The 969,357-nt window shown below is 40.7% G+C and overlaps 7 protein-coding genes and 4 long non-coding RNA genes across 26 annotated transcripts; 6 read left to right on the plus strand and 5 right to left on the minus strand.

Annotated features, from left to right (window-relative positions):
- The first annotated feature begins 23,888 nt into the window (after positions 1-23,888).
- Positions 23,889-28,285, plus strand: LOC146442472 (uncharacterized). 2 transcript variants are annotated; one of them, XR_014850277.1, is made up of 3 exons: positions 23,889-23,955; positions 24,865-25,028; positions 25,146-28,285. It is a non-coding gene; the product is annotated as an uncharacterized LOC146442472 (long non-coding RNA). The 2 variants fall into 2 exon arrangements; XR_014850278.1 differs by lacking the exon at positions 23,889-23,955 and adding an exon at positions 24,253-24,374.
- Positions 28,286-111,360: 83,075 nt separating this feature from the next.
- On the minus strand, positions 111,361-193,498 carry KCNK9 (potassium two pore domain channel subfamily K member 9). Its single transcript, XM_085053639.1, has 2 exons — positions 192,533-193,498; positions 111,361-112,654 (listed from the first exon to the last, which is right to left on the minus strand). The coding sequence occupies exons 1-2, from the start codon at positions 193,116-193,118 to the stop codon at positions 111,813-111,815; spliced, it is 1,428 nt and encodes a 475-aa protein (XP_084909765.1). The 5' UTR covers positions 193,119-193,498; the 3' UTR covers positions 111,361-111,812.
- LOC146442474 (uncharacterized) lies at positions 175,149-178,246 on the plus strand. The gene is made up of 3 exons (XR_014850279.1): positions 175,149-176,381; positions 176,456-176,573; positions 176,884-178,246. It is a non-coding gene; the product is annotated as an uncharacterized LOC146442474 (long non-coding RNA).
- LOC146442475 (uncharacterized) lies at positions 192,676-201,584 on the plus strand. Of its 3 annotated transcripts, none has more exons than XR_014850282.1 (3): positions 192,676-192,761; positions 196,984-198,313; positions 200,753-201,584. It is a non-coding gene; the product is annotated as an uncharacterized LOC146442475 (long non-coding RNA). The 3 variants fall into 3 exon arrangements; XR_014850281.1 differs by lacking the exon at positions 192,676-192,761 and having other exon boundaries at positions 194,499-197,456; positions 198,199-198,313; XR_014850280.1 differs by lacking the exon at positions 192,676-192,761 and having other exon boundaries at positions 194,504-198,313; positions 200,753-200,925; positions 201,156-201,584.
- Positions 201,585-251,553: 49,969 nt separating this feature from the next.
- Positions 251,554-693,848, minus strand: TRAPPC9 (trafficking protein particle complex subunit 9). Of its 4 annotated transcripts, none has more exons than XM_085053644.1 (23): positions 693,631-693,848; positions 687,592-688,192; positions 678,444-678,589; positions 676,156-676,284; positions 672,615-672,641; positions 671,327-671,448; positions 669,460-669,585; positions 664,491-664,707; positions 662,225-662,368; positions 648,442-648,568; positions 644,766-644,911; positions 640,481-640,566; positions 633,088-633,214; positions 631,399-631,531; positions 629,957-630,120; positions 623,001-623,153; positions 612,553-612,677; positions 548,133-548,275; positions 537,784-537,894; positions 493,138-493,291; positions 485,076-485,166; positions 261,776-261,999; positions 251,554-254,653 (listed from the first exon to the last, which is right to left on the minus strand). In XM_085053644.1, the coding sequence occupies exons 2-23, from the start codon at positions 688,173-688,175 to the stop codon at positions 254,474-254,476; spliced, it is 3,459 nt and encodes a 1,152-aa protein (XP_084909770.1). In that variant the 5' UTR covers positions 688,176-688,192; positions 693,631-693,848; the 3' UTR covers positions 251,554-254,473. The 4 variants fall into 4 exon arrangements, with proteins under 4 accessions (XP_084909770.1, XP_084909769.1, XP_084909768.1 ...); XM_085053643.1 differs by lacking the exon at positions 693,631-693,848 and adding an exon at positions 689,901-690,031; XM_085053642.1 differs by lacking the exon at positions 693,631-693,848 and adding an exon at positions 689,830-689,996.
- Positions 574,288-576,471, plus strand: LOC146442477 (uncharacterized). The gene is made up of 2 exons (XM_085053641.1): positions 574,288-574,338; positions 574,635-576,471. Exon 2 carries the CDS (start codon positions 574,688-574,690, stop codon positions 575,546-575,548), a length of 861 nt encoding a protein of 286 aa, XP_084909767.1. The 5' UTR covers positions 574,288-574,338; positions 574,635-574,687; the 3' UTR covers positions 575,549-576,471.
- A 95-nt stretch (positions 693,849-693,943) lies between the features above and the next one.
- On the plus strand, positions 693,944-696,690 carry CHRAC1 (chromatin accessibility complex subunit 1). Its single transcript, XM_085053646.1, has 3 exons — positions 693,944-694,206; positions 694,818-694,944; positions 695,844-696,690. The coding sequence occupies exons 1-3, from the start codon at positions 694,069-694,071 to the stop codon at positions 695,987-695,989; spliced, it is 411 nt and encodes a 136-aa protein (XP_084909772.1). The 5' UTR covers positions 693,944-694,068; the 3' UTR covers positions 695,990-696,690.
- A 2,161-nt stretch (positions 696,691-698,851) lies between these two features.
- On the minus strand, positions 698,852-753,351 carry AGO2 (argonaute RISC catalytic component 2). Its single transcript, XM_085053648.1, has 19 exons — positions 753,080-753,351; positions 736,649-736,844; positions 733,129-733,249; positions 727,194-727,375; positions 725,708-725,844; positions 725,440-725,574; positions 724,216-724,303; positions 723,385-723,532; positions 723,068-723,187; positions 722,815-722,937; positions 721,013-721,146; positions 718,503-718,687; positions 716,477-716,636; positions 715,136-715,226; positions 713,936-714,130; positions 712,650-712,784; positions 711,791-711,892; positions 711,234-711,433; positions 698,852-710,911 (listed from the first exon to the last, which is right to left on the minus strand). The coding sequence occupies exons 1-19, from the start codon at positions 753,108-753,110 to the stop codon at positions 710,803-710,805; spliced, it is 2,592 nt and encodes an 863-aa protein (XP_084909774.1). The 5' UTR covers positions 753,111-753,351; the 3' UTR covers positions 698,852-710,802.
- A 7,719-nt stretch (positions 753,352-761,070) lies between these two features.
- On the plus strand, positions 761,071-762,359 carry RPLP1 (ribosomal protein lateral stalk subunit P1). Its single transcript, XM_085053660.1, has 4 exons — positions 761,071-761,264; positions 761,369-761,443; positions 761,549-761,666; positions 762,237-762,359. Exons 1-4 carry the CDS (start codon positions 761,193-761,195, stop codon positions 762,314-762,316), a joined length of 345 nt encoding a protein of 114 aa, XP_084909786.1. The 5' UTR covers positions 761,071-761,192; the 3' UTR covers positions 762,317-762,359.
- A 1,066-nt stretch (positions 762,360-763,425) lies between these two features.
- On the minus strand, positions 763,426-952,899 carry PTK2 (protein tyrosine kinase 2). Of its 10 annotated transcripts, XM_085053656.1 has the most exons (37): positions 952,739-952,899; positions 938,671-938,729; positions 912,512-912,538; positions 899,835-899,913; positions 870,776-871,002; positions 858,521-858,687; positions 852,574-852,661; positions 839,411-839,490; positions 837,873-837,935; positions 833,234-833,288; positions 829,469-829,609; positions 828,665-828,742; positions 827,563-827,670; positions 826,490-826,607; positions 820,574-820,604; positions 818,210-818,262; positions 809,652-809,735; positions 808,478-808,495; positions 804,707-804,763; positions 803,333-803,353; positions 802,180-802,277; positions 799,459-799,543; positions 796,574-796,674; positions 795,188-795,303; positions 794,266-794,366; positions 793,297-793,386; positions 791,820-792,024; positions 785,624-785,735; positions 783,106-783,192; positions 781,806-781,943; positions 780,380-780,511; positions 773,792-773,854; positions 770,557-770,596; positions 769,799-769,905; positions 766,119-766,274; positions 765,576-765,656; positions 763,426-764,671 (listed from the first exon to the last, which is right to left on the minus strand). In XM_085053656.1, exons 5-37 carry the CDS (start codon positions 870,968-870,970, stop codon positions 764,462-764,464), a joined length of 3,279 nt encoding a protein of 1,092 aa, XP_084909782.1. In that variant the 5' UTR covers positions 870,971-871,002; positions 899,835-899,913; positions 912,512-912,538; positions 938,671-938,729; positions 952,739-952,899; the 3' UTR covers positions 763,426-764,461. The 10 variants fall into 10 exon arrangements, with proteins under 10 accessions (XP_084909782.1, XP_084909781.1, XP_084909785.1 ...); XM_085053655.1 differs by lacking the exon at positions 899,835-899,913; XM_085053659.1 differs by lacking the exons at positions 899,835-899,913; positions 938,671-938,729.
- On the minus strand, positions 764,966-765,569 carry LOC146442482 (uncharacterized). Its single transcript, XR_014850284.1, has 2 exons — positions 765,443-765,569; positions 764,966-765,173 (listed from the first exon to the last, which is right to left on the minus strand). It is a non-coding gene; the product is annotated as an uncharacterized LOC146442482 (long non-coding RNA).
- Positions 952,900-969,357: the final 16,458 nt, after the last annotated feature.

The raw sequence follows: 969,357 nt of genomic DNA on the forward strand, positions 1-969,357 counted from the left end.
GCCCAAAGCAAGTTAGCATGAAATTCAATTTATGCTCATCTGCTTAAGCCTGGCAGAGTGTAAGACAGTGCCTGAAAATTCTAATAAAGTCTGCTGGTGCTGGTGCCTCCCATTGTTTGCATTGTTATTTTTTGTGTCCCAGCAGTATCTGAAGGATCCAGTGATACCCCATATTAATATGCATGTTGAGCACTTTCTGCAACATTAAAACACCTGAGTGTTGCTTTTCTTGTTATATCTGTGCTGAATTCTTGAAAACTTTTGCATCTGCTCTGGAGGTCCCTCCAGGACACACCTTTCTTCAGGTCCCACACAACTAGCAGATGTCCAGGAGTTTGTGTCCTTCATCTCAGAAAAGCTTTTTCTATCTTTGTCTGTGTCCTAGGTTGCAATATAGATGTATTTAAGTATTCTATTACCACCAGCTGTGGGCCGTTAGCTGCTATCACCTGCTAATGACCCACCCCAGATGACAGACAATGGGCCACCAGAGAGCCACCGTGTGACTCATGGACTTATCTCATCCCATTGTGGGATGCTCTGCCCAGGAAGGAGGGGCCAGGTGTTCCCACCTGGATATAACCTGGCCTTGGAACTGCCTGAGCTAGCCCTGTCTACTGGGTTCCCAGAGGACAAGAGCTACCACTGCATCTTCAGCTGGAGACTAGACCTTCACAGGATCACCGCTTCAACTGGACTACTTCAGCTGGACTGCTACTACCACCCTAACAGGGTGTTAGGTTGTATCTGACCTTGTCAGTGCTTTTTCCTTGTATTATTTCACTTATTTTTACTTTCAGTGTTAACTTGTGATCTCCCACTGGTTTGTTTTCAAACCAAGACAGTCTGCTAAAGCCTCAGCTCCACAGTTGTGTTCAAGATGCTATTGTTGAAGTTTTCCTTCTGCTTTGTAACTAAATATGTCACCTCTTTCCCTCCCTCCTCAGTAAGACAGGCCTTGAGAGGATCTCTTCACTCTCCAGATCCGCAAACCTCTTGCAGAACAATACACACATCATTTAATCTGTTCTGGGTTTTGAATTTTTGGGTTCTCTCTTTTGAAACAAGTTACTTCTCCTTTCCATACAACCCACATTCATCCCCAGTTTATTCAATTCCCTGAACATTTTGCAATGTATGTTTCTTGCATCATTAGAGAAGTTTGACACTGTATCAATGCAACCACTGCTGAAATCCAGAAGAAGGAAATAGACTGTTTCTTTTATCAAGAAGGCAACCAGCAGCGTTTGACATGCCTTAGGTGCTGGTAAAGCCATTTGGCACTCATATTTTCCCCTGACATCCTGATCTAATTATTCTTTTCTTTGAATTTTAGAGTGCAATTAATCGGGTAAAAAGTTATTCTTCCATTAGCACTTTCCTATTCCATTCATCAAAGCACCTAAGTACAAGCCCATGTAACATGTTTAAAATTTCCAGAAATGAAAGAAAGCAAAGATTTCAAGATCAAGAGACTGATATTTAGCTGATACTGAGAGCATAAATGGATGAATGAAAAGATGAATAAATGCATGAGTAAATGACTACAGTAAGATGTTTAGGTAAAGTGCTGAGAGAAATTACTTAACATTGAACTCATTAATTCTCTGCCTAACCAGCTCCTGCTATACAGGGTGACCAATTACAGTTATTTTCCAGTTCTTAATAGATGATTAATTACATTTTAGTCTGGCTATGAAGCTATTATACCATTATAGACTCCCTGGTATAACACAGTCATGCTATTTAACTGGCAAATGCAGCCTGAGGCTACAATTTCTAGTTGTGTTAGGTCTGGTAGACCTAAAATGTTATTGAAAAATAAGGTCATAGAGTAAATAAAACACTGAAGAGCAGAAGACAGCATAACACTTTTCATTCTGATAGTTCTATTCCAGAAATTCCATGGCATGACAAATGATTTGAATAGGTGTGTCATATAAAGACTTACACATCACCCTTTTAACTTTCATTATTCGAAATTACTCTTTTTATGAAACTTTCCAGACCTGGAGGAGCAAAGACCCCCATCAAGCATTACTGGGGCCAGATGGGAGGTGCTGCAGTTAGTCATTCTCAAAATGTATTAAGAACAAAAACACGACAGCTCTAATTATTATAGATGGATCATTAAATCCCCTTCAATTGCAATGTGAAATACAATCTCTGAATAGCAAGCATCTCCTGGAAAAAAAATCTTTTCTCTGAAGTTAAAAAGAAAAGATCCATTCTGATCTGAGTGTGAGAATGTGATAGGAGGTGAAGTGCATTTTCCTAGTGAATGCCAGCGTTATTAAGACATTAATAGCTGTTAATGGGGGGAGGTCTGGGATGAGAGAAGTAATATTTATAGAAAAAGTAATCTGCAAAAAGGAAGGACAGCCTTGGATTGTCGTATTTCAGAGGCAGATTTTACAGCATTAAAGCTCTTGTGAGCAAGGATGAACAAGGTGACCTTAGAGAAATATCCAGTGACTTTCTGAAAGTCACTGCTTGGAGAGAAGGACTTCTCTTACAGCTCTCAGGGGAGCTGGTGGAAGTTCCTTCCCCAAGCACACTTGAGAAGACACGACTGTTTGGGTAAACACCAACCCTTTCAAACAACAAAGGAAAAGCAGCACAAAAGGAAAAGAGCCCAGAGGGAGGAAATGGAGATGCAGAAAGCAGCGATGATTCCCGAAATGCTATAATAGACCTTTTATTTCAGCTATTCTCTTCCAAACTTCAAGCACTACACTGAGACACATTGCACAAGGGGAAGGCAGAGAATGTCTAGTGGAAGTGACAGCAAATGCCAGAGCTCCTGCTTTAGTGCAACTCACACAACACACCCACACTTAATGTGGACTGAGGAAGCAGTTATACAAGGGTTCACATGAACTAAGAAAACACAGCAGCATTAAATAGGTTTTTCTGTAATAGGGAATGAGTCCAAAATCTAGACTTCCTGATCTGTAACAGCAAGGTAAAAGAAATGATCAAATTAGAGCATAGACATCAGTGAGAGGTAAAACCAATGTTGTCACAAACAATTTTGAATGCAAGCAGTGGTGGCAAAAAGCCATTTTCATACATGATTTAAATTCATGTTAAACAACTTTCCTGTATTATTCTCACATAAATGAGAGGCTACTTCTTTTATGGATGTCTCTCTTCTGGGCTTTTTAACTCCCTCAACTGGGACAGAATAGGAAAAGAAGGGCTTTAGATAATTAATTCAGAGTGACAGACATGGTGAAATGTTCTCTAAACCTCTAAGTGCAGTTCTTTTGCAGGAATAACTACCAGTTCCTAGTTCTGTTTATATATACACCCTTATAGTGACTGAATGCCTGTGGTGAGTGGTGGCCAAAGCAAGGAGGAGCTTTGCAATGCTCATTTGACACTGGTATAAAATAACCTGTGACACACACAGCCCTCATGCCCAGTTCTGCCTCCCTGAGAAAAGATAAAGTCCTTTACCACTGGCCTTGGACTGATCAGAAAATGCACAAGTGGGACTTGTCACCAAAACCAGTGGTTGAATCATGCCTTGCTTGTCTTGTCTCCCATGTGAGAAAGTATCAAGCATGATTAGTCTCAGAATGTGTCTTCGAGGAACTCTGTTAATAACACCAACTGGTTCTGATAATCCATTGTCATTGCAACCAGTTAATTCTCTGTAAGCTCTGTGAATACTACAGCCGTGTCAATTTGTCCAGTTATAGTACCAATTTACATTTTAAAACTTTAGGAAATGCTCTGTACTGTTGATGCCCAGTTTTCACATAAGAAAATTACTGGGTAACTTGACTCAATCCTAACCTCAAATTCAGATTGCTTTTTCACCATTTCTCCCCTTTATTCACCCTCCATTCACCCATTCCTTTGAAAGCTATTTAGAACTTGAGATTAGACCATGCTCCTCTTATCTTTCCCTCTTTTATTGCTGCTCTTCAGACACTTAATTCAAGAAGAAGCGTGTTGCAAAAACACAGGACAAATGTGAGTGCGAGACGTGAAATCTGTATTTCTTATTGTAAGAGAGCTTATAAAGAAGGTAGGAAATTCAGTCACTCAAATGACTACCAGGTACAGTGCACAGAAGAGGAACAAAATCATGTGGACTGGAAGAAATAGTATGGAGGCTTTGACATTTTCTGTCTGATTTCTCAAGAAAGCAAGGCTAAAGCCATTGTGCTGTGGAAGTGAACGCAAGCACAAATCTGTGTCTCAATCTGTCTAGAAAGCCTTTGAATGAGACCCTACCAGATATTGCAATCTGGCCTCACTCTGTCTGAAAATTAAGGAATCCACTTCTGCTCACTAATCCAGATGAAAACAGTCTTTGTTGTTCAGCTGCTCATGAAACTAGTTATTCTGAGATGTAATGAAGTTGCAGTGCCATCACGTTGCTGGGAGTGAGGTCATGCTGGAAGAAGCACTGAAACACCCCATTTAAGTGGAGAATCCTGTTCTTCAGCTAAGTCTAAATTTATTCCTGATTGTCTTTGAGCTATGAGTTCATACCTCCATGCTGTGAAGGACATCAGAAAAAGTCAGGCTGCCAATTATTTCCAAGTGAATAATTTATTCAACAAATTTAGATACGTCCCTTTTGTGAATTGTTCCCTGTGAGTACAGAAGAACTCAATTTTAATTCGTTATGTTAAAGATTCTGCTGCATAACTTCTGCAAATAGTTTCTGACATGAGAAATGAGGACATTCTTTCAACAGTCCAGTAATCACAGTGACCAGGATTATCTCATGATCACCAGGTAACATTCCTCCTGTCTTTGTTGTATCCTTTGCTTGTTTTATTCCAAGACTGCAAAAAGCAGAAACCTTCTCTTGTTTTAACTTCATGCATGATTTAACACAATGGAGTTGAGCACTCTACTTCTCACTGTAATATGAATAATAATTCAGGGTATGATCTCTTTTGTCAACACACATCAATCTCAGCTATTATACAGCTCCTCTAAGACGGGAGGCAAAGCACCTCACAGTATCCTAATAACATCCATTAGACACAGGAATTCTAAAAAAACCCACTTATTGCTGTGGAAGAAAGGGCCATGTATAAAATTATTACTTCAGGCATCAACTGTAATGCTTAATAAAAGCAGAATGTTTTCAACCATCTCAGTTAGGTAATAATCAAGTCAGTGCAGGTCAACAGAGAGGATGAAACATCTCAGAAGGGGAGTTCAGAGTTAGCTACAGCAATCATGTCTCTTCAATGAGGCTTTTGAGACATTTCATGCAGTTGGTGTATCATTCCCCACCCAGATGAGTTTTCAGAACTGTTCATTCCTCATGAAAAATAGTCCTCTCCCTTCCTCTCTGCCCCAATCCACAGAGTTAAGAGGGGCGACGTGGGGGAAAAGAAATAAACCGAAAAACCATCACAGGAAACCTCATAGTGAACCTCATAGAATAAAGGCGGAAATGCAATAAGAAGCTTCATTGTCCTGTATGCATTCTTGTGTATTTCACTGCATTAGCAGGCATGCTGGGTAAGGGATAATATTTGTAGTTGGACTAGATCATTGTAAGTCCCTTAGTTACAAGTGAAATAGTCTATTCTATTCTGTTTTAATCTCTGAAGGCTCACAAATTATGGGAGGTGAGAAAATGTGGTTTTGAAAGCAAACTCTAAGTAGCTGGTAAGAATTATAGAGCAGGACTCCACAGGAACATCCTCTGAACCATTCCCAGTGTCAACCACACACATGGCTAGAAGCAAAGTCCCAATGTTAAGGTCAAAGAAGCTGTGAGGAAAAGGGTAGGGAGTTATTAGGATCTATAGGAAATTCTAGACAGAATGTAGCAAGCCCAACACCAAAACACCTGCAGGTACCATAGGGTGGTCCTCATCAAGAGATGGGACAAAGCAACAGATACAAAAAACATGCAACTGGAAATCATGAATCTTCACTTTGAAAAGCAATTGAAGACACAACATCTCCCTTTCCTCAACAAAAAATAGCATAGAAATCAAAAAAGTTTAGATAGTAAGCAACAAACAGATCCAGCGCCATTTAAAGACTAGGAGGAAAACCTGACATTCAGGCCCAAGTTAAATATGTTTGTGGTTCTTTGCAAATGCTAAAGTGCCTCTTCTAAGTGCTAATATTGCTTTAATAGAAACTTAAGAGAGAAATGTCACCATGTCACAACGTGGTGATGTGCTTATTCACTGGAAGGTCTGCCAAAGCAAACACAAAAAGGAATGATCACAGCAGAAGTGAATTCAGCAATATTTCCCCCATCATATGTGTTGAACTTGGGTCTCACAAGTAGTTAGTCTTATTAATCTTTCTGAAGCTCCTGTAGTGCCTCTGGAAAGATGTAAGAAACTGCTATTAAAGCACATTCCTTGGGCTTCCCATTGCATAAACATGGGGAATCATAATGTATGTCCAAGGCCTGGAAGTTTCCTCAAGATATTCCCAAATCAGGTCCTATCTCCAGCTCTCATAAAAAGTAGAGTGGTAAGATGAAATTATTTCTTGCCAGACAGAACACGTATAATTCTGTTTTCACCAGAACATACCAGATGAAGGCTCCAAAAAAGAGCAATTTGGGTTTTGTAACTTGCCTTTTTAACATGGAATAAACCTCCTCTTTCCTCATTTCCTGCAGAAAGAGTCATTTTGCTAGTTGGTCCTGGCAGCTCCAGTCAGAACCACCTACATGGCTCTGCTCTATCTCACATAATTTCATGAGCCATCACCAAAGTGCTGCTCCTGACTTTGTATTGGCAGCAAAGTTCTAATTACAGTCAGGCAACCCAAACCTTCTGCTGCCATGGTGGGGAGAAGAGCACATGGAGGTTTAGGACTGAAAAAGGGGGAAAAGGTACTTCTATCTTCCCTGGAGGAGGATTATTATTGCAATCAGCTCCAGCCCTTAAGGATATCTTCTTCACACTTCCTGCAAGCCTGTGGTCCTGCCAAAAGCTGCACATAGAGCTCATGGCTGCATGAGGCACATCAGAGAGCCTAAAGGCATGGCTGTCCCTGTAGCAGGAGCATTTTGTAGCTATCCTGTCCCTGCTTGATGGAAAGCAAGTTTGGGAACGATCTCAGCCAACCTCAGCCCTGCCTCTTCCAAGTTTCCCATCCATTCTCCTGACCTTGGCTCAGTGCTCAAACTCCCCTCAAGCTCTGCATACAGCTTGGAGGCCATCCAAGGACAGGCAGATTGCATGAGTGTAAAACCAAGCTCAAACTGATCTAAAGAGTTTGTTTCCCCAGGTGAACAAGAGCTCTACCACCAGCTAATGCTCTGTCAGAGGCATTCACTACATGAAATGTTGTTATCACTTTGCATATAATAAATATTCAAGCCACATGTCTCTAAGGTACTAGGTTAAGGTGCTTAACATTTGAGTACACATCACTGAAAAAGCAGGTTGGTACTTTGGTACTAACTCATCTCTATTTTTAGTCTTAACACAGCTATCACATCCCCAGAAGCCTGACCACCCTGCTGTGATTAAATATCATACTTGTACAGTGAACTGCTGCCTAGATTTCAGAGCAGGTACATTTATTCTAAACCTCTGATCAGCATAGTACACCCTTATTTTCATTCTAGGCTATTAAAACAGCAGTGCCATTCTGCTCCTTTTTCATATATAACCATGCAAAGAAATTGCTAACTGTGATTTACATTTTTATTAGAATTAGTGGAAGGACATACCTAAAATTAATTGGGAGTTTTCATGCCTCTCGCATCATTGATAGTTGCTGGGACAATGAGGAAAAGTAAGCTTAAGTGCTGAAATATGGTTAGAGGGCAAAGATGAGTCTTCTAAAGATTTAAGATCTGAAATAGCCAGAGACCATCAGGGTTCCATTTGAGGTTTTACATTTTGGAACATGTTGTACATCACATTAAACATCATAACATATTGAACATCTCCAGATTCACATCCTCCACCATGTTCTGGCTGTTCTCTAGCTACCACCAGGCAATCAAAAGTCTCCTATCAACCCTGGTGTCTTACATGCTGTGGGGTGCTTCAAGCAAGCCAAGGAATTTTGCTGTGACTCAGTTAATTTGAAAATAAAATTCACTTCCCCAAAAAAAACCTCCTGACTAACTTTGGGTGCTGTAGATCATCCTGCTGCTGCTCCAGAGCAGAGCAGCTCCTCTGCCAGTCAGATTTGGTACAACACAATTCCTGCCTGCAGCAACAGTCTGTTCATGCTCTTACCCCTCAGTGATCTAACCAAACCTGAATTCTACAAAGGACAAAATCCAATGGATTAACAGGATGCACACAGCCAGCTAGCACAGTTCCAAGGACTTGCAATAATCCATTATGCAGTGCAAAGTCTGACCACTTCCATCTCCCCGAAAACAATGAGGTGGTGCACTCCAAATGTCTCCATCTCCTCAGCCTCTGCACAGAGTCTGGCCTCAACCACTCTCCAAAGTGGCACAAATCCTACAAACAGGCAGGCTGTGAGAAAAAAACTGTGTGAGGCTGTGAAATTCATGGCTACCACATCAGAGATTTTCTATGCAGTAAACTGGAGCTGGTGTTGGTTTCTGCTACCAACGGACTGAAAACTGAGCACACAGCTGGGGTGTATTATTGCACCTTTTGAGAGCCAAAAGCTTTTCCTTTTCCCTTCCATCTAGTCCTCCTGCTTGTGTCAGCCAACTTTTATGCCTCATCCATTGAGAAAGAAGTCAGAACCAGTTACATGGCTCTGAGTAGGCACAACCATTTACTTTGTGTATGCACAACTGGCATGACTGCAGAGGAGATGTCTGAACACAGATGCTCTTTATGTATCAGTCATTACTGGTGGTTGCCCCAGGCAGTGTCCAACCACAAGTATCTCCAGCCAGCAGTGTTCCCAGGTGGCTGAGAAGAGAGATGGAATCCTGGTTTGTATCAGCAACAGTGGGAGCAGCAGGACCAGAAATCAGCCCCCTGGACTTGGAACTGGTGAGGCCACATCTTAAATCCTGAGTACACTTCTGGGCCCCTCAGTACAAGAAATATTTTGAGGTACTGGAGCAAATCCAAAGAAGGGAAAAAGAGCTGGGGAAGGGTCTAGAGAGAGGTTGAGAGAGCTGGGAGTGTTTAGCCTGGAGAAAAGGATGCTCAGGGGGAACATTATTGCTTCTGCAACTCCCTGAAATGAGGTTGTAACCAGGTGGGTGTTGACCTCTTCTCCCAAATAACAAGAGATAGAGCAAGAGGACTTGAGATCAAGTCATAACAGAGGAGATATAGATCAAATATTGGTGAAAAATTTCATCCCTGAAAATGTTGTCAAGAGGCTGCTCAGGGAGGTGGTTGAATGACCACTGGAGCTATTTAGAAAGCATGTAAATGTGGCACTTATGGACATAATTTAATGGTGGGTTTGGCAATGCTGGGTTAGCAGCTGGACTTGATGCTCTTAAAGGTCTTTTCCAACCTAAGATAATCTATGACTCTAACTACGTATTAATGAACACTGGACAAAGTCTCAGGACCAGAAAAAGCACTTTAAACACCAGCTGTATTGTTTTTTAATAGTAAATCTACCTAATCTGTCTTCTTAGCTCTAAACATATAAAATACAAGGCAGCTCCAGTGCTGCAGGGAGGGTGACTTGTGTGCAGGGAGTTCTCTCATTTTCTCATTCTGTTGCAGATGCTCAGGTCAAATATACAAGCCAGAATGCTAGGGGCAGTTGGGAGGCCAAAAACAATCAAAAAAAGTAATAAAACCCTCTGATTTTTCAGTTGCAAGGTATCAATCACAGTAAAATACTGGCCCAGTCATACTGGCTTGGCAGAAGCTCTTCCCCTAGTGTGTCTGCATTACAAGCAAATGGTTGGTAATGATTTGTGTGCATGCAACACTTCTAAGTAATTAAAACAAACCTCTGTCTGCTGCAGAATGCAAATGTGCCAACAAACTAACCCAACCAAGCCAACTTTGCCCAGGCTCAGTAAATTCAATGCAGTGAATATTCCCTTGTAATGGACAATTGCTAGGAAGCCAGTTGGACATCCACTTTTTAAGGGTAAGTAACTGTGGCTGAGATAGCCCTGTGTGCTCCCTGCTGTAGCTTGAGTGCTTAAAACATGGGCCATAAGGAGGAGTTTTTTATTGATTCTATCCATCAATTATTGCTTAATTGGGAAATGAAAATAGTGGCATGAGGAGATGCAGCAACAGTGCCTTGTACACCTCGATTCAATTCCTTCATCTCTAAAATGACAAAATCCCAAAATTTTCTTCACTGGAAGGGAGAATGAAATAGCTGAGACATCACTAGTGATGGTCAAAACATGAAGTTTGTGATTTTTAACCTTCTTAGTGAGCAGAGCTCACTCTACCATGAGGGATTGTATCACTTCAGCTGGGACTACACAGAGTTTGTGACAAGGTGAGGACAACTGCAGAAGTCAATGATAGAAGTTTTATATGTTGGCTTCTGCCACCTGACACAAGAGACAATCACTGATGTGAGCATCTGCCTTGGGAGAGAATAACAGCTGGTACAAGTGTTTCAGTCTGGAGATATCACTAGTTCTTCCATTTTAATGGTTTGAATGTCAGTGTGGGAGGTAGGAAGATGCAGGTGAAGTGTGTGACCTCTAGAAGAAACAAAAAGACAAAGGGTCTGCATGTGTGTGCCTGTGTGACAGGTATTTTCAAAGTAACTTTGAACTGGCTTTTGGTCACAGGGAAGAAAAGAATGCTCCCAGAAAAACAACTCCCTGCAGAAATTAAATAGAATTCTTTCATCTGCATGGCATGGCAGGAACAATAAAACATTTAATGATCTCTTTTGAGAATCGGTGTTCCTTTACATAAGAAAGAAACATTTTCCTTTTCTTTGGTATTTGCTATTGATCTTGCCCCTTGTCTTTTTGCCCAATTTGGCATTCATTTGAAATTGTTCATTCATGTGTCTCACAAGCTTTGATGTCTGTGTGGTTTGGAGGAAATTGCAAATCGCTGCTCTAAGTGCACTTTCTGTATTGTAGTAATTGCCTCTAATAGGGCAGGGGAAAAGGACCTCAATCCATCCCACCAGATGGATGGCATTGCCAACAGGAAATGCCCAGAGACTGGAGAGGTCAACAGAAGAGCAGCACAAAGGAATTTCAGCCACTCCAGCCAGTGAGTTGGCACAGGGAATAAACAAGAGGGGTTAGAGATGTGCACAAATCTGTAGGGCTGTGATTTTATTGGCACTACAGGGACATGGTGGGATGGATCCTATGGCACTGGAGTGTTAGGATGGAAGGATACAGGCTCTTTAGGAAGAAGAGGCAGTGTTGCCCTTGATGCCAAAGACCTTCTAGAGGGCATGGAGCTCACCTGGGGATGGATGAGGGGTAGGACAAGAGCCTACAGGTCAGGATTAAAGGCAGGGCAGGGACAGCTGACATTGCAGTGGGGTCTGCCACAGGCCACCTGACCAGAAAGATCAAGCAGATGTAGGAGTAGCCTCATGTTCACAAGCACTGGTCCTCACGGGGGACTTCAAGCACCCTGGTATCTGTGTTTGAATGATGGACAACACAAGCAAGGCAGGAGGTCCCTGGAATGCGTTGGAGGAGCTGGTGGAGAATGTGAAGTTCAAGGGCAGCCTTGGCTGCAGTTTTTGTGAAATGGTGGAGTTCAAGGTCTTTAGGGCATTGTGGAGAGTGCACAAGCTCACTGCTGTGGACCTCTGGGGAGCAGACTTTGGCCTCTCCTGGAATCTGCTTAGTAGAGTTCCATGGGATACAGACCTAGAGGCAAGAGGGGCCCAAGAAAGCCCATGAGCATTTAAGGACATTTTGTCCAGCCTTGGAAGAAATACATCCTGATGAAGAAGTTGGGCAAAAATGCCAGGACACCTGCAGGGATGAACAAGGTGCTCCTGGACAAACTTAAGTACAAACTGACAGCCTGCAGATAGTCTGGAAAAAATACAGAGAAATTCTCCAAGCAGACAGGGATTAAGTTAAAAACGGTAATGTCCTCTGAGAATTAATTCTGGCCAGAGATGTTAAGGGAAACAAGAATCATAGAATCATTGTAGAATGGTTTGGATTGGAAAGGATCTTAAAAACCATCCAGCTCCACTCCCCCTGCTGTGGGGAGGGACATCTTCCACTAGACCAGGTTGCTCAAAGCCCTGTCCAACCTGGCCTTGAGCACTTCCAGGGATGAGGAATCCTCATCTTCTCTGGGAAAAATTTTCATGTGTCTCACCAGGCTCACAGTAGGAATACTTTTCCTAATGTCCAATTTAAACCTATTCTCTTTCAATTTAAATCCATCACGTCTTTTTCTAGCCCTACATATCCATGTCAAAAGTCCCTTTCCATGCCTGTTTTAGAGCCCCTTCAAGTATCCCAGAGAAGTTGGAACTAGGTAATCATTAAGGTCCCTTCCAATACAACCCATAATTCCATGGATACACCAGAGGAGAAATTGCAGAATTTTGCAGAACTCAGTACCCAGATTAACATAAGAAACAAGTGTGGGTTTATAGTAAATGTGGTAGAGGACAGTTAGTTGGTCCAAAACTTAATTTCTTAAAATATATGTATAAGCTTCTATTTCTTCTCTGACCAAATGCATTGAAAATTAGGTAGCAACAGCTTTGTAACTTTAAGAAACGTTGACAGAAAACTAGAAAAGTGATTTTCATAAACTTAGATGGAGTGTTCACCTTTCAACTCTTCCAACACACATCTTTAACAGTACTTCTCTGAGGCACACACTGTCATTATCAATTCACTTCTATTGCCAAGGATATCACTTGCAAATGTAATTTATACGTTGAATAAATAGCAAGGTTATTATAAAACTTCAGAAATTAGGCTAAATCACTGCCCTCATTTTCCTCTCTGCAGAAGAATTTCTCACATCTCCCTCTATGTGTCCCAATTTATTCACACATTTTCCTTTAGATATGGCAAGATTCATTTCAACTAACTACAGCCATTGAAAAGCTAGGCTTGTAAGATTACCTTTCATGTTCTTGCTGTATTCAACAAAGAAGGACTTAGAAAAATATAATTCTCTTCACAAGATAACTCACAGCATCACAGAATGATTGGGGTTGAAAAAGACCTCAGAGATCATCTAGTCCAACCCCCTTGCTAAGCAGGTTCACCTAGAGCAGGTTGCACAGGATAAATACCCTGGTTTCATACTCTGCTGTTTTGGTGGGATGAATTGCCCTTTGAAAGTGCTGATTCCTCTGTGTTGTCCAAAGGGTGAACATAAAAGACTCTCTTAAACCATATATCTACATCCTAAATGGGTAAATGAATTCCAGTCTCTGTTTTTCTCTCTATCCATGTCCCAGTTCTGTGTGCTGCTTGGCTTATTCCCTCTTCTCTCCACCAATTATCTATCCACTTAGGAACTGATCTCCTGGTAATCAGTTCCAGCCCTCAATCATCACAGGAAGTCATGTCATATCACACTAGTCATGCATTTATCAAACTCCCTCTTAAAATTACTTATGTGATCTGTACCTACTACTCCAAAAGACCACTTGATCTGCATTAATCTCCTTCCTCCAAGGCTGCTTCTAATTCCCTGCCTAACCATATTTATGATCAATTTATACTCCATTTGTCCTTTGGCTTCTATCTCTTCCTGGAATTTACCTGCTTGAAGATATTTATAAGCAATAATTACATCCCCTGCTAGCTTTCATTTTGCTGGTTAGAAGAAAGGATGATTTTAGATAATATTTTTGAACATAGTGTCTCTCTTCTTCCATTCTAGTAACCATATTCTAACTTTAATAGCCCTCTTAAATAATGCTTTTGAGAAATATAAATTGTGTTCCAGGTCAGTTACAATGGCACTAAAATTTCCCTCTGGATATGGAGCAATCCCACCTAAAACACTCCAGTATATTTTCTCCTGACAGCCTGGCTCTGATGGGTCACACTCATTGTGAGCCAATTAAAGTTGTGCATCTTCCCTCTCTTTTGTTTTCTGCTGAGAAGACTTGGTTTTACAATAGACATTCAGAGCTTCTAAAAATTCCTCCAAATTTCATCCTATGGCAGTTTTTCTAGTCTTCATGAGCAGAAAATCCTTTTATGTTTTAATCCAATACTCCTCTACCTTGATAATGAACCTCATTTTTTTTGTCTACACTTACTTCTGCTATGATCTTATTTTTTTCATCTTTACTGAAAACAACAGATGTAACCAGCTGCAAGAATTAGCTTTGAATAACTACAGAAATAATCTTCCCAATCTGATGATTCTCTTTTAATTATAAAGTATAAATGATAACTTTTAATTATATATTATAAAGTTCTCAAATTCCATTGCATTAATTTCCTAAACCTATTAGTTCCTTTAAAAATCTTTACCTCCCCTTCATAGTTTTGTATCCAGATTTCTCAAATGTCTCCCTGAGGGCTGAAGAGGTTTGCATTTGGAAAGAATCTGGCCTTTGACACCACCAGACCAGGTTTACTTAATAGATAAATTCATAGAAAAGCTATTGCAAAATTCTAAATTAATTATGCACTGAATTTTTGGGAGACAAACTTTAATGTGGAGCATATAGCCACTTAGAAAAGGTACCTTGATTTTTCACATGCTATACTAGAGGGAAAAGTTCATACATACAACATGGGAACTCTGACATTTCCAGTGTGTGACACATCTCAATTAATTTAATTGAGCAGTTTTTTGTTGAAATGTTTTTCTGTTCTGGTGACTGGAATAAGAGAGAATGAATAAATTTGTCACTAGCCATCCAAAACAAGATTGGATATATAGCTTTTGCAGCCAGATAATAAGTCTGCTAACCTAGGTCCAAAATATTGCCCTCACACTTCATTTAGTTTCACCAAAAGACTTTCTGAGCAAAAAGAACTACTTCACTATTCATAATCTTGTTATTGCCTCCTTTTATCATCAATCAGTTGTCTCCAAAATCTACTAATTTTTAATATTTCTTGAACAATTTAAATCTCATTATTCTCTTATGAATTTTAAATTATAAGGATTGAGACAATCCATTCATGTCTTTTCTTCAGAAGAGTTGATTTGCCTTCCTTTGCATTTGGGGCAAAGGCTGCCAAGTTCTTCCCTTCCAAACTAAATCATGTAGGTAATCCAGTCTTGTTAACAATGTTTTGCTAGTATTGCCCCAGTTGTCCTGCAGAAAATAATGTATAACAGAATCACAGGATAATTTGGGTTGGAAAGGACCTCTGAAGGTCCCTAATCCAACCTCCTACTCAAAGATGGTTAATCTAGACCAGGTTGTTTGTATCAAGTCAACTTTTGAATGTCTTCAAGCATTCCTATGGTGGCCATGAGATCTATGAGATTCCCTATGCAGAGGATCTCAAATAAAAGCATAGTCATTAGCTAAATAAGCAAAGAAACAAAAGAAAACCCAAAATCCGATAAAAATACCCAAATCTGTAGAAATTTAGAGGATGCTAGAACAGAGAAGGCTCAGTCTAGCTGTCTACTTGAATATGACAAATACATATACACACATCGCACACATCGTGTATATACGTATCTAAAAATTGCAAAAGGGAGATAATTGAGTGGTAACATGAGGGAGAAAAAGAGTTGAAGCATTGCTACTCTGCACCTAAAACAGATTTTGCAAAGTCCATTGAATTAAAGCAGATATGCCACAGAAAACCCTTCCTAAATATGCATGCACAGAGCCATGAATCTCTCTCCCTTGTGCTGCATTAACTATGGGATTTTTTATGATCTATCATTTTTTAAGTCTTCATTTTACCTTTCATTACACATTACAAAATATGTCTCATCAGAAAACATTTCTTTTTATGGCAGCATTTCAAGCTCAGTAACTGAGGAGACTTTATTCTGCTTCTGAACATGATTTCCATTTTTCTTTTAATGAACTATTTTTATAGTGCAACTGCATAAACAAATAAGAAAGTGAGTGGGCAAGGATGCTTAAGGTGCTTTCATAGGAACAAACTTAATTAATATCCAGCTTTCAAGAGAAGCAATTTGAAACCTGTTTAAATTCTTTATTTGCAGACATTAGGAAGAAGCTATAGGGCAATTAGCAAGACCTTAGTTCTGGAAAGATAGTTTGGAGTCTATTGCATCAGTTTGAAATCGAGCTTTCCATCATATATTTCTTCCATGCAGCTGTTGAGGGGAAGTTCATCAAAGTTTTAGCAGAAAGTGAAACACATCTATTCAATTTAAATCAGAAGATGAGATTCAGTAAAGACTTTTGGCTGACTCTTGGTAGATATTAGACCACAGTGTCTCTGAGTGATGGACTTGGGACTCGAGGCTTACCCTTACATCAGTGAGTCATAAAATCACAAGTTTTGCAACAGTAACAGTGGAAATAAAACCCCAAACACTGAAACCCAGCTACAAAATCTGTCTTAATTTAAAGCTGATGATCCCACATACCCCTGCTCAGGATGTAGCAAAGGTCTTTTCAACAAGTGTCTTGTCTTCCTCATGTGAGCAGACAGAAAGGAGGAGGACATCTACCATTTCTGCCATCTTTATAATTTCTAATGAGGTTGACTTAAGTCCTTCTGTGGCTAATAAAGTCTGCTGTGGCTTTCTCTGCATATCCCAATACGAATTTTTGTTAACAGCCCTGCAGAGCACATTTATCTCCTTTAGCATCCAAAAGAGGACTAAAAATGTGGTGAAGGGCCACATGAGAAGCAGCTGAGGTCACTTGGTCTGTTCAGCCTGGAGGAGACTGAGAGGAGACCTCACAGCAGTGGAGAGCTCTCACAAGGGGAAGAGGAGGGGCAGCACCAATGTCTCCTCTCTAGCGATCATAGATAGGAGTCCAAGGAGTCCAGTCCTGGCAATGAAGGTTTAGGTTGGATATCAGGGAAAGATTCTTTACCCAGTGGGTGTTTGGGCACTGGAACAGCTCCCCAGGGCAGTGGTCACAGCACCAACCTGACAGAGCTCAGGAAGCTTTTGGGCAATACCCTCAGCCACATGGTGTGACTCTTGGAGTCTGTCCTGTGCAGGGCCAGGAGTTGGACTTGGATGATCATTGTGGGTCTCTTCCAGCTCAGAATATTCTATGATTCTCTGGTTCTATAATTTCTGTGATTTCCCAAGAAACTAGTTTGAAAAGGAGACATTTTTTTTCTTTGTTAGCATCTCATTCAAGTGTAATAAATTCCTCTCTCTTAATAGGAAGGGTGTCTTTGAGTAACCTCAAGTCCAGTTTCTTTCATTATCCTGTGGTGAAGGAGCCTCATTTGTACTCCAAAGAGCAGCTTTGATTGTTGTGGTCCTTAGCTTTTCTCTCCAAGCTCTGTTCGTCATCCAGAACAGTCATTCCACTAAATTATCAGTTTCTGTTATACATGAGCTGCTTCTACTTGGCATCAGAATAACTTTTTTTCTCAGTAACTAAAAATCTAACTGATCAAATGAAAACACTAAGACATTTCAATTATTTGAAAAGAATAACCAAAGATGCCAATAAAATCTGGGCTGTAGCAATCAAATCATGATTCAAGTTGACTCCCAAGATGTGACCGCATTAGCTTATATAGGAAGAAAATATTTTCAATATTAATTACCAGTGCTTTTTAACAAACTTGGCAGTAAATCCAATTTTAACAATAATTAACTGCACAGTCATTAATTCTGGAACTTAAGCCAAATGTAGTCTTCCATACTGAGGACATCTGTGATTGTCTCCTTTGGAATTTGTTCCCCATGCATCTTATATAAGTACATCAGAAATATTCCAGCTCAGATCCCTTTGTTTTATTTACAGGACGTGAGAAAGCAGGCTTGGAAACCTATCAACTGAAGTTTAGAGAGAACAGAGAAGGGGAAAAAATAAATTTTAAAAATAGTTCTGATTAACTTGTTTCACCAAAAAAAAAAGGAATAGAAAAAAGAATAATCTTTGTAGTCTTCATTTGTACGTGAATAAAACAGAAGATGCAAACATGCAGAATACATTCAGAGAAAAAGCTCCTAACAAGGATTTACTAATTTTTGTATATTAAGGTTTATTGGAGCAATGGGAGTCTCCAAATTCTCTGCTCTTTGCAGCTGAAAGATCCACTTCCCAAAATAACATTTCTTCCCCAAAGTTACACAAATCCTCTTCCACTTCCAAGAAACCACCCCCAGCTCACAGCTTCCTTGAGCACAACCCAGATCCTGGTTATGTGTGCCACTACATACTGATTTATTTGGATATTTTCATTCTGAAAGAGAAGAACAACCTCTGCTTTCATGCTAGCTTACCTTGCCCTCATCACGCCTGGCTTAATGGTGAAGCAAAGGAATATTTTTAGGTACTGAGGAAATGAACAGCGAAAGAATATGCAAGATCTCCACACTATTCCTTCCTGCCTTAATGCCTAAATGCTTCTCAGGAGCCTGCATAGATCAAGGTTTTCCACTTACACTTCTGCTTTTATATCTTCTATTTACTAGAGTACAAATAGTTATTGCCACCAAAAAAAGTGCAAGGCATCCAACTTCAAACAGGCCCTTAAATGGTGCTGACTGTGTACTTTACTTGCAGAAACCACAAAGCGGAACAAATAAAAAGAGCTGTTGTAAGACTTGCTAAAGAGGTTCAGGTACTTGCCATAATCATTTTGCAGATGGAGATAAGCCTGAAAGAACATTAAAGTTTCACAGCAGAGAGGTGATGTGGAGTTGATCGTGTCAAAAGGTTAAAAACGTTTTTGGGTATTTTTGCTTCTGTTTTTTCAAAGTAGGTTGTGAGATATGTATAAATCATTCATATTCTATTCAAACAGAGTTCTGATTCACTTCTTGAGGATTTCAACAGATTACCATACCAAAGCACACTTTCTGTCCAGCTTCCACTCTTCAGCTATGTGTCTTCTGTACTCTGTATCATCCTCTTCAATACAATCTCCACATCATTTTTGAAAGCTCAGCACTTCACAGCTCTCCTTTTCTGGCACTATAATCTCTTTCCTCTTTTCAAGCAAGTGTCAAAACATAATTCTTTCCTTCTGAAAGCCTTTTCCTTTTTTTTTCTTATAGAATTTCTACACAAACTGCTTTTGATAAAAAAAAATTGCAAAAGCACTGCATAAATGCAGTTCTTTCGATAATTGAGTAAATTCCAATTTCCTCAAACAAACATATGTTTGATGTTCCACATTATTACCATTACAAAATTGTTATGTCAAAAGCATTTTTGCAATTTATGAATTAAATTAAATGAATGAAAGATAATGAAAATTGCCAAAACTCAACTCTATCATTATAAGTCTTAAGAAAATTGTAATTTAAAATATTAAAACACCCCATAATTTAGATTAAGTTTGGTTGGAATTAATAACTTTGAGAAGGTACAATTTAAAACAAATTCAAAGCCTGATATTGGGAATTGAGGAATCTGGTTCCAGTTGAGGTATTCTGTGAAAGAGTAGCTGGGGAAAATTTGGATCTGGTCAGGCTAATCTTTATGTTAAACCTGACATAAGTGAGTAAAGACACCAACATGTTTTGTTGCTGTTGGATTTTGGATTTTCAAGCACATTCACTTGTAAAGATTATGCATCTCTGTGGTGTCAGGTATTGCAATAATGAAAAAAGCTGCTATTGTCCAAGGGCATAATATGAATGCAGAAAGAAATCCAAATGCATAAAGTCTCTGCCATTATTCATACTGAACATTGAAGTTATTTCTATCTTGGGTCAGGCCTATCTTTTTAAATATTTTACTGCGTACTTTTGGCTAAGTAAAATATTCATGAATGTATTTCAGAATAATCGAATCTAATTTAGATTCTAACTTAGAGGTCTTCTATTCAACAGGTCTCACTCTTCTCCTGCTTAGTTGTGAAATGTAGAACTGTTTCCCGGTCTGAAAACATTTCTGAATGTCAAACAGATTGCACTGAAGAAATACTGCTCATTATTTCCCTATGAATGTATCTCAGGCATCCAAGCAGGTTGCAAAGAACCAGACCACATGAGCTTACACATATGATGAATAGTGATGATTTAAAAGGAACAGTTTGCAAACAGTGCACAGATTGAAAAGTTTTCATCAACGGTATTTAGCAAAAGCCTATAAATAACACAGATATTCATGCAAGTCAGGAGACATTTCTGAATTAAAATGGGATTTAAATACATGAAGCTTTCAGCTGAAATCTCATCCTTAACTAGTTGTACCTTTAACATGGCTGGATCTCTGTGCTCATTGTGGTGACTATTGTAATTTCATGCCAAAACATTCATTTCTTTTAGTGTATAATATAGGGGAGGTGAGAATAATTGTACAATGAAGGATATGCCCACATTCTGGTATCTAGCACCTCCTTTTCTGATGGAAAGGAGTGGACTTTCTAAGTGTCAGCAGAAGGAAACAAGTCACAGCAATGACCTGTGTGCATTACAAGTTTGTGTAGCCTGGCTTTCCACAGAACCTTAGAATCACAGAACCCTTAAGGATGGAAAAGATCTCCAGGATCATCAAGACAAAACCATGGCACTAAGTGTCATGTCCAGTCATTTTTATGGTGACCACATCACTTCCCTGGGCAGTTCATTACAATGCTTGATAACCTTCTCAGAGAAGAAATTCTTCCTAATCTCCACCTTGAACCTCCCCTGGCACAGCCTGAGGACATTTCCTCTTGTCCTGTCGCTGATTGTCTGGGAGATGAGGCCAATCCCCACCTGGCTACAACCTCCTGTCAGGCAGCTGTAGAGAGTGACAAAGCTGCCTGAGTCTGAAAGCAGTGCCAGGAGCCAGCCGTGAAAACACTGCTGCAGGCAGCAATTCTGAGCGCATGCAAATCCCCTTGAATTTTAGGGGTTGCTCAATCAGCATCCAACAGACCACTGAGGTTGACAAACAGATGAATGAAGGCAAACAGCAGCCTGAAATATCACAGGACATCAGTGGTGGTATCTCTTTTGTGTTAAATTTTGCTGTGCTCTCCCCCAGAGCTGCTGCTGAGGAGGCAGGATGAGGCCAATGCACCAACTCTAGCATCACAGACATGCCGGGAAGCAACCAGGCACTGTGAAAAAGCTGCAACAAACAGCTGGTTTCAGCAGTTTTCCAGCTTGACTTTCATTTCAAGGGGAAAGCAACGAGCTGGGCTCTGTCAGAACTGACTTCAGCTAGGTCTCACAACAATGTGGGGACTGATGTGCCAATGGGAATGCCAGCAGTAAAACTGGTAGAGCATTCAAGGACTTCTAACACTGTCACAGTTTGTGTCTAGAGCCCAAAGTATTTCTGACTGAAAAGCTGATCAGAAAATCCTCTGGTTTTTGATTAGGCTTGGATGGTATCAAAACAGACTGTAAATGTGTCCTATCAGTTGTGCAGACCTCAGATGGATGCACTTGACCCCCTTAAACAAAAAAGGTAGTTTGGTGCAGGCTCCAGAGGTAAAGCCTGAGCCACAACCAGGCCAATAACTCCACAAAACCTATAAAGGAACAGGGTAACCCAGAGAGCACTGATGCATATGAGCTTGGAGCACTGATCATGAGATTAACACATGAACAGCAGGTGGTTTGCACCCCTCATTTATCAAGGAACAAAGACAGTTGTGGGTACAAGGAGTCTCATGGATATTTTTCCATTGTACACAGTTTGAGTACAATCCAACCACTTTATTCCATAAATATGACAGCCTTCACAAAGACAGCAAACCAACTCTAGAAAAGCTCAGAGTTTTAACCAATGGATGGAATTTGCCTAAGGCAGCAGAAGGAGTTGGTGTCGAAGCTGGGATAAAAGCATGGAAGCACATCTGGGGAAAAATGTTTAGAATTTCTCTCAACGCAAATTTGCCATAAAAAATGTCAGCGAACTCAACAGGAAACTTTGAATGGATTACTTTCTCTGCAGACTGGGACATAAATGGTACAACAAGGTTGCCATAAGGTTGCCTTAATGCTTTCCATTTACCTCGTTGTGGTCATTTCTCTCTGCATGTATGTTTATTTTCCTCATGTTTTTTTAAATCACTGTTGGCCTCATGTTCTTGAGGCTTCAAATCATTATTTATGAGACAATTTTCCATTTAAAATGAAAATTTGCAGAGCAAATTATACACTTGATGAATATCTCCTGCTTCCAGAAAGACTTTTAATAGAAACATACATATGTGTGCATTTCCAGGTGGTAGGAATTAACCTGGCCTCTGCTAAACTGGTTAATTTAAAATGCATAAAACATCCCAGAAGCTCAGGAGATAGCAACCTAATGAATGTGGTGTAATATGCTCAGTTTCATTCTTCATCAATATTTATTTTCTTTCTCTACCCCGCCTTCTCTGGCTAAAAGACTTTTAAAAGTCTTTTTTCATTTCAAAGATGACTCTGAACCTAACTCCCACCTCAAAGGAGAATCTCTTTCCTGCTTCTGCCTTCAAAGGTTTTCATGTCACTGCCCTTCATTGCTTAGAGGAAAGTCAGTGAAATATCTTTTGGAGACCTTCTAGTAAAATCAATTTAGCTCATGCAGAGTGGCTGCAGTAAATTAAATCTTCATTTGTGGTGTCAAAGGATCCATGAGGAATTGTGTCTTCAATTTTCTCACTGTGTGAATACCTGAACTTTTCCCTCTGAATTAACACACTTCACACCACAGTCGTTTCTTGTGTGAGTGAAATCTTCTGATCTTCAACACCTGAGACCTGCCTGGTCCTGTCCCCTCCTCTCCTCACCTGCTTGAGGCCCAATCACCTCCACCTCTATATTTAAATGCTTCTCATCCTTCAGGCTGAGAAGGTTGCATTGATACAACTTCAATCAGATCTTACAGTTGCTGCTGCTGTTTCATGCTGGGTCAATGCATTTATGATGATGAACATAACCCTGAATGGCAACTAGCAGTTCAGTGATTATGGTAATTTTTCACATCATTGCCACTGATTTGAGGGTCCACAGTGAAATTCCTTCTGGGATAGTTTTCCAACAAGTTAGAAGAGCAGTTCTTGTAAGCCTGTCCCATGTGGGTCGTGGTCTTTGGGAACTGAACCTCCAGTTGCTTTTTCTACCAACATTTGCACAAGGCCTTCTGTCTCACAGCCCCAGTTCATGTGCCCAACACCACCAGTGGGTTTGGGTTTAATGCTTCCCATGGGCTAAATCCAGGCTTCAGGCATATCAAACTGGTAGAAGGCACTAAGCAAAAAAGTTTAAGTGAGACCAAGACCACCTAAACCAGACCAGTGCCTTTGCAGACACATTTTGAGAGGATGATGTCTATTATTCCCTGACCCAGTACCTGCAGAGGATCTTAACATCCAGTTTTTCCCTCTTCTGGGAGAACACCAGGAACTTCCTAAACTGAGAAACCTGGAGCATAAGTCATGCTTCAAACAGGACACACACTCCAAGAGATATGGGGTTTTCCAAGCAGCAATTAAATGAACCCTTCATTCCATCAAAAGACATTTCCTTTGTACTCTGCTTACGTTACAGTCCTTTTTCTTTGTACTCATAGTTTCGGGATGGCAAAAAAATCTCTCTTGTCCTGGGAAAGGCTTCCCTGGTAGAGTGGAATCTTACAAAACAACCTTCAGATCTTTCCCCACTCAATATTCTGGAGCATGCAGAAAAAAAGAGGAATATTAACATTTGTCACCATTATCAGAGCATTTATTAATTGACTTTTCTGACAAGGTTACCTAATGGTAACCTTGTAATGAAGGTGTCAGTTCTTCCACTATGGAGAGCAGCAATAAACCCTTTTGAAAGCCTCTTTCTGGATGAAGAAGGACAGTTTGCCAGACCTTCACTCCAGGTAGGTTCAGGTTTGTAAAAGAGAGATCACTGAGCATCCTCCAAGGAATGAATTGAAATTAAAGCTCTGGGATGCTGTCACTCTGAATTAACCAAATTGTCTCAAGCAAAATCACACGATAATATGTATCATGGAGGAGAAAACAGAGACAATTCAATATAGAAATAAACTGCAAAATTTTTCCTTGTTTCACAGGTAAGCTTTTGGGTTCAGGTTTTCCATCTTCTGTCCGTTTTTACAGGCTTAACAGAAAAAAACTTCACAAAAAAAGGCATAGTTTTCCCTCTAAAAGATAAGGGTTTTTTATTCCACTGCTAAAATATTAAATAATTAACTGATGGCTTAAAAAAAAAGATTAATTTCTCCCAAAGCAGCTGTTGTACAGCAATCCCTGGAAACAGTCTGAAGTATGCCAAGAAAAGAATGAAAGAAAGGAAATTTAAAATACATTGAATGAAAAAATCAAATTAATATTTTCTAGGAAAGCTCTCCTTTACTCCTCTCACAGGCACAGCAATGCTTCAGAGAGAAGTCTATTGTTTAATGAGTCACTTGCCAGCACCAGCAATCTCTCTCAAAGCAGGAAAAAAAATCAAACCTCTCTCGGATTTCAGGTCAAGAGATTTCTTTTTAATGATTCCTAGGATTTCTTAGAAAAGAAAGGAGTGAAAGGGAAAAATAGAAAAAGAGAAGTCATGCAAACTCTTGTCTGATCCTCACTCATGCACTTGTGCCTCAGTTTAGCCTGATACCTCCCTGCATTAACTCCTCTGCCTGGTTTGTTTCTTGAGTACATCCAGAGCCCTTGGGTGATGTTTTACAATTTCAAGAAAGGGGAAATATCTCCTGGTCTCCCACATAGGGTTCACAAATCTTCAGGCAATATTTAAGAGCACAAGAATGTCAATTTTGACTGAGTTCCTCATATGTTTTCTGAAGGTCATAGTAGAACCTTGCTCTATCCATGGTGTCTCCAAGAATCCCACAGAAGAATAATCATCTCAGGTGCTCAGACTGGGAGGATTATATAGGAGTAAAAGTCTTCAGAGGGACTGAAACAGCTGCTGCTCCTTTCATTATGAAGGAAATGCTTTCTCTCTGCAGCTACAAGAGAAATTTGAAAACATCCTTCCTGATCAGCGCTGCTCTTGCCAGGTAGTATCATCCAAACTGGGCTTCCCAAACTGGAGTCCAAGTCCCTCACCCAGATCCAGTCTGTGTGCATTATCATCACTTTCCAAGCAGAGAGGAGAGACCAACAGGTCTGAGTGAGTGGCAACTCCCCATTTCCTCTCGTTGCTTCAGGTGCTCTAAACCTGCACTGCCCCACTACCCTCTGCTGAGGAATCAGTCTCTTCAACCTGCTCTGTAATTTTTTTCCCCAGGAAAACATCACTGGTCATATCAACAGGGAATTTCACTGCTGCTCAAACTCTTCCCAGGTGTTTCTTTTATGATAGAGAAGTAGTGGGATGAAGAACAAAAAAAAAAATCTGAGCCATTGATAAGAAAATTTTTTGTTTCCAGAGTTGAAGCCTAGTGAGCATACTGTAGTCACCAACAGGACAGTCTTTCCTCCAGTTTTCTGAAAAGAGGCGAGTATGACACGCTGGAGTCTGCAGCTCCCTTCAAAGCACTGTAAAACAAGCCATTTATTCTCTATGATCCTCAAACTTTAATTCCTTTAATAACCAAATTGCCAGAAAAACCAAATATGACAGGTCTGTTTCCAACCCCTTTAATGATCCTCTTGTTTTGCCATCCACAGTTGCCTGCCTTTATCACTTTCTCCCTTGTGCCTTGGCTCTGACACCTACAAGCCTCAAAGGCTTTATTTGTGTTAATTATCAAGGAAGTTTCCTTCTAAGTGAATAGCTGGATTATCTGACTCTTGATTTAATGGCAGAGTCAGCTTTTTATACTGTGATTTACTGTTAAAAGATATGATCCAAGAGAAAACTGGTCTTCTGAAGAGCATGATCTGACAGCAGTGACACTCTGAGCTGGGGCTTTTCAGTGCTGGTGTCACACACCTGAAGCAGGTGCTGCAGATTTCCAGTCACCCATTACCTTTTTCCATTCACTTCCAGATTTCTCCTGCAGTCCCAGCTCTCATTGTGGCATTGCTCATTTTTTATCTCCAGGTAGTAACTCATGGATGCAGCTTGACCCAGAAACAGGCTGCAAAATGCAGTTGATGTAGGTGTGTTTGGAACAAAGCAGAAAGAGAAGGGAGCTTGACAAAGTCATTTACTCTGAGTCTTGTTGAGGGACATATTACAGATTTAGCCAAGCTTGCCTCTCTCATGGCCCAGGGTATTTCCTGTGTGCTATTTGCAGTCACTTCAGAGGGCTAAAGGTGGAGGGAGAATCTGAACAGTCAAAGGGGAGGCTCAGAAGCAGGTTGAAAGCTGAAGGTACATATTTAAGGTCCCCACAAAGCCTCAACATGCACAAATCCAGGCACTGCAATTAAGTCAGTGTGCAGTTACTCATCCGTTAGTCACTCACTGGTTTCTCCAAATAGACCATGGCTGAAAGTCTCTCCATTCCCCTTGGAAACTGTGCTCTACTGATGTATGTTCAAGGTTTTTCTGCTGTCTTCTACATCTCAGCCATACCAAACAACTCAGCCCTGTTTCTTAGGCAGACCAATGAAGGTAGAGGTCCTTATTTGGTTGCACCCATTTTCACATGAGACCCTTCTTACTCTCTGGCACATATACAACCCTGGCATTTCCTCCTCATCCCTCCATGTCCCCCCCATAACCAGCTGGCCCTGAACAACAGCTCATTGGATCATCTGTAGAAACTGCATCAATTAACACCAGCAGTTGGAAGCAAAGGTCTAGCAAATTAGTTAAGAATGCTGTGAAGGTTGATGTACATGAAAACTTGTGTGCTCACCTCCCTCATCTTCCACCCCAGCATCAAAAGTGTCTTGATAAAATTTCAGCACAACATCAGGACTTGGTAGCCAGGTTCTCTGGTAATGAACACAGTCAAATGTCCAGTACATTCCCTCAACACTGCTTCTCATGGTGCTGTTACAGGCTGCCATTGCTCCTGTTTGCCTTGCTCCACTTGTATTTCTCCATAAATATCTGGGAATTTCTATGAGGGACATGTCATTGGTGTACAGGAACCATTACAATGGAGGCCATAGTAAGTGCTTCCTAGAAAAGGAAGGCTGTAAGACTGCAGGATGTCTCCAGCAAATTCCAGCACACATCTGCAATGCCTACTGGGAATGGGTGGAAAATATAAAATATCAAAGATATGGTCATGCTGAACATTTCTTGCTTAACTAACAGATAACATTACCTTCATCCATAACATCTGCCTAGCAACAGCAGAGAGTCCAGAAGAAAATCCAGTTTCTCCTAGTGGTAAATCTCAGCACAAGCTGTGCTTTTCTGAGCCTCTCACAGAGAGGTCATTGCCACTGGACAGAAAATGGGCATTAGTGATTCTGAACGTTTTACCAGCCTCTCACAGAAGTGCTGCATAAGTCAAACAATGACCTGTTTAGCTGTGCTGTGCCCCTGCATGAGAAGAGCACCAACAAACTGGAACATCAGTGCTTGGAATAACAGAATAGCTTTTTAATGATTTATGATTCGAGCTAGGAAACTTGCTAGCCAGATGGATCTGCAACTGAGCAAACCAAGGCTGACCTGAGGCTACAGAACCTGTGTCAGCACACTGCAGAGGTTTTACTGGAGATTGATTGTACTATTTCATTGCCACAAAATCATCTGGTTATATTTTTAAAGATTTTTAAAAATTATTGTCACTTGTTCCAGACATACTTTGTTCATGTTTTTATGAGGTGCTGATATATCAGCTTTTGGAGTTTAAGTTTTCTAACAAGTTACTGAAAGATGTTGAGCTTTATTACCTTTTTTTTTTTTTTTTGCTTTTGAGAAGAGCAGGAAACATTTGCAAAGTTATGGAAGACAGGTAGCAGAATGAAAATACCAATCATAGGATTACAGAATCCTAGAATGCTTTAAGTTGGAAAAAAATGTTCGGAACATTTAGTCCCACTCTTATCCCAGCTCTGCCAATCCCACCACTAAGTCATGTCCCCAAGGGCCACATCCACACTTCTTTTAAATACCTTTAGGAATGGTGACTGGGCAGCTGCTTCCAATGCTGGACAACCCTTTCAGGCAAGGAGTTTTTTGTAATATCTAAACCTTTCCTGACACAACTTGAGGCCATTTCCTCTTCTCCTTGAATGTATGGGCTAAAGGGCTTATTTCCTTCCTCACCAGTGTGTTCCCAGGTAAATATGATTCTTTTATTTCCTCATGGCATCCTTCAAATAAATTATTTTATTTCAGCATTACTCTGTTTACTCTTATTCTGATTACAAATTGTATCTTTTCATGTTTATGTAATGAAAATTTCAGATGAAAATGTGTCAAATTTTGAATCCAATACATTTGTCTGACTTTCTGGGCAAACACCTTGCTTTACTCACAAATCCTATTTTGCCTTTGTGAATATTGTCATCTAAATGAAGACCCTTTGAATTAGTCCAATTCATAGACGTTGTGTATTATAAGTCCACATTTTTAGGTAAACAGATTTTCTGGAAAACTTGCAATCACTTCTGCTGGAAGATTCAGGTACGGACTCCCAGATATTCCTGTCTGGTAAAAACTGAACCATGATGTGTGTTCCCATTTTCTTTGCTAGACACAAGCCAAGCAGTTTGGTTTCTGGTGGATTGTGACACATTACCAAATTTTCAGGAACTTCAACACTTTCTCTTATGCCAGATATGCAATTTTCATCACACAAACCTCTCCTACCCAGAAATCCTCACCAAGTGGGATTTCCTCCTACTTGGTTTCTATTCTCTAATGTCCATCTAGGCTGTCCTTATCAAGGTCAATTTTAATTAGTGAACTGAAGATTGAGTACTTTCATTAATCATCTAGAAAAGGGAGCAAACAAAACATTAATGCAGTGGATTGTTGACACTAGAATGGAAGAGGTCACACCCAAGGGAGAAGGAGAACTAAATGCTAAGGAGAACAAAGAAATTATTTCCCTTCACTAAAAATATCCCTTTTTAACTCTTCTCCAACCTTTTCTATCTTCTTTATTTCTTAACTTTATCTTCTAAATAAAAAATGCCTTGTTAGGCATAAGTCTACTTTACTTTTTATCCTGAAATGCAATATTTATAATCCTAAACTCTAATCTGGATCCATTATGAGTTTTTTGGAGAGCAGTGGAGCTGATAGCACAGTACTTCATGTAACCAAGTAACCTCTCCTGGAAGGAGGTTAAAATGCAAATTGGTGCAGTGTGGTCTCATTTTACCCCGCCTTTTATGCAAGTACAAGGACAGATAAGGTCTATATGAAAAAATGGATTTAAACCTGAATGGCAAGACAAGTTGAAAGCAAAGGTTTTGGAGCTCATCTTTGTTTCACTAATAGTGAACTCATTCATAATGTTTTAAACCAGATAGGATATTTTATCACACCTGTTTGTAGTTTTCAAATGGGCCTTACACAGAAGAAGATGCCACAAACTGGAGAAGAAGAATTGAGTCTAATATATTTCACATAACACCTGGAAATACAACCAACCTTCCCTTGGAATGAAAAGCTACCTGGAAAATACTGCTGCTACTACATTTATTCCTGCCTGCATTGCTATTTCAGCACACAGTTTCTATCATAACTATCATAAGTAACTCTTTTCTATCAGGCCAAAGAGAGACAAATAAATTACCTCCTCAGTCTTCAAAAGAAGGCATCTTTGGAGACATTCTAGACAACAAAGTACAGAGGAGAATGAAAGGAGTGTTTTACAGTTACAAATAAATGTGCAAGAACTGGTCAGGATCTTCTTAATGGTCTGCTTTGTACAGTTACTCTTCAATAATGTTTTCCAGGTCTCAGTTGTGAGCCAATGAGTAAACACAAAGGTATCATATCAGGGTACAAGTGAGACAAGAGGGAAACATTACCAGATAACTAATTGCTTGGTGGGTAGGAAATTCACTGTAAATGTGGATGAAGCTGCAATTTATTGCTGTAGCCAAGCTGACATTCCAAGATGTATCTCTTTCACATGTTCCTTTGAGAAAAATTTATAAAAGACTGGTTTGCAAAATACTAGCAAAAAGAAAGCCATGAGATCCTCGACACATTGTGAAGAATGATTTTTATTTTGCAGCCAGGCCTTCATTTTCCTCCTACCCTTCCAGATCACAGCACACGGGTTTCAAAGGAGTCTTGGGGACAAGAGAGGAACAGATATGATAACAACTACTAAATATTAGTTTTATCTTAATGAGATTGGAGATAAGCAGGTTTGCCATCAATGCATTCAAAAGACTCCTTTTTGTGTCAAAAGTAGATTATCTGTTTGCTCCAGTGCTAAGTATTCCACAGGTCCATCAAACAACCACAACAACCTTATGACTGATGCTGTCCCACTTTTCCTCCGTGTCCATCCCTGCTTGGTGTAATTAAAATTGCTTTCTGGTAGAAACATCCCTAAGAATTTCAGAGGAGATCCAGTATTTCCATGGCATCTCCAAGAGATCTTCCCTTTCTTGCTTAGCTTAGACTTCCTAGCAGCTCCTCCTGGGTATATATCCATGTGCCTTACTTCAGTAGAAGCTGTAGAGTAACTTGATAATTTGAAAGATCTTTTCATTGATCCCAGATACTCTTTGTTTATCCAATTTCCTGCTCAATACTATGACTGGTGTGTGCTCTATCAGGCTCACTCTAGAGAGATGCCTAAAGATTTTCTGACCCCTGCTCACTCCCAGCTGGAGGTAAGTTCAGTTTGGAATGAAAGGCAATTAGTGAGGAGAGTTCCACCCAGCTTTACCACAGGTGGTTGGATTAAGAAAATAAAAATGCCATTGCAAAGTGTTGCTTGCTTGTATTTTACCTAAACTCATGGAGGGAATGTAGATCCTCATCCTATTTGCACAAAAATTAATTGGTACAACACCACAGCCCCCTGAAGAGTGGCTCATGGGCTGGGCAGACAGAGTCTGTCCCACCAAAAACTGCTTAGATACCAACACAGCTGAAATCCTTGAGATGCAGCAGTCCTGTGTATGTCTCAGAGAAATGCCCCAAAAATCAATTAAGAGAACTTTTCTTCAATGCACAACTCCTAAACAATCACATTCCCTTCAACACCATCCTTCTCAACTGTGAGAAGTTTGGAATAAGCATTTCCTGGGGTTTTTTTCCTGTTTGTGTTGGTTTTATTTTGTTCCTATATGTCTTTGAAATTCTGGAACTTATGCTTATTCAATAAATACATTTGGCTGATGCCAGAAATGAGATATCAGAGCTTTCTGGAGAAAGCCCATGACCATGTGGCATCCTCATAGTGACACGAAAATGTAAAGGCCACAACTAATATGTGACTCCACAGGCAGAAAGAAACTTCTGTAATGCTCCTCCTGCCTTTATAATACCTATTAGAAGGTATAATATATATTTAGCATTTGTACAGGTAATAGCAAAAGGAGGTCTAGCCATGATGTTTCAGTAGTATTTTAACCCAGATCCACAAAACCATCCTGCACACAGTGGATCAGCTTTTGCTGGAGCAAAAACCAGTAAGGAATGTGTATTGCAGGCTCACAAGAGACAGAGATTAACATCTAACATCAATCATGAAAGATTCATCTCAGGCTTCACATGGTTCATGGGGAATTCAAATAGATACTTTCATGGCCTTTTAGAAACTTTGAAAACTCTGGTGCCTGAAGATGATAGTTTTCCAAGTTAGGTGCTTTTGAGCATTATGAGATACAATAAAGTCCTTAAAGCAAGAGCTAGTACTGTCTGAACTTTCAATTTTATACTATTGTTATTACAGCTTAAAATTATAAGCAAAATATAAATTAAAATAACATTCTCTGTTTGCTAACTGGCACAGGATAAAATCCAAACACTTTCCAGCATGAGTCTTTAGAGACTCTCTTTTTTTCCTGGATGCTAAAAATCTTTATTCCCCTTTAAATTTTTTATTTTCATTGGCAAGACTAAATACAAGTTTGGATCTGCAACTGGGTAATACAGAGACCCAACACTTTTTGATTTCCTGACATAAAATAAGTTTGTGGCTCATCTCATGTTTGCTGTGTTCAGAAAGAACAACCTGGCAATCAAGGCACAGCCCTGGATGCCTGGTGGCAACTTACCCTCATCCTAATGGAAATAAATGGGTGTCAGTGTTTCCTATTCTGTCATCCTCTCCATTTTCAAACCCTACTGAAGGCTGATTCCCACAAAAGTAGAAGGAGAAAGTTACACCCACTCACTGTTTTCTGGTCTTGGATTTCTTTATCTTTGGAAACTCTTGGGTGCTATACTGACAGCAGAAAACTGCTTCGAACCAAGATGCCAAAAAATCAAAGTGAAGCAGAGTCCAGATCAACACATGAGTATTATCTTTTTATTTTGCATTAGATCACAAATTTGTTGTAAATCTGAAACAGAATTTCTATGGGGAATCATAGAATCACAGAGTGGTTTGGGTTGAAAGTGACTTTAAAGCTCATTTCATTCCCCCACCATGTCATGGGCAGGAACACCTTCCACTGAATTTGTGCATTACTTTACCCATTTTCCAGCACCCCAATGGCTCTCTTCTACACTCTCTTCACTCAAGAGCGGATGTCTTCAACAGAAAAGCTATAGTATGTACAAATTACTTAATTGCAATTCCCTGTATTTAGGGAAATAGGCAAATTTCAAAAGCATAACTGTTCTTTCTAGGCTGAAAAATTGAGAATGAAGAAGTTTGTGGACACCTAGCAAAATTCGTAGTTGTGGGAGTCACAATACTTTCATTCCAATATTGGAATAAATATTATGCATAGTATTTCAAATATTCCTCTTCTCCAGCTGAGTACTAATCTTTCTCACCTCTAGCGATGGGTAAGAATTTAACATATTCATGGATAATAAGGTCTTTGATCATGCAGACAAATGTCATAGACTAAAGCTTGCAGTTGGACAACCAAGCTCAGATGACCCATAATTTTAGTACAGAAAGACTGGAATAGCAATTGCAGAGGAATCTACAGCACTTAAAGCAAAATCACAGTGACCTGGAAACTATATTATCTTCTTGTAACACAGATAAATTCAGGGAGATCCATAAGTGTGTACCACACCATGGGTCAGGTGACCTGAACACAATGGTTCCTTTGGATGTTTTCATCCTGGGATCTGTGAGTCTGCAGTGGATACTGTTCCTCATAATAAGGTATAAATGCATAAGTTTAGCTCCTTTTGCACTACAGTGCATGGTTAAATCAGAAAAGTCAGATATGCTGCATGCAGCTGTGCTGCTGGAAGGGAAGAAAACTCAGCCTGTGAGATTAGAAGCACGGTAAGAGAAAGAGGAGATGTTCTCAACTACCAGGAAAATCAATAATTGGAATTTACTCTGAATCCTTCATTGATTACCACATATCTTGAATCACTTTCTAAGAACACAAATGTGAATGGGGAAAAATTAAGTCAAAACTCCTCTGGAAGTGTCATATCATCCTGTTCCTCTTCCTTGGTAAGTGGATCTGACTCCATTTTGCACTTGTATATTTGAAATCCCTTTCTATCCTGAAGGATAAAGCCAATCTGAATTGTTGCTTAACAGAATTGCTACAACAGTATGAATATGTCTTCCACTGAGTATGACAGACTTAAAAAATGAGCTGCCATTTATAGGAAGGATGTTACTTTATTTAGAATATAAGGGACTACAACTGGTTAGACTATGATGTTATTACTTCGAAAACAACACTGAAGTGTTAAAATTCCTTTTTTCATCCAGTCTTGTTAATCTGTTGGAAGAGGAAATTCTGGGACATGGACTCAGACAATAATAACTCTGATGTACCATGTTTAGAGGAACTGTTCATTTGTGCTACTCTCCAAACATTTCTAGGCAGTACTAACCAACATGGTCCCATAAAGGACACAAAACTTCAAATTGAAGAAAGCTTCACCTTCACCCCAGGTACTCAGTCTCTCCAAAAAATAATAATTCTATTGCACCAATGCCAGGGTGGTCTCCACAATCAGACTGAAATCCATTCAGGAAGGAGAAATAAATGGTTCCTCTAACAATTGCTTTGAAATCACATGGATGGAGCATCCCTAAACAGTGTACACTGCTCTTTTCCAACAGTGAAAACAAGGGGAACACCAAACAACATCCGGACACATTGTGCACTGTGCCTGGCCATTTCTGAGGTCATGTAGAGACAGTGACTCATTAGAAGCTCACCTATTAGTCCTCTTTAACTCTGTTTTTCAGCAAGTGCAAAATCATTTTCAACGAGGAAAAAGTCTCATTAGTGACAACCAAAGCAGGACAAGTGACCTCTTCTTGGCCTTTTGTCCTTGTAGGCTTGGGTGACCCAAACAGCTTCCGACTGTTTTCAAAATATTTGTGAACAAGTAAATATTCCAGAGTCTGTTTTTTAAATCTTTGACTCCATGAAAAAAATTGTCTTCATCCTGATTTCAGTACCTTTGTATCTCTGGATAATGATGTGTTATGAAATGAAAGTTGTTGTCAATTTTGGGGAACATCCAGATGACAATCTCTCCAGTCAGTAAGAGTCATCAACAAGTTCCTTTCCAAATGGCACATTTTCTGCTCTTTGGTTTCTGAATAGTTATAAAAGGCAGGAAGGAATTTTTTAGAATGAAAAAGATATCTCTATAAAATATTACTGGGTAGCTGATGTAAAAATTATTAATATAAAAGATTACAGTAATAGGTATGTAAATCCTTTCAACCAGGATATGAATAATTGCCAGAGAGTAGGACAGAATTACAGAAAACTTTCCATCATCAAAAGAAGTTATTATAGGTAAAATGATACATAATATTGTTTGGAATTACATTAAATTACACTGAAATCTTTAAATCACTTTCCTTTTACAATAAATTTGTATCTTATGCAATCCAATATGTAATTTTTGAAAGTACAGCTTTATAGGAAAAAAGAGAATTCAAACTGAACAGGACTAAATTTTAAAAGGCGTGATATGTGCAGATATTTCATTTTAACTGGTGGCAGCTGTTTCAGAAAGTGAAAGGCTAATCAAGTCTGTAATGGAAATAGAGCAGCCATGGAATGCACCTCAGTGCTGTGGCAGAGTGAGGAACAAAGCAAAAGCCTCTGAGTCAGAGGAGCCTCGAGTGGCCCCTGCTGTAAACATAGATTTAACCAAGCTGAATGGAATGGGGAGCTATTCACTCCTCTCACCAAACCAAGAATTAAGTGGACCAAAGAGTGTTTAAGTCTACAGAATTTTTCAGGGTCCACATTGTGCTGGCCTGCATCTAATCATTCTGTTTTTTATTAGGACATTACCTGCTGTTTCTGCCTTATTCATACGTGACTTGTTTCAGGGATCAGGAGGGACCTGGTGTGAGTGAACCATGGGAAATCTGTTGCTTCCATCAAGAGGCAGTGCCTGAAGGGCACCACATAACTATCCTTCTTCCACTTCCTCTGACACCAATGTGCAAAACAAAGTTAGCAAACCTCCAGGTCAGAACCCAGTGTGAAGCTTTCCTACTCAACAGACAGTACAGATTAAACCTAAAAGTTAAGGTAAGGACCAGAACTGAAGACACTGGTTCTTTTGTGTGACCTGAATTCTGTTTCATTCAGGCCCTGATTGAAACTTTAAATATTTAATCACAGTTCATTAAATGTCTTTGAACTGATATTTGTCAAACATTCCAGTCTCCTGAATTTTCCACTTGTCATTGTTTAAAAATTTTCATTTCTTTTTCGCCTGGTTGCCACAGAGAAAGATAAATGACTAGCCCTGCAGAAGGATCCCGTGGTACACTGCATGCTGGGACTTTCACAGCAAGTTTCTGCTCCAGGGATCATGGCAGTCACAATGAGCTGTAGTTATTGATGGAGTGTCACTGCCTCCCCTTATGTGTTCCCTGCACAGAGTTATCGACAGATATTTGGCACCCTCCATCCCCCAACCTCCTTGTTCTGTACCAACAGAAAGGGCTTTCCACCCCCACAAAGATGATTGTCATGCTTGGCACCTGCTCCATACTGCCATGAACCAACCAGATTTACTCGGTTTGGAATCTAATTAAATCTCTTACTGCCTTATTGGATGAGTCATTTCATTTTTTTTAGTGACTTGTCCTAAGTTTCCTGCAGATCCTTCTAATCCAGAGAGAAAAATAAACCAGCAAACAAACAAGCATGGAAACCAAAGCACTGGAACTGAAGTTTTAGGCTCAATTTGAGCAAGTGTGTTGTAATCTGACCTTGGGAGCACAGTGAGAAATCTGCCACTGTCTCAGCCTTGTCCCATGAAACAACAATGAAGGTGATCCCAAATCCCTTTTAAATGACATTGAAGGTATGGTCTAAAAATCTGTTAAATTCATGCAAACGTTCAATTTCACTTTTCATTGTTTTGAATTGGTCCCAAAGGCATCATGGGACAACTAGATGAAGATCAACCACAAAAAAAATCCCCAAAATACTAACACAGTTCCAGTATAATTCCCACTGCAGTCTTGAATCTGTGGAGATTTCATTGTGTTGGTCTTTTGGGGGTGCTTTCAGTTTGTTTGTTTGGGGTTTTTTAATAGCCCGAGTTGTAAAGGACCCACAAAAATTTTCCAGCTCCTGCACAGGACACCCCAAGAATCCCATGCTGCGCCTGAGAACCTTAATCAAATGCTTCTTGAACTCTGCCAGGCTTCCCTGAGGAGCTGTTCCCTGAGGAGCTGTTCCCTCAGGGAGGTGTGACCACTTCCCTGAGGAGCTGTTCCAGTGCCCAACCACCCTCCAAGAGGGTGAAAAATCTCTTCCTAACAACCAACCTAAGCCTTCCTTGATGCTGCTCCATGCCATTCCTTCATTCCTGTCACTGATCACCAGAGAGAAGAGGTTAGTGCTGCCCCTCTGCCTCCCTAGGGAGGAAGTTCTATCTGCAGTGAGGTTTCCCCTCAGTCTTCTCTTTTCCAGGCTGAACAGACCAAGAGACCTCAGGTGCTCCTCGTTTAGTTTCTTTACTCTTCACCACAGCGTTTCTATGAGAAAAACATGGAGTCAGACACCTGGGAATAGTCCACCTTGGAACAGCCCACATTTCCTTGTAATTGTCACATAGATGCTTTTTTTGGCAATTGTCAACTATGTTGAATTGGTTTGAACCATGTGCAAAAAAGCCTGTAGACAGAATAACTCCATATCATCCAGAATTGCTACAGCATGTGCATTGTCTACTCATACTGTGTCATTTTTTAATCCTCAGGGTTTTTTCACATCTTTTAAGTCTAAAAATGTATAATCAGATTTGATGCATTTTCTTCAAAATTTACAACCATATTGAGCTTCTTTTTTTGTTTGTTTGCTTTTGTTTCTGTTTGGTTGGTTTGGGGGTTTTTTGGGTTTTTTTGGTTTGGTTTGGGTTTGGCTTTGTTTGGTTTGTTTTTGTTTGTTTGGCTTGTTAGTTGATTTTTGTTGTTGTTTTGGTTTTTATTTCATTGCACCTCTCCATATCATGTCATTAAGACCTTCCCTGCAAGTGGGAATTTCCATCTCAATCATTTCTTTTTAGAATTTCAAATCAATCATCCACTTGCCTCAGCAGCTCTTTCACTCAGAGCCCTTCCTCCTCACTGTCACCATTCCTTCTGGAATACAACAGCTCTTCCATGGCAGCAACCTGAACTCCCTGGGGTGGTGCATTCCCATTTCTCCTTTTCAGGCCTCACTGTGATCTCAGAAACGCTTGTTAAGCCTCAGCCTTGAAAACAAAGCACCTGGGCTCAGCTCTTCCTGAGCATATGAGAAACACCCAGAAACTGCTGCTGTCTAATGAGGATTGTTTTCCTTATGAGCAGCCTTGGGAAATATTTTTCTTGCTTGAATGGCAAGACATTCCTGTTCTCACACCTTCAAGGAAAGTGCTGACCCAAACTGTAGCCAGGATGAGACCTGGTTATGACTAAAGCTCATTCTCTTGTGACCCTATAGACACAAGGAAAAAAGATCAAAAGGAAACCCTTTTGAGGAACCAAAGCAGGCTGTGATCAGCATCTCTCTCTGAGAGGGATTCCTCTCTGAGCCAACAAACCCTCAGGTTTGCTGTCCTTGGAGAATCACAGAGCAACACTGAGTTCTGGGCTGATACCCTCCTTCCTCAAGGGCAAACCCTTCACCTGTCAGGAGATGCAAAATATCTGAGGTGAGCACTTCACTGACCTCCAAGGGGAATTTTTCATGGGTACCTAGCTTGCATTGATTCTTTATGTCTGTGTGCATACACGTGTACACATGCTATAGCAAATCTGGGAGGAATACTGCTTTCTTAGATGTTTAAGCACCTTGGGTATTGAAGTTAGGCCTGTAAGTAAGTTCGTGACTTAGGACTTTACTTAAGTGGTGCCAAGTGTTGCTCTTTTACTAAGTTGCTAAGTTCAACATAAGTTATAAGATTTGTTGCTAAGTGTTTTTTCTTATGTCAAGTTGCTACGTTTGACTTTGAAGTCGTAAATTAAGCGTAGGGATGTTAAATGTTACTTGTTTGTTAAATTGTTAAGTCAGGTGTAAGTGTTGTCTCTTAGATGAATTGTTAGGCTTAAGACATAAGTCCTGTAAAGATTTTATGCTGTATTCCTTTTTATCCTCGTTCTCACTGTCCTTTTGTCACATACACACAACACACACACACCCCAGGATAGTTCTCGGTTCATTTCTGTTTTGATTGCCTGGATTTTGTTTGGTTTTGTTGCTTGTTTTTCCTTAGTGTGCCTTACCTGTCCTGTAAGTAGTAGAATGAATCTTGCCAAGGAACTTTGTTGTGCTTTTGCTTAATCTTAAATCTGGTTTTTGCTCATACCCTTGCCAATGATTTTTTAAGTGATCTCAAACACTTGTTCATAGCACTCCCATTCCATATAGACCTCCACGTGTCCCCTGTGATCTCTCATCTCAAATCTTAGCTACAAATACTTCCCACCACTACTCAAAATTTCCCTGTTTTTTACTTTTGTCTTTTTCAATATCAGGTGTCTTCCCTTAAAACAGTAAAGTATTACGGAATATCATTTGTATAAAACATGAAAGTTTCTTTAAAGTTATGCCAAATTTTTGCTTGTTTAGGATGGAGGTGTTTTATGCCCAGGAGCTCATGATTTGAGGATGGATGTAGTTTAAAAGAGAGAAGGAGAGCCAGGCACACAGCCAATTTTAGCCTTCTTTTAAGAGCAGACACCACTACTTTTAAGCCAAGTTTTTGAACTAAATATGAACAGGATCAGACTTTTCAGCCTAGCAAATTTTAATGAGCTATATTTGCTACCAAATTATAAATACTTGCTGCACCTAATATCTCAGCTAAAAATCTACTTCAGCCTCTGCCTGAGCAGAGTATATTCAAATAATTTGACTATAAGCAATAGAGCACAAAGGAGTTTTTGAGATGTGGGTCGAAGTTAGACCATTGATACAGAGGGTCTATATTTGGTAGCACTCATGGGCAGCAGTGGGAGTTGTTGATCAACAGCCTGACAAAACCAGAAGCATTGGCAGAGGGAGAGTGGCCATGGGGGTGAGAAAGACTCTGAGTCCAGCAAAACTGGGGACTTGTAGGGAAGCAAGATGTTCTGCAGAGCTTTGAAGAGAGTGACAAGAAGGTTTAACATGCTGGACTGCTGATTCAGGAGCTGACAGCCATCCTCTGCTAAACAGGGTTGTATTGTACTTTCTCTTCATTTTCAGCAACGACTGTCACAGTTCATCCCTGCCACTGCAGTGCTATAGAAAGTTAAATATTGTTATCTAAACACAGAGGGAGGGAGGAAAGTCAGACAGGTTTAGAAACCCACAGTTATAAAACCTGCAGAAACAGTGCTGGAGACAGAGCCTAAAGGGGAGATTGTTCCCAGCTGTACAAAAGGCTCCACCTGTGTCATCCCACCCCACTTGAATTCTTTCTCCCCAGCTTACACAGAGCGATTATAGGGCTATATATAATCCCAGTGGCTGCATGAAAGGTTCATTTTGGAAGTGCTGCATTGTCATCCTCATAACTGTTTAGCAGCACAGTGTATCAATCAGATATATCACAGGAAAGGAGATGATTTGAGGATAATGCATGTAATAGGTAATACAATTGCAAAGCTGTTGGGGCTTAATTATGGGATGCAAGCAACCACTGCATCTGCACCACAGCCACCTGGGAACACAGTGAAATGAATTATTTCCCATGTGCACATCATATTGATGACTCTTTTCTATTGACACTCTTGATACTGGCAGCAAATTAGATTTTTCCCATTCAAGTACATGCTAACTGAAAGGTAATTTCAAGTCTGTGCATATTCACTGACTAAACTACAATCTGGCAGTTTCAAACAAAGGAAGGAGAGGGGAAGAACAAAGTTTATAGGCTTTTTTTAAATGCTACTGGCTTCCTTGTGCAACAGACTGTTAAATCCTATTAGTAAGGTTTCCCCAGGAGTAGCTACAACAATTGAGGAATGTGGCACTCTCGATTGCTGTGATGCTTAAATATCCAAACATTTTATTTGAGGACAATGCTTTAACTTTTTTTTTTATAAAATCAGTGGGAAGACAAACTGTACCACCCTTGGGGCTTTTGGCAGAGTTGGGATGCTCTTGTGGTCACAGAGCCTGATCCAAACATCAGAGATGTCAATGAAAAATGTCACCTGACAGGCTTTCAACAAGGCTTCTCCACATTTGAGTTCCCTCATTATTTAACCCACTGAGAAGTGGTAAGCCCCTGAAACAGGAACACCAGGCAAAGAGAGATTCTCTTCGCACAAATAATTATGTTTCTTATGTCGGTATGTGAGCAAAGAAAATCTCTTCTCATTTCTGATTGCTTTTGCAGAATTAGCATATGCCTGTGTTTTTTGTGGTTTGGAGGCCCTTTTAGTTGCAAACAAGGAATCACACAAGGAAATTTTTTATTCAGCTCTTAACTTTTTTCAACCATGACCTGAGCGGTTCTGTTTTAATACAGAAAAAATTCAACATTTTTAAAGGATTGGTTTGGCTTTAGCTCCATCTCTAGGAAAAAAAAAAAAAGAAAAAAGGGAAAAAAATTATCCATTTTTAAAAAATATGTCATTCTGACCAATTCAGTTCTTCAGTGCCAGAAAAGATATGGCTCTAAACCAGGTTTTCATTCATGTTCAAGCTGAAGACAACTCTCTGCCTGTGAATTCCATTTCTCTAAGAAGGGAGGTATTAATAAGGATTAAATAAGAGATGGTGCATAAAAATCACTCTAGACATAAAACTCCTCTTCAGTGACATTAACATCATAGTGACATTAACAGCTACTCATTGAACTGAGGATATTGAAGTAGCTCTTAATTTTCCTGAAGCTAAAATTCTTCCTTGTATAAAAATGAACATGGAAGAAAGGCAACAAGGAACTGAGCATGATTATTTTCCAATAGTTATTCACTCAAAAAAGCATAACATCTAATGGCATTGTGTTGGAAGAGCTTAACTAAATTGCTTGAAAAGATGAAGTGCTGCTGAGTGAGTCAGGCATTTTTTGGTGGTCTCTCATCTTATACTAGTTTAGCTCAATCTTGCTTAGTTTAGAGAGCTGCCAAAACTGTTTGGCAGTGATGTTAAGGTAAGTGTTTGATATATTGTTTTTCCTTAGGCCTTTTGATTTTCTGTAACGGACTGTTTCTAACAATGTGGCAAGCTTAAAGATTAAGTATTTTCCAGTAATGGATATGAAGGGAAAAAAAAAAAGATCAAATACTGATTACTTGCAAATATAAAATAAAGTGTAGTCAGGCAAGGGCACGAGGAAGAGAGAGCAACTGTTCTGTTGTATTAGGCAAAAACTATATAATTTACCTAAACTGTATTTCATGGAAATACAGAATGGTTTGGATTGGAAGGAACTCTGAAGACAGCCATGTGCAGGAAAGACTCATCAGAAGACAAGTGAATACATAATATCTCCATTACATATTATTTTTATGAATGATAAAAAGTACTCAAGGGGCAAGGTTTGAACTTGAGCAGAATCCCAAGCACAAAATGAGTTTCTAAGGAAATGTTTGTCTCCAAAGACAAAGAAGATCAAGACCTCAACCAATGAAAGCAATTTGGAATACTACAGCCTTGCTGAGGGTTTTCATCACAGCTGAGAGAGCTGAGCAAGTGTGCTGAAGCAGAGTGAATCCCTTCAAGGTGAATAAATATATGCACAGTCATAGAAGGACACCTACGTCGTTACTGTGTAAATTATGAATTCCATCAGTACTTATATCCTCTAATTTTTCTGTAATAGCTGTCTGGGTTTGAGGGCTTGCAAGAACCAGGCTAGCCAGAGAAAGTTTTCCAAAGAGATCTGCAAAAATAGAAATGGGGATGAATCATCCACCCCATAACAAATCAAGAGATGTCAGAGGTAACTCCTCAGCTGGAAGTGTAGGCTGGGTCCCAATGAGACATTATGAGCCAGGGCTTGGGGCAACTGAATCCCTCTGAATGTTGTGAGAGTCCTTTTGTTTGAACAGGAATCACTCAAATGTGTCTTTGTAAAGTCTTCAGCATAGCCTGGAGAGATTGCCTATTTTTCTTGTGTGCCTTGGTGAAGTTTTGATACTAGAAGACAGTGATAGTGAGAAAGAAAAATATCTGCATTTTAACCTGTCTGACAGCCCTCTGCCTTTTTGCAGCCCTCATGAGTTTCTGATCATTGTCACAGATCACATTCTGGGGATTTTTTTAATGCTGGTAAATAGTGATCAAGGACATGCTTCAGACAGTGAATGCTAGCAAGTTAAGGCAGATTTGAAACATGCTCTCTAGGGCTCATAGGTTAGTGCATATAATACTTTTTATTTTAAAAGTACTGTATGCTTCATTGCAGCCCTTCAATAACACACACACAAATAAGGCAAATCAATCCCTAATGTGCTGGAATTATGCCAGTAATTAATCTGTTTAACTACTGGGACTGAAAGAACAGATGGGAAAATGCATCCCTTTTCACCTGAAATAGCAGTGTTGTATCTTAAGCTCACAAGGCTCTAACGGCTTTGTAAATATTATTTTGTAATTTAGTCATGACAGCTGTAACTCTAGTCTCTGTACCTGACCTCTTCCATAACAAGAGATGATTCATTGTGCTTAAGTCCTTTAGATACTTGTGTCCAAAAAAAGAAGAGGAAGAGGAAGAGGAAGAGGAAGAGGAAGAGGAAGAGGAAGAGGAAGAGGAAGAGGAAGAGGAAGAGGAAGAGGAAGAGGGAGAGGGAGAGGGAGAGGGAGAGGGAGAGGGAGAGGGAGAGGGAGAGGGAGGGAGGGAGGAAGGAAGGAAGGAAGGAAGGAAGGAAGGAAGGAAGGAAGGAAGGAAGGAAGGAAGGAAGGAAGGAAGGAAGGAAGGAAGGAAGGAAGGAAGGAGAAGGGAAAAGAAAGCTTAGTTTGCAAAGACACAATCAAGGGCAAATGCTCAGCTGGTCTAGATCAGTCTGAGGAACTTGTCTAATAGTACCTATTTATTTTCTCTTCAGCAAACACATTCCCTGTCACATCATGTGGGAGCTCCCACACAGTCACACAACTCCACATTTCTCCTGTTCTGATCAAGGATGTATCTCTCTTTGCTTATACCAGGCACTGACTGTCTGCAAGATACTAAGCAACCAAAGAGAAAAAAAAAAAATATTAAATGGATCTGCTGAAGTAAAAAAAGAAATATTACATGGAGGAACATCTGACCCTCCATTTCCTAGCAGTTAGAACACACAAACTATTGAAAATTCGGGCTAATGCCTAGACCAGCTGGTCTCTGTTCCCTTTGTTCTCTCAGCAATTAAAGTGTATATCCTGCAAACTAGATGTTCATCACCTACCATTTAAAACCCTATTACTTTATTCTGATTTATACTTGATCAATAAAATAAAAACTACATTAACAACGAAAAAAATACATAAATGTCTATTAACTTCCTGTTAACCCACAGTTCCTTTTTACCATCACTGCTGTAGGAAGGTGCATCAAACTGCAGCCTGTTCCCAATGAACAAAGTACTAGGAATACAAAGGAAATATAGCAGAACACCTGATCATTAAACTGTGATCATCAAGAACTGTTAATGCCATAATGAACCATCTTCCTTGGCATCAAAGAGTGATATTTATGTTAATTCATCTAGCCAAAGTTATTGCACTTAAAAGCTATGTATGGTCAAGTTATCCTTATAAGTAGAAGCATTATTGGTTTGGGTGGATTTTTGGAATGTGAGCTATAAAATTAAAACATTTTCAGTCTGTTGGTTGATATTTATTGCCTTCAAGCTTCTTAAAAGAGATGTTTGGCCAGGCATTGTTCTTTTTATTTTCAAAAATATTTTAGAACAGAGGGAAAATTCCAGTGAACTGGGGTAAAACTCTCATGACCCATTATTTTAAAAGAAAAATGTGAGTAAAAGCAATTGCAGCACCAAATTTTTTTTCTGACATCTATCCTGGGGAAAAAGAAAAACAACCCCCCCCCCAAAAAAAAACCAAACCCCAACAATACAACACCCCCCCAAAAAAAAAGAAACCACAAAAAAAACCCACAAAAAACCCCTGAAAAATATGTGAATTGATAATAAGGAATTTAAATGGGAATATGTAAATCAGAGTTCAGTCATAGAATCATAGGACACCCCAAGAATCACACCATGTGCCTGAGAGTGTTGTCCAAACTCTCCTTGAACTCTGTCAGGCTTGGTGTTGTGATCACTTCCCTGGGGAGAGTGTTGCAGTGCCCAAACACCCTCTGAGAGAAGAACCTCTAAGTGTAAGAACAGATCTTTCTAAAAGAATAAAGAGTATTTTTTTCTAAAGACAGCAGGCTTGGATGAAAGACAATAATGTCAAAACAGTAGAAATTACTATGGTATTTGACTTTACACCAGAAACAACTCGTACAAGAACTAGGAGGATATGAAACCAATATGTAGATGTTGAACTTTTTACAACCCGTTGACTGATAGTTTTTGACATGAAATTGCAAACAAAGTGTATATTTAGTTGGGTTTCTAAGCAGAAAATGCTGAAAAGAGAGGTTACTGAGACACACAAAAAGTGTGCTTTTATCAACTGTCAAGTTATTTATGAAAGAATAAAGAATAATATATTAGCCCCTTTCCTTTTGGAAATTAGTGACTTTGGGAAAAATCATGTCTTCTGAGTGTAACATAGAGAGAAATGATAATATGACTCCTGGATACATAAATCTGAGGCTTTTTGAGTGCATGAAGAGAAAATACACAGCCTCTCAATTTGATAAAATATCACAGCAGTAGGATTGCTCCTTCTATTTCTGGTCTCTACTCATCCATTTCAAGATGGATATCAAAATATTAGAAAAGTCACATGGGTAACTTACACTGCCCACCAGTTATCATGTTCAGATCTGAAAAGTGAACTAAAGATTCCTCTGTCTTTCAAGTAATCACACAGAAAGATCTAACCTAGACTAAGAAGCTCAGACAAGAAATAAGTCATGAACTGTCAACAGGCAAGGTATTTAATGATCAGAACAACTTATCAACAGCTATGATGGATTTTCTATCCCTGGAAAATTTAAAATAAATATTGAATGTTTTTCTGGAAGCTTCACTGCAACTCAAGGAGAGTTAATGGTCTTGAAAAAGGAATCAGTTAAAACATGTCCTATGGCTTGGATTATGCATTTTACACTGGATAATTACTGTGGTTTCTCCTGGCTTTAAAAGCTGCTACAGTAGAAAAAGAACAAGACATTCAAGGGTTGTAACTAGGATTTGAGGACTAGAATACAATATTTTCATGTTCAAAACTTGAGTGGATGACTTGGGTGTCCATGTTGTAGTCAGACTACATGATGAGATGGTGACTTGTGAATTCTGTCATAGCTACTGTTTCCAGTATGTGTATATAGGGAGATCTATCACTGTTCAGGCTTATTTTACATTAGTAACCGGATGCTGAATTTTTTTGAAAGGCTGGAAACTAGAATCCTTAGTTTCACAGAGAATCTTGAGTATAATGTGAAGTCATGGTCCTTCAGGTTCTCGTTGAAAGTTCTGAAAATGGTCTGGGGGAAGCTTAACCATCTGTTCAAGCTTTCTCTGTTACAGATACTGACATTTGCTAAAGGCAGCTCTGCTTTTCCCAAACTGCTCCCTGCTGTCCAATCATTACAGCTCCGAGCCAACCAAACCTTGTGAAACCCAGTAGCTTACCTCATCTTTCCATAAAATTTGGATCTCTTTCCCAAGTAGCCACTTCTGGTTTCCACAAATATCCTCTGAGGCCTTGAAAAAAAAGAGGTAATTCTATATCTTCTGCTACAAATACCCAGCTCTTTATCTAAATTCATTTCACACAACTTCTACTTGCTTTTCTTTACTATTGCAATGGTAAGGTCTTGGTTCTAATGAGAAATTAATCAATCAACCAGCACAGGATATCTTACTGTGAGGACACAGATTTAATTCATGGAATCACATCATAGTTTGGGTTGGAAGGGACCTTAAAGATCATCTCATTCCAGCCCCTGCCATGTGCAGGGACATCTTCCACTAGACCAGGTTGCTTTAAGCCCAATCCAGCCTGGTCTTGAACTCTTCAAGGGATGGGACACCCACAGCTTCCCTGTGCCAGTGACTCACCCTGACAGGGAAGAATTTCTTCCTTATATCCAATCTAAATCTATCCTCTTCCAGTTTAAAGCCATTCGTTCTTGTCCTACCACTACATCCCCTTGTCAAAAGTCTCTCCAGAAATCTTGTAGGCCCCATTTAAGTACTGGCAGGCTGCAAAAAGGTCTCCCTGGAGCCTTCTTTTCCCCAGACTGAATAACCCCAGCTCTCTCAGCCTGTCTTTGCAGGAGAAATTCTCCAGCCCTCTGATCATCTTCATGGTCTCCTCTGGACTTGCTCCAACAGGTCAATGTCATTCCAGGTGGAGTCTCACCAGGGAGTACTGGAGAAGAATCACTTCCCATGACCTGCTGGTCACCCTTCTCTTGCTGTAGCCCAGGATTCAGTTGGCTTTCTGGGCTGCAAGTGCACATTGTTGTTGTATTGCCAAGCATCAGTAACTTAACAAAGATCTCGGGAAGTTCACGGAACTCACACTGTGAGAAATAACGCAGAGCACATTAACATATCTTTTTTCCCCTCATATACTCATTTAAATCAAATAAATCCACTCTAAAGCCTAATTCTGACTCTGTCAGAGGCCTTTTATTATGTTATTATGATCACATGTAGCAGCATGAACTCAGTGATGTAAATCTATACATAACACATGTTAGTTAATGATTTTGTAAGTGTATTAAATCTCAGTTTGTTTCCAGAGTTTTATAGTGCCTCAACATTTAAATCTATATCAAAGTATCCTTCCCACAAGCAGTTCCATGATGACCAGTTAGGCTTAGTTAAACTTTGCTGTACATCTGCTCTGCAGTGCTTAACATATTCTAAAAAGCCAAGAATATGACAAACAGGAAATATTAAATATCACCAGCCCAGGTGTAAAAAAAAAGCTTTTTAGAGATTAATAAAACTACAGGGGTAATAAAGCAAAACCTTTCAACTCATGGGAAAATAATAATCCCTTTTATAAAATTTCTGATATTTATGGTTATTGAGGCTGGAATTACTTTGTCTTAGTTATTGATTTCCAAGCTTTCATGATTACTGTTCTTTAAACATTCCAAAGTCATACTGTGCTTTGCTGCAGACACTAAACCAACAAGCAGCTGAAAGGCCACTGGAGTCCCAAAACCACAACATTCCATGTGAGGTCTTTTTTCCCTCTTCAGCTGACACATGAAACTCCTGTTTAGACCCCTGTTCTTTATCAAAGTTAGAACTACATCCCACCTACCTCCCTCCATCTTGCTATGCAGTGATTAACAGCAGCCTTTGTAGCCAATTATTTCTTGCTTTTTATTAATCAGTAGGAGTAGAGTGACTCACTCCACCAACAAACATGAAAGTCCTGCTAGGTCATCTGCCCTTCCCTCCACTGGAGCAGAAGGTATAAGCCTGTGCTCAATTGCCTCAATTCTTGATGCTCAGATATCTCTATCTGCTCTTTTCTCTGCTTAATAGGCAAGTTATCAGGAAATTTTCCCCTTAACTGGTGATTTAGAAGATCTCATTTGCACTTCTAGAAGTGGATAAATGAAAAAGGAGTCTGCCCAGTAGACTTTTCAGAGAACCATGATTTCAAGTAGATGAGAACTACACTGATGAGAGACCCTTCTATATTGCCAGAGTAGTCTAAAGACAACTTTGGTCTGTCTTTTTAGCATAGCAAGAGTCAGGCTCAGAAATCTAAAACTATCTTGATGTCCATTAGGACTTGGTGCTCAAAGCCAGAGGCCCCAGGCTGGCATGGACTGGGACTGTGGTGCCCATTGGGAATGGGGAATTGCACCAACATCCCACACAGAGACACAGAACATGGCATGGAGAATAAAAGCTGCAGAGTGGCATGCAACCCTTGTTTTTGTACAGAAAGCAAGAGTTTGCCATCTCCAAGACAAGAATGCATGAAATGCCATCAGTGATGTGTTCTGCACGTCAATTCTTCCCGTCGCCCTTCAGACTTGAGAAAAAAGAGATTTTTGCTTGTTCCCCTTCAAGAGCCATTCTTTGATTAAGCAGCTCTTGCACCTCCCCTGAATGAGGCTTCATTCAGTCAGCAGGCAAGGGGACACAGATTTTACATGATACCTGTGACAGCGAGACCCTTTGGCCATGAGGGGCATAAAAAGAGCGTCATAATTGTTATGGTCTTTTCAGTTGTCATTGCACATATAGAAGAGAATAGAGGAAACTGTGGGATATCTAATGTGGTAGAAAGAAAACTGAAACCATTACTGATATCTTAATATCTGCTCAGTATTTATCAGAAGAGTCTTACCACACTTCAGCCTCTCAGTCTGGAGAAATTACAATGCCACATGAATAATGGATGAAGTGCTATTTTGATGATGTAAATTAGTATTAATGTGGAAGATTATTTTAATAGTGTGCATAAATGGAATTTTCAGTGCTGAAAGGAACCCTAATTAAATCTGATTCTTTCAACCATTCGCTGCTATGCCACTCAGCATTTTGGCAGGGGGGAGGCTGTTTGTTTTCTCTAACACTTATTTCTGTCTCCTCTTTAAATCATTTATTGTTATATTTAGTCACTACAATCAAAAAGTAAAATAAAACCCTAATGATGAAGTCAAACAAGAAGCCTTTTAATAATGCAGAGCACGCCATACCAGCAGGAAAACATGCCAGTACCTAGGGAGAGTCATACTGGGGACAGACATGCTTTAATGCTAGGAAGCTGGGGAAACTACTTTCCATTCCTCCTGCTTTTTTGTAACAAAACTTTGGAATTTCATCAGCACAGAACAGCCAAGAGCTGTTCCTGCAGAAAACCCAAGGGATTTTGCTGCCTTGACCTTTGCTTTGCCCATTGCACAGACATATACAATGTGTACTGCTCAGTGATATACATTCACCATTACCACATAATTGGAACACTGCATTAGATCTGGCTTGGGAAAAGCAGGCAGTCACATCACATCTTTCAAAGGTATTTTTTGTCCCACAGGAATTTCCCATTCAGCAGGCATCTACCCTAAGCCCTGCAGAAATAAGAGTGACTTCCCTATTTGGACTGACCTTCTGCAAGCTCAAGTGCTTCTAAATAATATTTTCTAATCCGTGTGTAGGAGAAGAATTATATCAATGAGATTACTGTACAACCTGTACTGTCATGTGCTGTGCTAGTCTTTTGAGCAATATTTATGACCGTGTATTGTGCTATAAAGCATAATGAACAATGACAAAATATCAATGGCATATTCATCTGAAGAATCATTATTTTTATGTTTTATGACAGGGCTGTTCCATAATTTATTGTAAAGTTGCTTGGTGTTGTTAATACATGATGCAATAATTTCTAATGTATGTTCACAATCTGTTATTGCAGCACTGAGATTAAAATCAGGTGTTTATTACTGAGGCATTTTTAATCTGGTACAAATCATAAAGGAGAAGCCAGGAGTGACTCACCAGCTTGGTAGAAATTTGAGTTAATGAAATAGTTACATGAGAACAATAGTTGCTGTCAAACTGGAAGGCCATTGACAACAGGCTGCAAATCTTCTGCATTCAGGACAACAAATGAGGTTTATTTAAAGTTCCATTCATTTGCTTTTGCTCTGGTGATGTTCATACAGACATAAATGCCTGTTTACAGATAAAAAATAGTTGTTTGAATTGCTCCCCTGGATAAAGAAGGCCATGAGGAGTTTAAGTTTTTGCTCTCCTGTGATCTTCAACAAGGTCTCTCTCAGGCAGGGATAGAGGTTATCACCCCTGCACGTCCAGGGTTTCCACCTCCATAGATGCCACTGGCTCCTCAAACCTGTCAGGAGAACAAATTGTATCAGTGAACCTCAACCAAGTTCTGAAGAGATGAGAGAGCTACACACCCAAGCCATGGAAAAATGCAAAGAGGGCAAAAAATCCACTGTGATCAAGGCACAGCTATTTGTGCTGTACACATCTATCCTCCAATCAAGTCATACTGTTTCTCCTCAGAAATCACATTTTCCTACTAAAGAGATAATTTTAAAGTGTTCAATCATCACTTCTGACTCCTCCAAATCCATCCCACCTTTTCAAGGATGCTCACAGAATCTGCCCTCTGACCACTTGATGAACAGCTCAGCTTGCTCCAGGAAGGTAGCACTGCTCACTTGACTGACTCTCCACACCACAGGTTTTTGGGGCTTCCCCCCACCACCCCCTTAATTGCATCCAACCATAGAACCTGACTAGGAGAATAACCAAATTTATTGACCAAGAGGCACCTGGGTCAGACCTGGGTGCAAACACAGCATTCAGGGTATTGCAGAAAAAAGGTTCCCCAAGCAAACCAGTTAAGTTCACAAACCCCAGTGGGCTTGGGGAATTGAATTCAGGTCCATCATCAATAAATCTATTTCAACACTAATATCTGTGGTCACATTTAAGTTTCTTCTATGACTTGTGTTGTGTGATTGGGTTGTGCTTCCTCTGTGCTGTTCTTCAGGGCCAGCACCAGGGTGAGATTTTTCAGTAAGACCTGCACCTTGCACAGAAATGGGAGGTTAAAATAATATGTGGCTAATAATTAACTCATCTTCTCATAATTTTAAATTCCTCATGTCACTGTATTAAAAAATATAGTGCAGTCATAGACCTAAAGGTATATCATTGCCATCAGTGTCATAAAAATTGCTCTCAGAGAAGCAATAATGAGAACTCCAGCATTGAATATTCTCAGCCAACTTTCAGCGTTTGTAATGTGTCACTGCTGCTTGTCTGCAGTCATTAAGGAGGTCATCTGACAAGACAGACCTGAACTTGGACTTCAATATTTTCATCATGGAAATTTAAGCTTCACTCAGATGTGTTGACCTGAAAGAGGCACTTAATCAAAAGGGATCTCTGCTCAGAAAGAGAAAGCTGAGGTTTTTCCAGTAATGGCTAAAAATATGGTTGACGTGGCTGTGCATTTAATTGCACATCTGTTTGCAAGGTTATGATTTCCATTCCAGTTCACTGACATTTATTTTCAAGACACTTCCAATCTGATTAGAAATTCTGCATGTAAATCTAGCAACCACAAAACCAGCAAAGAGGTGTGTTGTAGCTGAAGATGGAAAGTGACATCTCAAAATTCTCCTTAACATTTTTCAAATACTCTGAGTACATCATCTTAGGAAAGTTTATTCCTTCTTTGATTTTTTTTAAATGTAGAGAAAATAAATTTCTTGAACTAGGCTATCTAAGTTCAAGGTTCATTCCTAAAGCAGTTACTGATGAAATAATTTATATCTGTTTTCCTTTCACCTTGAATTTCAAGATTAAGGTCTTTATGTTTGGATGTCAGCTCACAAATTAAAGTCAAAAGCCAGACACGTGTGGAGAACACCTGTGGAGAACCACTGTGTTGCGGTTTAGGAGGATGTTACAGCAGACTTTACCCTAGAGCTTCTCTACCCAGCTCAGTTCAGCGCCTCAGTGCTCCAAACCCTCTGTCCCAGGGCTGGACACTGCACTCTCACCGGCCGGGGAGCCATAAGGCTAGCTCTGGTTCGTCTGCTTCCACAACCGGCTGTGATAAAGGAGGCGAGGAGGGTCTATGCGTTGTGTCCATGGAAGATGTTTATTTGCATGGTGCAGCAGAGGCCAACGACCTCCCCGAGGCAGAGATGCCTCGAGGGCGAAGGCCTCACATGCTCAGCACATGTGGAGCATAAACACACGTGGAGCATAGACAGCAAGATGGCGGAGGGTAAGGGGTTTTATAGGGAAACAGAGGGGCAGGGACAGCACACAGGCCCAGTGACCTCTGGGTACAGGGGAGGTACAGGGGCGGAGTTAGGAGTACAGGAACCAATAGGGGAAACCCGAGGGAGTGGCCAGGGCCACGTGGGGTTAGGGTACAGGAACCAATAGGGAAAACTGGGGGCGTGGCTAGGACTATGTGGAGTAGGGAAGGCAGGACAATAGGTGATAAGTACAGTCGTTAAGAAAGGGGTGTGGGGAACTTGCAGCCATTATCCCAATATTTCCATATTTTTTACTAAATTAAAGAGGGAAAGGCTTTTCCTAAAAACATTCATAGCAAATTTTTAAACAACAGGAAAATGGTAAAACAACATAATGTAAAGCAATAACAAAATTAGTTTTGCTGTGAGTATGGGGAAAACGATGATGCAGCTGGCTGATTTTGATGTTGGAATTCAGTACAGGCTGAATTTTCAGACTGCAGTCATGTTTCTAGTCTGTTTTTCTTTTGCTGGGGCTGCTAAGATGAAGGCAGGGTTTGCAGCTGCAACGGGGTTGTCACCGAAGTCTTTCTCAGCTTAGGAGAGGGAGAAAATTTTGGACGCAGCGCAGCTCCACTGGGTGACACACAGCTCTTCCCTGCTGTGGCTCTGCCGGGTCTGGAACAGTTCCACTAGGCCCCAGCACGGCCGGACAGCAGCACAGCTTCAGGGACTGCTCTGGCGCAGCTCTACCGGGCTCCAGGGGACAGCGTCTGCTGCGGGGAGCTAGAGGTGCGGCCCCACCGGCTCCTCCGAGCCTGCCGCGGGCAACTGGAGGTGCAGCTCTGCTCCCAGCCAGGCCATAGCTGCTTCTGGCTGAGAGGGAACACCTGAGAGGATGGGAGGAGGGGCTCGCACCGAAGGGAAACACTCAGATGGGGAAGGATCTGTAACCGAAGGGAGCGCCCACCGACGCGGGGGGAGGGGCTACAACAGAACACGAGGGATGCAGGGGGCGGGGCTTCGGCAAGCCCGGGAAAATTTCAAGGGGAAGAAGACAACATGGCGTGCCTGACCATGCGGCCGACGCCATATTGCAAAACACATGGAGTCAGCTCGGCTGAGGTTTGGGGCACAGGAAAGGAGGTTAGCAGGGATCTCGAGTTAGAGTGATCAGTTCTAACCCGGGAAAGGGACAGGAGAGGCTGAAAAACGTACGATCAGCTCTCTCCTGAGGGACAGAGGGGGAACACGAGCTGGTGGAGGAGGGGGTGCCACCAACACATGGTCGGCACCATGTTGGGGGATACATGCAGGGGAAGGTGGTTATTAGGGAGAGAACAAGGGTTTTTCACTGCCAGATAACTAAATAAAACAAAACACAGTTTAGTTTACTTTATCTCTCGCGCGCAAAAACTTCCCACACAACAGCTGATTCCCCATTCCTTATAAAATATGTCTAATTTTATAAGAAAAACTTCTCCCAAAATGGGGGCACAAAACTTAGGTCTCTCCTTGTTAGAAGTGGGTTTTTTCTTGTCGAGATTTCACATGGAGCGCGACTCCCTTCACCTCGACAAGACACCACCTCTAACCCTCCACCCACACCAAGGCAAAAAGAACAAACTAAAAAGAAAAAAGGGACCCCCGTACCAAGCCGACCAGGCCTCCACCGGCTCCCCTCCCAAGGGGCTTTCCAGAGGGCTTACCAAGCACGGAGAATCAAAAAAAAGCACTCGGGATGGTCCACCGCCGTTCGGCCGACCTCCTTGAAAAGCGCGACTTTTTTCCAGAGGCTACCGGCCGCCCCTTCGGTCTTCTCGCTGAATGCAAGCTTCTCGTCGGGGAAATGGCTTCCCAAATGCGACTACTCCCCTGCCGCAGTTGCGGCTGCAGGGGGACGCTTTCCAGGGTGGCTTCTGCCCCACGTTGGGCGCCATTTGTTGCGGTTTGGAGGATGTTGCAGCAGACTTTACCCTAGAGCTTCTCTACCCAGCCCGGTTCAGCGCCTCAGTGCTCCAAACCCTCTGTCCCAGGGCTGGACACTGCGCTCTCACACGCCGGGGAGCCATAAGGCTAGCTCTGGTTCGTCTGCTTCCACAACCGGCTGTGATAAAGGAGGCGAGGAGGGTCTATGCGTTGTGTCCATGGAAGATGTTTATTTGCATGGTGCAGCAGAGGCCAACGACCTCCCCGAGGCAGAGATGCCTCGAGGGCGAAGGCCTCACATGTTCAGCACATGTGGAGCATAAACACACATGGAGTATAGACAGCAAGATGGCGGAGGGTAAGGGGTTTTATAGGGAAACAGAGAGGGGCAGGGACAACACACAGGCCCAGTGACCTCTGGGTACAGGGGAGGTACAGGGGCGGAGTTAGGAGTACAGGAACCAATAGGGGAAACCCGAGGGAGTGGCCAGGGCCACGTGGGGTTAGGGTACAGGAACCAATAGGGAAAACTGGGGGCGTGGCTAGGACTATGTGGAGTAGGGAAGGCAGGACAATAGGTGACAAGTACAGTCGTTAAGAAAGGGGTGTGGGGAACTTGCAGCCATTATCCCAATACACTGAGTCCTTTTGTACTGCTTGCCTGTTTCATGCAAGTAGTGGAATATTTCTGGAAGAAGATTTTAAAATCTCATCAATGTTTTCTGTTGCACTATTGTGTGGAGAAGGCAGGCAGCTGTAATGTGCATTACTAAAAGATAATTTAGAAAATGTAAGTAATGGCATCTGACAGGGATGAAATTCTCTGTCCTCAGGATGGTCTGTGGTACCAAAGGAGTGCTGTTAACCTTAGCAGGGAGTTAGGGTCCCTGGAAAGATAACTCTTTCCAGAGCAGTATCCTCATCACTGAGGCAAGGGAAAACCACCAGCTGCTGCTATTGAAACAAGCTGAAGAATGCATACTTTCATATCTTGTGTCTACCTTGTGAATAGCAAGAAAATGTTTCCTTCCAGTGGTTTTTTTTGTAGAGTTTTAACCCAAATTCCATGGACAACATTCAAGTGAGTTCTGGGCTCTGTTGATGGCAGCTGCTGATTCATCCAAGAGGAAGACAGTAAGTAAGATGCTTCCAACTTTTTTCAATTTCTCCTCAAATTTTCCTCTTACAGCTTAAATTTCTATTACTGCCACAGTCCTAGAAATTTAACACCATGAATAACAATCAGAATATATATTTATAGTTTTCAAATAATAAGTTTGCTGTCACAAGGTGACCCTCTTCTACCAGCTCAGCATCTTCATTGCATTTCTTTTTGGAGATTTCATGTTGGATTCACAAATGCCAGTAGGACCAACACCAACCTCAGATCTGGGGTACACCAGTTCTTCCACATTGAATGGTCCTCTGACTCATAAAGAACCTTCTTCTCAGCACATTTTGCTCTTCCAAACAGCTCAGAATTATGCCTCCTGCTTCCTTTTACTCATCATGTAAGGCAGCAGGGCAGGGAGCACAGACACCCAGATTTTCATCCCTTGACATCCAAATTGGGAACGCTTATGGTGTTTTTCCAGATCTTTTTCTTTGGCTTAATTAGTATACTTTCTCTCAAAAGAACACTGAACAAGCCTCTGGAAAACCAGAAGGCAGGTACTCTGATGTAGGCACATTGATGGATACTTCAGAGACTACTTGGCCTTTGCTATCTGTATTTCTAAAATTCAAATAATGATTGTTACTTACCTTGAGGGCATAGTGGGAAGATTAATTCATTAACTGTGTCCATAAAGCAGAACAGTATCTTTTGGCTCCTAATTTAAATTCAGTAGCCAATGTTAAGTTCCTAAATCAATATGTAGAGATGTGAACAAAAAAGATTTGTCTTTCAAAGGAGTTTGTGTCCATTCATCTCTCAGCAAGAACTCTCCCACTCTCTCTACTTTTAATTGACTCAGTTGAGAATTGGGAACCAAACATCTGACCATTATGATCTAAATTTGTGTTTGTCAGAGGAAAAATACAGCCCAAATAATGTGGCTATTATACTCTCCACAGCAGCAGCTATCTATGATTAAAGTGTTATTCTCATTAACTTCATTATAAGCCTCTGCAATCAGAAGATGCTTCACTAACGGGAACTTTCTGAGGCTGCCTCTGCTCTGATTAAATGTCTTTGGTGCACATTTGCAATTGCAAACATACATACATAAACACAAACATTTCAAATGTCCATGCCATACTCCTATCTCTGCAGAAACATGGAGTAATGTGATCTCCTCATAAAACAGAGAGTATGTTGTCTTTTCCTTTGTTTTATTTCCTCCCTATCTCATGGATCATCTGACCATTGTATTTTCATATTAAAGGAGGACTGGAGATGATCTGGACCTGCATGTCAGTGTAGCTTTCCCCACTCCTCTCATTTCTGTTTAGATGTCAACTTCATTCCTTTTAACTTCCTCTGAAATACCTGATGTTTTCAGGTGATGTCATTGGTTTGAGAATGAAGACTAAATCATTAAATATCATTATCATTCTTCAGGGTTTCTGCCAGCTGCCTAGAGGGGTGATGAAAGAACTGTTTCCTTCTCAGGTATAATTTGTCCCCTGGGATGTTTTAGAGGAAGATTTTACCTCTCTCTGAATCACTGCAGATTGCTGCAGACAGGCATAGGTGATTAAGTGATCTCAGAATCACAGAATCACAGATTCAATTAGGTTGGAAAAGGTCTCTGAGATCAACAAATCCAAACTGTGACTGGAACACCACCATGTTACTAGACCATGGCACTGAGTGCCACATCCAGCAATGGAAACTCCACCACCTCCTTGAGCAGCCCATTCCAATGTTTGACAATCCTTTCTGTGAAAAAAAATTCCTCCTGATGTCCAACCTGAACCTCCCCAGGCACATCTTGAGGCCATTTCTTCTCATCCTGTCTGTCACTGGTTGCCTGGGAGATCAACCCCACTGGCTCCGGTCAGGGGGTTGTAGAGAATGATGAGGTCTTCCCTGAGCCTCCTTTTCTCCAGGCTTACCCTACCCCAGCTCCCTCAGCTGCTCCTCACCAGATTTGTGCCCCAGACCCTTCATCAGCTCTGCTGCCCTTCTCTGCACATACTCCAGCACCCCAATGTCCTTCCTGAATTGAGGGGCTCAGAACTGGATACAGCATTTGAGGTGTGGCCTCCCCAGTGCCCAGCACACAGGGACAATCACTGCCCTGGTCCTGCTGGCCACACTATTGCTGACACAGAAGACAAGGAGGCCACCAGCCTCCTTGCCCACCTGGACACACACTGGCTCATATTCAGGATGTCCCACAGAGTGGTGGAGTGGGATTTTTGCTTTTGTCCATAGAATTTTGCATTGCCTGCCTCCCATGACTACTGGAGGATGTCATGGCAAAGCCTTTGGTCTTCTTTGCACACCACGCTATAGCATTGGCAATTGGGTTTTTTTTATAAGTCTAATCACAGACTGTTATAAATGCTTTATTGGCCTCTGAAGGCATATGGAATAAATTTTTACAGACTTTTCTGTGCTACCCATTTATTATACACTTGTTAATAATTGTAAGGAACTGAACTTGTTGGACCAACTAATGCAGTCCAGCCTTTGCTTGTTCACTTTGGTGTGACCAGTTCTTTAATCAGCCAAATGCTTTCAATGGATTTTTCAACTCTCCTTCTGCAACTGATTTGTGTGTAAGTACAGCAATCTGGACAAGTCCAAGTTGTAACCACTTGTTGATGTGGTGAACTTGCAGTACAGCCTGCACTTAGCTAAGCCACTTGAGCCCAGTTGTGGAAACACTCCCAGTTTAAACACACTGAATAATTGCTTGAGATGACTGGGATTATGATGGATTTGCAAGGATTTCCAAGGCAAACAGGACACTGGGATAATGCAATCAAAGCCTCCCTTGTTTACCATTAATGGAGCACCAAGGAACTGTGTGACCAACACTTCTCTCAGATACATCAGAATATAGGCAACTCGTTAAGCAACCAGGCATAGATTTACTGGGTAGAAAAGGAAAAGCACTGCTTTAGAAAGCTTCCCTACTCCTGGCTGATCATCTGAGTTGCTGAATTTACGGCACAGGTGGATGTGGCTCGCCTCACCCAGAGGTCACTTCCAGCTGTGTTGGGGTTTTTCAGACTCATTCTGAAAGATCTTTGAATTTCTATGAATCCCATAATGCTAAAGGTCCAGTGGTTTGGAGGATGGTCTTACTTTTCCCCACTCTGTGATACCATGGCAAGTCTCTGAATTTCTTTTCGTTCTATTTTGCTACACTGTGCAATAGCACAAAACTCTACCCACCACCAAGCTGTGGTAAAAACAAAGCAGTTTGTCAGAGTAAAAGTCACTTCTGTTTCTAAATACTCCCACACTTTATGTATTGTGGAAAGGAAATGGAAATTAATACACCAGATTTTTTTTTCTTGGTTCCTGCTAAGATTTTTACACTTGTTTTAACCCTTTAAGATACTGGGTTAATACCTGGGCAATGTCTGGAATCTCCAGTGAGAGGTTAGAATCCACAGCATTGTTAAAATGAGCTGTAGTTCATTTGACCAGAAAACAGAAATTATTAAGGAGCAGACACGGCACAAGCCAGACTAACCTTTTTATATTCCTTTAGTGCCACAACATCGTTCTTGGTAACATCTTTCTTATGCTCTTCTTAATTTCCTCTTGGGTGGTCAACAGCAGAAGCCCAGAGTGCAAGTCAGGTGATAAGAAGATTTCTCAGCAGGATCTGAAGTCAAAAAAGATCCAGAATCACTGGAGCCAAAGCTGCAAAGACCTGCCAAATCTGTGCTTAGCCCAGCTCTGCTACAGGAAATTATTACCTGCCCTTACACCCTGCTTTCCATCTGGTTTCCCTTTGGTTCCCTAGGCAAAAGAAAGATCCAAGTTCTTCATTTATAGTTGTATATGATAGATTCAATGGCACTTTGAGAATTATACTGTATTAAGTAGTCCATGCACTCCTCAACAAAGTAGTTGAGAGAAAATATCTTGAAAGGCTTTGTATTAAATAAGTGAAGACAAGAGGAACACACCACACTAGAGACATTGATAAACAAACAAAGGCCCTATCTGAACATATGTCTATAACCATTGTCAAATGATTCCAGAATCATAATTTTTTCACTTTGGAGGAATGGATAAATAAGTGATGTTTAAAGCTTTAAGCAGTAAGACCCGTGGTCTCACCTTTTATTGATTCAGCTGCTATTTATCTTCATGTATGTTTCCCTGCCATTAAACAATAATGGGTCCTATAACATTCTATTCCTTCCAGAATTAAAAAAAAAATAAATTCAAACATATCCTGCCTGGGAGGAAAGCCAAAATGTTGAAAAGATATGATGAATGAGTGTAGACATTAGCTGAAGCAGGAACACTGAACAAAAAATGCCAGGCATCGGCATGATACTGTTTTTATTGTCACTAGAGAATCTGAAGGCTGACACTTGTTAAAGGATAAGCACTTATTTTTTTTCAATTTAATACTTAACTCTGTATAGACTGAATGCTGGCTATTTTTAATTAAATGTCTATCTCTGTCACACCAGTCCCCAAACAAACAGGCTGGAAACCATGAGATGCAGGGGCTGCTGTTGGTTGGTTCCTGAGATGCACAAGGGAGACGCTCCATACTGGCTCCCAGAGCAGGAATCCAACATATTCTTCTTCCCCATGCAAGCTGAAATATGCAGTCAATAGATGGTTATGGAAACCTTTTCCTCACTGGAAAATTTTCCTGGGTCACAAATCCCTTAGTCATTTGAAACTGGGCTCAGAAGCACAGCAAAGTTTTTTGGTGATGTTTCCATGGAATTTCAGGTTTTGTTCAGTTCTGCAAACCTTGTGAGATTCCCTACCATTCCAGAGGTGACATGAGTCCTGAAGGAGACTCACAACCCAACAGGGACCAGGTAGGATGTGCCAAAAACTCTAAAGTGGCTCTAAGTACTGAAATTTACACAGTGGGCACTAAGTGAATTACGAGCAGAGTTTTGTCACGATCCCTTCACACTGCCCAGTCCAAATAAAACTCAGTGCTTTTCATCATGCAGCAGTAAACAAAATTTGCTCTGTCCTGCTCACAGCTATCTTGGGACTAGTCTGTTGTCAGGCAAAGATGCGCAGCTGCGCTGGTGCAATGCTACAGCAGGAAAATCACTCTCCCAGTAAACCCATTTGCATGCTTGTAGATCCTGGGTCTGACACTCTTGTGGCCATTTCAATGTCCAGCCAGTGTCACCTGGACTCTTCCTGTACATTAGTCCCTGCTGTTAACAGCAGACATTTCCTGTAACAGCTGCCTGCCTGGAGCAGGGAAAAAATTACTGCTCCCCTTTAATCTCAGACCTTCAAGTCTGAGCTTGGGTTATACCAAGGGTTCTGGAAGAATTTAGGTGTATCTGTAAGCACACAAATATCTCAAGTTTGCTGAGTGTTCTTTCAGCAGCCTCTGTACCTCTGGGTACATTTCCTTGCTCTTGCCTTCCACCCCAGCTCCTCCAAGGAGCCACTCATTGCTATAATTTCATCTACCCTCTTCCTTGAAGATGAGATGAGTGTTTTCCAGAAGGGTGAAACGTTCCCTCTTTTTTGAGGAGTGTCTTAACAGCACCATGCTTAGACAGGTTTCCATGGGAAGGATGCCCTCCACAAGACAGTCTGAGAAATGGAAAAGCTTATGAGACTAAACAATGGGGTTTTTTAAGCATGAATCTCTTCTTGGAATGAAAGATAAATATAGATTATAGATAGCTATAAACAGAGCTCTTCCTGAGCTTCTACAGAGATAGGGCAGATCTGACTCCTCCTCTGCAGTTCCTTCCAAAGAGATGGCAGCAGATCTATCTGCCCAAAGTTTCCTACTCAATTAGAAAGAGAGTAAATCCCAGCATCAAGGGGATAAATTAAGCTTCTACTGTTCTATATTTTGGTTTTATCAACACTTTATCTGAAAAAAACCCCCACCAGGTGCAGAACTTCTCTTAAGATCTAAACCAGCAACACATGCAGCTCAACACAAGCCAGAAAGAAAACAATGAAGAGGTTTTAAGATCCCTGGCTACACTGAAAGCTCAGGAGCTGCTCCTGCATACCTGTGCAAGGTTATTAATGAGGTAAACATTTCCAGAGCCATTTCAAGACAAACATTTCAAGAGCTAACGCCTGAGCTGCAGAATCACCACCTGTCAGCTCCACGACCAATGTGGCCCCTGATAGCAAACTCAGCTCAGGCACACTTAGCTCACTGTCTGGGATGCATTAAGCTCTTTGTTTTCTTTATGAGATGAGGATTTGCCAGCCCTAGTACTTCTGTACACTGACAGCTTAACTGCTGATGTCAAATTTTGCTGAGAAATGAGTTAATTTATGATTGCATGAAATGTTTGTCAAAAAGACAAAACACTTGGATCTGTTGGCAGTATATAAAACTATAAATACTAGAGAACATAGTGACAGGAGCCAACATTTATTAAAATTATGGCCTGTAATGTTTTCAGTAACCTCTTTCATTTGATTATTATTATTATTTCGCTCTGGGAGGTTTCTAAAATCATATGATCCAGGCAGGCAGAGCATGCCTAGAATACAGGTGGGCAGCAAGTTCCAGCATGGAGGACTCAGAAAAGGGAACAAGTAGAGATGGGAGAGCAGTCTGTGATCACATCTAGTCAGACTTCTTCACAGGTGAGTTCCACCCATCATTCTGGTAGAGCTGCTGCTCCTTATCCAATAACTTTCTGATGTCTTTACCACAGCTCCTTGGATAGTAATCATGTTGGAGTAACACTAGGAAAATGGAAAGGGAGTTGTCTTCCTCATGACCTTCTGAAGGCACTCTGCAGAACTGAACCCTTCTGGGTCATTGCCAAGGGTCACCGTTGCATTTTCCAGCCCCAGACAACTCCTGATCCATGAACTCATGAGGGATCTTAGTGCACTGAACAAGGCAGAGACTCTTCATAACAAGCTGTCCTTGTTCACTCCCACCCTCCTCCTGCTTGATTCAGACCCCAGATCACCCCAAGAGAGAGGCTTCCTTCAGCTACACCCTGTCCTTGCTATTAGTGTCACTGATCAGGACTCTGCTGTGCCAATCCTCAGACAGCTACACAAGAAAGGCCTTGCTGTAGTGAATCTCACACCTACAGGCACTTAAATAAAGAGCAGAAAAGGAATTAGATGTCCAGAGAAAGCAATTAATTTACCTGAAAATAAATTATGGCTGAACTGGTGGCAGATCTTAGGTGTCCTGACATAAAACTTAGCTCCATGCCCATTAATCTTGCCACTTAGTCTTTTTCTCCCTGACCTAACCTGTCTTCCATATTCACTCTTATTTTACCTATTATCTGGGCCTTTCTCTCACTTTAAGGGAGCTTCCTGGGTTTCATGTTCTTCTACCTTGTTCTCTGCTTCACTAAAGTGTTTTCCTGCTACTGGCCCCCAGTGACATAACACTGTGGATTTCATTTCCTCACATTTTCTTAAGGGTTTGCATGTCTCAGGTTGCTCTCATCATGTTTGTCCAGAGCACAGCCAAGAGCTACAGTATGAGACTGGCAAAATTCCAGACAGACAGCATAGCACAGTCACTCCACTGTTAGTGCATGAGCCTTTCCACAATATTTGCTCCCATCCTCTGTTTATCTTGGTTTTAAATAGATTGTCCAATCTTTGCTTTGGGGGACTATAGCATATTGCTCAGCTCTAGATCTTTGTCATCTGTTGATACAATCCTCTTTCCACGAAACATGCAACTCCAGTCAGGCTCCTCTCAAATCAGATTCATGGCAATGTCATGAAGCTATTTCAATTATTGAGATAGCTATGAATCTGTGTACTGAACAGTACTAAACTCCTATGCCTCAACTGGCAAAAGTTTAGACTGTTATTTCTTTTACACTAAAATTTGGAAGTGGAAGCATTAGTTCTGGGGAAAACCTGAGTGGAAAGTATATGCTTCTTTTTCACATTTTGTTTTTTGGGTTTAATTCAGTTGCCCAAAAACAAGTGGGCAGTGGTTTCAAGATGCTACTGACATCCAGGATTGGTGTACAGGTTTGCCCCAGGAGCTACAGGGCAGCAGGATGTATTAGGGACTCTGAAGTGGTGCTTGGTGCCTTTCATCAGGCATGGTGGCCCTTTCCTGCTGAGCCCAAAACAGGCGTGCATCAGGGCACAATTTCAAGCTTAGCTTATCACATTTCCCAGGCTGTTATCTCCTTCCTGCATAGCTGGCAAGGAACAAACTGACATCCCTGAGACCCCTCTGCCCCTTAGATCTTCAGTTGCCCTTACCTTCTCCTGCTGAAGAGGAGCAACAACTCAGCATCTTAAAACATCTTCTCTGATCTGTACATACAGCTGGGGTAGAGATCTGAGCAAGAAAAAGATGTATTCTGACAGAATGTTTTCTAGGCTTTTCAGGAGAAATTCTGGCCATCACAGGTCCTTTTCTGCCATGTAGGGAAAAATTGTCATGATAAATGGCCACTTTAACGATGTGGTCCCTTGATCTTGAAAGCATGAGCAGCCAGGCAAAAAAACTGCATTAGCAGAAAACAGATATAGCTGCAGCAGTTAACCTGCTCCAGTCCTAAGAGAGTCACAGTAATGCTAAATATGCTCTCCTATTGGGAATATTCCCATGAAAGGACACTCTGAAGACATCACACAGAGTTTGTAAGACTTCCCAGAGACAGTCAGACTAGTCAGTCCTCAGGGGTGTGTCAGTCACTCATGTTTTCAAAAGCATTTCTCAAGAGGTTTGAGTGTTCCTACATGAGCTGCTTTACCACCAAACTTTCGCTTTCCTGGTGCTTTTACATTAATACAACAATGATCTTCAGTCATTCCATCTTACAGCACCGAGGAGTTGGGGTTTTGCTGCCAACAGAAGAGCCAACACTGAGCAGTTCTGCTGGATTTTTGCACAGGCAATCATAAGGAAAGATATTGCCTAAGAAGAAAAGGAAATTAATGCTTTTAATTACATGATGGATTTGTCATGATGTGTCAAATTAGCCCTGGCTACAGGCTGAAATTCTGCCCTGTTGCTCCCTCCTGCTCTGCACTGCTGCCTTTGGCCATTTCTGGAACCTGTTTTCCCCCCAGCACCTCAGACTGGCTGAGGTAGGACCACTGGATCCCCCTGGAACCATCTGTATCCAACACAGGGCAGCCCTGAACTCTCCTCACAGAGAACCCTCAGCAGCCCCAATGCCAAAATCTGGTCATGTGCACCTGGTACACAGGAGAACAGTCTTACAATAGTGCTAAGGCATTTTGAGTTCAAGGAGCACTATATATCTGGTGAAGTTTAAAAATCAATTTTAAAAATAGGATAGTAGCAGAACAAATTGAAGGAAAATTATATAATTAGAGGAAATTTATGTTTTGTGGGTCTTAAAGGATATTCATAACTTGGCTGTTGAAAGACATGACTGTGGGGTAGGTTCAACTTTATCTCTTCAAGCTGTGGGCTCACAGAGATGAACTCCAGAGGTGCCTTATTGAGTAGATAGGGCAGTGGCAGAGCTCTGATCCTCTTCAGTGGGTGAAGGGCAGGAAAAATCCATATAAGCCTTGAGCAAACACAAATAAGTTTTCTTCTTAGCTGGGAAATGAGCTGCTGCCCTTCACTGCTGCCCTGAAGCCTAGCTCCAGGGTATGGCAATGGGGCAAGGTAGGCAACCACTGCACAGCAAGTCCTTCTCTTTATGTGGACAAAGACTGCTTGAGCCAAGCCACAAGGATCAGTCATAACCTCTCAGTTTGCTCCTCAGAGCAACTGTGAGTCAGACCTTTAAATTGGTCTGCCCAGTGTTTGGTTCCTGCTGTGTTGCTGGGGCTCAGCTGAGTTGGATGTATGGGAAGTGGCTGAAGTAGTTCTCAAGTGGAGAAAAAGCAAGTTTAAAACACAGCAGAAAGAAGAATACACTTTTGACGGTAGATCTGTGGTCCTCCTGGCAGTCCTGTTTGAGGAGAGGTAATAGATTGGCAGAACATTTTAATATCACAGTTAGACAAGCTGGATGTCACCGAGAAAGATTCCAGATGCTGAAAGCACAAGGAAGGAAAAGGTAGCAATGAAGTAAATAGCCCAGCAATGTCTCTTTCCTCTCTCACAGCTCTGACAACAAGGAAATTAGTTTTGAAGGTTTTCAATACCACAATACGACTGAAACTCAAAGAAAACAACTCTGCTCTGAAATTTATCACAGTGCTTGCAAATTCTCCATCCTGGATAGGGCAGGCTTCATCTGCCTGCTCTTTTATCTGTCTCCCGTGCAACTGTGGATATAAATTCTGCTTAAAAAAAAAAAAAAAAAAAAAAAAGTGTTTTAGAACTTGTACTTCAGCCAAGATTCAATGTACTTTTCAACGTCAGCAAATTGGAAAATCTCAGTGTAAGTTGAAAGTTGAAATAAATGAGCTCTGAGATCTCTACCTCGGTGGGAGGATTTGTTTTGCCTTTTCTTTTTCTTGGCTGCTTGTGAGCTTTTCTTCTTCCCTGAAATTTCTTCGTCTTTTCTTACCATGTCACAAGCAAAAAACAATAACACATTTGATGGTGCAGTCTGTTAAGGAAGATGGAGAAGAGGGCAAACTGACTGCCCAGGTGAAGGTATCACAGGTAGACACTTTCTAGTGAAAAAGGTGGGGAAAATCCAGCTGCCTCTGCAGGTGCCAAATCCAAAGAGCCATTTCCAGACAGGAGCCTGAACTGCTTGCAGAGACTGCATTGTGAAGAGAAGGCATTAAATTATATGAGGCAGCCCACAGGAAAAACAAATTACTCCCTCCACCCTCTGCACTGACCCTTTGTCTCCAGCCAAGACCTCCCAAACGTTCATCCAGCCACTGTGAGATTCAGGATGGCAAATCCTATTTTGGTAGGTGGTTTTATAGCAGAAATCTCACACTTGGGAGAGTGCTAAGGGTCTCTGCACAGGGAAATGATTTTTCTGAAAAGATCTATAAAAGCCACACATGAAAGCCAAGAGCACACCTGCTAGGAGATGGGAAATGCCAAAGGATTCTCTTTAGGATCTAAATGTGTAAATGCAATACTGACTTAATCACCCTCCTTAAGATAGGAGCTACCTTTCAAAGAGAATGCTGGAAGTGCAAGGGTCAGCCTGGAATGCAGATGTGAGACCTCCTGTGTGAGACCTCTGGGAATGCAAGCCAAGCCAGATCCTGATAATTTAATTTCCCTGTGAGCCACTTTTGCTCAGTAAGATCTTGTCCCATACTGTTCCCCTCTTATGAGAGTTGAGGAGCCCTGACTGGGGCAGCCAGGATTATGGAGTTAACACCAATGTGAGCAATGTCAAAATCTTATCAACTGTTCCAGAAATAAGAGAATGTTATTTTGAAACTGTGGGGGAAAACACACATGGAAAAACAAGCGATGGTACTGAATTTCAAGAAGTAATTTAGTACTACTTATAGTAGGGGAGCACAGTCACTCAGACTGATGAACAGTCAAATTAAGAGTAATTTGTGAATAATAATTCCATCTAAATAGGCTCTGTGTGTGTGTGTGTGTGTGTGTGTGTGTGTGTGTGTGTTTGTGCAAATAGTGAGTCTACCTTGGCTCTTGGTAATCCTGTGAGTGCTTTGGCAAGAGGGCTAATGAACCATGAAGTACAGAGATCCAGTTGTCTGACAATTCTTCATAATAAGAACAGGAAACAAAGTGTAAAAAAGGGATGGGATATGAATGCATTAAATGTTGCTTGTTTTTCTGCACTCCTATGAAAAGAGTGAGCCACCAACCAGTGGAATTGTACCAGGCAGCACCAGAGCTGTTTCAGATGCATTCTTTGATCACTCATGCTCCTGAAGCAGAGAAGATTTTGTCTTGCCTTAGTTTTAAGGATCACACACCAAATTCCTTGTTGCAAGATTATTAAAAATATTTTTATCTGTCATAGCAAAAGCTATGAATTCCCTGAGAGGAGAAATACAGAAAAAAAAAAAATCCCTCCTATGATCTGTTGTAAAGCAGTGGTTGCAGACCCAGCACCAAGTTTTTATATATTTCTGTCTCAGGCTCTTATCTCTTAAACAAGTGTTTCTAAGGAGTATTAGATTTATAGCACTGATAATGTGTAGAGCAATGCTTCTTGGCAAATTGCAGAAGGAAACAAAGGAAGAAAACATAGTGGTTTTCATTTCTTTGTTTCTTTGCAAGGAACACTCATTAAGAATTTTGCTGGGAGATTACAATGGTGTGGTCAGTGTCTTTTTTTCCCCCCACTCCAGCATAAGATGTATTTTTATGAGAACATAAATAGCATAAATAGCAGCAGAAGTGAAGAATTGCCTATTTATTGCTAACACTGGAGGAACCAATACTGCAGTGCTGTGTGCAGCTTTCTTATCTGCATTCCAGGATAATTACAAAAGGGGCTGACAGATATGACATGAAAAAACACCACAAGAGAATGTCTAGGGTGGGCTTGGATGTCAGGAAAGGCTTTTGTGAAGGTTACCTTAAGACTCATCCTTCCTTTTTTACCTCTGCTTCGTATCAACATCTCCCACCTTCTTTTTCCAGTAACTTGGGAACATCCAGTTCCACCTCCTTCCACACAAATAATTTGCACCCTCTGGTTGCTCCAGACCTTCTGTCCTTCAGTCATTTATCTTCTTGTGGCCATGTAATTTGTTTCTTTCCTCCCCAAAAAAGACTTTCAGCCTAGCTTCTTACAAAACAGCCTCTGGTAACACACTCACAGCCACCCTGAAGTTTCACTACAACATCCAGCAAGGGTTCCCATGGCCCTTCACTCCTCTTACAGCTGCCCAACCTTTCTTCACTTCCTACCTTTAGACCCATCAGAGCACTTTTTCCAAGCTGAGCTTGCTCAGCTGCACAGGGGTGAAAGCACACAAAAATGAGAAGAATGTCTTTGGCTAACCCCAGTAGGCATCTGAGCACCACACAGGCACTCAGCCACTCCCTTCCAGTGGGATGGGGGAGAGAATCGGAAGGGTGAAAGTGAGAAAAATCGTGGGTTGAGCTAGAGACAGCTTAACAGACAAACAGACAAAAACTGTGTGCACAGGCAAAGCAAAATAAGGAATTTGTTCACTAATTCCCATCAGGAGGCAGATTTTTGAATTACAGAATCATAGAAAATTCTGAGTCCAAAGGGACCTACAAGGATTATCAAGTCCAAATCTTAAGTGAGTGGCCCATGGAGGGATCAAACCCATGACCTTGGTGTTGGGAGCACCAGGCTCTGGCCAGCTGAGCTCATCTCAGCGCAGCTTCATTGCACATAACTCGTACTTTGGAGGACAAATGTCATAACTCCAAACATCCCTCCCTTCCTCCTTCTTCCCTCCAGCTTTATGCGCTGAACATGACACCATAGGGTGTGGAATATCCCTTTGGACAATTCATATAATCACGGAATCATTCAGGTTGCAAAAGATCTTCAAGATCATCAAGTATAACTTTTTGATCAAACACTACCTTGTCAACCAGCCCAGAGTACTGAGTGCCACATCCAGTCTTTCCTTAAACACCTCCAGGGATAGTGACTCCACCTCCTCCCTGGGCAGCTCATTCCAATGTCTGACCACCCTTTCAGAGAAAAAATTCTTCCTGGTGTCCAAGCTGAGCCTCTCCTGGTGCAGCTTGAGGCCATTTCCTCTCATTCTGTCCCTTGCTGCCTGGGAGAAGAGCCCATACCCCACCTTGCTGAAACCTCCTTTCAGGTGGTTGTGAAAAGTGATAATTGGGTTCATCTGTTTTGGAGTTAAAACATTGGTGTGTAACCAACACTTTTTATCACAAATCAAAAACATAACCCCAAACCAGCTACTGTGAAGAAAACTAATTCCAAACCAGCAAAGAGCAGAATAATGAGGTTTCATCCTATCTTCCCATTTAAGTGTCACAGCTGTTTCATGGGTGTGGAACAGAAAGAAGCTTTGAGGGAGGCAAATAGAAAAAAAAGTGCAGTAAAAATGCAAAACCCACATGGAATTTCATCACCAAAGGCCTCTACACATTTCAGAGAGCACAAGAGGAACCAGGTGCTTTGCTAATGTTTGAGAACCACTAGGCTACAGAAACATCTACTAGCATTTATTTTCTTCAAAGGAGTAATTAGGTTGCTTCTCAAGACCTTTTTTGGCATTGTTTTCAATTATTTTGTTTGGGTTTGTTTTGGTTTTTTTCAGTGTCTGAGACTCAGGCAGCTCTGTAAAGAGATACAGACAAATACAATGCTCTGATAAATCTGACTTCTCTCTACTTAGTCCTCTATCTAGGGAGTTACTTTCTTGTATAAAATGAATCAAAACTTTTTTGGAAAACTGATTGACTCCTCCAAGTAATCATAATGTGAGTAACTCAGATTTATTTCAAGCCACATTCTTCTTTACAGCTGCAGTAGAAGATGAGAAACAAAGGAAAGGCAATATACATCAACCTGTTCACATGCAGTGGCTCATGGTACTCAGCAGCAGCATCCAAAAATAGCCCACAGAATAGGGAAAGATATATAGATATATAGATGCATAGATATATCTGAAGTTTCAGACAAAAAAATATTCTGTCATTTCAAATAATGCATCTGGGAGGGAAAAAAAGAAGGATGCACCTACATGATTTCTGGATTCAGACCTAGGAAAAGCAGAGAAGAGCTGAGGTTAGAAGTGCTCATTTTTCAAGGGAAGTGAGAAATAGAAGTGGCATGATGAGATGTCAGAGAAAGGGGCTGCAGTGGCTGGTGAATGAGCACCAGCTTGGAGTTATGTTGGATGAAGTGAGAGACAGCTCATCCCACACTGACCCCAGAGCAGAACATGCACAGGAAATGCTCAGTATCAACAATGTCCTGGTGCTCTGCTTTCCCTAAAGGTCTGCTGGCATTGGTGGGATGATAAAGCAGTTTATAGAATGAAAATTCTTCTGGGGAAATATTGATCAAAAGCATCTGCTGTTCTCATTGGGTATTGCTGAAAATAACTGCTTTGTAACCAAGCAAAGGAGTTTGGTGAATACAATGCAGGAATACAGGATTGCATAAGGTTTACAAAGGCATATTAAATCTAAGATAGGTACTCAGTATGATCTACAAAAGAGCCTAAAAAGAGAATTGTAAAGGATGAGGCACCCATCCTTCTTCAGCCCTTTTGCAAGTGCTTTGTGGCACCCTTAGTCATCTCTGTATGCAGAAATCCCTCAAGAAACACCCCAAGCTTTAATCACAATCCTTTACATGACGTTTGAACCTTGGATTTCAAGTTTCAAGCACAGAAATGAATCATGAGTGGAATTTTCCCTTCACTTTTCAGCTCCTCTCCAAACCTTCCCTTCCCCCATCAGAGCATCTTCAGTGAGACACAGGCTGTACTTGCAGAGCAGAAAAAGGCACCTTTTTTTTTTTTTTTTTCTGGAGGAAACCAAGCAAAAGTGAGCCATCAAGGCAGGTCTGCACATATTCAATGGTCTGACACATTTTGACTGATCTCTTCTCTTTTTCCCTTGTGTTTCTGCCTCAGCCTTCTCTCTTTTTCCTCAGCTTCCACGGAGATCAACACAAAGTTTCTCATTATGCCCTGTTACTTGCAAGCAGCAAGCTTGGAAGGCTTAAACATTTTCCCTTAAATGTATGCTCTGATTGTAGAAAAGCAGGGTCCTCAGGAAATTTCAGCAAAATGGTTTCTGCTGTTTGAAGGAATAACACAAAGGGAAGAAGCAGATATGAAGTAACTTAAAGTAAACCTGGGGAAGTAAATCTTCCATAGATTCAAGTTATTTCACTGTTTTCATGGCAATCCTCTAGCACCCTCATGCTCACCTTCACACTTCACTTACCAGCAGTGTCCTGTCCACTCTCCTTGTGCCTTGTGAGCTGCAGTTTCAGCAGAACATGTTGCACAGAGCCTCTTGGTCCTTCTAAAACTTTCAGTCTAGCAGGCACACTCCATCCCAGGTTTTGAGCCAAATTCTTCCTGAGGTTGCTTTTTTTGGCTGGTAGGGACAATTATGGGACTGGAAATAGGTTGGCAGCCAGGCAGCCAAGAGGAGCAGAAAGGCCACAACCCACCTAGGAGTGAAAACGTGATGAGGAGCCAGAGGACCATAAGGAAGGAGAGGGGAAAAGCACTGGGATGAGCAGAGCACTGGGCTCAGGCAGTGCCACAGTTCCCAGAATGGCAAATACAGTTGCCTGAGCTTTAGGACTGCCCTAGGAGCCTGCAGCTTGCTGTCACAGTCCCACTGAAAATGGGGCACAAGGGAAAACATGCAGCCCACCCACGACATCATCACCAGCCCCTGCAAACCCTCACAGGGCAATGCAGGCTGGTCCTCTGCCATCCCACACAGCTAGGGGTGAATCTCTCTCTTCTGCTGAGAGACAGAGGGCCAGACTACTGCAAGAAATATGCCCTGAGGGCTCCTGGCAAATTACAAATGAAGTTTTCAGATTGACAAGTCTGTAAGAGACACAGACACAATCTTGTGCTGGGAGAGAATGGCAATAAAAAGCAATCGTGCTTTTATACTGCTGAGCAGAGACAGTAAGCATTAAAAAAAAATGCTCAGCCAGCAAACTGAAACAGCAACAGCAAAACACCATATTTTTTGTCAAGATTCAAACCAACTCAAGGAGTAAATTAACACTAACCAGTCTTGAGCTCCTCACCCCATCAGAAATGGCAGTGTTGCCATATTTATAGTTTCAGTAAGCTTCAAATGCTGGAAAAGGGAGCTCTTTTAAAAGAAACCAGAGAATTTCAAGATGTAGTGGTTGTAAGTGCATTAGTTGTGTAGATGGGTAGTTTTTTGCCTGAGCTATTTTTAAAGACCATCAGAATCACTCATCTATAGTTAGCACTGCTAGAAAAATTATCTGTCCAATATATTTCAGACATCAAGTCAAAAAAGGAAATAGCACCATGGAGAAAGTACTGAGTGCTATTTTGTACTCAACTCTGTATTTCAATCTAATATTTGATTCCACCAAGTTCAGTGACCAGTGAGAATACAGATTTTTAGTCACACTTTGAAAGCTCAAGAGATGAGACAGGTAAGTTATGACTGCATTCGTGATGGAGAAAGGTAAAAAGAAGCCCTGAGGAACCACATTGTCAATGCCAGAATTGAGGATAAAGATTGATGTCCAAGTGTCCTGCCTGTGGGTGAACCTCAATAACTCTGCCTTCAATACGCACTTCAATGAGCCAGAACAGCTGGTTTACTCTAATTATCCCAGGAAGCACCTGCTTGACCAAGTGCAGGTTTTGTGAAAGAGGGTCACTGCACTATGTTGAAAACTAATATCACCAAGCAGCCAGAGCTCCTGCAGGAAGAGCAAGTCTCTGCCAAAGTCCTGTTTCACCTTTTTCTGTGATCTGAATGGAGGTTCCTGCTTCCTTCCAAGAAACACATCAACTTGGCATTCCTGATTTTCTTACTTATTATGGATCATTACTATGACTACCAGCAAAGAAAGAGTTCTGAGGCATTTTTTAGTCAACACACAATATTCAAGTTCCTTAATGAGTATGCTGATTCAGGCTAGGGTAGAGTTAATTTTCTTCACAGTAGCTCATGTGGTGATATTTTCATTTTGTGATGAAAATAGTGTTGATAACACAGGGATATTTTAGCTATTGCTGAGTAGTGATTACACAATGTCAAGGCTTTTTCTGTTTCTCCTCTTGTCCTGTCAGTGCTGGGGTGCACAGGAAGGTGGGATGGGACACAGCCAAGATAGTGGACAACAGCTGACCAAAGGGATGTCCTACACCACATGGTATCATGCTCAGCAAGGAGCACCAGAGGGAAGAAGAATCTTTGAGCCACAGAATCACAGAATATCTGAGCTGGAAGGGACCCATCAGGACCATCAAGTCCAACTTCTGGCCCTATTCTGGCCTAAGTCCTATTCTGGTCCAACTGCAGGACAGCCCAAGAGTCAACCATGTGCCTGAGAGCATTGTCCAAACACTTCTCAAATTCTGTCAGGCTGGCTTTTCTCTGGGGAGCCTGTTCCAGTGCCCAACCCTCTGGGTGAAAATTTTCCTGCTATCCAACCTAAACTGCCCTGACTCAGCTTCATGCTGTTCCCTCCAGTCCTGTCACTGGTCAGGAGAGAGAAGAAATCAGTCCCTGTCCCTCCACTGCCCCTCATGAGGATCTTGAAGACCATAATGGGGTCTCATCTCAGTCTCCTCTTCTCCAGGCTGAACAGACCAAGTGACCCCAGACACTCCTCATCTGGCTTTTCCTCTAGAACCTTCATCATCCTCGTTGCTCTCCTTTGGACACTCTCTAAGAGCTTCATGTATTTTTTATTTTGTGGTGCCCAAAACTGCACACAGGACTCGAGGTGAGGCCACACCAGTGCATAAGAAGGAAGGGAATCTGCCCACCATGTTAAGGTTTACAGAGGTTAGGGAATACTGACTAACAGTCCATGTGCCCATGCAGCCACCTTTCCTACTCATTTCAGTATAAATTCAGACTAAAAATATTTTTTTAAAAAGGCGTCATGATTCCTACCCATTTTTCTCATTCTAATTTAGAGAAACTATTTTTGTCAGGACACAGTTAGGAGCTATCATCACTAATATCCAAGATCCCCAGGGTCTCTTTTACAGAAGAGTGACTGCAAACATCTGTGTTTGGCATCCCTGAAGGCTTTGACTCCTGCAAAAGTCAATACCCAGCTCTCAACCTATGTGATCATATTACTCAGTAGAAATTAACCAAAACTCCAAGCCATGGGTCTAATGTGCTGTGACTACTGTTCCAGATTGTATGGAAAGAACAGCCATGGGACCAACATTTCTGGTTTTGTTTACAAACATCTTCCAGCTTAGGTGCACTTTGCCTTATACAAAACAAAACCAACCAACAAACAACTAAAACAAAGAAAAAGAAAAAAAAAAGAAAAGAAAAGAAAAAAAGAAAGAAAGAAAAGAAAAAAAGAAAGAAAAGAAAAAAGAAAAGAGAAGAGAAGAGAAGAGAAGAGAAGAGAAGAGAAGAGAAGAGAAGAGAAGAGAAGAGGAAAGAGGAAAAAGAAAAAAAAAGAAAAAAAGAAAAAGTAAAGAAAGAAAAGAATGAAAGAAAGAAAGAAAAGAAAAGAAAAGAAAAGAAAAGAAAAGAAAAGAAAAAAGAAAAGAAAAGAAAAGAAAAGAAAAGAAAAGAAAAGAAAAGAAAAGAAAAGAAAAGAAAAGAAAAAAAGAAAATAAAGAAAAAGAAAAGAAAAGAAAAAAGAAAATAAAGAAAAGGAAAAGAAAGAAAAGGAAAGGAAAGAAAAGAAAAGGAAAAGAAAGGAAAGGAAAAGAAAAGAAAAGAAAAGAAAAGAAAAGAAAAGAAAAGAAAGGGAAAGGAAAGGGAAAGGAAGGGAAGGGAAGGAAAGGAAAGGAAAGGAAAGGAAAGGAAAGGAAAGGAAAGGAAAGGAAAGGAAAGGAAAGGAAAGGAAAGGAAAGGAAAGGAAAGGAAAGGAAAGGAAAGGAAAGGAAAGGAAAGGAAAGGAAAGGAAAGGAAAGGAAAGGAAAGGAAAGGAAAGGAAAGGAAAGAAAAGAAAAGAAAAGAAAAGAAAAGAAAAGAAAAGAAAAGAAAAGAAAGCAGCCAATTTAGTTTACTGTGTTTGCATAGGGCAGTGGAATGAGGAAAGCAGCACTAGGATTCAGAAGCATCTACCCTACTAACAGTGCTGCTCACAAAGAAATGAGTCTATTCTCACAAGATTATGAGCTTGGCTTTTAATAACAGCTTTTATGAAGTGCTGGCCTCTCTTCCCACAGGAGAGGACCTCCATTCATGTAAACTTTCCTCCACAACAGCATGTGCTACCAGTATTTGATTTCATCTTCTCTTTTGCTTTTTCAAACGAAGGCTGAGGATGCCAAGTCTTTGCTGTTGATTCTGTCAGCTGGGACTTGCTCTAAGTCAACTAATATGTGACTCAAAACTGTGTGACAAAACTTCACAGGAACACCAGTGCTATGTCGCTGTTGAGCAGCTAGCAGAGTAATGAAGGCACCAGTTCTCAGTGGCAAGAAGGAATGACCTTTATTGTTTTGATTTCATCACATATATAGAGTTCTCAAAAGTCACCCAGATTGGTCAGTCAGAAGCTTTCCCCCAGGCCTGATTGGCCAGGCCTGCACTGTCCAAGTTCTGGGACACTGTTCCAACAACATCCAAACTTTATCTTTATTTATAAAACACAAGAAAATTTCTCATGGGAAAAACCTGTGCTAGCCACAGTGCTACCCTTCCAGCCTTCTTTGTTCAAGTAGACATACCTTTTTTGAAGACATTTGGAAGAAATGTTCTCTTCCTGTGCCTCCATTTAGCCTAAATCAGAGCAGACAAGGAGTAGCTCATGCTATTCTGCATCTCTACAGTCCAGTCATATGGCTAGCCCTCGATTCAAGCACATTTTATTACCAAGGAAGACACAGCTCTTCAGCCCAAATACAGAAAGTATTCAAGAAGAGACTGAGAATTAGCTTTGCCAAAGCTTTTGATAAGGCAATTCATGATGTTCTTGGCAAAAAGACCCATCAGTGTGCTCTTGTCAAAGAGCTGCCAGTCCGAATCCCTGCTTTCATAGTCCTCTTGTATTATGCAGGTCTTGAAAGCTTTCTGTCATATCACAGCATTAGAATTCATAAGATCTTTCTAGATTTTAAAAATATATTAGTACTAATCTCTCTCTTTCCCTTTCTGTCTCTCTCTTTCCCCTCACCTGTGCAGTTAGCCAGATGGTAACTAAGGCAACCTGGATTTACTGTGGGATGTGCAGACCATAAAGTCTTTTATAACTCTCTAACTCATAATATTTCTGTAAGAATCTGTAGCATAAACAAACCAGGAGGATAAGAGCCATTCATGAGTAATACAGCTGTCCTGAGCTTCTCCATGAAACCTTTACTGGGTTAAATGAAACCTCCAAATCTCCCTCCAGATACAGACTTCACATCTCTCATCACTGGAGATAGACTTCAGTTTTGGTAATGGCATTTAATTCTGCCTTCAAACAATGAGTTAATCTCCAGCTAATTTATTTCCAAAATTCTATTTTATCATTGTGAAGCAAATATCTTTGGAGGAATCAAATCTGCTTGCCATAAAAATTAAAGCCCATAAAATTTGGGATGTCATCCCACTGTTACCTCATTATTGGACAAGACTTTCTGTGAGAGGTAGTTTGAAGTCTGATGTCTTGCACAGCACTAACACTAGAACATAGAGGTTGGATCTGCAGGAGGTAGGGAAGTCATCCTTGCAGGTATTCATACAGTTGTGGATTATATGAATAAATTGGGTCTCACAAGCAGAATATGTCATTCCCATGTCCTGAAGCAATGGAGTATAAACACACCGTTAATGCCACAAGGGCAGTGCCCAAAGAAAAGGAAGACAAATTCATGTCAAGAGCCCACTTGTGGCAAAAAAATCTTTATTCTGTTCCTCTCTTCTTCAATGAAGCTTTTTTGAGACCTGTTTTGTTATGTCTCATGTGCCACAACGAGAGGAGCAGAAACAAAGCACATTGTTTCCATTACACATCTGGACAGTGTCAGCCTAGAACTAGAAACACTTGTCTTCTTTTCAGACTGCAAAATGAAGACTCAAAGGCAGGCAGACAGCAGCCTGGGAAAGGTTATTCAAGGTTGTCCAGCTTTGGAGAAGGGGATTGTTTTATAACAAAATATTGCAATGTCCTCAGAAGGTATTCCAGAAAGCTGGGCACTCACTGAACTCAGCTGAGCAGTGTTTGAGGGTGACTGCACTCAGTAATGCAGGGGGCCCTAAACTCCTGCCAGGCAGGGCCTCATCCAGTCCAAGGATGCCTGGATGCAGCAAAACTCACATTCAACCCAGATCTCCAGAACTGCCTACATCTGTCTGCTCCTGCCTCCTATTGCTCTTCCCCTGCTTTATGTTCAGAGTCTTTATGGCCAAACACATTTGGTGCTGCCTTCCAGTGCTAAGCACTGCTTTCTGTTCACAATACAGATTTTGCATTTCCTTGCCCTGGAGATAATTCCCTTGAGACCTTCAAAATGTGTGCAGTGCCAGGGCATGGCTGTGTAGACAGAGTCAGCCACAATTTATCTGCTGCCCTTCCAGGTTCTTCCCAGGGTCACTGTTACCCCAGGAGCTTGTAGAGCAGTAAGGGTAACAGCAAGGGTCACAGACCCACAGAATCACAGAATGGTTTGGGTTGGAAGGGACAGTAAAGATCATCTTGTTCCAACCCCTCTGCCATGGACAGGGACAGGGACACCTTCCAGTTTCCTGGACCTTGATGCAGCCTGGTCTTGCTGCTCAGTTACCAGAAACACCCCACCCAGTTTCCCCTCCCAGTTATCATCCACCTGGTGACAGCAGAGAGAGTGCAGTTCGTCACCAGCACACCGAGGCTGTCATCCAGTTGTTTGACCATTGTATTAACAAAAGTGTGTGTACAGAGGTCTGAACAATTCCCATTAATGGATGAGAAAATCATTTTGAAGAAAATAGTGAAAAAAAACCCTGTGGTCAAGGAGCCTCCTGTTTTTATGACTGTGACAATATCCTTTCTATTTAACAAAACCTTGGCTGAATGTTGTTTGCAGAGACACCAGGGCTGGGTAAAGCTTTGAACTCTGAGAGACAGCAGTGGTTTGATGACGAAGACTGCAGCTGTGATGCTCTGTGAACCAGGAAAATCAACCTCCTAGGATCAGGCATAGAAATGAAGCTGAGAAGTTGCTTGAGAAGTGGAGCAGTCAGGAGTGCAATGACTTGAAAGCCTGGGGATCATGCAAGTGGTGATGTCTGTGCTACACACAAGGAATTCAATCCTTTCTACCAAATAAGGGCCCTTGACAGACTGCAACACTACACTCTGGACACAGAGATATTGTGCATCTGATGCCTTGTCTTTTATTGAAGTCCAGGATTATGAACTGTAAGTCATTTAGCCCACTTTAGATAAGCATCACTTTCAAATCGGATTATAATTTGCAGAGGCACAACATGTTCAGGGCAAAACCCTGTCAGACATCAAGATAAGTATTCCAGGAGGCTCTGCTAAATGGTAGCTTTGCAGACAAGGAACCAGGGCATTGGGAACACTGTAGTAACACATGAACTGACAAAAGAGGCCCTTTTTAATTCAGCATTAGACAAAGGCGAGCTATCAGATCTCCCAAGGCAATTGCCACAGAGAACTGGGGAAGGCTATGCAACATGCAGCTCTTCATGGTTGCTCATGGTACTTTCTCACACATATACATTAATAATTCTGGTATTTTTAAGTTTTATTTTCCCTTGTGTTGCGTGGAAAGCTATGGCATCCACCACTGTGCCACTGACCTTCCTTGGAACTTATTTGCATTTCCCATTTTCCCACATGAAGCATTTGCCTATGTCCAGCCGGACAAATAAAGAGAAGAGCTGGCAGCTCTGACTCAGAGGGGAGGTGGATGCCACAGGCAGCTTCCCAGAGGAAGTGAGGGTGAAAGTTTCTCTAGCACAGCATGCAGACTGTCTCAGGCATTCCTTGCCAGCTTCACCAAAATTCTGGAATATTTATGAAAGAAATGCAGGTCTCCCTCCTGCCCCTGCTTCTCTCAGAGACGTCGATGAATGAGTCAGTGATGAGCTGCAGCTGCTGCGTCATCCCTGTAATCACTCGGGAGAATCCCAAGTCACAGGGAGAAGCTTAAGCCATAGAGTTACTCCTCACCAGAGTGCTGAGGCAGGCAGGGCAGGATGACATTCAGCTGAGGGCTCAGAAGCAATTCCCTGGTAGGATTAAGCTGCTTTGAAGAAGAGGTCTCCCCTTTCCCTGTAGTCCCTTCCTCGCCAAGCTTTGCATCCACAGCCTGATAAGAGAGTTTTGCTATGGCATTCAAGCCTCTGATGCCATTGAGAAAGGAGGATGAAGGTGCACAGACTCACAACCCTGGCTCTATTTTCTGTGCAGACACAGGAAGATACTGCAATATTTGGATCCACTTATTGGCTCTGCCAAAACTCTGATTAACTTGATTAAACCAATGGTACTCATTTCTTCTTAGAATCAGAATCACAGAACCATTAAGGTTGGAAAAGACCCCTAAGACCATCAAGTCCAACCTTTGACTGATCACCACCTTGTCACTTACACCATGGCACTAAGTAACACATCCAGTCATTTCTTGAGTACCGTCAGGGATAGTGGCTCCACCACCTCCCTGGGCTTAACAACTTCCCATTCTAATATATGACATCTCTTTACATTAAGAAATTCTTCCTGATGTCCAACATGAAGCTCTCCTGGCACACCTTGAGGCCCTTTCCTCTTGTTCTGTCTCTAATTGGGAGAAGAGGCTGACCCCAACCTTTCAGGTGGTTGTAGAGAGTGATGAGGTCTCCCCTGAGTCTCCTTTTCTCCAGGCTATGGAATGTGTGTACAGAGGTCTGCATGACTCCCATCAATGGATGAGAAAACCATTTTGCAGAAAATACTGGGGGAAAAAATACCCAAAAATACTGTGGCCAAGAGAAGCCTCCTGTTTCATGACTGTGACAATATCCCTTCTATTTAAAACGCCCCTGGCTGAATTTTGTTTGCAGAGACACCAGAGCTGGGTAAAGCTTTGAACTCTGAGATGTCGATGTCAGCAATGATTTGATGCTGAAGACTGCAGCTGTGATGCTCTGTGAACCAGGGAAGTAAACCCCCTGGGATCAGGCATGGAAATGAAGCTGTAGAAGATAGGAGGTATTTCCCCCTATCCTTTCAGGCACTTTTAGTTATCTTTCAGACATCATAAACACACTGAAAACCACCAATCCAGCGTCACCTAACCTATGTGCCTTGGGAACATGTTTCCTCTAGAGACATGCTCCAAAAACCCAGTATTTGTCCATCAGCTTCAGCTGATGAGCCATCCACAGGGCTTGGCCAAAGCAAGGCTGGAGCAGGTGTCTGAGACCAGATTTGTCCTGTTCATCTCAGCAGTAGGTCTGAATTCTGGGTATGGTATTTTATTTTTGAAAGTCCTACCACAGAGGAACCCTGGTGAATGTTTAGGGCCTTTGATATGCAGGAAAGGGAAGAGAGTAGGATCACATTGTTGGCATCATCTACATCTTTCTAAACTCCATGGAGTTATTCTGTGGAGCAGGAGATCCTGCTTCTGGTATTCTGATATCTTGCATTCCTAAGAAGAAATGCTCCAAGGCTTATTATCTGACTATGCTTGCTTTTTATTATTTGAGCCAGGACTCTCTTCCTTGACCCAACTCTTATTTCCCTTTAGCACCTGCACTTAACTATTGAATTTTTCAAGGATCCACCATTTCTCTTGATTTGTTAGAGGAGAGACAGTGACAAGCCTGACTAATCACTGTGTATCTCAGTCTATGACATCAAACTTTCAAAAAGGTCGAGGAGGCCATGACAGCCATGGTCCCTTAAGAATGATTTTGATGTGGAAACTGAATTTATATTAGCCAGCCCCACTCACAACAGCATGAATTCCTGCCTGTTCTTGGACAGGAGGGGAATCCTGGTGCAAGCACAGGGTCCAGAAGCACAGATCCACTGGACTCAGTGTTTTTTCATATTGTTCCTGAATGGAAAACTCCTGTTTCAGTTCATTGCCTAAAGCCAGTTTCTTCTACAGGGGCATCACAACGCTGAAGTTTTCTGGGCCATCATAAGCAGAAAAGAGGACACAACAGGGTTTGCTGTGGCCCAATCTCCCCCTCTGTGTGAGGGAAACACTAATCCTCAGCCTTAGGGTAGTGTGAGGGTTCATTAACTCATGTTTACATAGCACTAAGCATTAATTATTAAGTCAAACTGCCATTGAATGGAACAAAAGGCCTTGGCTTTCTGAATAATAGGGCAAGCATTCCTTGGAAGACTCCCACTGCCTATTTGACAGATGCACAGTGTGACATGGCATGTGGGAAACTGCAACCGTGTTTTCCTTTAAGTCACATAACTGAGTAAACTCATGAGGTGGCTCAGGATTCAGTGAGCAGTGTGGTGGTTTGGAAGGAGCCCTGCAAAGCTCTGTGAATAGCTGACACTCTGAAGGTGAGGATTGCCTGAAGAAGAGAAGAAAGACAACATCACTAGTAGGCAAATGTTGAGTATTTGTCTTTCAGCAAGTTTTTTTGAGTGTTAAAAAGAGATGCAAAGAAGTAAACATTTCCCTTCTATGAAAAAAAAAACCAAAATAAAATTAGGACTCCACTGAAGAAGCTACTAAGCAATAATAAAAAAACCCAAACTAACAAACAATCAAAAAAACTAAAAACCCAAAACCAGCCCCTTTTCAGTCAGAAAGGTCAATGTCCTTTGGCAGCTGAGGAGAGCATGGCTGCAGGTTTTCATTTGTTTCACAGATATTTGGTAACTTCATTGGTGGATGAAACCCTATCATGACCAAGAATACCTTATTAGGCTGAAAGAGTTTATTTTCTAAAGACCTTCCTAAGTCACAGAAAAAAAGTGGGACTGTGTCATACCAGCAGCCACCCTTTCTGCCCAGCTCTGGGGTTATTCCCTTTACAGTGAAAACATTCAGTGTCAGAGCTCAGACCAGACCCTGACCTGGCTGTTCTATGTATTCACCATGCCTCAGCACAACAGGTCACTCTGAATACTTTAAAGGCCAATGTTTTACCAAACAGGAGTATATTTCAACTTGGAAACACAGGCAGCTACCAGGTAATTGCCCATATGGCCATCATCTCTGCTCTGAAAATTTTAAGTGATCTTCGGAGACATATTGCACACCTTTGTGAACATGGCCATGGTCACAATTTTATCATGAACTCTAATGCTTTGTATCCAATTGCTTCCAGGCCCAGGACAGCCTCTCTCACCAGGTGATCTATCTTCACACACAACCTCTCCACATTCTTCAACCTCATATTAAAGGGAACCCCACAGCAAATATGAAGGACACTAGCTCCAAAGTGAAACCCCAAGAAACCTCTCTGTGGATAAACCACAGCTGCCCAAGGCCAGATGGTGCTGAGCAGTCAGTGCCATTCTTTTTATTCTTGCAAGGGAATTTTTAGTGCTCAGGGAGAATGAAGGAAATGTCTTTACTATGATTATTCCTTGTTGGTTTTACCACTAGCACAACTGGTTATGCTACATCACCTGTAGCAGTGGTAGTATTGGTGGTAGTAGTAACAATGGTAAAAAGAACATTATTTTTAGGAAACATAGTCATGACTTCAACTTTTATCTGAAAAAATAAATCTCTTAAGGGATCTCAGTTTAGTTTAAAATCTTAAAGGGATCTTTGGCACTGGCAAAGCCAGTTCAGTCTGGGGAGGGAGGCCTGCTGGTGATGCATATCTGCTTGAAACCACTGTGGAAATCCTGGCATATTTCCCATAGGCACCAGGACATTATCAAACAGCAGCAGCACTTAATCAGAGCTAACCCAGCAACATCAGAGATGGAAAAACAAAATGCACTCCAACGAGTAAGGGAGGAGCATCAGGATGTCCTCGTTTGAGTCGTACAGGCTCTGATCAGATTTACTGTCACCAGTTAACTGGTTCTGTAAGGCAACCACTTATGTGTAACTGATAGGTAGTAAAAAGAATTATTTGATGATTATCCCATTGCCTTTCCATTACTGGCCTGACCTGATAAGAAGCAGCTCCCCTATCCATCACAGCTGTGACCGTTCTAACTGAACTCATTTTTCAGACCACTATCAGCCAGCCTCAGCTATTTTTACTCCTAGATTTATGGGGCAAAATCATCCCCTAAATTCAATTTTCTTTGATGAAAGCTCTTCAGAGATTTTTTTTTCATCCTTCCTCCATTGTCTGTGAGTTATGCTTTACCTTCTCTGTTCCAGGTGTAAGTCCCAGAAGGTTATCTGCACCTGCAGGGATATTGCATTGCCTTCCTATATTTCTTTTTAACTACTGAAGTTATTATTTCCAGAAATAATATTTTTCATTCAAATGTCACTGTAAGCTTCAGGAAGCCCTAAAACAAGGCAGAATCTATGTTTGTGTATGTAGGTGGGTTTTTCCTCCTCCCCAGTAGACCTTGGATCAGCTGGTGATCTGTGAATTTCTGTAGAATTGAGGACATCAGTCAATTACAAGCTGGATGATGCTCCCATTCACTTGCATTACTGTTTCAATTACCCATTAATACTTGCAGCAGACCTGGATACTGATATCTGTGTTGGGCACTTTGCATCAGTTTAAATAGCAGACTGAGGGCAAGTGAAAAAGTAACTTGCACAGAAAGAGAGTTCTCAGAGCAAAAAACTTAAATTCCTTAATAACTCAAACACCTACTCAGTCAGAAATGTCCTGTCCTCCCCACCTCTGTCAGCCCTATGCAGGGGTGTTGCTGCAAGCCCATTTCCCAGATCTGAGTGTGGCTCTTTGGGGAAAATTTATCCACCTACTAGTGCAAAAGCTGAATATTTATCTTGCAGAAGGGAGAAAAACAAGGTACAAAAGCACAAGTCTGAGTGAGGCACATGATACTGATGACTTCTTGGACATTCTGTTAATTGCATTTAAAGACCTAGACCAAATCTTGGCTGGGTAAAAAATAATTTTGAAGCAGAAAGTCCAGCCCTGCCCGAAAAATACTCACTGAGAGAGCAAAATCCAACATAGCAGAACTCTGCATGCCCTGACACCCAAAACCTAGCTTTAGCTTTGAGGTCTTGGTTTGAGCGCCCCTCTGCTTACAGTGCTGCTTGAATTATTAAGTTAAAGTGCTTTAATGATTTTGAATGTCGCATTTTACTCCTCTCAGGCAGTTAAACTTCAGCTGCTTCAGTAGTTTGACAGGGCAAGCACTGAAGGTAAAACACCACTCTAAACCCTCTTGGCACCACATAATAAAATGGGGAATCTGAGGAATGACAGCATCCAGTGCTGCCAACCCTGACATTCAAAAGTCTGGAGCTAAACCCAACTCCAGGGAACTCCTCTATTTATTTGCATGGGTGCAGGTGACTGGAAGCAAAGAGACAGACCAGGAGGTGTTAGTCCCTGTAGAGACCTACAGAAATTATGTCAGACCTTGAATGTGTGACCTGGAAGATTCCTGACATCAAGGAATGTCTCTTTCCATTGAATTTGCAGCTGGTGTTGGGGTGGATGGAGATTCTCTGCTCAGCACTACTGGGTGGTGTGTGAGGGAACACAAGCATTGCCTCTGCCCCAGGAGATCTGGCTCTGTCTTTTGTCTTCAGCAGAGCACAGATATTCAAAACCAAAAGACAAGGGTCCCATGTTGTGTCAGGAGAACCTTGTAAGGTAGAGATTTGTCCCCTCGGTTCTGAGTTTTAAACTAGTTTATTTTTTCTAGCCTTTTTTTCCAAAAAGCAGTAGTTTTGTCATGATTTTAAACACCACAGCTGCTTTTAAAGAACAAATCTCAAAAAAACCCCACGGAAGAATAGTTCCCTACAGTGGCCAGATATTTCCTACTTCCATAACAGATCTTAATTCTTTATAAAATTCATTCTCCAGCACTGAGTGGTGACAGAAGGCAGCAGCAGAGCGCTGTGGCTAGCACAGGTCTTTCTTGTGAGAACATTCCATTGTGTTTTATAAACAAAGATAAAGTTTGGATGTTTTTAAACAGTGTCTCGAGATTTGGACAGTTCAGGCCTGGCCAGTCAGGCCTAGGGGGAGGTTTCTGGCTGACCAATCTGGGCGACCTCTGAAAAGTCTATATATATTGAAATCAAAATAATAAATGCTCTCTTTCTTGCTACACTGAGAACTTGGGTCTTTTCTCTGCTAGCGGCTCAACAGCTACAGAGCACCACCCCAAGCAGTCACTCACTATAGTGTGTTATTATGACATACTGCTGTGCTGAAACACAGTAATGTTCCCAAATCCCCCCCATAACGAGATGTGGACAAAAGATAGACCTGATTTAAAACATCTACCAAGGTTACACGTGTTATGCTGATTCCTGTCCTCCACATGGAAGCAGTTTGGTGGGAAAAACAGTGACTTTGAAAGCAGCTGGTGGGTGTGGGGAGAAGAGTACAGGGAGAGGGCACAGGGAAGTGTTAATTGATTCCACACACTAAAAAAATGCTTGAGATAAAGGCTTTTAAGTGATGAATGGTGCCCTTGCACAAAGGGCTCTCCTCCCTTATTCCTTCTGCCATCCCAGCAAGGCTGAATTGTGCACCAAGGAGCTCCCTGACAGTGTCTCCCCACGGGAAGAGCCCACCCAGCTGCACTGGCACTGAGCTGTTCCCCATGCCCAGAGGGGATACTCTGGGTCTGGTACATCCCTTGTCTCACCATCACCTTCTGTGCTGAGTCACACCTGCTCCTCCCTGTGCAAGGACAGAAAAGGAGCCTCATCCAGTTCATAACTTCTCCAGTGTTCCATTTCCCTGGGGAATACTGCTCCAGGGAGCTATTCCCTGTGCCAGAACATTTGGTTCACTACAGGGATAGATATCTGCCCATCTGCTGAAGACCATGGGAGCTAGTTTTCCTGTTCTGCAGTGCTGTGGACCTTTGCTAGGACTAATCCTCTGCATTGCACTGATCTGTTTCTCACTGAATTGGCTTTGACTGAATAAGGATGTAACAGTTCCTCACACTATCCTCAACCTTCTTACCCTTGGCACCAAGAAATGTACAGAGACACTCAGAGCTAAAAGCCTCACAGCATACACAAGCATTGTTGCGGTTTTGAGGATGTTACAGCAGACTTTACCCTAGAGCTTCTCTACCCAGCCCGGTTCAGCGCCTCAGTGCTCCAAACCCTCTGTCCCAGGGCTGGACACTGCGCTCTCACCGGCCAGGGAGCCATAAGGCTAACTCTGGTTCGTCTGCTTCCACAACCAGTGATGATAAAGGAGGCGAGGAGGGTCTATGCGTTGTGTCCATGGAAGATGTTTATTCGCATGGTGCAGCAGAGGCCAACGACCTCCCCTAGGCAGAGATGCCTCGAGGGCGAAGGCCTCACATGCTCAGCACATGTGGAGCATAGACACACGTGGAGCATAGACAGCAAGATGGCGGAGGGTAAGGGGTTTTATAGGGAAACAGAGAGGGGCAGGGACAGCACACAGGCCCAGTGACCTCTGGGTACAGGGGAGGTACAGGGGCGGAGTTAGGAGTACAGGAACCAATAGGGGAAACCCGAGGGAGTGGCCAGGGCCACGTGGGGTTAGGGTACAGGAACCAATAGGGAAAACTGGGGGCGTGGCTAGGACTATGTGGAGTAGGGAAGGCAGGACAATAGGTGACAAGTACAGTCGTTAAGAAAGGGGTGTGGGGAACTTGCAGCCATTATCACAATAATGCATAATCAGGCTTGATATATCCAACTACTTTTATTTTAGAGGTAACAGAATCTGCTCCAAAACTGTACTATGGGAGAGCAGGACTGTCTCTGTGGCAGGTGCTGCACTCTGACATTTTTTTTCTCAGGCAAATTGAAATAAATGAACTGCAGCCTCCCTAAACCCAGACCATTCATGGGCTGCTCCTGCAACCCAAGCAGCTGGGCTCTGGGCCAACCTGTTCTTCCCAGGAGAGGACCATCTTCTCAGGACACAGTCTTAGTGGAATGGATCTCTTCCTGCTGTATCAGCCTGGTTTCTGTGTCTCTGCAGTGTGACCTCAGAGCCTTTGCAGCAGACTCAGTGGTCCCAACAAAAAGCTCCTGTGTTTGCTGCACATCAAAGACCTTCTGGCTTCTTGGTGGCCATGAGAATATTCTCCTTTCTCCCATGTGTGATGCTGCCAGGCAGCCTGTGGCAGGTGAGGGGGGTACATTCCCATTTTCTTGAGATTTTCTGTGAATTGAGTACTGTTAGAGCATCTCAGTATCTTCATTTTAAGGCCTGGCATGACAAAAGGATGAAAAGACTTGGTATTAGCCCATTATCTCTAAATCACTTCATTTCAAGCTGGGCTAAGGTAAGAACAAATAGTAGTAATGCCAGACACAGTGTGCAGTGCAGGAATAGATAATGCAGTTCACGGAGACGTTTCTATAAATATGCTACTTTCTAGTCTAGCAGGTTTCAAAGTTTCTTTCACACTCTGTGATTCAGCTAATAAGCTGAAAGATGCTTCTCAGGCTTCTTATTCAAGGACTTGCACAACCCATTCACCATCTGGCTGCCTCACAAAAGGCGACCCATGCATAGATCCCTTTGCTCGTTCATAATTTAAGTTTGCAGTTTCTTCAGAGCCAAAGATTTCCTACTCAAACAAGAAGAGTGTAGCAGCATCCTGTCCCCACACCATGGCCTGGCCCCACTAACATTTGATAGAGTCAAGTTTCTTTTGGATATAGCCTACTGTGACTTCTGCTTGCCCAGATGGACAATAAAGTTATTTAATGAATATTCCTGCGGTCAGGGGATAAATTATTAAGTCACTGTGAAAGAAAATGATCTCCCTGCCCATAACAGCTATAGTCAAATGCCAGAGTGAAGCCTCATCATTCATCTCCAGATCCCACAGGGCCATGTAAACTGACAACCACATTTTATCCAGTTAAATAAATGGTACTGATGCGTGTGGCCCACAGTTGGATTTGAATCAAGACTGCACTGAGCTATTAGGGAATTTGTGATTAAATGATCCATGAATTCTGGTTTTGAGGGAAATCAGCAGAACCATGCTGGTCCTGCTCTACCCCTAATCACATGGCAGCCCAGCTGGTGAGGTTCTTTATGGCAAATATGAGAATTCCATTAGAAAAAGATTGTGTCTGAAGAGAAACTCTGACCAAGAGTCTCACTGGACATTCAGTTCTTTGAACAATGAGTGCAGAGTAACCCAATCTGTCTCTGTGGGCATTACTCCTTCTTTGGAACATATTTTGCAAATGGACACCTTATATCTCACCTCTTTTAAAGTGTATTTATTCTCTAAAATCTTGGACTTTACTGTCCATTTGCATTTTCAAATGCTCACTTCTCTAAGTCCATAAGATTGTGCATCAGCTAGAGGAATTTGCTCAGGGCCATGACCCTTCAGATTTTGAATACCTCCAAGGATGGAGACTCCAAACACTCACTGGGTGACCTGTTCCAGAGTCTGTGCTCCTTCCTTCCAATAGAAATGTTTTCTCTTACATTAAAATGGAATTTCCTCTATTTTGGTTTCTGTCATTTCTCTTTGTCCTGTCACTAGACACCACTGAGGACATCTTGGACACTGCAAGATGGCTCCACCTTCTTTACTTTGGCCTTTTTTTTTCCTACAAAGGCACATTTCCAACTCATGTGCAACTTGTGCACCAACACCTCTGTGTTTCTTTCTGCAAAGCTGCTTTCCAGCCACTTGCTCTCCGTGCCTGTGATTATTCCTCCGCTTTGTTGAACTTCATGAAGCTCTGTCAGCCCATTTCTCCAGCCTGCTGAGGTCACTCTAAAAGGCAGCAGAACCCTCTGGTCTGTCAAATACAAATCACAACTTTGTGTACATAATGTAGGACACCTGCATATCTCAAGCAGGACATCTCAGTTCTACTCTAAGAGCCAGAAGAGTGAAAATTAGATATCCCACAAAGTAACTTCAGGGGTCTAAATTCCTTATTAGTTGTGGTTCTGAGAACTGCACTCCCTGTCCTCTCTCATTATCCTCCACTGCTCACTGAAAAGACCATATTTAAATATCAAAGCCCTGGTGCATACATTTTATTTCAGCCTCTGTGTGTGTTAATATTATTAGTATTGAAATTCTGAGATTTCAGCAGAGATGGCAAAGGTGTCTCTCTGCCTCACACTCTCTGCACAGCCATCCTTGTGCTCCACATGCCACAAAAATATACCAACAGTGAACCTTGAAAACAAGCTACCTTGCAGCTCATGCATTTTTTAAAAACTCTCTGTTTGGTTTTGTAATTGTCTGATTGGGTTGGCTCATTGAATGAGACTAATCTCTGCAAGGAGGAAGTGAGAGTCTGCTTCTCCCTTTACAGCTGGAGGACAGCATGAGGGCAGATGAGCACTTATTTGAATCTAGGGCACATTGCTCTCCCTCTCTGCCCTTTGCAGGAGCTCCTCTGGAAGGACCTCATTAGCAATTCTTACTCATGGCAGCTTCAAGCCATCTGTTGCTACAGAAAAAAGTGTTTGCCGCAAGCATTTCTTTTCCTAAATAGTTACAGAACAGTTGGTGCTGTCTGGTGTTTGGGGTGCTCCTGGAGGGTGGTCAGTGTTCAAACAGACCTATCTAGCCAGATACTTTCAGTATTTTGCTAAAACACACCCAGCCTCAGGATCTGGATGGATCACAGTGAATGTCAGCTGAATCTACAAATGCCTTTCCTGAAATCAGAACAAGAGTTGTGCCCTTTCCAAATTTCTTCTCAATAGCTAAAGTGGTCTCAACCAAATCGTTTGCAGAACTCAGATATCCCCAGGGACATGGATCACTGCCCACTTCAAAAGTTGGGATTTTCTTTGGCATCACAGATGAAGACACTGTTCCTGTGTTAGGAGATGGAGCTGTGCCAAGTGGGTTTCAGTCTCAATTTTCTGATGGGACATTCTGCAGGCCAAGAATATATTTTGTCCACCCTGAGCTTTAGACCCATGGGAATCCTTTAGTGCTTCCTATGACTGGTTAAAAGGCCCAGCAGGATCTCAGACCCCAGCTAGTGCCTCCTTCCCTGGCAAAGCAGGCTCAGATTATACTTTAGCTACTCACTATAATCACTGTCATCATTTGTCATAATCAATGTCATAATTTGTTTCCTCCTTCCAGGAGGAAACATTCCCAGCCTGTGTCAACATTTAGATAAAGCACTGGGAAGGTGAGACCATCCCAACCTTTCTTCTGGGAGTAACTAAAGAAGGAAATAAGCTCAGTGATCAGAGTCACTGCTCAAAGCTCAAAGCAGTGGCTGTTCCATGAGGGACTGATGGGAATACAATAATGAAAACATGAAAGCAATAAACAGAGTACAGGAAGAACAAGAACAAAGGGAATGCACCAGACGTCTTGAGACCCACAGCAGGACAAACTTTGACTTGTAGAACTCAGAAAATCAGCTGCTCTTCCATTTGGTAGGCAGTTCAGAGTTATTGCAGGAGATGGCCTGTCACTATAGGTGAATTTGTAAGGGCTAAGCAAGATCTGATTGAAGGACTTCGCTGTGAGGAGAGACCTACAGATGGCTTCACAATGTGCTGTGGAGATTTTCATCCATTAATTTGCCTCCGCATTGACAGAGTCAGAGATCTTGGCCACTTGAAATCTTGGCCCAGCTTGGAAGTCAGAAAAAAATACATATTTGTGGGTTTGACTCACTGAAAAGATAAGCTTCAGGTTTCCCACATGCAAAGTGGTGAAAAAGAGATCTCAGTTTCTTTCCCAAGTCACAGGCAAAATCCCCTTCTTATCACCTTCCCCTCTGAAGGATCCTAAGCTTTTGTGAATGCTGCTGGGGCAAACCTGTCCCTCAGGGAACAAAACCCATCATTAGAGAGAAGAGTTGTCTTAGCTGTAAGGAACGGGCCTGGGATTGAGGACAGTGTGAATGTTTTCCAGCTGTGTGATCAGGATCTTTCAGAATGTCATGTAATTTGTGAGTTTGTAAAACTATTATTCTAATATACTTCTTTTGATGACCATTTTTGGTTTTGCCCCATCTAGATTATAATAAGGAAATATTTTCTATCTAAAGGTTTAGGACTTCTATGCATACTACTGCTACTACTTCCACCACCAACAGATCACTATGTACATTTTCACTGTTATTAGAGAAAACAATCCAATGCCTGCTCTAATTCAGGTCCTCTGATTCACTGATTCTGCTCCACACCCTCACTGGATCAGTGAGTCTGTACAAATCAATGCCCATTGTGTCCTGTTTCAGGCATAAGGCTGGGCTAGATGATTTCCTGAGGTCTTTTCCAAAGTGAATTATCATATGATCCTATTGTATTGCTCAACTCTCTAATGATGCTTGGGTGACATATTTTGTCTGAAGAGGTGACACATTTCTGGTTGTTGTGGCATTAAAGGCCTCCAATTACTGAAGTAAATAGTAAATACAGAGCTCAGTCAGGTGCATTCTCATATGTCAGCCAAGGGCAATGTTGAATCTGAGGAGAATGGAGCAGTGGAGAAATTTGGCTTTCCTACTCATTATAATCAAAATCTATGCAATAGAATGACCTGCAAAAAGAAGCAACAAAAGTAGGATCATTTAATTTACTTTTCCTACAGACTGGGCTAAATATACAATATGAAAGGAAAAAGGAAGCTTCTAGAAGTGCCCAGGATAGGAAAACATAAAATAATGAAACAGTTTAGAGTGGAACTTGATCATCTAACCTCTGTATAAAGCAGGGCCAACTTCAAAATTAGATCAAGCTCCTAAAGAGCTTTTCCACTCAGACTTTGATTATTTCAAGGTTAGTGCTGGGGTAACCTGTTCCAGGATTTGACCATTCTCATTGTGATGCCTTTTCCCCTGGATTTCACTTTCTGCTGTTCATGTCTGCTGCTGCTCATCCTTTGGCTGCACAGCTCCAGCTGCAGTCTGGCTCCAGCCAACCACCCAGATCATGTGAGAATGGTCCCATGTTTTCAGAGCTTGTGCAGCTCTAATGAAATTAAATTAAATTGCCCTGGGCTAAAACAAAGGGACAAATCTACCTTTTCCTTCTGTGGATTCACAGGGTGAAATTTTCTTCTCCTCTCTGTAATAATTCTTCAGTGTCCCCATGTGATTTCCAAGTTGCTTTTCTTTATGCATGGATCTCAGCACTGCCTTTCATGATGCAGAGAGAAAGAACTATTTAATACCTCATATCCCAGCATCTACTCTTGGTACCTCACTGGGATATTGCCATGGAAACAGGGGAAGTTTGAAATAAAAGCGAATACACTCGCTTTTCTTATTTTTCTGTAGGGACTTCAAAATTTACTGCAGTATAAAACAAACCGTGTGCCATCTGCTTATTGAAAATTGAATGCAAGTGTTTCTTTTATTTCTTCTGGAGCAATAAATCACTGCCAAGGCATATCCCTTCTGAAGCATCCTTCGAGGATGAGTTTTCCTGCAGCTTCCTGTCCAGAAGTTAAGGTGATAAGAAACATCCTTGTCCTTTAGCCAGGGATGGCACAGATAAAGAACAGACTGAGACCAAATGGAAGGCAACATGTCCTGGAGACAAGCAGAGCCATGAAACCAGCCGCTGGAACAGAAGTCAGGCTGTATAAGACACACAGCCTCCCCGCTATTTTTGGGGAAAGGTAATTTTTTACATATGATAGGACTGTGAAGGAGAGTCTCCACAAACACACCAGTATCACTTTTTCCCTCTGTGGGCACTTTCCCTGTGAATCAATTGAGTCAAGCACCACTGAACAGGAGGGCTGAGTCCTCTGTTTGCAGTAGCATGAGGCTCTCAGCTGATGCAACTGTGATTTATTCACACTGCTTTCTAATAAACTGTGATTTATTCACACTGCTTTCTAATAGGGAGCACCACAGTATGGTTTTTGATAAAGTCAGTGGAGATAAGGAGCAGTAACATCTAACTCAGCTAGCAGGAGAAGGTAAAAGGTCTGTCTAAGGCACCATTTCTTCCTGCTGAGATCTGTACAGGATTTCAGATACCCTTCATGTTATATGCCACGGCAGAGACCTAAGTCCATCTTAGGAGATGGCTAGGAGGAAGATCATCTCTTTTCACATCCTTGATGTCTCACATTGTATTGAGGTTTCATCTGAAGAAAACTTTTGTCATAATTTTGAATATTGCTTTATGGCCCAGACACTTGCCTGTCAACAACTACCTGTCTGTCTGAGGTGGGATTTTGCTCTCTCCACTGCCATCAGTGTGGTGCTACACAAGGAAATTCCCCATGACTTGAGGAGATAGTCCAGACACACCACTGAACCTCTGACAGCTTTCCAGGGGAGTGAAAAGCTGTGGCAATAGTGATGAGCGCAGTTGTTTCTTTGCCCCTGATCTCAACAGCCCTTTCCCCAATCAGTGGCTAAAGAGCTTATATCTCCGTGAATTTCCACAGACTCAGGTCATCCAGGAGAGGCTGTCTTACAACTTTTCTTTAATTCCAGGGTCATCACTTCCTCTAGAAGCAGAAGGAGCAGCACAGCTTCCTAGGTCTTGCACTGTGCACACAACTGTGCTTCACAACCAGCTCACGGGGCTGCAGCCTTTGCAGGGCAATCCATCTCCTGTCTGCCTTCGCCTCCCCAGAGCTGGCGCGGGGAAAAGGTGCTCAGGTAGCAGCTGCAACCAGATTGTGTTTTCTGTTGCTGTTTCTCTGCTAATCAGACAGCTACACTAATAATCATGTCCTTACAACCCTGGCTCCTGCTTATCACAGGCTTGTCTGGGAAGGAGAGCCTGCTGTGCCCTGCTCACTCAGCCATCCGTCACTTCGCCATCCTGAGTGATTAATGTCTCCTACCTGAGCCTGCACAGCTCTCCGTGGGAGGCACTGAAGCTGCTGCCTGGGCAATGTTTTGGGCCCACTGGAAGATGGGTATGCATGTCTGATCATTACTAGGTAAGTCCAGGGTGCTGTGAAAATGTCCTGAGAGACAATGCTTTGCACAAGATTTATTTTAAATGTGCTTAGATTATGCTTCGTTTAAGCTTCCTCCTCATTCACAGACACCAGGTCAAATCTGCCACTGTGCCCATTTGGAGAGACAGATCTGTTGTGTCTGGAGAAGAGTTGTTGATATTGAGAGACTATATTTAATATATTTAGGTAACCATTGTGTCACTGCTATTTTATCTATGGGACAAGCCTTGACTGCAGGTGTCTCCATGTTACACTGATTCAAACACAGTCACAGTCTTGTACAGGCTGGGAGGCACCTCAGGATGTCTCTAACCCAACTTCCTGGTTAAATTTGGATCAACACTAATGTCAGACCAAGTTGTTTTCAGCTGTTCCCACGTGGGTGCTGTGATGGATTCACCTTGGCTAAGAGACAAAGTCCCACTCAGCTGCTCTTTCACTCCCACTTCTCAACAGGACACAATGGGGGGAAAAGAACCCAACAAAACCAAAGATAAGAAATCTTGTGGGTTGAGATAAAGACAGGAAGATCATTTATCAGTTACTGTCATGGGAAAACTAGACTCAAACCAAGGTAATTAATTTATTGCAAGTTAAAGTAAATTTGGTTCTTGAGAAAAAAACTGAAACAGCGCCTTCCCCCCATACCTTTCCCAGTCCTGCCTCCACCTCTTCATTCCCAGTTCCTGAGGAGAGGAATGGGAATAGGGCTGCAGTCAGCCCATCACAGCCCCTCTTAGCCACCCTTCACTTCTCAGGCCTCCCTGATAGGAGCCTGCAGGGTTGGTTTAGTGTCTTTGGGTTTTGAATCTGTATAAAAGTCTTTGAAGGGATGTGACTAGCACAGGTCTTTCCCACGAGAACTTCTTCTGTGTTTTATAAACAAAGATAAAGTTTGGATGTTGTTAGAACAGTGTCTCGAGATTTGGACAGTTCAGGCCTGGCCAATCAGGCCTAGGGGGAGGTTTCTGACTGACCAATCTGGGTGACCTCTGAAAAGCCTATATAGGTTGGATTCAAAATAATAAATCTCTCTTTTCTATGCTATGCTGAGAATCCGGGTTTGCCTTCTCTGCTAGTGGCTCAACAGCGACAAAGGGACATAATTTCCTATATACTAATTTCCTACAGAGGATTAAGTGGAGTAGAGCAGGCCAGATATTTCCCCAGTAAATCTGAGGTAGAATAATTTCCTCCATGTATTTGTGCAGAAACACAGACTCCATTACAACTGACTGGAAATTCCACACAGCATGGCCATGGGCTGAGGAGAGACTTGAGTCCAGGTTTTACAGCTCACCTGTTGTGCAAGAGCACAGTAAGACCCTTACCTCATGATGGATGTGAACCCTTGTGCTGTCTCTGGCTGTGGGAAGTCTGGAGAGAGCTCAGGAACACCTCCAGATCATCACTTCCTTCAGCTGTTCCACTAAAGGCCAAGATACACAGAATATGATGTTTGTTTTTAATGCAGCTCAAGATAACTGAATCCTTCTGTTTCTACAACTCGTTCAGCCCTGGACCACAACAGATTATCTAATGAAGCACAGGGAAGAAGTGGAAAATTTAAAATTCATCTGCTAAAAGGAACTACGTGGTTACTCAGTGGTGAGATCCTTACTCCCACTATCCTGGGATGCATTTAAACGATCAAAGGCAAGTCAAAATCATCTTGAAATTATTCAAGTGCACCACAGATTGTGTTTGGGATTCCACTTACCAAGGGGGCTCCCAGAACTCTCCCTTTCACTTAAAGAGCATCTGGTCACCTCTTGTTCTTCTTGTTAGCAGATATGCCAGACTTGATTGACTTGTTTGCATCAGGACTCCTGACAAGACCACGTCTTGCAAAGCCCTTTTGGCCCACAGGCTGTTGCAAGGAGGTGGAGAATGGCCAAAGGACAACAAACACAGTGTGTGAGTTCTAGATTCCTCCCTCTCTCTCCCCTTCCCTCTCCCTCGGGGGAGCAGACACTAAACATTGCCTGCAGCACTGGGTGATTAATTTAAATGATTTAGCACCTGGGGATTAACCTTCACACAGAGATCGATGTTTTGGCTGTTTCCTACATTATTACCCTTACAGCAATTACCTCCCACAGATACTTGCTCTTGTGCTAATGAGCCAGAAGCTATTAGCATCCACATCCTCTATCTACATGTTTTATAGTTGCAGGAGGGTTCTTCCTTGATGACCACAACTTCTGGGCAAGTAAATTTACAACGTGAGTAGAAAAGACTTTTCCGAAAATATTTCTGGAAGGCAAAAAAAAAAATAGGGAAAATTGTATTAGCATTATGAAGAGAAGTGTATCGTGAGCATGAATCAGAGCCAGGGAGAAGAGAATCAGACTCTATTAATTGCTGCTCCACCCTCCCCTTTCATTTTCACCACATCTGCATTCAGCTGAGTCTTATCTCGGTGATGCTGACTTTTACACTACCACCCAACAGTTTGTCCCATACCACTCTGAAGGCTCTTGCACCAAAATATGGATTAAATTTTCCAAATCAGTCCAAATATTCCTCTTGTTTACAGTAATATAAGTTCCACGAGTTCATATCAGATCTATTGTGAAATGCAGAGTTCGTACCATGTTAGGCAGAGCCCATGCACAGCATAGGGAGAGACAAGAATACAAACAGGAAATACAAACTGGGGTCACTCGTACTGTGCAGCATTTCACAGTGGCAATGTGAATCTAGAATGGAGGGAGGTTGTCTTCCTACTTCACCCCTGCTCCTTGTCTCCTTTCATCTCTTGATAAAATTTTTTCAGCTGTCCTAGCAGCTCCCTTTCCATACATGGAATTTCTTACATTTTATGAAGTAGGAAAAACAAAAGAAAAGCACAGCAATAGTTGCGCTCACTAAATGTGAGCCACCATCCAGAGGCATCACTCGTAGTTTGAGATCAAGGTTGTTCAGGTTACCAGCTGGCCTTTTCCCCTCTAATTCCTGTGTATAACACAGCAAAACCCTGTCCTAAAACTCCACAGATGTCAACATCTTGCAGTTTGCTTCTGCATCCTACTAGTCAAAATGCAGCTGGAAACACTCATCAGACACCACAACCGTGAAACACAAGATAAAAGCTGTTGCTCCTCATCCACTGGGCAGCACAGGACACCAGGGGATGGAGTAAACTCTTCTTCCTTGAAAACTCAGCTGCTGGCTTTTGTGGACAGAAGGACCCAGACATACCATGTGTTCTCCTTTTATTCAAACCTAAGATTGAATGTCACAGCAGTTGGTTGTTCCCTTTGGAAATTCCAAGTTCATTCATATGACCTGAACTTCCAGGGTGAAATTGGAATATATTGTGACACAAGACCATTAGTATAGGAGGTATGTAGGAGGAAAATGAATGTTAAAGTAGAGGTTTTTTTCCTTCCTCTCAACCTTGACAAAAAGGTAGAAGGGAAAGATTAACTCAGCATAGATTGGAGTGGTGTAGGTCAATAGTTTCTATCTCTAGCATTTCCATCTTCTTAGAAATGAAGTGACATGTTCCCACCTCAGCCATAGCTGGAAGAAATATCCCCAGAGCTAAGACAGGACAGGTCATCTGAATCCATGACAAGTGTTAAAGCCAAGAGTTTTTATCAGCAGCCACTATGAAAGTCACCCAGTGCATTGGCTTCGTCTACAAGAACGATTTTTTCCTTTTGTTCAAGAGTCAACATTTCCCAGCAGTGAAATGCTGGAGCCAAGGATAGTCTGAATATAATAATAAAATCATAAAATGGTTGAGTTTGAAGGGACCCTAAAGATCATCTAATTCCACCCCCTCTGGAGTGGCCAGGGATACCTTCCACTGTCCCAGGTTGCTCAAAGTTCCATACACCCTGGCCTTGAACCCTTCCAGGGATGGGGCAGCCACAGCTTCTCTGGGGAGCCTGTGCCTCACCACCCTCAGAATAAAAAATTTCTTCCTAATCTCAGTTTAAAGCTGCTTCCATTTAAAGCCATCCCCCCTTGTCCTATCACTCCATGTCCTTGTCAAATATTCTTCTCCAGCTCTCCTGTAACTGCAGCTCTCCTGGTAGCTCCTTTAGCTACTGGCAGAGGCTCTAAAGTCTCCTGAGAGCCTTTTCTTCTCCAGGCTGAACAACCCCAAATCCCTCTTAGCCTGAATTCACAGCAGAGGTGCTCCAGCCCTTTGATCACCCTTGTGGCCTCCTCTGGACCCACTCCAGCAGGTCCATGTCCTTCTCCTCTAGGGGCTCCAGAGCTGGACACAGTGCTCCAGGTGGGATCCATGAGAGCAGAGGGGCAGAATCACATCCAGCAGCAAACTAGCCTTTTACATCTCCTTCAGTGGCTGAATTTGCACTCATGCACTGATTCCAGGTCTTCCAGTGCTTTTGTTTCATGTCTTTTATTCAAATAACAGGTTTCTTCCTGGCTCTGAAGATCCTAGAAATATGCTTTTTTTATTCCTATTTTTTTTATAACAGAAATAAAAATACTTTCTTCTTTCAGTTCTAAATTTTTTAGTTTCTATTTAATTGGGTACTGCTTTGTCTTGGGAGAGTGAGAGAGCACAACAGGAAAGAGCTCATTTACCTCTTCTGTACTGCTCATTATTTTGTACACTTCCAGTGCAATTCCCTCATTTGTTCCCTCTCAGAAGTCACTGTTTTTACAACAGACAAGCTGAACTAAAGACATTGCCTTAGGTGAGAAAGATGCAGAGGTTGGTCACAGCATGATTACATACACAAACCTGTTCTCAGTGACTGAAATATTTGGTTTGCTGTCAACCAAGCAGTTGACAATCTCTTGCATTTTGCTGCTGGATGCTTAATTCCTTTCCTCCCCTGAGATGGGACCCAGGCACATGGCAGCAGCCAAACCCTGAAAAATCAGGTATCTGTGACTTTGATTCAAATGTATAAAGATTTTTATTGGCCTATAGATGAAAGATTGAAGTTTTTTTCCTTCATTTCTACTCCTGTCTCCTAAAGTCTGATATTCCCGTGGTTAAGAAAAGCTCAACATGCAAAGTCTTCTTCAAATTCTCCTGCACTGCCTGGAGCCCTTTAAAATGTTGTCTTCTAGTCTATATTATTGATTGCTTAATTAATTACTCTAAAAGGTTTTTGGAAAAGGAGCAAACACGGTTCAACAACGCTTTGGCTTTTCTGTGCTTGATAAAATATACTTTCAAATACCACTCCAAAAAGAAGAAATAGTTGATCTTCACTGCTAACAGAGATGTTCATAGAAATCATAGAATGGTTTGGGTTGGAAGGGACCTTAAAGGTCATCTAATTCCAAACCCATGCCATGGGCAGGGATGCCTCCCTCTAGACCAGAATACTCAGAGGCCCATCCAATCAGGCCTTGCACACTTCCAGGGATGGGGCATCCACAGCCTCTCTGGGTAACCTGTGCCACTCACTCCCCTCTCAGTAAAGAATGTTATCTGATGCTGCCCAGAAAACATGGGTGAGATTAGCTGGGTGTCTCTCTCTGTGGTTGCTGCTGTTTTCTCCTTTCTGTGCCGTAAATACTCCTGTCCTCATCAGAAAATGAAGATTTCACACACTTTTTTTGTTGTTGTTTCAATGTAAGCCAGGGACTAAATAAAGGTGTGTAGAACACTGACTGTGTACCAACACGCAGGACATCTTGGCTCTTCTCTCATTTGTAAGTGAGACTCATACACAGCAAGAGCAGATGAAGGCTGTGACAACAAACTCATCTCACTGACACTGAAATGTCTCCTTTTAATCGGTGGTGAGGCCCTGGCACAGGTTTCCCAAAGAAGCTGCAGAATTGTTCAAAGCCAGGCTGGCTAGGGCTTGGAGCAACCTGGGACAGTAGAAGGTGTCCCTGCCCACGGCAGGGGATTGGAACTGGATGATCTTTAAGATCCCATCCAAACAGTTCCATAATTATCTGGTAACACATAGTTGGTCTGTGTTTTATCACTGCATGTCGTGGTAAATTTGGTGCAACCAGCTTTTTATTCTAATGGTTAACTATTCTCACTGTTCATGTTGATGTTTCCTTCCATCAAGGCTGCTGGAAGGAAATGTAAAGCCTCTCACTCTCTGTCACTGTGCAGCTGGGATCAGCTTCTGGCCACAGCACAACCAAAAAAAAGATGGAAAAAATGGGATTCTTCCCATTAGTGAGATGTTTCTCAAATGTGAAATATTAACTCTGGAAACTTTCACAATCCTTCCATGAGTAGCAGGGTGTGGTGAAGCCTGTGGTGGAGCCTCATCCCCCAGACCACATTATAATCAGAGAAATCAGCTCATTAGGTTTCAGTGCTGATGAACAGCACTTGGGTTGAGCCCCTCTTGAGTTTATCAGAAACATTGTTTGCTCCCAAGAACTTATACTGTCTAATGAGCACTTGGGTTTTTTTTAAATTAACAGCCTTGGAAACACATTTTTTTTCTGAGTAACAACCCAAGTGGGATGATATTTTTGTTGTCAGACTTTCAAAGAAAGCCACTGACCTGAATTGCAGCCAGGATGAAACATTGCTATGACCAAAGCCCAAGACTCTTGTGGTTTGATAAAAACAGCCCAAAGGGAGACCCTTTGAGCTCTCCTGGACCACCAAGGGCTGTGACCAGCATCTCACTGAGGGGACACCTCTCTGACACAGAGAACTCTCAAGTTTACTGTACTTGGGGAATCACTGAACAATGACAGATCCTGATACTCCGCATTCCTCCACCCTTCACCCACTGAGAAGATGCAAAGGCATCTAAAGTGAGTATTGCACTACCTTTGAGGGGAATTTTTCACAGCTACCTTGTACAGGCTTCATTTCTATGTAGATACAAGTGTGCATATGCCATAGCAAATGTGGGAGAAATTCTGCTCTCCTGAATTCTTAAACCCTTTAGATTTGTATGTGAGGCCTGTAAGTAAGTTACTGTCATGGCACAGTAAATCCATGTGACTCCTTTACTGAACTGTTTAACTTAAATTATAAATTAAGTTAAATGTTGTTAAAGTGCTCTTAAGTTTAAGTTAAGTGCTGCTAAGCTTCAATGCTGTAAAGTGCTGCTGGGCTTTTAGGCATATCCCTTTTCATCCTTACCCTTTCTATCCTCTTGTGTTTCCCCCCACCCAACCCCCACATAGATAGTTTTGGGTTTACTTTGGTTTGGATTGATTAACTCTGGATTTTTTTGGTTTGCTTTTCCTCAGTGTGCCTTAATCATTTAATAAGTGGTAGAGCGAACCTTGCCAATGAACTTTGTCATGCTGTCATTCTTATGTTAAACCTTTACTGATAGCTTTGATGGTGATTCTTTAAGTGATCTTAAAACGCTTGCAACAAAACCACATCATAAGGACAAAGTGAGGTCCTGTCCCTGTCTTCCCTTGTGACTTACCTGGATGACAAGAGCAGTACAAGCTGCCCAATGCTCCATCCCAAACAAGGAATCATGTTTGTCCTTCAAGGCAATATCTGCCAGTTAAAATTAGCACTGAGACCCACTTCCCCTCTTTTATCTGGAAGCAATAGATTAATAGTTTTGTGAGCAAAACACTGAACTTCTCAAGTCAGAAGAAGCCATGCTATTTAATTTGGTATTTTAAGATCCTACCCTTTAGCTCCACAAAGTTAAGGTGGGGGAAGTCTCAACAGCTGACTCCAGCCCACTATGCACTGACTCTGCTCTTATGGCTCCCCTAAGGAGTTTATTTTTTATTATTCTGAACTGCAGTCATTTGGGAACAGCACCGGTGGGTATTTGATGAAGGTTCATACTTCACTCTGCACGTACTTTTGTCAAAAAAGCTTTTATTGCAATGCAAAATATCTTCTGTATATGACATCTTTCTGCCCCCCCAACCCCCTTAAATTTAATGAGTAATCCTTTCTGGGTTTGTACATTGTGATTCTTGTGTGTATGTATGAATATATATACATATCTATATATCTATCAATCTATAGATATTATATTAATACAATCATATATAAATCTGGACCTATATCATTTTATATATACACATATCACTGGATATATGTGTGTGTGTGCGTATGCATATACATACATCACATATACACTATATACACATATATGCACACACATACATATCGTATAATCATAAACATCTGTTGGTTGTCAAGGGACTTTTCTTTAACAAAATAAGTTCCATCAGTGGATTTTACTTCTGTAGTGCAATTTTACAGGAAGTTAACATTTCCACATTCAATATAAAAGAAACAATATACATTTGAAAACGTGCCATAGGATTTTTAATGAAAAAATTAGAAAAGTGCATTATTTTACAACACTACAGTAAATGATTCTTTTTTTTTCTCTGTAAAGACATTGTAAAATATATACAGGGTTGCGTAGTGCATTCATTACAAAAAAAAGATGCAATCCCTTGCATAAATTACATATTGTACAGGGGTTCGCTGTCTACTTGGACTTGTAAACATTTGTGTGATACAGTTTTCATTCTTTAAGTAAGCTGCAATACATCTTATTTTCATTTGACTGTTGTTGCATTCTGACTCCAGTACGGCATTCTAAGGCCATGTGTGAAGGCATCCTCTCCCATGACGGAGAAGGCCAGGAAAAGAAATGAAAACACAAAAGAGTCTTTAATTTGGTTCTTTGTAATCAAGTTATCACTGGTTTAATAAATCACATCTTGATGCTTATGACCTGATCGCTCTCCTTTGCTAGGACCGGCTCAACAACTATGTTGAAGTTTAGAGGTCTGAAATGAGCAGAGATAACAGCTTCCAGGAGGTAAATTCCCAGTGCAGTCTCCACAGCCAAGCAGCTCCTCTTTCTAGATGACCATGCCCTTAATGCTCTGTGTGCTGCACAGAAAATGTATCAACCAGGGTAGAAATTTAGAGAGTTTTGCTCTATCTCAGGCTGCTGAGGGCCTTTAGAATGCCGTCAATACACCGTCGGTAAGTCCACATATGCACATTCAAAGAAGTACAAAAATGCACCAAAAAGTGTCAAGAGATCCAAAAGAGACATAGCATCAACACACACTCACAAACACACACATACACGCACGCTTCTTGTCTGAGCAGGAAGGCTCAGTCTCCAAAGTAGGATTCACAATTTAATTTCAACATGTATGTGTGTTTGGAAGAAATCCAAGAATTTCCGTATAAACTCCTCAGGTCCCAAATTGAACACTTTTATCCCTGTTTCTCATAGATGAACAGTTTGTTGAAGTAAGAAATTGCACCTTGAAGAGACAGTATCCACATTCTTTTGGCCTACTGGAAACAACTGTTAAGCCCCCCTCCCTTTCCCCATTGACCTATCCAGCTCCAATTAATTTCCTTTGCCATCGTGTCACTAGGATCAAAAGTTTTACTTGATAGTCCTCAATGGCAACAAACAGCCACACAAATCTTAACAAGCCAAGGGAAGAGGAAAAATAAGGCTTTTTTTTTTTCTTTCTTCCACAGTTCACTCCTGACCTTGCAAAAAAAAAAATTTAAAAAAAGAACAGATGGATTATTGGTTGTATAGCATATTATAGGAAATTTACATTCTGTAAAAGAAAGATAGATTAGGTTTGCATTCTAAAGAACAAGCCATTGCCTCATAATTTCTGCTTATTTCTTAGTTGTCAAAAGTTTTTTAGCAGACAGGACTCTTTCTGAAGTATATATTAGCTTCTTTTTTTCAGACAAGGTCAACCCAACAGTACTCACATATGGTGTGGATTAACCATATCTGTCAAAGTCTAAAAAAGCAGTGTTCAGAGTGGTACCCAAGAAATTACTTAATAAAGCCAACTGCTAGGCTAACTGTCTTAAACCTCTTGTAACCTGGACACTGGGATCCCTCTTTTGTTATGGAGGTGTTACATTTATCCTCCAATATCTGAATAATTTTCCTGTACTAAAAATTAATACAGAAAGTATCTGCCACGACATAAATGCAGCTGAACAGTTGAGAAGAAGGGAAATTGCCATGAGATGATCATTACGTCATGCTGAGCAAACCAGTTGTGTTGGCCAATGGTGACAACACTGGACTCTGCTCTTCCCAAGAGAATAAAATGGGCACAGTATCAACAACCAAAAAGACTTTCTTAGTGCTGCCTCTAACTGCTGTGTCTCTCCAAGTTGGCAATTGAGAAGATATTCTATAAAGGATCTTTTCTAGAAAACATGCACGGCAGTAATGAATTCTTCAAAGAAAAGAGAAGTTGCATGGAAATATCAGTCACCATAGAGCAACTGAATCTTCAATGCTGAAGAAATTAAAAGGAATGTACAGTGAAAAATAAAAACCCCAACTAATTGCATTGCTAAAAGGATCTCATATACATGCCTTTTGCCCCCCTTGGCCAATCTTTTGGGAAGACAGCAGCTGCTAGAGCAATCAGAAGAATTTGGCAAAGTTTTGGTGGTCACAACCACAATGAATTTCTGTGACCTGGCCCCCAGATCCATTTAGATGACTGGAATAATGAAGACAATGAGATGTGCCCACTGCTGCATGCTGAGCAAGAAACTTCAAACCACCTACTTCACCATTCAGAAGGGGTTCTGAGAAGAAGAGCCTCAGATCAGAGAGGTGAGATAAATGTGGTAGATACTTCAAAGGAAGCATTAAAAGAAAGAGCTGTAGATCTATCTGAGGGCATTGCCACCTAAGTTCCATGTCTCGGTTTCTAAGGAGAATGCTGCCCTGAGCTCTTGCCCAGTGTGCAAGTCAGATATCAGCCCAGAATTCAGTGGGAATTGAGAGCCTCACTGCATTGGTGCTGAGCTAAAATCCCTTCCGCAGATACTTCCAACAGCAGCTCCAGTCAACACGTCAGGATGATGCTTGTCAATAGGGCAGCTGAGGCATGACCTCTGTGTCAGAAGTGATATTGTCAAATAGGCCTTTTGGAAACAGTTTTGTAGAGTTGCAGTTTCAGAGTCTGGGAGGCCAAAATCACTTACACAGTCTACTTCAGATAATCTAATTAAACACTGTTATCAGATTAATTATCCTCTGAACAATAATTATTATTAAGGAGCTGCATACCCACTCTGGAGGGAAAGCCAGCAATAATGAATTAGTGTTATTTCTGTAAAGGTCAGTTCTGATGATATTTTGACATGTAGAAGCTGTCCAAACACAGTCAATATGAAGAGGTTTCTTTGCTATATCGTGAACTCCTGAACCCAGCTGGACAAGCTTAGCATTGGCAGTAGAAGGGTTGGTGTAACTGATCTCTTCCATGGAATAGGAGAGGGAAGATGCTCTAGGAGACACAATTTTCCCTACTTTCCCCTCAACATCACTGTTGGTAAGGTGGTCCAACCAACAAAAATCCACTCGACTATGAGTCAGCCATGGTCCATCCCTCCCACACCTCCTGCCACTCCTGCATGGGAGGATGCTGGCAGATGACTTGGAAAATAGACTAAAGCCAAAAGCCATGACTCTTTCTTAATCTGAAACCATGCCATAGACCTTACCAAGAATCTACAGACAACGAGCCAAACCACTGTGGCTCTTTACCTGCTTATATAATTTGTGCTGACCATTTTCCTGGTGGCCTCCTCCCAGACAAACACACTCCAGAGTTCTACTTATAGGTTAATGCATTGCATCCCAGCCAGGGAAGAAACAGATCTCACCGGTCAGGGTTATGCATGTTGCATTTCCTATTTAATTCCCTACATATTGCTTTTAATCAATCTGTAGATTTCCTTTGTCAGTCGTAATTAGAGAGGAACATTTCCTTCCCCAGGGTGTAGTTGTGTAGCATAATGCTTTTCATTAATAGATGAGGGGGCAGAGTACAGAATGTGGTGATCTTGGGCCTGAACATACGTCCATGAAATGGCAAGTTAATGAGTTAATGTCTGGGTGGGAAAGGGGGGAGCAAGTCTGGAGAAAGCCAGAGGGTGGCTGTCTGTGAAATGGATCTCTCTTCTAGCCTCAAGTGTAGTGCTCTGGATACAGCAATTACTGCAAGCTGTTCCACAGGCCAGATAAACAATGAATCAAAGCCAGGATAGTGGTATCAGAACTCATGCATGAGGAAGATGCATTATGGAGCGTAGTTTCAATTATTATATTTGCCAGCTCCACTTGTGAATTCGCCAGCTATGATAAATGTTATCATCCTGTTGTTTGCTCTGCATTTCTCAAAGTGAACTAAAAGACAACGCAGCTTGGAACTGTGAATATTAATTACCAATAAAATTGCAGCATTAATCTTTCCCCCACCACCCTCCCTTTTTTTTTTTCCCAATCTGTTGTGAATGTTAATGCATGGCAGCACTCCTTGCACTGTGAGAGAGCAAGGTGAAGGAGGGCTTTGGGATATTTATTAATTACAATATTCACAGAAGGAGAGACAAATGAAAGCTGAAGGCTCCAGGGATAGTATTTTCAGCCTAAAATTAGCAGGCAGCTTTGAATGACTGAGTTCCATAAAGCAAAATACAGCTGCATAAGTTGTTCAGGTTGACTGTTGGTTTTAGGTCTTACTACTTTCCATTAGGTTTAGGAAAGACTGTTCATGGTAAGCAGTAGTTGGAGGCACTAAAAGAGCATCTAGCAGTAAAAAGAAAAAAGGTTCATATTCCACTCTCAAGAAAAGGGTATAAATCAGGATTAATTGCATGGTACTCAAATCAGTTGGCTTCAGAGGAAGGCCCTGCCCACCCAGGCCTTAGACAAGGACAGAATTTGCTCATGTCCTCTTGCATTTGGGAGCACCAGGAGGAGAAAATATCATCACTAACATATAATATATCCCAGAGACCAGCATAGCTTAGGATGGGCTGGCTGAATAAAATCTTGGTTTCAATGGAGACAGCAGCAAAAACCTGACTAGAGAGTCAGGAACTCCACCAATCTGCTCATCAGCAGAACTTGTACTTGTACAGTGGGGTGAGCCTTGGCTGAGCTGAGGACAGTTAGTCTCCCAGGCTGACTTTACATAGGTGAAAGCACAACAGTCCTGCAGCAACACCTCACAGAAGTTCCAACTGGAAATAACTGAACTACTCCTACTGCTGAGAACAATTTCTTTTTTCCCAACTTTCTTTTTGCCTTCCTACTATTTTTTTTGGGGTGACTGTTCCTTTGCCATATTCATTATATTAATCTTAACGAACTGAAAACTGCATTTTGGCAAAGAGTTTCATCAGTTTTTCATGGTTTTAATTCAGCCTCTGAGCTCAGACTAACTGGCATAAGAGTCCCAGGGCACATTCCATCTGCAATCAATTTCTCTGTGTGCAATGTCATTATTCCATTTGTTTCAATTTTGTTGAGTTGTTATGATAGCTAATCCTTTTTCTACAATTTATCTTGCTGAAGTTCCCAAAATAAAGTTTGATATAAAAGTGAGATGACAGAAGACTTGGCAGAAAGGCATTATTTTCTTTCTCAGTTCTGTGAGTGTTACACATCTCTGGTTGATGAAAGTAGCAATGGTGCGATTCTCATTGTAATTTGTGCAATATTCCAGTCAGTAATAGTGTCTTGTTGAAATATGCATGAAAAGACCATAACATTAGTGTAATGGACACACTCCAACACATCTCTCTCATCTGGCTTCCTCATAAAGATTTTAAATGACTATCTTAATTAGATCTTAATATTAACGGGAATATTACATAAAGCTAAATGAGGACATAAACTTCAGCTGAAAGCTACTTCTACCCAAACCCCTGCCCTCTGGTCTGTACACACCGAAGAGTTTTGGAACATTTTCATGCTCCATCTTGGTTCCACTGACTACTCCTTTTTAAGCTTTTAGCAACAAATCTAGCTTTTTTCCCCCTTAACAAAACCTTTCAAATGTGTCAGAGAAAAACAAGGAATTACCTTGCTTAGGTTCACAGTAATCTTGATTACTGCCCTGGCATTTCATTGATCAAAGCACTAGGGAACTAATGAGAAAATGTACAATACAGTAGATTAACTTGGTCACTTCCCTCTTTTCTTTTTATTTTTTCTGATTTTTTTTTAATAATATCTATTTCATCCTAATTAGCTGTTACAGAGAGTTCAAAGAGAAGTCTTTCGCTGAAGGTCATTGCACTTCTTCTCCATTCATTAACAACCAAGAAGCTATTGTGGACTCTCGAAAGAACATTGAAAAACCCCTTCTAGGGCTGTCCCACTACAGACATCCCTGTAAAGCAGGTGCATGTAAAAAGATCTGGTAAAACACTGCCAGTAAATCAGTCAGGATCTCCCTCACACAGTAATGAAGACCAAGTGGAGACTTGTGCCTGCATTGTTCTCTGAAGTTTCCTCTTGTTTCCATATCACAGCATGCTCAGTCAAAGCTATTTTGGTGCTTCACTGATCAAACTGATTTTTCCCTTTGATGATAATATGAAATATTATAGGATAATAGGGTTGTTATATAATCAAAGTCGACAGCAGGGAGCTAAATTTGTGTTGTTTTGATGAAGAGCACATTAGTGTGACATAAATAGACTAATCTGATTTATTATTATTATTTCTAATGCTTAATAATAGGGAAGGGTAGGGGAAATGAGACTCTGGGGAATGAGAGTGCATCACAAAGTGATAGCAGACGTTAGGATGTCTAGTCATAAGCAGCACCACTACTACCTGCTTGTAGCTGAATTTCAAAAAATCAAGAAGCAAGTGAGAGAAATTGTTCTGAAAGAAATAATGTCTGAAGACATTCTTATTATCCTGAAGAGGAATAAACCAAACAATGTACTGGTGACAATACTCTGAAAAGCAGTGTTGTGAGAAGAAAACACATAGGGCAATAAGAAGTCGGAGACAGAACTGACAAAAGTCATCTCATCTTTCACTGACTGACTTTTCATGTTTAACAGAAAAGCTGGGATTAACCTTGGACAAAAGCTTCCCTTTCATGATACTGTGTTTTCCAGTTCCAGACAGCCCAAGCCTTTATTCACACATCAGTCAAGAACCATGAAAACAACTTAAGAGAGAGGCAGATTTTGCCTGGAGTGCTGATGTGCATACATGAGAGTTCTCATGTCTGGCTGCTCACAAAACAAAGTCCTGCAAGAGTTTCCCTGCAAAGGAAACATCCTGCCACTTTAAAATCCCATGTGTGGCAAAAATACAGGTTGGACAGAATTGTGGGCTCTTCATCCATAAAATAAAATAAATAAACTTACTTGAAAATCCCAAGAAGATACATTCAAGTGAAACACTTTCCCACATACACACTCATTATAGCTTTTAAATTTAAAAGTATGGCTACGGACATCTACTCTGGCTCCTTCATATCCATATACACAGATTTCTTCAACTACATCTACAAACTTCAACTAAGCTAAAGCAGAGCTACTAAAAGCCATTGAGTTTTAATGTAAAGACTCTAAGTGGCAGATAACCCATGACATGCTGAGGTAAGTTCTCCCCTGGTTAAATACCCCACGTATTAAAACTTACTCTTCATTTATGGTTTCAAAGGGAAGATTTAACAAAAAATCAGCTAGAGTATGTAAAGTTTTCAACTTCTCCAGTTCAACATGTTTTATAGGACATTTAAAGATTGTTTTTATATGCAGCAGAAATTATAATTTCTTCTTTTCTTAAAGGAAAAGGGAGAAAAAAAATCTGAACAACATTTTATAAGATGCAACTGCTTTTTCCTTTTTAAAGTTTTGGCTAAAAGTCCTGTTACCAAAATTCTCCTTTGCCAGGCACAGAATTCCACTCGAATTCTGCAAAACCCCTAACTTTTCCTGCTTCTCTCCAGGGTCAAATACACCCAGCAGCTGTATATTATACAGATGTGCATTTCCAGGCATAATTTTTCTTATCTCCATAGCAGGAAAAGAGACCTACATTTATTTGCACTGCTTGGATAACACAAGCAAAGATGAAAAAAAGTGAATTTGGAGAGCACTGTGAACCCTATAGGCTACTGCCAGGGGAAGCAGTTTCTAGTTGTCAAACACTGAGGTGGTTTAAAACATCCTGAAACTGCTTTTTCAGGTATTCTTGCTTCGATCCTGCTGCCATCAGCGTTTGCCCTAGCTAGGACATGGTCCTGGCAGCACAGCATCAATGCACCCAGCACCCCACACATTACTCAGAAAAAGTCCATCCTCATCCATCCTCATTAAGAATCCTGTTAGTTCTTCACTGATCTTAATGAAGGATTTCATGCCACAGCAATTTCTAAACCCAAAGGAAGCTGTGTAAGGGAGTCAAAGTCATGGATAACTTGCTTTTCATTTGCTTACTGAAAGGCAGATGTGGAGAACATGAGCATATTTGATGGTTAATAATTTAAAGCCAAGGAGAAGACAACAGAGGAGGAATGACATTCCTTATTTCTCCCTATTAATGTTCTTTATAGATGCCTCTTTGAGAGGATATCAACATCCATCAGCACACAGAGCTCAGAGCTGGGCCCACCCCATCTAGTTTTAAGGGTAAAAAAAAAGGATTATTGCTTTTACACTGAGAGCACAAAATGGTAAAATCAGCGGGAGGTGATTAGTGCCAAAAAGAAATGGGTTTTGTATGGCAATTAACATGGAAAGTGATTTAAAATAATTAAATCAGAGACAAAGGTGCAGGTTCATAAAACTCCCAGTCCTACCCTTGTAAAATCAAAGATAAATCTCCAAAAGCACTAAATCCCATGTAAGCATTGAAAATTCCTATTCTCTTAAAAGGGAGCTGGATTAGGCCTCTAATTCAGTTCTGTAAAGTCTGTTTGGTCCAGATGAACAACTGAGAGATGGACAATGTCCAAGGAACAAATCTATGACATGGTCTCAACATCCTCCACTACAACTTGCCAACACAACTGCTCCCACTGTTACCCTCCAAACAATGGAGTAAAGCTATTTTTACCCAGTACTGCTAAAAGCATTTTGCCTTTGCCTAGCAGAAAAAGCAATATCACATCTAATCTCACAAGTTCCCAGTGAGCCAAACATAAGATACTGTCCCTTGAATTCTTCCTGAGACCAACAAAGGCTTTCCATTATTTACAAATCAAAAGCATTTAGAGACAATCATCTTTGTTTTCTTATTTAAAACAAGGAATGCCCTGTCACTATTATATAAGAAAAAATATACATCCTCCTATTTATACCCATCTTAACCAAGCATTCCAAAAAATATAATTCCTATTCATGCAGGTAATTACTGCACAAAATAATAATAATAATAATAATAATAATAATAATAATAATAATATTAATAATAATAATAATAATTTATAAAGAAAATAAAAATAACAAAATACCCTCTCTTGTTCCAACAATTCTCCCAATTTATCTTTGAAATCCGGTTTGCAAGTTGTTGGAACAGTTGAAAATAATAAAAATAAATATAGTTAAATTAATATGATTATTTGCTTTTGATTATTAATTCCATTGCTAGTTTTTCTTGTGTTTTTATTATGCATACCAGTTTTACAAAGTGCATGCTTTATTTTTTTTTTAAATTTTGAACTGGCAAGCTAAAATGATCCATCTTTTCCTGCCTTTTTTTTTTAATGTTAATACAATCTAAGATCTAGCATTAAAAAATTTACCATGATACACCTGGTATATTGACTGCCTATGGCGCATGCTTGTCTTGGCAAAAAAAAAAACCGAAAACCAAAACAAATTGGCTCCCCTCCCACCCTCCCTGCTCTTTTTGGAAGCAACCAAAAAAAAAAAGCAGGCTGGAACACAACTGCTTCAAGGGCAAAAGGAAAAATAATACCTGATGCTTTTAATTTTTGTCGCATGGCACTGGTTGTGGAATTGCACACTCACACACACACACGGACCCAGCACACACACAGGAACACACACACTGCAACCTGCTTGTGAGGAATAAAGTTTGTTAGGTCAGGAGTGCCAGTGGCACATGAAGGCTCCCAGCTGTGTGTGCAACTTTGGATTTGGTACCCACTTCACGTCACCTTGAATCCTCTGACATCCACCAAGGGGGTAATGTAAGGCATACTTTGCTGGAACAGTAATAATCCATGCTTCATGCTCAAGAGCTGAGTCTCAGAGGAGGACTGGCTTGCTCTGCTCTCATTGGCCTCGCTCCATCTCACTCATGGAACAAAAAACCCGAAACAACAAAGAAATGGGAAAAAACAAGGAAAGCAAAATAAGACAAATCCCTTTTAAATGGACTTTCGCCGTTTCATCAGCCTGTGGTTATCTGTAAAGCTGTGCAACCCAGGTGAGATGGAGCTGACAGGAGATGGGAAAAGGCTGTTTTTTAATGTGCTTGGCGAGATCTCCTCTATCTTGTAAGAGATGGAGTGAAAGTACTGGGGGTTCAGCTTCGAGCTGAACGAATTTTGGTGGGACACCACCCGGCTGGTGTACTCATGGGACCTGTAACACATGCAGGAACAAACTGACTGAAGGTCTGTTACTTCGGCCTTGTACCGCGGCCGACCATGCTGGGAGTCCTCTTGGATGTGGATAATCATGCTGTTGCGGTTCCCTGCCAGGGACGCCCTTTCCTCGGCATCCCTCCTCTCGTCCTCGCTGTTCATGGTCAAGAACCTGAGAACAACCAGATTTAGAAATGCCCCGATGACTGTCAACCCCACTAGAATGTACATAAAGCTAAAAGCCACGTAGAGAGGCTTCTTTTGGAGGGCCCCTTTGGTCTGCAGGGCCACATAGTCTCCAAACCCTATCGTAGTCAATGTTATAAAGCAGTAATAGTAAGCATGGAAAAAGCTCCATTCCTCGTACTGGGAAAAGGCTGCTGCTCCAATGCAGAGTGTCCCCATGCAGGAGAAGAAACCCACAGTGACCATGTTCTCCATGGAGACCTCGGTGCTCCTCATGCCACAGCATTTTTTGATGCGTTTCAAGAGGTACTTGACGAAGGTGTTCATGCGCTCGCCCAGGCTCTGGAACATGACGAGTGTCAGTGGGATCCCCAGGACTGCGTAGAACATGCAAAAGGCCTTCCCTGCGTCTGTCCCTGGGGCAGCATGTCCATAACCTGGCAGGGGAATGGAAACACAGCACAGTCAGCAAGGCAGGTAATGGCCACAGTTCCTCTGTCACGCAATCCACGTGGATCACTCAGATCCAAAGCTGCAGGAGCACTGCAGTCACACCATTTTCCCTTATCTCCTCACCCATGCAGTGTGTCTGAAGTAAATAAAGCACAGAACAACAAAGCTGTTCATACAGGAGTGGGAAAGGTGAAAGAATGGGCAATCCGTTCTACCTCAAATTATGTTCAGTCTCCAAAACAAGATTATATCACCTTAATGAACTGAAGAAATTTCATGTCTGTCCAGTGTCACATGCAATAGTGGAAGCTTTGGAAACAGATGGACTTTCCCAGAGTGTTTTTGGGGAGTAGTTGGTGTTGCCCTGTCCAAAACCAGAGTATAGTGATGGCCTCCAAATTCTATGTCTGCTGACAGCATGGAGTTAACATCCAGATCCACCAGCCAAAGAAATTCCTTTTCAAACTCTTCCATACCAAATAAGCCTTCCTGGACAACGTATGAAAGTCACTCATCACTGGAACACCAGCAGCGGAATTTAGGTGTTTGAAGCCTCTTTTATCTTTACTTACTGAAGAATAAACAATTTACCAGCTTGTGCCAGAGTTTTACAACTTTGACAGTTAGTATGGCAAAGGCAATTTCATCAGGATGTTAAACTAATCCAGGACAGAGGAAATGTACCACATTTCACAGCAGTTTTCAGATGATAAAATCATGGCTAAGCCTTTATTCTAAATCATACCATACGTGGAGGGCTGTTTTGAAATTATAATCTCACTTTTTCACATTACAGTGCTTTAAAAATCTACATTACTTAGAGCTGAGATTTTAAGATACTGTACCAAAGTCTCCAAAATGGGATGGCTGGGACCCACCTGGCCATAGTATGCTTTCACAATGCAGGTGCCACTATCTAGAGTCCCTTTAAAGTCAGTGAGCAGAAATATGCACTTCACAAGGGCAGTTCCTGTCATGTACACAGGTGTCTAAAACAAGTCAATGAGTTACTCTCAAGAGACACCTATTTCTCTGCAATCATTATAATAAAAGTCTTGGGACAGAACTCAGTTCAAAAAGAATATACTTACATTTATGTATCTGCATGTGTTCTATGTGTCCAAACTCACATGATAGTCAACAAAAACTCTATGAAAATGGGCAGTAGTGAGTTATTTAACTAACCATCCCAAGTCTGGCAAGATGAAACAACAGTTTTGACTGTTCATTGATCATATTCATTAGGTCCCCATTAGACTGACTAGACATCTGTTGGCTGCAGAAGAATTTAGACACCTACAGCACTGGCAGATAGCTTACCTGCAAGCAGCCAAATGAGGATATCCTAATCACCACAGTCACCTTCAGTGACTGTCCCCAGTGTAGATGCCTGCACTGTAGAATTGAGGGTTTAAATCAGTTGATCAGAAAGAGTCATCTGGCTTTATACCAGACCCCTGAGATATCAGGATACCCACAGATGGCTGGCAGATAAAGCACAGGGCATTCAGCAGACCTAGACTCTTACAGATCTGAAGCTGGAGGACAAACCTGACCTGAGATACCACTGAGGCAAGACCACTGAGGAGCCCTGCCCATCACCTTTAGACTCAGGTCATGGACCTGCTGCTCTTAATTTGTCAAATCCTTTTTGAAACTGTTGACACTGCACACCTCCTCAGTCTCCTGTGGCAACGAATTCCAGAAGCTCACTATTTGCTATGTAAAAAAAGTACATTTTAATTTCAAGGATATCTCCTGGTTTCAGCTAGAACGTCTTGGTTACAATATTGAAGTTCTAAATCTTCCTTATCTAACACCCTCATGTTTTCAGCTAAACTCAGCTTTATCTCTGCTCTCAGGTTTTTTTCTGTCTAAACTGAAGCCATAGCCTTTTTAACTCTAGCAGAAGTCACATTTTCTTGTTAATTTCCATGTCCTTCTGTGGACCTTCTGTAGCTCTGCCACACCACAATTGAGTGCAGAAACCAGAACTCTGCCTTCTCCTCAGGATGGGAATGCATCTCAGAGTCTGCACTTTTACTAGAACTAAAATATGAACAGCAGGCAACCTTCAAAATGTAAAGCAAGAGGGGACAAGGAAAATAAAACAAGAAAACCAGCAAAAAACAACAGGTTTATTCCTAGGGCAGTTGGTAGTTGATGGATGGGGTGAAAAAACTAGTTTACAAAAGAAGAACGAAACTCAAAATAAAAAGTTCCTTTCCAGGTTATTATGGAAATAGATTCACCTGTTGTATTGAGCCAGGTAGCCTGTTCATCATAAAAAGCAGTTTCCAAATTACCTGGAAAAGGAAGTGTCTTCACCAGATTGATGCTGGGTTAGTTCCACCTGACCGTCCCTCAATAAAGGCTGTAATTGCCTCTCATTACTAAGATCAGCTTTTGAACTACAGGGGTGTTAATTAAACCAGGGACGTCTTCCCATTTTATAGCTTTAGTTACAGATGATAAAGAGAAGGAAAGCTTCAGAAAATGTGATTTTTCCAGATGGTTGCAGAGATGGCAGTTGGTGGAAACAACTTTTACTTTGGGTTCTAAAAAAAAAATGTTTGGGGTGAAAAGAGGTTTCTTTTGATCTCACTGTATCCTTCTCAATAAAGATATCCCCAGAAACAGTTCAGAGAGATCATAAAACATTAATATTATATGCTTACACACTATCTCAGTTGAATTTCCAAGTTTTGTCACAGACTTTGTAATTATGTATCCCATAAGATAGGAATATATCCATATCCCTCTTTTACAGACAGGGTAGCACAGACACCAGCAGGCTTTAATTTTCCCCCAGTTCACACAGGTAGATAGAATATCCAGAAATTCTGACTTCCATTCCACCCCAAGTCATGTTCACATTCCACAATATCAGACAAATGTCTCTTGTTGTATTTTCACCATGAATCTGAGGTAAAGAAAGGACTTTATTCACTAAGCTGGAATAAGACTTTACAAATAGATTAGCACGTAGGGGATCAGAGTCACATATTTATCCTACACAACATGACTTTAGGGAATAGACCCCTTAGCCATTGCCTTTGACACTCTGAAATGTGTGGTGTCAAAATACACCCATACAGACTTAACTCTCCATTACTGACGCACTAGAGAATCTCTCCAGCAAAATACAGAGTAATGCATGGAAAGCAAACTGCAGCAGTGCTTGCTCTCTGAAATTCAGTGTTTTTCAAATCTGAAACAAACCACTGTCTTAACACAGAGACTGCCTTTGGAAAAAAGGGGAAGGTCAATAATTGCCAGAGGAGGAAGGGCACAAAGGATCATTAATGCTGGAAAAGGATGCAGGTTACTGAGCCACTTTCCAAGCAGTTGGGTTTTACTTGCATTAAGTAAAGCCAGAAGCAGAAACAACTGCCTTGGTAGCAGATTCCATCAACCAAAATTCTTCCTGGTTTCCTCTAGAGGAATATCACTGCCTTTCATCAGAGTATAAGGAGATGACTTTGTGTCGTCCATAAGAAACACAAGGCTTAAAGAGAAATAGAAAGGGTAAGGATGACATCAGGGTGTCTCTCTCTTCTGTACTGAAGAAGAAATATCAAACAGAAGACCTGACTACTGGGTACAGGAAATACATCCCTCAACAAGCCACAGAGCTGAGATAACAGTGAGGAAGGTATAGATGGACCTTTACATGGACCACACCTAAGTAAACACTGCCTATCCTACTCTAGTACAGTAAGTGGTTTGCTGAGGACCCACAATATTGCAGGCAGTTTTGGCTGATGTTTAATGAGATATCATTTGAATGATCAAGGAAAGTCTAAATTACTCTCACCCTGATTGGAAGCAATGTCATTATTGCTCTCCCTCATTTTCATAACCTTTCTTTAGGGTTTCTGCTTAGGCTTTCAAGACAGAGCTCATCTGGGTTGGCACCAAGAAGAATAGCTTGGCACCAAGAAATGTCATGTTTCAGTGTTATTGCAGTTCTGGACTGTGGAGCACCAATACACCACAAAAGCTGTGAGCTTCCTGTCATGGAACAGCTGGGATACCAATCAGAACTGCAGGAAGGCGTAGACAAGGGAAGAAAAGAATCACACTGTGAGGGCTGGCACCAACTGAGTACCCTGCTGGGGTCTTCCTGCCTTTTCTTTTTCCAGGCCTTCTCCATTCTCTGATGGAAAACTATCAAAGATCATGTGAACCTACATGTAATTCTAGGAGAAAAAATGAATGCTATTTTCTTGTTTGCCAGAGTGTAGCTACGAAGGTCTGAGGAAAACCCACTTAAAACCTTTGTCAAAGCTTATATTTCTATGGGGACTTTCAGGTGAGACACAGAGAGAAACTACTCATTACAGTCTCTGTGAGGTCTAGCTGTGGGGACAACATCAGTATGTTTCTCTGGGTTGTAAAGACACATTGTGCTGGGGTAGCAGCCTACAACCAAAATGTGCAGAAGAATAGGCAGCACAGCTACCCTGAATCCAACAGTGACCACAGGCAGATGGCTGAGGAAAAGCATAGGAATGCTATAACTACATGTGAGTTTTCCCCCAAGAATTCACGTACCCAGATTCATTATTTGGTGCTCAGGGATTTCCTAAGCCAGGTTTTGCTGGCATTAGTAACACACAAAGGATTTCTCTTCCATGAGCTTGGTCATTCTAACTTCAATACATTTGAACTTTCTGCACCTGCAACATCCTGAGGCAAGAAGGTTCATAGATAACCATGTGTTCTTTTAAAAAATTACCATTATTCCTTTACTCCCCTTTCACTATTATCATCTGATGGCAATGGTATCTCCTCCTCTTTGGAAGACACCAGGAACAATTGTTCCAAATTCCCCTTCTTTGTGCCACTCATGATTTTACAGACATTTTATCAACAAAAATGCCATGTTGTATTCAGGCCCTAAGCAAGTATCTCTGGCACTCTGCAGTATCATGTGGGCAGAGCAGCTTGCTTAGATCTACATCAGTGAATTTTGCACCACACTCAGCTGCAGGGTACAGACAGGTCCATAACCTCTGCCTTCTTTTCCAACAAAAATTCCCTGGAATAACACTTTGCTTCTGGGGCAAAAAGGGTCTTAAACAAATTCATGCTATTACAATGATATAGACGGCCCAGAATAAGTAAATCCATAACAAAAAGAAAATGTTATGGGAAAAATTCCTGAATACTTTCAGTGTGCTGCATCTACACAGTAACCATCTCCAACTCTGCAAGGAAATATCTACTCTAGCAAACTAAACTGGGTTCAAGTTCTTCCAGGGGAGCTTTAGGTTATATATTAGGAATATTTTTTCATGGAAACAGATGTGAAGTATTGGAAGAGATTGCCCAGGGAAGCAGTGGAGTGTTCAAAAAACATGGGAATTTGGCACTTGAGGACACAGTTTAATGGTGAGCACCATGCTGGTGCTGGGTTAACTGTTGGACTTGATGATCTTAAGCATCTTTTTCCGCCCTTAATGATTCTGTGATTCTAAGGATGAATTTCACCACCAGCCCATGGTTGCCCACTCTTAAACAGCACAGCTCCCATTATGGCTTCCCCAGAATAGCCAGCACTGTCCTAGGCAAAGTCCATGCCTGGTCCACACATGGAGGTTAGCACTGCAAATAAAAACCCTTCTGGGGCAGTAAGTGTGTTTATCTATTGCTGCCACTCGGTGTGTCATTCCTGTGGCCTCTGTGTTCTACAACACACAGGTCCTGCTTTACTCAGTAGCACAGACAGAGCCTGCATGGGTATTCTGTGTTTTTCTCTGTTGGGCCCTGTCAGACACTGAGAGAGGTTTGTCTCTAGATGTGCATTGATAGCAGGCCAAGCACATGGCCAGTGTTAAAAAATAAAAACCAACTGTGGCAGTGGTGAGTTAGTTCAGGTCGTGCTCAGGCCAGAGTGTATCTGCAGAGCAGCTAAGCCTCATTCACGTTCACATTCAGTGGACAACAAGTCTTAGATGTCTGGAATCTCAAAGCAATTCTCTACATTATTCATGAGGGATGTTTTATTTCTCTTAGGAGGAGGTTTCTCCCCTCATTCATCTACACATCATTCATCCCTGTGATGGGCATTTGGGCCAGGCTGTCTCTGACAACAGTCTCCGGAAAGGAATTAACCTCCCCGTCCTGTGACTCAAACCCTTCTTACTCATGCTGGCAGCAGCCCAGGCCAGGAGATAATGAAGAGAGCATAATGGCACCTGTTCTTCAGATGGGCAAGCGTAATTCAGACTAAAACATCTTCCTGATGTCACACACTTCACTTCAGAGGTTCATCTACGTCACAGAAACCGCCACAAGGATCAGGCTGTCTCTCCGCTGGATCTGCTGCTTGGGCTTTCAGCTTTCAGCAGGGAGGAGAAACAACGTGGCCTTTGTGGAGCAGATGAAGGAGGTTTTCAGGAGGGATCAGGGAGATTCTTTAACTAACTAACTGGTAGTCACTCATTTACCAGGACAAAGACTTTCTCCTGTAAGGAAATCAAGAGCTGCTGTCACCTGGATGAAAGCTGCTGTGTAACTACACCAACCTCCTGGCATGTGGGCACTGCTGACTGTTCCCTCTTCTCTCTCCCACGTCTGGCCTCTCCCTGAATCCTGCTGCCTTTCTCCTCAAAAATCTCCAGGACCTCTTTTTTCTTTTATTTGCTCATCAGTTGGTCTTCCTGCAGCACTTCAGCTGAAAAATCTCTCTTAGTTTTGCACATCCCCTTCCCTCCTCAGGACATCCTCCCCTTCCATTCTCAAAGGTCAGTCTCTAATGTCATGATAAAGCATGGCACATGTCTCCCTACAGAAATACATAGCAATACCTGATAATATTATCTCCTGTTGTGAAGACAGAGGTATCATAAAGGAAGAAAGAGAATCTGGCATACCCAGATGCAACCTCACATCCTAAATCTCTCAACCAGCTTGTCATGGCCTCTCATCCTGGCTCATCCCTACTCTGTCACTACTGCTTCATGTCCTGGCTGCAGAAGTAAGGTCATGCCACCTTGGAAATTGCACTCACTGCTTTGCTTTGTATCAAGACCTGCAGAAGATCTCCTGTTCTGGGTAGCAGGGATGTAGCAGGTTTCCATTGATTTCTTCTCCCCACCACAAGCACAGAATTCTTTTCTTCTTCATCTTGAAATCAAAGTTCCAAGATACTCAGGGAAAACAGCATCAAAAGCAGCTCTGATGGGAGAGGCAGGCATACACAGAGGCACAGGAGATGTGCAGCAAGGAAATGAGGAGAAGTGGCTTCTCTGTGATCTGCTGAGCAGCAGATGAAGACAGCCAAAGCCAGACTTGCAGGAGGAAGGCCACTCATGCACATCATGAGTCAGGACAGTGTTTGGCCTCAGGAATTTCAGGACTCATTCAAAACCACTGATATGATTGATAACTACTGCTGCCACTCATTCCTCTGTCTCATTTCCTCACTCCCTCTACTAGTCTAGTCTGCAGCCATCCTACATTATCTCCTTCCTTATGGAACCTGAACCTTCCACTCTGGAGCATTACTAAAAGCAACTTTTTCCCATAGCTTCTCTTCCAGCCACACCAAATTGCAGTAAATCCTGGCATGGTGAATGTTCTGCATCACCCAAAATGCCTGTTGGCATCAATTCCAAACCCTGACCATTATCAGATGTGGCTAAACCATGTCCCACTGGAAGATTTAACCACAGGAAAAATACCAAGAGTGCTTGGGCAACTGGTTAAGAACACAGCCCTGAATTCTTACAGCCTTGATGGACCAAGAGCTGAGGCCATCAGCTGTGACAGCATTCGCAGTAGTCCTCTTGTGGGTGTGCTTGGGAAGGCAGTTTGTTTCTCACACTACCTTAAATTACAGGGATCCAAAGGTAGCAATTTAGTTAAACACAGCCGTGCTCATTTCTGATTCAGGGTGAGACTTAGGGCTTCAGGTTTGGCTGGATTCAGCTGGGGATCACATGCAATAGAGGCAGAAGTTCCCTGCAAGAAGTTGACCCTCTGGAGGAGATTTTCTTAGGATTTTTAGAGGTTCAAACATGTCCCAGTCCCTGTAAGGCTCTCAGTAAGGTCATGTTCATGGGCCATGTTGGAAAATTGTTTTTCAGAGGTTCTCAGACTGCTTAGACTGGACCTTCCTCCTCCTTCCCTTCCTGGATTCCACTGCTAGCCTGTGGCCTTTCCTCTTCCCTGTTGGATGCCTCCCTGGGGAGGTGAGGACACAAATCTATTCAGTTCCTTGGGGTGGAGTGGCTGGAGGTGCTGCTTATTCAGTCACATTCCTGTCAGAGGCTTGTGCCCACAAAGTTTCCACATTCCCCCAGGTGGGGAGACCTGGGGGCTTCTTTGCTTCCCCTGGAACAGATATTGTATTCCTCCTGGACTTAAACCCCAGCAGGACACAGCTGCTCTGTTTTGAGACCTATTGCTTCTGCATAATGCAAAAATATAGATGAGGTCCCATTTGGCCCTTTCAAATACCCACTGGCTTATGGCTGTAAGAAATAGGTTTACAAGTTAGAACCAAAGCATAAAAAACCTTCTTTTTTCTAATTAGTTCAGGGCTTTTTCTCATTTCTTGGTAAGGATGAGCCATCTATATCCGTATCCCTGCCCATCTGTTTTCCTCCACAATAACTTTGAAGCTGCTCACCAATTTCCACCACTTAGAAGAAACTGTAATGTGAACTTGATAGTGATCTGTTCTGCTGGGCCTGCCATCTGGCCAATCTGTGAATACACATAAAAGGGCCTAAAAATCAACACACACATTGTGCAGGCTCAGCTGCAGTTGGGATCAGCTCCTTCTCTGGCCAGTCACTGGAAAGAAAAAGGAGCTGGAGGTCCTGCAAGGTGGGGTGAGATGTAGAGGCATGGGAGAGAACTGCAGGAATATCTCCATCACCTTATAAAACAGCCTGTGATGGAATATCTGCCTGCAAGGATGAAGATGCAAATCAGTGTTTGAGAACTGGGGATGTTTCTGAGTTCACAGGAAACTGTTCACAGGCTTGACTACTGCTGCTGCTCAAGGAACAACTTGTTTCTAGTAAAAGAGAAAATTTTAAAAACCTTTCTTAAAAAAAAAAACAAACAAAATATTTGAGACTTCTGTGTTTGAATGTGAATTTTTTTTCTGTGTAAAATTTACACTGTAAAGGGTTTTACTAAAAGAGTAAATGAGGGGAAGTGAAAAACTTCAAATGGCCACATGAAATCACTATTTTCCTGCTCATCTATCTGACACAGAAGACCTGATTATCTCAAACCTCCTCTTGTTGAACTTAGCCTCCACTTTTACTGTTTAGACAGTTACAACTGTTAGTTGCAGTCACTGGCAACTCTTTTGAATAAGATCACAGATCATCTGAGGTAAATTCCACCTGGTTTGCCACCTCCCAAGAAATCAACAATGCCATCACTCAACAGTCCATATTGTACAGGTAGAACAGTATCTCAGCTCATCCCTAAAAATTCTTCTGCTCCAGAAAAGAAGCTGGAAAGAGATGAGGTTTTTCTCCAGCTCTGTGAGGAGACAACCATTTAAATAGCAGTGATTCTGCTACACCAGATTTGTGTCTGGTGTGCCATTCCTGACTCCTCCAGAAACCAACAGCAGCTCTGAGCTGGATTTCCAGCTGGGCAGCAGTTGACAGTTGACTTCTGAGTCAATATTTTCCCATGAGCTCTATTTCTGACTGTCCCTGCACTGTTTTCCTCTCCTTCCTTCTCTCTACTTGGTTCCCTGAATCAATCAAAAGACTGACCTGGGGCTCACATCATATCTAGTCCCAAGACAAATCATGCCCAGAACAAGTTCTCAATCCGAAGAGAATCATAGCAACGACTAGGAAAAGACTTTATCAGGTCATGTTATCCATTCCCAGGGGATGGCATATGATTGTTCCTTACAATATATTCTCCAGGGCTTTGTCCAGTTTTGTTTAAATGATTGAAATAACAGGGTTTCTGCTCTCTCCCTTAGGAAATTGTTGTTCTGTCCAGTAGATCCAGCTATTTGGAAGTTCTTTTTTGATACACAGCCTGTATTTTTCTTGTTCTAGGCTGCCTTTTATCACAATGTTCTCTTGTGGCCCTAAATCCAACACTCCCCATTTCTCTCCATCATTATTACTTTATACTTCTTGGAGATAGTCACAGCTTCATCTCTTAGTCAATATTAGCTATAAACAGAGCTCTTGGGGGCACAGTCCTGCAGCAAAGAAGACCAAGAGGCATTTTACAACATATCCCTAGATTCAGATTTTGTCTCTTTAGAAGCAGCTCCTTATGTGATCACTTTTATTGTACTTGTCTGAGATCACTGTTGCTTTTCAGAAACTTTCAGAATCTTTGCTAGAGATCTGCACAGCCCTTCTAGCTGCAGAACTGTGGTATGAGGGTTATCAGTCCCCTGAACTGCAAAAAATTATCCTTTTTTGTGTATGAAGGTCTGACTGACCATCACTGTAACATTAAGTCCTCACTGCATAGCAAACTTTTCCTGGTGCTGTTATTTCTTTACATCAAAAAGGTTCTTTCTACTCCATTGATGTGATTGAAATAAGCATTTTTTTCTTATTCATCTCTATAAATTGACTTGTTGGGCAATTTTAATAGTTTTCTGTAACTAAATTTTTGTTTCTCACAGTTTCTTGGCAATGATCTGAGTCCTCTGCATGAGGGGGAAGATGAAGGACTCACCACCTGCAGAGCTGGCAGGATGATCCAAACAGCACTCTGAGGGATCGGGGAAAATACACCAGGAAGAAGCACAGGGGCTCACATCTTAACAAAAGACCAACAATTAATGGGTTTCTTCTATGCTGTGATGATAAAAGGGGGCATGAAAAACTTCTGATTCCACTTTATTCGAAGAGTTAGTTCTTTTCAAGCCAGCAGATCTGAGTCTTTGCAGTGTTAACAGGATCCTGCTCTCAGTTCTGTCTGACACTGCCAGGGCTGGAGAAGCTGTATCTCAATAAAAACCCTGTTAAAGGAATATCACCAAAGGCCAGCACAGAGCAGAGGGACTGAGATCATCAGTGACATAGCACCCACGTCCTCTGAAGCTGTGATGTCACTCTCCAGTGCAGTTCACAGGGCAAAGCTCATAAATCCTTGTGGCATCACATGCTGTCAGGGCTGGTCTGATAAAACACAGCACACCCAGCAAGAGACATGGAATGACACTTAGGGTGACACATAAGTGGTTCAGATGTGTTTACAGTGAGCAATCACATTTTTCCTTCTACAGCACTCCCCTCTATGCAAATAAGAGACACACAAGAGCCCAGATAACTTGCCATGAGTTTGTTAACATATCTGTTTCAATTTTGTGCTGTTTCTACTGCAGATTTTTCCCATGAGGAAGATAAAAAGGGTGTTTTTCAAACTTTAAAAAAATACTAATAGGCCCATGGTATTTTGAGCAGACTCTTCTTTCTGCTGTTGAGAAAGCAGGATTTTCCCCATTCAAAAGAGCAGCTAAAGGAAGGCTTAGTTATTCTCACTGTGATTAGGTTCAGTCCCTGCTAGGAAAACATGCCAGAAAACCAATTTAGAGAAACAACTTTGACTAAAACAGATAAAACTCTGATCTAGACAAAGTTATACAGAAACAAAATCGCTTCTTCCAGGGAAGTCCCTGTCTTGAACAATCAAGTGCGGTGAACAACCAAGTGTGGAAGAACCAGAAATTCCTCTTCACTCTCCTTTGCTTGTGATTCTCTGGCCCTTAATGACTACAAAAAAGAAATTAGCCAGAATGACACAAGTTTTCCTGCTTCTAGAGCTTTACAATCATAGACTTCTCGACATCAGTTACAGCATTTATCGCATTGTCCCCTTCTCTGAAGAAAAGCATCCCCACATTTGCCTTCTGAATCTGGCTGGCTGCAGTTTTAGCCAAGGTTTTTTTCCCTGCAGACACTCTAATCTTGCAGCAGTTTTATTAATTGAAACCTGGCTTCAGTGATTTAACAGCAAAAATAAGTGGAATCTGTCATAATCTCCCCTATTACATCACATATAGGCTGAGCAGTAATTCAATTGGATTTATAGATAGATTTATAGAAATTTATTTATTACAGAAATGGATTTATAGAAAGCAATGTACCCCATTAAAAATAAAGAAAAAAATCAAAAGCTCAAATGCTTTGGCTTGAGTTCATTTTACCAATATACACAGTTTTTTATTTCTCTTGCTCTTATTCCTCCCCAAAAAACCCTTATGCTTGAAAATACAAGCAAAGAGAGATGTCTCAATTATCCTTTACAAATTTTAAAGTGTGTTCTGTTGATTACCTTTGAAAAACTGAAATCATTCAGTCAAAACTTCTGTGAAGGAAGAAGTTCAATTCTGATTGAGAAAGCAGTTTTTGAAGCTGGAACCAAGAAAATTAATGAAAATATATTGCCCAATGGTGCTGTCCTGCCCAGCTTTCCACTGAGCCAGTACTAACTCCGAGGCACATCTGTCCTTGTACTTTGAAGACAGAAGAGCTGAGCTAAAACATGAAGGTCAAAGTTTTGCAGCGTTGTTCAGGCTTGGCTATGGGAAGATTTGCTGGAATTGCAGTATCAGGGTAATTACAACAGCCTAACTCACTGGGTTGGCACTTCCAGATGAAGCCACCTGACACTTTTTTGTGATGGCACCTTTGATCTCACAGAAGCAAGGACACACCAGGAGCACAGAGACCTTGGTACCTTTCCCCAACAAGACAAAGCCAGAGGCATTTCTCAAGGGATGCAGCTCCAGCCATCAGAAACTGTCCAAGGAAAGTCAGGAAATTGAGCCTAAGAGATATTAAACCCAGAACTGGAGCTCATGTGCAGTGAAAATCTCCTTTCTAAAAAGATGGAGGTACACCTCAGTTAGGACTTCCATCTCCACTAACCAAGATGTAAGGCTGACCCTAAACTCACTGCTCTTACAGCTAGACGTTTTCCTGTTTTCAATCCAAACTTGTTCAAGGTCTGATTCTTCACATGAAAGTTCTTAGCTCAAACAGCAACCCACCCAATTCACCCTCCCTACAGATTAACAAAGATCAGCCATATCTCACCAGCCTGCTTTGTTTGTTTTTTTGTTTCCTAGGAGGAATAAACCAGCCACGGCTATTCTGTTGCATTACACAGGGTCACTTTGATAGCATTTTGCACCTTTCCAGCTTGAATTCAATTTACTTGTACATCAACGACCCAAATTTAGATACAGAGCCACAGAAATTCAATGCTGCATTTGCACAGGCTTCAAATCGTATTTCATACAACTTTAGACAGCTCTTGTACACAGCACTGACACAAAACCTGAAATGAAGTAGTGCATCTCAAATCCACCTGTCCTTGGTCCATAGCTAAAAATCCATGGGATCTTATTTTGTCTCACACTGATGAAAATAGAGTAATTTTTCTTGGTGTCTTTGAGCTCACAGCACTGCAACTCAAGCACACATGAGTTCATGATTTAACCAGGGACAAGCATGTGAGCTAAGCTCCATGCTAGCATTAAACAGATGGATGCTAAAAAGAAACTTTCCATATACTGCAAGCATCTCTCCCATGAAATGACCCATGCAAAGCAGGATGGGGTTCATGTGAGCTACCGAGTCTTGAAGCTGACAGACATATCCCAATTAGGTATTCTAAAAGTGGATCTGTTCAAACTCCTCAACACATTTCCAGTGCTCAGCAAATCCTTTTGCTGAGACCTATCTGAGCTCTTTCACCTCCCCTTTTATTTCTGTATTGTTTACAGACATCTACCTTTTCCCCGCCAGCCTGATAAGCACAGCGAGCGGCGAGATTGCAGGAGGCAGTAGAGTGAGACACCATTTAATGCACCTGACTGGGCATAATCAGAGCCATCCATCACTTCAGTTTTCTATTCCCAGCCAACAGGAATAGTCAAACTGAGTGGGAAGAAATGGGAAGTCACTCAGAAAAACTTCTTCAAACCCCTCACCATTTATCTTCTGCAGGGTGGAAACAATGACCTACTATATTATTTTAATATCATAACCAGTGTTTTTCATTTATTTCATCACTGAACTCCTCCATACAAGGTAGCTCAATAAATCAGACTGACAAAATACTTCATGGAACATTTCTGAGCAGTCATAAACATCATTTGCACAGTTTTTATACCTGAGAACCTCCATTGTGATCCAAGACCCTGAAGTGGCAGGGGCTATATAAATGACACATGACATAGTCTCTGACTATCCACAATTCTGCTCTGACACAGGGAATTACCATCTGCACTTTCCAAGCATGGATACCAGAGAGGGAGAGGGCCTAGTCATGAAGAATACAGATTAGACTAAGAGTTTAATATCCCCGAGAAAAAAGGGCTTTGTAATGAGAAGTTACCATGTTGATTCAACACAACAGAAAAACCACTAGAAGGGTTATTTCATAAAATCCCAGACTGGTTTGGGTGGGAAGGGAACTTAAAGATCATTTCACTCCACTCCCCTGCCATGAGCAAGAGATCTTCCACTAGAACAGGTTGCTCAGGACCCCAGAAAACCCAGCCTTCAACACTTTCAGGGATGGGGCATCCACAACTTCTTTGGGCAACCTCTTTCAGTGCCTTACCACCCTCACAGTGAAAAATTTCTTCCTAATATCTAATCTAATTGACCTTCTTTCACTCTGAAGCCATTCTCTCTTGTCCTACCTAAAACTTCCTTGAACAAAACATGCTCCAGCACTATTCCTAATGTAATTTAAGTCTCTGTTTTAGCTTCATTTGCAGGCTTCGAAGCTTATATAAATAAGGAGCAGCACTGCTGAGGGACTACTGGAGACCCTGCCTGAAAGCCACAATGACCTTCTGCTTCACTACTTGTCCCATGCATTTACAAGGGGTCTGTGTTTACAGTGGGCATTATTTATCATCTCACACTCATCACTCTGGGATTGGAGTCACAAACACAGGCTCAGTTTATGACTATCAGTAAGTTTATTAGAATAGTTTTGTGGAAGTCAAGTTTCCTCAACTGCACATTTCTGGGAATTAATATATATCATCATGTGGTGGATTGACCTTGGCTGGCCACAAAGTTCCTTTCTCACTTCCCCTCCATCAAGAGAATGGGGGGAAAAGTAGGATTGAAAAATTCATGGCTTGTGATGAGGACAAGTTGACTGATCAACAGTTACCATCACAGGCAAAACATGCCAACTTAGGGAAGAGTAATTTTATTTATTGTATTTATTGCCAATTACTATCAGACTCGGACAGTGAGAAACAAAGGCAAAACTAAAAACCCTTAATCCCTATTCCTCCTTTCTTCCCATTTTCAACTTCAGTCCTTCATTCTCAACTCTTCTGTCTCCTCCTCCTCTTCTCCCAGTTTGTCACAAGGGATGGGGAATGGGGGCTGTGGTGAGTCCTTCTCTCTCACAGATGCTGTCTGGCATTTTTTACCTTTTCCTAAACGTGTTAGCATTGCTGATGGGCTCAGCTTTGACTGTGGTGTGCTCCATGCTGGATCTGGCTGGAGCTGACTCTGTCCAACATGGGGACAGTTTCCTCTGTTTTTTCACAGAAGCCACCCCTGCAGCCCATGGCTGCCAAAACCTTTCCATACAAACCAAATACAGATCAACAGCTATTTGATATTTGCTTGCTTGCTTGCTTACAGCTCTTGGAAGGAACAATTTCACTTCCAGACTTGCTCCTTCACTGGTTGATGGGTCTCATTTGCCTTGCAAAACCTCAAGTAGTTTGATGGAGCTGTTGCCAGCAGTTTCAAGTGTTCACACTGAGGCTGAAGCAGTTCATGAATTCTCAAGACCTCTGACTCTCCAGCTGTGTAGCAGCAGCAGCATTATAAACCTGGCAAGGTTTCATTTATCTCTGCAGAGGACCAACTCTCAGCTTCAAAGAGCCTGTCCAGGGAGAAGACTCCAGTAAGCACCAGCACATCTACTGGGAAACCAAGCTGCTCTTCTTACCAGGCAGACAGGTGGAACACAGCCTAAAGACAGAAGGTGAAAACTTCCTTCTAAACAACAAAAAACCCCATCTTTGACTGCAGTGAATCCCAGACAGACTTTTGTACTCACTGGCCTAATTCTCCCATCAGTTTCTTTTTATTTCATTTTCACACCTCTCCTGTTTTGTTGGCTATATCTATTCCTCTTCTTTGCCTGCTCCACATATGCATCACTCCCATGCCGTTCTCGTGCCTTCACACTATTTGTTTTCATTTGCTGCTATCACCCTTTTTTAGTTCTATTTTCCTCCTCTCTCACCCACTTTCTTTCATTCCCATCTGCCCCTTTTTCATTCTCCTCTGTCTAACCACAGCAAACACCTGCCTCCATAGGCAATGCATAATTTTTAAGAGAACTTCATAACTTGTAACCACCCTGTTCAACACTTCTCCTGCAGTGATAATTGCCAACTATAAACCATCAGCCTTATCTCAGCCGTCAAGATTAATTCTGGCATGGGGCATTATAAAATTAGCCCGTCTTGGCAAAAGCTGCTGGCCTTTAGTTTCCACAAGAATACAATTAAATGGTATTTGTGCAGTCAAGTTAGAGCAAAGCTAACAGGAGACAGACATCAGGAAGTTATTAGATTAGGAAGTAAAACAACTACTCCTTGGTTAGATCAAACATTCAAACAAATTATATAATATTTCAAAGGCAAAAGAGGCAAAACAAAATCTCTCAGGCTCTTTGCCTCCTTCCCTCCCTCCTTATCTAGTCTGTGGTCAAGCACATATCATAATAGCAAATGAGGAAAGTTGTGACCAGATCTCCAGGTTTTGGGTTTTTGTTCACAAGTTTACTTGTGCCACACCAGGTTAACTCAGTGGGGACTCCAGAGCACATACACAGCTTGAAGTCCTTCCTAATTAAATATACACACAGGTCATAATCAGAACTCTCTCCTCACCCCAGGGCTGGATCTTTGACTCGCATAAGTCAGCAGAATGCCCTGAGGAGCTACTTTGATTTATGTTGGCTAAAAATCCAGTCCCAGAGCCTCTGTGCATACAAGAGGATGTTTTAGCATAACTGGTGAGTGTCTGAGCTTAAAGAAGCCTTCTTACACACAGATTTACACCTTGCAGATAGGCACCTCTATGTGCATCAGTGGTAGCTCAAGTTTTACCTCTTCTTGAAATCAGCTTTTGATTAGAAATGCTCTGAAGCTGATGTCCACAAGCTCCATCCTGCCCGGGAAATCAGTCCCTCACTCAGTGATACAGTCCAAAGGAAACAAAACCAAGCAAATTTGCTGGGAATGCCCTACTTTGTCTTCACAGAGGTTCCCCAAATCACTGCATTTGGCATGATTTTGGAAGAAAGCTATAAAGCATAAAGCAGTTTCTACCCACACATTTCTCCTCCCACAACCTGTGACAGGGTTTGCTCACATACATTAGGAAAGTTAAACAATTGCTCAGCCCCCTGTAAACACCTGTAAACACATCAAAAGGTAATCATCAATGTCCCCATCAGGAAACTAGAGATCCTAATATTGTTCTTCTTTAGAGAAAAGGGGTGAGAGGCACCAGCTTTAGGGTAAGATCTGCAGTCCTTTGGAGTCTGTCAAGGCCAAGTGTCCCATGCACTCAAATCATTACAGAGTGAAAACACATCCTGTGGGAACCAGGTTCAACTTCTGACAACCCACACAAGGTTTACGTGTGAATCCTGCTCAGCACAGCTCTGTTTCTCCACCCACCCGCAGCCAAAGGAGCAGACAGACTTAATTTACTGCTCTTTAAAAACAGATGCTGGCCTTCAATTTATCTACATCAAGAGAAAAAAATACCCAAGCTCCTCAAATGAAAAGCCCTGCAGGATTTTGCCTGAGCAAATGTGAGATGGAGATTTGACAATAAAAAAGACATTTCATTTGTCTTATTAGTGGCTGACTACTGTGGAAGGTGTTCAATCAATTAGACTGATCTTGGCCTCCTGAATTATTGATAGAGAGAGCTGGATTACACTCTAAAATGCTTTTAGTTTAATTGCCCAACCCATCATTGCTTCATTTTCCTTTTCTTATGTATATAAATTTTTGTTGTTGTTTTGTTATTTAACCCAAGCAGTTTGCCAGCAGCTGACTCTGGCACTTTGCTGCTGTTGGAGGCAGCGAGTGCCAGAGTGGAACCTGGGGGAGAACAGTGGCTTCCCAAAATGAGAGAGACATGCAGAGGAATCAGAGGGGCTCCTCCTTCACCTCATGCCCGTTCTGTGCATTTTGTAACTCTCGGTCCTTTCCCATTCCTTTATCTTCATGCACTGGCTCCTCGTTGCTTTCTCCCCACTTTCCTTCCTTTCCTTGCATGCAGAACTGTAGAATCATTGATCTTGGAAAAGAGCAAGTCCTTCCTTCAACTAACTACCACCATGTCCAGCAAACCATATCACAAAATGACACATCTACTAATTTTTTAATGCTGCCAAGAATGATGACTCCACCACTTCCCTGGGCAACCTGTTCCAGTGCTTAACCATTCTTTCAGTGAAGAAATTTGTCAAAGTATCCAACTTGAACCTCTCCTGGTGCAACTTGAGGCTGCTTCCCCTTGTCCTATCACTGCTTCTCTGGGAGAAGAGGATGACTCCCACTAGAATGCAATACAGGACAGGACTGTCTTGGCCATGGCACTATCCCCAGCACCACTGGGTGCCCATATGGCTCTTCTTACCCCATCCTGACCATCATGGTTTCCCCCAAACTTTCTTAACTCTCTTTGATCCTTACCCCTTTCCACCCTCAATACCTTCCAGCCTCTTTTCATGCCCCATTCCTCATCACTTCTCAGCTCTCAGACATTGTCCTCCATTTCCCAGCCTTTGCACATCATCTCTTGCTGAGGTACCAGGACATGACCAGAGACAGAATCACTGTGTTCAAGAGTGCTCCATATTTATTAGATTAAGCACGTCTTAAATGTCTTTAAGGCATGATTCTCTGGTAGTCTTTAGCAACCTAACATAAAGTAGTGAGAGAAGCACAAATGGAGTTATAAAGACATGGAAGTTAACCCACAGTGAGAGAGGAAAAGGGAAAATGGGGTGGGGAAGGAGCAAAATAAGATGAGATGGGAAGAGAATTAAATGAAAAAGAGATTAAATGGGCAGAGCAAAGAGGTGAAAATGGAGGAAAGAGAAAAAATAAAGGGCAAGTAAGAAGGAAATAAAAAGGTGAGGAAAACTTGCTCACAGAAAATGGTAGATATGCAATGTGGATGCTTGGAAGTACAAGAATACCTGGTATCAGATGTGAAACAGAGTATTTTTGTGACAAAAGGACCATGCTATGGTCAGTACACAGGGCTGAGGGATAGGACTAGAGAGGGAAATAAAGGCAGTAACCACAAAGCTGCAGAGCAGGTGAATAACACAGTACCTCATACTGTTCTAAAAGATGAGACCATGTACATAACAGGATCCATTTGAATATAATTCATTCTCTAGGAAGTCATTGCAGATCTCTGCCAATGGATCCAGACATGACATGAGATCTCTTTGAAACTATCAGAAAGATAAATTCTGGGAAATATGTCATTTTGTGATTTTCTAGACAGCAAGTTGAGAATTACTATTATGAGCAATATTTTTCCTCAGCCCTTCCTGCATGTAATAGGCAATAGATTTTTTCCCCCCCTGAAACAGCACCACAACCAGCAAAAAGCAATTTTATTTTAGACTTGGTTTAGATCAACGGTGAGGACACTATGGAAAAGTGTTTGATCAGATATTCACTACTATTGTTGAAATTAAAAGAAGGATAAGCAAAAAAAGGTATCGAAGTCCTTAATTTCTGGGGCACAGGGGTGAAGAATTAAAGGGATCAGTGAGTCACTTGGTGTTTAGAACGCAGAGATGGTAAAAAAGCACCTTGAGATTTCTGCATGACAAATGCACAAAGAATACCAAGATTAGAGTACAATAAAGCTTATTGCAATACATCTTGCAACTTATTGCAAGATTACAATAATACTTATTGCAAGGGAAGAATTCTCAGGGACATTTAAGAGGAGTGGGAAAAGGATAAATCAACAAATCCATGTCTAAGTTTTTATATGTAGGAAAAACATGAGAATGGTCCAATAAACATTAAAACAACAGAAGAGGGTTCTTTAGATGTGTGAGGAAAGAAAGCAGCTGGGTAACAAGGGTAGGATGAGCTATACATTAGAATATGTTGCTTTTGTTTCCAGCTGAAAGAAATTTGTTATGCTTGTAACTGGTAACAAATTCTGAAAAAATCCCCATGTCCTCAAATGTATAAACTAAATGAGGAGAGGAGAGGAGAGGAGAGGAGAGGAGAGGAGAGGAGAGGAGAGGAGAGGAGAGGAGAGGAAGAGAGGAAGAGAGGAAGAGAGGAAGAGAGGAAGAGAGGAAGAGAGGAAGAGAGGAAGAGAGGAAGAGAGGAAGAGAGGAAGAGAGGAAGAGAGGAAGAGAGGAAGAGAGGAAGAGAGGAAGAGAGGAAGAGACGAAGAGACGAAGAGACGAAGAGAGAAAGAAAGAGAGAAAAAGAGAAAGAAAGAGAGAAAGAAAGAGAGAAAGAAAGAGAGAAAGAGAGAAAGAGAGAAAAAGAGAAAGAAAGAGAGAAAGAAAGAGAGAAAGAGAGAAAAAGAGAAAGAAAGAGAGAAAGAAAGAGAGAAAGAGAGAAAGAGAGAAAGAAAGAGAGAAAGAGAGAAAGAAAGAGAGAAAGAAAGAGAGAAAGAAAGAGAGAAAGAAAGAAAGAAAGAAAGAAAGAAAGAAAGAAAGAAAGAAAGAAAGAAAGAAAGAAAGAAATGATTGCAGGTGTGCTTCTTATTGTACTTCAGTGAGATTAATTAATATGCTCCACAGGGAATCCCTCATGAAAATGAGGAATCTCAGATCTCAGCAGGCTGCAGACAAGGAACAGTGGTTGGGCAACTGGCAGAAGTGCCAAAGCCTTGGAGGAGAGAGGTCCCATCCCTGCAAGCACATGTGGAGTTACTCACAGTGGGGCTGATTTTAATTAATATTTCCATTACTGGGACAGAAGCAGGATGTCAGGGACGAGATGAGCCAGATAGCAAGTCATGAACACATGCACAGTAAAGGAGGGGTTGGTGGCTGATATCACCAAAAAGTGAAATTGAAGCACTGGAAAAGTTTGCCTGGTCACCAAGCACCCCTGACCACACAGAAGGTGTCTCTGGGGCGCTGCCAGCTCTTTTCCAGGGGATTCTCTTCCTGCTGACACAAAGAAACAAATTGTGTGGAAACAAGGAGATGCTTTGCTTACATTAAAGCATCCCAGAGAAGGATTTCATTCATAATAAACCTCCTTTCTCAACTGTGGCAATTGCAAGGACTTGGGCTTTTCTTGCATTTAATTCCCCTGATTGCCATAAGTCCCATTTCTCCATGAAAAGCACAGAGTTCAAATTTCCTTTGAAACTACTGTACTGTCTCCTCCTGTTTAAACTTGTCTCTGCCTGAGTTTGACCAGTGCTAGGACACATCCTGAGAGATTCAGTCACACACTGCACTGACCTTAGCCACTGCCTTGGGTCAAGGAATATGAGGGCCTTGGCCACCAAGACACTTTCTTACCCTTCAGAAAGAGGTGCTACACAGTGTCAGTGAGCTGGAGATGCTGAAAACATCAGGATGGTGCCATTCTGAGGACAAAGTAGCAGGTCCACCCCTGGCAATGCCTCCAGACTTGGGTTAGTCTCAGTCTTTGTGGCCCTGTTACACCCCAAGGGCTGCTGCATGTCCAGGTCTCAGATCCTGGTGTGTTCCAAGTTCCATACCTTCCTTGTGGCAGAAGTGCAGAGATGCCAATTGCCTTGTGCTGCTGAAAGTCCCTGGGAGCAGAACAATCTATGCATTCTGAATTTAAGGGGGGAGTGCAGGTATCTGTGGGACTAAAGCCACCTGAATATTTTTTTTTTATATTACATTATAGCATAGAATATATATAATATACATACAATATATAGCAGATAACATAAATTATATATATGAGATAATATATATATTTGGGCATAGTATATCACAGCTTGAACAGGTGTGCTCTCCTCTGGGTGAAAAATTGACTGGATCACTGGGCCAAGAGAGTGATGGTAAGAATGGAGAATGGTAAGAATTCCAGAGAATGGAATCACATCCAGTAGGCGTCTGGTCACTAGTGGTGGTCCTGGAGGCTCAGAACTGGGGCCAGTCCTGTTTAATACCTTTATCAATGATCTGGACAAGGGGATGGAGTGTAGCCTCAGTAACTTTGCAGATGAAACCCCTCTGGGCAGGAGTGTTGATCTGCTGGATGGTAGGAAGGATGTGCAGAGAGATCTGGACAGGCTGGGTCGATGGGCCAAGGCCAATGTAATTAGGTTCTGTCCTTATTTCAGCTGTGATAGAGCTAAGTTTCTTTTTAGCAGCTGGGACAGAGCTGCATTTGGGATTTAGTATGAGAATAACGTTGATAACCCACTGATGTTTCAGTTGTTGCTAAACAGCATTTGCCTTAAGTCAAGGACTTTTCAGTGCCTCATGCTATGCCAGGTGCACGAGAAGCTGGGAAGGACATGGCCAGGACAGGTGACCTGAACTGGCCAAAGGGATATTCCACACCACAGAACATCATGCCCACTCTATTAACTGGGGGAAGTTGTCTGTGAGGCACTGGTTGCTGCTGAGGCAGTGGCTGGGCATCAGTCAGCAGGTGGTGAGCAATGTTGTTTTGCATCATTTATTTATATTGAGTGCAATTTCTCTCTTCCTCTCCATTTCATTACAATTACAATTGTAATAATTGCAACTTCATTACAATTTTTATTATTACTGTAGTTGTTCTTATGATTAGTGCTATTATTATGTTTTATTTTGTTTCAATTACTGAAGTGCTTTTATCTCAACCCATGAGTTTTGCCTTTTTTCCTCAATTCTCCTCCCTACCAGGGTGGCAGGGGGTACAGAGTGGCTGTGTGGTCACCACATGGGATTGAACCATGCGAGGTTCAACAAGGCCAAGGTCCTTCACTTCAATAACAATAAGGCCCTGCAGTGCTCTGGGTTGGGGGCAGAGGGGCTGGAAAACTGGCCAGCAGGAAAGGTCCTGAGGCTGCTGGCCAAGGAGGAGGTTGTAGCCAGGTGTGGATCAGTTTTTTCTTCCAGCTAACAAGTGACAGCACCAGAGAAAGTGCCCTCAAGATGCATCATGAGGGGTTTAGGTTGGGTATTAGGAAACATTTCTTCACTGAAGGGGTGGTAAGGCACTGGAAGAGACTGCCCAGGGAAGTGGTTGAGTCACTGTCCCTGGGGGTATTTAAAAGCCATGTAGATGTGGCATTTGGGGACATGGTTTACTCTTGGGACTCATCAGTGCTGGGTTAATGGTTGGACTCGATGTCTGTAGAGGTCTTCTCCAACTTAAATGATTCTATTATACTAGTGATAAAGAAGAACCTGAATGAATAAATGCACACTTGGTTAAAAATCGTATGTTTGGGATTTTTTTTTTTTTAATTGAACTTAAAGAAAATTTACCACTTTCCCCAGAGCATCTCTCAGAATCAAGCATGACTCCTTTCGTACTGGTTTGGGGTTGAATCGTTTTGTATCATGGGGGAATCCACACACAAATATACTTTTTTTTTAGCATTTAATTTGCAAACTGAAGTTCTGATCTTGGCACAGCGCTCCAGCAGAGCTCACTAAAGGATCCCTCTGCAAACCCAGTTATAACAAATGCAGCTTGGTGTCTCCACGTGGCAGTGCAGCTCTGTCACTGCTACACCTCCTGACAGAGCACCCCAAACACCCATATCCACCCTCTTACCCTGAGAGGGCACAAAAAAGCCTGACAAAAACCTAAACTCCTCGGCATTGTGCTCAAGATAACAGCACAGACATGCAGGAGAGGTTTTCTTACACAGAGCTACTGCCAAACATTTTCTAACACATATTTTCATATTACTTAAACTATTATGGCCATGACCCAAGGCATTTCCTGGGGATCAGAAAACAGACAAAAGTACTGAGCCCACAGACCATTAATCCCAGACTGATAATGGTCAGTTTGAGCATCACAGCATACAAGACTCCCTACATCCCTGGTCAGGGTCTCCAGCTGCTACCACAGTATATATAAATACTACAAAAGCTCCTTTTGCATGAGCAAACACAGAAGAAAAAAAAGTAGGGGAAAAAAAGAAGAAAAGAAAAAAAAATGAGCACCCTCTAGCACTTGTGGGGAAAATGAGGGATACACAATGGATTGGCATAAGGGAAATGGTACAAAGACATATGAGGACTCTGTGCAAGGCTCAGGGTTCTTTTCAACACCTATTCTCTGCCCTCTCACACCTTTGTGCATCACCTTCCCAGGATGCTGGGGGAAGCAGGTGTGTGAACAGGAGCCACCTGGGACCACGCTGGGCTGGGCTCCTTCAGTTTAATAGGCCCTATCACTGCAATGCCTGGATGGGAAAGCTGAGTTTGATAAAGTCCCTGGGGCTGAGATGAGGTCTTCTACTGCCAGCCTTGAATTTTTCACTCACCCTCAAAGTAGGAGAGTGGAAATATCAGAGAAGTGAATCTATTACCTGCACTGCTCAATGAGGCTTTTATGATATTCCCTGCTCCCCTTGGAGAGATGCTTAGTACACTCTGGGGTGTGGAGATACATTCATTTCCATTTCCAATTCCCTTTTATTTCCCATCCATCTCCTGGCTGCTATAAGCACACACTCTCTTCTTTCTGCAAACAAAAAGCCTTCCTCCCCAGCCATTTCTTCACAAAATGCCTTCCAGTGACCCCCAGCTGGCTGATCCAAGTTTCATCAGCATACCTGGGGTAGAAATGTAACTTTTCAGATTCCTCTCCCTCTCCTCCATCACCTCGAACAACCTTGCACCTACTTGTACTCAAGCACCTCATGTCTCCAAAAATCACTACTTTCAGCCCCCTTTTCAACAGAGGCATGGTTTATTGTCCCCTAAGTAGCCCTTCACAGTTCCTCTTCTCAATCAGCACTGGGTAATGGTTTCCTAGGGACCATAATACTTAGCAGCACAGTAATTGAATGATATTATTAACAGCAGTAGCATCTGTGTTGTCTGTTTAATTAACTGGAGAGCAAATGAGGCCCTAAGAGTCATTAGTCTGATCCTTTATTGTTTTTCTAATGATGTGCAGCTTCTTACTTGATTATTGGCTAAGGATCCCCTTTACCAAAAAATACACTTTTAATAAAAAATAACAGAACTCTCTATACTCCTGAATGACATACATTACTTCTATCAAGCTACAGATTAAATAACTGTAAACTTCTGCTCTAAATACTCCAAGTCCACCACCTCTGCTACTCCTCGAGTGGCAAAAAGGAAATAGGAGACACCAGCCCATGTTTCAAGGAATGAAAGAACAAAGCTCTAAAAAATATTGTATTGATGAGGAGCTGGTAATGAAAGTAAAGCTCACCCTGGCTGTCATGCCTGGGGACTCTGTAGGGGCTGAAGGAGGAAAGACCACCTTAAGAGAGTGCTGGCCACAAAAAAAAAAAGAAAAAAAATAAAGAGCCACAGTATCCCAGAAGTGATCACAGCATTTCATTCCACCTCTGCACTGAAAGGGATGAGGACCAACGGCAGAAGACATCCTCCCTATCCCTAATTGGGCTGAATTTATGGACAATCTAACAGCAGCAGCTCCCATTTCTCCACTTGGAAGCTTTTGCCTAGCTGGGACAGCCAGTCCACTGCAGCCCCAGCTCACTGTGCAAGCACTCATGTGACCCTGCAGCCCTGTCAGCACACAGGGCAGGAGTTGGATGTGGATGTGGAATCATCATTCCCTCCACAGCCACTGAGCAGCCGTCTTGGGTGGGTGTTTGGGCTGAGGTTCATTGCTTGACAGCTGGTTATTGGCTTCCCTGCAAGGGGCATATGGAAATTTCCATGAAGATGATCCCAACTGCAGTAATTCAGCTTATCAGGAAGCACGGGCAATTGGCATTAACCAAATTAGGAAAAAAATGCCATCTCAGACAGGAAGGAGATCTTGCTCCTTGCATGCCTAAGCTATTTGCTCCTGCGAAGTCTGTAGGTTGAGTTGAGCAGTGAAGGATGTCAGATACAGCCATACACAGCTCTGGGGACTCACAGCTGTGCATTACAGATCCTCTTCAATGGCCAGTTGTCAGAGTCTTAACACTATGTAGTTTTTCTTTAATTTTACTTTGTACAGCTGGCTAATCCCTGGTCTGGTAGCCATGACACCAACAACCCCTCTGCAGCAGGTGACACATGGAGGCTGCAACTGAATGTCTGCCAAAGCCTGTCTTCACACCAACATCACACCAGCACCTCTGTATCCTTATGGACTTGGGACATTGTCTCTCCAGGCACTAATTTGGAGACCATTGTGCTCAAAAAATGGGCCTTAGGGAAGAGAGATACAACCTCCTTTGATGTCATCAATCAGCTCCACCCAGACGGAGAGCAAGGGTTTGGCTGTGTGGTTTAGCTCAGGTTTGGGTGTGGTGCTTGGGTGGTACTTCTCAAACTAATATTTGTGGATCTGAGAATCAACATGGGATCTTTGAACATCAATTCCATGCTGCCTTCTTTGCTCCAAATCTCAAATGCATCTCTGGCAACACCTTCAGAACCAAGAATACAAAGCACACGAACATCACACACGAGTGTGCCCCACTGGAAGTATTCAGGAACCATCTGGACACATTCCTGTGTAAAGTGCTCAGAAAAGACCCCACTTGAGCAGGGAGGTTGGACCAGATGACACCCCTGGTGGTCCTTTTCAACCTCAATCACTCTGCAATTCTGTGTTTAGGACCAAGGATGGGGCTTTGAGTGCAGCTATAGAAGGAGAGCTGCCTGCAACTCCATGATCTCAATGCAAAATCCTCCAAGAGTCATTGCCTGCTTATCTGAAATGCCATTAAGGAGAAAAATAAACCCATTTTCTCCTCTGATGGCCTCATTCAGTTCAGTAGTATGTTTCATCAACCAACTTCTTCTTGCACATATTAAATAAATACAGAATGAAGAATGAGCAGAAATGGATCCTGGGGCGTTAAAGAGATTGGGAAAATGACTGTGGCTAAGAATAAACAGGCACATCAAATGAGCAAGGAAAGAAAAGAAAATTTAATGTCTCTTGTCACCACTGGACTTATCCATCTCAGGACAAATTCACAGCTACTCCAAGATTTGCAGATTTAAAATGGTTTTGTTTCTCAGAAAATTTCTCTGGAGATTCAGCCTGACTCTTCACTAAACCAACTTCTTAGTTAGGGACTATTTCCTTAACAATTACAGATATTTCTGTCTCTGACTTGTTCACCTGGAAATTTTGCTTCTTGTTCACAAGGGGCTTAGCTGTAATCCCTGATTTGCTGCTGTTCTCTCACTCCCTGAATACTGGTGCAACAGCTGTTGGCTGACTCCTGCTCAGTGCATGAATGAAAAATAAATGAATGAACACATGAACTTGTGGTTTCCTGTAAATTTAGAATACAGCAGCTCCTCCCTACTGAGTATAACAGGCATCATAAGAAGCCAAGAAAGTTGCTGTTTGGTTGAAGCTGCCAAAGTGATTGCTTAAGAGACCTCACACATTTCTCCTTTTGGGTCTGAAGAACTATTACAATGTCAAATATTTTTGAAAAAGTGTTTAAAAGAAACTCCAAAGTTGTGAAGTAAATTTGACAGGTACAAAGTTTCTTGTGATTCAAATGGAGATCCCTAACCAGGAGACAGCTTCCCAGCAACACTTTGGGTACAGGAGGTTCCAGTACTGAGTAGAAAAGGATAAAAAGAAAAAGGATAAAAAATGTATATGTATATATCAGATTCAGAGATGGTACACTTCAGAGAAAAGCCTAAATGATAAGAATAATTTATTTCAGGTCAGCCACTAACCAACAAAGTGAATACAGAGAGTCCTGGCCTTCCGAGTGTTCTCTTTATTGTCTCAATAAATTAAGAGTGGTGTCTGTCCATCAGGAAGTAAAAACAGTTATGGGATCTCTGAACAGCAAGCACAGGACATAAAAATGTTCAGATGCACCCTGCTGATTTTTTATTTTTTTCATAAGAGTCTTTCTTGTGATAGCTGCTTGGAAAGCCATCCCACTGGATTCTCCCAGCTCTTCTGTCCATATTATTTATGGACAAAATATCCAAAATACTGTGAGGGGTCCTCACAACACGGCTTCACATGCATTGACATCCCAACAGACTTGCTCACAGATTTCTTTCTCCAGATCTCCATTTGCCCTTATCCCTCTGTGCACTTACCTAGTCACAAGCTGCCAACCAAGTGCCTCACATCTCCATGGGAGCTTATTCTCTGAAATAACACATCTGACTGCAAATTTGTCCTGTACTCAGCCTGGTTTTCAACCTTCCATAATTGACCCCCTGTTACTGCTAAACCAAATCATTCCCCACTTTTTCACACCCATTAACTTTTTGTAGGTAGATAACACAGGCCCTTTTACTCATCCCTTGGACAAGTTCTCCAGATTTAACTCTCCACTAGTACTTTACAGTGCCTTCTCACTGGTTGTTTTTTTCGTGCATTTCCTGGTAATCCAGAGGTTTTTTATGGTAATGACAAAAGAAAGTATGAATATCTGCCCTTACTGGAGGTGTGAGGAACTCACTTTCTTAATAGGGTACAGCACCTTCAGTCTCATCCTTTTTCTTCCCTGTGCCTGTACTGGTGATTTCTTCTCCCCACTCTGCTTGTGCCTGCAGGGAGTGCTGCACATTTCATATCCTGGTGTGAAGCTACCTACTTTCCCAGCACCTACTGCATAGCTGGAGGTCATGCCTAGAGTCTAGGGGCATTCACACACTAACTGGAATCTCTAAATTCATCCATGTGTCATTTTTCCAGTTACATTCTGCAGAATTAAAGACTGAAGCATATAGTGAAATCAAAAAAGGAATAAACAGGAAATAATACAGCTCTGTGGGAGGGAACCAGGACAGTCCCCTAGGAAGATGCATTCAAAGGAAGCCTCAGTTTTCTACCAAATAATGAAACAGGTGGCCATGCCACACACTGTGGAAGAGCCCAGCCATTGCCAACAGGCAGTGCAGGGAACCAGAAATCCTGGCTCACAATCTCCGCTCTCCACATGAAGCCACTGAGCAAAACTACATAATCCACTTAAGCACAAGTCTCATTTTATGTTCTCTGGATGTAACAAGGTGGAGATCAGCAACCTCATTGCCCATATATGAAAGGTGCATGGGGAAGAGCTGACTGACTGGGTTTTAAGGGGTGTTCCTTGCTGCATTTGTTGAAAGTGGCCATAATTACAATGAGGAGAGAGCAATCCCCAACACGAGAAATACATTAGGCAGCATAAACACTATACTGGAATCTTCAGGACTTTACCCAGCTGGAGGCTGAATTTTAGGTAATTGATTTCCTGAAAACCTGTTCTTTGCCAAAATTACTCTTTCACTGGCTGTTATAGGCAAAAAGATAATTCAGTGTATTTAGCAGATCTCTTCAGGTACATCTGTGGGCAAAGGGACCAATAGGAAATAACCACCCTGCTGATGCAGACCAGGGCTGAGCCCCTAACAGTGGCTGTGCCACAAGGGTGTCACCTCCCATTCCTCACGTCACCAGAGCTCTTCCCAAAGGACAAATTAGGAACAGTGCTCTCTCATTTTCTCGTGTTTCGGCTGGAGAGCAGTGTCACATTCCTTGTTGCTCCTGGCCATGCAGGACAATGCTGTCACAGCCTGTCAAGCCCTTCACTCTCTGGCTCCTGGCAGTCTGATCTTCTCTGGTCTGTCTCAGAGAGGGACTCCAAACCAAGTGAGGACAAAGCCTGACTCAGGGTAGGGAAGGTCAGCCCATGTCATGCCATGCTGATGACGCTGAGCTGAAGGCTCCTGGGATGACATTAAATCAGTCAGCTTCCTATTTTCTTTGTCTTTCCAGGGAGAAATGTCTGGCAAGGGATACCAAAGATGTTTTGATGGCTGATCATGATCTCTGCTTCCTCCTGGCATGGTCTGGCTAGCAGGTTTGGCCACCACTGATTCCAAGTCTGGCCTGCATTTGCCCCATCTATTTTCTCCTGCCTGCCTCTTTCTTTCCCATCTGTCCCTCCCTTTCCCTTCCCCTTTTCACAGCAAGCTCTGTGCTCCTAGAGAGCTTTCCAGGTGCACAAGTGACTTTGAGCTTCCTGAGGTCATTTTCCAAAAGGTTTCAGCCCCTCCAAGGTGCTGGTGAGCAGCAGCAGGAAAACTGGCCACTTCCAAAGACCAGTGTTAGCCCCTGTGCCCTGAGCTTTATCGGCCACTGGGCTTGCACTGGGAAATCATGAATCTCCCCACATGCGGAGCCCTGACTAAGACACTTTGGCATAAAAGCTTATGGCAAATACTGCCTTTTTAGGAGGTGGTTGACCTATTTTCCCAATAGGGTTGTGTCACATAACAGAGGATTTCAAAAGGACCATCATTCTGCTAGATGACCACAAGGGGCTGAATCCCCTACCCAAAAGATCAGTAATCCCTTGTTTACAAAATTTCTTTTTTATAAAGCAGACAGTCTCAGCTTTTGATTTAGCCTGATGGAGACCCTTGTGCAGCTTCCCCCCCTGCTCTCTCCATGGCCAGCCAAAGACACCAGGAGAGATCAGGGTGAAGAAGCTGAGGCTGCAGCTACATTCCTATTCCTACCTCCTCTACCACCTCCAAAAAGCACTTCCAGGTCTGTGGTAAGCAGAGGCAAAGATGACAACCTTACAGCTACACATAGATACATAGCTATTTAAATATATATATATATACATATTTATACATATATATCCATATATATGCATAAATAGCTATAGATACTGCAGGAACCAGCCTTGCCACCAGCATCCCTCTTTCAACAGAGATGTGAAGTGGTTTTGCAATGAGCTCAAAGTCTGCAGTGAAATATTTTGCTGCCCATACAGACACCCCTGTACCTCAGCAGCTCTGAAGCAGGAGCAAGGCTGTCCAGGGGGGAGCTTAGATAGCGAAGGAAAGAGTCTGAGAGGCTGTGGCCGAGTCAGGAGCAGAACCCCAGTCTGACAATTCGGCTGGCATTTAAATCACACAACCATTTCCTTCCACTCAGTCACAGCCTAATTGTGTACTAAGCTGGTTTTCCTTGCATTTTGCCCATGTCTTGACTCCAGATGAATGTTTCTTGCATTAAGCAATAGCATCTGTCCAGCTTGCACTCAGCCTGCCTCATCTGTGGTGTTCTTCAGGCTGCTCTCAGTGACTGCTGATCTCACTCAGATTTACTGAATCATTTCATAATCCTGAGTGGCTTTTGCTTGGTAACCTCACAGCTATCTTGGTGGGAACAGATTCAGGTCCTTAATCTTTGCTGATATATAAGCAATATTTTTCTGAGCCCAATGCAGTGAACCCTGTTGTCAGGTACCAGCTACCAGATTCTTTATAATAAAAGAAACGTCTACAGTGAAAAGCAATCAATTCACACATAAAATCCCCCAAAAACTTAGCTGTATGTTACCATAAGGTAGATTTGGATTTCTACTCTGCCTCTACACAGGAAAAGCAGTAGTCACCTCTCTCCAGCTCTACCTGCTTAGGTACTTGTTAGCACTATCTGTGCCACTTATCACATCAAGGGTGACCACAAGGCAACCGTCAGTCCTCAGCACTATTGCCAAAATCTGCCAAATATTGCTAATAACAGCCATGGAGGGCAATGGCATAGATGCCAAAAATTTTGCACAAAACAGGAAAAAAAAGGCAGGTCTGCTTCATTATCATGCTTTTAATAGCACCATTATCTGATCGCTCAGAGAAGCTCTTTTTATGTAAAAACACTTCCATAATGGGTAATCAATATTCTATCTGGTAAGCTGTTTTTCTTTATCTATGGAGAAAGCATTTTATGTAAATTGAGTTGTAGATGCCCCATGCCTTGAAGTGTTCAAGGTCGGGTTGGATGAGGCTCTGAGCTACCTGCTCTAGTAGAAAGTGTCCCTGCCTGTGGCAGGGAGTTGCAACAAGATGATCTTTAATGTCCTTTCGAACCCAAATCATTCTATGATTTTATGATAGATTCATAACCAGAAATGCTATTGCTGGCCTCAAAATTAGTCAGCTACAACTCCAAAACCTGACCTCATCCACTGAGCAACAGGCTGTTCTGCATGCTCATCAGAAGGTGTAACAGGAGGTAACAGATCGATTTCAGCACCTACCATGACAAGAGGACAACATTTCATTTCCCTGACCTCTGATGAGCCAGATTTCTTTCCCTGTCATATAATCTGCAATAAATAACCCATCAATCCTTTCACCGGGTGGCCACTGCAGAGCTGTCCAGTTTAACATATGCACTTTACTCTCCCTGTTGTATCATTTCACATCAGTCCACATTAAAACCATATTTTCCACTGAAAATCTCACTGGGAAAAAATCCCTCACATCTCAAAATCTACATTAGCCATCGTCACCACTGACTCATCCCCCTGCGGCAAACCCAAACTTGTCCTGGATAATCCTGTCTCATCTCCCTTTCATCTCCAGCACTGCTCCCCTGCCCTTCTTGTTAACCACTTCACTGCTGCCCTCGGAGGTAATTTTTGAGTGTTAGATTGAATAGCCTCTCTAAACTGATTGAAGGGTGGCATGAGTCAAAACAAAAAGTCAAAATTTAGTATTTCAGCAGGTGAAAGAAGCATCACCATCAAGCATTCAACAGCCCAGTGCAGAACTATAGAATGGTTTGGAGTTGGGAGGGTCCTTAAGCATCCTGTAGCTCCAACACATCTACCAAAAGCAGGAACACCTCCCACTATCCCAGGCTGCTCAGAGCCCCATCAGCCTGGCCTTGAACACTTCCACGGATGTCACCAAAGTGAAAATCAGAAGAAGCTGATCTAAGCTTCTGGACAGTGCACAGAGTTGTGGTTGGTTTTGACCAGGAAAAAGAAACAGCCTTTTTCTTTGCCACCTCAGAGCAGCTTCCAGGACAAACATATCAGCATTTGGGAATCCAAAACTCACTGTTGCATTTCTATCACCTTTGATTTTATCAAATATGATTCTTTTATTGTCATAAAAGTATAGAATGAAATTGCTAAATGATCAGAAATAGAGATACTTAACTTCTTCTGAAACAGGGAAGGTACCATTTTATCACTTGCACTTAGCAACCTAAATTTATCAGTGCTGAGAGTAATCCAGATTCTCTGCCAGGCAACCCACTGAATTTGCCTCTAAACACAATCTAATTTTATATGAAAATTAAATATGACTTGACCACTTCCATGCCTGCAACAGATGAGGAGAAAGTGGTGGATAAGCAGCTCTACCTTCCACATATCCCTTCAGCAGATCCCTCATCTCACACTGCCTCAAAGCAGATGATGGCAAAGCACTCACATTTCCCTGCAGGCATCAGATGTCTCCTCCAGCCCCTGGAGCCCTCTCTGGGCAGAGCAAGGGGGTTGGGAGGAGTGGGGAGATGTGCTCTCCTTTTTGGAATGGGCATAAACTGAGAAAAGCCTCCTGGTAGATGAGTACCTTAGTGAAGCACAACTTACCAAGCAGGGGAAATGTTTCACTGAGACAAATGCAATGTCCCTGAATCCTCCCTGAGAGTGAAGGAGCCAGCAGCAGGGACAGCTGTTCACACCAATGTTTTCCACCTTCACCCTGGGTAACCTCTGGGTGATCACTGAATCTTGCCTTGGTGCTGAGAGAAGATATCAAGGCCAGGTCCAGTACACTGTGCTCTACATGACTGATCAGAGACTTCCACATTGCTTAAAGTAGTAATTTGATAATAAAAATCCAAATAATATCCTGCTCCTTTCAACCTCAATACACTATAATCTTATTTAACACATTGGGGGGAGGTAAAAAAAAGAGAAATCTCGTAGTGAGCAGGCACCAGCGGGAATGTGGGCTAGGAAAGGATATTACAGTATCACTTCAGCAAGCACCATAAATAAATCTTCACCCGAGATGGGTGGGCAGATCAGCACAACGCTCCACACAAAATTGCACTGCTCTACAAGACAGTGACTCATCAACTTCTCCACTTCTGATAATCATTCCAACCAGGCTTTCACTGCAGCAAGGAAGAGAAGCCAGAGAAGGGAACCATCTCTGAGCCTGGCTAGAAAGCTTGGTCTGGCTGTCAGAGTGCAGAGTTTGGACACACAGGTCCAGATTCTGCCTCCTTTGATCATTTTCTGATGGACAATGTGGATGGTGTCCAAAGGACAATGCCTGTGGCCAAGCTATCCAGGGCTGAGCTCCACAGTACAGGAGAGACATGGAAATACTGGAGTGAGTCCAACAAAGGACCATAAAGGATGGGAGTGTCTGTCATAGAAGAAGAAGCTGGGAGAGCTGGGACTGTTCAGCATTCAAGAAGAGAAGGGTCAGAGGAAATGTTATCCATGTGATTAAATATCTGACAGGAGAATTTAAAGAACACAGAGACAGACTCTTCTCAGTGGTGCTCACTCAGAGAGCAATGGGCACAAACTGGCATACAGGAAATGCCATTTATACATAAAGAACCTATTTACTATGAGAGTGGTCACCACTAGAGTAAGATGCTCAGAGACTCTCCTTCCCTGGAGATATTCTGCCTCCATCTGGATGTGGCCCTCAGCAACCTTTCTCCAGATAGCCTTGCTTGAGCTGAGGCTTAGGTGATCTCCTGAGGTCCCTCCAAACCTCAATGACTCTGATTTCATGAGTCTCACCCCAGTTCATTGGCTGTTCAAGATTATTTATATCACCTACATATGGAATTAGCTGCTTAAAAGCAGATACAAGTTTAAACACCTGATAGGCCTCACTAAATGCAAAATCCAGTGTATTTAATCAGGTGTCCATAAGCTTCTGAGTTAATTTCTGGCCACCAAAGCTACAGAGGCTGGGTTTTCAGAGCTCATTTTATTTCTCTTAAAATATATTAATTCAACACATGACTCAAAGGTTTCTAGTGAAGATCCATTAGTCCCTGTCGGGGTGTTAGGGGTGTTCTCTGGAAGCTCTCCATCTGGCAGAGACACCCTCTTAGACCATCACTCTCCCCACTGGATTACAAATTGTCAAGGATTCCATATGAACACTTTCTATAGTGCCTATCACCATAGTAACCAGGCATTGTTCAGGATTACATTTGCAAAGCAACACCCTCACTGTATATCATGGACTATTCTGATTTTCTACTGTAGTTATAGAATGCACCAGGTATCAGATATGTTCACAGAAAACCAGGGAGATTGAGGATTCCCAAGACAACATGTTTGTTTTCAATTTATTGCCAACTTGGGTTTGCTCCCTCCTGTACAGCTCCAACAGGTCTCAGTTCTTTGACTCCACATTAGGATGTTTTTAGTTGTTTTTTTTAATTTATTCTCCTTTACCTTTTGGCTAATGAATCTCACCATCTCATAGTAGAACTGGGACTGCCTCTCTTCTCCTTGTACTATTTTACATTGCTTCTAAACTCAGCTTTGGGTAGGACTGCAACAGGCAGAACAAAGCCTTTAATCCTCATCCTTTGCAGACACCTCCATCCAATTCCCCTGAATGCCTTATTGGGCTTGGTTTGTTTGTCTGTTTGTTTAAGTCATTTCCCTTAAGACAAACATCACTGTTTTGTCTCTCCACAAGCCCAGACAGGTAATTGAATCTGTGCAGAGCCCAGGATAAATGTGCATTCTGCAGCTTTGTTATCATTTTGTTTTCCTATTTCCACGATCTTCCCTTTGCTTAAAACAAAAAGACACTGAAGCCAGTTGGAGGCTTCCCACTGACTTCCAAGGCCACTGGGTTAGGCTTCCATTTCCCATTAAACTCCACAGTCCAACTATGCACCTCCTCAAGCTGAGAGCAAAATCCAATTAGCCTTTCCCCATTTGCCTTTTCCACCTTTTTCTGCCCCAAGATGACAACTTTGCAACTAGCCTGCCAACAGATAAACTAGAAAAGGACACCAGGCAACCAGCCTCTTAACTGGCAGCTTTTCTGCCTCAGAAGCAGCATTGACCCCAAGGCTCAGGAGGTTCCTGGGAGGAAATGTGCTCTGTGAATTGAGGGGAAAACTTCAACCAGGACCAGCCATGCTGCTTATAAGAATTTGCTGGCTTAATCCCAGTACCCTGGCAGGCTGAATGAGTTTTGTGTCATCCATGCTTCCCCTAAAATGCCCCTTGAATGCAGCACCCTGTATTCAACACCTAGAACCAACCTGTGGGGCGTTTCGTGGCAATTGAACAATAAATCAAGACTTCAGCTGCACTGAATCCTCTGAGCTCTGCTGAGGTTGTGCAGTTATGCCACCCCACAGCATCTGAAGACAGAGCTTAGATTTTGATGTGGCCTTAAAAATAATTGCTCTACTCCACACTGATTTCCCTGTGATGAGCTGGAGAGTTGTTAGGATAACATTGAGGATTACAACAACACAGATACATTGTGATATTCCCCCTCCACCACATTATCTGGTCACTTCCAATGACTGCCACTGACTATTGCTTTTTAAATCTTCCACACACTGTTTCCTTCCTTTTTTTTCCTCTCTCCCACACATTTCTTCTGTCTTGCCCAGTTGCACCTTCCGCAAACGGAGAAGGAGAATTTGACCAGACAGAAGTACAAAACACAAAAACTGCCACTCTTGCTGCCATGCTCTTCAGCAGAAGCCTGGGGTAATTAATGCCCAGAGAAAGAGAGAGCTATGCACAGCAATATGCATCACTTGCTCTGGAAATTAGGAGCAGAATTTATATATGCAGAGCAGCTATTTAAGGATGTTCACAGGAGCTTTATGGTTGTCTCCAAGCTCCAGAGAGCTCAAGCCATGATAAGTAAAGCACCTGGATTTCCAGGTGGGAGGATGCTAATTTAAGCCAAATTTTAATACTTTACAGCTCTCCATAATGTTTGCAGAACAGTTTCTCTGTTAGAGAGCACGTACAGAATGAAATTTAAAGGATGGGATAGGAAGAATTCATCAGTAGACATTTGCCTTCTGCAACTCTAAGCCCCAAGCATCTCTTAAAGCACAACTCCCACAAACAGTGTCACTCTCTTGCATTCTGTAGGACCACCTTGGATCTTGCATGACATCCAAAATCAGGTAAACAATAATTTTAGTCAAATTACCCCTCTAACCCTGCATAGTTAAAGATTCTCTTGAGAACAGGTAGAGAGCAGACCCAGGCAGAGAATCCACATGAGCCTCAGGGACAGCAAAACCAGGCAAGGGAAGCACAAGAGCCACAAGAGGACTGAGAGAAGAACATGGCACTGCTCAGGAATTATCTACACACTCTGTGCACATGGAAAGCCAAGGAGCAGCTGCTGTTTACAAACCACTGCAACATCAGTTGGGTTGTCCCAAGCGATATGGGGAAGGAGGATGACCATCCTGGTACACCCATGTTGAAGGTGGCAGTTTCATGTCACATCTCCAGAGATAAATTCAGTTTAAAAGATCACCATGCCTCCACCACATTATTTCTGCCTGCCTGCCTTCATCTATCCATTTTCCTGCTACAAGATACACCACAGCTCCTCTGTTCTAGCACCCACGCTTTTCGGAGAAGTAAACAAACATGTTTATAAAAACAAGTCAATCACACCACAAGACTTCACCATAACCTACTTACCTTTTCCTCACCTTTAAACACAGCCATATGCATTTTTTAAACTAGCTTTAGCTAAAAGCTAAAAGCTAAAGCTATAAATTAAAAACCAAAGCTATGTAAGCCTTCCTATAGCTTATTTATTACAAGCTACCAGTTCCAGGGATCTAAGCACTGAGACCACGTCCAAGTAAGACTGGACAGGCTAGAAGAGCAGTAAATTTCCAAATTCAGCTCTTGGTTTGGATGTTCACTTGCCTCACACCCCTTGTTCTTGAATGATGTCTATCTGGATCAGCTTTTCAGACAAGGAGCTTTCTCTTCTCATCACCATGAAATTTGCTTGCCCTTCAGTGGGGGCACAAAGGGAAGCTCTAACTCACAGTTATGGGTCTGCAGCAAAGCCATGTCCCCCCTATCAACACATTTATAAATGCAAGACCGAACTGTATACTATCATAAAGCAAGGGTTCAATCCTAATGCTGCATTGCCATGCAGGGATCCTGCTTCTGTCTGTGGGACAGCCTTGAAAACTGAAGGAAAAGCCAAAATCAGCTGCTCATGTCAGATATTTAGTGCAACCATGCTGCAGGAGCAGGAAGTTTTGCATCTTTGGCCCTGCATTTCAGGCACTACACAATGGGACAAGTTCTCGATTCCTGGTGAAACACATTCCTGAAAGGAATAAAGGTTTTCTGTTGGTAATTCCATACCTTCCTACTTCTGACTTACCAAAAATAAATTGGTAAAATAACCATTGCACAGGTGGTCAGGGTATCCTATGGGAGAACTATGAATCAAAGTGCCAGGAACTCCTGAGGGTAACTGTGTCTCCCTGAAATAGAACTGAGCATTCACAATGTCAGCACTCTAAGGAAACAGTCTAGGCTTTGTTTTCCTCTAGACTGGCAGAATGAAAGGATAGGAGGTAGTAAGGAAAGATCAATATTAGTTGAAAATATTCCATTCCTGACACTGAGGGCACACGCACACATGGCACATGTGTGACTGCCTGTGTCTCTCTGGTGGGGCTCAGTTATGTCCCTTCTCAGACGCCAAACATCTCCAGCCAGATGTTTCCTGGCATCCCTCCACTGACTCCACACAGTTCCTCTAGGACAGACTGTGACTCTCCATTTTATTCTAGGCTTATTCAGTTGGCCCACAGCAAGAAATACCACTGCAAGGCAAGGTTGTCCAATACTACCTCGCATGGTTTTATGATTTTCCGCAATTTACTGCTTCCTGTGGCTGCCCCAGAAACTCCCCAAAGGTGCAGCAGAGTGGATGGAGAGGTGCAGTTTCCAAATGTCTCATCTCCCAGTGACCCATCATCCACGGATCACTGACATGGCCATTATGGCTTATCAAGTCAGTGCACGCCTAAGGAAAGGGCTGAGCCACACATCCACACACACCCGTTAAATATGCAAAAAAAAAACCCATCTTGATGTGATTAAGGCTGAGAAGCAGTGACTGCTTTCGACCAGACCCTCCTTTTTTCCTCAGGTTTTCAAATTATACACAGTATTTCCAAAGGGGATTTATTAAAAGGAGAGAATTATGCTTTTTAAAAACATATTGTAGGGACATTAGAAAGTCCTTATCATTACTAAGAGAATCATTCATTGGAAAAGAATGTGCTTGATTCATTTTAGAAATTACCCATGATTAAGGGTTACTATTTTTGGATCGTTGCTGATATGAATTTGCATAAAAGCCCTGAAGGGAGGCTTATTCCCCACCGAGCACCCCAGAAACACCTGACCTGTGCACAGCACATGTAGCTGTAAATGCTAAGCATGATGCAGTGAGATACAGTGACAACAGGCAGGAGGGGAAAAAACAGCCTCTTTGAAGGGTCAGGTTTCTGCTTTAGAGCCAGGGCTGGGCTCCAGGAAAGCTGGAGTCTGTTGCTGCCATTGAATTTCTTCCTGGTGTGACCAGAAGATTTTCTGTGAATCAGCTCCCCAGTGGTAATTGAAGGCTGGAGCACTTCCCTGCCTTCTCAAGCAAAGGGGAGATGTGATCCCTGTGCCACTTCTGATCAGAGTCTTAAGTGGTTATTTAGCATCCAGATAGATCTTCCTTGTCCTGCTTGCTACCTCTGCCATTAAGAGTGCTGTGGGAAAAGAGGTGAGGCAACAGGACAGCAGGTGACCTCCCAGCACCAGCTGGAGGACTCCACTGAGTGTAAGGCTGGGCCAGCAAGCACCATTATGGGCAAAACAGGCAGACCAGGTGCCTCAGGTGGTCACATCTTAGCACTACCTCAAGGGACTTGAGGAAAAAAAGAGAAGAATAGAGAGCACATGTTCAGTTCTCCAAGCATTTTGGATTGGTCTGGGACGCAACTCTGGGAAATTTCAAGATAGCCTGACCTAGAGCCCCAAACTGCAACAAATCTGAGCCCGCTGGAAGGAGACAATCCATGTTACAACCACTGCAGTGTGAAAGGGATTTTGTGTAGAGCAGCACTTGGGAGCAGGGTGGCATTTCCATGGCATGATATCCCTTTCAGTTTGAGATCAGTATGCACCTTGCATGTTCACAGCCCAAGACGTTTCCTTTTCTTTAGAGTACAAAAATACTAGATCCTGAAAATACTAAATTTTTAAGGATATATATATATATATATGCATATATATAAGCATACATTACAAAGTTTACAGCTGCCTCCAAGAAATACTTCTGCCACTGAGGCCCACAAACTGAAAATGCAGCCTCTGTCATGCAGCCTCTGAACACTTCTCCTCTGAAACAAACTGCCTTTAGCTGTCTTTGTAGTTCTCTGTACTCATTACATCATAAAAAGGATTAAAATGCAAAAAGCAAAAATCAACAGTGGCAGACAAGTTCTTCCCTTTGAGTATAAACCCTGTGAAATACGTCAGTTCTCACTTATCTTCTTTCCCTATGGATTAAATTGCAACATTTTCCCTTTTCACTGAACAGAAAAACCACATGTTGCTGATCACTCTCATTTTTTTTCCTATTTGCACTACCAATCACTTTTAATCATTTACCAGCAATCCGGGCTAACTGGAGAGATCCCAGTTCTTTGCAGGTTAGCAAATGTGATGCCCATTTATGAGAAAGGGCACCAAGCTGCACCATGGGGGTTTAGGTTGGGTATTAGGAAACATTTCTTCACTGAAAGGGTGGTCAGGCATTGGAAGAGATAGCCCAGGGCAGTGCCTGAGTCAACAGCCCTGGAGGTATTTAAAAGATGTGTAGATGTGGCATTTGGGGACATGGTTTAGCATTGGGACTTAGCAGTGCTGGGTTAATGGCTGGACTCAGTGCTCTCAAAGGTCTTTTCCAACCTTAACAATTTCATGATTCTTTGATTCTACTATTCCTCTTCTCAACAAAAGGGTGATCACACTCCATACAGCAGGTGGCACCCATGAAGCATTAGTTCATTGGATTATTATTAGACACATCATTATTATTGGACACAGCTCCTTCCACCCATTCCTTAACTCAGCTGAGCAGGCTTTTCACTGCTGCAAGCCCTGCTGTGTGCTGCCTGAATCCCTTCTTTCAATCACTGGCAATTATGTCCCTATGTCTAGAGGGTTAAATTGAATGCAGAAATCATCAGAGTGTATGAAACGTTTAAGTCAGTCCTTTTGAGCAGCACCGCCTTGTGCTTGGTTATACTGAAATTCATGTTGGTAATTTTTATGGTTTATTAGGCCTTTATGGAGTTGCTTTTATTCCACACAAATCTTCACAAACCTGATTCTGGGTGGAACTTGTTATTAACCTCTTCCCATGCTGAGAATTGAACTCTTGGCCCTTGTCTTTCTGTCCCTCCTCTTCACCACTGCTGAAGCCTTGCCTCTGCCTTCCTTCTTCCTCTATACTCACAAATCCCATTAATAGCTTCTTATAATGCATCTTTTCAAAAACATCTTGAAAATCTAAATTAACTGTATTCGCCAGTCGTCCATTATCTGCTCTGCTCTTAATCTTCCCGAAGAAATTGAGGGGTTATTAACATCAGACACATAACATTATTTGTATTCAGGTGCTGAAGCCTTCTAAGACATCACCAAAGATTAGGTGGCAACGAGCTAAGCTCTGCTTACACCAAGTGAACGCCCAGATCTCTGTTCATGATCTTAGTAGATACAGAAGTGCCAGTGAAAGGAGTAATTCCTACCTTGACTAGAAAATATGAATGAGAGCACGCATGATTTTACCCCTAAAATCCATGGAGTTTTGCAACTTTCAGCTTATATTTTCTCTGATGTTTTACTGCCTGTTCTTTAATTCATTTCTCAGTTATTTTTTCAGCAACTGAAATAAGACTGAGAAGTCTGTAATTCTTTGGATCACCCATAGTTTGTATTAAATAGATGGATACATTGGCCTCTCTCCAGTTCTCCCTAGTCAAATTATTCATCATAAATAGTATTTATTATGAATAAAGCCCCATTTTGGTTAGCAGAATGTTTGGGAACCATCCTGATTTTCTTTAAATGTATTGATTTTTTTATAAGCACTTGGCAAATAGACCTAAAGATATTTGCAAATAATTTCCTTTGACTCTTCACTTTTAATGGCTGGTTCCTAGTCGGTTCCCAGTGTCCACAATATTTTGTAACTGTTTTATTAGAGAAGCCACAAATTTCAGCAGAAAATCATTGATCAATGATAAGTAGATTTATCATCACTGTAGTTTGGAGACTGGAAGATATCTTCCCAAATGAAGTGAACCAAGCAAAGCATAGTGAAGTCAAAAGCTCAATCACAAAAACCCAAGCCCAGTATTTTAACTGCAGCATTGTTCTGTTTTTCCAGCTGCTTTTGGTGCATGGTTGTGCATTTCCCATGTAATACTGAACTGTTCAGCTCTTTCAGAACACCCTGATTTTCCCCACTGCTCTGATCTGTGCCTCTCCTCTGGGACTTGGTCCTTAGGAATCAAAGTTGCACCCAGCCAATTTCATCAGGGTACAAGAGAGAAGTGCCCATGATGTGTTCCCCACCATGCAGCAGCCTTAGAACCCCTGTTAGTTCCAGTGCCATATTGATTTTGGCTCCCTTTCTCAGTCTCTCTGTTGCCCTTCCCCTCTAATTATCTCATTGGCAAAGCACAAGCAAAGAAGGAAAAATTCTCCAAAATGGGATCCTGGATTACCTGCAGCCCCAGCATCGGGAAAGTCTTAGTTGCTCTGGTGTGATGCACTCACAGGGGAGACACTGTGTCAGAAACACTCTGGCGCACAGAGCTTTGCTCGTGGGAATAGTTCAATGACACTCAGAAATTAAAACTCAGAAGAGGAAAGGGATTCCCTCCCACACATCTCTTCTCACCCTGTCGCCCAAGCCCTTTCCGATATGAGCACAGCTTTGGAGTGAAGATTGATGCAAACAAGTAATTGAACTCCTCTGCAGTCTGTGTATTGCCAATGACTGCCTCCCTTTCACCTTGACAGTCTAGTATTTAGAGTCACCCCAACCAGCCCGTAACTGGGAAGAAGGAGATGAATCAACTGTTTATTAACCCAAGCAGGAAATGGATTTGAAAATGATGCATCTCATGGATGCAAAGCTTTATGAGAAGCCTGATCACCTCTGCATGAATGAAGCCAGAAGGAGGGGTCCTCACTGCAATGGAAAAAGGATCTATAGTTTCTGCAACACTCCAAGTCAGCAGCAGGAAGGTTGTATTTCACATTCATTTTTATACATGAATTCGCCTATAAATTGGGGAGCATATTACCACCTTCGATTTATTGTTATCGTAAATTTTGTGGCTGCAGAATGGAACAAAACACAACAGTTAGGGACTTCATCTTAGGAAAAGTGATGTTGTGCAGCCTCCCTCAGTACTCCCTTATGGCAAAGCACAAAAGCTGAAGGGAGAGGGGAAGAGAAAGAAATATGGAAGAAGGGGAAATACTTGGTGCTGTTTCCATGCTGTTCACTGCACCATTAAATCTAAAAACCATTCAGGCTCTGATTTATTGCCATTTTATGTACCCAAGTTTTCCCCTGACTTCCAGCAGTAAAATCTTTGAGGTTTCTGGTCGCACAGTTCACTGGGAGCCATACAATCCACACTTTTATTAGCCACTACTCAATCAGCATGTGTTAGGAGACTTTCAGCTGGATATCTCACAACCAGCTGTCTGATTAACCCTGCAAGCAGATACTTCATCTTTCACAAGACAGTTTCTTGACCACTGCCAGGGCTGGAGACCTCTAATCAGACCCCAGCTGGCTTGGGTTGTATCCTTTACACCCATTTATCCTTTTGCCAGGCAGCATGGCCCAAATCTCCAGTGCTAGTGCCTTGCACACAGTTGAAAACCAGCACATTCTCAGTGCTGACAAATTCCAGTTACCAGCTTTGGCCCCAAAGCATCATCTGGGTTTGGGTTTTTGTGTCCCTGCTTGGTGGTGCACAGGTGAGACAGTGCATGGTAGAGAGGGCTGGAGAGGTGGAAACAACCTGTGTCTCCAAGAGCACAGGAAGGTTAGGCCCAGAGATGTGAGATGAGGAACTCCCATTACAGCTGCTTTCATTCTGTGGGGGAGAAAAGGGCTCCCCAGAGGTCAAGCTCTGAAGACCCTGCTAAAGTTTTACTCTTTATTTACTTACAGTCTTCAAATTGGAAATCTAAGTAGGTATGTGGGGGGTCAGCTCTCCTCATCTCTCTCTGCTTTTGTATAAGCAAATTTGACTCAGATTAGGTGTAAAATAAGACTGACATCAGGTTGTCATGGGGGTTACAGCTCACACAAGGTTGTTAAACGAGAGAAACAGCACTCAGCCTTCCACTGGAGAACTTCCAATTTCCGTAAACACCAGGCAACCAGACCTTCTGACACCAGGGAGACAGTGAGCTGCTTTGGAGGAGGAGAAAAGCATCTCCACACCCATCAGGGCATGTCAGGATCAGAACTGAAAGAAAGACACAGCTGAGCTAATTTTTAGCCTGGTGCTACAACCAGTCATTCCTCTTTGGGACTGAGATGTTGGGAGACTCCCAGTTTTCCATTGGGCACATCACCCAGGGCTTAGACAAGACACAAGGTATAAAACCTGTATCCCCACAAGAATTTTTGAACACTGTAGATTAGTACTCACCAAATCAAGAAGAGCTAGAATACTCCTTTCCTTCAGACAAAAAGAAGCAAATTCAGCAACTTTACAAAGAAGGAAAAGCATCAATGGAGAGAATGCTCCACCAGCAACACTTCACTGGCCTGGCCTGTATTAACCCCTTGATCGAGAAGGGACTTTTGTCTTTACTGTCACCCTCCCTCCCATCAAAACTCATTTCCCATTATTCCACTGCACAGCATGGTGTCAGTAGTTCAGATCTCTCCAGGAGATATCACTGGAATTGCAGATTATTAAACCACTCCTGGGTCAACTGCAATGCTGCACAGTGTTCCAATGGTGCATAAAATGAGTCAGATGTGTTGTGCTGCTATTTTGGGTAGGCTGCAAAGCTCCAAGCAAGTCCATATGGGATGGAGATTGAGAGTCTGCAGCTTCACCCCTCAGATGAGGACATTTCCACTACCCAACCTGAGGTGCTGCCAGGTTCCCTCACTGCAGGGATCTTTCTGTGTCAAAGCCCATTCACGGGAGCAGAGCACAGTGAAGCTTCAAGCACAGTGAAACTACAGGCACTTCACAGAGCTTGTAGATCAACTCCAGTCTGCACATCCTCATCTTGTAGTCTGAATTGGCTTCACATTTCCATGTGGAGATCCAGAACCTGAGATATCCTCTACTAGAAATTTCTGGAACAGAAAAATAGTAGTGTGGTCATACACCTGTGGTTAGATGGATGCAATTCCTTTTGGTAAACGGAACCCTTGGTTTTACAGAGTTACAGAATGGTTGAGGTGGGAAGGCACTTCTTCAGGTCATCCTGCCTTCCCCCCTCACAGGACCACCCAGTCAGCTGCCAAGGACCAAGTCCAGATGGTTTTTGAACATCTCCAAGGATGGAGATTCCACAACCACCCTGCCAGTACTTAGTCACTCTCACAGTGAGAAAAGTATTTCCTGATGTTCAGATAGACCCTCCAATGGTCCTGTCACTGGGCAGCACTGAAAGGAGCCTGGCTCTGTCCTCTCTGTATCCTCCCTTCAGGTATTTATACACATTGATGAGATTCTCCCCAAGCTCCCAGCTTTTCAACCTTTCCTCATAGGAGAGAAGCCCCAGTCCCTAATTCACCCTTGTGGTCCTTCTCTGGATTCTCTCCAATATGTCTGTGTCTCTCTTGTACTGGGAAGACCAAAAATAGACACAGGACCCCTGAAACTACCCAGGACTCAAGGTCAGCCCCATCAGATTACCCAGCAGGGCCAAATGAGCAACTGACCTCTAAGAAACCACCAACACCTCCCACTGTAAACTATTCCTAAATCTTCCCATCCCCTCATCTCTTAGAGACAATGATGCATCCTGTGGCTCACAGGCTTTGCAGAACAATTTGGTATGTGAGTCAGAGGATTAGAAATTTCTGTTGCCCCCATCCTGCAGCTTCAAGAGAAGTTGAAGTTTCTGAGGCAGATTCAGGCATCCTTGTGCTTTGCATTTACCAGTTTCTTAGTGTCACTTTAATTGTGCTGTCTGAGACCTCGGCTTTGTTGTGGGTGCCAATTCTTGCACAGATGCTTCTTTTAAACAAAAGGGCACCCAAGATGTTGGCAAGTCTATAATTCTGTCATCTGACATTTAAATCAAAATCAATCTTTCTCTTTGCTCATTAAACAAAAATAAACAGAAAAGTCCTAAGGTTCTCCAAGTGTCTAACCTAGGTGGGAGGAGGAAAAATCATGACTGTCCTTGCTGTCAGGAACATCAGTTAACATTTCCCCCTCCAGTCCTGGCAAACTTCCCTCTACCCGAGGAGGCAGAGATTTGACTTTAATACTGAACTCACCCATGGCACTTCCCAGAGCCACACGAAAGGATGAACATATGGACTGAAAGCTGCTCTCACGTTAGCACACATGAGGATTAACCTCTCCAAGGTCACAGAGAGCCTTAGCTCCAGCAATAATCTCCATGCAGAGTCATTTGACACGATACCTAAAGCACCAGGAGGAATTACAGCACAGCAGGACACTGGAGCTCCTACAAGAGAGGCAAACCCTTCCCAGACCTTATCAGCATGAGAAGGGGTGAGGAATCCACAAGCTTCAGTCAAAGGCATCAGTCTGTTCATTTTTCGTACTGAATTAGGCTCAAGTTTTGGTAGGGATGAAGCTATGTCTGGTTTAGACTCCTTTCATTTTGTGACATCAGAAAAATGCAAAAGAGTTAAGACCTAGAACTGTGCAATAAAATCCCAGTCACAGAGCAAAAACCAGTGTAGCTGCCATGATGGCTGCTTTCACTATTTTTGGTCCAGAACATTGGTAAAATGCTATTAAAACAAATCAGCTCTATGACTTATACCACCTTTTGTGCCTGTGAAAACCATGGTATGAGGTGAGAACCAGGTTACCATGCACTGACTCAGAAAGATTGCACAAGAGATTGGGAAGCTGTTCACAAACCTTGCACTAATCAACACCCATCAGATTTATTAGTGTCTCTGAAGGGTCTCCAATTTTGTCTCACCGTGCATTTCACATTTCCCTTTTTCCTGGAATCCTAAAGCCTCCAGGAATATTACCTATCACTCACCTCACATCAATTTCCCCATAATTCATGGCTTGTTCTGTGCTTTCCTGTAACCTCAGGCAGTTCAAGGTTAAATTCTGTAATAACTCTTCTCTAGTTTCAACACATCTGACACCTTAGTGTTGGTCCCAGGTTGGTTATGTCTGAATAAAAATGTGTTCAGGCACATTCCAAAAAGGGAGGATCTGTGAAAAAAACATGAAGCCCAGAACAATGAAGTTTGGGGGTATGTTAGTGAACTGATCTGATAGCAGGAGACCTCTCTGAATTATTCTGAAATACATGAAAATAATTGTGTTAGTGGAGAAGTATCTTCTCAGCAAGCACCTCTCTATTTTAAGTAGAAAAATGTGACACTTTACATATTCCCAGAAGTCTGAGGCACACAAATATCCTGTATTTCTACCCCTTACCCAGACATCTGACCCTCTTGGGGTTGTAAGAGATTTTCATTATTTCTTTTTGCATGTGAAAAAAATACAGATCCTAAACAAAAGCATACTATTTTGCAGAGCAACCCAAATTCTCCTGTCCACAAACCCAACTCAGCAGATGACAGTCAGGATAAATTTTTCCTTCCATGGAAGCACTTTTTGACATATTCCTAGAGATGCCATGGGCTCTCTGAGGCTCAGGACTAAATCTGTCTATCTCCAGAGGATCCCACAAACCCATGTTCCACAGGGGACTCTTGGCTGCTGAGGATGTCTCTGTCAAACACACCAGCAGAAACACAGGGCTGAAGGTGTTTTTTTAAAAGTCATTTTAAGAGGTGTTTACTGTGCAGAAATCCAGGGGAATTGATTCCAAGCAACCAGCACAAGATTTGTGCCTTAGGATCTCCGAGTGTAATCCTTACAGAGATGGACTAACCAGTTACCTCTGGCACTAAGGAGGCTGAAAAAATGGCCTGAGACCAAAACATGCTAGAGTTTGAGTATTTATTTATTCAAGAGTCAAATCCAGGAGTAAAACACGTAGGGTCCTACTACAGATCCCCACAGTCTGCTCCAAAATTAATACATGTGTCATATTTACATTACTTGAGGAAAACAGGTAAACTATTCTCTCCTGGTCTGTCTCTCCCACATAGGCTGTTTCTTCTTACATGATTACAAGGAACTGTCTTATTATGCCATTTAGACTGAGAGCCTGCAAATCTCACAATCTCTAGTTACAGAATATCAGCAATTAAAAAATGGCATTCAGTTGCTCTGAAAGTCTTCTACATATGCCGAATGGAGAATAAAATAATTGATTTGTTGTGGGAAGTAATTAACTCCATGAGGGTAAACAGCCCCTTTCTCAGCACCAACTGTGCTCTGGACTGTGCCAGAGCTGGTCCTGGGTCAGTGTGGCAGCACTCAGTGAAGACAAGGATCAGGAGAATTTCTTTATGGCAGACCTTGCTCTCCATCAGCAAAAGATTTAATTCAGCCTCGAGCCTTCCCTTGGTGCTCAATTAAATCTTCACAGCCTGAAGCAGATGAACTGCTCCATTTGCCCGCGAGTGTAGCTGCGACAACATCCTTAAAATCTTTGCAGCAACTGTTCTTGAAAGAACAGACCATGTCTGGCCTCAGATTACCAGGGGGGATCGGATGTGGGTCTAATCCCTCTTTTGTACCAGCAGACAGAGGGCTGAGGCTGAGGAAGTCCCATCACAGGGGTCATCTCACATTGGCTTGAAAAGGCTGGTACAGAGAAACCCGACTGTGCAGCTTCCTCTGGTCAGGAGCCAAGCTGGAGCTCTTCCAGCCAGCACTGTGCAGAAAGCTGGGGAATATGGGAGTAAAAAGGAAAATTCTGGGGGAGATGGCTACAGACCAACCTTGCTGCTCCTATGCCATGCAAATGACAGAGGTTGTTGGCACTGCTGAGTGCAGCCAAACCCCTGAATATCGTCAAAACCCCAAAACCCAACCCCCCTGCCATGTCTTCAAAGGACAATCAATCCCACCTTCAAGCTCTGCCCATGCCTGCCACTTCTTACAGCCACGCAGCCAGAGGAATGGGAGCTGGGAACATGATGGCAAAGCCACTTAAATAGAATAAACGTGGTTAATATGCAAAGGAAATGGTTGGCAGGCTCCGAACAAGAGAGGCGTTGTCGCGTGGTAATTGGGCTTGGCTGCAGCTCACAGCATCACACCCAGCCTGCCTTGCTGACAGAGCCTTTGCTGGTGCAGATATGATGCCTTCACTGTGCAACACATAATACACCAGGCTGGTAATTCAGTGGCTGAGAAACCCAGCTACGTAGGGCCTTGGGGTGAATTGTTCTGAACATCAGCTGATTTTGACACTGGCCAATCCATCCAAATGTAAAATTATTGCACACAGTTGTTGTGCACAAGAGCACTTCAGCACTTGAGTTAACAATTAGCACTTTTGGAGGTATTTCTTCACTGCCACCATTAACAATCCTCAGCAAGGATTCAGGGAGGCAGGCAGTGGCTACTGTCACAGCTAGAGAATGAAACTGAGGCAGCAGATTTACCAAAAAAAAAAAAAAGAGAGAAAGAGCAAAACTAAGAGGGCTTTCCAGCCCAGATCTACCCTCTGAACCAGATTGTCAGGTCAGAGGCTGATCTTTCAGGGAGGTTTGTCTGTCCCTCTAAATGTCTTTAGAGAGAAAGAGAGAAAGATAAAGGCCAGGACAGCACCAGTGTAGCTACTCTGGCAGTTCATGACTTCCCACGTGGCTTCCAGGAGAAACCTTCTCCTCCCAGATTTTGAGCACAAGTTTAATTTTGCTGCAGGTACAGAAGGCATTTTTTTTAGAGAGGGGCAGATTTGCTGGAACACAGAGCATCTCTGGCTGCCCCCAGTCTCCTTTCCTAGTCCTACAGTCCCGAGACAGACTCCATGGAATGCAGCTGTAAGGCCTGAGAGGCTTCCTGAGCTTGGCAGGCAGTGCAAAAAAAAAGATTATAAGGTAACAATGCATTGATCACACATTTGTGTAAGAAGCAATTATTATTGTACATATAAATTGGGGGATGAGAGACTGGGGAGCAGCTCTGCAGAAAGAGATTTGGGCTGATGGCAAACTGAATGTGAGTCAGCAGTGTGTCCTGGCAGCCTAAAGGCTCTTCATGGACAGGCTGGTCAGTCATGGAACAGGTTTCCCAGGGAAGTGGTCATGGCACCAAACTGTCAGAGTTCAAAGAGTGTCTGCACAATGATCTTTCTTATATGGTTCTGTTTTAGATAGTCTTGAGAGGAGCCAGGAGTTGGACTCAATGGCCTTTATGAATCTTTTAATAATTTAGATATTCTATGAGTTTATTCCAAAATTCTGTGTCAGTGAAGGTACTTCTAGGACTGCTAATCCCATGTGTGGGGCTGGTTCCTACTGAGAACTTGGGGTGGAAGTTAGAACATTACTTACTGATACTCCTAATTGCAAGAGCAAACTGCAAGATTGGTTTTAATTTCAGACATCTCGTAATTTTCACCTAACATTGTAGTAGCACCCTTGCTAGAAGATTTTAAAAAAAGAGGAAAAAAAAATCAAACCTCTTTGTTTGTCTTTGCTAGGATTCACTATTTAATTTCCTCTTCCCACCAAACATTGTTTTGCTGAAGATACTAAAAATGGTCTCTTATGATTATGATAAAGTAGTGGCACTTCTGAATAGTCAAAGCAAAGGAGAAAAGAAGAGAAATGAATCTGTTGATGAAAATTTGAGTGATTCAGACAAGGGAACTGATTATTTAAGTCAATTCCATCAGAATGTGAATGCCACTGTTGTTCTTCAATTTTGCTTTCTTTTATTGAAACCTTATGGTCTGTAAAGTAAAAAAAAATCATTATCTTAACAAAATATCAATAGAGACCTAATTCTGCATCATTCCTATGCAATTCTTTGGTCATCTTGAACATATTTTTTACTACATATTTAAAAGAGGTACTTCAATATATATTTTCTTATGACTCTTGTACTAAAATCTCGTTGGGTTAGAAGCAGTGTATCTAAAACATGTATTTTTCGCAGTGTTTTATGCTTTTTATAGTCTTCAAAATTATAAGTATAAAAGCATAATTTTCTTACCCTGTTTTATTAAACATCTTTTAACCGGAATAAAATATGATTTGTACTTACACATTCAATGAGGAGTTATTATTTTTTCATAGTCATTAAACAGGCCAAGTTTAACTAGATACTCCTGGCTAACAAACAGCACCTTTTGAAGTTAATATATTATCATGAAAGACATTCACACGCACTAAAAAGGTTTGACATGGTATCATTGTCTTTTTAATCTAACACAGTGTTGCTGGTTATGGTATTAGGATGTCTTCACCACAGCCTCTTTATTTCTCATTTACACATCACTGCCTGAAAGTCTGTTAATTTTTTATCATTTGCTAAAAATTTAGAAAATATACTTTAAAAAAGAAAAAGAGAGGCACTCCAATTCCATCCCCACTGAGCTCCATGGTTACAGAGAAGGAGGTGGGCTTGGTAAGAAATGCCAGACCAGCCAATTTCAGATCAGTTCTGCTCCAGTGGGTGTTTTACTGTAACAGATATCAAAACCTTTCTGATGTCCACCAGTATTGTTCTGCTGTCCAGTAGCTGCAGTGGCCCCAGGGCACAACCTTCAGGGGGGCTGAACTGGTATCAAATGTAGTGGCTGAAGAACATGCTCCAGCACTTAAAATTCCTGCATAACTCCCATTGATTAGAACAACATAATGTGCCTACTCTTTCCTCTTATGCTGATAGAGAAGCTCCTGAGAGCATCTTGGAGATTTGCCTCGGGTGACACACACAGCATGGAGCACTTCTCACCAGAAAACATCTGCTTGCCACATGGGACATGCAAGTGTCCTGAGAACATTTTCATTGACTGGGTTACTCATCAGAGCTTGAGCTCAGACTTACCCAAGGGTCTCACACTGGCTCCCACTCTGCCTCAAATCTAGAATAAGTTCACTATCAAGTGAAGAAACTCCTCACTGGACCAGAAGAAACTACCCTAAATGCTACTCCCTCCCCATTAAAAGCATTTAAGGGACTTGAATCACATTGGGTGAGAGATTTCAAGCCTGTGCTCAAGCAGGACAGGTACAGTCAGACTGCATAAAATGACGAGGGAAATACCAGAAAATAAACCTTGGTAAGTACACAGTCCATTGTAAAAAACCTAGCCCAGGTGCCAAAAAAAAAATCCAATAGAGAATCCATCAGTCTGTGCACATCCCAGCTGAATACATAATACATTAAAAAGGAGGAAAGACTGTGTCTACGGCAAAGCAAACAGAAGCTGAGAAAGGAAAATGCCACCATTCTGAAATGGGAGCTCTTCACAAACAAATTGGCACCCCCAGAGCTCCCCAGCTGCACTTTGCTTTCTGTTCATTGACATGCCAGGACTGGGCAAGGCCTTGCTGACAACATAAAGATTTCTGTCTCCTCCTCCTTCATCTCAGCAAGGCCAATGACACCTTCCAAATGTCACTGTGATGTTAACCAAACACAGGCTTGGGAGATGAGCTCTGACAGTGGAGTTCTGACACCTCCTCCTGTAATCCCTCACATGAAACCCATGTAATTTGAAGAGCTCCTGCAAAGCACTGGTTTAGTGGCTGTATCATCCCTCTCCTCCACAGCACCCACTGGGTTGCCCAAAAAACCCCATGGTTGACCCTACAGTCCCCACACTGCAGTGTAACTGATGTTGCTATTCTCTGCAGCTCACTTTTCTTTATCAAAATAACCCACCCTTTTGGGAAAGAAGGGAAGAGGAGTGGGATGGTAGGAGGAATTGATCCAAAATTCCCCCAGCAAAACCAGAAGAAAAACACAGGCTTAATCAATCACATCCCTCAAACCTGCAGAAATTCTAACAACTCAGCCAGAAATAAGCGTTACCTAGAAACATGAGAATGCACTCTCAAAAAGTGGGAGTTTGGTTTGGCCAGGAATCCAGAGTTAATAGGAACATCCAACATGAGGATGCACAGAAGGACTAAGCACAAGTGTCCCTCCTGCCTTCTCTGCCCTCCCTCCAGTGACAAACCAGGCAGCCTAAATGACAAGTGTCTGTACATTCTCAGCCACTGGCAAATCTCTTTTAACCTGAAGCTTCTCCTACAAAAGCCGACACCAAATATAAAGTGCATTAAATTGTTTAAGATATAGTTTGAAGGGGTTTATTCCCTTTCCTGTTTTGTGTTTGGGTTTTTGTTTGGTTGGGGTTTTTTTCTGTTATGACAGAGTCCACAATATGTTTAACAACTGGTTGACCAGAGAGTACCTGGGGCTGCAGGTTTTTTTGCACTGCAGATGGCAATGGACGCCTTATTCTGCTAATAAAACCCAAAATAATCTACAAAAAAAAGGAAATCTAAAAAGCACCCATAGAGAGGGGAAACAGAGGAGGGGACACATTTGTGCTGAAGAACAGAAAAGCTTCACTTACCTATGGCTTTACAGGGGAGAGAAATAAAGGGAAAAGAGGTGGAAAAAATAAGAAAGGAGGCTTTGAGAGGCTGCCGGTGCGGGCAGGGAGAGGGAAGGCAGCGTGCCTCTGGAGGGAGCTCGGGAACCGCAGTTCCCCCCCACGGGGACATCTCCATCTCCGTCTGTGCCGTGAAATTTGGAAAGGAGGGGAAAGCAGCCCTCTCTCCCCTTCGACTCTCGCTCGATTAAAAAAGCATCCTCTTCCCCTGAAAATTCAGTTTGGAAATGCAGGTGTGTGGCTCACAGCATTTTTTTTTTTTGCTAGCTTGAAATAAATGGAATAGAGGGGCTGAGCAAACCTGATTTGTCCCCAGTGTTGCTCCCAACAACAGGGTCTGTTTTGGGTCGTACCAGCTGTGCCTGTGACAGATCATGCACACGGGGACTAAAGCATCCCAAGGCACCCCAAGGCATCCCAAGAGCTGCCATGAGCATAAGCAGTGATACTGAAGTTGGTGGCACACTATCCACCTGCTCCTGTGTCATCTCTGAGAGCCTCAGGAATTCTGAACGGCTGCTGAATTAATCAATCTCAAAATCTTCTATCCTCATCACTCAGCACCCATCCCACCTAATTCCATCAATATTGTCACTCAGGATTAGAGGAGTGTGTTCATTTGGCTCAGTGAAACAAAGTTCCTTGAACACCTCTTGCTCAGAAAAGCCTACAGGAAATATGTATTAAGCATTCCCTCATTGCATTGGGAGGAAAATCTGTGACCCTCCTATCCCCAAACCCCTTGCCAGTCTGTGGGATTTAACTCTGATGGTCCTTGATGTTAGTTAAGCTGAGTTTGGGAAAAGCCATGCTTCCAAAAAGCAGAGGAAAACAGGAAGTAGTCAGCCAGCATGTTGCTCCTCCACTTCAGCCTCAGCTATAGGTGTGGCTTTTGGTTCCAGAAGTCCCTCGTTCATTGTAGCACTTTCTGATGCAGCTGCAACCACTCTTGCACTCACACTTTCATCAGGAAAGGCAAAATTAAAAACTTAAATCACTGATGAAATATAACCAGCATGAACGTCCTGGTGAAAAAATGAGGCGAAGTGCTCACTTGTGATTGCTTCTCCAGAGTACTCCCTGGCCCAGAAAGGGAGGATAACGAATTGTACAAGATAAGGAACTCCAAAGAAAGGCACAAGAAATTATTTCAGTGTTGGAAAGAACTGGCTAACAAGGGGAGATTAAATCAGCCAATTACACATATACTTGGACTAAATATAACCTATGCTGAGGACTTTCAGCAACCTCTAAATATTGGAAAGATGCAAACATTTTACTAGAGACAGTAAAACTACCAAGAACTGATGGAATTTATGAAATACAAAAGGCCAGCTAAAAATTAGGAGCTCCCTCCCAACTCTGGGTTTATGCATCAGTGGAACAGTCTGTCGAGGAAAGTGATCTTTGCCGGAAAAAGCAAAGATTTAATTTAATGAAAACGTAGTCTCTAAGAACAGCCTGACATCTGCGAGGATTCAGCCGGAGGAACCTTCAGACTCCAGCGTGCAGCTTCACACTAACTGCTTAACATAGCATGTTTGCAAATTGTAATGCTGCTGTTACAACTGATACTGTGCAATTTTTTACCAGCTCTACACTAAGGGAGGAAAAAAACATCGCTCCAGCTACAAAAGGAAGCATCAGTGACAGATCCCTCGCTGAAGGTTTTTCATTCTTTTTTCTATATTCATCCAGATGGATTCATGGTCCCTTTCTCTTGCCCCTATGATCCTCTGGAAGGGAAAGGGCTGGACACAGTCATTAGGGGTCCGAAAACTAACATGACTGCTTAGGAGGGCAGCTTTGAGGGAAAGGATCTGGGGTCCTGGTGGACAGCAACCTGAAGAGGAGCCAGCAGTGTGTCCTTGCAGCAGCCAGGGTCAAACCCACCAGGCTGCATCAGTGAGAGCATAAGGGGCAGGTCAAGAGAAGGGAGAGCTGTGTACCCAGAGGTGCACTGCAAAACGGGAGGCAATGGTGACAAATTGCAGACAGAGAAACTCAAGCTCAGTATAAGGATCAAAACCTTTTCAGCAAACACTTGGTGGGGCAGAGAAGCTGTGCCATCTCAGCTGGGTAAAAATGTGCCTTGGAGATGATCAAAACAAAAACTGGCTAAGGCTCCAGCCTAACTCAGGACTGGTCTGCTTGGAGGAGAGGCTTGGACTGATGCCCAGCAGAGGAGCCTAAGCCTTTCTGTGGTTCTACATAAGGAACTTACTTGAACCAAAACTGGGAGCAAAATCAGGAGCAAGTGCCCTCAGAAGCACAAAATGGATTTAGAGCTGCATCAGAAACAACCCTAAGAAATCATTCTCCTTCCCCTCCCTGTGAGACTCTTAAAGACCCAAAAATCTGCCCAAAATCTGAGACCAATGGAAATCTAATGCCACCTTTGCATGCTCACCTTTGAGAATCACTCTGAGCTGCTGCCTACAGGACACTTCAGCACTTCCCAAGCTACAGATTCTGTATTGTACAAGTGGGAATTCCGAACAACCCTTCAAAAACAACAACCCATCAAAAAGAATAACACTTATATATATACAGGGGCTTTCCTTCCTCTTCACCACAAAACAGGCACAGATGCATCAGCTTTCCACCACAGTGATCTTTAAATATGAGTGTGGGAACCAGGGGAAAAACAGGTAAGTCAACAGTTACCACTGTGTCAAAGCAAAAAACAATCCCTTCTTCCTCAAGGTGGCACGTGCCCAAATTAGTTCTTCTGATTTTGTTTCGAGAGAATGGTTTTTACTATTCTTAGCACAGTAAGGTCACTGTGGTGGGGAAGGAGCTGGTAACTAAGCTGGCTCACGTATCACCAATAAAAATGCTTCCCATGTGCTGATTGCAGAATATTACTGGAGGCAACAGTTGTGGGGGAGAAAGCACTGCTTGATTTCCAGAACCCAGCTAAGTTTATAGGGTTGGCAGCAGGGGAAAAAAAAACTAGCGCTGTTGACTTGAAAACCAAGCAAACCCAGTGTAGAAATCATTGAGGGGGAATAAACATGGAGTCCCAAGATGCCTTTTATAGAAGCACTTTATCATGGATAAACACACTTTGAAATGAGGCATTTTTCTCACTCCATCTTCTTTGTGTCGATGTTATGCTTCTACCAGGAATAAGAAGCTTCTCACAGCTTTTTTTGGGGTCAGTTAGAGAAGAACCAGCTTTTGCTAAGTGCCCTCATCCCTACCTCACCAGGGACATTTCTGGAGTCCTTATGGCTTGAAAGCCAACTAAGAGTAAATTACTCCACATCATAACCTGGTCCCAACCCATCAGAGAGACGAACTGTCAGGCTCGTTCAGGTTGGCTGAGTCACAACATCATTGCTTCCATCTTCGTGATGAGTATCAGGGATAAAAGAAAAAGCACTACAGTCACATTATTCCTGTTCACAGAATATTGGAAAATGTATTAAATGACTTCACACTGGCTGAAACACAGTACTTGGCTCCCTGAAGTTTTTTGTAATGAAGTTCCTACTTTAATAGCCATGGGTATGTTTTTTCCAGGACTGGCTCAGACCACTCTATTTCCTACTCTACAAACTACAGATTCTTTCCTTTGCCCTTTGTTAGGTAGGATGAATTTTATGCTGTTTTATTCCTGACCCACATGCCAGCATTAAGAATAACTGATTATAAGCCATCTTTTAGATTATTCTGTTGTATGAGCTGGAGACATTGTTAAATAAATGCCATTTATAGCCTGTTTGTGGCCACATGAGACACCAGACATTTCTCTGATGCAAAAGAGCTTCCACCACACTCTCATGCAGAAGACCACCATTACTACCTGGCACGTAATAGGGCATTTCTGACTCTACCTGATACCAATCAGCTGCACTATTCCAGACCAGCTGCTTCCTCACAGCTCAAGGCACTTTGTAGTGTAAGCACTAACACAGCAGAGCAATAACTTGAGATGATAATTTAGGTTGCTGCTCTTTCTTAAGTGTCTGGATTTTTACAGGCTGCCTACCTTAATTCTCTCTTGCCCATTAAAACCTCTTTGGGGAGAATAAGCATGAATTTGTAAAAGAAAAAAAATCAAGGAATTTGGAGAACAATAACAGGTGCATACAGAAATTGAAATAACACATTAGTTCACCAGATTTGAGTTGGGCTTTTAAATCCCCAGCCAAGCATCTATATATAATGCACTCCACAAATGCAGCAAAAGACAAGGGAAGGATTCATTCTCAGGGCAGACTGCACATGCAGGGGAAGAGGGAGGCACTAATAACTATTTCATTTGTAGAAAACTGGGCACAGTCAAATTAAGGGCAGAAGCAGAATAGTCCTGGGGCACCCGGAACACAGGTATAGCAGTGTGCACACTTTGCATGTCAAATTTACAGAGTAAAACTCAAAACCTTGTCTCAGGGGCTTGGAAGATGTGGTTGCCATGACTGTTACAGTATTTTATTCTAATTAAAAAATCCAAAACCAGTTCAGGGAACAAAAGAGAGTCAAAGGCTTCCTCCTCTACTGATCACCATTCTACAACATCACATGCTCTCTTCCTTCTCTCTTTTGCTGTATCCTTTTCTATAGAATGGCTCATTTTTAACAGTGCATACAGAAAGTGCTCATTCCCCACCTTCTCCTGCTCCAAGGAACCTCTATTTATGATCCTGGGGATCCCTAATGTGTGTTAGGTGTTGAGTAGATAAAAGAGTGGTGGTTCTGCATACATGCCAAACTGCAGCTGCTGTGACTGGAAGAGCTCAAAAAACCAAGGAACAAAAATAAAACAGCAGAGGCACCAGAAGATTGTGGGTAAGGTCACCTGAGCACCAAAGACAGCCAGCCCCAAGCATAAAGACACCACCTGCAACTCAAACCAGCAACTGCAAGGACATGTTGATTTGGCTTTATGGCAGATGGGAGCTCAGAAAGGGAACTTGTTTACTCTCACTTTCCTGGAGTAGTATGCCGTGGTTCTGGACCCAGGCTCCCAGAGAGTTGTGCCACCAGGTCTGTTCTCAACCCCCAGGGCTGAATGAATATTGAATTTGATAGTGCTGTTCCACCCACAGCATCTCCAAATCTAGGAGAAGAGTAATCATGCACCTTGTCCACATCCTTGATGACTCCTGGAACTAATGTGTGCCCTAAAGAGTCTCTTTTCCCTCTTCCCTTTGCATTTCCATTGCAGCTGGCCACTTGCCACCACAGGGAAAAGCAGCACAGGCAGCAGCACACCGAGGCAGCCCAGAGCCTGTGACAAATCACTGCAGAAGCAACGCAGCCCTGAGATGCCAGTCAGCTCTGCCATCTCCAGACAAAAGCAACAAGGCAGACAATCACTGAGATATTTCCATTCCACTTTTGAGTTTGCCCTGGGCACTGCAGACTTTTCACAGACTAACATAGACTGTTCTCTCCCTTATCAGCAGCAGGACTCAGCTTTCCCATCTAGTCAGCCTGGTGTGCCTTTTTCAACAACACCACTAAAGCAATTAACATTTCCTTTTTAAGTTTTTGAGTCAAAGTAAAAGCACGCAGCCTGAAGAGTGCCACTGCCATCAGAGAGGGCTGTTGTGCTTTTCAAGGGGCACAAGAGGATCCTTAAAGCAGCTGAATACACCCAGGCATAGCAACAGCTTTGCAAGTAACTCACACAGTTAGGTTTGGAAGGCAGAGAATAAACAGGACCAGATTGAGGATCCTGGCATTGGACATCCTAAAAACAGGTGAAGGAGGTCAGCAGCAAGCCATGGATTTTCCACCCAGGAGCTGAAAAGGAAAGTGTAAAGTCCAGGCAGCATAAATTGACCACCTATTTTTGAGCTGCTAAATTTGTTGCAAGCCCTGGAGTTTTTGCCTGTAACAAAACAGAGCCAGGTATAGAAAAGGAGAAGAAGCATTGTGCTAGAACATCCCAGACAAATTGCAGGGTCCTGATACATTTGGCAGAGGGGCCCCATGAGAGGTGAGTGTGTCAGCACATCAGTGACAGCAGCCATGCCATGGTCCTGGCACAAAACACCACTGTGCCTCCTCGCTGGCCTCTTTTCAGCACGATGAAAAGATGATGCCACATGCCAGGCAAAACCAGTCATGTGGATGGCTAAAAGTGTCTAACACATGGGGATCACGTGGAGTGAGATGCAAAGGAGCAGCCACACTGGGGAGAATCAAGAACACAGCCAGCTCTCCCCTCCACATGCATGCTGCCGGCCCAGAAGGCACACAATGGAACATGAGGAACACTCCATCCCTGCAGAAGATGCTAAAGCAGGTGGGATCATATGAGGAATAGCTAAAGAGCCCTTGGCACGAGCCCTGGAGGGGGGCTGGGCAAGAGGGTGAGTTTGAGCAATGTGAAAACCTGTCTGCCAGAAGTTGGACTGAGATCCACCAACTCATTCCACACAGCTCCCCAAACAGACACACTTCCTTTTCTTAGAAGCACAGATGCCTATATATATTTTAATCACTGCTTTAGTCAGGGGTTGTACTAGCTGTAAATTTTGAAACTGGGGGGAGGGGAAAGGCACTGAAGATTCCAGTATGTAATTTTCTTTTTTTTTATCTTATTAGATTATACCCTTGTTTAAGAACTAACTGTTCTTTTACTTGGTGTCCTTTTGGCAACCATCTCTACCTAGCAATACGTGGGTGTGTGCACTCCCCCAAGTTTGCCTGTACTTGCTTAGCAAGTTCAGATGAAATACAGCACAGAAATTGTACTCCTGCAGTCCAGGAGCAGGAGTATCTAGAGCAATTAATCACTAAAATGAAGAAAAAGCAATGACTGGCACTGTAGAGGAAGAGAAAAAAAAAATGTTAACTTAGAGCACTACTGCAACGTGCTCAAAATACACAATCCGGGGAGGAAGAGGCACGTCTGCCTCAGCATTGCAATGACAGCAGCTGAACATCACAGGCAGTTTGGAGCTGTGCTGCTCACCATCAAAATTCTTCTCTGGGGCAGTGTGGCAGCAAGAGTGGATTTGGCCGGTTCCTTCTTCCCCAAGGTAATTCAGCTCTCTCCAGTCACACAAGAAATAGTGACAATATTTAGTACTCCCCGACCATGGTTTAACCTAGAGAACAGCTCCAGAAAGGTTTGCATGGCCCTGCCCCAGGCTGAAAACAGAAGTATCAGCATGTCTGCCACATATTGCTGGAGCAGATTCCCTCCTTAGAGGTCTGTTTCGAAACACCCAGAGCTGGAAGGTGTCCACAAATTCAGCTGAAGTCATTAAGAAACCTCTGAGGTTGGAAAATTAGGATTGCAGATTATTGATCAATGGCTTTAATGACATAGGTCTAGCCTTTCTACATTATCTAATCCTGCTGAGGTATAACTGTTCCTACAGCCAAATACCTCCACAGGTCAGAACAGCACAAAACATTTTATGACTCTCTCATCAGAGTTTTAACCCCAAAGTTTGCTGAAGTGTTGGTAACCATTAAAAAGAGCTGTGCTACTAATGAGGCTGATGCTAAAACCAGTGCAGAGAGCACACAGAACCTGTAGGTTCAGGCAAAACAGTGCTGAGATGCTCCAATCCTGCCTGTATAGGAGCTTTGTGAGCTGTGTGAACCTCTTACGTTGTATTAGACCATATTACAGATAGCTGTGCAGTGCAAATAGCCTGGGGACATATGGTAGTGCTTATCTCTGGAGGCTTAAACAATACAATACGTAGCTTCAGACTCTTTCAGAAAGGACAGTGCATCCTGCATCCAGATCCCTACAATCACACACAGCATAAAGAAAACCCTCAGCCAAGTCCAATTGCCACCAGCACCCCAGGGAAAGTCAGTCAAGTTGTGACTGTTCTAAACTGCACTTGCTTAAGCTGGAATGTTCTATACCTGCAAGCTACCCTGTTCAGGTGGGATATCCTCACCTACCTTGGAAGAAACATTAAAGGAAAACAAGGTCAACACTTCTGAGCAGCACAATGCCTCAAGAACTTCACCCTTTTCTCTCTACTAATTACTCCTTTTCCCACATCTTCAAGCTTTTCATGACCACACAGCCCTATTCCATCTTTCCCAGTTCCCTTTTCTCATCACCCACTCCCCCATCTGCAACACCATTTGTGCCAGCTGTGACTACAATTTTTGGCTTCTTCAAAATACATCTCCAGGCATTGTTCGTCACAGCAACTTGGATGCAAAAGATGTCCCTGAACTAACCCACAAGCCCAGTATCTTTCTTGGGATAAATTCCTCATCTGATCAGTGATGGTGGCAATTAAGAGCAATTAGCAGAATATAACTGTTATTATTTTCCTCTCCTTCCATCCTACTACTTCTTGCACTCATTTGTGACCTGTCTCAATGCAATAGAAATTTCTCTAAGGCACAGACTTACTCCTGTGCTTTGCAGGTGTTCATCAAGTGAAAATCAACATGAGTTGGTACCTCATGAGTCGGCAGGCAGAATGAGCAGCTTTAATGTCTATGTACAAGCAGACTCTAGCTTTCATTAAAACTCCACATGGAGATTTACTCCTTAGGTGTAACAGGAGAGAAAAATCTTCCAATGGATTTTTGTGTGACAGCCGAAGAAGTGGATTACCAAAGGATTTGGAGTTACCAGGCACCTGTACTCCTTTTATTTAAATGTCCTAAAAGGCATATTTTTCTCGTGTTCTTCAATGACTTCACATTCCAACCAACTTGTTTTCTAAACCCATATTTGGCAGGTACAAGGTTCCTTGGCCTGGAAAGCAGCCTCCTAAGTGCAAAAGCTACTTTTGAAAATGGAGCTTTAGTTCTGTGGTCTTCTAGACACTTTTTTGAAATTACTCTGAATTTCATGCTGGTACAGAGCCCAGTGCAGCAGGGCTTGAATCCAAGGACTGGACCAATCATCATGACTGGCTCTCAGTCTCAATGAGTGGCAAATCAGAAGAAAACCAACATCAAATCCAATTGCACATATAGTTGTGTTATTGTCACTGCCAAGTGGTGAGGCACATGATTCAGCACACAGAAGTTCACCTTCTTCCCAGGTGGGTCTTACAGTCTGTGCTGAATGCGAAACACATCAGAAGCCACCCACTTCAAAGGGCTAAATCTAGCAGAGGAATTGCTGTGGCAGGTTGTAATTTTGGAGTGCAGATGCACTCTGGCACCTGGAAGGCTTCAGAAGAGAGCACACAGATACAAAGGACAAGGTTCCATGTCAGGTAGGCACCTCCACTGAGCTCCCCATCTCAATGCTCCCAGGCTTCCTGAAGGAGCCATCAGTGATGCCAGGATTGGTGTCACTGTCTCACATCTCCCATGCTAAACTGCAGTCCATTGCATCACTGCTTCCCCACCTTTTCGTGAAACAGCTGTGTTGAAGGGGTTTCACAGCTCAGCTGAAACAAGAGATGGGTGAGAAAGAGGTGGCACTGTATACGCAGCAGGGTAACAGCTTCTGCCCTGACACACCCTGCCATTATTGTTGTCACAGTCGTGGCCACCAGCCAAACTGCCACAGCTCGCCCCGGATTCCGATTCCTGTTACACTGCAACCAAAGGAGAACCAGCAGTCCAAACTGCACCACCTCCATGTCCTCAGTGCTGTCACTCCTCTGCCAGGCCCTTGTGCCCAGCACAGTCCCCAGACACCCAGTCTGCTCAGCTCCAGTCTTCCCAAATACATGCCAAGCCACTCTTACACTAACCATTGCCGCCTCCTCATCCCCAAACTCAGGAAATGTTCTCAACAAAGTTTCCCAAATGAATGGCTTGCAGTCTCAGTGAGGCAGCACTTTCTAACAAAAATACTCCATCCCCAGACCTCCAACCAGCTGTGAAAAGCTTTAGTGATTACAAAATGCATGTACTGTTTTCCAGCTGCATATATGGAGTAGATTGATGTTGGCACATGTGCTAGATCACTTTGCCCCTTGCTGGGACACATATATGAGATTGGTAAGTGGACTCAGTCATCAGTCCATTCTCCCTGGCCCCTGCTTTGTTTCTTGCAGTTATTTTAATCCTCTGCTTCAGTACAACAAAGAGAATGGAAATTTCCCACTACTCCAGTGTCTGGTCCTGAGCTTGAAGTTTTCACAGTGACATGAAGATCGGAGGATGCAGCTGAACAGAGATCTCTGTTCAAGCAAAGGTTGGTCCTTCATTAGATCAGCCCACGGGTGAAATGAAAGTGTGGTGACATTAGTGAACACCCTACTAGAAGCAAAGAAAAGACTGCAGACCCACAGATGAGTCACGAAATCTGTATGTTCCAGTGCTCTAATTACATTGCTCATCCAAGAAAAGCCTCTTTTGGAGCCATTAGGTCAGAATCTGTTCTCCCCTAGCTGTAAATCCCTCATAACTCGGTGAAGTCAATCGATTTGTATTGGTGTAAGCAAAATCAAGCACAGTGCACTCGCACAGCCTTTGATCTTTCTCTCTCTCTCTCTGAACACAAGCTCACAGAATGCCATTAAAGAGACAAGAAACCCAGGCCCCTGGGTCTCGTGCATGCTGCAGGCACTCTGAGCACTGAGATCAACATCAAGCACTGCAGGGAGGTGCAGTAGAAAGCAGAGGAGAGAGAAGAACCTTCTGTCTCCCCTTCAAGATGAAAGGCTGTGGATGTCCCAGAAGGACTATGGACACTTGTGAAAGGGTTGGAGCATGTCACATTAAAAGAAAATTAATTATCTATCAATCTATATTTCAGGCAATACTATCTTTCTAATGGAAAAGCAAACACAGTGGGGCACAGCTCCTGTGGCTCTCCAGCAGCCTCAGTGAGCATGCACAGTTTTGCTGATCCATGGAACTAAAATTCCAGAAGACCAAAGACCACCAAACCCAAACATTTCTGTTTCAGGAAATCACCTGAATGTAGGATTCCAAGCAATGGTCCATTTTGTCCTAATAGTTGTTTCCAGCTTCTTCCTCTTCTTCAAATCTCTACCAATGTGCTGTGCAGGAAATCTTGCCAGCCTCTCCTTGGCAAAGAGCTCTGCACTGTGAATGGAAGCAAAAGTCACTATCCAAAAGTCACAGATGCTCCCCCAATATTAAGTGTATTAGACAAGCAACCAAAGAATGACACTGGGTCACTTTAATAGCAGGAGCATTTCCTGCTATTAAACCTCCCACAACTTCCACTGAGATGTGCTCTTCTGGTTAGGAAGAGCATCAACCACCTGCTTCGTTTGCAGCCTAGACTCTTTCTTCCTGGATAAACACGGTTATCAAGATCTCAAAGGAACAGGACAAGAGGGATTGCTTACAGCAGCCAAGAGCAGCTTGGCTTGAAGGAATTCAATAGAGAAGCCCAGAAGAAAAGCTAGAGTATTACTGACTGTGTTGGAAGACATGATGAGCAAAGGAAGGCCATGAGGCAAAGGCTGGAAAGAATAAGGACATTTCTTCATCTCACATTCCTTTCAAGCAGAAGAGCAGCCTAAGGAAGACAAAGCTTTTAGAATGCAGACAGCTGAAAGGTTGTCCCCTCTTGGACACCCTGAACCTAACACTAGTTTTCAAAAAGTCTTTTCTTAAGTTACTGGAGATGACTTAGGAAAAAAGTTTTTGAAGAGTTGTTTCTATTAATGTTGTAACACCCACTAATATATATTCATTTCATATATATATTTACATTCCTTTGACTCAGTTAATGTTCTTTTGAGGGGTTCAAGGAGAAAACCTCTTCTGTTATTTAACAGAAATCTCTTCCAGGCCTTCTATCTCAGGCCCTGTATTCAATACACCATCTCCAAGTTATGAAATCAGGTCCCCTGGGATCTACATTTTCCACAGCACTGAAATGTGTGCAGTATGATGTAGACAAAGACAGAGCTATCTGTAATGGCTAATATGAAACTGTATTGATTTTGTTGGTTATATGATGTTTGTTTACTTTTTTAAGCCCTGTTTGAGAACATTTTCTATTCCTTTCAGGCTGCTGACATATTTTGCATTTGCTACAGGAGCTAATATCGATGCGACACCGTGTGTGTGTAAATTTGTTGGGCGAGTAGGAGGAGATGCTTCCTTCAAAATACAGGCTCTCCAGACCACATTCTGCACACATTTATCTCAGTTTAAAGTCAACAATTGCACCAAAACAACCAAGTTCCACAGGATTTACAGAGAACAACTGTGATCAGAATCTGTTCCAGTCTGTCAGGATCCACCATTTTTGTCTGTTGGGAAAGCTGTAGGTGTTCTCTCCCACTCCCTGTTGTTGGAAGGGGATGGGAACACAATACCACATGGGAATAAAGAAGTAGCTTTACGGTGAACTGATATATGAACAGGAATTAACAGGGTGGTGGGAAGGGGATGAATCAGCCAGTCCCAGGGAAGACAAAGAAATTTTTCAGACACTACCCTGGATCTCACCCACTCAGATATAGCATCTTTTCTTGGCCCCTGTGATACATCACTTCTTCCTCTCATAAAAACCTAGTATTGCAGGATCAAGAAAACCTATGCAAATGGCCCTGCTAGGAGCAAATCAACCAATCCTACACCCAACCTACATCCACACATGCACAGTCAGTCCATGGATGCCAAGTCAGCCCAAGGCATCCAGAACTGCTTTTGTGTAAATGAAGTTCAGACCAATGCTGAAGTCTAGAAAATATGGAACCCAACCAAAGTTTGGGCATCTGCACTTCCAGAGCTAGGGAAGCATTCATTGAAGCTGTGGGTCATAGAAGAAATACATGGTCACAATCTCTGAGGGTATTTCAACAGCAGGTATCTACATCACTATTATGGTAAAAAACCCAGACTTGAAGGCTGTGATGGGGGAATCAGGTTTTGAAATCAAAAAATGGAGGCTGTACAAAGGCTTAGAGGGTTCTTCTGGGAAAAAAAAAGTGCATTTGGGCTTAAATCTGTGTGGTAAATTATCTGTTCTCCCCCTGGTGCAGGCAAGTAATTCCTCTCACTTTAATGGACAATTTTATGGCTGCTAATAACATTTGTAGCTTAGATAATGACAAGGATAATCAAATCTCATGCTTGAGGGCATAAACTGATTGCTGCAGGGGTTAGCAACAAAATCACCATTGCCACATATTGCACAGGTGTATTATGGGATAGATTTCCTTCTTCCAAAGTACAAAGGCATTGGTGTCTGCCAAGATAACAGATTGGATGATTGTCTGTGCTATGGAAATTGCTGGTTTGTATGCATGGGATTTAGGGAAAGAGGAAGAACCTCTTTGTTTCAGCATGACAGAACGTGCAACCCAAAATGCCAAGTGAGCAGGGGTTGCAAGATGCATATTGATGCCTGTTTTAGCAGAAAGCTCTCCTAAAGGCAAGTTCAGCCTTGGCCATCACAAAGTCTACTGTCAGACAGCAAGTGTTGCTGTAGATTCAGCACAGCATTTAGAAACATTGAGTGAATAATCCCAGAAGCTGAAGGCTGGGAGAAGCCTCAATAAACCATTTGACCTGTTGCATGATGCTCAGATCCTCAGTCCATCACTTAGGGATTACTCAACTCACCAGGCAGGTCCTGTAGAGCAGGTCTCAGCCACCCATTCCTAGGAACACATGACTTGGAGGGACCTCAAGAGGAAATCAAACCCATTCAGACCTGAGGCAGGCTGAAGTACACCAAACCCATGTGTTTTGGACAACTAATCACTTCAGACAAATGTCCCACTACTGACACTCTGGAGGTTCCTTACAGATCATGTAACAGCTGATGATCAACCTACATCTGTGGTGCTGAAGAGCAAACCTTGGGTATGTCTGCAGAAAAAATCTCTCAGTGTGCTCTTTACAACAACATTGCACATGTTTGAAGCTGTTATTATTCCCCCTTCATATATTTCATATAGACTAAACAATCTCTGTCCACTTCACACTGAATACAGGTTTTCTTCCAGCATTTTGATTTTTCTCAAAACTGTGTGCCCATAACTGCATCCAGTTTCCAAGCCAAAGCTTTACCACTTTATCAGCATGATGTAGTAGTACTTGCATCTAGTCAGTTCATACCATTCTTCTATATGTGTCTTTGATATTTTCTTCTTCAGTGTAATTCTTTGCACTTGACTATATTGAATTTCATCATATTGATTCCAGACCATTTGTTCAATTTAACAAAATCATTTTGTATTCTGCTCCTCCCCTCGCAGTGCTAGCTACCCCTCTCACAATTAATATGTGTACTCTCTGTTCTATCAGACAAGCCATTAATGGGAAACTTGAACAGTACCAGCCACAGGACAGAGCCCTGTATGACTGTCTATGTTTTGTCCATCCAATTTGACAGAAAACCAGTGATGAATATTTCTGAATATATGTGAAATTATCTGGTGGCAGATTTAGCAGATCTATGGGTTTGTATTTTCTGCCCCATTTACCCCTGCACAGTGCATGTTTTTCACACATGTGGTAAGTGGAGCCACTGTCCAGCCTCTTGTCCAGAGCATGTGTCCATCCAGACTTTGCACCCATCTTGCAGTTCAATCCAGTCTAGGATTTTCTATTGTAATTATGAGAACTCAATGCTCTTATCATGCCACATATGCAATAAATGTCACAACCTACTGCTTCCCCCTTTATCAGCTATCTGCTGGAATAAAAACAACCCAGAGAAGTCCAGCATGAGTTACTCAAGAAAAATCTGGGCTTGTTCCAGCTTGTCCCTTGTTATCCCCTAGGTACTTTCACGCTGATTAACAGCTTGGTCAAATATCTTTCTGAAGATCAAATTTAGGTTGACTGAGCATTAACTACCCGTGTTCCCTCCTGTCCCTTTTTTAAAGATAGGCAGCATGTTTGTTTTTCCCTGCAACAGCCACTGGTAGAACTGTTCAAACAGCAGCCATAAAAAGCCAGTGACACTGCTAACACTGAACAGTTGCTGCTTAGAGAAGAGGTTTGATTCTTATCCAGATATTCAGCTGGAGACAGAATTGTAGGATGGACTGATAATCCCTCAGGGAGGCACGAACCTTCAGGAAAAAAAAGGCCAAGATAAACTTACATAGATCCCAAGCAAGATCCAAGACAAACTTCAAACAGCCTGTGTGTGTAGGGAACCATTAAAAATACTGGATGAGTAGCCAGTCCATACCTTGCCGCAAGGCAGGACAGAATGCATCGGTCATTCCTGGCAGATGCTTGTCCATCTTGTTCTGCAAGACCTAGCAGAGAAGAGCCCACGCCTCCCCCAGGCAATGTACTTCACAAGTGTCATTGCTTGAAAGGTCTTTTTCTCTGTGGTCACTCTAATGCTTCCTCGCTTTGTTTAACACCCTTCCTTATTCACTGTGCCATACTCAAGGTCTTCAGGAACAGACCTGTGGTTTTGATCAGCTTTGGAATGCTCCACAGGCTCGATTCTTCTCAGAGACCATGGAAATAGTTTTTAACTCCTCATCACCCAACCTGCAGTCAGGTTCCAGCTAGTCACCCAAATCAGGACCACACATGCTCAAGAGCCAGCAGCTTCCATTGTGACACTTACTGCTGGATACTCAGCCAAGCTTGCAGCCCATGCCTCTACCTCTTCAATGCCACCTTTTCTGTGATCCATCTTGGCAAAGGAAAAATCTCCTGAAACCTTTTGAAAGAAATCTATATCATACCAAAATGCCAGCAGCTGACCTACTACATCGTAAGGACACTGACTTCAAACATCAGATAGCAACAGCAACGAAGCAAGTCTGAGGCTTTGTGAAAAATCGTCTCTAGTGTCAGTCCAGAAAGTCAAACCAGACCTGAATGCAGCCCATACAGCATAAACTATCACAAGTATAGGAGTGGTACAAGGGCTTCTGAATGAAAATTCAGAATTAAAGGGAATGGATATTTGGGGAGAAAAAAAAAAAACCCAAGCCATACCTAGTGCTTTTCACTCATTAAAATAAACCTCTTGGATGTGCAGTACATTCAGTAACTGACTTGGAGCACTGCTAATTTGCCCATGTTAGTCTACATCTCTAGGTATCAGCTTATGCTGTTTCCTCTGACTGCCAGAGTGCACTCATTAAGGCAAACACATTGTTACTAAAGTACTAATTGTTTTGAAAAGTGCCCTTTAAATAACAGGTCTTTTACTACTAGGCAGGATGTGTTTTAAGAGCTTAAGCCTTTGTTGCCAAAAGACTGGATGATCCTTTTTTCGTTTGTCAGAGAAAAATACCAGAAGTGAACAAAAAAGCTGATAGGGTATCAGTACAGACTGAACAGCAACCACCTCCTTCCTCTTTTTGGGATCTTCATTCCCACATGGAAGAAGCAAAAGAGGGGAGAAAATCTAAAGTAGAGAGGTTGGGAAGATCACTGAATTCTCAATATATCAGTTGAAAGGTCAACTGAAGAGTTCAGGTCAAATCACTGGGATTTCCAGGTGCTTCCGATGGCACAGATCCAGTGCTGCAGTTTAACTATCAATTGCGTAGAACCAGCCTTATCTCATTTCTAACACACCTAAGTAATACTGAAAAAAAACCAAACACAAAAAAAAGTAGATTAAGAACTTTTATAGAAGACGTGTCAAAGTGATGGTGGGTAGACAACTTTAAATGTTGGTCTCCAGACTTCCACATCCCAAAATACAGGTTTTTTTTTCCTTCTTTGGCAGTCTGGGGCAATCCAGGGGGTTTTTTTTGACAGCCTAGTATATGTGATGATCCTGAATCATGCTGAAAGGGCATCCTTCTACTGTTTCTAGTCCTCAGCAGAAAATATACTTTATCCTGTAAGGAACTCTTCTAAAATTCATGGTCTGCCTCTGCAAGCCCAAGAAGTCCCCAAAGGCCAGAAAAAATATGGGCAAGCATTGAGACTTCAAGTCACCTCTGCAAGTATGAGGTGTTTTTCTGATGCAAGATTGTAACGGAGAGTTCAATCATCTTTATTTCATGAACCGTTTTAAAATATTCCTGATGCAGTATCTTACATGACACAGCCTGCATGCAGAGCCTTATGGTCAGAGCTCCATGTCCTTCCTGCTGCTGGAGTTCATTTTACTGCAGAACAATATTTTATATGCATCCAGAGCAAAGTTAAATTAAGCACCAAACTGCATATTTTTAAAAACTATTCCGGCTGCAAACATTATTTTCTCTGAGTGAAATCAGACTTGTTTCACTATAACAGTTCAAACTATTAACAGCTAACAGCAACTGTTCATTAGTTCAAGTAATGGAGACATAGACATTTGAAACAAGAATTTTTGACACCTTTCCCTACAGTAGTGTCTGGTCCTGAGAAGTTGCGTATGGGTGTGGAAGGAAGCAAAGTGACTAATCAAAATTCGAGTGGCTACAGGTTTGTTACAACATTTAATTTCTGACACAGCTCCCACAACCTGAGTTGCTTCAAACATAGGAGGAAGACATCCTCTCCAGAGGACATCAAGAGAAAGGAGGGTGGAAGAAATAAAATATTCTATCTGCACCCAAAACACCTCTGTAATGAGTTAATGGTAGCATGCCTCGGAAATTGCTGACATTGCCAATTGCCTTGGGAGTAGAACTCTCATTTCTATCTTCCCTTCAATATGCCAAGAATATCCCTAAATTGGGAGTCTATGAGCATTTCCTTGGAGCTAATCTCCTGCAGTACACAATTAGAGAGAGCTGCAGCAGGTTTCATTCATCAATCTGTGCCCTCAAGCTCTCTGTGAAATTTTTCTGCCTGAGAAGGTCTTCTTCTCTGTTGGGAGAGCAAGGAGACAATCAGCTTCCCATCAGGTACCTTTTAACCCCACTACTTGCCTGCTTTTCTCTGAAGCTCCTTTTTCCTGCTGGTGCAGGGAATTGAAAGGACAATGCAGTCTGCTCCCTCCTAATCATCCTAATAAGTAACAAATAAAGGTCCTTAATAGAGAGATTCCTTTCACTGGCACGCCCTAATCACCTCCATAATGAAAGCAGTTAAAGAGGATACTGAACCCTTTAACCAACTGATGGCTGTATAAGCCTCTTGCAGAAATTGGCCGGGTATTAAAAAAAAAAGTCATTTAACTCTTTAAAAAGAAAAAAACTGCCAAGAAACTTCAGGGGTTCTTCCCCTGAAACAGAAGAAAAGTAAGTGCACATTACACTTCAGAAAAAAGAAAAGGCATCTCCGTGGATCAGAAGATGATAGATCAGAAGAGGTTGTTAAATGTCTGGCAGTCATGAAAGTAAGGAAAACAAACAAACAACAAGAAAAGAACCACACACCACCAAAAAAATAGAATAAAAATATAAACATTCTTCCTCAAGATTTCTCTTTGTTCAAGTCTAAGGTATGCAGTAGGCATGTAGCTTAGCCTTTTATTTTCAATTAAAAAGATACAAATCAGTATAAATGTCAAAGTCAGCATACACTTTACCTTCAAAACTCTATTTGCTTCATTATTTAAAATAAATTAATCTGAAAACTGCTTTTAAAGATATTTTCCATTAGTTGGTTTGCTAGAGAATATAGGTCCTTGCACTGAAAAATTCTTGTCAAATAATGGCCTGATACAAAACTACTGTAACTCAAAATATTCTCTCTGTTAATTATAACAATTTTTGGATCAGGTCTTTATTTCTGTGTTTGGGGGGTTTTGTTTTGTTTTTTTGTTTGGTTGTTTTTTTGGTTTTCTGCCAAACTTTCCTTTATCCACAGACACTCTCACTTCAATCACAGGAAGTGCTGTAGCTGCAATAACAATATCAATGTTAGCTGTGACTAATCAAGCCACAGATACCTGGGGGGGTTACAGGTAACCTGGTAATCTACCTAAAATCAGTAGATTCCATGGACTAGAACCCTGAGAAAGTAACAAATTATAATTAATTTGCATCACAGTAATGTCCATGAGTGAAATTTCTGATGTAGTCCATGACTTCATTCAAAAATATCAAAAAGAGGGGAATCAGCCTTCTACACACAGCAAACATCTGTTGCAAGTCCACAGTAAGCTCTTAGTTCGACTTACAGGCAGCAAGGACTCATCAGTTCTGCATCGCCAGTAAGTGTCCTTGCTAGCATCTGTTAGAGGGGAAGGGGATATTTCATGTGGCCTTTAATGATATCCAGCCAAGGACCTTCAGTAAAATCCATAGCAAGTGGATACCTGATAGCCTAAAGGGCCTTTGACAGAAGAAACACAATAATCGCAGAGATAATTAGGCAGAATCATACATGAACCTTCATGAAATGAAGCTCCAGGTTCTGCTATTATTGAATGTCAGAAGACCTAACGTGCAAGAGTCTGCCAGTATCACCTTGAACTCCTTATGCACCTCAGTCTTTGGTTCATCTCCACTGTTTAATCTGGTTCTAAACTCATGTCATGTTGTCCAAGAGAAAAAGAAGTGAGCAGTCTGGCAATTAGAAACGGCTCCCAACCTGAATCTTCAGAAAGTCATTTTCTCTTCTTGTCTCTAAATTGAGGATAATTTTTAAACAGAGGTGTTGTGAAGATGAATCACCTAATGTCAGTACAACATTCTGAATATAAAGTGCTGTGCAACTCCAGCTCAAAGCCATGAGAATGGATTTCACCATTTATGGGGGAATATGCTCTGGCACTGAAGGAACCGAGGACCTCAGCTCTGATGGCATTCGAGGAAACACAACAGCATTCTTGGCTGTCCTTCATGCCAGACCAGCAGCATCTGTACCAAAACTCATGGTGTCCAACAGGGAAGCTCTCCATCAATCAGTTTTCCTTTGGTCAAGCCTCATAGTTGTGAAGCTGTCCCAAGAGAAAGCAAAAGGATTTTTATTCTTTTTAGTTGAAGCAGGCATAAGCCCATTGCTAACAGCTAAATTTCTTTCCTTATTCTTAGTCAAAAATACCTTCTTTTCCTCCCAGCTCTGCCCTGTGAACTTCTGCTTGCCATCCTTGTATTATCTCCTTCAGCTAACTTCTTTCCCAAAACACTCACCAACACCTCTAGCTTAAAACCTTGCTTGTGGGTAAACACAGATATTTCTATTCTGACACTTGCTAAGGTACATAAATGGGTTTATAGGCTAGAAAAATAATCAATAAGCAAAGACCATAAAGTGGAGAAAACAGAATTTCAAAGATCTTTGGGTTTTTTCTCAAGAAAAACAAGTTAACCCAAGAACTATTAGGGCTCAAGAAGCAGGGGAAAAAGGATGATTCAGAAAATCATAGAACATACAGCTGATAAAGACTTCAAGAGGTCAGCCAGTCCATCTTCCTCCCTAAAGGCAACAGAAGCTACAGCTTAAACATTCCTGGGAGATTTTTGTCTAATCTCTTTTTAAAGCAGACTCCTTAGGCAGTCTCTACCTGCACACAACCACCCTGATTGCAGGAAGAGTTTTCTTCGTTTAATCTAAATCTCTCTTGCTTCAGGTAAAGAAAGAAGTTATGGATAGTTGGGAGGAAGTGAAAGAGCATCAAATCCTAAAATCCTCCAAGACATTAATTTCTCAAGTGTGGTTAGAGTAAGGAAATCTGCCCACACCTCCACCAAGCTCAGTGGCCAGAGATTTCTCAATATTTCCCCAAAACAGTTTTCCAACTCTTACTATTACATTTGCACTGCCAATACACTCTACAGTGGGAAGTTGCAGGTCAGCATCATTCTGAGCTGTAATTTTTACTTGCTTATCAGTGATTTTTAAAAAGCTTTTGCTAAAGTGCCTCTGGCAAGAATCTGAGGTATCATTGCAAAACCAGTTTTCAAGAACTCAAGGACTGTTTCCATAAACATGTGAATAAAGTAGCCTCGAAGTCTTCTCTGTGTTAGAAGAACATTCTTTTGGAATTTTTTTCCTTCTATTCTCATCAGACAAAGAATATAGTGTGAAACAATCTTGCAGAGTATTTTAATTATGCAGGGGAGCAAAATCCTACACATAGTCCATCTTCACAGGGCTCACTGTAGCTCACCTCTTTCTTGCTTGGGAAATAGCACCAGCAGATATTCAGGTCCTGATCATCCAGTATTCTCCACTAACGTTTCAGATGGCATGAATGAAGACATTTGTTACTTCAGTGTATCTGCAAGCATTTGTCTCACCAGAAAATCCTGGTTTCTACTTTCACCTGAGTTTATTAACAATTGATTGGCTTAACCTACTCTCTCCTTGTTTGGGGTTTTGAATGAGATATGACCTTCATGGTCCTGGCAAGTCATGAATGCAGCAGTTAAGTGACCAAAATATTTGTGTCTTTATTCTCAGTCTCTTCCTTTACATATCTTGGTTTCTTCCATTCTTTTCTTTTTTCCATTGCAAGTTGTCCATCTGCCATGATTCCCTATTCAAACCTTTTCCATGGGCTGACTCTAAATATTACCATCCATCAAAAACCACGAGCAGACTCAGAACACCAGAGGTTGCTCTTCAAGGAGGAGCAACCCAAAAAAAAGAAAAATTCACATGTGAAAACACTTCGATATTTTTCTAACCCAAATCAGAGACATAAATGTACTACCAAGTTGGTGTTTTTATACCCATTTTACAGAAGGCTAAAATGATGCAGAGAAAGAACACGGAGACTCAATCGCTATCCCAAAATGGATTTAAGCATGTGTTTGCTTAGTTCATTAATGCAGGTTCAAACTCCCTGTCAGGACACCATCTGCCAGAAGTATGCAATGTCCTCATCTGGATGCAGACAGTTTCTGAGTGTTTGGCTACTCAGTAGCCAAACAGCTGTCAATAGGTGGATGTTCCATTCACCATTACAGGTATTGCACGACATTCTTAAAATAAGTATTTTGTCTGAACAGTTCAGTCACTGCTTATAGTAGGTTCAATACTGAAAGCAAAGACCTAAAAGCTAGAAAAAGACACTAGTAATTCACAGCACAAACTGCCTTAATTTTGCTCCCCTTACAGTCACTTCTCAGGAAAAAAAATAAATAAATAACAATCTTCAATCTGTTTGTTGTTTCAGTTCATTTTAGGGTGACACAAACAGCTTTCAGTTCTTTACATTCTGCACAAGCCTCCAGAAATATTCAGTGTTTACTAGAGCTCGGTGGTGTTAAATCAAGTATGACTATCACCCTTTAAGGCCTAAATGATAGAGCGATATCCATACCAATAACACATTTTGACAGTGTCAACACCTGCTTACACAGAAGCAGTTTAATGACTCTTATAGACCTGTAGAAAAGGGCATTAAAACTCACTAGGAATCCTAGAAATAATTCTTTATTTTTGGAAGACAGTGTTTTCATTCATAGTATCAAGGCCTTTAGATGAACTCTGTGGCATATTCTACAGTGTATCTCATAAAAGACAAATAGCTGGATGAAAAACTTTATTAAACCAGTCTTTTTCATCATTTTGACTGCGTAACTGCAAATGGATAGGAATTCATACTAGCTGACTCTGAAACAAGAACAATCCTGAAATAATCTCAGCACCTGGTGAGAGCCAAGAAAAGCTTATAAGTTCTTTTTGATCACCTAAAAACTTTCACAGAATTCAAACATAACCAAAATTTTGTAGAAGCTGGGGCTGAAGGAGAAGAGGGGGAGAGGATTTTCTGCTAATTGATTATAAAAGCAGACTCGCTGAATGTTGTAGCACCTGCTGCTACCAACCTTTCCATTGCTGTGTCAGTAAAAAAAAAAAAAAAAAAAAAAGAAAGAAAGAAAGAAAGAACATTGCACCTGGGGCGTAGAAAAATATGTTGTGCCTCAGGTTAAAAAAAAAACTGTTTCCATATACTTGATTAGCCCTCACTTTTGTTTAGTACTCAGCTTGACAATTGATCAACGACAACCAACCACCTGCCAATAAAAGCCAAACACCATAGATTAGAGGAAATGAGAGACTTGACCAAATCTCAGTGCTTCGCCTCACACAGAAGAGTTTCAGCTTATCAAGGTCCCGTCCAAACAGATCTTTAATTATGCATTTCCACGGGAAGCAACAAGCTGCAGAGCTTGCCTGAGGAGGGGAACCTGGACCTGTGGCGAAACCTTCAGCACCACAGCCCAAGGGCTCTGCCGGAGCTGTCGCCTCAATGCCATGGAGTGGGGACACTGCTGGAGCTGTCCCTTCAGCACCATAGCCCAAGGGCTCTGCCGGAGCTGTCTCCTCAGTGCCATGAATTGGGAAGCTGTCCCTTCAGTACCATGGACTGGGACACTGCCGGAGCTGTCCCTTCAGTACCACGGAGACGGACACGGCAGGAGCTGTCCCTCCAGCACTAGGAAATGGGGACACCTTCGGACTCATACCTTGAGTACCATGGACACTGCGGTAGCTGTCCCTTCAGCACCACAGACTGGGGACACTGCTGGCGTTGTCCCTTCAGCACCAGCACTGCCAGAGCCGTCCCTTCAGCCCCACGTCTCAGGGGCAATGGGCCACCTGTCCCACTGCTTGGGGACCCTGTTGGACCTGTCCCCTGGCACTGGCAGAGAAGCATCAGCCTCTTCCCAGTTACTGATGGGCAATGGCCAACCATAAACGCCTTTGATTAAATTAAAGCCACAGTAGTTGAAATCAGCACAGCGAAGAGGTAATCACTCCAGACATGTTGCTAGCACGGCAATATCACAGAGTACAATTAAGTTAGACATAAATTAGTCTGCAGCCATATGCATATTGCTCGACTTTGTGGTCCGCCGATTCCTATCACTGTTTTGTCTAAGGGAAGTTTTGTGGAGATAGAGGTACCCTTCCAGATTAGGCAAGGTCTTTGTTCATTCTGCGATGATTTTTAAGACACACTTTTGCAGGAGTATCTACTGAGTACAGCACGTTCACCATTGCATACCCCACTGCATGTGCTTCTGGAAGTCTGGCCAGCAGGTTTTATAGGGAGAAAAATGTATATGAGAGCATACACAGAGATTTGGAAAAACAGAATCAGCACAAAAGATTAATACAAACATTTTAGATCACTTCCCTGCACAAAAAGAACTTTTCCTAAGATCTTAAATAAAGAACGTAATTTTTTCCCCTCTGTGAGACTAATTAGATTAGGATAAATAAGAAATTAAAGAAAAATCCTCCATGCTGACTTTTGCAGACTAGCAGTAGATCAGAAAATATTATGAAGCCACTTTAGTACTGAAGAGATGGCACAAAAAATAGAAGTGCATTTGGCAAGATGCAGAGAGCAACTATTAATAAACTTTTGAAAGACGGATCAGATATCCTCCCAGAGCAGAGCTTCCCAGATGAACAATTGTTACAGAATGTCTGCCTTTCTGCACCATTCTTTATTACCACTCTTCCTCCCAGTGCCGTTGCTATACACATTTTTAAATTTAAACAATTCAGACATCCCAAAGCGCCTCTGCCTAGAGAAATGCCTTCTATCCTCTGCATGCTGAGGTACTCCGAGCTTCCTAAACAAATCCCAGCCCTATGCAGGAGAAAATGCTACAACTTCCCAAGCAACTCGTACTTGTTCCTGGGTAAAATACTATCAATACAGCAAACTACTGTACAAACAGCCCTCTCTACCTGTCACCAACTGAGCTTAAGAACGCAGCCAAGTATTGCAAGCAGCTCCTAGGCAGGAGTACAGAGCACCGTGAGTACACAGCGTGTGTGCAGAAGGCTTGTTGTAACACAGAGGAGCACGACAGAGCAGTGCTCACTTAGCACAAATAAGTGGCAAGAGACAGGTTGAGGAAGAGAGACTCAGTGGTCAAAGGAGGAAAGAGAGTCCTGATATCATAATGAACAGCGGGAAATACAAATCATCAGCCAGAGTTACATTCTACTTTATATTCAATAACCTGTTAATATATGCATTTGTATTAATATGTCTAATAACAGAGAGGAAGAGGAAATTAAGCCTTAAAAATCTTATCTTTGTAAGGGTAAATAGGTTTTATATTGTCAGATGGTCTTTCCAAGGAAATATTATACTGCCTCAGCTACACTATAGTCAAATACAAACACAAGCAGAGACTTTTCAAAGGGCAGTGGACAGCACGTTCTGCTGAAAACTCAGTATCTTCAGGTGGCGGCGTGAAAATTTCTTGTAACGATCTCTAAATGGCAAAAAGACCAAGTCCTTCTGTATTAATAAGAGAGCTGCTTTTTTGTCCTGTTCAGTATAATGCACTATCAAAAAGCCACGGAGCTAGAGGGGTCTTTTCCCATCTCCATAGATGTTAGGGGGGAACATCCAGAAGTTCTGGGAGAATGTTATCAACTGCCTTAATAAACCCACCTTAAAGAACACAAAACCAGCACAAGCAAACCTGCTCATCCAGCCAAAGCTGGAGTTGTAGCACAGTTCATCGTGCACTCCGCAGCCTCTAATCATCATGGTGTTTATTTTTACGGCAGAGAAGCCAACTTTGTGACAAATGCTTGGCTTTAGCTGCGGGAAGCAGGGAAGTACAAAATGACAGCCTGTGGCTGTGTCCACTGACTGTCCCTTGACTGTCCTGGGAAATGGCACATTTGGGAAGATGGGCAGCATGGATGTGACAGCAAGCATCATTTTGCCTGTCAGACCATGTGCCCACAAAGGGGAGACGCAAACTGTGACCTGTTGTCACATCAGACACTCCAGCTGCAATAAAAACTCCAGGAACATATTGGCAATGCCCAGGGTTTGACCACAGCTGTGGGAACCACCACCACAGCCCTTGCCAACACTAAAACAAAGTTTGCAAAAGCAGGTCTATCCATGCTTGGCCACATTAAGGGCTTTCCCAGCTGATCCAGTTCCCATGCCCTTATCATTTTCATTCTCCTCCAGCTGCCTTTTGCCTAAGCTTTTCCCGTGTCTCTTAAGGTGGAAGAAAGAGTGTGACAACAGGGCCTTCTTCCTCAGAGGAGCCCCAGGAGTGTCACCCTGCCTCTTCCCCTCTCTTTCTCGCCATCCAAGCCACAGCACCATAGTAGCCCCCTGGCCAGTGCCAATGCCCCGAGCTAGACCAGCCCCACGCTTCTCCAGTCTCACCCAGACACAGAGGATCCATCTCCAGGAGAAGAGGTGCGGGACACCGTCCAGTCCAACAAGCGCCCAAAAAGAGCATTAAATTACATTAAACACAGGAGGGAAGTAAAAACAAAACATCCAGCACAGACACCTTTGCACCCCACAGCCTCCCTGCCCCTCTCCCTTTCTTGCAGCCCGGGAAGCTTTTGCCCCAGCCCTGGCCCCATAGGGCCTCCCCGAGGGGAGTCACTCACCGATGGTCGTGATGACCGTGATGGCAAAGTAGAAGGAGCCGGCGAATTTCCACTGGACCCCGGCACGGTGCGGCTCGGACTGCATGATCACCAACTCCAGCTGCCGGTAGTCCTCGCTGGTGATGTTGTACTTTCCTTTGAGCCGGATCTCCTCGGCTTTGAGTTTCTCCTCCTCCCGCATCTCGTTGTCGGACTCCAGGGCATCAAAGACGGCAGCCCCGACCAGCAGGTAGGTGAACGTGCAGATGATGAGGGACAGGGTCCGCACGTTCTGCCTCTTCATGGCCGCCAGCAAGGGGCGAGTGAGGGGACCATGTCCCCCCCTGGCCGCCCGGGGTTCCGACAGGCCGCAGCAGCCACAGCAGGGGAGCAGCTGCCGGGGGGGCCGGCGGCGCCCGCCGCCGCCACTGCCGCCGCTCCGGGGCAGCTTGTGCTGCGGCGGCGGTCGCTCCCCGCCCGCCTGCTCGGGCTCCTGGGAAGAAGAGAGGCACAGGAGGCTGCTGGAGCGCCGGGACCAGGTGCCCTGAAGCCGGGAAACTCTGCGCAGGACCTGCCCAAACCAAGCCGTCCCAGTGCGCAGGGCCATCCAGGGCACCCCCCGCTCCTCCCCAGCACCGAGGCCAGGGGCAGGGGGTCCCCGCCGAGGGGCCGGCGGCCCCGGCACGGAGTCCCGCGGCGGGCGGGTCCCCCCGCGAAGTTGGCGCGGCGGCGCGGGGAAGGGTCGCCCGCAGCCCGGGCGGGGCGCGGCGGGAGGCGGAGGCCGCCGCCGTCCCAAGTTTCTTCAGGCGGAGCGGCGGAGCCGCGGGAAGCCGGGCGGCGGCAGCGCGCCCATCCGCGGAGGAGGAGCGGGGCGAGGGGCGGAGGGCGCCCGGGCTTCGGCCGTCGGGGGCCCGACCCGCCCCGGCCCCGTCTGCCTGCGGGAGCGCCGGCCGGGCGGGTCGGGACGAGCTGGGCGCTCTATTCCTTCCGCCGCGGTGCGCGGAGGGCGGCGGGGAGCCAGGCAGCTGCTGCCTCTGCTGCTGCTGCTGCAGGTGGCCGCGGCGTGGGCAGCGGAGCGGCGTCCGGCGCGGCGAGGGCGGCGGCGGCGGCGGCTGTGTGAGGCGGCGGACGCGGGGCCGGGGGCAGCATCCCCGGGCGCGCCGGGCCGCGCCGCCGCTCCGGCGGGAGGCGAGGGCGCCGGGCCGGCGGCGTGGCCCTGGCGGCGGGGAGCCGGCGCCCCGCGAGCGGGAGGAGCGGCGCGGAGCCGCCCCGGCCGGCGGGCGGGGAGGCGGCGGCGGCGGCGGAGCGAGCACCTGCCCGGGGCAGCGGCGGGGCGGGACGGCGGCGGGCGCTGGCTCCGGCCGCGGGCTGCCGGGAGGAGCGGAGAATCGCCGGCGGCTTCCCCGGGGAGCGCGTGAGGACAGCTCGGCCCCAGGCGGACACAAAGACGGAGGCGAGAAGAAAAATTGAAAAATAAGACCAAAAAAAAAAAAAAGGGAAAGAAAAAAACGAGAAAAAGAGGCGAAAAGGAGGGGAAAATGAAAGGGTACTTTCACGGCTGCTGCCCCGGCGGTCGGGGCGGGGGCTGCTTTATTTAGGATGGTTTTAGAACAAAGCCGTTAAGAAAAAGAGCAACCGTCCTCCTCCTCCTCCTTCTCCCGGGCTCTTGACATCATCTCGGGGAGAAGCGAGCCCGCGCCCCGCAGCCATCGCCTGCGCGCGTGTGTGTGAGAGCGTGTGTGTGCGGGCGTGTGTGTGTGTGTGCCCGTGCCCGTGCCCGTGCCCGTGCCCGTGCCCGCTCCGCCGCGGGAGGCGGGATACGGGAGGCGGGATGCGCGGGCCGCCGCGGGGAGCGCCTTAACCCCCTCGGCGCCGCCCCGGCAGGGAGCGGCCGCGGAGCTCCCCCGGCGCGGCTGCGGCTCCCGCCCGCCTCCCCGGGTTCGGCCACGCCCCGGCCGCCGAGCGGGGCCGAGCGGCGACAGGGCGGGATCGTGCCGTGCCCGCAGGGACAGCTCGGAGCCGCTCCCACCGTCCAGCCGAGCCGAGCCGCGCGGAGCGGCCGGGACAGGTCGGTGCCACCCCAGGGGACAGCGGCTCCGCGGCCACACGCTGAGCGGTACGGCACGGCAGCTCCGCGCACCGCCGCCCCTCCACACACCGCCGCGTACAGCCCGGCACGCCACCGACACACCAGACAGAGCACTGCACACCCCGAGCTTCGCACACCATCGCCCTACACACACCGCGTTACACACCACTGAGCGCACACACAGCCCTACACACCCTGAGCATCACACACACCATGGCCCCAATGCGCACACCCGTGCAGTCCTACACGCGTGTACAGCCCTACACACCCCGAGTGCTGCACACCACCGGCCACACACACAGCCCTACACACCCTGAGCATCACACACCACGGTCCCCACGCACACACCTGTGCAGCCCTACACACCCCGAGCATCACACCCCACAGTCACTCAGCACATTTCATCTTGTGCTGACACTCCACACACCCAGAGATCCACACCTGGCAGCTCTGCTCAGAAACCACACACACACACACACACTGACCTCCGCACACCCAGAGATCCACACATGGCAGTTCTGCTCAGTAACCACACACACACACACTGACCTCCACACATCCAGAGATCCACACCTGGCAGTTCTGCTCAGAAACCACACACACACACACACACACACACTGACCTCCGCACACCCAGAGATCCACACATGGCAGTTCTGCTCAGTAACCCCACACACACACACTGATCTCCACACACCCCAGCCACACACACCAGAGCCCCAAACATCAAAACTCCTGCAGGTCCCCAAACAGATGTGCCACAGCATCACACACTGCAAAACCTGTGCACGCCACGGCTCTCCTCACACCTCCACACAGCACAGCTCCTTCCCCAACCTCAGCATATTCCCCCAAGCACAGGCATGCACACAGACCCAGGACATGAAGGTGGAACTGCATGATCTTAAATGCTCCTTCCAACAGAAACCGTTCTGTGATTCTGTGCTCGTCACATACAACCTACATACACCAAAACGTTCCCAATGGTTCAGAGGAGCCAGCCTGGCTCCACAAGGTCCATACCCAGCCCCACAACTGCCCTAGGGAGGCTGCAATCCCTCAGACCCTCTAGCCATATCCTGCCTCTCACTTCACCACCAGGTTTCCAGCAGCAGGTGTTACCACAGGAGCCTGAGGATGGTTTTATGTACTCCCCAAGACAAGGCTGTCCCTCCTGGTGTTGACTTGCCCATAACTGTGGACATCCTTCTGCATCAGAGCTGGGATTTTCAGCCTTACTCGTTGAAGGCTGAGCTGGTCCTGACTTCTCTGAGCCTCAGGTTACATTCTCTTATTTTAGGTCTGTCTCAAATCCTAGGACTGCAGGGCGCATTACTGTAACTCTCCATGCCTAAAAGCAACCCTGTCTGTCTCACTCCTGGCTATACATCATCTAAAGCCTTTGGATACCCTTCCAGAGATGTGAGGGAGCAATGGAAACCCAGTGCCTTGCAGGTGGATCAGATCAGAGGTCAGTCTCCAAGAGTGAAGCCCTCTGAAAGGTGCACCCCAAGCTGAGTAGATGAAACTGGTCACAAGGCCCTTTGGGAAACTCCTGGATGCAGGGAGGAGGAAGAATTCATTTCATCAGCTCAGCAAACAAGAGTTCACCCTGGGCAAATTCTGAGTCACACCTGAGTGTTACCAGAATTGTTACAGCACCGCTTGGAGCAAGGAGGTCTCACCTGCCAAAGGAAATTGTACAAATCAGCAACAAGGGGAAGGAGCGGAAAGGTGGAGAAGAGAGGAAATATCTGGTTTCGATCAACTCCTTAAAAATAGAAGTCTGATTACTTTTGCCCATTTCTGATTCCTCAAGGGAGAGCAGGGGAAGAGGAATCTATAAATAGTTTGCAACACAGAGAATCCTATAGCAAAGTTGCTGGGAAAGATCAATAGCATGATTCAAGGAGGGCTCCAAATTACATCTCAGGGGAGGGAGGTGCTGAACAGAATTGATAAATGAGTTGCAAATGCTGTGTGTGTTGTGTGTATCTAATTAACAGAGGGTGACTGGGATCAATAGCAAGGAAGGAGATGGTCTAAAAATAGGACTCAGGCAGGGACTGCAACCTGCGGGCAACAGCTTGGATGGAAATGTCCCCTGGAGTAATTAACCTTTAGCTGAAAGTGATGGTTATTTTGGGGTCAAAGTGGTGATTGTGGGCAGCTGGGAAGGGATGAGGTCTCCATGGGACTTAGGGCACAGAGTAGGTGACACTGTGTGGGTACAGGCATGGCCATGAGCTCAGAGCCTTCCTCTGAGCAGGGAACAGTGACAAAATTCTGATTGGTGTGGTGCTTTCTGGAGAAATATCTGAATATTAACATTTTACTGGGGTTGTGGAACAGGAAATATCTGCCATTCTGTGCACTCATGCAGGTTTCAACACTGCTTAGAGAGAAGTAACAGTCATTTTTTTAAACATCTATTTACATTCATAAGAATCTGGGGGTTTCTTCTTTTTTGCTGACCCTGTTGCCAAGGAAGTATCCACTACTCCAGTCTTCACTCATCCAGACTCAACACCATATATATATTTGAGCCACAGAGCAAATGACTTGCAAAGAGAAGTGTCCTTCAGTCCTTCAATCTCCAACAGAGCTCTCAGGCAAACTCCAGGGAGAAGGATTGGCATTGGGCAGGGTGGTCTATGGCTCAGTTTGCAGGCTCTGCTGAAGCTAGGCTGAGCTGGCTTCACCCAAGTGAGAGGAAGAGACACACCCAGGCACAAAAAGTTCATTTTCAGACTGAGTGCAGGATTTGGACCTGGGCTGTACAGCATGACTGAAAGAAAAGGAAACTGTAAAGATGAAGAAGCTAGAAAATATCTCTGGCAGGAAAGGACTGGAGAGGTAAGTGGTGAGTGAAGAGCTCTTTTTTAGTATACACAGAGGTGACTAAAAATTCCTGGACTAAAATTTTCTCCACAGGATTAAAAAAAAAAAGTATTTTATTCTGTTATAGATGGAGCTATGTCAAACCATGACAAAGGAACCAAGGAACGAAACATGTTTAGTCACAAAAGGAAAGTTAACTCAAAGGGCCAACACAAAACTTACTTACTCTCAGGTTAAGTCTAACTTGAGGGAGAGAATGCAGGTAGGAAGACAGCTCTGAGCTGTGCACTGGGTGCCCTGGCTGCTGACAGCTCTGCTAACCCAAAGTTGTACCTACTCTCTCCACAAAGAGCCAAGGGGAATTTGAAATCTCCCACATTTAAGGTAAGAGCATGTGGGTGCTGCTGTGTCACAGCAGCTCTCCTGTTTTACCTTGAGTTTGCTCTGCAGCAAAGGCAAGAGGCAGCAACAAAGGCACCTGGATTCTGAGTTCTTCTCCAGTCCATCCTGTGGACCTGACAGAGGTTCTCCTTGAGAGAAATCTAACGTCTCTCTCTGTGCAAGAAGGGGCTGAGAGCTGCAAATTCATGAGCCATCTTCCAGAAAAAACATAAGAGTCACAACAGACCAGAAGAGGAAAAAAGCCCCCAAAACAAGAAAAATAACTGAAAAATATGATCAAAACTAGGAAGAAGACCTAACCTGTTTATTTTTCAGCACAGATTATAAAGAAATCATTTTCTTTTTCTGAAAACAGTGGCCAGAAGATGACCAGAACAGCAGTTCTGATTCAGACCAAAGTTCGTTGAGCCCAGAAAGTCCCTCACCTGCACAGGCTGTGAAGGCACAAGGGAGAAATGCAAGTGGAATAAGTATGTGTGGTTCTTTATTATCTCCTTAAATATTCTCCCAACCTCAAACTATTTTAAATCACTGGATTTTCTGAGTTCTCATTTATTTGCTCTATCTAGTGACTCATGGCAGATCTTTCTCCCAAGCAGTTGTCCTTCTCCTCCTGAACCCAGCTGAAATTTATTGCATCCTCAGCAAAAATTCAAGCCAAGGCCAGACTGGATGGGGCTCTGAGCAGCCTGGTCTGGTTGAAGATATCCCCACCCATGGCAAGAGAGTTGAAATGAGATGATCTTCATGGTCCCCTTCCAGCCCAAACCATTCTATGATTCTATGATTCTATGAAAAATTCTCATCCTCCCTGGAGAAGAATGGATCAATGGATCTGTTATTCAGAGCAGAAAGAGCACTCCCTTTTATCTGCTTAGTCCAAGCTTCCTGCAATGCTCCCCAGGCCCTGGGCTGGAGGAACACACTGTGCAGTGTCCCCATGTCATCAGGGTTTGGTGAAGACTTTGAAGTTGAAGAAAGTAACTGTGGTTGTAAGAAAGAGGTCGCAGGCGGGGAGGCGTGGTGACGCGGCAGCAGAAGGACACACAGCAAGCAGTCTGCGGTTCTCCAGAGGTTTATTGAGAGGTGCATCGGGGAAGGTCTGGGGAAGGAGAGCCGGGGCGGGGCGAAGCGGGGACAGGCGCGGGGTCTGGAGCTCCAGAGACTGCAAGCTGCCGGCGGCAGTTCTCATGGCAGTGGAATGGCGGCGGCAAGAAGCACCAAACAACCAGTGGCATCGGGTTTTAAGGGGGAGGAGAGAGGGAGTGGTTTGGCACGCAGGCCAACTGGGAAAGCCATAGGGAAGAGGGACAGGGGTATCAACCAATGATTACAAGCAAGGGGAGGATACACAATTCAAACCAACCAATGCTGTACAACTTAAGAGGGGAACAAAGGGGAACAGTCTGGAAGCAACCTATATATGGAGAAGGGGCGGGGGAGGTGTCTGGGCCAATGATCTTCCTTGCTGGCGCATTGCCGCAGGGGCTCATGGGCTGATCTTCTTGTCACCATGACTGAGACAGCATAGGCTGTCCCTGCCCCCACGGTCGGCCTTCTGGCTGGCAACTTAGAGGCATAAACCTCCACAAGTAGCTACATTTTTAGCCACTTCCCCCCATGCAGAGCCATAAAACAACATTTCTATATGGCTCTCCCATCTCTACTACACAAGGGTAAGAGGTTCTGTGTATGAGCAGCTGAGCAAGGCAGAGGTGTAGCCCTGGCTTATTTTGCCCTATAAAATGTCTCTGGCCCTTTGGGGGATTTATTAGAATTACCACTATAAAAGAGTCACTGTGTTGAATTTTGCTGTGGATGTTCTTTTAAGTGACAATTCATGGAAGGTGGTCACACGTAAGGAGTAGTCGTGCTGTTCATGTTAGAGGAGGGTTACAAATCTGTACAATTCCAGTACCTAGTGAGACTGGCAATACATAACAAAGACACTGCAATTTCAGTCATTAAGAATCACCCGAGGTCCCCCATAAAAATTCTTCCCTGCAAGTCTACAAAATTCATTCATTAAATCATCTGGCCATGAATGAAGTCTGTCCTTTACAACGCAGCTGCAGCAGCAAAGTAAATGCAATTTTAAGAACTGAGGAGTGGCTGAGTTAAAAATGCAATGCCTGACTCAAAGCCTGTCATAGCCATATCCATCAGCTCTGGCGGCCTTTGGATCAGGGTGTTATCAGGGACACAGAGATTATGATGACAAGTATTAGTGACTGGGTAGCAAGGAGTCAGACTTCCCTTTAATTCCACAGGCTCTCTTCATGTCCTTTGCTTCCGCCAGCTGTGTGCATTTGCACAGTCACTGAAGTGTTTGTGGACCATGGACTCAGTCGACTGAGTGCAAGAGGAAGCCGAGCTCAGGTTACTGGGTGAATGCATCTGTGTCCTCAGAGCAGTAGCTCGGGAAAATGATGGAGGAGGGAACCTTCCCTGTGCAGCTCTCATTTTATCCTTTGTGCCTTTATCCCATTGATGTTCAAAGGCGTGCAACCTCTGTTGGATACTCGGGCAGCACTCACATGATTCAACAGCGTTCCCTTCGTCAGGCAGTGTTTGTGCAGGAGCAGGTGCTGGTGCTTTAATTCTTGCCTCCATTCCCCTGTGCCTGCAACATGACAGTCCTCTTGAAGGTAATCAGCAGTGACAGAAAACATGCACCAAGAGTCTCATTGACTTAGGGAGAGGGTGCTTGTGTGAAGCAACTTCACACATGGGAGAAAATAAGGAGCAGGATCAGACCTACGCTTCGTATTTTTCCCCCACTTGTTTCTTTTTACAGGGAATTCACTAATATTAAATCCACCTAGGTGGCAGGAATGTGAGCATCTGGTCGAACCTAAATAGTCTCTTCTGTTCTATTTTTATCCTCGTGTATCATTTTTATTCTGCAGAGCCTGTGCATGGCAGAAAGGGTGAGTTCACTTCTCAGTGTACAAGCCAAAGGTCTCTTCCAGAACTGCTGTGAAGGATTTGGAAGATATTTCACTCAAGCACAGAATTTATATATAGGCACAAAGCTTTCATTAAACATGAGCAGTCACAGGGACAGCATCAGTCACTGACGGTAATGTATGCACGTCTTGTAGGCACACTATAGAGGAGAGAGCTGCTTGGAGGAATTAATGCAGCAAAGGTGTTGGATTGGGATGCATTTGTTACTGAATTTACTCTAAGTTTCCTGAGCCACTGTGGCTTACAGGTCTATTTGTAGATTACCAAATGCTCACAGTGTGACTGTCACTTTTGCATTTACTGCAGCTGATGCCTCAATGTGATATTTAATGCATGTTTTAGGTGAATACCTCACGTACCAAACCTGCCCCTGGTTAAGAATAAGCCTTTGAGGAAAACCCTGGCAGGGTAGAAAGGAAGATCCCTGAACAGGTACAGCTCTCACCATCATCACCAGAGCTAAATGAGCTGCAAAGATGCAGAGCTCTGGGAGAGACATCTTCCTGCAGCAATGGGTACTGTATTTTGGTGCAACAATTTCTGAATGAATTGGTGGAAATGTGCATTTCATTAAAATCACCACTGAAGAAGGAAAGCAATTGCTATGGGGGCTTGCTGGCTAGTGCAATAAGCTGCAACTGTTACTAATGGAATGCCACAGTAAAGGCAAAATAGGAGTTATCATGTATATTTGCTGTGGAATTGTCCTCTTCTGCCCAGAAAAAAATTGCTTAGAATATTTAGAATAACACTGAATAAAATGTGAACAAAATGTGAATGAAATGTGCTGGTTTATCTTACTTGTCTCTGTTGATTGCTTGAGCAGCAGGATCTAGTTTTTACCTCCTTGGAATAAATGGTTGATGGTTGATACTCATCCTTTTTATTTGGAAGAGATTCAGTGGGGTCTTCCACATCCCCCCCCCCTATTTTTTTTTCCTATTTGAGGAATCATGAATAAACTCACCCTTCAGAGACCTCCATAATTTTCACAGTGCATTTTGTTCTAACATATTTTTTCTGGCCTCTTTTCCCATCATTTATGACCTGACTGCCTCCCAGAAATGGAAGCACTTTTCCCAACCAACATTTTCCTCCTGCACATACCATTTTTCAGGTAGGCAGCAGAGAGTTTTACCACAGCTGCAGGGAAAGCCTGTGGAAGGTGGGGTACCCAGCTGCAGTGTTAGCCTAAATCTTCCCCAAAAAAAGATGGGCACCTTGAGGGTTGTCCCCACTGCCTCCACTTGCAGCTTTTGTCAAGCTGCCTTGATGGTCCATGGCCTAAATACTGAATATTCCAACATAATCCCTGAATACTGCAGTTGTGGGTGCTGCTTTGAACTCTACCTAGGACACCTTAGGACCAAGAAAGCCAATCTGTTGTAGAGCAAGTGGAAGAAAAGCTTGTTCCCTCATCTCCACAGACATTCTGGAAGTGTCACCTTTATCTCACCAAATTCAGACAGTGGTTGGACTGACTAGCAATTAAAAAGCTGGTGCTAAATGTGACTCTGCTGAAATGGAAGTAAGACCATAGCAGCAGCTTAAACCTCTGCTAATTCAATTACATTTAGCTGTGCCAGATATTTTACAGATATTTTCCAAAATAAATTCCAACCTGTATGTACAAAAAAAGCTAAACCGTTTCTTTGAAAGGAAGATTATAGTGTTACTGGTGGAGATCAGGCAGGATATTTACTGCAGTGAAAACCTTTCCTGAGAAACTCATAGTCAGGGCAAAGGCAGTACCAACTCATGGAGAGAATTTGCCACCACCTCATATTATCACTTAGTTTGAAACTGGAGGAGGGAAGGAAAATGAACCTTTAATAACTGCCCAGATCTAAAATCAATTTCAGTGCTCAAGACAGCTTGTAAACATACAATATGCTTTAAAAAGGATTGATGCTGAGCAAAGTGAGGTGCACATTTTCCTGCTGTTGAAGTCAAACAAAGCTCTTAAACAGCTCCCATTTTCGAGGGTGCATAAATGACTACGTTATTAAGAGCCTTCCTCTGTCTAAAGATGAGAGATTTGCTTCTCAGCTCTCTTACACACATTTAAATCAGGAACAACCCACTGAGAATTGACCTGGTGTACTTTTGTTATGAGAAAAGAATAGAAAAAAAAGTCTTGTATAAAAAATTTCTAACAAGGATATAAATTATGATGATTTACACTTTTGGGCCAGGAGTTGCGATTCCTTTTAAAACCACAATTGATTGATGAAGCCTCACAACATGCCTGTGATTCAGTAAGTACTACACTCAGTTTGCAGATGGTTGCTCTGAAGCACAGCATTGTTATAGGGTTACAAGCCCAACAAATGAATGAGTGGCAGAGTGTGAACCAAATGCAGATTGCTATATCCTGATTATTACAGAGCAGTGCTTTGGGACAGCAATTTTTTTCTTGTGGTTGTCCACAGCACAGCAAGAATCTCTGTGGTTTTGTCTCTCTTGGCTACCAAAGATGACAACTTAGCATGGTACTGCTGCCTTTATACCTGCACAGTGTCACATCTCATCATCCTGAGATCCATGGATTTGCTTGACAATCCACAATACCCTCAGGGTTCAATACTGGGCTCGATATTGTTTAACTTAGTCATAAATTACTTACATAAGGGCAGAAGCCTCATCAGCAAGTTTGCTGATGACACAAAGCTGGGAGAAGTGGCCAACACCCCAGAGACCTGCACAGACCTGCAGAAGGACCTCATCAGGTGGGAGAGTTGGGCAGGGAAGAGCTGTCTGAAATTCAGCAGAGGTAAATGGATCCTGCACCTGGAGGGGAATGACCCCAGGCACCAGCACAGGCTGACCTGCTGGAAAACAGCTCTGCAGAGAAGGACCTGGGGGTCCTGGTGGCAACAAGCTGTCCCTGAGCCAGCAGTGTCCTAGTGGCCAAGAATGCCAGTGAGATCCTGGGTGCATTGGGAAGAGCATTGCCAGCAGGTCGAGGGAGGTGATTCTGCCTCTCTGCTCAGTCCTGGTGAGGCGCATCTGGGCTGGTGTGTCCAGTTCTGGGCTCCTCAGGACAAGAGAGACATGGAGCTCCTGGATCTGGGCCGGTGGAAGACAACAAAATACGACTGAAGGACTGGAGCATCTCTCTTACAAAGAAAGGCTGAGAGAGCTGGGGCTGCTCAACCTCAAGAAGAGATGACTGAGAGGGGCCTTATCAATGTCTGTCAGTGTCTGCAGGGAGGGCTTAGAGATGGACCAGGCTCTGCTCCTGGTGCCCAGCAATGGCACAAGAGAAACAGGCAGAAACTGATGCACAGAAATTCCACCTGAACATGAGCAATAATTTCTTTACTGTGCAGCGACCAAGCAGAGAACAGATTGTCCAGAGAGGGTGTGGAGTCTCCCTCAGTGGAGATATTCCAGAACTGTCTGGACACAATCCTCTGCCATGTGCTCTGGGATGTCCCTGCCTGAGCAGGGAGGTTTGACCAGATGACCCCACTGTGGTCACTTCCAACCTGACCCATTCTATGATTCTGTGTAATGCATTTGAGTCACTGAGGTGGAAGTTGAAAAACCATGCTTACTAGGAGATTTAGAGATGCTCAACTGCCAGCCAGGCTCAGTAAGTCCATCTTGAGCGACCAGCCAAGAAAAGGGATGGCTGCCACTGATGGTTCGCAATATCCAACACAGAAAAGATATGTGCAACACAGAAAAGATCAGTGGTAAGGGCAGAATGCACAAAGAGAATTAAGTGTATGACAGCAAAGGTCGTCATGCAGGGGATCTAACCTAGATGAGGGAAAAAGCAGACTGGAAAGCAGGTGTAGAAGACTGAGGAGGGAAGTGGACAGAGAAATTTGATGCTGAGGCTGTGGGGTTTGGAGGGAGATGGTGCAATCAGTCATTTGACACTGGGCAGAAAAAAAATCACAGTCAGAACTCAGAAAATGTTTATCAATGTCCACTTCAGCTGTGTCTGCAGCTTTTCCAGCTGTCTGGAGACTCTGGATGAATCCACTTGGCATTTTTTCTTGAAGGCAACAAAGTAGAGGAGGGAACAGAGAGCACCCGCATTTTATTTTCCCCAGGGGGACAGATAGGCTGTCATGCAATGTTCCAAACCCAGGGGATTCTTGGGAGAGGCACATTATGTCCAGTGAAGTTATCACTGGCATGATAATGATGTAATGAAGTGGGTCCTGAGACCCAAACTCTGTTCTGTGTGCCTTTAAGGTTTCTGAGCATGCCTCTTGCTAAGGTTTTTTTCTTGCATGGACATACTGCAGAGACTTTTGCCTGTGCTTGCATGTCAAGAGAATATATGTGAGAAGAAAGAAAAAGATCCAGATCTCCACCAGCTCCTCAGTTTTGTGCTCTCAGTCTCCCTTAGTGCAGCTGGAGAGTCCTTGTGTGTGGCAATAGCTACGGGGCATTAACCCTAACATGCCTCCCAACCAACCATTCCCACCATTCTCCTGGAAAGACAGTATAGGAGGGAAACCTGCTGTTTAAATAGACATTCTGTGAGATTAATTTTATGTCTGCAGTGGATTCATTTCTCTACTGCTAAACTATAGTGGAAAAGCATCTTTGCAAGTGTCTGCAGACGCCTGCTTGCAGAACAGAGCTTTGCATAAGCTTAGTAGCTTTTCCCCAAAAGCAAAGCAAGCTGTCTGACTGCAGCACGCAGCTTCTGCTGGATAACCAGGCTGCTTTTAGGACCTGGTGCCAGCTTAGCTAGACAGTGACTGTTCACACCTCCTCACAGCCCTAGGCAATGTTGCTTGGCCAGCAAAGAGCTTGTGGTTAGTGGTGGCCAAGTAGCGTGACTGGTGCTGGCCCTGGTGCTCCAGTGTGTTCTCAGGGCACTGCTGGGCTCTTCCTCGCTGATCCTGCTTTAAAATTACATTAAGTAACCCACAAGAGTTGCAGGTCAGAAGTCTGTGAGAAAATGGCAAATGATATTTCTGGCCTGCTAAGTCAGGCAAAGGAGATGGGGAAGGAGGGGCTTGGAGATTTTTGGTTTTCTCTGAAGATTGTGCCTTGGCAAGGTTAATAATTTCTGGCAGATTGAAAAGGCCTATTGGGCAAATTGGCAAGTCTCGAAAAAGCCTTTTTCGAGCAGACTGAAAACGCAGAAATCTGAGCTCTGAATATGAAGCTGCTTGATAGCTTCATGAGACCACTTACTATCAATCTCATCCTCTTAGCAACTGTATGAACAGCAGGACACATGATTGAATGTTTTTCATATCTTGTGAAATAAACTGCACTCCACTTCCTACTGCAGCAAATGTCAGGTGTGAGAGATAGAACAGGGGCTGAGGTGCACTCCAGACCCTGGCACCTTCTGCATCTCAAACATATTCAGTTCCATCCCTCCACAAGCTACACAAGATTGAATTCATCACACTTTCCAGCACACTGCTAAGTAAAACAGAAGACAGATATACTACTAATAGTTGAGGCTTCTTATAGCAGCCTCATCTGTTATCACATCCTCCACCATCATTCAACTTCTACTCCCACCTCGCAGTTACTCTGGCCTCGTACTCTGTTTATCTTGCTCTTCCTCTCCTGACTCTGTGCCTCTTTCCATGCTTCTCAACTTTCCTGGATTCAGTTTGCTGACCCCTGATGCCACCAGCTCATGCAAATCCTCAGGAAAAACCACTTCTGTCATGGCACAAGACCAAAGCTCAGGATCAGCTCTGTGGGATGCCAGCAGAGGTCTGTGCTCCTGGCTCTGTATAAGGTGGTGGTGTTGCATGGGGCAGCTCTTTGCACCCCTCTGGGCCTCAGTATGGGAAGGAGAACCTTACAGCCTTGCTCAAGGCTTGATTCTTTGTGTGTCTTGAGGTATAGAAAATAGGAGTCTGGGTTTGGTGGAAATGACTGGTTTCACTTGCAGTTTGTATGAACAGAGACTGAGAATGAATGAAAAGACTTTTAGGATTTAGCCCAAAGCACCCACTATGAATATGTCATTAAATCCATCCTTGCACAACTTCTGTAATTAAGGAATGGGATAGGAGCTCCAGGCCTGACCTGCAGCTGCATTTGGGGGATCTGAGGAGAGAGGGAGAATTTAATTCTGTGTAAGATCACTATTAACTGACACACTGTCATGATGCTTTAGAGAAAAAAGAGAGGGGATGATTACAGAGGGAGAGCAGGAGCCACAAAATAGCACTTTTATTTTTCAAAACCTTCACATAACTTGGCAGAACAAATGACAACAGAAGTTAAAACAGCACTTTTCAATTTTCTATTCTTTATTTCCACATGATTCTTTTCTGGAACTGCAATTAGGATATTTATTTCCCTGTCTTGTGCTTTTTCAACACAGAGTGTCAAATGAAAAATAGATAGAAAAGCATGGCTCTTATCTCCATATAGACATAAGAGTGCATTTCTGCAGGACTAGATCCAGGTATTCGTGATGCTCATAGTCACCATTACCCTATTACCCAAATGCCTTGCATTAATGGATTTCTCCTTGCATCACTTGACTGAGAAGAAATTCAGTGCTGAATTACTACCCACATATTACAGACAGGAAAATGCATCTTAGAGAAATTACAGCATTGACTGAGTGCTCACAGGAAATCTGTGCAGATCAGAAACCTCAATCAAAAGCAACGCAGACACAAAGGCCAAATCTGCTTCCCCAAATATCTGTCCAGCATTTATGAGGAACAGATTTCCCTGAGGCTGCTCCCCAGCCAGGCCCACACAAACAAGATTTCAAACCACTACATGATAAACTCAAAGCCTAACCAAAATCTTGAGCTGACAGTAACTGGAGAAAACGAAGCATCAAAGCTGCCAACAATGTCATTTACACCTGCTGAGAATTTGACCCAATCCATTCACTGCTTCCAATTACACAGACAGTAAACCATTGAAATTGTCAGATATTATATACCTTTAGTGGCAGATCAAAGCAGTCCTCTAGACTGTAAGATCTCAGGGAATTTCTCTCTGTTGGATTGGGAAGAACAAAAATTTTTAATGTGAGGCAAGTATTCTCTTTCTGCAGTATTGCTATTAAATTTACTAGAAACAGGGAATTTCTTTTGTAAGGAAACACGTTCTCATGAGAAATTTCTGATGAAGAAACTTTCCTCCAGCTCTGAATTCCCATCAGATACCATTCAGGATCTCCTGATTTGTGTCACAAGTTCGCTTAGGGAATTTAGATGATTCGTATAAAGTCCACACACCTCATAAAGGGCTGGAGTAAAAGAAGAACTCAGCCTGTGGAGGAGGAGGTACTTTGGTGCCACAATGGTTTGCGATTGCAGTGCTTTGGTAATTCTGCTCTGCTTTTGGTATTGAAAGGATTGTGTAATCCTGCTTTTCCTTCTCTCTCAAAAACCTGTTTTCTGCTAACATTGTTGGAAGCCTGTTGTAGCTGTTAGCCTGTCACAATGAAACTGTGGCTTTATTTATTTAAACAGAAAAAAAAAAAAGACAGTCTGTGTGCCTGCGCCTCTTCCTGTAGGAATTTGATCAAATTTAGCTTTACAAATACAGAAATAATTCCATTCAGAAGAGAACCCAGAGATATTGTTGTCTGTATGATATCCAATGCTTTGTTTCAGAGCTGCAGGGAACAGTCTCCATTTTTCAGCACCAAGATTCTTCCTGACTAAAGAAGAACATGGAACCTTTTCACTAAACTTCCCAGCCTGAAGGTTTTTCCAGCCCTCTCTAGCTCCAGGACATGTCCTTCTAGTGTCTTGTCAGCTTTCAGATTGTCTCACCTTTTCATTCCTATTTTCCTTTGCACTTGCTCATTATCTCTCTCCTCCATTCTCAGCAATCTAGTCCTTAGTTAAGGTAAATGTCAACTTTTCTCTCTACTGGCATGAAATGGTATTTTAACATTTATGCTCTTGCTTTGCCTCAACTCATAATTAAAATGATCAAATTAGCTATTTCATTAAAGTCAATGGCCAGACTGCTAACAGAGCCCCTCTTTTAGTACAATTTAACATCAGCATACAGTGCAATGTAGGTGCCTAGCACTTAACATATGCCAGCTGGAATAGACACCAGTTAGCTCTGAAGCTAACTGAAATAATTTGTCACTATTGAGCCAGCGAAGAATGTTTTACACTGGTTGCTGCAGTTTAAGTATCTGGGGCCAAGTATTCCAGCTCCTCCATTCAACAATATCACACAATTTATCTTAACTCCTGTTCCAGATGTCTGAGATCATCACAACAGCTGTCTGGTATGAACCAAGATTGCTTTAACCAACCTTCAAGCTCTCCTGGTCCAAGTGGTTGCCCTTTGTCTGCTCACAGTGGTGGTAAAAGAGATCCAAGGTCACTAATGGAGATCCCAGGGTCCATGAATGGGCATCACCCAGCACTGCTCTGCCCACGACCTCCTTTTCCCTGTGAGACCATCACACATCCCTAATGCATGATCTGGATAGAGCAGCTCATTTAAAATCACTTATTGACTCAGCGCCTGGGAGAGATCCGTGAGGGTTACAGAAAGGCACTAAAACAGCTGTACTGTAATGAGAATGGGTCTGATTAGTGACACACATGTGCCAAAAATTTCCTTGAAGGGCTAGGTTAGCACACACAGGAGAATGAGGGCTCTGGTATTTAACAGGGTTTTTTAATCTTTGCTTATGCAAAAATGGATCACTTGATTCTGTGTTCTTGGGGTTTTTCAAAAATTGACATCTCAGTACTGATAATAACTGAACTGAGTGTGCCTTCTGAGGCATTCAGTGTCCTTTTCCAAGTGTGCCCCATAAAGGGTAAAACTAATTTTACACCAAGAAGTCTGAATATTAATGACCATTCTGAGGTCTTGCAGTTCCCAGTGTGGGAAAGGGGATCTGGGAAGAGCTGAGAAGTCCCTTGGACAGCTAAACTTGGTGTTCACACTACCTTCAGGAGGATGGAAAACTCCCACCCCATGCCCTACAGCAGATTAGCAAACCCTGTCCCCCAGGGCTCTGCACCACTGGTACCATGAAAACCCATAACTCTGTAACTGGACATCCCCAATGTCTATGCTAATCTCATCTGAAAAATCCTCCCTGGCAATTATAAGAATTACAGAGACTACTGTAAACCACTCTGAAATTATCCTGCTATCACATTGCCTATGCTGTGGCCTGTGGAGAAGATTTGCTTCCCACAGAACAAAGGCACTGCAGTGTCAGTGGGACAGGGTGAGTTTCTGCTTCTTCATCTGTTATGTTCTATATGGGAATCTCTTAATGTCACGGAAGTATTGGAAAACTGCAGAAAGTCAAGGACATTTGAGACAGGTTCCGTGAGCACTGCATGCACACTCAGTAGTGGCATTGGGGTGAGGGTATTTTGGAGAGAACTTTGCTGCAACAAGAAGCTTTACAGACATAGGAACAATACTATGCATTAAATATGTCTGTTTGCTCTCTTTACTTTTATGTTTTCTTGTGTCCTATCACAGTGACATCTGTGCTGATGAATTTTGCCATTAGAAGCTAGGATAATATCCCAATGATTAATTCTATAAGCAACTCACTTTCTGACATAATCTTACCTAGACAGGTATTGCTTCCAATATTTCATACTTGCCCTTATTAAAGCCAAAGACTTCATTAACTCCTGGTGTGTGCTTACAGAAATGATGGAGACAGATTATTTTCAGGGGTGCAGAGTAAAAAGATGAGACGCATCAGATACGGGTTGTAGGTAGGGGAAATTCTGCTATTTGCAAGGAAGCATTTTTCACAATGTCCCAGCTAAGCACTAGAACAGGCTTTCCAGACAGTCTGTGATTTCTCCATTCTTAGATATCTTAAACTCTGCTGGAGGGAACCCTCAAGCAAACTGACCCAGCTATGAAATGAGTCTTGCTTAGAACAGGAGGTTGAACTAGAGGCCTCCAGAGGTGCTTCCTAATCTACAGTAATCCCTGATTCTAAAATATATTTATAAGAATAATTTGTTTTCTAGAGTGTTCAAGCAAAGAGCAATGCTATTCATTTTAAATGGCATGGAAGATGGATCTGAAGGCTTTTACACCTGAGATAATGATTTTCTTCAGCTTTTGAGATGAAGAGCTACCAGGTTCCTTGTGAATGATGTCTTTTGGAAAGCAACACGTAATGCACTTCAAAAAGCTTAGACAGTGAAATAGAATTGAATTAATCAGCAGACAGGCTCAGGATTTGGTTTTAGAGTTGTTTTTCCACAAGACTTTACTCTTAGATTTTCTGCCAACCAATGATGAAAAAGAAACAATACACATAACATGTGTAGACAAAGCTGCTTGACCTTAGTCAATCATACATTCATGGAAAAGAGTTCATGATAGATGGAGACACAGTGGCAGAAATTGTTCAGCTTCAGCACATAATTTCAGCCATAACCTATTCATGGACAATTCGTGAAGAAAAGGGAAAAAAAGAGAGAAGTAACATTTATCAGAGAAATTATTGATGGCAAATTACTCTCCCAAAACTGCCTGTTCTCTATCCTCCATTAATGTTACCCTACCTCAGAGCTTGGAGGAAGGAATGCTGATATCCTAGCCAGGCTACTGCATCAGCTGTCACTCAACAAATGAGGAAATCATTGTATTTGCAAACACTGCAAGCAAATCACAGTAAGCAATCTTCAAGAACATGCACTTTGAGTTCACTCTCATGTAACTGTTGGCATGTCTGCAAATAGAACTGGCACTGTTTAAGTTGAAGATTGATTTATCATTGCTTTGATGATGGACACTCATATTCCCCCCTTTTTTTAATAAAATGCTTATTTTTTTGCTTTTAGCTTAAGTCTGCACAAATATTGATAATGGCATCATTAGGTCATTAAGGCCTAAATAACAACTAAGTTCAGACCAAAACTATAAACAAGTTTGGGTTTGCATTTTAAAAGCACCTGTTCTATCTAAGCCAAGGTTACATGAGGACTTTAAGTCTTACTCTGCCCTCCCCCAGATCTTGATTCTAAGATTCTAATGTTGCCAAAACCCATGAAGTTGTACTCTGGGATATACACGTTGCACTGTGATTTTATAAAGAGCTGAAAACAATTTTTTTTTAAAAAGAGACACAATAAAATTTCTTCATTGGATATATGGTTCAGGCAAACATCTGGATGTGAACTCCTTTCAACTGAATTTCCTCACAGGATCCTGGTTATTTCTAGGCTTCACAACATTATTGAACAGGGATGAGACTACTCACAATCTGAACATCAGGGTTTTGAATATGCCTTTAGTTGAGCTCCAAAAATTGCAGCAAAGCATTAATTTGCTGGGCTATGTATTCACACTGCTGCCAAGAATTCTGAAGGGCTCGCAGTGCAGTTTTTATGATTTCCAAATCAAGCAGAAATTAGCAGTGCTCTGAGAGCTGATTTGGTCTTCCTGAACTGCACTTCTCCTCAGTGGATCATCATTTTCCTGTGTTAGCTCCTTCTGCTCCACATTCCACATTCAGCCTGTCTTTCTCACAGCTAGATCCCTGCACAAGTCCACTTCTTTTCATGAAGCACCAGCTTTTTCAGGTGGGACTCAAGTTTTCTTCTGCCCATTATTTCATCCCAGACATTGGCCAGAAGAGGATTTCTAAGAAGGAGAAAGAACTGGGTCAGCCTGTGCTGACATTTTCCCATCTTCTGTAAATTGTCATCTAGGAATTCCTGAGACAGGCATTGTGTGTATGCATTTAATAGTCCTTAGCATGTATTTTCTTCTATGAATCTGCCTAATCACTTCTTGAACCCACACAAACTTACATGTACAGCATCCCATGGGAAGAAATTTCACAGCCTAATTGTACATTACACAAGGGACAGTATCCTCTTGTTTGCTCTGAACCTGCAATCTGCAGCCTGGTAGTTTCATTATTATCCCCCAGTTGCATTGAAAGAGGACACAAAGTAAACTATAATTTTCTCCAAAGCACTCAGGTTTTAAAAGGCCTCTTTAAAATTCCTCCTCTGCTATTCACTTTTGAGGGAGAAGGTTCTCAGTCTTTCAATCATCCTTCACAGAGTTATCCCTTGCTGTGTCACCCTTTCCATGAAATTCAGTCCTACTGTACATTTTTGAGACAGACAGGACACAAGTCCATACAGTTATCAGGGTATGAGCAATGTGGAGTCACACAGCTACAATGAAGTTCTCTTTTATTATGTCAATTCCTTTTCCCAACATCTGATTTGTATTTTTGACCCCTGTGCAGCAGCACAGTTATGTTTTCATGCAAAGTATTGATCTACTCTCAAAACTTTTCTTCTAAGTGACACAAACAACTGCTCTGTGTGTGCTCAAGCATTTCTGTATCTCCACAGATGAAGCATCTTCTGTCTAAGCAAACTTTCCTCCACTTAGCCTATTCCTGACCCAGTGGTTCTTCTTTCATGTTGATGCCACAGAATCATAGAATCATTGAATGGTTTGGGTTAGAAGGGACACTAAAGATCATCCAGTTCCAGCTCCCTGCCCTGGGTAGGGACACCTTCCACTGGACCAGATTGCCCCAAGCCCCATCCAGCCTGGCCTTGAACATTTCCAGGAATAGGACATCCACAGCTTCTCTGGACAACCTGTTCCAGGGCCTCACCACCTTCACAGTAAAGAATTTCTTCCCAATATAAACCTGCCCTCTTTCAAACTAAAGCTATTCTCCCTTACCCTATCACTGCAGGCCCTTGTCAAAAATCCATCTTCAGCTTTCCTGTAGGTGCTTAGCTACTGAGGGTGGTAAATTCTGTCTTCTGCTCATGATGGTGGAGGATTGTTGCCTTTTGTGCATCAACAGGACTCTGATATATCTGTAGTTAGTGGAACATTTTCTTTACATAGAAAAAAAATTGAGAGTTTCCAAAGGGGCTTAAAACTTACTGGCATGTTATAACAGAAAGGATGATGCACCACCTGCAAAACATGCATAGAAATCTTCCTCTCTGTGACCCAGAAACTTGCATTATATCTTTCTACTGAACATGTTATAAATCAAGTTCCTGCACACCTTCCACCACAAGGATTTCTGAGAAGTGCAATTGCAAGATGTGAAATTAAATGAAATTAGATAAATGAAATATGTATTATTGATTCCGTTGCCAGAATTTTGCATGGTACATAATAGAGAGGGCACAGACCAATACCATCCATGAATGAACCAGAAAAACAGCAGATGTGCAAGCACCCAACCAGAAGTGTGACTGGGTCAGCTTTGTTTCTCTGGTTGTCTCCCTGCCCAATTGCACAAGTGGGAATGAAAACATATGTAAAAATTCAAAAATGCAGAATTTTTGAGAGGAAAACATCAATGATAAGTCTACCCAGGCTGAGTGAGCACGATGGAGCTCTGAATGCTCTTGAACTGAGCCACATCTTCTGTCATTTTCTTCAGCTGCTCTGTTTAGTTCACTGCCCTATTTTTTGTGACATACTGTTAAAAAGAAGATGTGGTATCAGCAGCAATGGATCCACTGAACCGCAAAGCAGGTTGACCACCTGAGAGCCTCTTCAGTGGCATGACAACTATTAATGTGATATTATTCTGAGCCTTCTTTAAGTGCATGTCACTCCCCTCTTCATGGCATCTCTGTGCCCTTCAGTCTATGGAAAACTATTTTTTTTATCACACTATAAAAACAGAATCCTTGAAAGGCTACAGGTTAAGATTATTATCCAGGTAGACATTTCAATGTTTTGCAGAAGGGTATTATGTATAAAAATCACCTAATCTTAGTCCTGTCTATAAAACAGTGACCCAGAATTCATCTAAACTAACAGATCAAAAGGGGAGCTAGAATTCTTCCTGATCTCCTTGATTACCTTTGTGTACTGTTTTTCAAATCCATTTTATGCTGGACTATACAGAGGTTATGACATGGCAGCCATCCTGGATAAAAATCTGCCACTGACCATGGTAAGTGTGGCCATTCTGCTGATGGCTCCAGCCTAGACCTTGCTGGACCTCATAGTTCTGTGATCAGGAAAAGGGGAAAGTAAATTCTCTAAATGCACATTTTCTAAATTAAAAGATGATTTTTCTCTGAATACTTTTTCAATATTTCATTTAGATCATGATTATGGATAACGCTGGGGAGCCATGAACCCCAGTGTCACAGAGATTGCCTTCTAGACCAGCCTTCTAGATCTTTCAACAGAAAGGCTTATCTTCTTTCAAAACACCTCAGATCCATAAAATACTTTTAAATGTGGGCTTTTCATCTACATCTGATGAACAGAGAAATGAATTTGGTGAGCTCAGAGAATACTGGAGGAAAATCTGTGTCTGCCAAACCACTGAGCTGGCAAAGAATTTGCTGAGGACTTCAGCAACTTGCAGCTGGCCAAAGGCCTGTAATTTATCTAATTTATTGACAACAGTAATATTGTCCTTCTTCAGGCATCAAACTGAAAGATATCATAATGTACTTGGGCTGTAGCCCTGTGAAAGAGAACAAAGATTGGATTTGCTCATCCTATATCTTCCACAAAACTCTTGACAGGAGTTTTCCACTCACCCTAAAAGCAAATAATTCTAGTAGATATATATATTTGGTTATCTGGTTGAATGATTGCCTGTAAGTTCCTTCACAGGTGATATTGCACATAGTATCCTTGGAATTTCCACTGGGATCTGACAAATACAAGTATTTCAGAATTCTGAATTCTGTGAAATGAGCTTAGCTGGATATTAGCCAGTCAGTCAGAAGTAAATGAAGTCCTGGAAAACACAGGCAAGTAACTCATCCAACTATTCAGAGAGCTTACTGAAGGCTGGAAATCTGTGTTCACTTCTCTTTTCTGCCTGAGATGAGAAGCAGACTGGAGCTCATGTCTGCTATCCATAAACACACCTTCATCACTTTTACCCTTTGGGTAAGGTGAGGGAGCAGCTCCATCCATCACCTCTGTTGAAGTTTTTTGTACTACAATTAAAAAAAAAATACACTCAGTACAGAAACAAGAATGAAAATGAATCACCATTGAGTGGTGAGTGTATTCTACTGGGAGGGAAAGAGTTTGAAGCTCCAGTTCTTCTTCAGAAGGCTGTGTGTTTTATGTATTTGTGTGATGGACACTTCATCTCACATCCCAAGGCTTCCCCACTCCAGCACTGCACCAATTACCTGCCAATCAGACTATCAGATTAGTACACACACTTTTTTTGGATGCCACCTCTGGTTTCCATAGAAACTGTTTTAAGCCTCATCCTCTCTCTCAATTAGAACTTTTTATAATTTCTCCACCCTTATGAAATCATTTGTGGTTCCCATGGTAATCACTGAAAGTTTGTTATCTCCCAAGTACTGCTTCTTAATCAGAGGCTTCACCAATAGCAGTCCTGTTGGAACAGTAAAAGGCACAAGACAGTTCTAATCTTCTTTTGGAGTGAGTAGTGTGCCCTTTGCTCATCCTTAAGGCCATAAATCCCTCGTGAGCTCCTAACTGTGACATCAAGATTTTGGTTGCTGTAGAGTTCACTCCATTCACTGAGCATGCTGCTCTGTCCCCATTTTATTGATTGCAAAGATGATGGGCACAGACTTGCACTCACTTTGTCCAAGATGATTCCATAGGTCAGGTTATCTCAACAGAGCTTGTGGGAGAATTCAGGTCACCTTTGCTGAATTCAGCTGCTGTCTAGTTCCCTCTTTTACTGGATTACAGCACCATGCACTCCCATATAAGACAAGTGCCAAAAGTCCAAAATGCCCCGTGTACATACATTTTGTGTTCAGGTGTTTAAAACAGCATGTAGCCAATGCAAACCAAAATGTATATGTATATGTATATGTATATGTATATGTCTATACACACACACATATGCAGACCCCATTTATAGCACATTTTATACTCTCCTTCAAGCCTGCAGCAATTTCCATGACTGTAAATATGCCAGTGCATGATAATATGTCCTGCTACAGTCCCAGAGTGAGAAGGTTTGCTTAGACACTCAATGCAGAGGTGCAGCTGATCTCAGTCCATGTTTTTCAAAAATCAGCCTACATTGATCCTCCTTTAAAACATCCCTGCTTGGAGTCTTGCTCTGAGCCTGTTATCAAGGTTCAGAAGAAAGGTCTGTGGATGGTATCCTCTGGCCTTTCTGACTCAACGCCAGCATTTCTGCAACTTCTATCTTTATCCATCCGTGATGATACCAGACAACCTTCCCTAAAATACTAGTTGTACTTGCCTCTTGCAGCTGATTCTGGACTGCTCTCTGTACTGTCATAAAAACAAATTAACTGTGTTTCAAATTTTGGTTTAATATAAAATACAGATATGTGTATCAATCTTCTGGATGTACAACGCATCACTTGATGTGGAAAAATCCCATCTCCATGTGTTCTAGTGAAACCAAAACCTCACTCAGGAATTTCAAGTTGAGAGGGGACTACTGTAACTAATTATCATCATTTCCAGCCAGCAAACACTGCATTGGGTTTCTCCTTCCTCTTTGAAATTAGCAATATCTTTTGGAAAAATAGCCACCCATGACTGAAAAAAATTAAAGTGAAAGGGCACCATTTTTCCTCTACAGAATATTCCCAGTAGTTACTTGCTGGAGATTCATTTTTTGTTTGCAGTAAAATATGCCACATGACACACTCTGATCCTACAGAAATTGCTATCTTGTGTACCCCTGTGTATTCAATTCCCTTTTTGTTCTGCTCCCTCAGCACAGCATGTCTTCCCACAGAGACATATGAGACTATTTTCCCTTTCTTTAAGGAAGAATCTTATTGTGTAAATCCAATGCGGAATTTCTTTCTCAAGTGACATTGATCCAGGGTCTGAGCTGGTGGGATGTGATCTTGATGTGAGTATATGGATATCAACATGTCCTGGGAATTATGTTTGTGTTGGGACCTCACCTCAGAAAGGAAGAATGTTATCTGCAGCACTGTAGAAAGGATTCATTGATGGACAAGTTGATAAATCACAACAATCTCATGCAGAATTACTCCATTCTGCTGATCAGACCAGGTTAACTCCCACACCCACAGAAACCCAACATTCATAGTCTGTTGATGCTCCATATCAGGACAGAGAGAGTTGGAGAGAGTTCAGGGGAGGTTACCAGGATGATCAGAGGGATGGAGCACCTCTGCTATGAGGAAAGGCTGAGAGAACTGGGATTCTTCAGCCTGGAAAAGAGAAGGCTTTGGGGAGACCTAATTACAGCCTTCCAGTACCTGAAGGAAACCAACAAGAAAGATGGAGAGGGATTTTTTCCAAGGGCATGGAGTGACAGGAAAAGGGGGAATGGCTTCAAATTGAACAAGAGTAGGTTTAGATTAGATTTCAGGAAGAAGTTCTTTATCCAGAGGATGGTGATGCAATGGCACAGGTTGCCCAGAAAACTATGGGTGCCCTAGAAGTGTCCAAGGCCAGGTTGGATGGGGCTTGGAGCAACCTGGGATAGAGGAAGATGTCCTAGAGCAAGGGGGGTAGGAAAGAGATGATCATTAAGGTCCCAACCAACACAAACAATTCAATGATTGTGTGATTCTATGACTAGTATTAAGCAGGGCAGGATTTCATTTTAAAGCCATATTTAGTATTTAAAACAACAGAAACTCAGAGTTGTTGAGACACGTCAGAATTTAGAAGAAACTTCTGTAGCCTTTTGTATTCAAAAAGGTGTTGTGAAGCATTTGACATTTTGGTGTGTCAAAAAGGTTAAATGAATACCTGATAATCATGTAGCTGAACACTGGCATCCATTTGATAAAAATATAAAGGCATTTGGAAACTATAGCAGATCAAAGAGCAGCAGAAAACATTTCATTTATATGTTGAAAAGCCAATGTGATGTCACATTTTTCAAAGGCCCTGTGAACAAGGCCTCAGAAGGAAAAAAATTGTTGCAGAGGCTTATTAGCAACTTTAGTAGACACTGACAGTAATCCCAGCTTGGAAAGAAAATAAGAATAATAAATAAAATAGAGTTTTGTTGGCACTGCTCCAAAAAGTCAGTAACTCATCAGACAGAAAATTATTTTTCAAAAAACATCCAAGTTGCATGTGGTTTCAGCTGAGTCTAGTGTCTCCCCCTGAATAACAGAATTTACAGAAAAAGCACATTTTTGGGAAAAAAGGAATTAAGTCTCTCCCAAGTGCTTTGAAGTCTCCTGAGATAGACTGGAATGCTGATGGCTCAAACAGTCAGGGGGAAGCTGCTGATGTGCAGAGTAACCATCTGGGTGCAGAGGGTGAGAACACAGCAACCACCTCAGGCTAGAGCTGGTGATGAAAGGGAAGGGAAGGGAAGGGAAGGGAAGGGAAGGGAAGGGAAGGGAAGGGAAGGGAAGGGAAGGGAAGGGAAGGAAGGGAAGGGAAGGAAGGGAAGGGAAGGGAAGGGAAGGGAAGGGAAGGGAAGGGGAGGGAAGGAAGGGAAGGGAAGGGAAGGGAAGGGAAGGGAAGGGAAGGGAAGGGAAGGGAAGGGAAGGGAAGGGAAGGGAAGGGAAGGGAAGGGAAGGGAAGGGGGCAGATCCTTCCAGGTAGGATGATGCTTTTTGTCATGCCAAAGTCCTTACACAAACAGTTCAGCTGTGAAAATTTCCCTCTGGGGAAGCACCAGGACATTCCCTCGTAGCCTGATGGTTCTCATCCTTTCTCATAAGCCACCATTGACTCAAACTGTGCTGACTGGAGAGGCAGCTGTGGCACCTTGGGGGTGTCATGGACCATCAAAAACTCACAAATTGTTCCCTCATCCACAGCATTACATCATCCAGTTGCAACTCCCCACCCAAGGGGAGGTTCCTGGCATTCCCACCTGAACCTCACTGTTTATAACCCATGGAACTTTGGTGTTCCCTGGGTTTTCCCCACCTCCAACAGATCAAGAATGTGACCATCACTTTAACCAACAGGCATTGAAACTGCAACAACCAAGTCTCCTTGTGAGGTCCATGGGTTGTGAGCTCTTTCTTCTCTTATCCTTTCCTACTCTTTCTTTCCCTAACACATTTTTAAGTAATATTTTTGTGCTTTTATATTGCTACATTACTATAGGTAATAATAACCAAAATGGCTACATAACTGATTTTCTTTGCAACCAAATTGTTCTAAAATAAACCCTACATATATAGATATATTTACAATCACCAATCATTTAGTGTTGTTTCACTCTAATCCACCTCAAGGGATCTTTTAACAAGAACTTGGGTTACTCTCACCTTTAGGGGGGATCATAACAGCTCCCAAGGCCAAGCTATCAGAAATAGAGAGTTTTAATGCATTTATCATTATCCTGCCCCTGGGATATGAGGAAGTGTTCTGTATACATGCTGCTTGTGTGTGGCTATGTTTCATAAACAGTGATATGAAAACAGAAGTACCTTTGCAATGGAAAAAGCTTGCAGAGGATCAGATGTTTGTCTCCAGTTTCCACATCTCTTTTCCACTTTCCCTGTCCATCTCTTCAAAGGTCACTGCCAGAATGGACCTGTTTGTACAAAGGGAGGTGATTGGGACCATCACAGCCATCCTGCTTCCATCCCACTCTGCATTGTTTATTTCTACCTCATCCAGCTTCAGCTTTACCACCTCAGAGTTACAGTCCAAACTGCAAAAAGAAGACCAAAAAACCCCTGGAGATTACAAAAATCAAACTTTTAATTAACATCTCAAATTCCAATTGAGTGCTAGCATCTTAAATTGCTGGTGTTTAACAGCATAAGCAATTTCTGGTGCCTCAGCAAGGTTTGGAAATAAGAACTGGCAGAGGCAAATGGTGCAGATGAATATGCACCTCACTGACATGAAAAAAGGATATTACAGCTATTTCTTATCTAGAGGTAAGTTTCTCCAAGGCTGAATGAACAAAATGGTAGTGCTCTGATTAGATTGCCCTGTTAGTTCTGCACTAAGGTCACTTGTGGATCTTGGGATTTTTCATGGAAAGATTTAGGCAACAAAATATCTGCTTGGTTTGGAGGATCCCAGATCCAGCAGCCAGAACTGATTCTGTTTTCATTGGTCCTTCACCCAGCACAGGGCAGTGGAGGGTTCCTCTGTCCTCTCAGAACTGAAAGTCTTGATGCCCCCACCCTTCCTGAAAAAGTGACATAGTCCATCATCCAAAACCCCTAAACAGGGGCTCTTTCCCTTTTAGAGCAAAGCTGTAGCTCTCACAGATGTCATGTTCCTTAACCGAGGTTTTGGGATCAGTGTTTTCCTCAGAGCAAGAGGTATCATGCCCATGTCTGAAACTCCAAGTTCAGAAGGAGAGGGCTTCACCCCTGGTGCACAATTTCATTTAGTCATCGTGTAAAAGCACAAAAGGACAGCTTTGCCCTGAGTTCATGGTGAAAGAGGAGGTCTGGTCTCCTCTCACTGCTTCTGTGCCTGGTGAATGTAGAGTGTGAGATAAACTCCTGCAGGAAGATCACAACCAGGTCTGGATCCCAGATGGACATTGGTGCAGATTCCAGCAGCAGAGAGCAAGAACAAAGCAGAATCTATTCCTTTCTAAAGGAAGACATTGCTGTCAAATAATCACTGATAGATGTCTATGTTTCTAGTTTGAGTTGAACACAGGGTTTTAAGCTCACAGTTTTGGGCTTGGATTCTTGCCTTTCATGTTTATATACTACTGCAAGAGTCAAGTCCTGCTCTTTTCACTTTCCAACAGCACCCTCTGAAGTCAGTGAGCCTGCTGAGAGGGCAGATAACTTTTTATTCAGATCAACATCTGAACAGAATCACCAGGCAGCAGCCATGAAAGAGGTGAAGTGGGATTCCAATCAATGGCCTTAAGTCATCTTGGGCTTCACAGGCCTGATGAATTTCCCAGGAGGAAAACCCATCTCCACCAGATTCTGCATTGTCTCAGCTGTAGCTAAAATCCTTTAAAACCCTTCCCCATCTCCCAGTATTGCAAACCCTGCAGTAAAATTCCAGTTGCAAGAACAAGTGTGTATTTACTTCTATAGAGCATGAGAGATTCTGCTGAAAATTTTACAGGTGGTTTTATTTACATCTGTGTCAGTGAGGTCAGAATCTCATCCAAAACATTCTCTTTTTTGTGCTGGCTAGCAAAAATGTTCACACTAACTAAATCTATCTTATAAATCACCTTGACAGTCCTCATAATTCAACATAATAGGGTTCTTTGCAGAAAGAATTGTCTCTGAGCTGATGCAAGAGGATGGACAAGATAACCTGAGAGAGTACTATGCCTATGAAAAATTAAAATCTTGACCCTTTTCTTATTCCATTGGACTCCACCCATTCAGGAGCAGTTATATCCCAATCATTAAGGAGATTTTTCTCCATTAGCTCCCTAGATCTCTTTGCTAGTCAGTAAGCTGCTGCAGTCTCCTGCTTAATATTTTCTGTCTTTATTTTCTTTGCTCCGAGTCATTATTCTACATTTATCTGCACTGAACTGGATTTGTCACCTTTTTTCCCAATTACTTAAATGATCTAAGACCTTCTGTGTCTAACTGCATTGCTCTTCATTGTTTACCTCTCCTTGCCCACTCCTGTCACCCAGAAATCTTGCTTTCGATAATTTCCCAGTCATGTCTGCAAATAATAAAGCATTTAAAGAGCCACGGTGTAACACTCATAGTGAAATGCCTTCTCACTTGAGACACGGAAAATAAACACAATTTCTGTATGTTTTACACATCTTAGTCTGATGCCTTCCTGTCACTCTCTGCTACCCACAGCCTTCAGATGCAAAAGGCACATACTGAAGCTGCCAATGCAAACATTAATTTATGAGCTGACTACCTCGGGGTCATAAATCAAAGGAATATTTTCCACCTAACTGGACTGCCTAGGTTGGAAAATAACCCTATGAGTACATTGGTAGCTGTGAGGCTTAGTCGTTATGCAGATGTTTTCTGCCAACTTAAATGGCAGGGAAAATAAGTGATGTGGTGACTTTCTTCAGAGCTGCAATTTCCCACCTAGCTGGAGAGAAGAACCTCTTCTCTTCACTGGTATGGCACATTCAGGGATAAAGCCAAGCTGCTCAGGTCAAGCTCTTCCTCATTCTCAAGGAAGCATCTCTGCAAAGCTTCTGAGAGAGATGTTTTAGACTGTAGAAAAATAAGTTCAGAAATTTTTACAAAAATTTTCCAAAAATTCCCTTTCACAAATGGGTTGGGGTGGGTAGATGAGCCATCAGAAGACAACTTAACTTGCAGTTTACTTCTGAATCTTCTTGGTTGTTCACAAGGCAGGGCTCACCAAGATGAGAGACAGAGGATGATCTCTAAGTCATGTTCCCCCATCAGAGTAATGGGAAGAAGCTAAAGGGAAGCTGAGAGCTCAGCAAATGTCCTCACTAGCTCTGTTTCGCTGCTTTGGCCCTAAAAACAAAGCAGCTGGGATGAACAGACCATATCTGGAAGCTTATCTGGCTCCAGGTTTGAAAAGTTTGGAGCTTCTCTTTACCTGAGGGTATCAAGTCTCATAAAAATGTGAGCAGTCACAAGAAGCTTATCTAAGTGGGGAAACAACAGGCCACAAGGCACCTGAATTTGAAAACAGAAGAGATACCTTCCTGGCATATTCCCAAGAGAACTTGTTTTATCATTTTGAAAGACATACTCCAGTAATTGCAGCTCCCTGAAACCTTCAGGACTGACCTATAACACATTTTACAGTGCATTTTATAAAAAAAATAACTGAAGACTACAGCCTTTCTACTAGAGTAGTCAAGATGGACATACTGGATTTGTCCACATTAGAGTTGTAGTGTAGATCAGGATTTGCCTTGGAAGACAAAATCACACCTTGCTGCACTTGCTGCACTTCCCTACACAGAATGGAATTGCACCTGAAATTAATTTCATTTTAGATCAAACTGAACCGAAAGAACTGAACCACCTCAGACACTGGAGCCCCAAAGGGTAATCTATGAGATCAGTCTACAGACACAATTTTCTGTGTGGATGTCAGATATGCAGGTTGGGTTGCTTTTTATTTTATTGTTGTGCTGGCAGCTTGGATTTTAATTGCATTTCCCAGGAAAACACACCTGCTTACACCTGTAAGGTGGTTGCCACCTCCTGATGGTTTTCATACTGACACATAAAAAAGCCCTGTCAGAAAAGACCAGCAAGGACATGGTGTTGTGAGGACTGTGGAGACTTGTGAACTCTGTGAAAATCTTGTGAGAGGAGGCAGGGGGGATGTTGCTAGTTGGGGAAAAAAAAGATAAAGGTGGTATAGGGAAATCAGAGGGACGTTGAAGCAATGAAGGAAAGTTTGGAGTGTGGAAATGTAGTAAAGAATAGAAAAAGCCACAGGAAAAATCAAATGACAGGTAGGGGAGAGGAGAGGACACATTTTAAGGTAATTTCTCTTCCTTGTGAATGGAAAAAACCAGTTATTTTTACTCTCAAATGAAATACCTTGTTCTGAGCATGGACAACACTGTCTCCCCTTTTCAAAAGGCGGGAAGAATACAGCCTGAATTAGCCAAAGTCATCAGTTTTGGATGCCTCTTTCAGGGGTGGAAAAGAAGGAGTAAATCAGACACATACACACAAACACCAGACTAACTCACCACAAATTCTGAGCTCTTCAAATCTCCTCCTATTCTTCACTCATCGAGCATCATATTCAAATCAGGTTGCAAAGTCTTCCAGAGTAGAAACCATGTCAAAACTATTACTTTTGTTTTGCTGAAACTCCTCAGCACATTTTTTTCAGCTTTACAAATAAACAATCTTCACCTCTACCTGTGAATCTGAGAGCAGCCAAGAGTAGTAAAGAAGAGCAGAAGTCTGAGACACATCCTTCACTCATGGTGATCAATAAGTGAGATCTTTCACCATCAGCAGTTCATTTCAGTCTTGATTCTTCCTCAAGTTTCCAAGCTTACACTGTTGTGGATGAAAGGACCTCAAAATAAAATGCATGAGCAGATATTTTCCCTTCCTTCCTTGACTCCTTGCACAAACTCTCAAAGCCATGATGATTATTTTCATCGTTATGAGCAGCAATATTCAAATGACAAAGGTTTTACAGCTACTAATGAACCTGTTGAGGCTGCTGGAAATGCCTAGAACTGACCAGTGCTACTGAACCCTATGTCAAGCTTTTCCAAATTTTTTTTAGGGCAAACTGTGGAGCTATTGAAGGGATGGGCAAAGCCCAGCATCTGCACACAGCGTTCATTCACAACTGAACACTGTTTCCCTCCCAACCCTCCTAAAGGAGGAAGGAAGCAGGAGCAAAGCCCTTCCCCTCGGTTTCCCTCCTCCCTTTTGCAGTCAGGGCTGGTAGAACACGCAGCAGAGCCATGCTGCATCCCATTAAGGGTTGTAGCAGTAAACAGACTCTCCAGCAGCACCAGGGATTGTCATGTTCTCAAGTGCAGCAGCTAAGAAACAGCTGAGAAGTTGCTGGATGAGCAGCTCTGAGAGGCTGCAGCAGAGGTTCCCAGTTTGGTCACTGTCTGTCAGCAGAGATCTCCTCTCCCAGGCTCTCACTGCTCTGCAGATGCTGCTCATGGAGAGCTCAGCTCCCCCAGCACTGAAATGCAGACAGATGAAAATCAAGAGCACAGGGGAGCACGAGGCATGGATCAGGAGAGCACCGAATTTGCTGGTTGTATATCTGCATCTCTCACAAATTCACAGAACTGCCCATTTTTTATTGTCATCCTTGGCAGATTTTTAGGAAGTATCTCTGTGGTTTGATTGTCCTTTGCTCTTTTGTTGGATTTTGGAGTGGAATACCCAATAACAGCTATTTCTTGTGCTGAGGGGGTAGAAGTGTGTCCATCTCTAAAGATGCAGCATTTAGTTCTTGCTTTCCCTGACTGCTGGAGAAGAGAGGATCATCTTCATACTTAACTCTTCCTGGAACTCACACAGGGATCAGAAACTGGGGAAGGAACCAAATTTAGTTTATCAGGCTTGGGAGAAAGGAAAATGTAGAGTCTTGAGGCACTATTGGTGCTTCACCAATTACCTCTGGAGAGCCATTTCAGCTTTTTGAGCACTGGGCAATGTCCATTGTGAAAGCAGATGGGGTAGGGAAGCTCAGTGCATATGCAGAGAATAACTACCTGCAGGCTTTCCTGCTGTTAATAAGGCACATCCAAGCTAATTTAACAAGTTATTAGTTCAGAGCATCAGCAGAATTTGAATCTAACAAGTCCAGAGTCACAATATAAACAGATGCTTGAATTTGGTTGTCATATTCCTGTTAGACATGTATTTTAACAGTAAGCAATCCCACTTGAGTTTATGTGAGTCTAAGTCTTGTATTTCCCCCTAGAATCAATTTCCATGAGTATTCTCCAAATATTTAAAGTCTTAGCCCTTTTTTTAAAAATACATTCTCTTTTTTTGAGATTTTTTTTCTATCACTGAAATACGAGTCTTTATTTAAAAGTGTCAGTTTATACAGCATTGTATATTTTTCTCTTAATCCTTGCACAATAAAAATTTTCCACTGGCACTTCACTGCATCTGGCTGGCTTGATGCTTTCGTAGGTTTGCAGTTTCTGTCTTCTTTTGCTTATTCCATTAGAGAAGCTGGAATTGGCCTGAAGTCCCTAGTAGCTTGAGTTAATTTGAGAAGAAATAGTGTCAAAAATTCCACCCAGAAATGATGCTAAGCAAATGTTCAGGCAAGAAATTTCTCCCTCTAAATATTTCATCATGACAGATTCCCAGGACGCTTTCCTGCTCAATCCCTTCAGTACTGGACTAATCAGTTCCTTCAGACAAAATTTGTCTCCACTAACTTTTCCTTTCCACAGTGCAGACGTTTGCACCAAGTGTTTAACCTCCTGTGGAGAGCTCAGGGCTCAGGACAGCTCTGACCAAAGATGGTGAAATGTGTCACATCCTGAGCTCTGCTGACCCCATGGATTAGCTCTGCAGTACCTCCAGAGGCAGGAGCTTGCTCAGGTAGGGATGCAGATGGCTGAAATGCAGATTAACATATTTAGCCACATTTAGCATTTTAGGGAGTTGTTCAGCCAGTGTGGGAGCAGAGCACGCTCAGGGTGGGTGGCATCTTAGCAGGCAGACTCCAACAGATCCCTCCTGGGGATGTGCAAACAGATATTTCTGCAGCTAATAATTAAAATTAATGGGGATGAATTTCAATAGGAGTAGCAGAAGGCACATTTCTGGCACAAGGGGGACATCATGCCTGCTGTGGAACATCTGGATGCTCCACTTCCCACCAAATCCCAGGAAACTGGGCAGACCAAGCAGTTTTTCCATTTCCTTGTTACACCTTACAGCCAAATAATTTTTGCTGAAATCAAGGCAGAGGTTTTTGAGGAAATAAATAATATTAAAAAAGAAAACCAACCTCAAACCAACCAACAAAACAACAATTTAAAAAACCCAGAAAGAAATATCTCATAAATAGGCAGACAGAATATTTCAGTCAAGGCAGTTAAAATTATTCCATGGTTGTACGAAAATCTAGAAGAACTTTCAAAAAGAGGGGTCATGTAGAAGAGACAGTGTTGGGAAGCCTTACAGGCTGCACTGTGAGCTCTGACTGTTCTTGTTCCCAAATAAAAACCCAGCTAAGATTTAAAGCCCCACATTAAAATTGCTCTCATTTGCTCCTTCATTTTGAGAGGGGCTTTTCCACAGACAGGAGGTTAATAATAAGATACTGAAAGGGTACAGAAGGTGATTGCATGGCTTAGGTTAAACAAAGATTTACTGTACACAATCACTTGCTGCTGTAATTGCATCCAAGTGTATCTACATTTGATTGCCCAGGTTTTCTTTTGCAGCACATTTAAATTGTTGTTCCACTGCCTGAGAAATGAATGGAACTTGATACTTAAAAACACTGTATGCTGAGCAAACCACTAACAAGGGAGATATTTTTATTATGTATTTAATGGGATAAAGATCACCATAGGTTATCACAGTTAGGAACCTTCCTTAGCCTGAAAGAACATAGTCTTAAAAAATAAATAAATAAGGTTTACTGTGGAAAAGCCAGCTTCTTGAATGTTTGTGGGAGACTTTGCTTACAGTTGAACCTACCTAGGGAACTGCTGTCTTTAGTTTTATTTAGCCCTGAAAGAGCTTCTCATTTCAGGATGGGTAGGCAGGGGCTGCTATCAAAATATGTAGGACTGCAGGGATACTGAGTCCTCTGTGTCACTCTGTGTGGCATTTGGTTGTACAGATTCATCTCTGTTCATTGCACAGAAGTCACAAGAGCAGATGCATCTGATTTACTTGGTTTTCCTCCAGAAGGGCATGTCTTGGTGTGGAATATTTTCCTTCTTTTGGCATCAGTCAGGATGTTGCTGTAAGAAACAGTCAGGGACCTTGAGACAGTTACTGAGCCTGGCAAGGTGTTACCCATCTCATAATGTTGTACCTAATGATGTTTTCCATGGTAATTAGTGAATATAACAACTTCTTTTTTTCAAAAAGCTACTCTTTTCAGAACTGAGAGACCCAAACCTTGACATCTACTTATCTACATTAGTCTGCACGTGAGTGGAAGTGGACAGAGATGCTGGACATACAGAGCTGACAGATACCTTCATCACACTGACCACTGCCAGGCTGAGTTGAGCCACAAGTCCAGTACCCCACAGAGGAATGCCAAGAGGATCTGCAGCATGAAACCAAATGGTTTCTTTTCAATTTGGGAAAAAACCCCAATGTAATTATGGAGCTCCACAAGCTCGAGGTGAGGTCTTGCCTTTTTAAAGAGCTCTGTGATCTGTAAAGCTACAGGGGGAGCAACAGGTTAAATGAATGGGCAACAGCAGCCAAAATGCAGCCTGAATAGATAAAAAGCAACACTTGATGGAGGTGAAGCTCAGCTTTAAAAAGTTTAGCCCTAAATTTGTCCTTGACTATGTCAAAGAACTTCATGGAGCCAGAAGTTTTTCCCCTTTAACATTTTTCTTTTAGCTAAAATTACACTGGTACTGCATTATTATATTATCACAATGGCGTATTTTTTCTTTCCCTTTCTCTTCTCTCACATACACAAAATCAATAGAAAGAAATATTGAAAATGTCCTATTTTCTCTCTTTTATTCTAAAAAGACTTTTGCAGCAGCCAGAGGTTGTGGGGTTTATGATTAAGCAACACTGCTAACAGGGCCTAGACAGATAGGAACATGAAATACAACAAAAGGTTGAAAATTATAGCTGAATTTAGGGCTGTCTGAGCCTTGATTCTTCAATACTGAACCCTTTTTTGAGTCTCTCATGGCCAGTGAAACAAGTTAATGGTGCTAGAAAATGAGAAGTCCCTTTTCTGTTTTGTCTTTTAATAATTTAAGGGCACCTCCAGCAACCAAAACAAATATATTTATCATTGCACACAAAGCCTTTAGGCGTGAACTCTAAAGAGGCACATTAGTGTCAATGCATCTGGTACACTGTCACTTTCCAGTTTAGTTTAACTCTTGCTTCTCCTTTTTTCCTGACATTTGTGTCTGAAGAGATGCTACCTGATGCTGGGTTTTTTTTTTCCAGAAAAGAAAAACAAGTTAAATGCATATTATTTCTATAAAAACATGCAAGCATGCAAAAATCTCTCAGAAAAATTCAATAGTTTGACTATGCAGAAGATCATGTTCAACAGTAATAAAGGATGCACTTGATCTAAGACCTGTGAATTAACAGTATCTCTTCACTCCTCATCAGTCTGTTTGCATGTGGGCAGGGTGGTTTTCTTCACTATTAAGAAAAAAAATTGTACAGATGAACAACAAAATATCCCCTGGAAGGAATTTTCTCAGATTAAGTAATACATGAAGGATTAGAGCAGCAGCTGTGTTGTAGACAACAGGACTGCAAGCGTAAATCTGGAAGGAGTGAAAAGATATAACCAAGCATAAGAATCCTTGTGTTTGATATCTCTGCAGAAACCGCATTTCATGGTGGAATTATATTATGGGGATCAGCTTGGGGCGACGTTTCTTTTGCACCATTAAATCCAGCAGCCCACTCTAGGATCATGAAGCAAGTCAAGTCAGCAGTAAACAGGAAAAATTACTGCTCTGCATGTTAGTAAACAGTCCTACAAAGGTGGATCCCTGAGAGTTCACAAGCCCATTTTTCCAGAGGGAAGAATAAAGGCAGAGCATCTGGGACAAGGTCATGCGGTAAAGTCATTGCTCAAGGCAGACTGAGATGTCAGCGCTTTTGGCTCCCAGAGCCGTGCTTTGAGTAGTGAAGCAAACCCTCCCGTTCAGCAAGAAGTGAAATGTTAATGTCTGAGGAGCAGGGAGAGTTTACCTTGGCACTCAGCAGCTCAGCAGGTGAATCAGGGTAACAGCAGCACCAGAGGTGCTCCCAGGAGCCAAGAGAAGCTGCAGCTGTGACTGCAGCCTTGTGAGAGCCTGGGAGGGTCAGAGAGCCCAGCTGGCCTGAATGTCTGCGAGCCAGGCTGACCCAGGGTGGATGTCCCACAGGGGAGCAGCACATCAGCATCCACAAGGAGTTCCTCCCCAAAATCCAGGCTGATCTCTGGGGCAGAACAATCACCCCAAGCACATCCTAGAGATATTTGTGAGCAAACCCAACGCAGCCGATCCTGGAGCAGGACGTGCCTCGCAGGACTGATTTTGCTGTCCTTAGCCCTGGTTTCAGTAATCAGTTCCCTTGGCTTCAGTGGCATCAGCCATTATTTACCTTACTGTGAAAGGAGCAGCAACACAGAGGAGGTTTTCAGTTTCCCACTGGAGTTCTGTCTTGGACACTGTCTCGCAGCCAGGCAGAATTATCAATCTCTTCTCCTGAAAGCTCTCCTCTCAGGGCTGGAAATCTTGAGATGCTGAAGGTCAGGAGATTTAAGGTACATTGGCAGAGCTCTATATCTCCAGCTTGCATTATTCTGGGTGCTGGCCAATGCTATCAGTCTCTTGCCAAAAAGGAATAGCTATTATGGCATTGATTTTCTGCCACAAAAAAAACAGAGAGAGTGACTTCTAGTTAAATGCAACAGTAGAAAGTGCTCCAGCCTTTTACTGCAAAAAAAAGGCTGTGTCTTGGTCTGGGGTGGCTGAGTCTGGACTAAAATATTTTCAACACCAGTTCTGCACAGACAAATTAGAAAGAGCTAGTAGAAACAACTGGTATGCAAAAAGCAGAATTTAGAAGTTGTTACAGATTGATCCCAAATACCAGAGGCTCCCAGTGACAGCAAAAAAGTGGTTATAACGCTAATAATTGTGCTGGAATGGTAACATTCCACAGCAGGTTCAGATCTGTAGGTTGTATCCATCATAGATGGACAGGGCCACACCACAGCAGTGATTTTTTTTTCAGTGTTTCTCTGCTGAAAAATTTATCTGCTTATTAACAAACATAAGCCCAGTCCAGGCTGCACCAAACACTTCAGATTTAAACAAACAAACAAAATCCATAGTGACAATAAACATTAGTCACTAAGTAATTCCTAAGCTTTGTTGACTATCCAGATCACTTGGCCTCTGAGAATATCTTTTCCTGCTGGATTTATAGTCCTCTCACCCTCTTTTGGCTAAGAAACCACCTAATCCAAGTTTTTTGTTTTATTTTTGGCATGTCTTTTTTTTCCAGGGCTTGGCCAGAGTGCAGAGGAAGGAAAAGTACAAAAGAGATGGAGAGAGAGAGAGAGACTTGACAGTAAAACACAGGAGATATCTAACTTGCTCTGAACCTTAAATAATCATCTACTTCAATTCAGTTTGAGCCATTGAGGACATGAAGGGTCATGTGTTATTCTTATTTCTGACGATTCAAAGAAATCAGTGATAGCTTAAACTCACATTCTACAAGCTGAAAATGAACCTGAATTCATTGTGTACAAAGGCAGCCTAATCCATTTTAAAAAAAAGGAGATAATTCATTTGAAAATTTGCAGTGACTTCTGCTGCTTGTGGTTTGCTAATAATGTTGGACTTGTGCCACAGAAGAGAGAAAACATTAATCCAACCAGCATTTTAACTCACAGGAGCCCCAGTTTAGGAGGGTGCTTCTGGTTTTATTTAGGGTAGATGAAATAACCCTCTCTTAATTGTTTGAGATAATCCCAGACAATCATGGCAAACTCTCTTTCCCAGCTCCTTCACTCTTCCAAATGAAATTCAGTTTTGTGCACATGCTGTGATTTTTGGGGTTGTCCTCTGCTGGGCCAGGAGTTGGACTCGATGATCCTTGTGGTTCCCTTCTAACTCAGCATATCCTATAATTCTGTGCCTGTTTGACCCTGTATTTTCACACAGGTCTGGTTCTCACCATCTCCCTGGTGGTGCCACAGCAGCACTTGCACTGCAAGATGAATTCAGGTGGACACAAACCCTTGTGAATGTGCAAAAAAAAGATACACCTTCAAACCTTTCCATGCATCTAATCCCAAATGCATTGCCCTTTCCCAAAAGCCTGGCAGAGTGTGGGAGGAGTCAGAATTCCCAGCCCCAGCATCCCCACATGCTAGAGCTCTCAGTCCTGTGAATGTGGCAGTGTTGAGCCAATAACTCCTCCTTGCAGGATAAAGAAGGGGTGAGGCTGAGGTCACCCCCAGCCCTGTGCAGAGTCTTCACACCTCCTCCATCCACAGAGCTGTGTTCCTCAGCCACACAGGTTGGCTCTGAGCTCAGCCTGTTCGTGTGACTCATGCTGTCAGCTTTTAATTCAATCCCAGGTGTGCTCAGCACTGCCTGTCATCACCAATAGCTGTGAAATGGTTGTATTAATCCACTTACAACATACGAAGGTAGAACAGAGTCATTTTGCAGTAATGAATCACAGGCATGGAGATTTGAACATGGGGATTGGAAAGGAAATTAAAGTCAAGTTTCCTGTATGGCTCATTCTCCTGCCCAGCAGCAGCTCAGACAGGAGAGAGAGTTCTTTTTGTTCATTAATAGCAGGGGCAGATCCAGTGCCACTTCCTGTCACCTGTGCCCTGTCCTGGACAGACTGACCACACGATGCCACTTGGGATTGGTGTTGGAAGTTGCCCAGCTGCTGCTCTCTGTCTTTTGTCACACAGAGAAAGCATGAGCTTCTGACTTCAGATGTAATTGGGCACAAACTTAGGGACTTGGATGAACCATGGTTCATTATAAAATACACATCTCTGAGAAATAATCCTAAATTAAACCCCATAGGTCCTACCTGGCCATGACAGAGAGGGCTCTTCAGGGGTCCTGTTGCAGGAAGAATAAAAACATACCTGAGCAGCTACTTACCTTTGTAAGAACATAACAACTTTTGCTTTTTCTAGACCTCTGAATAATGAGCAACACAGTAATCATATTAAAAAGGACTTTAAAGGCATGACCAGCTGCATTCAGTGTCAAGCATAACAGCCCTTAGAAGTGCTTAGTCACACTTTAACTCCTGTTATTATTTTCCAAGCCTGTATTTAACTCAGACAGAACTGTGGCTTTTTCTCACCCAGTGCAACATTGCCAGCGTGTTTAACCATAACCATCCCACAACAGCAGAAGGGCAGGTGTTGCACCTTCTTTCACTAATGCAAAAAACACAGGCTGAGAAAAATGTCTCAAGGTTTCACATGATTGTTGCCTTCAAAACATCTATGCCCAGGGCCAGCTTTTGCACTGATGTTCCTCTGGTACCTCTGGTGAAGAACTACCTTGGAAAAATTTGGTTTTCTGACTACCAGAAGACTCAGGAGCTGTAGGGACCAATAAAGCAGAGAGAACTATGAAGAGTAAACACAGGATGAAGAAAGAAATACAACAGAAAGAGGAGAGAGATATTCTTGCACATGCCACTGAAGGGTGACAGCTCCTTTCCTAGACAATGTCACTCAGTCCTAGCCAAGGGCTATTCTTTTGATCTTACAAGGCTGGGGATGTAGAATGAAGCCAACAGATCTGGGAAATCACAGTCATAGAAAGTGGGAAGAAGATAGTAGATTGACACACCCAAAATGGATGTGTAGGCATCCAGAAGAGTTCATTTTAAATTCATAAATAACAGGCAAAACTTTAGTGTTACTGTATGTTTACACTCTTTGCTGTGTAAATCCCCTCTGCTCTGAAGGTTTTTGTTGCTCTAGCAACAAAAGGGAGGGAAAGGAGAAAAAAGAGAAGGGGGAATGAAAGGAAGGGGCAGAAAAAATAGTCTAATTGATACAAAAGTTCAGAAAATCAGAGAAAAGCAAATTGAAAGAACTAGTGGAATTTTTTGGAGAAAAATACAAGTATATATTAAAAAATAGAGCAGCAACTTCTCAAAAATATAAAATAGAATAGCTTTCAAATTAGTGTTTTCACAGCTGCAGGCTACAGAATTTATTGCTTGCAGTATGAAACCTAATGATGTGGTGAAAAAAAATTTGCAAACTCTTCCATCCAGCCCTAGACAGACTGACAGCCCTAGAGATCAATGTCCATTATTAACTTGCTGACTTCATGCACAGCAAGGCAGAGCATGAAGTTCTCTGGTTCTCTTCAAATTTGGCTTAATTGGATCACCTACAGGATGAGAGGATAATTCAGCAGGCATGGCCTGCCACATCCCCACTGCACCCCTGAGCCTAGAACAAAGGCTCTGGTGAGGAGGGTGTGGACATCTGAGCAGTAAGTTGCCCTGGGACTATCTGTCCATGTCTTGAATCCCTCTGATCATGCAGGAGAGGGCAACTGATGCAGTCACTGTTGTTCTGAGCTGTCTTCAGTGCTGTGGCTTAGGAGAGAAATGCCCATGTCAGACTCCTTGCAATGGAATCCTAATGAGACTTCAAAGGGAAAGGACCATGCTTCTACCTCCAAACCATTCTCCTTAGGGATTTAATCTAACCCAACTGAGCGTAATGGGAGTTCTCCATAATTTCTGTTGGTGCAGTACCAAATCTGTGTGGCCAGAGATGGGTTAGGGTCACAGATCACAGGTGTTGTGTTTTCTTCCCCTGATCATCACGCAGGAGCCTTGTCCTTACACAGGAACATCCTCCATCAAAATCTCCTAGTGGAATTCCCCTCTAGAAAATTAAAAAAAGCCTTCATTTTCTTAACAAATCATGCTTAAAAAAAAATTCATCGTGAAATTTCACAATTTGGTTCGCTAATATAACTAGAAATGCTACAAAGAGCTTAAACCCTCATTTAAAGGTGATAAGACAAGTCATGGTTTAGAAACGGGTTTCTTAAAGGAAGAAAGAAGCAATTTTATCACCTCATCAGTGAGAGACCCAGGGTCACTTTTATCCCTCAACTGCACCCTCACTACCACCCACCCCTGCCATTCCTTTGGTCTCTGTCTGCCCAAACAGCTCTGCTGGCAGAAGTCTCCAGCCAGGCTTTGCCTAGGTGGCCTTGTGCCTCAGCCAGACCCTGCAGACCCTCTGGTCCCACCTCCATCTGCTGCTTCCTTGACTCTATTGAGCATGGTGTCAGAGTAATGAGGCAGGAGTTGTCTGTACAGCCACTGACTCCATTATCTCACACAATATCAGGAGTGAATAAATGGCTGCTGGGTTTTTTAATGGTCTGCCAGAGGAGCCTTGTCGATAATAATTCTTTAGTTGGGTTTGCTGGAAATTACAGCTGTCTCCTCTGCTCCAGCATCTTGCAGTTCTGCGGGAAATAGTTTTGAAACAGCTTCTCCAACATTAGAAAAAAAGAGTAATGGGGGGGAAAAAAAGCAAATTTGTCCATGTTGAACATGTCTTCCTCCCTCTTAAGCAACTATAAACGAGACTCTCTGGTTTCTTATCTCTCACTCTCCTGCCTTATTATTTAGTTGTCAGTACTAGCAAGACCCTCTCTGGCTCTCAGTTACGGTTTTGGATTTATTTCAGTGATCCCAGCACACTCCTGGATTCCCGACTGCAGCTAACTAATGCACATCTCAGCAGCATCCTGCCCCACAGGGCAACCTCAAAGGGATAAGGAGCTGAAAATCCTGATTCTGTCATGTTCCCTCTGAGCCAAAGGCAGCACAGCAGTGACACATCCTGCTCCCCCCAGAACCTTCCCCAGGTCCCACACTGGGCCATGCAATCCTCCACAAGCCTCTTGATCTCACAGAAAATGCAATAATTGCCTAAAAATCCCTGCCCCTGCTGTAACTGAGCCTGTGCTGGGTTCCTTCCCTGTTACGAGTTCTCTGTGCCACTGCTAGCAGTTTTTATTCCCATGTTATTCCTTGAAACAAAGAAAAAAGAGACCCTAAGTATGAACTGCTGGCCTGTTTATTGCAAAACCAGTCTCATCTAAAACTGATATGAAATTTCTCGGGGAGCAGAGACTCAGCTGGTGTGATTCGGACCTCTTCCTTTGAGACCTAAGTGGACTCATGCCACATTACACCAAGTGCAGCTCTGATTTGGGGTATTTAATTCATTTCTGCTCTGGATGTTGTGCTGGCCATCCTGAGATGAGATATTTCTTGCAAGGTGTTCCCTTGCACTTCAGGGAGAACTAACCTCTGCCTTCTATTATTTCAGCGACATGCAAAAATCTCTTCTAGGTGTTTCCCACCACAAATTGAAAGAGCTGGACCCCTTCTTACCTTAAAAGCTTCAGACAGGCAGTAAATAAACCTGTCAGGTAAAGCTGTAACTGCAAGACATGGATCAGTGTGGTGGCCTGGTCATTTGGCAAGGGCAAGGGGTGGCCAAACTAAAACATGGCACCTGTGTTGTGAGTCTAAGTGGAGGGAAAAACAGGGCTGCTCTAGACCTGACAGAGAGCAGACAAAAAGTCCTGCATCATTCCTCTCAGCCAGCAGTGCAGCATGATATATTCCATTCAAGAAGCGGCTCTGAAGCAGGAGGAGCAGTCTGAGGGTGGAGCAGCTACAAAATGTCCAGCTAGGGATGTTACTGTCATCTGTAGGGTCCAGGGAAATCACTGATTGGACATGCTGTGAGAAGAGAATGGATTTCTGTATGGCTCGAGATTAAAAAATGGGAAACGGAGGACAAAACACATGCCTGTGGGGTGGCCAGGAATCCTAGAATGATAGAATAGTCTGAGTTGGAAGGGACTCTTCAGGATCATCAAGTCCAACTACTGGCTTCACCAAGGACAACCTCAATAATCATTCCATGCGCCTGAGAGTGTTGCTCAAACACTCCTTGAGCTCTGCCAGGCTTGGTGCTGTGACCACTGCCCTGGGGAACCTGTTTAGTGCCAACCATCCTCTAGGGGAAGAAACTGTTCCTAATATCTGACCTAAACCTCCCCTGACACAGCTCCAGCTGATCCCTCACATCCTGTCCCTGTCACCAGAGAGAAATCAGTGTCTGCCCCTCCTCTTCCCCTCAAAAAGAACTTGCAGACTGCAATGAGGTCTCCCCTTGATCTCCTCCAGGGTAAACAGACCAAGTGTTCTCAGCTGCTCAGCAGCTTCCCCTCAAGGCTCTTCACCATCTTCATTATCTTCCTTTGGACACTCTCTAATGGCTTTGAAACTTTCTCATGTTTTGGTGCCCAAAACTGCGCACAGAACTCAAGGTGAGGCAGGACAAGACTGGGACAGTGGTGTTTTGGGAAGGGCCTGGAGAAAAGGAGAGTGGGACACATAAAGAAAGCTACAGGAGGGAAGCACTGCCAAGTCCTTGGCTGATGTGTGTCTGCCAGAGCAGGGAAAAGCATCCAAGAGATGGCAAGTAGTGGAAGGTAGGAAGAACCACAGGAGAGGGCAAGGGAGTGCTGATGGCAAAGAGATTCAAGGTGGAAAAAGCAGATGGAGAAATTTGTTCAGAAAGAAAATCTCCACCAATGCTTAGGAAGTGAAGAGAAACCACTTCCAGAAGAACCACTTTGGAAAACAAGAAAATAACTTCCTCTGAATCAAATAGCTTTCAGAGAAACTATGAATGACAGGACTCAACAAAAGGTTGATTTTTGTGTGAGCCAGTTCACCTCCTTTTAAGCTCTCAGGCTAAAACACCAGCTACTTGCAAGGCCTGTTAAACCCTGTCTCCTGTCCTCCAGCCAGCAGGACAAACACAATGTTTGATGTCATCTCAGTGCACGCAAAGCTAAAAGGGGCTAAAGACTCTTTATGCTCTGTAGACCTCTAAACACTGACCTTCTTTTAAACTTGGCAGTCAGTCAGTTTTAAAACTGCCACACAGCAGAGAAAAGTTGGGCATTCTTCGCCTCATCTTTTATTCTATGTTTCTTCCTGAGTTTTTCCTCAGAGAGGGACAGACACCTCATGGATGAAGTCTCCCATCTACTTGCAGGAATTATGTCCTTTAACAGGGTTAAACTCAAACCATTAGAAGGCAAACTGAATTCAACAAACACGTGTTTCCAGACAAACTGAATTTGCTTTCACTCAGTTAATTAGGATAAGCTTCCATTCTCACATCAACTGTTTTGCATTTGTACACAGGCATGGCCTCCTCTTCTTCCCCCTGCAATTGCCAGCAGAAGGTCTGCAGATTTTCAGACATACACCTCATGGCTTTTCTGTAGCTCATTCAAAAGCACCTTCTGGTTCTCACAAGACTCTTCCTAGACTTTGATATCCAACACCTCCTGGAGAAGGCATCTCAGTTGTCATTGTCATTTCTCAGGCCTTCAAAAGAAAAACCTACCATAAAAAAGAAAAAAAAGAAAAGCAGACGAAAAGCACTCAAGAAAGAAGACAGAAAGTTGTTAAAAAAGAAAACATCTTTCTTTTCTTCACCTTGTCCCAAACAGACAGCTTCAACCCTCTTGTAGGCCAGCACAGATTAGTTTAGGAAATCAGAAATAAGAAGTGGCCTAGAAAACACCCATCCCAGGACTTGGTGGTACTGTTGTTGTTGCCCCATCTCAGTAGCAGGGTTGGTCACATGTACCTGTCTTTCAATGTCCTTCATTATATGCCAAAACAAAGAGCCATAAGACATTATTATTATTTTTTTTTATTATTATTATTATTGTTATTATTATTATCCAAAGATTCCTGTTTGCTGTATCCTAAGGCACTCCCAGAGTGGTTGTTCAAAAAGGGGAGCACAGTTCACAATGAACATCTTTTTCAAAATTTTAACATCATATCATATTTTCACCTTTTCTTCTTCTCCCCAATGTGTTTCAGAGGCCTGAAGTGCTTTTAGCTGCTCTTAGATCTGCAGAATAAGGCCAAATTCACTCATCGACTTAGCCCACTTCTTCTAAGATAGATGCAAGCCCACAGGAGCCTAAAGCACTGCAGAAGCTGAATCTTAATCAGAGATATTTGGTTATACCAAAGTCCCAAGAACATCCTTACCTGGCGGCAACCTTTGTCTTTCAACTCTTCTTCCATGTGTTTTCTTTTGAGTCTAAGTCCGTGAAGCTTCTTAATCAAATCACAAAATAATCAGCTTGTGATTACATTTTAAGGGATAAATAGCACATGGCCAGCATTAATCAGTCATTACACCCCAGGTGGGTGGCTAATTCCCAAGGACTTCCAATAAAATCTAGAAAGTGCTATGTTTTTCCTTGAACGCAGTAGCCTTCAACCGAATCAAGTGGAATTTTTTTCTCACGTCTAATTTGTTAACACTGCAGATCTCAGAATAGATATTGGCAACGCTGCTAATAAAAACATTTAAAAGTTATTACCCTCATTGAAGTTCTATAGGATTTTATTAGAGCTAATGCAATTCCCCCAGACTCTAATGGTAAAACCGCACTTTTCAAATCTTCTTACAGGAGTATCATTGCCATTACTATACTTATTGCTTTCCTTAAATACCAAAATATATCAAGGAGGAGAAAGAGATTGTGTAAGCAGGTACATTTCCCACAAAACATCGTATTAACCATGCTCTAGCATACCTCCTAAATCGATAGATTTATAACTGGGAGACAAAAGCAGGAAAGGTCAAGGGGTTGGGTCATTGTGAATTAGTTGGTGATCAATCCTGGCTGAAGACATGACTTTTCAGTTCCCATACTACAGAAAACCCCAGCCCCCACCACATTTTGTTGTGTTATGCTTTTCCCATTATGCAATGTAGTTTTAAGAAGTGCACCCTACAGATTGTGACTGCTTTACTAATATTCTCATCAAGCCAAAATGTTCAGTTGTTGCAGCGCAGTGGGTGGAGGGGGGGATAAAATCTTTAAAAATAGATCCTAAAGTCTTTACTTAGATTCCAAAAAAATTTCTTAAAAAAAAAATTTAAAAGAAATCCAAGCTACCACACACTCCCCCATTCGTCTGAAAGTGATTTGTTGGCAAGAATAGAAATTTGGTTTCCAAGGTACAGTGAAAGAGCATAGAGACAGCCTGAGGAATGGGATAAATATGCCATATTTCTCAGTTACACAAGGTGCTGTAGCTAAGGGGAGAGGCAAAGGGGGTACCAGTGTGAAGATGCTTGCCAAAAACGCCTCAGAACATTTGCATGTAATGCCTTGTGTTGGAAAGTGGAGTACAGGTGTGACTCACTGCTGAGGCAGCCCTGCCAGCCGCTCTGCACAGACCCTGCAGGGCTGAGAGATCCTTTACAGCTTGCTCAGACAAATTCCATGTGCCAGCTGCTCCTTGAATGGGGACAGACTCCCTCCAGCTTTCACAGAAGGACCCAGTGACACTCGCATTGCCTGTGATCCTTCAATGGGTCAGAATCCTGCAGGAGCTTCTGGCATTTCTGGTGCTTTTGCTGCAAAAATCAGGATTTAGAGAGATGCAGTCCTGCACGGCCCTTTCCCAGGCTGTCAGCTCTCCTTGCCTGCAGAAATGCAGCCAGAACTGCCAGAGCTACCAAGGGACAGGGTGGCTTTCCAGATAGACCTGAGGCTAAGGTGTAGGGGCATGAAATCCAGATCTTTGGGTGTTCTGTTCCCTACAGAGCCCCTTGCAAGAGAAGGTGGATTTAATTCCACCTTAATTTGCACACAGTTCTGAGGCTGCTGCTCAGCCTGGGGCAAAGCATCAGAGGTTGTGGGAGAAAGGTTTGGATGAGCAGTCCTGTCACAGGCTGAGATGCTTTGTGGGAGTCAGAGTCTGCAGTGGGATGAGTTTCACAAAGACTGGAGCATTCTCAGAGCTCTTCTCCACTGAGATGCCCCTTCTCAGGCTCAGCCTGCAGACCAGAGGCTCTCAGGTGGATGTCCAACCATTCTGCAGGTGCTGGGGCTGCCTTTGTTCTTTGGTCTTTGCCAGTTCTCCACACAGGGTCCCTTTTGCTCCTGTGCACCCTGAGGGTCCTGGAACCCAACTAAAAGGAACACTGGGCTAAACTGGACTGTGAATGAGTCAGAAATGAGAGATCAGAAATCAACACAAGTGCTGGAGAGGTGAGAGCAGTGTTCTTCAGGTTACCATGCCTGGAGCAGCCCTGGGAAGGCTGCAGTGCATGAAGTAAAGACCAGATTAACTGTGTTGGACACTTGTTCATGCCTCATTGTGAGGTTCACTTTGTGACCCAGCTTTCTTTGCAAAGTTCTTCTTCCAGGCACCATTTTTAGCATAAAAATATTGCTTTAGCTGTCTATCAATCAATCCATCAATCAGCCTCATTGATGTGAAACCATTACCAATACTGGGATATTACCTGCTAACTGATATACAACAATGGATAGTGGCCATTCCATTTCATTCCAACTTCTCCCCTTCAGGAATAAGAGATCTCAGCTCTTTCTTACGAAGAGCAGCCCCTCAAGTCACATTTCCCATTCCACAGCCCATGGGGGCTTCATCTCAAGCTTGTGGTGATGTGAAGGTCAACCAAGGACAAGGAGCTGCCCTGGGTGCACTACAGAGAAAACACCCAAACACACTCATGCATACATATTTTCTTCCCCTGTGATAACTACAAGTACCTTTGCATTCCTGGATTACCCCATAAAAAACTCTGAACCTTTGATTTTTTCCAGGTGGGCCCAGCTGGAAGCATCTACAAACTTCTGTGGTGGGGTGGGAAAATACACCAACTCTGTGTGTGTCTTTCCAGCCTGTGGGATCGGCAGGGGAAGAATTAATAGGTTGAAAGGTATCAAGACCCAGACACCCTTCTGTGAACAGTCTACAGTGTAGCCAAAGCTTCTTGCAGGTTATTTGCAGGAATTGCATCCTGAAAGTCAATAGAAGAGAAAAGAGACAGGCATAAGACACCAAACACACTTCTTGTGCCTCCACCTAAAACCAGAGAGCAGAAATCCCCCAGGTCAGGGATGCCCTAGCTGCTGCATGGCAGTGAGCTACACAGCACTGATCTACCCCATGAGCAGAGATGTTTCTCAGGGTTACCTCTCCAGGCTGAGAGACCCCTTACCCACCATCTGATATCTAGAAGGAGATAAGCAATATTTCACATTGGGCCTAAAAGTGCATTGCATGCTAGCACCATTTATATATATCCAGCTATAGCTTAGTTATTTGAAGTGCAGCAAGTAGTTGAGTATTTGACCACTTTTTAAATCACTTTCAAAATCATTGTCAAATCACTGTCTAAATTATCATTCAAATAATCATCTAAATCACCTTTAAATGTTTGTCAAATCATTGTCAACTCCTTGTTAAGTCACTGTTTAACTAACATTCCATCGTTGCTAATCACCAATTGATTTTCACTCAATCACTGATTAATTTCCATCTGATCATTTGATCATTAACAAAGACTTTAAGTTAACCCCATAGCTAGGGATGCTCATAATTCTCCTGTGACAGAAGTCTCAAGGGCAAGCTGAGGGGACATGGTTAAGCAAAGCAATTTTGGCACATTTAACCCTAAACCTGCCAGCTATACCCAAAAGTCACCACGCTGTTACACCACACTCCCTGTGGAGCCTGGAACTCCACTGAAGCTGAGCTGGAAATGCATATGATTCACAACACAGATAGCATCTAATGGTTGGGTTATTTTCCTTTAATAAACCTTTCCTGAACCCAACTCTTTTTCCTTTCTGTGTTCCCACCCCTCATCCTGCTTCCGCCAATAAAGGCATTTCCTACTGCAGCCACAGGAATACTCCATCACTGCACCAAAATTTCCTACAGCCTTCCCAGCATTTGTCCTCTGAAATACCTGAATCTGTATGAAGGCTTTCACATAGTTAAATTGCTCACAGTAAAACCAGGAGAAGAGACTTGTTGAAAAGTCAACCAACAGGTAGCTGGGTCAGCTCTGCTCCTCTTTCCCTGCCAGCATTTGGTGTAAACCTCTGCAGGGTGGAGGGTGGGCAGTGGAGGAGGGATGGAGCATGCCTATGCTGAAGCAATGCTCTGTCTCCCCTGAACTCAGCCATCACAGGTTTCAGCCACAGGCTTTTGATTTGAAATCCCTCATTTTCATGGTGTGTTTATCAATTTGAGCAGATAAAGCATTGGGTAAATTGAATAGCTTATTAACTTTCAAGACAGTTACGTAGCATCCTGATTATATAATTCAGATATTTTGTTGTAGAACTATATTAGGTTTGGGTATTAAACCACATTTTTAAATTTATTTTCCAGTGAGTATGCACATGGGTTATTCCTAGGTGGAGGAATATATTGTTGCAAGCCTGGACTGTGCCCAATCTCACCTGGAACATGGGGAAAAGGTGCAGCTCTGGTGACGTGGTGGGCACTGTCATTTGTGTTCTGCTCACTGGAAATGCCCCTGTTTGTATTCAGTGAGTGTGGGGCATCCCTGCTGAAGAGATCAGGGTGGAATGGGTGGCACTGGGATGGCACTGCAGGACTGGCAGAGCTCATCTGGACTGCAGGATGTGGCCAGAGGGATCAGTGCAGGTGATTTCAGGCTTTGCTGTGCAGCTCCTGGGGGAAACAGCAGCACTACTTTTCAGAAGGATTATTTTTCATCTGATTTCACTTCTTCTTGCCAGTAAAAGATTCCTGCAAACACTGAGCTTTTAAATTAAAGGGAGTTAATGAAAGTGTACCTGTGGTAACTATTACCAGATCCCTTGTACATTCAACAGTCGCATTAAGATGATTTCTTATCATCTCTAAATCCATTCCAGAGGTATGTTCTTGCTGTTACAGCCCTCCTGTGCACCATTGCAGGTACAGGTTTGCTGCCCAGCATGGCAGATAAAATACTGTCCAACTGTGTTGCTACAGCCCTGACTTGGTTTTTTATTTTTTAATTTTTTTTTTCTGAGACAGATGAGCTGGGGCTTACCAGGAGCCCTGCTCAACCTTGCCTGTGGATAAAGCATGTTCTTGTTCCCACATCCCCTGGGCATTCCTAATGCAAATGGATACTTCACCTAAAAGGAGAGATCTTCTGTTCTAAGAACAGCAATGCAGTTTTCAGCTGAGACTGTGCTGTGTTGTATGAAACAATATCAAACAAGACAGAAATGGAATATTGGTTTGGTGTAGACAGGGCTGCTGCAGCCGCTCCACCCTGAATGGATTAGGCAGGGTTTACTAGCAAGGCAGACTGTCCAAAATACATTTGGTGCATTGTCAGTCACAGGTAGCCTGTGAAATACAGATTTTCATACAGCAGTCGCTTCATTTTGATTGAACCAGGTTCTCGTCCCTGAGCTCTTCTCTCTGACACAGACAGAGTTTTGCCACTCTTTTAGTTTTGGTTCAATTCTGAATCATTGATTGTTCCTAATTCACAATGCCTGGGTTTTTGTGGGGGGATATTTCTTTACTGAGAGGTCAGGTCAAACACTGGAAGCAGTTTCCTAGAAAACTGGTCAGTGCCCCAAGCTTGTCAGTGTTTAAGAGTCATTTGCATAATGACCTTAATAACATGCTTTAATTTTTGGTCAGCACCAAAGTGGTCAGGCAGTTGGACTGGATGACCATTGTAGGTCCCTTCCAACTAAAATAGTCTTCTTTCTCTTCTCTTCTCTTTTCTCTTCTCTTCTCTTCTCTTCTCTTCTTCTCTTCTCTTCTCTTCTCTTCTCTTCTCTTCTCTCTTTTCTCTTCTCTTCTCTTCTCTTCTCTTCTCTTCTCTTCTCTTCTCTTCTCTTCTCTTCTCTTCTCTTCTCTTCTTTTTCTCTTTTCTCTTTTCTCTTTTCTCTTTTTTCTCTTTTCTCTTCTCTTCATCGCTTTAGTTGGACCCACAGGCACAAGGTGCACCACAAGCACCAGCTGAGGGTGGCTGGTCAAGGTGCTCCCTTGCTCATGTCATTGGGGTTGTTACACACTCTGCCTCTCACTGCCTGAAGCTTCAGAGCCTCCTCTCTTAATGTGAATTATAGCATCCACAAGACAGAGGCTTGAAAACAGGAGTTGCCTTTTTATCTCCAGGTGGAAGTGAGAAAAAGAGCTGCCGAAGTGTTTCCTCCTGGGAAAGACTGTGGAGTAAAAATAAACTTTGGGTCAAAATAACCAAAGCTGTATCTACACGTGTGTGAGGCAGTTGCCTCTCACTCCTGAGCTCTGTGGGTTGGTCTGAGGAACTCTGTCCTTCTAGGCAGCAAGAATTTGCCCCATATCCCACCCCCCTGGACAGAAGCAACATTTGGGATGTTCTGAATGGGGCAGAGAGACAGTACTGCTTTGATGCAATGGAGCTGGGGAGTGTCTGTGCCCTTCTGCAAGGTCAGGGCCTGATGTGCCCTTAAGTGTTTGGAAGTGGAGCTGGGAACTGCCCAGTGCTGAGTGAGATGCGGCATTTAGCAAAGCTTAACTTCCTGCTGCATGGCAGAGATTCACATCCAGCATTTCACACGTGGCACTGAGTTTGGGTATGGATGTTGTCACTAAGCAACAAAACACAGATTTTGCAGGTGATAGTAAGGTGATCCTAAACCTCCTCTCCTCCTGCCTCCTCTCCAGTTCACCAAGGCCACCAGAACCAGTCTGACCTCTGTGGTGGTGAGGAGCCAGCAGGAGGACTGGTAGATGAGGGAAGAGAAGAGTGTTGAGGACAGATTCAAACCAGCTGTGCCAGGTGTGAAGGGAGAGCCCAGACAGGCAGGAGTCTTACAGTCCTCTCAGAGCCTAACCTTGAAATCAGGCAGGCAGCAGAGCAGGGCAGGAGGTGGACAAGCCATGAGAGGCATTTGAACACAGAGAGGGGAACTTCATCCATGGCACAGAACTCAGGACTCTCTCTGAGCCCTCCAAACCCAGAAATCCAGGGTTAGACTGAACAGGAAAAATGGTACTGTCTACCTGCAGAAAAGTGGCACTGAGAACAATGAGGGACTATGAAATAAATAAATCTGATGTCAGAAAAAAGCTCCCTGAAACTGAAACTTTAAAGAAGCAAGGGGGAAAAGATGTTTGGAACCAAGCCTTACAACAGAGCAGTGAGCAAGGCTGATGCTGAGGCTTTTTGGGTATTGAAAGAAGATATCTGCCTGGTCTGTGATCTATGCCCAGCATTGCTGCTCTTTGCACCGCCACCAAAATAACCAGCCAATGTCCCCAGCACAACGAGCAGAGTGACCCCAGTGATGGGGATGGGTGGCACTTTTCCATCAGTGTCCTGCATGTGCAAACAGATAGAGCATCACCTCCCAGCTGCCAAAACACTGCTGCCTTATCTACAGTGCAGCCAGGGGTGCAGGGAACAGGGAGAGAGAAAATATGACTGTGCCCATTCGGGAACAGCCCGAAAAACCTCTCAGCTGAGGGTCTCATCAGAGCTGGTTTGCACAAAGATGAGATAAAGCTGCATCAGGTTTCCCTCTTCCCCTGGACATTTCACACTGCTGGTCCCCAGGAGAGCTGTATTTCCCCATCATGTGGCTCCTTGCTGACACGCTGCCTGGTGCCCTGCTGGCCCAGAAGGTCACTGTGCACCTGGCCCAGGGGTGTGGAGTGAAAAGGAAAAGTACTGGGAATGAGCTACAGTCCTCATGTTTGTACCACAGTGGCTGAAGAGGCTGTGTACAAACCTGAACCCCATGGAACTGCTCCCTGGATGGAGAGGGAAAGGGGCTGGCTCTGTGCGATCTCAAAAAAAAAAAAAAAAAAAGAGTCTCCTGTGCTCAGAGCTGGTGTTGTCTCCCTGGGGACATGGCTTTAAATGGAGAGAAAATAGGTTTGGATTGCTCATTAGGAAAAACTTCTTTAAGGGCAGTGAAGCCCTGGCACAGAATGCCCAGAGAAACTGTGGATGCCTCATCCCTGGAAATGTTCAAGGCCAGGCTGGATGGAGCTCTGAGCAACCTGGTCTGGTGAAAGGTGTCTCTGCCCGTGGCAACAGGCTTGGAACAAAATCTTTAAGGTTCCTTCCAACCCAGATCATTCTGTGGTTCGGATTTATCTCGTCTGTTAAGTGGATATCTCCATCTCAACTCATCACCTTGGCCTTTCTTTACAGCCACTGGCAAAAACCAGGCATTTCAGGTTGGAAACATTTCTGATACAGGGTGGGTGTTTCCTTACAGAGCCCCCTTCTCCCTGTGGATGTTTTGGGAAGCACAGATGTCTGCCTTGCAAATCACAGCAGCTCATCATGTGGCTCCTTTTCATATCTGGTGTTTTTAAATAAAGAGGTTTGTGTTAACAACATCACTGATCCCTCCTGTTGTTTTTCTCAACAGAGACTGTGTGACCCTGAGGTCTCAGTATGGACAAGGTTTAGAGGACATGAGTTTATCTTGAAACCAACAGCAGCAACATTTGAAGAGCTACACAAAAGAGAAATCTGGTAAATTTACCCAATAGTTGTGTTGAAAATAATATCCCAAAGCATTTGCACCTATTTTGTCTTATTTTTGTACTAAATTAAAATGCACATTATCCACCTATCACCACATGCAAGTGGCTTATGTTGATACACAATTCAAATACCACAGACCTGGGCCAGGTCCCTGCAGTGCCCTCCTCAAGAGAATTGCAAAACACAGCCCTGGCCAGGACTTCAGCCAAGAGTGGAAAGACAGGAGCATCTTTTTTCTCTTCTACTTTTAAACAGAGTCCTGTGGGACTCAGCTCTGCACAGGAGTGAGAGATGGATGGGAGGGGATGGATGGGATGGGATGGGATGGGATGGGATGGGATGGGATGGGATGGATGGGATGGGCAGGCTTTATACCTTCCTCCAGGTTTGTGGAGGATGCCATAGTAGGGAAGGACAATTCTTACCTGCTCTACCTTATGCTGGGGATCTGCAATGGTGCCATCTTCTCTGGTGACATCTTCCATGTAAGCAAATGCCCAGAGCTGGCTGTAGGGTTCATTTTAAATAAATTAAATTATCCTGTTCAAGTCTCATTTCATGGCTCTTCTCTTTACTTAATTTACATTCACATTACCTTTGCTCTTGTGGTCTCTCCAGGGACCTGCAGACACCCTGCCTGGCAAGGTGACATCCTGCTGGGGTGATGTCCTTTTGCATCCCTGGAGTCCACACCCCCAAAACACACCAAACACATTTGCAGCAGAGGGGAGCACATCCAAATACTGTATGTGTTCCATAAATCCTTTTTAATTCTCAGGAGCCTGTGACCTTTCTCAAGCCAGAGGCAAGGAAAAGCACAATCATTATTAAACTGGTGAATTGAGCAGGGGTGGGGGGCAGCTGTTGGTGGTTTTATGGTTTGGCTTAGGAACAAAACCAAAAGGGTTTTTTTAGGAAAAAAAAAAAAAAAAAAGGATGAAAGGGGCAAAAGTTCCCTGTTTCACAGTTCCTAAGGTCACACTTCATATTAAGGTTCCATTTAGAAAGGGCACATAATTTCTTGATACATGTTGAGGTGATTGATGAATCATTTATTGTGTATTGCTATTGAACTGCTGGTGTGCAAAGCTGTGATTTAACCATCTGTAATATCTGCAGCTGCTGTGGACACAGCCATCGATAATGCTGGGACACAAAGTATTTGTGTGCATAACGTGCTTACCACATCTAACATTTATGAATGCTTTATAAACAATTCATAAATGAAATCTTAATATACAGCGTAACCTATTTTTAATGTTGTGGCAGTTACATAACCCATTTCACCTTGATTCATCTCAGTTAACTTCAGGCACCTTGTGGAGGTGGGAGGTGTCTCTGTAGCCCTGCACCATTTCCTTCTGCATTTTTCCCCCTCATCTACCCCTGTTCTGCCCCAAAAGTTCTGTTAGATGTGTCTCAGGATGGTGCAGCTTCCCATCAGCAGCTCACTCACATGTGAACACACTAAAGGAAAACACTCCCCTGCCTTTCCTTTCCCCTTTTCAACCCAAACCCACTGCATGGGTTCAGCCTCCTGTGGCCACACAAAGAGGTGAATCAGGCAAAGGAATGGGGAGGGAATGGCATCTCTGCTCTGGATCTGGGCTGTTGGGAAAGGAGGTGGAAGGCAGAGTCCTGAATCAGACTATGTCCTGGACCAGTTTGTAAGAACATGGGCAGACTCTGGTGAGCAGAAGGGGCCCTGTTTCAGACACAGATTAGTGATGACATCCTCATAGTCATTAACAAGATGCTCATTGTTAAACTGTTTCAAAAGCTGGCCTGATTTCTCTCTGGCATTGTTTTGTTCAAGCTGAATCCAGGCTGAAGAGGGTTTGAAATCACCCTTCTCCAGCCAAGGCATTGGAGAACACTGGGCTTAACAAATTCTTCTCTTCAGAGGATCCAGGGCTCCTTCATCACAGAAACGGTGCTGTGCTGCCTCATTGTTAACATATGCCTTCCCTTATGCCAAGTGACTTCTGAGCAGCTCCTGAGGAGTTTTCCTGGCTGTGGAGATGGCGAGGCTGAGAGGAGTGCAGGTAGCAGCCCTTGGGAGAGAAACACTTGGAAGAGCAGTGGTCAGCAGGAGATGGCTGAGCACTGCTTTGCCTGGGGACAGTGACTGGGGACAATGTGGCTTTCCAGGCAAGGCTGTGGATCTGATTCACACCTCCAAGGTTCATCAGTGTGGTTGGTATAGACACACACTGAGCACATCTTGGCCTGGAAGGATCTTCTGCACCCTGAGACTCATCTACATCCAGTGCCAAATTTGGTGAGATGCCTTCTCCTCATGCCAAGGCTCCAGGGAGCCAGTGGTGATGGCCCATGCAACACCATGGCATGTGGGCCTCAAGGTCAAATTTACAGGTTCAGATGAATTGCAGGTTCAGATGAAGATTGCCCATCCAGGCACAGGGTTAGCAAATTTCCCAGGGAAATGTGTGACTGAATTAGCTGTCAAAAGAGGGCCTATTAATGTGTTTCTATTGATGTGTTTAACATTAGGCACATGCTTGGATATCTTGCTGAATCAGGAATACAGGGACAGTGGGTAAGCAGTGGATGTTAAATGTCACATCACCCACACACAAAGTCCCACTGGTGTTATGGAGTTGATGCACCATGAATGCAGTGGCCCAAGTGTCCTTCCAAAAAGCAACATCAGATGGTAGCAAAATGGACAAGATCCTGTTCTACTGGAATAGCTCAAGGTGTTTTCAAGAGAGAATATGAGAGCCAACCTCTGGTTTAGAAGTTGAAATTGGGTTTGAAGCAGTTTTTTCCACAACATGAACAAAGTGTTTGGGGGGCTCTAACAGAGATGCAGAGGAAGGAAAAGAAGAAAGGGACAAGTTGATCCTTTTCATTGGGACCAAACAAAGAAAAGCAGAAAAGTGCAGTGAGTAGAAGAGTCAGTGGGAAGAATGAGGTAAGAAAGAACAAGATGAGAAACTAAGAGCTAAAAAGATGCTGAACAACCCAAAAACCTTGACCTAACCCCAGAGGGAAACATCACAGAACACTTGACACTAACATTTTGTCCAGTTCTTTGTGTCTTCTGTAGTAAGAAAAGAGCACTAGTGCTTGCAAAGCTCTGTAAAGCAACTACCTGTATGAAAGCCTTCAAATCTCCCCTGTGCCCAAAGAGCTGAGCTGCAAGCCCAGAGCTGCAGAAGAACCAAAGAGCTGAGCTGCAAGCCCAGAGCTGCAGAAGAACCAAGCTTGGTTCCATCCCAGAGAGTCAGCAGCCAGCACTGCTCTGGGGTGTGCAGTGAGAGCAGGATGGATGCACAGCCCCATGCCAGGGACAAACAAAGTGCCATAGCCAGGAAGGGAGCCAGAGGATTCAAGGAAGGGAGAGTGCAGCTGGTTCTCTCTAAGGAAAGCTTAAGAGCTTCTAGATTGGAAATCCAAACACAGGAGCTCCAGGACTGTTTGATAGGAGGAGCTCAAACAAGGCTGGGCATCAGATGGTTTTTAAGTGCTTGCAGTCAGTCTTCCAAGATGGTCCTTCCAGCCTTTGAGCTGTTTCTTAGAGGATGGAAAGGATGACAGAATCATGGAATGGTTTGGATTGCAAGGAACATTTACAGGTCTGGTTCCAAACACCCAGCAATGAGCAGAGACATCCTCAACTGGATCAGGTTGCTCAGAATCCTCTCCAAGCCAACCTTGAGTGTTTTCAGGGATGGGGCAACCATCACCTCTCTGGGCAATCTGTGCCATGACCTCACCACCCTCAGCATCAGTATTAGGACACTGAGGCATTTCAGACTCACAGAACCTGCTGAGTTGGAAGGAAACCCCAAGGATCAGAGTCCAACTCCCAGCCCTGCACAGCACCATCCCAACAAGCCCACCATGCACCTGAGGTGTTGTCCAAGCACTTCTTGAGCTCTGTCAGGCTTGGCGCTGTGACCACTTCCCTGGGGAGCTCTTCCAGGGCCCAACCACCCTCTGAGTGAGAATCTTTCCTAATATCCGACTGAAACCTCCCCTGACACAACTTCAGGCCGTTTGCTGCCTTTCATGTGAATGCCTCTCCCTCCCTTCAGCTGACAGGGAACAGACACTGACACAGCAGCCACTCTGTGGAGCCACATGGTTCACCACCTCTGAGCTCTTCTAGGAAGAGAAAGTTTGAGTGAAGCTGAAATTTCATTTCCAGGGTCAAACACATTGTTTCAGAGACAGAATACAGCATCAAGAGATGTGCGTTATTGTCAGTAAAAATACACAAGAACACAATCAAGAACTACAGACAGAAGAGACTGGCAGAGGTGTAAATAACAAGTATTTATTCAGTTGAAGTTACACAACTTATGTTTCTCCAGGGCATTCATATTTGGGACCAACATCTGCTCTCAGCAATGGCCATTTAAATTAGGAATAATTTATTGCAACCACTGGTTCGTATCAGATTTACAATGAACTGTTCAGCTCATCATGTTCAAAATAATTGCTGGGTGTTTCAGAGAAATAAAAAGAAGTTTTCAGTACCAGGAAAGGAGAGCAGATAAGACAAGTATCATCCTTCTTTCAGGCACTACAAGGACCAATCCTGACAGCAGCCCCGGTGACTTTAAGCAACTTTCCTTCAACCGTTCTCCAAAGTTCACTAACACTTCAATATCTTCCTTCTGGAAAAGTTAAAAATGATTCTCAGAAAGAACTTCTTGTGTTTCATCTCCCTCACCAAGACAAGTAGAAGTGTGAGAAAATTGGGGAAGATATCATAAATGCCAAAAGCAACTAAGCATCCACATTGACAAGGGACAGAGTAGTCTACTCTATAATGAAGAGATAGAACTTTAAGGGTCAGCTCACACATAAGAACTTAAATTTATGTGCACATATGGCAGATTTATAATGGCATATTGGATACCTGGAAAATATGCAGCTCGCTTTTGTTCTAATAAAACCTGTTCCCATTCCAACAGCTTCAGCAGGCTGTGGATCAGGATCCTTTATAAATAAAAGGCACAGGAATGTTGTATCCCAGTACAGGCTTCACAGAACAAGACCCTATCTTCTCAGAGAACATCAAAAGTCAATTAGAGGATAATCCCTTAACTGAGTAAACTGAAGCATCCTGACTGCAACAGCATCTACTTCACAGTATTTTTATTTCAAATGCAATGTGGTCCTTACAAAGCCTTAGCTGTATTCCTAGAATCTGCAGATTATCTGCTGGGAACACTGAATAAAACCCAATTTGTATTTTGCTGCAAGAGTTTTGTGCAACATAGTACAGACACAGATGTCAAAGCCAAGCTTTTATGGAGATGAACTGGTTAAGTGCCTGCTCTCCTTGGATCTTATTTTTCTGTGTATTGCCTATCCAGTGACAGAGAAATCAGCCTCATGGCACAATCTGGTCAGCAGAGCTCCACCAACACAGAAAAACAGGCCCAACTCAGCTGCTGGACCCTCTTTCCATGGTGTCTCTGGCCCAGAGCCACTGTGCCAGGCTAAGGAACAGTTTTGTTACCAAAAGTGACTGGAACCTGACACAGCAGTAAATCATTGCAAGTAAATCTCCCGCTGGGCTCAGATTTTGATCAGGTCAAGACTGAAAACTTGCACTTTCAAGGCTGAGTACAGAGCCACAGCTCAAGCACAAACAATGGTAACATTGCCACAAAACAGGTTTTTAGAGATAATAGCCTGCATACACTGGAAATACAGCTACCAAGCTACAGCTACAGTTCCCTCAGGTTAGGAATACATTTAGGATGAACAGTCATTTGCAAGCATGCAATGAATGGAGTTTTGAGCACTGTCTTTCCTATGGAAAACACCAGTCACCTCTAAAAGTACACCTGGGTGTGGTGCAGAGAGCCAGAACTGAGCAGGAAGGGCCAGGACAGGCATTCAGCGGGGACCCACGTTTGGATAAATTGTAAAGAAACAAAGAAACTGCAAAGAGGTTGTGCATGTAGATTTAAATCATGTAGAGCTAACTGGAGTGTCCCTGCCACATCTTGGTGTTTCCACCCCCAAAAGCATACCACCACCAAATTTAACTATGTGTTTAAAAGACTGAGATAGGTTTTAAACATATGGTCCATGAAATAATGTATTAATCATACAGCTAAGACAGCTCCCTGCTTTACATGGGGTAAAAACATGTCTCACTATACAAAAACATTACTCTGAAAAACAGGCTAAATTATCAGTACATTCAACAGCTACTTTTACAGTTAGGAATTCCATGGCCTTAATTGCCTAATAATTAAACTTATAAAAAAATTAATGAAAACAAAAAAAGGAAAAAACCAGACACATTTAAGAAGCAGTATATTAGTATGAAAAATCTGATGACAAGAGTTTGCAGAAACTCATGAGAAGTTATATTAATGATCATCTGATTAATTCTGGTGAATCTTTAGGTGTCTGCAAATGTTTCAAGTGACTGTGACTGTATAAAACAGAACTGTGAAATCCGAAATTCACATGCAAGCCTTAGGCAGCCCAAAAGTTGGCTTATTTATTCTCTCAAGGACAAAACTCTTTTGCTCTTCCTCACCCTCTCTCCTTTCTAGTTCATAGATCTGCCAAACCAAAGGCAGTGACTTTACCAGGAGCAAGGGGCACTGGGCTCAGGGGAGGGAGACAATAACTGCAGGCACATTTGCTATTCTTACTTTCAGCATCACACTAAAAAGCACCACTACTGCCATTTACTACCAAAGACACCAAATACTCGGCAAACAAATGGAAAAGAACAAGCCAGTGAACAAATCTAAGAGAGATCTACACCCCAAGGGAAACAATCCATGGGTCCAGCACAAACCAGCAGGAATTTCATACAGATCCACAAATCTTACTGAAAAATGATGAAACAGGATTATTCAAATTGTATTTAAGACCTTCAAACACATGGCTAAATTCAGCCCTCAAGAGCCTTTCAAAGCACTGATATCAATGGAGTATATTGAAGTACAATGCATATATAAGCAGTTTGAAAGGCTGTCTGGAAACAGAGGAAAACTTCAGCACAGTTATAATCTCTCTCCCTCTGAAATTAGCTAAAGCAGCTGTCCAAATGACTATCAGCCAATTCAGAAAGTGTTCAGCTGTTCCTCCAAAGTAGAGCCTGTGGCCTGGGGTTGGACAGAAACAAGCTGGGGTCAAGCAGAGGATGTGCCAAGCACTGCTGTGTGCTCTGGTTAATCAAGTAGCTCACACGACATTTACAGCTGAGTTGGGGCCACAGGCTCCAGAGCACGGATGTGGACACTGGGAAGGCAGAGCCAGGACAGGGGCAGCTCCCTGATGCAGTTGTCTTCGTGGAATTTGATATTCAGGTAGAAATCACCCGTGTAGAGGAAGAGAAGTGCTCCAAAGTACACAGAGTCTTTGGTTGGCTTTACCTGGCAAAGAGAATGTGAAAATCAGTGTAAATAAACCATCAAAGAAGCAAATTAATTGAAGTTTGCAATTCATTAGCTCCTTCCAGTGGTCTCAGAGTACTCCAGATTCACATCTTAATAATACTTTCATAGAAAAAGGAGTAAAGGTCTTGTCCCTGTTCTAGTAAAACTGCTGCATTAAAAAATAAATCCTGTTATTCACTCATGCAGTAAATCTGTGGCACAACTCAAAATAGAATATGAACCTTCAGGAGTCAAAAATTCCAAAACAGAATTTGTTTAAGGTAGAGATCACCCTAAATCTCTTCTTAAACTGCATTTGCCAACATCTCAATTAAAGTTCCAAATCATGTCTCTGAATTAATGTTAAATACATGGTTAAACAACATTTAACAGATTAGCAATAACTAAGTTCATTCTCACTTATTACTGAGACACAATTTGACTGCAAATTCTAATCAGGAATCTTTAATATTCACTATCATTGTGATAATGAAGTTTAGCAAGAAACTTCCCAGAAACAGTAGCCATCCTGAATTAACTTGTCCAAATTAAATACAGAGTTCACACTGTTTCTACATTTATGTATCTTCCTTCATCACAAACCCATCTACAGTCCATATCTTCACAACAAATAATATATCTCAGTCCATCATTTCAGCAAGACACTTCAGTAATTTCTAACTTTAACACTCCCACAACTGTTCAGCATGTGATAACGTTTGAATTAGTATCTGCTTCCACAAGATGTTAAATCCAGTTTCAGGATGCCTAGAACTGAGTTAAAGTTGCAGCAAATGCAAATCAACACAAAGCCATTCCACGGGACGGAATTTTTCAAAAAGACTGTGAAAAGGCAATTTCATCCCAGTAGAAATGTCCCAATTAAGGATCCCTGATCTCCTCAGTATTGGTCTTCCCACAGCCAAGACCATCTGACAGTTCTTTTCTTCTCTCTGCACTGTGGAGCCATCAAGCCCTGTGCCCATGTATTTCCCTTTCCCTTGAACACTCACTGGCAATGAGCCTTTCTTTGGTCTTCTCCAAACACCTCAGTGTCCACCAGGTTACAGAGTCCAGCACTGATTCCAAACTGAGAGCCTGACACTCCACTGGTCAGCCAGGCTGAGATCCAACCCCAACCACAGCAGAAACTCTGGCTTTGCACCCAGAAGCTCTGACCTGTCCTGGTGTGGTTCAGGAGGGAGTGATGTCCCCTCTGCAAGGGGACACCTCCACCTGGAACAGCAAAGGGATGAGGCCAAGGCTCTGAGACAGGAGTGTTCCACACTTTAAAAAAAATTGTCTTATGGTAAACTGGGACATGAACAATGGGGTTGGAACTGGGAAAGTACCTATGGACACCCTTTGATGAAGGATAACTCGTCACTGCATGGGAAGACCAGAAAAAGGGTGATGGGAAGGCCATGGTGGGAACGGGGGAAGGCAAATGACTAAGAAGATTTCAGGGGTGTAGGGAACTCAAGAATATGCCAGAGAGCTGAAAACTGCCAGCCAGCACCTTCCATGCGGCAGGTTCTCTGTAGCTTTCAGAAGTGGAGGGAATGAGCTGTTTGTTTCCATTTTCTCTAGCTCTAGACTTTTTTTTTTTTATTTTCACTGCCAGATTCTTTAGCCAGTAGACATGTATCCTGTTTAGCTCCCTGGGCTATCAGGCTGCTTTGTTGAATCTCCCTAAACTGGAGCAAGTCCAGAGAGAGAGCATGAAGTTCCTAAAGGTTCTGGAGCATCTCCCCTCTGAAGACAGGCTGAGAAAGTTGGGGCTGTTCAGCCTGGAGAAGAGAAGGTTGAGTGGAGACCTCACAGCACATTTCAGTACCTGAAGGGGCTTCAGGGAAGCTGGAAAAGACTCTTCATCAGGATCTGTGGTGATAGGACAAAGAGCATGGGGGTCAAACTGAGAGAGCGGAAATTTAGATTAGATATATAGAAAAAATTCTTGACTGTGAGGGTGCTGAGGCCCTGGCACAAGTTGCCAAGAGAAGCTGTGGCTGCCCCATCCCTGGAAGTGTTCAAGGACAGGTTAGATGGGGCTCTGAGCAACCTGGTGTGGTGGAAGGTGTCCCTGACCGTGGCAGGGGGGTTGGAATGAGATGAGCTTTAAATTCCCTTCCAACCCAAACCATTCCATGCTCCTATGATTCCAAATCACAGCTCCTGCACAGGGCCCTGGCTGTTCACCAGCAGCCACATCCTCAGAGCTGGAGAGCCCAGGCTCCCTTTGGTTTGGGCACTGAGCACTTCTGCTGACCTACAGCAAACTCATCAGCATCGTGTCATCCACGTGAATGATCAGAGCAGCCACAGCTGTTCCCCTGACCCTGTCCTTGGTATCTCCCCTCCTCGCTGGTACAAGTTCTTGCCCTCTGGCACTGCGTCTGGACATGCAGAACAACATCAAACCATGTCCCCTCTTGCTTCCTTCCCCTTCTCCCAGGGCTGCCTGGCTGATTTCTGCCTCACTGGACTTGCATGCAGAGGAGGACAGCAGCAGGCATGAATGACAGCAGTAGGTGCAGACAAACAGCAAATGAAGCCTCCTCAGGACCCTTAGCTTTTTCAAGGGTCCATTTTCCATTTCCCAGTCCATTTTTCCTTATCTCACTACACCATGAAGGAGTATCTGTAACAGCCCACATCACAGCCCTTGATGAGCAGCAAAGTGGCTTCAGGCTCCTTCCTGACATCACATTCATGGTTTGGGCTCTGCTGTTGTGGGCAGAATCTCTGTTGTGGGCAGAATCTGGTCCAGTATCTCAACTTTTGTTTATAAAAAAGAGAAACTGCTTCTCTTTCATCTCACTCAGCCATTAACTTTGGTTTTTTAACCAGCATCTGTCTGACTTTTGGCCAAACTCAGAGCATAACTACCATCACTGTATCAACACTTGTGGTTTGGAGAAGAAACAGGGAAGTAAAAGGAGCTTGAAACCTTCTCCCTGCTGAGGTGCAGGTGGCTCTGCAGAAGTTACAAGTTGTTTCCTTCAAAACAGGAACCAGCTTTGGAAAGCAAGGCTGCCTCTCCAGTGGGGCTGCCTACAAACATTCCCAAAAGAGCAGACATTGAGCAGCAGCAGTCAGGTCAGTAGAGAGTCACATCCACATGACTAATTTGGAGGTTAAACCACCTACATTTAGGTGTCTCTCTGCACATGAGGTCTCCAAGCTCCTACTAAAGAAGGAAGATACCTAGTGAATGCAGACAGTGCAGCAAACACAGAATGGTCTCTCTGGGCAGCCCTACAGAGCCAGAACAGAGTTACCTAAACAAAGGCAATGGAATGGCCTAAGGCACTGAGATGTCTGCACAGGACAGGGAAGATGCCCAGGATTTGTGTTGTCCTTCAGTCCAGCAGCTCTGGTAGTGTCACTGCCCAGATCTGTATGTTGTGCCAGCCTGGGATGCTGTTGAATCATTCATCAGGATGCTGACATTCCTGAGTCAAGGCAGAGTTAAAACAGGTTTTACTAAAATCCCACAGAACCATGGAAACCAAAGATGGGAAAACTGTACCCCAGAAAACAATGGCTGAAAATCAAGGAAAAAATGTCCACATTACTCCTTTGTTCCACCAAGACAGAAGAAAAATTAAGTTTCTAGCTGCATCCTAATCCTTCCCTGATTTAGGCTACCATGTGGGACTGCGATTGCTTAGAACTAATTACTACTTATTTATACTGCTGTAGTACTTAGGGAGCTCAGTCGGAGATTAGGGCTGGTGCCAACTCCTGCTCACTGCCCCAAAGAGTTTACAGTATGAATAAAGCAGTGCCAAGAAAAATAATTTGTTCCAGATGGGCCACAGAGGACCTGCCAGAAGTAAGCAAATGTTCACCATGGCTTCTGAGCTGATTCAAAATGACCATCTACTAATGAATTTCTCCTCATCTCCCACTACCCATCGCTTGAGTTTGTGCATGGTAAAAAATCCTGCTGGAGAATAAGAAATGGCACAAGCAGGGACAACAAGGGAGGATGAATTGCTGCAAGTTACAGAAGTCTCCACAGAAGACAATATTTTTGGTTTTAATTTGGCAGAAAGCAACTCTGTGTGATCAACTAATTGGTCAACAAAAAACATTGGTAAGAACTAAAATCTTTTAATAATACAGTGAAAGATAAACTTTATGTTGGGAAGCAAGATAAAAAAATAAATCAATGCACTGTATTTTAATGGGTACGTTCCATCATGTTAACTCATATTTCAAAATCACCCACCGAACAAAAACTGTAAAATATTTAAATCATAATGGAGAAAGTCACTTTTTTCTGTCAAATACAGACAGAGAAAAGTAAGGCTAGCCAAATTAGAAGTTGTGCTTAAAAATAAAGATTTTACTTAATTTAAAATGCATGGAAATAGCTCAATACCCTTTAAAATTTTCCAGAAAAGACTTTGCTTTTTGAAGCAGCATATCTCAGCAGAGATTTTGTGACACAAACCCAGGCTGCTGCATTGAACTGAGGTAAAAGCACAAAGAGGTGAATAAGCATCATTACATTACTTCCAAGATAGATCTTTTAACCTGGACTTCAAGCCACAAAAAAGAGAAATACAAAATTGTGTGACTTTTACCCTTTCAATGATTTATATTCACACTGCGAAGAAGCATGTGCATCCTGAAAATTCCTGTATATATCCTGTCTTCCAGGCAGCAGCAGAAACTGCTTTGAAACTTTTTAGTCTGGAATCAAAAATAACTGAATTTTTGAGCATAAGACTTAATATGAAACAAACATTTAGGAAGACAGAGGGATCTGTTGGGTTTTTTGGTACCAATAATGAAGTTTCTGCATGACAACAGAGAATTTTCAGGGTGTGAGAAGTGTCTGCCCTTGCTGTAACACCTGATGCTCCCACTCGCTCTTGACCACGCACCAGTGATGCTCCAAACCATCCTTGGCTCTCCATCCTTCCTCCCACCCAGCCCAGCCCTGCAATAAATCATGTCAGCACCTCTGTGCCAGTGGCAGTGTCAAGTCAGCCCAATTAACTTCAACTGCTGACCAATGCAGTTTTTGCTAAACTGGACAACTTAAAAACAAGTGTTTGCAGCATCTCTGGGTCTGCTGGGGGAGAGGGGAGCACCTTTCACAAGCAGCTGAGAAAGGGCAGAACCTCAAGCCTCCTCCATTACAGAAGAAAAATAATCAAGTCCCCATGACCTCAGGTTAAAAAAATTATTTTTAAACACTTCCACACAGCAGCACAGAGTTGAAAACCAACAGGGAATCTGGTCCAGTATCTCAACTTCTGTTTAGAAAAAAGAGAAAATCTGGTTCTCTTTCATCTCACCCAACCATGAACATCTTTGTTTTTTTTAACCAGCATCTGTCTGACTTTTGGCCAAACTCAGAGCATAACCACAATTCTGAGCATGGTGGTTCTTCCCTGAAGCATCAAATATACAAACCAGGACTTCCCCCTTGCCCCCCAGACAGGTGGAACTTTCTGAAACCTATCTGCTATTACTAAATTAGTTATTATGAGGGAAGAAAGGGCCTTTGACAGCATTAGATGCACTGAAGGATTTTCTTCCATGCTCAGGGCTCTGTGCCCCAAAGAAACATGACCAAGCATTTTCCCTAGGATCCTGTGTAGCACCAACACCACACACTGAAATGCAACACTTCTTGTATGAGAGTCTACATTTTCTTCATTTCACCTTTTTAAATGGAAAGGAGGACGAGCAGCAGCAAACAATTCTATTTTTAACTTCCTGGGGATTGTGTTTACAGGAGAAATGTCAAAATACTGAGAAAGGGGCAAAAGCAGGGACCATAACATATGAGAAGGCTGCCTGGGCAGGCACCAGAGATGTGACCTCCTGACTCCCTGCCCCGTAGGAGACTCAATCAGAAGGTAAGAATACATCACACTGACATCTCCCTTTTCCCTCATTAGCCTGGAGGGTCAGGCCCTTTGGCAGCTGGGCATCCAAACACCACCACTCTGATTAAAAACTCCACATTGTCAGAAACAGAGTCAAGGAAAGCCATCTCTGGATGATTTCTGTTGACATATTTCAATTATTCAGCTATAAGAATGCAGTTAGCCCCCATTAAAATTCAAGTTGATGGTACATTTCATGCTCATTAGCTTTCAGAAATATTTTCTTCTGTGATGCGTAATTGTAAAATACACATGGTGATTATCCCTGTGGTTAACCTTTAATTTCTTTCTAACTAAAGTTCGCTTATATATTTAATTTTGACAGGTACATTTTATTGCCAATCCGAAGAACTGACCTAAGCAAAGTTCCTAAGCACTATCCTAAACATTCACCCCCTTCTTCATGTTTATTTCATGAGTTACCAGAAATGCTGTTCATTCCACTCTGCAGCATTGTCTGCAAGTTTTCATTCCAGGCATTTTGTTGTTGCATTTTTGGGAAGGAAGGATGTGGGAGAGAGTAGCATTATCTATATTTTCAGTGTCTTGCCTTAGAAGAAAAAGGCTTCTAGACCTGAATTTTCTAAAGAATTTGAGAGGAAAATCATAATCTCAATTGTTTTTAAAAAGGGGCTCTTTTTTTCTTTTGCCTCATTTTAAGCATATCTTTATGGTTTTATAACAGTATGCTAAGCATCCAGGAAATGAACCAGCTCATCAGACTGGCCATTAATGTTGAGCATTTTCTTTTTTCAGTCTGTTGCATTTCCTCAGGACCTGACTAAAACTGATTTGCTGAGTTCCTTGGCTCAGCCTGGGGAATATTTCTTATGGACTAAAGTAAAAAAGAAAAGTTATTTAAAATCTATTACTGCAGGCTGCAGTGGGTGACTCAAGGGACTGGCAATATGGTATTGAACATTCAATCTAGGGTTACCCACTCACATTCTGTCACATCTGGAGTGACCAGAAGTTGCTGCCTCTGATAATTCAGTAGTGGTTTACACGATAGGAAATTGCAGCCTTAAATCAATTCAGGGAGATGTTTCTAGATGAACCTAGCAGCACTGTTTGCAATAGCTGCCATAATTATGGGGCTTTCCAAAACCTGCTCTGCCTTAAAATGCACAATAGAGTAATGAAGCCCCTGAAATGAAAGCAAATGCACATCATTCAAAATCCTGATACATGAGCTAAAGCAACTCACAGAATCGATGTAGAAGGTGTTGGAGCCCACAAAGGTGATGGCATCCTGCAGGTCATAGTTGTGCACCCCGTTCTGGTAGTCCTGGTAGGGCATCATGGTGAGAGCAAAGGGCCCCACGCTGTGCTTGCTGCGGTTGGTCAGCTTCACCTGCAAGGGGACAGGGTCTCCAACCTGGCAGGTCACCACAATGTCACAGTCACACACCTTGCCATCAACCAGGATGTCTGCAAATCAAAGGAAACAAGTCCTCATTAGGTTGGGCAGCTGTTTCAGAAAGTTCATTAATCTTGACAGGAGACTCAACAAGAAAAAGGTAACCTCAACGAAACCAAGAGAGTGGGATGGTTAATTTTGGGAAAGAAAACCCAATGCTGTGCTGTTGTTTAGGACACCTACTTGAAAAAAACTAGTTCATGAGGGCCTGATATCTGTCCACAGCTGTTAAAAGAGCTATGAAAAAAAACCCAATTATGGTCTACACACAGGCACCAAAAGATATTTTTTCAACTTCCTCCCTTGAAGGCCAAAGCCACAGACAATTTCTCATGGTTCTGCAAATCAACAGCATCAGGTGAAGGGAAATGCAAACAGGAACCATCAGTACAAGAGCAGCTAGAGAGATGCAGGGCTGGAGGCTCATGTTCACGTGTTAGAGTCAGAATAAATCCTTCTGTATGGAGGAAAGCTTTTGGAGCACGACAGACACTGGCAGAATTTGCAATGTAACACATACATGAAAGTCCAGATTATGAGGAAAAAAGGGATTTTAAAATTATACTTGAGTACTACAAGCTTGTTCACTCTTTGCACTTTAAATCATTCTTGGATTTCTATTTTTAACTTTCTACTTTTCTTTCCCTTACTGGGACAGCAGAAAATATAAAGCCTCTAAATTGGCTACTGCTGGGACAATGACAGCCAGAGTAATGTGTCCATTAACCTTGCCCATTTGCTTATACAGAACCAAAATGTTTCATTACCAACACACTATGAAATTGCCAGTCCAATTCCCTGCTCTGAAAGGATTCCCAGTTGAGCAGTATTACTGTATTTTTCAGAGCAGGGTTATCTCCAATGCACTATTAATACAGGAACATTTCTATTTCACTATGGGTTCATGTTCAGAGATAAGAGAAAGCCCTGGGCACATGTAAGAAAGCATCCTTTGTGTGAATACCTATCCCCACAATCTCATATGCCCGTGAGGCATTTCCATCACTCCAGCTCCTCCTCGGTTGCTTGCCTTTTGACATACATCATATTATTCCTCTGCATTGGATTTACATTAGTAATATTCCCTCTTCAAGGAAAGACACTATTTTTATGCTTCAGGAGTTTTCACAGAAAAAAAAAATTACACCAAAGTGATTTTTTGTAACTTAGTTTTGTTTTGTTGCCTTAGACAAAAAGTACAAAATGATGCATGTTCTTGTGATGCCCTTTAGCCTGGCAAACTGAACAAGCCTCAAAGCAGCCACTGGAAAAAAATAAACAAAAGCTATTGCCAAAGAAGAAATAAGTTCAGAAAGGAACATTTATTCCAGAGGTCAGGTCAGCAAAGCTGAGATGCCCAGATGAAAACCCCTCCTTGACCAAAGCTGCCCAAATGCAGCAGCAAGTATATACAAGCAGACACAAGAGGTATGGCAAAAAGAGCACAAAAAATCCCTTCAGTGTTCAAGCTGAAGCTATTCAAAACCAGTGTCAGTGCCCCAGCTGGAACAGCCCCTATTCCAAAACTTTCCTTTTTTTTTTTTTTTTTTTTTTTTTACAATTAGAGCACTGATGAGGTGTGCTGTGTCCAGTTCTGTGCTCCTCAATACAAGAGACATGGACACACTGGAGAGACTCCAGTGCAGGGTCAGGAAGAGGATTAAGGGACTGGAGAAGCATCTCTCCCATGAGGACAGGATGTGAGAACTGTTCAGCCTGTTCAGCCTGGAGAAGACTCCAGGGGATCCCAACTATGTAGATGAACGCCTGGAGGGAAGCTGCAAAGAGGACAGAGCCATTTTCACTGGTGCCTGGTGACAGGATCAGAAGCAATGTGCCCACACTGAAACACAGGAGCTTCCCTCTGAACATCAGGAAATGCTTTTTTCACTGTGAAGATGACCCAGTGCTGGCACAGGTTGCCCAGGGATGTTGTGGAGTCTCCATCCTTGGAGAAACTCAAAAGCCATCTGGCCATGGTCCTTGCAAGTGGCTTGAGGTGGCCCTGCTTGGACAGGGGAAGGATCCCATAGTCTCCAGAGCTCCTTGCCAATCTCTGTGATTCTCTGAAAGGAAGTGATAATCACCACTGCATTTTAGGGTAGGGCTAGAAAACCTTTTTAGCATTGGATTTCTTTTGCAACAGAGCACTCTAATGCCATGGGCTCTCCTGCCCAACATGATCAAATTGCTTCTTGCAGTATTGCCCTAAGATCATGGAGGTGAAGCAGTGGTTATATTGGTATCCCATCATCAGGGATTAACTGACTTGAAACTTTCAAAACACAAAGAATGTGTATCTGTGGAGAACCTTTATGCTTCCCAGCCTCCTGACACAGAGCTGAAGTCCAGTTGCTCCCTTCAAAAGCAATGCATTTATATCAATTCATTACTTTATGTGAGTTTATGTTTTCCAGCTTCTTCTGCAAGGTGACTCCTTTCACTAACTAAAAAGAAAAAAAAAACCCCACATTTATTCCTGCTTCCTCCATGCAGTGGGTTTTCCAGCTGCACAGAGGGTTAGATCCCCAGGCCAGCACAAACCTTTGGAAATACTCCCTAAGCTTAGTGGATGAATCTATATTTTCAAGCTGCTCATCAGCTTGCCTTTTAGCTTCAATGGTCTGCTGTAGGAATTGTAAATGAACCCTTTGCCCTCCATCTCTACCTTGGTATCTAATAATAGCTCAGAGCATTTATTTCTAATATCTTCATGAGAAAATAGAAAATCCAAACAAAAGGGAAGCAATTAAGTCTGGCTCAACCAGATTAATTTTCTTTCGCATTCCCAAAAAAAAAAAAAATTCAATTCATTGAGATTGATTTAAAAGTGTGTGTGTGTGCACAGGTTTGTGTACATATTGAGAGATAATTTCCTTCCTTCCCAGAACACACTTCCCTCCTGCAGTACCAGAGCCAAGGATCTCAATGAGATGTCAGATGAGAAAGCACACATGGCTGGCGTGCAAAATACTATGGAAAGGAGTGTTTAAAAACAGCCCCCTTTCATCAGAGAGAACAGCTTGGTTTGACAGGCAGCTTTACTCCCTTCCTGACACAGAAAACATCTCACGGACCATACGGATTTGCTTTAATATTTTCATCCCTGAGCAGAGGAAAAGCCATGTGCACAGGGTCCCATTTCTGCAGATTCAGCTCACTCACACAGATGGCATATAAAAGCTGAGACTGCTCACACCACTGCTGTGAGAGTGAATCATTATTGGCTTCAGAATACAGGAGCTCTGAATCAGAAGATGCAGTCACTAGCACAGAAGACAGTCGTGGCTGTATCTCCATCCTACAAAGATTCAGATACGAGAGAAACAGCACTTCAGAAAATTAGAAGGACCAAGTTTAATTCAAACAACATATATAAATTGCATTTCAAAAGTGGGAGCATAAAATCTGGCTGACAGAAGGGAAAAAAAAAAGCATAAAGACCTAGCAATTTCCCAATCTCCTTCTAATTAAAAGTTAAATAATTTTTGAAGTAATGTAATAGCTAACAGAATGCTGTCCTCCCCACCCCCTTTCCTGTTCATTTACCTACAGTGCCCACTGTGTTGGCATCCTTGGGTGCCAAAATTACCCTGCAATGCCTGACAGCCATGAAAAAAGGACAGACGCTGTCTGTGACACACATTAATGAACAGCCACAGGGCCACTCTGTTTTCTCTCTAGGACCTTCCCTGAGTGATTATTGTATCAAGGGAGAAAATGTTATCCAACACATTTTGGAAGGCAGAGGATGAAGCTGATACAACCACTGAGAAGGGTGATTGGAAAGCCTTGCTTTTTCACTGAGAGCCTTTGCCAAGCCTTTTAGGATCTCTGTGAATTAATCTTTAAGATGGAAAAACTACTTTATGGCTCAGCTGATGGGTGATGCTTATTGACACCACAGGAAGTCTGTGAGAGACCATTATGTGAAAATAATACATCAGTATTCCTATAATGTCTTTATTTCAGAATCTCAGAACTCTCAAGAAAAGGGAATGAATGTTACTAACAGGAAGACAATGACTATTCCACAAGAAAAACATCATTTACCATCACCTGCCAGGTGCACTTCTGCCTACATCACCCAAAGGAGCCACTTGGAAATGAGTATCAACATTAATAACATTTTGTGTTATTTATTCTGCTCATATAACACCCAGTAAGCTGTTCTTGCTACTTTGTCAAGTTTCCATGCAAGAACTCACAACTCATTGGTCCCTCTGCATGTCAAGAGTCCTGAGTCATGGCTAATTGCATTTTCACACCCAAGTCCCTCTTTGCCACTGTCAAAGTTTAATTTTAGAAAGCTGCACACAAATACATTTAATCTCTGTGGAAATGCACATTCCAGCAATGTTTTCTCTCCTCACTCATTTCTGAGCTGATTTTAAAAAACTGCTGCAGAGAAAGGCAGGGTGGTTCTGCTTGTCTTTCAAGGGAGGGAATGGAGAGATTCCCATTGGATATTTCCTTTCTAACTGGATGCTGAATCCCCACCTGATGCACATGCAATGCCCTCTGCCATCCTCTGCAGCTGGGAATTTGGTCCAAGACTTTGAGCAAACACATCACAGAGAAATGGCTTTGCACAAGCAAGTTGGCCAAAAAACTCAAGGCATGAGATGCCTAGATGAGTAAATACCTCTCTCATACAAGGTAGAAGAGACTTTAAAACCAGAAAAGCAATTCTTGCCTGACTTCACAGTAAGAGTTAGGGTACTCTGACAATCAACCATGCTATGCTGTTAGAATTGTTACAAAATACTAATTTTATTCATCTTGGTCTGTGAACCAGGAGAGCCAAGGGCTGGGGACGGGAGAGGAGCAGCAGCATCACTGACATCTCTAGTTAATATCCATCAGGTACTTAGCTGGAGGAAAGCCAAAAACCCAGAGCCCAAGCCAGAGTTGCTGCAATGAAGGTCTCACATAATGATTCAGTTTTTCTGTGTTCAAAAAATCTAAAGTGCTGATTAAAATGTTTGCCCAGGCCAGGTTTGCTTCTAATTGCCCTAAAAGAGCATGGAAAGGGCCAGCCATGGTGTCTGGAACATCTTTTTTTTTCCTTGTCCTTTTTTGCAAGAGTGTTTGTTCAGGATTTTGCAAGGAAATTAACAATGAAAAGGGAATTATTTCTGAAATAATTTATCCAGAAATATATTGAACAATTATGTCCATTTTTGATCTTACATTTTATGCAGGTGGAAGAAAAGATCAGAAAGGAGGAAAAAACCCTGTACTACAGGCAAGCTCTCTGTACAGAGCAAGCTGATCCTGCCTGTCTCCAAACAAGCAAGTTTCCCATGCCCCCCTCTTGCTCCTTGTCAAGTCAGCAATAGTTTTATCAGCCTGGTTTTTGGGGCTGCTTAGAGGAGCAGGTGACATGTGGCATTCTGTTGAGACAACAGGATCCTTGGATTTTCCTGTGTGCCTCCTCTAAAATGTGAACCTAAACACTGTTTCTGTTTCGCCTCTCTGCATTTGTTCTCCCTAATGCAGACCAGTTTCCTTTCATTTTCCAAACTGTTCCTGCAAATTATTTGCACACAGAGATGCAGCATCTGTTTGTCCATGATGAGGTCCTGCAGTACTTTCAGAGTTGAATAAATCCATACAAAAGGTATTGCTATGAATATAAAAACTGAGTTCCCTTTCACTCTCATCAGGAAAACACTTAATTGTTATTTAATAACACAACACCCTCCTAGATACTTGTATTAAACCTTTTGTCTGTGATTTGGACCTGCTCCTCACACCAAACCTGAGCATCTGAATTTGGAATGACATCCTCACATTCATTCATTGCTACACTGACACAATACTGAGCCAAATCCAGCCCCTGCCTGATTTCCCTGCAGTGCCTAGAACCAGAGCACAGAGGTACACAGATGTTTGTGTTGTAACAGGTTCAGATTACACCGATATCTCACCTTGTCAACCACTGCTAGTCCTGTCCTAAAATCTGCCCTTACACTCAGAGCCTGCTGCTCCAAACCCCCTGTGGACCTGAAGAGTTCAGCTCCTCTTGGGGTCAAGGCCCCTGGACAGTGATGAATGAAAAATACAGGAAAAGATATGAACAAGTTATTGCAGCTTCCTGCAAGTACCAACAACCCAGAGACCTTCAGCCAACACAGGGCCATGAACCAGAAAACAGCAAAGTTGGCAGAGGATGGGATAACTGGACACAAATACAGGCTGGTGAAAGAGGCAATTGCTTCCACAAGACCTCTGAGCTGCCTGATTCCTGGCAGACTTCCCATTCCCAAACATTTTAGAATTGAATTAAGGACACTTGATTCGCTCCAAAAGCAATTAAAAAGAAAAACACATTTAAAATATAGTTCTAGCAACAATAAGCAATTAGTCTTCGATAATTGTCCGTGTCTTCCTATTTAATCACTCTTTTGCAGTGCCCAGTATGCTGATGACAGATCCCGACTGGTCCCATTATCGTTCTTGCCAAATTGCTCCCAGTTTGTGTCTGTTCTTAACTCTGTGATGGCAATGTGCTGAGGATGCTGCAGAATCCCCATGGCACTCCTTGCAAAAGGATTCCTCAGCCTTGTCATTTGCCCTGAGTAGGATTTCTTCTTCCAAATCTCTACAATGTTTATATCCAATTTTAATCTCCAAGACACGAGATCAGCATTCAGTTTTAGCACTGCTCCATCTCGGCTATGAACATCTAAATGTGGTACAACCTTCTTCCATTAACTCCAAACACCAGGGTCAGGCTGGCTGAGGAGGAGCATGAACATGACTTGTGCTCTGGGGTTTGACTGCCTCCAACTTCTGCTTGAGATCTTAAAACCTGAAAGCACATTAACCACAGATTTATCTCAGAAATGTGTCAGTTCAGTTTAACCTCCTTGGTTTTGGTGGGAGTTATTTTACTTCACACATGCCTTTCATGACAGACATTTCTCCTTCCCTAAGAAATTGCTGGCACATGGATGGCACCTGCCTGTCTCATCTCTCCTCTGGCAGCCAAGATAACCTGAGATTTGGTGCTTTGCCAAATTTGCTATCAAGTGAAAATCACTTCAGGGTTTATACTGCTTGTGTCCAATCCTAATCTAAATGCTCAAAGGCAGAACCCTAAAATTTTAAGATGTTCAAAGCTCTGTGTTTTCCAGTAAGCCTGAGCTCCTTTTGACTTATTTTAAAATATTCCATGACATGGCCCCAGCTTGCTTAAAGAGTCTCATTTATGAATGTGGGCCAACCCTTTTTTATCTGTTCATCACAAGCAGGTTTGACAAAGATTTCTTTTTATTATCTGCTACACCGCCAGGGGGTCAGGCTGGCACACTGTGTGTGTCTTGTGTTTGAAATTCCACAAGCCTAGGATTTGCATGTTATTTTAGGTTATTGAAAACTTTACTGCTATAGCTTGTCTGTGTCAGGACTACTTTTAGAGCATTCTTACCCTGCCCTGTGGGGGGAAAGAAAGGAGGGGCAAAAAAGCCCTATATTGCATTTAAACAAAATTAATATTAGGATGTATCATATAACACTGTTCTTGGTATATTGGCAGCTTTGTGCAAAACCACTGCAGGAATTGAACTGAATCATAGAATATCCTGAATTGGAAGGGAACCCACAAGGATCATTGAGCCCAAATTCTGTCTCTGCACAGGACAAACCTAAAAATCACACCATGGCATGACTTGACCTACAGTTTACCGAAAGCAAATCACCTCTTTCCTCGCTGGTTGCACAAGGAGACTTCAAATTTTCTTTTTTTTTACTGCCATTCTGCAGTGTTATATGTGGGATAAACCTCTCCCTCTGCAGAAGAGATTTGGAAAAGCCTCATGCCAACTTTGTCAGTGTTTCAGACTTGTGGATGCAAACATTAATGGCAACAAAAGGAGCCTAAAGCACTTTGTGCTGTTTTGGGAGTATGTCTCGAGCTCAGAGCAGGTTTAGTCTAGACACTGGATGGATTGCAGAGCTCCAAGGAGTGTTACCTGCTCTAGAAATCAGTGATAAGGGCTTTGATGGTGGCACATTTGCTATGGCAATGGCAGTGAACTATAACTGCTCACAAGAGAAGTAATTCCCACTTAACAGTAGAGACACAAAACTGGGCTCCTGTACTCAATTCTGTGCATGCGAAGTCAAATATGTGGGTTCAGTCACATAGTCTGCTTACCCAAACTCTCATGGAATATGGCAATATGGAAGTGGATTTTTTCTGGATTTTCTACCATTTCAAGTGGAAACAGTATTTTCTGCATTATCCATTCAACAGGTACACAGTGGTGCTCTGAAGTCATACAGAGATCATACCTAACAGGGAGTTTGTTGGTTTTTTTAAATTGCTAGTTAAATTAATCCTTTGTGTAATATAATTGCCTTATTTAAGGCCTGTATGAAGAGATCTCTGAGGTACTGTTGGAAGCAGAAGAGAAGATGCAGGTGAGAACAGAGATGAGACAGCAGGCTTTCCATGCCCAAATGTACAGAAACACCAGTGGAAGATGCTTTTAGTAAGCAAAAAAAAAAAATAAAAATATACTGATTATTTAAAGAAAAATGGTGGGCCTGTGACTCATTTTCCATGCTTGTTTTAAAAAAAGAACCATGAAACATTGCATGAGATGTCCAGGTCGTAAGAATTTTTGTGTCCTTGTAGATCAGCCAAAGCCTGGCATGAGATCTAGCCCCCCATTAGCAGGCAGGTAGATGATTTACCACATTTCAGTGGCTGTGTAAACATGAGCAGTGAGCCTCACAGGCCTCCCTTAGCCCAGCCACGGCTGAAATGCAGTGAGCTGAGCTAAAGGAGAGATATCAAACCAGCCTGGGTTCAAACGCTGCGATCACAGCTCTCTGTGCAGAGCTGACCTGTGCCTATCAGACCACCTCTGCCCAAAGTCCACACACACTGGGGGGGCTTAAAAGCTGAGGTTCTCATCAAAATGGACACATTCTTCATGAAGTTTCTTTGAATTTCACTCACAGCTTATTTCTGTCTAATGACTCTTAGTTGTTTCACTTGACAATGGATTGAGCTGATTTTTTCCATTTTCCCTACGTATGATTAGTCCATTCTATTACTTTTGCATTAAGGCATGAGGCAATAATACAGGCAGATGTGAGCTGGAAACTGTCAAACCCTACTATGCCTTCTTTATTCTGTTTGCATCCTGCTTCTGTATCATGACCTGTCTCAAAATCCAGTTTGAATCTATGAAAGAACTGCAGTAATAGATATATGCAGATGGAAGTTTCCAGTCATCCTCTGTGACACAAATCCATATTTTTCCTTGCTAGATTGGATATGAACACTCAAATAACAATCAAGCTTACTGAAAACAAGAAATCTTTAAGCCTAGAGTCATCAAACCAAACTAGTTTTGGCCTTTCTCTGAGATATTTCTGTTAATAATTTACTACTTCTAAAACTGAACATGCTCAAAATCTAGCTCCTGAATTTTTCATGAAGTCCTTTCCTCCCCATACCTGTCTTAATTTCAGAAATAAAATCAGACTCTTCCCTGCCAATCTTGACTTTCACTTTGACTTGATATCCTCTCCTGACTCACACCTCCAGCCTGTGATTAAACCCTGATGCCACTTTCCAGAAACCTTCTCCAAAACTGACCTTTTTGCTCTGCCTACACTGCCAAGCCCTCCTCTGAGATCTAATTGGATTATAAGCCTTAACAATTAAAGTCTCTTCTCCTCATCTTCTGACACCTCCAAGCTTTCCATTCCCCTGAAGCCCTTGCACCAAAGATCATCCTGTAGCTCCATGACCTTCTATCCCACATGGCACCTTGTGTGGATCTCATTCCCAGCTTTCCAGCTGTAGAAGGAGCTCAGCCAGGCTAAATTCCCACACACTGACCCATCTTTACCTGTGCCAGTGGAGTCCTTTTGCTGAGGTTATACAGCAATAACCACAGAAACCTGGTGATTGTTGCAGAGGTGGCAAATTGTGCTCACTGCTACCTATGGGCTGCAACCTTTGTGCAAAACTCCTTCTCTCCCATTACTCGGTTGTATTATTTTCCCTATTCCTCCTCCCTGAGAACCCTTTTTTACATATTTTATATATATAGCATACAAAACACACATATATATGTATGCTTATATTTATATTTATATTTATATTTATATTTATATTTATATTTATATATATGATATAGATGATATAGATATAGATTATATATATAGATATAGATTTAGATATAGATAAGATATACACAGATATAGATATATAGATATAGATATAGATATAGATATAGATATAGATATAGATAGATATAGATATAGATGATATAGATGATATAGATATAGATATAGATATAGATAGATATAGACATAGATATAGATAAGATATAGATAGATATAGACATAGATATAGATATAGATGTAGATATAGATATAGATATAGAAATACAGATATAGATAGATAAAACACTAGAATACAAGCACTCAGGGGACAAAAACTGTAAGTTCTTAGGGACCACAATACTCATGTTCCTAAGAGCTTAGCAGAACAATTTGTATGGCACCTAGAACTACACAGACCTATTTTCCTGGGATGTGAAGACAGCACTGCTAGAGAATCACAAACAAAAAATAAAAACAAAAACAAGCAAACAAACAAACAACCACCAAACCTTAATAAATTAAAAATATTTTTATTTATGTATCTCAAATAACAAATCTGGTGGGGCAAGGAAGTGAGCACTGCACCAGTTTTCCACCTGAGGACACTGAGGCATTTTAGGGCGGAGATAACCTGTCCTGGAAAGAGAAGTAAGGGGTTCTCACTAAGTAGAAATGAATTAACAAGCTACCACAAAGAACTGAGACAGGAAGGGGACTTCCAGAAGATAAACTTAATTGTAAGTTTTCAAAATCCCCATGCTGGCTCATGGAGGTACCAGCTCCTTACAAGAACTGGTCTTACACTAAACCAAAACTAAAGCCTGAGGATTTATAGGACACACAGGAAAGGGAGGATAAAAGGAAACCCAGCCATAAGGAAAAGTAAATTGAAATGAAAATAATGCTGTTTCAAGGAGAATTCTTTGAAAAAGACTTAAAGTAAGAGCCTAGAAATCCTTTCTTTCCCATCACTGCATTTGGAGGGAATGGCGACCTCAGATATCAGCACAACAGAGTGCACTGGGGATGAAAACTTTGTGCTTAAATGAAATTCCAAATATGACATTTTGGGGAAGAGAAGAAAAGAAACACTGAGTTCAGCTAGAGGGAATAAAAAATTAAATCTTCTCCATAGCCAAGACTGCGAGCCATGCCTTGGGCTTCATCTGTCAAGTGCTGCAAAGCATTCCTGCAAACCTCCCTCCTTTTCCCTGACAACCTGAGTGGCAAAACTTTTTCCACACTCAAACCCTGCAACTCAGCTCTGGAGAGCTGCTGGGAAGATGAGCGATGAGCAGGTGTCAAATTCTGTCCTTTTATCTCTGGCTTTTAAAAGACAGACACAATTATGTGCAAATCGGCGTAGTGGGGCAGCTGATTAAGTACCTTTTCTAAGAATTATTTTCACAAGGCTCTGTGCACAGGCCAGCCAGAGCTATCAGCTCATCTGCAGACACTGAATAGTGGCTGCTCCACCTTCTAGAGACCCATGGACATAGGAAGAGAGATGAGAAATTATTATTTCCTCACCCTCCATGGCAGGCAAAGAGCCCTGCATTGTCTGACAAGGTCTCTCTGGTACAATCTTTCAGTGGTTTATGTATTTGGAGATTATGTGGGTATGTGTGATACACATTAGTAGAATGCCTAGGAAATTAAATGAGGTTGTAAAGTATAGGAAGTTGACAAAGTTGAAAAGGCTGAAGCTGAAAATCTTCCAAATTCAGTGTATGGAAAGATTTTATGGCTGCCTTAGCTTATTTCTGAAGTCACATATCGTCCTGTGAATTTACATGTGAAGTGTAAAGAACTGCATTGTGTTTCCACCTACAAAACAGGAACAAAAAATCCTCCCAAGACCTATCACCTGCTGGGATCAGACTTTTACTTTTAAAAAAATCCATGGATTTACACTACCTAGGAGTCTGGCAAATGGTTTTTACTTGGCCATGTAGGAAAATAGAATTGGGGGGTTTTAAATTACAAAAGAAGAAGAAGAAGAAAGAAGAAGAAGAAAGAAGAGGAAGAAGAAGAAGAAGAAGAAGAAGAAGAAGAAGAAGAAGAAGAAGAAGAAAGAAGAAGAAGAAGAAGGAGAATGAGAAGGAGAAGAAGAAGAAGAAGGAAGAAGGAGAAGGAGAAGGAGAAGGAGAAGGAGAAGAAGAAGAAGGAGAAGAAGAAGAAGAAGAAGAAGAAGAAGAAGAAGAAGAAGAAGAAGAAGAAGAAGAAGAAGAAGAAGAAGAAAAGAAAGTTAGCTTTTGATGGTTTGAACTGATCCAAGAAAGGAAGTTACCCATTTCATATGAGAAAGGAATTTTCCTTGCAGTCTTAATGAAAAGCCTGAGGGTGTATTTTGAGGGATCCTGGTTGCCGCCCCAGTCCCAGAAGTTGTGCCAAAGCCACAGCCCTGGGAGGGCAGCACTAAATAAAACCTCCTGATGCCATCTGCATCAGTGGTGCTGCTGTTTGCATAAGCACAGCTCCAAACTGTGCATGTGGGATATGCCCTCAGTGCTAACTTACCATCCTTACATCCAAACCAAGAGAGGCTTTAAATGCATCCTCATTATGTAAAGAGGAGAGGCGAGAGGATCATTTTGTCCTGATCCTTTCAAACAAAAGAAGTAGAAGTTTTCAGTGCCAGGGATTTTTTTTCCCCCAGAATTTTTCAGGTCTCTAGCAACAGTTTAGGCTATGCTTTTCCAAAAATATCTTTGAAGTAAGAGAGTGGAGAGAAGCTCATGAGTTGCTTGGAAAGTATATAAAGCAAACAGTGGCATATAATGGAAACTGTTCCCAAGAGCATTAGCGATTTCAGCAAGTACACAGCACTGGGAGTTAACCACTCCATTATGTGGGTTGTCTTTTCCAGCATTAATTTGTGAAAAAGTCCATCTTTTACGCACTTGCAATCCAAACAAAAGAACAAATTAGGAGGACTAAGCACAGAAACCATGCTGGGCAATAGAGCACCACAGACAAATGCTGCCAGTAATCTATATTCACATTGTATTGCATGAACTGACCCAGAATTAACTATGGCTGCCCTCTCCTGGAAAACTCTCTGGAACAAATGAAGTTTTCTCATCCATTTCCATTAATGGCATTAGCATGCTTGGTGGCAAGACCACAGCAGAACAACTGGATAAACAGCCACAAGGAAGCAGTAACAAGTGACAATAGAACAGAACTGTTTTTCCACAGAGGTCCTGAATAGATATTCCAGTCCTCCTTGCAAACCAGGGATACAGCTGAGCTCGCCCAGAGAATGCAAACTGTGCTTCCTGGCTTTAGGTTTTAAGATGGATGTCAAGTGCCAGGATGGGAGTGGGAAGAAAACAACTTGAAGTCAATTCCTGGAAGTTCTTCATATTCAGATACCTGAGAGCTTTAGGAGACTTCACTGGAAACCTGAATCCCCTTGGGGTTCACTGATCAAACACTTGCAGCACGAGTTTAGGAGCTCCAAGGGACTAAGTGCTGGCACCAGGCTCAGCAGATCATCCTGCTGGTTTGTCTCTGTTCACATCTAGAGAGCTCTTACTCCACTCTTCAAATAAAAATCGAATTCCCAGAACAAATGAGGATGGGCAAAGGTGTTACTTTGAGTCAACACAATGTCCTGGCCCATAGTCTCAATGTCATTGCTAGAATGGAGGGACAGTGCAGGTGGTTTCAGCTTCCTGCCCACAGCTACCTAATCTCCCTGTTAGGGAACCATTCATAGATCTTTCTTCTGAAGGCACTTTTTGGTTGAGCCCACTCAACAGGAATCTCTTAAAATCCTTTCTTGAGAAACAACGGCTTAAAATCATAATTTTGGAAGCTCACTTGCCAAATCCAAGTTATTACTTATACCATAAAGATATCACTGTGTCATATCTAGTGATAAGAGCACATAGTTGTGTGTTACTGTTGTATAAACACGATGAGATTTCATTAGATTTAGTTACCAAACTGATCAGTAGAGTATCCCTGATCAAAACAAATAAAAGGAAAACCAGATGTAAAGAATTAAGCACATTCATGAGAGGCTGGACTTTGAAAGGGTTCTAAAAATTGCATCAATCTTGAACATCTATCAGAGTAAAATAATCTGTTAAATTAAGCTCCTTTTCAGAACTACAAAGTTCAGTTCAAGCATTTTAGAAGCTCAGTAGTAAATATCTACAAATGTAGGATTTTGCTAAATTTTCTTGTTTTCCTCTTTATCCACATTGTTCCTGATCATTTTTTAATGTCTCTTGCATTTGCCTCTGACAGCAGCTGCAGTGCACCAGGCACTACATGAAAACAGGCAAAATCTGTGCCTTAAATAATCACTTTGTCCCGTAATGACCAGAGAAATCTCCATGTATGCAATGAGCCCTTTCAGACACCACATTCACTCTGCCTCAATGGAAAGCAGCTGCAATGGGAAGCAGATGCTCCCCAACAAGTTTGCCAGCTGTTGAAGCGACATCCAGATGTTGTGCACACTGAACTCCAGACACACTAAAAAGGGAACTCATTCCCCGTCTTAAAAACGCTGAGCCAAGACCTTTATCACCATGAAATGCAATAAAGTAACACTATTCCTGGGTTTCCTTCACAGGTATAGAAGCAACAAACCCACAAAACAAAGCACTGAAAAATTACAGGAAAATAGAGGAGAACTTTCTTTGACAGGAAAGATCAATTCCAGTAGTCTTTAGTGACCTGAATGATGTAAAACTCAACTGTACCATCTACCCTCTTGTTTTTCCCAATTTTATTTGTAGCTGGGCTCCATTTTTACCTTCCAGAGCGTGGCAGCCTAAAGGAAAAAACATTTTGCATGAGCAAAGGTTTATTTCCTTTGACACTTTTCTTTGAGATCTAATACAAATACATATCACTATCTTCTCTCGCTAAAAGACTAATAAAATTGTTAATTGCTTGAAAATCAGGCAAGCTTGAGCTACTCTTAAACAAATCCAAGTATTTCTCTAAGAAAAGAAACCAGTCTCTGCCACAGTGTGCCAACACTTGCTATTAACAACAATCTGAAAATCAACTTTTCCTGAAGGTGGAGCACTAACTGGAACTGAATATTCTCTCACATCAAAGAATAGCTACCAGTAAAGACCAGCAGGAGGTCTGTTGGTATTTAAAAGTTTTATTTAATTTTTAACATCTCAAAGTCATTCAGCAGAATGGATTGCTGTCTTTATCATCCCAAAGCACCTCATTAAACAAGTGAGTTAATCAAGTATATTCTGCTAATGAGAAAACATGATTAAAAAAGTTCAGAGGAGTGGGAATGTGGAACAAAATTGAAGAGAAGAAAACCTCCTTTCAATCTAGAAACATGCCTGTGGTTCATAAAATGTAAGCTGTGGTTTGGTTAACAAAATATAAGCTGTAATTATATCTTCTGTGAGTAAACAGTAATTAACCTGGTCAAAAATACATGGGGATATTTCTGATAGGGGTCCATGGGAGTAACTCCTGTCCTGTCTATGGTTTGATAGTCTAGAAAGGAAGAGTCTTCCAGCTTTATGGTAAGATACTGTAATGGCTTTGGAATTTGGGTCATTTGGATTCACTGAAATTTGATATTAGCACCTTGATGAATTTGTGATAGCTAACATTACCCATGTATGCATCCACTAAGCTTATAGGGAAATACATGTAATCACTCATTCCAGGTATCAGGTTAATTTTTAAGATAGCTAACTCATTAACTATTAATTAATGGTTAATAATTGATTAATAGCTAGTACCTATCTATACATAACCACTACATCATGCACATTTTACCAGGGCAACTTCCTTTGCCCTTTGCCCACCCATGTGAGAGGCATGGTAGCATTTCAGATCTTGGGAGGTCTCACATACTCCTTGCCCATCCCTGTCCACAGCTCACTAAATACAGAATTTTCTTCTGAATTATGCCTGTCCAGAAGGACTCTATCCTATGCCAGTAAAACCTTTTCTATGTCTAAAAGTACGAGGCCTAGCTATATCTGGAATATTTCCACTTGATACCAAGATGAAAAAAGGGTTTAATTTGCTCAGTCAGCCTTTCCCCTGCAAATGCAGGAGTATTTCATGCACATATTTACTCATGCATTGTGAATTCATGGACTCACAATAACCCCAGCAATATTTCTAAATATTTGAAAGCAACTGTGGCAGAATCACTTTGGAAAATCCTTCTGAGAACAGCGTGATGTTCATTTTCTTGCAGTCTGCTGAAATATTTACACAAATCTTTGTTCTGTGATGCCATTTGCCTGTTAGTAATACTGAGCAGCAATCTACCTTGCCTAGACTTATCAAAATGGTCCTAAGTACTTGAATCCTGTAATGAGAATATGCATTGTCTGGAACTTTGGGCTGTAATGTTCTCTTGGATCATTTGCAAGCATGGCTCTTTATTGCTTGGCCATGGCATGAAATGCCATCAAAGCCAGCAAACACCATTTCCCTGACTGCCCACTCACCAAGTCCTGGGCAGAATAAAAATATAACAAAGGCTGTACTGTGAGCCCTGGAAAGCCACCTGCCATCTTTGGCTCTGGCAGCTGAGCAATTTGTCCTGAGCAGTCACAGGAATGGCTTTTCTGTTGAGATTTCCAGGAGAGAAAAATGCAGCTGTTAATTAATAAAACAGCCAAAGTTTATCTGCAGGTTGTTTGCACCAACAAGCAGAGCCAATATTATGACTGCAGCTTTTCCAGCTTCTCTACTTCCTTGAAGAAAGAGACCTGGAGCAATGAAGGTAACAGTGATGATATAAAGTCCTAATACTTCTGAAACAGCTATTATTCAGAAAGATCACTCAAGTTAGAGGGAGCTAAAAATTCCTTTCTTCTCCAAAGACTAAAAATTTGTTTACTTGTCTGGTTGCTTTCTCTTACATTTCTCTCCTTTATCTTCACTACATTGCTGTCTCAGGTCTGTTAAATTGGCAGCACCCAAAGGATGCCTCAGGAGTGAATGAATCCCTGCTGAAAGCTGCATCACATATCTAACACACCCAAAGCAGCGATTGCTACACAAGACTCTTCATGGGCTCAAAGAAAAAGACTCAGAAGTGGCAAAATCAGCTGGCTGTATGTCCTGGCCCATCATTCTGGCCATACAACACTTCCTTTGGATCCTGTCCCTGACTGCTTATGCTTCACTGCAAAAAAAAGTCACAGTTGCTACTTAGAATTATCTAATTGCTTTGGTTCATAATGCTGTGCCCTCATCTCCATCCATGACCATGGTCTTGTTTTTCCTCACTCTGTCCTGCCACCAAGGTTGGTTTCCAATGCTCTTTCCTCTCCAGCTTCTCCTAAGATATCCATCATCAAACTCAGCACTTCAGAAAGGCACATTTCTCAAGTGAAGAATCAAAACTCACTGTTAACATATAACTGATGCCATCACAGCCATGCAAGGAAGAGATTTCTTATTCTGCATTCTGCATATCTGGTCTCAAAAAAAATTGTTAACAATGAAAACCACCACTCTTGTTAGTTCCTTGGGAAGCAAGGCAGAGAACAGGCATAGCACTTCTCTCCCCTGCAGGTAGAAATGGAGAAAAATCAGAGTTCTGGTGCTTCTTGGAGCTACTGGAAAAAGCTACAGATGTGTTTTGCTGTACAGCTTTCTCAGGTAATCCTCTATGCAAACAGAGAAAACTACATTCTCTGTAAATTCCTTCCAGTCCCACTGAAGGAGCTCAATAAAGCAAAGCAGAAAAATAGCCAAATTTGAGACTGAAAAGACAGGTAATCTCCAGCTGTAAGCAGACTATGATTGCTCCATGTACAGTAATTCTTCTAAATTATCCAGTCTAGTTTCAACTTAAAAATGACAATTGTTTCACCATGTCCTGTAGGAAATACCTCCACAGTTCAATAGATCTTACTGTCACAGCTCCTTCAGTCTCAGTCTAAATGTTCCCATCTTAATTCTACCCCATTACTCTTGGTTATAGCCTACATTCTGGCCTCAAACAATTCCACTTTCACATGGTGTTGGTATCCTAATATTTCCATCCTCCACTACCCTCTGGCAAAGGAAGACGTTAGAAAAATATACTAGAATAAATTACAATTGTCAGGAAAGCCAATGAATGCCAGACAATTTAAAGATAAATACAATTAGAGCAGTTAAAAATGGAGGAGGGCTATTAGATTACTGAATGCATCCCTGAATACAGGATACCTTAAATTAACCTGATTTTAAATGTGATCTAAGCCAAAAGGCCAAGAAGAATCTTGCATATCTTCTTTAATGTAGAATTTCCTGGCCTTTATATGATATCTCAAAATGCTTTACAGCAGCACCCAAAGGTGTGTTAATTTATTTCTCAGAAATCCACTTAATTTCTTTTTTAAAAATGATGCACTTTGTCTTACAGCAAACTTATCTCCAATGGGAAGACCTTGGAGAGGTCCTAAGTTTTCTGTTGACGCTCTGCTTTCTCCAGGCTGAGAGCAAAGGGAAATATTGCTGTGCCTGTCTGCAGTCAGGTACAACTGCTGCATCCAACCTCATCTGAGCTGCAGTTTCAACAAACACACATGGGAATGCAGCACTGGAAGAATATTTGATTGTGTTTGTTTACCAACAGTGTTGATGCCAAGCAGCTCTGCCTGGCAAAAAAAAAAAAAAAAGGGATGAAATTTGATTTTTAATAATTCCACAACTCTGATAGGAACTGTGCTACAAGAAATACCATTTCGAGACATCAGAAGACAGATGGTCTAAATGAAACAGCAATATATCAAAATCTCAAACTTGTAAGGCTTGTGAAAGTTATTTTAAAGATAATAGAAACTCAAATACATATTCCCAAAGTCAGACCATGTAGCATGACTGTGATCACCAGCATTCCCATTTCAGTTTGGTGTGGTTTTTTTTAGTTTCCTTTGTGGCTGTACCTGAATTAGCTCAAGATACAAGGAATTTCACTTTTTTTTCAACAGAGACCCTCAGGGAAGAGCAGTAAAGTTGTTCCTAAACTTTTTAAACCAATAAATCACAGTCAATTTCCAAAATATCTAATAGGCTTGAGTGCCTTACTGCCTGTATTTACTTGGTAACATTTTTTCTCAGTGACGGAAAAATTGCTTTGAAAACATCAGACATCTCAGTCCAGAATCAACTCTGTTCCTTTGAATGACATTGGTTCACAAGTCTAGACTCAAGAAAGCATTTTCTTGTAACAAAACTCTTCATTTTGGGGTCAATTAAAAATAGATCCAAGAGCAAATAAGGTTCCTTAGCAACTTAAACAAAGCAGGAAAAACCAGAGTCATTGCTAACCACCAAGGGAAAACCAAAGTGTCTCATCTCTTTGCTAAATTACCTCCCTTTATTTCATTAGCAGCCTCTTCAGGCCTGTTGTCTGAGGGACATTTGCTGACATGTGGGATGATTTCAGTAAGGATATTTTCATTCTGCTGCCCAGGCACGAGGAAGAAAGCTGGGTTCAGATCTCTGGTTTTTTTATTGAGGTGACTTTGCCCTTTGCTCTCGTGAGATCCCACCTGGAATTTGGGGGTTCCCAGCACAGGAAGGACCTGGAGCTGTTGGAATGAAACACCACTGATGGAGGGATGGAGCAGCTCTGGAATGAGGGAAGGCTGAGAGAATGGGGATTGCTCAGCCTGGAAGAGAGAAGGCTTAGGGATGAGCTAATCATGTCCTTCCAGTAGCTGAAACGACCTTACATGAAAAATGGAGACTTTTTCCAAGGGCATGGAGTGACAGAACAAGGGGGGTGGCTTCAAACTGAAGGACAGCAGGTTTAGATTAGATATTGGAAGAAATTCTTTAGTGTGAGGGTGATGACACCCTGGCACAGGTTGTCCAGAGAAGCTGTGGATGCTCCATCCCTGGCAGTGTCCAAGGTCAGGTTGGATGGAGCTTGGAGCAACCTGGGATAGTGGGAGGTGTCCCTGCCCATGGCAGAAGCTCAAACAAGATGATCTTTAAGGTCTCTTCCAACCCCAATCATTCTGTGATTTTGTGATTTGCTTTGTGTTTCTCTGGCATCTGGTTTAAGAGGTCGTTGCTTTGCTGTTTTGGTTTTCAGGCTCTATGAACAGCAAGCACTTGAATAACAATACCCTGTTTTTTAAGGGAAATGTAGTGTATACAGCAACAGTTATGACACCTTCTACTTGAAAACTGCAGGGAAAGAGATCTGATAGAGTTTGAATAAATGAAAAAAAGCTTTTAGTCATGTTGATAAAAGCCTGCAGAGTCCAGAAATTCTTTTTTTAAAAAAAGTTCTTTTTTTCTCAAGATACGTCTGGTAGGCTGTAGCTGGAACCATATGCCCCAAACAGTATTTTGGATGCTCACCAATCTTTGGAAAGTCAAAGGGATCAATTTTTTCAGAATTTTAGTCCAGGGCCAATTATTTTTGCAACAAACTCTTAAACCAGGTGTGACTGGCACAATTTGGATATCAATTACAACTCTTTTGATTCTGGTTTTGCAAATAGCCTCCTGAATCATGGACTGTGTTTAAGAAGCTGCACTTGCTGGTGCCACACAGTGTATGAAAACATACTACTTTTTTTCGTTATTAATTACTAGTTAAGTGATTGCTGTTTCACATCAAAGTGAGAATTTTAAAGTCTCAAATATGTGTATGACCTTACAGACTTTGGGGAGAATCTAACTGGTCAAAGCAGACTAGAATGGCAAAAAAGACCACACAGCACTGGGAAGAATCCAGCCACAAGTCTGTTTTATGACAATATATCTTAGAATCTTGCAAGTATTTATCTTCTCTTCCACTGGAAATCCAGGTTGAATCAGGTTGAGGGTTTGTTTAATGATTTATGCTAATTCTATGTGGAGAAAGGACAAAAAAAAAAAAAAAAGCCCTGCTAATCCATCACAGCTCTGCCATCCTATATATCACAGTGGCTTCTGTCTGTGAGAAGGAGCATGTTCCTTGAATTTCTTCCTATTTTTTTTAAGAGAGAAAGATGACTGAACCCCACTGCCAGCAGACCAAAGCAGAGCTGTGCTGCTGATATGTAATGTGCACCACACACTCCATTATTGTGTTGTACACAGGCTGAGATTTTGGAGAGCAGAGTGAAGCCCCTCAGCCCTGGAAAAAACAGCAACATTTTCCATCACCTGCTGGAAAAATAAAAGGCTACTTTGCCTTGGTGTCCCTCTGCAGCATTTTGTACTGTTAAATGTTAGACCACTAGGACTGATAAGGGAGAAGCAGATGGCTCAGGTCTTTCTCCTCTCATTTTACCTGTTTTCCAGGGGTTGGTTCTCTTTCCATCCTCCTCCGTAGCAAAATAACTGTGCTCTGCCTGTGCCTCAGGATTCTGGTAATCTTTAGATGCTACATCAAGGCAATTACACTAAGTAGCTCATCAAATAAAGGGTTTAATAACTGGTATGAAAAAGGTACCTAAGTATCACTCCTGACTTAGAAGACCAGACTTTGGATTTTTTATCATTGTGGCAGGAAAGTATCATTTGCTATAATTATTATTATTAAGCACAGCTATTAACACTAAACTAAATTATATCGTTTTCCTGACTAACCTATGGCTTTCTGTTCTCCAGCATTTTACCTGCCATCACAAAAATACCACAATCCTTTTTTAATTGACACTTTCAAATTTTTACACTTTATTTTAAGGATCAATTAATTTTTAGCCATGTGAAGTTGAAAGCTCAGTAAGAGTCATAAGCCAAGCTGCACAGGGTGTGACCATCACACAGTGGGGAGAGCTCAGGGAAACACTGTGCTGCAAAAATGTGCCTTTTTTCCCCAAAAAGGCCAGAGCAGTTTTGCTGCAGGTTTTACATGGAAGACATGAAGCCAAGAAGCTTCAGTTGTTTTCACAGAATCATAGAATATCCTGAGTTGGAAGAGACCCACACGGATTATAGAGTCCAACTCCTGTCCCTGAACAGGACAGCTCCAAGAACCACCAGGAACCTACAATTAAAATTACAATTTTCAAGGGAAAAATGGAGTTGAGGGGTGGTAGAATCTCTTTGGTCTACCTCAACTTTGAGCTGAACAAAGCAAGCTTTCCCTCCCTCCCAATCTGTTTTATAATGATGCTTGCACAGTGCAGAGAATTATTTAATCCTGCCCCAGCAGCCACAGGGCTGGCCTGGCCCAAGAAATGCACATCCATGGCCAAAGGGAGGATCAGATCCCACCCCACAGGTGTCTGGGGGTTTATCCCTGGATAAGAACCCCAATTCCTGACTCCAGATAAATGTCCTGTTCCAATCCATTAAACAAAAAGGTGGAAGGGAGGTGCTCCTAACAGGAATAGCAGGGCTAAGGCAATATTCCTCCCCACCACAGTGATAGATAAAGGGCAATTTTCCCATTTCTCCCATTGCTTCCAACGTTTGCCACGAACTCTAATCCTGTTGGTGGAACATCCTAGCTGTTAAGGCTCTCAAATGCTGACTACCCTGCTCATTTTGACTAATAAAAATGAAAGCAAGCAGCACACTGAACGTACCCAGCCATTCTATATTGCTCACAAATTCCCCTGTATTAACATCTCATCTACAGTGCAATGATCTACAATTTTACAGCTTTCCAGCAGCAAAATAAGGCGCTATTTGGAACATTCTGTAGAGTTATTTCACATCAAAATAATGGTACATTTGCAAACGGTTTTTCAATCCCCGGATAAGTTTTATCCATCTGCCCCCAAAACCAATCTAAGTCCTCAATTCTTTTTAGCTGATCCTCACCTATACAGCAGTATAACAAGCTCCAGTTTTCTGCTTGCAAAATGAGACTCTGATGAGGCACAAAGTTACAAAGGTACAAAGGAGATTTTCACACCATGGCATACGTAAAGAACAGGGAGAAAAAAATCCCATTACTTCTCATATTAAGCATTTTTTTGCTCTTTCTCTTAAAACATCCCCTGATGTGCCTCAGGAGCTGCAGGGAGAAACTGGGGTTGCACAAGCATGGGCTGTACAACTCAATTACTGGGATTTGAAGGAAACTCGTGTCCTCGGACAGCATCTCTGAGGTTTCACCATGAACGCTGCCTGATCTAATTAGGAAACACTCTGCATCTTCGAGGCAATTACTAAAGAAAATAATTATGACATGATATGACCACTGTCTTCTTTCAGCTGGAAAAGCAGCAGAAAATGACAGGAAATGGAAGTCAGACAGGAGTTAATAAAACAGCCTTGGGCAAGAGAGCCCAGAAGAGATGATTCCATGAGAAGGTAAGATTTATTTTTACTGGAAAAGGAGGAAAAAGTAGCACTTTGCAAGCTAAGGACCACCAGAAAAAGAGTCCATTTAGTCATAAATGAGCCACAGACTCATCATAATAAAGACAGGTTATGCATGCAGACAGCTGCCCATCACAGCTTAATATAGGAAAAGGACCTTTAATGGTGCCATGGCTCAGTTCATGGCTGTCCTACTGTCACATTTGCCCTCAAGAGATACCAGGTGACAATGCATTGACAATCCTACACCCAATAATGGTATGAATTAGATCTCTTCCAGCTCAGAAACCATTTTGAATAATTGAAAACACTTTGAAGTCCCCACAGGAGTCAATGTGATGCTTACAACCCAGAACTGGAAAGCAAAGCTCTCCTAAGAGCAGCCCCAACCTTAATTACTGATCTGCTGCACTGCTTTATCTGCCCTGCCCCAGTTTAGTGATGAGTATAATATTTACAAGTGGCTCTGAAGTACTCAAAATATGGCAGAGACTTTCCAAAACAATGAAGGCGATCAGTGCAACACAGAGGTGAGAGTCTTAATTAATGTTTATAAAGAGCCTGGAGAACCTGAGAGAGCTGGAGCTGAGGGAATACAGAGTATCATTACACTTATTTTGCAAAGAGGCATGAATATGTGATGATACTTTTATTACCCACGCAGATTTATAAGGAGGGTTTGAGCACAAAAGAAATTAAACTTTCTGACACTTTCTCTGCAGCGCAGGTTCATTATCAGAGCTGTGTCTCAAATGTAAAATGCAAATGTAATAACTCACTCCTAAGATCAGCTGCGAAATCATACCCAAACCCTCTCTATCTTCAAGCAATGTGTAAGCAAAACACCGTGTGACAAGAGTGTTTTAAAAGTCAGGATTGTTATGTGGATGTTACAGCATGACACAATCTAAGTACTTCCAGAGTATTCATTTACTGTCGCAGCTGTATTTTCCCTGTATTTTGATTATCTTGACATTTTCTAATCATGAGAGTTATAAAATTTAAAATTATATGGCAGGCTTGATAGGCTGCAGATTCACCACCTCAAGTGAAGTTACTTTTTTATTAAATGTTAAATTGCTTTTCTCCAGAAGGAGACTTGTATTTTGGTTAACTTTCGCTTTTTGAATGCTACCACAAATTTCTTCTGATAATACACTGGTCTGAGTGACAGCAGAGAGATTTTTCTTTTCAATAATCCTTGATAAATATTGACCAAAGATGCCAGTTCTGTCTTTAAACATTGAGATTAATTCATTTTGGCACAATAACAGCAGGGTTGGGGTTTTTTTTAGTATGGCTCCTAGTATGACTCAAAAGTTTCTAATCTGATCTTAGAATTTGCACAGATTTCTTTTTCATTTTCAGGCACTACAGGCAGGGTCTGAAACTTGGCTGGGGAGGCACAGCTGCCTTCATGTTAAGCATGATGCTTTTCCTGCTTAACCTAAATTCCTGTAAGTAATACACTCTGTTAAATAATGTCCTCTGGATTTGTAATCAAGAATTTTTATCCAAATACCCTCTATGTTCCCTTTACTGAGCAGTACCAGGTTTCCCTCTCAAGCCCAATCTCTAACAGCTGTGAATCAATTTAGAGGCAACTCTACAACTTCTTTGCTTTCACACAGATTTATGGCACAACTGAAAGCAATTCATTGACATGACCAGGCTACCTATCTCCTAAGCTCTGCTCTGTTTCAGAAATGATTTGACTAATAATAATGGTCTATCACATGGTTTCAGTTAAGAATTTAAACTTCTAGTTTAACTTTTGAAGAGAGTTCTCCATCAAGCCTCACTCCTTTACAGGTGCCATTTGAAATATTCTCTTTATTTTTTCCTTATTATTTAACTGCATAAAAATAGACATACAGGATTAAAAAAAAATAATAAATAAAAACGACAAAGAAACATTTCCACGTGGGATTGCAGTCCTCTGTCCAGAATCTACAGCTCACACATTGGACGATTGTGTATAAGACTTCTCTGTTTTGACAGATACAATGTAAAGATGAAAACATATTCCAAAGCAGAAGGATTTGTAGCTTTTTAAACTATAAATGAGTTTTGGCTTTGACTCCCCTAACATCACAGGGAGGAATGTGACCACTTTTAGCCCTAGTAGCATGACATGAATTTGGATTTGAAGCTCAGCTCTCAAAAGGGAGTATCTGTGTGCAATGAAATCTTATTCTTTCTGCTAAACCAGAAAATAAAATAGGTGCAAATGTCAGGTGGACAACCAGGACTGAGATATTCAATCATTTTTCAGAAGACAACTCTTGGCCAATCTGCACTGAATACCACCAGAGAGTTTAAGCTAAGATTAGCACACTGATTTCAATGCTGAGAGTCATGCCGGCCCTTGCAGAAAACACATCTGAAATATTATTACTTAGTCATCTTTTTCAAGAGATCCCAGGTTTATTCAGGCTGACCTCCAGCCCCTCCAGAAAGTCAATGTACTGAGAAGTCTATTACTTTTACTCATCTATATCTCTCCCCAAGGATAGTCTCAAAAAAAGAGGTCGCATTGCAAAGTCTGCCTTGTTTGCAGAACTCACTCCTCCTGCATATATTTACAGTGGCCAAGCTCTTTGTTTAGACACACGGAGTTTCACTCAAAATGCAGCTATCTCAGAAAGCAAACAGCAAGGCAGAAAGGGAAAGCAGATTATCAGTGCTGTCTCTGCAGCAGAGCTGAATGAATTCCCTAAAATCCTTAACCCGTGGATAAAAGTTCTGATGGCAACATCATTACCCAAGACCTTCAGAGAGACCAACGTGTGATGACCAAATGGTTATAGACACAAGGAGCTCAAAGTTAGATTGCCTTTGAAGTAATCACATCACATCACTCTGTACTGTAATAAAAATACAATGCCTTGGAGAAATAAAGGAAGAAAAGGACTATTTTTCATTCTTTTTTGGTAGATCCTGTGGTGTCCTAGTAACAGAACCACATCCCTTAAACTGTAAAGCTTATGGTGCAGAAGTCTCTCAAAGCCACTGCAACTACACATGTTTTATAGCATAGCAGAAATAACCTCATTTTACATTCTGTAAGGAGAGGAAGGTGGTTTAGAAATACATCCATTTATGTACTCATTTCTATTCTTGGCAATTTAAAAAGATCTACACAGTCAAAAGAGGATGGTGGGTAATAGAAGAAATATCCTCTTCTACATATGAACAACCAGCCACATAAAGCATAAAAATGTAGATTGGACACCAACTCCTATTTATTTGGATTCTTAGGCCTTAATATTACAGCTGCAATGCTTCATGCTGACTTTGGATATACATAGATGTGTCCTCTCCTAAATTTTAAAAGAAGCCTTCAAAATATTTTGCTGTGTAATAGCAGCAGGATATGTACCTTTCATAGCTTGGATCTCCAACCAGAATGACAAAGTTTTATGAAGGAAGGAGGTATCATTAGCCCTAGTTAACCATGAGAAACAGGCAGAGAGGGGTGAAACAATCTGCTTACAGTGACGCCATCCCCAAATCCATGGGTGGGAATAGCACCCCAAACTCCTCAGCTCTGCCCCTGTCATGCTGCCTCAAAAAACAAATTCATTTTCAACACACATAAGAAATAATTGCTCCAAACTTCACAAAAGCAAAGAACTTGCAGCTAGGCAAAAACAATTTTATTCCGTTTTCTGTGGAAGAATGTCACCTTTCGAGGTTTGTTTTCATTTCATTTGTAGTTTACTCCCTTTCAGCATAGCAACCAACAGACTCATCACCCCTTTGAAGTTGCTTTCTTTTTCCCACCCTGGCATTAGCTACATAGACAATTCTTCTCTCCCCTTCGACAGGGAAGGCTGAGCTGTAGTAGAGCTGTCTGGCATAGACTTAGGATATTATTTGCTATGTCTCTGTAAATACTGAAGTGTAGCTACTTTCACAGCTGAATTTCAAAGCAACACAGTAATAAATAATAATGGATTTTCTAGGAATCATCAACGTGGAGACAAGGGAATACAGCCTTGCACAGAGCAGACATCATGAAACGAGGCTGACAAGAAGAAAAGGAGAGAGGTGAAATTTTGATGTCAAGGTGGAGAGAAGCAACAGAGGGTGCAAGAGTGGAGACTGAAATGATCTTCCAACTGAAGGCCAAAGAGGAAAGTTCCAGAGGGAAGAGAGAGTGGTCAGTCTCTGTCAGAGTAATGAGAGAGTAATGAGAGAATAAAAAATAAGCAAGGTAAGAAGGAAACCTTGATGGTCATCACATCAGAATTTGCCAGATCTTGCAATTGGAGATACAAGAGGTAGGAGAGGCAGTGGGGATGCTGAGCCACCATTCACTCTCCAGGCATTCTCTGAGCAGCAAGAGGGAGCAGAGCAGCCCTGGCGCTGGCCAGTGGCTGTGGTTTGCTGCAAACTGGCAGAACACAAATGGCACCTGGCAGAACCAAACACAATCTCACATCACTTCATCCCTGGTGATCCTGAGGAACATCCCAGACCTCCTCCCCTGCCACAGCAGAGAAGAACTGATCCCATTTGTCTGCAGGGCAGCTATGCAGCACTTGTCAAACATTTCTTTTATTACAGCTGCTCTGGTCAAGTCTCTGACCATCTCATCTACCACCCAACATGCTTCTGACTGACTGCTGGTAAATTGCATGACTTGCTCAATTTCTGAATTTCTAAAGAAACTTTGTTTCCAGGGCTGCCTTCAGTCCAAAACATGTTTTTCTTCATGTTAACCAAGTTTACCATGACACTGACTTTCCCTTCGCTACCCTTTCTGATTTAACCTAACAGCTTTTCTTTCTATGCTATTTGAATGTCTTTAAAACATTCCCCCAAGTGTTAAACCAACCTATCCTAAAATATGCTTTATTGAACACAATGCATGAATGATGGCAATTGAGCACTTAAAAAATGACCTACATTGAATATAATTCGCTACTGAAATACATGAATTTGTTATTCATTTTATGCTGCTCTTTTCAGAAGAGATGTTCAAGATCTTTTCAAAGTATTGCTTTAGGAATAACACCAGCTATTGTCTGACTATGAGCCTGTGAAGTCTTTCCCTTTGTCCAGTTTGAGCTGAAATCCAGATATTTACCATCCACCATCTGCCTGGTCATTTTCCTCCTGCTTTTCTTCCTCCACCTTGCAAGGACATCACATCACTTCATCTCCACCAACTGTACCAAAATGCTGTGGCCTATTATGTCTCTGGAAGATTTCCAGCACTTGCAGAAAGCAGACTGCAGTGTACCAGTAATTGCAGTTAAAAAGAGTACATAGCTCCAGTAGCTGTTATTTATTCATTTGACATTCTTAAACATACACTTGGAATACCTACAGAGTTTCAACAAAGCTTCAGTGAAGTCTACACCCGCACTTAGTTTTTCATCCCTGTAATTTGCAGGTCGGTCTTGTGGTTTCTTTTATTGCCAATAATTAAGTGATTCAAGGTGGATTATTTCACTCATGGAAATTTACATTTTGCTCTAAGAAAATATGCCCTGGGAAAGTTGTGCTGCAAACCATTCCCACTTGTTGTTTCTTCATGGAAACTCCAAGCACATCCCCAGAAATGATGTAGCCTTTTCCTCATGGCTGTGTGGTACAAAGGAAAAGAAGGAATGTGGTTTCTCACAGAGCTGTGAGTCACTGAGGCTGGCAGAGACCTCTGAGCATCATCCAGTTCAACCTGTGCTCAAAGCAGGGTCAGCTGGAGCAGTTTGCCCAGGGCCATGTGCAGGCAGGTTTGAAACACTGCAAGGATGGAGAGTCCACAACCTCTCTGGGCAGCCAGTGTCAGCTTTCACACACCCTGATTGGAAAAAATATTCTAATGTTTAAATGGCATTTCCTGAATTTCAACTTGTGCCAATCTCCTCTTGTCCTTCCACTGGATACCACTGAGAGTCTGACTCTGTCTCTACACCCTCCCATCAGATATTTATACACATTAACAAAATCCCCTTCTCAAAATCCCAAAGAAGGGCTCATTTCCTGCTTCCTTCCCTGTCAGTCTGTGGTAAATACTCACCCTGCACCAGCTGCATTGCTCTGCTCTCTGAGAGTGACCCAGCAGCTGATCCATCATCCATCTCAAGGCAGAGCTACATCACTTCTCCACTCTCATGTTAAGTGCAAAACCTGCTGTGGATCCTTGCTGCCCTCCCCTGTCATTCCTGTTCCTATTTTTTGCCCCACTGATTCCCAAAGAAGATCCCACAGTCATGAAAGCCAGATCCTGTCCACTCCTTCTCTGCTCCTCCCCACTGAAGGACAAAACCATCTGGGCCACATGTGCTCAGCCCCAACCTGTGAAACCATCTGCAAACACCTGATGTGCTCCAGGTTTCCTTGGCTGGATCACTGGTGCCCACTTGGGAGTGGACAATCGCCCAGTGGCTGGACAGGCCAAAGCAGCCAGACTACAACACCCCAAATTGAGCCACTGGTCAGCAGAAAACATCCCAAGGCTGGTCAGGATGAGAGAAGGAGGCTAAAAGCCCCACAGGAGGGAGTCACCTCTGCTATCAGCCACCCTTCTCAGGCTCAGCTGGCTCAGATGCTGGCTGGACAGAGCTGCCAGACCCTCATCCACACCCAGGAGCTGTTCTGGAGCTGCAGATCTGCAGGTGGAGCAGGAACCTTCCTCCAGAGGCCAGAATTCACAAGTTTCTGCATTTGCCATCACAGAAATCTTCATTATCCCATCTGATCAGCAAAGACTCCCAGCACATCCTTTGGTACAGCTGGGAGTTCAAGTTTTTTGTGTCTTCAGGGTCTTGGAGAAGAGCCAGTCACTCTTTCTGTGGACCATTGTGCAGCAGCTGCTGCCTCTGGGAGCTGTTCTTTAAGGCCAGCAGCTATACAGGATTCTCCATAGCACCTGCTGAAAGAGTGTTTGATTTTCCCCAGCCAGGAGTCAGCTGGAACAAAAGAAACTCAAAGCACATTCTAATCAGGAATGGCTGGAAGAAGCTGCTAGAGCCTGCTGGAAGAGAGGCCTCCTGTAGCTCTCCTTTCCCAACCCTGAAAATCCTTGAAGAGTTCCCAGGAGACCTCTGACAGCCCTAGAGGTTCCCTGGAGACCTCAAAGGAAGGCACAGGAGCTGCTCATCTGTTGGCTGCCTCTTCTAGCTGCACTCACACCCTGAATTTACTGCTGAAAGCATCCCTTTTTATTTGGAAATGGAGGGAAGAGTACAAGTTTACAGATAAACAATACAAAAGCCATCAAGTGGAACCTTCTTAGCTTGCAGTGGAATAGGGCTGTTAAATCCTATCCCATCCCTGGCCCAAACAGTGCAAATTGACGTTTAATCAGAAATACTGCAAATTTCTACATTGCTTTGACATTATCCATTTTTCTTGGTGCCTTTGTTTTCCTGTGTAACCAAACAGCTGTTACAAATCTCTGTGTAAAAAATAAAATGGAACAAATTAAAGATTTCTGTAAAGTGATGGGAGAAGTGGCAAAACAATTAAGTTTGCAATGTTGCAATTATTTAAAACCCATCTACTGAAACTCAAACTTGCAAACATTAAGGGGCCACTATGGAAGATCAACGAGGCATTAGATAAACTCTGCAAATGAGGTGCTGGTTTGAAACTGCACTGGAGAGAACAGCATCTGAACTTCCCATGGAATAGACAATGCTGGCAGACAGATAAGTAATTTCTGTTCTATAATGCTGACATCACTAGCTCAGAAAGAAAGCATTTGTAGTTGTCCTTGTAGCAGTGGTTGTTACTCCTCTAGGACTAGGAAAAAGTAGAGATCAATGCATTGCAGTGCTGCATTTATGCATTTTTATAGTAAGTGAAGAAATATCTGATTCTCATCCCTGTGTCTTCCCATTTAAAAAGGGAAAAATCCAAGGGTACTGGCTACCTACAACTACTTTTTCTTGTGATTGATTGACTCAATATCAGCTTTTTAGTGAAGAGGAGGCCAAGGGGGACTACAATCTCAGCCTCCCACTGCTCCAAGGGCAGTTGTGAAGATGATGGAGACAAGTGCTTCTCAATCATGGACAAGACCACGATTTGGAGGTTCAGACTGGGTATCAGGAAATGATTCTGCACTTGCAGAATAGTGAAGTGCTGGAAATGGTCATCCAGGGACCAAATCTCTGCTCCCTGGTCAAACCTCCAGCCTTAGAGGTATTTGAGACTCACTTCAGGCAAAGCTAACCTGATACACTTTGTGCTTTGAGCTGGAGGCAGGACTGGAGACTTCCAGCAGCTCCTTCCAAGGGACATTTTTACCTTCTATGACATGAGCTTGGTGGTGCCTGCAAAGGTTTTTGCCCCAACTGTAATCTGCTCATTGGTGCCTTTCCCTCATTCCCTCAAGTCTGTCTCCTCTCCTCCAGATTTCACAAATTTGCAGAAATTTCATTGTCACTGAGATCTCTACCTCTCTATAAAATTGCATAAAAAATTGGTGAACAAATTAAAGACACTCAGGGAGAGCGAAGGAGAAAAGTCAGAAATGCAAACACACTTTCTCTTCTTTCCAGACAGGAATGATCACACATTTATTTTGTTTTGCTCCAACAAAATGGTTCCACAGGCCACTGCCTGTGGTAATTCCTGTCCTTTTCAGTATGTCCTGAACACAGATATGTCAAGGCACAGAACCACCATTCATCTTCCCAACACATGCACATCCTCCTCTGCACACTCCTTTTTCTGAGCCCTACGGTGCCAACTGTGCCAGACAGGATCCCAGACAGCCCAGACAACTGCTCTGACCTGCTATTGTAATTCCTGTGTTCTGGCTCCCATGTAACATTTATGTCCAGGACCTGATTTGCAAACCCAGATGAGGATATAGGGCAGGAGAGAGCAGATGGAACAGCACGTTATGACCTCCTGGTGGTATTTCTCCTCATGCAATGACTGAGCTGAGAAAAAGTTACAACGCCAGGCTCTCCAAGATGCTAAACTGAGATCAAAATCAGCAAATAAAAATGTCAAGTGAAAGCTGTTCCTGTGCATCACAAATAGCAGCACTGTCAGGCAGTGAGTCCAAAGGGAAACACTGAGCTGCCCATGTTGGGAAGCTGTTGAGGAGTTGGAACACTTAATGCTTCATGTATTTAACAGGTCATTTCCACACTTAATGATTAACACACTGTGCACCCACACAGTGCATGAATGATGGCTGAAATACCAGCCATTAGCTCAACTGGGTTGAGAAAAGAGTGTTTTGGCTTGTTTGGATGGGATTAGCTGTCCATCATACACTCCCAGCAGAGCTGCTGGCCCAATTGCTATGGGAAAGAAGACATACAGAACTCCAGCGAGCCTTTTGAGCTCTGACTCCATCATGAAATGTCTTTTATTTACCACCACCTTTCACCAAAACCTCCTCAAACCTTCCATGTAAAATAAATACCAAAAGTCCTTTGGGCTCGTTGACAGCAACCTCTGTATTGGTAACAACCCTAAATGAGAGAGAACTGTTTGCTCTTTCTTTTGTTTCACTATTTGACAAGGTTGGCTTCTGCCTGGCAAGTGAGAGCAGCAGAACTGCAAATGCCATTCATTAGTTTCCTCTTTTGAAAGAAGTTCAGTCCTGTTTCACAGTGATGCTCAAGGCTTGTACAGACACCATCTGATAGAGGCAGATCTCTATTGCCCCGAATTCCTCACCTACTGCTGAACGTGTCCAGAGCTTTCTGACCCACCTTACTCCTTCCATTCCTTACTCCTTCCATTCACAGTGGGGAAGATCAGAAATCTCATTACATTGAACCATTAAAAACCAAGCAGATCTTTTCGTGCCTCTCTGAGCCCCTGTGGGATCCAGACTTACAGAATTCATCTGCTTGACCTCAGGGGTCCCACTACAGGAAAAAAACATCTGATGAGGTTTCCCCCTGGATTGAGGACTCTGTATTGTGCATCACTTGTGTTTCTGGGAATTTATTCCTCTGCCTGCTTTTCACTGTTTTTATTATTACTGGTTTTGGTGGTGGTATTGCTGTTGCTATTATTATGTTTTACTTTATTTCAATTACTAAACAGTTTTTATCTCAACCCATGGATTTTACCTTTTTCTACTCCTCTCCCCATCCCCCCAAAGTGCTACACAGTTAAACTGCAACACAGAGAACAACAGTACTTTGCTCACATTCTTTAAGACTCAGAGTATTAGTCAGCTAAAACCCACTGAGCCATTAGAAAAGCCACCCACGAACTTCCAATTTTTTTTTTTTTTAAATAGAGAGGCTAAAATCATCTTTGTCAGAGATATGCAAGAGAATTGTGTAATGCAAGTTTTATTCTAGTTTTCTTAGCTTTTCCTACGCTTCTGAGCTCAAGCATCCCCATTTTCTCTATTCTTTGTCTCCTATTTGCACAAGTTTTTTATTCACCCATGAAATTCATTAGACATTATTGCACACAACCCTAAGCACAACATACCAACTAAAGAAAGGGGGGAAAAAACCAAACAAGGATGAGTGAGCATAATGGACCCACATGGGACAACTACAATGTGTAATTATTATTACTGCTAAAATCTTACAGCGTGACGATGAGTTAAAACCAACATACAACCAAAAAAAGCAAAACAATGCAAAACCACCTTGATAACAAGCAACCTATTAAAAAGATAAAGAGCAACAGTGAATAAATGAGTTCTGCTAAATATGTTAATTGGCATCACCATTATCACCAAAACACAATCCTAGTTGCAACTCCAAGTTCTTTTTTTTGCAGTTCATTTCACTTCTGCTTTAAGGTTCCTGACAACACCTAGGATTTTCCCAATGTTCATGACTCAATTCTTGCCCAAAATATGTATGGGCACTGGAGAAAGCACCATTACTTCCTATTTTCTCCTTACATTTTTTTTCCCCTTAATTTTACCTTAAAGTTAACCAGATTTTAATGTTCCTCCATAGCTATTAAATTAGGAAATCTGAGCCAAGCAATCTGCACACTTCCATCCTTTTGGGTCTCCAGCTGTTTCAACAACCTTTTTTAGTTAAACCGTAAAAGAACTTCCTCCCACCCCTAAATTCAGGGGTCTATTCAGAATAATCTGCTCCCAGCAGCTAATTTAGGTACCATGACTGCTCTTCTGCACAGCCAGCCTGGTCTGGCAGCACTGGATTGTAGGTGGCCTGAATCACTGATCACTTTCCCAAATTCAGATGCTAAAGATAGGCTCCTGTAGAAAAACAGTCTGAATATGGCATATCTCTGCCAGGTTTTCTCCCATGATTTGTGTTTGCCCAGCTCTGAACCTCTCAACATCTCATCACAGATGCTGCAAGAAACATTTGTCACTTCAGAGTCTCTTTCCTGGAACTTGCACTGTAACCATGTCTCTGCTTCATGGTGTCTATCCCTCCTTCTTAATGCTTCCCTTTATTTAAATTATCTAATCCCTATTTGGAAATAGTTTGTAGATCCTGTTTATATTCTATTTAATGCAATTTATAGACTATTGCTTAGAATGGTCTGGTGCTGCACAAAGCATTGCTGACCATGAAATCCCAGTGTCCTCCAACAGGACAGAAATGCTCTCTCATTCAAGCCATCATCTCTACTTGCCTCAGACCTTTTTTTCCCTTTAGCATCTCTTCAAACTTCCCTGATTTAGCTGAGTTCACTATTAATTCATCTACTTTCTATTTACCAGGCTTTGTTGCAGTCAAACCAAACAGTCAGGTGACTGATGTCAAATTTGGTCTGAAATACAAATGGCTGTGAGAATTTTAGTGCTCGATTCTGCCAGCCTTCATTCTAAGAAGAAATCCTGATTTATAAAAAAGGTCACCTTTGAATGAGCAGCAGCAGTGCTGATAAAAATCTGCAGGACTGAACTTTATAAATGCAATTTTTTGCAGGTTATTTAGAGAGAACAAAACAAGCAGACGATCAGATTTAGACATCTGTTTTAAAGACAACTCTGCAAATTGTCTGGAGACCAAAATAGATTATTAGCAGGAAATGGAGTTTTCTTAATATTGAATTTGATCCTGCCCTACTGAAAATCAATGGAATTTTGTCCCAGACTTTTATGTGAAAGGGACTTAACAAGCAACATATACAAAAGCAGAGTTACAGCAACTGTCAAGGGGAAAGCTCAGTTAGGATAAACTTTAAATTTCAATATAAAAGCATTTCTGCTGAAGAAAGGAGAATGAAAGGGAAACATAGGAAGAGATAAATGTCTGATTTGAGTGGAATTGCTGAATGCAATAGTGGAACCATTCAGCCTTCTGCATAATCCATGAAGTATAAAAACCAAGGGAAAGCAAAGAAAATCCAGAATACTTAGGTCCACAGGAGTGTGATTCCATACAGAAGTGTTCACATGGAAAGCACTGGTGCTTCCCTTAGTGATGCTATTTTCACTTTGGTATCTTCAAACAAAAATATCAGAATATTTTACCCACGTCAATTAAGACTCAGAATCCTTCTGGGACACACATCCTTATTACACCCATTTTTGCAGACTACAATGACACAGAGATTGACTCATTAAAGGCCAGAAAATGAGTCAGCAAAGAACAAGAACCCCAAAGCCCCAATCATCCATTGTCTGTGATAACCACTAAATAACCTCTCTCTTCGTCATTAGTCAGCCTTGGGAATAAAGCCACTTATCTGAGAAATAAAACTATTCCTTACTTGATGTTTGCCTTTTTTCGTATGTTTGTTTTCCACTATGATTGCCTCCCAACATTTCCCAGCCTTGAACACAGACTGATGCACTTAATTTTGACAGACACAAAATCCCTCTTAAATCTGCTGCAGTGTTTATACTGGGATGCATAAAAATGACTTTGTGAAACAGAGTCTCGGAATAGAAAACGAGATTAAAAATATTTTGCACATGAAGACTTCTCTAGGCTATGAGAGAAAGAGCAGAATATTACAAACCTTATTCTCTTTCTCCAGATCGCCTAAAGGGACCCCTACAGCAGAACTATTATCTTTAATCTCATTTTCTCTTTTCAGCATGTATTTTATTTTCTTCTCTCTGCTAACAATACTCTGGCCTCTTAATAGCTCCTGAGTTCACCTCCTAGAAAGATATTCTAGGATAACCTTGTCAGTATTAGATTTGCAAAGGTTTAGAAACAGCTTGGGTTCTCTCTGTGCTAACAAACACTTAGTGCTAAATGCCTTCTCAACGAGTGTATTGCAGAAGTGATTTGGTCAGTGTATGAGGCAGTTTGCTTTACAAGCATGAACCTCCCTGGCCTGCCAGTATTACTGTAAAATAGAATCATTTTCCTAAATGGTTTCATTAAAGGGACATTGTGAGGCTGAATAGGAGCTATTGAATGAAAATGGACAGAGAGGATTTTCAGTCATGCCAAACCAGTCTGTGGCATCAGTGACAGAGGTTTCACTGAAAAAAACCCAAAAGTCTCCATCGCTTTGTTTGGAGTTGAACACATTTGCAATGATTCTGAGAGATTCACTGCCACTGTGGCTGCAGAGCCTCATCAGCCATCATCGAGCCAATCTGCCAGGAGAACCCAGGATGAGTTACTGTCTGACAATGCCAACACTTTAATTCGCTGTGGAAAATCATCATCTTCCCCTTCTTCAAATAATTCTTGTTGAATTGCCCCCCCCAATTTATTCATCCCATGGAAAGCCACGATGGGAATATCAAGAAGGAAAAGTGAGCCCCACAGAGCAACCCCAGCCTCTCCTCGAAGGGATGTCTCACCAAGCAGCTTGAAGGCAGCAACAAATTCTGGGTTTTAATGAGAACCAGGAAGATGAGGTCCAGGAGAGCATCGTGTGAGACAGCTGTTGCTATTTTCAATGTACAGCAATGCTGGAGCACAGACTGTGCCTTCCATCCTTTGGGATTTTTCATCTTTCTCTGGAAGATGGGAGGATGGGATATCCTGAAGGGACTCCACCTACACAATAATTTAACTTGGCCCATGGGCACGGGCACCAGGATTTTTCTTGTTCCTTTTTCTGGCCTGAAGCCCACATTTGAATTTCTGGAAGACTGAAACATATATCCCTAATGGCTTGAGGCTGGAAATGTTGTAGTTGAGTGACACTTAGTGGGCTGTGACAAAGAGAATTGATGATCTGTCCTTCATTTCTGCTGAATCTCTGAGTGCATTTCCACACAGGAAGGTTCTTTAATCAGGTACAATACAATTCTTCCTCAGACCTGCCCCACAAAACAAGTGCTATTGCAATATCTTCCACAAAAAAGTCATATGAACAAATATAATCATTCCCATCAATAGGATTCACCTCCTCAAACTGCAGCCATGCAAAAGTGAGATCTCTCGAAGTTCATGGAGATAAACATACTCTGAAATGTATTTCCACTCCCCCTGTCCTTGGCAGCTCTCATAGGATGGGAAGACTTGCCCTGGAACTATACATCTCACAGAGCCTGGACTTCCAGGCATTTCAAATTAAAGGAGATTAATATCTGTATCTATACCTATAGTCCACAAGTGAGCTAATTACCCACAAACTCCTACGGTCACAGACTCAACAGTAATTCAGGGGGCTGCCTTTTTATTGTTATCAGTATTTTGAAGCCACATTTCTAACACTAAATCCATTTTCAGATAGCATGGGCATAAAAACAGTTGAGAAATATGTAGGTGTCACGGGTGTAGGTGGAGTTTCTGCAATTCATCTTGTTTCACATCCACTGTAAAGATAAATATCAATGCATGGCAATACTCTTGGAACTTGTTTATCTTGTTGCTGATTCATGGCTTATTGGTCATTAAAGGGAAATCAGTGCCATGAAGTTATATTTCTGTGTGAGTAGTAAGCAAAATATAATGAGGACAAGCAGATATAAACTTTCAATGGCCCAGGAAAAACACAGAGGTTAGCAAATGAGTGATGTTATGCACAAACTCCTGTAAAAATAAAAGCAAGAAGAGAAAGAAACAAAGAAAGAGAAAGAAAGAAAGAAAGAAAGAAAGAAAGAAAGAAAGAAAGAAAGAAAGAAAGAAAGAAAGAAAGAAAGAAGGCTGTCATATTTCCCTGAACTCTCAGCCACCTTTCCTTGCAGCTTGCTCCACATTACAGACCCCACATGCATCTCTGTCAAGCCATTCTCACTGTAAGCTACTGTCATCCAAGCTGGGGCCTGAAACAGAACTGAGAGACCAATAAATCATGCTACAAAAGAGAAACTCAAACACCACACAGAGGGCTCTTTTTTCCTTCCTCTCTGATTTCCTAATGCCTTTCCTCCTTTTTTTTTTTTTTTGGTCTTATGTGATGCATCTTGCAAAGGCATTGGCAGATCAACAAAGCTCATGGACAAAGACAATAAATCCTCATCATCCTTAGTGTGACTTGTGCTAGCCAACTAAATCTAAGTTGATTTTCTTTGTGAGATGGGATTGGATCAAACCCTGATATCAGAAAGTGACTGAACTTTCCAGAAGTTCAGCAGAGTGAATTTGCTTGATATGAAGAGTTGCAGGATATGCCCTCAAATACCTATTGATGGAGTCTATTCATTTATATTGATTGCACCTTCCAAGTACTGTGTGATGGCATTTTTCTAGACTTAATTCTGGTGTTACCTGCAATAATAATATATTTATGCAACTGCTGTACATCTGTGTAGTTAATGAATTAACAGAGCTGAATCAGGCCAGTCATTCAGTGTCTGCTTGACTAGAGACTGAATTTGATAATAGACTGTGCTCTTAGCAACAGGATGAGTATTTCAGGATGGATATATTATGGGGGAAAAAAACCTAAATGAGATGAGTACTGACTACAGCACAGCCAGGAATGGAAGAAGGACTGATCCTTGGAGAGAGCTTTCACTGAGCTAAGCAGGAAGCTTTAGCTACACACAGGGTATATTCATAAGGTATAAAATAAAAACAAATTGGCATATCCTACCCAATGTTTCACTATTGCTCTTAACAGATAATGATCAATGCTAAAAATACATCAGAAAAAAGACAGTCTTGGTACCCAAAGGTTTCTCGCTTCCACGGAAAACCTTTCAGTGGATCCTCTTTGCTGTGATGACAATCATCTCTACAGATGATTTAAATCTCCAGCATTTTCAAGAGAACAATCTTAACCAAAACTAAATTTCTTCCTCCCACACAAATCATTGCTACTATGGCAAAACCCAAGTTCCTCTCTGGGTAAATATTCCAACTATTTTGCTGTGCTGCTTTTTTTGGGGGTTTGTTTGTGGGGTTTGGTTTGGTGGTTTTTGGGGTGGTGGTGGTTTGTTATTTTCTTTTCCTCTGCAACCCCAAATGAGTTGCCCGAGAGGCTATTCAGAGTAGAGCACCACACTCCTTAGTCCAAGCCCTGAGCTCTCACATTTTAGATGCAATTAACTCCACTCTGACCCCTGGAAGTGAGAGGAGTTGGACAGAAAAATCTCAATAAAAACCAACTCAAAGTGGGTGATATTTACAGACAAACAGCAATTTGCCAAACCTGCGGTTGGGAGGCAATTTCACACACTGCTTTCCAGGATCCAGGACCCTCTGTACTGTTTGATGCAACTGCAGCTGAAAGCCTTTTGTGCACTGTGAACTGCCCAATTTAGTTCCAATAAGTTAGTTTGTCTCCTATATCAATACCTGCCAATGTTTTAGCATAGAAAGAAATGAGGATATTAAGGCTATTTCTTTTTCAGACAGCATCTGGTTGGCTATTGTGAAAGTGCTAGGGCAGTTGCTCATACCCATTTTGTATTTAGCCTGAATTAGCCTTTTAAATTTAAAAATACCCTAAATTTCCCCAGTTTATCATTTACTTCTTTGATGCTATTTCTGAACTCTTGGAAACTTCAATCAGAATGCTCTGAACCTCCAACAAATTGAATATTGGGAGAGTATATTAAGCAGAACACAAAAACTAAATAGATTTTTGGAAAGGTTGTAAAAGGCAAGAAACAAACTAGAATAAAAGATCGTTGGAATTAAAAATAAGATTGATTTGTAAGACTGAAATCTGATTTAGAGCCACACTCCTTGAGAAAGAGTACCTTGTGTTGTAACAAAAAAAGAGGTAATGCTTAATGTTAAAATAATAGTTTCCATTTCAATTTGTGTGGGCACAGGTAAGTTTAAAAATGTTATGCCTTCACAGTGGTAAATTAGTGCAGTTTTCCCACACACATCTTAAAAAAAAAAAAAAAAGACAAAGTGATATAAAATACCATTTTGCTTTTTCAATGCCGAGTCACTGAGCCAGGAGCAAAGTTTTAAGGCTCAGTTTTTTCCTCAGCCTTGTGTTCAGACCACAGAATTAAATGACATCATCTCTTCTTTCATTTTCTTAAACCCAAATTCAAAAATACCTACTACCTCAGGGTGCCTGTTTCATACTGTCACAGATATTTTTACAGGTTGCCTGCCTTTAAATCTTCACTCTGAACTCAAAAGGCTGCCTGAGTCAGGGCTACAAAACTGAGCTGACCCAGACAATAATCACTGATAATCAGAGAGTTTCCTGCTTTCAAATAGGATGGAAGAACAGCAGTCACAGCCTTTGCCATGGCACTTCACTGTCTCTCTTTCCATTTGTGATCTGAATCTGTGTGTGATGCACGTGATTTAAAGATAATGGAAAATCTGGCTTTAGGGAGAGATCACTGAAAATGTGGTATGTATTTTTCCAAAAATATTTCAACGAGATGAAACCCAGGAGGGTGAGTCCTGAGATCAAGCCAATATTTCCATTGAGAATTTAAGTTCGAGGAGGAAGGGGAAAAAATCTGAAAAATAGAGGAAAACTAATTCAACTTAGAAGGTGCTACTGATGATTTGGAGCAGACAAAAGAAAATTCAATAGGATTTTGATAACAGCCCAAAAATCAGTGAAATGCAATTTGCTGGAGACGAGGACAAAATGCTAATACACAGATATTCATCAAGAGAATGCAAATGTAAATATCTATCTAAAAAAAGAATGCAAATGTAAATATCTATCTAAAAAAAGAAACCAACCAAAAAACCTGGCTTCGGGACCAGCAGCTCTGGTCCAGATTGGGCAACCAGGTACAAGTGGCTTGTAAAGCTAAACACCCACAGGTCCCTCTGTGCTGTGCTGATGCTCCAGAGGGTCTGAAGGGCATCACTCCATCCCAGGCAGCTCTGCTGGAGTTTCAGCACCAACACAGCTTTGGGTTTGGCCCACACTGTGACACTCAGCAGAGGTAAGCAGCAAAAGTGGCAACAAGAAAGGTAAGAGACTTTCATTTCTCTGAAAAGGAGAGTGTTTAGTCATGCAAGAGAACAGGGAAAAGCTGTGAGTGGGAAGGCAGCTCCTTCCAGAAAGGCTTTTAAACAGGATGGGAATGGAGACCTCAACAGGGCTCAGATGTCCAACCAGAATCTGGTGTTTATTACATCTTGAAAGTCTGTCTCAGGTAAGATTGAATTTAAATCTGGGTTCCCAGAGAGACAGAAATTCCCGCTTCTCATATAAATTTTTAATGCACTTCCATTATTAAAGCAAATTTTATTCCAAGGAGCTTTGCCTCTGAAATTAATCAAAAGATTTTTGTTGTACTCCAGATGAAGCAAACGCAGAATTCCAGGAGCCTAACACAGAGACCAGACAGGTCTAAAAATAGAGCTGTGTGGAGCCTGATTTGCTGCAGTTCGAGGGGGAAAGTCACACATCACATCTCTCCAGGCTGATCAGCATCGGTCAGGTATTGCTTGAAAGGCAGCCTGAGATGGAAAGCAAATAGATTGATTCAGCACAGAGCTCAGAAACACACACTGCTATGAAATGAGAGCTGAAACTCCATGAAACACACTGATTTCTCTGTACATTTGAAAACAGAGAGCGAGGTGGCTTTTTTTTCCCCCTGCCTGTTTATCATTCTGCATCCAAATGCTGAAAATAAAGCTTGTTGGTTATGAATAGGTGGAAGTTATATCTCCATCCAATACAAAAATATTCCCTAAAACATCTCGCTCAGTTCTTCCCAGTTTGGGTAAATTAATTCCTGCCAATAGCAGAGGTGTTTTGCATGACCAAAAATAACAGGAGCTCCAGCTGGGAGCACCAAACCTGATGGCCCAAGCCCAAGGGAGCCAACAGTGAGGCACCAATGAAGCATTTGCAGATACAGAGAAGTCATTTTCCTGTCCCTCCCAACTGTTTGGTTACACAGAGCCATGCTCACATTCAAGAATTTCATGCTATGGATTTTGTTGAAAACAGGCTTAAAACTGCCATCCCAATCCTCTTTCACAATGCCTTTTTTTGGTATGTGACAAATAGTGCAGAAATACCTAAACAGAGAGCCAGATACCTTTAGTGAAAATCTCTCTCCTTGAGAAAAGGAATTTGGTCCAAAAATCAATTTTCTCATTAATTATTTGTATCAACAGAAATGCTGACACATCAAACAATTTACTTGGCTTCTTATATATTACCCTCAGGTGACAGCCCTTTGCTCAGTGCCCAGAAAAATACTTCAAAGATTTCAAAGCTGCTGCTTTTGAGGACCTCTCCCCAAGACTGCAGAAGCAGTTCCAGGCACCTGGCATTCAACCACTGAGCTTCACTTGCTGCTTTTGCATCCTTTCCTTTCAACTACACACTCAAAAAGGGCAGAGTCATCTTCTAACCCACTGCTTCAGAAACAGAGAGGGGGAAAGAGAACATTTATGACCTTCTCTTGAAGGTTTGTTCCACAACATTTCTTTGGTGAGACCCAGAGTAAATGGGAGAGTAAAAACCTCCATGGATGCTACTTTAATCTTAAACCAGGAGCTCATAACACTCTGTCTGACTCCATTTTGGCTAGACAGGACTGCTTTCCTCAACGTAGGAGACAGTAGAGGAGTTAGGTCACGTGCCTGGTTCAATTCCAGCTCCAATCCAAAGTTGCTCTTGACACAAAACCAGAGAAAACTTGGCAGCATCATCTCCCAACCTTGGGTTGAGTCCCGAGCAGAATTCCAAATGAAACACAAGGTCCCAGATCTGCATGGAGCAAACCAAAGAGAATGCTGGCACTGGTGCTGGCAAGACAAGCAGCCAAGTTTCGCTGATAGCCACATGGTGCTTCTCTTTCTGCTGCCCACAAAGAACTAATACTGCTTTGTGTGGGCTATTTGCCCCGTAAATTGGGATCTAAAGCCAACGAGAGGGATGTCATGGGAAGGAAAACTGGTGTCAATCCTTGTGGCAGGGTCACGAGCTCCGGATCACAGAAGAGGTTGGAGCCAACCTGCACTGGGCAGCGTAGAAAAACCCAACGAGAACCAAAAAAAAATTTCAAGAATGACTAAGTGGTTGGTCAGCATAAAGGAAAAAGGTTGATCCCAAAGGGAAAAAGCTGCATTTTAGCTCACGAGGATGGATGGATCCCTATTCACATTGTCCCTCAGTATGGCACAGGATTGGGGGCTGACCTTTCCTGAACATTTCCGGCGTGATTAGGGCAAAATCACCCAAACTGTGACATCTTTGCTCACATCGAGTAGGGTATTTATGCAGGGGTAGAAACAGTGCTCAGAATGAGTAAGGATGCCAGATTGTCCCTCGATGCTTTCCATGATTCAGCCCTGGCTGCTCCCTGAGATGCAAGACAGAACTGGTAACCACCCAGAGACAAAACAGGCTAAGTGCCATGAAATCACAGCCCAGATTGCACTGCACAGACACTAAATAAGCCTGTGACCAGCTTCTTCCTCCAATGCACTCACTTTTCCATCAGCCTAAACTGAGTGGTGCCCACAGAATGGAGTCAGACCTCTGCAGACAAGCACTTGGGAGGACGATGTTCTCAGTGCTCTGGATTACAGATTGGGAGGAAATTTTTCATTCCCTGGAAGTGGGCAGAGAATCAATAGCTCATTTTTCATGTTATGGTTATTATGCCCAGTGCTTCATGGGCATTGTGTTATATACAGCCTCTACAGCAATGGCTCAGATTCCTCACTCCTGGTTGCTCTGTCAGTGGCAATAATTGCAAAAACTCCCCAGGGCTCAGGAGTGTTTAGCTCCAACTGGAAAATACAATAGTGGATCCAGTAAAAGTAAAATAATAAAGAGAGGCCAGGCAAACATGGAAACAACTGCAGCATGACACCTTTCCAGTTCCATTAGAGTGATTACCCCAGTGGCAACTCAGCTCCTCAAAAAAAGCATGGGTAAATGGTTGGGGTTTTATGAAAATTGCTTTTCACCATTCCACAAGAATTGCTCCTGAGCACTGTAGCAACACCACAACACTGCACACTCTGCTTGCAGCATCCCCTGTGCTCCTCCAGCAGGAGGGAAGGGAAGCTGATGATAACCTGAGCATGACTCTCCCCTCCCAGGCTCACCTTCAGGGCAGGACAGGGCAACCTCATCTCTGAATTCCAGTTTTAACAACCTACGAGTGCAAAATACCGTGAGTATGGAGCTGGGAGCTGAGGGGAGGGAACAAATACTGCCTGGTGAAATACATCAAGTGATGAGTCCCCCAGACCACAATACAGAACTGAACATACTTTTTTTTTTTGGCTTGCAAAAAGCCAGAGCCTGAGAGCTGACAGCTAAGAGAAACATTAAGACAGCAACAGCAGAGACAAAGGCAGGCTCATATATAGCCCTGCAATGGGCTTGTCTTTCAGGTAAGTGAAGCAGGGCAGTGAGGCTAAAATGGCTCTTTGGTGGCAAAGACTTCCAAGCCAATTTAAGACTCCTAGAATTGTTTGGGTTGGAAAGGACCATTAAAGGTCATCCAGTCCAACCCCCCTGCAATGATCAGGAACATCTTCTACTAGATCAGGTTGCTCAGAATTCCATCCAACCTGATAGTGAATGTTTCCAGGGCATCCACCAACTCCTGGGCAGCCTGTGAAAAAATCCAGAAGCTTGTGCCAAGGGCTGATTCTCAAGTGTGCAGACCATGGGCTGAGCAGGAGCATGCACTGAGACCATGCACTGAGCAGGACTGATATTGCAACAATGCATCATCAGTTGCTAAAACCACCCTATTTCATGGCAATCTAATTGCAGCTCAGATCCCCTAATGTGGGTGAAAAATCCAATGGTTGGTGAATTCTGTTTCACAACGACAGAAAGAGCCAAGATTGGAGATCGAAAAGTGATGTTGCTATGAACACTTGGCTGCCACAAGCCACTCATCCCTGGGGGAACTCTTCTGACACCTCCTGCTGAAAACATCAAAAGCCAGAAGAATCGTGGAGCCCCAATTTCATGGTCTGTATTTGTACTGAACGTGGACATGGAGTGAGCTTCTGTCCTTCTGCTCCGTGGGAGGTTTCTGTCCCTGCTGAGCTCCCTCAGGACACCAGTGCCAGCCTGTGACAGCTCTACCCTCCCTGTCACACCCCCAGCATGCTCTGTCCCTCAGCAGGTCCCTCCTGGCACTGCCAGGCTCTTGGTGCCAGGAAGGAGCAAGAGGCAGCAAGTTCTGTCACATCACTGGGGAAGCAAAGAAACAATCAGAATGAGTAAGGCAATGAAGAAAGACCTCCTCCTGGCTTTCTCCGTGTTCCACTGACTGCCAGCGTCTGTTCAAGGCTGCTTTTCATTCGGTGCAGACTTGGGGATATATGGAGGAGAATCCTTTGTTAAGAGCTGCCCTGCAGAGACAATGACAGGATACAACTGCTGCTGTATACTCCTTTACCTTCCATTCCTAACCTCTGTAAAAGTTCCTTTGGCAGCTTGTGTAGCAAACAGAAGTCATTTGCTACACCCTGAATTTACAACTAAAAAAATTCCAAAATTTCTTATCTCTGCAAAACATACATATTCATATATATATATTTTCTCATATATATCCTAAAGTGTAAAGAAAACAAGAATATTTTATTTTCACCCACATATACACTAGGAAGGTTGAAACAGACCTAACAAACCTTTTCAGAATAAATGCCTGGTTGTGTTTACAGGAATGTGGAAAACATTTTCATCAAATTCCTCATAGACAAGAAATACAAAACACTGATGACTGAACAGCAGAAAAAGAATGAGAAAGCTGGTTAGATTCTCATTTTCTCCTGACTACGCAAGCAAAAGATCTATCAATAAAACTAAAAGATAAAAATTGATAGGATGAAGCAGCACAAACAGACCCTAATTCAATTAACCTGTGGAAATCCCTGCCAAGAGTTTCAAACCAGGGCTGATTTTCATGTGTATTAATATAGTTTTCACCATATCCCTCACTAGATTTGAAATGTCAGAATAGTTTATAGCACCAGAGATCAAACTGATGGTTGTCTCTGATTGAAAACCTGCAACAATGTTCTACCACAATTTACAGTATTTACAATTGTTGGTACATGTTTTTCTTCTGCTACAAATATTTAGCTTTTACCACTGCTGTAGCAATACCAATTTGGTCCTGAAAAGATGTTTCTAGTATTTGGTTTATGCAGTGTCTTGCAAAGGCTGTGCATATAAATAAAGGGTAATTGATGAAGGTTTCACAGGCTCAGGAATGGCCAGTTTTACCATCAGCCTGTGCTGAAATGGTAACACACATGCTCTACCCAGGTTGTGTTGGGCTCTGTATTTCCAGGCAATGAAAGTGGCTGGAATACCAAATTTCATTAATTCACTTCATCCAGCAACTGCTTTAAAAGGATTTAGCATGAGAAGCAGAGCACAAAGCTATCAGAAGAACACTGCACGAGTGAATAGAAATTGAAGAAAAATTAGTTCCTTGTGAAATATTGCAATCACTTCTTTAAGCAATAAAGTGTTAAATAATAGACTAGAACAACTCCAATGAAATAAAAACTGTCAAAGCACCCTTTTCAAAGTTGCTACATAATCTTCCAATTTTGCTTTCATTAGTAAACAGTAACAGATGATCAGATTCTATCGGCATCCTGTCTGGACAATATCTTAGCAGCATTTGAATACATTACAAAATGAAAGAATACCAGAAGAAGAAAATTTAATATAATTACCACTTTCTGAAAATAGCTTGTGCCTAACATTCACTTAATATAGCTCAAATAAATTGAGAAAGAAATCAAGGATGGAGAAACAGTTTGCTATTTAAGACCAGATACAAGCAGCTTGTCCTAACCATCTCTTTGGCACCTACTTCCCTTCCCTGTGTGTTGGACCAAATGAGCAAAAATAATTGTGCCAAAAGTAGCAGCACATCACTGCCTGACCAGGAGCCTCAGCCTCAATCAGCCCAAGGATGCTCAGGCTGCAGACCTCGAGTCAGATGAATCCTCTCCCACAAATGGTTTTTCCTTCACAGAAAGGGAATGAAAGAACAGAAAGTGAGAAATCTACAGTAAATTGTGTCCCATTGCAGCAGCAGCTCTGCCCTTGTACAATGCCCTCCCATGTGCACACAGAGAATATGTTTTCCTTCAAGCAGGAGAATAAAAAATGTCCAATTTCCCTCAAAAGTTTAGGATTACTGTCCCATGTGCTGTCCCTGGCTCCCACCCAGTCTCTTGTGACCCCTCAAGGCTACAAGAAACCATCTCTGTCCCACTGAGATCTTCACCTGTGCCAACTTGTAGAACATAATTACTTTTCGAGATTTCTGTCCTGTTTCAAATACTGTTGAAATAAACCACTAACTTGAAAAATTATTTGGGATGGACATACAGACATCATTGCAGATACTAATTTCCTTAGCAAATAAAGCTAAAAATCAGCTTCCTGCCTGTATTGCAAGACAGAAATCCCCTTTCCTTAACCCCATGTGTCTCCAGCTCTGCCTACAGCAATCCTAATTCACACCCAAGCTAAAGAAACAAGGCACAGCCTTAGTTACATCAATCATTAACACAAGAGCAGCTGATAACAGAAGTGCACAATGTCCATGTATCTGTTTATCATTAGAACTGCAAATATCCTTTGGTCTTTTTTTTTTTTAATTCTTAACAAGCAGAGGAACAAGTCAGAGTTTTGAGGAAAGAAATATTACATTGGGGCCTTTCTCAAAGCCCTTTACCTCTGATTACAGAGAATGTTTTAGTCCTTTTCTCAACTAGTCCTCACCTGTTGGGCACAAACTGAAAGGCAAAATGGGAAAAAAATGAACCATCACCTGGGTCACCATATCTGCTCAGGGAACTGATATTAGAGTCTACTTTCATTTAACTGACATTGAAAAGGTGCTCCACTCCAGCAAAATCAGCATGACATCCACTGGAAGAGGTTAAACACAGAGAAATTAGAATGGGAAATGAAAGATGAATCATAGGGGTGGTTGGCCTCTAAAGGAAGTAGGAAATTCAAAGCAAAATCTGGTATCTATCTGAAAATCCTGTGGCACGTCAACCAGAATGTAGTGGGTATGGTAATGAGCAAAGAAATGAACAAGTTAAGTAGCAGCATCTGTGATATTTAGGAACAGAATGACCATAGTGACTTTCCTCCAGACCCAGTCACCAGATCTGTGAGAAGAAGGGAGAGAAGAGAATGCCTTAAGGATGCCTGAAAGGAGGAAGTTACACTGGTCAAGAACTCTGGTACCAGGTTTTGGCAAAGAGATTTCACACAGTTTGTAATTCTAATATTTCCTTGATGCTTCTTGAACAGGAGATGTGCAATCCCTGAGCTCCCTGTGCCTCAGTGCATGATGCCCATGGTACTGCTGAGCACCCAGACACACAGCAGAATTCTGAAACCCTGAATCTGGGGCAGAGAGATGCCACTGGTGTGCTGGGCAAACCGGTGGCTCACTTTAAGCTTTGTTTTTACCACCTGTCAGGTGTGAAGGATGTCCTTGGGGGTCTTTTGTTTAGTGCTTCAAGGTCTACTGCTGAACAATATTTCAATAAAGTGATGTTACTGTTAACTCAGGAAACTTTTTTAGTGGTTAACTGTAAATCTTCAATACAAAAGATAAGACTGTAATTTTTTTCTAAAATAATAGGCTCACACTATAGTAGGTATCTGCTTTGGAAATTAAACACCTTACTCAAAGTGAAGGCAAAACCCTTTGAAAAGAGAACAAAAAGCTTATGTTTTTTTTTGACCACCAAATTCTTTCACTGCTTTTCTTTTACTCCTCTGCTGAAATCCACAATTAAAACAAAATTCTAAATTATGTATCGCCAGTTTTATCAATGGGAACCTTGGATTTTTGTTCGAAAGGTTGCTTACTTGCCACCCCCCATCTGAAAAGAATATAAAAGACTTGTACTGCATTGATTATCTACATGTCAATTGTCAGGAATAAATTTCAGATATTATTCAGGGAAGGTTAGATGACACATAACTTACTGGGAACCACTCTGTAGGATTGCAGGCAAGGTTACAGTAATGTCCTTTCAACAGGATAAATAACACATCCATTCACTACGAGCCAACCCTGTCATGTTACCTCATTTTAATCAGCCCTTTTATGATACAATATTCATGTGGAAATTGGGCTAAAAATACCCACTGCCAAGGTGATTGAAGAAATAAAACTGAGAACTTTATTCTGCATATTTTAGGACCAGGTTTTGTCCTGAAATAATGTGGCATATTAATTGAGTTTCATGTGGGGAAGAGAGGGAATGAAAGCAAGGGGAGGGAAGGAGGAGATGAGCCAGGAGCTCTCGCCTGTCCATCAATGATTAACCAGCCAGGCTAAAGCTAACACGATCTTCCTGCACTCCTCAGGAGCAGTCATTCAGCACCTGTGATTGCATTCAGACAATGAAAATTCAAAAGCCTAATGCTGAGCTTGTATGCTACACTGTGAGCACTCAAACACAGTGGTCAGGGCAGCCCTGGAGCTGCTCCCAGGTGGGTCAGAGGACAGATGTGGCACACATGTGCTTTCCCAGGAGAGGAAAATGAGGAAAATATTGCTCATGGGGGTGGGCAAGGGGAGGAGGATTTCCTCTAGCTGGAATCCCCACCACACAGCAAAAGTCAGCTGCCTAGGGACTCATTAAGAAGGAGAAAAAAGTCCTTTTGGTCTACTTGAAGAGGTTTGTAAAGGACAGGGAGAAGCAGTGATTTTGTGCATGAAAGCCACGCACAGCCATGGCATTATGTGGTCCCAGAACTATTCCCCCAACGGGTCTCACTCTCTGCTTGCTTGGTTTACAAATCAAAACAAGATATTTCATGTTGTTCAGCCTGCAAGCCCAGTCTGGGGAACAGAAAGATCAGCCAGTGACCTTTTCCTCCCAGTATTCCATCCTCATCCCTGAGCTGAAGAGTCCAGAGACACAACCAGGCTCTGCTTGATCCTTCACTCTCATATTGGCTATGCCACGCTGACAGTAAAGAAATTTGTATCTGTCAGGTTATTAAATTGATCTAAGTGAAAAGAATCACAGGGGACTGAGGCTGTGATGAGGTAGTTCTCTCCACAGCCACACTCTGAAAACCTCCTCCTTCTTTCTCCCCAGATCCTTCAACGAAGCACACACAACCTTCTGCCAGTCAAACTCATCTGAGGCTCAGGGTGCTCATCTTCCACAGCCACAGAGACACAGCAATACAAGGAAGACCAGCACCAGCACAGGCAGTTCCATACCAGTGGTTCTGTGAAGCTTTAAGCTGGTTTTCGAAAGGGCATTTTGTCAAGAATAACTGCAGCAGTACTTTTGACTTTTTGCAGCTGAGCTGAAATAGATGAGAAGTAATAGCAAGCCTATTAGAACAAAATTGACTATCACACTGCATACAAAAAATTACAAGACGATCCTTTTCTGCTTTTTTATGTAATAATTCCCCTCTATTACATTGCCATAACACTCAGCAAAGAAAATCCTCATTCAAAAAAAAAAAAAAAACCATCTGACATTAGGAATTGGACTTTCTCATTTCAAGAAAAAAAAGCCCCTGCTTCCTACAGGTATTTTCCTTTTCATTGGGTGGAAAGGAACTGAGCATAGCAAGTGTGCTGCTACTGAGCATGAACTTTGCCAGGGCTCCAAGGCATCTTTCTCAGGGTTCAGTACCAGAGCTGACACTGAAGACAGGGGAAGATTTTCTCAGAGGTGAAGAGGAGAAGGAAAGGAGCAATGGTTACAAGTTGTAATGAAGGAAATCTTGATCAGACACATGGAAAAGAAATACACACACCAGCAGAAAATATGGAATCCTATCCATGGAGATCTGCTAAACTTGTTGGTGCTACCTCTGAGAAACATGACCTAACCTTGAGGTTAGAGTTCCTTTGAGCAGTGGCTTCCAGAAGACCCTTCCAACAAAAATTTTTGTATTTTGCTCAATATCTAGGTCTACATTCTTGCATTTTTGGTGATGTCTAGTACAGGAAGAGGCAGGCAAATGAGTCAGGATTCCATCACTGCTTTTCAAGAAGAGAGAGGTAAGGGTACAACTTAGACTTGGCACAACTCACCCACATCTTTTAAGCACTGCAGAAATGAAGGGATAGAAGGAAAGTCAAAATTTTCTGCTCATTAGATTGAGGTTCTCTAAACACCTCCCTGTTTCTTCTGGTTTTAAGAGAAGGAGAACCTTCAGCTTCCACACCACCAGGGGAGCTCAGCCTGACCAAAAGCAGCTGATCTGTTGTGACTCAGATCCCAGTTCTCCCTCTGGGGGAACGAATAAATAAAACACAGAGGGCAATAGAGAGAATTATTATGTTCTTCACAACAGCAGCTGTGTCTCTATTTCACTGTCACGCTTAGATCATTTTGCAAACCAGCACCCCTGCTATGCACACTGGGAGCTCCTCATGCACAACTCCAGCAGCCAAACTGTGTCAGAAAATCACTCCTGCTTTTCAAGTTAAAAAATTAGAGATCAAAGAACAGGGTGTTTTCTAGGTCATGGTGTCAGATTCCAGAATGCCCAGCTAACAACAGCACATGGACACAAACCTGCACAGTGGTTTTATCTGGCTGGGCCAGGGAATAATTTCACTACAGGCTGGGCTGGGGAACAACAGCTCTAACTGTGCTGAAAACTTCCTATCTTGTACTTTTAATTGTAAGTAATTAAGCACCTGCACGCTTTGCTAAGTCAACAACCTTTTGACAAAGAGACAGATTTACTCTAAGAGCAATAGAGCGTGAAAACAAAAAATGTTCTCGTGATATTATCCTACTTTTAGTATTTTGCCTCAGTAATACTTGTCTTCTTAATGGCATCAACACAGGTTAAGCAGAGAATTTACACCTAGCAAAATTACAAAGAATTTTCCTGAATTTAGATTATATGGAGTTAGATTAATTCCTTTAAAATATTCAAGAGGAATACAAAATCATTGTAGAAATAGTCACTGACAGAGCATGGGGAAGGACTGAGCTCTGGTGATCAGAACAGTAATAAAGGAAAAGCAGCTCTTTGACTATCTTTGTCCCTTCTCCACTGACTACAGATTGAAACAGCCATTGGGTGGCAAAATAAAATTACTTTTCCTTTTCTTCATCATAAAGTCACTTACTTACCAATATAACAACACTTATTTTGTTCTGGGCTTTCAAGAAGTTTCCAAGGCATTAAGGTGATGAATGAAATACAAATTCTTAAAGGGAATTTAATAAATAAATAAAATCAAAAGCCAACAAAGCAAAACAAAACACCTACAGTTTTAGTGCCTTGCAACATCCATCCCCAAAACATGAAATTAAGGAATCAGCAGCTGAACCGAGAGTTGGCCATTTCTTTGCAAAACTTTTCATGCTGGGCTCATGCATCATTTCATTTTTATGGAAGATACATCCTTAGCAAAGAGACAAACCTAAATGTCCACAGGTTTAGATCTAAATTTAGCAACTGGAATTGCTATATTCTATAAAGCACAACATATACAGACTTCCCTCATGGGATCTCTAGTAAAAAACTTCTGAAGAGACATTCTGAAAACAGTAGGAAGGAAACAAACACAGCTTCTTGGCAATAACAGAGCACCCCAAGGAAAGATACTTCTATATAGGTAGCAGAAAATTGAAAGGAAAAGGAAAGTATCAAAATGAAATGGAAAGTTTCTGGTTAATCCATCATGACTCCTTTACTAATTTTAACTGGTGAGTCAGAGAAGTGTCATTACTCTATTGACTAATCTGTTTGGAGCATCAAAACAGCTTTGGTTCTGTTATTGATTTACTTTGTAAAGTGATTAATTAGTTGGAGTATTACATTGCTTTCTTTCCCTCATGCTTTATTATTTTATTAAGGTATCCAGGGATGCAAAACTTCCACTGACAGAACCCCAGAACATTCTGAGTGTGAAGTGACCCACAAGGATCACTGAGTCCAACTCCTGGCCCTGCTCAGGGCACCCCAAAAACCCCACCATGTACCCCAAAGTATTGTCCAAAAACACCTGGAGCTCTGCCAGGTTTGGCGCTGTTACCACTGCCCTGCAGAGCTGCTCCAGTGCCCAGCCACCCTCTGGGTGAAAAACAAGAACCTTTTTCTAATATCTAACCTACAGTCAGACCAGAGAAACTCTTTGGTTTTTTCATCTGTGGAAAGACATTTCTGATAACTCATTGCCCTAACAGCAATATCAAAGTGAACTGGGAATTTAGGAAGAAAGATAACATGAACCTTTTCTTACTCTAAAACTTTGAGACTAGAATTAGACATGCAACTCCCAACAAATGATGCTGTAGCACCAATGATGTCTTTTAAATTGCTTGGGTGAACTGAAGCAATTAAAAAAGGGGGAAAGCATGGATGCAATTCCTTCTCTTGTGCATTTTTTCCTTTCCTGTACTCATAGACAAAGAAGTGCGATGACTTCCATTTAAACTGAAGGATTAACAACACCATGGAATAAGTTCTCATTACTCAGGGGAAAGGATCTTTGAAGACAAACCAACCACCATGAATCCTACAACTCTAGCTGACCCTATTTACACACACAGACCTTGTCAGCACCCCTTTATTTCAGAGTTAGAAAGACTCATCCTCTGGCTAATATGATCAGGCAGGAAAATTTATATCAAAGCTATAAAAAGTAACATTTTAAGAAAACAGAAGCCTATTAATTTTTCCACAAGCTAAAACAGGACTTTGAAGCACAACCAAAAATTAGATGCACTAGGTACAACTTTAATCCATAGCACTCTGGGCCCCCTACAACATATCCACAATATTAACAAAAACATCCTAAAAATTTAAAACAGGGAGACTTCTAGTCGTGCAAGGGGAAAACTGTCAATGCTGGGCTCAAAAAAAGGGGGAAAGTGGAGAAGAGAAGAAAACCTCTTATTCTTGAAATGAAACTTGAGAAAGCAATTTTTTCTCTTCCCTATTTCCTGCAGAAATAGCTCTTCAAAGGCCATCTTCATGCTCTTTGGGTGACCTTTCTGCCATTACATTTCACTGCCTGCCCTGAAGGATATCTTTTTAATATCTTGTTAAACGGGAAGGGAAACGTGCAACGAGCAAAACACTCTGAAATGGAGGCACTTCTGCCTCAGTAAATACTTTGAGGATATATAAAGTGCAAAAAAGGGTCTCTTATTTCCAAAGGCCAAAGATATTTATAGAGTGCTTTTTATCAGTGTGTCGGGAAAGTGGTGGCTGTACAGTAAAAGAAAGCTAAACAAGTGAGAGTTTTATTGAGCGCTGTACATACTGTCAATGAGAATATCATTATTAATGCAACTAAACCCACGATTTTGGAATAAAGCAACAGTGGCCAATCCCCTAAAGTCTTTGAACACAGCCTGACATTTAATTAGGGATTCCAGAATGCAGGAGGAGAGGCTCCTTGATCAAGTATTAAATGAGATGTTTTGTTGGAAACATCTTTTAGTATCACTGTGAAATAACAGACTGATCCCATCCAGCTATAATGAACAGAAAAACAACTTTTTCAAAAACTTATAGAAGATATTTGCTTTCCTAACCTCATTTTTCCTGCAGGGAGAATTTGGTTAAGCTTTTGTCACTTAACAATGGTTTCCCCAGTTCCTCCCCTTCCGTGGGACACAGAAAACTTGAAAGTCTCTTTTGTCTAAAAATTTTGTGCTACATTTTCTGCAAAAGACACCAAATTACCTGTATTCAGATAGACTGCATTTCATTTGTATCTTTCCTTTGGAAGAAAACCCTGGCTAAGATTAACAGGCAAGCAGAACACCAGGTACTATTTTAAGGGCATTTTAAGGGGACAGAAATCAGGCTTTGACATTAGAACACTGCTCTAGTCAGAGAGTTTATTTAAAAATCAAATCATCGGGAAGAACAACAATGCAAAACCCCAAGGTCCTTAACAGAAAAGATTTCTACCTCCACACTTTCATCTTTTCTGATCTGTTCTGTGTGGTCCCTTCCGCTCAAGTGTGCTTGACAGGAAGGCTGTCAAGTTAAAAATTGCCTTTTTTTTTTTTTTTTTTTTTAAATGTAACTTTAAAAATAATTCATTCCCACAAATCATTGGGACAGCCAGGGAAGAGAAGTAGAAAAGCCAAGAGGGAGAATTTACCACCCTCTGCACTCATAAACTGGATACTTAGAAACAGCAGGACAGTAAATTTCTCCAATTTCTCCACTTTGTGGTCTGGGGACACTAGGCTGATGAAGAAAACCAGAGTTATGAACCCCAAGACCTCTGGCACGTCTGGCAATGTGGTTCCTCTAATCCAAGGCACAGCTCAGCCTAAACCCAGAGCCCCAGGCAGCTCCCAGCCAATTTGTGATACAAACCTGTGTTTCTCTGGAAAGTGCCCAAGAGATGGCTGAGGTGAGGTAGAGCTGTTAAAAAAAGCACATTCTCCTTCTTCCTCATTGCATCACACATCGGTCATCATTCAGTGATCAGCCTTGACTGCCCAGAAATCTTACTGCCAAGCTTTTGGGCTTAAAATGATGTTTTATTCCCCTTTTTTAGATATGTCTATCAAGTAGAGCTTTATATTCCACCTAATGTCTTCATTCACTTGGAAGTTGTCAATTTAAGCTTTAGCTCTCAACCCTTTGACCAGACTGTAAAATAAACTTGTAAAAGATTATTTCACTCTCCTCTAAATCAGCACTGGAATAAGAAGTGGAAGAATGCAGCTTCTGACAGGAACTGCCCAGGACAGCTTGTCACCTAATGCAACAGAGATGCAGTGATAATCACTGAAAAAGTAATTTACTAACTAATTCAATAAATATTACTCTATTTATAAGTTACTGCTCAAGTATTTATAAATTATGAGGATAGTTCATCCAAAGACATTTAAATCCATGAGATGCATTATCCCCTTGAGCAAAATGCACATTCTATATATCTTAACACCTTTATGTTAGCATTGTCACTGAACCTATATATCCTTTTGAAAATTAAAATATCTTCAGCTTTCAAATTACAGCTCTCCCCACCTACGTTATTTTATACTTTCAATAGTATAAATTACAACTTTCAATAGTCTGAACTTAGGCTACAGATTTATTTTAGGGTTTTCAATGTATGCTCTGGCACACAATTAATTAAATCTTCATTTTTTGCTATTATCCTTGTACTGATGTACTGGCAAGTAAAAGAAAAACTTTTAGCACTCAGGAGAATATACTACTGATACAAAGAGACATTTGCTTGGACTAAGAAATTACCTAATGTAAATTAAATGGCTTTTGAAGAGTTAGAGAGTTAGGTTCCTAGGAAAACATAAGGCTCAGGTTTGCTCTGTGGGACGGAAGAGCTCCTTTACTAGATTTTACTGCTGCATTATATTTTGATGGGAATGACATCCTGCACCTAAAAAGTGAATTATCTCACCTACGTGTCTAGAGATTGGATGTACATCTTGAGTTATGTGCTGGCTGATGGACAGAGATGTTCTATTCCAGAGTCCTGGTCCCCCAAAACCTAAACCAGGGTCCTCTTGGAGTGCACCATAGTTCCCTTGCTTTTTGCATCCTGACTACTGAGAAATAGAGCATAGAACTTCATGATAATTGTGAGATTTTAATTTTTTTAGTCAGAAAGCATTTTAAAAGGTGACATTTGAAGACTCCATTTAAAACCTAGATGTGCACAGAGATTGCTGGAGCAGAGCTGAGCATCTGAAGGATTTGTAATGACAGTACAAGGACTTGGACCTTTAAATAACCAAATTAAAATCACTATCAAACAAGTCTAGGTCCCAGCATGAAAATATTGAGATGTTTCCACGCAGTTCAGTGTGAACCATCATAGAAACTCTTCTCACACACATTTCCAGCATCATCTCAGCAGATGTTCAAAGGCCAGGCTGGATGGGGCTTTGAACATCCTTGCCTGGTGGAAGAAGTCCCTGCCCATGGCAGGGAATCAGAATGAGATGAGCTTTAAGGTGCTTCCCAACCCCAACCATCCTGTGATTCTATTAAGAGAAGCATAAAAAAAGTGTAATTCCCTTACAATGCTGCAGGACTATCAGAAACCACATTGAACATCTCCACAGTCCATATCTTCCAAATCCCATCTGGACAGTCTATATAATTTTCATTTTTAGTGCAGCATAAAACCCTGTAAAAAGCAATCCCCAGAATGGGAACCCTGAGGAAGCAGCACAAACTGCCTGTGGATAGAACAACTCATTGTTTAGACTATGGAGGAAGGACAGAAATGGAAAGCCATAAAAGTGATCCATGAAACTGAGTCTCTAAAAAACAATGTGTTCCTACAGCAAATCAGGTTTTCATCACAGAAGATGTATTTCAGTATGTGCAATGCCACCCTGAAAAAAATTGCCTATGCTATTGAGCAACCTCAAGTGATTTTTTTCATCATTTCTGTTTACTCTACAGATTTTGGAAGCACAAGCAGACCCTACACGGTTGTTAAGTGTCAGCTTGACTCTGGCAATCCTCCCCATCAAACACTGACTGCCACACAAATACACAAATACACCTCACCAGGCCACGAGGCCAGAGAAGTGAAACCTGAGCTTTTAGAAAGCTCTCAGCAACATATTAATGACCTCTCCTCTCCCCAAAGGATCAATGCTCTATCAGAATCAGAAAAGTTAATATTAGGGCATACCTGAAGAAAGAAAAATTCTCTCTTGCTTTTGTAATTTCACACTGGAGGATCTAGCTGTACATGCAAGATAGGCTGTCATCATTTACAGTAAAAAATTTGCTTTCCTTACCCCAAAGTGGTACCCTAAATTTATTAAAAAAAAAAAAAAAAAGATAATTTTATGATTTCTACCTGGGAATACCCAAAAACACATTTAAATTATTGGAGTTATATTCAAAATGTCAGAATGCACAAAAGTTTGCAGAGCTCAGCTCAGAAGTGAATAAAGAAGATTGCTGCAGTCCTCATTAACATGCTGCATTTTAGTTTGTGTCTTTCCCTCCGGATAGTCACAGGCACAGCATTTTCTTCTGCCTTCATTAATTTTTGCTGCTATCAGTTTTTGATTACTTTCCTCTCAGACATGCTCTTAAAGCCAACCAATGCAGTCACACTCCAGCAAAAGCAGACCAACATCAAAGCAGCCTCTGTTTATTCCATATAATCCAAACAATCCAAACTTATCCCCTCAGTGACAGCACCAAACCATCACACAGGGAGACAGGAGTTTGTCAGGAGCACAAGATGTCACAGCAGGGTTTTTATTTGCCCACTGGAAAATCCATTCCCAAGTGTTTACAGAGAAGTGGAAAGATAATAGATGAGAGACACTGGAGACAGATTATATCATTTTTTCATGAAATTCATTCATATTCCAGCTCCTCCTTGCATTTAAACTAAACAATCTTGCAAACCTTTCCTGTGACAGCTGTCCCTGTTCACAGCAGCAGTTTCAGAGATGTCTCACCCAAGTGCCCGTGCCAGGCCATGTGTACTCTGAAGAAAAGCAGATTATGCTCATCTTTGTCATCTCCCTCTATTCTTTACTGTCAACAGCTGGAGTCTCTTTTTTGGTGTTTAGATGATAAATTTACTGTATCTCCTCTGTTACACATGCATGCCATGTCTGCTGCAATAAGCCTGGGAGTTCTACAATAACAGCAACACCAAAAAAACACCCAAAATATGTTCTATCAGACTTGCAGTATATTATTATTGCACTACAGCCCATAATTCTGCTAGCACAGGACTACACACAAGTAATGTTTATTAAGTAGATACTTTTCCACTATGTATTTTAACAAAGTTCAGACAGAGATAGGAGAGCATTCAAAGAGAGAAACAAGTACATAACTGATTTTTTTAGGAAGGGAACAAATTCCCAGAGCACTGGGCAGAAGTTAGTTCATCCCCTGGGTGAATGGAGAGATGACTTTAGCTTCCTGAACAATGTAATTGTCTTTATTTCCCACTATAGAAGACTTCCCACTATAGAAGTCTTATTAGCATTCAATTCAAACTTCTATTAAAATTCAACCAATCATGACATCAAACACCACTGTCTGAATTTATACAGATGCCTAAAGGAACAGATAAAGGCTAAAAAGCCTTATCTCCTTCAGTGTTAGACAACAACAATCTGTCAGTCAGTTCACAAGTTTCTCTCATAAGAAGTTCATCCCCTTGAAAAGGTCAGTTCAGTATGTGAAGGGAGCAGAGAATGAGAAACAACTCAATGCAAGAAGCACCAATAATTGACTGGAAGATCTAAAGAGGAAAAAAAAAAGCAGGATTCTTCTTGTTCCCTCCACTGACTAAGCAACAGAAATGCCATCACAAATCACTGGTGGAGCAGGGATTTACAGGAAGAGGAATCCTTCCAGGGCAGTCATTATCCCCCAAAAAGGGTAGATAAAGGGTAGAAAAAGCAGCAAAGTCTATCACAGTTTCCAACATCCCCCATTTCCATAGCTTCTCCTTCAAAACCTCTTACCTCTTCAGGACAATGAAAAAAACAAAACTGTAAGCTTCCTGGAAATGCATAAGTTATTTCATCCTTCAATAAGAATTAATATAATTTCTCTATTTTATATTATATACTCTATCACGTAGCTCCCCTCGCCCATCCACAAAACACCACACCAAAATCTAGCTGCTCTTTATAGAATTTGTTTTTGGCTACTGTTTCTTGAAGAAGGTTCTGATGAAGATAAGAAGTTTAACAGTCAGCATTGCAGAGGAACTGTAGAGGTATCAGGGAAAAAATCTGTATCTCAACCTTTTAGAATATAGTTATACTGGATTTAAAGACAGCAAGGTCAGAGGCTTTAGCTGTACAGAGAAATTACTACATATTTTGCAAAATGAAACAGAATTCTGATTAGTAAGGAGAGGAAGACAGGGCTAAAAATGCCTCTTTAATGTCAGCTACTGAGGGATGGTAATGAACAGGTCTCTGAGCCTGCTGAAACACAGATCTCCCGTGCATAAAAAAGTCCATAATTTGGAAATGTGCACCCATCAAACCTCCAGCACTGGGAGCAGAGAGCACCATTTCCCTCAAGGCAGCCTTTGAAAGGCATCTTCCTGCAAGCAGAAAAGAGTAGAAATATCATCAACTCTCAATAACTTACAGACCTTCAGTATAAAATGGATTGTTCTGGGACTTTTAACTAGATCTCAGTATTTTTCAGAAGCTTGAGGCCAATTGCCCAAGTAATGTCCACACAGAACAACCAGAAGCTCCCTAGAGATGGAGAGTTTGGAGAACTACCAAAGACAAAACTGTTCCATGAAATGGCGAATAATCCACAACCATGTGTGAAACTTGGACCCAAACATGCTGCTGAAAGGGCCCACCATGATGGACAACACATGTTACAAATTCATACCCAAATTTAAAGGAAGCAGCCTCTGAAGCTGATGTAACCCAGGGAAAATGGGAAGAACAGGAGGGCAGAAGCTCCCTGAGAAACATGTCAACTAAAATATATCAATAATGCCTTACTGTACTGGAAGTACAAAAGCCTGAGATGCAGTAAAGCTCTCAAAGTGCCTTACTGTACTGGAAGTACAAAAGCCTGAGATGCAGTAAAGCTCTCAAAGTGCCCTTTTTATCCTCCTTTTGCATCCTTCAGGGTACAGACTCCCTGCATGGTAATGGAAGGAGAGGCACAGCATAAGGAATTCCAAATGAGCTCCTGGGTGTGTAGATTTGCTATACAAACCCAAATCCTGCTGCTCCCTTGTTCTGACAGGAGACCAGAGTGAGGTGAGAAGGAATCTTTCAGCTTGGCCATCTTCCAGTCAGTCAGGAGATCTTGCAGAGCCAAATCTTTTCCCCTGCCCAGCCCAGAGCAGCCAAATCTGGGGTTTTTTTCCATCCACTTGACTGGGAAGGGAGAAGCCCCAGTTGCCTGCCTCGAGCTGAATGCAAACAACAGACAGGATAAAACAGAGAGCGCAGCTTGTCCATGGAAAGAGTTCAGCCTGGCAGGAAGAAAACCTGGAGAACCAAAGCCCTGAGCTGCTGCTTCCAAAGCAGCAGCACAGGAAAACCCTTTGGCCAAGACCACAAAAGTAAATTAGAACTGAAAGGGCATTGCCTACCTCTTGTTTCCTCAACTGGACACCTTTCCACCATGGGCAGGGAGGATTGGAAGGTTATTTTGTCTTGCCACTGGAAGCTTCTACCTCTTCAAGAGCTTGTGCACAGCCTGGCAAGCAGAGCATGCAGACCATGCAGACTCCTGACATTACAGATTATTGGGTTTCCCACTGTTTGTTTTCCATCTCAGCCCTTCATAATGCCATCAATTAAGGGCTAAATTTATAACTGGTGCATTTTTTGTAAAAGAAATTTACTCAACACTTCTCACTTGTAATGTGATTATTTTTTCTTATGGTCTCCTAAAGTGTTTCACAAAATTAAAAACTGCAGTTAGCTCCAAGACAGGAACGAAATACTGGAGCCTATTCTAAGCAGCATGGCATCAACCCCCAATTACTGTAAAAAACTATTTATTTAATATGTCAAGGCTAATTGTGGCAGCCCAGCCAACACTTCCAAATAAATAATTAACAGCTGAATTTAGGAGCATGAGGTAATCAAGTTATCCACGGCTTATGACATGTTAAAAAAAAATGTATTGGTTTTATTTGAAAAGAGAGGAACCTTTGCATAAAGAGTATGCTATTTCTGAGTGTGAATGTATATGTATGAGACAGGAGAGGGGAAAGCTGGAGAAAGATTCATTATTCACTTCTAGCCCTAATTCATAAAAATTTTGACAGAGAATTTATACAGCAAGTAATCGACTTTTCCTTTCTTCCTGGTAAAACAGAAGTTAGGAAACTAAGAGGAAAGTGGGAGAGCAAGTCTGAGTCTTTGTTCCTACTCTGATATGCATTTAGTTGCACCTAGGAAAGTTTAATATAAAGTTTATTCAGTTTTTTGTAAGTATTAGGTACAGTAACCTTTTACATTACAGAATTGTGTTTATTGGCCCATCCCTGGAAGTGTTCAAGGCCAGGTTAGATGGGGCTCTGAGCAACCTGGGATAGTGGAAGGTGTCCCTGCCCAGGGCAGAGGGGTGAAGTGAGATGATCTTTAGGATCCCATCCAATCCAAACCATTTTATCATTCTGTGAAATAGGTAACTCTTGTTTCTAATGCCACACTGCATTTAAAAAAATGTGCAATGCATAAACAGGCAACAAGCAAAAAGAAATAATTTACTTTTGTATTTGCCATTGGTAATATTAACCCTAAAACCAGAATGCTGTTCTGCTGTCACAACAGAATGTAGAATAGCAAGGAGGCAGAAAAGAGAGGGGGAAATAACTAAAGGTTGGAAAAAATATCTTCCAGTAACAGACTTTAAAAGCTTAATCTGTTTAGCTTATCTGAAAGATTGAAAAAATTACTTGATTAGTGTGTAAATATCTGTATGGAGAGAAAATAAACAGCAATTAAGGACTCTAGTGGGGAAACCTGTTACTAGAAGTAAGAGCTGGAAGCTGGAGCAGGAGAAGTTCAAACCAGGCAGGGAACAGGAGGATTACTCCTATCCTGACCTCTTCAAATGAAGACCAGTGCCTTTCTCCGGCCAAACCCAAGCTGCTGAGCACAAGGTATTAGCCAGGAGTGCCAGATAAGCTCCCAGAACAAGGAGGAAATCAGGTTGAATGGCACCTTCTCCCTGAAGATGTTATAAATGCCATGGAGCTGAAGATATCCGTCTGCAGTGGTTAGTGGGAAAGAAGGGAAAGGCAGCAATAAGCTGGGGCTTAGAATGGAATATGAGAGAGAAAGTCTTGTCAAAACTGGGGAGAGAGTCTGACAGAAAGTGCACTCAGCAGCTGTGAAGGGCAAAGCTGGGATGTCTGGGTGGGAGGATCAGGAGTGGAGGATGTGATGGGTGAATGCAAATAACTGCAGCTCAAGGGATGACTGAAGGGACCCAAGCAGGGAATGACAAGAGCAGGGCGGGTTGGTAAACCAGGGACTGTGAGGAACAAGCCCTTCCCCTGAGACAGAGATCCAATCCCTCATGTTTTCAATATGTTCCTGCTCCTCAGTCACCTTCTGGAGAGGAGCAACAGGGCAGGGCAGGAGTCTGGGGTAACTCATCCTCATAAAGATGTCCATGAAGACAGAGAAGACAGACACAAAGCAGTAAGACAGAGACAAAGCAGTAAGTCTAAACCACAAGTATAAATTATAGCTTTTTTAGATATAACAGATATAAAATAGATGATATCTGAGTTGTTTTTGGAAAAACAGGAAGTGTCAGGCAGGGATCTGATTTTATTGGGTCAAAATAGCCATTAGCAGAGATCTCTACAAAAAAGGGAATAATTTCCAAAGATCTTCTAGTATATAATGCTTTATAAAGAGACATCAAGTCCATATTAGCTTGTTTTGAATGTAAAAGGGAGGAGAGATCCAGTTATGAGGTCTGCAAGAACTAGGAGTTTTTCCATCTTCTTGGACTCAGAACTTTTCATAAAACTGATTGACTGCTCACCCTCTCCCGTATTTACTCATTTGGCAGCCTGGTTTCCCCAGAAAGCTATCCCAATTCAACAATGCCTGTGGAGCAGAGACAAAACCTGGAAACAGGGAATGATGGATGATTTGCTTATATGGCAGTGTAAGAATGGAATGGCAAGGGCCTCATCCAGACTTCCTCACAACAGAGGAGCATAAAAATATTCATTACCAACTGAGAAAGAAGGCAGCATGAGAAAACAGATGGGAGGTAAAGAAAGCCAGGCAGAGCAGTCTGAAGACAGAGGTGATGAGGAAGCAGGGATGGGAATGTCTGAACTGGTGCTACAACACAAAGATGTCATCCCTCAGACGTAAAAAGCAGTATATTAATCTCTGTATCATGCAGGAAGCAGAAGGCAAAATCAGTCTGGAGCTCCTGTGAGCAGAGCATGGACCTGAAAGCACTGCTGCTGCCCCTGCTCAGTGAAACTGAAGGTGCATCCTCTTATTCCATTTCTGTGTTGTGCTTCCTAAACTGGTTTATGTCATTTTAAATAACTACACCCAGTGGGTCTCAGTGCAGGCTGGTCTGTGGACCAAGAGATTTCACTAACAGCTGTCGCCTTCGTTTTCCTTTTCCAAATAAAATCATATTGTGTGAAGTTATAGTTCCCCATGCAACTCTGAAGGATTTCTGGGAGCAACTCAGCAGTGGGAAGGGCTGAACGAGTTAACATGGAAATCTTTCTCCAAATTTCTTCTTGGACAGTGAGCAGAACTCAAGAACACACGTGGGAAAGAAAGGACCATTAGGCTTTCTGAAGCTCTGCTGTTGAACTGGAGGTTGTCAGACCCTACATCCCAGTCCACCTCACTGCCCAGTTCTCTAGTCCAGTTTGTCTGTGTGAATATTACGGGAAACTGTCAAAAACTGCTCTTTGCAAATCCAGGGGAGCAAAACTACTATTTTTCTCATCTCCTCAGGATCCTGAACTCCACCATCCCACGGTCACTGCAGCCAAGGCTTCCCTAGACCTTCCCACCCCTGACCAGTTCTTGGTTATCTAAAGGGTCAGACCCAGGCAGATCATGCAGCTCCTCAACCACCTGTGTCTGCAGGCAATGTACTCCAGAAACCTCCTGAACTGCTTTTGTCCTGCTCTGATGTCCCTCCAGCAGTTTCTGGGGTGGTTAAGGTCCCCAGTGAGGACCAGTGCCTGTCCAGGTGAGGCTTCTTCCAACCTTCTGAGGATGGTCTCATCTACTCTGCACAGAGACACCCAGCACAGCATTTGCCTTCTGAACCCATCAGCTCATGGCTGTCTCATCACCAGGTTATGTTTACATCCTTATGACTAAAGATTTTGCACTACTTACAGCTTTGGTTTACGTTTGGTGTTAAAATCAGAGAGTGATAAAGTGCTCTGGTTTATCTTACCTATTATTGACACTCTGCTGCTTCCTAACCACATCAGCTTCACAGGGAAAATAAAACTAGAAAAGGCTGCATTAAGAAAGTATTTTAAAAATACCCAGCAAGGAATCACAGCTGGAAGTGTTTGGTTTTGTTAACCATTGGTATTTTGGAGTGTCCTTGACCACACTGAAGTTGCTTGCTTTCTTCCAGGACCATCCACTGTGAAATCAGCACATTTTAGATTTGCATCACTGTAGCCAAAAGCATGCTCTTGAATGTCTTTATTTTCCATTGCTCTGAGAAATTCTGCAAATAAAGTGTTGTTTTAACAGTTTGCATGAAAACAGAGCAGTGACTAAGATCCATTACACTACATTTTGAGCCCAGACACCTAGAGAATTAGCTAAATGTGAACAATCTACCTCCTACATAAATGGAGATTATAGTTAACTCTCTTGAAGTCAATGCAGTTAAGTCAGTGTAAGGTAAGATAAACAGAAGTAAAGTCTACAGAATTATTTTTAAAAGGAGGAAATACAAAAAATAGATGTAAACAGACCACAGTCTTTCTGCTAGAAAGCACAAACAACCACCTACATGAGGAAAAGTAAAGTAGGTGTGTGTTGGCCATTATTGATATAATTAGGATCTGGTTTTAAAAAATATGTTTTTACATATGAAAAGTTACATAGTAAAAATGTGTGTCAGCAAGTTATGTCCTTTTAATTATACAACTGAAAATTAAGCTTACATACATGACATTTTTCCTGCAGATAAATCTCACGGAACAGAGAACATGAATATTACAGAATTTAATGCTGCTCTTAAAGCTACAATTTCAACATCTGACATCCTAAAAGTTGCGAAAAGATCAGAGCTTTATTTGAAAGAAGACACTGCTGGACCTTGCTCACTTTTTTTAAGGTGTTTTCACCTAAATAAGGCAAACTGAATGAAATAAGCCATTTCTTTCTCAGGTATCTGTGCACATAAAGAAGAGTAGGATGAGCCCTGTGAGTTTTGTGCTGCCAGCAGAGAGCAGAGCTGCAGGATGGAATGGGAAGGGTGAAGGAGACAAAGGTGGGGATCAATGGAGGTTAACAGATGAGCTCTGGCAGCAGCAGCTGGTGCTGAAGTGGAGGAGCAAAATGTGACAAGAGTGGCCAATTAAAAGAGATGAAAAATTGCTGGAAAAAAGAACCAGGCATCAATTTAAGAAGCCAAACTGTGAAGTGAACATACTCCAAGCTGAATGAAGGAATGAAACTAAGTTTGTGGATAATAAAAAACACTGTAAATCTTATTAAGCAGGAAGTCTAAAGAGGCTTTTCTCTCATTTTGTACCTAAGAGTCTGAAAATCATTGCATTATTAGATTAGCTTACAGAAAGGTAGTCATTCAATATCCCAATCTTATCCATGGGGAAAAAAAATTTTGAAGAAGAAGATTTATAAAAACCACTGTGCCAAGGCCTATAATTGGAGAAGAAGGATGGTTTAGCCCAGAGTTGGGATAACAAATGCTAGCCCAGGGAACTCAGACATTGAGTTCAATGGGGATTATAAAGCTTAATAAAAGGCAATACTAGTCAGCCCTGGCTCATTTTTTTCCCAGCATTGAGACAAGAGGTAGTTGCAAGTGCTGGCTGCAATTGTTCATACTCACTGAACACTTTCTCTCTGGTCCTAATCAGAGTCAGAGGAAATGTTCATACCTCAAATGAGTTCTCACTCCTCGGTCCAAGGGGGAGTGAAAGGCTGCATGAAAAGAAACAAATCAAGGAGACAGTTCACAACTGCAAGATTTAGTCATATTGCTGTAGTCAAGGACTTGGGAGAGCCAGCCTTCTTTCCCTGCTCTGCCACAGTGCTCCCGCACACCTTGAGGCATGCCATGAATTCTCTCTTCTTGTTTCTCAGCTGCACAGCAGAGATAAAAGCTCCTCCCTAATTTAGGAGAGTGCTGTCAGCCAAAAAAAAAACCAAACAGGGGGTGCTCAGATAGAACCACACTCTAAAAAGTCAAATCTAAAAATTAAAAATTCAGGAAAGGACTTGTATTCAAAACAATGTTAAAGTACAAGCTAAATATACAGGTTTATTTAAACCACTATGGAATAATAAAAAATTTAAGGGCACTTCAGTTGCAGCACATTTTAATTCACTGTCCTAAACAACATCTCAAATACAGCCAAAGCATGTTCATTAATTCCTAAAGATGCACATAAAATCCTGAAACTGTCAAAAGAAAAATGAGCTGAAAAGAGTCCAGGAATTGAACTTCCAAACTAGTCTAGCATAGCTAGCACAGCAGAAACAAGACTCTACCAGGGGGTAGAAAGAACTTTTGATTTCATACTATTTTGTACCAAAATTCTCAAAACTATAAATCAATTTACCAGCTCAGTGTAATGCAAGCTACAAGCATTGCCAAGTATTAATTATTTCTAAGTATTTAATACTTAAAGCAAACCAAGCGTAGTCTCAACTACTGTGACTCACTCTGACAAAACAGAGAAAAATTCAGTTTTCCAAACCATCATCATATTTTAACCAACCTGCTTTTTTTCAGGTGTTGAAGGATAGACTCTGCATCCTGGTATCAACACGGAAAGACAGTTAAATATTTTTCTATCTGCTCTTTACTGTTGAAATTTAATCTCATATGGTACATGCCAGCCGTGAAGGTATTAGAGAGTTTCATGTCCATCACTTTCTAATCATCTGCCTCTTGGACTTTCATCCTCTTCTAGTAAAAAAAACCCACAAATATTGGATTTATCTCAGCAGTATTTTGGAGGTCTTTTTGGCTGTTTCCTAGATATCAGCAAACATTCCCTGCCAGGTTGTTTGTCTGGTAGCCTCAATAATCTCAACAGTTGTTTTATTCTTTTTAATGTTACACTTTGGTTTTGGTTAGCAGAGCTGTTTCCTAGAGCTCTATGTAGCATCAAACATGAACAAAACAGGGAAAAACACATGGACTTTAAGCTAGTAAAGAAGCCTTAACCAAATGGAAGGCTGGCTTCAATCTGAAGGATTTTTAACTGATTATCACAGCATAAGCTCTGCCTAACATCCCACAAGCACACAGCACTACTACCAGAGACATATAACATTTTACACTGCATTTACAGTACAGTATTTTTAATTGATCAGAAAAGATGCTGATTCAAACACAGGAGGTCTGCACCAGTCTCAGCGGGGTGTTCCCTTGAAAACATTGGTACCAAACACTGCTAAAGTCAGAGGGCACCTCTGTGTCCCCATTTATGATGCTGCACCTTTGGCACTGGCTGAACAAGCTCCTGTAGTGTCAGGACATGGAACAATTCTCTATTTCTAGTATTTAAATGGAAAACATATTTTTACCTACATAAAAAATAGGGGAAAAGAGGCTAATATGCCGTTTCCTTCTGGTAATAAGATCCTTTTTAAGCAAAACTAATATAATCCTAGTTGAGAATGAATCACAAGTTTTTGCCTTTTCCAATTTTACTTCAAATTCATCTTAATGCTCATTACCCAATCTTTGAAGATATTTCACTTATTGTCATTGATACCTCTTGAGAGGTTTTCTGTCAGTTTCTGGTGAATTACCAACACAATGAACAATTTCTCTGTGCCATCATTATTTCAGATGACAGAGCAGTTTGGGTTGGAGACCTCCCAGACCATCCTGTTCCAACCAACCTTCCATGGGCAGAGACAGTTTCCACCAGACCAGGTTACTCACAGACACTTTATTACACTTACTATTGTGTTTTTAAAGAAGCACAGAATCCACACACTGCATAACTTCACGTTGTAGAAAACATTGAAGGTTTTTTGAGGTTGCTTTCTACATGCTGCAAAAGGCTGATTTTCCTCTGCTGTGTCATTCTCATTAATTTGCCTTCCAGGTTCTCCCACTTATTAACAAAAGGTCTGAATCACCTGAATGTGAATAGTTAGCATCCCTACAAGAGATTTTGTAGAGATCCACCAAGTTTCTATTCCTAAACCACAGGATTTCAAACAAGTTTTTCCAGAGATAATGACAGTTACAAAATGAATTTTAATGTACTATCTAGGGATAAGTGGGAAACATTCTGGCACCCACTAAAAATATATATTTTTCAATCAAGAATGGTAATGTCCTGGTAACACCAGCTCTAAAACATTTTCCCACACGAATCTCCAAAATTACTAGTCTTCCTTCAGCTGTTGTTTATGTCTTTGTAGTGCCCATGTACCATTCTTTGTTATGTTTATCTTCCTTATAGATAGTGACCATAACTATTTAAGGTATAAAGTAAGAAGTTATTTTCCTCTAAGTTTTTTAAAACTGCAAAGGTTGTTGGGAGCCTTGGATCCCTTTCTGGCCCCAGTGGTTCTTGGGTTTGTACATTTTGCTTCAAATGTGCAGCCTAACACTCAACCCTAAGCTGATCAGAGATGTAAATCAAAATATTCTCCCAAAATGCACTTAAACCCACAGAATCCTTCATTCAAAACTGGAGAAAAGTATCCTAGCAGCGATTGCAAGCAACTTCATGGTGTGGTCAACTGGCCCATTAGTGCATCTCAAGGCATTGGACCAAATGAACATTTCTTCCATAATTTTATTTCTGTGACTACCAAGCCTGCTCCAAGCTGTTCTGAGTGATTATCTAGCACTCATTTTCACTTTCTTAATAATAAGTTGACAGCATGCTGCAGATAAATTGATTCACACAGCCACAGAATTGATAAATTCTGAACTGGAAAGAGATCGCTGTTGCCATGCAAGTCAGCAGGAATCCTGAGTTTGCTTGCTTTCCTCCTCTCTCTTCCACAAGCTCAGGCAGAAGGGAGTGAGTGAAGAAAACTTTGGGAGGGATCAGAACAATTAGCAGAGGCACAAAGTGCTTTCACAGAAGAGATAAATAGAACAATTGTTCATGTATACACAGGGAAGCAAAAAGCTGTAAAAAACTTTATCATCTGAGGCTCTCTGAAGGACCTTATCTGTTGTGTGTCCATTCCAGAAAGAAAAAGGACACAAGGTCCCAGCAAGGCAGGAGTGGGAATAAAGCAGGATGGCTGTCAGGCATGGCCAAACCTCCCTCAGGTGCTTCCCCAAAAACACAGTGAGTCTCAGGAATGGAAGCCAAGGAGCCCTGCCAGCTTCACATAAATGTGGTTTTCCCCATAAACTGCGCATCTAAGACAATGAAAGAAAGGTAAGGACTCCTCAACCAAAATGTGTTCACATGTAAAATACTGGGAATTAAAATGAAGCCAGGGTAGGTGCCAGGTCTGCATTTTCAGCCTCGGAAAAGCTCCTCTGTCCATCAAGATTCAAAGTCATAGAAGAAGCCTCAATTTCTCAATTTCCTGACTCCTTAGGGATTTGACTTTGCCATTCAGTCTTAGCTTTCCTCACCTAACACTCTTGCAGTGTCATTTTCAGAAATCCCAGAGCCACATATTGACTCCAGCAGCAAACTGGCTTTGGGTTTCTCATCACCAATATGTTTTGATGATGCATCAAAGAAAAGCAGACCAAGAACCTCATTGCTGAGATTTATAACCACACAAACCATGGCCTCACCTCGAAAGTGTCTTGAATAAAAGAAACTGAAATTTTCCTTCCATCTGCAGAAGCTGATGTGGTCACATCACAGCTGAGGATCCTGTGCCCCATTTTACAGAATAAAGGCTGTTTTTAAGCGAAATGCTGCTTTAGACTACTGTGGCATTTTTAATGACTAAGAAAAACTACCAAAGGGAATTCCCAAGGAGTAATGCAATTTAGTAGGCTAATACTCTCGTACTTTGAAAGAAAGCCATTAAACTATGTCAGCATAAAATATGCTGAAGAAATATTTGTAATGTACGTACACAAACAAGTGACACAAACATATTTAAGGAAGGCTGCCACCTGAGGAGACAGTGTTAGGGTTTAATTTCAAACAAAATCAATTGTAGGTACTTGATGTGTCCATACAAAGACAGAGGCTTTTGGCACTGAGAATAGAAGGCAAAGTGTTAGGAAGAAACTATTTACTGTGAGGGTGGTGAGGCTTTGGCACAGAGTGGATGCTCCATCCCTGGAAGTGTTCAAAGCCAGGTTGGATGGAGCTTGGAGCACCCTGGGATAGTGGAAGGTGTCCCTGCCCATGGCAGGGGGGTGGTATGGGATGATCTTTATGGTCCCTTCCAACCCAAATAATTCTGTGAATCTTTCTCCCTGTGAATCTCAGGGTGCTGATATTTTCCTGAGTCCATACTTCCTTCAACTCTCAGATTTGCAGTGATTCTTAACTGCTTTCTAATTAAATCAGGATGTTATTTTGTCCTACATTTGCTCTGATTTAAATATTTGGTTAAATACTTTCTAATTAAGCCAGGATATTATTTTTATGAGAAGTCTGATCCTTCATTAATGATGCAAAGCAGAGAGCTGCAGCTCTTTCCTATGGAACAGACTCAGATCACAAGATTTTCAAAATTATAACCTAAAATCTGAAAGCCTCAGATTTCTTCCCTCCCTGTTGACCTTAATAAATAAATAAATTCTAAGAATTTCAAAACTTGGTGTCTGGAGTGAAGAAGACTTTCTTCTTCAGAATACTCCCTCTAAAGATTACTTTTTCAAGGAAAAGCTGAAACAATTTCTGAAACTGCGGTGGGTTAATTTTCCAGAAATCAAGCTGCTCTGAAAACAGCAATGAAAATTGACATTTGACAACAGTATTACATTATTTAGTGCTGACATTAAACAAGTAATATCTTTTGCTGCCACTGCAAAGCTTTATATTGCATCTATCAAGCACTTTTCAGGCTTCCAATGCAGTCAAAATGCTAATCAAGTTAAATAGTTACTGGGCACATCCTGATTTAACGTTTAGCTTTGATTTCAGGACTGGCAAACTTCACATTTCTTTATTGGGCCTGAAATTTAAAATACTGTGTGGTGTCAGAGAGGAGGACAAGGGCCACAAGAACCCAGTTATCAGAAAAATAAAGTATCAGCAATCAGGGGTCTAGAAATCAGCCCATTTGGACCCAAGTTAAACAAAAAGCCAGAGGCAGGGAGATGAATGTAAAGCCACAGAGATTTCCCATCTGCAGGATTAAATAAAAATAATTCTAAAAAACTATTCTTTTTCCTCTGCACAAACTAAGTCAGCCTCTAATCTCTGAATAGCAGAATACTATCATCATTATGCTGCATTAATAAGCAGTATAATACTTTCTCACAATTTTGAACACTCTGCAGGAAGCTGGTGGTAAATATTCCATTATACAGAAGGCATCACTGTGAAAGGGATGGCAAGTAGCACACACTCTAGACCACACAATAAGACAGAAGCATCTATTAAGGTAATTGCTTCATCCTCAGGATATTACAGCATGCTAATAATTCCCAATGAAAATTCAAAGTCTCAACCCAAAAGCAGCATGAAAACACAGTGCACAGCCCTAGCTCCTGGACCAACATCACAAACAGCATTTTGCTCAGATACCTGCAGAAACCACAAAGAATCTGGAGTGGCCAGCAGTGCCTGCCTAGTGAATCATCACATTTCTGCAGCCTCTCCAGCTCCTACAGCAAGAGCCTGAACCACCTGTTTGCAGTATAATGAGCTATTAGCACCTTTGCTTCAGCAATCCACTGATAAGAGGTGTCCCAGCACAGCTCTTGGGGTTGTAAATGAAATTCCAGCAGCTGACAGATGCTACCACGCCAGGGCTGTCTGCTCCTGCAGGCAAATATTTTTCTGCCCTGATTGTTAAAGTCTGTAATCCCCACTGGGGAGAGTCATGGCCATCTAAGCAACTCCTATAAGGATCACCATCTATTTTACAGCTGATTTATGTTCCCTGCTGGGAAGTAACACTATGCTTTTAACTGCAGCTGCTTGCTTGATGATCTTATCACTCACACAATGTGTGGGGTAAGAGGAGTCCTGGGAGAGCCCAGAAGCCTTGGTGGGAGGAGGACATTGCACTTGGTCTGAGCACCCTTTCTTTTCTTTAATCAATAGATTCACAGAATCATTGGGATTGGAAAAGACCTCCAAGATCATTGAATCCAAACTTTGACCAAACAGCATCATGACAACTAAGCCTCAGCAGTGATGCCACTTCCAGCTGTTCCTTGAACACCTCCAGGGTTGGTGACTCCACCACCTCCCTGGGCAGAACTCTCCAGTCCCTGACAATCCTTTCAGTGAACAAATTCTTCCTACTGTCCAACCTGAATCTCCTCTGGTGCAGCTTGAGGCCATTCCCTCTTGTCCTGTTGCTGGTTGACAGGGAGAAGAGGTTGATCCCAACCTGGGGGTTGTGAAGAGCAATGAGATCTCCAATGCTCACATAAAGAAAAGTCAAATATTGAAGACAAGTGAGTCTAAATGTTTGAGATGATCTGACACAGGAAGCATTACCAGTAGTTTCTGCAGAAGTTTTTTCAAATAAGAAAAGGCAGCCTGAAGGCAGAGACACGTTAATTAAGGTATTTAATGAAAACTGAAGAAGGGAAAAGGCTACTACAGAGCACTTCTCACTGCCACACAGCAACCCACTGTCCAGCCACAAGAAAGAAGGAAATAAAATCTCAGTATTGCCCAGAGGATGAAGCCAAGGCTCTGTTTGAGGGTGGGATAAAAGGTAAGTCAAATTTTGGGGAAAGGTGGAGAAGGGAGACAAAATCCATCCTGAAGCAGGAAAAGGAGATGCCACCTAAAACCTATTAGAAATAATGAAAGAAACCCAGTGTGACTGAAATTTCTCTGACATTTGGCAGAGAAGGAGAGCTCCCCAAGATGTAACAGTCAAGAAACACAAACATGCCTACATTTGTTATGATAAAAAACTCGAGGCCAAGTGGTTAAACTGATCTGCCTCAGGCCATTTGGAAGTTTCATAACACCTGAGTGTCCATCCAGAGAAATCCACCAAAGACCAACCTCTGCACAGGGAACTTCTCTGGCTGTCAGACTTGGTCTGCAAGATCAACAAAAATTCTTCTGATCTTCATCCAGATCATCACATACCCAGCAGAATAACTCTCCTGATGAAAAGACTGGTACCTTGACTTGTATTTTTTGGAGTTGATCTGCACTCCACTGATCATCTCACTTTTTCCTCAGTAGGAAAAAGTCAGCAATGAAAGGAAAATGTAAAGAATTTGATGGTTTTATGTCACCAATTTTTTCTATTCTTTTCACTCAGATGATGATTTTGTCCAGGACCTAATTTCTAAACATTATACTCCAAATAACCTCAAAAGTCTTACTGCAATATGTGAGGTCTTCTTAATAACTATAGAATAACATGCATCAAATGCAAGACCAAATATAAAAAACCCCAAAACTTTTCTTTTACCAGATCCACTCTCATCTTTCATAGATATAAACAAAAAAGAGATGGACGTTTTCTCACATAAAAAAAAAGAGCAAAGAATAAGGTATTTTTATTATATATTTTGGAAAGAAGTGAAAAGTACAAATCAGTGGTTTATTTTTCAATTGTACATCCTTTCTTTTCCTGATATTTTCAGAATACATTAGCTCAGCAGTATCTGTAGTTTACAGTAGCAATTAGCATCCCGGGGAGTCAGCTGCAAATAACAAATTCATAAACAAAGCAGAATTAATCAAGGGAAAAATTAAAAAAAAGGAGGAGCTTGCATAATCTTAGAATGACAGAACAGCTCAGAGAAGCCCTTGCTCCAGGCAAGGATTAGTCTGCCAAAATTATGGTCAAATATTTAAACACGCTCCTTTTTCCTTAATGGTTTCTGAGTCAATGCAAGGTAATTATATAATTAAATAATAACTATATTATGGCTTGTCTAACAATTAAATTCAAACAATAATCACCTCACTAAACTTCAAGATGTCCTTGCAAGTTTTTTATTTCAGTAAGAGAAGCTACAGGGGAGATGCTCTTAACCATAACTGCAGAGGCATGGAATCTTGGACTGGGCAGCAATGCATTTCCACTGATTCTTCTATTTCAAATATTCATGTTATCAGGGCTGTAATTTCACTGTCTATATATATTTTTTTTTTTTTAATTGCTCCCAATCCATGACAATCTGGGGAAAGCTTTCCTTAAGAAGGATATTTTTAAGACACCTCAGCATGAAGCACAGCAGAGATGGGGCTGCAGCACTTCTGAGCAGCAGACAACTTCCCCAAGAACACCAAGCTCAGAGATGTTTTACTACCAGCAGACGACTTGTAGTTTGGGGTTTTTTTGTGAAGTTTACCCATACTTTATGTAACAGTACTTCAAAGATCATATTTATAAGGCCAAAACCACTTGGGAGAAGAGTCCATGCAGCCTCCTGGAAGGCTTGCTGTGCTAAGTCTGATTTACCTAGCAGTGCTGAAGTACTGACAAAGACAGAAACTTTAAAAAAGCAAAACAAAAACCAACAAAGACAGAACAGACAGAATCATCTAAGCTTGTCAGAATGACAGGAAACATTGTGTGTATTGGACACACTTAACTTGAGTAGACCTTGCAAACTTACAGGAAAACTCACAAGCGCGAAGTTACTCACATCCTTAAACAGAACGAGATGAGGCTGTCATTGAAGTGCTATAATTTGCTTTGCTTCTCTATTTAAAACTGTTTCCCTTTAGAACATCCTATTGAAAGGCAGAGAAGGGCTCTGAAGTGTTATTTTCCTTACATTTGTGAGCAAAAGCCTTTGTACTTAAGATTCATTGAGACGCACGTTATTTTAGGATTGCCAAGCCCACTTAGATCATCCATCTCACACATGAAAGCCCTGAGAACAATTCCACAATAGCAGAATTAATACAGCCTTAAAAGAGAAAAATCAATGCAGCATTTGTAAGTTGGTTTTTTTTTTTGGCCCCATGAGCACCAAACATTCACTAATTAGACTTCATAACACTCCTCCTGGCTAGGTAACAATTATCCCTTCCATTTTACAGGTTGCTAATGAAGGGGTTTTGCTCAGTTAGAAGTGAAGGGATCAATATCAGGCCGTCCCACATCTCCAAAGGACAGAGGCCACTGCAACCTGAAGTGCCTCAATCCACTGGGTGACAAGACAAGGTGCAATTAGTTATGCTTTTCCTCTGATCAAAGAGAGAAATCTCTAATGGACTGCCTTGCTCTGGCACGATGTGCCACTATCTCTCCTCTTTGTAACAGCAAAATTACAGCGAAAAGAAACAATTTTCTACAAAGCAAGTCCAAAACACAACAGTGCAGAAACAATTTTGGCAGCTAGTGCTCAGTGTTTCTTGCTGCCTCTTTATTCTTAAGGCAAAGGGTACAGATTTCTTCAGCTGCGAGCTGAGAAGTGGATCTGTACACAGAATTAAGAGATCCCATGCCTTAACACAAAGGAAAGCAGATGAGTCACTTTAAATTACAATCAATGGTAACAATAATCCTGCAGCTAAGTCTTGGTATTTCTCAAGTACTTTCCTAAATTTTCATAAGGGGCATTTCTACCACTTAAAGTAATACAAAGCGAGGGATCGATATTACAAGGGTTTCTGTATTGAACAAAAGAGATTTGAAAAAATTCAACTTGCTTCTGTGCTTCATCTCCTCCTATCTAAATTCTCTCTGTTCTCACTGTCCTTCAGCAAAACAGAGTAATTACGTGAAAAAGCTCAGTTTTTTCTAAATATGTGCAATATTTTATTATTTGCACAATTTTATGCAAGGTATGTATCTTTAAAATATTTCAAGGATATTTATGAGCTAAACTAGAACTGATGGAGAGCTCTAAATTCATGCTAGTCATGAGGAGCTATTTTAATTTCCCAGATCCTTGTACTGACCAGGGCTGGCTTGCCAGGAAAACTCAGTACTGGGCAGGTGTTTCAGTCCTTGGCTACAAAAATACTTTATCTTCCTTCTCCTCCCATTTTTTTCAGTCTCCAGCCTTCATCATAAATCTCTGCAAAGTCCTCAGAAAGCAAAGCTGGTCTGACAGTCAAACTGAAAGCCTGAAACACTGGAATATCCTGTCCCTGGAAGCAGATAAAACCTCCTGGATATTGTTACCTTCCCCACAAACTGCTCCACTCTGTGTTTCGCTCACCATTTGGGACATGACCCAAAAAGGCAGCTGGGCCATCTTGGCTGTGGCAGGGAGATTGTCAGTGCTGTCAGCTCCAGAGTCTGTGTTTCAATCCATCAGCTGCTGGCCGAGACTGTGATACTCTTATAAACAAGAAGATAGATTATAAACTGACTTGATGTATTGTAATGATGGAAATGACATACGTGGAAACACACTTTTTCTCTTTTGGCTGTGTCTCCTAATCTCTCTGCCTTCCCCCACGACATGATTTTTTTCTATTTATTCTCATCCATATGTTTCTGTGTAACAGAGAAAGCACAAATAAACTACAAAGTACAAAAAGGAGAAGAGACATCTCACTATAATTATAAATCTTGTTGTGCGATGCTTTGTTTCTGGTGAGCATTTGGGGAAACAGATTTTAGGAACAGGTTCCATTACCAATAATGGGACAAGTTTCAAAAGTAATACAAGCTGGTGCACTTCAGAGGAGCAAAGGCTTCCATTACAGGCTTCAGGCAGCTTTTCCCTTTGCTCTGCAATTACTAAAGCACTAATCTAAAGAGTGAAATCTGCAGCCTTTGCCTACTTACACAGTGACAAATGCTACAGAGTAAATCTCTGCCCAGGCACACCAATGACATAGCCTTTCAGGAAAAGAATAAACTGTACTGCTTCCAAAGCAGTGTCAAATTCTTAGTCTCTAACACTGCTGGTTCACTGCCTCTGTATGGGGTCCGCTAAAGTGCTCAAAGTAGGCACAACTACCTCAGAGAAGTCAATTGATGTCAGAAAGTATAGTTAATTTGGTACAAGCAGCACAACAGAGGAGCACATGAACTATCAGCACCCAGCTTAGTCATTTCCATGGTATGAAACAATGGATTTATAGTCATAGGTTTTAGCTTGCTCCTCATTAAGGAATTGTTTTGGACCCCATGAAGGAATAGGTATGCACTATGTTCATGGGGATTCCTCAGCCAAATGGAGAAGATAACCCTGAGGTGTTCACAGCCCTTGTATCCCTTGAGGATGCTGCATGGAGCTCCTCAGTGTCTCACTTACAAAAAATGAGGTGTGTGGAAGTTCTCTCCAAAACACCATTCAACAGGAGAAAGCAATTAACAGGTTTTAGCTAATATGATTAAAGAAGCCACTCTAATCCACACTGGTAATACAGGGAGATTCACATAATGTGTTTTGATCTGGAATTGAGCACCTAATTTCCACTGGAGCTGCCCCACTACAGAACTGAGTGAGAGGAGCTGAGTGCTGCACCCAGACCAGTGCCTAATGAATCCCTGGGGATTGAAAACAGCCTTACGTATGAACTTCTCATCAAACTGCCATCAGTCGTGGGAATTTCCCCATGATTTGGGGAGGAGGACAAGGTTGTTGTTATTTAACACCCATTCACGTGAAGAGCGAACAAAAAGCCAATCTCTGCTGGGTGAAAATAAGATAACTTACTGCAAATGAAGTACAGAGCTTAAAGCCTCTCTGTGTCAGACAGCTGTGACAACTCCAGCACACTGTTTTTGCCTTGGACTTGCTCAGAAATCTGACACTGTATTTGTCTTTCCATGCCTGCTCTAGACTGGACAATACAGAAAAGCAAACACTGATTAAAGGCACCTTTATTCCACTCAGCCACGTGCTTTAGAGGTTCCTCTCTGTCTGATTTACTCTTACCATGGATTTCTAAGAAAACTCCCCAAGCACGTCACACAGCAAAGCACAGAGGTGTGGAAGCAGCAGGGAGCTCTTTCCCCACCTCTACAGAATGGCAACATTTGCTGTCTGGGATCTCCTCAGTGCCAAAACCACTCCCCAGCCTCAAAACCCACTGCACCACCTCCCTCCTGCCTTCCCAGGTGTCCAAAATGGGAAATGTTTTATTTGGCCCAAGCCTCTTTATTCCACATCATCCCACCTCTTTTAAACAGTGTGAATTTGTGCAAAACATTCATTTACCTCCCTTTTCACTCCCCTTGTCCAGGATCTCCTGGAATTACCTTGCCTGAGCAGGGAGGTTGGACCAGGTGACCCCTGTGATTCCTTCCAGCCTCACCCATTCTGTCAGTCTGTGATTATGCTTTTTTCCCCCTCTATCCAACTAGCCTGGTGATCATTTTCACGTCAGAATTTGCAACCAGGCTCTGCTTTAAATATGCAGAGTGCTAGAAAACACTTTGCTAGACATATTTCTAGTTATGCATGCAAATCTACTGAATTTCACAGAAGCTGGTGTACCATACCTCTGCTTCACCAACATACATCTCCAACGCTCTTTTTTCCCCTGGTTCTTTAAATAATTTACCATATGAAATTGGAAGATGCTGATTTTTTTTGAGTAAGTTAGAACTGCTTCATGAAGCTCAAACAGGCTCTGATATTGAATGGGACAGGTGGAAGCAAGCAACAAGCATTGCTGCAGCTCTCTCTTAGCAGGCACAGGGAAGTTTTCAAATACATGCTGAGGATGAAGCTGATTCTGCTGTCAAAAAGCAAGTGCTTTGCTTAAGTTTGCTCGCTAAATTTCAGAAATGTTATCATTAAAAATTAAAATTAACTTTCAGTTGCTCGGGCTCTATATTCTGTTTCAAGTGGTTTTAGATGCAGAGGTCTGGTTTTCATAAAACGTTCTGAATTTTTGCTTAAGGATGTTTCTGTATGATTGCCAACTCCCCCTTTAAACTAATCTCCCCTCCACTGTTGCATTTATCATTACTGCACTTATTAATTTTTAAAGGCTGCCCTTCTTCACAAAAGCTAAATAGGAAAAAATGGAAAGGTGGAACCATGACAGATAATATAAATCTGGAAAACAATTTCCTTCTCCATTCATAGCTGCCAAAACTCAAAATACCCCCCTCTTTATGACTTCATGCGCTGCTGGTGACTTACAAGTGAAGTAAGAATCCCTTGCATTTCCAGGGATAAATAAAATAATGCATGAGGAGCAGCACATTGCCACAGAGGCTTCATTTCAGTAGCAGTCATCTTGTCTGGCCAAATATGCTTTTTTCTCCTTCTGTGGAGACAAAGAGATCTCCTGGCTGGCCCCTTTCCTACAGAGCAAAGCAATACAAATCCAGACGAATCCTGTAACTTCCAAGCGTTTTGTCAATTTTGAGCATCCTGCCAATGATCAAAACCAAAAGGTTTCCTGCTAAAAATACCACCTGCACTGAGCAAAGTACTGTTCTTTTCCAAGTTCTGCCCCAGTTCTTTTCCACAAGAAAACTGTTGCATTTATTGTTATGGCATTTAGCAAAAGAAATTCTTAGACCAAGCCCCTCTCAGTGGTCCCCTAAGGTGGTGCTTTAATAAAGATAAAAGAGGCTGAATAGTATCAACAGAAATAAAATAGGATATTGGGTTGCTTTTATAGAAACTACTGTCTTTGAGATCATGTTGTGGGCTACAGGACATGTGGTGCCATTTTCTGATACAAAGCAGTTGCTAAACTGCTGAATTTCTACCCAAAAGCTGGGTTTTTGTTGGTTTTTTTGTTTGGGTGGGGATTTTTTTGTTTATTTGTTTGTGGTTTTTGGTGGTTTTTGGTTTTTTTTGCAAATGCAGTCACATTTGAAATAATAGATAAAAACCCTGTATGTTTTCTCTTTAGCCATAATCAAACTTTCTTTAAAGGAACTGCAAAGTCTAAAGCAAGAAGAAACTCTTACAGAATCACAGGATCATGGAATGGGTAAGGTTGGAAGGGATCACAGTGGGGTCATCTGGTCCAGACTCAAATAACACAGACAAATTCTGTTCAACCCTTTAAGGGTTAAATTATCCCATAAAGTTCCCTTAAAAAGATTATGAATTATTAAAGACTCTAAAGGTATTCAAGCTGTGGCTGAGGGTGCTCTATATAACCAAAGATATAACCTGAGCTGCAAGATCTATTTGCTTGTGCTTATTTAATAAGAAGAAAAATACTATTTCTGTCTCCCATTCTGTCAAAAATAGATGAACAATCTTTACTCAAAGTTGAAAAGCCATGTATTACTCTTCAGGCAGGGATCAGGATGGGAAGAAATTCTCCTCAGAGGAAAAATTCAGAAAGGTGTAATGTCACAGTCAAGGAATTAGGATGGAAATATTCATGCAACTCTAAACGTGAAGGTTTTTGCAGCGCTTTTTGTAATCAGTGTGGATGTATTTAGGTAAAATCTAATTTTCCAGGGAAATCATAAATGCCTCATTTTCACGAGAAGCCTGAGGGAGACTGCATGTACCAGAGATAACACAGAGATTGTATCAGGCATAAAACTCAATATCTTTGGATATAAATAACACGAGGAAGCACAGATGCAATTTCATCAAATATCACCTCCCCAGAGCACAGACAAGACTAGACCTCCTTCTCAATCCACACTGAGCATCCTTGTGTGGCAGAATTCACAACTCTCCTGTTGCCATGTTTCAAAACTTGTTCCTCACCTGCCAGGTGGTGATGGGATTTCTCTGGCCAGGCTCAAACAGGACTAAAAACTGCTTTGAAAAACAGGAAATTGTGCTGGTTTCAAAGTGCTTTACAGCACAGGTTTGTAGCCACATTTTACAGCCCAGTTCATCCCTGGAGCTCCCAGGCTGAATGCTTTAGGTCTTGGCTTGGAAGAACCAGCAATACCCGCAGCTTTTCCTAATGTGGTTTTATTTCTCTCAAGAGAAGAATGAAAAAACCTTTGCCATACTTTGGCCATCGTAAAATGCTGTTTGGCCCAAAAATCACAAGAGAAATGCAAATATTTCCATGTTTCATGAATACTAAAATAACAGCAATCTTTACATTAACAAAGTTAAAAAAAAACCCAACGCATTTTATCCATCATGAACAGGGATACTCTCCGTTACTTCAAATAAAATACTGATGTTTCCTCATTCTCCTCTTTGGAGAAAGGCTGTAGCTCAGCTGTTTTAAAAATATTCTTTTTTTTTTTTTTCCCCAGAACCTTTATGATCACCTTTGAAATTTGTCGCTATAACTTCAATTAAGGATGTGGAGGAACAGGACAGTTCTGAGTACTATTTCAGATCCTGGCAAACATCTTGGAAATAACAGATGAGCAACCAAACCACCAGCTGAGGAAGTGGTAGAAATCCCATTGCTACCTCTCAAGAGTAGATTAAAAATAAATACAAAGAAAGAAATCAGCTTTCCACAGAGGTGCTGGAATAGGCCAGGTTTGGTTTCAGCTTCTCCAAAGCTCAGGTCTCAAAAACTGATAGAACTCCAAATTTAATTCCTTACATTAATATCTACTCTCCAGACACACAGAGCTGGATGTCCACTGGTCTCCCACTTGTCAGGACACTGTTAATGTTTTTGTGAACCAAAACACATCTTCTCCAGGCCCCCCAGACTACACAGAACACTTTGCATATGCAGGTATAGGAGCAGCAGCAGGACTGGGCACACACAGAGGAAAATAAATCCTCATTTAATCCCATGTGCCACTGAGTGTTTCTTCAACACAGGCAAATTTGGCTTTCACCTCCACAACATTTTAGAGACCAAACTTTCTTTTCATTTTTCTGCTGAAGAACATGCAAATCATATCAACAATTTTTGTCTGTTCTTTTTCTGCTTTCCCCATCACTAGATTTATTTTTTAAAATCATCTTTAATTGTGTTCAAATAGATTTTTTCTTCTTGTAAGGTAAGTTTTTCATGTGAGAATTCTCCAGCTTTAGTGTTTGTAATGGGTGGCTCTTCCCACCTTTCTCTCTTCCCACCTTTCTCTCTTCCTCAACAGAGATTCAGGAAAAGCACAGCAGTAAGTCAAAACACAAAAAGAATAATATTGTTTTCTGGCCACTTGTGTTGGGCTGATCCAGTCTGACCCAGGTCTAAGGCACTCCACAAGGAGCCTAAGACAAATTTACAGGAGACTGAGCACAAAATCCACCCCAGTGTTCTCAGGAGAGCTGTGGAGATGCCCATCCTTCAGTGCTGCCAGGTTTAATGCCTGAGACACCAACCCAAGGAGCAGGAATCCATCACAGCATTCCTCCAGTGCATTTAGAAAGGAAGGTGGAAGAGAACAACAGCACAATGTTGAGGAGAGACCAATTCACCAACACAGGAGTGATGAGCCAACACAGCCTCCAGAAGGTACAAAGTTGTTGGAGGAATTGGATTATCTTTTAATTGTGGCCTTTGCAAGCATCTATCTGGAGACAAAGATGCAAAGTCACGCCAGTTTTTAGCAGTGGTTTCTAGACATTTCCAACCACAAATTCTCCTCCCTGGGCAAGGAACTCCCTTTCATTTACTCTGCCAGGCTCTTTCCCCTGCTGAGGAATGCTGGTCTAATGGGGATGCAGAACACAACCCATCCCACTCCCAGCTCATTTCTGACTCCCACCAGGCACAGGATGGTCTGACCTCTCCTCTTCTGTGGAGAGCAGAACCATAACTTCAATCACATTCTGATGGAAAGGTCCTGACCCAGGGCAGAACACACACATGTGTGGGAGAGCAGCACAGATATTCACTGGAACCTGGTTTCTCTTTTAATATTTTATAATCTGGTTCGTGGATTTTCACTTCCCCTTGACAGCTGACTTGCCGTTAAATAAAATTCGAGTATCAGTATCCTCCACTAAAAATTAAGACCTGAATTGCTTGCTGGGCACTGCAATTAAAGCAAGTCCAAGCACACAGAGCAGCTCACAGTGTTCTCTGACTTTCATGCAGCCATTTGTTAATTTTAAAATGCCTGATTTTGTTAAAAAATTAAAACCCCAAATGCAAATTTTGCATGCATGAAAACACCCCACACTGACACCAACTAGCTGATTAGTATTTTAGATGCAGCAAAATCAAAAGTCAACTTCATGTAAGTCTTTTAAACCTATTTCTCCAAAGTAAATCCAATGGCTCAGTTAGACTATAAAATTTCCTTCCTCTACCAAAGGAATGCATTATTATTTAAATTAACAAAGATCATGTGGCAGAGATGCACATTTTTACCTTCAGGGGAGCAGGTGAGACTCTGGGAGGGCTATGAAGTCGTTCTGTATCTTATCAAGTATTTTCAAAGAATGCCTGACCTCAGGTGTGCTCAGATTTGCTCAGAAGACCTGGAGGTGCCTGGCCTGGGAAAGGTGTGTGGCAAGAACCACTGGCAAGCTGGTAAAATAAATTTTATGTTCCTATTTCATTTGACATCTTCTGTCAATAAGTCTCCTAATGAGAAGACAGAGAAAAAAATGGAGGAGATGACAACCAAATTTTATGGAAGTTTATTGCCAAAATATTACTTCTGGGTTTTGTACTCAGACAACACAACAATGGGGTGTGTTTATTTATGGAGGGGAGACTGTGCTCAGTTTAACACTACAATAAACTGAGACATTGCAGTGACATGTCAGGAAGGCTTGGTAGATACTAAAATTAAAAGCAAGCCTCACTAAATCTTAAAAATGGGATGGCTCCATCAACAGCTTGATGTATAGCTCCTATTGTTGTTCACAGATAATAGTTATCTATTTTCTCTACCTATGAAGTGCTTTCTGTATTAAAGTACTCCTGCCATCATCAAACACTTGTGAAAATTAACAGCCAACTTCTCTTCTGCCCTGAATATTAATTACTGTATGAACATTTCTTGCCATACAGCTTTCAAAACATCTTCTCTCCTAGGATATTTAATTTCATGTGGAAAGTAATTTTTCATCAGCCTACTCAAATTAGTGAATGAGGAGGACATGGTGCATCTGACTGACTGACTGAGCTCTGAGAAAGCAGCTCTCCCCACTGAGAGTTACTGGGCTTGAAATGAAACATTAATTCTGCTTTTTATTTATAAACAGGAATTGATCAAAGGATAGATACTGAGTGGTAATGGTAGATATCAGTGGGTTTATTAATAACTGTAAGAGCTGTGAGCTGGGCACCTGGGTTTAGTTAAAATGAAATGTTTCATATAGATCACTGGAGTGAGCATTGCCAATGTTGTCAAGATGGAAAAGGTTAAAATACAGGTCTGAATATAGAGTGATCAGAATTAGAGTTATAGCAAGCATTGCAAGTGAGGGGGTTCATATCAGAAAGATATTTGGGAGGAGAGAAAATTCTTGAAAGCAGCAACCACAGAGCCCCCAGGGAAACAACAGACAGTAACTCAGACACAGCCTCAAGCTGGCCAAGACAGCAAGGTCACTGGCTGACTATAGAATACATATATTAGCCCAAATTAGTTATTCCTGTTTGCCACAGAGGACTTCACATCAAAACCAGTTCATCCACTTCAACACATCTCAGGGCTGGAAAGGTTCAATGAGATTTCTGAGCACAGTCAACATTAATCATTCAAGAGCTGAAGTGCCTAAATTAGTATGAAAGATACTGCAGTAAGTGCAGCTTGGCCAAATAATAATTAAATGACTACTGTGAAGAAAAAGGGGAAAAAAAAGACAGAATGACTGCACTGTGCCAGTCCTTGGTTGGAGGAAGGACCCAGCAGAGCTGCATCTCCTTCTGAACCTTTCTCTCTTGGATGCAAGGTGAATTAAAACCTCCACTAGCTACTTTCTCTTTTTAGACCCTAGCCCTAGAAATATTTAGAAACAACACTAAATCTTTGTTTCTACACATCCAAGTTGAGGTTGCTGCAAAAAGTGTTTCCAAGATCCTAACTCAGCTCTTTCCACCTCTACTGAAATTTTACGAGGGGTTTATAAAGCTGCTCAGAAAACACAATCTGAAAGTTCATACCTTATTTCCCTAGCAAAAGCAACTGAAATGATGCTTCATGCTATAAAATAATTAAGTTGTTGGTTCCTTTCACTTGGAGTGAAATACTCAAACCTCTCTTATATTATTCTCATTTTCTTCCCACTTTGAACTGCTATCAGATAGCCCACATAAAACATGTTGCTGGTCAAAATATTATAGAAAGAAAAAGGAAAAAAATATCAGCTTTCTAATGTTTTTATATATAAAGACCCAGTCTTGTTCTCGGTAGTATGCTTATAAATAATTAAAATACATGAACACCAATAATAGCAAAATACTTTTCTTATGAGGCTTGAATTCAACTTTCTATCACCATGATGAGCTTCTATTTGTCTTGCCTGTGGTAATACTTTCTAATGATTACATAAAGACGTCTATTTTAGGGAGGTTATATCTTTGATCTCTCTTTATATACATAAAAATCACTTGCAGCTGACAGATCCATTACACTTACACTTGATATTCTTCATCTGCAAACAAAATACTTCTAGAATCATTTTGTTTCCTTTAGAAAAGTGCTTTCCTGCTTCTCTCAGCACAAATCATAGTCACAGAATGGTTTGGGTTGGAAGGGACCATAAAGATTATCTCACTCCATGCCCCTGCCATGGCCAGGGACACTTTCCACCACACCAGGTTGCTCCAAGCTCCATCCACCCTGGCCTTGGACACTTCCAGGGATGAGACATCCACAGCTTCTCTGGGCAACCTGTGCCAGAGCCTCACCAACCCCTGGGTAAAGAATTTCTTCCCAATATCCAAACTAAACCTATCTTCTGTCATTGTGGAGACATTCCCCCATGTCCTGTTACTCCATCCCTTGTCCAAAGTCCCTCTCCAGCTCTCTTGGAGCCTCTTTAGGCACTGGAAAGGACTCTCCTCACAGCCTTCTCTTTTCCAGGTTGAGCAACCCCAACTCTTTCTCAGAATGAGTCAGAAATAGTTGAAAACATACTGTGGAAATCAAAGAGGGCACTGATTCCTCAGACAAGCATGTAGAGTTCATCATGCAGATGTTTGTTATTTAGATTTCTTTTTCTATCAACTGCCACACAAAGATACCCATTTAAAAATCCTGCCTGCAAAAAATGAGGCATTTCTAAAGCTGGTACAGTTTGTTGGAATTTTCTAGAAAGCAGAGAAAGAGAGAAAGTTGAAGGAGGCTTTTTTCAGTTGGCCTTATGGAGTGAGCACACAGCTCACAGTTCCCTTTGAAGAGCAGGACTTGGTTCCCAGTACTGCTGAACCCATCCTGCCTCCAACACCACCTTCCCCACCATGTGCTTCATCCCCTCTTTCTGAGGCCTTTCCATATGGCAGATCACTTAATTTTCCATGTATTCTCTGTCAACTGAAAAAATTTTGGGAATTATGGACAGAATAAATTTCCAGGTATTTTTCCCTAACTGTCTTCAGTAAATGCCTTAAATAGGTTGTGTTCATTATGTGCTTCACCTGAAAATGGTTACAGTGCTAGTTAGTAGATGACAGGGAAGAGCCAGAGGGCCAAAGCCAAGATGCTGTTCTGTCAAATTCAACCTGCATATTCCAAAGGAAGAAGGAGGTCAAGACCACTGGGAAAAGGAGTTTCACAGGACCCAAGTACCAAAGAACCAATATCATCTCAATTTCTGACCAACAAACATCTGTCTGTATCTATGTGTCAAGAAAAAAAATAAGGCAAGAAGTGGGGAGAAATAGATTTCAAAGGGAGAAAAAGAAATCAGTTCCTGGAAGGAAGCTACCCATGGCACCAGCCAGCTAACAGTAGAAAAGGATGCTAATCACTATTTCATCATTAACTAAGTTGAACCCATATTGTGTTTTTTAAAACATCATAACAGCGCCTGTGCATTTGTCTGCCATGAACTTTGATTCCTGAAGGAGACAGCTCTTACAGGTTTCTCAGAGTTTCAAAGGGCCCTAGAAATGCAGTGCTGTTTTATCTTTATTTATCCCACACAACAGACATCCCCTGATTTAAGTCAGATTTCATCACTGTATAAAATGAGGAGAAATGCTGTTAGGATGACACAGGCTCAGTCCCAGTCTGATCCCAGTGATCCCCAAGCAGTTTCCTCTGATTTGATGAACCATATTGACGAGACAGAATGAATGCTGCAAAGCACTTATTTATCTGCAAATAAATATGCATTTGCCACCAAGACTGTGTCCAATATAAGCTCTAAACTCCAGAGGCAGGGAAAATATGCTCCCCACTGGGGTACACGCTCTCTGCTAGAGTGTGACTAAATCTACTCTGCTGGCAGACTAGATTTAATAACGTTCTTCTCCTTCCCAAGAATGTTATAAAGCTGCATTAACATCCTCAGGCAAAAGTCTCCACAAAAATGAAAAGGAATATTGTTTCTATTTTAGAGATGTGATAAAATCCTATAGCCAGCCACCTACGTAGTAAGTATTTCCATTCATCTTGGTAGCTGAAAACCCAACATTCAGATCCCCTCTAAGTTTAGAATGAAGTAGTATGGAAAGTTAAACACTTGAGCAGATTCAGGATTGCAATTACCTTAGTTAAAGTGTAATCCTGATTTATCACTTGATTCTTACTAGGAATCTTTCTGTCATCTTTGCAGAGTGAATACAGATGACTGCACAGAAGGCTCAAGGCATATAGCAAATAATATGTACTGCGTGGATTTTGGAGGAGACATCCTTGCGTGCATATATCAAACCCTAAACACTTCATTGAGAGACAAATCCACAACCAGTAGAATGGAAAAGAAACCACCAGAAAAAGAAAGGTAAAAAATCATTTCAGCACAAGGAATCAAACAAGCAGACCCACACTGCACTTCCCAAAATAATTTAAATTCATCTTTACGATGCTGGTTTAGATCTCTTTGCTAAACTACCTGAAAAAACAGACCCTGGAGCTCATGAACAGAAACTTTAGGCAAAGCTCTGGTTTATTGTTTATGTGGAATATGAAAGAACAACTCATTGTTCATGACTAGATACTATGGACATGAGCAAATTTAAAATAGGCTCAGCACTGGTATCTCCAGCAGCAAGAGCTGGGCACATTACCAGCACTTGCTGTACAAGTGTTGCCTCACAGTTTTACTAACACTTAATCCTTACCTATTTCGCTTCTCTTTTACAAAGCCTAAGTGTGAAGTGGCACTAAATGCAGTGTGAAAACACAGTAATTCCCAGCTGCCTTATTAAAACATTGACAAGGTTGCAGTGAGATGTGCTGGAGAGGCAGCTCTGCAATGTTATTACGATGTAGTGGAAGGAAACCTTGTCTAGAAAGGGAAAGTGCATAGAGATGATATCTTAGTATTTCTTCTGATAGATTACCTGTTCAACAAATAAATGTATTCTTATTTTAAATAAACATGGAAATCGTAGATTCCTTCATTATTTCTTAATCTCCACCAATAAAAGCTTTTCTGTAAAGGAAGAGCACAGTACCGGGCAGAGATTCACCAAAATCTTTCCAAATGCTATAATGTCATAGCGGCAGCACAAACTACCCATAAAACCACTTAAGCTGCCAGTACCCAGAACAGCACATAAAATCCAGGAAACTTATGGGAATTAACACTGGTACTTACAGCAAAGCTTACTGCACAGTCAAATTCCTAGCAACATCAGAAAGTTCCATCACTGTCACCAAGCTGGACACATCCTAGGCAGGACCAGTGTTTAGGTGACACTGTACAAGTGAATAATCCACTTGAGTGACATCCTAATTAATGGCTCTTGAATTGCTGGGGAATACATGCATTTCTCAGATACTCCAGAACTGTTAAATAATGTGGTGAACCCATTACAATGAAGTTCCTGCAAGTCTTTGTAAAGTTCCTGTAAGTCTTTCTGGTTACTGCTGTGATCTTTGATGCTCCACTGTGCCCTACATCCTTGGCAGACACCTAGGCAGGGGCATGGCACTGCTGGGAAGCTGCGAGATGCTGCTCTTAGCAGAAAAGGAAGGTGGTGAAAATAAAATAAATATACTGGAGCTGATCTCAAGCTGCAGCTGCAGAGCTGTGTCTGCATCTCCTGTCTCCTCCACCCAGACCTGGCCCTGATTCTTGGGCTTCTTGGCTTGGCCCTGGAGCTGTGTCCAGGCTGTGGGTTTCCTGGGCTGTGTGTGATGCTGAGCAGTGCCTCTGGACCCAATCCTGTCCCAGTGCTTTGCCATCCCTGTGGCTCCCTGCTCCTCCAGCCACCACTGCACCCTCTGGCCTTTGGATGTTTCTGCCCCCACTCGTCATCCAGAGGCATCTGAAATCCTCACAGATCTTCCTGAAATATTGCTGCTGAGCACAAAGCAAACCCAGGGAAGGCACGTTGGGATCATGATGTGACAGCAGTCAGTGCCTTGTTCCATGACTAAGGGCTGACAGATGTTGTCTGCTCCCTCAAAGTGATCTCATTTTAGTCACACTGCAAACCCTGGCAGGTGACATAAAGCACTACCTGTGCCTGCTCCTGGAACAAAGAGCTGTTAACTGGAGCTCTCATTCTTACTAAGAGCAACATGATTGCTAATATGAGAATGAAAAGGCTCCTGGTGGTCCTCAGATTTGTGTGAGAGGCAAAAAACACCATTTCCCAAAACATTTACAGTGACAAAACTATGATATCATAGAAATTAAAAAGGCTTTTAATCATGACAGACTATCATTTTGCTGTTCTAATTCTTCAGACAAACTTAGCAGACAAGTTTTGCTCTGTTAAGACTTGTATAATCCTTTGCTCCTGGCCTTGTTACCTATTCTGACCCAAAGAGCTTTCCAGGAGAGAAAGCAACTGACAGTGGGGACACCTTTCCCATTAGAACATGGGTGGTGGAACTAAACCATGAAGCCTTTTGAGAAGCAGCATCAACATGGGCACATAATATAATTTATCCATGTGCCAGTAATGAGATTAATCCACAGAGCACAAGAGCTTTTTATTTTACATGTGGTGCCTGGCAACAAAGATAGAGATCCTGCTGTAAACTTATATTCCAAAATGGATTTTGAGTCTCAAAGGACACCTGGTGAGTGGAAAAAACTTGGTGACAACTGTGATTCCAGATCCTCCAGTCTATTTTTGCTTCCTGAGCAAATGTTTAACCTTTTCCTGTGACCAAAAAGGACAGTAGAAAGCCCTTGCCTAGACAAACATAGTTGAGATACAGAACATCTATATCTGTATAAATTCAGACATGTCTCTGAGATGAGGTAACATTGAATGCACAAATTTATTTGAAAACTGGATTCCTTATTCAAAGGATAATTCATAAATGCCTTCAAGAATAATGATTCAATGCCATGCACATGGAATTAACAACACAACTCCAGTGCTCATTTGTGGCAATTTCACGGTAAAGAGATGAAATGTCTTCCAAACTAAAGAGAGGATTTTTCTAAGATTAAAAGTAATATGTAGCTTTAAGTGGGTTAATATTTATGTTAGACCAGTGTAGCAAATCTAAATACACAAAGAAATGTAACTGGAGCTTTGGAGAAAACTGCAATTAAAAAATGAATTAAAATCAAATTAATCTTTGCCCTGTCCCAGTGTAATGATTTAATTGCAATTATGAAATCTGTAGCAGAAGAAAATTTAAATGAAGAATAAATTACACATATAACTGAACAAAGGCAGAGAAAGCTGAATGGGAAGTACAGCAACTCAACAATAAAAGTGCTTTGCTTGAGGTCAAAGCTTATTATTTGCACTGGAGTTATTTGGACTCATCTGCATAGCTGAAGAAAACAATTTTACAGCAAACTCGTGAAGTTTTGAATGAAGCACACTGACATCTGGGAAAGGATGTTTCCATAAACAAATGTTGACACGTGACAGATGGATACAAGGGCTATTTGGGGAGTACTGTATGCATTCATGCTATTTCATACCACATTTCTCCTTACAGGCTTCCTAGCAACAGAATTTCTAAGTAAATCCCTCAGAAGCCACATGCTCTCTGAAGGACTCACTACCCTCCCCCTAAAAGAGCATTTGTGGGGGGAATTCAAGAAAGTCATTCAAGAAAAGTATTAAACAAAGGCTCCTCTTGGTTAGCAGAGGAAGTACACGAGTGATCTGAACTGGTTCAGTTGGAAAATTTAAAAAAATACTTTCCAGACAGGATTTGTTCCAATTGTGTCACTTTTTTTTTTTAAATTTAACTGAGCCCTGAAAACATTTTCAATACCTGTGAGAGGACAAAACCACACATGCTGAAGGTGTGATTCCTCAAAGGTTTTACAGGGAGAATTCATGCTCTAAAGGCATAAGCCAGGTACTGGCAGCACTGCTGAAAGCTGTGAGCACCTGTAGCTGTAAACTCCTTGTTGGCCTCTATTTCAGCTTTTAAATATCCTCTGTCTGTCAACAATGCTGGAGATATTGTCTGAGCATATTGGCTAAAACATCACGAAGTTCAAGACCTGAAAGCTACACAGAGCAGCACTGGAGGACAAGGCAAAGGGGAATGTCCAGGGAGTTGACTTTGGAGCAGTAAATTTGAAATAATTAAACCACACAAGGTCCTCAAGGCATTAGACTACACACTTTCCCAGATGACAAGCATACATTGCTTCTCTGCACCTGAAAAATAAAGTGCTGTAGAAAAATCACTGGAGGATGACTTTAACTTCCTTCATTTGCCAAAGGCACGGTGAAAAACAAAAAGCCAAATCATTCTGCTACAATTTGGTATTTTGCGATTTTTTCAAGGTTGCAGAATGAAAGATGTCAGAATTGCACTGGAGATGGTCCTAGTAAGCTGCTTTACCCTGACTCCATCTCACATTGCAGCAGACATAGCACTTGAAGCCATGAACTCAACACAGAAAGAATATTTGAGAGTATCCAGGACAATGGAAACAAGACAGGAAAAAAAGAGTATTATTGTTAAATGCATTGATATTTATAGCCATGAACATACTGGGTTGTTGCTTTGGGGTATGTTTATTTTTTTTCCCCTTTTTTAAAAAAAACTGAAGCCAAGTAGGTTTTTATGGTGTCTCAACATATACAGCTTAAATAAGGAGATACTGGGTATGAAACACATCCAGGTTAAAATCATGGTCTGCCATTGATACACTAACAGAGACCTACAAGATTTCCCAAAGATTTGCATGTGTTTTTAAGCCACAGAGTGTAAATTTATCTACAATTATTCTTCATTCACTGATGTGTCATGAGGATCCCTTCAAGGCTTAAACATGCACTGGATCTGTAAAACTGCTTAAATGCCAAATACTACTGTTACCCTCCTTAAAAATCTTGAAGACACAGAGATGTTCCCATAATCTCCCCACACGTGTTTCAGGCATGTCTTGACCTTCCATTTTAACAAAGACATTATTTTGTAAGGATCAAATGCCCTAATTTTGATTGTCCAATCTACACTGAAAATTTCTTATTTGCCAAACAGCAATTTGCCTGGATATTAAAACCCTTCAGAAGGATAATTTGTGCTGTACTTGCTCTTGTTTCCACTCTGGACATCCCTTCTACAGAGTCAGGACAATACTTGATCCCACTGCCAGTTCCAAAGCCCTTCCTTTGCACATTCCTGTGACTTTAGCACTTACAGCAGGAATCCACAGGCTGCCCATTTCTCTCAGACCATACAGGGATCAGAGAGTATTCTTTTTTCCTTCTAATCTAAACTAACACATAGAAAGTATTATGCTAAAACGTATATTGACTGTAGTCTTGTCAAATATCATCAGCAAAATGTGGAAATACAAATCCCTGGAGCAGTGTGGACACATGTATGTGGCAGAACAGCACAGCTCTACCCTGGAGCTCTCATTTACCTGAATCCTTGCTATTACTTCAAACTCCCCATTACTTACATTAGAGCCAGCTCCGGTTTTATGCTCTAGTTTTGATAATTCATGTACTGGTTTTGATATATTATTGGGAATGTTTTCATCCTTTTTTTTTTGCCATGGATTTGGTCATCTCCTTTTATTGCCATGGGACTTTTTGCCTTATATTCATTATGATATGGGTCGTAATTTTTAAGTAGAGAATCTATTACTCTGTAGTTCACTGAGATATTTCTTAAGCCCTGTCACAAGGAAAACCATAAGTTTTCATATTTAAAAGATGCAAAAACCTCACAAACTCCTGGAATAATTCACTGGATTTATGCCACTTTATGCTTTTAAATCACAGTGCCAGTGACGAATGCATTCCCCTCCCGAATGCTGACTGGGCTTTGAGGTTCATCTCAGACTTCCAACGTCACAGCACTGACAAAGCCAAAGACATCTCTCCATCCCTTGCTCACTGCACACCTCCAGCTATATCAAGTCTCCCTGCAGTGAAGTTTAGCTTTTCCTTGGGTTTTTATGATATAAAAACAACTTTTAGTGAAGATGTGTTTGGCTACTTTACCACTGGGAAAGGAAAGCAATAAGGAATGGTGCATTCTCGGCTGCTGCACACCTTCAGGGATCAGGTTTGTAAGATCCACGAATTAAATGGAACAGATAAATGAAAATCCATCTGCTGTTGGGAAAACCAAGCCTCATAGCCCTGAATCCCCCAAAAGAAACTGTACAAATTTGTTTTCTGAATTAACATCAAAGGTTGTGGGGAACAGACACGTATGAAATCAAAATATGAATCTATCACTGACTCTACCATGGTTTTACCTTGTCAACTTTCAGGGGAAAGGAGCTGTGATTTATTGCAGGGCATATAGCAGTCAAAAACATCCCAATATGTCCCCAGGTAGAGATTCAAAGACATTAAATCGTTGCTTTAGTTTTGATTGATTAAAGGAAAACACATGAAATAAAATTTATTTGATGTACTACTAATAACAGCTGCAACTACCTGGATGGTGAAATTCAGTTTATCGACAAGCATATTTGAAAAACGATTCAAATTTACTCACCTATGTTCATCACAACATTCTGAACCAAAATGTCAATCCTGAATTTAATTTTGCCGAGGAAGAAATCAAGTCACAGTTCAATGGCTCTTCCAAGGCCTCAGTGAAAAGCTCCTATTTACATCTCCTATCACTGGATAACCTGTCTTTAGTACACATCTCAGTAAAGTGCTCTATTTAATCCCCTTCTCATTCAAAATATCAGAAGCTGAAACTTTGCTCTTTTTTGCTGTTACAGATCAGCATTTTTATTTTTCCTCTCTGAGAGAAATCCCCATTATGCTGTATTTCTCAATATCACACATAAAACTGCATTTTCTTACTGTATTCCTTTACTAGTTTCCTTTAAGCTGCATTTACACTTCACAGCACAGCTGTGAAAAATGTAACTGGCATAATTTCTTCTTGAGGTAACAACTGGAAAAGAAGGAAAAGTAACAAAGGAAGCACGTGGACTTTTAACTGACTATCATGATAATTATATTCCCCCTGAGATATTCATTTTAAGAAAGGGTCCTGGCAATAAGACGTTAAAACAGCTATATTTTCTATGTCTTGGGTGTCTTTTATCAGAGGTTGTCAGTGCATCTACAGTCATTCCTTAATTAAACTGTAAGAGCCCCCAGTGTCATCAAGCAATTACTGCTTATCTCCCCTTAGTAAATACCAAATCTGGGACAGTTAATTTCTAGGAGATTTAAAAGCTGTCCTTCCCAACTGACATGACTTTAATGAATGCATTAGGTTTCCTAGGTGAGTATTTGAGATACTGATGAGTTGCATGTGAGGCACAAGCTGGTGCACACAAATGATACGAACACCTGAGGCAGCTCAGAACACTGCAGAAAAGTGAATCAACAGCGTCCTGAGATAAATCTAACCCTCCCTAGCTCACAAAATGCACAACAGCCCCAAGGTCCAAAGTTCCTTTACAAGGAAAGCTGCAGTAATGGTTGAAACTCGTAATTTCATTCATTTACACAACAGGTTACATCCTTATGTGGCTTTTTGGGCTAGCATCAATAATGCTTTCCTTAGGCTTTTGATCATGACTGTCATGCTTTTTGGCCCAAAATGAAATCTGTCATAAGATTTTCTAGTAGCAATCATGTCACACCCATCTCTGGTAGGATCCAAATGAACTTTTAACTCCAATGATGCAAAGTCCCCTCCTCATGCAAACAAGCCCAGAACACTAATTCTCCTCCTGTCTGCTAACATTCAACTTTGTAAAGTATTTTAGATGCAGTTTGTTAGCTGGACTCTGCTCATTGTGTTTTTAATTCCCAGGAATTCTGAAGCCCTTGTAAAAGTCTTACAGTTTAAACAAGAACACATTTATTATTTCAGTTAACTTTAATTAGACCTTTGCCACATGTCAGAAGTAAAAAGAGAAGGCTGCCTTCCTGTCAAGTAGGTGTTTAAAGCACCCTGAACGAGCAGAAGTATTTCTTTGGGGCAGATAAGTACTGTAAACACTGGGAGCTTCCAGGGCACAAAGGTTTGCATACCCTTTTCAATGCAGGAAGCTGAGATTCATATCTACATAGGACAGAAGCAAAATTAATTTGATGGCCTCAGTGAAGACCTACTGGACTTAATTAACATTCCAAACCTCTTTCAGAAACAGTACTTGAGTAGTTTCTTAAATGAGAACCAAAATGAAATAACACTGTAAAGCCTGAGGTGACAAAGCTCAAAGGGAACAGTCATTTTGGTTCATGATTATGTTTTCTATAGAAGAGGGAAGAGAAATGCATATTAATGAGAATGAAGGGTTTGGAGAGAGATGACCCCTTCTTACCAACTTTATCTCATTTGTGTCATTAGATACCAAAAAGAGCCAGGCCACCTCTTTTGTACTGTTCTACTATTCACCCCAACTTTTCACCTCCTACTTCCAGACAATAGTGAAGACAGAGAAACTCAAATTCTGTTTCATTTTAAGAGTTTAAAAGATACTGTGGATTAAGATCTTTTACCAGCATCAAGCAATCCAGGACTGAAAAATGAGTTCCATAAACATCAACCCTCAGCAGGCTCCAGAACAGATCTAAAGCCATTGGTACAATATGATACCTCAGCCTCCACCTGCCTCTTTATGGAGCCCTTTGAGTGGTACAGATAAAGGAAAAAAAAAAGTATAAAACATGTTCCTTCGCACAATTTTAATCAAAGGAAAATATTAAATTGGGGAAATCACTTCCCTTGTTTTAGGCCAAGGGAAATCATGGTCAGAGTGTGAGACAGACTTAATGAACATGAAGTTTCTCAGAAAAATAAAGAAATCTAACCAAATCCCATATTAATTCTAATTCTCCTCCCTGTTTTTAAAAAGGACATCTGAGAAATTTCACTTGTGTAATTTTGATGCCAAGCAATCATCAGCTGTGCAATAAATGGATCAGAAGTGATAACTTAGCACAGCCCGAGTGAATCAGCCAGGTGATCTTGTCTTACCCTTTAGCCTTAAGCAGTCACTTGGCACATGTGGATGAGGCTTTTATTCCATCTTTTCACACAGAACAGAATTGCCTCCTATTGGCAGAAATGAACATTTCTCCACCCTTTAAAACCACTTCCCTTCGTGTCTCTCTATCCTCTGCAAGGACACTAAAAGCTCCAACAGCAAGACAACAATCTCTACTCCTCTAAAATAAACAGCAGGAAGCTTCCTAGGTTTCCCCATTCAACACCAACACATTTATTTCAGTCCAGCAGACCAAAGGCACATTCCTGCTAAAGTGACACTCAATGAAACACCAAACCCATTTTCAGCACTGCTGACTCCTATTTTGAGCTGCATTGCATCGAACAGCATTATTTGGGGAAGCAGCCTACAAAAAGCACGATAGCAAGCTGGTCTCTAAGGCTTCAACAGCTGCCTTTTCATGGACCTTTTTAATGAAGAGTGTGGGCACATATGTGAAGGCAGCATGAGAACTCACTGTGTTACAGAGGCTCGCTGTGAGCCAGACGTCTGAGCTACTTGAAAGTCCCAGCAAGTCTTTGTCTGAGAAAACAAGTAAATAGCTCTTTTTATTTGGCCTTTATTGGAATAATTGATGTTGCTATAGACAACACAGTCATAAATTCGATCATCATTCTCTCAGAAAACCAAAACAGTCTTTCTAAGGAACAGTCTGAAAGCAAGCACAATAATTTAGCAGATACATTTAACACGATCGTAACTGCAGAGAGAATTTACCTTGCAAATGGGGAACCTACATGTCTAAATCTATACATTTAAAATGGTACACAATGCTACCTTTCCTCAAAGGCAGCTCCAAATATCGAGTGAAAACAGAGTTTTCAGAAATGAAACACTTCAAACATTGACTTTTGACAGTTTGTACTTACACAGGAGAAAATCATCCTAGAGAACTGAGGTTCCAATTAAATCTCAAACTTCTTTATCTGAGAATTTGGTGGCCAAAAAACTCTTTCAACTATGGGCACAGGAACAGAAGGGATTCAGGATACATTCTTTTTATTTTTTCCCAAAATAACTTCCAGCAGATTTTCACAAAACTGTCTTGTTATCCATCCTTTTGAGTGCAGACGCCAGTGACTCCATGGAGGGAGTTGGGAAAGAACCCTGAGAAACACTTCTTGCCCTTTTCTTTGCCCTTGCTTGCTTGAGTTCTGTCTTGGCAATCACTTGCTGCTCTCTCAGTGCTGGACTAAGTTCACAGTTCAGACAAAGGCAGGTGGCTCAAGGCATTCTCCACTGGGCAAACCAACCACAGGGCCACTTATACTCTCTTCTCCCTTCCTGACAGCAATTAATTAAAAAAAAAAAAAAGGACTCTAGGCTGCAAGGTAGAATTTAAACCCATGATTATCCAGATAAAACCACCTCAAATGGAGCTTTCAGCTGGTTCTTTAAATTCTCTCCTGTCAAGATGGGAAGATGTAACAATATCTCCACTAATATGTCTCAGAAACTTGAGATTTCACTCGTCTTTACATCCTCTGTCAGGAGGAATCTGTGCTTTCAGTGCATGAATAGAGACTGCTGTTGTCAAAGCTATTAACACCACATGCAGAAGCTACTGATACACATCAGTAATGTAATTTCATGGAAGGTCATGTTTGTGGAAATCAGACAGTGAATTGAACACAAAATTCATCTAGACCAGCACTACCTCTGCACCAGATACTCCAGAAGGAAAGGAAAGAGCTTCATCCTCTGGTACAGTGGAAGGGGAAAGGACAGAAATTGAGCAACACAGCGTTTTAATTCTTCTGCCCTGGTCTCAAGAAACCTGGCAGTTAAAAAAACTTGAATTTTCCAGCAGAAGCTGGAAAATGGTACTAAGCTTTCTGAAAGTTTCTTCATAAAACACCAATGAAATAGAAAGTGAGTAGCACTTTTTTCTTTTTTTTTTAATGAAGTAACTTTACCCATTTCCCAGAAGTTCCTCAGTTTTCTGAAATGCCACTCAGGTCAGCATAAAGTGTTTTAATGAAGGTTCCTGTGCACCAAGGCATTCCTTCCCAAACAGCAGAGAGAAGCTGGCAATCACGCCCTCAGCATGCCAGTGGCACAAAATAGGATTTTTATGGGTCTGCAGACAACATCAGACAGGAAGAAATAAATTCTCCCTGGATGAGCCAACGGGAATTGCATGTCAGCACTTCATGAGGAATCAAATTCCCTTCATTTACTACAAATCACGTTATATCCCAGGAATTCCTGTGTGCAATAGTCAGTCATTCCTCAGGCAAGGTCTCCATTTACTCTTGCCTGAGGAAGACTCTGAGTCAGATCTTCAGAGCTCCTGGGTGTTGGTGACACACTGGCAGAGGGAAAAGCTTCTCCCAGCCCAATGTCACACTCTGATGAAGGGCAGATCCCCAAAATTTAAACAGGAACATGGCTTGGACTCATCACTTCTGCCATTTAGAACCAAAATGCATCAATAAATATCTCAGGGAGTTTTTTAATTGGCAGCTTTCTCTGTTAGTATTCTTGGTAAAACCTCTCAAATCTCTGTAGCCTTATAGGGTAGAAAATCAAGTTTGTAGCTGTAGTCTGGCCTGCTTCCAAAACTGGAACATCTGCAAACTTTAAATCCCTTTTTACTAGAAACTCAAAACAGGCTTAACCAGGGAAGAGTTCGTACTGATTACTGAAGCCAAACAGTACTAACAGAAATTTTAAAACCTGAAATATCAATTATTAGTATACCCTTCCCTGAGACAAGAGTGCTTTGTAAGAACATGAGCAAAAATAAGAGCAGTATCCAAAATATTACAATTCTGCTCCACATTTTGGGATTTTGATTTGTAAACAAGGGCCTGTGATTTTGACAGATGATTAAACCCAGGAAAAAACCAAAACAATAACTGTATTTCCTCAGGAACATGCCCAAAGTTAAGACATTTATAATTTCTGCATATTAATGCAACAAACAAGACAATCTCATCTATTTTTCAAGATGTTAGAAAGAAAACAAACAGAAGTTCTCCACTGCCTTTAGCTTTTTCTAGTCTATCCAACAAGCAGGTTAGATTCACTTTCACTTCAGTTAACCCTTGAAAGGGAACACTAAGAATATTCAAGGGTTTCAAAGCATCTTCAAACAGGATAATCTGATTACTTCATCACCTCCATTGATAGCTCATTTCTGGGCCTCTGCTGCAGAATTTCAACAGGCCAGCAGCTCATAATACCAGAAACAGCCTCTTTTCTTTTTTCTGCCACTGTATTTGAAATAGAAACCCTATCCTCAATTTTAACCACTCAATGGGCACCTTGACACTACACTGAATGGCCCTTAACACTAACAAATTATGACCATCCCTACTAAAAACTGTGCAGTAATTTTAAGTCACTGAGGTGTATGTGAGGCACAGCAGCACAGGATCATCTTCCCTGTGGACTTTACTCCTACAGACATAAAGCAAGGAATAACCAGCAAGTGACTGTTCCAACTCAAAATAAATGAATGGCAGAGACCAACATCAGCCTAAAAATATATGAAGAGATTACGTTAGGTGTATTGCATCTCACTAAAGTCTGATAATAATAAAAGGGCTTGCTTACTTTTTTCTTTTTTTTTCTTTTTCTTTCTTTCTTTTCTCTTTTCTTCTTTCTTTTCTTTTCTTTTCTTTGGTTTTCTTTTCTCTCTCTTTCCCTCTTTCTCTTTCTCTTTCTCTTCTCTTTCTCTTTCTCTTCTTTCTCTTTCTCTTTCTCTTTCTCTTTCTCTTTCTCTTTCTCTTTCTCTTTCTCTTTCTCTTTCTCTTTCTCTTTCTCTTTCTCTTTCTCTTTCTCTCTTTCTCTTTCTTTCTTTTTCTCTTTCTTTCCCTTTCTTTCTTCCTTTTCTTTCTCTCTCTTCTCTTTCTCTATTTCTATTCCCCTCCCTCCCTCCCTCCCTCCCTCCCTCCCTTCCTTCCTTCCTTCCTTCCTTCCTTCCTTCCTTCCTTCCTTCCTTCATTCCTTCCTTCCTTCCTTCCTTCCTTCCTTCCTTCCTTCCTTCCTTCCTTCCTTCCTTCCTTCCTGTCTTCTTGTCTTCTTGTCTTCTTGTCTTCTTGTCTTCTTGCCAGACTCAAAGTACCTCCAAGGGGAAAGCATTCCTCTCTTTTACTGACACAGATATTTGTGTTCATTCAGTAGGGGAGAGGAAAACTTGGAAAATAAGTATCTTGACTCTTAGTCTAGCCTATCCACTGGACTGTCCTCCAATACTAAGGATTGCAAACACAATAAATCACTGGGGGTCAAAATCAAACAGGCACTGAGGTTCATCAATTAACCTGAATCACCAAAGACTGTGCAATCAAAGGATATGCACCGATCTCCTCGAGGTGAGGCTCATTATGCCATGTTCTGATATTTATACCCTTAAAAATCAAGGCTGAAGAGTGATTGAACGTGAAGGCTCAAGGGAAAAATGGGGATCTGCTCTTTTTCACACAACTATTAATGGTCAAAACGTTTGGGACTGTGTGCAGGAAGTGCTCATACAGAATGTCCAAGGCTGAGAAAGAGCATTACCTGGCAAAGAAACACTTCTGGTAACAGAAACTCAAATTTTACTAGCAAAAAAATCCCTCAACAGAACCCTAAATATAATGTGGTGGAAGGCAAACAAAATTTCTGAGAAATTATTTCCCCAAGGCTTCCACCAGAGAAAGGAAAGCATGATAACTGAAAACAGAACACATCCAGACCTGCCTTTGCTCTAGTCCTGTGGCAGAAAGACACACATTATTCTCAAACTCAGTTTCACTTATTTTCCGTAAGTTCTAATTACCACCAGGACTTTAATTACTGCATTTTGCAGAAGACCCATACAATAACCATTGAAAAAAGTCATTAAAGCTAATGAAAAATTCAATTTCAATGACTTCACTAGGTTGGCTTCCAAATCCAGCTTTTAGAGTCTTGGAATAAAAAACTTTGACAGTTTACATTGTTAAATAATTGAATGTCTCATAAATGTCCTCTTTTAGTCATCATTCATTTAATTATCTCCAGTGTTGAAATAATGCAATCAGCCCATGCTGATCAGTATGACTTAGCACTTCCAAGCACAGATCTAAGAATACAAAACCAGTTACAGTATTTTTCCTCCAAAAAGTTCAATTCCGATTTCAGTGTATATCTTCTAATATACATGATTATTAGCTCCTACTGTTGGGTTCACCATTCTACTCTAACTATTAGAGAAAAACATAATTACATATATAAGAAGATTTTTAAGAGGGAAAAAACTGCTGAAATAACTAGGGATTGAAAAAGAGAAGCTGCTAAAAGCCAGTTCAAACTTTTTTACAAAGAGATTATTTTCCCTTTTCCAGTAACTTGTCAACCTTTTGTCCCTGGAGTGTAGTTGGTATTTCTTGTTTAAAACTCCATGGTAGCAAACTGATCACAGTTAGCCCAGATGTGGGAGTTGAAGGTAGAAATTCTGCTATAAATTTTTTGTGAAGTGTATGTTTATTAAAGTCCATATTGGAGTTTGTAACATAGTGTTATCTGAGGTATTCTTAAAATAGATGACACAATGTATAGAAAACACAGTTTTTCATGTACTACTGATTAGTAGAGATCAGTAAATAGGCGTTTTATTATGATTCATTGGTCAGTAATAGTTTTGCCATTTAATATAATTTTAAGTAGAAGTATCTATATACTACATCCATATAGCAGAACATTTCAAACTACATTCACAGGAACTCACAAATGTGGACATATTTACATGTGTGTGCCACTGTTACAGGTTTCTGTCTGCAAAAGAGAGATGCCATATGTGAAACAGAGGTACTGTTCCTCAAGGCTGTAAAGTCACTTTTATTCACATTAAAAATAATCATGCACATGCTGGCAACCAGGAAGAGTCCTCAAACTTTTTATATCCAAAAGGTACATTTCTGCTTCCTATGGGTTATCCTCTTGAAACAAAAGAAACCTGTGACTTAAATCACCACCACTTCTTTTAAAGTATTTAATATTCCAGCTTCATTCATCCCATTCCCTGAGTTGTTTTCAGCAACTACTAAATGCAGAGTAACAACAATTTTTTAAGGAGAGCAGGTCCTCTGGTAGCACAGAATCAATAACCAACCAAGAGTCTGACTCTGTAACATTCTTCCAATATTCTACTAACTCCAGTGAGGGATGAATGAGTTTAAAGAAATCCTACATCCTTCTCTTTGATCACTGCAGACTTGTATAGGAGATCTCAATTTAGAAAGGAAATAAAACAGAATGAATAAACCAAATCTGCACAAAAGGTCCTGACATATAATAGGCACAATTGTTTCCATCAATAAGCATAGATTTTTTTTACCTTCTCTGAAGAACCCAGCCTGTGGCATTACGCTTGAACTGGAAAAAAAATGCAAGCTATAGCATTCTTCTTTTCAATCTAAGTCATGCAATGGGATGAATCATGTGCCTGAGAGTGGAGCAGAAAGGCTTGTCACTTTGAAAAATTATTACCTAGGTATGCTGGCTACAATAATTTCCCACCAACAACATTACTGAGTAATGAGGAGAAAACTGAGCTTCACCTCCTTCTCATGAGAGCAGTGACTGTTGCTGCCAGCCTGCCTATTACACATGAAGGAATCAGGGAATTAGGAGTATTACCAAAACACTCATGTTCAGAGAGCAATCACAGCCCTGAGGAGACCTGACACCATCTCTGCTTGATCTCATCCAGAGATGACACTGTCACTTCCACAGGCTGCACCATCTCTAACACACCCACCCACTTGGCCCCAACTCAGGGAGAAAACAGATTTTCTCAGAGCCTGCAGTGTGACCGCTCCAACACACACCACCACAATCCTCCAGTTGATCTGAATCTCCAGTTTATCACACAGGAATGACTTCTAGAAAAGCATCAGGTGCTGAGCACTGGTAATCCATCACCCTTCCTCTGAGTGCTCCTGGGATTACTGAGTTACTCTCTGCTCAGGAAAGCAGCCTGATTCAAGTCTGAAGTCCAGCTGCAGTCTCCACTTTGGTGGATCATTTCTTTGTCACCACCAGGTTTTTTTTCCATTACCAATCTTCCATTCCTCGACAAAGATATGCAGATTGTAATCAACAGCTCAGATCCTTGTCTTCCTAGAACAAAATACACTGAGCTCCCTCCCAGTCCTTTGAACACATTTTTCTAGTCATCTGAGCATTTCTGAATCTCATTCAGTTTTTCAAAACTATTGCTATTTTTCTTTATATCAACAAGCTAGATGTGACTATGATGGTCTAAAGATATAAGTACATCAACATCTGCTCACGTGTTAGGAACTTATATAGCTTTAGCACAACGTTTTAAAATCTTTATTATAAAAGTATTACTTGTCAAAAAAGGAAACACAAAAATAACCTACAACTGAAAATGTGCAAAGAGTATATATAAAATGGGTATATTTAGATAGATATATATATTTGGATTACCATATTCAGATTTTATCCAGATTTCCATAATGCTCTTACATAAGATAACTGGAAAAAGACTGATTTTAATGCACTGTACATTACGTCTGATGCCTTCAACAATGAAATTTTGCTGGTTAACATTTTCTCAAAGGTTTCTTTGTAAAGAACATGGCCAGCTCAGAGAAGAGGATGGGCAGAGACAACCTCAGCCTGGCAAACTGAAAACACAGACAGTGGGGTAAACCTCTAACAAATAACAAGTCTTCCTTTGCATGCAAACACCTAAGAAAAATTAAAATGCCCACCGTCTATCATAACAAATTTATACATAATTCTTCTCATGGACTGGCAAGGGATAGCTGATTAAAAGACACACATCAAACAGGTGCAACTGAGGTACATGTGTGACACACCAGATGGGTGTAGACAGCCTGCAAAGCCTGCACCGTTCCTTGATGCAAATTTCTTTTAAATCTAAAGCATTTCTGACATCAGAGTATTTGCCCTGCCTTAATGGTAATTTCAAGTGATGAACTTACAACATGACTAAAACAGTACATAAGAACCAATTGGTACCTTTTAAGTTTACATTTTGCAGGAGTCATGTAAATTAAGTAACTCTGGTAATCAGTGTCATAAATAGCTCTGAGTTCACTGATACCAGAAAAATGCTTCAGGTAATCAACAAGCCAAGTAAAAATATTTCTGTTTTATGGAGTTAGTTGCTCCCAGATTTGAAAATGAGCATTTGGGTGCAGTGAAATCAAAGAGGCAATTGGAAACCAATTAGCTGAACTGAAAATGGAAATGGTTTCAGCACCAGATCTGCAATCTGCACTGAGACTTTCATCAGTGTTCTTATTATATCTTATGTTTTGAATTGGGCTTCACGTGATGAAGAACTGCAAACAGTCCCTGGTCTGGTAGAACTGGAGTATTTTGCTATTTATCAACAATGGCAGCAACAAAACCACTAGTGATGTTGTGGGTTATTTGCATTCTTGAGTTTATAGATGTTTAGGCAGGCAGGATTTTGTCTATTTGCCGATAATAAATTCCAACTGGGCGTCTTCACCCAAGGCTGCTCCTCCTCACTGTTCAGTGCTGTGCAGACTGAAGAAGTGAGTTCACCAGTGGGATCTCCCACACCTAACAGAGACAGAGTCAGGACACTACAGAAAGCCTTCCTGGGGCTCTTGCCTCCCTGGAATGGGCATTTGGAAATAGGACATTTGGGGACGGGGGTGGAAACAGTTATTTCCCACAGCTTGGGCTTCATCCTCCGTTTTAGGGAGTAGCACAAGAAACTACAAGTATTTTTTGGAGTTGCAGAGCTCTGTTAATGAGACATGGCAGCAAGGCCTGCTTGCTCTTGCTTAATAAACTTTGCTGGGATGGTAACTGGTGAGTGATCTCCCTCTTATTCCACCCCGTGAGCTTTATCTCTTACTCCCTCCCATCCTGCTGAGGTAGAGCAGCAATTCAGTGGCTGGGGAGACTTCTGGCAGCAGGTCAAGGTCAACCCTCTGCTCACCCCCTCAGGCAGTAACTGCTTGTGTGCTAGATAAATTTAATTCTGTGTGTATATCCCTTCCACACACATCTCGAGCTCCAGTGTCACAGACTTCATACTGAACACACATGGTATTCTTCAGAGACTATCATGTGGCTACAGCCAGACAGAAATACTCCATATGGTGTTGCTACCGTACCTATAAAAAGGCTTTAATGAATTCTGACTTCATGCCGCCACAGAAGAAGGATGGAAATGTAATGCCTGCCACATTCTGTTGCTCTCAGCCTCTCCTGCAGTCTGTCCTCCTGTGTCTTTTCCTCTCATTCTGCACTGGGAGGCTGTGCTCACCTCTAGCAGGCGTCTCAGAACATCCATCGCCCATCTGCTTGGAGTTTAAATCAAGGTTTTTTTCTATCTGTTGCTCATGCTGCCCATGGGCTCCTGGGAGAATTATGCTGCTTTACCCCCTCCTTGAAGCATTTCCTGGGTGTGATGCCCACAAAGGCTTCACAAGGGTGGTGCTGTTGGCATGTTAGAGATCACTGCCTGTCGTGGTGATCCACAGCATCTCCTGGTGCTCTTGTGTCCTCCCCAGCTCATTCAGGAATTTCCTTTCATCTTGCACACAGATGGTTATTTCTGGACACAATCTCATATTTTTTGTCTCGTTGTCTGCAGTGCACCAGTTATTCAGGAGGATTAGCAGGATTTATAGGTTCCATGCTTGTACAAATAACAAATAATAATTAACTGATTAAGAGTTTGGGAAAATAAATAAGCAATTTTTCCATTTTTCATGGATGGTATTTTCTAATTTTCTTTCCCATTTTAGCACTTATTAACTCTGTTCTTTCAAAAAAAGGTACTTTATTTTAGGTTTCTCCTTATTTTTCCTGTTTTTTAAAGAAAAAGAAAATTCTAATACTTGCACTAAAACTATTTCTATACATTAGAAAACTATTTCTATATATTAGACACAGACACATGGAAATACAGTCCAGCTTGAAGATACCAATGGGATTTTCATTGTCGAGCAGGAACAATTTATACCTCTGCCTAGTGGCTGGCTTTCCAAAATCCTCACCAGGATCCACAGACATGGACAGAAAAAGCAGCATTATTTTAGGTTGCTGGAAGGAGGCCATCAGTCACTATGAACACTTTACAGTTGGTGTACATTGCAGGGGCTGCTTGACCAAATGAACCTTTAAAAGGAGAGCAATTTTAAGCCTACTGAAACTCAGACACATGCCAACTCATGAGGGGAAAAAAAATCTTGGGGATTAAGGAGAAAAAAGCTCTGTTAAATCACACAACTCCTTGCTCAACATGTGCAAGAATCCCTCCTAGAGCCTCAAGAGTGTGGAGAATCCCATGGAAGGGCAACTTGAATATTGTCCATTTAGAAGGTGCTAGTGTGAGCTCAATCAGTCCTAAATACATAGAATAAAGGGGATTAGGGTTGGTGATTTTATGTTAGGGGTTTCTTTTAAATTTCTAGATCCATAATTTCAGGTGATATTTCACCTGAATTGTCTGCTGGCCAAATGTGTCATGTAAGACACTCAAGCCTTGTGAGAGGTGAAGAATTCCAGGCTAAGCAGTTAACTGGAAGCAAGAGAAGGAAGTTATGAGGCCAAAGCAATTTCAGCTGAATATTTCATTTTGGGGTAGGAAATACACTGAGGAGTTCAGGCTTAGGAAACTGAAAAGGATTGGTGATATTTTCCCATGTTTTTTTCCTAAATAGTGACAAAGGCCCTGCAGTGATGGGACGACCACAGCTTTTCTTACAAAGCCTAACATACAGAATTCACCTTTTTCTTTTGCTCTTAATTACATTCCTTTGCATCACATAAAATTCATGGCACAAATTGCTGAAAAGCATAGCTGTAACAATTGGAATTAGGTATTGCAGGGGAAACAAAGGAAAATTGTTCCTGAATTTACAGAAATTCAGTATAATGCACTGCAGCTACCTTTTGCAATGCTCTAGACAGAGCCCTCCAGAGCTGCCAACAGAGGCTTCAACTCAGGAGATCTCACTTGTTTTGGAAATGATCTCTCCACATCTGAGTATCATCTGATTTCTGGGCTACCATTTAAAATAAAATATAATAAAGAAAGTTACTTAATTCCAATAAATCCAAAGATCAAGGCAACAAAGAGAAGCAAACAAACATCAACAGTTTGGCAGGTAGTTTCATTTACTTTCACATTTTCAGAAAACAAATTAGTGTTTTAATATTCCAGGGGCAAACTACAGTAGTTGTGCAGTCAGATTTCAGACACACTCCAAAGCTGTTCCTCCTCTCAATTTTGTGTATTAAATATCCCATCTGGTTTGGGTCTGATCCAGTAAAACTAACCTGCATCCTTCAAATATCCTTTAAATGCAGCATGCTGGAGTTTTAATAACTTTATGAATATAATGTGTGTTCTGCTCTTTCTACTCAATGAATCAAGGGCTTGCTCATGTTTCAGTGTTTAGCAGTTTCTGTGCCCCTTAAATCCTGCCCTCAGACACATTTAGGAATATTACAGAGCATCCCAGGTTTCCCAGAAGCAAATCTCATTGTGCAATTTTCTCTGCGACAATAAACATTCCCTAAATTACTTTAATGCACAAAGCAACTATTTAAGTAGAGTTCTTCAAATGGTATCACCTTTTGGTATTACCAGTCTCATCTCATTTATAGTTTATATGCACAGTGCCTCCACATTCCCTCTAACATTTAAATATTTATATCCCAGTACTGCTCTGGGAGGGAACACACGCCAATGGCTGTTAGCAGCATGTAAAGCAACATTTGGATTGGTAGTTAGTGCAAACCTTGCTTGACTTCTTAATAACTGTAAAGATTTCATCACCATGCCACCCTAAAGCACACTGCTTGGCTGGAGTTGTTCCAGTGCTGTATTCTCTAACTCACAGAGCCGGGGAAAAAAAATAGTTCCTTAACACAGGAAGTAATTAAGGCAGAGTTCAGCTGAGCAGGTATAGGTGGTTTTCACCAGTTTTACACCCTCAAGGCACAGATATCCTGACCCAGACAACTGTACAGGCCAAGCAACTCAAACCTTGCCAGTGCTTCTTGCTACCCTTTCAGTAGAAATGCAGTCCCATGCAACAGGACTAGAGACAAACAATTACACAGGGTAACATCAGTCTTGTCTTATTGATTCTTTCACCCTTCCTTTCACCAAAGATTACCTGAGATTATTAAAAATATATAATTTTTCTTGGATGTTTATACAAACGAAGAGTCTCGAATGAGAGGTTGTTATTTACTTTCTTCTTAACGACTCAAATCACAAAGCCTGTTTTGAATGAAATAAATTTGTTGATTTGTTTATTTCCACAGCCTATAGCAGACTTTCTTCCAATTCTTCGTTTGGACCTCTGATGCCAAAGGGTGGATTGGTTTTGAAGGGGTTTTTAGTGTTTTTTTGCTAAGGGAAAAGGAAATAGTAGTGTGTCATGATATATCTTTGTCCAACAGTACAATGTGATGATAACCTGTCATGTAAACTCTAGACAGGCCAGGAAGAAAGAAATTACAGGCATGGTCTTCCCTCTTTTATGGATTTCATGGAGCCATGCAGATCAGTGGGAAAATATCAGTCAGGAGCATTTATCATTTCTGCAAAGATAATCTGAGATCTCAGGTTCTTACATACCAAGTGGAAAGAAGTGACTTTGCTGCTGTTCATGGTGCAAAGAGGACAACCACCAACCCAGCAGTTTGGCTTAAAATAAATTCCACAGGGAAGTTGCTCAGATTTATGAATGTTTCCTTGGGGAGTTTGTCCCTGATTCACATATATTACCACCAAAAGGCAACATTTCATCTTCTTCTTCTCTAACCTCTTGTACTTCCCAGGATATATAATTTGATTTCTTTCTCCTATTGGAACTCCAATCCCTTGTGTTTGGACAAGAATCTCCCCCATAGGTTTTCTGGAGATTAAGTTTATGCTCTTCCCTTTCCAAGGGGTCACAAATGAATCTCTCCTGAGAGATGCTGGAAATTCAGCTTTCCAAAGGAGCTCTAGAGGCCTCAAACACTCAATTTGTACAAAGAAATAAAGCCTGGCCAGGCAGGTAAGAGCCATGGCAAGTCTCATGGACAAGCCATGGCATGTCTTTCATTATCCTTCTCATTTTCTCCTGAAAGCAAGGGAAGGCAGGGATGGAAGGGCTGATTCCTCAGCAGGAGCCAGCTACTCTTGTTCTCTTATCTGCCTCTTGGATCAGCAAAAAGCTAAAATAAGCCACAGTGGCACAGGGTTAATGGCTCAAAATGGATTGATGCCTTTGATTTTCTGGCTTTGCTTCCTGAAATATCTCCTGGCAAAAACACTTTCCTGAGAGAGCTCAGCGAAAGGACTGTTTTCCCCCAAAGTAAGTGCAATTCCAGATATAATTCAGAACTGCAAAAACAAGCTGTGGTGCCAAATGATTATCTAGAAATAATTATTTAACTATTTCAAAGACAGTTAGGAACTTCCCTCTAAATGAGAAGAACTAGCAACCAGGAGTACCAGAAAAACTGATTGAGGCTCTAAAGAGCCAGAGTTGAACTGCAGAAGCAACACAACTTGCTCCACTATGGTCTCCAGGAGAGATGATTTACCTTTTTAAGGACCTACAAGTAAGATCTACAAGGCTACAAATGAAGTTATTTGCTGCAGTTAATAGCACTAATAATAGGTAATAAAATACAATAGATTATATACTATGCTATCATAAATAAAGAAAAATCCAAGAGGGTGAGAAACCATTTGCAAGTGGAGTAACATTCCTGATTGGTTCAGAGCAATGTGAGGAAGAAACATATTGTGGTCACTTCCACAGGGAAGTTTTTTGCATGGCAAAAATCAAAGCAGAATCTGCAATGGGAATGTCTATTTTGGGACCCTGTAGGAACAGGAGAAAAGAAAACCCAGAATTTTTATCTCTATATTAATTATTTCTTAGTTTTCTTTCCCCTCAGTCCTAATGTTGTTTTTGTGCAACGATTTGCATTTATTAAACTATAATTTATTTCAGATAATGCAAAAGGAAAATAAACATCTGAACGCCTTGTACTGAAAAAGGAAAACCAATATGACAAAAAAAATTGCTAATATGATAAAAAATTTATATCTAACCAAGGCAGAATATCAATCCTGCTGCTTCTGGCTCATATTCAATCTCATGAAGAGGCGGAATGAAAATTTTAAAAATATCTTAATAAATAACACCAGCTCTGTTAAAAACCAGGATGCCAGAGCAAAAGGAGCCTAAGCAAAAGCTTGCTCTGAAAAATTTGTAGATGCAAGAAGGATAAGTGGAGTAAATGTCAATTTTTCCCCATTTATTTTCACAAATAAAAGTACTAATGGACAAAAAAGAGTCAAGAATAGCTAGTTCTTGGGTATTTTAATTTACTGCATTCATAGCCAGTGACAATCAGGTGCCTTTACTCGCTCTCATCGTGACTGGCAAATGGTCACAACCAGCTGACAAGAAAAGCAGGGAGAGAGCCAGGAAAAAAATCTCTCACCTCCCCAGATTTCAGTGGTTCCAGAGTGGCTCACATCGTGGAAGATCACTTTATGTGACTTGCCGATGTTCACAGCTCTGCAGCACCTCCCCAGCACAGTCACAGAGCTCCTGCTCCTCATCCCAGAGCCAGCTCTGCAATGTGCACAGCACTTCCAGGGCAATTATGTTACACGATGCTCTAAAATAAATTCAATTATTAAACAACACCATATGTCACTCCCCTCCAGCTGGAAACACAGCATACACTTACTTTGGTAAAAAATCAAAACCTGCTGGAGGAAATAGTATTAGAAGTGAGTAAAAAGCCTCATTCCCTGCTGTGGGATGGGGTGATAGTGTGATTGTAAGTTTTGGTGAACTTTCACCTTCTCTCTGAGCACACATTCAATTTCTCTCTCATTTCACTCTCCTACCTGCAAAATGTTTGCCTGAGTAAATTCTCACCTCTGCTGTTAAAATTACCTTCCTGGTGTGATGGTCTGGAAATGTCCTTCCCTTCCTCCCGAGATACCTCAGCTATCACTACAGAGTCATCCCTCCACCCACCATTGTCACCTCTAGAGACAGCATGTGGATGTTCTTGGCTCTTGATCCTTGCTTTGTTTCTTGGATTTTATTCCTTCTTGTGGCCCTTTGCTCCTTCTTGAAGCCACCAAGCTCACAGACTTTCTTTTCTCCTCACTTCTGTTCTTATTGTTTCTCTGTTATCCTCCCTCAGTCTTCCATAAATGGAGCTGAAGAGGATCTACTGCTGCAAGGTTTTCATTAAAAGACTTTTCATTACAGGAAAAGCTCAACAATTTCCAGAAAAATTGTATATATACAAATATAAAAAGTGGAAACACTTAATGTGTTATAATCTTAAAACCAGCTTTATAACAAGAACAAATTTTGGATTCTTAAAACTGTATTTTTCTCCTTTGCAGAAATGATTACCTGCATAAGTTTTACAATTTCCTTTGGGGTTTATAAGGATACATATTATGATATTAAGGAACATTGGCAGCATGGATTGGCAATTTAAAAGCAAGTTCAGGTACTTTGAAGTCTCTAAGACACACTCTCTGGTATTCATCTTTTACAACCGTCTGTTGGTTTCATCCAAGTAGTTTTTTAATTTCTGAATTTGCCTTTATGCTTAAATTGTTACAAATGTAAAAAGGAAAAGGAACACTAAAGAGATCAGGTGCCAAAACTGCCCATGTTTGATGCTGGAGTTTGAAGGGGGAGAAGACAAAATCATTCAAAAATACCAATCCCTGCTCACTCCCTACCTGTACCCCTCTGGTTATGAAACAGATACTCCATGGAAGGGAGGAATTGTAAGTGCTATTTCCCAAAAGAAATTCCCAGAAAGGTTCACAGCTCAAGGATACCACATGGGATTTGGCAAATGAAATAAGGTTGCTCAAGTGGGAAACAGCAAATGCAGAAGAGACATAAATGATCCTCTACAAGGGGAGAGGCTCCTGATGAGCTGAGATCAGAAACCTCATCTCCAGAACTGAGTGAAAGAGGCACTGAAAGCACACCCTCTAAGCTAGAGAGAAATGCATTTTACAAGCTACACCTAAGAGAGGACCAGTAAAATGAAGATTATTGTAAAAAAAAAAAAAAAAATAAATAAAATAAGGTGCCCTACAGAGAACATGGAGAAGAAGAAAAGCTGTATGCAAAAGGCTTCCAGAGGAGATATCCTATTAACTATTAAAGTCAGCCCATTATTCCTTTCTGGCTGGTAAGAAATACACTGAACACTGTGGATACAAGATCACCCACCAATTTAGGGTGAAGAGGCTGGAAATAAATAACAAGCAATACTCTTAGAGATTCAGCCCCTTAAAATTATGAAAGATTTCTCAGAACTGAAAGAAAAGGATAAAGAATAAATACATAAAAACCAGAACTGGATACCAGCATGGCTGTGATGAAAAATACCCTTAATTGATAAAGCTTCCAATCCTAAGATCCAGGCACTGAATGCTATCTGACAAAAATCTCATTATCCCTGGAATTTAAACACAGGGAGATCTAAAACTTTACAAAGGAAATAGGGGAGGGAGAAGCAGCAAAAGCCAAGGTAAAGAAAACAGTAGGATGCTAAGCTTAAGGGAGAAAATGAACAATGAGGCCACTCAGTTCATTAGGAATAGCAAGAAATATCTGGTAACTAGTTCAGAATAAACAGTAGAAGTTTTTGGACATGTTTTATAAAGGATTATGTGAAACAGATATATCTGCACACGAAAGACAACTAACCCTGCTATGGATTGACACCAGCTTCAGTAAAAACAAGAAGGTGAGAGGATAAGGCTGGATAATCCAGTTATACATGAGTTCATATCTGAATTTTACATGCTTTAAAAGAACTTAAAACATTTATTAATAAGTTTCTTTTACAGTATCTAGCAAGTGAAAACATTTCCTTCTCCCACAGCTAAAGATGGTCGTAGACAGGAACTGGAACAACAGCTTGTTATATAAAGCTGTTGATAAAAATGTTGATGCAGAAATGCTTACTAAAATGCCAACAGATAGAAAAAAAGCTATACTAATTGGATTTATGCACTTAGAAAAGGATTTATGGTATACAAAAAACTCACAACTGTAGGTAATCATAGGAGCTCCTTTAAGCTGCCTTAAAATATGCATTAAAAAAAATCACTCCCTGTGATACAGGCACTGAAAAGTACAAGTGGTTTCCAAGACTAATTAGATAAATCCATCTGAGAAAGTTCAGCATGACCTAATAAACACAAAGCTGTGGATCCAACCTCTGGCTCAAAAAGTGCCCAGGATGCAGTTTTCCAAAACTAGAAGGGCACTCATTTGGTAAAGAGTTGCTTTAGACTTGAGATTTTATTCCCTAAAAAAGCCTTAATGCTACTGACCACTGTCAGAAAAGGGATGCTGGGTTGGGGGGAACCTCTGCTCCCACTAAACCAGCTTTTGGTATGGCTGCTCTTTCCAGACCCCAAAAAGCTGAAGAGAAGTATTTCAGTGCTCTATGAAAATGTTTCTTTTCCAGTGTAACTTATGGCACCTATTTTTGATTTGTATGAGGGCAAGTATAAACCTGCAGGATGGAAACACAGGAGGGTCAGGGTGACACTTTCTGTGACATCCCACAAGCTCAGACACAGGAGATGCTACTGAGAAGTTCAGCAGGAAAATGCAGAAAAGGCTTTGTTATTTATAGGTAGGCACCAGACAGAGAACAAAAGTGGCAAAAGGACATCTCAGATCTGAAAAATTCAGATCACTCCGTCTAGAAAATAAATGAAAATCCAGTTTCTTTTCAGTTTGCCTTCACTTCCCTGCCTAAATATGTGAAGTTGGGATCTTCTCCTGCCAAATAACAGTTTTTAGGGAGGTCTGATCTGACTCCTTGGGTTCCAAACCTCCCTGGTAAAGTATAAGAACTCTTACCAAGAAAAATATACAATATCCCAAATTAGATAAAAACTTTTCCAGTGTTTTCCAAGGCAAAATGAGAAATAAATAAGAAAGAGACCTCCGCTGACCCCCTTTAGAGGGACTGACTGCACAGATCATTTTTACTTGCTTCTAGACTACAGACTTTTCAAATGTAAAAGGGATGAGCTTCTTCTCTTGCTGAAAACTTTCTGTGTTCTAAGAAATTCTCAGAGCTAAAAGCAGACCTCAATTCCATCTCTCAGAGTAGCCAACTTCCCAGACTCTGCGTTGCAAAGACTGAAATGCAGCCCAGCTCTGTGTTTTAAGGCACTTCGGAAAACATCCAAACGTGCTCAGGTTTTAAATGTGTTTGTTACCTAACACAAAAAACATCAACAGTAAAACAATGCATAAAAGCCATCATTTGTCCTCCCACACAAACATTTGCCTCTAACCATGGGACCTTGCAATCTCTCCTGTTCAGCCTAGGATTGTCTACACTGAAATATATGGAAGTTTTCTATTTCTCCTCCAAAATGAATTATTATATTAAATATATCTTCAGATGAAGAACTCAGTATTTTTCCTTTCTATATTTTCTCCTGCTGAATTTCCAGCACCAGGTGACAGCTTCCAACAACAGCTGGGCCTCTAAACCTTAGGAATAAATAATTTCTTTGATGTGAGTAAGTTTTCTAGAAGAGGTAATCCCTTTTGGTTAGACTACCTACCTTAGCTGCCTACCACAGCCATCTAAAGTTCTGTCTCCAATCCTAAGTAAAACAAAGCAGTGACAATGATCCCATGAGTTAAAGATTGGCCTCATACTCAGAGACAATGAGAAAGCAGATTCTACCAAGGTTCCAGAAAGTGAGGAATCCTCTGTAAGGACATTTTCACCATTGGATTGAGAAGGTCTCAGTGAAGCCAATGAGGTGATCCTATATAGGGGAACAGCAGACATTTTCTTAAATACATTAAAAAAAAATCCCATGGTGTCTTGCCATGATGCCAGGCTAGGACCTATGTTTCTCAAGAAAACAACTGAAAAGGCTTTTTTGGTCTAAAATAAGAGAGTAAATCCATCAGATTTTCCATTTTGGATCTCGATGAGGAATAACTGAGCCATTTCCAAATCACTGCTGCCAAAAGCTGGGAAACCACTGTAGATGGCCTGATGAGATAGAGGCCACTGAGTGACCATTAGCCCCTGACACAAAGGATGGACATCAGAAAGAAGTGGGGACAATGACACACAGAATCAACTTCCAGCACAGCTGCCTCCATCAAAGGTGTTTCATTTCTGGTTTCATTTGTGTTGTGGATAATCTTGATTTTATTCAAATCTGCCACATGCCACCAGGCAGTGCCTCACCCAGGAAATGTGTTCCAGTCACTGCTTAACACGACAGGACATTTTCATGTGAGACACAAATACATTTGGATACAGGGGTGGCTGATACACTCCACTCTAAACATTGTCAGAAGTCACTCTTTTTTGGTGGGAACTTCATTCTGTGTTAAGCCCTCCATACCAGACACCACAGCCAACCTCCATGTGCTTTAGACTCTGAAAATGTGCTCAATCTAGATTTACATATAAAAATTTGTCTGCAGAGCTATTGGGGATAAAAATATATTGCTGTTAGTGAAGACAATGAAAACTGGGCAAATATTGTATATAAATTAATTATTGGAAAGAGAAAAAGGGCAAGGGATATTCTAACTTTTCTGCGTTTTCTAGTCATTACTGTTTATTCAGTGAAACAAAAAAGCTTGACTTCTACACCTGGATATTCATACAGCAGCTGAAGGAGCCACCAGCAGGGAATTCCTAATTGCAATAAGAATTTCTCAATCTGTAGGACAGAAGAGACCATTCCAGATCTGCACCTTACCTTCTCCCACTCCAGGAGTTCTATTAGTAATTCCCTACTGCCAGACATATTTGCTGCCATAAATGAAGCAAGGTCTAAATGTACCTCCTAAAGGTGAGTTTCCCTAGGAATTTGTATCTAAACTGGTGACATACACTAGTGGTAGAAAAGGAATAGCAATGATGAGGCATCATTAAACACACTGTGTCCTTCAAGGCATGACACTGACACAAACACCTCTCTAAAAATTAAATTCTGTCACTTATGAGCAAAACAGAGAACTCCATTTCTTAAAAGGGTGCTCAGTAGTATTTAACACTTAAAACAGTTTGCAGCACACACAGAACTGGACACACCAACCACCCCAGATGTCACCCAAGTGAAGGCAGCTTTGGAAAGCTGAACCTGCTTGCAAAGTTTGGTAGAAAGGAGTTGAATCCTGGCCAGTGTGCTCTCTGCTCCCATCAGACAAGTTCCAAGAGTCTCTTTGTATGCCTAGTGCAGCACTGCTTTGTTTTCACATCAAACCCCTAAAAGGGTGTGAGAGTTTGGTGCTCGTGGCTTATTTTGAGCTAATTCAAAGGATTTAAGAGAAAAGGCTGCAGAGATGAAACAACTCTGGTGGTCATTTTCAGCCAGCTGTGAGATGTGGGAATTGATTAGAAACCTAAGCTAAATATCAGTGACTGACACAGGAAACACAAGAAGGAGACAACTTTAGAAAAATTGGAATTTCAGGACATATGAAAAACAAACCCCTTTTTCTTCTATTGTAAGTTGAAGGCCTGGAGGTGGCCCTTCAGAACAACACTCTGTGCTTACAGAGAAATAATGTTTTGGATTTTTATACGAGGCTAAAACAGATCTAAGATTGAAAGTCTACGAAGTTGAAAGGAAACATATGGCTGTTTTCAACTGTTATTAGCCTAATTCAACTTTATCATTAGCTCAGCTCAGAGGTTAACACATTTCATATTTCAACTTACCCAGTCATATCTGCTACAGGCATGCTGAACAAATATCATATAAATCACAGAGCCTGACAAGACTTAATAGGAAAAGCTGCTAAATTGACCTATAAATATAATGTACTACAATGCATCAGCTGGTGTTGCCACTTTCTTGGAAACAGTGGAAGAATTGGGATAGTTGTCTAATACCCTCTTTCAAGTTTTCTACATGACTAGAGGATAATTATTCAAAAATTTAAACCCAGGGAAGTAATCCCACATTCAATGTTTTACACCTGAGTTATTCTTCAATAACGTGTTGAAATTTACAGCAAGACTCCAACACCTTTCCCTGTTTTAATCATCTCTGATCTGTCTGAAGCTACAGTTCACCTCTTTGACAAGTGCATTTACAGTTATTCTAAAATCACTTGTTTGAAATCCAGCAGTTCTGCAAACCCAATTTGCTTTGAATCTTATTCCATCTTTGCTGGGGGAGGCAGAATTTAATATTCATGATCCATGCTCCTGTAAGGGAGTATTTGCAATTCTTCTGATACATGTTACTGGGTTAATCATATTTTCTTTCTTGAAATGTATCTTTTGTTCCTACAAAGGTAATGAAGGAGAGTTACTCATCTTCATAATTAATCTTGAATTTTAATTAAACCTATTAACTGAACATGTCAAATGTTTGTCACTTTCAAAGCAGCACAAAAATTACACTTAGTAATAAATGTTACTTACTCTCATATTGCCCTGGGTTATATTGCAGCCACAGTATCTACAACAAGACCCTTACGCTATTTTATTTGATATTAATATGATTTATTATGTTATAACAGTGTATTTTATTCTCTCCTCTGTACCACCAGCAGCACAAGGATAAACTGTGTTGTAGAACATGCTGGTATGTTCTGTACAGTACACCCTGAAACAAATGAGTTTGCAATGACACAGACACACTTTCCCTTATCTCCCTTAACTTTGCATAACACACTCAAAATGCAGGATTTATGCATCTCCTACTCTGCAACCAGGCCAGTGAAATGAACAATCCACATGAATAAACATAAGGATGTAAGAAAGGGTTTGAAAGATCAGAGAACAAATTAGCAGGGTTGGGATATCCTTTGCCATGTTACCTGAATATTGAATAAAAGTAGATGGCATGAAGGACACTAGAGATGAGAAGCAGACTGTGCTTGGAGAAATATTCCTAGACTAACAGCCTGATGGCTTTCCATGGTAAGAATCCAATCTGCCATGCTTAGCACATCAATTCTGCTCTCCCCTCAACGCTGGTGCTCCATGATCAACCCAGGATCTAAAATGGATCTAAATGGATCTAAAATGGATCTAAATCCCAGCCTGGGTTACCATTTTCTCACAGAGCATCACCAACAGCAAAGATCTGACATCACCATCAGTTAATTAACACATCCCTACAGTTCTTAATGCCTCCAAGTGATCTGCAGATACCCAAATTATCTCCAAATACTTATTCTGGGGATAAGAAATCCATTCCTCAGACACAATAGTACCAAGAGAAAATAGTTCAAGAGTCAGAGGACTTGTCCAGGGTGACATATCACCAGTCATGCCCTCACATTCCAAACAGTTTTGCCTTTGCTAAAAGAAATATAACTTGTTAATGAATTATTCACTTAACTAGCTCCTGTATTTCCTCACACCCAGTTTTCTTGGGAACATGGCAAGAACACCAACAGTGTTTATAGTGTGAGATGTCATGATGGATGCAGCACAGGTAACTGCATCAAAGGAACAAAAGAGCATATTTCCAACAATCCCAGCACAGCCCTTTCAGGAAGGTTGTAAAGCCTCAGGATGATGATGCACAGGCATTATCTGGCTTTCTTTGGTGATCAGCCTTCCAGGGTCCTGAGGAATAAAAGCAGAAAAAACACTTTGCGACTCAACTCAGCAAATGTAACTACAGAGAAAGCAGAGCCATGAGCAAGCTTTGAAGAGTAGCATAAAGCTCATTTCTAGATAACTCCTTTCTAGGTAAAACTGGGGAAAATCGGGTATTTGCTGCTTCTTCTTCTCCTTCTTCTTCTTCTTCTTCTTCTATCTGATAACTCCAGCTAATGTAAGCACAGTCTGCTCTCTGCACATTAATACAGAAGCGTGACAATGTCATTTTAGTTCCTTACTATTAGTCTACTGTACGGTGGGAGAACAAAGCACATTGTCATTGAGATATTTGGCTATTAGAAATTAGTACTTTCACTGGTGTTTTGACGTGTTTGGTGGAAATGTAAATATGGAATTGTGTTAATAAAGGGGGAGGACGATATGGAGTATTCTCTGTACAAGATAAATAAAAAATTAAGTATAGGTACAAGATAAATAAAAAATTAACTGCTTACACAGTGGGCTTTAGATTGTAGCATAAAGCACTCTGGTTTTCCCTGTTAGAACATTACAGAAACAACAAACAGGTCTTTCTACCTGGACTCCCAGGTAAAGCAACATTACATGAGCATTATTTTAATATACTTTTTGCCACTCAGCATCATCCCAGACTTCTGAAGGGCTGGAATACAGAAACACTAAAAAACAACACAGACACTAGCATAATTCACAGTCTTGATGGATATATTCTTGTTCCATTACACCAATATTGATTTACTCTGTATTATTACAAATATTATGGAAGCTTCTTGACACTGATCAGTTTTGCATGCTGGTAATCAAAGAGAAAGAAGTATAATGACCAAATCTATAAAGAGACACAATTTCTATAAAGAGACACAGTTTTTTTGCAATCAGATAATTGCCAGAACAAAGTATGATGATGCTAAAGTCAAAGAGATAGGAACAATCATGAATGTTCATATGGAAAAAAAGATCCACCTAGACTCCTTCCTCTCTTGATTAACAAAGTGCTGAAGCCAAGGTGGCCACACAGAGCATGATTTGAAATTGAATTTTGAATGATTTGAAATTTCAGTGACACACATGACTTGCAGGATTACAATCATATGCATAACTAGCCTTTAGAAAGCCACTGATACAGCAGAATAAAAACAAAATACACAGGCAATGCCTTATATCTAAATGAGATTACAGTAAACAAAAAGAGAACAGAAGAGTGGTGAATGTTTAACACTAAAACCAGATGAACATGTATGTGGAGAGAAATAACAAGTTTTGACCAAAGGGACAATCAACCTTAGGCTGGCAAAAGTGAGATTTGCTCTGTGTTTCCAAATGCACCATGAACTCCCTGATTCAGGCTGCAAGCAGTGGAAATGACAGAGGACGGACCTGCACTTGCTACAGCAAAACACAGGGAAGGAATTCCAACAGGAGACTCTGCTGGAGACCAGGGGAGGTGGGAGGGAGAGGAGGAAAGCACACAACTCTTGCCAGATGCTCCGGGGAGAGTTTCTCGCTTGCTCCAAGCGCCAGTCACACATCCTCAGCTGAGCGCCGCGGCACATCACACATCCCTTCCCATGGAGCTCGAAATGAGCAACTCAAACCTGCATCCTTACATAAATGCTTTGCCTCCTTGATCTCCAGCATTCCCAAAACTTCCTCTAGGAGATTGTGTGAGTTGGCCAGGAAACTCCTCAAATCCCTTTTTCTGTTATTTAATCAAGCTGACCATGTTCTTCTGTGGCCAACCCAGCATATGCATAATTTCATAGAATCAGAGAATGGTCTGGGTTGGATGGGACCTTCAAGATCATCTCATTTCAAACCCCTATTGACTGAGTGTATTATGTAAAATTTGATCACTTCTACAGCAGTAACAAACCAGGATAGTCTTTGGAAACTCCATCTAGGCTGCCAATCAATGCTGTTGGGCACACAAATCAGACCAGACAAGGCAGGATGATCCTCTGATGAAAAAAAGGCTAAAATTGGGCTACATTTTTGTTGCAGCTATTAGACAGTCAACATGCCTACATGTAAAATAGAAGCTGTTGCAACTCCTTGCAGCTGCTAGGTTTAATTGGCCATTGTCTAATATAGAGCCAAAACTATTTTAATCATCTGCCTTAAATAATTATTGACAAAATTTAAGAAGTACTCTGACCACAGGAGAATAAAAAGATGGTACAAATAGCATTTGTTCCCAAAGCAACTCTAAAGTGGTGAATGCAAAGCTCTCAACTCTTGCAAGACAAGTAATAGTTATAAGTTAAGGACAATAGCTTAAACATGGAAATAGATGGGAGCAACTTCCCAGGACTTGCTCTGTGCGTCCAAATATAGACTGTCTTGAAAATTGTCATGGTACTTTATAGCCACAGAACTGATTTAGGACATCCAGACCAGTCTGTCTGAAAGCATTTTGAGAAAGGTAGATAAAGAGATAAAATCTACAGTTACAGCCAAAAAGGAAGAAATTATTTTCTCATCACTGTGCACAAGAACTTATCAACTGAAGTACATGCAATTGCATTCAATTAATTCACATTAAAAAAAAAAAGGATACAAACTAGCAAAATTAGATGACTGGAGTATCTCACTAAAGACACAAATTCAGAGCAGTGCAAAACTTCTAGGAACAGACATTTCCCCACATGCCCATGCAAGCCAAAGTGCAGAGAAGCACATCTGTTTCTGATGGACTGATACAAAGGATGTAGAAAAAATATTACAGATCCTCCAGCCTTATACAAATGCTTACCTGTATTGCTTCAATTCTTTTCCCACTCCTCCTAAGTATTCACTAACAATAGGCAAGCAAACACTCTGTTGGCTGAAAGATGCTTGCTTCATTTTTCTACTGCAGAAGACACTGAGCAAGGATGCTACAATGATGATTCACTTCAAGAGAGGCAGATGGATGTTTTTGGTCTGATGATCTGATGTTGTACCACACACCAATGCTGATTATCTATTACTATTTAGCATATGAAAAGACAAAGTCCAGAAGAACAGCCCATTCATTACTTTGCTAGTTCACATGTACTTTAAATAAATATTTAAAAACGCTGTATCCTCGCAGTGATGGATATAAAAGAGTGATCATCAATTTAAAGGCCTAATTATTCCTCATCTTCTGGAAATGAGATGAGGGGTAGAATTAAGGAAACCTTTTTCCTGCATGCACCAAGCCATGCAGAAGGAATTTAATACCCAAAGAAAGATGCCCCTTTTTGATCTATCTTGTGAAACAACAGATAGTATATATGTACATACAGGCACAGATGTATGTATGATCAATACAAATGATCCTAAAAACTGTTTCTCCTCTCCCATTTCTTTGTCTCCACAACGAAACTTTGTGTTTCGTTGAAACTGTGAAACTGTCTGTTCTACAAGAACATTGACAGGTTTGGGCAGGAAGGCACCTTCAAGATCAACCAGTTCCAAGCCTCCTGCCATGGGCATGGAAACATTTTTCCTAAAATTTCCCCAAAACCACAGAATTACACATGTGTAGTTCACACCTCAGCTCATGCAGGGTGCACACCAGAGATGTGCAGATGTGTGGAGCTGATTTGCTGGTTGTTTCAGTCTGAATTTCTGCAGTTTGCACATGCATTCCACTGGCTGACAGGGAACAGAATCAATGTGGGGTTCATCACCTGAACACTCAGGGGCTTCTCCTGCTGGCATTGAAGGCAGAGATGAGACAGACGTGGGAATTTCATGTAACACAATAATAAAAGAAAAGCCTTTTGGTAAGAAGGTAATCAGATGAGCTCTATTCCTCAGGGAACTCTTAAACCTGAAGGATTAAAAAGTGTAAAATATGGATATATTTCTTTGGGAGGAATCAAAATGTGCTTTGCTGCAGCTGTAAGTTAATGCACTGCCTCACTTTCCATTTAACTAACACCATCCAGACAAGCTAATGTGCATTTTGAGCTTCAGCTGGTGTGGGGGACAAAAGGAGCCACATGGTGTTATCATCCTTTGAAGAGGACAAAGAAAAAGCCACATTCAGGAAATCACAGAAACACACAATGGTTTGGGTTGGAAAGGACCTTGAAGACCATCTCATTTCAACCCCATGCCATGATCAGGGACACCTTCCACTATCCCAGGATGTTCCAAGCCCTATCCAACCTGGCTTTGGACACTGCCAGGGATGGGGCAGCCACAGCTTGTCTGGAAAGCTTGTGCCAGAGCCTCACTAACCTCACAGGGAAGAATTTCTTCATAATACCCAATCATCTCTGGACTGAATATTGGATATTGATTGGTATTGGATTGATAGGTACCCTCTTCCAGTTTAAAGCCATTCCCCCTCACACTGTCACCCCATTGTCCAAAGTCCCTCTCCAGCTCTCCTGGGGCCCCTTTAGTTGCTGGAAGGTGCTCTGAAGTCTCCCTGGAGCCTTTTCTTCTTCACACTGAACTGGCCCAACTCTCTCAGCCTGTCTCCATAGCTGAGGTGCTCCAACCCTCTCATTAACTTTGTGACCTCCTCTGCACCCACACCAGCATTTTTGGGGGCCCCACAGCTGGGTGGTATCTACGTCAACAGCACTGTGATTAGGTATCACAGCCCTGCCTCCAGAGGTACTTTATTTTATAGATTTTTATGGCCTCTGCCTCATGAGATAACTAACATTTTACATCTGTGCCTTGTGCTTCAGGAGCCTTGAACAACACAGCTTCCACAGACCTGGAAAATACAGGATCAGCCCTGAAGAGCCACGTGCTGCCCACTCCTTTTGTGGCCCCTACATAAATAGTATTTTGAATACTTAATTCCTTGCAAACCAAGCTGGTATGGGGAGCAGGAGTAGCTTCTGAAGATGACTCAGCACTGACTTTCCAGGGAAAGGTGTTCTGGTATTGTACAGCAATGACAGGAGTATGAAGTGTGGGCACAGAGGTATTCACAGCATATGCAAGGGAAAAAAGTGAAGCATCAAGAACAAGATTAAATGAATAGATTAGATAGACAGCCGAGTCTATTTTTAAAGTTCCAATAATAACCACCTATGAGAAAACAAAATAATAGTGCTTTAGGAGATCAGTCCTAACATCAGCTGCCCAGTGTGCTCCTCAGCTTTAGGGACACAGACAACATGGGATGAGAATTTAAAAGCTATTTTGGTCATTGTTTTAGGAGCTTTAAGATCTTGCTTTCTTCATATAATACAAACCATTTATTGACAATGTAATTCTGCTGCCAGACTTTCCCTACCAGAAAACATTTGCGTGATATTTTTAATTGATAATCCTGAGGAAGTTCCAGGACTACTTCAGCCTGATTTGGGATGAGTTTGCAATACACAGAGATGTAGCAGTTTGATTATAAGGAGACCACATCAAAACAAGAGATGTAATCATTAAGCACACAGCAGTTACTCTTCCCATGGAGCAGCATTATGGATGTTATCCAGCTGCAAGTACAATTTAACACGTGCATTCTACTAGCTGTGGAGTCAGCAAGCCTAAAGAAGGGTCAAAATAAAAAATAAAAAATAAAAAAATTTAGAAGTCTTTCCACCTTAAGTGCCAAATTCTGAACTTCTGTTTCTGCTCCTTGGAGACAAGCAGTAGTACTTCTGGTTTTGCAGAAGAAGCTCAAGAATGTGCAAACTATGAGACATGACTGGACAACATCCATGCAGCTCCATGCTGTATATTTCAGCCTCTTCCGTGCAGAACAGAAGGGTTTGTGCAGAGCTGCAGGGCAGGAGATCCCTGCCAGGCCAAGTGCAAAGCTCTCCCATCCCATGGCACGAGCTGCTCACAGAATCAGCAGAGCTGCAGACTGAGCACTGAGTGCTGCCTAAAGCTTTCTCCTCCTCTCCCAAATGGATTAATTTTTAAAGATAACTTGCTTTTCTTTTCCAGCAGGGAAAGAGTGGGGACAGACTTCCAAAAATAGGCTAGCCTGTCACAACTGCTAACTGTCACACAGTGCTGAGATTGGAGCTGATCTCCTGGGGAGGCAGCTGAGAACAGAGGGGAGTAAGGAAATAAAGAGTAATTTCTCTTTCCATAGCCCAGCCAGAAAGAAAATGAATAGGCAACCTGTAATCAATCACAAATAATACATAAGCCAAAAATCAGTCATTCTGAGTAAAAATACATAAACCTATCAGTTCACCAGCATTTATTAGCACAAGTGCTATATTCTGCAGCATCAAAAATGATGCCCAAATGTACTCTCTGTCCAAGGTCTCACCAGGACAAATACAAGATTATTGCCCATTTAAATAAATTGACCCAGCAAATTAAACCAAAATGCTCTCTTTAAATTCAATTTTCAAAATGCTGTCCTAAAAAGGCTCCTGTCCACGTGGCTTCTGCAGTACATAGACACTGAAGTCACAAGACAACTAGAAAAAATTATGTTCAGACTTTTGTGAGATGAAGTTCCATTCAGATTATACAAATTGAAAGTTTATTAAAAAAAAAACCAACCAAACACCTGAATCCAGGCAAAATTTACTCAGTACTAAATATTTAAAGTTAGAAGAGAAGGTAGGAAAAAAACTACAGATGCATCATTATTAAATGGATGAGAACATAATCTCATTCAACAGTGATCTTAGCTGTGTGCATTCATTTTATTAAGAGGTTTGAAGAGGAATATTTAAAAACAAAATCTTATTAAGAAAGTCTTCATCATCCTTGCTGCTGTTTTTCCTTCCCACTGCATGAAGGAAATGTATTTTGTCTGTACAATCTTTGCCAATAACAGAGTAATTTTTTTTCATTGCCTGCCTTAGTCACATGTTGTTGTGGAACATTAAGTATGCACTTAGTTGAGCTGCAACACCAGGTGTTTTCTGATGCATCTGTGTAAGATGCTAATCTCAGCATCGGGACAAAAAAATAGAAGACAACATAAAATTGGATATCATCACTAATTCATGACTTTCATTTCCCTTTTTAGGTCTAAAAAGCAGCCCACTTGTCTGCAGACAACAACAGACTTTTGTTGTGTGGAGTCATGAAACACTAATTTAATAAGGCAGAGATACTGACCGAGAAAGATTATGTGATTTTTTTGAACGATGACCATACCTAGAGGTCCCACAAATGACACAGCCAAGATTTTAGGGGCTGAGAACAACCTGGGCTCTGCCTGACAGCCACATCCTCCCCTTCCTTCTGTGCTCACTTCTTTATTTGTCCTTCTCCACAGCACCCTCACATGCTTGTTTCCCTCACAAAACACAACAAGCATGGTAGCTAAATTTTATTAGTATAATACTTCTTGGATCCTATATAAAGCACTGCTTTGCTCCAGACATGAATGTGCAGTACAAACACCATATATTGTCACTTTCCATGGATAAATACTGGAGTGCTCCTCCAGAGTCCAGGAAGCGACAAGAGAGCAACAATTTCAATTCCTCCTCAACAGGAAGTTCTTCTACTAAATGTCCACGATAAGCCATTAAAATAAGGTTGATTTGATAGAGAACACTGATGAGTAAGGACTGTGCCAATGGACACCATCATTATAGTCATCCCAGATAACTGAGGGCTCTAACACAGGTGTATCACAGCTTTTTCCTCCCCTCCAAACTTCAATTATCGAAATAAAAGCCTACTTAAAGAAATAATAACCAGTGGCAGGTTTTTTCTCCTTAATGTCACCTATAAAATCAAATTAATTCCAGTAAACCACTCCTAAATTGAGAGTCTGAAAACAGGTGCACGAAAACCACAACACACCTTTTCAACAAACCCTTTATTCTCACCCAGTGTTTATGAGAGCTTTTTATGAGAGCTTTTGTGGAGCTCATCCCTAGCAGAACACAGAGATTACTGCAGGGGAGAGTGCTCTAATAACACACGTGGCACCTTGCTGAGAGCCAAAACACCACAGAGAAATATCAGCCACATCACAAAACAGCTGAGATAGGAGCAAAACAGCTTCCTCTGGCTACAGCAGGAGAAACTCATCTGCCCAGAGAGGGTGACTGGAGTCCCAAGGCAATTATTTTGTTATCTAAAAGTGGCTTTCAAAGTCAGACATTCTGCCCCAAGACCTGAGCAAAAGCAGTGTTTAGGTGGCTGGTGTAGGTTTGTTGCAGCAATTTTCAGATATTCTCTTCTGGTACAAGTAGCTCAGGGAGAACCAAGAGATTTCATGTGTATCACTGGCTCTTTGATCATCTCCTAATGACAGATTAGACCTAACTTGGATCTTCTGTTTTTATGTTAAGGATACCCATGAAATACTGGTGGGTTAATAGAAAGGAGTGGGGGAAAAGCCAAACATCTCTAATAAAGAAGTCACAAAAGATCATACCTTTAAAGCAGCTGATTCTGCACAGAATGAGGGATCTAGAAACAATTCCTGCAACTTCTTCCCTGATCTGAGTCTCCTCAAAGGTACTTCTTTCAGGCAGATGGCAAAGAAAAAAATACTGAATGTACAACATGGCCATTTCTTACTTATCTCCCAAAACACCTTGGCAGCCTCAAAAATTGGCACAACCCATGACTTCAGCTCAGGACTGATGGTCACCAAAAATGTCCATCTTATGCAGTCATCCTAATGAAGGAGCCAGTGCCAAGGAACAAACTTGTTTGCACTGGTGAGGAAAAACCTCTCAATTCCACATTTCTGGGTGGAAGGGCAGGATGGGAAAGACAACTCTTGGGGGCCCACAAAAAAATCCTCTTCTAACTTATTTTCTCAAGTCAAATCTAAAGGCTTGCCAAATTGCTTGGACACTAACATGCATTTACCAAAGCAAAATACTGATTCATTCCCCTCCCTGGAACACAGTGATGGTTAATATTATTTGCCAATTATCTGCTCCTACCTTTCCATTACTGAGATAGCAATGCATGTATCACAAAGGGGTTTTGAGTGTGTGACAAAGAGTTTTGGCTACTGAAAAATAGTGCTGCACAATTTACAAACCCAGAAGGTTATTTCAAGACAAAATTGCCATGAAACACTGTCATTTAAATAATGAATGGCTATGCTTGCTCGCTTGATTTCTTTCTTCTAAAATAATTTTTCTTGCTTTCTGTCAGTTGGCAACAAATACATCTTAACATTTGCATTTAAAGTAAGAAGAGAAACCCAGACAGTTGTTCCAAAAGGACCAGAAAATATACTGTGAACTCTGGTATGTACAGAGCTATCAAAGCCATCCAAACTTAGCCATTAGCAGTTTGTCAGAAATTCAGGAGGAACCCCAACTTTGCTTGGAGGATTTGGAAGTTGCTCTTCCCTCTCATTTGAAAATTCTGTTCAGACTCATCCCAATCTGCAACATCCATTCCAACAGTGAGATCAAAAAAGGGCAACTCATTCTGCTCTCTTCCCATATCCACACAAAGAGACACAAAATGTCCTTTGCATAATTTATGAGCAAAATGGCTCACGTAGAGTCGAGTTTGTGGTTGTTGCACTGGGATTTTTTGGGTGGTGGTGTTTTATCACCAGCACTCCCCATGGAAGTCATAGGTTAAGTATTCAAGAAAAAAATGCCCATCCAAGAACCATCAAATAGGTCCAACTCTCATTATTATTCAGTAAAAAAACAAAAAATGGGCTCAGTTGCCACCTAAGTTCCTGTTTGCAAAAGTCTACCTGAGACTAAAAAAGAGAGATGTGGAAAGAAACCCAATTTCAATTGCTTACACTTTACAGAGAGTGTGAAAATTTTGGGGAACAGATTTTAGCCCTGTTAGTAAGAAAGAATATAAAACTAGAGCATTTGTTTGGGCAGAAGGGAAAATAAAATTAACAATCCCCCCGTGTTTTGTACAAATACTTGGCTATGAGATGCCTATGAAGCCAACTGGTCAAGCATTTTGTCTGCTAATTTGAGTTTGCAGCCTCATGGACTCAAAGCATCTCCTTTGGAAGCAATCTCAGCTGATTTCTTGTGTACTGTGGGCATTTTTAGAGGTTCCAGGCTGAAAGGCTGCAGCTGTGGCACATTCTGCTCCCCCCTCAAATGGAAAAGAGCTCAGAGCAAGTCCTCCTAACCCTAAAATCCACCCCAAAGGCAGCTTCACCACCCCTTTGCTGCAGTGCCTTACCAAGTTAACAGTAAAAGCAAATACAGCAGACAGACAACACTGCTCAGGAATACTCATGGATTTTTAAAATTAAGGTGATAGGTGATGCTAAAACCATTTCCTTCACTGATTTGTTACCACAACATCAGAGTTCACCATGTATCATTTACTGTGCATGTTGGCACTTGAATAATGGTGTGTGACATGAAGAATCTGATTGGGAAGTGGACATGGGAGTTCTGCAACTTCAAATACACACACAGATGTGAACACATGCACACAGAGAGAGAATAAAGACCTCCACACCCATTTCCACTCTAGGCTCTCAGTTCACATGCTGCTGTGTTTGGGTGGGATGCTTTTAAAAACTGTGTCATTTTATCTTTGTCTCTAAGACAGCATCCTTGTGAAAAGAGAAAAAATATTCAAAGGGCTTAATTATTTTTTTTTATCTTTTCCTGAGACTTCAGCAATCCCTCAGTGAATTCTTTTCACTGCATTCAAACAGGCAAAATAAATCCACCATGGGCTAACTCCTAACTCCCACCCACAAATAAATCCTAACTGCTTGCCCATTTCCAAACACAAAAGAACACTAAACAGCAAAACCACAGACTTTCAGGTTAAGTTGAAATGAACAGAGAAGCAACATTCAAAACTATTTAAAACGTGGGGAACATGAAAACCACAGAAGAAAGCCACAAGATTCAGAGACACTTGTTGAAAAATATTTCACTGACAAGTTCTATGAAAGATTAGCATTCAGGAAATCCAGGTGTGAGAAAACAAGAGATTTCTTATCCATGTTATTTAAACTGACACAATGATTTTGTTATATATGAATATATATGGATATATATGGATATATATATACATATATATGGATATATAGAGATATATATATACATATATATACAGACTGGTGAAGTTATACAGGCAGAGGGTGGGTGAGATGACCTCCAGAAAGTGCCATCTTTGGAACTAAAATTATTCTATGGGAAGGAAGCAATGACTTTACAGGATGAACTGAGGGTGGTAAATCCATGTGGAGAAAACATCTTCCTAGGTACCTGAATAATTTACAGCAGCATGGTGAAATGGTCACTCCTGGCAAAATTCTGCTTGTACTCAAAGATACTACAAATTCAGGAGTTTTAATCATTTTATATATTAAGCTCATGTCTCTGCATTAACACAACCTTTCAGAATTAAAAAAGCTTTCACAGTAGCATATCAAGTGGATGATTTTAATGATCTTTCAAACACAGTGCCAGGCAGAGACTCAAGTACACAGCTTTGAGGGAAGAAAAGTGAATTTAGAGGCAGCTATTTGATTCTTCCTTATATTCCACTTTGTTTCAAAATATTACATTAGTTCTAAGGGATTATAAATGGAACAATTTAACATTAATGCCTATTTTTTGGGTCTCTAATGAAGAAGTAAAGCAACAAATCCATCTGCAGCCTCATACAATTGCCCTTTGCATTTTTTATCCATAAAGATGCTCTAACTCAGAATGACTTTTGGCTACATTTTTTCTCAAAAACTAAAATAAATACCAAGAGAAGCTGGCTAGCTTCAAAACAATCATCCCTGAGCTCAAAACACAAAGATAACAACCCCAAACAACAGCTATTAAAGAAAATAGGCAGAAAGCAGTCCTGTCATCAAAACCCAGAGGCCCAAAGCCATCATCAGAGGCAGCTGCAGCACCCAGGAGGTGACCAGGGTGTGGATAAAACTCACACAACTCTGAGTGCACCCAGCACCTCCAGCTGCCCAGAGCCAAGCAGAAAATAAACCAAAGCAAGGTAACAAACCCTGCCTCAGGGTACAAAATGTGGTGCAATTTTGTGCATGGGCATATTTGTACATGCACACCCCATAAACCTTAGCAAAAAATCCTTCCAGTTTCTGTCACGTGCTCTAAAACCACTGTTCATTTTCACAACATCTGTTCCTTTCTGACCTGTTGAGCTTTTTTTACTCCTGTGAAATAAACTCATGGACAATGACAGCATAGATCCCAAACCAGTTTTTACCTGTAAAAAAAAAAAAGAAGTCTGGTAGGAGCTCAGCCTGAAACCAAACCCTTTTTTGGGATGTTCTACACACAGGTGCCATTCAGCAGCATTCAGCACCTTCTATATCAATGTATCAGGGCCCATTTTAACTTAAACTGAAGAGCTGCAGGCTCCCAAATCAACAATTCCAGCACAGCCTGGCAAATCTGGCAGTCAGATTTCAGTGATCACATTCCCATCTTAAAATACTCATCTCTGCTATGTTTTACTATTTGCAAGGATACTGCTAAGACTGCTTGGTAAACCAAGTGACAGAGATTTCTTCCTTGGATTATTCTGTGTGTGTTCAGATTATTCTGCACACTATGTGTAAGGATGGCTTGAAATTCTGCAGCAAATTCTTCTCTGAGGAGTCACAGCATTTTTTTCCTTCAGGTTCATAGGACTTCTGCTCCTAGTGGCCTCAGAAGGACAACTTAGGCACAGACATTAAATATGTCCTTTATTACCCTGCAAGAATGTGACCAGTGATCAGGACCTTGCAGCATGTTAGCTCTTCCCAAGGCAATTTATTTTCTCTGTTTTGCTACCCAGAAAGTCAGTCAGTGAATGTAGTGATTTTTCTCTCAGAATCTGGACTTATTTTTAAGAGATGATTAATGGGTCTTAATGTAGCAGCAGCTCTTACACTTGACAGAAAATAAAAATTCAACTAAACATGCTCTACTTTAAAAAATGCATAAGGGTAACTAGAGCAAAAGCAAAGCAGTTATGTTCTACAATGCCATCTCAGGTCTGTTCCCAGAAAGCATTAGCAAACTTAGATATATTTAGTAAAAATTAAGGTGGCACTATATGTCTGATTTATTCAAAAACCTCAGAGGAACTGAGAGAAAGAAATAAAAAAAGACTTTTACTTTCATCCCTGCTTTTGTGCTTCCTGAAATGTTAGCAACCATAGCTACCAGACGTCAGTGTGCTCTCATTTTCATCACCATGAACTACCAAAATGCAATACACTCCCATTAAACTTTATCTCTCTCTTTTTTTTTCTTTAATAGAAGCTTCACATAGTTCAGTATCAGCTGCAACAATGGCAAGGTGCCCCCACACATCCTACCCTTTTTGCCTAAGAACTTGTGAAATCAGCACTCCTTAACCTGCAGGGTAGATTAAAACCAGGAGTTCCAGTGGTAAAAATTCATGGAAGCACAGAACCATAGAATATCCTGAGTTGGAAGGGATCCACAAGGATCATCAAGCCCAACTCCTGGCTCTGGACAATCAGCCTCAACAATCCCACCCTGTGCCTGAGAGTTGTCCAAATGCTCTTTGAGCTCTGTCAGGTTGGTGCTGAGACTGCCCTGGGGAGCTGCTCAGTGCCCAAACACCCTCTGGGGGAAGAACTTTTCCTTAATATCAGAACTAAACCTCTCCTGACACAACCTCAGGCCACTCCCTGGCTCCTGTCACTGTCACCACAGAGCAGAGGTCAGTGCCTGTCCCTCCCCTTCCCCTCCTGAGGAAGCTGCTGAACAAAACTGCAGCATCACAGCTTGATCTTCAACAACTGGGGCAACACCAGCTACAAAAAGAACAGGGAAGCCTCTTTTCTTCAGTGTTCACTTACTCTGGAGACAAGAAAATTAATAAACAAAAGATATAACTCCAGAGAGGTGTGTGCAGGGGTTGTACATGCTGGGAGGTGAACTGGATTCCCTTCCAACACATCCTGCTCTTCCCATCCCAAGCCAGAGCAGCATTTGTGGGATCACAGGCTGCTTTTCTCCTCTCTTCCCGGAATAAGCATCTGCAGCAGCTTAATTATCAAGTTACAAATAAACATATTCAGCTTGGTGCATACATTCAATTACAGATAACGAGCTCTAGACAAAAGCTATTGAACTATAACTGAAATGCTACGAGCTGGTACACAACAAGCCAAGATTAAATGATACGGACTAGGGACAAGGAAAAAGAAATATTCTTCCCTTGAAAAGCATGCAAAGTAAGGAGATTTTCTGGGGAAAATCTGACGAAGAGGTAATTGTCAATACCTATTATTTTCTCTAGTCTCATCCATTTTTCATAATGTTCCAGTGAAAGTTCAAGTGGTACTCAAATTTTTTCACTCTGACTGTTGCTGTTTAAATGAGATGTTTACAAATAAAAGCTTAGTGTTTGCTCAAAGTTGAACTTTATAGTACCACCAGGATGCATCATTTGCTACTTGCCTGCAAATAAAAGCTAAGACAAAGTGAAGCCTGAATGCACATTTTAGAAATTTGTGTGATTTTTAACTGTAGTGATACACCAAATGAACTCCAAACATTAGAAAGTCAGGAAATTCAGACTTACAGTTTACTTTAAAGGGAATGAAAACATCAAGAGTGCAGACAGGGAGAAATGAAGTCAGTGGAAAAGCCTGACGTCTGTCCAATGCGTCAGGCACGGTCAGGAGCTGCACAGATTAATTTTCTCCAGCTTCAAGACAATTTACAAATGTACACAGAGTTCTTTGAACACATTATGACTATGAATGGCTATGAGTATGTTCTGCTCTCTCAGTTTTCTGACACATGGGAGTGTTCTTTATGTTAGCTTTTTTCCTTATAAACTGAGTTTTCATCAGCAGTGGCATAAAGATTCTAGGATTCCACATGCAAACCTTATCAGAACTACACTTTCTTTATCTCTTCAAAAAGGGACTGCTGTAGTATTCCATCTGAAAGGTTTACTGTAATCCTTCATCCTGGATTTAGTTTATTCAGATTCTACATATAAAATAATCTGGAAATGCTAACAATTGCTTCTGCTCAGTATCTGCCCCGTGGCTCCAAGTTCCTCGTAATTTTTTATTTTGGACATGTCAGTTAAGACTGCTTTCTCCCAAGAGCACAAAATTAAAACCTCAGGTGCTGCCTCCTTTCCAGCATAGCAAAACCCAGACACAGACAAGCAGGATGATTACAGATCACCGAGGGCTTTTGGAAGAAATGTTTCACTTTGTTACCTATTGCCAGAGAAAATTGATTTCTCTAACCACAACCTGTAGCAAGCTTTCCCAGGACTGCAGCTATGACATTACAAGCATCCCAGTCAGCCCCTGGTTAACCAGGAAGAGGGAGCAGGCAACACCAGACAGATTCCAAAATTTACTTCTTCCAAGGCAACAGGATGCTTTCCAGGGTGAAAGCAAATTAGTGCAATTACCAACAGCCAAGTAAAGTTCACCTCATACAAAATAACATCTTCCAGTAGACCTGGAGCATGTTACCCTGGCAAAACCCAGCTGCTTTCTCATTACTCAGCTGTCAGATGGCCACTGTCTTGGAAAATACTGCTCTGTGAAAATACCTGCCTCCATAACCAATTGCCACTGCATTTTGTAGACAATTTTCCTGCATTTCCTCTTGGAACCATCACACTCTGCTTGCAGGGCATCAAGGCCATTTTTTGCCCCATCTTTATTGTTACAGCTGATGACTGGAGCTGTATCTGAAGTGGCCACAAGCCTGGCAGAGCTCAGGGAGTGTGTGGGCAGTGCTTTCAGTCAAGTCGTGTGGTTTAGTTTTAGGTAGCTCTGCAAGGCGCAAGACTTGGACTCAATGATTCCTATGGATCCCTTCCACCTTGAGATATTCTATGATTTTATTATTCTATATAAACCTTCTTTATTATTCTGTATAACCCTTCTTTTGTCATGCAATCTCTAAAACTGTCAAGTGACTCCTGTCATCCAGGTCTTATTGTAGCGATGAAGACATTTTTCTCAGAGGATTTAGTCTGAATGATTATCCAGAGTGAGAAAAACTGGGCTAGAGAGCAAAAGCAGAAAGAAAAGAAGATAAAGTTTTGGGTGTAAAAGAGTTGAATTTGCCTCATGTCACTCTAGTGGCCATTGGTTGCTGCATGGCACTATCCACTGAATCAGACTTTCTAAGGAGGTGGGAGTCAATCTCTTGCAAGGATGAGTTTTGGATTTATTTTCTCAGGTTTTTTTTGCAGCACAGGACATGACTTGTTACTGCAAATGACCTAGTTCTCTCTCAGCTGTATCAATTCCTCACTAGTGCTCCAATCTTGGCACTTGATGTTTATTTCTTGGTGTTTGGTACATCCTGTGTGTCCTGAAACACTCAGAGGGAGTAACCAGGCTGTCCTTCAACTCTGCAATCAGCGTGAGCAGCTGGAGAACACATCATCCAAGAGCTCCTTCAGAGGGTCAGGGATGGGGAACTGGAAGGAGGGAACTTCAGAGGAGACTTCTAGCAGACAAGTGACATCTGACCTGGCTGTTGGGAACAACCTCTCTCTGAAAGGGAGATGGGACTGCATGACCACCATGGGGCCACCAAAGAGTCTGCAGCTCAGTGGAAGCTGAAATTAAATGAACAGATCAACATTTTCACAAATACCCACACAAAAAGCTTCTTCCAGCCTCATACAAAAGGCTGCTCTAAACCATGTGACATTGAAGGTCAGGAGGACAAGGAAATCAGGAAAACCACAGAGGGAATTAACCAAACAAGTCCTTAGGCTCTATTGTTTTTGTTCCCAAAAATAACTTCTGTCCCATGTTGATGCCTAAATCTTATCAGCAGGATGATTTAAATCCATCCTTTTGGTGAGCCATTTAAACATTTAAACATTCAAACCTGTTTTACACATTGAGTTAATTGTGATGTTTCCATCTCTCTATGGTATTTCTCTGAAAACTATTTTCATTTACAACCACCTTGTTAAAAGACTCCAAAAGAACAAGGAAAAAAAAACCCACAAAGAAACAAACCACAAACTTGCTACTCTAAATAATGTGCAAGCAGCAAAACAAAAATCAATATCAAGTACTGTCTTGGTTCCATTACAATTGACATGTTCTTTTAAATAAACTATTATGATGGCATAATTCTAGGAATATTTGTGCCTCTAACAATCTCTGCTCCCAAAAAGGCTGCACAGATTTTTCGTTCCTCAATTCTTTCATATAACTTAAATAAAACAGAAAGCAATTTATCTGCTCAATGAAATTACAGGGTAAATTCCTTTACTTCACCCAAAAGCGAGACACAGAGGAGCACATGAAGTATTAAGGCATTTCCTGGGGGACGCAGCAATGGGAAAAATATTGCAAAGATACTTGTTAAAATTATTTTTCTTGAACTTAAATCTAGTTGTCACCAATGAACCAAGCCATGAGAATGCTGAAAACTCTTCCCCTAGTCCCACCAATTATTTCCACTTCACTCTATTTATATAAACTGCGCTTATTTGTGCATTGCTTTTGATGTACAGGAGAGGAAGGGAAATCGAAGAAGCCAGACATGGTAAGAACCATGGCAAACCAATGTGGCATTTATTCTGCTATGAATAATATGCAGTGATGAAGAGAGACAATGAGTGCCAAAGTGCCACATCTCTGTCAAGAACTGAATTTCCAGTTCCTGGTCACTGTCACATTTTCAGGATGCAATTTTAGAAAGAATTTTGTGTCGTACTTGTAAAGAGTTTGAGAAAAATCACATGCAGTGTGTTTTAGAATGAATTCCCAGCAGTAACATCACAATTTAACTAAAAACAATCTACAAGATAAAGTCTTCTGCTACTGGAACGTGACAATGTCTGATGCAAACATTCTGAACATGAAGCAAATCTATAAATTAGCTTCAAAACCTCTGAAGCTCTCTGGAATCAAAATCAGAACTGAAACACAAAAGCTGAGGCCAAGGCACACAAAACTAAGTGAGGTGCAAGCAAATAAGGTTTGGTACAGGATTTTCATGGAGTTACAGTCCGGTGAACAGAGGTCCAGGGAAGGAAGTTCATCTTTAATCTCAATTTAAACAAAACAGTTCTGATAAGGAATCTACATGGACTTAAATGTGAGCTAAAAGTGCTCCATGCTAATACATGTTAAAGGTCACATAAGATGCAAAAAGGAGGCAATTAGCTGAAAAGCTGAAAAAATTAAAGCAAAGCGGAGAATGTGGAACGTGATTTGAGAGGTGAGAGCCACAGAGTTTTGGAAGTGAAGCCAAAGTTCTTGTCATCTGATCAAATGATGAACTGGAAGGCATGTGTGAAATGTTTGACACAGTCAGATACACGAGCAAGGATGTTCACTACAATGATTTCAGTTCATAACTCATCAGGAGGGTACAAAGAGTGCCAAGAGGGTCGATTAACAGCATTTATGAGCAGCTGAAGGACACTGCCATGAATCCCTCCAACAACCTAAAGTCTTGCATCCTGCATCCAATGGCTGGGCACTATGGTAGCTGAAGTAACTCTGGGTGAAATAACACACAAGGGCATCTGAACATAAAATCAAAGGCTCACATCAAAATGCACACGTGAAGGAAGCTGATGTTACTCCCCTTGAGCTGGATTTGGGATGCTTGCTCTGCTGTGTGGAAGGACTGTGCCCTGTGCTGCTCATACTCATGAGGACAGGAATTCAGACTGCTCAGCTACTGCACCCACAGCTTCTGTCATTAATATTAACCAAAGTCAGATTCTTAAATAAGGAACCTTAAATGCATTTTCAGCCTTTTCTCTAAGAGTTACATGAGTTGAAAAGAGATACAGTAAGTAAACTACAATAAAACCATACCCCCAGCATGTTAATTGTTTTCAACTGATTATTGCAGTGTCCACATTTAATTTTAAAACAAGTCCAAATAAATGAAAACAAAAGACTCAGCACAGTGCTGTTGTTTGATGTAGTACTTGAAGGCAACTATAAAGAGATTAGAACACAAACACATCAGAGTATTTCCTCTCATCATCTAATTTCAGGCTGGCTGGAGTCACACACCTGAATGGGAGGTGTGAAGGACACCTGGGCTGGTGAGCTGCTGCTGCTGCTGCATGGATTGCACAGATGCAGGGAAGCTCCAGAGGAGGCATTCAGCTCAGCTGGGAGCTGACAGGTGCATATTTACATCTTACCCCTCACTGAGAGCAAAACTCTTTCAGACAGCAGGGAAGCAGTTTTGTTTCACTGAAAGCCACAATCCTGATTTGTCTCTGAGTGAAATGCAGGAGTCAGCCTTCCTGAAGAAGCAGTCACAGGGTGAAGAACTGGTTCTGCCTTTCTTGGATGCTCCTAAAATGTGTGAGTCTGCCTTTCCCACTTCCCCCAGCATGAAAAATTTGTATCAGGAACCCCACACTTCTCCCACTGTTGCATCTGTTTTGGGATCAATAAAGCATCAATTACTCAAGATAAAATTGAAAGACAACGAAAATGGCTGTGATGGTCTGAATTATCTTCCAGACAAGATCCTCCCAGCCAGGTATGTTGAAGAATCTCTACATTGTGACTCCTGATAATGATTTTGCTTGCAAATACATATGGCTAGTCTTCCAAAAAATCATGCAACTGGTGTGGTTAAGCACTCCTGTAACGAATCACTCCTGTTCCCACCATTCAACAGCTTTGTCCGATCTTCTCTTTATCACTTCTGCTAATAATAAATCCTCTGCATATTTCACAAGTAGTTTGGCCACAAAAGTATTCACTTAAATAATCAGCAGTGAGATCTCTCCACTGGTACACATGTATTATTCATTACTACGTAATCTCAACAGCTTGCTCAACATGCCTGGGGCTTCTTTAACTTCCCACAAAAAGGCTGACAGAGAACTTTTTTCCCATTTTTAAGCACTCACAAATTCAGTTTAGTCTACATGCTAAAGTTTTCCTGCTTCCTCTTCCCCCAGCCCCTAACCATAACAAGGTTCTGATGTAACAGGAAAATCCATCGGAAGAAAGTTTGACTAGATGATTTCTCAATTCATCACCAGACTATAGTTTCGATCTGTTGTTAGAAATGAATAAACTTGACTGTGTTTCCACTCTTCCCTTTCTATGTGAATAAAGGACAAAGCAACTAAAATTAAATTTTGACCTGTACTCTGCACAGGAATTAAAAATCCCTCATGTATGACAGAAAAAACTCTCCTTTTGCTTCAAGAAGCAGAAATTTAAAATGGACAAAGTACAAGTATACAAGTATTTAAAACATGAATACCACAACAGGAGAAGGAGAAGAAGAGAAAAACAGATGAGAAACTTCAGCCTGTTTGGGACAATCAGCTTGGCACAGGCATCTTTTTCAAGGAAACATCTTTGAGTGAAAACAAATCAGGATGACTCTCACTGGATCTCACTCACCTTGTAGTCACTGGATGCCTTTTCACTGCTGAACACTGGAGCTTTCAAACACAGCTTCAAGCAGGGTAATGACTGCTGCCAGTCTCAGAACAGCTTATTTCTACTTGCCACTCATTCCTGCAATTGTTTCTTCCTGAGATGAAGCCATCATATGAGCTGCAGTAAAACAGCTCACCAGAATGCCTTCCCCAAAGCTCTGCAGTAACTGATTTCTGCTATTGTTGAAACCAGGCTGAAAACCAAGGCTCTTCGTGAGAATAAAAGCCATTTTTCCCCTCCTTTCCTTATTTTCATTGTATCTTTGTCTTCCCCAGCTGGGACCATGTCAGTGCTTGCCTTCAGCTCAGTGACTCTGCCATTCCATGTTATTTCTCCAGGGATAACATGCTTTCTTCTAAGCCACTATGGGATGAAGGATTCTGGGTTGACCAAGAAAAAAAATCTTTCCTTTCCCATCCTTCTTCATCATCGTCCAGTAGCTCAGATAAAAGCCAAAACACTATTTCCAAATAACTTTGCACGTGCTGCCAATCTGTTGTATCCCAGTGTGGCTGAGCAAGTGTGTGAGGATTGACTCTGCACCTCTAAACTGCATTTAATGTTCTCATACACCAGTGAATAAGCAATTCACTCACAAGCACATACTAAAATTACATTGAAAAAAACCACATGAATTTGATTCAAAAGCAATTGAACAGGTGAACAGCCAGGTGCTAGCTGTGTGCAGCCCCATGAAAAGAAACATGAAGCATCTTCTCAAATCCCTAAGTCTAGATTTTACTGGCAAATAGATTTACAGGGTTTTTCTTTCCTTATGAATTTATTTCTAAATTCAAAATAGCTATTTGTGATTAGCCATCAATACTGCAGGATGCTTTTGAAATAACAGTTATTCTTTTCATTCCACTAAGAAAAGTGCCAAGAATAATTCCTTACATTTTTTATGATAACTGAGAAATGGAAAAATTCTACCAACGTAAAGCATATTGCACTGAATCTCACTAAATCACTGATTCCAGCAAAGAAGCCTTTCAATGACAGCTCAAAGTCATCTGACCAATCAGGCAAGAAAATTAAAGTACTTCTAAAAATCAGAGCCTGTTTCATGGTCTGTCAATTAACAGATGACCAAGTTCTTAAACAGGTATTAGGAAAATTCCCCGATTTCCTTTTAAAACTAAAAAGACCTCTTGTTTTTGATTATATGAATGTCCTCCAGTATTTGACATACAGGCTTGAACATCTTTTTACCACATATGACAGTTCAGGTCAGGTCCCAAGGAAGCATGCTGTGAAATTCACATCAGTGACAAAAATAACTGGGTCTGTAGCACACCTTGGGAGCTGCCAGCATGTATGATTCTTATGAAGAAGCGTGATCTTTTTAAGCATGACTTTTGATGCCGTTCAGCACTGCCCCATATGTCCAACCAAATGCCATTTTTAAACCCTGAGGATATATTTAGCACGACATACATCATCCTACTGTCGTCATCTCACTGAACAAAGCAAAAGACAGGATCCTGCTAAATGATGCATCCTCAGCTCGTGTCAAGAGCACAGCAGTGGAAGGACTGCAATACCAACGAAGTCTAAAATGCAGCCAAGTGAGCTGAAGAAATAAGCAGAAGATGGCATGATAGATATCAATGGATTTGAATTATGAAGTCAAGAATAAAGAATGGAAACATAAAACACGCTGACATACGAACTCTATCTGTTCCTGACTAATCTCTGCTCCCCTGCCATTCACAGAAGGCACCATCTGATCTTTCAGGCTCCTGCATGCGTGATGAGCTCTTGGCTACAGCCTGGGCTGGTGCAGCCAAATCTTTGTGATTCCACCTGGGCAGGACAGAATGCAAGTTATCACTTCCGACTGGCACGATTTCCCATGCCCAGAGTGACCCTGCATGACAGCTCTATGCCTCATTACACCAGCCAAGAAATTAATGTACATCACCAGCCCAGAACAGCTAACTGTCATCTCAGCACAAGCTTGAGTTATTTACCAAAATTCAGAAAACTGACGAGTTTTTTGGTTTTTAAAAGCAACATTTAGTAAAGAATAAAACATAACTGTGCTAGCAAAGAACCGCAGATAGCTTTTGTTATTCTGTACTCCACATCCATCACAAAAAATCATTCATTTATCTCACCTTCCTGCTAATAAACTGTCTTTCTGATGCTGGGCTCTTTGGAGACTCACCAATGACTTCACACTGGTGTAAAGGATGAGGCTTCCTTTCCCCAACAAACTTGAGTGCACAATCCTTTACTGCCAAGAGGAGTATCAAGAAGCAAAGCCAACTAATTCAGCCTGCACTGAAGGACAGGAGCAAGCAAAGCAGCTCTTGGCATATACCCGAGTTCTAAAATAGGCTTTGCTCAGTTTTTAAGTAGGTATAGAAGGTACTTAAAGACACACTTCAGAGATATTTCACCATCGGATGCTGCTGATCAGTCCTGAGGGAATCATTTTGTTCAGCATTTACCCAAAACAATAACCAGTCTTTGTGTTGAGCAATATAAACAAAAATAGCATCTAGTACTAAACCAGCAGAGTGAACTGGTTTTAAAAACAGGAGTTGGAGAAGAAAGTAAAGCACAACCACTGGTTTGTGCAAGTCCTTAATGCACTTCAGGTGCCCCAGCTGCTATTTCCTACACCTTTTGTTCAGAGTTTGCCTTCAGACACAAAATAACTTGTCCAAGCTGCTAAAAACCACCAGAGCAAGCATGAGAAATGCCAAAGGATGTTTGTGTTCTGCCTCTCCATCCTCTCTATCTCAAGGTCTCCTTCACTAAGCAAAAGCAATTCAGCACTGGGGTTAATTTGGACCTGCCAAATACAGCATCACTGAGGTTGGAAAAGACCTCTTAGATCATGGAGTCCAAACATCAACCTAACAATTCCAGGTTCACCACTAAACCATGTCCCTAAACTCCACATCCACACAAACCAGACCAGTTCTCCAGATTTTTCCCAAATTCACTAACATTTGGGGTCCTGTTCTTCAATTTTTTGTAAAACTGATAGATCTTTAAATGACATTTGAGTCCTCCTCCACTATTTTTAAATCTGCTATTTAAAAATATTTTTTATATTACCCAATATGTAATTATTTTTAAATTAGTACGTGTTTTTAAATTACCCAGTAGGTTGAAATGTAGTGGGGGTGAACAGAGATAAGCAAAAGCCTCACTCCACAGGGATCAGTCAAAAAACACAAATAAATGCAGGGAATAACAGCTCAATTCATAGTACAGATGTGCAAGATTTGGATTCTGCTCTCAGCTGAGATGATTGCCTAAAGACTTGACATTAAATGAAATCCCTTCTCACATAAATCACTTTAGTCAGAAAACACATGCATCTTTTAAAATGTATTTGGATAGGAAGTGGTTAATTTTGTTTTATTCCTCAGATATCCCAATTAAGACATTTCCACTAAATAAGCAAGGCATTTTCAGTATTAATTTGGGGAATTATCATCAGCATTAGCTTGATGCACAGTTTATCCAGTTCTTCAAATCCAACATTATCAAGGTTAGATTAAAAAAAAAAAAAAAAAAAACCAAATCCGTACTGATTTTTTTTGGTTTGAATTTTTTCTGTATCAAGGAAAGGAAAATGCTTTTCTCATTTCTCCCCATGACAGGCATTTTATTTCCCCTGTGCGTTTTCAGAATACATATGATGCAGACTTTGTTTTCTTCTAAAGCCAATGAAAGCTTTAGCTTCCTTTACAAAAAAAAAAAAAAAAAAGAAAGAAAAAAGAAAAGAAAAGAAAAAAGAAAAGAAAAGAAAGAAAGAAAAGAAAAGAAAAGAAAAGAAAAGAAAAGAAAAGAAAAGAAAAGAAAAGAGAAAAGAAAAGAAAAGAAAAGAAAAGAAAAGAAAAGAAAAGAAAAGAAAAGAAAAGAAAAGAAAAGAAAAGGCTATTTTTATAGAATTGTCTAACATAGCAAGTGGCACATCATGCATGCAAGCTCATTTTTGGAGTCCACCTCTGCCCAAAGGACAAGCCAAGCCACTCGCTTGCTTCTCTGGGCAAATCTGCTCTCATCACCAAGAATTTGCTGATCCATAACAGCTCACTGTGCTCTGCCAGTCTGGGAGATCATGGACTCACAGAACCTTGGCATGGTTTGGCTTGCAAGGGACCTAAAAGATCATTCCACATCTCTGCCATGGGCAGGGACACCTTCCACTTGACCAGGTTGCTCCAAGACCTGTCCAACCTGGCCTGGGACACTTCAGGGATCGGGCAGCCACAGCTTCTCTGGGCAGCCTGGTCCAGTGCTAAATCACAGCACACCAGATAATTCAGGACATTTCATGATTTCAAAGAACACACGTCTGCAGTGAAATATCCCCCCTGATGGCTTTCTGAGCTGGTGGTTTTCTCTTTGCAAATGCTAGGTCTGCATTTGATTTTTATGAAGATTTAGTGCAGTGCCCAACTCTCCCACAGTTTGCTCAGAGCTCATGAATGTTGAAACTTTTGACATGCATGGGAAATCACCACTGAGGGACAGGTTACCCACTACATCCTGTGCTAGCTGCTTCTATAATTAAGCAAAACCTCAGTTTCTTCTTAGCAGCACTTGTGTTGCAGAGTTTGTTGGGCAGCAGAATCCCCAGAGCTCCCACAACTGCTCATTCTCTGCCTACACCTCTGATACACCTCAGGGGACTTTGAACTCTGCTCTTCTTGCAAGTGAGAGAAAACCCAAACTACCAAAACAACTTCATATGGATACAGAAAAAAAAAATAGCCAGAGTGTGGAGATAGATTAGTCCAGGTTCTCACCCAGAGAGAGATGACTGAGCACTGCCACAAGTGCCCAAGTCCCTGAGGTTCCCATGAAAGCCTCCCATCCCAATTCACACTTCTCATCTTGGCAATCTCTGTAATCTTTTCAAGGCTTCGGGGTGAAACATCCAAATTTCAATTGGAAGATCATCTACAGAGCAAACAGGAGATGGAAGAAGGGCAAAGCGATGAAAATCTCTAGTAGAAGACAAGTGGGAATGAGAGAATAATCAATTTAGAGATAGGTAACACTGTGTACCAGGTACACTGTCAGAAAAACCACCAGTGATAGCAGCAATTGCCAAATATACTAATTATTTCTGCCACCAAACAGCACAAATAACAAATGACTGAAAACTAAAGTACAGAATCCAAGCACAGGAGTCATCTTCTGGTCGTGACTGCCAGTTCCTTCAGATAACAAGGGCTGAAAATTTCAGGATCCGAGAATAATTTCTAGGGAGTCAGAGCGATGCCTGCGGCTTCAGATACAGAATATATTCACAGCAGGAAGGGTGGAAGGGCTGAGCACAGCTGACAGTCTAAGGCACACAATTTCTTTTTGCTGTAGTGCAAATATTTAGATCTCCTACACAGAACGCCCAGACCCAAAAAACATTTTTTTATTAAGTATGGCTTGATTTACTCTGAATCCAAATATATTTTCTCTTGCTACACTGTAAAATTGAACACTAAGAATACAACAGCACTTCAAGACAAAAGCACAAGTACTGCATGTACCTTTTACCTTGTAAACATGCATTGCCTGTGTGTGCCACATAGCAGCAAGATAACATCTACTTTTTCATCTCATTCTGGGAGGTATTAAATATTTAAAGCATGGCCAACACTTCCATCCCAACGACAGCAAAGTGAGATGTCCCATGAAATGGACTTTCTCCTTCTCTAAACGGTTCTTTTGGTGTCCCTTTGCTGAAGAAGCCTCCAAGTCATTAAAAACATCATTTCTAAAGCACCCAGTCCTGGTTGGAGAAATGCCAGGATGCAGGGGAGCATTTCACAAACATGGGACACCCCTGCTTTGGGAGTGATGTGCTGAGATGAAACACTTCACCTGTGCTTGGACAATACTCTTATTTAACTACAGCAATTCAGAGCTGCTGATGCCACAGCAGTGTCAAAATTACCAAACCACTGATTGCTATTTTTAGCTATGACAGTATGTTTAGCATGAAGTTGTGTCAGGGGAGGCTTATGTTGGATATTATGAAAGGTTCTTCACCCAGAGCGTGGCTGGGCACTAGAACAGCTCCCCAGGCCTGTGGTCACAGCACCAAGGCTGACAGAGCTCAAGAACTGTTTGGACAATTCTCTTGGGTACATGGTGTGACTCTTGGGGTGTCCTGTGCTGGGCCAGGAGTTGGACTCAATGATCTTTGTGGATCCCTTCCAACTCAGGATATTCCATAATTCCATACACACAATTCTTCTTGCTTCATTTACGTATCTCAGCTTGTCAGACTATGCTGACTTCCAAGCCTTCTCCACGCCTCTCTTGCTGATCTGAAGAGGCACAAAAAGCACTTCAGAACCTTTGTTTTTCCCAATGGAACATATCCAATTTGTCCTCTTGCCCCTGCAGATGTACATGCCATCAGATGAGGACTCTTCTTTACCATCTTCTCAGGCCATTGACAAAGAAACTAATGCCAAAATTCTTACATTTTATAGGAACTTTTACTGGAAACAAGTTCTGAAGCACTTTAGGCACTCCAAAGTGATTGCATTAACTATAAAACAAATTCTGTCTTTCCCTTCATAAAAGGGAAAAGTTCTGCTTCTAGAGTAAGAGCCAGGGCATAAACCATGGTGACATGATGGATTCCAAGGCTTGGATGCAACACGTAGAGGACAATTAGATGTCTTTCCAGAAAAGACACCCTCATTTCCTCCTGGGAGCATCCCTGTGTCCACAGGGGAGTTAAACACAGCCTGCTTGCTTCATTCAGTCGTTGCTGAATTGTGGAACACATGAAGAGGTCCCTGGATAAATTTGGAAGATGAAGTCCCAATCCTCTGGACATTTAAGGACTTTTAACAGTCTTGGTTTGGGTTCCTGACTCTAATATCTTTTAAAAAAATCACCATTTTTAAATAAAATTCAAATGAAAAATGAAAAGGCTTTGGTTTCATTTTTAAACATTAGATAAATTGCTTGATAGTCTGAAGTGCTGGGCATCCAGCAAGTCCCAAAATATTGTTTGGCACTGCACTGACCATAATTTCTACATGAATTCTGGAACAGAATTGCATAGGGTTGGGTTTTGGGTGAGTTTTGTTTAAATCCCTGGGCAACTTCACTTTATGAAAGACTTTTACCACTTGTAATTCAGCATTACAGTATTGGTAACACTGATTTACATTAATCTATTAGTAAAATTAGAAAGTCCAATGCTACCAGTGGAGTCCTTACGACTAACACACCAATGTAGCATTTCTGAAATTTGAAGTTAGTTTGGGACTGATTTCCATACTTGAAAATCATTCAGGCAAAGCCAAATAACACAGTAAGATCAATATTTGAACAAAAAAAACCCCCAAACCTAACCAAAACAAACACCAGACCAGAAAAACAAAAGTACATGATTACAAAAAAAAACCCATTAAACAGCCCACAGAAATTGAGGCTCCAGGGGATGTTGCCATCTACAAATTGCCTTATTTAGGATTAGTTGATACACAAAATTGACTCAAAACTTGCCTGAAGAAAGGGTATTTTAAATGGATTTAACTATTCATGCGAACACTGAATTTTGAAAAGCACCAGCTTGTGTAGGAGTAAACATGACCAATATGGCAATTTTTCAGTTGGACTCAATGATCTTTAGAGTCTTTTCCAATCTAAATGATTCCATGATTCCATGACTGGTGGTGTGCAGCTATGGTGCTTCTCCTCAGCTGGCAAAGATACAGGACCAAAACAGTCCTCAGCATCAGCACTTTATGAGAAAAACACTGAAGAACAGCAAAAACAGAGACACAACTCTTAATTAGCTCTGTGTTATTATCCTATTAACAAAGGTGATAAATGCCAACAGAGAGGAGAAAGAAGCAATTTCATATAGACAGGAATCAAACCTCCTCTGCTCCTTACCTGGCACTCTGAGTCTCTGGGTTTGTCCCACATTTAAAACACCAATTTCATGATTCTGTAGAGAGCACTGAGGATCGTTTTTAAGAAGAACCAAGGAGCTGCATTCAGTCCTTAATTTTTGGCACTGATGTGAAGCCTCCATTTGGTGATGCATCTGCAGTGCTGGGGAGGTGTCTGAAAGGTGGGAGAGAGGGTGCTTTCCCTCCTCCAGCATATGCTGTGATTATTTGGTGATTTCAATACACATTCCAAACACCAGTTGTGGTCAGCAGGACCTTCTGTTTCCGTGCTGTGTTGTGTTTCTGTGTGAATTGCTGCAGCTCAGGAAAAGCACAGAGTCACAGAATGGTTTGGGTTGGAAGGGATCTTAAAGATCACTGAGTTTCATCCCTCTGCCATGGGCTGGGACACTTTCCACTGTCCCAGGTTGCTCCAAGCCCCATCCTGGGGCCTCATCCTGGCCCTGAACACTTCCAGGGATGGGGCAGCCACAGCTTCTCTGGATGACCTGTGCCAGGGCCTCACACCTTCACAGGGAAGAATTTCTCCTTAACATCCCATCTAAATCTCTCCTCTTTTAGTTTACAGCCATTCCTCCTTGTCCTGTCCCTCCATCCCTTGCCCAAAGTCCCTCTCCAGCTCTCCTGGAGCCCTTTAGGCACGGCACTGCAAGGAGCTCTCAGGTATCCCTGGAGCTTCTCTTCTCCAGGCTGAACAGCCCCAGCTCTCTCTGAATCCACACTGGAAATTCTCTGCAGCTCCCTCAGCACCTTTGTGGCCTATGCCACAAAATACAGCTGAGTTCCATGGAGGGACATTGTTGGTGGGTGGAATTCATGTTCAGATACACATATATTTGCAGAGCATTTTAATATTTTATAATATCCATTGCACCTTCAGGAACTGTTGGATGTAAAACACACCTACAGATACTTCTTTCTAATATTAAGTATTCTATATGGTCTTACTAGGCTAATTATCAGTGAAAAGCGTAACAGCTACATCCTAGGAAAAATAGGTTACCTTTTAAAAAGCTTTAGGCCCAATCTGCTTTACATGCTTCTGTTTCACTTTGTTTCTAAATTGGCAAAAATAAAACTTGTCTTTTTCTTTTTTCCTGGAAATTATGGTAGAAACTTTATCCTGTTTCCTTTTGTACTAAATACTGTAGATAAATAGCCTGAAAACAAATAAAAAGAAAAGAAAAGGAATTATTCATCCTGTGATCCTGAATTTTGCTGACACCAAACTTTCTCTAAGAATATGCATTTCCTACTCACAGTACTGTTAATTCCTGCAGCACTCTCATGTTTTGTTCATTAACTTCCTTTAGCACTACTGTAGAGTCAGAAAAAAAAAAGATGCAAATGAGGCAGAAAACAGAGCAGGGACTACAGAAGTTTGTTAGTTTAACATGAAGCTCCAGGAGCAATAACATTTTCAAACAAATGCAACACAAAATCCTCCCACACTGCAGTGTAACAATCAATTTGTTTGCCCAGAGAACTTCTAAAGCTCTCATAAGGGAAGAAAAAGGTACGACAGACACCTCAACAATATCAGGAGATAGAAATCCGTAGCAAAAAACTCCCTACAGCAAACTGTAGGCAAAAAAAGAAAGCTTCCAAAGAAAAGACCAAAAATTCATTTAAAAACAGTAATTAGCATTCCTGTCCTTATTTCAGTAACACTGACCCCTTTTGCATGAGTTTTCATGCAGGAAATACTCAAAATAAAGAATCAAAGTTGGGGGTTTTTTGCAAGTGCATAGTCAAAGGGAAGACTTTCTGGGAAAAAACTGGAAAGCTGTGGCAGCTTGGAATGCTCCAGTAGTACCTTATTTCAGAAGCAATCCACCCTATCTCATCCCCAATGCATGAACTGCTCAGTAAAACTGTGAATAAGACAACATTTCTATGCATATGGCTGCAAATTCAGCCATTTTCACAGCATGGATAAATGAGAATATGGACACATTTGAGAGAAGGAAGGAGAGGAGTTTATAGACACACAGAAATAAATTATAAATAAAACCATGAGGGGTGAAAAAACCACCTCTAATACAAGAACCTGTGCCCTGTTTCCCTTAAATAAAACTCCCCACAAAGAGGTATTTCATTATAAATTCTACAAGTTTAAAATAAATAACTTCCCGGCAAAAGAAATCTTTAATAAAGACAGATGCTCTGCAGATGCATCAGTGCCTGTTCATTTTTCTTCCTTCTAATTACAAGACCATTCTAACTCCTGGTGGAGTTTTTTGCCATCCCAGTGCAGTGCATTCCAGAGGCTGCAATAACACGACTTTGCACACACATCCCAACAGGATTTCACATCTGCCCAGCAGTAACTTCCCCTCAGATTCCAATTTACTCCATAATGGATTCCATGGCAGAGATTCATTCAGCTGATTTCCATAATGACAACAGTAGCTGAAAAGAAGTACTTGCCTGCTAAATGGAAATGTGACATCAATATTAAGGTAAACATTTGAGTCTGTTGAATACTTTATTGGCAGCCAAACTATTTTAGCTTCAAAATAAATTTTCCCCAATAGCAGCTTTTATTTCATTCCAAATCCATCAGCTCTTCTGGCTGCTAATTCCCAGAGCTGCCCCTTCAAGTTTTTAATCTTATCTTCCTAGCGTGAAAGTGCTGCAGACCAGCACTTTGAAACACAATAATGCAACAGTTTTTGAAAGCTATATAAATCGTGACAGACTATCCTATTAATTCCCTTTCTTATTACCAATTTTTCTCTTTTATTTACAGGGCTTGGGGACTGGAAATTCAGTTACTCTGAGGGAAGAAAGAACTTCAGTTTCACTGGGACTTCCCCTCTGGCTCTTGACATTTTCAGAAACCTGTTGGACAATACCATTCAGGTCAGCCCAGACATGGAAATTCTGCTAAGCCCAAACCAGATCAATTTTAGTTTGTAGCTCTCAGATAACGACTTTGTGCTCAAGGCATTTTACAGATACACCAGCAAAACAAGATAACTATCTTCAGAGTATCACACTGGTAGTACTGAGAAAACCCTGGCTGGAAAACAGGATGGTAAACTGATTAAAGAGCACCAGAGGGTAGAGAGACAACTGGTTGTTTTATTCTGTTCACAAGGACCAATATCTTTTTGCCAGGTAGGAAAGAAATTATCCTGTGAGCTGTAAATAGACAACTTTCCTGGTTTAAATGCAAACATCTGCAGGTAACAGACACAGAGGAACTGAAAACAAATATTTATTAGATAAATACCAGAGTGCAAGCCTAATGTTTTATGGGACTTTTGTTTTTTAAACATTCATTCTCCGAGGAGGGAAAGGATTGAGATGATACCACATGCCACTAATAAGCCACTGTTGAATTGTTTTATTTATCCTCTCTGAGTTAGGAGGATTGATCTAAGTATCTGGAAGTTATGAATATTAAAGATAAACTAACAAACTTGTCTGTAAAGCAGCAAGTTCTTGCTGATAATGTAACCTTTTGCACCACTCTAATATGGGCCATAAAATTCCCCCAGCCATCTGGATCAGGATTTCCCCAGGCCATCCTCCTTTTCCCTCTAGGGGTGCAGTGGCAGCTGGAAACACTCTAAGAAAAGAAGATTTGCCTCTCTCCAAGCCCCCTTAAAAGAGATGTCACACATGAGAACTCTGTGCTTGCCCTCTCAAGATAAAAAGCTGATTTTGCTGCAAGAGATGATCTTGCAAATACCAACATCTGCATGGTCAACTGACACTGCCAAATGACCTCCAGCAGCACACCCAACCTCCCAGATCCCCTTTTGAGACAGTGTCCCCTTCCCATCCATCTCCCTGAGCTCAGACATCGATGGCATTCGATGTCACCTAGTCACTTCTGGAATTTCACAGGCTCAGAAGTTTCTTGCCTGCATCCCATCCAAAAATAAACCTTCAAAGATACGAGTACCCTTGAGCTGTGCTCAATTCCTCCTTGTCACACATTTGGTTTGCTCAGAGAATTAATTGGCTTTGTGGAGCATGAAGAAACAGAAATGGCAATATGTACCTCAATTAGACTCTATTTTTAAAATAATTTTTAAACTTCATAAATTATGAGACTTTAAGGACTTTAACAAGTTTGCTCGACTCCCTTTGATCAAACAAGGTTAGGGACTCATTATACCATACAGGCAGCTGTTTAACAATATTAAAATACACCACCAAGTCAATCTTTCTCCAAGTGACTTCGCAGCACACAGCGAGCAGATCTAAAAAGCCCTGTCATTTGCAACTGGCAATCATCATTCTGGTAGCACTGTAAGAGGCTTTCTTAATTCCACTGGTGTTTAAATTCATGAGCCAAAACTCGTCATAAATTGTCTTTTATGGCTGTCAAGAACAATGATGTATATTCTCTTATTTAGCCTTTTGTGACTTATTGGGATCCTCTGAGTGCCTGAGAAGTGTTTGCTTCACTGAACAGTAGATTGAGACTCTCCTATTTTTGTGTTGGAAAGACACATCATAGAAACTAACAACCTTAGAGCCTGCAGTCAGAATCCACTGGCTCTTGATAAGCAGACCTACATCAGCTCTTAATTATTTTTATAGAAATTCTAATTATTAAAAATTTTTAGCATGGCAAAAATAGAGGGTGAATGCTCCAACACTGAAAGAAAATGCCACCTCCTGCCAGAAAACTGAGGCTGCTTTGCCATGCTCTGCCAGTGCCTAAGGGGAATATAAATGGACTGAGGAGGAAACACATGATGTGTCACTGATAAAATAATCTGGCATTACAAAAGGACCGGTAGCTAGGGCTCCACCACGAGATCAATAAATGTGCAAATAGCAGCCTCTTTAGAAATCATTGCTTTGCCTCCAATATGTGGTGACAAACTCTGTGACAGCATTTACTTCATGCTATCAGCTTCATTAAATAAAGCAGCCTGTCCTCATCCACCCACAAGGCCAACTCCAGAAGTCTATGGAAAATATTGATTTTTCTTGACTATGTTCAGGTCAACTATGCAATGCAATAAAACAGCTTAAGACAACTATTCCCTTTCCAGCTTGTAATTAGAGCACTGAAACCCTGTTTCTAGGTCTTGGTCTGGGATCTCTTGTCAATTCACTTTGACCTTAGGCAAGCAAATTTCACCACTGGGGAACTTGCTGCTTGCTGTAAAATGAGCACAGTTAACTTCTCTCAGAAGGCCGGCTCGCTGGCTTTGAGACTTTTTGTTCTTTTAAGTTTTAATGATGGGATAAAATCCATTTCGGTTTGCATTTGTTAGATAAAATGCATCCTCAAGTGAAATCATTACATGTGAATGATTCTGCACCTGAGGATCTGTGCCAGTTGAGCATCCCTGCATGGGAAGGAGGAACAGACTCTCCAGAGCACCATTTCCAGAATCAGTGGAAGGAGTTTTTCTTGCATTGCCACCCCTGGGAGGACCCACATGTTTTCCTGAAAAGGATGAAGTTCTGAACAGCAAAGAGACACAGTTAAGACAGAAAAAACAAGAAATAACCATTTCAATTTTTAGTTTTAGGTTGGACACAGAACTATTTCCCTGCAATTGCAAGGACAAAAATCAGCCTTTTCCTGATATCTACTATATACATCCAATATATACTGAGAGAAGGATGGAGCCTCAAGGAACCAGCAGAGATATCAAAGCTGATTTTGCCAGACCTTCCATATGGCTTGGAAACATTCTTAAAGAACAGACACATAACATCATCAACTTTTTTTTCTTTTTTGATTATTTGATCCTTCTTTAATTATTTTTTCATTAACAGTGAGCATGTATAAACCTCATTTTTTCTTAACTCCAGACAGCAGCTGATAGCTGAGGTAGCTGCACCCCACAACAGCTGCAAGAAGAACCCTTGATTCACACTCTACACACACAAGGGAAAAAAAAATACCTCAGGTTCTGAAAGATATTAATATGGAAACAGTTCTATGGTTTAAGAGAAGTAGAAAAAAACTGCTCGCCTCTTCAGCAGTGTTATTTAGTCTTTTATTGCTCTGCAAATTTAGACAGTGACCTATGGGGAATTCCTGTGTGATTCTGAAGTTTGGAGGAGAATCCTCTTCATCCTAAAGTGGTGCTCAGACCAGCCTCAACCACAGAATCAAGGGTTCCTGTCTCTTCAGAATAGGGCCAGGCAAACATTAGTAATCCACATTATAAATTCAACCAGTTTCACTCTCCTTCCTCATGCTGCCTTGCTTCAATTTTTCTGACAAGAATTTGAGTTTTGTGGCATTTCTGTTACAAACTTTTTCCAGTTCAGGAGCTGAATACTGAAGGCCTAGCAGTGAGCTTTTATGAAGCATCAAGCATCCTTAACTACCTTGCACATAAAAGATACACAAATTCATACAAAGTCCTTGAGACACTTGGAGTTTGAGGCTCAGCTTTGAACCAAGGAGAGCTATCATCCTGTTTCCCATTTCTGAGAGTACAGCCCGTAACAGCAGTGTGCTGACTGTTCTGCCTTAACTCTGGGATTTCAAGGTGATTTACTTTTTTTGGGCACTGCAGACCCACCTGCTGAGAGTTAAACAAAATTTCCATCTTTCTTTACTGTTTGGGTAATCACATAGCTCTCAAAGGAGCGATGGTTTATAAGTTCCAGAAATATCCAGCCTATCACATGAAAGTAAATCTTGTTCCCTTTCTTCCTGATGGAAAACAGAGTAATAAAGGGAGAGTGTTTGAGTCCTAATGTTGGTGCAAACTCCATGTACTTTTTCAGTTTTGGCTTAATATTTTCCCAGCAGCTGCATCCCAAAAACTGTGCGCATGAGCTACACAGAGTCTCAAAAATATTTTGAAGACGAAAATGCTATTTAGTAGTGAAGTATCAAAAATACAGAAATTTAAATCTTTAGAGCCGATTTTTGCTCTATAGGATACAAGATGCACATTCAGGTTGTTAAACTGCCTCTTCAGGATATATTTATAGGATTTGTATGAGGAAATAAGAGTTCCACAGAGGCAGAGAGCTTCATTCCCATGGAAAAACACCTGCTCCTCCAGCCAGTGGAGAAAGGCACTTGGGCTCTTGTGAAACCTCGTGGTCCACACTGAGCTGCCACTGCCTCATTTCATACTTTGAGTCAACACCACCATCCAAAAAGTGATAGGAACCCAACATACAGACATATATAATACAATCATAGAGTGGCTTGGATGGAAGGGACGTTAAAGATCATCTCATTCCAACCCCCTGCCATGGGCTGGGACACCTTCCTCTATCCCAGGCTGCTCAGAGCTCCATCCAGCCTGGCCCTGAACACTTCCAGGGATGGGGCAGCCACAGCTTCTCTGGGCAGCCTCTGCCAGGGCCTCACCACCCTCACAGCAAAGAATTTCCTCCCAATATCTCAACCTTCCCTCTGTCAATTTGAAGCCATTCCCCCTTGCCCTGTCACTTCATGCACTTGTCCAAACTCCCTCTCCAGCTCTCTTGGAGCCCCCCTTTAGGCACTGGAAGGAGCTCTCAGGTCTCCCCAGAGCTTTCTCATCTCCAGGCTGGACATTCCCAACTCTCTCACCCTGTCTGACCCCCAAAGGCAACTTTCATCTTGTTCCCAGTGCCCAGCTGGCCTCAGTGGTGTTGTACCATGGGCTGATTCACCTCTCTCTCACAGAATGATTGAATCACAGCATCAGCCAGACCACACAGACAAGAACTCCTTTTCCATCTCCAAACCACAAGTCCTGTCTGAATGTGGCCTTTTGTACCATTGAAAGAGCTCTGAGTGATCCACCAGAACTGTTTTTTCTCCAGCAGTGAGAAGACACAGCTTGGTAACACAACATCCCATTGTAAAGGAAGTGCTTTTTGGTTCCTCACCCAACAGGGACCTGACACCCCATGCTGTGCAAACTCTTTATGTCCTTTATGATGCAAACAAGATCATTTCAACTTACACAGGATGTGAGATTTAAAATACAGGACTAACAAAAAGAGTTGGTTTTTTTCATGTTACAGGAGGCAGCTCTCAAAGTCCTCGGAACAGCAAATGGCTACCAGCAAAAAGAAAGCAGACAGAGATAAATAAAACTGTATCACCTAATGAAAGAGCAGCTCCTAAGTCTCTCTTTTTTGGGTGTTTTCACCACAACTTGTTGCCATGAGCACACTAAGCCCAGAACATTGTTTTCATGTTGATAAGGAAAAAACCTGCATAAAGCACTACTCCTAACGTAATGACAATGTACCCAGCTTATTAAAACTGTCCTTTTACTTAGCTTTATGAAATTGCAGGAAAATCAAGAGGTCTTGAATACAAGCACAGTTCCAATGTACTACACTGGAAGCAGGAGAAGCACAGAAGCAAAAACATGAATATGCTGAAACATGAACAAGCTGAACATTTTAGTTAAAGCCATCAGGATTTGAAACTGATTTGAACAAAAAAAGCTAGTATTTGATGAAATTTGAAATCAAAAGCAGAAGCTGTTGTAGAAAATGCTGGTATATAGAATCTCTTCATTATTTGCCTGCAAAAAGCAATAGGATTTTGTGAATGTCCCCTGGCTTACAGTGCTGGGGGGATTTTTATCACCATTCTTTTTCTTCTGGTTTGTTGTGTGCTTTTAAACCTAGTGATGTCAAATGGGTGTATGGAAGACACCAAGTCTGGTATATGGGCTGCAAAAGCAGACATGAAAAATGAGGACAATAAGAATGTGTGATGGTTCAGCTCAGGTCCTTCCTATCAATGCAAAGTATCAAAATAATAGTAAGAGCAGCCTTAATTATGACAGTCATCTTCAAATATTGACAAAGCTTGACAAAGACAACTAAGGGACAATCAAGCATCACAGCTGGCAGCAATCCTTCCAACAGGCTGCTGCACCAGGCTGGCCTAGACAAAAAATTAATAATTTTGCAACTTTAAATATGGTCCTGATTATGCTGAAGGAAAAGCAAATGACAACTGACTTTTACAAAGTAAACAAAAGGAGTGTTAACATGCAAACACAACTAACATTATTAAATGCTTCAAGATCTTCTGTATTGCCAATTTTCACTCAAATGCAAGCTGCCAGAGATGTGGCCATGCTTGCTCTCAGCAAGTCTTAAGCTATTATTTGAAGGAACTTTTAAAACAGAGTCTTTGGAAAATCTCTCAGGTTGTTAAATTGTTGGCTCCTAAGCCAACACGATGAGGCTTAGAAGTTCTTTGTTTTTCTGTTCTCCCATTTATCCTTAGATACTTAGATCCAGGGTACTTTCCTGTACCTCAGCATGTGTTTTCTGAAGAAAGGCTAAAAATGAAAACTTTCTATTGCTCCTTTTTCTGTATTCTGCAGAACCTGAAACATATCTTCACCACTTTAAAATTAGATGTTAAATTTGTAAAGCTTACTACACATTCCTGCTTCCACTGCTAATTAACACCTTAAAATAAAGACATCCATGTTCTGCAACTCTGCTGGAACACAATTATAGAACAAAACAGCACAGAAAAGCCAAAGTTATTGAGACAGGATGGTGCTAAAATGCAAAACTAAACAGGAAAGCAACCAGCAATGCCAACTTGTCTATGAAGAAAATACCTCCTGGGCAACTGAAGCTCAGAAGATGTTTGGGGACCAAAAAGAGGATATCTATTGGAAGTAGAGTAAAAAATAATTGGAAATTGCTAGTAAAATGAATCAAAGCAAAAGAACAGCTCTTAACAGCATTAAACCCTTTACTTTAGTTTAGTCTTATCATACATAACAGCTACGAACATCAGACTGAATACTTATAAGTGAACTGGAGAAGCAGCAGTTTTGCTGTGCCTTTTCCATTTAAAATCATCGCAAAGTGGCTCAAGGATGGAAGAGGTCTCACAAAAAGACCTAAAACCTTGAAAAAGAGGAAAAAATCAATCCGGTCATCCTAATGGACAATGTCAAACCCAACAACTTTCAGGCTGATAGTTCTGCCAAATATTATTGATGTGCATAAAAGTAAAAGCTACGTTCTCTCCTGTATGCAGCAATCTCAAAACCAAGTTAGCATTCACTGACTTTGGGCCAGGGTGTTACACTCAAGGATTTAAGGACTAAGTAGCTCAGATTGAAGACAGCACTTGGCACCCAAGAGTCAGCTGAAGTAAGAAGGTGCCTCAGACACGGGGAGAAGCTGTTGCTGCTGACACTTGGCTGCATCCATCCACTGAGGGCTCAAATTCCAATTTTTTCAGCTAATAGGACAATAATCAGATGATCTCATGAAGTAGAATTTAAAATTTAGCAGCATGCTTTGAATAGTATGACTATTTAAGAAGCAAAATCTATTTCTGAATGTTAATAGACCACACGTGGTCAAGTTGTGAAAACTCTAAAAACCCCATGTTCTTCCTCTTTCCCCAATGACCTTTTTCTCTTCTCCTGTTAAAAAAATCCTCCCTGAGGCCTTCTGTCCTATGCCACTTCCCTTCCCTTTTCCCTAATTCCTTGACAGACACTTTTCCTGGTGAAATCAGTAATTTCTAGGAAAAGCCAGGGAAGAGAAGGCTGCAGAGGAAGCTCAGCCACCACGCTGGGGCTGAGGAGCCACTGCCAAAGAGGGAAGGAGCACAACTCGGGTGCTGCTCACTGTGCTGGAAGGTTTTCCTTTGTGCTTTATTTCATCTTCTCAAGCAAGGCAAGCAAAGTTCTCAGGAACATCACTGATGTGGAGCTTCATTTATCCAGCACTGCTGTGTGTCCTTCTGGAGCCTCATGGTTATAAAGACACTGATGAAAATGAGGGAACCGAGTTAGGGTTGACAGAGCCTTAAAGGACCAATTTCATTCTGGTTTCTGCAGCTCCCACCTGACAGTGGGAAAGCAGGATTAAAGGGATACACATTTCTCCATTTCCTGAAGCTCAAATCAGAACCAAGTGCAACTCAGGAGTGTTTTTAATCAAACACAGTATTACATCTCCTATAGAAGTGACCTGGGAGAATTCTACTCCAACTTCCTGTATCATATAGAAGAGTTGCTGTCCTTTGGAATGCCCAAACCACAAGTCTATCAAAACATTCTGATTAAGCTCCAGTATTTTTCACAGAATGATAAAATGATTTGGGTTGGAATAGATCTCAGAGATCATCTCATTCCAACCCCCTGCCATGGGCAGGGACACCTTCCAATAGACCGGGTTGCTCCAAGCCTCATCCAGCCTGGCCTTGGACACTTCCAGGGATGGAGCAGCCACAGCTTCTCTGGGCACTTTTTAGTTTCCTCCACAGGTTTGAAAATCAATTACCTCCTCTTCCATACACATGAATTATGAGGAATAGGTCGTTTCTAAACACGGTGAAAAGGAAAATGTTTATTCTGACAATTGATGCTCCATGCAACAGTTGGGTAAAAGAAACCCTTTATGATCAAGCTCAGTGTTTCAATATAGACCTTCTTTTTTCTTCCCCCCCCAGTTTTACCTGATTTGAGTGCTCAAGTGCAGCAGGGCAAAGGTGATGCTGTTAGTTGCCTGTGATGCTGTTGGTTGCCTGTACAGGCAACTCCCTAATTTCTGGAAAGCTGTAAGACAACACTGTGCTACTTAATACAAATTCAAAGGCAGACTTGTGGTATTTTTGCTGAAAGTACTGCATGCAGCATATACCCAGATATAAAAATAATTTGCTGTTCAGCTTCTTACATAAATTGAATAATAGCAGCTAAATTATTTCTAAAGCTTCCATTAAAACCCTCCATTGTCTTTCAAAACAGTTTTTTTCAAATGTCTGAGCATTATTAAATGTCTCATAACCTGCTTTTTTTCTTTAGATTTAAAAGCAAGCTTCTGGTAATGTTTTATTCACATGTCAAACAGTTCTATGTGTTGCTCTATAATTAAGCAAAATTTCATATTGGGTAATTAAAGTATCAGGTTGCTGAACATTGAGCTTCTCCCATATCGTATTTTCAAATAAATAGAAATTCTAAATAATTTCTTAATTCAGGAGCAAGCAGAAAAGAAAGCCAGTTTGCACTTAACACTTAAAGTTACTTTCCCAAAGTTTTGCTAAAACAATGCAAATCTAATTCTTAGGCTGATGTACTTCCAGTTTAAACCCTGCATCTTCTCTTAAAGCTTTCAGACGTTAAAAAGTACATATAATGATGAAAAACCAGACCCCTGAAGCTGAGGTGCAGCACAGGTCCTTGACAGATCAATGGCTGCTGGTATTCCGCCTCTGTCCTTTTTGTCAATTGCAACCACTCAATCCCACATAATTACACCAAATCCTGCCAAAAGACAGATACGTGTTTTACATTTTACCTATTTTCACAACCTTTTGCTTCTAGTAGAAAGACAGAAAGGTAAATACTTGGAAAAAAAATAAATCAGTCAGTATTCAACATTTGTGTACATGAGAAGTCATTGTTTTAGATGTTTTTATTTGAAGTGCTGTTTGTCAACTCTGCTGTTGAAATCAATAACAACATGTCACAACTGTGACAGATTTTTAAACAAGTCAGTAATGACAGGGTTTTTCTCATTTCTTCTACATTTAAAAAGTAAGACTAAGAAATACTAAAATTCCAATCAAATACATTATTGTGAAAGTAACCTTTAATTTGAGCGTGAGCTATTAAACAAACAGGAAGTCAAGGAAGAAGTTCTGGTTATTGAAAAAAAAAAAATTATAAGGAATAACCATGTTTTCTTCTGTACCACACTAGAACAATACTCTGTCAGCAGTAAATAAAAAACAAACTAAGAAATTTTCAGCCTTCTGCTTGCACAGCTTTCGTTAGACACAGAAATCAAGGTGTGGGCTGAATTTTACTGAATCAGTGGATTTATACTGACATAAAACTGCAATGAGATAGAGCTGAATGGGAACTATATTCCTGCAGGCTCAGCTATTTCACCTTCTCTAATAATACCTGTAGACCACTGAGTTGTTGACATATTTTTTTCTCACTACTAAGAAATGCTGATGATAAGCGTAAATGTGTATATATATGTATATATATTTAGATAGATGATATAAATTTTAATTACTTCCCCTATATCACTTCCTTACATATTTCTCTGACATTATGACATCTCTCCTGCAATTTAATTTTTTTTAAAGATCATTTTTCATTCAGATTGCACCTCTTCTCAAAATATTTTTTTTTTTTATTTTGCAAAGGCAAATCTCCAATATGAATATTGTTAGGGCTTGGGTCTATCTAACTTTTTATATTCATATGATACACACAGGACTGAGAGATGATCCATTCTTGGCAGCACACTCACTGTATCACAAACTAACACAGCCTCAGAATATGGAACAACAACAACCTCGACTGTAGCTTTTCATTGTTATTCACTACATGTAAAGGGAATCCATTTGTTTCAGATTCTTTATGAATTAGACTCAATATGTTGCAAAACAGCCCTGAAAAAGCCTCAAGTTAAATTGCCTAAAGTAAACAAAGAAAAGCAAATTGCTTTAAATTCTTCACCTCTACACTTCCAGCAAAAACACAAACATAGGTTGTGCACACTGCCAAGTGTCTTTTCACAATAATCAGTTTCAGAGAAATTGGAGACAAAAAGAGATCAGCAGACTCTTGCATCCATTCCCTTGAAATACTGACAACTTCTGCATATTTCCCAGTGTTTTCAAGCAGAGGAGAGAGAGTCCCACACATTTGGGCATGGAGAGCACTGGTAAAGGTGACTTTCCATGGACCAGCTGGTGCCTTCCTACCAAAGTGCTTAATCAAAATCCTGCCTGGGGGTAACATTCAGCTCAGGAGCAAGACATCTAAATTTAGTCAGCTGCAGGTGGGTTTATCAACATCCAGTTGGTGTTTGCAGCCCAATGGAATAGATGGAGATGGAGCTGCCAAAGCTGATGACTGCAGGAGGAGCTCCTGGGAACTGCTCTACCACCTCCAGCTATACTTCACTAATATCCAGCAGGCACCTGATCATGCTAAACAGTCCTTTTTAGGATATACTATAACATACATATCATGTATAGTGCAACTTTTGACACACTTAACAGCTTAACCTATCCTATGGTGCATTGGACAATTTTAATTGTTAGCAGTTTTACTACATTTTCAAGTGTTTCACAAGTATTTTATTTCTGGCAACTTCTCCCACTTTTAAGTCTGTAGATTGATCAACATCAGGCAATAAATTTGGACACTGCCCATCAAACATTTGAGTCCAACCAATTTAGATTCTCACTTGGTTATTCCCTTGCTGTTAAATGTAATATACGCCCTGCATTTCACCTTACATGCTTGATAAAACCATTTTACTTCCCACTCTTCCACTTGCATAAGAAGCCACAATTTAATACCTTCAAAGAACAGCTGACACCTTGTGGAAAACTTAAAAAAATATTCCATTTTGAAGGAATTTTCATCATGTCACTTACAGGGTTTTGTTGGCTTATTCACGATGTATAACATCAAACTACTTGTTCAGGCAACACCTCTTTTAAAGGTCCTGTTCTCAAAAAGAACAGTGGTTTCTACAGCAACCAGATGTGAAATCTTAAGTCCAGGATTAGCACATAAATAAAGCAAAGTGTGAAGGAAAAGGTTCCTTTCTACCATAGCAAACCAGAGAAAAAGAGCCTCACCAAGAAAGTCTAGTGAAAGAGTTATACATAAATATAAAGTTTCAGGAACTTTATCAGCCACATCAATTTACCAAAAATTTCTTCAGCAGTTATATTGAATCATAAACATCCTCATCCTGGGTGCAACAAAACTTCCCAAAGTCTGTGCTTGTATCACATTCATTTCATGGGTCTTCATACCTCAGTATTTTAATGCCTTTCTTCCTGATTCTCCCCTATTCTTTGCGGCATAACTACACAGAGTCAAATCTCTCTGGAGGTTCCAGTGCATGACCAGAGTAAAAAATGGAAAAAAATACCTATGTGGGGGGAGATCCAACAAAAGTAGCATCACTGGGGCTCTAGAGATGTTTTTATCAGAGGGAAACACATCAACTGAAAAGGTCCATGTGTCTGGACTATAATTTGAGCATCCAGATGGGGATGAGATGATAGCACTGAATGGGAAGAGAGCAGGGAAGGATGCTAGAACATTTGCAAAGCAGTCAAGGGGTTATACTTTTAAGCAGAGATTAAGCAGCTAATTAATTGATTAATCAAAACAATTAACTAGATGTCAAATCACCACAGCGGCAAATTTAAAGTCAATTAATTCATATATTCAAAAGAACAGCAAATAATTAATAAGGAATTAAACAGTTTGTTAATTACGTGGCAGTAGATTACTTATGCAGAAAACTAAGTGGGAAGCAATTAATTAATTATGCAGAAAATCAAATGAACCACAAAATATTTATGCAAAGAAACCCCACAAATGGGCAGTTTAAAAGCAGATGGTGGGAAGATGCTGGGGTATGTTTAAGAAAATGTTGAATAAGTAGCAATTGCTAGCAACTGTAGTTAGCTGAGCTATTACAAAAACCATTTGAAACAAGAATGGAAGTCAGGTCAGGAATCAATTGGCTGAGGAGAATTAGGTTATCAAACAGATTCTATGGCAAAGACTCATGGAGAGCTGTTATCGACAGTTCCAAGGGGCAGATCTGGTTTAAAAAACAGGTCAGTGAAACTCAAATGGATACTGGAAATAGACCTTTGTCACAGTCTTCTATTATCACAATGTCACCATATGCTTTGCCTCTCCCCTTTGCTCATTGCCCCAGTGCTGCACCCTGCATTGTGTTTAGTTTGGACTAGAAGTTAATTAGGATTCATGTCTTACATTCATGTGTAAATTCTCGTGCATACAACTGTAGCTTCAGACAAAAATAACAGTCTGCACGAACATTATCTCCAAAATTTAACTCCCCCAACATGCCTTCATTAAAATTGTAAATGAGCTGCATAAGGAGCTGAGAAAAAGGCTCTGTTTACATCACTAAAAAGGAGTGAGATCTGCATTGTGATATCAGTGTAACTGGAATGGAACTCACACAGATGTGATGCTGCAAACTTGTCTGTGCAGTGCCTTTGCCTTCAAACACAGATGATAATATTAGGCCTCAGCAAAATGAAGTGTGGTATCTACTGAGAAGAGATATTTCATTTCAAATGCCTGATTTATTACTCAGGAGGCTGAGATGAATTTTGAACACTTCAGCTAATGCTGACTTATGGGAAAAAAACCCCACTGACACAAAAATGATCACAGGGCTGGAGCATCTTCCTTATGGAGCCAGGCTGGGAGCTGGGGTGCTCACCTGGAGAAGAGGAGGTCCTGCCAGTGCCTAAAGGGCTCCAAGAGAGCTGCAGAGGGACTTTGGACAAGGGATGGAGTGACAGGACGAGGGGGAATGGCCTCAGACTGAAAGAGAGCTGGTTTAGGTTAGGTATTAAGAAGAAATTCTTGGCTGTGAGGATGGGGAAGCACCACTGGCTCAGAGAAGCTGTGGCTGCCCCATCCCTGGAAGTGTTCTTTATCCCCTTCCATGCAGCAAGACACATGCTTTTCTAATGGAAAAAGCATTGCTAATATTTTTCCATGCTTAGGAAATCTAGCCTGAAAAGTTTTGTTCAGAATTTTAAAGTAAAGAAATCTTTTCAGGAAAAACATTCCCCCCATTCCCCTCACATATCCCCAGAGTTTTGGAGAAGACACCAAACCAGGCTGACCTGAGGTCTGAAGCTCCAGCATGAAAAGCTTCAAAGTTGTGTGGAATTTGGGATAGAAGCACTATTTATTAAAGAAACATTCCATGGCCAGAAATAACTCTGAGCTTTGCAAATCCGTACAGAGCAGAAGTGAAACAAATAAATGGTGACAATAAACCACCACATTAACCTCTTTTTGATTTAAAACTGACCTCCTGCTATCACTTCAAGACAAGTCTCAACAGAAAGAGACAATTACCATAGCTGGAAAGGCCATTGTGCTCCCTTAAAAACTGCAATGAAAATCACTTTTAGAAACCACAGCTTTATCACCTGGATGTCTTCTGGAAGTGTATTTGTCATTTAGGGTGACTACCTGACAGGTTATATGCACTGCAGAGAAAAGCAAAGTAATTTTTATTTTTCTGACACACACCAACTATTGAATCATGTCATAGAAATAAAATATGTAAACTCTTCTTGTTATATAAAGGCAGTTAGGAGCAGAATGGGAAGGTTTATTTTATAAGTGCTCTGTCTCTCAGGACTTCTCTCCAGGCACTGTGGTAGCCCCTTGCTCTGTAAGATGCTCAGTCATAAATAAGAAACAAAATAAAACCAGTAAAAGATACTTAAAATAGTATTAGAGATAGAGTGGAATGAGATGCTTGCCAAGTGGGGAGAAAAAAAATCAATATTATTTAACACCTTTCTAGATTGCCAAGCACTACAGCACATAGGAGCTTACAACAATAAAAATACTATTTCAATACAGTACCAACAGAGAGAGGCAAGAAAATCGATCAAAATCTAAGTGAAATGCATGAGGCTTTGGTTCCAGCTGAGAAAGCTCTCCTGTCCTCCCAGAGCAGCCAGCATAAAGGAGAGTGGCTCTGGCTAGAAATCCTCATGGTTACAGCAAAACTAAAGAAAGCAAGGTTACAGCCAAGGTTTAATAGCAATTGTTCATACTGAGGAGAAAAGATGTTATTAAGTGAAAGAAAAAAGAACTACATGTACAGTGTTTCAAAGTGACTCAAAGATAACAAGAGATGCAAATGCACTCCAGTATTATTTTTTAAAGGCCTTTCTGAATTCATCACAAGACCCCACACTTAGAGCTAGAAATACATACTCGAGTCAGGGAAAGTCACAAGAGATTTTCTTCCAGGAAGGCAAACCTAAAACATTCAATGAAAAAGCCTGTTGACATCAAAGATCTTACTGTACCACTTTACTCTGCCTAAGGACTCACTTAGAGCAATGAGCATTTCCTGTATTTACAACTGAATTTTAAGTGAAGGACTACTTTCTTGCAAGTGTTCATTCATTAGTAAATATTAAATAAAGGGAAAAACATCATTGAATGCCTTTTCATGCAGTGCTTTATCTGATTGGGAAATGACCTTTGTTTTTGGGGTAAATATAGCACTTTACACATACATTTAGTATCCCCCACAAAAAATACATGTCTATGTTGCTGTGACTGAGCATGTGAGAAAAACGGGAAAGCAGCCTTATCTGATTTAGATAAGACCTGACGAGGTTTTCCCAGATATCTCTGCTAGGAAATGATGTTCAGACAAATTCTGAGGTATTTTTCCACATAGCTGAAAGGCAAGTCTGAGCTACTGACTCGATTTGTCTGTCCAGAAATTCAACCCCCAGCCATTGTCCCATCACCTCCACGGGCAGCAACTCCACAGCAGCCAGCAAACATCACCCAAAAGTGTGTGCTGAGATTCCCACGAGCCCAGAGACCTGAGAGTCAACATGCAAATGTACATAATGTACAATGAAATTGTACAATTCTCAGAAAGAATCCTGTAGGGGAATATGTAGCCATGTGCTATACATCTGATAGGTACAATTCCAGCTGCTCCCCATCCTCTGGGCTGCCAGAGGCTCTGCTGCTCTCCTCTCTGGCTCTTGATGGTTGCAGGACAAGCAGATTGTGGTGCAGAGAAATGCAGGAGTGCAGCAGTATCAGCACAGCACAGCCAAGGCAAAGCTCTGCAGGACACTGATCCCACCAGGAGAGTGAGAGAGGCAGGGAGGAAAGCTCCCAGCCAGGGCAATCTGCACATGGAGCTTCACAAACCAGAAAAGTGAAACCCAGGCAAAAACTGCCCCAGTCCCATTTTACCCAGTCACAGAAGTGTTTTAACCAAAGTTAAGCTCAGTATCTGATTCACTGGACCAAATGCGGTGCTTTCAGCCTTCAAGTTAAACAAAAAATGATGAATTTTAGCATTAGGCCTGGCAGTGTGACACCATTCAGGGCAGTGACATCTTCTCAAAACCCAAAACTTGGCTTTACAATGTGCAGAAGCAGAACATCTCACATTCCAGACCAACTGGCCTCACTCCTTTTCCAGCTATTAACACAAAGGAACATATGACTAAATGCTTTTACTGCTTTCCTCATCACCTTTATCGATATTTGCATGAAACCTGACTATCTTCTCAGTCCATCTGCTCCTGCTGCTCATTTATAATGTGAACTCTTAATTCTGCCTTCTTAGAACTGGCTCATATGGAGGTAATTACGTCAGCAAAAACAAAGGATCATGATTTCTAGAGGAGAATGGGAAGCAGAAGCTACAAGGCTTGCTATTAATGTCATTTCTAATTATCCTTAAATAGAACTGCTTGTACATACAGACCTTTCTGGGATGTATTGATGCATTAAAAAGTCAAATAAATGTTATGTTAAACTAAAAAGTCAATCTTTTTTAAAAAGAGTAAAAATATTATCTCTTTTAACCTTTCTTGAATGCAACCAGAGCAATAAGCAGTAAGATTTCAGATGTTTAGAAGACAGCAAGCTAGCTTCACTACCTGTGTATGGACTTCACAAGAGCCACAGAGATACCAGACTCCTCATTCATGTACTAAAAATATAAATACAGTAACCAGAGCTCTTCACAGGTATTGTCTCTCCAGATCTACAGCAGAGTTCCTCGGTGATGCTACCTAAAAACCAACTGGGTACAGACAGCAGGGTCCCATTCTTTTGTGAACTGGGCCCCATCTATTTAAATTTTATCAAAATCTGTGACCTAAACCACCCTGCAAAGCTTTTGCCAATGAATCTCTCAAAAATACCAGCTGGCAGCATGGCTGACCTGGTGTACATCCAACCCTTAGTCTGCCCTGGCACAACACCCCAGGTGCACTCCCACACCCAAGATAAAGACAGGACAGTCTTTATCATCCACAAGGTATGCAGAAGGAGCACAGGGTTTGGATTTGCCTCAGATGGAATGCTGAATGGCACTTGGGAGCCCTGGGAGCCCTGAGCACCTAAACCCAGCCTGGCTCACCTCAGGATGGTCACAACAGCCCTGGCTGGTGAGTCCAGACTGTCATTCATCCAGGTCTCAAATATGCCTCAACAGCAAGGCTGGAATTTGCTTTCTCTTGAAGCTAAATGGATCTTATTCCAGCTCTGACTGTAGAAACACAGCAGAGAAATCCTTTCCCCTCTATGCAGAACACATGGATAAGAGGGTACTTTTCTATGTAAGTTTTGTGGAAATGTTTAATTACACTAGCCAAGAAAGAATAATTTTTGACAGGATAAATTATATCTCCTCTATACCGCCACAGAAGCAGCCCACTAAATTATTTGTAATGTAGACTATTGATCATGTGCTTCATTGTGTCACAGTGAACCTGAGAATCAGGCTTGCTTCACACATCATGATCCATATGCTCAATTTTATTTTTGAAATAAATATATATGAGAAGGACCTGAAAACTCCCTGAGCTCACATCAGGCCTATTCAAGAATCTATTGAATTAATTGTAGTTCATTCTTCACTGAGAAAATAAAATGGTATGTGTAAGACATTCACTACTTCATTAGCAACTTTCACATATTTCTAGTTTGAAACTCATTTCAATTTGCCAAGATAAATGCCTTGATTTTTCCTCACTGCTTAGTAACAGCATGCAGGGTAATAGAAGCTGGGAAAGGCAGCATTTTTCTTTGAGCACATTCTACTCAGCAGGACCCAAAACCTTAACTGGAGAAAATCAGCATAATTTGTTAAACATTAAATGCTCACGAAACTCTCAGAGCCTCACCTTTCTGAGAAGTTCTGGGGGAGAGAAAAAAAAAAAAAAAAAGTACTATTTTTTTATTAGTATGTTATCCTGCAGAAGTTAAATTTGATTAGGGCAGTCAATAATGCTTGGAAATGGTGATACATAACCCCAAAGAGCTTTCCTAGAAAACAGAGGATGTAATGAATGAAGCAGGCAGAGCCGCAATGCAGAGCCTCTCGCAACAGCCAGACCTCAGAACTTCCCTACCAATCCTCTAAATAGCAGCTGTGATTCCTTTTTCTAATTACAATTCACTTTCTCTCCCCCCTCTCCCCCCAAACTAATTTTAACATAGCTTCTTGTTAATTAACTACGTTAATTGCTAATGCTTCTTGGCAAATTTAGCAGGTTTTGCGAGCACTGGCTCTAATATCTATGTCTAAATGCACAGTCATTCTGATAAAATTCATGAAAAATCCCTCCCTCCAGTCTTTACATACTTCTAATTCAAAAATCTATCGTCTTCTCTTTACCTGAAGTCTGACTGTGAAGTCCCAGAAAATTCTGAGAAAATCACTGTTGAATACACTGTAAGCCAGAAATTAAATGAGCACACCCCATGCTATGAAACCTCTGTTCCTCAGGATATTTTCTCCTGAGGGTCTCTGGATACGCCAGAGTTACTAATTTCTGAATTTATTAGGGAAGAAAAATAACATGCAAGTGCAAACTAATTTCATCCAGCCCTGCAAATACATTATTAAGTGCTGAATCTTCTCTGAGATTTGGAATTTAATGAATTGAGGAGTCCAAGCCACCTGTAATGGCATGGAGCTGAATTTAGCCACAACCATTATTGAGTCAATGGAAGCCACTGGGATTTAGCTTCATTGAAAGCTGTTTATTTATTTAGACTTTCAATTATTTATTTACCCAGGCACCAAGCTAACTATAGATTGCAAAAGTCTGGCTTTTATGATTTTAAATTTGTTTTTTAACACTTATCCGTACATTACAGCAATGCAACCAAATGATGTCATTGCAGTGATGTTTTTAGCAGGATTCTTGACTCATCTCCACTTTGATTAGCCAGGACCTCCCACCCCAAAAGCCCAACACCTTGCACTGAGAAAGCACTGTGGATACCCTTTTCAAACAAATTCATATTGAAAATTGGTGCAGAATGTTACTGCACAACTCAATATTCAGGTTTTGTGATTTGAAGGAAGGTAAAGAAAATAAAATTAGTAGACAGTAGCATCCCCTCCACTCTTGTCTTTCCCTCCTTTCTCACTTATTCACTTTGCACGCAATCCGGGGCAGAACAAAGGGTTTTTAGGAAATTACTTTCTAGAGAAGCACATGCTTTCCTGCCATCCTGCTCACTGCAGGGATGATCCTGCAGTACCTAGAAACAAGTGACCTCCTCCAGAAGTGTGGAAATCACTCCAAGCTGTGATTCCAATTTGTGGTAATAGGTATATCCCGGGGAAGCCATTCCCCCTTGCCTCCTTGCTGCTGTTCTCAATGCAGAACCACTTCCAGCATGTTCTGCAATGAGGTTTGTTAACCACAGCTCTGCAGCCAGGCTGGTGAGAAGAGAAAAAAAAACAAAAAAAGGACTTGAAAGCATTTGAAAGCAATTTGGGAATGAATTCTGCAGCCACATAATAACTGCACTGAGTCCTGGGAAACAAGAGCTGCCAACTCAACTAACAGGTAACTGAGTAAACAGTGGAGTGAAACTGCTGGCAAATAACTGCTAATAGGACTGGGAAGGAAAGTGCCACCTTCATCTGTACCAGGAGTCACATCCACAGCAACACATCTCCTGACCTGCAGCAGAACAAGCAGCTCACAAGTCTTGGTCCATAGGGTAATGAACAGCTCTAAAACGATCAGCTTTTCAATCGTTCACTCCAAAGTGACAAATGTTACAGTGTCAGAAAGGTGTCATCCCTAATTTGCCTCTGCACTTCTCTAGTAAGACATGTTGTGATTTTAATGTATGTCTAAAAAATACACCATGTTTGCCCTCTCTGTTTAATCGTTAAAATCAGTTTTCATGATTTTGTGTGCCATTATTTTTTTCTTAGTGCAGTTCAGAAATACTCCTGAAGTTTTTCCCCCTCAATTCCAGCATGAACCCTTCTTTCAAAAGCCCTTCAGAGCTGAGAGATCACAACTTCCAGAAGAGAAAGGACTGAACTAGCATTAATACAAGGGAAAGAAGCAATTGGGGAATGAAACCCACCCTGATTCAAGACTGTCTTCTGAAAAATCATCTTCACAGCTCATCTGACTAAAGCCCTGCCAAGTTCATTCATTTTCTTAGGATCCTAATCTCCAGCACAGGGAAGAGCAGCCAAATACATCAGCAAAGCAAAATTAAGTGTGAGTGAAAGCAGCAAATACACAGAAGCAGCTCACAGAATGCATCCTCAACACAAACACAAACACAAACACAAACAGCAGCAGTTGGGATTTGCCAGAAGTGTCACAAGTGTGACTCCTGCCAGATTTCCTGAACAATTTTAATGTACAGCCATTAGACATTCCATGCTATTTTATATTATAGAAGAGCTCTCAAGCTTTAGGTACAATGTTGTATTAATTTAATAAACTTCACTATGTGTATTTCCACACTGGAGCTCCTCTGTACCAAAACTCTAATAAATGTACCAGTCTTCAAAGTCCAGGTGGATTTTGGTCTAATTACCATTTATACTGAACTCTTTTTTTTGCATGAATATTCACACATTCTTTTTTTTTTGTTATTTTTTTTCTTTTAGCCACTTCCAAGAAGATATAAATTCAACCCCCAACCCTAATAAGCAGAGTCTCCAAGGGTTCCACTCACAACTGCACAAAAAGTACCAACATAAAGAAAAGCCAGCACAGAGAGCTAAATTTCCCAATTTCTGTGAGATTCCTTGAATTTAGCACCACAGGGTTAAGTATCTGCCATGTAATACCATATTTTAGCTTACAAATAATGTGCTGATTTACTGCTACCCTACACGTCATCTACTTGCAGAAATACCTTAATTTATTATAGAATCACAGAACGGTTTGGGTTGGAAGGCATCTTTAAAATCATCTTGTTCCAACCCCGTGCCATGGGCAGGGACACTTTCCATAGACCAGGCTGTCCAACCTGGCCTTGAACACCTCCAGGGATGGAGCATCCTCAACTTCTCCTCACAACCTGTGCCAGAGCCTCACCACCCTCACAGGGTACAATTTCTCCCTAAAATCTAATCTAAACCTTCCATCTTTTAGCTTAAAGCCATTCTCCCGTGTCCTATAACATATTCAATGAATTTGAACTGTGGCTGGAGCAGGTACAAGCAGCAGCAAAGCCTCTCACTCCAGGTCTGTAGCAAATTCAATGGAAAGTCTGTGTGGGAAATGGACCTTTGCTGTTACCCACCAAAGCTTGATGGAAATAAACTCAAATAAAGCCATAGTATTCCAAACAGCCCTGGCTCTGAGGAGCATGGTCAACTACAGAATGGTGGTCAGCTCTACTTGATAATGGAGAAATGTGTTTTACAGTTATTCTTCAATTTTTGTAGAAACACTATGAGGTGTTTACTTTCAAATGCACCTTAAGGGCTACAATCACCCAGCAGACACTCCCAGTGTGTCTCACAGCAGTGTCCCAGGCACGGCACCCTGCCTGACATCATTTCTGTACAAACTTCCCTCAGATTGCCAGAATTTGCCTTTCTCTTAAAAAAAAAATAAGTAAATAAATAAAAAGCACAGCAACAAAACCAACAAAAAAACCTGCAATCTAACTGTGTCAATGCATCTGGTAAACAGCTCACATGATGACCATTAAAATCTATCACTGGAATACTACTGAAAATAATTTCAATAGAAACTTTTGATACATTATGCTGTCTAGAGTTTTATTCCACCATGGCAGCATACACTATCATACAACTTAAGAAAATACAGCAAATGATACTAAATGCAGCAGCATTGCATTGATCAGACAGTTCTGGCTTTGAAAAAAAGGACCATAAAACTGAAATATGTAAACATTACTTCATTCCGATGGCCAGACTAGGGCCATAGAGCAAACCAACAAAAGGAAATTGTACTCATGTGCATCTAAATATGGGGACTATCAGATGATCAATAGTTATCTGCTTGCTATTTTTCTGTCTAAAGATTCATAACACAGTAATGGCTGCAGCAAAAAATCATTGCACAGCTTCATAAATTTTCCTAAAAAAAAAAAAAAAGGCATTTTTCATATATGAGCAATGCCTCAAGGCTGATGGTGATTCATCCTCAAATGTCCATCTCACACCAAAAGAGAGACTGAATCTCTCCCAGTCCAGGCAGTAATGAGCCTCCCTCCAAACCAAGCAAGGCACAGAGCAGGTGAAGGAGGTTCCTTCAACACCTACTCAGTCTCTGCTCAGTTTTGTATGTTGGTGCTGAGAGTTGTGAGCAGAAGACCAAAGAACACCAAATTCTTTTCACGCAGTTAACTGAAAAGCTTCAAAAAGAGACCTGTTTGGATATTGCAGGAAAAAATCATAGTTCTCTAAAATTATAGCTCACTTATCAGTTCTCCACAGCAGGAAAACACACAGGGAACGTGTGGATTTGGAAAGATTAACACATGATCTGGAAAATGATGGACTAGCACAGGGTTGAAGTCTGCTGACCACAGAAAATCATTCAGAATAATCAAAATAAAAAGTTAACTGCAAAAAATTCTAGCCTCACAAAAGGCACCCAAGTGATGGGGAGATGAAATGGGATCCCCTATGCACCTCTGGGGGGATGAGGTAAAGGATTTGGGAATGAAGTTAAGCCCAAGAAGGAGAGAGGTGGGGGAGAAGGTGTTTTAAGATTTAATTTTTATTTCTTATTATGCTACTCTGATTTGATTAGTAATAAATAATTACATTTCCCCCCCCGTTGATCCTATTTTGCCCATGACAGTAACAGCTGAGTGTTCACTCCCTGTCCCTTTCGCATCCCACAGGCCTTTCATTCTACTTTCTCTGCCTTCCAGCTGAGGAGGGCAGTGACAGAGTGCTTTGGTGGCACTTGCATCCCACCAGGGTCACCCCACCTTGATAACCCACCTGAGGGGTAGCTGGGGTGATAAAAGAGCAGCAGAGGGAAGCAGACAGGTCTGAGTGTAAGGCAAACACTGACAGCTTCTTACTCATCCCCACTCTGTAAAGCAATCTCAGCTATGTGGCCAACAGCTCTGGGAGAGCAAATGTGACTGCTCAGCACACAACACAAGGGAATTAGTATTGCCAGACAATAATAGAGCTGAGAAAAACTATGACAGCAACAAAAAAAAGAAAGCGAAAGGTATGAACAAAAAACAAGACAAACCAAAAAACCCCAAAACCAAAAAAAGCCAAAAACAAACAAAAAAACCCTAAACACAAAACACCAAACAAATAAAAAAAACCCCAAAACACCAAAAAACCCCAAAACCTAGGCACTTTCAACATGAGAAGAAAATAAGCGTTTTGATGCTACAGCTGGTAAACCATGATCTGATACAGATGTATGAAATCACAAATTATAAAATAAAGATGACGAGGGAGTGATTCTTCTACACGACACAGCTGGGGCACGAATCAAGTTACCAAGTGACAAATGTAAAGCAAACCCACGAAAGTACATTTCAGACAACACAGACGAGCTGTGGGATTCACCACCACAGGGTGCTACAGGGACCATGAGCCCAGAAGCTCAAAAAGACACCAATTTCTGTAGCATCACCCCATTAGCAGCTATTAATTCACTGCAGCTGCAGATGAGAAAGTCCTGAACCTGCTCGTTCCCAGAAGCTGGGAATGTAGATCCTGGCCATGTATTTATGGGAAGGATCATGTGGCATTGTCCCTGCTCCTTACACTCCCTTCTGAGGCACCTGCTGGGATGAGAAGACAACTTGTGGCATCAGAAGACATAAATCTGTGTCCTCCTGCTGCAGGGCTGGGGAACAAACACCTGCTGAAGGCTCAGCCCTGCAGAAGGTGACCTGGAGTGTCCCAAGGGGAACACAATTTACCTGGAAAGTTGAAAGGACACATTACACAAACCCCATCCTCCTCCTCCTCCTCCTCACTGCTCCTGTCTGCAAAGGAAAATCTGAGTTTTGATGTACTGAGGAGTTACCTCACAGTTCCTCCAAGTTTAAGTACTCCAGTGCTGTGTGATCCTTTTAGCTTCCTATTCAATTTACTGAATCTCTGATATCACAGATATATCTTCCTGTTCCTGGAGAACTTCAGATGGTCACTTCTTTCCCCAGAGAATATTTAAGGGCAGAAATGGAGTTTACGATACCAAATTTCTGATGTTTACAATCTGTTTCTGTGTAAAGGTGATCATTTTTCCAAGCAATATTAAAGGAGAAATACAACAGATAGCAAGGGCTGGATAAATAGTCTCCTCTCCCAATTCAAAATCTACAGTATTTTACACAAAAGTAATTTTAACTGAAAGGAAAATCTAAGTGGTCATTCATCACTGGGAATAAATGCTGTTATGAGTCTCCAAGTCTAACAGCTGAAGCCTTTGAGAGGCTGAGATCACTGTTCCTAACAAGTAAAAAATACTTTTTTAAAGTACTGATATAAAATTCTGCTGCTGGGTACTTCCATTATGACAACTTCCAAGAAAATTTTAAACCTGTGATACATATTTAATAACATGGATACCTTACACATCATTAACTTCTGCTGACACTTTATCTCTTCCCCTTTTTTTCCTTTAATAATATTTAAATTACAAAAGATGATTTTACAGTATCATTTCCCAGATCTTCAGTACAATTGCTAATGCCTAATAAGTCTGCCAGCACTACTGGGGATGATTCCTACTGTTGCAGTTGAGTTTAGACATTTGAACAATTTGTAGGTAATCTGTAGGCAACTACTTCAGAAAGTTGACAATTAAAAGACAGTTGCTTGGAGAATGCTCAAATTTCATTATTTCCTTTTTTTTTTCCTCCTTGCAATCAATATGCAAATTTAGGCATTTAAAACCAGATGAGAATTAGAAGAAAAATGGTACATATATAAATAAAACAAGCACTGTAATTATGCTCCTCCTTTTAGTAAATGCCTTTAAAATAAATAATTGCCTATAAAATGCACTGCTATAATTTGTCTACAGTTTTATCAGCATCATAATGGAAATAAATCTCCTGAGGGGATCTGAATGTTACAAGGTAAGTAGGCAAGGGCCTGGTTAGAGATGAAATAAAGACAAGGGGAAATGGCTAGGCAGGGAAAGAAAAAGGCAAGCAGCTTGATGTAACAAGTGAGGGACACTGCCTAAAAATCTAGAAATTAAGGGACTATGAAAAAAATCAAAGTATACGTTAGAATAGTCTGTTCCAAACTACAAGATGAGAAAAACTCTTATAAGCCAAGAGAATATAATTTATATGGCAGTGAAATGAAAATGAGGAACATCAGAGGCAGACCTAAAGCCTCCATCTGATTATTCAAGCTGACACTGTGTTTGTGAATCCAAGATTGCTATAAAAGAATTCCACTAAGTGTTTAAGAGATGGATTAGAAATATCTCCATCTAGTAACACAGAAAACTTATTTCTAATCACATAAATCACTCTATTGTTCAACACATCCAGTACCAGTTTATTTTTATAATAAGGTCCACCATCTTATAACAGGGATAAGAAAAAGACATTTTTGAAGTATATATTATCCATTACTCCAAGAATTTTGAGTATAGCTTCCAACTTGAACAGTCACTTGTTTCGACACTCTTCATCATACCATTTCAAAATTCATTTTATCAGCAGTCTTCAATATGAGAACATCAATCAAGATGCAATTTTCATTGGAACCACTAAGAATTATGTCCTAAAGGACTTGAGGAAGAGGCACTCCACAGCACCAGACAGGAAAAAGGTAATGTCTCTCAGAAGACTTGAAAAGCACCTAAAGGTCTATAATAAAATTGATGACTTGCAGAGTTTTTATATTGCTAAAAGATTTTAAATCACAGGTCTTGAAGTTTTATGCATACATTGGGTGGCAGGAGGTTTAAGAGCAGTTTTCAGCTCTCATGGGTTTACAGTTTCACAAATGCAAAACAACAACTAAGAAGAAACTGCTTGGAAGGATTGATACTAAACATCTATGCCCTAATAAAAAGGGGAAGGTCTCTTATATTTGATTACCAAAAGTAATGAGCTAAAACAAAAATAAAATAAAAAACCATAGGCTGTCAAATCACCTCCAGGTGCAGTTTTATCTAACTGCATATTCTGATCATAAGGACTAAACCAGTGCTCAGTTACAAGAGTGAAGAAGAATCCTGCTGTAGAAGAAGAGATTGATTGAATGACTGATTGATTGATTGATTGATTGGAGTTTATGCTGTTAAAAAAGGGACATTTTTAAGTGATGTCCCTGCTGCTTGGAAAATGTTGGGAAGTGCAAATTCTCCATTTCAAAACAGCTGTAAAGAAGCACATTTAAAAAGTCAAATCTTCTCTCAAGAGAGACAGTGCACAGAGACATTTTAAACATTTACAGAGAGAGCAGAGCTTTCCACAGCAACCAAACTGTGCCTGTTAATGAAGAAATCCTCAAAATCCCAGACATTATTGGAAAAGCAGTATAGTTTTCAGAGTAATCAAGCTATAGCTTGCAGTCGCTTTGGAGTCAATGTTTATATGTCATTCCTGAATTTTTTACACCATAATTTCAGAGAAAACTGTGTAAGGCTGTAATAATTTTAATGTTAATTAAGAAAAAATTCTAAAGATCTCTTATTCTCTAAATCCAGGAAACTTTCATTACATTACCTTTCATTACATTCACCTTAACATATGACATTAAAGGTGAAATCCTTGTCATCACTCACTCAAAAATCAGATTTTCAACAGCTAAAGTAAAACCAGGACTTTGAGAACTCAAAACCACGCCATGGGATGGATGACATATTCCAGTACAGGGAAACATGCAGCACCTGAGGAAGCACTGCGAAATACACAGTCCAATATTCAAATGGAAATTAGAATTGCTGCAGGAAAGTAATTCTTAGTTTTTATTCACATGAAGGAGGATGGACTGAAAGCTCAGCAGCATCAGTTGCTGCACTTTGCAAAGATAAAAAGGAGCAGCAGAGAAAAGCTCCCCTTCACCACAGCTACAGCTGAGTGTCTCCCAGGAGTACAAATATTCAGTAATTAAAAGGTCTAATCAGCTCCCAGGACCCACCTCACCATTTCATTTTCTTAAGACTGCCAATAAAGATGCCAATTACAGCTAAATATAGCAGAACAAGATATGTTCTTGTGAAGTACAAAGAAAGATCACATGTCATTTCAAATTGGTCATCAAATAGCTAATAAATTGTAACGGGCTTTCATTGCTTTGATTTTGAATACAAGAGAGTAAACTGCAGAAAAAAAGCTTTCAGAGAAGTTGTACCACAACTCAGCCAACTCTGCCAAGCTGGGGAATGTGGTAAGTACTTTATTTTTTCATAGAATCAGAGAAACATGAAGGTTGGAAAAAACCCCTAAAATCAACTATTAACATAACACTACAGGTTCACCATTAATCCATGCCCTAAACACCATAATGTGATTTATGTTTTAAAAGATACATATGCTGAATTTACTAACTCTCCTCAAAACAGAAACAGTGGAGTTGATAACCCACACGATCCTAAATGAAGCTCTGAAAATTGAAATAAAATACTAACCACAGCATTTCACTTTTTCTCCTTCAATCATCCTGGTCTGTTCTGGAAAAAAAATTTTTTAAAAGTTAATAATCCCCCCCCACATTTTACCTGCTCTACTTATTGCCAAAAGTAATCCATCTTTATGCACTGGCCAATTAAATATTGAATATAAAAGGTACTGACACTATTAGAGGTTCCTCCCCCCAGCTGAGTAGCTGCACAAGTAATGTGCAGAGACTGCAATTTTATTTTTACTGAAGGAAGTCATATACCCCTTAAGGCTGCCACAGCACAGCTGCTAATTTGGAATACCTCTCTTACATCTGGATCAGTAAACTCCAAATGGGAATGAATAAACAAGGTAGGTGGTGGATTCTAAAAGGCAAGTGAAACAAAAATAGAAGGATCTTTTTATAGTAAGAAAAGCCTGGGGGAGATCTCACCACCTCTTCTCTCTGCTGAAAAATGCTATTTGCTTTTTAATTAAAGCTTTTTCAGTCTCTTTCTGCAGCCCAATTTTCTCTGAGCACCAGCACGTCTGTGGAGATGAAAAATGCACTGAGTAATGAATTTTAGATTTGGAAGAAGTCAGCTCTAGAAATAAAAAAGGCCTCCACACATAGCCAAGATTTGAAGGTGAAGTGATTTAATGGCTGACTCGACTCATTATAATTATCATTATTCATGTTGTGGTGCCACCCAGAGGCTTTGTGTTAGGTACCATGCTAATAATACAATTTCAACAATAAATCTGTTTCAAGAGCTGGGCAGGGGTTTGGGAGAGCAGGCAGACTTGAAGAGGAAGAGCAGATGAATGGCAAGAGTGGGAAATGAAGCTCCAGCAGACAATTCCCAACACTTTATCCAGGATGGGTCTGCTTGTTTCAACAGGAAAATAAACACTGATAGGGCAAATAACCTGGCAAAGGTCACTGTCCCTGGGAACAAAGGAGAAATGACACCCAGAGTGACAAATATTGCAGCAATACACCATGACAGGCTGTACCCACCTCCTTCTCCTGTGCTGTGAACCTGAACATTGAACTAGGTGTGGCAGGAACAGAAAGAAGGAAATTCAGTGTGCACAGCAAGCTGAGGGGACAGGGAAGGACAAGGATGAGTAGTTAGGGCCAAGGGGGAATGAAACCAGAGGTGACATCATGAAAGGGAACAAGGGAGGTTGCTGTGGAGCAAATGGGAAAGGCTGGGATTAAACTGCCAGTCAACAATGTGGATAATTCATAGCAAGTCAAAACAAAAGAAATATGTATGACAATGTTGGTGCAATGGAATGGCAAAAGGCAATTTGCACCTTCAAGTGATAATCTTTAGGATTTTAATTTTAGATTATTCCTTGCCTAGTGACTATGATGGGCTTTCTTCATAGTGAATTTAGCAAAACCTTTTATGGACAGCTGCCCACCACCTTTCTTACACAAGAAAATCCACTCTTTACATAACTCTCCAAATTAATAATTAAAAATAATTATGAAGAAATTCTGATTAGACATATCCAATCAAGATCCGTGTATCAGAGTTGTAGGATGGGGAATAGCTTAAAAATGTGTGTAAAGGAGGGGCAGGTACCAAGTTATTGTCAGTAAGTGTTCTTCCTGATGTCTCAAATTCTCCAGGCCACACCCTTCACTCTGCCAGTCATGGGGCTCATGTAAACTTCTCACCAAAATTTAAATGTAATGCAACTGACACGAAATTCAATTTTGCTAAATTGATAGAATTCTGACCCTAATTGCATCAACAACAAAAAATAAGCCAGTAACTTGCTGTGATTCTGCAGCTATGCCCTGGGAGGCCTGCAATGTTCACTTATGTTTAGCAGTGATCCTCAAACTCTCTTCAAAGGATATTCACATCTGTGATGATAACAACTACTAAGTTGTTTTGACCTGTGTTTACCAGATCCAATGAAAGGAAACAATAATATCACTAAAACAATTCTAATTATCACACCCAAAACATGCTGTACCTCGGGGCACAGCTGTAAAGAAAAATATTCTGAACTTGTCATGAGAACCTAAACTCAGCAGCATTTATATTAATGTATATTTTCTGCTTCATTTCCTTTGACTTTAGCACTGCTCATCATTCACAAGGCTTTTTCAGTCCATACTTGTGCAATCAGAAGGTTATCAAGCACCAAAAATCTTTAACCATTTAACCAGCCCATCCTCTGTGTTTATTAAAGACAGGTGTCCATTTATTCTCACAGGCTCAGCACTCCTGGTTAAATAAAACATAACTGCAGCCACTAATTCCCAGTCAGCCCTGTAAGGACACAGGGTCAATTATTTCATCCTTGTAAATTAAAGGCTGGAAACAGCATACCAAATAACTAAAACCCTACCAACAGGCTGTTTTCATTACACTTCATATCAATAACAGTTGTCACAATGAAAAGAACCAAATTCAAGCTTCATTTGCTTCCTACAAGCCATTAGGAAATGTGTAAGTTTCTGTTTTGATATGCGAAGGAAGCCTTTATAGTCTCATAAATGTAAAAATAAAGCAGCTAATTTATTCACTCATCAACAATGGAGGATACAGCCTGACAAGTTTATATGCCTGAGCACACACCCACCAATTAAAATGGTGAGGATGGATGATCAGAGATTCCTGGTGCTCCACGCAGGGCAACCTCGCCAGGCTGTCATGAAAATCAGATGATCCTTATCCTGCAGAAGACATCTGCTCCATCTCCTTTTCCCACATGAGCATCTTGCTACACCTAATAATTTATGAGACATTTCTGTCTTGTTGGATCTCAGAGGCTCCCATGGTGAAGCCACCATGGCCTCCCAAGACAACCTCTTCCCATAACTTTGTGATTTTTTTTTTCAAATACACTGTGTAAACCACTCGTCATAAAACTTTATTTCTGCTAATTTCTTTTTAACCAGAAAAACAAGAAATCTGTTATTTTTGTCCTCTTTTACAACAGAGGTGTTGTGGTTAACCCCAGCCAGCAACTCAGCCCTTCACAGCTGCTCACTCACCCTCCTCACTGAGATGTGGGGACAACCAGAAGGGTAGAACTGAGACAACTCCTGGGTTGAGACAAAGACAGTTTAATAGGGAGAGCAAAAGCTGTGAGCACAAGCAAAGCAAACCAAGGAATTCACTCAGCATACCCCATGGCCCTGCAGGTGCTCAGAAAAGCCAAGCTCCATCCTGCAGAACAGTGACTTGGGAAGGCAAACATCACCCCTTCCTCCTTCTGCCCTCAGCTTTTCTCACTGTCACAACCTGGCAGGGTATGTGGAATATCCCTGGGGTCAGTTGGGGTCAGCTGTCCTAGCTGTGTCCCCTGCCAGCTCCTTGTGCACCTCCAGGCTCTGGAAGGGCAGAGGGAGGAGCAGGAAAGACCTTGATGCTCTGTAAGAAATAACTAAAACATCCCAAACATCCCAAATATCCCCATGTTACCAACACTGAGGACTGATGAAACACTGGTTTCATGACTACAAAGCACCCTACAAGCCACTGTGAAGGAAATTAACTGTATCCCAGCCCAAATCAGTACAAGAAGTAACATATTAGAGGCTGTCTTGTACCTCCTGGTCTTCTGTCATGTCAAAAAAAAAAAGGATTCTCTCGTTCTTCTCTCAGATCACACTGTGTGGATGTCTGATCAAAACCATGCCTGCACTCTGAATTCTCTATGTACCCCTCTGGAAAGGCACACCAGAGAATCAACAAAGGGATTTCTCCTGAACTCAGGAGCTTGTCCTTGTTCCTACAAGAATTCTTACATTTTTCAGTCCAGTTCTTACAGTAATTTTTCTGCCAGCTTTCCTGCAAATTTAATAAGAATGTCTTTTAGTCCACCAGCTGGGCTGGTAATGAAAATACACATCAGAAATGGTCTTTGCTGAGCTCCATTCAACACATCCTGCCAGTCTCACAACAAACCTCTCCTAACTTTTCTCCAAGTGGAGTTTTTCAAGGAGTGCTGTATTCCTGTACAGAAGAATACTAAACCAGGTGTCTTCAGCTTCAAGTGTTATGAGAAGGAATGTCAAAAGCCTGATTAAACTCCCCAAAATACAGAACTAACTGGTTCTTCTCTCTCCTTGGGGATTGTCACTCCCTCCTGGAAAACCACACCTTTTTTTTTTACCACTTCCTGTTCATTAATTTTATTGTCTAGTTTGAGGGTATTAATGCCTTCAATTAGTCTTTTTCACCTCAAAAGGATAACAACAATTTTAATTTGTGTAATAGTTCCAAATAATGGGGTGTACATACCAATATATCAGAACCTGCATTAGTGTCAGTTTGATGAGCATGACACAAAGAAAATCCACCAGAAGTGCCAAAAACCAACTCCACCCAGCAAATTCAGCTGTTTGAAAGAGTAGAAAAAATGACACACATCATATTCCTTACAACCCAACTGTGGCAAAAAGGTTTTTGACCACTTTAAAGTGTGAGTGCAGTGCTCATTCTTGGTGGACTCCTGGTTTATGTTTCCTTTTCCATCGTGGCTCTGCCCCATCACACTATTCAAAAAGACAGTAATAAATGGCTTTATAGGAACACTGATATATTTTTGTGACTCAAGGTTTCTTGTCTGCCAATGACTGCAGATTAAAGTGGCTGAGTGTGCACTTAACAGCCCACTTTTTCAATTATGTACTTTCACAAACCCTCAAGTTGATATAGGTGTCATAAAGAATGAACACAATACACCAAACCTAAACAAAGCACTATTTTAAAAGATTTACAGATTTATGTTCCTGAACTAACAATAGCAAAAACCAGCTACCTTATCTGCAAGCAAATATGCACCAGGACAGCTGCTCAGTATTCCTAACATATTACTTCTTTTTAATGCCATATTTTAATCAGATTCTAAGTAAAAAAGTACTCAGTATCTTTTAGCTGGTTGTTTTGAAACAGAAAATCAAAGAGCCTGAGAAGCAGGAGTAGCACAAACAGGTAGACACATTCTAGTTCAAAAACTAGAGCTCCCTAGGTGAGTGCAGCTCTACATTCACTGTAGAGAAAAATTAGCATCAGAATATGAAGGAGAAATGAGGAATGCTATTGCAGAACTGTTTAAAAACTTGCTTGTACATACATCATCTCTTGTGAGCAAAGCTTTGTAGAAGTGCAGGGATTTTAGAAAGCAGAGAGATTTTAGAAAATGCAAACTCCTTTCCGAGACAGAAATTGGGATGAAAGTGAGAAGAAAAGCATTTTTGTCCTGCATTTGTAAATTAGAATTCACACTTTTAAGAACTGAGCAAACAGGAATTTTTATACTTTCACATCACAAGCACAGGTCTCCTTTAGAACAGCTCACTCAGTGGAGTTCTCACACCAAAAGGAAAGGAAAGTTTGGGGTTTTGTTGGTGAATACTGAGTGAGATGCTAACGGAGTATCTTCAAGACAAGAGTTTTTGACAGAAGGCTGTTCAGCACACACTTCCCACTGCATGGGCAGGACAGAGGAAGTCTGTGAAAAGCACTGAATATTGGTCCACAGCTTTGGTTTTTCCATACTTATTCCAGAGTGCTGAAGAGCCCTGCACTAGCTCTTAAATCTTCACCTTACAAAGCAAGAAGTTACAAACATCCAAGTAAAATGTCAAGAAGATCAGTATGTATTTCTCTGTAATCACAACGAAATTCCAACTGTATTAGCCAGAATTTCAGAGGTTGAAATTTTATCAGGGAAACTTGACAGGTTTGATAAAAGAGGTCAACCATGATGGCTCATCTTTACACATCTTTCTGCCCCCAATTCCTTCTTTTACATCCAAAGCAAAAATTGCAGCAAAACAGAAGTAGCAATAGCTTAACACTGCAAGACACCAACCCTTCCTTGGCTTAGCAAGAAAGAAATAATTTCATCAATCAGTACTTGCTTAGGACCTGGGATAGAGATGTGATTCTCATGTGTGATGATTAATCTCATCACGATGGATGGGAAGAAAGACTTTATTGATAAACAATCGTATTTTTCATCAAAAGTTTTGTGCTGAAAGAAAGCAACCTCAAAGAAAATAACTTCTACCCCTTCTGCATAAAGCATATGGTTCTTATGCTACTCTAGCAAATCTTGCTCAGATCCAAAATATTACATGTCGCTGTTGAGCAGCTAGCAGAGTAATGAATGCATCAGTTCTCAGTGGCAAGAAGGAATGACCTTTATTGTTTTGATTTCATCACATTTATAGAGTTCTCAAAAGTCACCCAGATTGGTCAGCCAGAAGCCTTCCCCCAGGCCTGATTGGCCAGGCCTGCACTGCCCAAGTTCTGGGACACTGTTCCAAAAACATCCAAACTTTATCTTTATTTACAAAACACAAAAAAACTTCTCATGGGAAAAACTGTGCTAGCCACAATTACACACATCAATACTTCTCCCTGTGCCACAAAAATTAGTTCCAGGGGAAAATCAACTGACACAAAGTGATTTTATAGCAATGTGACATTTATAAAAAGTTAATGTTCTGCTAATTGATTGACTGGGGGAAAACATGGAGCAACCCAGGCAAGTTTGAGTTTGATGACAATGCTTGCAGAGTGGAAAAGGCAAAACTCTCTATGATCTGGCTCAGATTTGCTCAAGTATATCAGGTTTCATAATAAAAGAAGGTTTAGTCAATCACACCCTCTCCAAATTAAGTTGTCCCTTTCTAGTAATTTTTAAAAAATACTTCTTCTTATTTCAACCAAGTTTGAAAAAATTAGCAGAGTCCTGAAGTATAATATTCTGAAGAGCTTCTTAAAAAATTAATGTTATAGAGGTGAGGAACTTCAGCAGTTCTCCTATTAAGCTAAAAGCAAGAAGAAAGCAAACACCTTTTCGCTATTACATCTACACTTCAGTTTTCAAGTAGCCTCCTTCATCCCTGCCTACAAAGGAGAACAGAAATCAATCTCTCTGAATCTCCAAAATGTCACCTTCCACCCTTGGTCGAGTCTGGTTGACTGGTCAGATCTGGTCAAACCTTCTCAAGAAATAGATGTCTGGTTGGCATCTTCCTTTGTTCATATAAAAGCTTAAAAATATCTCTTAGCTCAATTTTCCCTTTTTTCCCCCTCTTTCTTTTATCTTCTATTTTTTCCTTTTCCCCTTTTTTAAATTTAAGCTCATCAAACTCCACAGCAGACCACACTGGCTTTCTTATCACAGCTGTGGTGATTGTGAATGAATGACAAAAATGCAAAATGTGGGTTGAGTCTAAGCAGACAGGAAAGGAAACCATTCAGGGAGATATTTGGCAAGGCTGCAGGAGGCCACGGGCAGGGAAAAGGCATCCCCAGGTCTTTTCTTCCTGCCTGATTAAGGAGAAAGCACCAAGCATCTCTCAGATCCTGACCAGAACAGTCAACCTGGATGAACTTGGGAGGAAAAAGCTGGCCTAAAATGTTGCTTATATTTGTGTCTACAGAATTTCAATAAAATATATACTGAATCTTTGGCATGTTAAGTGCATCTTAATTAAAAAAAAAACCTTTAATTTCAATTCTTTATTTTATTAAAAAAATACTTTCACTTCCATACTTTGAATACAACTTTCAAATTGGCTCCCCATAATGTCTAATGAGGTTTGCCCTTCACAGTACCCAGGAGTCCTGGACCTCTTAGTGCTAAGACCAGCAGCTGGATTAGATCTATGGTTTTTCCCCACTCCACATCTGCATTTCGTCCCAAAATCAGGCACCCCACAAGTTTCCTCCCCCAGCATGTCACAACATGGCCCTGGGATACACCTCAGCATCCTTTGTGCAGAGCACTCTGGCATACTGCAAGATAAAGCAAAGATAGCTTTGCATTAATGCAAATAAAAGCTGTTAGTAGCTTTGTGTTTTGTTTTCTAAAATGGCTGAAACTGAAATGAGAAATGTCAGAGTTGGTTCAGGTCTGAAACACCATCTGGAAAGTCCACAGCAACTTTTGTGTTCAGTTTTATTCTTCTACTCAGGGCACAAATGCAAAATATTTTTTTTTTTAATTAAAGGAAAAAAATGTTCCTGTGTAATTTTAAAAAATCAGCATATCAACATCACAAAAAATATTTCTATGTTCTAAGTCTATGTTGAATCTCTTCCTTTATATCCAACAGAAAAACTAGACAATATTTGTGGGACTTCAAACTTTTCCTCTGCTGGTTTTCAGCCAGCTGTCTCCTCCTGTTCTGAACAGCACTAATACCTTCTGTTAGTTACCAATTTTAAATCTTGTCCAGTCATTTGGGGAGTCTTTTTTAAAGTATTTATTATCAATGCATTTTATTGCAACTCCCTCTTCCATTTTTTAAAAGATCTAATTTGCATTTCCTTTGTCGTTTCATCATGACAACATCCCTTTTATTTAGATCCCAACTGCCATGCAACATGATAAATACTTCAAAATAAAGTTACTTAGCTAAATTATTTTAATAAACGAATGCAATTTGGACAGTTTTGAAAGCAGTCCTAAAGAAAACACTTCAACTGCTCATTCCAGCAGCAGCCTACAATAAGCAGCCACATTCTTCTAAAAGCAGCTTCAGAGTGAGGTCATGTTTGCCAATATTCTGCCTGAATCTGGGAAAGAAACCTTGCCGAACTTTCGATTGATAATTTCCCTTCCGCAGTGATTGATGCTGACCTTTCTGCCAAGGTATGAAGTGCCATTTTCACACCAGAGATTCCTTCCCTCAACATCCAGCAGTAAGTTAATCATCTTTTCATGTGCTTTAAACACAGCATCCACAGCATCCTGCAATATTTCACATTTCCAGCTCCAACTCTTTTTCCACCTTCTGACATATTCTCAAGTTAACACTTTATGCTTTCCCTTTTTTTGTTTTTTCCCCCCAAGAGAATTCATGATGTTAATGAACACTTGGAAAACAAAACCCACATATTAAGTGTTCTCTCATCCCACCAATAAAATGACAGCTCAGAGTCCCTGGTTCAGCATCCTGGAAATCACTGAGGGATTATTCCACTTGACACTGTGTGGGTGTATTACACATTATTAGACTTCAAGCAATTCACACAACAGACCATCAGATTTAACCAGAACAGAACATTATCTTTGTTTTGTCTACACAAGCCAGTTGACCCAGGACAGCTGCTGACTTCCAAACCTGCAGAGCAGACACGGGCAACTCTTATTTCAGGAGCTGAGATTACCAAATGACCCGAAAAATTTGCAGAATTGTTCATCCCCAGAAAAAAAAATAATAAATTTTATCACCAGGGGAAGCATCCACCAGCATTGTTTCACAACCTCTTGAAATTTGTCATAATTAAAAATAACATTACAAATTCACACCTCAGAAAACAAGTTGAAATTAAATTTTCTTCTTCTAGGTCCTAGGAAAACTGATAGTCAAACAAGAAAGTAAATGCTGTTTTCTCTAAGCCATGCCACCCTTCACACAGATGACCCAATTTGCAGCAGGTCTGCATGGCTGGAGCACTGCAAACCCCCCTGAGCCTTTGCTGAGTATCTGGGGTTTATTAGAAGTGTAAAGAACTGCACTGCTTCCCCAAGAAAACAGGATTTCTTTATCTTGTCCCTTTCTGACAATTTAGGATGCAAAGAACACAGTGCCCTCTGCAATAATCCCTTTTTCTGTGCTGTGCAAACCTGCCAAGGCAAATACCGGCTCACTGCTTTCCCTCTGACACCCCAAACTGATAAATGGATATGATTTTTTTTCTGCAATTTTTAAAACTGTGGTTGTATTTCACATTTACTCAAAACCAGGGCCACTCAGAGCCACCTTCTTCCCCCTTGGGTCAAACCAGAGTCCCAAAGTGAAGGAGCTGACAGTGGAGCTAAGGAAAAACTGAATTAATGTATACAAGCACCACCTGCTTTGTGTCTCCAAATCTCCCAGCTTAATCAGAGCCCAGGGCAACTCTGCTTAATGTCAAAATTATCCACTCCCTTTGCTACTGAAATTCTCAGTAAAATACAGCAGTGGTCTGAAACCAATGAATAAAAGCTATTTCTATTATTAATGTGTATCTCATCCGTTTCTATTGCCATCAACATTGGAAAACTTTTTCCTTTTTACTTTTTCCCCTTGCCAGAGCCCACATTTCCTAGGAGTGCCAACACTGACAAATTTAAGGTAAAAATAATGAAAAATGGATGAACACATAATATACTGGAACATCCACTGGGATGAGTACAAAAAGATTTATAATTTATTTATATTTTATGAGCAGGAAGATTTTGCTATTTGCTTTGGGAATCAGGAGAAGCACTTACAATGCCTCTTAAAACCAGCACAAATGAAACAGAAAGAGACTGAACCAGCTCCCACATTCTGCTCAATCCCTTGACTTTATAGTACGTTGTTTTTACTTCCAATGATGCTTTCTCCAGGTAACATCACTTTAAGCATCTAAAACAAAATAGCACACATATGTTAACAAACTGTGCATCTTCCAGTCTCATTATGAAAGATTTTTCAGACTCTCATTCCAAAGTGAAAATTGTATTACTATGGCTTCATTAAAATAAATGTTAAAAATACAGTTTAGCACGAAGAAATAGTATGTTAAAATACATAGTATTGTCTATTTTTTTAATTTCCCTCTTGATTGGCAGTGCTGCAGCTCCACAATTTCACGTGTTCAGGAAGAACCATCCCAGCTCTCCACATATCCCCTTTCAGGCATGAGGATCATGTAGAAATGTGGTAAATCCATTCTCCTGCACCAAAAGTAGTGTCAGGGTGGGATTGAAATCAGGGGACCTGTCACTGAGGTCAAAACTTTGGGACATAAATTCAGGAACAGCACAGTACAGTAATCTAAAGCCAATTTCACCACTATTTGGGCAATTTCTGATTTTTTTTTTACTGCTTTCAACTGCTTTTGCAGCCATTTCCAGAGAACTTTGTACATGTGTTGTATTACCATGTCCCTAACTGGTGATGACACCAGAATGAATCTGGAGTGACATTGAGCCACCTGACAGTGGTGAAACTTTAAACCTGAACACAGGAGAAATACACTGGTTTTGGTGTCTGAAGAACTCCCTATTGTCTACACTGCCTGGGGAAGAAAATCCTTCTGAGCAGGGAATACAAGAAAAGCACAAGTGAATAGGAATAATCATCACTAGCAGATCAACCCCAGAGCTGAGAAATGCTCTGATGGGAAAGAACTGGTTGAATGTGAGCCCAATAAAGATACCCCTGGCAAGACTGAATTTCTAAGCCCCAGCTGTACCTGGTGGCTCTCAACCTCCAGTTCTGAAGGGAAGCTCTGCCATGATGACCATTCTGTTTTTCTACACTGTCAAGCAGACACAGACTACACACACAAGGTTTAAAATATTGACAGCTCTATAAAGGCTTCCAGTATTTTAAAAAAAATTCCTGAGTAGAGGACAGGATGGTTACTTGACACCAAAAGAAAATGATCCCTGACATCCTCCATATGTTGCACTGCACATCAGCAACAATCAACAACCTCAAAAATTCAGCATTTTCCACCAAACAGTCTGACCAAAACAAAATCACTTCAGCTTCCACCTGAGATATTGTTGAAAGAAGTGGAAAAGTAACTCAAAAACAATTGATGGATGCCTTTGTGAACTTCCATGATACTTAAACAAGGATGGATCTTGCTGGAATTCTTCTCTAAAGTAAGCGTTGCTTTGTACAAGGGAATGGACTGATCACTGACCACAACAGAGAGAGGAATTTTTTTTTCCCCCCTGAAAGCCTCTTCAAGTTAAATCCCTTGTCTTGGATGAAATACGGCTATAGCAAATTGTGAAATTGCAAGAATATGCTGCAGTAATAAAAGCCCAGCTTGCTGCAGGAGCTAGCAGGGAAAGCAAAGACAAAAACAATTGCAAAGACTGAAATGGGACAGGACACAACCCTCAGAATTTCTGGTGGAATTAACACCAACACTACATTTTCCTATAATATGAGGTAGAAATTTTCTTTAAACAGAATTTGCTCAAAGCAACTAGGTAAAAAAAATATAAACAGAGGTTGAAATAAGTCCTGCTGCTTTCTCCAATTACTTTTCTTTCTGAATGTCTCCCTTTTGCATCACTGCTTTGAGTGGCAACAGACTTAGTCCGTTCCCATCTGAGCTGGAGGGCTTGGCTGAGTTTCTCCTCCCTTTTCCAGCAGTTTCTGCTTCAAGGAGGTGCCTCTCTGCCTGTCCCCCTTTGCAGGAGGAAAATCTCCAACTTGAACCCCATTCTTGTTCTGAGAGGAGTGATCTTTCTCCACCCCTTGAAGTCCCTGCCCAGCATTTTCTCGAATGCATGTTAAAATCTGTGACCAACACACTCATTTTCTCTCTCAGACTTTGTTTGGAAGCATCATGAGAACATGGAAGTGTTCAGTGCCAGGCTGCATGGGGTTTGGAGCAACCTGGGATAATGTTAGGTGTCCCTGCCATGGCAGAATTGGGACTGGATGATCTTTAAGGTCCTTTCCAACCCAAAGCATTCCATGATTCCCTAATTCCAGTGTCTCTGGGACTCTCACAGCACTGTCTGAGTACTGGACTTGGCTGCAGACACTGTGACCAAGGGAGGAAACATAGGTCAGGTGGTCACTCATTAAGATTCTGAATCAAATTAAGATGTTTGCAAACTACTTTAAATGAGAGCAGGGAGCCTGGTGGTTTAACACCAGCATGGTCTGACTGTGAAACAGCTGCCCTTTGCTTAACTTTGAAAATGCAGGAGAAATGGAATGATAAATTGAGCATTTTATATAATAAATACCATTTTGTTGACCCCCACCTTCCTAAAGTTAGGCAGGTACCTAGACTTATGCCCTGTACTTAGCAGCTATATTGAGCTTCATTTGATAAATTTATCAAACTTAGTAAGTTTGATGGGAAAAGATAGAAAAAAAAAAGCCAAAGGAGGCAAGGAAAAGCTAAAAGCTGAAGTTTGGATATAATCACCTGCTGTTTCACTCCACAGGCAACACAAACATAGTGCAGCAGGACCTCTTTGTGCCCTTTTCACCCCATATCCCCTACACAGTCAGTCATGGGTGGTTTGTAAAATATTTCAGTCAGAACTGACTCCTGATACTCTGCACATTTCCACTTTCAACTTCTAGTCTGTCAGCTCAGTTCCTAAAAGAGGAAGAATGGGCAAAAAAAACCATAGGCATAGAAATTATTTTTACTCTGGGCACAGAAAGCAGTAGTGCAGAGAAGATAAGCTCTCCTGGTATGTCATGAAAGAATTTGGTGCAGACAGAAAAAGTAAAATGCACAGCCTGAAGAAATACCTTTTGTGATAGTTTTGCTGCAGTTACAGCCTGCCTAGAGCCCACGAAAAAAGCCCAAGACAACACAAGTCAGAGCAGCTCAGTGTGCAACAGGATCAGATGCCTGAATGAGCATCCCTAGGAAAGAGGAGTTCACTCGAGTGTGTGACTGCTTCTGGTTTTAATTCTGATTTTATTACAGGTCTCCTTTAGGATCTGTCTCTACAGATCTGTGCCCCATTTATGCACAGGGTAGAAAGAACTACACTGTCAAAACCAAGGATTTTTTAATTGGGGAAGTAGAGGAGGGTTTCCTAAAGGTCAATTTTCCTGCAAGAAATTTAAAGGCAAAAGCAATTTTTTCAGTGAAATAGAGATGGGCTGGTTTGCAGGATAAGGGGTAGAAGGAGGAGCTGGCAGATAAGGACTCTATTGCTCTGCTCCTCATTTCTTGGAGCAGAATTTGGGAAGTTTTTGACACAGTGTTGGAATTTTCCCTTAGGAAACATCAGCAGAACCCAGAAGGACTCAAGGTTTGGATATTCTTAGTTTATCAAGGAGGTTGATCGAGACACTGTGCAGCCTAAAGGCTCTCTGATAATATCAGATTGATGCTATACAATTATTAAATGAAAATTGCTGCATCATTAAGACCTCTCTCAATATAAAGCACATTGTAATTAAACATGGATGCTTTTAATACACTTTCCATGGTATAGCTTGCACTAATATGTGCCAGGTATGCTTGCCAGCCAGAGTGGGTAAACAACTGAATTCTAGTGAAATAAACCTAAATTAAGTCTATCCTGTGGTATTTTTTATAGAGAAAATGGCTTCATTTTGCTTGCTTTCTTTGGCAGAACAGGAACTACAGAAAATTAGAGGAGGATGTAACTAAAAAAAAAACCACAGGGGAACCTGACTCAGTGTGTATCACTTTACACTTTGTTTTTAATGGTTGTTTTGTAAAAAATGTTTTCACTGAAAATTACTTTTCTGAATACATTTTTACATTTCTTCCTTCCCTGTAATCACACAAGGAGCTGCGACAAATTCTGGTGCCCACTCAGCCAGAGTGAGTGGAAAGTTAAATATAAAGTACATAGTGAGCAGGGAAAATGCAGCTCATCTCCTCTTCTGCAACAAGGCTCAGTGACTCTACACTGGAATGTATAAGCAAAAGTAGTGGAAAATAAAACTGTTTAGAAAATAAAATAAGTCATCCCTATAACTGCATCACATTTGTTTTCTTAAAAAAGACATTGCAATTTTTTAATTTTTTTTTTAGTTCTATATGACTAATAGATATTTCATAATATTTCATGATATTTCATATAAAGAGAGCATTTTAAAAAATATGTGTAGCAATTGCTGAAGGGGAAAAAGAGTCTTCAGGAAAAAGTCTGCCTGAGATCAAATGCTTATTAATCAATTTGATTTGTATTTTCAAAAGCAGTTGTGGTAGCCATCACAGACAGATGCATTGCCAAATTGCAATAAGGAGTTGGTTAAATTCAAATGGATTTGTGCAATTAAGAGCAAAGAAAATGAATCATTCCAATACATACAATCCCAAATGTTGTTCCAAAATACAGAGATACCACTCATAAATCTTCACATTCTTCTCTTCCAAACAGTTTTTAACTCATGGAACTGCAATCCACAACTGGAATTGGCCCATAAGTGAAACAGCATCAACACATGAAAACTCATTTTCCATAACCTCATCAGCAGGCAAAGGTCACAGCATCTAACACCAAGAATCACCAGACATTTCTGAACTAAAATCAGATCACTGCTGCTTTTCCATCATCATCATCACCACTAAGTTCCTGAGCAAGGAGATGAGCTGCTCAGGGTATTCTTCAGGCATCACACCAAGTTTAAATCAACATAAAAGGTTACAATCAAGAAAGCATTGATAAGCACAAACTTCTTCCTAAGCTTCTCTGCATCACAGAAAAACTGAAGGCAAAGTTAAAGTCTCACCCTGAAAATCTTAATATAAAATTCATCATTTGAAACTGATGATTGTTCTTATGGCAGGATGTTGTGAAGGTTGGTAAATATAGTTAAAAACCTTCCTTGTAAGCCTGGAAGGTTTGGATGTTCCCCTCTTGATCAAAGGATTATGCCAACATTTTCAGCTGCTGCAGATTTTTACATTTCTTTTGAAATAAGCAACTGTTTGTTCCTTTGGGGTAGAAAGAAATCTCTCAGAAATCTTCATCATAACTCAAGGTCTCCTAGATCTGCTGCTGGTCATACTTTGGCTCAAAAGGAGCACCGTGCATTAAATGATATTAAGAAGGTAAAATCTGGGGCTTCCAAACTTAATTTGGAAGGGATTTTAAAGATTACTCATTCCAACCCCCTGCCCTGGGCAGGGACACCTTCCACAGACCAGGCTGCTCCAATCCCAACCCAACCTGGCCTTGGACACTGACAGGGATGTCACCAAAATGAAAACCAAATTTTTTTCCCCCCCCTATTTCAGAACAGTTTTCAGGCCACAAGCATATCAGCGTTTGGGAATCCAATATTTACTGAGGCACTTCTCTCCCACTTGATTTTATCAAATATGGTGATTTTATTATAATAAAGATATTGAATGAAACTGCTAAATGATCAGACTTTACTACAAAGATTTTCAGAAACATCTAAAATAGAATTTTTATTTGTTTGAAGTTCATGTGTTTTACTGTTTACTTTCCAAATTTGATCTGAAATGCAAGAAGACTGATTTTTATTTTATTTGCCATTTTGTCAGGGGTCTTAAATCTGTATAAATCAGCCTCTTCTGTTCCAATTATTTACCCTCTCCTTAAAGCAGAATTACCATTTATGATTTTTTTCTGCATCTCATATGATTTCAGATTTCATAGCACATGGAAATAATCAATTGGTTTTTCTTTCCCTTCAATTGTAACATCATACACTGTGCAACTTTCCCATTTTTCTGTTTAGTATTTCTTCCTTTTGGAGCCAATTCTTGACATTAAGCTTATACTGAGATGAGCTGTTTTTTCTATCAGCCTTTGCCATTGAAGAGAACAGCAAAAATTTTACCTCAGAGTAATTTGGAACCACAGAATTAAAGAGCTACAAAACAATTTCAAGGAACACAGGTCAGCACAAATGTCAGTATTATGAATGGCCAAGTAAATAAACTGGGGGGAGGGAGATGAGAGAACAAGTCCTTAATTCTGGATTGCAGTGAAACATTAAAATTCTTTCTGAGGTGAAGAGTGATCCCTGCTTGTTCACTGGGGCTGATGAATGCCACCAATTTTGGTTCAGCTTCACTTTGCTGAAGGGCTTGGAGAAAATTTCAGTAACAAAAAACAGGGCAATAATGTCATTATGGCTCTTTCCTATTTCTGAGCTGGAAAATCACAAGGGTGTATAATAAAATTCAGCAAAGAGGAAAGAAGGGTACTTCAGGTGACCCAGGGATGATCATTCAAAAAACAAGTTACTGAAAAGCACTGTACTAACAGCCTTTGCAGTGCATGCATTATTTAGATAAACTCACTTTATTGAAGATTTTATTATAACCTTTAAATGTGATGCACAACAATTTATAAGCTATTTTTTTTTACTTTATTTGTCGACTTTATTTTTCAGTACCTGCACGGAAAGGACCACATCAGTTTGCTCACCCACAGATTCAGAGTTTGGGGAGAAAATGTTTATTTTATGGTGGTTCTGTTAAAGGTTTTCAGGACAAGACAGTAAATTATCCTAATTACTCTATTTGAAAAATACTAAAATAAATCAAGTAGATATCCCTTCAGAAACCTGTTGCCAGTATAGAACTCAAGTTCCCTCTTTCTGCCCTCTTCAGCATTTCTTTCCCATTTATCCTTTGTCACATATTTCTGGCATGCTTAAGAATACAGAAATATCACAAATACAAGACAATACTAACCAAAATCATGAAATCCCAACACTGCCCAAGGCCCCAGTAATAGAAAAAGCTGTTTCTTTACAGTATTTCTAACTTCCTATTTAGTTTTGAACATATTGTTTCATTCTCAGCTGCCATACATCAGGCTTTGTCAAACATGGTAGGTGTATCTTAAAAGGATTTATGAACTACTCTTTATGAAATGATTGCAGAATTCAGTACAAAGCTTAATTAAGCACTACAGAAGTTTTAATCAAGCACATTATGAATTTTATACATTTGCAAAGCAGCTAAACAGAGCATATTCTCATCCCTTAAGGAACTTCTTATTGCAGAGTAACCAAAATATTCATGATACCTAATTACTTTCTTTAAATAAAAAAAAAAAAAAGGAAAGACAAAAAAAAATCCTTCGTAATTAATTTCAGTATTTCTTTAGTGCTTTCTTACCTCTTTCTGATACTCTAGATTGTTCCATTTAGTGAAAAGTCAAAATGCAACAGCAGCAAGTAAGTATATATCCTATTTTCAGCTTGGGAAAGAATAGAGTTGGGTTGTAGGAATGAGAAAAACCTGTTGCAAGCTACATCCCACCTAAAGCACTATCAGGCTACTCTGTACTCTCCTATCTACTTTACACTGGGTCATTTACACTTAAATACACAAGATTTGAATGAAGAGAGCTGCTCCCTCCTTAAACATCACTCAGAATCCTTGGTGTCCACACAAGGTCCTGAGGTTGGAAATGCTTCACAAAACCAGCAAGTTAAAACTACAGAGAATCCTCTTTCCTTTCCTTTTTCTTCTTCTTTTTTTTTTTTTTTTTTAAATATATGGCTTTAATATAACCATATTCAAACTTTAATTTGGTATGCCTGGGATGGTAAATAGCAATGCACCATAATCTGCTGTTATTATGAAGAACAAGTTGTCCATAATCTGTAATAGAACTTCTCTCTTGCTAATCCATCAAGCACTTTGCCAAGGACACTGCAGGGACACTGAAAGCACCAATCCCACTGCCACACTATTTCTACTCAGGATGGAAGCACTTGCTGGTAAAAGGGAAGAACGTAATTTGTTGTGACTAAGAGATTTCATCTTTTGGAAATAAAAGTCACTACCCAGCAAAGCTCTTTTCTGGTGAGCAATTTTTTTACCATTGTCAAGATAGGAAAGCTGTGAAGTTTGCAGCCATCCAGAGCTGAGCCCCAGCATGAGTTTCTCCCTGAACTTCAGCTCTTGACAGACAAATCAAGAATGGATAACTTCACTGGAATGTGACAATGAACACAGGTGTGAGTGGAAGCCAAAGAAATGCACAATCCACCGGAACCACACCTTGCCAATTGTCTTAGATTGGTCTGAAAATCTTTCTATTAGCCAGCGTCAAATTCTTTCAGAAACTCATTGAGAATTCACATTTTTCCTCTTTGAACTCTTCAGGAATTATCTTCAAGCAATAAAATCATATTGCCTGCCAGAAAGGCCAAAAAAAAGGCACTTCTCTACTGCTCATAGCACTGCAACATTTATGAACCAGTGAGCTTTAGTGAAAGCTGCAGCATTCAGCTTTTCCATGAAGCATGAGGAGCTTTCCATAAACTGCAGCCACGTTTCTCCTAGAGGGATATGAATAAAGTCTATATATGGAATATTCAGCAAGTGGATGCAGGGTGAAAATATCACTTGTTTCTTCAAAAGACTAAATTACCACGTTTCTGCATCCTGGATTCCATAAATCTTTTCCTCCCCTCTGAATTTTAACTTCTTTTGCACAAACACACACTGACCATGCAAACTGAACTGACCTACATACAGCCTTAGTGCATTTTTTGTACATATAAACATGTAACAGAAACACTATAAATACAAACACATAAAACTCTGTCTAGAAATAGAAACAGCAACAAACATGTTTCATGGAAAAATGTGAAAGCACAGACAAAAAATATGAACATCCTCATATTTTATGAGGATGAAATATGAATGAATATCAGGATGATTAGGGTAAAGGAATATAAAACACTAAATCTTGAAAATTCCCAATTTACCTTGGCCAATTCCATGTAGCTGGCAGGAATATGTGCCACACTGTGACAACCACAGGTAATAATTGTTCACCCAGAATCCACTATGTGGTAAAATCCTATTTTTCTAAGGAAATCAAATATCCATTAGCCTCGTGCTTTACTTCAACTTGACATATACAAAAGTCATATGTTCCTGGAAAAGGTGGGCATGATTCCAAAATTATTTTTTTGTAAAAAATACAAAAGAACGTGCATAATATGGAGCCAAAAGCCTTTTTCCTATGACATCAGGAACTTGAGTCTAGCTAAAAGCTAAGAATAATAGTCAGCAGTGTATTTAAGTCAGGGATCCAAACATTGCTAATTCTGAAAAAAAAAGAGTGACTGTCTTCAACAGACAATTAAAATTTTAAAAATCACCTGTTTTAAAAAGCCATGAGCCAGTTAAAATTTCATGGGTCTTTTCTCTCTTGGAATGATAAATGAAGCTATCAGTTGATAGGATGTTCTGCCATAGGTTCTATTATTAAGCCATGCAAAGAGGCTTTGGCAATTATTACTAATTTTATTTTAGGCATCAGTAGAGAAAAGTAGCTGGAAGAGGTTCTTTTCAAGCAGTTCTCTCAGTCTCTTCAGACAGATAAAATGCAGCCATCTTCCCAAAGTAAGTGTGTGGGTTTTCAGTACCATGAAAGGTCAACCATTATCTCCAAATTAAGTTCTTAGAAGTTCTGGTGTTATTTCGTGGAAGGAAAAGCTAAATAATAACAGCATAATGAAGTTAGCTTGGCAACAAGCTTCCAGGAAAGAACCAACTCTCCGAAGAAAACATTAAAGAAAAAATATTAAAATCTCTGAGATGGAGGTTTTGATAAAAAGCATTCTCAGGGTGTCCAGGAAAAATGGGGATTAAAATACATAAAAAGCTATTACATGTACTGCATGACTTATTTATATAATAAACTCTGTAGCAGTAAACACCCCAAATTTCAGGGACAATGAAAAATTCAACCATATAACTGTAAATACCACACATTTCCCCCATCTTCTCAATTAAATCTGGATTATTTTCATGTATTCGTGCTGATCAGTAGATAAGCAGTGAATACCAACATATGATGGTTTGGATTAAGGCTTATTTTGTGGGTTTTTCTTAAAAAGATCATGTTGTCACACTTCCAAGATGATGCCATATATTTTAACAGATCAAATTACAAGAGGAGAAAACAGTTAACTACCAACAAGGTTCTCTGCGTTAACCTTGCACCTTGTTAACACCTTAAACTAAGGCAACAGATTCCAAGCTCCTGTCCTAGAAAAGCTGTTTAACTCTCAGAACTCGTTTTCCCTTTCCTCACCATAACCCTGAGTCCTTCATCTCACCTTAAATTCTAAATATAAATAATGTAACTTCTGAAGAAAAGCCTCAGTGCCTGTAAGAGGACTCTGCAGGGATCTCTGAGCAAGTTAAGTGGGAGAGTTGGGGTGGAAACAGAACCCAACCTGGCTCTATTGCATGTGATGATGCTGGAAGTTCCAAAGCAGTGATTCCACTCACACCTGGCCTGACTTGGCATTTCTTTTCAAGAACAGGATTGGCTCTGCTCTGAGCAGGTCTGGCATGGATGATGGCACAGTTCCACTCCAGCTACATGGACTTACTGCCTTACAATTTCTTTAAAACTTCAATAGCTCACTCGCAATACCTCTTAAAACAAAACTAAACCAAACCAACCTATGCAAAGCATCCCAGCAGATTTACAATGAAGGTGCAAGACAAAAACAGATGTTCTGAGATGTGGAACTTCAAGCTTTTATCAAAAATTTATTCCTTCCTTTTCACTCCTTTTTTTCTTAAGGACTTCCACCTTTAATCTAAATGTTATATTCTGAAACTATGGGTTCATGGTATTTAGGTGTGTTTGCAAAGCACTTTGAAAGTGAAATGTAACCACTAGCAGTGATTTCCTAATTATAAACTCTCTATTACTATTGTAATACATGGCATTTTTAATTTCTCTTTACTCCTGTAAACATCTGTTCCAAAATACGCAGCGAGAGGGTTAAATGGAGATGTTACAGTGCAGTCCCGCACTACACAGAGAAGAAGGTTTACATTGGATATTGGGAAGAAATTCTTTACCCAGAGGGTGGTGAGGCTGTGGCACAGGCTGTCCAGAGAAGCTGTGGCTGCTCCATAGTGTCCAGGATGGAACTGGACCTGGCAGTGTCCAAGGCCAGGCTGGATGGGGCTTGGAGCACCCTGGGATAGTGGAAGGTGTTGGAAGGGCAGGGGTTGGAATGAGATGAGCTTTAAAGTCCCATCCAACCCAAACCATTCTATGATTCCACAATTCCAAGAAACTAGAAACAGTATAGCTACTAAATAAAGTGTTTCCATCTGCAATTCAAAGCCAACTTCAAACACAAATAACAACTATACAAACTTCCGTAACCTCCCACATCATTATGTGGGTATCAAATTTAACTCCAGTTCTGTATTTCCAACCCTCTGGGACAAAGCAGAAACATCTGTCTTTATTTCAGCTGCCAGTCTAACAGTATGTTTTAAGATAAATCACCCTCTATGAATAATTAATTCCGCTTTCTCAGTTAGATTTGTGATTATTAAGTCATTATTTGTTTGTTTTCACTGATGATTAATCTGTTTTCCCTTCTCGTGTTTAGTCATACAACTCTGAAGGAAAACGAAACCCTCAGATAACTCACAAATTCTGGTTAGAACTGAGCAGTCAGCTCTGAAGAGCTCTGTATTTTAAAATATCCAGCTGAAAAGATACACAGAGCAAAGGATATTCTGCACTGGGGTTTCCTGTGCACAGAAAGAAGCCTGGATTACACAACACTCCAGCACTGGGTGTTGAGGTTGGCACACTGAAGCCCAGGGAGATGGAAATCCATCATAAAACATAATTTTTAATGAGGATCACATAAAGAAGGGCTGGGATAGGAATGAAGGAGATGCCATGTCCTTAGCAATCTACTTCCTGTCTGGTTTTGGGAACAGAGGATCTGAGCCTCCAATTCTCAAAGCAATCAAGGCAATCATCCCATCAGCCTTTCCAATCACTGATGCCACAGAAAACTATCAGTATTTCTCACTGGGTTTGTCTTCTGTCAGACTGGTCTAGTAAAACAGTAAAGGGAAGTCTGGCAAGAGGTGAAGCTGCAACAAATTAGGTAGTAAAAATACTCAAAGTAATTGAAGAAATCATCTGGAGGAAGACTTGGCAGTAATGGGTGAAAACTGTGTTCAGAGAGATCAACTCCCTAATTCGACTTAGCCAGCAGCTATACAAACAGCAGAGCCAAAACCCAGAACAACTGGGAAGTGGGGAATGCACAAAGACTGTAGCAGCCCTTATCTTAGGTCAATTAAAAATCCTCCTCAAACTACACTTGGGGAAGGAGAGGGAAAGCAGCAGGCTGCAGGGTCAGGAGACACCAGGAATTTGACATCCTGTCTGGAGTTCCTCTGAGCCTTGAGAATGAACTGGGCTTGGAACAAACTGAGCACAGATTTGTGGATGCTCCATCTGCAATTAAAAACAAAACCTCTTCCTAGAGGTGGCTTCTTCCAATTCCAGGATCAGGAAGGTCTTTGGATATAAATATTGCTGAGATGCTGAGGAGGATATTTAGAAGTTTTCTCATTCAGAAGGACAGAAGACTAATGCCACCTTATTGCCAAGCCAGTGGCAGGTAAATGGAGCAACAAAATAAGATCTGCCAAAAAGCCAAACCACAACTGAATGGATTGGTCTTATACACTGAATTAAAGATACTGACAGCAAGTCAGTGCAAAAAACATTTGCTTTGCTTATTAATCAGGGATGTTGCCAGAAGCAAAATACAGCTGCATACTTTTAGTTTAATCTCAAAATGGGTGTGAAAGCCACAGGTTATTAAAAACCCTGAACAGGACACTCTGTTCTGACCAATCACTTCCTAAGCTTTATTCACCACCATTCACTCCTGGTGCTTTTTCAGCCAGGATAATGAGTCATTCACTGGTTAAACCAGGAGACTGCGAGACTGAGCTTCCCACTATATTACTGTCTTATTTTGTAGCCTGAGGCAAAGTAATGATCTTTTCTCAGTCTGTCTATATGTAATATGCACATTATGCTTCTCACAGGGATATGATTCGTTCACTGATGATAAAAAACATTTTGGTGTTCTCAGAAAAACAGCATTATAAATCCACAAGAGGTGAGCAACAGGGGGAAAACAAGTGCCTTCCTCTTCCAGTGCAGTTGGACAATTTAAAAGTTGCAACAAACTTTTTTACCAAGAATTATACCATTCTCCAATATCAAATTCTTGCAGATTTTTATTTAAAAAGTAATTTTTTTTAAATCCTCCCAAGAGAGCTTCCAGCCATATAAACATAATGTTGGCCAGAAGAGGAAAGTCAGAAGTTCATCCTGCCCTCAGAGAAAAGATACCCATTTGACTATTCCAGGACTTCTAATCTGGAGCTAGAAGGGATGAAATCTTCCACATCATCCCACGAATCCTGAGGGAATGAGAACAGCAAGACTTGGGCTCTGTCAGCTCGGGAGGATCACACAAGCCAAAAAAAATGATGGAGATGCTGTAGGAGCATATTAGCACAAGCTGAGCTGGAAAGCTGGCATGGGAGAACAAGCTCAGGAAAGCAAGCAGATAAAATGGAGAAGAGAGAATTTGTTCCTGCTGTTAAACAGACTTGCTCATTTGTTTTATCAAAATTCCACTGCAGCCTTGGTCAGCAATGCAGAGACTGATGACACATTTCTTCAGATATACACAGTGTGAAAGAGGAGTTCCAGCAGTTCTGCAGGAGAATTTTGCAAGATTTTCTTTTGGGAACTAGTTGGAAACTAGACCTATCAAGGATGTTATCTGCTCACAGTCATGTTTCTAGCTCATTTTTCACTTTGTTCTTAGATGCAAAGCATGATGTCCAAATTAGACCTTTTCATAGGTTTTGCTCCCCCACACCAATATTCTCCTTCCATGCTTTTCAAAACCTGTTTGAATTATTCATTGTACAGTTCTGAGACTCAGAATTACTGGGTGAAAAGACAAAATTATCGTTCAGTCTTCAACTTCTACTCCTTAGGAAGAGATTGATGATGTTAGAAGTCACAGGTATTCCCTTCAGAATTCAGCTGAGGAATGTTTTGGAAGGAATTTTTTTGGTCTGCTGTCATTCAACTTGGCAGGAACACAGTTTTCCCTAATGATGTCTAGGCTTCTTTATCTATATTTATCTTGACCACAACACAGAAGAATTCTGTGAATTAACCAAACCAGTTCATGTTTCTATGTAGCTCCTTGGCCTCTGTATGGAACAAGGCTGTAGGTGTACTGATGCAGCAAACAAATTACAAAAGTGGGCAGGCAATAGTAACAGTACCTTTCATCACATCTTACCTGCATTTCCAGCATGTCAACAGCACACAAGTGACAATCTTGAACAAAGAGGAAGATTTTACACTGAGACTTAGCCATTTAACTGACGAGAAGAACAACGAGGTCCATTTCCAGAAATTTTTTACCCTTCGGTTTCCCAATTTAGATGTTGTCAACATGAATTGCATTGGATTCCAAATGCTGAAACACCACAGAGAGATGCAGCCAGACAAGGTTGCCTTACAGCTCTTAATTCTTTACAAATCTTGAATGACACCCAGCCACAAGCAGGAAACCACAGCAAAAATGCATCTTAGGACTCTTCCAGAGATTCATGAGAGCTTTAACAGCCAATAAAACAAATCAGCACTTGCACTTACCATCCACCAGCAGCAAGTCATTAGCTGCAAATGAAATACATCCACTTAACAAATAGGACTGGAATCACAAGTCATCCTGGCTTTGCATGAGGGAGACAACACTAGCATCGACAAGACTCCCAAAATGAGCAAATTTAAAGGACAGGGCAATTAAAATGTTAACCACTGCCTGCAGCCTTATTTGCAAAAGTGTTCTCAACATTGCCACCATCAAAGAACTGCTGCTTCAGATGGAGTGAAGTGCCAAGACCTTGCATTTTGTTTTAATTTGAACTGGATCTAAGCATAGGCTGGGTGAATACCATAAACTGAAGTAATATAAGAACTCAAGTAGATCAACTCCAGATAATATCTCCAGATCCTGCCCTGAACCAGCCAAAAAAGTGCAGTTGGAAAGATGACACCTTGTGATGTTCATACACAGCTTTGCACTGGTCTTCCCACACCTCCTGAAACAACTCAATCTGTCCCTAATAACAACCCTTGATATTTCAGACACTGTGACGAGATTTAAACTGAGATCCCTAAACTGGAACTTCCAGGAGCCAAATGCATTTTGTGATGACAGACTGCAAATAAAGGGACCTGCAGAGCCATCAAACATGCCAAGAGCATTGCTGCAAGATGCAACATAGGTATATGAGGTCAGAACTAGGTCACATTTCCATATTTCCCAAGATTTGCCAAGTTCCAAATTAGAGGCAATCCCATAAATCTCAAAACATGACAGTAAGAAGATAAAAATTCCCCTTGGTTAACAAACAAATGAAGGCAAGGGTATACAAGTCTCAGATAAAGCAGAAAGGAGAACAGATAAAACCTCCCTCAGAAAATCATTCAGAGAACAGTAATTACAGGCAAGTATTTTTGTCTTCACTACAGACACAGCTTTGACATTTCCACTCTCACAGAAACTATATATTTAAAGTGAAAATGTGAAACCAGTAAAAGACAACTGTCAATTGCTGCATGTTCATTGACTCTGTGTCAACACAGGCTGGAAAGCCTTTCCTCTGTGATTATTTTTAACCTATCTCTGCACAAGGAAGAAATTCAGGGGAGAATTTAATGATAACAAATGTTTTAACAACTGACTCGCATGGAATTTTACAAATTTACAGTGAAGTTCAATGGCAATAGGTACCAAATTTACCAGTCTTTAGTTTGAGGCCAATGCACAACCAAGCAGGAGCATTTGTGCATTGGACTCCAAAAGACCTGCCTTTGTTTTTACTAACCAAAATCACCAATGGTAAAAAAAACAATTAAAAAACCCTTTGTCCCAGAAATGCTTGCCTAACAAAGCAAACTGGGTGGTATGTGAACAGGTAACTGTGAGAACAGTAACTATGGGGGGAAAAAGGAATGCTATAGTGATTCTAAAATTTCAACAAAGACACAACCACTAAAGCAATTTCAAGCCCTAACAGGAGTGAAATAGTCTAAGAAAGCAAAAGAGAATGGAAACCTACATGGGATTGAACAGAACTAATTGTGGCTAGCACAGGTCTTTCTCGTGAGAACATTTTGCTGTGTTTTATAAACAAAGATAAAGTTTGGATGTTTTTGCAAACAGGGTCTCGAGATTTGGGCAGCTCAGGCCTGGCCAATTAGGCCTAGGGGGAGGTTTTTGACTGACCAGTCTGGGTGACCTGTGAAAAGTCTATATATATGGAAATCAAAATAATAAACTCTCTCTTTTCTTGCCTGGGAACCTGGGTTTCTACTTCTCTGCTAGCGGCTCAACAGCGACAACTAATCAGTATAAAATGCATCAAGATTAATTAGAGAGGTGGAGTAAAACTCATATACAGCAATACTCTAGCAGCTAGAGCACCAAAATCATATGCATTTTCACAGAAAATATCACCAGTCAATTTAAACATTATTTTATCAGTCTGGGACCTAGAACTTACTTTTCCCCCCACAAATACCTGGAGTGTGAAAGCTACAAACACACGAAGCTGTAATAAATGTGAAAGCCATAAACAAATTTACTAATCTGCAGTTAAGACCATGGGTTATGAGTTTATGTAATTTTTTATTATTTTCTCTGCTGATTCCTTCTGTAATCCAAATGAGCCTCTCTCCACCTACTCTCCCCGTTCCTCATGGCTCTCCTCTGTCTGGCTCCTGTTTCCCATGATGGTAAAGCTGAATTAGAATTCCCTCCTGCCCTCCTTTTGCCCATCCCAGGGGGTGCAGAACTCACTGACGCAACCTCCCAGCCTGAAACCACCCAAAACCAGAAGTTACTACTTTTTTCTGGTTTGGTTTGGGTTATTTTTTTTCCCCTGCTGTTTCAGTGAGTTGAATTGAGTCACTGTGCCATGAAGTGACAGAGGCAGAAACACCTGAGTTTCCTTCCCATACGAGTGAGAGATGAGAGATAATGGGACTAAGCAACATCTGGCAGTTTTGATAGGAACAAACCATTACTGCCTTGTCTTTCCATAAAGCCATACACTCCCTTTCTCTGTCCTTCCCTTCAGCCAATGCCCATTTACCTAAATCTCATCCAATTCTGTAAGAAAATAATTGTAGAATTGAGATCCCTTCCGTTTCCCCAGTCCTTTTCTGACAGTCCTTCAATTTTTGGTTTATTTATGTACTGAGGACAGGAGCTGCCTGTTAATGTGTTCACTCTGCTGCTGCCTGGCACAATGCTTGCAGAGGGAACAATTTAACAGCTATAACCTCATGGGTTTAGCCAAATACTGCATATACAGAAAGCCTGGGAAAGATGGTGTTAAAAACAGGTTTGGGTATGCAGAAAGAGCAGAATTAAAATAATTTCCTGATATGAAAGAAACTGTTTTAAAAGGTATGGGATAATGAACTCCATGTGTCAGAAGATAAGAACCTTTAGCAGCAAGACCTTGAATAAATTCTTAGAGAAGTACAATTAATTTCATTATACTCTGAGAAGAAAGTGTACCTATCCATGTATTATTTTACTCATACTTTTCCTATGCTACATGTTTGATGAATAAAAAGGGTTACATAGCAGCTTATTATTATTAAAATATGATGACAGTGCCTGTGTCTCCCCATGCAGCACAAAACTCCAAACTCATATCCTCAGAAAAATCTTTTCATTTTTATAAGCCATCTGTCAACAGGCCATTTCTTCTCTGCCTTCCCTTTGATCATACAACCCTAATTTTCTCAATGTGGCAATTAATCTCTTCTCCCCCTGATTTTTATATAAAGATATTAGAAAACTCTCTGAAGCCTCCACATTGTAGACTCAGCTAATATATGCAGACTTGTATTCCTATAATTATCCTTTTTTTTCCCCCCTCCTTTCTCCCTTCTCCCTTTCACATACCATCTATCTTATTTTGTTTCAATAGGAGCACATGATCCTTTTGTGCTCACTGAGTACCTATCCAGTGTGCTGCAAGCTGTCCTGTACCAGATATAATCACCCACCACCCACAATTCTGCTCCTCACGTTACCAACAGCAATGTCCAGGCTTTTTTTCCTTTGGCAAACTCCATGTTGACTTCATGTCTCCTTTTCATGCACTACACTGCTAAGAAAACGAATGGTAGAGAAGTCAGACTGAAATGTGTGTGCTTGAAATCCTTCACTATTTCAGCAGATTGTCTTTTGCTCACACTAGGTCTCATCCCCTTTAAATTAAAAAAAAAAATAAATAAACTTTCCTAGAATGAATCTTTTGAAGAATGGGCATTGAGATAGTCTTTGGGAAAATAAAATCATCCTCCTAAGAAGTAGAACATTTAATGTGATTGGATACATCACTCCCCAAGTATTCATTTCATGCACAAAATCCTTTTGATGCTTTATACCTTCAGTGTCACAATAAAAATATCTTCCTATTACTGAGGAACGATAAGAGAGTAAACAGCAGCTGTGTGATAGCACTGATGTAGCAGAACATATCCCCCTGAGGATTCTTGACCTTTCAGCCTTGGTTTTCAATGCTGCAGCTAAAAATATCTTTTCTCCACTGACAAACATTACAGCTCCATGCTGCAGAATAGCAATGAGGAGCTTTATGCTCTAATGGCTTTACTATAAATAGAATCTCTTCACTGCTAAAAGCTCTTCATTAAAAGGATTAGTGACTACAACACACAACAGGAACAACCGATACCAAACCTCAGGCTTTGTAGCACAAGCTGATTTTAAATTTACTCGATTTAAGGTTTCTGAAGTAACTGCACCATTTTGTATTTGGTGAGTAAAGCAGAATGAAAAAGAATCCCCTCCCCCCTTCCATGGAGGGCTGATTTTGATATCAAATTAATAGTTTGAGGAATCGGCTTCCTGGTATTCTCATTTTCTCCAGTTCGATGCCAAATTGACTGTATAATGCAATGTCAAAATGGAGCACAAAGTCACAACAAAACTGATGTCAGTGCTTGAGCAGAACAAATGATCAGTTATCTGCCAAAGCAGAAAAATTCCCTTTCCTGCCTGGCTTGAGACACAAATTCTCCCAGGGCTGGGCTGTGGCTTGGCTGAACTTGGGGACTGATCAGGAGGGTGACAAAGGCAGGGAGCAGCAGGATGGCAATCCCACTTCTCATTTCACTTAATAAAGCAAACCTTGGGAGGTTACTTTGAGATCCACTGGTAAATAAGCCATTAGACTGATGTCTCACCAGCACCTTGCCATGGGAAGAAGACAGGAGACAAGATGTAATTAAAGCAGAAATAAAGCACATTTTTTAACTGATGAGTTATCCTAAGATGGATAACTAACAGTGTTAGCTTCCTAACAGTGAAAGACTGATTAGGAAGTCAGAAACTTTGAGGAAAAATATGAACATTACTTGCCCAATGTGAAACAAATTGACCATCTACAAATACTAGAAAAAGACAAGCTTGTTGAATACTCTGTTAACAAACGTGTGTGAAGCATTCACAGAATTTAAACATCACTAATACAAATAGTGGTGAATGTGCAGTCAGTGAGTGAAATCCAATCCCCCCAGAGTCTGACTGTAGTTGAAGACACTCAGTAACCCTGCACATCCACTGGAAAAAGGAATTTATTCCATTCCCAGGTGCAGTTTACTTGCTCCCATCTTAGCCTGGACTACAGAGCCACCTCTCCATGACCCACCAAGCAACCAACAATTAGCAGCGCTCACAATTAGCCTCACAAACGGGCTGCTAAATATTCTAAGAACTGCTCAGTCCTGAGCCCACTCAAGCAAGATTTCAGCCTCAAATAAAAGGCTGTTTCTTGCAGCACCTCCATCTGTATGTGACCATGTTATCCCAAAACACTCCAGCAAACAGAAGGTGATCAGCAGTTATGTACTGAAAGGGTAAATCAAGCCTTCAGCCCTCTGAGGTTTTTAAAGAAAGGAACATCTGTCCATGGAGCCATTCTACATTTTTAATTGACAAACCAGGGCACCATCTGATTGCCCATCAATGAATTCCACTCACGGGTCTTTGATTAACTTTTTTTCCTGAGGTTCTGCAAATATGTTTTTGCTTCAGCATTTTTAATTTATTGGAAATAAAGGAGATGTGGTAATGTTATTCAATTTTTTTTATAAAAGCCACAGTTCTGACTAGTTAGAAGCAATGGTACATTTAACTATATTCTGGGTTTTCCTCTTTAATATTTGTTTACTGTTTGAAATTTTATCAAACATAAACCAAATTTAGATTACCAAAATAACTAAGGATGGCTTTTCCCCCTCTGACATTTAGACAAATGGCAAATTTTGATTGCCTGCAAAAATTGCTAATATGCAGAACTGCATACTTTTTTTCATTTTAAATTAGAGGATTTGCTACTAACATGCCATATGCTGTGTGATATGTTTAACAGGATGTTACACTTCTAATTGCATACCAATCAAGGGCTCATATTTCCCAACAATTAGCAGGGTAAAGTATAAATTTCCTCGTGTCGCTGGTGCTTTCAGGCATCCAACAGCACCCACAATATTTTAATCCACACATCTTCCAAATCACAAACATGATTTCTCTTCAGTCAGAGACATCCAGACACAGGAGAGTGAAAAGGAGAGGATGAGGAGAGAGGAGAAAGAACAATGTATTTCTACTGACAGCATCATCCTTCTAACTTCCCAGGATTTCCCACAAAAGTTCTGAGATATTCTATCCCAAAAATGGGGAATGGATCTCAGCTAGGGTTTTATGTGAATCTATTTATAGTTTCTTGACTGAATGCAGATATATAGATATATATATAGATAGATATATATAAAATTATATACATACATATATATATAAACACCATAATGATATTTCTCTGTTAACAGGGCTTGAAGGGAAGAAGTCTGCAGCTACTTCTGATGTCTTCAGGTTCCTACAGAATGAGTTTATATATACATTTTTAAATCACCCATTTTCATGGGTGAAGAAAATAAATATTCTCTAGTCTTGGCAATCATACATTGTTTGAATGGAGTATGAGAATGGAAAAATCAGGAAAAAGCTCTCCAGGTAAAACTTGGCAATTTTCACTTTTTTACCAGCAGAAGGTATCCAATCCTGATTTTCACCATTCAGTTTGCAAAAGTTTCAAAGACATTTTATACTGATTATAGCTCATTTTTTATTTGTATCTACTAACTCACTTGCTGATATTCAGATTTCACTAACAATGACAAGTCTTCCTATCATATCACTTATTATTTATAATGGAGTACAAGTGAGCTACTTAATGAAAAGCAAGACGACTTGGATTAATTTTAATCCCTGTTTCAAGACAGGAAGAATCCCCAGTGACTTTTCTCCTAGACATTATTACATACAAGTAAAATTTTACAGAGTAAAGTATTTACTTGTGTTTATTCCAATGTTTGCAAACTTTAATAAATTCTGTTTGCCATCAGAACATGAAGTAATGAAATTAAATACTGCCTAATCACGGCTTCTAAAGGTACTTTTAATGTGCTATTAATTGCCACACACCATGCACTCAGATTTAATTTCTAGTGAAATGCTCAGAGCAGGTAGAAACTTTAGCACTGGAAATACTTGAAGCTGCACATATATCTTGTGTTTTATCAGTGTTATCTCAGAAATCCCCTTCACACAGCCTCCTCTACAGATTTCAGCATGTCTGGAAAGGCACAGGAACATTATTTCAGTTTAAAGCTTCCTCTCAAAGGTAGTTCCGAAATGTTGTGTAAGAATAGGACTATCCAAAAGTATTGCCTAATGGTATCCTAGGAATATGAATGCTCTTAGCATGAAATTCTGAGAATAAAGACAATAACTGAACAGTCAAGGGTCACATTTGGGATCTGTGCAACTGAGAAATGTCTACTATCCATACAGAATACAGTGAGGTACTAATTAGAGGAGTAAACTATAATGTGAGCTAACTGATGACACAACCTACCTGCTTCAAAAGTCCAAAAGAGCAATGGTTTAGTATCTACAGGCCACAAAATCTGAGTAAAATCTAGTTCCTGGGCTAAATGACATCTCTGGTTTTCCACAATTTTTGGACCCCTCAACTTTAAATTTAGACATGCAGCAATTTTCTGCTGAGTTCATACCATCAAAATATCCAACTTCACTACAGGTTTGCTTATTATTATGGCACTTTGGCAAACAAACAGCTCCACAGCCTGAAAACTCCAGATGAATGGCAGAGGTAAATGCCATCTGTGGGATTTTACACAAATTAGGTAAAATGACTGAGTTATTACCAAGTTGCCAGCACCAATAGAATCCAAAAGACCCTCTAAAGGACAAAAGAAGGATTAAGAGTGATGTTACACAGTATGTCAGAGGTTTTGGTAACTTCACTCAATACATTGTCTGAGAAATTATTTCTTACACTTACAGAGGGGTTTGTGAAGGTTAATTCTGCGAGACGAACAAGTAGTTGGATTTTTTTTTTTTTTTACTCTCTCAAAATAACAGAAGAATTTCACTGTCTGCCACCATGCCTTTTGAAGAACAGCTCCCAGATTCTCATCTCCAGCCTCTACTACAAGGTGCCTCCCCTATCAGACATGTATCACTTCATGTCACAGTCCTGGTCCCCCCTGCTCACTTCTACTTGTCTGATTTATACACAGCATTCTCAGAGGTACAAAACCATGTACTGTGACAGCCACAAAGCCAGAACAATTCCTCACAAGCAAGCAATCCTGTATTGCCTCATTGTCATGCCTTGCCTTGTGTCACATTTTTTACCTAACTTTGTGTAGTTATTTATTGGTTCTGCAGGGATTTCTGAGTATTACTGACTCCAAACAACTGCACTGCAACCTTCCCCAAAATGCAATTATTGTGTAATGAAAACTAACAGAAACTTGCAATTCACTTGCATATCTGGGGTTGCTAACAACTGTTGAATTTCCAGCCTGGAAGGCTTCATTTCCACTGTTAGTCATTGTGCTGAGTAGCTGAAACTTGAAATTTAATTAACTTCTCAAGGTTTTGGTGGTTTCATTATTCTGTATTTAATCAATGTGACTACATTATTATACATCTTAAACTTGCAAGATCCTACTAGAGATACACTAGAGAGAGACAACAGCAACTTGCTAAACCCTGTACTTTAGCCAGGCACCAACAACACTCACATTGGTCTTAATTCATAAACTCTGATATGAGCCAGAAGGTTTAACAAGCTGGATTTGCTCCATCACTGCCTGTTTCAAACTCCTGTTTGTGAACAGGCAATGTTGGCTGCAACAGCTTACATCATGTTCTGTGAAATACTAAATATTCACTATAACTCTGGTGGTTAATGAAAGACAACAGAGAGTCTCAGAAATGAAAGCACAGATTCACTTTAAGGTAGAGATCATTAAGGATCCATGTTAGGAATAATGCCAGTGAAGATCTAAGCTTGTCAACCAGATCTAAGACAACAAAAAGCACACTTTATACCAGACACAGACAAAGGCTACTGAGATAATTGTGGGGCGAGAAATTAAAATAAAAAAAACCCTGTGCTGTCAAAGAGACTGGGAGAGTTAGTCCTGACTGCTGTCTCAAGATGCACAAAAGAAGGAGCAAGAGTGATAAAAGGCAAACATCAGAGACTGAGAAAAGCTATTTAAACTAAAGAACAATATTGACATGAGAACAAAAGGGCTGGAAATGAGTCACAAATAAATTTAATCTTGAAATTCCTATTCGCAGCAAGGATCTCAGACAGAGCTCAATAAGTTTACAAAAGGCTCTCCAAACAAAATTATATTGAGACACCTTCTGCAGTCTACTGAATTAAATAACATGAAGATGTATATTTCATGTTATGAGATTAATTTAAAGCAATATGCAGGCAAAGCACTAAGTACTAAGTACCCATGAAGAGAAATCATCTTCAAACACAGCCAAAATGTTTAACAAAAACAGTTCATAATTAGCGAATTGTGAGCGCATTGCTGATTAATACCTTCATTAGGAACAGATGTTCAGAAACTCATTGGTTGATCCAGCAAAAATACACACAAAATTATAGTTGCCAAGAGAACAGGAGAGGTCATTTTGACTCTTTAACAGGCAAAGTTCAGGTTGTTCACTGCAACTGACAGCTGCTCACTGATCTTATTTCCATCCCAGTCTCAGACCTTAGATAACATTTCTCACTCAGTTTTCCTTTTCTGTGCTTCATGACCACTTTTTAGCTATTTGATTAGTGAGATAAAGCTAGATATTTTCTTTCTGGAAGTGAAGCATGTATGGGAACAGGGAGGTGCTGCAGTTATTGAGAGTTAAGCACCATGAAGAGCTCAGTGGGAAGGACAGTGTGGACATGCAGCCCTGTGGGGTCAGCTCCTGTTTTGGGGCTTTAAACATGGACCTCCACTTCTGGGCACAATGAAAAGAGCTATAAATACCACAGAATCACAGAATTTACTAGGTTGGAAAAGACCTTTGAGATCATCAAGTCCCACCTATGATGTAACACCACCTTACCAACTCACACCTCATTCCAAACAAGGGTTATGAATCCAAGTTGCCCAAGGCAGAGCTGCAAAGTCCTGTTTGACTCATCCTGAGCTCTGGGAAAGGCCAAGCCCAGCCAAGAAGCCCTGCCAGGTCTGAGCTGCTGATTCCACCCCAGCAGGTCTCCAGCTGGAGTCTGCAGGTTGTGTGCAGAGTCAAAGCAGCTCTGAGGCTCCATGTCCTGATAAAACACATTTGCTGAAGCTCCCACAGCTGGCAGCACTGATGGAAAGCTTCCCTCCAGAACCATTCGAGGCTGGTGGCACCTGCTCTGCTCTGAAGTTTCTGATTTATGGTCTCCAACACTTTTAATACCTGGGTTTTGCCTTTGACTTGAACAACTCAACCCCATCTTTCACTCAAAACTGACAGCTGACTCTTTATCAAAGCACAGAAATGTAATTATCCTTTAACACTTCTTTTAATTATTGAGGATTTCTCCTGCTGCCTTTTTTTCTTCCCTGAAGTTTTCACATGAGGCAACCAATTACTTCTCTGTGTAATTCCAGATACCGCTGAGATATTTTACCCTTTCTATATCCTACTAACATTTTTAATTGACTCTGCCTTATTTCATCTCATGTGTCTGGCCTTGATACAGAAATTCCATAACAGCTCTGTACATTTCTGAGATTATTAAGCTACAACTTCATAGGATACTCCACAGAATGTAATGAGTAATAAAAACCAACTTGAGTATCATTTGACAAAAGCTCTTTTGTACAAAGCCATCCTACAGAATGCATTTGCTCAGCTTCGCTTTTATACTCTGAAATGGAAAAAATACTTCTACTCCTTCTACAACTTTGTCTAATGTATCCACAGGTAATGAGAAATGTTACTAAAGTGACCCTGAATTTCTGCTTAGTAAGGAAACAGACATTTCTTAAAAAGTCTAAGTTCCCTATTGAGCATACATTATGAATAAATACACAGAATTGTAGCTCAGAAAATATTTTCTGTTTGACTGGCTTCTTTTGTAAAATCAAATCAGTCAATCATTCAAATCAACCAAATGAAATTAAATTTTAATCTTTTAATTGAATGTTATGATTGCTTAATGCAAAGGTCTGGGATAGAAAATAAAAAACAAAAGTAATATCTAATTCTGATATTGTTTTACCAAAGGGACAAGGGGAGATGCGACAGGCTAAGAAAAATCCCAAAATGGAGGGAAAAAAAGATTTCCTATGCTAAAAAATAGACAATTAGATGTCAAATTTGAGAGAGAGACAGACTAAAAAGGAGAAAATGAGAGAACATGACAGAGAGCACTTCAGTCAAAGCGTATGTTTCTTCACACAAATCTGTCTGCTCTGCTCTCTTCTCATACTGCTGAGGTTTTGACAGTTGGAAGCTATTAATTTCAGAATTACAAGGCTTATTGAGCTGGATTTATGGTCTTTGTAGTCGTTAATTCACTTCTGCTTCCTTGATGAAGTAAAGAACTACTTCAGAATGAGCAATGAAAATGAAGCCTAATTCCCTTCCCTAAAACATCTGGAGAACTTCTGCTGATGGAAGGTCATGCTGGCCTCAACCAGTGAGTCAAAACACATGAGGTGGGGGAAGAACTCATGCAAACACTTGGGAAAATCTGCTTTTAGTATAATAAAAGGGAAACGTTCAGATTATCTTGATGAAGTACAAGCTTCAAACTCCAGCAGAGGACATGAGCACTTGTACTGAGCAGACATCATGCGCCGGTCAAATTACACATTTTCTTGGGAAAAAGAGTCTGATCCCAATTTCTGAGACAATTTCTTTTATTTACAGCATCCACAGCTTTCAGTTTGTGCCTTGTTTTTCTCAAGTGCAATAAAACAAAAGAAGTGTCAGAAGCCAGGGAAGGAAACCTCAGCCTTGCCCTTCTGGATTAAGGCTTCCCCTCCTGTTTATTGCCCAAAACCACAGTCATGTTAAATCTGTCCTACATGGGCTGTTCAGAGTAGTCCTCCACTACAATTAGCATATTTTCCATTTCTCATTCTCCACACACTTAACTGTACAATTCATTTAATTGTTGGGCAATTAAAATCTTGCCTGATCAAAGCATTTTTCTTGCTTCTCTTGTTAATACATACATCTTCCCATCTCATTTCCATTTTTTAAAAATTGTCCACAAGCTGAAGCATTTTTTTTTCTGAATTTTTATTCAAATGATATCTTCTATGTTCATCAAAGTAATAGAAATCTACTTCTCTGAGGATTCACTGATAGTTTTTCACGAACTACAAGACAGCTTTTTTGTCTTTTCAATCTTCTTCCTTACAATTATCTTCACACAGTTCTTTTTGAACATGTAACCCGCTGTCATAATTATTACAGGAGCTTTTCATTTTTTAATTTGGATGTTCATTTAATCTATTATTCAATTTACTTCTAACAATTCCTAGGAAATGAAGCACCTTGCATAACTGCGTAACAATTTATCATCATTATGGTGTTTCTCAATCACCTGTTATGGCTTAACCGAAATGTCGTAAGCAATACTCCTATAAAGAAGTAAACAAGGCATGGCTGCTCTTTTTTTTTCCCCTTTAAAAATAGAATGGTTTTGTAAATGAAATATTGAAAATAGTCACTCAACACAACCAAATGTATTAGGCACATGTGCCTGGTCAAGCTTGAATGAGTTAATTTCCTTTCTACCACAATGTCCTGTTTCTTTTTCTCTTTTGAATACACCATTGTTTTGACACTTTCCTCTCCTGCAGTATTTCTACTGAAACACTGTTCTAAACCAGTTAACACTGGGCTGAAAACAATGTATGCTTTTATGCCAAAATCTGCCCTACTTCAGCAATTTTTCTTCCCTCCTGGTGCTCCCATGGATTCCTGGACATCAGTCAACTCTTGATTTTTGGTAATTAAAAAAAATGCATCTCAGAGATACTGCAACTCAAAGCAAACAGACTGTAGATATCCTAAGTAGTGAACACAGAACTCACCTGCCAGATTTACTCAATTTTGGAGAACTGATCAGATTTTATCCAGTGTGGTATCTGGATATCTTTATAGTACAAACCTGCTAATAGTCTTCATTCCTAGATCACCTCCAAAACTTTTCATTTTCCTGATCTAGTTTGATTTGAGCTCTTCTGTAAGAAGTTTCATTGGAGGCTTGGACAAAGGTCACATACGCCTTTCCTCACAGCTAATTGCTCTGGTAGCTCAGATTAACAATTAAATAATTTCCAATGACTTCAGACAGCTGAACTTGTAGATTTCTGTGTTACATGTCTCAGAGCAGATAAGCACCTTTTTTGGACTGCATTTCATCTATTTAATTTATGATACTTGGTTTCTGAGTTTATTGAAATATTCTAAGAAATACAGAGGGAGACTTGACCAAGACAAGACAAGGGACAAGAGTTTTAAACTCAAGGTTTAGATTGGACTTCAGGAAACAATTCTTTACAATGAGGGTGGTGAGGTAGTGGAACAAGTTGCCCAGAAAGTCTGTGGCTGACCCTAGAACAGTACTTACACTTCTCCCTTAGTATTTATTACCCCATTTTTCCTCCCACTCTTCGCATGGCTTCCTTAGAAGTTCTGCACCTGAAGCTGCCAGTTCCTCCACAAATCTGATATGAATTAACCACTGGCACCTCACACAACCTCTCTCAGGCCATTCCATAAGAGGTTTTGTTGATTTATTTCATTTCAGGGTGATCTCTTCATTCTTAGCATCTTTCCTTTGAAACACTATCGATCTGGCTGTGTCTGAAACCTTTTCTCTACAAGCTTTTCAATTTTGAGTAACCAAGGCTTGGGTAGGAATTAGAAACAACAGCTGATTCCAAACACATCACACAATAGTGTGTTTTGACATGAGAGACCATTATTCCTGTGCCAGCTGCCCCAGTTTCATCAACTTAGTCCATTTTATCTGTGTACTACCCCAGTCCCTCAACACTTCCCAGGAACTAAAGCATGTTGCTTGCTTGACATTGCCAAAATATCCTCCAAAACAGCCCTCACACAAGCTGTTAAGATATGAAAGCGTTCCCACCTCTTTTGGATCTTAAAAATAAAAATGCAAAACCTGAAGATTTTTCTAAATGGTTGAGAAAGGTCTGTTACCTTGCAAAATCCATTTAGCACCAGACTGTTTCTCAATTTTGGTCATCCTGTGAATGATTGTGATTTTTTGCCTTACAGACAGCTTACTCTTGAGATTTTCTGGCTGATGCTCTTGGTTTCATCTCTCCAGTCATGCCAATGGCCAGACTACCATAATTCTAAAATAGAAGTAATGGCAGAGTATTTTAGTTTGGTGAATGAACACAGTAACATTCACCATTTTCTCAAGGGCAGCCCCCTCCTATACCCTGCTGATCTCTTTGTACCTCCAAGCTTGTATTTGTATAATACAAATTATCCTATCTAGGGCCTAGGAGGGTTTTTTTTAATTAGAAGAGAAAGTAAAACTACTTCCTTACAGTTCCCCATTAAGTCCAGGCTTTGAAAACACATCCAAGACAGCCTTGGAATTTCAAATATGGGGGAACAGCAATATTGTAGGACTGCAATAATACTGCAATAAAGGCAAGCTGTGAACAGTGGTCATGAGTGCAGAGGTTTGGCTCATTTTAAGTCCATGGGGACAACAGCTATCAGATTGTCCAGGTGGCATCCAAAACATCATTTACTCACTGCTGGATACTACAAAATATTTTCCTGTATCTTCAGGATGAGGTGATCTCACACTGCTGAAATCGCTAAGAGTTAATCACATGAATTATGGAAAGAAAGATTTAATTATTGTCTAAGGTCAGGCTGGAAATTACAAAATAAAATGGGTGTGTAGGTTCAGTAATTAATGTTAATATCCATGAAACACAAAGCTGTGGAAACTGATTACGAGTTGGTGCTCTCTAAAACACAAAATTAATTATTAAGATAATTTATTTTTAAAGTAATGCTTCCATAAGATGCTTTGTGAAACATGAACAGACAGACCTTCCAAACAAGCTGTCATGAACCATATGTTTATAAAACACTTCAAAAGCCTTTTAAAATCAACATCATCTATTGATTCCAACTACCTCTGAGGGACAATTTAAAACCACCTTCACTTCTGAGTTTCTTAGTTTTCTGTAAGTACAATATTCCTACATGCTGCAGGGAGGCACAGAATTTACTTTGGGCACACAAGGCTTGTAGCATTCCCTACCAGTAAGAAAATAATCAAGACTTTGTCTTCTGACCATCACTTTTTTTATTTATGATCTCAGCAGCATTCAGCAGCACTGATTTTAGTTCTCCCTGGAATCACATACTAGGAAATAAAATGCACTGCATTGTGAAAAGGAATCCAAGAACATTTAGACATTATAAACTGTCTTGAAAGTCACATTTTTTATGGAGAAGGGAAAATTAATGAAATGAGTGAATGAAATAAAAGAATGAATGAAAGCAAAAAGCTATTTCTGGACTTTTTCCATGGTGAAGCTTGACAAATGCAAATTTCTTGGAACACTACTGTTGGTAATATTAGAATTCATGTATAATCATTGATTTCCAGTTATTCAGTTAGTTGCTATGGAGAAAGAAAAGCATTTGCTTGATATATTAAAACCTCTTGCACTTTTCAGCATCTACAGTTCTAAATTCCTAAACCAATTTCCTCTAATAAATCTTCCCTCTTATACCCACAAGGGTCATCAGGAAAAGATTTCTATTCCTGGTGCTCACAGGCAGCGAAGGAAGTTATGTTTATTTTGCTGTATGTGGGAGAAACCAAAAGAAGTTTTTATAGTGAAAATTGTTTACAGCATTCCAAGTGTCAGGAGCCTCTTGTTTGAGAGGAACTTCTCATCTGGATGCAGGAATATCCCAACTCCAGCCTGTCCCAGGCTCAGCCAGGAGCTCATTTCAAACTCAGTCTCCTTCAAGTTCAGTCAAATCTCACTCATGCATTTTTAGTAAGGGAATTTTGCTATGGAAAGCAGAAGAGGACCAGCAGAACTGATAAGTGTTCAGTCCCAGGATTTTGCTTGCTTGCAAAGCCAGTGACACAAATCCAATGAAGACTGTAAAAGTGCTGCACAGACAGCAGCCACAGGTGAGTCCAGCAGGTCATTTCCAACCCCAACCAAGGAGCTTCCAGGACAAACCCCTTCGAGCAGGTTTGGTTCTCCTCATTAAACTCTGCAGGCTGGGTTTCCTTGGTCTGATTTTATTCATATATTCACCTTAAAACCACATCTATGCCTACATTTGGTTTGTTGCCCAGCCATAAAATGAAAATATGTCATAAATTTTAGAGAACATTGAACTTGCTGGGGTTGAGCAAGACGATGCTTTTCAATTACATGTGATTTACTAACCTGCCTAACAGACAACTTCATTTTCCAGAGATGTCCTAAATCTTAAAATCAATTTTAACAATACATTAAGAACTCTCACTTCAGCCTTTGAAATATTTTCTTTTTTATGATTCTTCATGTCTTAAATACTTTTCCCTTCCCAAGTCTTTTAATTACATGAAATCAAAACAAACTATTCACTACAAACCACTTTTTTTCCCCTCTGACAACTTTCAGAGGTAACTTCTTGCCCTCAGACCAAAATTCCAATGTCACCGACTTTTAATTCTACTCTTTGCCTTACATTTAATGAAAAAAGGACAGGATTGTCAAATTTAAATGAAAAATTATTTCAATATGCTTTCTTAATTTTAGAGATGTAATATTAACTCTTATATGAATTAAATATGCCAATTTTAAAAGGAATGTTGGAGTACAGCTTCTACAAATTTGAATAAGAGCCAGTCATTTTTTTAATCAAAACCATGTTAAATATTCATTCATGTTTCACTCTGAGCACTCATAATAAAGTAAACCCTTCAATGTGACTATCAATATAGCAAAATCCTTGAATAGTCATAGAATCAATTTTATTGAATAAAACTAAGCCAATTTTTTGCCAATTTATGCAAAGACTATGTTCCAATGATGGTCATTAGTAAAGGGCTCATATTAAAACACAAGTTATTGTTAACATACAGAAAAACAAAACTCAAAGCCAGCTTGTGTCTACAAACACTGCAACAATTAAGAGGAAAAAAATCTGGCTGATACTACAATATTACAGTATTTTAAGCTCTTAACATGTTTCCATGCCTGTAAGAATTGAATAGGAAATATATTCTGGCACTGGAAGAGAATTTAAGTGCAGAAGACAGAGTCATGTTGTCTCAATGCATGTACAAAGCACAAACACCCTGATTGTCCAGACATTTCAACAGCTCCTAATTACTCCCACCTACCAAACAATAAAAACAATGTGCTAATTCTTCCTCCATCCCACACATTAATAAAGACAAAATCATCCTGAATTGCCACAGTACAGAGTCTGGAAGGACTGCAGAGCTACCTGGCTACAACACAAGCAAAGATTTAACTGCTGAATATTAAAAATTATGGTTGACTAAAAGAAGCTGAAATGTCTCAATTTCCTTAAATTTTCAATTTCTGCTTTTGTTTTCAAGTAAAATCAGGCATTTAATCAAAATGTCCTTTTAATAATCTCTTCAGTGAGCTACAGCTTCTACATGGACATTGTGTGTCATACAAAATAGGTAATTTTCATTAGCAACTTCAGATTGAGAAAAATGGAACAAAAAATTTATGTGAACTCCTGCAAAACTGAACTTTCCACAAGGAAATATCATATCTAAGTTGTGGCAAACCAAGCAATGAATATCCCATAGGATCTTCCTTTCTCTGCTTTGCTCAGTGTAGAAAATTAACATTTACAACACCAGTCAACAGACTGTGCTTCAGAAGAATTGTGCAGTTATGAAACAGAGAATATCACAGAGTTTTGGCTGAAAACTCTTTAACTGAACTAATCAGCAGACTGAGAAACAAGCAACTCCACAGGAGATTTTATTGTACATCAGTGCTATGTTCATGTTTTTCAACTAGTGCATCAAAGAATATCACTATTTAGGCAGGAGTGCTAGGCACAATCCTGAGATTCAAAAAGCCTCTTCTACTAAGAAAATGGTGGAATTCAGCATAAAAAGATAATTAAAAGAAGGAAACCAAGGCTACAGGGAAATTGGAAAAACAGGTTTTTCATCCTTAGGGTGATGTCCCATGCAGAAGTGCCAAAGGAGGATTTTCCAAGCCAGAGCCCAGATTACAAACCAGCTGCTGGTCAAAGCCACTCTGCAGACCTGAGAAACGACCCAGCTGAGCTCACAGCACACACCTGACACAAACCACATTTTACTGGTGAGGACCTGGGCAGTCATGGCCAGATCTCATCAATCACACAAAAAATGCTACCAAATCCTTGAATGCCCTGAAGAACTGAGGCCAGGTCAGCATGACTTCAGAGGCAGCTGATTATGGTTAAAGTTTCACATACTTTACACCATTTTTAATCTTTTCTCATCTATAAATAAAGTGCTCAGAGGTTTTAACATGTCAGTTGAAGATGGTCAATATTCTTGAAAAAACCTGAGCACTGAAAAGAGTAAACAAACACTAAAGTTTGGGATCATTTTAGTTTTACTAATTAACACAGGCAATAGTGATGGATCATTGTTCCTTGATACTGGTCCTTTCCAGGTCATTAAAGTATTAAAATATGGAGCATAGAGTTACATTTCTTTAAAAGCAAAAGCTTTGGAAACAAATTTCTGATGAGCTGGGGACTTAGAGACCTGCAACTCACATAGATATGTTGGGGATAAAACATCTCATGTCCCAAAGCCTCTGAACAAACCCTGTTGAGCACCTCAGACAGAAGTCACATTATTACAACTGTTCAAAATTAAATTAATTCAATTTTTCATTGTGCGAACATCATTCTAAATGCAAAATTGAGACAAGTAATTCTTGCCTGCTACCCAGAGTAAAAACATTTTCTGCACCTCAAAAGTTAGTAATGCAATTGTCTAGACCATAATAAGAAATGTATCGCAAGTACATTACCATTCCAAAAGCAAAAAATTAGAGAAATTACTTTTAAAACACACACTGTAAGAAAAAGGGAAAAATTAAGTAGCAGCTACCTCTCATACAAGGCAACTAAGACTGAAAATTACAGGAAAAATTGCACAGTCAGGTTTCATATTTACTATCACCAAACAGCGGTACTTAAAATAAAACAGATATCAATTCTACATTTATCTCCAGCTAAGTAAAACTGCTAAAGGAAAATAAAATTCCTATCAAATTCTCCGGTATCACAGATTGTCAGTAAATGAAAACATTATCATTCTCATGCTGCTAAAAATTAAGAGCTTTACATTCTCTAAAAAAGATCATCCATGGATTTTGACACCACTCACCCCACTGGAGAGGAGCCAACTGCAGATGCTCCAGGACCAGCTGATTGAGAACACCTTCCACACTTGCTTCCCCTTCACGCTTCAAGGAAGGGTAAATTGGGATTAAGGAAAATTTTGTTTCACACAGGAAAAGGGCCATGTGATATGAACAACTTTTATAATTGCAAATCGAAACTGTAATCTAGAGATTCATTAAAGGTTAATGTTACATATGGTTTATTAACCCATAAATTGACCAACAGTAAAAGTTATAGCAGTTGATATCTTCAGAATATAAAAATGTAATTCCACTGAGGAGTGTTAAAGCAAAGGTAAAACACACTTGAACCATAATAAAACACGAGGGTAAGAAAGCCTGGAAGCTTCAAAAATGCGAAACCTCTAAGTATATGGTGCAGGATGAGAACACAGAACAATAAATTAGGAATAATCTGAAAGCAAAACAGTTAAAATTTGAGAGGGCAATAGAAAACAGAACAAATGACTGCTAGGATAGCCCTGGCTGCTGCCTTGGTGCCAATGCCATGGAGGTGCATGGATGTTGGACAGTGACAATGGCATTACTGAGGGAGATATCAAACCAGAACCACACAGGCACAGAACCTGCAAACTTCCCTTTCTACCCTGTATGAGCTCAGAAACAGCCCAATGCTGAAAAGAGAAAAAATCAGGGAACTGTTCTTACTCTAAGGACAGCAGAGCACTGGAATAAACTGCTGTGAATAGAAGAATGGCTTTTGAACAAGGGCTTCAAAACAGGTTACAGAAGTGCTTAAATAAAAGCATAAAAAATATCCAATGTCATGCAAAGACAGTGTTATCCATTTAAACAAATTAATAATAATTTTGCATGATGAGACAATTGAGATAACATTAATTTGTAACAGGAAGAGCACTGGACTTCTTTTTTTTAATTCCCTGACTGCAGAAAGCCCCTGAATTCATGGGGCTTGGAAGCTCATGGAGATGTCAGCATCATCTTGTATTCAGGCATATATCCCACCATCATTAAGGAATAAGGAATAATCATCAAGATTTCAACCAACTACTCCAAAAGTACTGGAATCCTGCTGCTCAAAAATAGATCCAAAACTAAAAGAATATCTGAGCTTCTATAAACAGCTTCTGCATGTGATCAGTCCCTTTGCTGTAAACTCTGGAAGGAGATGCACATCATCTTGACTGCTGAGGTATACACTCACCTGTGCCAGTTAAAAGAAAATTAACAAGCACTGCAGATAACTAATTTCTACCACAGGACATAATCCTGCAGCGTCTCCAGGAGATTGAAAGAAAAGTCTTGAAACCTCAGAACAAAAGCAGATCTAACAGTTAGTGATTGAGACTGAAGAGCTCAGAGATAATAGGAGAATCAATACCAAGTGCAATATTTTTGCCATTATTTTTAAAAATATTCTCATTATGCCCTGAAAAATGTCATAAATAATACCTTTTTTTTTTTCTCCTAAAAAGACTTTGGCAAAGAAAGAATTTACAAACCCCAAAGAGTCTGAAAGCTGTAAACACCATTAAAGAAAAGCATCTATTTGTAAAACTGAAGGCAGCAAAATATCACCTTAGAAGAGCATTGCTGATGAAAAATGAGACTCAGAACCACCAGCACAACTCAGTAATTTCCATAAAACACACTCAAGGGTAGAGAATACATGATTTGAATTACTTCACAGAAACAGCAGATAAATAATTCTGTTATCACATCTTTAATCTAAGGACTATAAGTGAGAGAAAACACTAATAAAAAGGCAGTATTTAAAAGATGCTTTAAAACAGAGTGGCTGACGTTAACTGTAACATTAAACTAACTTTACTGTAATTTACTTACAACAGACTCACAGTGGTGCCTGGAATATTACAAATTTTCACTGTTTAAAGCTTCATGGAAAAGTTAATGTCTCAAATAACACCATAAAATTACTATAAAACAGGTGATTCTCCATTCTTTATCATTGGTAAATGCTACCAAAGCAGATCCACGTACACAGATGTACAATATTCCCCCTGGAACTTAAAACCATAGGAGGCAGTGAGGCTTTTATAGCCCAAACTCTTGGATAAATAAATTTCCTTATTCCATCACAAGCACTAAATAAACTCAGCTCATTTTTAGCACACTGCTTATTGTCATCTTGTGGCCAAATAAATTCTATAGACAACAAATAGCTCAGTGAGTGTTACTGTATATTAACCTGGAGGTCTTATTTGTTTATTTACAAAACAAATTGATGATATCAGTTTATCTTAGACACATGGCCATGGTTTGTAGAACTGATGAGAAATTTCAATTTTTGCAGTTGGCAATTCTATGTGAAAGGAAACATAGCATTTAAATGGTTAGGCCATGCAGAGATTATTTGACTCATGTATTCAGGAAATAAATTGCATTTGTCAATTGAGATCATTGAGTGAAGCAGCATAAGGGAGTCTGGTGGCAAAGGAGGGAAAGGCAATGCAACCAAAGAAGTGGACTTGTTGAAACAAGAAGGAATAACCACATAAAGGGATTATGTGTCCACATGGACCTACAGAGGGATCTGGACCATGGAATTCCATGTCCCTGATCTTTGTCTCCTGAGTTATCAGGAGACAAATCAATTATCACTATCATCAATTACATACAATTGTTCATTACAGGACAAACACATAACTCAACATTGCAACACACTCATTACGCTGGAGATGAAAAACAACCAAAATACACAGTGAGAAAATATCAAAGGAACAAAAGAGAAAAGCTTAACTCAAGAGAAAAGCTTAACTCAAGAGTTTGCCTAAGTCAAAGCCTTGAGAAGTCAATGAAAGCAAGGAGTTGGAACAGGGGTTGCCAAGATACCCTTTATTGTTAGCTCAAAGTCAAAGCTGACAAAAGACACAAGTGTAAGATGCAGGATTTAAAATTCATTGAAGAGGACTGCCCAGATAAAGCCAAGCACAGACTGCCAAGGTTAAGTCTGACCTTGCAGAATCTATCTGCTTAACCAAATCTCCACACATTTTGCTGAAGTCTCAGTGCCACCACAAACCTGCTCTTCTGCAGGAGTCACACTGCTGACCCAGGTCTCATCTCCTGCAGTCAAATCTTTGTTTTTAACAAAACAGGCTTCAGCCAGGACTCACACAGTTGGCTTCCAGTTTGCAGCACAACAGTTCTTATTTAACAGTTCAAGGCATTTTCATCTGCACAGTCAAATAAGCCTCAGTGGGAGCCTCAGAGCCAACAAACACACAATCACCAGATGCTGGTTTAAAAAAAAAAAAAAAAAAAAAAAAGGCCAGCAAACCTAAAAACCTAATTTTTCACAGTTGACACCCTTATTTCACGTTTCTGTAGCAACAGATTGAATATGATACAAGCTGTTTCATACCAAAACCCTAAATGACAGTCAAATGAACCAGTTATTTCCCCAGGGGAAACTTTGGTCTTTTACACTCTCTGGATTGCCTCATGTGTAGCTGGGTACTCACAATTAGAATACAGTCTGTTATCTAAAACCTACTGCTTAAAAAGACAATAGGTTTTAAACAATGGTTTCTATCTGGAAGTTACTCATGTTTTTCCTCCCTAAAAAAAAAAATTTTTTTTAGGATGTCCCTAGCAAATAAATGCAGGTGGGAGAATGCACATAATCATAAAAAATAGCAAATATTCATAAATAATAATTATACTAATTAAAAAGAAATTTGCATGATTTGCACATTTTACTTACAGCAGCTGCCTTAAAGTTATTTTAAGCTTTCTGTTTGATTATTATTGTGGTACTTTATTATTAAAACTAATTATATGAAGTTATTTGGGGTCTTAAATAATAGTTATTTTTGCAAACAGTAAGAAGAAGCACAGAAATTTAAAGAAACCTTTACTGATGTACAGAAGTTCCACAAGATGTAATATTCTCGTAACTGAAAAGTCATAATTATGATCAAGATAAAGTCATCAAAAGCTGAATAGACACTGAAAAGTGAATTTCAATAACAACTATCAGTGATTTGCTGTCAAGCAAATGAGATGACTCAAGGTTCTGCCTGATAATAATTTCAAAATCCTGATTGGCTGCTCAGATGATTAAATACAAAAGCATTTTTAATTTTTATTTATATGGAAAAGATGTCAGTGTTCACAAACCTAATAAATAAGTGGAACTCATGAAGATCACCTCCATGAAATGAAGAAAAGTTCCAAGTATCACCCTAGAGGGAATCAACAAATCTATGAATGAAAGTTGGAAATAATAATTCAGTCAGTTATGCTAGACCACATGCAAAAAAAAAAAAAAATCAATCAGACAAGCAACACTTGCAATAGAATTAAATAATAGTTCTCAGAGAAAACATCATCTCTGAAACCTGGAAAGTACAATTTGATTCTGTGAGAAACCTCACCTGCAGTATTGCCTCCAGCTTTGGCTGCCACATATTGAGAAAAATAGAGCTGAACTGCAGAACAACATCAGCAATATGACTGAAAGAAAATGTGCTTTGGAAGAAATTTTGGCAATTAGGTTTAAATATGGAAAACAAAAAAAACTGAGGAAGGGGCACATGATACAATTTTTAAAATGTAAGGAAACATTGCAAATAGGATGGACTTCCTATACATCACAGATATTAAGGCTGAAGTAAGAAAAAAGTCTGACTATAAGAAAAGATAAAAATGGAACATGGTATTTAAGGTGACACTGGAAGTCTCACTTTTTTAAAGGCTGTTAGGGCCAGGCTTAGAATATTTTCAAGAAAATGACCCCAAAATGTTTCAGTCTCATTTCACTGAAATAGCAATTCCTTCACAGTACATTAGAAAATTTCTCTGGCTGCAATCAAACCTGGAGATAGCAGAAGACAGGCAAGGAAAAGGAGTTGAGTTTTCAACAATCATTCTCTGACCCAGCCCTCTGCCCAGCTGCACAAATCACAGAATAATTTATATTGAAAGGCAATTCCAGAGTCACTGTCCAGCCCTGTGCTCAAAGCACAGAAAATACTGGAATTGCACCTGGTGGTTCAAGGCATTGTCCAGAATTTTTTAACGTCTTCAAAGAAAGCAATTTTACAGCACTTTTGGACAACCTGTTCCAGTGTCTGAGCACCCTCACTGTGAAAAGGAATTTTCCTAGTGGCTAACTGGAATTTAACAGTCCCCTCCTGACTTGAAGGGTCAGATGAACTTGTTCACTGCTGTAACTCTCAGGCTTTGAGAAGGCTGATCCAGGAGGCTCAGCAGCTCCACTGGGGCAGCATCCTTTCCAATCCTGCCTTCCACAGCCCCAAAGTCTCCTCTGCTAAATCCAGAGTCATCTCAGAACAACTGCAGCCAAGGCTGACACCAAACCTCAACTCTCCAGCTGGACCATTTGTTCAAGGAGCAGATCCCACCCAGCACACACCAAATCAAACCATCCAACACCTGTACACAAAAATCTGCCTTAAAGTATTTCAGAAATAAGCTAACCTGCAACTGGAAGACTTCTTCCAGTTACTACAGGAGTTCATCCAGCTTTGCTTCTCATTTGGGTGCAAACTCTGCCCTTGGTGAAAAAGCTTTCAACTGGCCCATCCCTCCTTTCCTAATAATTCCCAGTGCACACTCTGATTTCTCCTCCACATGCTTTTGCAATTCCTGGTGTAATCATCTGACGTGGGCCTTGGATCACAGCTCAGGGCATTCTGTGATGTTAACTCACCTCAACCCATCACCTTCCCATGCCATGCATACAATCAGCAGAGAAAAGTTATCTGGGGAGTTCAAAGTAGTTCAGAGATGATGGACAACCAAGGGATCACTTGGCATTACCATTCAAGAGACTTGCAAAAATGCCTGCTCTAGTAGGAAGTATCAGTAACTCCACCCCTTTGTATTTTTGCATTGCTTTTCCTCTTTTGGCTGCACTTAGGCTGACTGCTGAAGGAAAACAAGGCTAACACAGCTGAACCATCCATCCATTTCTCTGCCTGTGTGTCCATCAGTATAAACTCTGCTGCCCAGTGTTAAATTACTCTGATGGGAGAAAAATATCTCAGAAACCAAGTTTCTTAAACTTAGCAGAAATGAGAGGAGGAATGTTTTTTATTGACTGGTTCATATATAAATGTTGCTGCAGGAAATAAAATTATAAAGCCAGGGGAGGTTCAGGTTGGACATCAGGAAGAATTTCTTTATGGAAAGGGCTGTCAAGAAGTGGAAGGTTCTGCCCAGGGAGGTGGTGGAGTCACCATCCCTGAAGGGGTTCAAGAAATGCCTCAGTGTGGCACTTCACGCTGTGGTGGTGTTTGGCTAAAGTTTGGACTTGATGATTTTGGAGCTCTTTTGAGATCTCTTCCAACATTAATGATTCTACAGTTCTATGAGGAAGACTAACGCTAGGGTTTTTTTAGCATTTCTTTAAGGATTTTTAAGCACATGTGAAACTTGTTGCCTTTCATTAATTAGAATAGTTTTAGTTCCTGGAACAGAGAGAATAATCCTAACAAGTATTAAAAAGACAAACTAATGCTTGCACTGAATTGAACACACAGAACCCATGCATTGTTGTATTGGTTTCTAAGGCACTGACTTTCATGTCAGCCACAACAGTTTTAGGATCAAAACTGGAGTTAAATCCAGAACACAGGATGGATGTAAACAGTGTTGCCCAGCAACTGGGATGAGTGAGGATGTATTTTTACACCTTGACAAAATGATTACGACTAAGTACTCAATTCCAGTGTAAGAATTCAACTATCCTATCATAGAATATTTATATTTTTCCATAACACAGACATTTTCTAAGTGAGTTCTGGTTAAATATTGACATTTTTGCATAAGAAGAGCTCTCTCTGTAATGTTGCTTGGGGAATCTGGACTGAACCAGGCACTAAGAACCTCATTTGTGTCTCAAGCCTTGCCTTTGACAAACCCTGATCAGCTAATCTAATATTCACAGCATGGTTAAGGCTGGAAAGGACCACTGGAGGTCACCTGGTCCATCCCCCTGCTCAAGCAGAGTCCCCAGAGCACAGGATTCTGTCCAGGACAGATCTGGAATATCTCCAGGGAAGGAAAATCCACAGCATCTCTGGGCGACCTGAGCCAGTGCTCAGTCACCCTCCCAGTGAAGAAGTTCTTCCCACAATAATTAGTAATGAAACGAATTAAAATTAAAACTAGTCATTTCAGATCACTGGATAAAAGTACAATTAAAAGCACAAACAGATAAAGCATGATTTGATTGCCACTCTCCTCTCATCTTCTGCCACCCCCTATCATGTGAATTTGAGGATGATCTGAGTGAAAAATATAAATCTCCTGGGAAGTGCTGAGTACCATCACATGGCTTGGGGGACTGCTTGCTGTACAGAATGTTTCTTGAAGAAAATCATGAGAAAGTGTATTTTTGACAAGCCCAACACAAGATTTTTTTATAGAAATAATGAAATTTATAGCAACACCATTGGTTTATTTTAAATCTAAACTGAATGCAATTTCTTATTAATAATCATAAGGCAATATTGTACTGCATTTAGAATTATTGTGGGGATTTTATGTTTAGAATGACTAAGTCATCACACAAGTCCTGTCTAAGCCTTAAAAAGCTACCCAAGATTAGATACATTACTAAATCTATGAAGAGGACTTGGAAATAAATTATTCTAATATGTTCTGTTTGACTCAAATTTAATTAAATATATGCAAACTCTCTAAATCCAGCTTCACGAATTTCTTTATGATTCAGTTACTCGCTGTGGGGGAGAACAGAAAAATTTGACCCCATGAATCTACTACTCATCAACCCTAACTACACTTCCTCAGTTCCCTAAAAGCTGGGAAAACCACACAGGATTTATGACATGCTTAGTGAGTCAGAAAAAGCCATTATAGGATGACCCAAGCATCGCCTAAATAATATACAGCACAATTAACCTTAAACAGTCTATAATTATGATAAGCTTCATAGTTCTAATTACTTTTCTTTTCAGTAACACTGCTGTGAAGTGAGCTGAATTATAAAATAAAATGTATCAGAGGGCATCTATTTATATACTTTTAAAGCAAGTATTTATGAAAGGATATAATTTTCCAGCAAATATCCAGCTTGCTGTTAATCTCCAGACCTCTTGCTTGTTGCCTTTCTTCTTCCAGCTGCTTTGCATTCGCCAACTGTGCCCCATCAGTTGGGGATTCTGGGAAGCTCTCAAAATTGAACTTGTCCACTTGGATAGCCATGCTGTAGAGCAAGGGAAAAGAAAGAAAAAAAATATTATTTTTATGTAGCAATTTTACAGATATTATTTCTGCAGGAACTCCAGACCACAGTGAAACCAAGCACTGCAATATCAATATATTGGTTTCAGTGGCACCCAGTCCATAATTAATGATATATAGGCCAGATGGTTTATGCTACTGAAAACTGAAGTCTGAGCCTGTTGATAGCAAGAATGTTTTACAAATCATCAATCAGCCTCTTAATGACTTTGTGAGTGGTGCACAAGACCTTTATTTTGTAGTTGCAAGCAGATGATTTATTGTGGTTCTGCAGAGGTTCACCTGCCTCCACTCTTGGGAGGTTACAGCTCCTGGTGTGCTCAAGACTTGCTGAAAAAAAGCATGATTGGGTTAAAAGCTGATGAATATACTATTTAAAGTTGTTCATCAATACCAACCCATACAAAAGGGAAGCAAAATATTATATATGATAGTATCTCCTGAAGTGAACTGTAACACACTTGGAAAGTCATTGGTTTTACAAGCAAACTTCCTCACTTTTCCTTGCAAAACTCAGGAAGGAAAGACAAAATAACCACAGAAGTAGGGCCCTAATGTGGCCCTTGACTTTTTTTTTAAGAAAACACTTCCCTCCTACTTTGTACATCTTCATGACTTACAGACAATATTAATTTCAATAGCACAGTATAATTCATTGGTAGTAAATGGTTAAATAATTGCTTTATTAAATGTACGGTAAGGCATAAAAGGTAATCAAATTAAATATAGTACACTATAATGCATACTAAATACTGGTATGTTAAATTAGAAACACTAATCTAATAAAAAAGGGAATTTAGACCAGCTCACATCACATGAAATGTGGTTATAGAAGATCTAATATACTATGCTGCCAAAACAGCCTTAATTTCCTGAATTGTCTGAAATAGAAAAATAATTAGGGAAGAATTAAAATATATTGCTCTTGAGATGACTTTGCACTTAAGGAGACCAAGCAACACCTTTGAAAACCATTCATGATGAAATGCAACTCCAAACTGGGAAGGGGTCTGGGAAGGGCACTTCACAAAAACACAGGATTACTATTATTCTTTAATCTATTTGTCCATGTAAAAAGGGAAACATGTTTTATAAATGCTGCCAAAAGGAAAACACCACTAACAAATGTCAACAAGAAAGAGCTTTAAAATCCCTCCAGACCAGAAAAGATTTTCTGTAATTCATATTAATTTAAAAGAATCTTGAGCCTAAAAGAAACATGTGAAAATACATGGCAATTACAAGGAGTAATGTAGAGCTTGTGAAGTTCACTATGGGAAGAAGAATTCAAATAGGCCTAATCAAGACTGAGCAAAAACTGACATTGAGGAGAAGCTTCTGAAGTTTCCATTCTAGTGGAAGGTGTCCCTGCCATGGCAGGGGGTAGGAAATAAATGGCCTTTGATGTCCCTTCCAACCCAAAGCATTGTATGATTTTATAAAAACTACAAATACAGCACTCAGGCAAAGGTTTCTATAAGCTACCACTTCTGCAGACTGCATCTTTGCTGATCCTCATATCCCAAAGGCAGAGGAATTAATCTGTTCCTCTCCAAGGGATGGTTTAGTTTTGGCTATTTTTAATGCAGCAAGAGATCATTAGAAGTTCTCCATTTGCATGCAGAGTCCATCAAGTGCTGGGCATATTAAAAAGCTGAACATGAGTTACAAAAGTGGATCGCAGTAATGCCCAGAATCAAGCCAGAAATAAAGGACATAATGAAAAACACCCAGATACAATCTGAAGAGTGGATTCTGGAAGGAATTACCTGGCCTGGAACAATGACTAACAACATCAATTCTTACTGGCATTGAAGGATGATTTGATTCTGCAAATGCAGGTTGGGTTTCCTGGATTTTGCACAGGCAAAGCACGTGGAAGACACAACTGGAACTTTCTGAATTTCATTGTGTTTGTTTCTGAGATCATTCCATCACTCCGTGGTACATGAGCAGATGCAAAACCAGCACTTGATTTCTGTGACAAACACAGTACTACTCTAATTCTCACAGAAATACAGTTAGTTCCCTATGGCCATATTTGAACAAATTATCTCAGCTTCTGGACAGTCAGAAGTATTTAGGCTCCATCTGCAAAGGGACTAGGAAAACAGCTCCCATCTAATTACTGTGTTGCACTTTCCTAAGTTATTGATATTTGAGAAAAATATTCCTGCCTAACAATGTTTAATATGCAACTGCAGCATTCAGATTGCATTCCTCTGTTGAAGGATTGTTGCTGGCAATATGGTAATTTTTGTCTGGAAATTAAATATGCATGTAAGCACTTTTTACCCCAACAGCCTACAATAAATCCACATCAGCTTTACGAACACAGCCTAAATTACTCTTAACTGTTCATTGGGCATCTCTGCTTGAAGTAACTTTTGTTAAGCTCTAAGTTATAGAAAACTTTAGTAAACAGGGCTCAGTACTCAGAGACTCTACTAAGTTTTCAAATCTCCTAACCATGTTTTTATTTATAATGTTTATACTGCATTTAGCACAGTGGCACCTCATGTCACATGAGAAGCTACAAAAACACCCCCAACAACACACTTGCCAGCTAGAAAGTGAGGAGTCTGAATAAAAGAGAACTACAGAGAGAAAAATATCACACAAAACAGTACTATGAGCACAGCTGTAGGTAGGATATATGAAAGTAATAAACAGAGATAAAATAAAATGTTTCTAGACTATAGGTCCTCTCAAAGTAAAGCACAACAGAATTAAATCCCAACTCTTTTTCTTAAATGTATCAGCCTTTTATCATCTCTATTCTGCTTCCTCTTGTGCTAAAAATATTCATTTCAAGTTTTGTCTCTGCATTTTTTATCTGTAACGTTGCTTCAGTATTTATTCCTCAGCCTATGGAACATGTAATACATGGGAAGGCTTTGCACAAAAATCAAAACAAAAAATAAAATACCATAACCTAAATCAGTCATTCATCCATAAAAATGTACCCCTACCCAAACCCAGCTCCTTCACTTTCTTTTTAATATGAAGGTTTCTCCCATCTCAAAAGATGCATTTCACCAGTGAGGTGCTAACGAATGGACAAACAATTCCCAGAGCCGTGACTGAAGGAGAAAATGGAAAAGCTGGACAGTGAATTACAATCACCAACTAAAAAAGGATCTTTTTAAACTTTGAAGTGATCTCTAGAGATCACATGGACTTCACCCTAAAAGGAGGAGAAGAAAGGCAACCTCTTGAACATCACCCAACTTTGTCACTGGGCTGTGCATCAGAATAATGAGAATGAAATGTATTTTAGCCATAAAAGTCATTCTCTCATGTCTTCTGCAGTTACTTTGCAACCTGTTTCTTGTCAAGAATTCTCTGCACTTCTTTTCTCCCCAAATTTGTCCTTGCTTGTTGTGATATACAAGAATCTATGGAATCTATATAGGAAAAGGTAAAAATAGACAGTTCAGTCTGAAACAGGCATTCATTTTATTGCAAACAGCCAGGATAATGATGGCTCACATTGTGCAAGGGCACCTGTACCTTGCCCTTCACAGTAATTACATAGCAGGGAAAACAGAGAAGATCTGAAAACTCAAAAGTTTGGAAATAAACTCATTCCAGGGAAAGGGACTGGAATTCCATTTTAACTTCTTTGCCTCATGGGGAGCTATCCAAATTTCCTACTAGATGAGTTTTCAATAAATAATGAGATATTTGTATAAAAACACTGCATTATGCAAAAAAAAAAAAATTAAATTAAATATCTAATCCTGCAAATGCAAAACAGGTTTTGTTTCTTTCTGGCCAACCTTGTCTGAGCAGGAGGAGGAATAAAGTAACAACAGTTTTCATGAATAATGAAACAATTGTGGTTTGAAACTACTGGGTTTGTCACGAAACGAGCCCAAGCCATTGTGACAGCTCCTCAGACAAGTGAGCATCGTTGCAGGCATGCAAATTATCCAAATACAAATTAAATGAATGAAGAGGAGAAGGTCAGCTCATCAGCAATGCTGCTGGTATGTCTGCACGGTATCATCTGTCAGGATGGCTTACAGGGGAAGAAGTGACAAACCTTGTGATGGCACAGCCAACATCTCAATGACAATCAGCTAAAGCCCCGTTAAAGTCACGGGGCAGAGTTAAAAAGGCACTGGACAGCTCAATTCACCACTTCTCATAAAAAGAGTTGCAACTTTACTGGAAATCCAGCCCTGCCCTGATGACAAAACGCTCAGCAGAGAGGACTTTGCACGGAGGAAAATCATTTCCTGCAAATGACATCAGGCTGCTGCTGAGGCAGTGCCTTCCACATCCCCCTGTCCCCAAGCAGTGCCAGGTACAATCCAGCAGCACTGACAGCTTCACACAAGTGAAGATGGCAGAGAAAATTAACAGGTGAAAAATTCAGTCAGGGAACATCACTGGGAGTGCTGCAAACTCCTGCCTTTGTTCCTGGCAGGACAGTGAGCAGGTTCCAGGCAGATCCCAGCCACCAGTGACACATCTCAGATCATTACATGTCCTCTTCTAAGAGTATAAATCCATGAAGTGGAATTAATTATCTGATACTTTCCAAACAAAACAAGGTTAAGAGCAGGCATGGTATTAAAAGAAAAGCAGCAATCTGCTCAACATAAGTAGATTTCATCTTTCATTAAGTAACTAAAACACTGCTGCTTAGCTTGGAAGAATAAAATATAGAGATAGCCCTTATTCAATTACCCTTAGGAAGAAACAATAGAACAGGAACCCAAAAACTCTTCCTCATGGCTAACTACCTATTTAAATACTATCATCCACAGATGAGTTTGCAAGCTGCTCCCAAAATGAGGCTGACAGGAGGCAGTTGGAGACTTTATTCAATATTATGCTTCCTGTTCATCCTCCTTTCCTATAAGAAGTAGACAGCAGGGACACTGTGCCAGACCATGTTACTGCCACTTATGCAGAATGTTTATGAGCATGAAGAGTCCCTGTAAATTCCAGGAAAACTTGAAGTGAGGATGATACTCTTGCTCTCACATTCAAGAGGAAAAGAAATGCGTAAGTCAAGTTTCCTTTTAAAACTTTGCCTGATTCTTTCCTTGTGCAATCTCACTGGTAATAAATAACATCATGTCAGGAGCACATAATTCCAGCCTAAATATAAGTCCTGCAGCTGATATTAAACTGGAAGTGACACTCCAGTTTATAATAATCTACAGGCAAGGAGGGAACCAAGAATCAAACCTCTTGTGAGATGAATACATATGTATCATTGGCTGATACTAATAATGTAAATTAGAGCAAATCAACATATACTTTGCGTTTACTTCTAATTATTTCACAGATTTAGAAGTACAATCTGTATTTCATTAACTACTATAAAACACAACTGTAAAATTCAGTAGCTCAAGTGACCCACAAGTAATGATCTCTCCTCCTGGCCTAAAACTGATTGCAGAAAGAGAAACGGTGGTTTTAATATCTGAACCATGCAGAGGAAAAGATAAATTTTTCCATTAATCTTGAGAAAGGTCAATTAAATTTAAAAATTTGCATTTAGAATTTAATTATTTATTTGAAATAATTGAAGAGGAGATAAAAGTCAAACTATAGTGCTGAAGTCTGCAATATTCAACAGCTTAGACTTATCTGACCCACAACATTTCAGATGATAAAAAGTTAAAACCAGGAAAGAATCGTTCCACTGGATATAATGTAATATTTGAAAATGGAGCAGTGAGAAGAGATAGTTGGCTACACAAATCTTCTGCTTAAATGTGATTATACTGCATGATGGGCACACAGCTTTTTAATTCCTAACTCCAAATCTGAAAACCATCAGCTGCAAATGAAGAGGCATAACAATTAATTTCAATTTGCCTCTTTTTTCACTTACCCATTTAAATAATTTGGACTCCCATGGCAATCACCATGCAGCAAAGCTGTTAGCTACCTAAAGAAATAAGAAATTTAAAATAATAATAATAATGGTTATAGCCTACTCTGTGAATACAGCAATTTCCATAGGGGCATTAAGAGTCCATTCATCAATAGCCTTTCATTAGGAAATTTGGAAAAGCTTAAGTACAATAATACTTAAAGATTCAGTTAAATATCCTCCCTTTATCACAGCTGAGCTACACAAGGATTTCTAAATTCTCTTTATCCAAAATAATGCCATACTGTACCTCCTACTTCTCTCTCAGTGAACAGTAATAATGAGAGAAATAAATGTCAAAATATATATGTTCGTATTCAGTTGCTCATTTGTGTAATTCATTATTGCCTTTATATGGCAGAAAGTTCAGAAGAAAACATATGGAAATTAAAAACATGGAATTTTGTGCCAGATATAACAAACAAGACCAAAAAACCTCAATTCCACAGTCATGCCTAGTTATTGCTCCACCTGTCTGAATCTCCTCAGGAAAAGACTGAGGATTGTCCACCCCAAAATATAAACACTAAAAACAGAGTGGAATAAGGTAAGAACCTCTGCTATGTTCAAAGCATCTTCTCCAGGAAGCCTCAGGTGAAGGAACCAGGTGCTCACCTGGTGCAAATCTCATCTTTGTCCTCGTTCTGCACACACTGAGCATTAAGGGACAAAGCCACCAGATGTCTCTGCTCCTGGAACATCCCAAAGAAACCAGAAATGCTGGTCAGGAATCACCCCTTGATCACTTCCCAGCCTGGGCTCTGTCCTGACCCAGCACTGATGGTTGTTGCTGCTCCCAGGGCACTGCAGGATGTACAGGAATGGAGTTTGGTGTTTCCAGGACCCCAAAACTCTCAGAGGGTCTCAGCCTCCTGCACGTGATAAACCTGGAGCATCAACTCCCTTTCTCCAAAGAAAAAATCCCAAATTCATAGTAAATCATTAAACTGATGACAATGCTTCTCTTCTAAAGGAATATGACTGGGACATGTGGCACACAACTGGAAGGTTACTTCAGAGAAAATGCTGAGATCCCACTCAAAAACCAAATTAGGGGGCAAAAGCCACCAGGACTGAACCTCTGGGAAATTATTCACATGAGAAGAGTCCATCTCAGTGACTAGCCAAGGAAAAATGCAGAGATACATAACTTTACATACAACATCGGGAAAACGAAAGTTTTTCACCAAGGAAGTGATTCAAACATTTTTTGGGTTACAATCATAGGGTGCATGAATGCTCAGTGTGCAAGAATGCACATTTCACCATGGACTGTCACTTCAAGATACGATTAGACTTTACATTCATAATGAATTATTAATTTACCATCTACTTGCCTGTCTTCTCTTTTTATACACAAAGGTAACATTTGCCCTTTTCCCAGAGCACTGCAGCAGAAGTTCACCTCAAGATGATTTAAGTGTGATAAACAAATTCTTTTCCAAGTCACTGTTTTCCCAATATAACCTGTATAGTTTTATCACACCTGCAACCTTCACATTTTCTGTTCAGAGCACTCTTTGGTGAGTCCCTTGAAGAGTCTTGCATTTCAAGCCAGCCCAGTCCATTGACTTTAAAATGTTTATTTTGCCACAGACACATTGATTCTTTCCACATATAGAGTTGCACAGACTTTATTACAGATTCTCAAGTCCCACATGCAAGTTTTGTGAGTGATACCATATTTAAACAAGGAAATCTAGAATCTTGGCCAAAGAGCAAAGCTGGGGGACAAGCAGGACATCCTCAGATTGAGAAAGCAAAGCACCAGAACAGCAGTGAACATCTCCCAGCACAGCAATGTGGTCCAACCACACTGGAGGTTCAGCCTACAGAAGTTATTTTTTAACTAGTGACAGGAATAATGTTCACAGACATGAGTTTGGGCATAAAAACTTTCATCATGCTCCAGAAATCTCAGGGCACAGTGAGTGTGTGTCACAGGTTCCACTGCAGTCACCTGCTCAGCACTTAGAACAGGAATTATACACATCTCACTCACCCACACACAATTTCACCTAAACAATTTTTTTCAAAAAAAAACTCTGTACATTAAATAAACAGAAGTTTATTTAATGCTTTCACCAGCAATGACACCTGCATGTGTATTTTTAGAAGCATGCTCACAAACAAGGTATTTTCACAAAACCAACCAGGAGGGATTGTTCACCCTGGAGACGAAAAGGCACTTGGGAGACCTCAAAGCAACCTTTCAGTACTTAAAAAGAGAGTTACAAGAAAGATTGGGCAGATTTTTTTGCAGGACTCATAGTGATGAACAAGGGCTAATGGTTTTAAACTGAAGGAAATAACAGGTAATAAAGCAAGGTGCTGTTTCTCCTGCTTCTGTTGCTCGTTGTGCTCAGCCCCTGGCAGCCCTGGGTTCCCCTCCAGCTAAATGCAGAGCTGGGATTGCCTTCACCTTCATCTCATCATGTTTATATCCATTTACCTTTGCACACTTTGCCCCACATATTGCTGAGCTGTGCTGGCTGTCTGATGTGCTCTACCAGTTTATCAGAAAATGAGCACAGCTCTAAAATACGTTGTTATTTTAGCCAGAACTCCTCCTTTGGAAATCACTGTATCTTCCCCAAGAACTGCCCTGCCAGATGTCCTATTCAGTGAGCCTTGAGCTTGAGCTCCCCTGGGAAAGGGCAGCAAAGGCAAATGTCCACCAGAATCAGATCTGAGCCCTGCAGCCAGAAATTCAGTATTTATTTAATTACTGTGATGGAATGACACTCATTTAGCAGCAGTTTCCTGCCATACAACCTTTTTTATGGACAATGGATTGCACAGCCCTGCTCAGGGGTGTCCTGATGTCCAGGCAGTGACCAAACCATCCTCAAAGAAATAAAGCAAATTGAACAAACCCACTAAAGTCAAATGAGATTGAGGGGATTTTTACTCCTGCTTCCTAGGGTTTAAGAATAGTTTGAACACAGTAATCTAAATTTCAGACAGGGAAATTTCACCTGTGAGCAAAGTCAGCTTGGGAAGCTTTCACAGAATGTACCAGCTGAGTAAAGAACTCAGAGGTAAACCCAGGATTTTTGGTGCCACTTATGAAACAACTTTTCTTATCAACTTCATACACACAAATCTCTTCTATGAGAACGGATTTCTTCACTACATTTTCAGGGAGTGAGGGAATTATAAATACTACAAGTCTGAGACAGACACCTTGGTTTTAAAAATCGACTTCCCCAAGCACCCTTTGTTATCACAACAAGCACAAAGCCTCCAGCTGGGGAACAATTTATAACAAAACCCCCAAAATATGATCTTCCCAGTAAAAGTTTACACTGAAGATATCGTTTTGAGTCTGCTGCTAAACTTTTTCAGAAGTTTCATAATTTTTAAGAGAAAGTATTTTTCTTAAAATGAAGAATACCTTCACAGGACTAAGGAATGGTATCATTTTTCACTTCAGTATTTCACTCATGTCTATTTGAAATAATGCTTTGGAAATGTCTAGCTTTATGAATATGAAGATTTCAGAGTAATTTTTATAGTGCTTTATAAGCTGAGAAGTAATTATTTCAAGTAAAACATTAACTTGGTATTATTTAGAAGCTTTAGCAATATTTTAAAATATTTAAACGTTGAAGGTGGTTTTTTTCAGCATTTATGTTTAACAGAAATTTACAAAGTCTTTTCATTCACCTAAATCTAAATTTCATGAACTAAGAAACAATTTTAATCAGAATTCTGTTTTTCTCTGTTTCTTTGTAATATTCCTTTACATATAATAAACACCCAGAAGATTCTGGTATCTAAACATGTGCAAGACAAATTTTCCTTCAAAAAAAAAAAAAAGGGAAACTGCAAGGGAAAATTCAAAGATATTGAAATAGAAAACAGTGCTTTGCCATCTCTTTTATGAAAATGACATATACTTTTCACTCATTGACTAGATTTTTCTGACTATAAAAAACACAGGCATATCTAGATTTAGGCATCTATTTTAAACTGAATCCCTGTTTAGGAATCAGATTTATTCTCTACCTTTAAAGAGAGGCAAAATTATCATAGTTTCACTTCCAGCTTATGAAGGAGTTGAAATTCATTTTTATATAGATCACCAACATGACTTTTCTTAAAATCATGCTGTGCCACCAGGTTCCCCATTCCTGCAAAGAACACAGAACCCCCCAAAAAACACAGAGACACAGATATTAACACACACAGAGCTTTGGGCCAATTTGAGAGTCAAAACAAAAAAATTTCTTCGTTCTTTTCCATCTACAAAGAGCAAGTTAACATAGAAATTCCAAAGCCAGATTATCCCAAAATGACAGGCTGCTACTACTACCAGGAAAATTGTACCCCAAAATTCTGTAGCAGTTTTACAAACATCCCCATCCACAGCTCAGAAGTCACCATGGCTCTGATGCACTAATTTGCCCTGAGTTACTCAATTATACACTTATAAATGGATTAGAGGGTTAATATTAAAACTGGAAGTACATTATGATTAAAATTTGAATTATATATCCTATGCTAAGCAAATAACACTGTAAATACACGAAGCAAAGATTACACAATCTGCTTTGTTCTCAATGTAAGACTTTCATACAAAAGATTGCCTTTTGTTACTTACTATTCTCCATTTCTCTTCTTCCATACAGCTACAAAAGAGATGCCATCAAGCAAGTAAATCGAGGAATAAAGCTGCAGAGATTTTTTTACTCCCATTTATTCCCATTGAGCCTCCCTCAGGGATATACAAATTGGAAATTGCTAAATTGTCATCTAATAGGCAGAAACAACGTAGGCGAGACCAATTAAGTAAAAGGCAGAAAGTTGTATTACACATGTAATTAAATTAAATTCTTTGACTAGACTGCATTAGAATCATTCCCAAAAAGGACAAAACTCGACTTTAATCAGCACATGACACATTGTACGGCACGTCACTAAAATAGCACATTAGGATTTTGGATATTACTAAAAAGAGCACTTTTCTTAATTGTAAATCAAGTTACTTCCAGGTGATAGGAAATTGGCTAAACAGCAGCATTCCCTCCTAAATATACAAGACTCTAATGATGCATAATTGAGTACAAGGTCATAAAAAAGTAGTTCTCTTCTTTTAGCTGCAATATCCTTCAGCTGGGTATCTCCACATTTTTGCAGTGGGACTTTTCCCTTGCAGAGATCCCCAGAACACAGGAAATCACCAGATGAAATCACCACCTGAATTGCCAAACGTGAGTGACAATAACTGGGGATAATTTGGCTTTGTAATCTCAAACACCATCAAAAGGAATAAGGCAGAGGGGGACAGAAGAGTGCATTTGTAGGCTGCAGCTCAGCCATGCCTGGAGCTCTCTGCTTGTGCCACTGCACAGCCCCAGAGCTGGGATGGAAATAAATTCCAAAATTCAGATCCAAAGGACTCTCCTGGACTACAGGAGCCAGAGGAGAAGAAGAAGCAACATATACCTCTGCCCATGGTGCTTTTCTAGTCTTTTCCTTTCTGAAAATTGTCTGAAGCAGGCAAAAAGCCCTCAGCACCCCATCTTGAGAACAATATTGTTTATTTAAGATGATTGTTTATCTAGATGCTAATCAGATTATCAGAAATGGATTAACAGCTCTAAGAACAAACTGCCTTTTGGAATTAAATCAATTCTGTGATTCTCCAGCAACCAAGGGGGGAAAACATTTTCACAAACCTGGGACAACTTGTGTACCCTAAGCCAAATTGATATTTTCCTCCCAGTAATTCCCAGTAATTCACTTTTTATCTATCTCTTTTTATGTTACGTTTCTTTGATAATACAATTTCAATGGCAAATCTGTGACTTTCTATCTCAAGGAAGTTTCTGTCTTACAGGAATACATGTGCCAGGCAGGCTGAGAAACTCTGGTTAAATCAACACCATTATTTCAATACTGGAAAAATCACCTTATTGTTTATGTCATATATGTACACAAATTAAAATGGAGAACTGGAAAGGAAATAAAGTCATTTGCTTTCTCAATTGAATAGCATGGAAATGCAGAAAATGAAAAAAAACACATGGCTTAAATTGCCTTAGGGAAAAAAATAAACTAACCAGTTTATATGAAAAGAACAAACAGCTTTTAAAAATTATAGCTATTTTAAAATGCTAATTATTTGTATAAATCAGTTCCTGTGCACAAGGGATCAAATCTAAGTGAGTTAGTGGAGCTGACAGCAGCAGTGAGAAAAGCAAGAGGCCATGAGAGACAAAAAGCAGGGCTTGTTTTGGTGAGGCTGCTCTCAGGACAAGCAGTACAGACATAACCCATGGCTAATGTCACCCTGGGCTTGCAAATAGCACTGTACAGAAGTCCAGCCTGCACAGCCTCCCTGATAATGCCAGATAAATGGCAAGAAGCTCTCCAAAATCACAGATGGGTGGCTCTTCCCAGAAAGGGAGACAAAACATCTGAATACAAGAGAGAACACAAGAAAGAAACTAATTTGGACCCACATGGAACTGACTCAGAAACAGAGAGTGAATACTGACATAAAAATATTCCTCATGTAAATTTAAGTTCCATCATTAAAAGCTGCACACATGTATGTATTGCCTGCTGTCACCATGTAATCAGCACTCACTAATCACCCCATAGCTTACTCTCATAAAATTCTGTTTCATATTAGAGATCATGACTGAATACTCTAAATCTCTTCCTCTTTAAGTCCCTGTGATTCAGAAGGAAAACAAGTGACAGCTTGAAATGAGCTGCTAGTGATGCCCATCTTAGTATCTGCTTTCCATCAATAAATCAAAGGGGAAAAAGGAAATGTTGGTGAAGTGTGATGTAGATTTATTGTGCCTGATGCTGCTGGGCTTGGCAGAACTGCTGTAGGGTGAGGTGGGTAAAGGCTGCTCAGGAGTAACACAAAATACAATAATAAGAAACAGTTTGGAGCATTATTTACAGAGCACAGCACAGCTCAGCATTTTATGTATTATTATAATTATTAGGGGTATCTTAAAAACCATCTCAATGACTTACCACAAACTTCACTTTCCAAGTTTACTACTTAATGAGTTTAGATTCAAATGAAAAATAGGACTTCACTCACAACTTCCATCATGATACCTATGCTCTTCTACCTTAAAATTAATGGTTTTGAATTTCTTAACGTTCACCTTTCATTTCATTTTACATCCATACTTTGCTTTTCCCTCCAGTGGATAATAAATAATACACAATACAGAGTGTAATGCCTGGGAATAAATCTGAACTGAATTCAGGGGGGGAAATGAAACAGAGTTGTTACATTCATGTCAGGATCCAAAACAGGAAGGTCTGATCAAGCAACTAAAAAGACAATGCTTGTGAAAATAATAGGTATCAAATATGTAAGAAGACAAAAAAAAACCACCAAACCCTAAAGATTTGCAAGTGCATGGACTTAAAAATGATGAAATATTTACTAAGTCTACCAATGTCAGTGTATTATTTTACTCACATTTCCTCCCAAGTTCAGTAGATTTCTTACTGCAGTTTCTCCGCTAAGGGTGAATACTTTGATTGTTTCATGATTTTTATTGTCATAAGCCTTTCTACAACAATAAATTACCCTTTCTTGTGACAGCTTTAGGAGAGATGTATGTTTCGTGATGTGAAAGTACAAAAACATTTTGTGTTTTGATGTACCCTTTTTATTACAGCGAACAAATCATCTATTCTCAATCTCAGTTCTATTAATAATTGAAAAGGGTTTTTTACAGCACAAAAGCTTTTCCAAAAACACACACAAATCTTCAGACAACACCTTTGCCCTGCCCATAAATGCGCATTGCTTAAACCAAGTTTACTGGAGGCATAATAAAAATAATAGTAATTTTTTTAAGGTGCAATTTTATTCTAAAAAACTATCCTACAGTTTCTTGGGTCGCTGATTCCAAATCAAATTTCTTTTGTTTATCATTTAATTCCTTCCTTTCAGTCTTCTAATCCCCACACTCAGATTGTTTTGGCTTTTTTTCCTATTCATCACCATCAATAACAAACTTTTCCAAAGTCAGTGTTATTCCCAGAAGAGGAGGAAATGCAAAGAAAGGACAAAATTTGGCCAAGGAACTACAATTCAGTTAGAAGTTCTGTAGATAATAAATGGCCCAGGCTATAATGACTCTCCATATCACACTCTTGCACTCCAGCAGGTAATCAGTTTCTAATTTAAAAATATGGAAAGGGAAATATATTTACCAAGAGTTGGAAGTTGTTTTAAGATGCTCATGTCCACTTGAGTGTTTATGTTCTGCTTACACTCACCTCTGATTTCAGTCACCTTTTCAGCCCCAGCCCTATCACCTCACCCAACATCTCACTCAAGCTCTGACCCATCCACATGCTGCTGGAAAATGACCCAAAAAAGGCCAGAGTGATTCCCTGGCCCCTGTCAGCTTCTCTTAATGTTCCCACTGAATTCAGAATATAAAAATGAGACTGATAAAGGGAAAAAAAATCACCTTTTTAAATTGCAGGTCTTACATAGTTAGTATCAACTCCATCGAGCTGAGTGTTTAATCATTCTCTGGCCTCTCCACCACCATTAATAGAAGAGTTGCACCTTTTCCTGCTGGCAGTGCCTATCTGGCTGATTTGGGGTAAATTCACCACTCAGTTAAGTGCAGAGAGGCTCCCAGGACATGCACTTCCATCCTGAACTCCAGGGCACTTCCATAAATCAAAAGATCAAGCAGCTGCTGGAAACTCACTTATGATAATATGAATATAATTACTGCAGATGCAATCAGTTCTTCCTAAGGTATTTTCAGTAAGAGCTGGAACTGAGGGAAAGCATCCATCATTAATCACAACCAGTGGATCAGAAACACAGCTGGGCTGCGCCAGGAAAGCACCCACAGCAGAATCCAACCTTTGTTTGGAATCCACACTAACGAAATTCCAGGTGTGCTCAGTGCTGAAAATTAAGTAAAGGTTGTGACCTCTTTTGTTTGGAATCCAGAAATGACTCGAGCACATCAAGGTGCTCTGGGATTCACTTTACACTACAAACAACCCTGTGAACATCCACCAGGACCTGGAACATGATGGAGCCCAGAGCTCCAAAGCACTTTCATGGAATAGAGATCCTGACCAGGGAAAAGTCTCCTAACCAGAGGAAAACCTTGGCAGGGTAAGGCTGAAGATGAAAGGCTCCTTTTGGCAGATGCTGGCCATGACTCATCATCAAACAAAAAGCATGGCTCAAATTACCTCCAGTAAGTGAAACAGCTGCACAATCATCTCTAGAAATCTTGGCAGCAGTGACAAAAAACCCTGCACTTAACCTGAAATGCCCAAATCCACTGGTGCAGAGACCTCCACATGCAGCCTTAGTTACAGAGAATCCAACCACAGATCCTTGTACAGATAGGGCTCCTGACCTATGAAAAACTGATTCAATTTACACAAGAACATGCAAAATATTAAAAGCACGCCACCCCCCCTCAGAAGATGGAGTGATACAAATCAGTTTTCCTCATGAAGTGATATAATTCTATTTCAACCCCAGTTACCATACTTAACTTGAACCAAACCCTCAATTTTCTGAAATTCAGAATAATTCTCCGTCCTTTTTTTTCTCTTTGTGGCCAGAAAACAGCTGCTGTAAAGTTCTGCTCTTCTCAAGTGAGAGCAAACCTTGTGGGGAAGACACCTGATAGTGTTTCCAAGCAGCTTTTATAAGCCTTTTCCTGGAAAGGATGGAGGTAAAACTGGTGGGCAAAGCAGCTGTGGGATGCCACAATGCTGCCCATTCCTGCTGTGTACCAACAGCTGCAGCCAAAGCAGATAAGGGAGATTGACAATCCTGTTGTGAAGCTGAAGATCCTTGCTGGAGCTCCACCAGGGGCTCAGAAAAGTGATGGCAGCTCCTGCAAAGCCAGGTATCTCAAGGATGCAGAGAGATTATTTGCTTCTATTAACATAATTGTGTTACCAAGAAAAGGTTTGCAAGATGTTCTTGGGAAGTTCTGCAAGTTTTGATGCTATGGAAGCTTCAGGGAAAGACTGAGGCTGAGATTTCCCTGGAATTACTGAGGAACAGTGACCTGGCAGAGGCTGCAGTAGGGCAGAAATGCTCACAGAACAACCAGAGCTGAGGAGAACAATTTTCCTGCTTGACTGAGATCTGCTCCACCTCTCCCTGTGAACACTGAGACCTTCCTCAAAACTGGGTATTCTGAAACTTCTGTTGTTTTCATTTGAATAGAGAAAACCAAGAACAGATCAAACATCAAAAATTGAGATTGAGAGGTGGAAACAGATTGAAAGGAGTGAGACCCTCAAAGCCCAACAGCTCCAAAGTCGACACCCACAAATTAAAATCATATTTTTGTCAAAGCTCTCAGAAAACACAAGCAAGGCAATATTCCAGAAGAGACAGCAAGGAAAATAGAAAAATGCAGCTGCAATGTCATGCTAAGAATGACACAGGTAGATGAATTTTCTCCAGCAGATACCCACACATTTTAAGGACATTAATTAATGGAGTGCAGGAGAAGTTAAAGTATCTGGTGATGAGCAGAAGGAAACACACGTCAGTGTTAGAAAGCACACATGGGGTCATGACTTCAAGAGGAAAAAAACCCCAACTATATTTATTTTAACAACACAAAAATGCGTCAAAAGCCAACTACACAAAGAGGACTGACGTAGTTGCTGTAAAGCTTTGTTTCCACAGCCAGTTTTCATTAACAGAAAAATACCTGCAGATCCCAGACTTTGATCAAATAACGTGTGCAGAAGAAGCAAGCTATTTTATGAGATTCCAAGACAAGCTTCTCTCAATCCCATCAGAGAAAAAAAAAACAATAGGGAGACAAAATGCAAGTCACTGCATGGTGAAACTGCCCCTCTACCTGTGCCTTATTTATGCATCAGCCTTTCTCTGGGCAGTTTCCATTGTGAATCTTCAGAAAATTTAATTATTAATGTGCAGGTAGTTAGGGTATCTGTTTCTTTTTTTATGGTTTAAATTAGTGATTCAAAGCTTAGGCTATTTTAGGTAAAGCTAAGGCTTGGGTTTTAACCTGAAAATGCACCAGTTTTCAAAAATATCTACAAATACAGCATAAAGATGACACACAGTACAAACTACACCTGTTTTGTTTCTTTTTTTTAAGGCAGCAAACCACATAACCAGACCAAAGCAGCCAGAAACTGCTTCCCAGCAAACATACAATTGCATTAAATCATTAAGCCAGCACAAGGCTTAAAGGGATAAATCTCAGCTTTTAAGTGCAAAATAGAATTCAATTTTAACTACTGAGCCATGACCACTGCTTCTTTAACGATGCTATAAAAAGCTCCTTGGCTTTTCAAATTTAAAAAAAAAAACAAGTCAGTGGCACATAAATAGGCTCACAAAAGGTCTAAAAATAACTTTAAGCTGCCCACCCTCAAGGCCAGAAGGAGCAGATGCAAAGAAATAAAGCTCTAGAAAGAGCTTCATATAGGAAAATATTACTGACAAAAGGGAAGGTGTTGCCACTGGTCCACAGCTACTTCTTTACAGCTCTTCAGTGTCAGCTTGTGCTGCTGAGCTCTACTCGTGGAGTTCTCATCAGAGACCCACTTTACTGCTGTGGAGAGAACACTTATTTAAACTTATTAACTGAAAATAAACTTTGGTGCATGTCCTTTCCACTCTTTACTAATGATGTACTGAAGGAGGATAAAGATAACTATATTTGAGATGCATTACAGAAGGAATCAGTAATTTTCAGTATTTCAGTAGAGTCCAGCACAGCTCATCACCATGAATGCAGAGGTCACACACAATGCTGATCCTATTGCATCAATAATATCAGAAAACTTCTCCATGTGGATCTTCTGATGGATTCCTCTCTAGCTCCTGATGGAAACTGGATCAGTCTCATCACATTCCTTTAACACATTCTTTAACCACATTCCTTTAACCATTCCTTTAACACACTTCACACTTCTCAGAGTGGAAATAAGTGGTAGTGATGAGCTCAGAATTCCTGGAGAATTTCCTTTCTTTGGCTGCAGCAGATCCACACTTGGTACAATGTCCTGTCCCAAGGGAGAGCTGCTCTTTGTAGACCTTGAAAAACAATCTAACTAGACCACCAGTAAGTGTGCTCTGAACACCAGTAAAGTGATTCCCTGAGCCAACAGATTAGGGATTTCAGTGATTCTGCACTGAGCTGAGTTTATCTGGCTTGCAAAAGATGAAGGACTGAGCCAACCCTCCTGTGATTTGAAAGTCTGATTAAAGGAATCTAAATATTTCAAATCCGATGTTTCAAGCATGCTCCCATCCCCTGCAGCTACCTTTTTTTAAAAAAATATTATTATGCTTTTTTTAAGCTTTAATGTCTTCCTTAAGAATGGGCACAGAAAGTATTCAATTACTGAAGTAAGAAGTCACGGGCTGAAACAAAGCTGTAAGAAATACTGCAGCCTGTCAAAGGTGATAAGTGCCTCTGATTATCCTTGACTGCATTCCCTGGGCTCAGCATTTCATTAAACAGCAATGCTCTCTTTAAAAATAGATTTACCACCATATCCTGAGGGTCTTTGATATTTTTAGCTAGTGCTATGTACAAAAATACCACTTTCCTCACTAATTATATTTGATTTTCAGTTTCAGTGTTACTGATAAGATTTATTAAGTTTGGGTAATACAACCTGAAGCAAGTCATGGACATAAAAACATTTTTAACTCATTTTCAAGAATCTCCCTTCAACTGGATGAATTCATAACTTCCTTGGAGAAACTACAAAAGGCCCTAAAAATTAGGTGTTAAATTAAATGAGGTGAATTTGGCTTACATCCTTGAAGAAGAGCAGTACAATCAACAATGGATCTATGTCACAATTAATTGGTTGAAAGGTGAAGAAAGGGCGAAAGAAAGCAGAAAGGGTGGTCAGGACTGGAGCAGGGAAGTGATGGAATCATCACCCCTGAAGTGTTCTAAAGAGAGGCAGATGTGGTGTTTAAGGACAAGAAGGTTCACTGGTGGATCTGGCAGTGCTGAATTAACATCTGCACTCGTTGATTTAATGAGTTTTTTCCCAACCTTAATGATTCTGTGATTCTATGAATGAATGAAGTTTTTTTCACTGTGTATTAACAAAATTCTTCTGGCACATTTCAGGATAATAGAAGGTGTCTGCAGCACCTGCTCAGTAATGCCTGATCCAAAAGCTGTATTTTTTGTTTGTTTGCCATTCTTTTACTGAATATGATATTAAATAAAATAACTGACCATGTATTAAAAATACCGTATATTTATGTAGGTAGAAATCTTAAAAAAACATTCAAAAAAACATTTATTTTCAAATAAATATTTTTCTTGATGCAATAGGCATGCATGGTTCTGCTCTATAGAATACTTTTCTAATTGAGGACAACAATAGGAAAGCTGAACTGATTTACTGTTAATTGAAACTCAGAAAAGAACATTTTCTACATGATGCTAAATATCCATTTCCATCCTTCATTGGCAGAAGATTCATCCAACATCAGTCAGAACAGAAAAAAAAAATTAAACATACTGTCTCTAAGGAGAAAACATAAGTTGCAGAATTCCATAGATAAGCTTTAAAGTGTGACACAACCAGAGAATAATTACTTCTAGGGAAAACACAGAATTATCTAGTGCTTCCACAAGTCAACGTGTTCTTCTAAATTGGAAACTCTAACTCATATATTGATAACTTTTTAAATAGTTTTGAAATGGTTTACCATTACATTTGGGATAAGGACATAGTCATATTCTCATAAAAACAAAAACACAGTACCTGCAACTTACACTAGCAGATAAAAATAATAAGATTTTAAACTAAAAAACAAGGTGTTTAGATAAGGTGTTAGGAAGACATTTTCACTTGGGAGGGTGCTGAAGCACTGACACAGGCTGCCCAGAGAAGCTGTGGCTGCTCCATCCTGGAAGTGTCCAAAGCCAGGCTGGGTGAGGCTTGGAGCAACCTGGGATAGTGGGAGGGTTGAACTGGATGATCTTTAAGGTCTCTTCAAAGTCAAACCATTCCAGGATTCTGTGATCCTTTGAAGACTAAGAACTAACAGTGAAAAAGGTGAAGATGGGGAAAGAAAGGAATGAGGTTTGGGTTGGTGTCCCAAATCAACAAATGACTGGTGTCTCATTGAAAATGAAGCTAAGGCCACAAGTAAAAGGAAAATACATGGCAAAACTGCAGTGTTTTGTATTCCCTCTTTAAAGTAAATGCAGCAGTGTTTTGAAGCAAAGACAGGTCCAGCCCAAGGTCATGGAAATGATTAATGGATATGAATTTTTTGTCATACAAGGAGAAGCTGAGAGAGCTGGGACTGTTCAACCCACAGAAAAGAATGCTCAGGAGGATCTTATCCATAAATTCCTGATGGGGGAAAGGAGCAAAGCAGCAGGATCCAGGCTCCTCTCAATGGTGCCCAGTGACAGAACCAGAGGTAATGGACATAAATCAAAATATGTGAAATTTCATGCAAATACAGTATAAACTTCTCCTACGGTGAGGGTGGTTTGACACTGGAACAGGCTGCTCAAGAGGCTCTGCAGTCTCCAGGCAGTCCATGACTGGGGGTGTGATTCTGGAGCCTTGCTCATCAAATTCATCAGTTTTGTCTTCAAACTAAGTTAGGAAGATGGAAGGGAAGGGGAAAAAAAACAAGTCTGAAGGTTATTACAGAATGTCTATCCACTAATAATTCCCAAGTCCAGATTTTGCTTACTAACAAATAATTAGAGAGTAATGGGGGAATATCTTCAGTGAAAAACAAATAAAATATTCCCAGTCATTAAAGGGGCTGAAAAACACAGAAGAAAACATTGGAGGCTTGCTCTAGATGAATAAATATGTCATCTGCAGAAGGACAGCATTTCTGTTTATCAGGTGAAGTTATACAGAGTTGGGTTGGGTTTTTTTTACATTCAGTACTTGAAAGATTGCTTGCATAAGGCATAGTTAGCTCAGAAAATACCTTAACACAGAGGAAGAAAAATGTACACAAGGACTTCTGGGATCATCTCCTGCTCATTATCTCCACCCTCACAAAAAATGGGACTTTACTGGTGCATTCATTTCCTACTGCTGTTTCGATTGATTTCACCAAAATGAATTCACTGTAAGAAATTCTCCAACCTTCAGCTACTCCCAATGTCTAAACAAAATATTGCCAAATGGGAGAGGAGGGGGAGGAAAAAAGGAAAATCTTATTTTGCTTCCAAAATATGTTTATTTGAGATAAGGAGCAGCTTAAGGTGAAGGGGGGAGAGAAAAACAGAGGCTAAACCAGGAAATGAGTGAGAGAGAGAAGGGGAACAAGATGCAAAACGGAAGCCCAAATGAATTTTATAATTCTGGTGTCTATCTGTGGCTACTTAATGCACCCAGAATTAAGCAGACAAAATCCATATTCCAGGTGAACACCTGATGGACACAGTCTGCAGAACTTGGAACCTTAGCACCCAGGGAAAACATAGATATAGCACAAACCCAAGTAAACTCATCTGGGTACTCTCTGAACCAGCAAAGAGCTCTCAAAGGGAGCTCTGAACTTCAACTAACAGGAGTTTTTACAGTAAAGCCCAATCAATCATCACAGTGATTGCAGAACTGCATTTTACCATGACTTCTCAGTACCACAGTGTTTAGGGCTGCCAATCTACTCAACACCACCACCCTGTATCAATAAACCACTTTCTTTATGGAGTACTTAACAAACAGGGATCTGGGTCCTAATGGGAATCTCCTGAAGGGATGAATTCTACCACAGAAGGAGGAGGCTACTGGGTCAGAAAGTTTTAAATAATAAAGTTTTAAATAATACACCAGGATAGCTCAGATGAAACATATATCATTAAACTTCAGAGAGATAAAGAATTTGCTGCAACAGTAGAAGTTCTATTCTCTTTCCATTTGAGAAGGGCAAAGTCAGTGTATCTCAGCTCAGTATCATTTATCTTCTGGCAGCATTCTGAATCACCAAGACTTGGGATGCAACATACTCCTTCCTAAATTGCATTTCAGGGATGATTTTCTCCTGGATTGAGGGGTAGGGGGTGGGAAGAAAATCCTCTTTGATTACTCTCTCAGATTTCTGATTATCTTGCAACAGATTAACATGCAGTGCTTCCATGGCTCCCTGCTCAAGGACTTTTGGGGTCCCTTCCAACTCAAATCAATCTGTGATTCTGTGGCTTTATAAAACACTTACATGAACTCAAAATAGTGTGTTCAACATGTGGTATCCATTCACTCTTCAGGAACAGACAGCTCTCCTCCACCAGAACTATAAACCCTCACATTCTCACATGTTCTCTTTCTGAGCACATACCTGACTTATGGATCATAAATATACTGACAACAGTCAATTCAGTAACACAGAAATAGCAATAATGAGAAATTTACCAAAACAAGTAAAGCAGTGGTCCAACTTTATGGCAGTACGCTCAAAACAAGTTATTTTAAATTCATAACTACTCGAGAGTATAAGCAGAAAAGACAGAACTAAAGCAGACCATGAACCTCACCATTAAATCACCTCAAATCCCCTAATTTGGGTATTTTTTTTTTAATTTACTTTCTCTTAACTTTTAATTCCCATACTTGCACTTTCATTTCACTAGCTAGCAAAAAAAAAATAGAAAAGTGTAATACAATTTTCCATCATTATCAGGCCTTCTCTGACTTCTGACTGTTTAATTCCTTATTCTTTTTTTAGTCATATCCATAATGAAACTTGAAATTCCTTGCCTGCTTAAGACAAAGCTGAAAAATACACAAATTTGCTGAGCAGTATAATAAAGACTCTCCTGTCTCACAGACACTGCTCTCTGTAGCAGCAAACCTCCTTTACCTTGACAGATGCAATTCAAAATGGGGCTCGATGTGAAATCAAAATATTGAAACTGTCAAATAGAATCACTCTTCTGGCACATCATGCAAAATGGAACCTTTGTTTTATAGACAAGCAAGATGTTTTATTGCTCTAGCAGCCCAAGGTCTCCCAGCTGACTCAGAGTCACCGTGGGGAACGCAGAGCCCAAGGCAGCAGAGGAGCACAAAGCACAAAAACCAAACCCAAAGTCCTCAGTCAGAGGGGAAATATTTACACCTGAGAGAGGAGAACTGTCCTGCTGAGAACTGCAGAGGTTACAGGCAGAATTCTCCTCTTGGGTCTCTTGTAACCAGCACTGTAAAGTGAGGATTGTTGTGCTTTTTAAGCTCTCAGTAAGATCAACTCTTCTGTCCTGAACCCTTCTCTCCTCTGATGTTTTTGGCTATTTCACTGATCTTCCTGTGGCACAGGAGCCCAGATTCCTGGATTCTCATTTCTTTCACTCACTTTTTCTTTCTACACTTCCACTTTATTAGACTGTGACCCTCAAATGCAAGTTTCTTTTCTGTCTAAGAATTCCCAGCTCTTTGTCTTCTCCATCCCTGGACATAATCTCTATTTTAAATCTGAAATGACTGAATGAGCTATACAAACTTTGAAATTTATTTCCTTAGATCAGTTTTTTATGTTCTCTAACCCAATTCCTGCTTCTTCCATTTGACAGTCTTAATAAGGATTACAAACACCTCATCAACACCAAATATGCCCATCAGCATCATTATTTCCAGAAATATTTAATCTTAATTTCCAGATCATAGATATTCTGTGTTGGAAGGGCATATTACTGCTTCATTATCTTGTGCATGTTATTACTGTTTCCTAAACCTGCTTCTGGAAAGTCAATAATTTTTTTCTCTGAGGTTATGTAATTTATTTCTTTATGGGTGTGTTCTGTACATCATTCAAGACCTTTGACAATAATTAGTTTTGCTTTAAACACCAAGAGAACAACACTGGGTTTGGAAACTTGACAGACTTATTTCTGAACTAAAGCAAGGAAAAACATTTAAGAAACAATGAAATACATGTGTAACAGTGAAGGATGATTTTTCATGAAAAAATAATCCCAGACCAGCAGCAGAATATTGCCCTAATATGTATTATTTACATTATTTTAAATGCCGTAAATTATTATTTCTGTGCAAGATTATAACTTCTGTGGAAATGTATTAGACACCACACTTAGCAGTGACTAAGTTTAATTTCTATGATCTGAACCAGACTTGAAAAATGATGAATTTCCAAGTGATCAGCTCTCAGCATGTGTGTGTTTTAGTGGATTCAGAAAAACATATTCCATTCATTGTCAGTTTTTAATGCAACACATTTGCATGTAATTGTAATTACATACTTCTTGTGGAATTAGTAGTGTTGATAGTCAATGTGGAGCCAAAGCACAACATGCAATACACCCACAGGTGGCTGTAAATTCATCACTGATACCTGGTGGGTTTGCAGATGCTGACAGAATTTGGGGAGCCTAAATCCAAACTAGACTTGCTTCAGTCTAACTGTTCAATGAGCTCATCAGAGCAAAAGGTGTTAAGTGAAAATTACAGTTTGTTCCTCAGATTTGGTGTATGTTCCTTAGGCACCAAAATCTACTGAAATAATTTCCAATGCAGGGTTGTGAATAAATCAGTGTTTAATTGGACCTGGCATGCAGTGAATGTACCAAGGCTCAAACTTTCAGCAAATTCCAGTATGGAAATCAGGAATCCCAAACACTGCTCCTCTTCCAAACATGAACTGAGACCCCCACACACAGTAAATCCCTAAAGGCGCCCAAGCACACTGGCACTGGGGAATCTTCCACACCTAAGAGATGACAGAAAAATTACATTTTATGTTCTTCAGTTTTACCTTTCACTGTATGTCTAAAAATTTGAACTGAAGTACAACACAGAATGCTCTGTTGGCTTAAATCCTCTACTCTGAGGAATAGAATTCCATGTCAACAGAGTAATTCCTGCAATTCCTACCATTTCCATTTAAACAATTCCACAGTACTCCACACCTAAATAAGGAGAGAACACTAAAAAAAATATTTCTACTCCAAGGTTTTATTTCTGTAATTCCTTTGTATGTTTCTGTAAGGCTTAGCTGTAATTTGAATGCCACAAAAATATGTTCTAGTAAATAAAGTAATTTTGAAAACCTGTTAACTTCTTTTAGATCCACATATTTCATCCTTGATGAGGATCTCTTCAGTCTTCATGCACAGATGGACACAAGCTATTTGTAATTTCTTTTTTCAATGACACAAAATATTTTGCCAGAAAATAGGGTACCAAAAACCTTAAACCAAGCCCACAATTTCGTTTAACAGCATTGAGATACTGAGGTATCCCTTGGAATTAAAAAAAAAGTTGAAACCCTAGTAATTTTTAGCCTAAGAGATCAGACATAAAACACAAGCACTGTGATTATTTTAAAATGACAAATTTACTTACACTTCATAAATTAGCCTTCAAGTTATGAACTTCTAATTAGTTTTTAATTACTATATACCACTAAAAGAAAACTCTGATCTGCAAAAGTAACTCCTGGTTTTCTACTGTACTTTCAACATTCCTCAAATAAAGGCTAGGAAAGCTATGGGACACAAAAGGAAAAACTCCAAAGCCTACAGTGTGAAAATATAACTGTGAATATAAATACATACAGATCTCTATCTCTCTCCAAATAAACATGTATAGAGATAAAATAACAAAATATGTATAGAGACAAAATAACAAAAGAGTGAGGCACCAATGTCTGACATGGGTCTGACCTGGATTAGAGGGAATTGCAGAAAGCTCACCAAGAAATGGAGAAGCAACATTGATTTTAAGATGTGATCATGATGAAAATTCCCCCTTAAGATACTTAAAACCAGTGAAGTGTCTTTGCTAGTGCAGAGAAAACCCGTGAAAGAGACAGGGAGAATGATACAAGGGAAAGAATCTCCAGATTTTCTGGATCAAGGCAAAAGGCAAGGTAGATTTCATATACAATCCACAATGTCAACAAAACCATCCTTTAACCATCCTTTCTTCCTTATCCTTTAAGAGGGATAAGGAAGAACTCAAAGAAACTGACTATAATAATGCAACTATTTTTTTTTAACTTAAAACACAAAAAAATTAAAAACCATCAGACAAAAGAATTCCTTTTTAAAAGCAACAGATCTGGAAAAGTAAGGGGCAAAAGTTCTTAGCTGGAGCCCAGAAGGGCCAGTTTTTCTTGGACACCACCTTTCCTTGATCACTGTCATTCAGGGAGGACTTTCGGCATCCTCACAAGTCACTCATCAGCTGCTCTGTGGGGATCCTTCCTACCCTTTCATCATCCAGGACTGAGTCCCGGCAGAGCCACAGATAAATGCTTGGACTTCTCAAATTGTTCTTCAAGGATGTGGGAGAAGATAGGAACAGTAGCTTTAAAGGAATTATGTCTTGGGAAGCTCAGTCCTTAAGAGAAACTGTACACTTAATACTGGGATTCTGTTCTTTGGGAATTTACTGCATTCCTTACAGTCAACATAACAACTTGGCTCAGGTGCAGGTAAAACCTCAGAAGCTTTTATATAAAATATAATATGGAAGAAAAGCACAGGAAGTATTTGGTCAAAATCCTTTCCTCTCAGAAAATTTACCAACACTGCATTCTGCTCCAGCACTGGAGCAGATGACAGCTGTGCTAGGTGAGCCTGTGGAGTGGGGACATGGGACTGTCTGACCTCAAAAGGTCCATTCCAACCTAAATGCCTCTCAGGGATGCTGTGACAACACATTTCATTAATATTTTTGATGCAGCACTCACATCCAAACCTAAATGGTCGTAAAGTTCCTGAGTATTTAAAATACATCTACTGCCACTGATGATAGACAAAGGAAAAAACTTTGAATGGCCAAAGCTGTCAGAAGCATATGTTTTATATTTTAACACACAAAGCTAAAATTTAATGTCGAACAAGTCCATTTTTGCTGCAGATTTTATTAGACCATTACCCTCCCTGAGCTTTCACAAGCCTTTCACAGTGAGCCATTCATAAACTGGTTTCACACTGCAAGAGTACACAGAATTGTGTTAACAGCAAGAGCACTTCATTCCATTTCTAATTCTGCTCAGTTATCCTGAAATATTCAGATCTAGAATGTAATACAGACTGCAAAGCAAAATCTGAAAAAAAAAAAAAAAACCCCCACACTGAACACTTTTGTTACATCAACTGAAATTCTTTTAGAATCAGGTATATGACTAACTTCCATTGAAACTTTTTCTAGTTCCTCCAACAATAATAAAACCAGTAATTATGACTTATTAAATACATTCTGTACACTTAAGTGAAATACAGGAGAAAACATTTGCTGCTACAACTTAAATTAGTATTTTCCTCTTTCCCATAACTTTGTATTATCCCTTAATATTTTGTAATTCCTGCAGCAGTAAGTGTTGAAACATAAGCACTGATCAGAAAAACTTTGTGTCAGGGAGGACACACACAAAGGAAAAAAGCATCCCATTGCCAATGGATCTGTGATCAAAATGAAGATATAAAACTGCTGAGCAGAGCAAAAGTCAGAGTCAAAAAGCCAAAGCCAACACAATATAAAAGTCAACAGAATAAGAAAAAAAATCTTCAGTAGGTGTTCAGCTAGAAATTCTTCTAGGCAGCAAATGAGTATAATTTGCTACATAAAATTAAAGTTTAAATGCCTCAAAAGCTTGAAAAATTATCACAGCATGTGAATGCTGTTTTATTCAACCCACATTTAATTTCAGATTTCCAACAGGGCTCAGGCATTTCCAGGGCAGAACCTTGGAAGAAATTATTTGCCTTTACTAATCATTTTCTACATGACTGTAAATCACCATTTACATTTCAGATCACTATTTCTGACATATTTAAAGTAAAAACTTCTGGAAGCCTTCAAGCTGCTCTGCACAATACTCAGCCCTGGTCTCAGTGCCTGCACATCTCCATTCAGGACAGTGAATTCAGCACTCAGCAGCACCAGCAAAACCCAGAAAAGCAGATTGTGCTCCTGCTCTTGGCACTTTCCTGCCCACAGCCAGAATATCACTTCCCATTTGGTCTCTCAGGCTCCAAATGACACCTTACACTCTTCAATAACATACTCACAGCATATGGGTGAGAAAACATGTGAGAGGGACTTTGTTATCCCAGCTCACCCTGTTACATTAAATGACTGAAGTTTCCAAAAAGTGAGCAAATGCCAGTTCTGAATTCTGTTCCTGTTCAGACATAACAAGTGAAGAATACAGGAAAACCTAGAAAACTCAACAGTGTGTCAGGAATTATAGTATCAAACACCTAAGGAAAGACCATGAGGGTTCTACAAAGCCCACTGGCTTCATAGGGACAAAATACCAATTTTGGATCCCAAAAAGCTGTGCTAACTTCATTTTGAATTATATGAAAGGCAGACTTACTGTCAGCAAGATATAAATCCTGTCCATCTACTTAGCACAGAATAATCCTTCATCTTATCCTTCATGCTAAAGAAGAATTAAAATTGCTGAAAGCCTATGACAGTCTTCCAGAATTTTTTTTTGTTTGTTTTACATTGAAAAAGAGGCTTCTGCTCGAAGGTATACACGAGAAAAAAACAATGGCAAATGAAACACACCCCTGCACAGCCCTTGAGGAGGTATGCAATTCCCAGGGCTCTGGTTTTTTTGGGGTTTTTTTTGGTTTTTTTAATTTCAAGCTTTGTAGCAAATTTCCATTCCCAGGCATGAAATTACAGTCCCTGTAAATTTCTGCTGAGAAAGCACGGGAAGAAAATGAAATTGTTCTAACAAGTTCTAGTGCATTATTCTTGCACTTCAAAGCCATTGAATGCATTATCCTTAGCACTTCAGACTCAACAGTGAATAAACAACTCTTGCATCTTTTAAACTCACCTAATGCTAAACTGAAGTGCTGATCTACATCAGGACTGAACTGGTGCTATTAAAATAAGAATGCTCAGTGTTTAAAGGTTGTGAAGTTTTAAGAATTTTTCTCTTACATCTCAAAAAAGACGAAAAAGGTCAAGTGACTGCTGGCTGCACCTTTGGGTGAACTCTGCCACACAGGAATGGGCTGAGTGTACAACAGTGGTTGTGCATCTGCATCCTGCACCTCACTGAAAAGCTGAGAATCCTCCTTTCCTTTCCTTTCCTTTCCTTTCCTTTCCTTTCCCTTTCCCTTTCCCTTTCCCTTTCCCTTTCCCTTCTTTTCCTTTTTCCTTTCCTTTCCCTTCTTTTCCTTTTTCCTTTCCTTTCCTTTCCTTTCCTTTCCTTTCCTTTCCTCCCCTTCCCCTTCCCCCATGGTCTGATTTCCTCCCACTGCCTACCCTTCTTTATGGCCACATTTTGTACTTTATCAGAACTGCAATCCCATTTCTCCTCCCTGTTCAGCAGAACTGAACTGTTCCTTCCCCTCTATCAGAAGTTCCAGTGCTTGACAGACCCCACTCCACCTCTGACTTCTCTCTGCTGCTCTGTCCCCATGGAATGAGTGCCCTGGGAATGCTCAGCAAGTCACTGCTTTGCCATCTCAGCCCTGGGCCTGGAAAATGGAACTGGAGTTAATCAAGCAATTAAATTTGAGACTTCTTAGCCACTGGAAATGTAACAGTCGTCCTCTGATACACCTACAGGAAATTAAACAATGATATCATCAGCCTATGAATAACTTTTTAATTCAACCTGCTGCAGCAGCAGATGCCAGGTAACTGCATCTGTACTAATATAGCACCTGTGCCAGGTACTAATATAGCACAGCACAAGGCTAACCCTTCTTCTTGTGCACTCTTCTCTTTATTAGAGGCTTACTTTAAATTAGCTTTTCAGCTCTTCAGGATATGGCTTGTTTCCTTCTATCTCTGCTGGTAGTAATACCTGCTAATAAACAACATGACTAATATTTGATAATAAACAATAGTAGAAGCCTGCATGAACCAAAATCGTGTCTCAAGAGTACTGATATTATTTTATGTCAAAACATTTGAAGGACAAATCTGATAAGCTTTTAGTTACCACTGAAAGTTATGATTTAGATTTTTTTCACACTGAGGAACAAAAACAGAGAGTTTAGTTGCCCATTAGTCCTACCCTATAAAGCATTTTCTCTAATTCTGCCAATTCATTCCACTTAGGATCTGGAACCTAAATGGAGGAGGAGGGGATGAGTTAAAAATAGCATCAGCAGAAAAAAAAATAAAAGCCAATTAGTAGGAATTGCCACAATAACCTTTGTCAGGATAAATTTAAGGTATAAGGCTCCAAGATAGTTACTATGGTGACCACAGGCACTTGCAAGGTACCTTTAATGAGAAATGCATTATCTGTCACACAAGCAAGTAGATGCAGCAGCAGCCCAACAGGCTATTTAAAGACACTTTTCTCCCCTGCCCCCTTTTTTCCAAAGAGCAGCAGGAAAATAAACTGCTACTCAAGTAGCTTTAATATGTGTATTTTTCAATTTTTTTATTCTTTCCCCACTTCTTTAATCACTGAACTCTTGAGATCTCAGTGTAAGATTTATCCAAATTGAACAGGTTAGATTTACAAACATTACCCATGCTTTGTCTACTCCTTGCAAAATAAATTTAGCTCACAAGTCATCCAAAAACTCCAAGGAGTGAAAGGTTTTTACCCAGAAAAATGATATAGACACAGGTTTAGAGTATGAAAACAGGACAGATGTTTGCGGAAAGTCTTGCATCAATTCTCTTATTTGCCAATACAATGTGCAGCTGTTATCATTAAAAAAATACATTTTACTAGATGGAAACTATCTCAGATGTATGTCTGGTACTTTCTCCAAATATACACAGACAAGTACGCAAGAGTGAACAGCTTTAAAAAAATAAGGTTTCTCCTTTTTCCACACAAAGTTCACTTCATTTCCAGTGTTTACAAAAGAAAGTCTATTTCAAATCTGGGCTGTCACTGCCACCCCAAACACCCTCATTAAGGACAAGCTTGGATTAACTTCTTACAGCACCCACAAAATGACACAGCTCCCATCAGGACCCTAAATAAGATATTTCAGGATGGTGAAAACATAATAAAATGTGTGCTGCTGCAGCTCCTCAGTACTTCCCAGAGTGCTGCATTCAGCTCTGGCTCCCCAGCACGTGGGAGAGCTGAGGAGCTGCTGGAGATGCTCCAAAGGAAAGCCATGGAAATGCTCAGAGGATTGCATCACCTCTGCTCTGGAGCCAGGCTGGGAGAGCTAGGGGAGCTCAGCCTGGAGATGAGAAAGCTCCAGGGAGACCTTAGATCACCTTCCAGTGCCTAAAAGGAAGAAGTAAAGAAAGAAAACCTGACAGAGATTTTTACCAAGGCATGGAGTGACAGGACAGTGGTTTTAAATGGAAAGAGGGTAGATTTAAATTGGATGTAAGGCAGGTGGATGTTGTGATGAGGGTGCTGAGGTCCTGGCACAAGTCTTCCAGAGAAGCTGTGGCTGCTCCATCCCTGGAAATGTCCAAGGCCAGGTTAGATGGGGCTTGGAGCAACCTGGCATAGTGGAAGGTGTCCTTGCCACGGCAGGGGGTGGAACTGGATGATCCCAAAGGTCACTTCCAACCCAAACCATCCCATGTTTCCACAATTCCAAACTCCACATTGCATGGGAAGGCTTGTTCACCACCATCCCCATTCTCAAACCTGGGCCAGAGCTGTCAAGAGGTGATTTAGCTGTGCTGGAACCCCAGGAACAGCCCTGGTCCATCCACAGAGTCACTCACTGCTCCCATCCTCATTGATCATGTAGATACAACTCACTACAGCTTTCCACTTGCAGTTTTTTCTTGATCAAATCTGGTTTTGTTCATACCAAACTGAATCTTCATGCAGTAAAAGAACACTATTACATGTCTCGTCTCAATTATCAATAAATTATTAAACTGCATTTTTTTATTTTTCTCAATGCCAAAAAGGCAGCTTCTCTCCTTTTAAATACTGAAAATTAAATAGCAAAATCTTTCTTTAAGTAATACACCTAAACCCAAAGCACTCAGGAGAGCACACTGTGAAAACCAGATCAATGGTAGCTTGTGATTTAAATAGGTTAAATGTGGGTTTGGCAACTTTGCAGCCAAGCTTTTGCATTGATATTAGCAGGTGTTAGATCTCCTTGAAGCTGAAAAAGCTCTGCCAACTCATCAGGAGATGCACAACTCATTAACTCAATTTTGATATAAAAGATAGGGCTGAGACGCTTCCCTGATAAAGTAATCCTGGAAGGAAACTTTGGTGGTGATTATAATTTACATGTTAGGCCCTCATTTGTCAAAGGAAAAGGTTTAGCTGAGATTATCCCATGGCTGGGATTTTACCACAAATTTCACAGCAACTATTAACAGAATTAATATTCTGCCATGTGTTCTGCAGAGGTGACATATATTTCAGTTTCAACTTTTTTTTAAAAAGGACAATGAATAAACACTTCAGGAAAAATACTCCTGAGTTAGTAAACTGTTTTATCAGTGGTCATTTAGAGAGAAAATTTTCCTCATGCAAGCAACGACTCTGTAGATTCTTTCCAAAACAAGCTTTGTTTCTGGAGATTTACACAGCCAAGAAGAAAAAAAAAAAAATTAACTCTATGAAAGGCACACAGCCACACTAAGCCACTGACCCAACTCTATTCTGTTACACTGAGTTTATCTAGTTGCAACACATACCTGAATTTATCCATATTATAATAATTTTGTTATGTAATTTGTAACTCTTTCAGCTGACTAAAAATATTAAAGCAAAGGTTGCATTCCTGCTTGTCCACTGCCATCCCCTCTCAGGTAAAGCACAGAGCTAAATCCATCTGCTTGGCATCAACACAATTCATGGGAAAGAAAACTCTGAAGAGGAGAATAAGCAGCTGAGGAGAGGAGAAATAAAGTATTTGAAGCACCTGGAAAAGCACCTGCCACTGGTGAGGAAAATCTCTGATTTTATCCCAAAATAATCTAATATAAACAGCATCCAACCAGCTCCTCTCCTTACAGCTACACCTCAGCAGGGCAAATCCTGCAACAACTGCATGTGTGGGAACACTGCAGCAACCTGCAGGCTAGGAGGGAGGGAAACATCTCTGGCAATAGCAAAACCTTCCCCAAGAAGTAAATAATTCAGTTTGTGAAGACAAGAATCAATGAACCAGTTTCCATTTAACCATCTTAATGATAGTTACACCAAACAGCAAAGCTTTATCCTGTAAGTAGGAGGAAAAAATAACATGCTACCTATCATCTCAGACTATTAAACTTGAAATAGTTTTATAATTCATTCTTCTATTTACAATGTGTGCTTGCTTTTATTTTCTCTTTTTGCCTCTTAAGTGTAACATTGGATTCCTCTCTCATATTAGGTTCCCTTTCGCAAGTTTTTTTTTTCCTGGAACTTCCTTTCAAGTTAAATAGTTTTCAAGTATCCTCTTCTCATTTGGTGAGATCATTCAAAAGAAGTGAAAACTTCCTGTCCTGTGCTGATACAAAACATCCTGCTCAAAAAGATGACTGTTTTGTATTCAACCACTACTGAACCATAGGTAGGATTTTCACAGATGCATTCAAACCTGGATCCAATTCCTGAGAGGTAAAAGGGAGCTTTAAATAGTGAAACCATTCACTATTTAAAGCTCAGATTCTTATTCCACCCTGTTCATCACTTTGGACTTACTAAGACAGAAGTGCACCTGAGAATTCATCACCTTGTCCTGTGTAATTCCTCACAATCAGCTCCCTGCTTTTCAATCTAGTACCAGGGAACCTTCCCAGCCCTCTGCTCACTCCTTTTCCAACAGGTTCCAAACAAAGCTGAGCAGTTCAGGACCCAGACGGACTCACATGAGCTCTACAAGTTATTACTCCCTTTCTTAACTCATTAACAACTCTCCCTGTTTATCCCCAGCAGCTTGGCTTCTCTATCAGCTTCTGGTGGGGAACTTTCATCTGTCAAGAACTGCCTTGATTAGATCCTCCTTACCCAGAAGCTTGTTCATTCCTGAACAGAAGTCCAGTAGATTTATGATTTACATCTTCCCTGCATAAAGCCCTGTTTACTCTCCTAGTTCAGCACACTCATTCAATACAGATATACACATAAAATTGAAATAAACCTGTAATTAACCTTCTTTAGTACAAGTCATCCCCTTTCCTAGGGGTACTTATTTATGATTCAACATCTCAAACCTGGAATGTTTCTCTAATGTCAGGATCTTTCATAGCCTGAAAGCTCTATATAAGACAAGGAATAATTCGGTAAGTGTCTATATGGAGGTTTTAAACACACCTCCTGCACTAGGCAGAAATCAAAGTACTCACAATCCAGATTTAGAGTTCCTCTCCCTCAGGTAACAGACCCACTGAGGGCCAGGAAATCAAACAACTTCTACTGATCTTGCTTCAGAATTATCTATTATTCTTTAAAAATCAGAAGCTAGAGCAGAATTCTTCATTTTGATGAAAACACATTAGAAAGAGTGTGCGTTTTTGAAAACCTCAAACACAGCAAAGCTCTCCCTTGGGAGGATTCAGCCACTGGAAGAGTGGGTTGGAGTGGACAGAAAAAGAGGTTGAAGGAAAAAGATTACAGACTTAACATCCCCCATTTCCTGCCAAGATTAGACACTTTCATAGGGCAAATCACAAATTGTATTCAAACTTATCAAAATACCTGTTTGGGTTTTTTTTTAATTCAGGACCTATAAACCTTTTCAAATCAACTTGTAGAGAGACACCTTTGTTACTGCAAAATGAAAATGTCGTAAAAGGTTGGCTTTACACACTACAGCATTTACTTAACATCTCTCTGTGATCTTTTCAAATCACTGTTGTTTTAGCTTTTGTTTCTAGTTAATGAAGGCAGAATTAAATGGATGTCAAGAGCGAAGAATAAATTCAAGCTGATGAAGCACTAATTTCAAATAAGTGTTCTCTTTGAAGGAAAGACTCACAAACCAGCTATTTTAATTGTACTTTTGATCATCTAAAATAAATTAATAGGAATTGGATATTTTAATTTCCAACTTCAGGAAACCTATGCTGTACCATCATGATCTTTTACAGAACATCAGAGAGCAGGCAGAAAGCCAAATCTGGGCAACATCAGAGTGTAACTTTCATAAATCCTTTGGCCATTAAGGCAGACGTAACTGGCAGCCACTCAATACAATCTTCTTTCATCCCATTAACGCAGCCACCGTGTCACCACAGCCACAAAACACAGCCAAGTGCTCCTAAATACAGGGAGTGCTATGGTCTAAATTAATCTATTTATCTACAGATATTGATCAAACCAGGTGTGACCTGGAGCTGCACCTACACCCAAATGTTCAGCCTCTTACTGGCAGCATAAACAAAAATGACCTGAAATGTGTTAGGTAGCTTAACCACAAAAAATAAAGATGATGGTTAATTGGGAAATGGTCTATAACTATTCAGTTACCATCACCATTTCATCCTACAATCTCTACAGGGTCTAGGAAACATCCAAATACCCTTCACTCCTTATTTCCAAGTCTCCACATATCATAATAGAGCAATTTATCACGAAAACTAGTTCCACAGAGTTTTTTCATCTGTTAGATGAATATACAAGACACCAGGTTTAGGTGACAGTGAACAGAAAAAGTAAAGCACCTAACAACCTATGGAGGAGGACTGTGCAAATTCACATTGCTGACAATCACACACTGCTTAAAGAAATACCAGAGTCTGGAGGGCAAGAGCCTTACCAAAAAGTGGCACTGTGCCATTAGTAACAGTACAAAAATAAAGGGAAAAAATGTAAGGAAAAGAATTTGTCCTCCAGGGAAAGGTAAAAAAAAAAACAAAACAACAAACTAAGACAGATTAGGACAAATTTTGGAAAGACAGAAAGTCTTAGAGGACAAAAGAAAGGGACAGAGGACGCAGCTCATATGGACACATGCCCATAACAATGCTGGCTTTGGCAAGCTTCTCAATGAGTAGGTAGGTTTTCAAATCAAAGAGCACAGCAGGTTGGAAGGTCCCTCTGGAGGTATCCACCCAAATCTGGAAGCCATGAAGCCCCACTTTAGCAGCACAGCACCAGACAAGTGAGTGATAATTATTCCTTGCATCGCTGCTCCCATCCACACATCCCTGTGCCTGCCATGCCTTGGGCACTGCTGCATCCCCCTGGGTAAGGAAGAACTCTGAAATAAGCCCTGCAGTACCAATCTCTGCAGCCTGCCTGGAACTGACACTGCAAGGCAAGGCTGACAGGAATCTGGGCTGTGCCAGCTGTGTTGGAGCTGCACAAATATACAAATGCTTGTCTGAGCTCCTCTGGATGGCTCCTCTTCCTGCCATCATTTCACTCAGGACTCCCAGGTTTCTAACATGGATTTTGCTAGGAGAAGCAGCCAACAGAATATCTCAGCTGTGCTGACCACAGAGCAGGGTTGAGACAAAACAGAAATTTTGATTAAGTATCTGTCTCACGGAAATACAGACAAACGTGGGGAGGAAAAAACAATGTTGATTAATACGACTTTTCTTTCTCCTTCAGTGTTCAGAAAATCTGCTAGAAAAAGGACAAACCCCAAAGTTCCATGGAATCTTTTCTGCCTGGGAATATTGGTATTTTTGTATTTCATTCTAGCAGGGAGACTGCACAGTGAAAGGTTGATAATGTTCACCTTCATTCTCCGCTTTTTTCCATCATCCATCAATGTTGAAACATGATTTTCTAAAACCACAGTACAAATGTACTGGTTTGAATATGTCGGAATTAAGGGCAAGCACAAGCCATTTCAACTCTGACTTCCATCAGGAAGAGGTATTTTTTCCTGTTTAGCTTGTTGCTCTGTTGTTATCTAACAAAAGAAACAATTACAATTTTTCTTACATTCTTACTTTTTCTTCCACATACCTTGCACAAAAATGAAAACTCAATTAAAAAGTATTAGCAGTTCAGTACATTTTTTAACCAGCCTGCACTTTTGTTGAACACTTCCACAACTGTGCCTAGCACTACAAAATTTCAATAATTTTTTTTTCAAGTATTGAAGAAAATAAGGAAGAAAAAAGTCTGTTTTTTTCCATGAAACAATAATTTTTTTTGAAAAAAAAATTTCTAAATCTGAGTCCTGAAATCAATTACTCTGACTTTTTTCAAGAGACAGCTTTTGAACCCTGCAAGTCCTACAACCTGTAATCTATTCAGGATTTAAGGGGAAAATGAAGATGACTGGTTTGGATTTTGAGTGATTTATAGCTCATTTAAAACTGGGATGGCAAACTCGTGCTACATCTGTGTGATATTTTGTCTAAGGGCCAACCTATCCAGCCACGTTTGTGTTGTACTCAATAAACTTAATAAATCCTGTCAGAGACAAACTTGGCCTGAGCTCACAAAGCTCCCGTTTTGCCAGCTGCATACACAAAATATTATAAATAGTGCCAATTGGGTCTTCTGAGGCCAAGGCAATGTTCAAAGGGGTCAGAAAAATTGCCATGCAGGCTAGATCCAGTGAGTTAGTCATTCCTGATTTAGGAAAAGGCAACTGAAGAAGTGGGAAAAGAAAAAGAATCTTATGGGAAGTCACATAATACCAAAAGAGTTGCCTATCCTGTGCAGTATCCCAGGATTGATATCATGAACACATTGAGTTTTGGTAAGGGGAGAGAAGAAACAAAAACTTTTTCTCAGACAAGTCTGAGAAAGCCAACCCAAAGGGAAGATTTGTCCATACCAGCAACTGGAGAAGGAAAGTTCATCTGTGCTCAAATACACAAGTTCTTGACAGAAACAGAAATGCTACATTCAAATGTAAATCACAGGAAACAGATTCTCTGCACATTCCCTATGGAAATACATCATAACTGTTCAGAAGAAAAGGATGATAGTGCCTTGGGGACAGAGAGAGGAATGGGAACTTATTGCTGTAAAACTTACAAGGACATTTGTTTTCATCATCAGTCACAGGGACAGAAAACTGGAAAAAGTCTTCCAGCTGGGAAGTGTGGCCACTGAGGCAGATCTTTGGCAATTTCACTGAGGACACCTCAGAGGCAGCCAGGCTGTTTGTCTCCACTTCTCCATGAGGGAGATGCTCTGGTGATGCCTGAGGCAAGGAAAGCTCTTCATTTCTAGATGCATTCATAGACAGCTCAAAGTCCATTTCTTATTCACATGTTCACTTCCCTTAACCTTTACAGGAGAGCCTTCTCTGTCCCCACTTCACACAAGGCATTAATAATGCTTTTAAATTTTACTGCACTCATCAAACCAACGTCAAAGTCTTTTCTTTTCATTGGTCACCTGCATCTTCTACTATTTGATCTCCTCTTTGTCCTGCATGTGTGACCAGAACTGAGTAATTCTCTCCTATCATTCCCTCTTTCTGTTTGCTTCTCCTGCTCTCAGATCACATCTGGTTTTTGCAGTACAGTCACACTGAGGACTCTCAACCCCCTGTGATCACCTTTGCACCTCACAAAAGAACCAGGATGACAGAAGAGACAAGGCTGGAAGTGACCTCAGAAGAGCATCTGCTTTTCATGGGATGCAAATGAACTCCTTGAGTACTTTAACTACAAAGCAGTCTCCAAAACTTTAATTTCTCTTTATTATTTCTTCTCTTGCTCTTGCTTTTTTTTTTTTTTTTATATTGTTTGTTATTCTGCTATTCTATAGTTTTTTCTATAGTATAGCAGAATCCTCCTGCAACATCTCCAATTTTTGCAAGGTGCTTTGAAATAAATATGGACATCACAACTGGTTCATACTACAGATCTGACCAGTTCTAGGTGTATCACCCCTTCCTACCCAAACTAACAATTCCTTTATGGTTTTTTTTTGTTGAAAATAACTAATTATCCACTCAAAATTATGTACTATGTTTAAAGATTGATTTGGATATTAATAGAAAAAGGCAAGCCTTAAAAAAATTAAAGTGTATTTTAAAACTGTCAAATAAGAGACAAAATAGTAACAATTACCCAGACAACAAAGGGTGATTTTCACGATTTAGTTAGTACAATTTGACTTGAAGGTATCTCAGAAATATCCAGCTGGCCATAGATTTAACATGAAGACCCAGGGCAACTGCTGTGAAATTTTATTTTCTCTTGACAGCAGGCAAAACCTTAATCATAGCAGCTTTGTCTTTAAAACATAAACTGTAACAGCAATGTATGGAAAAAATCATTAATCTCCCATACAGACAACATGCCCTGCCATAAACAGACACACAAATTAAACACTGACTTGGCAGCTGTGAGAAATAACAATCATCATTTACTTACACATGGACAATAAATTTCCTAGGGGAACTTTTGGTTCAAAATGGGGCAGAATTTTTAATTTTTTCCCTTTGAAAGAGGACTTCTTTCAAAGTGTTTTCAGTATGTGCATTGTTAACTAATACTGCAGAACTTGCAGTGTAGCACTGCACAGACTTCACAGCTCAGTTAATCAATGCATTTACATCAAATAATTAAGCAGCAGAGATGGCCCTCATAATTAGTATGCACACAAAGGACTTTTAAAAAATTCTTGAGTTTCATTGATGAAACACCACATTGTGCAACGAGAGGTATGAAAGTGAAAATTACAATTATTTTCTGTAATTATTCTTTCCTCATTAGAATTAAACCAAAAAAAATCAAACCGGGTGAAGTCAATACATACGAAAGTTCACTTAAAAAAATACCTTTAATTCTGCTGAGTATAAAAAAAAAAAAAAAAAAAACAAAACAAAACTCAGTGTAGAGTATATGTGTAAGCAAACCCACTCATTTAACCCTGAAACTCTGCTAAAAGGCAGGGTAAAACTGCTGACCCAGAAAGGATGTCTGAACTTGAGTGTTGACTTTGCTACTGCAGTATTTCTTCAGCTTATTTTTAATTAGGCAGCTCCCAATTAGAAACATGAAAAGGCCAAAATTCCATCAGGTTCTTTCACATCAGCATCCCCTGGGTCACCAGCACTTGTCAGAACTTATAAATTTTGAACAAAAGTCTCTGCCACTTGAATTACCAACAGAACTATTTCTTCATTCACGATGTCCTGTCCTGTTTGCTCTTCATTTCTCAGCTCCTCACACCAGTCCTACCCTGGGCATCCCAAACTTTAACCCCCGTGGTATCCATGCCAAGGTCAGAACAGCCTGAAAAGCCCAATTTCCAAATGAACAAACGCCAAGTGTGGAGTGTCACACGCTTGGGAGGCTTTAGCAGATCAGCTGTGTCGTCCCACAAAGACAGAGAAGAGAATTGAGCCACTCAGACCATCCCACGATCCACTCAGACCATCCCACCATCCACCCAGACCATCCCCACCATCCACCCAGACCATCCCCACCATCCACTCAGACCACCCCACCATCCATCCTCCACCAGCACTGATTTTCCCATTCCTGGATGCCAAACACAGTGTGTACAGAATGGGAATGGGAAGGCAAGGCAGGGTGTGTTGTACAAAATGAGATATCCTGGGGCACATAACGAGATAACATCTATTACCATAAATTATGAAGTGATTTACGCATAAATGAGGGCTGTCATGAAATTTAATCTTAATGGTTTGATAATCAAGGAAGAAACACAGTAATTACCATACCTACAGTTTTCGATACATTCAAATCACTGCTACTGACAACACTTTCTTTGTTCACAGACATTAATACAATTCCCCTCCAAGAGCTGTCTGCTATATTTTTCCATGTCAGAACAACCTGTTGATTACCTCAATAAACAAGTTCAGATTCACCACTGATTACATTCAAAGCACTTCCACTTTGCTCACTGCAAAACTCTAACAGTGCAGCTGACTGCTTCACAAAACAGCTTTTTTCTTCAAGAAACTGGAGATTCAGTCCAGAAAAATCTCTGAAGGCTGAACTTTCTAATAGCAGACAGGAGAGAATTCGTTTCCCTCATCATCACATGTCATATGTTCACCTGGAGAGATGAACAAAACATGTTGATACCACAGTGTGGTACAAGAAAGATATTTTAAATTAACTGAAGACATTGCCAACACCTCAGCATCACTCAGTGCAGCCAGAACTTCCACAGAGCAGCTGGGCTAAACTTTTTTTTATCAGGACACCCATTCTCCAATGAATTTCCCTGTGGATATTAAAGGTTAAAAAAACTCCTGCAGATGTAAAGCAGCAAAAATTAATTTGATTTGGAATCTAAATTTGCAATGAACCCTGAAATAATTTCCATGAGTTCAACAAATGCCCCTCCAAAACTCTTGCTCCTCTCTTTTCTTCGACCAACCTCAGAGGAGAGGGAAGCCAAATCTCCTGTCTTTTCCTTCTCTAGTCCAAAGGAGTCTTGGTTCTCTTCCCTCCCCACCAAAATCTCATGGGAACAAAAGACCTCAAAGTAAAACATGTCACTAATTGTCCCACAATGGGATACAAAAGAACATTTCAAGTCACATGGAAACCAGAGATGAGAATATGAAGGTCTCTAATTAACATCTTGGGCTATAGGGGGAAAAAAAGGTTGATCCCTTCATTTGTTTGTCTGCAAAACAAGCAACGACGAAAGACAGAAAGACGAGCGAACAAAATAATCAGAGCCCAAATTATCGTTTCTGACTATAAAATGACAGGAGCAAAATGTTTCTCCATCCTAAAATAGAGGTGAAAGAGTGTCTCTTCTCAGAAACATTGCTTACATAGATCTCCAGGAACAGTTACAATGCTCACAGTAAATAATCTCAATTATTGGCTTAAAAAGGACAGCAAATTGTAAGTTTAAGCTTTTCTGAAAGCTCAAATGATAATTTTCACTGGTCAGCAGAATAATCTTACTGTAGAAAAAGGCATCTATTTTCCAGATAGTCTTTTAATGGCCTAAAGGATGCCACTGTTCCTAAGCAGTATAATACCAGTTTTGCCTGCCATCTGCAGTGTTATTGTAGCAGCTTTAATTGCCCTGTCTCTAAGTTAATTGAAGAAAACTGCCTTTCAAGCCTTAAAATAAAAATATTGTGTAGTATTCTACATATTAGATCCATTTAACATGAATAAAAACAAGCCACAGAACAGGACAGGGTTGGAATGCACCAAATAATATGAATACTACATGATGGATCCCAGGGAGTGCCCTGCATGGACTCTGAAAGATTTGGCAGTGACAGCACTGATCTGCTGACAATCCCAGACTTTTTTTGGCATTTCTGCTTCCAACTCCTCCACCCTTCCCATTGCCAGCACCATGGTCAACTGTGCACCTCCATTATCAATCAGATCTATTACAGAGAGGGTTCTAGTAAGTGCAGCATTTAAAAACTTCCATCACTATTCCTCATTTTCCATAGAAGCAATGCAAAATTCCCCTGAAAATTCCCTCTCAGGCACAGGAGGGAAAAACTTCTGTTCTACAGGAACCACTGTTATATAGAAAAGAGAAGCAACACATCAAGTTATTTTACTTTCTAAACACCCAAAGTGGGAAGCAGAGCTCAGAGTAAGCAGCATTATCCTTCTTTGTAGGTCTGGAGACAGAGAATATGAAAACTCTTAGAGTCCCCAGCAATAACAACAGGGATGATGGAAACAATTTCCTGCTGCCTCCACTCTGTCAGGATGGGAGATTTCAAAGTGATGGTGATGAATGGAGAGAGAGTAAATTACAAAAGGAAGAGAAAGTGACCAAAGCTGGCAAAAAGTCATAATTTAAATAAAGGTAGAATGAGGCAAACATTAAGAATGAGGACAGCATCAAAAAGATACAGGGAAGGCAAAAAAAAAAAAAAACCCTGAACTTGACTGAAAAGTCTCTCTTTAAATATTAATCAGGTATTAACAACAATGTCCAAAGAAAAAAAAATCATAAAAGGAGAATCTAAAATAGAGATGTGTTGAAAATCTTTGTATATTTGGGTTGAAAACTTTCGTTCAAATGTAGATTCCAGGGAATGCCTGCCCTGTGTTAAAAAACAAAGATCCAGACCTGTTGCTTAAAAGGGGGAAAGATTTCTCCTTTTTTTTTTTCCCTCACCAAAGAGTAAAAAAAGCCCTTTCCTAGGAGGAGGAAGCTAATTTTAAAGCCCAGTGTATGTTTCACCTGCTTTTCTGTAGTAGATCCATCAGAATAAAAATTAAAACTCATGGAAACATAGGAGCTATATGCACACTGTTAATTTAAAGCACTTACAATTCAAGAAATAGATAATAAATGAGTTTAGAACAGATAGAAAACTCAGTGCAATTTCTAACCAACAGGAAAAAAATACTTTGGAATAAGAATAAAAATCACTATCCTTAAAAGGTTTAAATTTGCAATACATATACAACCTCCCTTGAAAAATTATTGCTTCAAAAGAGTTATTGAAAGGATTTATATCCATTACAATGTAATGATTTAAGGATATTTAAATTTAAAATATTACATCCATAGCAAAATAAAATTCAATCAAAGAAATGCAAAGACATTTGTAACCTTACTTGTAGCTTAATTTCTATTTGTTATATATTGTCCCAGAAACTGGCAATGAAAAATTTCAGGGGGTTTGAAAACTACAAAAACAATGCAAAAATGCAAGAGGCATAAAAATAAAATGATGAAATAATATGGATGAAAACAAGAACATTTTAGTGACTATTTGGGCTGCAGTTTTAAAAACAAAAAAGCCAATTCTTTCCAAATAAAAGGCACAAGCACTTTATGTTCCTGATATTTTTGTCTATTGCTTGTAAAGTAAAATTCAACCTGAGTTTGAGTCAACACATTTCCACTTGGTTGTGCTCTGGGAGTCACCAAGGCAAAAAGTATTCCAAATTTACTGCTATTTTACCTATCCTGTAATTCTTTTTGACAGCTGCATTCCTTGCAATTAACATGGCTTGACTTTGAGCTTAATATTCATACAGGGGTTTGCAGACATGAAAGCAACTCTCTTTAACTCAGTTTCTCAATTACATGACTTTAAAAAGTGCAGCTCAACTCTCCCAAAGCAGAGAGCAGTGCAGGGAGCTCCTGACCCAAAAGCAAGATTCCCTTTTTCACATTATCACCTTTTCTAAGATGAAATTGGAATCCAGATGGAATGAGGATAAACCAAGCAACCCCAGGCTACAGGCAGCAGCAGGAATCCTAGGCAGGTATGTAATGGCAAATAATGGTTAATAATGAGCTGCACATCACACTCGTAGGGCTGTAAGAATCAATGCTCACAACAGCCTACTTGAGCTGAAATATATTTTCCTGCAGAGATTGGAATTGCTTTTGCTTCGATTCTATTTTTTCTGCCTGTAGTTTTCTTGGTTGGAAAAGTGATGAAATGGCTGGGGAGCCACGTAAAGAGAATTTAAAACTAGGAAAGGATAACAAACTACTGAGATCAGGTTTTAACACCAGGATTACATTCAGGGCACATAAATTACATCCAAACACTCTACAAAAACAGGTGAAATGAGCTGTACACCTCAGTACCAACTGTTCTGTATTTTGTTATTTTCAGCACTACCACATGCAGAGCCAAAATACATTTACTTGAGATATTGCTAAAACTTAGTGATGCACCTTAAAGAAAGCAAAACTTTGATATTCTTTGACATGTGTTCTACGTTTAAAAAGAAAACCAGGTCCCCAAATGTCACCAGTTGTGTATAGACAAAGAATAGGATTAAAATCAGGCCCTTTAAACAATGAAAGCTCTCACCGCTGACATTCCCCAGAATGCAGAATTAAATCTTCATTGTTCCTGGCACTGATTGTCAACTCGTGCTCTGTGGAATTGAAGACATCAAGGAGGAGGTGACACTGCCGGGTGCTGTTCAGATGGAGAGGAAAAAACACAATTTCAATAATAATGTTATTATATGTCTATAAAACTTAATATTTATACACCAGTGTAAATATACATGCAAAAATACATACATTCACATAAAGGTTTTATCTCCTACTCCAATTATAAGAGTATTCTTATATCTTAGAAAAAAAAATTAATAATTCAATTTTTTTTTTTTTACTAAAACTAAGCAGAAGGGTACATCCTAAAGAGAAGCACTCCCATGACAATTCTGACTTGCACAATATCACGCCCCATAGCATTTGATCACCTGTCTATATTCTCACTTTGCAGCTTTCAGATTCACTTCTGTGGAGAAAGCCACAGATTTTTTTTTCCAGTTCTTTGACCATTCCCATAAAAAAACTTTATTCTTTTAAATTACCTAGACATTACCTCTTTAAGACACAAATTTGCAAGCAAAAATTTAAATTGGTTTAAATTCATTGTCAAGGAGCAATTCCATTTCCATGGCTTGTCTAGAGAGCAAAGCAAGCTGGCAATTAAAGCACTTAACCTCTAGAACAACTTCTCTGAGAGGGAGAACTCTCTCCCTCTGTAAGACAGGCAAACACAGGCATTTCTCACAGAAAAACTTAATACTTGTCAGCTACTATCCTTCAAATTCAACTTTCCCCAGAAGCATTTCAGATAAATACACCAACTGCATTTCTGGTAACCTCAGAAAATGATACTGACAAAGTTACAGAATAGAATACTGCAAAAGTTCATTCTAATCAACTTTTTAATTATAATTAATATTCTTTTATAATATTTACCAATCTTATTAAGTTACTATTAATAGAATTATTGATTTAATAATTTAGTTACTATTTAATACAATAAAATGTTCATGTTTTCAATTAGTATTTTATTCTAATTAATATTCTGGAAAATTTTATTCTAATTTACGAACTTTTCTTCCTTGTGAGACTAAGCAGAAATAGCAGCACTGGTGATAAAAATATTACCCACATGAAAATTTATTGGAACCAGGTACCAAAACACCAAATCAAATCATACAGCTGCAATAATGCTTTACAAATCTATCTGAAATTCAAAACTTTCTAAGAAGCTACTGAACAACACAGAACTATCCCCAGAAGGGAAGAAAGAGGAATATGTTGGTGAGGTGAGAGTTGTCACAGCCATCCTTCAGCAGCACATTCAAGATACACTTGTGTGTCTGGCGCAACCAAGAATATTTAATTAATTATTTCTACTTTTTACACAATCATTTGCAATTATAATTACAATTACAAGGAGGAAATGTTCTGCCAACCCTTGAGCTGGGAACACTCCCAGGACAAGCCCAGGAGGTCAAGGTTGAGGTGACAAAGTGACAAAAATGTCACCTGCAGCCAGGCACTGCAAGACAAGCAAGCACTGCTGGGGTCTATAAGCAAAAATAAAAAGCAAAAGTGGGGGTGGAGGCTTTTTTAATATATATTTGAAGAGATTTCTCTCTCTTTGTGTAAAATCCCAATGACTACTAAAGGGGATGCAGGAAGGCAGCTGAGTGCCTGAAGCAAACATGTCAAAATTCAAGAATTTAGAACAAATAAGGAGCCATGGCTCTTGTTAGAAACTTCCTTAGCAACTCACAAGAAAGAAATAACTGGAAGGGCAGTACTTGAGCCAGTTACCAGAAAGGAACAAAAAAGAAAAGAGGGAAAAGCTTTTATCTGCTTCTGCCTCATCACTGGGAGAGTGGGATGAGATCTGTGAAGTCTCAGAAACTTCTGCATCTCCAGTAGATACAACGTGATGATCTGGAAGAGAAACTTTCAGTGTAGATGAAGTTTACAGAACTCAGTAGGGAAGGAATTTGTTATTTCTGCCACAATGAACCCAAACAACTGTCTGAAACAACATCCACGCCTCCTGCAATATCTTCTGGCAGCAGAGGCAAAGTTTTGCAAATAAAACAATTCATGCCACAAAGGACCTACACAAGCAGCCACCCTTCAGGACTAAACAACATCACTGATATTAAAAATTCCCAAATATGAATTATTGAAAATTATTCATCATCATGACATTTATTTCCTCCCCTTCCAACACGACACAAAATAGACGTGTAGGAGAAATAATTCTTTCCCTGTCAATTTTAAGTTGATTCTACAGGGAAATCTTTAAGTAAAAAAATAAAAATCAAAGTTACAGAATTATTACAGTACCTTGGAAACTAAAAAGAATAAGATATTAGTGTAAAAAAATGGAAAGTAACATTAAGACTGTAGAAAAAGATAGCACTAATTCTTCAGAGCAAATACAGGACAGTATCAAAGAGACTATTACAGCAATGGAAACCAAACACAATTAAAAGTTACAAAAATATTTTAATTTAAACAGCAAGCTTCAAACAGAAGCTGAGTCCAAGTAAGGAAACCAAGAAAGCATAAGCTCTGGAAAATCAGACATAATGCTAAAAAAAAAGTTTAAAAGAAGAAAATAGAAACCCTGAAGTTGTTGAAGAGCAAGGTGCTAACGATCTGAAAAGTGGTAAGATTTTTTCCTTTTTTTAACATTCTACAATCAGTAGGACTGTGTAGAACTCATGATGCTGAGCTATGAAAGTTCCAAGCAAACAAAGATTTAACAAGAAAGCCAAATAATTAATCTAGAATTTCCCTACAGTAGAACATACAGAAGGTCATCCTTTGCAAGACAGGAATTAAAGAACCTCAGTGTCAGTAAATGAGATTTGAGAGGCAAATCATGTTCATGTAAGTGTGATAAAGGAACTCCAGTGAGATTTTGCCAAACTCCTATATCTGAGTCCAGGCAGCAATGTGTTACTTAAACCAAGCTCTTTACCAGAGAATTTCAAACATCATATTGTTCTAAGGATGTTAAATCTTGGACCACTAGTGCTGACCTCAACACTATGTAAATTAGTTTATTTTAAAGTGTGCCAGCTTAAAACAAAAAAACCCTTTAACCACTCAAAATAATAAATGGATCTAAAGTTGATTAAATAATATACCATAATGGCCCACTGACATGTTTGGCAGAGAAACAGCAGTCCTGAGCCACAGATTTCTGGAACTGAGAAAGTCTTGCCCACATATAGACAATTTATTCTCCTATTTTCAAACTATCCACCACCATATAAAAGTTTACAGAAAAAATTTAATTGGTTGTGGAGGGTAGATTTTGAGTCCTCCAAGTTTAGTTAGTTAGATGCTAATTACCATTCACCCCAGAGAAGGCAGAGAACATCATCTCCCACATTTCATCCATTGTGAATGGTCACCACTGGTTTCCCAGCCTTTTTTAGAGGTCATTTTGCTATTATCAGCTCCTTTTTAAAGTTTGGGTTGAATACATCACAAATAAGTCAGTTTGGTTGGTTTGTGGTTTAGCATGGTATCAAACATACAATATGAAACCATCAGCAGCTGTACTGAATCATGTACAGACACCAGGATATAGAACAAAACTGCTTAAAAGGGTTTTACTCTTATTCCCACCTAATGGGAAGGAAGTAAGTCTGGTTCAAAAAAGTTGAGCCAACTGAAAATCACAGCACCTGAGCATTTTTCCAGTTTGATAATCTTCCTTATTTGTTCTTGATGTTTGCTTTTGAAAAATCTTCCCTAAATGTTCAAGATTTTCTTTTACCAGTGACACAAAACTTCAGAAAGTTGTACAGGTAAAAACTAGAATTACAATGAAACATTTTTAGTAGATTATCATCCCAAAATCTCAGAGTAACAAGCAAATTAAAGTCAATACTGATATAAAACAATAAACACTAAGAAATGCTATTTTTAATTGGAAATTGAATTAATTAAACAGTGTCTTAGAGCTTTATTGCATAAATGAATTTCTGTTATCCTCTGCTGCAGAACTAAGAATATAACACAAGCAAAAGTTAGCAGCACAATGAATCATGCTGTATTTTTAAAATCGTACAATGCCAGTTACAGTTCCAAAAACAGTCCCAAAACCGGGGCCATGGGAACTTCAGGCAAGTGACAATTACACTGTGATCTAGAAATCTCTTTCAGGAGGATTGTGATTACTTGAAATGACAGCAGAGGACATTCTTCAGTAGCACTGAACACAGAATTAAACCCCAAATGCAGCTGCAGTGATGGCTCACTTCAGTGAACAATCTCACTGCAGTTCTGTCTCCAGCTTCCTTTTAAAGTCACTTTAAACAAGAAACTCTCGGGGGGTTGCCAAGTTTTCTGCATCCTGACTCATCTCACTTTACCATCAACTGAAATCATGGAATATTTTCATGCCGAGGCTTTTTTAAAATTTTTTTTCCCCTTCTCTTCTGTTTTCTTTGAACAGCCATCGTTACTCAGAATGGAACAGCAGACAGGGAAGAGAAGCTTTGGCTCTGATGACAATGGGGTGACAGGTGACAACCTTGTCCTCCAAAATCCACTGACCAACACAAAGAGCAACACAGTAGAATGACCTAGAGCACATCTGTTGGTGCAGCTGTGTCTTCACTAGGCTCTTCTTTAATTCAATTTTTAATAAATTATCTAAAAATGAAGTTTTCAAGACTAACTTCAGAAGATTAAGTCAGTTTATCCACCTTACTGGCAAAAGGTCTTTTCACACATTCCACGAAGCATCCTCACCTGACTTCTCCCAGTTGTAAACCTTTTCACTTATGCTAAATATTCCCAGCACTTCTATAAATATTTGCAGATTTATGTTCTCACATCTTTGTGTTTCAAACCATACATATTTAACATTTTGATCTCAAGAATCGATTCTCTCAATCTGTAAGCTTTCTGCTGCTCCCTCATGAACCCACTGAAATGTTCCACAATTAGCAGAAGTTAAATATCTCTGATTACCAAGAAAATTTAACTATTGGATGTAACCTCCCACGTGTCATGAGCTACCACTCAGTAGAATCTATATTGAGCTCAATAGTGTGTAAATGAGGAATATATTTTAGAATGACATCCAGTCCTGAGAACATTAATATAAATCCATTGCTTGACAGATTTTTCTAATGATTTGTCATTATAATTGCACCAAATGAGAGCTTTATTTGCTTTATTTAGTTGAATTTGCCTGGTTCCCATTTTGACTGACTTTTATTAGTAGTATTTTCAATTACCAAAACAGTGAATTTAAAATTAATTATTTTCTCCAGGAAGAAACATCAGATCCCTTTGAACTAGTAATATCTCAGTCCTCCTCCAAACTAAACATCTTGCTCTTCAAGCACCCAAACAAAAAGTTTTTCTCCACCTTCCAAAGCTCTATGACATTTTGAAATACTAAGAAATAGAAGACTATAAACAGCTGCCTAACAGTAGGTGGTTGATTCTCATTCTGAATGTAGCAAAAGTGAACATTTCATTTAAAAATCTGGCTATATAAAACCAAGAAGGGTTTCAGAAAATGCTGCATAAGTTTTTATCACGTAACAGAAAGGCACAGCTGATGAAAAATGCTGTTTACTCTTTTCCTTGTATAATTTGTAAATATATAATGATCAGGATTTCTGATCCAAGCCCGACGTGTTGCCCTTTATTGTAGTGAAAATAGGGGCAACCTTGGAAACTGGAATGGAAATTCTGAAATTACGTCTGATTTTATTAAACCTCAGAGTTCTACCCACCAAACTGAGGAGCTCCTGAAAACTTTCACCACAGCCAAGATACATCTCTGTCTCCAAACCCTCAGTGAAACCCAGTTGGAAAAACTGCATCCCAACTTTAAATAAAGAAACAATGAGAAATCTCAGACTAGGGAGCACACTGCAGGCTCTGCTATGAACTGATGCCTTCTTGACAAAACCAAATCATTTCATTTAATGATCTACATTAATGACACACAGGAAAATTACCTTGAAGCTATGTTAGATGAACTAGCACTTTTAATCTAACAGTGTCAGACCTGCTACAACTCCATTTTTTTTCTCTGACTCAAGTACAAGAACTCAAGAGTCTAAGGCTCAGTCCTTTCCTGAAGAGATCTGCAGCTGATGCAGTTTTGAGATAGGAGGGAAAGTATTCTGCCCCCCAAAAAATTAAAGATTTTAAAAAATACCTTGTTTATCATCTTGAATTTGTGGAATCTACAGGTAAGAATAGTATTAAATATCTGATTCCTGACTTTGCTTGAATGTGAAGGCACCATCCCTGCCACACTGAGGACTGACTTCACCTACAAATTCAGACTGTCTCACCCCATTTGTAATAAACAAGGTCACAATGTTCTGGCCTTTGTAGGCTCTTCTTTAGACACTTTTGTGCTGATGGCACAATGGCAAGGGACACAAGGAGACCCCAGCAGGTCTGTCACAGAGTGCAGAGCACACCTTCCTTCAATTCTTGTCACATGTGCAGGGTTTTTCTGGCATTTCTTAATGCTCCTTTATAAAGCCAATAAGGAAGGACATTCAGTGCCCATGAAAACTGGCAGATAACACGTTTGAGAGAAACAACAGGTAAAAAAGGAAATAATTCAAGACAACCTAGACAGCAGAGAGCTAACAGGATATCAAAATGAAGAGGAGACTCACACAAAACCATCAACAGAATGTTTCCTTACAGTGAACCATTTGCATCCCATCCCCACTGGCAGTCTGGGATCAGATCATGGGATCCCCACTGGAATTCTGGAACCTGCTGGTAACTGCCCTAGAACCACAGCAGGAGTTCTGGGGCTAAGCAATCCATTAACATGATATAGCCAATTACCAAAGACAATTAGTACTTTTAGTACTATACAGTAATTTTACTATATAGATGTATCTGCATGTTTTGATAAGTAAGTGGTTAAACAAGTAGATCAAGGGCTAAACAAGCCCTTCAAGATTTCTTTGAGCTGCAGACAGACTGAGAGAACTTCCAACATATCTGAACCAGATTCAGGTGTCAGGAGAGCTGAGATCTGAACCAGAATTACACAATAAATCAGGTAAGGGCTGTATCCAACCAATCTCAACACCTCCATAGCCAGCAGAGATAAAGGTTAAAAGGATCTGTTGTCATGATCAAACTTATCCTAAGACATACTGAAGATGTGGTTAATGAAAGTTCTCCCCATGAGGCAGAAGCTTGTGCATGAATGGAAGATATAATTTTGCTTAGATATTTAAAGAAACAAAAGCCAAGCCCAAATCCCCAGTTGTTTCAGTGATATTTCCTCTGCATTTCTGCTCAAGCAGCTAAATAGAAGAAATAACAATTAAGTTTGGAAGACTTTGCCATAAACCATAATCTTTATGTTACAATGAGGGGGGTGAAGTGTTTTCATTAACATTTTTCCTGCGGTTTGGTTTGGCTTTTTTTTCACTAAAGGCCTAAGGGAAGAATCAATGCTCAATTTTTTTTTTAGTTTGCTTTGACTTTTTAAGCCCAGGAGTTAGTAAACTAACATTTCTTACTTTTGTGGAGGCAAAAATGTAAAATAATAACAATAAAATGAAAAAGAAAAGGCAAAAATTGAATCCAGATAATGAATGCAATGATAACTTTCATTCTGAAATGACAGCTAAGAAGGTAAATTATAAAATGCAATTTCTTGTAATGACTAAACAAAAATAGCACCTCAGACAGTAATTAAGCAATGAAGTCTCAGTTATAAGCCACAAGGAAATCAGATCTGAGTTTTTAACAGAACAAGCAAAAATAGAAAAAAATTAACTTTTAATTTGCTGTCATTGTGTCTCAGATATTGGCAGAGATGATCAACAGTAAAAAAACTAACTTTGTTTCCTTTAATGATGAACAGTTCTCCTTAGCAGATTGGGATATACATTTCTGCCATTTTTCACTCTAAATTATAATACCAAATGCCATGACTTCTCCTTCAGATGGAGAATCTGCACAGGGATGCACAAGACTAAAGGAACAGTGTCACAGATCACTAAAGCCAAAAACAGGGAACAAGCACTAAGAGATAAGAAAAACTTAACACCAAAATGCATTCATGACTTAGCAAACAATATACATCCAAAGCAACAACAATAAAAAAATTGAACAGCCTTTTGACAGGTCTGGCAAGAAAACATTTCTGAGAGAAATGTAAACATTACAGTATTTTCCTCCAACTCAGGAAAGCTTTTAGGCACCCTTAAAAGCAGCCACATCTTTAGCTACATCTCCAATCAGCAAACCACTGAAAGTTTCCACTGAGTGCTGCTCAGTGTGATGAACAGGCAGAGGATGAAGCAAACACACACAATGTGAGCTGAAGCACTTGGCTGAATTGGAGCCTCTATATTTAGCACACGACGTGTGAAACTCTGCCCTGCTGAACACATGAGCTCTACCTTTGAATTAGCAGCTCCATCTATTTTTAAAGATTTCAGGATTAAACACTTTCCCCACATCATGAACTCCTGAGAGCAGATTGACGAGGCAGGGGTAGCACAACCTGGTCCTGCACAAAACACAGCTGGGGAAGTAGAGCACAAAAGGCAAATGTCCCAACAAGGGGGAGTCAAATCAAAGCATCAAGTTGAATTTGAAGCTTTTATGGAAGGTCTGCAGCTTCACACCCAATCCACCCTGTAACTGTAAGACAGGAACTGCAGTGAACCGAAGAGCAGTCCTGCTGTCCATTAAAAATATACATTATGAGAGTATGGAGAGCTATTTTGACACTGAATGGAGGGGAATGGGCATTCAAATAATAAATGAAATCTGGTTATTTTAACATGTATAATGATTGTTCTTGAAAACTATTTAAAGTTCATGCTGTGGTACTTCCAGGTTGGTACAGAGAGATCACTTATTCAATCTTGAAAACCTTACAAAGAAGACTGTGCCATTGCAGGAATGAGACTCTGAACATCATTAAAAAGGTTTCAGAATTTTACAAACAGTTGTTCTGGATACTGTGTTCTGACTTTGCCAAGCTGCATTACATTTGCTTTACTTGAGCAGTTCCTAAAAGAATAAAACCATGCCTATTATGTTACACTGTCAAGCAGCAAAATGCTCAAGAAACTTTCTTACTAATAGAGCCATATGGTTTTATAAGAGCTGGACACAAATGACTCATTAAAACTAATCTTGTTTGTCTCATTTTGGAATATTTTCTTAAAAAGCTATTGCAGTGTTTCATTATCTTTGCCTAAACTAAAATTCCCTTGCTATTTGCAAAGGTCATTATTTGCTGTATTGCCTGTTGTGAAAACAGAATCCATCCCTCTTGACAGTGCCATGATTAAAAACTCACTCCCTTGTCAGTCATCTTCCCTTCAGCAAGACCAGCAGCTTCTTTAAACATATGCTTTAGCACAATTCCCATCTTATCACTCTTCTTGCTCCAGATTCTCCAACTTTTCTTCACGTTCAAGGCTAAAACTTTCCTTGATGCTTTACTTCTGCTCACAGCCCTGTTTTTCAGGCTATGTTGATACCATAGGCTGTCCATCCATCCATCCATCCATCCTTGGACATTTCTGCCATGGTATGATACTGGTGACTCAGTTCTTTCCTTTGAAAATGAAATATTCACCCAGTATCTCCTAGACTGATATTTCCTTCTTGCCTATCTTTAGATTTTTGAAAAGGTCCTGGGCCCAGCAGGAATCCCTTGGATCAATTAAGTTCCTTCTCAACTAATATTAGTGTTGCATACATAACTGCACTGAAATAATCTCAGAATTTAAATAAAACAAAATTCTTCCTCCCATTGTGCACAGGGTTCTTTTTTTACAATCATCCTACTAATTATTAAAACTGATTGCACTCAGTGGCTGATGAATTTTATTCAAACAGATTTTCATGATCACATTTGACCACCATCATGTTGCCCCAATTTTTAAAACCCACTATGACAGGAAACTTCTCTAAGTTTTATGAGAGAACAATCACCAAAGGTGAGTCTAGTCACAAGTAATTCCTCACATCCAAAGACAACCATTTACACCTGCATTTGGGTAAGATTCTGTTATAAAAACACCAAACTCTGTAATGCACAACACACCACAACTGCCAAGAGAGAAGACAAAAAAATCATCAAACTGTACAACAAACATGACATACCTGTCCCTGCTAAAATAAATCACCATGAAAAGATGTCTAAACCTCACAAGCTGTTGAACGCACGTGAATTGCTTCAACAAACTCCTCAATGAGGAATTCTGAAAATTTTTCATGTAATACTTTACCTACATGTTGCTGATGATATTGAAAATGTTTCCAATATGGTCTTTAAGTTAAATTCAATATAACAGAGACAATGAGTGAGATTTCAGGAGTCAAGGCAAGGCTCACCTTGTTGCTGGCAGGGTACTGATGCGAGTGAAGAAAACAGAAGGCTCAACCTCCACGTGGAGACCCAGGGCAAGGCTCCTGTAATATCCTTCAGCATGCCCTGGACCACCAGAGTACTTGAAGTTCAGAATGGCTTCCAGTGTCTAGAGGAATAAAAGTCAATTCCTTGTTAGCTGTTTTTCACTACTGTGCATTTCACAAGTTCAATTAAATTAGGCCACAGAAGTGATTTGCAAATTTGCTTTCCTATCCCATCCGTTCTATTATCTCAGGAAAAAAGGCAATCTAACAAATAACTGCAGCTTAGGCAAACAGTTGCCTAATCCTTTTAAAAACTAAACAGTGCAGCACAAAGTCAGCTGGATTTCCCTTTACATAATTCCTCTCCATACCACATTCAACATTGAAAAAATTAAGATCTTGTTTTGCTTAGAAGGGTTTAGGGCTTATTAAATACTACACTTTCATAGTCTTGAAAAATATTCACCACTTCATCATCCACAAAATCAAATGGAAAAAAAGTTTTGGCGCAGATAAAGATTATGCCAAGCTAAAGGAATCTGGTCTCTCAACAAGTCACTGCAAACTTACTCTCACCTCCATGAACTGACAGATTAAAAAACACGTAGTTGCATACACCTTGTCTTTCTTTGGGTTCATTTTAGAGGAAATGGCTGGTTAGTAAATATAGAATATGATTCTCTAGCATGAGTCTTATGCACTCATTGCTCTCAGCAGCACTGAGGCTTTACTTCTGTGATGAAATTTGGGGCTTTGTGTCTTTTCCCTCCATGAACAGCAAGGAGAAGCTTCCCAGCACAGCCCCCATGTCATCGTCAGTGTTGAAGCTCAGAACAAACCTTTGATTGATCCAAACAGATTATTCACCACCTCTTCTTTCATTATGTTCCTGAAATATAATTTGCTGGAAGCAAGGTGAGAATTTGGGAAGTGTCACTGGATTTTTTCCCCTCAGTTTATATTCTGGTCCTTGGGCAGCTGCTGCTGCCACATCTCAGAGCAAGGACACAGGCAGTGCCAGCCTCTGATGTCCACCCTAAGATGGACATCACAGATTATGTTGAAATCTATATCTGGAAGGACAGACACTTCTTAAAAGGGTTTAAAAACAACACCAATTTTGTCTTTGTTTGGCTTTTAGCTCATTCGTTATAAAAAAAAGCAAAAAACACCAAACCTCAAGTCAACAACTTATCCAGGAAAGCAAATCTATTTATCAGACACCATCAACCCTCAGATAAGAGCACTCTGCCTTTCAGCTGAAGATTTACAAAACAATTTATGGGACCTGTTAGTTTTTTTCATAAGCTCCAAGGAACAATTTAAGGATTTTCTAACTTACAAAAAAAACCCATTTCTGTTTGATACCATTCTGTTTATAAAACTGGCTGAAGGAAAAGAAATAGTATTGCTTTCTTAAAATAACCACAATCCAGTGATTTCAAGAATACCAAAATCAAGAGCCTAATGTTTTGCTGCATGTGTGCACTTAACTGTTCTGCCTATTTCCAACTCGCTTTTAAGTGGGCTAATTTTAATTCTTAATTTAGTTTCATTAAAATTCATGAGTCACCTTACAATACAAATAAAACCCTTCAGTGGGCACTCTGGACATACCCATCCACTCTGTTTATGTCAATTCCTAATTTGGAGTTAATGAACTCAAGTTTATGTTATGTCAGGAGAGCTAATCAATATTAAACACAAAAATAAAAAAGCACAAACCCATTCAAAACATACTTCATCCTAATTAACCAGCTGGACCATTTCATAAAAATCAGAGCCAGGCTCTGTAAGGACAGGGATCTGACACTACTTACATGGTAATGTGAGAATGGACTTCAATTTCAATTAGGACATGGTGAGAACTCTAGGCATGTTGTGTTATTGCTGGAATGCTCACAGTATCCTGCTGGGAAAAGCTCCACGGTCCATTCCACACAGGACCATGGCACAAAGGATTTTGGCACAAAACCTGCATTTTCTACTGTTTTATCAGGCCCAGACCCTTGATATTACAGGTAAACACGTAATAGATGTTAGCTTGAAAAGTCACAGAGCATCACTACTCCAGATTCCAGCCCCTTACCATCCCATATCAAGTGAAAAACCTCCAGGAAAAAGGTGAAAAAATGCAACTGTTATGTGCCACTGATGAGCAGTGAACCATCATCATCTTGGTCTCTGTTGCAGTGAGGAATTTGTGAAAGAAACCCTGCTGATGATGCTGGGTCTCCCCCAAACCCCACAGGAGAGAACAGGAAAGAGGAAACCCAACCATCTTCTATTAATCCAGGCAGCAGCAGGACATCCCTTCTCACCCAAAATGTGAGATTCAACTGAGGACATTTAACACTGAGGAGACAAGAGATTCTGAGAACTGCAGAACACCCAAACCTCTGCTCTTTCTCTGGCTGTGATAATTTGTAGGAGTCTATGAATGTGCAAATGCACAGCAAGAAAAAGCATCAGGCAGACTTTCCATCAGGACTGTAGATAGATGTGTAGGGGGAGAGCATGACTGAAGGAAATAATTTTTTTTTCAGGAGCCTTCAGATGATTAGAGAAAGTTTTATTCCTTAGGTTTTTATGTAATATGAACAACAAATTTGATCTCCTTTAAAATCTCAAAAACTACTCCACCTAGAATAGGGAAGATTGATTTTCTATCTCTATGATAGAAAGAAGAAATCCTACACTTTCATAAACTTACACATTTAAAATAATTTACCACTCTCTCCCACAGCACCTGCAGAGAAGAATGGCCACAGCCCCCAGTTTAAATGCTGTTGTATCTTCACTCCTCGTCAAACCTACACAAATCACAGTCTGAGCTGCAGATTCTCTTCATCCTTACAAATCCCAACAGCATCTATTAGATTTCTCCAAAGTGCATCATTGCAGACTGAAAACGAGATGGCAGGGTGTGACTGTGAACATCATTTCACCTGTAGATGATCCATAAAAAAGGAAAGAAGGGAAGGATGGAGGACACCAGGCTCTCAGGGCAGGCAGGAAAAAAGCCTATGGACAACTGTTGAACACATCTGAAATTCAGGAAATTTGAGAACCTGGGGGGATTCTTGTTTATAAAGCAGAGCTCCATTCTGGAAACTCAACAGTAAATATTTACTGTGATGGCTTTGGCTTGACAATTTTGTTGTGATTTCACTAGTTCTTCCTTCTATTGATGAAGAAAAGGAAACAAAAATGTTTCTGCATGTAAGTTCTAAATGAGAGATTCTTAACCAATGGCACCCACTATCAATGACACCTACCAGAAACATTCTACAGATAAACTATAAAAATTACTGGTTTAGCTGTTCACACATCCTCAAAACATATTTGGCATAGAGCTGGCACCAGTTTGTTCATGGAAATTATTCCTATATTGACTCTCATAATAAAATTTAAAGGAAAGTTAGAAAGGAAGTGCTGTTTGGTGGCACTAATGAAAAGCAAACCATTGGGCACTAAAGTTTCCTCACTCACTGCCAACAGTCAGCACCCATCTGCCAACACCTCAGTGGTGATTCTCAGCAGCCACACCTTTAAAACCGATTTTTAATTGTCCATTACACTGCAATCCACAACTCAGAACAAGTATTTCTACTGAATTTCTACCACAATACTTCCTACGCAGAAGTAAAGAGTAAAATCTAAAGAGCACTTCCATCTAATTCTACAGATTGTTGCTACTTATGCAAAAGCTGGAAGGTTACTGAGAACAGAAAATCTCCAAAACAGGCAATGACACACGAAATAGAGACAGGAATGGGGAAAGAGCAGAGGGAAGGACATTTCTTGTGCTGGGAAGTGAAATACTGTGCTCAGCCCTTTCCCTCTGCTTGTTCTGAAGAGAGGGATGAGTGACTGAATACCAAACTCAAGAAACTTTTTCCCCCCAAAAAATGTTCAAAGTTCTGCGTGGCAAATACCACTATTTCAGCTCAAGAAGTTGGCTTAGACCTAGAGTATGTCAAGGAACTATAAATCAAGGATATAGGGATCCACCTGCAGAGATGTAATCATTATATGCTCTACATGAAGGAAAATGAAATTTCCATAGTAGAACACAAAGCATTAGCCTAATTTAATATTAGCAACTCTCATAAGTAGACATTTTCTTAAGAAAAAATCCTTCAATATATGAAAAGCATTTAAAAAGTCATTTTCTTTTAAAAAAAATAATTAAAAAACAAGCTTAAAAAATTAAAAACTGTTGAACTGCAAAATTAGAAATAATCAACAAAGAAACTACCAACAATGAGAATATACACAGTGCATAAATTAGTACTCAGGAAACTAAAATTTACAGTGATACACTGTAAATGAGTAAACAATAAAATGTTTATATACTTTCCTCCTTCCTGATGGAAATTACTTTTATACATCTAAATTTTGAGGATTGTAAAATTTACCAGCCTGGAAACAGTTCAGGTCAGAAGCTCCTGGGGTGAATTCCTACATCATCTATTTTGCTTGGTTGATTTGTTTCTTTATGCTTTGCTTCTTTATCTCTAAACAATTTTACTGGCAATAATTGACTTTATCCCTGTGTGTATCTTGCTACTGGAAGAATCAGAAGATTGTGTTGTTATTATTTTTTTCTTGGACAACCAAGAAAAAAATACTCCACATACTGCTTTTTGGGCTTCAGAGAGCCAGGCAAGATTTTGTCCTCATTTTTTTCCAAACTGAAACATAATTTTTGAAATATTTATTATCAGTGTTTTCCATAATTAAATTAACAAATCACACTTTGTGAGAAAGGCTCACATACGTTGTGTTTTCAGGTCTTTTCTAAATTCCCTCAGTATAGTAAAAATGACACTAAGTAGATCTCAGCATTGACTACAAGATGAAATGTCAGTGCTACAGGCAGTTTGCTCAGAAACTGCAGATCCTGACTGCAATAACCACACTGAACCACTGCAGACTCCTCCTTAATAAATAACACTTCAAAACTAAAATCTAAGAAATAAAAAAAGCAGCATGAAGACCAGACTCAAAAATTAAACAAATTCAGAATATAATCTTTCCATTTTAGCTTCTGAATGGCTTCTAGAACACAATTCTCATTAATGAGTATAATTTCTCATGCGATTAGGGCTTGAAATTTGAAAAATAATTTATTCCAGGCATGCAATCTTCAAATACACCTTTCTTCCTTTGGAAAAAGAAATAGAGATTACTTGCCCAACTGTACACTTGATTTATTCCCACATCATATCATGCTCCTGACCTGCTTCTCACCCAAATTCCCATTAGCAGCACCGGCTCCACACATTCCTCAGTGTTCAGACATTTTTTCTGACTTTAGTCCCTTTTATCACCTGCTGCTTTTTGTTTTCTGGTTTGTTTGGGTGTGAGGTTTTTTTTCCTTAAACTTACTATAAGCCCCAATTTATTAAATCCTCTCTGCCTCCCTTCCCTCATTCCTCTCCTTCTCTGACCATTCCACTCCCATACTCTACTCTGACCAGCAATCAGTGATCCTCACCAGTAAAAAAAACAAAAAAAGATAATTAAAAATGTGCTTCTTCATCAGTTCCATCTTAAAAAAGGCACCAGAGGATCTGCCTCAACAAAAAAAATTTTCAATTTCTTCTACTGTGTGAAATGCTTAAAGAGCTTTGTGTAAATAAATGATGGATGAGGAATTTCAGCTGCCTAGCTGTAACTAATTAAATTATCTGGCAGTAACAAGGAGGAAGTGAGTTTCTCCAATTAACCACACTCCTTTCAAGGGCAGCAGGTGACCCTGGCAATGCCCAAGCTCCTGACAAAAGCAGAGATGGCCCCAAAAACATGCAGTACTGGATCAAACCCAAAAAGGGCTTGCAAGCTAGAAGCTTTTAATCCAAGCACGTGGGAGATGCTGGTCCAGCAGTATTTCAGACAAAAATACAGTGCATGGAGCATAGCTGTATCTTTTTTTAAGGAAAAGGCCAGAAGGTGAGCATTGGGAAGGAAGTGGAGATGCTGAAAAGCTGAAACCATGGAAGATGAGACTCAGAAACACCAAGCTTCCACTTTGCAGCAATTTGTGAATGCAAGAGTGTGTCTATGTTTAGCATTGAGCTCAAAATCCAGTCCTGACATTTGGAAATGCAAACATCTCTGCCTGTGTATTCATCTGGCTATCAAAATTAATATAGATTAGCACTTTCTTGAGCTTTATTTATAATCATCTAACAAAAAAAATACTTGTCATTTTTATTTCTCCCTCTCATCACTGAGTCTAGAGCCCATGGTTTTATATGGTAACCTGACAAAGGATAAAGTCTGTACCAAAAAAAAGGGGTTTAAAGGATAAATTTGTGTAAAAAAGAATGAGGATTAACAGCAGTGCTGTGAGAAGCAACAGGTGCCTCTATGTCCATGGACTGAATATCCTCCTGCTCAGGAGGATAAAAGGATAAAAACCACTCCCACACTGCTCAACAGGAAAAGCAGAGACACTTCTGGCTAGCTTCAAATTCTATCATTCTCTGTGGGAGGATAAAAATCTACAATCTAACAGGGGAAAAAAAAAATCCTCCAGTTAAATGACAATAGCATCACGTGTTTATTCCTCCCTAAGGAAAGAACATTACTGGGATCTGACTGGTTTTGTGAGAGACACAACTCAGCATGCAGTCTCTGGATCCATCTCTTGCTGCAAAGCTCAGCCCTGAAGGATTTGGATCTTGATATCCTCAAAGCTTCTTCCATGCAGGAATTCACATCATTCCTTCACACTCAGACCTCCCTTTACTTGAAATACTGGTATTGAAATGACGTTAAGGAGGAGAAGTGGAGTGTATCAGCTGTGACAAGGACAGCATCAAGCCTTTGCACCTCACAAGGTTTAATTCAAGATGAGTATTATTCCAAAACTGAAAATAAATTGTCTTCCCTAATGTCTTTGGTGTCTGGTGAAATCTTAGGCTGCCCAAGAAAGGTTCATGCTAAGAAATGAAGATTAGAATTTGAACACATGAAAAAATATATATTAAGTTTTCTGCCTGTAGAAAACGCTCCACCATTGTTGATTTAAAATCAGTTTAAAAAAATAATAAATTGTTTCATAAAATGAATTTTTACATGAAAATTACTGGTGGGATAAGTGCCCAGCAATATCACAGAATCATGGATTCACTAAGGTTGGAAAAGACTTCCAAGATCATCAAGTCCAACCATTCATTGCACTCTCATTGGACAATATCAGTCTCTTCACTTACAGCTAACTAGTCTGATTTTCTGATACACAAAATATCCATTAGGTTTTTTGTATTTTTTTAAGTGATAAAACCTTTTTTTTTAGCTAAAATATATATTTTAAAGTATTACATTTAAAAATATTATATTCAAAAAATTTTATTTTTTAAAGAGAAATTACGCACCCAGGAAGGGGTAGAAAGCACTTAAACATTTCTCTGCATGCCAATCCTGAAGCAAATCTGAATCTACTGGAATACTTCATTGATCAAGGTAGAATTCCTAATTTTCCCCAAATAAGAAAAGGAGACTCTCCCTGTAGCTATTGTTCCTTAGAGCACCAAATAGTGCAGTAATTGATAGCAGGAGCCCTGATACATGCATTATAAAAAGGATATGCATATGTAATGATCTTGTAGTGCATATGTAATCATCCTCCAGGACCCAACTGCAGCACACACTCTCCAAGCTGATTTTTCTCCTCTGTATGCCATCAAAAATATACATGGCAACTAAAAAGCCATGATAAAATTCTGAACAACTGATTAAGCAATGAAATAAAACTGTGCTTCTGCAGCAAGTCAGACCTTTTTATATACAGCTACAAAGCCCACATTGTTATTCCTGTTAAGCTTCTTTGTCAGTGTAACACACAATTAAATGTAATTTTCAGCACACGTGTTAAGCAGGTGAATTTACACACCCAGTTCAGTGAACAAGGTGCCTGCTGTGCTGAGCTCTGCTGCAGTGTTACTCAAATCCCCCCAGTGCACACATGGACTTTCAGCAGCAATTCCTGCACCACACCAGAGTTTATGGAGCTCATCCATCCCCATTTCTGTCTAGTTAAACCCCTGAACAATGAAAGTGCTGCAGCTCTTTGTAAAAATAGCCCAGTGGCAATGACAAGTAGCTGAAGCTAAATATAGCTCCTGCAGGCATATGCTGGGAATTAAATAGTACATTTTACCCCTCCCCAATCCTAAATCAGTAAGCTTCAACAAGGAATCTCTAGTGAATACACACAGGAGCTCAATAAATCCCCCTTAAGCTTACAAGGCATATTCTGAATCTGTGCAGGCTAAAAATAGCCATGTTTATAATGAGAATGGAGATGTGAGCAGAATAATATTAAGTTTAAAGGCAGGCATGGTGTAGTCATTCTGCATTAACAAATAGGGTGAATGAAAGGTCACTCTGACAAACAGATACACAGGCTGACAGATAAAATATAATATCCAGCAATCTTGTACTGAAGAGCATTCATCTCTCATTAAACTCTGCACTTCCTAATTGCCTATTGCAGCCACACATTCACAAGTGATTTTGTGTGCATTTTTCAGCTGGAATACAAGTTGTTACTTCCCAAAGACAGAAGATAGGAATACACAGCATTATTCCCCTCGACAATATTCCCTCTTGGAGTTTAAATCCCCTCTGGAAATATTCAGGAAATATAATACATAATTCTTTTTGTTGTATTAATCACAGAATTCTGCCTTCTTTAATTAAAGGCAAATTGCATCCAGGCCTCCTGGGTCCTGCCACTGCAGCTGGATGCCCAAGGGGCTGATGCACATTCTCAGCTGCTGCAGAGGTTTTACCAGCACTGCTGACCACAGCTATCACAGCTATTCTTGGCTGAGATACAGATGAGAGATTAAATATAATTTAAACACAAGTAACTTTTATGTGGAACATTCCCATGGAGAGTTTTCTGTCTGCTGACACTAAACTGCAGAATCTGGTAGACAAACGTGTGCTAGGGAACAGGGCAGAGCTGCATGCTGCTCTGGGAGGATTGGAGGGAATGGAGGGGAAAACCACCATACATGTTCCTTGGTAGCTTCTCTGATTCTAAAATCACAGAATCAGAGATTGTCATCACTTGGAAGGGACCTTCCAAACCATTTCATTCCAAACCCCCTTGCATGGGGGGCACCTTCCACTATCCCAGGTGGCTCCAAGCCCTATCCAGCTGGGCCATGAACACTTCCAGAGATGTTGTAGCCACAGCTGCTCTGGGCAACCTGTGCCAGGGCCTCACCAACCTCATAGGAAAGAATGGTTTTGCTTGTATCTAAATCAAGCCTACTCTCTTTCAGTTTGAAGCCGTTCCTCTTTGTCCTGCCATTCCAGGCCCTTGTAGTCTCTCCCCATCTTTCCTGTCAGCTCCCTTCAGGTCCTGGAAGGCCACAATTAGCTCACCCTGAAGCCTTCTCTTTTCCAGGCTGAACAATCCCAATTCTCTCAGTCTTTCCTCACAGCAGAGGTGCTCCATCCCTCCCATCATCTTGGTGGCCTCTTCTGGACTTTCTTCAGCAGCTCCATGTCCTTCCTGTGCTGCGGACCCCAAGGTGGACACAGCCCTGCAGGTGGGGTCTGACCAGAGCAGAGCAGAGCAGAGCAGCAGCATCCCCTCCCTTGACCTGCTGCCCACACTGCTTTGGATAAATCCTGCCCTGACTCTGAAGCAGGAAGGTACAAAGAGAGAATAAATGCAGGGGCAGACACTGATGAACAAATCAGACACATATCCACACTCTTCCAAGGGGAAATTGCTCTGTGTGGAAACCAAGTGGCCAGCCTGGCTCTCCCAGCAACAATGATGCTGGGTGCCATAAAGAAGCATCACTGATTGTATTTCCTGACTGAAACCTGTTCACTCCACCCTGCAGGCAGCTCCCAAGAGTGAAGGCATAAATTGTGGCCAATCCCTTCTCACCAAAGGAACTCCCTGGTGAGAGGTGGATACATCCAAGATGAGGGCATAACAAAGAACATGTCTCCAGTGAAAGACCTCACATCGCGAAACCATAAATGAAATAACATATAAAACCAGTCACAATCCAGAAAGAACATCAGGAAAAACTAAAAACAAATACTGAAAAGTGACTCCCCAGTTCAGACTGACACATCTGCTCAGTGCTCCTGCTCATTCCCAAGCAGGTCAGCTCTTCAGTTCTGAGAGAGCGAGCACAGCGCTTTCTTTAACTGCTACACATCACATCTGGCTGCTCCAGACTTGGCAAACAAGTGTTCCCTTTCAGAGTATATTCTGAGTTAAGCAAGTGAGAATTTTACAAAGCTCTACGGAGCTGTTAAGGTCTGGTGAGGGTGAGACTTCCTCCAACCTTCCTACCACAGCAACACCTGAATAGGCTCATATACAGCAACCTGAAGTCCCTGGGTAACACCACAAAGTTATTGTCTTGTTTTTTTCATGCCAAACATTTCCACACAGTTTCACTCTTCCTCAACACAGCCCACACTTTCTCTTCCTTCTATTTCCACCATGTTTTTTATGAGAAAGGAGGGTAAGATTGCACACAAAGTGAGGTAGGGACAGAAAGAACTTCCTCATTTGTTCTCTATTCCTTTACTTTCTACTATTGTACTCCTAATGTCCTATTTGCCTTTGTTGAACATCTCATGCTTCCAAGATCTCTACCCTGCACAGCAATAGTTATTTGAGAGTCCATCACTGTGCATTTGGAATTGAGACTCCATTTTCTTCATGTGCATTACTTTAAAATGCACATGTGGATCAATGCTGATCTTCATCTCAAACTTTAACAAGCCACCTCTATTGCAGGATAAGCCTGTAATCCCCAAGAGCTGTTTTCATGTAGGCTACCCTTGATGTTCTTTGGCACAATCCTAATCACCCTAATACCCAGATCCTTTATGAGCACAACAGGCACAACACAATCCCAAGGAATTAGGCAGGAGATCACCCTTTAGTGTGTAAAAAGGCCATTTATTCTACTTTGAACCACTCCTGACTTGTGATGGCATCTTCACTTTTATGTCACAGCACACTTGTCTCTCTCAAGGAACATTTTGTCAGAGTCTCTGGGAGTTTTTTAGGAATCAAGAGAGCACTATCAATGACTTTTCCTTTGTTCAGGAGCTCAGAACATGCTTCAAAGAACTCTGACAGATTTGCTTACCATGATGCTGTCCACATTAAAAAAGCCCATTTCAATAGTATCCCACATCTGTACCTTATAATTAACTCTGCAGTTACATTTCTGGTTTTACCATATTTACCAAAAACAGGCATACAGTAATTGCATTAATTACTCTGCTTCCCCAATGGCAACATAAAACTCAGCTTGTCAAAATCAAAAACTTCTGAACCACCAGAGAACATGAAGATAATATTCTACACCAAGGAAGAATCACATGCATATCCCTATGGGCATAAGGTTTTACACAGATCCAAAGCCATCACCATTACCAAGTAAGAATAATCCAGAGTTTCTATTTTACAATGCAGGGATCCTTCCCATACAAATGGTTTCATTAAGACCTCAAATCCACTCACTGTTCAAAACACTCTGCTGAAAAACCAAGCTCCCTTCACTATGTGTATAATTTTTATTCATAATATTATTGTACTACACATTGAAGAAAAATTATACTCACACCGTAAAAGACAAAAATCCTCCTCTGCAATAACTGAAGTACCTTAAAAAGAAACAATGCATCCAGCAAATCAGGGGGGGGAAAAATCAATTGTAACACATAAGAGATCCTTGGAACTGAGTAATCTCATTTTTACATGAAAGCTCTCTGGAATTCTTGGGTTAAAGAATCCTCATTTTTTCAGTAATTCCTCTGATTAGAAGGGATAAGCCCAATTAGTGAATTTTCAGAAGTAGAAGCAAATGAAGAAAGGGGCTTTAAAACAGGAATGCTTGAACAACTTAATCTCTCGATCTGTTTATTCAGCACAGACATTAACGTGTAAATATGAGAGACTGAGCACTTCAGATTTTTCAGCTGCTACTTGGGTTGGAAATAGCAGCTCCAGTAGCACAATCCCTTTTAAAATCAGTGAAGTTACTGAGCTAAATTTGTCACTGATTTAATGAGTTTAATACAGAATGATTACTGCAAATTCCTAGCCCTTAATATGATGATCAAAACTAACAGAATAAGAAAATAGTGAAATTAGTTTTCAAGAACTAAGACTTCAGAAATTAAATCTGTCCTATAGTCTGTCTAGAAATGGATTCTTAGAGTTGCAGAACAGCAACACTTCCCATTCTGATGTATTTTCCTTCTCTCCCTGGGCAGGCTTTTTGAAAGCCAATATGCCAAGCAACTGAATATTCAGTCACATTATTAAAACACACAGCCAGTTCTCCTATAAACTCAGTGTATATGATTTCCTCAAGTGTTTCCCCTCAGTACAGGGAATTTGGACTTAGCTCTTCTGTAAACATAAGAAAAATTATTGCAGATATGAAGCAGACATAGACATGACACTAAAATGAATTTCCACTCTTCACTGACCCCATTTTGGCACAACTCAGCCAGGTGAACACAGCCTGTGCCAGGCAGCCCCAGTCCCACCTGCACTGAGGACTCCTGAAGGCTGAGAACATACTTCAAATTCTGTGAAGTTACCAAAAAACCAGACAGATTTTCCAGAGGCAAAGGTCACAAAGCAAATGAGAGGTGTAACAAAATGCTCTCTCAGAAATAGAAATTTATGAAGGGCTCGTCAGTGACAATTTGACCAGTCTGCAGCAAGTATTTGGTGCTGATTTCTGAGCTTCAGCTCACACAATACTTGAACCATCCCTGTTTTCAAGCTGCCACTACTGACACATCTGTATTCTTCACATAGATCAACAATGCTCTAAAAAGAACAGATCATCCTACAAAAATAACATTAAAAACAAAAAAAAGGGCTTAATTTGTGTTGTTCCTTTTGAGTTTTCTCCCTCCAAGAAAGTACATTCTCACAAGAGGGAGGGAGGGAGGGAGGGAGGGAGGAGGGAGGGAGGGAGGGAGGGAGGGAGGGAGGGAGGGAGGAGGGAGGGAGGGAGGGAGGGAGGGAGGGAGGGAGGGAGGGAGGGAGGGAGGGAGGGGAGGGAGGGAGGGAGGGGAGGGAGGAGGGAGGGAGAGGGAGGGAGGGAGGAAGGAAGGAAGGAAGGAAGGAAGGAAGGAAGGAAGGAAGGAAGGAAGGAAGGAAGGAAGGAAGGAAGGAAGGAAGGAAGGAAGGAAGGAAGGAAGGAAGGAAGGAAGGAAGGAAGGAAGGAAGGAAGGAAGGAAGGAAGGAAGGAAGAAGGAAGGAAGGAAGGAAGGAAGGAAGGAAGGAAGGAAGGAAGGAAGGAAGGAAGGAAGGAAGGAAGGAAGGAAGGAAGGAAGGAAGGAAGGAAGGAAGGAAGGAAGGAAGGATCCTAATACCTGATGTTTAAACCACTATTTTGATTTTATTAAGGGACCTAACTTGATTCCCAACCAAAGTGGTTAGCACACACTCAAAAAGATTACAAATGCTTATTTAAAAAACACACTGAGTCATCTCTGAGCACTTCATAAATATGCAGCAGGAAACTCCCAAACAGTGACTCATAACTTCAGAGGTTTACAACATAATCATGAATTTTCCAACTGTTACTCATACTCAATTAAATCCCAAGCAAAAACCATCCTTATTCTGTGAATTCCATTTGACCATTCCATTAAGCTCTGCAGAAATAAGAGCACAATGGGAAAATACAACCAAAACCAGAAAACTGGGAGGAGTGCTGATTCTTAACGGCTTACATGAAAACAGTATTTTGTATAAACACACATTGAGCATTCTTTACCTTACAACTGATGCCATGTGTAGCTTTTGTCTTTACCTTATTTTAAATGCAAGACTGAGGAAAACAAACAAACAACTTTGACAACTTTTTTTTTTTTTTTTTTTTTTTTTTAATCTAGAAAGAAGGAAAACAACATGCAATATTCCCCAAGTTTCTTCTCTGTAACTCTATCTCTGCACAACTATTTGAAGTTGTAACTCAACAATCCTGGCACACTCCTGGTTAGACAATGCACTGACATCTTCTAGCTACCTATTTCTACAGAATTAAGATACTAAGAATATATGTTTAATGGATTACTCTGCTAAGTATCACCATAATACTTCCATTTCATCTTGAAATGTATTTTTTTTTAACTTCAACATTATTAAAAATGTCATTACTGCAAACACTAGGATTTCAGTTAAATTAACAAGAACACCTTATAAATTAATTTTCCTAAATCTTAGTTAAATATTGGCTTTCGTTGTTAGAAATCATTTCACCAAAAGGCAAGTTAGTGTCTCCACAATGTAAAAACCACAGAATTGCTAATGCTTCCCATTTACTGCAGCAACACCAGCTAAAAGACAGGAATGATTTTTGGTATGATCCCATGCTACTACACAATTGTCAATAGTCAAAAGAAACACAGTCTCCCGCTCTTAAAATATTGCGTAGAATACTAAATTTTCAGACAAAAAAGAGAGGGAGGGAGGGAGGAAGACAACTAAAATAATTATGACAGAACAGCAATTTCATTTTCTAATTCAAATTTATTTAACCACAATGATGAGTCTTTGCTTCTCTTTAAACCAGATCAACTTTTTTTTCTCTGTAGTTTGTTTGGGTGATTTTGGGTGGGTTTTTTGTTTTGTTGGGGTTCTTTTTGACAGGAGTAATTACAGTAAAGTAGATTTTCCTAGAAATTATAATTCAATTTGTTTCTAAAGTAAACAAATACATAATTTCAGCAATCCAGAATTCCTTCTATGCCCACTCCCCTTTTTTTAAGCTCAATTATTAAAACACAGTCAGAAATTGTATTAGTTAAAAGTCAAGAATTGCTTGGCAATAAATATGTATGACACCCTCTTTCACAGAAGAAAAACAGAAGTCAAAAGTTGCTTTTAAAATCAAGCAACAGCAAAGCATCAATACTTGACTCCACATTCCTGCATCTACATGACAACTGTCACACCCTGCTTTAAAATATAATAAGATTATAAAGAATCAAGTCGTTCTTGTCCATCTCTAACATTTTAATTTTATCACACCAAATGGTAAACAATCTGTTTGGCAACTTATGATCTATTTTTACCAGGTAGCAGGAGCACAACTTTTTCCTATTGAAATAAAGACACACGAGAGAGCAGTTTAAATATATCAACGTCACAGCTTTTAATATAGGAAAAGCGTAAATTACTCCTAAGGTCTCTGCTTGAGGGTTGATTGGTAATTGTTTGCCCATGGCAACCTCCCCACAGTTCAACCCAAATCAGAGAGAAAAAGAAGCTAAATGGATTTTAAATGGGAAGTTAACTTTTCTAAAGCAGACATGAAACCCTAATGAGTTCTGAAAAATGAAATCTATTAGCCTTACATGTAATATTTCAAATATTCAGTAATACACTTGTACCAAGGTAACTGCATTAAGCTCAAAATGTTAAAAAGAAAACATCTAAGTTTAAATTCCAAAGGATAACATGAACCACAACATTATGATGGGACCTACGGTCAGCCAAAACTTCGAAATAGAATCATCTGGACTTCTGTCTCCTAAAATCCTCTCTTTCCATCCATTAGAAGTTATAATTCTCCGAGAACTGGTACAATTTAAAAATAAATGAATAGAAAATAGAACAGAATTTTAAAAGCTTTGTAAGTTTCCCCTGCCCTCTATAGTCTTACACATTTTACCACTCCACCTTGGTGAGCCAGCTCACCATGGGACTTCATGGGGACACCTTTAGGACTTTATTTGCCTGGATCAGAAAGATGCTTTCATGGTCATTCTCCTCCTCACTCTTATTTACACTCTTAGTTCACATTGTGAAGTGGTCCTGAAGCATGAAACTAGATCATTTCAGGGTGAATTACCAGGGTTGCATCAGGAGCATCACCAGCAGGTCCAAGGGTGAGCTTTCCCCTCTGCTCAGCCCTGCTGAGACTCCTCAGGAGAGCTGTGCCCAGTGCTGGGCTTCCCAGCCCAGGAGAAACACCCTGGAGCAAGTCCTGCCCAGGGACACCCAGGTGGCTGAGGAATTTGAGAATCTATCCCGTGAGGAGAGACTGGAGTGTCTGCCTGGGGGAGAGAAAGCTCAGGGAGATCTCACCCATGCATATAAACACCCAAAGTGACGGGTTAAAGAAGATGGAGCCAACTGGGTTCCAGTGGAAAGATGAGGGGCAATGGGTGCAAACAAAATACAGAAAATTCCCTTTAATCACAAGGAAGAGCTTTATTATTGTCAGCATAAACATAAGAACAGGATGCCCAAAGGGCTTATAAAGTGTTCATTCTTGGAGATATTCAACATCTGACTGCACATGGCCATGAGAAACCTGCTGTAGCCGACAAGCTTTGACCAGGTGTGCTGGGCCAAACCATCTCCAGATATTCCTTTGAAAAGAAACAATACTGTGATTCTAAATCAGAAGGTGTACTCCATCTACTAGCCGACATTCCAGCACATATTGTCAGGTTAGAGACAGTCTGAAATAAAATTCCCCATCCCTCCTCAAAAGCACTGGCAGCAGAGACATCCCATCCTCAGCACTCCCTGCTTCACTTTAAAAATCTGCAGGGCTTTTTGCCACATTACTCACTAAAGTAAAGTCCATTTTGTCACCAGAGAGAGATGATGATCCAACTCTTGCTATTCCCATGAGTGTCCCTGGCTGCTGAGGTCTAGCATCCTGATGGCAGAGCTTCCATCCTTTCAGCCATTCCTTTTTCCCCCCTTTCTCAGTCCTCACTTGCAAAACTTCCCCTCGTGAGCCTTCTGGTCTGCTTCCACAAACAGAAAATTCTCTCCCTCTCCAGAAGGTTCAGAACAGGCAGCAGATCTTCTTGCCACTTTCTCTGCCATGCTACTCTTACCTGAACACCTCTGAGCTGTGGAACACAGGTGAATGACTGTGCATTTCGAAGGATTATAATCAACTTTACCACTTTCAAAAGTGCTGTGGACAACAGCCTGCACCACTCTAAGTATATCCCAAATTCATAAAAATGAATTGTTTATGCTCTTAGGCACTTAAATGCAGCTTTTATGCTTGATTGATGGAATCCATGGCCACCACTACCTTGTGCTTCTCTCCAACTTTTCTGTGCGCTTCATTAGGCACAAGTAGAAGAACTCCCAAGCTTTTCTCAACACGGTTCAGCCCTCTGCTTCACTGACCTCTGATGTGTTAAGGGAAATAAACAAAATTTTTTTAAAGTTTACTTCTTAATTTTGCTCTAGTTTAATTCTTTCCAACTAAATGACATAAATAAAGAAATCCAAGGCTAGGACAAGCAAGTGTTCATGTAAGGTTATATAAAAGCATGGTACAGCTAGACAGCATTTCAGTGTTTCTCATTTAATATTTCAAATCCTACATATAGAAAAATGAGATGGAAAAATGATAAGACAACTCTTAAAATTTCAAATAAAAATGGGGTTGCTTTTGACATATATAAATTCCACCTTTTCCATTTACAGGATTGCCAGTTGTCTCAAATTTTGTCAGAGGAGACTCCCAGTTTTGATAGACCTGTCATGTGCCCTGTCAAACAAACTTACAAGATATTGTAAAATGTGTAGAGGGAAGTATCTTTCTATTGTGGTGTGGGGATGACAGCTTTATGAATGATGTCAAGGAAAAATGTTGTTCTACAGAGAAAATATCTGGCAAGTTATTATACACTATTCACCCACTGCCCACATTACTCAAATGTTCCAGGCCTTGCTCTCCCTTTCTCCTGCTTCAAATTCAATTAGTTTACTTTTTCATAGGCTATTTAGAAGAGATAAAGAAAGGCCAACAGAATAAAAAACTTAATTTTGGTAATTGGAGAGAGAATAATTAGGGGGTTTAGCCATTTTCTGTGTAATGGGGATTGTAATAGAAACTTAAACCACAATTGTCCTGTTAGGAGCTGCATGTTTACACTGATTCTCTTAAAACTATAACACCATGTTATGTGTAATCTATTTTGAAGTGCTTCTTTTAAATGTTTGATGCAATCATCAATGCATGACCATACAAATATAAATAAAAAATAAATCCTAACTAACCGTTCTAACACAAACCCACATCCTAAAAAGTCACAAATTAGTACAATAATGTAAAGAATAGATGCTTTTTACTTCACTTTTCTTGCATAAGAAGATCCAGCTCACAGCTATTCCTTAGTACTTGCTAGGTTGCATCTTTTTCAAAAATACTTCAGGCAGCATGGTTTCAATGCTCATTTGCTGTTCTTTCTTTCACTTAAACAACAATATTACACAACACATCCAAAGTCTTCCATAGCTGGACACCTGCTCACCTACATTTCCTGAGATTCACTGCTGTAATAGAAAAGGAAAGAGTCTTTATCCTAACTAAGATAAAATTAATCAATGGTGCAGTCTGCAGAGAAAAGTTCTGAGTTTATACTTCTAAGAACAGGCTACATACAGCAACCAAAGCAGGAAGAACAGTGCAAGAACACAAAATACCTCTCAACCCACTCTTACAGTCACAAACAGTACAAGATTCCTTGAAACTGGTAAGAGAAATGAGTGTGAAAGTCCTTTTCTGCACAAAATAAAGCTGAATTCTACGTATTCAGTAACCCTCAGTGATCCTCTCTTCTCTGATCCTGTTCAAGGTTTTTCTGAATCCGGAAAAACTTTCACCATCTCCCTCCTTCAAGTGTTTTTTTCACATCTTCAAAGAACTCCAGTATGTCAAGCATATGGACTGTGAAGCACTGACTTCAAAAGCAAAATACAAGCCTGCTCCCCAATCTACAGGACACACTTATGTGTCCACTAATTCTGCATTACAGTTTCTATCAAAGTGTCCAACAGAGACATCAGGCTTAGCAGTACACTATGTCCCAGATCTGGAATTCTCAGAAAGTACTGGCATCATGTTTGCCATCTATCAATCAGTCCACAGGCACAGAGATGGTTGAAAGCAGGAGGTGACAAATTGCAGTTGGCAACTTAAACCTTCACAGCACTTCACAGAGGTGCTTGGGGTGCATTAATAGTGATTTTGTTCACTCCTACCACATTATTTTCCACACAAAATTGTTCAGCCTGGAAAAGAGAAGGCCTCAGGGTGACTTAACTGCAGCCTTCCAGTACCCGAAGGGAGCCCACAAGAAAGATGGAGGGAGACAATTTACACCACCATGTAGTGACAGGACGAGGGGAAATGGCTTCAAATTGAAAGAGATTAGGTTTAGATTAGGTATTAGGAAGAAATTCTACACTGTGAGGGTGGCAAGGCACTGGAACAGGTTGCCTGCATTCCATGTTTTCATGAAATTCAGTGTTAGTGATATGGTCGATCTATTAATCTGTTTTGCTGTAAATCCTCCCTGATTTGCAGCACTGTGCCACGTTACAAAAGATCACTGCACATTCACTGAAATGCCCATCACTGTAATGCAGAGAAAATAATTAAAAACCTTAAATTATGCTAACAGAATTTGTAAAATAATGTTCTGCAGTTTATCATTATGCTAAGGTATGTTTGAGGTATGGTACTGACTTCAAAGCTCACATATCTACAGACTTGTCTAAAAGACCTCCTTTTATCCCACAACACAGTGAGTCTTCCTCACTTCTGGAATACCTGTCCTGCACTCATCTCTAAGCCTGGAACTATGTGCCAGGTAATAAAATCAGGATTAGTCTAATATATTTTAAGTCATTATTAATGGAATCCACTAATCTGCCTGTGCTTTTAAGTGGTTGTATCAGTCAAAACATTAAGAGATGTGACAGACAATTTCTGCATGTGAAGTTCCAGGTTGCTGATTTATCCATAGATGTGGAATGTTTATTTCAATCAAGTTAAGAAGCTGGTGTCAAATGTTTTAATGTATAGAAAAATTACTCAGAAATTCAGCTTTGTGCTGCTGCAGATACACAGCACCACACGGAGGAGAGCACAAGGAACAGGAGAAAGGATTGTAGTTTGATTTCCTGCATGATACATAAAAATCATTATCTCTAAAATATAAAGACCGCTTCCTTGTAAAAAAGCCCAATATTCAAAATATGGCCTGCAAATGTTCTCACTTCAAATTTTCTGAGTATTTTGACAGCAAATTACTCATTAAATTCACAGCTAAACAAACTAAAATTTGCTTCTGCTCTTAAAACAGCAGTTCCTTTGAATGCTCATGATGGATGGTGTAATAAGTGTTTTGCACAGCAATGTTTTCATGTTTTAATTACACACACACTCAGCAGAGCTCCCAGGTGTCGTTTCCTGCACCACCTCACAAAGGATCCCTTCATCCACCGTTGCTTTATCCACAATCTAAGAGTCTCAGAAATTTTATCAGGAAGATCTGACAAGCAGACAGCCAACATGGAGGGCAAAAAGGAGCCTCTCCGTTTTGGGTGGATGTTATTTCCAGACGTCAAAGGGTGCAGGAGGAGGAGAAGAGCAGGAAGGGCTGCCAGCCCAGTGCAGGGTTCCTCCCTGCAGCCCAGGGGTATTTCCATAGGGATTCTGCCCCTCTGCTCTGCTCTGGGAAGATACCACCTGGAGAGCTGTGCCCAGCTCTGGGGCTCCCAACACCAGAACGAGGTGGAGGTGCTGGATCAAGTCCAGAGGAGGCCACAAAGATGATCCAAGGGCTGAGACACCTCTGCTCTGGGGACAGGCTGGGAGAGCTGGGGCTGTGCAGCCTGGAGAAGAGAAGGCTCTGGAGAAAACTCAGAGTGAGAAAACTCAAGCTACAAGAAAGCTGAGGAGGGATTTTTTTGCATAGGTACGGAGTGACAGGACAAGGAGGGATGGCATCAAACTGGAAGGGAGCTGGAAGGGAGTAGATTTATATTAGATACAGGAAGAAATTCTTGGCTGTGAGGGTGGTGAGCCCCTGGCACAGGTTTCTCAGAGAAGCCGTGAATGTCCCATCCCTGGAAGAGTCCAAGGCCACCTGGATGGAGCTCCAAGGAACTCAGTTTTGTGGAAGGTGTCCCTGCTCACTGGATGAAATCAAAGTCAAAGGAACATCTTCACACCACTGACAGAGGTGGACAGTTTACACACAGAATCAAACACCAACCCTTGTCCCTCCACAACAAAAGATTCCCCACAATTATTCCACTTTCTGGTAATGTGCAGTCTCGAGTTTTGCCTGTTTCCATCCTTATCACCATCTATGAGCTTTTACCTCTTATTCTCTCCCCATCCTGTTGCTGGGAGGACTGGGGGTGTGTCTGGTAGCCAGCCAGTCATCCCACAACACTGGAATTGTCTATGAAAACATAATTTTCATTTAAATTTTCTTCGTACTAAACCTCAAACAGGTAATTTTGTTCTCTCTTAAAATGGCCTCAGAAAATACTCCATTCAGTCACTCAATAGCACTCTAACATGCACACACCTCTCTCCTGATTTCATTGTTTTTATGAATTCATTTGATGTCATGATTTTAAACAATCCTTGAATCTAGCGTGCTTGCTCATAATAAATTGTATACTGGAAATTACCAGAAAAATACAGAAGATCTGATTCAGGATCATAACAGGAACTAAACAAGGCTAAAAAAAAAATACAGCACATAGAAACTTAACAATATATTCTTGTACTTGTAAAGACTGTGAAGAACTAAATCTTTCTGGGTCAACACTATGGCTCATTCCAGTCATTATATTTGTGTAACCTGAAAAATGAAGCATTCAGCACTTCATGGATGTCAAACTGACAGATTAAAATTAATAGTAATAATTGCTCTCAGTATTTACTTTAAATTATCTTTCCTAACATATTGCCATTGAATCCTTTATTTTCTGCCCTTTTCAGATGATTAGTTCTCCTGTTCCAGCCCATGTGTCATCATGGAGAACTGCTGACTTGGTCTAAGTGCAAGCAGCTTGTCAGAAACATCATCAAATCTGAGTTAAATATAGGTGGTGAACCATAATAAATGTGTCACTTACATTGTACTGCACCCTTACCGTTCCAAAAACGAAAGGAACTATTCACAATTTTATATTTTTATTAAGTAGAAAATAAAACGTAAAGGGGGTCAAGTTACAGAAATATTTCAGAAATAAGTGGTGGAAAAAGAGAATATACAGTTTAAAAGTCAATAGCACAGTCTAAAGAAAGGAAATCCTTCACCTTTCAGAAGGTAGCACTCTTGCTTCGGGACAAGGCACCGATTTTATATCCTAGTATTTAAATACAATGCTGAAAGACTTATATTTCTGATAAGACATAAAACCCAATCGTTTTCACAAGCAGAGAAGTGTTAAACTTCATGTTTTGGACAAATTTCATTCAGACAATTACATTCCAACTAACTACTCCTGTGATTTCAAATGTCTAAGAGTCACCAAAACAAATGACACCACCTTAGCTCTCACACCAGAACATGAGGCGCTAGAAGGTCACTGAGATAAACAGCAGTGTAAAGGTAGACAGTTTTAAATGTCAGCAAAGCAATTTGTGTAAGATATAAAATGCAATGAGAATTAAGCAGCATTTTTGAAAATCATGCTGAAAAGTAGATGGGATTTTTGGTTAAGTCACAGGCACATGGGGACTGCATTCATTAACCCAAGAAAGTAAGTTTTAAACAGTGGGTCCTTTGTTTACTAACAAAAGCTACTGCCGTGTTAAGTGGCATTGCTTTCTATAATTTGGCCAAAGCAAGCCCTGTTTTATGTGCATTATCTGTTTTCAGACACCAGAGAGTGGAGTAAGGATAATTCTTCAATATTCCTTACAAGGAGTACTACAAGCACACAGGGAATACTACGTCAGAGAGAAACAGGTAAATAAGACAAGGAGTTAAAAAAAATCATACAAAATAATGACTGAGTGAGTGAAAGAATGAAAATATTACCTAAAATAGCCTTGGAAATGGGCAAAGTCAAAGCAACACATTGTTTAGAACTTATTAGGCAAGATTTAAAAAATACAAGAAACATGTTTGATTTGTTAGAAGAGTTAAAACTACAATACCAAAGGTAAAGTTTCACTCATTAGAAAAGCCTGAGAAGGGTCAGAATAGGAAGTGCTTTTTTCATAACATTTCTCTTTTTTCATATAGGAGCCTTTTATGTTTAAATCAACTCCATGCATCACGCATTGGAATGGAACAAGGGTGTTTCGATTGTTAAAAAAATGGGGCGAAACAATGACTTTGGAATAAGGAAAGAAATAGACAAGAAGAAAATAATATAACTAAATCCTCTTTTTGAAATATGACAGGAAAGTTTAGCACTTACACTACAGTTTTTTAAGATAGCAGCCATTCAATAGACTATATCTGATTAAAGAAGTATAAAAGCACTTCTTTTATGGTGTACAGAAATACAACAGGAAAATAAGACAATATTTTCTTACTAGATTTATTTACTTGAGATTATTTTCAAGACACATCTTGCATTGCCATTGACAATATAAAATATCCTGCTAAAATAAGCTATCACTCCTCTGAAAAACAGATATAACTTCTGAAACAGCATTTGACTCCTTGACATCCAACTACACCCATCTAGCAACCCACAATCATATAGCTGAAAAAGCTTCTGAAGCCCTCTCTAAGGCATTTATACACTTATCCCAGAGAACTTTTACAGATATTTTGTATATTCTGTAATTATAAGTGTGTATCACGCGTATCTTTTGGCATAAATTAGAACCTAGTGGAGCAATCCAAAAGGTTGGTTTCCTTTAGTAGGGTTTCAATATTGCTTTATTTGAGGGAATAATTCCACACAAAGAGGCATCTTGAACTTTGAGGGTTGGCATTTGAGCCCCAGTGTCTACTAAAAAGGTTACAGGAACTTCTGGGAACCAACAGGACAGGTTATTAACAAGTCCTTTAGAATTCTTCTTAATCCTTCTTATGTAAAGCCACCCTCCTTCCCCCGAGTCACCTACTGAGGACAAACAAAAGGGTTTCCCACCATCTCCCCTCTCTCTGGCTCTACCAAGGAATGGCTGCAGCAGTGACAGCAGATTTTATTGTTCCCTCTTTTTCTGACTCTCACCCTTGCCTCCAGGGTAGAGATTTGATCAACAATCACTTGGAAATTACACCAATTTTCATGCATCCACTCCAAGCCTGGAGGGGATTGTTTAATGCCAAACTCACTCTATAGATCAATGAGACCTTGGGGATTTTTTTCTGTACTGCAACAGATACACTGCAGCAAACACAGGAGTGGTCTTCTCAAGGGGCACCTTAGTTAACTCCAATGTCCCACTCCTCACACATCGAGAGGTACCTTGTTTTATACATTTCTTATTACATCTCACTTTGAGGGGCACCTTTGTAAGGAACCAAATTTATTTATGCCTCAACAGTGTCCAGATTTTAATTACTACAGGGGCTGTACACTTGCAGGAGGCAGCTGGGACATGAGAGAGTGCAGGACACACCGACATGACGGTCTCTAAGCAGACAATCCCTTCAGAAAATGGCAGGGAGCTCTGTCTCTGCGGTGACTTCACCTGGCAGTCAGTCAGGGGAGAGAACACTTTTACCACTGGGCTGCAAGTGAACCCTCTGCACACGGGGAAATCCTGATGCCCAGGAAAATTTCCCTGACTGGCAATAGTTGCCCGCAAAGGAGCAAACCACGGGATGAGCCTTAGCACGCAGAAAGCAGTTCACTGGGCCATAACCGAGTCTCACCGTGTCAGTTTCTTGGAGATGGTGGGGGCTCTCCTGGAGGTTCAGCTCGTTCGGCCACCCCCTTGCCTTTTCTCCGTGCAGTCCTGCTTCATCCCTGCCCATCTGCCCTCTCTTCAGCCTGCCTTCACTGCTCTTCCTGCACACCGCCGGCACCAGCGCAGGACCTCAACCCTGCTACACTGCTCTTCCCGCCCTTGCCGGAAACAGCCTGCCTGCCACCATCCCGGCACGATGCCATCGAGCTTTCTGACCGTCACCGTGATCACAGCACGACGCTATCGAGTTTTCTGATCGGTGCCACCAACCGGGCATGACGCTATCGAGGTTTCTGATCACCGCGGCGACCTCTGCACGATGCTGTCCCCGGTTCTGACCACTGCCGTAATCGCGGCATGACGCTGTCCAGGGTTCTGATCGCCACTGTGGTCCCGTCGCGATGCTGTCCCCGGTTCTGATCGCTGCCCCGATGCTGTCCACGGTTCCGATCACCCCCGCGGTCCCCAGCCTGTCCTGCCGGGTCCCCCAGCCTGTCCTGCCGGGTCCCCCCATCCCCGCGGGCCACAGGCTGTGCGAGGCCACTGAAGCCACGCTGTCGCAGCAGGGAGGTCACACACGCCACCGGCCGCTCGGACACCAAGGCTGCATCCTGGGGTTCTGCTGGAAACGTTCTGTCCCTTTCTTCTGTTCCTGTTTCTCTTTTCCCCTCTCTGCTGAACTTTTCTGTCCATCTCCAGTGGGGACCATGTACAATATACTTATCAAACTACAGTTCTCAGATACAGTATTTGCCTCGTTGGCGCTTTATTTCATCCGAGAAATCTTTTCAAAAGAATCACTCCATGATTCCCTTCCAGCAAAATGCTACAACCTTGCATCAATCAAATTTACTGCAACAAAGACAGGACTGGTCTTCTTGAGCAGCACCTTAAGTAAATACCAATGTCCCACCTCCTTAAACCTCGAGAGGTACCTTGTTTCAATGATTTCTGCTACAATAAAGGCATGGTCTCCCCAAGTAGGACATTGCTTTAATTAATTTCTAAATTTCACCCCTTCACCTCGGAGAGTTACCTTATGTTAATTACTTCCAATTAAAAAAAAAAAAAAGATAGATCATTACGGTATGCAATTAACACTTTGGTAAGAAACACTCTCGTTTTCAGGGAATCCCATCCTCATGGCCACAAAGATGGTCACTGGCGGCTCACCTGATGGATTACTACAGGCTCTTTTAATGACTTTCAAATAGGGTGCCTCATTTTCTAAAATAAAGCAGTTTCTAAACTTTTTGTCAGAAGCAGTTCAAAACATTAACTTTGAAGCCTTCATCTTCAAAGAGGCAATGGAGAAACATTCCTACTTTTTACTTATTCACTACACCCCCAAAAGTCTAACAGGTTATTTACAGGACAGCAGAGTGACTCTCTCTGAGGTGGTCACCTTGACACCAAGAAAATGTCCGTGTCAGACCTGCCATGTCTCCATGGCCCTCAGTTGTCACTGCCACCTCCAGGTAAGCTCAGCCCTCTAATGGAAAGAGCAGCCTCTGCAAGAGTCAAGCTGCCCTATCTGCCACCAGCAGAAGCCTCTAGGTCTTCTCCCAGAGGGACACCATGGCCTGGGGGCCCGTGGGGCCAGTGGCCACCAACAGCTTGTGCCACCTTCTCCATGGGGCACTATGGCTGCTGGCAGGGCCCAGGAAACACCTTCCCTGGCAAGGAGAATGGAAGGACTCTGGCATGGGTCTGCAGCAAGGCAGGGCCATCGCCTGCCACCCGTGCCACCCACACAGGGTGCTGCTCCACACAGGGACCCAACTGGCGAGGAGGCGCCTGGGACACACCGAGACAGGGAAGCTCCCCATGGTGCAGGAAGGGCATGGTGACAACACCTGCACAGACCTGTTTAGACCCCTCACTTCGTATCTGCATGTAAACAGGCCTGTCAACTCCACCTTGAGCACCCTCAAGTCATCAGGTGTCTGCCAAGAGACAGAGAGAACCCCTCGGCCAACCAAGCAAACTGCGTGTCACAAGCAGCCATGCCCAGACAATGAGGAAGTTTTGCTTCATTTCATGCGGAGAAAGAGAGAGGAGATGGAGAAGCTGGAAGACGAAATTTACGCACAGCAGTTCAGAGCCATCTTCTCCTCCCTGCAAAAGGAAGAAAGCCACATGACATCCAGCTGCGTCCTCAGGGATCCATCCAGTCCCACCCTGGAGACAGCTGCAGGCCCCTCGGTGCTGCACAGCACTTGCAGCGGGACCAAAGACGCCGCAGGAAAGACACAAAACGACTCACACCCTGTGTCTCTTGACCAGCTGTTGGCCAAAGTAGGCTCTCTCTCTGATGACTCCCTGTCTTGTGACGCTCCTGTTAAGGAGCTTTCGGAAAACTGGGAGCAACAAGAGTTCCCTGACAGAGAAGCGGCAGGAGAGAGAGACAGCGAGCCACAGAGCATGTTGTCTCTCCCGCCGCTAGACAAAGAAGCTGAGGCAGCAGCTTCTCCCCACAGCAAGCTGCTCTGCACAGGGTCTGAGGATGCTTTCAAGCACCTTATGAAGACCCCGACAGAGCAGCTGGAGGAAGAGGATGGTGATCAAATAGAAGGAGATCTATTTGCAGACATCCTCTCCTCCCTACGTAAGGAAAACCTCGCCAAGACCACCTGTGTCCTCACAGATCTGTCAAGTGTCACCCTGGAACCAGCTGCAGGCCCCTAGGTGCCACACAGCACTTCCAGCGTGACCAAAGACTCTGCAGGAGAGACAGAAAACAACGCAGAGATTGCACCTGCTGACCTGCTGGCATAACTGTTGTCGGACACCTTACTGTCCTGTGGTGCTCTTCTGAATGAGCTACTGGAAAAGTGGCAGGAAGAAGAGCTCCCGGACAGCAAAGTGGCTGCAGAGAGGGACAGCGAGCCAGACAGCGCGTTGTCTCTCCCACTGCAAGACAAAGCAGCAGAGGCAGCAGCTTCTCTCCTGCACAGTGATCCCTGTGACAAAGGGCACAGTGAGCCTCTCCCCACGGCTCTGCCTGAAGACAATGATGTCTCTGGTTTGTGCCTTGCCTGACAATCCCGTGGAGGAAGAGAACACAGCATGCATGGAGCCTGGCCATGCCCAGGCCGCCCCTCCCCAGGCAAAGCCCTGCGGGGCTGGGACACTGGCAGAGCCTTGCCCGGTGCCTGCCCAGCCCCAGCCATGCACTGTCCCTTCCTCCCCCGCTGGCATGGCCATTGTCCCGCAGCCCCCAGCCCCACGGCCATGGCGCTCCATCCTCAAGACGGCCCGGCGGGCTCTGCGCAGGCTCTTCTCCTTCAGCTGCCTCAGGGGGCAGTGGGAGGAGTGACCCCGGCTGCCAGCACCAGGACAATCCCCGGACATGACTACCACTGTGAGGCAACCACTTGCCAAAGGCAGGTCCTGCTGCCAGCCCCAGCCCAGCACACCCAAGCAAAGAGCAAGGCAGCCTGCTCAGGGAGAGCTGGTTCAGAAGGACTGCAGTGCTGCCTTGGAGAATCCCACACAAGCTGACTTTAGGCCTGGGTGGCAGTGTGGGTGTGCATCCCCCCCCTGCCCCTAGGCTGGATGAGGAGCTGAGAAATGCTCCTTGGACCTCAGCAATACAAGCTAATGAAGCCACATCCTCTTTTCACAGGACAAATTGGAAAATGCCTGGCTACCCACAGCACGGAGTGGACAAAGGTGTTAACCCCGCAAAAATGACCCAGGGTCTGCATCTGCACCTCCACAAGAACCATCGAGACCCACCCTGCCAAGGAGTCCAGGGTCAGGAAGGACCAATGGGATGCCAATGGAGCCAAGTGTCTTGGCATGTCTTCTGTTTGATCTATTTCCCACCCCACGCCACCCCCGATCTTCCCTAACTCACCCCATCCCCCATATTCCTCCTCCTCTCACCCTCCTCTTTCCCATGCATTTCTATCTCCCTACCCCACATTTATTGTTAAATAAAATCCCTCTTGTTGACTTTGGTAGTTGGTCTCCTCAGCATCTTAACTCGCACAGAGTAATCTCTCCCTAATCACACCTTATCAGGAGCACACATCTACACACAGCACTCGAGGTGTGGCCTCCCCAGTGTCCAGCACAGAGGGACAATCACTGCTCTGGTCCTGCTGCCCACACTATTGCTGACAAACAAGGCCAGGTTGCCAGCAGCCTCCTTGCCCACCTGGGCACACTTTGGCTCACGCTCGGCTGCTGTCGGCCAGCACCCCCAGGGCCTTTCCCGCTGGGCAGCTTTCCAGCCACTCTGCCCCCAGCCTGGAGCACTGCAGGCCTTGTTGGGACATGAGGGCAGGACCCAGGCCTTGCTCTTCTTGAACCTCATCCCACTGGCCTTGCACCATCCACCCAGCCTGTCCACATTCCTCCCACAGAGCCTTTCTTCCCTCCATACATGGACGCTCCCACCCAACTTGGTGTCATCACAAATTTCCTACTGAGGGTACCCTCAATGCCCTTCTCACAGGTGACCCAGAGGCAGCCACAGGCAGCAGGGGGTACAGCATGGATAGGCTCCTGTACAGGCTCATCCTGGATCAGAACAAGTCATTGCAGTGTTTGGGAACAAGCAGTGCCTTTGTGGCCAGGAAGGCCAATGGGATCCTGGGGTGCATTAGGAAGAGCATTGCCAGCAGGTCAAGAGAGGTGATCCTGTCCCTTTACTCAGCCCTAGAGAAAGCCATCTGGAGTGCTGTGTCCAATTCTGGGCTCCTCAGGCCAAGAGAGACAAGGAGCTCCTCAAGTGTGTCTAGTGGAGAACAATAAAATATCATTAAGGGATGGGAGCATCTCTCTTACAAATATAAGCTCTGAGAGCTGGGCCTGTTCAGCTTCCAGAACATCTGAGAGGGGCCTTTATCACTGTCTCTCTGGAGGGTGTCAGAGGGCAGACATTCTCAGTGGTACCCAGCAAGAGTACAAGAGGCAACAGGCAGAAACTGATGCACAGAAGTTCCACCTGAATGTGAGAAATAATTTCTTTCCCATAGAATGACTGAGCACTGAACAATTTGTCCAAAAAGGGTGTGGAGTCTCCCTCACTGGAGATATTCCAGAACTGTCTGGACACAATCCTGTGCCATGTGCTCTGGGATGACCCTACTTGAGTAGGGAGGTTGGACCAGATGACTGTGGTTACTTCCAACTTGACCCATTCTGTGATTCAGTGAAATTCTAACACAGACTGACTCACCCTGGCGTGGACAAAGCCTTATTTAAACTAATCAAAGATACCTCCCACCTCCTACTAACGGACAACAAAAACCTTTCAGCATCCACTAGGAAGGTAACATTGCAGGACACAAGAAATCCATGGAATTTCTAGATTGTGGAAAGGGTAATTTTTTTAGTCACAGATGTTGGACAGGCCTACTTTCTCTAATCTTTTGGAAACTTCCTTCTGCCTAAAGAAGCACTGTTGCTGTATGTCACATTACTTTTACCTTGGTAAAACACATACTTTTTGCACTCATCAGCTTACCCAGCACTTTAGAGTAAACAAGAGTATTCTTGGCTGCTCTTTTATCAAGAAGAAAGATGGATGTCCTTTTTGTTAAGGCTATAAAAATTAGTTCCTTATAGTTATGAGTCAGAGCTTTCTGAAACAGCTTACTCCTTTTTCTCATAACGGAGCATTTAGCTTTCATGAGCAGCACTTCCACTAACGATCCTAAAACCAACAGCCTAGAAAAACCATGATGAGTCCTTACAAAGACTCTGGGAGCAATCATCTTCTCTTAAATATAGACAGAGCAGATAAATGCTGAGTTGGCCACAAATTTTCAGACAAACAAGAACTTGCTAATGATGGATTTTTGAAACTAAGAAGAATGGGACAGTAGGATAACCGATCATTTGCAAGATTTCTCTTGCACTATAACAGAAAAAATATGTAGCAGGGAACTCAAGGTTCCTGGAATAGAAGATCTGGATGCCAAAATTTATATGTCACAATCAGAGGACATTTAGAAAAAAGTTTTGAGAACATCATTCAGTTAACTCATGACCTCAAAGAAATCTGACCCAATAGTCCATCAATCTTCTTCAGAAGATCAGGATGAAGAGAAAGGCCTTTGCGATGTTAGGCAGAAGATCCAAAAATAAGGCCCATGTCTGTAGGGTATCACGCAGAGGTAGGGTATCTGTAGAGAATCACATTCCTCCTCCTTCCCAAAGACTGGATTTCAGAGGTTTTGACTTGTTCCACAGCATTCAGGAATTACAGGAGTTGATCCCTTGGATCCCTTCATATTTGTCAATGTTCTATACCAGTATTTTAACAGATCACAAAAAAAAGAGATCACTGCAGAAACCAGACATGGCCTGTCAAGGAATGTTGTGCAAATTAAATTTCCACTTTGTCTAAGTACATTAAAAAATTCAGCCACAGTTGCCTAAAAATTATTTCCATGCACACATAGATGGAATTCTTGATGCATGGCTCCAATACATGGAATTGCATGCCCCTTTATGAAGTCAATAATGTTTTCAAAGACTAAGTAATATTTTAGGCTTACCAAGTTTTTTATGTAACTTCCTATCCCTTTTAAATCTCAGCTCAAATACAGGGGTTCTCCCAGGTGTTTGCTTGAGACTTGTAGGCATTTATGTGCTACCAAAACCATCATCCGGAACATGTCAGTACAAGGGGATGCGAATTGTTGACAGCCATGCACACTTGTTGATAACTGAGTGATGGAAATTATTATTTTTTCAATGGAAAGCAACTAATATGCCAAGCAGAAGATGAATGACAGCCACTCAGTCTAAAAACTGTATCTTGGGAATTCTATCTGTTCTCAGTCAAGAGAAAAGAAAACTGACATACACAAACGCAAACGAAGTTGGTTTTAGGACTCCAAACAAATAAAACCCATTCTGAGAGGTGACGCTCTCTGCAAAAAGCTGTATGTAATGTGTTCTTTGCAGAACACCAAACAGAGGAAGGTACGTGCTGTTTCACAGATACTCTCAGTAACTGGAATTCAATACACCCAAAGACAAAGCCACAAAAATAATATTTGATGCCTCCACCTAAAGCAAACATCTCCTCAGTAAAATAAAAGCAGAAAGTTGCATTTTAAATGAACATTAGGAAACATGATTGGATGTCTCTTCTTCTTCACATCTGAAAAGCAAAAGCAACAACCTAAGCCAAGCATCCTATGTCTGAACAACTAAATACAGCTACACACCTTCCCGAAGAAACAAATTCCTACCTTCTCATCTTTTCCCCTTAGTCAACCAATGTCATCTGCTTCAGTTAAGATGAGTTCCAGCCAACACTCTTAGCCAAAACTCAATTTCAGTGACACACTAATCATCTAAAAAACCTGACCATCTGTGTTTCATGAAAGAGAGATGTAAAAATGAGTATTAGCAGCATATTGATGAAACTGCAAACCAATCTGTCACAACCTCCTTTGCAGTCTCACATAAAAGGCATGGTTGGCAGGAATCTAAAAAATTCCATGAGAAAGCTTCTGGAAGAGAAGAAACAACTGCTTCAAATAACTCACTTGTCTGGAAGAGAATAAAAAAGGGAGTAATTAAAGCATGGAACTGCCAAACAGTAAGATAACGTGGGGACCTGGTGTATTGGCTTGAAAACAAACCAGTGGGAGATCACAAGTCAAGATTGAAATTAAAAATAAGTGAAATAATACAAGGAAAAGCACTGACAAAGTCAGATACAACCTAACACCCTGTTAGGGTGGTAGTAGCAGTCCAACTGAAGTAGTCCAGCTGAAGCGGTGATCCTGTGAAGGTCTAGTCTCCAGCTGAAGATCCAGTGGTAGCTCTGGTCCTCTCAGGGAACCCAGTAGACAGGGCTAGCTCAGGCAGTTCCAAGGCCAGGTTATATCCACGTGGGAACACCTGGTTCCTCCCTCCTGGGCAGAGCATCCCACAATGGGATGAGATAAGTCCATGGGTCACACGGTGGGTCCCTGATGGCCCATTGCCTGTCATGCGGGGTGGGTCATTAGCAAGTGATAATAGCTAAGGATGGCCCATTGCCTGTCATCCGGAGTGGGTGATAGCAGCTAATGGCCCACAGCTGGTGGTAATAGAATACTTAACTACATCTATATTGCAACCTAGGACATTATCCACCCCTTATTCTATTACCATCTACACAGTTCTCACTTAAGATAAGGTCTCCTTGTGGTACACAACAGGTTTCCCCATCTGCCTTCATCACCCACCAAGTATAACCAGGTCCTTGGGCAAAAACCACTCCACGGATGGGTTTGCCTTTGCCTGAGGTGGGACTAATCCAAACAGTCTTTCCTAAAAAACCTCTTATGTGTACCACAGGGACTTTATCTCCATCCCCTGTGTGCAAAGGTTCGGACTCGGCAGGACCGGCTCGATTGATAGAACCCCTTGTGTTAACCATCCAGGTGGCCTTTGCTAAGTTCAGTTCCCAATTTTTGAAGGTTCCCCCGCCAAGTGCCTTCAAAGTTGTCTTAAGTATTCCGTTGCACCGTTCAACTTTCCCAGCAGCTGGTGCATGATAGGGGATGTGGTATATCCATTCAATTCCGTGTTCTCTAGCCCAGGTGCGTATGAGGCCATTCTTGAAATGGGTTCCGTTGTCAGACTCGATTCTCTCAGGGGTACCATGTCTCCACAGGACTTGCTTTTCCAGACCCAAGATGGTGTTCCGGGCAGTAGCATGAGGCACAGGGTAGGTCTCTAACCATCCCGTGGTTGCTTCCACCATGGTCAACACATAGCGCTTTCCTTGGCGGGTTTGGGGAAGTGTGATGTAGTCAACTTGCCATACTTCCCCATACCTGTACTTTGACCATCGTCCACCATACCACAGAGGCTTCACCCGCTTGGCCTGTTTGATTGCAGCGCAAGTCTCACAGCTGTGGATGACCTGTGAGATGTTGTCCATGGTCAAGTCCACCCCACGGTCACGAGCCCACCTGTATGTCGCATCTCTCCCTTGATGACCAGAGGCATCATGGGCCCAACGAGCTAGAAATAATTCTCCTTTGTGCTGCCAGTCCAGATCCACCTGTGACACTTCCACCTTGGCAGCTCGGTCTACCTGCTCGTTGTTACGATGCTCTTCATTAGCCCGACTCTTAGGAACATGTGCATGCACGTGTCGAACTTTCACAGTCAGTTTTTCTGTCCGGGTGGCGATGTCCTGCCAAATCTCAGCGGCCCAGATGGGTTTTCCTCTGCGCTGCCAGTTAGCCTTTCTCCAGCGATCTAACCATCCCCATAGCGCGTTGGCTACCATCCAGGAGTCGGTGTAGAGATAGAGCCTTGGCCATTTCTCTCGTTCAGCAATATCCAAAGCCAGTTGGATGGCTTTAAGCTCTGCGACCTGACTCGATCCACCTTGTCCCTCGGTAGCCTGTACAGCTTGTCGTGTGGGGCTCCATACTGCAGCTTTCCATTTCCGATCTGCACCTACAATTCGGCAGGAACCATCGGTGAAGAGGGCATAGCGTCTTTCACTCTCCGGCAGCTCGTTATACGGGGGTGCTTCTTCGGCACGTGCTACTTGCTCCTCTGCTTCTTCTGAAGATAATTTAAAAGTCTCACCTTCAGGCCAGTTTGTTATGATTTCCAGAATCCCAGGGCGATTCGGGTTTCCAATACGGGCGCGCTGTGTGATGAGAGCAATCCATTTGCTCCATGTGGCATCAGTGGCATGGTGGGTAGAGGGAACCCTTCCCTTGAACATCCACCCCAGCACTGGCAGTCGGGGTGCAAGGAGAAGTTGTGTTTCTGTGCCGATCACGTCTGAGGCGGCTTGGACTCCTTCGTAAGCTGCCAAGATTTCTTTCTCGGTGGGAGTGTAGTTGACTTCAGACCCTCTGTAACTTCGACTCCAGAATCCCAGTGGTCGACCTCGGGTCTCACCAGGCACCTTCTGCCAAAGGCTCCAGGACAGACCATGGCTCCCGGCTGCAGAGTAAAGCACATTCTTTACCTCTGGTCCTGTCCTGACTGGTCCCAGGGCTACTGCATGAGCGATCTCCTGTTTGATCTGGGTGAAGGCTTGCTGCTGTTCCGGGCCCCAGTGGAAATCGTTCTTCTTGCGGGTGATGAGGTAGAGAGGACTCACAATCTGGCTGTACTCAGGGATGTGCATTCTCCAAAAGCCTATGGCGCCTAGGAAGGCTTGTGTCTCCTTCTTGTTGGTTGGTGGAGACATCGCGATGATCTTATTGATGACCTCAGAAGGAATCTGACGCCGTCCGTCTTGCCACTTTACTCCCAGAAACTGGATCTCTCGGGCAGGTCCCTTGACTTTGCTCTTCTTGATGGCGAAACCGGCTTCCAGGAGAATTTTGATGATTTTCTCTCCTTTCCCAAATACTTCCGTTGCTGTGTCCCCCCACACAATGATGTCATCAATATACTGCAGATGTTCTGGAGCCTCACCCTTTTCCAGTGCAGCCTGGATCAGCCCATGGCAGATGGTGGGACTGTGCTTCCACCCCTGGGGCAGTCGGTTCCATGTGTACTGCACACCCCTCCAGGTGAAAGCAAACTGAGGCCTGCACTCTGCTGCCAGAGGAATGGAGAAAAAGGCATTGGCAATATCAATGGTCGCATACCACTTTGCTGCCTTGGATTCCAGCTCATACTGAATTTCCAACATGTCCGGTACAGCAGCACTCAGTGGTGGTGTGACTTCATTCAGGCCACGGTAATCCACTGTCAGTCTCCATTCTTCACTGGACTTACGCACCGGCCATATAGGGCTGTTGAAGGGTGAGTGAGCCTTGCTGACCACCCCTTGGCTCTCCAGTTCCCGAATCATCTTATGGATGGGGGCCACAGAGTCTCTGTCAGTGCGGTATTGCCGGCGATGCACTGTTGCTGTAGCAATTGGTACCCGCTGTTCTTCAATTCTCAGTAGTCCTACAGCAGACGGGTTATCTGAGAGACCAGGCAGGGTATTCAGTTGTCTTATGTCTTCTGTCTCTACGGCTGCTATCCCAAAAGCCCAGCGATGTCCCTTCGGGTCCTTGAAATATCCACTCCTGAGATAGTCTATGCCGAGGATGCATGGGGCGTCTGGACCAGTCACGATGGGGTGTTTCTGCCACTCGTTCCCAGTTAAACTCACTTCAGCTTCCAGTACAGTCAGCTGCTGGGATCCTCCTGTCACCCCAGAAATAGAAATGGATTCGGTCCCCCCATACCTGGATGGCATCAGGGTGCACTGAGCGCCGGTGTCAACCAAAGCCGTGTATCTTTGTGGGTCAGACGTGCCAGGCCATCGGATCCACACAGTCCAATAGATCCGATTGTCCCTTTCCTCTACCTGGCTAGAGGCAGGGCTCCTCTAATCCTGTTTTTGGTGCACGATGTTCTTCTCCTGTAAATGTGTTCCTGAGGTCCCTTCAAGCGGATCAGTCATATTATCACTTCCATTCTGTCTGGAGTTCTGTCCACAAGAGACTGGGGCAGTGTTGTACCTAGATGAGCCTCCTGAAGTGGATGTTTCCTTTTTCAATTCACGTACCCGGGCTGCTAAGGTGGAGGTGGGTTTCCTATCCCACTTCCTCATGTCTTCCCCATGCTCTTGAAGGAAAAACCAGAGGTCACGTCGTGGAGTTTGTCTTCTTTCCTTGGCTGGGGGATGTCTGCTCCTGATGGCAGAGACTCGGGTTGGTTTCGGTGTGGCATGGAAAAATCCTTCTTTGAGCTCTTTCCTTAGTTTCTGATTCTCTTCAATCAAGCTCCGGACTTGCTCGGCCAGGTTTGTTTCCACTGATGAGACCTGGGTGCGTAGTGGGGCGGTGACAGTGTCCTCATAAATTCTCAGTTTGTTTGCTAACACGCCCACCTGGTCTTCGCCTTCCCTCCACTGCAGTGTTGCCAGGTAACAAGAGTATATCTCTGGTCCGAGCCGCGCGAATCTTAGCCACATTTGTGAAGTGCACTGGACATTATCTGGGTTCTTGGGGAATCTCTCGTTGTCCGAGAAAATGATCTCTAGCACGGCCAATTCCCTCAGGCATCGGATACCTTGTTCTATTGTGTTCCATTTTCTTTGGTGCATCTGGAGGTCTTCTTTGCAGAGGTATCTGTCCCGTACACTCGCCAGCAATCGCCGCCAGAGGCTGAGAGTTTCCTGGGTTTTCCCAATTCCCTGGTCAATGACCACATCCTGGGACAGGGATCCCAGTTGCCTGGCCTCACTTCCGTCCAGAATGGTGTCATTAGCGGCGGCATCCCAGATGCGGAGCAGCCAGGTTAAGATGGACTCATTCGCCTGCCGGGTGAATTCCCTCCGTAGGTCACGCAGCTCCCCCAGGGATAGAGAGCGAGTGATGATCTCCGGCTCTGTCTCTTCTGCTTGGTGAGATGGTCCTGCCGCATCCCCATCAGTCGCTATGCGGACTGATTTGCTCTTTGATTTCTTTTTCTGGACGGGGGCAACTGCTACAGGCTTCGGCTGTTCTGATTTGCTTTGTTTCTCCTCAAGAAGACAAAATAATGTTCTGATCTTCAGCATGAGGTACACGGTGCTGGTCAAAGAGAACAGAACTGACAAAAACATTATGCCATCCCTAGCATCCAGAGAGAACTCAATATTGTCAAGGACAGCTGTGCCTGACCTGAAATGTTGGAAGAAACCGCTCTCTCCTCCTAGCCCCAGAGGGTGTGTGCGATTGCTGAGGAGGTCCCAGATGGAGCAGCTCAGGTTAGGCCAGGCAGACAAAGTCGAGTAAATATACCGAATGGTGTTCATCGCCTCACAGGTTACTATGCAATAGGCATAATAAACCAATAGAGCAATTTTCATGCTATGCCCTGATCGTAACAAGAGCAATACGACAGGCAGATAGCTTCCCATTTGAGGAAAGATATAGAGAGCGAGATAAAGCACCCATATAGATAAGCTGAGCATCATGGTGATAGGATTTCTGCGTTTCCCCAGGTCGTGCCCCACATTGGGCGCCAAAATATGTATTGGCTTGAAAACAAACCAGTGGGAGATCACAAGTCAAGATTGAAATTAAAAATAAGTGAAATAATACAAGGAAAAGCACTGACAAAGTCAGATACAACCTAACACCCTGTTAGGGTGGTAGTAGCAGTTCAACTGAAGTAGTCCAGTTGAAGCGGTGATCCTGTGAAGGTCTAGTCTCCAGCAGAAGATCCAGTAGTAGCTCTGGTCCTCTGGGAACCCAGTAGACAGGGCTAGCTCAGGCAGTTCCAAGGCCAGGTTATATCCACGTGGGAACACCTGGTTCCTCCCTCCTGGGCAGAGCATCCCACAATGGGATGAGATAAGTCCATGAGTCACACGGTGGGTCTCTGATGGCCCATTGCCTGTCATGCGGGGTGGGTCATTAGCAAGTGATAATAGCTAAGGATGGCCCATTGCCTGTCATCCGGAGTGGGTGATAGCAGCTAATGGCCCACAGCTGGTGGTAATAGAATACTTAACTACATCAATATTGCAACCTAGGACACCTGGCAACCATCTCTCATGGCCAGTGAAACCAAACATAGCACTTGTGCTTCACATCCCCCTTTGGCCATATAATGGTATTAAGCAGTAAACCCAGTGTGATTTCTGCATGTTTGGAGGAAGTAGATGAAATAGGTTTGCGAACTTAACAATGATCAAACTTTTACATCTTCACAAAGGACTCCATAATACTCCGTAATATACAGAATCAAGAACAGCTGTCCCTTATTCCCAGTGAGAATGTACTCTTGGCTCATATTACACTTGGCATCCACCATAACTACAAAGACTATTTCACCAGAACTTTGCATTTCTCCTCGTGGAACTCTGAAATTCCTGTTGGTCCAAGACTCAAATTTCCCAAGATACTTCTGCACTCAATCTCTACCACTTATAATGTTTACTCAACACCCAAGTCTCATCCAGGCATTTGCTGAGGACACATTCTGTCTCATCATCTGGATTTTTGATATATTGGACAGTATCAGCATCACTATCATCAAAGAATAAGCCATTTCTGCCAAGAAGACAAACAGGTCAGTCAAGCATGAGCTGAGGTTGGTAACTCCACACTGACTGCGCTCAACTACATTCTCTTTCACATGTCTGGAAAAGCTCTATCATCTTTTCAGAAACTCCAGTGAGGCTGAGTAGCCTATGCAACCACAAATCTGCCTCCTTATCTTTCCTTTAGATAAAATATTAACTTCTTTTCAGTCATCACGAACCTCCCTGAGTCACCAATCTCAAATCTCTTGTCCCTTCAATGTGAAAAACAGCCTGTCCTTCATCAGACTTCAAGAAAAAGTTGATTGCATCGCTTCAAAAATCCCACCTGGATGCCAACTATGGAAGGCTACTCAACACTAAAGTAACACTTTTCTTCAGAATTCCTCTCTCTCCCAAGACTTTTTCGTGCCTTCCAGCATCATCTTGACAAATTTTGGGGTTTAACCATAATTTCATCTTCAGACATTTTTTCCTCCTCTTTCTATATACGTTTCCAGGACTAAACCCCAAGTTCTCCCATAAGAAGCTGGATATCTGCTTCATTTGTAGACACAATCAGGCACATCACAATGCCAATATTGAATGAGAAAGACAAACTGCAGCATCATGCATGTTTCTGGTGCAAAATTTGAGCAAACCTAGGAAGAGAATCTGTATTTGTGCTTGTTCACTCCTGAATATCTTCACTATTAGAAGACACAGACCACTTGCCTTCACTGATTACAACTGAAGTTACTGTCAAGAACACCAGTTAAGCCCATAATTGCTCTATCAGCTACATAAAAACATCTGCATTACTTCAGCATTTTTGAAGGTTTTGTTGAAAAGTGTGCATAAAGTAAAATTATTAAGTAAAAAGCCACTGCACTATCTTTTTTAAAAATATAAACTGCTCAGTAAATTCATTAGATTTGAAAAAAACCCACTTAACTGAACAGCACAAAGCATGAAAAATTAAAACTAGAACTTCCTCTGAGCAGTCAAGCCAAACAAATGTGGGGTTTGTATTTTACATACATCAACAAGATCCTTTCTGATATACCGGACGACCTGCAACCATTTCTTAATTTTTGTAACAAAGCCCTTTGTTCACATGAAGCCCTCTAGCTCTGGGTCTCAATACAGAGCTTTTGTTATTGGAACCAACAAGGCATTCCCACAGCTCTGCATTCTATACTGGACAGCAGTACCTGTCTAAGGAGAAATATGACAAGCAAGGCATAAAACAATCATCACTCTTGTTTATACTCAGTATCCAACAACAAGTTTTTAGCACAGATACTGCCTTTGGATCATCTGGACAACAGGCTGTCTAGCAAATCAAATTTTTAATTTCTTGTTCCACGTTGAACCTTTCTATTGTTATGGCCTTCCCAACACTTCACAACAATGAATTCTAAAATTTACACTGTGTACAGTGTGAAAACAAACTTCCTTTTGATTATATTAAAACTTCACCACAGCTGAAGAAATCTATTAATACTGGTGCTGTCTTCTTATAAATATTAATATTCCTACAAAAACAAAGTTTATTTTAGTTTCCATTTTTCAGGCAGGTGTGATATGTATTCCATGTCCAACATCTAGCAGAAAAATGATACATTCAATGACAACGGTGATGCACTAAAAAAAACACACTGATCTTTTTATGATTATGGTCATTGTACAAAAATCAATATAGCTTTTTTTTTTTGCTACTCTGTACCAAACAAATTTAATGGCAAATTAAAATCTACCACTGCTGTCCATGAGTCATCAAAGCCCTCTCCCCAGCTCCACAGAAGCAGCAGTAAAACCAGACTGGGTCATCTCTTTCCAGCATGGTGGATGATAACATATCATCCCAAGCCCTGTACAACCAGGATTCAGAGCCTGTTGCTGCTACTCATGGCCCCACAGGGCAATTCCCTGCAAACCTGACAGCACAAGCAGAACAAAAACAAACCCAAAATCTCCTGAGCCCTGACAGCTCCGCTGCCACACAGATCTGTGCTCTCTTCTCTGGTGTCTTTTTCAGTCATGCTGCAGTGCTGCAGGCTCCTCACAGGGCAGGCACTTCGAACAGAGTCTATTCAAACATGGGACCCAATGTCCTCACTCCAGTCACACTTTCAGCCTCCTCCATGCTCAGACAGAGCAAACAAAGCAGCTGAGTCCCAGGCGCTGTATTTTCACTTAGCAAATATTTACCCCAAAGAGTCCCAGAATCATGGAACACTCCCAGGGATGGGGAGCTGGACTAAGAAAGCTGCAGAGGATCTTGGTTCACATGGGGTTTAGGCCCAAATGGAGTATCCAAGGCTTCTAAAGGACACCCAACCTCAGAGCAGCCGTGGTGCCACGGCTGAGGCTCCGCAGCAAAGCACATCTCCTGAAGCCACACTTGGAGCACAACACACAAAGGTCAAGCCATGGGAAACTTTTCACATCACACTTCACCATAAGGCAGATGAGTCACTAACTTAGCACAATTCTGTTATTTCTTCGAAGGCCCAACACTAACCTCATCAGCATCATGACTTTTCACAGCACCAAGTGTGTGCCCACATACACTCCTGCTGTACTTGCTGTCGATCCATTACCAATCTGACATGAAATAAACCCCACTGAAGTCAAACTGCTTAACAATAAACACCAGCAAAATGCAGTAAGAAACCCTCATACTGTTTGTTTCACACCCAGACTTCAGAATGTGCAATGCTAAAGAATTTACTGTAATTTTTTTCTGATTTTAATTTTCATGTCCTTCTCTACCTGTATTGTTTCTTCGATTATAATGTCTAGCTTTGTTCTTTCTTGCAGTGTAAAAACGTGTTGGGATATTAAAATGTTACTAAGTGTGTACAGATGTATAGCTTCTATTTGAGCAGCTCAGGGACTGGTAACCATGGCACTGCTTCCAAGAATAGAATTATCATCTGTAACAGCACTCATGCTGTGGCAGTTGACAGAATGGTTATAAATATATCTATTAGCAGCCTGAGCTGAATCTTTAAACAGCACTATAGGGACAGCAGTTGGCTAAAAATAGCTTGACAATATTGCATTTGAACACTTGTCCTCAGAAACACTTTGTCACATCCACAGAGTGAATTTCAATTTTTTTTCCTGCATGAAGCTGAAAATGAACTTCTGTGGCACACAGGAGACAGACAGCGTGACATTTGTTGACCTCCCTCCTCCCTAGAACACTACAAATAAAAGCACAACAGTAACAATCTTGAAAAGGCTGCTATAAAACATGAAGTGATGCCTAGAATTCAAAGTACATAAGGCAAGAGCAAAATCAAAAATCATTTTACAAGGAGGGAAAAAAAAAGAACACATGGCAATCAAGAGCACAAAATAATCTCTCTGAGCTGCTGGAGTTCAGCTTCATTCTAATACACTTCCACAGAACTGGAACAGGGAAATTATGGTTACACAGTTGTTACTAACAACTCTATGAGCCACCACTCCATATGAAGAAAGGAAAATTGTCTCAAAACAGATTTCTAAATTCAGATGATTTCATGGATTCAGACATACATTCTCTATGAATACCTTTTGCTTGCTACTTTTAGTATTTTCATCATCTTTTTAATCACAGTTGATACCAGTGCAGTAATACCACTGTGGCCAGTTCAGCCAGCTGATGAAAAACAGGTAAGTGTCCTTTATTACTCAGGGAAATGTTTACATTTCTTAAAATGATCAAATAAAAATGCAGACTGCTAATTACCTAATAATAATCTGCACAATCAGCAATCATCTGGAAAACGTGACTCGTCCCAAAAAAAAAAAAAAAGTATGAATGGTGAAGGTCTCCACAAAGAAAGATGTGCTCAGAGAGTATACCATGTCATAAAGCATAAAATATTTTAGATAAAAAGAAATCTCTGGAGGTTCTCTGATCAGCTCTCTGCTCAATGCAAGGCTAAATTACAGCAGGTTGTTTCAGTGAGTCAAATTCTGACAATGGAGATTCTGCCACATTCTGAGCAGCCATTCTGTCTCTCAGTGCCCTCCCTGGGAACAAGAATCTCCTTAATATCCAAATGCAGTATGTTCCAGCGTGTGCCTGCTAACTGTAATTTGGGTGGTGCCCAGTGACAGAGTGGACAGAGTCTGGAACACTGGAGGTTCCCTCTGAACATCAGGAAATATCCCTCAATTACCGACCTGTTTCCAGCACAAATCCAAAGTCCCACACAAGGCACTATGAACAAAGTTATCTCTACTGCAGCCAAAACTAGCACAGGGTAACTGAGCAGTGGAACAGATTTCCCAGGAGGCTGTAGAGTCTCCCACCTTAAACATACTGAAAAGTCATCTGGACATGCTGGTCTGACTTCAGGTGGCCCTGTTTGAGCAGAGCTGGAACAAAGATGCTGTCCAGATGTGTCATCCAGTCTCAGCCATGCTGTGATGTTGTTCTTATTTTTTTACTGCACATTTCCAAGATGAGCCCAGCACCCTTCACTCTACACTCTCCCACCAGGTAACGAACTCAGCCTCCTCCACTTGGGGCTGCAGAAACCTCAGCATCCACAGTATCTGTCATGGATCCCCTTGCCCTCCAATGGACTCCAGCATCTCCATGGATGGCTCTCCAGGAGGAGGTGGACTTCCCTGAAAAGGCACACAGACACTGCTGACTGCTCTTCCATCCATGTCCATCCTGTTTTTTCTGCAAAGCGACTTTCTATCCAGTCAGAATCCAGCCTATGCCATTGCCTAGTGCAAGGTGTCTCATTTTATTTTATAATCACATATATATGTGCCTAACGTTTCATTAACAGTGGTTTTGAAAGGTATTATCTACCTTAAAAGTAAGAAATTAAATACAGCTTAAAATGCACTGAATTTGTGTTCTTTAGCAACAAAGGTAAGACCTTTAATATACACTCCCAAATGCAAGTGAAAACAAGATTCTAGGAAAAGTATCTCCCAACCAAAACAAAACACAGCTTCTAAAGTAGGTTTCTATTACACCTTCCATCTTTCTTGAGGATTATTTAAGGATGACCTACAATTTAAATAGAACAACTTCCACCTGTTGTATCCTTCTTAAAGCTTGGTTTTGGTAAGGGAATGTAATCTGCCATATAAAACTTAGATAATGAAAGTCAACTCTACAGTAGTATGAGACTAAAATATTCAGGCAAGAAAATTAAGTTCTTGGGATAATTAGAATTGCTGCTTTCATGAGGCATATGGATCAACTTGACCACGGCAGTGAACTCAAGCTGCAAGGCAAAAAGAATTAACAGTTCTACTCAAATTTGTCCATTATCAACTACACTTTCTTTAAAGTTTAAACACTTCCAATCTTTCTTCTAGATTTATCACAGGGGAATTAGAACATAGAGCACACATTGTAACTCTGAACTTCTGAAAATTTATGTAAATACTGACAGTACTACTCTACATCTCTCTAGGATTTTTGCATATCTGCCAAGTGATATTACCACTTTACTCAACCAGTCAAAGTGTGATGCTGAGGACTAAAGAAAGTGATGTCAGATCTGGTCAGATACTTCTTCAAAAAGAAAAATTAATAGCAAAACAAGCCTTTAGAATGAGCAATAGCTTTGACTGATACCATTTCTTTAAAACATCATTTAGGTAACTGATTTTTACAAATAAAAATGAGATGAAACCTCTGTGAAAAGAAAATTCATTTTTGTTTCACTTAACTTCAATGTCAGCTACAAAAGTGCTGTTATTCCAAGGGTGTAAAAGCTTCGTTAAGAGCTCCAGTTAAACCTGTACCACAAATTTAAACAGAATAATGTATGACTATTACTTTATGACTCTCTCCTGGTACAAATCATTTCACAGAATAAGCTGACTGAAAGGCACCCACAAGGACCATTTAATTCAATTCCTGGCCCTGCACAACACCATTCCCAACAATCCCACCATGTGCCTGAGAGAGTTGTCCAAACATTTCTTTAACTCGTCATGCTTGGTGCTGTGAGCACTGCCCTGGAGAGCCTGTTCAGTGCCCAACTACCCTCTGGGGGAAGAACCTTTTCCTAATATCCAACCTAAGCCTCCCTGGACACAACTTCAGACCATTCCCTTGGGCCCAGGCACTGTCACCAGAGAGATCAGTGCCTGCCCCTCCTTTTCCCCTCGTGTTGTAACTGCAATGAGTTCTCCACCAGTCTCCTCTTCTGCAGGGTGAACAGACCAAGTGTCCTCAGCCTCTCGTCATATGGCTTCAATCCCAGACCCTTCACCATCTTTGTTACCCTCCTTTGGATTCTCTCTAATAGTTTTGGGGGCTGAACATTTTGTCCAGAGGGACACTACAGGAGGGAGTATGGAAAGCTTTATGAAATATAACAAGATGACATCAACTGGCTTCCCTTGATCAGCCAGGTGGGTGAGCTGCTCACAAAGGGCAATCAGGTTTGATAACAGGACTTTCCTCTCATGAAGCCAAGCTGGCTCTGACCAATGACTGTGTTGTCTTTCAGGTGTTTTTCAGTATCTTCAAGAATAATCTTCTCCATAACTTTACCAGGTGCTGAAGGCTTTGATCAAAATGACTTTTTCTCCTTAAGTAATCTGTTGCATGTATTGCCTTAGAAGTATAAGAAGAATACCAAAAGTTCCCTGAATTTATTATAATTTAATCAGATAGTCTAAAATTAATCATTAGCAAGTATCAGTTGGCTGGTTCCATTGACATAAATGGTCTTGATTGGAAAAGGCAGCAGTTTCTAAGCACAAGCTACTGAAGCCAACAGAGCTACTGAAGTTCAACACAGACAGAAAAAATAAAAATAAATGAATTTTAAAAAAACCTTTACCACTGTTTGATGTAACAACTTCAGAGCAAACTAACATTTATTCTGAGCTGTAGCTGACTATATTTAGGGGTGCTGTGTTTTATCTCAGTCACAGTGCCATCTGGTGACTATTTATACTCTTATACATTTTAAATAGATGGTATCTTCTAGGCTCATCCAACCACTTCATGTCATCCGTTAACCTCCTCCCAAGTCTGATCTGCAAGTGAGGACAGGAACAGTTCTCTAGGAAATGGAATGATTCAAGATTTCCATTTTGCCTGTTCTTCTTGTGAACTGAGAAGTTCATTAGAAAAACAGAGGACTTTAACCACAAAGGCATATGAATATTGCTATAAAATAATAAAGTTTCTGTTGACATAAATTAACAACATGATCTCAAGAATGAGATGAATGGAAGGGTTTGCTTTCTGTTTGCTTTTCCCTGGAATTTGGCCTCTAAAAGCCAGCTGTGCAAGGACAAACAACACAAAATGCTTTTCAAGTCCCAATGCTAAAGTCACCACAGCTTTAACTGAAAAAGTGGTGGCAGATAAATAAATTTAGAGAAGATAAATTGGAGCACCAAGTATTAAATTTATTGATCAGCTTACTGTGTCCACATATGAAAAACTCAAACAGCCTTCTCAGGCTTGTTACATATTTTATCTCTTTTACCAATTTATAGCAGTTATGAGCCAAGTTCTGACACTTTGATGAAGACAGTAACATGGGAGAAAGATTTATGCTGGTGTTAACCTTTATTTTTATCCCTTACGCAAACTCACAACAAATATTCCCATCATTATTCACCCTTCACCCCTTCCCACAACAGAATGAGTGACAAGACTGTAATACATTGCATATCTATAAAACAGGAACAAGGGAAATACTGTATTATACCTGTCACCATTTTTCCTTAATAAAGACATTCTGTAAGAAAAATACCAGATGAGAAGTTAAGGCAGTATAGACAATTCCCCAAAGTCCCCATGGCAGTGGGATTGGAACTAGAGGATCTTTAAGGTCCCTCCTAATGCAAATCATTCCATGATTCTATTCAGCCAAAAAACTGTTGCATTTAGAAAAAGGCAGCTATTGGACATAAACTGTAAGTAGACTTCTGTCTCTCCTTCCCGCTGAAATAAAAGGATTCTATGTAATACTACACTTATTTAAGTCTTTCATATGAAATAAATGTGCATACCTGATGAGTTAGAAAATTAATTCATATCGTTATTTCTTTCAATCACTAATACTACTCCAATTTCCAGTATAACATCTCTCTGGTTATTAAGTATATTCACATGGAATCACATGTATAAAACATTAAGTGTCAGCTCAACTGCTACCAATACCAGCAGTAACAAAATGCTTCAGATATCCCCTAAGAAAAACAGCTGGCACGGTCAGAGAATAACTATTTTCTATTTTTCTGTGGAAGACACAATTATATTCCATTTACAGAAGAACTTTCATCAGGCCTGCTATTCACTGCATAAAATAGGAAAGGTTGTTGCTCAAAACCCAAAACCCACTGCTTCTAATAGTTTCACTGGAAGAAACTGCTCTGATTCCACACTCAGTAAAGCAGAACTATTCTGAACATATTATGCAGGTCAACAATTTCTTATTAAGTTTTCTTTCCATAAACCATACTATTAATAATTTTGCCATTATTCACTGTTTTCTAGAAAGCACTTCACCCACAAAGGTACCAATTTTGGTTTTCAAGGGTAGTACAACCTACTCCTGATAACAATAGCATACACAACTATTTGATAAATTGGAGGGGAAAAAAGATCCAATCTTTCCCAAGTAATTGTAATGAAGCTCATCTATTCTCTTTCATTAATATTCCAGAGGGGCACAGAATCATTTTCTATTTACTTGAATGAATATGCATTAGAGAACTGACTGGAACTCATGTCCACTTCCCTCATGTGCTCATCATTTGAAATGAATTCTCATCCAGGCTGGGCAGTCCTGTAACACTGCAGTGTCCTACCCAGGAAAGGACCTCAATTTGTATTTCTGATGCATTGTATTGAGATCACAAGGCCTCAGGTTTGTTCAGTTTGCTCTGACTGACCTGGCTGCAAGTTTATTTTATGAGGTTTGGCTGCCACAACAATTTGTCCACCTGACCAGGAGACTTGTCCAATTTGTTTTACTTGTGTGGTACAACCACAGCTTTACACAGAGTTGCAAGAGGCAGTTACTCTATGGAGAATGAGATATTTATCAATAAGATAATGATGTGGTGTAAATAAAGAAAGGCCTGTCTGATGATGGACACTTTGAGAGAAGGTCACAGCACAGCTGTACAGGCAAAACCCCAAAGGCTGTAAATCACTCACCAACGACCAGATAAAGAAATGCAGATACACATCTGGACAAAACCCTGGTCAGAACAAGAACAAATAGCATCTAACATCTGCTGATTCGGGATGTAACAAGGAACCACAAGCCAATGAAGAAAAAGCAAGGTGTAAAAATACATTAGAAAGTGCAGCCTAGAAAAGAAACCACCTGTGGCACATTCCTGCCAGGGAAGGACACTTACCTTACAGCACTGGGAGGATGGGCACAGTTCCTAACCCTTGTCCTATGCTACAAATTTGGTGTGTAATAATTCCAACTGTATTATAATTCTTCTTGTAATGATTAAATCTGGACTAATAATGATTAAAAGGGCATGATTTCAATACTAAATACTGTACTAATACTAAAGGACTGGCTTAGCCATGTAAGGTGTTCCTTTCTCGTTGGCTGTAGAACTATGAAGGTGACATCAGGTGACTTCCAGAGGTGCCTCCAAACCTCACCCATTCTGGGTCTGATTCTGTGAATGATGCCTCATAAATAAATAGTGGGATAAATAAACAGATGCCATTGGAATGTTTCCTTGAACTCCCTGAGCTGCCTGTGTTCTCCTATCTTATCTTAGACCTACAGTTGTGCTGTATTTTGGGCAGATACTGTCCTCATTTTTGCTGTACAGCTCCTAGCCAGTGAACACAACTCTGTAATACAACTAATAATTTTCCCTCATGCCTTAGAACCAGAAAGTTCAAATGATTTTGTACTTTTACTTATGCTTTTCACCCTAATAGTGATGACTGTGATGCACAATACACCTAGCACCACATATTATTGAGATCTTTTCATGTACTGGTGAAAAATGCCACAGGAATGCTGCAGATCACTCAAGAAAAACAGAAAGATGATAACATAAGTACAAGAACAGAGTTTGATTATGAAAAATGTCTTTCCATGTTTTCCTATTCAGCACTTTGACCCTGAAGCTCTAGGATGAAAAACAGCACAGAGCAACCCACACTAAAATGGAGAAGTAGTCTCCAAAGAGAGTGTACTGCCCTGAACTGGGCTAGAGTCTTGAAAAGGAAACTTCTGATCCAAAATTACTGTGTTAAGATTCTGGGTCTTCTGCAGTCCTCAGAAGTATTTATGTCAAGAAAGAACAGTCAACAGAAATCAACCCTTAAAGTACACTTCTATAATAAAGTGAAAAATCTATTCAAAATGCCTTTCCTGCTCAGCTCAAGCTGAACACTCCAAGCAATTGCCCCATTGCCAGCCTATTCATGTGCCCAGGCATCACAAAAGGGTTTTTGTTACACAAAAACCCTCTCTTGACAAAAGTTACAACATTTCATTCAAACTCTGACATCCCGACTAGGTATCATGTCAGCTCTCATAATTAAAACCTTCAGCACAGAACCTCAGGTAAAAATTCAGGTCACAGAATACTAGCAGGGTGAGGATTCATTGAGATTTTCAGAAATTTCCAGGAGAAAGTGAGAAGAATCTTTCTACAACTACATACAGAAGACATACAGAACTCCATGCAATCTCTTACTCAGTGGAAGTAAGAGCCTCACATTCGAATTAAACAAGTAACAGCTGTTTTTAATTCCATTTTCAAGTTAAAACTAGACAACAGGATCACTGGAAGATACAGTCAGGCAATAATTGAAACAGATTTCTGAAAGTAAACAGGCTCAAATGCTTGACTTCAGCTTTCACCTAAAGAAGCATCTTCAACAGTAGCACATTTTCAAGCATGTGTTAAAGAAAAACAGCAGCAGTCAACTTTCCATTTTAAATGAACGGATTTGTAAACTTGTTTGGAAAGAAGTAAATTAAGAACTGACAAAAATGACAGCTGAAAGCAGTAGAACAGTCACGGTATTTTTTTTCTAAATATAAATCAAGTAAGACTGAAATATCTTCCATTTCATTTAGAAAAGCAAGTTCTATTTTTCTTGTTTTAAATCTACCTACTTGTACACAATTTTAACTGGCATTAATCAGTTTAAAATTGTTTTTCATACTGCCGAAGTTATAGCTCTCCTTTTTTAAATCTGCATGTTTATATACTATCATAAATGGTATTAATCAGTTTAAATTATGTTTCATAATACTGAATGAATTAATTTTATCTTGCAGTTTCGAAGTTACTTGTAGCTTATGCAGCTCAAAACCTAAGCCACAGATTGGAACACTAAAAGCACGGATACATATCTTTAATGAAATAGCACAATTTTCCAGGGAATATAGCATGGAATTCTATGCCAAAAAGAAGGGACATAACAAGAGAATATGAAGGTGACATCAAGCATCCATCTCAGCTTAGCAACGAGGTAGCCTTCATTAATATCCTTCAAAAATAAGCAGCTCCAATGAGCTCTGCTCCACACCCAAACATTTGTACTCACTCCAATCTATCTCCTGAATGCTCACAAAGCCTTGCTTGCTTTGATGTTTTCTTCCTGCTAACTCTGTTGTTGCATTTTTATACTACAGATCTTCAAACACTTGAAAATCGAAGGGGAATCACTAAGGGATATCACTAAGTGTACACTCCGTGGGCTTACAGGCTTAGCCTGGGCACTAAATAAATGGAACTATTTCAATTCTTTTGTGTAATGGAATCTAACAAAATTAATCTTTCTGAACACTTTCACATACTGTGCAGTCTGACTATTCCCAAATTGGTTTAGTGCATTATATTCTTCAGGTTTTTTGAAGTCTTAGAAGAGTAGAAACTCATAAAGGCTTTAAAGCTGATAACTTCTGTCTTTTCCATTAATGTTATTCAAGACCCAAGATGAAGTACTTTCAATAGAAACAAAAAGGTGTCTGCTGAAGAAAATCCCTCTTCTTATTGTTATGGTTCTCCCACCATTTCGTGGTACAAACCTCCAAAACACACACGCACAAAAGCCATTTTCTTTAAAATACATACTCTGGTATGTAAGATGTGAAGCTAAACTACTTTCAACAGAATATGAACAAATCATCCACACGAAACATTTGTATGTATTTATGACATAAGCTTTACCATTCTCAGCACAATCCACCATTAATTTAATTAACAGCAGGGAATCATGTTTAAACCATGTCTAAATTCCACTCCTGAAATATTAAATTCACATTAGGAATTCCTGCTTGGATTATGCTTCCATTTCTTAACTTAAATAAGAACATGTAGGCAGCAAATCATTTCAATTTCCAAAAGTCATTTTTCCAGTCTCTCTTCGAAACGTATCACGAGTTGGTGGTGGGACAGGCAATCTCCAGGTTACCATTCACAGGGAATTTAAGTATCCTGTAAGATTCTATTTTTTTAAATGTCACGAACTCTCAGTCATGGATACCTTGCAGGCCAAAAGATAATTTATACATGCATTCTCTAGCTGCCACTTGTTATTTTTTAACTCAGCTTTACCTTAAACCATATATTAATGGAAAACAAAAATCTATTTAAAATTAAACTCCCTGTGAGGAAATGGGGGGAAATTTCATTTCGGTGGCATATTAAATAAAAAGCTTAACTTTCAATCAGATTTCTTTAAAAGGTTCAGATACCAGTAAAGGGAGGAAAAAAAAGAAAAATAAGAAAGAAAAGGGAAATAAACCACCAGAAGCTGCTGGGATGCTGTGATAATTTAAGCTGAATTTTATCCAAATAGCACACGAGTTTTGGTAGGACATAAGGATTAACACATCTAACACTTGCCAAGACTGCCACAACACTGAAATGTCCTCCTGAATTAATATCAGAGCAGGTGCATCCCTACATTTCCAAGGACAAGTGCTCACACACCCCAATTCCAGCAAGATCCAGCTTTGAGCAGTCCTGTGCCACGCACAGACCCATGGGGATGAGGACACTGCTGACATCTTTAACAGCACATTGTTGTCACAGCAGCCATGCAGAACTACACAAGTTTCAGAGCCTTAACTCTTCTTCTCAGTTCCTAAGTGAAGAAGTAAAGGAAAAGTGAAAACCTACCGAGGAGGAAGCAAGGGAAGCAATGCAGTCAGGAGGGGGAATGTTGACGATTCACTTCTGTTTATTTGCAGCTACATGATTTTGTTTATATTACTGCTTAAAACCTCTAGATGCAGAAAAAAAAAACCTCTTAATTCCTTCTCAGAGGTCATAGATTTGTTTTCACTCTGTGCCCTGAATATTCATTAAAGATGCAATTTGAGAGGGTAGCAATTTGTAATAAATTAGATGATCATAAACTGATAGAAAGACCTGAAGAAGTGGCACTGGCAGGCAATTAGGGAAATTCCTGAGACAGGAGGGAAAAAAAAAAGAAAATGACGCAGCAGCAATCACAACTGTTTTAAAGAACCTGGATGTTCTCACAGGTTATAAAAAAAAGGCATGCAATACTCAGAGTTTTTCCTGTTTATTTTCTTTGCAGTCTTAGTTATTCCCACTGATTGCTACTGAGCTAAAGCAAGGATAGGCACACAGGAAAACAGGACCTGAACTGAATACAAAGAGGAGATGAGAAGCATCAAACTGACACTGTTAGTTCACAAAAAAGGTGTATCTTTGCCTCATCACAGATAAAGCATTACTTTAATTACAAATTAGGAACTGTGTATGCCCTGGAGTCAAATATGGAGAAAAACCTCAGCTATACCCAAATTTGTGTGACAATAACAAAAAAAAGCCTTTCTTCTTCTTCTTGTCTTGCCAATTTTGGTCACTTCGTCCCTTACTAAAAAAAATAAAAAAGTATTTAGATACTGTATTACAGAGAAACAGACATACAGATATTCCTCATCTCTTCTGTTCACAATTCATTTAATAGTAGGCTTGACTCAATCCATATCCCTTTCAATTCAGAATTCCCTAGAAAAATCTCAGCTGGTGTTTAGGTTGAAAATTAGGTTGTTTAGGTTGAAATATTGAAAATCCACCTTTGATCTTCTCCATCACTTCAGATCAGCCACTCCAGATCCAAACCTACTCCCCGAGTATTAAACACGGCAGAGGAACTTTAAATCTGTGGTGTCTATTTTTCATTTAATTGCTTTCAAATCAAACAGAGCCTGAACAAAACCCACAGACAAACCTGCAAGGAAATGCATTTGCACTACACAGAGCATAATGTGAAAAACACTGTTTCAAATCTGCTGCTATTCCTTAAGATTTTCCCAATTCATAAAACAGCAGGAAAATGTAAACCAGTGAGCTGGTCATACAGAGAGAGAAGTATGGAAAATTTCAGTTTATTCTGGGTGACAAGCTAAAATTCAAGCCTTATTTTTAAGGGTCGGAAAAATCAAACACCCACCACAACCCCTAACAGGTAACCACGCAAATGGGAAGGAATACATTTTTAAAACATAGGAACTAAAGGATCAAAATAATCTGTACTTTCCTTCAAAGGAATGTAGCAAGAGGGAAGAAAGAAAAAAAGGGGGGAAAAGAAAAGATGTTAGAGAAGCTGTGAAACTGTGCTGTGATGTAGCACTCCATGCTGCTCCGGAGCCAACCCATCCCATTTGTCTAGGTTAGTCCAAGGCCAACACTTCAGCCTGGCTGACAAAATTTTAATGAAGTGTTTGACTGTACTGGAGATTTTAACCATTTAAGCACAAAGGACAAGCAGCTCCTCTTTTCCTTGCTGTGTTCTGAATTTTTCAATTCCTTAAAAAAAAAAAAAAAAGCTTTTCTTGTCTCAGATACCAAGTTTACAAAGGACATTTTCTATTGTTTTCTCTAATCCTGTAACCTGAAGGTTTTGGTGTCCAAAAGCAAGTTTCACTTCTATCAAATTCAGACTCTCTGCAGGGAAAGCACAGGGAGCAGAGGCTAAGCAGTTTCCTTTCTTTCCTGAGATACACAGAAAGACTTTCTAACTCATCTGAAGGCAATTAAACCTTATTCACTGAGACAACTGCACTAATTTTTAACTTTTTTGCTTTTTTTGCAAGGACATGAGCCAGGTAAGAATCATAAAATCATCAAACCGAGATCAGCAAGTCCAACCTTCGACCAAATATCACCATGTTCACTAAACCATAGCATGAAATGCCACATGCAGTTGTTTTTTTGAACACTTCCAGGGATGGTGATAACTCCTCCACCTCCCTGGGCAGCTCTTTCCAATGCTTAACCACGCTTTCAGTGAAGAAATTTTTTCCTAATATACCCTGTGAGTTTTTCAAAATAGGGAGATTTTACTGAACCAATAAAGAAAGGTAAAAATTAAGATGCAAAATGAAAATGTACTACAATCTCAATCATAGATGGACTTCTATCACCATTTGATGCTCTTCCACATATCCTTAAAAAGCCTAATGTTCATAGTTTGATTTTCTGAGTAAGATGCAAGTCTGTGAGCTGAACAAATGAGGAAAAGACAGCATGAGCTGAGCCTTACTGACTTTCACATGTTAGGGTGGTACAGGGTACTCAACAGATGGCAAAGATTCCCAAAAAAGCAAGCCAGGATTTTGTACATGGGAAAGCAACAGTGAGTAGAAAATACTACGAGAGATGAGAAGGGATGAAAACAAAAACATAAAACAAAAAAAAAAGGCAGAAAAGCTTCAAAGAGCTTATTATAACATATTAACAAAAGGTATTTCTGGACAAAAGTAGAAACATGTAGTGTTTGTGGTAGTCAGTGCTACAGAGGAGGAAAATCAGTGACACAACCCTTGCTCTTCCTTATGCTCCCTGCACATGGGAGGAACTCTCCAGGTACCAGAACTGAGCTGGGCAATTCCTCCTGGCACTGGACAGCAGCAATCAGAAGTTATGGATGAGCAGAGCTATTTGAGGTTCCTGCCATCAAGCTGTCCTTTGGGGATTATTTCCTGTACATTCCTCACTGGAGTGAGATGGATATTATGATAATGGACATTAGAGATAAATCTATGAATTTTGCCCAGAATGCAGAAGATGGTTTTTTTCTTAAAACAAAATTATTAAGTTGATTAAGCTGATCTGGTTTCCTTCTCCCTTTCTCTTTCATCCAGTATTCCCTACATATTTGTTCCTGGAATATGGAGACCCTTATCTTATGCCTTCCTGTTCCTTGGGAGATTCAACACACACAGCCAGGAGAGCCTGGTGTGATGTACACACAGCTCAGCAGGACTCAGCCTGGCACTGCACAGTGCAGGGAAAACATGGTTTGTTTTGCACTTAGTTATGTCACAATGTCTAATTTTCAGGGGAAACAATAAAGAAAGAAATATGTCCACAAGCTCATTGTGTTACCTTCTCCATTAGGGACTTTTCAAGGTGAGTGGCTTTCAGAAGGTGAGGAAAGCAGAGCTGCCACTACACAAACATCTGAGGATTGGGTTGTTTTGTGAGTATTTTTCCTCCACAGAAATCATAGTCAAAGTTATTATTCAAAGTTATTACTGAAATACAGGGTTATAACTGCCCAGATTTGGGGATGGCTTTTCTTTTCCTCAACTCTCCTCTCTTAATTTGAACAACAATCACTCTCAGGAATATTCACGGAAGTAAGTGGTATAGAACACGATAATGAAATTATTATTACATTTAATAATTTTTCAGTTAAAAATCTAATGATCATCCACCATTTCAACTCCATTCCATCCAGACTGGGAGATCATAACCCACACCTGGATACCAAGTACAAAGAACAGTTACAATTCAAACTCTTTTATTTCTTTCGTGGTAGAAAAATTGTCATGGTGAAGTTATGCATTATAGTTGCATGACATTACCACCACAAAGGAAACCCAAAAGGTCAGTTTCAAAACTGAAACATTTTAAAAAATGTTCATTATAATTCACAAAACTTTAAAACTTTACAGAGATAAAGAGCAAAACCAGTGCTTTGGGGGCAATCATCACTGAGCTGTATAACAGTGAAGGAAAAGCAGTGTCCTCCTTCCTCTGGAATTTGACATTTCTGTCACGCACAAAGTTCTGAATAAAATTCTAAAAATAATTGGTCCCACATTATCTCATTTACAATAAGTAGAGAGAAAAGATACCTAGGGCAGAAGGCCCTTTATTTGCTTGAAAACCCAGCAGTGGAAATTGAAGGTAAGACAAATTAGAACTAATGGTAAAATGCACTTTTGAAAGGTGCAGCTATTTTGCCATTACAGGAACTGCTGTAAGGATGGAGAAAGTTTTCTGCCACTGAAGTATTTCAATAAAATTGGCTAATTTCCAAAAATGCCTGTTTCAGCTCAGAGTTCTTGGCTTGATGCTGGAACCTCAGAGGTAAATTTATCAGGATCAGATTAGATGGATCATCAGGAGGAAGTTTTCCACCAAGGCTGCAAGAACAGATTCACAGCATCTGGGTAACATTCCATCTTTTTTATATTTTAACTCATTTGCTCTCCATTTGGAGCTATTCCCCCCACTATTCTATATAGCCTACAGATGATTACCAAGCAAGCAGATGATCTCAGAGAGAGGGTCTGGATTGCCCACAGCACTGCACTGACCAACAACAGGTAAAAAACAAGTAAAGAATAACACAGAAGAATTAAAACAAAAAGACACAGACAGCTGCCCATAAGGAACAAAAACTGCAAGGGGCAAAATCCAGAAATGGCTTTTTCTGAAAGACCAAGGCTCTGGGCAGAGAAAACATTGTCCTGAATTTTTCCAGCAGTGAAGAATGCAGGAGTTTAGATGACTTTTGCACATTTTTAAAAAATAAGACTACATCCCCTGTTTCTTACCCTCATCGTGGGATGGAGAATTTGGTGGTTATTTTGACAATATTCCCAACTATACATCTTGTGTGATCTTGATTTATTCCTTGTTCTGGACAGTCAGCTGCTGTCTCAAATGGCAGCAGTAGCAATAAAATTTTTCATTATTTGCATTTGTACAGTGTCTAACTAAAAATGAATGGAGTTTTATGGAATTACTCAAAAAAGTTACTGATATAGCACTCCAAATGTAGGTATCACCTTCCTGGTCATTTGATACAAAGATATAACCTAACTGAAAGTAAACTTGATAAAATTTAGACACACTAGTTAATGCCATGAAACAATCAGAAGCTTCCTTGCTCCAGAGATTAACTTTATTACAAAATGTGTATTTTAATTGCTCCATGTCATTTGTCTTTTTCTCTTCTCAAACCTACATCAACTAAACCAATAACGTTTTAAGAGCCCCACGTTTAAAATGAGCAAGTCATTGTGAGTTCTCCACTCTTACCAATCTGATTGCAAAGTGTGATGTATTATAGTCACTGTATTTAATGGTTACAGACAGCTGAAGCACGTCCAAGTCACTTAACAGTAATATTTATACTCATGCATCATCAAACTACACACCTCTAAGTACAGAAAATATTCCACATAAAAACCACATGCACCAGTGCAAAGGATCAATTTCCCAACATAATATTCCCAGTACTTTTTATCTTCTACTACCCGAGAACAAGATTTTTATTCCATTTAAACACAAGAACATTAGGAATTTAATTTACTCTAAGATTACACCTACAGAAAATCAGGTTGAAATGAATCATAGAGAAACATCTAAGAAATTTCACTGTATTTGATCAGCATCCTCAAATTCCTACACTTTCCCCTCTCCACATAACATTTTTTTAATCACCTGTTTTTCCCTCTCTCACATCATCAATCACTGCAATATACAGCAAGATCAGCAATTTAATGACAACACAGAGAAATCAATCTCATAAAATGTCCAACAAAATAGGAGCTGATCTGTTTTTGCTAACACAGTATTAAAAGCTGCATTTATTTATTTGTCTCGGGGTTTTTTTCTCTTTGTCTTACAAAGAATTTCCTCTCCTCTACTTTTGATAATTTTAGATAATTTTTATTTCCTGAAAATTTAAGTATTTTAAAGTCAGTCTTGTCCTACTCCCCTAACAAAGAGTCAGCCTCTGACTGATCAATGATAAATTTAGCACAACATCATTCTCAGTACTAAACTAAAAAGCCCTAAACACACTCATAAATAAATTGGAATACTCTTAAGCAATCCCTCTTCCAGACCATTTTACTAAAAACTTGCAAGCTATGACATTAAAATCCTGGTTTACCCATAAACAGCAAATGTTGAGCTTGCTGTGATTATCATCCAGTTGTTTCCCTCTGTGAGAGAAGTTGGTAAAGCAGATTCTGAGGTATCCTTTCAAAAATGCCTTGGCATCAGTTGCAGCCATCACATTCTGCACCTCCCATTTCTTCTGAGCAAAACCACCACACTTGACCTACTCTGCTGAAGTCCCCCCAGTGATCAATTACTAAACTTCATTCTCTTTCTCATACTCCTGGGGAAGGCAGCTATTAAAAATGCCACTTCTAGCTAAACAGAACACTTGCAGTCTAAAGATTCTTTTTTTTTTTGAAATCCAGATGCTCTTTATCTCCTTTGGCCAGTTGCCCAAAAACCAGAACAAACCGCCAAGCCTTACTATGATCTGTCTCTGTGATTGAGGAACTGAAAATACTTCAACAAAAAAAAAAGTTATCTGAAATATTAAGAAACTGAACTCAATTGCAGATTTATTTATTCTCAAATTGAGAGGAAAAAACTATGGTGCAGTGTTTATCACAGCCTGCAGTAGAACTATTCTTCATTACTTGTCAATGCACTGAGTTTTGTGGTTAAAAGACCACAGACAATTATTAAATCAATAAAATCTATGGAATTTCAAAAAAGTTCCATCAAACATCTGGCAAGAAAACCTTATCATATACAGGATGAGCAATACTTAACCAAAAATGTAACACGAGGCTGAAACAAACTTCAGCAACAAATGTCTAGATCTACAACAGGAGCAGCATAAATGTTCACAGACCAAACAAGTAAATAAGGCACCTGAAATGAAGAGAGGTCTTGGACCCAAACCCTGTCTCTGACCTGCTTCGCCTGTCCTCATTCAGAGAGGAAAACTAAACATGAAAGAACTTGTAAGTGCAAAGTTAATGTATAAAACCCCAAAGGTATTCTGAATTTGTGACACTGACCACAGGGCAGGTTATATTCTGAGAGCTCCAGGCTGCAGGGGCTCTCTGACTTCTGGAAGAACATTGTGAGAAAATTTGCCATCCAATGCAAGCAGAGCATTCAGAAAAACATCTCAGTTGCTAATTATGCTTAAAATTTTTTACAGAGCTGACTGGACTTTCACCACTCAGTTCCAGATGTTTGTTCCAATCCTCCCTTCACGTTTCCAGCTCAGCAGATCTTCACATGAGCCCATCTTTACTATTTCTCTATTATTCTAACTCAACTTCCGCTCCTTTTTTCTCCTCACTTTCTATACAGCCAACACCCTCCTACAAAAGCCAACCTCAGTATTAAGTTCAGCTTTCTCATCATAATGTCATTATGGATGTCACCACCTCCAGCTGTTCACATAAGCTCTGTTCATTGTGTTGGTGTCAACTGTAATTTTTCTTTGTTCCTCTTTAGACAAGAAAGAGAGATGAAGTGTGGTTTGCACAGGAGATTGCACCTGCTGCAGCTACTCCTGGTGAGAGATTTGTTTGGGTATGAGCAGGGTGTCATCACTTGTTTTCTGAGTGACAGTGCAGCAAGTCCACAGAAACAGTGCTTTTGACAGGCAGACAGTGAATTTATCAAATTCTTTTTCTATTAGTACTTTATAAAATTTTGAATCCTTCTTTCATGTCAAATAAAACAGGAAAAATAGCAAGTTCTACAACATATCGCACAGAAATTGCAGATATGACTGTGATAAGATTGAATGTAAAGTACCAGACAACCTGAATGAATGTAATTTATTTAAATCCAAGGGGTAGTAGGGTTTTCCCCCATCTCCCCCACGGCTCTAGGGAGTAGCTTTAGTAATATATTTGCTTAGTGTTCTAAGTTACAATCCTCTCTAGGGCACAACAGACTGTTCCTTTCCTGAGAGAACATTTCACAGAAGAGGAAGAGGACTGGTGAGCAGAAATTATGTGGAATATTCAACTATTTACAGAACTCAAGGGAAGGTAAGCAAAGCTGAACTGGGCAGGGAAGGAAAGTGAAAAGCATTTAGACCCAGACTACTCAAAAATTGCCAGCTTTCATCTAGATCCAGATCACAATCAAATTTTGCCAGACAGGTACCAACTGCCAAAAATCCATCTCTCCCTAGTTTTTGCAGAATGGCTCTATTTTTATAATCCACTTTATCTCAAAGAAAACTGCAATTCTTGGCCAGGAAGGCAAGAAAAACACCTTGTTGACCTGGCAAAGGTTGATGTGGCTCACAGCTCCAATCTGAGCAGGCTTCAGGACATGCGAGTGGCTTTCTGGCACTCACATCACAAATGTCCGTAATAAAAAATAATATATGTATTAAAATTGATGAAAATCAGATTTGGAAGTGGAATAATTTTATTTTTTTTTAATCTTCTCTTCTTCCATCTTGAAAGTTATTAAGGAAACAGAGATGGAGACACAAGACTTGACTTGTTTAATACTGAGGGAGAACTCAGGGTGACAGTTTACAAGTGTAGTACTGAATTCCAAAATAGGATAGTGTAGAAACAGAACATCTAAACTGGGCTACAAATCTGTGCCTAAGATCTCATTCCTGTATTCACATTTAGTCAATGAAAAGGAATCTAACTTTCAGTTGTGTTCCATAGATTTAACATCAACACTAACTTCAGCAGCACCCAAAATAATTTAAAAATCCTACTTGTTCTGTTTAGGGTCCTAAAAAGATAAAACTAGTAAAAGGCTTATGAGTAAAAGGAGTTAGAGCTTAAAGCATCAACAATATAAAGTTTATCCCCATTAGCAGCATACTTTCACATAGAATAAAGCCTGAGAACTGAATAGAAAAAAATCCAATTAAGGCCTGTATCTCATCTTAATACACTGCTGACTAAATCAGAAAAGATACATTAAAGGCAGTGTGTTAAATTAAATTAGCTCTACATACTGTATTTTAACACTTCCTACCATTCACTGATAGTGCAGGGACAGAGCAGTTTTATGAGAGTATTAAAACCTCTCCAGCTTCTGCAGCTGAATCTCCAGAATTAAAGCTCACGTTCACTCTGCAGTGGGAAACTCTCCTGAACATACAAGTCTCCAAACAAATAAAGAAGTCAGCCAAGTCCCTGATACATTATAAACCAGCCCTGTCTGCCAAACAACTGGCCAGTAAGCACTGGGTGTGTTTAACAGCTTAAACAAAGGTTTTTAAAATTCACAATATGCTTTGCAAGTTTTCTTCACCCAGCTGAAAGACTTCTCCCTTTCAACTCCTCATCTGGACTAGACTGGTCTTTAAACATCAAGTCTATTATGGAACATGGAATGAAGTACCAGTGTAATTCTTCCATCACTGACAAGAACCAGACTACACCACACAATCTCAGCTTTCAAGCATGAAAACCAGTAGAGAATTCCCTAGGTTAAAAGTGACACTGTGTTTGCTGAGAGATTATGACATCTGTTTAAATTTCTCACTGCAGCTTTTGCATTAAGACATAGAATAGTTGAATAACTGAGCACACTGCAGTGTTACTCAGAAAGTAACAGATTCAGCCTCAAAACTGGCATTCACACATCAACATTAGCACAGCAATGCAGAGCTGAGCAAGGTAACTCATCCTTTCATGCAGATGCACCCTAGACCAGAGTTTAGACGAGGCTCAGCACAACTATCCAGCACTGAACAGCAGAAAAGAGTATCCTGAATGTGATATTACACTGTGAGATTCTATTCAGCTGGAGGGTATGAGCAAGCTTTATGATGAGGTCATAAAGGAATTTTTACACTGAATTTATGAGCTCATTGTAACAGTCATTTCCAGAAGCCAGTGAGTGGTTTATTAGAAGACAGCCTGCAGCAAAATTGGAAATGGAGATTGCAGAGAAGTTCGATTGCAATATCCAGACTGAAGCACAAAAATTGTAAGGCAAACAAGTAGGGAGGGAAGGTTTAAGTATGAGGCTTATAAATATCTGAACAAGGACATTTCAGAATCAGCAACATGAGAAGCACTGATTTACATTCACTTTCATTTGCAGAAATTCACTTTTATTTGAAGACGAGCTTTATGCACAGCATGCAGGATTGAAAAATAACCACTACCCCTGAATATTCACACCAGACACCTATTGTTAAATCATGAATAAGTGACAGCAGAGCATTTTCACCACACATACAATTTGTTTTAAGACCCATCTCGTTTCTTAACTTAAAAACTCCCACTTGCTTCTTACATTAGTCCTTGTCAAACCACTCTAATTGGCTCAACTATAAACCAAATGTTATAAAGCAAACCAGCTCTCATCCCAAACAGCACCGTGAGGAACACAGACAGCCCACAAACCCACAACTGCTCCACTGCCACAGGGAGAAGGTGAAGGATCTTTTAAGAAGGTTCTGGGGAACTCAGAAAGGTTCATAAATATCAAATATTTTGAGACTCAGGACCAGAGAGAACCTTGGATCATCTCTCACGGGCAGACCCCAGCTTGGTTCATTTCAGACAGCAATGTCTGAGCAAAAAGCATTTGACAACGAAAATAATTCATGTACCCAAAGACACCCAGCCTAAAATTGAGAATCAAATCCAAACCACAGTAAATTCCTCAGAACTCAGCCCAGACAACTGGACCACAACACATTCTAATTGTATCTCTAAATGCTTAATTGACTGGATTGTTTGCAGTAGCTGCCTGATTCTATGATTTGGACTTTATTCAGCTTTCATTTTAAACTACTGGTGTTCCTATGTTGCTTCCTACTAAAGAGCACTGTTAAAACTGGAGTCACAATCAGAAATCCACATTATCACAGAATAAAGAGGAAAATGCATCCCTTCAGTTATAACAGGTAATTTTTTCTGGTCATTTGCCCACTACCCACTATGTCTGTCCATGTACATAAAGACTTAATTATGTGGATAGTCCAGTGAATCAAAAAACATTTCTAAGATAGCTCTAATAGTTTTGAGCTCCACAGGCATTTTTAATCCCAGCAGATCAAATTATTGGTTTATAGTAGTTTAACTGGGACAAACTCCAGGCACACTACAGGTGCTGAAGAGCACTCAGAGATCAGGCTCAGGACAGATACATTTACTCAGCAAACAACCCTGTGATGCTGCTGGAATGTGTATTCTCTGCTCAACATAGTTTTGATCACCTGAATGCTTCTTCCATCATGAAAAACCAATTAAATCGAAATTCATCCCATAAAACCTGGCAACAGGATCCAGCATGAGCCTTCCCACCAGACTGTTTTCCTACACACTGTTAAAAACCAAGTTTCTGCTTTACAGCCCTCCAACATCCTCCTAATACTATCACACAGATCACTGGGAATCTGTAACTTCTTGGTTGCCAGGACAACTGACTGACAAGCAAAAAGTGCACCAAAATGCTCTTTTTTTCCATGTATTTGGTGCAAAGTTCTGCATTTCTACATTTTTAGTCCTATCTTGAAGAAATTCTCCCCTTGCTGCAATGACTCAGAAGTGTCTAGAGGTCAGGCATTCTATACAAGGTTCTAAACTTAAAAATTCCTGCTGGACATTTTATCCACCTAAACATCAAATCATTTCCTCAATCATGCTGATTTATATTTATAAATAATTGGGAAATACCTTGCTATCTCATAAAATACAAAAGCCTTAGTAGCTGTGTTAACACCTTTCCTATGCTTCAGTCACACTTTCTGTGCTGCAGAACCAATTGATGATGAATAAGCAGTGCTAATGATCCAAAAGAAACACATTTATAAATTAATGGTTTCACCTGTTTATTGTTCAGGAAGAATTGTGAATATTCTCACTGTGAAGGAAGCAAATTCACATGCAAAGCAAGTCCCTGAGAAAAGCAGAGCCTGTGTTTGCTTCTCAGCCAAAGACATGAGAAGCCAAATACTGCACTGTACAACACTTGCTGTAATTCCTAACTGGATGAGCTGATGCAGAGCATGGATCCATGCAGGGAATGTATCAAATACTACATACACAACATTCATCAAAGCTTGGGAAGAGACCCATCAAGTGCTACAGTCTGTTTGTTACAACCTTTCTTTTTTCCATCTTAAATTGTATCTTCTTCAAATCTGGCCGGTATGAAGCTAAAGTTATTTCACAGCTCGAAACAATGAGTTTACACCTTCAACAGGTGAGATCTTCCACCAAAAAGCAAAGAGCAGCTTTGAGTCCAGGGCAGGCTCTTGGTAAGCACAGTGCAGCTTCCACCCACACAACTGTTCCTCCACCCTGCTACTTTTATTTACTTTTCCTTTGACTCTCTCAACTCTTCTGTTTCATTACTTATACAAACACCACGAAAAAAGCCAAGAATTCATAGAGAAGCACCTTCCTACAGAGTAAATAGCATGAGAAAGCACCATGAGGTGAACTGACAGCTCTTCCAGCTCACCACAGTGATAACCAACTCTGCATTTTCCACTCTTAGCCTGATCTTTCTTCACCTTTTTTGTTTGTTGGCTCTCATATAACAATCCAAACACAGAACATCAAGCTGTGCTAAAGGAAACCAAAGGGAAATATTTATGAGACAAGGAAACCTTTGTTTTTTAATCACACAACAAACCACAGCACAGTACAACAAAAAACCACAGGATTTACTTGTTCTGATGTCATTCCCTTACCTTGACGTGACTGAAATCACCAACTTTGCTGCTTTCTTGGGGATTCAGAGGTTTTGTTTCCACTCTTGGTTTGACAACCTGCCTGAAAGGACTGGAGAGAGGGAGTCCACTGACACTGATTCCATCTGGAAAACAGAATAAATGGAATTACTTTGGCTTATCTAATGCTACACTTTCTTCCAATTAATTTGTATCTGTATTATCAAAGGGAAAGAAAAGACACAAAAAGTAATATTAATATTAACCTTTCACACAAAAAGAGAAAACAAAAGGCAAAGATTATTTTGCTGTTTCTCCCTGGACACCAAAAATAATCAAAGTTCAACACACCAAAAACTCGGTGAAGATCACAGGGAAGGATGGCAACTGCATTTGAAATATCATGACAGAGATGTCAGCGTTAATAATATAAAATTAGTTTTAACATTTACAATATTAACATAAAGATCAAAGTTTACGGGTTTCCATGACAGTGACCCTATCAGCTCCTTAGGATCTTTAAATTAATTTCTGGTATGAGGATTTCTTTTTCAAGCATATGTTGTGGAAAATGACAGAAAATAGAAAGTCATGTTTTGTGCAGCTACTGATGTAAAAATAAATAAAACAGTTCTCATTTATAAAAGAGGTCGAATGGAAACTAAGGTTTCCATTGCAAGAGTCAACAAAAAAGCTTAAGAAATACCCTTAGAGGAATGTCCCCAGTTTGGTGTTTATTCCCAGCAAGGTGGAACTTGAAGGTAAATAAAAGCACTGCAGCATATTTGGGGTTCTCAACCCAACCAAGGTTACAGTCTAAGCACAAACCTAACGTGTGAAAATTACTGCTGAACCAAAAGAGTCAGAAGAGCAAGAAAATTAACATAATTCTTAACATACAGTACAACTAGATTCACTATTTGTTATTGTTTAGCTTTACATCCAAAGAACAGCAGAACTTTGTTCCTTGAAGCTGTGGAGAGAAACTGCAATTCACAAACACCAACTAAATACAAGCAAAATCTGTCTGTGTAGCAACAGACACAATGGAGCTGAACACATGGGAAACAACAAATCATTACACAAAACCCAAACATATTTCCTAAATTGCTCCTGTGAAATGTGGACATGTTGAGGATACATTCCACAAAAGAAGAAAACATAAGAACAAGAAGGAACATGAAAGGGTTTTGCTTCATTAAACATCACAGGTAGCCAAATGAGAAAACAAAGGGAGTGTTCTCATATTCCCTTACTTACAATTTCCTTCACTAAGTAGCTCTAAAATGCACTTTAGCACTGAATAAGTATCCTATTTTATCAGTCTCTGGGGGAGAGCAGCACAGGCAATTGAGAGCACCCTGCCCATGCAATGCAGCAGGACCATGAGTGAGAAGAAATACAGAAATAAATACGTAACTACATTTGATCACAGGCTTTGAAAGCCCCTCTTTTAAAAATGAAAATTAGAAGTTTTAATTGAGGAAAATATTCTTCTGCAACTGATGAATGATTTTCACCAGTTCTATATTTAGAACAAAAATTGACACTGACTGGTGCATAAAATTGCAAATTAAAACATGAAAAGAACCAAGTATGAAAATCTGCATGGCATTAGTCAGATTTTCCACTTTTTATATCACATGAGCTTTCTTCTCTTTGAGAGAAGAATAGATAATACCTAAAACATCACAGAGATAAAACTAATGCCTTTATTAATTATTTTATCCTTTAAAACTCCATTTTATTTTTATTTTCTAAGGGGGAGTAAAAAATATGGTAGTTTAAACATTTTCTCTGGGAAGAAATTTTTCAATCTCTAAATTGCACCTGGAAAAGGAGGTTTTCCAGCAAAGGAGACACTAGTGCTGCTTCAGGATGAAAGGGAAGTCCAAGGTAACCACTGTGGTGATTGAACTTTGTGTCTCAAGTCTCACACAGAGGCAGTGCCAGGCAAATGACTCAGCCCTTCCCAGCCTGGACTGCCCAAGGCAACTTCTCTGCCAGAGGACAAAAAAAGTAATGTTCTCCTGCAAATAATTTTTTTTTTTAATTATTTTGGTTTTTTTGTTCTTTGACCAAACAGCAATTGTGGAAAGACCTTGCCCAGCTCCTGTGTAATGTATTAAATAGTCAGAATGGGGGAAATCCTGTTAAAAGCCCTGGTAGGCTGAAGAACTTAATGATGGCAGGAGAAAACAGTGAGCATCAATGAAGCAGTGCACCAGAAGTTTTACATTATTGATACTTACATTTTTTGAGATTTCCTATGTTTTAGTTTCTCTCATGAAATTTAGAGAGATGAAGATGCTACATCCTCCACAGTTTTCTTTCATCAATCCCTACTGTCAAACAGCCTGACCAGCCTTGTACTATAAAAAGAGTAATTGTCTTTCTACTCTGTCCAGAAATTTTCCTAATTTCAACAATCCACATTGAATATTTCCATGGTAACAGCATATGACCAACACTTTTTCCATGGTAACTGCAAAAACACAGCTTGCCTTTCCAACATCCCAGTCACTGCTGTCACAACAGAGCAAAATCTCTCACCAGCATTTCCTCTCTCCTCACAAATGTTAAATAAATTGTCAATTTGACTTCATTAGCCACTTTCCTAGCACACTGCTCAGAAGAATCCCACACAAGTTCTTACTGGAATGAGGGAAAGTGCATTCAGGGAGTTAAACCCATCTTAACTAAGCACTGAAGGAAAAGGTGGCATGGGACAATTCCCATCTCATGTCACACTGGGCTTTGTGAGGATGATGAATTAGCAGTGCTAATTCAGGGGACAAAAATGGATACACTTTTCAACAGATACATCACAGCTAGAGGTCTCAAATTCCACAGCAAGGAAACCCTGCAGAACTGTTCTGCTGACACTAAAACATCATAGAGGTTTGGATTCTGAGGCAGTGTCCAGGCAATCTGATGTCACACGAGATGACAACAGTGGAAAATTTTAGGTTGAAGTGCTGCTTCTTTCCAGGAGAACTTCAGACAATTCACCAGCAGTGCAGAGCTGCCTCCTGCAGCTTCCTGACCAGCAGCACAGCGACCCGAGGAGAGCAGCAGGAGGAGGAATCACAGAATCAATGCGGTTGAAAAACTCAGGAATCATCGAGTCCAACCTCTGACCAAACACCACATCAACCACACCAGAGCACTGAGTGCCACAGCCAGTCTTTCCTTAAACACCTCCAGGGATGGTGACTCCATCATTCCAAAGAGGGCAGGAGGGGCTGCTGGCCTGGAGCAGAGACCTTCCCCTGTAGCCTGAGGATGTTTCTGGGGGGATTCTGTCCTTCTACTCCACTCTGGGGACATCCCATGTGGAGAGCTGTGTCCAGCTCTGAGGCTCCCAACATCAGAAGGATGGCCAACATCCAAGGGCTGGGACACCTCTGCTCTGGGGACAGGCTGGGGGAGCTGGGGCTGTGCAGCCTAGAGAAGAGAAGGCTCTGGACAAAACTCAGAGCCCCTTCCAGTGCCTAAAAGGGCTCCAAGAGAGCTGGAGAGGGACTTTTTGCAAGGTCATGGAGTGACAGGACAAGGAGGGTGGCATCAAACTGACACAGGTAAATTCTTCACCCAGAGTGATGACACCCTGGCACAGGGTGCCCAGAGGAGCTGTGGCTGCCCCATCCCTGGCAGTGTCCAAGGCCAGGCTGGATGGGGCTTGGAGCAGCCTGGGACAGTGGAAGGTGTCCCAGCCCGTGGCAGGGGATGGAACGAGATGATCTTTAAGGTCACTTCCAATCCTGTCCCGTTCCGCTGTAAAAGAGGGAGTCGGGAAGGATTCTTTTTAATAGATTTCTCGAACAAAAAATGAAGCGCAAATGTGGCAATATTATAGCTGAGAACTGCTTATTGATAAGGAAAGGTAAGTGTTCCTACCCAAGGGGGACAGAAAAACGAACAAAGAGGGAAAGAGAGACAGAGAGAGAAAGGATACCGGACGGATCGTTACCGCTGTACCCTGGGCACCCCGTCGGTGAGTTTGGCAGATGGAGCTGTGCTCTGCGAGGCTCCCGCGTTGGGCTGGGCGCGATTTCCGAACAGCAGCAGCTGCGTGTGCCTGCCGTGGGCGAGGAACAGGACTTGGGGAGCAGCTGCAGGCGGGCAGGGTCGGAGCACGGGGGCTGCAGGCGGCGGCGGCTCTCGGCTGGGTGCAGCAGGGTGCCGGCAGTGGTGGCTCTGGGCTGGGCGCAGGCAGGATGCAGGCAGTGGTGGCCCCGGGCTGGGTACAAGCAGGCTGCAGGCAGTGGTGGCTCCGGGCTGGGTGCAGCAGGCTGCAGGCAGTGGTGGCTCCGGGCTGGGTGCAGCAGGGTGCCGGCAGTGGTGGCTCTGGGCTGGGCGCAGGCAGGGTGCAGGCAGTGGTGGCTCCGGGCTGGGTACAAGCAGGCTGCAGGCAGTGGTGGCTCCGGGCTGGGTGCAGCAGAGTGCAGGCAGCAGCAGTGGCTCCGTCGGGGAAACAGCGAGCACGAGGCTGTCGCGGTGACGGAGCTGCCTCGGGCAAGCAGCGAAGCAGAGCAGGACACGGGCAGGCAGCACAGCCAGCCAGGGAACGAGCAGGATTGCAGGGACAAGAATGCGAAGGTGCGGGAAGGCTCCAGGCGAGCCTCCGCTCCCTCCAAGAAGCCCAAAGAAAATGGCCCCAGTTGCGTCGCAGTTCACTGCTTTTACGTCCTTGGCCCTCCTATCGCGTGACTTCCCGCGCACTTTTCCCGCGTACTTTTCCCGCGCGTTATTTCCCGCGCGTTATTTCCCGCGCATCCGGGGCTCTGTCCCGCCAGCCAGGGGAGGTCATTGCAGATCAGTAGTGGAAAGTTCCTGTCTCCTGACTGCTGTCAGCCGAAGCCTCTCGGGGACAGAGCTCCATATACACGTATACAGCCCCTAAAGTAATTTTTTCACCTCATGTATAACACATTTTGAGGCATAAATAAAAATCAGATTGGTCTCTCACAAATCCAAACCATTCTATGATACTATTTTACAGAATCAACAGTTTTAGGAAAGTCCACAGCTTGATCATAATATATGAAAACTAAATGCCACTTCAGCCCATTTGTTTATTTTGCCAATCCTTGCCTGATTGAGAATTTCAAAACAAAAAATTCTTGGTAGGCAACACCTCATAAGAAGATTCTTAACAGCTTTAAAGTACTTTAAACACGAGAAAAAATAGAAAAAAAAAAGAACTCGAGACAGAAGATAGACTCTGCTTGCTGAACTTGAATGCCTTTTTTTTTCCTCCTAGAAAAAGGGAACTGTATTCTGCATGAAGTGTGCAGAATTCTAGAAATTTGCTGTCTGCAGCAACAAAGAGTGGAGTAACACCAGAATACACAGTTCCAGGCAATATAATCCACTTCACCCTTCCCAGTTCAGGTGGCCTTTGAGCTACAGCTCCTTCCCTCTCTCAAAAACCTGCCCAGGACTGTCACAGCAGGGACCACAGGAAAAATTCCTGGGAATGCATCAGCTCTGGCTCCCAGGAGCAGACTGAGCACTTCTTTGAGACCCCATTACCTAGGAAGACAATAATTAACAATAAAAAATGCACTATAAGTAAGGATTTATGTCCTGAGGTTGCTGAACTGAACTAAAATTGGAAGATAAATTTACAATAAGCATAATGCAATGAAAGAGAGCAAATGAAGTGTAAAGAAATTCATAATAAACACTAGAGATTATTTATGCAGACATCAGATGCTAAAATGAAGTGCCTCAGGAAAGGAAGAGCATAACAGGGTGGCAGGGTTATTAGCCTGTATGTGCCAATAATCCATTTATTGTTATTTGCCTCGTGTCTGTCTTAGCTATTTACATTTACAAATATTTGGGGACTGGAACACCATCTCTCTATGTGTACAGCTGATAAAGGCTGAAGTACTATGGCCCTTATATACTGTTTAAAAAAATCCCACCCTTTATTAGTCAAATTGTGAGACAAGATTATTTATCAAGCTTAAAAGCAGTTGGAAGAGAAAAGGCACCTTATCTTCTGTAAATCCTAAAGCTCTAATTCAAGAATTCTGTAGGAGAAGTTCTCAAAAAATTAAGAATATTTTTTAAAGTTACACAGTGATGAATTTATGGAGGACACAGAAGCATTTTTATTTTAAAAAACAGAACAAAAAAACCCTCATATACTCATTTTAACAGTACAACCAAACTAACTTCTTCAAACTGCAGAGACAAAAGAAGTTCTTAGAAATGAAGTCACTTCAAAAGAATACTCAGAATGATTAAATGTTATAAAAGCTACCAAGCATCCTACCATAGAAATTATAATACAGAAACATCTCTGAGGACCCTATCATCATCATCAGGGATACCATTATCCTAATAGAGTCCTCCAGGCTACTCAGATTCTTGGAAGATCTGTCAAGAGCACATTTAAATTCCAAACCAAGTATCTTTCCAACAAAAAAAAATGCATTGTCTGTACACTATGTAAGTGCAGGAACATTTTGAAGTAGATAAAATCTGGCCATTTCAGCAGAAAAACAACAAAGGGAGTATGAAATATACACTGGTCTTGCATACCAATGTTCAAAATATTCAAGATTAGTGCTTTTAGAAATATGCTATTATTTCTCTGCAACCTTTTCTCCCCCAGAGAAGGGAAGGAGAGACTTAAGGCACAGATTTGCTTCTCTCTCAACATGTAATTAATTAGTTCCTTTGATGAGTTTATGAATTTAAATATTCTCACACTTGTCTTTAGGTTCCCTATACAGGGAATAAATGAACATTAACATTTTACATAATGAGGTATTCATTGTAAATTAATTCATTAACTTTGCAAAAACACTATCCCCAAATAGCAAGAGCTTTTTTAAAAGCCTCTTTGCCACGAACAAGTCACTGTGTACAACACAATCCAGAAAGAGCAGCTACTGTTCTCACCCCATTTAGTGGCAGGGAAATGCTGATTTTCAGAAATTACAATATAATAGCTGGGAAGAGGGATCATTATGCTCATAATGTGAGTATCCTGTTGACCATTTTAGGTCACTTCAGCAGGTGACAGAGACCTCACTGCTTCAGCTCCTTACAACTGCCTGTCCCAAGCAGATGGAGTGCTTCCCCCTGCCTCACCCAGTGCAACAACCTCAGCATCAAACTGAATGTCCATGCTGACCTTCCCAGCCAGAGAACCAAGGACAGACAGAGTAGGAATTCTGAACCATCCAGCTGAGGGATAAGATACTCAAAATTTCACTAGGATATGCAGCAAACAGAACTCTTGCATGGATCTCCCAAATCCTGGCTTTAAGACATGGAATCACAGAATCATTAAGGTTGAAAAAAACTTCCAAGATCATCACTGCCCAACTCTCAACCCAGCACCACCATCACTTTCACCATTTAACCATGTCCCCAAGTGCCACATCCACACATTTTTCTGGAGCACTTTCAGGGATGATGATTCCACCACCATTCTAGGCAGCCCATCCCAATGTTTCCCAACTGTTTCAGTGAAGAAATGTTTCCTAATATCCAGTCTAAACTTCCCCTGGCACAGCTTGAGCCCTTTTCCTACTGACTTTTGTCACCTGAGAGAAAAGACACAACCAATAAAATGTCAAATGAAAGCAAGCATAAATAAATGGCAAAAAACAATCCTAAACTTCTTTGTGCAGTAAGAGATTCTCAACCTATTTTTCCTGTTGAGGAGCAAGATCATGAAGCTGTGGTTCACACATTCATGGATATCTCAGCTACAGTCAAACAAGCAAATGATAAATTGTATATTATTCCTTGATTATAAGGAAAGGAATATAAAACAAAATAAAGAGCACCATTAGGTCACAACAGAAACACATATATCAGCTTTCTAATAATGTGTTCAGCCTCCCTCAAACACACAGAGCTGAAAGAGTTCAAAAGGGACAAGGCTGATTTGTGGAACAATTTCTGTAACAGGAACAACGAAGCCAGACAGAAATCTCCAGTCTGCTGTGACAATACCCTGAGGAAATGCATCAAATCACTGCAGGTACCATGTTTAGAAGATGTAGTTACCTCTTTCATGCATACAAAAACCTGGGAACACAAGGACACCAGTAAATGCAGAACTGCTAAAAAGTAATTAAGCTGCGACTCTTCTTGCCACAGCATGTTGTAAAGTGCTGACAGCAAAGATGAAGAATTTTAGGAAGGAGAAACCCACTAAGGATAACTAACAGTTTCTAAAACCAGAGTAACCATATTCAGCCCTGGAAGTTCCTGAGCTAGTAGTTGGAGTCTAAAAGCCTAGAGGAAAACAGCAAGTTTTTCCTGTATTTTCCTGCACAATTTTTCCTCTATTGTCCCACTGCTGCTCTTATCCACAGTCAGGTTATTGGACTGGATGGCCAATGATCTGATCCTGTACAGCCACTCGTGTTTTTGCTTCCTTTAATCCAGAGAAACACCCAACATATTTCTCTGTGAGACATTACACCATCAACACAAGTCAGCAATTCTGATTGATAACTTGGTTTACTTTCCAATTGAATGAACGTGTATCATCAGAAACATCAGTAATTTATCCCTTCTGCACCATGTCCTGATGACAAAAAGCATAAAAGGAAACAATTTCAGCAGCAAATGAAAAGACCTGAAAGTAAAAATTGCCCTACTGAGGACATTACTTTTAAGAGACAAAAGTATTTTGATCATTATTGTAAATGTGGTTGGTCTTCAAAACAAAAAAGGTACCACAGCTACCCTATGATTAAAAGTCATGTCATAGTTGCCATTGATTTTTGCAGCTCTTTATTGTTCTTCCCATCAGGCTCTTACCTGCCTCCTTGGAAAGTACAGCATTTGTAAAGTTAAAAGCAATACATAAAAAATAAAGCAGCAACTAAATTGTCAATATACTTAGCATCCCTAATAATACTTTCAAAGGACACAGAGTACACAGCAGCCACAGACACCAAAGTTCTAACAAAAGACTAGTGGATCCCACTCTTTATCATCACTGAGTGAGGAAAGGTTGAATTGCTCCCAGGCTCCAGTTACACAACTTTCCAGAGAAGCAAGAGGCAGAAGCAGTAAGGTAGAAATGTTGTTCAAAGATTTTGTTCATCAGTAGTCCCATAAGAGTTGGATACAGGTAAACAACAGAGGTCAGAGGCCAAATCCCAAAACTGTTCAGTATCCATACCAAGAACTATGCTACCTTCATTTCCTACAGAATATCTTGGGTTTATGTTACTTTGTTTGAAAAGCTCCTAGACAAGTGCAGCTTCAGAGTTTTTTGGAGACTTAAATGCAGGAAATCTTATACAGATGTGTGCATATATATCTATATATACATATATGCAGTCTATGAAATTTCACTTGCTGTCAAGGGGCCTTTCTCCAAGTCCCAATTCCCTGGCATCTGTGTTTTCACAATGTCAGGGTGTGATCTTCCTCCACTATCAGTATTTTCAACAAGTTCTAAACTAAACTCAGTGTAGCAACACTGTAGGGTTTGTGCAGGTAAGTCCTACAATATTTTTAAAAGCTTTTATTTTACACTAAAGAGGTTTCAAAAACAAGTCTTTCAATCATTACTAACAATTACTGTAATTTTTGTCTAAATGCATTTGCCAGGTAACTCACAGAAATCACTCCTATTCAACCTAGATAAACTCTGCATGTAATTTTGTTGTATTTTTTATACTGAAAGATTACTTATAATGGTAATGCATACCTGCAAGTGGATTCTGGGAAAAAATCCAAGTAATGTTGTTTTTTTTTTTTAAATGCAGGAATATCTTGTTTTGTCAAGGTAATTTGATCAGTGTAAATGTATCAGACAATTGAAAAAATACAGAGTAGAGCAATTACTCCAGCAAGACTGTGTGTTTATTATAAAAAGGAAATCTTTATTACTAGTATCTGGGACTTGTAATTCCAAATAATTCTAATAGAAGCAAACACTGAACCTTCCTTTTATTTGAAATAAATTTAAGCACATGAAACTTTCTCTGCAGTAGAAGTATCAGGGGGATTATGTCTTCCATTTCAGTGTGTCACTTGAGGCAAAACCGCACTCAGCAATCATTCAGAACTCTACAATCCTGGATAATTAAATAATCAACTCAATGCTATTTTTCTTTAAAGCCACTAATGTTTGTGAATTATTTTTCTTTATCTTCATAAGGTAAGGATAAAAAGAGACACATCAAAATACAGTCAAAAAGTATTTTAAAAGATAGCAGGGCAGGTCTCATGATGGGGAAGTTGGGCCAAACTCTCATGGCCGCAGTTGTCACAAAACTTCATCCTTCAATCTGCACAGCCCAGCCAAGGCTGTCTTTGCTTTACAAGACACAAATATTCAAACAATCCTAATTGTTTATTTGTAATCAAACACCTCCATATCACAAATCTGTTAACACAAATGCACAACAATTAGAAAAGTGTTTCCAGCAGCATATACAACCCTCCTGAACAGGGAGAAATTAAAAACTCACCATCACTGAGATCTTGCAGAAGGTTTTCTTGGCACGAAAAGTCCAGCTTCACTTTAATGTTTACAATAAATGTTGCAATCTTTCCAGGTTTTAGAGGAAACTGGCAGAGGGTGTCTTCTAGATTCCAACTCAAGAAATCTCCATACAGCTTCTCTGTATCAAAATAAGTAAATATTTCATGAGCACAACCTCTGCATTAAGGCTGCAGAGAGTACTCACCCATCTCTCATGCTCTGTTTAAAATCCGCAATATTCAGAATTAAGGTATTAAAAAATAATGTAACACTAGAAAGACAGAGAAGTTACTGGGTACTGACATCGACCTGGAAGCACAGAGATCACAAAGCTCAAAATATTAATTTAAGCGAAGAAGATCACTACTAGGAAAAAGAAATGCACAATAGATAGCATTAAATAGACACTTCAAATATAGCCTGCAGGGGTTCTGAAAGTTCATGTAGTTTTGAATCATACACAATTCAACTCAGGAGGCATCACATGAATGCAGAGAACATTTCATCAAAATATTACACCAAACTTAATCAGGTGAAATTTGGAAACAGTTGTAACATCAGTATTCAGTTACTTATTAAGCCACGAGAAGGCTAAGAAGACCATTGGCTTTCATTTTTTTATGAAGTCCTTTCTTGAAGTTGAGAAGAAGGTTTTTACAAGACCCAAAATTTAAGGATGCTGACAGACAGAATTAGTCTATGGCAAAATAAAAACTGTTTAATAAATTATTTATCATTGGTCCATATGAGATAGAGGATATGTAATTAGTAGGTCCTCCCTCAAAAGCCTGACGTGCCCAGAAAATAATACAAGAGGAAAAAAAAAATAGTATTTAGTATTTAGATCAACAATGGATCTTCAGTTCTGGCCAGGGTTAATTAACCCCACCCATAAATTCATTCATATATAGAAGACCATACAATGTCAAATATTACCAAAAGTCTATTGATACATAAAATAAGCCTGATGGATTGACTGGTAGAGTCCTAAAGATACATTTATTGATTTATTATAACAATGCAAGTTATCTCCAAAGTATACTGGAGAATTCTTCTAAAACCTTATTTAAATACCATTTGAGCACAGCTTGGTTTAACAGGGACCACTGAAAGTCACACAGTTAATCTCTACACCCTCCCAGACTAGTGGATTTAATGGCAAGGTAATCTGTTGGCATTTCAGAACTTTTCCAAAACCATCACCTAAGATCCTGTGAGGAAACAAGGTGGGCAGATTGCCTCAATAACTACAACCAGAAATAAAGGATCTTTCAAAAACAGCAGCCAGAATTCCAGATTATGTCCAAATCATGTTGATTTGCACAGAAATCTTTGTTTTCCATTTCTAGGGAAGGAGAAAACAAAGAGAATATTTTTGTCCATTAACTTCTACCTAAATAATAACAGCTTTGCCTGAAATATATTCTTCTCACAGACCACCAGGTGTTGTCTTGTGTCTTTCCCCACCAAACCAATAGTACAGATTTCTTTATAAAAACAAAGATGAGGTAAAAATAAAAAATCATCCTAAGAATTGTTTCCTTGAAGTCATCTCCATCCCACGTAATGATTTAACTGGAACCATATCACCATTCTGATTATTTTCTTCTATTTTCAAGAAAAAAAGTAGGTTGTTAACTAGGGCAATCTCTATCCCCTTTTCCTGGTAAGTAAAAATCCAATATGCTAAAGTAATGTTTTCCCTCAATGTAAGCAAAGGATATATCCCCAGCAGTTGAGCACCAAACTGTTTCCAAAACGTGTTTTCATTAAGTAAGAGATTTATTTAAAGATATTACACATAAAAAGACTTTTGAAGTAAGAATAGCCCTTTTGCAGATACTTTCTAATTAACACCAGTAATTACATCTCAAGATTTAACACTTGTGCTAAAAGTTAAGCTGTAAAGAAACATCTAATTGATATTTATCTGACACTTGTTTGTAATTTAACAATGTTGATCCTGTTCAGTAAGCATTACTTTAGTGGGTTATACTCTGGCTTCAGACCTTTCAGTTCAGTGGAAGGCTAGTTTGGGACAAGCCTGCATTCAGTTCTTTCTCGAGTCCAAAATCTCTGTTTAGCAAATATCTTAAGTTACAAGCAACAGTTACCAGGAGTTGTAAACCTGTTTCATCACTTCAGTGGATACTAACCCACTAAAATCCTAACAAATATCACGTAAAGGCTTACCCAGAACTAACTTTGGGTTTTCCTAGGCCAATCTAACTTTTAGCAGATTTTAAGGTCTGCCAAAGAAAAAATCCACACTGACATTTTGCGTAGAGAAACTTTCAGTGTTAAATCCCCTCGTAAATCTGGCTTTTTGCTATAGTTTATATAATAAACTCAAGATAGCTATCAGTTCAAAATACACAGGCACTGGCATTCATGTATTTGAACTCCTCCTAGACCTGGAAGATAGAAATGAAGCTGCAGGACTTGTTATGTTCTTTACAATGTAGAAACACACTTAAGGAAAAAAGTTACTGCACAGAAGTAATTGTGCTCAGAGAAGAGTGAGAATATGTGAGAGGAACAACTCTGCAGACACCAAGGGTGAGTGGAGAAGGAGGGGCAGGAGATGCTCCAGGTGCCAGAGCTGAGATTGCCCTGCAGCCCAGGGAGGAGCCAGGGTGGACAACTCTCCCTAAGCAGCAGCAGCAAGAATATGGGATGAACTGACTGTAATCCCTATTCCCATATCCACTGTGGGAGAGGATGTAAAATCTGGGAAGGAGGGATTGGGGAGGGAGGTGTTTTTAAGATGTATTTTACTTATTATTATCCTGTCTGATCCTGTTAGTAATAAAATTCAATTAATATCCCCAAGTTGAGTCTGTTTTGCCTGTGACAGTAATCAGTCAGTGATTCTTAATCCTTAATTCATGAGGCTTTCATTAAATTTTCTTCCCCCTGGCCATTTGTGGAGCTAAGTGACAGAGCAGCTTTGATGGATGCCAGGGTCAACCCACCACAATAACTGAACTGCAATTTGAAAGACTTTGCAAAGTTTTCTTTAGCTAAAGAAGGTAAAGAGATCTAGTCCTGGATTTTCACAGTTCTTCCTGAACTCAGAGTAGATTGTCCTTTGTGGTCTAGCAATGTGTTCAAAGGCCATGGGAAGCATACAGCTGGACAGGTGACCTTGTTTCTCTAAATTTAAATTCCAGAGGTCAGTCACTTCTAGGAAAGATCAGCAAGGATTTGCTTCATCCAGGTTCATTCCATGTGTGTAGCTGGGCTCACCACTCGTGCTAAGATTGCCTGGCAGGCTCTTCTGAAGTCTCCAGTTTGAAAACACCAGTGTTGTATTTGTCCCTGAGTGGATCAAATATTTGGGTTATCAAAGCCTTTGGACTGCACTCCCTTAACTGAGACCATAATGAGCTTCTTACAAGAGCTGATTGGAGCCAAAGGATGGGAAGGCATCCAGCTCCGCACAGGTCATCTTTCCTAAAAAAGGATTAAACTGTCTGAACTGGTGAGGGACAGCATAAGGTGACACAGAGTTGACCCTGACAGTGTGGACATGTGATATCCAGCCTAGAGATGCCACAGCCTGGCAGGGTCAGGGGTGCAGTGAGATACTAACAGCTATGACAGATGTATCTATTGTGGCAGCATGACAAGTTCCTCTTGCTGATCTGCCTCAAGATCTGTTCCACAAAACAAGGCTGCTGAAGGACTTGAAAACCCTGTGATGTCCTTTATGAACTGTACAGGGGAAGCTGCACATTCTTATTTACCTGAGGGCCAGAGTGGAAAACACAAAGAGCTGAGAGTGACAGAAGAGAGGAAATAAGGGAAGGCAAGTGTGCAAATCTTACCTCCACAGGTTCTCATCATCATGGCACCACCCAAAACAATGCCAGAGAAGTGACTGGCTATAAATGCTAACACAACAAAGGAGGGGGGTCAGATCACTGCACTGCAACAGCTAATCCCATCCAGTAATTCCAGAAGTAAAAAAGAGAATGTTGGCCATTCACAGCACTCATCTTTGTGCTAAAAGCTGCAGCTCCAGAAACAGAAAGTAGGGAAATGGGTCAGGAAGGCAGCAGCTGCAAGAGATTCACAAGCAACTGCCAAGACAAAAAGAACCAAAGCAAATCAGGTGAAGCAAAGGCTGACTGAAAGCTCTTTGTATTTGGCTGAAATGGGACAACAGCTTCTCACAGGCTCCTGAGCTGACAGGCAAGCTGTGGTCAGGCAGATGAAGATGTTCCACCTGCTTTCAAGGAGATCTTGAGCAGTTTGAACAGGCTCATTTCAGTGAGGAGTAGTAAAGAACAGCCAGGAGACAACTTCTTAACACACTATGGACAGTTCATGAGCACCTACACATGCTCTCACTATGATGTATAACACCATGAGCTGGTGTTGCTACTAGACATGGTTTCATGTCTTATCCCTCTCAGTTCCATGCATGTTGTATCCACTGACCAAACAGAGCTGCTGACATTACAAATCTTTAGTTCCCTGTTGATTACCAGAATCCGTTGTCACTGTACTGTAATGCCAGTCCATCCTCATGCAATTGTATCAATTTATGGTCATAATTATAATGGAAGAGAGTCCATGAAAAAAGGCAAAGGTCCATGTTCAACACAAGGAAGACATGTTGGACCTGTTGACATGAAAGACCTGTTGGGAAATCTCCAGAGGAGGCCACTGAGTTGATCACAGCACCTCTGCTATGGAGACAGGCTGAGAGTTGGAGTTGTTCAACCTGGGGAAGAGAAGGCTCTGGGTAGATCTCAGAGCCCCTCCAGTGCCTAAAGCAGCTCCAAGAGAGCTGGAGGGGACTTTGGAGTGACAGGACAAAGAGGAATGGCTTGAAACTGAAAGAGAGCAGTTTTGGCTTAAGTATTGGGAAGAAAGTCTTTATTCTGAGGGTGATGAGGCCCTGCCACAGGTTGCCCAGAGAAGCTGCGGCTGCTCCATCCCTGGAAGTGTTCAGGGCCAGGCTGGATGGGGCTCTGAGCAACCTGGGATAGAGGAAGGTGTCCCTGCCCATGACAGAATTGGAACTCCAAGGTCTTTAAGGCCTCTTCCAATCCAAACCATTCAGTGATTGTTTCTGTGATACTTTGCAACACTTCCATGCAATCACATATGAAATAACATAATTACTGCATGCTTTAAGTGGATCATTGGTATTCTGCCATGGAAAACCTTTTCCAGTGCTTTAAATTGTTTCCACAGCACAGCCATGTAAAAAGTCACACTTATTTGTTTTTTTTTCCTCCATTCCACAGCTCATCTCAAGCACACAGTTCCAAATACAGGGGTTCATTTCACTTTTGTGAGACAATGCAAGAAACTGAATGTTCTGCTTGGATCACCTAAAATTCTGCTTTCAAAAGACGGTTAAGAGGATTTTGGATTGCATTTGAATTGCACGATTCTGATGGCACAGTTCTCACACTGGCAGCACAAATACCATTCAGTGTCTCCCAAAACTCACTCTTCTATTTTCTTAAGATAGAGATTTAAGTGTTCCATTTCTGGAGTATGCATGTTTATAGCTTATCCATCAGAAACTTTCCTTTTTCTGATAGACAATTATCATATCTAATTGCATCTAAGACACTTTGTCAGATATACAAAATGGATTCATTGTAAAAATTTTGTGTCAAGAAAGAAAACACAGGATGAAGCAATATAGCTGCACTTATAGCTAAGTCTATCAATTCTTCTCCTTTTTCCTCATTTTTTCTAACAAAAGTTGTCATGGAGAGATGGTGGTTTTAAAGTTGACATGAGTCTCTTTTCCAACACTGTGAACTCATTAACTGTCTCAAGTTACATACAAAAATTCTGATTAACATGTGATTCAGAGGCCCATGTATTCCACCATGTAATACATTTCATTACATGAATTTCTCCATTTCACCTGAGTGCTGTATTTGGCCTCTCCATTCCATAAATACAGCCCCTGGCACATGGGAGGAGCATGTTGGAATTTCTGAAATAAGAACAGTAAGTTATAATACACTTCAACTCCTATTCCTGGTAACAAGTCTCAGACCAAAATTCTATTTTGAGATGATTGGCAACTCCTATTCTCTCAGGTTGTGGAGAAGGGGATACTCTGTTATAAAAAAATCACGAGCTTGACTACTGAAATGAACAGAAATCACAAGGTATCACACTGCATTTTAATGCTCTGGCACTGACAGAGTAAAACCTGCAATAAAATAAGGTATTTCTACTGTCAGCAAAGATTATGCTGCTTGTCACCTGCAGTTCCTCTGTTAATATCATTTTCATAACAATGCCTCAGAGGACAAACAAAAAATAACACATCACAAAACAAAAGCAGGATTCACCTACCAGACTACTTTTTAATTCTAATATGGACAGAGTATTTCAAGAGAATTAAGTGTACACAGGGGATGTGCTGTATTTCTTCCAGAGCTTCAATTATTCTTTTAACTCACAATAGCTTATTTTATTTATTGCCTTGTCTTTTAAAGTGTTCTGTCCCATTTTTTTTTTCTTATTGCTCACTGAGTGAGATAAAAACAGGTTTATTTACTTCCACTCTCTCAAGTAGGACAACATTACTGCTAATGGTAATTTATTTAATGAACTAATCAGCATATTTAGACATCAGTAGAAAATAATTTAGACCCAAGATTCTTCTTCTTTACAAGTTATTGCCTCGGGATGTTTTTTTCCAAATAACACTGAAATTACATCTAGATTTCCAAAAAGCAGGTGACCCTTTAACACACAGATGGTTCTACAATTTCTTTCATCTTTCTACATTTTCTTACATTCTCTTTCATTTCTATATTCCTACAATAAAATCAAACTGAATTATTTCAGCTCTGTAACAGGCACTATGATATTTATTCTAAACTGACCGAAAAGAAGTATAAGACAGAGAAGAAGTCAGCATGATTAATTCCAAATACAAATCAGTATACACACCCTTGGTGTTGACTGTTTTTGCTGTGACCTCCAGTTTCTCCAACGGTTCTGTTCCAATATTTTCTAATTTAATGATGAGCTGCTGGGTCTCTCCATTGTAAAGCTGGACAGCAACATTAGTGGAGATCTCATCCCCTGAAGAAGGCTGAAGTGTATGAGCAGACCTACAAAATGTGACAAACTAATTATTATGACAAAAATGTTAAAAGCCTGTCCAAGTGACTCTATTCACTATTCTTTGAAGACTCAGAAACTACTGCTTTGCAGTCTTGAAGATCCCAGGCCCATTTTCCATTCTGATTTTAGCCAATGTCATTTTTTATAACCACTGAGAACAAAAGTTAGTAATTTATGCATAACACAAGTCAATTTTTAAATAAAATAAAATATATATTCCTAACTCAGAAAGCTTGTTAAAGTATCTGCAAAAACTGTAAGGAAGGGAAAAGGGGGAAAGAAAAAAATGAAGAGGAATTCATTATAAAGAGTTGTTTTAGTGGACAATACAGGGCATAAACCTCATGGCAGTGGATCCTGGGAAAAATTCCCTGTGTGGAAGGTGAAACAGTGACTAGAAACAAACCTTTTATAGTGTGAATGAGGGAAGGAAGTTGCAGAACAAGACAGATGGGTAGAGGTTGCATTTCTGACTGTATTTTTTGTGCTAATGCAGAGTGGTCAGAAGGCAATGAGGACACAAGGACAAAAGCACTGAGATTAATGACCAATAATTCCACTTCTTTTTGCAGGTTTTCCTGCCATCCTTCCCTTTGATTCTATCCTTCCTTACCACAGGATAAGCAGCCTCCCCAAACAGGAGCAGATCTCAGTCTTTCAGAACACATCTGTGACAAGGACTTCAAACAAGTATTTTTTGATCATTCAGAATGTACTGTCATGTATCATTGTCATTTCAGGACTCTGAAATTCGGGCATGTGGAGTGAAAGGAAAGAAGGAATTTCTTTTTTCCTCCCTCATATTCAGACAAAAGTATCATGCAATTGCATACTAAAAGCAAAACAAATGGTGCTTCCAGTGTAGAAATATCCATGTATTTGTTAGTGATTCTTCTTCGGCATATTTTTCTCTCTTTCTTTTTTCTTTTGAAATACTTTATCTGAAATTACAATTATGCTTGGACTGGATTGTTAAGATATAAACAGTAAATTCTTGGCTTGATACATTCCTCTTTGCCCAAAACCAAGGTTTTGAGCAGAACAACACTGCAAAATAATTTCCACATATTTCTACGAAATTCCATGGTTTCAAGCAGTAAAACAAAAAACTTAGGTTTGCATTCTAAAGCAAGTAACACAGATGTAGATCATGTCTTATTTTACTAAAGCATGGATTATACACTCAGGTAGAAGAGGTTTTATTAGGCATGTGACTAACACTTAAATACGACCAAATAAAATAAAAATTTAATTTAATTTCCTACCTTGGAAGGGAGGTGCTGATCTGCAGCCTTGGCAAAGCTGGAATGACTTCAACAGTGCAGCCATTGGTCTTCACTCCTGGCAGATTGTCCAGAAGGCAATCACTGAAGACTCCAAAAACTGAAGTATGGTAACCTGAGTTTTAGAAGAAAACACCAGTTATGTTGGGAATTTTACTGTTTTCTGGAAGGTCTAAAAGTACTGAGTTTACTGCTCAGGTCGTGTCAGTGGATCTGCTACCCAAACTACCACCTTCTCTACAGGAAAATCTCAGGACACAAAATATGCAAAGGACTTTCAAACCCCTTAAATAGCGACATTTATAAGTACATGACAATGTACAAACAACACACATGTTCACCTCTCCATCTGTGGCATGTAAAATAAAAGAAATTGTAAAAAGCCTCTGATTCCTACAATGCATTACAGTAACTTCTGGAATTCTGTACAAGATCAACATCACAAGTCACAGCATGGACACCATTTTATACCTCATCACCAAAGTCACTGGTGCACATAAAACATGTCAACTTTCAACATACCTTTCCTACTTCCTAAAAAAAATGTTTATAGGAAAGACTCTCGACTGCACCCAGAAGGACAAAAGAATCCTAAAGGAAATTAATAATGGAAAAAATATGCATGCATACATACAGACACATGTCATGAAGGACTACAACTTTCAAAAGTTCAATTTAGTAGAAAAATACCTCTACACTGATTCCTTACCAGGCAATATTTATATCTGAAGGAAAATTTGATACATTGACACACAAAAATCTGCCAAGTACAGAAATCAACTCCTCTCCTTGCAATACATTTTTAGTATGTGGAACTCAAAGGAGACAACTACAGTACAAATGTTCTGAATGCTTTGATGCTATTCTGTATTTACTGAAATAGTTTCTGGGGAAAAAAAATCGCATGAAATTTTTTTTATGAGCAGACACAAAAGCACTTGAGAAAAACACAGTGAGAAGAGAGTTTCTTCAAGTTCAAAGCCATCTTCTTTTAGCTTTACTAAAATGGTTCTTGTCCTGTATCCTGACTTTATATTCCAGGAACATGTACTTTAAAATGTGATTTGGTAAGATGATTCACTCCTACTATGTGTTGAATCCATCCTCTCCACATATGCCTCCTTTTCTAGGTCTGCTCGTCTTTTGTAAAAGCTCTTTAATTTTCCTCCTTACTACAAACACAATTTTATTTAGGCTTATTAATGAAATGATATCTTGAATGCAACAGGCCATACACACTGGCTTAATTGTTTCCACAGAAGCAATCTGCAAAAATTTCTGTAATCTTACATGAACACGATTAATTATGGGGGAAAAAAACTGCAAGATTATCTTCTGCATTCTCAAGAAAAAGTTCAAGTAATCCTCCTCAGAAGATTTCCAAATGAAAGAATTAATAAAGGGGAGCTGGAGTTCATTATCCTTGTCCTCTCACACATGAGATACTCCAAGAATGTGCTCGTTACTGCTGCTGCAACCCAGTGATTCATCAGGCTGTTTTTAATGAAGCCTGGTACAGAGAACAGATTCCCTTTTTGGCTTTCTTGCTTTTACTTACTGAGGAGAATTCAGAGTGCTGAACACACACGTGGTAAGCAAAGCCATGCCACCCACAGAGGTGTAAAACTCAGGTTGTTTTGCCCACAAAGAGTGACTGGAGAGATTCCTTACCATTGACAGTGATCTGCCCTGTGGTTTGGGGAACACCAACAAGAGTCACAGGATAGAGACCAGACTCTGCAGGGAGGGAAAGGGCAGCAGGCAGAGATTCAAATTCTACTCCAGTTGTCAAGAGACCCTGAAAAAAACCATATTACACAGATAAATCCATTTATGATATGCACTTACATTTTTATGTTAGATCCTTATATTTTAATCCCATGCATTACATCAGCCAAACTTTTATGATTTATTCCAATTTACTCATAGCAGTTATTCTGGGGTTTAAGTTGCAGGGACTGCAGGGTGCATCCAGAATTACAGCAGGATTTGTATTCAATATGGAAACTTCTTTCAGGATCCCAGCTGGGAATGATGCATGAAAAACTAATAAAAATTTATATCCAAACACGGTAAAAGAATCAGAGATATCATCTGCATGGTGCTGTTTTGTACCTACATTTAATTGTACACCTGTGACCTTAACTTATTTATTTGATAGATTTTGAGCAGTAGAAATCAAGCATCATAGCAGATCCTGCTTAGCTTTAATTACGTGCCCAAAATATGTTTTCTAAGGGGAAGAAGAATGTTAGTATTTACAGATAACAGAGCAAGTCTAGCTTAACCATCCAACCTAAACATTTTTAGTGAGTTGGAATGAGGCATTCACTTTGCTGAACTGATTCTCTCCCAAGCCTAAATGCCTGCAGTTACTCCCTTTATGTCAGAGAAATCTTTTAGCATCCTATATTTAAAACATGGCTCAAAACAAGAAATGAAGCAGGAAAAAAAATCATTTAAGAAACTTTTAAACACCACATTACTGTTCTCAGTAGACTGGAGGTTTTCTTTAAGCTTGGTTAATGAATTTAAGATGCTTGAGCATAGAATATGCTATTAAAAGTAAATTCAATTTTTGAAAACATATAAATCCAAGTTACCAGTTGTTTTTCTACACCCCTAAATATTTATTTTTAAATAAAAATGCTACCCAAAGATCTCCATCAATTAAAGCAGTAAGCACAACTGGATTAAATCTCAACTCCATGTGGATGCTTCATGGGAACTCAGAACTTTGTTATAGAGGAACATGTTATTTTTGTGAAGACAGATGAAAAAACTCATGGTTTGAGCCACAGAAAAGCACCTAACATCCCCAAAATCTATAAAATCATTGTTCTAGAAATTACTTCTTTGTAGACACGACACCCTTGAGACAACATCTTACTCAACCAAAGCTACCCTGGCTTTGTGGAAAGCTGCATTAGAGAACTTTGTCCTTTTTATACTTCACAAAACTCCATTTCATCATTTCACTCGAGTTGTAAATAAATTCATTTCTACCGGATTTTTGTTTTCCTCCCATTTCATGTGGAGGCTTAGCTGTCAGAAACAATCCACAAAAACATAAGTAAAACATAACGTTTTCTTCCTGTGTATTCACCACCCAGTGTAACTGAACACTGAGAGTTTTTGATTCCCACATGAATCTTTCCAGTGGGATTCCCTCCACAGAAAAGGGATGAACATTCTAACTTTGATGTTGACATAGTCTTCATCACAGTCCTGCTGCTTTTGCTTTAGCTGAAGCAAATCTCAGAACATAAACAAAAGGTGACACCATACCCTCCCCAAAACTCACTTTTAAAACAGGCAGAGAAGGTTTTTTAACTTTATTTTAGTTTCAAAACCACTGATCTGTCACTTGGCCTAACATTCAAATACATTTGAAGTATTCAGGATTCACCTCAACTAAAAACTTTCATCTGAGGACCTAAAGCTCTGCAAAATCAGTGATAAAAAAACCCACAAACCCTCCAAGCTGTTGTTTACTACCAGCTGTAGCAAAGGTAAATAAACAAAACTGACAGAAACCCCTAAATATTACCTAATATGTAATGCAAACCATGAAATAAAAGGGATTTTTCAGAACAAACACAATGTAAATGCCAAGATACATGCACTAAGCACATCCTTTACCAGGACTAGAAATTGCAGAGCTTCAAGTGCACCAATACAAAAAGGAGAAAACAGCATTCAATTCTCCCACTTTCAGAGTTTTACTGTTCAGTAAAACCTCCAAGTTTTTAAAAGTAAAGATATCAAGAAAGCATTAAAACTCATTGAAATGGAAAAATAAAATCAATATAAAAATCAGCTAGATTGAGATTCAGATTTCCAGACATAAATTGAAATTACTAAGTGAAGATACTTACCCTTAAAACCTAGCCTACACAAGTAAGTTTTAAAAGAGTGATATATCTTAGGATGTCTGAAAGACAATTTCAAGACCGCAATTTGCTGAATCTGACAATTCTGCAATATTTGCCCAACATTGCCCTCTGGTGCCTAAAATTTTCTACTCAGTGAAAAATCTAATCAAGGCTGAAGTAGTCTCACATCCATTAACTAAAACATAGCAGCCACACCACCAGAAGTAGGGAAATGTGTTAGATTTCTTTTCCTGAAAGTTAGTTTTAGATGTTATTTCAAGTAATAATACTCAGTAATCATTTGGTAATCACTTAATAATCATTTCTCTTTCTGATCCTACAGGAAAAGACCATCCAAATCCAAGGTTTCCTCCAGGGAATAAATGAGTCACACACCCAAAAAAAAGTTTACATTTCTTTGTATTCTCATAAAACAATTGAAATTGTCTTAGAGTGAATATATGCATGCTTTTATCACAGCATGTCTTTCAATCACTTCAAATCTCAATTTAGTTTTACAGGAACAAAACAACTTGCATGTAAATGGCAGCATTTGGGGATGCTGTTAAAATAACATGAGTATGTAACTGCTTTTTTTAGGCTTTACTTACCAATCCCAAAATGCAATCATTCTTTTTTTTAAAGTAACACGACCTTCAAAGTTAGTTTTCATGCTGAACATACTTTTATACCATGTTGTCAAATATTTTACACAAAAAATTGTCAAATATTTATTTAAAAGGAAATTTTTCCTACTATTTCTAATAAGGTTATTTTAGGCAGACCTAGAAAAACACCAAACAACCATTTTTATTCTTTTTCCCCCTTCACCTTTCTGAGTATATTCTTGATTAATACAGTCTCCATCAAATGTAGTGTAGCAGTAAATAAATATTCTCTCAAGATGGTAGATATAGTAAAAAATGTGAACTCAGAAAAGAGCAGCTCATGGAAACAATTTAAACCATCATAAGCAAAGTCGTGGAATTATACATATAGATTTATCAACATTTTAGATGGTATTTTGGAACATCAACATAGAGCTCTTGGCTAATAGCACAGTTATGAATTTTTTTTTAATGTAACAGCCATCCTTAAAGCATCATTAATCAAAATACCACACTTGATTGTGTTCAATTAAATACAGGTCCCAAACAGAAGGAGAAGTACAGAACAAATACTTAATTCTTGAATAATGACTAAGTATTATAAATTACAGTATTCTTATGGGTTTGGGTAGTATTTCTTTGTTTCTTGACATTTATTTATTAAATATGGTTTACACTGTCTGTAGGTCTTGTAGCTTTCTTAGAACCATAGCTGTATTTTCTACAGTAAGAGCAGAGAAAATGCTTTCCCTCAATACATAACATTGCCTCAAAATTTCTCAGCCTTATTTTTTTGCTTTTAATATGAAACTTGATAAACAAAGCTGGAAAAGTAATTACAATATTAGAGAACTTAACACATTTTACACTGCATCTTCACATGTATTTTAGCAGTAGATCTCCCCAGACTGTACTGTGGTTTGCTGCTTGAAGCATTTGTCTGAAGATGCAAAATAAATCCACTGGAGATTTCCCAGAATTTTTGGGATTTTTTTTTTTTTGAAGGCCTGAAACGTTAAGGTCATTTTTCCCAGGATAGAAAACTGCAGTAATGGCAGTGACTGCAAAGGAAACTGCAAAAGGGCTGGAGGTCATCACTCACATACCTGAACAATCTGCACAGAAATCAGCATTCCTGGCAGAAAAGGCAAAGTGGTGCACACACTTATTTACAGCTGAACATCCCATCTCCAGGGGACCTGGAGCTCCAGCACCAGGATGGCAAGAATTTTCTGTCTAATCCATCACAGCCAATTCTTGTTAGGCTCATTTTTTGTCTCGTTCTGCTGATTTAAGGTACCTGCTGAGTTTTATTAAAGCATTTGTTCTGATCAACCCCAAGATCTCTCTCCTACTGCATTTTATTGACTCACACAGTTGTGGGACCTAATAATTTCTATGTTCCATGATTGAACATTTTCATTTGTCATTTTACAAACACTACTGCACCTTTCAGTGGATCAGCCTTCTAACTATATGGACAAAACAGAAAAATGAAATAGAAAAGGAATACAGAAATGGGAGAGGCATGAAGAATAGGTGCCTAATTGGAGTCCCAAATCATGACAGGAAATAAACAGTACAAAGATGGGCCAAAATCTTTGAGAACAATAAAATAAAACAACGAAGAAAATCAATTTTTCAGGGCTTATCATCTAAGCAACACTAATCAAAGTCTTGTGTCCACAGTGTCATGTCAAGTCTAGAAATTCAATGCCTTTTACTTAAGCACACCTCAATTAACCCACACGGACTCAGCATTAATACTTCAATTAATGAAAAAGCTTCAATTAATGGAAGCCTTTCCATGGGGAGCCATTCTCCTTAACAACCTGTGCTCAATACTGAGTTGTTTACCATCACAATAGAAATTAAACAAACTGAAAGACACAGTAGGAAAAGCACCATGGCAAAAGCTTGGGTTTCATTTAACATGAAATGAGTAATCTATCAGAAAAAACAAATCTAAATAGAGGGAATGGGGAAAATTGTAAAATAGAAATAGACTATAGATTTCAGGACAATTACATGTTGGTGAATGGTGGACCATGGAAAGGACAAAGAAAAATGAAACCAAGCAATGGAGAACTCAATGAAGATTGGAAACAAGCCTGAAGGAGAAGTCATCCTGCACAGGTGAGGTACTAAGTCAGGCAGAAGGAAAAAAGCTGTGGGACAAACAAGCTGAAACTGCCACAAAATGTCAGAAAAGGGTATGCTTCCTATGAAACTGAGTCTGTAGGAGTAAATAATCTGAAAAGATGTGATATGTGATGAGAAATCAGACAAGAAAAGGGTATGGGGACTACAGGCATGAGTACATGTTAATAATAAAACACACCATTTTAAAATATTAAACAACACTCTGAATTATTAAAATAAAAACAGAAGAGTTTATTCTTTTGATAAAGTAATAGCTATTCCCACATTCCAGAAAGTTCACAGACGAGACTGGAAAATCAGCAACTTAGATGGGAAGAAAAGGGTAGAGGTGATCTTGTTTAGCCCAGTGCTCAAAACAGGGATCACTTTGGTGGTAGTTTTGGTTTTTCCTCATCCTGTTCACTCAAGTTTTAAAGATTTCTAAAGATGGAGGTCCCACATTCTGTCTGGATAAGCAGTCCCAGTGTATGATCACCCTCATAAAAAAAGGGAGGTTGGAAAAAAGGGAGGTTTTTCATTAGGAAAGTTTCCCATGCCTGCAGCACTGATTCTCACTCTTACCCTGGACCCCTCTGGGAAATGCCCAACTCAGTTTTTGCTGCACTTGCCCATTTTGGGGTTGAGGAAAGCAGTAGGAATTACCTCAATATTCTTCTCCTCTACAGCCTGAACAGATGTCAGTGTTTCTATCATTTGGAGAGCTCCAAACTGGCCTCAGTTCTAAAAACATGGTCTCTAAAATTCCAAATTGAGGGGACCAAGCACTTTGCTCAACTTGCTACAGTCTTGATTCTGCAGACAAATCTACCAAAATCAACCAATTTCTCTCGGAGAGCCCACATTAGTACAGAGCAGAATTTATCAAAGCACTCTATTTACGGAGCACTGACTAAAGAGTTTTGTTAATCACTTCAAGTATTTGCATCTTGTTTGCAAATTAATTCCTCTTGTGCTTACCAGTGGAACAGAAATTCAGTGTTCATTCCAAGACAGAACTTTATCACGACACCAGTAAAGAGAAGTATTCATGCTACCACAATTAATTTGCTCAGGGAATGGATGGATGTTGTGCAGATCTATGCAAATAACTCCATCCCGAGCTCTTGAGTGCATGCAAGCACTCAGAAGGAATTTTCTCATTAAGAAATTATCCAAGGTTTTTTAATATATAACGACATCATTACTTACACAATACAAATCAGACTGTAAATCAAAATGTTCTTAATCAATTAATTCCCACAGAGACCTGTCTGATGTGCAGCTTTACAACTACTTTTTCTACTCATTGCTAAAAAATCTGAATATTTTTGTGTGGGTGAGAGAAAATGCTGCTGGAGAGAGCAGTGTGTTATCTTCAAGAACTAATTTTATTGTGCTATAAAAACAAAATTTTTGGGCATGTTCACTTCCCATGGAAAAACACTTCACTATATGTGGTTTATTATCAGTAATTTAGGTCAACTTCTTTGACTAGACACTGCAGTTAGACACTGCAGTAGACATATCAATAAAAACAAAACCCAAACAAAAATCATCACCAAATCAATGTGCACTGATTCAATTAGCCTGACAGAACAGGCTCTAAGAGATGGGATTTATTTTTAAAGCAATATTAAAGGTAAAAATATTTAACATAAAGGAAAATGCTGGATTAGGACTGAGTGGAGATTAAGGTGGTCTGGTAGTCAGAAAACTTTTAACCTTTAAATGGATAACGATTTTTTAAAAATCCTGTTAGTTGGAATAAAGAACAGAAAGAAAAATAAAACCAATTTCCTTTCTTTCAGGATACACTGCAAGCAGCCAACTGAAGTAGTAGACAGCTTGGGTTGATCCTTCTAACCTCACATATTTCTCCAGTGGTTTAGCATTTTTTTCACTCCCTTCTGATCATTTAACATTACAGTGTTTGCAAATAACATAAATTACTGGGAACAACAAATCCATGAGCTGAAGTTCGTATTAAAACCCAAAGCTTCTCAGACCTAACTGTTTTAGTCCATCAGGTTTTTAAATGGTGGTCAAAATGGGAGTTTGAAAAGCAAGGATGAATGAAGATTTTTAAACTACAGTAGCAAGTGTACAATAATTATTAGGTTTCAGGATATAATTATTACTTGAAAACCAGTATACGTAAATCATGTAGCAGGAGTTCTAGTCAATGCAGAAATGTATAAAATTGATTTACAGGTCAGTGCAAGTAAAGCATTTAAACACTCTGAGTGGCAGAGATTTTTCTTTTCAATACCTCATCCCCAACAAACACAAGAAAACTGACAACACCACACTGTTGAACTGAGGTTATGCTGGCTTAAACCATCTTTTAAAAATATTTATAGAAAGCCAAATTTGAAAGCCTAAATGAGATTTTTTTTTTCAGAAAAATAACAGAAAGAGAAGATTTAGAAAGATGCATACCATGTTTTCTACTCGGAGCTCAAAAGGCATAGGGTTGTACACCATCAGCTGAACTTCACATACATCTCCCTGGACCCACTGGAAGTCTGCAAGAAATAATCACAGAATTAAGGCAGGAATTATCTAATCATAGCATTATAAAAAAATAGCAGCAACTGAGCTGTCAGATTGCTATAATGCTTAATATCTGTCTACAATCTTCACAGGCCAAGTCTTACTCAAGAACATTGTGGGAGACAAGCTGTAAATCCCAGGCAAGCAATGGATTAAAGGACATGGAAACATTGATTAACACAGCAACAGTTTGGCAAAATTAACTCAGGCATCAATTCAAACCAGTGCTTAAACACATCCTTCATGTTAAACCCTTGAAGGCTTCCACACTTGGGGTTAGGTACAGAATACACATGGCCTTGATATTTGAGACTTGGGTAAGAATCAACCAGGTAAGAAATGAACAGAACAGGAAGAAAGAAATTACAAGTCCTCGTAATAGACACAGCTGATGATGTGGAGTAAAGAAAGAGACAGTGAAGTAAAGTGTGTCAGGCAAAAAGATGTACTTATATTTTATATCTCATCACAAGAGACCCAACTTTAAAGATACTTCACTCTGCCATTTTAATATTTGTAGGTTTATAATTTAAGGAGATGAGGCTGGACTAGTGGAAGGTTTCCCTGCCCATGGCAGGGGAGGATGGAACTGGATGATCTTTAAGGTCCCTTCCAACCCAAACCATTCTGTAATTCTATGGTTCTGTGGGAAATTAGGGAGGTCAGCAGCAGAGATGCAAATTTTGAGTTCAGTGCAGGATTATTTTATATCAGCATTTCATAACATTTTCAGCCCACAAGCTCTTGTCTACCTTCCAGATTTCTCACAGTTGACCACATACACCTGAAGTTCAGACTTTAAATAGAATGTGAAAAGATTCTCCCTGCAAGCTGAGGAGCTGCAGTCCAAGTAAACAAAAGGTGATTTATTTCTCTTTGTTAAATAAATCATGATTATAAGACAAATTATAGCATACATGGATTAGCTTTCACTGGTTTACCCAATGATTTTAACATACACTCCTAACACTTTTTTTACTAGGATATTAGACAAGGTCCTGTAAAAACCTGGATTATCAATATTAAGACTTTAATTCACAGTTGATGCCATCTGTACTCTAATTGTACATTCACAATCATTTACTATCTGATTACGTTTCGCAAGCAATATTAGAGAGCTCAAGGGAGATGTACTTAATGCAAATGTTTAACTCCAATTAATGCTAGTGGAAATTAAACACATACATCCACAGATGCTAATGGTTTATATTACCTTGAAACCTGAAAAGCAAAGCTGTTGATTAAAACAAAATGTTCAAATTCACCATGGTATGAGAAATCCTGTACATTTCTTATTTAATTGCTTATTAGTGTCCATGATGTCTTATACATTCTGCAGTCCCCAGAACAACCAGTGACTGCTCTGCACAAATAGAGTTAAACCATTATGGTTTCCTACAGCAACAGAGGCTCCTGCAGCAGCCTCAGCAGCACTGCAGTCCTGAATCTCCATTCTACAAACCACCACACTGTGGAATGTCTGTTCTGAAAGCACAGCCATCCAACAGGGCTCTCCAGTCACAGCACTCATCCCACCACGTTTCACTGAGGCCAGTGATGTCAAACTGCTGGGATTGGGCCAAAGCTCCCAGCTGGTGTTTGCTCCTCGTGCTGGGTGCATTGGCAGAGAAACATTTCAGGTGTGGTACCTTGTGGCCAACACCTGGCAAAGCAGATTGAAGGATCCCAATAGGATCCTTGCTTCCCATTGCTTATCACTGAGGAGCCTGGTTTTGTCCTTTTCCCCCTTCCAAGCCAGTTCAAAGCTCTGTCAATGAGCCCCAGTGCTCCTGTGCTAGAACTCTTCTTCTCACCCTGACAGGTGTCAGCAGACCAGGTGTTGATGGATCATCCCATGGTCAAAAATACATTTTTTCCACTGACACCAACCTCACAGCCACACATTGACCTAATGGAGCTGCCTTTTCCTATCAATGTTATTCCTTGCTGCTGGAAGGATAAGGAAAATCACTCCCTGTGCTCCTGATCCCTCCACCACTTGTCCCAGGGCCTTGAAGTCTCTTGATTGACCTCAGACTTCTCCTTGCTATTTCATTGCTGCCAGTTTTGTCAGGCAAAGCTGTGTCCAGTTCTGGTCCCCACAGTTTGGGAAAGAAAAAGACACAGAGAGACTGAAGAGCATCCCAAGGACTGCCACAGAGGAGATCAAAGGACTGGGGAACACACCTGATGAGGAAAGACTAAAGGAGTCAGATCTCTTTTCCTTGGCAAAAAGAAAGCTCAGGAGGAATATCATCACAGTATTCCAGTACTTAAAGTGTTGCAACAAAGAGGACAGAAGCTCTTTCCTCACAAGAAGCCACAGGAAGAAGACCAAGGGTAACAGAACCAGTTGCATTGAAACAAGTTTTATTTTCTTACTAATTTTTTTTTTGTTTCAGTAAGAACAATGATTCAGTGGAACAAACCTCCCCAGGGACATGGTAGAGTCTGAATTGATGGAGGTTTCTGAGATGTGACTGAAATCTCCTGTGAAAAATGTGCCAAGGCAATGCTACAGAATTGTTTCCTTGGGGGAAAAGGCTTTGGAAAAAAAAAGGTAAAATGAGATAGATTTGTATGAGCTAATACAGGTATGACAGAGCTGCTAGATTTACTAACAGAACTATATTATTTATTCTGGCTACTTTAGACTATCATTACTCAAAACCAACGCTTCACGTCAAAAATCAGTAGATTTCCTTCTTACAACTAGCGTACTATTAAAGCAATTTAACTAGAATATAATTATCCCTGTTATTGTTTCCAATCAGAAAAGCTTATCAACTTGAAAGCTGAAAGCATTTAAAGACTTTCTAAATGGATTTTGTTTCCCTTTGGTTTGTCAGCAGCGCTTAATTTCCTTTGCTGTAAAACAATAATTTAACCAAAATATGGTGCACTATCTCCATGTAAGAAAAACAGTTCATTTGTTATTGTTGTTTTAATCAATGTTAAATACATGCCATTAAAATATTCTCATTAATGTTGAAGTTAATAAATTTCTCAGCTTCTTTCAAAGCAAGTATCTGATTTTATTTTGTGTTTTCTTTTGTTCACTAAACTTTGAAACATTAGAGGCTTTTAGCAGTGACTGCACTGTGTATCTACTTCAAAAGATAAATGCTGTACAGGATCAGAAGCAGTCAGACATCTCCTTAGGCTAAATGAAAACCTAAAAGAAGAAAGTTCACTGTAAAATGTAAATCTCCTGCGGTACACAAAGCACCGAAACAAATCCTAACCAGTTCAAAAATGCAGGTTTCTTTTGTATCCATCGAGGAGGGAGAATACTGCATTATACAACTGTGTGACAAATCTGGGAATAAGGTTTTATTTAAATGAAAAAAATATGACAAGGTATAGCTAAGAGATTAAATGCTGAAAATTTAATAGTGATCAAACTTCCAGTAAATTATTAAGAGAAATCAAGACAGCACTTTAAGATACTCTCCTATGTGTACCCTTTTTTAATTTATCCTTTAACTAATTCTTCTTATCCTTTTTTAAAATTTATTATCCTTTATCTTTTGAAATTGGTAGTGCTGAAGCAAAGTCATGCACGTGTTACACACAAAAGCAACAAAAAGAACTACCAATATTTGTAACTTAATCCAGGATTTAAACAAACCTCTAATCTTTTGCCAATGGCACAATTACTGCACTGAACAGCTTTATCATCTTTTTAAAGAGATATAAACCTTTAGCAGAAAATTACTAATATTCCTAGCAGGATTTATAAACTTTTCTTTGGCTGAACTGTTCTTAAGTAAAAGGGACTAATCAGACTGTTCATCATTCTGAGTTTATGTTAAATCAGAACAAGAAAAGGGAAAACCACGGCAGTGCATTTTGCTCAGGGCACTAAAACTGTGGCAGCTGCCAAGCAGAGCGTGTCAGAACCAAGTTCTCCCTGAACTCCCTTTTGTTTGAGAAGGAAATAAAACTAGTTTATCTCTTCTGAAAAATCAATGTTATCATCTACGAGACTTCATTCCTCTTTTGAATATGAAACTGTGCCCCAGAGAAAGAAGATTTGCTTGTTCAGGACTTGAGGCTGAAAAGCTGTTTATCTCAAATACAAGACAGCAACGTTCAGGTTTGCTTTCCTTGATCACAGAAGATTTGCTTATTTGACAAAGTAACAGAAAATACTGCAAATTATTCTTACCTATTTTCTTATTTCGTTCTTCCCCACGACTGTGTGCAATAATTGGAGAATATATGAAGGGACTTTTGGTTGACACATTCTGACCAAGTAAACTTTTCATTTTGTGAGGTCGGAGACTGGTTGGGAGGTTCAAGAGCTTCACAGATCTGTTGAGTAAAAATAATTTTATATTATTTCATTTATTCTATTTTATAATAGACGGTTGTGCTAAAAATGAACTGATAAATATAAAATGTCAGCCTGAGAATAAAATACCTGAAATGGAAAAATTAAAGCAAATATCTACAATACAAAAGAAAGTAACACCAACCCAGGGAAACTGCAGACAGTTTCAGACAGCTCTCAGAAAACAAATACCAAAGGAAGAAATCTTCTTTAGAAATCAACAAAACCAAAACTAGTCAGATCAGTGATTTGAAATCCAGCTATTAATTTCCAAGTGCAGACTGAACAACAGATACACCACAACTCCAGTGCAGAAAGCAGCCAAATATTCCACTTGAACCCAAACTAGAATCCAGACAAGATTTCAGTGGACAATGTAATTCAAATAAAAGAAACTTCTTCATAGTGAATAAAGCTGATTTTAATATAGTGAAAATGCAGAGCTGCTGCTGGAAGAAAGGCAATGTCTCAGAAATTTGAGTGGGTTCGTTAAACAACCAGAAAGCAATTACAAATGGACAGAAAACAAATGATTTATTAGACTGCATCCCTGTTAGACCCAATTCCCTACAGTGCCATGCAGGGAAATCACTGCTCTTCCAACACTGAGGGGAAATTAAAGACTAAATTTTAGGCAGATGAACAAGCAATAAATTGGTGAATATTCAGTAAAATCAGCAGCATTATAAAAACCTGTAGGACATCTAATTACTTCAAATCAGGAACTCAGCACAAAAAAGAACAGATATATCAGTATCACAGTAATAGAAAGACACAAGAAACCAAGATAATGTGTTCCTGCTGAAAAATAATGAAGCTGTAAGAATAACACCACACAGAAAAGTTCTCTCTGTGAAACAAAACACCTGATAAGAAATTACTAAATAACAATAAATAAATCACAACCATATATTATGTGTTGGTGATACTTAGTGTCAGCATCAAAATCATATGTAAAATCACAGACAACAAGCCTGAGGAGGAAAAAGGAAACTGTAAGAGATCCCTGATATTTCGTATTTTAAAACATCTTCTGATAGATTTTTGTTACAAATTAGAATGCAACTTAAAGCAAAAATGTGAATTATACTTATTTGAGGAAATAAATATTAAATCTGGTAAAGAGCTAATAAAAATGAATTTTATTATATATAGAGAGCAAAGTGCTTTGGCTCCTTCATCACAATAAAAACTGGTGGATAATCTGCTTTACCTGAATGCATGACAGTGGAAGGCATGTTCTTCAACCACATATCAGAGAGCTGTACCCTCACTAGTCAGATACAGAACATGGCAGATTTTTTAATTTCTTTGTGTGAAAAGCTTCAGTCATGTCCCCTGGCCCGACTCGACTGAATGCAAATGAGTGACAATTAAGAATTACAAACTAATTTCACTAGCTACCCAGAAGATCCAAATCCTGTATTTGGAAAATGTTAATTAAAAACAATCTTGCTTAGAGGGGAAAGGAAAATTATTTTTTTTATAAAAAACACACTCTACTAAGTAAACAGAGGGAAGGGGAAAAATGCTGCTGAGTAAATTTGAAATAGTCAGAAAAGTATGTAAGGACACATAAAACCAGCAGTGGTGAAAAGGAAGAAAATTCTTTCTGCTTTTCAGTATATTAAAAAAAAATTAGCTTTACCACAGGTAAATTATGAAAATAGGAATCGTGCATCTAGTAGAACAGAAAGACCATAAATTCTTCTATTTTCTATCTGGAAAAATACTAGATGATAATTTCAAAATAACCATGAGAAATGGAATATAAAGATTTTGCCAAGCCAAATCTCTTCCATTGCTTTTTAAGTACTGGGGAGAAAAGGTAACAGTGTCACTGTGTTCCTATTTCACTGTGGCATTTCCATGTCTGACAGTATTTTGATTAAGAAATCTGCATCCAAAATAAGCACCCCACATTAAATGGATTAAAACTCACAGACCATGAAATGCCAAGAGTAAATAGAAATCATCCCCATCAGTAAATGTGTGTTTCAAAAGGGCTCTAGCATGGATTGAGCCATAAGCTGAAGTTATTCAACATTGATCAAAATGACATTTGCACACATTTATAACTGATGTCACAAAAACTAGCACGATTTAGCTCTGAGAGCTCTGCAGTCCTGCAGCACAGCTGGACAGCTCTACAACATCAGATCTGCTGGGCAGATGTAACCAAAGGCTTTATATTTAAACACAACTAATATTTTATTGGAGTGTGAATTTTTATCACTTCGGCTTTTATAGATCTTGTAAAAGACAAGAAGGAGGAGGAGAGAAGCAGCAATTCTTAAATAAAGCTAAAGCTGGGTTCCTCACCCCATGGCAAAACAGGAGGAACTATTCCCAACAAGCCAAGTCAACACAAGCTGATAGTGTAAGTGAATCTATTTGTCCCCTTCTCCCAGCATACAAGACATTTTAAGTGACAGACTCTTTCCCACTGAAGTTTTGGGAATCTCTTGCCAGAGTTCTGACTGGCCTCTTCTTCCAGTCTCTTCTCCCAGGTAACAAGAGAAAGGATAAGAGACAATGACTTCAGATTGCACCAGGGCAGGTTTAGATTTGATATTAGAAGAAGTTTCCTCAGGGAAATGGTTGTCAAGCACTGGAATGGGCTGCCCAGAGGTGGTGGAATCACCATCCCTGAAGTGTTCAAAAACTGTGTGGATGTGGCATTTGAGGACAGGTTTAATGGTGAACATTGTATTGGTGCTGGGTTAACAGTGAGCTTGATCACCTTAAAGGTCTTCTCCAATTGTAACAATTCCATGGTTCTATGATTCTATGATTCTAAATGCATGACTCCTATAAAAAGGGATTCAATCAGTATGTGCCTCATCTTCCACACTCAAATTTTCTTCACTATTCAGCATATTTTTTCTGGATAGCATTATCTTTCCTTCAAAAAGGAAAGATTTTCTTTCAGTCTTCTATTATTGATGCCCAGTGGCTGCTTCCTCTCTCTCTCTGAATCTAATGCTTCATGCCAGGCTTTAAACTAAACAAGTTTTTATTCATGGACCTGACTGCATGATGTGCCTGGGCACAAAAAGGAACTGAGATTTAGAACAGGCTAGTGAAGGTGCCAGCTTGAAAATGCAGCATCTGGAAAGGAGAGTCACAAAAAGCATCAGTTCCAGGTGAGTTCCAAACTCCATGGATGGAGATTGCACCCAGCTCATGGACCTTCAAGTACTGAAATGATCAAGTATCCAACTTAAATCTCAGCTGCAGAAAAACAATTTCCTTCAGTTGTATAAGAAACTGGTGAAGAACAGTTCTTCAAAAATCAAAACTCCTCTCTTTCTGAAACTGAAGGCCACAAAGTATTTTCTGGTCAAAGGCTCTATTTTTGCTCAAGAGCTTCTCAAAACAATTTGACATTTTGACATTTTCCCATGTTCCTGTGATCAGCATGCATAAACTGAGATGACTGCATCCTTTCAGTATCCCTTAAAATTTGACAGGTACTGTGAAAAAGTTAAAGATTGTATTTTGGTCTTACTTCACAATAGGCAGTTTGGTGAAGGGAACAGGAGGTAGCTTCAAACCATCTGGAAGAGTGATGACTTCCATTGTCCCAGGGCATTTTGCTGTGTAGCTTTCCAAGCTCTGTGTTACATCTTTCTTTTCTAGAAAATAAAGTTAAAAACCAATTTCAAACACACATTTCATTCAGATGAGGTTACAACCTTTTTTTGTACAAAATAGCTCTAATGGCACACCAACTAATTTCTGCATTCAGCACTTGGGAGTTATGCTCAGCCTTAACAGATAAATCAAATAAAATTAAGTGACCTTAAACAAGAAGGTTTTCTAGATTTCTCAGAATTTTTCAAGTGTCAGCCTATACCTACTTTTTGTCAGGTTTTTTAGTTGTCAAAATACAAGTTTCTACAAGTTCATCGACTGAATCTACATATACAAACAAAACAATCGGCCTCAAACATATTAAGGTTTTAATAATAGCATTGTATGGGAACAAGCCCTGCTCTGAAACATTAGGTGAAATAATATCAAAGGCAATGAAGAGAAACAAATTACTTTTGATGTCAACTTGTATGAAAACTATCTAATTCTCAAAATAATTGTACTACATTATTACTAAACCATAACAACTGGTAAGGAAAATTTTCTTTGGTTTTGCTTAAAAATAGAACACCATTCAAATAAATATATATTATCTGGATTATCTTCAAGAGTGTACAATGATTGCTTATTAATTTTATCCAGCAATTATTTTCAACAATGTATAAAATTGTGTCTCCAGAAAAAAAGATGTCTATTTAGAAATATACAGCCTCAACACAAAATTATATTTGATCTTTATGGTGCCTTCCAACCCAAACCATTCTATGATTCTATGATTCCCTATTTCTCTGATGAAATGGGGTTCTGCAAATAGGAAAAAAAACCTGAGAGTGTGTGTTTAGAGGGAAGAATGAGGCAGCTGAAAAGACCTATATTGTTTTAAAGTGAATATTCATAGAATATTGGAAGGGACCTTAAAGTCCAACCTCCCTGCTATGGGCAGAGACACCTTCCACTAGACCAGGCTGTTCTATGTATGCAGTGCCAATAAAAATAACTATTCAATAACTACACATTTGCTAGAAAATACTTCAAAGATTGAAACACTCAATGATAAAACTAAATAGAAAAGGGAATGGTAATAACAAGTAGTTATCAGTAGAAGTACCAAAAATCCTGCTTAGACAGGTGACCTGGGTTATGATGCAAGGTTCTGGTAGCAAGGGGTGGCTTTTGGCAGAAGGCAGCAGGAGTATCTCCAGGACAGAGCTGCTGGAGACAACTACAAAATTGTCTCCAGACTGCTCCAGACAATTACAAAACAAACCTGCTGTTGCCCAAAGCTGGGCCAATCCGTTATGCTGGTGGCACCTCTGTGGTAACATATTTAAGAAAGGGTAAAAAATGCTGCATAGCAGCTGTGAGAGGGAGGAGTGAGAAAAATGTGAGAGAAACATATCCTGTAAACCATGCCAAAAATACCAAAACCTGCCCAAAACACCATCTTGGGCCTTGAAAAGCGCAAACATCCAGCAATGCTTGTGCTGCCCACATCAATCCAGCTTAGTTTGTGAATTCTGCAGCCACAAGTACACACTCCTTTAAAGCAAATAAACACTGATTGTAATCCCCTTCACTATGGAATTAATGCCACATAACTGGCAATTGCCTTGCTTGTGACTGTGCTTCACTGAACAGTCTCTTGAGCCATTCTCCGTATTTTAATTGCCTGTAAGATATGTTCACAAAACCACATTATTAAACATCCACATACACACAGACCAGCACAGCACAGCCAAAAGTTGTAATGGGTCAAGGCTGAGTATTATCATTAAAATTTCAGGTTATTTGCCATGTTATGAGCGAGGGCACACAGTGTAAGCAGAATCCACCAAGATGGAAATCTTCACAGCTACCAGGAATGATGAAGACAACACTACAGCGTGTACTTAATTGTGCTTGAAACCAAAGGTCTGTCATTCCAGAGCGCTAGCTTTCATTCTCTAGTGTGAAACACTGTCAATTATTGAACTCAAAGAAAGCAGGCTGCCATTTGCAAAAAGAATTTGTTTGCGGGTTTTTGAGTTGCGATGTTATTTCACAGTAGCATCTCTGTGCACTTTCCGCAAAGACGAAGCCAAACCAAACCATTTTTCCATGTTGATGTGGTGTGAAACAGTTTTAAACACACTGCTGCCAGGCCAGCAGCTCTATTTATTTTTCTTAGCACCACATCTCAGCCAAGAAGCTGAAGGAATCTACACCAGCAGGACTCAATGAGTACTCACGATGCAAAAGAGCTGCCTGATTGTGCCTGAGAGCCACGTCTGAAAGCAAACACTGGAACCTTCTCCCTCGAGGAGCACCTCAGCTCCCTGACCTCTGTGGCCTCATGGTTGCCAAAAACCTGCTACAGCAGACTGCAGCTCTGAATGCTCACAGCTTCTGGCTGCCTTTCATTGTATTCTGATAGAACCTCCTGGGAGGATCCATTGAACTCCTCAACCTCCTTCCTGACCCACAGTTAGGAGATTTCTGTGATTGTTATCATCAGTACTTATCTTGTTGAAAATGAGACACAAAAACCATCTGCTCTCAGAGGTTTTACCCACCTGGTGCCTTCATGCTTGTACAGGTCAGCAGGAAGGCAATCACCACTTGATCCTGTGACCTGTGAATTCACCTCAACAGCTTTAAAAGCCTGTCCTGCAGCTGGGAGAGCTACTGGATACTCTTGTGTAGGTATTAGAGACTCATTTATTGAGTGAGGAGTGACAGCTTATTTTCTCATCTGGAATAACTACGTTCACAATTTTTTTTTCCATCAGTTTCTTTCCAGACTCACTGAAAGACCAGGATCACAGAATGGCTGTAACCAAATAAAGCTGAGTAAAGCCACTGCCAGCACTGGCACTGGAGCACATTCTGCTCAGTTTGTTCAGTATAACCCCACAGCAGTTTCCTCATTCCATACCAATTTGGTTTTGACTGCTTCTGACAACCGCAAAGTTTGCAAATCCACTCATATTCTTGGAATTTCATTGCTTAACTATTTCAACATAATGAGCATTGGTTTTGTGTCCAAGCTGCTTCAAACTTTCTTGTAATAAGAGAACACAAAAACCTGTAAGTTCCACATGCACAGTCAGAAACCATTAGTGATTGAAAGCTACTAAATGTGAAAAAGACAAGACCTTCTGTTTGTTTCACAGTCGTCTGAAGCAGTATTTCACAATAATGGAGCCACTGAAAAATCAGACCAGGTCAGGACAGGTCAGTTATGGACTAACATTTTTAAGCACTTTAGTAACTCTGATTTAACAGTATCACACAAACAGCAGTTCATGCTTTGGCAGGTAACACAGAAAATGAGAAGAACACAATTGCTGTAACTGTAGATTTTAGCTCTTTAATATTTCAAGAACTTAAAAATATCTGTACTCGACTTCAGTCCCTATCCATTGAAAACTAAAGCAAATAGTAAAAATGCAGTATTTGTTCTCTGGCAAACAACTGGTCGATGCTGTGTTGATCAAGTCACAGTGCCCCTTGCAGAACAACCTAGAACCAGGTGGAATAAAAAGGGAACACTTTATGTCTGACCCACCGATCACACTGGAACTTCATTTCCTCATGCAGCTCACTAAAATATTGAAAACAAATAGCTAAAGACCTTCTGACTTCAATTTTTTACGCCAGTGATAGGCTCAGAATCTATATTTTAACAAAATCCTCGTGGCCCAGGGTGCTTTGTGCTGGCTGAGCTTTTCCTTCTCCCCTGAAAACATCAAATAATGGTCATTAAGAGAACTCAGAGGAGAGATCCTGCAGCAGTCCTGATCCAACTCTCTCAGGACAAAGACTCAAACATGTGCTTAATAAATTAACAGCAACATATAGGAAGACAGAAAATTCAGTCTGATGACAGAAAAAAAACAAGAGAAAAAGGAGGTTTTGCACCTGTAAACATAGCTATGGCCTTCTGGTGCCTGAAGGGAGCCTATAAGAAAGGTGGAAAGATACTTTTTACAAGAGCACGTAGTGACAGAACAAGGGGAAATGGATTGAAACTGACAGAGAATAGGTTAGATATTAGGGCAAAAATTCTTTACTGAGGGTGCTGAGGCCCTGGCACAGGTTGCCTAGAGCAGCTGTGGCTGCCCCATCCCTGGAAGTGTTCAGTGCTGGGCTGGATGGGACTTGGAGCAACCTGGGATAGTGGCAGGGATGATCTTTAAGGTCCTTTCCAACTATTCTGTGATTCTGTCATATTTCCTGCACAGACACACAAAATGAGAATTGCTTGGTGAGACCTAGAGAAGAAAAAGTCCATGTCTTCTTCCAGGGGAATCTTTAGTCTCACCCTGCCATGAAGATGCAGTGTACTGTTTAAACTAAAGAGCTTCAAAAGGGCCACAAACAAAGTTAAGATCCTCACAAAAGCTGCAGCATAAATGGAGTATTCACAGACAGCAACCACTACACACTTTTTACCCTTCAATTAATCACCAGTTTGCAGGGGGTGTGCAAAGCTCCTCAGAGCCTGTCAGGCAGTGCCTGAGCTCTGGTTTGGGCAGATGCAGAAGGACAGGGAGCATTTCTGTACTCAGAGCATCCATCCCCTTCCCAAGCACAGCCAGGCCAGAGCTGTGAGCAAAGCACGTCAGACCTGCATGATCAATCCACTCTGGGCTGGATAACTCAGCAGGACAGAGCAGCTCCTCTCCTCTGCAGGCAGCACCCCCTGCTTTTCCACCCCATTAATTCTGATAGGGAGTGGTGATGGTATTTTCTACAGTTTCAGTAAACAAACAGCACCTCCAATATTTTTCTGAAAAATATATGGAGCAAGTAAACACGACTTCAAACTGCTCAGAGATCTGATATTTGAACAAGCTGCTTTGAAAGCAACACAGGAACCCTGGGTGTTCATCCCAATATTGTCTACTGCAAGAAATGTGTGTGATCTCTACTGACTCCAAAGCTGTTCTTAGGGGAAAAATCAGAAAGGCACTGGAAGTCAGCAGAGAGTATGAATCCCATTTCTTTAAGAAATCAGGCAACATAAATCTCTAAATAAACACAGCAGAGACTAATAAAATTCACTGTTTGATATAGCAAAGAGCAGAAACTACAAGCAAATAATTCATCTCTGCTACCCAGAGAGCTGGACGTGCTTTCATGAACAGACCATCATGAACTATATCAAAGAAAGTGACTCCATACACACAAAGGATTCAGTTATTTTCTGTGTAAACTTTAAAAAATAAGTTCTCAATTTACTACTAACTTTGCAGGAAGGGGGAAGAAGATAATATTTTAGACACAAATAAAAATAACTGTCTGTTAGAAGCAAAATGTTTCCTTCTTCTAAAATGACTGCCACAGAGGCAAAGAATGGGAAGAGACTGATTAAACACAGCACAGTCTTCTATTACAACATTTTAATAATTATATAAAAGGTGTATATGTGAAGTCCCAGCCAGTTTGCACAAAAATATTTCTAGTTAAAATTTTATGAAAAAACTGACATAGCTGAAGGCAGAGTTCATAAAGACACCATCAAAATTTCAGTGTTTAGCTCTCCACCATATCTCAGAATTCAGACGTCTGCATACTTTCACCACTAAAAAAAGTATATTTTGTACACACAGAATCAGTATATAAACTACTGAAAAACAATAATCATTTTTCTATTTTAAGTAGTACCAGGAGTCTTACCCTTACAAAAAGTGCAGTAAATTAGGCATAGATAACTTCCATAACGATAAATTAATTTAAAGACTGCTGTAAAGCTGCTTCTGAGCAAGGTAGGTTTTGTAAATATTCACAGATACAATGGCATAACTGTTAAGGCCATCACTTCTGATTCTGGATTTTGTGTGGAAGGAGCAGAGACAGAGGAGGGAAATCAACACACTGATTTCTGCAGAACATTTTCCCAAAAATACTGTTATGCAATGTCACAGGAATTTGGCCAGAAAGGTTTATCAGGATTCAAAATTTCAATGCCTGCTTGAGAAAAGAATGGTTAAAATAGTTTAAAAAACTGGAAAACTGTCTGAAAACTTAAAATGAAAACATGGCAGCTCTCTCTCCTAACATACAGTTGAGTTTTTCCATCCTTCTGTAAAAACATCTCTTCAGTATCACTCCTATCCTACTCATCTTTTCTTAGCACATCCAATCACATGCAATGGACATCATATGGGGAGTTCACTAAGGTGCATGGATGATCCATTTTTAAACTTGGGTATTTCTTTTTCCATATGAAATGCCAATTTCAATAGCAGCCCTGACTCCAGTGCCTTAATTTGAATTTAAGGTAAGAGAGCAGTATGGAGTCTGTTAAATGTCATTTAAAATCTATTTGAATTTTAGTAATATGGCACCTCCAAAAATAGCTTCCTTTGGTACAAAAAAATTAGCACTTAATAATAAAAGCACAAAATCTTCATGTCTTCATCTTGCCAATTAAAATAGATCTTCCCCAAAGGAATTTTTTTTGCTGGAATAAAAACTCTGCAATGTGCCTCCATTTGTACACTTGCATCTTTTCCCTCAATTGATTGAGGAAATGATCTTGAAGATCAGAGGTACCTAAATCAAGACAGGGATTTTTAGCTAAAGCTCAGACACTTCATTTTGTTCACAAGTGACCTTAAACAACTAGAAAACTTTTGTCATAAAAAAGCACTATTTTACTGTAATGATTGATCTGCTGTTTTACCTAAGAATTTGGCTATGGCATTGGCTGTAGCTTTTGTCTGTACCTCATTGAAACACAAGCCTAAGCAAAGGTAAATCACGTGTAAAAGACCTTCAGGTTTGTCTGTAATGCTAAACATTTGATTCACAGGACATTATTTTTTCTTTCATATAACATATGACTTTAAAAACTGTTGCTTTTCATATCTATGGAAACAAACTTAAAACTTTTCTTTCTGTTGCTATTTTACTCTGTTTCATTTATTAATTCCACTTCAGAAAAGAAAAATAAATCCAAGTCTAAAAGACATGTTTCAGGAAAATAAAGTACACCTTCTAAACAAAGCACTTTGAGCAAAGTTATTAAATTTAAGTCAGTTCGTCCCTAGAAAACAGAAATTCCAGAGAGATATTTTTAAAGGGTGGGGGTTTAAAAAAAGCAGCAAAAAGTGTTGCAGATAAAAAACTTCTGGAAGCAGGAACACAATAGTGAAAGTCATGGTACCACGATAAGAAAGAGTTAAGTGGCTTCTAAGGAGTTTCCTTCTATTTCATATACAATCTCCCAGGTCTTTTATACCAACCCATCAGAGTGCATTTACAGTCAGGCTTTTTAAATATATTCATTCTTACACCACACTGTGCCATTGCTATACATCAAACACAAGAGGTGACAAATCTGTTTAATTACATTTTTTTAATATATATACACACACATACACTTATTTATATATATGTACACAGGTAGGATATGACACTATGCTGAAGCTGTAAAATATTTCAAAGTAATGGCTAACAACTAGCAGGCTGCTATAAATATTCCCTGGTAATTATATTGAAGATTTCCATCTCCATCCTGAAATCAGTTAATTTGAATATTATAAGACCAACCAAAGTAGCTTCCTTGGAAAGGTTTATTGGTTAGGCAAAACCAACTTGAAGGTACTTTGTCAACTAAAATACAACACAGTGCATTAAAACCAGTCCACCAGAGTCAGTTAAGTAAACCTCACTTCAACTCTGAAGTTTACATCAAGGTTTAATTTGCATTATATTCTCTGTTCAATCTGATGAAAGCATCAGTTTTTTTAGGCCTTCCAATCAGTAACTTTTGCCTTTCTAAAAATTAATGTACACACTGTGGAGGATCCTAGGAGAAATGCTGCCTTAATGTAAATGCAGTCTGAAGTATTTTAAGCAGTGCAGCAGAAAAGACAGGCTACAGAGCAAAGCAGTTGTGTCTACATGACACCACTCTGGGGATTACCTGTGACAGGCAGCATCAGCAGACTTTCAAAGAGCAGGTTTCCAACACAGGAACTCTTATTTTCCACTCTCAAGTAACTTTACCACAATCAAGTCTACTCTAGAAAATCTTCGAAATAACCTTGGCTCAGCAACAAATTGTTATATTGTAATTTTTGCCAGTTTCCTAATAGCTCACAACTGTTTTGACAGGTGCTGCTTTGGGCTAGGGTGGAGTTAATTTTCTTCACAGTAGCTGGGCTGGGGCTGTGTTTTGCATTTGTGCTGAAAACAGTGTTGATAATACAGGGCTGTTTTGGTTATTCCTGAGCACGTCACTAGTAATCTCTTTCCTCAACACCCTAAACTCATTCACTTACTGTTTTCATCTCTTCTACTCATTAATTAACCAATTTACCAAAAGGTGCTGTTTGGTTTTCATGTTTTTTCTTTTAATCCAGGAACATTGTATTAACTAAATCACACTCATTTAAATGCTCCATCATTCCCTGAAAATAAGTCATGCTTCAAAGGTGTTCCAAGCTCTTCCTCATTTATCTCTATGAGAAAGGTGTTATAATGCACACAGTACTGAAGCCAAATTTACTGATCTCCAGAGGGATCCAAAGAATGGAATTGGTTTAACTCACCTCAAGAGAAGCATCAATGACCAGGGTCACTTAGTCAGTACTGAGACAGCCATAGAGGGGAATGAGAAATCTTACCAAGAGAATCACTGGCATGGTCAGGGTCATTAGAAGACTATGACACAGATACCTCAGCTGGAAGAACTTCCATCCCTCTTGAACTCTTAAAAAAATACAGCAATGCACTTGCCATTTGTAATTTTAAAGTGAGAATAAAAACAGTTGAATAAATTAACTGCAACTGTAGTTCAGCTGTTTAAAATTAAAATGCTTTTAGTGCCTTTGAACCTTATCTGGTACCTGAAATTTATTACTACTCATTTTACAGTTCAGATCACTCCCTACCATAAACCACTTCTAATTACACTTCAAAATAATTTCACAGATTTATTCTCTGTAGAGGAAGGACCAGCCTTGGAATCTTCCTTCCTAAACCGAAAACCTTGATGATCCAAATTCTCTGATACAGTTCAATCTTCCCTGAGTGTCTCTTTCCATACTTCAATTATCTTTGACTTCTGGCAGGCTTCCTGCTTCTGTGTGAAGTTATTATTTTTCAGGAGTTGAGCAAGTCACACCTCAAAGTCTTTTCTGGGCTTATGTCTTAATTTGTAATATTTATAATCTCGTTTCCTCTAACCTAAATGTGAAAAACAGGAAGGAAAAAGAAGAGCAGCATTATGAAAACAGGCAGGAGAAATGGCAAACAGAGGGGAGAAATGGTGAGAAATCAGCTCAAACTGAAATGAGCTGAAACTCCCAACAACTCTGGGATAGCTCTGTAAACATGGAGAGATCAGAAAGTCACAGCAAGACATGAACAAGAAAACAGGAGGCAGTGAGGTGAACAGGGAGTCACAAGCTGCTTCAGCAGTCCCTCAGAAAAAGATGCAGTTTTAAATCATTCCATGCCCTTAAGTTATTTGTAGGCTCATAGGCTACTCTTATCCTCTGCTCCAGTGAAATCCATTTAGTCCATCTCTGTGGGCAGATATAACTCACCAACTGCCTGTGAGGCTTCACTTCATTTTCCCAGGTTTGGATGGAAATTCAGGACAATGTCTTAAGTAAAGGTCTTTAGAAACTGAGTCTGGTCCTTACTGCTGCTTGGCAGGAGGGCTACAGAGGGTTAAAGTAATTTCCACATTCACATTTGGTCTAGCTGTCAATTTTCATGAGCCCAGTTTAATATTCTTCCTTACTTCCCATACTTCTACATAGCAATTTGAAATTTAAATGACACCAAGGGAATGCATATGCAATCTGTTCTATAAATAAAAATGTCTGAAATACTGCATAATTTCCTCTTCCAAACTGCAAGATCGAAAGACATATTTTAAGAGCTGTAAGACACCATGTCTGACATCATCAAATTACGCTCAGTCCAGGCTTAACCATAAATTCTGAAGATAAACAAGTTTTGGGGTTTCTTTCTTTAGATCAAGCTCATCACTTCTTTGCAAAAGGCACAACCTCACCCTGGCAGCTGACATCTCACCCATCACCTGAGCAGAGGACACTTGAAAGGAAAAGGCTCTGAAAGTGCTCTCAGGCTGCTGGTGTGAAGTCCCTCAGCTACCAAGAATTCCAAGCTGCCAAGGCATCAAGGTGTCCTGCCCAGCCAACTCTGACAAGTCCATCCCAGCTCATTTAGAGGATGTGAGGAACTGAAGCAGCCTTCAGCAGAAATTCTGGCAGAAGTTAGCTAGTTCGTTAGTTACAATGATCTCAGTACAGGCTGAAAAAAGCATCTTTTGGTAATATGCAATGATTTAAAAATCAACCACAGAGAGGAAGGACAGAAAGGCACACTGGGATGTTTTGGGAAGCACAGTTCTCTCCATCACCTACTGTCAGCTCAAGAGGAAAGGCATCCAAATCCCTGGTCAACAGATGAAAAATTTTAATGATAAATGCAGAATCATCTTAGAGTCAGTAGTTTAATTAGTTAAGTACATGACAGAGTAGTAAAGATCTCAGATGTAAAGGCTGTCACCTCACTGGAAGACTGGAAAGAACTCAAGTGCAAAAACAACCACAGGACAGGAAGATCTTGGCAGAACTACACTGAGAAGCACTGAAAAGTGCACATTATTTCCCAAACAACAAAATATATGAACCTTGAGGATGTTTAATGAACTAGCCCACAAAAAAAAAAAAAAAAAGAAATATTTAAAAAAAAAAAAAGGAATGGAAAACTGCTAGACTGCTAGTTTCATCCCCTGCTATGCATGTTGAGTGAGAAAAGGTCACCTCAGCACATTGAGATCTTTGCCACCAGAAGCAAAGAGCAGGAATGGCAGATGGAAACCTGCTGAATGTCTGAAAGAGCATGAGCTTGCAGGGGTGAGGGACTATTCTGGTCCACTTGAGGTGAGGAGAGGCAAGCTCTGCCTGAATCCACAACTGCAGGAAGGAATTAGGTTCTAAACATACTCCAAAGCAAGGTTAAAACACAAACGACATTAAATGTTGGGATCCAACATGATAATTCAACTTTATTTCTTTTTCATAAAAGAGGAAAGAAAATATAAGAGTATACCAAGAATGATGAGGAGAAGCACAGTAAAGGGGTCAACTACAATGTCTTTCAGTGACCTTCAAACAAGGTGCCTCATTTTCTAAAACAAAGCAGATCAAAGCTTTCACTTTCAAACCCCAAATCTTCCAAGAAGCAATGGAGAAACATTCTCTACTTTTTACTGGTTCACCACAGGGACATGCCCTGGTGAGTGGCTAATGTGTGGACAGTCACATGTCCTTAGCAGCTGTTTCCAAATAGTTCTGTGTTTAGGAAGGCCTCTAACAAATGAGCCAACTCAGAATTATTTGCACACAATGCAAGTTACAGTCCTTTTAAGCAGTATGAATATTACCAGTAAAGACCCACAGCAAAATATTGGCCTTTTTTCCAAATATCTGACATTACCCAATTCAAAATCACTGAGCCATACACACAGTTTTGTTTCAAAAAGCATTATGCAAAAGACAGGTTTAATTCCAAGCAACTTTGCAACTGAACATTTTAATTCTTATTTAAAGAAAGTGATTCTTAAGGACTTTTTGTTAACATTAAAACATAATGGCTTGAGATTAGAGGTTTTATGCAGAATTTAGTACCTCTTTTTGCTTAGCAGAAGACTGCATTTTACATATTTATGTAATTAAATAGCTTAATTTTAAATCAAATTTTAGCTTCCATGTTGTTAAAATAGTGACTGACATCTCCCATTTACTTGATGGTACTCTTTATTTAGATTTGCCAGCCTGCATGGTTAGAGATTCAAGTAAATTCAAGTAAACACAGACAAGTTGTATTTTAAAATGTGTCATTCAATTAAAACATCAAATTTTGTTTTAAACACAAACCAGTTTTGACTATGCATTTATGTTCCATTAATAGAAGTAAGAGCTTCTAATTAATAGATCTAGATTTCATTGTAACAAATAAATCTCATCTGCTGAATTTCTATTTGAAGAACAAACAAATCAATTTTTCTTTTTTCTGCACTCCCAGTATCCCAGCTTCAAGTGAACTAGCAAATGAACAGAATTAGATTAAGAAAATAGAAAATACTCCTTTTCCGAGAGAAAAAGGGTTAGAAGGTCAAGTTCCAGTGCCAAATGTTTAGCTTGTAACTGCCTCTCAGCTTCAAAGTTTTCACTTCTATTTCTTCTAAAAATCATCTGCAAGCTACCCAAACTTTAAACATAAAAATAAGATTCAGCAGATAATCAGTAACAAGCTTTAAAAATATGAAGTTTATTTAGGAAAGAACACGTTCAAGTAAAAACTGACTTTTCAAAAGAGTGAGTTTTCCTCCGCCCTTAGTTACTGGTGACTTGGTAACTTTCTGTGCAGCACAGAAAAATCGTAAAATCTGAGCACTCTTGAACTCCAATGCCACTGCACTATTTCTGTGTTCTAATTAAACCTTAAATTGGTTAAGAAAACCTGGACATTTCAGTCATGTGATTATCAGAGGAGAATACTAATTACATTTTTAACAGTTTATAAAGGGAACAGTTCACAGTAAGTAAAACAGTAACCTAATCCTCTGCCTTCAATTGTCTTGCTTCTGTCCTTTACTACAATTCAAGATTGAAAGGGTGTTGGTGTTTTTTTTTTCCTAATATTCAAACCTTTTTAGGATTAGGGATTAGCAGTATCACGGAGATGCAGAGTGGAAGATCTTAAAACCTTGTCTTCAGCACAGCTTTCCATCCACATATCAACAAAGTTCCACTGTAAGTCCTGGAAAATCCAAGGACCTTTTGACAGCAAATAAGATCTACAGGCAGAAAGCAGATTTTTTCCAGTTTATCAGTTCCTCTCCTTCCTCCAGCACTGATTTGAGCAACTAAAGAGGAGGAATGAGGCATACAAAGACCTAAAGTTGGCCAACAAAGTTCTTTGCTGCAGGAGTTACTAAGGGAAGACATTTGGCCATAACTAAAGGAGAGAAGAAAAGAAAGGAAAAAACATACACTTTTTCACTTCCTCTTTATCATAACCAAAGGAGTAACTGGAAAAAATGCACTTTTACCTAGCTTACTGAGAAGCAAAAACAATTTTTAAAATCTTTCAGCACTCTTGAAGATCATTGGTCTCATTAAGCTGGGTGGAAAACAAGTCTGTCTGGAATATTTTTCCTAAGAAATGTTATACAAACATTAAAATTCTTTCTTTTGGCTTTTCCAGGCAATTCTGTAAATCCTACATGGCCCTAGCCCACAGAAGCCTCACACACATCATTCCCATTTCTGAAAATCATCCACAGACAAGTTCACTGCATAGACAACCAGTGGCAAATTTATAAAATCCTCTTAAAATTTATTGCTGAATTAAATAAAAAAAAAGAAACTGCAGATATATAGAGAAACTTAAGGCCACTGTCCCAGTTAAATACTGTTTAATTCAGGTCCATCACATTCAGCTTCTGACAGTTAGAAACAGAATGGTTTGGGTTGGAAAGGACCTTATAGATCATGTAATTTCAACTCTCTGCTGCCTGATTACCATCGACAACACACAGAATTCCCCAACTTCCATGCTCTCTGTTACCTCTCAAATGAATTGTACTTCAAAACAGAGACACATTATTTGACTGTAGGTCAGCAGAAACTGCAAATAGCTCCTTGTTTAAAAAGTCCTACCTTGGTCAGAAAGGAAATCCAGCATGGTCTGGAGCAGGAAGGAGAGATGCCTGACGCACAGGGCAGGATTGCCCATCCTCCTGGAGGCAAAGACGAGTTCATGGAGCAAACGCATCTGCACTGCAGCCCAGCCCCGGTGAGCTCCTGCAAAAAATGCAGCTATTTAATGGATTTTAAAGCTGGAAGTCATCACAAACCCATGGATTTTGGTTTTCTTTATATGCTGAGCAGTAATTTTATGGCACTTGTAACAATCGCCCAGTGGAACTAGTGGTTAAAAAATCCCAATCTTGTACTCAACACAAAAATTAGGATTGTTGCATTTGCTTGACTATCTGAACATGAAATCAATTTCTGTTTTACATGCTTGTCTATTGATTAATAAATGTACCATTAAAATTCAGAAGATTAAGTTAACACTTCCCAAAAACCAAAATGATACACAAAACCTTTAGAGCTTTGTATTTTTTCTTAAATTCCCTGGACAAATTCACATGAGATTTCATAAAAAAATTGAAATCACAGAATCACAGAATGGTTTGGATTAGAAAGGACCTAAAAGATCTTCTTATTTTAAACCCCTGCCACGGTCAGGGACACCTTCCACTATCCCAGGCTGCTCCAAGCCCCATCCAACCTGGCCTTGGACACTTCCAGGGATGGGGCATCCACAGCTTCTCTGGGCAACTTGTGCCTCAAAACCCTCACAGGCAAGAATTTCTTCCTTATATCTAATCCAAACCCATTCTCTGTCAGTTTGAAGCCATTCCCCCTTGTCCTGCCACTCCATGACCTTGAAAAAAAAAATATAGTAATTCTTAACTCTCTTTAAAGATCAAGCAAGAGATATTTTCTCTAAATGCTTTCCTGGCCAATAAAAGCAATAAAACTCTAGAACACGAGGCATATATCCTGATTTTCAGTCTTAAAGTTTCAGACTATGAATTACTTCATATTTGCAGAGTATCTGTGCTAAGAATAAATAGATCATCATAACCTAACCTTCCTTTCAGAACCATAATATGCAGCACTCTTCATGAAGCTTAACCTGCTTTTAGTAGTAAGCAACAGCAATAACTTTTAAATAACAGATATTTCAAGATGTGCAATACTTCACAAACTTCAACAGCCTTCCTTGTACTATCACCCATCAGCATTTGGCAAACTGTTTTAGGAATATTTACTGCAACCAAACCTTGAGAGTTTATATTTTGAGAGTCTCATTATTTTTCATGTGTGAAATGTCATTTCTATCTTAGAGTTTACACTGATATTTCCATATGTCTCGAAAAGAGACATTTTGGGGGTAAAAATCAGACAAAGTATTTCAGTGCAACATGAGGGTGAAATAAAATGAAGGTGAAGTAAAATGAAAGATAAACACCAATCATGTCATTTTTTTGCTTTTTTAATCATCATTTTTTATTTTTAATCATCATTCTTGCAGAACTCTTCACCCAATCCAGTCCCACCCCAGGCCATTGCATATTTTTCCCAGCACATTCCCAGACTCTTTGCATCTTTCCATCCAGTCCACTTGGCATTTTCTACCTCCTCCCACATATAATTTCTTTGACTGATAATTCACACCAGTTTAAAAAACCATCACTAACCATCCACAAATAAAGCTCAGCCTATCATGTGCTGCTCCTCTCCTGCAGCTACAACATTTAGGGAATGATCCCAAAATGCAAGGTTTTGGAAAGGTTCACTCAAAAGGAGCTCCCAAGCAATATATTAGGTGTCTCTGATCTCATTTGTGGGAAAATGTGACATATTTGACCTTATTAATTACATTATATGTATATGTGTGTGTCTATATACAAAAATATGTAAAAGGATTTTTAATCTTTCATGATAAGATCAAACAGCTACAAAACCAATATAAATACCATTTCTGTTCCATCTGAAGGCAAAATATCCCAAAATAAAATATGACATTTTATGTACCGAGAAGGGTATTATCAAAACAGAGACATTTTTGAAAAACATAAGAAACTAAGTTTTCTTAAAACATAATTATTTCCTGCAAACAGGGAAACACAGCAATACATTCAGCATTGGCTGAAATGCAGAAATTTGAAATTATTGGAACAACACTACAGAAAAGTAAAGGTACAGTGTTAAACAACTGCTTTATCTGCTGGAATTGGTTTCAGATTGGTAAATAATTTGGGTTCAGTGTGGAATCTCTCAAGGAAAGCAGTTATGGAAAGCCACCAAGTGCCCACCTGTGACAACCCATACTCTCCCTGGGGACACTGACCTTTGCTGAAGTCCTGAGGGTCCAGGGAGAGGCTGTAGCCAGGCAGAGTCTCCAGCAGCAGTTTGTAGCAGGCCCTCCAGCCGGGCTCGGGGATGCTGGGCGCTGCGCACTGCATGGCCGCGATGCGCTTGAAAAACGCCGATTTGCGGTGGAACCCAATGCGCTCGTACAGCTCCGAGAGGATGCTGTAACGCTGGATCTTCTCCTCTTCTGAGAGCTGCAATTGCAAGGGAAAAGAGGAAAGGATGGGTTTTTATCAGAAATTTAAGTGTTGAGTTTTAAAAAACAAACAGGAGGGGGAAAAAAAGTAGCAGGCATTGGCACAGCAGAAGGCCAGGGATTTGCACACAGCCAGGCATGACAGCTTCTACAGCCAGGAAAAGTTAAGCTTGGTTCAACTGTTAACAAAAACTGCAAAGATGGAGATCTGCAGCTTCAACTTTATTTGTCAGTGGTACGAACAAGTAAACAGTCAAAACAGTCAGTAACAGCTAAACAGCTCCACCTTGAATGGAAGATGTTTAACACGATATTCGTGTGCATGAAAGGAATGCACAAATATACCACTTCCAAGATTTATTGATTCACTAAGATTTTCATCCCTTTAAGATTGAATCTAATCTTGAAATCTCAGGCTAGGAAAGCAAGAAACTACTGTCTCGATTTTTATGTCTCTAATCTTGTAAACCACAACATTTTCATTCCGTGAAACTGTACTCTGATTTACACACTGTGAGACTGAATCACAGAATGATAAAATTATTTAGGTAGGAAGGGACCTTAAATATCATCTTGTTCCACCCTCCAGCCATGGGCAGGAACATATTTTTCTATCCCAGATTGCTCCAAGCCCCATGGGGCATCCACAGCTCCTCTGACAAACCTGTGCCAGTGCCTCACAACTGCCCTGCAGGAAGCAAGTTTTGGAGGGCAACAGTGAGTTCAGTGTGAGCTTTTCCCAACAAGGTAAAAAATAATGTGAAAGGAGAAAACATCATAGAAATACACAGACCCAGACTTCTTCACTGAGTCAAGTATTGGCAGAGGCTGCCCAGGGCCATGGTGCAGTCACCATCCCTGCAGGGATTTAGAAGACATGTAGATGTGGAACTTGGGAGTATGGTTTAGCGTTAGGCTTGGCAGTGCTGGGTTGGTCTTGAGGTCTATTCCAACCTAAACAATTCCATTATACATATGCAGACCACCAGCTAGTGAGGTGGAATTTAGTTAAAGCCCTGTTAGGCTTCAATTTGAAACAAACTTGGTAAGGAACTACCACCATGTGCTGCTTCAGCTTATCAGGATCATGGCACAAGTCCCAGGTAACTTAATTCTTTTCCCCTCTGGCCTGAATGATAATCTTGCTTTGGAGCCAGACAGCCAAACTGCCACAGAAACTCTGGATAATTCCAACCACTTCCTACTCTAGGTCTCAGTAACCAGCAGTGCAGACCAATGCTGACACCTAGTGCACAGGATCTGGCACAATCCAAAGCAATGAAATGTACTTTAAATTACTCTAAAGCTGCCAACACGTTTTGCAAAGGCGTTTCAAGTGACAAACTTCACCCAAAAATAGCCCTCAAAGACAAAAACAGCAACTCATTCTTCAAAACTGGAAGTATCAATCAGTGTGTTTAACTTCAGGAACTTAAAGGCTTGGACAGTCTAGGGAAGCTTCTCACCACCCTGGTTAGCTTTTACAGAAATGATTAGATCTTACAAGCAGAGCTTCTAAACATTTTTTAGTCACATAAGTGCTGATATAATTACAAAAAGTAGTCAGTTCTCAAAAGTCACTTCTAATTCTGGACATAGGGATATGAGACATGTCAAAGAGGAGTTTTCAGAGGGCACCACGACCTTATCTGACAGTTCAAATCCTTGTTCTTCAGGATATGAAGAGACACGTGAAGTAGCAAAGCATTTTGGAAAGTTTCAGACAATTTTTGAAGCTGAAGTTGCTATTTGCTGCAGAACTGACAACAGAAGATGGTGCCTGATGAGACAACCCTAACCCACCCCTAAAAAAGACCAAGCTCTGTACCAAGAGTTGTGAAAAAAGGCAGCTGGTCCAAGGTGAAAACTTTCAAAAATCAATGCAGCTGAAAAGAACAGAAGGCCCAAAAAGAAAATAAAGAAAAATTTTGAAGAAATTTATTGGCATTCCCAAAAGCAATCACTCAGAAAGAACATGAGGTGTCAGACTAAAGTTACCCATTCATGCCATTTTTAACAAGTTAGAACAACACAAAAATACAGAGTTGAAAGGGCACATGATCAGGAAACAAAGCAAAAAAAGGTTGGAAAAACCCTATCAAAAGCTATTCCTTAAATACAAATACTGACAATGTTCACATATCTATGGCAACTGAATTCTTTAAGATGAGAAAAGACAGGGTCATACATTTTAGGCAGACAGCAGCATTCACTAATAATTGGAACAACTAAGAGAGAGGCAGCAGATTCACAGAAAGTTTTATTTTCCTCATATCTGAGTGAGTTTTAAACACTGTTACATAATTTGTTGCTTAATGGTTTTCCCCAAACTTATTCAAGTATTTCCCTCAGTTGCAGGAAACTTTCTTCACCACCACAAAGACAACAAAATTGCATTTTCCCTGAGCACAAACGGTTATGTGTTGCCATCCAGGAATTTATAAGAAGAAAAAGAAGAAAAAAAAGAGAAAAAAACTCCACAGATACTCCAAGTAATTAATTCTGGGGAGATTGCAAGAGGCATTCTGCAGGCCAGGGGTGCAGCATTCACAAACATCCTTCCTGACCTTACAACTTCATAAAAGCTTAATACCTCTAAAGTGGCTGCAAAACAGCCACCACCTGAAGCACAGCATCATTTCCACCTGGTTAATTTTTATTTAACTGCTCTACCAAACCAAGTTACAACTGCACCTGGTAGGGCTGTAGGTCTCTATCCAAGTAATAGAGCCAGTTTTTTCTCAGGCTTGTTTCACGACAGGCTTTCAAGAACGCAGCTTTTTATTTGTTTTTTAATTATTCCCTACTACATTAAAATTTTATAACGTCACTTTCTCTGTAATTATATTTTACAATTTATTCTGCATAACTGGATGCAAAGTTGAGTCTTATTACCCTGCAGCTCATCAGAAAATACCAATTACATAATATTACTAGACTGAGTACAAAATTGAATTTATGGATAAAAATGAGTTTTCCTGTTTATGAGTCTTACACTTACACTGTGAGGTGTTTTTACTGCTGTAGAACAGCACTGGTTGTGCTGATGTTCTATTTACCTGCAAGTGAAAAACACTGTCCTACAGTTTATTCCCTCAGCTATCACAGGATGACTCCTCCTCTGAGTTGGTCCAAGTTATAAATACACTATTATAAATAAACTATTATTTGTTTTCATGCTTTATGCAGTGAATCTTAAAAAGCTGTAAATACAATTCCCAGCTGTACCTCTCTTCATGAAAAACACATTTCCCAACCCTGGCAAAAGCCCTGGAAAGATTATCCTCCTCTAATTTCACAAGATAATGCCAAGTTGCTCCCCAGCCACACAGAGATCCCAGTCTGTACTGGTTTAGGCTGTACTGGTTGCAAGTTGACTGGCAGCTCAGATCAGGGCATGTTTTTCATGTTGCCAGGCTTTATGCTTGGGTATTATTAAGCAATATCTATCTGCTGTTGAAGTGACAAGTACTTTGCCATTCACGAGGTGTTGGGGCTGAGGATTTTTCCTTTTATTTCTTTTTCTCATGGAATTTTGTGCCATCTGTTGCTAAGAGACAATAATGACTGGTATGTAAGAGAGGCAAAAGAAATGGTCACATTTTCTATTTAAAGCAAGGTTCTGGCCTTCCTTGGCAGACACTTGTCTTTCAAACCAAGACACTAGGTCTTACATTATCAGAAAGTTGCAATATCAGTGGTGTCAGGGAGAACAGGGGATTCTCTCAATGGCAGTAATTGCTTCCAGAAAAAGAAACAATATTGGAGTTTGTAGGCAACAAAAATAACAGCACCAAAATAAGAAGATGGGTGAACAACAAAGGGTGCAGAACTGGCAGCAAATAAACAGATTACAGAATTAAAGAGAAGGCCCTTCACACTACAAGGATTATGGTAATTAAGGTATTCTGTAACAAAATTGATGATTTTTACGACAGCTTATCAATTAATTAATGTCTCATTTATGCTTTGTTAGAAAATTGATTCCAGAGAAAGGATTCTTTGCAAATGAAAAAAGGTATTCTACCTCCTTCATAAATTTGCTGTCCCTGTCTGGGCTTAATAAGGTCAATGGTGTGGACTTAAACTGCTCATCTCACCAAGACGTAATGAGCAAAAGCCAAAAACCAGTAAGAAATCTAACAGCTTTTTATTAGTTCTTTCAACCACAGCAGTCTCTCTGTGAGCAGCGACACCAAGTCTGAGACACTGATCAAGTGTTAATGTTGTTTTCAGGTGATGCTGAGCACTTTCCCCACAGCTCCAAACACTGATTTCCCCCCTGAATTCCTTTTTGATTTGACTTAATTAAGACTTTGCACTACACAACAAAAATTCGATTGATTAAGAACACTAATCAGACCCTTCAGCTCACTCTGCAACAGGCCATTCCTGATTTGCTCCGTTTCATTGAATGAGATGCAATCAAGGAAATTTTAAAAATCCACTGCAGATCAGTCCCAGGCAGATGTTTTTCCCTAGTATAGTATCACAAGAGAACGACAATTGGGTTTTTTTCACCTTCACAAGGGAGAAGAAGCAACAGAGTCTAATCTCAGACTAAGTCCTCATGTTTTTAGATGAACTCTCAATACCTTGTAAACCACTGACGTGCAAATCCTCAGAAGTCAAGCTCTAGTCAGAAGCAAGGCAGTGACACAGAAAATAAACTGGAGTCTACTGAATCTAAGTGACTTTCAGTACATTCTGTTGAATGAGTAGAGAAAAATAAGTGGACTTTCCAACTGACCTGGCGAAGGTTGATATAAACTGCATTTTGCAGAAATTCAGAGGCTTCCATGCTCCTCTTCTGTATTGCCAGGACTCTCACTGCCTTCACACAAGCTTCCAGTTCAATCACACCAGCATTCTTGTACTTGGAGAGGAAGAAAATTGAAATAATATTGAAGTATTGCACCTGTTAGATTTTATAAGCATTTCTGCTCAGCACATAAATCAGCTGTCACATCCTCCAAACCCAGCAATTCCTTAATGCTAATGACTACACTGCTAAATTATCAACATATGGCCAACTGAAAATTAAGGTGTCATCTAAAATATTATTATGCAAAACAACCCTCTTCAGCCTCTTCATTCACTGCTCTAATTTTGAGACACAGCACAGCTTCAGTCTGAGAGTTCAGACAAGGATAAAAGCTGGGAATATTGGTACCACTTTGGATAACCTCATATATATATATATATATATATGTATATATATATATAGATAGATAGATAGATAGATAGATATATGTGGTTGCTTGGGGGTGCTGTGTCTGCAAATAAATTCTACCTTCACAGTGCAAATATTTTTATTAGTGCATCAATTTTCTCTTTAGTTAAAACAATAGTCCTGATGACAAGAGAATCAGAAACCAATCTGAGTGTTCTACTATCTGTTTACAAAACCTTTTCTGCAAATGACTGTTTAGTTATTTAGCTTGCTTAGGGAAGCTAAAGAGACAATGCAGATGTTCATTGAACTGTTTGTGCTCAGATAACAAACAGGCAATTTTCTAGACAGACAATCTGATCTGGTGATTTCGTGAAATAATACTGATCCTGGATATTAGATTTGGCCCACCTCCTGCTGAAGTTAACCTGTCTTCAGGTGTTTATATTTGAAAACTAACGTCGAGGGGGAAAAAGCTCGTAACAAAATGCAAGAGTTACACCAGCAAAGCTGTTACATAGTCGTTTCTTGTGCATTTATATTAGCAAAAACAAATCACTGGAGACTGAATCTATTTTAGAAGATGCTACAAAAGTTTCTTCAGCTCAGTGAGAATATAAAAAATATCTAGAAAGTGCTGCTTCATCAGCCTTAGAGCAAGGAGTTTGTCTGCAGGTCTTGAAGAGACAGAAGGCAACTGTGCTTGTCTTGAAGGGTTATAAATCAGTCCTGACACAAAGTTCTCTGTTATATGCAAGTGAAGCTGCAGCGAAGCACAGTTATTACTTGCTGAGAGCACAGTGCATATTGTAATAATCAAAATATAAATATCCTGCCCTAAGCCCAACAAAGTCCATTAATTTTATATTCTTTCTAGATGAGCAACATACCCTTAAGATAACATTAAAAAGCTGAATGCATCCTTGGCAATTATTGTTTTATTGATGGATTCAAATTTATCTGACACCGTGCCCAGAACTATCACCTTTCATTGCTCCTGATCATAAATTAACTCATGCACACAATTGAACTTGTTTCATTTGGAGAGTCTCCCTTCAACATGAACATGAAAATGCCCATAAGATTTACAAACTTAGTCTAAAGATACTTTATTAACAAGATAAATGTCTGAAATTAAAAATTTATTTAAAAACTCCACTGCAACACAATTTAACTCATCTTTACTGTTGATGTAGACAGAGCCACTATTTTCACAGTACAAAATCATTCTTTTTCTTTGCTCACTATGAATGCAGACATTAAGCTCCCTTTCCATGTCAGGCTCTGAGCATTTGCAGAAAAACCTACAAATTGTTGCAGTAAAGGTGGAAACTGTTTTACAAACTTCACTGCCATGCTTTAGAAAATCCTCCAAAACCAAAGCCACAGCAGTTCACTGTTGAAAAGAACTTCAGTGAAGTTTTTAAAAAACACCCAGGAGTACCTTGCCATAGTAAGAAATGGCTTCTTTATATTTATCAATGATGTCTTCAGGACTCAGGCAGTTCTTGGCACGTCCTATCTCAGCACTGGTATCTGCATTTATCCCATTGGAAGTCAGAGCACCTAGAACAGAACAGGGTCAGAAATGAGCACAAGGACTTTTGGCAAATGCTAAATATATAAAAAACAAATTAGGGTATGCTGTACGTTTGACAAAGAATACACAAAGTACACTTGCCCTACCTAGAAAGAAAGGAAATGATCTTTCACTCAGTAAAAAACAAATATAGTCATGATTTTTAGCACTTATCTGAATGTTTAGATTATGAATAAAATAATCTATTGATAAAAATCATATTATGGCCACAGCTGAATACACAGTTTTAATCTTTGAACCATTCCTTCTTCTACTTTAAAACTGTGTCTCTAAAGCACACCTTTGAGGGAAAAAGGCTCAGACAAAACAGCTAGAAATTTGTTTTCTTATGTAAAAAAGAAGGCAAGAGACAGAAGGGGTCTATATAAGGGATAAGAATGTGAAATGGAAGCCAAGGAAATCTGGGTTATTAGAAAGAACATGAAAAATTTATTTATAGAATTTGATTTTGTTGAGGAGTAACATAATGAAAGTGAAAACACATCAAAGGTTTGGCAAGGCTCAATACCTTCTTACGTGTTACTTTATCTGTAGGATTATATTATAATTTATTTAAGATTATACAGTAATTTATTTCTCCAAGAGGTTTCTCTGCTAAGATGGCAAAAAAATCTCTGTTTCAGAGCTGGTCTTAACTCTCAATAGACAATTAAAAACTACCATGAAAGGTATTTCTGAATATGCTGATGGAGCAGAAAATATGTTTCTTTAAATACTTAAATTCAAAAGCAACTTTTTAAATATGTTTATTAATTTCAAGGAATTGGACCAAGCATATCTGGAGATTACCAGTGTTTTTATGGAAGTGAAAGATATTTGCTCATGATGACTGAAAGAGCACCACGGCAATACAGGACTGCATGTGACCAGATTGGTCACTTAAAAATATTTTAAAATCCTCATTACTCATGGAAACAAATCCTGTTGATTAGAATTTATGGAGACATAATCACGGAACTACAGCATTTATTTTGTGCCAGTTACCCTTCAATTTCTCCAGATTTATATCCAAAAGCTGAAGCATCAGGGATCACTACTAGTTTTGGCAAGTGGCAGTAACTATCTATACAAATGCAAAACACATCAAGTAATAAAAGAAAATACTTTGGAAACATGCAGGAAAATAATGTACCTGGATCAATGAGAACTTCTTGTGCCCCTAAAAGGAGGAACAAAAATGATTTTTTTTCAGCCTTAAATAGAGCCAGCAAAGTAAGTTCTTAAAATTTTTAATAACATCAGGCTTGAACAAAATCATCAGATTTATCAGGATCATCACAACTATTTTTAAGGACTACCAATTAGTAGTCATCGTATGTTAAATTTCATTTTGTAAATAAATAAATGTAAAAGTCCCATAAACTTGCAATGAATACTAAGACAGGTAGAGGAGAATTTCATAATTTTTAGTGGATAATTGATAATAATCTTTTTTCCTTTATCTTCATTGTTTTAATTGGCAAGTTTCCATCACAGTTCACTTAGCATATTTTAGTGGCAGGACCTACAGTACTGAAATCTCCTTGTGGGAGCTCATTTAATCTGCACAATACCCTAGAATAACATTTTCAAGTCATTTTATCCCTTTTAATTGCCATTAATGTCACTCCATCAAATTTTCTGAATAATTGAGTCATGTCAAGCAATAAGCCAGACCATCCATGTTAGAGTTGCCAAGAGTATTGCAGAGTTGGATTACCAGGTATCTAACACCTTGTTGCCCTAATCTTTGGTTACACATGGCAATAAAATTGTTAATATCAAGGGTTAAGCAGTCAAAAACAATTGTTTTATCAGCAAGACAGGCCCTCTCTTCAACTGATTTGCTCAAATTCTAGACAAGTGAAGCAGAGATTTAGATCTAGATTCAAAGATATGCCAATACTTTACTCAGGTGTCCTAATTCTGCCTGGAGAAAGAGGAAGGTCAGGCAAGAACATTAAGGGCTTAGAACTCCCAACAAATAAAATCCAGTGGAGAAACCCAAAACAGCCAGTGACCTAAACAAAAGGTAATCCAGATTCATCTTGTTTGACATACAAATCCCACAACTGACAGACCACAGCCAGATTTCCTGGCCAGCAGGAACTGGGCAACTCAAAATTTCCTTTACACTGAAGGCTGCAGAGACACATGCAGGACTTCAAGGGGACACAGCCTAAACCTGTCCCCATACAAACAAAAGGGTTTTGATACCTGGGAAATCAAAGTTCCCTTTTCACAGAATCACAGAATGGTTTGGGAAGGCACTTTAAAGACCATCAAGTCCTACTCCCCTTTCCATGGGCACAGGCACCTTCCACTAGAGCAGATTGCTCAAAAACCCCATCCAGCATGGCCTTAAACACTTCCAAGGATGGGCAGCCACAGCATGGAGCACGAGCTTATTTGTATTGTGGAGCTTCTCTTTCCAAAGATGTTTCTGCATTAAGCAGAACACCACATTTGCTGAGCAGCCAGGTCCTGTGCTGTAACCTACAAATGCCAAATGACGGAAATCACAAGGGATTCTAGAGGAAGGTGTTATTCTTGGCTGGGTCTGGGCAGGAAAATTCAGTAAAGGCTGAAGTACAGGCACAAGAAGAGGTGCAATTCCAAATACAAGAGGAAGCACTAAAGGTAACTCTCACATCTACATGCCTCAAAATTAGGCATAAATGTCAGTTCCAAGTGTGACATTTCTTGGTTTGCACAGAATTTGGAAAACCTTTTTGTTTATGGCTTTATCCCATAGAAAGATACAGAGGGATTTGTTCCCCAGATTAAACACTGTCCTCACAAATGATAGCAAAACAGATTACAACCAAAAGTGCAGTTTGAAGAAATATTAAATGAAAGGCACTGCAGAGTCAGAAAAGGTAGTGAAAAGAAGCTTCCAGAAAACTTTGTAGGAAAATGACATCACAGCATCAGCTGTTTGGTCAGAGAGAGCTCAAAAGTTCACACCTCAAAACAGAGATCATAACCAGAGTTAGGGAACAATATCTAATGGGCCACAAAGTAATATTTTCATCTGCAAGGGATGACTAAAAAACCTGTAATCAGTTTTTCTTCACAGGGAAGTCCTTTGAAAAATCTTGTCACATGAAACTAAAACCTTTTTAAAATACAACTACAACTAAAAAGTTTGCAAACAGTACTTTGAAATACAAGGTAAGATTAAATAGAGACCCAGCAACAATATACCCAAAATATATTCAATTATTCTGATACGTGTGACTTATTTGTTACCTTCTTTAGTAACAAGGAACACAAATAAACAAATTGCAACATCTCCTGTTAAATATTCATTGAAAAGCAGACAAAGGTCACTAACCTGGTGAAATTATAACAGCCAATGTAAAATTAATTTAGAGGTCACAGGACCAAATGCAGATTTTAATGACTAGATATTTTATGAAAAATTAGCATTCTGTCCTGAAATAAAGTAATTGTACTCTCACAATTATCTGGTTCCAACACACACACAGTTCATAATAAAGATAATACAAAGCAAGTGTTTACTAGACTGATAAAAGAATAAAGATGGGTGGCTCCTTTTTCAGATGAAGGAATTAATTTTGACCACACAGCACACAAGAGAATTTAACACCAGCACTTGAACCCAGCTATGTTTCAGTCCTGGCTGAGCACATACAAAGCAGCAGCTGTGCTGGGTTAGTCCAAAGGCTGGTGTAGCTCACACTGGTCAATGTATTTTCATTTCCCTACCCCAGCCCAGCCTCTCCTGGAAGCCACAGAAACTTTCATGAGCCATAACACCATGTGACAAGTGCCAGGTTATGTGCCAGGCTCATGTGCACAACCACAAAGGAGCAGAGAGGATCTGTGACCATCAGCTGAACACCAATAACCAAATAAATCAGAGCCAACAAAGCTGGCTGGGGCTGAAGCCCAGCAGCTCAGTGACACGAGGAATGCCAGCTCAGCCTCATGCCTGCCTGGAGCTGGGAACATGGAGCTGAAGCAGCCTTGCCTCCATCACACTACAGATCTGGATGACAAGCAGTTCCATGTCATACCTATATGCTGGATAAAGAGAAATTCCTTTCACTTGCTTCCCCATCTGCTAAGCTCTGTTTGATGTCCTCCAGTTCTTCTTTTGAAAGAAACACTGAACTTTTGATTCCTACCCATCCTCTTCCACAATGTTTACTGTATTACAGATCACCCTCATATTTCTCCTCAGCCATCTCTTTTGCAATCCAAGAGCTTAGAAAAAGTATACAAAACCTTAAAAATTACACTGGTTTATTGGCATTTCATTAATTAAATCTATTTATTAGATGTTGACTTTAGAATAGCAAAAAACTGCTGAATAAAATGTACCCAACTTACACTTTTTGATACATGCAGCTCTGCCACATCATATCTACTTGATAAAAACTGTCTGCATCTCCCCCAGAAAAATTCAAACTAATACAGACACTACTAACAATCAGGTGAAGAAATCAAAAGCTTTGCAATTCTATGCAAAGCATATGTGTTGACACTAACACCAAAACAGAAAAGTCGTCATAAAAACCTTTAAAAAAATACAATTCTTCCCCCCAGCCCCCCTCCTCTGGCTAATCCTGTCCTCAGGATTATAATTTCACAGAGTTAGGAAGTAGGGAGAAATTTTCAGATGTTCAGTAGTGGCAAACAGAACAAAACTGGAATCCCATCCTTACCTGGCCTGTGCCTGTTGCCTGCCTCAGCAGAAAGAGAACCTCCTTGAGCCCTGCGAGAGCCAACTTTGCCCCCAGTGCCACCTGGGTAGTGATAGATGACAGATGCTGAGCACAACCCCTCAAGGGCAGCTGTAGAGAAAAGAAAAAAGCCAACAGATTAGTAGAGATATTTTCAAGTGAAGTATCATGTAGTAAAGTCCATTTGCACAAACAAAATATGCCTCAAACTGTAGACCTAGTGACAAAGGCCATGGAAAAGCCTGGGATACTCAATGTGCTTTTCACTTCTGTGTTCACCCTCAGAGCTCCCATTGCCCCAGTCCCACTAAAAGAATCTGTAGGAGGAGGAATTTGTCACAGTAGAGGAAGCAGACAGGAAAGCACATAATTGGATGCAATTCCACAAAACCAGGAAGATGCCAAGAGAGCTGACCAAGGTGGGACCACTCTCTCATCACCCCCAACAGGTTCATGACAACTAGGGGAGGTTTCCAATGGCTGGAAAAAGGGAAACATCATCTTCTTCAAGAAAGAAGTACCAGTACAGGCAGATCAACATCAGCTCCCTGGAGAGGCTTTACAGAAATCTTTCTGGAATCACATGAAGTGAAAGAAGGTGTCTGGGAACAGCACACATCGATGTATCAAGGATAAATCAGTCTTTGGCAACCTCACTGCCTCCTATGATGAGATGATAAGCTCAGTGGACAAAGAACAGCAGTGGACGTTGTGTGTTTCAGCTTTCAAAAGACCTTTAGAGATGTTCTCCCACAGAATGTTTACAGTCAAATTGGTAAGATTTGGATAGCTGCCTCTAAAGCAGGTGGAAAATCACCTGGACTGCCAGACCCAAATGGCTGCCTGTGACCAGTGGTGTCCCTCAGGGGGACAATACTCATGTCTTCCTTAACTTCCTGGATGATTGCATAAAACACATCCAGAAACTTCCTGGGTGATACCAAATTGGGGGAAACAGGAGGGCAGGCCTTCAGTGCAGAGAGGCTGGAGATAGGGGCTGGCAGAGGCCTCATCCCAAAGCAAGTCTGGTGGAAAGCCACCAAAAAATGGTCAGGGGACTGCAGTTCATGGCATACGAGAAGCAGGAAGAACTGGGCTTGTTCAGCTTGAAGAACAAGAGCCTGAAGGTTGATGCTCCTGCTTCCTTTAAAACACCCACTGGGAAGGTAGGGAAGAGAGGGAGTCAGGTGCTTCTCAGAGGGGCAGAGGTTGGATGAGAGTCAACACAAGTGGACACAGGAAGGTGTACTGCTTTAAGGTAGGACCAATTTATGTTTTCTTGTTGGGTTTTTTCAAATTATAACCAGCAAAATGTTAGAACAGGAGGCTCAAAGAATGTAGAACTTCCATTATTAAATATATAAAAAACTCAGGTGGACAGGTCCCTGAACAACCTGATTCAATTGGATGTGATATAAGGAGGAGATTAGACTTACAGACTCATCAAATAATTTGGATTGGAAGAGTCCCCTGGAGGTCTCAAATTATAATTTGGCAGTCCAACAGATGGGCCTTAAAATACATTCATGCTTTGCACAAGGAGAAAACTTTTCCTTTCTTGTTTGAGGAATCCTGAGCCATTTAAATTACTGGAATTGTAGAAGAAGCGGGAGGTCAAAATACGTTAAGGTTTTCATAGTATGTAACCCACAGGGCCATTAGGAAGATAAATGGATATCCACATGGAATGAGAAAGCTAAAAACTGGAGACAGTGGTTGTCCTGAATGAGTATGAAACTGAGAAGCAGAAATGGTGCTCAAAGATCATTTGTATGTCCAATAAATAATAAAAAGCAGGTATGAAAAAAAGAAAAGGAAAGGATGAAGGAAAAGCAGGGAAAAAAAGTAAATCCTAGGACCTAATATTAAAGGAGGTTATGCCAGTGGAAGTTTGACACTTCCAGCTTTGGTAGACGTAAAGGCAAAAATCTGTTCCTAGAAGTCCACAGTGGACACCCATAGGAAGTATTTTTAAAACACCCATACAATCCAGAGAAAAAAATCAAATGCTTTCCAAGGAATCATTAAAACTTCAGACACATTTTTTTAAAGTACATACTACAGTGACATAATTTATCCTGTTTAGGTTTTCCTAAACAGATTCCTTTCTCATTCTTTTTAACCTCTTTTTACTTCAACTTAATTCTTACTCACACCTGATATTCAGATTTTGGTCCCCAAAATCATTCCTACTTCTCTCAATGCCTAAGGAAATGATAGAGGACAGTTTTATTTCCTTGGGTTTAGCAACCACCACCACCTAATCCTACCTCCAAGCCACAGGAAGTCATTGACAGAGCGCAGCAGCTCCACTGCCATGTGGTAATGCACCAAGGAATCCTGCAACATGCCAGCCTGCAAACACAGATCCCCGACGTGCTTCCTCATCCGGCCCTGGCAGCGCTTCTTATAGTGCCTGCAAAACCAAAGGTGCACTTCAGTTACTTGCAGGGAATGTTTATTGGAGGTAATAAACACCTAAAGTCAATTTTCTTTCCTCCTTAATAGCAGATCAACATTAATTTATTCTGTCTCTGAGCAAATATCCAGTATGAAAGCTAACTAATGTAATATGCACGATTTGAGGATAAATTGGAAAAAAGCAATGTATCACAAGTTTTGGCTACACAGCATCTGCACAGCTAGAGTCACACACCCTGAAAACCTCCAAAGCAAGGCCCTTGAAGACTACAGTCAGTATTTAGCTGCCTTTCCATAGCTGATATGCTGGTTTTTTGCTTTTTCAGCACACCCAAAGGCTCATTGTTAAGCCAGAGTGGTCTCTTGTTCTGCCATTTTCCTTTCCCTCAGTAGGGAATGGATTGTTCTTGTGCTTTCAGGAAGCTGTTCTTGAACAAATCCCAGCACTCCATGGATGCTTCCCACGGAATCCCTCACATTTTGGCTCTGAACATATTGAAGGTGAAATTTCCAAAATCCTGCTCTGGCCCTCTGCTGGAACTCTCTCCACACACAGCCCAAAGGTCGTGGTGGCCCAGAATCTCCTCAAACCCCTCCAGACTTCCCAAACCTTCCCCTGATCCCAGACCCTTCTTTTAAAGGGATGATGAGTGAAAAAGCACAATCACTTCATACAACAGCTGACAGAGTTTTTCTTCCTAGTTTTTTTTTACAGGTTAAAATACATGGTGACATTTCCAAATGGACAGACAAAGCCTACTGAATATATTAAACAGATACCTTGGTACAGCTGAATAGGCAACTTGGCCATAAATCTGTTGTGATGAAGGCATTACCCTTATTTTTTCTTTTTTTTAAAGTAAGTTCCAGCTAAAGAAACATAAGAGATGCAAATCAAGACATACTGGACTTGGAAAACACCTCATGATTGAAGTGTCAGTACAGAACAACTCTGCTCTCACAAGTCCATCAGCAATCCTCCTGTTCTCCCTCCTGCAAAAATATCCCCTGGCATGAATGTCCTTGCTCTATGTTATTTAACTGGCTTTTTAAAGAAAAATTGAAATGTCAACTTAGATATTAATTTATCTCTATTACTCTGATGGCATATCCTGTTGTTCTGTCTTCTAAGTACATAGAGAGAGGTATGCAAGTTCATTTTCCACACATAACACCAAGGAAAAATAGACTCTTTTCTTTGGATGGTTTAAACTAAAATAAAAGTTTATCAAAAATGAAATTTTAATGAAAAGAATTGCTGTAGATATTGTTCATTATTGGATACATATGTCAAAAGAATCTGGTAAAAATACAAAGAACCATCTTGGATTTACATAGTTTTAATTTTTTTGCTTTTAGGAAATGTAGAGATACTGTTTCAATTCAAGTTCATGAGAATAGCTGTTGAACAGGTTGCCCAAAAAAGCTGTGGCTGCCCCATCCCTGGAAGTATTTAAGCCCAGGCTGGATGAGGCTCTGGACAACCTGGGACAGTGGAAGACGTCCCTGCCCGTGGCAGTGGGGTTGGAACAAGATGGATTTTAAGGTCCCTTCCAACCCAAACTGTCATCTTTTAAAAAGTTATGAAGACCATTTGAACTTAACAACTTTAGGCTAAAAAGAAACCTCAAAAAACCCCCTAGGTTAACACCCAGTCTCCAGACGCTGAACTCTTACTCCCTAGAGTGAGACTTCAATTTAAGAGGAATGCCATGATCATGGAATGAAACTGGGTTTGGGGCAGTGGGGTTTTTTCCCAGCCAAGAACTTCCCAGAGGACCCTAGAGTTGAACTGAAATAATCTCCATAAGGCATCTAACAGAATATCTACACGAAGGCTGTAAGGAAGAAATAAAAAAGTAAAAGGGACACAGAATATATGAAATATAAGGGTAGGAATAAGGATATTCATTTATTTCCATTTGATTTTAAGGCAGAAAGGCCAGGAGAAATGGCAAGAATCCAAGCAAGTACAGGTTACTGGTTTATTCTGATTTCAAGGCTATTACTTTGGCTTGGGTAGTTTACAGCAAAGAGAAGCATCTTTTCAGCCACCAAATAATATCTTATTCCTCGCAGTTGGTTTGGAAAAAGTAGGTGAAGAGAAAGTAACTGAATTATATGGATGGGGGACAGAAATTTAAAAAGAAAAGATATGCAGAAGTACAGACAATGTTCTTATAAAAAGAGAAAAGCTATTTGAACCAGTGTTATTGTTTAACAAAAAAAAGTGGAAATAATAAAAGGAGACAAGAATTATGTCTCTATTGCTTCTCTCTTTCTAAAAAGTTACAAATAATTCCTATATAAATGTTTGCACTTTTCTGATCTATCACAGCATATTCACAATTGATGTGAAGATGTTGACATTTACTGAAGCTCAATACGACTGTTGTTCTTTATCTTTCAGATGTGTCAAGAAATTGAAATATTTATCTTTTATATTTCAACAAGCATGTACTTTATAGATCTTTTTACGATGAAAAATGCAAGAAAATTTAAAGTGAAAAGTAAAGCTGCTCTGCATGAGCTATGGAAGGGCACCAAATCTTACCAAGATTTCAGTTTGAGATTTGAGTTATAGAAAAATAACTCCATCAAAAAGTTCCTTTGTCATCTTGAATCAGCATTGCACAGGAGAGTATAAACTGGTTATAAATCAGGTTTTTCTAATCTCTGCACTCCAGAATGAAAATAAGATTATAAATGTTATTTTGCTTTAACTTTTTTTGGTTGTTTTTTACATAAGTAGTGGAATTAGAGAATCACTGTTCCATTACACAGCTATAATTCCTTCCAAAGATGCTAACGCTTCCAGTTCCCTGTCTCTACACTTTCAAGCAATCTCTATGTTTATGGACAAATTAAATTTCTTATTCTCTCAAAACTATAGTTTATAAGTGTTTTTCCAGATTTTCCAGCTAGCATATCATTAGGTTCATAAATATGAGTCATACAGCAAAGGAAAAGAGATGATGCCTGACTCCCAAATCAGAACCTGATACCGGAATCGTTTCGATCACACAGCCTCACCAACAGCTCTTCCTAACTTAAATTTGCTGCTGATTTATGCACATCAATAAATGTGAAGTTTGAAGGCATTTATTCACCCAGATGTCAATAAAAATTGCCCATAAAAAACCACTGTTCTTTGGGAAACTCTCCTTATTTATAGACAAATAGACAATTTATTCCTGGTGACGAAGGAATTTACTATTTATTATTCAAAGAGTGAATTCATTCCACCTATTTTTAGGCTCTACAAGGTGGTGCCAAGACAGGATCCACCTCCTACAGTCCCTGCAAGTCTTTGCCATCCTTTTGGAAAATATTTTTTCACTAATTATAGAGTAAGTTTGAACCAAACAAATGTATAAACTGTGTCTCAATTAGGCACTCACAATTAAGTACAATGAATTCAGTTCCTTCAAGTATGTCCAAAAAGACAAAAGGCAAAGGCTTCACTAAAATGAAATCCATTCTCCACAGACAGCAAAACTTAATTTACTTCATATTTGGGAAGCCTCTTTTTAAAAAACTCCAGTGTCTACAACATCAAGTCCTTAAAAGCAGGTCCAAGGGATTCACTGTTTCTTCAATGCATACTGGGATGAAAACTTAATGGGAAAAATCTCCATAAATATATATAAAATATATGATAAAATATAAAATGATGACTGCCTATTTTAATACCAAGCTAGTTTTGCTTCACAGCTTTAGCTGAAGAACCTGGTCAGAAAGCTGCAAGTGAGAAGCTTACAGATATCTTCTTTCTGATTTATTTTTTATTAAAACACTGTTTAAATATTTTGGCTCTCTCCTGCATAATCCTAATCTATTTGAGGATAGGACACCCATGTAAATTAACAATTACTTCCTTTAGGATAAGAGGACAACCTTTTTCTAATCCACTTTACTAGGAATTGCCAAGAACAGTTCCTATTAATTTTTCCTGTAGAAGATCATTTACAACATGAAATTTCAAAGCACCCAGGTCTCACCCCAAAACACACTCCAAAGCCCTTTCTGCATGTGATGCACTCAGAAACATCCCAAGGAAGGCAGTGCAACCTCCAGCAGGACCACCCCTGGAATGCTCCTTAGTGTCACTCATCCAAACTCCTCTTCTGAAGGTCCTCCCCACAGGGAAAAATTCCATGAACTACAGAGCTACTTCAAAATCTTATTCTCCGAAGTTAGTTAATTCTCTACCAAACACACTCTTATATTCACAGGAATAACCACAAACATGACCAGTGATCACTGCTACTACTTCAAAGTGGAGGACAATAAATCTGTTCAAGGAACTACAAAGAACTACTCAATTTTCATTTTTGCCTCATTTGCTCTATAGGATATGTGCTTTATTCTTTCATCTCCAGCCCTTTTCTAGGATCCCAGGATAATTTATGGAAAATTCGGTGCAACAGTATTATATTTCAAGACAGTATTTGTTTTCACTACACACCATCCAGAAACAGGTTTGATGGAATTTCTGGATCCTCAAAATTTGGCTAAATTTACAAACAAGGAACATGCAAAATCAATTTTCAGAAACATATTCATGCAAAATGCTCCAACAAAAATTTCCATCAAGTTCTACTAATTCCAGTTAGCATGCAGAGCTATAGATATCACCAATCATAACATTATCCAGACTTAAAGAGACACAGCTACGGCGTTGGGTCGACTGCCAGAACTTTTGAATTTGGAAACCAAACACAGGCAGCAACAGCTTCATGGCTTTGGAGTTTCAAAAATAAAGCAAATTCCAGAGGCCAGCAGCCGCCTAAGCAGACTATGTGTGTCCTACAAAAAAACTCAGCACTGCTACCAAATATAATTGCCAAATGCGCCAAAAGGGGGCAACTGCAGTAGTGAGGCTCCAGGCAGCAATTATTTTTGTGTGTACTGAAAAATAAAGATAAAAAGCAACACTAAAATATGCAATGAAGGCGAAGTGGAGAGGCAGGACATGGGAAGAAAGCTAACTATTTTCAAAGATACACAATCACAGCCTACCTTTTTAGACCCAACAACAAACTCACAGGGCAGTATGAGAGAAGAAGGGGGGGAAAAAAACAGAAAGGAACAAAACAGAAATTAGAAAGACAGAGAACAGAAAGAAAATTAACAGCCACATACACATACTGAGATCATCAACTTTCATAAATCAGTGCACAAATGCCAGCTATGACACCAAGTGGAGGAAGACAAATCTATAAACAGGGCCCTACATTCTCATCACTCCACAGCATTTAACGGATGCCAGTATTAAAAAAAGAAATAACCTAAGACACAAACTGATGTAAACAACATAAAAATGAGCTTATCCAAGTAGATTTACAATCATACTTATGTTTATTTTTTAGCTGAAAAGAGAAATAAAATAGAAAACTTAAAACAAATGGGATTTTCAGTATTTCTGGCACATGTTTCTTAGTTTTCGGCTTGTAGAATGTTTTTATCATAATGAGAACATGTGCTTCCATTGTTCTCCATAAAGGTCCCAGCCTCTGCAAAAAACTATCAAGTGCAACTGATTTCAGAAGCTTTTTCAATTATTCTCAGCAGCCCTTTGATCATATATTTTACCCAATTTACAGCTGAAGAAACAGGAAGAAAAAATAAATCAATTTGCCAAAATCCCCTCTTGGCTGAATGTTCCAGGAATTAAACCAAGGTCAGCCTCTCAGTCCTACAACTTCTGTTTAGCAGGACCACCTTTCTCCAAAACTTTTTAGGACTTAACCTGCTATTTTTTATACACGAAGTTTTCTACCAGCCAAAAAAAAGTTCTTCTACATACATGATACAGTGAGTTTGTGTATGTTATCATCTGAATTATGGGAATGTGTCTCTCTTGCTCATCACACAAGCAACTAGCAAAAGGCAAAGATCATCCTCACTTTATTAAAGAACTACCCTATTTGAAATGCAGCATAATAATTCATCTTCCTAATTCATTAACTTTCCATCTTAAAAGAACCAATCATATTGCAATTATTATGCAACCAAGCTAATGCAAGTCTAACTGGGTGAGGGAGATCAGGTTGATATATACAGCCCTGATCATCACACAAGTATTAACTTTAATATTTGACACTAAAATTAGATGGAGAAAAGTATCTTTTAAGAAACAATGTTCAATGATTTAATTAGTCTTCATGTGATCATGAATTAAATCATGTGATCAGATTTACTATGTCCCATGTAAATTCTTTACATATTTTCACTCAATCTATCATCCTAGTTCAATAGCTCCAGGTTACAGCTGCACCACACATTTAAGCAGATCTTTGCTGCACACTGAAATTTAACTTCAATTTTAGAAATTATAGGAAAAGATATGCTTATTTAGCCTAAGTAGGCATCCACAATTACAGAAGCAGAGATATACCCTCTTTTTCACACACAGAGAGTGTGTCTTCTGTTCCATCTATTTAATATAGAACATTTGAGCTTTTTAAGTAGTTGGCTGCACACTGACTGGGAAGTTGGGATATATTATATAAGAAAACTGAACATGGACAGAAAGTACATAAAAAAGATCAAAGGCTTATTCTTTGCCTTTAATCCTTTAGAAATTTCTACCTGTTCTAGAAAAAGCTGTATCGTTTACCTTAGTATCTCAATATCATTATGTTTTTATTTCATTCTGTAAAACCATTATGCTGACAATGAAGCAGCAAAAGTTGTTCTACCAGATGTTCTCATAGCCACTTGCTGCATTCAAACAACCTTTAGCCCTCCCTGAACAGAATTATACATCCAATCTTGCAAAAATAGAAACTGGTCTCTATTGAAAAAGGTCCTTCCTAGCCCTGTGTCTCCTGGTATGCAATGCTTTCCCTTAATTAGTGAATCTGTCACTAAAGGGGATGTGCTGAAATAAAATCCTTTTATTGCAACTCAAGCAATAAAAAACTCCCAAGTAATAAAATGCAATATTGTCACCAGTTCACATCCAGACTTTGGCTCAAAAGTCTTTAGTTAGTTTAATAAACTCAACCCTATTCCATGGACACAAGTTTCTGCTTTAGAACACAGAGGGCAGAGATGCATCAGGCTACATGAAAGGTGTCTACAAAGGCTCCTGTGCAGAGCAGCTAAAAATGTATTTTCACTCAGCTTTCTTAAGTTTTAATGCATAAATCCTAAGTTTTAGAGCAACCAGAAGTACTAACTCCACAGCAAAATAAACCTGAAGAACTTTCTAACTATTGAATTGAACAACCGAAATATTTAACACCTTTCCTTAGAGCAGTTTGGTGCAGCAAACATTTCAAGTACATCCACTGATCCACACTTCCTGAAACACTGTTTGGCCTTCAAACCTCCCAGCAAAGGTGTGTGCAGTGCTGAGCCAGTGATTGACTCTGGATAAACTCCTGTGTCACACACCTTCCATTCTGCAAAGAACTGATGCATCACAATCTGTTTGAGCTCCTCACTGCAACAGCATCAAATATCTGCTTGGAGATGTGTGGACACACATTCTGCTGTCACTTGAGCTCCCCACCAGTTCAGAACTTCACAAGGAATATTCCCCACTAGCTACAACACAGCCACTGCTCAGAAATAAGTCATTTACTTAAGCAACCAATTTCCGAAGCACAATTTTTTAGAAGACACAACTGAACAGCAGAATTCATTCTGATTTTGAGATTTCCGGCCTACAATAATAATTTTCTTACCTAATTGGAACAGGAAATTTTGATTGCATTCAATCAAAATTAATTCAAACTGAGTAATTACAGACAAGAATCCAAAACAGGTTTGTCCAGTCCACACAACTTTAGCACTCAGTACAAAAAGCAGTAACACAGTAATTTATTTTGATAATTGAGCAATAGTGCAGGGACAAACCAGGGACCAACAAGTCAGAGCCAGTTCAAGTGCTCACCAAAGAGGAGCAGGGCACAGGGGTACTGGCGGTTGTTCAAGCAACCAGAGATAATTTAACAAACAGTTTCAAACTAATTAGAAACCTCAAATGCTTTCTTCCTGTTTCTAAGGCCAGGACTAACTATGCAGGCAGAGCTCTTTAATGTGATCTAAAGGCTTCACAAACCTGCCTGGACAACTCTGAGTTTTCATACACAGTAATAAGCACTGCTAGCATCCCTACAGTACAACACAGATATGAACACTGTTATTTCCACGCACACCTTGTGTGTTTTTAGGGCTTCCACACCTCTGTCTTTGCCAGGACAAAGGGTAGTTGCTTCCATCCCCTGGATTTGACTGCAAACAGCAGAGTCAAACAGATTTTTGCACCTGCCTGCAGGTATCAAGCCAGAATTACTTATCCCTTGCACAAGAACTGTGCAACACCAAAATCTGACAGATGAGTATGCAAATGAGGAGGAAGGAAAAATGGGGGAGGGGGGAACTCTAACATACAAAAAACAAACAGCTGTAGCAAACAGGGAGCAAAACAAGACAGGTAAAAAGTGGTAAATAATTCCACAAAACAAAGACAGGGAAAGATGTTGGACTTCATCATCAAAATAAACAGTCATTGTCTCATTGCATGAAAAAGTAGACAGAGGCTTAGAGGAAAAAATACAATAAGGATTAGTCAAATGCTACTCAACATGTTATAAAATTAGTTTCATTGATGTTAACTGAATCTTTTAATTAATACTGTAAATCTATAAGACACTGGAAGTTTTCCAGCAAGAAGTCTCATTACAGCAGAATCTGTCAAACCATCCCTGTGACTACTTCTTACCATTTGATGAGCTTCATCAATTACATGTATACAAGCTAAATCAATTACATGTATACATGTAAACAAGCTCAGAACATCAAATATGGTGAGACTACAAGTTATATTCTCTTAAACTACAGCCTGCAGACACAGAAAGATCAGGGCACAGCCTCTTTTTGAACAAGGCTCACCTTGCCCTTTCTAATAGGCTTATCCTAAAGGCTGGCAAGTGCCACAGATGTTTTTTTAAGACCCACGAGCTGACAAAAGTAGCTGCTTACCTACTATCAGTGTCCAGACCTACAAAATCCTTCTTCTCAAAAGGAACACAGAGGAGGGGGATCTTGTCTCCAGACTTATCAGTGGCTCTGTCAAGCCGCTTTGACTCCAGCACTATGAAGAGGGACTCGATAAAATCTTCTATTCTCTTCTCCACAGTTTCACATTCATCATAACTGGGATAAAACGCCACATCAGTGCGGGGCTGCTCTGCAATCTCTCCTTGAAGCCCAAAGACAAACAACCGGGAATCGTAGAGAGTCGAACCATACATTTCCTTGTGCAGATGGAATTTTTCAAAAGTCTGGGGCCATTCCTTTGCAGAAGAACAGTCGGTGATAGTGATCAGCCCCACGACTTTGCGGTGTGTCTGAAAATCCCCCCACTCGTTGTTCTCGGGGGGATAATGGTGCCTGTAGCGGATGTAGAGCACTCGCTGCGAGTCGCGCACGTTCACTTGGCTCACGGCTGAAATGCGCTTGTAGATCCTGAAAAAGCTCTCTTCAGGTACAATGCCAATGGGCTGAACCACGACCAGGAGGGTCTGATGATCCTCAGCACACTGCATGTAGTCAGGAACACTCATTTTGCATCAACTGCAGGCTAGTGAAAGAAAAACATGTATTATTTTTTAACATTTGGAAGTACATGGCGTTACTGAATCAAACCAGGACTTTGATGCTAAACACTTCTGCATCTTGACTATATGTGCTACAATAGTAATATTGCTTCATCATTTTACTGAACTTTCAACCATGCAGCCCACTGACATTACACTGTGCACAAGGAGTACTCTTAGTCACCTATCAAACAAAAAAATCTGTAAATTAGGGTTTTCTAACTGAATCTCCCTCCCCGTGCGGCTACACGAGCCAGTGCACACGTGGAGCAGCAGAATCTCTATCACAGCCACGGGGCAGAAATACCAGCTCTGAAGATCCTGTCAGACTCAGGCTCTTCAGTCCCATTTTCTTGGGGAAATAAGGAAAATAGTGAGGGGTGAGATTTTAACAGGCACCAAATCGGGATCACCAAACTTTACACAGCTGTCAGTGCTTGCACATGGCCAAGCAGAAGAATATCAGGACCAGAACACCTAATTTTGAGGAAAAGCAAAGTCCTGTTTTCTCAAAACACACGTAGGTAAGGACAAGCCAATGTCTGTTGCCTTTACGTTTAAGTATTTAGAATTCCTTTTCTTCTGAGCGCTCTAAAACTGATTACTGCACTGCAGCTAGGTCTTGAATGAAGATGCACATCCCTGAGTCCTTTCATGTCTGAGACCTCCTGGACCCCACGGATCCCTTAGTGGATTTTAGCTCCAAAGACTACCCTGAAACATACACACCAATAAAACACAGACAAACCAAACCTCCACAAAACAAAGAGCACGGAAAAAACAAAACAAAAAAACCATTGGTTTTACAGGCAAAACAATGACTTCCGAGCCCACAGGGGCAAAGGTGACAGAGAAGCAGCTGCCTGGAGGAAAAGAGCTCTTCAGAACCACCGACTGTACCTCCCCTTTCCCACTGCACTGCCCGAGGTTTGCCCAGCAGCCCCATTCCCAGGGAGCAGCTCCATTCCCAGGGAGCAGCCTCATTCCCAGGGAGCAGCCCCATTCCTAGGGAGCAGCCCCATTCCGAAGGCAGCAGCCCCATTCCTAGGGAGCAGCCCCATTCCCCGGGAGCAGCCCCATTCCCAGGGAGCAGCCCCATTCCCAGAGTGCAGCCCCATTCCCAGGACAGCAGCCCCATTCCCAGGGAGCAGCCCCATTCCCAGGACAGCAGCCCCATTCCCAGGACAGCAGCCCCATTCCCAGGGCAGCAGCCCCATTCCCAGGGAACAGCCCCACTCCCAGGACAGCAACCCCATTCCCAGGACAGCAGCCCCATTCCCAGGACAGCAGCACCGTCCTGACACTTCCCCCGGCAGAGGCCGCAGCGGGCGGGCAGGAGGCTGGCTGGAGCTCCCTCTTCCCTGTCCCCGAGCACATCCCGCGCTGGGCCGGCCAAGTTTAGCGGAGAAAACGAATAAACTGCCGAAGTGCCAAACGCAGCAGAACAGCGCACACCCCTCAGCCCCGTCAGGAAGGGGCTGAGGGGCAGCGAAAGGCGCGGGGAAGCTGCTCTGGGGGGAGCGGCTGCCGGGAGCTAACCGGGGAAGGGGCACTGACAGCCCGGGAAGGAGCCGGTCTCGGGGCAGCGGGGACTGGCGGTAACCGGGAAAGGGGCACTCACAGCCGGGACAGGAACCGCTCTAGGACAGGGGGACGCGGCTGCCGGGCGGGAAGCGGGCAAGCGGCACTCACAGCCGGGACAGGGGGACGCGGCTGCCGGGCGGTAACCGGGGAAGCGGCACTCAGCCGGGACAGGAGCCGCCCCGCTGCCGCTGCCGCTACCGCCGGAACTGACGGCAATGGCCGCTCCGCCCCGCTCCGCATGCGCGGGCCGATGGCGGGAGAGCCGTGAGGGAGCGAGCTGCTTCTCCGCCGTTGTCCGCGGTGCTGCTCGCGGGGCTCCCACGGGGACTGGGAGCCTCTGCCTGTAAACACGAGGTGTTCCTTCATGAGGAACGCGTCAAGACGAGTGAATGGATGGTTGAGTCTTTTGGACGGTGAATGCCAGTCGACTCTGTATGAAAACTTAAAGCCCTTAGAACGAAGTGAGCCTTCCTGGCGTTCCCAAATCCCGAAATCGGTTCGGTGTCATAGAATCGCCCAGTGCAACTGTCAGCCCCTCACTGCCACTGTAACCCCTAAACCACAGCGGCAGACCCAGATGCCTCAAACATCTCCACGAATGGTGATTCCACCACCATCCTGGGCAGTCTGTTCCAATGTCTGACCACCCAAACAGGGAATTTTTTTTTTCTAATATCGAATCTGAATCTCCCCTGCCTCAGCTTGAGTGTGTTTGTTCTGGTCCTCACACTGTTGGCACAGCAGAAGAGACCAGCCCCCAGCTCACTATAACCTCCTTTAAGGTAGCTGTAGAGAGCAGTGAGGTCCCTCCTGAGTCTCTTCAAAAAGAGAGAGGTCCTCCTTTCAGAAGATTTCTCAGAGTCATGTACCTTAAAGGGAAAAATCTTGAATACTCTGAAAGTATGAGCCTTGTGTATGAGCTCAGGTGCATTTCGGGTGGAGGATGTGGGAACCCTAATGATGTTCAGTGAGGCCAAGTGCTAGATGTGCACCTGAGTGAGCAACTCCTGGTATCAACACAGGTTGGGGAACAAGTGGATTGAGAGCAGCCCTAAAGAGAAGGACCTGGGGGTGCTGGTGGATGAGAGGTTGGACATGAGCTGGCCATGTGCACTTGCATCCAGAAAGCCAAAAGTGTCCTGGGTTGATCCCACAGTGTGGGCAGCAGGTGAGGGAGGGGATTCTGCCCCTCTGCTCCACTCTGGTGAGACCTCACCTGCAGTGCTGCATCCAGATGTTGGATCCCTAGCACAGGAAAACCTCATGGAATTCTTAGAGCAAGTACAGAGGAAGCCATGGAAATGGTCAGAAGGCTGGAGCTTCCTATGGAAACAGGCTGAGAGAGCTGGGGATACTCAGCCTGGAAGAGAGAGGGACCAGGGACACCTTATAGCAGCCTTTTATTAGGGGGGATGTCATGACTTAAAAGTAGTGGCACTCCAACAAAATAACTTCAGTAGAATTCGCAGGGTTTGAAAAATTTGAATGAGCGATTGCATTTAAATAGAATCCTAGAAACATTTAGGTTGGAAAAGACCCTCAATATCAAGTCCAACCTAGTACTGCCAAGGCCACCTCTAAACCATGTCTCTAAATACCCCATCTACACATCTTTTACATCCTACATGGGATGGTGACTCAACCACTTCCCTATGCAGATGGCTCCAATGCTTTTCAACTCTTTCTGTGGAGAAATTTTTCCTAAAATCCAATCTAAACATCCCCTGGCACAATTTGAGGCCATTTCCTCTTGTCACTTGTTACTTGGAAGAAGAGATTAACCCTCACCTGGCTACAACCTCTTTTCAGGTCTCCTCAGCCACTGTGGCACAAGCTGTGGGCTCCAGGCAGGTCTCTCTGCTCCCCTCAGGTTCCCCCAGATTGGGAGACACGAAAAACAACATGAAAGGATCTGTACAAGAAACAAGCTTCAGCCTTGACTCTCAGTTGTCTTCCAAGAAATGGGCAACATTTTCCTGAGGGAGAGAAGGGGATGGCAGCACAAAGCTTGACTTGAAGGACCTAGAGAGCAGTACAGCCTTAGGGCCACAGAAGGAGAGCTCAGCCTGGTCACTCAGCCTCCCTTCTGCTGCCAGGGGCAGCTCCTGCTTGGGAGGACTTTGTCCCTTGGCTGGAAGACAGTGACTCACAGAGGCAACTACACCTGGCAAGCTCTCAGCTGGCAGCAGGGCAAGGAGGAGCTCTGAGGAGCACTGGGCATCAGAGGGTCCTTATTCTGTGCCTTCCCACCACCAAGCTCAATACCCTCAGAAATCTTGCTAGTTTGATGAGGTTTTATTTGTATGTTGAAATCATTAAAGACCCCAGTAGTATTTATAAGAAATTCACTGTGGGAGTAATGTCAGCTGTTTCCACAAGATGTCACAAGACACTAAGGATCAAGAAAGAAACAAAGCCTTCCAGATATCCATGCAGCATCCCAGGACATTTGTGTTTCCCTTCAAATATAACATACACAGAGTGGCCTCACAGAAGCTGTAATCTCAAGGGAATTATACAGCCTAAGAGATACAGATTATCAGCAATAGCTAACTATAAATGCTGTCCCCAAATAGAGTAATTTTGGAGTTTTATCATATACTGTGTTATCCTTGCACCAAGGTGCTTCCAACCGCTTATGGTACTATATTTTATTAATAAATCAGTATCACCTGTAGCCTTGTCTTTGTGTACTGGGCAAATTCTATATAAGATAGTATCATTCAGTCAATAAACTCTCTTTGTTTTCCATTTAATGATTCTTTATGGGTACATTCCTTTCTCCCCCTAAATTCCATGTGAATTATTATTGTGTATTCTGGCAAAGCTCCTCTTCTTCCCTCTCATTCTAAGTAGAGATAATTTAGTGGCCTTAGCAGATTTCTTACCAAAACAAACCATCAGGCACATTGTTTGTAAAGCACTCTGTAAAATTTTTTGTTTAAATCACTAATGAATTGGTGCAAATGGTGTGTCATCACTTCTGGAAGTGCTCACTTGCCCTGCAGTTCCTACCCAAGCAGGCACAGGTAAATTTCTGGAGCCAACACTCCCAGCAGCAAAACCCCACCCACAAGCATTTTACCACCTCCCTACACAGCAGGCACACAGCATAAATATGGGGAATGTATTACTACTGAAGATGCAGCCCCATCATCACTTCATCATTTACATGTGCCCTCCACACCTCTGGCAAGTGTCAGGATGAGCAGACACATTCCCTGGTACTGCACTACAGCAGCAGAGGTGTTGAGCAGCCTGTAATTACAGTTTGGTTAACAATTTTGTAGCCAGTGGCCTGTAATCGGGATACACACAGGAGGTGCCCAGTTGCCATTAAAAACAAGTTCCCCACGCTCCTGTGCCAGCCTTGAGCTGAGCAGTGAGGAAGGGGAAGCCCCAAGACTGCTCCTGCCTGCACTGGGGCAGCAGGATTCCACCCAGCTGGGAAGAGCGACTGGAAAGCTGCTCAGCAGAAAAGGATCTGGATGTGCTGGTTGATAGCAGTTGAACATGAGCCAGGGTGTGCCCAGGTGGGCAAGGAGGCTGCTGGCACCCTGGCCTTCTGCATCAGTAATAGTGTGGGCAGCAGGAGCAGGGCAGTGATTGTCCCACTGTGCTGGGCACTGGGGAGGCCACACCTCAAATGTTGTGTCCAGTTCTGAGCCCCTCAATTCAGGAAGGACACTGAGGTACTGAAGTGTGTCCAGAGAAGGGCAGTGGAGCTGGTGAAGGGGCTGGAGGCAAGGCTGATGAGGAGCAGCTGAGGGAGCTGGGGGTGTTTAGCCTGGAGGTAAGGAGGCTCAGGCTGTGACCTTATCACTCACTCTACAACCACCTGGTGATCGGTCACAGCTTGGGCTCGATGATCTCAGAGAACTCTTCCAGCCTACTTGATTCTGCGACTCCGCGAAGGGACTCGGCAGCCGGAGCCTCCGGAGCCTCAGCGCTCCCGGCTGCCTCAGGAGCTGCGGTCTGCCCGCTGAGGGGAGCCGAGAGCCGGCTGGGCCCTGTGTGCGTGTCGGTGCTGCAGGGAGCTGTAGGACCGGGTAACAGGCCGCTCCCTGGGCGGGTCCCGGTGCTGTAGGGAGCTGTAGTCCCGGCAGCAGGCAGGTCCCGGTGCTGCAGGGAGCTGTAGTCCCGGTGCTGTAGGGAGCTGTAGTCCCGGGCAGCAGGCTGTTCCCTGGGCGGGTCCCGGTGCTGTAGGGAGCTGTAGTCCCGGCAGCCGGCGCCTACAGCTCCCGGCGGTGCCCGCGCTGCGGCGGGACGGGCTGAGATGGCGGCGGCGCGGCTGAGCGGCACCGAGAACCGTCTGGTGTCGCTGCCCCTGTCGCGGATCCGCGTCATCATGAAGAGCTCCCCGGAGGTGTCCAGCATCAACCAGGACGCGCTGTTCCTCACCGCCAAGGCCACGGTACAGACTCGCCCTGCCCTGCCCCGCCCCGGTCCCCCCGCGCCTCTCTTCCCGGCTGAGCGGCCTCTGCCTGCGGAGCGCTCCGCGGCCCGGGCCGAGCTCTGCTGCCCTGCTCTGCCCGCATCCCGGGACTGCACGGACCGCAGAGCTGCCCCGACTTTAGACTCATAGAATGGTGTGCTTTGGAAGGAACCTTAAAGAACGTCTATTCCCAAACCTCTGCCATGGGCAGGGACACCTTCCACTGTCCCAGGTTGCTCAGATCCCTGTCCAGCCTGGCCTTGGACACTCAGGGATTGAGCAGCCACAGCTCCTCTGGGCAGCCTCTGCCAGGGCCTCACCACCCTCACAGCAAAGAACTCTTTCCTAATACCTAATATAAACTTATTCTCTGTCAGTTTGAAGCCGCTTCCTCTTGTCCTGTCACTACATGCTCTTGTAAATAGTCTCTCTCCATCTTTCTTGTAGACTCCCTTCAGGTACTGAAATTCAGTGAGTCTCTGCACTGAGTGCCCAGTGTATGCACAATTAAATATGGTGCTTCTGCCTTTAGATAGGGATCAACTAGATATGTGAGTTCTTAGTTTGACTGATCGGTTTTAATTTTTTAGGAGCTTTTTGTTCAGTATTTGGCTACATACTCCTACAAACACGGCAGAGGGAAGGAGAAGAATGCTCTGACTTACACTGACCTGTCTCATACAGCAGAAGAGTGTGAGACCTTCCAGTTCCTTGCAGGTATCAACAGCACAAGGGTAAATCCAGTGTCTGCCTTGCAAAATCAAATCTTGCTCTTAATGCTCTGTTTTGTGAGGACCCAGTTCTGCTGATCATTGATGTCCTGCATAGCATTCAACTGGAACTCATAAACTACATCACTAAAAGCATTTATTTGTGAATGGGGATTTTTCTGCTGCCTCTAAATCATGCAATTATACTATATAGAGTTCTCAGGATCTTGCCTTAAGCATTTCTTAAATTCCAGCAGTTCCATGTAAAAGCTTTTAACTTATAATAGAAGGCTTAGCACATCTTTGGGTGAGAAGTTATGTGGACCCAAAATGATACATAAGAATTTGCAAGTTTTGAGAAAAGGTGCTTCATCATATGGTCCTTTTCTCCTTTTAGTTATATGCACACACACGTTTTTACTGATACTTGGATTTTGTCACAACACTTAGCTCAAGAATATAAGGTATTCCTAGTCCAGTTTTTCTTTGGGATCCCCATGGATCTACTTCCAGAGTACTCAGTACTGCTTTGTCTCAGGTCCATTATTGCTATTAATAAGTGTCTTTATGCATAAAAATTATTTCTACAGTACATTAATTGCTTCCTGGATCTGAGGCAATTGAGCACTCTGTTTTACATCAAATAATGTACATCAGCAGACAGTAAAGACAGCTGCCAGTAATCAGTCATGAAATAGAGTCCTTTGGTTACTTGTGCCATAAGTGGGTAATTCCTTCCTACTCTTACAGCTGGGGAGGTCAGACTAATTTACCTGCTTATTCACTTAAGGTTTGTTAAAAACATTAATATTTCTTTTTGACTCGTTAGTGGTTTGGGTGCAGCAGTATTAATGAGGCAATATAAGTGTTCCAACAGACTATAAAAGCAACAATTCTGCCTTCCAGATATCTTGCCAAAGAAGATCCTAGCTAGCAAATACCTAAAAATGCTTGAAAAAGAGAAGCGAGATGGAGAAGTGAGGGAAGATGATGACGAGGATGCGGAGGAAGAGGATGAAGACAAAGCTGTTGGTGACAGTGTTGGATCTTAAGGCCAATGGAGAATTGTTTCATAGTTGATCCATTTTCTATTGTATAAAGGATGTTATTTTTGTGACTGAGAATCCAGATGCTGGATATATTTATACACTGAGCCATCTGCTTTTGCTTTAAGACGTTTAGAAACTGAACTTTATACTCGTTGAAGAATGGAATTCTTCCCTCAGAAACACGGCAGGGTAGGAAGAGAAAGTGCAAATCTGACAGCAGAGCTTGGTCAGATGGTTTGAAATTACTTTGTCAGACAATCATTATCCAAATTTAAAATTTCTTACGGGCAGCTTTCAGTTCAAAAGCTCCAAAAGTGGACCAAGTCCATTAAAAAAGTCTGTAAAACTAGCCATGTGAGCACTAAAATGGGGTAGAGGAGGAGATGCATCCCAAGGGCTAATGTGGTTCTGCAGCTGTGGTGGTAAATGTGTTTAAAAATTATGTAAATATGTGCACCTAGAACTTTTTTTCTTGAGTGAACTCCACTTCTGCATTTTCTCCTGCCAAAATGCACATTGAAGTCTGTTAATTGTGGGGTCTTGAGAATGAGCAGCTCCTTTACCATGTGAGTGACAGAGTGACAATTTTTTCATTTGGTTTTGGTTTGGTTTTTGGGGTTTTTTTACTACAGAAATGGCAACCGTCCTGTGTAGAACTTTACATGCAACTTTTTAAAATAAACATTTTGTAGGAAAACTGACAATGGATGCAGAAACTTTCTGTCGTTCTTTCCAGCTTCAGTCACACATGTGGTCAGTGTGGCAATGTTTGCAGAGTGTCATGGTCAGTCAGAGAGAAGTGGCCAAGATCTCTCTCCAGGTGTGAGAAATGCCCCAGGTATGCATGGGAATGTTAGCAGGGAATAAGACCTCCCACTCCAAAAAAGCTGGGCAGAAAATCAGTCAAGAATTAGTTATCTCAAGCAACACCTTAATTTGGAGGGCAAGGTAAAGAGTTATCAGGGAACTGAACAGCTCTCAGGCTGAAGGCACAAACACACTTAAAACTGCTCTTACAACACACAGCAGAGAGCTCCAGCATCTCCACAATCCAGCACATTCCACACTTTAAGAAAGTCAAATGGAGGTTGGGCAGATAGGACCAGGGACTGGCAGAGCTACTGAGCCACACCAGAAATGCCCCTGCTGTTTTAACAGATCAGAGGATGTTGCACTGTAAAAAAAATTCCCTGAAGTTGTCATAAATGTAAATTGTATTGTAGCAGGAATGCTGCAGTGAGTGCTGAGTGGGGCTGAATCCCTGGGGAAATTCCCAAGTGGGTATAGGCAGAACTACACCATTGTTGAGAGAGTTGGTTTGTGGGTTTTTTAAAAAAATGTAATTAAAAGTACATTGAGATGTGTGGGAAACTGAGCATGGAATGCTGTTTGCGGGGAGGGGTTGCAGCAGTAGGATATACCAGGTTTTGGGGAAAGAAAGAAAGATTTACCAGCACAAAATTGCACAGTAATTCTCCAGCATAAACAGGGATGAGGGCAACAAGCAAATAAAATACCTGTCCCAGAGTTACCCTCGGGGGTCACAGCCCAAGAGGGCAATGTCCTCAAACAGCCCTGGCAGGAGTTTAACCACAGCCCCTGAGGGAGGAGGCAGCAGTGGGACTAGGAAGGGGATGGAAGGTGCTTTCATTAAGTTTCTCACTGTCTAATTCTATTCAATTTGTCCAAATTATACAAATTTTCCCCTACTCAAGTCTGTTTTGCCCATAACAGCCACTGCTCAGTGACCACACTGTCTATACTTCAACCTGTGAGTTTTCTCTCTCCAAACTGCCTCATTTAACATGAACTTCCCCAAAAGTGACCAAGAATCTTGACCTGTTTAAGGTGTTCAGGGATTTTAGACTGAAACACAGGCTGGGGGACACTTTCCAGGATGAATTATTATTATTACATACATATTTCTGTCTTCTTTCCCCCTGCAACCCCAGCTTGTGAGATCCTTCTCCCAGCCCAGCCAATGCTGCTCAAAGGACATGAAGTTTCCTAAACTTGCAAAAATGACAAAAGAACTGTGGTTACTAAGTATAAATCACCATATTTCATCTCTCTTAGAAGTTTCCTGTGGGATGGTGAACATATTCTGTGAATTACTGAGACCAGAAGAATTTGCATGCCCTTCTGGATTCATTCAGCCAGAATCCTCAATGGGAACTTCAGAGCTGCCAAAATTTGCCACAGCCCTCTCCAAGGCCCTGCATCTGCCAGAGCTGGTTGCCATCAAAGCAGTGAAGGGTTATTTGTTTTCCCCAAGAGCCTGACAGAGAGCAAAACCTCATCCAATTCAAAGCAGTGTTTCAAAAAACAATGGAAAAAAATAAATGGAAGAGACAGCTCTGACAGTATTTCACATTATTGAGTAAAACCAACCTCTGTTTGCAGGGCTGGGCTCCCCAAGGAAGCTCCTTGGCATCCTTGCAATTCTTCTGGATGCTTTATAGTCACCACCAGGTGCTACAGTTTCTTCATTTAAAAATTGATTGCTGTATGATTCACTCAGAAAAACGAACAAACAAACAAAAAATCCCAACAACAACAACAACCCACAACAACAACAACAAAACTCAACAACTCAAAAAAAAAACCACCACAAAAAAAAACTTCAGGCAAGTGAACTCCAAAATACTCACCTTCCCTAAATAATTCCAGGCTTACAAGTTGTGAGCAGTTAAAGCAGCATGGATTGTCTCTGGAAGGCTGGGTGGGAGCACAGGGAAAAACCCAAAATACTTGTAAGGAGTGAAATGCAAGGAAGGGCAATGGGACCAGAGATTTTGGTCTCACAGTGCACAGGTAACTGCTGAAAATGGCCAAGTATTAAATAAAAAGACATCAAACAGTATCTTGTAAAGATGAGGAATTTTATTTTATTGACATACTATGAGGCAAAACAAAATTGACACCATACAAAATAACTTTATAAAATATCATTCACATCATTATTTTGTCAGGAATTACAGCATTCTGAGCTTGTTACAAGTCTTATGTTTTGAGGTGAAAAACACTATGCTAAATCTTTAGTATTAGTTGTATATATACAGTAAGAAACCAGAACAGAAACTGTTAGGTTTTTCATGAGTTTATTGCAAAAGTAGTGCAAACTATTTTACCTTGCAAGCTGTAAAACAAACTTGGAAAAGGACCCACCAAAGCTTAAAATCATGACAATAAATGCTCAATTTCACAGCCTTTGAAGCTTCCTTCAACAGTTCTCAACAATAATTCCCCATCTCTGCACATTTTTTGATTTTTACTGACTCGGAAATGAAGGAGTAGAGGGTGGACCTGCAGTAGGGAGTGGGCAGAGAGCAGGAGGCTCCTGCTCCAAATGGGGCACTGCTCTTACCCATGGGTTTGGGGCATCACCCCCAAAACACCCACCAAATGGGGTGAGTTTGGTCACTCTGTGTGCCCCATGTAATAAACTGCTCCTTTCCACACTCGTATTTGAGAAAAGAGTCAAGAAAGCAGAACGAGCAAAAAACAAAAACAACATAATTAAGAATTAGGAACATGTATTGTTTGTTGTAGGAACACAGTATCCTTTTCCTCCTTCTCCTGAAGTCTATAAAGCAAATTTCCATGGTCCCCCTCCCCGTGTGAACACACTGCAGGGCACATCCCATCCCAAAGTTCTGCATGATCCCAAGGCAGGATACTACATTCTGCAAGATCCAGAGAAAACAACAGCCTAAAATGCTACTGGGGTCCCCCAAAGCAAACAGGTAGCTAAGTCATCTCCTACAAAATCAGAAAAGCAAACAAATGCTACATGAAAAATGTTAAAGAAACAAAATGCAGCATATTCAGGCTCTTTTTTTTTTTTTTAAATCTTTGAGGTACCTATATATATATTACCTTCTGCCCAAAGTACGATTGGTTTTGTTAAAAAACTAAAGTCCTTATCACGAGCCAATTGCAGGGCAAACATTATTACTGAGAAAGTGCAACCATGCTGATCATTTATCTGCAGCATATTAAAGGATGATTAGGCTTTAGAAAATATAGCTTAAGTCTAGACCTGATGGAGCAGTTTTATAAAAACACTGAACAGAGGCATTTTCCTTTTGTTCGAGTCTCTCTGCAACAGAAAGCCTTAGGAAACAGCTTGGAAGTCCTGCCATGATGGAATGTCAGCACTTTTACAATCCCATACATAGATTTTTTTTTTCTTTAATATTTAAACTAAATACAATTTTACAGCAAAGATTCCCCCTCTGTAGTAGGTACTGGTATAAAGTGGATTTTTAAAAAAATTTTTAAACTTCAAAAAATGATAGTGTATCACAACTTAAAGCTTTCCAAAAAGGAATTATTTTTAAGTAAAAAAGGTTCACATTAAGTAAAAAACTTACACATAGGTGTAAACTGTTACATACAAAACTGTGGAAAGGTCAATGATGTTTTACTCCCTCACCCTTACATGTGTATCCCTCTGTTTTTTATCTATATATACAGATACACACAAAAAGTCATGTACTGTATGTGTGTGCTATATGCATATAGAGACACACAGATGTACAGATCTGGGGTCAGGATTAAACATTTCCAAAAAGTTTATTGGGGCAGTTTATCTTGGCCTAGGTCAGCTGTGATACTTTAATTTACAACTTCCTACACCGAAAAATATTTTCAAATTCAGTTTTGTGGCGCGGTTAAAATCCATTTGCTGTTTTTAATCAACAAGATGAGTTTTGATTGTTATGCAGTGGGGAAAAAAACCACAAAGGCACAAAGAATAGAATTCAAATCCGAGATTGTTGTCTCGGAACAAGAACCCCGAGGTTTTGGGCCGTGGATGGGGTGGGTTTGGTCGCCTTTGCCAAATCTCCTTGACAATTTGAGTAATTAGCACCCAACTGGTTACATGAGGTAGATCCAAATTGGAAAAAAAAAACAATATAAAAGCAAGCTGGGTCCCCAACACTTTTTTTTTGCCTCTATTTAAAATGTTTTAAGGATCCTATGTCAGTCATAAGAAGTGGAAGCAATGGCACCTATCCGAAGCAAGCACTGAACTCAAGAATGGAATTTTTTTTTTTTTTTGGGATGTAAAATTTTAAAGTGTTAAATCACAATCCTCCTTCAGGCAGAGATTTGCTGGCAGGGGCAGGGAGGAGAATACATTTGACAACAAGGACAACAAAAAGCTGGGATTTGGGAAAGTCTGTTTGGGGTTGGCTGCCAGGGGAACAGCCAAGAGCCACGACAGCCAGAGCCCCAGGAGGCATCACAGTATAGACAGCTACAGGTGTCCCTTATCCTCAGGTGAGACTTCTTTACTAACATGAGCTCTACAGGAACATCCTCCTGTCATTAAACAGTATTTTTGCATACTCTGAGAGAAAATCTGACACATTGATCATTCAGTTAAGGCTTAGTTTAAAGTGGTGATGCCACACAGCATCCTGCAAGTGCTCACCTTCGTCAGCAAGAGAAACAATGGATTAATTACCCCCTGAGACACTCCAGCACTGCAAAGTGATGCCTGCAACCTCTGTGGGAAATCCTACAGTGCCAGGGATGCCTTTCAGGGTCAGCTGAGGGTAACTCTGGGTCTGGTTTTGCATTACAAGTGCTACTCTTAGCCAGCCAGCACTATATCGTTTATATATTTTAAGCACGAGACAGTTGCACAGAGATGCAACAAACACACAAAACTACTCAACACACATTTAGTACCACTTGAAAAGACCTTAACATCCTATCTGTTTTTCTTTTTTTTTTCTCCAAAAAAAAAAAAAAGCAAACTTTAAATGGTCATAGAATATTTTGATTCAAGGGAACATTTACAATGTGAAGCTTCTGGATTGTTTTTTGGTTCTTTTTTTTTCAGTTATCTTATAAAAAATAATTTTAAAAAATTTTGAAACTATTAAACAAAGGATTAAAACCTTAACAGATAAAGTCAGTTAAATTTGCAATGTACCAAAATTAAAGCAAAAAAAAAAAAAAAATTAATCAATACATTCTGGATTTGATCTCACCCTCCCAAGACCATGTGAACCACTCTGCTCCAGAAATACAGGACTGGATCTTTACTTATCAACTACCCGAAATGTTGACATTTTTGTGATTGTACAATAAAATACTGCAAAAGCCAGAGAAATTGTGCTTATTATTTCCAACAAAATACTGCCTTTTTATCTTTTACAGCCAGTCTATACACTGTCCCCTTTCCTGTCACTACCACGTGTGTGTAAAAAACACACACAAATGGATTCATACACACATAGATCTATAAAATCTACTAAACTTCATCAACAAACTAGAGAAAGCAAGTGGTAACACTCTTCAGGATAGCACAGAACTTTGCCAGATGTAATTCCTCATTGCACCTCATTTAAAATTTGATTTTCCAAGGTAAATAATTCTGAAACTTTCTCCTTAATGGGTTTTGATGGTTTGTTTAGTTGCGATTTTTTTCCCCTTATTTTCTTTACAATGCAATTACAAAGTTGTCATTTGTAAATGAGATGAGCAATTGAAGGGTTCAGTCATGTTAAGTTCCTTCAGAAAATGTATCAGGAATAACAACATTTGGGTCAAACCCTTATTTTTTAATGGCATGGAAGCAGTGCTATAAAACAGTGAGGTTTGAGCATCTCACAGTTGATGCAGAATTAACTTTGGCAAAATCTAGAAACAAAATTCATTGCATATCACGTTGTTACATGAGAAGTCTGATCCAACCCCCAGCAGCTGAGGTTTTGGGTGTCCATAAAGCCCAGACAGGATCTGCTTTGAGTCAAGTACACGGCAGGCAAAAATGTGCAATTTCACAAATACTGGCATGAGTGAAGCTTCCTCTATTCATGGCTTTCAAACCAGGAAAAGCTGATAAATACAGAAGAGTCCACATTATATATAATTTTTTTTCTGACAGGAAATCTAACCTAACAAAGCAAACACAAACAGCACCAGCCAGGGGATTAGAGACTCTCAAGCTTGCCTGCTGACCTGTTCACCATTCATGCTTGCCAAGCACACTCAAAAAAACCCCATAAAATGACCAGGAGAGTTTAACTTTAGATTTTGGGGACAACTCCTTTGATTGCTCCCAGGTCAGACAGCACCTGCAACCTCTGCTGATAAGCAGAGAGCAGCAATTCCAGCAGGTGCTTAAAAAAGGGAGAAAAATAACAAAACTAAAGCACATGGTAAAACAGCACATCCAAAATGTGGGGGGAAAAAATACAACAAAATTCTGTGCACTCCAAAGAACCCTGTAGAAATGATTACTCCCTTTGAAACAGAACTGCCATGCAACCCAAAGCTCCTCAAACCACACGGGCAGGTTGGCTGGTGGAAGAGCAGCCACAGGCAGTTTTACAGATCTGCTGAGGCAGTGCATGGACAAATCCAAAAGGAATTGCTTTTTGGAGGATATTTAGGTGGGAGGAAGGAGCAGGCAGCCTTCATCTGGTGCTGCAGGTTTGTAGTGCTGCCATATGCAGAACTCCCAAAGTGAACTCCTGCCAACCTCTCATCCCTCCAGATTCAGCCCTGGGTACAGCTCTTGGCTCCATCCAAGTCAAATCCACCTGAGGAGCTCTCTTCCCAACATTCCCCCTCTGGGATGAAGCCACAAGATGGGTGCAGCATGGGGCATTTCTCAGGGGCACTTGCAGGGAGGCCAGAAGGAAAACTAAGGATTAAATTGTCACCTTAACAAGTGCTTATACGGGCAATTTTCCAAGGAAATGTCTCCCCTGACTTCCTCACCTCATTTCCCCAAGGGTTGAGGTACCCAATGTTTCTCTTTTTTGTGGTATGAGCAGCACCCAGCACGGGGCTCCTTCCCTCCTTAAACTTCCTGATGATTCCAGGTTTGCCCTGTCTGGAAAACACAAACTCTGCTCTCACTGACAGCAGAGGAGCTGATCAGCATCTCTGCACAGTGCAAGCCCTGCCAGCAATAGTGTCCATGGATCTGCAGTGCAGAATGTAGTGAAACATCTCAAAAGCAGCCATTTACCCCGCACTTCACCCTTTTGGGGGAGTTTTGCTAAATCATGACTGTGAACTGAACCTAACTGACAGGATTTTACCCCACTCAGTAATTAATGAGCTAATTTATAATGATTTATTCAGTCATGTGCAAAATCTGGGTTCCAAAAAGTCAGGACATCAGCAATGCTCCTGCCATGGATAAGCATCATTAGTGTCTACAGCCAGAGATTAAAGGAAGGAAATTGCAGGAATCCCAGGAAACTCAGTCTGATAGGCCAAAATCCACACTAGAAAGTTACTTCTAAATAAAAATCAACTTCAACACTGCTACAAAACCACACCAGCACATTGTGCTCCAACAGGTATTTCTGTCAGCAGAGTGGTTTATTCTGAGATGAGGAAGCTTGTTTGGATTAATTGTAAACAAACATCTTATGTATTAACACAGTTTTCTACAATTTCATTTCAGGTCACTTAAAGCACCCTCAGTCCACATGCTCTTATGTCACAGTTGAGTTTTGGCCAAAGCTTTGCACAGAACTGACACTAAATAGTCCCAAGATGAACATACTCAGGTTTGGGGTTGTTTTTTGGTGTTTTGGTTTGGGGTGGTTTTTTCCCCCACATTTCAAAGTTTATCATTTTCTGAGCAGGGAATGAAGTATTTTCACTCTTACAGTCGCACGTCAACTTATTCAAAAAATACATTAAAAAAATAATCCAATACATATTTTTTGCCTCAGACTCAAAATATATTTCAAGCACCTTCATGTCTTTTGCAGAGAAAACTTGACATTATCTGGCCAACAGGTAAAGGACAGAAACATTTTTCATTCAGAAAACAACAGTATAGGAACTCAAGTGAAGGGCCAGGTCACAGGGGGAGCTGCTGCTATGGAGTGACCCTGACCAGAAGCAGATGTGCCAGATGTGCCACTTGCTAGCTCTGGTACCCTCTAAATACACAGGGACACCTCTGGAAGACAGAGGGAAGGCTGAGCAGCCATCCAGGATCACAGTATGGCACTGCCAGCTCCCAGCAAGGAACAGACCAGGACAAATCCAGTCCCTCTGGGAGCATTTTGGCTGCTGAGTGGGAGCTTCACGTCAATGCATTTTTCTGTGAAGGAATACAGGAGGTAGCCTTGAACTGCACCTGCTTTGTAACTCAAGATTCTCACAAACCCACTTTTGTAGTGATTTGGCCAAGCAATTACATTCAAATTAACACTTCAGAGAAACGACTCTGACAAAGCAACTGAAACACTAAATGGGATTGAACAGATTCTGTGCCACACCAAGCACACACTGCACCCCCTTCCCATATCATTTGGATTAAACCCTCTCAGAAATGCATCTTTCCAGTCATTAACCCTCAGAAACAGAAAGTAAAACTTGCTGGTTTGCATCCTAACATGAGACAGTAGGGCTGAAGTTGGGATCTGTCCTGTCCCTGATGGTTATGGAAGCAAAAGGCAATTGCTGATGGATGGGACATCCATGGGCAGCCAGAGGAGACACCATTCCTTAGCTCAGAGCACTGAAACATCCACTCCACTGCCCAGTCCCACATCATGCAGGGACCGACAGCAAGACACTGGAATTGGGTCCCAAATCCCTGTAATTCCACTAATTCTGCCACATTCACTGGTTCTGCTTCTATGACACAAGAATCAGATGCTGGAGCAAGCAAGGAAAACCTGTGAGAGCTACAGCTGATAATCCAGATATTACATGAATGCCATCAGTCACAAACTGACACCAAAATTGGCATTTGCACAGACAATGAGCACAGTGAGAGCTGAAAAACTGCATCTCTGTGGTGTGGGAGAAACATGCACAGAGGAGAGAAGGAAGAAATGTTTTACAAATTCAGATAAACCCTAAATATCTCCACTGTAATAAAGCAACTGTGCCCTTCTTGGATTGATACCATAATGCAAACAAAGTGTAACAGCATTTAACACCAAAGCTTGTATCTCAACACTGGAAAATATGGCAGTATTCTGGAAAATATAACAAGGAATGGTATCCCCAGCATTTCAGTATTTGCTGTACAGAGCACTATTTACAGTATTTTCAAACAGCTACAGCAGATGCAAAAAAAAAAAAAAGAAAACTCTTACAGTAAAAAGGGAGTTTAAAAAAACCCAAAGAAATCAGTGCAATTACCTTCTATTTGAAGTTTTACTTAGGAAAGATGGCATGTGTGCATCAAGAAGCTTGTTACCAAATGGAATATAAAAGTAAAAAACAAAGGACTGCCCTGCATTAGGGATGGGGAAAACCACACAAAGAGAGATGCTATGGCAAGAGTATTAAAAAAAATAGGAAAACAAGTGAGTTTAATTAAACTGGTCTCAAGTGTGAAAAATACTGAGAACTCTTCTTACATTCGTTTAGTTAATATGTAAAAGATGTCCTAAAAAAAAAAAAAGTCCCTTATGGGTTATTTATGCCACCAGAGATGCTTATTTGATTGAGTCAAGAGCAAGTATTGTCCACCTAACCCCTAAAGGTCTCAGCCCTGCACTCCCAGCTGAGTAAGCACAACCTGCAGAACAAATCTGTCCTCACTCCCAAAGATGAACGTTTTCCTCAAAAAGAACCAATCTGCACATCCACCAAAGCCCTACAACAGTGCACTGAATTTGGCTGGGGGGTGTTAACACACACCTTCCTCCTGGCCTTGCCCTCAGTTAGATTCTGGATTCCTTGGCATGAGGAAGGTTGGGGTTCCTCCAGGTGAGACTCAGGTGAGCCTTTATTGCAGGGATCTGCTGCTGCAGCAAAGCAAAGAGCACTGGCAGCAATCACAAAGCCCTCAAATCACACTCTGCTGTTTCATCAAAAGCCTTTGGGCACATCGACATATGGCTTTAATCAGAGAGAAAAACTTAGAAGCATCTTGGAAACTTCAGTCTTTTCAGAAAAAACCCTGGGCACACAAAACCCTAAACTCCTCACACCTACTCTCCGTAAATTTTAATTTGAAAATCCTTGTGGAAATACCTCTTGTCTTATGTTATAAAAATGATCCAACAAGAACAAGACTCTGTTACAATGGACAAAGGCTGCAGGAGTTATTGAGAGAGGCAGAATTAAAGCCAAACCTTTACAACCTTTTTTGCTTTTACAATCAGGGAATGCTGCCTGGGGGCCTGGAAGGATATCAAAGGTATTTGTTACCTGACAGATCAAGAAATGAGGGAATTCATGTGCCAAAGCTTCTGGAACATGGAAGATCATTGATTGTAATTCACAAAGTCAAATATTCTAAAGCAAACCAAGACAAAATAAGGAGCTCTAATAAAACAAGTGATGTCACTCTGTACATCAGTGCATACACACACACACACACACACACACAAGTGTTCAATTGCATAGGGCTGCCTTAATGCCACATAAAGGCAGAGACAAATCCACCTACTTCCAGCATTTCCCAACAGGACATTTGCTCCCAAGGATCAGCTCAGTTGTTTCCCGGCTGCTAGAACAGATGGAGTTACTCTGTTCAGCCACTGGAGCACGAATTTCCACCACCGAGCAAACCTCATTATTGCATTAGATTTTGCACATCAGGGAAAAAAAGACTAACTTTTAAGTATTTCATGTCTTCTGATAGTACTTTTCACCTCCCAAGAGGAGCATTTCCCACTTGCTGATGCTGTTTTTGGGGGATTGTGCAGTGGGACTCCTTTGCCCAGGCTGGAAAATGCCCCAAGTGCCCCAGGGTGGCACAAGTTTGATTATTGCTGACCTGAGCTGCACAGTGACCCAGAGACTCAAAGCTGTGACCTCAGCTGGCACTTCTCCAGCAGGAACCTGGGTGAGACTGAGACTTCTTGAGCTTTGTGTTGACCTGAGATGTTGCTGTTCTACACCAGACACGTGGGAGGTACAGAATAAAAAATACTACTAGGATTTTAGGTGTTTGTGGTGGTTTTTTTGGACAGGAGACATTCTTTGAATACATAATTTATATTAAAAATATTCCCAGAAAGAGAGCTGCTGGACTGCCAGCAGGCTGTACTTTACAAAGTATATACTTAATCAGTATTTTTTTTTAAAATGCTTTGTATTATTCACTAATTCACCACTGGTGGGAGGGAAAAGGAGGGAGACACCAAGGCATAAAGAATTAGCAGTATTAGAGGCTTAGAAAGATCTGTAAAAGGTAAAAACATCCTGAAATGCACATAAACATCCCAAGTTCTTCACACTTAGGGAAGGAAAGCTACACAAAATTTCTGCTCATTCCAAGAGGATACACAAACAACAGCTACTGTCAGATAAAGAGCCAGCCTAGAACTCCTTTTCTCACCAAGGAAAACATCTTAAATAGGATGCAGTGCAGTCCCAGGCTGCTTCAGAAATGAGATTTGAGGTCAAGACAGGTCCTGCCCTCCTCACCCCATCTGACCACCTGGACAATTCCTTTATCCCAGATCTGCATGGAAAGAGGGGGATGAATTTCACATCCAAGAGGTCTCTGCATAACAGACAGCAAATAAGTTAACTGATGCCTTAAAATGGATGATCTTTATCCTATTTGATAAGAAGAATTCATATAAAAATAATTCTTATATAAAACTCTGCCAAATGAATATCTTCACTGAAATAGGAAAGCTCTGAAGGAAACACAGAGAAGTGCAACACACCCACCATGGGGAGGATCTGCAGCTTAGGGGAACTTGAGGGGAGGTAGGTAAAACCTCGCTGGCACACAGCAAGACAGACAATGCTACCTAGTATTTGCTTCAAATTTACAGAAATCTGAATTTATAGAACAATGACCAAGAAGACACTCTGAGCCAGCAGCCTAATCACCCAATTAGCATAGTACAAACACAATTACTCCATTTACAGGTTCTACATTTCACCTACAAAACACCGACAGCCAACACACTGCTACAAGGTGAAGATCTGAACTGGAATTATGTACCTAAAAGTCTTTATGCAGCAAAGGTTGGGCATTTTCTAGCTTATCCAACAACACCTGGTTGCAGCTGACCTGCTCTGTGGCCCAGAGCTCTGCATGGGTTAAAGCTACTCGCCCATCCCAGTGGCCAGAGGTAAAAGTGTCCAAACAGAGACTGAGCAGCTGCTCGGAGAAAAGGGAAAAGACAAAGCAAAATCCATCAGTGGAAGAGACTGAAGGTTTTCCAACCTGCCTCTCAGCATGTTATTTCAGTTATCCTATGGAAAACCAAACAAGATCAAGTCAGCATAAGCAACTTCCCTGGGCTTTTCTCATTTTCTCCTAAGCCTGCTCGTGGCATCATCATTAGTGCAATGGTTTACATGTGTGTTATGGTTTTTGTGAATCCAGTGTGCAAACTAACAGAAGCATCTAATAATTATCAGTTTTAATTAATGCTTCTCCTAAGAGAATGGCAAAAAACTCTCACATTTCCCACGGATCTTATGCATAATGAAGAGAGTTTCACCTCCCTTCCTAAGTAAACTTCAGTTTCCTAATTTTTTTCTTTACTGCATAGATTCTCTGCCTTCTGCCTAACTTCCAGCGAGCCACTCTCCTCTAGCAGAGCTCCTGCTTCACCACTACTCAACATATAAATAAAATACAATTGTTTTGTGCTTGAATGAACGTAGGATGTTGGTCTTGTGTGCGTCTGAACCGCAGAGGTAAAACCTGCTGTGTTGTGTGCACGTTGAAAAAGCCTTTCTGCAAATCCCAAGCTGCAACAGACACTGTCTGCATCTCTGACCTCTCACCGCATTGATTGCATATATTTTTTTTTTGCATTTGAAGAGTAATGTCCCCACGAAAAGGATTTTACTTTCTAAGTTCAAAGCATTCTTGATATGTTAACAGAAGTATAATGAGCACTCCTTAGTAAATAAAAATAAATAATAGCATCTAGTCTATCACATTAATACTGTGAAACATATATAAAATTTACATTAACTCAAACAACAGTGAAAAAGGATTGTACTGTATTTATCACCACAGACCCGTATTCTTTAGAGACTTTGGAAAGTAAGTGTCACAGTCCTGTATGACAAATCCTAAAGTTAGCTGTCAGTATGATTTTAAAAAAAATCTTTACAAATTTTTTAAATGGCACATTTTCTTTTGCCAATCTAACTCGAGCTATTAAAAGCTTAGGTACAAGTTTATACTTTTTTTTAAAATTCATCTTTAGTCTATGAAAAACATTTTAAAATGCAGCACAATAAAAAACATTCAAGAACAAGCTTCAGAAAATACATTTGCCCTTAGACACGCAGAGAATAATCTGAGAATAATCTTTATAAGACAGTTAAAAACCAGAATTTTGTCACGCTCTTATTTTGAAAATAAAAATTTTGTAAATGCATCTAGAATAATCAAGGCTTCATAAATACTCAAAAAACGCTTTGCTTTCCTTTGTATTAAAAGCTGATTCACAGCGTTTTAGCTCATCAAACCTTAGTAAGAATTAGATCTTTCCAAATTACCAAAAGCAACTCAATGAACAGCAAACTGAATGAGGAGTTTTGTGGGTTGGATTGTTGGTTTGGCTTTTTTTTTCCTTCCCTAAGCCCTGAGATTGCAGCTCTTGATTTAATTATAAAATATGGGTCTGTTTTATACCAAGCAGCTCAGAGATTTTTGGCAAACCACATTTCTGACAACAGTGGAGTTTGGTACAAGAATGCAGTTTGTGATCGAGTCTGAAATTCTGGACGGAAGGCTTCCTTGCAAATGGGAAAGAAAGGAATTAAGATGCATCACTCATTGCTGGCTGTCCCTGGGGCATCTGTTGGTCTAAGTGCAGCTGGTCTGGTGTGAATCCAACTCTGCCTTGTCCGGAGCCGCCGAACACTAAAACATGTCAAGCGAAGTACATGGTGCGCAGCGTGTCCTGGTGCACCTGGACTGCCTTAGCAAGTGCTTGGTGATCTCTGCCATTGCTCTGGCCTGAAGTGTGGCTTCCTTCAGCACTGAAAGAGAAGGGAGGGAGGGGGAAAACAAAAAAACAACAGGTTGGGGGGTGGGAAGAGCAGCCCTATTTAATCTGCCTCTCCTTGTGTGTGTTTATCATTGGTTTCTTCTGAGCACGATGGTCAAACCTTAATTACCCTTAATGCACCACTGAGGTTCTGACACAGGAAACACATCCAGGAACATCCTCTGCTTTGTTTCAGCAACACAATTCAGTGGCGAGATCCAATTTACCCTCAAACTGCTGAGGACACCACTGACCACAGAATTAACAAGCCCACTGCCTTCCAATTCTGCAATAATTCCAAACTCTGCACTCACCTGTCGTGCTCTTTATCCACCAGATGGTACCTGGCTCTGAAGGCCACCAGGTGTGCATAATAGGCAGGTGCAGGGATGGAGACAGAGCGTGTGCAGCGTACATACGTATGGCACAGCTGGTAGGTGAGGATCTGCAGCTCATCCGACGAGAAGCGATTGTCATCCCACAGCACGTGGTAGTGAGAAGGTCTGCTTGTTCCCTGGGGGCAGAGCACACAGCATATCAGCATTCCCAAAATGTCTCCTTAACTCTCCACCTCTGCTGTGAAAAGGCTGCTTCCTTTTCCTTTTCTGCTTCCAGGGAGAGATCCTATGCATTTAAGCAAATTTCTCCTTTCAGAGGCAAACAACCTCCTTCCTTGTTCCCTATCAAATTAATCCCTTCCCCTTTTTGATAGGATTATGTTTCCCAAAATTTCATCTCTGAAATTAAATGATCACACTGAAATGCATTTTGTTGTTGAAAGCCTCAGATCTGACAAAAAGCCATCAGATGAAGTAGCTTTAGGCCAAACATTAACAGCTAAAAAGTTACCATGCCACACAAAATGTCTTACCTGAATCCCAGCATGACTACACAGGTAGAAGTCAAACTCTGAGGGGTGGGTGATTTTTGTGTCCACTGTGGTCCCAGCTGGAATGTTTCCACTCTTTCCAACCTGTGTGAACAGGAAGTGCAAAGACACAACACAAAGGTGTTTTTACTTTTCAGCTGTAAAATCAGGAAAACAAACACAAGGAAAAGATCTCTAAAAAGCAGGAAAGTGAAAAAAATGTGCAAAACTGAAACGTTGTTCCGACTGAAAATCTGGAGTGTCTCTACTGTGGAAGAAAAAAAAGGAGACAAGCTGCAAAATCTTATTTGAAATTACCTAAAAAGATTTGTTTTCCTGAATAATGTACAAAGAAGTTCCTCCAACTGATCTGTCAAATTCTTTTCACCTTCCCACTCCAGGACAGGAGTAACTTTTCCTGTTTATACCTGAGAAGGGACAATCCTTCCTTGTCAGACAGCCTCCTCCCTCAAAAACTCCTCAAAACAGAATGTCAAAATACTCTTTACTTTCAAACAATTTAACATCTGTAACCACAGCATTTAGTAATATAACAACCACTTTCATGTCAGCTTTGGGAGTTACTAATTATTGCCTTGAAGCCTGGTGGGCTCCAAGTGCTCCCACAGAGAAGCCTGACAGAAGGAAAAGGAACCTGGAAATCCCAGTCTGTGAGCAGAGCTTTGCCATGAGGAACTCTCCATTCTCAGCATGCAATAACCCCATCCTGCACTTGGGGAGTCTCATCTTCACAAAGACAATACCAAAAAATCAACCTGGGGAGTCTCCTCTCCAGCCAGAAAGTGCCAAAAATCAGCAGCCATGGGTGACTTGGCTGCCTGGGGTCCCAACCAGAACATACCCGTTCGTTTTTATCCGTGCAGAAGAGTCTGGTGTGGTGCCTTTTCTGCACAACTATGAATGTGATGCCAGGCTGATAATCCTTCTCCAGTTTAATGCAAGCCTCCCTGATAGCCAGCAGCTCGTGGTGGAGAACCTGAACCACAAACAGAGGTGTGATAAACATGAACCATTGCCATCTTATGGATTACTCTTATTGATCTACAGATTTATTTATCCACAGATAATTTATTATGTTCCTTCTTGCACTGTCACTCAGAGTAATGAGATGTCAAAGCACTCAGGATCAAACCTGAATTTCTTCCCCTGATGAGGACAAATTAGATCAGCAGTTTCCCAAGCCAAGAGAGAGCTGCTTCCATATTTGCTCAGCTCCAAGCACAAGGCTCGGACTAATAAGCTGAATGTCAAAAAATTTTAACTGCCAAACACAAATGAACATTTAATTAGGCTGCTGAGTATACAACAGACTAATTATTTTTCAGACTAGAACAAGGAATAAATTCCAGAAGCACTCAGCTGCTCTTTCCTAGCTTTGTGCAGTCCCATGCAGGAATACAGCCATCAATAACAAGGAAAGTGGAACAAACCAAAAAGCAATTATTTGGAATGTGGGTTAATTATACGTGAAAAATTCAGTGAAAACCAGTGATAATTGAAAAAAGGATCTATCAAAATTTCATACGAAGATTATTTTATCAGTTCAAGTTTAGCAAGTGACCTTTGCTCTCTTCCCCCTGGATTTTGAGGACATGACTGAATTCTGTATCTTTTAATTTACTTATGTAAATACTGAAAAGAAAAATGTCTATAAATATCTTTAAAATATATAGCAAAATATTTCATAAAATAAGGTACTTGCAAGCAAACGAAATAAATATGACAAAATATCTGATGAGTTTCATCAGGAATACATTAAAAGTGACTTTGAAAATACAGTATTTATCAATCCCGGTAAAAAAGAAAAAGTTCTTTTTTTTTACTGCCTAAGTTCTATGGGATACAGTCTAACATGTCTTAAATAGGAAGCAGATGTGGAACATAACTTGAGTACTAAAACTATACTTTTCACTTATAATTCTGCAAAGAGAAATATTTTAAAGGGGAAAAGTATTTTAAAAAGCACATGAAAAATATGGAACCACTCCTAAATTTGTTAAAATCCAACAAATTTGTTGAGAGAAAGTTTGTTGAAGTTCTTAACTCCAGCCACATAAAGGTGAAGTTATAAAATTCCATTACTACCACAAAACAACAGCATCAGAATTTCAAAAAAACAAATATCACCTGCTGGAATTGCCCCTCAGAAACACCATCCCTGTAGAAGATGATGCGAGTTGGTTTAAACCTCGTGGATTTGTAGAACTGGATGAGCAGCTCCCTGACCATGGCAGCCAAATCCTGGATGATTTCCTGGCGGTGCTGCTGCACCCTGACAGTGGCACAGTAACGGTTGGGATGAGCATCCATGCTTCCTACAACCTGGGGAAAAATGCTCAGCATCAAACCAGAAAGCTCTTTAATAAAGGTATTTAATGAAATAACTGCGCTGTCTTTAGCAGTGTCTTGCACACTGAGTGGTTGGCCTGGCAGAGATGTCATTTATTTTAAATCTAAAAGACTCATTTCCTATTTCCACCTAAAGGCTCTTAAAAAAATCAAATACAGTTTGGAGCACTGATACCACAAAACCATTAATTTAGTTCAGACTGAAGCACAAGAATTTGAACTCTGGGAGACCAAGTCCTTTTTCTGGATCCATGAAACTGAAATGGTGAAATACCACAGAAATATCTACACTGCTCCCCAAGGGAAGGGATTTTTCTGTTTATGAAACATCAACAGTCATATACTGTAAAAGTGGCATGTGGCTTAAAAATAAACAGACAAAAAAACTACAAGTCAGAACTGAGCACATCTCCACCTGCTTTTCCCTGGACACCCAGGTGTAACTTTTTAAAACAGATACTGCACATTACATCACCAAAGATCTTCATTATTAGACTACCCTGAGCAGCCATTACAGGTGTTTGACACAACACAAGCTAAAGACCTTTCCCTGTGTTTAAGAAGTACATTCCCAAGAGATTACTGCACATTTTGTGTTTTCTGGAAGCTTGAGTCCCCAGAATCCACAACTGAGCCAGCCTAGTTCCCTACCAGCAATGAAGAAATTCTGAACATTTCTAACTGCTGAAGAAGCAGATTTAAACATGAACCAGCTCATTACAGGCTGCTGATAAATATCAGCTCCCAGAAAAGCTCCTCTGTGTATCAGCAGCTCAGGCATTTTACAAGCTAAAACACACATTTAAGTAATTAGCATCAGAGCAAGCTCTCTGAAGTTTCATTAAATTCTGGCAGAAAAATAATTTATAATGCTATAATTAGGCAATCAGAAGCAATGGACCACAAAAGGATTGAAAGCAATAGAGCTGAGCAGCAGGAGGGAGCTGGAGGTTAAAGACCAGGACACAATTTACTCACTGCAGCAATGGAAGGCTTTTTCCCATCCCCAGCTGGTGGGTGAGTTACATCTGCACCAAGGAATATGACAGGCTGCTGGAATACTGGGGGTCTGGCAAAGAGAAGGGAAATTTGTAAAAGCAGCAAGATTTTTGCTTAATAAAGCACATTAAAACTCAAACAAACAGCACTCTGTACTCCTGCAGGGAATTTATCAACAACTGGCACTTGATCAGAGTTGGTCACTTGTCCTGTGGCAGTGAATGAAAAACCTGATTAAGGTTCTCAAGCTAAATACTTAGGCAGATTTTTAAAGCACAGCTAATTGTTGCATTTAATTAAAAATTAGTTTAAAAATACATCTATTTTTTTTTTAATTTGAAGAATTGCAGTTTTTATTAACTGGACCATGGAAAGGAGTAAAAGTTGATCCCTTAGTATCAAATGGCATCTGAGAAAATGAAAGGACTATGCACATACTCAGATGCTATGAATAAAAACCAGTCTTGGTAAGGAAACACAAAAATTGTAGGTATCAAAGTTATTATTTTCAAAGTAGATTTTTTAAAAGACTGTGCTTTAAAGTTTTAAACAAATCTTTAGGTTAAGATATTAAAACAGTGCAGCAAGAGAGGAACACAAAGCACTACAACACAAGTTTCAAGCTTCAACTCTACTCCTTAATAAAACCATTTTAAAGTTATAATAATTTGGAGGAAGAGGGCCATATTTTCCATTCCAGGATCCCACCTTCCTTGGCAGACACCTGTCTCTTAAACCAGGACAGTTTTAGCCACCCAATATGGGGCCTGAGGGCATTGAGAGAAAAGGGTGCAAAAGGAGTAACAGTCCCTGGGTAACCTATTTTTTGTGTCCTGGATAGAGAAACCTCATTAAGCAGCACCATGTGGTTTAGCCTACCCTGGTTCAGGTGGCACCTGCTTGTGGCTACAGTTTCCCTATTTGCAGCTCCTGATCTAAACATGGGTCCTTATGACAAAGGCTGCTGTGGCTGTTGAGCAGTTTGCAGAATGGGTCAATAAGGTGAAGAACTCATAGATTCTAAACCTCCTCTGGAGTGTGGGCACATGGCTCTATGACTATCACAGACTAAGCTCATGTCTTTGGGGTTTCATCAATAATGGTACCCATTGTGAGGAAGAAATACTGGAGGGAGTTTTTCCCCAGTCCTTCATCCATTTTTTTGGACTTACCCCAAAGGCTTTCAAAAGGTTCAAATCTTCTCTAAATGCTAACAATATCATACAGATATGGCTGCAGAGAAAAGCTCCCATTTATCTCAGCATGATGCACACTCTCTTTGCAATACAATAACCTCTTCCCTTTTGAAAGATGACTTACCTTCCCTGTGGCAGTAGAATGTTATTTACGCCTCCTAATTTGACATTTATTTTTAAGCAAAGGTTGGACAGAGTTTGTGGTGTTGTTCTTTGGACGTTTTTCATCTGCACACACTGAGTGGCCATTCCCAGCACTGTGTCACCAACACGCTTCACCTCCGCTGCAAAACAGAGAAAAATTATATCAAAATGTGTGCAAATTGCAAATCAAACAATGTAAGAGATTTGAGTTTGGTGCCAGTTAACTACACCTGGAGTTTTGGCAAAGTGGTGCTCAAGCTTAAGGGAGCACAATGAAAGCTACACCCCAAACCCAACCGAGCCTCCAGAACCTCCCCCCAGTTCTGCACTGGGACCTAACTGGGTCTTAAAGGTAATAACTAAAGGCACTCTTGGCTTATATTAACTAAGAATTTTAAAATAAATTCTTATTTTAGAATTGTAGCATTGTATCACCAGTTTTGACTAATGGGTAGTGTGGATAATATTAGGATGATGAGCACTCATTATTAAACACTGGACTAATAACACAAAACTATCAGTAAAGTGCTGAGTAATATTCAGCCAAGCAGTTTATCAGTTCATCACAGCAGGTTTATCACTTGCATAGAAAAGTGGTGAGTTTAGCAGACAATGGTCCATAAAAACTCCAAGAAACTCATTAAGTACTGTATAATTCCAAAGATTAAATCAAATACTATTGTTAACAACAAGATTGAGACTTGAAGGCTTTCAGAGAACCACATACTCTTACACTCAGGGAAGAAATTCAGGCTCCAAGATTGGCTCAGAGAAGATGTAAGCAACCCCCTCTTTGGCAACAGAAGAGGGAAAGAGCAGGGTGGGAAGAACAGAAAGACAAGGCTGTGGTATAGGAAGTGCAGAGTATGGAGGAGCGTAGGGAGAAAACACAGAGATGATTAGAGGGGGCAGAAATAACTGTAATTAAAGATAATGACAAGGAAAGAAGATGAGAGTCATACCACATCCTCTCAGTGGTTAAGTAGTGGAAGAGAATTCCCTTTTAATGCCAAGCAGGAATAGTAAAAATGTCATTTTGCACCAAATTTCTATTGTACAAATTAGAGATGAGCCATTTGCTTTGCAAGGCTGAACTCAAGGGGGAAGAAAAAGGTACTATTTCCTTAAGGTTTCTCACTTAATCTTTTCTTAATCTTGTAATAATAAAGTTAGAAAATTATTTTGTGCTATATTAAATCGGTGAGGGATGGGATAAAACAAATCTGCAGTTCCTTGGTAGATCTCATCCATCAAAGAGTCCATGTAGCTATGGGAGGACAACAGTGGATGCTGCTCCAGCTGGGCAAGGTAAGTGAAAAAAGGAGGGAGGAAGGACAGGAAAAAAAACAAGCAGTCCTGCCTATAGGAAGAGCTGGTTAAGACTAAAATGCATGGTTTATGTAAAACATATTAAAAACCTATGTGTGTGTGCTATGCAAAATGCACTAATTGTCACTCTGTTTCTAAAACACTTTACTTTACTGAATTCTCACTTTCTATGCATCTGTATCCTCAAAACCAGAGTTAAAAAACTGAAATAATAAGAAAAATGGGAAGAAATCTTCTCCTTCACTCAGTATTTTTCGCCAGAGGGAGATTTGTGAGTAAGCAAAGATGTTAGAAAAGCTACAGAGTTCTTGAAGTCATTATTTCTTCAGTCACTTGGAATTTTCAGCACTTAAATTTTATACAGCATATTTCAATCCACTGACTATCAATGTCAATCTCACCAAAGCCCTGGGTTGGCTTTCTCACAACCTGAATCTCAAATGCAACCAACAGGAAGAACGGGGAAAAGTGAATTAAAAGTGTGGGAAAAAAAGATGAAAATAATTAGGTCTTAATGTAAAACATCCTGCAGCACAAGAAAAACAGTAAAATTAATTTACAGCCCATTCCCTAACTGGAACTTATAGAGTTAAACCAGCATTAAACCTCTCTCCTTCAGATATGTCACCAAATCCACAAGAAACTGTGACTGAAATACACCATTTCCACTCACTGACCATAGACTGGTGTTTTTCCTGGCAAAATGACCACGACAAGCTGCAGCCCAGTGTAAGTGTTCTTGAGGTGTCTGAACATGGGCTCCACGCTGTCAGCTCCCTGGGCATATTTACAGAAGCAGGGCTGCCCCTGGATTGGCATTCCAGCATCTCTGGAAATCTTCCTCAGCTGCTCTGTGAAGGTCCTGAGGAATGCAAAGAAATAGATTACATTTTCAGGTAGTAAAAGCCCATCTTGATTTTTTGATCTTATTTTTAATGGAATAATCCTGTTAAGCTTGCAGAATGGTGCTGTCCAAAAACCTGGGAATTTAGCCCCAAATGCATCTTTAATTGACAGTGCTTGTGTGGTCACTGAAGAAAAGGCAGGAAATATGGTGTATAAATGACTAATTTCTAAAGCAAATTTCTAAAGCAAATTCCACCTTATTTCTATGGGAAATACAGGATAAACTACTTTATGGAGAAAGACTGCAACTGACATTTTGGGCAGCCTGCTCTACCATAATTCCATGTGCTACCACCACAGAAAGGTCTGGAGTTCCTCCCTTTTTCCTTTGTGAGGGAAACAACCAACAGAAATTACCAGCAACTGTCTCAGTGAATTGCTCTAACATCAATAATAATGCACAATCTCCTAGATACCAGAGAAAATGTGTATCCTGGAGGTGAAGACAAACCTTCTAGGATGGTGCAAAAATAAGTCACTCTTTGATGGAGCTGGTCAGACATGGAGACAACCTAATTTCTTCAGAGGCTTCCATCTGTGAGCCTTTTTAGCTCACTGATAGAAACCCCTTTTTATTAAGTTGGAGTGGCTGCCCCCACAGGTGTCTAAAAAGTTGCTCATCTTCACCCCAGGGAGCCAGGGTGCCACAGGCTGGGAAGATTTCATTTCTCCCAAACCCACTGTTAACTTGCACGAATAATAACAGCCTGTGTCAGCTCTGCAGTTCCTTGCAGAAAATGGACACATTAAGCATTTCCTCTGGAAAAACAGGAAGGCACCACTAGAGCAGAGCCAGTGACAGAACATCTTCCCATCCCTGGAAGTGTTCAAGGCCAGGCTGGGTGAGGCTTGGAGCAACCTGGCCTAGCAAAAGCTGTCCCTACCCATGGCAGAGGTGCTGCAATGAGATGACCTTTATGGTCCCTTCTAACCCAAACCCTTCTGTGATTTTACATTCAAGTCTAAAACAGCTCAGGGTTTGAGCTGTTTAAAATCCCACCTGGAAGCACGGGGTCTAAGAGGAATGATTCTCTCCCTGTTCTCAAGAGGTAAAAGCAGGATGCTTTTGAAGACTTTTGGGGAATTTGAAGGTGTTTACTCTGATGAATCAGCAGCATTTGAGTTCTAACTTCCTCATCAAGATGTAACAAGAGGCCACGAGATGGAATGGGATGCAGCCATTTTCCTGGCATGAAGCAATGTCTTTTCATGGTGAGCAGAAACTCATTCTAAGCCATTCAAATAATTTTATTTTGGCATATTATGTTGAAGATTTCTGCCTCTTTCTCAAAACTGAATAACTTGGCTTACACAGCATTTCCACTACAAGCAACAGCACAGAAGGGAAAATTCTCTGGCAGCCCAGTTCTTGACATGTGCCTGGAGAGAACAAGTCCCTCCCTGCCTCACACAATGGGCAATAAAAAGAAGATTCCCACTGTTTGCTCATCACTTGTTAGGGAAAAACCTCCCAGGTTGTCTGGCAAATCATCTGCAGGAACACTGCTACAGCAATGCCACTGATGTGAGCAATCACTGCCTTCCTTCACCTCCCAAGGAGCTGCTGAGTCACCTGCCAGGGCAGCTCCAGAGGCTGCACTTGTCTGTGCATGAAGGGAGAGCAGCTGCCTCTGTGTGAGAGAGGGAATCAGACATTGATCTGGGCCTGCACACCTCCCCTGAGCCAAGAATGGCAGCTGTCACTTTAACAACAGGCTTTGAACAATCACATCCCATCCAGAGGTAAAGAAACCAAATCTGAAAGTTCCATTCAAATGCTCAAAGTCAACAGAACAACCAGTGCTACTCATCTGGCAAATATAGCAACTTGCACATTTCAGGAGCTCTGAAGGGGAGAAAGTTTTAGACAAAAATTTTCCTTTTAATGAAACTCTGCATGAATAAATCTACTCCATATAACCAGGAAAGGAACCTAGGAGAACACATGTTAGCTCTCACTCTTGAGAAGCACTTAGAGATAAACACCCATTATTACATCATTTCAGTTATCTTAAACTCTGTCCTAAGGCCTCACTGGTCAGAAATGTGCCACAGAGCAAAAATGCTTTTTGTTAAATCTCAGCTGAAGGATATCCTGATGCTGGCATTGAAATCAGACTGGCATCGTTCAAAACACAAAGAGACAAAACTTTGAAAGCACAGTTAAAGATGTGCTGCCATACGTTAAACAACCAAAAATATATTCTTAATAAATAAGTGAAATCATGGGATTTGCATCCATAATAAGTGATAAAATCACCATCTTACAAAACATACTTACTTAAGATGTACTTCAGTGCACTGGCGCTGGGGAGCAAAGCAGGCAATTGCCCAAACCTTGATTTCAATTCCAGTGTGAAATTGTTTGTTCCTCATGTCCCAGACACCTTGAACTGGTGTAGCAATTGCTTTATTCTGGAAGTGGAAGGTAAAAATTAAACATTAATGCAAAACTTGATTCATGCTAAACAAAAATTAGCTTTGCTTCTACTTCCCTCCAACTGGCAGGTTATTCATACTCTCAGGTCATTCTCCCCCCTACACAAACATCCATCCTATCTTGTAACCATCATTGTGTCAGTGTAGCAAGACAGCTTGTTAGCCAGGTGAAAAATAAAGCTCACATTGTTAATTCTTATTGCTGATCATTGCCTTTGGTTGTATTTATCAGCAGCAAATAGAAATTATATATGGAGAGTAAGATTCATGCTTGGTATGGATCATTTACAAGAACTTACATTTCTACAGTGACTTTACAACTGCTCAGTGAACTTTCCAAGGGGGACTTAATTTTAAGTACTACAAATATTTTACACATCACTAAGTAGAGGCAAATAGTGGTTCAAAGTCACTCACACAGCTCCAATAAAAATGTGAACAAGCTGAAAAAGGTGATCAGTTATTCAACTTGGTCACTTATTGATCAGTTATTCAAGTATTTAAACAAAACTTTTGATTCTCCCATCAAGCAGATATTACTGGGATGGATTATCTACAGAACAAGGGATGTAAAAAAGCAGCTAATGTAATTTTGGTGATGTTAATTACCTTAATAAATACTGATAGATGTTTTAGACAAGTTACCATGATGTTTTCCTTCTCACCAAGCAGCAACAGCTAAAATTCTGGGGATTTTTCAGGACACACACATGAATTTGATAATGGAATTTGCAAAGAGTTGTGTGTGCTGAAGGAAGTACCTTCCTTACTAGGACTTTGCAGCATTCATCTGCATTAAATTCCCTCATCCTGCTGGTGCCAGAATAGTTAATGAAAGCATTTAGGATCAGGCAGATGGTGGGGTTACCTTAACCCACCAGTGAAGAAAGGTTTGAGCTAATTTGCCTGAGTTATCTGAAGAATTTTAGGCAGAAGACTCAGGACCCTCTCCCATAGTTTATGGAGGTATTAGTCTGTTGTGCACAGGGAGAGAACCACATTCAGCTGGCAATGCTTGATCTGAAAAGGTTCATCAAAAGCCTCCACAAATAAAGTTATCCCAGCTATCAAAGCTTTCATCTTGCATAAAACAAGCACCAGAGTTTAACTGATAGAAAACCCTGTTTCTCAAGGTATTTTTAAAGGACATAATGGTAGAAAGATTATGCCAGAAAGGCCATCTCAAAAGCCAATGTAAAAATCCAAAGGGAAGAGATGGCTCTGCAAAAAGACATGCTGACAGAGATGGTACCTTATGACAGCTGCCCTGAACACAGTTGCTCCACCCAGAATATTCAATACCAACCAGAAATTCAGGAATATTTCAGTATAGTTTCAAATATATACATTGATAATTGAAGTTGTCTCTGTTCTTCTCCACACACATTGATTTGAACCACTATTTGCAGGCTGCTTCTTGCAACACAAAATAAAAGAGTCTTTGAGGGGAAAAAAGGCATTTCTAACCCAGCTTTACTTTCCGAAATAAAACAACAACTGCGGGAGATGCACAATGGCCAATACATTTAACAAGTTTGAAAATTCTGAACATTACACCTGTGACAGCTCCCTCACTGCACACAACACAATTAATTTAATTGTGCTGGAAGGCATCACAGGCTGTACAGGATCCACTGGACATACCCTGCCTCCATAGAGGATTGAGGGAGGCTGCAGGACTCTGCCAGTCACATCTGTCATTTCATCCTTGACCATTATCCCAAACTCTCGGACGTAAGGGTCGGTGTTGAAACTCGCACTCCGCATCTGAAATGATAAAAATGTACAAAGCCAAGCTCATAACCTCTGTGCAGTGAGTGAGCACATCAGTTCCTGCTACAGGTAAGCAAAATTAAGCCCATTCCTATGCCTGACTCATGTTTGACAAAACACTCACCAATTTGCTGATCTCTTCCTGACGGTCTGGGGCTGATCTGGCAGTGGCTCGAATCATAGTGGAAGTTTGATTGTCAGTGAGTTTCTTTATGCATCTTTGTCCTGCCACTATGTTGCACACCTGAAATTTCCCCACAGAAAGGGAATTAAACACAATGCAACTGGTTTCTGCATCACTGCTTTTTTTTCCCATAGCCACACTACAGAATTTCTCAAAATTTGGTTGCTCAAAAAACAGCTTGCCAACATTTGAACCCTTTTTCCCTCTGATCCCCTTCCCTATCCCCAAAATACAGAATTCTCTGTGGGTTTACTTACCTCCAGAGGAAGGTATGTGTGTTTCTGCTCCTGTCCAACTTGTAAACATGGAAGGTGAGGGTAGCGTAAGACTAATTTATGCCTGTCCTTAAAATACTGAGCTACAGTGCATTCAACTGTTTGTCCATTCTCCTGCTGAAGTGGGAATCTGTTGGAAAGCAAATATGAAAAGCAGCTATTACTTCATGCAAAATACTTTCCCACAGTTCCTCAGTACACAGCTTGGCACAAATTAAGCTTATTGAAAGAGGATGAAACAAAGCTCAAACAATTAAATACCAGATTCAGATACTAATCATTTATCTTCCTGTAGAAAGTTGGTATCAGTTTTGTTCCTTATATTACTTCCTTAAAACTAGGAATCAATGCCTCCTTATTCAAGATACCTGCAATTCTCTGGCTGGTGATTAAAAAGAAACTCTTTTTTCCAGGGGAAAAATAGATTGCCAATAAGCAAGATTAGGAAGCTGATCCAAATTAGCATTATTGTTCTATTCAAGAGTTGTGGGAAACATTAAGCTACAAATAGAACACCCTGTTCTTCCAGTTAAAAAAAAAAATCCATAAATTTAAAAAAAAAAATCCAACCAACCAAAAAACCTCCCAGATCTAAAACAAAGCAATTGGTTCAAATGCCATGATACTCATTACAGTATAAAAATAAAACAAAAAGAACAGCAAAACAGAGAAAATTCTTTGAGGTATATTTAAGGGTATTAATCAAATAAAGCATCCTTTTTCAAGACAACCTTTCCCATGTCATTAAGGCAGGCAAGATACTTGTCCAGCCTGAGATCAAACATATGCTGAAAAAGTAAGAAAATACTTTACGTTTGGTGACTTGCTGGTCGTCTGGTGACATTGCACACTCTGTACTTCCTTTTCATCTGTCCACAGTGTGTTATCTCCACCTTCAGACCTACAAATTGGAAAGCACAAATCAGCATTTCTCCAAAATCAAGGTGTCAGCCCCAAACTGCTACACAAGAGCAGTTAAACCGTGTAATAAAGCCATTCTATTTAGCCCCAAAGGGTAGCCCAGACACATTTCAAAAAGCAATTGAGAGTGTTAGAATTCAAAACTCCTGAGCTTCAGCCCAAGTTCAGCACAGAATTTTAGAGATAAGATGAAATCCCAAAGCCCCCAGAGCTCACAGATGACGCTGAGCACATTCTGCAAATTCCAGTTCTGTACCTCTAAGGAAGCCCAGGATGGGGAAAGGACAAAAAGGCCACACAACCTCCTTGAAACAAAACCCCTTGTTTACACTTTCTGTCTAAACATACAGTGCCTGTAAGACCTCCAACTCTTGCAGCCAAGCCTGAGCTAATGAACTGGGGGTGTGGGTGGAGTGGAATCCCCAAACAGCCTCTCTAGGAGCTCATGGGAATGAGGCCACAGTGAAGCAATTCGGTGCCTGATTATTTTTTCAAAATATTTACAACCAATGCAAACTCAGGATTTATTTATACTTTCCTTGCTAACTTCTAATTAGGCAAAGATGATTTTGTTGACATTTTCTGGAAACACAAAAGGGAGGTACAGGATGGATTTATGGAGTTTGTTTTGCTTTTATAATTTGCTTGCTTTCTACCAAGAATATCAGGAAGGAAGGATGTCCATTTTGCAGAAGTGAACAAAACCAGTAAGATTTCTTCCTCCTGTTCTCTTTGATTCAGTCACTACACACTAGAATAACTGCAATTTATTTCCAGGAGAGTCTGTGCAGGACAGATGCCTAAGCATGCAAAAACACATTGCTAAATTATTAGTAAAATCTGAAATATTAAAAACCTGACAACAGTAATTTGAAAAATTTAAGATTGGTTAATTAAAAAACCATGAAATCCCAGTCTCTGTAAACATTTAGAAATCATCAGATTAGGAACTGGAATATGTTTGTGATGGAACTGGGATTGGCACTACTGATAGGTTTCAAAAGAGAAAAATATGAAATGTTTGTCTCCCAACAAGGCAACTGCCACAGAAAATATTTAAAACATGTAGTGGTAACATATCAGACAGAATAAAACTTTATATAATTAATTTGTTACCTTTTATTTCTTTGGTAAACTTTACCCTTTGGGAATCTGTCAGAGGTTTTTGTTGTTCTTCAATACTTTTGAAGTCCAGAACTTCACAGACAAACTCAATAACTGGCTGTGCTTTGTAAAATGCAGTTGCAGACACTGCAGACAGAAATATTAATGGTGTGTTATAAGAATACAGAGGAAATTCTTAGAAAATCCAACAAATGGAATGAAATTTTTGCCTTTCCACTAGAGAGAGAGAAAAACCAAGAAAATACTTTACAGCACCTACCATCAATATTTAACATCATTTTCCATAATGAAGGTCTGACTGACTGATGGAAGCCAAACCAAACTTCTCTGCCACCACCCAAAGGATTTGAGCACCCTTCTGATGCTGTAAAGAAAGATCTCCCCACAGGAGTATACCTGCAAGAAAGCAAATAAACTCATATCAGAAAAGTAAAGCAAAAATTGCAATAAAGCCATAACTAATGCAAATTCCTTTTCACAAAAGCACAGAAATGCCAGTGTTTCAAATTACCAATAATCTGAGATTCCTGGCAGGACTCAGGTTACACCTTTCAAAATCCAGTTTGTTACAGTAAGAAACTGGCTATTACACAAGTTTAAATTTATTTTCAGTATACTTCTTAATACATCTACTAATTCCAATAAAAAGCATCAATAACATTTATTTGCATTCTATGAAAATTTCAGCTGTGCTTCCTTAAGAAAATAATTAAACAGCTCTGATATTAAAGCACCAATAATATACACCAGTAATAATCTCTCCTCATACTCTGAATTATAGACATTGTACATGGGTAAACAAGTGAGCTAACAAATATTTCTGATCCATCTTACACCTTGGTAATTTAAGTACTTCACACTTAATAGCAGAAGAATCATATTCAGAGCTAATGTGTTCCTCTGAACAAAGATATCTGACAGTCTGGGCTGTTTTCTGTGCTGTAAAACCTGACTGAAGTAATTTTAACATTTTTTTTAATCCTTAATTTGAGGATAAAGTCAACATACTATAAGGCTATTTAAAGCAATTTACAGAAATTTAGCTCATATTACCTGTTTAGCTGTTAGAAATGGGAAAGTTCAGCCCTATTAAACTTTGTTCTTTACTTTCTAATTGAATATAATTTGCACAGTGTTCTTAAATGACTTGTTTCATGGCAGCAGAATTAAGCCCAGTATCTCTTGGGTGTGACTGAAAATGCTGTAGATCCCACTTGGCAAACAAAACAAATAATTTTCAAGTTCTCCTTTTCTATCAAAATAGCCACATGGGGTGACATTAATGTTCCCCTAGTACTGTAGCTTTTATACAAAATTGGCAATAAACATCTGTCCAAGGACACACAGGAACAGGGTAAGACGTTGTTTTAAAACCACCCTTGTACATCTACCAACCTCCAAGCACTTCCCACTCGGGGAGAACTTCCTTCTCCAAGGCTACAGAGGGAAGAGGGAGATGGCAGGGGGAGATGTCCCCCTGAGCTGAGAGCACACAGACATGGAGCCTGAAGGCTGAAATCCTCTGGGGAAAGCTCTCATGTCCAGGCTGGAGGCTCCAAATTCCACTGGATGAGCAGGAAAGCACCGACTGCCTCTTGCCTGAGCCTGCCACTGCCACACAGCCATGAGTGTGGCTGAGCTGGGGGAGCAAATCCTACCCAAAGAGCCACCAAAACATTCAGACAACACCTGAATGAAAGCACATCAAGGCCCTTGAAGCACATCAAGGTCTTCCTTCTCCTCACCTCATGGAAGGCAAGTGCCTCATGACCACATCCAGGGCCTGGATGGTCTCAAAGGGGACACTGGGCAGCCGGCCGGAAAGGGCGTCGTGTAAAGCCTGCAAACTCACACAGGACATCCACTTTATAGCCACCTTAAAGATTCTGTCCTTGCCTTCTCCTGGCAGTGTGACCTCCAGCTCCACCTGCAACAATGCCAAACAACAAACCAAGATGATTCTTTCCATTGAAACAGGGGGGAAATGGAAGGAATGATGTGTTCCTCTGAACAGGGCTATGAAGCAGGGGAGGAGACAAAAGGCAATGTTGAAGCAACAGCACACATTAGGCACAGCCTCTTTTTACAGCTACATCTTCCCAAAGGGGTGTTTCAGAAGCGTGGAGTGCCTCCCAGCTGGCATCTATCTCCCTGTGAGGCAACACTGGAATTTGGAGGTGCTTGGATCAAGTGGGAGGTCTGGGTGAAGATCCCATAACCTGATTTCAGATCCCTGACAGGTCCCAGTGCATCACTGGTCATGTCAGCTCCTGCATGCCTAAAATAAAACATGGGCTGTCACCACCTGCCAAGATTCATGAATTTCTGGTATTTGCTCTCTAGAGCACAGGAGTGCTTTACATACTATTGCTGCAGACACAGTTCAAACAAGAGAAGAGAGGAGATTTAAAAGAGAAAAAAAAATCACCAACCCTGCAAACAAAACAAAAAAACAACAAAACCCACCAAGCTAAAACCCTCTTATTTTTAAATACCCAAGAAAGAATAAATGACAACCCCCAAGTACCAGTGATGGTATCAGGCAGGAAACAAGTGCACTTCTTTGCCACGTTATGCCCTACTTTGAATTTTTTGCCTAAAAACAAGTGGCAAACTACATTGAGGTAAATTACTTCAGCCAATTACTTGGAATTACTTGTAATGCTGATTTCTCCTCTTTCTTAAAACAAAGAAAGTCTGAGCACCAAAGTTCTTAAGCCGACTAAAATTAAGGCTTGTCTGAAATGATTAGGAGGTCTGAGAGTGACTACAAGAAAACAAGATCAGAGTATCCTTTGTGCTGGAAACAAACAAAACCATTGTATTTTCCCCTTCTAGGGAGCTTGCAGTTTAAATCTAAAAGGCATCCACTTAACAGGCAACCTGTAATTAGCAAAAATAATAGGTGGGTAACAGCAAACTAATTTCTGCCAGCATCTGGTCTCTTGCAACCATTTGCTTCTTCGGTCCAAAAACAGGAAGGAAATACAAAACACAAATAAGAAGCCTTCCCATGTGCCCCCCAAAATGAGCTGACCATCTATAGTAGGCACACAAAATTAATATTACAGCTGCATCCCTCCTCTAGCACAAACATCATTCCCCAGGGAGACTCGAGCAGAGGAAGGAGCTGCACAGCTGTGGGAGAGCAGTGGGAACTGCAGGATTCTCGTGGGGTCACTGCTGGGAAGGTCAGTTCTGCTGAAAGCTGTCCAGGTTTTCAGCTCACACAGGTTTTTTCCACCACACCATCAAAAAGTCCTCAACTTGCATCTCATTTACAGCAGATGGAAGATGTCTGCTGCACCTGACCTGCATTTTCCTTTAAAAACTTATCCTCCAAATCAAGTTTCATCATTCCTGCTTGAGCAAGCTGGTCTAGCGGAAGGTGTCCCTGCCCATGGCAGGGGTTGGAACAGGATAACCTTCAAGGTCCCTTCCCAGCCCAAACATTCTATGATTATTCTCAAAACTGTTAATACACAATTAATCTGATTATAAACCACTTTGGTACCCTTAACCTAATAAAAAGGATTTAATTTTATTTTTCTTCCTCTCCTGTTTTTAATTTACAAACTCCTTCACCATGATGGAATGAAGATGATGAGGAATGTGACTCCCAGTGCTGCAGCACCCCTGTCCCTGGTGGAAATAAAAGACCCAGGATATTAAAGAATTTCTCTTCCAGGTACTCTACTGCAAATACCAGTTAAGTTCAGTAGAGCTGTGACTGCTGAATTTGGCCCAACCCAGTTTTTGCTGCTGGGTCCCACTCCATTTCAAATTAGTTGAATTAAGAGTCACTGCTCAAAAGTAAAGTTTAAATCCAACTTTCTTGCATTGTTGTTTTTTTAACTTAAGTATCTCACTTGACTTACACACTACTGAAAGAATTTATCATTTAAAAAAAAAAAGAAAATATTTTTAAAAGTATTCTTAATTCACACCCAAAAGTGCACATATACTTTTAGGCACTGCTAATCAGAATTTTTCCTCTCTCAGTAATATTCTCCCCAGTCTGTACTTTTGAAGAAAAATGAATACACATTTGACAAAGTAAGCAAAATATGAAAAAATTAAGACAAAGTAGTTTTAGATGGGAATTTTGCTATGTCCTTTACAATTAGGAATAAACCCTAAAGCAAAATTTTAGATTCATTTTATTATCTATCCCCAAATAAAAAAAAAGGTTTACAATGCCAGGATGCTACCTCGTAGACCCATTACTAAACTGCAACAGAGCTGACATAATTTTGTAGCTAAGGGAGCTAAATGAAAGGGATTTTACTATCAGGATGTGAAAAACCATTAAGCCTGCAGAAAAATTTCAAAGCCATTCTTAAAAAGAATAGGTCTTGAAGCTGATGTGGTCTGAATGGCTCACACAAATCAGTGTATGACTCTTTTAAAATAATAAAAACTAAACCTGACCACATGTTTGAGGAATTCTTAGTATTCCTTATTCTCCATAAAATATATGCAACATCACAGGATTATTTTACCATGCTTTGAGCACACAATGCACCTTTTCTCTATTAATCCAGGGGATTTTCCTTCACAGGGATTCAGAGGAAAGCAGAGTAACAACAAACTGTGGATGTAGGAAAGAGCTCTGCTTCTGTCATGCGCAGAGTCTTTAATGCAAAGTCAGAGGAGGAAGGTGGTGGCCACAGACAGGATTAACACTTTCCTTCTGGAAAAGGGAATAGCAGTAGGACTTCTGTATCAAACTGCTGCTCTGTTCATTTGTAATTACTGTTTTTCTAATTAAAGACTAATTAAGATGTAGGTTAAGATACATCAGTTGCTTTTGAATCTTGCTATGTGAGAAAACTTCCACGTTCAGGGAAAATTAAATTCCAGCTTTTAATTCTAGAAGGACGTTTTAGGGAAATACACATGTAATGCAGGAATTGAATACAAAGGTGTTGTTAGAGGTGACTTGGGTTTGCTGTGCAGAACCTTCAAGGAAAGAGGAGACTTAATATCTTCCTACCTTGACAGTATCCTTAACACTTCTTTCTTCTGAATGTGTACAAGTAAAAACTACAAGAATATAATGCTAATATTTATATACTCCATATTTGTTCTAAAAGATTTTTAAAAATGAAGAAATTAAAGAGTGAAAACAAGGTACAATAAGGAAGAAATACCAACAGCTTTGATAACCATGAAAGCCAGGCAGAAAAGTATTTGTAGAGAAAAAAAACTATAAACAAGCAGAGCTGTCAGCAAGGACAAAAATACAAGCCCAGAAGAACCACTACCATCAAGAGATGAGGACAGAGTGCATCAATTAACTTAAAAGAGCAACAAGGGGGGAAAAAACTTGGCAATTTGGTGTCAGCCCTCTGTTTAGCATCAGTTCTTCCACCACCAATGCATACTGCAAGTCAGTTGAGATCTTCCACTTAGATTAATCATGGTATGTTCAGGAATCTTTCCAATATGATCTTAAATGTAATCAGATGTGCAGTAAAATCTTGCTACATTGGTTATGTACAGAACAGTAAAAGAAAAAAGCCAAAAAACCCAAACCCACTAAAGAAACCTAATCTAATTATGCTGCAGGAAAGTCCTAATACCTACAAGCTTTATACTGGTTTAAATCACGCTTAAACCAATTTAGCACCATGTAAAAATTTCCTTCATTAAGCTAAATTTCCCCATGTCTGATTTAAAACAGCTCAAGATTTATTTCTATTAGCTCTTTCCTCCAGGGTAATGTTAATAATATGTAGAGCAGAACAACTGACAAAGTCCTACACCCATGGGAAACGGAAAAAATAGGAGTTTATTTAAAGTGAGCCTAAATATGAACCAGAGATGAAACCACCTGAAACTGCCTCGTGCTAAACTCCACTACAAACACTCTCCTCAGTGACCACCCAGTCCAAAGGAGCATCACTCTGGCAATGGATGAGAGGAGCTCCTGGATCAGATGTTCCTTCTGTGCCTGCTGACCATTCCTGATGTATTGGATTTTAAAGCCCACATACACTAAATTACACATGGTAATATTGAAGTCTAGGGACAGTGCACCAGCAGGAAATGCTCTTAATGCCTCAATTCCTTCGAGTCTGTGCAAATGAACATTGTAACCCAAACCTGGGAACATGCTGACTTTGAAGATTTTGTTAACTCTGTCCCACCCAAAATAGTTATCAGAGCAAGTAGGGTCAACTTACATCTCATAAGGTCTCACTAGATCTGAAGATTAATTTGATCCCTCTATAGATAAACTATATTTATTTACCTTTACTTATTAAATGCAGAACTCCATACTTGTCATAACATATATTGTTATTCATCCATAGCTTATAAAGTATTATAAGGCAACTCTGTGTGCATAAAAAGTTATTTAAACCCCTCAGAGAGTCTCATCAAGTATCCTTCCACCTTTGGCAAATACTTGTGTGCCAAAGCTGTAGGAACTGGAATATTGTATGTGAAAGCAAGGGGAAAAAATATCTAAGTCTTTTAATGACTGCTTTACAGTTTTCCCAGATGTTAACTTATCAGTTAATGAAAAATAATTAACACCAGAGTAGAGACTGACCTTTACTGCATGGCATTCACTTAAACAGACTGGGGGGAGGGGAAATAAAAATTATCAATATGAGATTAAGACCTTGATTCAGGGAGAACTATTGACTTTGTCAAGCAGAGCACAGGCTCACAATATGAGACAGCAGAGGACAGCCTGAACTATTCTATAGCTGCTGAATTTCAGAGGGCCTTAGTGGCTCCCAGTTTCCACATTTCTCTTTCCCACTTACATTTTATTTTTGTCTACTCAAGTTGAAATCAGCTCCTCAAAGACAGAACAGTCCTGCCCTGTAACAGTGCAGCCTCACCCTGCAGCCCCAGCAGAAGGAACTGCTACAGTGCCAACAAGATTGACTGTGGCCTCCCTCAGGGACTCATTTAAATGAAAAAAATTCACAGAAAATTCAATCTGGTATTGGATCACAGATGCATGGGCTGAATTATTTTATAGGGCTTGTGTGTTAGCATGTTCCAACAGAGTCCCTTCCACTTCAGCAGTCAATGGGCACAGAACAGCCACAACCTGTGCCCAAAGAGGTCACTGCCCCACCCAGGGCTGGCAAACACAGCAGAGTCCTCTCCAACTGGCCCAGGGCAACGACTGCAGGTCTTAACCTGTGCAGTGTGAATCAATCTGGCTCTCAGTCATAAAGGATTAGGGAAGAGAGGTTCCAACAGAGGCAACAGAGAGATGGAGGAGCTTCTTTCAGCTACTGATAGTGAGAATAAGCTTAGAGTGGGCCTTGATGAGATTAGTGAGGTGACACAACAGCTTGGTGCTGCCCAGAGCAGTATTTTCCCTCCTCTCTCCCAAACTCAAGTGTGCTCTCACTTTCTCCCTAGTGCCAGTCTGGAGCTTGTCTGCTGTCTGGGACAGCTCATCCAGCTCCCCAAAGCAGTAGAAACCACAGCAGTGGGAAAAAACGAGAGGGAACAATGAAGGGATATAGAACAGGGAGTGACCACTGGGACAGCAACAAGCTCACACTTGTGTCCTGGCAAACCACACCCAGGGCAGAGTGGCAACAACAGATCCATTCCAGAAACAGAAAATCAGTTTATATTTGTTATTAGAAATATTCTGCAAATACCACATTAAAAGCTCTAGAATTTTTTCTATTTAAAACTTACTTTATCTCTCCCAATGGGAAGTGGCATGGCTGTATAAAGGTTTTTTCTTCCATCAAACACTGGTTTGCGATCCCCAAAAATCTGGGTTTTAAAGTGCTGAACCATATGCTCCACTATTTCTCTGAAAATGCAAAAAGATTAAGTTAATCCAACTTTTTACTTCAAATGTTAAGTATCAGATGAATACTAACAGTAATATTTACCAAGAGAGGCATTAGGTAAATGAAAGGCTTGTCCACTTTTGTCTATTAAAGGCAAGATTTGTTTGACTGATCTGAATTGAAAGCAACCTTTTCACGGACTAAACTGTCTTCTTAAACTGCTATTTTTAGTTTTTTCAGATTTAAACTTTCCTTCCTCTTTTCTGTGATCTACTGGAAGTGAAAGCTTGTGCTCTCTCAACCTCAAAAAAAGAGGTGTGTGGTAGCTCCTGGGGTTTCAGCTCCCCTGTCCTACAGCCCCTTTCTGCAGAAGACCTTGGACCAAAAGCTCAGCAGCTTGAGAAGCTTTCAAAAATATCATTATCCCAGTTTACAGCCCCAGTGTAAGGACAATATGGGAGATCAAAATTATTATGACAACAGTGATATCAAAACTTTTTGCAGCTCTCTAAGAAAAATAACTCTTAAATGCAGTTTTTTTCATACACATGACAAAACTGGGATCTATCCAACAAAACTGGGTATGTGCATTCAGTGGGACCTGTGAATATTAAAAGTACACATTCATTTAAGAGCAGCTGGAATTAGGTTGCATGTTTGTGTGAATGGGGAAACCACTCACACAGCTCTTGTCAAACCACAGTGTTTACACACTGGTCATGCAAAGCAGTTCAGCAGTCAATGAGAGGTCAGTTGGAATAATAACACCCTTTGATGTCAAAGGTCTTTTGGTCCCAATATCCCGGAGAGACATCCTTCAGGCTACCTGTGACACCCAAAATCCATCAGCAGTCTGCAATCTGTACACACAGCCTGGGGCAAAAGAGCATTAAGAGGTTACAGTGACACAGAAAGGAAACCACTGGTCCTTCACTTCTGACAACTTCCAGCTCGGAGATGCTGCAGGTGACTGTTTTGTGCACCCTGACTTGGCAGGTAATTAACCCAACACCCAGGTAGGAATTATAGTGCTGCAAAATCTGAGATGGAACTGAACTCATTCAAAAGACTGTTTTAATTGGAAATTTCTTTGCTGTGTCCCAGGGCTTATCTTAAAATGTGACCACTGAAAACAACTCTGACCTCCTGCAAAGTATGAATCAAACCTCACCCAGAAATATCTGCCTCAGGTCTGACTGAGCAAGTACATAACTGGGAGGGTGGGAAGAAGGAGGAACTTTTCAACCTTAAGATTGAGCATGGAAATCCCACTCTCTTTCTGAGCAAGTTCTTCCGATTGTAAACTGCTTTATATAAAAAATGAACACTTCCACTTAATTAATGTTTTCAAGCTTCAAACCACATCCACATTTAGCAATGGTGCTTCTCAGCTGTGGGTGGAGATATTTTAATGAAAAATATGTTATTTTCTCCATGTGAAGTTAAAAGGAAAGTTATTTACCACTTCACTAACTTCAGCCTTTTGGGATTACTGTTACTGAACAAAGCTGGCACAGATGAGGGAGTAGAGCAAAAAATAAAATCTCCCTCTCTCCTTTCTAAAGGGTCCAATATGATGATAAAAACTACTTATTATATACATGTAAATTATATAACAAAAACTAAAAACATGTAAGCCAGCTGTAAAAAAAAAATCATTCAGAATTGGACATGTACATCCTGCATAAATATATATATATAAGCACACACAGAAATACAGGTATAGACATAAGACTAAAAGGTCACAGCTCACAAAAACCCAGGTGCACGTGAGTGCAGGGACATCTACAGCACAGAGCAGTAAGCACTCAAAAGAAATAAAACACACCTCAGTAAGTGAATCCAATTTGTATTCTCACCACACTGCACTGAGAAACATCCACCACACCACTGCTGAATTAATCTATGGCATCTCTGCTTACTGCAAAAGGCATTTAATCTGTGTAGATCTGTACCTGCTCCTGTTACCACAAAAGAGGAGTGACTAACCTGACAAAGCAGGTCATGAGCTGGCACTGGAGAAAGAACTTGCTACTGAATAGAATTTGCCTTTCCAGTGAGAAAAACTGCTTTAATAATGATGCTCTCTGCCACTGGCAAGCACCCACACACTGGGCTGTGAGGGAGGTGATCACACAGACAACACACATGAGCTGTGCAGCACTTGGCTCCCAGAGGAGCTGCAGAGGCAATCTGGATCAGGCAGCAGGAGCTGGCAGGGCTGGAGTGGTGGCAGGGAGATCAGTTAAGGGAAGCAAAGCTCTCACAGCTCCCACTGTGAAAAAAGTGACTGCTCCAAGTGTTTTGCAGTGCTCCAATGCACTAAGAGCATCTCCGTGAAATGAGCAGCTGCCCTTGGGCAGGAAGAGAGTTCAGCTTAATACACTTAACAACGGTGATTGCTTTTAAAATTAACCTCAGTTCTCGACTAGCTGAAAAATTAAACTTGTAATAGATCACCACAGGAAAAAAAAAAAAACAGGGCAACAAACCACAGTGATGCTGCTTTGTGAAAACACTATCATTACCAACTCCTCAGAGTAACAATGGAGAATGCCCTCAGGCTTACTCATTCACATTAGGAAAACCATGGCTTTCGGGTGGCTTTTTTGACTCCACACTTTGTTCATTTTCATGACAGCATACTCCACCCATGTGACCTTTTTTAACAAGGAAAGGCTTTGCTCTTGACTATATAAACAGGCCATTCCTCTACAGTCAAGGTGCAGTTATGATGATGACACTTGCGGTTTCCAGTTGGTGCCAAGTCTCATTCTCAAGTTTCACTTCTGGCAACGCTGCTCTTTTTCAAGTCAATGAAGTTGCACACTAACAGGGCACAGATGCCAATTACAAGACCTGGCTGCTCGTTTCCTTGGCCAACTGATCCATGTTTGCACCTTGCTCTGTGTTTCAGAGCACAGTTTCCCTTCTATAGAATACTGATGAAGGATAATTCCTTACCTGATTTAGTATCTCCACAATCTCTCCCACAAACAAATGGGTTTTACCTCCCCTTGTGAGTAGGGAAAGGTGGGAAAAGAAGCTGGTAACATCAACTCCCTGCTGAAGCACTCATCAGCCAATTACACTCCAGTATTTAACCAGGCAATACTAAATCATATTTATCAAGTTGGCTTATACTGACCCAGCATCACTAGAGCTAATACAGTCTACCCTTCTGTCACCAGTGGCTTCAATCAGCAGCATCTGAAGATGCTGACAAATTCAATCCAAGACTTGGAGAAAAAAAAAAGGGGATATCCTGTTGATGGATATGCAAATTGGAAGTGATCAGTACAATCAGTGATTAAAGCCAGACACATCTTCCCAGGCATCAATGAAGGCATCTGGCTCCAGCATTTCCAAAGAAAAACACGACTGCAAATAAACTGGGGAAGGGCAAAGAGCAGTATTACCTGTTAACTCTTCTAGGACACTTTTCTGGCTTTATATCCAATTCATAATGGTAGATATCTATTTTAGGAATGTCCATTTCAAAGAAGTTGGCCTGCAGTTTGATTGTTCTCCCAGAAGTGCCAAAATCTGGTCGAGGAGGAGGTTTAAAGGCATATCCCTGTATTGGTGGTGGCAATGGTGGAGGAGGTGTGAGCACTGCAGAAGAGAGAAAGCAAAACTTAGATATCAGCTGTATCAAATTGACAATTCAACAAAATTACAGGCTATTGCACCAGTGAAGCCCAGCATATTTAAACTGTGACTCTTTTTAAACAACCTAAAATATGAAAAAACCCCCAAACAATCCTGCTTTCAGGAGACCATGAATCCTTTTTTCATTTTCTTTCTCATGCTGGTTCACCATTTGTATTTCCTAGCCCCAATTACTGAAAAACAATCTTAAAATCAGCTGCATTTTCCTATACCACAAGTCAGCTGGGTGGGAATTCCACAGGCCAAGTAGGAAAGTGAGAACCAAGACTTTCCTTGCAGGGAAGAACCTTCATTTCAAAACAGACCCAACCACACTGATGTGAGCAAACACCTATAAAATGGAGTTTCCATCACTTTCCTCTGTGCTGCAGCTCTCTGCAAAATACTGTATTAGAAATAAAGTACATCCTACTCTTTCATTTACACAGAAAACAGAACAAATTTACTGCTGCTGTGCTCAGATCTTGAGCTCAAACATGAGCTGCTGCTCAAACAACATGAAGCAGAAACACAATGGCTGCTTGTTGTTGCTTCAATCCAGGAAAGTCCACCAAAAATCCAGGGAGAAGTGTGTAAGGTACCAACTCCAGTATTCAAAACTCCTGCAGCCTCAGTGCTCAGGTGTTCTGTGCTCTGGAGCAACAACAACTCGCAGCAAAATCTTCACATGTGAAACAGCCTAGGAGGTTTCTCATTCCTTATGTAAGAATCCAGGTGTGGTTTCCTGGGATTATCAAATTCAGCTCTCTGCTAGCACCAGAAACAATTCACATCCCTTCGTTCACAGATCAGTCACCACTTTTCCACCCTCCTCTTCCCTACTGGAAAGCTGCTCCAGAACTGTGATGTTCTAATGCTCAGAAAACATCCTTCTATTTTTATTTATTCCTTGGCAGGTAATACTCACTGGCCTTCAGGTTAAGTAGTGCTGGCTGCATTTTTAGATTTAAACCAATTCCTATTTAATTAATACTTAATTCTAGGCTATACTCCTGTTAGTCCCTTCTCATAAATCAGGCTTCATCATTCTTGTCATTCCAGTAATTTTTCAAGCCTGTGCATTTTGAGCTCACCTTTCCTGGAGAAGACTAAGTGATAAACACAATGGTGCTTTCATCTCTCAACTAGAAAAAGCAGATTAATGAGCCCTAAACTGCTTTGGCCTGCTGTACCACTGCCTTGTAAAGGCCATTTTACTACCTTTCAGCACCCATTTCACCATGCATCAAATATTTAATCAGATTTCATACTGGGAAAATTATAGGGGCTTTTAAGTTATTATATTTTGAAAATCTTGTTTCTGATCTTGTCTCTCAAACATAATCTGAGGTATTCCCCATTTTAATTCATACTACTGAAATTCAATTTCCTTTTTTCCCCTCCCTTTTATAAAAATTGCATTTAGGCCTGTGATTCTCCAACACTAACTCAAATCAACACATTAAAGACACTTCTTGCTGAAGAGCTGCATTTCCATGACCTAAAACTTCACGTTTCAATACTTCAGTTTCGCCTTCAATAGCAATACAGCAATTTTCACTTTCATTTGAGTATTATTCATCCACGTTGCCTTCAGCTGCCCTGAAAAATGGACCAAATATCACCTTAGCTCTTATCTGTAACCCAATCCTGCCACGAGCAGCCCATCTGCCTCTGCATCTGACCTTATCCACCTCCATCCCTGAAGGCAAGGCAAAACACCCAGCTCAGTAATTCTGCTCAACATTTGGCACTTTTTTTCCTAAATTCCTACACATCTTGACTTCTAAAACATGGATTTTCCCAACATTTCCAGGTCCTCTGCTTACTTCACGTTTTTCTGCCTGTGATTAACTCAAGTGGCCCTGCAGTCACCACATCCCCTTGTTTGGGGTGACAAATTCAGTGTCTGTGTCATTAAGCAGAAAGAATCCTCTGCTGTGCATAGGACACCTAACAAAGTTATTTATAGCATTTACCACTACAGCTGGAAAGTAACAGAAAAAAAAATACTCCCACAAATATTTGTACTTGCAATACACCAAGGGTTTCTGTGATCCACCTCCAAATCTGATCAGGAGGATGTGCACAAAGCAGCCACCTCTACTCCTCCAGAATCCTGTTTGCCATCATTCTCACTCCCCCAAAAAAATTTTAAATATCTGTCTCCTACATATTTTTTTCAGTCATTTTGTTGTTGAATCCTTTACAGGTCACCACTGGACACATTTTTTATTTCCATCTTTCCATAACAGAACGTTCCCACTTGAAAACTATGTCCTAGTCATTAACTTCATTCTGTGATTTTTTTTTCTTGTGTGTTTTTCCACAATCCCCGTAACATCACCCATTCAAAAACACTTTCATTTTCTGCTGAGCCACCTGCATTTTAGCATTTCCATTTTTTGTTATCCACACTCTGCATTCTGCATTGTCTTAACTCTATTACCTGGCCAACTGCTATCAATATATTGATTTCCCTTCTCTTTGCTGCTGATTGTTATGTCTTCTAACATTTCTGGATCTACTGCCACATCCTAATTCCACTGCCCTTCCTTTTCTGTGGTACATCATGACTATTTTCAGAAATACAAAAAAAAATTCAACTTCAAAATTGGAAGTACAAAGACAAGCCCCATGGAAGGGGGGCTTGTCTTAAACATCCCCACAAGCTATTGATGCTGCCAAATTAAGTAATTTTGCAATTAAACAACACATCCTCCTCCCTCTGTTTTAAGATGGGATTGTTTAGTGCTTCCCAGGGGCGTAACAAAGCCCTATCTGCAAGTGCTCAGGGATCAACACAAACACATGTTGCTCAACAACACCACTACATTCCTCCACTGGAGTTTTAGTGACAAACAGTGAATAAAAGTGAGGGCTCAGCCTCAGTTTTGAGAGTACGATGAAATGCTGAGAGAAGCACAGACTCCTGGATAAATATGTGAACACAGTTTTATAACCTGCATGACTCACGGAGATAAAAAACCACCAAGCTGTCCAGGACCACTGCCACCCTGTATTTTCATTTTAAATAGTTTCTTCAATTATTTGGGGTTTACAATCCAATTAAAGAAAGAAAGAAAGAAAAAAGAAAAAAGAAAAAAAAAAAAAAGGGAAGCTATTTCTGGCTCAACTCCCAAGGCAAACTTATTTAGGGCAGGGTGTTGCTTCAAGGAGATAAGTACTGTTTATTAAACAGCAGCAGTGACCCGATAAGCACTCAACCTACATTTCTGCCGCCTAAAACAGACACGGATGTGTCAACTACAGCACCGAGGGATGGAATTGAACTTCGGGGGAAAAAACTAAATATTGCAACTGCTGAGCTGAATTCACTTTTTGGACTGCTGCCTCAAATTAAGAATGCAACAATCAAACTATCTTGTCTAGAAGTTATCACAGCAAGCAGCTGTGAAGAATCACGAAATACTGAATTTGGTGCTGACAGAACAGAGAAATAAGGCTTGACCTTCTATCAAAACATGATAGGAGCCTTCAGCTTTGATCATGAATTGCAGCATTCAAAGGGATTCAGCTGCCCCATCTCCCTGTTCAAGCACTCCTGCAGAATTCCCATCATTCACTCACTTTTAAATGTGACATAAGCTGTATCACTACAGCAATATTTTCCTTAGTGCCAAGGTTCCTACTAGGGAGCTTTTGCAGCCTGGTGAGGTGTGTTACAAAGGATATCACTGGACATCTGAGCTGGAAGTGATGCCCAAGGAAACCTGCCAAAATTCATGCAGAGACACCTTCATGAACACACAGGCTGTTTCTGGAGACAGCATTTCAAAGCATTGGAAAATCTACATGCATTCCTTGATTTTACTTTTAAAGTGCTGTCAAGGAAAGGAGGAATTAGAAAAAAGATGAAAGACTAATAAACTGGAGCATCCATGTGATAAGTATTGGAAGCTCCTCACTCGTTTGCTTGATGATAAAATGAAAAATGAGAACATTTCAGCCTTGATATAATGATTGAGACCATCAAGAGCCCCATTTTCAAGGTGTGAATTAAGGTGAGCTGGGTGTGGAATAATGAGGTGCCTCTATGCTGTCTTTAGGCTTACTTTTATCAGGAAAGAAACCAGACTTCCTATTATAATTCATCCCATTTACATAAACTAAATGTTCATGACTATCCATCTTAAAAGCAGCAATTTCTACAAAAAAAATCTGGAAAAGACAGGTATCAGGAAAATAACAGTCTTGTGGCAGTTTTATGAAATAAAATTAACAATCAAGCAAAATCACTCTGTCAAAAGACAGGGTGAACAAAGGTGGTAGTAGAGGAAACCTGGACAACCACAGAAATGCTGTGTTAGTAAAAAATAATTTTTGTAAATTGAAAATAATTGCAAACACAAGGCTTGCTGCTCCTACTGCAGCGCATTACTGAGGATCAAAAGATAAGAATGACTCAGGGAGTGAGCAGGCCAAGACACTCCTAGTCTATCAAAGGTGTGAATGAGCCACTTTGATGAGCTTCTACTCCAAAATCCACACAATTATGTCATGATGATTTTTCAGGACCGTGTGCTCCGTAACCATTTCCCAGACTTGCAGCGTTCATTTCTTTTGTCCTTCACCATTTTTTAGAGCTTAACTGCTGGCCTGCTCAGCACACTGGAAGTGCTGCCAGTCAGCATTAAACTTGCACATTGGAGATTTTTTAGCAAAGAATTATGCAATTTTAATGTGCAGTCAGAGGCCTAATGAGTTACTAAATAAGAAGGGGCCAAACGAGTTGCATTGAAGGGCTTGTCGACACAGGAAATCGTCTGAGCATAATTATCCCAGTGCAATTATATCAATAAGTTTCCTTGTGTGGCAAGTCCTAACTCATATTTAATAATCAGGTGATGTTTTCACAACTCACAGTAGGTTTTAGCATCGGGCTCATGCAATCTACATTTGCCAAGAGGAATCCAAGAAGAAGACTCTCTAAAACAAATTTTCTAAAAAAATAGTCATTAAATGAAAGTAAGGTGAAGGAAGCCTTATTTGAAGGCATCACTTTGGGTTAAGGTTTCCAGTATCAGATAATGGGGCTGCTCTTCCAGATCATCACTGCAGGTGTTTCCAGTACAACCATTGTGCCTCCAGGTCAGTCACTGAAACCATCACACAGATCCAGAGAGGATGCATCACTCCGTGGGCAAAAAAAGGGTCTAATAACTTGTCCTCGACTAGTGAGCAGCTATTTTGTCTCCAGAACTGCAGGAACTAATAAAAATGACAAATGTGCTCTTCATGACCAGGTTGAAAAGAACCAAGACTGGCAAGGGAACAGAGGATCATCAACACAGAATACCAAAGGTGGGAAGGGACCAGGCTGACTTGTCAAGTTTTGAATATCTGAAGGACAGACAGGTTTTATGAATTTTAGTTAGACAAACTTCATTTTAGTTACAAAACAAGGGGAAAAAAATACAGGGAGTTCAGCCTTTTCATTTTAGGACCCAACTAAAGAAAAACTTGTGGCTGCCTTCAAGTTTTCTGACAGTCTGGGTTTTATGAAGAAGTTTAACTTCTGCCTTTCTGTTAAGAACCGTTAGGGAGTGATAGGAGAGAGGCTGACAGTGTTTTCTATGAGATAAGGAAAACCCAAAGGTGCAGCTCGTAGTCCCTTGATATTTTGGGGGCAGAGGAATCTATATGGAACTTGTAAGTCTGTCTGCTGCTCATTTAGCATGTTGTAGAGCATGAAAACCAGAAGCTCTTCAGTCAAGCTATAACATTCTTGATTAGATAATGCACAACAAAAAAACATTACAGACTTATTAATCTCCAAGAATTTCACAAACCACAGGGACAGCAGAGGAGATGATGTAATGAGATTTTCAGGTGTCATTTTTGATGAAACCCCTCCCTAAAGGTTGTTCTGGTCTCTCAGTGAGCAGCTAACACACTGTCTAGCCAGAGCACATTGCATGTGCCAAGGTGGGCTACAAGAAAAAGGGTTGGCTTAATACTGATGAGCAAAAATGAAGCAAACCTGTCCTCATATCTGGTCACATATTAAGTACCTTGTACGACTACTGAGATGTTTGATTCCACTCTGCCAGTTTGCTTCCAATTTCCTACTGTTGTAGTATGAAATTAAATACCTTAAAAAAGAGTAAAAGTGTAAGATAAACAGCATTGCCTTCATGCCTGTAATCTCATTATGTTCAGTAGACTACTCTGGACATTTTTATTGAGTAACTTTCACTTCCTGTGAATGAATTCAAGCAAGATTAACTTTCAAGTCAACCCTTTTACCTACTGAAAGGTGTCCTTGCCCGTGGCAGGCAGGTTGGACAGGATGACCTCTAAAGGTCCAACCCAACCCATTCTGTGATGATTTTGTCTGGAATAAAGAATCAGCTACAGATCTGCAGCTCCCTTGGTTACCCTGACTCCTTTTTGACTTCTGTGAGATGGAGACACGATCTCTTCATGGTGCCAGAAGTGATGTGATCCACTGAGACCAGAATCACTCCCAGACACCAATGGTGGGAGAGAGTGCTGCAGTCAGAGATCAAAGGGAGACACCAATCCAGCTTGCTTTTAAGTCAGGACCACATTTCAAAGAAGAACATGTAAGAACAAAAGAACTGAAGAGGAGGAGATCAAGGCTCTAGCAGAAAGCAGCAGGCAAGAAACTAAGAATGGTTCTTTCCAGCCCACAAGCTGCTTCTGGACAATGTCAACTAGCAAAAGACACCAAGTGTTAGTACTCTGCTTTCCTCCCACATTCTCCTCGCAGCTTTGACCTTCAAAGTCAGCCTCCAAATGTTTGAATACCAACAAGCTGCTTTTCACCACCTACAAGTGGGGTGAGCAGCAGCAGAGCACCACCAGAGCACCACCAGAGCACCCAAAGTGCAGAACTTCCATTCTCACTGCTCACAAACCAGGTGCTTTAACCAATCCCTGCACGTGGAATTTTACCAAGTCCTACCACAACCCTTCTTAAGGGCCACAGAGAAATGCTTTTAATTACAAGCTGCAGTTTGAATTAAGTCTTCCAAATAGTGAGCCTCATCCAAACAATGGAGAGATGCTTACGGCTTACCCACAAGTCAGCAGCCCAGTTTGAAGTTAAATGTGAATTCAAAGTACAAAATAGCTCCATCTTCAGACAAACCTCTACTCGATGAAGGGGGAAATGGAGAACATTCTTAGTGCTATTTATCACACTTGACCATCATGATTCATTCCCTTTTCCATGCCTTAGAAAATGATGTTGAACTAATTCCAGATGTCTCTTCTAACAATGTGAAATACAGAATATAATGGTATTTTCTGCATTCATAAAGAGCAATGCCTCCACTCAATACAATCTCCGTTCTTTGCCATTTCAAAAGACCCAAAGCAAATAAACACATCTTTTAAGAGGGACAGAAAAAAAAAAAACCACCCACTACCACAACCCACCCACTACCACTTATTCCCCCCTTCAGGCTGTTTCTCCCCTAAAGAAGGTAAGACCAGAAATTCCATATTCACCATCCCACATTATGCTTCCCTTGCCCTCTGTTTGCATTTAGGTTATGAAAGAAATGTGGCTCCCCCTCCTTCTGTACTACCTGACACTTGCAACTCCAGAGGTGGGTAGCAAACAGCCTAACCCACCCTTCACTGTCTTATTTTTATTTTGAGTCACTACAAGGCTGGTAAAGCATGACTTCTTTATACATCAGGATTGACCCTCCCAAAAAGCTGAACACACAGATTTAAGTTTCCATCACGACTTGGTGTGAACATGAGACAAACAAGCCCTTCCATTCAGTCCCCAGGAGCCACAGCAGTGCAGCTGCTGCCAGCTGCAGAGCTGAGCTCAGTGAGGTTTTGTGGCCCCAGCCTCATCATTAGGTACTTCAACACCTTCCACACACACCAGCTGCCATCACACAACACCATGAGCACTGTACAGCTCACCCTGACACTCCATTACCTCCATACCTCGAGATCTCAGTCTTGCAGAGGTTTTTTTTGTCCTCAGAAATAGTAAGGACTGGTCTCTGCAGTACAGCCCGTGAGCAGATGCTGGATAGATTAAACCACCTGAACCAGAGCCGCAGTTCTCAGCAGTGCTGCTCCCCCAGCCTTTTGCCAACACTTTTCCCCTCCCTTGCCATTACATCCCATGCCTCTCCTCCTGCATTTTTAGAGACATCAGTGCCCAACGTGCAGCAGCTCCACTAAACTTAACGAGCTCTAGTGGCTCGGGCTCTATTCCATGGCCACTGGCATGTCTTTGCAGTGTGCTGTGCCTCACCAGCTGGGAACTGGTGCCACAGAGGCCCCAGATCCACATTCCCTGTGGGATTTGCATTGTGCACAACTTAATGAAACACAGAAGTGATTTGTCCTCAGATAATTAAAGAAAGAAGCTAGGATGGTTCTGGTTTGAGTTGTACCTTTGCAAGCACATTTCATGCCCACACGGACTTTGGTTGGTAGTGGTTTTTGTGTAAAATGTGAAAAAAAATAGGTTGTCTTCATTCCTAAAAACTTTTTTAATATGCAAAACTCAACTGCAGAGCTGTAACTCAGAAACAGTCATGTCTTCCTCGAAAAGAAAAAATCTTTTCCCATACACACACTGATTAATCTACAGACACATGAACACACTAGTGGTTTAGTTTCAGAATAGAAAAATTCCCAGTTAAGAGCAGAGGTTCTGCTGTATTTTATCATTTTAGACAGTGAAAGCAGCTGCAGCAGCATCTTCAACATCCAGTAGTATCTCCTGCGGTTTCCAGAGATAGGGCTGTGGTTTTCAGCATCACTGCAAAGAGGGCAAAATGCAGTTTCCTAATAGTGGAACAACTGAGATATGACAGAGTGTAGGCTGGCAGCAGAACTCCCCTATTAGAATTTTTTTTCCTATTACATCTCAGGGTTTTTTCCTCCACCTGCTTCTTGTAAGCAACCAATGTTCTCATATTACTTGACACAAACTAAAACTCAGCTATGAAAGGTTAAAAAAGTCACATACAAGTTTGCTAGAGAGGCCTCCCTGAAATTTGACATTAAAGGGAATTTGCAAGTCAAACAATGAGGAAAAAACCCACCACTACTGTATTCTTATCACATAACAAGACACAGACAACAAAAAATCATTTCCTTGCCCTGGTGGGAAGTTTCCTCCTTCTGAAAGAAGCTCTGACTTTTTAAACAACACACCCTTATGCAAATATTCTGAATCCCTATGAGTTATTCCTAAGCATTCCCTCATTAAACACTGAAGCTCTTCCCAAAATGAAATGCACTGGTTCACTGAGAAATTAGTTCTTCTGTATTGTCATTTCTACATGAACCTGCATTTCTCCTCTATTTAATTTTTGTTTTGTTTGTGGTTTGGAGGGTTGGTGGTTTTTCGGGTTTTCTTTTTAAAACCTATGTCTCTCAGTAGATTTCTCAACAGAAATACGTAAGTCAGCAGAGCTGAAGTTGACAAGCAGTGTTACTTGAGAAACACTGGGTTTCAATGGGAGTTAAAAACCACAAACAAGAAACACCTTGCTCTCCCAAAGCCTTGTCCTCCATGAGGATTTCAGAGATGATGGAGGAGTATGATGGGGCAAGAGTGTACAACCAACAGAGAAACTGATAAAAACCCCAAAAGAATAGAAAGGGAGCATTCACTGCAAACCACAAGCTGTATGAAAGGACAATGAAATAAGTTCATTACCAAAGTCAAGAACACAGAAACATTTAGGCAGGAATTCACCCTCTGTATGAACAGATGTCTGTCCTTTAATAGCAAACACTTGCTAAACAAGTTTCAGAAGGTATATAACAAGGCCCCAGTAATAATTATGTTTTAAAGCTTTATTCATCTACATGACAGGTTTCACTTCAAACGTTTTTTTGATTGATCTAGCTAAGCCACTGAAACCTCCCCTCTTGGGAATTCTTCTAAAATTGGCTTATTTAAAATAAATCTAAATTAGCACATCCACACACACTTCCTACTACTAAATTAAAATTTAAATGTCACTATTTTCTCACATTAATAAACTCTGGTGTAAACTTCATGACTAAACTAGGAACATGAAAAAAGCATCTCTGAGACAAAGAATTGCAATGCTCTGACCTCTGACATGAGCAGCTCAAACAGAGCCGCCCACAGTGTCCAACACTGCCAAGACAGCTCTTCAGTTGGCCACAGAAGAGCTACTTTTTTCCTAGATTATATACAAAATCATACATTTCACTTGATACACATAGTTTCAGAAGTGTATTTTCCAGTTTTCCAAGATAACATGCTGAGATTAGTTTATTTCTCAAAAAAATGGAAACTTCAGTTTTGGTCTGCATCCACTCTTGTCACACCCAACACAGATTGGAAGTGACACAATGAGATATAAAAATCACATCCTGTTTAAACACACAGTCTTCAGACTTAGACATATTTTATGAAATGATGTGCTATGGGATTTAACTCTTGACATGGGTGCAAGAGTTAACATTAAGAATATTCTCCACCTTCTGATTATAAAGCAGCTTGTACAAGAGAATTAAATCAGGTTGTGCTAGAAGAGCTTTTGGGAAAAAACTGTAGATCCCGAATCTGCAGATGTCTGCAGTTATTCTGCATCTCTGAGAATTTAAATATTTTAATGCTTCACTCAAAGATAGAGACTTGCAGCCTTATCATGGCCTATAATAAAGTTGGGACCTGGTCCCCAACAACTTCACTGCAGGTGGCAATAAACTCACATACAACCAGACAGAACACAAAGACAAAACACAACCGAGCAGCACTACAAAAAATAGAACAAGACAAACAAATTACAAGAGGAGAGAACTAATTACTCTTGCCACACCTGTGATTCAAAAAATAAACAAATCTCTTTCACAACCCAAATAGTATCAAAATGTGGTAGCACTGTGGACAGCTCAATGAGTACCCAATTCAGAAGAAAAACTCAAAGCAAGCTTTGGAATGACTCAATTATGCCATGACCCACAGCACCTTCTCATCTAAATCAATGGTTTGCTTCCACCTCAACTGTGTCCAGTTTTGTGAAGACACACAGTAAAAGAAACCAACCAAACAAAACTTTTTCCTCGAAAGCCTGGGCACCAGGTACCATGTGGCTTCACAGCTGCAGCTCAGCTATAAAGCAGGCTATTTAAGAGAAGCAATTTTGCTTAATATGAAATGCAAAGAGAGAGTAATGCTCACACTAAAACTTTTTATTTGAAAACAAAAGTTTACTCTGAAGAGAAAATAGGAAAAGCAAACCAAATTGAGAAGTTAAAATTAATTGCACTAATCTGTGGTGCTCACTAAACAGACTAAAAGACACCGCCAATTAAAACAGCTCTGAGTTTATACAAACACAAACATCACCTCAGTCTCGAGGATTTTAAAAAACCTCACTTCCTGGACAGTACTAGAAAGTCTCTTCAAAGCACAACTTCTTAGAAATGGCTACCAAAGGGACTCACAAATAACAGCAGCTCTGGTGTAAAACATGAGAGACACTACACAAGTTCAGCCTACCTGGGGTTGATGTTATTCAGGTCTGTCTTTTCCTAGTTTTTACAGCATAAATGTATAATGAAATTTTAAAGTTCAAATTTGGGTATTACAAGATATGTGGGGGGAAAAACCCACAAAATCTCCTTGCACTGAATTCAAAGTGCTGTGCTTCAAAGTCAATAGGGCAAGAGGGTTTTTACATTCTAGTGGGCTGCTTTGTGAGTACATCAGAAAGGATGCAAGATACTAAAACAAATTAATTGAACAATGCATGGAACAGCTCCCTACCCACAGCCACTACAGTTAAAACTACGTAATATTTTCCACCAGCTCTTTTTTTTCCTAGTTCATAACTTACCAAAAATAAGATACTGGAAGTTGACTTTTCTTCATTTTCAGATTTAGTAGGAGTTTCTGGTAGGCTGAGTATTAGAAATTTCATCACTAAAAATAGGACCAACTATTTTGCTTAAATGTGAAATAAGGGAAGCAAAACACAACAAAATTTTGACAGGCCTTACAAGTTCTGTGAAGCTGTTGTCAGCACAAGCTCAGCCAACACGAACAGCACTTTCATCACGCATGTAAAGTTTCTAATTAGTTAAAACTATCTATGTTTGCAAAGCAAATTTAGAAGTTTACTGCATCAATCCCTGCAATTTCTGGAAGGCCAGAAGTGTTTAATAGGGCTGCTTCCTGAAAAGGAAAAATCCTATACAGTTCTAAGGGGGTAGAAGAACAGCAGATGACAATTAAGACATTTTCTCTTTAAGCATTTATATGTTTTTCCCACCCTTCTGTGAAGTAGAGGAAGACTGGTGGTGATAGCAGTGAAGGAGGAGATATAAACTGTGAAAAGACAACTTTCCTGGAAGTCAGGAAGCTTTGGGTGTTTCCTTGTACTCCTTCTGAACTTCACAATGCACCACTAAGTATGTACAAGTACACAAAAATTCTGCAAAAGTGAAAAACTTCAGGACAAAGAAAAAATAAATGCATAAAATCCCATGTAACTGCAAAGTAAGAGAATCCCTGGTGAAAAAGATGTTTCACTTTTCAATAGTACATTAAGATACTTCAGCTCACCCAGGAAAGGAGAAAGTTTGGTGACACATCTGACACCACCAATTTCCTTTCCATCAAACCATCTCATCTTTAAGCCACCTGAAGACAACACAGTTATCTGGGGCCACAAAATTACATCAATTCTTTTTTTCCTTAGGAAAATATATTGATCATGACAACAGCACACTTGAAAAGGTCAGGCTGTGTTTTGCAGGCTGTAACTTTGTCAAGTGCAATTTCAAATTTAGGAAAAATCCTCATGCAAAAAGGAAGAGGGCTGAGGCTGTACATGAAATTCTCATCCCCCCCTCCAGGTGTGGCAGCTTACCAGAGAGTTTCAGCATTAATTTAATGTCTAAAATTAAGCCAAAGACAGTGGATGACTCTGTGATACCAGCAGCAGAGTAAGTGCAGCTCCACATCCACCCCCAAAAGAACAGAAAAAGCCTTTTTAAGAAAAGAAGGGCAGACTTTTTACAGGAGGTACAGAGTTCCTGCTGCTACTGAAACACAAGCTAAGAGGACACTGGTGAAGTTAAATTCCACCAGTTGAAGATATTGCCATTTCTACTACCCCAATTAAGGCATGAGCACATCCTTCCCTGCACCACATTTTAAGACTGAAGACTCCTAAAGAGAATCAACATCCAACATCCCAATACCTTCAAGAAAATAAATGGAAGGTAAAAACAAGTACACACACTGAAAACCAAAACAGACTTAGAAGTTTCAACAGTCTGTTCACAATTTTTAATGGGTAACTTAAAACTAAATTATAAGAAAATAACATCAGTTCCACTGATTTGATAAAGTTGTTTCTCTTACCAGGGAAAAAAGATTGTATTTCACATGCAAAGCCATAATCAACTTCACACTCTTTTTCAGACAACTTCTGCTTCAAGAACAAATTAAGACCTTTAGCAGCAGGCAAAATCAAATATCCTTTCAAAGAATAAAAGAGGAATCTGTGGTGTGCAAAGTTTAGAATTTATAAATACACCACAACTGAGCAGTGAAAGTTCCAGAAGTTTATGCAACTTTTAATCAAGTCTTTTAACTGAATGACAGTATTCTTATTCTGGCACTTTGGTATTTTTCTGTCCTCCTAAAAACAGGTACATCAAAAAGTAGCAGCACCAAACATTTTCTTAAAAAAAAAAAAAGAGAATTCTCTCCGATTTTTTACTTTTCACACTTTCTTGAAGGCAAAGAGTATGGACACAATGTCACAGCACACTGGACACCGAGCCAAGAAGTCAGACAGTATTTGGGAAAAAGGAAAAGGGATCATTAGCTTCCTAACTATGGCAACAGTGATTTCATGACATCCCAATCATGTATAAGAACCCACCTTACTCCTGACATAACAGCATGTTCGAATAAACTTTCCACGTTTCAGCAGCAATTTTTTGGAATCAGCCAGATACGGCCTCCTAACTTGCTTGATACCGTTTCCAGTAAAACAATTAAGACTAAAATAGCAAACCCTGTGGCAAATTGAGCGATTCCTCTGGCAGCAGGCCAGCCAGGGGCACCCTCGGCACGGGGCTGGGCTGCAGAGCCCAGCGGGGCAACAGGAGCTGGTAGAGCAAAGCTGCAGTGTGCACCAGAGGTGTCTGAGCCAGGATGCAGCAGATATGCATGGAGCCTTCCCTGGGTGTCAAGGATGTGCTGACAGACCTGGAGAGGCTGCAGCTCTCTGTGCTCACAGCAGCTGTGGCTCGGCGAGGCGTTGGTTGTAAAGCACACTTCTGCTCTCTCCTCCGAGCAGGATTTCACATAAAGCGGTTTGTAGTTTTCAGATTAACACGTGGGACTCTGCAGTCCCTGCTTCCAGGCTGGTTCACAGAACAGCCACACTCTCATAAAAAACTCCAAGATGCCCTGCCTTGTGTGTGGAGTGGAGCAGGAAGCTGCCTGGGCTGCTGAGGCTCTCCGTGGATGATTTCACAGGAAGGAAACAGAGCTTCACCATGTGGAGAACAACTCGCAGCTCCTGCCCGGCACAGACACAGCGCCATGCAGGGGGAAAGGGCTGAGCCACAGAGATAAACTCGGAAGTAAACAAGACACGAGATGAGCTTGGCTGGAGGGAGCAGAACAGCAGGAGCTGAGACACGCACCAGGGACAACACACAGCCACCTGGAACTTGGGGAAAGTATAGTGGTACCAGGAGCCCGAGATCAAGAGGTTGTTGTTCCAGGAAGGGGAAAACATTCTTTCACACTGACCGTGGGTCCCTGATGGGAAACAGCAGCCAGCAACTGGGAGATCATTCCAAATGAAAGGGAAAGTGGTAGGATTGGATAGAGAGTAAATAAAGAGACTCCCACACAGGAAACTAGTCTCAGCCCTTACCCTGGTAATATTTTTAATTATCTGCATCCTTAAGTACAATTTTGAACAAAATGTATCACCAGGAGGTGAACACAGCAACAGCTTGATGTGAGCCACCATGAGCTGCTGTAAAGTCGAAGTGTACCTGTGCCTGAGCGAGAGAATCCAACACCAGAAGCCACCAAAAGTGGCCATCCATAGTTCTACGCAGTTATTGGCACTGAAATGTGCAAATGATGTTACACACGAAGGCAAAATCTTGAACATCAGTTTGGACACCCAGAGGTGTAGAGACCTGTCTGCCTGCTGTGCTAGCAAGAGCCTAGTGAGAAAATACAAACAGAGAAGCTGTACTTCAAGAGGCAAATAATCATCCTGATTATCTTTCTTGATTATTGCCTCTTCAAGAGAACCAAATCAGAGGGGGGGGAAAAAAAGGCAGCATCTAACTGTGGATCCCAAGATACGAATGCTTTCACAGAAGCATCTGTAAGAGGAGCAGTTAAAGACATCTTAGTTACAGGTCCTGTATTACCCTACACTATTCTTTCCCTCTAAGAAAAGAGATTTTGTGCAAAACCGTGGAGAACAGTAGCATGAAGTTCCATTTATTTTGAAACTTTTCTAAAAGAAAACTAGATTAGGTGCCAGTCACCCAAACACTGCTGTTTCTACATAAGAACTCTCACCACAGAAACAGCCTAACACTAAAAAGGAGAACAACACTGTCTCATGCGAACTGCCTAAACTCGCACAGTGTTAACCTGTATTTCCCCAAAGTTATATTAAACGTCCCTGAGAGAGTTGCTAACCCTGCTTTGCACGTCCACCTTTCCTTTGCTGCCAGATTTACTCACACGAAGAGCCCGAGGATACCTAACGCTGCCCATCACCTCTGCAGCGCTGCCCGACATGCGGAGCTTCCCCCGCACCTCCCCGGCGCGGCTATGGCAGCGCGGCCGCTGGGAACACGCGGCCAGCCGGGAATCCCAGCATGGAGCCGGCAGGGAGGAAATGGAGCCCCCGGTCCGCAGCGGGAGCCGCGCCGGCCTCGGGGCTCGGCAGAGGGAGGGGGAGCGGGGCAGGGAAGGCGACCCTCCCCTCCGAGGGCCTCCGGACACGCGGCCCTGCCCGAGGTGGCGGCGGCGCCCTGACCCTCCTTCCAACCCCGGCCAGCGCGGCCGCCGCTCCGGCCAGGCCCGAGCCGGGGGGAGCCAGGCGCTGCCGGGGCTCCCCGCGGACACGGACCGGGAAAGCCGCTCCGGGGCGAGCGGAGGACACAGACAAACCCGGGCGAAGGCTCACCGGGTCCGGCGGAGGGGGCTCCCGGGTACATGTCTCCGTGTGCGGCGGCGGAGGCGGCGGCGGCTCCAGGGGAGGGCACGGGGGAGGGAGCGAGCCCGAGCCCCGGCTACGCTGTCGGGGGAAGGGGAGGAGGAGGAGAAAGGGGAGGGGAGGGGGGAGGAAAAGAAAAGGGGAGAGGAGGGGAGAAAGAAAAAAAAAAAAAAAAAAAAAAAAAAGAAAAGAAAGAGGGAGGAGGAGGAGGGCCGGGAATCCAGGTTACTCGGCGGCACTGAGGAGCGGGGAGGGGAAGGAGGAGCCGCGGGGTCACGGGGAAGGGACGCTCCGCCCCGGGCCGGGCGGGCGGGAAGCGCCGGCAGGACGAGGAGCAGCGGCGCTGCCGAGCGCAGCGTCCTCGCTGCCCGCCGAGCGCCGAACCACAGAATCTAGCAGGTTGGAAAAGTCCTCGACTCCAGCCTGTGACCGGACATCACCGCGTCAACCTGACCGTGGCACTGGGTGCTACAGCCAGTCTTTCCTTACACACCCGCAGGGATGGTGACTCCACCGCCACCCTGGGCAGCCCGTTCCAGTGTTTAATCACCCTTGCTGTGAAGAAACTCCTCGTAATGTCCAACCTAAACCTCCCGTGGCGCAGTTTAAGACTCTGCTGTCATCCTAAGGCTTTCAATGAGACCTCGGGAAATGACTGTGTGCCTCTAGCGCTCTCTCCGCTACCTCTCCTTGTTTGTTACATGTTTGAAAAGTCTGCTGGAATTTTATCAGTATTACACACACTGCTGGATCTTGAATTAAATTTGGATTTGATTGTTTAACTTCTTTAATTCCTCCTGCTGCTGTGAAAACCTCAGCTAAGTTACCTTTTGGACCCCACACTTCCACACCACATCCACTTTTAGTCATATCTGTGCAACCCAGCTGTGGTGGGGTTGCCTTATTGTCCTGTACAACCAGATAATGTCTATACAGCATGTAAAGTTTCGTACAACCCGATAATGTCTGGTTGTACATGTGTAAAGTTTAGTTCCGGAGAATACAAACTACAAATGATGTGAAAGAGGCAGAGAATTGGTCAGTATGATGCACTGAGAACCTGGAGATATCCCTGGACAGATTTAAAAGACCTGTGGATGTGGCAGGTGGGGACATGGTTTGGGGATGGGCCTGACAGTGTTGGGTAAATGGTGGGACTTCATAATCTTACATGTATTTTCCAATTTAAACAATTCTATGATTCCACATCAGTGATGATGATTCCTGCAGGAACTGTCATCTCTTTGTAATCACCTAATTGGTACCTCTTCCTTTCAGGAGAAGAAAGCAGGAAAAAATAAATTAAACCTGCCAAGGAGGCAAAAAGCAAGTTAATGATGCTCACTTCCACCAGGAAGAATTACCTACAGCGTTACAGCACAGCCATAATCTATACTTTCAGTCACCTCCTCCCTGTTGATGTGAAAGCCTTTGAAAAATTCATGCAGTTTTCAACCCAGAACGGTCAAGCCCATTCAAATTCAACTGAATTCCTTCACCAACTATTATCTGCCAAAGGGCGAGGCAAACACACAGCTTGTAGTGTTCATCAAGCCAATTAATATCCTCCTTCATCAGTTCATATTTCAAGTGATACAGAAGCATCTCCCTGTTCCAAACTATTTCCTCTCCCCTTCGGGTCATACTTGCAGATATTCAAGGGCTGCTATTAACAGCTCAGCTTTCACTTCAAGTGAACTGCTCCTGAAACCATTGTCACCACTAGAGTTTCCACTGGAGTGATTTTGGATTTGTCTCCATTCCAAGCTTCTCAAATTGCTGGAAAGTAAAGATTTACCCGTAACTATAAACAAATAAAGGATAAAATTATGGGTCAACTTCAGTTTTAAAGTAAAGCCAAGCAGCTCTAGCAAAAAGATAAACAAGGGAGCTGGCAGAGTGGTTGCTGTTTTCCTCTCTGTGAGGAGCTGGGTAACATTTTGGCACAACCACCAATAATTTCTGGTTTATGCTATGTAACCTTACTAGAGGCTGAAAAGAGGGTGGATGGGGAGAAATCCCCAAAAACAAGAGCCAGAAGAGAGTTATCTGAGGTACATTTGGCCTTTCTGCTGAGGTGGCTGAGGGAAAACATGCAGTCTCTGTATCAATATCTATTTTTTTTGATGCTGTATTTCAACCAATCTCTTCAACCTGATTAGGAATGTAACTTCCTCTAAGATTAGACATACTATCATGCCTGTTAGACCTGCATTAAAAAAAAAAAAAGGGCATAAAAATACACTGACAGCTTTCTGGAAATGGTCACTGGACTGATTTGGTCAGCCTGGCCATCAGCACTGACTTACACTGAAGCTAAAAGTCCACGATGGTACTGTGGTAGCTGTTTGAAAATATCAAGTCAACAAGCATCAAAAGACAGGTGAAATATAAGGGGAGGTTTTACAAAATACTAAACACATATCCCACACTTCTCTCTGGCTCCACAGGATGCTCTGCAATTGATTTCTGAAGTTGCCTGAAAAACAGAGATCCTGAAAATGGCAATTAATGCCTCAAACATCCTAGAGTGCAACACACTTGCATTGATTTAAAGCTGATTTTTCTGGATTTAGCAGTCCATAAACAAAAGGGTTTATCACTATTTAGGTAAGACTGTAGAACTGCACAGTCAGCTAAATAATAAATTAATTAAATTGTTTTATTTAAGCACTGTTTTCCCATGTGGAAGTGCTGCTGTTCCTCAGGTATATTTTCATGATGCTGAACACTTGCAGCAGCATTTCTGTGCATTTGAGGGAAGAGAATTCCAGCTCTCTTCTACTTCTGTTCACACACTCATTTTGGGCCATGTCACTTGCTTTATTTCCAAGGCTTTCTGTCACTGACAACTGATGTTTTGGAGCACAGTGAAACCTAATTATGTCTTACTGGGCCATTTCACCCAAAAAAGGCCTCAGTTCTTGAAAAGGTTTGTTCTGAAAGAGAGGTTTGAAAGCTCTGTAACAGCTTTCTTTTATGCATGCTCTTTATATGCTGTATTAACAATTATATGGTAGTATAAGAACAGCTGCTTAAACACTTAAAATTAGGTTTTTCTCAAGATAAAAAAAGAGTGACTGTTGGGCACAATACCTGTCTTAACTGCTGGATTTCAAGATGACATTTCCCAAAACTGATATCTGTCAGAGAAGAAATTATTAATTTTAGGGGAAAAGCACATTCTAATCATTCTGGAAACAAAGATGGTATTTAGGAACAGCTTTTAAAAATCATTTATAGCAGCAGCAGCAACTTAGAGAAAATATTTTATATACAAACAGGCCAATGACAAATGATATAGCTTTTCTTGCTAAGAGAAAACATACATTGATCTCCCTAAGTAACAACCCTTCCCATTTTGAACTGATTTAAATTTAAAAACCCAGCGTTTATAAATGTCTTGCAGTCATTGCTTACAATGATACAGTAGCAAAAATTTTTGCGCAGAGCAGAAAGATGTCGATTTTATTTTTGACTTGGAGAGGATTTAAGTTTTTGTATTTGCCATCTCTCTACAAACCTGACTTTTAAGATGTTATCCTGGAGTACATACATTAGTCCTGTCACATATTCTGTGCTCTGCTTTACGTAAGAATTTAAAATCGGAACCAAAGTGAAGAAGTCCACAGCTCTGTGCTCTGATATCTTCACATGGTTACAAAGATTTTCAGGGTTCTGGTCCCCTGCTCAGGAACTGTTTGTTATTTTAACAATTGGTTAAAACAAATTAACAAATTATTTAATCCACAATTATCATGGTGGAGGGACCAAAACCTGATTTTTGTCTTTCTATAATCATATGACTGTCCCAACTACTAAGCTACAAAGCTGTATTTTATTTATTTTGTAAAATGAACTGAAATAATTATTAATTTTTTAAAAAGACACCCCCAAAATACTAATTATAATTAGATTAGTAACTTCAGTTCACTCAAAAAGACAACTTTTCCAGGTGATCAGGGCCAACAAGGCAACATTCAACATGATGGAAAAGATGCAGCACCACCTATTGGGGATGTGTTACTCACACTGGTTATTACAGTTTTAAGTAATACCAGAGTTTTGTTCTTCATTGTAATGACCTGATTATAAGGGAAAAAAAAAAAAAAACCAAACCAAAACTAACAAAAACCCAAACCAAAAAACCCAACTAGGAAGAAAAACGAGTTTCCAAAAAGAAGATTAAAGAAGCAAATACTGTGCCTGATGCTATTCACCAAAAAAAAACCCCACGTCCCTAAGTGCCACATCTACATGTCTTTTAAATACCTCCAAGGCTGTTGGCTCAATCACTACCCTGGACAGCCTGTTCCAGTGCTTGAACAATCCCTTCCACACAGAAACTTTTATTAATAGCAAATCTAAACTTCCCCTGGCACAACCTGAGGTAATTTTCTCTCATCCTAACACTTATTACCTGGGAGAAGAGATCAGCCTCCACCTGGCTGCAGCCTCCTGTCAGGTAACTCCTTCCCCAGCTTTGTTCCTTTTCTTCAGAGAGGCTCCAGCACCTCAATGTCCTCCTTGTGGTGAAGAGCCCAAATCTGAACCCAGGACTGGAGGTGTGGCCTCACCAGTGCTGAGTACAGAGGGACAATCACTGCTTTGGTCCGGCTGGCCACACTTTGCCATTGGTCATCAAGAAATGCAGCTTTGAGAGCTGGAGAAAGGCTGGTTTAAGAAAGGAAGAATCACCTCAGGAAGGTTATAAGCAGCAACAAAATAGTTAAGCGAGGACAGGGAAAGATCAGCTTCAGGTCTCCTTGGTAGAGATCTCTTGACCACTTCGATGACTATGAGTGACCTCGAAATGATCAGGCATCAGCTCTGTAGTGCTGCACACTCACAGATAATTTAGGATGAGGTGCTAAGGACTGACTGCTTTGTTTACAATAATCACAGATCTTGCTGATATTTTCATCTTTCTTGGCAAGCACATCCAGCCAGATCTCTGTCACTGCTCTTTACCATCCATCCTCCAGGTGTAAAATATCTACCTCAGGGAAGTTCTGTAGCCAAGTTTCTTGTTTGGTTTATCATGGAGACAGCCCTGTGCCATCCTGTAACAGTTTAGCCACAGCTGTATCATCCTGCTAAACCTCACCACCCTGAAAATAGCTCACTACCCTGGAATTGTAGAACACACAGAAGAATGTAAGGGTTTTTTGTTGTTTCTTTTTTTAAGCCTCCATCTATTTGATACAGATTCATACAGAATGGAGACTTCTGTTCCAAAAGGATGGCAATCTGTTAGACAGTAAAATACAGACAGTTAGAGAAGCAGAGGTGAAAAGCACACACTACTGCAAGTTTCTAGACCCATGGTCTGCTTTATTAACCAGCTTTATTAATTAAGCTTTAAACCTTAATTAATTAATTAAGCTTTATTAACCAGCAATCCCGATCAGATACCTAGACTTCCAAAAGGTTTAGGAAGCAGCAAACTGGGGTTTCTTTTGGTTTTTTGCTTTGTTATTACACAGTGGTTTGTTTTCATCAGAACTTTACTCTTGGCTCCTACAGAGCAGCTTTATCAGTGTCACTCAATAGATGCAGCAAGACAGCCATGAAGCAAGGATGCAGGCAAATCTCATTTAATTAATGTCTTCGCCAACCAAACCTAAGCTTATGTGAATGTCACATTTAGATTTTAGGTCTTTGTATTTTAATTTTTAACATTCCATCAGCATTTCTAATAATTTTTAGCTTAAGGACTGTTATATCAGAACTGTTATAAAACCATGCCTGTTAAACCTATGGCTTTGTTGTTTGCTTGCACACTTCCAGTACTCACCTCCCAGGCCAGCGTCATTTGCAAGTTTATTTGATTGAAAAGGAATCTTATTTCTCTGTTGCTACTTTTCAGTCAGATCATCATCTCATGGACCATTGGCACAGCTCTGAGGGCTTTGGCACAGGAGGCCTTGGCAACTCAGAAGGGAGGAACAGACAAGGCAGGCTCATGCAAGTCCCTGGGAAATCTCATCCTCAAGCATCCAGCAATGACAGAGGTTCCTGGATATTTCATCCCAATGGAAAGGTGCATTTATTTGCGGCTTTGAGTTAGGTATAAAAACTGAGACAATTGCACTGTGCCTTGAATAGGAACTTTAAGTAAATGCTTAAAATCAGAGCTGGTAACCCCACTAACAGGGATAAGCACCCAGAAGTTAAGCACTGCAACTCTGTGCATTTATCATTGCCAGCAGTGAGTAGTGTCAGTGAAATTCTGAGTTGTTTCTGATCCTTAGGAAGCGATGGATACAAGAGGTCAAGTCCCTCTTGCCTACCTCAGTTTTTACTTGTAATGGGATAAAAAAATCCTCCAATTTCTATAAAGGAGCATTACAAAAGCAGGCTGTTGGATAAACTTTGCTAGTAATGGAAAATTGTCATTTTACGATTCTCAGCTTTCAAGCTTTTTGCAATTTCTTGAGTAATTTTGCTTAAGCTTATTTTTGATAGTTTGACTTACTTGGTTTGGGTTGGAAGGGACCTTTGAATGTCAGATAGCCCAGCCCCACTGCAATGAGCAGGGACACCTTCAGCTGGAGCAGATTGTTCAGAGCCCTGGCAACCTGGATGGAATCCCATCCCTCAGGCATTTCAGCCACAACACTCAGCTCGGAGTCATCTGCAAATCTGCTGAGGGTGCACCTGATTCCCCTGTTAATGTCTTTGATGGAGATTTTAAATCATAGTGAATCCAAACAGAACCCGGAGGGACACATTAATGATCTCCATCTGGACATTGAGTGAGCAATCACTGTGCTGTGGATGTGACCAACCAGCCAATTCCTCATCCACTGAACAGTCCACCCATCAAATCCATCTCTCTGCAATTAGAGAGTGGGATGTTGTGGGGGACAATGTCAGAGGCTTTACAGAAGTCCAGAGAGATGACATCCACAGCTCTTCCCTTGTCCACTGATGTGGTCACTCCATCATAGAAGGCCCCTTAGCTGGTCAAGCAGGACTTGCTCCAAATCACCTCCCTGTACTCCAGGAATGCCTTAGCACAGCTTCTACATCTGTTCCATGACCTGCCCAGCCAGAGAGGTGAGGCTCATCAAATGTGTATCTGTCAAAAAGAAAAAAACAAAACAAAACCAAAACAAAAAACTAACAACAACAACAAACAAAAAAACCCAAACAAACAAATAAAACCCCCAGAGAATATTTATTTTTCACAATCTGGTGATTCCTTTGGAGCAAAACTCGAATTTGCCCAGGCCCATCAGAGTCACAGAATCAGTGAGGTTGGAAGTCACCACAGAGGGTCATCTGGTCCAACCTCCCTGCTCCACAGGGTCATCCCAGAGCTCATGGCACAGGATTGTGTCTGACACTTCTGGAATATCTCCAGTGAGGGAGACTCTACACCCTCTCTGGGCAATCTGTTCAGTGCTTGCTCACTGCACAGGAAAGGAATTATTCCTCATATTCAGGTGGAAAAAAATTAGGCTGCACAGTTCTGTACCAAGGGCTTATTCTGCGCCTTTTCTTCCCATTTTATTACATTCAGATAATGGGGTGTTTGGGGAGGCAGTGAGACCTGAAACAGTGGGGAGAGGGGCGGGATTGGGCTCCTCAAGTTGTCCCAGGGAGGATTAGTTTGGATGCTGGGGAAGATTGCCTCAGCAGGAGAGTTTTCCAGCCCTGGCCCAGCTGCCCAGAGCAGCGGTGAGTCCGCATCCCTGAAGGGCTACAAAAGCCGTGTGGAGGTCGTACTGGGGTACACGGGTGAGGCTGGCAGTGCTGGGGCAGCGGCTGGACGCGCTGCTCAGGGCTGTTTGGGGTTTTTAGGGTGGATTATCCCTGCGAGGCGCTGAGGGATGAGGGGAGGCGCTGAGGGATGAGGGGAGGCGCTGAGAGGGTGGGGCACGGCAGGGAGCGCGCGCAGCATCCGCCATGCGCGCCGGGGCACGCGGATGTGACGTCACGGATGACGCAACGCGCACCGCCATTATAAATCCGCGCCGCCGAGCCCAGCCCCTTTCGCTCCGCGGCGGCCCAAGGTGCTGAGTCCTTCGAACGAAGCTAAGGCCGAACCACCCGGCGACCAGCACCGCGCCCCGCCATGGCCTCCGTCTCCGAGCTCGCCTGCATCTACTCCGCCCTCATCCTGCACGACGACGAGGTCACCGTGACGGTGAGTGCGGCCGCACGAGATGGCGGCGGCCGCGCGGCATGGCCGCCTGAGGGGCTGCGCCGGGCCGCGCCGGGCGGGCTCTGAGCGCCGCTCTCTCGTTGCAGGAGGACAAGATCAACGCGCTCATCAAGGCGGCCGGAGTGAACGTGGAGCCTTTCTGGCCGGGGCTATTCGCCAAGGTGGGTGAAAGGGGCCGCGGGCCGGGCAGGGGCGGCCTGTGGGGCTCCCCCAAACACATGCCCCCGTATTAATGAGGCTTCGCTGCCGCTTCTCGTTCTCCGCAGGCGCTGGCGAACATCGACATCGGCAGCCTGATCTGTAACGTGGGAGCGGGCGGTGGAGGGGCTCCGGCTGCTGCCGCTCCCGCGGGAGGTGCCGCGCCCGCCGGCGGAGCCGCTCCCGGTAAGTGTGGCTATTGAAACCTGGATCCCTGGAGGGGTTTGGGCTGGGAGGGTCTTAAGACTTAGCGCGTTCCAGCCTGCCTTCCATGGGTAGGGACACCTTGCACTAGACCAGGCTGTTAAAACCCCACCCAGCCTGGCACTGAACACTTCAGGGATGGGGCAGCCACGGCTTTACAAGGACCAGTTACAGAAGCTCTTTTCACGTGGTTGTGCCTTGCGGCAGGTGCATGAGGACTCGAGAAAGGCTAGTGTTGCATATGAAGTCAGTGTACAGGATTACACTGTTCTGTTCCCTCAGAATTAAGACTGCTTTTCTTGTATGTCAGTCAGGATTATACATCAGCACCATCTCCTCAAAGTTCTTCAGGTTTGAGAGAAATGAATTCTGAAGGCACAAAACCACTTTTGTAATGTTGTAAACACTATTCTTGGGTTGCTGGCTTAGCTTGTTAGGGCTGCTCAGGTCTTCCTGCTTGATGTTACAGTCATTGCATGTGAAGTCTTTTTTGACAAGTGACTTTTATGAGCTGATAAAATAAAAAGTCATGTCTCCTTTCTCCTTTTCTAGCCGAGGAGAAGAAAGAAGAGGAAAAGAAGGAAGAATCAGAGGAATCTGATGATGACATGGGCTTTGGTCTTTTTGACTAATTAGTTTTGTACCTGCCTATAATAAAAGAACCATCTACTTGTCCTTGTGTCTCTCAGATGGATGCTTGTGAAGGGCAGAGGGTGGAGGATGGCCAGGCAACCTGCAGCTCCTGAATCTGCTGGAATGCTGGGGCTTTACAACTTTCCCTGTCAGTTTTTTTTTTGTGTTTCACAAGTATAGTTAAGGCTCCTAAAAAGAACCACAGCCTCTGGACAAAGGTGGGAATGTAATCCCAGTGAGCACAGGATAAGGTCATGTTCCACAAAAGGGCTGAGACTTGGTGCTGCAGCCTGTGACACCTCTGGCTACAGCAGCAGTGCAGCTCCCCTGGCACCTGTGCAGGGACAGCAGTGGCACAGCAGGGGTTTTCCAGTGGGGCAAAAGGCTGCAATTCTCAAAGCCTGGGGTGGTGTAAGGTGTAGAATTTGCTATTCCAGAAAAAAATAGTGAAAACTATTTTGAAGGGTGGGTGTGAGAACTGAAGTAAAACTGCACAGGAAAGGAGCTACTTGAAAAGAATGTATTTCTTCAGTAACTTTTGAACAGGACTTTCCCAGAGCAGTTGATAAAAGGACTCTTCCAAATGTGTATTCCAAAGCACTGAAGCATTAGAGAATTCTAGGTGTTTAAAAAGGGCTCCAAAGTTGACGAGGGTGGTTGCACATCTAGACCAAACACTGCTGCACTTGCACTGTCCCATCTTTTATATAACTTTATAGTATGATGGTATTTGTATTACAACTCATATTTATAAAACAGACACAGGTACCCATGGAGGAATTTGGTTCCTGTGCTGCTACTGAGCCTCAGCTGAGCTTCCAAACAGCTCCTTGCAACCCCCTTGAACTATAACTTCCCTCGCCTTCCTAAAGAAATCTCCCTCAGGAAAATTCCTTTAAAAATCCTTAGCAGTCACACAGGTGGTAACACTGACTTGTTCTGTGCTCATAGCTAGAGGAAATACTGCTTTCTTAAAAGACTTCTTAAATGTTGGATACCTTCCTTCAGTGCTCACTGTTGCTCCTCAAGTCCTTTCAGGTAGGGGAAGATTCTGAGAAAAACTCTGGTTTCTTCTGCAGTGCACACACACGAAATAATGGAGTCAGAGTTTCACTGGTAACACCTTTTTAATAGGTCAAAGTAACTGTACAGTTCATTATATTCTTCCTGAGAATAATTTATATCCCTCAACAGCAAAAAGGGAGTGTGGTTTTTATTTTAACAGAACAGATGGCATAACTGGAAAACCAAGGAAAATCTAATTACACTGCTCTACTGTAACTCCTCCCAGGCAAGATAGACAAAAGGATGGGTTAGTTAACTACAGTGGGTTTAAAATAGTCATCATGGCTTTAATCTGTCTTTATAAATTATATAAAAATGGGGGACATGGATGGTTACAGATCTCCTCTAAATGCAGCTCTGAATTGCTCTGGTACAAAGCAGCATTTTCACTTCCAAGGAAAACAACATTGCTACAAAAGAACTGGCACGTTATCCTGGTGAAAAAGACGAGTGTTCAGTTGTGTCCTACAGCTAGTTCCAAACAAATGCTTCACACAGTCACATAAAAGTAAAAGGCAGGAAGATGAAGAGGGCTTTAGTTTGTCTTGAAATGACTGAAGTCTTGAAAATATAGCTTTTTATTCTTTCTCTGTAAATCGTGATTAGCATATTGCGACGTAAGTGTTCTAATAAAAAAATTCCAGTCTGGATAGTTCATATACTGTGGGCAAGAATTCTCAGCCCTGAGGTTTCCCCGAATTCTTCACTTCACAATATCTTTCTCCCATCTGCTGCTCCAACAGTTTTGGCTCGGTGGCAGCTCAAAGGTGGCAGCTCAGTGGTGTCCCATGCGATGGTGTGAGCTGCCCGTGCCCTGAGGCTCTGAGTGCCCGAGGGCTCCTGTACAAACCTCATCTGCAGATAATGCCAGGTTCTGAATCCCAGCCCAGCTCGGCTCCACGAGAAAGACTTGGTTAAACTGTTGCAATGAGAGAACCAGCGGCGGTCGGTCAGGTCTGCTGAAGCAGAGGCGCTGGAAGGCCAGGACTGCACCGGGTTAATCCTCACTGCTGGTGGAAGGTGAAGAACATCCTGTCGCAAGCAGAATTCCGAGGCTGACAACGCTCTTCCCTCAGTGCTTAGTGTGGTCTGGACTGGCTGATTTTCAGTCTGGCTTGATCGATAACATCCAGCAGGTTTTTGGCATCCACAGCCAGGGCGTGAGCAGCCGTCAGCATTTGCTTCTTGTACTCCTGCTGCAGGCTGGTCATGACATACTGCTGGGCCAGCTTCATCTTGTTGATGAGCTCAGCCAGGTCTGAGTTCAGCAGCTTCTGTGCCATCTCAATCTGCAATGAGACAAACCAGTCAGCCCTGGGGGGTGTTTGAAACGCTGCACTCAGAGCCACAGCTCTGCTTGGGATTCCTGACTGAAGCTGGGGCTGTTTCTGTGGGCACCACATGGAGCAGCAGATGGAATTTGGCACCTGCTGCTCTATGCTGGGTGGAGATCAGGAGCAGCCCTGCCAGCTGCTGAGCCACCCACTGTTAAACAGCACCAAGACCCAAGTAGGGGATTTTAAACCACAACTTGGCATTAACACCTGGTTATGGGTTTCCAGGTCCCTATTAGCATCACTCTAACTAAAGCAGCTCTAAAGTTTAGGAATAGCTCTGAAAAATGAAACAGGTCAAGAAGGCAGACACAGGTTGCTTAAGCACATGTCTAAGTCAGGATGAAGCTGTGAGATGGCACTTACAGAACCATTCTCTGGCTTTCTCAGTACCACTCATTCAAGGTTTTGGAGAAAAACTCTTTTACTCCTCAACTTCACTGAAAGCTCTCAGTCACTCCTCCTGCAGAACTGGGTTACTACAGGCCACCTTCCAGCTGCACCAAGCTCTGCTCCATTACCTGTTCAATGACTTGGTGTGCAAGCAAATGACAGATGACACCTGCACTCCAGAATTAATCCCCAGATTATTCCCTGCCTTGGGATACTGGGGTTTATGTCACCTTCCTATGGGTGACACCTATATCCAGTTTAAAATCCTCATTAATACCAAGCCTAAGTCCATACAGCAATTCTAATAAAATTCATTTAATGCAGAATTAGAACCCAAAAGTTCAGACTGCTCAGGGAACCAAAATGTGTGTCTGTGGCAAGAAGGGAGCACCAAAACCTGTCCTCACTGGCTGAGGCTGACTGGGAAAGCAATGGCTGAGCATCAGGTGAGCAGAGCTCCACGTACCTCTCTGTGGGTGCTTGCAGGGAGCACTGGGAGGGTCTCATCTACTGTTGCCAATAAAGTTCTTAGTGCCAAACCAACCTCCTATGAAAAAAAGATTAAAGAAATAAACTTTAAAGACTTGGAAGGAATGGATGAGAGAATTTTAAGAGTGCAGGAGGCAGCAGATACATTTAATTCCTCATCAGGATAAGGAGGGAGTTAGAACATGCTGAGGTACTTCAAAATCCCACCTGCAACTGTGTTTCACCATCAAAACAAAATCTCAAAAGGTTAATAACAAGTTTTTTTCTGAAAAAAAATGAAAAGGTGGAGAAGACAGCGCACAACTCAGCACCCTGGGAAAGCACAGGCAAGCTAGGAATGAAGCACTCTTGTCTACAATACTGGGAACAGCATCCAAAGCTCCACACTGACCACAAGTCACCCACCCCATGAACTCAGAAAGCTTTTCTACTCCCAGCTTTCCAGAAAATTTCTCCTGCGCCACATGAACACCTCATTCAGGGAAGAAATAAACCCTGACTTCAGGCATTGCCCCCATACCTTCACCATGGGCACATACTCCTCGGGCGGAGCCGGCTGGATTTTACTGGACATTTCTATCACTGCCTTCACCAGGCCGGTCACATTCTCGTAGACTTTGTCATTGGAGCGGTCCAGGTTGGCCGTGGGAGGAGGGCTGATCTCCTGCGGCTGGATCTGGAAGCAGAGAGGAGCTGCTGAACGTGCTGTCCCCAGCAGATGGGGCTCAGCCACCTCCCGAGCTGCGCAGAGCACCGGCAAGATCTCACATTCCTCGTGTTCCCCAAGCCCCTGCCCAGCCCTGCTGCTCCCTGTGCTGGCTGAGCAGCTCACTCTGAGACCTGAAGGAGCTCTTTTAGTTCTTCTGACTGAACCTCATCTGGGAAATAACACTGGGCAATTTTTACCAGGGTTTCCCTGAAGAGCTTACAGTATAACTCACTCTCAACAAAGAATAATTTGAGGAATGAGAGTATTGAATACTTAACATGTCTCAGTGGTTCAAGTTCCATTGTGAGGGCAACAGGTATCAATCACGTCCCTCATTCCAGAAGGGTTTTTTGTGCTCCAAAATAACATCAGAGCACACAGTAACATACTGATATGTTAGAGAGAACTGGAACAAGATCATCTTTGAGGTCCCTTCCAAGCCAAACTATTCCATGATTCGATGACATTATTATTTTGTTAGTGAAAATCTATCACAGGTTAACTAAAGTCACCAGTACAAGGTGGGAAACATGGGATGCTTTTAGACAGTTGATTTTTAAGAGATCAGAAAAAAACTAGTAAGTTAAAAATCTGGTAGTCCTTCCTCAAGCAAAACTTCCAACAAGTCAGGTATGTCTGCAGTTAAATCCAAGACAGACTGAAATAATCCCAGGAAAGAAACTTTGCAAACCTCTTTTGTAAGGTCCTCAGTATCTCTGAACTGTAAAACTACAAGCATCCCAGTTTCCTGCAGCTATTCCCTACTACAGGATGCCCAAGCAACCACTCAGTGTGAGCAGAAGGTTAAAAAATTCCTCATTTCCTCCTGGATCTGAGCTGGCTTGTGCTGGTTCTGCACAGTGCTCCCTGCACTGGGTTACTGCTGGCTCTCAGGACTGGCCCCAGCTCCAGAAATGTTTCACTGCAAGCACTTGATACAATGGCCTGAGGAAACTATGAAATACTTGGATGAGACTTTCTCAAAAGGAAGGAGTGCAGCATTCAGCACGTGGCGATTCCATTTTGTAGCATTTCATTAAGTGGGTCCCAACAGCTATTACAGAGATTCAATCTAGTGCACTGATCAGAAAACACCTTAGGAAGAAGAACACTGTAATCACCTCAATCAGCAGGGAAAGGCTGTGATTCGGATCAGTTTCAGCCATCAAGAAGTTAAAACAGTCACTTGGCACAGTCACATGCAAAGACATTTTGGAATAGAGCACAAACACACGCACTGCTTACCCTCCATGGCTATGGTTGAGCACAATGTGGGGGGAGGTTAAAGAAATTTACCAAAAGAAGGGAAAAAAAGAAAAACAATATTAATAAAACTCAGCAGGAAAAAAAGAACAAAAAACAAAAAAACCAAACCAAACCCCAAAACATGTGTAGCAATCAGAGACCAGTTAAAAAGCCTTCAAGGAGAAAACATCCTCACCAGAACCGGCAGCCACTCGTGTTAGGTCTGAGTCCTGTGTGACAGAACGACTGCTGTGCACCCTGTGGGCAGTGGAAGGGTTTGCCATGCACCCCATGCTTCCTTCTGGCCAAACACATGGGCAGGAGATCATGCAAAGCTGGACAGCAGCAAGCTCTGGTGAGCAGCAGAGTGGTGAGTGGAGCAGAGGGCCTGGAAAAGCACCTGTCCTGTGAACACTGCTGGTCCTTCTACACAAACAGCCCAGGGCTCGAGGCTTTTAAAAAAATGCTGTATTCATCCTTCTGAAATTCTTTGTTTAGAGAAGTCATGATGGGAAATATGTGGCCATTTAACTGTGCAGGTCTTGTTCACGACAACCCATTACAGGAATGGTTAAGAACTACCAAGAACCCACTCCAGATGACACCCAACCCTTGGAATTCCATGCCCTAACCTTTCAAGGCCATGGACATTGTGTTTCTTAGCACTCAATTTCTCTGTTTATCCCCAGTATCAACACCACTGCTCTGCAGATGTCCTGAGTTTCCTCATGGAACTTGCTGATTGTGCCTCATTCAAGAACAGAGACACAGCAGCTCCCTGGTACCTGCCCTGAAGGCTCTGAGGGCAGGCAATTCCAATCCTCTTCATTTGTGTTCTCCCTGAAAAGGGAGTCTGAAATGAACCCTAGCAGCATCTTCAGTTTAGAACTGCAGCCATTAACAAAGCTATGCCAAAAAATAATGGGCTGTTTTCTTCAACAGGGCATAAAACAATCCAATTTCAAGAAAATTTTGACAGAAAAAACACAAAATCAGCCCTTCTTTCCTACTCAAAAAGCTATTTAGTACACAAATCCTGCTCACTTGTCATTACTGATGTCTCTGGCTGCTCAGGTTTGTTTGTTGTCAAAAGGATGTATTTCAAAAAACGTTTTTCATGTTCCAGTATCAGCATTTAGAAAGGAAATTTCAGAGAAGCCAAGTTTAGTAACGCATCTGTTACTGCTTTTTGACATTTTCTGAGGCTTGGCAGCTCGTAAAGCACTGGCATCAGTTTATAATAAATAACCCTGCTCAAATTCACCACTGCTGGCTATTTACACTGGTTCTTAAACATCCCAATAATCCCAGAACAAGAGCAGGAGTGAGACAGGCTGGCAGTGGCTGGGATCAAGTTGTGCTGAACACACTGCTCTGATGGCAGGTTTTGAATTTCATGTTTAGATTAACTGGGCTTTTCTGTGTTTCCTTAAAGCACCTAAAATAAGGGTCACTTTTCCCAACTGCTGTGGCCACCACATCATGGATTCCTGCTCTTATACTACAGGCTTGGCAGGGCTGTTTCCTGGAGATTAGAAAGGTGGCACAGTCCCACACAGAGGGATGATTTTGGGAGTGCCTGACATCCTCAGGAGCAGTTCTGGGGACACCAACTGCAGCAGGGGCAGGACGCTGTCCCACAGCACCCTGCAGCAGCATCTCTGCTACAAAACCACTGCCAAGTTTCAGTTTTGGCTTTATTGCCTATTTATGGGAGATGAAACAACGCATCAGGATGTATCTCACTTGCAGGTCAGATGGCTGATTTCTCCTCCTCCCTGCTTCCCCAGAGCTTGTGGGGTTTGAGGAGCCCTGGTGCTGCAGCAAGAGCTTTTAAGCACTGCAGTTTGGAAATGTCTCAGCTCCCTGTGACTGAGGACAGGAGACTTTGGCACCACTTGAGTAACTGGGATCCCTGGGCTCCTTGCTGCTGAACAGGGAGCTGGATCCATTTGGGACACCTCATCCACCCTTCAAACTAGAAATAAGCTCACCTGGGAAGGTTCTAGGTGAGCAACACACTGAATCACAGCCAGGGAGAACCTGAGTTCCCTCCCTGCTCCCCTGGAGAGCTGCCAAGGCATGTTTTCCCCATGACAACATTTACTTGGGAAGTTTGGTCACCTCTGCTTTCCATGGTCTCTACGTCAGAACACCAAACAACCTCAGAGTGGTCCTGTTTGATTTGCTGGGGGTGTTTCACACGGCCCTGGTGATGTTCCATTTGCTGGGGGTGTTTCACCTACCTTCACACCCTCGTTGTAGCTGTCCATGGGGCTGTTGAGGCTGGCCAGGCTGCCCAGGTGCCCAGGGGCTCCGGGGCGTGGAGGTTTCTTTGGCGGAGCTGCGTGATCTGCTCAACAAAAAATTCCTGGTTTTAGTGCACCAACTTGTCAGATGTACCTGCACCCCTCTGCTCTGCCAGCACTACACAGGCTGCACGTGCTCTTCTCTGCCAGAGATGGACATCTTTAGGTGTCCTGCAGTAAACTCATTGTTTCTGGGAGAACTTTATGAGAACAGGATTTAGTTTAATACTTTGAAACTCCTCTTGTGGGGCAACTGCTACTATTCTGGGCACACCTGGCCCTGAGAGGTTGTCACCTCTTTGTACCACAGCTGAGTGCCAACATGCTGTGTGTGTCTGGGGAAACTGGACTTCTTCCCAGCAGCAATCCTGGTGTGATTCACTTTTGAGACCAAGAAACCCAACTTTAGGTGTCTACTTCTGTTTTACATGTCTGAACTCCACACTGGGTGAATTCCCACTCTGACTCAGCTTCCTCTAGACATTTCCTGCTTCTTGAGCTAAACACTTCCTTGGCTTTGCTGACTGCATGTCTGGGGCCTGCCAGGGGAATCTGAACACACAAACATGGATGTGTAGTACCTGGAACTCAATCCACCCTGTATGGAAATATTGCCATGAACCTTTGGTCACTGCTGCTGCTGCAAGACTTCTATTCAACGATTCAGAATGACAGTAGCTGAATTTACTGCTTACCTGGTTTTCCCACAGGCTGATATATGTGCTGGTTACCAGCCTGCAAAATAAAATAAAATAAACATTTAAAGCAGTTATTGCAGCGCTCGCAGCTCTCATCAGCACTATCTCAATCTCAAACACTGAGATTAGCCAGTTCTCAGCACATTTCCCAACAGTTAAAAACACATCCCAATTCACCATCATCAGTCCCTCACTACTGGTCTTTTATTTACAGCGCAAGAAAACAATTTACATGTATTTTGTACTGCTCACACCAGCCCTGGCCTCTGCATTACAGTTCAACCTTCCTTATTACTCAAAGGTGGTGGGACAGTCACAGGCATTTTCTGTCTGAGTCCACAGATCAACTGTAGAGGTAACGGTGATGAAGGGGAAATGGCAATACAACGAGAGACTGAAGAACTTCCTGCTGAACAGTTCTGTAATGGGAAGAACATATTTCTAAGCTGGTTTACTTTTTGGTTTTGTTGCAAAGTTCTTAGTCAAGGTCCCATTGCTTATTCACTTGGAAAAATTTAGTAAAAGACTGAAGTGACTTTCCCTGATAATTTAATTCATTCATCCTTCATGCCACCCTCATCACTGGTGTGAGCAGCCCAGTGTAGGAACAATATTAAGGAATATCTCTATACCAACTGCCCCTGCCCTTAGGGGTGATTTTAACTTCCCAAAATTCAACTGGGAATATCATACAGTGGACACAAACAGGTAAAGCAACTTGAAAGTAACTTCTTGATGCAGGTACTGAGGGAGCTGACTAGGAAATTCCAGGAACTGCTGTTTATAAACAGAGAGGGACTCATGGGTCAAGTGGTGATCCATGGCTGCCTCAGTCATGGTGACCACAAAGGAGCTGAGTTTCAAATTGTTGATGATAGGAGAAAAAATTCCAGCAAAACTTCAACCCTAGCTCTGGAGAGAGCAGACTTCAGGCTCTTTCCAGGAATAGTGAGGTCCCCTGGGAATGTGCTTTTGAAGGAACCAGAGTCCATGGATGTCAGCTGCTTTTGAAGAGCCATCTCTTACAAGCACAGAGGCAGGAAATTCCAACATGCTGGAAGTCAAGCAAGCAGAGCAAAAAGGTCAGCCTGGAGAGCAGGGATCTTCTAGAACTTAGGTGGACAAAGTAAATGCACAGACTTTGGAAACAGGGATAGGTGGCATCACTACAGAGATGCTGTTTGCCACTGCAGGGAGAGAATTCGTGCTGACAAAGCTTGACCACAGCTTCAGCTAGACAACACCACAAAAAAGAGCTTTTTAAAAATGTCAACAGCAACAGGAGAGCTAGAAATTACATTGGTCTGTTGCTCAATGAAGTTGGTCACCTCACAAATAGGGACACTGAGTGGAGACATTCAGTCACGTCATTAACTTTGATTTGTGCTGTTAACCTAAATATTTCAAATCTGATAATCCCACATGAAAAGAAAGGGAGCAAGAGAGAGGGAGGAGAATGAAATCCCCCTAAAACAGTTATTGCATTTTTACTTCCATAAAATTGTGTATTGAAAGTACAGGTCAAAAGAATCTGATCAGTCAGGAACTACTAAAATGTGGGTGGTAACTTCTCATTTGTATCACTGCCCAATTTCTCATCCTCTCAGTCAGAAACTCAAACTGAGTTACAGCAGCATTAGGCTTTTCTCACTGCAAATGAAGTGAGACTTATGTTCTGAATCTACTAAGAAATACAATATCAAGTTCTGGGACTAGAAACATAGTTACCCTGAATTAGAGGAGGAGAATGAAATCCCCCTAAAACAATTCTTGGACTTTTACTTCCACAAAATTGTGTACTGAAAGTACAGGTCAAAAGAATGTGATCAGTCAGGAACTACTACAATGTGGGTGGTAACTTCTCATTTGTATCACTGCCCAATTTCTCATCCTCTCAGTCAGAAACTCAAACTGAGTCACAGCAGCATTAGGCTTTTCTCACTGCAAATGAAGTGGGAGATATGTTCTGACTCTACTAAGAAATACAGTATCAAGTTCTGGGACTAGAAACATAGTTACACTGAGTTAAAGTCTCTTTTAAAACCCATTTTGTCCATTATCATGGAATGTTTTCTTCACACTCTTTCAAATGGGGTGTGATATTGTACCAACTCATCTGGGCAGATAGGACTTCTAGAAACAGTTTGGGATCTGGGGGTTGTAACCTGTGACATGACCTCAGAATCTCCTGGGCATCTCCAAGCATCTTCATGAGCAGCACAAAATGCAGCAATGCTTCCCTTGCTCTTATATAAAGAAGTGACAACAGCCAAGCCCTAACAGTAAATAACAGCGTTCTCCAATTTCATGGAAAAAATCCTAGGAGCTTCCAGACATGAGTGTCTCCAGGGACTATGCTGCAGTGTGTCATTAATACACTCATTCATGACTGTGTTTTGGCTGCAAATGCAGGAAGAATCCCTAAATTCTTAAGTAGTGAAGAAATGCTGAAGCCAAAGCAGGAGCTTACAGTCCCATCCCAAATGAAACAGGAAGATGAATTTAAAATATCCACTTTACAGGTGGCCCTTGGGGAGAAACAGTGGATGAAGCACCAGGTTTGTGTCATTAACACTCCCTAGGCTAATCCTCCTTTTCCATCAGTATGATCCAGAAATTCCAGAGGCAATTAAACAATTGAAGAGATGGTTTTAGTTAAACAGACAGGAGTTAAGCCACTAAGAAAGAACACCCGAGCTGCAGCTGCTGTCTGGGAATAAAGGAATGGCTGTGGGGTTTATTCCAATTGTTTCATAGTGGATCATTTACCCCAAACAGATTTCTGGTTAATATAACAGCAACATTTACATTCCTTGTGAGAGAACTTCAGATATTTAAACAACTGCAAAAGTTACTTTAATCCTGCTTCCTGTTGACAGAACTGGCAGAAAACAATCTCCATTTTTGAATAAAAGGCCAAATTCTACAGCACGTGAGCACTTGGAAATGACTGCAACATATCTGTGGAAACATTTTAGTATTTGTTTCAACAACAGTTTCAAGGGAAAAAAAAAAACCCAACCAAAAAAACCCCCAATCCCCCAAACCGCTGCACAAACCAGTTTGCTGCTGTTCCCACAGAAGCTGAGCCTCTTGGAAAGCTACACAACCATGTAATAATAATGGAAACGTTTAGCAAAACCTTTAAATCATCTCCCACGGCAGCGTACAGCTTGTTCTACCAGGAAACTGGAGGCTGAGCTGGGAGAGGAGAAGATCTCAGCACACTTACTGGGCCCTGGAGACCTCCGTCCTCGCGGTCGATGCTGCCTCGGGAGAGCCGCACGTCAGGCTTCTGCAAGGAAGATTAAACATCTCACTCTGGGCTCTGCTTACCCATTCATGTGCCCTGGGCTTAGAGGCAGTGCAAAGACAGGAAAATCCTGTTAAAAATGCACACTGACCAATCCAGATGTTGTTTCACTCCAGTCCCTGCTGCTGCCAGGGAGCCTCGGCTGCTCCTCCATCAGCACAGGAGTAAAAATGCTCTACTAAATATCCATAGTACCCTATAACTGCCCTAAAACAACACTGGAAAACCTGCATTTTAATTTTCTCAAAGGCAGCAAAATTTGTTGGTTTTTTTTTTTTTTTAAATAAAAAAGCTTGCTTCCCAACAGCAAAATTCCAACCACAGGATGAGAAACGCTGCACATTAATTCCCACTTCCTGCCCCGGGATGGCTTAAATGTACTTGGCTCTCTCTGCAAGCAAATGGGGCCAATAATTGGAGCTGTCTAAACACTCCATTTGGATACAGCAAGCCAACAAAGCCATCCAGATGCCCTTTTCTCCCCATCCAAGCAACAAACAAATTTTTATGTGTTTTAAGCACAATACAGGAACCCGGAGCTTGGTTGTTTTGAAAAGCAAAAATAAAACCACACCAATTTTGATTTTTTTTTTTCTTTTTTTTCACACATACACCAGTCATTTTTCTCACAGAATATCCTAAGTTGGAAGTGACTCACAAAAACCACTAAGTCCAGCTCCTGGCTCTGCACAGGAAAACCCCACTCATCTCCCCAGCAAATCCAGGTATGTTATATTTATTCTTCAAGGACACTGTTGATTACATGGAAAGACAAAGGAATAAGGAATAGTGGATGTGAAGCCAAGGTTAACACTGATCTGAAGCCACAAGCTCAGCCAAATTACAGTGTGCTTCTAGAGCACAAATTCTGGCACTTAAAAACAGGATTTATCTGACTCTTTCCTATGAGACTGGATGAGGAGTCACTGATAACTCAAGGGATAAAACAGTCACACACAGCATGAGAATGAACATTTCTTTTCTTTAGAGAAATGTAGGTGTGTGAATACTGATGTAACTAAATACAGTGCAACTAAACTGACTCCATGTTCTTTCAGGGTTAATTTCAGGGCACAAATACATCTTTTTCTTGTTTAAAGCTATTTGAGATCCCTTTCCTCCTTTCTTTTAAGAACACTAAAGAGTAATTCCAACTCAAATAACCTGCTAAATGACCCTGAAAACCAGCAGGGCAGAAGGAACCTGCAAAGATACACTAATATTGATCTTTTGTCATTAAAAATAGTCCAGTTGTGCTGCCAGTCTGTCAGAAGGGCTTACATTTGGGATTTTCATTCAGTCTTCTGCAGAGTAAGTGAGGTACAGCCAGAGACAGTCACTGCCTGAAAGAACTTGCAGATTAAAAACAGACCAATCATATCAGGCAGGGAAATATTTAACCCCATCTTCAGCATGAAGAAGCGAAACAGACACAAGTGATGTCCTAATGTTCTTCCAGGAATTTGTGACAAATTTTAGGGTGAAACCTACCACTTTATTTCTTTGATTCCAGTTTATTTCTTTTACTATGATGAAGGAATTATTTTCTGATTAAAGTCTCATTTGATATGAGTATGCCTGAAACGTCACTAGACAGCTGAAGTTGTGATTCTGATCATATTTTTCAGCTAAAGCATAAAGCTATCCTTGTTTATCTACAGCATATGACTAACTACATTTCTGTTACACTGATGCTTACAATTTGCCATCGTTTCACATTAATTTCTAGCCAGGCAAATGCCCAAACTATTTGGAAATAACCAAAGACCTTTTATCCCAGGTATCTTGAATGTTCTTTGCATTTATAGCAATTTATTACTCAAAAAACACACCTTAAACCACAGAATGGTTTGGGTTGGAAGGGACCTTCAAGATCATCACATTCCAACCCCTTGCCACGGGCAGGGACATCTTCCCCTGGACTAGACCAGATTCAGAGACAATGAAATACTGAGCATTTTGAAAGATTCAGAAGCACAAAAATGCACACTACTCTAAATAACACGTTTTTTTCCTACAAATATAAGGAAAAAGTTAAATTAACAGACACAATGTCCATCTCCTCTCTTCCTTGTCTTGCTAAGAAGCTCCCTCCTTCCAGCATCCAAAGTCTCCACATCACAGCAATAACTCCATTCCCCAAATCTCCACCAGCAGCCAAGGTGCAGCATGTTGAGTTCACTCCAGAACACCCCATACACAGACAGCACACAGCCCAGGAACTGCTGCAAATGCTCATAAAATATCACTAAATTGATGATTATTAACTTGACAAATGCTTCCCACATCACCAGCAAAATCCCAGATCCTGTTGGCCAGCCCCACACAAGCAATGCTGTAGATGCAGTGGTGCTGCCCTGACATCTCCAAGAGCCTAAACTGCAGATCCCAACAGGTGATGGGCAAAACAGAGGGACCCTGAGCAGCTACACACCTGTGATCTGCACAGCTACACCTCAGAAATAAGGAAAATATCCTTTAGCAGTACATAAACTTCTCTCAACTTCCACAAACTTTCTCTGCCCCATCAAAACTTGGGTAGTCAGGAACACATGGAACACCAGGGAAGTATTCAGCTTTTGTATCCCATGACTAAGAAAAGGCTCACTTATATATTTATTGACTTAAGTGTTCTAATAAATTCTAAAAATTCCCATTTGACTAAATGATATTCTGATTTACTCTCTTGTGTAGATGTGGAAATGTCAGAAGGCAAATTATTCTACAGCTGATGATCAAACTCTCATTGTATTTTAAAATATTATTCAGCAGCAATTCTTACACTTCTGCAGTAGCAAGAGCTTTAACTTGAGCCCCTCACGCTGCCAGGACAGCAATGCACTGCTGGATTTTTAATACTGAGATGCTTGAGCCATTTAATGCAACATCTCTAGGTCAAAAATCAGCCTCACATCAAACCCAACCTGTTCTGCACTTCACACACCATTTCACAGCTCCAAAGAACATCCTGCCATCTTTCCAGTCCCTGCCATGGCTTGGACCTCCGAAAAACCAGAGAGAGAGAGAGAGAGAGAAGTATATGTTGTTAAAATCTTGCAGAAAAACAAAGTCTTTCAAAAGTAAATGGATTTTTTTTTCCCTAATAAATAAGCCTACTATCTGAAGTCTTTGGAAATGTCATGAGGAATTTTCAGACAGGATGTGTATGTTGACAAACTGGGACATAAACTACTTTATTTCCAGTATTTCTGGTTACTTGCTAATAAAAGAACATGTAAGCCTTGGAGTTCTCAGGACATGCTGGATTGTAATGTCTTGGTGGGATTTTCTCAGGCTAAAAATTAAAATCTTATTTTAGCAACAGTTCACATCAATTCGACTTGAATTGCAGTTCTCAGTGTCAAAATAGGACAAAACCACAACTATGTGGGAATTTCAGAATTAAAAAAACAAACCCAAGCATGATAAGGAAACTATGTGAGTTATTTCTTCTTAACCTATCCCAGAAAGGACTATAAATTTCTGAGTACAAAACTGTCCTGTCTGCTGAGCAGTTACTAACAAGCATGCACATACATATCTTTATTTGTATGATTAAAAATAATGCACATAACGTCAGTGCAGCCAGAAAGAAAGGTTCAAACTGGAAACTCCATATAAAGGAAGGAGCAGGCAATTAAACAGGCCTAAAAGGAGTAAAGTATAAAATGGTCAGAGATAGTTTTTGTTTGTTTTAGATTGTTTGTAGTGAAGCCATCTCACCTCCCACCTACACACATCCTGGACAGAGACCACAGTGATCTGTAGTGATCTGTATCAAGCTTTAGGTGCAGTAATGCTTTATGTCTTCACTTCAGCTTTCTCAAAATAATTCACATATTTCCGTCCTTCCTGGAGATCATCTCCACAGCCTTTTTATCAAGAGAGCATGAAAGTTGAATCACCACAAGTTTAATCAGTGTCCATTAAAGCTGGCAGACCTAAAGTCTCCTGCCTGTCAGGGGCTGGGAAGGAGTGTCAGTCCTGGATTCCCCCAAATCAACCCCTCCACCAATTCTCTCCTCACCTCCCTGTGAATGTATTTGGTACAATTAAAAATTAAATACTTCTTTACTCTTTGGTTTTTACACAACGGATTTATTTTTGTTCAGGGGCTTCCCACGAGGAGAGACCTATTTGTTTTCTCTTTTTACAGCAGAATTTCCAGAATTCTGGATTCTGTTAAGGCTGAAGCTTGCAAACAACATTTCTATCCTTTCAAGTACTGACTAGTCCCATGTTCTCCAAGGACCAGTTGCAGGCAAACTGCTTACACTGATAACAACCTCCCCAAAGACTGGCACATTTCCACTTCAATACCACTGCAACTAAATTCCCCATCTGGGGAGTCCCTTCCAGCAGCATCACTGCTGTTTATCCCTGCACCAACGTGCTGCGAGTTGTATTTTCTCCCTGCTGAAGCAGCAATAAATTTCAAGTTGGGAGCAAGTTGGTTTTACTCTGGGGAAACAAAAATTGTACTAACACAAACCCATCGAGGATTTCTCATCTTGTTGCAGTGTCTTACATTAAATGGTTTGCAGTTGCTCCCCTGTGAGTCCAGCTCTCAGCAGTACAAGTGGGATGTGCTGTAGAGCCTGAGGATTGGGTAAACAGAGCTGCTTTTGGAAGTAGACAGTTTACACTGAGAACACTGCACATGGTTACAGAAGTTAAATATTATAGTTACATCAGTTAAATATTAAAATCTGGCTCTACTCTGTTGTTCTCTGTGCTCAAATGGACAAATATTCTTCTGAAACCTGCCTAAAGCAGGCAAGGGAGGGTTAGATTTCTTCTCCCTAAATCACCTGGAGTGAAAATAGGGAAGGTCTTTTTCCCAAGAGCAGAAATGTTAATTGTCACTCACTAGAGGACATGAGCCAAGGAAAATGTGTCTGTAATATCTGGCTTATTTCTATGCTGGACCTCATTATATGGCCTTAATGCCTCAATAAATGGCTTATTTTGACATGTTTGGACTCTCATGTCGGAACTGTGGACATCCTTCAAGAGATCTGCGAGGCTTCCAGGAGTGACTCCCCAAAATGACTTTTCCACATCTTCACTTCCTCAGGGCTAAACCTAGAAACTCACCCACATTCCTTTTCCAGGAAACACCCATCTATAAACTGAAGACTCCCCTGACACACATCCTGTTACAGGCTCAAAGGCACCTTGTGGCTACCAGCAGCTTGTTTAGCTCCTGACATGGGGTATAAATTTGCAATAGGAATTCAAGGGTGAACCCCAACGTCTGAACATTAAAATGCTTATGTGGAATGAAAAAGAGCTGAGGTCTCTTACGGATTCCAATTCCTCAGCAGAATAGATGCAAGAGAGATGGTGTCTCCTTACAGTAAAACTAACACAAAATGGAAACACAGAAAATCTCTTCCAAACAGATGCTATGATTGTGCTACAGATAAAACAAAAATCAGCAAGTTCCTCCTCAACATCAATTTGGGGGATGATAAACAGCCTAATGGTCCAGACACTGAATCAACAAAGACTACAAATAATCATTGTTTATTCTGCAGAAAAAAATCAGAAAGTTTTCTGCAGAAAGTTCCCACACAACCTCTTGCCACCATCTGCAGTGTCAGTAAGCACTTTAATTCCACAAAAAGTTCTTGACCATATTTAACGTTTTAACCATCAGTGGGATGAGTTTGACCTCCTGGGTTGTGTAGGTCACAAGCAACTGATGCCACACAAGACTGGAAAAGTTAATGCCTAAATTAGGGAAGAAATTTTCCTTTCCCTTCCCTGTCTTCAGACAAAGAACAGTGGTTTGTTTACTGTTATCCCAATGGGAAACTGCAAATTCCCAAGCGGACTTAGAAGGAAATCAGTTTCAATACCCATTAATCAAAAGTAACTTCTTAGCTCAGGCACAATTTAACACACAACCTGAATTCTAACAACTGGAAAGCCAGAGCTGAACCAAAAACCCAGTGGCAGTGACATCAAGGAGCCATGGAATTGCAGAGAAACAGCATCAGAAGGTCCCATTACCACTGATTTCTTCTTCCTGCTCCTGGTGAGGTTCAGGAGTTTTCCCCTCCTGACAGACTATTCTTTTATATTATTTCTTCCCATTAAACATGTGCCATTATCCCTCCAGTGCAAGACTGGTTACAGCTCTGAGCACAGCCAGGGCCCTTAGATGGCTGATGGTTACACCTTTTTTGGGGGGTAGAGTACACACAGACCCATCTCCTTAAGAACAAACAGGCAACCTCCAGATCAGCACAGAATTACACCCACAACTTCCCAACTGAATAAAATGAGATTCACCAAAAACCACAGTTGTTCAAGATATCTGAAATACAGGACTCACTACCTGAACACTCATTTTAAAACCCGTTTCCAAACCCACTTTTTGGTAGCGACCCCTTTGTCCAGTAAATTTTCACATTTCACAGAAATGACCAGTTCTAGCCAGCTGCAATACAAAACCAAAAATCAGGGGGAATTAAGAAGCACTGAGAAACAAAGAATTACCAGGAATCGTTCTTCTTTCTCAAGCCAGCGCTGATCTTCCTCCATCTCCTGCTGCTGTCGTATCAACCTCTCCTCCATGAGGTGTGTGGGGAGAACCTGGCTCATCCCTCGGATGTCCAAAGTGCCTGAATCCTACAAGCCACAGGAAGTTTATTCAGTCTCACAATTTAAAATTTGTACAAACAGATGCAAGAACTTAGAGATTATAAAAGAAAATATTTTTAGATGCCAATTCTCAGCAGCAGTCGAGCGGAGTTTCTTCAGCTCCTCAAAAACTGAAGCAGAGCAGCAGAAGAAACTCTTTCCAACTCCAAACTTTTTATCTGCCTTCCTCTTAGTCACTGCAACCAAGAGAGATTTGAAAGATTCTGTTCTGTTTTTCAGCAATGTTGTCACTTCCTGTATTGCACTTCGTTTAAGTTGGACAACAAAACCAGAATTATCAATTTTGTTTTCTTGGTCTTGGGCAATAATGTAACCATCTAGTTGTTAAAAGCTGCAAGAGATATTTTTTTAAATCAAAACAAATATAACATTCAGTGTTAGCCAACATTTGCAAAGCATGTCACAAAAATATTTTTTAATGAATTTTTGACCAAGTATTTATGCCTGTCTTAAGCTTACAAATACTCCACATACCATACCCCAACGCTGTCTGGATATCATTAGGAAATAGTGTATAAATCAGTATTTTTTAAAAACACCAAGAGAAATTTGGTAACAAACTCAGCTTTTGGTATCAAACAAGTCTCAGCTATCACTTAAATGTTTATCAGGAATATACGGAATAGAGCTGGTTAGAAAAAACATTTTTAAGACAGAGGCTGCACAAACTGAATCTTTGTGGAAGGAAAAAAATGGAATAAAAAAGTGTACAACAGTGGAGAACAGAAAAAAAAAGACAGAAGGTTAAAGGGGGAATAATTTGATGTTCCTCAGCAGTTCAGTGCAACCATGACAGGCTGAAGAGCACCCAGAAGGAATTCAACTCAGGAACTGCCTTTCAGATCATTTAATCTTCTCTTCTGGGTAAGTGACAGAGAAGCCTCAACCCTTCAGCTGTGCTGGGTATCTCCCACGAGAGGTATTTTTACAGGAGTGTTCCCAACTCTATAAACAGCACTAAGTTCCAGTAAAGCCATCTCTGAAACAAACACCAAATATTTGCTATCACTCAGTTAAGATAAGCAGTAACAACTTCATCAAGAATTTGTGAGAAGGTACACCTCATGCCCAGCCTCACATAGACAGGATTTGTTTAAAAAACAATTCAGTCCTGACTCCCAGCCCACTGCAGTGAGGTGATTTTAAAAAGCACTAGAAAAACTCAGTTTTCCTATAACAGATCTACCTAAATAATAGAAGTAATATTATTTATAATGATAGAAAGTGTATTTAACCATACAGATGTGTCAGATCACCATACCTCCATGTTTGGTTGCCACACTGATATTTCCTGAGACCGATGGTTCCAGGAATCTGCTTGATCCAAGAGAGAAGCCTGCCCAGGATAAATGCTGCCTGCCATAGCTGGTATCCCATGAGAACCAGGGTAGCCAGACACCTTTAGGGGACAAAAAACCCCACACAGGCAAAAACAAAGGGGAAAACAGAGGTATTAGTAAGACCTGTGCTTCCCCATAATGAAAATATCCCCTCCAAGATAACAAACATGAAAAGTGCAGAAATGACTCAAGCAGTCACTAAGAGGAAGAAGGGGAAGCAACATCAGAAGAAGGAAGCTGAGCCAAAATATGACACCTCTTTTTTAAGTCTTTGAGGCGCCTATCATAACTACTTCAGAATAACAGTAACAGCACAGAAATACAACTTTCGAGGATAACTGTTTTATGGTGCCTATCAAACCAGCAGCATCTGAATGTGCTCTAACCTCTTCAGTCAAGAAGATCAAAGTCCTCTGAGGACAAAACTAAATCCACAGATACAAATATAAGAGCTACACAGGCAGAGCTCATGTTCCAGTTAATAGGAGCCTGCAAACATCACCCTACAGAGCCCCATAAAAATGTACCCCCTGCTGTATGTTACAGGCTTAAGTCTTGAGCAGCAGCATGTAATTAGTGTGCTGAGCTGAGAGGCCTGGGAACTTCTCCACAGGAAAATCCAAGTAGTTTTAATGAGCCTCAAGTACTTATTAAATCAATGAAAACCTCCCTCTCTTCATGGAAAAAATCCCCTTGACTGAGACAGCTGTATATGGCTGTAGCCTTGAACAAACCTAAAATTGCTCAAAGGCCTTCAGTGACAAAGTTTTGTTCTGAATTTCTTCAGCAGTTTTAGGAAGAAAAGCAAAACCTGTGAGTATACAACGTGGTAGAGCTAAAGGCAGCAACTATGAGGACACAGAGAATAAAATACCAGTGACCCCAAAGAAAGGTCTCCAGTTAATGGCATTTTATAAAGCAAGTGATTTCATAGCTCAGCACAATTGTTAACATGAACACCACATTCCTTCAATAAATATGGAAATGTTTCAGTGCAGTTTTAGGAATCTGAGCACCACATCAGATGTGGAAATATTTGCCATCTGGTGTAAACCTACCAGGCTCAGTTTGGGCTTTTTTTTCTATGTAAAACAAAACCCATTGAACAGAACTGAATTAAAATAAACCATGTAAGAAGTTCATCAATCCCCCCAGCTGCAACTAACATAGGAAAGCCACATTTGAAAAAAAAAAATCCATGCACAGTATTAAATGTAATACCTGGTAATGATTTGGCTGTACCATATGCTGTGGACTTGGATAAAACCCCTCACTGGATCTGGGACTGGGGTAACCAGGTCTACTGGGCTGTAAACATAAAGGAATCTTTAGAATCATTGAATACACACAACTAAAACCAGAAAATTATGTTTCAGTGAGACAAACATTTACAGATGGTAATCACAAAGGCAAACTTAAAAAAAAACCAATACCAAACAAATTTTTTATAACTACAGATACTTTTAAAAAATAATTAGGTTTTCCTCCACTTTTGTTTGGCAATGGATGAAGCTGAATTGTTTGCTCAGTAGGTCAATAAAAAATGCCTGCTCTGTGAATTCTTTGTGTTTATTTAATTGCTTGCACTGAATGACCTGCTCTGTGCTGTTTAATTCTAGGGAGAACATCATCTAAGAACATAATTCTTCAATCAAATTTCCAGGTGCAATACAGCCTTGTTTCCAATTTTTACTGTTAATTTGGTGCTTCAGTCAGAATAATACAAACCAAACTGATTTGTTTGCATGGCTATTTCCATGTGACATTCTGAGGTATAAAGTTAGTTCTGATAATTAACTTCTGTGTGACTAATTGCCTCAACACAGAAAGTGCTTCTGATTATGCTCTGAACCTCCAAAGGTATATTTGAGGGTTTCTTTTTGATAATGAATAGCATTGCTGGGGAGGAGAAAAATCAGCCAAAGAGGGGAAAAAACCCTCAAACTTCATCATTGTGCAAAGGGTTCCTTCAGTCCTTCTGGCAGTTAAAGGTGACCACATTTCTTTGAGGTTGCAGAATTTTATGAAGATTTTATGAAAGAAGTCATTCCCATTCAGGACTAGGATGTTTTCTGTCTTAGGTTTCTAATGAAAATATCACTTTAAGATACAAGTAATTTCACAGTATAGATTCTGAGAGCTGGGGATTATTCGAGGATGTGCAGAAGTTTAAGGCTGTAAATAATATGGAGTTTAAAACTTGTAACAATCTGAAACTTTTATTAAAAATTGTCATAAAAACAATAATAATCAGCTGTCATCATTAGAAAATTAGATAATAATTCAAGAGACATTTTAAACCTCCTATCTACAAAATTCAACTTGTTCCAATGCCATTATTATGCACATCCATATTTTACCCAAAAGTAATGTATAAAAAAACCCTAACCAACAACTGCATCACATGTACAGTGAGGACACAGTGAGCCCCTCAGAACAGATTATCTCCAGTGGCAGAATTAACAGCAGACCTAACACACCTTTGGTCAACTCTTTCAGTTCACACATCACACACAAAGGTGCTCACTTCAAATATAGTGTAGCTCACATATTATATTGGTAAAAGGTACTTATTCTATTTGGATGAGCCCCAAGGCTTCAAGACTAAACAAACTCTTCTAAAAATGCTGTAATAATTAAGTAGCATGTTGGTCTAATTTATGCAGTTTATCTGCTTCTGTAACTTGGAACACTGTCTGTTTAGATAAACACCAAATCCTGATGACTAAACAGGTTGATGTGCTGTTTGCTGCTTTTAACTCTGAAATAAAAGCAGAAATTCTACTGCCCTTATATCCTGCCTGCCATCTAATGCAGAACTGAGCTCAGAAATCTGACCTATCAGGCAACAACCTGGAAATAGAGAGAAAAAAACCCCAAAACTCCCAAATACACACAACCCCCCCCCCCAACCAAAACAAAACGAAACAAAACCAACCAAAAAGAAAAAGCTGCCTGTCTATGAGTGTTGGGGAATGTGTGCAGCACAAGGTGCCACACGAGTACTCCTGGAGTTATTAGCAGCTCCAGAGGCTGGGTATAACAGCTCCAGGAATTCACTACAAGCTATCAGGACACAGACAATTCGGTGGGGAATGCACAAAAATGAAATTCTTTAAAACACAGGCTTGAACTTTCAAGTAACAACTTGCAAAAATAACTCTGAGGGGAAGCAGAGAAGCCACTGAGAGAGGAGAGAGCTCAGCAACTGGTGAGGCTGGACTCCCACAGCTGCAGAACACATCAGTGACATCCAAACAGGACAGAAATGAAAATGAAGTGGAAACTAAACCACGTACGTTTCTTGGAAACAAACCCCTAATTTTCTGTCCAGAAGAAGGAAAATGCAATTAGCTGATTCCTGTCCTGTCACTAATGTGTTATAAATAAACTTCACGCTGGCCTGAGAGCTCATTAGCCAACGATTCACAGGAGTGCTACAAGAAAAAAGGAATAAGGAAAGGCCAGGAAATGATTTTGTGGCAACTATGGGTGTCTTTTACAAGTTAAAGAAGAAACAGAAAATCTTTAATGCAGTATCATAGCATGGATCAGTTCTAACCACAGTTCAAGCAGAGCTGGGTCATTTCAGGCAAGGATTCCCAGATGGGGACAGAACTAGCCAGAATGCTGTGATTTGAACCAACCCATCAGGAGAGGCTTTGAAGAAATAAACTGAATAAAAAGAGTTTTTTTGATTTTTTTTTTCAAAAGGCACGTAATATGCAATCTTAGCTACCTTGGGAGGAGCTTCATCTGATCCTCCTGAGTCCCAGGATACTGTGACTTGTCGCCTGGATTCCATTCTCATTCGTTCTTCTTGCTGCAGCTTTTCTTCCTCCAGTATTGTACTAAGGGAAACATATTGCAATTAAGTAAAACTCCAGTTCAGCGACTAACAAACATCTCTCCACAGCTCTTGCATTTTTCAGACTAATAAACACTACGTAACTTGAAGTGCCGTAAAATCACTGAAAACCAAATATCTTTTACATACACTGGTGTTGTTTCTGAAAACCAGTATCAGGAAGAAATATTTCTGTAGGATTACCAGGGTGCTTTTAACAACAAAGACAGCATCAATTTTTAAGAAAGCCGTGGTTGATCTTGTGCACAATTTTTTTTGCATAACAGTTCTTTTTATGTGCAATTACACAGAGAAGTCCTCAAAGACAATCAATCAAGCACTTACTTGCATGAAAGCTTAATCTTCACAAGAAAATATTCTACTGAACTGCTGCAAAGGTTCAAAACAAACTGGAAATGTTCTTTACTGAAACTCGAGAGCTTCAGATCACTGGGATTTTTTTCCCCCTTTTTAAAAGAAAGCAGTCAAAAATACTTCTACAGCTTTTACGTTTTAGCCTAACCAGGAACACATTGAGCAAAGCAATTTAGCAAAACAGAAAGATCTGACAGTATTCACTCAGCTTCTAAGCATTCAGGTCAAAAGGCTGCATTTTCACAAAGTACAAGACAGTAGTAAAACCAGTTTGCTACTTACCACTGTTCTGACTATTAAAAAGCCTGTTTGAAGCTGAACGTGCTCCTGCTGCCCCCACAGCCAGCCTCCTCCCAGCTCTGCTATGTGGCTTATTAATGTTGGATATTTGCCATTTGAAAAATACTCAGAATGAAGCTTTGAAAGAGGGAGCTGCCAATTCCTTGGAGCTGCACGCTACGCGGACAGTCTGGAGATGTGAGCAGGGCAGATTATTTCCATATCGCTCTCCCCAGGGAAAAGACAGTCCTGTGAAGGAGCTAGTCCAGCTTCTTTATCACTCAGGAGTTTCCAGAAACAAAGCTAAATCCTGAGTTTATAATCTCCTGTTCAGTCTGCTAAACAACCACCCAGAATTACTCATTCAGGGGATGAGATCAACTCCAGCAATCTATTCTCATCGTGGAACTTTACTGCTTATTTCAAGAATAAATTCCTGCTGGAGATGAGAACTTTGCTTCTCCTTACTCAGCCAAAAAAACCCCAAACTATGCCACTTCTAAAAAGCAGAGAAGTCGTCTTGTCTCACTGCAGCTAAATCAAGTTTATAACTATTGCTGCAATTTCAATCCATCACTACTGAAGCAACACAAGAATGTGGAACAAAAGCAAAATCAGACAAGTTATTTGCAAAAGTCACCCTGCTAGAACTACCATGGAAACACAGCTATAGCCCAAATGGGGGAATAAAGAGAGAAGCCTTCTATTTTACCTCTCTCTTCCTTCAGAATGAGGAAGATGCAAGATTTCCTACTTGAACTCATGAAGAACTAACAAAAAACCTGCTTTAAAGCTATGTCACACTTTAGGTATCCAGCCTAAGTTTTTATGTAGCATAAGAAAGCAGCCAGCATGCATGCACAGCCATGAACCATGATTATCATCTTCCAAGACAGACATCAGGATTAAAAAACAAACAAACAAAAAAAGAAGACAAAACCAATTTGCCCAGATTAATGAATGAAAAATGAATAAATGATAGATTTTTAACCAAGCTGTTGATACAGCAGTTGCATTAATCTGAGCTAAAAAATAGAACAGAGTTGGCTGGTAGCAGCTGGCTAAATTTAGAGATGGCTTATTGACAATTTGGGGCCATGTGTGGAATTTGTCACAGCACAGTCCTGGTTTTCCATAAAGAGGAATGAAACCTCAATACCTCTCTCTGCCTTGCTATCAAAGCCATTGTATCTGTGGTGCCCCAGTATTCAATGCCATCAGCTTTTATCACCAGAAATGACAAATTTCTATTAAAATTCCTCCTTTTTCCTACCACAGGCTCAGCTATTTTGCCTTACAACTGCAATTCATCCTCCCCTGCTCTCCCCACTGCCCATGCCATCAGGAGGTTCTCTCCCAGCAGCCCAGAGCAGCCTGGTCACACTCTGCTGGGCTGCAGCAGCATCTGTACTTGGATGCCCTTGATTCTGCTGACAAGAATATAAAATAGAAATGCCTCAGAGAAGCACTACTTGAAAAAGCCACAAAGAATATAAATGACTCACAGAAAGGTCTTTGTTTTCACAAAGGAAGACCGGTCTGGGGATGAAGTAAGAGTGTGCCAAGAGATATTTTTGACGTTTCCTCAGTGCAGCTGCTCAAGTTCTCTGAACAGTTTATTAGGATTTGCAGAAGGTCAGGAGAAGTCAGATCTAGGCATATTTTCCCAAACTGTACATATTTTTAGAAACAAAGAGGAGCATGCAGAGAATTCTATCCCTATGGTTCCCTCAGCAAACCTTGAGGCAGCACAGACAAACTTAACTCAGCTTCTCAGCGAGGTGAAGGCTCATGAAATATCTCAACAATTACAAGTCTGCGTAATTGATAAACTTATTTAATTTACAAGGAACCTTTTACTGAAATTGGCCTGTGACGGTGAAAAGGAAACATTTATGGGGACTTTCAGTGTAGGAATATTTAAAATACTGAGCTGTATCCTCATACTCAAAAAGGCACAGCAGCACCAGTGTCTCCTGCTACATTGAGTGCTGAACCACAGCAAGAAGCTTCTTTCTCTCTGCCACCAGAAATGCAAAGCTGGATGCAGATGAACATATTTGCACACATTGTTCTAATATGAAAGCACTTTTATATGGATTATAAAATGGTCACAGTCAAAGAACAAAAGAGTAACGAAGCATTTTGCAGCCTCCATCATGTATTTCAAGTATGTGTTATAGTATTTTTTGTCAGAATGCCATAAAAGGACTCAAACTGCCCTCATCAGTTTTCTTTCATTTGTAAGCCACGATTCAGGGTGGACATCAAATGCAGTGACAAAAAGGCTCAAGTCCAGTTCTCATCAGTTAATTATCTCACTGTTGTCATAAAACCAGACTTCAAAAGCATAGAATCTGTCTCTTTTTCCACCCCTCATTCATTTTGGAGCTGTATTCAATGTGACCTGCAGGCCCAGGATGCCAGTGGGGTCAAGCACTCTGTTAAAACCTGTGACCAACAACGGGCCACAGGGACACTCTCACCTCTGCAATGACACAACTGCTGCCTGTTTTGCTATTTGTAGCAGAGAGGGTTAGTGAGAGGTACTTCAAACAAATTTGTTCCATGATACAATGAAAAATGTAATGGAATTACATTAATTTGAAAGCTTCAAATTAAAATCCTTTTACATTATTTACCATGTAGTGCAAGACAAAAAAATCTCTTCTACACAAAATCAACAAGGCACCATACGCTTCCAAATTAAAAATATCCTATATTCTAATTCTGACCAAGTCAGAATTGCAGGAGTAGCAGGGTAGCACCTCACTGCCCTGACCTAATCTGACTTTTAACCCCCCTCCACCACTTGAGAAAGGGACTTGGAATGTGAGGATAAATTACATTTGGAAATCCACAATCCACCCATTTGTTTCTGTGTTTGCTGGGAAGACTGACTCAACCACATCCACTTCAGACAGATCAAATGCTATAAAATTACTACCCTAATAACAGCCCTTAAATTCGTATGTAACAACAAATAACAGTACATAAATTGTGCAGAAATCAGCACCTTTGCCTTGCACAATCAGCTGCAAATCCAGTTTGTGCAAAGCAGCTGTTACTATGAAACGGGAAAAGCATCAAATAACACAGAGCATGTAAAATGCTTATGCTCCCATCAGTGCTATTCCAGATGCAGAAGATTTTTCCCAAAACCATGGAGTTTTTTTCATTAAACCAGAGAAGAATGAATGCTGAAGTGCTGTATCTGGCTCCAAGCAAACATCCAGGGTGCTCTCAGCTTAAAGAGACTACCCTGGACACGATCCAGACTGAGCAGCAGCAACACCACAGGGAAAGGCCACCAGGGAAATGGCTTGTTTTTGCAAGTTCATGGGAATTTGAGTTTTGAAACCTGATCTTCCCTAGCTGCCTGAGACTGCCTCAGCACCAGGGAATTGGCAACCTTTCCAGCAACAGGCTCACTCTGTCTGCAGCAGTGCTAAGCAGCCCTAAGGACAACCACACAGCCTAGCTTTGGGAGATAAAGGTCACCGGTTTGGAGTGGCAGAAAACTCCCTGCTTTGGTGGGAACAGAGTAAAAACTGGGTTTTAGGGTTGCAGTGGCCCGGGAGAGAGGCTGCCCTCTAAACAATGCTTCAAATCTCCCAGCATGACCAGAGGAGCAAAAACCCCTCCACACTGGGTGCATTTTTCACCTAGAATGAGATGGAAAGGGTGCCCGGAGCTCTCAAGTCCAAATCTCCTGGTGAAGCTGAGCTCCATGCACAGCAAGGACCAGCTGCTCTGAGCCTTTTCCAATCACAATTTGAAAGTCTGCCAGCATGGAAATTCCAGAGTCTTTCTGGGTGACCTGCTTCAGAGCTCACCCACGCACACTGGGAAACATTTTGATGTGTAACCAACCAGACCCTGCCTTGCTGCAGTGCTGGTTCTGAGCAGAGCCAAGCTCTTGGGCACACTCTGGATTTACTCATCCTCCTTCCTCCCTGCTGAGATATTCTTCCTGCTTGGGGTTACACACCACAGCCACCTTCCAATCACATTTTTTAGCGCTTCATTCTCATCTGTGCCAACCAGCTTTAAGTTATCAGTACAACCTGGCTGCAAATTGTCAATCATCCTGTACTTCCAGAGTCAAAAAAAAAAATAAAGAGAAAAAGCAAGTGGATTGCCAATTTCCACCTATTAGCCAAATCACACAACTGTGCCACATCTTTTCCTTGCAATCCCTACCCAGCCCTGCCATTCCTTCCTTCATGTTAACTCCACACAGTCAAGAGGATGGAAAGTTATCCGTAAGAAGGACTAAGTCTTCCCTAAGTTCTGCAAATGATGAATCTACACAGGAGCTCCCAGGGTAACAGATAGTGCAACTGGATGAAATTTTAAGAAATAGTCAAGAACTTTAGCATCTCCATACAGCAGCTCTGAAACAGCATCATAATTATATTCAAATTGTCTTGCATTTTAACCACCAGTGAATTATCTTGAACTATGAACATTCAGTGACAGCAAAACATGATACTATAAAAATAAAACATGCCACAAAGCACAACTTTAAAACAAAACCTTAAGTAAAACCGAAGAATTTAGCAATCAATTATAAGAATTCCCAGTGTGGACTGACAGTGTGCAAAACCTATGTGTCACTCAAAGCTTGTATTGACTTATACAAAACAATGAGCACTCAGGAAATCCAAAAGTCACAACATTTGTGACCCAATTTGGTCACAAATATCGAATATCTGCACATTATCTCAGTGATGTTTCAAAGTTTAAATATCCCCCCCACTTTGGGGCTGGTGAGGTGATACAGACACTGGAATATATTCTTGCAGAATAAACTAAGGTGTGAATTTAGACTGGTCTCCAAGGTGTGTGCTCACATTCATTCCAAGATAAACACAAGGAATTTGTGTCTATAGTCTATATCCTGATTTACAAAGGGTAAAGGAATTTCTATCTATGATGCTGCATTTACTGCAGGCTCTGCAATTGCCCTGTGACAGCTTTGCCTGTGCAACTACTGTGCTACATGTGATGAAAATAACTTCCAACATCACTCACCTGATGCTTCACTTATTTAAGATACATCTCTACCCCAGAAGCCCACGGCATCTTTGTTTAGATAATCACTCTGAATTCCTTCTACCTCCCTCCCTAAGGATTGTAGCTAAAATTATAAACAAATTGCTAGTAAAACGTGGAGTTTTTCTTGAGAGAGAAAGGAGATGATTCATATTTCCAGTTATTTGAATTTATTGCCTAATCTCATTTTCTCTACCAGATAAGGCCCAGTTTTCCAAAAGACCCAACATCCAACAACAACCTGGCCTTCTGAAGATAAAAACTCAAGTACACTGTGCCTCTCATTTTCCACAGCACAAAAACACTGTAACAGCAGACAAAGAGCAAATAAGCATTTCTGAACAAAGGAAATGACCTCTCAGAAGTCAAACCCTACCTGAGTTGTGCTTTAAGTTCAGTAAACCTGGGTCTCCTGCTGGGGTCGTAGGCCCAGCACTTGGTCATAAGGCTGTAGAGGGTGGGAGGGCAGTTTGGAGGCATTGGGAGCCGCTCACCGTTCTCAATCCGCCCAATCACATCATTGTTCTTCACTCCCTGGAAGGGCTTTACCCCGTGCATGAGGATCTCCCACATACACACACCTGAGGACACACACAGAAACACGTTTTCTGCACTCTGAGCAAACAGTGAGACCTGTTCAAAGAGAAACAAACCCCAGCTTTGTATTAATAATGCATTTTTTTTCTAAAATATGTAGCTAGGGAATCGGTTTGGACTTACCTGCTGGCAGGAAAGGAGTGACTGCAGCACAGACAGCCTCACCTCCTGATGAGGCAGAGTGACCCACAGCTGGCTCACCCAGCCTTCTACCTACCCTAAATCAGTGCTTGCTCATATTCAAATCTCCTCTCTTACGAGGTAGAATGTGTTTGCTTTTCTCTCTGACTCCTTCCAACTGGCTTGTTTCGACACGTAGAGTCTATTTTCACTTTAGGGTGTTTTAGTGTTTGGCATTGATCCAAATTTTTTGTGCTGAAAATGTAATAAATCAGTTTCTACTGAAACTGCACTAAAAGCACAAAGGGAAAACATCGTCTGTCAGTTTAGGATTGGCCAAAATGTTCCATAGGCTTCATTTTTCTAACTCTGACTGCACTAGAGTTTTCATCAAACTACTACAAACCCTTCACTTAAAAACATTCAAATTTTAATTTGTAAGGAGGGTGAACTCTTACTTGACTGTCCTGCTCTTATTCCAAGTCTCATCACTTTTGTTCCCTAACACACCTTGGGATCTATCTGTCCAGCCAGCAGTCAGCACCAGTTTGAGCACAGGTCATCAGATTCACATAAAATATTGTATATTTAGGAAAAAAGATGAAGGTTTCAGGATATGTCCATTCACCGTTATATTTAATCAGCTTCTGGTTGTATTTTGTAGGAGGCCAGGAGCTTTAAAAGACAAGTTAGGTGCAAATCTAGCATTAAGGATCTGGAAATTTGGTATCTCATAGGATAATCTGCACATTAAGCAAGGAAATGTGTATCAACATAAAAAGTCAAAATATAACAGAGAAACAGCAAATGACAATGGTATGACAGAGAAAAAGAACCAAACCAAAACCAAAATCATCAGACAAAAATCATCTCTGTTGTAACTATGAGCTAATTTCCTTGTACCTTCATTTCTGTCAGCTTCTTACTAGAGGTAAAAAGGCACATGAAAAATCAGGCTTATTGAGCAGGAAAGAAAAATACAGAGGTGGAAAACATGCTGGGAAAAACTGGATTTTCAGAATCTACAGTAAAAACTGTAACAAGTATACAGAAATTATTCATTTATAGCAGTTAAAATGAAAGATGGTCTTCTCCAAAAGGACAAAAAGAACTTTCCCCATTTGGTGTTCACTTACCAAACATCCACACATCACTAGCTGAGGTAAACCGTCGGAAATTGATTGACTCTGGAGCCATCCACTTGATGGGCAATTTTCCTTTGGAAGCTACAGGGAAGGCAAGACAAGGCAGGCTGTTATCCACACTACACAGCCCAAAAACAGATTCTGTTCCCAGTGAAATAATTCATAGGCAAAACCCATCTCCAGTGAAACACTTCAAATATCAATATATAAGGTTGTTTGGCTTTACATAAAATGGAGAAATGAACAAACAAAACTCAAAATAATACTAACAATCCCACAAAACTCCCAATGAAGACTCCAGTAACAAACCCCAAAACACACCAAGAAATTATCATGTCAAAATAATTTCCCCTCTCAGCAATTAAAAAGATAAAATATAGCTCAGTGAAATGAGAAAAATGAAATGAGGAAACATAACGGAGTGTAAGGGGACAGATAGTGGGTACTTTAAAATATATGAAACCAGAAATATATTGAAAATGAGATGTATGAGCACATGGTTTAATAACATACACCAACTTTGGAATGCTACTGTTTGGTACCCAACACGCAATCTCTATTCTCCTGCTGCATTTCCATCAAGCACTGCAGGACATCTCTGAACTGCTGGAGACACCAAAGCTCAGTGTTCCATCCAAAATAGGGCAAAATAGGCTTCAAAGATACTTCTGTAGTGAATCTCCCAAGCCCAGTGACATCTGAAGTATGCAGCATACAATGACAGCACAAACTCGACATTTATCTCTACCTACATGTGAATTTGCTACGTTTTGCAACTTAAACAACACCTTGTGATCCTCCTTAAGCACACACAGGAATTTACTGTCATTATTAAACTGCTGAATAAGTTACATTTTTATACAAATACAACAGCTAGACCAAAGAAATCTGGTTAGTTCCTCAATACTGTGAGAAGCAGTTGTGTTCTCACTGCAACAAGGATCCAGAGGGTCAACTCACCTTTGTAGTAAGTACTGTCTTCCATGTATCGAGATAAACCAAAGTCACCCAATTTCACACAGTCAGTGGTAGATACCAGCACGTTTCTAGCAGCAATATCCCTGCCAAACAGAGCAGACAGTATTTACAGTCATTTAAAAACATAAATTGGTGAAGTATCACCAGAAGGAAGTTCAGCTCCTCCCCTGCAAAGGTAAGGAACTGGTTTAAGATCTCAGTCCTGTATGAGGTTTCCTAATAAGGAGCTCAAGGTCTCACTGTAGAGAACAACAAGGTTCCCCCTCAGCCTCTTTTGCTTCCCCATTTTTATTTAAAATGTTTTAATATAGCTATGTATATATGCATAGCTGTTACTTTATATGCACGTTTGCATATGTATTTTCTTCACACATACACACAATTCAATAGTAAATATTTAAACACAAACAAATACCTTAAGTTCATAATCAATTGCACTTAAGTCACTGGAGTGCTGTGAACTCTTAATTGCATAAAATAAGAGAATGTAGCCAGTCTCTTGTCCCTAGAAACTCATATTCAGATTCAAGGGAATAAAATTCAAAACACGCCGTGAAGGAAATTTAGGTTCATTTTCTGGTTAAGCAAGTACTTGTATTTTATAAATATTTTATTTCCCCTCTTCTTTACTTAAGAAGCCATCTGCCCTTGTTTTGCTTTTCTATTTTTGAAAGATTACAGTTGACTCACAGCTTGAAAAAATACTGTAACCACAAAGCAACAACCGAAAACAATTCCGATGAGAATCCAGCACCAGCTCCAAGTCAATCCAGGAGTGAACCAGCAGGTGTCACCCTTGAAAAGGGTGTCATTTTGGTGGAAGCCTCTGCAAAAATGACACTCCCTAGAATTTTAAGCAGTTATGTAGAAAAATAGGTACAGGTACCAGAGTATGAAATCTTACCTATGTACAAATCTTTTGCTCTCTAAGTAGGCGAGTGCTGTGCTGAGCTGGTAAGCGTAGAGGATCAGAGAGGCCAGGTCCAAGCTGTACTTCCTTACTTGCAAAAATGACCTCAACTTTTTGCACCAAGGAGGAAAAAACATAGAAAAAAAAATTAGGATAAAAAAATGACAAAGTTGAAAAAGGCATTTTTCAAACTGTAAAGATTATGTGAGTATCAATGGGCATGACTTCCTTCCCTTAAAGGCTGGATGAGGAAAAGAAAAACATTTCCCATGAAGAATTGTGACTCTGCAAGTAGAATTCAAGCAGTTTTTCTACATGGGAACTGTCAAACTAACAAAAATGTAGTAATTTTGTGCCTTCCTTTTGAAAAGCATCTGCTGTTGCTGTTTCAGAGTGAAGCACTCCTGGACTGTTTGTTTTTTCTACCCCCTGAGTGCAGCCCTCATTTGTGGTCTACATAACTTCAGAACTAAACAACACCTGGCCAATCCAAACATAGATTGATCAATATTGTTTTAGAGGCTTTAATTTTAATCTACATGTGCTAAAACAACTGTATTTAGCTCAGAGTAGCCAATATCAGTAAAAAATATCTGTAAGCTATATTCCCAGAATAAGGCAGGCAGGACCTACTGGAAGGTGGCATTAGGGTGTCCTTATACATCAAAACAAGGCTTTGAAAAATGATTTAGGCCCTGGAAAGGATTCCTGTAATTTTTGGGCAGAAAATGACTTCTCCACTACAGGTTTTTCTATCCACCTATTTTTTTTTGAAAATATATTGCAATTTCATAATTGCAATGATAATCACAAAATGCTGTATGAAATATCACTGCAGCTCACATTTTCAAACATGTTGATCAAAGAAAACTAATAGATTATAAAAGTGAGATCTAGTTTTCTTTAAAGCATTCATCCAAAAAGCATAATAATGAGGGAAGTCATCTTATCTAGGGCCTCTGCTGCAGATATTCTGCAGAAAAAAAACAAAACAATGTAAGAAATTCAATGCTTCAAGGGAAAACGCAGCATTACTCAGGAAGAATAAGAGATGTACAATTTCACTTCTAGAAGGTATGTTTGCAAATGCTCTTTAAATGATTATCACATTATCATCATCTTGACAGAGGTTGTGCTCTCACTCTGGAACTGCAATTGAATGCTCTGAAAACTCTGACTAAATCACTCTGGAATGAGGTGATGCAGTTCCCCCGGTGGAGGAGAAGGTCAAAAGCTGCCACTCCTGTTTCTGAGTCCACAACTCTGCAAAGGAGTATGATATCATGCTAGATAGCATGTGTTAGCATTGTGAAGTGTTTTTTCAGCCTTTTCTGTGAGCTAAAAGAGAGCAGAGCAGAGCTCCATGAAGATTTTTCATACCTCTCCAAGCGTACAGAGCTCCATGATTATCCAGACTGGGTTTTCTGTAATGACTCCAATGAGCTTCACAATGTGAGGGTGATCAAACTGACGCATTGTTACTGAAAGGAAATAAAAGAATTCAGTGTGTTACATAAACCTTTTTATAAAACAAAAATAAAGCTGTTGGATAAGAAGCATTAGACCATGACCAGAAAATAGAATCACAGAACTTGAAACAACTGTTGCAAGCAGTAATGCCTGGTCATTCCAGGAGCTGTGGGCAGTAGGAAACACTGACTGCTTGAGCTGCGCTGTTCTCCACTCACAAAAATGCAAACTGCTGTGGAAGGTGGCAGGCAGGTGAGGCTCTGGCTCTCAGCCCTGGATCTGGCTATGAACATAACCTAAGTTAATAAAATAACCTGTCAAACCACTGCCTTTCAACTGGAAGAGGAGGTAGGAAAAAAACACTCTATAATTCAATTACTGGGGGGAAAAAAAGTCTGCCAGTTTATGACAAAAATTTTATTTCATCATTACATCATGTTATTTCCCATGGAGTTAATTTCAGTCTCAGCAGTGCAGTCACAGGATGTTTTATGCAGTGTGACATATGAATCACACAATCACAGAATAGTTTGGGCTGGAAACGACCATCAAGATCAAACAGCTCCTATCTCCTTGCCCTGGGCAGAGTCACCTTCCAGCTTGCTTGCTCAGAGCTCCATCCAGCCTGAACCTGAACACCTCCAGGGATGGGGCAGCCACAGCTTCTCTGGGCACCCTGTGCCAGTACCTCACCACCCTCCAGAATTTCTTCCTAAAAACCTAATTTAACCTGCACTCTTTCAAGTAAATCCATCACCCTTTGTCCTATCCCTGCCTTCCCTGATGAACACTCCCTCCCCATCTTTCCTGCAGGCATCCTTCAGGCACTGGAAGGTGCTCCAAGTCTCCCCAGAGCCTTCCCTTCTGCAGGTTGAACAACCCCAACTCTCCCGGCCTGGCTCCACAGCAGAGCTGCTCCATCCCCTGGAACATCTCAGGGTTTCCTTTGGACTGACTCCAGCAGCTCCAGGTACTTCCTGTGCTGGAGACTCCAGGGCTGGATGCAGCTCTGCAGGTGGATTCTCACCAGAGAGGAGCAGAGTCTCTTCCAACAGAAGCATGGCAAAAACATCCTTAATACATTCTTGACAAACTTTCTTAATTTGACCCTCCAGTCGCATCTCTTCTCCACTTGCAGTTTGGAGTGCAAGAAGAAACAGAGTAATTCCCAAACTGCCAAGTCTGCTTCAGTCTGCCTCAAGTTAGGCAAGAATAAAATCCATTATCTTCTGCTTCAAACTAACCACAAGCTAAAACCAGGAGGTGTTTCTGGATTTCTGGTCTGATAAGCTCTGAATTCTACTTCCACACATGGGTACACAGCAACCCCAACAAAAATCCTTGGACAATCCTGTTTATACGACCGAAAGTTGTAATAGTTTAATAACACATCTTTCTGCAAAGGAACTCCATGGGCAAACTTAAGATAATATATTTGTTAAAATATTAATGTTATGAATAATACAGGGAAAAATGCAATAAAGCAGACATCCCTTTCATTGACATAGCTTAAAACATTAATAAAAAGGAATAAATAACATGATGAAATGTCATAGGGGCAGTAACAGCTGCTACATCTTTTCAGCATTGAAAACTCTACCACAGGCAAACCTCAAAATATCTTGATGTTCCTAATATTAAAATATTAGGAAATAAATGTATTAATTCAGTGAAGTAACGAAGTGTTCTGAGTGAGTTTGCAATCTGAACACAAGACAAAGGCAACAGATGGGAATCAGAATGAAAAAGAGGAAGCAGAAATGGCAAAACTATTAAATCAGAACTGAAAAGCACTGTTTATGTGTCAATTACAGTGGCATTTCCTAATCTGTCAAACTTGAAGCATAATAAGGAGCATTCAATGAGCAATTATTTTCTACAGTGCCAGGAGACAGCAGCCTACCTGTGACTGCTGAAGTATTACTGTAAGCAATGATATTTACTGTTCCAACAGATAGAAAAGCAAAGGGAAGAATTACAGTAATTTACAAAAAAATCTGACATTCAAAAATAAGAATCCATTAGCTATGAACAGAGATCTTTTGAATGTTGAAAAAAATAACTGAATAAAGAAATAGTGAAGAAAACATACTGTAACATCTGACCATAACCACTTACTTTATTGATAAAATACAATACCTCTACAACTTTTATAGCTATACAATAACAGAGGATAATAAGCAAAAATTAAGGCCTAAGTGCCATATCTTAATTTGCTTGCAAAACCAAGCAATAGAGGAATCACTAACTTTAATATCCTTACAGAAGTTTTGTGCTCCTATTCACATCAACCAACAAAAAGCCTTCCTCCACACATGAAATGTATTATTTGGGGAATGCAATATTTGTGAGCAATTATTTAGAAAAATGGTCTACTTTATCATAATTTTAATTCTAAATTTTCAAAGCAGATCACTCTTAGACACAACATTTCTAGCAAATACATGTTGACCTTCTAAAGCAGTACACTGGAGAAAGTGCTGTGCTTTTTAACTCATTAAGGAGAAAGAAGGAAATACAGGATCACATCTAATGCTCCAAAACTTGTTCTAAAGCGCTACAGGTGTCAGACATCACCACTCAATCTGGAAAATCAAAGAACATATCCAACCATATACATGGGCAATGCAAGGATGTAAAGCAGTCCCTTGGCACATATTGCAAGACAGGAAAAAGTCAAGCTATATGTTAATAAAATATTTACAATAGTATAAGAAGTTTCTGGCACAGGGGGACACAGTCTTTGCAAGGAGCAGTTACAGAAGTGATCCCCAAAAAAGTTGTTTAATACTCACAGGCTTCTTGTAAGAATTTTTCTCTAACGCTGTCTGAAGTGCAGTTTTTACATGTTTTGATTGCAACAGCCATAGCTGGATTTTCCTGAAAGACATTATTGAGAAATAGCTGAAATACAACCCACAAAACACAGCCCACCAAAAGCTGTCCCTTAAAATCCTAGCAAAACTACTTTGGAAAAAAATACTATTAAATAAAATACCTTTAGTTGAGAAATTACATGTTGAAAGCTTTGGTGTTAAAATACCATTATAATCAAGACACGTTGTATACAACATTTACATCTAATGTGTCTTGGAAATATTTAATCTGTTTTAAACCATGTTAAATTGTGCAAAAAATGTGACGATAGACGGTAAGTTTAACTGAATAGTACTGTAAACTTTTTGTGTTATTGAGGATGGTAAACTCTTGATAATATTTAGCAAAAACAGATGAAAAGAAGAAATATATCACTAAAAACCACACTTGGCTTATACAAGCAAGAAATCCAGAAAGCCAAATGAAGGACTTTTTGTAGCTCTCACAGAGGAAAGACTGGCTGCAATTGTGAACTCAAAGTACAAAGGAAATAAAACCAAAGATTTTTACATATTATCTTCATAATCAGTTAGATCAAGGCTTTAAAACCAAGTAAAACAGGACATCATGTATTGAAAATCAAATGGACTTTCCCATCTGATTTATCACCCTCTGAATACTGAAAAATGAGAAGTTCTTGATGGGCTGAAAGCAGCTGAAATACTTTAAAATTAAGCTTCTCCATTAGGTATGGGTTTGTTCAAGGACTTGTATGTCCTCCTTTTAAATGGGAAAGTGGGAATTATCAATTGTTTAATGGTTTAAATAAAAAACCTTTATTCAAAAGGCTATAGCATTGATGAATATCCTCCTCCAATTTTTAAGGCCAGTAGGAGATGAAGATTCAGTTATGTTCTATGTCTGCCCATGCTTGCTCTATTTTAAATCTATTTACAGACAAACATTACCAGAATTAGAATAGTATTTATATTTTGCAGGCTAAAATGTCTTATTTTCAAAGTTGCTCTCAGCAGAAATCTTCAAGTTGACTTTGCAGGAAAGTATTGACTAAATCCTTTTCTCACACATCAAATGCCCATAAACTGACTAAAAAAAATTGATGGTAAATCATGACTTTATTCCCTTAAGAAACCAGGACTGAACAATCAGCCCAGGGATGAGACCTCTGGATTCCTGCCAGACCCATTCCTCTCCTGGTGTTACCCATCAAGGTTTTGAAATATCCTTTAACCATCAGGAGCTTCAAAAGGAAGAATATCAGTGTCTGAAACCAGCAAAGACATTCTGCAGAATAAATGCTGGGAAAGGCTTGATATTGGGGTTTTGTTGATCTTTTCGTTTTGGATAAAGAGAAAAACCACTGAGGATGTATCAGACTGGCCACATTTTCTGTACTGAGCACGAAATGGCATTTTAAGTGACACTTTGGGATTAATTCCACAGCCAATCAGCCATTAAAGATAATCTTAGTGGGATTGCTTACAGCTGAGCAATAGGATCCTCTATCATACACTCATTTTCCATTCAGTATCCTACAGATGCAGCCTGGCTGTGATCCTTCAGGAACACCTGGCAGAATGCAGCATTCCAGGAGAGGTGGATGCTGCACAGCCACTAGAATAAGGACTTTACAAGTGCAATGAACAGGGATAAATGGAAGTTTTAAGATTCAGATTTGAGCTAGCAGAACAAGAGGCAAGGAATATTCCTTATATATCTGCACTCAAGCTGAATATATACATAGAAACAGTTCCATGTTATTTGAACTAATCTTACATCCATTGTAAGATTTCTTCCCAGAGTGTAAGTTACACCCATGACTAGAACATTAAAATTTAATGACATCACTGTTCTGTTTCACCTTCACATATTCCAGTGTCTTAAATACAGTAAATTCTTCTTAATAAAAGAAATCAGCAGGTTGTTGTTTAAAAATCTCAATACAGGATGCCTGAGTCCCTAAGAAAAGGATCTTATATTAGTTTTACAGAACTCTAGATTCATCCACCATGCCCCAAGTGCAGTGAAACATCACTCCTTGGTACTCCTGTTGACTTGGACAGAATTAAATGAAAAATAAGACTCACCCTCCATCCTCTAGGCAAAGTATATCAGATGTGCTTTTTAAATAGGGGTATCAGAACAGAGTTCAAACTTGTCTGAAACAGAATTTTTTCCTTACTTTATTTACTTAAATACCACAAGAATGATATAACCTATTGAAAATTCTAACAATTTCTTCCAATGTGAAATGAATCTTCACTTTACAACTGCATATTTATTTTACTATAAGCTTGACATTTGTTAAAATTTAACTGTTTTCTGCACCTTTCTCTTGCCTTTTTACAAAAACTTCTAGATTTATTTAAACTGAAGTCTTAATCTTTCTAGAAAAACTAGTAAGCACAAGCGTAAATTACACAAGTCCTGCCAACCTCCCTGGCTTCACTGAGGTGACTCTTGTGGATTGGGATTTTGCTGGATCAGTGTCCAAGTGTTTTGTATTTTATTTCAGGAAAACATAGTAACTTTTTAAAAGAGAGACAGTCAGATCACTGGAGCAAATTTTTATTTGTTCTGGAAGACTCAGACCAAGACCCCTTAAGGAATACACTAATTTTTTTTCATCTAGAGAAGCTTCATTGTGTGTTTATTTTTGTTTGAGAAGCGAGGCTTACCGGGCTCATGTAAACTCCTTGGTGCACATCTCCAAACTGTCCTTCCCCAATGCAGCGCCCCAGCTCAATCCTCTCCCTCTGAATCTCATAATCTCTGGCTACAAGAATATAATGCACTTAAAACGTTAAGTTTCTGCTGAAGGGCAGAGAAATAATCCACAAGACACAAAACTCCAAGTAAGTCACTCAAATGTCTCACATATGAATAACTAAGATTAACATTTGCTGCACACCAACCTCTAGAGATGCTGCACACACACAGTGGAGACCTCTCAAACCTCTTCAGTGTTTGAACCAAAGCAATGGGGAAGGAATGGTGAAATTTGAATTGTTAAATTAACTATGCACTTATTTCAGTGCCATAAACACAATTAAACCCTTTTTAATTACAGCTGGTAAAAGACAAAGCACACAAACAATTTAGGGCAACACCAATGATGTTAAACACAGCCTCAGCACACATCCTTTGGCGTGTTTTAAGAGAACTCCACTGGGTGGTATTTTAGATTTTGGAACCATCAAAAGAGCCTGGAGAACTTTTAAAGAGGTAACTGCGAGAAAAAAATACAGGAATAAGAGCATGGCAAATAAAGGTAAAATGAAAGAGCAAAATTTTGAGTGCACTACATCTCTGCCAGTGTGAAACTGAAGTAAAATTGAGATGTTTGGTGGCCTTATGCAATTTTGTTAACATCACGGTTTAATAGGCTGAGAATATTACTGATAAAAATGGCTCAGTACTTCAGCAAAACATTTAATCAATTGCAATTGAATGATTTCATTTGCAATTTAATTTCTAGCAGACATGGAAAAAAATTTCAGGAATAGCAGAAAAGCATGCACAGTATATGTTTTCACCTCTTTGTCTTATTCAGAGAAAAAATATAACCAACCAGCTTAGAACTTCATAACCTTGACTTTGACATCATTAACACTACAGAAGTAATGTCATCTAGAGCTGGCTAACAAGGTGATAAATGCCTTTTTCATCTCTGTTTTTAAGTACTGCGTTTTCCTCTTTAAAATCCCAAAGCTAACTGGTTTAACTATAAATAAATAATGTTTATTAAATGAAAGTGAATAGTAAGCTTAAAAATTCCACATCATTCCAAACTGCAAGCATACAGGGATGGGTAAAAGGGTCTCCTGTTACCTTCATCTATTCCATAGCTTTCTGCAGTGCAATTAAGAGAAAAATCAAATGCTTACTTAGAGCTTCTTAAAATCAAAACAGGACAAACAATTTTTAACATTAAAAAGAAAGAGAAAGAAATATACTGATGCAATTTTAAGTTTACATTAGCAGAAGTCACAGGTCTGTTCTGGTGATCTTTACTGACTCAGTCCTTTGGGAGCTGAACACTTGAGTCCCCTTCAATCCAGCAAAGCACTTAGTGAATTTCCTTCCACAGCCCATCTCATGGGTTTTTTTGCATTGAAGCCATATTCAAGTGTTCAGCACATCCAATGCTGGGCCCACAATTAATTACTTCCATGAGCATTTAAATAAAAAGGATTGGGGGGGGAAATAAATTACACAAAGTTAATCTGTTAACAAAAATTAAGGATAAAATTTATGACACAATGTCTTGATCCTGAAACTATGTTAATAGAAATCATGTAATGACTTACTGCAAGACATTAAAACGCTCTGTTTATTTCTGGAAAACATATATTCTTGCTTTTCAAATACTGATGTTCAAATATATATGTTTTACAAAACATATATTCTTGCTTTTCAAAGATTTTCCACAGTAGTGGAAACGATGCTGTGAACACTGACGTGATCATGAAACATTCTGCCCCATGGTGAGCTCAGAAATCTATGCAAGTTCATTCAGCAGAATGTGATCCCAGCTCAGCACCATCCTCCCCTCTCACACTGACCAAACCTGGTGATTTTGGCAGGATTCTGCATCAATGGATTGTCTGCTTCCAGAGAAATCCTTGGTTGCCCAAATGCAACTGGAATTTCTCAGATGCAGCTTTTAAAATCAGAATATTGGATTTTCACATTAAATGAATTGGCACTGACAGTTCAAGATTATATTGTAATTCAAACAGGCTGTAACACAAAATATTTGTGCTGGCTACAACATCACTGTTTTTACTTCAAAGATGAAGACTCAGCAGAACTTTGAATTTTTATTTTTGTTCCTGAAGTCTTTCATCTTTCACAAAATTGCATGCGGTACAGCTGAGTTTTCCCCTCTCATGGAACTGGAGAGCACCAGTCTGTCACACAGCAAGGTGAGACACAGTCAGACAGCAATACAAAGAGCTTCCCCAATTGTTTGCTCTTATCTCAGAGATCTTATCCAATCTTTAAGAGTTGTGTTCAGCACCACAATAAAAAAAAAATCTACATTTTGAGATACAGAAAAGAATTTCACTGTGAAATCACAGATAGCAGGAAACCAGAATGTTTTCTTTGCACATTTATTAAATCAGGCTGAAATATTTCAGTCCCTGCTAAACCAAAGAAGCTTTTGGATAGAAAAGTTCTCAAGTTAACCACAGCACTTACTTGAGGGCATTGTGTAAGTGTCTTCTTCATCTATAATCTCTGCATAGTCATCAGTCTCTGCAAAGGGAGGAATTGAAGAGTTTCGGGAAAAGCAGATGAAAACAATTCTCCAGAACAACATCTCCAATATATCAAGGCTGAGATGTCCCAACCCCCAAGTTCAGCAATGCTGGGCTGCATTTAACACAGCATGAATAAAACTTGCTCATGCATAATTCATGGTATGATAATGACCCCAGTGCCAATTGTATTACATCACATAGATGCACTCAACAAAGAAGAAAAGGAAGATTCATTTGTATTCCAAAAAGTTCAGGTTTTGCAATTGGGACCCATCTAAACTGTTGATATAAATTCTTTTTAACAGCAAATTCCATTGCAGTAAGGAAAAAAAATTATTAATGAGTTAAATGGCTTTACCATCAATAAAGTGTGAATAATAGTTTGCTATTTTTTATGTCACACAGGCAGAAGACACCAATGATGTTCCAGGGCAGCATCCACCTACTGTCAGTGTGGCCAGGTGAGTTATTTACCACAGAGTCTTCTAGAGCACAAAGACCTTTTAAAGCCAAAGCCTCACCCCCATTTTCGCATTAGTCTCAATTTTCCTTGTTTAGTGGAAATTCACCACTAGTTTTGCTGTCAAGAATCAAGATTTCATGGACAGGTTTTGGAAACAACCTCCCAAAATTTCCAGAAAAATGACAGTGCATTTCTTCCTTTGTTTAAAGGTTGCAACTTTTACATCATCTGTTCTCAAGATGGTTTAAATGGTGTCAAGTCATTTCAGAAGGTTCTTCCCTTGCTTTAAAGAACTTCCAGTGTGTGTAGATCATTTCCTAAAGGTCACATCAATTCCTCCAGGGATTTTAAAGCCAGTCCACAACTGCGGGTTCATTATTTTTTTTACTTCAAGTCTGTCAAATTTCACTCACCAACTTCAAATGCAAAGAGAGGTTCTCAAAACTGAGTCATTTCAAACCCAGTTTTCATGGCAGATTTCAGGTGATCACACACTGGAAAGCCTCTGGAAGCCACAATTTCCTCCCCCTTTTCCCCATCTGCCCTGGAGCATTTGGATACAACCCTAGAGCTCCCTGGAATCATTTCTAGAGCCATGGCTTGGGCTGGGACAAAGTCACAGTGAGAGTGGCAAGGAGGATGGGATGATCCCTCAGCAGAAGCCAAGCCTGAAACCAGAGCAAGGCTCATCAATATTGCACACACAGATAAGCAAGAGGCTTAGTTTTCAGGCAAACTTAATATTCAACAATTAGGAAACTACAGGTTGCCTATTAACCTTTTAAGGTCAACACACTTCAGGGAGTATGTGTAATTTTGTGATCCTAGTTTCTTACTACTTAAATAAAACAAAAGCTTTTTTTTTTCTTTTTGTATTGCTGTAGGTATATGCCAGGTGTTGTAAAAGGTGAATCGGGAAATTCCACATTATTTAAATTTTTGCTAGGCAATTTCTAATTAGGACATAGCAAAATACAGTCACCTAATGAAAAGGCAATAAATTGTAAGGACAGTGCACAATTCTGAACAGGCAGCACACTCCAGAGGCACTTATGTGTTTTCTTTTTTCTTCGCTACATTATAAACTAATGTTTTCGTAGAAAATAAGCCTCCGTTTGATTCCAAAAAGAAGCTTTAAAAAAAAATCCCCAACATGATGGGGATAAATCACTCTGTTTCCTTCCAATATTGTGATAGGATTTTGTTGAGGGTATCAGAAAGTTCTTCCCCTGTTTGAAAAAATGGACTGGATGAAAGACACTGTAAACATATTTAAGAATAATTTTAAAGTTTGGAAACCAGAACTGGTGCCACTTAAAAAACCCCAAATACTTGTCACACTAATTTAGGGAACAGTGCTTACAGAATGTGATCAATAGCAGGGCTTGTTCATCTCTCTATTTTAAATTAATGAGTTAATTCATACTAAAAGCATTCTCAGAACAGCACAGAGCACTTTACATGGTTTTGATACATTGCCCAAAACTGTCATGAAACCAGAAGTGTCTTCATAATCAATCCAAATAAATTAAATGTATGCAATTAACTACACAAATATTTCTTGTTCCACAGTTAACACTCTGGAGAGAAATATATAAAAAAATAATTCCTATATGTATGTCTAGCATTGTTTCTGGGAATTTGAGGAAAATTCAGTCAAGGCATCAACACTGATGGGCTCAAAGTGTTCTGGAATAACGAGAATTGACCTCCCTCACATAGGGGTTTGATCCCAGAATTAATCACTCACTGTTACCAGCTCTCCTAAACCCAGAACTGGGTCTGCTTAGAGATATTCCAGAACCTAAGTGGAGCCTAAAGCAAAACTGAGCTGGGCAAGGCTCTCCAGGCAGCTCCCCAAAAGAGGATTATTACAGCACTCTCAAGAGCTGAACACTCCCAACAAAGCAGCAACTCCAGATACCTCCTGGGTCCTTGGTAAGTCTGGAAAAACTCAGATTTAATAACAGGGCTCATCACTGCTGCCCTCCTGCACTTTTTAAACCCAGCACCATCACTTGCTAGGATTCTTGGAGATGGAAAAATGAACAGGCTGGTTTTGGGCAAAGGTAGTTGTGGTCACACACATGAATGAGCCAATCTGAGCTTCACTAAATCTGAATACATTTATTAAATTGTAGGGAGAAACATCCCAGGGTATTAAATTTGTAATAGCTAATCCATGACCTTAAGCACACGTTTGAACTTCCCTTTTTCATCATTTTTCCCATTTATCAGAGCTTGTAATTTATAAAAGAAGATAAGTTCCAATAAAAAGCTATGTAGGGGTAGTATCTGAAATATAATTTTTAAATTTATGACAGAAAAAAATGTCCTTTCGATGTTTAAAAAAAGAAAGAAAATTGTGTGGTATTATCTTTAGTTTATATCTGACAGAAAGGAGATGAAAAGTTAATACACTCCCTTTCCATTTTACTGAAGGGAAGGTCACAAGACGTGATCTCTATTTCCTCTTATTGCCCTCCTTTGCATATTGCTTTTATGCCCTTTTAGTGCCTCCTACTTAGAAGAATAAAGATACATACACTATCAGTAGCAGCAGTTTGATTCTTTCCCAACATCAGAAAGAATCCTTTAGAAAAATAGCTAAAAATCTCTTTTCAAAAAACCGAAACCCAACTTGTTTTCAGAAGAAAAAAACTTAAGAAGTCCGCAGAATATTTTGTAGTAAGTTTCAAAGTTTTTCAAATAAAATCCCAAACATTGAAATCTGTCTTTAAAATTATTAGTCTGAACAGCTGAAACCTGATTAATATTCATGTATTCAATCTGCATTAATCTATCTTATACAGCTTCTTTTTTATGCAAGGAGCACTTTGATGCCTTTAAAGCATTACTCAGTGGACTCATTTCTCAGGTGTTACATCCACTGAGATCACCCACTGACCAAATTAATGACGATATAACCATTTCAATCCAACTGGACACTCTTGCACACCTCTAAACCTTCTTTGCATCATGCCACAAGTCTCATTGCAAACACATGCAACACCACATCCCTGCGTGTTTGAAATAGAATTTTTCCTTTTTCAATTCCAGTTTCAGCGGAAAGCATTAGTTGCACAGCCTGTAAAGTACAGTATTTATCAGCCAACATCCAAAGCAGACCACTTTATAACACTAAAAGCTGTATAAAATGTATTACTGAAATGGGCATTAAGTGGTATATGGAGATAAGAGTTGCATATTGCACGTTAGTAACACACAGACTAGAAAACATATTACCGTCCCCACTAATTTCATCTGCAGATCCAGGTGGCATGCAAGGAGAGAGAAAAAAGAGGGGGAGAGAGAGGGGACAGAGAAGGGGGAGGGGAAAATATACTATTAAATTCATGAGTAATCCAAAAGTATTCAGACTGTAGTTATCTTATATACCTGACTCAAGAGAAACCAGAAAAGTAGCAGAATTTAAGACTTCTCACCTAAAACCCAAGGGACAGAGATACACTCTAAGAAGCTTTTATGATGAAACAGAGTTAATGACTTTCAAACACAAAGGTACACAGAAATTAAATTTGGATCTGGAACTAGTTCTTTTAATGCATTGTTAAGAAAAGTCAATTTCTGGGTTAATTCCATACTTTAAAGCAGTTCTCCTACACCCAGATGAGCTGGCTCAACCTGACTCTGCCCATACACTGAGGACTTGGGACAAGTAGAGTTGCTGTTGACCCTTCCAGAAGAAATGCACTCCTGAGCTATCACCAAGACATGAGTAAGAAATAGAACCACCTCAGTTTGAGTGCCACAGAGCACAGTGCAGTTGTACAAGGCTGAAATTTAAACTATGGCAAAGGGAGCAATTCTACGGGGAAGGTTGCAAACGAACACTGAAATCCACGTGTACTGCAGCAGCCCTACTGCACACCAAACCCCACAGCACAAGCTAAGGCAAATATTTCAGACAGTTTTTATAGGTAACAGGAAATCCTTCTTACCCCTATTAAAGCCAAACTGGTCCACACCAGCACTTGACCAGTATGCAGCCAAAAGCATCGCTGTATTCTGTGTTTACTTCAAAGTGATCTCAGCTGATGCTTATTGTTGCTGTTCTGTTTCATCCATAAGCATGCTGTATCAGGGGTCCAAGAATGATGTCAAAATATAGTAACAACAAAAAAAAAAGGCAGACAAGGGCTGCATAGCTATATAAATAAAATAATTTAGTATGTTTTTCACTGTAGCATATGATGCTCAAAAACAAGTTCCCCATAAAAACAGGGACCAGCAAGCTGGTGGTGCTGCACGAAAATCCAATTCAACAGGAGGAAAACATAATGCAATTATTCTTGGAACTCTGTTTACCTGAGGCTAAAGTAGTTTACAAACAGTAACTGAGTTAGTATATTCAGCTTTTGGGTTAATAAGGCAGCCTAGACAAAGAGCAGAGCAGTACCCTTGGGCGGCGACTCATGGGCACAGAAGACGAAAGGCAGAAAGCGTCTAGCTTTCTTTACTTTATGCTGACAGTGATTGACTCCTTTACAAAGAGGCAAGGAAAGGAAAGAGAAAAAAAAACAGAAACAAATTATTTGGAAACAAAAGAAAAGAGACTGAAGAGAACATCTATAACGAACGAATGTAAAAGTAAAGGTTTACATTACAATTCTGTATACCCAAACGAAAATACAAAGGTCGCTGAAACTAAAAAAGCATTTTTGGTATTTTCCTTCAAATTCCTTTCTACAGTAGTTCATTTCAGTTTTTGAAAGTGAGACTAGAACCCATTAAAAAGTCAGCTTTTGTCAACTACATACACCATTCATTAACAACACAAAGAACATTGCCTATTCCAGAAGCTCAACCTGCTTTTCCAGGTTTCCCATCCAAGCTCTGCCTGCTCTGAAAAGTCAGTTTCTGCGTTATTCCATACTTTAAAGCTATATTCCAGCTTAAGTGGCAGTCATCAAACTTAAACATGCATGTATTGACCCTGTGAAGCCTTAAAACAACACAAAAGAAGTATTTCACATAGCAGGGTTATCCAGAACAGGTTTATCTCCTGAAATACAGCACTGGCATATTTTATGATCTCAAATCTGCCACTGGAGTCTTATTCCCACTGCAGACCTGCCTTACCAATGGATACTCTAGCACTGCAAGGATCTCTGGGTGAACATCCCATGGCAATGTCCTCACTGTCCCTTCTCCCAGTCACCCCACTGCATTTTTTAGCAAAGTGCTTATCAGGAATGTTTATCAGGACGAGGGAAATTTTGGAGTAGGAAAAAATACGAAGAAGCCAAAACTGATTCCATGAGGTGAGAAAGAAGGACACAAGGTGACACTCAGCACCTGAGGATACCTGCTCCTTTTATTTCTCTTGTTACCTGTTTGCTCCTCTCTGCTTTCCCCTTTTTCCTCTCTCCAAGGAAATGTAAGAAGTGGTTTAAAAAGCCAATTTATAAAAAAAACTGCATCTTGCTGCTGGGAGCTGTTCACAGCCAAAACTCAAGAGTGAGGTTCAGCCACCTGAGTTACACAGGCTGGGGGTGCAGATGTTAAAATAGAAGCCCAGCAGCTACTGAGACAGTGAACTTGTCAGGAGTGGGAGGAGTGCAGGAAGGGTAGAAAAGAAGAATTAAGTTTCAATAAAAATAACTTTCACAAACAATAAAAACTACCATCATAAAAACTGCTGGTACAAACAGAAATCAGGAATCTAGTGAGAAAATGCACATATCAGAGAGAAAGACAGAACATTAATCAGACTCAATACTAAAATCTAAAAATGGTGCAAGGAGAGGACAAAATTCTTGACTAAGCCAGTGTATCAGTATTTCCATTTGTCTTGGTTTAAGACAATTTAAAGCAGAACACTCTGAGCTCTCCCCCTTGATAATCCCAAGGGACTTCTCTTCCTAACATCACATGACAGACAATTTTCAGTGCTGTCATTCCAGCACAAACCTCAGGTAACACTCATAAAAAGCTTCAGACACAGTATGAAAGAAAAGGAAAGAACAGTGCAGCCAGTTTAAGTGACTACAGTTTAAGTGAAAAGGTGTTGACAGGAGAATGGAGGAACCCAACACTGTTCTGAAACAGAAGAACAGGTATAGAGTCACTGCAAGCAACGCAAGCCATCTAAAAGGGAAGAGATGGTTCAACTCCTGACCTGCCTGCTCAGGCTACAGAGCTAATTTAAGCCTCAAGTGCTGAAATGCTGCTCATCCTCACACTGATATGTGGGTGGCAGAAGCTGCTGAAACCTGACTAAGCTGTTTGAAATGAAGAACACACCGTAAAGGCAAAGGTGTTCTTAATTCATCACGTGCATTCCCTGATGCCCTGTGATGTGATCCAACTCTTCTCTTGCATTTCAAACCCAGCCTTTATGATTTATTGTCTAAAGTTTGTTCAATTATTCTGCCACTCTAAATGGAAGATGCTTTGTCTAAACTTACATCTGCAAGTCTAGCTACAAAAGAAAGTTAATTCGAATTAGATGATTTAAAAAAAAAAAAAAACAAACCAAAACCAGAAGTTCCAACACTTTCCCAGGAGTCTAGAGAATACCTTAGTAAAATGAATACTACTTAAAAGGATTTCCACCATTCCACACCATCTTCCAGCCAGGATATCACTGGTGCTCAAGAATGCTGCTGAAAACTGCATGGGACTTCTTTATTTATTTAGTTCCTCTACTCGGTACTAAGTATTCATTAAAATGATTGTTTTAAAAAAAAAAAAAAAGGCAAAAATAAGGGAAAAAAATCACTTACTATGCAATAACTATGTTAGAAAGGAAGAGACCAGGCTTTCAATGCTTTTTTTTAACAGGGCAGTTAGCATTGGTGCTCCTTGTATAAGCAGATAGTAAATATTGGAAGGCTGAACCTGATAATATCCCATTCTACTTTAGCTGTACTTTGCTCAATCAGTTTGAGGAAAAGCTGTGGGGGAAAAAAAAACCCTGTAGAAAATAAATCTATCGATTTTTTAGCTTTTGAACTAAAATGAGTACTATGGGGCTGTCACATCAAATACATTCCTACATAAACAAAAATCCCCCCAAACCTGATCCTGCATGGAACATTTCTCCAGTCCTACTACGCTGTCACTACTTGCAAAGCAGAAATGTCTGCTCAAATCCAATGAGAGGCTCACAAAGGAGGAGCACAGGAGAGTAAGAGCTCCTTAACCAGCACCACAGGCTGATGGAATCAATGCAGGAACCTCCTGGACAGTGATATGGAAGAAATCTCTTTAGAATGTCACCACAATTCATTCTAGTTTTCTTATGCATGAAAAGAAGTGTTTTAGTCAGTCAGGCTAAAATAGAAGAAGATAACAGCACCAATCTATTCAACTGTGATGGGAATTTATTACCATTAAGGACATTTTCAGCTATATTATCTTATTAATCAATAGAACAGCTGACAGAGTTAAGCAACTCCCTCCTCCATGAACCTGGAGACTAATGGCTTGCTTAAGGTTTGTAAAATTAATCTGCAGTAAACTTTAAGCTTGAATGTCTCCCAGTACTGTGACCATATGGCAGAGCTACAGCTCTAACAAAGTCTTTATATTCCTCAAATAACTTAATAATTACTTAATTTGAATTTATAACTATGTCCTTTATGGCAAGACTCCTAGTCTTTCTTTTCAGAAGTGAGCTGTGAAGCATGACACAGCTGAGCTGGCAGACACATTCCTAAGTGATCAAGATACAATTTTTCACCTACAAATGTACTTTCACCTAAAAATAGTTCTCAGCTTCGTCTTTTTGCAATGGCTTGGTAAAATGGACATTAAAAAAACCGCCAACTTTTCAACCTCAAGCAAAGGCCACCTTTTTCCCCACCAACTAACTCAAAAAGAACTAAGAAATACAAGTCCCACACAAGAAATTCTTTCAGATGTGGGCACAGGGCAAACCTTCATGTGGAGCTCAGGAATCATGACACAGAGCCTGCACTGTGCTCTGCCAGCAGCAGTAATTCAATAAATTGTATTTGCCTTTCCATCCTGCTCACAGCAGGACAGACAGGTCCTTTCACATGCCAAAATCTCCTTCATTCAGAGCACTCTGAAGTAGTGTAACACTGACATCAGGTGAATATATTTATTATTTTTTTTCCTCTCCTGCCTGTTGTGTTTTGACATTTGGCTCCCGCTCTCTAGGAAACCTCCTGGAAATCTCTCTCACATACAAACTATACATAGGAGTTTCTTTCTGTGTGATAAAATCTCACTTAAATCAGGCTTATCTCCTTTAAAATGGATTTTTTTTTTCATTCAAACTGAAATTTCAGCTGAATGGCATTATTAAACTGGCAGCTCCCTCAAACAGGGAGCTTTTCTCTAAGCAGCACCTTAGAGAAAAACTCTCATGGCACTTCACTGCCATGATCAGGAGGTCATCACAGTGTGATTTAAGTGCAAAAATGTTTTGTTATAAAATTGCGACTCTGAAGCAGAACTTGAAAACATGCTGAGAAGCTCCTCTTTTAGGATACTAAAATCCTCCAGATCCTACATAGGTATTTGCTTCAAGACATCAAATTTCTCCTTCAGGGGCCATGTTACTTGATGTAACTAAACTATGGGACAAAGCACAACCAGAATTATCAGGAACTCCTGCCATCACTTCATGATGCACTTACAGCTACACTCCTTTGAGTTTAAAATGCTGCTTGTGGTAATGCCAGCAGCTGCACCAGCTGGGGAACAGGATAACATCCAAGTTTCTCTTCAATATACCTATTTCCCTCTTCAAGGTGTGTGTCCATGGGTTTGCTACTCAGGAGACCTGAACACTTTAACAGCTGAAAGAGTGATGGTATTTTCAGAGACCTTTGAATTTCCTTCACCAAATAAGCACTAAATACTAAAGCTGCAAAACCAGCATCTGCTTTAAGCAAGGCCAACCCTGTGGGACACCCTAAAACCTCCTTCAGACACATCCCTTGTGCTGGATACTGAGCTCATCTCTCCCTTCCTGTCACCTTCCCACTCACAGCTCCCTCCCTGCAAAAAACATGACTTTACAACACTACCTGAACACCCAAATGCCAGGAGGGACTGCTTGGAACCACAGGAGGCTTTAGGTTGAAAAATACCCTTAAGATCATTGAGTCCAACCATTAACCCAGCACTGCCAAGAACCGGCCAAGATTTGTTCAATACTCTGCTTGTTCAATGCTCACTGAAACATATGGGCCTGAAGTGTCTGAAATACTCTGTGGCACTGCATGGAAAGTAGCATTTGAGCTAGGATTTAAAAAATTCACGAATTCTCTAGGGCAAAGGAGGCACAGCGATTAGCCAAGGGATGCAAAAGCATATTTATTCTTCCTAGTCATATTTACATAAGCAAGGAAGGGGCAGAAGAAACCAAAGAACTCTGTGTCAGAAAGAATTTATGTAAAAATGGAGCAAGCAGCTACTGCTTTACTGATTTGATTTTATGAAGAACTTTTTGTAATATGCAATTGACCAGATGAGTTATTATTTTTGGAAATACATCTATCTGGAAGTGTAAGATCACCTTACCAAGGCTAATGTTTGCTATTTAAAAACAAACTGCTGGCCAAAGTAAGTTCCCTTAGACTAGGGCAGAACATTTTAATAAGGTGTCTCCAAGCAAAACAGTGGAAATACAGTCAATAAAATTATAGTTAACTGGTGTGCTGCTTCTTGCACATTTGATATACTATTTGCACAGAGCAAATAGTTTAGCCTTTCCATTTCCTGAGTGTACAATCATGGCCAAGTACAAAGAACTCTTTTTTAATGTAAAGAGAGATGTAGGAGAAGAAGGTAAAAGCTGCAATCACCTATTAGCTAAAACACTCATTGTTTCTGGTGAATCACAGCCATTTTCAGCCAAAACATCAGATGACTACCAAAGAAATCTAAAATCCAACTGATTCAATTTAGCTTATAGCAAGTTAAAATGTTATACCCACACAAATGTGTTGGGACAAAAAATTTCTATGCTTGTAATAACTGGGGGGGGGTTGAATCTGGTGAGCAACTTAGTTGCACACAATGTCCACTGCAGAGAACAGAGAATTTGAAAAAGCAAGGCAGACAGTTAACACCAGAAGAAACAGAAGCAGCAAGAGGTGTGTGGCATAACCTGGCTCAGATCCAGCAATATGCTGCTTTGGATTCCTGAAACCAACTTCATCCTTCACTTCTTTGAAAAGGCCTTTTTCAGAGGGGGGGAAACAAAAAAAAGCATTTACAAACCTTCTATCTTTGTTTTGGAATATTGGAGCACTTGGGAAATACCAAGTTATCACCTTGCCAGACCAGAAATATTCCAAGGTATGCTAATGAATATTTCAAAAAGACAAGGCGTCTTTCACTAACAGGATCCTTTTTAAACCTGCAAAGCTTCAGACAAATACCTGAACTTTCAGACCACCAAATCATGTTTCACACTGGATTTGGATATTGCTGGTTTCTCCGAACTGTGGTGGGGAACTCACTGTGAAAACTTCCTTTCCAACTAAGCATGTTAATATTATAAATATGTCTGACTGCTTAATATTTTTGCTGAATCTCTGTCTCAGACTTTTGCTATTTATCTTTAGCATCAGGAGAGGTCTACACAAAGGGAAGCAATATCACTGAAATCAAACAGCTGAGTTAATTTAGGATTTAGACCATCAAAGGCGTGAAGAACATTACAGATGTCAGTGAGTTACAAAAGTTCATCTCATCTGAGGCATTTGGCTCTCCGTCACTGCAATGTCACCTGAGAAAAACTGCTGTTCTGCACCCCACAGCTGGTTCTGCACCCCACAGCTGGTTCTGCACCCCACAGCTGGTTCTGCACCCCACAGCTGGCTCTGCCCTGGCTGCTGTCAGGCTCTGTGACCTGGGATGGGCTGAACTGAGCATTGTGTGCAGCTGCTACCTCCCTTGTTCCACACTGATGGATCAGTTCCATCTGACAGCAGGAGTGAGACTTCTCCACATCTGCATGATGTATTATTTTATTTATAGCAAACTGATTCCTCTGGGAATTCATGAGATTCTTACAGAAAGCAGCTCCTGAGAATAACCCCTGTCATGTAAGTTCATCTCAGCAATCTGCCTCTGGTTTAAACTTAATATGATTACATACTCAGTGCATTTCCAATAATTTGGGGAGGCAAAAAACCCAACAACAAAAAAGGCTTTATGTGTTCTGTGCCATCATATTAAAAGAACAAACCCCTGAGACTGAATATGAAATGCATTGGCATGAACCATTCCAGCATTATATTAGTGTTTCCAGTGGTCTGTAACATGGTACAAAAACAAACACAGTAATTTCACTGTGGAAAGATATAAACCATTACTACAAGAATAATACCTAACTGGTTTTGATTTTGGTATTGGCAAGAAGGAGAATGATATTTTCTGGTTTAATTTTATTGTATTTCTTATAGGAACCAGCTTTGCACCTCACAGTGTCCCTGACGTTCACCTGAACAACCAGCTCAGCTCCAGTACTGCTACTTCTGTTTTTTCTGTGGTGCTACAGCAAACCTCTCATTTCCCCCTCACCCACCTTCATGTGATACCCTGAATGCCAGAACTGGGGGTATTACTACTAATTTCCCTACACTACTTTAAAAGAGAAGTAGTTGTGCTCTGAGACACCAGAGAATTTCAGCAGAAGATACCTAAATTTGCAAACTGACAGCAAGAAAGGATCATGAAGGAAACATTTATTACTGGTTTTATTATTAAAAGTATGAAAAACTGAAGGAGTCACAATTTGAGGCTGCAGAGAGTTTGACTTTTTTTGTCCTCAAGATTAGCCTTTTTGGGGGGAGATTGGAATAATTAAAAGCACAGTGCTAATCAGTTCAGAAATTTCAACTTTTTTAACCATTAAAAGGAGCCACAGAGGTAAGAATCAAAAGAGAACATGCTGACCATGCTTCATGCTTATCTACCTGATCTACCATGCTTGCTTGGCAGACACTGAAGGAAGAAGAGCTGTTATCTGAGAGGCCACAGTAACTGATGGAGCTCTGTTACCCCACAGCTTTATTCTCATTTAAACTCCACGTCCTCTCACCTGTTTTCCTGCACAGTGTCTGTTTATTTGCGCTTCCTATGCCAAGGAGTGAACCTCAAACATCTTTAAAAATGAGTGAGGGTGGGGAAAGGAATCTGAAAAGTAGGAATTAATCAAATGTCTATGTATATTTACTCCCTGTATGAAGTAGGTTGGTTTTTGAATATGTGCCATTAAGTGCTCACATAAATGTTAAAAGTGGGGCTGAAGCCTCCCTCTAAGTCAGGGGTGGAAAATCCACTGAGTGACAGTATTGGTTCCTCAAGTTTGTGGCCAAATACTAGAAACCTATAGGAACAGACCATAATATAAATACATTTTTGCATTAAAATCCACTTAACAAATATGTGTACAGATTTAGAAATGCATTTTCTACTAAACCATTGAATCAATCCTTCAAAATTATTTAAGATTCTGTAACAGGAAAATATTCTCTCTCAAACATAAAAACTTAAAAAAACCCACAGTAACTTAGAGAATTCTCAAGAAGCCTATAAGGTACAGAAACAAGACACATTACCTCACATACCCATCCTTCAATTAACTTGTCATTTTCAATAGCAAAAATTGAATGCTTTTATCTAAACAGCTACAGAAAAACAGCTATTAAGTTTCTCCTTTCTGTAAAGCAACGATTAATATTTAATTGCCTATTTTCCCTTTTCAATGCTCTCCTTCACAATTAGCACATACTCAGGTAATTTCAGTTCTAGTCTACTTTGTCAGGAAGTTAAGTGGAAATACTGACAAGCAGCCTGGCTTTGAAGTAACTGCATGGAGATGGCTGTTGCATGAAAGTTTCTCTTCAGAAACTGCTCTCCAAAGGCAGCACAGCTCCGGATTTGGAGCAGCGGTGAGTGGAAAAGCTGCCTGCACATCTGCCAGCTCCAGAATTAACTCAGGTCCTGGGTTTGGATGAGCCTTACCTGACACAGAGACTGTGTGAGACCTCACTCCTTGCTTCTCATTGTTGGCCAGCCTGGAAAACAGAGGTTGGAAGCGCTGAATGCTGTACATTCTTCAGCAAGGCTGGGAATTCATCCCAACAGGCACCTACTGTAATTAGCAGGGCTGAGCTGAGCTACCTCCCCCAGCGACAGCAGCAGAGAAGGCAGAGAGGAATCTACCACTTCATCCCATCTGGGGGAGCTGAATTAGCACCACGATTCACACAAACAGAGTGAGTTTGAAGGGAAACACAAAACTTCAGTTGTGCACCCTTCAAAGGTGTAATCTGACTGTGCTGCTGCTTTCTGTGTGATCTGCTGCACAAGGAGCATGAATTGAGCTTTTGTCTGTAAGATGACATATCCTGTACTACTTTGAATTAATTAACATGTCAGCTAAATGAAGAAAACCAATTGCATTTAAATGCAGTAATGTAGAAATGTTCATTATGTTATGTATATATTATATTTTGTTCATTATGCATAAATGCATGGCTCATTACATGTAAATGTTCACTATGTTATGTATATGTTGTGTTACACATAAATGTTCATCAGGATCACAACTTCTACCAAATTCTCAATTTTTTGTCACTTACACATATAACCACAATTCTAATGGTCAAGAGAGCACTGCACTTCATGCCTTCAGAAATCAGGAATTTCATCTGGCAAAAGCAAATCTTCCCAGATGCAAGATGCTGTTGGTTGGTAGTTTTGTGTATTTGATAAAAGCTCTGCTGCCAGACTCAGAGCACATGTGGTGCTCTTGTTAAACAGACTCAAGTGTACATATTTAACTGTCCGCAAAATGGGAAGAAACTTCTCCTTCAAACTTTATTTTACCCCAGAAAGCCTTACAAATAAAAAGGGGTTAAACTTTATGTAATTAGAATGTTATTCTGTGTTTTTCACTTGAGTCTATTTATGTAAAAATAAATTTTCCTGTTCCATAAGTGCACACTAAATTTACCAATTTTATTGCTTCCAGCCTTAACTTTTTTTCCCTGAATTTTCTCTCTTTCTACAGCATGAGAAAGCTGCCTGGTAGTGAGGACTGCAGCAGAACCTACATGTAACCACTAATTCAGGAACAAATTGTATTCCATGCTCCATCCAGTAGTTAAGAAAGTAACAAAAACAGTTCTGGACTTCTTCCAGAAATAAAGGAAGAAACAGAATGACGTGACTGGGTGAAAACAGGCACAGCCCCTGTGTCCCAAAATAAAAATGAAGAGGTAAAACATCCTAAATGTCATTGTTTTTCAGCAGTGTTTGCCTCATGCTACTGGACATGGTGACACTGCTGATGTGTGACTCTAAACTGGATCTGCATGTGGCCACTGAGAGCAGATTACAAAAAATTAAAATAAACCACAAAACAAACCAATAAATTGTCTTGGTTTAAAGGCTGAAGTTTGGGAGGCCACAACAAGAAACTGCTCATGGAAAGGTGAGACAACTTCCAGAGAGGATGGAGACCCAGACAGAGACCACCAACCCCAACAACATAAGGAATTGTCAAATCAGAGCTAAATCAGAAATTTATTCTTATTTACTTTGAAGTTGGGAAGAAGAAAAATTCAGAGAGGTATCTCAGCATACTTTGTAAGAATTATTAGATGCAGATACCTTGTCTCAGCACACCTTTGATGAAGTATCACCATAAAACCAAGCAGGGAAAAAAAAGCATCTCTATTTGCCTGACACAGGATTGGCATTTTCTAGGCATCCACATTTATTATTGGAGAAGAATTTTTCTATGTTATTATATTTTTAAAAATAAAGAGATAGTTAATCTGTAATATTAATATTTAAATTAATAACTGCTTTTCTTTATTACACTGAACTGAAATCCCAACTTCAACTCACCTCATTATGGAAATTTTATTAAGCAAAGGTGACCTGACAGATTTATGATAGCAGCAAAAAGAGTGGTTTTTGTATTTCACATAAGCCAAAAAGGGGACAATTAGAAAAAAGAAGGCCACAGACTGACTCACAGATTGAAAACACAATTCAAAAACTGTTTAGCATCACTCCTATAATTAAATCTACTCATGGACTCGAAAGAAATAGCCTGAATTACGATCAAGTGTTTTCCAAAACAATCTGCTTCTGTTATTGTCAGATTTGATGGATGCATTATGCACTTTATTCCTCAGATTTTCTTTCTGGTATCTTTGTAGTTTAACACTGCTGTGAGACTTTTATGCCCTACCTGCTATTTGTCCTGGAATCCAAAAGCAACAATAAAAATTAGGCATGTGCAAAAGTCCTGAAAGCGTTGCTATTTTTCAAAACATTTTTCTAATATATAAGGAAAGAAAGCACAGAACTTACTTTGGTATTGATGGTAAAGCTCTTTCACCTTCTGTGTAAACAAGAAGAAAACAGGATTAAAGCTTTTACAAGTCTTCAAATAACCTCTCTCAAAGTGAAATATATACATGCCTGAAACAATAATCATCGCAATCTCTCAGGGAAACTTAGGTGACCCAAAAGAATGTTCTATACATATATAAAGAGCAACATATCAACAACTCCTTCTAACCACTGATACAGACCTTGAGGCAAACTCTCATCTGAGGGAACAATGTACACAGAATATAAAAGCTCTTTTTTATTCTTAACAAATAACTCCAATAAATCACTTGCAGAAGTTGTGACACTATCTCATCTCTCTAGTAAGGAAAGCTTTTCTTTTATCTCCAAGATGTCCTAAGTGCTAACATATAAATAAAACAATTGAATCCAACTTGGATTTCCAAGTAAGACAACTGAAATAAATCATTAAAGCACATATTATCATATTGATTTCACACTGGGTTGAGATTATAAATAATAATGTTTTGTGCCAGAGAGTAAGTCAGCTTTTTGTACACTATTTTCAATTCCTTCCCAGTCTTTCTTTCAAAATGGTAATGTGTATAAAAGCTTGGATGTACATATTCAAGGGGTTTTTTTCTGATTGGATTTGATGACACTTGGTATTCCCGTGGGGAAGTTACTAATCCTTTATCAAAACACCTTTACAGCAGATTGGAGTATGCAGGGAAGGACAGAAGATGGGCAATTGAAATGTGTTTCACTCTCTAAATCAAAGTAGCTCTGATAAAGTGACCTCAGAGAAGAGCCACACTTGCAGAAACTGGTGACATACACTTTGTTTACAGAAAATCATGTACATTCTCTTTTTCCTCCCATGTTAAAACTTCCAGAAATTATAAATGTAGATGACAGTCTCACCTTTCTGTATTAATGGACTGAGCAGAGAAATGCTGAATACCCAGAAGCCACACTCAGCATGGCAAAACACATTATTTTGGTACCTTTTTTTTTGCTGCCTACAGGTAGAAAAGCATTATTTGGCTCAGCAACAGTCTGTTTTCATCTGTCTGATGTGAGATGTTGAAAAGGAAGTTGCAGAAAAGAAGGGAAACCAGAAGCTGCAATTTGGAAGATGTGGATCTGCTCCTATGTTTGGCAATGGATTTAAGGTTTAGATGGTGCTGATTAATCACACATGTTACTGGTGGAACATACAGTCTTCCTCTGTGTTGAAAGAACTTCATTAAATTGCAGATTTAAACTTATCATTCTGTATTTTTAAATCAAGGTAATGGATGCACAATTAATAAGCAGCTATTCAAAATAATTCTTTTGCTCTTTAATACGTAGCTCCACAGCATGTTAACTGCACACTATTCAAACTGCATTCCAAAGATGGAATTTTAATTTCCTCTAGGGCTTTTTTTTTTGTGGAGTATCATAGTCGGTACTCAGAAAGATCAGTGAATGATTTCATTACACTTGATAGGAATGATTTCATAACACTTGCAGGACCACAATGCTTTGTATGTTCAAGGTACTGAGCTCAGATCAGATCAGATTGTTTTTCCCTCCTCCAACCTCCTAAGAAAGTCAGAAATACCCCAAGTAGAAAGTCAGAAATACCACTGGTATTTCAGCTAGTGTGTGCTGAAGTCAAATACTACCTATCAAAGAGGATCTGAAGGAGATAAAGAGAGAATCTGCCTTTCCAGTGTGATATTAAATTTCCTCAAAGAAGAGAATCTCATTCTGTTCCCACAAGCCTCTGTTCCACTTTTTGAACAGCTTCCTATCAGTACAAAATGCAAAGCAAGGATCATAATAAAACATAATAAACCACAACAAAACAAAATCTTGATTCCATTGTAAGAGCAAACCCTTTCTAGGCACTTTGTGAGATAGGGAGAATGTGAACAGAAGTGGTCTTACACAGTTGAGTAGTAGTATGATGTAGTCAAAAAGTTTGAAGAAGATGTAAAAAGGCAAGGGAAAGGTGAAGGAAATGAAGGAAAAGCAAAGAAAGTGAAGGAAAGCTGTTTGAAAAACTGAAGAAATGATGGGGATAGACAGAGAAAAACAGACTCTGACCCAAGTTCAATGAGTATTTGCTTCCAGATCCACTGGGAAACCAAGCAGCATGCATGGATCTACCATATCCAAAACTCCCATCTCATCATCTCCCTGTTCACCATCCCCTGTAGAATTCCACAGGACATAACTGGCTTCATGCTCTTTAGCATCAGAGCAACAGATCTGGACCCTTGTCCTCTAGGCTGATGGGGCTGGGAGATGTGGACAAGGCAGGCTCAGCCCTGGGAAGAAGGAAGAAGCACCCAGAACTTCCTGGAAGGCACAGCCTGGTGCCTGCAAGGAGTGGTTATAGGGACAACACATCCCACCTGGCTGCTGGAGATCGGTGCCAAGTGCAGGGCTGTAAATGGACAAGGGAACTGGAAAAACCAAGTAGATGTTAAAAAAAACCACAACAAAACACAAAGAGGCATCCAGGCATCAAAAAAACCTCATATACTATTGAGCAGTACCAGAGGTACACAGAGGTTGTAGTACTAGGGGCTTGGAACCAGATGATTTTTAAAGGTATCAGCAAACCTGAACTGTTCAATGATCCTTCTGTGATTCTGTGCCTCCCCTTTCACTGGATACAGTTTAAGAAAAAAAAATCTGCATGGAACTTCTGATCTTACAGATGTCTACATGCTCTCTGGATACAAACTGCTCACTTCAGGCACTGGTGCCCAAGTTGGTGCTCATCCTTTTACAGTTTATATCCCAAATAAAATACCAAATATTCATTAGTACCCCTGCAGGTCTGAAGTCAAAACTTCTTACTAACAGCATCCCAATTCAGGCATATGTTGTTTTTCACAAGTTGAAACCCACAACATTTTTGCCTATTTCTACATTTTTTTTTAAGAATTGGGGTATCCATGGCTGTAGTGGGGTTCTCACTCTGAGGAGAGTTCCATGCTGGACACAGCAGGTCCCAGGCAGCTCCAGTGGTCCCAGCCAGGTTCTCAGCCAGGCTGGGGGTGCAGGGGAATGTAAATTGTCCTCACCTCTTAAATTATTGTGAAAGCAAAATCAGTGAGGGGTCAAACTAGTCGAAGAGGTAACACTGACCTAAGAATGAGAACACATTGCCATTCCATTAAAATGAAAATGATGGCCACGGTTAATCTGGGTGAAAACTCCAGGAACTATTTAGGTTTGTATTTTTGAACACTTCTCTGGGCAGCCTGTTTCAGTGCCTAACCACCCTTTTGGTGAAGAAATTTGTCCCAACATCTTATTTAAACCTCCTGGAGCAGCGTGGGGCTGTTTGCTCTTGTCCTATAGCTTGTAACCTGGGAAAGGAGACTAATCTCCTTTCAAGTAGTTGTAGAGAGTAATAAACACTCCATAATCTAAAAGCTGAGAATCAGTTCAACTTTTCATGAGTTTTTTTTCATTTGTGCTCTTGGCCTGTAAGAGTTAAGGGTGATAATGGAAAAACAAATATTAAATGTGAAGTTTCCACATTGGTCTAAAGGCACCTGTATATCAAAATATTTATGAAAAATAAAACAAACTGAATGGAAAAATGCCAAATACTGTCCAAGTGCTCTCCCCAAATTAAGAGTTATTGGATCATTACTGGATAGCAAGACAGATATTACAAAAACAAGCTCTGTTAGTAATTAAGAAGGACAATTTATGAGGAGACTTGCAATAAATGTAAATTTACAACAAAGACAGGATGGGAAAGCTCAAAAAGGGGATCAAATACATCTGTGGGATCAAGAGCTGCTACATGATTTGTTTTTGATGTGTCTTATACAATCAAAGCTCACTGTGGGAGGGATGTGGGAATGCAGATCATGATGGGGACAGCTCTCCTATGAAATGTTTAATGAATATGTTGAGTGTTGCTACGAACTTAAAAAAAACCAAACAAAAAAAAACCCCTCAGACAAAAGAAACCCAGAATTTATTTTAACTGGAGGGGTTGTCTTCATGCATGCATAAAAAGGAGAGTTCCCAAAGTGCTACCTGATGTTCCTGTTCAATCACTGCTCATTTGCTCCATGTTAAAATTCTGTGTTACAAGAATAGCACACAAACAAACACCCTGAATTAAATGCATTGATTTACCCTGCAGTCACACCTACCAGCAAACCTCAGTGCAAGGCACAGGGAAATCAGATATTGCTCCTCAGAGAGCTCAGTGAGCCTAGAAGATGTAAAAGCTGCTGATAAGAAAGTCAGGTCAGAGAAAGACAAGAATTAGAAAGAAAAATTGCAAATAGAACGGGTCAGTTTTGATGGCACAACCACCAATGTGGAAGTGGCAAGAGCTGGACAATGTCCACAATGCCCCTAAATGAAAAGCAGAGAGTCAGAGCTTTCCAATAATTCAGGGAAGAGGTCATGGGTAAAGACATGAAAAAGTTTTAAAAGATCAACTCTGGCTATCACAGTTGAGGCTGAAAAGCAGCCAATCCACTCATAGTAGAAGGAAAGTCTTGGGAGTGAATAATAAGGAGCAAACTGTAGCAAACCCGAAATCATGATTTCTCAGAAAAGAAGAGGCACAAAAGACAAACACTCACAGGCACAGACTGGTCTAATGAAATGAAGATCTTGGATTGTGATGCCTGGTTTATTTTTAGAACAATAAACTGTCATTACCCCCGATGCTAACTTATCCTTTTGGTGTCAGATTTTGGGACCAATGATTCATCATCCCTGAATTCTGCACCAGGTTGGCTTGGAGAGATGAGTTTGTGTTGAGGGAAGATTCCCATTTATATGGAGATAAGGCTGCACAGCTAACACAAATTCTAACAAAGCTGCTTGTGTTGGAGTTAAAGGTCACTCAAACACACTAAGGGTCAGAAATACCAAAAAACCCCATGCAAATTTAAGAATAATGTGAACCATTACCATGAGCTGTGAAAGTATCTAACACCCTATGATAACATGTTTTGATTTCTGAATGACCAAGTTTAAGTTTGGGGGGTTTTGAGCCATGCACAGGCAGGACGTTATAGATGGACTTGGAAAAAACCTGAATTATGTTAACAACACCCCAGAGAAAACCTGTGGCACAAAAAGAGCAAGAATGTGGCTAAAATGGGACTCAGTTTCACATGAGAGATGCTGGGATAGTTTGTGTAATTTCTTGTATTACAAATAGGGAAGAAGGAAATAGTTTATTGTTTTAGAAAGCAGGAAAGTTGGATGAATTTCCATGAGTAAAGATGAGAACAATAGGGAAGAAGAAAATTTCATTCTTAAGATGCTTTACTTGGATGTTTATCAATAATTAAAGCTGTTGCAACTGGAAAAAATTCTAATGAAATTTAATTAAATCCTCTCTAAAACTAGATGTACCTGCAACCTCATCTCACTGCTTCCAGGTTGTGAGATGCTACAAAAACAACTGATGGACACTATAAAAAGTATCTCTGCTTTAGTTCTATTTTATGAGAGGAACCCATGATACCTCTTAAGGTTTTTATTTTTTAAAGGGAGATGTTTTGAGTGTCTAGGAGAAAGGCAGAAACTAACATTTATCACTTGTCAGAATCTTATCCAAACGCATCTCTCTGAATTTCCACTTGTATATGAGGGAATCACATTTTAAGATAACACACCCTTGTTAGAAGTGCCTTTATTAATAATTAGAATCTACTTCTGCTATTTAAGACTGGAATTAGTGTAAAGCAGTGATCACTAAAACCAGTCTTAATTCTCAGCCACTAAGCAATTTTTTACGGAGTGACAATTTAGCATCAGTGTTTCTCATGGCTCCTGCCTGAAAGAAAAACCCTCCAAGTGAGGGCTTTGCTGCTACCTCGTGTCTTCCATTCAAATGGAAAATAAGCTGAGTAGTGACAGCTGTGGGGATGAAGGTGTCCTTACCTTTCTGAGGCCTGATGATGAAGGACTGCGTGGCTCCGTTCACCAGCCGGCAGTAGCCGTCGATCAGGTCAGCCATGTTCTCTGCAATGGTTAAGGATGGTGCTGTCACTGTCAGAGGCTACAGAGGGAAAAAAACAAGGCACCAACAAAGAGGAATTATTGTAGCTGCAAACACGGAGTGGAACAGCTGTGTCATTGCATCAGAACTTTACAAACGCAGGCAGAGCGTAAACAGAAAAATGTGGGTGAGCAGGGAGCCACCAGAGAGGTTCTTGCTTTAGTTTTTATGCAGCAAATTTCAAACAGGAGGTTCAGAAAGCACAGCTGGTAAAACCCTCCACCTAAATGTAGTGTTACTATGGGCTTATGAAGTGTAGACCACTGTTGAATACAACTGCTATGACTTTCAGGGTTATAATTAAGACAATTCTGAAGAAGAATTAAAGCTCTTACAGGTGGCATCTTTTTTCCCACCTCTGCAGCAATCTATTCTTTGCCTAAAAACAACCCATACTGATTTCAAAAATGATTAAAAAAAAAAAAAAAGTACACTGGAAAAAGAGATGCGAGACATACAGGCAAGGCTATTAATTTTAACACCACTAACATTCATCATCCTCTGCACAGATCTGCCAACCTCCCTCAATCCTCCTCTACCACAGTGACTGTTTTCTGGTGCATTGGACCAAGGAAAAGATTTTATTTCACTTCCAGCACTGCCTCCATGTAATATGAGGGAACAAATTTTCTTTCTTTCACATTTCCCCTTTACACAGAAGTGAAATTGCTCAGTTTTCTCTCTAGGATGCAGTACATATGCACATGCAGGCTGCTATTAAACCGCATTTAAGAGCTACTTTTTTTCTATTAAGCTTCTCTTACGAATAGTAAAGTCTACAAGCACCAGCTGCAAAACCTAAAACATGTAATGAACTCTAAATCTATTTTAAAAACAAACCCAGAACAGAAAGTACAATACAGAGAATATCCACATCAAGAGGATACTAAGCTCCACTCCTTGCAAGGAATAACCAAAGTTAGTAGCAAGTTTATCACCACTGTCAGTAACATACCTCAGGTGCACCTGCTATCTTGAGTTGCAACATCCCTTTTCTGTCCTTGTCTTCACTGTTTGAATACTGAATGGTTTGCACTTGATTGAAGTCTGCTAAATGAGTTGGCTACAGAGAGACAATGCAAAAATTAGGAAAAAAATATCAAAATTAGAGCAAAATAGTCTGCCTTTATACCTGGTGTTGCAAAAGCACAGGGAGGCTTTGATCTCCAAACTACACGTGCAGAAATCTGTTCTCTGTTTCTTTCTGGGGTTTCATCACTACTGGCTAACAACACACAGAGTATCTGGGAAAAAAAGGAATCCAACTGCACTGTGCCCACAGAGGTCACTGTTGAGTAACACCAGGCAGGACTGAAGTGAGAAAACCCCTTGGATGTCACCACAGAAAACTCAACAGGTAAAATCTGCACAGAACCCACACTCACACATTCCCAACATCCCTCCAGACTGCTGGAAAAGGGATGTTCTTAGCTCTATTTATTCCTGATCTTCCAATCTTTTCACTACTTTTGAATTCATTTCAATAGAAAGCTGGACATGGGTTCAGATTAAGTTGTGATTGTAAAGGTCCCAAACATTTTGCTGAAGGATCTGTCTGGACAGAGCTCCCTTGCACCATGGAGGTGCACAGGAAACACTGAAATACAGTCAGGATCAGGTAAGGAAAAGACTGAGAAGGGTATGAAGAAAGCCAGTAAGCAATGCCTGCACAAATGTGCACAACAACTGATTAAACAAGCTCTGCATTTACACATTTCTAACAAAGAGAACAACTCAATAATTCACCTTTCATTGTTAGAAAGTCCCCACCAATGCTTCAGTGTCTGCAGGTGAGCACTGCACTGTGCAGAAAAGCCAATAAATTCAGTGCTAAGCTTGACACTACCTCTGTCCCTAACACCAGTGCCTTTCCTCTGATCCCAAATTACAAATTAATACCTGACTAAGAACTGTACATGCTGAGCTCCCAGCTCTGCTGTGTTTAACCCAGAGATCAGACTGGTCACTCCCCTTTCTGTGACATCCAGTTCACAACAGGTCATGATTATTAAAACAGTGACTCAGAAAAAAGCCCACAAAACCAGAAGTAGACTTACATTTGCACCCTTGTCTGTCAGGTAACTGATTCCTTCTTCTGGGCCAATTGCCAGTTCCACTGAAATAATCCAGCTTGACTTGAGAGTCAAAGGAGAAAGACAGCGTAAAATTTCAATAGTAAGACAAGGCCTTGTTACTGAACACAATTCTCCAACATCATCATTACAGGTTATAGTAACTGATATCTAGAAGCTTTTCAACTCTTCAAAAAATTTTAAATTATATTAAAATCAAGTAATTTTGTCAGTGGCAAAACCCCCCGTGACTGGTTTCCTGAGGATCTCTGCTACTCAAACTGCATTTCCATGTGTTTTATCTTAGGCCTTCATGAGAACTATGGATTTCCTGTATTTCCTCTTTTCATGGACATTGATATTCAAATTCTAATTTTTACTGGAGTCTTCATTTTCACAAACCTTCCAGACTTAGTACCCTTCCTCAAAATTTACTTGAAATAGGTAGAGATTAACAGGCATTAGAGGAAAAATTATAAACAGTAGTTGAGAAGTCTCATGTTCTCACGGAAACAGCTGAAAGACTGCTTGACTTTCACAAACAAAACACCAATAAAAGCATTTCATTTTACATAAAATTCTTACCCAACTAATGAATGATGCTTTGTTTTTTAATATTCAATGGAGAAAGTTCTGAATAAAATCAATAACTACTTTTTGTTCTAAATGAAATCCAATCATTTATATGAAAACAGGAACTAGGCAAAAAATTATTGCAGAACTAAGCAAAAGCAATTAGACTGGTAACTCCAGAATGTATTCTGGTGATTGTCACATTCCTCAACTTACACCAAGAGCACACTTGAAGCATTCCTTGTCAAATCTGTACACTGGAGAGAGGATCTCAAAGAACTTCAAAATACTTTCTTCTCTATTGAGGTTGGCAAATTGTCGAAATGTTTGTTGGATTAATTTCCGTAGTGTTTTGGCCTGTGAATTAAAATATTAAGAGAAAAATTATTTTTAATCTAATCACTGAGACATTTTAAGAGTTTTAGTCACTTAGTAGCACTAACAGTGTCTTTATCAATGAGATACAGACAATTATCAAGGAAAAAAAAAAGAAGCTTCAAAAAAGCAGCAGTTCTGCCTTTTAACTTCTGCTTAGGATCAAAATTATTTCTACTGTATCATAGAGAGGATATCTAACGAAGAATGTTTTGAATAAATTATAATAAATGACCACATGTTAACCCTTCCAGGAATATTTGTTCTAGGTTCCTCATTTCTCCCAACTTCTGAACTGTGTCAATACAAAAATACAGCAATTTCTACCTCCATATGAGGTTTTAAACTAAATTATCATTTTCTCTCTTACCCAGTAATAACAAGCCAGCTGTAGCTGTATCTTAATCTCTACACACAGTAACTTAGACAATCCACAATAAAGTGAATTCTTTCAGTCTGGTAATATGCAAAAAAGCTTCAATATAAAAAGATAAAATTTAAATAGTTGACTGAATGTGAAAAGTAAGACATATATTGAAATTTAACTACATTAACTATGTTGTCTAACATTTTATTAACTGTTTTCAGTTAGGGTAGAAATAACCAACTCAGAGCAGCAAAAAGGATAGCTAAACTAAGACTTTAAAAAAGTGAAGTATCTCTCTATGTAATGTACAATCCCTGAAGAGGCAGCCACTCATATGAAAATAAAAACAGGATCTGAGAATCAGTATCTCTAAGATGCCCCCAAATTGAACAAGTCATCAAGGATTGTGAATAAAAACATCTACCAAAAGTGACTGAATGGGCTTAAAAACCCTTTAGAAATACCCATTTCTAATACATCTTCCAACCAACAATAATGATAGAAAGCAAAACCACGCTTATCTTTGCAATATGTCAAGATTAAGACAGGAATTGCCATTGTTCCTCCATCCAAACATATCTGAATGTCCCATTTTAACAGCAGTAAAACTCTTCATTCTTCCCTGTTGCCTGTTAACAGCCCCAGGCACCACACAAATAACCAACTTCCTTTAGTCGTTAGCACTTCCAGCCAGATTAGACACTCATTTTTAGAAAGCCTTTACAGAACATTCAGAAGTCAAAACAGCCAGAAATATTTATGTGGTGTGTTCAGGAGGAGTTATTCCAGTAGCAATGATCCAAGGGTGTTGCATATTCACACCCAAAATGATCAGTTTTGCAATGATGAATATGTAGGTTGAAAAAAAACCCTCTCAGCATATACTATGCCGTAAAGTTAACAAAGAAATTGGACTTTGGCGTAATTACAAATTGTTGTGTCAATTTAGCAGAAAAAACTGCCAGGTGGATCACTGAGGAGGCTGCAGAGCTGCACAGGGTAAGAAAGCACCTGGCAGTCAGGAAACCCCCCTCGAGCACCCAGAGCTGCCTCAGGCTTTGTTAGGACTCAGACACCTCCACTGGACCTCCCTTTTATCTTTATTTTTACTGAGAAAATCAACTTCAAGGGAACTGCAAGCCTCAGCCTTAGCTTATCACCTGGCAAATACCAGGAGCAAGACAATACAAAATAAAAAAAATCTGCCAGCTCAAATTGTCCAAGTATTTGAGGCACTCAGCTAATGAAAGATACTTTATTCTGCCCATGGTTTATTTTCCTGACCAATTCCAGGATCACTTTTACTGCCAGGAATACTGGCTTTTGTTATCTGGCTCCTTTCAGTCCACCAAGAAGAATTAGTCACCTTAAGATCATGAGCAAGGTGTAAATATAGAAAGTCCATCAGAGTCATCAGCTGCTTTGGAGTGCAAGGGACCTTAAAGATCATCTCATTCCGCGCCCCTGCCATGGGCAGGGACAACTTCCACTATCCCAGGCTGCTCCAAGCTTTGTCCAACCTGGCTTTGAACATTTCCAAGGATGGGGCAGCCACAGCTTCTCTGGACAACCTGTGCCAGGACCTCCTCCTTCACAGTGAAGAATTCCTTCCTAATATCCCACCCCACTCTCTATCAGTGTGAAGCCATTCCCTGTGTTCTGTCACTCCATCCTTTGTCCAAAGTCCCTCTCCTGCTCTCTTTTAGCCCCTTTAGGCACTGGAAGGAGCTCTCAAGTCTCCCCAGAGCCTTCCTCTCCCCCAGGCTGAACAGCTCCCAAAACCACAAATCTCCCATAACAAAGCATCTCTCAGGAATATCTGCAAATGGTAACTTCAAGCAAAATGAACTGAAAACTTGCTCCTAAAAGCATGTCTAAGAACTGTTTTTTCCTCTCTGTGTTTGCTCAAGGCAGGTGGAATTGAGAGAAATAATTAATTTTATATTGCATGGCTATCGGGAACTCTCCTTTGCCTGCCAGTTCAAATTCACTGGTCTTCATAAAGTGGAAGAGTAATTCAAGAATTCAGACCAACCCGGTATTACTTTGAATAGGGATTTCATTTTCATTAAAAAGCAGACACACTTTTCCTCCCCTTGTTTTACCTCTTCATATGCCCAATGATTCTTTTTCATGTCTTTGCAAGGTTCCACTCAGCTTCACCTTCTGGCAAATTCTCGCTACTTCTTTCTGCTATCCTCCCCACTTCAGGATTTCTAAATTTCTTGGTCAGTCAGTTTTCTGGCTCCATAATATAATTTTTGAGACAGTTATTCATACTTTCACGTCTGGAGCCTTTTACCACAAATTTTCCCGTTAGCAGAGAATACAGTTTCAGATAATTGCCTAAATTAAAATGCAGAGGGGATTACTTAAATCCACTTGACTTCATTAGCTTCTGATTTACAAAAGTCTTTTGAAACAAAACCCTGTCATGACAGACCTTTTGTGTTTACCCATTTAAATCACAATGCAGATACTTTCCAAATCTGAAGTTGAATTCTGTTCTTTCTATAAAGCTCCACTGCTTACCAAATCCAGCTCCAAAATACCAATCTGTGATTTATACTTTCATGTATGAAATGTAAGAGATATTCTACCAGGACATTCATATCAAGGCGCCTATAAATGTAAAATACTCAGTGACCATTCTTAATCCCCTTTTTCAACACATGTTGAGAAAAATTTGCATTTTTTACTCTGAGAACATACGGACTTCAATGGGAGTGAGATTCAAGTAATGTTTATAGTCTTAGCTAGGATTAACATAAGTAGAAATTACTGGAAATCTTCCTTGAATAAGCTGGACACAATCTTGAGCAAGGAAGGCAGAACATGGTTATCAAGTTCTCAGCAAAATATGGTTTTTTTCTTACATATCCCTTCCCTCCTTCTCCAGAAGTCCCGTTTTTCTTTTAGGGAAGGGGAAAAAAAGTTATTTGCTACAAGAGGCTCCAAGGACTTGTTTTGCACTCTTATCCCCAAGGTTTGAGAGGCAGAGCTGTGCCCCTCTCAGAGCAGCTCAGCAAGGCCATGAGAATCACTGTTATCCTTGTCCTGCCAGCTGCATTACTGGGATTTAGATCTCACCAATCCGATAGACAGCTTGGATGTTTTTTCACAAAGCAAAACTGCACAGCAATTCCCTTAGGATGTACAGTGATAACTATAATGCAATTTTCAGATTTCTGACACTTTTTTCTTTACAGTAGTATACGATTGACCGGAACTGTAATTACCTTCACTGAATCTAGTAAACTCTTCGGGAAAAACCGTCTCAAACCAACATCTTTCCTGAAAGAAAAAATAACACACAGCTTTAATATCAAAAACATTGGGCAGTATCATGTTTCTCTTTTTCAGGGTGGTGTTTTGGGTCTGTTTTTTGTTTGTTTTTTTAACTAGCATATACAATTACTAAACCATTTTCCTAGCAAGGTCCTTGACAATCTCAGAGGAACAAACACAGTACCATTAAAACTAACTACAGCCACTCCACATCAAATGGGGGACAGCAGCATCTTCTAGTTTAAACCCCAAAGGACACTGCATGTAAACAGGACCTGTGTGGAAAGCCTGTTATTTGAAATGCTGGCTTGGGCACAGAGGAGTTTCGAGAATAAAAACTGTTCTTTGTACATGTTTTAATAATCTTAAGAATATAGAAAAAATATTATTAGAGCTTGTAGTCAGGTGAGAAGGGAACAACATGAAAGTAAAAAACCCTGATAAACCTCTGTTAGAATGAAATAGGAGAAAAAATAGAGGATTTTAGAATGGTTTGGGTCAGAAGAGACCTTAATGACCATGCAGTTGCCATAGGCAGGCACACCTTCCACTAGACCAGGTTACTCAGAGCCCCAACTTGGCCTAAGGAATCCAGGAATCCAGGAATCCATAAAGGAATACTCAGGGTATCACCTCACTAAGCATGCTGAGTGCAATTCTCCTACTGTTTTACCCTTTGAAACATTCTAATTAAATGCTTGTTTGAATTTTTACTGCCATTTTTTCCTCATATTGAGCATCCAGTGTTAAAATCACCAGCGTTTTCTTGCAAGGAATCTCACTTTTTCCAACTGTAAATCAGGTGACTGTGAGCTCAGATTTTGTAAACTGAATTAATCAAGCTCACATTCACACTTACAAATTGAGTTGTAGCCCTGGTTTGAAAACCAGAGCCATTAAATACTTCTATGGCTCTGATGTGCTGCACATAGCTTATGTCTGACATGTATTTGTGTCAGTACAGCTGAACATTAGCTACAAATAAGGTGCTTGAGAAGTTGCCAGTGATATGTTAGTGCAGAAGACACCACTGTACAACCAAGTGCAAAAAGCTTGCATGTAAAAAAAGGAAAAACTAGGAGAAGAGTATAAATAGGGAAAATATTTATATCTCAAAGGCGTTATGGACCTTTTTCCTTTAAATTTAGGATGTTACCATCTCTTTCAAACATTCTTATCTGCTTCTGGAACAAGTATGAAAGCAAACTTTCAGTGGCTGCATGCTTTGAACATACACAGAAATACATCTGGAATTCTTACATTTGGCAAAGAAAAGCTGTTAGCCAGCAGGGATATTCAGGATTTATTTACTGCTACCTAACGGCAGAAGAACAAAGGCAACAGTAAAGTCAATATAAAAAGCTCCCTCAAAAGAATAAACCAGGGTATTTTTAAAGCTCTCTGAAGATGAGTACAATACAATTTCATACTAAAAACATCCTCAACCAGGAGGAGCAAAATGTTCATGTGCAGGATGAGCACTGGCATCTGTGCAATGACAGTAAGCTGCAGGATTATAAAACTTTCATAAATGTTAATTCCTTCCATGCATTTCTTCTCAAATGCAAATGATACTTGGTTTATCATCCCACACAGTTAAATGAATCTAACACACTATTACCATCTAAATAATATGCAAAGACATTTTGACGGGGATGTATTAGTTTAACATTAAGCATTTGAGAGAGAGTGCTTCATTCTGAAATGAAGCACCTTCCATCACCTTGGTATTCCTCATCTTAACAGTCCTGCAGCACAGAGCTGCCAAAACCTCATTTGATTCATTACTAGGACAAGTTGTAGAGCAGCCTTTTGTACAGATCTGGGTGCAACAAACTGAGAAAAAATTATTATGCAGAGTACAACAGACCACAACTCTTAACAAAACTTTTTAATAAAGCAATTCCTGTGTTCAGCTGAGATGGCAAATTTATTTATTGGAGGAGAATTTAAGGAAAGAACCACACAGATTTAATGCTCTGGCCAACAACAACTTAGAGATACCCATAAATAAGAGAATAAGCACTGGAAATTGCAACATACGAACAGTTTTACACACACAGCCCTACAAACTCCTTCCCAGCTGAGCTGTGTGGGGATGGAATTGCCAGCAAGGGAGACACCAGCTCAGGGCTCTGGATGAAGAACTCAGACATCTGGTTTCTAATTGCCAACATAGATAACAAGCACTGTGATCCTGGTTCATACAGTTCTACTAACACTTTTGTATTTAACCTCACCTACTCCAGCCTACTTGTTGGGCTTAAATCTCAATTCAATTTTTGTAATGTATAAACTTCGACAGGATTAATAAAACACCAACTACAGATAGGTGATACTGTTTGTCTAAAAATGATAAGCAGCTTTAGGCAGCATATATCATGTATTTTTCACCTCAATTCAAGTTACAACAAAAAAAGCAATGTTAGATTAACATAATAGACTTTAACATGCATTTTACCAAATTGTGGCTGCACCTGTTCCCTCCTATAGCTCCCATTTCTGTACTTGTAATTATCCCTTTTTCTAGGCTAACAGGCTTCACATTTATTATGAAAAAAATTCCTCTTTCATTTCATGAAGGCCTAACTATTAAAGGCTACTTAACAGTTTGATCCTACCCACCATTTCCCATCCAGATCTGTTATTGTATGACAATCTGATCAGAGACAAATATACATCAAATAGACATCTGACAAAGGAGGAGCAATCACACCCAGTGCAAAAAAGGGCCATTTAAAAATTGCTCTCAGCTGGTTAAGTGCCTCATGATGTACTAAAACTAGCAATCCCCCCCACCCCGAAAAAAAAAAAACCAAAAAGCCTCACTTGAGCAATAAATATTACTTGTGCAGTAAACATTTATGGGCTATTAAGGAGGTAAGATCAAATTAATACATTTTGGGGATCACTGGCACTTTTGGCAGACCCTTTCCAGTTTGCAATTATCTTTACCATAGTCATTTTAAAGGTGGTTTTATCCTTCCTCTCTCCCAGCTCAATCCCTTACAAACCACATCTTGCTTCTCAAGTAAGAAAAAACTCTTGAAATGCACAATTCTCCAGGTCCAATTCTGCATGGCATTAAGCTGTTACATTCTGCATATCAGGGTTTTGCTTCACTTTGTCTTTCACAGCAGCAATTCTGTTATTTCCTACCAAAGCAGTCATTATTTGAAAAACAGAGGCTGAAATAAAGAAATCACTGTTAAACTGGAAGCAGCACCACACTGAGTCCTTCTGGAACCCTCACCTGTTCCAATTATTAATTAATATTTTGTCTGTAATGACCCTGCTTTCCTTTGACTCATTGTTTCCAAAGTCATTAACCTAATTACTAAAACTTGTAGCTTCTGACTGGCCAAAAAACTAACTTAAAACAGTTTATTCAAGTTCTTACAGGAACAAATATATGTAAACTGCACTAATCATAAATGACACACTTTCAAATTGTTTTTATATCCCCTTTTAGTCTTGCTATCTGCTCACCCCCTTTATTAGTCCTTTCTCATTTTGTGATGTGTTTCCTCAATCAGGATATTTCTACTAGTGGTTACAGACAAAAAAGTGAAGTCCTTAAAAAATAAATTTAAAAAAAGCCCTAATTAAAACAAAACCAAAGCTCTAAAAAATCTGCATAAATATAAGGGCATTATAGAAATACCTAACACTCTACAAATAACCAATTAATTAAAGTTATCTTCACCTACTAAAATCATAGATCCCTCAAAAATCCTTGTGAACTTATTTGTTGTGGTATAGAACCTTACCTTCCTCTTCCAAATGCTCTCATTTCACACCTCTAAAAGTCAGCACATGTGTTATTAAAAACAAAATTAAAAAAAACAGAGACTCCACTGCAGCACCAACCTTCTCTCCCAATTTTGTGTAAAACTTTACAGCATCTTCTCACAAGGGTAATTAGCAGTGATGAGCATACCATTGGTACATATATTTCTGAAACTCTATCCACTATATAAATACAAATAAAACCAGTTTTCAATTCCTGAAGCTTCTAAAGGACTTTGGCTTGCTTGAACTGCATTCATCTCCTGTACAACATGAGTAAGTAACCAAAATATTTCAATGCAAGGATGCTTCTTGGTCTTAACAACTGTGATACACAAGTAAATAATAACCTTGTTAATTGCAAGGTCACAAGTCAGAAAATGCCCACACTGAGCAAACAGAAGAAAAAACAACACCACAAACATTTTCAAGTAACTCAAACTTTACCACAGATGAGTCAAAGCTGAAGAATGCAACTGGGCACAGAAAAACACTGAGGAACAAAATCACCTTACAAGCAGGGATGGCAAACCCCACAAACATTAGCAAAATTGCTAGAAATCATAATAAGCCTCCTGATCAAGTTTAAACAACTCCAAACCTGTTTCACTGGCCCAGTTAAAGGCACTTTTCCTACTTCTACACCTCAGTGGGTTTCATCATCCTTTTCTTATATGAAAGCATCTTAGACTTGATGAAATAGAAAGACTACAACAGAAATGTTCTGTCATTGAACTGAAATTATTGTTCCTGATGAAGAGAAGGGACAGTTCAGACCTCAAGCTAGAACACAATACTTACTCTAACACTTCATAGTTGGACTTCTTTTCTAATGCATTGCCTCTCATCTCTCCGTAGGATCTCCTGAAGTCAGGAAAAATATTTGAAAGCAACAATTATTGGATAATTCAGCCTAAAACTGCAACATCAACATAATCAAAACTTCTACTTAGCATTAGAAAACACTGGCAGAATTAATTCAAAGGTAAGTATTTAGTACGTTATTCTTCCGCCTCAACAGATCAGATTTTTATTTTATAAATTAATTCCATTTGCAGAACCACTTTAAACTACTGCTGCTACCAAAAGAGGTGACCTAACTGCCCTTCAGCAGCTCCTTTCTATCTCACACAGCTCTTCTTTGTAAGAGCATGGAGCAGGGAGAGCCAGAGGAAGCAGGGAATGATGAAAACTGCTTCAATCCAGACATGTTCACATTAACAAACTGATGAATAAATAAGAAAGCTTTGTTAGGAGAGGGCTTGGGATCATCGTTTTCACACAGAAAATGGACTAGCAATGCTCATTCTAAGAGCGTTAGGAGTTCAACTGCAAGAAATATCTCATCAAAATGCTCAGAAGAGCCACAGTTTGAGAACCAAGGAAGGCAGGACTTCGCTGACAACATAATCATGGATTATTATATTCATTACATGTTTTGAAATAAGGCACCAATGATTTTGTGAGTGCATAAGGAGCTTGCAGTTACACAAAGAATTTTTGTTTTCTCTGGAGCTACCAGCAAAACTTGTAACAAAGCCACCAGGTTCTCCTGTGATACCTGGGAAATTTCATCAGCCTAAGTTTTGTTTTAATTTGGAAACTACTGTTCAAAGGACATTTTTATTCAATGTTAACAAGTTTACATTTGTCATTCATTTCTTATCTATTTTACTTCTTTCCTAATCTTCCCTGTGCGAGACATCAGCATAACTAAAACAAAATGTTTCAGGCTGGAAATTTTCCATAAATTTGCAAAACCCAACACATGCATTTCAAAGCTGGGAACTCTCTCAAGGATCTCTTAATCTGATATATTTATCTTTATTTTCCAGCTGTCTATACAGTTGACAAGAACACCAAAAACACCCAAAAGGATCCTTAAGATTTAATCATTTCAAAACAGCACATTAAAAATCGAGTAAATACAGAGAGGAAAGGTAGCAGCATTTATCTATAATTACATTCTTTAGCTGTAGGATTTATATATGCAGAATCACAAGACTATTTGCTAAATAACACCACAGATGCATTTTTTTAAGCACACTTCAATGTACTCTACAGGCCTTTGAATTATTCAGATGAAGAATTCACCCAAAAGGCAGTATCAAGATGTAATTAATTAAAATTTTAAAATAATGTTAATTTAAAAATCACTAGAAATGAGTTACAATACAGTCTATTCAGTTTTTCTTCAAACTGCTTTGTAGCAAAAAAAAGTCTTATGATGTTTTATTCAACTCTACTGGTCAGAAATTGATGAACTTTAAGCAGTTTCAAAATTAATGTATATATTCTGTCAGAAGGATGTTGAATAATAAATTAAATTATCAGCTTACCGGATTTCAAGGCAACCTAGTTTCAAAGCAATTTCCTGGTCCACTTGATCTGCTATTTCTAACATATAGTCATTTTTCACCTACAGCAAAAGAAGCAGGTAGGCATCACAAAAAGATCAGTTCAGTGCCAACATAGACTAAAACACTGCCCAAATGACTTTCAAATGAATACATCTTAATTTTCTGGAATGACTATTCAGAGTCCATGAAGAGAAAAAAGAATTTATGTTCATATTCTCAACAAATGAGCTCCATTTTGGTAAGAAAAACATTTCGACCACAAAGAACTTGATTGCAAAGTTCCTTATCTGTGTCAATATTGGCTATTATTAAATATAATGAAAATTCACAGAACACTGAGCAGATGGTTGCACCTGCATTCCAGCTAGGAGAAGGCAGGCTGTGCTCTTGAACCATCCTGGTCAACAGGATTTAATTGTGTAGGTGGATCTAATTATGCAAATAAAACCGATAAATGCCTGGGAATGACAGTGAAAATGAAAATAGAAGTAAATAGAGTAGTAGGTGCCAATTGTACTGAACACTGATATAAAATCATGCTGAACTGGCAAGAAGAACCAAGAGTGAAACTGGATGATGACCATCTACAGTAGGAAACACTTCAGATCTTCATCACATGTTGTGGATTGATTGATTTATTTACCAACGTGGATGTGGGCAGAATGCTGTTTTTTAGGTAATACTTTCACCACACTGGAGCAAACAATTTACACAGTAACTAACAACAGCAACAAAAAAAAACCCACCAACAAAAAAAACCCCCAAAAAACCCCCCACTCAGTAAGAGAGAACAGAACCAGTGCTGAAGAACTTCACTCTGCAAATCTTGCAACAGCAACAAATCTCGACAGCTTTTCCTTAACAGCTCCTGTTATCCTCTCATGAAAACATAAAGCTGCTATTGAGATCCTAAAGTTGCAGCAAGTCCCAAAATTCCACAAAAATCCACGTGACTGACTTGCAGATCAAAGATGATGCACTATGAAAGCAACACGCTTCACCAAGTGGGTTTGTTGAGTGATGACAAGTTGTAAGGACAACTATTTCAAACTACTACTGCTATGAAATACATAATTTAAAAGATAAGGAAGAAGTACAGCAGTGGATCCAACAGCTGGAGGTGCTCTCCACTCTGCATTCTCCTCAGAACTACAAAGCAACAAATCCCTAAAAACTTCCTGGATCTGAATTGCACGGGAAGTTTTAATTTGTTATTGAAAGATGTGAAAGAAGAAATATGATAAACTGTGCAAGAGTGAGAAAATGAATTATTACAATGGCTGAAACATGAGAAAAAGCTTCTTGCATTTGAATTCACACAGGCACTCAACATGACAAAATAATAAGCTTTTAACTCTTCTCAATTCAATTCCTACAAATACTAATGAGACAGGAGAATAATTGCCCTTCAGCATCATGTAGTGTGCTATTTGTACACACATATAGAAACAGTAATTCTGTATTCCCATAGCAATAATACACACAATATGAATTAATAATTCTCCTCTTCATTATGTTCACAACTTTAAATAATTGGATTTAGATTGGATATTAGGATGATTTCTCCACTGAAAGGGTGGTCAGGGAGTGGGAACAGACTGTCCAGGGAAGTGGTGTAATCACCATCTCTGGAGCCATTCACAGTATGGATGTAGCCCTTGGGGACATGGTTTAGTTGTGGGTGTGACAGGGCTGGGTTAATGGTTGATATTCCATGTCTTTTTCAACCTAAATGGTTCTATGATCCTGCAAATAGCACAATGTAATAAATTAAATCAGAACCTCTGCTCATGAGAAAGGACATGAAACTGGTTCTGCACTAAAGCTGCCAGCCACAAGCTCAGGGCAGGTAAATCACAAATGGAGTTTTCGGGCTCCAAGAAGTGCCATAAAGAACCTCTGCAAACACACAAGGGTGAGCAACACTCACAGCCCTCCTCATCCTCAGGTCTATGTGGGGATACTTCAGAAGGAAAAGAAGTGTTGAACATGAGTTCAGATCATATCTGGATACCCAAATTCCAGAAATTTTCACGTCCTTTTTCTGAGAATTCACCTTCATGTACAGGCTAAGCAACTTCACCTAAAAAGCACATCCCCGTTCACAAAACCCCCTGGCTAACCTGCCTTCCATCCATCCAAATTAAATACCCATTGACTGATGACTTGTATTTAATTAAACTCTTTTTTTTTTTTTTTCAAACTTCAGATTCATTTTTTTGAACCAGTTCAACAATTTCCCATCACCAGAAAATTTCAGAGCTGTTACCTATCTATTCCTTGAGGTATTCAGACACCAAGAAGAACTGGCTGTGGCAAAGAATTTTTTCAGTCCTGTCATATAAAACTTCCACTTGCAGGAACGATGCTAATTTAAGGCCCAGTGTATCATGATCAAATGTATTCATTTATCTTCACAGCTCATTGCCTCATGGATCTCACTACTCCAGAGCTCTATTTGTTAAACTGAGCAGCTTAAGAACATCCCCAGTTTCATGCAAACATGATTTTAAAATGCTGCTAGCCTACTACTCCATAAATAAATAAGCAACATTACCCAAATATTTAAAGTTTAGGGTTTATCTCTTCTTGCCCCGTGGCTTGTGAGCTTTCATGAATTCCAGTCATGTTTCCAGTTTGACTCTGCAACTACAGGCATCAGATATTGACTAAGAAAATGTAAAACACCATTCCCCGTTCCAACGAAATGGAAGGAGGAAAAAAAAGTATTTTACATAACATACACCTACTTATTTTAGTGTTTAAATGTTGTGAGTTATAAGAAGATATTATAAGCTTCAGGAAACCTGTGCCCAGAATCCAGAGGTGTGGATTTAACAGTGTCCTACTGTGGATAGCAAAGGTGTTTGGTTTTTCTCTCCTTTTCTTCATAAACCTGCCAGCACACATTCTTCTTTCAATTTCAGTAAGGAAAAAAAGAAGCAGATTCAATTTCTACTCCCAGAATACCAATGAGAACTTCTCTTATCACCTTTAATTTTGCTTGACTATTCTCTTTGAGATGGCATCAGATCAATGCATGAACTAATGCCTGTGCAGAGATGAGATAAGGATTTCACAGGGGGTTCAGCACAACCTCCTAAGGAAAAAGCCTGAGCAAATATTAAGTGGAAGAGACATAAGAGATAATTTAATGTTAATTAAATGCACTGTCACAAGGCAATTGAATAGTTTTCCAAGAAGTCTTTTGTGTTTGCTCAATTTTAACTTTTATTATTATTATTGTTAATATAATTAAATGAGAGAAATGAGAATATATTCTGGGTTAGACAAACAAAGGCCCCATCTTCAAGAGCACAAAGCCTATATACACAGAAAGGCACAAAAACGGAACTCTTAGAAATCTAACAAAATCTATCAGTTTTTTTCTGTTGGCTACAAAATCAGAAGTGTGTTAAGAGGGAGGATGAATCCTTTTCTGTGAGGTTTGGAGATCCTTTTATCTGTGAGCTTGTCACACTCCTTGGCAGTATGTGCAGACCTTTACCTATGGCTTGGAAATTCAGTTAACAGTGTGCAATACCTGGAGGAAAGCACATATATATATGTATATATGTATATATGTATATATATATATACACACACATCCTTTTCAAGCAGATCAAACAGCACTGCCACAGGTCTCCTCCCCAGTTTAATTGCTCAAAATGGGATCTCCCCAAAGGCTAAACCAGAAAAAATGTAGGAATCTATTTAATACACCTTAATTTTACCTAGCTTTTAAGACAAAACTAATTTATGTAAACTTGTCATACAAATCTGATTTTGAAAAAGCCACCTCAAAAAACCCACCAGGCCAAGCAAGAAACAATAAAGCAAAAACCCTTGATCACTTTCACAAGCCCAGCAAAGGTGCTCCTGCTAAACCTGTGTGCCATGACTTCATTTACACCCCACACTAGAGACCAGATGCTCTGGCAATGACAGAACTACATGAAGTCTGTATTTATCTCCCATAGTTTATGGTCACAATGACACAGCAATAAAATGTGTAAAGATCAACAAGGCAAACACTTGGACTGACACTAGAATTAAGAATTCAAGTGTAAACCCTGTTAAAATCCTATAAACTTTTGATTTGGTAACAATCAAAACCCCAAAATATACGTCTGAAGTGAGTCACTTTGGTATATGTTGCTTGTAACACATTTGCTTTCACTGAATTACTCATTTTGTATTCCCACATAATGTGCTTATCTCAACTCCCTGAGAAAAATACATTGGAAAACAGTTTAAAGGAGGATAAGAGACAAAAATAATTTATTGCTGCAAACTGCTGTGCTGATTTCAAGAACCTCTTCCCTCGGATTTTTTTTTTTAGTATGTTCTAACAAGTTTAAATCAGATTTACAGTCAAGCAGGTGCATGCTTTGGGGGGAAAGGATTAGTCTACTTAAGTTCCATTAAACATGGAATAATGGAAATAAAAACTGCTTCAGGCTTCCAGATACTGCAGTGCCAGTGTCAGAGGAAGCAACTCTGCCTGCATTTGCTCATTCATAGGGTGGCAAATAAGAATTAAAGTGTGACGTACACTTCACATTTGGAGTTGAGTTCTTGGCCACAACAGCTACAAATAGTGTGATGCAAAAATGGGCTGCAATATAGAGAAAATAGGAATGCCAAGCATAAAGGCACCTCGTAATGGTAGGAAAGTCTTTTATGTGTCCTAATAAAATAAAAAATTAAACAAAATGTCAGAATACACATCACCATCAGTGAACATATGCTTAAAAAGGGCAGCAGTATTCAAAGCAAACAAGGATTCTGAAATCCAACACAATCCTAACACCATATTTCCTGATTTATTATTGTCCTGATATTCACCAAGAATTCATTTTACTTAAAATAATTTCTATTCTTAACAATATTTTAAAAACATTTTTCTATCACTGTTCTTTTTATTTCAGCCAGAACACAAATCTCTCTTCTGTCTCCAGTATTTTGAGCATTACAAGTTCAAAGATACTTCAAAACCATAACAAAAGAAAGGAGGTGAACACAACATGAACTAAAAGGCTTTTCCCACATGGAAGATGGGCACATAAACAAAAGCCCAGGTTCATTTCTGATGTCAAGGCTTATAAAATACTTGTTCATTTACTTGAACAGGGAAATTACTGATGGTGTCACTTGTAACTTCTCCAAATTTACTAGGAAATAATGGGCAGTTTTCCAGCTACAGAAATAGGTAGCAAATTCCAGATGGAACAATTTAAAATAAAAATTGGAAACAGAGGAAAGCCCATGTTTGTGAAGATGGAGAAATTAGAGAACAGCCCCATGCTATGATTTAAGGAGAAATCTATCACTGGCCTCGTATTTTATATACCAGCTGCTACTTTCAAAAGCCATCTGCTTCATTTTCCTGCACACGAGTTTTTTATGCAGCTGCAGTATTTCAGAAGAAGGTTCACCCAGGCTGACAAGCAGTTCATAAAAACAGCATGCTGGATTTAGATTTCTTTATTAAAAACAACAGTAAAATAATTCTGAACTTGGCAAATGCCTTCCAGTTTAGGGTTTTTTTTAAAAAAAAAGCCATTAGATACTGTGTCTTAAAAAGATATTTTAGGTTTAAACTTGTTTATAGCTGTATAAATTATTAAATAATATTATCAAACTTGACATTGAGTTTTCAAGCATAAATACTGTGGAAATTCTTCAGCAGCAGTACTATCAAATGGTGTCTCAAAAAGGGCAAATACCAATAATTAGCCACTACTGGCTTGCCTGGCTTAATGTTACCAAGAAATTTCCCACAGGATAAACTCCAATTTTTCAGGAGGACAGTTTAAAAATAAGCAATCTATTTCTCTTGCTTTTCTTTCAATGTCTATGACCTACTTACACAACTTAGTCTTTTTTTATTTCTATTTTTTTCTCCAAATTTGCACTGCTTTGAACACTGCATTTAAACAACCCTTCAGTGACTAAGTTCCCACCGAAGAGTTAAGACCAGACCCAAAAATAATCATCACAACATAGGAGATATTTAGATAAGCAAACAAAGAAAATGTCTTCTGTACTCCATTCAGTCCATAGCACACAAACAGTAATTACAATCATTTATGAAGTATGGAAACAGAGATTTACATTACATCATTATCACCTTATCCATTTGTTCTACACAGGTATTTGTAGCAAGTGCTTTTATATATTCAGAAATTATGTACTTCTGCTTAGTTGGTGTAATTTATATTAAAAAAAATATATTCTTCCTCTCAATTATCCTGTATATGCAATAATTTATTTATTCTCAGTAATTGCTCTGAATTTCTTTTCAACACCTCAGGTGTGTTCTAGCACCTGCTTTTAAATATTCCTGTTTCTAACTCTGGAAGGTAATTGGGTGTTAGGTTTTGCATGTTATAGTTCACCCTCAGCCACCACAGAGCTCAACCAGGATCTTTGTTTTACACTAACACACAACACTTCTGGTGACACCCATCCCACCAAAATCCAGTGAAATTATTCATGTGATTTACCAATTCCAGCTCCTCTAATATGAAAGACCAGAATACCTCAATATATCCATGGGAAGAGCTGATCTTCAGCAACCACTTATGTGACCAAGACAAAAATCCAAGTATATAGCACATTTGATTTCCCCACAATTTCCCACTCAAAATTAAGGATGCTGCTCTGCTCTGCACCTGCAGCAGGTACCACACACAATTCCATACCAGGCCATGACACAGCTCCTTCTGTGATGTCCCACCAAAGAGAATTATCTCAGATATTCTCTGGTTTCAGCTCTAATGCTCCCTGTAGTGTTAAACACTCCACAGAATCACTGTAGGACAACACATGATGGGGATAATGTGGAACAGTCACCCGTTACAAATTCTAATAACTGTAAGGACCAAACTGCTCCTCCATCCTTTTTTCCAACAGCAGGTTCATGTGGGACACTGAATTTTCATCCCTACCAAATCAGAATAACCAGCCTGAAAGAACAGAGTCCCAACACACATTTACTACAGCTTCAGAAATGGAGAATTAACCCTGAAAGATTCGTGCCTCATGTGCTCTGAATGAAGCCCCATATGCACAAAAGCCCAATGCCTGCTTCTAATGTCATCAGTATTTTTAGGAGCCACCTTAACGATCATAATGGTAGTTTTTAAAATACACACAGGAGGGAAACACATGTGTTCCCACCCCTATTTACCCATCTGATAGTATTAAATTTGCTATAGGAGATAAGTCAATATTAGGGAAAATTAGGGAGTTAAAAGCCCAGATCCAGTATCAGGATAACATTCATCTGCCATCTGCCCTCAGCTGCTCCTCCTCTTCGTGTCCCAAGGTCACAGTCCCTGAATTATCTAGAGGTGATCTTTGACATCTCTAACTAATTTTGGAAGCTCCTCTGTTAATAATAAGGGCATTAGAGATGGGCAGGGGGGGAAAACCAACTTCTGACAAGGCATTGTTAGGGGCAGAGCAGCTAAAAACGATGCCGTCTGTCCGAGTGGGCTGAGCTCCAGATGTCACTGCAAGAGACGCTGCTGCCTTGCAGATTTTCCCCAAAGTAGGACTGCACTCTTGGGAGCCACACAGAACTCAACCTACTAAACATACCTTGCTCTCAGCTCATTTTATACTTCCCCTCTCCAGCACAGAATTTTGAGTTTCCAGAACAAGCGAGTCCAAGCATCAACGTAAATCAACTTTTTTGTTGTTGTTATACACAACTTAGAACACTAATTGGAGTAACATTTTGTTCCAGACTACTAACAAAGACATATCCACACATCAGTCCATGGAAACCTGTCCCAGGCATTTTAAATTTATCATGCTGAATTATGAGCAATTCAAGAAAAGCCCAAGAGGATGATTTTCACTGCTCTGGTTGACAGGCGGAAATTTTAAATCAAAGCAGTTCTTTCCCTTTGGCCTGAGCTTGACTGACCATTTAAAAGGTGTTAGGGAATACGAGGAAGTTTTACATTCCTACCATAGAGCACTAAGGGAAAGCAGACATTGGGCACACAATATTTGTAGCCAAGTAGCTCCACAACTATACAAACAGCAGACCTAAAACCAGAATGCCAGCATAGTTTTGAGGATGTAAATCAACTTTTAGAGGTAAAAAGTAAGTTCTTTATGGGGTATTGTGAATTTCAGCAACTTCAGAAACCTATCCCTTCCAAGGAAATCTCACTCATAATTGCCTTTTCAAGCTGTAAAGAGCAGACAGGAGAGGTTCAGTTTGATTTATACTTTTATCAAAAAATGTATTTTTTTAGTATCTTTTTAAGCTGCTGCAATTCTTACATTTATTGCCACCTCCCTGTAGGGCACAGTTTATGTCTCAGCCATTAACTCTTCATGAAAGATCTGCTGGGTTTAGGTTTTTTGTTTCTTTTGTTTTGTTGGATTTTGTTTTAAACAGGCTGCCAACATCAGGAACAATGCCAACTTTTCTCCCAATGTCCTTCATTTCCTTCAAAGCTTTTCCTGTCAAAGTCATTTGCTTTACGTCTCCTATTTTTATTAGGGTGTAAGAGATGTTGTTATTTAATTAGGTTAAAGAGTCTAATTCCCACCCTGCATTTCAAATTACATCTCATGCACCTAAGCCTTATAAAACTTTAATCATTAAGTTATTACAGTAATTGCCTGGACTTGAAATTTCCTACATGTCAGGGACAGAGTTATAAAAATAATTTAATTTGCATGATGTATTTATCTGCCACAATATAATTTTTCATTTACCGGAATACATTTTTACAGACACTACAGCGAGAGAGAAAAAAAGTGCCAGTTGTTCACAAGGAACTTTTTATCCTCTTTTTTAGAGGATGTTTTTCCCTTACTTTTTTTTTTTTTTAATGAGATAAAGTATCATTTTTTTCTCTTCTCTTTTTAAAAATTGTTTTCTTATGAAAATGAACCTGCATTGTATTTGTCTGGTGAGACACAGAGCTCTCATGGTGCAGAATTCAGCTCAATTTTTTCAGGGCATCATTGACCTGCCCTAACTTTGAGACCATCCTCTGCTTGCAATTCCTTTTCTTGTGCATTACACAAACTTTGGCTCATTTTAAAAAAGCAAATTCAAAACACAATTCAGTCCTCTGGCCTCCTCTATGATATATATGAACATCTCCAGGGTAGCTCCACACTGCAGGCTAAACAAAGCAGCACAGAAATATTCTACCCCGATAAAAACAACCTTTCTTGTTCACTGCGATCTAAAAAAATAATCCCAAAAAGTTACTTTAAAAGTCTTCTGTTTGAAGCACAAGGACAGCAACAATGGAACAGCTGATGCCCAAGAGCTTCCCCCACCCCCCATACAGATGCTTACTCCCTTTTCATCAAGGGATAAACCATCTCCAATTACTGCAGGCTAACATGTTATTCAAGGATAAATGTGTGCAGCCTCTTGTCCCGCAATAAAAGGAAGGCAATTCAAGTAGCTTACGTCTGATTCTCATTACATGACTGTTTTTAAAAGCTGTATTCTATTTTGATTTGAGATATGGCTTTCATTCCTCACTCAGCTACTAAGGCAAATTAGAGAAACCTGTCCCCTTTATTTCCACTTCCCAACGGCCATGTCACTGGAAAAGGGAAATATCTCTATGAATATCACCAACACTTATTTAAAGCAACTGAAAATGCTCCCTGAAAGCACAGGAAAACAGGGAAATCCCCTTTTATTACTCAAAACCTGAGATTTTTAGTTTTCCTTTTGTACCTTTATGCTCACTTTCTCTGAAAAATGTTAAAAAATCATACCAAAACTCAGGTATCTTTATTCTGGATTTACAAAACAAGTCAACAGAACACACACATGAAAAAAAGGATGATACTTGATAAAACTTAACTTAGGAGTATTTTTACTCAATGTACTTCATGTTTAAGGTTTTGTGGGTGGGATTAGAGCTCACTTTGGTTCAGATTTGGGTATTCAATACCACGGGACACAAGTGAAGGCTGGCATATAAAACCTGTGCAGTGAGCATCTGCCAACTGTGCAGACAACCATAAATCTGGCTTTTCCTGATTTTTGAATACTTCAGCCTCACAATTCCAACAGCACTGGGTGGCATCCAATTTGCCTAATTTGGCTGAAATTGTAAGCAGTTGGGCCCAAGGGAGTAATGCAGTGGATGCAGAATCACCACCTAAATGCTCCCCAGATTGAAAAAAGAGAAGACACCCCTGCAGTCCTGTCACCCAGTACCTCTGACACCTGCCAAAGAGAGCAGGAACAAAACACAGTTCCAGCACTGGTTTGTTGATCAGAGCTCTCAAATGGGATGTGAAATGACATGACTTGAACACACAGTTCCTCCAGTGAAGGGGAAAGACCTAAACATCAACCTCTCCCCATCTCTGGCCTCAAAGCTGAGCACAGCCTGAGCACAAGAGGCACCGCATGGCATCGTCAGTGGGACTGATTCTGATGTTATTAACGAGTTGTGTGGTTTCCACTGCACACACACACACACACTAATTTTAATCCCTTGCCGTACAGACTGCAGAATGAAAGGTCTCATTAAGTGCCCTGCTTTACACTTCCAATTAAGAGCAGCTCACGCCCACCGCAGATGGCAGAACGACCACAGCACATCAAGGCACAAACAGTGCTGGGCACAGGTTCTTGATTTGTTTGCGACTCTTGAAGATGAAGAATATTCAATGACAAAGAAAGGTCACAGCATCCTTAAAACAGTCAAAAAGCAAGGAGAAAATAGTGATTTCACCAATCAAGCCCAAGCTGAGAAGCCTGAGATGCATCGATTTGCACAGGGCAGTGCACTCGCTGCAGTGAATGGGAGTAGTCATGCATGTGAAGGCAAAACGTGTGCCAGCTTTGGGTTTAACAGCCTGGTAATTGTGGTTTGGGTGAGCTGGATGAATAAACCCTGTCTGTTGACAGTGATTAAGGCAACATTTTGTTATCTTTACAAAATGTTCTGGGCTTTTCCAGAAGATGAAGATCACTTGAGGATTTAAAATTTTTCAACAATGCTGCGGCTGTGCAATTCAGATTCAACAAAATCATTACAATTTCAAAATCCGTGGGTGACAAAGGGTTACCAGGTTTCTTTTCCTTCTCTGCAAACTTTTTAATTTGATGCTATACATTTTTAATAAGACAGACAACATGTGTTTGGATGTTATCAAGTTAGCAATAGGTTCCCAGCCTCATCCTGACGAGAAAGTCACAGGCATCTGGTCCTCACAAAAACCTTTTCTATTCTTTTATAACACACCAAACAGCAATGTATTTGACTTTCACTCCAACAAAAGCCAGTCTGACTACAGAAGTGCTGTTTCTGTTGGATTTTTAAATTTTTTAACTGGGTTCTATGTTCCTTATCTCTGACAGTTACATCTGTGCAGAAAGCTCAGGATATCTATATCTGCATATATGAATTCTGTACATTCTGTTGTTCTTGCCTACACACAACATGATGTGTCTGACTGAGAGCAGTGGTTAGCAAAGGAAGATGTTAAAATGTTGCAGGAGTGACATTGAGAGAGGAACAGAATGTGAAAAAAAATCATCTTTCCTTGTTTTTTCATCCCCTCCTCTGTTGTAGGTCTGGTTTATGATGCAGTGTTACTGCTCAAATTCTTCTCCTGTCTTCTTTTCATACATCACTGATGCTGCCTTAACACTTTACCAGATAAAAGTTATTGTCCTAGTTTATCCAAGAGGACAAGTGAGATTTAAGGAGCAAAATAGAATCATGGATAGAGAATGACAGCTCTGGAAAGTTCTGCACCTGATTTCCATGACAACAGAGATCCAAGTACCTCTCAGCACCCCGAAACAAAGAGCAGTGACTTTTAAAGACCTGGATTTAGAAATCCCTCACTACAAGTTGAAGAAGAAAGAGGAAAAGAAAATAAATGGGATGGTGTGCAGAGTGAGGAGACAAGAACCTCTGATTTTCACTCTATAATAGCACAGGGATTCAGGGCATTGTCAGATACAGGCTGCTGCCAGCTTTGCCTATTGGTCCTGACGACCTTCAAAAACCTTCTATTCTGAGCTACTTGTATCTGTTTGTAATGATTTCTCCAAATTTAGTTAAAATGTTAACACAGATGCCTCTGTCATTTCAAATTCCTTGCTTTAAAGAAACAGTTCCCTGAGGGAGGAAAGAGAGGACACTGCAGGCTTGCCAGGCGCTGAACAGGTAAGTGATGGCATTCAGGGAATTATTCTGGAGTTCATCACCCACTTCTGCATCACGAGAAACAAAAATCTCCTGTGTTCAAAGCCAGAATGAAGGAAGTCCCTCACTGGTCAAGGAAAAAGGAACATGATTTTGCTGTTTCTACAAGAATCCCTGGCAGCATGAAAAAATCACCAAAATTCAGACATTTTTAGGCTAAAACCAGCACATCACACACATCAGTTAAACTAGAATGCTAAGTCCAAAGAAGCACTGCAGGAGAACTGTCTTTTCAGAAGTCAACTTCATCATATATCAATGCAAAAATGACATCGCACAGTAAAAAAACCCTAGAATTCATTTATGTAAGACAAGAATGTGAGTGTACAACTGTGCTTGGTAAAGTGAGGGGACATGGTAACCATTCTAGTCCAAATTCCCCTAAAGATATCCCCAGGAAGTTTTACTGTGAGCTTGTTAGTCTAAAAGCAGATTAAAATCCTTTAACTGAACAAAATTAGGATTTAGTGCTCAATTTATAGAAACCTTGACTACTATGCAGTTCTAGTAATCCAGAAGAGAGCCTCAAACCAGGAAAATAATATAACAATATGAGTGGAGAAAGCATTTGATGGTTTGTAGTGAAATTGTCACTCACACTTGTAAAAATAAAGAAATTCACCAGTTTAATAAACTGTGAATGAACTGTAAGGAGCCAGTGGAACGATAGTCAATTTTATCTGAGTTAGGACAATTATTACCTGCAGAATTACTCTGGTTTTGGAACATATTCCTCACAACTTCTCATGGAGAAAGATGCCATAGGCTTTGTGCCTTTTCTGCGTTATATATGCAACCTTCATTTTTTTCCCATTTCTCTGTTTCTGCAGTAATATGCTACCCACATAAACAAACCCAGTTTTCCAAATTCAGCAAAATAAGCAAAAGACAAAACAGTAGAACTGAACATACCTGCTGATAGAAAAAATTTAGAGTTGGTTTGTCCTCAGTGAACTGGTTTAGAAATCCTTTTGGCAAATACCGAATTCTCAATTCATATCTGAAAAGCAAGAAAAAGAGACTGTTGAGCAAAATCAAAATGAAGATTTCCCCACAACATTCTTGAAAATATAAATAAACTCAAAACTAATGGAACTTAGAAAACTAATGGAAAATTTCATTTTTGATTACTCAAGAGAACTAAACTGCAATTTATCTGTACCTGATGTTCCACAGAGATGTTTACGAAGGACCATTGCAATAGAAGCAAACTTAGAGCCCTGCTGCCTTCTCAGAGCTTCAGAGAGGACAGAAGTGTGAGGACTGGGAGCAGATAAGCTCCAGATCCACGGGAAGGGAGGCCCCAGTTAGGTGACAACAGATGAGCTGCCAGAACCACTGACATGACCCCTGGCAACAGCTTTTATCTCTGATTCTCACAAGCAGGCACTTGAAACACTGATCCTGCTGCTCCAAGAGTGACAAACAGTGTCACTCACCAGGGAGCCACATCCTACCAGGACTCTCTGCTCCTTCTCTGATCAATGCTTTAATATTCACCTCTGAATTTTCCGTAGGTTTTGAAGTGATTTCTCTGTAAAAAGGTTTCCTGCTCCCTTATTCATCATCAAGACACATGCAAAGGGCAAACAGTTTTGAACCTGACAGTCATATTTTTCAAGTTAATAGTACACCACAAGTGAGGGAAATGCAGAATGAGCCTTGATCCATGACCTACACCAAATCTGTATCCCTTCTCAAACCTAAACTTCTGCTTTCAATCCCTAAATTTAGTATTATTGCTTGTCCTGTGGTAACAGCCCACGATATTTGACAGACTGTTTGCTTCCTCCTCTGACACATTCCTTCAATGAAAGTCTGATAATAAATGTCTCCATCCCTGTGGCTGTGCCAACACAGCATATCCTAACTAACACTCTTTACAGTCCTTCCCAAAGTAAGTATATTTAACAATCTGCTCATGATAAGAGCAAATATTACAACATCTCAATCTGTCGGTTTCAGCAGGACAAGAACTTCTTTTCAGCAAGTGGTTTGGCTGCCTGAATTCAAGATTTACATGGGGATTTGGTGAAAATTTCCTAGGGTTAAGTGCTGCCTAGGATTCCGCTTCAAGCAGAAGTTGCAACATCCTTACTTCCTTTGAAATCATTGAAAATATATTGTCCTGCTAGAAACCATTAAAATAAGGGAAAAAATTGGAAACTGTAAACACACACACACACAGAGTATAAAAACAAGGAGTACTTAGAATTATGGTTTTTTGTAGCATAGCAATATATTTCATAATTCCTGTGCACAGAATACACGTTGAGAGGTTGAAAACACCTGACAGAGAGTAGATTTACACTGGACCTAAGGAAGAAACATTTTACTCTGACTGTGGTGAGACCCTGGCACAGAGAAGCCAGGCTGTCCCATCCCTGGAAGTTTTCAAGGCCAGGTTGGATGGGGTCTGGAGCAACCTGGGATAGTGGAAGGGGTCTCTGCCCATGGCAGGGGGTTGGACTAGGTGATCCTTAAAGGTCCTTTTCAATCCAAACCACTCTCTCATATGACACAGACACATGAACAAAAAAATACTCAAAGTCTGACAGTTAAACTGTCACAGACTATTCTCATTTGTGAAGGAAGACAGAATCACCTTCTACTGATGATCAGCCTTTGCATTTCATGATCCCCAGCAGACATTTAGTTATTCATTAAAATTTTAGATATCAGCCGAATTGTACCTCCAGGTATTTTTGCATCAGGGACAGAAGGCAGCATGAGCATACTATGCAGCTGCAGAAAAGCAGAGCCTCTCCTATTTTTCACTCTGCCACATCCACAAAAATCTACTGCTAAACACCAGAGACTGACATGGAACAAAACAAGTCTGGGTAAAAGACTTCCTTCCTTCCTTTTTTGGGAGCTCTATAATCCAGTGCATTTTAGAATGACAAAACCATAAGAAAAGGTTGGAAAAGGTCTTAAAGATCATCAAGTCCAACCATCCACCCAGCATCACCACCATTTTCACCACTAAACAGTATCCTCAAGTGCCATATTCACACTTTTTTGGAACACTTTAAGAGATGGTGACTCCACTGCTTCCCTGGGCAGCCTGTTCCAGTGCTTTACAATCCTTTCCATGAAAAACTTTATCCTGATATTCAATGTAAATCTCCTCAGGAGCACAAATCTGATGAGGAGTGGCTGAGGGAGCAAAGGAGGCTCAGGGGAGACATTATCACTCTCTACAACCACCTGAAAGGAGGGTGTAGCCAGGTGGGGGTCCAGGTCTTCCCCCAAGTAACAAGTGATAAGATGAGAAGAAACCATCTCGAGTTGTGCCAGGAGAGGTTTAGACTGGATTGGGTATCACAAAATTGGACAGTGGATATTAGAAAACATTTCTTCATGGAATTGGAACATGCTCAGGGAAGTGGTGGCACCACCATCCCTAGAGGGATTTAAAGGACATGTTGATGTGGCACTTGGGGACACACTTTAGTGGTGGCCTTGGCAGAGCTGGGTTAACTTAGGGCTTGATGACCTTAGAGGTTTCTTCCTGCCCCAAACAATTCTGTGCTTCTAGGATGCTGAACACTGTTACTCTCTCAGATTAAAAAAACCCAAACAAACAGAGCAAAATCTCTCTCCTTCACAGGGATACATCTTCTTAACTGATCAGCCATGAAAGTGCTGCTTTTTGCAACACGCTCTCCTGAGAAAATCAGGTAAGGCAAACCAGCTTGGCTAGGACAGTCACCGCGAGTGACCTTCATTCCCTATTTATAACCTAATCTCTGCCTGGGCCTGTGGGAATGAAGAAGCTGACTTCCAAAGGCCACCTCAAGGATGGGCTCCATTTTCAATATTCTCTAAATTTACTGTCTTTGAAATGTAGCCAACTGACAAGGATGCCACGTCCCTTTCTCACAAACCAGGTCTGCTTTCGGAGCAAGTATCTCAGCTGATGATCACCTCCCTTATGTTTGATAAATTATTCCTGGAAGATAACTCTCCTTACTGCTCTGCCCTTATACTGGGGTTCAAAAACACTCTGACACCCTCACAAAGGGGGTACAAATAGAGTTCACAAGCTGTACAGTGAATTAAAAGCATCCACAGCAGAGTGAACACCACCAAGCAGCTCTGGGAGCTTCCCTGTCAGTAAAACAAGCACCACCTGGGCAGCTGGTGGAGCTTCTTGAAAGGATGATCCAACTCTTCATAATTTGTGCCACTGAACGAAATAATCTCACCAGTGCCAGCCCTGCCTCCAGCAGGTTCTCATTCAGTTCACACCAAAAAAGTAACCAGAACAGAGATGATGAGAATAAAAAGGGGCAGACAAAGGAGAAGCCTTGTGTGAGTTTAATGAACTGAATCAGCTCGCTGAAGGATTAAAGTGTTAAGGCTCACAGAACGAAAGGAAAAGGACTGGATAACTGGAAGCAAAAAGAAGGGAGAAGACAGAGGAGAGGGACGGATCTGTTAGATCAACTTGGTCAACTCACTGAACCATCTAATGGCTGATCTGGCCCAGGCGTCTATGCCAGGATTTTTGTATCACAGCCACCAAAACTCACAGCCCAGGACTGCTGAGCACCAGGGTGTCTCCTACCTGTCAGAGCCAGAGCATGGATGCCACCTGCTTTACAAACCTGAACTACAGAACTAGAAGGTGTCTGCCCTGTGGGGAACAGGGTGTTCCAACACATCCCATTTGTCACTTGAGTCTCTTGGTACTTCTTTTGTGTGGCAAAAAAGACCAGCGAAAGGAATGGTGATCTGGCCCACAGCAGTTTTGGAGACATAAAGGACAGCAGCTGTGACTGCTGTTTAAGGCTCAGTGTTACACAAAATTATGAGGGTTGGTGTTATCTATGATTTCAGAGCCCCACATCCTGCTAACTCTGGCTCACCCAGCTGGAGGATGGATTTTATTCTGGTAACTTTTGTGTACAACCTACTAACAATCCATGTAACTTCTAGTACCTGGATTAGTCCAGGAGAATTCCAAGATCTAATTCCTGAACACTGTGAATACACAACCCTTTAATTTAGATTATAAAAATAAAATAACCACATGTGAGGCATTTAGTGGTTTACTAACACTATAGGAAGCTTTTAATTTAAGAACCTTTCCAAGACTATTTCCCCTTTAGTAATCTAAACATTTCTACAAGTACTGTCATATGATCTTAGACACTTTGTGTTATGGCATTACAAATATGACAGCAGCATTTTGATTATGCACAGCAAATCTCTCTGGGTTTAAAAGGTATGTCAGGCTGCATGTATTTGATAACACATTAAATGACACTTGGAAAGGTATTGAATAATTTACATCTTATCAGAGCTCTTTCATGAGCATTTTACACAATTCCTCTCCACAAGCTTCAAAACAATATCTAACTTTGTTTTTAAAACCAATTAAATGTGTTCTGCAATGTGTACCATGCGAGTTGTACTGCTTAATAAAAATGGAATTGACACTTGTACACTAGGCAACCAATTTCTACAGCATAAATTATTCATACCTCATCCACCACATGATAGCACCACTATCATGGAAAGGATTCAGGAATCTCCTCTTTTCTAAGCTGTGATTTCACAGTATTACCAGTGAAAAATTTCTAGTGAGGGAAAATACTCATGCAGATCACAGAAACAATAAAACATAACATGCACAGAAGGGAATACAAAACATTCCTGAAACCCAGGTTTTAAACATTCCTAATTTAATTGGATTTACAGATTTATTAAAATCGGGACCCTAAAGAGAATTTATAAACTGAAGATTGCCAACTTGACATCTGTTAGAATATAATAACTCAATTTGTGAGAAATTAAGTATACACTATTTACAATACTTTTGCAGAAGGTATGTGCAGCCTTTAAAATAACCAGAAGCTTCTGCACAAATTGTGGTTATGAACATAAACAGAAATAGATGCACAATGTCCCTGCAATAAACGAGCAACCATAGCAATCTATTCTTTGGTTTATCTCTATTTAGTTTATTGGTATTTTACAACTCTGAGCTCCCCATTTTCTCAAGTAGACTGTTTTTCTGCAAATAAATTTTAGTTTCCTCTTGTCTTTCTACCAGGAAAGTGGACAGAATTTCCTTCCTTCCTCTCCCGAGCGTTCACCACCAGCTTACGCTCCTAAAAAGCTGAAGAAACTGAAGTCATACAACTTCTTTTAACCAACTAACCAGGATCATGAAAAGCAAATGTGCCCTGGCTACAAAAAGACCCCAAAATTCTGCAGTTATCTTTCTACAGTTTCACTGCTCCTGGTATAACTTGAGAAAATCACAGTCAAAAGGAAGGCAGATGTCACTTATTGCTCTGGGCCTCAATAAAAGTAAGTTTAACAGCTGAGAAGTTTTTCAACAGCGAAGGGATAAACTGATTATTGACTGCATTTCACTCTTTTCAAATCACATTTCTCCTACTCAGGCTATAGATAAGTACAACCAGTATTTAACAATATCCTTTCGGCTTTATTTAAATAACAAGATTTATCCTTTTAAAATTGCAGCCCTACACTTATACCACAACTAGGAACAGAATTCTTGTCCTAAAACTTGTAAGTATGACAAAAATTGCAGATTTCAGCACAAATGACTAGGAGATTTCTGTTCCTATTTTACGCTTCCTCTAAATCCCAAGTTTCTCTTCAGTTTGCAGGAAACCCCTTACAACAAAAACCCTTTAAAGCAAACAAAACACTGCTCACAGCTCTTAGTGAAAAGTTTGGTGAGTTTATTTTTCCCCCATTCCACCAGCTCTATTCCACTAGAGCATCTTTCTTAGTAAAACAAATTACTTTTTTTTTTTTTTAAATGACAAGGCAGAAATACTTGTATGACTGACACTGAACAGATTTATACTCTTACTTCCATTCTTCTGGAGGGTGGGCTAGTTCAAATTTCTCTCTCACACTGGACACCCCCATGTCCAGGTGTAGCCAGTGAACTTCCTCAGACTGCAGGTGACTGAGCCGTAACCCATAGCAGGCCACATTTTTCACTTTTTGACTGTCCACAATCTTCTGAATGATGCCCTAAAACAGAGAAACACACACTCCTTACAAGCTGTAAAATACAATATATGTGGGGTTTTTTAAAATTTTAAATATTAACCTGTAATATCCTACACAAAACACCAAGCAGCACATAGGAAGCACCTTTATTAAAAATATTAAACATATTTTATTGTAAGCTACTCTTTCACACAGCCAGTTACACCTGCTGAAGTTTTACCAGCATGGCTTCAGAAAACACCAGTAAATATGCTCCTTGCATCTTATCAGATTCATGCCAGTATTTCCTTTATGTAAAACAGAATAACATAAAAGCCAAAATATCAAAAGCAGGTTTGTGGATGAAAGCAAGATGTTTTAGTTCAAAAAAAGCCACCAGCAGCCTTAAAAAGTCGCTCTACATCAAGAACCAGAAAATCATCTTGGACTTTCATCCTCTTTAGTGCCCCAACAGCCAGGATTTCATAGGTCACACCACAGCCCCTTCCCTTCCTTCCCCCTCCATCCCTGACTCATTTGATACTCAGCCCAGATCACTTACAAAACGAGGCAAGAGACAATTATTTGGGAAGACTGTCCAACAACAAATGGTGTTTGCCCTGAGGTAGATTTTAGAGTTTGAGCATCTCTTACCCAAGAAAGACCCTTTTACACAAATCCGTAGCAGATCGCTGTGCCAGACATCAGAGAGGTCTGCCACGCAGTAACTAAAAATCAAATGTGTCAGTGGAGCAGGGATGAGCAACCTTTCAGGTGCAGTATGCCAGGCTGGCCTGCTCTTATCCTGATTAGGGAGCCAGCAGGAGCTCCGAGCTGCTGCCTCACAGCCCTGTCAAAGGGAAGCCTTGTCTCTCTGCAAGGCAGCAGATCCCCACTGGCAGCAGCTCAGAGCTCAGCAGGAGCAGAGGCTATCGCTGCTCCCAGACACTTCTTCCAGGAATTCACAAAGCCTTTGCTTCTGAACATGCAATGATCTGATAATTTCCTACTGAAAACGCTCATGTGTGAGTGTGTATATACTCACATATAGGTACACACACATGTGGATACATAAATTGCAGATTCTTGCTCAGAATTCAGAAAAAACATCAACATATAACCAGGGAAGGTTCCACCGGAGGCAGAGATGGGCTCCTGGAGTGAGTTAGATGAGAGGGTTTTCTGGATGGCCCTGTGGGTCTGGGGCACAGGTCTGGTGAGGAGCAGCTGAAGGGGGCTCAGCCTGGAGAAGAGGAGGCTCACGGGGGACATTACTGCTCCCTACAACTCCCTGACAGGAGGGTGTAGCCAGGTGGGGGTCAGACTCTTCTCCCAGGTAACAAGGGACAGGATGAGAGAAAATGGCCTCAAGCTGCACTAAGGGAGGTTTAGATTGGATATTAGGAACAATTTCTTCACTGAAAGGCTAAAAGCCTTAAAACTGGCTGGCCTGGGGAAGTGGTGGAGTCACCATTCCTTGAAATGTTCAAAAAACATGGATGTGGCACTTGAGGACATTGTTTAGTGGTGAACTTTGTCATGGTGCTGGGTTCATAGCTGGATCTGATGACTTAAGTGGTCTTTCCCAACCTAAATGACTCTGTGATTGTTTCCCAAAATCTATTATTGTCTACCACAAAGAAATGGTTTAAAACCCTGATTCTGCAAATTAAGCAAGCAGAAAACTAACTGCAAAAAGAGAATTAAGGAAGCACTAAATCTGAATAGAGGGGGAAGATGACATGTGTAGGAGTGGAATCTTGCTGTTGGTGAGGTGATATCAAGCTGTTAAATCAGCTTACACATCTCAAACTGCAACCTTTAAATAATCTTTCAGAAGCAACACAGTGCACATAGAAATGTAAAACAAAATTCTTTCGAGCCTACAGGAAGGAAACACAAAACCATGTATAGCAAGTTCATGGACACTGTGTTAGAAGAGGTTCCATCAAGCCCAACAGGACCCTGTGCCTGAGAGCAGCAGTGTGAGCATCCTCAGAAGCATCAGTGTGGTTCAGAACCTGCATTACCCCAAATTTCCCTTGTCTCCATCAGTGCTAACTGGATGGCAAGCCCAGACCTGAAGGAAGACGGACAGCAGCAGCAAAGCAAGCAGGAGGCTTGCAGAGGATGGTATTGTGTGGGAGGGAGACTTCACAGCACTGGCAAATCCAAGTTTTCAAGCAGCTGGCAGCACCACAGACACACCAGCCACAGCCTGTCCCGACAGCCAGAAGGTGCCCGAGCTGCTGGGACAAAGATCTGATGCAAACAAACAACTCCCTGCAGGCACCTCGGTGAAAGAACTCCAGGAGGAACCAGAGTGGCCACAGATGGGTGCCAGGGGATGAGGCAATACCAGGCAAGCACACAGAACACTTCCCCCAAGTGCTCTTCTAACCTCAGACTATTTTTATCCCACTGGATTTCCCAAGCCAAGTATTGTCTCTGTCATTCATCAGCCTTCAATGAAACTCTTCCAACTACTCATGCTGTCTCCTCTTAAAGCAGTTCACTTTTTGCACCCTTCCCCAGCAATTCCAAAGGTCTATTATCAGGTCAGTGAACGGTTTTAAATCTGAATTAAATGTAAATTGGTTAAGTTTGTTTCTTGCCTGCATTTGAGGCTCTTTGTATCACAAACTACAAAGGAGAACAGTTGCCTGTATCCCTGGAAACACTCACCACCACCAAGTACTCTCAGATCTGACAGAGGCATATTTAACCTCTTCTTCACCCGAAGGACAATCTCTGCTTAGTTAGTAAAGCCTAACATTTTGGCAGGCAAGCTCTCATCCAAAGGGAACAGTGCCAGCTCTTCTATACGCAAACAGAAGAGATTCATTCATTTTCATCTCTTCCTGCACCCTGCACAAAGCATGTAACATACAGCATTACATTTTGGAAATCCATCCCTTCCCCCATCTCTGACACTATCAGTTGATAATGAAAATGGAGGTGTATGTTCTTAGATGATAGTTACACCTGCTGTGATAAGAAATGGCTTTGGAAAGGAAAAAATTATGGTAAAATTATCTATGACCATGAACCACTGAGACTACTGATGCGTAAGATTCAGCTGAAACCATTAGTGCTCACTCAGGAAAGAATCAAGATGGAAATCTCAGACCCTCCCTAGTCTTCAGGGTGGACTTTCAAAAGGACTGAAGAAGTCAGATGTCCTAATTCCCACCAAAATTGAGTGAGATTTTAAGCCTCTGACCTTTTTGTATCATCAATCAAGTCTAAATCTATCACAGAATCAAAAATCAAAACCAGAAATAGACATGTTTTCTGAATTATATAAGACAGGTGAGGCATGTGACAAGGTAGTTGGTGTTACCCCCAAGAAAATAATTAGCAACAATTAGTACGTGCTGCAACTCCAGAGAAAGTCAGCACAAACACTAATGAGACAGCAGAATGGGTGCAAAGGAGGTTAGGTGCAACTGTTGGAAAAGATTCAAAAAAGTCATGTATTGTCAGGAAGGAAGATGTGATGCTTTATGTGAAAAAAATGTATGAAGTGCTTCTCTCTGTTGTATAGGAAAGCTGCAGAGCTCATTCCAGGTGCTATCAACCCACAGTCAGTATCAAAAACTGGAGAAATAAGGCAACATGGTGATTAAAACACTCAAAATGGCTGGTTTGTAGGGGAGACCTCTCAAGTAAAACATTTATTTGCTTATATACTTTTTTACTAATAAACCAGAGAACCTGAATCTTCAAGCGTTTGAGCCACCCATCCCACCAGCAGAACAGGAGGCTCCTCCAGCCCCAGGGAGGTGCCTGGGGGTAGCACAGCCCTCAAAGAGGACAGTGAGGTCCCCTGCACCAGCACAGGGCTTTTGTCATCTGGCTGCTCTTTCCAAGGATTAGCCCCCAAGGCTTGTACTGGCACTGAGTCTCCTCAGGTCCAATCTCCAAAGACCCACTGGAGACACCAAGTGTCCCACAAAGCCACTGCCATCACTCCAGGAGGGGTGACAGCCTCTGTGCCTTCCACGGTGGCTCTGTGAGGAGCTCTGCCAAAGCAGCCCCACGTTCTCTGTGGCAGTGATGAGAATGCTTAATCAGAAGTTTCCAGACAAACAATTTAACTGCTTAACCACTGCACAATAGCAACTACAGCATCCTGCTGAGACATGTCACCACAAGCTTTTTAACTGGAAGCATGGCCAAAGAAATCTGAAATCTCTCCAGACTCTACTGCGAGCAGCCTTTCAGCTCAGGAAGCTCCTCAGACGGATTACTGAGTGGAAAAAACCAGGTAAGGAACAGAACTTTCAACCTGGATTACAAACTTCTGACCTCAAATTAACCACAGCTAGAAGTACTTGCTGGAGAGCTTGACTCCAGCAGAAACCTAATCCAGAATGAGATTTCACTTTGGGTACAGAGGATCCCTACATGAATATAAATTCCCAGGAGGAGTTTTCATGTGTCTGTTGGCAGCTCCCAACAACAGCAAGGCAGTCACACAATCATCTGCCACTTGAATGCGGTTTACCATAATCACATTGATTTTAATTAGGTTTCTGAAGCTGACATTTACATCCTGAACATAAAATAGACTAGTACAGCTCAGCAAGAGAGTGGGAAGCCTTTAGAGGAGCTTCCTATGAATAACAAGCAAGGGATAGGTCACCTTTCCCTCCTTTTACCCCAGAGAGAAGAAGAAAAAGCTTTTCCTATAGGTAGAAAACTGGATAGCACTCTTTTCAATCATCTGTCTAAAAAACCACAGATATGTAACACAGCTAATTTAAAAAATAGATTAACATTCGCCCTAAATTAGGAGAATGTGCCCAAAAATAGAATTTACAGTACAGTATATTTAGGAGAACGCTGAAAAATCAAGACAGACCAGAGAGAGGCCGAAAGGCACAGAGTACCCTTGGCTCTCCCAGTATGTATCAATAATACCTCATGCTTCTGTAAATGAGTGAAAATGAAATGCTTGCTTGTAAATTAACAAGATTGATGTGCTACTATGAATAAATTGAAGATATAATAATATACTCCCAGTGTGACCACAAACCTAATTTCCTTATTTAGTAGGAAGGAGAAAGTTTCTTGCACTAGAAAAAGTCTAAGCAGCAACTCTGACATGGGCACAGCATGCTAATGTTTGTGCAGCACTTCAAATATGTCCAACACTATTTATATATCAAGTATTGTAACTCCTGGTGTCAGATTTATATGGGGAGCTTAAATCAAAAGCTGGACAAAATAAATGGCAAAGCTCTGATAAAAATTAGTTTATCATTTCCATAAAGGAGAACTCTAGAATGTGCTCTCTACACCAAAATCTGGGTTGTCCTCTGATAACACTATATGTCTGACAGTCAAAGCAAAAAGCCCACATTCCTCTTTTTCTCATTACTGTGCTTATTCAGCAAACACATTTGTGTATCATATGATAAAACAATACTGGGAAACAGATGAGGCTGCACAAGAACTCTGCCCCTGAAGCCCAGCAAGTTCCTACTGAAACCACAACCTGAACACAGGTTATTCTGGTGCCCAGGATTCTGTCACCACTCCAGCACAGAGACACCTCAGCTCAAGCAACACATCCACCCAAGTGCCTCAGAGCTTCACATCCAAGCCATACAGGGATCTGTCATCCCAAATACCTCTCCACACCCACACAGAATTCCATAAGGAACCCTCCAAGCACACACTGACAGTACTGACAGAGCAGAGCTGGTGCAGCCCTGCTTTCCAGTCTTCTTGGATTAATCAGCACTTTTCTGATCTCACTGTGCACTTCCCAAATAAATCTAACAGCGTTTTAAAAGCTGAAAATAAATTTAGTTTTCCTGAAGCTTAACATCCAAAGCAGTGTGGGTAGCAGGGTGAGGGAGGGGATTCTGGCTCCAGGGAGAACTTAGAGTCCCTTCCAGTGCCTGAAGGGGCTCCAGGAGAGCTGGAGAGGGACTTTTTCAAGGGTATGGAGTGATAGGATACATGCAAATAGCTTTAAATAGACAGAGAGTATGTTTAGATTAGATATTATTAATACATTTTTTTGCAATGAAAGTAGTAAAACACTGGACCAGGCCGCCCAGAGAAGTGATGGATGCCTCATCCCTGGAAACACTCAAGGCCCTGTTGGACAGGGCTCTGAGCAACCTGATCTAGTTCAAAATTTCCCTGATTATTGCAGCAGGGCTGGAATAGATAACCTTTAAATGTTCTTTCTAACCCAGATCTTTCTGTGATTCTGTGTTTCACTACTCCCTATCCTCAGATGCACTTGCAAAGTCTAAGAGCTCCCTTGGATCCAGTTTTTGCACAGACAGACATTGATGCAGGGTATTGACTTGAAGCCATCTACAGATCCAGGTGTGTTCAGAAAAATGTCAAACGGCTACTTATATTGAGTTTAAAATGTTATTCTGCATGTGTGTCTCACCCAAGGACATTGTAAGGGTTTTGTACAAGTAAAACAGGCATTCTAAAGCCAAGGGTACTTTTGTCTTCTTATAATCATACAGATTATCACAGTATCATACACCTTTTTGTTTACATTTCAAGATCCATAATTTTGACTTCTTGCTATCTTTTTCAGGTTCTCAGAAGGAAGGCAACTACAAATAACAATATAACCATGCCTTGTTATCTGGTATAATTCATGCAGGCACACAGCAGAGAAAAGGAAGGAAAAACAAGTAAATGGTGCCAATTTTCTAGCTCTTATACTGGGTCAGAAATGATTTGATACATTTTTACACACATCTATTTAATGGTTGAATCGCTGCTGCACTCCAGTCTGCTTCTATACATCAAATAGTTCCACTGCCTCAAAGCACAAAAATCACTGTACACATGTAGAAATCAGATTAGAATATGCAACCATTGCTGTACAGAGCTGACTTCACCAAAACTACTAACCTGGAACAGCTTTGAGTCTTGTGAGCGCTCACAGCCTCTTTCTCCAGAACTCTGTGTGACCAATCTGCTACCCCTGTTAATAAATTATCCTAAGTATCTACTTTAAAAGAAAAACCCAGTAGATAAAAAACTTAACTAATTGATCAATTTGGATCTCCTTTACAGATTGCAGTAGATACACCAGAGCAGTCCCACCACATGCCCATTCTCCTACAACTCTTCAAGCTTCTGGCTTAGGAGGAACCCAGCAGCAACAAGCATATCTTGCCTTTCCACAGTTGAGAAGCAGTGAGCTCAACTACTGGCTACCTGGCAGTCAGTCAGAATCAGTATTGTGTAGCCCAGCTCTGCTCCATACTAGCCACAGTAGATGTCTGGCACCTTTTGTCCAGATATTGGTTTTAAAAAGAGCGAGAGACTTGGAGGACAGAGATGAAGGTGAATGGGTGGAATGAGGTGTGGAACTGAGGTTGGACTGACAAGGCTGTTGTCCTTTTTCAGAACAGGCAGTGTCCTTCTTGGGAAATGTCTGGAAACCAGGAATGCTGCTGTGGATGACAAGGGATGCTCATCAATAAGGCTTTAATACTCTATTCACTCGTGGTGCAGTACCAGCACCGTGCCAGCATAAACAGGCATTTCCTTTCTTCCCCAGCCTGCTCAGCTGTGTCAGTCTGCAAGACAATGCAGCTAACAAGATTACAGAGCTGATCTGGATTTAAAACAACAGCAAAACAATCATTCATTTTAACTTGGACTGAGTTTGCCAAAACAGTCACACCACCTATGCCAGCACAACTACGGTGGTAGCATGAGAAAACAAACAGCAAGAAGGAAACTGGCAGAGCTGCCAGAAGCAGCACGTGTGTCAACGAGGATAGCATTTGAATTGCAGACCTTTGCACTATAGGATCTTTCCATTCCTCTACCACAAACTGGATATCCAATCAAATACTCTGCTCTCTTGCACTAAGAGGTAAAAGTACAGCATGGATTAAATGGGAGAGGCAAAGAAGAAAAAAGAAGCAACATGTAAGAACACAGTAATGCAGCTGAATAAACTGCTTTAGTGAAGACTCAGCTGAATGTGCTTCAGCCCTTCTTCCAAAAAGTTCAATTCAGGGAACAGACTGGAATACACCAACTTCCAACTGTACCCATGCCTTCTACCTCTGAAAAGTACGATTTTGCAGGTGGGTAGGGAAAGCTGATGAATTTACTCTGGTCTTTTCCCAAATGGGATGTGAGGTAGCCAAGGCATGCTCCTTGCATTCAGGCGCTTTTTAAAGTTAGACAATACCCTTCCCCATAGCTAAGGATGCTCTTTTATTTCAGCTTTTTGAGATCTTGTTCAGTCAACATTAAGGAAGCTGACATTTCAAAGTGGTACTGCATAGAAAAGGAAGAAAAAGATATTTGAATTATAAACAGGTTAAGAGAACCCTGAACACTATTTGCTCAAGAGCTCTAAACACACTTCTCTCCCACTACGAAAATAAGGACAAAAGCTGACAGGTTAAAAGTTTTAATGCTGTTTCTATCCAGCTTAAGTTTTACACATTGTAACAAAATTGAAAGGAAACAAAACTTTCTGAGAATCAAGGTACAATGCATGTCTGACAATAACTTGGTTTGAGATTTGCGGTTGTTTTTTCCACATAAATAATGCCTTTACTTCTCACAACTACTAGTCAAGAATCAGGGACAAGCTTTCAAGGCTAGAAGTTTAAAAAAAGGTGTAATGGATGCAAGCTGGGCACCTCTGGGGTGGAAAATGAGGCCTTCATGCACTTCACCAAAAGCCACCTTAAGGGCTCACACAAGATTTCCCAATGCCTGTTTTCTAAAAGTCTCAACTCTTCCCTATCCCCTCAATCTGCTACATGCATTGTATGCTTTTTTTCCTTCTGGTCTTTTTTTTTTTTTTTTTTTTTAAATTTGAAATATGGTTACAATTCTGCTTCAAGCACATCTGAAAACAGAGGCGATTTTCTCCCAAGTGCTGATCAAGACCTGGTGGCAGTGTTTACTTTCAAGGGGGCACTTGAGACCAAAAAATTCCATCTCAGCAACACCCACCTCCTCACATGCCACACCTGAGGCTGTGAGCAGGGCAGAGCATGCTCTGCATTCTCTCCAAGCCCAAAGCCTGGAAATCCCTTCTTGCAATCCCTAAGCACACAGACACCACATCCAAACAAGCCATACCAAGATAAACAGCAAAGATAAACAACCTTTCTTCCCCTGGCAAATGCATGGCTGTGTCTAGATACACATTCACAGGAGGAGACCACTGTTTGCACATTCATAAAAGCCTTTTCTTTCTTTTGGACATGAAGCATGTCTTTAGTACAACACCAAAGAGAAAGAGGGTAAAGAGAACACGCCAGTTCTTTGAAATCCAAGAAAGCATTTCCCAGAATTGAGAAGCTGCTCTTGCATCCACTGAAGAACACAGCTTTCAACCCTCTGAGGAAACAGCTGTCTTTGAGGGACTAAATCCATCCAGAATAAGCACAGGTCTACAGTCCAAAGTTCTTCTCAAAGCAAAGCCTACATGTAGCCACACTGCTGTCTTGGTGAAAGGTATTTTAAGACAAACAGCAAGGAAATCAGTCTAGCCTTTTAAGAGACTCATACAGAAAGCTGAGTTCTGTTCATATGAGCTAAACAACCTGAGTTTTAAAGAAAAGTGGTTCCCTTCATGACCAAGGAATTGTGTAGAAGGTATACAGCTAAATCACTCTTTCTACTCTACTCTCAGGATATCATAAAATATCTTTTTTCTTCTCCCTTTTTTTTTCTTTTTTTTGAGAGGAAAAGGCCCTTCCTCACTGCTTTGACTGTGAAACACATAGTTTTCATTTACAAAGGCAAACTGGACTTTGTTAGAAACAGAAGATGTTCAGAATCACAAATCAGGAAAGAAAATTCCACCTTTACATTCCCTGAGTACATTCAGTAACGTCCTCTGGCTTTAGCCACAGAAACACCTTAAATTGGCTCTTCTGGAGATTTCAGACCAAATCTAACTTTGAATATTGGGAATGTACCCCGAATACTGGAAATGTTCCCCAGCTATCATCCCAGCAGCTATGCTGACCAGGGAGCAGTTTTGAAGAACCTTTTTTCTTTTCCTTTTAATTGCAGAGCTGTCTCAAAGACATTCACCTCTGAATATTCCTTCAGAGCTCCTTGGAAACAAACCCAGCTCCAGTCTCCTCCCTCAGGTTGTAATTCAGAAGAAATGGAAGCCCTATGGCAGACGCTCTCCTCCACAAAAGGAGGCATAAAAACCTTACAGGCTATTTTAATCTTAAATTATTCAGCTTGGTCGAACAGCAGTCATTCCAATGGAATGTAGGCTTGTACTCCAACAAGGGTTTACTGTTTCTAAAATAAATGTCATGGTAATACATCAATGCTAGACCTTTACTACCTGCACATTCACATTCAACAGTCACTGTCCCAGTTTAACAAAATAACAAAAGAAGGGCATTTGTAAAAAGAAGGAAGTTTAACAGCTATCCATCCCGTTCTTTATCAGGACAGAACAATACAAAAATCCCATTCCTTTTGGAAATATCCATCCAATTAAAAGTACATGTAAAAATTAAAAATCAAGGCAAGCCTCAAGTAACTGCTACTTGCCTGTTCTTTTGATGCTGCTTTTATTAAAAAAAAAAGAAAGACACATTCTTGCTTAAAACAAGGATATATAACTGCAAACAGAACTCAGCACTGAATTTCTTACAGCAACTGTAGGTTTTGTATCCTTAAAATCCATAACCACAGGTATTTCTGAGCTGGAAAAAATCAGATTTAATCTCTGCTTTTGTTTTTCAGGGTTTTACATACTTCTCTGGAAAGACAGCCTCCATTTCAAGTACCACATTAAGAGCCCTGGACATTTATCCACAGGAGAGGTTTGTGACGTTAAAAACACATTGAGACATAGTTTTTCTCCTCTTGTACCAAGTAATGCACTTTATGAAACGAATCAATCAGATTAGAGATAGCAAACCATTATACTTAATCCAGGGAGCAAAAATGTTTCAAGTGGCACCCAAAAAAAAAATATTCCACGTAAACTAAATGTATGCAGTTGATGATAATAATTCCTATTGTACCTCTGATCTGTCCACTCACCAAATTATCCCTGAACACAGATATGAGCTTACTGAATTGACGAGAGACAGATTTTCTGATCATCACCACTCAAAATCCCTGGATTTCACAGGTCTATGATCAAGATCACAAGACCTACTCCACTGAGGAATGCTCTTGGGCCTTTCCACAAGCAGCCAGGCTAGGAAATAGAGTAGGAAAGGGAGATAAACTTTCAAAACTCTTTAGATAATTTTTTTTTTAATTTTGTTTTTTCTTGCACAAAGGAAACTTAATAAAGGGCAAAAGGAGAAAACAAGTCTCATTAGCTTTGTGACAACTCTCTCCTTCCAGCAGAATCACATCTTTGTAGTGGAATTCGAAGTACTGTTGGAAGGAAGGAGCAGATGGGATCCTTCTGCTTCTACAGCAAGAACTTCACAGCAGAAAACAACCCCACACACCACCTACCACCATGCAAGATTCTGCTCTTGCAGGATAATTAAAAAACAAACACAACCCTAAAGCATTTGACACACTAAACTGGGCTTTGTTACAGTTTAAATACCACAATGACTCAAAATTTTGAAGAATAAATGCAGAAAAGGTAAGTAAAGATCTCAGCATTAGAGAGGATTAAGTTCACAATAAAGTGTCTTCATGTATATATAACATTTCCACAGAACTCAAAGATTACAGATACTTTAAGAAGTCTCAATCTTTGGGTTTTTTCCACAGATGCTTCATTTGCCCACACTATGGGGGAATAAGTTTCTAAACAGTATGTTCTTCTCTAAGTGATGTACACATTATATTTAAACATTTTAAACATGGAAATACACACATCTTACAATTAAACATAATAATTTCTTCTTATTTTTTTAGAACATGGAAAATGCCATTTAATGTTGCTTTCATCCCAGCTCTCATCCCTGCCTTGACATGTCACACAGATTGGTACCACTTAAAGCTTCTAAATTTACTGAAAATATACCACAGGTCAAGATTCTTTAAAAATAAACCCCGAAACTTTTGAGTTTGTTTGCTTCCAGACTTTTACCTCCCATTTTTGAAGTTAACACTTAACCTAAAGATGGCACAAGAATGCCAAAATCAGACTTACTCGGACATCTGTAGCATCTCCATGCCGGATAATGCTGGCCCACGTGGTTGGTTCACTGCTGTTTTCAAAGTAGTGGAAAACCTTTAAGACTCGTTCCATGGCCCCTGGGGAACGCTCCATGCCAGTGCTGAGGTGAGTCTTTGCACCTGAACTTGGGGTGTGATTCAAGTTTGGGTCAAGGTAAGCTGCTGCCATGGTTTTGCTAGATGCTAGGTATCTGTCATATTCTAGGGAAAGGGAAACAAGAAAGAAAATTATTTCAGTTTTATGTGAATCTTACACTTCTTCACACAAGGTATTTACCAGAAAACCATAAAGACTCACTTCCTTTTTGGAAGGCAACTAAAATAGTTATGGATCTACAAACATAAAAACTTACCCAGCTGACTACCAGAGAAACTGCAAGCCCCTTGGAGCAAGTGATTTAAACTTGAACAATGCAATAATTTACAGAAGTGATCTCTTCAGCAAAACCTCTTCCATTTGTTTCTCAATTACTTAACCCAGGCCCCTGCCAAAGCCTTCAAGACCAAATACCAGCTTTCATTTCAAACAGGAGTTTCCATCCCTAAAATCTGCCACGTCTTGTCTTAAAACAAACCTCTAAAGAGGCATAAGGAAATCCTGATACCCCAGGCACTGAACTGGAGGCTCTTCACTAAGAAGCCACACACCAACACCAGGCTCTCCTGTTTTAAGGCTAGAACACTGAAAACTTCACCCATTTTGTGCTATTTTGGGAACCAGCAGGACACAAACCCATCCAGATCTGAGTTCTTTATTCCATAAGGAACCACTAATAACATGGCTGTCCCTCCTCAACAACTCCTGAACAAGAGGCTAAGTTTTATCTTCCACCAGCCTGATTTCAAAGTCTGGTGGCAAAAAGCACAGACCGTGGTATGAGTCTGCATGTCAAAGGAGAGAGAGGAAAACTGCCTCTTGGCTACTGCTCCTAATTAGTCAGCCACACGCAGATGGTGTCTGCAAAATCAATGGAGTCCAAGAGAAAAAGAGCAAAGAGTACCTCCTCCCTGCCTGCCAGTCTTGAGCATCATTCCAGTCTGCTGGCTGCAGAGAGCAAAGGACTGCAGGGCTTTGCTCCAGGGCTTGGACAAGTGCACAGAGCTTTCCATACCTCCTCCTCCTCACAGCGAGCAGCCAGTGGGGAGGCAGTTTTGAAAATGTGGAGAAGTTAAAAATAAACTAAACTTGATCTTTTTGGCAGCGCTCTGAACGCCTTCGTGGTAGTAAACTGAATGCCTGAGCCCTGGTTTACTTCACTGAGAGGCACAAGGGAGATCCCTGCTTCCAGCTGAGCTCCTGTAATGCCTGGCTGCCCCTCAGAGCTTCAGCCACAGCCCTGCCACCCACCACAGTGCTCTGCTGACCTCCAAAAAACTGGCTCAGGAAACTACCAGAGGAAAAAAACAAAGGAAAACAAAAACCAGGTGATTTGGTTTTCAGGGTTGGCTTAGTTTGATGCCAAACAGGAAGAGAAGCAGGAGCAGCCTGTGGTCAGGGTGAGGGAGAGCATCATCCCCCCAGCAGCAGGTGGTGATCACACCAAAACACACCATGAGCTCAGCTAACAGGAATTAGCACCAGCAATATCAAGGCTTGAAATCTTCAGACTGCAGATAACATTTTCGAGGCTAAAACACGACTGGAAGTCTTAAGCATCTTTCGAATTCAGACCCACCAGATAAAGAGGAAACAACAGCCCATCTGGGCAGGATTTCTCTACCTCTTGAATAAATGATTGAATTGCATTCATCCCTGTAAGAAATTCACACTGGACAGACAAAAGGCCTCTAATGTCCTGCCCTCAGGGAAAATGGTAACAGAAGCCAAGGAGACACTTCTCCCTAACATTCCCCCAGTGTCTTCCCCCACCTGCCAGAGTTTCATATCTGTGTGAAAACTCAAGAAACCACTAGAGCTGCATTGCTCCTCTTTTCTGGCCATCAATACAAATGTATTAAGCCAAACTTATGCCCACATTAAAGCCTCTCCTCCTCTTCACCTCTCACGAACAAAAACAGATCTGAAAATGCTGGGAGCCCCTCAGCGACTCTCTGACTTCTCCTCACCAAAGGAGCCTGCGAGCTGTTTTCACACAAACACTGACTTTAAAGCTGAAACAGGCACAAAAATCTCCCCTCTGGCAGACTTAACACCCAGCCAACGTGACTGTACAAGCTCCAAACTGCAGGGCTCCTTTCTGTAAGGTTAAAAGAGCCCTTTCTAAACTCCAAAGGTCTGCAGGGTGGGGAGTTTCATCAGGACACTTTCAAGCAGATGAAGCCCTTCAATAGTAGTGCAACCACTCAGAATGAAATTGCAGTTTTCAGGCTCAGACAAGGCCAGTGACCTTGTGCAGGATGTTCTGCCTCCTTCAGAACAACCCACCCTACCTCAAGGTCACTAGTGAAACCGCTGAGCTTTATTTCAAGTTTACATAGGCAAACAGCAGGGAAAATTGCTACAAAGGAAAGCAAAGTGAGTCATTTTTTCATAGAGGAGAACCAAAAGAATGCCTGCTTTAATATTAATTCACCACACTCCATCCACTTAATACACACATTCATCAGGTTTTATGTGGCTGAAAAACAGGTATAAAAACTACAGAGTTACACCAAACCAAGCATTTAGATGTTTGGCCGTAGACTTAATATGGACAATCCCTTGGGAGCAGCAAAAAGAAAAGAAATGCAGAACTCCAGTACCTTCACACAGAAATGCTCTTACAAGGCTAATTTCAAGCGACAAGCAAAACACTATTATAATTTTTCCATATTCATCAAAATGTGGAATTAGACATTGAACTGGCAGTAGTGGGTATGGGGTCAGTTTTTACAAGGTTATATTTCACAGTGGTTTTTAAAGATAAAACAACCCTCTCCACAAAATTAGAAAAGCAGTTTTCCTTCAGAATTTGATTATTGTTGAGTTCCTTACAGCTTATTTTAAAAAGCCCAACGGTTACTTTACAAAGCACCAAAACAGCAATAAATCTGATCGCTCCAGGTACAGAAACCTATGACATATCTCTGGTTATGGACCTATTCACATTCCCATTAAAACCAGCCTCTGGGTTTAAGCTTGTAATGTGACTGTAAAACTATGCCCCAGGCCAAAACTTTGTAAAACACAGCTGCTGTTAAACAACTATTTTACAAGAGCAGCCTGGTTGTTTTACGATTCAAAAAAAGCTCAGATAACAACACCAGGATGCTTATTTGGGCAGTTCTAAATTCAAACCAGACTGGTGTGTAATGCAGAAACAAGTTACAGTCAACTAAAAGAAGGAAGATTTAGATTAGATATAAATCAGAAATTTTGGACAGGGCAACCTGGTCTAGTGAGAAGGAGTCCTTGCCCATGGCAGGGAAGTTGGAACTAGATGATCTTCAAGGTCCTTTCCAACCCAAACCATTCCATGATTCTGTGACTTTAATTCTACTGTATTTTATTGGATCCTGTGGTATAAAAGGCTAATAGTCTAAAGTCAAGCATGGTCAAACTTCTTTGAATGCAAGGCTGTGTGCCAGCATCCCTCTGAGCTTCCAAGAGGAAAGACTATTGTTCTCCCAGTGCTTGCACTTCAGAGAAATCACACGGATTTCTCAGTAATGTCAAGGATTATTTCAATTTTGGGGAGGAGTGAAGCAAACCAGCCCTGGCCTGGTGACACTGAGTTGGTCTCCTGAGCTGCTGCAGATGTTACCAGACTACAACACAACATTTTTTATTGTTCAGATGGATTTTCTTTACTGTGGTGGGAATACCTGAAGTTTAGGCAAGTTGAATCTTTCTAGAAGTCATTTCCCCTCAATGTGACTCCTGACACACTCCCACATTTGCTGACTGTAACAGGAACAAAGTCAGTGTTATGACTTCTAGTAGCACAATCAAAGTCATGTTTCACTACCAGCTTTGAGTACTCAGAAATTAAATAATTTCCACTAACAAGACAGTCAAAATTCATTAAAAAATATTTAAATCAATTAACTGCAAACTGGTTAATAAAGTGATAGTGAAGTCAACTCATAAGGGAAATGGTTTCAAGGCAAATAACACCTTCAACATCAGCAGTTTGATAATACAATAAAGAAAAATAATTTTAAAAATAAACAACACATTCTCTTATTAGTGTTGGCCAATGGCCAACAACACAGAATTAACAAGTTCATGTTCCAAGGAACCAATTATTTACACCATGACTTCACATTGTCCTTTGTGGTTACCAAGAAATCTTATTATTGCTTAACCTCCACATTCTGATCTCCATCCTAGGCTTGAAGGCATCAACATCTATGAGCTAAAGCTCCTTCCAGATGGCATTTTGGCAAAATAACTTGGTCCATCTCAATTCAAACCCACAAAAATCTGTAAGAATCTATAAAATCTACTAGAAAAGTTAAGAATCTATAAAAATACAATAAAAATTTAGAGTTCATTTCATTCTCTAGTCCTGGTGTAATAATCCTGCAAGACTTAAAAGACTTTCAAATATTACAATTATTAAAATTTTTAAAAAGCCTTTAGATTGCTTGCACCTTGGACAAATCTCCAGAGGTGCCTTGCAACCTCTGAAATTTTGTTATTTGGCGATAAAAACTAAATTAAGAATTTATTTCACACTCTAAATTCATAAATTATCCATAATACATCTCACATCAGAGAGTAAACATCTCGTGCATTTCAAGCTCAATTCATTTTCACAGCTTGTATTAAATCCTGTTTTACCTCACCTTGCAAATATTAACTTGACTATCTCAACCTCACAGACGGGAAAGGTGTTCAGTACAATTTTAACTAAGACCCCCATGACAAAGCTTATATTTTTGGGGCCTGTGTCAGCACATTGCTATAGGAAAGAAGAAGCAAACATGTGAGGTGTGCAACAAGTTCTTTTTGCATTTCCTTGACGTCAACATCTTGTTACACATTTAAGGATGCAGCTTTAAGGATGAAACTTTGAGAAAGCCATCAGGTTTGTGATTTCAAATTAGGGGCAAATGTAGAAAGAAAGGAGAAGGGCTATTTTTTTTCCTTTTATCATCACTTCAGCCTTCAAAGACATTCAGTAATTCCAGCTATTTCCATAAGTCACGTTGGAATGTCCCTGTTTGTTCCCTGCTGAGTTTATTTTTCTTGTACTTTTTCTTTCAGTAAATGTTGATGTTCAAAAGCAGAAGAAAAAAGAAGCAATCCTTTGTTCCACTTTACCCTGCCCTTCAGCTATGTTCACTGGTTTTGGTAATATTTGCTATGACTACTGCCAAGTACACATTTATATATTTATTTATTTCTCTTGCTGCCTCTTCTCTGATCCCCTCCTGGTCACTGCTTTCTCCCCACTCCTCCAGATATATGCATTCTTAAGTGTAATATTTGCAGCCAAGAGCATTTATCAAGGCTCTCAGGTCAAAGTATAAAGCCAAACACACTAAAAGAATTTTAAAATCGAGTTCTTAGTACCTACTTTAGCCTAAATTGTCTCACCAAGTACTTCACAATATCAATATGAAATGGAGAAACAGTTCTGGCAATTCCACTTTCTTCCCCTCAGGGAATATTGCCTGAACAGTTACTAAATCTACGTCTCAGTACAGTTCAAAGATAATACAGACCAAAGTCAAAACAAGTTTAGCAATACAAATTGCCAATATGGGAACATTTATTTCAATTATAACTGTTCTAGGAGATTAGATGTTCAGGGAAGCATGAAGGAGGAATTTAGAGACAGCATGAACTACAAGACCCACATGAAGTGAAACAATACGACAATCTTTGGTCTGTAAATACAAGACAAGTGTAACACAGTAAAAATCAATAATTAATAAAAATATAAATGAATAAATGTATAATCTAAATTAAATGAAACAACGACATATTCCTTGTACATCTGCTATGGACAAAGGCTGTTTAAGAACTTGGAGTGGATTTTGCTGAGTGCCAGAGGAGTAGCTGTTACTGGGATAGATGCACTTCGGGATGAAGGGATTGAGAAAGTTTCAAAGGACTCACCAATGGTTAAACTATTGTCCTGTCACGGAGCAATTTTTCAAATGTCCCAAGGTGTCTTGTACTCCATCCACCCTGCATTCAAAACACCACCCATCCTTCTCACTAAAAATCCCACAGGATTAAGTCCTAATGTACCTTTAAACACTCAGTTTAACCCAATTTTCTTGTAACATTACATAATCTGCACTACCAGCAAGTCCCTTCGGAGTTGGCACCATTTTCTGGCTTTAATATTAAAAAATTAAATAGTGAGGAAACATCAGTTGTGTTGGGAATACAAGAAAATCAATGTCTGTACAAGCTTTAATTAGAACACAGTATCCAGTTAGATACTTGCCTAATTTCTCAACAGCACTCTGAACTTTCACTGTGGTCCCTTGGCACCACTGAAATTCAAATAAACACAAATCTCCCCCTTGCATTTTCTGTTGCTTGCTTCTAGCAAGCTCTAGAGAATTTGAGGGGTGCAGTTTTATTTCAAAAGGCACCACAGAAACGAGCAAGTAACAACTGTGCAATTTTAAAATAGAAATTAAAATTAAATTCTGTGTATTTTGAAGCTGCACTACTTGTTGGCAGCTATGAACATTGAAACAAGAGACTGAAGTGAGCTGTATGAATTCAAATAATCTTTTCTAACACTCCTGACTGAAATACTGCTCCAAGGAGGATCCACACAGCACAAGCTCTTCTTCTGAACAGCTTTAGAAGGAAATATAAGCAGGGAGAGTTCATTGTTCTTCTAGAATAGTAAAAACTAATGAGGACTGGTGATGATGCAAGTGTGCTTCTCTGAAATTAAAAACTGGAAGTGCCTGAACCTAGATGCAGCTAAGGAGAGCAGTGAAGTATCCTGGCTATGCACTATCAAGGCTTAACACATTTGGCTTTGGTTACCATCTGATTTTACCCTGGCTTTCCTAGTTTCTTATTACTGAATGACACCATCCCAGTCTATAATTCAGAATGTTCCAACTGTCTTTTAATTTTTAACCCCCCTTAATAATTTTAACCATCAGATAAAAGGCAATTAAGTGCTCAAGAGGAACAGCATGACAACAGCCTTGCTGTTGCATTGCATGGCAATGGCCTATTACAAAATTCAATGACGTGCAAAAAGTTTTCCTTAGGTCTATTCTGGCTCCAGTGTTTGCCAAAGCCAGTAACTACAGCCTCTGCTACATAGGTAGAAACGAAGAATAAAGTGATTCTTTACTCTGAAATCTAGCTAAGTCAAGCTAGAAGCAGACACACATAAACTGCATATGGCCATTTCAAGATTTTGATTAAAAATAGTAACAAAACCCAACAAAACTTAATATAGCATTAAAAAGGCAATTTAAAACACTTCATCCACTCCAAACAGATCATCAGGGCCCTCTTCAGACTTCCGGAGTCAGCACCAATGATTCCACATTATTTTTTTTATCAGAACAGAATTTATGGATTCCCTACCTGAGCTTTCATCCCAGGTGGATGCTCCTGAGGTGCTGTGTAGGGCTGGATCTAAAGCCAGGACTCACTACCTCACTGCACCTGGAATTCTCCCTTGTCCCCACACTCTCCCTACAAAAACAGAGATTTCTGTGCTGTGCACTGCACATCTAATGGGAAGGGGATTCACTGGTTTTGCTCTTTTTAATCCCAATGAAGTTGTGAAGTTTCTTGGGGGTTTTCCAGTGAATGCTTCATTAAGTCTCTGTAAAAAACCATCCATACTGAAAAGCTCTAAAAATTGGCATAATCCAAGAAAACACCCTTGGCTTCCACCCAAGACATTTTTCAGTCTTTTACCTCCAATCTACTAACACAGGGCTACTGAACCTTCCCTGAGTTTAGATTAATTAAAACATGTCTAATATACTACAGGTCCTGAAGTCCAACATTTACATTGCACTGAGAAATAGGGAAATCACAATTTCAAGGGAAAGCTCTCACTTAAGTAACTTGATTACAATATATAGTGGGTTCAGAATGTGTGTTTTGGAGGTTTTTTCAATGTGCTGTAAACACAGACAGGAGTCAGACAACAGCTTATCAAAGAACTGATGTTACAAAAACTATTTTTTTTTCCTAGAACCATCTCCAATATGTGTGCCAGATCAGCTAGAAGTTTGGCTTTGCATGAGACACATATTCTCAGAAAGGTTAAAACTTCTGAGCTGAATAAGGTAGGAGCTGCAATTAGACCATTCTACTTCCAACTGAGTCACTACTTCCTTAAGCTTTTAAACCAGAGAAAAAAAGCCATTCCAGCTGGTATTAACCAGTTGAAATACATATACTTCAGGGTTTCCTTCAAGAAAGTTCTCTGACAGAGAAATTTAATACTTAAAAGGATGAAATATTGGTCTGTGGTAGAAAAATTAATTGGAACCTGGAAGAGGTGGGTTCAATCCCCTACAGCAAGACAAGTTTCAGTACAATTAAGCTTCATCAGTTTTGTCACTTCCAATTGTGGAAGCAATCATGCAGAACACCACAAGAATATTCAATCACGGTGTTTGTGGCACTATTTTCATCTCCACTCCAACCTCCCCTGACAGGAGACATCCTGGGTCAAACCTACACCTTGCTCTGCAAGGCACAAGCCATAAATACAAGACAGCCTGTGCCAAAACCAGCGTCAGCCTCTTCCATTAAAACAACTGTATGGGTTGTTCCATCTAATCCATCTCATCCCATCCGAGATCATCCAGATATTTATTCATTACTGGCAGTTACATAATTTCACACAACAGTGAATGGGGTCAGAAATATGCAATTCAACTGCTACACATTTCAAAAACAGGAGTATAATCGAGGGTATCAAAGGAGACAGGTGGTGGTTGGTTTAACCTCTTCATGGTTGAGAAATATGGGCAAACATGAAGACATCAAGTCAGCAGGTTTCACTACCCCCACCAGAATTTACTGCACCTTTTTAGAATATATTTGATCGTGGACAGGGATTAAGAAGCTCATAAAGATGCAACTTACTTTATAGTGCATTTTTCCTCTATTCAATTATTTCCCTGGAAACAATAAATCAATTCCCACCATCACAGTGATGAAATATGCAATTTGTGTGTGACAATCTCACCATTTGCAGAAACAGCAGGTGGTAATAAATTAAGTTGGTGTTACACAAACAAGACACCTCCGTAAGCCAACACCACACACAGAGCTATCAATCCATCTTCCTTCAAGTCTCTATTAGAACGTACAGGAATATTAATTGGAGAGGGGGCATGAACTTAAACACGTGCAGTTTTTAAACGCTGAATTGACTTGGCCTGAGAACACAATCTCTCACAAAAGGATCTGGCAATTAACACACCTTTGTACATGAGCTTCAGGAAGCAGTTTTTATACACCTGCAATCTGTGCTCTCAATATGCTTGAATTTATTTTAAAATAAATACTTCATAGTAGCTAGAGAGAAAAGAGAAGAATATTCTCTTTCAGCAAGGACTATGTGTGCTTTAGTATGTATGAAAACATTTCTGCACAAAACCTGAATGTTGTTGTGACAATACACCTTCCACACTACAAACATGCAGCAAGTATTTCACAGGTCAGAGGGACCTACAATCACCCAAATCCCCACACAAACTGAACAGTAGCTAGCATTAGGAATAACTGCACAAACAGATAAAATTATTAAGTATTCCAACCAAAGAATACAGTTTTTCACCACATTACTAATTTTAGCCTGAAATTGGGTCTTTGGGATCTTAGTGACCTGGAAGAAGTTCTGTTAGTGCTTACTAAAGGCAAGGGGTGGATGTTGAGTATCTTGAGCATCACACAACTGCCTGCCAGCAAAGAATTATAGATTTTTTTCTATTTTTGCCCCAAGGTGCAACAGGAAAGTCAATGTTGTTTCCAGAACACCCTGTGCATTGTCCAAGAGTCCAGAGAAGTGCAACCAAAATAATGAAGGGGCAGAGCAGAAGCCTTGTGAAGGGAACCTAGAAGAGCAGGACTCCAGCCAAGAGTTTGATCAATTTTTACAAAATTCACAATAATGGATAAACTGATATTAGAAGATTGTCTAAAAGTCTCTAATGCAGTGGATACTGAAGAAAACATAAGGACAGACTGCTGTCTTGCTCAGAGTCTCCTGAGGGAGTCACAAGTAGGAGATGCTGTCCAAGAGACTGGATCACTGATAGCATCAAGTTTTTTACATTAAGGGCATCCATAAAAGCTTAACCTTTTGCTTCTGTTGTTGAACCTGAAATACAGAATGCTGGAATGGTTTGGGTTGGAAGGGACCTTCAAGATCATCCAGTTCCATTCCCCTGCCATCCCCACTAGATGAGGTTGGTCCAAGCTCCATCCAACCTGGCCTTGAATACTTCCAGGGATGGGACATCCACAACTTCCCTGAGCAACCTGTGCCAGAGCCTCACCACCCTCACAGGGAAGAATTTCTTTCTAATATCTCATCTAACCCCAGCCTCTGCCAGTGTGAAGCCATTCCCTGTGTCCTGTCACTCCATCCCTCTCCAGCTCTCCTGGAACCCCCTCCAGTGCTCCACAGCAGAGGTGCTCCAGCCCCATGATGATCAACTTAATGGCCTCCTCGGGATTGTTCCAAAGGTCAAATATATCCCTTAGGGCTTCCAGAAAAATCCTGATGGAAATACAGATACAAAGCTTCGGCAGCTTTCTCATAGACTACATTTATCAAGTCAATAGCTGCTAGTGCAAGATGATGATTTCCAGGCTTGGAAAAGCTTGACATCAAGTCAGAAAACTAGAATAAGTCAAATAACATTTTTATTATAGAACAAATCAGAAAAATAAACAACCCTATAAAAAAAGCTCATCTATGAACACATCCAAAAAGCCTACACTGTATATTCTGATCCTTAAAAGGGTTCATATAAATATGCTAAAAAAAAAAACCTAAGAATATTAAAGATGTCCCATCCGTCATGCATAATTTTCCAAGGGTTTTTTTAAAAAGTCAAATATTTTCTTGCACACAGTTTAAGTTCTCATGTATATTTTGATGTTCAAATATCATTAAAGGACTTTGCCTGGTTTCTCAGACATGCCTCTGTAAGAAGCCACAAAATTGATGTATGATTATTTCTGAAGAGTGTATTTGTACAGAGCTTTGAGTTAATTTTTCAAAGCCAAGTAAGTTGTCATCATGGGCTATTTCACCAGCTTAATAATTCGTCCTTGCTGCTGCCAAAGCTGCAGAACTTGCTACCCCTTTCCTCCCTGCCAAGAGCTTCCTCATCCACCCTTCCCAGCTACGCAGCCCTTGCTTCCCTCTGAGGCCTCCTGCTGCTGCTTAAATGATTTTTTTAGTTGCTTTTACACATTAAGATAGAATAAACCAGTTCAGGCTTCTTTTTTTCTGGTTTTGGTGGGAGTTTAGTTTTGCTTGGAGTTCACAGTCCGAAACTAATGGTTCTGAGCCTCCACCATTAAACTACAAAGTAACATTTACTGATTTTCAATACCTGGTCAAGAGGGAGGTGTACAGGAGAGACAAAGGGGGGTGGGCAGAGAACAGGTAGGAGAGGAAGAGGAACTATTTCATTGCAATTATTAAAGAAGGCAAAAATATTTTGGTTAAAATACCAGTATTACTAATTCAAGTGTAATTTTCAACCTCAACCTTCTTTTTTCCCCTCCTTCTTTAAAGCCATTTATCAACTATTAGCTGGTACCCAGACAGGTTTGACCAACTAAATGAACAGATGTGAATAAAAAGACCAAGACCCTTTAACAGGGGTGGAAATGGATGGAATTCTCAGGAACAGGATAGACAAGTAAGGCTTGTTTGCATCTGACAGAAGGAAGCTGATGAGCGCCTGTAATTTGCCCCAGAATCAACAGAACAGCTGATCATTGACTATCATGGCACCATCTACAGGTCTCCAGCCTGGTACTGGAATTTAAAGAGGTGATTGTAGTTTTCAACAGGTAATGTGGTGCTTCTTTTTGGCCAGAGACCATTTGAACAAGTAACTACAAGGAAGTGTAAAGGAAAAGGTTAATTTGAGATACGCCTGGCACAGTCAATGGCAGCATAAGCACAACGAACCTCTAATTATTTCCCATTATTTTGCAAATGTCAAAGTATGGTCTTTAAAGATGTGCAGCATTTGTCAGAAACATGATTTCATTACATTTTAATCAGTTGCAGAATATTTCACTGAGCAAGTGAGTTTCATGGCTGACAGGAATCCGAGGAGAAAAGCTCACTTAAAACGCAGTTATGTTCTGTCAAAGACAAAACCACTCAGAGGAAAACCTGAGACATTAAGAGTTAATACGATTTGCTCCGAAGAAATGAGCTGCAAATGATTTTCACACTCCAGAAGGAAATTAGTTTTCCCACTTTAAGAGGTGAACAGAAGAATACTTTGCTAATACAAAGAAGAGTACAGAGCAGCATACTTGATGAGACCTCATGGTTTACTCTACCCCTTTAGGCAAAATAAATAAAATTGAAAAAAAAAATTAAAATAAAGATCAAGCCCCTAAAAAAACACCCTCAAGCCACTATATTCCACTAACTGCAATACTATGCATTATAAAAGTTTTAGGAAAGAGCAAATACTGATTTATTAATGGGCAACACTAATTCCTCATTTAAGATGTCAGTTAATAAAAGAGACTGAAAACATCCCTGTTTCATCCTTCTTTCAGAAAACGTATTTTTCACAGCAAGAACTTGAGCTGCACAGACTGTGACACTGCTGTACTTGCAGCAGAAGTGACATAGGCACAGAAAGGGTGATGCTGTAAGAAAAAAATCCTCCAGGAACAGATCCTGGCAGTTTCTCCACTGCAGGAGCAGCAGCACAGCCCAGCCCCACTTCCCCACTCATTTTAATGATCCTCTACCACCCTCAAGGTCAGAAAGCTCCATTTCTTGCAAGAATTCTTCATCAGACTTGAGGTGTCTGTGGCCAACTTGAACTGTGGAAGACTTTCCTCAACAATGCGTGCTCTTTTTTTTTTTTTTATTAGACAACTCAATATTCTTCAATGTTTTAATTAATCAAAAGAAACTCAGAGCATAAAGATTTTGGAGACATAGACAACTAATACCAAAATGAAACAAACCCTGGTTCAGTTTCTATTTATTTCACTTTTATGATATACAAGGTAATTTATTAAAAACATCTCTTATCCATCTTCCCTTGTATCACAATTCAGTCATTTGTAATAGCATTTAAAGAGACAGGACTTGCAAAAATTTAAACTATTTCCCTGGTGTGTCTGCCTTCATTGTTCAGTTTTGTCACCTGAAAAATCTGATGTTAAAAAAACCAACCTAAAATTAGAGTTGTTGCTTTTATAAATTGGACAAATGTCCAGGAAAAAAAAAATCCTAAATACTTTTTTCCTCATTTTCCAAATCTAAGGCATAAAGTTAAAATTGGATTTGCTCTTTCAGAGTCTAATTTAAAAAAGACAATATATTGCTGTACAGCATATATTAAACTTACAGATTGATCTTGATGTTTTAAAATGTACTTAGTAAAGGTTTATACCAATATATGGTATTTACAAAGAAATTATTTTGGATAGGATTTGTCAATTCTCACAGGACATCCTGCTGTAAAGGTTCAAATTCCTTGTTTGTTTGTTTCAATGCAACAAAATTAAGATTTGAGAGAGATAACAAATTATGCTGGGAGTATGTCTACGAACACGTTGTTTTGACAGAAAGCTCTGAACTTATAAATCAAGTTATTATAACATTTATATAATCTACTCTTACATGCTAAACAAAACAGTTCACAGCGATAAAACAAACAGCACCTCTGTGGCCTGAAAGAGGAAAAAAAAGCCCACAAAGTAATAATTAAAGCAAAAAGTAATAGTCCATCTAAAAATTCAGTGCCAAACTACACTGAACCAATGAAAACACAGGCCACAATTAACAAATCAACAACATAAAGTGTCCAAGATCCACCTTTCTTCTTTAGCAGGGCTTCAATTTTGCGAAGCAATGACCATCCCTATAGATTTCCAGCAGACTGGAATATCCAAGTGTGTTAATGGACAAGTGGTGAGTGCTGGAATACCTGAGTGCATGTGGATAAGGAAGGAGGAAACATTCAGCACCTGAAAGGACCCAACCCTATAAAATCTGCCCAGTCAGTCACAAAGGACACATTTTATGAGCAGCTTTATTGCAGTGCAGCAGGTTGTCCTTGTGAGAATAGAAGGGCACAGCTCATGTTCTACCTACTGCCTGATCTGAGAAACACTTTTGCTAGCAAAGAAGTCAACCAGCACATTTTTATTCCCATTTACAACAAAACTGGAGCAACGTTAATAGTGTGAGTGTAGACTGGATTTATAGAGCAAGGAAAGTCCTAATAAGAGAAGGAAAAATATTCAAGAATTTTATAGTAATAACCTGCAAAAAGTTATAGATTAACTACTGCTTTGTATGACTATTCTAGGGCTGAAGCATCACGTGTACCACAAACAGAAACAAAACTGAAGTTCATGGTAATTCCCACACTAGGGAAAGGGAATGGCTCCCACTTCCCAAAATGCAGTATTATTCCAAAAAATCACAACCTCTTGTTCATGTTCCTACCACTGAACAGGAAAATACTGACTGGATTGAGGCATCAGTGACTGATTCATAAAATAAAATTATTATTCTTGGCAGACATGAAAAACCATTTCAAGTTGAGGTTTGGTATTCTCCCTCTTGTTTTTATGTCTCCAAATACTGTGCTCACACTAAACTTTCCTGAATTTCCCAATACCATGCAGCAGTAGAAAGACAGATTTGTGACTGCAAGTTTCAAAGCTGCAAGTTTCAAACTTGAGACACCTGAATGTAAAAATCCCTCAGCCAGTACTTTTGACCTCTGTGTACTGATAAATACAGACGCAAGTATGATCCCATTTTACAGCCAGTTTCAAATATGAGAGGTTTTCCCCTACTTTGATAATTTTTTTCTTGTTCTTGAGATATTTACATCCAAACCCTCCCACCGTGGTTTATTTTACTTTGGCTTGACTGTGATTTTAACATTAAAAAAACAAACTGGAGATAAATCTGGATTAAACACAAGTGACTGCTTTTTTGCCATTGCTTTTCTACACTGGATTAACATTAAGTGTGTCTTAACTTGCCTGGCTTTTCCTACAGGATGAAACAGGAATCATGAACATGACCTTGCTGTGCATCTAGGAGTACCCAGGGTGTTCTTGTTCCTGATTTCAAATAATTCTCATTTCCAGCTTGTTCCCACTCTCATCTCCAACAGCCACTGCTCCCTCCCAAAACAGATCAGACACAGAACAACTACTTTCCCTTCAAATTTTAGGGATGAGCAATTTCAAAAATTCCAGACTGATTTGAGCATGAGCAATAAGGATTTGGATAACTCTGAGTAGAAGATGACCTGAAGGAGGGTTTATCACAGAAATTATTTGGCAGCCACAGAGCCACAGCAAGTGCTCCTGTTCCTACTGCAACACCTTGGTTTTCATCAGTGTGGGATGCTGTACCTAAACTGCACAAATGTAGCACAGCCAGAGATGGGAAGAGAAGTGAGATGGGGCAGATAAGAGCATAATTTCAAGTTAATTTTTACTGCACCTCCAGACTGACCAAAGATATTTAATTTATATTTAGATGTGCAAATTTGGTACTTCAAACATGAAGTCCAACACTACTGGTCAATGCAGGTGAGACAGTTTGTTCCCATAAAACTAGATTAGTGCACCCAAAACCTGTAAGACATTTGCTCAGCACCACATAAAACCAGAACCTATACAACCACCAAAATGACTCTGGAAAGAAGAAAAGTAATGGATTTTTTCCTACTGAAGAACTGAGGATGCCTCGCATCCATATATTCAGTTTATATATCATATGTCTATGAAACAGCATATACAGTATAGAATTAATTTGTATTTTATATTATACACTCCACAAAGTACTGTGTGTATGTATTTTTCAAAATATGAAAGTATAACATGAACAGGCAAATGTTTTACTTCAAGGACAGAACACGAACAAGGAAGAAATTCTCTACTATGAGGCTGGTGAGGCACTGGCAGAGGTTGCCAGAGAATCCAGGCTGCCCCATCCCTGGAAGTGTTCGAGGCCAGGCTGGACAGGGTTTGGAGCAACCTGGGCTAGTGGAAGGTGTCCCTACCCATGGCAGGGCTTGGAACAAGATGAACTTGAAGATTTTAACCCAAACCATTCTAGAATTCTGTGACATCCTCCCAACTCCGTGTAAGAAAACCCCCAGGCAGGAGTCCTCACAATTATAACCAGAACACAATCCCCTTAATTTCAGGTTCAGAAACACATGCAGAAAAGCCCACCTTCTGCTAAATCTAGTTAGTTGGTAAAACATTAACTTATTGACCTGACAGGCACCACAACTACATGCCCATCCCACCATAGCTCCGGGTGCAAATCCTAATTTTTTGCCACTCACATGATAAACATGACACAGGAATTAGCCCTGCACTGAGAACAGATCCACAGCTCCCTGGCACCTGAGCAGTGTCTTTTCCCTCTGCTAAGGGGCTGGGATGGATATCTGCAGTACACACATGCTCCTATTCGACATGCTCCTATTTGATCATAAATCAGAGACCTTTTAATTCTGCCAGGATGAGTCAAGCCTGCTGCAATCAAACACCTGAATGGACAAAAAGCTGCTGTTCAAATCCCTGGCATTGCAATTCGTTGCACGGGAATCATTTGTTAGGATCAAATTGAAAAGGTTGCTCCACTCTAAAGTATCTTTGTTGCAATTCTCCAGATTATCTTGACCAACCATCATGACACAGCTGAGACAAAACCCCCTTTGAGCTGAACACACTGAAATTTCAGGAACATGATTCTCAGTATCTCCCCACACCAGCAAGAACAGCTCACTGCTGAGTTGCAAACATTCGCAGAAAGCCTATGAGAAAAGTTTAAATCTTTTTGCCCCTTATCTTCCGAAATCAGCAAAGAAGCTTCAGGAACACACCCAGTTCCTTCCCACTCTCCTTCCCAGAAATAAAGATTTAACAGGACCGCAGACCATTACTCACCCTGCGATCACTTATGATGAAAATGTTCCTTGCTTCAATGACCTTTACAAGGTTATTAAAGGAGAAAACTCAACCAGTATGGGAATCCATACGCTGGCAACTAAGTAATTTAGCTTCTTCATCAGGAGGTATTGTTCAAGTGAGGAAAGTCTGGTTTTACTTTTAGTTCTTCAGCACATCAAACTGGAATAAAAAATCTGTCTTTTCAGCTTTCAGTCTCAAAACACCACACTTCATTCCACTTGTTCCCTGTTGATGTGAGTCTGTGCAGGACATCACTGAAGTGCTCAGTAGCTGTGAGCAGCTGTCCCAAGTCATGGCAGAACTGAAGGTCACACACTGATTTTACTCCTGACTTACTCAAGATGAGGAGATTTCAGCCACGGAAAAAGCTGTTTTTCCCTCAGACACCTCCTCAGTAAAGCAAGGGACAACATTTAATTTGCTGAGTCCAGTTTAAATAAAAAGACAGCACAAACGCCTAGTGCTTATTTATATGGATCTGAAATCACTGGCAGAAGAAACACTACTTCAGAAAGCAGTGACAGTGCTTGGGAAAAGGATTAAGCAATCTCCCTTCTGGCAAAGTAACAAACTTTGGTTATCAAATAAATAAATGAAAAAAGGGAGTTTGTTTACAGATTCTTTTCAATGAAATGACTCAGCAGGATTGAATACACACAGAAATGCTTTTCATAATATCTATGCTAAGCTACATTAAATATCAGAAGAGGAAAATCCAACCCTCTTTCCATATGCCAATAAATGCAGAATTACCCAGTGCTGGGCAACCACCAGTTACCTCCATACATCAGCAACCCTGTCCTTGACAACTTGTCAGGAAAAACTGGCATTGGCAGCTCTCAACAAGGACTCAACAGGAGATATTGCAATGATCTCATTGCTTTTGCCTGACAATGAAATTGTCATGAATGTTACAATATCTTTATAACTCCTATAATCAAATATATTTATGATATCCTGTACTTAAGCTTCTTTTAATGTAACATTTACAAAGATACTTCCTTATGTCTGGCTTTTGTTTGCTGTGCCAGGTTATTGAATTCAGCAGCTTGCACAGGCTTGCCTATTGTATTCTTACAGTGTATATTAATCTAGAATGTCTCCAGTTTTTAATAATTACATGAACAAATCCATATCAGGTCATGAATTTAGGAATACTAGTGAGGTTTTTTTCCAGGTAATTAATGAAAAGTACGTACTACTGGCTGGCACACCAAAATTTTTACAAGACGTGAGTGTGCAACTATTCTATTTCAGCAACACTACAGCAAGTGAAGGATTGAGACAAACCAATATATTTCTTACAAATATAACACCAGTCACAAAAGTTAATTTCAGTACCACAGTCCTTCCAATAAAAGCTGTGCTAGAAGAGCCACTGCCCAATGAACCGTGTTCACAGAAATGCAAAAAGAGGAAAGAGATCATCGTGGTATCTAAGGATGCTAATTTTGAAATACTGCAACTGTTACCAGGCTAACTGGGCAAGGAAAATTATGCACATGTCTGTATATGTATTTTACATACAGAAAAGAAATATACACAAACACACTATGGAACTCATGATTAAAAAAAAATCAAATATAAACAGAATAAGAAAGCTATTAGGGCTATAAACTCCTGGTTAACTTTTCTGCTTAATGCATCATTTCCAAGAATGAAACATTCACTTGAGTGCCAACTTCCATACTTTGCTCTTAGACCTTTTTCCTAATGCTTCTTTAAAAGGATATTTAAAACCTTTTGTTTTCCTTAGTTAAGTTTTAGCTTTTTCCAGGCAGCTCAGAATTTAATTCCAAGCTGGTTCACTGGCTCATTACCAGGTGCTCCAATTGATAAGATCACACATATCCACTACCCGGGGAACACCAAATGCTCCCCCAGCCCTTAGAACAATTGCTTTCCTTTCTTGTAAAAATATCTCAAACTCCATCTTCCATTCCAGTCGTCTCTGAATACTGAACAAATCACCCCAATGGGAATGCAGCAGACTCCCAGAGCTGCATAGTTCATGTATTTTTTAGAATATTGAGCTACCACAAGCTGTGCTGTAGCCCTGAAGGGGAGAACCCTTGCTTTTCCAGATTATTTTCCACCTTTAAATATAAACAGGCATATCAGGAATACGATACTCTAAGCAATCCAGTCTGGTGGAAGGTATCCCTGCTCACAGCAGGGAAGTTGGAACTAGACAGGTGATCTTAAGCTCCTTCCAGCCCTTCAAACCATTCTGTGATTCCATGAACGTTTTTCAACTGCCTCTGAACATTAGTGGTTTGATGAGTTTAATACTAATTTTCTCCTTTCTACAAAAACTTCCAAACAAACCCAGGCACACAGGAATTGAAGAGATGCTTTTTATGGTTTGCAAATCTCACAGCTCAAGAAGGGACAAAGTTAATAAAGTTTGACAAAAGTTTAGGCAAGTTTATGATTTAGAAAGAAATGGCTGACGTAGCCCTTGTAGCTAGTCAACAACAATGCCAAGTGACAGACCAGACTTTTCCTCGTTGTAATGGCCCTCAGACACCAAGGAAAAAGCACTCAATGGCATTCCCAAACTACACCTTAAGATCCACAAAAAATGCAAGAGCAGGTGCTTCCCTCTGGTCACCTCAACTGAAATTCACTGTGAAGATGCAGCAGAACATTCACACCAATAGAATGGCTTTTTTCCTTTTTAATACACAACAGCAATTACATTTCTGTGTTTCATATACAGTGTCTGCATCAAAGAAAAAGAAATCTTCCTTTAGAGATTGTTTACCTGCCTACAACCTTCATGGTATCAGCAATTTTCCTCACTCTGTTTTCTACCACTGTGTCCCTCTTAGTGATCACCTATCACCTTAAAAACGAAGGGCCTGCTGGACTGAAAGTTATCACTCTGTCAGCAAAACAGTAGAGATTTATGGCATGGAGATGAAGAAGAAACAGCTCTGAACTTTTCTCTTGCGTATCCGACTGTCTTGCTTATATTCAACACATCACCAGCAGGTCCCATCTGAACACACCCCCTGAATCAGCAGGGCTCAGCACAAAATAAACCCACAACATTTAACTTGGAACTGCTTATCTCTTTAAAAAAAGATTGCAACATTTGCGATAGACAGGGCAAAACTCTTTTCCAGCAGATTAAATACATTTCACAACACAGGTTAAATTTTTTAATATTTATTTTAATCAAGACAATGTTTTTGACTGAATTTGGCTTATTTTAAGCCAGTGTAGACCTTTCCATGTTAGTCTGAAGGGTTGAGCTCAAGGACTGTGGTCACCCTGCAATAACAACTCACATGGCACACTTTGAACTATATCAGTTAATTGTTCCTAAATGACTAAATGGAGTTCCTCACATGGAAGATATTCAAGAAACTTCCTCCTCCTTGGGGTAGATAATTCAGACCTATAGCAGAGCTGCCCAAGTACCCTTGGCTGTCACATTTAGACTACTTTCACCGAGTTATTGTGTAAGGTTAAAATGGCAGGAATTCACAGGAAACACAACAAAAAAGCTCACCAGCAAAAGCATCTAAGTCAAAGTTCGATACATTATCCTATTAAATGATCTTAACAAAGTTCAGAGACGACAGCAAAAAGTCTTTAATGATCCATGACTACTTTCTAGTCTGCTGTTACAGGCAGAAAGGAAACATCCCTATATGACAGCAGCACAAAGTTTCAGCACTCAGATGGGAAAGGCGTAGTGACTGCTCAGGGATCAAGACAGCCACTTCAGAATCCCCTGAAGTTGTAATTCAGCTTCAGGATGATTACTCCACAAGACCTAAGATTTTGTGTTTCAAATTACCTAATGGGAGGGAGGAAGCAGCCAAAAATGTCTTATTCCTATCCTTACTAAAGTAATACAGACTTACTGAGAAGTAAGACGCCAGTAAGAAAATACACACTTTCTCTTCATTCACGCATCAGAATACCCTCAGATCTGCAATGTGAAGATCCAGATCAAATTACTCAATTCAGTAACACATCTTAGATTAGATTTAGATGTGAAGAGGAGGCAAAACCCCCAACTACACAGATTTACACAAATACTTTATAAAGCAAGCAAATATCCTATTCTCTGATGCAGTGCTACAGACAGAGCCACAGAATTGGCTGCAATTAGGTCATCCCACGCTATCGCTAAGAAGATTTGACGATTTCAGATTTAAGAATGCTAAAAAAAAGTGGAAGCTCTGTATGAACACAGACTCACTGAAATATTTCAAAGCATTTTCAAAGAACAAACATTTGCTGAGATCACACCTGGTACAATGAAAGCTTAATCTGTCCCATTCAAAAGAGAACAGAGCACTTAAAAAGAAGTTATGGATAATAAAACATACACATCAAGCTCACATTTTATGACATTATAAAGCACTTAAAAGTTTTATCAGTTCTTGCTACAGGTAACCTGAAGCTTTAACAAAAAAACCAAAGAGCCAGAATAAAGACATCAGAACTAAATGGTTCTCTCATTAATATATTACCTTTCTTGGACTGCAGATATCTCACAGCCCTTATCAAAGTAGGCCAGATCCGTCTCATTTCCCTAAGGTTAAGCCGGTGAACAGTACACAGAGTAATCATCGACTAAGGCATGGCCACCATTCAATGACAAATATAGCCTAAGCTATTTCTCATCTGTCCTATTTTTTTGTGATGTAGCTTTTTCTAGAAATCATCACAACTGGCAGCTGTGAAGATCCTGATGCCTTTGTCCTCTTATGCAACTCCTGGTGTCCCCCTTCTCCCCCCAATAGGAATAACGAGAAATTACATGGCTGCTCTCCATATTTTGGGGCAGAGGGGGCTGGATAAGCAATCTTCCCTGAAGTTTTGTTCTGAGAACACAGGCAGCCAGAGGAAGAGGTGGGATCATTTTTCATTCATTTTAGTTGCTGGAAGGGGTAGGGGGGGAAATCAATATCTTTTATTGTGGCCAAATGCAGCCATCCCCAGCCCTACTGGGGGAATCCTCTGGGACTGGAGCAGGGGGGAGAAAACTGATGCTTCAATACTGACCAGCCTTAACAGCAGTTGGCAAAAACTTGCTTCTCCTTTAAGAAGATTTTTCTCGCCAACTTCTGAAAGTTACTTTCTGAGAGGTACCTTCATCCTGACCCTCACAACAGACCGAGATGAATCCCAATTTAATCTAATACGTTTGTTACCCAATTTATGACATGCAGATCTGGCATTGTTGCTACCCCTTCACCCCCTTCACTATAAACAAGTTTTACTAAAAGCAAAGGACACTGTGTTTTAGCTTTGTTTCCAGCTACCGTTACTCATTGTTTACTAACTATTACTCCCCAGTGAGCTGACAGGTTCTGTACTTCATGAGACCAGGGTGTGGTGTTCCAAGTTCTCCCATTTCTAAGTCATTTCCACACTGTGTGCTACTATAGTATCGCAATGTGTGGCAAATACTAGTTTAGCCCGAACATTTCAGCGAGGTGCAGAAAGCAGGCAAGACACAGACAGTGTTAAATGCTTCTCAGTGTGTCCTCCCAATCACAAGACAATAAAAACTTTAAATAAATTTCACGTTATTTTTTCCAAGACAACTAATCATCAGCTATGCCTATCAATCCTTAGCTCAGATACGTTTGCCCTGAACTTCTGAAGTAACTGGCTGTCCGTGATCCAAGATTACGATGACGCAATACTTCACTGCCAGCTTCTCTTCCAAAAAAGAAAGTACATTGAAATGAAAGCGAGCACGAGGAAAGTTATGCTTACAACCAGCAACACTCAACCTTTTACAGTTGTTTTCCATCTAAGGAAGATTTGATTCTTTGCCTACAAACAGAATTTCGACCTTAATCCCTGTACACTCACACCCACAACTCCAATATACAAACACCGTCCAGATAATAATACAGTAAATATTAATGTCTTGGGGTGCAAGTTAAGATTATCACGTGAATGAGTTTCCCATGTCCATCTGACTATTGTTAAGCCTCAATTTCAAGTCCAACCCTCTCATTGTAATAAATTCATGCTCCGTGGCTACTTATTGTCTCGGTTTGGGGGTGGATAATAGGGGTGGCAAATTCAGAGACATCAAGTAAAAAGATGCGAGTCTTCCACTGTAAACGCTCCCTAGGATCAGATCAGACGCTTAAAAACTACTTCTTCCAAAAGGTGACTGAAAGCAGAACCACCCTCGCAGTGGCTTCAAACATACAAAGATCACAAACAAAGCCGTCAGATCCTCACATCAGTGCAAGTACAAACCAAACAGCTCAAGCGCTCTTTTCATTTCAAATCATTCTTAAAGGCAGAGAGAGAAAAAGAAAAAAAATCCCGAAGCATCCCAGCTGTCAGGTGAAGCAGCTTCTGCGGAGGGGCAGCTCCGCACTGCAAGTGCATGACCGGAATATTTTATTTTCTAGCCTGGCTTTGATAGGAAGAAAACCCATAGAACCACAGGTGGTAAAACGTTAAATTAAGAGGGAGAGGGAAACATACATATATATATATATATTCTACATACACATATCTAAATAAAAGGTCAGTGTACCTTTAGCCCAGCACATGGGGAAGGGGCTGCAGCCGCTCTTCTCCATGCAGCCCGCACCTGCCCGCCGCGGGGGCTGCTGCCCGGCCACCTCCAGCAGCCACATACACAGAGAGCGCTCGATGCCGGCCAGCTCCGGCACACAATGTCCCGATTCAGCGCTCCGGGCTCCTGCGGGGGGAGGCTGGAGCCGCCTGGACGTGCCGGATCCCGGCGAGAGACAGGAGGGAGCCTCGGCGCTCCCCGGGGCGGTGCGGCTTCACCTGGCTGCGGGGGCAGCTCGCTCCCCCGGCCCGCCCGGCGCTCCAGCGCGCTCCGCGGCGGCAAAGCCGCGCCGCTGCCTCATCTCCCCCCGCCCCGGAGCATCATCCACCTCTTCCTCGTCGTCCTCGTCCTCCTCCTCCCCGGGAGCGGTGCCGAGGCGGAGTGAGCCCTGCGGAGGAGGGCGGGCAGGGGCGGGAGGCGATTACCCGGCTCCCATTAATATGCTAATCCCCGTCTGCTGCCCGCGCCCGGCAGCCTCCGGTTCACCCTCTGCGCAAAGACGCCGCGCTGGAAATGCCGCCCTGCCCGGCTGCGGAGAGGCTTCCCTTCGCCGCCGCTGATGTTTCTGTTCCCGGCTGCCCTGAACCGCCCCTTCCCCTCCGGCACCCGCGTTTTGCCATCGCTTTTACACATTTGCCGTGTTCACTTGCTGACACAAGCGCCAGGCATCCTAAAAGAGCAAAACTTCCCTGTAAGAGCACGGGAACTTCCCTAGAAACGCTGGAGAACTTCCCCAAACTCCGGCAGGAATTGGGGTCACACCCTCTATCAGCACTTGCCTTACTCCACAAGATTATGGACGGAAGAACCGCGGCAGTGCTGCTTTGCCTTCAAGAATGAAAAACCAAACCCACCCCACTTCCAGCCCCCTCTAAACCCGAGGCTTCTTTATAGGCAAAGGTCACCTCAAACATTCACCCCCAGATGGTGCACAGCCTTCGTTTCTTCTTAACTTTGCAGTACCCAACATCAAAACTGCTTACAAACATTTTTCTTTTAAAATGGTGTCTGTAAACACTGCAAGAGCCTGTGTTTATAAGAAACACACATCCAGACAGAACGCATATACAGAAATGAAACAAATAGCCGTTTTACTCACAGCAAAATATTTCACAAAAATGATAAATAACCGATTCAGCTAGAGTACGTATTAAAATCAACAGGAGCAAGACTCACACTGATCATTAAAGCTCTTTATATATTCCACGGTAATCTCTTCTCACTCCCAGCCCTCAGCAGTAAGGCGTAAGGCTTATCCAAGACTAGAACCAAAAGGGAATTAATCTAAAGCCAGCAGCCTTCAACTTAACCTATCTGCCTACTTGTAGCAGCATGCACTCGTCTACAGCATATGTTTAATTACCATTCTTTACTGCCATCTCATTTCTCAATATACTGGCTGGCCTTGCAGAATTAGTGGTGTATGTCAAAATTCTTGACAAAAAAAAAAAAGAAGAATAAAAGCAGCAGCAACTGCATTTAAGTATTGTCTGCTTCTCTATTTAAACGAGGAAAAAATATTCACTGGAAAGAAAAAAAAAAAAAGAGACAGAGATTAGGCCACAAGCAGGCCCATCAGATGTTCTGCATCACTGCTCAGGCACAAAGCTCTTTCTGGGGCTGAAGAAAGCCAAAGGGAACTGAAGACATGCCTGGGTGCTTCCTCCCCCCAGCACCAAGTTTTCCAATCCCCTCAGAGCTGCACAGACAGACAAACACTTCTAGCCACAAGGTCGATTCTATTTACCTTCAATAATACAGCAAAACATGCTACAGTAATATTTAAACCCCAATTATTGTAATTATGTGGGTACAGAAGGGGCACAGGCAGGCTCAGTGCCTCTGCAGTTCACGCTGCAGCTCTCAGGGCTGGAAAACTGCTTTTACACATCCAGCTCTGCCATGGGCTTCCTCAGTGACCTTGAGCAAGTCAGACTTGTTTCCTTAAAAAAGGAAATACAGATATTTCTTCAGTTTTCCTTAAGTTGGCTTGATCTGTGCTCTAGGGTGTAAAATACTAAAAACAAAAAAAAAAAAAAAAGTGTTTCTTCCTTTAAATGTTTTCCAGAAAAGCAGATTAAAAAAAAAATCTAGAGGCAAAAAGGGGAAGGTCTAAATATAATTTTATTAATGAAAACAAAACCCTTTAAATATCAACTGGTAAGTGCATTGCCAAGGAGAGTTTTAATAAACAAAATGTGTGGACTTACTGTATTCTTTACACTTTTAACAGATGAGGCTAATACAGATTATCAATCCAAGTGTCAAGACATACTGCCTGCTCATATAATACCAGTATTATATTCATTCTTCTCAAGGACATACCTTCTTGATTTTGTATTAGGCTACAAAATGAAGGTGAAAACTAAGTACTTCATAGCATGAGAATTTTTTTTATTCAATTTTAGAAGCTGTCCAGCATTTTACATTCTGAATATGTATTTTTTCACATAAGACAAGTGTTTCCTTGAAGCTAAGATTTAAAAAAATACTTAGTATCTATTTGTTACTGTAAGAAGTACACAGTAGACATATGCTCATTCTCTTCTTTCAAATAACATGATAATATTTTTCTGCAAAAAAAAAAAAAAAAAAAAAGGCCAAAAGCATAAAATTTGCATTCTGGAGATACTCAGAAACCTCAAAATTCCAAGTTGCAGGGAGGAAGGTAGACAGGGATGGAGCAGCAGACAAGGCACAAAGTAAAAAAATCCAAACTTGAGAAGTTAAATACATCTCCAGTACCCTTAATATCAAGTATTTACAACATTTTATAAATACTGCTCATCAAGTAGGTATCTGAGTAGCATTTATGTAAAGTAATCTGTTTTAAGTAATGCCAATCAGATTATAGCATTTACTGAGGTAAGAAACATCTGTCAGAAATTAGGGCTGTGCAACAGGAGCGTTGGTCGTGTTGAGCAAGATGCATTTGCTGACACACACTGATAGTATCTGCACAGTAGTGTCTGTGTAAGCAATGATGATAACAGCTAGCAAAGAAAATCCTAAGACAGTATTTATTATAAAAAAAGAACGTGTAAGTTTTTACTAAGAACATGTAGAAGCACTGGCCATTTTCCTAAAGCACACATTCTAACCAGAAAAAAAAAGCTCAGGCTACCCCAGTAACAACAGGCAGGCCAAGGTCAGCTAAGAAATGGCTTTTTGCCCCAAGGAAATTCAAGTTAAGACTTTTCTGCTGTGACTATGACTTTGGTTGCTCAATTTCAGCCTGTTTTTAAAGACTACTGATTATCAGCTTCTGGAAAGTAAGAGGGGAGAAAAAAAGTCAGAATAAGTTTTTGAATTGCATCAAGCAATTTAGTTTTTATTCTAATACTGCCTGCACTGCTGCTCCTGTCTCCTCTTGACATCACCTTCAAAAATCCCAAAGCTCTGGGGAACAAAGAGTTAAACAACAGGCTTTTTTACAACTGGGAGACACATAAAAGGTTGTCTAATTTTTTTCCACTCAAGTTTATCCAAACAAAAACAAAGATCTAAAACACCCATCAGATGAACTGGCAAACCTTGGCTTTCTCCATTGTTATGTCCAGAGCTGGAGCTCCTGGGGATGTCCCAGAAATCTCATCAGCACACAACTGACCTCAGTTTCTCCCTCAGTAAATGGCATCATTAAGAACTCTCTGCTTTTCAACTAATTATTTTCACATGAGTTAATATCTCTATTCATCAAATTTTGATCAAACTGGCTGGCTAGTTGGAGCATTGTTGGGAAGGGGACTAGGACAAAACCAAACAGAATACTTGTCCAAGTTCCACTGCCCGGAGAAACCAAACTGAACTCCGGATTTGGGAACTGTGAAGAAAGCAGACAAATCTGGACCAGAGCAATGTTGCACAGCAGAACAGAAATTTGTTTTTCAGTTCCTCTTCTGCAACACCTCAGCCACTGGATGAACTTACTAGCAACAGAGATCTCCTCCAAGAAAAGAGAAGCCCATTTGCTTGTTATAACAAAAAAGAAAAGCTACAGCCCAGAGCACAGCAATGACATTAGCATAAGGGCTGGAAGCACCTCCTCTGTGGAGACAGACTTGGCGCTGTTCAGCCTGGAAAAGACTCCAGGGAGACCTTAGAGTGCCTTTCAGTGCCTGGAGAGGGACTTTTGGTAAGGGTGCATAGTGATTGGACAAGGAGGAATGGCTTTGAACTGGAAGATGTGTTTAAATTAGGTATCAGGAAGATATTCTTCACTATGGGGATGGTAAGACACATCCAGAGGAGCTGGAATGTGTTTAAGGCCAGGTTGGATGGAGCTTCGAACAGCCTGATACAGTGGAAGGTGACTGTGTCCATACCAGGGAGGTTGGAACTAGGTGATCTTGAAGGTCTCTTCCAACCCCAACTGTTCTGTGATGGTGATGATGATTGACTCAATAATTCATGGTCTTAGCCACTTCACGGGTTTCTGTTTATCCCTCTAGAAATTACTAGACACTGAAGAACAAAGGCATTGTTTTGAAGGAGATCTGCATATTCATGTAGGAGATGGAAGAAGAGTTCATTGCATTCATCTTGCTGATAAAGAATGTTTCCAAAGTTTACCCTCAGGAGAAGTGTAGGACTTTTTTTTTTTGTAAAGCCACAAATGCTTTCTACTACAACAATCGCAGCCTGTAAAGCTGAGTGCCTGATTAATGTTCTAAAAATTAAAACATTATTGATCAAGTGGCAATCTTCTGCATACTAATTAATTTGCTTTTCCATATTAGCATCCAGAATTCCACAAACATGCTGTCCAGACACTGTAACTGCACCATAATCTTCAATTCATCATAATTCCCTCAAGTTCTTTGTATGGGTTTTTTCTAATTATTCTAATTATTCTTTGGGTGTATGCATTATTTAAGAGTGGAAAATATTATCTACCCTAAGTTTCCCCTTAGCCAAAGTCACACAAACATCACCTTTGTTCACAGGAACTACTGAAAAATGGTGCATTGCTATTACAACAAATCCAAAATGACAACTCCTGAACTGTGCCTTACTCAGTTTGGCTAAGACAGTTTTGGAAATCTGCCCTGGATTACCTGGTCTCTAAATCTATCATCCTTACCCACAAGCAACCCCCTTCCCACCCACATCTTCTCTATCTCGGTGTCCTCCTGAACAGCCTTTGCCAAAGGGCACAGCAGGGCACAGGGTGTTGAGCTCCACGACCTTCAAGGGTCTCTGAGGACTGAGAAGCTCACTCATCATTATGCTGCCACCAGAGATGGTCGTTCTTATTTAACTATGAGCATTCCGACAGGCAGAACTGAAAGAAAAATTATATTTGACTTTGAGTGTCAAAATCCAAGCCCAGTTTTTCAACAGGAATGATTCAGCACAACTGAGAAGCAGCATTACCTCTGTGAATTCATTTTAGACTTTGCAATATGAGCAAACTCGAATTCCATGCTCCAGAATACATTAGGCCATTTTTCTGCTGAAGGAAAAAGATAGAGAGGGCTTGCATAAACTCATTCTAGAATATAAACTGCTGAGGATCTCTGCTTAAGACATTCTTCTGGCAAAAATTCAGTCCAATACTGAATTTATTGTTATATTCCTTCATTTGGTGAGCTTAATAGTAGGATAACCTTTGCTATTCCCAAAAAGTGCAGAGTTGTAAAGCAACACTTCATGACCTTCTGGACCATGGTCACCTGTTTAGCCTTATGATAATTTGAGCTACATTTAAAAACAGTGGCTGACAGAATTCACTGGTTTTATTCTCAAATCTTATCCTATTGGTAGTAGTGAGGTGGGGAGCAAACCAGATCAGGACGTTGGGAGAGCAGGAGGAATGCAGTGTTAATGAAGTTTCCCACATCTCCCCTTCCCAAGGCATCCTGTGATGCTGTGCAGCAGAGCAGAGAGCAATGCAGCCTCCCAGCCTATGCTGTTTTATTCAACAGATGTTAAAAGGACCACTGAGTTAACTTTATTTTTATTATTCCATAAATAAAGACTAGCCATTTTTTAAACCCATATGGGTTCTATTAGTTTTCAGGCATGAAAGTTGTAGCAGATTTCCTTGTGGGTGGACTAACCTGCTCATCTCCTCCCACTTCTTTCTATTTACTTTTTGAAGGCTTTACTGTAGAGAAGGATAAAGTCAATGCCATGAAAGCTAAAGAAAGTTTAAAATTACTCCTTCCTTAAGACACTGATTCAAAATCTCTGTTTCTTCTTGTTCTAGGCTATTTACAAAGAAGTCCACCTAACAAAACCATTTCTATCCTCAAGACATCTTTGACAAATTCATTCACTATTCCATTGCTTAAAGCTAAAATCTGCTTCATGGAGAACTGGAAAGAAGAGATGGAAAAAAGAGAAAAAGTGAATTGTACACATGCAGTTCTTTCTTTAACTGTAGAATAAAATCTGATCATTTTGGTCTCTGACAGATTCACTGTCCTTATCAGTTTTCATTGCATATCTTCAGCCTTCTCTCATGTAGGGTGACTGGAGAAGAAGTGAGGCAAAGCAATCCAAATGGTCACCAGAACCCTTCTTGGCCTTATAAAACTTCCCGTTTTTTATGGTGAAAACCTTCCATTTATAAGGCAGACACAGTAGAAGGTATCTGAAAGGGAAGGACTGCAGCCCTTTGATGCTGTTTAAAGGAAATGCATTCTGTGAGGATTACTTTTGTTCATTGGAAGGGCTCCATGAGTGGATCAGTTGACCTTACAGATGTTTCTTTATCCACCTTTATCAATTCAAGGGTAAGCTAGAAATAATTAGCCACACCTTCTAAGAGGGATATAGAAAAATGAAATTGCTTATGGGTCAGCAAATCTCTTCAGTGTCTCTTCATATCTGGGCTGCATTCTCTCTCATCTATGTAAGAACCAATTATACAAAAGAAAGTAAGAAAGCTGTGCAACTACATGGGCCCAGTTAATTTACCAGAAATGGTGTCATCTGGACATGTCTTCCTTGTCCTGCTTCTCCTCCATATGCTGCATGCAAAGTTAGAACAGCTCACCAAAACACTTCTGGATGCAAACATCTTTTTAGCAAAAAGTTGCACTGATTCCCAGTGTTACATAAACCACAGATACAACATCAGCAACTCTTCAGAATCCCAATTAAATGCAATTACAAACTGAATAAAACCATGATCCATGACCTCGTAATAATGCAGTATTATTCCATTTATATATAAAAACACACTGCTGGAACAATTCCTATTGTATTGCTTAGTGAAGGATGAGTATAGCATAAATCCCTTAAGTATAAACAAACTCTTATAGGCTAAAGCTATTTAAGTTTAAAACCCCAGAATTGCAGAACAAATCAACAAGCCAGTGCTGATACCCTTCAAGTCTAAGGAAACAGAAAATTAAAAATTAATTATTAATCTTTGCAGAACATCTTTTTAAAGTTTTATAACACAAACATTAAGGGTGCTCTATTAACCAAGCAAATTCTGTGCCTGAGCTATCAAGCAAAGACAAGCATATTTAAAAACAATAGGAAAATATTGTTAAATAGGCACAAGTCCCCCTTTCCCTCTCTAATTAGCAAAATTTGGATTGAAAAATTTAAAAAAATAGTTTGATGCTCTGTTTAAGAGAACCTCTGGTAGAGGCCAGGTGTAGCTGAGCCTCTAAACCACAGAGAATTCCTTTCCTATTTACTTAAATCAACTCCTCTTCCTATTTTGTACCAAGAAGGGACATTCATTTCACAGGAGCTTTCAGCTACATCACTGCTTCATGAGAAAGCAATAAACTTTCAAGGAGCAGCTCCTCAGGCAGCCATTTGATGCTGTTACAGGCAATCAAAGGTCATCTTCAGCTAACACAAAATCTTTTATTCAATGCAAAATCCACCACCTTAAATAGCCTTATTTGCTCCTCCAATTACACAAGACCACACAGTTCTGCTGAGCAAGTTCTGTTTACCTAGGAAAATGCCTGCAGAGTGATATCAAAGAGCTCAGAAACACAAGAATTTGTTGCTTCATTTTAAAAAAGGCTTCCAGGAGTTCACCACCAAACACAGCTGAAGTTAGCTGAGATAACTAGCTGTGAAACAAGATGGAACAGCATTCAGTGTGTCAAAGGCAGCACACATCCCCTCTCTGAAGCCTTTTATAGCAGTAAATTGATGAGCAGACCAATGCAACCCCTTCTCTGGAGCTCCAACTAAGCTGAGCTTTAAGTGTGCTGAACTTTACCCACTGACTTGAGAACTTCAGCACAAAAGGCAGTGCTTTGATGGAGCTGAAAACACACGGGCAAGAATGCTGTTAATAAAAATTAAAGTAGGCGAGACCAAGGTGTACAAACCCAACTGATACAGATGGGGAAGAAATGCTTGGGCACAGCCCTTCTTCAGATCTGAGGCAGGGATGTTAAATAAGTATCCTATATCTTCAGACAGTAAACAATACATCAAAAAAACCCCAAAAAAGCCCTTTCTGATGGCAGCCTGAACGACCTACATTAGCAAACATCACAGGGACAACATTGTCAGCATTTAACAGCATCTGACAGGGCAAAGAGCTCATCTCTTGTGCAGTTCTGAGCTGCAGAGCACAGCTTCCAAAAAACCTCACTTACTGCACTCCACAATCCCATTTGATGCATTTCAACCAAGACTCAGGACCAAAGCTTTTAAGTGAACATGAGACCAGGACAAAAAAAAATTAAAAAAAAAAAAAAATCAGTGAATGCGTAACAGAGGGAGAATATAAACCTTATCCTGCCACACAGACAGAGAGAACAAGTGCCATAAATTTAAACTGGCAGTAGGGAAGTTCAAGGACCCTGAAATAAATGCATAGTAAGAAATTTCAAATTACAGAAGAGGATGTGAAACTGTCATCTTAATATGTTAAATATCTTCAAGGAATGACTTAAGTCACATCTGCCTTGGGTAGAAGGACACAACTCCTCCACCCCCTCAAGTTTTGAAGGATGCATGTCACTAGACAAAGCCTGATCACTGTCCTTAAAATTTCTACTTAATACTCTCCTTTAAGAAGTTCTGTATAAAAATCTCAATAATTATGTTACTCATGTTTTCAGAACCTCTGTGGCAGTCACTACCTCTAACATCTCACTCTATCATTTGGCTTCCTCACCTTTATCTACTGTAAAGCCTCAAGTTTCAATAATACCTTTTACTCTGCTTCTTGGGGGACACACAGCTAACCAGGGAACAGTCAGCAGGAATTTCAATGCCCATCAGTAATTTTTTACTGGGACTAAAAGCCCTTGTAGCACTCTAACGTTTCATTAGTATTATAAAATATCCTGAGTTGGAAGGGACCCCAAGGATCCCCAAGTCCAAGTCCTGGCCCAGCACAGGACAGACAACCCAAACAATCCCACCCTGTGCCTGAGGGTGCTGTCCAAACACTCCTGGAACTGTCAGGCTTGCTGCTGTGACCACTGCCCTGGGGAGCTGTTCCAGTGCCCAACCACCCTCTGGGTGAAGAACCTTTCATAATATCCAACCCAAACCTCCCCTGACAACTTCAGGCCATTCCCTCAGGTCCTGTCACTGTCACCACAGAGGAGAAATCAGTAGCAGAGATCAGAGATATTAGTTCAGCTGCTCTTCGAATCCATGAAAATTTGCTCCACTTCAGACATCTGAAGACAAAGTGAATCACAACATAAAGTCTATTAACCCTGGAAATACAGTTCCAGTATTTCTCTGTATTAAGCCTTTCACAGAAAGAGTTATCACAGATAACTCTCGAAGACTGCCACAAAAAGAAAGAAATCAAACCATGAGAAACCATTCCACTAAGTCATATGAATGGACAATAGCTAGAAACTTGACACATCCTCTTAAAGGAATAATTAGTGAATTAAGATATGATCTGGAAAACATCTTTGTGCCAGAGTTCAACAATTTAAGAATTTCTTAAGAAGTTTCACATCCATTTCAAGTGTAATTCCAGCTCACTAATAGAAGCACAGGCATTTAACAGCCCACTTCTGTTATCCTGACCCTTTGTCAGAGTAAAGTCCTGAGGAAAAATGTACTTCTACAAGAGCAAACTTTGTTGTTAAGTTTGACCCTCCCATATGAAAACCTGAAGAACATCAGTTTTATACATGATAAAATAGTTTTTGCAGTTTTTCATATTCAAATTAGTGATCCCCAGGAAAAATACCTATACGAGACATCAAAGCTATCATAAGGTGATGGGATATTTTCTTAAATATGTTCTTTACGTTCTGAAAATAAAAAAGGGAAGGGGGAAGGAAGCCATAGGCAACAATTTTTGTTACAACTTCCTTTTCCCAGTCTTCTGCTGAGCCAACAAAGCCAGCACAAATGAGTTACAAGGAGAGCATTCCAACTATACATTAAGAGCTGGCAAGGATGTAAAAATAAACTAAAGGAAAGATCATATAATCCTTTATTTATGGTCATTTTAGGCGTAACTTATAACAAAATAGTTGATTAAAGTTCAGCCTCGCAATGTTTTTCCTCTTGGTTCACTCTAGTCAGAGATGTTCCTCTTCAAACAAGCTCATGTGTATTTTGGGAGAAGATCCCAAGCCACTCCCAGCCCAGGTCTTGCAGAACAAAACACACACTAATAACTAACATTTTGTGTAAGCCAACTACACAAGATCCAGCTTGATATTCAGATTCTTTCTTTCAGTCACACTGTTCTCCCCACCTTTCCTTTACTCCATAGCTGTTGCTGTGAAAACCCTGGGTAGTAACACTCCAACACTACAGCAAGGGGTTACAGAAATACACAGAAACTGCACTTTCTGTGGAATAGTTGTATAAACACGGTGAATGCATCATGGGCATCAGCAGAACAGAGCACATATTTAGGTACCATGATTATTGGGCTTTCCAGTTTGCCAAATTTCATCTTCTCCTTAAGTAATTCTGCACCAGAACAAGACACTCTCAGTGACTGCCACTGAAGGTTTTGTGCTGTAAAGGAGCAACAGAATCTCATTCACAATATCCTGATGCCTTGATTAAAACTCTCTGCCCTCCAAAGCCCTCATAGCTGGCTTTGCTCTTGGATTTATTTTTTTCTCCTGTAAAAGAAGATAGATGAATTCTCCAATCACTCTTAGCAGACACACATACCCTAACCTGCCTATATAAAAACTTCTATAAACCAAAAAAACCTGCTGCTACAAAAAATAAAAAAAAATTCCTGGAAGTTCCTAACCACATACAAAACACCCTTAAAAAATCCTTCTAAAATTTGCAACCATACAATGTCCCATTTTTGTAACCTTGGAGGACTCCAGACAAAATTCCGTTTCAGATCTCTAAGTACATAATTTGCGTAATCTTTACCAACATCCCTCCAGCTGTTTCTGCACAACCACCACCAGCAAGAACATCCATGTGGCTGTACAGAGTGGAATGAACCTTCCTCACTTAGGGAATCAATGCCTTGGCTGAGTCTGAGCTGCAGGTCCTGGATATCCACCCATATCTAATAGCACAGAACCTGCAAGGAACTATTTTTGCTCTGTGTTACACTGACACCAAAACAGGTAAACATCTTCTCAGAGTACACAAGCATCATGTTCCAAGCAAAACATTACTACAAGTTATTTATTTTTTGACAGCATGTACTACAGAGTTCTAGGTCCCGCTGCAATTCCTCTGATATTGTACCAAGAAAAATCTGTAGCTCAGATTCGATAGTTTCTGCCCTAGGTGTCCCTTCCTCCCTCCCCCACAAAAAACCCCAAAAGCACACAAAAACCCCTAAGAATTTTCAGGGTTTTCTGCTTTTATATTTTGTCCAAAAGCTCTGTCAAAAGCTTGCCCTTTTTTTTTTTTTTTTTAAGAAGAATGCTAACTGTTAGTATGTTTAAAATAAAGTAGTGGATGATCCCCATTCCCTACACCCTTAACTACACGAGACATAAATTAGTCACCTCTCAGATGGAAGACTTACAAACCTCTTCGTGGAAAACCTGGCTGAGGAGTGTCACCAGGTGCCCACATAACACTGAGGCTCAGGTTTCTTGTCCATCATCCTCAGCAAGAAAATAAATATAATCTTATTATTTCTAAAACAAACTTCCCAAACTAGGAATAAAATCAGGTACACTATCTAAAAGAATGGAGAGTATGTGCAGCTCATTTAACTCAAGGCTGAACTTGATAGCTGTAATTCAGGATATTTCAGGTTATCCAGAGTGGAGCAGCCACACCTTTTTCTGTTACTTGCAAAAAGAAGTTGAACAATTTTCCCTGGAAAAAGTATCCTTATCCCTCCAAACAGCATAATTCTTAATGACATCATTTGTAATATCAATTTCTAAGCAAGCAGATAAAAAAAAATTAATTTGTCCTAAACTAGAAATTAATTGAAACAAAGAAGAAAAATATCTTAGGTACTATACATTCATATGGTGCATTTGCATATGATGCACCCTTGACTACTGGAATTCTTCCACTTTGAGATGACTGCCCAGGAATAAGCAAGAACAATCCTCACAGCAGAGCAGATGTCTCCAGAACCTTGGGAGGCAGAACTACAGACAGGAAATGAGAGAGGAATGTGCTGAACTGCTGATTTTTTTGTTTATTTCAAAGTGTCAGACTTTATTGATCCAGCTTGCTAACACTCACAGGGACACAGGGCAGAGGACTCAAAGGACCTTTCATGTCATCAGATCTTACTCCCTACCTCCTCATGCAATCATGTCATGGTCCCATTAAGTGACCAATATATCAAATTACACTTTCTTTAAGCATCAAATTAGACTGCAGCAGATACTAGAGGTGCTACACCATTCCCAATACACCTGCTTTATGTCGTGATTTTTTTTTTTTAATACTCAATTATTTATATCGAAACTTCTTTCCTTCTGTGCCATCCCCACCTTTCTCCTCTATCCCTACTCACAGGAAAACAATGTTCTGCAGCCAGGGAAAGTTTCTTAACTGTAAATAATTTCACAGATTGCCATGGCAAATGGGGGAGGTTCCTGTCAGATGGAAGAAAGCAAATGGAACTTGAAGAAGGGAGGGTCTGGATAACTGAGGCTGCTCACCCTTATCTCCATTGCTGACAAAATGATGGAAGGAGCAACCCTGGAAGCCATTTCTAAACAAATGAGGACAATAAGGTGATTGGAAATAGTTGGCATGAAAAGGAAAACATGCCTGACCAACCTAATGAACTTCTCTGATTAAAATAGAAGCTTAGCAGATGAGGAGTTGTCATTTCTTTTAACTTCAGCAAGACTTTCAACACTGTCTCCCATGACAGCACCCTGACAGACAAGTTGATGAAGTTATGGACTTAATAAATGGACAGTGAGATGACCTGGAAACTGTCTGGATTGTCAGGCTCAAATTTCGAAAGGAAAATGACTAAAACTAAGCTTACAATTTCTTGAGGTGTTTAATATATCTCATCACCTCAATACTACTGCATAGGTCAGCCTCACTGATAAAAATGTTAACCCTTTTCTTACCAAACCATGCCACTGCTCTTGCCCTGTGTGAGCATTAGCTATAAAATATGGAGATAGGAATGCAGGGAAGAGGGCAGTGTCAAAAGCTGAGCCAAAATTAGGCAAGAAAGTTTCACTGGAAAAGCTGGCAAATACACAGATTTCGTGCCAAGATCTTAGCTGTAACCTCCCCTAGCATTCAAAACAAAAAATTAGATACTCAACAGCGACAGTTGACAAAGGATAAATACATTGCTTTTCCAGATATCAGAGGTATACAACAATGGGGAGATGCATTTTACAGAGATATTAAAACTATTCAACAGAATTCTAAACCAGGAAGATCTAATGCACAAATAACAAGTGAAACTTCTTCAAAGTGACATTTAAGCTTTGTCAGCAAAAACCTTGTCCAGCAGTAATTGCAGTTTTGTGATACAGAATTCAGAAATTTAGAAATAACATCTGCCTTGCTGCTAGTGAAAAGAAGTAAAGCTACAGGGCACATCTGCATCAATAGAAGAAAAGTCTTCTCACATCTTCAGAGCCATATAGAGCAGGCAGCTATTCTAACTTGAGAGCACTAATATTTCATGAACTAAGATGTTTTCAGTTCCATACTCATCATGCAAATAAAATCATTACAACCCAAGCCATTACAAACATATGAAAATTAAGTTCACTGTTGTGTAAAAATCAGAATTCGTAATAAAATTTGCAAAGATGCATAAAAGAAAAAAAATCCTGATTTTCATAGGGATTACTGGAAGTATAGCTTTTAGAGAAAAAGTGCAAGTTTCCTTGTGTAATCCCTTCAGCACCAGGCCAGGCATTCTGAAATGAGAGGAACTGTTCAGTCTTGGTGCAGCCTGTATTTAATTCTTACTTAAAACTGAAGTGACAAATCAAAAAGCCACTATTTAATACTTTTTTTATTTCTGCCTACACAGTTGGTTACCTTTTCCCCCCCTTTAAGCAGGGATATTAACAACAGCTCTCTGCTCATGCTACTGAGTTTATTCTCAGCTGCATGAATAATCGTTGCATAATTTATTACCCTCTGTAATGCATGTGAACATTTATTTTAAGAATTCTGCATAACCTCAATTCTGTCAATTCTTGCCTACTGCAACTCTGGCAATACCTCAACTGATTTTTAATTTTCCATCTTTTAACATCGTAGGAAGCATCCAGCCCTTTGGGGCTTTTGAAATCCTAGTTGCTGGATTTAAGTTCATCACCCAGGCAGCAGGTGTAGATTTAGGATAAGAAGATCTTTTGCAGAGCACAGCATTAAACACTCCATCTCCTGCCCAGTGGGTAAGAGGAAGGGGTGGCAGGAGGTTGTTCAAGGCTGTGGAAGGTGGCAGGAGATGAATCTGATTTTATTAAGTGGAATATGAGCAGGCCCTGTGTAAACAGCCAGGCCAAACACACCAAGAGACTGAATGAGGACATGCCTTTAATTCAGAAACAACTTTAGGTTGAGCAGAAATTGTGTAACCTTTTTTTTTTGTCCTAAACGAGTACTTGGAAGTAAAAATAGTTACAAAGCCATTTAATATTTCAAGATAACAATGACAGTGTGCAAATGGTGCTTACCTAAATTGTACATTATACAGCAAAAAGTGAACACAAAACCATCAGACTTAAAATACGCTGCATATCTGAAATTAGAACTAGACAAAGGAAACTTATTTTGAATTAATTTTTTGATACTTTATGCTGGGAGTCAGCAAGATTTTATTTGACTCACCAGATATTATCTGGACGAGTCACTGAGAACAAACAACTGTACCTGAGATTCAATCTTGGCATAATATTTTATTCCATTTTTAATCAAAAATCCAGTATATGCTCATTTCATATATTTGTCTTTATTTTCCTCTAGTTCTTTGACAGCTTCTTGCTTTCTTACTATTTCTTGGTTCTGGTAATGAAGACATATTTGCACTGCAGGATCAGGAGCTAAGGATCAGCTCTAAGGAAAGTCACCTACATCACACAGATGCTAGAGCTGTTTTAAATTTAGAACGTGACAAAATCCAGGAGGGATTGTTTTTAATCCCAACAGTGTCAACAGAGAAAGTTTAACTGCATTTACCAGAGGAAACTAGTCTTTCATGCCCTCAGGCATGCTGTGAACACACTTGTGTTGCAAGAGAACTTCACTTCCAGACAGGAGAACTGTGTTCTCTATCTACCTTTGAAATTATAATATTTTAGCAAATTGTTCTCCAACCCCCCCCCGGTTCACATTCCAAAAATTCTCTATGCTCATCTCCATGGCCTCAATTACAAGGCAGGAAAAACCCAAGTTACCCATGAACTTCAAAGCAGTGATACAGATTAATTCAGGATAACTCTCCTGAGTAATGATTTAACTAATGACCTCATCAACTAATGCATTCTCCAGCATAGAAACAATCCTTCTTTACAAGGTTTTGCCATGAAATAAGTGTTCTGGATGACCTTGATATACCACTGACTATACCAAATTTATGTATACTGCAACCTCAAACAAGACACTACAATAAAGACACCATCTGAATTAGTCTCCTTCTTACTGCAAAATCTTTAAACACTGCAAAATTCCCCCTTGCCCCCCATATTATGATGAAAATTTAGAGCACTAAAACCAGGTGTCAAAAGTGAGAACATTTCTAGTGACATCTATTGTCCACTGCTGAAAGTAGCACCCAAGGAAAAAAAGTTCTTCAAAAGTTGAAATAAGAAAATACCATTATTTATTGCAAAGATGAGTTCTGATGATTAAAACTTCCCATCTGAATGCAGAACCTCATCTTTTATTCAATTATGTTATATCTTTTATCCAGGCTGCTTTTCCAATTTATCAAATTTCTTTTGCATTTTAGTCACATCATCCCATGTGCTCCTCACTCTTTTTGTGTTGGTGTTATTGGCAGATAAAGGCACATCAAGTCCACTGTCATGGTCATTTATAAAAACACTGTAATTCCCCAGGACAATTCAGACCTCTGTGGGACTCCATCCTTCCCTTCTGACAATATTTGAAGCATATTTTTAAAACAAGATTCCTTAGTTCACTTAGCAGGGGGTAATGCTAAATCTCTGCTACAGCTAAGCCATGGTGTGGAGTTTATATATTCTTTATAAAAACCTCTTGCTATGCCATGGGAAAAGCTCACCCTGTGAAAATCCTGGGAAAACTTCTGCCCTCTATCAGTACTTCCAAGATACAGTGAAGGAGTACAATTAGGACACTCCCACACACAGACTCAAATTAAAAAGAATAATCTCATTGTGACTCAGATTCACACCAGCCAAACTCAAAAGGCCCAAATATAAACTCAGAAAAAGTTTCATCACACATCCTTGTCCTAGAAACTGCAGAAAAAACTTTACAACAATCCTTATCTTCCCATCAGCCTGACCTAAACACCAGGTATTTATTTTTCCACAAGCACTTCCCTGCCTGACAACCACTCTCAGCATTCAAAATAATTTTAAAGATGTCTTCTGTAAAAGAAAACTTTCACATTTAGACTTCACTGCTTCAAGAAAACATAATTTTCTTTGCAGAAGAGCTGCTCCAAAGTTCTTGTGGGAAAGACTACAACATATCAGCTATCAAGCTTTTAACTGGAATTGCTATTTGATTCTGACAGGAAAGAGCAGCCACCTTCAGAGAAGGTATTAATACCAGCAAGAAGAAATGAAAGAATGGATACATAAGCAAAATCACCAAGGCAGAGGGTAGGGATAAAAGGCAGCAGCCCTAACAGCAAACATCCAATCCCTTGATCAACCAGGAGTAAAAGTGCACTTCAGTCAGGACTCTAGAATTCACATTACAAACAGGGAATAGATGGACAAATTCTGTCTGCCATGGAACAGAACACATCCTCACTCAGCTCTGTATCACAACTCAAGCCCACAGCACAAACAAATGCATGAATTTTAAAACTCTGTTAAAGACCAAATGTAACAAACAATAAACAAAAGTGCTGATTTTAAAAAACAGATCAGTGGGGTTGGGTTTTTTCGCTGGGGTCAGTGTTTTTGGTGGGTTTTGCTGTCTTTTTTTAGGTTTAGGGGTTTGGGTTTTTTTTTAATTTTTAAACACCATTGATGGAAGAGTCCAGTAGAGCAGCTCAGACACAAGTCACCTGTGACCTCAAGCCAAGTCAACGCTGTATCACCTTCCCTACCATAACCTGGGGAGATTCCTTCCTCCCACAAACCCTCCATCCCCATTTCCTTGCAAACTGTCCCTCTGAAGCCCCACTAATACTATTTGTGGCTGCTCCTAATCTGCTCCCCTGCCAGCTGTATCACACCTCGTGCTGAATCGCTTTAAGCATTAACTATCTCACAAGCATATTGAACAACTGCCTATAAATACACCTCAGTTACCTCCTCCCCTTGTCAAAATACACCATTTAAATGGAAAAAAAAATCTGTACCTCAACGGGTTTTGTTTTGACCTCAGATCCCCACATGACTAAGTACCATGGCAGTGCCAGTAAGAAATGATATTCTGATAATATAAAAGCAAGACTGTAACATAAGCAAGCCCTTAAAAGCTGCCTGTTGTCACATCAAGACATAAATGAAAAAAAGAGAACTTACCTGCTGGCAAGGGAAGTCTTGAAATATCTGTAACAATAAAGAAATAGATTTAGAAACCGAAGAAAAAAATAGCTCTGCAATTGCATTGGCCTAATAATTTTCCTGCAAGGCCATACTTGTTTAATAAAGCACATTATCTGAAGCAATTTGCTGGCTGCCAGGAATGCCACATGCAAATCAAAAGCATTTTCCTTGTCTCACCCTGTTCATTAACAGGATTATGCTTTGCTCACCTAACTGAAGGACAAAGATTATACTGAAGGCAATGAGTTTAATTACTGCCGCAGAATACAGGTCACTAGGCACAAATTAAGTGTTACATACAAAATTCACCATCATCACCTACAGAATTTCAGAGCTCAAAGGGTCAGGGATAGTCTTTGCAAACAAAGAGGACATAACAGAATGTTTTCTTTATTCTTAAATCTTTAGAGAAGATGTAGCCAAGCTTTCATCTGGATAAGCACAGAACACAAGAAATAAGATTAAAATAAAGGAGACTGATTTTTATTTTTTTCGTCACTAAGGCATATTAGACAGAGTTGCTGGACATTTTTGTAGTAAATGCTACGGCTGTCTTGAGCTGCAAACAATGACCACTATCTCAGAGTCCAAATAAAACATGTTAAAAATTATACACTAAAAAAAAAAACAACATTACATTTTCTTAGATAGTTAATTATAAACTGTAAGTCATTATATTGTTCCTGCCTGCTTTTTTGTTGTCATCTCAGTATACATCATCATGACTGGAGACTTGAGGTGCCCATCAGAGCTCAGAACAGAAACTAGAACCCACAAAGAACTAGAAGGAAAGAATTTCTCAAGTGTGTAAGGACAAGGACTGGGGACACACATCAAGGGGTTAATGAAAACTGAAATAAATACAAGTAGGGGGGGGGATGAGAAAGGGGAGCCAGTAAAACAAATGAGAGGAGAACTGAACGGAACCTAAGAAAAAGGCTTGGAGAGCTATCTGGTTAAAGGAAACAGCAAAGTTGAGTAATAAATTGTCCCTCTTGGTACAAAATCCACATGGAAACTGAACTTTAACCATAGATGTAGCAGCTGAAACAGATGCAGAGATTATTGGGGCAGATGGTCACTGCTTTGCTACCTATTAGAAGAAATAACGAGGCTTAATAAATTTATTAGCTCTGCTCTCACCAACAGATTGTTACAATCCATGTCTTTGGTACGAAAACATGATGAAACTTGAATACCAACAAGAATTACACCTGAAACTTAAAGGCAGCCCACTAAAAATTTCAGAAATTAACTGCACTGCTCTGAGGAGATGATGAAACAACAACAAAGAGTTGAAACACACTTAAAGCGTGAAATCAAAGTGGCGACAGGAGAGCACTAAAACCTCCAGAGAAAATACTGAATGCCCTAGTCTGCTAGAACACAAAGTTTAAAAAGATACTAAGGTACATTTAAAAGATGCTCATCATGCTGCTGCTTAGGAACAAAACCATCTAACATGTAAGAAATGCCTTGAGACAGAAGCGCAGCCAAGGAGACACAGGAACTGAAGGAAGCAAAAAACTCAACAACAGCTCCTGCACAGAATCCAAATCAGCACATATGGAATTTCTTCCATCAGAAAGAAAACTGCAGTGACAATTTGGAAAGTTACATGAAATTAAATGTTGCATCATTTTTTCTGTTTGTATTTGTTTAATTTCCATGTTCTTTTTTAAATAAAAGTCACCAAAAAAATCCCTGCTTGTCACTAGGCTACACAATACAACCGCAGCCACCTGAGTAAAGCATCTAAAAGTGGGGATCAGAAAATACCATACTTGATTTTCATTTTTCTACAGTGATAGAAACTAATGTCCAAATTCCATTTATACTTAACAACTATTGAAAGATTTAAGTTACTACAAACACTGCATTAAAATCTTTTAATTCTTGTGTACTGGGGATGCTTTACTGCAGCATTTATTACTTTTGAAGCAGACTATTTGGTTATATGTGCCTACACAACAGATGTCAGGAAAATAACGGTAAACATAACCCCTAGAAAAATATGTTATTATTGTTATTATATACACACAGGCAGAAAACATTTACATCTCAGCATTTAAACAGGCAAAAGCTCTGCAGCTAACACACACACACATACTTTAACTTTAAAAAAAGACCTGATCATATTCCAGTGTTTGTCCCCAACACCTGAGCTGCTGTTTCCGCTGCGATCTCTCCCTGCCAGCGTTCACACAGATCCTGTTACTGCAGCAGGACCTTCCCAAATGGGGCACTGACACCATCAGCACCGTTGCTATATTTAAGTCAAACACTGTAAAGATTTCTTACTTCCATGTTCCACCGCAAATTAATCCCATAAGAGCATTAGCTGAAGAGATGCTGCACCTCTGGGACAAGTTTACTGAACAGCTTCCTGCAACTACACCTTCTACTGTTACAATTTAGTGTAAGAGACTGTTTTCTGCCATTAATTGACATACATTAGAATTTAAAACAAGTTGGAGAGAAGAAATTGAAGCCTGAAGGTCATATCAGTATACTCAAAATTGCATATATGCATTTAGCAAGTTACCTGTAAGATATTTTTCAATTACATCCATTAAGCACAAAGTCCCCTCCAGGCTGATGAATTTTAATTCTGGCAAACACCAGCCACTGCAGAAATATCAACTCAGAACTGCATAAATGAAATACACACTTCATGGTTCCAAAGGTAAAAGCAACAGTGAGTGAAATGCTCATTATCTTCAGGTGTTCCTATTAGTGTGGAGTCATTTTATGACTTTTCTTATCATTGAGTTCACCTATCTCCCCAGCTCACTCTCATCTTTTCTGGCTTCAAACTTCCTAGCTTTATTCTCAAATATGGTTTTTCATTTAACATCTAATACTGAAAAAAGATGAGAGGATTCTGGCCACACTTTAAAAGCTTCCTTCATGGAGAGGTAAACAGAGTACACACTTAGGTAGCTACTACTCATTTCAGATTGCATTTATAAACTTGACTTCTCTGCTGTGTAAAACTTGCCCCTTTTGGAAGCACACTACAGCATTTCAATCTCTAGAGAGGAGAAATTCAACCAGGGCTGAGATATGAAGAGGAAAAAAACAAAAGTGAGGGTTTTAATCTGGTTTGTGACTGAAATGAGAGGCTTGAGAGCATTTTGGAGAGCTGTCCTGTTGGGAAGGATTCCCACACATGACGGGAGGCCTGAACTGACTTTTCTCCTACAGCTCACTTTCTGAATGCTTGGAGTGCTGTCACACAAACCACATTTACAGCAGCTGTACAATGTGAACCAATCTTACTTTTTTATCTGCTCCAAAGTAGTTCTTCAAAGTGAAATCTACAATGAATCATATTTCAAGTGCTTCTGCTCCTACTGATCCTTTCAAGGGATCACTCGTGTTCTGCATTTATATTCTTAAGTATCTCACTGTGCTACTTGGCAGGGAAAAAACTGCCAGTTTGAATAGGCAGAAAGAAAAATTACTTTCACATCATATTCTTTATCATAGCCAAACTTTTACATACTTTGTAAGGGCTAATCAGTTCTCAGAGAAAAATGGTTTTATCCCCTATAGATATTGGGAAGATGGAGCACATGGCCTCAAGAGCTCCTTTCCAAGCAAGGTTTCTGTAATACTGTACAGAGATTATTATAGCAGACCAGGAACAAGCTGAAATGACATTAGAGGTGCTACAAAACAAGAAAGTTCCTCAGCCAAAGAAAACTTGCCAAGTAAACCAGTTATGTACATGAATTCACTGAAGAACAAAAAAGACAGTATTTTAAACAAAGAATACTACTATTATTTCTATATGTACTGAGATGGTTTGGGGCACTACAGTCTTCAAATAGGCTTTGTGGATCCCAGCACCAGTAGTTTTTCCTGTGATTTACGGATGCCCTGAGGACCAGATCTCTCTGCCACTGTATTTGCTTTTATAAAACTATGCATTTTACATTGCAGAGTTTCACCAAATGTTTCCTTAGAAAAGGAGCCACAACTTTAAATCTTCCTTCCAAGAGTAACATCTAATCATCAAAAACAGGAATGTTTTGTGAGCTTCCTATTCTTCCTCAAGGTAAAATGAGAATATTGGCTCCATGGACAACTCCAGAGGCTCAGACTCTGCCCCATCTGCAGCACTGATCTCTTTCCAGAGCTGTGGTAAGCAGCAGACCACAAGAAATTTAATCCTGTTGTCCTGTAGCAGGAGCTGGCTGACTCCAGCCTAACAGCATTCCCTTGAAATCAATTCAGATATTCAGTTCACAAACCAATCTCTCTTTCCAGGGAAGAGCGAAGGCTCGCAGCACACGAGGAACCACAGACCACAGTTTCCAAGAAGCCAAGCAGCACATGTCATTGGACATCAATCCTTGCAACTAAATGAGGAATATCACAGACTCCACATAAAATGCAATTTTCCTATTTAGCCATGGTACCCAAGTAACACGAATATGGATGCATATTCAGCTTTGTGTGGCTGTTCCTGAAGGATGTTGTCTTAGAGGTTGGATCCAACCACCTGGAAGTCTCTTTTCCTATAGTCTCTGGCAGGCTAAAAAGGATGTTCCTCCAGTCTTTAACAAAATTGAGATCTCATCATCTACGTAAAAATATTTTTGTTCTTTTAAAGAGCAAAAAAGTAAACAGAAAACATAAGTCATCTTTCAAGAAGAATGCTTTGTAAAATTACTTTTGTTGAGAAACTCAAGGATTTATCCATGACCATCTGATCTACTGAACAAAGACCTTGGAGATGCAATGAATTCATCCTGACAGCATACCCATGAAGGATATGGGTGAAGGAAAAGCTGTTAAAAAGTTTTACAGATTGATTAAAGATTGAAGATTTAAGATTTACAGAATTAAGATTGATGATTAAAGATTTACAGTATGATTAAAGATTGTATAAACCACCAGTTGCATTGTTCCATCTATGTATTTTTTTCCCTTCATCATTAAAAGTGCATCTCAATTGTAACCTATATCTAAAATACTTCTAATTTAGTAATGTGCAGGGTAGAATGTTAACAACCTTTTATTTTATCATTTCACATTAAGGCAATTTTTAGGGCAATTTTCAATGCCACTCAATCTTTAAATAAGTTAGTTATGTAGAATGAGAGGCAAAAGTAAAGGCCCATTTTTCCTAAACATTTTATTATCCTTACAAGTCTTTAAATGCTCAAACTGTTTTGGCTTTCAGTGGCTACCCTGATTTCCAAACACCAATACCTGACACAGTATTCACATGTCAGTCATAACAGCACTAAAAATACCATTTGCTCGCTCAGATTAGAGGGTTTTTTCCCCCTATTGACATATTTATTGCATTTGCCTTAGGCACAGCAGCAGCTGAATATCCAGCTTAGCTGCAAATCTTCATCTGTTACCCTGGGGAGAGATGGAGGGGGACAATTACAGGACAGACACCTCCATCCACTAAACCTGGCAGCAGTTCTTTTGTGCTTTGGCCAGATCAGAAGAAATTGGGCATACAAAACCACACATCTTGTGTTTACAGCCCTACTTCACAGGAGATCCACGTTGCACTGGAGTCCTTTATTATCTTGGTTTAAATCTTTGCTTCAGCTGTGAGTATCAGCAGTAATGATTTAATGCTCTCATTTCTGTCTGCTGAAAAGGTTAACGAGCAAGCGGCCGAGAATGAACCACTGTGACACCCTGCAACGTGCACAGCCTGTGCTATGCTTTTGAGAAGTTCTCTTTTACCAGTTATTAGTTTTAAGGCAAGCTGCTGCCTCTGAAACATGAAGGCAACACACAACTTAGGAAGGAAAAATGAGAGGACCAGCTGAAATACTGCACAAACACTAATTTTCAAATTCTATGTTTGGTTGATAAAACAGATACTAGGCACATTGATGGTGTGATGATCTCCACATCTGACATATCCCAAGTGGCTTTAAATATGCAAAAGCTTTGTGGTGTTACACCAGTACAAGCATCAGCTGATTCATCCCATACCTCAGGAACACCTTCAGTTCATATCTGCTTCCATAATTTCTCAATTTATTGTCAGTTTACTATCACATTCTTCTCATTACCCCACTCTTCTGTTTGTACCTGCTTTCCTCTTCCCATTTGAAAACAAAATCAGTGTTAAGTCTCCTTAGTTTATAGCATCTACACAAAAAAATCATTCAACATTTTCAAATCTCAATTTCCCCTCTACCACTGAAACTCCTCCGAAATCACTCTGCTTATGGCTCTTACATACTAAGTTTTTGAATTGAAAAAATCCAAACTCTGATTAAGACTCTGAGAATAATCCACCTGTGTTTTCCTCCATCTCAGCTGAACTCTGCCCTGAACTCTGCATGCACCTTGACACTTCAAATTCATTTATACCACATCACTGAGCATGACCACGAAGTTATCTATGCAGCCAGTTATCTCTAGGAGCCAAATTTTTGACCAGGCACACTGAACAGTAGCATATCAAATGAAAAGGTTCTGGTTACATTTAAGGAGATTAGGAAGAGCAAGAGAAATCACTCAGTCATTACTTGGGGCAGGTGGGATCAATCTCATTACATACTGAGTTACAGAACATGCAGTATCTAAGCAACTCAGATAAAGAATTTAGTCTCAATATCTACACAAGTACTATATGCACCTTTTCCCTTTGGGGAAGAGAGGAGTGGATAGAGAAGAAGATGGAGTAGTTCCTCAAGAATTGGTTTTTTCAGCATCACAAAATAGTTAAGTGAACTCTGTAAGCCTGCAGGTGATATTAAGCCCTTATGGGTCAACAAAAGTCGTATCAATGGGGGAAAAAACCAACAAGATTCACAGAATGAAGCAAGTTGCTAAGACAGCAGCTACACTTCAACACAGAGCTGTGATGTAATGCATCTGGGGAAAAAATTCTGAGCAATACCTCCTTAACCAAGTAAAGCTTGCACTTTCTCCAGTTCCAACTGCGGGAGGAAGGCTGAGTCACTGTTTTCTCTGAAATCATCAGCTCAAACTGGAGTAGCTGGCCAAAGGCAATAAAACATTGTGTCTCATTAGGAAGGGTACTGAAAACATGGTACTTAAACACATTACTGGGCAAAACAGTAAAGCATCAACATGTTGTGTCCAGTTCTGGTCTCTGCACCAGAAGGAGGTAGAGATGTCTGGAGCTGGGCAGCTGAAGGGATTGAGGGATGGAGCAGCTGCCAAGAAAGGCCAGATTACCAAATCTGGGGCCCCTCAGCAGGGAGAACATGAGGCTCATGGTGAACATGATCACAGCACAAAAGGAGGGGGTGGGGGAAGAGGAGGGATAAGAAGTAGAAAAAGGAAAAGCAAATTAATGCACTGCTACCCCAATCCTGCTAGTCTGAGCAGTAAGGGAGCATTTGAGGAAACTACTGGAGTTTAGGTTCAAACCAATAAGAGTGCCTTCTCCAGAGCTGGCACTGAGCTTCCTGCAGTTCCTGCAAGAGAAAAGTGTGGAGGCAAAGTGCCACCAGCCACCGAGCCAGGCACACAGACTCTACGTAAAAAACATTTTCTGCTGCCATCGAGGCCCAGTGCTGGGATGGGCAGTCACTGGTCTCATTTAGCATCAGCTCTTTGAACGGCAGTACTGTGCCCAGTGGTTGTCCCCCTGTGCTAGGCGCTGGGGAGGCCACACCTCAAATGCTGAGTTCAGATTTGGGCCCCTCACAACAAGACAGATATTCAGGGGCTGGAGTGTGTCCAGAGAAGAGAACAGAGCTGGGGAAGGGTCTGCAGCACAAGTCTGGTGAGGAGCAGCTGAAGGAGCTCAGGGGGCTCAGCCTGGAGAAAAGAAGGCTCAGGGGGGATCTTCCCTCTCTCTCCTTGGTACTGCTGGGTTAGCAGTTGGAACCAACAGTCTTAAAGGTCTTTTCAAACTAAAATGATTTTATGATTCTCATGTTCTTGAACTCCCTGTCGTGGCTCTGTGAAGTCACGAGCTTAAACATCACCTATAAGAACACCTACTCAATCAAAAGTACTGTTCTAAGAATGTCAGCCACATTACAAGAATATTGTTACCCTTTAGTGGCTTATCACAAAAGGAGATGTGTTTAACTCCAAACAAGCCCAGGAAACTTCTAAAGCACTTCAGATGTTTAAGGAGGGACATGTGTGTGCTGGCAGCGGTTCAGATCTATCAGAAATATCTCCCAGCATTATGATCTGTGATCACATAATCTTGATGGAAATATTGTGACATTTCATGAACATAACAATTCAGACCCTCAGGCAGGCTTAGGGAAAGCTGTGGACATGTATTCTATACGTGTGTAGTACCCCCTATTTGTACTACAGAGTGCTTGTTCTTCCAAGTGATAGCTTTAGTGGATGTTTTTCTTTCAAGAAACATTGTCTTGACATTGCTTGCTATGATTGAAGCTCCCTTGTCATTTTCCGTGAAGGACTTGTGACACACAATGTGCCACCACAAGTCACCCACGCCTTCAAAAGGTGACAGGATTGTGTGGATCCTGCACTGAAATACAAATTAGCTCTGCATGTCAGCAAAGGCTGGTTTGTGCTTCAGGTATGACAGGAACTTAGCAAAGAGCACGGAGGTGTTCCAGAATGTAAAATAAATGTGTTACCAGGTACTGAAATGAGTGCCAAAGGCACAACCAGCAAGGGAAGAGAATAAGGAGAAATTACCTCAGGCAAAATATTAAAAAGCTCCAAACAGAGCTGCACATTGCAGACCACAATGTAAAAGAAAACTGCTTTCTGGGGTGTTTTTTTAAGGGGGGGAAGTGGGAGTTCTGCTTTGATTTTAAAACTGTAACTAGTTAGAAGGATTTAGAGTAACAGATTAACAACATAACAAAAAAACTACCCAAAGTTTCTTTTTGGAATAGTAGAACAGTATTTTGCAAGTTTTGGGTTGTTTTTTTGTCTAAACACAAATTCTTAGAAAGTTGGGCGAGTCACTTCCTTTCATGTTTCAACACTGTAAAACTGTGCTGTTTCCATGGTTCTGGCCCACACATGGATTCCATTGTTACAGCAGTTTTTCAGGAGACAGAATTAAAGTTTTAAGCTTTTGAAGTTACAGTTGGGTGAAAGAAGGTTGAAGATAATCGATGGAGTGAAGGAGAAAAAATTTAATAGTTTTCCTGTAAAGAACACACACAAAGTAGTTTGTCAGTTTCCCAGAAGATTACCACTGTTGCACACACATTGTTCTTACCTAAAAAAAAATAAAAGGGGGACCTTAACACTTCCATCCATGAAAAGACTGACTTAGCGCCTAAGAAATAGCATGTTTTATTGATCACAATGGGATTACTCCAAAGTGTTCACAGTGAGTTTGACAGCAGCTGCACAAGTTTTGCTCTACACAGAAACCTGTCCCATTAAACAAGATGAAATCTATTTGTAACAAGAACTCCCGAGGTTTTCTTAGCCCAACGGTGACACTATGGATGGAGAAAGAATTTACATTCTCAGTTGGAGAATGCTCTCAAAGTGAAGCACAACAAATGGACATTTACAGCCAGAGCTACAGAGGCTGAAATCAGTTCTCCGGTGAGACATGGTATTTTTGGATCTTAAACCATGTAAGAAATGAGAGAATTGAGGACACTCAGTGTGCTAGACAAACATCCAATAAATTCACTACCATATGAATGGGAACACCTTCTGTAATGTCATCTGGGTGTTTCCACAACTTATACATCCTCCCAAGGACACAGATTATAATGCTGCCAACTACAGTAGTGTTTGGAGACACAACATGCTGCAAGGTGTCATTCTGGTGTTTTCTTTTTTTTTTAGTAGAAAGTCAAAAAAATGTCCAAAACTGAGGTTACAAAGGAACGTTGATTCGAGAACCATTTAGATCAAGTAAATTATCTTTAAACATCAGAGCAGACACAAGGCAACAAGAATTAGCAAGGAGGTAACACCAAACATTATTTCCATCATTACACAAGAATATACAGTTCTTTGTAATCTGAAAAGACATAAAGCCTACCTTAGTGTGTAAATAGGAATTTAGGGGCAACAGAAGTAAAGACAACAAACGAGTAAAGGGCAGAAGAGTCATTACTGAGCAATATATTACGTATTCATCTAAACTGACAAAATTATTTTTTTCTGGCTAAATTGCATGTCAGCAGTAGTTGTGTTAGGCTGGTTCCCTCCTCACACCACAAGGCTGATGGACCAGCAGAAACAGAGTAAAAACTTTTCCCTTGCTTCTCTGCTTTCTCTGTCCCCTTTTATAAAGTTTTCCAGGTGGAAAATAGACTGAGAATGAATTAAGACAGCAAAAAAAAGATGACAAGCGAGGCAGGGAGGAACCACGGGCAGAAAAAAAACAGCAAAAGACAAATACACACATACATCAGGACAAAGAAACCCCAAGAGATGACTGACAAAACTAGATTATGAAGGTAAAAAGGGGGTGGTGGGGGAACAAGAGTGTAGACAGAAGAACTGCAGTACACAACACGAGACAGGCTTTCTTCTCCTAATTGCTTCTGTCATGTAGCCGTCGCAGAGCAACTCGACAGCGTCGCTCGTTTAAGGGAAACTCCCCAACATGTCTGTTCTCTGCAACAACCTGATCAAACAGGAGACCCAGTTGGTTTGACAGAACACAACACACGTGCAGCTTCCACATCCTGTTGGCTTCGCTTTCCCAGCTCGGCCATTACTCATCTCAGCAAAGGGAACAAGGCAAATAGTTTGTTTCCAATTCGGCACCAAGTGAAGTCGAGCGCGTATGATTAATGGATTCTCATTTCCACAAACCCACTGAAAAATTTCAGCTTGGCATCATTAAGATTCTATCAGCCCTGAATTGCAATTTAAGATAGTATTTTTCGCCTTAATCTGCTGCTCTATTTAATCAATTTAATGCACAGTAAAAACTTAATTTGACAAAATTGAAAGCATTATTTCTCCCTGCCTCTGGCATGAAACAGATTAAGACCACCAGAAATACTTGCAGAAAGATTTAAGATTCATTACATGTTGGGTGGCAGATAAATATTAGATATGCTATAAAGGCTAAGTCTAAAAGCTGTGGGTTTTAGTTAATGCTGCAATTACCCTCCAGCAGCTAACCCAAGTCATGCTTCCTACACAAGCCATGACTGTGATTTTGAAAGTCAGATCTCCTAAAATACTATTTTGTTTAGTGTTGACAAACTCCACAGACAGTAGGGAGAAGTAACAAGGACAGCAAAGACAGCAAAAGTTTTGGTTTATATACACTTCACACCTCTTGTGCAGGCTCCTGGCCAAAGCCAGGTTGGATAAAGGTTCAGAACAGAACCTATTCTAGATCCAGGTCCTTGATGTCCTGGATGAGATAACAAACAGCCTGCACCCCTACTCAAAATTCAATTTAAACTAGTTATATTATCCACAGAAGGTGAAAAGACAGCAACAGAAATCAGCTGTATGAGGATGTTTAGAGGTCCATGCAGACAGTCTGAAGCTCCAAGATAACACCATTGCAGGAGACACATCCACAGTTCAGCCCCAGAGAGTGAGGCACCCAGATAGTCCCAGGGCTGGAGCTGGTTATCCAAGAAGCAGCTCCTCTCATCCAATGGCCAGGGCCATGGCATGAGAGCACTACTTGTACTGTGAATGGAACACTTCTGCCTTCAGGGCTGTCAAACCAATTTTCCTCATAAATAACTAACAAGCCAATTTTAAGGGCAGCGGCAGGGAGAGGAATCCTGACAGCATGCTGCTCACAAAGCACACTCATTACTTCCTTAGCTAAGAACCACTAAGTCCCTCAGAAATTCTGACTTGCCTTGTAAGTATTTAAGTAGAGTATTACAAGTTTATTTGAAATAGATTTTAAAGCTATCATGATTTTGTACCTAGACATGACTTCTTAGAAAAGGAAAATCAAATACAAAATGCATCTACAGTTAAAACAGTCTGAAATTTACTATTCCTGCTGATGTTAAGAAACAACACTACTTCAACTGAAAAGTACAAATATTTCAGTAACAGCTTTTTCCATTTATGTCAAGGGATTACATCGTGTATACACTTGTACAATTACATCTTACTACAACTTGCTTTGTTGATACATAAAATGCAGTACTAATGGTGAATACCTACCCTGCTGATGTGTAACAATTCCTTATCAGCAAACCAAGCTAGCTGGAGCATAAAGGAAATCATGATGCAGTCCTTTAAGAATAAACAGAAAGGAGCCACAAATATCCTAATTATATAAGCATATTTGCTACAGCCCTGTGTAGGCTGGACTCAGTGAACAAAAATTTTCTGCACAAAGATAAGAATTCAAGACCACAAAGAAGTGTACAGTATAAATGTGGCTTTTGCCTCAGCAATGAGAGCTGGGAGGCAGAAAAACGTAAATCTTTTGTACCACAGTATAATCCATAAGAAAGGACAACAACAGTAATAAAGCCTAAACCAAGAAAAACGTTAAACTGAAGAACTTTAAAAGCTTATTTGTTGCCCCACCATTTCACAAGGATGAAAAAAAATCACCAGCTCACCTCTTCTGTTCTTTCATACAAGGATATATTATTTGAGGATTATTCTCTAAAAAGCTTGTCCATTTCTGATCATTCATTGGGCATGGAAGCAAGGAAGATGAGCAAAAAGAAACCTATCCAGCTTTCTCTGCTTCTGATCCAAACTTGGACAAAGTCAGATGCTACTGAATCCCACCAGAGTGAGAACAAAGAACGCAACTTAGTCACAATGATGATCCAGAGCTGAACTGACAGTTGCTTCATGCACTTCCAACCTCAGTAATATGAAGAAGGTGAACATTTTTTAATTACTCTGTGATCTGGTTTTCAATTCATCATGTATGAAGTGTCAGGTACCCCGAGCACACTAAATTATTTAGCATACATTGGAACTATATCTTGTGTCTCACAGAATGTGCAGAATACATATGCAATGCTTATTAAAATTTTTAAATTAAAATATTGAAAAAACATTGAGTTCATCAAGGTCTCCACTTCCCCAATCTTCCCTCTCCAATTGCTCCTGAACCTGTCATAAGTCTAACCCTGAAAAATATCGTTTGTGTTCAAGCTTGAGTCATATATGAGAAAGAAAATGGTCCAAATTAAAAACCTTATTCAAATTTCCAATAACTATTAAAGAGACTCATCTTCAAGCCCTTCAAGATCTAATCAGAGTGGATGTGAACCTAAATTTGCTTGAATACATTAAAGTAATTCTGGCACAAAATCAGGCAGGTACTGCACTAGGACGTCAGTATTTCAGGAACTTCAGCACACTTTTTTCATTGATATGAGGAAAGAAATCAAATTAGAGAACTGCAGTGTGTACTTACACCAGTGTCAGCTCTGGTACAGTTAATATTTATTTCGTCATCCTGCACACTAAGCATTTGTGACAGTACAAAGCAATTTCAGGCTGCATATGCAAACAACTTGCCATAGAATTACAGTTGGAATAATTTCTACTTGAATTTGTCTGCTGCAGCCCCACAGAAGAAGACATGCACAAGTTCTTAATAACGAGACACTGAAAGCTCAGAGCAAACCACAGGAAGCTCAAAGGACCAAAGAATTATTTTCAGCCAAGTGGCAGGGATGTTAACTCTGCTGCCACATCAATGCAATTTAACTAAATCCATTTATCTCCTTTTCCCCCCAATTCCTGAATCACAGAGTAACAAAACTCACGAGGCCAGAAGGAAACCTATGAAGCGTGTCTTTATAGCCAAGAAAAAAAACCCACAGAAATCCTCTAGAAGAATTTGGGGTAAACTAGGCAACTGTGACCTCTGAACTTCTCAGGCCCCTGGAGCAGATCTGGCTGGATTAGGTCTGTCAGATGGCTCCAGCATTCCCCAGTAACCCAACAAGGCTGGAATCACAGAATGGCTTGGGCTGGAAGGGACATTTAAAGGTCACTGAAGTTCCAACCCATCCACCACAGGCAGAGACACCTTCCACTATCCCAGGCTGCTTCAAGTCCCAACCAACCTGGTCTTGGACACTTCCAGGGTGGAGCATCCACAGCTTCTCTGAGCAAGCTCTGCCAGTGCCTCACCACCAACACAAGTTTACCTTCTTAAAATATCAAAACACTACAATACATTGTTGTGTAATGCCAAACTTAAAATTGAGAAAATTTTCTGAATAGATTAATAAAGCATTATTTACCAACCCCCCCATATATTCAACACCATGGCAGTGTTCAGAACACCTTTAAGGAAGGAGAAAACACCACCAGCATCATTGTGGCCCTTTTATCCCAAAGCCAGCAGAGCTCATGAAACTCACCTGACTCCCCAACCCCTTCACAGTGCTCTGGAAGGTTCAAAGTTCCAAGTATCCCAGATTTGAGGGACATCCAAGGGGAAATCACAGAATCATCTAGGTTGGAAAAGACCTCTGCAGCTGATGATCTCGGAGGTCTTTTCCAACCTAAGTGATTCCATGATCCTGGGTGTGAACGCTGCTGTTGGCAGCCTGAAATCAGCAGCTCTGTTCAGCTGTGGTTTGAAGCTTCAGCCTCTGTGCAGAGTTTGGCTAACATGCTCATGGCTAAAACTCATGGCTAAAAAATTATGGAGGAGAGGATAACAGAGAGATGGCAAGCAGCACAAGCCTCATTATCAAGGAAACCAAAGGTAACAACAGACAGATTGTCATTAACACAACCATAGAGAGAGGTTTAGCACGTTAGCCAAATGCCAGGCACCCAGGACATCTGCTCACTAGCTCTCCCCTGCCACAGCTGGGAAGAGGAGAGGGGAGAAAAAAAACCCCAAACCACTGTTCCCACCCCCATCCCATCCCTCCTTCCTACTAACAGCACAGGGTGTGGGGTTTAGGTCAGTTCATCACCAGGATCTGCTCAGGGAGAGTCGTCCTCCTACATAGCTGTGGGATCCCTCCCACGGGAGGCAGCTCTCCGTGAACTCTTCCAGTGTGAATCCAAATCTCATGAGCAGCAGTCCACTGCAGAACCTGCTGCAACAGGAGCTCCTCCCACAGACAGACAGTCCTCCCAAACCAGCTGCAGTTTGGGCCCCTTGTCCATGCAGTGCAGACCTCTGAGGCCAGGCTGGTCCATCTAGGGAGCAAGGCCTCTCTCTCCACTGGGACTCCACTGACCACAGCCTCCTCCAGGCATCCACTTGCTCCAACATGGGCACCTCCCCATGGGCTGTGAGTGGATCTCTGCATCCCCCATGGGCTGCAGGGGGACAACCTGCTCCCCCCATGGTCCTCACCACAGCTGGCAGAGGATTATCGGCTCCGGTGCCTGGAGCACCTTGTCCCCTCCTTCTCCACTGACCTTAGTGTCTCCATGTTGTTTTCCCTCACATATTCTCACCTCCTCCTTCTCTGGCTAAAAAGAACTGCGTGCACCCATTGTTTTGATTTCATCTTAAATGTGTTATCACAGAGGCATTACCACCATCTCTAACTGGCCCAGGCTTGGCCAGTTGCATGTCCATCATCTTCAGAGCCATCAGGGATTGGCTCTGCTGGACTATGGTGAAAGCTGCCAGCAGCTTCTCGCAGGAGCCACCTTTGTGGCCAACCCACTACCAAAAACTGGGCCAAGCAAAACCAACACAGAGGGCAAGTGGGATATCAGGGGTGGTGAGCTGCAGAGGTTTCATCCTGTCCAAGGGAGTTTCTGTGCAGGGAACAAGGACTTCATCTGGTCCAAAGCACCTCGGACAGAGAACAGACACTAACTAGAAGGCATAACCCAGTGAGGTATGACCTCAGTGTAAAACACTCATTTAGTTCACCTCAGAAAAAACAACAGCAAAAAGGATTTCAGGTTTTTCCCCACACAGGCTTTTCTAATAAAGACATTGTCACATCTGTCTGTAGACATTAGACAATGTCAACAAGTTTGGTAATTACCTACAGCTCTAAAGTTTGAAGTCTATAAATTAATGAGACAATGTTCCAAAAATCATGAAGTGCAGCTTTGGGGCTGGGCAGACAGCATGACTTTGCCATGACTCAACCCAAAAGTTCTTCTCAAAGTATTTAAACACAAAAAACCCCTGAGCTTCACCTTTCTGAAGTGCCCTACATCCAGAATGTCCATTTCTGAAAAGTTTGGCTTTTGAAGAAGTTAATACTAATATTTATAAAGTTCCAACTCCCCTGTGTCTTCCTCAAAGTACAAAAATACCAAGACAGACTGAGAAACTGAGGACTGACTTCATTCTTCCAGGACTTCAAGTTCCACAGGATTTGACTCTCCATTGTCTGCTTGGCCTCTATTCCAAACCCTAAAACTGTATTCATTTGAAATGCAAATATGTTGGGTTTTGCAGTGAGGGTAAGCAAATACAGACTTTTTTCCACAAAACAGTTTCAAAGATGCTCCCTTCCACACAGATCATGGACATCTTTGTCTCCTTACAAACTGCTGGTTGATGGAGCTGGCTTGCTAGATCTACTGTCCTTTGGCCAACTGTAACATTATTAAAAACCAAATTAACACACACCCAAATACTTTAAAGTAGCATAAAACATTAGAAACAACTCATATGGCCTCAGACAGCAGCCACAAAAAATTATTTTTAGGGACAAAATCCTATCATTTGAAAAACACATGACAGATGATGAAATTTACTTAATTCCTGTGTATTAAGTTTTGAGAATAAGCGAGTGGAAATCTATATTGGGAATTCACGGACTACATTCATGGACTAGATTTGCAGCCCGGATTACTGCCTAAATACTGACATTTGTGACTGAAGGTTCCAGAAAAACTGAGGTCTTTTGGAGGCTTTGGGAAACTGAATGACACGAGATGGACAGTGTCAATGGCAAGAGAGTGGAATTTTCAAATATTTTATATGCAAATGAAATTACTCCTGCATTAGAAAACTTGCCAGGAGTAGCTTGTTTCTTACTTTGTTCTATCCTTATTTTCCATTCATATTTACAGGCATTTCAAAGAGCAAATTGCACAGCAGAACTAGTTAATCTTAAGTTTGTGAAACTGGTTAAATACATGAACCATGTGTGTAGAACATACAGTAATTTGAAATTCAGATGCCTTGGTCTCAGAACCGCCATGTGTTAGTTTGGAGTTGAGGATCAATTAACCACAACTCAGAAGTGCTTTGAAGCTCAAAACCCAGCAATGCACAAATCAATATTTAATTTGCAGACAGTGTAGGAGTTAAAAATGTATCAGAAACTATGTACAAAGTATATATTATAATCCACAAAATGAAATAAATACCAACACACACTACCAACAGCCTCAGCAATTATAGATGGATATTTCAATGTGATTTCTTTTAATGCTCCCTGATTTTAACAAAAATTTGTGAACAATCACCCCATTTAAGTTACAAACGGTTCATGTGTAACATTATTTGCATCATCCAAACCCATATTCTTCCTGCATATTTCTCTTTCTACCACAAGGAATATCATAGGACTGGAAAGGTTTTCTTGTCCTTGGGCTGTTCACATCCGTGACTCCATCCCTCCTTCACATTTCTGCATTCTTCAGAAATTTGAGACACAGTGGGCAAATCAAGGCATGTCCTTGCTTCAAAACACATTTTAGGCAATTTCAATGATACAAGAGAACTGTGAAAATAAGAAAATGCAAAGTTACCAGGATTTCCTGAGCAGACTGTGTGTGACCTCAATTAGTCATCAGATCAGCTACATAGAAAACATGGATTCTTGAAGACATGGAAAACCAGGACTAAATGAATCGGTCCAATTTGCAGAAATTCTACACTGCTGCCACTTAAGAGTCCTGAGAAAAATAATAGCTCTACCATCCCAAAAGCAACCAGCCTTTTGTTCAGTTTCTGTCTTCTTCTAGAATTAACTATAAAAATTTTAGACCTGAGGCCAAACTTTGTGTCCTTCCTAAAAACTGCATGTCCACAGGTTCATCCTTATTTCTCTTGAAAAACTACTTTGAAAAATCAGGAAAAAAGAGGAACATAGGAAAGCAACAAACTCCATCAAGGTCATCAAAGTAACATAGAAATTAGGTTTTTTTCTGACAAAACTATTTCACAGTCCAGATGCAAATTGAGAGGTTGAAATGTTTTCTTTAAAAATATAAACCAGGTGAGGAATTTGAATGAAGTGACTTTGCAAAGCCATCTAGTTCAGCGCAACAGTTGATCCCCACCTTGGTGCTTCCACACTTTGCCCACTAAAAATTAGGGGATGCAGAACTCTCATCAGAAAAGCATCAGATGGCAAAAGAAAAATTAACTTTGTATTTGTAGATTCCAGCTACTTTTTCAAACTGTGATGCTCCCCTGAATATGGCTGTTACTAATTTTCTTTGTATCTTCAGTGAGAGTTTTAGTTAGAAAAGCTAAACCAGCATCTTCTGACCCCTATTTCTCACACTCCTGGTATGCAGATACTGCAGGGATGGCAGCAGCATTCTGTGCAGGTTTCTTGGACATATGGATATATGAAAACAGAGACCATCAGGATAATAAGCAATGTAAATTACTGTTTCCCTTATGTCCTTCTTTCTCCTTTATGGGGGGAAAATTGTGTTAGGTTATGTCTTCAAAGCTAAGTGTTTATTATCAAAAGCAACACAAAAACAATTAATTACTTGTGATTTTTCTGTCACTCAAGCTTGGAATTTAGTATGGAGCTCTTCCTTAACCCTTCCTTTCAAAAAGCTGAAGAGTAGCTGGTGGAAGTTTCACACCACATATGTTTCTACACACATACACACATCCCCAAAGAAAATCTTCCAGGTAGCTTTGGCTTGGCTCCTCTTCAGACCTTATCAAAAGGAAAACTCTGAACTGAAGCACAGATTTCACCACCACCACCAAATGTTCTATTCTTCATAGATCTCCTGGAGGAAGTGGCCCTCAAATTAAAAACAAAGTCACCAAAAAAACCTGTCCTTCCCCCCTGAAAAGAAAGGGATGCAGAAATCACTGTTCAGTGACCACCTTCATTTGGGGTCATGTCTGTTTAGGATTTAGCACAGAGTAGAAGCACAAGGCTCAGGCTGGATACAAGTACATCCTGTGCCTAGGATATTTTTTTTAAGGTATCAAAGGAGGATTAATAGAGAGCCTCTAACACCACATTAACATCCTGCTTGCTTGGGATTTTTTCCAAACCAAAAATTATTATGCAGAGGCTTCTAAGGTAAATTATTCACCATATTAAGAGTCCAATGCAAATTTATATGTAGAGGGATTTTTAAGAGCCAGCATCAGTCACTTCAAAAGCATAGGAATACAGTCTGAATTGCTGTGTTTAAAATAACTAGGATACAATACAGTTTAGATTACCAAGAATATTACTACTAGCAGAATAACACAAAAAGACTTCCAGAAACAGAAGAAAGTATAATACTCATGTATTAATATTAGAAAAATCCTACCATTCCTTTTGGATATTGTTGTTAACAGAGATCATTTAGAGTAAAGGAATAGACTGAAGGAAGAACTCCATGATTACAGCTGTTCCAATTTCTTTGGACCTTAAAACCTCTACAGTTCTGCCAAGCTTTCACCATCCTGTCCTGAAAGTTCAGCTGAGTAGACTGATCCTGAAAGAGGGGAATGACAACACAGCCACCTGCTTACAATACATACAAAAATAACCTGGAATGCCAAACTTGGAGTCCTGTTGACAACCGTGACTTTTTATGTGCCCTTTTGCTCTGCAGAGTCTAAATACTAAAATAAGCAATGACCCTTTTTAAAATGGAAAACCTGGTTAGCAGTTTAAAGACTGCACCTTCCACAACACAGCTGGGAGTGGACTGTTAAGAACAAACCTTCCATTTGTTGTTAAAGGGCAGCATTTTCAGTGGCACCTGGAACAGCTATTAACTCCTGCCAGGTGACCAAGGCTCTCTCTTGGTACAGAACATTTCATCTCATTTAATGCATTATTTTCAGGTGCAGTTACAGACTCTTATTGCCTCCTTGTGTACTCTTCATCCTCCTTAATAAATAAATGCTGCCCAAGCTGCATTTGTCTGACTCTTGACAGGGAGCTCAAGTTGCCTGCTTTACTTCTTGCCATGGAAAAGAGTATTGATTCACAGCTACTAGTCAGAAAGAAAGAAAAGAAATCACATCACTTCTGATACTTTACACTATGTCTCTATACCCAAGACAGCAGTATGTGTGGGCAGTATACAAAATCATAACAAATAAACCACTATTTTTGCTAATTCTTGTTATTGAAAATGGATTTCATGAAACTTAAGCACATGAAAATACTGCACTCTTTCAAAAAGTCAATCATTTCAAAAGAAATTGGCATCTAAGAAATTCTGATGCATCAGGAAGACTTATGCAACATCTCAAACAAATAGACAATAACCAAACCAAATTATCTACAGGCATCTAGGCATGAAGGGGAGTCAGGCTGATTTGAAAGGTTTTACACTGGGTGTTCACATGTAACTGATGTGTCTCAGAAACACATGAGAAGGAAAGAAGTCACATTAAAGGCTTCCAGCATCATCCCATGATTTTCCACCAGCTTTAAAACTAGGCAAGAATAACCAACCTTGCATAAACAAAATGAGATTACAAGCAAGACAGTTATAGCAGAGAAAACAGGGAGGGTTTAGTAAACCAAAAGTGAACAAGAATTATTGATTCAGTTGGTCAGGGTCTGATGCTGATAAAACCAAGGTTGTGGGTCTGATCCCCATATGGGGCATTCACTCTAGAGTTTGACTCAGTGATCCTTGTGGGCTTTTTTAAACTCAGAATATTTTGTCATTCTATTGGGACTACTGAGATAAGGGGGAAAATAAATTAAAAAAGCAGTATTATGTTGGTACTTGTGAACAGGGTGTGCCAAATATGAGGAAGACAAGCAATGGTTTCACTTTGTACAGTGCTGATAAAGGCTAGGCTAAAATATCAGGAGTGAAATTCCCTGCCTCCCAGGCACTGCTAATTAAAACACGTTTCAGGAAGTGCACTTGAGCCTGCTTCCCTTCAGAGGAAGCTCTCCATGAATGTCTGCCAGGAAATAACCCAGATCCTTCCCTTACCACAGCACACAAACCAACCTTGGCAGCCCCTGGGTTGTCTCTTGCTGGTCCTGCTGCATATCAAGCTGGCCAGTTTGGTTTTTTTTCTTCCAAATATTTGATGACATGTCAGTACATTTATATCCCCTAATGTTCCTTCTCTTCTAAGGACACTCATTACAATCTGCCCACAACCACAACTCGAGATGCTAAACCAGGAACAAACACTGCCAATAAAAGAGAACAGGAAGCCTGGAAGGCTTAGGTCTTGCAGGTAGAAATGGAAATTTTCAAGCCTTGGAAAGATTTAAATCCACCTGGTTTGGATTTTGGTCTTTTTATGTTTTCAGAAAATTCTCTTCGGGTTTTCTTTTTACAACACCAAGGTAACACATTTGGATATGCAAGGTTGATAGGGAGTTGATTCACTAAGTATCTGAAATCTGGACATACTGGTAAGTTAAGAAATCTACCACCTAGCAGTGAGGAGGACATTATCACTGATTTTTTTCTAAAAGCAGAAGGATATTATGAATCTTGGAACAAGACCATTCTTAAACAAAACACTTTCCTAGGCCAGTATGAAACATTTTAGCTCATTCCCTGCAGTAAATACCAGCCAGTACAGACCTTAACCCATTATCCAAGATGCAGGATCAAAGGCCAATTATACATTACCACTGGGCAAGCTAAGTGTTCTCAAAGAAGCAGAGCCACAAACTTTAACTCAAGTAATAACTGGAATATCATTATTTCAAATGTAACTAGAATATCATTATTTCAATCTGCCATTTAAACAGCCTGGAAGGGAGCAGCAGCAGCACTGCATGGCTATCCTGGCATCATCAGAATGTGCTACTAGAGGCCCATCCAAGCTGCACTACAAAGCAGTACTATTTACAGAGTCAGACTTTGTTTTCTGCTTTATGTTTCCCTATTCACATTTACCAGAGGGCTAACAACCAAAACAAATAATTTGTTTGGTACACAGAAGACCTTTGGCACCTCCAGAGGGAAGACTAAAGCTCTACTTCATTCTATCTCCATAAAATATTCCAAGATAATCCAGACAGGCTGAAGTTTTATTGAACTCCACAGAAGGATGAGACAATGAAGAAGAGTATCAAAAACACTGAAATTTATTTCCCCATTTATTTCCACTTAGTCCCCTTCAAGAGACAACAGTTGCTCTGGGGACAGGCTGAGGAGTATCAGCTATGCTGAGCAAAGGCCAGGACAGAGCTCAGAAAGGCATCAGGCACCACACGGAGTGTTTGTGTTCCTTACATCCAAGTTCATTGCTTTTAAAACCCTGGTGGTGCCTGTCAGCACAGACAGAGCACAGAGCCCTTGGAAGTGCCCAGACAGAGAGAAGAGGATGTTCTGTACTGAACTCACACACGTGTGAGCCCAGCCTGCCTGGAAGAAGCTGAAGTTTATCATAACCTTCGTGGCCAAGTAAATCTTTCTCCAATGACCCAGAAGTCCAGAATAACAGACCAGTCAGGAAGCCCAGCAAAATTCCACTTCCAGAAGCCAGGAGGAGCTATAAGCATGTAGGTCTTACTGGCAAGGAGCAACATTCATTAATTAGCTTTACACTTGAGAACAGAGTGGTTGTTCTTTACACCTTCAAGTGCCAACTGCAATCTTTTGAAACCAATTTTATACCAAGAGAAAAGCCCCAAATGTATTAAAACAAAATTACATGCATGACATCCAAAATACACCAGAACCCAGATCTTTGAGATTTCACTAGGAAAGTATTTGTAACCATAAGAGATGAAAAGGAACATTAATTTCTCCATCTGCAATACTGTATTTAAACAAATGTTATGCTGGACACAACAAGGTTTCTCATCAAATACTAGTTTAATTCCACCTGAAATAAAACCGTGAAGTAGGAAAGCACCTGAAGTCAACTTGCAATAGAGACAGAATCTGGAGAACATCTTTTGGAAACTGCTCCTTAGGTGGAAATGCAGGCAGCACCTCCTGTCAATGGCTGACCGGCATCTTTGAAATGACACAATAAGTACATGAAAAATTACACCTACTTTTATCTACAGAATGCATGCACCAATTTCATTCTCAAACACTAGCCTGAGGAATAAGTCAGAATTATAAAGCTAAACAGAACTGCTGTTCATAATCCCTTCCTATTGACAGATGTCTTCTGCACTCAGTAATTGAGAATCATACAATTATTTTGGTTGGAAAAGACCTCTAAGACCATTGAGTCCAAGCATCAACCCAGCACTGCCAAGGTCACCACTAAACCATGTCCCCAGTTGTCACATTACACATCTTTTGACTATTTCCAGGGATTGTGACTCAATCACTTTTCCGGGCAGCCTTCTCCAATCCTTAATCACCCTTTTGGTGAAAGCTTTTTCCCTAATATCCTATCTAAACTGCCCTTGATGCAACTTGAGGCCATTTCCTCTCATCCTCTCCCTTGTTACCTGGGAGAAGAGGCTAACCCCACCTGGCTATACCTGCCTGTCAGGGAGTTGTGGAGGTCAGTAAGGTCCCCCCTGAGCCTCCTCTTCTCCAGGCATTCAGGGATTCTGGATGATCTTAGCAGTTATTTTATTTCCTGCTTTTCTTTTATGGCCTTGATACGTGGGGAGTTAAATACAGAACTGGCAAATGATTTCAGGTGCTCTTCAAATCAACAAGAGATCTGCCCAGAGTGCAAATTTTAAATGTTTCAGCAAAAATAGGCATGTTAGAGCATTGACCCAAAATGGAAACCTTTCCATCCTAAGCTCTGTGACTCTATCCAGCACAAATACTAATAAAACCATAAGATGAATGGGTGAAGGCAGCACTACCACAGCACACTTAACAGGAAAGCTCCATCCTGTAAGAAGATGGGTTCAAGACTGCCACGAATACACAAGGGTATTTTGGGACCAGACAGGTCATGATTCTGTGGAACAAAGGATGTGATCATATAAGGAAAAGACTATCGTACAAGTAACAGCTTGACTTTTTACAATATGAATACAAAACTCAAAGTAACAGTTTATAAAGCAGCTGGATAAGCAAGAGATGCAGTACCTTTTTTGGTCACTTCCACTGGAACTGTCATTTCAGTACTTGCATATACAATACCACTTTCAAAGAGTAAGCAGCACTGATTCTTTCCTCCTACCAAATCCCTAGCCAAAACAAAAAAAAAACCAGACTTCAACATAAACCTGACAAGTCAGAAGTACTTGCCATTTCTGCCATTTCCATTTAAGATTTTTCACTGTTTCCTCTTACTCTACATTATATTTCACAGCCTTGTTATTCACTGGGCTGGTTTTCTATAAAGCCTTATCTAGGCAGGTACTGCAAGATATTTACCTATCAAACTAATAAATACTTTGTTGTCCTGGTTTTACCAGGATATGACTCACTTGGAACCACGTATTCCAGGGAGCAAATGGCTTCAGTTCACAAAGCATACAAGTGCACTTTTTCGCTTGTGACATCATGATAGTCAGAGCTGTTCCTTTCAAAAGGTCAAACAAAATTAAAGGAAGCATTAAAAACCCCCTGAAATCACAGATCTGGTTTGTAGGCCTTTATATATGATAAAATGTTTCGCTCCCACCCTTCTTGTTTCTCGATTTCCCACACTCTTTAGTTTTCCATGTCCAGAACATATTTATCAAGTGTCTGGGTTTCCATCTGAATCATAAGTCAGAATTAACATGAGGCATAAGGCTACAAATTTTGGTTTTAACTGATAAAAATATCAGTACTGGTTCCAGCTGAAATACTTTGTGTTTTTTCCAATTTAAGTGACAAAACAGAAGATTACTATTTTTTAAACCATTCAAACTTGCTCTTTGGAGTGGTGAGAGTAGATGGAATTCCTTGGAAAAAACTAACTGCACAATATAAACAATCATCCCATACCAGAAAAGGGAAGGGAGAAATTGGATAGGAGAAGTAATTATTCACCATGAACTTGAAAAATGAAGTTTAAGAAAGGCTGACAACATCCAGAAGTAAGCTACTGAACAATAAAGATATCTACCCCTGCAAATTCAGACGGTCAGTAGACACTAAGTGACCCTCTGCTGATTCCTGAAGATGAATATATGGATACAAGATCACAATCTAAAGTCACATTAGGGGTCTACTCCATGTGAAATGCAAGCAGCCACATCTCCTTTGTTCTCAAGTGTATCACAGTCCAGGCAAGAACATTAATGACTCTAAACCAGGTGATATCAAAGTTTTAAATAAGGGTAACCACATCCACAATTAGATTCCAAAGTGGTCTTCAGGTAGCAGGAGGTGACTTTTGTGACCTGCCCAAGGCTAAACAATAGGAAAAAAAAAATCTCATACAGGCTCCTAAACCACCAACCACAGGGAAGGTTGTAGAAAGGGAAGAAACCAAACCACAAAGAAAAAAAAACAATCCAACAAGTTATTCTAGCCACACTCAAATGTAAGACTATTCCAAACATGCATATATATGAGCAGCAATAAAAGCAGAAGTCAGAAATACCAACTACACTGAGGAGTAAAACTGAAGTTTTTCATCATAAGCATTCACCCTGGGAGACTGGAGAGGGGTGTGAGGGTGGGGAGTGTCACAAGGTATCTGAAATTCTGGAGAACAGAAATAAATTCCTGTAATACAAAGAACACTGTGGCTGTAACTCTTCTACTCTTGCTCTCAGCTAAACCTCTTCATATTATGCCAAGTACCCCTACAGCAAAGATGCTGCTTTATTAAGACATATTTTCTGTACTACAGAAAAGCAGAACATGAGAATAGAGAATTATTAACATTTTGCTCCAAAGGCAGCATGTGGGACTGGTCAGGCAATTTCCAGCCAAGTGGCTTTGATAGGTGAGAAAACACCTTACAAACTTCTCCCATGCACCAGAAATGAACTGCTGCACAGGTCTGCCCACCTCTGTACCCTCAGGCTGGATGGAAGGACCAGGAACAGGCTGTAAGAAAAAGGGAGGCTCAGGGAAAAAAAAACCCAAGAAATTCTGTTTTAACACCCATTGTTAATCAGGATTTTCAACAACAATTACAAGGAAACAACAACAAAAATCTCATCTTGACCTGCTTTACCCAGAATAAAACTCTGAGTGAAATTGAAATCATTAGCTGTTGTACATACCCTAAGTAGACTTTCCAGCTCTCAGCAGCAGGTGCTCAATAGAGGATGAAACATGAAATCTGAAACAAACATTTAGAATTAATTAGGATATTTTCTTAACTAATGTCAAAGTAGTCAAACATCCAAAAAACTTGAGAGTAAATTAATTGACATTCTTGTTATGAAGACAATATAACCTCCCTAATGAACCAGCTGCAGCACATATCCTATTTTACAAGTTCCAGTTATTTAGCTGGAAGACGTTAGGAAAAGAACAAACAAACAAACAAAACCCACCCTAAAGCAAAACACAGAAGAAGTTTGCAGAAGTAGAAGCCAGGGACTTATACTGGAACTCAAAACAGACCCCTTACAAAGCAAGTTGCCTGAAATCCTGTTGGTCCCATGGAAGCAAACTAAAAATTTCACAACTTATATGGATTTGTTATTTTGAAGAAGGAGGAGTGCTAAAGAATTCTGAAATTAACCTTTATTACTGATAATGTACATTTAATGGCAAAAACAAGTGAGTGCTGAAAACCATGATGAGTGATTCAAAACATTAGCAGCATCCAGATCTAGAATTAGAAAGTGCTTCCCTGCAAAATAAAAAGTGTGTGGGAGGAACTAATGAAAAGCATTTATCTCCTCAGGGTATGTGCATCACAGGGCAGCCGAGCCAGTTCTCAGCTGAACTAACAAATATATACAGATATTGCTCAATACACACGTAACACACAGAAAGTTGTGGGTTTGTTCCTTAAACAAAACAATTGATCTGAAAGAATTCCAGAGCCAAGTAATGTAGAGATTTGAGTTTACTGCTTTGCTAGTTGTTTTTCTTCTCTCCCTTTGAAACAAATATACGCTATAGGGATAAAGGCAGTACCAGTAAAAAGCCCAAGCTTATAAATTATGCCCTCAAAATTAGATTTCTAAGAACTGTTTGCCAAAATTTATTCACCTTAGAAACTTAATTTTCCACACACGTAAAGGCCATCAAAAGATTTACACAAAAGTATCCAATGAGATAAAGCAACACAAAAAGTTCAAATAATCTCTGCACAGCTCTTTTTAAATTTTCATCTAAGCTGTAATAAACTGGGGGTGAAAAAAAAGTAAAATGCTTTAATTTCAACATGAAAACCAGAAAAAAGAGTCACAGACATTTACTGAAACACACATCCACACCACTGGGGAAAAAAAATAAAAAACCAGCAAAAACTTGAACTGCTTTTATGGTGCTAAGTAAGAGAAATGGCACTGAGTTCATAGTTAACACAGAATCTGCTAAGTCAGGCTGTCCCATCATCTCTGCCAGACTGGGTGGCAAATGACATCTTTCCCCAAAATCACGCCTGCTCTGAACATTTTTATGGACTTTAGTCATGATTTGGGACAATTTGTAAAAACACCAGTGATTAACACAACAGGATTGATATCATGACAAGTCCTTTATGAAGAGGCAAATTGCTCATTAGACTGTTTCTCAGACTGAGAAACCCACACAGTTATTGATTTAACTAAAGATGTTTTCTGATAAGGTAAAAGCTACTTTTAATTTCCAAGACCAATAGTAATGACCTTTTCCTACTCTGGGAAGCTACATCAACAGCACCCTTAAAACATTCACTAAAATAATTGTGTGTTTAACATCATGGGACTTACATGCAGCATCAAAAAAGCACCAAATACTAGAAAAATATTATTTTAATTGCTGAGGCATCAATAATGCAAACACTTACAGGCATGTTAAATTTTCCACACAAGTTATCCCACTGATTTTCAATAGAAGCACCCATGTGTGTAAAATTCAGTGTACAAATGCATGGCACTGTGATTTGATTCGATGTCGGAAGGCAATCCCAGAGGACAGATAAAAGGCCTCTCGTTTGCTCATTAGCTGCTAAGAGTGATGTAGTCAGGGACAATCCAAACACTGGATCATTTCTTCTCCCTTACACCAACAGCCATTTCCAGGCACACCTTCCCAGTATTTGTTTCCACAGGTTACTTACCGATTTACTTCATTCATCAATTACTTAGGGAGCAAGTGGTGACAAGAACTCTCCTATGCTAAACTCAAGTTCAACCAGTTGTAACACTTCTTAAAACACCAATTAGTCTGCTCAGTCTGCTGAAAGCTTCTAAAGTGGTCAAAAGGAGATTAAACGCAAAAAATTGTTTGGGTTAAAGTATTGTGCTTTTACTTCGACTTCTTGTAAAAAAAAAATTAAATCTATGTGTCTTACAAAATGGTTTCTTTAAAGTAAAAAAAAAAAAAAAAACAACCAAAAACAAAGTCCGAAAACCCCAAATCTGCCCAAGGAAAAAAAAAAATAAAGGGAGGAGGATTTTTCAAAGCTTTTGAAATTTGTCCTCCTGACTTTTCTCACACACAAATACCTCTCCTTCCAACCCTTTACCAGATTCTCCACTCCATTTCAACACAGCAATGACCTCAATGACCTCAATCTTCACAAAGCCAAAGATGGACCACTAAAGACCAACATTATTTGTTTCACTTTCCTCTCCTACCTCTGATCCACAGCAACAAAACAAATAAACAATTTCATGCAATGCAATATTTTTATCCTTACAAAGCATTTAATCTGGTCTCTGATGGTGCCCCTTTAGCTCTACAGTGAGTCAAAGGAAAACTCCACAAAGATCACAGCAGACAGGAAAGACCTGAAGAGCTCTGTCAGTGCAGGGAAAGAACAGGAACAGCAACTGCTGGACACAAGAAATATCTTCTTTAGCACAGATGAGACAATTATGGCCAAGTTATCTGCAATGTTATTATTCCTGTAGCTGTACTCTCCTGTATCTTGCACAAACAACTGAATCAAGTGAACTTTGGCACTGAGCAACCACAAACAAACTTCCATTAGTGAACTGTATACTGTTCATAGGGAATTATTCTCCAGCCACTTGTTTTAAGGAGGCAGAAAGAATCTAACTTCAACTTTTAACAGGATAGGAAGTGAAACACTCCATAGGTGTTTTGAAAAAATATAGTCTGGATGAACATATATGTTTAGGACGCAAGAAAATGGGATGAAGCTGCATCAGGGGGTAATCAGATTGGGCATTAGGAAAAGGTTCTTCACAGGGAGGGTGGTCAGTCACTGGAAAAGGCTCCCCAGGGAAGCAGTCATGGCACCAAGCCTCAGCTGGACTCCATGATCCTTTTGGGTCCCTTCCAACTTGTACATACATGGAACCACAGATTATGTCACCACTCCCCTACACCTCAAGCAGTGAGGGCAGCAGACCTGCCTGGAGCACTTGCAGCAGCAGCAGCACCAAAAACACACCTATGAAGAGAATAATTACAACACAGCCCTGAGTTAACAATCTATTAATAAATGATCCTGGCCTTCAGGAGAAGCCCCAGAACAGTTCCTGAATTCTAGGCTGACTCAAAAGCACTGTTTGCACGAACAACGCTGTGAGGATTTAATAGTCTTCTTTTGGGATAATTAACACACAAGAGCTAATTGCATTTTACCATTGCTTAGTGGCTTGGCCACCGGAAGAACATAGTCCATAAATCAGAACCTGGATGCCTCACTGGACCCAAACACAGAGCTTAAGCACATCACCCCCACATTCACTGTCAGCTGCACCACCAGTATTTCTGCAGAGACTTTTAACCAGATTGTTGTAATTTAATTGGGCAAAGAAGTACAAAATTCAGTAAGATCTCAATTCCATATCATACTAAAAACACACACAGAAAAGAGTCCATACTCACTATCACCTCCTACTCACGTGAGCCATCAGATAAAATCAGCCAAAAAGACAAAGCTTTAACAACACAGAACACAAGTTCAATATTACACTTCAAACTGCTGTAACACAGACTCAGTCCAAAAAACTATCGCGTTTCAAGCGACAGCTGTGCATTAAGTACTCACATTATATGCACATGGGCACCACTCTCCCCTCCCCACTTCATTCTGACTGTGCTCCAAATCCTTTCTCTAACTCACCACTTTCATCTTGCCTTTCCAAAACTGATCTCAACCCAGCTACACACAAGGTCTTGCCTTGTTTTTCTACTTCTATCAACTTCAAGAGCAAGGCATTAAAGGAAATGTTTTATGTACATTTATTTTCACAACTTGTGCAGTCTTCACCCTTTTTTTGTACTTTCACTCTATGATCTCTTCCTCAGTATAATATGGCCAATGTTCCTACTCTCCCTGGAGAATACTGGGGTTCAGTATCTATTTCAACAGAGGTAACAAAGGATTTTGAAAGAGTGAACTCCAATGCAATCCCCATTTAACACCAAAAAGCCACACACAAACACATTATAAAATTTCAAAATTTGATTTGCTAGGAAGGGAACTAGGTATCTGTTCAATACTCTCTTCAGATTGGGAAACAGTTTAAAGGTTTTGTTTGCCCTTAAGAGAAAAAAAAAAAGCTGATTAAGCTGTAAAATGAAGCCAACGTTACACACTCCTGTCTTGAAGAATTCCCTCCTCTCTTGTGATGAAAGGAGAGCAAGGCCTAACCCTGGCTGTTGAAAGCCCTGGAACAGCGTGAGACGAGCAGTGCTGCCGTCACACAAAGAAATCCCCCTGCTCTGAGGCTGAGTAAGCAGGGGCTTGGAGCCTATGACACAACTTAACTTTTGCTTCATTTAAATCCCCATCTGAGGATTAATCATGTGTGCTGCACACCAGCTTCTTCTAAAGGGGCCTAATCTTCTAAAAAAATTCACTTGGTTGTTTAATAAATTCATGTAGGTAGCAAATTTCCAGAGTACTAAAGCTCCATTTCTTATACAAATGAAATACTGTCAGAACTCCAGGCAGGAAATGGAACAGAAGTGAATTCAGTGTTAACAACCCACTCCTTCTTTTGACTCCATTCTTTGACTAAGTTTTACAGAGGTTCTGGCTGATAGATTTTTTCCATCCACAACCCAAAAAACAGAGGTGCTAAACTGAATCTAATATTCACAAAGTGTTCAAGAAGAGACCAAGTCAGAATATTCCCCCAGAGAACCACATATCATACACTTTTTTCCACTATTTCTCTTATAAACGTCAATCCTCAAACTGCACCATCAAAATAAGTGGGCAAAATAAAACCAGTATTGTTCACTTACAGAAATTGATTGATTTTTCCTGATAACCATTGATTAACATATGTAAAACAATTTCTGTACATATGCACTAACGAATATAGTAACAGTGCAATTCTGCTCCTTGGAGCAGATTCCCCCCTGCCACCAGTCAAAATTCCACGATCTACAAAGGCAGTACTAAACAAGAAAACCACATAAATCTGAAATTATTCCACTAAAGATTACTTAATTCTGCTTCCCAATCTCAGTAGCAATTTATTCCTTCCATGGCAAAATGCGGAGAAACATTCTGACTTGCTTTAAACAGATTCATATGAGCTATGATTGAGACAAAGCCTAGTGGTAAAACATCAAATACTAATTATCATACTGAAGAATGAAAGACTGACAGAGAAACAAAAAAAGAGTAAACAGAAACTCCTATTTTGAAAAAGCTCATCTTATTAATATATAATAATATATTGTAGTTAATTAAAGGGCAATACTAAAAGAAATAAGAAAAATCACCCTAAGGTCACTTTATCAACCTGTTTGTACAGTTTAAAAATCTCTCATGTTTTCCTTGAAATTGGATAAACCAGCAACTAAAGTAATTGTTGTAATATCAGTAACCAGTTTATAACTCTGTTTTCCATGCCATATCTGGGTAGAAACCTGCATCTGTTGAAGAACATGACAATTTCATTTACAGAAAAATTCTTCTCCCTGGGACCTTTCCAGCCTTCCACAAAGGAAACACAACCTGCTTTGCCTGCAACAGATTCACATCAAAGCTGCACAGTCCCAGGCAACTGCAGAGATAACAGAGAACACAAGAGCTCAGAGAACTCTCAGCTGCTGGGGTTACTGTCAGCTACCTTCTGATTATCACCATAATCCCCCAAGTAATAACCCCACACTCTTTACCTGCTCTCATCACTAAAATCAGTGCTGGATAGGATTCAAGAGGTCACCTTGTCAAGCTGCCACTCCTGAGGTAGGAATGAACAGCATCCCCCTTCTGATACATGTCTAATTTGTTCTTAAAGACTGTCAGGAATGAGTCCCTTCCCTAATCTATTCCAGTGGTTTGTTATTCTTGGAATGAGACGTCTTCCTCCCCAAGTAGCAACTCAAGTCTTTGGTCCTGTTATTTAATTCAACTAATTCTCATTTTAGTCCCTGTAATCCTTAATCATCTTCACCCTTGTAGTAGCCTAATGCATGGGAATAACTTAACTTCTTATCTCTTTGTAGTCTTAACATCTTAATTTGTTCAGTTCTTGGATGTTGTATTCTCAGGCATCTGCTACTAAAAGCATCCAAAAGAGGAAAACCCTTTCTTGACATCCAGTGTCCAAAACTGAACACAGAATTCTGATAAAATCCTACCAGTGCTGAACCCAGCAGAAAAAATTACTATTTACCCCCCTGCTACACCACAGCAGAGCATTTCTTTACCTGCACCAGCAGAACAAGGTTAATCACAAACTGAGCACCCATCAATCAATAACCTGCACAGCCCAGATCACTCAGCTCTTGCAGGATTTTAAAAGCACATTTTGAGCAGAACGTCTGAACAACAAAATTCAAAATGCACTAAACACTGAGTAGGAACAGAGGCTGTGGAGCTGAACAAGTGCAGGAAACAGCCGGCTTTGTGATTTATACAAACTGAAGTGGAAATGACAAGATAATTAATAAACTAACTGAAATCTAGAAGCCTCTAGGATATAGTGCTTAAGCCTGAAATAGAAAATGAGAGCTGATAAAAATTCAGAATTACTTCTTTAGCCATTAATTAACAGTGTTCCCATAATGGAGCTGTTAACACCAGAGTAAGAGCTGAAATTGTAATTTGTAACATTTGCAAAGAGCTTCACTGAGAGCGAGAGACCAGCACATGTCAGCAGTCTGTGAAGGTTTCCTGGGTGAAAGTTGGCAATGGAAAACAAGTTAAAAATGCAGCAATAGTAAATAGCTTTTGATACAATTAAAAACGGAACTTAAGCAATTAAAACACTCCGACTTGTGGCTCATTACTCTGGATGTACAATATTATATACATATTATCTATCAGCCCTTTTTCTGCCATACCTGTAAAATAAAATGCTATTTTATTTAGCAAATGCAGTTCTGAGTCAGGCATGGTGAGGGTGCTGAGCACACTGACAAACATGAATGAACTGCAAAGGCCATGCCAAGGTTCATTCCGAGCATCTTAAACTAACACCTTGGATCCAACATCACAGTTTCTGCTTCTCCTTGTGATGGGCACTTCAAACCCCTCCACAGAAAGCACCTCAGAACTGATGTGTTTTTGTGCCAGGGTTCACTGTCCATATATTAAAGGGAAATAAATAACAGCACAGCACCTGAATTAGTTCTGCCATTGAAAGGAAAAGAAGCCACAGGAGCAGAAATAAAATACAACCACAATATCCAAAGTTGAGATGAATCAGTGGCTCTCACCTCTCTGCAATACTGGTTGATAAAACCAGCATTATCAGGCATGAAGGGTCCTGGACAGTGGCAAAAATACAAGAATATCTCCATCAAATTGTAGAACTTGGTGAGGTAAAAGGGTGAAGAATGAGGGGTAAGGACTAATACAAAATTAAAGTATCAAGTTCACCTCTTTACAAAAAGTTAGGCTCAAAAACTAAATGGTGAAGGTACCTGTTTGCATCACTTTTGTGCCTAGACTGTGAAATTCAATGAACAATTATCTCTGCCTTTAAACAGCTTCTACTACAACAGCAGCAGTAAACAGCAGAGGGGATGAAGGAGGAGGCTGCTAAAACCTGAGGTACACCCAGGCATAAAAGAACCACAAGAGGATTCAGCCACCAGCAAAAGGAATTTCTGCTTGAAAAGTGTATTAGAAACAGCAGGGGGAAAAAACTGGTAAACAACTTGGTTGGTTAACCAAAAAGAAAAAGGAACTGTACTCTCTTAAACACTAACTTTATTTTTCTTCTTTCTGTATTAACCTTTACTTGAAAAAAGCAGGCAATAAAAATTCCAGCATTCTAAACCAGAACACAGACTGTTTTCCCCTCTGAGAGGGAAAGATTAGAACTGCCCAGTTAAAAATAAAAAAGAAATCAAGAACAGATATCTATGTGCAAATAGGAAAATGGTGGCAAATTTTATATTTTCACACAATCTTTCATAGAAAAAGAATTTAAAAGATTGCCTGAAATCAGTTAGAGGAAATTCTCTTTTGAAGATCACAGAATTTCTGAATCTCAAGGCTGCAGAGTATTACTGAGAACAAACCTACCTCAGCATTCATGCTGAACATAAAACCTACCACAGGCAGGATGAAACAGGTATTGATTGATGTAAATCTCCACCACCGGGTGTAACTTAGAAATTGGGATTTCTGAGCCTCTCACTAGTACTTTCAATAGCAGTAATCTTGGATGCACTGCTAGAAAATTACCTATTAAATGCTGATGAAGCAGACACCTTACTGGCTACTGTACATACATGGATTATATCAGTAAAGATTCCAGGCAGTGCTTAATACCTGGGAAAAGAAGTGGATACCTGGTTAAAGAGGTGCATTCACAGCTGCAAAATGCACCATTTAACTCATTCAGAGCCTCTGCTAAATGAAACTTCTGGTACCCCTTGAAACCTAAATATTTGCAGCAAGAAAACAGGAAAAAAACAAAAAAAAAAAAGGAAAAAAAAAAATCATCTGCTTCTTCAAATCCTTCCTCCAAAGTTCAATGGGACTACAGGAAAAATTATCTCTGCCTTCCAAAGACACTTTAGAGGCTCAGACAGTCTAACCCTCTGCCCTCCCCCAAAACAAAATAAAACAAAACCAGGAATTGCACTTTTTTTTGTGTGGGTAAACAATGCAAGGCCCTAGCATGGCAGCAGGAAGCAGGAGCAGCTCAGAGTCAGCAGAACCCTCTGACCCTTTTCTCGCTTTCCCAAGCACTGCAATAGCTTCAGCTCAGTCCTATCTCTGCAAAGGCAATAAGTGCCTCATTTAAGGACTCTTGACACATACACTGGCTAAATGCTTCCAAATTTATTGTTTAATGTACCTGGAGTGACAGCAATGGCTGCAGGACACTGATGCACAGGTTTTGCTTATATACTTCAGGGCAAAAGGAAGGAAATTAGTCTGGGGTCTTGAAATGAGTTAAATTACAGTTCCACGGGCTGGGAAAGGATCAACATTAGAGAGATGAACTCTAAACTAACGTGTATTACTCTGTTATCAAGTTGGAACCTTGTAGAAAAATGAAACAGAGTTGAGTGCTTGTCAGTGCTTCCCTTCCCCAGAAGGAAAACAAAAAGTAATGCTTCCATGCAACAGGAAGTTAACAAGAACTACCTAAACTTCTTCCATATGCCCTTTCTGCACTGAACATGACAAAAAGGAACAATGCAGAAAATCAGAAGGTGGAAGAAAGTCTTCAAGTCATAGGCAAAAAAGGAAATTCAACCCAGGAGAGTTTTGTCCGTTCAGCCATGGACTGTTACAGAGCTGAAGAACATCTAAATGCTCCCAGAATTCACACTAATACAAGTGAATCAGACATTCTCTAACAAAGCCTGTTGCCTTCAGCATTTGTTATCTACCTCTTCCATTCTGATTTTTACTTGACAGAAGTTGCATTCAAGCCCTGAAAGCTAGATTTCAGAAACTATTCTCCATTTTCTTCTCAATCCATGAACCACTGATGCCACCACTGAGCTACGTCTCCACATTTTAAGCACCATCAGAGCCAGAGAGAACCAGTTTCTGTGGTTCTCCTGCCACCTCTGAAACTATTTCTTCCATAAACAATTCCCTGAGTGAACTCCATCCCTGTGATGTGCTGAAAGATGCATCAACTGCTGAAAATTGCAAGGAGATGCTTGGAAAGCTACCACACACCTGGGTAATCACAGCTGTCTCTCTTGTGTCTGCTTTAATACAAATCCAGAAAACCAGATCAAGTCACGTGAAGCTTTTTGTGCTTTTGCTTGACTATATTTTTGTGGGTTTATTGCTTTGTTTTTGGTTGGTTTTTTTTTTTTAATAGAAGACCTAACAGTCAGAAGTCTGCCCAAATACAAGACTCATATCCCAGCATCAGGAACACAACGCTGAACAAGCAACAAACTCCTGTCTTAGGAAGCTTACATGGTGGAGAGAACACAAAATTTATACAGGCATGGATAGGGAACAAAAATTAAAGCCTACAAGCCAAAACTTGCAGGTTTTTACACTCTTCAGCCCCGAAATAACCACTTTCTTCAACAGTTTTTCTTATTAGAAATCAACCATTGCCTGATTATGGAGAGCAGGACATGAGCAATGAAAGCTTTCAGAAAGCTCTACCTGATCATCTCCACAGATGTCCTTCCTCTTCTACACCCAAAAAACTATTTAAAACCAGGTATTTATCTGGATATCACGTTTTCCACTTAATTTCTGATTCTTTCAGCTTCATGTCTTTGTAACAGACAAAATAAACCACAATCATTCAACACTAGTAGAACACACTGAACTTCCAAGGCTCCTAAGTGACATTATATACAAACCAAGAGACTCACTTGAAATTGCTAACAATTTACAAACTCTACTCTTGCACTAATCTGCATCAAGTTCTAGGTTTGTTGTTTTGTCTGTATTCTTTTTTCCCAAACACTCAGAATGAAAAAGACAGCTTTTAGCACATAACTATCCTGCAAAAGTTACCATTCAGGGAGACAGGGATCACTGCAGTTCAGGTGCTAAATAAATGCATTCAAAATTGACTTTTAGAGTGTTCCTCCATAATTTCTGCTCTTATTCTATACAAGAATTCAAAGTGATCAGTAAGGATTTGCTTGTTGCAGTTTTTAAAATTCTGACCTGTAATTAGAACCTTTTCAAGAAATGAAGTCAATATGTCCATGTTTTCAGTGGTACTTGAAACTTTAGAATTACACTAACACGAGATGAGAGGAAACACACATTTAGTCTGGAAACCACATCTGATGGAGCTAAATATCAGTCACACCAGGAAACAGCCCTGGAATATGAATTCCAGTATGAGATCCTTTTTAAGTACCTTCAGGCAATAATCTACATAAAATGTAAAGGTACAAAGATCCAAATGTAAGACAAATAAAACTACAGAAGACTATTCAAATTTTCTGTGTTTTTAGAGATTTAACAGCAAAATTACAACCTATTTATAGTTACCAATATTCTTCAAAATTACACTTTGAGAGACCCAAAGTTCTCTGTCATAGGGAAAAGCACTTTTTCATAAATCCTGAAATATATCAAATGAATGGGGAAAGCCTGTATTGTTATTATGAGTGCTACATCAAAATAAAGACCATACTAATACAAACAGCAGTGCCTGCCAGGGGAAGAAAGAAAAAAAGATCATTTTGTTATACAAATGGCAAGAAATAAATTATTGATTCTTGAGTTACCTTCCTAGTGGAGAAAAAAAACCCAAACCACCACATTCAGTGATACCTTAAAAACACAGAAGACAATCTTCTAAACCAGTAAAGCCACCTCTTGTACTACTTAATCTCTAAAAAGCACTCCTGTTTTTCTCTCCTCCTATCATCCCCCACAAAATATCTGTTAGCTCAGTGGAGTTCACAATACTGAGATCCCCCATTCAACTACTACTCATCATGTGGTAAACCACTGTATTACCAAAAAAAAAAAAATGCCCTTTCTGCAACAGGTAACACACTTTGAAGCAAAGTCACATCACTAGATATCTTGAAAGAATTTTTAAACCTATTTCAGCAAATTACACATTCAAGACATGAGTGCTATTCTGACAATATTCCTTTCTGGATGAAGTATTCCAATGGGCTACTAGTTGATTGCTGTGTCACTACACATGCTTAGTACCTTTAATAATGCCCAAGGCTGAGGCAAAAAAAAAAGCTTAGAGCTTTTGACAAATAAGCACTATGTCATTTTCTTTTCATGTATACATTTTAACCTTCCTGCAAAATAAAAGGTCAACCAACACAAACATCAATCCCAGCCATGTTCCACAAAAACTGCATTTAAGACATAATAGCTCAAAAGACAAATTAATTTCACAACTGTTTTTCTCTTGTTGAGTTGCCTGTACAGTTTTACAGTCCTGGGAGACGCAATTTTTCCAGCAACCAGTGTTTGCTCCCTTTTTGTTCTGTTAACAGGATCCCACATTTTAGGACCATTAAATTTCCTGCATGGATCTATCTCAAAGATACACACACACACATTCTGTACAGAATCTCAGCCACAAACCTTGCTTTGAGAAATCCAAGGGCTGTGGTTCCCATCCACAAATCACACCACACAGGCAAAGGTGTTCCCACAAAAGGGGGTAGGGTAACAGTCTGATTTCATGAGTAACAAAAAAGGAGTCAGGTGGAAAAAAGACGTGGTGGAATTTTGGATGTGGGCAACATCAGTGAGATAACAAACTGTTCCAAATAACTGTTTAACATTTAATATTTTCTGGCCCAAATCCAGCTGTGCTCTTGACCTTACCCAGGTTTAACAGAACCAGAGACGACAAAGGCAGATTAGCTTTGTGGAATGTGGGACTTTTCCAATTAATCCAGAAGGGGGAAAAAATATATCAAACAACCTAATGCCAAAGGAGTGTGAATTTTAATGGAACACTGCAATACCACTTCACTCTTACACTAACATTTGCACTAAATACTTCAATATGAATTCCCAAATGTTTCTCTTTTCGAGTGAATTTTTTGTTCAAGGCCTTTACTACAGCACTGTTCTTACCCCAGTGAAACTGCCAAAAACTGGGCAGTCTTACTCTGCCTCAGTGCCAGGGCCTGCAGGATGCTCTGCTCCCAAAACACTGGAATAGGACTGACAGAAACAACATAGCCAACAGTGTTTCAGCCAGAAAACAGAAAAAAAAAAAAAGAAAAAAAAAAAAAAAAAGAACGGGAAATCAAAGAGAAAAGTCTCCCCCTTGTCCCAGAAAAGCAGCATCAGAGTGCAGGAGGTCTGGGAAGAGAATGGATGTGAGAACTGGCAATGTACAGCATATGCTTCAGAATTAGTCGCGGGGATTTGAGGAGAACGATTCTCTGTTACAGCTGCAATTCCCACTGTACTCCAAAATCAGGTTTACAACCGCAAAACGAAGAGATATCAGATTTCTCCGAGAAGTGCAAAGGCTGCTCTGTGTGATCCAACTTCAGTGGAGCACCGGGAGCCGCGCAGGGACATCGCTGCCCTTCCTTCCTTCCCCGCACACACCGGGGCTCTCCGCCTCAAGGGAGCAGAACATGCCCCCATTCTCTCTGGATCACACGGTCCCAGCGAGCCCAGCACCAGAACAAACCAAAAATAAACCTCCAAAACCCACACACCTAAAAAACCCCCCAAACCCTATAGAGAAGAAACCTCAGCCACTTCCCCTGCGCTCCCGCTCCGGCTCCAAGAGGCAGCCAGCGATTTACGCGCTTGCCTGAGGAGGGGAAGGGGCAAAGCCGGGCGGTCCGGCTCCGGCAGCGAGGGGACACCTCCTTCTCCTCCCTTCCCTTTCCCTTTGTTTACTTTGCGGACCGTCCCGCTCCACCTCGCCGCCTCCCGACACATCCGGTGGGACCGGCCGGGGCTGCGGGGCGGGCAGGGCGCAGGGGCGGCCGGATCCCCCGGGAGGGGGACGGGGCAGGCGGGGCACCGATGACCTCTCCCCGCAGCCTCCTCCTCTGCCATCCCCTTCCCATTCAGCCTTGCCGGGGAGGGAAGCGGCTCTGCCCGGAGAGACCCCCAGCCCACCGCGCGGTGCCTCCCGCAGCCCCTCCCCGGGGACACGGGAACGGGCGGCACCGGGGACGATCCTCCCTTCCCTGCGGAGCCGCCGCCGCTCCCGGAGCCGGGGGCTGGGGCGGGGGACACGGAAGGAGACGCTGCTGCCCCCCTGCACCCCCTTCCCGTGATGTAAACCGGGGCCGCTCCGCCCGCCCCCTCCCCGGGCAGCGCTCGCCGCCGGCACTCACCGCGCTGCGGGCACGGCCGCCTCCGGGGCCGCGGCGGAGAGGAGAAGCCGCGGTGGAGGAGGAGGAGGACGAGGAGGAGGAGAAGGCTCCGGAGGGTCTGCGCGGGCAGTGCCGCCTCCCTGCCTCCTCCTCCCTCCCTCCCTCCGGCCCTCTCTCCCCGCCCTCCCGGCGCGCTGCACCATGGGATGCGCCGCTACCCCCCTCCCCCCCCCCAACATGGCCGCGGGGGGTCACGGTGCCGCCCTCAGGGGTGAGGCGGGGAGGCGGGCAGGGCAAGACGCTCCCGGCCCGTCCTGTCGCCGTGCCGTGCCGTGCCGTGCCGTGCCGTGCCGTGCCGTGCCGTGCCGTGCCGTGCCCGCCTCGAGGGCTCTCCCCTCCCTCCTTCTCTCCTTCCCCGAGGCAGCGCAGATCCTGACGGGATCTGGCCGATTTGCTTGGGAAGAGGCGAAGTTTAACGCCTTGTCCTCGCTCAGTGGCACCGGCTGGCACAGCTGTTCTCTTGTTCTGTCACTGGGATATTCCAGTTGTGGAGTCTCCCGCCCTGGAGTTATCCCAGAGCCGTCTGGACTCGATCCTGTGCCCTGTGCTGGGCTCAGAGCCCGGTGCTGATAACAGCAAGGTTGCTGGTTCGATCCCCGGGTGCGACATTCGTGTAACGAGTTGGACTCGGTGATCCTTGTGCGTCCCTTGCAACTCAGAATATTCTGTGTTCTGTGGTCCTTTCCATCCTTACCAGCCTGCGGCTGTATATTTCTGTGATAGCCTTTTTCAAGGAAATACTTGGCATTTACTTTAAAATGACCACAGCAGTTGAGTGCCCATCAGTCATTAAGTATATTTAAAAACCTTAATTTAATAAGTCTGAAATCACAAGATCATGGAATGGGAAAGATTGGAAGCGACCACAGTGGGTCATCTGGTCCAACTTCCCTGCTCCAGCAGGGTCATTACAGAGCACATGGCACAGGATTGTGTCTGACAGTTTGGAATATGTCCAGGGAGGGACACTCCACAACCTCTCGTGGCAATGGTGGAACTTCTTGTGTATCAGTTTCTGCCCATTCCCCTTGTGCCATTGCTGGGCACCAGGAGCAGAGCCTGGTCCATCTCTGAGCTCTCCCTGCAGACACTGACAGACAGGGATGAGGTTCCCTCTCAGTCACCTCTTCTAGAGGCTGAACAGCCCCAGCTCCCCCAGCCTTTCCTCATGAAAGAGGTGCTCCAGTCCCTCCATCATCTCTGCTGGACCCACTCCAGGAGCTCCCTGTGTCTCCTCTACTGAGGAGCCCAGAACTGGACACTCCAGATGAAATGTGGGGGTCAGGGTCAGCCTCTTCTCCCAGGCAACAAGTGGCAGGATGAGAAGAAATGGCCTCAAGCTGCACCAGGGGAGGCTCAGGATGGATATCAGGAAGAATTTTTGCATTGAAGGGTTGTCAAATATTGGAAGGAGCTGTCCAGGGAGCTGGTGGAATCACCACCCTTGGAGGCATTCAAAAAACAACTAGACATGGCACTCAGTGCTGTGGTTTAATCGACATTGTTGTGTTTGGTCAAAGGTTGGACTCGATGATGTTGGAGGTCTTTTTCCAACTGACATGACTTTGTGATTCTGGGAAGGTGACATTTTAAATGTCTCTATTAATCTTTCCCTTACCTCTAGTGGCAGCTAGTATTGTTTTTTCTCTCCTGCCTGCCCCAGGCAGCCAGAGCTTGAGCTCCTCCTCTGGAAGTTACAGTGTGTCTGGAAACCAGAGGCAGGGTGATGGAATCGTAGAATATCCTGAGTTGGATGGGATTCACAAGAACCATCAAGTCCAGCTTCTGGACTGCATCTCACTAGGCTTGATGGAGAACTAATCAATATAATCAATGGTATTTGGAATGTGAATTTCACTGATCAAACAGGGGCAGTTTACTTCAGGGTAAGACAAGTTCCACTCTTAAACTTACCTACATTTATTGGTTTTCCAGACACCATAAGGAAACTCAAGGGAGACGTGGGACAAGTAGGGACCTAGATTGTAAACACAGTTTTTCAGGTGAATCCCACATAAAATGTCCCAAGCCCCTCCAGGAGCCAACCCATTAGGTTAGCTCTGAGCATTATGCAAATGCATTGAGCACTTTATACAAATGATTCCTAGAAACTCTCTTTTAAACAGCAGTACAGTATTCCCATCCACCTTTTACAGAAATGCAGGGCCATCAACCATCAGGCTGTTGGATATCCTGAAGACAGGATAGCAAATCCACTCTGTCATTTCTGCTGGAGCTGGACCACTACGCAGAAATGAAGGAAGGAAGGAAGAATGATTTCAGTTATTTTATAATTACTGGTTTTAGAATCACTATTGATGCTCTTGCCAGGAAAGGTAGAAATGTGCTAATTAAAATTACTGATGGCAGAAAGTTGGGAGACATCAATAAAGAGGATGTTCACAATAACACGCAGGAAAAATTGAATGCTCCTGAGGACTGGAATGGTGAAAATGGAAGGAAGTGACTGAGCGAAATAGAATTGTGTGTTCTGATTAATATACAGGGAAGGTGTGGTATAAATACTGGAAACAGAAAGTGAAAGGGAAAATGGAGCTTCTTAAATTTTTATGATACAGTTGTTATCAACAGCAGGGAATTGCACTAAGTGACCCTTCCCAGCAATTACTGATCATTTTCCTCTGTCTCTGCCTTCATCCAAAGATGTCAAAGTGCTGTAGCCTCTGAGCAAATTTGTGGAGAAGATAGTTAACTCCATTTTTTGCACTGGAAGGCTGAGGCAGTATTTGAGTTGCCAAATTCACACATAATTCACTGGATGAACAGGCCTGAAAGCAAACAGCTCCTCTCCAGGACTGTATCCTGTGCATTCAGGACAGCAGCAATACTTACTTTCTGTCATGCAGAGTGTGTCCTATTGATTTCATATACAGGTTTAATAAACATTCTCCATTTAGGTATTTTTCCAAATGTCATTTCTTCAATAAATAATTATTATTCCTGTATTTTTAGAACTTTATGCTCTGCAGATTCTCTGTACAACATCAGTGTACTAAGTTTCTCCAATTTACAGGTGGAAAAACTAATAAGAATTTTTATTTAGGTGATTTATGGAGGAGAGAGAATAAATCCAGAGGAGTGGTAGAGCTGTGAATCTAATTCTTACATTCTATCTTTCAATAATTTCACTTTTTCATATGGAAAAAAAGGGTGTTGTCTGAAGTTCCTGGGAGATTTCCCATTGTTTCTAATGGGATGAAGGCTAGCCCACAATAATCTATTAAGTTGATGGTTTGTAGTACATCCTGAAAATTCTCTGTTTCAGGTCCTGGTGACAGGTTTTTGGTATTTTCTTGTTGCTTGCTTTCAGTAGAAAATTGCTTGTAAAAGCAGAAGCCTTCAGCAATGTACTGACTTTGCTAAAAAGGTGAGGGAATCTTCCTTGTGGTACAGAATGCAAGTTTTAGTTAAATATTGAGGAAGTTCCATAAAAGCTGATGATTTAAGTGCTCAGCTGGGAGAAAGGAGCTGTGGTGATGTCCAGTGAAAAGTTACTTGATTATCCCAAGTGATAATCTCAGCAGAAACTTGTGAGGCACAAGCAGGGTCATAGTCAGGGATTCTGTCAGCACTACAAGGCATCCACATACAAATCCCTGCCATTTTTTTCCACTCCAGCTTTAGGGCCCCATCCAAACTCATTGCCTATGACAAAGGTACTTCCAATAGCTTATATATCTATCTGTCTATCTATCTGTCTATCTATCTATCTATCTATCTATCTATCCATCCATCCATCCATCCATCCATCCATCTGTCTGAATTGAGAATCCAACAAATTTCTCTCTGATTACCCCTATTTTTCTCAATTATCTAAGGGAGAGCTCGCTCTGGTAATTAGCCCAAATCTTCACACAGCTAAACTTTTATAAGTTGTGACTTGCTTCTTTGTCTTCTAAGATCCTTGTTTTCTTCTGATTCTGGAGAACTTGTGCAGAAAAGTAAAGTTATTTTCTTGCCCACTCTGTCTACTCAGAGGTTATTGGGAGGTGGGAAAGACAACTATCCCAAATAATTTATTATGGAATTATTAAGGTGGAGGTAAGGCATTCAGTTTAATCCTACTGGTATTATTTGAGCAGTCCATGCCATTACCTCATTTAATTTACAGGCATTATTAAACCTCTGCTGCACTGGTATAAACAAAAAGGTAGGAAATTTCATTATAGTGTAGCATGTATTGTCTTTCCTTCTATTAAGTGACAGAGCTGGGGGTAATGGCTCTGAAGAGAAGGAGTTCTTTCCGGTGTTTGGGAGCACAGCTGCAGCCAGGCATCCTCCACTTTTCTGCAGGATGGTAAATATTCATTAAAGGAACCAGAATGAGCAGGTAGCTCTGAACTGCAGGGCTATTTCAAGCTGTGCCGATGAAATACAGGAGGATTTGAGGGGGAAAAAAAGGAGAAAATGGCAAGATGCTAAATATTTCACATAATACACAGTAACGTCCTTCATTGTAAGAGGATTTATATTTTTTAAATCACCTAAATCAACCTCAGACGAAGAAGGCAACTGCATATGTAAGGAGCCTACATAGTACTCTGGCACTGGTGAAGGAAAAGTACGTAGTAAATATGATTAAAGGCACCAAAATGTGAATGTTTAAATATCTCTGCTTCTTTTTGGATTAAAAAAAAAAAAAAGATAAAGCATTTTATCAGCGTTTCTGGGCAGTGCCTGGAGTAGGAGCTGAATGGAAAGTCGCCAGTGGAGGTTTTTCTAATTTATTAAACAAAACAAAACAAAACACAAAGAAATTTTTAAGAAAAGCACCAAGGAAAATTGGCAAACCCACACAGGATCAGGAAGGAAATTTCAGGTAGAAAATTTGGTGTGAAGAAAACTAATCAGCAGCTGGGGGACCCACTTGATGAGTTGCTGTTATTAACTAAGACCTCCAAAGCAAATGTTAATGTGTTAATTAGAAGCAGGGTAATAACCTCCTAGATTTCCCAGTGGGAAACAAAACAAAACAAAAACAAGACAATTTCTGTTCTGGATTTAACTGGCTGAAACCAAACACGGGAGGAAGGGAACCCTCCCAGCACTGAGTCTGCATTTTCTGATGTGGGTTTGCAGCATCACTGCCCCCATGGTACCTACAACACCTTAGCTGACCCCACAGCATCACCAGGTGAAGTCGTGGGACCCAGGAGTTCATTTATCTTTCCAGAAAATCAAACAAAATCCCTGTCCAGACTGGTAGCTTTGATTCTTAGAAAGAAAGAAAAGATCAAAGATCCCACATTGACTTACTGAGATTGGTTCCAAGGAAGAAATGAAGTCAGGACACTCTCAGGTGGAGCCCTGGTGTGACAGCAAGGGAAGTAAAATTAATGATTTATTATCCTGAAGGGCCGAACTTCCCATCATACAGTCTTGTATTTATATTTTGTTTTGGCTTCCAAATTTGAAGTCAACTTCTTGGGTTTTTTCTTTCCCAACCAAACCTCAGGCAAACTTGTCATTGAGCCAAATCAAACCATATATTTTAAAACTGCATTCTCTGGAGACCCAGCAGCATGAAGAGATGGAGGTCTTAAGGACATTTAGAAACATGTGAATTCTTTGACTCATATTGTGCTGTTTTCTATCATTTTGCTGCCTTGAGCTGTGGTGCCCACTGTCCCCAGTAAGGTTCAGGAGGGAAGGAGGGTGTCCAGGACTGTGCACAGTGCACAGTGGAGCTGGGACACTCCTGGGACAGCCAGGGTTGGAGCCTCAGGGTTTACATTCCAGGAGTGTACTTTCCCAGTAAAGACACAGCCTTTCAGCTCGTTCAGTTCTGAACCAACCCGAGATCATTTTATTTTTATTTACTCAAACTGCTACCAAAAAATCTCTTTTTTTAAAATGTGTTTTGTCCTTATGCAGTTCTGGTTCTTTGTCATTAAAACATCAAGTCAGGTTTTTGCAGGAGCTGTGACAGTTGCATCATACTCTGCTCTCTGTCAAATCCCTCCCCAAATCCCTCCAGCTGCTTTGGAAGCTTACACTTCTCCGTGGAGCCCCTTGATGTATAAAATGTGTGCGATGTTTTGATCAAAGGGGTTCTTGTACTTAATGCAAATTTCAGCACGCGTGGAGCAGTCAGATGTGAGTGTGTGGATCCAATCCTCCCATCTCCTCTGGGCCCCCAGGACATCAATCCAGCCAGGGATGACTGGTGCAGAACACTTCTGCTTCTTTATTTTTAAGATTGTGTTAAGATCATTTTTAAGCTTTCTCCATTTATGATAATTTTAACTAATGTTCTGAACGCCCGTCAGCTAAAAGGTTACAATGACCACATCTGAGAAAACTTGTCTTTTTTTTTCTCTCTTGCATTTTTTTCAACATCTGAGCAAACGGCGAAAAGAAAGATCTCCTTTCTGCAATTCTTTTGGACACTTCAAATGACATTTTAGAGACCAGGGAATGATTTTCTGAAGGTTTATTTTCAAACACGGACCCAAATACATTAAGTAGGGAAACTGTTTTCTGTGGGAATTAGTGGTCATTGCTGATCAGTCTCATAATTAGTGAATTATTTTAAATGTGTGTGAATACTGATTCTTCCAAAGTTTTCTTTATTTTCTAGTCTCTGTCTGTTCATCTGTACTATCTACAAATTTCTTTCCTCTGTCAGTTCAAAGCCATTCCCCCTTTGTTCCTATCTCTACATGCCCTTGGAAAAAGCCCCTCTCCAGCTCTCAGGGATGAGTGTTCCTATCTTCTATCCTGTTTCAGAGAAAATCCTCTTGCATGACACTTCCCTTGTGGTAAAAAGGGTCTAAATTATAGGCAAGATGCTGCTGACCTGTATGAGTTCATTTCACAATGGCTGCATAGAGTCCCTGCTGTCCACATGAAATCATTTCTTGGGAACCACTGAAGGGGTGACCTCAGAAATCTAAGTCAGCCAGGAGGTAGGAAGGTTTCTGTCACTCTTCTAATTTGTTCATCCTGTGCTGCTTTGACAGCTGGAATAAAAATGGAATAAAAGAGCATTTTAATTTTCTTGAGCTCTTCAGTTGCCTAATTAAAAATTGATCGTTTATTCTCATTTAGAATTCTGCAGAAAAAAGGATACTGCTCTGGCACAAAATTTTTGAAGAAAGCCTCTGGAATGGATCAAGCATGGAGGTATGGCAGGTATGTCTAGAGGATATAGTTTTCTTATCCAGGTAACACGGTTCTGCCCTGGTTCTCTCAGTACAAACACAACAACTTTGTGTCTTTCAGAGATGTTCTGTGAGGTGTCTTTGGGTCTGACTGCCTGAATACCTCACCTGAGTTAATTTGCTTTGTAGGAAGAATATTGCACACCAAAAAAAGGTGAGAGAGAAGACCTGTGGTTTGACTTAGAATCACAGAATCATGGAATGTTAAGGGTTGGAGGGGACCTGAAAGATCATCCAGTCCTGCCAGGTGTGTTTCAGTTTGCACTGAATTTTTGTTCTTTGGGGCAATCTAACATTCTGGCATCAAAGTCACTATTAGCCATAGGAAAGTGAATTGATAGCAGGTGTATCTTCTATAATACAGATTTTAATCAGAATTTGTTCTTCAAATGTTTCTCTCCTTCTGTTCTTAAAGTGTTACTCTCTTTATTTAGAAGCATATTTTTTATACATCATAATATTAATTTGGTAAAAGTACTACTTCTCAGCAAAACAAATATACAGGATTTTAGCTGTCACATTGTTCACAAGTCAGAACCAGCAGTGCAGTGTTAAGTCTTTTTATCTGCTCTGAAATTTGTGTGCACTTTAATGTCATTCAGTGTTTTGATGCCTCTGGTTCTAGTCCATAAAATCAGCATAGCAATTTGACCCTATGGGAAGATACCAGGAGTTACAATTAGGAGAGGTTCAGAAAAGAGGTTGAAGCTGCTTAACATTGGAAACAAAGTGTACAAGCCAGATTTTTTCTCTTTCTTCCTACAGTTGTTGTTTTCCCAACCCTCTTATCTGTATCTTAATAAAAACCCTCCTACAGTTTCAGTGAGGGACTGGAGCTGTGTGTAACAGAGAAGCAAAGATTTCCTTACTGTTTTGTTTTGATGTTGCTAGATCAGCTCCTGCGTCAGACGTTTTTTAAAATCTGTTTATGTTGAGTTAGTTACAGGCTGAGCTGCTTTGTTTATTTACCAAGCAGGTGCAGCAAGTGTAGGGATTTTTCATGCTCCTGCTAAGTGTTGTTTTACACTATGATTTAAATCAGACTAATGTGACCAAAATGTAATAAAAAAGAAGCAATAAATATGTCACAAAATATGTATAAATATGTAATAAAAAAGACTGTTAAGACATTTGGCAAATTTCATGCTTAAAATGCAGATTCTTTTCTGTAGAGGTGCACATTCATAGAATCATGGAATAATGGAATGGTTTGGCTTGGAAAGGACCTTCAAGATCATCCAGTTCCAACTCCCCTGCCATGGGTAGGGATATTTTCCACTATCCCAGGTTGCTCTAAGCCCCATCCAACCTGACTTTGAACACTTCCAGGGATGGGACATCCACAGGTGACCTCTGCCAGTGCCTCACTATCCTCTGAGTAAAGAGTTTCTTTCTAATGTCTAATCTAAACCTGTTCTCTTTTAATTTAAAGCTGTTCACTCTTCTTTTACAAAAAAATATCTTTTAATAAAAATGGTTATTGATTTTACAGTTATTTTGATCACAAATGCATGTGTTCACTCTTACCATTGGATTTCTCTTTGTGAATTGAAAAGTTTCAATGCAATTATTTATGTTTTTCCTAAGTAATTGTACCCCCAAAGAAGTCTAACTTCCAATGTTTGGGGCACAAGGTTACTCTCTTACATGATTTGCTTTAACGTTTTACCTGAGCGATTGAACCACTGAGCTATTTGAAAGCAGTGTGGCTGTGCAAAGGTAGAAAAGTGAATTTTAGATACATCAAGTTTGGCAGTGGAGCTTCTGGAATTTCAAGTTTATCTGTAATTTCCCTGCAGTGCAGACTACACCCTTTCTCTAGGGTTGGAGAAGAGTTGCAGCAGTTTTATTTACATCTAGTAGAAATTAAAAGTCCTCAGCACTTGTTCTTCTGTGGATAGATCCAGTCCCTGCCCCACTTCAGTCAGTCTCTGCCTGAGAAATACTTCACAGGAAACAAAAATTGAAAAGAACAAATTCAATAGCAATAAGAGTGTTATTTTTAAGCTACTGTGCTGAACAATGTCCCCTCAAAAAAATAACACAAGTGCATGACTATTGACCACAATAAATGAGGAATTTAGGCTTCTGTTGTCTTTCCTATGCTGCAGCTGTAGTGTGAAATATTAGAATTACCGGAAAGTCACCTGTGGAATATCTGACATCCTTAAATACAGGCTTGATGATGTTTATTTTTAAGTACATAGAGCAACAATCCCTCATTATTTTGCCTTTTCACTCTGAATTAAAGTATTTGTCTTGAATTTCAAGAGACAACTTGATACATTCATTCATGAGCTAAAATAAACCGCAGTGAGCCCACAGAGGAAGAGATTCTATAGGAAAATGGCTTTTACTCTGTTAGACTGGCCAAATATTTGCAGCTTCACAATGACTCATCCATTTTCCTCTCTTCTTCAGCAGAATTTTGGAGAAAATGACTAAGGAAGGAGCTAATGATACTCCTAGAGGAAAAGAAGATCAAGTCCTTTTTTGGGGCTTAATTTTATCTGATGAAAATCCTTTGTTGCCATAGTGTGGCCCCAGAAGTGAGCAGAGCTGCCCCTCTTCACCCCAACTGAGGAGTGAGCCTTTTATCTTTTATTCATATTTATTATTTCTTTTACAATAAATGCTACTATTTAGCATCCATTTTTATTTTTATGCAAGGAAATCTTTGTGATTGGGGATGTATCCTGATAAAAGTTTGGCAGCATAGATTGGGACCATCCTGAGCGTTGGGACTGCAAGGAAGCTCATAAATTATCGTTGCAGTGTCCTCCACCAACCACCTCATGGCATGAGCCTGATCCTGAGCTGGAATTCATCCACAAAACAGTCTGTGTGTTGTGTTCGCCTCTTTCCCCAGGCTGTACCATAGGTTAGACAGTTCTTTTCCTTCCACTCCCTTCTTTTCTCCTGTTTCTGCTCTCCTTGCATAGGGCCAGGATCATTCACTGTGGCAGATGCATTTTGCACTCTTAGTGTTCTCAGGCCTGCAGTTTCCTGGTGAGAAAGTCCTTTGGGATGGAGTTTGGAAAGGTTAAGTCTTCAAAAGCAATACTCAATTAAAGTGTTCTCATTCCTGGCTTTCCATTCCAGCCCTGTGCACTATAACAGTGTCAGTAAAGATGCTGGGTTGGGAAATGGCCTGTCTGGCAAAAACACCATATTGGTGTTCTCAACTTTATAAAATTCTTAAATATAATTAAAAGTTGTAAGGTAAATACCCACAAGTGTGCATATCAGTTATGTAAACCAGAAGGGAAGAAAAAACTCGAGGTTTACTTCCATTTATTTAGTTTTTATCTTACAGCTAAAGGGATGAACTGTTTTCTAATAAAATTAGGGAATATGCATAGAATCATAGATTCACAGAATGGTTTGGTTTGGAAGGGACCTTCAAGATCATCCAGATACAAAACCCCCTGCCAAGTGCAGGGACAGCTTGCATTAAACCAGGTCGCTCAAAGTCCCATTCAACCTTGAACACTTCCAGGGATGTGGCAGCCACAAGTTCTCTGGGCAACCTGAGCCAGTGGCTCACCACCCTCACAGTAAAGAATTTCCTGCTAATATTCAATCTAAACCTGCCCTCCTTCAGTTTGAAGCCATTCCTCCCTGTCCTGCCACTCCATGCACTTATAAAAAGTCTCTCTCCATCTTCTCTGTAGGCTCCTTCAGGTCCTGAAAGGCCACAATTAGATCCCCACAACACTCCTTTTCTCCAGGCTGAGCAATCCCAATTCTCTCAGCCTTTCCTCACAGCAGAGCTGCTCCATCCCTCTGATCACCTTGGTGCCTCTTCTGGACTCATTCCAGCAGCTCCATGTCCTTCCTGTGCCCAAACCCCAGGGCTGGATGCAGCTCTGCAGGTGGGATCTCACCAGAGCAGAGGAGCAGAATCTCCTCCCTCACTCAAGCCATGCTGCTTTTGATGTACCTCAGGACACAATTGGCTTTCTGGGCCATATTCTCACATTCTGGGCTGTATTCTCACTGCTAATCCCCTTCTTGGTGCCTAAAAGAAAAAAATCCACATTCAGTCCTTTGTGTCCAGAATGCACTGAGGACAAATCCTGCACTCAATTGAAGCTGTGAGAGACATTTCCAGAAAGACTTTTTCATCTATCGCTTCCACCTGCATGTTTCAGTAACAGCTGCACTACTGTGATGTTTCATCTGAAGAGCTCAAAGCACGTTAGAGGTTCAGGTTTAGCTAATGGATAGCAGTCACTGAAAGAAGGAAGGATTCCCATCTGCAGGCACATCAGGAGGTACCTCAGTGGATAAAACACTTTGCTCAAGGTCAGAAAAAGAGTTGGTGGCAAAGCTGGAGGAGAACACTGAGAGGTGAATTAATATGTCCTGATGGCAGCCAGCTGCCCTGCTGCAGCTGTGCTCAGAACATTGATCTGATTCTTGTGGATACCAGGGAAGTTCTCTAGACAAAGGATCTCACAGAAAATCAAACCATTTATCAGCCCTTGAGAGAAGCCAACTGTGAAGTGGAGGGCTGTCACCACTGTAGTGCAGGCAGCAATTGCTGGGCACTAAAATAGTCATGTTTTCCCTCTCCCTCCTTGATGCATGTTTCCATAAAGCCTTGGTCCTGTGGAACTATTTACCAGACTCTTAGCTAGGTAAGCACATAGTCTGGTCACAGAGTGCTTCAGCCTGGAAAACCTTCACTGCTCATGCTTTTTTAAAATGCAGTATTCAAGGACTTTGCATTTTGACTTGCTAGTCATGTTTCTGGAAGCAGAAGCACCTAAATTATAACTCAGTCCCCAGAGGCCTGAAAAGGAATGTACAGCTTCAATACCTGCAGCAAAAGTGCTCTACCTTCAGAGACAAACTTGGCAAACCTAGGGTAAATTAAAAACCAATGAGTTAAAAAACTTCAGACAATGTTCCTAAGATATGCTTTAACATTTGGACTAGATGTTCATTGTAGATCCCCTCCAACTGAAATATCCTATTCTATTCTAAAAAAAAAAAAAAAAAAAGCCCAAGGTGTGGATATTATGGTAGAAATCCATGCTCTTTTCCACCATCCATCTATTCCCCTTGGAATTGTACAGTAACAGTAAAGGAAGAGTAAAAACCTCAGCAAGGTGCCATGCACATCTCTGATTCTCTGATTCTCCCAGCACTACCTCAGCTGGTGGCACTCAAAGGAGATAACAAAACAAATCACAGCTTCCTTCCCAGGTGGGTAAATATTAAAATGACTGCAGGAAGGGGTGAGCAGTAATTCACTCCCCACAGATAAAGCAGAGATACCCCAATCTTCTCTAGCTCCAGGTGAGTCTTCTTGGCAGAGCCAACAAACCCCATCCCACCAGGAGGTCACACAGGGGAATGTATCAAAATGAATAAATCATCAAGTCTGGTGAAATACTTCAGAGGGTGAAAATGTGTTTCCCCTTGGCTGATCCTTGCTTTTATGTCATCTTGAAGTGCCTTTTTTTCCTCATCCTTTCTTACACAAGCCACAAGTACCTTTGTCTCCCCTGCAGGGACCTGAACATATTAAAAGGTCACTGCTAGATCAAAATGAATATGCTTTTAAAAAGAAGCATTTCCCTCAGTTCCCAAGCTGTAATAAAAACCATGCATGGTTTACCTGCATGATTCTTATCATTTTTCAGAGCATATGGAAAACCAGAGTCATTCTTCTTCCACCAGTCACTTTTCTTGCTAGTTTTACACTCACTGGAGCTGTAATAGTGCCAGAGCTTGCAAGGAAATATTTAAACACTAATTAACTTGTTAATTCTCTGTGTGGGCAGGCCCCTTGTTCCCTCTGGAGCACAACTGATTTTGGAGATATTTGTTTGGGGTTTCAGGGTGTTTGCATATTGTGTATGGCTTTCTGTGTATGTGCTGGTATGTGTGTGGGATGCCTCTGGCTGTATTTGCCTGCAGCTGAGCCTGCACCACATTCCCCTTGGAACAGGCAAGTTTTCCAATATGAAAGTTTAAAAAAACCCAATCCTCTTCTATTTTATTTCAGCCACTGGATAAAAGGCAGCAAATCACATGGCTCTTCCATGGAACTGTTGTGGTGGCACAATAAATGTGTGTCCCTCCTGGCTGTGGGTTGCTTGGGGAGATCAGTTTTCAGCATCTGTCCAACAGCAGTTCAGCCTGGAGCAATCTCACGCTGCAGAGGTTTTCCTGTTCGATTTTTCCAATAAACAGATCTGTGTGGTGTTGCTAACACCAATCTGATTTGCTATGGGAGGTGGTTGAGCAGTGGCTAGAGCTCTGTATTACCAGTGAATAAATTTGCTTGTGTTTCCACAGTCCCTTCCCATCCTGCTTCCTCTTTGAAAGTCCTGGTCTAGTGGAAGGTGCAGGGGTTGGGACTGGATGATCTTGAAGGTTCCTTACAACCCAAACCATTCTGTGATTCTATAAATCACCTCTGCTGTGGTACATCAGAAATGGCTGGGAGAACAATATTGAGACTCTGCATTGCACCTGCATAGAAAATACATCCAGGCTGTGTTTCCATGTGCAGCATGAGAAATCCTCGCAGAAAGAAAGTTCTCAATGCACAATTCAGCCCTCAAAGCATTAAAAAATGCTGATGTTACGAGAAGATTTTTAAATGGTTTGTTTTGGACAGCTGTGGCAGTGGCTGTGACTCAGTAATCCAAATTATAATGAGGCCCTTTCTGTCCCAATGCTGCCTGGACAGAGCAGGGGTGAGACATACCTTGTGCACACCCATTTGTAGTGGTTTCTTCTCACCATTAAAGACCAAGGTGCTTCCAGGGCGGAAAACATGCCATGGCTTTGTAGCTGGAAATCATGGAGAAGCCAGGGACACTCGTGTGCAGTTCAGGTGGAATTGCTGTCACTGAACTTCAGGTGCAGTAGTTTTATTTCTTAGTATTGGGGGAAAGACTTTGGCTGCTTTAGGGACAAGAAGCCTGTGGGGACAAGAAGGCTTTAGAGACATGGGTGGCACCTGTGCTGCAGAGAGCTGAAGCTGGGAGAGGTAAGTCCCACCCTTTGGGAAAAATCCCTGTTTCCAGCCCCCAGGAATGCTGAGGTAGCACTGAAGGACTTGTTGCTTCACGCCTGCCTGACAGGAGACTGGAGGCACATGAAAACAGCTCAAAGCAGCCCAGCTGGTGTTATCTCCTTCTGGTATCCCCCGGAGCAAGAGCGAGGTGCTGCACAGACCCTACTGCTCTGCAACCTCCTACAGAGATTCACCCAGATGTTTCAAGGTACAGATGTTCCCTTTGCAGGGGAGAAAACACCCACCCATGCCTTTTAAATCAGTTTTCCCTTTGATTTGCTTCCTTCTGTGGGATTTGTCATAACACTTCCAAAAGAACCACGTATGTAACATGGCTAAAACCAAGCATTAACCTTAAATGTTTTTTTCTCCTCATTATGTTGCACTTAATAGTGCCCACTTACACTCCCTGTGTGCTGAGAGCAGGAATTACCCAGCAAATGTCAGCAGAAGCCAACGTTTAGGCTTTTATTATCACTTGATAAACCCATGTAAACCCCATTAAGGCTGAGAGGAGTTCTGTGTGTGTATCAGGGGAAAAAGGGACCATTTGCTCTCGAGTGGATGTAACTAATTAAAAATTTAAGAGCATATAGTACATAATTGTATTAGACTGTAGGTTAATGCTCCTGAATGAAAAAGGCAGATGAACTGAAATGCTTCTACAGCACAAGAGAATCCCTGGCTGCCTTTGTGCAGTGAGGCTGTGTGCTCTCTGAATGGTCCCAGTATTCCCTGCTCAGGCTGGCTCCAGGCTTGGGGGCTAAAGGAAATGGGAAAATCCTTGGCTGTGACCTTGGTCAGGATGTGCTGGGCAGGAAACAATGCAGGGAAAGGCAGGACAAGCCTTGGAACCTTGGAGCCAGTTTCACATCCTCTGCTGAGCTGGTTTGTGCTGTGCTTTTACTCCTCAGTGCAAGCACCACCAATGTCCTTCTCCCACCTTTCACCACATGACAGCCTCTCACAACCATCAGAGATGGCCAGGTTTAAGGCAGGCTGCTCTCCTGGGAAGATCCCAATGCCAGCAGAGCCTGAATTCCGGTTGATATCAACCTCCAGAGCAGTTCCAGAAGTGTGTGCCTGCAGAAACGGTGGCACATCCCTGTGAGCACAAAGCCATCAGCCACTAGAATGGTCCAGACAGGATGCTCATGGGGGGCTAACCCAGAATAGAAAACACAAATCCATACCTTCTGCTCCCTATATAATTGTATTTCAATACACAAGATTGGTTTGGAGCTGTGTTAAAGTTAATATAACTGTGAGTATAACTGTGAGTAGCCAGTCATCTTCGTTAAAGACACAGATAATTGGAATTACACAAAGCTCTGTCTGTTCCTGCCCAAACAAAGGCATGTGCAGGACACATGGGTGGAAAACAGCTTCCATGGAGCTGAAAAAGAAGCCCCAGACTCTGGCACAAAGATGGTAAGCACAGTCCCAAGAAAAGGGACCATGAATTAAATATTTTTATTGATTCTTCTCCAGATCAAGGAAAAGAAACCTCCTATTTTTTTGTAAATAAAGAGAATGGGACTAAAGAAATATCCATCTCTGCTACAGGTTTGATATCCACCTATGAAAAACTCACAGGGAGTTGAAACCTCACATTTCAGTTAATGTACATTTCTGACAATCATTACATTTTATGGCAAAATCCATGGGCAAATGCACAGTCACACTTTTTTGTATAACTATCAGCTTATTCCCATTTCCTTACAATTCTTCTCTGGTTTCAGAAAGCCCCAGCAACAAAAACCCCAACCTTTAAAGTTTCTGTCATATGATTTACACCCCTACAGCCGCCGCTGGTTTGAATTTCAACATCCATTCTGGAAGTGAAAGTTGAGCTGATCTTTTTTTCTTTTCTTTTATGATAAAAGAGCAGCCACTGAATTAATAGCAGGTCAGTATGAGATATATTAGAGCGTGGTTTGGCATTTATGCTGAGAATCTCCTGTCATCTCCACCACCACCCACAGACGCCATAGCAACCACACTGCGGAGGGGTTTGAGTGAACACACTCGAACGTGCTGCTACATGAATGCACTTCTTGTTTTGCCATTGTGATGCTGAATTCATTTCAGCTGCACTCTCTCCTCCCTGGAAAGCTTCGTTTTCCCACTGAAGGGAAAATAAACAAACAGCTCTGATTTTGCCCTTTTCGGAATGCAGCAGTTGTGTAGGATTCAGCTGAGAGGGCAATTAACGAAAAAGTCCTCAAATTGTATCTTGCACTTGCATGGAATCTTTTAGCAGTGCTGTAAGAAAGTCATCTTTACAGTGAGCACAAGGCTCAACCAGAAGAACCAACAATTTCTTGAGAAGTTATTACAGAACAATCCTTGTTTAC

The sequence above is a fragment of the Lichenostomus cassidix genome, chromosome 2, assembly GCF_008360975.1.
Source record: "Lichenostomus cassidix isolate B80296 chromosome 2, HeHo_3.0, whole genome shotgun sequence".
In the NCBI taxonomy this organism is placed as follows: Eukaryota; Metazoa; Chordata; class Aves; order Passeriformes; family Meliphagidae; genus Lichenostomus; species Lichenostomus cassidix.

What these genes read in the sequence shown, in the direction of transcription:
- KCNK9 (XM_085053639.1), bottom strand. Translation starts at nt 193,118, where the DNA reads ATGGCCCTGCGCACTGGGACGGCTTGGTTTGGGCAGGTCCTGCGCAGA. An exon ending in CACGGTCATCACGACCATCG is followed by an intron (nt 112,655 to 192,532) that starts GTGAGTGACTCC and finishes TTCCCCTGCCAG; the next exon opens with GTTATGGACATGCTGCCCCA.
- LOC146442477 (XM_085053641.1), top strand. Translation starts at nt 574,688, where the DNA reads ATGGTGCAGGAAGGGCATGGTGACAACACCTGCACAGACCTGTTTAGA.
- TRAPPC9 (XM_085053644.1), bottom strand. Translation starts at nt 688,175, where the DNA reads ATGAGTGTTCCTGACTACATGCAGTGTGCTGAGGATCATCAGACCCTC. An exon ending in AGGGCAGATCACTGTCAATG is followed by an intron (nt 631,532 to 633,087) that starts GTAAGGAATCTC and finishes TCTAAAACTCAG; the next exon opens with GTTACCATACTTCAGTTTTT. An exon ending in ACACCTTCTACATCGATTCT is followed by an intron (nt 254,654 to 261,775) that starts GTGAGTTGCTTT and finishes TCTCTTTGCCAG; the next exon opens with GTAAAGCCAACCAAAGACTC.
- CHRAC1 (XM_085053646.1), top strand. Translation starts at nt 694,069, where the DNA reads ATGGCGGCGGCGCGGCTGAGCGGCACCGAGAACCGTCTGGTGTCGCTG. An exon ending in TCCTCACCGCCAAGGCCACG is followed by an intron (nt 694,207 to 694,817) that starts GTACAGACTCGC and finishes TTAATTTTTTAG; the next exon opens with GAGCTTTTTGTTCAGTATTT. An exon ending in GACCTTCCAGTTCCTTGCAG is followed by an intron (nt 694,945 to 695,843) that starts GTATCAACAGCA and finishes TCTGCCTTCCAG; the next exon opens with ATATCTTGCCAAAGAAGATC.
- AGO2 (XM_085053648.1), bottom strand. Translation starts at nt 753,110, where the DNA reads ATGTACCCGGGAGCCCCCTCCGCCGGACCCG. An exon ending in TTCCCATTGGGAGAGATAAA is followed by an intron (nt 727,376 to 733,128) that starts GTAAGTTTTAAA and finishes GCATTGTTGCAG; the next exon opens with GTGGAGCTGGAGGTCACACT. An exon ending in AGGAAAAACACCAGTCTATG is followed by an intron (nt 716,637 to 718,502) that starts GTCAGTGAGTGG and finishes TCTGTTTTGCAG; the next exon opens with CGGAGGTGAAGCGTGTTGGT.
- RPLP1 (XM_085053660.1), top strand. Translation starts at nt 761,193, where the DNA reads ATGGCCTCCGTCTCCGAGCTCGCCTGCATCTACTCCGCCCTCATCCTG. An exon ending in ACGACGAGGTCACCGTGACG is followed by an intron (nt 761,265 to 761,368) that starts GTGAGTGCGGCC and finishes CTCTCGTTGCAG; the next exon opens with GAGGACAAGATCAACGCGCT. An exon ending in CGCCGGCGGAGCCGCTCCCG is followed by an intron (nt 761,667 to 762,236) that starts GTAAGTGTGGCT and finishes CTCCTTTTCTAG; the next exon opens with CCGAGGAGAAGAAAGAAGAG.
- PTK2 (XM_085053649.1), bottom strand. Translation starts at nt 894,519, where the DNA reads ATGTGGCTGCTGGAGGTGGCCGGGCAGCAGCCCCCGCGGCGGGCAGGT. An exon ending in TAAATTTTTTCTATCAGCAG is followed by an intron (nt 839,491 to 852,573) that starts GTATGTTCAGTT and finishes CTTTTGCTGTAG; the next exon opens with GTGAAAAATGACTATATGTT. An exon ending in CTGCAAGCACCCACAGAGAG is followed by an intron (nt 764,672 to 765,575) that starts GTACGTGGAGCT and finishes GTCTCATTGCAG; the next exon opens with ATTGAGATGGCACAGAAGCT.